The sequence below is a fragment of the Thermobia domestica genome, chromosome 1 (genome assembly GCF_964235325.1).
Source record: "Thermobia domestica chromosome 1, izTheDome1.hap1.1, whole genome shotgun sequence".
NCBI classification, from domain to species: Eukaryota; Metazoa; Arthropoda; class Insecta; order Zygentoma; family Lepismatidae; genus Thermobia; species Thermobia domestica.
Window position 1 is genome coordinate 207324494 of NC_137454.1, and position 1102008 is coordinate 208426501.

The 1102008-nt window shown below is 36.2% G+C and overlaps 4 protein-coding genes across 6 annotated transcripts; 2 read left to right on the forward strand and 2 right to left on the reverse strand.

The window, feature by feature from the left end:
• The first annotated feature begins 16958 nt into the window (after positions 1–16958).
• LOC145693306 (uncharacterized) lies at positions 16959–34867 on the forward strand. Of its 2 annotated transcripts, XM_081769174.1 has the most exons (7): positions 16967–17294; positions 20768–21002; positions 22549–22773; positions 26903–27133; positions 29672–29913; positions 31339–31498; positions 33372–34867. In XM_081769174.1, the coding sequence occupies exons 1-7, from the start codon at positions 17205–17207 to the stop codon at positions 33599–33601; spliced, it is 1413 nt and encodes a 470-aa protein (XP_081625300.1). In that variant the 5' UTR covers positions 16967–17204; the 3' UTR covers positions 33602–34867. The 2 variants fall into 2 exon arrangements, with proteins under 2 accessions (XP_081625311.1, XP_081625300.1); XM_081769185.1 differs by lacking the exon at positions 31339–31498 and having other exon boundaries at positions 16959–17294; positions 33372–33578.
• A 17395-nt stretch (positions 34868–52262) lies between these two features.
• Cow (Proteoglycan Cow) lies at positions 52263–797837 on the reverse strand. The gene is made up of 12 exons (XM_081769198.1): positions 797129–797837; positions 464601–464658; positions 377080–377182; positions 289327–289458; positions 175377–175525; positions 111908–112095; positions 83203–83314; positions 68706–68819; positions 65157–65316; positions 62831–62928; positions 58466–58603; positions 52263–54956 (listed from the first exon to the last, which is right to left on the reverse strand). The coding sequence occupies exons 1-12, from the start codon at positions 797225–797227 to the stop codon at positions 54850–54852; spliced, it is 1458 nt and encodes a 485-aa protein (XP_081625324.1). The 5' UTR covers positions 797228–797837; the 3' UTR covers positions 52263–54849.
• A 56383-nt stretch (positions 797838–854220) lies between these two features.
• Positions 854221–896473, reverse strand: Fdh (alcohol dehydrogenase class-3 Fdh). 2 transcript variants are annotated; one of them, XM_081769219.1, is made up of 9 exons: positions 896453–896473; positions 887972–888215; positions 879469–879566; positions 874960–875082; positions 868506–868722; positions 864841–864971; positions 864112–864247; positions 861884–862022; positions 854221–854475 (listed from the first exon to the last, which is right to left on the reverse strand). In XM_081769219.1, the coding sequence occupies exons 1-9, from the start codon at positions 896456–896458 to the stop codon at positions 854451–854453; spliced, it is 1119 nt and encodes a 372-aa protein (XP_081625345.1). In that variant the 5' UTR covers positions 896459–896473; the 3' UTR covers positions 854221–854450. The 2 variants fall into 2 exon arrangements, with proteins under 2 accessions (XP_081625345.1, XP_081625337.1); XM_081769211.1 differs by having other exon boundaries at positions 896323–896458.
• A 44239-nt stretch (positions 896474–940712) lies between these two features.
• On the forward strand, positions 940713–1067459 carry LOC145693334 (uncharacterized). The gene is made up of 10 exons (XM_081769232.1): positions 940713–941041; positions 945084–945254; positions 956952–957050; positions 959502–959661; positions 982979–984333; positions 998828–998963; positions 1027970–1028110; positions 1031749–1031870; positions 1044598–1044700; positions 1067087–1067459. Exons 2-10 carry the CDS (start codon positions 945100–945102, stop codon positions 1067162–1067164), a joined length of 2349 nt encoding a protein of 782 aa, XP_081625358.1. The 5' UTR covers positions 940713–941041; positions 945084–945099; the 3' UTR covers positions 1067165–1067459.
• The last annotated feature ends 34549 nt before the right edge of the window (positions 1067460–1102008 follow it).

The window sequence follows — 1102008 nt, forward strand, 5'->3', positions numbered from 1 at the left end:
CTCGACCCCTAACCCATGAAAGCCTGATCTGACCCGTTTGAAAGCACTACGCGGCAGCAAACAGTTCGGTTAATTTCGTGTTCGCCTGTTAAAGTTGTGTAATTTCAAGTAAAAATAACCATAAAAGATAAGCTACAATTGACTGAAATCATCCAAAGACGTGGTGTATACATTATAATTTATAAACAACTTTGACAGAAAAACAAAAACAAAAAAAAAAAAAAAAAAAAATACCTGGCAACTGTCCTGCAGTACCCGAATGAGTCACATCACGCTCATTTGTTTCTTGGGGCTTCACAGATTCAAATAGCCTATGTTGTTTTGGGTCAGATGCAGCTTTTTGTAAATCACATCTTTGTTTGTGTTCTCGCTTTTTAGCACCACTTTTGTAGTTTTTTCTTTACAGTAACCTTACAATCACTCCTACCATCCATACTGACACAACTACATCTGTCTTCCACGACAAACGACACGTAACTGGTGTTCCAATAATTGAATTGCTGCTATCGGATTTGCTCTTCGATGTAATATACAAATAAAACACGAGCCGATGGCAGCAACTTCATAGTAATTGTTTGAGGTTTGTATAAAACAATCGTTGATAGTGGCGACTAATTTCTTTTCGCTTTACCGCACTGAAAAAAAAAAAAAAAAAACCATCGAAGCCTGATTTCTTTCTTCGAAGCTTGGTCTGAGGACAATGCAGTTCAAAAGCGTTCCGGCTCCACCTCCACTTTCCACAATAACAATATCTACGAAACTATAGTTTCTTTAAAACATCGCCACTCGCCGGCTTGTAAAAGGACCGGAGTAGGCAATGGTATCCAAATCCAATAACAGCCTGAAATCTACTGTGTTTCTTATATTTAAAAAAGTACTAGTTAACGTGCTCGTTTTTAACAGCTGCTGTACCCCAAACCCCGCAATGTTTCAGGGCCTGATTGTCTTATAGACGGAACCTTTTCAAGTCGATAAACGTGAAGAAGAATAAGGTCTGTTCATGAAAGTTTAACTTTATGTCTTTTTTATGCAAAACACAAGTTTGCGAGAGTTACCCTGCCATATTTTTGATGCTAGTAGGTTTAACCTATCTTTTTAAAATCGGTGGAGGGGGCCCAATTGTTTGGGGGGCCCACCCTGCATTTGCAGGGTAGCAGGGTGGGCCAGTCCGCCCCTGCCAACGACTTCGTTCAAAAAGTAGCAGGTGGTCATAATATTTTGGCTGGTATGTGTATGCTCCTCATTCTGAAAGAATAATCTTCAACTCAATTATGATTTCATTAGTTTAGATGACGAACTACGTAAGTAAGAACGAAAACCATCTCCAAAATATTCATGAATACTAAATATTTTAAGAAATTATAATATAGTAAAATCTGTTTACTTGGTCACCTCTCTAAGCTGGCCATTTACTGAAGTTTGCCTGTCCTAAGAACTTTGCATTTAACAAATACTTTGAGGAATAAATGAGTTAAAATTTATGAGCTACGAACCTGCACTTAACAAACACTTTGAGGAATAAAAGGGTTAAAATTTTTTATAAGCCATGGCTGAAGGTCTACGCAGATATAAAATATCCGCACTCGCAGATAATGAGAAAATGAATAGATTAAACTTGTTTGCTCTACGATCCTTATGATATCAAACGCAGTTTCTAACATAACAAGTGCAAACATCTCGTCTAGCTATATTGAATGCTATGAATGCTATGATAGCTTGAATTAGCTAAGACATTAATGTAAAGCATACTTATTTTTTCAGCGTTTCCTCAAAAGCAGACTTATGGTAAAAAATTTGTCAAGTTCTGTATCAGAAAATTAATTTTAGAGCAAACCGCTTTAAGAAAATTCCATTATTTATCAGACATGTTTATAACACAAAAGTGAAATGAAAATAAAATGCTCTTCGGAAACTAAAACAAGTCACCGAAACAAATTCACATAAAATCGTACCCACTTAATAGGAGGGCTGATTCTTTTTTTTTTCTTTTTTTTCCTTTTTCGTTTTTCGTGAACTTGGGACTAGTGATGAACAAATGCAAGACCAAGACCAAGACCGGGGTGGTCTTGGTCTTGCACATCCAGTCTTGGTCTTGGTCTTGCTTGCAAGAGTCTTGCAAGTCTTGCTTTAAGAAATCGTATGCTTTTCATAGGTAAATTTTACTCTGGATATAAGGGATAATGAATTCTACAATGCGCCAATAGTAACGGATATAGAGTGTATGTTTCTAAATGTAATATAGTTTACCTTCTTGTAATATGATGATAGTGTACAACGTAGATGATGACCTTTATTTTTTTAAATGGGTGCCAACGCTTCACTACTTATAAAATAAATCACAACGTTTCGTAATCTTTTTATATATTTTTAACAGATCCAACACTCCACTGGTTCCCAAACTGGTGAGAATACCCGTGAAACGCATGAAAGAAAATCAAGACGGCGCAGATTATTGAAATACCGTGAATTGTAAAATTATTTTTACACTCTAAAGGCGGCGTATTTTTCTTTTCAACAATGTTCAAGGTTTAGCTAATTCTTGTATTGAACAAACTTCCAATTAAATATTGGGATTTTGTTTTACTGATTCCAATGTGTACTCTATGGGGAAGAAACTTGCACATTACGCAAAAGGGATTTAAAAAATTGCACGTTTCGAAACGTTGGCATGGAGATAAAAAAGGAGAGAATTAGCTGTGTTGAACGGAAAAGAAATATTAGCAGTAGGGGAAAAGAAGACTTTTAGATATTGTTAAGAGGAGGAAGAGGAACTGGTTGGGATATTGGGTGAGGAGGAACTATATTATGACGGACGTGCTAGAGAATATGGTGGAAGGAAAGAGAGGGACGGAGTGAAGGAGTCTGTAGTTAAGGAAGATATTAAAACAGAAAATTGCTACGTCAAGATGAAAAGACTAGGTGAGGACTACCGTACATCGAAGCTTCTCAGTTGCAGCAAGTAACCTGCCAATAATGCAGAATAGCTATGATGATGATGATGGTGATAGTATATTCAGCAATATTGACCAAAAAGAGGAAAAAATAAAATATTAATTATTATAATAAAACCTCTTAATATTTTAGAATAATTTGAGTGAAAACTGAAAACGACTTAACTGTCCGTCTTCAAACTCTGTTATTTGAAATAACTGTACAAAATCACTCTCACTTGTGAATGTGGATTACTAGCATCAATTACCCGCTTCGCTGGGTTAAATTTAAGAATATACTGTATATACTGTGTGTGTGTGTGTGTGTGTGTGTGTTTCGTTAGTTAGTCAGCTTTACTATTACTAAAGCGCTCGCTGATATCGGTTATTTTGAGTGATTTCTCTCCTCTCCCCCCCCCCCAAGTTGCGGGAATGAATTTGGATTTAAACGGCATCAGAAGTGTCACTGTTCATCTCGATAACCTCGAAAACAATGGATTCGACATTGATAGTGGTCATTTTCAATAATTTGTATATATCTCCTTCCTCCCCCTCCCCTAAGTTGCGGTGCTGAATTTGCATTTAAATGGGATCGGAAGTATCACCGTTCACCTTAGCAACCCCGAAAACTGTGGATTCGACACTAACATTTGCTCATTTCTGATCATGTTTATGTATCTCTTCCTCTCCCAAGTTACGAGGCTGAATTTGGTCGTAAACGGTATCGGAAGTGTCAGTATTCAACTCAACGATCTCGAAAACTATTGATTCGACACTAATATTCGTCATTTTCGATCATTTTTATATACATATCCTCTCCCCTCCATCCAAGCTGAGGGGCTGAATTTGGATTTAAACAGCATCGGGAGTGTCACTGTTTATCTCAGCCATCCCCAAAACTGTAGATTCCACTCTAATATTGGTCATTTTCGATCGGTCGGGTTTTTCAAGAGATTAGGAGTCACAAACATAGTCATTTCTAATTTTATAATATAGATTTATTGTTGTAGTATGTTGTATTGCTCAATCCTCGATGTGCCGTATACCTAAGGAGGCGAAAAGTTATATTGATAAACAATTATTCAACGTATAAACATGCGCCCATGAAATCAAACCTGCGGTCACATGCACATGCAAGTTTCTGTCAATGTCATGAAAATGTTATTTCGATATTAATTTTATGAGCACACATTACAAATTTCCAACAGATGCTTGAGTTTCGGAGCCAAGACCATACCCATGTAGTCAGAATCCGTGTGTACAGAATTACGGATGTTCAATAATACATTTCTCTTTAGTTGTGGAAAAAGAGCACCACTAATATGCTTCGAAATGAAATGAAGTATCTAGTTTAACGTCGTACTTTTATGCACCAAGACTAAGGGAGACAGTGATGATGAGAAATGACTGAAATGGTGGAATGAAGATAGTTGGAGGAAACGGAAAAAACACCGAGAAAACCCACGCACACGGTGTTTGTCCACCAAAAAATCTCACATGGCGCAAGATGACACCTGTTTGGCTTGAAAACGAGCAATATCTACAGAAAACGCGAATAACCAATTCAGAAAAAGACATACTGTAGCTATATGCTACAGGGGCAGATCGATTCACACGGATTGCATAAACTACTGGGAACACATTCACTCCAGCGGCATTTTTTCTGAAGCCAAGAAATTCAAGTAAAAGATGTAATGACTTTTCCCCTTTTTTTTACATTCTATAAAAAATTCAAGTAGTACCGGTACTTGTGCAAGACTCTTTAGATTTTGAGAAGAAACTTGCGCAGAACGCCATAATACATTTTTGCCAAATTTGTACGTTTAATTCCTGGATTCTAGAGTTGTAGTTCGAGAAGCGAAACTTAGCTGTGAATTGCGGTAAGGATCGAAAACTAATTTCTCCAGTAAGTATCCAAGCAGAATTCTAAGATTACTTCTTTTATTATCTGGCACCAGTAAGCACTCGACACTACCTGGCAACACAGCATTATTCAAGCAGCGTTTAGCATAGCACCGAGAACACCTAGTGATCCACCTTAAGATAAAGAAATTAAAATGAAACATGGATAAGCTTTGGTTAGATATACACTGGTGCGCAAAACTTAACGACTAGATAGATAAAGTATCAAAATATTGCTTGTCGGTGGAAATGAATGGAAGCCCAGCTGCACGTACACACGAAGCAAAACGTTGCCAGCGTGACTGTAGCGCTGAATGTGTCTGCTTCCAACACGAAGAAGTTGAGTGAAAGGAAAGAAATGGTTCCTGTCAGCGAGTGCATTGGGTGGTGGTGATGTTATTCACAGTAGGCCCGAAGACAACATTTGGATGACTTGATATGGGCAAGAATCACAGGAAACTAGAAAAATGAAGTGTGACGAGCATGGGCACCTACAAAGGGGGAGAGAGGGGGCAATTGCCCCCCCTGGATTTTCGAAAAAGTTTAACTTTTATAGGATTTTCTGGTGACAAAAGTTTAATTGCTTTCGGAAACCGAAGATGCTTTTTTTTTAAAAAAAAAAAAAAAAAAATCTCTCTTAATGGTGTAGTGTTCAGAATGGATAAAAGACTTTTTCTAAGAGGTAAAAAGCTGAGAATGGCGTTGTCCGAATTCTGGAATCAACAAGTTGAAAGTAACAGAAAGAAAACTAGTTCCTATATTATCTTCCATATTTTTGTGCACAACATATGATATATCTCTCCGAGGGAATAAATCAAACTCAGGCGTGCTCCCTGATCTGTTAGACTTTCGTGTAGAGGCTGGAGACACTCCGCCTTATGTAGAGTCATTTTGACGTATGATTAGCGTCATACTAAAGGCCTGACTACTGCAGGAAACATGTTAGTCGAACTCTTTTGTATGGTACTAGTTAGTAGTCAGAACGACTCTGCATAAGGCCCACTGTGTTCAAAGAACACATTGAAGGACGATCGGCAATGCGAAATATACTTCACAATTAATTCAAAATGAATTGATTTCAGTTTGTGAAAAGGAATTTTAAAATGTTTTAGTTAAGGAAGCAAATAAAGAAAATCATCCTTTGTAATTGCTGATGAAAGTGTGGACATTTCTGGTGTGAAGCAGTTGTAAGTAGGAATTAGATATTTAGACTCAACTCTAAATCAACCCAAAATAGAAGAATTACTTGGTTTTGTGGCTGTACAGGAACTTAATGCGAAGGCAATTGTAACTGAAGTTTTATCCTTTGTGTCAAAATGTGACTTGATATGTCGAAATTATGTGGACAGGGTTATGATGGACGCGCCATAATGGTAGGAGCGGAAGGTGGAGTGAACAGAATGATACAAAAACAATATCCTAAGGCGTTATTTCTTCACTGTGCTAGCCATAAATTAAATTTGGTTATTAATGACACTAATGAAGTTAAACACATTCGAAATTCAGTTGCAAATATGCAAAATATAATCTTTTTTTTTTTTTTCGTGAAAGGTCTGTCAGAAAAAAAATTGTTCCTAATGTGCCTCTCTTCTGTGAAACATGGTGGTCTGCAAAGAATAAAAGCATCAAAATATTTTTGGAAAAATCTCAGAAATAGTGAATTGCATAAACAGCTGTCCCCTGGTGGAAACAGAAGCGAGCAATAAAGTGCTCATTACATATTTACATTCTTCAGCGTCATCTGGTACAATCAGCGGCAAAAAACCTGCAACATGAGGAAGTAAGTTTTTTGTGAAACTACGCCTAACAGCACAGGGAATGAACATAACGTCTAAATGGAACGAATCACACCAGGATAAATCTCGGCCTTCTCCCGTGCACACTTATTTTGGAGCAAAAGACTTCGTCATTTCACAATAAACTTATATGCTCATGTTGCAGGTTTTTTGCCGCGGATTGTACATTTATAATATCAATGCACATAATGGCCAATACAGTGCTATTTTAGAACCAACTACAAATGCTCTACAGGGAGAGGCAATAAATCTTTCCAAGGTACAAGAACACATTGAAGTTATTTTGGACGTGTTTGAAAATCATCGCTGTCACCAACTTTAACATCTGGTACATGGGGTCCTCGGTTCGATCCCAGCTCGCACCAAGTGAACTTATTTTTGGGATAAACACCGTGTGCGTAGGTTTTATCGGGGTTCTCCCGCTTTCTTCATTTCACTATTTCATTCCTTTCTCATCATTACCGTCTCCTTTATCCTAGCCGGCATAATCGTGGGACGTAAAATTTAAAGATTTCATTTCATTTAGCTACTTTCGCCAACTATACACAGCTACCGAAGCCTCGGCTATCGCTGTTGGGAGCTTAACAGAAATATATCTTTCGCTACCAACGACTACTTGCACAGTAGAACTTTCATTTAGTACTTTAATGAGAGTAAAAACTTGGTTACTCTCAAGTGGACTGTGTATATTGTGTCCACCGAAAACATGTGTTCATAGAACAAGCAATTACAAGATTCGCTAAGGAGGGTCCTCGTCGGCTAGAATTTCTGTTCAACGAACACCAGTGAATGAAATGTAGGCTAAGTAGATTGTTTGTGTTGTGTCTTCCTGTCAATGGTATCCTAATATCTAATCTATTGATTTTTTTTATATATGTTTACTATATAGTTAATGAAGATATACTATGTGCTAAAATAATTGGTGAGTTCCACATGAAGGATTATGTGCATACGTCTTTTGATGTGATTGTATGAGAGTGGTATATATATATATATATATATATATATATATATATATATATATATATATATATATATATATATATAAATGTATGTGTGTGTGTGTCTCCTGCGGGCGCCCGTAGCGACGAGTATTTCCCAGAAATTTGATATTGCCAGCAGCATTATTGTGTATGAGTAGCATTCCGAACCATAGGCAACGCTATGGAAAGGAAAGATCAGGGTCTAAAATTGAGTGGAATACTCCACACTTTGTGGAACTGTAGGAAAGGAGCGTGGAACTATAATTCTTAAAGTGTGGAGTGGTATTAGTGTGAGTACCTTACTTTTCTCGGATTATGCATTTAAACGCGTTTAGTGTGTCAAACTAAGTCTTACTGATTCAATACATTCATTATGCAATGGGGGGGGGGGGGTTACTCAATTCCATGTAACTGCCAATATATGACATTAAGCCAGAGTTAATAAGTATAGGTGTCTCCTAGATGGCAGGGAAAACCATTGCCAATTTTGAGGTGAAGGAACTTTTTAACTATATTTAGTTTTCAAACGTTTTCGGTTGCATTCATATAGTTTAAAAATATGCAACTAACTGCACGTTTATCTGTTGTTTCAATAGAACATTACATTTTTCCGATATAATAAAATGTGTTGTTTTGTAGATAAAAGTTACACGATCCTTTGAACCCGTTATAGAAATATGTACTATCAGAGATAACATACATCAATAACCGCCAAAAATTTAGCCGGAGCACAGCGTTACGAAAATCAGTAGAAAGAGTAATGTTTCCCAGAGTGACTTCGATAGTTACTGATAGTGAAAACATGAATACAGAAGAACACAAAGGAATGTGGAAATAGTTAACTGATGAAAGAGTTGCTTCAGGTGAAACGTTGCCTCTGTTGAAAATTTGGTGTTCTGCCCATCGCATTAATTTAGCATGGAGAGATGTCACTAAAAATGTCCAAGAAGTTTCATCTCTCATACAAGCAACATCTGGACTGTGTGCTTTCTATCACTCTTCAGGGCAGCGAACGAAAGGTTTAACGATGGTCAGCTTCAGAAAATAACTTAGAAGTTTTGCTCTACCCAGAATATTTTGACGTCAGGTGGACAAAATTTTCATTCAGTATGTTCACTACTCTCCTAAAAAATTGGTATCCAAGTTGCCTTTACTTGTAAACGGAAAGCCATGTATGCAATGGTCATCTGCGTAAATGGATAGAAATAGATCACCTTCATCTTCTGTGTCTTGTGACAGACGCTCTATATGTTTTCAAGAATTGCCAGCAGAAGTTTGAGAGTGATGAAATGTTTCTTTTGGACATAATAACAAATAAAAATAGAACTATAGCATAATTGGAGAGTATGAAAGAGAAACATCTGTTAGGCGGGTGGAAAGAAACGTTTTTAAACGAACGTGTGCAAGAGAACGTCAACGGAAAAATACAGTACTCATTACATGGTATTCAACTTCATCGTAACACACGTCGCAATAAATCCCATAACAAATATGTCAGTGAGAAAAGATATTTTACTGTAGTACGCTACGAAGTCCTGGATTCCATAATTAACTTTGTTAGTCAGCGTTTGCTGTATGAAGACAGTATTGTTACTTTGGAGCCTTTGCGTGTTTTGCAAGAGTATGTAACTGATGATGTCCTAAGAGAATGCCACAAACTTATTTGTCTTGATACAGATCTTTTGAAGTTCGCAATGCAATATACAGAGGCATCATCGTGCAGTATGTTGAAAGGTCTGGATGCTAAAAGCCTTTTCATGAAAATCTGTGGAAATCAGTCATTTCATGCTCTGTCAACAAGTTTAGCCCGCGTTGTTGCTTCGAAACCACGTTCTTCCGATGTTGAAAGACTTATAAGTGACTACAACATATTGAAAACAGATAACAGATTGTCTTTAGCTCCCATTACTGTGAAAAATTACCTTCACGTTAATATAAATATGGGTCCGTTGCAAGATTTTAGCCCAACCCCTGCTGTTATGAAATGGCTGGCCAGAAAGGAAAGGCGTTTTGAAGTTGGTAGGAAGGCAAAGGAACAGTCCTGGTATAACCGTGTATTTGCCTCGGCAGAAAACAGACTCAGACAGCGTGATGATCACGGAAAAATGACAGTGAAATTCTTATGTAAGAAAAAGTGACTTTTTTCTTCCAGTGTGACTATTTTTCTTACCGGTTTGTTTCCTGTATTTTATGGTTTAATACAATACAATTAAATATGTATCCTAATGTGCCTTTAATTTTGTTTGCTCTCGATGCCAAAATTTTCCTAAATAATAATAATAATAATAATAATAATAATAATAATAATAATAATAATAATAATAATAATAATAATAATAATAATAATAATAATAATAATAATTTTTGGTCGCAGGTAAACATGATGTACTGGACAGAACACTGATTATATGTTTAAACAAATGCTGACTAAACTAGTTTTTCTATACTATATAACATTTTTACCACTGTAGAGCTGTGATTTCGTTGAATTTTAGGCCCTGGGAAAGATGGTGATCGACCACGATCAACTGCAGCAGTGGACCGCTACGTCGCACAGTGGTACATTTTCCCAATTTTTTGGCCAAAACCTCTAATTGCATATAATTTCAATTTTTGGCTACTCCGTGATTAAGTATGTAAATAGAAAACTTAAAATCATTTTAGTGACCTAGTTGAGTAGTCGAATAAGTCTTATGATCTTAATTTTCCCGGGCAAAATGAAATTATGTGGTAGTGGATTAAATTTATAACATTCACTATTCATGTTCTATGCATTTTTATTTATGCAATTAGTAAGTTTGTGACCGTAATTTCAGAGAAATCTATCAATAATAATGAGAGGTCTCAATATGAAATGAAACTATAAGCACAAAAATACCAAATAAACACAATTACATTTTACATACATTTAACATACATAATTATATACCAATAAAATTACTATTTGAAATATTATATGCCTGCTGCAAAATAAATCAAACCAAAAGAAAATCAGAGAATGTTTTAAAATTAAAATAATAAGAATACTGTGGAATTCCCAAAGAAATCATCGAGCTGTATTCCCATCGTTACTATTTCCGTAACCTTGCTTTGGACGATCTACAATAAGCCTTAATTTGTCCTTTAAGCTTTAAGGACAAATAAGCCTTAATTTGTCCTTAATTCTTGCTTTTCTTTCATGGAAAATAATTGTCAGCTACATTTCTTACTTGCCACTTCTGAATGCTCAATTTGAAAGACAAGTGAAGAAGACATTCAAATAAACGTATCCATGCGTGTAATGTAGATAACCCTAAACGCAGAGAAGATTCATTTACATCTTTACGAAACATTTTTCTACGTTATTGAACTCCTTGGATGTGACTCCACATAGATGAGACTTTTGTGTGGATTTTGTTTCCGATGCGGCATTGCAGACCTTTCCATCTACCATTGTCGGAAGAAGTTTATGTGTAACAGTAATCTGGTCACCACCAAAAGTTATAACTGAAAGTTGTAGGTCATCTATTTGTTTTTCTATGTATTCCACTTCTACAACAATCTAGAGACCTGCACGGACCGGGCTCGGGCGGGCCGACTCTGTTATTTCTTTGGGCCGGGCCGGGCTTGGGTGGGCCGACACTGATTTCTCTTCAGGTCGGGTCGGGCTGGAGCCGATTAATTGCAATGATTATTGACTTTCGTTAAACGATAATTAGAATAAAGACAAACGTTGAAGAAGTGTGCCTGTGAAAAATGTTACAAAATGAAACTTTTAAAATTTATCGGGCCCGAGCCGGGCTTGGGCCAAGAATTTTTAAAAAAACTTATCGGGACGGGCCGGGCTCGGGCCGAAAATCTTCAAAAATTTTCGTGCCCGGGCTGGGCCGGGCCTAGGCACATTTGGGCTGGATTGGGCTCGGGCCGAAAAATCCGGCCCGTGCAGGTCTCTACAACAATCATATCAGAGTGTTCACGGGTATATTGAAGTCTTATAGGTCTGCAGAATCGGGAGATGGTGGGCGGGGATTTTGCCAAATTATTTTGCTGCTTTTAGTTCTCATCTGAACGGGATAAAAAAAAAATGTGACAAACATGCATGCATCAGATGTGTCTCGATCTTCGAAATGTTGATGAATTCTTTGTGACAGGAACTCCCATCACGTCCTCATTTGAAAGTGAGTTCAATACTTTCCTCTTCTTCCGGATTCAGGGTATGGACATCATTATCTTGAACTTTGATTACTCTCTTAGCTGTGTGGTTTAAAATCCCTTGCAACGTTGTTTCTGCAGCTTTTGTCTCCTCAGGGTAGCACTTGCTTTTAATTTCCAGAACAGTTCTGTACTCGGGGAAAATATTACTATTGGCATCATTTGAGGCTGATTTCAGGACAGTATATTAAGTATATGTTAGCTTGACTCTAACAATAAGTGACAATGCATTTTCCTCTGTTAGCGCAACTATGGAATACGACGATGTTGTCAGTGTTGGGAAGTAACGTAACGCAAGTAACGCGTTACTTGTAACGCGTTACTTTTTAAGTAACGTTTCCTAGTAACGCGTTACATTTTTTCCAAAGTAACTGTAACGGTAACGCGTTACAAATTTTTAAGTAACGTGCCTAGTTTGCGTTACTTTTTTTGCGTTACATTTCGGATGAGTAACTACAATATATGTATATCTTTTTTTTTCGGAAACAAATGTTTCTTTCCTGTAAGTGAATTTCTCAGAATGGAGCAATGGAGCATGAACTACGTATGTCAGTGACCGACAGTCACAGACACACAGAGAAACAGATAAAGTTGTAGTGCCACTTGCTGTTTTTTGAAGATGAGGACAGTCTTTGGGAAATCACGTGTACTGATTGCAAGCACCTGGAAGATTTTGTCGTAGATTTTGACATATCAAAATCAATGCATTCAGTGAGTAAACTAGGAGTACAATGATACCGATAGTCTATTTTACTTTAATTGGTGTTGTTTTTATAAAGATGGAGAACGAAAATATTTTACTGTTCGAACATTTGAAAGAATACTTTTTTCTTAAGAGCTGAGAATGATGGTGGACAGAATTTAAAAGTAAAGTGTCTGAAGTGCCCCGGCGGAAAATATTTATCAACAACTAGGGTGCCATAATTAACGATTTACAGTAAGGGGTTAATATGAATAAACTGTTTTGATGAGCAGACCTACTTTATTACTAGACAATAATTTGCTGATGATATGTAATATTGGAGTTCTTTCAAATCAGTTTGCTTATCCTAGAGTCTCATTGATTATCGAGTAGTATAATGTTTCTCTATATTCTTTATTTTTAATTTTACATAACAACATTGTTATTATTATATAATTAGTTTAGCAGAATAATTATAAGCAACCATTTTTTCTAACGCATAGGGATGAGCACGAGTCAAGGTAAAATTCGACTCGACTCGAATTCAAGTCGAGTTTCGAGTTAAGTCAAAGGTAATATCCTCGAGTCGAATTCCGAGCCGATTCAGTTTTTATGCGTCGAGTTTCGAGTCCAGTCGAGTTTGATAAATGGCTCGTTCGTTTTAAGTAGTCTTGAAATCATGGCCTGATTACACTCGAAAACGAAAGCCATGAGAAATGTAAGCTAAACAGTAATATGGAATACTTTTAGTGTTGCTCACGAGATGGGACACCACTTGCATCTCGTCTCGTCTCGATAACGAGACCACAAGATATTTTTTTAATAACAAACTCAGATCGGCTCGGCCAACTGAGAACATGGCTCGAGCTGGCTCGGCTTGGTAAGGATGAGCTATTTGCTCGGTTCGGCTCAATGAGCCGAGGGCTCTAGCCGAGTCGGTTGGGTGAGCTGTTGGCTCGGCTTACTTCTCGGTTCTGGTCGATAGTGAATGAGCTGTGAGCCGAGCTGCTCGAGTCGTTGACAATTCTAAACCCGGGTCGAGCAGTTTTGAAGATATTTGGCCAGTGCCCTATAACTTTTAACAGTATTCGGCTCGAGCCCGAATACTCAACCTTGACCAGCAACCCAAATTCAGAAGCTCGTGAACAATGTCCTTGACTCCTAGACTTCACGACTACCGAGGTTGGCAATCAACTACCTTTTTAGTATTCAAATACAAATCGCCTACCTTGCTTTTTATATACAGTGTTATTATTATTATTATTATTATTATTATTATTATTATTATTATTATTATTAATAATAATAATAATAATAATAATAATAATAATAATAATAATAATAATAGCGGCAGTAATAGTAGTACGGAAAATTGAAGTCATTTTTTTTTCACATTTTTAAACTTTCGGACTTAAAAGTAACGCATTAGTAACGCGTTACTTTCGAAGTAAAGTAACAGTTACTTTTTGGGGGCAAGTAACGCGTTACTAACGCGTTACATTTTAAGAAAAAGTAAAGTAACTTGTAACGCGTTACATTTTTACAAGTAACTTACCCAACACTGGATGTTGTACATGTCTTTGTATCCTTGGAAACTCTGGTCAGAGTTGTAAAAATAATGTCCTTTACTACTTTGGCAGCTTCGGTTTCTCCTGCAGCTCGTAGGCTCATTTGCGTTGCATAAGCAAGTACTCTTTTAATCGTTGTTGCTAGCAATCTTTTCTGTTATCCTCCTTTTTGAACCGTCGCTACCTTCTTCAAACCCAGCCATTGGACGCGAACATTGACAGGAAAGCTAATGCTCTTTTGAAGTGTTTTAGTTCTGACCCAATTAGCCTAACTCTATATTCCCTTAAAAATTTACATTTCCTTTAAAATTTTACTGCTGTCTTTTCTTGCATAATATCTAATAATTCTTTGTTAGAGTTATATGTCTGCTTCATGATCCTGAAAGTAAATAAAAGAAAAAATATTTTTCGTACAATTTATTCCAATTAGCGAACATTGGTGTAAACCTAATTGAGCAGTTTCTGATAATATATACAATTTCGTGTAAAATGGCAGCTAAAACCAGCAGTTTTCAATGCAGCCATAAATAACAATATCCATTCAATAAAACTTGAGCCACAGTGCTACTCGATCGTGCAAGATCGGTAACTTTAAAGCTATGTGAAACTTAATAACAAGATGCATCATTGAATAATACACATGTATGGGTAAATTATTTTCTTTATTTAAATGTTAAAAGTAATTCTCAATAAATATCATACTGAAATATTCTACAAACCTCCGGGAATTGAATCTATGTTGTGGTTTTCTTTTCTAACACTAGTCTTTAAAATATTATAACTTTAGGAAAATAGAATTTCAGAATTACCGTTCACAAAATTATCTCAAGCTGACTGAAGTGGATGTTTAGATTATTGTTCTGGCTCCGTATATTCCTAAAAAAAGATATAAGATAAACAAGAGTTGAAAGCCACATCCTTACTCTTCAATTGATAATAACATTGAAAATTAAATTAACGATTTTGATTTTAGTGTTTTGGCCAGGAATTCGGGAAAATATACCACTTTGCGTCGTGCAACAGGGAAGAAGCGACTGACGTCAAACAATGGGTGTAATTGTAAACACATTTAACAGGACAACAAGGCGCCCAATTCCAGGCTTTAAAGTGACACGTCGATTGTATGAGAATTGTATCTTTTCCCAACGACGATAGAGGGTTATCTTTCCCGTCTTTTGTTGCCATCCGCAATCGACGGCATCGTTTGTGGTAGTGCAAAGATCAGGACTGGACCAAAGAGGAGTGGAGTCTAGTTCTCTTCTCAGAAGAGAGAAGATTCAATCTGAGTTGCAATTCTGGACCTACATTCACCTGATGAGAAGTGGGAACACTCACTGATCCCAGGAACATTGTCGAATGTGATCGTTTTGGTGGTCCAATTGCTCTTGCGCGGAGTATAATTTTAAATAAGCATACCGACCTCCAAACTTTCGAACGCGGTACACTCATCAGTTAACGTTATTGTGACACTGGTGCATTTCTTTTCTTCTCCACATGCGTCTTTTCATAGGTGCAGTCGTCCCGCCTACATATTAACGAAAGATAATGCCCGAACACAGCAATCGAAACTTATAAAGGGACCAAGAAAGTTCTGTTGCTTTTCCACCCACCACCTTCGAACATCGATATGTCACCTAACACGTATCTGGAAGATCAAAAATAGTCTCCATCAGCATCGACGACCTTCAGCCAACGTTCTGGAAGGCCATGGATTCTATAGCGGTAGAACTTGGTGAGCCGTGAAGCGAAGAAGGTATCAAGTGCATTTTGCACCTCCCTACTAGGGATATGAACTGGCGTCCTCTAAGCTGACTATCCAAGGAATGGAACAGGTGATAATCGGACGGTGGAATGTCCGGGGAGTATGGCGGATGCAATACCCAGACAGCACAATGCATGTACAGTATCCGTATAGTACATGTACAATTGCACGGATGCAACATGTGCATCATCTGTATAAATGCACGCCTGTACATGTGATGCACATATACATGCCGGGTCCTATTCAACATCTTCACGTGCACAGAACATGTGCAATGCACACGTACACGTCCTGCACAAGTGATTTACACCTACCGCGCAGGTGATTTACAAGTAGCACGTATTCGTTTTACATGTAGTTCACAGGTGATTTACATGTAGGACAGCGGTGATTTACACGTAGCACACAAGTGATTTACATGTAGGACAGCGGTGATTTACACGCAGTAACCAGGTGATTTACATGTAGGACAGAGATGATTTACACGTAACACACAGGCGATTTACACGCAGTACCCAGGTGATTTACATGTAGGACAGAGATGATTTACACGCAACACACAGGTGATTTACACGCAGTACCCAGGTGATTTACACGTAGCACATAGGTGATTTACACGCAATACCCAGATGACTTACATGTAGTCCACAGGTGATTTCCTCGTAGTACAGAGGTGATGTAAAAGCAAATTCGAGATGCAACGAAAAAAAAAGAGTTTATATATTTGGTGTCTTACGCAGTAACACCATCTCTAAGTGCTAAGACATCACCTTCAAAGTATATAACAAGTAACTAATAATTGTCAGTGAGAATTTTAGTTTTGGAGTTTATTATTTGCAACGAGCAAAGCTTTAGCGTATCTTTGACATGTTTGCCAAGTAACAAATAACGCAACATATTCTGCTGTAATAGGTCACGAAAATAATTTTGTAAACCTACGAACTGTCTGACTGTACCCCAGTAGCACGCCGACGTGGGACCCATATTTGTGCGACATCGGCCAATGTCGGCGTCGTGGATCTAAACTGGCCCACAATAACCCACCAAGTTCCCATATGGGTCCCACATGGGAACTTGGTGGGCTTGCCGAGGTTGATTTACTGATATGGGTCCCACGTGGGAATTTCGTGGGCTTGCCGATGTTGATTTACCGATATAGGTCCCACGTGGGATATAAATAGGCTTGCCCACCAAAAAGAAAAAAGCATGGAAACATTTCCTTTTTACAATGAATAAATTTGAAACACATGAAATTAACATTTTGATGGTTCTGTGGCAATTATTTGAAAAAGTAATTTTTCGATTCGGCCTCGATCTATGTCGAATCGATGTCGATCGGAGTACGCAGATTGTTTGTCAACTGTTCACAGTTTTAAAACCATAACACCGTATGGCGCCACAAGCGGTGCGAAGCGAGGGAAAAGCAGGAATGACTGTTGTTTGTTGTGGTTTTACCATCAATTCGTATTTATTATTGAAGGTGAGTATTAAAATTATTTTTCTTCCATTAATAGAATGCATATTTTATCTTTGATTTGCATGAACGATGTCGACTATAGATTAAGAGATCCACATAAACTGTTCCAAATAAATTTTGGTTAGTTTATAGTCCGCGCTCGATGCAACAAATCTGGTACTGGTTTTGTTGTTACAGGTGCAAACATGTGTAGATATCACTATACTTAGTCGTGAATAATTTTGATTTATAGTCTTCAGGCATAGGAGGCTCAGGCCGAGACGGCCAAATATTGGAACAAGTTTATTTACTACTTAAAAATGCGTTAAAAAGTACTTTAAATTGAGAGATTATGACAAATGCAGGTACTATCGAGTTATTCACTACCGAATTGGCACATTTTCGCATAGTTTCAGGTTAGGTTAAGATCAGCAAGATTTTACTTTGTATAAAACAGTGGTAGATGCACACGCATCACAACTGATTTCTGTTAAGTACAAGGGACACAGTGTTGATAAATATAACTTGTAACTCAATTTTAAGTAAGTTAATTTACTATTTTGCTCCTTGTACTTAATAAACTTTAGGTGAGCGCATACTTTCGCTGTTCTGCGCAACGTAAGATCTTGAACCCAGCTGTTGGTCTAGGGGAAGAGCATCCGCCTGTCACGCAGCACTTGGGTAGTTCGAACGTGAGTTGGAATCCTGCGCAGGCCTGCCTGAGGCTTTCCTCCCTCCCACAATGCGAAGTACGTTCTCTTGAAAGGCCAGGGCCACTTCCTGTCCAAATCCTAGTTTTACCTGAAGGATCGATCCCTTTTTGTCCTTCCCATGAGTAAATAAATAATCAAAATAAGGTCTTGCCGATTAGGTCATATTAGGTTAGTTTATGTCTGCCACTACGTTGGTTTGCCTGTAACCGCCATTTGAAAACTAGAATTGGCCATGAAAATACAGATTCACACGTAGGTTACTTAGCCTATGATTGTCACTCAGAAACTAGATTTGCCTAAAAACTAGCTAGGTTGGTTAGATCTCTTCTGAAATAACTTACAGGATGATGTGCCAACCATGAAACAAGTTAAGGAAACAGTACAGTGAAGTTCTGGGTAGTGACGTGTAAAACTTGGAAAAGTCATTGAATTTGATCTTGGCAAATAAGTGAGAAAACTGTTTGAATAGTGGACCATGGTAATTGAGTGTGAGTGGATTCAAGTTAACGTTTTGAACGAGTTGTTGAGCTTCCAAGGACGGGACCTACAGTTTTACGTGGGATACAAATTACCTTTATCCCCACAGGAATCTAACCCGGAATCATGGATTATAAGGTAGCAAGTGTTACCACTTATCTACGGGGAACAACCCCTGGGATCAAGCCCAGAACCTCCTGAATGCTACCCACGCTCTACCATTGAGCTACGGTGCTTCACTGGTTACCGCAAACCTTTTATACATCATGTACAGGTAGCAAACATATTCCAGATATTGTATGAGAGAAACAGTAGGCCGTATAAATACATTGTTAAGGTCAAAACACAGTTAATATAGTGTATAAGGGTTAGATACTAGAGATGCTATATTTTTTATGCGAATAAAAAGCGGGGCAAGTCTGGTCATAACAATTTTAGACGTTCGATGTCGTTGAATTAAAATTTACTTCATTGCCTAAGAAGGGAAGATAAGGAGTAGAGTGGATATATCACATGGATAAAAACGGAGCCTAATGACAAAAATGGTCCAAAATAAGGAAAATAGGAAATGTACTCACGAATAGACAATCAGATTATCTTAAATAATAAGCATCCTCGACGTTATGATTGGAAAATGCACATAGATGAAACAGTAGAGAAGAAAAACAAACGTGACTTTTTTTTTTTTTTTTTTTTTTTTTTTTTTTTTACTGTTTCATCTATGTGCATTTTCCGTCCACAACGCTGCGGATGTTTAAGCAAAAGCTACGAAGATAATATGATTGTGTCTATTCCAGGGTTGGCTGGTTTAAACCAAGGTTTAAACTAGCTGTTTTTTTTCTTTTTCAAAAAAACCAACTGGTTTAAACCAAAAAACGAAAAATGTTCGTAAAAGTGTAAGTGTTTGTAAAATCTTGATAAACACACATTTGTGGGTTATTACGTTTCACTCCCGTATATTATTCGTATTATATTCAGACCTAAATTCCCCATTCATTACTCAAAAAGATTATACTACAAAAGCAACTTTTTTAAAGTAAGTTTATGTATGTTTGTTTTGTGATTTTTTTTGTAGTTGTTGTTATTGTTATGTAATTGCAATCAAAGAAAAATTCTAAATATTGTTTCGTTTCAATGTTTACTATTGATAAAATACATCGAAATGCCGTACTTTGTGTGTGTGTGTGGGAGGGGGGTCATACAGACCTCACGAGAGGCATTTAGTGAAATGAGAAGTATCTTTGATATCTATTTATGTATAAATGAGTCTGAGCCAAAGTGGACTCAAATAATTCGTATCTTTAATCACTTTTCTTACTGATATGCAAATTAAGTCGTTGTATTTCTTTAATTTCGACCAATAAAAGTCGTTGTTAACTAACTTGAACTAAATTACTGTACTCCGTACTACTTTGAAATTGTCCATATGTAATTCTGTATAATGGTTTCACTTGTGCAACTGTTTATCTTTTTGTTCTTCTGAAATGACTCTTGACAGTTATATTAAGAAGCATGTAAAGATCAGTACAACGTATTTTTATCAGGATTCCTTCGTGAGTGCGTCGGCAGACGTATTGCATTTGTGGCCAATTAGTCCTGGTTCCGAGTTCAAATGGAGGACAATTTCTCTCGGATGTAACTCGAGAAGCGGTTTTTATTCCGCTTTAAGCTTATGTGACCCCTTCCAGTATAACCCGGTTGTTGCATAATAACATCAAGGCGAAACAAACTTATTTCTGTCCATATATGATATGAATATATGGAGCAAATTATTTAAACCAAAAAACCTGGTTTAAATATAAAAAAAACTGGTTTAAACAAAAAAACAGTTTTTTTCAATAAAAACCATGGTTTTTGCCAACCCTGATCTATTCGTGAGTTCACTTCCAGGAATACCGCAAATTAGCTTTTTAAAAACCGTATAGCGGAGGACCATATGTTTAGCGGTTGTGGGTGAAGAATATAGAGCAGTGAGTTACAGTGGATTCATGATTGGTATCTCTGTTGATAAGGACAGTTTTGTTCAAGTCACTACAGGGAAAATAGGCAAAGTTACTAATATTATTGAGACAAATAGTTCGAATGATCACCCATCCATTTGGTTGATATATTTGGATGTTCCGATAGAAGGTGACTATTATTCCTTCCCATGCAGTTCGCAGTTGGTATTTGTTTATGTGTGGCAAACTGTCGAATAAGATATCCCGTGCTTCCCTTACCTCTGTGACATCAAAATGTATTGTGTGTTTGGAAGAGAAATACGCTGCAGTGTTTTCTCATTCAGGTTTTTTTTTTTTTTTTTTTAAGAGCATATCTGTGGACAGAATCAACATGAGCTCAGGAAGAAAAAAGTTTTGCGTAGCAGCTTTCACTGACGAGGACGGAGCATTAGAAGTTATACCTAGTAAATGGCTTAAAAACGAAAATGAATGCCTTTGGCCTAAGACATCATCCGTTACGCGTATTCAAAATTTTATCAGGGACTGTAAGGAGCCATCTGCTGATTGGACAGTTGTGAACATAAAAATCTATGGACAATCCAGTGAGTACTATTTGTATTTTCTTTTTATCTGTCTCGTTGTGTTTTTGAGTATTTATACCTCAATTTTGAGTCAAAATGTAATATTATTTCACTATTTTCTGCATTGAATAGCAAGATCTATCATACGGAGCAGCCGTGATTCAGTTGGTAGCGCGTTATCTTAGTATTTGGTAGGTCGCAGATTTCAGCCCGGTGGCTGGCCATCCTGACTAGACACCATGTCCGCATTCTGGAAAATCAGGAAAACAAGAAATAAACATAAATGCCAGGGAAATTGCAAGAGGTTGTTTCGGATTACGTTTGTTCCTGTTTTATTCGTTTATAACGGTTACTAACGGTGAACTCACCTGTTCGACGCTCCAGCGTTACAGGTCGAAATTTGTGAGGATATTTTCGTCAAAACAAGGAAAAGTTTAAAGGTTTAATTCCATTGTAATTTGTATACTTGTGACTACAGTTCGAGAAGCTTAGTTGGTAAATAAAACTCATAAAGTAAGCTTGTTCAAATTCATAGCTTCCTGTCACCAGTTGTTTCGTGACAAATATGCTTAAAAAATGTCTTCTATTTTAATACATTGCTGGAATACAGTCTTATTGAAGAAAAAAGAAAAAATGGTGTCCTCTACATTACAAGTTGGTATGAGTTGATATATATTTGTATGACCTAAAATGAACTTTTTATGTTAGGACCTTATATACTAAATTAGCTTTTAGAATCCATGACGTTTCTTATAGGATTCCCAAAGTGCTTTTGAAATAACGTTAAATAAAGTAAATAGTATATGGAAGAAAATAAAGAAGTCAGGGAAAAGTAGCAACTCCAGTCAGAGAAATAAGAAGGATTTTTTCTTTGTGTGTGTGTGTGTGTGTGTTTGTGTTTGTGTTTGTGTTAACTATGCTAGAGTTTTTTCCGGGATCTTATACTCAGTCAAATCAGGCAAATGCTGAATATAGTACCTTAAAGACAAGGCCTGGATAACTCTCTCCAAATCCAGCCTTGCACTATCTTATCGTGAGCAGGAAATGTCAAAGGTACGTTAAATAAAGTTAAAAAATAAATAAATAAAATAAAAATGCTAGTATTCTTAGGCCTTCTATTCTTAGTTCTGTTACAGGCATGGGCGGCGATTAGGGGGGGCAAAGGGGGGCAGTTGCCCCCCCACTTTTCTGAAATGGCCTATTAATGTATATAGTTTCAACCAGGGAAATTTGTATATTAACATTGATATACAAATATTCAGATCATGTCTTGCCCCCCCCCCACTTTTAACGTCCAAACGCCGCCACTGGTTACAGGCTTTCTTACTCTCGAATTTCAGTCGTGAATAACTTTACATAAACAAGAGTATTTAGTTCGTAAACAGATTTGTTTTATTTGGGATATTCTAATATTTAATGTTTTACAGTTAGCAAAGAAATCACAACTGAGGGTAGATCCATAACCATGTTGCTTTCTTATCGTGTATGGTTTTCATGCCAAGAATAATTTCGCAGCTACTTTCCCTTATCAGTAACTGTAGAATATATGTATTTTTTAACATTTCAGATTCATTTCAAAAAGCTGCAGCAAAGGCTGACAAAGCTTTACTGACTTCAAACGTTAGTAGTGATTCTTCTGACGAAGAAATTTATTCAAGAAGATGTCGCAGAAAGCCACAAAGATATTTGTCTGAAGAGGACAGTGATGACTCATATCCAGGAACTAAGAAAAGACCATATGAAACTTTTAACGAATGTAGTGTTCCAAGTCCCCCAGCACCTATTCGGAAAGGTAATTATATTTTATATTCATGCTCATAGGCGCCGACTTGAAGAAAATATTGGGGGGGCCAAAACAATGAATAAATATATAATCATATTCAGTCGTTTTCTATCAACTGCTGGATAAAGGCCCCCTTCCCTCCAGATCTCGGTCTGCTGCATCTGCTCCGCTGCTAAATTCATGACCTAAGTCAAACTTGTGTAAACGCATTAAAACAAATTCAAATTCAAATTCTGGGAACTTCACTGCACCACATTGATCACTTCTCATATCAGTGTTACCATAGTGTTGATTGAAGCTTCAGTGCTCTATTAACTCTTTTAGGATTTTTGGTAAGTTTTGTTACCATGGCGTACTATGGTCTTTAACCTCTTATTTAGGTTGTATAACAGGTACTTAAGTCATTTTTTTATTAGTCAAGTCAAGGATGGACCAAAGAACACCCCAGATGCGTTTTGGAACCAGATGGTCAACTTGGCTGCGCCAAGTGGGTGAGGAAGGGCGTGACTTTTTACTTTTTCTTAAGGCAAATTTCAAAAAAAATTCACGCCTGTAGTTTTCACTATATCAGATTGGAATTGTATGTACCTTTGGATGTTTCTCAAATTTTTCTGAGATCTCTACGTGAAGCCGAGTCCGGGCACGAGGGCCGTAAATGTTCCGAGGGGCTGATTTTTTTTAATGAGTTTTCCCGATTTTTCCGGTTCAGGAATACGATACGTACATGTGTGTGGCACCGTTGGACAGGGCTTGTTATACTAAAGAAAATAACGTTTAAGCCATGACTCTAGCCTAAATAGTAATGACACAGTATATTTTTATAATAAGTACATACGTATGTGTGTGTATAAAGAGAGAGAGCCTAAATTCACACTTTCAACAATTTTTCTGCCCTTTGTATTTAAGATACAAGTTTGGAATTTTGCACACGTATTATGTACATAGCAATGTATTTTTAGAAAAAAATCAGATACCTACGTCAACCCAGGCCTAGGCCAGAGGGGCAAAATCTTTTGGTTGGATTTGCAAAAATACTTCCGAGTTTTTCCCTAATTATCTGGTTTAGGTGTATGATACGGACATGTGAGTGATACCGTTGGAAAGGGCTTATTATACTGAAGAAAATGGCGTTTGAACCATGACTCTAGGCTAAATAGGAATGATGTAGTACATTTTTTAAAAATATTTTATACCTAGGTATATATAGAGGAAGTTCGGGTATTATGGAATACCATTTTTGTTTCGCTTGTAACTCAGTTAATAATTGCACATTGAAACAAAAAGGAAAACAAGTATACGCCTTACATATTTGGCTTTATTTATGTATATCTTGATAAAGAAGTTTCGTTACAGGGGTAGGTAAAATTTATAATTTGTAAAGAAACCACTTTGGAGGGTAATATGAAATAGACGGGTAATATGAAATAGACGGGTAATATGGAATACAAATGATATATAGAAAAGAAAAAAAGTTTTCTGTTGAACATACAATGAATATAGTGACAATATATGAAAATTCTGAATGCCAAGCCGTAACTGATTGTGATTACTTGCAAAAGTCATAAATATAATACTCTGCTTCAGGATCGGCACAGTCATTGTGTGCTCACATTAAACATGATGAACGCTGGACCCAAGCTCATCCCTTGTATCATCAGACAATTTGCTGTAATAAAAAAATACACTTAGCATTGTTGTCAACATAAATGTATGTTTAATTGACCAATACCGATAGATATTTTTGTAATCAGAATACCATACGGAATACGGAATACCATGCTTTTCTTGCGGGTATTCCATATTGCCCTCCACGCCAGCTTGGAAACGAAAGAGCTGTTAAACGCATTCGAAGGCGTATAGGATAATGGCGCTTATCAAACTACCACTCTGTATATCCAACGTCATAGTAAATAAAGAATTGTTGTTCTATTACATTTCAATAGGAAAATACAGGTTGTAAACCATTTACCTGTAAAAGTATTCCTGAATAAGAAATCAGATTTTCACGTCTACCAACACAACGAATGTCACAATCACATGGAGACTGACTGTAGAGCATCATGGGGACGTGAGGTAGTAGTTTCTTTCCTCTGCGCTTGGAAGCAACACTTCACAGGCGAGCTAATGAGGTATTCCATATTATCCGACTATTCCATAATACCCGAACTTCCCCTACTTATATACATATATGAAAAGATGGGCTACCTTCAGACTTTCAAAAATTTCTCCCGACCTCAGTTTTCAAGATACAAGAACGAAATTTTGCGCACGTATTATGTATATAACAAGATTTTTTTAAAGATTCAGATCCCTATGTGAACCCAGGCCCGGGCCAGAGGGGCACATTTCGATTTTTTTTCGAAAAATCTAATGTTTTTCTTTCAATTTTCTTATTTCTGGTGTATAATACGGACAAGAGAGTGGTACCGTTGGAAAGTATAATCTATCTTGAGAAAAACGAGCTATGAACCACGATCCTACGATAAATAGTAAGGAAGCAGTAGCTGTTTGAGTGAAAGTCTAAAATTTACCTCAAAAAGTGGAAATCCTAAAAAGGTTAAACGCCGATTTGAAAATGGTGCTTTCTATCGAATAAGAAGGCTGTTCCTAATATTGAATTAAAGGCACGACGTAATTTACGACAGAAATTCTTGCTCCTCTTTGGTAATTCTTCCTCAACTGGATTATATTGGGGGGGCGAGGACCCCACCTTTAAATATTGGGGGGGCCAAAATTGCCCTGCCCCCCCAAAGTCGGCGCCTATGTTCATGCTAAATATATTTTATATTCATAATTTCGTTCAAGAACACTGCTTGTCTCCTCATATATATATCTCTCTTGATAGTAATTTCAACGCAAATTAAAAGTTTAGCTCGTAGCTGATTTGTTTCATAGGACTATATATTGAATCGCGTTTTAAATATATATTTTTTTAAATGTGTGAAAGTTAAAATTATCAAGATTTCGTGGGCGATTCTTTATTGCCAGAGAGTTGACCTTCTTTCGCAGTGTTTGTTTCAGAAAAAAATGTTCCGGGGGTTACTCTTAGTATTCGGAGGGACTGAAACCATATATTTCCCTCTGCTGGTTCTATTCCAGTACGTTTTAACCATTTCGTCCGGGGGGGGGGGGGGCAAAAAAAAAAAGACAGGCCTGAAAGAAACACTGTTCTTTCGTATTACTATGCCAGTGCAGACGTTACTTAAATGTGAAACTATATACTATTTTGGAGAAAGTTTATTGCTACTTCGTCTGAAAAACATTCAAAAGTAAGGCTGGCTGAAATAGTAGACAGATAGAAGTAACCTACAATGTTTTATGAACCTCTTGAAAACAATTTATTCGTTAGATGTGCAGAGTAGTTGTTGTAATGTGTACAACAAGCTTGGAGTGAGAAGCCCTAACAACTAAAAATAAGATGTCTAGTTTGTTTATTTTTATAAACAAGTTTTTCAATTTGGCGTCCAAAATTGGCTACTTGCTATATTCAAGCAAGTCTTACGTAACAAATCATTCAGACTCAGATCTAGTCTCAAGTAATTTATTTCTATGAAAAGGCTTGTTAGTTGTTTTTGTTCTTTTTTTTTTTTTTAACGAGGTTGTTAATACTTTCGCCTTTTATCAGATAAATGCTATCTTCTCATGATGGTTAACTACAGAAAAACCGGGCTCGTAATGCAAACTGTGTCGTTAAATTGGTTCTATTATGAGTATACATCAATAAATAAATAAATAAATGAAAAATAACGTACACATTAAATATTCATTTAATTATGATATGGAGTCTATTTAGGACAAGATCAAACAAGCAGATAAACAGCGTTAGTATCTTTTAACGTTGTGAGTTAATGTAATCAGTGTACGATTTCTGCGATTTCCGGAGAGGGGGATAAATTCGTCAATAGCTCAAAAAAGTGGGTTTTATTTCCACCACCACCTCAAAAAAGTGGAGGTTGAGAGGTATTTCGAGAAACAGAGAGGAGGAAGTTCCAGCCATCCCCCTACAGATAGAATACTGGATGTAATCATTGTAACATTTTAAACATGCTTTTAAAACCATAAGTTGTCACCTGCTTATTGTATACCTAACAGTCTAGTAAAAACTGGATGTTTGTATAATTTCATTACTTGCTTTCAGAGTCGCTTGGAGTATCTATAGGAGGAACTGCGGAGGTAAACGTATCATCTATGGTGCACAATTCAAACGGAGGTTGCTCGTCTGCATCACATCGTAAAAGTCCAAACGGACCTTCACCATCCCACTCCCAAATCCAAACTCCATGCAGAATGTCAGCGTCGTCAGTTGCCACTACTTCATGTGCAGATACAGACAGTACCTTCACATCAGCTCGTTTAGGAATTGGCAGTAGTAAGTATCCAAAGATTAAACTGTATTGCTAAGCTTACTTACGTGTGTCGTCATTATTAAATAACCAAACAAAATGAAGACTATATTGCTTCTTTAGAGACATTTTGAACCCTGCTAGCTCGAGAGTGTGGTAGCACGTAGTCAATGCATCGATATTCTCCGACCACTTAGTGTGGCCGCCTTGACCTAGTAGTCTCCGAGATTATCACCAATTTTTGTTAATGAAAAACGAAATTATGGTAAAACTTATGCTTGGAAATTGAAATTGTTATGTTCCAAGCCGTGCGAAGGAAGGGGGGGGGGAGTCCGGACCCTTCTCTTCCTCAAAAATAGATTTTTGTGTAACTAATATAAATTTCGTACTAATTACATTTTAAAACATATATATCATAATAAGATTTACTTTTTACAGTGAAACCTTTAGTGTTTAAGATCTCCTCCGAAAGTATTTCTAGATCCGGCGTTCCTTTCGTAATGGAAGTACTTCTTGGCTTTAAAATTCAGAACATATAATCTGTAATTCTAGTTTTATCACATTTTGTTTTGCAGCGCATCCTGTTGGAATGGTTGCTTTGGAACTATTCTGTTCCATATTAGAGGAGGCTTGTGGGCAAGCGTATGTTAGGAGCGATTAAACTCCCAACCTTTTGAATGCTAAACCGACGGGCTGACGATATAAAGTTTGTACTATGAAACAGAAAAATTTATATTTTTGTACAAAACAGCGTCTTGTTAGTCATTTGTTTTTTCTTACTGCCTGTGCGCAGGTAGCAGACAAAATTGTCAAGTCGACACCGATACGCCCCAGTGTTGCCAGAGTTACTGATTTTGCAGGAGATCTCCTGCTTTTTCTACGTTCTACTGATCTACTGCGAAAGAAAATTAAAAGTGAACAATCTCCTGCTTTTTCCTTATTTCGAGAAGTTAAAGAAATATATTATTATTAATATAGAATTTTCATTTTTTTCCTTATATGAAAGGAGGAAATTTTTCTGTATGCATCCACAAAGCTCTGTACAGCATATAGTTATTGGGCTTTGCTCATCTTCTATATGCATGATGGTAGGCGTTCTTTAATTCTTACTGTAAGATTTACGAGTACGTGCTGTTTAGATTGGTACTTGGGTTGGAAGTGTTTGAACGTCGTTACTCCAATTCCAAAAAATATCTATAGCGTCCCCCCATTTCCTAAAAAAATTATAATAGGCAAAGATAGGCACAAGGGATGGTGCGTCACCCTACCTTTTCAGAACCACTTTTACCCCTGGTTGGAAAAGTAGCTTAGATCACCTCTCCACGATCGTCAGCGAAACACCGTCTTATGTTACGTTTACGTGTGACTGTATCATATAGCTATACTATAGTTAGGTGTATGATAAGACATTTTCCCACCCCACTTTGTTCTTACACTACGTCTTACTTCACACACGTTTGTATCAAACATTATTAATATATCTAAAGGGGGCATGAGGGTCTTTCTATCTCCAAAAGATTACCTTATCATTGGAAAACATTTTGAAGTAATTACAATTCATATTTATGTTTTGCATGTATTGTTTTATTTTGAAATGGAAGTAATAATGAATTCTGGACTGCTTGTTTTGACCACTGTCCCCTTAATAATGACAAAATTTTTCTCTCCCTGGATTTGAACTCAAATGCCGCCGCTTTATTTGTCTACTGCTTTCTCCTGTTTTTTATCTTCGAGTCTTCTGCTTTATCAACTGATCGGTCTGGCAACACTGATACGCCCTCTCGTGGCGCTCCTGGTTTCTTCGCTTGCTTACCAACACACACTCAAGTTTTTATTGTTGCTCTGGCTGAGATTCGAAGGAACCCAAATTAGGCAAATTCCGTTCAGGTGTCTTAATTGTCACACCACAGAGACGCGATCAACGTTCTTTGAATGTTAAGCATTCCTCGCACTCCATTTGAAACCGTTACTCTGCTAGTATCGATATTTAGACATTGTTCCATATACGGAGGCTCTGCAGAGAAACATTGGAGCATATCATTCTTATACTACATTAAGTTGAAAGTTGAAATATCAAATGTAACTGCATTCTCTCGCAACAGGAGTTTTTGCAGTAACCTTTTTCAGCAGAACTTCCGTATACGGTAGAATGCCTAGATATTGACACGAGCAGGCTATTTTATTCCATTAAGACACTTGAAATGCTCTACAGACATATAAAATTGACCCAAATGTGGTGTAATGATTAGGAAAGCCCTCAAATAGCAATTAGTAGTTTTCTTGCAATAGACTTAAAAAAAATAAAATAAAAATAAAACTGTTTATGCATTGATTATGAAGCTTTTATCAATATGTGATTTAAAATTCATCCCGTATGTTGCTGTGGGTATCGACTTCAGGGTCAATATGAGCTATGTGCCGGTCAGAACCTAGATGACTTTTGTTAATGGTAGTTGCGGCACACACTATCTTAATGTAGAATAAAAAATATTTCAAACAATGTGTACCATTGCCTCCTTGGTCTTGTATTAATTTACTTTTTTTTCTTTCTTTTGATATTTCAGCCGTTGAAAAAATATTCCAGTTACTGCAGAGAATCCAGCTAGATATGAAACATCTCAAATGTAAAGTTGATAAAATGGAAGCCAAAATACATGAGCTGCACCAAGTTCCCTGTAGTGGTAAAGAAGCTTTGCAATCTATAGAAAATGCAAACCTGCTAGCTGACAAGCTCCCTTTACGCAGTTTGTCTATGGTTCACAATTTAGAAGAAGATTTAAAAGACAGAGAGATGGCTTCAAAATTGGTGAGTGGTATTCTTAAGTTCGTATTGACACGAAGTATTTGTAAATATCCTTCAGGTATTGTTTGAAAAAGAAAACTTTTATTCTTTAAAAATAGATCTCGTGGCCAGATGCTTTTTCGGATGTACAGGTTGTTAAAATTATGCGTACCAAACAATGTAGGGGTGGGTACCTGACATGGAAACAAGAAAATGCTTTGTGACATGTGCATACCGATCAATAGGTTGGGAGATGCAGGCCGTCGAAAGCGTGGGAATTTCAGAAGCCTAAAATTCAAACACTGTCCAATCAACGTAGAGAGTGCAGCTTCATATCTCATAAAGGAAGTCGTTGGTGTTCTATTGCAAAAATGAATGTTTCAAAATTCAGCAATGCATACAAAATTAATTTTACAAGGTGATGGTAAGCCGACAATGACTTACACTTCGGCTTTTCGGTGCCTTTGAAGAGTCCTTTCGCACGCAATGCACATTCTTTTAACATGCATTTTTATATAGAACAGGTATGACTTCTTTTATGAGATATGTCATGAGCCTATAACATTGCTGCGTACATGTACGGTACATCAGCCAAACTGGATTGGAGATGACGTATTTTTTTTATTTTTATGTATTTTATTTATTTTTTAATCCAAAGCTGATTGTGACGTATTCTTAATAATACACTTTCAAATCAAATAAAATCGAATCAACTATTTCTCTAGCGGTAGCAGTTTGGACTGTGAATTCTTAGGACTTATAATTTAGGTGTCCATATTGGATCTTAAATACTACTACTACTACCAATAATAATGCAATCCAATACTAGTTCGAAAATCTTGCTTTCACTGTATAGCACCTTCGTGTTTCAACAACAAAATCATAAGGTAGGATGGTATACGGTTTCCTCGTGTCGTAGACATGTCTACAGTTATGCCTTGTTTGGCAATACCGGTACCATCTTCTACAACCTTTCCAACCATCCGCGGGTTCTCATAAAAATTAAGTGTTGAAGGGCAACTTCCACAGGTGCATGGATTCTCCAAGCCTTCGCTTTGCAAATAATTGAGAAGTCCCTTCACTTTTCGGGAATTCGGGAAGTCCTGGATACTTTCTTTGAAGTTCTCTAGCACCCATCTCCACCTTGGTAAGTGGAATCAGTGACTATGATGATGTCACGGTTTTGCAGGAAGCGAACTTGTAAGACAAACGGGCAATACGATCTCAGCAATTCTCGACTTCATCTGCAATCATTTAAAGTAGTCTTAGTGTATTTTAGTGACCTGTGCAGAAAATATAGAAGATTGTTCAGAATGGAGAACTGCATGAACGAATGTTACATAATTTTTAATGCTTGATGACAAAATAAAATTTTATTTCATATTGCTGTTGTATTTCATATGGTAATGTACTTTTTTTTTTTTTTTTTTTTTTTTTTTTTTTTTTAAGTGTCATTATCTTTCCAATGGGCGTGGAGAGGACTACAAAAAACTGACATTGTCCATTCTGAAGACAGTATTTTCGAGGGACGTCGCAATGAAATTTAGCATTGACGGATTACGTGGGAAGGAAAAATTTTGTGGATTACAACTGTTCCATGTAGTTATAGGTACGTCATGTACAAATTGTATTTCATTGGGCAAAAGTCATCCAGGTCTAGTTTTAAAAGTAGTATCCCAGGATTTCTTTGTGTAAGAGTAAAATCGCTGGAAAAGTCTCATTATGAATGTGTATTTAATGAAAAGTCCTAGTCTACGTGGGCCCAGGCGTTTTTATTTATTTATTTATTTATTTATTTTTTTATTGAGAAAGTACGGTATAAGTGCCTGAATACACCATTCGATTTTTATCGCTCGATAATAGACATACGACATGGTTATACAATGATTTAAATCAGCCTGTTCCTGTGCATTTGATTACGATTAGGGATCGAACGAGACTGACAGAAGAATTACTAAGTTTGATTTAGTTCAGTGAAACTTTTGTATAGCGGACACAAATAGGGAATATAACTGTCCTATTATTGGGAAATGTCCGCTATTAAAAAAAAATTACAGTATAAACTTAACGTACTACTCGTATAAGCAACATAACGTAGGCAAAATGTCTTTCTGTTTAATAATGAGCTAATACAGTTTTTTTTTTTTTTTTTTCTATAGTATTATCTTCGGACAGAATACTCTTTCTCTCTTCGAAATTAACAACTTGCAGCAAGGCAAATAGACAAAGATTAAATAAACTTTTGCTGAAAATGGATACTAAACTAAATGCATGTTGAAAACAAATAAATGGAGACATTTGCGTTCGATTATCACATCCAACAATGCGCGGTACATTAACGATCCTGCCTATTATTGCTTGAAATTCAAGAAAATAACAAAGCTTTATTTCAGGCTGTCCGTTAGTTGGAAGTTCTACATAGACGCTGGGGAATAGTTTTCAGTATCCGCGTCCGTTATTGAGAATGTCAGCTATTCAGAAGTAATTTTCACATTGCACCCAATGTATTTCTGCCAGGAAATTGAAAACTGTCCGTTATTTTGAGATGTCCGTTAGAAATTTTACTGTAAATATAATTTCTATGCGTCGTATAAAAGTCTAATGAAGTCGAAACAACACATTTATCCTTCGATTTTTGTCGTGCGACGAATATGGAATGGTTTAAACAGGTAGTAAAGTGACCTCACTTCAAGATATGTGCACTAGATTCACGCCACGATGTAGTTCGGGGCCCCTAATAATTTTAGGTCCTAGCATTCTGCCGTTCACGGATGAGACTGAGGAAAAGCCCTATTCGCGATGGTGTCGCTGATTCGCCTGTGCAGGATCTGAGTTCCTAAAGAATTTTGTTATATATATATATATATATATATATATATATATATATATATATATATACTAGAGTCTAATTTCATCTTTCGGATGTATGGCGTTTTTTAGTATATATTTTTAGGGATTTTGGAGGGGGATTACTACCAGTGAAATCCTTTGTTTAGGTGCCATTCTCGCATTATCCTAGTAAAAGTAAAGCTTGCGGTAATATCTCCCATACCCCGTCCTCGTAACTCTGGTATCATTGTTTTCCTTGTTTATGCCTCTGAAAGAAGTTGTAATTTTCTGTCAATCGCACCGTGCAAGTGAATTTTCAATTTTTGACTTGAAACGAGTGGATATTCTGAGCCATCCACATATCGTTTTCCACTCCCTACTTCCTCTGTTTGACACCGAACGACAATGTCCTGTTAGATTAGCCTTTCGAGCACGTAATAATGCGCTCATGCGTACAATGGATGTTTTTTGTGCAATGTATAAGAGGTTTCTTTCTATTTTAGGAGAAAGTTATATTTTCGTTCGAATTTTATTTATGTGACTTCAAAATTAATCTGTTATTTCTCAATGATGACATTTGCTATTTAAATGTGTAGTCCCTTCTGGTGATACAGTATTATTGCATTGAGTTTTTACCATTTTTTCTTCTTCAGGAGCAGTACAACTCCGATTTCCTGATATACAAACTAGCGACATTGTCCGACGGATTGGGAAAGTCTTAAGTGGTTCACGAGATTGGGATGGCTATAGATGTAATCGGAGAAGAGAACAGGCTCAAGACTTAGGGGAAGATGCACAGTCGTTCCGCGGGGAACCCGCAAGAGTCCAAGGACCACTTGAATTCACCTTGCAGAGTCGCCCCGGAGAGAAAGCCGTGGGGTGATCGGTCCCGCGGCTAGTTGTGGTCAACCCTCAGCAGCGTGTCCGATATAAACAAACTTATATGAACGAAATGTCTTATTGTAAATAAAATAGTAGACAATAATATGTTAAAGTACAAGAGAATTATAAACTTCATGAAAGTAACCGTTATTAATAGTTTTTTTTTTTTTTTTAATTTATCACAGTAACTTTCAGTTCGCTAATTTGCAGAAATATTTCCTAGTGATACATTTTTATAAGTTTTATGTTGTATTTTACTGCAAAGAACCTATCCAAATTAAAACTTTATAGTGGCATGCATATTTTACTGAATATAATGAGCTTTCCGAACTTCCGTGCTGTCTGTGTAAGTGTAAGGGATGAGTCCACACTACAGACCAGTGTGCGAATTAACGGATATTTTACAGTGGGATTAAAAAAAAAACTTTTGAGAAGTTAAAATTTATGGGAAACTAATAATTTACAGAAGAAAAGAACTTCCTAAATTTTCTCTAAATTATTTCAGGTTAAGTAGAAAGATAAATATTATCTGCATAGTTTCTTTAATTATATATTAGTTTCCCTAGTCGGGATGTGTAGCGGAAAAATTCAATGTTTGAAATAAATTTATTTACAGTGGCTTTTGTTGACGTAGAGTGTATATGATTTTTACGTGTTTAATTTTATTATACATATGATATATTGACATAAGGGTCAGGAAAATAGCCACTTATCAGTGAACCCTTTTTTGAATAAACTAAATAGTTTCCACACGTCGCGGAACAAGAGCTGGTTCCTTCTTCAGTGGAAGGAAACAATGATGTATATGAAGAGTACGCGTTAAGAACAGTGAAGGTCACATTTTGAATATGCTCAAAAAATATTTTCTCCACACCAAAAGATGCAAAATAGTTGGTGAAAACAGGGCGTAGTCCACTCGCGAATGTACACGTGAGCGAATTACGACGTGTTTTCACCATCTTAATTATACATTTTGGTGCTGAGAAAGAATTTTCTGAGCATTTTAAAACGTGCCCTTCATAGTCCTTCCTGCGAACTCTTCATATGGAATGAAACAAAATGGTGAAGACAGTGTCAACGTTTGGTAACTATTAAGTTGATGCAAGAGAAGATTCACTCATTTTTTATGTTGTTTCTATATTAATGATAATAAGTTACGTGTTTAAAAGTATTTATTTCCATTCGTTATGTTGGAAACAGCAAAACAATTGTACAATATATACCTCTATGCAATGAGTGAAGTTCACGATAAAAAAAAAAAAAGTTAGGGAATATGTTTTGTGTAATTTTTATTTTAATTATTTTTAAAAAAAATAAAAATGTGAATACTTCAATCTGAAAATGTTTTTATTATATACTGTTTTGTTTAGTCTAAATACTGCATCTCTGAAACACGCTAAATGTCCGACCGCCCTCTTGGATCCGCCATAGATAGAAGTGCGGCAAAACTACTTGCACCAGTGACATTTTGAAAAAATGTCAGATGTATCCGATGTCATTTTCTATTATTTTCATTAGAAAAACATAACTTGAATCCAAAATGGTGGACAAGCATGTAGCGTGCGCCAGAGATGCAGTACATGGCCCTATTCAAATCTGATATGGTGACATATCCATCTGGTGTTAAATCTGTAAAAATTATATGGTCACATCTGGTTTACCGATGTGGGTGGGATCTCCCACCCAGATCTTCCCCATACCCACATTGTCATTTTAGCTTCCATGGTTAACCGATGTAGCTCTATATGGGTCCAACCCAGATCTACAACATGCAATACAAAAGAACATATCCGCACTCAGGTTTGAATAAAACTTTTCATATTTAATCATTTAGTGTGAAAAGAAATAGGCTGAGCTCGTACGTTTCGCAATTGTGTATAGAAGCTGGACGATCAGAAATGTCGCCTATTCTATGTTCCTTGTGAAAAGTACTGGGCGATTCAAATACATTTGAATAGCTCCGTTCTTTTTACAATGAACATATAGAGCTACATCGGTTAACCATGGGAGCTAGAACGACGATGTGGGTATGGAGGAGATCTGGGTGGTTCAACATAGATTCCACATCGGTCAACCAGGGAGCTAGAACGACGATGTGGGTATAGGGAAGGTCTAGATGGGCCGACATGGATCCCACATAGATCCACATCGATCAACTATGGGAGCTAGAACGAAGATATGGGTTCAGTGAAGATCTGGGTGGTTCAACATAGATCCCACATAGGTCAACTAGGGAGCTCGAACGACGATGTGGGTATGGGGCAGATCTAGATGGGCCGACATTGATCCCACATAGGCCGGTATTGTTCAACCAGGGACCAAGATCGATTATGTTGATATAAGGCAGATCTAGATGGGGCTACATGGATTAATGTGGGGCCAACATTGATCTGGAAGAATCCACATGGGACCCACATAGATCAACATCGACGCCGATGTCGATCGACATAGATTTGCCGATATTGGCCAATGTCGAAAAAATGTTTGCCATTCTGCATCGATCGTCATCGACAGCGACATCGATCCCACCAAAAATTCCCATGTTGATCGACATCGGCCCATCAACTGTGCTACTGGGGTAGTTACATCAGTGCAATGCTGCCACCTGTTGATCTTGTATCCTAGCTCAGTGGACGTTATGGGGTTTTTACAATCATTCAGCTGTTATTCGTCGAAAAGTCTCTATAACACCGCTGGAGGAAAAACGACACCTACCAAAAATTGAGGTTACTTTCTGTTGATGAGAATGAGAGTAAAAGAATGAAAGTAAAAGTATACACTTGCACGGTATTATGGACGTCTCATATACACGTGCAGTAGCCGTGCAAATACCCATGTGCTCACAACGGCTTAAGCACCGGTAATTTAAATGTGCTTCATCCACGCAAATGCACATGTGCACATGCACGGCTCAAGCATGGGTTATGTACATGCGCTGCATCCACGCAAAAGCACATGTGTACATAACGGCTACAGCACGGGTTATATAAATGTGTGCTTCATCCACGTAAATGCACATGTGCACATAACGGCTTAAGCACGGGTTACGTACGTGCGCTGCATCCATGCAAATGCACATGCGTACATTACGGCTTAAGCACGGGTTATATAAATATGTGCTTCATCCATGTAAATGCACATGTGCACATAACGGCTTAAGCACGGGTTACGTACGTGCGCTGCATCCATGCAAATGCACATGTGTACATAAAGGCTTAAGCACGGGTTATATAAATGTGTGTTTCGTCCATGCAAATGCACATGTGCACATAACGGCTTAAGTACGGGTTCTGTACGTGCGCTGCATCCACGCAAATGCGCATGTGTACATAATGGCTTAAGCACGGGCTACGTGCGTGCGCTGCATCCACACAAATGCACATGTGTATATAACGGCTACAGCACGGGTTATATAAATGTGTACTTCATCCATGCAAATGCACATGTGCACATAGCGGTTTTAAGCACTGGTTCTTTACTTGTGCTTCATCCACGAAAATGCACATGTGTGTGTAACGGCTTAGGCACGGGTTATGTAAATGTGTACTTTATCCATGCAAATGCACATGTGCACATGCACGACTTAGTCACTGGTTATGTACGTGTGCATAACCCACGTAAATGCACATGTGCACATACACGGGTTATGTATGTGCGCTTCATCCACGCAAATTCACGTGTACGGCTTATGCACGGGTTATGTATGTGTTCATCATCCGCACAAATGCACATGTGCAAATGTACGGCTTATGCATGGATAGTGCACATGTGTCGTACACGTACGTGTTGTCTGGGTAGTGTTTCTCATTCAAGGCGTAGAATGGTGTCCCACGTCATCCTAGCCACGTTAGGCTTAGCGTTGTACTGTAACAGGGGGATTCCATTGCGATTCAGAAGTGCTGGCTCTACAGTTTTGAGTTCTTCTTGAACACGGCTCACCTGCTTGCAGTAACAGTTGCATTGATGCTCTGATCATCTGGTAGCAGTTTCCTATGCACGATGCAGCGAGCAGTCCACCAAACACACAGGAGGACCTTCTTCTGTTGCAGTGCTGGTTTCGGCCGTTTTGGGACCAGTTCACGGGATGCTAACCAATGATGACGGCCCTGTGGAGCTTCGTAGAGAACCCACTTCTCACCACATTTCAACACCCTGTCCAGAAATGGCTCCTTCCCCAGACGAGACAGCAAAGAAACACAGGTGTCTGCTCGCGTTGCCTTCTGACCCGGAGTCAAATCATATGGGACCCATCGACCCAACTTGTAGTGCTTCCCAAGTTGATGAGGCTGCCGAACGGCTTCTGCACTCACATTGAATTGTAGTCCCAGTTCCTCACATATCTGGCCACTGTTCGTCTCAATTGCTGGTTGAAAATCTTCATTTTGTACATGTATTGCTCTTCTGGCATGTGGTGCATCTTCGAGTGTTTCGTCACCGCCGTGGATTTGTTAAACCATCGCTGCATTGTCCGCGTAGTCACGACACTCTCACCAAAGGCCTGGCAAGGATCTTCTGCCCCGCTGCAGCGGCGTTTGACTCCAGTTTGAACTCATATAGCATACAAATCCTTATGATGCTCTGTGAAGGTCCCATGTTCACTCTGTCCTTACACAAGTTCACGGTGTAACTGAACTGCCACAACCAGACAGTATATACCCACTCCAACAACTGACTTTCGTCTTATCTCCATACGCATTAAACTCTCAGTGTGAGGGCCAATTGAGGCCCACAAGAAGCGACAGAACTTTCTTGGTTACCTTTATACTAAGCTCTTAAATTTTGCACACCAGTGTATTAACTACAATTATATAGGATTGTAAAATGGGAAGCTGAAATTTTTCAACCTCTTATCTTCCTGCCATCTTCTGAACTTTATAGCCGTATTATTATTATTATTATTATTATTATTATTATTATTATTATTATTATTATTATTATTTAAGCACTGCTTGTAGTCATACGACGTAGCTTGGGAATGTTAAATCTCGACCAAGTTCTGATCGGTGAACATGTATTGGATCTTTATATTCACTATACACTAAGAATACATTTAATAATAAATGGTTTAACATAGAATTGAAATAACTGTTTAACAATACTTCTGATCATGTTTACAATATCGTAGGTGACAGTGATACTATTGAACCAAAGTATAGTTAGGAGAACTGTTTAAATTTAACATCGGGCAATGAAGAGAGACGGACTTTTATTTTCCACTTAATTCCTCAAAATTACGATATCAGACGGACCATTTCACTGGGCATTTGAATTCGCTATTTATATATATAGTTTTACTTCTGGCGGTAAGCAACGGTATGGCGTACGACACCTATTTAATGAGAACGGAATATTTTCTCTTCTGTCTTTGAAAGGGGTTGACGAGAAACTTTGAAAATACCAAAAAGTAAATATATAGTTTTATTGACTTCAGAGTTTTGATTGTTCTCCTCTTCCTTTTTTCTTTCTAGAGAAAGAATTATGAAACTTTGTTCCTTCTTGAAATCAGTTAATTGTATTCAAGGACTAGATATATTTGGTCCCTTTTGTCTCTCGCTCGGTGGTACGTCTTTGCGCCTCCCTTTTTCATTCCTTTTTCGCATGGATTATAAATCAGAAAGGCTGTGAACCGACCTGATTTTTTTTTTTCTGAAAACACTGACCTCCCACAAGGAAATAATCCCATCAAATTTGTCTGTCGTTGAAGTTCGACTAAACTGGAAGTCAGTGGGAGTTGGGAATTCACCTCTGTACTTTCTCCGTCGAGGAGCCTTTGCTCAGTTCCTGTTTTAATATATCCAATTAATTACTTTTATTCATTTTAGAAAGGGGCTTAAGCGAAAACATCCCCTAGAATTTTTTTTCGCATAATTGATCCATTAATTTAGTAGAGGTTTGTAGAACATTTTGGTAGCATGATCAGTATTCTGAAGAACATGTGACCAATGTACTATGCGTGTGTCTTATTATTGAAATTCAGAATCTGTGCAACTCGTGACGCTTTTTGAAAACAAACAATTGCAGCTTACTTTCGCCCGTTTACAAAAAAAGGTATTTAAAAAAGCAAGAAACAGATTAGTAAGAAATATAGATTATCTTTACGTTTATTATATTATAAAAATAAGATGTAAGAATCAGACATTTTAAAAGCATCTTTTATATATGTATGTACGAGATTTTAGTTACAAGACTGCAGTGATATGCTACTAGGCATTATTATTTTTATTATTGTTATTATTGTTTTATTTTTTGCTTTAAAATTATGAAAATTTTCCGACTCAAAACGTTCTTCAATTTTTCCATATAAGACAGAAAATATTTCGATTCGAAAAATTGTTTAACTTGTTCCTACATAGTTCTGAAAATTGTCTGAGCCCTGAAAATGTTCAGATTCTTTAAATTATCTTTCACTTTTTAACATTTCTGTACATGAATTCAACCAATTTTATGATTGCTGAGGAATTGTTACTTGATTACTGATATTTTTTTAGAACGGAAAATTTTCCGGAAAAATATAGCGGAAAATTTTCTACCTCACATCACTACTTGTATTAATCAGTGGCGGCCGGTGGATTGTGGTTTCGGGTGTTGCAGTACGAGCGATAAGAGGCAGAAGATATAAAGTTGACTCATTGACTAATCAGCATAACTTTAGATGCAAATGCTATGTGACATGTTAAATTAAATAAAATTCTGTTTTTAAAAAATAAAAAATGCAGAACATTTTATCCGATTAATCACCTTAATTAATAAGTTCATTCTCCTCTCTTTGATTGGAGCAAATCTGTCTAATAGATGCTGGTTGAACTCTGGTATTCTTATTGTCAGGTCTTTTTCGATGGAAAGCATAACTAATGGTGATAACCTTTCTTGGGACATTCAATTCCTTGAAAGTGTCAATTCTTTCTCATGTGGAAAAAAACTTTTCGTCTTTTGCTGACGCCATAAGTACTGTTAATATTAAATTCAAAGCCTTGTAGATTTACTAAATATTTTTTCTAGATTATTGCGAACAATTCATTCTAGCAAACTCAGTCCTTGACAGTGATCCGAATTCCTCTTCAGCGTTGACTGAAGAGAGTTCGTAGCAGAGATTAGTGTTATAAAAAAAATGTACATTGAACACACTTTATTCACAGTTTATACAGGAAAATTTAAAATAAATTGAGGAAATTTATCTGGTGCAAACAACACTACTGCATAAGATATCCTGTAAATTTAAACTGGATTTTTTTTTTCGAACACTCTCCTGAATTGCCCTTTGCTTGTTTTTGTCTAAGCATTAATTGCAAGTTTTTCCTCAGTTGAAAGCTGGTCAATGTTTTTTGTAAGTTATTTACAGAAGTCATGGTATACAATTCATTCAGAATTTGTAGGTTATTTACAGAATAAAAGCACACACAATAAAATTAAACCTAATAATTAAAAACCAAAACAGCTGATACAAAATAGGTACTGGTATATGAATTCCGAATGTCACATATTCATACATCAACACACACACACAAGTGCGTAAAAGAAAACACTACATTCCAAATCATCCATCTTGCTTGTTACTCAATGCACGATGAACACAATATACTGCCACATGAGGCGAAACAATGCCTACCAATGTGATATGTTCTGGAAAGGAAACCTCGAAACCCGCCAGATGAAGGATCAGCATGTAACAGAAACCAAAAAAATCAAAGAACTTCAAAATAAATAGCACTGCCAGTTCTACACCCAGAAATATTAACTGGGAGGGGTCCAAAGTATTTGAGGGAGGTCCAATACGTCTACATAATATGGAACCTGTCTTATACTGCACCCGAAAAGACGATAAGTAATTCTTATTTACTGTCACCTATATTTTTGGAAAAAAATGATAGAACGATTATTTTTATAAGAAAAGAAGAGTACATGATGAGGCGTAAAATAAAATATTTAGCCTACATCAATCGTTTCTGTCTTAGAAAAGTATAGTTTATTAAGAAAGTCTATAAATGTTAGGCAAGTTTCGAAATTTTTAGGAGGTCCGGACCCGGTGGACCCCCTCGTGGTTACGCCCCTGAGCATTGCTAATTAGTCCCAAATTCAATGTGGCGTTCCCCATCATACAGTTTTATGTGGAAATAACCAAGAGTATAAAATATACTTATTTTATAAAATAAATATGTTTATACTAAAATACTATCCACAGAGGGGGGGGGGCGATTCTACATACTGACTTATTAATATTTGATTCACAAATTACTGTAGAAGAAGCCTTCATTATCAATATAAGCTAAGAATTAACTTGTAAATGTGGTTCTACTTTCATTTGTTTTCTCCTCTACTAGATATTTTCTTTCTTATTTTGTAATTTTGCAATCACTTTTTTTAATTGTCATTATATTGATTTGCTTCAGTATGGTCCCGTAATTTAAAAATATGAATGCATAAAAACAAATTCCATTTGTTAATTGCTAGTGAAAGAAAATTTAGAAATCTTATTTAGCGTGAAAAACCTTCTCGTTCACTGGAAATCGTGCTGTGTTGCAGAAGCACTGCAACGACCAGTCCCTTTAACTTCTCAGATAGGGGAAAGGAGACTTAACATTTGCTCCAATTCCCGCGCTGAAGGAATCTGGTCGTTGCATGCTCGCTGCAACACAATGTAAATTAGAGACTCTGTGACGGATTATTTTTCGCTTTTTAAAATGGATTAACGGAACGGACAGTTACAGAAGTAAAAAATATGTTATTTAAAGTGTATATATGCAAGTATTAAAAAGTTTTTTTTCTGTTCTTTACTACTATTGATAATAATATTTTTTTCTTGAAATACTTTGGTCGTTGCGCAACGCTGCAACACTAACATTAGCCGCCACTGGTATTAATAGTATGTGGCATCTCAGCTTTCCTCCCACATTATCATTTACTTTCATTAATCATCCGTCTTCTTTGGCCCAAAGGGCATAATCTGGTGTGAAACTACAAATTTCATATTCATGTAGCCTGTTGTCTCTAGAAAAATAAATTTCAACGAATCTTATTTTTTAATTGCACCCTTTGGACAAGCTCTTACTTTCAATGGCAGAAATCGAGTTACTTCTTTCAGTCAATTTTTAGCTTGACATTACACTGATGAAACCGGATTTTCCCACTAGATATTCACGTGTCTGGCCGTAAAGTTCAAAAAGTGATGATAGGTATGTAGTAGGCATAGGCCTAATGGTCCCAACATTGCGACCGTGAGTCATTCCGAATATTGTATACTACGCATTCAAAATTAACACAATACTTAGACTAATGATTCAATTAATCAGTTAATTTTTTAAATTTTTAATTTAATCAATTAAATTTTGCAAGAGTTAATTTTTAATTGATAATCGCTAAAACAATTCGTACCGACTAAAAAAATTAATAGTTACTTCATCTCGAAAACCATGTAAATTGGATATTCTACAACAGCATTTTTTAATAAATTGATAATTTAAAAAAAATAATAATTTGCCGTGGAACTAACACATAGACCTACATAAAATATTTTTAAACACATAATTTTATTGATATTTCTCCTCAATTTTTTTAGAGAATTTTATTGACTATGAGATTTGACTGAAAACACAATCGATTAATTTACCCTCATCTTAATTTTATCCGTTAAACTTTACATCAATAATCTTTCACAATTCACGACAATTCTCATTGCATAATAATAAAAATTGGCATTTTAAAAGTTAATCACTTATTTTCCTAACTTCGATTTTTAACTTTATTCCCTTAATTTTTTATTAACTCCAGAAGTACCATAGGGGTTAGTTTTATCTGCTCATTCAAATGTTCATTATTTGCAGGAAGTTCTAAGAGCTCTTAATTTTTTCCATTGTTCGTTTTGTATGTAATGTTCATTTTTTTAGTTTGATATTATAAAAATATCATTTATTTTATTTTTATAAAATAATAATTCATTTGGTGCGGACAGATTAGACTCCTCTTTATACTAGGTGTATCGGTAACTCATCATTGTTTTCGCCCATTTCTTTTAGTCCAAAGTCTACATTTAAAAAATAATATTACTTTTGTCTCTTTTTTTTTTTTAGATACTGAAGCTTACAGGTGCGTGATAAGTTTTATTCTAAAAGTGGATGTAAAAAATACAATTAAGACAAAACCGAAGTTCGTATTGTAACTTAACACTGGTTTGTGTTTTGATGATGGAAACAATGTCATATATGTAACCAATTACGATAAATGTAAAGTAAAGCTACTTCAAAGATTTCTACGTATTATTAGTTTAGTTTAAATTATTCAACTGAATTCAATCAATATAGTGTAAAAATTACTTGAAAAAAGCGGTGGTAAATTTGACCCTCTTTTTCTTAGTACGTAGCAGATACACGCTTGGTACTTTTAGGAACATTTTTTTCAACTATGACAGTACTTACCTTAATAGCACATGTAACCATTCCAGGGACGAACACAAGGAATGGGTCCTGTCCCCCTGAAATTCCAATTTTCTATAAATTTAGTTTAATTTTAGGGGTAATTTTATAAATTTTAAAATAATTTATCCTCATATTAAATTTAGACGCCCCAATTGCTTTGGACTCCTTCCGAAATGAATTCCTGCGTACGTCCCTAATGCTCCGAGTAACTACACAAGCAGCTTTACTGCAGGTAGTAGTCGTAGAGTTTCTAAGTGTCTTCTATACTCGCTGTAGATCAAGGCTTTGGCTGGGCGATAATCGTTGTTGGAGCTTGAATGGTGGCCAGGAACCATTCTACCATGCGACGGACGCGGTCGATAGGGTTTAGGTCCATGGAACTAGCGTGCTAGTGTAGAATAGTATATCGAGTAAAGAGCGCTAGTTGTACACACTGGTGTCAATAGAGTAGCCACACGATTAAGTAATACACTTGTTCTTGATATACCTGCTTCTGCTACGTTCGATTTCTTCTTTCGGACATTCTACTAATCCATACAAGATAGAAGAATTTTGGTTGCCCCCCTCCCCCCTGGATCCGCCGCTGCACACCCAACACACCTGTCACTTGCGTTACGCTCGCACCAAATAACAGAGTGCCAACAATCTAGCGTCTTTGGAAATCAGAGAAGTCACCCATTTTACACTATCACAATCTGCTCAGTTTATTCCATTCTTCAGTTCTGTTGATTCCCATTTAGTTTGTTCTAACACACTACCATCAACAACAGTTGGGCGCTGCATCACCGTCTGATAGTTTCCAACCCAGACATCATACAGTTTCTAAGTCCAGATTTTCATTACAGTCTCTTTCTAAAAAAATGTTTTATATCATCCCTACAAATACCTCTTTCCCCATATATATATATATATATATATATATATATATATATATATATATATATATATACAGGGTGTTTCAAAACAATATCAACAACATTTGGGAGGTGATTCCTGACACGAAGATAAGACAAAAAGTATAGATCATTCTGGGTGCACAAATGCTTCCTGTCGGAGTTATAGGCTGCCGAAAACATGAGAAAAAAAAGAGCTTTAAAGGTCCATAGCTCCAAAACTATGGAACCTACCGTAGTCGGCTCAAGACTTCACTTAGGAACTAGTATGTGCCCTATCCAAATATCCAAGTTTCAAAATCCTGCGGTACTTCCGCAATAATTTTTATGGAGATAGTTGGACAGTACTTCAAGTCATATGCCCATAGCCAAACTCCCTCTATAAAAATTGCTTAGTGAGTAGCTTAAGATTCTGAAACATGTATTTTAGATAGTCCACATATTAGTTCCTAAGTGAAGTCTTGATCCGACTACGGTAGACCCCATAGTTTTGGAGTTATAGATCATTAAAGTTCATTTTTTCATGTTTTCTTCGGCCTATAACTCCGAAAGGAAGCGTTTCCGCACCCAAGTTGGTCTATACTTTTTGTCTTATTTTCGTGTCAGGAATCACCTCCCAATCGTTGTCGGTATTATTTTGAACACCCTGTATATATATATATATCGCTCGTATTTCAAATAATGTAATGTATTCCATTCACGATTTTAATTTGCGTATGATATTCCGTAGCATTCTGTGCGTTGTAGAACTTTGTAAATGCACATGGCTGTCGTCTCGTGTCGTTCCATTAATTTGTCAATTGCGACAAAATTCTACAGATTAAAGTGCATGTAGTAATTTAATTAAAAGTAGGTTAGGATAGATTATTCATTATGGATTTATGAAAAGGAGAAAATTCGTTCTTTACAGCAAGAAAAATTATTCCTTACAAAACCATATTTTTAACAAGTGGAGAATGGAGTGTTGCAAAATTATTAGCTTTTTATTACCGATGTTAATTCTTGAAACGTGCTGCTTTTCTAAAGTGTTATGTTAACAAATATTACCTTGGTCTTTATTTAATTTTAGTTTTCTTACTATTGAAAAAAATATATCATTTCGATTTTTAAAACTTTAAGCTGCCAAACACATCGTTAGAAAGCACTGACAGAAGACACAGGCTTTCCTTTGTAATGAAAATCGCTGAAAAATCATTTTATTTGTATTAACACTCTCAAAAGGTATTCACGTTTCTTCCTCCAAATTATGTATATTATCTACATATATAAAATTGAAAATTACTATGTTTGTGACTCTAAATCTCCTGAACAGCCCGACCGATCTAAATCAAATTTGTAACATGGATGAGCTTCGAGGCTGGACTGGTTTTCGGCTATTTACTTTGATAATAGACCTGAGGGGTGGAGGAAGGGGAAAAAAATAAATAAAACCTAACTCCTGAACCACTTGACCGATCTTGATCAAATTTTCAACATAGACGAGGTTCAGGCCTAGAATAGTTTTTATGATTTAAATTTGACGGAGCAACATAGCGAACGAGGAGGAGGGGGAGATATACAAAAATCATCAATTTATATAAGATTGAAAGTGACTATTTTTGTAACTTAATAACTCCTGAACTATCCGACCGATCTCAATCAAATTTTCAACATATATGAAGATCGGGCCTTAGATGTTTTTTATCGTTTCACTTTGAAGAGCCAACCTAGGGAAGGGGATGGGGGAAGATATCTGTAAAAAAATAAAATAAAAACGACTGCCTTTGTGACTTCATCACTCTTGAACCACTTGAAATCTCAATCAAATTGTCAACATACAAGAGTTTAGGGGCAGGGATTACTTTAGGCTGTTTACTTTGATGATGCAACGTAGGGGAGGGGGAAAGGGAGAGAAATTTAAAAATGATCAAAATTGACCGATATTATTGTTGAACTCATAGTTTTCGGGGTCGATGAGAGAAGCACTAACACTTCTGATGCTGTTTCAATCCAAGTTCAGCCCTGATCGTTGGGGAGGGGAGGGTACAACGTAGGGGATGCGGATAAACATTTAAAAATGATCGAAAATGACTAATATTAGTGTCGAATCTATTGTTTTAGGAGTAGCTGAGATTAACAGTGACAATTCTGATGACGTGTGCCGCAGCACGGAGGGGGATCTATATATAATAATGATCGAAAATGACCATTAGTGTCTAATCCATAGTTTTCGGGATCATTCAGATGAACAGTGACATTTCCGATCCGGTTTAAATCCAAAATCAGCCCCGTCACTTGGGTGAGGGGGAGAGAGATATATAAAATGATTGAAAATGGCCACTATCAGTGCCGAACTTATAGTTTTCTGGGTCGCTTAGATGAACAGTGATACTTTCAATCCCGTTTAAATTCAAATTCAACCCCGCAACTTGGGGGAGGGGGAGGAAGAGATATTTTAAAATGATCGAAAATGACCGATATTAGAGATGACCATTTTTTGGGGTCGCTGAGATGAACGATTACACTTCCGATGCCCGCTACATGGGGGAGAGGATAGATATATATATATATATATATATATATTAAACGACAAATTTTTGCTGATTACAGCTGTGAGTATTGCCAAGAATTAGATAAGGGAAACAAGAGGGTGTGTGTGGAAATTAAATGCTTACACTCATGAATAAAAACATCTAACTGGTCCACAGAATACACATCTTAAATTTTTGCTCTTCAATGGTTGGTGACGGTGAAAGTGATAATGATATAATTCCAACTTTTGTCCAAAGAACCCATTACCAAATTTAATTTTGATCCTCTCGTTCGAATGAAATAAGTCTCGTATGTCTGTATTTATTATTAAAACAATACTTTAAAATGGGCATATATGCCTTTATTTCATTCTGTTTGGAATAAATTACAGTAAAATTTTCAGGCATTATAATTTTAATACAGCATTAATGTGCCTATGTGCCTTCAAAGAACATTGAGATAAACTTAATAGGTTATAAAAGTTTCTCAACTAATCTGCTTGAGTCCGTAGATGTCTACGAAGTCTCATGTACATGCCAAGATACTTATACAGGGCGGACCATTTATCTTGAAGCATTTTTATAGCTTTTACGCTATCACATAAAATTCGACCAAATTTTGTAGCATCAAATATCGACAGAGGCACACTTTTTGAACATATTTCACAGTACCATCACATTGCCAGTTCAACATAAAGATGATTTTTTAAATGGCACTACATCAAGCTATTTTAAATCTACCTGTATATTCAATGAAAATTCACAATACCATATTTATTATTAAGTGATACAAACTAAGGACGCTACAGTATCAGAAACATTCGAAAACATCACAATTTTGAAGGGTTCTATAACATTTGTAACGCATGGGAGACGGAAGTGTCAATGCACATCGAAAGTGCTTTAGTGTCAAATACTATGATAGTGATATAACATATTTCTAAGAAGTAGGAACAACAAAGTTACGAGGGATTGAACATTTTATTTTCTTCAAAAGATTTTATTTCGTAAAAGATAAGTATCACATCCAACCACATAGATGGTTTACAACAAATATATAAAGACCGTAATGCTGTTTACAGCAATTTGATCTTTCAACCCGTTTCGGAGATATGAAAAACGTTCATAGAGAGAGATTGCTATACTGCTTAAAATGACGTAGTTGCGAGAAATAGCTTTTTAAAAATGTTGGTTTCATCTGCTTCTACAACATTAGAACGATAGTTACGCTAGTTGTAATTACAAGTTTTTTTCCAATTACACAATTTTGAGCTGTGCTATAAACTTTACCAACGTTCATCAAATCACCGAAACAGACTGGGATATCAAATTGCTATAAACGGTACTATGATATCTTTGTGTTCATTGTAAACCGTTTATGTGATGGGATGTGGTACTTATCTAGGCATATTTTCAAAATAAAACCTTTTGAAGAAAGTAAAAGTTTCAATCCCTTGTAACGTTGTCCTTAGTTGTTATATTATGGTCATAGTATTCGACACTAAGGTACTTTCGATGTGTATTGACACGGCTGTATTTGCATAATTACTGTTTAGAAACGACCAAAATGTGTACATTTACGGATGCTTGTGATACTGTAGTGTCCTTAGTTTGAATTACTGAATAATAAATGTGTTGGTGTAAATTTTCGTTAAACACACAGATTTGAAATACGTAATAACCTAACGTAGTGCCATTTTTTAAAAAAAGGACAACTTTATGTTGGGTTGGTAACAGTGTTCATCTGGTGGTATTTCGAAGTATCTCAAACAATGTTGCCCTGTCGATATTTGCACGTTAAAAAATTTCATCAATTTTTAACTATTAGTTCGGAAGTTACATGGTGTAATTAGAAATTTTAAGATAGTTGGAAACACTGCTCAGGAGTAGATATAATCTCCCGTTAGCATGGAAGCGGTGGCTTGATGTGTACTTGAAACATGTTGAAACATGCACCGAGATTCTCTATTCAGTATGGCGTAGCAACCAGTTGAGTGCGAGCATGTGTGTGTGTCTTGGCGGATTTTTAAGTGCGCAAAATGGATGAAAAAATTGGCGTTTGTGTGAAATTTTGTTTTAAAACTGGGAAATCTGCTTCGGAGACTTAAGAACTCTTAAAAACAGCTTTTGCAGACAAATGTCTGAGCCAGTCAAACGTGTTTATCTGGTTTCACAGTTTCAGAGATGGTCAGTAGAGGATGACCCCCGGTCTGGCCGGCCTTCAACATCAAAAACTAACGAAAATATTGCGAAAGTTGGCAATTTAGTGCGTTCGAACCGTAGACTTACAATTAGGGAGATGGCTGAAGGCCCGAATTTAAGTTTCTATGCAGTTCAGTCAATTTTAACTGCTGATTTGAACATGCGTCGAGTGTCCGCGAAATTCTTTCCAAAAGTGTTGTCACACGAGCAGAAACAACACGGACTTGAAGTGTCCCAAGTGTCCCTGAGCCAAAATGGACTCAGATTTCTTGAATAGGGTAATAACAGGTGATGAATCATAGGTTTATGGGCATGACCCAGAAACAAAGGCCCAATCTTCTTAGTGGAAGAGCCCAGATCCACCAAGACCAAAGAAAGCGCGACAAAGTCGGTCGAATGTGAAGACAATGTTGGTGTTTTTTTTTTTTTTTTTTTTTTTTTTTGATTCTAAGGGTATCGTGCATCATGAATTTGCCCCTACGGTGCAGACAGTCAACCAGGAATACTACAAAAGTGTCCTTCAGCGTGTGCGCGGAAAAGGTCTGCCCTCTGGAAAGAAAAGAATTGGATTCTCCACTACGACAATGCACCAGCGCATTGTGCGTTCTCGATCCAGGAATTTTTGCCCAAATTCAACATTCCTGTGCTTCCGCAATCCCCGTATCCCCAGATATGGCCCCCGCCGACTTCTGTCTCTTTCCTAAATTAAAATTGTTATTGAAAGGGAAGAGATTTGACTCAATTGAGGACATTCAAGCAAATACCGAGAGACTGCTTCACACCATCACGGAAAATAATTTTCAGGAATGCTTCCAGACGTGGAAACACCGTTGGAATCGGTGTGTTCATTCAGCAATACTTTGAAGGAGATCCATCACAATAGCCTGTAAGTACTGCCATTTTTAAATTACAAGCCCAGTCTTAAAACTTTCCAAGCACACCTCATATAAGGACGTTTCAAGATAAATGGTCCACCTTGTATAGACACGCACATTAGACGGAAAGATCATATTCAAGATTCCACAAGCAATGATGCCTCAATATTCAAGCCTTTCAAAACACCTGAAAGACTCAATACATAACATCGATAAAGTGACCTAACTAATTAACTCTATGGCTTATGAAATCAGAAGTTTCAAGTCAATACACATTCACAAACGCTCTCTATTGATTTTTGTCCTTAGGCAACTGGATCTATTTTTATCCATTTTCTACGTTATACTCCTATTTCTGCGACATCAATCTTAACATTGTCCTTCCGCCTGTTTCCCATAGGTCTTTCTAATGTTTTTTTCCGATCGGATTTTCAGTCAAAAAATAATCTTCATTATTCGTCGAAAGACAAGCATACGAGACTTGTATCATTTGCTCGAGGGGTTCAAAACTAAATTTGGATATGGATACCTTGAACGAAAGTTGGAGTAACGTTTTTAATACCTTCACTGTCATCACTAAAGAACAAAAATTTAAGATGACTATTCTGCGGAATTATATCTTTTTATTTAGAAGTGTAAACATTTAATGTACATTTACCCTACTCCTTCCTTTATCTAAATCTTGACAATGCTGACAGCATTGACCGAAAATTCGACGATTAATATACATTACATTGCCATTAATGACCGGACAACTCAGAAAAACAAGTAGACTCGTTCAGATGGCACAAATACATCACGTATGATCGTAGAAGGAAAGTGACCGCTTGGAAAAACGTCATACAAGTCCTTGAGGACAGTGAGAGTTAAGTGTAGATGAAATGGGGCATAGATCATTCGAGCCCATCGATTTAGTCATTCAATATGTGAGATTTCTGACAATTTCCAGGTCTCATGCGCTATAGTATGTACCTAGAGGTGAAACAAGAACGAGAAGAAGTGATAAAACCACAAGCCCGACTAGGGAAGCCATATAGGCTGTCTCATAGAGACCAGTTTTGACTCAAACACTTAGTCAAAGTATACCGGCCAAGTTCGTTGGACACTGGAGCCATAGAGCTGTAGTTGGGATCTGGGAATGATTCCAGTGCATGTATTATTCCTCACGAGGTTTTAGAACTGGGGTAAAGGTCGATCTGTTACCTATAAGGCAAGGATCATACAAGTGAATGAGCGCCACCGATTACAGTAGTACAAAATATGGCGCGACTTTCCGCCCCTATAAAAACCTCATTGTTTGCCATTTTGCAGGACAAATGGAGGACAATGCCGCCGAAGTCTATCGCAACTTTATGGAAAGTCTTCCTAAAAGGGTCGAGCTTGTTACCACGGTAAATGACAGACATACTAACTTCATATGAGTGCAAGATGAACAAGTTCTTAAACAATTTATAATAGCTTGAAGCACCAAAAGTGAGTACCTTTAGAGTTTATTGAAATCTTTCTTTACTTATCCACCTCTGAAGAAATTAGTTAGAAATTTGAATAGATGGAACAGCAGTATGTTTATTGCGAAAAAGATAAGAACAAAAGATATTAATGTGACTTTTGTATGAATTATATAACATTCATTCCCCGTGTGTTGAAAATATGCTGCCTTTACTTGTGCCACAACTTATAACTTATGAAATTACCGTACAGTTTGTTATTTTCAAACGCATTCCACGCCTTAGTGACCACGTATAAAGATTAAAAAATAAATGAATAGACAAGTTAATACAGTGATATTTATTAATTGTTAAACATGTACACAACATCAGCCTTGGACAACAGTGGCTGAATTGAGATTCTCTTTTATTGCCAGGGATTTTTTTTTGTCAGTAGCCATGGAAAAGTAGTTTCACAGAATTACCATATAATTTTATATATATATGTATATATGTTTATAATTATTTTTTCTGTCTTATAATCACGTGCACAATATGAAACATTATCAAACATTCTGTCACTACACAGAAATTTGATTCATACTGCCACTATATGTAGTCCTTGTTTTTCTCATTCTTTTAAGTTAACATGCTAAAAACAACCCAAGCATAATTTTTCAGCTAGTTCCTTGCATTGTAATAATAAACAGAATTTCTGCTTATCTACAGAGGAATCTATTTTCTTTTTTTAAAATTAATTTCATTTTCTTAAAAGGATGTAGATTTTATGTAATTTAGTTATTTAATTAGAATGTATGCTCTTTTGTATCTATTCAATTATCATGTTTTAAACGGCAAGATGAAGATACTAGCTTCATCCATACTTACAGTTAATTAGTATTTACACAATTGGAAGCGTAGTACCTTCGACATTTAAACGAACAAAATTGTTACGTGTAATGCATCTAATCAATCACTATTTTTCTCTTTAACTTTCTCATAATTTTCTTTTGCGATGGAATAATAACAGCGTATTTCTTGAAGGTAGAATTTGTTGCTTTTTCTGAGGGAAAACATGTTCCCGAACATCATTTTTTCTTTCTTAGAAACTTTTATTATTTATTTATTTATTTACTTGTAATAATAATAAAATTATTATTATTATCATCTTAATTACAGGACACTACTTGACATTAAACCACAAAAAACATTACACTGGTTTCATGTCGCATTCTTCTCAATTACCGCTAAGAGATACGTACTAAACCACACCAAGAAATAATGTATAAAAAATGGGTATACAACACAGTTACTTGTTTTTGTTTTCTTCATCATTATACAGTACACTCAAAGTGCATTTTTTTTATTCGGGCAGATTTTATTTTTTTATTATTATTATTATATTTATTTTGTTCCTAAAGCCATTCACTTGACAACAACAATGGAAATATGCTTCAGAAAGAAGAAAGTATATATATATATTTGAATATATATATATACATACTTTGGTTAGTAGTACAACTACCGTTACGGATTTTTTTCCACTCATTTTTCACTTCAATTTTAGTATTATCTGCATGGAAATAGTGAACTTGTGGTTGTGATTGTGTACTTAAAAACAAAATTTTCCTAAAAATTAACAGTAATAAAAATAATTATAATAGCATCTCATGTAGTTTCTCGAGAATTGTATTAAATGTTGTTCAGCTGCTCACAACTAACTTTCTAACCCATCAAATGTAATGGGTTAAGGCAGTAAATAGCTTATGTGGGCAACTTTAGAAAATAAAAATAGTGATTAAAAATAATTTTAATAGAACATCTACAACTTATATGCTAGCTGACCGGTATGAAGTTCTCGTAAAGAAACCATTTTGTACCAGATATATATCTACCATACCAAAATTACGTAAACATTTATCTTATACCATATACAGGAACGATTTTTCAATAAATACTAAAAAAGGTACGTATACATAAAGATTTACATAATTTATAAGTATATTCTAAATGTTACATCACAACTTTTAAGAAAAAAAATGGAAGAACATATAAAAACTCTCGAAATAATTCAAACATAATATAAGACAGAGAGAAATAATATGGCACTAATTTACAAAGGAGACAAGATATACTTAATTATATTTTTAGTTTCCCCACTTAAAAGTACTTCCATAGTTTTCCTGCAACAAAAAAGCTACGAAAACAATATTGCGCTTTGCTGAACCAGCGATATGATAATGTGTCCTAGAAAGTTTTAGGAAACTTGATTTTTTTTCATTCCACTGGTACCGTTTTACACATAATACAAATGAGTTATTTTCAATAAGTTTAATAATAATAATAATAATAATAATAAACGTAATTTGATAGGAAAACACTATAAACGCGATCGATCAATACATGTTAATAATAATAATTATAAAAAAAAGAACAACAGCGCTTTCAAAAAATATACAGATATCAAAACAAATAATAATTAACTGGAATGTTAGTGATGGAATGTAGAGTTTGATGACTTTTTTTTTTTAATATTAACATTATTTTTAACTTATGTATCAGTGTAATTAGGCTTGTGACTGTTAATTCATTTTCTTGACGAAAAATGATGGAAAACTTTTTTTCCATTTAGATTTATTAACAAATAGGACAAGGTTATTATTTACGTTGTTTGTACACTCTATGAAAACTTTAGTACAAAGTGTGGTGCCAAAGCATTGTAAATTCTAGTCACAAATTGTCTTACAAAATACAAATAACTAGTTTAATTGTTATTCAAGTGAGTGTCCACATAGACTTCTGACAGAAGTGCAATAAGCATTTTTTGTAATCCTTTTTTATTTATTTACTTATTTATTCTTTTTGTCACTGATGTCTTAGTAGAATAGAAGCAAACTGTAGTGGTAGGTATTTTTTGTTTTTGTTTTGTTTGTTTAAAAGTCAAGTGGTTGATCAGCACTGCCCTCTGTTTCTTCATCTGTATCACCACCATCTTCATCATCATCCACACTGCTGTCCGTTGTTTTCCCAATTATTCCTTCTGCAAGAAAAGGTAAATAATCTCATTTATTAATTTGTACATTTTTAGTTTTATTTATTTGTTTGCGAAATCATGTTTCTCAAAATGAAAATTTTGCCTGCTTTCAAATACTTCAGGATTGATTATCTTGAGTCACAGGTTAGTTGTCTCTAGTATAAACAGTAATGTAAAGACAGTAACTCGATCTTTCCACACATGACAACATTTTGCTCTTTTGCATTGTTACGAAAGTGTTCGGCATGAGATAATTTGAGATTCTCACTTATTTATTATCTTAAACTCTGCAAGTGTATTTGCAGTGACAAGTATTTTCATGTTTCATTCCCAAAGCTTGTTATTTGCTTCATAGAATAAAAGATCAGGAGTGAAATCTTGATAATATATAAAGGCTTTCAGCCCCGAGAACACATTCTACACGAAGTTCAAATCACAATAAACTTCTATGATAATGTGATAGAGCATAACTCTTTTAATTTGTGGTAAGGCAAAGTTGCTGTATTTATATCCCTATTTATACTAGGCACATATTTATGAGAATCTGAATTTGTGTAATTGTTTCACATAAATAACTTACATCAGTGTGCGAATTGAAAATTTTTCCCAGGGGGGGATGAATTTCACCCATATGCGCACCCAGTCCTCCCCCCCATATATATATATATATATATATATATATATATATATATATATATATATATATATATATATATATATATATATACTAACAAGTACAAAACAGTTGAGATGTGAGATCTTTCATAAATTTTCACTCAAGTAATATTTAGGTTAGCTACGCAAAGTAGACCTACTTATCTTTATGTCCACTTAAAAATACTCCAGAGGGGGGAAAAGTTATCCCTGCCAGGAATAAAATTTTTCTTCTCCAGGGTGGGAAAGATTTTTGTCAGGGGGGGAAATCCCTGGCATCCCCCCCGCCAATTCGCACCCTGACTTACATGAAACAACTTATTTGTATTTTCTTGATGCACTATCAATACTATAGAACGTTAAATAAAACCATAGACAGATTTTAAGGACACTTCTTTTCATATAAATTATTAAAGCTTTAACATCCTTACACTATACAGTTTACTGCGAACTAGACAAATGTTCGATTTCATTACGATATAAATATCGAAAGTTATTACTTCGAAAACTAATAATGATAAATCATATTGTTTATCATGCCTTTAAATTTGAAATTTATTATTTTCTATTAGCTTTGTCATAGAAATTTTATGATGAACTTACATCTAATGCTGAGAAGCCTGGAAAATAGTTGCAAATATAGCCTAGCCTTTCTAGCAGTGCAACTGTTGTTGCTCTAGAAGAATCTTATTTCAAAACGAATTCTGTAAACGCTAACTAACCAAATCGAGAACATATATTTTTAACCTAAAATTACAGCGCAAATATTTCACATAATATCATGTTCGGAAGTTCTTTCATAATTTCAAAATAATTGAAGTACATGTTCTTTTCCAGTGAGAGATAAACTGTAATGGCTTAGAGACAAAATTAATTTTTTCAATAGTTGTGCTCTCTCTCATTGTCACGAAAAGTGTTTGGCATAACGTAATTTGACGTTCTCATTTGTTATTTTAAGCTTTGCAAGTATATTTGCAGTGACAACATGCTAAGAATAGTGGAAACACTTAATGAAAAGAAGTTATTATTTGGTTTTCCATAATCTTGCCCAAGGTTTTTCGCCAATGGTCATTCTGTGGTGCCTAATGATAATTAGCCGATAACCATTCTGAGATTTGATTGTACGTATTGGTTAAAGTTTCACTGAAATCTGATCAAATCAGTGGCGTACACACAATATCACGAGGGAAAGTAGGTCAAACTCAAGAAGTTCATATCTTTTCAAGATTTCTGTATATATATTTCTTAATATGGTAAATACATATTTTATATAGCATCTTGTTAAACGGGGAGGAATTAAAATCCGTAATCCCTTTCCGCGACGCCACTGGATACGTCATTTTTGAAGACTTATAAATAATATATAACTATAGATATAAAGAATTCGAACATTCCTAAAACTCTTCTTACGATCGGATCTCTCTTATTTATTTTTCGTTTCATAGGTACATTCAATTCTTCATAAACAGTTCTTTGCTGCAAAATGTTCATCAAATATTAATATTACACTGAGACTGTTTACTTATTAACATTGTCACTTTAAAATAAATAAATAAATAAATACCTGCAAATAAATACATAAACAAAAACTTTTAAAAATGCATTTTCTATCAATTTGTCAAATACTTTTCTGATTCTTTCAGCTATTTGTATAATTTTGAGTTCCGAACAATTACGAGCTACGATATAATTGGTGTTTTATTTTTCAGCTATTATTTTCTTCAAGATTGGGAAAACTACTCTAGAATGTTTCTTCTAGTTGTACAAGTGTTAAATGAAAAAAAAAAAAAAAAAAAGAAGGAAAATGGTAATGTAATGAAGCAGTATAAACCTTACATTTCCAACCATTTTATCCTGTTTTTGCTTCAAGCAAGAGGTTCCAACAAAAATAGAGCATTTCACTCATTTTTCCTTTCATCTTTACTTTTTAAATACACGTGGAAAATCAATTTATGTAACCATGTACTAATAATGTTCTTCCTTAATATTCCTTGGCGTAATTTTATGAGAACTATACTTTCATACGTTCTATCAGAAGTAATAAAATGAAGTCTAGTAAATAAGAAATATTGAAATAATAAATCATGTTACTATTATGATTAAATTAACTGAGTTACCTAACTTTGCTACAGTGAAGTTAATGTTATAATTTCATTATACTGCAAAGGTTCTAAGTAACCCATATTAGGCGAGGCTTCCACGTTGATCTATTGACTAGCGCACGTGTCTTAAGTGCATGGGTTTCCGGGTTCGATTCCCGGTATGAGTGCACTGAAATTTCATCACATAACTGTGATTTGGATTTCACCTTAAACTATAGGTTCACGTCGTATATAGTCTCGATGTTGGAAAGGAACGCTAAATTTCAATAAACAACCACTCTGTTAGGCGAAACGTGCTATAACGGGAATAAAATATAACATCATGGAATTTCGTTAAGAATAATTTCACTGTATTATGAAGTGATACTGACTGGATTCAATAAACTAATTTCTCCCATTCATCGTGGCTCCAACATATTAAAACTCAGAGTTTGCAGTATTCAGTTTGATCCTTACTTTTAGCTGTCATGCGTGTAAGTATTGAAGAGTCATAATAAACGACTTCAGTCGTTTTTAATCGAGTAATCTAGCCAATCAATGAATGGCATCTCCATGTCAACCAATATACTTTGGAACAACTTGTTTAGAAAGAACATAAATTAGATGATATTTTGTTATTATGTATGATGAAAAAAAGTCGAAATTTTTTAATATCTCACTAATAACTTTCGGATATTCAATACATAAGTCATATGAATGTTCAGAAAAGATTTTTGACGTACAGAAAAAAGTGTATAAATATAGAAAAAGAAAACTAACCGCAATCAGGCTTTCCTCTTGTACGTGTATTGGAAAATTCCACTCCGTGTTTGTCTACACACCAGCACATTCCAACAGAAGAGTGGCATTGAGTGGGCCTATAGTACCCTTCTTCATCACAATCCGGAACGTAGGCTCCTAGGAAATACACAAACACTTAATAAAGGTTTAAAACATTCAAATGTAATAACAATTTGCGGTATCATGTATCTTATTTCATTAATCAGTAATATAAAGCAATAATAAAATTATTACAAAGAACTGTTTCTATAACTTGTAAACCATTTTATTGAAAATTAAAATTCAACTATTACTAAAGAGTTAATATCTTACATTTCTATAGATTTTGCACGCGAGAATTAAATTTCGCCTTGTTTCGAGAAGAAAGAAGTGCTGTTAAAATTCGAATGATCTCACATTCAAAGAAAGTAGTTTTCGAACAAGTGTTGGAACGAGCAACCGTATTAAAGTAACAATAATACAAACTATTGTAGATAATTTAATACATTTTCGAGATACACATGGGATGTGACTGTAGTTTTATTCAATTTACATATCCGATACACATTAATATTTGGCGAATTATTATCTGCCTATGTCGAAGTTAAGGTTGTATATTTTTATTTCTGATTCTTTCCTAAAACATTTATTATATATACACACACGGGTATTTGAAAAAATAGGCGGCATAAATTCGTAAGAGGTAGGGAAACAAAAGTCTATATGAGCATAGTGTCAGTGATGAGAGGACACTAACATGACGGTCGAATCACATTCCCACAAGAGATATGCAAAGCTTACCTTCTTGCCACAATATACGGTGATATCTACTTATTGGACTTGTCCCTCGTGTATTGTGCTGTATGTTCACATCCCGGTAAGTTGATTGCCATACCAGATTCCCTTCTAATGGAATTCAAAGCCGTGAATAATGGATGTGTATATGAATAAATGAATTTATGACCAAGCATAGTACCTATAGTAAAGACATGGTTGGATTATAGTCTTTGTTCCTATCTTCCGCAGGACGGTACATGTATCATAAACGATTACCTGATAACAAATGAGAGACGACCATAATGCCGACATTTGCACAAAAAATTGTACTGTCGAGTGAACATAGACAGTGTACTTAATTCGCGATCTAGCATATATCCACAACATACACGGTTTGGTGGAAGACAATGCTATGGAGGCTTCGTCCTTTGTATCAAGGTTCCCAGAACGTCGTTGAGCAGATATAAAAACATTCACAAGTATTCACTTGTGTGAATATAGACTATTGCACCCCGTGATGCTAAACTAAGAGATTACTCTCTAGACGCAGAAAGATGAGAATATTGTGAATGTAATGCCTGTAACCAGCATGGGTCGGTTAATTCACAAAGTATATGCTCCCATTTTTCGGGCGCCATGTACATATAGACAAAAGAAACTGCTAAACCTATACTTTAATTTTAAAAATGTTGAAAAAATGCAATAAAATCATAAATTTGTCATCGTTAAACAAACTTTTTTTTTTTTTTTTTTTGCCTTTCTGTCTAAATTTTCATACAGAATCAACCCTATATAGCTGATATTAAAGCAATTACGAAAAATTGTTTTAGCTGAAGCCCCGCCTTCAAATCTTCAAATAAACGAGAGAACACAGAAATTGTTGATTTTTTTGAAGCTCGGTACAAGAGCTAATATTTGCGTTTCATTAACAGGAATAAAAAAAAATTAAAAAAGTAGCAACGTCACTCTTTATAACGATGATGGTTCAAAGTGAAAATGGAAATGTGGAAACCCCTTTGAAGTTCATCTCTAAGAACATTTTATAGAGCGATCATATGGTCAAGAATAACAATGGTGGGAGCAGAAATTAAAATGTAGAGTGATAACATAGGGAAATCAATGAATGTAACCCATTCTATAGCATTCTAGATGTAGAACTACGGGAACTTCCAAACTAAGCGTATTCAATACTAACACTTCACATAGTCAGTCCGGTTACAACAGAGGAATTAGATCGAAAATAGAATCTGTTCCTTGGACGTCGAATTCATATCAAAAATATATTACTCGTTCTTTTACTGTTTTTGCTATATGGATATTAAGACTTGAAACCGGAAGTGCTAATTAATGTTTATCACTTCCGACTACAATAGAGGAATAAATTCATAGGTGAAACATATTTTTGTGCACTGAATCCGTATCAAGAAACTGCTCATCGCTATCTAATTCCGTTTTATCCATCATGTGATCAGTAGCGAAGCGTAATCTCACAAATAGGGTGGACACGATAAACTAACAACACAAATAACATTTAATGTATTATAAAATGTTTAAAATTGTAGTCAGAATTATATTTTCCTTATTGAGTTAAAAAAAACTGACAAATCTATTTATTTTTAAAGAACTTTCTTAGGACACTGAATCAATTGTAAAAAACCGTTCCTCGACATACGTATTCTACAGTTTTTGCTCTGATACTTATCGACAGAGAGACTGACGGACATAGTCGTTCTGTAAGACATTCGAAACTTATGCACAGTATAGTTTGGAGGTTTAAAAAATAAAATCTGACCAAAGCAAACACATATATTAATAATCTGTGTTACTGTTTCAGCCTGTATCATACCATTCCCTTTTTATTGAATACATTTCGAAAGAACATGCACAGAATAAAATGCTATGAAGCACCTAAAATGCTACCGCTCAAGATTAAGAAAATAAACGTTATTTAATGTGTTAATTGTTGTAGTGCATTAAGAACGTTTTCTTCTTTTAATTTCAAGCGAAAAACAAAACTTTAATTCTTTTATCAGTGAGACTTCCCTCACGAGTCGCCTTTGTTTTTGGTGAATGTATGCTGATGCTCTATCTTTTGATGCTTTTTCATTTTTGATGCATGCATTCTGATGCTCTATCTTTTGATGCTTTATCAAACTACTAAGTCATTAAATTTGCTTTTCTACCACATACGGCACGCGCATGAGGATTTTTTTTTTAAACTAACGAAATTAAGGGGCGTTGTTTCGCTGGGGAGGTGTCCGAAATTAGTGAATCTCAATTCGTGCCAACAACTTTCCCAGGCTCGAACTCAGATATCTGGATATGTTTAAAATGTTTTACTTTTAGTATCTGTTCGTCAGGCAAAGAATGGACACTTCTGCTTGTACTCACATGCTTCATTACACAAAAAGAACTGAAATTTTACAAGGTTTACTGAAATAAATAAGAAAATCACTTTTACGATTGGAAAGTAACTAGGTTGCCAAGTCTTCTAAATTTGACACAATTTTTAAACTTTCTCCTGGTCCCCGACTTCATTTACTCCGGTAGCTCATATCTCCCTAAAATGACAGCAAACTGTTATTTAAATCTGTCGTGTATTTTCAGAGCGATTTAGAAAATAATAATAATTCTTGCACATTAAGCTATATTTTAATGTTGAGATAACTATTTTTGCACTGTAGATTCTAATCTGAGTGTTATTGCTAACGCATCAAAATCAATCGATACAATCATAATTTTCACTTCTAGTTTAGTTTTGCGCTGCATGTTTTTGGCTATTTCTATACTGTGCGAAGATGTTATACGTTATAGAATTGATTTGTCTTAATCCAAGTAATACCTGGTGGATTGTCTTGAAACTCAGCTGAAATAGAAAGCAAGTACTTCCGAAGAAGTGGTAAGAACGGAATTTTGACTAAACTTGCAGAGGATTTGAAGATTACGTAAGAAAAGTCCCGAAGTTAGGGCTGCTGCCAATGTCAAAGATGTAAATGAATACAGCTTTAAATAAGAACTTCTGTATTCTCCAATCATTTTATATCTGTCTTAACGTTTAAACCTAAGATTTTTCATTCACAATAGTTTTGACGAAATATGTAATAAAAGTAAAGTTTCTTCACTCTACTTCGAGTTAAAATGCCCACAGTTCATGCAATTCAATGATTGCTTTTTTCCTTTCTTTCTTCTTACTTTAGAATTTAACACTATATAGAACATAAAACTCTCAATTGTGATTGGCTGGCTGAGGAAATGGACTGACGCTGATTGGTCGTCGCGACTGACCAGTCAAATTCCACCCCTTTCCTGCCAGTACCTACACAATAAAGGCATTTTTTTGGTCTCTCATACTTTATCCTGAAGACGAGAACACTGTTGTCGGTTCTCGAAACGTTTGCTGACGTAGAATTCACATAGCTGGTTGTCCGAGAACAATTATATTACATAACACATTGTTAGAGACGAACAAATTAGAAAGAGTTGAAAAAGAAAACTACACTAGTTATTAAATACAGTAACACTATTCTCAGTCGAACCATCATATAGACTAAATAATAGCAGGAGTGGATAATCTGTTATTTATCTTACCCAGTAGATCTGGAGAAATTCTTCTTTTAATTGCAGCACATGGGCGATCAGTCTTGTCGAAGCAGCGACACCACTCTCTAGGAGTCACAAATATATCCCTGGAGGAAGATCACCAAACAGAATATTTGTATCACATGCGAAAAACAGATAAAAATAATTTATTCTTGAATTAATCTCATTTGAACATTTCTTAAAGAGGATATACATTTTATTTAAATACAATATATTCCACACGTTTACTCTATGTATATTCCATAAATTTCTGAAATGGCGGGTACAGTGGATTCATTCTTTCTTTTTTGAGAGACCTCATCAAATCATAAGTAAGAAAGAAAAACATTTGAAAGATACAAAGAAAGAAAAAAACAATAGAAAAATAATTTTAAAAAGTCTCTGTATCCCTTATTAATTTCTTTTACAATATCTATCAATCATCTATCTATCTATCTCTGCTAGAATGGACTCAGTTTTTCTCCTGGATCTCTTATTTTTCAAAGCAATTTTTTCTCTATTTGCCATAAAATACTATTAAGAATTCCCTCCTTAATTTAAAGGTAATTCTGCAAATCGACTAAGTGAATTACTCTGTGTTCACATCTTTGGATGAAATGTATGAACATAAATTACATCTGCTTATGCATAGTACTTATGCTTACGAACGAAATGAAATATTCTTAGAAAAGCGCTAGAAAAATTCGAATAATGGTGAAAGAATTAATGTATTGTATTTTACATGGTCAACCGATGATTTTTTTCCACAAGGGCATATTTTTTATAAAGAGGGAAAAGTGTCAATGGTAACCGCAAAACTGCTTCAATACTTTACACATTTCTTTCAAAGAACTTCACTTTATATTCTGCTTTCAAAATTCTTGCCAATTCATCTTCTCGCCTCTCTTTTCTGGCTCTCGCAAGGTCTCCGGGAGGGCGTGGATAGGAGACAATGTTCGACCCTGTCAAATTATGATGAAAAATGGTCCAAATATATGGGACACCTCCCCTTTTAAACACTTTAATCAGGGTGTCTATCGGTCACGAAATCAGAAAACGGTCATGAAAGTCACGAAAAAGTCACGAAATTTAGCTTTTGGGTCACGATTTTATTAAACTGTACAAATGTAAGTACAGATTGGAAAATTTTGTTCTATAAAACGTCAAAATTCACCACCAAAAATGTCTATAGTCGGCTTTAGACGCTACCAAATCGCAAGCAAAGTATGTTTCTATCGCATGGATGAAAATTCGGCCTAATTCGTACCTAAATTCGCTCTTGAAAATATTAGGAAAGTTTATGATTTGGTAAAGAAAAGGCCACGAAAAAGTCACGAAATTTCATTTTGGAATTTTAGTAGACACCCTGTTAATGTTCCTTCTTAATATTTTCTGTGAACGCATATTATACCCTTTATAGTTTACATTGAATTAAAACGAATCATAAATACTTAGTAAACTTATGCATAGTCATAAAACGAAATCCTTGATTTATTATTATTATTATTATTATTATTATTATTATTATTATTATTATTATTATTATTATTATTATTATTATTTTACATATAACTTAGAAACCAAAGATATGCAAACCACATTTTACAAGCTTGTCTAGCTGGTCAAAGTCCACCTTACCAAGTTTTATTCAGATCGGATGACTTCGGTTGAATTAGTACGATAGGCTTATATAGTGTCCTTGTTACTGATTTTTCACGGAAAAAATAAGACAAAAATATATATATATATCCATTAACCTATCATCTTGTAGCCGAATGGTTAATGTGTATGTTGTCTGTACACGTGGCCAGGGATTCGATCTTGTGGGGTATTTGTCTCGGACGTATTCGGATTCCACGTTAAACAAGTAGGTCCCGTCTCAAAGTTCCCATGTTGAACAGCGAAGTTTAATTTTAATCAATCAATTAAAATTTGTTATGAAGGATATGTACAGGATATCCTGTGGGGAGTAAAAGGATCTTATTTAATTACAGCATAATTTTACACTGTTCAACTGAAAAATTTTCAATACAAAAAATGAACGTAAAAGAAAGCACGTAAATTTATTTCGCATATGTTACTCCATATCAATCAAACTCCACATAATCTCTTTCGTAGCTTTACTAATATTATACAGACTCCCTAATTTTATTCAGATTTTGTGAATCATATCTATTGTCTCATCGCAATGGGTACTGGGTTGCAATATTTCTAACCACATGAATAAAAATGGCTTAAATGAGACTGCAAATAAAGTTTTGTATTAGTGTGACAAACTTTTACATAGCATAGTCATCTCACTAACTAATTCAGCGTTGTATGTTTCTATTGTTACCTGTCAGCGTCGCATGCATCAAGGAAAGGTTTGATACATTTTTCGCTTTGGTCGTGTTCCAAATCGTAGAGCTCCTGCAAGGAAAGGCGTTCGTCTCCATCGAGATCCAAATGTTGGAACATCCACCGGACTTCTCCTTTGCAAGTTGCTGGGAAGTGAACTAAAATAATAATAAAATCTACATTAGAAATAAAGTTTAAATATTCTACAGAAGAAAAATATTTATAATCTTAACATATTTTTAACAAATTAAATATGAGGATATCGCGTATTTAATAAACGAAATTTGTACATCATAAAACATTTACTAAGCTGAGCGAGCGAAGATCGTATGTGTTTACATTTCACTGGTTGTTTGTAAATAGCGAATCAACAAACTAATAAAATCCCAATTCAGTTTTGGTAGAAGTTAACTTCATGTTTGAAACTCTACAACCATTAAAATAAATGTATAATTACAGGGAAAATTTAACACCCAACTTGAAAATGTTAGGAGACAGGGCCCAATATAGAAGGAGTTCAAATTTGTGTTGAAAAGGGTATAATCAGATAAAAGGGTGAAAAGTGTTCTTATTGTGATTTTTATACCAAATGTACATCATATGCTGAGATAACTTTGACCACAAAATCAACTTCAAATTCCTTCAAATTTCGAAGTTATTGTTGAAAATTCGAAAATCCTGATATATAGGGCAGTTTGCGGCAAGTGACCTGACAGTAATAGCAGAATACCTATGATGATGACGATGATGGTAGTTTTCTGCAATGGTTTCGTTTTATCCATTCATTAATTAACAGATCCAAATTATTAAATTGTTTTGTAGAAAAGTATTATTTTGTGGATCCTTAACTAATAGGCAAGTGGGGGCGGGCAATATTATGGGGTTAAGAAGAAAAAATATTAATATGTTTCGTATTGGACCACTGTACTCTTTGGGAATATGCAAAAGAGATGAGAGAAGACTGGAGGCTTTCGAAATGTGAGTGTGAAGAAGAATGAAGAGCATTAATTGTGTCACACAGAAAACGAATTAAATGTTAAAAATAGTAGGGACAAAATAACAATATTACATGTAAATGAATGAAGAAGAGGAACTGGTTGGGAAATTAGTTGAGAGGAAACTGTATCATGAGGGTCATGATAGAACTTACAGTGGCAGGAAAAAGAAAGAAGAGACGAAAAAAGCTACAGTTCATAAACGGTATTAAAACAGAAAATTGCTACATGAAGATGAAGAGATTTAGCAGAGAGCCGTAGTGCTAGATGCACTTCAGTTTACAACAAGTAACCTGCCAATAATCTCAAATATCTCTGATGAAAACGAATGAATGTAAGTGTTTATATTGTAACTTTCGCGATCTGGAAGAATGACAATGTTAATCAAATCTGAAAATGTACTATTGGAAGATTATATATTGTGCGGAAAGACTGTAAGCTAATAATACCCTTTCCAAGATATACAGGAAGCCGAGAAAATTTATATTTTAATTCCTGATTACTGTGCACTTCGGATGATATTGGATGATACACTTGCTTGTTTGTCGATTTCCGGACTGCTCTTGATCAACGAAAACATGACTCTACCGTCTCCGTAACGATGAAATACAACCAGGAAATAGAAGGAAAGTCAATTATATCTATATATATTGTTGACGGGAATCCATGTACATAGCATAAAATGTTTACATATCAATGCAATGCTTTTCGTATTTGACAACTACGAAATTACTGGCACATGGAAACGGGATTGGATGTAGCTACCTTGTAATTGTTAATTGTTCAACTGGACTAGGTTCTGGGTAATTACATGGTAATCAATCAGCGAACTGTATTCTGCTTAGTGTAAAGCCGTTGCTAAGGGTGATAATAAAAGCAAAAATATTCCATGGACTGGGAAGCAATTGTGTCACACATGAAAACAGGTAGCGTTCCCTCAGGCTTCTATCCGCACATAACAGTATATCAAGCTTTACAACCACGTAATAATTCAAAATTCTTTGCTTTCCTGCATTCAGAATATTATTGTTATTATTATTCAAACAATATTTGCCTCAAAACAAGCTTTTGTGTACATAATTGGACATAACACATTTATCATTTTTTTAAAAAAGACAAAGCTTGATTATTACGTTGATATACTAGTATAGTAGCTAACTTCTACTACGTAGTTCTTCGTAAGTGGCTAACATCCATGCTTTCTGTTTACGAGTTTCTGGGTTCAATCTTCGGTAGTGGTTATTTGATTCAGATACAAACCAGAGTAGTGTTCGGATCCCATTTTAAGCAATAGCATTTGTCTCCTATAGCCTAGCCTCAGTATGTCTATAAACATACAAAAATACTGACTCTTTTGGGATGAAGTTCTTTCTTCATACAAATTCCCGCATTCCTTTTTAAAGAATTTTTTTCCTCCTTTCTTTAATATGATTTTCTTATTCAGATAATACTTTTGTTTCCCTGGATTCTACAATTAAAAAACTGCGTGTGTTTACAACATTCAGTACTTTTTGAGCCCTCACTCTGGGACTGGATTGTTTAGGTTAATTTCCAAACTAGAATTGCACTGATTGTCAGCAAATGCAAATTATGCAACCCACCTTACAGATGCTTAACTATCTTATCAAATGCTTGGAAATTAAAACTGAATATGTTCTTCTTTGTTGTGGTCGTGAAAAACAAGTATTAATTTCTTTCAGAAAATGCACTGGCAGAAGTTAATTCAGCAAGTAATCAAAATCAGAAACTACGTATAAAGAATAAGTCGATATCCGGATCCGGAGCCGAGTCCGGAATTGATCTCACGAATTGACTTTGCTGGAAGTTTCCACCAATCAACAGGATTTAAGTGTGTGTTTTCTGTAACCCACCGACGCTAAATGTTAGAATGGGCAAGGGGGAAGGTGCCTCCGGTGACTTTACTTGCTCCTAGATATACTGAAATGTAGGTCAAATAATATAAACTATTTTCTGTATACACAAAAAAGGTTCCCCCCCAATAAAAAGAAACTCTCCGTCCCTCTGCTTTCCTCTCCCAAGAAAATAATGCTGGCTTCGACATTGCCTCAATTTAAAACTTTCAACACCTCCTCTTCTGTCAAAGACACAGGAGCTCTCAATACAATGAGTTACACAATTTTCTAACGAACGTTATTGCCGCGGACTTGTTTATCAGGGGCGTCATTTAGGGGGACAGGAGGGGGCAATCCCCCCAAGAGTTTGAGGAATACATATACTTTAATAGATTGCCTAATTAATATACTAGTACAAAACGTGAAAGTCTTATGTCGGTGGTGCTCTTGCCCCCCCCCCCCCTTCCAAGCGAAGTCTGAAATGACGCCCCTTTTGTTTATTCGTCCAGAAGTGGACGTTTGGCAATCTCACAATTTGGCAACGGCAGAATCATCTGCTAAACTGAAATGTATCCGAAGAGGACAAGACACATAAAATGGCTTTCTATCTTTCTTCGGACTTACCAATTTGCTTTAATTTCGTTCTAGCATACTTTAATTATTTTTCTTTATTTTAATGCCCACTTCAGGCTTGTTTACCTTTTCCTTTGTGTGACCTCCTCCTGTTTTTGTCCTTTTTCGCCTCAGCCATTACTACAGAAAACCAATCCAAAAGACGGTTGCCCATTGACTGAAGAGCAGAAGGAGGACAATCTGCAAAATTAAAAAGAGCAAATAACAATCATAATCAATACCGTACATATTACAATATTCAGGCAAATATATATTCTATAATAATAACTATTATTAGTATTGTATATATATATATATATATATATATATATATATATATATATATATATATATACACAATGCCAACTAAACAGTTTGAATTAGATCTTCACTGAGCCGGGATGTATCTCGGCTTATTCTTTTATTCTTGTCCAAAGTGCGGTTTAAAAGTTCATCTATACTTTTATCTCACTTTAAGAAAGTAGTAAAACTGAAATAACTTTCAACGTGACGTCGTGTAGTGTGACACTGCCACTAATAGTTGTTACATTGGTAGAAATAGTATGCTTCAAGAACAGGACGAAAAAACCGAAAACAATGGAGGAAGAAGGAGTGGGAAAACAGGGAAAACATATTTCCAGCACTGCGTTAGTTGTTTCTCTTCTTGCTGACAATCAACAAAATCTAACCATAAAATCAACCAAAAAAGTTCTTGATGTTTTTGACGTCTCATTAATCATGTGCTTACAGACAAGAAATGAAATCACGCACGTGGCTACCAAGCGATCGGGAGTTAGTCTGATCTTGAGAAACACAGGCACGTTGCGCACATACAGCAATAGCAGCTTTACCTCGTCCACTGTCGAAGAGAAATTGAGGTAACGAAGCAGCTTTTTCGCGTGTGTTTATGACTTTAAAGTGAACCTGTCAGTTTCCGCATAAAGTCGCCGCATATGCCAGGCATTTGCGGAACGAACTCACCGCCAGGTGTTCCAGAAATTCCGTTCGGGAGATGTTAGCCTTTAGGATGAACCTTGCCGTGGACGACCACGTGTGTTGGATGATGAGGCCCTGAAAGCAGCCATTGAGAAGAACAATGATCTGACGTATCATGAACTTGCAGAAAAGTTAAATGTTTCCGCTGAAACAATCAGACTACACCTGCATGGGATAGGGAAGTCATACAAGTTAAGCAAATGGATACTTTACACATTGTCGGCAGCCAACAAAGAACAACGACTGACAAACTATTTGTCCCTGCTACTCGGAACCTGAACACACCCATCTTTGATCGCTTGCTCACTAGTGACGAAAAGTGGGTCATCTATGACACTCCCTGTCGCCACGTGGCCCTATTCCTCACATCTCACGAGCACCTCTGCACTCACGAAAGGTTATATTCTCTGTATGGTGGAATTTTCGGCGAGTGGTGCATTACGAACTCCTCCTACCTGATCAGACCATCACTGCTAACCTCTGCTCTCACAAGCCCCAAAAGCTGCACCGTGCATTGAGGCAGAAAGAGCCTACATTAGTGAATCGCAAGTGTTTGCTGTTTCTGTGCAATGCCAAGCCATATATAGCAAAGAGGACCCGGGAGACCCCTTCAGCAACCTGGCTGGGAGATACTGTCATGCACCATATTCACCGGACCTTGCGCCAACATATTACCAACTATTTTATTCCTTCGACAACCACATCCGTGGGAAATCCTTTATAAATGAGGGAGATCTGAGGACTCACGGACTTCTTTGCATCCATGACCGCCGAGTTTTATCACCAGGGTATTGTACAGCTGCAAGAACGTTGGCAATAGGTGTTAGATGCAGATGGGGATTACTTCGAATCCTAAAGGTACGTACAGTCCACTGTATTGCTCTTTGTTGATCACTGCTCTAGAACGGCAAGAACCTTGTATTTCTATCCTTGAGAAAACTATAGTTTACCTAGGAACATAACCAATTTTTCTTATCAGCAGTAAAACTGTCGAAAGAGCATTATCGGCCACGCATGGTCTGTCGATGAATTGGATGTTACCACTATTACAATGAGTTAGCCGCTTTCTACTGTCACCAGGAGGAACAAGTAAGACTGGGCTACTCTTTCTTTTGATAGTCTTCACTGTTACAAACAAAGTAGGTTTAAAATACAGCTCATTCAATGAAGTAGTTTCCTCTCATATCAATATATTATTATTATTTCTTGACATCCTTTGTGCAACTTGGAATTAGTCTCACATAAAGCACTAGACCACACCTGATTGAATATTGCGTGGAAATTCTGATAAATGGATAAAATAAGCAACCTCAACTTCATATTTTCAAGGTTTAAAGCATGTCCACGCTTTCGCTTTCTGATGAGGATTGATTAATATCGATGACAACATGTTCGTTATCCCTATCAAAAACTGCATTCGATGTCCTCGGCATATTGTATGTAGTTTCCTTACTTTTCAGGAAGTTTTTTTTTGTTTGTTTTTTTTGTGGTACATTCTAAAAACATCGTATCACCTGGGATTACGAATGGAACATACTGCACTAAGGGGAAGGGGATTGAACCATCCTCCAATCTACTGCCATATAGTACAACAAACACCAGTTAATGCACTGAAAACTTCCGAGGAAGGATTCCGTGGGAAGATCTCAGATTTCGACACAAAGATCTGGGTCGGGAGTAGAAAAGCTTTACTCGATGATATTTATATGGTTCCTGACATGTTTTACATTAAGGTATTGTACGATTTACAGTTAAATATCTTACAATAAAATATTTCTTTCGCATACGGCCAAATGATGTGGACTAGTTGTAAAGCCTAGCTACCCAAATATGCGTCCCTCTGAATTACACTATTACTAGTGTAAAATCTATGGATGCTAGAAGTAAGAGCTGTATGATACTACTGTAATAACCGTAATGCGGTTGCCCATAATAAAGTAAACTGTAGTTCATTCTCTGTTCCAATGGCAACTATGGAAGATGGTTACAAAGAAGGGTTCATGGTAGGGGCTGGGTAACCTTTAGATCTTGATGGAGGAAAAGTTGGTTTTGCATTTTTGCAATCTATTCCCTTAATTTTCGGGGTTAGGAATAAAATTCAAAAATTACTCTTGGAGAATCTTACGAAAACCTTAAGTTTAAAATCTGATGCGGATTCGTTGAACGGTAGAACTCTAGGCGAGTGAACACATTTACATAAGGACGAACGGACGAACAGACAGATATCAAATATAACATTTTCCGCTTCAAGGGGGTATAGTCCGGGAACGCATAAACAAGAGTCTAGGAGGGGGGAGTGAATTTAATACATGCCAACTGGTACCGCGGTTGTGCAAGCCTGTCTATTAACTATCACTTGACACCATAGTTTCCACTGGAGAGCTGCGTTGGAGCACAATTTGATCAAGTCTCTTCCATTCTTCTTAACAAACCTTCCAAAGCTGTCGAGTATATGCGCTGTGGATGGCCCAACGTTCCACAATAGTTTGTGTTACGAACGCTATTGCGGTGGTGAGCTCCCTCGTGGCTAAGCGGTTAGCGTACGCGCCTTTGGCGTGGGAGACCCGGGTTCGATTCCCGGCGGGAGCTCATGTGGTTCGGATTCCACGTTAATCAGTAGGTCCACGTCTCATATAGCCTCGCTGCTGAACGGGACGTTAAACTCAAAATCAACTCAGCTATTGCGGTGGTCCCACATGTTATCAAACATTTCTTGGTATTAATTGGTTGATTTTTCATTACAAAAGCACGTTCAATCACCATTATGACAAAATATTGCTCTATTACGTATGCTCAGTCTCTCGTTGTAAATGGCAAATACAACAAATATTGTACATTGGAGATGATTAATTTTATGTAAGGAAAGAGAAATTAATTAAATCAAGACTAATATTTGGCGACGGATGTTCCGTGCATTGTGCTCCTGGGCTCAAGTTCTATCACTTTCGCACTGGAAAAGAAGACAATCTTGGGAGGTAAGTTAACATATTAGGTTTTATGTCTTTCTTTTTCATATTTTCGGCGCATATTAAATAAAAAAAAGTTAACGCCTATGTGCTCTGTTGGTACTCACGTAATAATTTTCAAAATAAACAGCAATGACAACTATGTGTAATTAAAGAAACATATTTTAAACTTATAGAAATCTCTCTATGTAAAGGAAAAAGTTCTGAGTGAGTAACTGACTCACTCCCTACTAGGCCCGCAACCATCCAGAGGTTGGGGGGGGCATGAATAGCATAGGGGGGCCAAGTTATTAAAAATTTTCTTACAAATGTATGTCTAAAGTGTGTTTTTTGTATTAATAATAGCATTTTGTATTGAGGTCTGAAGGGGCCATGAAAAGTTTAGGGGGGCCAACCTCCCCTAGCCCCTCTAGTTGCGGGCCTGCTCTCTAGCTGATCAGCGCCCAGGCTAAACCGCTTAAGCTAGAAACTTGAAACCTGGACAGGGCATAGGATTTTGCGACGTAAGATAGCACTACGGAACGATTTTTGGACATTCGACAAGAAGGGGAGGAAATGGGACGGTAACCATTATATTAAAATGGCCATATCTCCGAATTATTGAATGCTAGAGACATGAAATTTGGCATATGAACTTATCATTTAATTTCGAACAAATGCATTAGTCGTGTTATAATAAACGTTCTTTAGCTTCTCAATATTTGCTTTTTATGCAACAAAAAGAACACAATGTATTTCTAGTATTTCTATATTTGCCAAAATTCAAAATATGGCAACCCAGCGTCGGATGTTGTGCATTCGTCCTATATTTTATATATCATGAGCGTACACTTTCATTTCTTTCTAGTGGACTGTACCCTCTTGGGGTCATCAGGAAACACGTAAATCCACTGTAATCTTGAATACGATTTTTTCACGATTACCATACTTTCTCTGCTACTATAGTCATTCGAGAGCAATGATGATTTTGATTACAAGAAATATATGCATTTTCCAATATTACCTTTTTTATTCACATTAAAATAATAAAGGTGCATGGAACAGAAAAAAAGGGTATAAAACAGTATAAAAAATGTGCATGGAACAGGAAAAAAGGGTTTGAAACAGTATAAAAAAATGTTTATTATTTTAATCACGTGTTATTATTATTATTATTATTATTATTATTATTATTATTATTATTATTATTATTATTATTATTATTATTATTATTCAACTTATGGAGTTTTGTTCATTTTGCCTATTAAATTTTCGTTCAGTGTGCGCCCCTAGGTCCGGCCTAGTGGTAAATCCGGCCCTAAGAACGTGTTCTCAATTGCTTCAAGGTTTTGAGCCAACACCAATAGCTCTGTGACCCAGTCAAGAATATGGAAGCCAGGACAATTGTTAGAAGTGTTTAAATTAATGAAAGGTCGTGATCACGGAATTATTAGGTAAAGTGTTTTAAAGAATTTAGTCACTATTTGTTTCAATGTAATCTAGGTAAGTTGTTTAAAGTTACAAATATTTGGAGGTTTGAATATAGTTTTGTAGATATCGATCGGTGGATCATGTGCTGAATAGATTATATAGGAGATTTAGAGCAAAAAGATAGCTCTTGTACGAGTAAATAAATTATTATGTGGATGCTCGAAGTTTCAGGGTAGAATTTACACTTAAAAAAGAATTATATAAAATGTGTTTTCTGTTATGTAATTCCTGTCAACTCAACAAGATATCTGAACAGAATGTAGAACAGCTCTTCGCATATTACTTTAAAAAGCTATTTGATTATAAAAACGCCTCCCTCAATTTAAATAATAAAGAAATTACGAATACAAATATTAAAATGAAATTTCTGAGGACAAATACGATATTTTATTCAAGTTTTTAAAAATTTAGTTATTTAAAATATAGAAATTTTTTGGATTATGTGAATAGTGAACAAAGAGTTTGGCTGAGAATAAACTGACAATGAGAAAATTACCCAAGAGCTACACTTCGCTACAAAAATTTATAATTTAACTTAAATCAGTATCCACTTCACTGTAAGCTGTACTAATTACGTTTTCATGTTCTTCTGTTCTCTCGCTCCCCCCTCCCCCGCGCCATCAGGAGTAAATACATCTACAAAGTAACACAAGAACAGAATATGTAATAAGCACGTACTCCATGATTCATGATTTGAAATCTCACAACCAACAGACGTTACTAATAATTAATAATGGTTCTCTAAAACTTCTTCCAAACAACACCGTGAGTAATAAAATATGCTTTCTGTTCCTAGTTCTCAAGTGTTAAAAATTGTCTGTAATGGCGAATTAACTCATGTTTACTACGTTTGCAAAGTTTCGGAGGGGGAAAAGGAAGCAAGTAACCTTTCTTAGTAGGTCATAGCAATCTTTAACACAAGTTATAAGAGCCATGAAAACGTTCAAGTTTACGGGCAAGGCAAAGTCCTAAATCCGTTCGGGATTCATCACGTACAAAGATCAATACGACTTAAAAACTCTTAAAAAAAAGAAGAAACCAAACATTTACAGCGAAGTTACGGGTGCTTGAGGCGAATTTTTAGAAGTAAAGGAAAAGGTTGGGGAAAGGGATGTGTTTAATGCAAAATGCCAACGATTGCACCACAAACAAACGAACGAAGCTTTTAAAACCCAGTTTTGTTACTCCTACTATTCTGAAACTGTTTCTGGTAGCGGAATAGAGAGGCAATCAAGGGTTTGTTCACATGAAGATTTACTAGACAAAACATTTCTTTTTACACTGCTAACGAAAAAAGATGTTCGTAAACATTCAACAAAAAATTAAACACTTAAATGTTTTTTTTTTTTTTATTCTAATAAGCTTGACATGCCAAATAATACTTCAAGATAGGTATTCCCATCCTCCTATGTAGTAGCGTCATTTAATGTTTTACTTGAAAGGACGCAAGATTCTCGACCAATATAAGTAAAGTTTCACGTTTTCATTAATAGGCCCAGTAGACTGTATCTGAAAAGGGCAACTGACCGATCTCCCTGCCTCCCTAATTGACGCCTCTGCCCCTACTGTACATGATGTAGCTTCAAAGTTCTCATACTAACGTTCTCTCAATGATTAGTAACTCTAATATCATACAAACTAATTTGTTTAATGTTTCAACTATTTTCTTCTCAACGCCCCTCAAACTTCAACGATGCACTTTGCATAATAATAACCAGTGTGGGCACTCCTGCTAAATACCATCTATGCCTATGGCTGGTCTAATGTCTAACGTGGAGGTATGGTCCAGGATTTAACTCCCAGTAGGGGGAGTCAAAAAGAGAAGGGAAGAACCATTTTTGGTTTATGGTAACGAATTTGGCATTCGTGCCAACCGCTGCCGCGGTTGTGCAAGTTCTGTCTGTTGGCTATCACCTTGCACTTAGTTTCCACTGAAGGGGGCTGCGTTGAAGCTTAACTTACTCTTAGTCAAGTCTACGTGTATTACATTCATTTTGACAAACCTTCCAAAGACTGTCGAGTGCATGTGGCTGTTGATGGCCCACCGCTTATTTCAACTACGGGGAACCACAAAACTCATAGGGAATATATCAGATTTCACACGAATGTTTATAAGAGAGACTCCCGTTTCAGGTGTTTTCGCCCCAGTATGTTATCGTTGACTTCAATGTATGACGTCGCTTTGTTCTGGTGAATGACAACTAAAAATGCTTTGCTGCACATAGGGATATCATGGCAATATAGTGACTCCAAAATGTTCGTCTGGTAATAAGCTGCATTGATTTTAGCCTTTTTGTCAACTCTGCGTAGCTCAACTTTGTCATCATAACAGTAACCATCAGCAATGATAAGGACACGTGGAAACCTTTCCGTACATTCACGTACTGAGTCAGAGCGACCTCATGGCAATGAAAAATGTAAAAAACTATGTGCCGAATATGCAACACAGACCGCTGATGGTTAGGAACGTGTGATGAGGTCGAATGAGTCATCGTCCATCTTATTTCAAACCATCGGCTGTTTGTGTATCGGATGCCCAAAGAAGCTTATGAGCCGCTATGTCTCCACCCAACCATGAAACATTGCGATGGTTCTGTGGGCTGCAATATCCTGGGGTCTTCAGTGGGTCCTGTGCTGACGCTTACCGGTCGCGTTACTGGCAGTGGTTATGACTCCATTTTAGGGGATCATGTGCAGCTTATTGTCCAGATATTGTTTCCGAGCAATCACCCCATATTTTAGGGTGATAATCCGCCCACTCACATATCCGAAAATGTTCTTGCGTGGTTTGAGGAACATAGGGATGAAGCTGAACATCTCCCCTGGACCGCTCAATCTCTACAACTGAACACAATTTAACACTATGGTCCACTTCGGAGACACAAATCCGGCGCAAATTCCGCCTCCATCCTCTCTCATGGAAATGAGTGATGCAGTGCACGCAGAGCGGTATAATAATACACTTGCTACCATTCACAAACTTTATGATTCCATTCCACGTCACATCAGAGCTGTTCTGAAGGCGAAAGGTGGTTCTACGCAGGAGTGTAAGTGGATTTGAAAAGGTAGGGGGCGTCACACCGTTCCCCGTGCCTATCTTTGCCCAGAAAGTAGGGGGTATTTTCTGGAAGTGAGGGGAGGACGTCCTCCGTGTTACCCCTCACTTTTACTCCTGGTCCTACGCCATATTAGTGTTAACTTCATTTTAACTAGATCACACCAAACAATAGAGGAAAAATGGCAGTTCCCATACCGCAGGGAACAGATGAACAACAACGAAGAAAGTATCCATACAAGCTAATAGGTTTATATAATATGCTTAATTCTGCAACAAAGGTATCACGAACAGAGGTGACCCCTTTGACCTAACCTCACTCAACCTCACGCTCACAAACTCATTTCGACCTCACGCTCACATAACCAGTCTGAGCTCACGCTCACTCAACCTCACGCTTACATCACCAGTCTGACCTCACGCTCACTAAACCTCACATCATTCTAACCTCACGCTCACCTCACTAGTCTGACCTCACACTCAACCTCACGCTCATTTCGTGAGGTTGAGGTCGAGTGAGCGTGAGTTCCGAACTCGTGAGCGCCGATTTCGTGAGTTTGGGTACAGCTCTTCCCGCTAGCCTATTGGCAAACACACGCACCTTTGGTGCACAGGGTCGTGGGTGGGACTTGTGATATTTCGATGTATCGATCGATAGTTTGAAATGTCGGGATTTTTCGATAGTTTTCAGTATTTGGATAGTTTTCGATGTTTTCTTGTTTTCAATATCAAGGTATACCGATACCACTTTCTCAACACAACGAAAACTATTCATATAACACGACCTAGACTTTCAATGCTTCGACGTTCTCTGTTTGACAGGATTACTACCTAATACAACCAAATATGACAAACACACGTCGATTTATCAGGATCACTCAAGTGGGATTTACAATATTGTAATATTAATTCGTACGCCCGTACGACTTTTGCTTCACACGCAAACTACTAAATGCAAATGAATTATTGAATTCCGTCACCTTGGATCGATAGCTAAAATAATTAATTCGAAAAGTTCGTTAATGAAGATGATTTACCCATGGGTAGAGGTAGAAATTAGCCATTTTTGGTTTAACATTGATTACTATAGAGCAAAGACAGTAACACATAGCGAGACATGGTTTCTTGCAATGGATCCAGCGTCCCAAAAAGACCTTTCATCTCCATCTTTAACAATGTACTAAAATCGGAAGTGATATAAATTTACTACCAGTTATTGATCTACATAGATCAAAAACTAATTTTTTTTTTTTTTTTTTTTTTAAGAATCGATTTAGTTTTCTAAGAAAAGTTCTCACATTTACTCTTAACCTTCTATTCAAACTGAAAATGGCAGAAATCAACCACGTCCGGTCCTAACGTTGATCACTATAAAATAAAAACACTAATAGAGTGAAACTTTTTTTTTTTTTTTTTTTTTTGCAATTAATTACACATCCCAAGAAAACTTTTAGTTACCATCCTTGTCTTTCCACCGAAATCGGAAATGATAGAAGTACATTACAACTTGCGGGTTCAATACATATTGCAAAAAAGGTAAGAACTAGCGAGAAGTAGATTTTGGAATCTGGTTAGGCATCTAAGAATAGTTATCTCTCGTAACCCACCATTCTAAATGAAATCTGTGAGTTTAACGTCCCACGGTTAGGCCAAAGGAGACGGTCATGATGAAATAATGGATGAAATAGTGGGAGGAAACGGGAAAACCCTGAGAAAACCCACACACACGGTGTTTGTCTACCACCAAGTCCACTTGGCGGGGACTGGGATCGAATCCTACGCGGACCATACGCACCAAAGGTGAACGCTCTATCACTGAGCCACCGCGGCCCCCCAAAAAATTCAAAGTTCAATAATAATAATAATAATAATAATAATAATAATAATAATAATAATAATAATAATAATAATAATAATAATAATAATAATAATAATAATAATAATAATAGTAAAGTAAAAATGAAGCTCCAAGAAATAATTGATTTTGCAAATCTATGGCTTGAATCATTGATCGAAGTTAAGAGAAATTTTAACCTTACACTTGCAGTTGACATTTGCATACAGGCCGGTCTGCATGATGCGCTTCGCTCTCTTCCCTAAGTTATCTTTCGCATGTGACCCTCGACATCTGCCACCTTATCAATCTCTATCTAGATAAATTTCAACAGTCCAAACAGTTATTTTGGTAATTTTAGTGACACTCTCGGTAGTTTCAATATTAAAACTATTACATACAGTCGAAAATTCAAAATGAATTTCTTGTATTATTGAACTAGCTCGTATTGTAAAACTCAAATTAATCATTCTCTGTAAATTTACTTAAAAAATGAATTTGTAACAATTCAAATCCTTCTTTACAGAATACAAAGTGAAAATGCATTAAAATTTGGACAAAAACGAAGATATTTATAAAATAAGTTTTTTCTATATGATTATTTTGTATTGTTAAAATTTTGTACATCGGGGGGGGGGGGGGTGCGCCAAGTGCTTTTGGGCTTAGGGGCGGCAAAACATTAAATCCGGCCCTGGGTCGAACACTAAAAATAAATCAATCATCGGTGTTTGTCCGACTAATATTACATAAATGGTATAAGTTATATCCGTTTTGCATAAAATATAGATGAAATATAGCTTTAGGAACACATGAGAGCTGGATGCATCCTCCTAAGTTGGTCCGCTCTCTGAACAACGATTACGGATTATGCGAAAATGAGTTCAGTGGTCGAGGACTGGCACATTTACCTTAGTAATATACAACATTTATTTATGGCTGTTCTTCATAGTTATATTTATACAAAAACAATTATTTAATAACTATATGAATATTATTTCCAAGTAAATAGTCGGTATATATGAAATTCTATATACTTATCAAGATGTAATAATGTCTCTCAAATACTCGCCCAGAAAATGTGTAAATTTTATTTTGTATTTGGAGCAGGCAGGGGTGCCCACAGGCTGGTTTTTAGGGGTTTGGTTGCACCCGTTAATTTTTTTTTGGGGGGGAGGGTATATTTTCTTTCAAAATGACAGAATCGCGCTTTTAATTATACTATAATTTTCCTTTTAAGAACGGCAACTGTGAAGGCGAGGAATGTATTCTCTGTGGCTTGAAAGGATAAAATTATGACGGAAGGTGGAAGAAAATACTGTATAGACTGATCCTGTTTAGAAAGAATGGACAAGGACTACTAAGTAATGTGGCCTGCAATGTATTCGACATGCAAACCAGTGAAGCTCATTGGGAAGGGGGAATCTCGCTAAGAATTTAAGCACTCTGTTTTGGGGGCGAATAGTATATTCGGGGGGAAATTGCGCCCAAGTAGTTGGAGAGAGGGGCTCCCCTCGGCCGAGGGAGGGGAAGGGCTGCAATTCTTATGTGGTTAACTGCTAGCCCAAGATTCAAGATTCCCCTCCCCTGTAGAAAATTCGTAAATAAAACATTGACTTAGCCTACAAAATCCCTATTAAACAATGGCAAGCGAAATCACAAGAAAAAACTATAGTTAAAGGAACAAAGGAAAATATTCAAACCAGTTTTGGCGGTAATGTATCTTTAAAAATGTAGATAAATAGAAAACAATTTAATTTAATCGGTTATTTTATGATACTAAATGATGAATATTCTTGACCGGGTTTCGAGGCCCAATACTCCACTGTGTGGCACCAGTGTGCCTGACAAAAAATCAAGACATTCCATGATTATTTTCTACTTGCTTCTAACAAGATTATATATCGAAGTGGAAGATGGTTTATACACCAATCGAAAGCACTAATGACACCTACTACGAAACTTTAATAAAAATTTTCCGAATGCATATACTGTGCGAGTTATATTAATATACAGGGTGTCTAGAAAATCCGTTGCAAGCCCCTAGAAATCGCAAACGGTACGACAGATGTCGAAACAGGAAAACACGTGAGCCGTCATTTCGAAAATAGTATGATTGAAAGTAAAAATATTTGTCCCAGGGTCCTCCACAGTGTCCCAGACGGGGTCCTACTCAAAATTTTCAAGGGCTCCTCCGTGGCTAAGCGGTTAGCGTACGCGCCTTTGGTGTGGGAGACCCGGGTTCGATTCCCGGCGGGAGCTCATGTGGTTCGGATTCCACGTTAATCAGTAGGTCCACGTCTCATATAGCCTCGCTGCTGAAAAGGGACGTTAAACTCAAAATCAACTCAACTCAACTCAAAATTTTCAAATTTCAAGGGGTCAAATAGAATATTGATTGAAAGCTGTTGTTAAATGAAACAACTACATGTGTATGGAAGTAGTTATTCACTGTGCATGTAAAATGAACTACGATTTTGCACTTTTGCCAAACACAAATGTCTAGAAAATCAGTTTCAGACTTTATTCAAACCATTTCCGATGCTATTTGATACAATATTCGGTGAAAATGGGAAAACTTACAATTAAACATGCATATGACTCGCACCGTACATGCATTCCAACCAATAATAATATTACAGTTTCTTACTGAGCATAGTTTGTGATTTCGATTAGTGTATAAGCCATCTTCTATTTCAATATAATAATCTCCGTTCCTTTTCGTTTTTTGTTCTTGTCGTTTTTTCTTTTTATTTCTTTCTTTCTTTACACATTAATGGGCCCTGAAGAGTAGAATCTCATAGTAGGCGCATTTCCTTTCTTTACGTTGCGTACACGAATTAAAGTGAAAACAAACGAACACTCGACTACAGAAAAAAGAACTAAAACACAAGATGTTTGCACAGAGTTATCGTAGAACGTCCAGACTTCTTCGATCTACTTTCATTTAACAACAGTTTTCAAATAATATACTACTTGGACCCCCCCCCTTGAAATTTGAAAGTTTTCGGTTGGGGGTCCCCGTTTGGGACCTGGGATAAATATTTTTACTTTCTATCATTCTACTTTCGAAATGATGACTCACGTGTTTTCCTGTTTTGACATCTGTCGCACCATTTCAGGTAAACGCCATAGACTTTACAATGACGTTTTTGCTGACATTTTGACTGGCTACCATTTTACACATGGCAATTTTAAAGAGAAGAGACTTTTTTCGTCTTCGTTCATTTCCCAACAGCTTTCCAACGATATGCTACTTGATCTCGTCACCATTTGCAAATTTTGAATTGCACCCCGCCTGGGACCCTGCCGGTGGCCCTGGGACAACGATTTTTGCTTTGATACATTGTACTTTTACAATGATCAAACACGTGTTTTCCTGTTTTGGCATCTGTCGTAGCGTTTGCGATTTCTAGGGGTGTTAACGGATTTTCTAAACACCCTGTATATTAATATAACTCGCACAGTATATGCATTCGGAAAATTTTTATTAAAGTTTCGTAATAGGTGTCACTAGTGCTTTCGATTGGTGTATAAACCACCTTCCACTTCGATAGGCTATATAATCTCCCTCTCTTCCCTTGTAAGAAATACCTGATGACAAAGAAAGTAAAACTTCTACCCCAAGTTGGCCAATGAAACAAAAGGTAGCGGACCAGATACTCCCTGCTTACCTACGGTCGTTTCACAGCAAGTGTTATCTTCAGATAGAGAAAAAGCTTTTGTGTAGAGAGCAAAAAATCTACAGTCTTTTCGAATTACAATATACTCCTCCCTGCTATTGGAAGAACCAGGTGTCTACTTTGATCCAACCTCACTCAACCTCACGCTCACAAACTCATTTCGACCTCACACTCACATCACCAGTCTGACCTCACGCTCATTTTGAGATTGAGGTCGAGTGAGCGTGAGTTCCGAACTCGTGAGTGCCGACCTCATGAGTCTGGACACCTTTGATCACGAAGCCTTAGGATGGAAAGGACACTTCAAATTACAATTAGCGGAACATATGCTTTCAATATCGGAACGCCTCACGTATATAGTTTTCGTAGGAAAAAGTTGTTTCCGACTAGTCCGCGAAATAACGAAGCTCACATGATTCCAACGAATATAAAATATGGAAGGGAAATAACAAAACAAATAGCCAAATAGTTCTTTAAGCGTAATAAATACATTTCCTGCACTAACAGTTTGCCTTATTCACTTTAACACAGACTGTGTGAATTAGAACTACCAGCATTCGGATGTCACTCACACATTACGCACCTTTGTTCCAATTAGGGTAACCCCTGTTGATCTTTGTGTCCAGAACATCATTGTAACCTCGCTGCCTCTCTTTGTCCTCTGAATATGGGGGATTCGTGGCTGTATATGGATCCTACAAAGACACAAACATAATATTAGATTATCATTTCCGCAAATAGTCAACTCTCTATATATTGTTTATGTACACAGATAATTATTCTGTATTGATACAATTTCATGTGAAAACTGTTACTTACCATGTTGATTCCTACCTCGATTCTACAATATTAGTAGACTTTATCGAAAAAATGTTCAAAGATGTAAATCCTCATGCGTAGTTTTCGACCATTTTTTTTTAAAAAACAAGTTTTTTGTAAACCTAAAGCTGTACGATAATCATATCACCTATTAAGGAGAAATTAACATAAGCCCTTCACTGTGACACTTACAAGACAATAAATAATATGCTATACAGCGAATTGGCGCGGGAGACCCGGGTTCGATTCCCGGCGGGAGCTCATGTGGTTCGGATTCCACGTTAATCAGTAGGTCCACGTCTCATATAGCCCCGCTGCTGAACGGGACGTAAAACTCAAAATCAATCAATCAATCAATCAATACAGCGAATGAAATATAAAATTATGATTTAGCTCAAAACTCTTAAACTGTAATTTTTCTTTAACTTTAGTATTGTTCAAATCTAGGATATGTACCAGAGAATAGATCACGTCGAATGGACAAAATAAGATGCCTAAAAGGGAAATATCTTGCGTGGTTTTCCAGAAAATGTATACTGTTCGTTACAAGTATGATGCAGTTGGCTCTGCTGGAATATATCATTTATTTATTTACATCTAAGCACACCTTTGTACATATTGCTGCTTGATTCTCTTGAGCCACGATTCTCATAACAGTGACGTACATATGACGTATAATAGTATTTTTTTTCTAGATACCTATTTTCGAGGTCAGTCATTGCAACACACAATGATTCCCATTAGTGAATACTATACCATGTAGTAGTTCCAGATACAGTTGTCAAATCATTTTACACTGGGAACATAGCCTATACCAAGGAAACAATGGAAAGAACTTTTTAGAAGGAAGTCCGCTAGGACCTATGCATTAAAGATACACCTATGCATTCGTTTGCTTTGATTACCCAATAAACCTGAAAGACTTTCGTTAGGATAACTGGCCACGGAATTCAATACCAAGACCTCCAGATTGTAAAGAGAGAATGCTAACCGTTAATCCATTCCTGTAGGGTACATATATGGAAATTCTCGAATTTTGAAAGAGGATGCCCAGGTTCATCAAGAATATATTTGATTCCCCATAAATATTATGGACCTTGCAAAAATCCACACCCGCAGTTACTAAATTTTCTTTTCATAACTTTTAATTATAAAATTTGATGATTATGGTGTCAGTACCGTAACAAATTTATGGGCCCCTGGGCAAACTAGTTTGTGCTGGGAGCCTTACGACAACCATTCACATAAATAAAATGTAAGTGAGTCTATATACATATGAAGTGGCAGTATGACAGAAGTGATGCAATACTAACTTAGGATACTAAATCAGAGACAAATCACAATGTCCATTTGTAACAACAGCATTGCAGCATAGACTACTACGTAGTAATATTTATTTAAGACAAATCACTCGACATATACAGATTAGCATGAGCTCGTATCCTCATGGTTCCCCCGTATAAATGCTCATAGGGGCCCATGCGTTAAAATGGTCCTGGGTGGAGCTAGATGTAAATAAAACTGCATGATCATTTCGCACAGCATTAAAGGATTAGCATATTGTCCCAAACACACACAAGAAACATCACATCTAATAAAATGAAAATAGTTTAAGAGGAAATTGAGTCAAGCATGGCCTACATCAATGATGATATGGATCACAGTCATGGGTTATCCGGGAGAGGAACACGTCACTTAGAATTACGTTACCAGGTTCGAGACTGCATATGACGAAGTTTCGTGGTCTCCGGGTCTGACGGCTCGCGAAGTTCATGACTAATTCAATCATAGGATATTATCATTTATTATCCATTATACTTTTAGCAATAGTTTGTAAATTATGGAAATATACTATGGAATTCGAAATCTCCTACACAGCTATTAAATGGAACATTTAGTATAGTTTTCTCTGTTTCAAACGATTTAATTTTGTCCTTAATTTACAGGAAACTGTACTTATATCGCCACTGAAGCATTTTCTATAGTTTTTTTAGTATACTATAGAAAATGTATACGACTATACATTTTCTATAGTATAATATTGTAATTTCAAAATAAAGAATACATTTGAGAATTCTTTTTTTAAAAAGTCAAATATATTATTTTTAGCTTACATTTATATATATGAAAGAACTTTTCTCTTTTTAATGAAAGCATTTTTCAATAATGAAATCTGAATAGTTGAGAGGAGTTACCGAATTGAACTAACTTAATTATAGCTACACACACACACACAAAAAAAAAAAAACTATATACCGGTATATATATAGGATTTGAAACGAAATTATCTTTTTTCTAAATGAGATATTTGCACAATCCTATCTGTATAAATGAGAAGCGATTAAAACAGAAAGGAGGGGAAATTGGTTTGAATTTTATGCTCGAGCGAGACCTTCCTATCAGAAACAGCTGACGCACACACCACCCTCCTTTCACTTTTTAAAGTAAGCGAATTCTGTGTGCAAGGGAGGTTTTGCTTGTGTGTATGTGAAATGTACCATTCCAGCACACAGTGCGCGAGAGACCCAATGTCCATTTGCCTCCGTCGTGTGCACTGCTGGAACTCCCAAGACTGCTTTCCTAATGCATAATTCATAAGTTTAACTTCATTAGTTTGATGAAAGCCCTTTTCGTGATAGCCCTTCCCTTATGTCCGAGTGACGAGGGGCTTATCTGGTTCATTGTTACCGTCCTCCTAATGACACTCTTTGTTTAGTCATAGAGAGAAATGGACACAACTATTCACTAAGTAATTTTCCAATGCAATTCGAGAACGACTTTTTCTTTCTTTCGATTTTGTAATCAATACAGTGCGGCAACGAACAACCAGAAGAACATATCTTTTGTTTGAAGTTTTCCACACTAGAAAATGCTGTTTGTCTGCGTCTCGTATAGACCCGATGTTGAAAAGGAACGCAAAACTTCCAGAGGAAGACAACAAACAATACGACATGATTGACGTACTCGTCTTCGGCACAGGAGACCGACTTCGATTTCCTGCGGGGGGAGGGGGGCACATGTGGTTCGGTCCCACGTTAAACTGTAGGCCCACGTTTCATGTCGGCTCGATGCTGAAAGAGACGTTAAAATCCAATCCAACCAAACAGCCTAAGACATATTACTAATCTGTCACGGGGAAGGGGTAAAATTTAAATTGTACTGACAAATTGTACCACATGGGTACTGCTCATATTAAAACGGAATGTAAATTAAAACCTATCTAGAAACCATATTTAATACGTTCACAGAAAGCATACAGTTCGAGACATACTCTCCTTAAATTTTATGATCTGCTTAAATACCTAAGCTTCCCTACACTCACAGAAATGTAGGAATTAGGGACTTAGTATCACTTAAAACGTGTATGTTAGTAACTACGCGTATATGTGGAATATTATATATATATATATATATATATATATATATATATATATATATATATATATATATATATATATATAAATTCTTTGAGGAAGAATTGTATTGGAAATAAAACGGCGATATGAAAAGGCGCTTGAATCCCTCCTGATGACATTATGTGTATATCATTGACCACGATTATTTTCATATTGTGCACCAGGTTTGGGTACAAAACCTCGCGGCCAGAACCTCGCGGACCAAAACCTCGCCTCCCAAAACCTCGCGGCCCAAAATCTCGCCAGGCCGAAACCTCGCCTGGCCAAAACCTCGCCTCCCAAAACCTCGCGGGACAAAATCTTGCCGGGCCAAAACCCCGCCTGGCCAAAACCTGGCGGGCCAAAACCTCGCGCTCCAAAATATCGCCATAACCAAAATCTCGCCTGACCAAAATGTAAATGTTCCAACAGATAAGGATGACGGTATAAAAGACGCTGTTTCAGAAGAAGTATCACGGGTATTTGACCAAGTCCCGCGATACCATATGAAAATTATATTTCTGTATTAGAGGATTTCAATGTGAAGGTAGGGCGACAGGATGTTTTAAAACTGGTTATAGGGAAAGAAAGTCTGCATAAGGAAAGTAATGACAACTAACGAGGTTAGTTTTGTGAACTTTGGAACATCCAAAAACTTAAAATTTTAACAAAAATCTAATAATATCTATGAAAATATGAAATAATATATGAGTTTTTACGACGTCCCTTGATTATGTCCTATAGGTTAAAGGAGACGTAGATGACCAGGATGAAGGAAATGATCGAATAAAGAAAGTGGGAGAAAACGGGAATAACCCGAGAAAGCCCACGCACATGATGTTTTGTATCATCTTCTTCTTGTTCTTCTTACTATTATTATTATTATTATTATTATTATTATTATTATTATTATTATTATTATTATTATTATTATTATTTCTAATGTGGAATTGCATATTAAGAAACACATTGGGTAAATTTTAAAGAAAAGTTTCATTCGCGGCGAGGTTTTGGCCCGGCGAGATTTTGTCCCGCGAGGTTTTGGGCGGCGAGGTTTTGGCCACGCGAGGTTTTGGCTCGGCGAGATTTTGTCCCGCGAGGTTTTGGCCGGCGAGATTTTGTCCGTATCCCTGTGCACCATTAGAATTCAGAGGAACATCTATAAATTTATAACTGAAAATACTGTATGTTTAATTGTCTACGTAAAGAAGGGAATAAGGAATGAATGACACCTGGATATCTTAATAATCATAGTAACCGATCACCATCAAAATCATAAACAGACTTCTATTTTACAAGAAACATGAGAATCAAGCTGTAACATTTTGCTTGCGGTTTGGACTTAGTGCAGCAAATGAAGCTCAAATTTTAATACAGAATGGAGATACGAGACGAGACAGAGCTTTTCCAATACTAACGTACATTTTCTGATGTGAGAGGAGACAAGTTTTAGAGACAAGATAGCCTCAACTCTTATTTCACAAGCGATCCTAATGGACGGTATTGAAACAGATAATTGGTACGTTAAAAGATGGATAGATTAGCTGAGGACCTTAGTGCAAGGAAATTTCTCAAATATATAGCAAGTGACAAGCCTGACAGAATATTTATTATGATGTTGATAGATCCTGTTTATTTTGAATTTCTTAAAATATAAATAACTTATGTAACAAATAATTGGAAAGGGGCTGTGGTGGCTCAGTCATAGAGTGATCGTCTCTGGTTTGATCACAGCTCGCTCCAGGTGGGCTTTACGGTGGACAAGTATAGTGTGCACGGGTTTCTCAGAGTTCTCCCGTTTCATCCCACCTTCTTCGTTACATCATTTCGCTTATTATTACACAAACACACACATCCACACACATACACAAGTGCTGTGGTGCGGACCTCAGAGTATGGATTCGATGTATTTTGTTACACAGCATCCTAATTTTGAGGCCCCAGGACGACTGACCATGTCATTTTTTTATGGGCGAAAAATGTGTCCTCTCTATCCAAAATCGCTCAAGTTTTTTGCTCATAAAAAAAAAACTGACATGGCCAATCGTCCTGGGATTTCATAATTTGGATTCTGTGTAACAAAATACATCTAATTGATACTTTGAGGTCCGCTGCACAGAACTTTTATATTTTTCTTTATGGCAGTGTTATCATCCCTATATCATTATTTCTCTTAGCCTCATATTATATATATATATATATATATATATATATATATATATATATATATATATATATATATATATATATAGAGAGAGAGAGAGAGAGAGAGAGAGAGAGAGAGAGAGAATATAACTAATATTGAAATAAAAGTGTGTAAATGCAGAGCAATCGTTGAAAATCTACAATATATTTCATAGCCAAATTATAAGCAGGCCTGCTTCTCTTTTTGTAATACGAATTTTGTGAAGGGTAAAAGAAAGTAAGAAAGATAGACAACGTGAATTAAAGATTTCAATAATATGAGTACAATTCAAATGTAATCATATAAAAACAGATTCAGCTTGGAATACAAATGCTATTGCGATAGTACGCAAAATGCAAGAATAGTATGCAGGGCTGAAGATAATCAAATTGTTATAGATTTTGAGCTTTCTAGATTAAAGTCTTGTAGCCTCCAACTGGTGATCGTTATTAAGGTTGTGTGAGTGTTAATAAGTTTTCTCTTTTGGAAAGAATGTAATCAACGGAATTAAGAGCTGCTCCCATTAATTAAGGAATCTTCTGAATCAATGAGTAAAGCAGATGAAAATTGTCTCTTCAGTTCTATCTGTCTTCGTCTTGCTCTCACAAAAGACAAAAAATCCCTTATTTGTGTGAGAGAGAAAGAGATTTTCGCAACTAAATTACGTAAGATCACAGCACAAGATTCATATATTCAATAAAATTCTAAAAAATTCTTTTAACTCCTACATTTCTTCTTATAGAGTGTGTTTCTTTCTTTCTTTCTTTCTTTTTTTTTTTTAAGAAAAGGTTTTAATGAAAATCAAATTTCAGATTTACTATTCTGCTAATTTAACCCCTTTAATGGAGTGCGTCTCGGCTGATTTGAAGAATCGCACTAGATGACATAATTATGCCAAGCATAGATCCAAAAATGCCAACAGAGATTATTAAGCGCGTCTGTAAGCGTTATCCGACTCAGTGTTGTTTTCTATCTAGTCTAAAGACGCGTCCCCATTAAAAAAAAAAAAAAGTTAAGAATGGGTCTAGTTTTTCGACCAATAGTACCGAAGCACGTCTAAGTTATTTTAGGTGAAGGAAAACGGTTTGAGAAGTCATATCTAGAGGCAGGAGTTTTTCGCAATTTGAAATTAAATACGAGGGCTGTCTAAAAAGTATCCGACCTTTGGCCAGAAAAATAGTTTCGAATACCTGACAGATTTGGGACCCTAATCCCCTTCAAAGTAGGCCTCTTGTGCTTCCACACACTTAGCCCACCGATCCTTCCACTGCTGGAAACACCGCTGGAAGTCTTCTTTTGGAATGTTGTTCAGCTCCGTCGTCGTGTTCCGCATTATGTCTTCTCTACTCTCAAAACGGGATCCCTTCAGAGGCTTCTTCAATTTTGGAAACAACCAGAAGTCACAAGGAGCCAGGTCTGGAGAGTAGGGAGGTTGGCGAACGGTTGTAATTCCATGTTTGGCTAAGAACGTGTGGATCAATTGGGATGAATGTGCTAGGGCGTTGTCATGATGGACGTGCCAGTTCTTCGCTGTCCACATGTCTGGTCTTTTGCGCCGGACTGCGTCACGGAGTCGCCTGAGAACATCTTGATAGTACTCCTTTGTCACTGTTTGTCCTTCCGGTGCGTACTCGTGATGCACAATTCCACGGGAATCGAAGAAAACAGTCAGCAACACCTTTGATTTTGCTTCGCACCTACCGCGCTTTCTTCGGCCTTGGAGAATCAAGATGCTTCCATTGAGACGATTGTTGTTTTGTTTCTGGGTCGTACCCGTACACCCATGACTCATCTCCAGTTATCACGGAATTCAGATACCCAGGATCAGTGTTGGTGGTGTCTAGAAGGTCCTGTTCAACGTCAAAACGGGTGTCTTTTTGTTCCTGAGACAACAACTTGGGTACAAATTTAGCAGCCACTCGTTTCATGTTCAAATCGTCACGCAAAATTGCATGTGCAGAATCTTTACTCACTCCAACATCTTCTGCAATCTCCCGCACTGTCAAACTGCGATCTCACATCACCAAATTTCGCACCCGCTCAACAACAGCTGCATTCCGAGCAGTTTGGGGCCTGCCGCTACGCTGCTCACTCTCGACTGATGTGCGGCCATCTTTGAATCGGTTGAAACATTGTTTAATTTGTGTTACACCCATCGCATCTTCTCCAAACACCTGCTGAATCTTACGAATTGTTTGGCTTTGAGAATCACCCAGCCTTTGACAGAATTTGATGCAGTATCTTTGCTCAATTCGTTCAGTCATCTTGCGAGAAACACTAAATCCGACGAACACTACCAACAGCACCTCACTTCGCGACCACCAGCTCACGACTGGCACGCGCGAACGCGGTGAAAAAATTCAAGCATGCGCATTAAGGTTCCTCCTTCCACCGTGCACGGTGGCGCCGCCTGAGAATCACTACTTTGCGTGGAAAAAATTAAGGTCGGATACTTTTTAGACAGGCCTCGTATTTCGCATTTAAAATTTTAAAAAATCGTATTTTGTCGCATTTTGAGATACAAAATTTCTCATTTTGTCGCTAAGTAAATTATGTTACAAGCTCTAGTATACAAACTGTAATACAAATTAAACAAATTCTAATATAGGCCCAATGTAAGTATTAAACAATAATACTACTTAGAACAATGGAGTTTTTCTTTATGCAGTTACTAACAACAAATTACTTCTATCTTCTTTTACAAGTCTTTTACCAGGTATGTACTTCATCAGGGTGGTCAACTTTTTCTATGGGTATATTGCACTTCAGCAACATCTCGGTAGTCTCATTTATGAACTCAATCTTTTCTACTTTTGCCTTCTACGCATTTGCAAAATCTTCCAATGTAATTTGTCTCTTCACATTCAACTTTGTCTGTTACATTTATGTCCTGCCAACTTTATCCGCCTTATGCAGAGTTGTTTTGACGTGTGATTAGCGTCATACTAAAGGCCTGACTACTGCAGGAAACATATGTTAATCGAACTCTTTATATGGCACTAATCACGCGTCAGAACGACTCTGCATAAAGTCCTTGTATATGTTTCGTACAGTACCTAGGTATATTTCTTTTCCCATTCAATTACACGAATTACAAAATTTACACATTAACGTTTGGATATCACTTACGTACAAGCGTTCACTTAGAAATTCACTTGCGTATCTTGTACCGTTCCCATTTTATTCATCATTTTTAAAATTATAAACTCTTTTAGCGTACGTACTCTACAAAAACACCGAAGTGAGGATTTATGCTGGTTTAACACGAGCTGATTGTTCCACATTCCAACTCCAGCTTTGAACTTCAAATGGAAGTTAGTAGTGATCAGCCAGTTGCAAAAGGAAAACGTGCCTTGGAAAATTGTACTTTTTATTTTTGTATTTTAACAACTGAAATTGAAGCTTTAAAAAATTCCAAATTTGTTGCATTTTACGGCATATTTCGCTCAAAATGTCAGTTATCGCATTTTGTCACGACTTCAAAATACCTATTTTCTTATCCAATCTGATGTAGTTCGTTGAAAAACCAACTCTCGGATTTGTCGGAAAACTTTCGCGATTTCGCAACTTGCGAAAAACTCCCGCCCCTAGTCATATCATCGTCATTATCATCTTCTACATGGGTAGATAAATATATACTATTATTAATATTGTGTTATTATTATTATTTATTATTCGAGTCGCAATGGTGTAGTTGGTACGTGGCTCGATACCCGCGTTCTACCGTAGTTTTGAATTCACCAAACCTTTAAATTGAGAACCTGGGACAACCTGGGGAAATAGGGACAGCAGAGTTGTGGGGACTACATCACCTTCATGAGTACCGAAGTCAAAGTGTGTAAAGCCTTTATCTCCACCAGGCCCTGGATCTTCATGGCATGTTAAAAAAAAAAAGACTACTTTACTTTATTATTATTATTTTATGGAAGAAATATATCATTATCTTTCCTGATTTTATTAGTACTGTGTCTTCTTTCACCATTGCCCGCTCTGGAAATGAGAAGTATAGGGTTTCTTAAATTTTGTTGCAAATTTAAGCATGGCTGAGTACTACAGCTGGATTTTACCTCCATACAAAAGGATTTAGTTTAAACATGCAAAATATTTAAGGCATTACGTTAGCTTTATTTCTTTAGCTCAACTAATAGAATTTTATTTGATTCAAACCAAGACATTTGTTATATCATCAATAATATTTAGCGAAGTTTTTGATTAGGATGGTTATTAACTGATTTCGTATGGATAACCAATAAGTCTAACACTTTGTGGCCGAAAGGCTACCGCGTGGTTCAGGCATCTATTCTTGGTAAAGGTATTTGCTTTGGATACAAGTAGTGGATCGGATCTCATTTTTCAATGGTAAGTCTTATCTCATATTCGTGGGTTCAATATTAAAAAAAGGGGCTTAAATCAAGTTAATCATTTATTGTTTAGAAAGCATTTCAAAGTGAAATCTCGGAGAGAATAAGTCAATATACTATTATTTGTTAATGTAGTGAGGCCAGGTTGCATAAAAATAACCCTACATTTTTTTTACAAAACAAAAATATAACCATATAGCTCAAATGTTTAAATTGAAATTCCTCATATGGGCAAGGCTTATCACTCGTATACAAGTTACTGGGTACATGAGAATACAGTTTTGGCTACAAGGGCAATATCACATACCTATGGATAGATTAAAATGATGGAAGGCAGGATGTAATGGGGCATATTCGTATATGAAGATCAATACTTCAGCAAATTTCTACCATTTCCGGTTTTAGTATCGAGATGTGGATGAAGATCATACCCTTTCTTCAGACGCTCAATCGAATCCGGAAAACAGCTTGTTGTTATCTGCTACCGTTTTTTTTGTTTTACGGCGATCAACATTGAAACCGGAAATTGTTCATTTCTACCGCTTCCAATTTGAACAGAGGGTTAACGGATGAATCGAACCTGTTCTTGGAATGCTTAAAAAAAAAAAAAAAAAAAAAAAAAAAAAAAAAAACGCTTATTGATACCTTTTACCTCTTTTGCTCTGGTACCTGTCAACAGACGGACACAGCCGTTCTAGTATAAGACTTCCGATACTTATGCATTGCATATTTTGAAAGTCTAGAAAACGCTAGTTTACAATATATGAATACATTTTGATTCTCTCACTTTAACATCAAATATCTGTACTCATGGCTATTTAAGATCTGTTTACTGAATTTCGTAGAAACAAAAATGAAAGTAGAAATTCATATTTAAATATTTGTCTCTTATAAGATGGCAAACACGACAGACTAGTTGCGCCGTTCAGATGCTAAACCGATTAACTCCATCAAACGAAATTTTTCAGTAGTGACAATTTTAGTAGCTTAGATGCAATGTATTTAAATAAGAGTGATCAGAACGTTTACGCGTTCTAGTGGTAAATTGTTCAACTACGGAGTTAATCGATTTTGCCTCTGAAAAGAATGTATCTTTTCCAAGTCAAAAATGTGTAGAAAAAAATGGAGTTGATCGGTTTGGCTTCTGAAAGCTCAGTTTATCTAATCGTTTTATGTTCAAGATAAAAGACGACTTTAGCTTATCATCTTTAATTGTTGTTGTAACATCTCATTCCAATACTTACTAAACAAAATAAGAACCAAAAAGATTGGATTTGAACCTAACTTTCTGACAAACGAATCCAACACAGCTACTGTATTCACTGCGTTGATCAAATTAATTGTATTGTATAGAATTCATTTTTGAGTCCATAGCTCTAGTCTTCCAGCTAAAGGAAACGATAAGGCATGATGAAATTAATAGTGAAAGGGCATGAATGGTAAAGATCAATGCTCAAAGCGGGATCCGAATCCACGGTAGGCATGTCTTGTCATGACTTAAGACTATGAATATTAATCATTTTTAAGGTGGTCAGATGAAAAGAAAAAATAAGTATATTAGGAGAAGATACATTTTCAATTACTGCAAATCATTATTATATTATTTGAAAAGGAGACAATTTTATTTTGATTACGACTTACAATAATGCTTTTGGCGGAGGAGGGGTAAAGATAATTAGAATCTAAAATTAAAGAACTTGAGGGCATTTTATCAAATATCGTATCGAACTTATTCCATTTTCTAATTAATTTATGTTAAGTTTAATAGAAGCAATTAGACTTAAAATTCTACCAAAAATCTGGTTCAATTTTTCTATGTCAGGAGTAAGTAACTTTGTCGAGAATTCAGAATATGCACACGAGAATTAATAAGCACGCCTAACAATTATGTGTGGTGCTAAGAAGAAAGCCTTTCTTTGTGAATAAGTGTTTGTGTGAATCTGAATTTCCAGATAGCTGTGTCTCGGCACATATGCACCAGCAGCCAGTTAAGCCTTGAAGGGTAAGGGAAAAAAGAAGGAATGTCACAAAACTATATTTTCGAGAAAACGACGTCTTAATATTGAAAACCGCGTATAAAATGAATAGGGTTAGTCAAATCCTTTACCCCTTTCCTTGGATATTTCTACATCTAAGCATGCATGTCATATATAGTCGAATAGTACCAAGAGTCAGCAACAGATAGGGCAAAGCATCCGTAAAAGCACACACATGGACATTCCTTGTTTTTTCCCCTTACTCTTCCTCGAATTAAATAGTTTCTCCATGTGAGATAGAACAAGAATTGTTCATGGATACTGATCTGTAGGAGCTAGTATGAAATAAATATAGAACTTAAAAGACTCTACCGTATTAAAAATATATTCGCACAATTTACAGCAGCATAGAAAAAAATATAACAGATGGTACTGAGTCCTCTTCGTACAGGCTTAATGACGGTTTAAACATTTAACATCAGACTGTAATTCTCGACCACAAGGTAATAATCGAAATGAAGAACGGGGGGAGGAATGAAAGTAGAAATTAATATTATAGGAATCCATTTTAAAGAACTCTGTGGATTAGCAACGATGTGTGTTTCAACACAGATAACGAAAGTGGTTTTGAATGGAAGCCAAAGAACTGAGGCTACAAACGACAGGTTCAAAGAATTATTTGTAACAACTTTTCCCAGACTTTTTAATGTTGGTTCTCGTCGAACTCACAATGTTTCAGTGGAGAATGAGATAAGGAGAAACACCACTACTATTACATCCCATTTCTCTTCGAGATACGTTAAGTGACCGCAGAGACAGATGAGACAAGGAATAAAATTATCGCTGATAAAAGCTTCTCTTTTTAAGTTGTAAATCACAATCTTGATTTCTTGCCTGTAATCCGCGAAATTCGTGAAACTGCTTCGTTTTGCAGACATCCATCTTAGTCTCTAAAATGCTTTATTTGGCAGAAAAGATCCCTTGATTTTAACAACAGATAATAGTGGCGTTAGACAAGTTATAACAATAAACTCAGTAAGTATTTTTTTTTTTTTTTTACTTATTATGCCCAGGCAGTTTAATTTTATGAAATATTTACTATTACAATTTGCTACTAGTATCATGAAAGTAGTATTTAATTACGCTTTTCTAATATTGTCCATGAAACTCTTAGACTGATGATTTTTTCCTCCAAACCTCGTTCACCTTTAAGGCCAAAGAAGGTGGATTACTAGGTGCTCTCGATGCTATGCTAAACGCTGCTTGAATAGTGTGGCGTTGCCAGATAGTGTCGAGTATTTACTTATGCCAGATAATAAAGGAAGTTATTATGGAATTCTGCTTGGATACTTACTGGAGAAATTAATTTTCGACCCTTACCGGAATTCACAGATAAGTTTCGCTTCTCGAACACAGGAATTTTCTAATTGTGATGATCACAGTAAACGTATAAATTTGGCATCAACGCATTATGGCGTTTTGCGCAAGCTTCGTCTCAGTTTATTTCCTTAAATGTAAATTAATAATGAAATAAAATGTGAAACATAACACGAGAAACGGTCAAAAAATATATCTATTTCGTAATAAGATTGTTACTTCAAAATACTTTACTTATACAAATAAACATTTCATAAAAATGAGCACTTCTAGTAAGATCTAACAGCAAGTGCCATTTTGTGTGCTCATTGTAAAACGAATAAAATATTTTCTTTATTTGTTACCGTTTTTGATATCAGAAGACACAACCAAATGAATCAGTGTCCTGTGTTGTAAGTGAAACATAACTATCTTATAGTACAATATTTATAATATGTAACGTTTCATTGAGCAGTAGTTAAGGAAATGAGCTAAAATATGTACTGACTTCCGGGTGGTGATCCACCTTCCGTCTCAACGTTACTTAATCTCGAACTCGTATCACGTCTTTATCATTTTTAGTTTACCCCTTAGACATTCAACCTTATGAGGTAGAAATGTTTTGAGTGTTTCCAGGACACACTGATCCCAATATTACCGTTGACCAAGGTAACTTTGTCCAGTGTGAAAAAAAAAACTTACGTTCAATGACAATTAGAGGAACTAAACTCTTTATTTAGAACTCAACGGGATCACATGTGTGCGTCAATAAAAACAACTACTGTAGTAATATGTTATCATCGATTGTAGCTGATTTTACCTTCCTATTACAGAAAAAGGTGATTTTGAGAAATCTCAAACTTTCCTCTGTTAGGCCTCCAGTTAAAGTTCCGACATAAGTTCAAAAAGTTGCTATTAAGGTATATGATTAAGATTAGCACAATACACTGTAGTTACACCTGTAAGATAGAATTAATGACAGTGGGTGAAGTCCCCAGTACATAATTTAAGAAAGATTCTCCTTGTATGTTCTGCTCTTTAACTGTAAGAAATTTACAGTCACTGTCTATCCAATTTGTCGACTTTTTTGATCTTTCAAGACTAAAATTTGTTGTAAAAGTTTAGTTCATCATCGTGACATATATATTACTGGTACATATTTTAATAATTCAATGTTATACATTGCGCACCCAGATCTTGATTTGTTAAAGTATTTGTTTTAAAAATGAATTATATATGTATAAAATGGAAAACTTCTGTGTATACTCTCCCACACATGACTACTATGTTTTCAACTATATTCACGAAACATAAGAACTTTCAGCTCCGACTGACTTTGGAAACAATATATTTACTAATTATTTTCTAAAGATCTCTCTATTCAAGCTTGTTTTCCACGAAACTAATTCTACACCTTAAGCCAGGGCACAAAATTTCCGGTCGCCAGGTCACCATAGGCGACTAGATATTTCGAGCTGGCGACTAGTGTTCACTAGGAATGGCTTCTGCCTAAACTCACAGGGCTGCGCAATTTCTGTTTCGCACGAAAATAATTGTCACTGAGTGAGAGAAAACACGGAATGTGAAGTCTTTCACAACGGACACGGAAAGTGAAGTCTTCATAACGTTGTAATTCGCCCCTCCTTTCTCATCCTCAAAAACTTCATTTCGAGATTCCCAAATTTGCTTCCAATTGTCACATTTTGTGCAGTTTTATCTGTGAATATTGCTTGATGTGAGAAAGGCTTCAGAGTAGTCCCAACACAGTTAAGACTGCCTACAGAATTGACTAAAGACTGACACATTGGGTGATTTGCTGACAATTTCTATCAATGACCCTTCACTTAAGGACTGATCCGAAAACTGCAATCGACAACTGGTTCTTCAGTGCAGAGAGAAAGAGAGCGTTACCCAAACTTGATGTCTTAAGGTAAGATATTTTTTAACATGTATATGAATCGTCCAATTCAAAATTGATTATCCTGAATCTAATTGTCCGGTTTTGAAATTTTATGCCCTGATATAATCTCTCTTTGTCAAACCAAAGGCCATAGGAGAGGGGGGAGATCTCTCATAATTTGTACGTGAGAGATACTGGCGACCATCATTTTTGGATTGGCGAGTGTGTCTGACTTTGAAATTTTGCGCTCTGCCTTAAGCAACCCAAATGCTTATCACCACAGAAGCAAAAGCTCGCCATTGGGTTCTACCTATACCTAGTCAATCCAGTCAACATTATTACTATTTACTTTCCTAAGATTCGACACTGTATTATTCTTCGACTTTTTTGGTCTATGTACAGGATTCCTGAGTAGAATTCAACAGCACGCATGAACTTTCCAGCTTAGACATTTCAATTTTATGGTGTTATGAAGTTCTATATTGTGTAACTCATCTATTATTATTATTAAGCAAAATATGGTTTTAAAAACGAAATTTAAGAAAATCTAAACCTCTCTTTTTCTATGCTAGTTAATCATTAGCTCTCGCATCCACAGAACAGGCATAATTATAAGTTTTTACAACTTAAATTTCTTCTATAATAACAACCCTGCAACAACAATTAATATGAGAGTGGTTAGAATAAGTTATATACATTTACTAAAATTTCAATTTATATTTTTTCTCAGATTTTTATTTTAGAACAAGATTCTCCTTGTATGTTCTGCCCTTTAAGCAACATAGAAATTTAATTATTTGACACACACACACACACACACACACACACTAAGAGATATATTTATTCTAGAATGTCATAACAAGCTCATCGTCTGAAAATGTTAGCAACAGAAGTTTCCTGAAGAAAATTAACTATGATTTTTGTTCTTTTTTAAGAAGAAAAAGGAGAAGAACGTAGTTTAACTCTGTAAAATGAGTGTTGTAAAGTTTGTGTCAGAGTTGGATTCACCGCAACCCACCAGAGAAAGAGACAAAACAGAGTCAGTAAAGAATTCAGTAGCTAACTTATTGCGAAATTCTTCAGCCTTTTCACTGTAGCTATGTGCTCAAGATTAAGACAATCTTCTGGTTTTGTAATAAAGTCTCTGAGACACAAACTTTGTTACATGTCTCTTGTTAGTATGTCCACAACAACAACTATATTACGTCTCACATCTTGCGTGGTGAGGCAATCTAGCTTTTTTGATGGCGACAGAATAGGGTGGGGAAAGGTTAATATGAGGTTGATGGTGTGCATCCACCAACTACACCAGATTCAAACCCTGATCGTGCTCGGAACTGACGTTGATAGTAAGTTCCGTCGTTCATAACCTTGGTGTTGCATATGGACGCGAAAGACGAACACTCAGTTCAACTTAACGGCACATTTCTTGAGTTAGATAGCCAATACACATTAAGGGCCTGCCTCACTAAAAATAATACAAAATTTACCCATTTTTCCTTTGCTTGTTTATTCATAAGTGAAAGGAGATAATCAAATGCAACTTACCACAATCATAGACTTTGATAGACATAAAACAGTTTACAGGTACGGTAATACCTAATGCTTTAACCTCCTGACACCCCGTGTAGAGCTGGCTGTACAAAAAAATGACGACATTTGCTCGTTCGTTCCTGTAGATATCGAGCTCTGTTGAGTTGAAACCTTTTGTAGGGGAATTTCTACACTTCTAATTGCGCTTCCGTCAGACAAACAATAGCAGAAGCGCCTTATGTTGTGCAATTGGACAACAGTTAAGATTCCTCGTGCTTTATGTTGCGATTTCCTCTCGACATCAGGAGGTTAAAGAAAAACTGGCCTCAAAGGTATCCGTTTCACCATTGTAGATGATGATCAAAACCAAAGTGATGGCTGAACTTCGGAAAATACCAAAAGAGGACTTTCGTATGTGTTTACAGCAATGGCAGTAGCAGTGGAGTAAGTGTATGTGTTCCGAAGAAGCCTACTTCGAAGGCGATTAAGGTGGATCACTAGGTGTTCTCGGTGCTATGCTAAACGCTGCTTGAATAGTGCGACATTGCCAGATAGTGTCGAATGTTTACTTATGCCAGATAATAAAGGGAGCAATCATGGAATTCTGCGTAGATACTTACTGGAAAACTTTAGTTTTCGACCCTTACCGCGATAGCGCTTCTCAAACTGCAATGCTAGAGTGCAGGAATTTTCTTATTGTGACTATTACAGTAAACGTACCAATTTGGCAACAACGCATTATGGCGTTCTGCGCAAGTTTCATTTCCAAATCTATTTACTTAAATGTAAATTAACATTTAAATAAAATATAAAACATAACACGAAAAACGGTTACACAATATATCTATTTCGTGATAAGATTGTTACCTTAAAATACTTTACACATACAAATAAACATTTCATAAAATTGAGCACTTCAAGTAAGGTCTACCAGCAAGTGCCATCTTGTGTGCTCATTGTAAAGCGAATGAAATATTTTCTTTTATTTGTTACATTTTTCGATATCAGGAGACACAACCAAATGAATCAGTATCTTGTGCTGTAGCTGAAACAATACTCTATCTTATAGTACAATATTTATAATATGTAACGTTTCATTGCGCAGTAATTAAGGAAATGAGCTAAAATATGTACTGACTTCCGGGTGGTGATCCACCTTAAGTAAATGTGTACTTATATTGTGGGAATAGAGAGCTACAACAAAATCCCCGGAACTTTTTGATTGGCCTGATATATTGCCTGACATTTGCAATTGAAAGATCGAGTGGCAGTGGATTAAGAATTATCAAGCTTAAACAGTCTCTGGAACGCTATCCTACACGTACAACGAATGAAGAGAAACTCTCTCTCCTATGGTCCCGATTCCACTTCGAAAACACAAATCCTACTAATTTAATTTAGTATTGCGTTCTAGTCATATTTTAGATTAACCAAGATAATAAACGGTGAATATACGGAACAATACGTCAATATTACGTTGAAACTAAAATTATAACATCTAGCAAAAATCGACAAACTACTCGGTCAAAGTATTCAATTCAAATGAAAGATAATCACTGAACGGTTATAATGTCATCTGGATGGCTTTATTCGTGATCGAACAAACTGTACATACAGTAGCCAATTCCATAACAGACAATAAAAACTTTTCGTAACACTCCTCGCTCTCTAAAGCAAATTAAGATGCTTTTATGCGTATATATTAGATTTTTTATAATTATACAAGTAGAGGCGGTAGTGTTTCTTATTCGGGAAGCGCAGTGTTTAAATCCCCAGTCTTGGCAATCTAACTCATGCACTTCCAATAGTTTCATGTTAGTCATGAAAATAAACATTAGACTATTGTATATTTCACTTTTACGGTGCAAGAAGGTAATACTAATTCAAGTAATAGAATTAAAATAATTTGGCGTTAAGTGGGCGATTTATGCTACTATCTCATCTACCACCAATTCAAGCTGTCAATATGTGAGTGATCTAGCAGTTAATGCAATACTACCTTCTGAAGTGTACTTTTCGTGCTGAAGGTATTATGGTGTCAATAATATTAGTTGGTAGACCAAATGTATAATGAAACAAACTTATACTTAAAAGATCCATTTATAGGTTTCCTAGAACACTTTTTACGAGTAGCGAGCACAAAAAGTATTTCCTACTACAGAAAGAAATTGTACGAGTGTTTGATACACCAAATAGTTCCTGATAGATCTACTTTAATAAACAAACAAAAACTCGGAACATATGTGGTCTCAAACCTCTTTCGGGATAATATTCTTATAATGCTCCAAAAAACTATTTACCTTTGCCACTTTTTTACTACAAGGGACAAGACGCTGAAGTATTTACAAACTTGAGTTACAGGAAAATCTATCTCTTAACTATTTTATTGGTTATTATCTTCGTTAGTCACGATCTTCGTAGAAGTTAATTAAGCAAAATTTCGTATTTGATCCTCTGAAAGTGCAATTTCCAGTTAATATTGACTTTCTTTTGAGGAATAGATTTAAAATATACAGAAAACTACATGTAGTAATATTTTGCTATTTATGACATTTTACATCCAACTATTTGAATGGCAATATATTTTCAATATTATGCAAATGACATTGGAATGTGTAGTTGAACATGTATACGTGAGTTATCAAAATATTCTTTCTAATAAACACTGTTGCTACAAAGTAAAATACTCAAAGGGCCTTCTGTAGTAATCATCAAATAATCCCCTGGAAGGAAATCGCCTATAACAGACTATAAAATAAAGAATAAATCGTCAATGAAATTTCAAATAGTCTCCATTCGTAAAATTGAAAATCACTTAAACGAGAAACGGTTTTAAGAGAATATCACAAAAATTACGCATCACAGCAAATGTTTAGCTATTTGCTACCTATTCAAACACTGTGTTACACGCAGCTTTAAATGAATTCTATATATTGTATAAAATTCAACAAATATATATACTCTGAACTTTGTTAATTTGTATCACATTCATGGATTACTAACTTGAGATCTCAGTGTCTTACGGCCTTCAAATAACAAGAAAATTACCCTTTTAATGACAAATTTATGTTCCTAAAGTTACTTTGAGTTGAGATTTGGATATGTCACTCATTTAGACATATCTTGACCATAACTGAAGTAGAACATCAACATTACGCTGGAAAGTATGTTTTGAGCATGTTTCATTAATAGAACATTGGCACGTCACAGTATACTTTGCACTGAGTTTTTGGAAATTGTCCTCAGAATCACTATGACTATTTTATTTATTTATAACTGCGTAATAATTTTACAAACGTATTGACAATCTAGAAATATGTGCTGAGTACTATATTTGCTTGAATACTAACACATTATAAGTTTATTTTCACAATATTGTTTGTGCAGACTTCATTACATCTACTTAATAAATAAATTTTACTTTAGTCGTATTACATAAGTTGAAGCATTACCACAGTGTGTTTTTCTTTCTGTAAACTGAAAATCCAGTATATGTAATAGTGAAAAACAACCATGCGCAAAACAACCATTTTCTTGTACGTGTCACTACCTTTTAGAGTGTTCTCTCATGATACAAAGCAAAGCAGTCGTTCTGTGATCTCTTTTCATACTTTACAAAGTTTAGTCGAACTCCACTTGCTAAAAATACATCTTTCTTGGTTTCCTGACATTAGGAAATTATTATCAGACATTCTTAGTGCTTTTCGGAAATTACTTTTGATCCTAGAATTGACAAATCTCTGAGCTTCTGATGAATCTGTGTTGTCTCATCGTAGTTGAAGCAATCACTTGTAACAACTACGATGTTTTGGGCATTTGAAAACAGGTTTCATTATCATCTTTTTATTTCTCAGCCTAGAAGCATATGCAAGAAGGAGTCGATCTAAAAGACAACACTACCTATGCATTCCTAGTACTTGTCTGGATCACTATGTTATGTAAGCAAAGTGAATACATCATTCATAATATATTTTGTTCGTACATGTGGACAATTATGGATGATTAGATTCCTCCCTGAAGGTTTAGTAACAGCGCACTACGAGCTTTTTGGCTTATGTCACTCGCCAATTCGGGTGACGTGTACTATAATCATCTCTTCTACTGTAAGAAACTTCGACGTCCCGGTAAACTCCTGTGTGCAAATCGTGATAACACCGATCAACATGAATGTCAGTAAAACTGTTGTTTTGTTTATTTTGAATTTAGATAGTTGCAAGCAATATATGCCTGGATAAAATATGAAATCGACAAATCACGTGAATACAGCATAAGCCATCAAAATCATAATTTTGTAAAATAAATTGTGAAACTAAATATGAGTTGAATTTCCTCTCGAAAATCAGAAAACGCAAATTCATTTAAAGAAATTTCAATGTGTCATCAAGTATGGACATTATAAATAAAATAATCTTGATAGCAACCTTGTATCAAGATTGCAGCGTTAAACAAACAAACCTATTGCAGCATTCAATAAACAAAGAAAAAAAGAGAGAGAAAATCCGGAAACCTTGTGACAAACATTACATCAGCATATATCTTCTTACAGGCCAATGTTTCCAAAATGGAACATTCTAAAGAAAGGAGATACAGCTGATCACGATGTAAATTTAAACCGATAAAAACGTTCTCGTTTTAATACCACTACTTTGAACTCACAAATATGTAAACCACATTTTTTTAAAAAAAATTAGGTTGTCCATTTTTAAGAAATAAAAGATGTTGGAAAACACACAAAAAGTCTACCTGAAATTACATAGATCATCCATAAATGACATGAAGTATAGATTTTCAAAGACAATTGACTTAACTAGTATATTTTGAATGTGCAGGCACATATTTCTTCCATTTTGAGAAAAATACCAAAGTTACATATTGAAAATAAAAAAAATGTTCGAGAAATGGAACATTGGCGATGAATAAGTCTTAATCTGAGCTTTCAAAATGCACTGCAGAGTATTACCTTATTGGTACGAAGAATAATTTCCACAAAAAATAATATATACATTCGGAAGCTAAGTAAAATATGATAAAAACCACCACTTACATATTTGTACAAAGATTGATCCTTATTTATCCCGAAGTACCACCATAATTGATGTTCAAATGTTATACTGGCTTTTAGCTAAACATCACATGCATTTGTTACTCAAATATGTTAATGAATTTATGTAACATGCCAATGATGACTAATCCGATTTACATTGTTGGCGAGCATCAGGAATTAATAGTCACAATGTATAAATAATATTGTAGCTATTGTTACAAATTAAGATTAAAATATTTATTACATTTAAATTTATCTTAATTTCGAAGAGAGAGCTAGAATTTATAAAGTTTCCACGATGTTAGCCTTTAATATAAACTATCAAAGCATAGGTTAACCAACTTTACTCTTCACGCAATTACAATGCAAAATGAAGTACTGCCATCGTATTAATAGGTGTGTCTTTTTATAACAAATAATCGTTACTCTATCATAACAGAAATATCACGAGCACTGGCTTATTTATAACTGATCAAAGGGAAGGGAACACGCAACGTTTACAACCTATGGCTTATGCAACACACACGAAAGCAGTGCACAGTGGGTGGCATAACTGATAGGGGTTCTTGTTCGCCAATAAATCAAATTCTTCAGTTCTGCAAGAGAATGCTACCAGATTTTAAAATGTATGTAAGCGAATACTATCTTATTTAAAAATAAATAAATGAGTAGAACTTTAACCTTCTATTCTTGCAAGCTTCTGCTTCTAATATCCGCAATTAATTTGCGTATTCTTTCACAGATTAAATACTATGAATATGAAGTGAAAAACGAAATATTTCATGACGATAAATATTAAGTCTTAAGTATTCTGGGGGAAAATAGTTAAACTCAGATGGGGTCTGACAAACCCCAATTGTTTCTATTGCGAATACTTGCTTTGTTTTTTTCTGATTCCACGGCTAAGTCAAGGCTGTTTTGCATCTTCTCGTATTACAAAGTTACCAGTATTTCACGGCTAAGTCAGTGTTCTGTTTCTTTCTCGTATTACAAATTTATCAACTCATCGAACTATTTTATGCAAATCTGCTGAGAAGTTATTAGTATCACGTTGAAAAATATTACCCAGATACGATTTTTCACGAATATAATGAATGTATTTTTATTGATTTATTTTGTTATTTATTTAGTTTATTTTTTGCTATTTTCTCTCCAAATATGAAATGTAAAATTGCACTGAAAATGACTATTACTCCCTTCTTCTAAAATTAAATTAAATTAAATTAAATTAAATTCTTCTTTCTTCACATCGTCACTATCATACATTTCCTCAAGATAAGATTCTTCATTAGTGACCGAGTGACCACTCTTGTCCAATTGATCTTCACTTACATCGCTTTCAATTTCTTGGTTTGTTTCCTCCTGAAATTGTCTTCAAGAATCTAAGCATTCTTCTTTATATTTAGTCCTTGTCTTGCGTTTCCAAATAAATCTTAATTTCATATACACATTAAAACAGATATCTATACGGAATCTACTATTTTATGAAAATATATAATTTCCATTTGAAAATGAGCCAGCCGCAGAAGGTAACACCTTCTTAAGAGAAAAGGCATTTGTTGTGTCGTTTTGAGAGTTCTATGTATAAAACAAAATTTCTGAAAACAAAAGCTATATATATATATATATATATATATATTTAACTGAGTTTACAATTCACGACGTTCACTAGAAAATACTAACGTTTATAGTCTGGTGGGGTACTTCAGACCTTAACCCTAAACGTGATATTGTGAAAAGCAACAGTACTTGTTTTTGTTCCTATTTATACTTATTGACTATCTTTTAATTTAAAGATGAACATACGACAGCTGGGGTCTGTAAGACCCCACCATAGTAGTTAAGGGTTAATAATAAAGTCAGTTTTTAAAATATATCTTTTAAGTTTAATAGGATAAGTCAGTTTTCCCAATTTGTGGTCTGCGAGCCACTAGGGGGCTGTGGAGCAAATTTAGGGATTCCATGGCATTATTTACATTTCAAAAGTTATAAAATTTATAACTAATGTCATGGATCCCTTGTATGTATGTACTGTATGTTGTATACTTATAAATAAAATTTTGTAATTTGTTTGTTATTAATATTGCTACCAATCTTTCTACTAGTACTACGCAGACACTAAAATATAAAGGTGTGGGGTTCATACCTTTCCTTAAAAATAGAAAAGGAGTCCACAATTATCAAGTAATTGGGAACTACTGCGCCAAGTTTAAGTATACAGTCTAGTTTTTAGGTATGCATAACTTACAATCATAATACGATAAATCTTCTATGCATTGCGCTTAGTACATGTAAAGATGTAAGAAATTCTTATCAACAAAGTAGATCAGTACTTATGTAAGTAGCTACTGTATATTTGCGTTGAATGAAGATTTTGTACGGAAAATACACGCAAAAGTTACCTTTACCATCAGAAAAAGAAAACGTAGTGAAATAATTCATTTCTATTTTCTTTGTACTCTCAAGAAGTCGATGTTAAAGATTTCCAGATGAAATGTGAAATTAACCTTACGTATCAAATTGTGTACAATTTTATTTGATTTGGATTAAAAAAAATCCCCCGGTGTACTTGTAAATATATTTATTTATTCCCATATAATAGTAATTACACTATTTTTCTGCGTTGTTAACTCCATCAAAAAGCAGCATCTCTTAGCAACAGAACCATATTCAACCGAACCACGCCAATTGAAATTCCTCCTACTGAAACTAAGAATAGTTTCACAGCAGCTATTTAACTTTTCAATTTTCCAAGTACTTTACCAACAACACTCGCAACTAAGAATTGCCACAAAATCATCAATCATTCAATCTTACTGAACATTGATGCCTAAGGTTACTTTCAATGGTGAAATTCAAGACCCGAAGAAACAGCTAATCGGCTGCACTCGACATTATAATTCAAGGAAGTGTTGTCAAGCGATTTATCAACATATGAAACAAAATTTTCAGGAACCATATGCCACTGAAAAATCTTCCATCTATTCTGACTATGCTACTCGTATTTGTGTTTACTTTTTACCGTTGGTCGGTACACTTGAATCTACTTGATTTTCGTATCATATATCGTGTATCGTTACGTGTTGGTAATGTTGATTTATTGACTTGGCACAGGTAATATATATATATATATATATATATATATATATATATATATATATATATATATATATATATATATATATATATATGAAAAATGCTTCAAGTTGGATATTCCTTTATGTTAGACACTTTTTTTCTGCATTATTTGTAGAATATCGTGAAAGAAATAAAATTTCTTATTTTAACGTTCGACGATTATGTTCTTTGGCTAAAGGAGACGGGTGATTAAGGCAAGTGAAAGATGATAATCGATGGAATGAGAATATGGGAGTACCCGAGAAAGTCCACGAGCACGATGTCCGCCACAAATTTTCTTGGCCGGGGATCGAACGAGGGACCCCACGCACCAAGAGGTAAGCGCTGTACAACTGAGTCACCATGCCCTCCGTTTCTGTGGAATAGAATAAAAGACAATAGAACATATATTGTCAACAATAGGGTTAAATTGCACCATCTTCTTTTGCTAGCTTATAGATTTACGTATATGTTTCCTTTTAAATTAACTGAAATTCCAACAGTGTGATTTTATTTAGGTCTTTTTCAGGTGTCCTTTACTTCGTGAAAATTAAACTTCGTTATACATACGTTGTAATATTTAATAATAAAATTTACCTCATATAAATCAATGAACTAAAAAAATAAAGAATTTATACGTAATCAATACCGTTAAAATCCAAAACTTTCCTTCTTAGACATATCGGAGTTGAAATAGTTTCTGAAGGAATTGTAGGTATATTACAGGGATCTTTTTATTGTGCACTAATTAGACGACAGTAGAAACAATGCACGATAAAGTATGGAATGAACTAGTGTTCATATATAAAACGTTTCAAACGTTCACAGAACACATCAGAATATTAACTTCCCTTTATGACTACGCAAGAGATGATTTACACAGTGGGACAAACATTGCATATAAATTTACACTTCATATTGATTTATATTTTAATCAAATGTTCATTTGGCAAAGTAATCGCATATTTTATAATAACCTCACATATAAAACCTACACATAAAAAGAAGAAATTCTCTTTCTGCAGACTGTAAGTATTACGCAAAATTAAAGCCACACAGACACAAGCGTGTATAGGACATCATGATTCATTGCCCGAAGTTGCTTTGACAACTTAATTAAATTAAATAAAACAGTCTATTGGCAACGGTAGACGAGCCATTATCTCTCTTTCCCCATCCAGCCTTTCGTGCTGTGTGAGGCTGAAACATTCCGTACCATTAGTCACTGCGGGAGAAACACCTGTAATTTAGTTAATTCCTAAAACGGAGTAAAACCATATCCTCGTACACAACATACATAAATATATATATATAGTAAACACACACACACACACATACACTAAAACAACACAGACAAAAACAGGCGAGAACTAAAACAAACACGGAACAAAACCTTTTTGTGCGAGCATGAAAGACAATCCGAAAACCCGCAACGATATATAGGAAATGGTGCTTCTTTACTTCATTTAACTACTAATAGCACATAAGAGATTCAGATGTAAATGGGATTTTAAACCTCTATTTATAATTTACAATACGAATTATTAGTTGACACACAAAGTAGCACGTTCGCCAGACAAATTTATGAACGCATTATTAGTACACGTTCTTTGCAAAAGGAAAGAACGGACAGAGGGATGCCTGGTGAATATCTAAATTATTTTGATATACAATGTTCTTACCAATATCATTTGTAATAAAAAAAAAAAAAACTGTTGATATTGTTACACATTGATTACAATCTTAGTACAACTAGTACAGGTGTACAGAATATATTTGCGTATTTGTCTCTATCTTGCATTAAGACTTTTGCGGTTGAGTTACACCGTTCCTTTGGTAGTGTTCGTAGAATCTTAGACAACAAACGTTTCGTGTGCTATAGACGCTTAAACATATTACGAAGAAATGTTCGGATAAGCTGTTTAACAGTAGAGTAAGTGTTGACGACTCATAACTCTCAGAAATAATTTTCGCATATCAGATTTAACTGGACCCACGAAATATGCCAAATGTTTTATCTTCGAACCATCTGATGTAAAAGTTCGGATAATATTTCAGACCTTGAAAGGTTTGAGCAGCTGCTGAAGATAGGAATGTTGTAAGCTATGGTCTACTTTTCTGGTTGTACTGGATTACGTATTTTATGAAGAACTGAGGCATTGGTGCAACTAAAATGTTAAATTTTCTTATAGGAAACCACTCTGTAATACAAGCAATGGGAATCATAACTCCGTACGTGTTCAGAAAATAGTCAAGAGGAAGTATGTTAGTATGTGAAAATGCACCATGATTAACACACAATTACGAGTGATTTTTCTTTAGGAGTTCAAACCAGGACATTATGTACACCTATCTGCGAAGAACATCAATAGCGCATTTGAACCAGAAGTGGTAACTGAACGCTCCATACGCCGTTGGTAACACTCATGCGTGTCAGCTCATGTGACACCAGTGGTGAATGAATGCTCCAAACGTCATTAGAGCGACTCATGCGTATCAACTCATGTGACACCAGTAAGTCCAACTTTTCATCTTACCAAATTGCATGGAGTCGCCGAACGATATTGGTTGGTGCGTGCCTTGCTTGTCTGCAATTGAATCAACACTCTTCCGAGGGCCTGCATCTACAGTGTTTCTCAGAACACGCTGTTGGTTGGTCCCTGCAGGACTCATTTTTCAATGTTGCGTTACCGGTACGAAATTTCACAAAACAAACGGCCTATGGTGTATTCATTCGCCACTTTCCCAGGTAGGTGTGCAAACTGTTCCAGTTTGATATTAATGTATTTTTGTTCAGCAGCGATGCTGTAAAAAATGTGACCCTTCAGCTTAAATTAGGATCAGAGTCACATGTGCCCTTACTACAGATCAAATACGAGACTAGAGGAACACAAAATATAACCTGCTACTCACAGAATTTAGGTTTTTAAGGTAATCTAAAACGAAAGCTACTGTTGAAAGTCTAAGAAAATTCAAAATTAGTTTTGAGCAAAATTTGGAAACTAATTCTATGAACGTAGTATAATTTTTGTAAAATGTTGGTACAAACTTCATAATATACGAATATTAATAACTTATCAAATCGGTTGGATAATGTAAACAGTCTGTAGAAGGATTTAATTTCGTCAAGTCGCTTTATAAATATTTGAGAACATTTTCGAAGAAACAGGCAATAGGGGCATTTGTTCAATATTGGCCTACTGTTCACAAATGCAGGTCACCTCAGCATTCCTTGTGCCATTAGTCATGCATTGTTGCTCTCACTGCATTGGAAGACTCCCATAGATGAAAGGAAGTCAGGTAACGTGAAATGATAGGTAGAGTTGCTTAAGAGACAAGACGAGAGAGAGAGCGCTCTTCCAACAGAAACAGATAGAATTTCTAAAACGAGACATCACTTTTTACATGTTTAAAGTGCTAAGAACGGCATCAGGCAAGTACAGCACTGTAATATGTAAGATAACCAATACATTTATGACCAAAACTAATGTAAGTTACCAGTATAAAATTCAATGTTAGAAAGGCAATATAAGAGCAATGGTAAAACATCATAGTATTAAAAAAAACAGCCATAATAATGTGAATAATTTTTATAATCTTACCTTGTTGTATTTCGTGTATTTGATGTATTTGTAATGTTTATTTTCGTACTTAAAATCCTCCGGCGTGAACGTGTACTTATCATTACTTGACTTCTTTTTGTCCTTTTCAAGTGTTGCTTTGAACTTATTCACAAAATTAGACATTCGTTCGGCATGTTTCTCTTTCTTCAGTTTATGCACATTGCTTTCTGCAAAGAAAGTAAGAGAAGAACGACATAGTAAGATGCAGCAAATATAAGGAAAGAATATTTAAACATTAGTAAGATGAAAAATTACACACAAAACTCAAGTCAGCTTAGCACACTGACAGATTATTGTAGTTTAAAACGCACAAGTTTTGATATTCTTATTTCAAAGGAAGAGTCAGGACTACATCATGATCCATTAATCACATTGACGAACGAGTTTAAATTAGTTTTTGTAATTCGACGAGGACATGTCTTGAGGGAAATTAATTTACTACGACATAAATTATATTTAAATGACAACTTCCTCAACATACCAGCCAGTTACTGGATAATGGTTACTATGGAGCATAATCAAAATTGATGTTCTAATGTTAAAACTGATTGTTAACTACACCAAGTACAATTAAATGATTATTTGTTAATCTTATTAGCTCCCGATACTTGCCTTTCATTTGAATATCATACTATTTGTATTTTAATACCACTCATTCTAACTTTGGAAATTCTTCTATACAATAAAAGGCAAATTCTGACCAAAGCATATATTATGTAATAAATAATAGCATTACAGTTTCGGCAAAGTATATTTGCTTTCATTACAGACAAGAGTAGATATGCGTCTGATGAAGGCAAAGATACTTTGTCGAAACTGTATTAATATTATTTATTAGATAATATATACCTTGGTCAGAATTTGCCTTTTATAGCATTTTAAATGTAACTCTCTTGCAGTAACTGCAATTTTTTTCAATACATTCCTTTACTTTCTTTCCATTCGGATCAGGAATATATACAGGTGTTTATGACCAAAGTTTTCGGTTAGTCAAGTGACATTTACTATCTTTCGTTAAAACAAAGTACTGAATAAAGTTACACTTAATATTTAAAATTCGACGTTACAATTAAAACAAAGATTTTATGTAGAGCTTCTTTTTTTTATTTCAATGGATATACTAAAATAAGTAATTCTAACAAAACAAAAACAAAAATAACATAATAAAGAATCGCCTATTTATGCAACATAGTAAGTTACAGAAAGCAAGGTAATAAAATTGCACAGCAAAAAATGAGGTGTTGAAATAACACAAAATGACTACCACTTTAACGTGTTACTTGTGTGTTAATTCAGCACCAAGACATCGCTTTCCAAGCATATCAGAAATAACTCGTTATTACCTGAGAGAATTTGCATTGGTATTTATCGTTTAATATGAGCAAAGCTTTGCAAAATATCTTTGGCACTTATGCCAAGTAACGAATAATGTTTTATGTTTTCTGTAATCGGTCACAATAATATTGTTGTAAACCTGTGAATCGTCTGACAACAGTTACATAGGCAAAAGTTCTGCCATCTTATGTTCATATATGCTAAGACACAACAATAACAAACAAAGAAAACAAATGGAAGCACAGCTATCTGTGTAACTGTTGTCAGATGAATCACAGGTTTACAACAATATTATTGTGACCGATTACAGAAAACATAAAACATTATTCGTTACTTGGCATAAGTGCCAAAGATATTTTGCAAAGCTTTGCTCATATTAAACGATAAATACCAATGCAAATTCTCTCAGGTAGTAACTAGTTATTAATGATATGCTCGGAAGGCAAAGTCTTGGTGCTGAATTAACACACAAGTAACACGCTAAAGTGGTAGTCATTTTGTGTTGTTTCAACATCACATTTTTTACAGTGTAAATACGTAAATATTCAAGGGTTACCCACAAGTGAGACAAGATGTAATTTTTGTGACAAGATACGTGGCGAGATAGAGCTCTTCCAATAAAATCGAATAGTTTCGAGTCGAGTCATCAGTTTTCTGATAACATTTCGAGAGTGGGGAGTGGGGGCTCAGTGGTAGAGCGTTCACCTCTGGTGCATGGTCCTTGGTTCGATCTCAGCTCGCGCCAAGTCCACTTTGTGGTTGACAAGCACCGTGTGCGTGGGTTTTCTCGGGGTTCTCTCGTTTTCTCCCACTTTCTTCATTCCATTATTTCCTTCATTTCTCATCATCACCGTCTCTTTTAGCCTAGCCGGCATAACCGTGGGATTTAAAACTTAAAGATTTTATGTAATTTCTTTACCTTTTCGAGAGGAGTCAGCCTGAACTCTCGTCTCGTAGGCATAGGGATGCGCACGAGACAGAATTTTCCTGACAAAATTCAAGTCGAGAGACAGCTTTTCCAATAGAGAAAAATACATTTTTCAAGTCAAGACATCACTTTTATAGCACATTTTCGAGACGAGACAGCCTCAAATCTTGTCTCGTGCGCATCCCTACGTAGGCAAATCCTGTGAGTACAGAAATCCAAAGCAAAATAGATTGTACGTCTATTTATAAACTTCTGTTGCATTGCCGAATTCATTTCATATCGGTCCAATGTGAATGCTATCCAATTCCATAGAAAATTCAAGTTACGTAACATCGTAAGATTGGTCTCGATAGAACATTTAAATATATTAAGAAGATTGTTAGGATTAGAACTAGGAATTACACTTCTGAGCTTTCAGCATCTGCCCATGTCAGCCCGTCATGTATGAAGGATGACGTCCCTCAGCGATCACACTATCCGAGGTACAGTAAGGAAGAAAGGATTGAGGAAGGAAGAAAGCGGCCTGGGATCCATATCTTAGGAACCATTCCGACATTTACTTGGTGTGAATGAGAAAAACTTAGGGAAACCTCACTCAGGATGGCTGGCCTAAAAAGGTTTTTACACTTTCGACCGAGTGTCCCCATCGGGAATCAAATCCGGGACCGCTCACACCAAAGACAAGAGTATTAGCAACTACGCTACGCGGGGCAATGAAGATTAACTGTTAAAGTACGATGCTAATGCTCTAGTTGAAGAGCCACTGTAATTGACATACATGCTCTTATTGATGGAATGTATTGTAGTCACTTTCCAAATTGGAACCTTGTTATCCGTACATTTATTGCCAGCAGCTTATTTTGCAGTTTGCAGCAGGATTACTACGTAAGTTCATTTTATTTGACACTGTGAAACTGAGATAGAATTCCAGTGGATTCAAAAACAAGGAGCACAGGAGTTTTCTTCTTCCCAATCTTTTCTTTCTGTACACGATTTGAAGGAGTTTGGTTTGGTTTTCAAACTTCTTAACAAGCTAAATTCTACTAAACCTAGGCTTAAATATTGTATAGCATTTCTTTAAAATTACATGATGTATACTTTAAGATTAATGAATATTTGAATAAATGAAGTATAATTTAATATGAACGAATATTTGAATAAATGAAGTATACCTTAAGATGAATGAATATTTAAAAAATGAAGTATACTTTAAGATGAATGAATATTTGAATAAATGAAGTATACTTTAATTTGAATGAATATTTGAGTAAATGAAGTACACTCTAAGATGAATGAATATGTGAAGTATACTTTACGATTAATAAATATTGGAATAAGTGAAGTATACTTTAATATGAATGAATATTTGAATAAATGAAGTATACCTTAAGATGAATGAGGTTTGAATAAATGAAGAAGTATTCTTTAAGATGGATTAATATTTGAATAAATGAAGTATACTCTAAGATGAATGAATATGTGAAGTATACTTTACGATGAATAAATATTTGAATAAATGAAGTATACTTAAATATGAACAAATATTTGAATAAATGAAGTATACTTTAAGATGAATGAATATTTGAGTAAATGAAGTATACCTTAAGATGAATGATGTTTGAATAAATGAAGTATTCTTTAAGATGGATTAATATTTGAATAAATGAAGTATACTCTAAGATGAATGAATATGTGAAGTATACTTTACGATGAATAAATATTTGAATAAATGAAGTATACTTAAATATGAACAAATATTTGAATAAATGAAGTATACTTTAAGATGAATGAATATTTAAATAAATGAAGTATACTTTAAATAGGGATCACCTTAACCAACGAACTCGATTTCAAACTTTTGACCTTCTACATCCTGACCAATACAGATGATGATCAATTACGTAATTCTTGAGATTTTGTCTCTCCTGGACGAACACAGACAAAGTAAATATATAAAGCATTATTTGATAAACTAGAACAGCAGTATTTGATAACTAATACAGAAGTGTTCGTAGAATCTGATGGAAAAAGAGTAATACCGAAAACAGTTTTAAAAAATGAGAATGAAAACTGATTAGAACTTAATTTGGGAAAAACTTTTCATAATAGAGATGTGATAGAACGTAGTAATAGAAGACTGCAATTGATGCAGCTTACCACAACAGTATTTCATGTTTCTAACCCTAACGAATTTCGAGATATGACCATCCAATTATAACAATTGTAATCCCATCCTTTCTTTTTCCCGCTTTTCCCCCTTCTTTTCTAGGGAAATATACATAAAAAAGTGTGTAATTGTTTTAAATGAAAAGTTCATATACCAAATTTCATTCTCTAATCTTCACAGATTTCGAGATATGGCCATTTTAAGATAACAATTTCCACTCCTCTTTCCCTTCCCCGCTGAATTTCCAAAAATATTTCCTTAAAGGAATCTCGCATTACAAATCCTATTCCTTGTCCGAATTTCTAGCTTAAGCAGTTTGGCCTGGGCGTTGATCAACCAGTCAGTAAGCCAGTACTTCTTTTATACATACAGACATATCCAATATTAAGGGATTCATACCTATCTATCTATCTATCTAATATATATATATATATATATATATATATATATATATATATATATATATATAAAGAATCCCTTAAGATTAGATATATGAAATTTGATGTTTAGAACTTCTAAAATAACTAAATACATGTTTCAGTGTTTTTAGATGTTTGACCTAGAATGGAAGAAAAAAGGGATGGGGGTGCTTCGTTAAGAGGCCCATACGAGACGCTTGAATTTTTTGCGAGACCTCCAGTTCAGATGAATTGTATATGAAAGTACAGAAGGAAGAACGCAAAATATTGTCCACAATAACAAGCCGGGGCATTTGCTAGTTTATTTATACATCTTGACGTATTCAACAGCAGTTACACACACACACAAGTAATTTTGAGTACTTGCACCGGTACCTATCCGTGGTCACCGACCTGAGGGGTTTCTTCGTTCGATCAATAACTAACAGGAACCCCCATCTCCATCTCCATCTCGATTCCCCAAGGAAAGAAAAAGGAAGAAAGAAAATCGCCTTCGCACTATCTGCTTCCGCTCTCGCCTTAGCTCTTGTTAAACTAAAAATCTTCAACAAGTTCTGTTAACGAGTTCATCTCTTGCTGATTAGGTAGCTAGCAAGACAGTTAATGATTTCGAGAACTTTTTTCACACAATAAAAATTATATAGAAAATGAACAAGCAAAAGGAACCGTGTTGACTATAGTTGAATAAGGTTGTATAATGGCATTCTTAATAAAAAGAAATGAAAGATTAAAAAAACGCAATAAAATTTCTTATTTCCGTTATAAAACGAAAACAACAAAAAGGTCGAAACAGTAAATTAGCAAAAAGTTAAAATTAAAGAAATCCTAAGTAAGATAAATTGAATCCGGATTTTATTTTGCTGAGCGACATTGTAAATATGTGGATGAATCAAAAATTATGTACACTTTCGCCGTAACACATCATCGAAGTTGTCACACTGTCTCTGCGCATGTGTCCTTAGAATTACGTACTTCGACTGCGGTCACGTGTAAGAAATTTGATCCCAATCGTGTAAGTCATTAAAGTGTAAATATGTCCGCTCCATTAGCAGTGTGCACCAAAACGAGCAGTGATTTCTCTAGTCGGAGGGTGTGAAAGAGGCTGAAATTCATCGTAGACTTTTATCATAGTATGGGGATAGTACTTTATCACATACTAAAAAGTGTTTAATCACCGACTGAAAAGTTTTAGAGTGGTCAGACGAGTATGACGTACAAAGAGGGTGCAAGACGCCCGTCAACCTGCACCACAGAAGAGACAATTTAGCAAGCTCGAAATATCGTTCTAGAGAGTAGACGAGTTACCACAGATGAGACAGCGTTTTCTTTGAACATCAGTCATGGTTCTGCCCACATTCAGGTACGATAGAAAAGCCTGACTCTTGTCAAGTGGAAATTGTAAGTAAACTGATTGTTTCACATATGATCTCATATTTCCCAATTGAAAAGTGTTTTGTTAATAACAATTGGTTGTGACACATATCACCCTTGCTTCTTGAAACATTATATCTTTCAGGTGACTTCCTCAATATTCTCTGGAGTTCGAACGGTGCGCAGTTTTCCTGAAAGTCTCTTCTTCACGGCACAAGCTTCTCTTCGAAAGTTCGTAACTCATAACAGTATTGTGCTGCGGTTTGGAACAGTGTGATTCCGCTGAATATTGTATTAGCGACGAAATGCATGCTGAGTAACAATCATTGCCTCAATTGTTTAAGAAAAAAATCTCCACGATAAATGTTCGATGATCCACTGACCAACGCTTCATGCCAACTGAAATGAGCTGGCTACAATGTCACAGTGAACGTCAACACTTATCCCTATGCTAAAGTGATCTGAAACAAGAAAGAAAAGAAAAATCAAAGCTTTCAGTTGCGCCAGTCGTAAAGACGGCTCAGACATGGGGAAAATTCTGAGAAAATGTACAAATGCAGTTTTCAAGAAGGTAGAAACTATATGTTTCAAACACTTTTGAGTCGTAGTTCAATTGAGAACTAAAAGAAAAATGTCAAATAATCATTCTGGTCATAATTTCAATTTGAAAACTTTCAGGTTTCTGCCGGACTCTGTATTTAGATGCAGAAAATAGTGCGAAAGTACCTTCATGATCAATCGCAAGTATTTTCCTTGAACGGAATACGCAAGATTGTGATTCGCTGAAAACCGTATTGACGAGAGAGGTAACTATCTAAAAGAAAAAAAAAACATTATGTGAATACCACTCATTCTAGCTTTGGAACGTCTTGTATAAAATAAGACAAATTCTGACCAAAGCATATACTATTAATATCGTTACAGTTTCGGTACAGTATCTTTGCCTTCATCAGACACATTATAAAATACAATCTGTAAGACCACAAATTTATATCTCAGAAATTGAGAGGAGGTTCTATCTAGGAACCAATAAGATCCGTTCTTTCATTTTAACTTTTTTTTTAATGTTAACAGACGCACCCACTACTTGTAATTTTGCTTTATAATTCTTTTGAAGTTCTAGTCAGCCACGAAGCCCAAATTTTCATGTTCTCCCACTATTTTGAAATCTGAATAAAAAGCCGGAGAATCCAGAGACAACAAAAACTCCTTTCCAAGCCTCGGAAATAAAATAGCTTGGAAAATTTCATATAGCATATAGGAAAGCAATATGTACCCAAATAACATACATTTATTGTCATATGATGTGTACTCCATATGTACTGACTCCGATATTTTTTCTCCAATTTGGCTAGAAATCTGAAAGGTGATCACACAAAAATAATTACCGGCAAAATTTACCAGTTTGGACCACGTAATTAAACTTATTCCTTCCAGATTTCCACACTAACCTCAAAATATCAGCAATACTTTGCCTCCAAGACACCCTTTTCAGAGGTGTCATTTGAGGAGAGCAGGGGAAAAATTGACCCCCCTGTATCTGAGAAACTAATACTTTTAAAACTAAATTGTATACTAATATACTAACAAAAAACTTAAAATTCTTATGTCGGTGGACAATCTTGCACACTCCTGGCAAAATCTAAAATGACGCTACTGACCCTTCTGTTCTGTCAGATCAGCAAATGACGTTGAGGGAAAAGAAAGAAAAAAGTGGCCGCTGAAGGGTGTGAAAGTAACGGCTGCCAAAAGATATTTTGCCTGCGAAGTGACAAATCTCGAGAGTCCAATTTGCTTTCTTCACTTTCATCGCTTTCCTGCTTTTGCTCTTTTATCTAGAAGCGCATTCCTAACTGCTCCGGATGACCAAGAAAGTGGCTCTAGGCATACAGCGGTAAATCAACAAGGCTGCTGACAACCTCTCCCGGTGGCCACTGGAGATAGAGCAGGAAAAAGTAGAAGAATATTGCAACTTGAAGAATAACTCCACGAGAACAGAATGAATGCTTTGGCTGTAAAAATACGTTTCTTACCAAGGAGACACAAGTAATGTATTGCAGTCATTTTCCTTATTTGTTTAAGGCACGAGATGCTCAACAAACAAAGAATATTTATATCGCAGGAACAACAACAAGAGGAACAAAGCATATGAAGGGTACCTGGAGAAAAAAATGACCTCACAATGGCATAGTCTCTATTCACTGAGCAGTAAAACGAAGAAGAACATGACGCTATGCTACTGTGCTTTTTTTCTCTCCTAAACTCAACAAGAATGCTGGGATGCAAAAACAGGTAGGTGTAACAGCTTCTTACTTTTACTACTCAAGAAAGTACGAAACAAGTAAACGATAGATTAATCGAGAATCTCTTTAACCTTCCACATGTACTGCTGGAATATCAAGACTGGTTTACTTGCAGTGCACGATGAATGAATCCATTACTTTTGTATTGTTATTATGAAAATGATCAGACACAACATTCAGCAGCAACTGAAACAAGACATACACACGCAGCCTGTTAAGTTGATAATTGTAAATTATAAAATACCAAAGTACGGTACTTCCTCTACTACGTATCACTCAGAACACAATAAAATCTACAAGAGAGAGCTATTTCGTATATTATTTTACAATTAAGTTTCATCAGCATCCAAGTGAGCAATATAGACAGACGATTGCGTTCAAACGCGCTGCTTGACCAGTCTACAGGAACACGGGTTTTCATACCGCAAAATGAGTGCATGCATATGGTATGCTGCCACGAGCACTGCGTATATATAAGTAATAGAAGATAACTGCACGCAACGACGATCGAACAATGGACCGTGCACTACATCACGGATGAAAGATATTTTGTCCCTACGGCTATAATGGACCATGTACAGCATCGTCCAGTATTAAGTCGAAGTTGGAACACGGTAATGTGAGTATACTTGTCTGTGTTGGCTTCACTGAGGCAAAATCACAAACGCCTCAGGCTATAATGAACACTGAAGATCACTCCTGGTGAGCTGAGTAGCAGATGAACGTGTTTTCGGACTAGTCAAGCTTTACTCTACTCTACAGTAATTGCTGCATACGCGTTAAACGATATAGTGGTGAATGAAGCTTCGCCAGTGACCACTACATCAGGAAAGTTCTAGAGGTTGATGTTGCACCCCTCCATGAGAGATCTCTCGACACCATGTTTGAACACAGCAATGCCCAACCATATACTCTGAAATGAGCAAGCCTTTTTCGAGAAAAGACGGATTTCGATGCTTCCTTGGCAGAAGCCTAATTAAGTATGCATGGGATTCCCTGCGAAAATGTTTAAAGATCCCTCCTCTTCCCATGTTGATGAAGACAGTAAAATTTATACAGCAATAGGAAAAATTGGATCTTGGATATTCCATGTAATCAGTCACTAATTTTTCATATTATACGACAATTGCATACTATTATGAAACTTGCGAACTATATGCAAAAGTGTGGAAGTATTAAAGAACGGCTTTGTCCGTCCGTCTGTCAGCAGGTATCAGAGCAGAAACGGTAGATGATAGTGTTGTAAATAGAAAAAAAACGGTTCGTATTTTTTCAGAAATGTTCGTTTTTTTAGAAAAAAAACATTGGCTCTCGTTTTTTTTCTAAATTTCGTTTTTTTTCAAACAGTCATTTGTAATGCATCTTACGTCTATTTAAGTATGAAATATTTTTATAGGTGTAATCACCGTAAAATGCAACATAAATTAAACGCTAGATACTGATACGCTACAAATATTTTACAATTTACATGAATACCATACCTATTAACAATTCGGGTTTCAGCAGTTGTCATCAATATCAACTAAGAAATAAAAGTAGAAATGAAATTTTGTTTTTTCCTGAATGCAGGCCTTTAATAAGTACGAAAATAATGTCACGAGCAGTATAAAATTCCAATAACTTGTCTAAAGGTAAAAACTAATACTAATTTGCCTAATAGTATTTTTCTAAATGTCATATATAAATAATTTGTCGACTAGATATATATGATATGCAGAGCCGGCTCTACCATATATGCCGTGGCGTATTTACGATTTTGTTTCGGGAGGGGCTTTGCTAACTTTCGGGGGGATTTGCCTAAAAATGTGAAAATTCTGCAAGATATTTCATATACTTTACTATAGTAAGTAAGATTTCGGGGGAGGGCTTAAGCCCGGAAGCTCCTCTAAATACGCCACTGTATATATGCAACACGTGCATTTGCGTGGAACGGCAAGATTGGATGGTCCGGCAAAATCTGTCATAAGTATATTATTTAAATTAAATATTTCTTGTTTAAAATAGACTTCATGATGATGGTAGTTACATTTACTAAGCTGACCTATTAGAATACTACATTCATAAATTATGTTTAGGTTGCATTAGTTTAAGGCAACATGGGCAATCCTAAAGCAAATGGTGGAATAAATCCGAGCACAAATTGCTTGATTGTTGTCAAATACAAGAATTCAATTCTCGAATAGTAGTGAATATCTGTTCCATTTATTAAGTTATCACAGTTTTGATATGAAAGTAGTCTTGTTTTTGTCAGAAGCAAGTTCCTTATCATTGTAGAAACCATTTTTTTTAAAAAATGTTAGATGTAGGAGAAAAATCAAGAAATAAAGATAAAAGAGCTACTTGCACTGGAATTGCAAACTGATACATTGAGATTGAAGCTCGATAGTGAATTCTATAAAAAGGATTACCATCTTTCCTCTGCAGGTGTGTTTGCTTTATCTTTCACTATCATAATAGATTAACATTTAAAGAAAAAAACAGACACAACGGAATTGCATTTTAGTAAGTATTTAAGCCTTTCTGAGTGCGACTGCACTTACCCTCACCTTTGTTGTTCATGCTGGAGTAGCATACTTAAAATCATGACTTCTAAGATTTGTTCTTTCTGGAGAAAGAGGGAGTCGGCAAATTATGCCATTGCACGAGGCGACAAATTGACTAGGACCTGAATATAGGATGACTCAATTTGAAGTAATGCAGGGTGTTTCAAAATTAATATTAGGGTTTTGAAACTTTGTAGTATCTATTACAATTAACTTACAATTATAAGTATTATATCAAATGAAAGAGCAACTCAAACAGTTTTGTACGCACGCATGTACATGCATTGTTTCTTCTGTCTCCCGTTAGAAAGAGCAAGTAGCAAATATGGAAACTAGAGAGCAGAAAGCTTTTTGTGTTTTAATAAAGACTGAACCTGTACAGTGCAACCGTCTGTGTGAAGAATATTAAGGAGACGCTTGCAATTACGTCTTTATTGTTTGCAGTTGCTACAGGTCTAAAGCCTACAGCCTACGGTTTACGTGCCAATTTCGCAAGTGAAATATTCCTGCATAACAATGAAGATTTTTTGGATCGTGTCGTCTTCAGTGATAAATCGACTTATCACCTAAGAGCTAATGTGAACACTCATAATGTTTGCATCTGACAGTCAGCAATTTCTCAGGAGATGGTACAATTGAAACGAAACTACCCTAAATTGAATGTGTTTTGTGCCATGTGGCGGAAAGTTTATGGGCCTTTCTCGCCTATCGACCAGATGTGTGCCGTGAGACGAATGAATCTCACATTGAACACTTGTAGCAAAGACTGTTTGAGGTGCTCTTTTACTTGATGCATTGCTTATAATTGTACGTAAAATGTAATAAGTACTACGAAGACTTAAAACCCCAAAATTTATTTTGAAACACCCTACATTTCTCACTAACAGTGTTGGAACTAAGATGTAAAAAGGAGAGAAAATTTTCCTTATAAAGTTATTGTTTACAACGATATTATTATTAGTCGAGACTATAACTACAACAACAACACGAGTTAGTAGTCAAAAAAATGTAATCAAATGTATACTCGGTGGCTCAGGTGGCCAAAGTGGCACACACAGGTGTGTCACTTGTTTAATCCGCTCCAGTGTGGACACTAATTAAAATATCGGGATATTATTCTTGCAAAATGTGGTTGGACTATAGTTTAACATATTAATTTCTTTTTCTTCTGGTGTCGAATTTCCTTCTCAAATTTCACCCGTCAAAAATTCGAGAATTTTCTAATTTCGAATTTCCTTTACTTTTTTCCCTGTAGCTTCCTTCGTTGTAGAAAGACATCCTTAAGACTTGCCAGGTAGATACCTCGGATGGATACCTAACTGTTGACATCAATTGGACGGGCCTGCGCGCAGTGTTGCCAATTAGGGAAATTAAAATTCTCCTATATTTGGGCAAAAAATTAGGAATTTTTGTTTATAAATCCGTACCTATACGTCCGAGTGCAAGTCAACTTACGCCAATCGAACATTTGTTCTCACTTAACAAACGAAAGTATAGATCGTTACAATGGGGTAATTAGGGGGCGCACGTAAAATTCGTATTTAGGTTCTAGCCCTTGATTTTTCTAATTTTCCCTTACTTTTCCGTTTACCGTAATATATATTTGGTAATTAGAAGCTTTGTTCCTTAAATATCGCCATAATACTTGTAGGATATATTAGTGGAGTACCAATGTTTAATTTAAGATAGTTTGCGTCTGTTTGGTAGCAGTGTTGCCAGCTACAGAATATTTTAATTTCAGATTTTAGGGGGAAATTTTGGAAAAATTATATGTTTTGTTTCTATTATTTCCCTCTTGTTGGCTATATCGGAACAAACGTACCAGTATCTGGAAGTCTCGTCTTTGCTCTACACAACCCACTATAGAAAGTTTCAATAGGATAATTAGGGGAAGTACAGTTGAGGTTTACAGTGGACCTTGTTCTCTAATTGGAAAGATAACTGTGATTTTTTATAGGTAGAATGATATATTTATTATTGACATGTTTACTTTATTAGATATTGTCACAATATTTGTAGGATATATTAGAGGGATACCAAAGCTTATTTTAAGATAGTTTGTGTGTGTCTGATAGTAGTGTTGCTAGCTACAAAAAATTTTAATTCCAGATTTTAGGGGCAAATTTTGGAAAAAATTCTAGTTTTTATTTCTATTATTTCCTTCTTGTTGGCTACATTCGAACAAATGTACCAGTGTCTAACAGCCTCATCCTTAGCCTACACAGCGCACCATAAAAAGTTTTACTAGAATAATTAGGAGAAGTACAGTTGAGCTTTATAATAAACCATGTTCTGGAAATGGTAAGAAAATGGTGAATTTCTGAGGTAAAATGAGATTTTTTTAAAATTTCATGCTTACTTTGTTATATATCGCCATGATACTAGTAGGATATGTTTTTGGAGCACTCCGATTAATTTTCGGATAGTTTTCGTCTGTCTGATGGCAGCGTTTCCAGCCAAAACAATTAATTTCCGCTATTAGGTGAAAAATTCGGAAAATTTTCCTTTTCCCCTCTATTATTACCCTCTTACTGGCTACATTGAAACAAACGTACCACTACCTGAAAGCTTCCTCTATGCTCTACAGAACGCACCATAAAAAGTTTCAATAGGATAATTAGAGAAGCTGTACCCCGGCATATTTGATTTTTGCTTCTGAGGCGTAAAAAGTGTCAAAATTTCATGTGTATGACAGAATTTTTTCTTTCCCTCTTTGAATGGAAGCCAGCGACTTCAGGATTTCACTGTACCTTGTCAACACACCAAAGATGTTTTTTGGTGACTTCAACCCATATAGCGGCAGTGGTGCTAGAAAAAAAAATTTGAATTTCGGTTAGGGAATTTTTTGTAAATTTTCACCCCTACATTTCCCTCAATAATTTCCCACCCGTTGGCAACACTGCAAGACCACTTACACCAAAAACTAGCCACATCCATTTTCTTAAAAACAAAGCCTTAACCATATCAATCGAATGAATAGTTTTTGAGCAATAAGTCACTAACTGGAAATGTAGGAAAACGCCAAAAATGACCTGGGGTCGAAAGGAATAATCACACAATTTTGCTCGTATAGGTACAAAGAAACAAACGATTTGTAAGTTACGAGGGCTTCGACTCAAGTTCTATTGATTATTTCAATAATCTGCAACATAAATCAATAAATAATAGTTGCCAGAAAAAAAAACAGACTTTTGAAAAAAAACATGAAAAAGAACGATGTTTTTTATTGAAAAAAAACTTCACAGAAAAAAAACCGTTTTTTTACAACACTAGTAGATGATATCGATACGCATGTTTTTGCAATCGATTTAGCATCTCAAAACTAGGTTATATTTTCTTCCTTAACTTTCTATTCAAACCAGAAGTGGTTCAAATTAAACGTTGAAACCGGAAATGCCTATCACCATAAAACAAAACAGTAATAGATAGCGACAAGTTGTCTCCTGCAAACAATTCAGCGTTCCAAGGCAACGTACAGTGATTATATCCCGAACACTGTCCAAAAAGGGAAGTGGTTCAAATTTAATATTACATCATGTTTCAATACCGATTTCAACAGAGCAAAAACGGTATAGAGATGCAGTTTCCTGCAATCGATTCAGCGTCCCAAGAATAGCTTACCCTTTTCAATTAACCCTATATTCAAACCAGTAGGGTTCATATTAGTCACTTCCGGTTTTAACGTTTATCGGCATACAATAGAAACGGTAAGAGATAGAAGCGGTTTTTGCAAACAAATGAATGTCTCAAGGCAACAAACCATGACTATCCCAAACACGCTACCATAACCGGAAGTGGTTAAAACTTGCTAGTACTTACAGTTTCAATACTGATTTTCATAGAGCAAAAACGGTAAGATGTCGAGATGCATTATTTTCAATTGATTCAGCTTTACAAGAATAGGTTCCGCCTTCTCCATTAACCCTCTATTCAAATCGGAAATGGCTCAAATTAACCATTTCCAGTTTCCACATTTACGCCATAGAAGAAAAAAATGATAGTAGATAGTGCCAAGTGGTTTTCTGCAATCGATTCAGGGTTTCAAGAGAACACATCCTCACAGCCTGCAACACACTACCAAACCCGGAAGTGGTTGTAATTTACTACTACTTCCGGTTTCAACACCGATTCCGTAGGGCAAAAACGATCAGACATATCGAGATGCAATTTTTTGCAATCGGTTCAGTCTTCCAAGAGTAGCTTCTATCTCCTTCCTTAAGCATCTATTCAAAAGTGGGTCAAATAACGATTTCCGGTTTCAACTTTTATCACGATAGAACAAAAACAGTAAGTCATCGTGAGTGATGGCTTTCTGATATGGATTCATCGCCCGAGGAACAGGCTCTATCTTTGATCTTATTAATCTACTGGAACCAGTAGTTATAAATGTACTGGTTAGTAGTATTTTTCTTGCCAGTCAGACTGAATTTAGGTAGCCAGCAAAACATACAGGTAATGAATGTATATTGAAACTGAAACAGCCAGTAGAAAGCCATGATTTGTATTTGGTAAGGTGTCGGGGTGCCTTTAGGGTCAGTACAGCAGCAACACGATTTGGGAAGGGTTGATTGAGGTAATGCACCGTTGATAGTGGGATTTTCAGTCATTCCTCTTGAAGCGCCGAGACAAGTTCAGCACATGCACGTGGTGAAGGGAAACCCACCTCACTTGTCATGCTCACCGAACCAATCTGTAACAAGTTGAGCAGCGTGAATGGGGACGTTATCATCCTGGAATACTGCACCACCGCCCGGGAAGTGTGTTTGAACTATAGGGTGTTTATGGTCCTCCAGAATGGTCCTATAGTGCACGGTCCTACATGCTGTTGACGGACTGTTTTCGTGCACACAGGTTCTGTGAGGTGTGTTTTCACTTCTGCAGTGATTGCCGATGTGGTGGTTTTCCGTTTTCGTGCAACAATCCGAGTCAATGTCCTGACGTCTCTTTCAGACAACTTCAGTTTTCCCCTCCAGTTGCTTCTCCTGGATGTGGTTCGTACTTGCTGTTCATATGCACACGGCACCCTGGATACTGCAGCTCGTGAATCACAAGACGATGCAGTTTTGGACACAGATGCACCTGGGAGACGCGTCCCTACGATATGCCCTCTTTTGAAGTCGGATGTGTTCGCATTATACAATGTACCGCTCTACACTCGCGATTTGACGTTCGCTGACGAACCTCTTCGACTGGAATGACTAGCAAGGACCCGCATGCGTGATTCAATGACCATAAGTACGATATAAATTACCAGATGGCTCTGGTGATCCCCCGCGAACATCCTATGCTATTAGCGCATGTGTTTTAGTTTCAATGTCCACTACCTGTATATATTAAGACATACAGTATTTCCAGGTAGTTGATAAAATGATTAGGCAACGAAAACGATATTTAGAATATGGTGGCTACATAACTTACAGTTGCTGGTACCAACTGCAATACCAGTTTGAACACCAATCAAGAGAACTAGTCTGGACTGAACATAGAGCTTAGAAGTACTGGATGGTGTAAACACATTTTCTTATTGTTTCAATTCTGTAGAGAAAAACAAAAGTGATATTTGACAAAGTCAGAAATGTTATTAAAAAAAACTTAAAAAAAAAAAAAAAAAACATTTACGTTTTCCCCTCCAAAAAGCCTAGCTCTCCCGATAAACCTGACATTTTTGCACCCCTATTCTCAGCTGAAAATTATTGAATATTGTGAAATTCTTTCCGTTTACTATTCCAGTCTCTATATAGAATGTTCGCAGTAAAATATCTCTCTAAGCGGTAATCTCAAGTTATTAGAAGAGTACGGAATTATATTGAAGAAAAAGTGTGTTACAATATAAAACGAGAAAAAGTAGATTTTAACATTCTAACGTCATAAAATTAATCTTCGAAATTTAAATGGGCCCACTTTTCCCGTGGGCTTCCCGTGTGGTGGTCCTTGGGGGCCCGTTAGTTACGCCACTGTTCCCTGACCTGCACGATCACCTAACATAGCGCTTATCAAACACGTGCGATATGGTTGGCTGGCACTTGATAGTCACGGTCCTCCACCAGCATCGAAATGAAAATGAAATGAAATCTTTGAGTTTTACGTCCCACGGTTATGCCGGTTAGGCTAAAGGAGACGGTGATGATGAGTAATGAATGAAATGGTGGAATGAAGAAAGTGGGAGGAAACGGGAGAACCCCGAGAAAACCCACGCACACGGTGTTTGTCCATCACAAAGTTCACTTGGCGGGGGCTGGGATCGAACCCGGGACCCCCAGCACCAGAGGTGAACGCCCTACCACTGAGCCACCGCGGCCCCCCCACCAGCATCGACTCAGTACGAAATGTGATTCCTCAGGAGCACATTTAAAGACTGTTTGATTCGATGTCACGACGTACAAAGGCTTTAATTGCACCTCGTGGATGCTTCATGGCCTACTTAGTTATCAAGCCTAGAAGTATTATACAGTTCTGAAATTGTAATCACTTCCGACTATGCATGTAACAATTTTTTTTTTTTTTTTAAATATAAAATTCGTTTCATTCACACGTGGAATAGGGTTGCAATTTCCACCTCCCCCACACACATTGTAAAATTGCTTGGATACACATTTATTTCCCCAGTGTACAGATACACCACTGGCGATTAGAAATAATTTATTGAATTTGAGGATAATATGTTGAGCTTTCACAATGGTGATGCTCTGGAAAGCATACGAAAGGTAAGATACCTTGTATATAATTTATTTCGGTCCTACAGCTAATACAAATATTGTTTTAAAATAATGAAGATTAATCTGTTGTCAAATTCAGATTAAACCCGGCTCACTGCTTAGCAGATGTGCATCTGAATAACGATTATGTCTTATGAGAAGAAGCAAGATTGAAGAACAGTTGAAATGATATCCGTTTTGCATCTGTAACGATTGCAAAATCGTTACATTTTGGTTCATATCTTTATTTTGGAAAATTACTTTTTTGTTTTCTTTTTTTTAAAAAAAGTAAGAAAGTTTATTGTTTTTGTTTTTGAAGAATTACTTTGTTATTCGTTGTTGGATTGAAATGAGATTACTTTCTTTGTAAAGAGCGTGAAAAAAGCTTGAAAACGATATATATATGTCTATATGTTAAGTTGTTAATACTTGTAATACGGCAGAGAATCAATTCTGATTTTTTTTTTTTAACATCACAACCACTTCAGTTAGCGCAGTGGTCTGGAGTGACGTATGTAAAGAGTTGGGCGCTGCGCAGTAGCGAGAGTCTTGCTCTTATATATGGCATTCTGATCCGCTGCGCCTCATAACTGTATTGTAGTTTATTGCGCCAACACGGGTTGGACTCGAGTATTAGACATCATTAATTCGCGCCGAAAATTGTTCTTTTTAAAAAACGTGGTCGAGAGTTCGTTATAGCTGTGCCTCGTTTAAACTTGTGAAGTGTGTCTTAATTACAACTGTGATTCTAAAACTCAGTGTTAAAATTACTAAGAGTTCAGAAATATAAAATTAAATTGTGTCTAAATAAGTTCCGTAAAGCTAAATAAGTTAAAAGTGAAAAAGTTACTTGTGTTTTCTAGTGTGTGAAGTTGTGTTAAAGGAAGACGTATCTTGCAAGTGAATGAAATTAATAAGGTCTAAATTTCCTCTAAATAATACTTCCGTGTTAAACCCTTTTAAAGGCTTAAAACTACGTTAAATTCAAATGCTGTTATGTGAGAGACGGAACACGTGTGTTACGTCATCGAGTTTAGTGCGTTTCTTGCTTTCGTTGTGCCACTTAAGGTCGAGTAAGAAATTTAACTGGGTAACTTTAAATGGGGGAAGAAAAATAAAAAGTAAAATCAAGTATTAAAATTCCACTTTTAAATTGCATACTCGCGTGTTAACTAATATAAGAAGGATTTCCATAACTTCTTTTCATTCATTACTAAACTTTGTCGGTAATTAATAGTAGTTTAATTTCCTAATTACTTTTGTTTTCGTTCTTTTAAATTTAAAATCTAAAACAGTTTCTAATAACGTGCTTAAAGTTTGAAGAACTAAAGTAAAATATAAATTGGTATTTCCTGCTGTGGAAATAGGTTAAATAATTTACAGTGCTGTTAATGAAAACGTCACTAGTTACCTAATTCATTAATTAACTGCTGTTAAATGCATATATTGCTATTTTAGTTCTCTTGGAATTCTCGACTAGGTGTCAATAGTAAATTTGAAGTAAAATGAATAATTTTAATTAAATCTAGAACATGCTTTCCGACCGTATAAATTTTTTGCTTAATTTTTAAAAGCTTGAAATATTCGCGTGCACTGTACTGTATGGAATGGTATTGTAAGGTAAAGTCTCTCAACCCAAGAGGATCTGGAGTGAGAAATGGTAACTACCTCTGCTATACTGTCACTGTTATTTCCTGCTGTATTACGGTAAGTGTTAAGTAGTAATGCTAGTTAAAAGTATTGTAGTTAGTTAAATAGTTTCATAGTTGTACAAGCACTGCGAACATTTCTTAATTAAGAAATACTGAGAGAATTAAAGAGATAAATAGTTCAAAGGTTAATTTTTAATAATTATACGAGGCTACTTCGAAAGTCACGATACCTTTTTGTTACAGTTAGATTAAATTGATTGACGTGGTTGTTACCTTGCTGTTTATGAATTATAGAATTCAATTTAGCGTTTAATATTTAATGAATTGAGAGTTTTGATTGTGTTATCTTCATTCAAAATCTAATTACTGTAAATGATCTCTGCCTTGCAAAAATTAACTGTAGTTGTTAGAGTAAAGGTTTTTCAATTAAAATTTTGAACACCTCCTTTGAAATTAAGAACCTATTAAGAATTTGTTTGTTATAACTGCTCTGAAGGAATCTGAATTGCATTAAATATTTTAAAATTAACACTTCTGGAATTTCATTAAATAAAATCTGTAATTCTAATCACCCACCTTCACTCAGTTTAGGTATTAAGATTGTGTGCTGGTGTGAATGGTTCATAGTTATAAATTACTTGCCTTAATAATATCTTTTTTACAGGTTTTGTCCAATCAGGTGTGGTTAAGTCACTCGGGGTCACATTTAGTTTCCTTTTTAACTATTAAGGCTAATAGATACAGGAAACATTCTGACCGCGATACCGAGAATTGTGACAAAAAAGATAAACTACAATACAGTTATCTATTTTTGGTTTCGGTGATTCATAAATTAGTCTGTAGATTAAGCCTATTGTAAGATCACCGACCAGAGTAAATAGAATTACAGTAATTGTTAATAATTTCATGATTGAAGTTAAATTCCGGATTTACTAGAGTTGATTAAAGGTTAATTTGTGTAGGATATTTCATTGTGGGTGTCATTATCGGAATTTTGATTGGGGGATAGGATTTTTAGGTCCTAAATTAATATTAATCTCCGCGTTTGCCTTTTTGAAGTTATTGTTGGTTAAACACAGTTCAGTTGATGATTGCATTTATATTTTTGCTAAAAATTTGGTTTGCTTATATAGTTTGAAAATTTCAGAGAAATTACTTGGAATTTATTAAAAATTATCAGAGTTAGATCCTTTGAGAAACAGTTTGAAGTTTCATAGCTCCATTATTAATAAACACGAGAGACTTGCAACTACACAAGCTGTCAGCTGTGGATGCTTTCTATTTACAATTGTTGTTCAATAAAGTGAAATTTAATAAAAATTTTGTCAACCTTTATTTGTATTGGCTTGCGTGCTAGAGATTGAATGAATGAGTTTCATTGTAGAAGTAGTTGTAGTGTAGCTAAATTGGAGTATTTATATATTGTCATAATTGAATTTATTTTTGTGTTACTACTTCCTTATTTAATTTGTATTGTGTGTTTAATTTACATTTTGTTTATTTATTTTGGTTTAAACATGGAATTTGACAATCGATCTGTTGTTTCAAATGCTACTTCAGTTAATATTGAAGATCCTATGATAGAAGTAGTTGAAGTTTCTGACATGTCGACTCAGTTTTTACAGGAGAATATTGTAGCGCCACCTAGATTTGAAAATGATATTGTTTACCAACTAAGCGATGAATTGAATAAACTGAAGATAGAAAATGGGGGTAATAGTAAAGGTGCAAACAGATGTTTTGCAGGATTAGGTGTTTCCAGTAAATTACAACAAAATTCTGAATCGTTTAATCGAGTTGTTGGTTCTCATCGCTATGCGAATAGAAATTTTACAGTACAACCTAACTTTATTGATAAATATCTTAGTCATAGAAGCGAACAGGCGGTAAGGTTTGAGCCTGGTAGGTCGTTAGAAGTTAGTCATCAAGAACCATCTGTTGAAGGTCATGATTTAGGTAATCCTAATATACCAGTGGCGTTTAGTGGTTTAGGAGTAAATGATCATTGTCACATGCCAGATCAGAATCAACATTTAAATAAGAAGGAAATAAAATTTGATAATTTAAATCAAGAAAGTCAGGGAAATGATAGAAAATTTATTGTTCCGCCTCCTCCCTTGTATTATAAGGGTGCTATCCCTAAGGCAAGAGACGTTAGGTCTCAGATGAAATCTAGTGTGCACAATATTTGTAAAAAAGACTCTGAAATAGAAACCGAAGTAAAACAAAGGGTACTTAACCAACAAAACTCAGGGAACTTTGAACAACCGCCTCAGTATGTAGACAGAGTGGGAACTCAAGTGTTTGATGGTATTCCTAATACGTATGGACATAGTCACGAATCAGTAAGGTCTCAATATTGTGAACCTCCTAGAGCCTTTATGCCTTTAAACGCATACAGTGTTCCTGAGAGACTTCCGGTAGCAACAAACTGTGGGGATAATTGGAAATCTTTTGATCCTTTAATAGATAAGTATGTTTTCAATAAGATTAGTGTTCTTATTGACACTAAACTTAGTTCTTTGAAAAAGATTGATGGTAATGACAGTTTTCAAGTATTTGAATTGATGCTTATTTTAAACGATCTTGTTTTAAATTACAACTTCCCTTTAAGAATGATTTTGTATGCAGTTTCTGTTAAAACTTCAGGGTTGTTGTATACAGAAATAATGAATAGTCTTACATTAAATAAAACTTGGCCCGAATTAAGGATGACTTTGTTGAATAAATTTATTTCTTTAAATGTTAGGGGATATTTAATAGGAGTTAAAGTATATAGGCCAATGAAACCTAGTGAACATGTGATGCAATTTATAGATGACGTGTATAATTCAGCCAAGGTCTTAAATGTAGGGTCAAGCGAGTTTGAAATCTTGGAAATTATCATTCATGGTTTGAATCCTGTGTATAGGTATAAATGTTTTTCAGATAGGATTCCACGAAACCTTACTGAAATGAAAAATATAATTGAGCAACTTGATTTGTACAAAAGATCAAAAAGGGAATACTTAGAAATTAATTCATCTAAAAACAGAAACTTAAAAACTTGTTTTGTTGCAAATGAAGATCAGGAGGTAAGGGTGGCCAGTAGTGGTCCATCAGCTGAGAATGCTTATAAAGGCAATAGATTTAAGCTTAATTGTCCTAATGGAGGGAATAGGTTTAAGGATACCATGAATTATAGATCTAATAATAATTCTAAAAAAGTTTCTGAAAATAATTTTTCAAATAATGTCAATAAGAAAAACTTTGAATCTGAACAGGGTATAACATGTGTAAGTGGTAATAATGTGAGGTTGTACTCAGGTAAGTCAAACCAACTCAGTCCCAACACAGGAAGTCCTGGGAAATCCATAAATGACAAAAAGTGTGTAAATGCTTCTCCTACGTACAGAGTGCCTTCTAGTGGAGATAATTGTTCTGCAACCTTTGTGATTGGGTCCATTAGTGATAAGAGACTTCCTCTTTGTATTGACAGCGGAAGTTCTGTAAATTTAGCATCGTCGACTCTAATTAATCAAATTAGTCATCTGATTAAGAGGCAACGATCGATTCCGTCGATGAAAATGAACTCAATGATGTGTTCTAATGTGACAGAACCTAGAGAAGTCACTGTGGACTTAAACTTAGGTGGATTCAGATTTGAAGTGGACTTCGTGGTGATAGCTTCATTACCCTGTGATGCGATCTTGGGTACTCCGTTTTTGCGTTCAACTGGTGCCATGCTTGACGTACTTGGAAATAAACTTTATTTTCGAAACCAAAGAAGATACATTCCTCTGAGATCAATGGAGACTTTAAAGAATTTCTTTGAAGTAGATGCCATCAATGGTTCGAGCGGCTTGAAGGATGAGGGTCTGAAGCCTGTTTGTATTTATCTACATGGCTTCCGTCGTCGAAACAACTTCATCCCTTCCGTTCCTTCAGTGGTGCCTGGTGCTAGGGAGATTGGAATCCAGTGTGAACCAGTTCCTAATTTGGACTATCCGGAACCTGAAGATACAATAGTTAACACTTTTCCAACATCAGTTTCTGGTCTTGTGGATCAACTTGGACGTGTCAATGGACTTCGTGATCAAACTAGAAAGAAGCAAATATCTAAAATCGTCTTAGCAACTGGTGAAGTGTACGCCGATAAGGATGGAGTGTTAGAACTGGTAGATTCAGGTGAAACCAAAAATGCTAACGAGTGGAGTGAATCCTTTGAAGAAGAATTTAGTGAAAGATTTAAGAAGTTAAAACAACAACTTGGACTGGAATCTTCGAGTGACATAATAGTTTGTGAGAAACCACCACTTGAAGAAACTGAAATTAACTTGGATAACAAAGAACTTCATGAACCTGAGGATGAATCTCCTATTGGTAGTTCTTCGGAAGATGATAGTGATTATTGGATTGATCCAGATATAGAGTCATTTGTGCGATCTCTCAAACAGGATTTTCCTGATGTTGTGAGTGAGAAGGTGGGCTGCCTCAAAGATTTTAAATGTAAATTGTACCTTCGGGAACAAAAATATTTTCGAGAAAAACCTTTTCCCATACCCAGGGAAAAGAGACAGATTTTTGAGAATGTTATTAAAGAATTAGTTGAACAAGATGTGTTAGTTGAAACAGATCATTCAAATTTTGGTAGCACATGTTTCATTGTGAAAAACCGAGATGGTTCATATCGATTAGTTGCCAACTTTGTAAAATTGAATAGTATGTTGTCAGATTATGTTTTTCCGACACCTCACATGGAAGAATGTTTAAGTAACCTATCTGGGTGCCCCTATATATCATTGTGTGACCTAAAGAAGGCTTATTTTCAGCTGGAGCTTGATGAAGCGAGTCGAGATTTAACTACGATAGTCACTCCGATTGGTACCTTCCAATATAAGAAGCTCCCAGCTGGAATTAAGGTTGGAAGTAGTGTTTTATCTAAATGTATGAAAGATGTACTTGGTGACCTTGAACCATATGGTGTTCATGTATACTTTGATGACATTTTAATCGCAAATAGGGATAAGGAGTCACATAAAAAGGCGATTAGAATGGTGTTAAATAGGTTTAGAGAATATGGTTTGACTATATCTCCTGATAAGAGTTTTTTCTTTAAAAAACGGATTAAATATTTAGGTTTTATAGTCGATGGGGATAATATCACCATGGATCCTAAACGAGTTGAGTCTATTCTTAGTCTTCCACCTCCTAAGACCAGAAAGGCTGTGCAGCGATTCTGTGGAGTAGTTAATTTTTATTCAAGGTTTATACCAGGATTTCAAGAAATTATAGGTCCTATATCTGAGTTAAGATCTATTAAAAAGAAGTTTGAGTGGGGGGAAGCCCAAAATAACGCCTTTTTAGAAATAAAAAGAATTTTCTCAGAAGAGCTTATTCTAAAAACTCCTGATCTTTCAAAGAGGTTTGTAGTACACGTCGATGGGTCCTCGCGAGGCTTAGGAGGCGTGATTTCACAGAAAAATGATAAAGGTGACTTAATTCCTGTGGGTTTCTTTTCGAAGAAACTAAGTGAGGCAGACCGGCATAGATCAATCTACGAGATTGAATTTTTAAGCCTAGTTAAAACTATAGTAAGATTCAAACATTTTTTGTTTAATGAGTTTGATTTGTATACTGATAACAAGGCCTTAAGCTGGATAATTAATAACTCTAAAAGACTATTAAAGTACGGCTCACTTATAGAACAACTTTCTCAGTTCTCATTTAAAATCCACCATTTGAAAACGAATGAGAATAAAGTAGCAGATTTCCTTTCTAGGCAGTATGACATGTTTAATTTTGACCATAGTGTTAAAGTCAAAGAAAGTAATGATAAAACATATTTAGTATTGACAAATCTTTGGAAATTACCTTTTCTAAGTGAACCATTGATTGAATTACAACGTAAAGATCCTGAAATAAATGAGTTAATCGTTAAGGTAGAAGGTGGTGAGAATAGTAATGAGTATCAAATCAAACATGGGTTTTTGTTAAAAAAGACTAGGGCAAAGAACAATGAGTGGAAAATCGTTGTTCCAAAAGATCTTAGAAGAAGTCTGGTCGAATACTACCATTTAGAATATCTTACAGGTGGTCATTCTGGAATATATAAAACCTTACGTAAAATTATGAAGAGATTTACATTTGATGGTTTAGTAGAGTACGTAAAGGAATTTGTTAGGTCTTGTCCAGAATGTCAAAAGGCTAAGCCTTTAAACACTAAGAAATATGGTAGACTAGGGTCTCATGTAACTCGCAGGATAAACTCAAACTGGATGATTGATACTGTAGGGCCTCTACCTTCTTCTGAAGGGTACACTTATCTTCTAATAGCAGTAGATAATTGTTCTAGATATTGTATGCTTGAAAAACTAAGGAGATTATCTTCTAAAATAATTTGTGACAAATTGTATGATTTGTTCTCCCGTTACGGCTTTGTAGAATCAATATCTAGTGATAACGCCTCAGTATTTACATCTGAGTATTTTCAGGGATTTGTGTATAGTTTGGGTATTAAGCATATAAAACTGAGTCCTTACCATCCGGAGGCAAATATTGCTGAAAGGTTCATAAAAACTCTGAAATACTCTTTGAAATCTTACTTTGCTGAAAGACAAAACAAATGGAGTAAGGTTATTCTTGAGCTCCAGTTTAATCTTAATTTGTGTGAGCACGAAGGACTAAAAGCTGTACCTTCAGAATTATTTTTTGGTAGAGAGTTAAATAGTCCATTAGAGATCAAATGGAAGGTTATGGATGCTGATCTTAAAGGGTTGAATAGTCAAGATCTTTGGAAACATGCAATGGATAACATGGTAAAATCTTGGGAAAAACGTCGTAAACTATTTGAAGGTAAACGAAAGGATGTAAATTTGGTAGTAGATGATCTTGTGTTAGTTAAAAACCATGAAAAATCATCTCTGAAGGATAAAGTAACTAAGAGTTTAACGTATCATTGGATTGGTCCATTCAAAATTGTTAAATTCTTAACTTATAACTCCGTGTTATTAGAAGATGTAAACAATTCTAATAATACTAAGAGAGCTCATGTAAGTGATATTAAAAAATACTTTGTGAGAAGGAATGGAGCAAACACCAACTGAACAAATGCAAATGAGAATCCTACACATGTAGAGTTAAATTAGAAGAACTATCATTAGTTATGTAAGGTTAGGTTAAGATAATTTAGATTTAAGTTAGGTTTAGAAGTAGGTTAAGGTAGGAACTAAGATGTCATGTAGAATTAAGATAAGATCATAGTCCTTTCACTTTCATTTTTTCATGTTCATTAAAAATTTCACTTGTAAAACATGCATTAGGGTAGATTTATATCATTTATAGTGTAGTTAATAGTTGAAATGTATAACATCTGCATAATATTATCTACATGTGAAAGGGAAAATTTCGAAGATCTTGTTCTCATTTTGAAATTAAATCCTTTGTTACTTTTCAAAGCTAACATCTTGTAATTGCCTGAATTTAACGTTTCTATTTATATTTGTAGATTGCCTTTTGTTTTCCTTGCATTGATGTATTTTTATGGAGACATGTCAAGATGGTCAACGTATCCTGTAGAATGGTTTATGGTCTCAAATGGAACCTAAGCTGTAAATTTGGAAGTTTGGAAATCTCTTATCTGGCTGGATGTTCTTAAACCCAGACTTAGAATGTTGCATCAAACTGGAATGGAAATTCTACAGAAATGACAAAAATTCCGAATGGACATTTTGAGAAATTATCGTTAAAGGAATGATAAATTGAAGTTTAAAATGAAAATTGTATATTGAATATTGTATATAAAATTTGTTTTTCCTTAAAATTTTATATTTAACAAGGAGGTGGTGTTTGTAACGATTGCAAAATCGTTACATTTTGGTTCATATCTTTATTTTGGAAAATTACTTTTTTGTTTTCTTTTTTTTAAAAAAAGTAAGAAAGTTTATTGTTTTTGTTTTTGAAGAATTACTTTGTTATTCGTTGTTGGATTGAAATGAGATTACTTTCTTTGTAAAGAGCGTGAAAAAAGCTTGAAAACGATATATATATGTCTATATGTTAAGTTGTTAATACTTGTAATACGGCAGAGAATCAATTCTGATTTTTTTTTTTTAACATCACAACCACTTCAGTTAGCGCAGTGGTCTGGAGTGACGTATGTAAAGAGTTGGGCGCTGCGCAGTAGCGAGAGTCTTGCTCTTATATATGGCATTCTGATCCGCTGCGCCTCATAACTGTATTGTAGTTTATTGCGCCAACACGGGTTGGACTCGAGTATTAGACATCATTAATTCGCGCCGAAAATTGTTCTTTTTAAAAAACGTGGTCGAGAGTTCGTTATAGCTGTGCCTCGTTTAAACTTGTGAAGTGTGTCTTAATTACAACTGTGATTCTAAAACTCAGTGTTAAAATTACTAAGAGTTCAGAAATATAAAATTAAATTGTGTCTAAATAAGTTCCGTAAAGCTAAATAAGTTAAAAGTGAAAAAGTTACTTGTGTTTTCTAGTGTGTGAAGTTGTGTTAAAGGAAGACGTATCTTGCAAGTGAATGAAATTAATAAGGTCTAAATTTCCTCTAAATAATACTTCCGTGTTAAACCCTTTTAAAGGCTTAAAACTACGTTAAATTCAAATGCTGTTATGTGAGAGACGGAACACGTGTGTTACGTCATCGAGTTTAGTGCGTTTCTTGCTTTCGTTGTGCCACTTAAGGTCGAGTAAGAAATTTAACTGGGTAACTTTAAATGGGGGAAGAAAAATAAAAAGTAAAATCAAGTATTAAAATTCCACTTTTAAATTGCATACTCGCGTGTTAACTAATATAAGAAGGATTTCCATAACTTCTTTTCATTCATTACTAAACTTTGTCGGTAATTAATAGTAGTTTAATTTCCTAATTACTTTTGTTTTCGTTCTTTTAAATTTAAAATCTAAAACAGTTTCTAATAACGTGCTTAAAGTTTGAAGAACTAAAGTAAAATATAAATTGGTATTTCCTGCTGTGGAAATAGGTTAAATAATTTACAGTGCTGTTAATGAAAACGTCACTAGTTACCTAATTCATTAATTAACTGCTGTTAAATGCATATATTGCTATTTTAGTTCTCTTGGAATTCTCGACTAGGTGTCAATAGTAAATTTGAAGTAAAATGAATAATTTTAATTAAATCTAGAACATGCTTTCCGACCGTATAAATTTTTTGCTTAATTTTTAAAAGCTTGAAATATTCGCGTGCACTGTACTGTATGGAATGGTATTGTAAGGTAAAGTCTCTCAACCCAAGAGGATCTGGAGTGAGAAATGGTAACTACCTCTGCTATACTGTCACTGTTATTTCCTGCTGTATTACGGTAAGTGTTAAGTAGTAATGCTAGTTAAAAGTATTGTAGTTAGTTAAATAGTTTCATAGTTGTACAAGCACTGCGAACATTTCTTAATTAAGAAATACTGAGAGAATTAAAGAGATAAATAGTTCAAAGGTTAATTTTTAATAATTATACGAGGCTACTTCGAAAGTCACGATACCTTTTTGTTACAGTTAGATTAAATTGATTGACGTGGTTGTTACCTTGCTGTTTATGAATTATAGAATTCAATTTAGCGTTTAATATTTAATGAATTGAGAGTTTTGATTGTGTTATCTTCATTCAAAATCTAATTACTGTAAATGATCTCTGCCTTGCAAAAATTAACTGTAGTTGTTAGAGTAAAGGTTTTTCAATTAAAATTTTGAACACCTCCTTTGAAATTAAGAACCTATTAAGAATTTGTTTGTTATAACTGCTCTGAAGGAATCTGAATTGCATTAAATATTTTAAAATTAACACTTCTGGAATTTCATTAAATAAAATCTGTAATTCTAATCACCCACCTTCACTCAGTTTAGGTATTAAGATTGTGTGCTGGTGTGAATGGTTCATAGTTATAAATTACTTGCCTTAATAATATCTTTTTTACAGGTTTTGTCCAATCAGGTGTGGTTAAGTCACTCGGGGTCACATTTAGTTTCCTTTTTAACTATTAAGGCTAATAGATACAGGAAACATTCTGACCGCGATACCGAGAATTGTGACACATCCTGAGAAACTAAACAAAAAGCATTTTAAAAGGAATTTTGATTAAGGAGCGGAGCTCAGCAGAGGCAGACAGTAATAAGGGGGGAAAAAAGTTATTACAATGTTGCAGGCTTGAAACCATCTTATTTCTTCCCCTTTTCCCTCGCCATCTGCCGTCGCTGGTGGTACACGCGTTGAGAGTGATGTAAACAACCTGCTGAAGTATTCATTAATTTTCAATTACGGGTTCTGTGGAAGACGCTGCTGTATATTGCAAGAATCCTGCTGCTCCTTAGAATACAGATACACATTTCTCTTTACATGAGTTATATTATCTTTCAGAGCATTGAACGTAAACTAAAGATAGAATATCGAAGTACGCTTATTACATTATATTGCCAGGTACAAATACTATACTAAGGAAAGTAGAAATCGTTCATTTTCATTACTACTGGCAACAATTTTTGCTTCAATATTATTATTGCCTGGAGGCCTAAAAGGTGTATTCATGTGAATTTTTATTTGATTTGCATTCACACAATCTCAAATAAGTATTCATACTCCCATAGTTTTTGACGTAAGTGTAGTATAGAAAGGAAAAAATAAACAATTTTACATTCATATGAAACTACACTTTAATTACTATATTTTTCGATAAAACGTTTTATCACAATAACAAAAACGTACTTTACACATTTTAAAAAAAATGTCTTTAACTCAAATAATTATTCATGAAGATATGAGAAGAACAAACTACTCTACAATGAAATAGCTAATCAATAAACTCCTATTTTAATATTTCGTATTCAGACCTTTAGCACAAATTATTGCCTCAAGACGCCTGGGCACAAACCGAACCAACATTTTAATTGTTTCTTCGGAAATTCTAAACCAATCTTCCAAAAGAAGTTTTGTGTAGCTTCCTTGCTTGAAGGGCGACGTTTCAGTATTTTCTTGTCCTGATAGCCATACACATCTTCTATAGGATTCACATCTGAGCTTTGTAGTGGAATTAGAAGCCGTCGTTGAGTATTATGCAATAACCACTCCCTAGTTCCTATGGCCGTGTGCTTGAAGTAATTGTATTGTTGGAAATGAAAGACCCCCTTCTAGATCCAGCTTCTACACACTACTTCATAGGCTATACCTCAACACACTAATATATATTTATTGGCATTCAAAGCACCTTCAATAAAAGCTCAGTTTTCCATCTCAGATGGTATTATGCACCCCAAAACTATCACACATCCCTCTCCGTGTTTTACTGTAGAGATGATATGCTGGGGCTACAGTTCATTGTTATGCTTTTGCCATACCCACCTTTTCTTGTCTGATCTGAATACATTAAACTTGTATTCATCGGAAAATATAGAAGTATCTCTAAATTCGTTAGGCTTTTCATGGTACTCGACTCGTTGTCAAACCATAGGCACTTGTCTCGATTTACTTCTGAAAGGTATTTTTCCCTGCCTGTCCAAGTTTGAAATCTTTGAGTTTTACGTCCCACGTTTATGCCGGTTAGGCTAAAGGAGACGGTGATGATGAGTAATGAATGAAATGGTGGAATGAAGAAAGTGGGAGGAAACGGGAGAATCCCGAGAAAACCCACGCACACGGTGTTTGTCCACCACAAAGTTCACTTGGCGGGGGCTGGGATCGAACTTGGGACCCCAAGCACCAGAGGTGAACGCTCCGCCGCTGAGCCACTGCGGCCCCAAAATTGAAATTTCAGTTTTATAGAAATGCAAATTTAAAAAGAATATTAACATTAGACAACATATTACTGTCATATGTCTATATCGAAAGCTTTACAACTTTTTTAAATATTATTTGGAAAGAATACCGTGAAAATTTTCGTTTGGATTCCAGGTGAGAGTGCTATTCTAAACAGCATATTAAACTGTAGGTTGACATCTTCTATAGCTTCAGTGCTTTTTTTTTTTTTTTTTTTTTTTTAAAGGTAGACATAAAACTCTTCGACAGAAACATCAATTATAGTTTTTTCGCTGATAGAAAAATTGCCGGTTCACGATTTATGAGTCACCTCATCGAAGTTAAACAAAATTACAAATTCTCCATACTTTCTTTCCCTCTCACATACCAAGTGAAATTTTGTTGTGTATGGCAACAGTGTTAAAATGTCTGCTGCGCATCTGAAATTCTTTCTTCCTTTCAGGTTGCTATAGTAACGAACTGGAAACTCAAACCTTCACTTGATAACTGGCTAGGTGGTGCATCCGGCCGGTAACTTACATATTGCTCCCACCTGCATTGCTTACAAGCAGAAAATAGGAAGTTGCACGTTGTATAATCAATACTAGTCTAAATAAAATATTAATTATTTAAAAAAAAACTACTTGCAAGTTAAAATAGGATCTGAAATTTAAAAGCAATTTCACCAACTTCGCAAATATCTGTAGTGTTGCTTTGATGAATTATTAAGCTTTAACTATATCAATGTGGGTCAATTATATATATGTATAATAAAAATTAAATACAAAAATGTTTGACAACTAATTCCTGCTAGACCACTGAACCGATTTTGATGAATATTGGCACATAAATAGACCATGGTCTAACTTAGGTTTTCAATATCACATTAGCTTTCCTGGAGGGTGGGGGTTAAAAATTTATGATACAAGTACAGTTCCTCACGAGACCGTTAAATTAGAAAGATGAAACCTGATATTTAGACACCTGATTTGAAGGGGACAGATAATCCAGTATTTCTGAAAATATCCGTTTTAAGAGGAGGAAGGCATTTTCTACAAAAAAAAAAAAAAAAAAAAAAAAAAATGTAACGATGTTTGGCGGCCAAGTAAGAAGGGTTTGACGAGTGGGAGTAGGAAAAGTGTGACTTGTAAAAACAACCGAAAACGTCTGATATTAGTAAGCAATCCATATTTTTCAATGGTGCTGAGATGAATACTGACACTCTCGATGCCTTTAAGTCCAAATTAACCCTCTATCGGTATGGAAATTGAGAAAAACTGGAGTGCGAAGTCGTGACATATAAAAATAGTCGAAAACAAGCGGCATTAGTGTCTAATCCAAAGCTTTTGGGGTCGCTGAAATCAATAGCGACACACCCGATGCCGTTTAAATCCAAATGCATTTTCTATCGGTGTGGGGATAAATAAGGGTTGACCAGTGGGACTGACATATAAAAATAATTGAAAGTTGTTAGTGTTTAATTCAAAATTTTCGGGGACGTTGAGATGAATCATGACACTCCAGATGCCATTTAGTCCAAATTCATTTCCCATCGGCATGGGGTGAAGGTGGATAACATGTAAACATAATGGAAAATGACCGATATTAGTGTCCAATTTACAGTTTTTAGGGTCGCTGAGATTTGTAACGACACTCTCGATGCAGTTTGAATCCAAGTTCAGCCTACATCGACAAGGAGTGAGAGGTAGCGATGGGTAAGAGTGACATTACGGATTTTTATCGTAATACTTTCATTGAAATGCGTATCCTATAGGGGAGAAGAGTTTCAAGTACTTTCCATAAACATTCTTCCCATGGGAAGAACGGGTATATCAGCTAGTATATTGTAAAAACAAAATCGATATTGTCTGTCTCATCATCACGGGAAAACTACTAAGCTGTTTGAAATTAATTTCGGAACACCACTTGGCTTGAGCCTGTTTTTCACTATGTTACTTTTATTAAAATATGTATCGTAAGGAAGAGAGCAGTTCAAACATACTTTTCAAATGTTTTTCATAAAACTATTTATCCCGTGCAAAGAACCGGTATTTCAGCTAGTTCTATTATACACTGCTCAGGAAAACTTAAGCAACCCGAGAGAACGTGCGATAAGTGACTGTGGGGCCCATTAAACATTGGTAGGAGGCATGCACATACACAGAAACGCACAGGTAAGGTGAGGGCCCGCTATAGCGCGTGCGTAGCACCGTCTTAATCACGGTGAACAGATTTTGCCACGAGGCGTACACGACGCCCAGTTGTGACCGAGGTTGCAAGCAGTGAGTTGGTGGTTCCTGTGTGGGATAGCAAGCATAGACACCTTGCAATGGCTGGCAGATGACATTTGAGTGGTGTTGACCGCAAGCGAATTATTGGACGATTAGAACTAGGCCGATCCCAAGTGGACGGGGCGCAGGAATTGAATGTGAACAAGAGTGTTCTGTCAAGGCTGTGGAGTCGCTTCCAAAATTGACATAGAGGCAGTAGACGTCACGGAGGAGGTCGTCCGAGGAAGATGTCGGCCGCCGATGACCAGTTTCTCACATTTTTTGCCAGACGTGACGGTTAGGCGTCATGCTCTTAACTGACAAATTATTTGATTCAGGCAACGGAACAACGTGTTAGTCATGAAACTGTTTGTTGGCGGCTGAATACAGCAGAATTGTATGCCAGAAGGGGTGTGCTGTGAGTACCATTGAAACAGGAGCACAAACGTGTGCGTTACACATGGTATCAGGAACATGTTGCATGGGAAGGGGGGGACACCAGTGAGTGCGCGTTATGTTCTCCGATGAGTCTCCATACAGCCTGTCGTCTGATTTTGGTCGAACATTAGTGCGGAGAAATCCAGAAACACGCTATCATCCAAACTTTATTGCTTAACGGCCGTCCTTTGACGGTTTTCATCACGGTGTGGGGTGGGATCACACTGGATGGGAAAACGGACCTCCATATTGTGGAACATGGCACTTTGACGGCACAACGGTATCGGGATAAAGTTCTCCATACACATGTGAGCAATTTCCGAGGAACATTTGGTCCGAACTTCCTGTTTATGAATGCCTTGCCTGCCCACACCGTGCACATCTGGTGTCCGAGTATTTGGAGAGTGAAGATATTACGCGCATTGTATGATCTGCATACTCGGTGGACTCGGATCCCCCAAGCATGTGTGGGCGGCGAATAGCGCAGCGCAATTCACCACTACGCAGCCTTCCTGAACTGCGAACAACCCTCCACTAGGAGTGGTGCCATCTGCCGCAAGACTTGATCAACATTCTGATTTGCAGCATGAGGCCAGATGTCATCCCTATGTATCTGTTCGTGGTGGTCACAAGCCATATTGACTACCTACGCCCTCGCACAGTCCAGTTTTACATATCGAGGTATCGTGGTTCTGAACTTCCTGGCCACACTATACATCCTAACTGTATTGTTGTCCTTCATTTGTGTTGAATTGTGCACCTGTATCGTGTTTCTGTTGATTATACTTGATGCAATGATCTTACTTTATTTTATTCTACTTCCTCTGAGTTGTTTATGTTTTGTGGAGCTATTACGCGGTCGTTTCCATCCATCAAAAAAGTGGTTCATATAAACCTTTATAATTTTATTAACTTACAAACAAAATCACAACAAATATTTACAATCAGTTCTAAATTAAACAGTAAGTATGGAAAATTAATTTCGTGAGAGCAAATTTTAGGAGTGTCTTTCACCTTGATGTAAAGGCAACTGAACCATCACACCATATTCTGTGATGCTTGCTGAAATGTATCAACATATCTAGGTATGCCTTAAGATAAAGTCAGTAAACATTAGGTTAGGCAAACCAGGAGGCCATACTTCCTTGAAATAATGCGATCGCTACAGAAGCCCACTATCAGTTGATGCCAAGGATTACATTAAGTTGATTAGACGGAATGCAAGTTGTCATCTCATCCAATGATGGTAAGCTTGACAACACAAAATATTAAAAAGGAAAATCTGCCTGAATGCTGAATTTATACCACACGCAAACAGTACAACGATGTGTTAAACTTGTGACAGAGTCCGCCGGAAAAGTGTGCGAACAGGATAACCGAGATGGCTATATTAAAGTTACATTGCCATCTTTGAAGCCTAAATTTGACCAGAAATCCGATTTCAAAATGATGCCTTTGATCGATAATGGTGAAACAAGATAATTTAACATGCTCTCAATGTTGGGTAGGTCGTGGATGGAGCTCGAATTTCTGTCGCTTCCACATGTTGAGATCTGAATCACTTTAGCACAAATAATTTTGCAAAATGGATGAAAAGCTGCAAGCTCATGATTTCATATTGCATTTGAATATCAAATCACTTGCTAAACGAATGAGTGGGAAAATGGCCTTGTATATATATTTTTATTATAACAGTGTGTCTGTTTGTGATATTGTAAAACAAAATAAGTTTTTCACAGAAATGCACTAATTTTAAACCATATATGCGAACTCTAAATGTACTGCTGTAATTCTAAAAATATTTTTACCATTAATATGTAGCTAAAGTAAAGTAATTTTATGTTATTACTAGTTGAAAAACTACGTTTTAAACTTTGAGTGTTAAAGCAATAACTGGTGTTTTCAGTTTTTTTTTTCAAACTTGGACTTTCTGTGCGAACTGAAGATAAAATAGAAGATTTTTAAAAATATTTTTCTCTTTTATTAGCATGCGATACATTAAAAAAAACTTATTAGCATGCGAATACTGAATTTCTCCACGCTATTAGAATTTGATATTTGAGAATTTACTTTTATCGACTCACCCTACGGCCCACATCTAACAGCGTATAGTGAACTGTATGCTCAGATACACCCGTTCTTTGTCCACTTTAAAGTCTGCTGTTAATGGTGAAAACACTTGTCTCTTATCCTGTCAAAACCAACTTCGACAGTCAACGACATCCGAACTTATAATGAGATTTGGTAGCCCCATGTTTCGTGGTTTGCTGCTGATTTCCCCGTCGTTTTCTCACCTTTGGAAGACAAACACGGCAGATTGCGAACACCAGACAAGTTGTGTCGTTTCCGAAGGCTCGTTCCCACCCCGCTTGGCCACTACAATCTGGCCCCTAACAAACTTTTGCATATCGCCGGTCTTCCACATTCTACGCATCAGCATTACATTGACTAATCAGGTGAGATTCCTGCCATGATCAGTTCTATTGTGCCCTGTGAGTTTTACTTTAGCCCGTAACGTTTACTTCGTCTGGCTGATCAGTATATATACCTGTGTGTGTGCATGTGTGTTTGTGTGTGTGTGCGTAGAGTGAGTGAGAGAGAGAAAGAGACTATAGTTATTTGCAATGAACACGAATTAAACACAAACACACATGTAACGTGTAATTAATGAGAAATGCAATTAAACAATTAGTGCAATCGTAGTTACACACTACATTAACTATGTAAACATATGGTTATAATTGAAATAATGAAGACTATTTTCCTGGAAATAACATGGTACAGTAAACTCTTCGTGAACTTTTTCGTGGAAACATTTTGATAATTATACGTTGCCCTGGTGAACTATTATTAATTATCATTATAAAATAGCTCTCTTGCAGAGAAATATTGTACATCATCATGTCCACGAGACACATTAAGAGTGTAAAATTGTACATTACACAGTTTTCGCCGAGATATTAATGATGTCGGCCTAGATTTCCATTACTCTGTTTTTAACTGAAGGTACCTAATGAAATACTAAAAATTGGTGAAAGATGCACTTAAAAAAAAAAAAAGTGAACCTGCTCTACAGACACAATATAACATTAAATGTGATAAGAACTCTTCCCAAAAGTACCTTAACACATTAACTGCCACACTAGCACTTAAAAAATCCTGGGGATCAGGTTGTTTTACTACGAAAACAGATTAAGAACTCCGAGGACAAAACGACATACCTACTTCAAGAAAAAAAAATATTATGTTCGTAAGTTATTCAATTGGAGAGTTTGCCCAGGAGGCCTTCCATCAGATCACATGAAAGTTATAAAATACTAACTTGAACCGCGTGCCCACAGTAAAGATACGTGCATCATTGTGTATTATTTTTTTCGTTTCCTTTGCATTAATTCCTATGTCTTTGAACTTAACGTGAATGGAATTTCTGCAGATTTATCTCGTGGTTGTTTCTCTAAGAGATGCTCTCAGATAGTAATACTTTTTTCTCCAAGTGGAGGAATATCCTGACATGTTATGTTTTCGGGCATGTATTTGCTGTCATGTTGGTTGTCCAACTATCAGACATACAGTGAAACTATGCTGATACTGGAAAAAGCTATCATTTCTTATACATCCAACCTCCACTTTCTAATGTTCGTGGCTGTACAATATGCATGACACATTTTTCAAAACAGTACTTTTTCAGGAATATACTTGTTTTGTTACACACTTCCACTGCATGTTTTACACACTGGAATACATTGATGAATTTGGTCCATTCCGATTGCGTAAGATACACCATGTTGCGGGGTTCATGCAATGTACTCTTTTTACGTAACAGCACCATCTTTTTCTCGAGGACTGTACGTAACACCACTTCATGATTTGAGCCTAATGATTTGACTATGGTCACATATAGCTCATCATGAAAATAATCATTCATTTGGTCGATTCATGTACCTAATATTTCCCATTCTTTAAAGTCCAGTTGTTCACGAAATTGTTCTACTTTGCCCAACTGAATAACAGGTTCAAATGTTGTAGCACATATACCAACCATTACATGTTTTGTTTTAAATATATTTATCGGATAATAGCTTGCGAAGAGGAATTCTTTATCGTTAGAAATACACATCTTTCCTCTTAAAACGCACTTGCTCGAATGATTTCAGGGGTTATACCTTAGAGGCTGACACGAAATTTGCTGACGTTTGCATTGATGATTTCATCACAAGTCATAGAGCCTGGATTTCGTGAAGGGGGGGAGGGGGTCCGTGACATGAAATACTGTGGTCATCACACCGGGGGCTCGATCATTCTAACTATTTTACTGGAACATACATATGTGTTCGTTTAGCCAGGATTTCGTAACGGAGGGGTGACATGAAATTCTGAAGGCCCAGGAGCTCGATCAATCTAAACTAGATTATTATCAACATATATTGGTTTGTTAGGACAATAAAATGAGGATATATTGGTAAGGTTTTTAATAACAAACTGAAGAAATCTCGAGTAAATAATAATAATAATAATAATGAAAACGTATTGAAAAAGATTTTACAATATTTACGTCCTTCCTCTGCTCATTCAAATATAACAATTTTTCTTTCATTATGACCTCAAGTATTATAAAAACTACATATTCACTATTATAAAAAGTACATACTCAATAATATCTTGGAAAATATTTTACAATATCTGCGTTCCTTTCTCTGTTGGATCAAATGTTAACAGAACTTTCTTTTCACATACATTTTTGTTTTTATTATTCCGTCAAGTACTGTCTGTTCCAAAGGACAGGTTTAAGGAGCAGTACAAATTGTTTTTGAAATAAAGTTTGACACTGCATGGATGGATGACGAAAAATTATGATAAAAAATGTCCACGCTGTTACACAACGGCACTATGCTTTCGGAAGCTTGAAGTCTCCCTGACTAGTAGCAGAAATTCTGAGAATTCCGTAACTTTTCTAAAAAATTCAAATTCCCTGACTGTTCCAAGATATCTCGCTCACCCCGCCACCATGTATTGCAAGTAATACAAATCTCCTGATAAGAAAGAATAACCAAAAGCCTACTGTAGTTTTTTTTTAACGCTGATCCTTCTTTTTCTCATTTCATTTTGTTTCATTCCTCCTTAATTTTTTTCTGGTCTTGAAGGGGGGTCCGGACCCCCTGGACCCTCCCCTTGGCTACGTGCCGGCATAGAGCTGTTGCTGACGTCATTAAAAAGGGATGTGCTAACCAAACCAAATTCACAGATCGTATAGTGTGATTGAGATTTCATCATACAATTATTGCTGATATCGAATTTGCTGACGTTTGAATTCATGATTTCATCACAATTGCTGACAAAACCAAATTCACAGATGAGGCTGTGTACTAAATTCAAATTGATGACTTCGACCCAATAATCCTTTGGAACATAAAGGTACAGATCCGGTGTTTAAGAAACGTAATAACTCTTCTGTTTTGAAGCTTCCGTGGTTAAATATCTTGCTGGTAAAATTGTAGACAAACTGTAGACAAGTAGCCATGATGACGTTATCATGAATATTATCTCGAACGGTACTTACTGTATATATGATGCAAAACTGATGACGTTGCATCACCATGTTCTGATGTGTACTATTGCATCATGATAAACAGTGTTGCCAGATGTTTTTGTTCTAAACAATTCCGGTTCTTTATCAATGAGTGCACAAACTTTAAAAAAAAAAAAAATTCAAACCACAATTTTAAAACAAAAAAATTTTCCAAACAAACATGTAGTAAGCGGGACACCCTATCTAACTTTTGATTATCCTCAATGAGGGGCCCTAAGGCCTGGGTTTAATGACCTAGGGTTATTTAGGAACACCCCCTCTAGATTTTGGCAGGGGTACCTTGGCCCACCCCTAAATTTTGGTAGGGGTACATAAAACCACCCCCTTAAATTTTGGAAATTGCCAAATCTAAAAATTGGGTATGGTAGCCTAGGACCATAGTATGTAGCTCTATCAGTATTGGGGGTCCATCTCGTTCCCTTTCATGTGTAAAAAGTTGCCAAAATTCAAATTTTGGAGGTTATTGATCCCCTTTGATGAGGTTTTATTACCCTATATAGTTATATGGGCATATAGAGGGGTCCATTATCTTTCATAAGACACGGGTACATTGATGCACCCCTTTAAAAATTTGGGAGGGCTACCTTGGCCCACCCCTTCAATTTTGGAAATTGTACAATTTAAACATATTTGGTATCATAGTATAGGACCTCAGTATATATCACTATAATTTTGGATGGTCCATCTCGGTCCTTTTCATGGGTATAACTTTGCCAAATTTTAGTACAACCACGTGTTCGGTTATTGACTCAATTTATCCTCTTTAATGAGATCATACAGGGATATAAGGTGTGGACGGGTATCCCCTTTCAATTTGGTAGGACCCTTAGGGTGTCAAATGCTAGTACGGTCATGTGATCGATGATTTGGTTTTGATGCGCGAGTCTTTGGTACGACAACGGGTTCCTGGTCAATACCCTGTCATAGTGTACGAATACAAGATCATTGCATGCATCCTTCCTTTTCGATAAATTCGACTCTTAATGTGTTTAAAACTGGTATTTTATAAGCAATGTTACATTCCTCGATGCAGGTTTAATTTAGGGGAGGATAATTATAACAACTATTAAATAAAGCATTTTCTGGATAAACTTCGAGAGAACGTAGGGTATTTAGAATTTTCCCTGGACAACACCGTATATTTCAACTGCTAGTTCTTCTCAAAGCAACTTTAATTATAGGTGGAAGTTACTTAAATGTGGCCTTTCGCTACGCAATATAAACTTGTAAGCAACTAGCCATATTGAGTTGAAAGGTAAAAAAATTGAAGTGACTGAACTCACTTATCCCTAAAACTAATGATTCCCAACGTGCATGGTTGTGAAAAGCCAGCAATGCGGAGGAGCGGAGGTACAAAGGTAACGGAAAGATTGTAAGGTACATGCTGAAGTACATTAAGAAAAATATTTTTACAATACAACATTATTTGAAGTTGAGCTCAGGAAAACACACACCAGTGGTGCGTATGGTATAATAAAAATAAAGAGTGTGTTTGCAAGCGTTTAGAAACTGAAGACAGGTTCACCATGAGAACTGACGTTGTAAATCTTTAAATATCGATGTTTTATACATTTAGAATCCAGTTTTAAAACTAACAACTTGAGAACTTATATCGTAGACATTACTCAATCAAATGGTGGACAATCCAAAAGGAGTAAAGCATATTATAATATTTGGCGGTAATGAACCATAATTGACAGAAGAATAAATAATGATCACTGTAAAAACTAAAGTAATAGTTAAATTTACATTAAATATTTTTTTAAATTCAAACCATTTAAAGTAATCGAGTCGAAGCTTTCACAACGTCATATCAGATAACATTCAAAGCAATAAACAGTGTTGCTATATCTGAAGCAGTGTTGTCATCTCAAAACAGTTGAACTTCTGTAAATACCATAATATGACACGGTTTATTTGAAAGGCGCAAATAAACTGCAATACTATTGTGAATTGCGGAAATGCCTGAGCTTGAATTAATATAAGGTCTCACACCACAATATACGATTTACGAATGACTGAATGATTCGATGAATAATAAACTTAATGAATGTATTTTAAACACATGACATTAAAGAATACAATATGGAAAGAGGCTCGCCATAATGACAGAAAGAAAAAAGAACTTAAAAACATGTCAAAAATAACAAAAGAAATTCTAATAATGTTAGGAATATTGCAATGGGGATCTGATATATTTCGAGATATTTTAGAGAGTATTACGTGAAATTTATCATATTGCACATCCTTTCATCACAAAACTACTTAATTTAGAAAATTTGGGCGAACGAAATGACAAAAGAATGGTTTATTGCTCCATAATCCCACTATTCCGTCAGTTCAATGATATAGACGCCGACTATATGGGTGCTCCGAGGCTCGGTAACACTCATTCTAAATTAATTTTTGCGCTGGAATTTATATTGAAGTTACACATTCATGCCACGAAAGAAAAAAAAAAAAGACCTAACGTAGCTTTACCTTGAACATAATTTATTTAGTTACGTGATGCAATCTTTATTAAAAAAAAAAAAAAAAAAAAAAAACGTTAAAGCAGTGGCCAATATTGGTAAACATATTTGAAACTAAAACAAAATCTGGGTTAGTTTGAGTTTTGTCCAATACAAAGTTCAGGTAATCGTAATATATCTGACGCCCTTGCAGTTTAAAAATAATCTCACATTTCAATTTATGTCAATTCCCTGTATTCCCTTGATAGTTTTTCAAGCCTCTCAAGAGTTCTCCAGCTTTGGGATCACTGCTATATTAGATCTGTAAAAGTAGTTAGAACACGAGACGATGTGATTTGTGAGTACTGAAGCGTGAGCAACCATTGAAAAAACGGAAGTTGGAGCCTATGGATATAATAATTTACGAACGATTAAATTACGCAGAGACAATATTTGAACATCATATTGACCAGTTTGTTTATACTATTTTTCAAGTTGCTAGGCTACTATTAACCGCATATATTTAGCTCTAAAGAAAATAACCTTTCTTAAGGATATGCTTTTTTTCTTCTTTCTTGAAGGCATTCAGAATAGTGAATGGATCGATCGAAACGCAGTCCATCTATCTTGAAATCTATATGTTAGATCAATGACACATAAAAGTGGTAGAAGACTGATTACTTTGGAAGAAGGCCTCCTCCCATATTCTATTACTAATTGACATGGCGATTTATAAACACCATCAAATACAACGCATTTACAGCACATTTTCAAATTTTGAAAGTAAAATACCTACTCAAAATATTACATTACACACATATATATATTACATTATTGTTCTATACTTACAAAATACTAGTCTGTAATTTAAAATAATTTATTTGTTTCATTTGTTTAAAAAACTTCCACAAACCACTTTAGATTGAAATAATACTAAACAACAAATTTGAGAACATGTTCTGTCCTTTACTTGGAAACAGGTGATTTTAACTAAATTAGAGGTGCTAAATCGACATATAATGTACGTTTTCTCCTAACACGTAATATTTTTATTATACAGTCACATGACATTTTGTTACACAGACATCAGATAGACATTTTACATATACAAACAAAAGACAATACAAATTTCTACGAAAATATTCTTTAGTAGAAAACACATTACTTTAAGTAAGTTATAGGTCCTAAATCAATATGATGTTCGTTTTCTCCTAATAGGTACCATATTTGCAATCATATGAAATTTTATTACACAGACAGAGGACAAGCATTTTCCGTACACAAACAAAAGTCCATACAGATTTCTATGGGAATGATAATTGTGATCTTTTATTCTTGTCTATCTGAATCTCTGATGTTAGACCAGCAATATTTAGCAAGCATACTGATGTTCCATCGTCCACTGAATGGTTTTTGAAATACTGCAATGCTGCTGCTCCTAAATGACTTCTTCTAATGTCGAGACTTAGGTAAATCGCTTTCCGGCCAACATGACACATTCATTGTATTTCATAGAAACCATTAGAGAAAATCGTTAACCCCGAAATGAGTCTTCCCAAATTTTCTCCTAATCTTGGAATATAAACGAAAAGATAGACAGCCTATAACTTGAGCTTACAATGAAGGCTCCACTAATATCAATACATTTTTATATTATATAAATTACATAAATGGACGCACACCATTTATTAAATGCGTACATATATTGGTATAGATTTAACAAATTCGAAAGGGATACCGCTTTCGACGATCTACGTATCTGTGACGTATGGATAAAGGCTACGCCAAAGAATTTACATAACGACTATTTTATTGCACACTTCCTTTTTCATTTAACCCCTCTGGCCTTTTATCCTTTGGCGGTCTATGTGGCTATATTTATTATTAAAGAAAAGAAAGATTAAATAGAAATAGAGAAAACACTTGCATTCTTTTGGTCATATTTTTCTATATATGAATATTTCCATTTTTGCCTTCCCTATTTCAAATTGTGTATGTTTTTCATAAGAACATTTTAATGGCAATAAAAGGCGTGTTTTTAATTTTGAATTGTATATATTTTTTTTAATTTCTGTTTCGTCTTTGTCTTCGAGCAAAAACGCTTTTTAACCTCTTTTGAATTTTTAAAAATTATTTTTAATTTTGGTTTTTGTGCATTATTCCGGTGCTTCCAAGTTTTCCCCCTTTCTTTTGTAGTGTTCCGTACTACTTCGATATTTTTTCCTTTTTGTTTTTCCGTCCACCACTTCCTCCCCCTCCCCGCTCCTGCTGACCTGCTGTGCGATGAAGCCCAAGCAACGTTGGGTTTCGGGATCGATGCCCTGCATTGACCACACAAAGCAGTCTCTCTCTCTCTCTCTCTGTGTGTGTGTGGATCCCCCTCTCTTTAGCTCTTGTGTCGAATGGGGTCTCTCAACTGAAAGCGTCGAGCGAAGCGGATTAACAACATTACCGGCGGCACGGGACGGCGCGACGCTCTTCGCCAAATAACCCACTCACTCGCATTCCCATCTTTCACCCTAGGCGAAAGATAACATCAAACTTGCTCTGTCTCTCTCTCTCTCTTCCTCTCGAGGTGTTTTTCAGCTGGACACGCCAGACTATTTACTGTATCTCAATTCACTTAGCTTGTCCTACGCTATACGCTACATATAACCTATCACACGTTATTAACCTGTTTTTCTAGGCACTTTCGTTGCAGGATATATTGCAATCTTTTTTTTAATTTTCTTCTTCTCCACTCGTTTCTCTTACGTAAATGGTTGCAATTATGTACGTATTGCATCTTTAGGACAACACGAGACTAGAAGCACATTACCTAATACAGAAATGTCCAATTTGACTTCCGGAGCTGATATTGTGATTTAGGCGTTTCAATGCTGCTCCTACGTGATTAGAATTCGCCAATATAAGTCAGCTTAAGGATTCGACGTATCTGTTGTGACTATATCCTACAGGCAGCGCCGTAACTTAAAACGTTTCTACTAGACCCACTAGAAGGCCCACTAAGAAGACTAAAAGGCCCACTAGAAAATATGAAGTTGGCCTCCCTAGAATTTAAAATCTTAAATATTATTTTATTTCTAGTGAATCCAATTGGTGTTTTACTCAAGTAGGGCCCAGATTACATTTATGCTTCATCTTAGGAAAATATATTTTGTTTAGGTAACGGGGCGGCAGGATTACTTTAAAATTAATTTCAGTTGTTTCGGAAATAGTACGTTGGGCACATTCCAAGCTTCACAAGTTAAGTTGAGGGGATAATGTTTGACATAGGCTCTAATAGTAGACATTTTACTGAAATGAGCTGAAGGCACACATTTCCTTAATTTAAGAGATTTGTGTACGTGTGCTGTTTTAGGGATGTGGTTAACCTATTCTATGCTTCATTCATACGTATATTCATGTTCGTATCGTATCATATGAAGTAAAACAAGACAGTTTTATCTTGATGTAAGTTTCCTCGAACGTCAGGGAGCTCAAACGGGGGCAGCTGAATTTGCTCCCCGCAAGTTATGGCCCTGTCTAGAGCGACTTTTATCTTGTGAGTTAAATTACAGTCAGTGGCGGCAGTGAGGGAAGTCACACCGCTAAACATTAGTAATATTGGAAGTTATGCTATGAGTATCTATGAAGAACATAGCTTAGGGACACATGTGAGAGATATCGTAGTTATAGCAATAACAAACTGTTTCTTAGAAATCTAGACATTGATAATTCTTACACCAATATTCATGAACATTCTGCTTCGAGTGAAACGAAAAGAATTGAGTTTCAGATAATTTTAATGCGTGTAAATTATGTTTATTAGTATCTGTGGAAAAGTCCCACGTACCGTATCATGACGAGGTTGAAAAAATATGAAGCAAGTACATACAGTATTTTTATGTTGTAAAATTATAGATGGACCTATAATACACGTTCGGTAAACGACACACTTCAGTATTTGTAAATGTAACTTTAATGTTCAGGTCGGATCCAAGGTTGGATACAGTGTCCTCTCCTCTTCCAAATCCAACGTCTTATTGCCACGACTTAGAGATTCCAAGTAATTTTGTTCTTCGACTAATGCTAATGTACTTCGACTTACTGTACTCATGATGAAATAGTATTAATAGGTACGTGCACTACAGCAATATACTTGTATACTACTACTACTACTACTACTACTCTAATAATAATAATAATAATAATAATAATAATAATAATAATAATAATAATAATAATAATGACAGTTTCCATTAGAAGGTACGTAGGGAAGAGAAGATGGGACCCTCCAAGTGAGGCTCTTGCCCGGGACTGGGGGGGCCCGATCCAACCATATTACAGTTCATCACTATATTATAGGTATATAGTTCATTTGAAAGCCTATCTTGAAAATGTAATGGGGTAGTAAAAACTTAGGGGGTGGACCCCGTGGATACAGGGGATACAGGCCTGACCATATACCGGATATTCTGAATACTTATTTTTCCCCAACAAGTATGCCATTACGCTACAAATAAATATTTATACAGCATACGCAACACTCTTCAACATTCCAGGTAATACCAGTCACTAAGTATTATAATAAATAGAAAAATTACGCAAAACATGATTACGTTTATTAGTAATAATACCAAATAATTAATTGAACATTGATAGAAATGTTGCAGTCTGTTGTTTTTGGTAACACTCTGAAAACAAAACTATTGAATACAAAAACGTACTAGCTGCATCTATTTGGATATATGCTCAGTTCTATTCCCAGGAGCTATTAAAACTGGAAATCCTATTAGGACTATAGATCACAAATTTCACATCAATCATGTCAATTCCCGCTTATAATCATCGGTGAAAAATGGTTGACGAGTTTAATTAACGGAATTGGCACCCGATAGACATCCACAAAGGGACATAACGAATATATTTGAAAGAAACACACAATTTAGTGTACCCAGAGATAACAAAATGGATAATTTCAAAAGCAGGAATGCATAAGAGATACCGATAATCAGTATTATCAATATTATTGTAGAATATTCTTTTCTTTAATGGAAATTAGCAAAAAGGGTTCGGAACTACTGTTCTTGAGCTACGTCTAGCCATTAAACATAAAAAGAGACTTATGGGTTTAGTCAGTCGTAAAGAGATAGAAAGAGAGAAAAAAGTGTCTCTTTGACAAATGAATTTAGCAAGTGGAACAGAATGACCATATTTGACAAACAATACGTAAAAGATCTACTACAGAGAGAGAGAGAGAGAGAGAGAGAGAAATGACATTAAGGATGATTGTTGCAGCGTCAAAAACTGGCAGAAAGAAAGGAGCTTACATCTGGAGCAAAGGATCCTTCTTGAAACCTGGAGGAAACTAATCTCCCTCTTCAACTATTCTCGCCGTTCTTCTAGTAAAGAATTCCTCTCGAAAGCATCCATTTCGAGTAATTGGCATCACGGTATTAGAGGAACACGGCAATTTTCTTTCATAAAAAAAAGTCAACTCCTCTTTTTATGCCCCCGACTAGATAATGAGCACTGATGAATCACAAAACGACAATAAATTACCACTTATAAAACGACTTTCCAAGACACGAATCGCCGCGCCGCTACAAAGCGAAAAACAAAAAGAGTTAAAAATGTTATTTTTATCCCTAACATGTATATGTATGTACAGTTTCAATACATATTATTAAACATTGTATGCAGATGAGTCACAGCGAATCTATTTCATTCAAGCACGTAAGTTTTGCTGTAAAAATGAAATACTTGTATAGATCAAATCAACATATACAGAATATAAACTACTGTACATCAAATAGAAGGGTTATTATGAAAAGTCTTATGCATAAATCGAAATTGCGTTTGTTTTTATAAACTTAAGCAAAAATACAATAAACTCTGCTATACAGTAAAGAGGATCATGCACCAGAAGTTTCAATTTTGTCCGGTAGATGTCACCTACCGGAGGATGTTTGCTGCCATTCAACGACAAGGTATGTAGCTTTCTGCTACTTCGTAACTAGAAAATTTGATATGAATAGCTACCATTAAAGTCACCATTACCCTTAAAGATGTTAACGGACTAAGCTATCTACTGCGAAACAAAAGAGTTTAAAAAATCGCTTCCGTTCAAGAGTTATCGCGTGACGTAACGGACAAACGGACGTACTAACTACAAGATTTAATAAAAACGTGATGGTTAATCATCATAATTATTATCATAGGAATTCTGCCCTTAGTAGCAGGTACCTTTCCACAACTGAGAAGCTCCAATGCATGTTCCTCCTATATCCTCTAACATGTTCTTCATGATGCAGATCTTCCCAACCAATACCCCAACCAGAGTTTCTTCCTCTTTTCAATTACATCTAAAGCTGTTATTTTCTGCCACCTTCATTCCTAGCATCCTATCATTTGTTTTTCGCTAGACTCAGCTGACTCTCATCATTCTTCTTCACATCCACATTCCGAAAACTTCCAGTCATCTTTCCATCAATGCCTACGTTTCTCCTCCATACAGTACAATACTCTGCACAAATCATTTTATGGATCTTATTTCAACTCTTTATTGAAGGATCCACAAAATAGACTTTTCTTCCTCCTAAATGCTTTTTCCACCATTCCTATCCTTGCTTTTATTTCGTATTCGCACTTTGTATCTAAGAACTTGAGTAATTGTCTACACTATTACGGATTAGGTAAACCACAAGCTTCCAGAGAATTCAACAATCAATGCCAAAAAAACATTCCAGAATGAATTGCATTTGAGATATCGCCAACTAATTCCCAGCAAAGATAGTAGAACGCCATCATTTCGGTCGAGTGTGGTAGGAAACAACATTGTGCTGAATGTCAGGTTAATCGTACAAAGTGCAAGTGATAAAGTTGTGGCCACGTACTAACCACGAAATTGTGATATTCGTAGCTCAAACTAAATAGTGTTTCTGACATGCGTGATAGAAATGAATCAAAATATAAGCCACATTCAAAACATGAAACTGAATGTCAAGTACTCGTAATTATTGTATATGATCAGTTGTTTAGGAAGCAACTACCAATGGAACGGTGACAACAATTTCTTGATGGGAAATTACAATACTAGCCATAGAAATGATAAAATGAATGATGCGAAGTAAGTTTGAATAAAACTGAAGAAAAATATAAGTGATTTCTAAAACCTTAGATATTACTCTTGCCAATATTCATGATTATAATCGCAATTCTGTAAGCAGAAGCTTTACTACAGTAAAACAGAAATGTATTCAAAGGAACTTAAATTTACATTTTGAATTATATGTATTATTTCATCTTTCCATGATAGGTCTCGCGAACGCTGAACGACAGCTGTTACAAAATGGCGTCGAGACGTTCAGACAAGTGAAGCTGCGGAGTACAATCAAATTTCTACGGTCAAAACAGAAAGAAACTATCTTAAATCTATGTGTAACAGGTGCGCAAAGCTCAAAGGAGGGTGTGAATGTATGTTCGACGAAACCAGATTCTGATGGCCGCGCACCTCCCACACAAATGTCAAAGTCAGTGCTGTGAATGAAACAACAATTGAGGATTTTATATAGCAGTACATACAGCATCATCCATGAAACGTTGATTATCACACAGTGGATCCATCACTCTATATTGAGAACCAAATAGCATATGCTATCTTGAGCATTTGCTTCGGTAGGAGGGCAGAGGTAATTCCTCGACTGCGTGTGATGAATCGTGAGAATTTCATTCGCCCCAGAACGAAAGCACCAAAGTATGATGTGGAAACATACAAAAAATTTGCCCTGATTAAATAATAATATAAAAGGCCACACTCTCAATGCTGCTACGTATTGTGTCATACTGGATTGCCTATGAGTCGCTCTGCGCAGAAAACAGACTTGGAGGAGGTCATGATTTTGCATAACAATGAACTTTCCCATGTTGAACTCCAGTCTTTAAACTGGAAATTCTTATGCATGCAGCATATAGTCTAAAGACTGTTCGCTTTATATCCAACCATTTTATGACGGGTACTACCTTAAGAGATACCTCGCCACCATCACTGATTATGTTCTATAGGACCCCCAGCATTGTGGACTATCACACGGCATCGCAGTTTCTATTGCAGAAAGCTCTGGCGCAGGACAGGCATGGGAATTCTGTCCCACTCCTCCCTACAAGCTTTCCATAGACAATTCAGAGTGCGCGGATGACGATGCAGAAAATTGTTTCAATAGTCCAAATATGCACAAATCCACTGGACTGGCATTCACAGGAATTTCTTCAAACGAAATGACACGAATCCCTACTTCCTCTGCCATTTCCTGATAAAAATGTGGTGATATTCTGGCGGTAAGACTCGAAGTCTTATCCATATGTTTCATCACCTGGTTCGCGTCCATTCCATACAATTATGGGATGTCTCCTTAATAGATAGGTATCAGAATAGATTCTTGGAAGTATATTGCATTCACCTTCAGGTTTTTGTCCACTTTGCGTATCATCAACTTACTGTCATATCCGAATCCCTAACAGCCATAAAGCCATAAGGGAATTTTTCCCTTGACGAACCAAAGTTGCTGCGCCTCTTGTTGTCAATGTCACGGATGAGATAGCCCGAACGTGACCTCCAGCAGTGAGATGGATATGATTCATTCATTGTAACAACTTTCTTACATTTGGAACCCGCCAGTTACTTCTTATATAGTTTCCTACAGTTCGTCTTACGTTCAGCAATGACGCAGTAGCAAGTGGTGTGCACGAGTCTTCCTACTTCAACCTGAGGCGTTTGAGAATTGTTTTGTTCACAGTTGACGGTGCGACGTGGAATCTGTGGCCCACAGCACGTTGAGTCGAGAATTTTCTTAGTACGCCAATCGACGGATCCCCGTTAGCACTACAGGTGTCACTTTGCTTGCAGCTCTTCTCCTGATGGTTTTCGTGGGGGTGGGTGAATGTTTCGCAAGGGCATCCTATTGTGTGTAACGGGCCAGAATAGCTTTCGCAGTCGTCACACCGAGTGTTAACCCATTCTCCCGACAGTGTTTCACAATAGGTATATGGAAACAGCCTATGAGGTGCCACCATCGCTTTGACCTGGGGGGAAAATCAATAAATTTATAATATTTGTGTGGCATCTGCATCCCCTACAACTCAATTATCGAAACAAATGGACCTGCCTTGCTCAAGACATAACAATCAGTTTGAGGTGAATTATCTCTTGAGTGATGTGCTTTTGTTGCTTTCGTAGCGTTGACGCGAGATAATTTTTTCTTGTTTGAGTTCATTGTCTACAAGCCTGTGGCTTTCTCCATATAAGTTTATGAGTGCAGAATTGTTTTGCTTGTATCAACATGGAATTGGAGAATAAGACTCGATTACAGTCAGAGGACACACACACACACAAAATATTCACTATGTTATTGGGTCTTCAGAGGAGTTTAGTTGTGTTCAACTGCCTACAATAGAAAGTGTACTGAAACAATTCCTGTTAGAAAAGGGAAACAAAGAATAATTCCGGTTCTAGAAAAGATCGGCCAGCCTATGACATTACTTACATAGTCAGTTCTAAAAATTTTAAGTTTGGAAGAAGTCATCTATATGTGAAAAGCTAATTTAAGTCAGCAACGAATTGTTGCCTTAATTCTTCAATATCACGAAAAAGTTCGCCAGCTCCTAAAATCAGTGAAAAAATCCAACCCTACATGTGATGCTAAAATAGTACAATTTCACAAATTTGCCAGAGAAACTTTATTTGATATTGCTTGGTGTTAATGTGCTGATCCACTGATTCACTGTAAATGTGAAAAAGAAAGACGAATGCCAAAGTTAGAAGTGTCATTTCTACTTGACCAAAGAACTAAAAGGGAAATGATTATAGGAGGAATAGACAAAAGTGAATCAAAACGGCTTATGAAGTGGTATAAAAGAAACAAAAAACGTGGAAATGAACATTTAAAACAAGTCGAACAAACTTTAAACGAGGACCAAGGAAATCTACATCAGGTGAGGTGGGTGACAACTGCTAGTGGAATTTTGCGCTTGCTTTTACATCGGAACGGAAAATCAGTCAAAAGAGCTGAAGATTATGGTTTCCTACGTAATGAATATTTATGTTTCTGTATGGTTCTATATTAAAAATGAACCATCGTGCACACGAGGAGCTAAACATTTATGGAAACTTATGTTATTTTCTAGATCTATGGATTCAAATACTAAATCAATTAAATCCAGTGATAATACGAAATGCATGGTTTAGTTATCCCGAGAATTTACTTCGGGCAATGATATTGAACACAGATGTAAACATAAGAAAGCTCGGCTGGAGAAGAATTTTGAAAACAAGAACATTATCCTTATCTATCAGTGTGAGAGTATTCAAAGTTTCTGAGGTCAAATTAGACACGAAAACCTACATTGATATGATAAACTGGTCTGAGTGTGTCTTGACGGAGCCACTACTAACGCAACACCTAAGCAAAGATGAGCAGCAACATAGCATAAAAATTCCCACAGTTGCAAGTGAATAAGTAACAAGTTTTCCTTGCCACTCAATTAGTAGAGCGCATGATAAAATTAGTGACAGAAGAGGCTAGTTCTGTGTGGAGTGCAGACGCTCTCCATGGACTTATTTGGGCAAATTCAAAATCTCGGGAGCGGATACCACAATTCACAAAGAAATCAGAATGCAAATTAAAGATGAGTAACTGAACGTAAATATTAGACATCATTTGAGAACCAGTAATCTGCAACTACAAAATTAAAAATAAGTCCAGGAGTTGGAGGGAGGGCGGAACTCGAACTGCAGCCACCTCATCGTGGTGAGTTCTGGGTTGTTTTTAATTTAATAAATTTATTTGGAAATGAGGTAAGTGCTGCAAGAACTACAATGTTGTACCCCAGCGAGTTTTCTGCAACTTTTAAAAGATATTATACGTTTTTCAAATGTATGAAAACGTGAATACATTTCATTTTATTGACTTTTGACTCCATTGTGTCTGATACTTGACAGAAAAATCACTAAGATGTTTAAATATTTTTTGCGAAATTTTTACAAATATACATTAATACACAAGATCATTGATCCCCCTCCCCCCAGTTCAGAGGGATGATGGCAACTCAAAAAATTGAAATAGAGTCTTGAAATCTTTTTACTTCATATTGGGACTATCTGGAGAACAATTATTACTAAGAAAGTGAAACATAGTGTAAAGTTATAATATTTCATTTAGTGTCTTTAAAAAATACGATTTCATCATTTTTTTAAATTCAAGCCGATGGCGCCACCTCAAAATATTGAGGTAGCGATTTGAATTTTTTTCTGTGTTTTATTAACCATATTTGGCCAAAAATGGCAACTAAGGGTAACAAGATTTCGAAAAAAACTGTTTTTAGATACACCCTAGCGAACAACCTGTAGACCTGGCGCCATCAGACTTTTACATTATGGATCATCAGAGGAGTATCTTGCCCGTCAATGCCTTCTCAGCGACAAAGAGATCATAGTCATGTATTGATGGTTTAACGCCCAACCAAACATTCTACCAAATAGGTATCAAAAACTAGGTATGAAGTTGGAATAAAAATGTCTCAATTTCAATGGCTACTGTGTAGACAAGTAGAGTAATGTTCATGTTTCAATATTATATATAAGTTTTAGAGAATAGAATGTTTTGCTGTGAAAACTTTACTCAACTGCTTTTCCATATTTCTTCGTAAATATTTGCAATTTCTTATAATATATACTACGTGAACATGTTGTGCAATAGAATTAGCATTTCAAAAGTAGTTTTAACAACGTATAGTTATCAACAAAGACTGACATATTCTTATACTTGCTTTCATACGTAACTTTCGAATTATTCGATCAATTAGAATATACTTTTCAGTTTTGGTAAGAGAATTACGTTCTACTTCTGAACGAATTAACCAATAAGAACACACTTTTCAGTTTTGTTCTCGTAATTATGTCCTCTTTATGTCAAAGAAAATTTAATTAAAACTGGTTAATTCGCTCCGTTATTTATATTGACAAAGGAACACACGAGATGTATAATACAAATTTTGCTGGTGACTACACACTAACTACACAATATCATTAGGAAGATGGAAAAGAAATTCTTTAGTAAACTGTCCTTATTTTTACGAAATATACTGCGATATGCTGTATTATATTGGGCAATCTATTCTCTTACAGAAACGTTCCTACCCAGAATCAACGCTATTGAGGAAATTCCCTTTTAATTCATTTTGCCTGGCAACCTGATCAGACTATTGTGCACGTAAGGTTTTCTTTTCAATAAACTCCCCACAACATACATCTGTAGTTCAAGGTATATTTTATGGCTTCTTACATTAAAGTAGGTTGTGCTACAAATTTCTTTTTATCATAGAGAAACCATATTCCCTTTGTTTGCCATTAATTAAGTTAGGCTATATATTTCCCCTTAATTCTACCTTTACTAAATAGCCCACTATTGACAATATATACACATACACCTACATTACTACCTACATTGGTATTCATTCCTTTCTATGATATCATGCATCTATTGAAATACAACAGAAAAGGCTGAGAATGGGATTAGGGAAGGCTGAATATCAAATTATTTACAATACGAAATTCACAGCTGAATAAAGATATCTCTACTTTTTCTCTATACAAAATGAAATCTTCAAGTTTGACGTTCCACGGTTATGCCAGTCAGGTTTCTTTTATCTTTTCGTGTACAGTAATAGAAGTCCCTATTATTAAAAAAAAAAAAAAAAAAACTATGATGTAATGTACCAATCATACATCTATTTCGAAAATGAAATGAAATCTTTGTACCAATTACACATCCATTTCGAAAATGAAATGAAATCTTTGTACCAATCATACATCCATTTCGACAATGAAATGAAATGAAATCTAAGTTTTACATCCCACGATTATGCCGGCTAGGCTAAAGGAGACGGTGATGATGAGAAATGAATAAAATGGTGGAATAAAGAAAGTGGGAGAAAACGGGAGAACTCCGAGAAAACCCACGCACACGGTGTTTGTTCACCACAAAGCTCAACTGGCGCGAGCTGGGGTCAAACGAGGTATCCCATGCACCAGAGGTGAACGCTCAACCACTGAGCCACCGCGTTCCCTTTTTATCTATAGAGAATATGATGGGATTTTTATCCATCTTACTCCGCAGTGCTCCTCGGTTTCGCCACGCAACCTTGTATTAGAACGTTTTCGAAGTCACTTTAGGTCTCTTGATACTCAATAAAGGACTGCTTTTGTCCATCGATCATCCTTTTTGTAACGTATCCGACCTAACGTTACTACTACTTTCAGTGTATTTTTCACGATGATACATATAACAGTTTTCGCCTTCTTGATTCATATAGACCTAGTTCTTTTTCTGTCTTGGTAGATTACTAGACAATGCATCTCCCTATGGATTAATGTAAGCCTGTAGAAGATGCACTTATAATATGAATTCTACCATATGTGGCATGCAAGGTATGTGCAAAAGTACCACTACCAAATTCAAGACGTAATTGTTCGTTTATTTGTTTAGTTATGTTTTGTGTCTCTTTTCAGCATCGAGGCTATGCGAGACGTGGATCTACAGTTTAAGGTGCAAGCCGAAGCACAGTAATGTGTTTAATGACCTCCCAGCAAGAATGAACTTGGAACGGTTTGCATCAAAGGTGAGCACACTAACTACTAGACCGGGCAAGGCACTTAAGAGGTTATATATTTGACTAAATGAAGAACACGGTTGTAGTAGTAAGAATAGAAAATGCATGTTTTCAGTTGAAAACTGAAGAAATTATGAGAAAATGAAAATGATCTGTAAAGAGTCCTAGCTTTCAACCCACTGAACGTACGTAGTTAAAAAAAAAAAAAAAATGTACAAAATCCCCCTGATAAAGTTTTCCAATCTATACTGAAACGAATGTGTTTAATTTCAAAAAAGTTACGAATAGTTTGGAGTCTATGCGTCGAATAGGAATTGATATATGCTATAAGATAGGGATTGATATCGGAAGGATTTCTAGCAACTGCTAAATTCACTCATAAAACGCATTGTGTACGTACCACATGATTAGTCAACATTGATATTTGGATATAGTTACATTGGTTTGTTTATAACGTTTCTTCAAGATTACATAGTTTTGAAGTACTTGAAAAAAATATCTTTCGTTATTTTGATAGTTCATAGCTCTGACGCTAAATGGTGCTGAAAACAATGGTTCGATTTCCGATGAACCTCATGTGGTTTAAATCCCATGTGAACCTATGATGTGGAAAGGGAGGCCGAACTCGTAAACAATCATAATCGAACCCTATGCAGTTATAGAGTAAATCCAGGTCTCTTCGAGACCAACTATGATACTACAGAATGCGAAGTGAACTTGTATGATGATCTGTAGACCAGGTAAACACATTGGGATCAAATCATGGTGTGTTTCGAATACTTTACAAACAGTAGGGCCTACTGTACGTCTTACAACCTTGGTGTTGATTAAAAATGGAAACAAAGAAAAAAGAGCCAATTCAAAGGAACCTATCAAGTTGAAAGGAATTTTCCAACTCATGCTTACACGATCTTATCCTTTCATTTAGTATAAGAACCCAATTACGTATAGTTTTCTGCACCCTGTATAATTATGAAAATTTAAATTGAGGAAGTTTCGGAACAACGTATGTTTCAAAATTCACACACACACAAATAACATCAGATACTGTTTTATGCAACTTCCGAACTGTACCACTGAGTAAACAAAGACTACCTTACTACAACCGAACTATTAATACTTGGAAAAGATAAACTAGAATTTATTTACTTATAAACAAAGCAAACAAACGTACTGAATGTTGGGAAAAAAATGTCGAGAGCATTTCATGAGAATAAGATGCGCAATAACTTACTATTCCACAAAACTGCTCAAACTTAAATGTCAACGTTAATCAACAAACTTCAAACATAAACAAACTCCTTTTGTATAGCGAAGCAAATACTGACTCCTAAATTCAATGCCTAACATTTGAAATACGTTATTTGAGTTTAAAAGAGACGCAAGTATGCATAAAATGTCAATTAATTTAATTAAACAGGAAAACACTGTTATATCAGTTTAAACAGTTGTGTGAGGTACAGAGAACATTTTACCGTATTTTTCAAGTAATACAACATAAATTTCATAACCTCAACTAATGTTCGAATAGCATAGTATATAACAGGAAATTTAGGCAGGAAATACCTTATATTCAAAAAAAAAAAAAAAAAAAAAAAAAAAAAAAAAAAAAAAAAAACTTCGACCAGAGTCATTGGCAAAATCACTGAATGTAAACTTAACGTTAACATTGTATTATGTTAAATACTCAAAACAGCCACAATGTTTTCAAATTTCTATGCAGTACATATTATACATTCGTTCATAGATATGCTTTTTCTTATATACATTTAGTTGCTCTATATACGTACAAATAAATTTCTGTCAAGGATTTTGCTTCCTGACACCACAGATCACATAGCCTGACACTACTTTATAGTTCTTTCTTTTCTCTTGGTGGTCTCGAACCACCAGAAATTATTTCTTCTGCTTCCTTTTCTAGATGTACAATATACGAAATAAAAGTTTAGTCATATATATTCACTGAAACAGTGTTCAATTATTTTAAATAAAGGGTCTAAACACCAAATTCCATATTTCTTATCTTAAGGGATAATAAATATAACCCTCACTCCTATTAATTCCCACTCCCTTTTCTTCCCTTCTCGGTCAAATATCAAAAAAACGCTGAAACGTGTGTCTAAAACGTTTTAAATGATAAGTCTATATAAAGTACAGAGCAAAAACGATTAAAATCGTCATTAGTTGTAGTGGCGCTTTTGGTCATTTATTTTTGTCCCGTACTTTATGGAACTTCATGTTTCTAACTTTCTGAGATTCGGAACCATGGGGCCTTATGCAGAGTCGTTTTGACGTATGATTAGCGTCATACTAAAAACCTGACTACTGCAAGAAACATGTTAGTCGAACTCTTTAGTATGGCACTAATCACGTGTCAGAACGACTCTGCATAAGGCCCATAGACACTTTAATATAATACTTGCCACTCCTATTTCTCCTGTTCCTTGTCGAATTCCCAGCAATTTCTTAATGGCGTCTTACGTCACAAATCCTATGCACTGTCGAAATTTTACGTTTCTAGCTTAAGCGGTTTGGCTTAGGCGTCAGGCCGGTAGCCAGCCCAAAAATGTAGGAGGGGCCCGATCCAACCCTAATATAGTTTATCACCATATTATAGTTCATTTGTAAGTCTACCGTGAAAATTTTAGGGGGAGGGCGCCCCCTAGACCCCCTTGGATACGGGCCTGTTGGGCGTTGATCAGTAAGTAAATAATTCAGGACTTCTTCTATAATACAGGAATACATAGAGAGATAATGTCATATAATAAATAAAATAAGTGTTCCTCATAATATTTCTTTTTGTGTTCTCAATGAAGTAAAAGTAAGAATATAGACCTACTCAAATGATTGTAAATGACATAATAACAACTCAGTTCTTGCATACGTATAATCCATAATCATAAACGTTAATCTATTCCTTAATCGCAACACTAACTCCTAGTTTTTCAGAGTACCATAAGGGGAGGGTAGTGGCTACCTTAACCCCGCTATACGGCTTAATAATCTCATACAGTTAGAATCTGCTTTCGACAAAGCGCCCAGGAAATACATACCTAAAAACTAGAATTGTAAATATTCTACTTAGACAATTCAAAGTGCAAGCTTATTTAGGTTTGGGGTTTACTTTTTTTTTAATCTTACTAAAAATCATTCCATACCGGGACCAAGCACCTGGATAAAACCTATATATCGCCTGAAACCTCTTGCCATGAGAAGTGCGAAACCGTTTGCAAATCACGGGCAAACCCACAACCTGACAATATAAGGGGCCAGTTTGTTGGTGTTTCTGACCCTATGTATGATATATTCGACAGAATTAAAAATGAATGTTATGACGCACCAAGCGTAAGCGTCTGAACCTATTATGTCCCTTTTCAGCTCATTGCTAGAACGTGCCTCGGGCAAGGGTTTGATAATATCACTTTGCACCCAGACGTACCCATTTGGTCAGTGTTGCCAACGAATTGTAAACACAATGTGGCAGATGGTTACTCTAGCACTGGATGTATATCCATGTAACATGGCACAAACATCATTCGTCACTAGATAAAATATACTGTGGACGTAGTTCTCTCTCAAAGACCCCAGTTTGTTAATGTTGCCAACTAATTGTAAAAAATAGAAGTGTAAAACGGGTTCGTACGACGAGATGTTTATACACCAAATAACTTGGCAGAAACATCTCACGACATTAAAGCAAAAAGGCGTTCAGTGTAACCGTCCTCTAACCTTTCTAGGTTGTCAGTGTTGCCAACTAAGTGTAAACATCACAATGTTGCAAATAACGTGCTGGCAATTGAACGAATATATAACAAATGTGGCATAAGCAACATTGGACAATAGAAAATCTAGCATAGGTCACAGTGTAATTATGTCCATCAATGCTGTAGACTTCATGCGAAAATCATGAATGTTCGCATTGGTTAGCAAAACTGCTAAACTTGGATTCTTGTGAGACGGGGACACTCATGCTATGTTTTCCATTGTCCAATGTTGCTTATGACATATTTGTTATATATTAATTCAGTGGAACGCAGGCAATTTGCAACATTCTGATGTTCACATTTGGTTGGCAACACTGACAAGCTAGAAAGGTTGGGAGGCGGTCTTTTTGCTATAGTGTCGTGTGATGTTTCTGCCAAATTATTTGATGTATAAACATCTCGTCGTACGAAGCTGTTTACATCGTTTCATTTTCACAATTGGTTGGCAACACTCACAAACTGGTGTACTTGAGAGAGGAATAAGTCCACAGTATATTTTCTCTAATGACGAATGAAGTTAATGCCATGTTACATGGATATACATCCAGTGGTAGAGAAACCATCTGCCACAATGTATTTACAATTCGTTGGCAACACTGACCAAATGAGTACGTCTGAATGCAAAGTGATATTATCAAACCCTTGCCCGAATCATGTTCTAGCAATGAGCCAAAAAAGGAGCATGATGAGCACAGGCGCGTATGCGTGATGCATCGTAACATTCATTTTTACTTCTTTCGAATATGCCGTACATAGGGTCACAAACAAACTGGCCCCTTATAATGTCAGGTTGCGGGTTTGCCCGTGATTTGAAAACGGTTTCGTACTTCTCTGGCAAGAGGTTTCAGACGATATAGCGGTTTGGTAGCGTCTAAAGCCAACCAGAGACATTTTTGGTGGTGAATTTTGACGTTACATAGAACAAAATTTTCCAATCTGTACTTACATTTGTACAGTTAAAAAAAAAAAAATCGTGACCCAAAAGCTAAATTTCGTGACTTTCATGACCGTTTTCTGATTTCGTGACTTTTTCGTGACATTCGTGACTTTCGTGACCGATAGACACAATACCGCTAATTTTACAGTAATTATGTAATATCTTCTGAGTTTTACGTTCCACAGTTATGCCGGTTAGGCTAAAGGAGACGGTGATGATGAGTAATGAATGAAGAAAGTGGGATGAAACGGGAGAACTCCGAGAAAACCCACGCACACGGTGTTCGTCCACCACAAAGTTCACTTGGCGGGGGCTGATATCGAACACGGGACCCTAAGCAATAGAAAAGTGGAACAAGAGCTCCCTAGACAATATAATTTTACACGTGATGACGCTGTCACGACTCACTTATCTGCTTTCGATTTCCAGCCATTTAGAAAATTGGCATTTATTTTCGCGTTTCTAAATGGTTGCAAACGGAAAGCTACTGTAAAATTAGTGGTCTTTTAATTTCGCAGTGATTAGGCTTCTTAATTTTTATTTGTTAGGTTAGGAGACTATATTTCTTAGAGGGAAAATCTCTGTCGAAAAGAAAAATGTTCCCGAATACTTACGTACCAAGAAAACCAAACATTTTTTTCTGCAATACGCTTCTGTGATACACTTCATTTAGATCACCTTCAGAAGGAATGGTGCACGTAACGTAAATGGCCCAACGCAAATTCTTACAATTCCATTGACACTTTCAGGAAATATGCTCCCAAGAAAACAGTTCGCCATTGTGGCTATCTTTACAATGTGGTATTTGGTAACATTCAAACGATACAATTCGTCTTCTTAATGGCTACTGAAGGAAATGGCTTCTCTTGAATCACACAGACGCCCTGCAGAGAGGTATTCACTAAAATAGCCACGTTAGTTTCTTTTTATTTTTTTTTATGTGTGTGTACAAAGAACTGCTACTGGGAATGGAATATTATTGACTTCTATTTTGTTAAAATACATGTTTGTGTTCTGCTACTTTGCTTTAAGCACATGTGTTTAGTTTTATAATGTTCTGTTATCTTATCCATATAATTGTTTCTACATTTTCCGACACAATTTATACTACTATACAACACCGTATGTGTGTTACTAATTTTCTTTTACAAAATTAAAAACAAACAAATTTGAAACAAAGATTTAATGCAAATTGCACTTCCTCCATACATTTCAGGGGAAAAAAGAGAATAATATCAGAATGTCGTTTCCAACTTTGTAAAGTGACAGCAATTACCGCGTACATCACGGCCAAATGGCGTCCCGTCAATATTTTTCATCCCACCCGCGAAAAAGGTATAATTGCTCTTTTTTATTCTATACATAACAGGAAAATTCTAGCTAGCACTCTCACTATACCTGAATCGAGCCTTGAATATTAACTGTTAAAATATTTTCTTTAACCTTTTCATACCAAATTCATTCCAAAATAAAGCTGTTAATACTGGACCAAATTCTTTTAAAATGGGTTTCCTTTCACAGTGTGAAGCTACGGTAGATTTCCAAATAATGAGAATTCAATACCCGAACTGTAAGTACGTAGTACATCCATAGCTACTGGTCACAAAAGAGGAATAAGATCAAACATAGAACGTGTCCCTTGGACGCTAAAGCCATATCAAAAAGCAATTACTCGCTACGCCTTACTATTTTTGTTGTATGGCGATAAACGTTCAAACCGGTAATCGTTAAATTGAACTAACTGCGGGTTAAAGAGATAGTTAAGGAAGGAGATAGGGATACATAAGGAAGAAACCTACTCTTAGGAAGTTGAATCTCTAATCACTTCTGGTTCAAATAGAGGGTTAATAAAGAAGATGGTTCCTATTCTTGGGACAATGAATCGATTACAGAAAACATCATCTCAATATCTCTCACCATTTTTGCTCTACGGAAGTCAGTGCCAAAACCGGAAGTAATATTAAATTTAAACCACTGTAGGTTTGGGCAAGTATTTGGGATAGTCATTATACGTTGCTTTGAGACGCTGAATCGTTCGCAAAAAACACATATCGCTATCTGTAGCCGTTTATGTTCTTTGGCGACACAATAACTATCTAGGTAGGAGGGGGGAATAACTTCAGCTGCTACGTTTTTACACAGGACTCTCTTAGCATTTAGGACCATTTTTAACATTATCTTAACTAGGGTCTTTTTCGAGTTATGTCATTTCTCTATTAAAAAATGAAATAGAATCTTCCAGTTTAACGTCCCACGATTATACCCTTTAGGCTAACAGAGACGGATGATTAAAGCAAGCGAATGGCAATGGAAGAACTAGTTGAATGAAAATGTTGGAGGAAACGGGAGTTCTCCGAGAAAATCCACGGTCACGATGTTGTCCACCTGAAACTTACTTGGCCGGGGATTTACCTATTAAAGGAGTGATACGTGATATACAGTGTGCCTGTACAAGTATACCTTGAGAATCTATGGAATATAAGCCACTATAAATAAAATCTAGGTATAACTTATTTTGACACGTCATTCAGGAAACTCACAGGATTGTCTAGGGGGACACGGTGGCTCATTGGTAGAGTGCCTACTTCTGGTGCGTGGAGTCTGTAGCTCGATCCTCGACCAAGTAACTTTGTGGTGGAAACCTCGTGTCCGTGGGTTTTCTCGGGGTACTTCCGTTTCTTCCCACATTTCATTCCACCAATTCTTCCCATCATTCACTTGAGACAATCCTCGTCTTCCTTAGCTTAAGAGGGCATACTCGTGGGACGTTTAACTGAAAAAATTCATTTTACAGGAATGTCTTAAACGATGCCATCAATTTCCTTTAAAAATCAAATTCCTTTCGAAATGCAATCTAAGAGTAGTATTTACCAAACTCCTCAGAAATCAAACATTTCCGAACCCATATTGACAGAATTTAGTTTCCTGTTTCCTGTCAGCAGTCCATTTCTAAGTTTTTCTTTGTACCTTTGAAACATACTGTATACACGTACTTTCGGTCACATTAAGATAATGGTGGATGTTATTGCAGACATAGCGACACAATAAAGTTGTAATTGGAATAATAAAATCGAAAGCTCAGCTACAAACTTCAACAAAATCTAATCTAATATAATCTTATAGCCTTGGTTAACAACATACAGAGTGGAAGCTGTGCTGGACCTGAAGCAATTACCTCGCTGCTACGTACTTACCTTTACAAGGACAGAATCCTTTGCAGGCAACTTTGATATTGCTATGATGGATACAGTTGTGATAGTCCAAGCGACAGAGAGAGCTGTAAGTTCTGTTGTCAGAACCACACAGGAAAGTTGGTTTCACAACCGGACATGGGTTGCATCGCCTGCAAGTACATAAATCGACAAATTTAATTACAAATAAATTGTACACGCAAATACTAATTAAGTACAGTACATTATTTAATACATACACGGTGTGTTCAAAGAGTATCGAACTTTTGGTTGGCAAACATATATTTATTGATGAAATCCGAAACACTAATCCTCTTCGAAGCAGTCTCCTTGGTAATGCACACACTTTTCCTAGAGCTCCCGCTATTCTTGGAAACACTTCTGGACGCAATTTTTGGAATAGTGAGCAACCATGCCGTCGTATTCCGCATGTTGTCTTCCCCTGACTCAAATCGGGTCCCTTTTACTGGCATTTTCAGCTTCAGAAATAACCAAAAGTTATACGGAGCCATGTCTGGTGAGTAGGGAGCCTCACGACATACAGGAATGTTGTATTTGGCAATGAAAGCTTTAATGAAATTTCGCAGAGACTCTCCTCATGTCAAAATTTCTTGTTCAGAATTGAATATACTCATCTGATTTAATGGTTTCCGCTTGGGTATCGCCAAGCTTTTGGCAAAATTGCTGTATGGCTGCTCAAGTTTTTCAGCCATTTTACCAAAAAAAAAAAAAAAAAAAAAAAGGAAAAAAGAAAGAAAGAAAGAAAACTGAAATCCGACGACCGCTCACTACATGTCTTCATTCGTTGGCCAACTGCCAGCGTCTGATGCTTTCTGCGGGCGGCAGAAAAATGCACGAATGTCCCCTCTACATCTACACCGAAGAAAGTCTTTCACGGGGAGAAAATAAAATTTGATACTTTTTGAATACACCTCGTACATGTTGTTTCACAACTTACAGATCACAAAAATTATTTGTTATGATCTATTAATGATTTTGTCTTGCCAAAGCTTTTTGTTGCACTCCTAACAAGGGTGTGCCTTCTAACTTTAAATTCATCTAACTTTATTTGCCTTTTTTCACGTCTTACTATTACAAAGAAGATACACGTTCATAGTTTTAACAACGAAGATTTATAGTTCATCGCTGAAGCAAATACTATTATCTGGGAACTGTTCTAGCTTCTACCAATGAGGTTAAATGTATGTGCAAAATTGAAAGAGACTTATCAGAGATCGCAGTGGATCAATGGTAGAGTACTCACTTCTGGTGCTACGGGTTTGAGTTCTATACCAGGCCATGTGAATTTCTAGTGGACAATATCGTGTCCATTGCTTTTTTTGGTATTCTCGTTTTCTCTCACATTTTATTTCATCAATTCTTTCATTAATCATTCGTCTCCTTTAGCCTAAAGGACATAACTGTGGGACGTTAAAGTAGGAATTTCATTCTACTTAAGGATATTGTTAGTAACCAAAGAGACATGAAAAGATAAGTATTTTTATTTCCAATATCAAGTTCCTACTTCTTTCCATAAATAATATATGCATGTCATTCAGAAAATAAGAACTACATTTCTCGTTTTAAACACGATAAAAAAAACTATGCAGAGTTGGTAATAAAAGATAGTACAGTTCCTGCTGTTTGAACAATTGAAAAAACAAATACTGTTAGTACTGGGGCAATTGTAATCAAAACAACGGAGAACACAAGCAGACGTTTTTGACTCCACAGCCATAATCCACACAAAATCAACAGCAGTGCTTATCTCCCCGGTCCATAAATATCCGCTTAAATGCTTCTGCCGTGTCCTCCCAAAAACAATATTTGATTTTAAGCTTACTTAATGCTTTTTTTTTTTAAATAGCCGCAATCTTAATAGTACAGTCATGTTCAAAACTAATGTGATCCTCATTTCAGAAAGTACTGTAATTTTCAATTTAGAACAACTTTTATGGGTTTTACCCCAAGTTAAGCCTTTTTCTATCCTACATCCACTTCTCATGTAATCTCGGCGCTGAAAGTGGACATTAGATTTCTAATAACATAATAAAAGTAAAAAAATATTTAAAAGTCTTCTTTATTGTACTTCTGAAATCAATAAAGAACTTGCATGATAATATATATGAGTGATTCGGAGAAACACAATAGTATGTTTTTCGATTAAAGTGGAAAAGAAGGTTTAACATTCTCATGCAATTCAATGGTATGACACATACCAAAGCAGCTTCTCTTGTTTTCTGCAGGACATTTCAAAATAAAACTACCTACATACTCTTCTGTGGTTCGATTACAACTCAGTTTAACTAATAACTCAATTTCACTGGAAGTGGTGCTTATCGTTATGTTACCCCGAGCCGCTCATATATATTACAGAATTTAACTGTCGCCAACTAACTAACTTAACTCTATGGCCTATGAAACCCGGAGGTTCAATGTCGTGTTCATGTCTACTCACCTGAGCCTTCTAGATTTGATGACCCTAACAATGTTTGGTAAACCGTATAAATTATGTAGTTCCTCGTTATGAAGTTTCCGTCATTCCTCATTCCCGTCCCTCTTGGGTCCGAATATTCGCTTCAGGATTTTATTCCCAAATGCTTTCAGTCTGCGTTCTTTTCTCAAAGTAAGCGACCATGTTTCGCAACCATACAGCACTACAGACATTATTTCGTTTTGAATATTTCAAGCTGCAAATTCCTCGACAGAATTCGCGACGACAAAATATTTTGAAGTGAATAATAACAAGAATTCTCTGCTTTCAGTCGACATTTAATTTCTTAGTGGATAAGGAACATTCACGAAATAAGATACATTTTACTAGATTTCAAGGAAAAATGAATCAGTAAAATCAAACCATTAGAAGCCCAGTTCATTTCCAAGAAAACAGAAAAAATAATTTTCTATATAAACCAACGGGTTATGCAGAACAAAGATGACCCAAATACTGAACGCTGTTAAATAATAATAATAATAATTTTTGTCTGTTATGTTTCTCTAGTTGCCAACGATTGACTATTAATACACATTCTGATATTGTAGTTTAAAATTATTTCTTCCTGGATTTTCTCTTAATGTAAAGGAAAACGTAGATAAAAAGAAAATTTCACCTAGACATAGAAATATCAAGTGTAAAAGTTTTCAGACTTAAAGGTTACTTCGTTCCAGGCTACAAGTCCGCATATTGTTGAATTAGGAAATGAGAAAGAGGAAAGAAGAAAGGCGAAACGCCAATTATCTGAGTGACGTTTTCCTGTCAGAGGAGAAGCGAAATATGCTCTTCTCGTTATCATTAGAAAAACAAAACACAGCAGAACGACCAGGAAAAGAGAGAGAGAAGAGCTAAAAAAAGAACAAAAAAAGTCAGAAGGGAAAGAAATAATTAATGAAGGCAGCTTAACGTTTGTAAATAATTGATCAGTTACGTAATTTCATTTTTGTCAGTAACATCATATACATGTATTATATGTAGGCCAATCGACAATTTTGGTTCGTTTTTTTTTTTTTCATTAGGAAAAAATCTTTAGTCACTAGTTGCTTGGTTGCTAAGTCACAGGTTTGGCAAAGTTGCAATTAATTACTATAAAATTGTACGCAAAGAATTTTTTGAAATATATACATAAAAATGCATTTTATCATTTATTATAAAGCAAAAACATAAGTAACGCTAATATGCTACCTTCAAAACATTTACCAGTTACAGGCCTAATTAGAAATGCAAGACTGTTCAGTCAGGGGTGTCATTTCAGACTTTGATTTGGGGTGGGTGGGGCAAGAGTACCATTGACATAAGACTTTCACGTTTTGTACTAGTATATTAGTAGACAATCTATTAAAGTATATGTATTCCTCAAGCTCTTGGGGGGAAGGACAATTGCCCCTTCTGCCCTCCCTACACGACGCCTCTTGGTTGAGTGTCTCAGTCAATTAAGAGAAAAGAAAAAGTGTTTTGGTCAATATTTTTGACATTAAAGAATAGGTGTGGCAAAATCAATTGCATCACTATGTTAATATGATTATTAAATAATTTGTATCAAGTATTTCTTTGTTTTCTTAAATATAGAAGCACCGATTAGAGTCCATTTAACTTCCCCGAAATACTTCCATTACTTGTGTTCGAATCCTTACCAATTACTGAACTTCTTTGATGCTATAAGGCTAACACATGTATCTTCCGCATAAAAAACTGGGTTTGATTCCCTGTGATTCGGACCGGATTCCAACTTAACTTGTACAGATCGATGCCTTACAAAGCCACAATTCTGAAAAGGGAAGTTAAACTGCAAATCAGCCAGCCTATAACCAACTACTATTTTGAGACCCACCTAGATAATTTTCTCCTAGGAGGCACAGTCCTCAGTGGTAGAGCACTCACTTATGGTGTGAGGAGTTTCTGGTTCGATTCCAGGCTATGTGAGTTTGTAGTGAGACAACATTGTGTCCATGAGTTTCCTAGGGGCTCTACAGTTTCCTCCCACATTGATATTCCACCAATTGTTTCGTAATTACTCACTTTCATTCATCATCCGTCTTCTTTAGCCTAAAGAGCTCCTTTGTGGCTAAGCGGTTAGCGTACGCGCCTTTCATGTGAGAGACCCGAGTTCGATTCCCGGCGGGAGCTTGTGGTTCGGATTCCACGTTAATCAGTAGGTCCACGTCTCATATAGCCTCGCTGCTGAACGGGACGTTAAACTCAAAATCAACTCATCAACTCGTTTAACCTAAAGAGCATAACCACTGGACGTTAAACTACAAGTTCCATTTCATTTTCAATTTTCAACTAGGGGGCGCGGTGGCTCAGTGGTAGAGCGTTCACCTCTGGTGCTTGGGGTCCCGGGTTCGATCCCAGCCCCCGCCAAGTGAACTTTGTGGTGGACAAACCCCGAGCTCGTGGGTTTTCTCGGGGTTCTCCCGTTTCCTCCCACTTTATTCATTCCACCATTTCACTCATCTTTCATCATCACCGTCTCCTTTAGCCTAACCGGCATAACCGTGGGACGTAAAACTTAAAGATTTCATTTCATTTTCAATTTTCAACTATTATCTTGTCAACCAGTTTTATACTCGTATAATTACGAGGGTCACTACGAAAGTTTTGAGATGTGAATTGTTATTAATATTACTATTATTATATACATAATTTCTCGAGGATTAACTTCTGAAATTAGAAGAAAAATTATGACAAGAAGTACATCACTATTTCAGGTAGATGTGTAGGTAGTTAGTGTGCGCGATTTTAGAATACAATATACACCGCTAGCGCCGTAAGTTCTCGGCATTTAATTCAGTTTAGCAGCAATTACAATTATTCGAATATGCGTTAAAATATTAGTTTATTCAATTAATTATTTGAACATTACCATCCTTATAAGTACTCCAATATTTTTGTTTCTCTTTCGTTTAATTTTCTCTAATCAATTTCTTCTCAAACTATGTTCTAATCCATTTCTCTTCCGCTTTTTACTTCCAATATTATTCATTCCTCCCTTATACTTCCAACGTTTCCTCATTACTTTTCCTTCCCTCCCAACAAATTTTACCCATTCTTTCGCATGCATTGTTCGAATAATTGTCCAATGTTAGAATTACTTCCAGGTAAAGTTTCAAATTAAGATTTTTAAAAAATATATATATTAGGATAACGAATTCAAAGAATATAGTACGAAAATTAGAATACACTAGTGGACAATCTGATAAATGAATTTGTGACGCCAAATTCTCCAGATCCGGGAACAAAGATATAGAAGTTATGCAAGGACAGAAAAGAACTTTACTATAACACTTATAGTAAAAGTTTTCTTTGCAAACAAATATATGAATAAGGATTTTCAGCTTAACTGAGTAAAAGTACTAATTCTTAGTTTGGTATTATCCACTATATAATGCTCAACGATTATTCACAAAGGCTAAGCAAAACGGTAATAATGGAGGAATGAAAAAAAAAGTGGGAGAAATGGGAAAACTCCTAGAAAACCAGCGCATACGATAATTGTCCACTACAAACCTCATATGGCGGGAGCTGGGATCGAAACAGGGGCCTCTTGCACCAAAAGTAATCGCTCCACCTTCAAGTCACCGCCTCTAATGGTGTATGTAACTCGATGTGGTCCGTGTTTTCTAGCAACATATATGCTACATTGTGATTCAAATTTCATTTTATCATTATCTGCTTTATCTATAGGACAAGTCTATGGAAGTCAAATTTAATATTTGATTCAAACTTCAATATGTAGTATCATTACCTGACACAAGTGAACCTATCTGTACAATAAACAAAGAACCGATATTTGAGAGGACGTTCAACACTCCAATTGCCACATAAAGTTTTAAAAAACGTTCTACGCTCCAAAGGATTCGAGAATCGTGAGAGGAATATTTACAACACATCTATTCAGCATGTTTCTTCAGAAAGGGTTGTGGTTGGAATTGAATCAACGCTCATACAGAAAGCATTCGAGTATATAGAGGTAGAAAAAATCTTTCATTACTCTGGCAACACTGTTTCTTCTCAGTGTGTTGAAAAGATCTTCCTCTGACTCTGTTCTACAAGATGGGCGGAGGAAACTGTTTTATCCCCCCAAAAAAAGAAAGGAAAAAGAAAAATTCAACGCAGGAAGGCAAAGGGGGTTTTCCTTCTCGAGTCACGTCTTGTTCTACCATCCTGCAGGTATAATTCCATTAATCAGGCCGCAAGTTGGTAATGAGATTACATTTCTCTTGGGGGCAACAGCATAGACATGGCCCCTCCCCGTATTCAAAGTTGGTATTCGTGTTAACTACACTCTTTTGTTAATCGTGGTAAGACAGCCCAACCAACACGCAGCCAGAACCTCCTGCTACTTTTACAACTACAGAGGCAACAAATGTCAAATCCGCAAAATTCTTCCTCCTCACCTACAGAATTACCTGCGAAATTAAATTAGAACAAGATTTCTTGCGTTTTGGTCAATTAATTTACATATTATAATGCATAGGAGTTAACCAACGGTTATTGGTATGACAAATTAGTCTTCTTTTTTGTGACATTTTGTTAATTCTCAATTCTTGAGATGAATATCATCTTGATAACGTTTGCTAATAATAGTAACGATAATGCCATGAAGTTCTAATCTTTGACAGGTGGTGGTTAATCCATCCACAAAGATTACATCTGACTAACAACAAGTCAGTTGAAGAGTTATCAAATTGTTTTCTTGTTCAGTTTGGAAATCACGCTGTGTCACTAGGGATACCCTCCCCTTTACCTCGAGGTCTCTGACCCGCCAAATAAATAATCTCGGCATGTCTTCCCTCCCCTCCCCCTGAAAAATAACATACATGCCTTCGAACTTTTAAGCTTGATTATCTTTCGTCACTATAAAAACACAAACATATCTTGCAAATGTAATAAAATATACAATAATCTTGAAAGTCTGATTTCATTAAAAAAAAAAAAAAAAAAGTAATCAATACAGAGAAAATTTCAACATAATGTTGATTTTACGATCTGGTGAATATGCCCACTAGTATCTATCACGAATCTACGAATTTACAAAATTTGGAATTTTGACTTTATGTCGCGGTTGACACTGAAACAACTTGTACTTTGTTCTAACAAAGTGTGAAGCTTCCACTAAGTATTGTTTAGGAGGTAAAGAGGGACAACATTTTAACGAATATTGTGGTAATCTTAGGAACCAACGAATATGGAACTGTAAATAGTCCACATGATTTCGTGGCTGTTTGCTTCGTCGTGTAACAAGTCATAAATCTACCACTATTATACGGAATGAAATGTATTATAAAATAATTTCACAATTTATGAATTAGCTAGTAAAATCAGTCATTTCTACGTTTGACACGAAGGATTATCGAAAAGAAGTCCGAATGAAGTTCTACGAACTTTTGGAAGTTTCTGCTGATGAAAGATGAACAATGTGTGTAAAAGAAGTATCGTTCTTCGCCGATGGATGTGCATTTCTAAGTTCCTTAAAAATTGAAGCAAAATCTTTGAAACGAACGATAACGTGAAGGTGATTCTCTCACAGTACAATTGAAAATGCACTTCGATGGAGTGAACATATGTTTATTCCTGCTCAACTCATCCCGTTAATCAGGATGGAAAGGAAGAAACAACCATATGATGTGAATGAGTCGCATAGTAAAGACGTCTTGGTCTTAGATTAGAAATAGTATTCAGTACCTGCGCATCCTAAGAATTCGGGCAACCGATGAGGTAAACCGGTAAACTTGACAGAAGTCACCCAAATTCATGCAATGCAATTCAAAGGTAGTCGGAAGATCTTTATAAAAATATCGCAGAACCTAGACAAATACTGAAGTTTACTATTGCCTCACTGTACTCTGCCTTAAAAACAGTAATAAAAATGATTGTAAGCGTTCGAAATGTGGTAGTTTAAGGAAGAATGCAGAACGTTGATTGGATGGAATTACAAACTAACGAAGAAATTTTTGAAATAATAGGAGAGAAAACAACAATATTGAAGATAATTGTTGGAAAGAAACTGTTTAGGATACTATCTAAGAAGAAACTGTATTTTGAAGAACGTTTTGGAAGGTATTGGAGAAGTCTACAACACTCGAAGGAAAAAAGGAAAGTGGATAAGTACCATATCAAGATAAAAAGATTAGCTCAGGACCATAGTAGAAAACTTCTGTATTGTCAGCAACTGTCTGTTAGTGATGGTAAAATACTTATGATAATGATTCACGGAATATGAAATACCTACAAAAGTATTCGTTTAAATTCTGGGCCTGGGATATAGGAAGTTTAAGGCTTTAGCCAGGAAGGCGGGCAAATAAGGAAATAGCTCGTTGATGCTCAGTTTTCCTCTTCCTTGTCTTAAAGGACAAGTACGGGAAATAATTCACTTTACTTGTATAATAAGTAAAGTTATCTCTATAATTAAGAGAGTTTGAAAATTACCGTAAATATATACATTTACATATAGTGTGTGGAATGTTATTTCCATCCACACTATGGTGTGACTCTTTCACACAAAAGTTACTCCATAAAGAATTATGATGTTAACTCATTTTTTTACATAATTCCCTAATATTTTGATAGGATATAGTTGTTAGTAATAAAATACTTACACTATAAGAAAACAACTGTGTCCATATATAATATATCAGTTATATCAACAAAGGACCATATGCCAACTCCTTTATGAGCAAAGATACACAAATATAGAAAGAAAGGAGAGTTCTTGGAAATGAGTTCAATGGCACAAGCCATTTGGACTCTACACTGCTAAGGTGCCCTATGTTAAATGGAGAAGCAAAGTTGCCAGTTCAGCTCAACGTTAAGTCCACACAAAAGGACATCGAAATTGTGCACATTGTTACGTGAGGGAACCCCAAATACCTCATATACGTTTCCCAACATTGTTGTATCGTTGGTATGGTAAGGGCTCAAGGGAACAGCATGCTCAACTGGCAACGCTATTTTTTAATTTAACGTTGGGCATTGGAGTGTGGAGCCCAAACGGCTGGCGGGATTGGAAAATTTGCACTATTTTAAGTTAAAATCCATCTATTTACAACAATATTTCTCTCCATTTTTTCGAATCTTTACTCTAAACAGAGTTGGCCTGTGATCCTGGACTTTCGATACACCCTGTATATAATCGTTCTTTACTGTTTCTGCTTAATTTCTCAATCTGGTTTCTTTGTTTATTCAAGAGCTCAATTATGAAAAACTCAAGAAATCCTGCCAACTTAAACACGATCCACTTGACGATGAATCTTTTTTTTTTCATATATTAATATTTAGATTTATTTATTTTCTTTTGTAGAAGTCATTTTATTCACAGAATAGAATAAATACTTAAGGTAAATAATATTACAAAAATAATTCACGATATGTTAAGTATGAGTTTCAGTTTTATGCCTGTTTAAAGGAAACTCCGATAAACGAGTGCATGATAATTGAAGATGATGATGATGATGATAATAATAAAGAGTGATAACTAGTGATGGTTTTCGGTTCTGAGCGAATCCGGTTCCGAAACCGGGTTTTCGGTTCCAATCTGGAATCGGTTTCCACCGGCTTTTTCGGATCAAGGCCTGGAACCGGTTCTGAAACCGGATCTCCAAGAACCGGTTTCTCGCGGAACCGGAACTTTGTGGCCGTCCCTACTACTGACGTTTGTCAGTTTTCAGTTGACCCTCCTTTCCCTTTGAAATTTCTGAGTCCACCACCTCTCTTTTCGGGAGAAGGAGATCCTGCAAAAATTTGAGTTGAGTTGATTTTAGTTTAGCGTCCCGTTCAGCAGCGAGGCTATATGAGACGTGGACCTACTGATTAACGTGGAATCCGAACCACATGAGCTCCCGCCGGGAATCGAACCCGGGTCTCCCACGCCAAAGGCGCGTACGCTAACCGCTTAGCCACGAAGGAGCTCCCTGCAAAAATTTAAACATTGTCAATATATTTCCCACGGCTATATGCTATGTTCAATTATTCGTAAGGCTGCATAAAAGGATTTTCCAATCGGCTATTTCAAGTGTCATGTAATGTAAACATTTTCGTGCAACGCCCTGTATTACAAATTTGTCATTTTCTCAAGGTGCAACCGCTAAACCCGTGCTGCTAACAGGCTGTGAACAGTGTGCTAGACGAAGTGGAAGCGACAGGCAGGCGGTGGCCGCTTGTCTCATTTGGGTAAACAAACTGGGTAACTGGCAAACTCATTGGCTACCTGGCACTCATTTGGCTAAACACTCAATGGTATCCCCCCAAAAAAATTTGGGGGGGCCCAAGCGGATCTGGACGGGGAGGGCACAAGCGCGTGGTCCTCTTTGCAGTGTTTTGAAGATCAACTTTGTCTCCTTTACGGGTCTTTGGGGGCTTTCGGATCAAGGCCTGAAACCGTTTCCGAAGATCCGGTTCCGGAACGGGTTTTCGGATCCAGTTCTGGAATCGGTTCTGAAAATCGGATCTCCAGGAACCGGAACCGGAACTTTGTGGCCATCCCTAGTGAGAATGTGGAATTAAAAGAAGTACTGTAAGAGAAAATTGATGAATACGTAATTATCAACTTAAAGTAACAAAAATTCGAAAACATGAAATTGAATTTCAGAATTGAGTACACTCTATCAAAGAACGACCGTGAAGAAATAATTGTATACACGTCGCTAAGAGTAACATTTTTCTCTTGACGAAAATTAAATACTGCTTTTATTAATTTTTGTTTAATAGCTTGTTCAGTGTAAAATACCAAATAATGAAATAAAAGGAAGTAATATTTGAAACAAAACTTTTAAAAATATAACGTTCGCATTACTCTTAGGTGTTAAAAAGCTTACCCCATAGACACAATCAGGAAAGTCTTCACATCTTTAAATAATTATTAATAAAAATAAAAAAATAACTTTAAATACTGATTTTATTCCTAGCCTGTTATAAAACATCCATATAGCAATGCATACTTACAAAAAAACATTCTAAATCATGTGAAATGATAAAATGTTTACATAATAGGAAGAGACATTTTTTCTGCCTTATAAACGAAATTCCTTTGCTGGTTTCTTTCTTGTCTTCCACCTAATACTGTTTTCTGTCTCTTGTCGGCTTCCCATGCCTTTGAACTGATTTATTTTCATCTTTACTAACTGGAGATAAATCCCTCCTAAGAATAAATCAAATAACAATTAATGAAACCCACCCACGAAGACTAACCGCAAGCGAAATTAGCTTCTCATAATGCACGTCTTGCTACAAGAGAAAGATAGAAGTTGGGAACTGAATGTAATTTGTGGTTATCGTCTCTTGTTATTGAAACTTGAATAAATGGTACTCATTACTTTTCATACTATACGTATTATTTCGCATTTTTTTTTCGTAAATTTTATTTATTAATGAATATAATAGAGTAAGTGAACTTGGCTAAATTTGTAATGCTGAATGAATTATTGATAAGAGAATGTAAATTATCATCTTCTTAGAAATTTATCTATTATAGGTCTAATTCGAGGGGCATGTCGACTTAGTATTAGAATGTTCACCTCTGGTGTGAAGGTTTCTGGTTCGACCTCACAAAAGTTTTCGCTAGACATCGTGTCCGTGGGTTTTCTTGGGGTTCTCCACTTATATTCCACATTCTCATTCCGTCATTTATTTCATAATCGCTCATTTCCAGCAATCATCCATATCCTTTTTACAGCATGTAAGGCGTAATTGTGGTAGGCTACGAGATAAACCAGAAATTTCGTTTCATTTTATTGGCCTACAAATATTTTCGTGATCTGAATGCGAACACTACATTTACAACTTAGTGTTACCAAGTAGTTGAATGGTTAGAAAACTGTATCAAGTTCAAACAGGAAAAGAAGCGACTAACTTTGGTTTGACTACGAATCACACGCAATTGAAATGAACTATTTAGGAGAAACAAAAATTCAAAGCCAGTACTAGAAAACGAATTTTTTTGTTTTACATCCCATGGTTATGCCCTGTAGGCTAAAGGTAACGCATGGTTAAGACTGTAAATGATTACGCAAAAATAGGTAGAGTGATTGTGTACCAGGAAACGGCAGAACCTCTACGAACACGAAGTTATCTACCAAATTCGCATAGCTTAGAATCGAACCAGACGCCTCTCACACCAGAAGTGAACGGTCCATAACTGAACCACCGTGCTTCCCCTACCTTCCTGTGCTCCTCTTCAAAGCCAACATAGCCAACACTTCTCAACACAGCCAACATAGCCAACATAGCCAACACTCTTCAAAGCCAACACTTCTCAGTTTCCAGACGGTGATGAACAGATTGCCGAAAACGAAGACAAGTATCCATTGTACAGTATTATATACTGTGCTTCTTGTGAATCTAAAGATAGTGAAAATGAAACCGCTGGTTCACCATTTTGCGAATATACTCTAAAGAAAATGATGATATGAGCAAATGAATGACGAAGAACACTTACTGAAAATAGGACAGTGTAAAGAAACGGAAGAACTTCGAGAAATCATAAGGAAATGAATTATCTACTATCAGCTATCATGACTTACGAAACAGTTACAGACTCTTCGCACGTTTAAAGAAAACGAATGAATAGATGGATAAATTGATTACTTGTATTTGAATTTCAGAATATATTATACGTGTTAATTTATAAAGCCAAATTTAAATTTATAATTTGTAATTTCGGTTAAAGTCGGTAGCATAGTATGCTTATGATGCGAACTAGAAATTCCATTTAATTATGCGCTTTATTTTAGCGCATTTGCACAATGCAATGCCTGTCATAAGATCTTGAACCAAATGATCATGATATTTTCATTCAGATGTGACAGAAGGTAAAATCAAAGAAACTGAATATTAATAAACAAGAATAATGTATGTGTATTGAAATTGATTATTATTCTGAATATAAACCTAATAACTCAATAAAATACAAAAAGAAGAAATAATACGAATACTACATAAAATATATGAATACTAGTTTATGTCCAAGTTGTCATGCTTAAACCATACGATACTTAGTCTTCTTTTTCCTGACTTTATAATTAACGACCTGCATCCTGCTACTCAGAGACTTCTCTAGCGCTTGTTTGAAGCTCTGGATGTATATTGATAAGAATGATGCTTTGGTTAAAAGTTTTGGTATTTTTATACGAGCGATTGTCTGTTTTCCAACTCAACTATTTTTGCGTTTTGGGAAGTTCTCCACATTATATTTCTAAGTCTGGAAAATCCAAATAACATTTCCTGACAAATATTGTTACGTTGATGGCGAAATATAAGGTGTAAAATTTATAACAAGGTGTTTACTACCAGGTTATCATGACGAAAATGTTTGTCTATTTTGACTGCTGAGATACTATTTTGACACTTCAGGCTGTTTTGATTATTCACAATCGTTTTTCTATCACTGCTGTAAATGTTCACTATTTCCACTCTTCTTTTCTAACGTAAAGCACTTGTTTTAAGCATATTATTGTATGCGTGTATTTCTATCTATCTATCATTCTATTTTAATTTTAAAAAAAATCTGCACTTTTTAAGTGATAATTCACTTATTATATATCAAAAACGAAAACTCGACCACGGAGCTGTCGTGTTCTTAAAAGCACTACCGGTATTTATGTGTGTATGTCGGTATTCAAAACTTCATTCTCTGAGCGAGCAAATTTTGCTCAATACAGCGTCAACAATCTCATAGTTCAATTATGAAAGACAGCAAATGTGTTCAATCGGGATATTTTTCTCTCACTATCACATATCAACTACATGATCGACTGAGAGTTCGCTTAATTATGCTTAAGACGTCTCCGGCTATAATATTTGATAAAATGTTTGGTGCAGGTGGTTCTGGGTTCGACTCCCGGTGACAGAGCAAAAAACATTTAATTTCACAATCATTCACTGCCATTAATGATCTGTCTCCTTTAGCCTAAAAACATTATCATGGAATGTTAACCTAAAAACAAATATTATTTCACTTTGTTTTAAAATTTGATAATGTTAAATGTACGGCTCAGTTCCCCGCTTACCATTTCTTGAGGAAACGATCTATTTAAAACCTTCCCACTTCAAAGCTCTATAGTATTATCGCCACGTAAAGATTGCTCAATGTGGCTCTAAGTATCTTGGGCTAGTTTGTTCACGAGAGAATTTATTTATAATCCGCTACTGCGAAGTGCATGGGACAGTTTTTCTACCATAATTCTTATTGCATACGATGAATAATAACCATCTAGATCATTATCACTACAGTCTTCCAAAGTTTGGTTACTCCACCTCGAACTATCTCAGAGAAACGCGGATAGCAATAAACACTACATGCAACACTGTAAGTGGATGTAGATTGGTGATCAGCATTCTCACTTTGCAGTTAGGAAGTTCCCGTATGAAATTCTCGACTAGATATCCAGAGTGAGGTTTTCCAGAGGTTTTGCTCCGTTTACAATGCGAATACTGGGACAGTACCTTTAAATATTGGTTTTGGACTAACTACTTTCTGGATATTTGTTACGTAAATAAGAGCTTCGGTAGCTCAGCTCAATAATAATAATAATAATAATAATAATAATAATAATAATAATAATAATAATAATAATAATAATAATAATAATAATAATAATAATGTAATAGGAAAAGCAATAGCATCAAGCTAATTATAAAAATGAAAAACAATTTCTATTTGATTGAGTGGAATAAAAGAAATAAACAATAGGATAAAAATATCGACAAATAATTGCAGTTAATGGAATAAAAGAAGAAACAGATTATTTGTGTATATACGTATATAGTTTACATGTGAGTGAATAATTCTCGATAATGCAATTGACAGAGGATTAATGGAACAATACGCATCAATTGAGCGGAGACTAATTCAACTAAATCGTCTCGTATTCCGTGTGAATGATTCGAAGCCCAGCTTTAAAACCAGAGATTGAGAAATTGACTGCAAAAAGACTAGATAAAAAAAGAGAGATTAATATCCAGGGGATAAAGTACTGACGGCAAAATGGACAAACAATTGATCTCATAATGCCACTGAAAAAGACACTTTAATCGGTATGTGTTTGTGACAACACAAAGATTAAAGCTTTCACATATTTATTGACAATAATTTATTTCCATGTCCTTATTATGTTTTTCTGCATTGCTAACTCAACTTCCAGTAGTGTTTCTTTCAGGTATACTTCCGGGAGGGTTTTCCCCTTGGGATTGACATATCCACCCCCTTCCCCCAAACCTACGACAAATTCGCTAAATGTTACTTTCCTGTGGGGTATGTCCTTTAGGAAGTAATGTCCCATTGTAGCCCTTTCAAAATTTGATTTTACCCCGCCCCGGAGAAAATTTTCAAAAACAAAGCCTGATCTCTAGTGGGAATACATGTGGTTCGGATCTCACGCCTCATGCAGTCTTTACCTCCGGGTTAGAAAGACATTAAACTCCAAATAACCAACTACAAAAGACCTATATAACTATAACAGTAAAAGTGCCCGGCGAAATTACATATAATATAAAACAGAACTACAATATCAGTGCATTTAAGAAGTTACTTGATGTCGAACGATGTACTATACCCCATTTTCGCAAAATTGCAAATCTTGCAGTATGTTGTGGATTGCGATCATTTGCTAGTATAATGGAAGTCATGACATAATTCATGACCAAAAATCATTATCATCAGAATCCAATGTCTCAATAATAAAATTCATTTACCACGAAATACAAGCAAACGAAATAGAATGATATCTTCCGTAAATTACAGGCCGTATTTCATTTAAGCGATGACTTGGTTGCTGGTAAAGTGGGAAACTAAAAGTTCAAAATAATATAACAAGAAATTAATAGTGTATTGCAGAGGACTACAGACAGCAAGAAGTGATTTAATCTAGACACATTACTATAATCATACATCAACGCAATGTTCTGTCATCTCTTAACTATAATAAACTAACAAAGTTTCAATGACTATTCGTAGCCAAGATGATATGTCCAGCCTATATCAACGTGTTACAGATTACTTTTACAGGTGAATAAAATGAAAACGTCTGCAATTGCTCATGACAGCTAATGCAGCACTTACTTTCAACCTGCCAACGTGAATTGAATGGATTAGTAAGAAATAAGCTGCCAAGCTTTGAGTTTTGCAATTATCTTAATTCTACGCGAAAAACTTAGAGAAAATCTACTTCACGTTATGAACAACTGAACGCAAAATATGCAGAAATAGACACTACCCAAATTCTGATTAGGTTAGTCCAAAACGTAACTTATAATTAGTGTGCGTTTCAGGAATTGAAGACAATTTAAATTGACTTTTGCGGATTTCAATTTACTGTACTTAAATTATGTTTTTTTGTATTAAAAGTTAGATAGAACAATTGATTTAACAAGGGGAAAAGCTGACACAGGCTATTAAAAATGTACAAACATTTGAACATACGTATTCTTAAATCAGTATATTTATTCACCTTAAAATAGCTAGCAATATCCTACATTTTGTATTTAAAAAAATATTGTACGTTTTTTTTAATTGATGCAGTGTGGCTTTATGCTTCATAAGCATTACAGGCTAACGTTAATTCGTTAAGTACTTCTCAAAATCTTAAGAAAAATCATATGTTTATAGAATCATAGCTTGTTTATCAGTAATTAATCTGCCTTAAGAAATTTCTACACGTGTTATTTACCTGCTGCCTTACGCAGATACAAAGACTAAATTTGTGATTGAATTGTATCAACCAAGTGATGTCATTTACTTGCGAAATAATTTGTTTTTGGAACTCCCCTGTGTTATATGGTTAGCGTTCAAACTCTTCGGCAGGGAGCGGTCGATTCCTGTTCGCTCACGTGGTTTGGATTCCACGTTAAGCTGTAGATTCACGTCTCATATATCCACATTGCTAAACGGGAAGCTGAACTCCAAATGAAAAATGAAAATGAAATGAAATCTTTGAGTTTTACGTCCCACGGTTATGCCGGTTAGGCTAAAGGAGACGGTGATGATGAGTAATGAATGAAATGGTGGAATGAAGAAAGTGGGAGGAAACGGGAGAACCCCCGGGAAACCCACGCACGCGGTGTTTGTCCACCACAAAGTTCACTTGGCGAGAACTGGGATCGAATCCAGGATCCCCAAGCATCAGAGGTGAACGCTCTACCACTGAGCCACCGCGGCCCCTGAACTCCAAATGAAGAAATGCCTTTCAATTTTCTTTTGATTACTGAAAGTATCCTTTAATATGTTTCGCTACGTCTCATAGTATTTGTATTTCATTGTTTTAAGATGTTTATTATTCCGAGGGAAACAAAGGCTAAGTTCTACAGCCGTTTCCTCTGGTGCGAGTGGTCAATTTGCAGCAAACAACACAATTTGCAGCAACATTTAACTGCATTCTTCTCTTTCTTCGCACATACTAATCGGACAAATTCTCCAGTTAATCATCTGTTTCCTTTAGCCCAACCGAGGAAGGCTAAATTAAATAGCGGCTATTAGATATACCTATCTTTTTAAAATTTTACATTTAACAAATTGTCTCATCCAAAAGTGCAGAGATTTTCAATGTGGAAAGAGCGTCGAGTGTGTGAAAAACTAGCAAAAAAGATTTATGTTGAAGATGATTAGAAAACAAACTTTAAATTCTCGTTTGAAACCGAATCTTATTCCCATACATCGAGGCACGTGTGGTGCTAGATCAACAAGAGAGGATTAAGTTTGCACGGGAGGTGTCCAGTAAAATAGATTGGAAATATATGTAATAGTGGGTTATGATCGATATTTAGGCATTAGTCTATGCAGAAAAAACACGCATTCTAATCTTCAACATTTCAGTTATAAAGAAATACATTTTGTAATCTTGTATGATACCATTTTCCCCCCATTATTCATCCGTTTCCTTCAGCATGCACAACATAGTTTACTGTGCACTTCAAACTCATCTGTTGGACAGAACACAATTTTCTCACCGGATGGCTTTGCAAACAAGCCTATTAGTGAAACATATTTTGTGCACAGACCGAGAAATTACGTCCCAAAACCAGAATTTTAACTCCCAAAAGAAATTTTGTCATCTCAGTAAACACGCCATAAACAAGATAGAAATTTGCTACACAAAGAAATGCACAATTTCCTTATTTATTCTTAGGAAGTTTTATTGTATGCTCTTTTACAACTTTTCAATAAAATAATAACGAATCACTATAAATTATTCAACGATGACATTATTAGATGTTCTAACTATGCTAAGCATAAGTATAGACAATCTTATGGAACGGTTATGTCCGTCCATCCATCTGTTAAGAGATGCCAAAGAAAAAACGGTAAAAGACAGGAAGAAGCGGTTTCCTCATAAGAATTCAGTGTTCAAAGAATACGTTCCATCTTCTTTCTTAACTTTGTACTCACATCGCAAGCAGTGGCGCAACCAGCCATGAGCCCGAAACTTACTTAGCCTATTTTATATACCATCACTGCAAACAAATTTTGGTGAAATTCCGGTTACCAAAAAATTCATTATTGCTTGGTAGTCATGGCCCCTCCCGAAATAAAATCCTGGTTGCGCCACTGTAACGCAAGGGATAGAAATCAACCAGTATCAACGCTAATCAACATGAAAGAAAAACGATAATAGAGAGCTAGGAGCGTTTTTTTTTTTTTTTTGAATGGGTTCACCGTCTTAAGATTAGGTATCACATTTACCATTATCCTTCTACTAAAACCGGAAGTGGTAGAAATCAACTAGCATTTCCGGTTTCAATATTGATCTCCACAGTCAAAACAGTAAGAAGTTATTGGTTAAGAAAATCCAGCTGTGGGAAAGACTTTTTGCTTTCGACTACTTTAAATTCATGATATCAGTCGATATGAAGCATTCATGTCTTTGGGGTGATGTGTGGTCAGCACATCGGATCTTCTCGCTGCTAAAGCTGAAATTCCCGACCCGAATCTGCTACTTCTTTCTTTCAAGTAGCTTCCTACTTGTCCTCATGGCGCTGGGTGGACGCTGGAATGCCATCACCTACTAAGTTCGAACCGTCACCCTTCTTTTCTCTAACATTGCTTGATTTTCCTGATCTCACGACAAGCGATATTCCAATGCGGCTATAGCATTGGCATACAAAGGAAGTAACCCTCTAATAAATCAAGCTGGCGTCACTACTGGTTTCAATATATGTATGTCTTAACTGAATGCATCACATGTACTTGTAAATTTGCACACGGTTGAACACGGATGGATATGTAAAACTTGCATTTACTTAACACTTCTGCACACTATTATTGTGAAGAAAAAAGTAAAGGAACGAAAGGAAAAAAAATAATTGTACTGAAACCTTTAGTGGAAAGCACAAAGAAAATGACTCAGTGGCGTGAGACAACAACTGAAAAAGTTTGAGGAAGTGGAGAGGTAAAGTCTCCCGTGACACTGAGAGCTGATAAGTTTTGTTGTTTCTGGAAACTTGGAGAATGCTGCAAACACCCAGAGGCTTTCAAGCACACAAACTAAGAAACTTTACGTCTATACGAGAGATAGCTCTGTTAAAGTTCACAAAATGTATTCTATGCAAATGGCTGCATGGGAATTAGAATCCCGGAAGCTTCTGTGTATAAAAGGGCCGCTCTTCGCAAAACTAACTTCGTTTCAGAAAAAAAAAAAAAAAAAAAAACTTAAAATTTATCCTTACGCTTCGATCGTCACAACTATTCGCAACAAGGGTAGATAAATAGTAAGGATGCTAGTCGTTCCATAGTCAAATGAAGGCGATTCCATTGAATTGGTCTTGCCTTTCTAAACAAAATTTAACTTGAATCGAAACAGTAACTTCTCCAAACACTTTACATTTAGATCTTTATAATTACAATATGTTTATCGGAGGAAATAAAAAGAAAAATCTTAAATCTATATATGTTCAATATCAATTTCTTTACAGCAGCATACCCAAAAGTTTTCAGAACCAACCAAGTATTTCTGAAAGATTTTCTGCAGCATATTGCTATTATGAATATAGTGTTTATCAAAGAATATAGAATAAAAGGAAGTACTTGATCTATGTCCAGCCAGCTAAAAATAACTATACTTTTGAAGTAGCATTTCTTAAATGTTATATCCTAATGAAGAATTTCTGAAGGTGTAACCTCGCGGTGCAGTGGATAAATACTATTGTATTGGACGAACGTCTAATATTTGCGATGATTTTATTTGCAGATCACAGTTTTTTAAGCACATTGCCTTCCGATTAGTTCATTTTCTTTATTTTCTTTTAGCATTAAAAAAAAAAAAAAAAAACAACCATAAATTGTAACTATATGTTACATCCTGTATTAGATGTAGAAAATAAATTCAAGACATTTGACTCTCTTTCCTTTTATCCCCCGTTAATCCTCAACTAAAGGCTTCTGTGCCTTTCCCGTACAATCGAATTACCCTGATTCTGATTATATATTCAGATTCTTCAAATTTTCCTTTCAGCAGTATTCTCTGTATGGCAAATTAAAAAGGTCATCATTGTTACTTTTTCTGCTAGTCGGTTAATTCTACAATTTTTAAAATGATGCTTAGATTTTTGCGGCAAACCCCTTTAAAAACACTGTTTTAGCGGATTCGACTTTTGAGAAAAGAATGATGCAGACAATAATAGCAGCATTCAAATCATAATTTAAATTAAATACATTTCTGATTTATTTTGCTTTATCTTTATATACAAATAAGTTAATGTTAAGGTTGAGACATACTATTAACTTGGGATCTGAACGATACCGGAGCTTGAATATGGAGTTTGTTATACGGATTATAAACTAGGTTACTGCACACACAAATCTCTTCCCATCATTTTATCTCTCTCCTAACACCACGTTTCATGACAGAAAAAACGGAACAATACACAATTAGCCATTAAATTAAAGGTTCTTCTTATTTTTAATAAGAAACTTAAAAGTAAACTTAAGAATAAGAACCTTATATTGTTAATAAGAAACTTAAAAATAAATAAGTTATTACAAAATAAATACAAAGTAGTCAACAAGGAACAAAGACAGCATAATAAGTCATCAATTACCGTTGAGTTCATTTTTCTAGTCGCTGTCTTAACCTAGATTTTTGGGTAATTTAAATTCCGGTCACATTGTAATTTCTATGGATGGCAACACTAAAAAATCCTCCGATTCGTATTTTGGGGTGTAGAATAATATGATCTATTATTGTGGTAAGTTGCATTTCATTATCTCATTTTACTTACGAAAAAAAGGACAAAAGAAAAATGTTTAGCTTTTTAAAAATATTTAGTAGTCTGCCCCCTTAAGGTTGCTACTGCTTACTCTTTTGTACTCCACTTTTAAGTACACCAGCAGTGTATAAATAATCGTTGTTACGCCCGTCTTTTTGCAGCAACTTCGAGGACAATAATTACCAGCGTCAATAATTTCTGTACAGATTCTGTGAACTTGATCATTATCCTTGTTTCCCGATGTAGTAAGAATTAAGGTTGGTGTAAAGAGACAGGTTTTGCCAATAGATGTCACTACAGTCTTTGTATCTCTCTCATGTATTTTTTTACGTTTCACGAAAATTTACAATTTCTCTTACAAATTTCAACCTAGAGACTTCACATTTTTGGAGAAGGAAGTTCATAAAATATTGAAGGCAGCAAACCGTGCCGATTTCTTATTTAGAATTTTCTTCATTGTTGAAAGAGTTATATTGTTAAATGTTTGGATATCCCTTTCAACAATTAAGATATTTCAACAACGAAGAAAATTCTAAATAAAAAATCGGCACGGTTTGTCGTCTTCGATAGGTTATCAAATTCCTTTTCTAAGAATTTGAAATCTCTAGGTTGAAATTTGTAAGAGAAATCGTGAATTTTCGTGAAAGGTAAAAAATACATGAGAGAGATGCAGAGACTGTAGTGACATCTATCGGTAAAACTTGTCCCTTTAAACTAATCTTAAGTAGAATTTTATCATTTTTCGTACTCTGAGTATGTTTTGCATGGATTTTTCTAGAAATAAAGTGAATCAATAACTTCAATTAAGTCTCCGAACACGAACAATATTTCCTTAATATAACTCTTCAATTTTATCTTCATTTATTTATGTTTCCAAAGGAGTCCGAGGCCGGCCAAGAAAGAAGTAGAGAGATAGTATTAAGAACGATATGGTGCAGTGTGGTGTCACAGCAGATATGACAAGACGGAAGGACGCGGAGGACAGCGATCCGAAAAGCCGATCCCAGCTAATTGGGGAAAAGGCTTAGAAGAAGAAGTTATAAAACTTAATGTTATATGAAACTAGGTATTCAATACAAAAGCATTTATATTTTTGCTAATTTGTTTTGTCTATGCCGTGAATATCGGGATATTACCACACAAGTCAGTCGCTTGGGGCTTCATCTTTACGTCCTTTCCTTCTCCTATCCCAAGGATGTTATAAAATAGAGGATCTGCCCATACAACAAAATCGTGAAGCCATACGTCACAGCTTCGCCACACCTACTCTGCCCACTCTGAGCCACTAAGATCACAATGTTCCGAGCAAACAATTATGGCGGAAACGAGAGTAGCCAATCAGACGTGCCAGCTCGGACGATGCTCGGTTGTTTTTAGGCTTCGTATATTTCATATGATGAAGCTACGTATGGGCAGATCCTCTATTTTATAACTTCCTTGTCCTATCCCGAGCCTTATATACCAAAATGAAATGAAATACTCAGTTTTACGTCCCGCATCCTTTTCGCTAAAAAGACATATGATTAATGAAAATGAATGATTATGAAAAAAAAAAAATGATGGAATGAGTATATGTGCGAAGAAACGGAACAACTCCAACAAAACCCACAGACACGGTTCACTGTAATTTCGCATGGCCGGAGATCGAACCAATAGAACCTACATATCAGAAACAAACGTTTTAGCACCAAGTCCTTTGGTCCTTTTATATCTCAAAAGTAGAGATGCAAAAAAGCCGGCTTTTTTGAATCGATGGTTTTTTCACATAAAAAGCCGGCTTTTTAGTGAAAAAAAAAAAACGAGAATTTTGGAAATTTTGGCTTTTTTCATTTTCATGATTTTTCTATCTAAATAGCTTTCTTATAGTATATTCTATAGTAGATAAGAATTCCATGACCTGAATGCCATATTTCGCTCTGAAATTCACCATCAAAATGAATGGAGCACATGTTTTACGAATTAAAGCTAACATGAAGAATGTAGTATTTGAGGGCAATTTTAGAGGCTATTTAACTTTATCTTAACTTTTGAGTTATCGACATTTTTTTTCTCTAGATCATTTTAGCTTGTCATCCGTGTTTCATTTCCAAAAGCTTAGTACTCTAGCTTTTAGCGCAAAAGTTGAACTTATGTTTTTCTATATATCCGTCAAAGCGTACGTTTTTCAATATATCCGTCAAACCGTACTTCCACATTTCTGTTATACTGTAGCTGTGGAACGATTTAGCAATAATTTTCCGGAAAGAACCTTGAATACTAATTTATAGGCTATAAATATTCAGTAGTGGATTTAGAAAAATACTTTGGTAGGGTTTTCTCATATTGTTTCGTTTTCTAAAATGTTCTAATTTTATTTGTGAGGAGCTTGAAGTTTATGAGTACAGGCATAATTAATATTTCGTTTCGTTTATATATTTAGCGATAATCTTCCGAATACAACCTTGAAGATCATTTTATGCTGATAATCAGTGGCGGATTTAGAAAAGTATTTTGAGAGGGGATTTTCTTACTAATGTTTAGTTTTTCTAAACATTCGTAATTTTTATTTGACGGGAGCTTAAAGTTTATGAGTAAAGGCATAACTAATAGATATTTCGTTTGTTTTAGACATTCAGTAATTTGGGGGAACAGGCTTCAGTCCGAAAGACCGCCCCCTAACCTTCGCAAAACCGTCACTGCTGGTAATTAGTAATAATAACAATTTAAAAACAATAAGCAAGGAAATCGGCCAACTCACAGTACACGCACTATTTCTATTTCACAGATGGAATGAAGAAAAGCTTTGTCAGAATGGTCGAATTGTGGGTTGAATCCCGGACTTCCCGATAGAAGCGCAAAAGCTCCACTCAGTCACGTTTGTTGTGCAGTTGTTATCTTAACTTAAATGTATTCCGTAGTCCTTTTTTTGTGGTGGTGGTGGTGGGGGGGGGGGGAAAGGAGAGTTCCGTAATGAATTGAAGGGTGTGAGCCAAGAACATGGTAACCAACAAATTTTCAATTGCTGAGTTTTGCAGCGCCAGATAGACAGCAACGCATACCGCTTCGTTTAATCCTTCATGTATAGTCTTATGTGAAAAATCAGCTTTCCAACTTTCAAAATGGATTGTGCAGCAGAAAATCTCTAATTTCTTAAAATAGTAAAATTGTGGGTTACCATGTTCTTGCCTCACACCTTTTATATGTTGAATCCCTCGTGTTAAAGAATCAGATAACTTGACTGAGTAAACCTTGATGGTAATTACATAAAACTGTAGAATTTCAAGAATATACAGAACCAAAAGCTCTAGATATGCAGCCTTTAAGTGTATCATATAAATCTAAGTATTCTCTCATGTTTTATTTTAATTTTATTTTGTTCCAAAAAGAGAGTATGGAATATTTTGAAGTAAAAATACTACATAGAATTTTGCTAGTTATTTGTGTATTTTTTAAAAGAAGTATTTACTTTTAGGTTTGGCTGGTTTACATGAGCTGTTTTTTTCTTTTTTGAAAAATAAATAACTGGTTTAAACTAAAAGAAATAAAAAGAACGATAAATGCGAATCGTGTGAACTTCATACTGACGTTTCCACACATCAAACCACCTGCATTAGTTTTATTTCCTTTTCACCTTTTAATCAAGGTGTCCCGTGTTCGATTCTCAGTCGAACCACTACCCTTCTTTCATGCGTAAACAAAGTAGCGGTTCGGATGTCACTTTAAGCGAAAGTCTTCTCCTTGATAACCTAGGCATTATATAAGTATGTTAAGCCTGAACATACGAAACGAAACCAAATTGTATATTTCTGCTTGCCTGAATGGCTATTGTTTTATAAAGAAGATAAGGTTGCTTAAATATATTGATAGAAATTGGCAAAATTTATCGATTGCCTACGTAGCTTCCAACATTAGCTTGGACTTTCAATGATATCTACATACTAAATTTGTAATTTAATACCTCAGTTTTAGCGCACTGATTATGATACGTTGACCTTTAAATTTTACATGCAAAGCAATAACAAGATTTTTCCGTTATTGTTTTATATTTAGAGTAATGACGGGATTTTCCCGATGGCTAGGGCGGGAGTTGCCCAATTTAAGAAATTTACTGGCCGGACTTCTTTAAGCTTATGTGACCTCTTCCAGCATAACCCTGTTGTTGCATAATAACACCAAGGCGAAACAAACTTATTTCTGTCAATATGTAATATAAATACATAAAGCAAAATACCTAAATCCAATAAACCTGGTTTAAACCTTAAAAAAAAAAAATAAAAAATAAAAAATAAAAAAAAACTAGTTTAAACTCCCCCCAAACAACGGGTTTTTTGGCATTTTCAAAAACAACCATGGTTCTTGCCAACCCTGCTTACTTTTGTATATAGGAGGTTAAAAAATCTTATTATATACATTGATTAATCCTTTGTAATTCATAATGTAAATATGTTGAGAAGTAAAATTGTTTGGAATATCTTTTCGTAATTCATGGTTTATTTCCGAGGTTTTATATTATTATCGACATCAACCACTAATTAAATGACTTTTGTGTTATAGAGAAGCGAAACAAAATCTGCTTTATGAATTTAAAGCAGAATTTTGAAAAAAGCCCAAAATTTCCCAAGCAAAAAAGCGAAGCAGAAAAAACCGAGTTTTTTTTTTTCAAAAAAAGCCGGTTTTTTTCCGAGCCCTTGCATCTCTACTCAAAAGGGCATATAGACTATGCATATATTAAAAAACAAAGGATTACACACTTTGCCCCCTTCTGCGAAATATTCTGCGGATGCCCATTATCCTGAGCATCTATTATTGATAAAATATTAGTAGGCGAAACGAGTATAAACAGAGGAAACTTCCGATATTAAAGCTTAACATGTTCTCATGACTGTTCAACGTAATCCAAATATTTACCAAAGACTCCGGAAGAGTTATCTGTTTCAGATTCAGATACAAACAATTCGTTTCGTGGAATACCGCATTATACCTCTCCACTCTGCCCCTCAGCTGCTTTCACTTACATCCGTAGAGATACATTTCCGATGAAATGTACACCTTGATAACCATCAAAGAACAGGGGAAGCACTCCGATCAACAACCAAATTACCCTCTGGCACGCGATTCTATGGAACGTAATGCATTATGCACGCATGAAGGTGCCCTTTACATAATTGCTGCAGAAAGAATCCAACCACATCACTAACCACATTTACCAACTGAAATGTGTGTGTGTTTTCTGACAAGTACACGTATATACTAAATTGAGCAGTAGCCTAGATGCATGTCAAATAACGAATGTAATCTTTATCAATATCCAAAGGCAATTCTAAATTGTTTTTACGAAATAATAACTGAATCTCTCAGCTGTCTTCAGATCAAGCAAGTGGCTAGCAAGTGCCTTCATACACTTCCTTCTGGACTTGATTTTCCTTGGGAACTAACGGAAGTCCCGTCTGATAATGTCTTGGTATCGGCAGAGAAAGTGCTAGGAGGGAAAATAATACTGAAAGGTTGTTTCCTTTAAAAATGAACGAAACAAAACGAGTTGTTATTCAGACATGAACAAACAAGAACAAAACAATTTAACAGTATACATCGGTACAGAGCCATAGTTAGGGGGTATCCAGAGGGAAGCTCAGCCCCTCCGACAATCTTAATACAGACCCTGTCCATAAGACCCGTAGGAATTTTGAGGTGGACTAAGTTTCTCTTCAGATCCAAGTAAGACACGTCTCAGTGATGGAAAAAATCTTGGGTGATCATCTGGCAACCCGGGCATAAGTCGCCAAATTGGAAATTCAATATGGCGGTCATGCGAAAATGCCATATTTACCTAAAACACGAATATCTCATCATTAAATGAAGCTAGAAACTTCATTCTTGTACCGAATTCAAGATAATGCATACTGTAATCAAGAAACATTCGTAACGTTGAAACATAGTGCCGCCATTTTTAAATATGGCGGCAGGTTTTTCGAAATTTCGATTTTTTCGTACATTATTATCATTTATTCGAAGATAACTACGAAATTATAAGATATATCATAAACATACCTCAAGTAAACGGGATAGAGCGTAATGAGAGCTTTCCAACGGTACCAATATCTTTTCTCTACCTTTAAATTTGACGGAGTTATTGAAATTTTAGTAGCTCAAGGTGTTTGGCTTCAGATTAAATTTAGTAAGGTGAAGCCAATCTCCTCATGATTTTCATCCAAAGTAATAATTAAAAATAGGCATCGCCTTATTTTTATGTAGACTGTGCCAGAAAAGTACGATTAAGATCTACTGTAACCTCCATATACATTGCGAGACACCATTTTTGTAGTTCAGATTCAAATATGTAAGAGAACTCCCTCGTGGCTAAGCGATTAGCGTACGCGCCTTTGGCGTAGAAGACCCGGGTTCTATTCCCGGTGGGAGCTCATGTGGTTCGGATTCCACGTTAATCAGTAGGTCCACGTCTCATATAGCGCTGCTGAAAAGGGATGCTAAACTAAAATCACCTCACATCACCTCAAAAAGGTAAGAACATTCTTCGTTATTTTTTGACACGTCCTTTTAAAATTTATGGTTTCGTTGGAAGTAACACTGGTTTGGTAGTAATGAATGGGGTTTACGTTAGTATATATCATTTAAAGAGGTGTGTGTGTGTGTGTGTGTGTGTGTGTAGGGTGCGAAATGTTCGGAGAAATGAGGAGAAAAAGTTACTTTTCAAATGGAAATAAAGGGAATTTAAGTAAATTTCACTTTTTCGTGACCTCAAGTGGGGGAAAAATCCATTTCAACCCTCCTGTGGTTTCGAATCTGTGTGTGTGTGTGGGGGGGGGGGGTAATATTATGAACTCACAAAATGATGCTGTGTAAAAGATAGTAACATTTTGTCCTGAGGGTTGCAAACATTGGTAAGTAATGTTTACACGAGGATGATAGTGCAAAGAGTGTTCATCTGCTAAATGTGTGTAAATAGTTGGTAAATACTTTAAATCTATAAATTTCAAGTGGAACAGGTAGTTTATTTAAGTCAGTGGAATGGCTTTTTTGATATATTTTCTGCGTGTTGTAAAAGAAATAAGTTTTTCAAATGAAAGTAATCAAGTTTCGTTTTGATTACATTGACGATTGTTGTTGTTCTTACTCCAAAGCCTTTGTCTCAATGTTTGCAACAAGCAGTGTTGCAAAATCTTGATTTATATTACTAACTAAGGAACTTCTTTAATAATTTTATCACTATTCAATACGGACATTATTGTAATTAAATCCGCATCTTAATTAAAATATTCCTTGGATTTTCACCTACCAAAGTAATTTTTAAACGCGTGATTTTGGTGTAATGTTCAAGTGTTTAACCCACCTACACGTTAAATGTAGGCATTCACATTTTGTTTCTTTTTTTTCAGTACTCAGCTGACCCATTTATTGAAATGAATGATGATGAACATCCTGTTGGCCTACAATTAAGCCGTGGAAGCGGAAGCCGAACAGAAGTGGATGGTTCCAAATGCATCATATGCCAAAAGCATAAGAATAAAGAGAAAACCACAACTACATTAGAAAGAAGACAAAAAGTCTTGGATGCAGCTGAAATATGACAAGATGTGACCTTCCAGCGAATCAGTGTCCTTGGACGAGATTTTGAGTTCAAATATCATTGTTCAAATGAGTGTTACAAAAACTATACTCATAAAAATCGTTTGCTGAAGAAGAAGCGAGAGAACGAAGCCAATCTGCAAGTAGAACCAAAGGAAGAGGTCATGGAAGATTCGTCAACATCAAGATCTAAAAGATTAAGGGGAGGGGACTTAATGTTATACCGTGTGATTATGAGTTAAAAATGCATCATGAATTAACGGGAAGGCTCAGAAATAAAATGGAAGAAAGCATCCAAAACATGTTCCAGTACATTGAGAGCAGAAAAAATCCATATATTGTGAATGGCGAAGGGAAGCTTCACAACCTTCTAACCTATGAGTGTGTCCCGGAATCGAGTGCTAAGAAACTTTTACAATTTTTGATGACTGCCGAAGAAGCTTTCGCCACATTCCGACAGGAAAGGTTAATATCTCGCTCGAAATCACTGATGGCACCCATTCACAGACAAAATCTTCCCACATTTCGAAGTATAACACAACCTAGCATGCAGATGAAAAAGAAACTGTGAGAAGCGTTATTAAGGATCAATTACTGGTTCAAAGAAAAGTAGAAATTACCAAGGAGAGAGGACTGTCGATGGCAGAAATTCTTAGTTATGATATTTCACCTTCACCCTTACTAGATGAGAACGGCGCCACTATGAAACCCTCAAAGTCTCAGCTTATGAATATTTTGATAAAAAGATTAGATACCACGGCCATAAATTTCCGGAAAAATGATCCTCTCGAAATTTGTGTTGTAGTTGATGTAATGAACCAGTTTCGAAGACTGAAAGTTTAAGGAAATGTCACATTTAAAGACTTGTTCACATCACTTGACACCATTGTAAATAATGCCTGCAAATTCAGCCGTGTCGACTATGTGTTTGATAGCTATCTTCCAACATCAATCAAAAGTGCTGAGAGGGAAAGATCTTATGTACAGCCACAACCATTGACATCAATAAGCACTACCACACTTCCTGTACAGATGGACAGATTTTGGGCATAATCTGAAAACAAAGTTTTGACTCAGGCTGCTCTGGCTGAATTTTTGAAGACAGTTACAATAAATCGAGATTGGGAAACTATTTTTAGTGGCGTCTTGCTTGACGGTGGTCCTACTCCAGCTGTATCAATCAAAGATAAGAGATTCACGGAAATATCAAGAACTCTCAAAGTAGCTGTAGAGAAGGCTGACATACGCACTGCCGTGTCGTGACAAAACGCTGTAACTTTGGCGAAGAAGTTTTGCGAAAATGAGCCTTAAAGTTTTCATCCGAAAATGTGATCTGTATCGTGTAGAACCAGTGTAACTAGGCAATAATGGTCAACCAATCAATTTTCACCAAATTTAATCACACAACATGCATTTACGTAACATTACATGTAACCACGTGTTTCCAAAGTCAAGATACACTATTTCTACACGATACAGATCACATTTTCGGATGAAAACTTTAAGGCTCGTTTTCGCAAAACTTCTTCGCCAAAGTTACAGCGTTTTGTCACGACACGGCAGCGCATTATCCCTCACGTTTTCTATGCGGTTAAGCATGGGATGCAACGCGTTGTAGTGCTCTCAAATGACACAGATGTGTTTGTTTTACTGATTCATTTTTACAAGATCCTACATGAAAATGGACTTTCAGAATTATGGATGCGAAAATCGAGATCCGATATTATACCAATTCACACACTTGTCAACGAAATAGGTGCAGCAACAGATGCCCTTCTTGCAACACACTTTCTTACAGGGTCTGATGTTACTAGTAAGATAGGTAACAAAATATCCGCTCTTAAGGCAGAACCGGAAAAGTATCTGTGCAAATTTGGACGAAGTCTTCCTCCGAGTCTGAGTGCTTGGAACTTGCTGAAGCATATTTGGTCAGGGTTGTAAAATCAGGCTCAAGATCTAAGACATTTGACACTCTCCGATTTGAAATTATGAATCAAAGTAGTCTTCATAGCTTACAGGAATTACCTTGCACCAGTTCGTCATTACAGGGTCACCTGAAAAGATCCTTTTACATGGCATATTCGTATTCTACAGTGTTAGGCGCAGAAGAACCATTAGATCCAACGGATTTTGGATGGACATACAATGCAGATGATTCATCGCTCACACCGGACACTAGCATTAATGAGCAACCAGAAGATGTTATTCGAACATGTACTTGCAAGAGCTGTTCTACAAGACGATGCAAATGCCTAAAAAAAATGTTAGTTGTACGACTTCTGTAAGTGCAAAATGATTTGTAATAATCGGTAACGTTACGAACTGTAACTCAATCCATGTAGACAAAATATGCAACGAACTTATTAATAACATTTAATTAGTTGCCCTCAACAAGACCGATCAAAATATTTCATCACAGGATTGTAAGAAAACCAAAACCAAGTAATTTCATAAAGCTTTGTTATATTATAAATATGGTGCTTTTATTATTATTTGTATTAGTGTACTAACTTTATATCAGTTTTAATTATATTGCTTTTTTCTACTGAAATTGTTGAATTATTATTTTAGCAACCACGATTTATTATTATTATTATTATTATTATTAACCATTTGCACTTTTACCTAGAAATCTCACTGTAAGATCTTAGAGTAATTTATCAGCATTAAAACTTGTGCAGAAAAATCATGGATAGTTTTGCTTTAGCGCTTAACCTTTCTTAACTTAATCTGAAGCCAAACACCTTGAGCTACTAAAATTTCAATACCTCCGTCAAATTTAAAGATAGAGAAAAGATATTGGCATCGTTGGAAAGCTCTTGTTATGCTCTATCCCGTTTATGGTATGTTTATGGTATCTCTTATAGTTTCGTAGTTATCTTCGAGTAAATGATAATAGTGTACGAAAAAAATCGAAATTTCGAAAAACCTGCCACCATATTTAAAAATGGCAACACTATGTTTTGACGTTACGAATGTTTCTTGATTACAGTGTTCATTATCTTGAATTCGGTACAAGAATGAAGTTTCTAGCTTCATTTAATGATGAGATATTCGTGTTTTAGGTAAATATGGCATTTTCGCATGACCGCCATATTGAATTTCCAATTTGCCAACTTATGCCCGGGTTTCCAGATGATCACCCAAGATTTTTTCCATCACTGAGACGTGTCTTACTTGGATCTGAAGAGAAACTTAGTCCACCTCAAAATTCCTACGGGTCTTATGGACAGGGACTGGACTAATCTCCAGCTCTCCTGAAACATTCAATTGTTTGTGTAAATAAACGTATGTTAAGAACAATAGGCAGTTAAAAAATTCTTATAGTTCATTTCTTCACGCGCAAAAGTTTCAATTTGGTTGTGGAACTGAATGGAGAATCAAATTTGAAACTTTAATATTGTTGGCACTTGACCGCTCTCTGGTATCATGGAAACTTCTGTCCTTTTTGGTTGTTGACAACGATTTTTCGCATTACCGAAGGACGCAGGGATTTAGTACTTTCCTGTCTTCAGAAATTTAGGCTAAGGCTTTATCGGAAACAGTATTTTATTTATTGGGCTGATCTAGATATTCCGACAATTTTATTAGTATTATTACTTTTCTGAAATTTCCAAATGTTTTTGTTTTCTGCATGTAGACAACATGGTTTGTAGACATCAGAATTAGGTAGGCTTGTTCATCTTTTAAATCAATTTTCAAAACGTGTTAAAATCACATTAAACTATGCAACTTCTTCATTGTCCTTTAAATGGTCTTCTTGTAACGTAGTAACTCTTTAAGGAAAGTACTATTTTTCATCATAACAGTCTTGATATATTAAGAAACTATGAATGTAAAGTCAACTAAAGTTATCCTCCCAGGAAATTGTCTCGGCCGACCTGTTTTAGTGTTTTGGCTATAGGGGAAAATCGTCTGGTATCGGACAGCGGGTGGTATCGGACAAAAGCAGTTTTCGTTATTTCCTGCTTAAGGCGGCACCTCTCAAGCATACAGGCTAGTTGATCGAAATGAACTAGCCAAGTCCACGCCATAGTGGATTTGTCCGATGAACGGTGTATCGTCGGTGTATCGGTGTATCGGTGTATTGTCCTTTAAATGGTCTTCTTGTAACGTAGTAACTCTTTAAGGAAAGTACTATTTTTCATCATAACAGTCTTGATATATTAAGAAACTATGAATGTAAAGTCAACTAAAGTTATCCTCCCAGGAAATTGTCTCGGCCGACCTGTTTTAGTGTTTTGGCTATAGGGGAAAATCGTCTGGTATCGGACAGCGGGTGGTATCGGACAAAAGCAGTTTTCGTTATTTCCTGCTTAAGGCGGCACCTCTCAAGCATACAGGCTAGTTGATCGAAATGAACTAGCCAAGTCCACGCCATAGTGGATTTGTCCGATGAACGGTGTATCTCGTGCTTCAAGGTTTTTGTATTTTTGCGAGTGATTAGGTGCATGGAGATAGATTTGTGTGCCTGCAACTTCTCACAAAGTAAATGTATTGATGTATTATTGCTATCACAGCATTTATTAGGGTGTATATACTATAATTTAGGCGTATAGTTGCCTTCGTGTTGTTACAAGCTGGTAGATAGCCATTCATAAGTTACAAGTCTTTCGGCTGGTATCGGACAAAAGGGAATCGGGTGGTATCGGACACAACACTGGTAAGTAAACGTGACGTTTTTAATGGTTTCTCGCCTTTTCAGGAAACCATGGGGAAAGTACGTGGCAATTGGGATGAAGAAAATATGAAGTTGGCCATGGACAGTTATTTCCAAAGAAGCGCGTGCGGCCAGTGCTAGATATGGTGTTCCTTAGAGTACATTAGGAGATCGTGTCGAAAACCTGTCGGAAGGGAAAGAGGTAATAGCTAAGCCTCGCTGCTCGGATAACAAAGGCAAATTTATTAGAACGTGACCAAAAAGAAATACTATACAATCATGTAAAGGCTTTGTATAGTTAACTAACCAATTGCCACTAAGAATACCAGAATTTTTAAAACTAGTTTGGAAACTTGCTGAAATACTAAACATTATAATCGCGGGGAGTCTTTTGATGATTGGATACAGTGCAATATATGTAAAGACTTGGTACATGAACAATATCAAAATTTTGAAGGCATACTGTTTTATCATTGTGATTTATGTCAGAATAAAAAATAACTAAGAATTTTAAGATATTTTTTTCCTCTTATTTTAGGCTGTATTTCAAAGCGTAATAAAACTCTATTTTGTGTGTAAAAACTCCTGTAAGTAAACAGCTAAAATTTGCAATTTGTTCTGTTATTAAATTACTTCAAAAGACCAATTCTCTATAGTTTTATGTTTGTCCGATACCACCCTCCACTTTCTAAGAACGCTAATTTGTGTTCCTTTCATTTTTTACAAAAAAATATATATTATTAGTTTTTACCTGTCAAATCGCCTTTAACATGTTATGTGTAAGATACCAAGGTATCATTTTGTGCATCAAGTAATTTGATATAGCTATTTTTCAGCCTGACAAACTAAAAAAAGCTAAGGTGTCCGATACCAGACGACCTTCCCCTAGGTATGAGTCGATACAACCTTCGATAATACATCAAGGTTGCAATAATAATAATAATAATAATAATAATAATAATAATAATAATAATAATAATAATAATAATAATAATAATTAATATACGTTACTATTTTAAACAAATATTTCATTTCATTTTCATTTCTAAATTACTAAAATAAACGTGTCAAGTTATTTTCACGTATTTCTTCAGGTTTTTAATATCAATTAGGCTATGGCGGATAACAGACTTAAACAAGCTACTGAAAAAGTAAAATTTCCCAAGCAGTTAGCGTTTGCAGGAAGTGGCTGAAGAACCAATTCATATGAAACTTCGATAATAATCGTACACACACAATTTATCCTATCCATAGAAATGCAGCTTTTAGGATAATATTGAAGAACTAACTGTGAGACAGAATAGACTAAAATAGCGATGTCGTCATTTCCTTTACATTGCCATGGTGATCGTCATGTTTGTTTCTATACAAACGCGTGAAACGAATGGTGTATATTAAATTCTAGTACAAACAAGGACAGCAGTTGTAAATTTATTTACAATTATAAAATGTTTTAACGGCTATAAAGTTGGTGGGAAAGGACACAGATTTAGAATATGGATATGCGTTTAGAAAACTACGAATAAAATAAAGAAAATTCAAAAAGAAAGAGTAATATGTAAGGAACTTATTTGTTAAAGCTCCACATTTCTAAGTCATAAGGTAGAAATCAAATAATTAATGTAAACGTCATTATTATGTAATCCACCTTAAGAAGCAATTATACACAATATAAACTCCCTAACATGTCGTTTGATAAACTGTCGGCACAAGGAAAACTGTAAAAGATTTTGAAAGAAAACAATGTTTTAGAATAATGTTAATTCTACTGGGACATTTATTTTTCTTGTGACCAACCTTGATTATGGAAGTGCACAATATTAAAATCTACAATATTACAAAAGAAACGGGAGAAAAGCAAGCCTTTGGAAATTTTCAATCCGGACCATCAGTGGATATAGGTAAGATCTTTTCTTATATTCCCTATCATTTTTTTAAAGCATTTAGAAACAGTACAATAAAAAACATCCAATTATGAATGGTTCGGCATATATTCTAAACAACTGTTAAACATTAATCCTGTTCATGTATGCAATGTTATGATACCTGTACTTATATTAATGAATCAAAAATTAAGAACAAGATGAGTACATTTGTTTTCTCTTTTTCTTTTTCTATGTCTCTTTGTTTTTAGTTTCATTGATTAGAAATATTTAAAAAGAAACATAAATATTTCATTCACTATAATGTTTGCAATTCCGAAATATTTCATCACTGTTTCCGCTTTGCATTTAGGTCTTTAGCTATTTAAGTTACTTGTTGTTTAGAAAATAAAATGGCGATCACCATGGCAAGGTAAAGGATGTGACGTCAAACTATTTCAGTCTATTCAATCAGTATATCTAAAAGAGGAAGAGTAACCATTTTTGCTGAAAGTTACTACTTACACAATATTAGCCACCGAACAGAATTTTAGTAGCCATGCATATACACTACTTGGTGTTTGCGTAAAAAGATTAAAAGCATCCGTTAAATATGATATGATTTTGTCTATGTCTATGATATGATTTTTTTTTTTTTAATCTTGTTACTCACAAAACCATAGACTTTCTACAGAAGTTTAAAAAGACTGACTACGATATCCAGAAAAGAGTCAATTCAAAGATCATAAAACAGTACATTAAAAAAAAAAGTATTTTCTGAACATTTCTATCGCAGTCAAGAGGTAGTGAGCTATAAATACTGTCATAAATTCACATGTATATGCACATAAAGTGCTTTTTTAGAAGAAAAAAAATAGAATCCTCGACTACACGTGCTTTTACATGTCTGAAGTTTGTTTTTCATATCTTTTATTTACTTAATCTGAACTTTCAACACATGACGTGGAACACTGAGCGATATGAATAGATTTTCAATACCTTCAGCAGAGTTTTATCAAAACGTTAATACTCTTACAAGAAAAGTGTCAAGTCGCCCCTGTGTGAGAGAGACATATTAAAAATTACTTTGGAAAAAGGATATTATGGATTCTTAAAGTATGATAATACGTAATTTGTATTGCTAGTGTAAAAAAAATCAAATACTTACATTACTCTTTGAAATTAACAGGTAACAATTTACCGCACATTATACTGGTTGATTGGAATACATTTCTATAGTAATAACGTGGTAACAAACATACAAGTTTATTTACGTAACAATTATATTCATAATAGTTGAAATGTTTACTTTTATAACCTATCGTATATAACCTGTGTTATCATATATTTAAAAGTAAATATATTGGTTCACCTGCACTCGCCTAGCGTTTACGAGGGCTAGTGAAAAAAAATGAGTCCATTTTTTTTTTTTTTTTTTTAACAGTAATCTCCGTTGAGTTGAATGTACTTTATTCAATGCGTCTGACAGTCTTGGAATACGCGCCAGAAACTGTCCTTTGGCATTTTCAAAACAGCTTCAGCCTTCTTCACGACAGCTTCCAAAGAACCAAAACGCTCCCACCTTGACTTCTTTTTCAGACAAAGGAAGAGAAAAAGGTCACAGGGAACTAATTCTGGGGAGTATGGAGCACGCTGTTGAGTACCTCCTTCCACTGACCAAATGTTGGGTAACAACGTTCCACAAGTAAGGGCGTGCGTTGTCGTGGTGAAGGCGCAAACCAGAAGAAAGTAGTTCCAGTCGTTATCATTGGATGTATGTAGCGAGAAGTCCAAAACAGACTTGTAATACTTGTCAGTAACCGTTCTATGTGGAGGGACTTCATATTGGTACACCATTCCACGACAGTTGAAGAAAGAAACGACTTCATTTTCGTGCTGACAGAAGAACCGTCGGAGAATCAGATGATTTCCATACTAAGCTGGCTTCTGGGTCATAATGATGAAGCCAAGTCTCATCACCTGGAATGATGGAATTCAAGTATGCATCCCCATCCTCCATCACCAGACGCTGAAGTTCCTTACACATCTTCACCTACATCATCTTCTCGTTCAGAGCCAGTAATATGGGGAATTATTTCGTATAAACGTGTCTCACATACAAGTGACAATGCAAAATTGAGAACACATTACTACGGCAAATCTATTTTATTCGTCTGTCTTCACGAACAATGACGGTAGCTGTGTTAATCACGGTGGCGTTTATCCCTGTTGCTGGAGTACCTGGACTACTTTGCTTTTTTGTTAAAACATGCCCCTCCTTAAATTCTTTGAACAATTGAAGTGAGTGGATTTGCAGAACATCATCACCATATGCCTGCTGCAACAATCTGCATACATCCATGCTAATTTCTGCAAACGAACGCAAAACTTCAAAGCAGTTCATTGCTCTTCACGAATCGACTCCATTTCGTATGTGAGTGAGTGGCGAACTGGTATAGTTTGCTCGTACCTTGTGCAGAAACGCACGCGCGAGAGAACTTTTATTTTTCTTTAATAATTAGGGCTGATCCGTTTAAATCATGTAATATAGTTTAAATAAGTTTTTTTTTCACTGTGTGCTACAATTATAATAATAAAACGCTCTCAGTCTTCGTTGCCTGGCCGTCGTAACTTGTATACAAGTAATTTTGCTTCATGCAAATAACACTGCTGAGAGTATTCCTAGCCCGATGAAGTCACGTATATACAAGAATTGAATTGCGAAATGTGGTAATTGAAGACACCGTACTTTAATTACGTCTCGGAGATTGCCAAATGCCGGAAACTTCATCATGCTAATGCACAAATATCATTACTGGCTAGAATTGGTGTTGCCATTGCCGTAGCCACCGTACAATCCCGACATGAGCCCAGTAGACTGTTTTCTATCCCGCAAATTCAAAATATGCTTGAAAAGTTGTAGTTTTGACGATGTTTTGGCCACCCAAGCAGCAAAGATGGTATCCTGAGGAGATTTTCGGAATCTGACTTCCAGAAGCCGTACGCTGCGGGGAAATCGCGCTGACAACGGTGTATCAATAGCTAAGGAGAGTACTTTGAAGAATTTTAACCAAGTTGTATATTTCCTGAACCCAGTCTCATTATTTTCCGGACAACCCTGTACGACAGCTTTTATGAAATATATAATTTTTAGGTAAAGCAGTATCGATTTGAAATAAAGTAGTAGTAGTAATAATAATAATAATAATAATAATAATAATAATAATAATAATAATAATAATAATAATAATAATAAGGTAATAATAATATTCATAGTTAAGGTAAATAATTACAAATTAAATATTTCAAAGTTGTACAAGAAATAGACAAACGAAATATATGCTCAGCTGCTTTCACCTCTCCACTGTTACCAAAAATGTGCTTCGCACAACACTAGCATTCAATTATGAATTCCGAGAACTACACGTCATGTCCAAGCCCATTCGTTCTATCTCTGACGACGCCAGCACTAGCAGTACCATCTTTCCATGTGGCTGGTCGGTGTGCAAGTCAGTCAGAGATATCCATTTTTTTTAAAATTCAAACCTCAACCCATCTACTTTTTTTCTTACATTTTTCCCTTGCCTGCGGACGTGAATTAAAAAAAAAAAAAACTTTTTATACGCAGTGTGCGCGCTAGATCAATCACTTTAATGGGTTCTTTAGTCAAAACGGTGCCAAGTTCTCCCATCTTGCAGGCTAAGAGTAACCTTTAAAAAAAGTACGCTATAGAAAGGGAAAAGTGGGCGATAGAAATGCAAAATACATGAAGTGTTAGAATTGCTGATGCTCTGACGGAACATTTTCCACGTCCTATTATACACCATTTAAAATTATTTCATTTCCGGATTTTTTTTATAAAGTTAAAAAAAAAAATCTTATATTTGCTGTGCATGAATTTTCACTATACCCCAACACCATGTTATACGCACTAAAAGCATGCTAAAGTTTGAAATATTCAAACGTTGAAGAGCAAAAGGTTTTCCTGTAGACGACTATTTACAACTCGACTTTTGGTATTACTTCCTTGCACGTAATGTATTTATAAGTCAAGCCCTTTATTTATATACTTATTTAATTATTTTACTAGTATTTTAGACAAAGTTATTCTTCTGTGTATAAGCAATATAATTTTAACTTCTTTTACCAATTAGTTCAACAAATACACTTAACGCATTAGTGCCCAGAATTCCTCACTGGTATTTTGAAAAGATTTTTTTTTTACCTATTTGGTCCTAATAGTACCGTATTCTCGCGTGTATAAGCCGCACCCTTAAAATTTAACTTTACTTCCGTTTTTAAAAAATCTTTTGTTCGTTTACCGGTAATTGTTGATTCAAATCAACAATAGCGGTATTTGAGTTAACGTGTTTGTTCCTGTATTGAATTGTTGTTTCGTCTGATTGTGGTTTTGTGGATTTGTTTTCTATACGTGTTTCTTGTGATGTACGGTAAATACCGTACAACAAACGCAAAAAATTAATACCTTAATTATCTTTAAGCCATTTTAAATCATTCGCGTGTATAAGCCGCACCCTACATTTTCGTTTGCTTTTTCGTGAAAAAAAGTGCGGCTTATACACGCGAGAATACGGTATTCTGAAATAGATATTAGAACATTTTTGAAAAAATTTATTTTCTGTTGTTTTTTTAGCTCGGCAATTTAAATTGCCAACAGGCACATACATATTCAATAAAGAGAAATTTTTGAAAAGTAACAGTTTTGAGTAAGAAAATACATTACAGAAACATAACTATTAAAATCAAATCAATTCCTCCTTTACAGACCTTCAATCCTTTCTTCTGGAGTCTTTCAAATCAATCCAGTTGAATCTTTCTCCACAAAACACATTGTACCCCAAAAACAGTGCTAACCTTGTGTTAATATATCATACAAAGAAAATGCAACGATGCTATGACGAAACAGACCCCAAAGTTACTTCACGGTTAAAACCAGCTATGCCAATCCATAAATTTCTGCGCTATGATGAAAAATTTCTGCACCATGACAACTTAACTTGCCAAAGGGACGCAATGGGTTAGGAGGAGCAGGGGGAATACAGCTAGTGTGAGTTAAGAGCTTTACTTTAACATGGAGCATAAACAATTTTCCTCAGATCTATACAAATTTTTGAAAAAGAAACGGGCTGAATAGTTCAATGGAAACGAAAATATGTTCATGCAGCTTCATTGACGTATTAAAGCTGTAATTTATTATATTAATAAGTCAAAACTCCTTATGGAATATATATCTTCAGACTATTCTCTTCAAAAGTTTCCATCAGATTAAAAAAAAAAAAAAAAAAAAAGGCGCTGCTGATGTAATTTGCCTATTTTTACGGGCAAAATTTTTGATGTGTGCCTTCTTGTCCGCTATCTTTGTTGTTGACGGTTACTTATTTTCTCGGTAGCTTATTCATGATTTCTCCTTATTTTTCTTGAAACTTCTTCTATTTGCGAACACTACTTACATCAATTATGGACTCATAACAAGCGCGCATCCAGAATTTTTTTTGTTGCAAGAGCTTGTTTTTTTCTTTTTTTCGGGGGGGGAGGAAGGGAGGAGGGTCCAATACGTCTATGTAGCATTGAGCTTGTGTTATCCTGCACGCGAAAAGACAAGTAATTGTTAATTACTGCCACTTATATTCTCAGAAAAAAACAATAGAACTAGATTATTCTATAAGAGAAGAAAGAATACAAAGATGTAGTTATGTTAAGAAAGTGTACACAAATGTTAAACGAGTTACGAGGTTTTGAGAAGGTTTTGGTGGCTGCGTCCCTGACTCATAGCTCTCTACTAAGCTGACTGTTTCAGGTTAAAAGCCGAGCATTCAACCTTACCTTTGAATCACCCTCGTATTTTAGTGCCGTGAAAGTAGTTGTATAATATTTATTTGCATGAATAATTCTATTTTTGAACCTACTTTTTTTTTTTTTTTTTTTTTTTAAGTGCGACTTATTCACTGTTCAACGACATATATTTTTCGGATTATTCTAAATTAAGTTTCTACAACGTCTTTCGAAAGAACAGCTGCTGGATGGGAGTAGTTACTGTAAATATCCTGTATAACATATTCGTGAGCTTTCGTCGTTCATACATATAGAACTATAGAAAAATCGAAATTTGGAGAAATATGCAGAATATCCATCATAAACACAATTCATTCATTGTCTATATTGATTGACTAGGATATCACTTTTCAGAAAAAAAAAAGAAAGAAAGAAAAAGCAAAGAAAGAAAGAAAAGAAAAAAGACAGAAAGAAAAGAAAAAAATACATTATACCATGATTCTGAGCCAAATCTTTTTAAGGAATTTAGTAATAATAAGAGAGTGGAGCTGAACAATGATTTTATTTTCTGGTTTCGTTTTAAACTATCTGCTTTAAGGGCGTTGGCACTCTACTAAGAATTACTAAAAAACGCAATTTATCGAAATGATCTGAGTATATAACATTATAGCAATATATTTAAAAGTAGTAATGATTAATTTTATGTTGATATAATCAATTTGCTCTTATATAATTAATTAATAATTAATGAAAATTTGTTCCAATTTAGTGCAATAATTAATAAAAATTTCGTTCCAAAACTTGAATATGTTATTCCCTGATTATTATTGATTAGAATGAAATGGTATTACATTTTTATTGAAGCTTGATTTGTTTTTAATTATCTTAAGAACTAGATATTGGAATGAAAAAATGCAACTAAACTGCACACCACAGCGCAAATCCGTTTTTTGATTACTTATATTTGTCGAAAGAGGCCAGCGATCTTCAACATTTATATATCGTTCTAAACACTGAAATGTCTTCTTCCTCTCGATATTATACTTCATCATGTACTACCAACGTACTTTATGTATTTCGAGAATAAATGCGCAAAGTGTTAACATTTTAAAAGGAACATCTGTACGCTAGCGCCACTCGCATTTTCGACGGGATGTTCTACAACTACAAGGTCCTACTATCACCTATTTTGCAGTGTAGCTAACGAGTTGAAGGTGTTACCAATCAGGCTTGAGCTGATATACTGCAAATACATAATGGCTCGTAAACGACCTTTATCAAAAACCAGAAAACGAAATAAGCGCTCAAAATCTGCTCGAGCCGCAGCTAAACGTCGCAAAACTGAAATTGTTGTTTCTGTTGATGATTTTTTCCATGTTATCAAGAACAATGAACCGCTGAAGATTCAAGGCAGCATGATGAAAGGTAAGATTATATATATATATATATATATATATATATATATATATATATATATATATATATATATATATATATATATATATATATATATATAAGCTTCGTGTTACTGGAGTATGATAGTAGATAACTCTTTATATTTGTTTTACTTATTATTTAATGTATATTTACATTATTTTTGTCTCTGGTTTTTAATTATGTTTTGTTTTCGTTGTTTAGCATCTGTTCTCAGTACCTACCAGTTTCTATATACAATCTGTAATATATTGACTCACTATTTAGACTGGGACGGAATATTGTACTACATTTAATACTCTCTCACTGTGAACCAAATAAGGGTACCAGTGTACTGTAAGTTATTTCAATAAATTAGAGTGCTAAGAACAGTGGCTCCCAAGGATAGCCGTGAACCGTAAGCCATACCAGGGGGGGGTCTATCTTTGAAATCTTGGTTTACGTAAGTATAATATGTGTCAATTAGGATCGGACAGTAAGCAAGATATAAATAATGTTGACGATTAAATAATATAATAATAATCACATGTGAGAATCATTTTTGTTCTGAAATATTCCATGGTACGTATAAAATTTATGCATGTCATTTTGTTCGATCTTTAGCACAATATAATAATAATTTATTGTTAATGGACTAGAGATTATGTGGAATTATGATGATGATACATATCATGAAAAAGAGCGATGTATACGAATATGATGCTGATTAAAGAGAAGAAGTACGATTATAATAACATGCCACTTGGTCCTCAAACATATTTGTCAAATAAAATATTTACTTTTGCAAAACTGAGATAGGCAGCTTCAGAACTGCGTAAACTGACGAGCAACTAGTTATATAATGCAGTATAACTATATGGATATTGTTCATGGGTGGACAACTTCACACTATCCATCCTCTCCCTAATTTATTTCTAGTATAAAAGAACTCTTTCGAAATAATAATTTTAGCAACTAACCTAAACTAACGATTTGAGGTGAAAAATCTGAAAATCGGACGGGTAAGTGTGAAGTTGTCCCGCCCCTTATTTCATTAGTTTGAATAATAATAATAATAATAATAATAATAATAATAATAATAATAATAATAATAATCAGTTATGAGTACATCCTATCTCGTAAATCGTACAGTGGGGCAAGCAGATGAACGAAGAATTTCTCTGCTTTGCACATCACGTGACACTAGCTTCGGGTTATGTCCCTTTCACATTATCCGGCGATTTGCCGGATCCGGTTCCGGTGAATTGCCGGACGAGGTAGTTAGACATTGCAAGCAATGAAGCTCTTCACATATGTGCGGCGGTCACCGGACATTCATCCGGCGAGCAAAAACAGCCGGATCTCCCTGCTAGAATCCGGCGCGGCAAATCGCCGTGTATAGCCAAGCGGAACATTACAAGCAATGACGCTCTTCACATATACGCGGCAAACTACCGGATGGGTGTTGGGGGAGGAAGCAAATGTTGCCAGGAAAGAGCAGAAAGTGGCTGCTATAATATGGGAGCGTGTGGTTTTGTATGTGTGTGTGGAGTGTGTTTGTGTATGTGGTTATGTTCTAGTCCAGTACATCTGGAGTAATTAACCAAACCTGTATATACAATATATGGGGAAAGATGACATGTAAAATTAATTGAAAACGACCAATACTACCGAAGTGTCGAAATCAATATAAATTATTATTTTTCTATGTAATAAAAGATTGGGAGATGTCCGGGTAGCACTGGACAAATGAACTTCTATAAATTTGTGGTGACCCAAAATTGAAATATACACTATCAAATATTTCAGCAATACAGTCTTTTGCTATATATTTATGTACTATTTTGCTACGCAAAGGAAGAGAGAATTCATGATGTGATATTTGATAAATATACCATACTTTATATATTTTATAATTATCTGGCTGTAATTTCTTGAATAGTCGTCTGAATTCAGGGACTAGAGCAGTGCTTTAAAGAGACTTGTGTCAATAGTCGGAACGCTTAAAGCAAAAGTATAAACCCGAAATAGTATATTATTATTATTATTAATAATAATAATAATAATAATAATAATAATAATAATAATAATAATAATAATAATAATAATAATCTAATATAAATAAAATAAAGAGTTTATGTGTCTGTCTGTCTGTCTTTGTGCGGCCTGGGGACCATACGAGTAGACCGAAAGTTACCAAAATTTGGTCACGGGTACCTTGGTCCAGGCTCCAGATCAAGCCGATGCGTTCTTTTCAAAACTCGAACCAGGAGGTCTCAGGGGGCCTTTTACCAGGACATGTAAAAATAGTTGAAAATGACCGATATTAGTGTCAAATCCATAGTTTTCGCGGTCGCTGAGATCAATGGTAACACTACCATTAGCGATGACTTCAGCCACCATTTGTATGCGGGCCGGGGGTCATCAGAGGGGAAGGGGGGGCAGGAATTTCGAGACATGTAAAAATAATCGAAAATGGCCGATATTAATGCCAAATCCATAGCTTTCGGGGTCACTGAGCTCAATGGTGAAACTCAAGATAGCGTTTACTTTTACATTTAGTCCCCATCAGCTAAGGAACTTAGGCCAGGAGATCACCGAGACATGTAAAAATAATCTACAATGACCGATATTAGTAGGGATGCGCACGAGTCGAGTCGAGACAGAATTTTCCTGAGAAAATTCGAGTCGAGACCCAGCTCTTCCAATACAAAAATATACGTTTTTCGAGTCGAGACATCATTTTACAGCACATTTTCGAGACGAGACAGCCTCAAATCTTGTCTCGTGCGCATCCCTAGATATTAGTGTGAAATTCACAGTTTTCGCGGTCTCTGAGATAAATGGTGATACTTTCATTAGCGATGATTTTCAAATTCAGACACCATTGTAAGTTGGCCGGGAGTCACCGGGGTGGAGAATTGCGAGATATGTAAAAATAATCGAAAATGACCGATATTAGTGTCAAATCAATAGTTTTCGCTGTCGCTGAGATGAATGGTGATACTCCCAAGGCGTTGACTTCCAAGTACAGCCCCCGTCGACTGGGAGCCAGAGGCGTTGTTTTTTCAAAATTGGTACCAGAGGATCACAGAAGCGTTTACTTTCTGTGTAAAAGTAGTAGAAACTGACAGATGTTAGTGTCACATTCATAGTTTTCGCGGTATCGGCTGAAGGCAAGAGGCGATTTTTTCACAATTCGAACCAGAGAGGGGTCTCAGGGGGCGTTTACCGGGACATGTAAAAGTAGTAGACAATGGCCAATATTTGTGTCGAATTCATATTTATCGAGGTCGCTCAGATGTATATTGATACCCCCGATAGTGTTTACGTTCAAATTCAGCCCCCATCGGCCTTCCCAATGAAAACACGTACGTTGTTGGATATATATTCACACAAAATGTATCTAATTTTAGAAATGTTTCTTAATTCTTCTCTCATTGTTCAGTTTGTTTACATTGATATTTTATCTGACCCGTGCGAAGAACGGACATAACAGCTAGTAATAATAATAATAATGCCTACAGACCAGTCTTAGGGTCAGTGGCTGAATGTTGGCTTGAGATTCTCGGATAGAGCTCAACGGTTGACTATCCCGAGGGGTCTTTAGCCTGGTTTTCTCAGTCACAACAGTTGAATACCGGAACGGTATTTTAAATATCCAGAACCGGGCCGGTATTTTGCCCAAGTTTATCAATTGTGGAAACAATATAGAAAAATATCTTCCAAAATACCGCTTCTCTAATAAAAAGTGCACATCTTTTCTGTATGTGACATGTTCTCTCATTTCGGTAACAAACAGGCCCGTATTCACGGGGGGCTAGGGGGCCGGGCCCCCTAAACTTTGGCTGGCCCCCTAAAAGTTTCACGATAGGCTTGCAAACGAACTATAATATGGTGATGAATTATAATATGATTGGGTCGGGCCCCCTAACTTCTACCGGGCCCCCTCTAAATTTTGGGGCTGGCTACGGGCCTGGTAACAAAGCGAATAAAATGCATATTATTTTGCATTTGTCCACTGCAGCCAAGTTAACAAAACTAATGAATGACAATAGTTGATGCGATAGACATACGAAAGTAATTAAAGAATTTTCCTTCGTCTTCCCTTAATTGTGGAAACAGTATAGAAAAATCAGGGTGAACCCATATGTGCTTCTGACGGTTTTTTTTTCCTGCCTGTGTCTTAACAAGGAGAGTAGAAAACACATTTTGCGTCTGTCCATTACAACCACCACAACACGACAAGAGTCACAGAGGTTTGTTTCTTCAGTTGCACAGCAACCCTGCTCGCATATTTTTCATCCACGGCAAAACGCCGGATAATATGAAAGGGGCCGAAACCGGATCCGGCAAACAGCCGGAAACGGATCCGGCAAATCGCCGGATAATGTGAAAGAGGCCTTAGAATTCCAAGAATTGAGAAGCAAGCAAGCAAACGAGGGGATCTGATAAGACCTTTTTTTTTTTTCATTCATTTGTGCTGCACAGAGGGTTTTCACATTGGAATTGGCATGTCATTTCTACTCCCCCTCCTGCCGGATTGGTTTTCCTCAGTCTTGTTCCGCCAAAATGTTTCTAAGTATTGACTCAGCCGCAGGCATTTCAGGTGCCATAGTAGGGTATCTGTTTCGCTTTCTTTCAAGGCATGGTAAAAATGCCAGTCGGGAATCATATTCGCAAGCTCCCGCATCGTAGGCTATGACTTGAATGATTTTTTTTCTAGAATTTATTTACATGTACTATAGCAAGCAATTTATGCAGCTATTTAATTCACTTGGGTACTGGCTACTATTTAATTCTACAGCGGAAAAAAGTTGTGTAGAAACCAAGGATTTCTCGTAGCTAGGGGAAGCACGGGGTCCAAATCTTGACTTGCCTTCCAAATATTTAAACTAGTATATAAATACTAGTTTGCTATTTATACTACTAGTTTAGTATATATGCCCCCCACCCAAATCAGAGTTCTGGCTACGTTCCTGGTAGAAACTAAAAAAAAAATGTAATTGCTGAGCATTTTAAACGTCCGAAAACGTGATTTGCAAAAAAAAAAAAAAAAAAAAACTTTTACGCGCAATTATCAGCTTTGATGATAATTGCATCACAAAAGTGGTATGATAGAAGAAAAAAATCATTTCTCAGTGAGATCCGACTTTTCCAACTTCTAAAATGTGGAATTTGCTATTTATTTTTCTATAGGAGTATTTTTTTCATTTGCTCAGAATTTTCTGGGATGGGTTGGGTATGAACCCATAGACCCCCGTCCATCTGCACGTCTCTATATATATCACGTAGCTATCATTGTATCACAATGATGCTTCTGAAACTTCTGGATTAAAAACTATGCTATGCATAAGAAATTGAAGTCCTTTAGAACGGCTGTGTCCGTCCGTCTGTCTATCTGTCAACAGGTATCACAGCAAAAACGGTAAGAGCTATTTTCATACAATTTAAGCGGTAAAATCTATCGACAAGTGATTTTCGGGAATCGATTCAGCTTCCCAGGAACAGATTCCATCTCCTTCAACAACCTCCTACTTAAACCGAAAGTGGTCGATTTTTACTACTTTCTATTTCAACAGTAATAGTCATAACCCAGAAACGATAATAGCTAGCGTCAAACGGTTCTCAGAAATCGATTCAAGGTGTGAAGGAAACAAAACACTTCGACTTCTGTATTTCCACTAAAACCGGAAGTGGTAAAAATTCACTACAACTTCCGGTTTCAATATTGATTTTTATTGACATAAAACTGTAAGAGTTATCGACAAGCAGTTTTGAGAAATCGATTCAGCATCCTAAGAATATGTCCTATCTCCTTCACCAATCTTCTATTTAAACCGGAAGTGGTAGAAATCAACTAATTCCGGTCTCTACTATTTCCAGTTTTACTATGTAATTTGTATAGTTTGGAAGTCTACCGTAGTTTCACACTGTGGAACGATACTCACTTGTTTCTTCTTTTCAGAGACAATCATGAATCGCAGAATTGATGTCATGCTCCACTAGTTGAAATCAAACGAAATTCTTTTAAAATTCTTATAATTTATGTGTGGATGGATACACATTGAGTAAGTAGAGAAAATTACGAGAATTTCTGGGAGCCTATTAGTTTTGTGGATTCATGTAATTATAAAATGTGTTTCAACTCTACGATTCCAGGTTGTCTCGAAACTTCGTTTTTACATATTTCGCAAACATATACCTCGACAAAGATAATTTTGAAGGATATGTTTAACCCTGGAATACACAGACAAAAAAAGTTTACGTGAATACGCAGGTGGGGTGCCAGCGCACCCCATATAATTAAACGCTACTAAAATTATAATACACGAACTTAAGTATATTTATTTTACTTTATCAGTTACAAGAATACACAATAGGAGTTTGTATGTATTTTTGAACAGACACAGCTTTTCCTTACTGTACGAAATGCTACTTCTTTTCTGTGCTCAGCACAAACAGCCTCTTTGCATCTGAAACAAAAAAAAAATAGTTTTTCTGTCCTTATTCCTAGGGCACATTCGATATCGTGCTTGCTCTGGAAGACTAGATGTTGAATCAATTACAGGTGACAGTTCTTTTTGAATTCCAAGGATATTTCTGATACCAATAGACAAATTAGTCGAAAGATTCTTCTTGAGGCGCTCCAGCATGTAGGGTCTAGCTAACTGCAACCTTTTTTTTTTTTAGAAATTCCGAACGGATGGTTGAGAATTCCATTTATGACCGTAGAGGCTCTCCTTATAGCTGGATCATTTTCGATGTTACCCTCAGTGTCACTTCCACTAATTTCATCTTCGACTTCCGATTATACTTCAATATTGTCATCGGATCTCTGAAATTACCTTCAGAATCATAATCTTCTTCTAATGTGTTCAGTACAAAGTCTACAAACTTGCTTGAACCTGCACACACTTTCGCCATCATGCAATTAAACAAATATGCACACAAAGTATCTAAAACGAATTTCGTCAAAATTGAATTTCACATACTTAAATACACAGGTGGGGTGCTGGAGAACCCCACTCCTTGAATATGTTCTCTTCTAAAACGAGACAATTTGCTTCACACCCACCACCGTGAATGTCATGCTCCAAAATGAGAATACACGGAAGCACCAACCAATGTGCCTGAGAACAGAGCTACAGTGGCGATGAGTATAACGTCTGGGGTGCTCCATCACCCCCCTGTGTATTCCAGGGTTAATAAACATTCCTTTTAATATTTGTAGGAAAAGTAGCTATTTGTGCTTACAATATCGCTTACAAATTTCAGTTCACCCTGTCCTGTTTCAAGAATGCTTTACATTATTGTTCATATTAGGTCAGTTCAGATGAAAGTACTTTATTGAAGTATCCTCCCGCGGACAGCATGGGAATTCGATTTATGAAGAACATCGCCGCAACCGTCTAACGTCATCCACGTTCGGTAAAGTTGTGAAACGTAAAGATCACACTTCGTGCCATATGTTGGTGAAAGACATTTTATACAAGAGAAATCTATCGACACCATCAATAGAATACGGAAGAAATCATGAAGATGTTGCTCTACGAAAGTTTGCGAATATTTTAAACGTTGCTGCGAATATTTTAAACGTTATAACATATGTGGCAACAGTAGCGTAACTTGAAGCCTCAGAGTCCCGACAGCCCTTGGTTATGTGCCCCCTGGGCCGCAATTTACGCCTATGTGTGGCATGTACTTTTGGGAAATAAACTATTCAATAAAATGATTCTGACAAGCATTCAGTGACATAAATAGAAAATATTTTGTCCAGCAGGATAAGTGGCGTAACAAGATGAAAGACCAAGAGGGGTGGCCCCTCCCTCAATTCTGATAGAGTTTGAGGGGCGTCAAAGGTACATAAGATTCATTTTACAGCCCTCAATAAAACAAAAAGGAGGCAATATTACAAACAAAGAAAATAAGTATATTAGTAATTTCTTTTGTCGGCGATGACTGACTACGGTCCGCCTTCGGTAGAATCTTTTTGTACATAAAGTAGTTACTATATAAATTTTCTTTGTACCGTATATGTGAAATGAACCCTCCAAACATAATGTATAAATAAACATGAATAAAAGAATAAATAATGCTAGTAATATTGCAGTCACGGGAGATGTAAACATATGCCTTACTCCCTTTATCTATCAGTTAGGGAAGCGTAATAAAATAGGTTTCCCCCGACATTTTAAACTTCGTTACTCGGCTGAGTAGTGTTTTCTTGTTTTCTCAAAATCAGCTAAACGAAACGTTTTCCTTCTTTAAAAAGTAGTATTACTGTTTTATTACAAACAGTAATAGTTTTTTTAAATTATATTGAGGAATAAGAGCTCAAGATTTAAAATTATCGCACTTTTCCGTACGGTAATCGGGTTTGGATGTACATCTGTGGACAGCCAAATTACTGTACAATTTCCATCTCTAAATCGAACAAAATATGTTTTTAAATACTTTAGTATTTTATTTCGTAACATTAGAAAAGACTTGATGGGTTGAAAATATATAAATATTGGGAACAGAAGGAAGAAGTTAAATGGTTACTTACAAAAATAAAAATAGCGTAAGTGTATTAGCGCGATATTGCGCTCATTTGTACGCGTTTTCGTGCACAGAGAAATAATAATAATAATAATAATAATAATAATAATAATAATAATAATAATAATAATAATAATAATAATAATAATAATAATAATAAAACGTATCAGATACTCCATAGAAACACGTTATGTACCAAGCAATACAGAACAAGTAATCATTTCATTTCTTCCTTTTCTCTGCAGGTATTTATTAAATATATTTAATTTACTGGTATTTCGTATTCTGAAAATGTACAAGAATGAAGATAAAACAAGAAATTCTCATTTATCACAAACTTTCAATACTTTTTTTCCTTTTTCTGAGACTTCAAGGGGGTCCGAATAATGATGAGAATCTTGAAAATATTTTCATTATTTCGGTCACTGGTTCTTAACAATGGCTTAACGCTCCCACAGGCGTTTTCCTTTCTAAACGAGGCTTGGAACAAAAAGGGGCGATTGGAGGGTGTTTGAGATTTCATGACATGTTATAGACTGTTTTCTTATTATTAGACGAAAACTATGACTTATTTTACCAATACACACAAACATACACGTATAAATATACAAATGAATTGTGTATATATAAAACAATTATGTTCTTTATGTTCATTATTTGTCAACTGATTTGACTGTATTTAACACTTTTTCATTATTGAGATGGCAACATCGAATTAAACAACAAACATTTTCACACACGTTTTTGCGAGCGGAGGCAAGACCGACTGCGATGCTAACTCCATCTCTGGACGGAGAAATAAAACTCGTGAAAGTCCTTGACTGTTAACAATGATTATAATACTAATAACAAAACATACGAATTTGCGCTTTCGACTATGGGCACAAAAAATAATTATATAGTGATTACTATTATTATTATTGACAAATCACTTATAACAGATATTGTACCCGATATAGCTCTTGAGCTCATATGACGTACATCCAAACAGAAAAAAAATGGAGTACGCTTTGATAAAGTGTCGATAAGTGTCACCTCTTGTTCTTGATATCGATGAAACATCACTATTGACAAGAGACTTGGAATGGCCTTTGTTAGAAACTCCTGTACTTCTAAAAATCAGGATAGTTGAAGCTTGTTATTCCAACCTATGTTGTTCAATACCTAGATGCGTTCAATTCTTCCTCTCAACGGGGCTAACAGCCACCGCAACGTGTCACCGTGCCGAGCATAAGAGACTTTGAGAACAGTTATGGAAGGAAGCAGACAGGATTAAACATGGATGACAGTGGCAGGGTTAAGAGGAAGCCCTATTAAAACTTTGAATGTGTCTCAGCCACGAAAAGCCTTCATCGATCTTACGTCACCTGCCTCGGCTACTCTGCTTCTACTTCGTTAACTTAGTTTTACTTCTTTCACTTTCACCATTCTTCTGAGGGAAAAACGAAAACCCTTACGTCTTTTTTTTTTTTTTTTTTTTTTTTTACACATGGGGTCTATCTAGATATATTTTATTTTATTTTGTATACGTACAATGCGTTTAAAAAGTCGGAGTAGATTAAGGCAAAATGATATATAGACACATCCCACTAAAATGTTGAAAATGGTTCTTATCTTGAAGACATGGGTCAATTCTCTTACACATGTTTGCGAACACTCGAAATACAGATTGGTGATCGATAAATTGTATGTACCTCATATGTGATAGAGTCCGTCAGTACATTAATAGTTTTTGCTCAATCCTGATATTGTTCAACGAATACTGTTGAACTACTTTCCAAAAATAGTGTTTCACATGTTCTCTACACTTGCCTCCCGCACGAAACACGTGTTCAACGTTTAACCAAAAATTATTTATTGCTCCACTGTTAACATTCTAATAAACACCTATATTACTTGACATTCAACAAAACTCTAACCGACCTTTGAACATAACAACTTGTTATAATTTAACACGAACCGTCTTTATTGTGCAGTGTATGTCTCTATTGAGGTGAAAGATAAAATCTAGCTTCGTTCCCAACTGTATTTGTTTAACATGCATAATATAACACATACAAGGAAAAAAAAGGGAATGTTTCTTTATCCTTTTCTCAGAATAGTACGTACCTACATCTACTGCGGAGCGACCTTCTAAATGCTCTGTATATTTAGTTGTAAGAAATCAATGGCGTACATTTATTTATTTACATACCAGCGGTAAGCATCCATCGTTGTCGGGTCTTAATTCAGAATATGGATAAAACGACAAGAAAAAGTCCTTAAAGAATTTGCCCACGACCATTCCATTCCTCGAGTATTATCCTCTACAGTTATGTACGACTACACAACCAAGACGTAAAGGTGGTTGCATAAAGCCAAGCCGTCTTAGAAACCACGAGAAATGTGTCTACATTTTCGCACTCATAGAAAAAAGAGAATATGAAATTAAAATATTTTACAAATACAAAAGAATTAAAAATAAATAAAATACTAATACTGAATTGTAAATATTACTGATGTTTCATTTTAACTGTTGTTGTTCCCGAGACAAAACGGACAGAGCTCTTCCAATAGAAACAAATACTTTTCGAGATGAGACAAAAGTATTTGTTTCACTACGACCATCTGTGACGGAAGAGTCCCAAATCTAGTCTTATGGGGAATACTAGTTATCACGAAGTTTTATCTATTTTTCCAATTAACTAAACTCTTGGACATAGACAATTATTTATTTTCATTTTTCACTTAATTTTACTTTTTAAAAGTCCATGACAAATTTTATATATCGTAGGAGTTCAACCAAACTGGCATGGTTCTCGATCAAACTTGGCATTGTGGCAGACCTTGAGTTACAAGTAAAGGTAAAGATCAAATGAAGGATTATTATTATTTTTATGACTGTGTAAGTTTACTAGTTCCTAACTCAGTGCTAAAATCCAAATCATAACGTCAAGTTTAGTGTCCCTTGTCACCACCAAGGCATTACGATACCTACAGTTTAAGGTAATATTAAATGTCAATGCTCTCCCAGAGATAATCGAACCCGAATTCCGCGCTGCAAAGGCGCACATTCTTATATATTCCATAGTATATTCAACCGGTAAATAACTATACTATTTCATTTGCAATACCTTTCTTACTAAAAGACTCCAATTTCTCAATTCACATGATGTGCGATTAACATATATTTTATTTATAGTTTTATAGAGAAATATCCGCTGCCGTTTATTCTGCCGTTAGTTGGATACAGTTATAACACTGCATTGTTTAACAGTTGAATACACACGCATATGAAAATATTTTTTGATAAGCATGGTATGTGTAATGAAAGAAAAAATGTAACAGAAACAATATTATTGTAACTGATGAACGTTATTATAAAGATGAGTTCTATTATAACTGATGGATGATATTAGAAATACTGATTATGTTGTATTGGATGGGCGGTATTATAGACGGTATAATTGGTGGTCAGTATTACAAAGACAAATTATTTTACAATTGACAAACGTATTAGAAAGATTTATTCTGCTATGACTGACAGACTGCGTTAGAATAAGTCTAAACCTCATGTCAAAACTAAGATAGAAGCGAAAGTAAGTGAATGGAAATCTCGAAGAGTGACATGTTAGTTGTAGTAGAACACGTACGATTATGATGATTATCTTAATTCTAAAAGGGGCTAAACTCTCACTTTTGATGCCAGAGGTCCCTGAATGGATTAAAGGCCACGCGAGTTTTGTGGTGGATAACATTATCTCCGTAGGTATCCTCCTACATACTCATTCCGCTAATTATTTCATAATGATTTGCTTTCATTAACTCATCCGTCTTCCAAAAGAGCAATCGTGGGGCGTACAACTTAATATATATTTTTTAATTTCTAAAAAAGAAAACCCACACAAACAACTAATGGCGTTGATAATAGTGTTGATGTTAATAATGACAACACTAATTCATAATGCTTAAAATTATTATTACAAATGGTAAAATTATTATTACAATACTGGTTTGTATAACTGGTTTATTCTGATACAAAGATAACACCATAAATGGAAGAAAATTTGAATTGAATTTCCCTCTCTGTGTCCAATACATACATGTATTCCTCATCGGTATTTAAATATGGAATAGTGTGTTAGTAAAATAAAGAAATAACTACTTCGGAATTTATCTGCAAGTAATATTATATAGAAATATAATATTTACTATATATGTGCATGTATTAATAAATATATATATGTATTTACTATGCATGCAATTTTAAATCTATACATACAAATGTATAATATCACTTGTGCAAACAAAATTTCCACTAAACATACACACTGAACAAATGAACTAAATTGGAACTTATGTAATATTAAAAAGAAAATTATATGAACACCATGGACATCGTTTGCAATTTAAATATGAATAATAAATATCGTAAAACGAAATGAAAACCACTTTCACAATTAGAACCCTTTTGTCTTATTAATTTATTTCTGTTTTTTTTTTTATTATTTTTTGTTCTTTTTTTGTGTAACAGTGTAAACTGAAATGTTAGCTTTATTGGTATAATTCTCGTAATATTTATTTAGTACGCATGTTGTTATACAATGAACAAACTGAACCTTTATTTCAATTCCGTATTTATCCTACTAAAAGAAAAAAGTTCAATGCTTAACAGTAGTTACAAATTATCTTTTGCACTTTAATATTTACTAAATCAATGGATCGTGAAGTTGGTAATTTAATTGACAAGTATTGATATACAACTAGTGATGTGCATGCTAGAAACGATCAAAGATTTTTCTTTTACCAGTAGTTAACAGTTTTATCGATTTCAAATGAATGAAAGTCATTCTTATATTATATATATATATATATATATATATATATATATATATATATATATATATATATATATATATATATTATTGCATATATAGTATACTCAGTGGTGCTATTCAGCCGGTTCGTACCGCTTCGGGCAAATCGGTTGTTAAAATATTTCGAGTTCGCAGAACCGTTTGTTATACCAAGATAAACCTACATACAGACATATACACACACACATTACCAAGCCAAGCGTGAAAGAAAGAAGCCAAACAAAGTGTGTTTAAACCTGGCAGAACCAATTTTCAGAATTTGAAAATTAAACCATGCAGATCATTTCTTCACGATTGTTCTCAAAATTTTTGTTTGTTCAGGTTTTATAAACAATTTATATCAAAAACAAAATGGGCAGTGGCAACTTCACGAAGCAGAACCCATTTTCGGTAACCGAAAATAAACCATGCAGATAAGATTTCTATGTCTTTTGTATTTCTGTTAGCACAGCAAGTGTGTGGATTGCAAATTTCAACTGGAAGGGAGAGTTTGTAGAATACAAATTTTTCACAGCCAAAAACAATTGACCTATTTGAAGAACATTAGTTTTCTCCGTACATACGACAGGATTAATGGAGGGCGAGGGGAACGGTAAATTTTATTTTAAGTGTCTTTATTCTTAGAAATTCTTACAGCTACAGAGTTACGTACGATCTCTCAGAAGAAGGTATAGACGTTTATTCCTTAATCTCAAATGCTCAAATATCAAGAGTGAGAACTGGGATCATATGAGTGAAGCAATGAGGGTTATTTATATTTGAAACTCATATATACCATTCTAAACCATTTGTCACCAATTTCGTCACACCATTTGTATGCTGTGTAGGTCGTTACATGTCAAGAGAATTATTCTTTATCTATCTATCCACCTATCCGTCTACTCTCTCTCTCTCTCTCTCTCTCTCACACACACACACATATTATATATATATATATATATATATATATATATATATATATAGAGAGAGAGAGAGAGAGAGAGAACCGGTTGTTAAAAAATTAGAATAGTACCACTGAGTATATTATTAGTAGGAGCTGAACAATTTGTCCTCTTGCCCTTGATTAGTGCTGATCAGAACCAATGGACGATATTGGAAATCTTAAAACAAATTATATGCAACGTTTCAGTCAGGGGCGTCATTTAGGGGGGCAGGAGGGGGCAATTGCCCCCCCCAAGAGTTTGAGGACTACATATACTTTAATCGATTGTCTACTAATATACTAGTACAAAGCGCGAAAGTCTTATGTTGGTGGTGCTCTTGACCCCCCCAAGCGAAGTCCGAAATGACGCCCCTGGTTTCAGTCTTAAAAATAAATAAATAAAGGAAGGAAGGTTAGGACTAACATGCTTGTATAATAACGTGTAAATTCATCGATCTTTTTCTTTGAGTAGTCTCAACCTCAAACAATGGGAGCGAATAGCTAATCTCAAACAGAACGCACACTACGTTTCAATAAGAGACGGAAAATTTAAGAAATTTTTGCGGACCACTCCTCCTCCTTTTTTTAAAGTAGGAAAATGAATTCACACCTTTATTATTGATGAACTTCAAGTACGAAATATGCAGAAATTTTCAGATCACGAAGAAACGAAAATGAAATAATAAACGTCCTTTTTTTAAAAAATCCTACATTGAGGAAGAAAAGATCTCCATTCCTCAAACTATTTTGTCCCGATGGTTAATAACTATGACTTTTATGGTGGATATGAAGAAAAACTGACATCTTCTTCGTTATTTATTGTAGATTCCTTAAATGTCTCTATAGTGGTGACTTCTCTATGTAGGAAATTGTTTCCTTTCTCCTTCAGTTCTGCGTTTTTTTTTTTTTTTGGTGTGTGTGTGTGTGTGTTATGTAATGTATTATTGACTTTGTGCTTTGTGACGTACTAGTGAAGAACAGGAGCCATAAGTATTGGATTAACATAAGCTTGTGTGTGGTTTATTGCTGAGATTTGTTAGGTTAATGTAATTGATCGTGAGAGATGAAAATGTCACCAATGGTAGACGTGCAAGATTCGGTGAGATCAGTTTTGATTGCGTGCTGTAATTTGTCAAGATCGCCAGGTCCAGAAAAGACGGTAAGAATAAACGTAACTCTCGTGCTGAGTATATTGCTTTGTCGACAAGTGTATTAATTTCTGTCTGTCAGTCTTTTGGTTTAGGATCATCTTCATGTTCTGTGGTAATTTCTGTGTCGGACTGCAGCTCTTAGGGCATCGTGATTTGCTTCTTATTGTTTCGGGCTGTAAATCCACGTCTTTCTGTCTGGTCTGCATGATGACATCACTCTGGTCCTATGCAAGGTCGCAACCGTTTAAGGATTTCGTTGTAGAGTTCTTTAGTAATCAATTTAAGTGGACGTTGGAGCAATCTACAGAATGGACGCTGTGGCCACAAGTTGTTATCTCTTCTTTTTTTGATGATAAATTTGCATGCACCTGTATAAACTTCCTTACAAGGAGGGGTAACAAACTGCTTTCGTATTGTGTACAGCGATTATATTACACATACAGTTTCAGCATGGACTTGGTTTTAGTGCACTTTTGAATTTTTCTACTTAGCGTCATTCCTTCCGTAGCGTCATTTCCTACTCAGTAGGGTGTCAGTGGACAAAGGACAATCCATTGGATTAGATCGGTAAAAGAAAATGGATTGGAATCGTCTGACTCCATAAATATATATGTCGTGTCTCATTCCTAGGACGGTTAGTTGCGTAGGAATACTCAGAACAACACACATGAATGTTGTAATCTTTTGTGGTGGACCAAAGTCATAAACAGATTTTTTAAAGAAAAATATTCTCATCTTGAGCAATTTTCTCCAATCGACTGCTGTGACGTCTTCTCACTGAAAGGAGTCGGAGCTCGCAGGTAACCTGTCGCTCATAAAAGGCAGTGATGATGCGCAAGCAAAGAACATGGATAGCGTAGTCGATGGTTTTGAAGGCATACTATTCGTAGACCTGATTGCAAGAACACTGCCAACATTTGTTCTCCTAAGTCATGCCCTCGTTTCTTCAATGTGTTCCTTTTTCTTTCTTCAGATTATGAAACTACACTACTACATACATCGGTCAGTTGAAATGGCTGTTGATGAGAATTGAAATGTATGTGTTGTGATCTCTGATCATGTTGATAAACGGTACGACTTACTTCAGGCCTTCTTTTGTCACAAATAGCCAAAAGACTGCTGGTTAAACATAGATAGGTGTATCTTTAACAGTGATAGAATATTCCTTATTTTGTCTCTGCTTTAGAGGAGAAGTGAGAGATTAACAGACATTGTCTGCAATACCTGACTTCTCACGATGATGGATTTGCTGAGATTGCTTCTGGTTGCGTTGCTTCTATTATTTTCCCACATTTTCTATCTTTCTAGAAGCACGTCCTTATTTCTCTTTCTTTTTCTAATATTTTATATTCCTTTGAGGAGCCCGGCAATAAACTTTCTCGTTTTTTGTTCCGGTAACTTAGTTGCGAAGCAGCCACTATAAAGATAAGAGAATAGTATGAAAGTGTATCTCTGGGTAACTGGATTGGATTGAAGCAAGGTAATATTCAATCGTGAGTTTTGTTTTCATTGGGACAAATCTTCGGGTTTATTAGGCCATAGAACGCTTTTGACTCAACCATATTGGTAGAGAAAAGCAGTATCTGTCTGACGATAAATATTACATGCAAACAAAAAAGCTTTCAAAATTTTACATTGTATTAAGTAGTGCAGTTCTGAGCCCGAAACAACTAAAATCCTCCTATGATATGAGCTGTCTTACTACCTTGAAGCACGCTCCGCATTTTCGAAACTCAAACAGAAAAGCTTTGAATTACAAAAAGTTTAGAAATAGTAATAACGTCCTGAAGAAGAGAATTAAAACTTAATACAAAATCGAATATAAAAACCATAGTGGTCGCTGAGTATACCATAATAGTGGAATCTGAATTTGGTTGAATGAACTAGAAAGCAGTTAAAATTGATCGATGAATACAGAGAAAAACAGTTCTTTAAGTCAAGACGTGAATTCCATTGAATATGGTCCCCACCACAAAAAATCCACAGAATGATAGTTTCACATACATACCCTTGAAGTGCAACAACTCAAAAAGCGGCTACTTTTGAACTTTAAATCATTCGAAAAAATGAAATACTCCATAATGAAAATCAACAGTGTACAGAATCATCCATGCTCGTTATGTGCTGAACATCATTTGGTTATGGCTACAACGATGATCTCAACGTCGCCATAAAATACACTAAAAAGTATGATACTATCTGTCTTCTCCATCTCCAGCAATTAATGAATGTATTTTCAAATAACTTGTTATCTGTTCGTTACCTAATTCAAGCAAACCTCTGAAAGAATATGCCTTATTGAGGACCCAGCGTTATTTCCTACTACGACCTTTTGACAGCATAAGTACGCAGGTCACCTGACTCACGAGTTTTGTGTTACCCAGATCTGACTTTCGCTTCCTAGATTGAGACACATGTAATTCAACTAAATCATTGCTTATTGAATAAAGTTTAGTGATTGTTACCCTGCAATTTTCCGATTCCAGATTAGACGTCTGCTCTTGCATTATACAAATCACCTAGAAGTAGTTTCGGAAAATTTATTGGGACTCACGCTAAAATAAACCCATTCTGTTCAATCACAAATCGGGATTAGAAACACACATTTATCAAGGAGGATTCTAGTATACTTAAATCGAACTTATATGACATTACCTACTTCCTTTCTTACTGTGAGAAAAACTCATGGTGAAATTCGTTCGGCTATTAATACATTGTTGTGGAGTTTGCACTGACGGACTTACCTCAATTTTTCCCTTCATATTCAATTGATAATGTCATTATCAATTGATAATGCATTGATAACAATTATACATACTTGTACGGATGAGAGAGGAGTTGATCTGAATAAATGGACACAATGACTCAGCAAAGAATGTTCTCACAGTTTTTTAAAAACTTTTTTTTTTCAGAGTAGGATTAACGGAGATAATGCAGTAAGATACGGAGATAACGGAGATAATCCTATGATGATATTGCATCTTTAAACTACTCACACTAAAAGTAACAGAGACTCTTGAAAATGAAGTTTTATAGTAGACCAACACGGCACAGTTCTCCATATCTCATAGGTTTACGTATGTCTGGGTTTGTGTGATATACCGGATTTCTAGGGGTTATATACCCAATAACTTCTACGTCTGCTATCACTTGTACATCATATATTTGATTTATCAATTCGTTGTCAAGGGGCCAAGTATATTCAAGTAAGAAGAAGTCTTTGCAAATAAAAAAAAAATCTACAAAATTTCTTCTGCTATGTGAAATTATAATATTTTTTCCAATTCCATGTCACTCAGATTCACGTAATTCCTACAGGGTAAGAAGTTTTCATTATCCAGTTTCCTCTATATTTCATATTGTAATGTGAAATAGAAGACTAACTTCCAAACAAATACACACAGTAAACAAATACTTAAATAGAGTAACATACAGTTTCCATTAGAAACGAACTTTTGACTCCGTAATACCAGAAACAATTAATTGAATATCTGCATAGCTAAAGCTCAGTTAGAACTCTAAATATGTACACACATACAAACACACACACACACACACAAACAGAGAGAGAGAGAGAAAGACGAAATACATAAAACTTGGTTACCATGTACTACATAATATGTAATCCTCTTAACGGTGCTAATGAATGTTTAAACGCATTATTCGTAAGCTGTCCAGTCGTCCAGTGCAACTTGTGAAGTTAGCGCAAGTTCGGAAAAGAAGCTGCAGACAGAGACAGCAAACTGTTTTGTAGAGAAAAGGCTCTGTTACAGATGAAGCGACATAGAGAAAAGGCAGTATTGCGCAAAATAAAGGCTGAGCTGATTCACAATTTGCATCTCCGTTAAACAGAAATGAACTTGGTTAATACTATCCAATTTTATGCCCTTTGAAGTATGTTTCATTCTCTGTATATATATATATATATATATATATATATATATATATATATATATATATATATATATATATATATATATATATATATATATATATATATATATATATACATATACCTTTCGCTTCTCAAGATTAGATGCAAATACTGCAGTATTAAGGCTGTACACTGCAAACACAACCTGGAAACTGATTTGATTTTAGGATATAAGCTCTTTTAGTTTTTTTTTTTCCTTTATACTATACTAAAAGTTCTTTGATGAAACAAGTTCTAAGCACGGATGAGTGCAATTTTATCAGTGTTTAACAACAACAACAGAAAGTTTAAACATGAGCTAAATGGCAATCGATAGACTTTGCTGAATAAAATGTTATTTATGAATTAAAATTTCCATGCATAGCTTTAGAAAAAAAAAAGTAAATCTAAAAACTGATGTTGTATGATAAGTACGCCATTTATTAATAGAAAACTAATCTATTAATAAGGCTCAAGTATACACTAATAAAGCTTTTCTTATTATGATATTTGCAAGACGACAGCATGCGTCCTACACAGCATGGTTAATCAGATATAGCTCGAAAAATTATAATAAATTATTTGTGTAACTGTGACAGAGTCCAGAGGTAAGATATCATGGGCGCCCGAAGGGGAGAGCAGAGTGGGGCCCGTCCCCCTTTGGCTCACGAAAAAGTATACGTAATATGGCAACCATGGAGATGGACCCCCCCTCTAGAGAATTTTCTTCGGGCGCCCCTGTAACACATACACCAATCGATAGATCACATAGAGTTCATCAAGATGAGATCCTAAGGGAAAATTCTAATGCGGAGTTTTCGAGAAAAAATAAATTTTTATAGCGTTGAAAAGTATGTCATTCGCTGCCAGTCTGATACAGTTGGTAGATTTTATTCTGCTGGAAAAGATTGATGAAAATATGCATTGAAAAGTATGGTAGCAAAGTGTAACTATTGTTCTTTGATTTCTTATAACAGTGACACGCATAATGCTAATTGTGACGCATCCCCTTCTAATAATGAGGCAAACGCTCCGAACAGTGTTGCACATACTACTTGTAAATTTTCTGTGATTCACAAAAATGCTGAAGGTTTCAACCTTGATATTTTTTTCTTTTAAAAAAATTAAAGAGTTCATTGAAGAAAAGGAAAATACAATAACCTACATTAGTACAGGGAGTCCATAAAGTCCTGCAGGAAAGTAAAACTCTATAACTTGGAAACTACGTAATGTATTAACAAATACTTTTTGGTGTACTTACAGAAAGGTTCAAAGTTTTGTTTCAGTTAGTAAAGGTTCATCGCCAAACCTCCAATTATGCACCATTCACGTCCAAACACACTTGCAGTTTTTTGGAGAATCTAAGAATTGCATGTTGCCGGTGCTCGTCTGGAATGTATAAAATCACATAAGTTATTTTGTTCTTGATATCGTGCAGATTAGCTGGCTTCTGCGAATACACCTTAGTCTTCACGTGTCTCCACAGCCAGTAATCACAAGGCGACAAATCTGGTGATCTTGCAGGCCAAGGTGTGGGTCCTCTTCGGCCAATCCATCTCTCCTTAAATTCTTCGTTAAGAAACTGTCGAACTTGACGGGGATAATACGGCGGTGCTCCATCCTGTTGCGTGTGGACCTCATTAAGGATGCCTAACCTAGTAAGTTCTGGCAAAAGGAATGTCTGAAGTATGTTCAGATAATTGTTACCATTTACCGTCTCTTCCTCGAAGAAAAAACGGTCGATAATGTGGTGCATTGAAACAGCACACCATACATTGACTTTGGGACTATCCTGCTTGAGCTCCTCGAATTCACGTGGATTTTCCACCTCCAAAATTCGGCAGTAGTGCCTGTTCACTTTTCCCGACACATGAAATGTGGCTTCATCTGAAAACAGAAATCAAGACAGAAGGTCACCATCTTCTTGTAAGCGCGTAAGCATTGACTCACAGAATTCCATTCTCATGTCACAGTCTTCCTTTATCAGCTCGTGGACAAATTTCAACTTATAGGGCCAGACCTTCAGACTTATAGGGCGTACGATCTTGTGTAACGTTGACTTCGGTATTCCTGTTCCAATGGCCTACGTTTAAGCGGCTTCATTGGACTCCTGGCTACGCTGTCCTGCAACGTGTGAATCACATCGCCACTCGCCCCTGGCCTTCCACTGCGTGGTAAATCTAACACACTTCCCGTTTCTTTGAACTTCTCGTACCACCTCTTGATACTTGTTTCTGCTGGTGGTGTTTTCCCATACGTTGTTTGGAACTTTCTCCGCACTGAAATGCAAGATTTTAATTCCGTAAACCACAAAACGCATTGTGCCTTTCCTTTAATAGACGCCATCTTAAGTGATTACCAGCGCAAACGTCATCGAGCATTGTGGCCAGAACAAAACTTTAAACTTCCCTTCTTCCAACCCCCAAAATTTATACACTTTAACGTAACGGTTTCCAAGTTATAGAGTTTTACTTTCCTGCAGGACTTTATGGACTCCCTGTATAGTTGTCTTCAAGTTGTATATATTTACAATCAATAGCAATCCACAACATACTTCTAAGACACAAGCACGTTACAATAACAAACAAATGAACAAAGGAAACGAACGAACTAGGGACTTCTCACACCGACCACAGATGAGTGCTCTTATCACTGAATCACAGAGGATTTGCCACGATAACTTTTCAATTGTTACGTTTTCTTATTTAATCCATATTTACCACAAATTCTCCTCTAAACAAGTGACATCCAGCCATCAAATTATTTCACTCACTACAAACCCCATCGTTTCAATTAGGAAAAATAATGATTCGTAGAGTTTTTCCATAATGGTTTTCGTCAACGTAACGCAAAATATGGACGATTTATTTGCGATCATCGCCATAGCAGTTATAACGACCTTTCATTTTTTGCATTTCGTTGCTGTGCGCAGAATTTTGCGAGATTTGTACAAAATGACCCCCATGAAGTTCTTTCTCATTAGAATTAATAATATCACGCGGATTCCTTGTCAGAAGTTTAAAAAAAAAAGAAAAGAAAAAAGAAAAGCGGACTTCCTTCTCGTCTGAAAAATGTTTCGCGGACTTAATTCTTATTAAGAAAAGTTATATTTCGTGGACCTCCTTATTAGGAATAGCAATGTACAGCAGACTCTCTTCTCGTTACGGAATTGTTTCGCACATCTCTTACAATGTATGGCTACAAGAACAAATGTGTAATAAATCAACAGACAATTTTGTAATGCTTGTAAAGATAAAAGAATGAATTTGAATAGCAATATAATACTCAGAAAAAATTATCGCTAATATTACCAAATTATTGAATAAAGAAAAAACGAACATTGGTGTGAATTCAAGTTAATACCGGTACGTTTAGAAGAAGAGGTTACCTGAAAATTATTATGTTGAATGTTCAGAAAACAGATAATGTTGGCCAAATATTTCTTATACATTATACAGAAGATATGCACAATTGAGGAATTTAATTTATGTGCAATTAGCAGAATAAATAGTGTTGACCGACGAATGTTATTCCGGTTGTCTCGGAGTTGAGGTTTCCCTCCTCATGATGTACTGCCAAAACACCAGAATAGACCATTTTGCTGTGAACTCATTTTAAGTCAATGGTTGCTGTCTTAGTGTTTTTACTTTAGTAACACGGATTTTCTACAATATATCCCAAAAGCTTCTCTGCAGTTGCAACTGTTATACAGGTCGGAAATGTGGTTAGTACCTATTATTAGCGATAGGAAACCAAGATTGTAACAGTCTAGCATAACTTTCTTTGTTTCAAAGCAGCACAACACGCTATACGAGAAATAACGAGAACTCTCATTTCTGTATGCCTATTATAATTCTAACAACAGCTGAGTGTTTTTGCTCGAGCACTTGTGCAATTTTGATGATAAGTACACAGAGCATAAGAAAAACACATTTACAGCAACATTTCCCGGATGTTCAGTGGCACACCTAAATGTCATACGTAAACTCCTTATCAAGTTGCGAGAAACGGGGAGTATGTTAGACGCAGAAAAGCTCTGAATGGCCATCAACATCAGAAGAAGCTGTGCGTAGAATTCATAAGATGATTGTGAGTTTCTCAAGATCTGTCAGACGTTTGTCACAACACACCGTTACATCAAAATCTACATTGTATAGGGTTCTCCGGAGGTAACAACATGTTCCATATAATACATCCATTGTTCATGACTTGAAAGCAACCATGAATCAAATATACAATGTTCCCAGGAGTTCAATTGTTTTTCAGAGGGTGAGAGTGTTTCGGGTCTGCCATTCATTACTGATGAGGTATGTCCATTTCTCTGTCCATATGGAAAGTTAGAACACAAAGTTGTGGAGTACACAAAATCTACATGCATTTCATAACAGCCACATCTTCATGATTAGAAGTTCGAGTGTAGAGCGGCATGACTCGTCAACGAATTCTAAGGTCGATTACTTTAGCAACACATTTTGTTCGTTCATTGGGCATCTCAATGAGGCTGAAATTACAGATGCTTTACTTCACTAGAACGGCCCGCAGTCCAGGCATTCATGGGTTACTCGAGAACGTTTTGGGGAGTCGCATTATCTCTCTTGGCATCTGGTCTGCATAGTCTCCTGATCTTACTCCAACAGATTTTCATCTATGAGATTGTTTCAACGCACGAATTTATGAACATAATCCAAAGACACTTAATGAGTTATACATGCAATCTTCATCGCAATACACTACATCATCACGGAAACCCTCAACAATACCTTCAGGAGCATGCAGTACCGTGCCTAGACCTGTTAGCATTTCGATGGTCATTTCTAACCTCTTCTATAATACCCACATTTCTCACGAATCACGATATGTTGACATTTATTAAATTCCTATTCCTTACATTCTCTTGGATCTCACAGTGAGACATGTGTCTGCATAAGATATATTGTATTATTTACGTGTTTAAAGAAGTCGAAAATGTGCTGTAAACTTCTCAGACGGCGAAGATACTAGCGTAAGAACACAGATTTAAATCATCACTTCTCTCCTCGAACGATGGAAGTACGGTTATACCTCGAATTGAAAAAGACAAGAATTCTAGTGGATTTCTCAGGCAGACACTTTACATAATTAGTTTATCAGTATTATTATTGTGTTCATGCAATAAATCGTATGCTATTTCCTGTACCCAAACACTTTCCACGGTAGACTTCAAATAAAACTTAAAAAATATGTTAATTTTAAAATTATTTCTTCTTTTAAATAGGTATCTTGAATAAAAATCTTAAATGTCACCATTTTACTATCTCCATTTCCATTTTGCTCATCCGCATGGTTTCTATTCTTTGCCCTTTTAAGTAAGAGATTACAATAATAATAACAATAATAGTATATCAGTAGAGTTTGTTTTCTGCTCGCCAGAAGCATATCCTATTTTTTTCATAACCCAGCGCATACATATAAATCTATGTTAATATCCGTTCTACATAACAGGAGAAGGGGAATAAAGCGGAAGGCAAAGTTAATCACGCGGGGGAATTTAAATCAATGCTCTTTGGCTAAATAATATTACGTTTACATTTAATAAGAAAGGAAGTAGATGCGGATATAGTGAGAATATTAAATTGAGGTAATAGCTACAGCAGAACGAGGAAAGATAAGAAAATTAATGAAAGCTTCATTACGAAACGGAAAATCAGATTAAACACAGGAATAATAATAATAACAAATATATTATAACGACGCTCGCTTTATCTCGAAGTAAGGGGATTTTTGCATTTAAAGATGATCCATAATTTCATAAAATGCAGAACTATATAAGAATACTTTAAGATTCAGTTTAAATGAACAGCTGTAATTATTTAAATTTATTGGTAAGAAACTCGAAGATTCGGCGCCAGAGAAAGAAACGCTTATCAAATGGGTTCTATCCTTTTCCAAACTATCCAATCAGAAGTATTATCTATCTTGTAAGAGACAGCGTTACAATAAATTCCCTCCTCCTTTTTGGGCTAGAAAGCAACGATAGTAGCAGTACAGTACTAATCTATACTCGTGAAAGTCCCTGGTTCAATCCAAACTATGAAAGCTTGGGGTGAAAACATTGTGTGTATTATTATTTATTAATAGTTCTCCCATCATGCTCATGTCAGAGATTCTTCAATCATAATCTATATAAATAAAAAATATTAAAATGCTAGGTTATATGTTTGTGGTCAAGAAAAGTTTATATGTTTGTCCCCAATCTTTCGCACAATGAGATCTCGAAAACCGTAAGTGCTAGAAACGTGCCGTTTTCGCTGATTGATTCCAAATTTTGTATAGATTGTCAAGTTCTAATTGAATATTAAAAAACAACACGGCTGTTATTTCTTCATTACACTTTTACTGGTACACTGGAATTGTTAACTTTTTTTTGAAAGTAAAGCATTGCATCCTATGAGTTATGCATACCAACACCACATATTTGTGTACAGAGGTTGTATATCTCTCAGGGGTTACTTTCATGGCCAATGATAATGAAAAACGAAGGATAACCATTTCATCAGTCTAAGATGAATCTTTATTGTTTGGAGTATTTTGCCCAATGAACACCATATATAACTGACATTATAATTAACTGTGTATGTAATGTATTTGCTTATTACATACTGCATGCAAGAAGAAAGAAAACACTGATCGTACATTAATTAGAAACTCCAAACGGAAGTAGGCTCTAAGTAGGCTCAATCTTGCAAACGGTGCGGGATATTGAAAAAAATAATCGAAAAAATCTCCCCTTTATGATACCTTTTGTCGATTTTTATCAAGACGTCTTTCACTTGTGTCTGTAAAGGGACATATACAGATGTTGTGAGGAATAACAAGGAGATTCATGCTCATATGTGAATGATGCGCTGTGTAGAGATCGCAGGTTCAGATAGTATAGATAAAAATGAAAGTGGCTATGTTTGTGACTTAATAACTCTTGAACCACCTAACGATCTCGATCAAATTTTCAATATAGATGATGTTCGGGCCCGGGATGTTTTTTATCATTTCACTTTGAGGGCACAACTTAGGGAAGGGGGAGGGGTATATCTCCATTTGCGGGCCTGAATTTGGATTTAAATATATATAAAATGAGGGATAGTTAAAAATGATCGAAAATGACCGATATCAGAGCGCGCTTCAGTAATAGTAAGAAGTGACTAACTGAACACTAACTTTTCTTATTTTAACCCAGCGATGCGGGTAGACGCTAGTTTACTTATATTTTCATCATTTTTCACGTTCAGTTTCAATTTTGAATTTAGACGCTTTCAGCTGGGAGACGTCAATGTGTAATTATTGGCTGGGGTAGAGGATAAACTAAGAAAAGTAATCATTGCTTTTTTAAGACTTAACTATTCTTGATACATGATACGAATTACGGTTTCTCAGCTTTTTGCTTAAGTCGTCTGCGCCAACGAACTACTCGAGTTCCGTAAGAAGAAAACATGAAATTAAATTTTATAGTTTTAGTTAGATGTTTGATAAAAGTGAATTATGAAATAATTGGTGGAATGAGAAGAAGAGTGGGAACGGAAGAACCTGAGTGAAATGATTTTGTCGAGAATCAAACCAGGGACCTCTTGCACCAGAGGTAAACGCTTTACCACTGAGCCACAATACCTTCTCTTTCGTAAGAAAAAATGAAATGAAATGCGATTTTTCAGTTTTATGTCCTATAGTTATGCCGGCTAGGCTAAAGGAGACGATGATAATTAGAAATGAATGCAATAGTTGAATGAAGAAAGTGGCAAGAAACGGAAGAACCTGAGAAAAACCCGAATATGGTGTTTGTCCACCACACAGTCCACTTAGCCCGAACTAGATCGGGCCAGGGACCTCACGCACCAGAGATGAACGATCTACCACTGAGCCACCGTGCCTTTCGTGAGTAGAGTTAACAAAAATATAACATATGGGAATTTTATTGAAAAATATCAATGAATATATTTTTGATATATGAACGCTGTAGTTTGTTAGTAAGCGATAGATTATACTTATTATACACGAATATATCTTATGTGTGAAAACATGAGTTACTCTCCGTTTAGCCAACTTCTTAAAAATAATAAAAATTTCGAAAAATACTTAAGTCTAGAATATTATTAGCGTTTAACGAAAAAAAAAAAGGCTCAAAATATGAGACATACTAATTGATAGATCTCACTGACCTGAAACGGGCAAATATACATTCTCGCTACTTGTTTTCTGCTGAGGGCTGAAAGAGTTATGGTTTTGTACACATGCCCTCATATTAAAAAGAAGAGAAAGAGTTGAGAAAAAAGTAAGAAGAATTGCATTATACCGATTGCGCCAGCTCGCATATTTGCGGATCCCAAACGTTTCAGCATATCCTCTGATCTGATTGGTCGATACAGATGCGATATCACAAGACATGATATACATATAGCACAAAGTAAACGAAATTTATTGTCGGCTCTGGTAGCCGAGTGGTCTAGCTTAACATGCTAGTAACGAAAATGTTTTTGGCGAGGGTTCGAATCCTGCCTAGGGATAGTTTTTTTTACTACTTTTAAAAATGTTTATAACACTTCTTTCGTTAAAATAAGATTAAAAATAATATTCAAAAAGTGATTTAACGATCATTGTTTTAAAATTTTCATTAAAATAAGTTTGCCCTTGTACTATATAGATCCACAGCAAATGTAGTAGTAGTACGTTTGCCCTTGTACTATATAGATCCACAGCTAATGTAGTAGTAGTAGTAGTAGTAGTAGTAGTAGTAGTAGTAGTAGTAGTAGTAGTAGTAGTAGGAACGGGTTAGACGCCCCGCAGGGGTTGTTTGGATTATGTTCTCGACATCAAATTGGCAAGAATGCTGAAACGTTTGGGATCGGCAAAAATGCCGCCAGCTCTTACATCTTCTTTTATCTTATTATACTATTCCCTTAATTACTTCATAACTATTCGTAGTTAACATACTTCTGTTGTTGACTACATATTTACTTCGCAACACATAATACACAATCACTCCATATCTATCTTTTTCCTAACATATAATCAAAATATTCTACTTATTCCTATCTAAACATTTTTTTTTTTAAAGATAAGGGCATGTGCACAAAACCATAACTCTTACCGCCCTCAATATTTTCGAGAATTTTTTCGTAAACCTAAAAATGTATGCTTTATTATAACCACGGCACCTATTAAGATGAAACTGATAGTGAACGATATACTAATCAAGTTTTTCATTATGACAGCAGCAAGACCACAATATGAACAATATGGTTAATGAGATATAAGTCAAAATTACGATTAACCTTTAAACTTTAATAAGACACATCAGCCGACAGAACACATTGACCTGTAACAAAACGACACGCTTGAAAGTAAATGGTCAAGAGTAGTGTTCGGGAAACTCGAGAAAGACAATACGAGGCACAGTCAAAAAGTTCCCAGAATGTTGTATTTTTGGCATTTGTGATGCAATCACAATTAATCTTGAACAATACAGTCCTTACGTTGCCTAATTATGAATATGTCAAGTGTAAACGGATCATAAAACTCAGTTTACGAGTAGTGCACCTAAACGGATAAGTATGTAGTGATCAGTTGGTGCATTGTTGCAGTTCGACCAACGCGCAACATAATTTTTATATATATATATATATATATATATATATATATATATATATATATATATATATATATATATATAAATTGGGGAATTCTGCTTCAGATACCTAAACTTTAATAGTCTTAATGTCAGTTGACGATGACAATGCTTTAAAGAAAACAAAATCGGTACCCGTTTCGTCATCGTGGAAGACATCAAAATCAACGCGTCGCCTGAACTTCTGAAGATGTCGAAAGAAGACTTGGTGTTTCCGGCAATGGCAAGAGCGATAGAGGAAGTGTGTCCGTTTCGAAGGTGCCTACTTTGAAGGCGATTAAATAAATGTTTACTTATATTGTGGTAATAAAGACGTACAACAAAATTCCGGAAACATTTTTGAGTGTCCCTCGTATCTTTATGGCGTTAAGAAATATATATATAACGTCTGTTCGTTCCCAATCTAATGCCGTTGATATATAATTCTCCTTGAATAGATTGTTTATGTGTTGTATATAAAAAGTAACAGAGTGTACCTATAGTGCGTCCAGTAAGAGAACGTCTCGGACAGCTCGCAGTGACATTGCCACTACTCGCGTGTCAAGGTTTTTTTCGGTGCAACTGTAGTGGCAATTTAATTAATGGTGTAAGACAGAGTGATCGTGGTTGGTAACACTGGTATCAAAGTTGGGGCTGCGATGTCCCACCGCATGTGCTAAGAAACGTCAGAGACCATCTCTTGTTGGCCGTGTTTTAGTATTGTTTGATTTCGCCTAATAGTGACCCACATATTACTTGTAACATTAGGAGAACAATATGGCAATAATTGCTGGAAAGTACGTTTAAAAATGTAGTTAGTATAGAGTACAGACAAAACTGACATTTTACAGAAATGCACACTAAAAGCCCAGCTTATCTTTCCCAGTAACAACAAACGCGAAGTAGAAAGAAGCTAGAAGAACAACTGCTACAGAAAAGAGCAGAGAGGAAAATCGATTAGTCATCAGGAGAGTAAGAACCGGCGAAGTCTCTCGTTCGCTTCAAGCTGATTTTTTTCCTCTTACAAACAGGGATCATCCAAGAAGAAAAAGAGAGAACAGAATGAAATCTCATTCAGCCCTGACATTGTTCACACTGATTTTCCCTTGTTTTTGTAGTGCATAGGATAAAAAAGAGGAAGTGAATCTCAAAAGTTCTGTGTATGTGTGAGGGGGAAGGGAGCGAAAAGGATCCACCTCTCTTGTGACATGTGACAATGAAGACATTGAAAAAAAAAAAAGCTAAAAGTGTTTCTTTTCTTTTCTTGTACCGTAATTCTGGCCTGAATCCAAGATCTAATAAAAACAAAGCAGAAAAAAACAGGTAACTACAAAACATGCTCAGCTTGTTATCATGGATTAGATGTTTCGTCCAAGAAGGCTAATTAACTCTCGGCATATTTTATGAATATTTTCTACCAAAAGAAGCAAAACCAAAACCGCCACATCGCATTCACAAATATATTAACTAGCTCCGCAAAAAGAACTTGGTAGGACGAAACATGCGTCAAGTACAGCAGAGGGGTATTTTCAATTCTGAATAATGAACTTTCACTGTAATAGGTATATATATATAACACTATGTGACAGCCATTTAACCTGTGATAAATAAACCGGTGGGAGTTTCTCGTGATTGTTGTGTTATTTGTCTTTTATCGTGGTGGAAGTATAGTTGCTGCAGTTCATCCGCTTTACGTAGTTGTATTGGACAGCGTGTTGTGAATAGAATATTTTGTTTCTGTGGTTTGGATAAAAATATAGTTAAGTTGGAAGAGGGCTGTTCCGATAATCGAGTAATCGATAACAATTCGATAAGATTTCAAAACCGTTTCATCGATAAAGAATTTTAATTTTATCGAATTATCGAACTTTCGAGACTCCCGAAATGTTCGAGACTCCCGAAATGTTCGAGACTCTCGAAATGTTCGAGACTCTCGAAATGTTCGAGACTCCCGAAATGATCGAGACTCCTGAAATGTTCGGGACTCCCAAAATGTTCGAGACTTTCGAAGTGTTCGAGGCACTCGAAATGTAAGAAACATTAGACAACTTCGAGACACTCGAACTCTTCGAGAGTCTCGAATTGTTTGAAAGCAGCAAATACAGAAATATATCAATATGATTGCATTTGTCGAGTCGCTTGAATAGTTTGAAAAGTTCGGGATTATCGGAGTGTTCGGAAGAAACAATGAATTCGAGGTTATCATAGTTGTATATAATATGTATTACATATATGCAGAGTGTTTATTTTAAAACTTCTCTCCTTAGCAATGAAGTGAAGGAAAAGTTTTTTCCCCACAGATCTGTATAAGGTTTAAGCAGTCTGTCAGAAGAGAGAAAGAGGAAGAGAAAACATGCATCACCTGAATGGAATTGGAATCCAAGACACCATTAGTCTACTAATAGTCACTTTGCCGATTGCGCCAATAACGGGGCAGGCAGAAAAATAATTTTAATATGATTTCGAGGGTTTAATTTACAGTTCTGTATAGAGATAGCTACTGATATAGGTAGAGGTAAGGAAATTCGATAAGGCTGAAGACTTGTCAAACTTTCGTTTCGAAAATTTACTCTCCGGCGCTCGAATGCCTACGAGTATTTGAGATTGTCGTGAAACAAACCTTGAGAATTTTGGGTGCAAAACTCCCTATTACAGGCCGTCCTGTCTGTCTGTTTGCATGTGGCATCCGACGATAACTTTCGAACGGATTGTCCGATTTTGATGGAACTCATTTTAAAATGCTCTCGTTTGCTTTCACCAGATACCTATTGTTTTGGTTGCCATACCACAAGGGGATTTTTCCCGAATTCAAGTATTTGTTCCTACTTTGAGCTTAGGCGTGTGAAAGCTACGATAACTTTCGAATGAATTGTTTGATTTTAAAGAGGATTGGTCTAAATGCATATGTCAGGTATCTGTTGCTCTTGGTCACTTTACGATATTTGATTTTGTGCATAAGATGCCGTGCGGCTCTGGGCATTACCAATCTCAGATTCAATGCGTACCTGGGAGGGGGATGCGGCCGAAGCGTGGTGCCGACAACACCACATTCATCTACGACTGAGGGCACACTCCCTACATGCCCTCATGGCATGGTGCTATACACAAGGGAGAACTTTACATATGACAGAACGAAGACTAAAGGAAAATGAAATGAAGTGAAATCTTCCAGTTTAATGACCTACTATTATGTCTGTTAGGCTAAGGAAGAAGTATGATTAAGGCAAGTGAATGATGATGGAATAATTGGTGGAATGGGAATGTGGAAGGAAACGGGAGTACGCCGATAAAACCCACGGACACGATGTTGTCCACCACAAACTTACTTGGTCGGGGATCGAACCAAGGAGGGACAAAAGGGATGAAGGGGAAAGGGGAGAGAAACACACATCCTCTGACTTACATTTCAATGGCTCTGATTCAATTTCCACATGAAATTAAAATAACTTCCGATCACTTCTTAAGGAAAAATAGAAAACATTATTTCCTCAAGAGTTCTCTCAGCTGCTTCGTATATTGTTGCAAACAGACTTTCAAAGAAAGATCGTCGTGCAGTTACTTGCTTTGCAGTTGTTGAAAGAAATATTAGACCCTATCTCTCCTGTCGTGTCCTGCATACAATAGACTACTTTTCACTGTTTCTTTCTTTTTCGAAACAAGAAGCCAATGTCTTTGAAATCGATTGCGATTACATTGCACTTCGGTAGTAATCAGATTTTTCTATGGGAAACAAGGTTATACTGCTAATTCAAGCTGAAACGGTGCTGGAAAGTGTGTTTAAGTTACTGTAGTGAAAATGTCAGCGAAAAGATCATGTGGGATATTTGGATCATTCTGAAACTTGGATATTTGGATAGGGCACATACTAGTTCCTAGATGAAATCTTGACCGGACTACGGTAGATCATATAGTATTGGAGCTATGGACCTATAAAGTTCATTTATTCATGTTTTCGGCATCCTATAACTCCAAAAGGAAGCATTTGTGCACCCAGGTTGGTCTATACTTTTCGTTTTATCTTGGTCTCAGGATAAAGTTGCCATATTTTGAAATTAGAAAAGCGGGGGATTCTAAACCGTAAGTACTGATGTGAACTTGTGTATTACAAATACTGACGATCCTTCTATTTTTTTTTTTTTTTTTTTAGCGATTTCTTTGTTAAGTGACACTTCCAATGTACTTTTCTAACAAAACTAAAGTAAAGAAAATTTAGTTTTTGCCTTTAATGTTTTATTAAGTTCAACAAATGTGAGTCTCGAATTGTAAAGTAAGTATTATACGTGTATAAGTATTACAGTAAAATATCTCTAATAAGGATATCTGTAAGACAAGTTTAAAAAAAAAAAAAAACAAGCGATATATGGCAGATGTTGTTCATACGGTTTTCTCTCTAAGGAATACAAAATAATTTCTAAACTTTTATCGTAAGAAAGCTAAAACATATTTAGGAGTCTTGGTCCATCTCATAAAATTTCTCATCATTTTCAAAGATTCCTACTTGAAATCATACTAACATACGAAAATACCACAGTTTCACAATATATGAAATACAGTATAAACATTTTAAAAGAAAAAAGATACTAATAATGAATCTAATCTAAACAATATGCTAAGGATCCGTAGGTTCAATTTGCAATCATTTCTGAGTATATAAAGACTAGTTGAACATATAGATTACGTAACAACATAGACGTGTTCAGTTGAACTGGACAGAATGTTATCAAAGAAATACGCACCCATGAGATCATACATTAGTATTCATAGGTTGAACCAAAATGTGTATGATTATGCCAATTTTTTTTTACATTTTTCATGCCCTTTAACTTCCTTTAAGAAATCTCGATGGCATAAAATATTATCATAAAATTCTACGCAGGGGCGGATCCAGGACCGACTTCTAAGGGGGGGGGCGGTGGGTCGTCATACGGCTACTTTTAAGGACTCCAAACTTTGGGATGGGTTTTATTTATATGTATAAAATAACAAAGTTTCCTCTTCTGGGGAAGGGGGCAATCGCCCCGATCGCCCTCTGGATCCGCCCCTGATTCTACACATGATACGTCTTTCATATTGTACAAAACCAGTAGTAATAATTTGACAGTTTTTGCGTTCATCTTGTTTCTGTCATCTGTCCATTCGCGATTGAGATTGACACAGAAATGTAGCGGTTTACGTTGAATATAACAACACTTTATCAACAAAGTCGTCTTAGATTTTTCTCCAATCCAAAAAGCGGGTGGTTTTTCGTGATTAAGAGATGATTAAGCGGGGGACGAATATAAGACCTGAAAATCTGGTGGTATCCGCTAAAATTAGGTAATGTGGCAACCCAAACGTTGGCGGTGTTGTTTTGAAACACTCTATATAAAATAATGCACCACGTTATTCTAAATTGATGCCAAACTCTTACGTTTTTAAAACCTACATTATTTGTCCAGGAAGCAATTTGTCTTCACCAAACGGCGCTTCTGGATCCGCTAGTGTGTGGATTCATCATAATGTACAAACCAACTGTATAGAACATATGCTACACTGTATATTCACTGTCGAGGAAATAGATTTATTCCGTTTTTCACCTTCATTAAACTTAGTGATGATTTCAAGGTTTCCCCCGCGTAGTTTTATCATACGTCCTAGATTCAAGCCCGATCCGGAAAATTGTCTGGGATTAACTAATGCCCGAAATTTTAGGGAAAATGGAAGACTGGGAAATTTCGCTGTGTTTGGTCAAGTGCTTGACTTGCAATTCTGTCTTGTGCTGATATTTATGAAAAAATCAATAACGATAAGGTGTTCTTCGCAAGAATACTTTACTCAGGAAAATAATTAAGACAATAATATAAAAAATATATTTTAAGTATAGAAAATGAGCATAAGCATTTTAGGAAGTTAAGATTAGACTTTTCTTAACTTCTCAATAAACACACACACCATTCTTAAAAATATTCAGAAATTATGGTAATCCTACCCCGGGAGATTTTGAATACATGGAGGGTGAAAGTAGCAAAAATACTGGTAAACCACGGTGAACATGATCAGAGATATGTTTGTGGGGAAATATTCCTCCTGAACAACCCCCTGATATCACCACTGATTTGACTAACATTTATTTTACTGAAAGGCTAAAGGGGAGTTTGCGCCCAAAGCATCATTATATCTGATTGCGGCAATGTGTGAACTAGTGGTCATTAAGAGAAAGCAAACACGACAGAAGATAACACATTTGGCTTAAAAATAAAATTTTGCTATAACATTTTAGCAACACCGTACGTGATTAATATGGTTGAGGTGTTGGGCGTATACTATATCGTATGAAGAGCAAATTACCCTATTTGTACGTTTAAGACCGTATCTCTGCCAACACTAATACACTAGCTGTTAGCAAATAACAAGAGATAAAATTCAGGAAAAAAATGAACGCTTTGTGTGTGTGGGGGGGGGGAAGGGGACGAAAAAGCAATCTCTTTCTGCACGCTTTCCTTTCTCCTGACAAATACAACTTTGCAATAACTTACCAGATGAAAAAAGTTGTTTGACTAGTTTGGCTGCAAGAAGGAATCACTGGAGAGGTGAAGGAACCGAACTGTCCATCACTACTTTTGATAATATCCGAAACTTCGATAATACTCGAAATTCCGATAATACCCGAAACTTCGATAATACTCGAAATTCCGATAATACCCGAAACTTCGATAATACTCGAATTTCGATAATACCCGAAACTTCGATAATACTCGAAATTTCGATAATACCCGAAACTTCGATAATTTCAAATACTCGAAAGGTTTCGAGTAACCGATGACAACTCGATAAATTTTCAGTCCCGAAGTTCGATAGGTCCTCAGCCTTATCGAACACCCCTAGTTGGAACTCAATGGCTACAGCACGGAACCGTAAACTCGGTTGTGTTGCAAATCAAAACTGCTTCTGTTAGGTGTGTGATACGTTTACACCAAAATCACAGAGGAAACAAATTTCGCAACTGATACGGACAGCATACAAAGCATACTTTGATTGCCCCTAGGCGATCAAGATAAATCATGGGCATCTCATGTGTGTTGTGTATCATGTGTGGTAACACTAAGTGAGTGGATGAAAGGAAAGAAGCGAGCAGAGCAATGAAGTTCGGAGTGCCCATGATTTGGCGCAAACCGAAGGACCGCAAAACGGATTGGTCTGACCAGAGCTTCAGGTTATTCCAGTATAAATAAACATTCTATTGTGTATGCCGACGTGATGTCAGCAATGAAACCGGTACCGCACGGGCCGGATTTGCCACTCCCTCGGCACCATCAATCACAGTGACTGAAAGTGTGGATTGTAGCAACAAAAGTGAAAGTGATTCTTTATCAGAATGGGAATTTGAAAATGGCCAGTTGCCTCATCTATAATGGCTTAGTGCGAGACCTGAATTTGACACACACACACACACACACACACACACACACACACACACACACACACACACACACACACACACACACACACACACACACACACACACACACACACACACAAAAATGAGGCCCAGATACTTAGGTCTAGGCTACAACAGTGGCATCTTTTAGCACCAGGCACGTCTATTTCACTGTACAGGGATCGATAGAAGAAATTCGCACAGTACTTTATCGGATGGATAATTCAATGTGTGTGTGCCGATGTAAATGGATTGTTCCATACACTTGGAATTGAACAAAACCCAATGCAATGGCGTCTGTTTATTGATGCCTCTAAGTTGAGTTCAAAGGCAGTGCTTCTGCATAACGGCAATCAGTGGCCGTCCATACCCACTACCCACGCAGTAGGCATGAAAGAGTAGTATCAATCTATGGTTGAAGTGCTGTCTGCCATAAAATACAACTCTTTTAAGTGGAAAGTGTGTTGTGATCTTAAAGTTGTAGCCATTGTCCAGGATTTGCAAGGAGGATACACAAACTATAGTTGTTTTTTGTGTTTGTGAAACAGACGAGACACTGCAAACCACTATGTACAAAAGGTTTGGCCTAAGCGTGAGAAAAATATACATCTTCCACTGACTGATGCTAACCAAATCTTACTTCCCCCACTACACATTAAACTTTGTTTGATGAGTACATTTGTGAAGGCTCTGGACAAGGAGAGCGTAATTTTCAAGTACTTAAGGAAAAAAAATCACAACTTAAGTGAAGCAAAGGTTGCAGCAGGTATTTTTACCGGCCCTCAGATAAGGAAATTACTTCATGACCCAGGTCTGGAAAATAAAATGAACCATTTTGAAGTCGCTGCATGGAATGCATTTGTTGCGTTATGTGACGGTTTCCTAGAGAAATACAGGAGTCCTCACTATGTACAGTTGGTCGATGATTTGATAGCAACCTATCAAGTTCTAGGCTGTCGGATGTCGTTGAAGCTACATTTCCTTGATTCTCACTTGGACTTTTTCCCTCCAAACTTGTGTGACGTGAGTGATGAACACGGAGAGAGATTCCACCAAGAAATTTCCCAAATGGAACGCCGGTACCAAGGCAGATGGGATGCTTCAATGATGGGTGACTACTGTTGGTTTTTGTGCAGGGAGTCCGACACTAAATCACACAAAAGATCATCAGGGGTTTATTTCCAGCAGTAACAAGTAAGTGCCTCGTAAAACTAATTTCTCTAGTGTGTCTTCGCAGTTTCGGTGCAGAAAAAAATTATTTACTACTTTACTATCCCAATACATGATGCGCTGTACATAGTGAGCCTATATGGGATATGGAAACTGGCCATATTCTGTAACTCAGAAATGTGACGTGATAGAAAATTTCTAAATACACCATTGAATTCAGCGACCCCAAATTAGTAAAGAACATATACTTTCATTCCAGTTACAAAAAAAAAAAAAAAAAAGTTTCAATTTGTTGCCTAGTGAATAGAATGAAGTAGCATAAAACAATAGTTGTAATTCACTAAACAGATTTTCTTTTTTAATAGGTAAAGGGAGGGCATTCTTTATTACAATTAATATGTGGGTCATTGTTAGACATGTGTGTCACTACTAAGAGTGTGTCATCGTTAGAAGATAAACAACAATAAGTCCTGCTATTTCACAATGAATTTTTGCATGTACAGTACGTAAATAAACAGTTTCAACAGAATAAAAACTAACAATTATTACGCGTATCAGCAACGAGCGATAAACACTATAATTTGTTTTCTTCAATATTCTCGAAAACTACGCATGAGAATTTTCCCTTAAACCTCTCATTTTGTTCAGCTCGATGTGATCTATCGATTGATATATGACGTTTCATATTTTGACTTTTTTTTTTGTTACCCCAAACACAATAATATTGTTGAATATGCATACGTCCTAGCTGCACTGGAATACCGCTTCTCGTCAGATCAACGAGATCAAGCACTTCTGAACCTGGTCAGAAGAAAAATAGGTGACAAGTCGTTCTCACCGAATGGTGTTGGCATGCGGCGTCCGCCCAGCATCGTGAGGAGAATTTGGGAGCTATTTGGAAGCACGAATAATCAACTCTGGTCTAGAAAGTCAGCATTAACAGCGAGGGGAGCCGATGTCCTGACCACAGATCACTCCAGTCATAGTAGACCCTACCCCCTAATGGTTGCCACACACGTACAGTTATTCCTTTCCGGATTTTCGGAACGTTTGTGGGCGAGAACAACGCACTTTTTGCTCTTTTAGTTGGATTGTTCAGGCAAATTTGATCGAAGCGTAATTCGATTCTGAATATCTGTACAGGCCCGGCCGGTGCGTTGTGAGAATTTCCTCTTCAGCAGCTAGAACACTCGTTTCGAAAATTCGGAGAGGAATAACTGTACAGTTATTCCTTTTTGGATTTTTGGGACGTCTGAGGCGACCTGCAAAGAAGATAAACTGCGCAATTTTTGCCTACATACGTTCAGGAATGCCGGAGAGAATTAACTGCACAGTTATTCCTCTCCGGATTTTCTGAACGTGTTTTTTTTTTTTTTTTTTTTTTGATCGAAGTCAAAAATCCTCAAAGAAGAACTTTATAGTTATTTCTCTCCGGATTTCCAGAACGTGTGTGGCAACCTCAAGGTGTATTACGTCAGGAATTTACGCGTATATAGGTCTATATATAGTACTATACTATCTATAGCACACTGAAATATAAGGAAACCCTGAAACTATCCCATGTAGGCTTATCTGCATGATTCACTGATAAACGTAGAAAACTATGCTCAGCTTGTGCACAATACTAATTTATTTTTTCGGTTTGCACCTACTTTGGTGCTAACTGCTTAAATATAATGTATATGTATCCCCCGGTACTTTGAACAGTGATCATCACCTCTTCAGCATTTGGATCACTTCTTGGGAAGGAAGACCTTTCCTGGTGATCAGGCATTGCAACATGCGGTTTAAAACTACTTTGCTTTTCAGACTTTTGCCACGGAACTCAATCGTTGGCTGAATGATGCCAAAATTGTATGGTTGGAGACGTTGACTATTTTGATTAACCAAGTATTGTGCAAAGGTTGGACAAAAAAATCTAAAACGTTTGCAAAAGTGTGAAAATTACACCTAGTATGGTGTAGGGCCTCCTTTTGCGTCCAAAACAGCTTGGATCCGACGTGGAATGGACGTATACAGCTCCTGAATCGTGGTGTGTGGAATTTTGTACCATTATTCCTCCAAAACATGCTCCAGTTCCTTAAGGGATGCTGGTGGAGGGTAATGAGACCGAACACGCCTTTCTAACTCAGACCACAATGGCTCACTGATGTTCAGATCTGGTGATTGTGGGACCCAAGAAAGGTGTGATAGCTCCTGGTCATGCTTCTCAAACCACGATTTCACCGTTTTTGCAGCGTGACAGGATGCCCAATCATCTTGGTAGATGCCATCACCATCTGGGAACAATATTTGGGCCAAGGATGGAACCTGATCCCTCACAATGGCTCATATGCCTTAGCATTCGTCATTCCATGCAGGGCTATGATGAGACCTACAGAAAACCACGATATCACTGCCCATACTGTAACAGAACCACCCCCATACTTTACAGTTGGGAGCAGACAGTCTGTATCATAGGCCTGCGACGGTGTTCTCCATACGTAAACACAACCAGTTATTGGAAACAAGGTGAAGGTCGATTCATCGGACCACATTACGTGTTTCCACTGCTCATGAGTCCACGCCTTGTGGTCCTTGTACCACTGGATACGCCTCTTCGCATTTAATGCTGTGACCAGGGGTTTGGCGATAGCAGCCCTGCCATGAATTTTCATTTTATGAAGTTCCCGCCGCACTGTTTTCGATGAAACCGGGTTCTGTACACTGGAATTGAGTTCAGACGTAATTTTCATTGCAGTGGTCTTCTTTTTAGCTGCTACAATCCGTTTTAATGCCCTCCGGTCCCTATCTGACAGGATTGTCTTTCGACCACTGTTGTGGTTTGCAGACGTCGTTTGCCCATGAATTGTGTATGCTCTCGTCTCACTGGACACAGTGCCTTTCGATACCCCTACAATATTCGCCACTGTTGCAATTGAAGCTCCAACCAGACGGGCACTAAGTATCATGCCTCTTTGGAAGTCTGTCAGGTCGCCCATTGTACCGCACCACTTTCACACCACGACACTCACAGGTGAGATGGTTACTGCTGACGGAAGAGGAAGGTCCACATGACACATTGAAAACAAAAAACGATTGGTAACCGCAACACGTGTTGTACAGTGAGGGCTAAACTTACGTGAACTGTATGAAGTGTGTTTAGATCTTTTTGTCTATCCCCTGTAGTTTTTCTATTTTCCTTTTCCTTTGGAAGCGACAAGCTTGGGGCTTTAAAAATTGGCTAATTTCCTCTACACCAAGGGAACACCTACATAGAGTTTGGGTAACTAAACAACACAAACTGAAGACATCAGAAGTAAAAGTCTTGAATCCAGGAAAATTTGTAGCGTGTGTCTATCTGCAAATGGTAGATTGGGACGGTGCTGGAATATTCTGAGGAATATCAGGACTACAACACAAAGTTCTTTCCCCCTTGAAGGGTTCGCTTCCACTTTTCACTGACCTGGAACCTACGATATTATATACATGCCAGCCGATCACGTTCTTATTGGCGGAACAGATCACATTTCTACCACAGCTAGTGGAAGATCACATAGTGTCATATAAAACTGTTGATAAAATTAACGAGTTATACAAGAATTTCAGTAAACATTGATACATTGTACAATGCTGGTGGTTAGTAGATAAGGCAACTTTTTTTTTTTTTTTTTTTTTTTTTTTTGCTATAGAGTAATTTGTTCAAAGACGGCACCTCTAAGGACTTTGTTCCTGAATAACAAGAAAATATAAATTTTGAAAAAAAAAAGCAATTTATTGATTAACACTACTGTTCTTTAGGCTATCAGAAAATATAGGTTTTATCCACTAACCAGATATCCTGTCTGTACAATAAATCAAAATAGCAGGTAGTGAAAAGATGCGTGTCAAAGTCGGCCTACCGATAAAAAAGTTGGTTGTGCAACGATCGATCCCCTTAAATTATACTCCGATATATGTAAGAAAACTTAATGTAATAAGTGAAAAATAAAACTTCAGCATGTGTATTCCATATTCCATATACCCACTATAAATCATCAATAATCACCACAAACAGCACATATTCTAACCTGGACTCTATCTCGTCCAAAACAGTCATCATGGAAGTAACCCTTTCAGTCGTTACACTTGAACCAATCCTTCTCATCAATAGTATTATAAATAATAACCAGCACACTTATAACAATGGTTTGTACTATGTTTCCTTTAGATTCCTTTCCCTCGATTTTCACAAATCTTTTGCTCCTGAGTACTTTCCTTTCTTGACTGTTCATTTCAGCAACACACAATACAGCAATAATACAGTTTCCACAATACAAAAGTACGACTTACACTAATTGGAACAATGTTGTTTCTGTCACAAATTGCATGCTCTCGACTAAACCATCTAATGACAGTTAATTACCTGTTTATGTTATGTGCATTCATGAAAATGGAACACTGAGGCGAGCCTTGTAATTTGTACTGCATATCATTGCAAGACACATATTTATTAATCTAAATTCACGACATATTCAACCAGCATAACAATATTTGTGAAGGCCCTCTTACCCCACATGGCTTAAGTACAGAAGGGGCCATCTTACCCCAATGCCTATCATGCAGGAAAAACAACAAATGATACGCTTGTACATTGTTGCATTCAAACCAGGAAGCAGTGCTGTATGTTCGACACTTCATCTAATACTCTTATACACATGAATTTTATGTAACTGCAGATTCGCTTGTTTATCTCGAGTTTTTTATTAAGCAGAGAGTCAATCAGCCATTTTTAGTGGTATTTTTATCACTTACCTTTGTATTTAAGTGTATGCAGCAGGACGCTTCCTTTTACCAACATGACACACATGTCACTCAACTTTAGAAAGCTTCACTCAGTGATGCCACACTGAAACATTATGAAATCCCATATCGTGAGACAAAAAGTCCCATTTTACGTATGAATTTCCCACGTTATACTAATTAAAAGTATTCTATAATATTAAAAATTAAATTTCTCTGTGTTAGTCACTTTTTACAATATATAAATGAACTTCTCGAAAAATCCCATATATATTGCTTTTTATCCCTTTCCAAGAAAATACGGTAAAAAACTCCCACGATATGGGATTTTCCCCACAGGTTGGCATCACTGGCTTCACTGCGTGTTGGAAGAGGAACCGTTAGCTCCAAATTTCGCCACGCGCGGCGCTGCGAGACAAAATATTGTGGGTAGGCCGTCTTTGACAAGTGACCGTCTTTGAACAAATGACTCTAATTGTAGGCTACTACGTGGAATAGTTGTAATAAAATTTATACAGTATTAAGTGGCCTATATCATTATTTCAGAAGCTCATTATGAGACAAAAGACACATTCAGATTTTTTGGCGGCCGTAGGTTTAAATACCCAAAACCAAATTTGGTTCACACGACATATAGGTGTTTCTTCACCTTGTGCTAAAATTTCACATATGTAAACTTTCACCACATGCTCATTCCGGGGCTTGAACTTGCGGCTATAAATGCTTCTATACCTCTACACCTATACAATATTCATTAGTTTTGATAGCAGATTCGAACTCTACAGGCAAAATAACATGTGGATGCATATTATATATATATATATATATATATATATATATATATATATATATATATATATATAGCTTCATAGATTATGGAAATAACAATAAAATGCAAAATCAGCTGTTTTTGAGTCGTGACCTTAAAGCTAATTGCGTAATTAATTACTAATTAACTATAAGGGCTGGAAAAGTTTTATTTTGGGAAATGAACTATTCGCAAACATGTCTTTCAATGTACAAAATTAAAAAAAAAAAAAAAATCTGAAACCATGAATTTTAAAAATGCTTACTTTGGCTAATTTGAGACAGAATGGCCCAATTGGAAACCCCGTCCTTCTCTACCCACCTTTTCTCTTCCTGTTTGAGAGAAAAATCAAAAAACGCCGTAACACATATTTAATCATTTAAATTAAAAGTCTAAATACAAATTTTTATGTCTCTAACCTTAAGGAATAACGAGATATGATCATCCTATTACTATTACAACTGAAGCTTCAATCCTCTTTCTTCTAATTTTTTTTGTTCCTTCTAGTAGAAATATATATTAAAAAAAAAAACAACCTTAAATATGTCTTTAATTATTTTAAATGAACGACCTAAAAATAGCTTAAGTATCTAACTTTAAGGATTTCGAGATGTGGCCATTTTATTCTTTTTCTTCCTGTCTTTTTTCTTCACTTGTGAGCGAAATATTAAACAAATGCTGCAACACGGCTTTAATTACTTAAAATGAAATGCCTAAATACTAAATTTCACGTCTTTAACTTTAAAGAATTCGAGATATGGTCATCTTGTTATAACAACTGTAACCCCGCCCTTTCTCTTCCCGCATCTCTTTATTCCTTTCTAAGGGAAATATTAAAAAGAAAAAAAAAGATGAAGTACATGTCTAATTTGGGAAATCCATATACCAAATTCATGTTACTAACTCTATGGCCTATGGAACCCGGATGTTCAATGCCGCGTTCACAAAAGCTCTTCACTGACCTCTTTCCTTAGTCAACTGGATCCAATTTCTACTTTGCACTCCTATTTCTGCGAGATCCACCTTAATATTGTCCTTTCATTTGTGTATAAGTCTTCCTAACGGTCGTTTTCCGATTGGTCTTCCAGTCAAGACTTTGAAAGCGTTTCTACTTTCTTCCATCCTAGCTACATGACCTGCCCACCTAAACCTCCTAGATTTGATTACCCTGACAATGTTTGGTAAACCGTATAAATTATGTACTTCCTCTTATGAAGTTTCCGCCATTCCCATTCCCGTTCCTCTTGGGTCCGAATATTCGTCTCAGGATCTTGTTCTCAAATACTTTCAGTCAATGTTCTTCCCTCAAAGTAAGAGACCATGTTTCGCAACCATACAGAACAACAGGCATGATTATCGTTTTGTATATTTTAAGCTTCAAATTCCTCGATAGAATTCGCGACAACAAGAGATTTTGAACTGAATAATAACACGAATTCCCTGCTTTTAGTCAACATTTAGTTTCTTCGTGAATATGATTTTCGTCTATTAACATTGATCCTAGATATTTGAAAGTATCCACTTTATCAAAAGTATTATTTAATATTTTAAAGCATCGATACTTTGCCGTATTACGGTCCCGACATACTTCCATGTATTTAGTTTTCTCTACATTTACTTCTAAACTCGTGTCCCAGCAAGCGTTTAATAAGACTGCATTTCTTTCTATTGTTCTCCTATCATCTCTTATTAAATTTACATAATCAGCATACGCAACATACCTGGTGAACGCCGTTCAACTCTAGGACGTGGTTGCTATCTTTGATTTTCTTTAAAGCGTATTCCAGGTTTATGTCTCTACCTTTTAGAAACTTGGAGATATTGCTACAATAATTGACATTTCTAGTAAAAATTACAATGAAACACCGTAAAATATGAAGTATACCATTTCTGATAATTTCTAATGTAGTGTAACAGGAAAAATATAGTCGATATTTAATGAACGATTCTTACTAACAATAACTATGAAGTACCAATCAGTCTTATTCATTGCGTTACATCTGCCTGTAATTTAACAACGTCTAGCCAGTACAACTGTTAATGATTCTTTGCAAGTACTAGAAAGATTTCTTTGCATCTTGAAGTATTTCATTTGACATGACCTCTGGCATTGCTTACGCTTTCTACACTAAAAGCCATTGAGGTTTCTAAAATATATACTACAGAATGTATCAAATAAAAGTTGGAAGGGCACCTATACATTATGCATTAGGGTTTTGTGTCATTAACAAACTTCCCTTCGTTGTCAAATATTCTCTGTGTTCCAGCGCATGAAGCATATCATAAAATAATTAGCTGAAACTCTAGCTACTTCTTGCGAACTCTAGGCTTGGTTCGCAGAAAATTTCTGTTAGCCAACATGCATAGTTAAACCGTCACATACGTTCAATTAACTCAACTGAGAATTCGATTTTTTATTTTTCCCCTTTCCTTCCCCCAGAATCTAACTTTGGCTGTAGTATACTTGTTGGCCAAAGAGATGTGGAGGGAGAATTCAAGTGCTTGAACAAGCAGGTGTGTTAGCAACAAGTTCCATTTTCCCTTTCTAGTTTTTTTTCTCTTCCTCTTTAGTTCCACATGCACGTTCAGTAATTAAGATACACAGAAACTGGATTAAACCCATTTGCATTTGAACCCACCAAAATACTCCACTTACGTTAGGCTTTTATCACCATCACGAAATCAAAAACTGACTTGCGGGGAAAAAAGAAGAAAAAAAAAAAGAGAGAGAGAGAGAGAGAGAATGTCCAAATGTCTGCTAAGTATTTTCGAAATGTATTTTCCATCCTTCGCGTTTGAACAACTTCCCCACGCCCCACCCCTATTTCTTTTTAGCATATGCACTTATTGATCGCGTAAATATGTACATCCAAAACATTAGAAAATAGAAACCAAGTCCGCTGTAAGCATAATTTAGCATTACTGTCTGACTCATCATACAAGGTTTGACTGTAAAGTTCCAAGACTGATGCTGGTAACATGTGACTGCCAATAACGGAAAATTGTTATATTTAACACTAGCTGAAATACCCATTCTTCGCATGGGTCACACAAAATATCTATGTAAACAAACTGAAGAACGAAAAAAATCGGTCATTTTCTGCTACTTTTATATATCCCGGTAAACGCCTCCTGAGAACCCTTAGTTCGATTTGTTTTTAAAATAAACGCCTCTGCCCCCAGCCGATGGGGGCTGTATTTGCAACACCTGCGAGAGTGTCACCACTGATCTCAGCGACCACGAAAATTATGGATTTGACACTAATATCGGTCATTTTGGATTATTCTTACATGTCTCGGTATTCCCTCCGGTGATCCCCGGCCCGCAGCCAAATGGGGTGAATATGGAAGTTAATGAGATCGATACGAACTCCTGGAATAACCTTAGAACGAATACCGCTATTCGTCTGATCCGTTTCATCATTGATCTCACAAGTAAGGGACCATATGGTTGTCGCGCAAATCAGATGCAGACATACGCCATCTGATTGAGCATGAAAAGATATGGAGAACACAGAAATTTAAGGTGCTAAGGGCCATAGGGAGCGGAGCGAGGAAAGAGGAAACATTGAATGTCGGCAAAATTGGAGAAAGTCAGGAATGACGGGAAAAGTTAGTTTAGTGCAAACAGGGAAAGAAAATCAACCAAAAGAAAGAAATTAAACATAACAAGGGCATCAAGGATGAAGAAAGATCATAATCAGGGTTGCCATCCTGACCGCAGTGTTGCCAGCGCTGCATAACATTGATATGGAAGATATAGCACAGTATAGCAATTCATGCACAAGGAAAAATATTAGTGACACAAAAGACAATTGAAAAGACTCTGTACACGTGCGCAAAAAGGTTTAACGATAGTCGTGAATGAACATGAGGGAGGACAAATATAGACAGGAAAGTGAAGGGGTACACATGGTAACACAAAAACGAAAGTGTTTGAGACCATCGTTCAGTTACCGCAACGACACATTCTTATATGATTATGCCGGTGATTGGGATGGACGGTACATTGCTTCCACACATGTGTGTTCTTGTTTCGGAACCCAGTGGTAACTTTCCAGCGCGCATGGTCGCTGAATTCCCCAATGTAAAAGCATATGCAAGCAGATCAGCGAATATGACCAAACGGGATTTGCAAATCTTCCTGGAAGAAGTTTTGTGGCCCGATCTTTAGGGAAAGGATCGTGTTTTGCTTTTCGTTGACTACTGGACTCCAAACAAGGATAACACTCTTTACAACATGATATTTCCTGACGGTGTTCAGTTCTACAAAAAGCTGATTCCTCCGAAATGTACACGCCTTATACAACCTGCTGATGTGTTCTTCTTTCGTCCATTCAAAAACATGGTGAAGTTCATCACAGATACGTTAGTGTTCTCCAGTATTAATGTGTGGCAACGTGAGAACTTTCTCCGCCTTCAGTCATTTGTTCATTACCAGTTTTCCTCTGGGCGATTCCAAAAGATACGCTTTGCGTTTTTCAAATGTGGCTACTCCAATGAACATCCTCGACAGTTTGAAACACCTTGCGCATATTGCTTTGAAAAAGGACTCACAGAGGAATGCTGCAGAGACGCGTGTGACCAGATTACTTTCATCCGCAGTGCTCACTGCGAGAAATGTTTGTGTGTTGACCATTCATTCGTGATCTTCACGTCAACTGCAGTTAAACTACAAATGGTGCGTACTGTTCTCTATTTTCCTCCATTTGTATTCACGCGGGTGTAATATTTACTCACGACTACGTTAAACCTTTTTACGCACGTGTACAGAGTCTTTTCAATTGTCTTTTGTATTACTAATATTTTTCCTTGTGCATGAATTACTATACTGTGCTATATCTTCCATATCAGTGTTATGCAGCACTGGCAACACTGCAGTAGGGATGGCAACCCTGATTATGATCTTTCTTCATTCTTGATGCCCTTGTTACGTTTAGTTTCTTTCTTTTGGTGGACTTTCTTTCCCTGTTTGCACGAAATTAACTTTTCCCGTCATTCCTGACTTTCTCCAATTTTGCCGACATTCAATGTTTCGTCTTTCCTCGCTCCGTTCCCTATGGCTCTTAGCACCTTAAATTTCTGTGTTCTCCATATCTTTTCATGCTCAATCAGATGGCGTATGTCTGCATCTGATTTGCGCGACAACCATATGGTCCCTTACTTGTCAGCGACCGCGAAAACTATAAACTTGACACTTTATCGATCATTTTCTACTACCTTTACATGTCCCGGTAAACGCCCCACTCAGACCCCCTGCTTCGAATTTAGAAAAAAAAGTTTCGTTTTGGTCTGGGGCCTAGACCAAGGTACCCGTGACCAAAATTTGGAAACTCTCGGTCTACTCGTCTGGTCCCCAGGCCGCACACAGACAGACAGACATACACAAACTAATTTATTTATATTAGATTATCATGTAATATAATACTTCTAATACAAGTAATAAAAATGCCATGATAGTACTTCTTTATAGGGCATGTGAAGATTTGGTAAAGAAAGCATCTGTACCTTTCAAAACATCGGTCATCGGGGATACTATGGTCTTCATTGTCATAGATTTTTACATGGAACTAAAGACGAACGTGAAGTTCTGTTGTAAGTTAAATAAATTCAGCAACAGAGGTTTACGAATGACTCGAATTCTTTACCGCGACATGCATCTCCTTTCGTCAATTAGCACACGGTCAATTTGATTTCTCATGTAACGATGTAGAAAAGTCCAAGCATACTTACGGATATCTTCGCATTGAAAATATATCGATAAGACGATTATACGGCTACCCAATTATCATTAGCTATTCTCACATCCAAAAGAACTCACTTACGGAATTCGTTCTATGAATAAATAATATATCTTTTCTAGATAACATACATAATAATATACTTTTTTCTGGTGTTTCATCCTGATTCAATGCAAACCAGAGAACGTATATCTAATAACGCTCTTAAGAGATTATGAGAATATAGCGACTTTTTCTTTCTTTTTTCTACATAAAATGGCTTTAGGAAATTTTCGTGAAACGAAACGCGTTTGAAGTGCTCTCAGATTTCCTACTATGTTAAACAGGTCATAAGAACTTAAAATACGTAAGCGACACTTTCATCATTCATTAACCCTATCCTATCTTCTTTTATTTTTGTTAAAGAGAAAAAAAAGAAGAATATTTTATGAGATCATCAAGAAGAAAGTTAAAAATTCATCAAAGTTGGATGAGTTTCCCCAAGAGAGAGAAAGGTATATGGGGAGGGGGAGGTATATAATAGTAGTTTTTTTTTTCTTTCTTTCTTTTATATGTGGTAATAGTAGCAAAGTATCAGCTAATGGCATATGCCACGTAACAGGAGCAGCAATACCAGCGGGAACACTCGTGTTCTGTGCGATTTCGTAAAGGATTCAACCCTCTCCTCCCCGCCATCCTCGTGTATAAAAGACCTGCTAATTGACACCGAGGCAAAAGGAGTGGGAAATGCAGTCTACGGAAGGGGAACACAGAACAGTAGAGAAGTCAGTTGGTTTGCACTCACCAATGAGATCTCACTCCATGTGTGAGTACGAGAGAAAGAAAGAGAGAGAGAGAGAGAGAGAAATAAAGAAAGAAAGTAGAGAAAGAGAGAGAGAAAGAGGGCGTCTCGGTGCGAACTCCTGTTTCCAGGGAAATGAACCGCTTTTTCCGCGATAAGCCGCGCCCTGCCAACCTTGCAGAATTTCCAAGAAATCAATTTCTCTCGCACTGAGCTCAGCCAAGAATGAAGCCATATAAATTTTGAAATGATGTTCTTTTTTAAGTCACGGTTTATATGTTTCTTCCCCTTCCATTGCCCTTTTCTGTATCTCAGCCCTCTGGTAATGAATCCTATAACCTACGTGCTTTGTTTCGAGATTTTTATTTTATTTTATTTTTTTAAAAAGAAAGTTTCAGATCCAGCATATAAAATCAATTTCGTTTCCTCAATACTAGTTCTCCAAATGTTATTGCATAACTATAATGGGAAAAAATCAGAAATTTCTGGAAGAGGTCTCGCTGGGTTACAGGTTTTCAAAATTATCTAAACAATAAGAGAACAAAGCACATCAAATTCAGATTTCACATCAATGTAGTATTTAAAATATACTATGATTCTTTTTTTCTTACAGCACATTTGAGATCTTTAATGTTCCGTACTTTCATAGTTCGGTGTACGACAATAGGCCTGTTGCTTACCCTGACAGTCCACTGGACTACTATCTAGTGTGTGTTCCTACATTTATCTTCTTATGTTGGGTGGATCGCGTTCGGATTTGTATTTTTACTGCTTTAGGTATATTCAGCACTTCCATATATATCAGTGTTCAAATTTAATATTATATATATATATATATATATATATATATATATATATATATATATATATATCTGCATCAAATTTTAGGTACCTTTTCCAATGCTCTCTAAAGTCAAAATATATATTAAAACTTAAACAATTGACTTTCATTACTCCGGCAGATATTACACTACATTGTGAAGCATTCTCGAAATCGCCGGATAACAGAAAGGTTGTTTAAAGACCGCAATGTGTTAGACGCAGCAGACGGAAAACTATGGAACCGGATTCTTGTGCTCGACACTCAGGCGCTGGTAAAGACCTCACCAGTTGGCGTGGGTCAATGAAAACTTGACCCACGACCCACCATGACGCACCACATACCGTGACCCACTCTGACCCACCCCATGACCCACCACCCACCATGAACCACTCACCCACTGTGACCTACTCTGACTCACCAAAATCCATCGTTATCAACTCTGACACATGATCCACAGCCTCTTCTCTACTGACAAAAGAGTTTATACTTGTAACAAAACAAGACTGTGAAACTCGACCATGTCAGTTGGCAATGTCGACTCATGGAGAACAGAAACTTCATCTATCACACCTTCGATAGGAAATCTTATGCATAAATTATCAATTAAAGCCTGATAAACTGATGATTTCTTATTTGTTTATGAATTTAATTTTTGTAGTTACACATGAAGGTTTCATGTCATTACCAAGTTCCCTCCCCCCTTAGAAAATAAAAGGGAACGAGGTTCGAGGGAAGTGTTCAGAGGTGCCTGGGAATTCCCCCTTCTTCCTTCCCCTTCAATTACCCCACTGCTGTTTGTTATGGGCCAAATTACGATGAATTTCAATTAAATTATCATAGTATAATTATTTCCTTGTTGAATTATCGATACTTTTAAGTGGGAAAGGGATGAAATTTGTAAGTCCCAAATCAAGGTAAGTAGACCAACGTAAAGGAAAAAGAAAGTGTAAAATTTTCCATATAATTATGCATACAATCCAAACTTAAAATGTCCGTGTAATTAAGCTTACAGTACAAATTTTATGTCTATTTTTCTCACAACTTTACGAGTTGATTGTCCTGTGCTGTAAGCGCTCCATATAATAAATATAAGCTTCAGCAATTATTATACTAGAAAACAAGGGATATATGAAGCACTGTATTTTTTGTTTCTGGATTTTTTCTAAACTACTATCGATCGTTTTTGACCATCTTTACAAACGAACTCACTACCAATTTTCCATGTATAGAAAGTGCCCTCCACCCCCAAAACAGAGAATTTAAAAAAATGCTAGGACACATTCTGTTTATTTTCAATAAAGAGTTAATACACTGACTTTCAGCTCCGTAAGTCTAACGGCTTGCGAGATACTCAATTATTTTTCGCAAAAATTCGGATCCTCAGTACCTCCTTAGGATATGTATTATAATGAAAGCAATATAGCATCTCAGTTTGGATTAAGGCCTAACTATATACCAAAAGTGATTTTATTTGACCTTACAATTTGGCCATGATGATCAGGCATACATAGTTACATTCAATTTTTTACATAATAATTTATATATTACAGTGATTCAAAATTGTATTTTTCCAGTAGTTAGCTCCTCTAAAAACTCACAGGCCTCGAAAGCCAAGTAGTAGTATAAGTCCTATTGCTATTATTACAATTACAAATATCAATATCCAAAAGTGCCTGAAGTTCTTTTTTCACTTAGATGTAGCCTACTCACCTCAGGTAAGTAGACAGAAAGAAACTGAAGAGTAAGGGAAATGAAGGTCTTGAAAGTAAAACGCAGACAAATTTACCAGCCTTCAGAAGATACTGTCTACAATGCAGTGAGCAGAGTGAGTCGGCAGGTCAGACTGAGTCGGTGGGTCGCAGTGGGTCATGGTGGGTGGTAGGTTGAAGTGGGTCATGCGAGTGATGGGTCGCAGTGGGTCACGGTTGGTGGTGGGTCACCGTGGGTTACATGCTGTTGACCCACGACCCACTGACCCACCCAGAAAATTTGACCCACTCCATCTGCAGAAAACGCCGGAGTAGCTCACGATCGGATGTGTTCGTAATTTGAGGGAAATTTACCCAATCTGGGGAAATTTCGTAAGAAATTTAGCAAAAATGGGAAAAGGGATTTTTCCGGTAAAACATGAAAAATCCAGGGAAATTCTCGCGCAGACTGGTTGAATAGGCTAATATAAATGTTTAAATTTTTATTTGTTCTTAAAAAATAAAGCAATGCAATAGCAATAGTGTGTGTGTGTTCAAAGTAGCATAATTAGACCTAATTTTACCCATTGTTAGCTACCTGTATTTACGTGTATTTTTTTTAAATTTAAAAACTGACACTTCCTTTAATATAGGTAAATTAATCTTATCACATAACATCTGTCATAGGAATTAAAGTTCAAGAAACTAAGGAAAATTTGATAAGTAAAGGGAAAATTTTGTGTCAGTCGAGGGAAATTTTCTTACGGAAATCTAAGAACATTGGATCGGATTATATACAGTTTACTATACAAGCAAACTCTGAACAGTTTGTATCACAATAAGTATTTTTTTTTTTTTTAATTTACAGCCTATAGATATCAACTCCATAATAATGTTACAATAATTGAATTTTAAAATACTGAATACAAAAACATTCTTCTTACAGAAGTTAATAGCCTTTTATAAGAATAGGCTAACGCTAAGATTATATAAAGAGAAAATCGGCAAGCGAGAGTGAGAGGAGGTTATTAGTCCAAACATATACAGCATACTTTATTTTGGAAAATATACGCTGTATTCTTCAAAACAGTGAGATATACTCACAAAAAATGTTAATGTTACATCCCCGTTGATCATGTTAGTGTTACATCCCCATACAACAGCAACTGTATATCCATGGGTTTTTGAGACAACCCAATCAAAAAATGGTATATTTTATCGGAAGTAGTACGAAAAATCAACTGTACTTGCTGGCAATACTCGCATTCGAAGTACATGAAATGAATGAAAAACATCAGTGTAATTCTGAGGTTTGATGTTTTATAAAATTTACAATGCATTTAAATGGTTTACGTCACGATGCACCAAATTTTACTATACTTGATAACCGATAAAACCGCATTCCTCAGAAACACGTACCCGGTTGTGATTATTTCAAAAAACATTTTAATAGAATTCATTTAGGAAAATAAAACATAAATTTACTGAGAAAAATCGTGGTGAAGATTAGTGTGTTCGTTTTACTTTCATCTTCCCCCAGTCCTTTTTACACTACTACTATTCATAGATAAATATTGAATTTTGAACTGGTCTCTCTCGAAAAATTTTTCAAGTAGTTTCTGCTTATTATCTACTTTTCTTTTTCTTTCATTATCAGATTCGTTCAGTACTACAGGGAAAATTATATATACATATATATAAAAAGAAATCGCTACCCTAAGAATGGATTTCGATAATGGAACTGGTTGAAATCATCTGGTAGCTTCGTCTTCAAAGACCAGGTAACAACTCGGTGATTCCAGCTACGTATATCTGCGCTTCTGTTCTATTTTAAAGACAGAAGAAATAAACAGAAGCTAGAGAAGCACCCAAACCATGCTTACGGAAGGAGAACGGCTGCTGTTGAATCAGCAACAAAACAAGTTTACGGCTGTTGTTCTCCAATGCAGTGGTACCTTCTTGTTGTCTATAGAGAGAGAAATAAAAATATCTTCTTAGTTTTATCTCCAATTCTGCTTTCTTCTCTCTACAAGTTAGAAGATCCTCTCCTGTTTCCTCGAAGGTTTACAAGCCGCATTGCTGACATGGCGTATGCACATTTATATTTACATCTTCTTGCCTTTTCAGTAACTTAGAAAAAGGACAGAAACAGCACGAACTACTGCTTTGAATTGATACCTCGGAAAACATCCTCCAACTGAAACGACAACCTTATTTCCTTTTCAGAGAAATCTCCTGTCAGCCGAATGTATATGGTTCTCTCGAAACCACATCACACATCATCACTTTAATTTGAAAGCTAAGACTTACCTGCCTTGATGTCTCAGCTTATCACAAGTCAGCGGGTCTTTAGATATATTTATATGGCAAAAAAGCGGGAAAAATGCTGAAGCCACTCTCCAAGATACTATAAATTCAATGTGTCTATAATTTACATATTTTTAAAAATTCGGAATCACCCTATATATATATATATATATATATATATATATATATATATATATATATATATATATATATATATAGAGAGAGAGAGAGAGAGAGAGAGAGAGAGAGAGAGAGGGCTACCAGCAAAATTACAATACTTCAGTAGTACTCTTTTTTTCTGCGCTTCAATCTTTTAATACTTGTTTCCAACTTTAGTAAGGAGTTCATAAATGACAAGAGTTATTGTTTGATAGCAATGGGCCAGAAATATTCCTTTTGTTCAACCATCTTACCAGACTTTCAAACTATGTTATGCGTAACTGCCGAAAATCTTATAAAACTGCTTTGTCTGTCAGCCTGTCGACAGAAAATGGAGCAAAAACGGAAAGAGATAAAGAGATGTGAATTTTTGGAACTGATTCACTTTCCCAAGAAAATGTTTCGCCTTCTTCACTAACCCTTTATCCAAACGGGAAGTCGTTCAAATTAACGATTTCAGTTTTCAATATTTATCGCCATAGGACAAAAAATGGTCATATAAGATTATATCGACAAGCAGTCTTCTGCAATCAGTTCAGAGTCATACGAGTACATACCATCACAATCTGCAACATTTTACCGAACCGGAAGTGAGTGGAATTTACTACTACTACTATCGATTTCAAAACTAATTTTCGTAGACAAAAACGGAAAGAGATATTCAGATGCAGTTTTTTGTGATCTATCCAGCTTCCCATGTGTAACATGATAGGTTTGCTGAGTATGTTCTATCTCCTCCTTTAATCAACTATTCAATTCGAAAGTGGTTCAAATTAACGATTTCCGGTTTCAATCTTTATCGTCATAGAAGAAAAAGAAAACAATATGACATATCGAGTGGTGGCTTTTTGATATGGATTCAGCATCCGAGGAACAGGTTCTATCTTTGATCTTATTGATCTATTGCAACTAGTTGTTATAGATGTACTAGTTCAAGTTTGAGTATTAAATTTTAATCATTTGGAAGTCTACTGTAGTTTCACACTGTCAGCTTCAGAAACTAGCTCATTATTATTATTATATTATTATTATTATTATTATTATTATTATTATTATTATTATTATTATTATTATTATTATTCGTTGAAAATGAAGAAAAAAGTCATCTGAATACTGTTTATTCTACCTTTGGAGTGTATAATTTTAATAAAAAAAAAAAATACTATCTGAGTCAAGCAGTTATTATTACTAATCTGTGTTACAGTTTCGGCAGTATCATATATCAGATAACCTTTGATGCAAACAAGATATATTGCAGAAACTAACAGAGATTAGTAATAACAAGTGTTTGCTTTGGTAACTATTTATAATTCCCTAGTCTTTCTAGGTAGATTTTTGCTCTCATCAGACCATTACCATGATAGTACACTAATTAGAGACTTTGACCAACGTATTTCCACAAGACACTTCATCTTCCATTCGTGTCTTTCAAACACAATGTAGTTTTCTCAGCTATATGCGAACCTGTGTTAATAACTCTGTCACGTGACTTTACGACAAAATGTTGAATTTTAAATTATGTATTAATCTCTTCTCACACACTTGCACATCATTACTTGACCGGATTGCTTACTATGAGCTAAATTGTAAGCAAAGGTTCACTAGAAGGTAGAAATCTCACTTAATGTAGGCTAATAGTTGATATAACGATTTTGTTTAACATAAATTCTATTGTTACATCTACAGACATGATTATGTTGCACAAAAACGCTTGACCTTTATGTCTTTCATATTTGTGTCAAATAGCAGTTTCAAATGAATCTGACAGCAGACTGTGTTAAATTTAATATGAAATATTTGTATATGCAAATTTTTTTGATGTTTTACAAGCCTATAAATTTGTTCACTTTTTCATATACAGCAACATGCGGCGAACCCATATTGTGATGCAGTGACAGAAAAGAAAAAGGAAAAACAGAAAAAAGACAAGAGAGGGGTTGTAAAAACACAAAATCCAGAAATAAAAACTGAAAGAAAAAAATCTTTTATTACTTCTCTATGCATTGCGAGTGACCAACAGTAATGTTGCATGTTCACATTGAGTGTTTACGTGACTTTGATATTGTCCACACAACCGTTTGAAAAGTGTACAGATATGAAATATAATATCCACGTGTACTGAACTAGGAATGACTTTCTAAGAAATACAGACCACTTTTAGAGGAAATATTTAGCTGCACCCTCGAGCAATGTTTTGTTCCTGTTCTGTTTTGTTGTGATGAGAATAGGAAAACATACCTCTACCGGCACATATTATCCTATGTATAAAATGTACACCAAAGTGCACTCGAACATACATGTAATTAAAATTTGCTTTCAATACACGCCAAACGAAGTAGAAAAACATTAATTTTTAAGGTGTATGTTTATCAAAACTCACTATATATATATATATATATATATATATATATATATATATATATATATATATATATATATATATATATATATATAATATTTAGACATGACAAAATGTTTAAAATGACACAAAAAAAATGACTTGAATTCTTTGTGCACTGAGTGCCTCATATATTACGAATGTGGTTGTAAACTGCAATTGATGTTAAAGACGCAATGTAAAGGCCGCAAATATAAATGTTCTAATAGTAGTTGTTATTTTCCAGATTTATTACGTAACTGCAAATATACTAAGTCGCGTATTACGCAAGTCGGGGATACTTATACTTAGTATTTGGCACTGGTTTCGCATAGTTTAAAGCAGTGTTATTCAACCTTTTTTCTAGCGTAGCCCTAGACACAGTTCGCCATCCAATTGTATACCCCTGAAGTTGTTTAAAAGAAATTAAATGAAATGAACTTATTAAACGTAATACACATGTTCTGTTGATTTAAATGGGCGACAAATAGAGGCCAATTAAAGGGCAATCAGTGTTCCAATCAAAAGGCCATTTACAGGGGATAAACAGCACATCCAAAAACATTAACATGGAAAATTTCAAAATTTTCTTCAACTATTATCATTTAATAAATATTGGAAATATGCTTATTTTAGGATTACGTACCTCAAGAAACATCTTCGCGTATCCCCGGCTGAATAGCACTGGTTTAAAGGATAGAGTAGAGGGGGGCAAGAGTACGTGGGGGGTAAGGATACGATTCCCTAAAATAAAGTGAATATATTCGCGTATGGCAATAATGCGTCACGTGGAGTTTGATGTTAATGGCGTCTAAAACCTAAACAAGTTTGAGTGAGCTGCGGCAAACTACAAGTTATCTAGGTAATTATTTATGTTTTTCTAATAGTTTGATATAATATTGGGACATAAGTAATTAATGGATAACTTACACAATTTTTTAACGATTTCAAAGTAATATAAAGCGTTAGTTTCTAACATATCCATTGTTTGACAGGATGGAGTAAATTGCCTTTCTTCCAACAGTTAGCTGTACAACATCACGGGAAAGTCAATTGTGTAGTGAGGGGGCAAGGGTACGCAGATATCTACGGGGCAAGGGTACGCGTGCGTACTCTTGCCCCTTCTGTCCTATGAAAAAGAATCCAATTTGATTTAGATCTAACAATCAAAAAAGAATGTAAATTCCGTTGTAATAGAGTGACGGCAAACTTTACGAATACTGGTTCCCATATGTAGCCTCTAACGTTAAGAATTCTGAAGAATCCTGATATTTTCTAATGTATGAGGGATATATTGTTATTCTAAATACCACTCCTTACATAAAATATCTAAGGTGGTGTTTGAGTTTTCGAAACAGATAAACGTGTGAGATAGTTAAATCTGCAGTTATTGAATAACATTACGCTTGCTTATTTTATTCAGATTTCAGAAATGCTACGCTTTGTCCTTTTTTATCTTAAATGTCAGTAGCTTTCAGTAATAAATTTCAATGGGCCTTATGCAGTCATTCTGACGCGTGATTAGTGCCATACTAAAAAGTTCGACTACCATATGTTCTCTGTAGTAGTCAGTCCTTTAGTAATCATACGTTAAAATGACTCTGCATAAGACGGTATCAGCCCAATGATTGGTATGGGATCCTATAAAGATATATGAAGCTAACCTAACCTAACATTTGACAATATGTAGCTTCATCAAAGATAATCGAGAAGTTTTCAAGTTACCCTCGTAGGTGACAAGCATTCTGTAACTGATGGAATAAGCCAAATTTGGAAATATATTTTTATAAAGGGTCTAAATAATATCTGATCTTTTTTGTATCCTATGCATTCCCATTACTGATTTAAGGAGAATTAAGGATTTTTCTTTTCTTTTTTTTAAATGAGAATCTGCAACGTCTTTAGGTACAATAAAGCCAGTAGGCCTATTTACCAAAGAAATGGAGAACGAATTAGTGGAATATATCACATTACTGGATCAATTCTTCTATGACTTAACTTTAAAAGATCTAAGAAGAATGGCATACAATTTTGCTGAACGTAACTAGTTGCCCCATATCCTTTAGCCATGCGAATCGAATGGCAAGAAGAGATTAGAAAGTCTTTCCATCGTAGACATATGACTTGTTTTGCGACAGCCTTCAAAGACTAGTCTGGGGAGAGCTCGTGGTTTTAGCAAGCCACAAGTTGAACGCTTTTTTAATTGTCTAAAAGATCTTGTAAGGGAAAACGGCTTTTCTCTACGGGATATCTACAATATGTACGAAACTGGCATAAATGTGGTTCCTCATAAAAATCAGTAGTGAATAAAACTGTGATTTTGGAGTTAACATAACAGCTGTTTCCTGGTGAGTGCATTTGGTTCCTTTATTCCCCAGATATTTCCCAGAAAACGAATGAAACAAGAATTATTCGATGGCTCGCCGCCGGGTTCTGTGGGAATGATATCTGATTCTGGTTCATCAACTCAACTTTTCGTAGAATGGTTATATTATTTACACCAATGTGTGCGATCAAATTCGGTTACGAAAAGGGTATTGTTACTTGTTGACAATCAGACCTCCCACATTTCAATCGAGGCGATTGATTTCTGCAGGCAAAATGGGATAGTGATGTTGAGTTTACCATCCCATACCAGCCATAATTTGAAACCATTAGATCGCTCCTGTTTTCACCCGCTGAAATCCTGGTATTCAACAGTGTGTGATAAATGGATGAGGAATCATCCATCCCACCTAATTCCAAGTTGCGAGTTTGCTTACTGAGGCTTACTACAAAAGCTGCAACCTTTGGTATCCAGCCTTCAAGAATCTGGAGTTGTCCTACTGAATCCAGATGTGTTCACTGAAGAAGATTTTCTTCCCTCTATTGTGGATGTGGTAGACTTAAATGCAGAAGCCAGCTCTGAAGATGGAACCATTCCTGAAGCAACAAATCAAGCATCAGATCTGAATAGAGCCCAAAATCGTTCATCGGATGATTCACTGGAAGTAAAAAGGGGCCCATGCGGCGCATCCAGATCAAGCACTCCTTTGCCAGTCGCTCGTCCTCCTCCATCTGTTACCAAACCTTCAAATAGTAACGCTAGATCCTCACTAGAAACAAACAAGAGCTCATGCGGACTGTCCACTTCGAACACTCTTCAGCCGGTTGCTCGTCCTCTTCCATCTGTTACCAAACCTTCAAACACTAACGCTAGATCCTCAATAGAAACAAGCAAGAATTCATGCGCACTGTCCACTTCGAACACTCTTCAGCCGGTTGCTCGTTCTCATTCATCTGATACCAAACCTTCAACTAGTAACGCTGGATAATCACTAGAAGCAAGCAGGAGCTCATGCAGATTATCCACATCAAACACTCCTCTGCCGGCTGCTCGTTCATCTGTTACCAAACCTCCAACCAATAAAACTGGATCTTCACTGGAGGTAAGCAGGGGCCTATGTAGACCGTCCACATCATGCACTCCTTTGGTGGTTGTCAGTCCTCCTCCGACTGTCCCAAGCCCACAACCAAAAATCTTGATCTTCTCGAGGTCAATCAGAGATTCTGACATCCTCTCCTTTCAAGCAGAACTTCTGAAACGGCGCTCTCTAAAGAGCAAAGGCAAACATCAACTTGCACCAAGAAAGCTACAACCGAAGGTAACTCCTCAGGTCAGTGAGGAAGTAGTATACGAGTGTTCATTATGCAATATCATCTACAGTGATCCACCAATAGAAGACTGGATCAAGTGCGCAAGATGCCATGAATGATGGCATGAACAATGCACATCATATGAAGGAGTAGGCACCTTCATCTGTGATAATTGTTAATACTTTTTTGGGTGCGTACTCTTGCCCCTTTGATTTCGTACTCTTGCCCCACATATAGGGGCAAGAGTACGAATTTGAATGATTTCATTTTACGAATTATAGTTCCTCCAAGGACAGAGGTATATAAAAGTTGAGTTCACATTTCGTAAAGGAGAGTTCAAGTTTTGTGTTCCATGTAAAAGTTTTCCGTTGTAACTATTTTTTACCAAAATATATAAGTTTAATTAAAATTTGCGTACTCTTGCCCCCCTTTCCTCTATAAGTTCATGGGACGTTAAGTCAATTAAAGATTTCAACTTATTTCTTCCTAAGCATAGTTTTCAGATATTTCTCACACACATATAAATTAGTTCATGCGTGGTAATGTTTTAGATGGATGTTCACTAGAACTTCAGTTCCTCAGATTAATTCCTCACATTAGACTCAATAATGTAAGAGAAACTGATAGAAATAAGAATCATGCTCAAAGCCAAGGCGAAAAAGGTTATAGGATTCTCATATCCGGAAACGGTAATTTCAGATCTAACTGTTAGTTATCAGATCTAACTGTTAGTTAATATTGCATGCACAATGCAAAAAAAATTGGGTTACTAGAAGACCATTGAATTTCTGCGTATTGTCTGATCTGTTTATGCAAAGTAAGTGAACTTCGATATCTCGAGGTGATTTCCGTAAGCTCAAAACATTTCGAATTATAGAAAATTCGAGATGTAGAAATTAAAAAAAAATACGCCTAATTCTATCACAAGAACAAATCAGACAATTGTAAACTTAGGCTAGTAATATTAATGTTAGTGATACCACTACTACATAGGTAAGTGCTTGGCACCCGATGCATGAAATATTCTTTGAGATACATAACTTTACAAAAAAAAAAGTATTACGGCATATAAGAGTTACAGAAAAAATATTAATATTAAAAAAAATATTTCTATCTGGAATGCGAAATTATACCCGTAAATGTTCATGAAGCGAACTACTGAACTTCCATTGTAAAAACAGGAGTTTAAAAGCTACAATGACAGGAGAAGATATAATAGTGTTCCCAAACGTTATATTCCCAGATGTTATATTTAGAAGAATCTTAAAAGTGCAGTAACAAAAAGACTATTGGAAAAAGAGAGTTAAAGAAAAGAAAATTTAGCTAATTTCTAACGACGCTTTCGCGTGTTATAGAAACAACTACTGGAAACAAAACAGAGAGAACAGAATGGTCAAGAAAGACAGAAGCGGTTTCCAAACAATTTCAACGCAAATTAATTCTAATACTAGCCAAACATGAAAATAAAACCTATATTATACAAAAGTTGCTAACGACTTCAAAAACATCACGTTACAAAGCAGAGGCTATTTTCAATAGCACAGAATTTCGTCATAATCACCGGCATCTTCCAATTTATTTTGGAAAAAAGAAAAGCCCATGAAAATATAAAATGATGTATGAGTGTGGTTCTATATATATATATATTGGAATCAATGCAGTAAAATATATCTGCATGCGCTATTCGACGTATGTATGACGCAGTTGGAGAAGAAAAGAAAGAAACGTGAAAAATGATACGCAATCAGAAATTGCACACACACAAAGAGCCCTCTAGCAAAAGATAGATAAAAACCAGGCATGAATATGAGAATCCAATCGCTGTCGAAAATTACCTTCAAGATATTTATCAAAAACCAGTAGTAATCAGAAAGAGAGATTTCTGAATAAATATTTTACATTGTGAAAAAAAAAAAAAAAACAAGGAACTTCAATCAGTATCAATATCAGGGCGGTACTTACAGTATTACCTTAAAAAAGAGAGAATGTCCTTAAAATAATGGTGAACGGACAAATTTGGAACGAACTATGAGTATAAACCTTAATTTATTTTTTGTTGTATGTATGTATATTACAGAATAACTCTGGAACGCTTCGAGGAATTTCAACTAAAAAAGTTGGCAGATGTATGACTCAAATGTAGGGGAAAATGTGGGGTGAGATGCTCCTAGCAGCCCTAGAGATGAGTGGAACGAAGTTACATCTTCACAAGTCCCCAAAATATTAGGCAACACTTCATAACTTAAAACAATATTGGTTGCCTACATACTAGGGGTAACAATTTGAATGAAATGCGCATCCCACTGAGGAAGGAGTTCAAGTACTTCCCATAAATTCATTCTCCGGAAGGGGTTGAATACTCTCATAAACCACTTCTTCCCGTGCGAAGAACTTTCATTTCAAGCAGGTGGGAACGCCTTTGGCGTTGCCCATCGTTTTTTCTACTCAGTCCTGTATTTTAAAATGTTTTGCATAAACATTCTTCTAGCACAAAGAATGGGCATTTCAGCTAGTTTACTGATAAAATGAAGAGAAGCTCTGCGATGATTGTGAGCTTTGGTTGTTTGTAGGCATCAATGACAATATTCGTGTCTGTTATTTGTTGTCTGATTCTACAAAACTTCTTTGCTATCAACGACACAAAAAACAGACCTATTTACCTTTTTCAGTTAAATTTTCCCGAGTTTGGAAACATGCTGGTCTTTCTGTAGTTATAACAATAGCTTACTTGATTTATATGGGGTATTGAATTCGAGCAAGAGGGTGTACATGACCTTAAGTAAGCTCTGTGATCTGTTCCCTCCCTCAATACTCCCATCTTTCCCCAGAGTAGTGATACGAGAACGGACTCAGCTGCTAGGTCATTTGCCAGGTTTTAAAAAGAACCTTCAAAGGGGACTGAAGGAAGTCCTTTATCAGTTCTCCTCAATAGAAAGTAGAAATAAAACAGGCCATAAAATTCGGTTTGTAAATCAACCTGATTATTTCCTTCAATTTCAGCATTTTGGTCTTAAAATTCTCTTATTTTCCTATTTACTAAATTTAGTTCCCAAGCTTCACTAGATAAGGGAAATTTTCCTCTATATAGAGACACTGATTCGTAAATTTTCTTGAGACATCAAGGGGGATGTACGTCTTTGGGGTCAAAATGTTCGATTTTTGGATTTATATGTTTCCTTATATATGATACCTGTAGAATACTTTCAGAAAGTTTGAAGTGTGTATGTCTCCAGTAACCTTCTCAAAACGTTATTTATATGCAGATATGTGTTAATTTTTTTCCGTTTCTTTTTGATATACGTCATATTTCAATCCAATTTCCTTGGACATTGAAAGTTTTTTTGATCTACATTACCCAACTGTGTCGTTATTTTTCATTGTTTACTATAGCCACAGTTTGCCTGCGAAATTTTTCATCACTATTAGTATATTTTTTGACATTAGGAGTAATTAATATTACATAATACATAAAATCGCACATTGAGTTCATGTGTGAGTTCAGTAACAAGGAAGAAAATTAATTCCTTACAAGTATACTATGACAAGGCAATAAGAGTGAACGTAAGTGACCTACAAAGCGTGAAAAAGGCAGTGTGGGCTATATTTTTCCATAAGTCTTCAACTGACGAAAATCCAACACACAAGGGGCATACAATCTTGGTATGGATATAAGAGAGGACAAGAAACTGGAAAAGTGTATAGCCTCAGATACTCCCTATATCTAGTAGTAATATATTTAATCAATACTCACACAAGCTGCAAAGATTAATACGATAAAGTCTACTTTTAGACCACTTGCAGACCCAAAACATCCAAAAAATGTCTACATGCTAAAACACAGAATCCAAATGAAAGTTTTAATTCTTTGATCTGGTAATGCTGTCCCAAAACAGCTTTCGCAAGTTCAAAAGTTCTACAAATAAACAGTATATGATGCTACTTTATGTTTCAATAATGGTTATTCATTGCGAATTAATGTACTGGAACAACTAAGAATAACGTCGTTAAAATTCACATTGGAAAATTTGAAGGATATGGATAAGAAGAAACTAGCCGAAGCTGAGATGTCAATGAATGAGCTTTTAAAGGAAGAAAGAATTAAGGAAGGGAGACTTAAAAGAGCAGACGAGGATACACAAGATGACGAAGTCTTAGGATATGGAGCGTTTTAAGAACATATAAATGTTCCTGAGTGCAGACTGCGTTGTGTATTTTCGTTTCGAATTTTCCCAAAACTACATTTTCCAACATTAATGTACCTATTTCTGAAAAAAACTATTCTATGTAATGCAATGAAACTTTGCACATATGTTGCTTATATTTAGTTGTATTTTGTGAACCAGAATTATTATGTTACCTCCTGTAATTGTTTATTATACATTCGGATATATCGCAAAAAAAAAGTATAGAGAAAAACGACAAAATTTAATAAATTTGCCACAAGCAAACTATTTAAAATAGATTAATGATTTTGGTTCACAGCAATCACATTAACTATAAAATAAGTGGTCCAAATTTCCAGAAAATTCAGTATATGGTTTCCGAGAAAAAGGTACATATATATATTTTTTTGTTTTCGTAATTTAACTAGCCTGTTATCCACACAGTAGCGAGGCGTATGACCAGAAAACCTGTACAAATGTAGCATAGTCCACGATGTATGTATAGACCAAATCTTGGATGTGTACCGTGAAACCAAAGCAGAATATGGCCACTAGAGTCCGACAATACCGAAAGCCGTACATCTTCTCTTAATGCGTTAATCTATAGGTGCTTTACATTTCTGATCTTAAAGAACAATTGTTGCTTCGAACAACCACGAAGATAATACACTCTGCTACAGGAAGTAAAAGTGATGATCTCACGAAACTTACACCTGTGAATGAATGGGCTTGCGTCTATAATAAGAATTAAGAATATAAGTATGTAACTATTTTCTCCTAGATATTTATGCAACCTGTAATTCTTAAATGTTTTAAAGTTTGCATATTAGCGTTATGTACATTTATTCGTGAATTGGATATGGACGGTTACTGTTAAAGTAATCTTTACCCACAAGATGTTAACAGACTGGCTTCATTAACGAACTAGGCCAATATTAGGTCTATCGCTGCAAAGGGAAAAGAGAATTTCTGGAGTCTCACTACTGTGATTCTAGTAATCCAGGTGATTCTAGTAATCTAGGTACCTGGCAACCGTGGTGGTCTGGAAATGAAATCCAGTTTCCTTATTTGCACCATCTAAGAAAATGACTGTGTTAGGAAAGCTCATATTATCCTAAAATGTCAATAGGAGACTTGATCTTATAGTTTTAGCACCTAATGAATTAATTTTCTTATTTGCCGACAAAAGATAAGACTATTTTAAACCATATCTATCAAGATATACACTTAGTTCCAAAGCCAGGCAAGTGGGAGGTTCAGCGTTTCAAAAACGAAATGAATACCTTATTCAACTCCATATTTCATAATTAACTTGGATAAACATGTGTATCCTGAATAAATAATAATTACAGTTGTTATAATAATTAATAAATACGATACCATTATAAATTGTACTACTCTCATAACTACGATCCAGTAGATATGAATAGAAGAATTTTATATTCTTCAATGGTTGCCTATGCTTTTACCTAGTATATAAACATTATTACAAGTATAGTTGAATTCAACTGTTTCGACAATTATGTATAGTAGTTGTGTTGAATTTGAAAATATAGTCCTAAATAGACCGATACTTATTTAGTATTCTAGACCTTCCTGCACACTTCAATGGCGAACAGCCATTACTGATGTAGAATAGTAAACATATCCAACACAATATCATTTAAATGCATTGATAAACAAAGTACTTTACACACAGAGACATATTGTAAGTCGTAAAAACTGACACTTGACTCTTTCTTCAATCTAAAAATTGGCAACTTCAAATGCTGCGTTCCGAGTGAAGTTCATATCTAACTGTTCTTTGAGCTCGATCTGTGTAAATAATATAGTAATTTATTTATTTATTAACAACAGCCAGATATAATTGGCAAACAGTTAAAGTTACAACGACAAACATACAGCGGCGGATTCAGCCCGGGGCTGAGGGAGGGGCTAGGCCCCCAGTTTTTTGAATGATGAAAATAATTTGTTCTTATTTATATAGAACTCATGATGTATCAATCATAGTCTGGGTTCTGGCTGCTCCCCCCAGTTTTTCCTTTCTAGATCCGCCAATGCAAACAGAAGTATTTGAACACGACATTTCCAGATTATGAAGCGAGAGTTAATCGTTCAACTATGGCCGTGGATTACATCAAACTCCTAAAGAAAACCGAAAAAACAACGAAATAGTTGAATGAGTAGGATATAAAAATGTATTTAAAAATGAAACAGAAACCTGTCAAATAAGGGCTTTCTTTTTGTAAATGATTGTACTAAATTAGTAATGTAGAAAAAAGTGTGAAAAATAAAACACATTTAAGTGCATCATATAATGCATTTTGAGTATATAGTGTAGTAATAAAAACTGCTATTTTTAACTTTTTAGTACCGTGGAAAATTAATTTGAAACGATGGAACTATACCCGGAAATATTGTATATCAAGTTATAAAATAAAATAATGAATTTAATAGTGTTTTCTGCAACACAAAATGTGTGTTAAAGATATTAACCAAATAACCAACAGCACAACTTAATGAATACATTGAAATTTTTACGTTTCACACAGACATGTTTCAGGATATAAAGGGTTATTCAAAAAATCGCGCTGTTTTTGTTACATCAAATTATGAATTTTATTTTTTCAAAACACACTAACAAAATTTATAAACATGTTTATCATACATTCCGATTTCAGGTATGGTGAATGACGTCGGACATATGACCTCCCCTACTGTGCTGGCATGCAATAACACAGTCAGGAAATCATAGCGAATTTCACGAACAAACAGCCACACTGTTACGAACCATCGCAATATTTTGCTCAGAACGACTACTACGACTATGCACACGGCTTTTGATGTTCACTGTTGAACCCGTTTTAATGAACTTTTTCGTAAGTCTACGAACTGTTGATTCATTCGGTGCCTCATTTCGCCCTAGAACCGCGCGAAGTCGCTTGACAGTTGCTACATAACTTTCTCCGTTCTGATAAATAGTTTTCACAATTAGCACACGTTGCGCTATAGCAAACTGCTCCATGGCTAGACACATATTGAAGAAATGAGAGAAATTCAGACTAAGGCAACAATCGAAATGTTTGTGGGTAGAGCAACAATACAAAACAATGTCGGCAACTAAGAAACAAAAATTTGCCAGATGATCCAAAGCCTTTTGAATAACCCTATATTTAATTGTTGTGTAGATTATTCCGTCAAAGTAGTGTAAAAGAAATGTTGAGTAAACGGTAGTTTGATTGATACTATGCACGAGTATCAATTAGTTGTTTTAAAACGAAAAAACAATATTTAAAAAGTTAGGACTTGCATAATGACCGGTTGCCTACCAGGCCCGTAGCCAGCCCAAAAATGTAGAGGGGGCCCGGTAGAAGTTAGTGGGGGGGAGGAAGCCAACCATATTATAGTTCATTAAATAGTAACATCAGCAATTCATCATATTTGCTCTTGAATGTTTAAGTAATTTGCTTCTACATAATTCTATTATCCCCCTCTACACACACACACACACACACACACACACACACTAAGTTAAAATTCTGTAATCTACATGAAAAAGACGTAAATTTTATTAAATAGGTGTTACTAACTACACGAATTAGAATTAATATAATATAATATTATATATATATATATATATATATATATATATATATATATATATATATATATATATATATATATTAATAGTCCCACATGTAATACTAACATTAAGATCAAAAACGAGAGATGATCTACTGTGAAATAAGGAAATTAAACTTTACCTAGACTTTTGTTTAGGGTTAACTTGCGAGGTTGCCCATCCATTTTTATCAAATTTTTGAAAATTTACCTAGAAGAAATTGATAATTTGATTGCTTGTGCGCTTGATAACATGTAAGTAAGGCGTAATTTATCTGTAATATCTTTTGATAAGCAGTTATAAAGACGAGACTAATTCGCAAGTAGAGGGAACTACTTGTCTCTAGGTTCAGGACGGTTGGATTATGGATAATTTTCAGCAAGTGTACAGGATCTTTGCGCTCGATGTGAATTGACAATACTAATACAGTATTTGTAAAACATGATGTTGATAATGAGGTTAATCTTTTGAATATGTGTAAAATTCATGGGTTAATGAATGAAAGAACAAGGACCACCAACAATCGTTCACGATTTTCTGCTTGAGATAGGAGAGCTGTACAAACCTAAGTACTAAGGTAAGTGGGAAGTAGACATAACCTAACCTAAGTAACCTAGTAGTGCGTCATCCCATCTTACTTCGGCTTCTCGCTTCGCTCGTTCTTCCCTCTCAACTCCGCACTCCCCACTAACTACCCATAACCGTGTTCCGCGCGGCCTGCCAGTCTCACCTGTAGGTTAATAACGGATTTTCCATATGTAATTGCGGTTGGCCCCCATACTCCCATCCTCGAGGTAACGTAATAGAACATAAAATGAGTCAAGTTTAAGTAGAAATTGATGATTGCAGATTTTATTACGGTTTTTGTTGAAAATTAGGTGGACGGGTAACTTTGAAGTAATCCCTTGTTTACAATTACAGTTGTATTTAAAAAAAAATATTTATAGTAAGTTCTTGTTTAAAATCTTAAATTAAACTCGTTTTATATAAATGAATCACCTGCACACTATACCAAGAAGACACATACCAAAACAGCTAAAAAAAAGTACTATAATGTTATTTAAAGCTACACTGAGAAAAAATGTATGTGGCGTACATAATATCGTGTGTTACATTTGTAAACGTACAGCAAACGTATAACTGAAAATGCATGTTTTATAATACTTTCTGTATAAGTATTCCATCTGTACGTACTTTCCGTATGAAACAATATAGGCGGTCAGGAACTCACATACAAATGGACGTATATAACATATAGCTGACGAAGGTAACATACATATATGTAAGTAATATAAGGAAGACTGTTAGACATCACACATCCTGCAACGGCATGATGTAACACCTAAAGGTAGTGCCTATGTAGCATACGGATAACGTATGCTCCGTTCTGATTTTTGTAGTGAGCAAGAGGATTCCGTATATTTATACAATATACCACTATTCGGAGAACGGATTTGTCTCAATGTACAGTAAGTAAAACGCTAAACCCATCTAGTATCGAGTAAAAGCATAACTGCTTCTTTCATGTTGAATTACAACATTATTACGCGTACGCGACTAAGAAATAGTTCCAATCTACAACGTTTCTATATGAAAACTAGCTACTTCTACGGGATCCCCCACCCCAAGTACAATACAAAACATTCTGCTACTTAATTTCTCCTCTAAATCTTGCAAATTTTTACTAGTCCTGGCTCCACAATCCAGAATTTAATCCTTAAACGTTAAATATGTTCACTTGCTCAGTTACACATCTAATTAAGGTAATTTAGCTTAACTTTATTCTTCTACGAGAACAAACATGAAAGTCTTTGCAACCATTACTTTTTCGGTGAATGTTCCATCGCAGTTCTTGTTTTACATATCACATCACAATAATTTACTAGAATCAGTCGCCTTTAACGGAACTCGGAGATCTTAATTCACTTCACAACTAATTGTTCCACAATTAATCTAAGGTTTGCCGTTGACGAGGATTTTGCAATGCATGTATGCACTACAACTATATAATAGAATAACAATAACCTACCGCCGTTACTGCAATCGACAAAAGATAAGCGCTTTGTTCCTGCTCCTTTTTTTATGATTTGGCTAGCAGTAAGCACTTCACACGTCTACCTGCCAGATCGCTATTACAACTGTGGCGTGAAGTATTATGAACATATTCCTTCTTTTCGGAAAACTTGTTTCAATATGTGTTGTGTCATTTCATATCGAGATTCGAGTTGAAATGTTTCATTCAACATTCGAGTTCATGATTCGAGTTTCATTCAAATAGTTAAAATGGAAAAATTCTTGGAATAATCTCTTTTATGCTGCATTTTATTCTTAGTGTTTATACATAGAATTAATCAAGATTTTTTGCAAGCCTTCCGTGAAAATTTTAAGGGGGGAGTAAAAATTTAGGGGGCCGCCTCCCTTGCCCCCCGTGGATACGGGCCTGTTGCCTACTAACGCATCCAAGTAAAATAAAAGAATTTTTATTAAAACTGAGTACTTACGACACTGTATCATCCTCGTCGTCAGTTTCATCATCTTCTGTATCGTAGAACATATCATCATCCTCGTCTTCATCGTCGTCAATCTTCGTTTCTTCCTCCGCCTTTAATTTTGATTTCGGAATGACTATATCTCTGTAAAGAAAAAAAGGAACAATCATAAGAATTTAACCAATAAAAAAGTTACTAATCAACAATTCAACTATTAATTCATATTACATCTTCACAGGATAATAAATATCTTCGACGAGCAATTGATGTAGGGATTAAATGAAAATAGTTGATCTCATTACATGCAGTATATTTAATAATTTTACGAATATCATAGTGTGCTATTTCCGTAAGTATTCGGAGTGAACATTTTCCAGTCTGTAACAAAATTATTTCTGATACAGATTAATGAAACGAAATATTAAGTTTTAATGTTACTATTATTTATATGCTTGAAGTAGGTGACGATAGTTTTTTTCTTAAACTCCCACAGAAACGGAAATAGGACAGTCCTAATGCAACGTATTAGGCATGTTATGCGAATATTTCGCAAAAATAAAAGGATCGACTATGCGATAACATAGTTCGACGAGGACTTTTCATATGTGAACTCGAACTCCACTTGTGAATAGTATCATTAGCTACTGTAGTGCTATTTTCTAGTGCATATGCTACGGTATATGTGTAGTATTGTTGAATAAGATACAATATCACTTCTATTACATCTACACACATCTATTATCATTATCTAAGTTATATGATAATCTTTTAAATCCTTATTACCGTAATCAATGGAAATATAATGAATAAATATATAGATGGTTATCAAAATAACGGGAACATTTAAGAAAATGGAAGTAACCACAGTTAGCTCTGGTTTATCGTGAGAAAAGTTTTCAGCGTTTACGTTTTAAAACCGTATTTTGAAGGGGAAAATGGGATATTAATTTACTATTAAATATTACATGTTGAGATTTAAAACGTTATGTGAGCTCCCTCGTGGCTAAGCGATCAGTGTACGCATCCTTTGGCATGGGAGACCCGGGTTCGATTCCCGGCCGGAGCTCCTGTGGCTTTGATCCCACGTTGAGCTGTATGTCCACCTCTCATATACCCTTGCTGCTGAAAAGGGACGCTAAACTGAAAATTAATCAACTCTTCGGTATAAAGAAACTTTCTTATTTCAGAGAATAGAAATGTCAGATTTACAGCAATTCAATCTGAAGGATACATAGTAGGAGTGTAAGAGGAACGAGTGTGAATTTTGCACGCGGTAATATATTGGAACATTGTTACTTCAGGTATAATTACAACAACTTTACTTCAAATCTGGTATGTGTACCACCGACTTTGTTAGACATTTTTTACCTGAATATAATTATGATTTCTTGTTTTCCGCGAAACCGTACAACAAATTGAGTAACGTTAATATAAAGAAAAGTTCAAGGTTATCTGCACGGAGACAAAAATCGAGAGCATTTATAGAAGGAAAATTCGTAGATTTCGGCTACGGGCGGCTTCCTTAGCGCAACTCCTGCCATGACAGGCGAACTGCAATCTGTATTGTGGTGCAGATTTTTCATACTACGTTGGAGCCAGATCAGACTACATAGTGCATACGTACTACGTATCTTTGAACGTATGTTTCGTACAGATTTTCTAGATGCTGTTGCGGACTCAAATTTTCTGCCCGTACGCTTATTTACAGCCAGAAGGAAAATTTAGATCACAGACAAGGATGGAACTGTAGTTTCCATACATAATCCAGTTCATGTACGGATATTCAGATATCCAAACTGTATACCCATGATTTTTTGTATTCTGCATGTGCCGACGGAGCACATACATTATTTTCGTCTATTTGCGACTGTACAGATTGGTCCTGGCTAATCACAAATCTGTACGTACTGTACCTTGATACAAAAAAATCTTATGTATAATATAGAATTCAGCTAAATTTTTTCTCTCAAGATTTTCTACTCTTTTTTATCTCAGTGTGTTTGATGTATATTTTTTCGCCATGAGCACCAAAGAAGATAATCAGTTAATCACTCAAAACCAACGAAATATCTACAAGTTAATTACATTAATCAATCAAAATCTTATTTTACTTCTTTTACTTTTCTTCCTTCTTTTTCTGTTCCCACAAATTATCTTGCTACTTTTCATTGCTCAATACCGAAAGAGATCCTAAACAAGATGACTATCACATATACCTAATGATCTCGCAATTGTTACGTTTATGCAGAACTTACAATTTTACATTTATATCTGAACTTATAAATGCTGAAGATTGTATAGTGTACGAAAAAAATAACATATTGTGTGCAATTTTATATCAAATGTGCTATTTCCTGCATCGCCGATTTTGCGAAACAGAGCTGCATCGCATTCGTACAATAAATATATCTTTTCATAATACGCGGCACACGCACATTCAGGACCAGGAGAAGCAAAGAAAACTAGGAAAGGACGTGAACCTGATTATAGTGGAATCCGAACCACTTTTTTCGCTCAACTATACCCCCCACCAGGAATCGAACCCGGGACCACGCTAGAGTGGGTTAGGCGTCACTGGTCTAATGTATTATAACAATAATTTACATTACAATTAGCAAGCGACAGGGAGATTACATATTTTATTCTTATCCTTATCTTTACTAACATATATACAAAACGCGTGTGTATGTGTGCATGTCATACCTTCGTACCTTCTCTCTAACGTAAAAATATGAAAGAAGTACTACATTCTCCCTTCTCATCTATTGGAGGGTTATTAGAAAAGCAGTTGTTGGGAATATTATTTTTCAAAGTGACTGCACGAATAATGAATAATTTCGATGTCTTAATCTAGAAGACTTTAAAAGTCAAGCTAAAAGCACAGGATATACTCGTAACGTTGCAACAAATGAGGGCACGATTAGGTTTTCTTCCAACAAGACCACACATAATAATAAATAAATAAATTACCGTAATTAAACTGAATCATAACTTAAAATTTTGATCTAATTTTTAAATTCAAATAAAGATAGTTTTACATGAACACTTACTTCTTTCTCGCAACTTTTTTGCATTTTACATTAAGTTCTACTTTTCAAATTATCATAACAAGTACGCAATTTACTGTTTCTTTTCTAGTACAAGAATTTATAAAGAACTTGGATGTGTGCCTTAGTTATAATGCGGGATCCTTCTTCTTCGGTAGTTCCTTAATGACATTGTATTCTGGCAACAGTCCATCCCATGTAACTAGCAGCACGAATAAAATGATGGAATCAAGGCAAACGAAGCAGAAAAAAAAATATATGATTCTTTGTTGTTGGGGATTTCCCGGCATTTTTAATTTGCTGCAACATGAAATTAAGCTCAACCATGATTAGTGAAAAGTTGGTAACGTTATGCAGCTGCTGTTCTTAATATTTCAGTCCAGATGTACTGTTTAGTATGTTTAAAAAACGACAACGTAAAAAAATGTCCTCACAGTTATTTATACTCTTGAATTTTGTTTTTTTCCTATTTGCGAAATATTTCACTTTCACTTGGCTGCAACTAAACGCGGCCCAGCGAAAGTTAAAGAGGAAAGGTGGTTCAGTAGTAGAAAGCTCACTTCTCGTGCTAGAGGCCCCTGGTTCGATCCAAGACCATGTGAATTTGTGGTAGACAACATAATGTCCGTTTATTTTTGGCATTCTCTCATTTTCTCCCACATTCTCATTCTACCAATTATTTCATAATCATCCACTTTCATCAATCAGCCGTCTATTTTAGCCTAAAGGATATATAATTGTGGGACGTTAAACTAGAAATTTCACTTAATTTCTGGAAAGTTGATATACAAATTTCACGTAGACCAGCCCTAGCAATGAGATCCCATGCTCGGGAATGACTAAATTATAATCACTTGCTCTATTAATATCTCCAAAACTGATTGGGTGAGGGAATAACAAACCGCCTGATAAAGAACATACCTGGGATTACTAAAGTACAGTATTATTTATTTAAGTAAGTAGTATTGAAATAGGTACAGTATTTTGTTCTTATTAAAATAAGACTTCGGACCAGACCATGCTTTCGCTTCCTTATTTTACATAATTGAAACATTCTTGTTTTATGAAATATCACATTTGTCCTATGAATAATTGAAAACATTCAAATCAAAGTACGAGGCGCATCCAGAAAATAACTTTTCCACGCGTCCCATAGCTAGGAAACAGTATGTCGCGCGATGTGACTGCGTGCAAGTGACAGATAAGGTCCTCTCCAGCGCCAGCAGAACTTCCCTAGTCCTCTCAGTAGCGTCGTGGCAGTGGTTGAAGATGCAAGTTCCTATTCCAGCTCCCGTCGCGTGCGAAGTGCGAGCAGTGACGAAGTTTTTGAATACATAGGGCATAGCGCCGAGTGGAATCCATCATCAGCTCTGCCAGGTCTATGGGCCTAACGTCATGAGAAGCAGATTTGACTTCCCACGGTCTGTGATGACGGTTGGCCTCCCACTGTGCTTCTAATCGTGCACATTTTGGCGTCCTGTTGCATATTGTCTACACCAGAAACGGATCATCTTCTTGCTGGAGCAGGAGCTGGAATAGGAACGTCCATCTTCAACAACTGCTACGACGCTACTGAAAGCACTAGGGAAGCTCCACTGGTGCATACGCCATGCTAGGACCTTGCTCTCTCACGTGCATGCAGTCGCTTCGTGCAACACACGGTTTCCTAGCTACGGACCGGGTGAGAAAGTTACTTTCTGGATGAGCTTCGTATCTCTAAAAGCAAAAAGAATCACAAACTACGTACTAGTTTAAGCTGGCTCTTTAAACAGAACCAGGAATAAATTATTGCAATGACGCTTCCACTGTCCTAAAACCACGTCGGGCTTAAAAAAACTGAAAAGCCAGATTTGAAATTGGTGGAAGAAGTAGATGTTGTACATACTCAAATCGTAGCTGGGTCTGGTTTTCTTGACAAGAATCCGATATGCTTTTCATTGAAGTAGCTTCCCAGTTGTTTTCACGATATTACGTGAAAACAGCACTATCAATACAAAGTGTCTTGTCCAGTGACTACTCAATTGCGTGAGTACAAATTAGTGCCCCTATTACGTATCGATTAGAGTCAACGCAACAGAAAATTGACGTTTTATGATAATCGGTATAGCAGACATTATTACCTGTTGCATTGTAATATACAATATTTTGCCGAGACTGATACTTAATGAGGCTCCTGATTTGGTATTTTTTTTTAATGTGGTGAAGTGCCTTCCATTAGTTAACAGCTTTCTAACCACCATTTATAACAATCGCTTCAGAATGGCTTGACATGCAAAAAACTTTATTTCCTTCGAAGACTTGAAACTTGAAAAATCACCTGGATCAGTTTTTTCGACAGAATTCTCAGAACTCTTATGAGCATACAATTATGCAGCTACCGGAGAGACAGGGAAAGGTTATCGAACAGAACAACATATACTTTATTGATTAGATTTAAGAAATCAACTCATGCTACAGTTTTGTTATAAAAACAGGAAAAACTTTCGCATCAACCCAATACCTATCTACCTATAGATGCGATATATATATATATATCAGATATGGAAGTGCGAACTTTTGCTGGTGACTCTACAGAAGTACATAGCCCTAGTTTATTGGGTATTACTGTTCTTACTTTAATCCCAGTTATAAAATAAAAACAAGTTTCAACACAGTAGACTTCCAAACTCCAAGGACTGTTCCTTTAATTTTCATTTATTTTTTTTTAAGTATTAACTGTATGTGTAGCTCTAAATCCTTCCCGTTGGTATAGTGGCAACGTTACAGTGTTATTGTCCACCTGAGCCTAGGTAATCTTGAGTGAGACTCTATTGCATGCAATATATTGTAATCCGTGCAGGATTAAGAAGTGGATGATCGAAAGCAAAAGCGAATCTGTCTTAACTATTTTAAGCTTGGAAAAGCAGTTATAGAGACGTACGAAATGCTGTAAGCAGTATTCGATGACGCTTAAGTGAGCTGCGCAACGACCTTTCAGTGATTTTCAAGGGGGAAGAATGTCTGTAAAGATGGTCCTCGCCCTAGCTGTCCGTCTGTGAGTCGGAATAAGAAGAAAACTCCCCAGCTCAGTATACTTGTGAGACACGATTCTCTACTGACCGCCTGTGAAATTTCAGGGAGTTAACACATTTCCATCAGCTCATGTTGTCAAACCTTAGAAACCTAGGGATGCGGCGTGTATCGGCGAAATTCGTGACGCCCGTCCTCAACCCTTCCAGACCAAGTCCAGACGGACACTCGTGTCACTACCAGCAGGGAACTGGAGGAAATAGCCGTCAACGATCCGATATCCCAGTATAATCACAAAGGATGAGTTAAGTTGATTTTGAGTTTAACGTCCTTTTCAGCAGCGAGGCTATATGAGATGGGACCTACTGATTAACGTGGAATCCGAACCATATGAGCTCTTGCCGGGAATAGAACCTGGGTCTCCCACGCCAAAGGCGCGTACGTTAACCGCTTAGCCGCGAAGGAGCTCCACAAAGGATGAATCATGGGTTTTCATGTAGGACAGAAATCATGTCCTTCCAATGAAAGTCACTTGGATTCGCGAGGCCAGAGAAGTCCGATTTCGGATGCATGTGCTACTGATTGTATTTTTGACATGTTCAGGATAATATAGCACGAGTTTCTTGAGAAAATCAACCACACAAAGTCGTGGTTTGCTGGGGAATGCATATGAGCACTGACGAGAACACGCACATCAGAGTGACACAAACGCTTTTGTGAGGACGTCCATGCACAGGACGTGATGACATACCTTTGGATTCAATGCTAAATCATCTTGGAGCGACAACCATTTAAGTTTGGAATATCAACAGAATCCTTTATATCATAAGGAGACAATTATACACATCATCCATAAATAAACACGGAAAAGAAAACGGTGCGCATGTTTTAATACAACACACTGTTAATGTTAAACAGGAGAGGTAATGTGTGTCAAGTTACAAAAGCGCATGGCATTAAAATAGCAGCTTCATCACAGATTTCCTCATAACTACTATCAGCGGGGATGAACAGTGTTTGAAGTACGCACTTCTTATCAAACAATAGTCGTCAATGAGGGTCAAGTCTATGAAAGCAAAGATCAACCAAGGTTCGTATACAGAAATCACGAATAAAGTCTTGTTTGATTACTTATTTTAATTACAAGGGTTATATTCACTCTAAATTTATTCCTAAAAGGTACACTCTCAATGTCATCTTTTATCTACAGGTCATGAAACGACGTATTCGAATAATCGCGTATTCAAGGCTTCAGCGAATAATCTTTTAAATACCATGAATTATCAGCTCCAACAACTGGAATGTTCTTTATGACAATATACCTTCATAGAACTGAAGCATTCTCAGGCGGTTTTTAGCTAAAAGAATAGTTTACTGTCACTGATTACATTCGCTATATGTAGCTCCATCAGACTATTTATGTTCTCAAAGTCGAAACTTCACCTCAAGGGCAATGTTTGATGACGTGGAGGCCACCAAAATGGCCGTGACAAGGGGATTGAAGGGCATCCAAGTTGACGACTTCTGCAAAAGCTTCAAGTTGCTGTATCAATGAACATGTTGTGTATCGAGAGAGCAGGTGACTACGTAGAAAACTTGCAGCAGGTAATATTTTTCACTTTATGAAATCAGTCAGGAACTTTATTGTCGTACTGTGTATATTTATAGCGTGAAAGAAATAATTACTAGTAAAGTATTATCAACTATCAACATTTGTACTCAGAAATATTTTATTTGCCTTTATAATTACACACATAATTTTCTTAAATCTGTTCTAGGAAGTGTTTATTTTGACATGATGACATCACAATCTTAACACTTGATCATCAGAGTCCTGTATTTACATGATAAATTACAGTTAAAAAGGGCACATCAACAGTATCTTTAAGAAAGGACAAATATTATATTATATATATATATATATATATATATATATATATATATATACTTTATGTACCTAATGCTTACCATCTTTAAACATTCAGAGCATTCATCACGAGATAAGGAAAGGGAAAATATATTCCTCTCGCATTTAGCTTATTGCTCATTATCAATTTAACAAATTCAAAAGCTCCCATTTGCAATTTTAATCTCTATACATTATGTTAACAACAGGCACTTCTAACAGCAAACTAGTTTTTTCGTCTTCCTTTCTAAAAATACTGCCATTGCTAGTGAAAACAACACAAGGACAGGAAAAAGAAAAAAATAAAACACATTTCATTACGAGATAGAAGGATATTTAAGAACTTAACTGTATAAATAGCAACATACACAGACATACAGAAGGAAAGTTAAGAATCAGTGTTGACTATTCTTCAAATTTTCGGGAGGTTATTCATTTTTCAAAGCTCTATTCAGTAATTTTCCTGAATAAACTCACCCACATGAATTGTCGAATGGAGGTTTTAAAATGTATGTGTGCGTATTACATAATACACTTTTCTGTAAAAATTATGCAAAACAGAGGATTTAATAATTTAGCACTCCAGGCAGAAGTGCTCACAAGTGGAAATTGAATGAAAAGTGTGTCATTGATTTTCTTTTCTTGGGTGAGAAGGTGAGGAATAGTGTTAACCATGAGACAAACTTTGGGACCATCTCATTTTGAAAAGATGTGAAATTTTTGTCTTGTCTTGAGAAATATATATGTTCCTATTGGAAGAAACTCGTCCAATATCTCGTCGCGAAACTTCCGTTTTGTGAGCAACACTAACAGGGAGTTGACAACAAGCAGTTGAAGCATTTACCTTAAGTGAAAATATGCATCTAAAGCAGACATGTGCATGTTGGAACAATGCTCTGATTTTCCACTTGGGCAAATCTGCTTCGACACTGTGCTTCGTCCCTTATTTTCGTGCTTCAGTGATTATATTATTGTTTGTGGTTTCATATTTTGGTTTTAACTAGTTAGAATCGTGCTTTGAATGTCCTCTTTTACATCCGAGATTCATATAGGAATTCATATAGGGCTATATTCAAACGTTGGCAACACTGTACATCATGACTTCACAGGTATGGTTCTACTCCCAATTACATTTTCTAGATGTTATAATTTGTGTTCCGTGCCATTTAACAAAACTTCATTTTGTTCTCAGTTGGCAACACTGCATTACATATGATGTTATTGAGCACGTATGTGGGTACAATGTTTGTTTACTATACTGTTGTATAAATATCATTTTGATAATCATTTTGAAGTTCTTTCTGTGTCAGTGTATTTTTTGCATTGCTATCTTCACATGTTCTAGATCCTTCTTTCCTCTGTATCTCCTGTGTTTTTGGGTGTCGGCCCGTAAAACTTTGCATTTCTCACTTTTCTTCATTCCTCTATCGATTGCACATTGTTTGATTGGGCAATGCTATTATCAATATTAGATGTTCCCTTGTGAGTGCTTATTTCCACGAATGGTTTGTAGTTTTGTGAAAGAGAAATATTTTAACGAAAAAATTTTATAGTCGAAAGATTAATAGCATCAATGTTTTCGCACTGAAATTAAAACGATTGTGTGTTTTTCCTAGAAATGATAACTTAAGTAACATGTTTGAAGAACTAAAGTCACATTTTAAGGAGAAGCAAAAATTATTTATACCTCAGTTAGATATCTTTACAATTTGAGAAAGATGAAACTATGCTTACACCATTACAAGTTTTTTTATTAAGTCGACGGATTAAGTAATTGAAATGAAGCACTCCTTTGCTTTTACTCCATCAGAAACAGTACTTGATATCACCTGCACCGAGACACACGTGTATTACAAATTTGCTACACAGAGATAGGTTTCTATTTCTGTATTAGAAACTTAGCTACACACAGACAGGTTTTTATTTCAAGTATATTTGACACGAAACACCTGCTCAGCTAGCAATAACAAAGAAGTTCTACGAGTGATGTAAGTTTACTAAAGTGTTAGCCTTATAACATAATCAAATGAAAGTTCATTTGTTAAGTTTTGTAGATTATGCTCTTCAAACCGAAAGAATGTGAACTAACAATATTTGACTACTTTTCAACATTAAAAGAAAAATTGTCTATCCGGTGCTTAAAAGTTTTATTTTTCTGTTCAAGGTATTATGTTTGTTCTTCTTTGCAAGTCTTGAAGTATGCACACCAAGAAATGTAAATGACAAGGTACATACTATAACAAAATACTTTGGCTTGTGTAATATTTACCTGTACCTTGGGCAGAAAGTACTCATACATATGCACTATACTTAGTAGAACGTTAATTTCATATTAACGTAAGAAGAATGTTTTTAATATATGTATGAGATTATTATGGGATAGTTGTTGATATGGACATGTTTTATGGTTACCTAGTCAGTGAATTTGTGTACTTAACAGTTTTAAGAAAAGGATATTTAAGTTATATCAAATAATAAACCAGTTTAACACTGTTTATAGACATTGTCATTTTTATTAAAAAGGTGAGATTAATGGTATAAAAAATATCGAAGCTAATATTTTTATGCCAAAGAATTACTACCACTTCGGATTTTTATCTCAGCAAACGAACCAGGTTTACGACTATCTTATTGATAAGTCGTTATAAAAATTTGGTTTACCTCACCCGGGACTTTGTAAATTCAGTTCCCGAAGAAGAAGAGTAAGGTTGAATTTACTTTTATATTACAGTTAATGAATACGAACTTAACCATATTGCGAAGTGGTAAAGTAATCATAAGAAAAATGGACAACGAAACAATGCAGCAGGAATCAAATACTAGTGACCAAGGTGAAACTAGTGTAACGCCCGGTTTGTCATCAGAGGATCGACTCTTGTTAGCTGTACAGCGACAATTAATGCAGATGTCTACCGAGATAAAGAAGCAAAATGAAGAATTAAAGCAGACCATGGAACAGAAATTCAACGAATCTAACAAGACCATGGAACAGAAGATAGAACTGAAGTTTGACGAAATGGAACAGAAGTTCGACCAAGCTAACAAGCAATATGAAGAATTAAGTAGACGGATAGAACAGAAATCAGATGAAACAAAACAGACAATTGTCCAGGTGGTGAACGACATATCCTCACAGTTCGAGGAAAAGTTAAAAAGGTTATCCGATGATTGTCAAGAAAAGCACAATCACCAAAATCAAGAAATCTGTGCTGTAAAAAAAGATTTAGAAGTAATAGAATCTTCCATTAAACAGCAAAAGATCCAGGTCAGCAACAACTCTAATAACATACGTGTAAATACACAGTTGTTAGCTACTATTCAAGAAGAGATTAGAACGTTACAGGCGAAAGACAACATTTACCGTAATAACTTGGGTAGTGATCGCTTTGAATTTCCCCACTCACCAGAGATGAACTCGCCTTCGCCGGGGTCTGATGAGGATATTATACTAGAAGAAAGTTGTCCGAAGAGTACTGATGAGCGAAACATAGATGGTGTGACGACACAGCATGCCTCGGATAGGAACTGTCACTCAACAAGAACAAGGAATGAGAAAAAGAAGGTCAAATTAAGTGTTAAAATGAGTGAAATTCGAGCTATGAGCAAATTCAGTGGTAAGTGTAATGAGAATGCTACTTCTTTCTTAGAGAAATTCCAAGACGAATGCAATATAATGTCTATCGATCGATCACAATATATGAAATTAATACCCCATGTATTACTCCCACCTTGTTCCTTATGGTTTAAGGCAATACGTGATCACATTAGTACATATGAGGAATTCAAAGCGGCCTTAATCGCAAATTATGAAAATGACTTTTTGCTGGCAAATAGAGATGCCACCCTTAGAAATCAACACTTCAATCCTCGATTGCACAAATCTGTTGTAGAATTTGTTGTAAATGTCTACAACGAATTAAAGGTTGTTAATCCTTTGCAATCGGAATCGAGAATAATAGCATCGATTCGAAATTTGCTTCCATTTAAATTGCAACAGATCTTATTTTCCACACAGTGTATGAGTTTCAGCCATTTATTGATGCTTGTCCAATGCTACGAAACTCAATACCATGCCATGAATCCACAATCAGGAATAGGTAAAAATAAGAATAATTCAGATCATTTGGTGCCTGTTCGGAATTTAAATATTCGGAGTGTGAATAATACAGAACCTAACCTAAGCCGAGTATACTCTAGCAATCAAAATGCGCAAAATAGACAAGGTTATGTAGAGAATCCGCCTAACCTAACTAATCATGGTAATTATGATGTCAGATCACCCAACAGCAGTAAATATAAAAATAGTCGAAGTACTGAGCGAAATTCCAGAAACACAGCGAACTACGTGTATAGACGTAATTGGAGATCAAGAGATGGGACTTCATACCAAAATCAAAATCTCTATGAAAGACGTGTACGACATGATGTAGAACCTAATCATGATAGCGCAGTACAGTGTACGTTATTAGAACCGTATGCAAGTTCGAATGTAACCTGATTACCGTTACTGAAATTAGGTTAAATTCATGTTAGTTATAGATTCTTGTAAATTTCATTTTAAAGTTTATGTGTTAATATCAATAATGAAAACGATTCTTAAAAATACTTGAAATGCTTAAATAGAGTTTTAAGTAGACTGGAAAATTGATTTTCAAATGATTTTTATTCAATTTAATTCTCTTTAATTCTCATTAATCAAAATTAATTTTCAAATGATTTTTATTCTTTCTTGTTAATATGAGGAATTATAATTCGATTTATAATTAATTAAAAGCAAAGATTATTTATATTAGATTGATTTGTGTTGAAAACTTAATTGTCAAAGATTATGTTAAAAAGAAGATCTATTCTATAAAATCAATTATCCAACGATTACCTTGAAGGAAATTCTTCTTTATTATAACATCTTAGTGCTACTATGTATATCTTTAAATGCAACATCTAACTTGTTTATCATATAATGCGCTCTGATTGTTTATAACCCACGTTTGTCCTTTACATTTTTTGAAATCGCACTCTCCGACGACTAATTAAATAAGCGACGATATTTTAATAAGAAGATATATTAATAATATAGTAGATAATAATGAAATAAATATAACTAATGTAATTAAAGATAAATATTGATGAAATGAAAGAATTGTTATGAATGTATTTATATATATATGTATATGTGAAATGTAATGAATAGATATACAAGGTGCGATTAAAATATGTTGGACATAAGCAATGTAAAGAACACTAATGTAAACGGACCAGTGGTTCTTGAAGATAAAAGCTAAGCCTACTCATGACTTTTATATTCAGTCCCTTTGTCGAGCGACATTTTTATATAACAAAATACTTTGGCTTGTGTAATATTTACCTGTACCTTGGGCAGAAAGTACTCATACATATGCACTATACTTAGTAGAACGTTAATTTCATATTAACGTAAGAAGAATGTTTTTAATATATGTATGAGATTATTATGGGATAGTTGTTGATATGGACATGTTTTATGGTTACCTAGTCAGTGAATTTGTGTACTTAACAGTTTTAAGAAAAGGATATTTAAGTTATATCAAATAATAAACCAGTTTAACACTGTTTATAGACATTGTCATTTTTATTAAAAAGGTGAGATTAATGGTATAAAAAATATCGAAGCTAATATTTTTATGCCAAAGAATTACTACCACTTCGGATTTTTATCTCAGCAAACGAACCAGGTTTACGACTATCTTATTGATAAGTCGTTATAATACATATATTCCTCACACTAAAGTTGAAGTTAGGTAACCCAAGCGATATTAATGTTAAGTTGGATCGCATAACTTAACCTTGCAGGTAATTAAGACAACACATCATAAACGAATCAAGCCAATAAGTAGACTCTAATGTACTTTAAAAACGGCTTTGGCGTATATGTAGTTAGCCTTTCCGCGTTGCATGAGATACGGGGATGTTAAACACCCAATCCAACCAACCAATTCTAACACAAAATTCGACTAACTAGACCAGTGGTTCTTAACTATAGGGGCGCACCCCTCGTCTGGGGGCGTGAAGACCGAACCGAGAAGAGGGCGCAAGTTACTGACAGAAATAAACTATGAAATTATGAATAAAGAACCACTTATAACGACCATTTACAATGTCACTTAAGTGAACTTCACCTACGCTACAAGTTATTTCGTACCGTATGCAAAATTCTTGCTGGAAATAAATATAAATTGGTTACATTATTATTATTATTATTATTATTATTATTATTATTATTATTATTATTATTATTATTATTATTATTATTATTACAGAAGATTTGAGAGTCCAAGGCTTAATCTAAATTCGCAGGAAAGGTCAAACAAAGAACAGAGTATGAAGGCTTTACGAAAACGGGCGCCAGGTAAATAAGGATGCGAACCTCTGAATTAAACAATCTCCTATTAAACAACTTGATTTGGAAGATTTGTCAAGTGTATACGGAAATAATATAGTTCTTTAAACACGCGTGTTATTTAATAATAACATTCCAATTCTGAAAAGTAAATTGTAGTAGAATTTACGTTGTAAAATTTGGAATTATCTTTTGAAATATTTGATATACTAACTCACATTGGCAATTATTTCGAATTTTCTTTACGTAATATTCTTCAGCATCTAGAAAGCTGGTTTTTAAAGTGGAAAGTCAGGGAAAAAAAATATCGATACATGTATGGACGTATGGACATATATAATCTCCAAAAGCGCACATCATTTTATATATATAGACAAAATCTCTGTAAGCCTGAGTGACAATAATTCTTGACGTGAGAAGAGTTGATGGATGAGATCCATTTACAGGCTGTTGACGCTTATACGAGACAAAAATGACAAATGATGTTGCGTATAGTTTCGTAACACTTACATACATTATAAATCTAAAAGAAAGACGGAAAAAACAAGAACGAAACAAAAAAAGCAACAACATATCAATATAACGTAACGTATTGTGACGTAAAACCATTTCCCCTAGCTGCCTCATAGTATCAGAGAATCTATTTGTTCCTGAAATAATGATAGGATTGCCTAACCTAAAAATGCAGGGTGACTTTTACTCGTTCCACCGAGAAGGATCATAGCTCGGTTGGCATCCATCCAACACAGCAAGACAAGAGACAGCGGAAGATCAATACACGTAAATCAATGTTATATGGCTTAGTCTAGGGGAAATTTCACATCCCCCAAATACCACCAGGGCGAATGATTGGAAGAACTCTTTCCATTCTAACCAACATACAATACATATACGAGTAGCGTGGGAGACTTCTTTTTTTGATAAAAACTGAACATACACATGAACCTCAATGCCTCATTCAGAGGTTTATGGATGCAAGATGTTGGTCATCAAACTGCAGATATGATGCTCAAATCGCTATCCATAACATGCAATTATGGTTTACTTTTGGTCATTGGTACTAAAACTGTCTATTGTTTGTTAGACCTACCTTTACTAAGTGTAATACTGAAATCTGATATTATGTTGCTTTTAACTCTCTCTGTATTTACAAAATGAGTTTTTCACAATGTCCCAAAGGTAAATAAAAGAAGGGATGGATGGTTATGTACTATACGTACGGCAATACCAAAAATCCACATTTATTGTTATTATTTTACAAGTATGTCCAGATAACGTACAGCAAATTTATTCCTTTTTGAACAGTTCAATTTGCAATGGGCTGAAAATTTATATATGTTATAGACCGTGTTATAGACTCTTTACACGGATGGGCAAATCAACGTCTTATTTATTTAATATACATACAATCAGGCGTATTAGCTTTAAACTTTGGCCTCATGATTAAAAAAAAAAAAAAAAAAGTCTTTGGAGCGAAGGATTTCTGGTCCAAACCCAGAGTATATGAGTTTGTGAAGGGCAACATTAGTTTTCTCGATGTTCTCCCATTTCATTCCACTACCTGCATTTCAATAAGACTTTTTTATTATCATTCATTTGCAGTTGTTATTCGTATTCTTCAGTTTACAGGAAACAGTAAATATTTAACATACAACCATCGAAACAGTAAATATTTTATTTCAATTTCACCTTTAATCCAAACTTACGATTGTCTATCTAAGGATTGTAGCAATTATCATGCATTTTTTTTTCAGCAAAAGCAATTAGCAAAATAACCGGCCCGAGTGTTTCTATTTAAATCATTATTCTCGTATCTATTTAAACCATTATTGTATTGCAAATCTATCGTGAAATCTTTTAGCCGACTTCAAAACAATTGGACTTCACGAAGTTAAAAGCAAACATCAAAAGAAAAATGTTTGTTAAAAATAACAAAAAATGTTCTATTACGTCACATGTTTGGTTGAAACAACACAACTTTGTTTGATACAAACAGATAACATCAGTTCAATATGTCAACAATAATTCGATTGGTGAGTGGTAAAAGGAGAGCATTCCACATTTTACTTTTGGAAAAGAAAAAAATATGGAAGTTCTGTTGCTTATATAGAAATAATCGTAAGGGGCAATTATAGCACATGTTAAGAAGACCTTTCATTTCACAAAATACCAAAAATGAAGGGTAAGGGAAAAAAAAAAAGAAATGTCACAAAACTGGATTTTCGAGAAAACGGCATTTTTATATTTTAAACCGCATAATAAAGAATAGGTAGTCAAATCTTTTGCCCCGTTTTACATGGACATTTCAACATTTAGGCATGCATGGCATATACTGTCAAATAGTACTAAGAGTCACCAACAGATAGGACAAAGCACCCAATAAAGCGCCCACATGGACATTCCTTGTTTTTTCCCCTTACTCTTCAAATGTAATAAGATTAGATATTTAGTTATACAGAAATTGCTTTCGTGGAATGTTTTCCTTTACTTTTGGAATATTTTTTTCTTTTTCTATTCACAGACTCAATTATAACCAAATACTTGTTGATTGATATTGAACACATTACCTCATCACCACACTCCCAGCAAAATAAGAGACGAATTAAAATTTCGAAGAAAAAAACGTGTTAGATACCTTATCGTGAGTATTCCTTGAAGCGTTCTCTAAAACTACTATTTCATTAGGGGGAGTTGTAAATACATGTTTAATAAAGTTAGTTAGGACTAAAAGTTATGTCAAAATTGGCAAATGCTTTATTAATATGATTCACTGCCTAATACTAAAACAAAGTGTAAGGTTGATATATCGAGCTTTACAGGACAAATATACAAAACTGTTAGCTCTTCAGTCAACCGAGAACTTAATAGCGTGTTACTATCAAAAGAGAATGTGGTTTCATCAACAGAGAGCTTAACAGCGTGTTACCGTCTAAAGAGAATGTGATTTTATCAACAGAAAACTTAACAGCGTGTTACCGTCTAAAGAGAATATAGTTTTTATCAACACAGAGCTTAATAGCGTGTTACCGTCTAAAGAGAATGTGGTTCTATCAACAGAAAACTTAACAGCGTGTTACCGTCTAAAGAGAATATAGTTATCAACACAGGGCTTAACAGCGTGTTACCACCTAAAGAGAATATAGTGTTATGAACAGACAGCTTAACAGCGTGTTACTGTCTAGAGAGAATGTGGTTCTATCCACAGAGAACTTAACAGCGTGTTACCATCTAAAGAGAATGTGATTTTATGAACGGAGAGCTTGACAGCGTGTTACCATCTAAAGAGAATATGGTTTTATGAACAGAGAGCTTGACAGTGTGTTACCGTCTAAAGAGAATGTGGTTTTATCTGAGTTGCGAAAGATGTACGAAATCCTCAACAGCAGCGACATTTTAGGTTTTGCTTTATGGGGGTCAGTAAGATACTCTGATATAAATAGAATTTAACGATTTTCATTATTATTTTATTATATTTGTTATTGTATAACATTATAATATTTGTTATACATACAGCAAACTCAGGAGGAGGCAATTGTTTCCCTGAAGCCTCAAATGACGCCCCTGCTCCTCAAATTCCGGGCCATTTAATGTTTAACAACGTGTGCGTTTTGTTGGAAAGATGAAAAATATGTGGGTACAGCTAACCATCCTAACCATAATTTGTTCCTAAACAACAAAATTCTACAAAGTAATTTGATTTTCGTGAACAACTGTTTGGTTGACACTAATTTAAACAATTTGGAAGCCGGAAATTTGTTAATTAACTATTTCCTTTAAGAAACTCACTGGTTCAACGTCGCAGATATACAAGATTCTACCAATGGATCCTATTCTGTACTCACTGAATCTAAGTCACTGAGGTTATTATGCATCTACTACAGATTCTTTTGTTATTCCCATCATCTTAGTTAATAGTATCAATAGCCTAGCTCAGCTTTTGCGTCCATAAAATAGTGCAGGTATAAATTTATTTCTTTTATAAACGTATTTTTTTTAATTAACGTGCCAATGAGATTTTTCATAAAGCAGTAACAGTCGTTTCACATTACTTTACTTTTAAATTTCTAGCGGAGGTCACTGAGGTACAAATCGTATTGTTGTCACTGTTAGAAATATGAATGTTACTATTAGAATAGAACAAACAATAACAGACACAATCTGCTAGTTAATAAAGTATTTATTTCCATATATACTAAATAAATAAATCACACGTGGGAATTTAATCTTAACTATGTAATTATATTTAGCTCGTTGTGACCTATCGATTTCATAGAGGTTTCATCTTTGAACAATATTGTAGTTTAATAATAAAAAATAAAGTTTAAGACTTCATCATAAATTTTGGGCTATATCTCATTAACCAAACCGTATACTGTCATCTTACTGGGGTCAGAATGAAAATCTCGATGAGAGCACACAAGTAGATCAGTTTCATCTCAATAAGCTGGCGTGATTATCGTACAGCATAAGTTTTTAGATTTACATAAAATGTTTCTTTCTTTATTTTCTGAAAACTACACATAGGGATTTACATTCATTCATGAACCTTTGTTCTGTTCGGTGAGATCGATTGGTATATATCTCATCTACGAGAGGGGACCCAAAAGAAAACTTAATTGAAAGGGCGCGACCGTTTCTAGACATAGTAGAGAGTTCTCCCGGTAGGTGGGTCTAATAAAGACCTTCCCAAATCAGTTGTCTAAGTGGCATCTGCGAGAAGGTCAATATTTGATTGTAGTGTTGTTTTTCTCAACTATTCTATTTGCTGCCTAAAGGAATAAAGAATGCATTTGAAGTTTTACTCCCTGCTTGAAAAATCGGCAACTGAAGTTTACCAAATCCTTTATATTAACAGGGTTTCAAGAAGGATGCTATGAGCCTCATACAAGTTTTCCAGTGTTTTAGGCGCTTTAAACGTAGTGAGATGACTGTTGAAGATCGTGCTCATTCTGAGCGCCCTTCATCATCTCGAAACGATGAAAACATCGAAAAAATTCGCCAAAAAAGAACAAAGATCGTCGTTTCACGATCGACAAACTTTCACAAGAGAAAAGAATAAATTGGAGCTCCTGCTAGCAGATTTTGATTGTGGATTTGCAAATAAGACACGTTGCTAAGTTTGTTACTTGTCTGCTGAAACACGGGCTTGTCTGTGAACCGCTATTCGGGCTCTCAGCGAGTGGGCTATTGTTCTCCACCTATCGTATTCACCAGACCTAGCCCCATTCGAGCTTTTTCTATTCCCAAGAATGAAAAATAAAATCTAAAAGGGAAGTGTTTTGGTGATGTGGGGGCTGTAAAAAGAACTTCCAAGGTAGCACTGGACGGTATCAAAGTAAAAGAGTTCCAGAGGTGCTTCAAACTGTGAAAAACAAGAGTGGAGAAGTGCATCACATTTAATGGAGACATTTTAGAACAAAAGTCCTATTGCTTTTAGGTCCCCCTCGTATGCACATTTTTTTCATTAAATGGTAATAACACTGCAGAATTTTTAAAAACTATTCTTAAGTATTAAAATTTATTTATATTACGAAGTTTATTTGTATATTCATTGAGACATCTTTAACTTATTAGCATGTACTTTACAATATGGACATTGATGCCCAAAAACTCCATGAATTTGATGTCAGTTTGCAAGAGATAGTAAGAGAATGTTCTCGTAAAAAAATAATACAATGAAATGCAATATTATATGTTTAAATAGAAACTAACTATATTTGCCAATCGCTGCCAAATAATCGCCTCTATTCGCATCTTCCACATCAGTCAGTAGTTGTAGGTGTCACAAAAGACTGAGCCGATGGACATTGATTAAACAATGCGATAAACTTTTTGCTATCACTTGTTCCGAACAGTCCATTTTCTGTATCCGTGGTGTGGGTTATGTGTGTGTTTTTTGTTCTTTATTACGAGAATGGACAAAATGCTTCGGATGATATTTATCCCTCCCACTCAACTGGCGCTAGAACAGCAATCGATAAGCATAGACAATAAACAGAATGGGAGTTCATATTCCATCGACTCTTGTTTAGAAACCAATATCGCTAGTTCACATACGTCACATACTCCGAGCACAATTCACAAATTGAAAATTTCATTCCATTATCAGTTAATTGCCCCCTCTTTTTTAATACAAATCACTTCAGGTAGAAATGAGGAACAGAAATTATGAAAAAAAAAGTTAATTGTTTGCATCCCTCGCATGAACTACAAAATAGGAAAGCCAATAATGTATTCGTATGAATATTTTGATGCTTTTAGTTCTCCAAATTTTAAACCCTTTTTAAATCTACGAGATAAATGGTGTATTAGATTATAAACACAAACATTTGAGAAATTCAATTAAACTCGAAAAAAAAATGATAAAAGATGAATAACTAATAATTGCTACTAAAATATTTGGAATAATAATAATAAATGTAGTTGAAATATGAGCCAATGTAGTTGAGCCAAAATTGTTCACATATAGTTACCATGCTTGCCTTTCGTGCACATAGTTCTTGGTTCAATTTACCGTGACAGCACAATCTCTATTAATGATAATGATTTTGAATTTAACATTCCGTTCAGCAGCGGGGCTATATGAGACGTGGACCTACTGATTAACGTGGAATCCGAACCACATGAACTTCGTCGGGAATCGAACCCAGGTCTCCCACGCCAAGGGCGCGTACGCTAACCGCTTAGCCACGAAAGAGCTCGCACAATCTCTATTATCCCACAGAATGCCTGTAAGATTTTGTTCGATTTACACGAATTTACTGGAAAATATTAGTATCACTGGTAAACAACAAATAAACTTAACGCAAGAATTATGATTGATATTAGTTTCAAGAAAACATTGATCGTTATTTTATTATAAACTGTGCACCTCATATTATGCTAGCCTGCAACTTTACATTGATTCAACGTCAGCACATTTACAAGCGATTCGTTGTATTTTGGCAAGAAAATCTTTCAGTGCATGGCGATCGGGTAAAATACAGGGTGTCCGAGAAGTCCTTCCCTGATTACAGAAATTGATAACTCAGGCTAGAAATAAGATAGAAATATGAAACTGGTGTTGAATTGTTTACAAACTATAAAAGTTTTTGTCTGTGTTAGGTTTGTTCTGTTTTACCGTGCCTATCTCGATAGGACATTTCCTGGGCGATGAATTGGTCGTGATGGACCAACAGCTTGGCCTCCACGCTCTCCTGACATAACCCCATTAGACTTCTTTTTATGGGGTTATGTCAAGGATGAGGTCTACCGAACACGTGTACCAGATCTTGAAACCGTGCAGCAACGAATAACCACAGTCGTTGCATCGATCCCTCCAGTGATGTTGGCTAATGTGTGGATGGAAATTGAATATCGCCTAGATGTGCTACGTGCTACCAAGGGTGCTCATGTGGAAGTGTACTGATGTGACCAAAACTTTTATAGTTTGTAAACAATTCAACACCAGTTTCATATTTCTATCTTATTTCTAGCCTGAGTTATCAATTTCTGTAATCAGGGAAAGAATTCTCGGACACCCTGTATAAAACAAACGCATATGATTGGTTTCCATCACTAGAATGATATTGATGTGAGTAACAATACAAACAGACATGTTTTATAAGATATCCACCAAATAATAAATTACGATTCAAAGGAACAGAAATGCTAATACCAACAAATGCTAAGTTTCCAACTCGATTCAACTAGTAAGAAGGGGCAACAAACTCCAACAAATCCACTGGCAGAAATCTGCAAAATTATAGAAGAGATTATTAGTATGATTAGAAGTATTGTTGCCAGGAGTGTGGTTCGTCTGTATTGTTTATTAAACTTGATTAGATCACATCAACATGTTAAAATCTAGTAATTAAAACAAATTAATCATCCACTTTCGTTTTTGTACTTCTACCCAGGGTGCGGATTGCCGGAAGGGATGAGGGGAATCACATTTTGTCCCCCAAAGGAATTAACTGAAGCATCCCTACGAGGTTGTTTGACTTTCTCCTTCCCTCTCCCCCCCAGAAAAAAACATGTTTTGTGATAAGAAGTTTGGGTATTATCTCAAATACCATTGTTTTTGTCCTTTCATGTAATTTTAATCTGCTAACTATATTTTGAAACTGTAAAAGAAGTGAAATTCTTTTGGATTTTAATTTTATACTCACATCTACCGTAATATGCACATTCTTTTCCCCCTCCTTTCAACTCTTTTCCCCTTCCGTTGCTCAATTCAACTATTTTATTATGTCTATAGTTGTCCCTTTGCAATCTATCCTCATGAAATGAAATATTTCCGTTTAACGTCCAACGATTAGGTTAAGGGAGACGATGATTAAGGCAAGTGAATGATAATGAAAGAATTGATGGAATGAGCATGTGGGAGGAAACGGGAGTATCCTGAGAAAACCAACGGACACGATGTTGTCCACCACACCTGCTTGGTTGAGGATCGAACCAGGACCCGCGTACCAGAGGTAAGCACTCTACCACTGAACCACCGTGCCGTGCCCTTGATCTATCTTCATACCATCCAGTTCGTCATTAGAAGTGAATTTGGATACCGACATTATAAAAATACAACGAAATCCTGTAATAATTTGCAAACGCCTTATATTGTAAACTAGCCTTTGGCTAGCTGGGTGTTCCGCCCCCAGACTAGGGCTGTTCCGATAATCGAGTAATCGATAACAATTCGATAAAATTTCAAAACCGTTTCATCGATAAAGAATTTTAATTTTATCGAACTTTCGAGACTCCCGAAATGTTCGAGACCCTCGAAAAGTTTGAGACTCTCGAAATGTTCGAGACTCCCGAAATGTTTGAGACTCTCGAAATGTTTGAGACTCTCGAAATGATCGAGACTCTCGAAATGATCGAGACTCTCGAAATGTTCGGGACTCTCGAAATGTTCGGGACTCTCGAAATGTTCGGGACTCTCGAAATGTTCGGGACTTACAACGAGATACTTTGTATAAATTGATAATTACTTGTATTTTTGGGCAGAAAGTGCTTCTACATAAGCACTATACCAGATATAATGTTAATTTAATAATAACAAAAGAAGAATGTTTTTAATATATGTAAGAAACATACATTATAGTATAATTAGTTGCTATGTTGTTGTTGATAGATACCTAACAAACATGTACGATTGCAATTCAGTCTATGTGCATATTCGTTCAAAGAAAATCAACGAATAAAATTGTTTAATACGTATCATCGTTTTGTGATTTCAATATAAAAGGTGAGAATACTAGTAAATGTAATCACGGAAGATATTTTAATGTGTAAACAATTACTACCACTCGAAATCTACTTATATTATTATTAGCCGAACCAGGTTGATGACTACCTTTGGTGAGTCGTTGTAAAAATTTTGGTTTACCTCACCCGGGATTCTTGTAAATTCATATCCCGAAGTAAAGTAAGGGTGAATTTACTTCTGTAATAAGGTTAATGACTACAAACTTGACAAGACTTAGAAGTGGTAGAATAATCACAAGAAAAATGAACGGTGAGGCAATGGAGAAAGGAACCAGTGATAGTGATAACGGTGAACGAAGTGTAGCACCAGGAATGACATTAGAAGACCGAATTTTATTAGTCTTACAGCGGCAAGAACAAAGCCGAAAAGACGATATGGAAGCCATGAAGCAGGAATTAAAGCAGACGATGGAGCAGAAGTCCGAGGAATCCAACAAACAATATGAGGAATTAAGTAGACGAATGGAGCAGAAGTCAGAAGAGACGAAACAATTTATTATTCAGGCAATGAATGACATCACCTCGCAGTTTGATGAAAAGTTAAAAAGAATATCTGAGGATTGCCAGGATAATCAAAACCATCTAATCCAAGAAGTCAGTGGTGTAAAAAGGGATTTGGAAGTAATAGAATCTTCTGTACAGCAACAAAAGATTCAGGTCACGGATAACTCCAACCAGATACGTGTGAATACACAGTTGATAGCTACCTTACAAGAGAAAATCAGGACACTACAGATCAAGGACAACACATACCACAACAACATGGATAATGATCGTGTAGAATTCCCTTGTTCACAAGAGATGACTTCGCCTTCACCCGTAACTGATGAGGACATTATTTTGGAAGAAATTCATCCGAGGAGTACAGACGGGCGGAAAAAAGATGGTGCAACTACACATCACGCCATAGGTAGGAATTGTCACTCAACAAGAACACGGAATGATAAAAGGAAGGTAAAGTTAAGCGTAAAGATGAGTGAAATACGTGCTATGAGTAAGTTCAGTGGTAAATGTAATGAGAATGCTACTTCTTTCCTAGAAAAATTTCAGGACGAGTGCAATATAATGTGTATAGGTAGATCACAATATATGAAACTAATCCCTCATTTATTACTCCCACCATGTTCTTTATGGTTTAAAGCAGTACGAGATCACGTTAGTACGTATGAGGAATTCAAAGCAGCGCTAATCGCAAATTACGAAAATGACTTTTTGCTTGCAAATAGAGATGCCACGATTAGAAACCAACATTTCAATCCTCGTTTGCACAAATCTATTGTCGAGTTTGTTGTAAATACATACAACGAATTAAAAGTCGTAAATCCATTGCAATCGGAATCTAGAATCATAGCATCAATTCGAAATTTGTTACCGTTTAAGTTACAACAGATCCTGTTTTCTACCCAGTGTATGAGTTTTAACCATTTATTAATGCTTGTTCAATGTTATGAAACTCAATACCATGCTCTGAATCAACAAGCAGGAATAGGCAAAAGTAAAAATAATTCAGATCATTTTGTACCTGTTCGGAATCTAAATATCCGTAGTGTGAACGATACGGAACACAACCTAAACCGAGTAAATTCAAGCAATCAGAACGAGCAAAATAGGCAGAGCTATGTAGGGAATCCGCCTAACCTAATTAGTCGTGGCAATCCTTATGTAAGACCATATACCCAAAATAGGTTCAGAAATAGACGAAATACATGGCGAAATTCCAGGAATACAATAAACTACGTGGATAGACGTAATCGGGGGTTAAGAGATGGCACTTCGCATCAAAATCCAGATATTGATGCAAATCCTGTACAGAACAGTAATACGGGACATAATCATGATTGTGCTGTACAATGTACTTTATTGGAACCATACACGAGTATGAATTTAAACTAATTGCAGCTGATGTGGTAGGGGTTAAACCCATATCAGCTATAGATTCTCATGAACATTTATCTTCAAATTTATGCGATAACGTCAAACTCATGTCAGCTATTGATTCTTATGAACATTTATCTTCCAACTTACATGTTCATGTTAATGATGAAAACGACCTTTTACATGACGTATCTGTAAATAATTATTCGGAAATAGCAGTTAATAGATGTCAGTACCAATTTATGCCTGTAGTAAATCGTTATTGGTCCAAAGATGATACTGTCAATGATGGTTTTGATGTTGAAGAAAATTTTGTATTTTTAAAATCATACAGTACAGCTAAAATACCTGTCAAAATCAATGGGTTAAACACAGAAGCTTTACTTGACACAGGAGCAAACGCCTCTTTATTATCATATTCGCTATGGAAAGCAATTACTAGCAATTATTCGAATCCTAAGTTACAAAAGGCTGAGAATCTTATTATAGTTGATTTTACCGGTAAACATAAAAAGAGAGTAGCTGGAATTACTCGTGTGACAATAGCTATTCAAGGTTTTGAAATATCAATCCCTATTCTAGTAATAAAGGAACTGAATGAAAAATTAATTATGGGTTTAGATTTATTATCTCAATTGCGTGTCATGCTCGATTTTAGAAACCAAACGTTGACTATACCTGGCATACCTCAGGAAATCGTTCAGAAACTGCTTCCAAAATTAGATATTGCTTGTCAATATAATAATGTTCCTTATGTATTGAATAATGTTTCTGTTAGTTCAGAAAGTGGTAAATTAAATGATCAACGAACGAAAGACACACAAAATTTGATGGATTCAAAAGACGATGTATTGTTTTCTGAGCGTGTTAAGTCACTCGAAAGTAGTCTTGATTTTACAGATAATACAGTAAAAGCTGACTTTAAGGATATCCTATACAAACATAAAAATGTCTTTTCAGAACGTCCTGTGCGTTGCAAGGATTTTGTTTATTCTTTTAAGGTTAAAACAGACAAACCCATTGTAACCAAGCCTTATATAATTCCATATAGATACAGGGAAAATGTACGTCAGCAAATTACAGATATGTTAAGAGATGGGATCATTAGGCCTTCACGAAGCATTCACCTTAATCCATTACATGTAGTTCCAAAGAAAAATGGTTCTCTACGTGTGGTTTTAGATTTGAGACGCACAAATTGTCATATTGATCTGGAACAAGTGAGGTATCCTCCAGTGGAAGAAATACTAGCCTCTTTACAAGGGAATGCAGTCTTCGGAAATTTAGATCTAGTAATGGCATATAATCAGGTCGAACTGCATGAAGATTCGAAACCGTACACAGCATTTAGTTTTGAAGGTCACTTATACGAATACAACCGTGTAGTCTTTGGGCTTATCAATGGTAGTGCGGCGTTAGCATCCTGCTTAAATAAAGTCTTGGGTCAAGACTTACGCAGCAACGTGATAACCTACGCCGATGACATCTTGATCATGGGAAAAAATCCGCATGAATATTTGAAGTATTTAGATATAGTTTTAGACAGATTGGAAAGTTCGGGCCTTACTATCAACCTACAGAAATCAAAATTTCTGCAGAATTCTATAGAATTTCTTGGATACCAAATTGATGCCTCTGGTTTACAATTCAGTCAATCTAAAGTACAAGCCATAGAAGATCTGCCTGCCCCATTAAATGTGAAACAGACACGGCAAGTATTAGGGCTCTTCAATTGGTTTCGCAAAGCCATCCCGCGATTTGCTGAGATAGCCCAGCCTTTATTTATGATTATAAAGAAAGGAGTACCATGGCAATGGGGTCCGATTCAAGAACACAGTTTTAATAAGTTGAAGGAGTGCGTGAAACGAAACATCCGTTTGAATCACCCTCGATATGACGTTCCTTTCTATGTTCAGTGTGACGGTTCTCAACTTGGAATCTCTGCAGTACTCTGGCAACCTAATCCAACCATTCAGGAACCGGCCGTTATTCATTGCGCTAGCCGTACTTTAAAGAAAGCTGAGAAAGGATACACCACGACAGAAATCGAACTTTTGGCTGTACGTTTTGCGATACAGAAATTTGCTCCATATCTCAGCGGATGTCATTTCATAGTACTTACCGACCATAATTCATTGCGATACCTTAACAGCATACAGGGATATAATAACAGACTACTTCGTTGGTCGTTAGAGCTTCAAGCTTATGATTTTGAAGTACAACACATTAAAGGGGTAGATAATGGACCCGTAGATACCTTATCACGTCTGTTTCCTGGAGAAGAACAACATATCTTGTCCATCAACGAATTTAAGGTCTTACAGGATGAAATAGCTACCATTTCAATAGAAGATCTACGAGAACATCAAATGAATTATCATGAATATAAACAAATCATGGAACATTTGTCTTCATGCAGTGAGGGATGTAATTGTCCCAAACATTGGAATTCCAGATTTAAATTATCCAACGGAATTCTACTTATTAAAGATTTTAAATTCAAATCTAGAAACAAAATTTGCATTCCACCTACGCTGACAACACGCATATTAAAGGCCTATCATGACGATTTCGGTCATTTTGGTTATGTAAAGGTATGTGCCTTGATTAATAAATCCTTTTATTGGAGAGGAATGAGAGCTCAAGTCAAAAATCATATCAAGGACTGTATTGAGTGCATGCGAATTAAACATAACTACCAGGCTGTACAAAAACCTATGCTCTCAATAACGCCAGAGAGACCACATTCGTTTCTGTCTATCGATCTATATGGACCTTTACCAAGAGCAGCTACTGGAGAAACTTATCTACTTACAACCATGGATATCTTTTCACGTTATGTAGTAGCTTATCCTCTGCGTAGAGCAACTTCCGCTGCTATCATAAATAAAATCTTGAACGTATATATTCCACATTGTGGCCCTATAGAACACATATTATGTGATAATGGTTCACAGTTCAAAAGTGATGTGTTTATCAAAGCTATGAACAAGGCTAACATTAAAATTCATTTTGTAACTCCGTACCATCCTAGTAGCTCTGTTGTAGAAAATGTGCATCGCAATTTTGGTATGTTGTTTCGACACTTTTGTAAAGATAAACATGCCGAATGGATCAAGCATGTCAGTCAAATCACGTACCTTTTGAATCATTCTATATCAGACACTTTAGGCGTGTCTCCTGCTAATGTACATAACGGTTCTGATTTGATTTTCCCTGTGGAACGACATTTTGATGTCAAGTTAGAAGATTCAACAATCGTAGATTCTTCCAATTTAGTGAATATGGTAAAAATCCGAAGACATAACAAATTTTTGAAATGTAATTCTCAAGTAGAGTCTTTGCAAGAAGGAAAATATCGGATCAAGGTCAATGACTTAGTTTTTGTTAAACAACATCCACAAAGTAATATGTTGTTAAAGAAGATTTACAAATTTTGTGACATTTTCTCAGGTCCTTATTTATGTTTTAAGGAAATAAACCCTAAAGTTTTTGAATTGTTGAACGCTAAAACGGGTACGTCAATTGGACTTCGTAATATAGATGAGTTGAAGGTTTGGAAACCTACCCAGTATACAAAAGAAAAATGGATGCGTCTAGTGAAAAAGTTAGTCGCGCCTGACATTCTTGCTCAAATACATAAGAATGAAGGAGACTAAAAAAAAATAAAAAAAATAAAAGGGTATCTTCTGTTTGTGTAGAAATAGATTTATTTTCTTCCTTTTGTTCGCTCGAACGTAGGTTGCGTTTAATTCTTGATTTTTATTCAATTTAATTTTCTTTGATTTTCATTAACCAACGATAATTTTCCAATGATTTTAATTCTTTCTTATTAATGTGAAGGATTATAATTTAATTAATGATTGATTAAACACAAAAATTGTTTACATTATATTAATTTGTGTTGAAACTTTATTGTCAAAAATAAGTATTAATGGAATAAAAGATTTAGTATAAATGTATTCATGTAAAGGAAACTAAATAATGTTATATATACATACGAGGGTCGATCAAAATGTATAGGACATAATTAATGGAATATTGTTCTTATGAACGGACCAGTGGTTCTTAAATATAAAAACCAAGCTCCCTTGTAACTTTTATATTCAGTCCCATCGTCGGGCGACATTTTTATACAACGAGATACTTTGTATAAATTGATAATTACTTGTATTTTTGGGCAGAAAGTGCTTCTACATAAGCACTATACCAGATATAATGTTAATTTAATAATAACAAAAGAAGAATGTTTTTAATATATGTAAGAAACATACATTATAGTATAATTAGTTGCTATGTTGTTGTTGATAGATACCTAACAAACATGTACGATTGCAATTCAGTCTATGTGCATATTCGTTCAAAGAAAATCAACGAATAAAATTGTTTAATACGTATCATCGTTTTGTGATTTCAATATAAAAGGTGAGAATACTAGTAAATGTAATCACGGAAGATATTTTAATGTGTAAACAATTACTACCACTCGAAATCTACTTATATTATTATTAGCCGAACCAGGTTGATGACTACCTTTGGTGAGTCGTTGTAGACTCTCGAAATGTTCGGGACTCTCAAAGGTATTTGAGGCACTCGAAATGTAAGAAACATTAGACAACTTCGAGACACTCGAACTGTTCGAGAGTCTCTAATTGTTTGAAAGCAGCAAATACAGAAATATATCAATATGATCGCATTTGTCGAGTCGCTTGAATATTTTGAAAAGTTCGGGATTATCGGAGTGTTCGGAAGAAACAATGTATTCGAGGTTATCATAGTTGTATATAATATGTATTTCATATATGCAGGGTGTTCATTTTAAAACTTCTCGTCTTAGCAATGAAGTGAAGGTAAAGTTTCCCCCTCACAGATCCGTACAAGGTTTAAGCAGTCTGTCAGAAGAGAGAAAGAGGAAGAGAAAACATGCATCACCCAAATGGAATTGGAATCCAAGACACCATTAGTCTACTAATAGTCACCTTGCCGATTGCACCAATAACGGGGCAGGCAGATGATTTCGAGGGTTTAATTTAAAGTTCTGTATTGAGACAGCTACTGCTATAGGTAGAGGTAAGAAAATTCGATAAGGCTGAAGACTTATCAAACTTCCGTTTAGAAAATTTACCATCCGACGCTCGAATGCCTTCGAGTATTTGAGATTGTCGTGAAACAAACCTTGAGAATTTTGGGTGCGAAGCTCTCTATTACAGGCCGTCCTGTCTGTCTGTTTGTATGTGGCATCCGACGATAACTTTCGAACGGATTGTCCGATTGTGATGGAAGTCATTTTAAAATGCTCTCGTTTGCTGTCACCAGACACCTATTGTTTTGGTTGCCATACGACAAGGGGAATTTTCCCGAATTCAAGTATTTGTTCTTACTTTGAGCGTAGGCGTGTAAAAGCTACGATAACTTTCGAATGAATTGTCCGATTTTAAAGGGGATTGGTCTAAATGCATGTGTCAAATATCTGTTGCTCTTGGTTACTTTACGATATTTGACTTTGTATATAAGATGCCGTGCGGCTCTGGGACATTACTAACCTCAGATTCAATGCGTACCTGGGGGGATGCGACCGAAGCGTGGTGCCAACAACACCACATTCATCTACGACTGAGATCAAGAAAGTTTGGAGAATTAGGCCTAACTCCACACTCCCTACATGCCCTCATGGCATGGTACTATGCACAAGGGAGAACTTTACATATGACAGAACAGAGACTAAAGGAAAATGAAATTAAATGAAATCTTCCAGTTTAATGTCTCACGTATATGCCCGTTAGGCTAAGGGAGAAGGATGATTAAGGCAAGTGAATGATGATGGAATAATTGGTGGAATAAGAATGTGGGAGTAAACAGGAGTACGCCGAGAAAACCCACGGATGCAATGTTGTTCACCTAAAAATTACTTGGTCGGGGATCGAACCAGGGAGGGACAAAAGCGATGAAGGGAAAAGGGGAGAAAACATACATGCTCTGACTTACATTTCAATGGCTCTGATTCAATTTCCAAATCAAATTAAAATAACTTCTGATCAGTTCTTCAGGGAAAAAAGAAAAACATTATTTCCTCAAGAGTTCTCTCAGCTGCTTCGTATATTGTTGCAAACAGACTTTCAAAGAAAGATCGTCGTGCAGTTACTTGCTTTGCAGTTGTTGAAAGAAATATTAGACCCTATCTCTCCTGTTGTGTCTTGCATACAATAGACTACTTATCATTGTTTCTTTCTTTTCCGAAACAAGAAGCCAATGTCTTTGAAACCGATTGTGATTACATTGGACTTCGGTTGTAATCTGATTTTTCTATGGGAAACCAGGTTATATTGCTAATTCAAGCTGAAACGGTACTGGAAAGTGTATTCAAGTTATTGTAGTGAAAATGTCAGCGAAAAGATCATATGGGATATTTGGATCATTCTAAAACTTGGATATTTGGATAGGGCACATACTAGTTCCTAAATAAAATTTTGACCCGACTACGGTAGATCCTATAGTATTGGAGCTATGGACATATACAGTTCATTTATTCATGTTTTTGGCAGCCTATAACTCCAAAAGGAAGCATTTGTGCACCCAGGTTGGTCTATACTTTTTGTTTTATCTTGGTCTCAGGATAGGGTTGCCATATTTTGAAATTAGAAAAGCGGGGGATTCTAAACCGTAAGTACTGATGTGAACTAGTGTATTACAATTACTGACAATCCTTCTGGCCATTTTTTTAGTGATTTCTTTGTTAAGTGACACTTCCAATGTAATTTTTTTTACAAAACTAAAGTAAAGCAAATTTAGTTTTTGCTTTTAATATTTTATTAAGTTCAACAAATGTGAGTCTCGAATTGTAAAGTAAGTATTAAGTAAGTATTACAGTAAGATATCTCTAATAAGGATATCTGTAAGACAAGTTGTTTTCAAAAAAAAAAAAAAAGCGATATATGGCAGATGTTCATACGGTTTTTTCTCTAAGAAATACAAAACAATTTCTAAACTTTTATCGTAAGAAAGCTAAAACATATTTAGGAGTCTTGGTCCATCTCTTATAAAATTTCTAATCATTTTCAAAGATTTCTACTTGAAATCATACTAACATACGACATTACCACAGTTTCACAATATATGAAATACAGTATAAACATTTTAAAAGAAAAAAAAAATACTAATAATTAATCTAATCTAAACAAAATGCTAAGGATACCGTAGTTCAATTTGCAATCCTTCCTGAATATATAAAGACTAGTTGAACATATAGATTACGTAACAGCATAGACTTGTTGAGTTGAACTGGACAGAATGTTATCAAAGAAATACGCACCCATGAGATCATACATTGGTATTCATGGTTTGATCCAAAATGTGCATGATTATGCGAAATTTTTTACATTTTTCATTCCCTTTAACTTTCTTTTAAAAATTTTGATTGCATAAAATCTTATCATAAAGTTCTACGCATGATACGTCTTTCATATTGTACATAACCAGTAGTAATAATTTGACAGTTTCTACGTTCATCTTGTTTCTGTCGTCTGTCTACTCGCGATTGAGATTGACACAGAAATGTAGCGGTTTACGTTGAATATAAGAACACTTTATCAACAAAGTCGTCTTAGATTTTTCTCCAATCCAAAAAAGCGGGCGGTTTTTCGTGATTAAGAGATGATTAAGCGGGGGACAAATATAAGACCTGAAATTCTGGTGGTATCCGCTAAAATCAGGTAATATGGCAACCCTATGTCAGGAATCGCCTCCCAAACGTTGGCGGTGTTGTTTTGAAACACTCTGTGTAAAATAGTGCACCACGTTATTCTGAATTGATGCAAAACTTTTACGTTTTTAAAGCCGCCTACATTATCTCCACCAAACGATGCTTCTGGATCTGCTAGTGTGTGGATTCATCATAATGTACAAACCGACTGTACACCGTGAGCATAAAGTCCTGCCCTGATTATAAAAATTTATTACGGAATAACCGTTGGTCAGAATAATGTAAATTCTGGTCCGTTACATAGGTTAGTATTACAAGTTTTTTAAAGACCAATAGATGGCACTAGTGCTACCCAAGAGTGACGCAGTACGTTACTTGGCGCGCGCGGGTTAGTTGGCGAAATGGCATCGAAGCAGGAGAAAGCGCAATGCGTGCTGTGGTATCACGAAAGCAAATCGCCCATCAGTAACATAAGTAACGTAAGTGGTCTTTAAAAAAACTTGTAATACTAACCTATGTAACTGACCAGTATTTACATTATTATGTCAAATGGTTCTTCTGTAATAAATTTTTGTATTCAGGGCAAGACTTTATGCTCACCCTGTATATTCTCTGTCGAGGATATAGATTTATTTCCGTTTTTCAACTTCATTAAACTTAGTGATGATTTCAAGGTTTCCCCGGTATAGGCTTACCATATGTCCTGGATTCAAGCCCGGTCCGGAAAATTGTCTGGGATTAACTAATGCCCGAAATTTTAGGGAAAATGAAAAACTGGGAAATTTCGCTGTGTTTGGTCAAATCAGTGGTGCAATTCTGTCTTGTGCTGCTATTTATGAAAATATCAATAGCGATAAGGTGTTCTTCGCAAGAATACTTTACTCAGGGAAATAATTAAGACAATAATATAAAAATATATTTTAAGTATAGAAAATGAGCATAAGCAGTTTTGGAACTTAAGATTAGACTTTTCTTAATTTCTCAATAAACACACACCATTCTTTATCCAGAAATTATGGTAATCCTACCCCGGAAGATTTTGAACACGGAGGGTGAAAGTAGCAAAATTACTGATAAGCCACGGTGAACATGATCCGAGATATGTTTGTGGAGGAATATTCCTCCTGTGCAACCCCCTGAAATCACCACTGATTTGACTAACATTTATTTTACTGAAAAGCTAAAGGGGGAGTTTGCGCCCAAAGCATCATCATATCTTATTGCGGCAATGTGTGAACTAGTGGTCATTAATGAAAAGGAAACATGACAGAAGGTAACACATTTGGCTTTAAAATAATATTTTGCTACAATATTTTAGCAACACCGTACGTGATTAATATTGTTGAGGTTTTGGGTGTATACTATATCGTATGAAGAGCAAATTACCCTATTTGTACGTTTAAGACCGTATGTCTCACAACTCTAATACAATAACTGTCAGCAAATAACAAAGAAGAGATAAAATTCAGGAAGAAGTTGAACTTCCTGTGTGTGTGTCAGACGAAAAGGCAATCATTTTTTGTACGCTTTCATTTCTCCTCACAAATACAGCTTTGCAATTACTTAACAGATGAAAAAAGTTGTTTAACTAGTTTGGCTGCAAGAAGAAATCATTGGAGAGGTGAAGGAACCGAATTGTCCATCACTACTATTGATAATACCCGAAACTTCGATAATACTCGAAATGTCGATAATACCCGAAACTTCGATAATACTCGAAATGTCGATAATACCCGAAACTTCAATAATACTCGAAATGTCGGTAATACCCGAAACTTCGATAATACTCGAAATGTCGATAATACCCGAAACTTCAATAATACTCGAAATGTCGATAATACCCGAAACTTCGATAATACTCGAAATTTCGATAATACCCGAATTTCGATAATACTCGAAATCTCGATAATACTCGAAATGTCGATAATACTCGAAATGTCGATAATACCCGAAACTTCGATAATTTCAAATACTCGAACGGTTTCGAGTAACCGGTGACAACTCGATAAATTTTCACTCCCGAAGTTCGATAGGTCCTCAGCCTTATCGAACACCCCTACCCCAGACCCCCGAGTCTGCTCGGCCTACGGTCTCGCATTTCTTATCTATCGGCCTTTGAATCAATAATGAATTTCCTCTTCGTATTTCCTGAATCTGCCTAAGCTCCCATACACGGTCTTTGCTCGGCCTACGGCCTCGCACCTCTTAAACCCACAATTCTATCGTTTCTCTCCCTATGTCAACTATCTAAAAGATAAGATTTTGAATCCTAAGAAAACGCCCATTTAAATAGCATGGGAATTTCTTCATCCCCCTTTAGACCCCTAAAAATTAAAAATATTCACTTTTGGCAATTTTTCTGTCGATTAGTCCTGGAAGGCTACAATTATGTCAAATTTCATCATTCTAATCCTACCGGAAGTGCCTAAACATTTTGGGGTGTAAAAGGTGTCCCATATAAATAACATGGGAAAGATTTCAGTTCCCTATAAAACCACTTTAAATTTGGATTTTTTTATCTTTATTGATTTACTTAGGTAGTGCTAATGAAAACGCACAAGCATACCGAATTTCAAGTTGTTATTCCAATTCTAAATACCTAAAATATGAGATTATAAGTCCAAAAAAGGGCCCATTTAAATAACATGGGGAAGTTCTTCATCCCCCCTTTAGACCCCCTAAAAATTAAAAATATTCACTTTTGGCAATTTTCCTGTCGGTTAGTTTCGGAAAGCTACAAGCATTCCAAATTTAATCAATGTAGCCCTACAGGAAGTGCTTAATAATTTATGTCAGCTCATGTAGTTTTATATATAGTTAAGATAAGATATACAATGTACGATACTTTCAATCATATATTCAAACACGTTCGGGAAAGATAGATGTGGATATCTTAGACAGCATAGTTACTTTACTTATTTTCCTAAGGTTACTGATTTAATACATTTCTTGTTTATTTCTGTGTCAGACTATTCGTGTTGGGGACGTCATTGTTTCATTTTAAATTATTGCACCACCAGACTTCTGTGTTAAGTTGGTCCTTATTTTATCCCCCAAGTATCGATAGCCTAATTCACACTGCTTCTATCAGACACTTTGTTACTCTCGTTAGCTTAACTGGATGTGCACAAGTGTCAATTTATTACTATACTATAGCATAACAGTGTGAGATTAATCTTTTTATTTATTTATTATTTATTTTTCATTTATATCTATATAAACGCAGACAAATAAATGGAATTTCATAAACAATTACTGTTTCTTTACGAATAGTTTATTGATATATTTCCTACAACTTGTGATTCTAATTTCACACATTATTAAGGTCTGTAGTTTGTAAGGTAGCATCCTGAAAATATAATAATAATAATAATAATTAATAATAACAAATAATAATATAAATGTGTAAGTTATTGATGCTTTCATATTCTGAAAGGGGACTTTTCGATTGCTTGCAGCATGGACGTAAAAAGCCCTCCCCCTAAGAAAATGGTAGTTTTCCTTTCTCTAGAACAACTTGTTGGCTACACCACTGAGTATAATTATAATCTAAATATATGGATAATAAGGCATTTACAGCGGTAAATTCAAATCTGAAATCATAATTTCACTGTCAGGAAGAGTTTTCCGGTAACTCCAGTAATTATAATTTGAACATATGGATAACATGAGTCATCATTATTTGCAGCAAATATAATGAACTTGTGGAAAGAGTTGGCAACATTATTTTTTTTTTTTGCATTTGTGGCTCCTTTGTAGATGTTGGCATTAGTATTCAGATGGTGTGGGATTCTAATATTAAGGCTACAGTAAGAAAGAACTTAAAACTATTGGAATCTTTGGAGATACAAAGTTAGTGTAAATGTATATATGTATATATCCACTATATGACTGGAATTCAAGAAAAAAACCTCTGACGTTTAGAGAGAGACAGAAAGCAATATTTAATAGTGTTCACCAGTGTCGTAACTTGTAAGGTAGAGGTGGGCAACTAATCTTCCTTCCCCCTTTAAGCTCCCACCATCCGAGTGGAGGCCTAGTTCAAGATAACCTTTCTGAGCCCATATTATACGATAGGACATGGATGTAATAAATGAAGCATGAAATAGGTTCATCGCATCCCAAAAAACAACATTAAACAATTCTCATAAAGGAAACGAAAATGTAGTTACGGGGTATTTCAGTAAAATGTCTAGTATTAGGGCCTTCAGAAATAATTTGAGTTCTGCCAAATATCGTCCGTTAATTTTCCTTTGGACTCAATTAGATTCATCTTTTATCTTAGGAAAATATATTTTGTTCAGATGATAAGGCAACAATAGCATTTTATTTTCAGTTCTTTTGAAAATTGTATTGTAAACCCATACCATGTTCTAGTATTGGTTAAGTTAATATAGTAGGGCAATAAAAATTTTAAAATGAAGCACACACAGTCATAGAAGAAAATATACTTAGATACTAGCTGAACCTGCGCTATTTACACAGCGCACGTTTCTGATATGAGCGTGAATCTCCTTCCCACTTCTCACTATATCTGTGCAATTCCCTTTACGGACACAAGTAAAGGACAGGAAGACTCTCAAAGGGAATGAATTGCTATAGACAAACATATAAATGTAATATTTTAATATATAGAATGGGGTGAGTTTGTGCAAAACCTGGATTAGTAATAGAAGATACCAAATGCAAATATTTTCTCTTATAATTCCATATCCAAGTACACCTCATTGTGGGTCCACAACCCTTCGAAGTTGCCAGCTTGCAATAGGTTTTGTCATTCAGATTAAAGCAAAGCTCCTGAAATGTCCATCAACTCGCTATACGTAGCTCCTCTACGGGTTGCCTTTCACGAGGGTATCAACTTTGACGTCCTAGTGGCAATATTAAACGAATAGTGCTTTATACAGAGTCGTTTCGACGTATGATTAGCGTCATACTAAAGGCCTGACTACTGCAAGAAACATGTTAATCGAACTATTTAGTATGGCATTAATCACGAGTCAGAACGACTCTGCATAAGGCGGATAGGGTCGAAACGACGCCTAAAATGTGGAATAGAAAAATAAAGACAAGTTTTTTGAACATTTGAATGAAAAGTGGCAAATTTACCCAAAATTTGGAATTGATCAGCGGAAACGGCACGTTTCTAGCACTTGTCGTCTTAGAGATCTCATTGTCGAAAAGAATTGGCCACAAACATATAAACTTTTCTTGATCACAAACATATAAACGTAGCATTTTAATATATAGATACTTGTAGTTGTAGAAGAACGTAAAAACTGGTAATCACTTTGAATATCCTTGTAAGAAGATAAAAACAATCTAAAAGAGGAAGATAAAAATAATCTAGGACATAACAATCGCTGTATCTATTTAATTTTGAAGAGGCACAATCGTGTGATAAAAGAAAAAAACTGTAAATAATAGAAACTTTCCATGCTCTTGTCTGAGTTTCCAATTCTAACGTATTACGTTTGTGTCCTATTAACATCCTTTCAAAATTTATGAAATATCACTACTGCTATTATTTAACATTCATGTCACTTAAGCATAAATATAACATCTGTTTCTTGATTATCTCTGTATTTCCCAAAATTCAACAAAAACAAAATATAAACTGGCACGCGAGAAGCAGAGATAATAAATGGCTCAGCTTCATGTTTCAATCATCGATTTCTGCTATAAACATGTATACTCAGCAGTGACAACACTATGCGATTGTTGATCTTACATTGAAATGAAATGAAATTTTGAGTTTTACGTCCCACGGTTATGCCGGTTAGGCTAAAGGAGACGGTGATAATGAGTAATGAATGAAATGGTGGAATGAAGAAAGTGGGAGGAAACGGGAGAACCCCGAGAAAACCCACGCACACGGTGTTTGTCCACCACAAAGTTCACTTGGCGGGAGCAGGGTTTGAACCCAAGACCCCTAGCACCAGAGGTGAACGCTCTACCACTGAGCCACCGCGGCCCCGTTGATCTTACATTATTAGTAATGAAAGTGATACAGTAGTGAGAAAAGCGGTGAGAGTGGAATAAGTGATATTATGTATGTTTATAATGCAAATATTATCTAGAGGTATTATCCAGTTATCCAAATATTCTCCAAATAGTAGCAGTATATAGTTTAATCATTCACTATATTCTAATTCAGTGTGTACCCACCTCCATACTCTACTGTTAGAACAGTATTATTGTATTCATTACGCAAACTGAGCTTTCTCTATACCAGTTTTGTTCTGTGATGCCAGTTTGCTGTTTCTTTTCTCAGTAAAATACACAAAAAGAACAAAGAGCACACATAAGGCCTGATGTTGATAAAAGACAGTGGTATCAGACAAACAAGAGCATTTGCTGGGATAGTCGATGGTTTTGAATCCATAACTACGCCTAGATCCAAAACTATTAGTATACTTCTAACAGTCATTTTACTCCATTCCCCCTACCTTGCCATTTCCCCTATTTTGCTCCATCTGTTATCGTATCTTTCTCTGATTGAAAAAGTCTACTTCTACGTCATGCATTGACCTATTGAAACTGACTGCTGTATGATGTTTATGCAAATTTTAATACTTCTGTATGTTTAATATACAGATTGTTTCAAAATGAATTCGGGCTTTAACGATTTATACTATTTATTACACTTAAGGTACAATTATAAATAATACATCAAATGAAAAAGCAACTCAAAACAGTTTTTGTTACAAGTGTTCATGTGAGCACCATTCGTCACACGGCACACATCGAGTCGATAGGCGAGAAAGGCCCATAAACTGTCAGCCAGGATATGGCACAAAACACATTTGATTTAGGGGAGTCTCGTTGTAACTGTCCCATCTCGTGGATATGTGCTGACCCCCAGACGCGAACATTATAAGTGTTCACATCGCCACGTAGGTGAAATGTCGATTCATCACTGAAGACGACACGATCCAGAAAAATCTTCATAATCATGCAGCAACACTTCATTTGGAAAGCTGGCAAGTAAACCGTAATTCGTGGACTTGTAGCAACTGCAAACGATAAGGGTGTAGTTGTAAGCGTCTCCTTAAAATTTATCCACACAAACGGCTGCACTGTAATTACAGATTCAGTCTTTGCAAAATGTAAAACACAAAAAGCTTTTTGCTCCCTAGTCGCCACCTTTGCTACTAGCGCTTTCTATCGGCAGACAGAGGAAACAGTGCATGTGCATACGTGCGTACAAAACTGTTTAAGTTGCTCTTTCATTTGATATTTTATTTATAATCGTAATAAATACTGCAAAGCCTTGAAACCCCGATATTCATTTTGAAACACCTGTATGATCAAAAATAAATGGATGGTTACCATATTCAGAATAAATTAGTTAATGCTACGCTCTGTCCTATATTATATAAAAGAATAATTTTACCGGTCAACAGACTCACAAAAGTGACAATTATAGAAGTAAAGTAATTCACAGGGGACAGATCACATTCAAGATTTTTTTTCTCAACTTTGTTCAAAAGTGATTGCCTAAACTTCAAGAGAAAGTAGGAGTATGGAAACCGTTTTTCTAAAAAAATAATTTTCCGAAACAGATTAATGATAAGAAAAACGTGAATTTTGAATATGATAACAATCTATTTACTTTAGATCATATATTAAACGTACGGAAGTATTAATTTTTGCATAATCATCATACTAGAAAAGTGCATTCGAACAAAGTTTCCTTTATTTTATCCTAGTGTTATAGGTCTGGCCGTTCATAACCTTAATGTCTCAATCAATCAAGTTTTATGTAAAAGGTAATGCTTCTTCTCATTCAATATCCTGAACTCAAAAAACAATGAAGAGAATATGGTCTTAAGATGAAAACTCAATATTCATACACTGCTTTTATATTCATAAAGCCTCGAGAAACGTCTTCAAAGTAAAACGAAACACTGCAAAGATTACAACAAGATTTGTACACGGCTTACAAAATTGATAATCCATCTTCTTTACATTTTCTTTAAAATGAAAAAAAAAATATAAGAATACACTTGTCTACCCTTCTTCCTCTTTTGGATTTTTCTTCTCTGTTTGAATCCTTCCTGTTCTTCGCTGATGGAGAGAAAGAAAGAAAGAAAAGAAAGAAAGACGGGTGATGTGTTTCTCGCCCGACCGATCTAACAGACGGGAGCGAAAAAGGAATTTGTTCCTCGTTCGTCATCGTCACGTCATGAGGCGAAGGGGCTTGTCACTCATCTCTGAATACCCCATGAATAGATACAGACCCTACCCACACACGCTAACGAACAGACACACATACAGAGTATTTTGCCTGCAAGAGGAAGTACTTGGTATATAGAAACTACTGTATATACCAAGAGAAATCTCTATAAAAGTTTTAAGATTTTCCTCGCGAGAGATAACGAGATGATTTAGACAGATGTAAGGCATTTTAGTAGACTCTCTCTCTTCTTTCCTTTTAAATAACTTTCGCATTGGTTTTAGAAGTAATAATCTCTAAGAAGTTTCGACACTAACTAAAGTTCATATTGCATATTCCGACATTTTTAGTTCATTAAAGTGAACTTTTAGTTTAATGTTCCTCCGCCTATACCTTGTAAGCTAACAAAGACTAACAAATGAATGGCTAAGAAACTGGTGAAATCAGAAAGTAGGAGGAAACGGGAGGAACTCACGAAATCCCGTGCACTTGAGTCCATCATGAACTCACAAAACTCAAAGTCTGGGATCGAACTTACCAACCTCATACACAAGCGGTGGACATTTTACATCAGAGAAGGGCAGATTCTAGATCAGATCTCAGCCTTGATCGTCCTTTCTGTCAGAGACCATACGAGTTTTGAGGTTCAACGTTGTTGGGCAGCTAGAAATATTTTTTAATTTAAGGTTAAGTGAAGCAGAGAGATCACACACAGGCAGTCTAAGATTAAATTCAATAACGGTGATACGTATTCGCAAACCGAGTTCTAATTTCTTACTTGATCTGAGTTGATCGATTTGATTTCAACGTCTCTTTTCAGTAGCAAAATCATATCGAATTGATTCCGGGACCACACAAGTTAGCCACTCAACTACGAATGGGCAATTACCTTCTGTAATACTTCGAAATCTTAAACCTATGATCATGTGAGTAATCACTGGTAAGAGTTTCTTTGCAAGTATGATATTAGTTAGAGCGTCTAAGAAACTGAAGTTGAATGCGTCTGGGAAGACAAGAGGTGCAAAATTAAGTGAGACTAAGCCGAAATTCGATTTATTGTTACCCGAATGAGTAAAGCTTTAAAAAGAGTAATATTTTCCACAATGTACACATGAATTTGAGAGGTTACGTTTGTAAATTCCTTTATTTCCACGCAAAACTCAAATTATTAGAATTTAATGAGCAAGGTATCGGTAATTTGTGAAGTGACACTGATTCCATCATTTGACGTAAAATTGAAAAAATGAAATGAAATTTTGAGTTTTACGTCCCACGGTTATGCCGGTTAGGCTAAAGGAGACGGTGATAATGAGTAATGAATGAAATGGTGAAATGAAGAAAGTGGGAGGAAACGGGAGAACCTCGAGAAAACCCACGCACACGGTGTTTGTCCACCACAAAGTTCACTTGGCGGGAGCAGGGTTTGAAACCAAGACCCCTAGCACCAGAGGTGAACGCTCTACCACTGAGCCACCGCGCCCCCTGACGTAAAATTGAATACGACTGACGTTGAAACGCAAATATAAAATTTCCATGAAACATTTTGTGTGAAATATCAAGAGAAACTGTTATTCATTCTTGCTTAAGCTTATAATTTTTAAGTCTTATTTGACGACTTAAATGTATGGATGACGAATAGGTATAAAGAGCTTTGAATACTACTAGTGCTGTCGAAATCGGTTTTTGAAAAAACCGAAAACCGGTTTTTGAAAAAAGTGAAATTTCATAAAACCGAAATGTCGGTTTTGAAAACCGATTTTGCGGTTTCGGTTTTGAAAACCGCATTTGCGGTTTCGGTTTTGAAAACCGCATTTGCGGTTTCGGTTTTGAAAACCGCATTTGCGGTTTCGGTTTTGAAAACCGCTTTTGCGGTTTCGGTTTTGAAAACCGCTTTTGCGGTTTCGGTTTCGAAAACCGCTTTTGCGGTTTCGGTTTTGAAAACCGCTTTTGCGGTTTCGGTTTTGAAAACCGCTTTTGCGGTTTCGGTTTTGAAAACCGCAAATGTCACAAAAATTCTACAGCACTAATATCAAGTAACGACGAGAAAACAGCAAAGAATCTTTCCCCACACCGGCTCTCAGTTGCCAGATGGAGGGAAATTTCCCTCGGCGGCTTAGGGGAAAATGATCAAAATTTGCAGAAGGAAAAGAAGGTATTTTTTCTTAAAATGTCCTAAAGTGTAGGGAAATTCTATACTTTTACAATTGGCAGAATAAAAAAAAATAAGCTGCAATTTCTCAAAGAGGCACGGCTATCGTTATTGGGAAGTAAAAAGATACAGAATAAAATATGATCGGTGTTTCCGTCTAGTATAAACTATTGCAGGTGTCTGGGACTTGCGATAAGAAGCCAGTCGACACATGCAAAACCACAACATTCACATTTATCGGAGTGGCAACAAATCAACAATAAAATTGTGTATTGCGATAGAGATTTTCTTTCTTTCTTTTCTCTTTCTTTATATTAAGAAAGGGAGGTGGTACCTTTTTGTTAACAAAAGAAAGAGTGGCAGTACTATTTTTAAAAATATGGGGAGAGAGTAATAATAATATAAAAGATGTCAGTCTAAGTGGATGATATTTCAAATTGAATTTCATGAGTTGCATGTGTAGTGATCTTAAATAGGGATATACCTTATTATATCTCTGAGTGTTGAGTGTTGGCTTATTACCCTATTTTAGCGGGTACCACCCGATTTTCAGGTTATATATTCGTCCCCCGCTTAAACATATCTTAATCACGAAAAACCACCCGCTTTTTGGGATTGGAGAAAAATCTAAGAAAACTTAGTTGATAAAGTGTTGGTATGATATATTCCCCGTAAACCGCTACACCTTTGACAATCTCAATCGCGATTGAGTTAAATTTGGACTCGCGCTCAGGCTCAAGCTCTGGGCTATCTGAGCAGTGCGCGTGTGCAGAATCATTTGCTAATAAGAGATCTGCTCTAATGCACAATGGTTTTCTTTGTATATTTCATGTGTTTTCTATGTAATGTATTGGAGGTTCTATACGAATGAATATTCGTTTGTAGATGTTGTAACAAACATACTTGAATTATTCATACCTTCACAAGCTACAAGAATGCCGATCGACAACTTCAAGTGTAACTTTAAAGACTCTTATAGAAGCAAATTTACGTTTCTTAGCCAGGGCAGAACTCAGTTTGAAGCAAAATGTGCAATCTGGAAAACTGTTTCGTTTGAAAAGTAGGATGCAGGGAAGCAAATTGGACCTCCCCTGATTTTTATATATTTTGTAAACTAGATCACGAGGAACACGAATCTGAAGGCGTTTTGACATTCCGACCTCCGGAACTCGAGATATTAAAACTTAAAGTTTAATATAGACGCTATATGAAAAAAACACAATATTCTCTATACGAAACATATTATGTCCTGAGAGATATATAAAGGTAACCAAGAAAGTTCTGTCGCTTTTTGTGGAATTCTGTGTAAAATTGACCCTCATACCGTGAGTTTAATGCGAATGGAGATAAGGCGAAGATCAGTTGTTGGTGTGGGTATATCCGACATTCTACCTGGTTGTGGAAGTTCAGTTACAACGTAAACGTATGTAAGGACGGAGTGAATATGGAACCTCCACAGAGCGTCATAGGGGCGTGTATGCTGTACGAGTTCCAACTTGGATCAAACGCCACTGTAGCGGGGCGGAAGATACCTCAGGCCTTTGGTGAGGGTGTCGTGATTACGCAGACAGTGCAAGAGTGGTTTAGCAAGTTTAAGAACGGTGACGAAACACTCACGAAAGACGCACCACGCGTGCCGGAAGACCAACACATGTACAAAATGAGGATCTTCAGGTAGCAATTGAGCCGAACAGACATGTGAGGAACTGGTGCTAACATTCAGTGTTAGTCGAGAAACCATTCGCCAGCACCTCCATCAATTTGGGAAGCACTACAAGTTGGGTCTATGTGTCCCAGATGATTTGTTTCCGGGCCAGAAAGTCCTCCTGTGTGTTTGGTGGACTGCTCACGACATCGTGCATCGGGAACTGCTACCGGGCGGTCAGAGAAGAACATCAATGCAACTGTCTACTGTCAGCAGTTGAGCCGTGTTCAAGAAAAACTCAATACCCTGGAGCCAACACTTCTCAATCGCTAAGAAGTTCCCCCATTACGGGACAACGCTATGCCCCACATAGCTAGAATGAGCCGGAACACCATCCTACACCTTGAATGGGAAACACTATTGCATCCGCCATACTGTCCGGACATTATACCGTCCGGTTATCACCTGTTCCTTTCCTTGGACACTCACTTTAGAGGACTCCAGTTCAACTCCGTAGTAGAGGTGCTAAATGCACTTGATACCTTCTTCGCTTCATGGCAAACCAAGTTCTACCGCGAAGGAATCCATGCCCACCCCGAACGTTGGCAGAAGGTCATTGATACTGATGGGTACTATTTTTGATCTTCCAGGTACGTCTTTGGTGACATATCTATGCTCTAAATGATAGGTCAAAAAGCGACAGAACTTCCTTCGTTAGTTTTATACATATTACATAAAACTACTGTATAAGTTCTAGTATCTCGAGATCGGGAAATCGGAATGTCAAAATTCGTTCAGATAATTGCTAATTTTGGTCCAGTTTACAAAATATATAAAAATCAAATAGTGTCCTTTTTGCTTCCTGGTTACTTTATGTTCGAATATCTCGAGTTCCGAAATTCGGAATGTCAAAATTCCTTCAGATTCGTGTTTCTCGTGGTTTAGTTTACAAAATATATAAAAATCAGTTGGGGTCTAGTTTGCTTCCGTTTTCACTGATGTTCGAATATCTCGAGTTCCGAAATTCGGAATGTCAAAATTCCTTCAGATACGTGTTCCTTGTGGTCTACTTTACAAAATATATAAAAATCAGGTGGGGTCCAGTTTGCTTCCATGGTCAATTTATGTTCGAATATCTCGAGTTCCAACATTCGAAATGTCAAAATTCCTTCAGATCCGTGTTCCTGGTGGTCTAATTTACAACATATATGAAAATCAGATGGGGTCCAGTTTGCTTCCCTGCAGCCGAAAAGTACATTGAATAGTCGTCAAAGAAATAACTAAAAAAAAAAAAAAAAAAAAGCTAAGGATCGAACGTCAGTATTTGTCACCCTAATTTAGCTGTGACTTGTACAGCCATCGAATTATCCCTTTCGCACTGTGCTGCACATATTACCATAATAGTCTTGGAGCAAATAAAAAAAGTTAAAACACACATATAAATCAATACATTTGTCTCGATCGATAGATGCTTTCACAATTGTTAAAAGGTGTAATTAAAAACAGCAAACATTGTTTCTACTTTGAAAAGGACAATCCCTTATAAAACCGCAAATACGGTTTCGGGCGGCTTTCGCTTTCGAAAAGAGCTTTTTCGGTTTCAGTTTTGAAAACCGCATCTGCGGTTTCGGTTTTGAAAACCGCATCTGCGGTTTCGGTTTTGAAAACCGCTTTTGCGGTTTCGGTTTTGAAAACCGCATCTGCGGTTTCGGTTTTGAAAACCGCATTTGCGGTTTCGGTTTTGAAAACCGCATTTGCGGTTTCGGTTTTGAAAACCGCATTTGCGGTTTCGGTTTTGAAAACCGCATCTGCGGTTTCGGTTTTGAAAACCGCATTTGCGGTTTTCGGTTTTCAGAAAATCGGTTTTCTCAAAAACCGAAAACCGCAAATGTCACAAAAATTCAACAGCACTAAATACTACAAAATGATGGAAATCCTATCCCAATAGGACTGGATCTTCGTTAGAAACTAGGAGAAAAACTGAAAAATAAACGTCGTAGGCGGTATTCCTCCTTGTATGAAGAGGCAAATGGAAATACACAGGTTTCCTAATTACAAAACCGCATTATCGATGGAAGGCCGTGTATTATCCTATGATCAAAGTCACACATTCATAAGCCAAGCTAGGAAATGTGAGGAAAAGAATAAAAATTGAACATTTCTGAAGGTCAGAGCTTCCTAGGGTATCATCACACTACCTGGATTTGAATGTACCCTTTGTTATGATTAGTAGAAATATACAAGAATATTAAAGAAACATTTCAAGCTATTTAAAACCTCCTAAAACTATGTGAAATGCAGTATTCTTGGCCATCTATTGAGAAAGCCTAATTATATTATATTATATTATATTATATTATATTATATTATATTATATATATATATATATATATATATATATATATATATATATATATATATATATAACTTGAAATGTAAATACATCTTCCATTTATCTTCATTTCCGCCACAAATATGGTAACATCTGCTTCTCGTACATATTGACAAATAAATCTCGTGCCTCCAAGATTCAATATCTACCTCAATATGAAATTAAACATGACTGGTACTTCAAGCAATTTCAACTTTTTATTACTAACCAAGAAATACCACATCCATTTATATTAAAAGTCAAACAAATGTAGCAAATATTAGTTTTCCTCATCTGATAGATAACGAAATATTGCCATAGACCGTGAACGTAACATCAAGTTGATATCCCGACACACTTCCTGGAATATCATACGATGATAACTGGATATATGAGCTTTCTAGTTTCCGAGAAGCAAGATATTCTAGAAAGAAACTTTTAGATAACAGAGTGCGTCGCGGCATCATCCTCCATGTTTTACGAAAGAGGATTTAATGAAATGCTAAAACAGCACAATACAAACGCGCAGTAAAATTTTACGATTAGATCGATTTTACACTTGCTTGATTTTGACATGATTTCAAGAATTTCCACAAAATAATTTCGAAACAATAAAATAAAAATAAATCCATTCGTTAATGGAAAGGAACATTGAGTAAATCTCTCAACAACGAACGCAAAACTCACTAGAATAGAGAATAGATATGAATAGAGAATAAATAAGTTCGTATTAGAATTGGTCGCTTTTGGTACACCCTATTAACTTCAATGAAACAATGTCTCCTCCTAGTTTCTTATGAATTATAATGCAGGAGACCAGAATCGATTCACAGTGGGAGCAAGAAACTGGGAAATGTTTGACACAAACACATAGTTTTGACAGTATTTTGAACTATAATTCCAATGTGATATTTATTATCACAAGAGATATTCTTTGCAAGTGTGGACTAAATTCAATAATAATTTTAAAGAACTTATTTAAGAAAAGGCAGAAATATTTTTCCATTTAGACAGCAGAATAATTTTCTGTATATTAACCATGGATCTACATCTTAACATCAGATACAAGCCATAAGCTCTCACGGAAAATCACGCCCACGTCTTAACACCGAAGATGGTTAACGTTAATCGTCTAGCCACGAAGGGATTTGTAAAATTTTGGCATAGTCTAATTGCTAATTCCCGAAAAGTTTACATATGTAATATTTATTTTAATACATACCTTTTAATACATATTTTGTACCAACATTGTGTTGCTGTTAGTATCGCTTGTCACAGCTTGAAATCTGTATTCCACACATGACATCAAAACTCACTAGAATACAAATGTCTACGTGACAACTAATCCTCGAAATCCTAATCTCTTTGCGTGATAGTAGTACTTTGTAGCACCTGACTTCAATTAAAAGACTATGTGATATTGGTTTTCTCCTTGCGTCGAAAATGCGATTAAAAGAGCACAGTGAAATGAAACACAACATAGTACATATAATTAAGATTGTACGCACGGATATACGTCAAATGACATTATCGATGCAAATATAAGCTTTTATGTAATTCACTAATGTTTAGAATGTATGTTCATTTAGTTAAGTAAATATTCGTAGTAGATTTAGAGCCAAGTCAAAGGTGTCTAGTTTTAAGTTTAGCGTTTAGAGTATAGCTTCAATTCTTTACCCTTAACGCCCGACACGCAGGCAACCCACCACACACCTCCGTACAACATGGTTGCATAACGATGTTATCGTACTGTTCACCACATATTACAGCATCCAGCGCTTGTAACCAAAGATTTCAACGAATGGAGAACAACGTGTAAAGTTCTGAACTCTCTAAATTCATTACAAGTTTGCTTACTTTTCCAGTTCAGTGGTATACTATTTAGAGACTGGTTAAGTTAAGGTGATGTGTCTCAAACACACACGGAATCTACATTCAACGTAATGATCACAGAAACAAAGGAATTTATACCTCATTTAGGAAACAACCTATCCAAGAAAAATTGGAAATATAATTTCTCAAAAGGAGATTGAACGAAAACATAAACATAGTTTACCCAACAAAAACATAGTTTTGAAATTTAAATTTGTGCATAAAATAATAAAATAACAACAAAAAAAAAAGGCATTGCGGTATTCAGTGCCGACTCAAGTCACGTTGCTTAAAAAAAAAATACCGTTACAAATTAAGGGAAGACAAACTTTATATAGCTGCTGTATACAAGAATTAGTGAATTAGGTAAACGTTCTTTCCTCAAGCCTGCGCACACAAAATTTATTTATTAACTTTTACAGATGTGATTTTCTTTAATAGCCGCCACTGGCTGATATTAAAACTATACTTTCCTATATGCAGCAAAACGTGTGCTCAAATAAAATACTAAATTTCTTCTTACTTCCTGTGTGCGCAACTATTTATGTATTTCTAAAAGAGGAAAAAGATGGAGTAATAAAAAGAGCCGAACAACAAGTGAAGAGCCTAAGTTCTATCAAATAGAACACATTAAGGTAGTACGTAGTTATGGTGCCGCAGTATCAGTCAGAGGAGAACCGCATTGTGTTCGCTTAATGTCAGGTAACGAACGTTGCTCTTGCCACTCCCTTATCGGCGCCGCACGTCCAGACAAATAGTGCATTACTGCCCTATTCTACCCCCAAAGTATCAGCCAACCCGTTCGCTCGAACCCAACTGACATACACTTTCTGAAAACTTTTGGTGGTAGAGTAGCAGTAGTGGAGTCACTCGCTGAATTTTCAGCATCTTGGCAAATAGCCACATTGCAGAGATTTTGCTTTTATAACCAATCCTCTCCGCTCCGCCCCTTTTTCGAATTGTGTTCCAGCTACAATATCTTCCTGCTGCTCTGTAGATATTCTACTCTTTATATACTTTGTATGAGTACACAAAAACCATAATAAAAGAACACTGAATAACTCAAAACACCACTGCTATCTGTGCTTTTTTCCCCTCTAATATGTTTCTCTTTTATGTCTTCCTTTCAATGTGCATTCTTTTCACAACGAAAACTAGTTATAAACGATAACAAAGGCTTCTGATGAAGAGAAATACATTGTGTGCGTGTATATTTTCTCTATCAACTGAGCATATTCAACGTCGACAATTACGCTTAATTCAAAAACCTCTTCCCTGTCCTCATTCCGCCCAACTCGAAGCCTTTTTTATATTGTTAATGTTACTATTGCTAGACAATTTTCATCATCATGTTATTGACACGCGAAAGCCTGGACTCTTTTGGTTTCTAAAAAGTTTTCAAACACTAATGGAGTATTCCCAAAAAGAGTGATTTTTTTGTTACTAAAATAACTCATCATTCAGAAAGGAAGAAAAAAAAAACAGAAATCATTACTGTGTTTCTTCCGCATGGGTAAATGAAAATATGTAAGGATGTCTGTTTCATTATTGTCACGAAATCCTCATTTCTGTGTATAGACACTGCAAATCGGATCATTTGGTTCCGTAGTCTCGTAAACTGTAACTGCTATCTTGACCGAGCCAGTACAAGAGGATTCTTCTCGAAGCTACAAGACTAACACTTGCTAGGTTTGTAATTTAACTTTTCTTGCTTTTAGTAGCACAGTCTGTGTATCACATACCTTTTTCTGCCCTTCCGCCCGTCCCCCTCTTACAATATCGGCCATGACATCAATTTTTTAATGGTGTCACTTTTAAGTGAAGGCGTAGCGCATTGTAATTTTTTCACGGTTTTCCTACTGAATTTTAGTTTCAGTGTCCATTCATTGATTGACTGATTGGACTTCAAAAATCTTCACTACTCTTACTCTTTTCAAATTTTATATCACAAACGGGAAAGTGAGCAAAGTAGTATCTACAAAAAGATATGAATAAAATACTAACTTTTTCCAAACCATTTTGTGTACTCAAGAAATTTGAAACTCTTTTATTCTTTCAAATAAACATTTGTTCTTATGTGCGAACAATAAATTCAATATAATACTGTATATACAAGTTAAAAACTCGTGGTAATTCACGTTAATTTATGTATTTACACGTAAATCATTTGAAACGTAAGATATCTTACTTCGATGAAAGTTAATTACAGCTAATTTTACAGTTGTTCTTACAGTATAAGTGGAATAAATGACCAAATAATCGAAAAGTGAAAAGTACGGTCCTTAGACAATGCTGTAATTTCAACTCATCTACATGATGTGTTTTGCGCATATTTACAAGCCTATCTAAAAATACCGAGCCTATAAATGGCTGCATAGCGAAAACATGTAGATGAATTATGACAACCACATTTCATACAAAAGAAGAGTGTCTAAGGAAACAGTGTCTTACTTTTCACTTTTCGATTACTTGCATTTATACTGCAGATACTGTAAGAACAACTGTAAGATCACCTGTAGTTAACTTTCATCGCAGTGAAGCCCCTTACGGTTCATCGTGAATTACGAGAATTTTACTTGCACAAAGTATTGTATGAAATTTATTGTTCATATATAAGAACAAACGATTGAGATAAGAACTGTCGTTTAATTCACATGGTCTATTTAGGCCCTTACCATACAAACAATATAACATTGATAGGAAGCGGATTCAAAGTGTTCAGATACCCTTGTACAGCAATGAGCACTTTCTTCGTGTCACTTTGGTGTGCTCTTACGTTCTGTTCGAAAAACTTGCTGAACTAGCAAGTTGTTTTTTTCGTTTAACACAAGGTATCTTGCTCGTGTGGAACTCAAACGGAGGCTACGATAGAAAAAAAATCAATTTTAGTTTGAAAACACTTAAACTTTTAGCTCAACATCCCTTGATTATAGGCCGAGGCCAAGGGAAACGGTGATTATGATAATGAATGAGCAAGGCTATATGAGACGTGGACCTACTGCTTAACATGATATCCGAACATGAGCTCTCGACGGGAATCGAACCCAGACAATAATAAACGAAATGGTGGAATGAGGAAAGTGTTAAGTAACGGGAAAACTCCGAGAAAACCTACATATATGGTGTTTATCCAGCACAAAGCCCATTTAGCACGAAGTTGGATTAAACTATGGACCCCGTGGATCAAAGTGAGCGCTCTACCATTGAGCCACCGCGGTTCATTTACTCATAATGGAATTGGCCTATGGCTAAACTTACATTGATATCCGGCTATGACTTTTGATGTTTATTATACCACACTAGTAAATTAAATTATTTTTTATGTTTATTGATAGGTACCTCCGCATGAGCATGTGAATTATTCAGTGAATTTTTTTATTACTGCTGCAGTTAATTTTCGTATCTTAATTTTAAAGCTTTTTAAGTTTCAACAGTATGTTGTTCATAAATTTTTAATGAAAAACATCGATTTTTTAAAAGAATATTTGTCCACTTAGTTTAAATAAAATAGTTTTAAATTATTATTGAGTACTCAATTTACAAAAAAATGGTATTTTTTCTTGGCAAATATTCCTACAGTATGATTTCAAACGCAAGACAATAAATTAAATGTATAAAACTACAATCTTATAACTTATAAAATATAATTACCATCTTTCTACATAACGGTATCTTTAATCGTGTGGTGGAAAAACAATATACAATATAATCAGATATTAACACACACACACACACATAATTCTTCCAAAAATCCACCGGTCTTTATACACTTATGAAGTTTAAATACAAGAAGATGTAAAGCAACGAAGGATAAAGGTGACCGGGACTTACCTCTTACATGGTCCAAAAGAAAAAAAGAAAGGAGTTGAGAGAGGGTGTAGCCATTCTATATGCTTATATTTCACAAGACATGTCAAAGGAGCGTGTCTGGTTACTTTAATATGAATGATACGAATGAACCTTATAAAACATCCAATTTGCCGCAAACGAATACGAAACTTGTAATTTGAGAAGGCTATATTTCACAACAGGTTAAATATGACGGTGCATGGTACGATTCTTGAAGCTGTTCCAGAATAGCGCTCCGATTTCCCTGGAGAACTCTATATAACCTTCCGGCAATACTAATAATATATCGTGCAAAATGATAAAAACCGGCGCCCTTGCTATCCTTCTTTGCTTCTGAAATGCAAAAGCTTTATTTTTTCTACGTGGCTATGCTCACGACTCAAAAGAAATATTTCCACTGTATCTCGGCCTTTATACTCGTAATACGATCGTCCATTTTTCTATTGAATGCCGTATAGGAATACGGAGGCTCAGAGGTAAAGCGCTTACCTTTCGTGCGTGGGATCCCTGTTTTGATTCTCGGCCAAGTAATTTATGGCGGACAACACCGTGTCCGTAGGTTTTCTTGGGGTACTCCCGTTTCCTCCCACAATATCATTCCACCATTTTTTAATCAATCATTAAACTGAACGATTTCACTTCATTTCATATTGAATGTCGTCTAAAGTTTAGGCCATCGAATCTGAGATGTGCTCTTTCAGGGAGAGGAGGAAAAAAGTACATTGCTCTTCTAATACATTATGTTGAAAACGTCGATAAAAGACTAGCAGCCAGAAATTTTGTTTTATAACCAAAATTGAACTTTGATTATGTTTAATTACACACTGATTACAATAATGGCAAAGAATGAGGAAAGCCTCTTGCAAACGTATTATGTTTGAAACTTCTTGAGCCGGGAAAGAGAAACATTTCTTAATCTGCTTTGAAGTGTTTTTTTTTCTACTAATTATTTTAATATATTTACAAGAAGAGTATGCCACATACAAAGAAACAAAGAATATATTGCTTATAGACGTGGGTGTCTACAAAATTCCTTTCAAAAGAAATTACTCACACTTGTGTTGCAAGAAATACCATCACTCGCAAATCACTCTTTGCAAATTGAGGAACTCGTACCTTGGTTCTTAATTTGTCTCTCTGGATCCTGACGTTCAATATATCCACTTTAATAATACCATCTATGTAAAAGTTCCCTTTTTCCTCTCCATCTTTTTCTTTCACCATATTTCTGCCATGTCCCAAAGCACACAATTTCTTCTCAAACTGCATCTAACCAATTCTTTTCCTCTTTTTTATTATTTCCGATATTATTCTTTTCCTCCTCTTATTTCCAGTATTTTCTCACTGGTTTCTCGTTTCATCCAGCATTGGCGATCAGCAAGATCTCCAATATCTTTTCTATTTTCATGGCTAACAACATGGACAATACCATTGTGTACTCCACACTCAAAAACTGTAACGTGTGTAGTTGACTGGCTTAAGTAGTATGCTGATAAGTGCAAAGGAAAATCACGGGTTCGAATCCAAGGAGTGATCGTGTAACATTATATTATGTTGGACTACCATTGTTATCTTCTGTCATGTTGATAAACTAAAAAACAGAGGGCACATGTTTTATGCAAGTTTAGATCAAATATTTCATGATATTCTGAGCACAATATTTAGAAGGGAAAGCAGAAATTTGACAAGATACGTGTTATCTAATCTAATATGCTGTTACGAAATATTATTCCAGTTATGAGATATGAGGCATCTGACAAATGTAACAAAGTGCTCCCAGTAGGGGACTAGTAATGGATGGTAGGTGATAGAAAAAGCATTCTAATCCAAATAAGACAGCAGATTTACTGTCATTAGTGGTAGTTAAAGTGTTAATGTAATTGATCACTATTATACACTTTTGTTTACGCTTCATTACTATTCCAAAATAATTCATAAGAGACATGCCAATGCAAGAAATACTCTATACGCTCAATCGTCTTGAGTCCCTTCAAGGAAAAGTGGTTACAATGCATGCTTTTTTACTTGGAATATAGACCCAAGGCATGATTCAGATCCTACATTAAATGGTATTAAGTTCCGTCTCATATAGACTGGGTTTAGAAAAAGAAACGTTAAGTTTCAATCGAACAACCAGTTATATCATTTCTTTCTTCTTTTTTAATTTTTTTAATTATGTTTATATATTACAAATTTCTCTGTCAATGGTCTACAAAATGACAGAACAGTATGTTGATAATTTTGTCTAATGCACGGTATTTTTTTTTTTAAAGTTCTATAGGCTGCATATTTTTAGTCCGATAAAATTATTTTGGAAATATCAATACTGGAAACAGAATCTCTCTCTGTTATTTCGAGCACATAATAAGCAAGCTACTGCAACAGGGGGCTTTCTCAAATTCTACTTAAAAAGTTCATGATTCCATTTTCAGAAGACTAGCCATCTTTTGTGGATCGCAAATTATATTATTCAAGGGATTTATATTTGCCCCCTTGAATAATAGGGGAAGAGGAAGTATTTGAAGCCAGGAATATGATGATTGTAATGCGAGTTGTTACTTTAATTGTATACCTTGTCTGTGATTGACGCAGACAAAAATAGTGCAACCATCAATATTTGGACGTCACTGTTTTGTTTTGTTTTTTTTAGCAACACACAGATTACACTAGCACTAAACACCAAAGCGTATCGGTTTGTTTGCATACTTTTAATATAATTCATAACTTTGAGCACATACTTTTCAGATGCTTCCCTCATCAAAAGGACCATAACGAAATAGCCTCATGCAGTTTTGCCAATAACGTTAATTTGGAATATTTCTGAAACTCTTACACATGTAGTTAAGCATGATTTTAAACAGCTTTGTCTTCATTTCACCGTTCGTTTCTAAAATAATTACACCCAATTACTGAACATGTTGTTACGTAGGCTAGCTATTTAGCAATTGTAGTCATTGTAGTTACACCTTGAATGGGAGTATGTTGTTTGCCATGTGTCGTTTGTTACAACTCGATGTTGGTGTTGTTTGCCACGATTTTGACACAGTATTTGCATTGTGGTTTTGTCAGAACGATTTATCGTGAAGATTCACACACACCTGATGTAAAAGATAAGGTTGCCAGGCTCTATTTTTGATCCCTTTTGAATAAATAGAAGTTCTCTCGTTTGGGCCGAGAAATGTCTCATTAGCCTAGCTGCTGAAAAAGGACACTGAACTCCGAACAAACGAACACAAAACATCATTAATATCATAAGAGCTTCATAAATTAATATAACTGCATTTTCTCTTTTAACGCAGTTCTTAATATTACCTCCTGTTATATAATATTTTATTTTTCCGATATGCTATGCGACTATATAACTAGGTTTTGTACACTTAAGAAGAATTAAATTTTTCAATTTTATTCCCCAAGATTATGCTGCGCAGGCTAAAGGAGACGATGATGATGAGAATCAATGAAAAATGGTGGCATGAAAAAATGGGAGAATCACGAAGAAACTCATGCATATAGTGTTCGCCTACTACAAAGCTCCCTTGGCGCGAATTGGAATCGAACGAAACACCCCACGCACCAGTGATGAACGCTCTACCATTAAGTCACCGTGCCTGCTATACACTTAAGAAACTATATATAATAGTTCGGACATTTGGAAGAATAGAAAAAGTTACAAAATGCCAATTATAACCCAAGTACACATGTTCACTTATGAAGCTCAAAGATGATCTCATATAGCCCTTCTACTAATTCTAATTCATTTCTAATATCCACAGCAGCGTTTCTGTAGAGGTAACACACAAGAAATAGAATTTATGCGCCCACAAGCACGAAATAAAGTAATTATATATGGTTCATACTTCTAGGTGGCTGCTATTAGAACCTTGTCCTCTGCATTCTGTAAAAACTGCACGTCGTCTATTAAGAAAAATATAAATTCGAAGTAAAATCCTGCTATTATTAACTACTGAAATTTATGTACAAAGCTCAAGCTTTTGAGACATTTTCTCAGATCACCATGCACTCTCAAATTATGAAGTATTGGCTGTATGCTCTCGTCTTGTCTTATATACATTACTTTTCTTCTGAGTAATGTTCTGCATTTCCATTCTTCTGAAAACATAAAATTAAATACAGCATCTTCCTTCAGTAAATATAGTACTGGAAGCTGAGTACTTTTAAGCAACAGTAGAAGCAACACTAAATCACCTACTCTTATAGCTGATGAAATTATTAATCAACTGAAGGAAATTCATTTTAGACGCAAGTTCATGCTTATTGATGGCAGTGCTGGATGATTTGGTTCATCTTGACCCAAAGAACTAACGCTGATGTACGGTACTAGTAAAATGTGCCCACACTTGGGTAAATGTCTACTTGTGTTTTTTATACTAATCTGAGAATTTGAATTGAATGAAAGTATTTCTAAACATATCTCTCCATACAGTCACAATAATAATAATAATAATAATAATAATAATAATAATAATAATAATAATAATAATAATAATAATAATAATAATAATAATAATCTCAAGCCTGGGCTCTTTGAAGCACTGCTTATGTCAATGGTGAAAGTGTCCACGCTTGAATACATTTCTAATTGCGTTTTCTATACTTATTTGAGGATTCTTGAATCCAATGGAACTACAGTGAAACCTCTACTAACGGACACCTCTATAAAGCGGACACCTCCCATAGCGGACATATTTTGTAATCCCCAAACACTTTAATAGGAAAAAACATATGTGCAAACCTCTCTAAAGCGGACACTCTCTAGTACGGACACGGACAGTCTTTCTTATCTGTTATAAGTATTATTTACCTCCTTTTACGGACACTTTATCTAAAAACAAGTTGAAAAGTACAGCAAAAATACACAGAACATGAGGGTGTGACAACATTTTTCCTCCTCAACTGTCTGTTCAGCAACCTGAAGAAGGGTCTCTGTTCCACACACCTTTATGTTCTTTGCTTGCATTCTACTTCCACCTAACCTGTTTCAGAAACAAAAGTTATTGACAGTTGCCCACTGTTTGGAATGACACATCATTCTACTGTCCCGCTGGGTGGAATCTCTAACCAAACAGAAGACAAGTTTGGTATTTTTGACCACGGGTACGCATATTGTCTTTTTAAAAAGTCATTACTGGACTGCAATTTACTTACGAATTAAAGCAACACACCGAAAACGTAGTAAGTAGCAATAACTGTAAAGTGCAGAGAACTATAACATCTTATTCCTATGTTGTGCTTCGAACATAGGGAATTGGATGACGCAAGATAATGCAGGTACAGTAACATTTTGGTAATATTCATAAATACGTGATTTGTGCAAAAATATTTTTTTTTCTAATTGAATATTATGTTGTTTATTAATTTAAGTAAGAAAATATTGAAACCTCTCTTAGGCGGACACCTCTCTATAGCGGACAATTTTTGATTCCCCACGGCTGTCCGCTTTAGAGAGGTTTCACTGTATATTTAAACATATTTGTCCATGTCATCACGAGAAAAATGACCTTAGATTTGAGCTCTTTAATCTCAAATGCTTCCTGATTTAACGATAATTTATTAAACTCTCTTTCACCTGAAACAAGCACCAGGACGGTAATGAAAATCAGAGTGAAATGCGAAGTTTAGGAAACACAAACTTCAATTTATAAATTTTACTAAAGAAGAAATGAAACGTCTTTATTTCCTGTGACTTGGTCAGATCCAAGAAAGTAGCTGCATATATACTGACTTATATATTTGTTTCTCTTTGACAAGAAGAAAGATGATTCAGAAAGATGAAGAAAGATAATTACTATATTGTAATTGATTTCCTGATTGCTTGCTGTCGTCCTAAGTGTTTATCCCGAGAATGGCTTCAAAACTTGCACAAATATTTCTCATTTCTGCACACCAATAATCCTAGGTACGATTTTGCGTACGATTACATTATATATCTATATCTATCTATCTATCTATCTATCTATCTATCTATATATATATATATATATATATATATATATATATATATATATATGTGTGTGTGTGTGTGTGTGTGTGTGTGTGTATACAGTGGTGGATTTAGGATATGGTCAAAAGAGGGGGCTAAACCATAGCTTGCCGCTTTATCCAGTATAAAGCAGGATTGAAGCCCATTTATCCAGTGTATAACTGAGCGTCAAAGGGGGTCTATAGCTTCCTTTGGATCCGCGCCTATATATATGTACAGTATATACAGGACAGGATTTAGGGGGTGCAAAGGTGCACGTGCACCCTCCTTCGTTGTAAATATACACTATCAAAAATGAGAAGCTAGCAGTGAAAATAGCAACACATTCTGAAACTTTCTGCCATCATGTTTCCGTTTGGGGCTTAAAAGAAAGCAGAGCTTTTAAAAGTCAAGAACTTTGCAGAGCAATAGTTTAAGTCAATTTTCTAAAGGTTGAAGAGAAAGGATTCACCAAGCAAAACAATATATCATTTTTCAAGTATGGAAGAAAACAGAAGTCCGAAGGAGAGAAGAACAATTTTTCCTGCATTCCACTTGCGATCCTCTTTAAAGTACTTTCTCCGTTCTGTTATCAGGGGTAAAGAATATTGTTACATGTCACTTTGAAGAGTTTCAGTATGATTGGTTATTTTGGTACTTATTGGTGCACCACCCAGAGACAATGCTGGATCCGGCCCTGTGTGCACCCCATCAGGCAATCCTGGATCCGGCCCTATATTATATATATATATAAAGTTGTTCCTCTTCAGTTTCTTCTGGATGCTCTATTCCTATACCACAATCATATTCATCGAAGAAAATCTTTCTTTTCTTTCCATTTTTTTTTAAATGTCTCAATACAATGTTAAATTTATTTTTAAGCATGCTTACGTATTCAGACCAGGGCGTCATTTGCGGCAAGTTGCTCCTGAGTTTGAGAAATATATATATATATATATATATATATATATATATATATATATATATATATATATATATATATATATATATATATATATATATATATATATATATATATATATATATATATTTAAATAAACTGTATACCAGTGCGTCATTTAGGAGGGCAAGGAGGGGCAATTGCCCCTACTTATACCAAGGGGTCTTGTCCCCCCCCCAAAGCAAAGTCTGAAATGATGCTCTTGCTGTATACTAATATACTACCAAAAAAAGTGAAACTTTTATGTCAGTGAATTATCTCGCCTTCCCTTTTCCTGTTGCAAAATTCTGAAATGATGCTACTAATTCAGACCCTGTACCTCTTACATCTTTATTTATGGTAACCTTAAGAGCTTTAATGTTGTTCATTTAAATATCAAATGAATTATCTTTTGACCGCTGGTCTAAATTTTCCCTTCAAACATTCAAGACATGTTTTCACACTTGAAGAAATGTAATCTGCCCGTTTACTTCTACTATCCCATCTCGGCACAAACTGATGGCTTTGTGTATTTTGTAAAATTTGCGTTACTTCCGGTAGTTTTTCTGCTGTATGTTTTATTGTTTCAGTTAGTGCACACTCCATTTTGTTTCAGAAAGGCTATGAAGAAAAAGATTACATACCAGTGTATTTTATTAATCTCTGTAGGCTTGAAAACAGCTAAGTGGCAATACAAAAGTCACGAAAACCTTATATTATCAATGGACTAAACTGCATTCTTGTCAGCAAATATGTTTAAAAGATTGTTAAATTCATATATTTCAATCTAATTTTGTTTATTTTTTTTCTTTAGGAAAGTTATGAAAAAATTAAAAGAAAAGATAATTTTCATCACATTCTCTCCCGAAGGTTCCGGTCCCCGACATTTGTCGGGATTGCCATCTCTCTTATAGATGGCCCTGATGATATGTCTAGACTCAACGCTGGTTACACATTCAAACACACACAATTTGTACGTAACATAAATTATGAAACGTACTTGGTAGGTTTCTAAACACAATAATTATCTCGAGCGCTTGAACTCAACTTGAATAAATTTAACTGTGGCGTTAACAGCTGATAGCGCAGTAATCCAATAACGTGCCTGGGGCCATTTTTATGTATTATAATATACAAATACATATAATGGATTTGATTATTATATAGTCATATAGTTAACTGTTGAGTCGATTTTGTGATAATCTTCACAATTACGATATACGACAAATCAGCAAGAACATACCGTGGCCAAACAACAGGTAATCCCTTGAATCCCAGTATACGTGCCTGGAAGGCATTTGGAATCATTACATTTATTTCTAGTATTTTGACTTAAGAAAACACATTATGAAATATACGCTCATATTCATGAATCACCCTACATATACTTTTTTTTTTAAAAAAATATATATAAAACGGGTTGCTAACTTTTCTACTGCCATATTTGTCTACCTGTTTCGTATTTTCATGTGTTCATTCTGCTCAGTTTAAAATTTAATTCACAATTCCAGCGTACAAGGGAAAGAAGATTTACGAGCTATGCCTGTCTGTTCAACTGTCATAGAATACTGGATGGCCACACACAGATCAAAAAAATGGATCTGAGTAAAGTAATAGAAAGAAAGAAACTACAGTAAATAAATAAAGAGAAGGTGAAAAAGTATTACTGGTTTGGTAATAATAGAGTCGTTATACTGCATCACGTAAACCCTCTTCATGGAAAGATATAGCAGTTAATACGTCATCCAAAAGGAGATTACGTAACAGCACTGAACGATGCTTCAGAGCCGTTTCCAACGACACCAACATGACAAATGTTATCTCGCTTAAAGCAGACCTTCCATACAAAGAGATAGGTCACAAATAAAGGAAGATCCAACCATATTTATTGTTACTATTCGGAAAAATGAAAGGTCCATGAAGGACATTGAAATATGAAGTCAACTGGTTACACGCACATATATACATATACACACACTCAAACAAATTTAATTAAGACATTTGGTTGGATAATACATTTTTTTGTTGTTCATACGAACACGCTTGATTACATATACCAATAATATTTTGGCCATTCATTTGGCAGAATAACTGAACATGTGGTAATCGATAACATGACTTTATATTATGTTCACCATAACAATTTCTTAGTTTTGTAAGTACTAATGAAGATTATTTTAAACTTAAATTACGAAGTCACTTTCTCCACGTGGTTCACGCAACAAAGACCTTCGTAATGACTGTGTTGTTAGCATACGCGCCTTTGAAACGGAAAATCCGGAATCGATTTCTGGTGGGAACTCCTATGATCGGATTCAGCATTAATTTATGGCTCAAGTCTCATACAGCATGGATGCTGAAATGGAACGTTGAGCTCACTATAGTAAAAAAAAAAAAAAAAAAAAAAAAAAAAGAAAATTTCTAATATGTACATTGTACATAATCTAGATAGTCTCAGGTAGTTCTGTACCAATAATGTGGGGGATCGATGAGGTTAATTCACGTAATTTTTACTTGTGTGGTTTCTGGTTTTTCGTATTGAATTGTTTCAAAAATCACTCGTACTTAATAAGGTGATACAGCAAAGAACTAGACAGGATAAATGTATAAGATATAAAGATTTATAATTCATTTCAGTTTATTGTCAGGAGATAATGAGCAGTTTCACATCGAATCTTGGAAATGGCCAGCTACCAGGAAATATAGGGGATTAGCTACTCAAATTTCAATGAAAAGAACACGACGATTAATCTCTTGTGTTAAAACATAGTGTCAACTGACCTGTAAAAGGCAACCTCACATTATGAGTGCCACTTCCCAATCAAACAGAGAACAACCATTTGAGAAACTGAAGTCTTCCCTGCGCCATAGGATCTCCTCCCTTCTCAAGTCTTTTTCGAGAAAAAGCCATTACAGGGTCACGACCAATTTCTTTATTCTGAATTCCGAACTGAGTGTTCAAATTTTAGGCTTTGGAATAAAGTAAGTGCTAGGCCTGCAGTTGCGTATGTTTGAACGCCCATTAGCTAAGCACAGCTCAATGGTAGGAATGGCTTATTATTATGTTCTGATACAGAAAGTTTCCTTCTTTTGTCTTTATGCGTTTTGGGGGGGAACACTGGATATCCGGTGCTTTTTTCACTAATTTTGTTTAAATCTCTGAAGTACAGAACATTTCTGTACAATTTAGAACGGCCGACAAATACCATTTAGTTACGCATATTTTCATAGTTACTTTTTTTTTTTCAAAATGTAGAATGATACGTTTACATACAAATAGGGTTTTCATCCACACAACAAACTGGATTATTCACTTGTAGAAATTCTACAATGATATTATCGTTTAACGCTCATGCTTAGCTCTCGATAAAGTAAAGTAAAAAAAAAAAGTGAACTTAAAAAACTGATGCTGTACGGTAACCACGCTACATATTAAAATGAAACTAATACTAATAAACCTTATGAATATACTAATATACCATTATGGCACTAGCAAGACAATAGTTTGCATCAAGGTGAAAGAGATATAGCCCAAAATTGTCATTAGCTCTTGAACTTTTTAATCTTTGTATTACTATAATATTGTTCAAAGATAAGACATGTATCAATTAGGTATGGCCAAAATTTCCCGGAATCCGGAAATTTTATTTTCCGGGATAGGATATTTTAATTTCCAGACTTCGGAAATATTCCGGATATTTTTTCGAAATCCGGATTTTTTCCGAATTCCGGATTTTTTCGAATTTGTTTTCCGGAGTCCAGAAAGTATAAATTCCGGTTGACCATTCCTAGTATCAATCGATAGATTAACTTCAGCTTTCAAAAATTAATTTTCGAGCGTAGTTTTCGAGACAACAGAAAATTTCATTTTTTATGGCGCTAAAAAGTAGATCTTATATCGTTCGTTGTCAACTGATGAAGTTGATAGTTGTTTATTCTATTGAAAAATTTATTTATTTATGTAGCATACCGTATACAAAAAATACAGTACGTAGTAGGATGTACGTATTGTTGTTTGAAATTTTCCTAATAGTATCACACATACTCCTGACAGTGACGCATTAGTTGTAAAACTATTTCGAACAAACGTCCGGCAACATTTATCCCAAATTATACTTCATTTTAGGTTAAACGTAAGAGATACCACGTCTCACAGCTATATTGACTCTTTGAAAGACGAATGCCCGTGTTCTTGGCGTGGATCTCTATAGCTGTTACATTGACAGAACAAGCCGGGGAAAATTACATGAATGAAAAAGAGCCTGCATTGTGATTCTGGCCTTCGTATCTATCCATCCAGAAAGCGCTCACAGGAAAGCCTCCGCTCCAAATGTCACAGCGAGCAAGCGAGCGAGCGCCCTGTTACGAGTGATTTATGGGAGGTAACAAGAGCGGGTCGCACCCACACGCTCACACACACGACAGGCAACCTCCAAAGGCTGGCACAGAGGAGGTCCTCTTACCGTGCTGCTAAAAATTTGCTCTTCCGCTTCGCCATGAACAGAATCACCAATCACATACACCAGCTGAGCTCTGGAAAGTAATGAGGTAAAAAGAGAAAGAGAAGTATAAATGAGAACCTGCGACAAAGGATCTTCCTCTACTCCTATAATTAGTAGATCGCAATCTCGGGAATTTTCAGATATCGATTACCCTCAATAATTCTTCAAATAATAATCTTTTTATATCATGGCTTTTTTTTTTCAGTAAAGAGAGAGAAACTTGCTACTCTTCCAGTGGGTTCGTACCCAGAAACCTCCTAGACACTGAAGTGGGCGTTGAAAGAAACGTTACTGCGACTTCGAGAATGTTACATGTTACGTGGTTGCTCTGGAGATCACAAGGCTACCGAATTCGACATGATTGGCTGTTACAGCTAAGTAATTCCCCCACTTGTTAAGGCACGCTATTTATTAATTTCTAGGCTTTTTTCATAAGCAGATTTGAAATAAAATATTCAGAAACAAATGCTTTTGTATGACATTCCTTAAGATATTAGAGAAAATAGGGTTTGTAGGAAGAATTCTTATCATATAACTTTTACTGATTAATACTTAAACAATATTTAGTGTAGAACAGTGGTTCCTAACTTGGCGTGAAAAAGCGAACAAGTGGGAGGCGCACGATATGACAGAAATAAAATGTAAAATTATAGTTAAAACACACCTAGTAATAAGAATTTACATGTTGGCTTTAGAAAACTTCAAAGCGCTACATGTTTGACATTTTGTATTTCCTATTCCTATTCTAGATTTCGACTTCATTAAAAAACAAATTAATTTTTCTTTCAAAATTATCAAAAATGAGCGCAAAATGCTATTTCAATGTACAAAATGGAGTTCAAAAACTTATCACGCAAGGACAGAAGAAAAATTCACCGTGATTGTTGACATTGCATTTCCTTCACAAGTTTCTTGATATTCGGTGATTAGTTCGACAAAGATAAATATAGTCGTGTTTCTACCTTAGCGTTTGAGATTAGGATTTTTTAAATATTTCAAAAAGTTTACAAAATATGAAAGGAAAAATACAAATATGCCATCAGTGAAAGAAGTATAAAGTTTTATCTTTTCCTATACTTAGGAGAAATATTTTCGCATCTGACTTACGCTCGTACAGCTTATTCGACAACCAACGAACTTCGGTATGGAAAAGTAAAGTTCATGTTTAGCACTGAGGTCGTCTTACAAAGCCTCAAAGAAACGAGTATTTACAACACTTAACAAAGCTAACAACTTTAATAATAATGATAATGCCTGCCTCTGTCTGGTTTTCTGGTAAATGTTTTGCAACTAAGGCTTGCCTCTGAATCAAGCAGTGCGAACCAATAATTGTAAGATTTCTATCCTTTGCCAGAGAGCGAACCTATCACTGTTGCGGCTCCATCAGTACATATTCCTACAACTCTGTTCCAAGACAAATTATATATATATATATAAAAAAAAAAAACTAATAGCAGAAAGACACCAGAACCTTTGGATGGTGTCTCCAACGTTTTTGAAAACAATGTTTCTTCCATTAAACTCTTCATTTACGAACCGATCTTGAGATATATCCGTGAAATCATCCAGTGCAGGGCAATGTTTTTTTTTTTTTTTCCTTTTCAACTACCTGATCTAAATCCAAAGCCATTTCATTAATCCTACGTTTCACAATATTGTCTGAAGACGATATTTTGTCACTTTCTCTAGCTTTTTTCACCAAGTACAATTTTGGTTGTTTTAAGTACGCCAGTCTCTCACTAATAATATGTAGTGATAGCAGTTTCACCAGTAGTATGAGATTATTTCTCTGGTCATTAGAAGAGAGAGTTTATATGATGCTTCTACCACCTTCTCGTTTTGCTCGTGAAAGGTTCCAGAGGAATTCAACTTCATACGTTTCAGAGAATTTGTTTTCACAATAAAAAAATAAAAAAAAATCTGTAGATTTGTCTTTGAAGGTTAGATGTACTGTTGACAAATGTTGTTCCAATCGGAAGGAGAGGAAAGCATCATTACTAAGGGCAGCATTACACATAACACACCGTGGTAGTTGAATATCATCTTCCCCAATGAAGTAAAACCATACCTGACATAATCTTCACTATGTAATCTTCTCTTTGAAGTGGAAGCTGCAAATTTTATTCACACACACTATACACTGACGTAAATGAGAAATTACAAAGTCAATACAACATTCACATATACTGCTCAGATCAGAACACCAGCCTGGAAAATTAATGAATGAACAATAGCTTGTGACTGGTTGCAATACTGTACATATAGACAGTTTGCGTTTGTTTATTATTCAGGACAACAATACTGACACTGTTGAAACAAGAAAAAAAGAAACATTATCAATTGATCACTAATCAGTTTCAAAGTAAGTATTGTAGGCTCTCCGTATATTAATTGTTACCAACAGTGCCTCTAAATATGGTTCTGGTCTCTTTAGAATTTACCCGCAACTCTTTGTTTCTTAAGAGTTAGATTAGTTATTTGATTGTCAAAACGGTTGTCGGTGTGTATGAAAGTACTACAAAAATTAAAAGTGACATTTTAACAATTCATAACTAATTTACAAGGAGAAAAGAATGTATATCAAATTACTATTTTTCTTATGTTTTTTTTAACTTAGAAATATTATATAAATGTGACAAAGAGGAGTTAAATCAAATATCGTAAAACTACAAAATAACTGTTGAGTAGGTTTCAATGTGATTTCATAAAGATCAAAGTTCGTAATAATAATAATAATAATAATAATAATAATAATAATGCACTATACGGTAATTGCATGTAGAAATCCTGCAAACACATATATTAACTCGCGAGAATAGGATATTATTATTATTATTATTATTATTATTATTATTATTATTATTATTATTATTATCATTATTATTATGAGTTGAGTTGAGTTGATTTTGAGTTTAACGTCCCGATCAGCAGCGAGGCTATATGAGACGTGGACCTACTGATTAACGTGGAATCCGAACCACATGAGCTCCAGCCGGGAATCAAACCCGGGTCTCCCACGCCAAAGGCGCGTACGCTAACCGCTTAGCCACGAAGGAGATCACTATTATTATTATTATTATTATTATTATTATTATTATTATTATTATTATTATTATTATTATTATTATTATTGAAGATGTGTGAATTCAAAGCTACGACAGTATATCTGAGGTCGCAAAGTCAGAAATATCACGTATGTCCTAAACTAAAAAAGGACGAGGGATGGGGATGTGAAATATGTAAGTTTTTCGAACTAGGCGCCAAGTAAACCAAGTTGGAAACCCCTGCATTCGACGAATGAAGTGCATTTATTATAATAATACACAACTTTAGCAGTGAGTTAAACACCAGACGCAAAATATCATATTTAATTCTTACAAGTTTATATTTAACAACGTAAATATCATGATGTACAGAGAATATTGAAAAAAAATCCGTATGATAAATAGCACCAGAGAAATAGACAACGCACACACACACACACACACACACACACACACACACACACACACACACACACACACACACACACACACATGTATTGCCATTACACGTTCTACTTAATTTATATTTAATATTCACATATAATATACCGACGTTCTGTCAATACTCATCACATCTGATGTTCTACTTTAAACATAATAATTACTTATCCTAAAATGATTGTGTATATATATATATATATATATATATATATATATATATATATATATATATATATATATATATATATATATATACAGGGTGGGCCATTTTAATTAATCCACGGAAATATCTGAAAAATGATAAAACATAGAAGAAATATTTCAAGTGCACGTTATATATTGCTAAGGGGGAAACCCAATTCCGCCAAAAGTACCCCTCTCCGCCCCCCTAAATGGGGGTAACTGGGGGTAACTTTGAAATGTCAAATGGGAACATGGGTCGAGTAATACCTCGTTCGAAAGGTTTTGGAAAACTAAGTAACGCTGTACCAAAAGATGTTCCATATTGTGCACCGGTTTCAAAATGGCCGCCATAATATGGTTCGGAAACTCCAGTACCCGTAGTGTGAAAACCATGGAAGGTAAATGAATGGAACAAAATTGAAATACGTAAATATCATAGGGCATATCGAACGGTGTGGTCCCTGTGATCCCAGTGGCCTCCCTAAAGGGGTCTTGGGGGCTAACTTCAAAATTTCAAATAGTAACATGAGTCGAGTGGTACCTCGTTCGATAAATCTTGCAAAATCTAACATATTGCAGGAGAAAACGATTGATGTGAAATGGCAGTGTTCTCAAAAGCCCGCCGAAACATAGTATCCGTGTCAGAGAAAAGGTTTAGTACCCGTAGTATGAAAGCGATTGGAGATAAATCAACAAAAGAAAAACTGGAGTAGCTAACTGACGTAAGGCACATCGAGAGGTGTTGTCGGGATGACTCCAAGGACCAACTGAAAGGTATGCGGAGCCAACTTGAAAATTTCAAATAGCAGCTGCAAGCGAGTAACATCACGTTACATAGACACATTAATATCAAACAGCTTCTGTAAGAAAATTTTCGACATGAGACACCGTTTTCAAAATGATCGCAAAGATATGGTGACTGTGTCTAAGAAAACGTCTAGTGCCCATAGTATGAATACGGTTAGACATAAATGAAAATAACGGAAATTAAATAGGAAAACCACGGAGGCGTTCCAAGGCTCGAGAATAATACAACAGAGATAAAAATATTAGAGTAAAATTGCCATAATGTATAGAGAGAAATCCAAGTCCTGCAAAATAATCTCTCCCTGCGCTCTGTATGTGAGTGGGGTGGAAAGTAACTGTGAAAGTTCAAACGAGAACTCGACTTTAATTCGTAAATTAAGGCTAACCTTACAAATAGGTATGGTGTGGTTGAAACATTTGTTTGTAAGGATGACGCTGTAGTGACTAAAAACAGAGAAACTTTTATGCAATGCGTGCTGGTTATTCAGAAAGCATTTCGGGGATATACGTACACACCGTTTCGTCCCTCAAGCTCACAATATGACATGAATGCTAATAGTTAATCAAAATGTAACTGTGGCCATCCGCGTTAACTTAGTGCACCAATTCTCTATGCATGAAGTCTGCCTTCCAAACAGCATTGGGTAGGTCAAGCGTACGCCCGAACCGTTGTCCGGTCGGACATTGAAATTTTGAAGTTAGCCCACAAGACCCCTTCAGGGAGGCCACTGAGATTACATGGATTACATCATTCGATATGCCCTATGATATTTACGTATTTCAATTTTGTTCCATTCATTTACCTTCCATGGTTTTCATACTACGGGTACTGCAGTTTCCGAACCATATCATGGCGGCCATTTTGAAACTGGTGCACAATATGAAACATCTTTTGGTACAGCGTTATTTATTTTTCCAAGACCTTTCGAACGAGGTATTACTCGACCCATGTTCCCATTTGACATTTCAAAGTTACCCCCCGTTACCCCCATTTACGGGGGGCGGGGAGGGGTACTTTTGGCGGAATTGGTTTTCCCCCTTAGCAGTATATAACGTGTACTTCAAAAATTTATTCTATGTTTTATCATTTTTCAGATATTTCCGTGGATTAATTAAAATGGCCCACCCTGTATATATATAACACTGATTTATTTTAATGTATTTATTTTATATAATTATTCATGCATTGAGAAATATATCATTAAATACCAAAAAGTCTGACTGAACACACGACGTTATAATTAGCAGCCCCGTGCTTGACCACTAAACTAACATGAACACTCCTGCCGAGCTCCTTCTGAGGAAATATAACCATGATAGATATGTTTCCACGACAATGTCATTAAAATCCGTTGCGTTTTTTTTTTTTTTTTCTCCTGTGTCTTTCCTTTCATTGCAAATGTTCTACGTTTACGTATGAAAATCTAGGTGACAAAACTAGCATGTGCTCACATATACACATAGTTTCGAAATACTATATAATTGTGTATTTCAATGAATGTTACTTTTTCCTACCCTTAATAGCAACATGTCTTATTACACTTAAAAGAAGAAACACATATCTGATTGTATTTTTTGTATTTCCTCTTCCTATTCAAGATTTCTACTTTATTAAAAGCTAAATAATTATACAAATTAATTTTTCTTTTAAAATTATCAAAAATGAGTACAAAATGCTATTTCAATGTATAAGATGGAACTCAAAAACTTATCACGCAAGGACAGAAGAAAAATTCACCGTGATTGTTGACATTGTTTTTCCTTCACAAGTTTCTTGATATTCGGTGATTAGTTCGACAAAGATAAATATGGTTGTGTTTCTATCTTAGAGTTTGAGATTAGGATATTTTTGAATATTTCAAAAAGGTCAGCAAAATATGCAAGAAAAAATTATAAATTATGAGAGAAAATACAATATATATATTTTCGATTGTGAAGGTTGACCTGGGAACTCGAACCTGACATCTCTAGTCTGGTTTACTCTTTCCAACACTCAACACTTTTTCCGAAATGTGTTCAACACTCTTTCTGAAGATACTCAACGTTCAACTTCGGAAATTTTTAGCTAACAACAGCCATAATCAATGCGCTCATTCTTTTAGAAATAAGGTGTACATCTAAAGATTCAGGAAAACCAGTTTTGCTTTCCCCCTTGCTTTTTCCAAATTAAATTCGCTCTGATGTAAAAGGAAGAAGCCTCCAATTATGTAATTTTTGCCATTATCTTTTTCCCAGAAGGGACGAAGGAGGAGAACAAATAAATATGATGGTTCTTTCTGAGGTAAAAAATTCCGGAGGTACAATAGTCCCCCGTTCGGATCTCCGGGAAGAATCATCAGAGGAGAAAATAATAATAACTTTAATTTCAGCATAGGAACCTGGAACGTACGGACTCTATGACGTGAAGGAAAACTTGAAAATTAGAAGTGGAAATGGACAAATGTAAAATGGACATAGTGGGCTTGAGTGAAGTGAGATGGCCAGGGAAAGATGAGATAATATCGGTAAATTACAGAATATACTATTCGGGTGGCGATAAGGGCGAGAATGGTGTCGCGATAGCAATGAAGAACGAAGTAGCAAGAAATGTAACCAAAGTGAAATACTGCAGTGACCGCTTGATGTTTGTAAAACTACATGCAAAACCAGTGGATATTTTGATAATACAAGTGTATATGCCAACAACCGGCCATGATGATAATGAAGTAGAAGTAATGTATGATCAGATTAATGACATATTGCATCAGGAAGGAAGAGGTAAGGTCAACGCCGTAGTAATGGGAAACTTCAACAGCATAATAAGAGAAGGAGCTGAGAATAAGGTAGTGGGACCGTTTGAACTAGGTAGAAGAAACGAAGGAGGTCAAATGCTTATCGATTTCTGTAGGCAACATGATCTGGTGGTCATCAACACGTGGTTTAAGAAAAGAAAAACCAAGCTGTACACGTGGAAAAGCCCAGGAGATACGAAACATTGTTGTGAAGCAACGTTTCAGGAATAGTGTACGAGACGTGAAGACACTGCCAGGAGCGGACATTGATTCGGATCACAATCTCCTGGTGGCGGAAGTGCAAACCTGGTTAAAGTCGATCAAGAAAAATGGGAAGAGAAATCGAAAATGAAACTTGGAGCGACTAAGAAATATCGACGATGATGTGACAGAAGAAATTGAAGAAAAATTCTGTGTAATGGGCGATGTGGTTGACAATATAGAGAATAGTTGGGGAAAAGTTAAACAGATTCTACTTGACACACTCCACAATAACATTGGCAGGATGGAAAGAGCACCGAGAAAACCATGGATAACTGAAGCAATGCTTAAGAAGACGGAAGAACGCAGAAGGGCGAAAAACACGGACATTAAGGAATACAGAAGGCTGAATAATTAATTGAGAAGAGAAACAGACAAAGTCAAAGAAAAGTACATGGAACAGATATGTGAAGAAATAATGGAACTTCAACGGCGCGGCAGATATGATCTGATGTACCAGAAAGCACAAGAATTAGAAGGGAAAGCTAACAAAAGTATACGAACGTTCGGCATCGAAGATCAAGAAGGTAATGTAACCATTGACCATCAAAGAATCCTTAGAATTTGGGAGAAATACATAAAAGATCTGTATGATCAGAAGAACCACCCCAAAGACATTGCGATCGAAGAAGAGGAAGAGGTGGATGATGATGAAAAAGGACCCAGTATATTGAAAAGTGAAGTAGTACAAGCAATCAAAGACATGCGAAGGAGAGAGGCCACTGGAGAAGACGACATACCAGTAGATTTGCTCAAAGGATTAGGAGACATCGCAATGAACGTACTGACTTCACTTATTAACACGATCTACCTGAGTGGAGAATGACCAAAGGATTTTCTTGATGTTACAATGATTGCATTGCCGAAGAAAAACCAAGCAAAGAAGTGGTGATCACAGAACCATTAGCTTGATTTCCCATACTGGACAAATCATTGCACGCATACTGAATAGGCGGCTGGAAAGTAAGATAAATGAGAGGTTAGAAGAAGATCAATTTGGATTCCGGAAAGGAAAAGGCACCAAGATGCTATTGGATTGATGAGAATTATATCAGAAAGAATTCTTGATGTAAAGGAAGAGTTGTGTTTGTGCTTCATCGACTGGCAAAAAGCTTTCGAGCAAGTCAATTGGACGAAATTTCTGAAAATACTTAAAGAAATCGGAGTCACCTGGAGAGATCGACGACTCATTCAAAACCTGTACACAGGACAACGAGTGAAGCTGCGCTTGAATAAAGGAGAAACCAATAGTGTGGAGATTGGAAGAAGAGTCAGACAAGGATGAAGTTTGTCGCCCCAATTATTCAACATTTACAGTGAAAGTTTAATGAAGGAAGCATTAATGGGAATTGGAGATTTCAAGATTAGAGAGCAGATCATTAACAAGATCAGGTATACAGATGATACGGTTATCATAGCTAAAACCGAAGGAGGACTACAGGAGATGATTGACAAAATAGTTGACACTGGAAAACTATATGGAATGGAAATTAACATTGAAAAGTCGAAAGTAATGAGAATATCCCGTGGAAACACGCCCTTACGGATCAGAGTAGAACAAAGAGAACTTGATGAGGTTGATAATTTCAAATATTTGGGAAGTATTTTGACAAGAGACGCTTACTGCACCAAAGAGATCAGGTCAAGAATTACCATAGCTAAAAAAGCATTCAACAAGAAAAGATCATTCTTAACTAGCAGGCTCAATACCGGACTTAAGAAGAAGTTGGTCAAGTGCTATATATGGAGCATTGGACTGTATGGTTCAGAGACTTGGACATTAAGGAAGTTAGAGAGAAATATTTGAAGAGCTTCGAAATGTGGTGTTGGAGGAAGATGGAGAAGATAAAATAGACACAGAGAGCAACAAACGAAGATGTTTTAAAACGGATAGAAAAAATAGGACACACCTAACCACCATCCTTCGTAGAAAGGTCAATTGGATTGGACACATCTTGCGAAGAAATTGTCTTCTTCACACCGCCATAGAAGGAAAGATGGAAGGGAAGCGAGGAATAGGATGAAGAAGAACACAGCTGATCGATGATTTGAAAGATAGGAGAAAATATTGGGAGTTAAAAGAGGAAGCTGAAGATCGACAAAAGTGGAAGAAACATTTTCAGGCCAAAATTTAAATTGAAAAAAAAATCCTCATTAGTCCCAGGACCTGCCGAAAGGCAGAATACTTAATAATAATAATAATAATAATAATAATAATAATAATAATAATAATAATAATAATAATAATAATGTTCAATGGTTCCGAAATGAGTTTCGGATATTGCCTGGAAATAACTCTCAAACATTCTTACTTCATAATATGGTAGAAAGATAAACAATTAAGTCTGTCTAGGTTGTATGAGCAAAACACGATAAAGTTTGACTATCTTACACATATAATTATCAAAACAATTGACACTTCTTACATAACATGTAAGATGTGTGAGGTGATAAAAAAGAGGATAAGCATGCAGGCCCTGGCCTTTGTTAATGGTGTGTTAAGTGATCATATGTAAAGTGTCAGGGAGGATAGAACGGCTGAGTGTGTTAAAGCGGGCAGGCGATGATGGGAAAATGGGATACCTCTCTGAGTTTCGAACGGGGTAAATTGTGAGTGAGCGCTTATATTCATGCGAGATTAGTGGTGAATGTGTATTTAAGGTTGCCAGTGTGTTAGATGTCACGAGGAGCAGTATCCAAAGTGATGACAGTCTACAGAACTCATAGGAAAACAACACTGGCGAAGAGTGATGGTAGAAGGAAGAGAAGCCTCAGTGACTCACCGAGCATTAAAAACTGTTGCATAGGATCGTAAGAAAGCATTGAAGAATCTTTCTATTTTCTAAAATGGTACAAGTGTGTTCTGCATTTACTGTAGGCATTTTTAAAAATCTGATTCGATATTTGCAACACACCTAAAAGAAATATACTAACAGTTAATAGTGATACAGTAAATGCCTTTTTTGGATATGAATGTGTTACTTAATGTGATTTTTATGTTTCACTTTAAGCTCTTTATCATAAAATGAGAGAGAAAATGTAACGTTAAAAAAATCAATGGCATTACTATGCATTTCTACCAAAGAATAATACATAAGTAGTAGTTTTGGACATATATTTTTCTCTCTAACCAACCAATCAATCGTAAAAATTATCATATCAAACTGGCATCTACTTCATACGATTACCGCCAATCAAATTGACATCTGGCTATAGATTATAGGGAGATGGCAACTATAATCTTATATGAAAGTAACACTGCCTTCGGGATTCAGTAGCAACACCTCATTAGCTGGAGAAGTTCAGAGAAAGTGAATTGCAAAAATATGCAGTGCTGCTGGTTGCGTAATTATCAATTTATGGTACACTGAAATAATTACCCTACAAACCATAATATAATGATTGGTTGCAGCACATTCACACACACACACACACACACACATATATATATATATATATATATATATATATATATATATATATATATATATATATATATATATATATATATATATATATATATATATATATATATATATATATATATATATATATATATATATAATGAAATGATATAATTACTATATTAGAAGTAAATTATAATCAATTAAGATATGCAAATAGCATGACAACTGAAAAATATATGTTCCCAAAAAATATATCATTCTCTACTAAAAATTTCATATCGGATATAGTTTTCTGAACGATATTAATGAATCACCTTAAGACAGGTTTTTCGATGAGGACGCTTGTAAAAATGACTTCAATGCAACAGTATGTATGCAATGTCAATGTTCGTTGACAACACTGTAAATATGGTTCATTCGTAGATTAAATTTTGATAAACTACTTATGTGCAGCCACGTTCAAAACTAGGAATATTCCTATATTATATATTTAATTCTCTGTATCATTTAAAACATTAATTTATATATTTCAGTGAATATTCCTCTGTGCGTCTTTTCGTAGTAACACATGCAAATTTTAACAGCGATAGAAAAACAGCAAAACAGCAAAAAAAAATAAGGAACCAGATATGAACAATTTTACGCACAATTTTGTGGAAAAAAATGTTCAATTATTGTTTTTGAATATTAATAGTGTGGAAGTTGTATTCCATTCAGCGCCCATAAAACTTGATTTACAAAGAAAAAAAATATTTTAAAATAAGTCGAGATCCACTAATAGATATAAAAGGTTATTAAGAGAAACTATAGAAATAAAATTACGTGATAATACATTGAATAGAGAGAAATGTTTGAAATTAAGTTAAATCTGGAATTTTTACATTACATTTTTTGTAAAAAAAAAAAAAATGAAAACAATAATAATGTTTGAGAAAATGATTAAATTATACATTTGCATCAAACTGTAATTTACAGCAATATATATGATTGTGAGATATAAAATTATAACAATGTAAGAATTAAAAATATGTCAATAATTTTAACACATTTTGATATAATTTTACATATACTATATTACATTTTTCACTAGGGTTTCATATAATCTCAAATATATTGTACATAATTTATTGTTTCTTTATTGTTTCAAACTATTTCGTAACTTGAAATTTTAAAATATCATTCAATCTTTTCGACAAAGTAAACATGCATACAAATTACCTACATTTATACTTTTAAAGTACAAGGGACTTGTTTGTTCGTTCGTTATTTAGACCCAACCTCCTTCTTAGTGAAAGGTTGGGTCTAGTTTTCGAAAAAGAAAGTGTATTTTTAAAAACCTGAGTCCTATATTTCATTGCAGTTAGTTTCTATTTTTAAATTAAAATGAAATAATAAACATAATGATTTACCACGGGGAAACCAGTGAGCGAGTTTTCTTCTTTGTGAGGAGATCAGTAATCACAAAAAAAAAAAAAAAAAAAAAAAAAAAAAAAAAAAAAAAAAACGGTATTTTATATTTACAAATGAGTGTGCCGCGAGAATTAAAATTACATCCGTAGTGCGCCGCGAGTTGAAAAAGGTTGGGGAACGCTGCATTAGAGGAAGAGAAGCCTTTTCTTGATATGTCACTCGGCCTTCTTACAGAGTGGAGCGACAGGTCTGTAACAGTCTAGACGTCGGAAGCTCAGTGTTCTCAAGGAATAACAACTGCTTGTCAATCAGTTAACATCTATATACTTAGTTTTCAAATTACATTTCCTGTTCGTTGGGTTTTAAAGAATACAAATCAAGCCCTTAGACCTATTCTTGTACAGTAGCATAGCATTAACACTGAGTTTGATACAAATCCAGAGTGACGGAGCGTTCTCGTGCCTATGTAGTTACCGCACGCGCCTTCGGCGTGGTAGACAAGGTTCAATTCCTAGTAGTTCATATGGTTTGGATCCCACGTTAAGCCGTAGGTTTACGTCCCATGTAGCCTCAGTGCTGAAAGAGACTCTGAACTTCAAATAAACCAACTAATCAAGCCTAGAATGATAATATGTGGATAACACAGGCGATTTATACAAAATGTCTCTCTAGTACTAAAGAGATGTTATCCTGCACCTGAACGACAGTACTTCGAATAGAAGCAAAATGAAATATGAACATTTCAAAGAAGCAGAAATATTAAAGAAAAAAGGAATGCAGTTGCACTATAAAGGAATTGTAAGTTTTGGTAACTTTGAGGATTTTGCATCCCCCATGCGTACGCCCCTAGGAACCACACAATCGGAGAAAATTTAACTTCTTAAAACTATTTTGAAATCTTATTGTTAGCTGCTGTATATTTATTGTAGAGTGCATCTGACCTTTTCCATGAAAAAAGAAATCTAATACTTGAGATCAGAAAATCGTAAGTAGTAAGTCTGTTCCAAGTTACCAAGGAAAATAGTTCGACGGTTCAATGCTAGCTTCAGAATAATACTATCTATCGCAGACTAATTCGAACTCTGGCAAGATAATACCTTTAACGTAGGAGACGTGGGTTCGATTTCCGACGCGAGCTTGGTTGGTTTGGATCCCATGTTAAGCTGTAGGTTCACATCTTATATAACCTCGCTGCTGCAAGGAACACTAAACTTAAATCTAACTAACTAATCTGGCAAGAGATTGGCTATTATTTAATTTGAAATATATATTAAAATTATATATCAGAATAAAGTTAAATATAGGCTTATATTGTTTTCAAAATAGTACATCATAATAAATTCAAAATATAGACTTCATATATATATAATATAGGATAATATATAATATAATATAATATAATATAATATAATATAATAAAAAAATTTAAAATAAAATATTATAAAGAAGCAATAATGGTTATAACAATGATAACAAGTAATTTTTTCGACATTAAAAATGTACAGAAAAGTAACACAGTACGAAACTTATAATTTATTAACACGGTTAATATAAGTCTACGTTACAATTTTTTTAAATATTACACAAAAGTTAGAATTGTTCAATAATATTCTCTACAATGTAACAACTTTTCAATAAAATTTATTGAAGGTTACAATTGTTTATTAATATTTTCTAATATATGAAGATTACAATACAATATTTCAAAAATAAGGAAAACAGGTTGGTGCACGAAGCAAAATTAATGTGCAACTTGAGTACAATATTCGTTCATAATCTTCTTCAATTGTGGATGTATAGTTGATAAACACACCCTCATATCGTGTTCCGGAGTTAACAGTTGTGACCTGTTTTTACACTTGATTGTGTTCATTGCAGAAAATCCTGCTTCACTTAAGTAGGATGTAGAAAAGGGAATGACAACTCTCACAGCCTTTCTAGAAATAGCTGTAGAAATGTGTAAGAGGTTGCGGCAAAATTCTGTTTTCGAAATACTACCTGCTACACAGTATACACAATAATATATTACAATTACAGTATTTTTTCCATTGTAGATAATCATAGTAATGTAAAATGCAAATATATATTTTTCTTATTTCTTGCAATTTGGTTGCTATAGAATTAATAATTTTGTTTCGATTTCCTCGCGGCACACCAGCGGCCCATTTGCGGCACACCGGTTGGGAAACGCTGCTCTAATGCTTCGAACTATTAAAATGGCATTTTATCCAGTACAAACTTAAGAATTTCTGCGCGGATGGGAAGAGTTCCAACCCTAATAGTTTTCCTCGGTACTGTCCTGCTGCGTAAATAATTATTTTGTTACCTTATAATTGCCTCCTCTCACCGTGTGCACTTCCGGAAACTGTTAGTCAAAATGCATAACCTCCAGTGACATGACTCCTATTTTCAACAGCATTTGCTCAGCCCACTGGATAAAAGTTTTTGTGATTATACAGTTACTTTGTGTGTATATTGGTTTAAACAAGGAACCCACTGAACTATTTACTATTCACGTCAGCTCTGAAACTACTATGAATTTTTTATCCAAAAGAATCGGTGAGTACAGATTATCGTGCTACGTTACCGAGTACAGAACAAGGTTTCTCCTCGAAAGTATCCCGCCTGCAGGAGACGTGGATTACTTTAACAACGACACAGATTCGGTTCCAGCTTTATATATGTACATACTAGAGCAATCATTTCCAACTGGTCGATGTATAATGTGGGATTGGGTTTTTACTATCAGAACCAACACACAGAGAACAGGATGAACAAAAATGGGAAGAGAACAAGGTATAGGCGGAATAAAACAAAAGAAGTATTGGCAGTGTACATGTAGTCATGACTATAGGAATAGTAACTGCAAACAATCCCCTACGATTTGGTTGTCTATACTATTGTCTTCTATCAATGCTACGTTTGGAGTCTTCTTGTCCTCTCTGTGTAGTTTACTGAGAATACGAGCAGCAAACTGTAACGTCATAGAGCATCTGTTTGACATGACTGAACTGGATATGTAACGTTTTTAGACCTCCCTCAACAAAAAAAGAAGAAAAAGAAAAATCGAAATGTTGGCCGTTCCCATGTTATATTATTAGTTTCTTTTACTCGTAGATTGAACCATTACAGAGTGAGGTCAGAAATGGATTCTATTTACAGAAACTTCGACCCACAAACAGCTAAAAAAGAACAATACAGTGGCCGCCAATAACAACCAATAGCGGCGTAACATTTTTTTTCTGAGTTTCTAAAGTGTAAAAAGCAAATCAATCAAATAAACACACTGATTTAGGCTTTGTGTGATTGAACTATTGGAAAGAAGATAAAATTTAAAGAAAGAAAAAAAACAGCAAACGCGGAAAAGGAACAACATCAGTAGGAGCAGCGGCGCGCATCTACACCGAAGGCAAGCAAGCAAACGACCCTTCATTTAAGAATGATAGATCGACCGGGTTCATCAGAGCGAAGTGCGCTTAATCAAATAGAAACTCTCTCGCTCTTCTTATTGGCAAAACTCAGTTTCAACAGACTGATGCGCTTACCCAATACACATTCACGAACAAAGGTTGGTTGTTTTTTCTCCTTCTGCTAAAAACAATAGAAAATCTACTTAATCAACACAAACACACCGAAAGAAAGATAGAGAAAACGAATTCAGAATTATTGTATCTTCTTGCCTGTTGCTTTCAGTCAATGAACAGTTGAATATACATTATTTTAATCCACAATCCATTTATACATTATTTTAATTAAGGTTTAAAAAAACGCTCTGTAACACCATAAATAGTAAATGAAACATTAGCTGGCCGGAGTTCAATGACTCTTAACGTCATTAGAAGTGGACTAACAAAACACCCGCTTCATTGGATTCTAGAAGAGTCAAAAAGGACGATGACAACTAAATACATAGTTCTAAAATTTATATTTTTCATTTTACATGATTTTCCAGCCTCTCCGCTCTGTCTAAGCATGTGAAACTAAAAAGAACAAGAAGCCGTAGGAAGCATGATCGCAAGTAAAGTTTGAAGGCATTGAGTGAAATTTTGGGTATGGGATAAGTCATGATTGTTCACCTAAGAGGCAGGATTCGTACACCAGTTCAAACCATAGTCGCTGTTTAAAGTTGCTATTTAAAAGATGCAAAAGCAATTCCCAGGAGGTTGACACTACTCCAGCGAGACTACTTAATGCTGATGAAACTACATTAAGTAAGAAAAAAAAAAACGTGTTTTGTTTAATGTGAGGAAAAGCTGAAATTCCTAAGGAATGTTAAGGAGCACATAGTAGTGATATCACTTGTAAAAAAGCAGGGATAAAACGACGCAGTAACTTGACCTAAAGTTCCATGTTATTCCATGTTATCTACAAGCCATAGTCCAACATTCTTGTAACATGGATAATTATGCCTATTATAAAATATGTATGCAATAGTTAAGTCTCTAATGTGTAGGGATAAACACAGCTGTGTTTCAAAACAAAGAGAAGGTAATGCAATGCAAAATTCCTCGCTGTATAGGGGTGGCCAATTTCGGAATTTTTACTTTCCGGATCGGAAAAATTCCCGAATTCGGAAAAATTCGGAATTTAAAATATTCCGATTTCGGAAAAGTTCCGGAAAATTTTGGGCATGCAAAGTATATATGTACTCAACTCGTTACCGTGTTCAATGCTATTGATTAAATCAAGACATCTAGGATGGACGGAATTTGCAGCGCAAAGTGCAGAATGATGTTTAACATTCCAGTACTAAATTTATTCATACCAGAGGAAATACTTTCGTCAATATTGCACGATCTCTCGACTCTCTGCCTACTCTAGCAAATGATTTTTTGTTAAAAGTTTTCTATTAGCATAAATTTGACAGGTCCAACGTTATCAATGGCATTAGTATTAAAAGAATATTTCTGAGTGATGTTTCGTTCTATTTTTAATTGCTTTTACAATATACACCACATGTTTCTGAGACAAAGACTGTTTTTTTTTTTTTTTTTGCCGTAATTGTTTGTGCCGTTTTGCTTTTGCGACATATGCTGTGCAGATTTTCTTTACTGGACAGAATCAATAGCCTTTATTAAGCTACAACTTTACCCTCTTCCTTGTTTACCGCTTTAGCCTTGAACGTACGCAGATTTAGTGGACCCTTCCAATGGAGGTCTAAGGGAGATCAGTATCTGGTTTGATTTTTAGTGTAGTTTTATAATAGTTTTGTAAATATACCTAGTATGTGTTGTAAGTGTATTTCTTTTCTTTTTGGTAAAAATGGGGTCTTTTTTCTTTTTTATTCAGTCTTATTTGCACTTTACAAATTATGACACAATGGTTTTGTTTTTATACCAATAAAAACGAGTTAGGACAATACCACGGAAGATAAAGGTGGCCAATATATCGATACTGGTTTCTGAACATTCAGTGATTATGTTAGTAACAGAGAAGCAGAAATAACATAATTATTCCGATAAGGAAACTGAACCTAATCAATATTTGCTAGGTGTGAAGAAATGAACAAAATGGAGCAAAGAAGTTACAAATTTAAGTACCCATACCCGTTCTAGAATATGCTGATCCCAGCTTGCGCCAAGTGAACTTTATGGTGGACAAACACTGTGTGCATACGTTTTCTCGGGGTTCTCCCGTTTCCTATCACTTTCTTCATTCCACCATTTCATTCCTTTCTCATCGTCACTGTCTTCTTTAGCCTAGCCGGTATAACCGTGGGACGTAAAGCTTAAAGATTTCATTTCATTTCACAGAATATGTTGAATGTTCGTACAGAAGTCATAGTGATATATTCAGGGCACCGATTCATACATCATACCTATTCAAGTAATAATATGAAATGAACATTTTGATTTTACTTTTCACGATTATGTCCTTTAGACTAAAGGAGCCGTATGATTAATGAAGGCGAATGGTTAAGAAAGGATTAGTAGAATGAGAATGTGGGAGGAACCGAGAGAAGCCCGAGAAAAACTGACAGACACAATTTCTATCACGAACTCGGAGGATCTGGGATTGAACCTGGGATCTCTAGCACCAGATGTGATAGTTCTACTATTACGCCGCTGTGCCCCCAAAAGTGCTAATACTTAATATAAATGGCTGATATGTTGAATTACACACAACTGAATATATAATTAAAGAAATTGTGGAAACAAGATTAAACAGGAGTGGGATTTCTTGGTCTATAATGTCAGCCTCTGTAAGGTGGGTACCTCTAGGGAATAAAGATGAAAAAAATGAAATGCAATGAAATGAAATCTTTTAAGTTTTAGGTCCCACAATTATGCCGGCTAGGCTAAAGGAGACGATAATGATGAGAAATGAATAAAATGATGGAATGAAGAAAGTTGGAGAAAACAGGGAGAGCCCCCAAAAAACCACGCATATTGTGTTTGTCCACCACAAAACTCACTTGGCGGGAGCTGGAATCGAACCAAAAATCCCCTGCACCAGACGTGAATGCTCTACCACTGAACAACCGCTGGCGTAAAGATGGTAGAATGGTGATATTCTATTACTTGCAGTGTGAAAAAAATGTGGAGACATACCTACACGTCGCTCTTCGGCCACCTCGACCTATCCCGAATGCAAGGAACTCTTTACTCTTACAGAAGTTGTATAGTCTTTTCAATTAAGTTAAATGTGTTTCATGGGCAATTGTAAGAGAAATGTATATAAAAGTTTCTCGAGAGAATAAGTTATCATTGGACTAGACTTAACCCTTTGTCCTAAATGATTAATCATCTTACATCGATATTTGTAGTTCTCTTTGTTTGGAAAAAGAAAAAAAAAACAGCATAACAGTTGCTATCATCTTTTAACATTGTGTTGTGTGAACTTCCTCTTAATATTTTTTTCCAAGGTAATCCCATTTTTCAAGGCTAGGTGACGTAATGTTTCGGTGGATATACATTCACAGGAGACAGAACAAAATTGAGCCGTTACCTGGAACTTGATGTATTATTCACATCCTAATCGTGTAAACGGCGCCTGCATGTTAACAGCGCTACAGTTTCGAAATACGACATCTCCGCCGGGAATCAAACGAGAGGCCTCTTTTGCACGCAACGTGAAGAACAAATTTATCGTGGAGAAAAAGAAAATATTAGTAAAGACGTTCAATTTTACAAAAATATATTTTGTTTCTTTTTACAATTTGTTTTAGTCATAGGATACTATCACTTTAAAGAGTTTGAAAAGAGGAGATTCTGCATGACGTAGGCTTTATGCCTTAGAGCAATATGCACGTAATTCCAGTTTAGGGATGGCCAAAATTTTCCGGAATCGGAAATTTCACTTTCCGGATTTTGGAAAAAAATCCGGAATTCAGATAAATTCTGGAATTCGAAAAAAATCCGAAATTCGAAAAAATCCAGAATTCGAAAAAATCCGGAATTCGAAAAAATCCGGAATTTAGAAAAAAGTTCAGAAGTTGTAATTTTCAACTAAATCCCTCTGTGACAGTTATTTTCTCATCCTCTCAGTAACAACACGGGGAGAGGAGATGATGTTGACATAAGACAAGGAAACTATAGCATCGATAGTGAAGTTATTGGTTTTGCAGTCATACTAGTCGTGGATACATGAGTACGTGTAGACAGCTAACACTTACTTATTCTATTTTCTTATCTTATCCCCTTCTATCCTTTGCTCAATGTGTTTCTCTCTGCTTTTCTCAGATTGTAAAAGCGCGCTCCTACGTCACACATCAGCCAGTTGGAACTCACTGGTCTATATCAAGTGTTCTAAAAATAGCGCCCATGAACAACAGAGCGTTATTCTTCAGGTCAAAATAAAGCGAAAATCATATATATAATGGCATACACTCCAGGACCACCTTCAGTCGAATCAAAATTTCAATACGTGGCAACGTCGCAGATTAACCATTAGCGTTGCTCTACGAATTCATCAAACAGATACATCGATTGTTATGCTAATAAGTGGTGCTAGTGTCGACGTATATCGAACTTAACTTGCATCTGGAAAGAATCGATGTAACTGTTGGACAGATTGGTAGATCTTCTCTGTGGTTCTTGATCTGCGACGTTGCCACATTGTGCAATTCGCATCTCCAGACGAAGACCCGAAAGGTATACAATTATATATATATTTTTCGCTTTATTTTGATTTGTAGAATAGTACTAACAGAACACGTACTAACAGTGCTTTCAGAACACCCCATATATATAAAGGAAACGGCGGAATATAATTCAAAATTCAGAAGTATCACCCCACAGATCAGGTAGTTAAAATTGTGTAGTGTGAACAGAGAAATTTGATAAACTATCGTTTACCCAACACGGATTCTAATCTATTCTTACCTTACCTTCAACCAAAGCTACTCATAAAACTATCATTTTACTATCAGGCAACGTTTGCTCTTGTTCTTGGTTGGTTGGTCGACTTGCAATCTCTCGCCTCTTTTGCACTGAGTCTACACGAAACGTGCAACTACTGTTTAACATGGTATCCGAACAACTTCAGCCTAAAACGGATTCGCTAACTATATAGCCACGTGGGAACTCTTTACTGTTATCACGCATTCACATTCCAAATGCATTCTACATTCTTAAAAAGAATTCTGGACGAAAATTCTGTTGCTGAATTTAGCACTCAATTAAGAGACAAGACCAAGCTATATTCTTGCATTTGTAAATTACTCAAACCTTAATATAATAAATTACTCAAAATAACTATTACCCCTTATGCCTTATAGCAAGTGATGGGCAAATACGGCTCGCCGGCCAGACGTGGCAACCTGAAAGTTATATCCGACCCGCGATTTGATTCCTAATCTGACTAATAAAGGTACTTAGCCGCATTCATTGTTAATTTTAATGAACTTGGTTGGCTCACCTAAAGCATTTTCTCCTCCCAAAAATAGTTTACCCATTACTGGACAATTCCTAAATAGAAAATACTACCGTGCTATGGTCATTGACTGATAACTTCCAAGTTGTATCCAACAAAATGTGTTTTGACGCTCGGAAAACTGACACTTGTTTCGTGTATGATCTTAATTTAAAAGATCGTAGTAAAATACGGAAATATTCCTTTATTTTAGCCCTTAAATTTACTTGTTACATTTTCGAGATCAGAAAATAGAACTGGATTATATATAACATGTTTAAGATTCTTAAGAAAGTGCAATAACAATTCTAGTGCCGATATACAACTCTTTTCAACAAATAGCTATCTACTGTTCAAACTTGTAGAAACACGAAAACAAAAAAGTTTCTGAACACAGTTTTTGCAAACAATTTAATGTTGTAGTATATTATACGTGAAGTCGCTACCAAAAGAAACCATGCCCTACAATTTATTTTGTCAATACAGGTAAAGTGAATGCTTAAATTAGCCGCCTTGTGTTGCATAGAAAATGTCCATATTAAACGGATGACCCACTTTATGGGGAAATAATAACAAATTGAATATTTTTATGAGGTTCCGTAGATATGCAGCCAAATTAAGCAGGTGATCACAAAAGACTTGCTTACCAGAAAAGAATGATACTTATTTGAAGCCCTCATATTTCACAGAAGAAATGATTATGTTCTTACTAGTGTCAGCAAAATTTTGTACACATAATTTGTTTGAAACCATATTTTGCTAAATTGACCCTTCCTCTAACTGACTGTATTAATAGATGATTTTCATTTGCTTACTGAGTGTTTATTAGAGAAAACGCTCTTTCAGTCGCTACATTACTGCTTGGGATTGCCAAGTAAAATTGATAAATTTTAAGAAGTTCAGTGAATGTTTAAAATTTATTATTTTTGAAAAATTCACACCACTGCTCATCAAGATTTAAATTTTGATCTACCCCAGTAATGCACACCAAACTAAGGCCACTGTATGATTCAGGTCCTTAGTGTATCTTACTCATGTGACGCAAACTGTCTAAGAATTTCTATCAGTTCTTCTAATCCATTTTAAAGGCAAAACGCAATATATATAAATAAATCTGAGTAAATACGAAACAATTCAAAAATAATTTAAATGCCTACCGGACATGATGAAAAATGATAAAACAGCAAACATGTCCGCAAAAAGCCAGATGGATGGCATCCCTAATTTCACAGAAACAGTTTTCACTATTCTATGGTCTCAAAATGGTTCATCAAGTCAGTATCTGTATTGTTGCTCTGGAAACTGACAGAAAGTGTGGCGTAAACTAATGCCGGATTTAGGTTTGATAGGGCCCTAAGCTATTGAAAGGGACCCTTTCAAGCTTTAGCGGTCCCTTATGCGTCAAGCTTTTTTTTTTTCAGCGACAAAAATGTCGCCGTTTTTTAGATTTGAATATATGCTATATGCTAATTTATGGATCCTACTGGATATCTAAATGGAAACAAGGGCCCATTACAAGTAGGACTGAGAAACGGGGGCTCCATTATCATCAGGACTGGATAACAGGGGCCTCATTACAAGTGGGGCTGATAAATAGAGCCCTATTACTTGCTTCATAAAAGCTTAGTACATAACAATACAAAACACAATTGTTGTATGTACATTTTATCTTATTTGCTTTTTCTTGTTAATTGGAAATTGCATTACAATCAGTTTTTTTTTAATTTTTTTTTTTTTTTAATTTTTTGGACTCCCAAGCGAGTGGGGCCCTAAGCTATATACTAGCTTGTTTAGCTTAGATGTAAATCCGGCACTGTGTATGACAAACAATCCATTAGTTGAAGTTAAAAAGAGCTTGAAGAACAATGTAAAAAAAAAAAAAAAAAAAAAAGTATAACAAATGGAAACGCTATGGCAGTGAACATGCATTCTGGACTCACCCGTTCTTGTGGAGTTCTTTCTTGCTGACGCAAACAGCCGTGAAGGCATCCTCCAGAAGACATAGCTCCTTCTTCTTGCAGTTCAACGGATGGCAGAGGTCACCTGCAACAGAGACCAAACGAAGAGTTAGAAAAAGCAAAGAAAAAAGAAAACTAAAAAAAGGGAAGAAAGATAATAAAAGAAGTTAGCCTTCAGAAAGCGAGAACCAATTTGTGTATCAAGCATTTCGTGAAAATCGAGAGGTCCATTCACGTTGTTCAGGATCTTGTTAGATTTTGTTTTCTTTTAACGAAAAAGAAAAGGAAGAAGAAAAAAGAAACACTTCTTATGTCAGACTATTGACAGCTTACAAAATCAGCTGCATCTATCTCATCATCAGCTCTCATCAGCTTAAAATAGACTGAAGAACGTGCGGAAAATATTTGCTGGATATCATTTATTTTCTTTTTATTAAAATGGCCATTTCTTTATTATTTTTCTTTACGAAAATGTCAAATGAAACTATACGCAGGGCATGCCAACAAGACAAATTTATAAATGAAAATCTCACTATATGCATGTTATTCTATGTAACCGAAGTTTTGATGTGAATACCAAATAAACAATATAATGTATCAAGGTGTTGTGTGTTTGCCAAATACATTATCAACTAACGTCTGTTTTGAATGTTAATTTAACTTTCCATTTATTTCTAAGGATAAAACGGAACCAATAAGAGATAAGTTATATAAAAACATAAACACAATTTATATGGATAGTTTAAGTACTGCATGCTTGTGCAATCAAATTAGTCTAGAATGGCTATTTGGTTAAACAGAATAAGAAATATTACCCGCACTGTCTGCTATTTGTAACTTCTCGTCTTGCTATCTCTGAGTATTGTAGGAATAGTTTCCGATGAAAATAATATAATACTGCTTCCCAATGAATTCACAGAGTTTATTTTACCCGATAAATTATCGAGCAAAGTAAATTATTCGTCTTTTACATCTACGTAGTGTCAAACTACCTATTTGACTTGGTTAATTTAAGAGCACATCACAATGGGCGTAGTACACATTTATTGAGAAACAATTCATTCCGTTTACTTCCATTTTTGAACTGCGTTTTATGTATTACATGCATTTTAGAACAGTTCCCTTCTTATGATACAAGAAGTGAGCACTCGGACAAAGGAAGGAAGATTGCACTTTATCTTCTATTTTATTGCCTTGCAAAGTTGTTGTAGGTATGTCTTCTAGTGACTTCCTATTATCTTCTCTTCAAGTTTCGAAATTTCTACTTGTTGTGTTGTATGGATGTTGAACTATTGCTATATGTCTAACCACTGTACCGGTGGAGAGTGTGTAGATGCATCTTTAGCGGGTAGACCGGGAAGGCCCGGGTCTACCCAAAAATTTTGAAAAATGTAAAACGTACGTACCTTTCAAGTACAATTTTGTTTCGTGCTTCCTGCTCTATAAAGTTATTCCTTTGTTTTAATCGTCTTAACGTTTAGTAGGTAACTTGAGATTATGCATATTTTTTAAACCTATGTTTATGTATTGAACTAGCCTGAATCAAAATTTACTTTTTTCTAAGCTTTGTCCAAGTTTGAGTTAATTTTTATGATCTTAATTTATAATTAGATTATTACTTTTGTATCACTCATACCGGATTTATATACTATAATTAATCAATGGTTTATATGTACATATCCAAAAGTATCAACCAATATTTTCTAGAGTAAGGGAGAGGGTCTACGAAAATTAAAATTCTGAAGCCACCCTTGAATGTATGACTCATGCTGTTATTAGCCGTGGAGTTTTCTTGTAATGTGGATATGTTGTATATGACGTAGATACATCCATTAGTTGTATTGAGTATATAAAGTTAGATTTGCATATCTTCTCAATACCTGTAGCAATAGTTATGGAAAGTTTAAAACTGCCTTCGTAAGATGTTATGAGAGTCAAAACTTAGGTACCAGCTGCCGTTTTACTTGTTTCGTAATTCCTTCTTGGGATTGTTCGCTTGCTGGTACCTTTGTTCGTTTGCTTGCTTGTTGATATTGAGCAGCTCAGCATAGCTCTTGGTTCTTTCTTTGACAAATCCTCATGTCCTCTGGCTTCTCTACTAACGGCCGTTTGTAGACCATTGTAGATCCGCCACAAGTTTGTTTACTTCCTCCTATATCTTTCGTTGTTTGTAGCTTTGCACTTCGTAGAAGTTTGTTTCGATGCGGGAGCAAAGTGTAGTTACTCCCGCCAGTACGCAGGCCGTTGATCTTATATAATATTTTACATATATATAGTTGAATTGTTGAGTGAAGGGAAGACTCAAAAGTAAAATGCATTTCCAAAATTTGTAGCAGGTAAATTTACTTGTGCATTCCTGTGGAAACTTGGCAATATATGCATGCAAAACAACACAAGGATTGGTTATTATGAGCTTAGATGCTCTGCTGTACTTAAATTTATATAGACTGGTTTGAGCTTAAAATCACAAGCACTTAAAAATTCAGTTAATGAACTTATGTTTCACTCTTCTTTGTTTAATTTAGAAGCATATATACATTCAAGTCATACCATATTAAGCATATATTGGCATATTAAGTTCAAGACTCGAAAGTACCCGAAAGTTGAAAAAATATTTTACTTTCAAGTCGCTATACCAGTAGCCTTATAATCACGGGGAAGAAGTTAAATTTGATGCCCGTCGATATGTACATAGGCAGTGGACATTCCATTCAAAAGATCGAAATCATATTTACACTAACTTGGGGAAATGTGTACAACCATTCATACTCCCTCAAATCAAATGGTTCCAATTATTTTCTTCTTATTTCAAACTTCAATTAATTTGCTTTGTCTCGGAACAATAAAAAAAAAAAAAATAGCTTACAGTAGATCATTGTTAAGCATCTACGATTTTAATCGCATGTCACAAATCAACATTAATACTAGTCCTACGAAAATCTATGAAGTTTATCTCAGAGATATCGAGGTAGATTATGGACAATATTTCATTCGCAGTTCACTTCTTTCATACTGCCTCTTCAATTAAGGGTAGAGAACTGATGAACAATAATCTAAATTTTCGAATTCCTTAAAAGAAATCAATTATTGTTAAATATCAATGGGTCAGTAGGTAATATCTCAGTAAAGATACGATCCCCATTATGAAGAGGCCGATGTGCAGCTGCGTAAAAGTAGGTCTGCACTTTTTTGAGACCTTGGCATATAGAGATGTAGCCAGATTTTACGCTCTGGCTACCTTTACTCTTTACTCCATCAGATTTCCTTAGAAACCCATTTGACAAAGGCTAGATGAATCTCTGAGCCGGGTGGAACAGAAGAATGAATCCCACTCTACAGCGTATAGATGCCGGTAGTCCAGTTAGTAGATATAATCGACAGTTACGTTACCACGAAACAGATCGTTAGCATGGAAACTTATGACATCCATAAATTGTCTCGGGGAGCATTAAGAAAGGTGTTTTTCTGACAATCATAACACGTGTACACACAAGCGAGTTTCGTTAAATTGTTTTGATTTCAACAACCAAGCAAGAAAGTGTGGTGAATCTACCCGTATTTACTTCATTATTAAACCCCTAGTAAGCCTCACTCTAATGAGCTTAAAAGTAAATATTAGTTGCGGAATTAACAGAAAGTGTTTATAACAAGATAATGAATATACTGTATAAATATCGACCTATATTTTAATTATTTAGGATTCCCGTAGTACTCAGGTTTAATATAGCTTTTATAACTAATAATATAACTTAATAATTTTGGATTAAGATTAAATAAAAAAGTGAGTGTTAATTGCACTTGCTCTGTTTTGAAAGTTTATACGTATTTCAATAATTTACTTGCAATATGATTGAAGCCTTCAAATGCAAAATAATAACAATTAAGACACGTAAAGTAGCATCGTTTAGACAAAAATACACTAGTCTACATTGTATGTAAACAAACTTTTTCTTCCACTAACATTATCTATGCTACAGGAGATCTGAAATGGAAAGTTTCTACTAGTTCCTTAAGACGAAATTACGAACGTCATAATCAGGTGCTTGTAAACAATAACAAAAGAATTAATGGGTAAAAAGTAATACTGTGTTCGTATGCAAACTAATACAACTACCATTTGGAAACCTATCAGGCGATTTTACGAAGCAAATGCTGCTGTCACTTTGGCGCAACGGGACGCATAGGTCATCAATTACATTTAAAGTCATTTTTGGGAAGAAGCCTGCTGGATCATCCCTTATGGAATGTGTGTCCACGGTTCATACAAAAACAGAGAGAGATAGATGGATGAAAAATATGACTATGAAGTTAAATAAAGCACGAAACACGTACGTCCCTATATGGTTTCTCAGCAAGTAAGCAGAATCGATTGCTCTGCTCGATACTTCGAAAATAGTTCTTGGAGCATGATATATTGGGACAATGGCAGATCAAAATATGTATCAGTAGATCAAAATGATATTATTCTTTTGTAAGAAAAAGTACTGCTGAACATACAAATGTATATAATTGCACAGGGCCAGAATCAGACAGTCTGTTATTGAAGACGACTAGTTGAAATCGTAATTTAGTACCTCTAGACGACCTTTTCCATATTTTAAAACCCAGATTTATACTTATTCTGCTTCATGTAATATAGCTTCTGTAAGACTATTTGACCTATACGTAGAGCTCCCTCGTCGCTAAGCGGTTAGCGTACGCGCCTTTGGCGTGGGAGACCCGGGTTCGATTCCCGGAGGGAGCTCATGTGGTACGGATTCCACGTTAATCAGTAGGTCCACGTCTCATATAGCCTCGCTGCTGAACGGGACGCTAAACTACAATCAACTCAACTCAACTTGACCTATACGTAGAGTATTTAGAGAAGTATGAATTTACGTTCCGAATGAATCTTCTCAACCTGTGTGTCATCTCTTTCCATAAGTTTCAGTCTTCCAAGTTCTCTTCCGAACCACATAGGGAAGAAATCAGTTACCCTATCCCTATTCTGTTTTCATTAATTCGCATAGCTACTACCTACGTTAAGTAAGTGGATTACAATCTGTTTTCAAGGACCACGTTCAAACAACGCAAATGATTCGTATATACTTCCGTGCATCACGTCCTTCACGTTATATTATAGAACAGGGTTGCTGATAGTAATGGAACTAAAAATAGTTTTAGGTTTCGGTTCCGGAACCTAACTAAACGTTTTTATTCGGTGTATTTCGGAAAGTGAACCGAATTATATTTTGATATCATTGATAATATCGGTAGTTAAAGATCGTAACAAGCCGCAAACGATGTTAAACAACTTTGAAATGATAACATGAGAGAACTACCTTACACAGCAATTTCATTATTTGTCATTTCTCTTCAATTTCGCTTTTCATTCAACAGCAGCTTCAGTTTCAGAATGAGAAACAATTTTGTCAAATAATCAACTTCGGTTCCGGGTGCGAAATCGATTTTCTTGGGGGAAATTCGTCCGGTACCGAGCCCGAAACATTCCTTTATCAAAATCTCTTTAAGTTCCGCGCCCAGAACAATCTTCCCCATTGTACTGTAACCCAGTAGAAACCACTCACCCCTATCGGTTCCGTTATCGCTAACAATCCTGTTATAAAATACCTAGGTATATGATTTAAATGAAGTACACCTCCATAACAGTCTATTCAACATTTCTCCTCCTCTAGTTATTATTATTATTATTATTATTATTATTATTATTATTATTATTATTATCACAAGCTGGAAATATTATTTTATAAATGTTTGGTTTTACAAAATTCCTTTATAACTTTGTATTAACCCTGTCTGTTCATGTATCCGTCTGTGAGGGAGATTAAAAAAAAAAATCAAGAACTACTCGATAGATCACCATTAATTTTCGCCTGGATGCAGAGGGTCAGAAATTAGGAACCAAGTTCGCTGACTGAGGTGATATTGAAGCTGAGGTGGCAGAAATGAATAATTCCAGGTTTCTAAGTTGATCATTACACAGCGAAGATAGTGATAGCGAGAAGCAGTTTCCTGCAATTGATTGAGCGTCCCAAGAATTCATTTAAATTTCCATTCTTAACTCTCTATTAAAACCGGAAGTGACAGAAATTCACTACAACTTCTGGTTTCAATATTGATCTAGATGGAGCAAAAATGATAAGCGAGGTTTTTTTTTTTCTTAGGATCGATTTAGCGTTCTAAAAATGAGTACCATATTCTCTCTTAATCCTCTATTCTAACAGGAAGTGGAAGAAATCAACCGCTTCCGGTTTTAACGTTGATCAAAGCAATAAATTGATAGCCAGAAGCGGTTTTCTGCAATCAATTAAGTGCCCCAAGAATAGATATATTCCATTTCAATCTAACCTCTCTACTAAACCGCCGGAGTAGTAGAAATACAGAATTGAGAAAATATCACGCAATAAAAATTAAAAGCCTTCACATGGTGTACAGGTGACACTGTTACATAACGTTTGTAATTTGATTCCTAATATATTCTACTTACTTTCTAACATCTTCTGTCATTACAGTCACGCTCAAAAACGCATTCTTCCTTCATCTCGTCTTCTAACTACGCTTCTCCAAATGTTTTTAATTAACCTTACTTTGTTGCCGGGCGATAAAAACACTTCAGTTAGTTTTTAGTAGATAAAATGTTAAAAGGAAATTCTGCTCATGAATTAGTGGAAAAAGCGAAACAAGTGGGCATCATTTAATTTTCTGAAAGTATGGTAGACTTTCCATTATGAAAATCGGAAGTAGAAGATCTACCCCTTTCAATAGAGGATACGGGTGGAAATGGAATCTATTCTTGAGACACTAAACCCATCTAAAAAGACATTTCTCGCTCTCTTTTACCTGTCGACCGATAGACGGAAGGACAGATAGAATCGCCAAGATGGACAGACAGACAAGACATACAGACCTCGTCTCTGATCTAGTCGACAGCGCGCATACCATTGGTGTACAGGGTTCTAGGATCGATTCCCAGTCCGAGATATTTTAAATATAAACGCATTATTTATCATATAATCTGAGCATATAACGTTAAATTTCAATCCAACCAACCGTTTCCATATTTACACCTAGAATAATGTGAAAGTATAAAAATCCATCAATTCATACAATTTCTCTTAGAAAGTTGTCGAACCTTTTGTCAGCAGCACTATAGAAACTCGAGGCCGTGAAGAAGAAAAGTATTAGTACCACTTTCCGCCAGACAAATCCAATATTGAAATATGAAAGAATCTTTCATACTTTCAACGCTTTCGCGTATTTTCTTATACATAAATCTCCCTAGTCATGTTCCTGTTACATATCAGGGTATTTCCTCAAAAGTAAGTCGAAACGATTTCTTTCACTCGCAACAAATCGAGAAATTGTCCTATCAGGACAAGACAAAGTAAAAAAAAAGAAAAAAAAAGGATAAAAACTGATTCTGTCCTTTCAACGTTTCTTAAAGAAAGAAAGAAAAACTTATCTTAGTTTGCCTTCCTCTCTTTTTTTGGTCTTTCTGGTTCCCATTTTGCCTCTTTCTTGTCTTTGATCTTCCTTCAAATTGTCCTAAGTGAAGACTTATCTATCATACTACATTTTTCTTTTTTTCTTTTTCTTTTTTTTTTAAGGAAGTCAAGCCAAGTGAATTTCTTCCAACCCAAAGAACTAGCAAATGGAATTTCGTCATGAGCAACCCTTTCAGAAACACATTTTCTTTTAGTTCTTTAAAAACAAAAAGCCTTGTCAAACAGAATGACAAGACTAGCTAAACATATTTTATTATCGATAAGTTTTCAATTTGATTGTTAGGTTCAAGTTCAAAAGGTTCAGGCTGTCATGTGTTGAACGAATAACAATATCAACACTAATACATTACGAAGAAAAGGATATTATAAGGTTGGCAAGAAAAATACGTAGTTATAACAATGATAACGATAAGCTTCGAAAATGAAACATAGAATTTCTTATAAGCAATATCATTACTACAGTAGAACCTTATGGTACATTAGCGTACGCGCCTTGGATGTAGAGACCCGGATTAGATTCCCGGTGATACTTCATGTGGTCCGGATTCCACGTTAAGCTACAAGTTCATGTCTCCTCATATCCTCGGTGCTAAAAAGGGACTCCAAACCAACAACCATTTTTGAGACTGCAATCTTTTTCTGCAGATACAGTAGCAAATGCAGTTCCACCATAATAAAGTAGTAAAAAAAAAATAAAAAAAAAACTAAGTTAGATACAATTTGTAAAGTTGTTACATGGTCACTTGAAAAAGAAACAAGAAATGCCAAAAAGAATTCGTACAAACTGTTAACATGGTCACTTGAAGAAAGAAAAAAAAACGAACTAGAAACAATTCGTAAAAACTGTTAATGGCCACTTGGGACTTAAGAACTAGCAACAATTCATAAAAGCTTTACATGGTCACTTGAAAAGAAAGAAAAAAAGTAGAAACAATTCGTAAAATCTATAACATAGTCACTTAAAAAACCTAGGGACAATTGGTAAAAGCTGTTACATACTAATTTGAAAAAAAAAAAAAAAAGCATTGGAAACAGTTCATTTTAATTCAACTATCTTCATAACTTGAGAAACACCAGGCTCTTTCTACGCTCCAGAAACAAGCTCGCCACTCAATCAAACACTTTCCAAATCCATCTAAAACTTTTTCTAAGGATTTAACTTTATACCTTCTTTGCCTATTGCACTGGCAAATGATACTTTCTCAAATATTTTCTACCTCTGACGAATTTAATTCGCAAATCGTGAGTTCTGCCTTTTTTTGAGTGTTTCGCTTTGATATAAGCAATATACGCATTGAGATGCTCATATTATGAACTCTGTAATGGATAACTTGCTACATATATCTGTCTGTTCATATATTTTCAGATTCTACGTTTTCCGCAAAACTTATCGAAAACCCTGTTCAAGTTAGCGTCAACTTTCAAACTAGAAGAGACAAAATTATGTTGATACAGAGATAAAATTATGTTGATACAGACTTCAAATTTCAATTAATTCGATTAATTGCGACAATAACACTTTATACCAGGGGTAAAAGTGAGGGGGAACGCGGGGAGACGTCGTCCTCCCACTTCCAGAAAATATATGTGGCGTCCCCCCAGTTTCTATGAAATTACAATGGGCAAAAATAGACATGGGAAACGGCTTGCCACCAAGCGTCTCCCTACCTTTTCGGATCCACTTTGCCATTAACATACTTTTCTTGTCATTCTCGTTAACTTTGCTCTTATTTGCTGCAATTACGCGTAAGTACAGCAAAACACAGAAAACTGACCACTTTAGAAACATCTGACCATTACCTTAATTTGGCTGCATCTTCTCAAATCGGTCTGATTAGTCACTTTTCGTGGAACAAAAGTGGCCATTTAGAATGTTTCTAAAGTATGTTACACTTTCTGTCCACGAAAGGCTATGATTGACCGGGGTGATTTTAGAGGTGATTAGGACATTGGCTCGATAGCCAATCAAATATATCAAATCTTAAATACGTAAATTTATTTTTTTCTTGCATAACCCAAATGGTGTTTTTTTTTACCTTCGGGTACAGAACTAAGTAACATCATTAATAACCTAACTGGTTTGTATCATAGTAATCTAAAGGTAAAAATTGATGGAAATTAAGGATGATGAAACATGGTGGGTGAATCCAGACAATACATTTATTTATTAGCAATTGTTGATAACCGTCGTGGAAGTTTGAAATAATATTTACGCCTATATGTGAATCTCCTTTCGGGTTTGAAAATTGCAGCTACCCTTGAAAGAGATAGGCAGCAATTTATTTATGTCTTTTTAACAGTTTGGTTGATATTTATCTTCTACCAGAAAACTCATAGCTCGTCAAAATTTCCGATAACATATTTGAAAATTGAGGACCTGAAAAAAAAAAATATAGCAAAACTACCAGGATAGCCGTTACTTTCAGGATTAGAAAGATGTAGTATGTAACTGTTGGTTACTCCCAATACAGCAGTCAGAAAGCAATAACCATATAATCATTTGATGGCAGGCAAATTAAATTTGAATAAGCAGTGAAGTGTTTGATGGGCTTTGAATAATTTGACAGTTTTGGGATATCACTTCTCGTTAATAGCGTGAATATATATGTAAAATCAATATGTACAGTAGAAGCAACTAAACAATTATCTAAAAATTAGACTTATAAATTAAGGTAAATTTAATTCACTCATAAGATGTTATTCTAGAGCAGTAACTAAAAATTTCATCCAACTGTGGAAGCTTTACAATATATATTGTTGACTGCTTGTTCGATCGCCAATGACAGTTCGGGAAAGATGTGTCATTTTCTTTGTGTCGAAGGATAAATGTCATCACGCACCGATACAGAGTAATAAAATACTTACTCAAAGGTGGATGAACCTAGTTGTACGTAGCCAGAGCTTCACTAGTACAGCAGAAAAAGCGAGGGTGAGTAGTTCAATTGTTTATAGGTAATCTTTTTTATTTATTTATTTCTTTTCGTCTCGTTTTGTAGCTACTGTACGCAATATGGCGAATTATGTAGATACGGGTGTTCTGTTTTGTTTGGCAACGTCAAACACAAACGTTACGCACATGCGACTAATTATTCCTAGATTTTTTAGAGTATTGTTTCTCAACCTTCGATGTTTTTCACAAATTTTAACCCTATTTAGATAAAAACATTTCCTCATTCAGTAATAAAACTTTTAATCTAATTGTAATTGTTACATTGTTTGCACTGTAAATAAAAGTTAAGGTGTATCTACCGTCAGTATATCCACATACTTCCAAGGTTATGTGCACTCTAGATTGGCAACTGCTGTTCTCGAGTATAAAGACTGGAATATATATATATATAAAATCAGGAAAATATATAATATAATTATCAGAAGTAAACATGCTAGAAAATTCGATAGTCAGTTGTCATCCAGTCATTCAGCAAAAACAAGTTTTCACGTGTGGATATAATAGTAACATTCGAAGTTCATTCTTTACTCCCTCAATATGGAGCTGAAGGTGATTAAGTCGTAATTTCAATTAATTGTGCGAATATTTTTTTTCTTATTATTCGTCCATACAAGAAAATTACTGTTATTTGAACTACGATAAATTATTCAAATAAAGGACATTCAAAAATATAAATGTGCAATATGGGATTATCACAAATTAGAAGTACTAATTTATTAGAATTTTAACAAACTAAGAAAGAATGATTAACAGAGATAGGCTCAGCTATACACTTACAAATATATATATATATATATATATATATATATATATATATATATATATATATATATATATATATATATATATATATATATATATATATATATTGGTCTAGGAATTAATTCGTGCGGTTGGTACGCACACATTGAAGCTGTAGTACAAACACAAAATACATAAATACCTTAAGAAAAATATTGTCCATCGCTAGCCACCACTTTCGCCCATCTGTCAGGCAATGTACGGATTCCGTGGCGAAAGAAGTCCTCATCCTTGGAAGCGATCCAGTCAGAGACCCATGTTTCGATATCTTCTGAAGAAGTAAACCGCTGTCCAATCAAATCGTTGTTCATGCAATCGAACAAGTAGTAGTCCGAAGGAGCAACGTCTGGTAAATACGGCGGGTGGGGTAAAACTTCCCATCCGACATTTTCTAAATAGGTTTTGACCGGTTTTGCGACATGTGGGCGAGCGTTATCATGTTGAACAATAAGTTTATCATGTCTGTTCTCCCATTCTGGTCGTGTTCTGGCCAGAGCTTGCTTCAAACGCATTAATTGTCGTCGATAACGCTCTCCATTCATAGTTTCACCCGGTTGCAGCAGCTCATAGTACACCACACCTTTCATATCCCACCATATGCACAGCATAACCTATGCACAGTGAATATCTCGTTTAGGTTGTGATGGACCTGGTTCACCTGGTTTCACCCAGGCCTTTTTTTCGTTTAGGGTTCTCGTAATGGATCCACTTCTCATCACCCGTAATAATTCGATGCAGAAACCCCTTTCTGCTCTGTCGTTGAAGCAGCAATTCGCAAATGGTTTTTCGTCTTTCAACGTCTCTGTCTTTCAATTCATGTGGAACCCAATGTGACATCTTTTGAATCATTCCCATGGCTTTCAAGCGTTTGGAGACTGTTGTTTGATCAACGCCTAATGCTGCTGCAAGTTGTTCCTGCGTTTGACACGAATCCTGCTCGAGCAATGCTGTCAATTCTTCGTCTTGAAATTTTTTTGGCTGTCCAGCTCGCTCTTGGTCTGCCAAGCCGAAATCACCACTTCTAAACCGTGCAAACCACTTCTGACACGTTCGCTCAGCTAGAGCATGGTCACCATACACTTCCACCAAAATACGATGACTTTCAGTCGCACTTTTCTGCATGGTAAAGTAATGCAGCAGGACACCCCGCAAAAACACTTTATCAGGCACAAATTGCGCCATGTTCACTTAACTACAAACTGGTGTTGTTGACGCTTTAATCCACTGCCCTATACTACGAACGATACGCGATGACAGGGGTTTGCAACACATGTGTGGATACACGGAACTGTGGGACGCTCCGTTCGTTGCGCCATCTCTTGTCCACCCGCACGAATTAATTCCTAGACCAAATATATATATATATATATATATATATATATATATATATATATATATATATATATATATATATATATATATTTTAAGTGATCACTGACCAGTGTGAATTTTAAATTATTGTAAATTATTGACGAACTATTTCCCAGGGACGTCACTGATTGTGGTGTCAAATTTCTTAACTAAAAGCATTGTCTACTCTGTGTATAATCGTACTCCGTAGTCACTATTGAATATACCAGAAGTGGGCAGAAGATTGAATGAAGCTACGAGTAGCCTTGATAATAAGGTTAAAGCGCCAAAAGGTTTCAAACCAAGATTAAGGGGTCAAAAAGTGCAATAAGATGAAGGCAAATGAGATGGGTAAATATTTCGAACAAGAAGTATCACATGGTGGGCTTTTCCCTGATATCTTCTGAAATATTTTAGGTCTTAAGTCTAAATGAAAAGAAAGGCGGACAACCTCAAAAAGTTCAGGTCGAAACTCAATTTTTTAAAGTTTTCTGCGGATTTTTTTAAAATTCAAAATTCAACTTTTCTTGTCTTCAAACCTAGTCGAACCTCAACTTCTCTGATCTTTAAGGCTGGTAGGAGCTGAACGTCCTTCATCTTCAAGGCTAGTCGGACCTCTATTTCCCTCATTTTTAAGGCTAGTAGAACCTCAACTTCTCTCACCTTCAAGATTAGTAGAGCTCGATTAAGAATGAGTATTCTGAAGCGCTGTGAGAAAATGTTCATCTTTGCTGTATACAATTACCACTCTAATAGCGTATTATTTTAAGACATATGATAGTGAAAGAGCAATTCATGGGCAATAATGTAAAAATAATTCCAGTTATTTTATCACGAATGGTAAAATTTGTAAATGAATAAGTGTTATTGAAATACCTCTGAAAACAGACAGCATTTCCACAAAACTTAAAATTCTTTGTGGCTTGTTAAGCATCGATTTTTCTTTATCCGTAAATAAATAAATAAATAAATAAATAAATAAAATAAAAATAAAAAGAGAGTTTTCTATGAGATACTAATTTGTTTTTCACATTAGTTAAAAGAAAAGAAAACGGCTTTATTATTTAGTTATGCACCTAAAATTAAATATAATCCCATTTGACTCTAAAGATAAAAAAGAAAATGAAATAGCAACTTTTTCTTTCTGTTGTGTTTTCATGGAAACAAGTTCTGCAGAATTCGCCATTTTTACTGGAAGCTCATTACAAGAGAACGACGATGAAGGAATACAAATAAGGCAAGTGGCTGACCTTGATGTCGTCATGACATAAGAACAGTATTATCATACTGTTGTTTTCATTCTTCTATTTTTTTTTTTTAATTCCTCCACTCCCTTCTTGTTAGCTGTTACCTACGTGGCTCATCCAATGAAGATCCGCTGAACTCATGTGTAATGTTTAGCTTGGATGCTCATTCAATGGACCAAGAAAAAGAAGTGCCTAAGCAGAGCCAGTAATAAAAGTTGAGCTGTTTTTGAAAAGCATTATTAGTAGATGGTGGTTCTAAGGAGAGTGTACTTAAAACAATTTATTCGATTGTCTTACTATTCGAGAAGAATCTCTTCAACTTTGCAGAACTTAGCTACTCTAGTCATACAGTACATACACGAATATATTACTACAAATTGTTGAATACTGTTTTTCTTCTAAAAGAGGAACGTTAACATGAGAACTGCTCAGCCAAATAATTTTAACTAAAACCAAAGTATCACACCAACCAACATGAACATTTGTAATTTATATATATAACCCCCTTTTGGCTATATGGTTACCCCTTTGGCTCGGCAGACCAAGTTCGATTCCTGGTGGAAGATCATGTGCTTCGGTTTCCACGTTAAGCTATGGATCTACGTTTTATATAGCCTCGGTACTGAAACAGAACGCTGGGATCCAAGCCAACTAACCATTTCGTTAACTATAGTTACACATTTACTAACAGTCATCAAATATAAACATCACCAACAACTTTTGATGAAGACGATTATAAATTTCCGAAATTGTAATACATTGCATTGATTATTATTTTTTTTTTTATTTGTTCTTAGATGAATATAATCTGATTTTGCGATTGGAACATTTAGCCCATCTGTAGTCAGGGGCGGATCCAGGGGGGCGATCGCCTCCCCCAGAAGAGGAAACTTTCTTATTTTATATATAAATAAAACCCATTCCGAACTTTGGAGCTCTTAAAAGTAGCTCTAAGTAGCAGTATTACAACCCACTTCACCCTCCCACCCCCCAGAAGTCTGTCCTGGATCTTTCCCAGTCTGTAGTATTATATATAATTTTCATCCTGGTACCTGCTGGAAATGAGTCGCTCAAATTAGTGCTATTTGAAAAAAAAAAACCAAAAAAAAAAAAACAAAAAAAACTAAGTTTTCTCAAAATAAACGAATAGATTGGTCGAGTACTTCGGATAACGTATATCCGAATATTGGATCAAATTCCATGTTAAAATGTAGTTACTACGTATTTTATAAGTTAATTAATTTATTTTGCAGAATTACTACTGTTGTGCTTACGTGGTATGATTCAATGAAGAGACTGTTGCAAAGGGAGAAATGAGTGGTTTTTGGCATTACTGTACAGGATTGTCAGGATATAAAAACAATAAAAGTCAGTAGACATATTCCATTTTTCGGTTTATTTTGCTGTCGTATACGATTGTTGAAGTGATTATTGTAATTTGAAAAGGAAAACAGAATCGTCAAGTCGAAAAAAAAAGTTACATAAAGTGATTAAGACCGACACTGAAAAATATTCATAATAAAGTATTAAAATACTGCAGGGAAGAAAATCCCTACATTGTAGAGTATTGAAGTTAATGTCTTTTTTAAATATATATACAATCTTCAATGTTTAACCTTCTTTTTTCATATAGGGCAATTAAGTTTACAGCAATCTGGATGATTTAATGTTTGACTCTATATTAAATAACTTTACATATTCAACGCAAAACGACTTAAAAAGCATATACGCAAGTGCTCTCACATAATTTGAATAGATTCAATTTATGCTGTTTGCTTTCTTAAAAAAAAAAAAAAAAGAAAAAAAAAAAAAAAAAAAAAAACATGTGCATATATTTCATGTAAAAGAAGTACCTCTGACAAAACTGCTATATATATCTGACGTCATCTGTAAACAAGCAAATTATCTCGCAACCTTGCTGTCTGCACATATATATCAGATACGTAATACAAGTCTTAAGTCGTATACCACTGGAACTAAAAAGAGATGTTAAATTCCAAAGAATATATTTTAATGTATTTCAGAAAACACATTCGTGTACATTATGCTGAATTGAAGATGATTAACGAAATTATACTGTGTCATGTGTTATAAACTGTCATATAGCCTTTATACAGGAAACAATATAAAGCGTTTTACAATTTTTCAGTACTAGTTCGTTTGAGTTAAATTTTGAGTTCGTGCAATATAGCATTTCTTTCTCTAGTGTGATGCCGTGCAAAGTCAGCCGAATATGCCATCAGTTAACTCTCCCTGTTTCTTTCGTGGGCGAAAATTCTCTCTGCTCTGGGAGGAGCGGATCTATCCGATTGGATAATGGACATGTTACAAACAGTGACAGATATTCCCTTTGAAAAATCCCCCAAGGTTTCTAGACAACGGAAAGATAAAGACAGGGAAAGCGAAGAGAGAGAGAAAAAAAAGGCAGCAGCATTCTCCGCAGACATTTTTCGACGTTAAAAGAGATAAACAGAGAAAATAAAGGGATCCAAGTAACAAACATCACATTCACTTCGCTCCTATTCAGAGAAAAATCCAAAGAACATACATTCTTCAGAATTACAACATCTATTCCAGAAATATAAGTACACAAAGATGAAATAATACATTTTGAGGGTTATTACATTTATCTTCCACTAACACAATGCACTGAAACTATTCCGTAACTCAAATACTCCTGATAACGGTAACATCTGCGAGTCAAATATTCAGATATCCTATACTTTGCTACTGTTTCTGAAGTCTTTGATGCTTTTTATTCATCTGTTTAGTTCAAACGTTTATTTACTTGTTTTCCATTTTATGTTCATAAGTGTTCGTTGGATTTCTGGATACTCTTGAGCACAATACTCAACAAATATTTTTCCAGTTTTTATTTAACTCACAATGGCTGAACCGAGAGAACAAATTTTGCAACCTAAATTTAACTCATTTTCCGACGTCATACAATGATGAAATTTTGCAAAGCGAGGAAGTCGAGTGAAAAAACAATACTAAATATGTTTCTATATATTTGCCTATTTAAGTTATTAATAGAGCAACCCACATTATGTTTTATTTCTTGTTTAATTATGCTTTATTTTTGCAAATTATGCTTTATGGTTAATTTTAATAATTGTTTTACATTAATCGTGTATAATGTATAATATTTACTATACATTGAATATTCTAAATATCTTCATCTATTTATTAATATTTTATACAACCAGTTTCTTTCATATTTAATTAACTTTCTACTTAATGCAGCATAAAGAGATATGCTTTACTCGAGTAAGTTTTTTTTAATCACTTGTGTGCGCCTTAGAGGTGCATGTATACAGAAAGGGAAAGTAAAAGATGCCACCAAAAAGTACAGAAAGTGTTCAAGTTTAAGAGGTACACATAACAATATAGTGTGGAGTTCTTGTGTACTCTTCATTGTTGGCGGAAAGTTCTTCTTTTCCTTTTTCTTTTCTCCACATCAAAGGATTACACCTAAATAAAAATAGGCTTTTCATTGTTGCATTGTTATGTTCTCAATGATTTTGCATTATAAATGTTAGTTTTAAAACATACAGGTATTAATACGGTATGTTAAACTTACAGTTAAACAGAATTTTCCAAGAATTGTTCTAATAGAATTTTCCAAGAATTGTTCTAATAGAATTTTCCAAGAATTGTACTACAGTTATTTTAAATTATGCTTTATGCTTTTATGCTCTTAAAATTAGTTTCTTCTGGACAACCACAACCATGTTCAAGGTACCAACCATATGTGTAAATTGTTATGCTTTTTATGCTTTTGGGTTGCCCTAGTTATTAATATTGCTCACTACTAAATATATATCCTATTTTGTTATGCAACCAAAAACGTTCTCGAGGTGGTATGTACAGTATAACATCTAGGGGGTTTAAATTACGTTTCGGATTGTATATATATATATATATATATATATATATATATATATAACGCTTTTATAAAACGCAGAAAAGGGGGAAAGGATCTAAGATTATTTTATTTTATTTTTTATCAAGTCTGTCCAAATGAAACTTTGAAAAGCCGTTGGACTGAATATTTCTTTTCGTTTAATACAGCAAGTATGCTTTCTTATGTTCTACGTGGTTCAGTGTTCGAAATATCGTTTGAATATTATACCAACTGAGGAGTTACTTGAATTAAGAGGCAATGGATTTATGTCGCTGGAATTTGAAGTTTTATCCTTGCATTACCTATCTAACGTCTGCTTTCTCTTCAGACCTAGCCCTTCACGTTCTGTAGCGAACACCATGATGTTTATAACAATATAATGGACATGTCCACCGAGAAAACCATCAGTTTAAAATTATAAATATTAGTAGAGAACTAATCATAAGATTTTGACTGAACATCCGGCGAAGATTGCGACCTGACCTTCTCCAATTGTTGCTTCTCAAAACACATTAGAATGTGTATTAATCAATTCACATCACACTAAACTGTAATCTCATTGCAACTTTACACAATAGAACAAACACATCGTAAACTAAAAAGACTTGTAATGCAATAGCTATTCGAATATTAGGAAACAATAGTGTGATAAATATTGTTAAGTATCATGTAAAAACAACGGAGAGAATCTAGATCCAATCTGAATATGAATTAGACAGCAGGAGTGTGAATTAGCCAGATGCCAGAAAATATTATTATTATTATTATCATTAATAATAATAATAATAATAATAATAATAATAATAATAATAATAATAATAATAATAATAATAATAATAATAATAATAATAATAATATATTTATCCCCCAAAATCCCAAGAGGGGCTTCTTGAACCCACAAGGTAGTTTTAAAAAAAAGAGAGAGAATCCAACAAACGTTATCAGCCAGTTGTTCTTTTCTAGTCACTTCTTAGTTACGGTTACTTAAACAATTTGCCATAGTGACATAAAAAATAGTTCGTACGAAGTAGCTTAGAATATAGGGTAATGAATTCGAGGAAACCTGGAACCATTTCATTTGAAGATCACAATAAATTTAATTTAAGTACCGGACTATTATCTGGGCAGAATATGAAAAGTAATTTATCTTTCATATCTTCGAATTAAATAAAGTATGCACATGATGAATAAAGACTGGAGGCTTTCGAAATGAGGGTGTGGAGAAGAATAGAGAGAACTCGGTCGAGCGAAAAATGAATGAGAGGATGTTAGAAATGGTGGGGAAGAAAATAGTTATTTTAGAAATAATTGACAAAAGGAAGAGACACTTGGAACTGGCTGAGAAGGAGTTGTATCATGAGAGATTTGACAGAAAAAAGAGGTAGGGGGCAAGGAGGCTTTAGTTGATAGACAGTATCAAAACACAAAAATTATACGTGAAGACGAAGAGATTGGCTGAAGACCGTCGACCATAGAAGCTTCTCAGTTGCAGCAAGTTGCCTGCCAACAAGGGCAGAGCAGAATATATATATATATATTATAATGACCACACTGCCCAACCAGGAAATACTTTTGTACTGTTGGCGCAGATACGTCTGTTTTTATCTTTCTGGTCGGCTTGATATCAATAAAGATATTGTAGCTTCCTGTAGAGAAACGAGTCTAGTGTGTTTTATATACGAGAGTACAAGTACGCTTATGGCCTAACGAAATTTAAAATAACTACTTTACCCTTAATTATATGAAAATATTACCGAAAGGCTTCGAGGTGTCCCCTTCCTCCCTTGGGATGATCTGTTACCTAGAATAACTTTGGATTCCTAGTGTTAATAGACAAAGTCAGTGCCTTAGACGCGGGAGGCCGAGGTCGATTCCAGAAAGGTCATGTTCGGATCCAACGTTAAGCTGTAGGTCCACGTCTCATATAGCATCGGTGCTGGAAAAGAGTTAAACCTCAAATCAGCCTACCAACCATGACGGAGGCAATGATAATTCCGCATACCAGCAAGCCACTACTTCCTACTTAGCACCACTGAAATCAATTTAACGTCTATTCTGTCAACTGTTCTAAACATTAAAATTAACGATTCAACGAACGAGCATAAGCGAGTCACTAGTGATATTGCTTCTCAATTCTTGTCTATCATTAAAGTCTATCATCTTGTCTAGTGTCTTCCTATTTCACCAGGTGAATACAGGCATGAGGCCTTGGATGATAGACTTTTTCCAAGTTTTCCTTTTTATTGTTAATTTTTTTGGTGACAAATGACCTTCTGGTTTATCTGAAATTATGAGAATCTAATATATAGGTAAAAATGAAACTGATCTTGTGAATAATCGAATCACGGGGAATCGGCTGAATCGTTTGAAATTAATTTTACAATATGCATTAGTTACGAGGGTGACCAGGAAGGTTTTGAGATACAAACGGGACACTACAGGAATAAAACCTTGCTTGGATAAGAAGCCCCCCTCCTTTGTATGTGAACATGAACAATATCGCGATGATCATATAACGACATATGACCGACGTCATATTACGTGGTGAACGGTGTTGCCAAGTGGCTGTAGTTGCCATCAGTGATGCCAATTGAAGGGAAATTTCCCTTGGCGCAGGGAAATTTTGAGTAAATTTTAGAGAAAAGGGAAAAAGGGAAATTGCTTGTAATATCTCAATATTGCAGGGAAATTTGAACCTCTCTTCAATCATTTATAGATTGAATGTATTTACGTATCAAATTAATCTCATTAAAATTCAGTATAAATTCAACATCGTATTGGTTCCAAACACAATCCGTTGCAAATATTTCACATAAATTCTCACAAGTTATCTTGCTTTGCATTCGTTAATATTTATCATTACACATCGATCAACATATTCAGTTAAATTCGAAACATTACAACAATGCTTATTTAAAATCTATTATCAAAATTAATCTTCCGATTGTTGAATTAAATGCAATGCAATAAGTTTAAATATTTCTCAATTAAATTATCACTCCAACTATTATAACAGTTTGGTTTTCCCAATCAGAAGATGTTTTTCCCAACCAAAAAATTGATTCTGAAGAGGATTAATCAATGTAAGAGAAGAAAATCTGCGTGTCGTGAATGTAGATATGTATATATGGGCGAATACTGGGTCATTACTGTATGTGTGTTTTTATAAGTTTACAGATTTCCTGGTGACTGTGTGCACAGAATTATAAATTCTTAAGAATTCCGATCTCTAAACTTTGTATTGTGCTTACGAACATTCCTCGTGTACAGCCGAAGACAGTAGCAGCTAGAGTTTTCTTTTTAACTGTTCGTATTCGTTTCAGTAAATATGGGAGTTCTGTTCTTAAGTAAGTACATACCAAATATATACTTAATAATTTCTTTGTACCTTAGGTTACATTAATATTAAAATCTATCATGATATCTATAATAAAAATTAGTTACGTAATATTTATTTCATATTGTTTATGATTTATTTAGGTTGTCCGTCCTGACCGAGGTATTTATAGGGTTTTTCCTCAATCACACCAGGCAAATGCAGAGATTGCACCTTTAACATAGGTCCTGGCCTACACTTTTCCATATCCTTTCCCCTCCTCTATAGTGACGCCTTAGATACCTAAACAACAAATCAAGTTCAAATTCTGCATAAGCTCAAAGGAAGGCTGTCGGGTATCTGCTTGTATGTGATTATAAGATTGCGATGAGGGAGTGGAAGCGAAAACGATTAAAAATACGTTTACTAAATACAGTACCTGAACGTTTTGGATGAAGGGAAATTTTGTCCGGAAAAGGGAAATTCTGAAGCTTGTGAAGGGAAAACGGCTCTGAAGGAATTGGCATCACTGGTTGCCATCATTTGCACTGCAGTTATCGTGTTGGAGAGATGGGATTTGCGAACCATGATTCTGTACGACATGAAATGTGATTTAAATGAATCGGAGTCGCTTGAAAGGTTGGCATGAATATTAAGGGAAAGTGCACCATTGCGTGCAACTATGTTTCGTTGGTTTTCAGAATTTAAACAAGGCCAGACCTCATTATAAGACGAGGGGCGCAGTATAAGGCCATCAACAGCAGTGACAGAGGAAAACATTGATGTATGGAGTAGATAATTAGGGACGATCCGCGAGTGGTACACAATAACATCGAGTGTGCCCTAGGTAGCTATGCCGAGTGTTTCAACCATCCTGCATAAACACATGCGTGTGAGAAAGATTTCATCTTGGTGGGTGCCAAACAACTTGACTGAAAATCAGATGCAGACAGGTGTGGAATGGTATTAAGACATACTTCAGAACGTTCAAAAATTTCGAAGTGGAGACTGTAGGGGGGTTCCAGACGTTCTGATGGATGATGAAACCTGGATTTACCAGTTTAATCCGAGTCAAAGCGCTAGTCATCTGTTTGGGTATCGGTTTTCCACCCCTGAAGATGCTGCGAATGCCTACAAAGAACAGTTATGTGTAATGCTTGAAACCCAGTGGTGCTTCCAGGATTAGTTAAGGAGGATGAGATGTGTAAAATGTCGGGGAGAATACTTCGAACAGTTATAAATAGAAATAAAGATATGTGTACTCAGAGCTGCATGTCTCAAAACTTTTCAAGTGACCCTCGTATCAACTAGCTCGAACTAGGTTTTTATCTTGTCAATTTGATTAAAATGCAAATCCTAAGGGGGAGAGCGGGGCCATATTTATGAGAAAAATTGAGTATAGGGGAGACCGGGGCACATTGTCACAATTTTCACATTTTATTTTTTGTGACTCTCACGTAAGGACGAAAATTGCAATATTTAGCATTGTACTTGATTATCTTGTGCATAACATATATTCCTCTGTCAAATGTACGTAACTCGTCCTGAACTGGACTTACGAACTATATTTTATGATCAATGCAGTTGTGACAATGTACCCCGTATGCGGGGTAAGTTGTCACAATATATGGGGCAATTTGTCACATGTTATCGTAATGGCAATTTCCAGAAATAGATATTATTAATGCAAAAAGAACCGTAAATGATACCAGCATTAAATATTCAGGGTCTGAAAGAGAATTAAACATAATTAAATGAAAGGGGAAAGATTATGCTAGTTAGACAGGAAAAAAAGTAGGAGGACCTGTAGCCTATATTTTCTCAACATAAATGATTTATGGTTACAGCAAGCTTTGTACGAAAACCAAGACTCCCATGAAAAAAAAAAACACTAGCTCATAGCTAAGAAATCAAAATTACAAACTGAAAGGTCATAACAAAATGAACGAAATTATCAGATGATAGCCTACACCTCCAATAGGCCTACACAGAATTTACCAATGGCATTTAATTTGCTTCTGATTGTAGTTTATAAATTGCAAATGAATTCCTATGATAGGACTACTGTATAGCTACAAGAGGAATACATATTATTACAATGTTTAGTTGCGTTTTATCAGTACGTACCGCAAACTAGTTTGAAAATGTTATCCTTTTGCTTCTACAAAGCACCATACCTAGAGGTCATCGTCAGAGTCACAGTTAATACACACGTAAAACAAGTTCTGCGTCTCGCACATTTCGTGGGCCCATCCCTTATATCGAAAATCCGAAAATGACTTACAAGTTCGTGGCGCCCTTCATCGGTACTGCTGGAATTCAATATGGTATTGGCCTACCCTTAGCCTTGATGACAGCTTCCACTCTCGCAGGCATACTTTAATCAGTTGCTGGAAGGTTTCTTCGGGAATGGCAGCCCATTCTTCACGGAGTGCTGAACTGAAGAGAGGTATCGATGTAGGTCGGTTAGGCTTGGCACGAAGTCGGAGTTCCAAAATATCCCAAAGGTGTTCTATAGGATCCAAGTCAGGACTCTGTGCAGGCCAGTCCATTACAGGGAAGTTATGGTTGTGTAACCACTTCGCCACAGGCCGTGCAGTATGAACAGGTGCTCGATCGTGTTGAAAGATGCAATCGCCATACCCGAATTGCTTTTCAACAGTGGGAAGCAAGAAGCTGATTAAAACATCAATGCAGGCCTGCGGTGTGAGAGCGCCACGCAAAACAACAAGGGGTGCAAGCCCCCTCCAAGAAAAACACAACCACACCATAACACCACCACCTCCGAAGTTTACTGTTGGCACTAAACACGCTGACAGATGACGTTCACCGGGCATTCGCCATACCCACACTGCCATCGGATCGCCACATTGTGTACCGTGATTCGTCACTCCACACAACGTTTTTCCACTGTTCAATCGTCCAATGTTTACGCTCCTTACACAAAGCAAGGCGTCCTTTGGCATTTACCTGCATGATGTGTGGCTTATGAGCAACCGCTCGAGCATGAAATCCAAGTTTTCTCACCTCACGCCTACCTGTCATAGTACTTGGAGTGGATCCTGATGCAGTTTGGAATTCCTGTGTGATGGTCTGGATAGATGTCTGCCTATTACACTTGACGACCCTCTCCAACTGTCGGCGGTCTTTGTCAGTCAACAGACGAGGTCGGCCTGTACGCTTTTGTGCTGTACGTGTCCCTTCACGTTTCCACTTCACTATCACATCAGACACAGCGGACCTAGGGATGCTTAGGAGTGTGGAAACCTCGCGTACAGACTTCAGACACAAGTGACACCCAATCACCTGACCACGTTCGAAGTCCGTGAGTTCCGCGGAGCGCCCCATTCTGCTTTCTCACAATGTCTAATGACTACTCAGGTCGCTGATAATGAGTACCTGGCAGTAGGTGGCAGCACAATGCACCTAATATGAAAAACGTATGTTTAGGGGGGTGTCCGGATACTTTTGATCACATCGTGTATTTTTCAGCAAGCGGAAATCGACTTTATCTGTTGTTAGTGATCACATCACGAGAAAACGGTTGACCCGTTTGAAATGAATTTTGGAACATAGTTAATGCCTGCCTTAAGTTGGATCTTTACCATGCCACTTTGATAAAAGGGCTTATCCCAAGTGGGCAGGGGGTTCAAAATTTACACCAAAAATATATCTTACGAGTTTTTATCATTACACGTTCACTAAACTACGTATCCTAACAACTAAGGAGGTTCAAATACTTTCCATAATCTTATTCCCTTCGAACAAAGAACGAGGATTTCAGCTAGCAAACATTTCAGCTAACAAGCTCGTATAAAAGATATCACGATATAATGCTTCATCTTCTGGGAAACTTTAAGTTTTTTCCTTGCCTTTCCTTTTCTTTGCAGGCACTCCAAAGATATTTAGAAGAACAATAAAAAAGAAGTGACAAGCATAATTAATTGCACATCTCAAAACAGGAGCACTATAGTAGATGCATGCATGCTACTCAAAATTTCTTCGCAAACAAAAACACTTCTCAAAAGAAGGCTCTGCTATGGAAACGCTACAATGTATTCAGCATTGTCAAAACAATATATGAAAGCTCGTCTAGTGTTTTAAGCAGTCTATTATACGTACAGTATATACGTATTTGTTGGTATCCACTAGATTCCTACTCTCTCTGAATGGGTTAAAGGTCGGAAAGAGCAGATGCAGAGAATTGGTACCTTACAGGGACGGCTGCTTTTGTCCCGAGGATTATGCAAATGGGTTCCGTCCTGTGGAACCGTTTTCATTATACACCCACACATATATATACGAATACACTGAACATATATATAACGGAACAGGATGGGAGAACCAATCCTCTTGTACTCTATGAGTCCAAAGCACCATCCTTCCACCACAGATTGAATATAGGAAATTACGTCACAGGACAACTTTTGCAGCCTACTATTCACATATATATCCATGATATGTTCCTTACTTCCTTTTCCGTTATGGTTAACAACGTTATTGGCTACCAGAAGCATAAAGCACTCCTTTTAGTGTTTCCTTCTCAGGATATATATAAGGCACTTTAGAGTCTGATTTATAGAGATAATATTCTAATTCATTCCTCGTTTAATGAACGAACAAACTAAGGCCAATATCGTATTTCATTCCTGCTGTAATATGATCTCCAGATTCAAGACCAAAAATAAAATAAACTATACTGCAACTACTTAGAATAAGCAGAAGCAAAACCATTTAGTATAATCAAAACCACTTACGAATTTAGCCCACATGTGGAAACCTGTAATCCTTATATCGCGAAGGGTTATTATCTTCCTCGTCTATTCATTATGAGGTATGACGTTTTTTTTTTCCCAAACTCAAATTATAAGAAAAAAAATGTGATTGGGAAAGAAAGTAAATTATTAAAAGTCATGTAAACTGTGACGGATAAAGCTGACAGAAGCAAATCAGCAACTGAAAAGATCAATTTAATAGTGTAATGAATTAATTTCCAAAGCCTTCAAAGTTTCATTTACCTGATGTTTTTCACAATTTTATTGTAAAAAACAGTTTAATTTCCTCAAAGACAAATGTCCTCATTTAGCTTAATCTCTTCATATGGTACTGGACAACGAGGAGTGTCATTAAAACAATCTATCCAAAGTATCAAAAGGGTATAAAGCATTTTCATGAATCCTCGAATAAATACTGTTACTGTAATTGCTAAATTTGTACACGATTAAAATATAAAATATAAAGATAAGTATTCTTGCAAAATACAATGTCCCCTTCGTTTATTAGTAAAATGTTCAATGAATCATTTTTTTTTTCAGACATGTTTTGATTTCCAATCGACCAATTCTCCTATTCAAAGTAGTCATTTTTTTTATATTTAATAAATCTTAAGTGAATTTTCATCTTTTGGGTAATTCACTCAGCAGTTTGTTATAAAATATTACTATATAATAAGCAGAAAATAGAAAATACCTGGGGATTCAATTAAATTGCAATCTGACCTTGCGGTAGAGAAAGAAGTTTATTCTCTAATCTCTGTGGATTCACTGGCAGTTTCTCCCAAGAAATGATCTTCACACGGAAAGGAAAAATAAGATAATCGGCTGAACTGAAACAAAGAAGAGTATCTTCTCTGTGTGCGCAAAATTCACTCAGCAAATATCAGTTTCTTGGTTCGTACGTACAAACGTACATCAGCGCAAAACTATTTTAATCACGAACATATTCAGACATGCAGCGAGAGTTTTAAAATTAGAGTTGGATTTAACATTCTATTAGATAAGGATACCATCATCGTTAGAATTTCACAGTCTGGGGAAGGAGAAATCAGTAACGGAAAGAAGAAATCAATCAGGAGGAGTAGCTTAGTTGCAAAACGCTCAGCTCTGGTGCAGACGGTCCATACTTCAAATCCAGGCTATGAGAACTTAATGACATAGTCTTCGTGGGTTTTCTTGGGTTCTCTCTTCCCATCCCACATCCTTCTTCTATCAATGCTTTCATCATCTATCATCAATTTATATTTTATATTTATTATCTGTCTACTTTAGCCTATGAGACAAAAGCAAAAGACGTTCAATTAAAACTAACTCTATGGCCTATGGAACCCGGAGGTTCAATGCCGCGTTCACAAAAGCTCTCCACTGACTTCTATCCTTAGTCAACTGGATTCGTTTCTACTTTGTATTCCTATTTCTGCGAGATCCATCTTAATATTGTCCTTCCATTTGCACCTAGGTCTTCCTAATGGTCGTTTTCCGGTTAGGCTTCCAGTTAAAACATTGAAAGCGTCCCTAACTTCTTTCATTCAAAAAGATGTTCAATTGCCCAAGAAAAAGAAAAAACAAGTATGGATTATGATTATTCTACACAGTAATATTAAATACGAAACATTTGAAAGACATAATGGCAGCTATATATTCCGACATTTGCTTCCAACTTTTCTAACACTGACCAAAGCAGTGCTACCTTAGCTTCTTTAAAATATCTCTGAGTTTTTAGGCTGAAATATTATTTCAAGCAACTGAAGCCAGAGTTTCACCATAAATTTTCACGGCCTTTACACGGCCTGTATGTAACTTTTTCAGTAAACATCCTGAAAACTATTTGAAAATTCAACCTGAAGGGAACAAACTTCACTATCACCTACAAATAAATAAATAAAACGCTGGCCGAATATGTCTTGAATTCAATATATGACATTTATTCACATAATATAAATATGTAATTCGCTTGTAGTGACGGTGGAAAACATTGGAATTCTTTGATATTTCACTGTACTGCTCTAAAAAGTTTTATTACATTGTATCTTAGTATCTTTTGATAGCCTTTGTACGCTTTCTGCGCTTTCCTTCCTGACATTAGCCGAATGTCATGGCACAGAGATATTAAGATGGCACAGATAGCGTACCATTTAATTATGGTCTTCATCCAGTAAATGATAGTTTATCACAAAAAATGTATAAAAATAATGCCATAAATATTAAAATGGGGAACAAGATATCTCTTATTTGCTTCCACAAAATCGTAAAAATTTACGATGCACGTCATATACCAAAGTAGTAATTACGAACGAATATTCAGATTTATATTCAAAATTACATAGAGAGTTACTTAATTAGAACTAATACGTCGCTTACTCAAGTAGAAATTATTAATAAAGCAGTTCTTAGGATTCTGAATAAAAATAGTTGAAGCGCGATCGAAATAAAAAAAAAAAAAATGAAATATTTCAATTTGATGCTTCACGATTATGTCCTTTAGGCTAAGGTAGGTGGATGATTAAGGCAAGTTAATGATGGAAGAATTAGTGGAATAAAAATGTGGGAAGAAACAGGAGTACCCCCAAAAACTCTACGGATCTGAAGTTGCCCGCCACAAACTTACTTAGTCGGGATCGAACCAAAGACACTAGGCGCTCCCACTGAACGCGCTCTATCACTGAACCACTATGCCCCCTGCAACACGATCGAGAAAACTACGTTAACACAAGAGGTCTACAACCTCTACATATGTGACCGTAAATATCCTACATATGGAAGGAATTATCCAATCCATTATACAATAATAAAGGGTTTGTAAGGTGAATCACTCCGCAAAAACTAACTTGTGAATAGGGAAAATATCTCGTATAATTATTGGCTATTGGCGTAAACAATATTTGAAAATTCAACCTGAAGGAGACAAACTTCACTATCTCTGAAAAATAAATAAATATTGCTTGTAAAATAGCTCTGAGATTTAATATGTGATTTTTATTCACAGAATATAAATATTTCATTCGTCTGTAGTACAAACCAGCATCATCATTTCAGGTTTTGCTTGGGGAGGGAGGGAGGAACAGATCCGATATGACGAATTACACGTCTTTCAGTAGTATCTTATTGATAAAAATGTGTACATTTCTCAAATTCTGCACTTCTCTCCTGAAGCCCCAAATGACGCCCCTGGGTACGAATTCAATATATATGACAAAAGAAGGAAAGAGGGAGAGATTTACGTGTACATGTAAACTGATCATCACAGTAAAAACATACTTCATGGATCGCGATTCTTTTTTATAATACGGAAGATCACCCATCAATAGATGGTCTTTGCTAGATCTTATTGCCTGCATCTTTTGAACGCTGAATATAGAGAAATGAATTTATAAGCGAGATTTTGCTTCAGAGAATACGTCATTAACTTGCTAGCATCCAATACGCAGACTGGTAACAAGCAAGGTATACGCTAGAACTAATCTCTCTGCGAACTATCGAAATAATACTGGAATTACCTGAAAACGTAAAGTTACTACAATGGTATATGAGATAGATGTGAATTAAGGAAAAGAAAGTAGCTTTCCTTCCTCGCTTTTAGTTTAAATTCTTACATTGAAAATTTGTCTTTTATTGGCATCATCTAAGAGAAATTAATTACCTGCCGTAACGAATTCAAGTCCCCTTACGAGGACGAGATATAAGTTTCAGGTCACTGGGCAATGTTCCATTTACCAATAAAGAGCTTTCATCAAAAAGATGTCCTCAAAGACGAAGATATTTTTCGTCAGAAAATGAAAGACGTTGGAAGGAATATTTCCTTTGTTGGATCTTTCGAGATGTTCAGAAGCGCTAGTTCTCGTATCTCATATAAGGATTCTTCCAGAGCTTTCCCTCTAAGTGCCCAGAAGGCTGGACAGCAAGAAGTATACGTGTGTATGAGGCAACACACGTCATCTTATACCTCCTACAATTCAATATATCTCAACCGATGTGAACGGAATGTACGCAATACTCGTGAAAAACGTAAAGGTGTGTTGCCTTGAAAAAACATCGTCAATCGAAATTAATTTCTTTCCTCTGTAGAACGTGATATTTATATACAGAGCTGTGGAAAAGAAAGATGGATCATTCATTTCTCTCTAAAAAGCTGTATTTTTTATATCCATGCATAGGATAATTGGATATTTTAACTTGAAATAAAAGATTTAAATAGACAAAAAATAAAGATATGTGTTCCTAACTGTACTTATAGACTGTATTTTTCACTTTTTCGCAATTTTAATTAATCGATAGAAAAAATTCGTGGTACTACTAATGAACGCATTTGAGAGTATGGTTAGACTAGAGACCTGCACGGGCCGAATTTTTCGGCCCGAGCCCAATCCAGCCCGAACGTACCTAGGCCCGGCCCAGCCCGGGCCCGAAAAGTTTTGGGGATTTTCGGCCCGAGCCCGGCCCGGCCCGATAAGATTTTTAAATTTCTTGGCCCAAGCCCGGCCCGGGCCCAATAAATTTTAAAAGTTTTTGGCCCGACCCCGGCCCGATAATTTTTTTAAAAAATTAGCTCAAGCCCCACTCTTTCTCAAAATTTAGTACTAAATTTGACCTAACCTTAGAAACATTTTCTAAACTCTGGTTTACAACCTAACGCTTGCCTCCCGTATGGTACCATTGCCTCCTAGAACTTTGGCTGTCATCGAGAGAACAAAAACTCCATTCCCTGTAACAAAAATCTAACTTAATTGATTTTTGGACAGGCAAACCATTCCCACCCCTTCTTGTTATATTTTGAGTTCAGTGAAGGTCAAGGTCAGAGCTCAATTTAGCGCATAATGCCTGCAATCCTCTATAGTGAAAGTGGAGCTGCTAAGCAACACAAACTGTAAATAGCTATTGCATTCTTTGTAACATTTTTCACGGACACACTTCTTCAACGTTTGGCTTTATTCCAATTATCGTTTAACGAAAGTCAATGATTATTAAAGAATTGCAATTGATCGGCCCCAACCCAGCCCGACCTGAAGAAAAATCAGTGTCGGCCAGCCCAAGCCCGGCCCGGCCCAAAGAAATAACAGTGTCGGCCCGCCCAAGCCCGGCCCGGCCCAAAGAAATAACAGAGTCGGCCCGCCCAAGCCCGGCCCGCGGGCCGGGCCGGGCTTCGGGCCTCGGGCCAGGCCCGGCCCGTGCAGGTCTCTAGGTTAGACTGAATCCTGGCAATAATTAAAATTTCTTGTGGCTATATGGTACTTGCGGAAACCGCGTGGAACATCTCTTCGATCCTCTTCTTTGTGCTATTGTCTTATCAGGGGCACAGCCGCTTAAGCACTGGCTACCAAAAAGTCTGAAAATCAGTAGATTGCCTTAATACGAGGGTCATTGCAAAAGTCATGGCAACTATTTTTTTTCTCGCAAATGGTAACGAATAAAATAATTCTGAAATATGCAAATGGAAGATTAGTTCATGTGTAAACATTACATGTAGGGAGATGAATGAACCCACACACCACCATAAAAACACAGCATGAGAAAAATGACTTTTTTTTTTGGTCGTTACAAATGTGTTTTACTGTTAATTGCAACAGTACACAATAGTAAAGGGTAGGAATAGTAACCTGTGACATCTTAGAGCATCCACCATATTTGCCAGACCTAACACCTTGCGATTATTACCTCATACCAAAGCTGAAAGAGCCGTTGCGTGGAACACGCTTTCGAACACATGAAGACTGCCACAGCAGTCACGCGTGATATCCGAAGATTCGCTCAAGGTGAGACCATAGGTAGCTCTATTCGGCGTCTTCTACAGCCGTGTGATGGATTCTTCGGGAGACTACTTCGAGGGACTCTTAAGATGTCACAGGTACGTGTTTATGCCCTATATTATTGAGTGCTATTGCAATTGACAACAAAACACGTTTGAAACGACAAAATGTTGTTCGCCTTTTTTCACGTGCTATATCTTTATGGTGGTGTGTGTGTTCATCCATCTCCCTACATGTAATGTTTACATATGAACTAACCTTCCATTTGCATATTTCAGAATTTTTTTATTCGTTGCCATTTCGAGAAAAAAAATAGTTGTTGCCATGACTTTTGCAATGATCCTCGTACATTCTTCATAGAGATACGAGCTTGAAAGAGTATGTCATGACATGGTCATAATTCATAATTTATATATATATATATATATATATATATATATATATATATATATATATATATATATATATATATATATATATATATACACGAAAACACATTTGCAAGAAATTTGCTTCATCACTGATTCCAAGAAGAAAGCTTGCACATATGATTACTGGTTGATATAATATTAATTCAATGCTAGTTGAAATCAAGTCTTACATTTTACAAAGTTTATAGTTGCTCGTATCAGAGGTACAGCAACAGATAAAAGATAGAAGTCCACAACATTCCCTTTCACGCTCCACAGTGATGTCGTTTTACTGGTTTCAAGTGTAGCTAATTTTATTTTATTTTTCAAAATAAATTTGCATTATACTAAATCTAATATTACTAAAACTATATTATTATTATTATTATTATTTTATTATTATTATTAAATATTACAATTTTACATAACAAAATTTAGTTCTTAGAGTTGCTCACAGGCTCACAGGCTTGGTGCGTGTGGTAACTGGCTCAATAGTGGCTCTCGCCAAAGTGGGCTTTGTAAGAGAAAAACATCTGTGTGGATTCTCCAGTTTTCTCTGTTTTTTTTTTTTTTATTATTCAACTATTAGTTACTCATTATTATCATCAGCATCTCCCTTACCTTTGAAGCATAATTATGGAACGTTAATAATAATAATAATAATAATAATAATAATAATAATAATAATAATAATAATAATAATAATAATAATAATAATAATAATTTTAATTTTTACCAACACAGGAAGGTCCCACAAGTTGTCGCTAAAATCTGATTGCCGCATAGCACATCTGATCGAGGATCATATGAAATGAACATGAGCAAAATATAAGGTGATATGGACCAGAAGAATAGCAGCTACTGGGTTTCAAAATTTGAATATCCCCCCCCCAAAAAAAAATATATCATGGAATTATGTAAGTTTAAAGTAAATATCTTTAAAACCGTTAAAGCAATCAAAACAAAAGTTCCACAATTTAATGAGAACAAAATGCCCTATAGAAAACCATAAACAGTGTTGCCATAGGTGAAGCAATGTTGCCAACCCAGCATAAAAATATTTTGTTTGAAATAGCACCATATACAAGTGTGCACAGAATTAAAATGCACTATTATCACTAAACATAACAGTGAAGTGTAGTGGTACAGGTACAGTGTTACACACTATTGGAGCTATATGTACTGAAAATGTACAATAGAGATGTCTTATATGTGGCAACAAAGGTTGAGTTGATTTGCAGTTTAACGTCCCTTTTCAGCAGCGAGGCTATATGAGACGTGGACCTACTGATTAACGTGGAATCCGAACCACATGAGCTCCCACCGGGAATCGAACCCGGGTCTCCCGCGCCAAAGGCATGTGGCAACAAACGATAAGAAGGAATGCACTAGAAACAAGTGAGGATTTTGCATTCTACTTCTGTGGCCCCAATGAATAAGCAGACAACTCGCGAAAACAAAATGATACACGCGAGGAAAGAAACACGTGTTTTCTAATTCTGTAAATTGGTTCTCGATTATCTTATTAATATTTGGAAGAGTACTTTCTTGTTTTCTGTCTTTCGTGTTAAGTGAGATATTCTTTTACTTCCTCTGCTACATATCATATGATTATGTTTGAACACTGTAATATTACCACATTCACATTGGAAATATAATTATTTTATTACTACCTCATTTCGTTTCTAGTCGGCCAGAATAGCCGTGTAGTCTAGAAGGCTAGACAACCAACATCCTAGACATCGCGGGTTCCAATCCCGCCTGGGACATGTTTTTGTTGTACTTTTCACCTTACATTTCATTGTAATCTTTCTCTTTCATAGTGATTCGGATCCCACTTTACATTCCTATAAGATTCGAAGCTGACACAGGACGTAAAAATGTCATCACTCAACTTCGTTTTTCAAATTTATCAATTTTTTGTGACACAGCTGACATTTTGCTATGTTATACTATCTGTGTTACGCATTTTAACTAAATTCATAGTATGAGACCCAGATTCCTTTATTACCATCTGTTATCACATATCAGACGTCTCCATTGTACATCTTCAGCACTCTTAGTTCCAATTGTGTGCAACACTGTACCACTACATTTCACTGTTATGTTTAGTGATAATAGTGCATTTTAAATTTGTGAACACTTGTATATGATACTATTTCAAACAAAATATTTTTATGTTGGGTTGGCAACACTTCTTCAACTATGGCAAAACTGTTTAGGGTTTTCTATAGGGCATTTTGTTCTCATTCCATTGTGCAACTTTTGTTTTGATTGCTTTAACGGTTTTGAAGATATTTACTTTAAACGTACATATTATAATTCCATGGTATACATTTTTGGATATTCAAATTTTGAAACCCAGTAGCTTCTATCCTTCTGGTCCATAGCACCTTAAATTTTACTCATGTTCATTTCTCATGATGCTCTATCAGATGTGCTATGTGGCAATCAGATTTTAGCAACAACTTGTGGGACCCTCCCGTGTAAGTAAGGGACGTTTAAACTAATTTATAGGAGAAATCAGTAAAATCAAATCAACCATTAAATTTCTAGTTCATTTCAACTGCTATATGAATCAATGGGTTTTAAAATAAAGATGGCGTAACGTAAGTATTCAACACCATTTGGGGGGGGGGGGGGAGAAACCTATTGATGATGACTGAGATTAGGCACTTTTTTGATTATTTTCGTTTGAACATTCCTCCTTTCCCATACTTTGTTTGAAATGGAGCTTAATCCCTCTAACCATGATTTACCTGAGACCATGAAATGAACTAACTACCTGTTACGCATGACACCCATGTGAAATATGACAATTGTCATGTTGGTGAGAGGCATCCAAGTTGATGGACAATAAATTCAGTGGTACGCGCAATTACACCTTTCATTGGCGAATAACTATGAAATATACGTTCAGTACTTGGTTGGTGTAAGCGAATTTCTAGACTATATTATTATTTGTTACCAATAAATACGTGTGAAAATGGTATTTTTCTTTAAATTCTATTTTTCTCTAAAACTAGCGTTTAACGGAAAAAATATACAAAGATGATATACAGGGTGTTTCAAAACAACACCGACAACGTTTGAAAGTGATTCCTGATGCCAAGATAAGACGAAAAGTATAAACCAGTCTGGGTGCACAAATGCTTCCTTTCGGAATTATAGGCTGCCGAAAACATGAAAAATTGAACTTAAATGATCAACAGCTCCAAAACTATGGAACCTATCGTGGTCGGGTCAAGACTTCACTTAGGAACTAATATGTGCCCTATTCAAATATCCAAGTTTCAGAATTCTGCGGTACTTCCGAAACTATTTTTATGGAGGTAGTTGGAGAGTACTTCAGATTATATGCCCGTAGAACAACTCCCGTAGCAAAGATAATGTTAACGACTCAACACTTGTATTATTGTCGTGTATTTATTCATATATTTCTTGATCCTATCAGTTTGCATGAAATCAATTCTTGTGCGTATGAACCTGACTGAAATTCTTATTTTACAATCCCCTTTATCGAAAGTCACTTTTGGTTATAAATTCGTCCAACAATATGAGCAAGAGCCTAGGGTCACATCCTTAAAGAAACTGAAATCAAATCTTAATTTTACGGTTTTTACAGACTTTTAATTAGCACACTTAATTTTAGATACCAAACCCTGTTTCCCTCAAGATGAAGATATTACAGAACAATGAGAGTTCAATCAGTTTGACCTCATTTCCGAGAACTCAAAAGAACATATGAGAATAATGTTTGAGGCAGAGACCGAAATGAGGTCAAGTGGGCACAAAATATTCTTTGTAACAAATTTATTGTTTCCCGAACATTTTCGTAGGTTTTCACAATTATATCATTCATTATGCAGGTAATTTATTTACCGAGGGTCGAGATATACATTCTGAAATTTGAAATTTAGAGAATAATACTGAGAAAAATGATTGGGTTGAAACGTGACCACGCAGTGTGGTTAAAAATTTTGAAACCAAATTGGGTTGTTTGGGAATGATGGGTGGTCACTTGCAACCCAAGTGCATTAGCCGCTGGGTCAATAAAATGACTATATGTCACTGTAGAATATTTTAAACCAACACTTGGGACATACCTGGTTAGGGGAAAGTGTCATGATGCGTGAGTCTAAAGGAAGTTGATTTACTTGAACAATTTAGTACCACAAAAATTACAACATATGTTTGTTATTTACTGTCTATTTAGTCGAAATTATACAGAGTTATATCTTGACAGAGCACGATTACTATAGCAACGTTACCTCCGGTCTAAGTGGAAGGCTAAAGGCGAAGAAAATAGCGTCGAAACGAAAGAAAGCAAAATAAAAAAAAAAACATTGCATCGAAGCCACAATGTATGAATAGCAGTGCTGTAATCTTATTTTCTTATCTGTTATTATGTCCTAACACATAAGAACAACAAATGCCGCAACTGTTACTCGTGTAACTGTTGTCAGACTATTCACAAGTTTAAAAAACGATTGTTGTGACAAATTACAGAAAACATAGAACGTTATTTGTTGCTTGGTATAAATGCCAAACATAGGCTACTGCGAAAAGCTTTGAAATAACTACTCACAGGCTGTAAGCTATACAAATATTCACAGCCAGTAAGTAGTTACTACTAATATGCTCGGAAGGCGATATCCTTGGTGTTCATACTTACCTTTGAGCTGAACCTCTCTTATAACTTTAATCTGGTAGCGAGGATCAGGTGTAGCATAACATCTGTGAGCATCCCAGACATACGTTATTTAGAGTATTGACGGAAGTTGACGCTTTCGGAGGGTAGCTTATATTTAGGAATATCATAATCACTCATCATTTCATACTCGGGCTTAGCCCACCAGGCGGTTTTTCATGATTGCGAACTCTGGCATAGACATAGGGAAATCCCTCACAGGTCGACACAAGTTACCAAGTCTCATTTCTGGTCCATCTAGTAGTTGTTCCACTAAGGTGAAAAACGAAAGCATCAGTTTGAAGAACTAACTGTCGTACCAGGAGCGCATCTCAAAGTTCCATAAATTCTATAGCTTCGCACTCTTCAACAAACCAAGGTAGCTATGCTACTCGTTTACAGTTTTCACCACCTGCTAAAAAGCCACATAAAACTTTGGGTATAGAGATAGGTACCAACAACATGGAAACCGAACCATCCGCAGCTTCTGATCTTCAACAACTTATTCCTATTAACAAAATTTGGCAGTAAATTCTCGAACGAGAAACACATCACTATACAACTTCGCAAATATCTCCCTAGAGCTTCGTTGAAGAAAATTATCAAAACCAGAAATGGACACCTAATTTACTCCCACTATCAAGAACAAAGTGCCTGTTGATACGGTTGGCACTCAATTTAGTAGTCTTAATGCATTTAAAAACAAAAACAAATGCCTCCTCCAAGACGTATACCACTGCTTTCTATTCGGGGTGTCGATCCTTCCTACACCGATGAGGAGATTCAACAAGAACTAACCTACGAAGGTCACACTCTTCAGAAAGTTCTGAGAATCTGTAACACTACAGACCTCACATTCACGGTTCGAGTTTGGACATCTTCACAAAGCACCATAGATAGTCTTCTGACTAATGGAACATATATATATAAAACAAGAAACATCTTGTCGAATCCTCACGATCCTCTGCACCGTTGCCTATTCGCTGTGAAAAATGTCAAGCTTATAATCAACACACTACCGCCAAATGTACTAACACCAACATCTGCGATTACTGCACTGACAATCATTTAACACGTACCTGTCCAAATCTCGAACGGCCGCGTATTTGTTCATCCTGTCACGAGGCACATCCAACGTATAGTTATAAATGCAAAGGAAAACCTGCTCCTGAAGTAACTCGTCCTGAATATGTAGTACCATTTCATCGCCCCCACATCTTACAGCAAATCACTCACGCAGCGAAAGAGATTTTTCATGTTAATTTCTATGCAACTTATTCAGGACAAAATGTATATTTCCATACCTCTCGCACGGAAACCACCGTTTAGCTTTGTCTGTTTCATCATGGATTTAACGTTTATATTTCTTAACATTCGTTCACTTCACAAAAACAAACCTTTATTTGATGCGTTACTACTAGAGGAAAGGGCCACAGTCTTTATTCTTAATGAAACTTTCCTTACTCCATCCATCTCTTGCCACCTTGCTGGCTACACACTAATCAGGCAAGATAGCTTCCTTCCGTCCAAACGAGCCAATGGGGGGACAGCTGTGCGATTTCCTCCTCGTATTCCATCACGCAGACATCATTGTAATTTACCTGGTTTTCCTGAGTACCTACTACTTACTTTATACTTCCGTAATGTAGCCATAAATATTGCCACCATTTACATCAGACCCGGCCATCCACAACCTATCTCCTTTGTTCAGTATATTTCTGATAATTATAAACGATTTATAATCATGGCCGACTTCAACATGCAAGTAGATCAGAGCAAGACAGAACCACATGCCAAAATTTCATTACTACTCATGCGCTTGGTATCATTCACCTAACCATACAAGACCAATCTCACAAACTATTCCGGACATCGTCATTACTTCAGCTAATCTAGTCTCCAAAGTACATATTGATGTTCTTTATCCAATCGGCAGTGACCATGTTCCAATTAAACTTCAGCTCCGTACAACTACTTTCCAGCGCACTACTCTTCACTTTGACAAAGCAAACTGGGATCAGTATCGAGCTCATCTAATGACAGCTATAGAGCCATTAGAGACACCACTACAGAACTCTATGCTCGCATCGACACTATCACAACTACAATCCAGGAGGCAAGTTCTCTCTTCATACCAGTTTCTACCTCCATACCATACCGACCTGCATTACCTCTGCAATACCTCACATTCGTCACTCGTTCTCGACAATTTTATCGAGATTATCAAAGGACTGGAAATCCTGAATCACTTCGTCATTATCAACAACTTCAGCGGATGGTCAAAAACCACATATGTGCTTGCAAACTACACTGTTGGGTTAAAACATGTAATTCACTCTCTGATATCAATCACCCTACAAAGTATTGGAAACGTTTTAACACTCTTTGTGGAAAATACACGAAAACACCTTACCCACTATTACAAGGCGAATCTCGAATTCAATCAGATACAGACAAAGCCAACGCTTTCGCTGATTTTCTTAAAACAATATTCACACCTAACAGGTCTCCACCTACTTATCGCCATCCAGCACAGTCAATACTTCATCTCCTCCTTTACAGCCTCATGTACTCATGGGCAGAGTTAGGAATTGTCTCTGGGGGGCACACCTTTTGTCTGTTGGAGGCACGGTAAACACAAATGAGAATTGAAGGATCTTATAAGTGGCATTTTTATTTTTTGTCAAAAAGTTGGGAGCAATGCCCCCCATAACTCCGTCCATGCATGCACTCCATACTCTTCCACATAATCAACCTCTGACAGAACCAATTACTGTTCAGGACATCATCAATGTTGTTCGAAATAAACGTAATAGTGCACCAGGATTCAATAATAACACTCTGGCGCTTGGGGTCCCGGGTTCGAACCCAGCCCTCGCCAAGTGAACTTTGTGGTGGACAAACACCGTGTGCGTGGGTTTTCTCGGGGTTCTCCCGTTTCCTCCCACTTTCTTCATTCCACCATTTCATTCATTACTCATTATCACCGTCTCCTTTAGCCTAACCGGCATAACCGTGGGACGTAAAACTCAAAGATTTCATTTCATTTTTTTCAATAATAACATTTATCGACATATCAAAGAAAGTCCGCTTCCATTGCTTACTCTGCTTGCCAGCATCTTTACCTTCATTCTTCGAACAGGCTATTTTCCTATCCAGTGGAAGACTTCAAAGACGTTAATGTTTCCAAAACCTCACAAACCACCTGAAAGCGTATAATCGTATCGTCCGATACAATTAACGTCCACCTTCAGTAAAATCTCAGAACGCATACTTGTCCGACGTCTACATACATACATCGAAAGACGCCACCTTCTTCCCATCCATCAAGCACGATTTCGACCAGGCTATTCTATCAACGATCAACTGCTTCGCTTATCCACTATGGTCACACACCATTATAATTCCGTCAAACCATCATATCTTGTACTGTTTGATCTTGAGAAAGCGTTTGACAAAGTTTGGCACTTAGCACTTATCTATAAATTAATACAGTTCATTTTTCCACTCACATATATCCGTCTGATTTACAACTTCTTAGTAGGTCGTCTTTCCTATGTTTCTATTAACAACTGCTTATCACACCCTATTTTTCTGCTGTCCAGAGTTCCTCAAGGATCAACTTTATCACCACTCCTTTACATTCTCTACGTTGCTGATATGCCTCCACTACCAGATAATGTCAATCTTTTTCAATACGCAGATGACACTGCATTCCTTGCTTTGGGGTCGACTATCCAATCAATAAACACATCTTTGCAAACAGCTATTAACGATTTCCTTCGCTGGTGTGATAAATGGCACCTAACAATCAATGCCACAAAAACCCAGGCCATTGTATTCATTCAATCTAAGAAAATCTCACGAGTCCGTCGAAATCCCAGCCTCCTCATACTTCATGTCAATCATGCACCTATACAGACACGCAATAGTGACCTACGTGGGCATTACCTTCGATAGACACCTAACACGGAAACCTCATCTTCAAACAATCACCACCAAGGCCTACAATAGACTAAATCTCCTAAAGAGGTTAGCCGGAACAACATGGGGATTGAAACCTACTACAGTATTGAATACGTACAAATCTTTCCTACGATCAACTTTAACATACGGTCACATTTCTTAGATAGCTGCTACACGCTCCTTCTACATAAAGCTCTTAATCTTAGAAAGACATGCACTGCGTATTACATTTCGCATTAAGTTACCTAGCCCAACAGCAGAGTTGTACAACTGCATTGAGTTTCCATCTCTAAAGTTTCATCTCGAAAAGTTACTTTCACCTACATACGCAATCGTTATGAAGCACACCATTCTCTACTTCTGACTACTATGCATCATATGGCACTTCATCCATCACCATTTCGATATTCCCAACCACCACTATCACTCCTATATACTCTGTACTGCTACACACTACCTAATGATGCCCTAGATTTGGAGTTACTTGCAGACTATCAAATTCCAGACCACCTTCCGCTCATTTTTCCATCCTATGTTGCACAATAAATCCATCCATAACTAACATGGGCTCCCATTGTCTTCATCAATGCCTAGAGTAGCCCCTAAGCGAGAAGATAACTACATTCGTCTACTAACTTTCTTCTGTGTTGTGATGTGATCATGCACCTCGCCTCATCCATCACCCTCATCTCCAAAGCATATAAACTTATATACTGACAACTAAGTTGCATATTATTTACTCATTCTATGTCCAGATTTAACATTCATGTACATCATGTAACAGCTTTGTCATACTTACCCTGCCTAATGTTAAGGCCCGCAAAGTTCCTTAAGTCTTTGGTAATTGAAACAAGATTTAATAAAGAACTTTGAGACCCTCGAAAGTCACCCACATCTACTTTTCCATACTTCAGTTCCCTAAGAGAGGGCGTAACCTTCTAACAGGGTTCTATCCGGAATGGCTAGTCACGCACACACACAAAAAAAACCTTGGTGTTACACACATACTGAATCAAGGAGCCTAACCTCTCTTGTGTCTGTTAATGTGCTAGCTAGGACCAAGTGTTGCATACGCATTTGTGAGTACAGCACACATACAACACTTAAAGGGTTGACGGAAGTTCTCACTTTCGGAGGGCAACTTGCTTTTTGAATCTCATTTATCATCTTTTCGTTCATTTTCACATTCATTTGGACTTCGGCCCTAGGATACTTCATTGTGATGGCGGACTCTGGCAATACTAACGGACAATCGGTTATTGGTCGACATACAGGATTATCAGCTTTTCTTTCTACAAATACAAGCACTTCGCGTGCTCAAACTGAATTCACTGGAACTACCAGTCGCACTCGACACTTTTCCTGGGGAAGTCAACCAGTAGCGAGCACATCTAAAGAGAGACATCCATCCACTGAGTCAGTCCAATCTGCACTACTACGCTAAAGTGGTAGTCATTTTATGTTGGGTCACCTTTGTAACCAACTGACGCTTTAACATTAACCACATGTGTTAAATCTCGTAACGGTCAATGTGACCTTTACTTTTTTAACTCATTATTTCGTCATGTTTTAACTCCACCGTGGTCAATTTTACTTCATTATTGAGTTATTTGCACTCCCTCCCTTCTCCAAGCGATCCAACAATGTGGACATTTCTTACCCCAGGCTTGTTCACTTTTAACTATATGTTTAGTCAAATGCATAACCAGGTTAATGGAATTTACACTCTGTTGGGTCATATTGTACACTAAGCTGGGTTAAACGTATTAACCGGTTATGCGATTTCACACCAATTGCGTCGTTGGGTTGGACTCCTACATTTAACTATACGTGGGGTTGAATTTATTTCAACACAATTTAATTAAACGCTTTGTTCCTATTTGGGACGGAGCACTTTTAGAAAAATGGTTAGATTAAAATATGTACCAATAGGGTCAATTTCTACCCAATTATTTTTCTTAGTGAAGTTTCCAAATTTTAGGTTCTAGTTCCCTTTCGTTACAATTTGCGGCACACTCTAAATAATTTACATTAGAGCAATGGAATTCAATTGGGTTACATGTATTACCACGGGTGCATAATGGCTTCATAGAGGATACGTAAAATTTAAAATAATATAATTCTTTGACACAGTTGTATTCTGTACACAGTTCTTTCAAATTTATAGCACAATTCTCCCGTTTATAATAATATTGGGTTATTTAATTAATAACTAATTAATTCTATAATATATTTTTAATATAATTATATATAATTTGAATTAGGAATAATTTAAATTTGAGATTACATGCTTGAATGGAAGGCATCATTAGGGGTACACGAACAAAATATGTTGAATACCACTGTATTAGAACTTATTTGCACTTCGCCGTTTTAAAAGTTAAACAATGAAACTTCTGTACATAGGTCTATTTATTATTATTATCGGTATATATATATATATATATATATATATATATATATATATATATATATATATATATATATATATATATATATATAATACTTGTTGTTGCTTCAGAAAAGAAATTCCTTAGACGACAGTACAACAACCGCACTTCATGAATTTTCAATTCAGCATTGCATCAATATGCTTTCTCTCACTTTCGCTATCATCAGTAGACAACAACAATAGTGTGCTCTGCTGAAATGTGATAGAAATTTTAGTTGAAAGTCTCGAGTTAACTGGGGTCTCCCTCAAACCACAACGAATAGTAATAGAAGTAAATGTTCGTTTTCGAGATTTTTTCTGACTCTCAAGCAACCAGCAGTGAAAGATTTAGCTGTAGTCGTCGAGGAGAAGTGTCAAAGATTCTTCTTCATCGTCATCACCTCGTCTTGGAAAACATCATCGATCGATGTGAGAGTGAGGAACGGTAACTACACACACCAACCCAAAATCTCTTCTGCTTCGCCAACCATTTACCCCAAAAACATCTGTAATGGAAGCACTTTGCTGGAAGAGAAGATTTTCATTTTCACTCCCGACGTCATCATTGTTGTCTGTCGTTTTTCTTAGTAACTGTATGAGTAGTGTGCACTTCCTTCATCTGATGGGATGAAATGAAAATGGATTTATAACACAAGTTTTCCCTTCTATTCTATTACGCCGTTCATTTGTCAGCAGCAATGCTGTCACCAAGAATTCGGGACGCAAACAATCAAACATAGTCATCGTTTCTAGGACTTCAAGAAATCACCATAAGAGTTATTTTGGAGACTGTCTGTTTTCTTTACTATATGAGAATAAGCATTTAAAATCTGGCAAAGCAAACTGGTTAACGTATTTGTGTTTTTAATAAGGTTTCAGATTCAGCCAGTTGAGAATGCTCCAAGAGCATTGCCAGAACGAACTTAAAAAGAATGGAGAAATGAAGCGGGAAGGATAACTGTCATTGTTCCTAGATATAAAAGTAAATCTTTTTATCCACACCTCCTTCTGTTTCTCGCAAAATATAATCTCTCTATGACTTACGGTTCCCGGGAAAAGGCTCCTCAAATCTCCCGAAATTCGAACTTTTTTGGCCAATATGTGGAGAACGGTGGCCAGTTTGCCAATAGCCAGACCAGCTGTCCAGTGGCCACCGGTTACTATTTGGTACCAAAATGTTTACCATCCTCTTACATATTGGTCAACACCAATATGATCTCTCTTATGACTTACGGTTCCCGAGATATGGATCCTTGAATCTCCCGAAATCGGAACTATTTTTTTTGGCCAATATGTCGGGAACGGTAAGTTATCGAGAGATGATGTTGGTGTTGATTAACATGTAAGAACATGGTAAACATTTTGGTACCAATATTCACTGGTGGCCACTGGATACTATTTGGTACCAAACGTTCACCATCCTCTTAGGTATTGATCAACATCAACATAATCTCTCTATGACTTATGGTTCCAGACATATGGATCCTTAAATCTCCGAAATCGGTCAATTTTTGGCCAATATCTTGGGAACGGTAAGAGTAACGTGAAAAATCCCATCACTTTCTAGATAGTTTTTGATGCTCTATCGAATGGAAGACACAATATTGAAAAAACATCGCAAATAACAGACAGACAGACACACACACAGACACAGAGAACTTAGTAATGACCTTTTTAAGTTCGTTGAAAACCTTAGCCAGAATCATTCTTAATTTCTAAAACACTCAGATTAAACTTCAATACATAGATCCTGACCAACTTCTTTCCTTAAAAACTCTTCTTACTACATTGTCAACACAGGTTGACATTAAAAAATTCGCCAACTTTTGATCTTCCCGAATTTTAGATGATATGTGTTGTATACATATTTAATAAACCTGTACTGTCCTTTAAAGCAAGAAAATTCAGCAAATGAATAACAAAATGAGAAAGAATGAACAGAAATGCCTGCTACTAGGTCTGAGCAAGATCTAACAATTGAATGTCGAATACAGTGCCATCAAAACATAATCAGTGGCAGCACAAAACAGTGGGATCCCAACGCAGTGAATTTGAAAATGTGCTCTGAATCCATGCCCAAAATCTGAAAGATCGAGATTGTCTATAGCTGGCTTTTTGAATGTCAACCTCTTTTTATGCTTACAGTATTCATGGGTATCTTACGAGTGTGTCTGGAATTGAATTATATTTTTATTTACTATTTTTATTATTTTAATACGAAATCCTCATACGAATAAAGAAACAGTTTTTCACTAAAATCATCAAGGAAAGGAATATTCATAAAATTTTAAAAGATGTCTACAATTATCTTATGATAACAGTAATATCTATTAGATTTGTTGGTAAACAGGCACGTAGCCAAGGGGGGGGGGTCCGGGGCGTCCGGATCCTCCCTTCGAGACCAGAAATGAAAAAAATTAAGGAAGGATGAAACAAAATGAAATGGGAAAAAGAAGAATCGCGAACATGTTGGCTGCCAGTGAATGTCACGCGTGGAGCTGTGATACCCACTTTTGGGTATCACCTTATCTACTGCTTCAGGCCGCGATATACGCACGAGGTTTTCACTTACTATTTGTTTCTCGGATTAAAAATAATCTTTGGCCTCAGAATGTTACACTGTATTTGTGGCCCGGGGCCAGAGAGCACCACGTGCTGACAACAATGGCGTGAAATTGTCCCTAGAATTGTTGTAATAAAAGAATTGCTTTCTTATTGTTTATAGTAAATTCATTTTGTTTATTTTCAAAACAACTATTTATGCATTTGTATGGTAAGTTAGTTGATGTTGGTTGAATTTTAAGAAAGTAAAAAAGAAGAAGAAGAAAGTAAGGCATTATATTCTATGTTTGGTGTAAAAACACAAAACTGCTTCATTTCCACAAAAGTTTCATACTTGGCCCCTGGAGGTGCTTCACACAATTTGGCCTTGGCAGCCAACATGTTAAAAATAAAAAATAAAAATTCAGGAAGCTTTTGGTAACTTTCTTATGAGGAGATTTGTATTACTTGCAATACATGGTGGCGAGGTGAGCGAGATATCCTGGAAGAGTCAGGGAATTTGAAATTTCTAGAAAAGTTACGGAATTCTCAGAATTTCTACTACTAGTCAGGGAGATTTCAAGCTTCCGAAAGTATAGTACTGTTGTGTAACAGCGTGGATATTTTTAATAATAATTTTTCATCACATCCTTGCAGTATCAAACATGTTATTTCAAAAACAATTTTCTACTGCTCCTTTAACCTGTCATTTGGAACAGACAGTAGTTGACGGAATAATAAAAACAAAAATTTATATGGAAAGAAAGTTCTGTTAACATTTGATTTAACAGAGAAAGGAACGCAGATATTGTAAAATATTTTACAAGACATTATTGAGTATGTACTTTTTATAATAGTGAATATGTATTTTTTATAATAGTTGAGGTCATAATGAAAGGAAAATTGTTATATTTGAATGAACAGAGGAAGGACGTAAACATTGTAAAATCTTTTTCAACACTTTATTATTATTATTATTATTATTATTATTATTATTATTATTATTATTATTATTATTATTATTATTATTATTATTATTATTATTATTTTACTCGAGATTTCTTCATAGTTTATTAAAATACTTACCAACATGTCCTCATTTTATTGTTCTAACAAACCAATATATGCTGAGAATAAAGTACGAGGCGTGTTTTTTAAGTAAGGTCCGTTTGAACATAAGTACACAACGAAAGGTTATTAAAAAAAATAAATGTATTTTCAGAAAGTACATACTTTACTCTATTTTTCGACATAGTTGCCAAGTTTGTTCAAATACTTATCATACCTCTCAACCAATTTCAAAATACCCTCTTCATAAAAACTTGCCGTCTGCTCCGATAACCAAGAGTTCACTGCCGTTTTCACATCGTCGTCATCATTGTAACGATTGCCACTGAGGTGTTGTTTGAGGTGGAGGAACAGATGGTAATCGCTCGGCACAAGATCAGGACTGTAGGGTGGGTGGTCTAAAACTTCCCAGCCAAAACTGTCCAACAAATCGTGGGTCTGACCTGCAGTGTGAGGTCTTGCATTGTCATGGAGAAGGACAATGCCCTTTGTCAGCATGCCGCGTCGTTTGTTTTGAATCGCTCTGCGTAGCTTTCTCAGCGTTTGACAGTATGATTCTGCATTGATAGTGGTTCCTCGTTCCGTGAAGTCGACCAACAAAACACCATGCCTATCCCAAAACACCGACGCCATGATTTTGCGCTGGGACAGAGTCTGTTTGGCCTTCACCTTCACAGGCGAGTGTGTGTGTTTCTATTCCATGCTCTGTTGCTTCGATTCGAACGTGATATGCGAAACCCATGTTTCGTCTCCAGTTACGATCTGACTCAAGAAGCCGTCACCCTCTTCGTGATAACGAGTCAAGAACTTCATCGCACACTCAAATCTTAGGTTTCTGTGATCCTCTGTTAGGAGTTTCGGGACCCAACGGGAGCACAGTTTCCTAAACTTTAGGTGTTCAGAAACAATTTTGTAAAGCACTGATCTTGACACGTCAGGAAATTCGTTTGAGAGACCTGTTATTGTGAAGCTCCTGTTCTCACGAACCCTCGCTTCAACTAAAGCCACCAAATCGTCTGTAATCGAAGAAGGGCGACCGGAGCGGTCCTAATCATGGACGTTGTCACGGCCATTTCTGAATTCTCGTACCCACTTACGCACCGTTGCGGCATGCACGCGAACTACTAGTGTCCACAACAAAACGGACCTTACTTAAAAAACACGCCTCGTAGTTTAGATTGATCGAGCTCCTGGGCATTCAGATTTTAATGTCACCCCCCGTTACGAAATCCTGGCTAAACGAACCAATATATGTTCCAGTAAAATAGTTTAGAATGATCGAGCCCGTGGTGTGATGACCATGTACTTCATGTCACGGACCCTTCCCCCTTCACGAAATCCTGGCTACGTGCCTGTTGGTAATATAGATTTATGTTGGTAGAATGTAGTATGCTTTTGTTCGGTTGAAATAAGGCTTATAAAATACTGTAATGTCCGAACTGTAAACGTCAAGACTGTCTATTTGATATACTGCGTGGTTAACATAAGTATTTGGACACCAACATATAAGGTAGTCTACTAAATAAATAATATGTGAATTTGTACCAAAATTACGTATTATTGATCTTTCATTTCATAAAACTACAATGGAGCAGCAGTTTAGGGAAGTACATAGCTGTAATGGTTTAATAATTATGTGCCAAATTTACAGTATATTTTATATTTATACAACATTTTAATTATCTTTTGCAAGCTGAGGGTAATATGAAAAGGAATTGAATCATATTTTTGAGTATTAGAAATATATATATATATATTTTTAACAGCTTCATAATTTTGGATTTTAAGTTTTAAAAAGAAATATTATGACTTTTTACGCAAACCATAGTGAATATTTTAGGCAATTTTACAGGACAGAGATAATTTTTTAAACTATAATTAGTGAAGTTGGGTTCGAGACAAACATTTTCGAAGACGTTGCACAGTTCAATATTTATAACGTAAAACTTAATTTAATATGGAGCTGTAAGATTACAACCAATCACGTACACGATAACTTTCACGGAGCCAAAGGACAAAAAGAAGCAAACATACTTTCAACATGACAACAAAAAGGAAGGACATATACGACTTCTACAAAGACACTAACCTATACTGTAATAAGCAGACTATTGCCATCAACAATCACACTTTCTTATGGCAAGAGAACCAGATTTCGGAGTTTACAGACTCGGGACAGCACAAGAAAAAGAAAAGGGGTAAAAAGCGTTAGCAAAAATGAGAGAAAGGGAAGAATGTTGTCAGGTATTATTTATGTTATTTAGATGACTTTATGATAATTGTCAACATAGGCTTGTAATGCCAGATATCGAGACCAGTAGAAAAATAACAAATATGCTTATTTGTCGTTATGTTAAATGTTTGACTAAAATATGAGTTTCAGTTATTTAGTTCGGCGTCTTTCAATGTAAGGAAGAAGGTACTGAATCTATTAAATAGGGCGTGAATTACGTTAATAAATAAACTGCAATATGCGGAGCACTTAATAATTGGTTATTAAGATTGTAGCACCAAGTATTTAGATATAGTTTCGTAACCAATGCGGCTTCACCTTGCTTTAACAGTTCAGGGTTGTGCATTTCAAGACTTAACTTTTGTTCTCCTTATACATGAAACTCTTTCATTTGATAAATTTATTCTGAAATGAAAGAGAATTAGCAGTGGTGTTGGAAAAAGAGTTGGAAACGGTCAAATGAAAGAGTATCGGAAAACGTATTGTAAACGATCGAATGAAAAAGTACACTGATCAAATAACACAAGACGTAGGGAAGAAAAAGTACATGGAAATGAGAAGTCTGGCTCAGGATAAGGAAGAATGTTAAGCTTCAAGACTATCAAAAGATTGCTGACCTGAGAAGATAATACATGAGACAGCATATCCTGTTTTGTTATAGTTGTCATAAAACGAAAAAAAAAACCTAACCTAAACACAGAAAAGATTTAACTGAGTAATCTAAGGTTCCTCAGATTAGGAGCAATCAACTTGGCTTCGAACTGATTTAACTGATTTCGAGCTGATCAAGGATTTTTTTCACCCTTAGATCATGCTCTATACATGATTTTAGCAATATTAAGCACGAAAGTTCATTATCCCATGAAGTTCAGAAGCCTGTAACTCCTAAAGATACCCATTGCCGAACAAATCTAAATACGTGGTTAAATCACATTGTGTAACGCACGCCAATGCGTAAATTTTGGCTCAATGCAAATTTTACGAGATGAATATGTATTGCTTTTTCATACTCGAACCTGAAAGAAAATAGTTTTCTTATCATATACTTTGGATGACTGTTTAGTAGATAAATCATAAATAAAACAGAAAATAAATCAATAAATTAATGTCGGTATGTGATTATTAAATTCTAATGTCATAAGGTCACTGTCTAATCTTTCACTTAGCACTTGTGGTGTTTCTCAAAGAATATATAATGGCCACCAGGCCTAATTCTGGAAACAACACCTCTGAGGATATGTAATAAATTTATTCTTTGAGAGTACACTAATTACGGCATAAATTTCCATTTATATTTCCCCTGTGGGCTTCCATTTCTATCACAGCAGTAATTACAGCAGAAGGCTTTTCTCTCTTCCTTTTTTTCAGGGGAAACATTTATAACCCTATAATTATGAAGCAATTAATTAGAACTGGCTAGTACTATCATATATGGTTTACTAAGCGTCATTATATGTTTACTGAAGCGAATAACATTCTCTGAAATAGGAGCGGTGACTTTAGCATAAGCTGTTTAAAAAGTGAAACAAAATTGAACTCAAATACTGCTATATGAGTGTATATACATACACACGGCTTTTTCTTGATACACATACATTTAAAAAGACCATACAGTAACTTCTTACGACCGCACACACGCCTAAAAGGCAAGGACATAGGAAGAAAGAGAGCAAACAGTTGTACAGTATATATAATATCATGAACAAACTAGCTTCCCGGCTTCTTCTGTGGTGGCTGCTTTAGCTGTGCAGAGGCGCTAGAAAAGCCTGTTTGTCTTCCATGAACAAAAGGCGTGGTGATGATTTGCGTTCCGAAATGCAAATACACAGTGGAAATGAGGAGGAAAAAGAAGAGGAAAGACCTTTTACATGAGGTGACGAAGGACAGAAAACGCGTATGGAACCATTACTACCTCCATCCATTAGCTGTGTACTTTTGTAACCGAGTCAAATATTACCGTGTGTCCACGCCTATGGATTACCATTGTTTATAAATGACTCAATAGCATTTACAGGAACTAGGTTGCACAAAACTTCTGTTAATTTGCATTTTAGGATTTGAATACACTGTTGAAAGGTTACGAGAAATTACTTATGACCTACTAAATATATCGTAAAATTTGCGTTAGGATCTTAATTCTGTTATAAAGTTAAATTGTTACACTAGTGCAGGATTTCTCAATAATCTGGGGGTCACGAAGACAAGTGGAAGAGATAAATATAATTAGAATCTAATACCGGAAAATATTTTTAACTATTATTTTAAATTTTGTTCTGATAGGCATATTTTTATTTTTATACATACTGTTAAGAAAAACATATAATATGTCTACTACACATTTTCACCTGGTGCAGAGTTGTTTTAAAAATTTAAATGAAAGAGGCATGATATGAAACTAATGAAAACTGCATATTGAAATCCAAGAGAAGTACAAATGCAACAAAATCTGCATATTGAAATACAATTAAAATTGAAAGCTAATGTGATACCTGAGTATTGGTGTGATTTTACTAATGTAGCAAGGTCCGGTTTAATCTTCGTGACTCCCATTATCAACTCATTTAATATACTCAATAACTTTTTTAACAACTGTCCAAGTTTTTTTTTAAAAAAACAAAATTAGAAATCACTTTATTTTTTATCATATCATTCAAACGGTCTCCATTTTGAAACACTATGACTGATCGGATTCGATATTTGTAATATGAATGACTTGGTTTTAACGCATTCGCTTTTAAGGAAGTTCCTGTATCCACTATATACAAGAAATGATTCTATTATTATAGAAATACATGAATATCGTGATATCTTCACAATAGATATATTAAAAATCGCACACAAGCTTATTATAAACCAGAAATTATAACGGGGTCGCTGGCAAGAGGATATGATAAAAGGAGTTGTGATAGGAATTAGGTTGAGAACCAGTGCACTAGTGGAATAGTAGAAGCAGTTTTATCTTTAAATAAATAAAATAAACGATCGTGTAAAACACGTCAAAAATAAAATCTTTCAGTTTACGTTCCACAGTTATGCCCTGTAGGTTAAAGAAGACGGATAATTAATGAAAGTGAATGATTACGAAAGGGACTGATAGAATGAGAATGTGGAAGGAAAAGGGAGAACCTAGACAAAACGCAAGGACACGATGCTGTCCACCACAAACTCACATGGCTTGAGATTGAACTAGGAACTCCTCGTCAGAGATGTGCGTTCCATCACAAGGATCCGAATACAAAGAATTGAGAAACAGACAAGAAACCTTTAGTTGGAAAGCAACGACCTTGTACTTTGTCGCAAAAAAAGACATCCGATGCTCTACTTTAAAAAAAAAAAATAATAAATATAAAAATTACATAATATTCTTGAAGAAAACCGTTGCTTCATTGAAACATTACGTGAGATTTTTTTTTTTTTTTTAAATAGTAAAGATAACGTTATCGGCATCTAAATACAACTGTTTGCGTAACACTTGTTTCGAGCGCTTGCAGTAGAAGTGATTTTACGCACTGAAACAATTTTATTACGTCGCGAAACGCATCTGCTATTCCCCGGAATTACAACTCTTCAATACTTCGTTTATTGCCTAAGCGAGGCACACAAAATGAAATTCTTCTCAAACAATTTTATGATGAACATTTTCGGTTGACATTGGATACAAACTCATCTCTGTATGTACAAGATAAGATAGAAAGGGGAAGGGAACGAGGGAATTGAGAAAGCAATTTTGTGTTTGCTTGCTAAGTACTACGACTTTATAGATCTAACATGACTGGCGGTCTATCGTGTTTTATTACTTTTTTTTTTTTTTTGTTCAACATAACGTATTGTGTGTTGTCACATCTATATACAGACTAGGCAGAACAGTAATACAGTCCATTCACTTAACATAGCCCTGAAGTATAAACATTAAGAAATAAACTGCGTGCCATCATCAGAATTTTGTTTACTGAGTCTAGACCAAATAAGAAATGTTCATACGCAATCCAAGACTGAAAAGGAACTTGCCAGGCTGCAACAGTAAGGCTAAGCGAAACCGAAAATGTTTTGAGTTCCGGTCCCGGGGCCTAAATAAACGTTTTATTTCTGTGTGCTTCAGGATGAGAACCGAAATGCATTTCGACATACCAATTATGTTGATAAAACAATAAACCACAATTCGGTATGCAGAAGAGAACCGTACATTTTGACATCATTTGCAATCATCCTTAGCTAAAGATCATTAACGATGTTGGAGTACTTGCGAAACGATAACTAGCGCTTTTGTTACAGACTCTATTTCCATTTTCTCCGTAATCTCGCTTCCACTTCAATATTGATTTCGGTACACAGAACCAGAACGTATTTTCTCAGAAAATCAATTTCAGTTTTGGACTCGTGATAATTGGGAGGGAACAGGGAGAATCGGTTCGAGTTCCGCGACCGAAACCCTGCAGAACCAACCAGTGGCGTAGGGAAGGGGGGCAGGGGCCGGGCCCCTCCCAAAGAGGTCCGACAATGTACTTTGGTACTTTGATGTTTGTAATTTTTTATATATTTTTTTATGTTTATATATTTATTTGTTTGTAATTTTTCTATGTGTACCTATAACAGCACTTGGGCCCCCCCAAACACACATCCTGGCTACGCTACTGGAACCAACTTACATCCATCCGTCCTTTACTGTTAAGAGCCTGGCAGAAAGCCTGGAGAGCATTTCTAGATGCAGTCTGCCAGGCCAACTTGTACTAGAATTATCAGCAATAACAACAATAGAAAAGAAAATCGGCCAAGACCTATATTTAAAAATGTAGCATCTCGGCATTCGCTTGGTTAAACTGAGGAAAGAACTTCAGTCAGAATGGTCGGCAGCTGGATTCGAAACCAGGACCTCTCGAATACAACGGAGGAACGCTAATCTTTGGTACGTTTAATAACACCAAGCAAAGAACCAAAAGATATGGCGCCTCTTCACACTCTATAATCCCTCCTCCCTACTAAAGTTTGCTTCTTGTTACAGACCTAGAAATTAGTAACAAATAATTATACGTAACCGTAAGTAATATATTTAAATATTAAAATTACATTATCCTTTACAATAATCAATATAATTTCTGACCTAACATCGAATAAGTTAATAGTAGAAGTGTATGGACATGAAAACTGGAAGCTAAATTGCAGAGGTCAATAAGGAACAAACGAGGGAAGACCAGGATAAAATAAAATTTTGATGACATTTTTGGCATAAAAAACACGAACAAATATGCAGAGAAACTTACACAATACGGGGTTGAATTTTTGTACTGAAATGTTTTGAGTTTCTATTCATAAAATGGCGACGTTTTCATTACAAGAACAGGGTGTAATCATTTGTTTTCTCCATTTGTGTGCTGTGACACCGCTTGAAATTCATCGCAAGCTGAGTGAGATATGTGGTGACTGTCATGGAAGTATCTAATGTGCATCCATGGGTCCAACAGTTCAAAGAGAGCAGAACGTCTGTGACAACAAACTAGGACAATGTCGGCCTTGCACAAGGCGGTCTGATGACATGATCGAACAAGTGGAGGAAGTTGTTTTGCAGGATCGGTGAATGAGTATTTAACATATTGCCTCAAAGTTGGCATTTTTGTGGAATCTGTGCATACAATCCTGTATAAAGACTTGAAAATGTGAAAAGTGTCCTCCAGGTGGGTGCAACGAATACTGACGGACCACAACCTGTGCGCGTGGCATGTTGTCAGGCAATGTTGACGCGTAATGACGGCATGAATGGTGCGATTAAAAACACTCTCCGTGGTCGCACATTCACTATCCGTGCATCTATTGAATCAGCGATTTTCCAGTTGTAAAAACAGACTCCTAGAGAAACGTTCGCTGCGGCCACGAAATCATTGCGTCGACGTTGTGAGAAATGAGTATGGCTACAGGGATATTACCTCGAGAAGTGACAGAAGTTTCATAGTTTTCGTGTGATTAGTTAATGAGAAAAAAGTAGGTGGTGTTATAATTTGAATGCACCTCGTACATCACAATAACTTATGTAAAACAGAATCCGTACACTAATGGGGGTTTGAAATGATCGTTAATACTAATAATAAAACAACAACAGAATTACAACAACAATTATCTAAGCAATAAAATTAAATGACATGACGGGATTCGAACTCAGACCTCTCGATTTGTAGTATCGTACAATACCATTATGCTACAAGTCCTTCCAGCAAAGGCAACAAACTAAAGTAATAGTTACAGATGTAATAGTCTGCTCAGCCTATTTTATTTACAATATCTAGAAACCTAATTAACATTCCTGGACGTCTTGATACAATTTAAAATATTTACAAAATAACGTCTACTATCTTTTCTTCTTCCTAGGTTGCAGGATCGACATTAAAACTTCAACCTGAACTTGAGGAACGTTTCGAGACCTTTTCCTCATTGAGAAAGATCTATGTGATCTGTTTCTGAGCTGAAGAACAAAATGGCGAATAACTCAACTAATGATCGTCTCTTTATACAGGCCTTAGTATCTGAACTAGTCTTACAAGAAGGGTTTTCCAAGCAGCTAACAGTTTTTGTGCACCTCAAGTAAGTGGTCGCCGTATGCAAATAGTCATCACATCGATTTGCTATCTGAAAATTTTTAACGTGCTTCAATTTCAATTTCACTTCATACTCTGTGTATTATGAAAGATCTTCTTCTATGGAGAAGGAAAGAGAAGTGGAAGTGGAGCGGGAAATTGAAGTGGAGACAAAGATTTACCAACTGATTTCCTTCAGTCATTCCCGATTTGATATTAATTTTAAGCATTTGCTAACTCATGAGTGATAAATGATTTTTCTCTCTTTTTACATGCAGAATGTAGTGAAATAATGCATTATGCACACAACGAATTATAATGTAAATGATAAATAGGGCATATTGAACAATAGCCTCCAAATAATGAGAAGATTAATCTCAAAATGGAGAAATTCCTTCGTGCATCAAATCCATAGCAGAAGCCTGTTTCAGTGTTTTATACGCTTACCAACTTCCATCTGGTGATTGAAATGTTAGGTGTAAATTGGGTTGCATCTGTCCAGGCATTTGTGATAGCAGCAAAAATACTGAACCCGACCTAATGGAGTTATAGCACTCAGGGGGAGATACTTTTGCTCTGACTATACACTCCCCACAAATATTCCTTTTTACTAACATTGGTGTTCGAAGAAAATTAACCCATATTTAGGTTTTTGCTTGTAATTTCATTATTTCGCCCTAATATTTTACAGAAATATTAAAAACATTTTGTTACTAATCTCTCCTGCTGACGAAATCTTCAAAAATTATCGAATACCTTAAAGGAAATGTGCGTACTTTGAACAAAACGTTCGTTACATTGAAGGCAACTTCCTTTAGCGTGTGGCTGCACATAGGCTGAGAAGTCTCTATGTAATATGAATTCCTTCACTGTAGGAACATTTCGTGTAAACGCGTGAATATATTTTATGTTTGCTACAATACGTTAAAATATTACATATTTTCCTACTCGCTTGGTATGCAATTAAAATGGATGAAGAAATATTATACCCTCCCTCAGAGAACGTACGGATAAATATTAATAAAAGTGTAACAGCATGCACATTCTTATTTTAAAACTTAAAATTCCCAGTTCAAATAAAACGACTAGAAAAGTATAATAAACTACTAAGATATCTCAGCAACAAAGAGCTTTTATTTTCTTTGCATTCCAGGAGCTGTATCATTTTAATTACATGCGATATCATTGTTCTTTCAGTTTTGAGTAATCCTTCTTTTCTTTCTTTTAATTAAATCACTTCCAACTTTTCCCCCGTTTTTATTTTCGTACCACTTTCCCCTTCTTTACTACATACAAAATTTCACATTGGACTTTTTACATTAAACTTTAAGATTATATATGTATCTATTTTTAAAATAACGAAAAAACAAAGGGCAATACAAGAATTCGAGCATTGTGGATTCTGCAACGATATTTAGGAATTTACGATGCCCTCTGCAATATTTAGAAACTTGTTTTAACACCGTGAAATTTGGGTGTAAATTGTAACAGCACACAATGGACAAGACATAAAATTACTGAATTTGGGTGAGTGGTTCTCAAACTTCTTTTGTTATATTCTTTGATCATGACAAAGCTTTTAATTATTGTGACGAATTGGTGGGGCTTGTTATGTGCGGATGTTTAACATCTCTTTTAAGCTCCAAGACCACATGAGACGTGAACTTACAGACTTATAGTTTAAGATGGAATTCAAACCACCGTAATGCGTTCAAATTTCAGGGCTCCTCCACCGCAAGTTGAATCTGGTTCCCCGTGCACCAAAGGCGCTCGCAATAACGACTAAACTATCGGAGAAGGCTGCATTGGTGAGGTGTTTCCAATATGCCTTCACCATTTATCAAAGATGAAGGTACTTCGGATGTAACAAAACTATCAATTAGGATATCTTAACTCCGTACCGAAACGTTCTTAGATGGAATCCCGTTAGCTAGTTAGTTATGTTTTCCTCGTTTCTCTCAGTCTCACAAAGCAGATCAGGGACGGTGCCTTAATATAAGGCAATGCAGTTCCCTTTGTAATGTTGACTATTAACACCTGTTACACCTCCACTACAAATGAAACTTGAAAACGATAATAAAACATATAAATAATTAGAATCGAATGTTTATTGTTTTATTGGGAACTTCTATGTTATCATAAAATTACAAGTCTGCTCTTCAGAACTGCAGTACAAAAATTTTGTTTTCAACTACTGTACAAATCATTTCTAAGTTCAGAGTTGAATTCAAAGCGCGTTCCGCAATCTATAAAAGAAGATATCATTTGTTGTAACAGCACGATAATTTATACTCGTATATGATAGACCACTTTATCTTGATATGCTCATTTATCTTGTAACTTTTAAAATAATGGATAAAAAACCGCTGAAATTTTGTCCCATGCAAATACTGGCTGGGGGGCATTGTATGGCACTATACGATACCACAAGGTTAGCAGTGTTAACAACCAAAGATAAAGTTGTATTTAAAAAAAAAATCGCCCTACATCAGATTATTATATACGTACTTAAATTTACATGTTATAACGAAAACTTACAATACCACATTTGCCATGAAGTATTGCAAGTTGAATGTTACAGTATCACAAACATTCTGATTTTGGGGGTCTCTACAGCAGTGATAACGTAAATGAGGCAGGCCAGGCAATGCACATCTAAAGTACTTTAGTATCTATGATCATGATATGACAAATTTCGAAAGAATACGAAACAAGTTATAAGGATTAAAATTTTGAATTTCTTTCAGAAGCATTTCTTTCAAAACACTGTTTTGATAAGTACCTCATCCAATTGCATAAATGTTTTCCAATAGATATGAAGATCACAATGCCGTTTGCTCCAATTTGATATCTCAAACCGTTCTGGAAATATGGTAAGAACTGTTATAGTTGTGACTGTTCAAAATTCTGTGATTCTGAGAGCTTATTGTAATTACATCTACCAAAAAAATATTGTTGTAATGGTATAGAACTTAAGTAAATCAAAATTTGTTATAGAAAGTTCCCATAAGTACGACATTTTAAGCAATATATCAAATTTTACCATATTTTTCATATCTTCCGAATGGTTTAAGATATCAAATTGCTGTAAACAGCATAATGATCTTTAGGTATATTGAAAATCATGTACGTAGTTCGATGTGATACTTATATAAACATTTTAGCGAAATAAAGTCTTTTGAAAACAGTCAATTTTTCAATTCCTCGTAACTTTGTTTCTAATTGTTCAAAACATGACAAATGATGACCGTAACATTCGACATTATACTACTTTGGGTGTGCACTATCAAGTGCGTCTCATTTGTGTTATTACTGTTTTAGAACCTTCTAAAATTTGGTTGTTTTTCGGTGTTTGTAATACTGTAGCGTCCTTAGCTTACGACACTGCATGACAAATGTGGTACTGTATGTTTTCCTTTTACATGTAAATTTGAAATATGTAGGCCTAATAATCTGAGGGAGTTGTGTTGACAACATTGTTAACCTTGTGGTATCACAGTGTATATCAAACAATTTCCCCCTTGCCGATATTTGTATGGTACAAAATTTCAAATTATTTTTGTCCATTAGTTTAAAAGTTACTATATATATATATATATATATATATATATATATATATATATATATATATATATATATATATATATATATATATATATATATATATATATATATATATATATAGGTATAAACAATCTGTTTCAGCAGAACTTATTACTGTCATTATTGTTGGTAATGTGTGATATACTATTTTGCGACATAAAAGTGTTTTCTTTGATTTCCTGAGAAACTACGCATCAGAATTTACCTTAAGCATGTCAATATTTTAGGTTCAGTGTGTTATTAACTGATAGGGTATATATATGTCTTATCTTTGAACAATATTTTAGTTGAATAAAAAATTAAGTTTCAAAGTTAACTATAATTTTGTACTATATCTCATTTACCATAATACGTACGTCGTCTTTCAAATGTAACAAAGAGGTTCATCATGACGATATATTTAGTGTCAGTTTCACCTTAATGGGTAGCGCACTTTCTCCTTCAGCACAATTTTTAGTTTTACAACAATTTATTTTTCTAAGTTTTCTCGAAAACTTCGCATGAGCTTTGGGGTTGACACACATTGTTTTGTTCTATTCAATAAGATCTATCGATTGGTATACATACATCTGATGAATTAATATATTTCTAACCAGAGTATATACTTCTTTATTAAAAATTAAAATATTTCGTAACCGTTTCCTGTTTCCATAACGTAACGTTACCTTCCTCAGACGTTAATATGTATCTTCATATTAAATACGAAATTGTATACATAATTGCTACGAAATATTTTAATTTTTAATAAAGAAGTACATACTCTGGTCAGAAAAATATTAATTATTTAAATAATAATTCCAGAGTTAATACGGGGAAGTTATACGTCTGATCTTTGGTAATTTTTTCTTTTCGTTCAATGCTAATAATGTTGAAGAATTTTCCTTCGTCTTTCAGTTTCAGTTACTAAAAGTGCCCATAAAAAGAGTCCTAGTTTCACATATTCAATAAACTCAGTGTAATATATTAATGGAGTTACTGTATAAATATAGACTTTTAGTTACCTTTAAAATTTTGATTCAATAGCTCATTCCAACCTATTTCTATTAGTTCGTCACTGTCATTATATTCGCTTTCATTGTTCGTTATAGACAAAGAGAAATCGTGGGACGAGAGAGGTACAAGATCTTAAAACAAACGCAAACATATTGGATTTAAAGGAACCAAGTGGCTATTCTTTCTTTATTTCCTTCGAAAACGACATGTTCTTTATGTGCATAATTTGGGCTGTCCTACTGTTGAATATCTATATAGTTGGGTACCTACAATCAACCAAATGCCTAGTCTCATGTAGGAGTTTTAGTCAAGCAAAAATGTACTGCGTCACACTTTGAACTGTTTCTTTATTAAAGCTGAATCAACAGTATCACTTTCAGCAGAGGAAAAAGAGAACTTTAGGTAATGGTTTTATATGTGAAAGTACACACCACTAAAAATTCGCCACAACAAACTGTGGAGCGGTTTTTGAATAACACGTCGCCCCTTTTGACTACTTTTATCTCCTCTTTTTTCACTGCTTTAAACACAAACATTTCAGCCAACAGGAAAAGGGCGTTTGGGCCCTTCCAAACAAACTCAACAGTAACAGAGTATAAAGTACCATTTTAGGGAAAACAGCATTGACGCGCGACTAAATTGTCCGTTCAAGTTGCTATGGAAACATTCACTTCCTATTCTCGTTGGACATAACTGCCACAGACAGTGGCAGACGCCGGGCTCTTCCTCTGAAATTGCGGTTGGCATTTCCATTCCCCACAGAAAGAAAATAGACAAAGAAAAACAAAAAAGGAATAAAAATGCAAAAGTATGAAATACCTACTACACCATTATGGACTCTTTTTTTCTCTATCACTTCCAGCGACAATAGGGATGCTTAGAGATGCTTTTACTCATAGTGGATACAACCACAGCAGTAATTTTCGTTATATGTTTTCTTACTATTTTTGTCTTTTTCATCTCCTCCTCTCCTATGCTTTATATATATGAAGTCGTGTTCTTCATGACCGCTGCAATGACTATTTGACGAGCAAATAGTAAAGAGTCGAACGTGTCATAGCTGTGCCATATAGGATACTTCATTTTGCAGGAGCAATGTGAAGAGTTGAACAGTCTACTTCACGTTTTGGAATTCTGGCTTGTGCTTGATCATGCTAGTGTCGGAGGACCACATTCAGCATTAATCTCACCAGGAATATTCAACCAACACAGCGACACGAAACATCAATGTCATATAGTCAGGGTGTTACGGATGTGCGGAGGTTCCAGAGGTTTCATTCTAGGGAGAAAACAGACTTGCGAGCAGTGTAGAGGAGACAAATCTTGTACAAACTGTTAAAGAACTGACCAGCAAACTCCATGTTACCCATTCGAATGTTCATCGTCATCTGCAGGACGTTGTGTGCGTGTCGAAGCTCGGTAAATGAGTACCCCATACGTTAACGTCTCAACATAAACAGCAAGTGAATATCTGCAATTAACTGCTCATCAGTCACAGACGTAAGCCATTTCTGAACAGAATGGAAACAGGAAATGAAAAGTGAGTCCTCTACCATAATATTACAGACAAACTCAATGAGTATCTAAAAGGGGGCCGCAAGAATTGTGCCAAAACAGAACCTCTACCCTTATAAAGTAATGCTGAATGTTTGGTAGAATATTCGTAGGATAATCCATTTTGAGCTCTTTCCACCTAAGCAGACAATGAATGCAGATGTCTACCATCATTGGAAAAACATCCTGCTCTGCTTAATGCAAGAGTGTGCTCATTGACAGTCACAACGCGCGCCCATACATGACCAGAAGAACCTGTGATAACATCGAGAAATGTGGCTGGTAGAAAGAAAATCCTCCACCCGGTACCTTCAACAGTTCTTGAACCAACAGATTATACCAGCGTTTCCCAACCGTTTTCAACTTGCGGCACACTACGAGTGTAATTTGAATTCTCGCGGCATACTCATTATTATTATTATTATTATCATTATTATCATTATTATTTGTAAATATAAAATACCATGGTATTTTTTTTCTGTGATTACTGATCCTTCTCACAGAGATGAAAGCTCGATCACTGGTTTCCCCCCCTCCATGCTAATTCATTATGCTTATTTTTTTATTCTAATTTTAAAATAAAAAACAATTGCAATGAAATATAGGACTCAGATTTTTTAAAAATAATCTTTCTTTTTCGAAAACTGTATCCACCCTTTCATTAAGAACGAAGATCACTAAATAACGAACTAACAAACAAATGTCTTGCCTTTTTAACTTTGCTGTCTTAACCAAAATCAGTGTATATTATTGCAATCACACAGCTTGTGATGCGTCGAAGTCAAAACACAGCTATTGAACAAAGTGTTGTTCTGTCATTCACGTGCGAATGAGTGTTCTACGAACGTTCACTTGACGCGTACCGTACAAGTGCTTCTATCTCTCGGTGTTAGTATGACTCTCAATTGAAGCGTAACATAGCAGCTAACCGTGGAAATGTGTACTAGCCGAAATACTGTCTGCTACACAGTAATAGATGTAGAATAATATATTACAATTACAGTTTTTTTTTTCATGGTAGAAATTCATAGTAATGTGAAATACAAAAATATACATTTTTTCCTATGTCTTGTAATTTCGTTGTTATAGAATTAATAATTTTGTTTGATTTCCTTGCGGCACACCAGTGTGCCGCGGCACACCGGTTGGGAAACGCTGGATTATACTCTCTTTGTCGAGGCCTACAAAACTACCTTTTCGGGAAAATAATGCAAGATGAGGATGACGTGGGACGAACAGTGACCCAGTTCTTAGCCTCCAAAACCCGTGACTTCTTTCAGCGGATGATCTAACCGCTGTTTGACAGGTGGAAGAGTATTGTGAAGTTTGACGGAGGCTATTTTAATGCCCAACGGTAGTATTCCAAGTTAAATTATCGTTCTTTCCTCAAGGTGCAAATATACATTACTTGTGGTATGATCCGATATCAGCGGTATTTTTTATTACTGTTTTGGTTTCTGCGTCCCAAATTGCTAAACCGATTTTTGTATCAATTCGTAAATTTTATATCTCATTTTCAGCAGTGTAGGTTTTTTAAAATTATTTTACTGTTTTTGAGGATATGAAATAGTATGCAGAGTTTTTTTTTGTGTGTGTGTGTGTATCACAAACAATAATGATAATGAAAAACAACGTAAAGAAAAAGTAATGTCAGTTGTCCTTTTCCTAGAAAGTGCCTACTTTGTCCTATAGATTGTCAAAATTGATACCAGGTGTGTTAGTTGAAGTTTGCCGGTTTTACCGTTAGATGTTTCTAGCAATATGTATACATTTCTATGATGCGGCATGTACGTCATTTGCTTCTGTAAACATTAACCTTCAAAAGTACACAAGTCACATTCGGCCAACAGAATAGCGTCAGAGTTGTTTACCTCAGTGAATGTGGCGAGTTTCGTTCCAAGTAAATCGCATTTGCGGCATGCATTGCTGTTCTTATTTCATCAAAAGAAAAAAGCAGCTGAAGCTCATCGGTTGCTGGTAGAAACCTACGGTGAACATGCTCCAGTGATTAGAACATGCGAGACATGGTTTCGTCAATTTAAAAGTGGAGATTTCGATTTGACAGACAAGGAACATCCCGGTGCAGCGAGAAAGTTCAAAGACGAGGAATTGCAGGCGTTATTAGATGAAGACCCAACCCAACCGCAAGCAACATTAGCACAAACACTAAATGTGACTCGAGGAGCAATCTTCCAACGTTTAAAAGCCATGGGTAAGATCCAGAAGTATGGAAAATGGGTGCCACACCAACTGACGGATAGACAAATGGAAAAGCGAAAAACCGTGTGTGAAATCCTGCTTCAACGGTTCGAAAGGAAATCATTTTTACATCGAATTGTCACGGGGGACGAGAAATGGATTTATTTTGAGAACCCGAAGCGAAAAAAAAAAATAATAATAATGGCTTGCACCTGGTGAAGCCGGCCCATCGACGACAAGGCCAAATCGCTTTGGCCGTAAGACAATGCTCTGTGTTTGGTGGGACCAGTGTGGTGTGGTGTACTACGAGTTATTAAGACCTGGTGAAACAGTGAATACGGATCGCTACAGACAACAAATTATTAATTTGAATCATGCGTTGATCGAAAAACGGCCGGAATGGGCCCAAAGACATGGCAAGGTTATCATGCTACATGACAACGTGCCGTCTCATACCGCTAAACTGGTGCAGGACACATTAAAACACTTAATTGGGAAATATTACCGCACCCGCCGTACTCTCCAGACCTCGCCCCGTCGGACTATCACCTTTTCGCCTCGATGGGACACTCACTTGCAGAGCAGCGTTTCGCTAATTTTGAAGACGTCGAAAAATGGCTCGTCGAATGGTTTGGCTCGAAAGAGAAAAAGTTTTTTTGGGATGGTATCCATGATTTGCCTAAAAGATGGGCAAAGTGTGTAGAATACGAGGGTCATTATTTTGAATAAAGAAATTGTGAGATTCCCTGAATATTGAGTGTTTTCTTTCTCGAAAAAACCGGCAAATTTCAACTAACACACCTGGTAGTTTCGAATGCGTCTATATAAAGTTTTCTATTAAGTACTGAATCCGTAACATCGTCACGAAACGGAGAATTGAAATTATGCAGTGTAGGAAGTGAACCTTCGCATTTTTACGATAAAGACACAATAAGTTAATTCTACACAAATGTCCATTTTCTAAATGATATTACAGCCAAATGCTACTCGGATTCAGTTCGTTTTTTTTTTTTTTTTTAACAAAAGTTCTAAGCCGAACACAACTTTTCTTTCTCCATTTTCAACGAAAAGAAGAGGGATTAGTAAGAAACAAAATAATTCTAGATCAACGTTATGTAACAATAGATGTGTCATTTATAAACTCCTTATCAGAGCTTGAAACAATTATGAAAATACAGACTGATCTTTTCGAAACGTAAAGCCGGTTGTACATCATCAAATATTGTATCAAATGTTTCAGCAAAGTGGAATTTGAACGTGTACGATACGCAACTTTTGAGTTGGTTACATTTGATACCACTGTTCTAAAATAAAACATATTCTATTCCTATCCAATAATGCATAAAAAAAAAAAAAAAACACGAAAACCACTGTGCAATTCACTCTATGCCTACCAACAAATGTAACAATTGAATGAAGAAATGCAAACAAATAAGCAACAGAATTAATTTCTGTATTAGATTGTTTGTAGTACGTGTACAAGTTTTAGCCAACTTATTTGACCAAATGATTATCAAAGATAAGTTTGATACAAATTTTGTTGGAGAACTATAACCATGTATAGTGGCTTAAGGTGGGGTCTTGCATCTAGAAATATCATAAGGTGTCTTATTTCCACATGCAATATAAAGTCAAAGTACATAAGGTATCTTTGATGTCAATTCTGTGACCAGTTTTCCGTAATATGATGTGTTGTCCATAGTAGATTGGTTTGTAATATTGAGAACCTAAAGTACACACAAAGGGAAAAGGTTGGGCTTTCGAGTGAGGGGGATATTTGTCACTGAATGTTTTTAGTATATGTGACATGGAAAATACCTCCATTCTATTGTTAGAGTTTTTTTTTTTTTTCAAAAGTAGCTAATTTCGGTAATAAATTATAATCATAAATGTATCGCATTTTGCGATGCAATATTTTGTTCATATTGCATTTCTACTACCGATTTCCACTTGTGTGCCAGGTTGAATGTTTCTTCCTATATTTCGATCCGATGGACAGATGTAAAATACTGTTTGACCCAATAACTAATATAACAAATATCAGATAGGCTTTCATTTCAGTAGTAAAATATTTTCTTCCTTGTATCGTTATTGGAAAATTGCGTAGGCACATAATTTAATTACTGCAGTATATGTGTATTTTTGTCATTCTCTTGATAAATTCAGTACATACTGCTATAAAACGGAATATTAAAACAAAACAGACAAAGAACTCTTATCTTTGCGTATATAATATTACTTTCATTATTGGGTTAATCGAAGTTATGTAATATTAGAGTCTAATAAGAGATATCATATGAATGAGTGACTCGTACGGTATCATTTAGGTTGGTGTGCGCAGTTTCGGGTGGATCACAGCAAGAAACCGATCTTGATTAGCTTACATGTTGTAACTGTAAAAGGAGATAATAAAACACAAATCAATTTCATAATACTACGTGATGTCAACACACAATAACATTCTTGTCTCTTATAACTGTAACTGCAACGTCGTAGTATTCGACAGTTTGAAGTTTCTTACAGGACATAAACACTATTTGCCTCCACGAATTTAACGTTTGAAAATAATATATTGAACAATTTATTGCCAACAATTTTCTGAAATCGCGATAAAATTATGCTATCCTGATGTACTAATATCTTACTTAAACTAAAGTATAATGGAATTTACAAGGTGCCTCAGTGGTAGAATGTTCATTTTTGGTACAAGGTGTTTCTGATTCAATCCTAGTCCACGTGAATTTGTGTTCAATATGGTGTCCATGGGTTTTCTCGACATTCTCCCGTTCCCTTCCACATTCTCATTCCTCCTATTCTTTCATAATCATTCACTTTCATTACTCATCCGTCTCCTTTAGCTTAAAGGGCATAACCGTATGACGGGAAGCTAAAGATTTTATTTTATAACAGTATCATTAACTTCTTTCTTTATGTGAATTAGGATTAATCCATGAAAAGGTGAAAATATTAGTATAACGTGAAACATAAATACATGCATGTATTATTCTAATCTTATGTAATGGAAATGAGCCAAAACTTCAATGAATAATTCTGACTGATTTCGAAAGCAAATCTGAAATTCCTGATTAAGTAAAAAATTGTATAACAAAGATTTGAAGTACGAATACCAAGAATATGCCTCATGAGTCATGACACAACTTTATCCCATATATTTTAACATTTTGATGCAAGTTAACGCTCCGATTGAGTCCCAAGGTTTCGCTATGGTCACAACCCTATGGTTAGCTAAGCTACAGTATATACGGATTAACTATTAACTTTCCGGTCCAAAATTCTTCAATTAAACAACAAAACAGTTCTTCCAGACGCATAGACTCGAACCTATACATAAAGTCCTCTGTAACGTACACACACACACACACACACACACATTATATATATATATATATATATATATATATATATATATATATATATATATATATATATATATATATATATATATATATATATATATATATACGTAGAACACGCGAAAAGAGAACAAATACCGTTAAAATGACAAAGTTTTAATGAGTATGCTTCCTGAAGCGCGTACTACTTCTCTCTTGTGTTTGCAAATTCTTGTCAACTCCTACTACAGCACAGAAACTAACAAGAATGTTCATTTCGTGAGTTCAATTCTCTAGCGTTGCCGCTCCGCTTTTGAAGGTACGATGGTATTAGTGAAACAAACATCCCCCGAAAAAAAAAAATGGCAGCCAGCTAAGTCTAGTGTCCTTCCTATTAGAATGTTCGAGTACGATAAATCGCTCCAGTTAATCATGAGAATTCTCGCTCTAATTTTGGTGGTCGTGTCAACCGCGGGCGGAAGTATGGTCCAATAGGAAAAAAAATGAGAGGAAAGTTTCATATAATGAGACTGAGAGAGAACAAAGCCATTTGAACTTTGAACGGTGTCTCTCTCTCTGTATGGAATAAAAATTAGGAAAAAAATACTGATGTGGGAGGCAGGGAGGAGGGGAAAGAATGAAAGCGTGAAATTTTCACTCCCAATATCCGCTTCTGCACATTCACTCACACAAGTTCTGAATTAAACTTCAATTTCCACAGCCTTGTTCGACTTTTTTTTTTCTTCTTTCACAGCCTTCAGACTGCTATAGTTCATTGTTCTGTCAAACAGAGCAGTTTTATTGCTTTCCAACAACATGGAGATTGCTTCATAGTTCATTGGAAAAAGGGAGACGCAACTAATACATTAATTATGGCCAGTTAAAGCGGGAACACAGCTTAGAATGGGGAGGACCGGCGAAGTATTGCTGCAAAGCCTTCTAGCACCATAGTTGCTTAAGTTATCGGAACTTATCTGTTTCTATGCTTTCCTAGGAATTACCGTATCTAGAGTCTATTCACCCTTCAGAAACTCTTTCTAACCAGCAATAACCTGTGTTTAGATAAGTATTACGCAAAGGAAATTGAAGCTACTGTTTCCTATTGTGTTGCCGAAATTACCAATACAAGTCAATTGTATCATACAAATAAAATTATTTCGAAATACAGAATAATTGCGTCGTCTGTTTGGAACTTACTACAAATGATTCATTCTTCGTAGTGAGTGCGTCACTGTTAAGACTAGGAGACAGACAACAATAGACACAAACTGCTATTTAACAGATTATTGTTACAGTCTAATAATAAATAAACAGTCTGTTCCAGCAGAATAACAATTCATCAATAATAATAACTGCCAACAGCGACATGCAATTAAGAGCCATAAAAATTCGATTTTCTCGAAAACTGCGCATGAGAATGTATCCTCAAGCAGTTCACTTTGTTCAGCTTGATATTATCTATCTATTCACCTATGTCATCTATGAAAAACATTATAGTCAAAAATTAAACTTATAGTTAATCACACTTTTGAGAATTATCTCTAACCCAGGGATGCAAATAACCACTCGCTCATAGAGGTCTGCACGAGCCGGAATTTTTAGCCTGGGCCCGGCTCGGCCCGTGAATTTACAATGTGAGGCCCGACCCGAGTCCGAAATATGTTTTAGCATTTAGGTCCGTACCCGGCCCGAACTCGTGTGATAATCAAATGAGCCCAAAATAAGTCTGAATTGCAGAAACGTAATAATTAACGCAAAATTGTACTTTTATTTACAGCAATTAGAAGTTTAGTTTTGTAGGTGTACTTTAAAAGTTCTTCAGAAAGAACGGTGCAATATATGTATCGTTGTACGGTACATTTACAGAGTTACGCCCGAAAAGGCCCGAAAAATATAGTTGTATATTTAAAAATTTACGGCCCGACACCAGCCCCGGCCCCAAGTGATAGATGCTTTGTAGGCACGAGCCCATGTAGACTTTTACGCGCCCAGTTGCCCGGGGCGAGTGGTTCATCGGTGCGGGCGAGTATTTAATATCATACCGAAGGTAAGTAAATGATTTCTATTGTGGGATGTGGGCTAGTGGCTTTTTTTTTCTTGGGCTAGTAAAATGTTGTTGCTTATTTGCATCCCTGCTCTAACCATACTGTATACTGTGATCTTGTTAAAGCCACAAGCTCGATTAGTCATTAGTTTAATATCAGTTTCTTGTTAACAGGTGGCGTGGTTATCATATAAAGCATCATCATGTGGTTCGGATCCAACGTTAAACTATAGGTCCACGAACCATATAGCCTCACACTGCTGAAAGGGACGCTAAACTAAAAATGAAATGAAATGGGTCAAGAGCATCAATTTAGTCATATATAAAAAAATCAATTGATAAAGACTATATATGAGAATTTACACTCATCTACATCATTTTGTTCAGCTAAATGAGATTTGTCGACTGGTACTGGATAATTGTTTTCCGTGAAACTCTAATAATTTTGTAGAATTATTATTAAAAGAAAAGTTTGAAGTAGTATCCAGATAACAATTGTGAAGAATTAAGCCATATCTTACACTAACTACGTATCTGGGAACAAAATGTTAGGAAACTGAAGAAATTTATTCATTTTTCAACGTTTCAGCTTCAGAATATAATAATAATAATAATAATAATAATAATAATAATAATAATAATAATAATAATAATAATAATAATAATAATAATAATAATAATAATAATAATAATTAATCTATGGCCTATGGAACCCGGAGGTTTAACGCCGCGTTCACAAAAGCTCTCCACTGACTTCTATCCTTAGCCAATTCGATCCAGTTTCTACTTTGTATTCCTATCTCTGCGAGATCCATCTTAATATTGTCCTCCCATCTGCGCGTAGGTCTTCCTAATGGTCGTTTTCCGATTGGTCTTCCAGCCAAGACTTTGAAAGCGTTTCTACTTTCTTCCATTCTAGCTACATGACCTGCCCACCTAAGCCTCCTAGACTTGACGACCCTAACGATGTTGGGTAAACCGTATAAATTATGTAGTTCCTCGTTATGAAATATCCGCCATTCCCCACTTTCGTTCCTTTTGGGTCCGAATATTCGTCTCAGGATCTTGTTCTCAAATACTTTCAGTCTATGTTATTTCCTCAGAGTAAGCGACCATGTTTCGCAACCATACAGAACAACAGGCATGATGATCGTTTTATATATTTTAAGCTTCAAATTTCTCGACAGAATTCGCGACAACAAAAGATTTTGAACCGAATAGTAACACGAATTCCCTGCTTTTAGTCGACATTTAATTTCTTCGTGAATATGATTTTCGTCTGTTAATATTGATCCTAAATATTTGAAAATATCTACTTTATCAAAAGTATTATTTAATAATAATAATAATAATAATAATAAAGAGGAAGAGAAAAAATATTCATCATGATTGATAATGAAATCCGGACAGGTGACTACTCTTGAAGGTACTAACGATCTCCCTTCCCCACAACCGTTCTCATTTCTTTCTCAACATAGTATAGAAAAGAGGATATTATGGAAAGATAGTTTTTTTTTTCTTTTTGCACAATTTTCTAATAAGAAGAACAAGAATCTATTCATATTTCGGATGGTCTTCGTTGTTACTTAGATCCCCATCTACGTCTACGACGGCATAATTGATTTAAAGGCGTATTCTTTGACAATGAGAAACGTAACACGAAATAGTATTTTCTAAATATTAAATAATTACGCAGAAAAAATATTATTCTTTAATTTCCACAATGCTTCGAAAAATGGTGAAAACAGGGATGTGGAATAATGAGCAATTTTACTTTTAGTCAAAGTCCAGTCAAAGTTTATGCCTGGTGACGCTACTGCTTTAATTATAGGAAACTTGAGTACTTCAGTACATTTACAGTTAAAGCTCAATTTAGAGTACATTGCAGGTATGAATTTTCAACGTGTTATCAGTCACTAATCACTGCGCAATATCAGAAATAAAACTAACACGAAACTACTTCACGACCGCTATAGGACCAACATCTATGATGCGATTATCAGACGATTCAATATATCTTTGATCACTGACTACATCTCTGCTTTCAGCATGCCCCGAAAATAAGAAATCCAAGAGATCGAAATCAAGTGATGAAGATCAGCCCAATGTAGAGCTATAGCGACTTGGTGTTCACACTTTTGGTCGTGTAACAATTATCTATATGTTAAAGGTACTCAAAAATACTGTATCATATAGAGCATATGCATTTTTATGTATATACTAGATTTTTTAAGTGTTATCATGCCTATCAGGAAGAAAGCATGAGAAAATTTAAAATATCGTAACAAATTTTCTATTAATATTTCGAAATGTCAAGCACTAGTAACAAATTTGAAAACATAACATTTCAGTAAAATCTTAGAGGAAAATTAAACGTGGGTACCTACATCGTGGTTTCAGCATCTATATTTCACCCAAGCAAGGGCAGAATGTATTAATTGCTTTTGTTGTACGAAAAATACATCATTTCGTACATTTTATGGTTGTCCACATTACAATTATTTATTATTTAAACTTCATTTACGTAATATTAACGCTATTTCTGAAAAATTAATAATGGCAATATAATTTTCTTGCTTCTCAATCGATATACATGATTTACAGAACGATTTTACATTTGAAAAAAAAAACTATGATTGCCCTACTCATCATTTGAAGAAAAACCATTAACTTAATAATTTCTGTTGTAAGGAATTTAGTTTTCAAATATTTTCTCACCTGATCAACTAAAATTATTTTTATCACAGCTGACAAATTTTATGGATCTGTCAATCTGAGCTAAATATAAACCAATGTTAAATGTCTCCAACGCAAACTGATTCTTAGTTTGTAACACAATAAAACAGAATTAATGCCAACATTCCTATCTGTACTTGTATCATTGTAAATTTTAGCCGTTCCAGATCAAGTTGTGTGCATAATCACTCTGCAGTCAAACCTATCATTCGACATTCATGTTAACAGAGTAGTTAGTGAGGCCTTTAGGAACCTTAGCTTTGTGATGAGATTAGGAAGTGATTTTTCTAACAATAATATCCTCAAAACATTATACACCGCCTATGTAAGGTCTAAGGTGGAATATGCAGCGATAATATGGGGTTCTAATAGTAAGAAATATATAAACAAAATTGAAAACATTCGAAATAAATTAGAGCGATTTTTGACATATAAAGGATCGGGGATATACCCAAAATTTGAGAACTACGACTATCTTCGAAACATATATTCATTACAATCACTTGAAAGCAGGAGAACTCATTTCATTTGATCTTTCTTACCCAAAATAATTCATAGTGCAATAGATTCAGAATATTTGTTATTAAATATCAATATTCACGTCCCACATAGAACAACGAGACCCCATAATGGCATATTCCATCTCTCAGCGTAAAGGACTAATGCATTGGATGTATCACCTGTTGGAAAAAATGTATTTAATGTATAATAAGATGTCACAGAGCACCAGATATAGATATTTTTAGTTATAAATAAAATTTTCATTCTAAATAAATTAGCTGTATATCATGACGCTAATTGCATTTTGTGTATTTTGACGTATAAAACTGCATTTTGCTGTCTTATTATTGTTATTATACGGTATATGTATTTTCAAGTGTATTACCGTACAATGGTGGAAAACTGTAATTGAGCATTTGCCTGTTGTTTTCCTGGAATGAATAAATAAATAAATAATCAAGCAAACCGGAATAGAGAAACAACGATTTATTTTTTTCAATAGATTATAAATATCAAATATACGTCACAGAAAAAATTACACTAAAATGTAAATGTATTAAAATATTATTAATACAACATCATGTATATGAAATACCTTTGTGTGTTTGTCGATTACCTCGTTTATCGAAGACCTTTATCATAATCGAGGGAAAAAGAAATCGATATTTTCTTTTATCATTCCAATTAAACTAGTCACAAATGAATTATCCAATCATGATTCATTATTCAAATCACAGATTCTATCCAAAATTTACTCCATTTCTCGTTGAGGCAAAAGACCCAGAATAATGGCTGGCCTCACTTATTTTATCCTCATTGTCTATCTATTCTTTATATGATTGTGCTCAAAAAGCACGAACTTCAACAAATGAAGTTTTAAAAATCTGATTTTTTTTTTTTTTTTTTAATGGTTGCTCGTCACTGTTACTATTACCATGCATTTCTTATGATTCCTCTGTAGTCAATCAACAGAATCATTAATTCACTAAAGTCCTTTGACCGCCATCAGTTTTAACTTTTACCCTAACGAAATTAATCACTGCCGCCTTCCATAGTAATTTTTGACACTGCGCTATTATACACTTGATAACATCAAGAAAAGCTCGGATTTCTTTCGATATAACTCTAAGCTGAAAAGCCATTAATCTAAAATTTGACTTAAAAGCTATTAGAGAACGGCAAAACGACGTAATATTCTCTCTGTTTTAAGTCGTTACGTATGTGACGTAAAGTGCAGTTGCGTAGGTGTGCAAAACACAGATAGCGAGGAAGATTTGTGAGCTGGTGTGCACGCACTGTGTGCAATAAAACCACCAGTTTATTGATTTCCAAATGAGGCTAGAATTAACTTTTATAACCCGAGGCTTTGGTTTAATTAAACATTAATTTCTTCCACTCTTTGTTTCCCATTCAGAGATTCCCATAACATACCAATAACAACAATAATAACAAACGCTTCATTTTGAGTCTCTCCATATCAGCTGAGACTCTCGGATTCCATTCTATGATATATTCAATATACTGTGTTTCTTATATAAACAAACATATAGAATTGGAAATATATTTACGTATATTGAAGGTTTTCGAATATGGTTTGCTGGAATGCACTGGATCTTTTTTTTAAAATCTTCGCAATCTCTACGAAATGTTTTTATTGATCTTGAGTTCAAACGGAAAGTCCTATATTTCTGGCACAGGTGACGCTCTAAGAATATTCCTATCTATCCGTTCTCTTTCAATTCAATTTCTAGAAAAACCCCCGCCTTTGTTTGTTGAAACTGGATATTTTCTCAAGTCTTTTCAATGCAGGTTATGAGTTTTTTTTTTTTTTTAAGTCCAGTTTCATCCAGTAATCGAATGGAACAGAAGAGAAACGACAAGACGAAGAAAAACTCACGGAGTACTGCAACTGTCAATATGAATTGGCGTCAGGAAATATTTTCGCACAAGAATAAAAGCACCATCGTTTGAATTAAGTTACCATAATTGTATGAATAGAGTTCCTACTCTCAATTCTCGAAAAGAGGGCGGCAATAACTTTCAAAAAGAAAAAGAAAGAAAAGAAAAGAAAAAAAGAAAGAAAGACGTTAAAAACTTAATAGTGGAAACTAGTTAACCCTTTGCGGTCTTTTTCAGTTTTCCTCTAAGTTTGTTTGAACAGGTCTAAATTAATTTGCTGAATTATAGCATTTGGTATTCAGTTTCTTACTGGTTCTGAACTTGTTCCAAATTACATGTTCTTACCATGCTGTAGTAAAAACCATTCGAACGTAAGTGGAATGAACAGACTAAATGTCGAGTCCCTCCAAGCGAGCACCCAGATTTTTTTTGGGGGTGGTGGTGAAGAATCCAAGCTTGGGGGGGTCCAAAACTACAACCCACCACATCTATGTAATATTGAACGGGTATTATTCTGCATCCGGAAAGACGATAAATAATTGTAAAATACTTCCAGTTATATTTTCGGAAAAATGATAGAACTAGATTGTTTTTATAAGAGAAAAAAAAAAACTACAGATGATCAAACTTTTATGCTACAGCAATGAATTCGCTGTTAAACAAGAACAGTTTTATTGACAAAGTGTACAAACGTATATTGAGTTAGGAAGTTTTGGGGGGGATCCGGACCCGGTGGACCGCCCATGGATGCGTCCCTGAGTTTCACTAAATCTTATTGGTCTCTGCTGGTTGGATTCAGTTTAGTATCCGTTTTACCCACAACTTAACATGGCATCTGAACCATATGAATTTCAAATGGGAATCGAACAAGGGTCCCCAGTGCGGAGAGCCTACTAATAACATGTTCTCCGAACTACGACCGAGGTCTATATCTAGTGCAGCTGGCGGATGCACATATCTTCGGCCAAGGTCAACTCTCATACAGTACAAATACAGTCCGTTTCCTACCTTACAATATTCGTCTCCAAGAGAGCGATTACAGGACCACACGACCAATGTCAATGTGTCAATGGAATCATATAGATATACCATTGCTACGCAGCTAGTTGGAAATTAGGTAGTACTGGCAGTTCTTGGAATTGGAGATTTCTTAACAGGATATTATCCTTCTATGTAAAGTACCCTGTAATTGAAAAATACTGTTTTATTTTCTTGTTGAAGGTTGATTAAATACATAAGTATAATATGTTATTTGTATTATGCGCAATTCTTCTTCTTTTTTTTCCTAAGAAAAAGATACTAACCCAATCCTGAGTATACACTCCTTCATTATCACATTATGCAGTTGAGAAGTTAGAAAATGAACCGTTTTGTTTTGAATCAAAGAGAAAAATAAATGTTGAGGCAGAGCTACAAATTTATCGTATCCTTTCTATCTAGGTTACGAAGATTTCCCAGAAAACATAGGCAAGCATTGCGAAAACTCTCAAATAAATAAATAAAGAAAAGAAAAAAAATTAAGATTGAGATGAAAATAGAGGAAAGAAAACTTGTAGAATTGCTCAAAGTATTTGTATGTAAACGTAGTAAAGTATTGCTCGCGCAGCAACTGAAAACGATTTTTCGTCAAGCGGAAAGAGCCGAACCGAATTCAGCCCAACCCAATAGAACATTCTGTCTCGTCTCTGCGGCACCACGTTCGCCTCTCCTCTGGCCTATTTTCTTTCTGATTATCAATCAATATGCGCGCGGAAGGGCCGAATGTCAGCGCCAACATAGGATCTGTAGAGAAAAAGGAACAGAATTTTTAAAAAGAAAGTTAAGAAAGAAGAAAAAAAAAAAACAGAACAAGCGTCAGTTGTAAATGACCCAGTAAGCTTTCCCTTTCGGAATACCGAGTATAGCTAACGATTATTAAATAACTTTAGATTTTTTTTTTTTTTAAAGAGTGAATTATTGTAATATGACCAATATAAATGGTTACAGTGCGAGCCACTATATTCCATGCAGACTATAAATCTTAAAATAAATAAATAAATACACTGCATTCAATTAATTTCTGAATACGTATTAGCACATTCTTTTTTAGCATACAGTTCTAGATCAATATAGATTAACAATATGTAGGATCATTAATTATCACTATAAATGTACTCAGTGTTGCATGGTTTACTCCATCTAAAACACTAGAAAATATACCCATAATATTCATCGTGAATTAATTTACGAACGAACGGTAAGCAAAAAGATTTGTGTGATATAAACAGTGGCGAATCCAAGGGGGGAGGCTATAGGGGCTATACCTCCCTTCCGCTCAGGTATACACTGGATAAAATAGGCTTCAATGATGTATTACACTGGACAAAGCGGTAAACTATGGTTTCGACACTCCCTTTATCATATAATTTATAGGCACTTTGCCGGGAAATATGTAGCCTTACAAATGAAATGAAATCTTTCAGTTTTACGTCCCACGGTTATGCCGTGTAAGCTAAAGGAGACAATAATTATGAGAAATGAGTGCATTAATGGAACGAATAAATTGGTAGGAAACGGGAGAACCAAGTAAACTCACGCACACAGAGTTTGTCCACTAAACAGTTCACTTGGTGCGGGCTAGGATCGAATAAGGTACCCCACGCACTGGAGGTGAACGCTCTACCACTGAGCCACCGCGGTCCCTGATTTAGGCTTACAGTCCGCACAGTTTTGTAGCTTCTGGGAGGTTTGATAGCTCCTGGTCATGCTCCTCAAACCACGATTTCACCGTTTTTGCAGCGTGACAGGGTGCCAAATCATCTTGATATATGCTATCACCATCAGGGAACAACAATATTTGGGCCATGGGTAGAACCTGGTTTCCCAAAATGGCCTCATACGCCTTAGCATTCATCATTCCATGCAGAGCTATGATGGGACCTGCAGAAACCACGATATCACTGCCCATACTGTAATAGAACCACCCCCATGCTTTACAGTTGGGAGCAGACAGTCTGTATCATAGGCCTGCGACGGTGTTCTCCATACGTAAACCCGACCGGTTGTTGGAAACAAAGTGAAGGTCGATTCATCGGACTACGTGTTTCCAGTGCTCATGAGTCCACGCCTTATGGTCCTTGCACCACTGGATACGCCTCTTCGCATTTACTGATGTGATCAGGGGTTTGGCGATAGCGGCCCTGCCATGAATTTTCATATTATGAAGTTCCCGCCGCACTGTTTTCGATGAAATCGGGTTCTATAGGCCGGAATTGAGCTCAGACGTAATTTTCATTGCAGTGGTCTTCTTTTTAGCTGCTACAATCCGTTTTAATGTCCTACGGTCCCTATTTGACAGGATTGTCTTTCGACCACCGTTGTGCTTTGCAGACGTCGTTTGCCCATGAATTGTGTATGCGCTCGTGACATTGGACACAGTGCCTTTCGATACTCCCACAATGTTCGCCACTGATGCTCCAACCAGGCGGGCACCAACGATCATGCCTCTTTGGAAGTCTGTCAGGTCTCCCATTTTACCGCACCACTTTCACACCACGATACTCACAATGAATGGTTACTGCTGACGGAAGAGGAAGGTCCACATAACACATTGAAAACAACAAACGATCGGCAACCGCAACACGTGTTGCACAGTGGAGGGCCAAACTTACGTATCCTGTATGACGTGTTTTTAGATTTTTTGTCTATCTCCAGTATATGCGCTATTTCCATATTCCGTTTCCCGCCACTAAATAATAACAACTGACCCTCTTTGTCGAATAGCCCTTTCCACCTCCACACACAGTGGCACTTACAACATCAAAAGCAGCATACAACAACCATTTTCTTCAACTATTCCCCTCATCTGACTTTCACTCACTTTCTCATATACCAAAATAAATTCTCGAATCCACCCAGTAAATTTCCAAAAATTAGTCCGTCGAACGTCGATACAGCACTTACCCCTTTAATTCTTTGTTTCTGAACCTGATTTTACACTTTTTTTTTGTTTGTTTGTTTAAAAAAAAAGAAAACAAAAGAAAATCTGGCCATTTATTTCCCTTTGAAAAGCCCTGCACTCTCTTACCTATACTCGGAATTAAAATCAAATAAATTGTGTTTCCTTTGGACAATTGTCATTTTTATTAACAGCCAAAGTAGAATTTCCTACGTACGGCAAAGTATCGCCTCCAAAGCAAAATGGGTGGCCGAGATTTTTTTTAAACAAGACTGTAAATATATTGCGATGATTACTGCAATAAAACTAGTCGATTCTTCTTTCAGAGCATAAACTATTTTCTAGGAAGACTCGACTGTGATTTTACTGAAATAGGTCTCTTTGTAAGTAGCACGCATAAACGCGAGTTCTGTCACGCAAAAAGGAAAAAAAAATAGAAACTGTAACCTACTTTGTATTTTACTAAAAACTTATTTCATGATTGATCAGAAGTATTAAGAAGAACAGAAAAAATAATAAAATGGTTGAAATTTTCTTTACAAATGTAATTTATTTTCCTGACAGCTCGGAATTCTGTCACCAGGAACCGGAATTTCTTTCTTTGTTTAATATCTCCACCGCAAGCTTAGACCATTATTTGTGCAGTATTGATCTTTTATGACTACTAGCAAAACGGAAGACAATAACAGTTTTTTTTAAATGCCAATCGAAATCGCTTTCGTACTATTTTTTTTTAATCGCAAATTGATGGGCTTTCCTATAGTATCATTTCCTTTTGCATTCTTATTTATATATTATTCCCTATCATGTTAATAAATCTTTTCAGCAACAAGGCTATTCCAGAATGGACCTATAAGGTAGTGTAACAGGTGTTCCTAATCATATGAATTTATACTGGAAAAACAATGCTACTCTCTTCTACCAATTGTAGAAACGCTGGTACCAGAGATAACTACTTGTTACACCTTAAGAACAATGCTTTTTAGGAAATTCTATTCCTGACGTGGAACTTTCTGTCTCTCTTCTCGAATGAAAATAATTTGGCAAAAAAAAAAAAAAAAAAAAAAAGCAAATATATCAGTCTTGTGCCAGGCTAATCCTAATAATAAACAGTCACGCTAACAAATGTCACTACCTGTCTTATTGTTTGCTTGTATAACGAAATTCTTGAATAATTCCATGCGTGAACTTAGAAATACGTAAAATGTTTTTAATCAGAGTTTTTAATTTAAGCACTATTTTAGCCTATAGTGTACAGTCTGACGAAGGCTCGCTTGCATTTTTTTTTTTAATTACCATGTTTGAACACGCATTTCTAACAAAGCACTACTTAATTACTATACAAAACCTGTCTTCTCTCCTGAACTGAAAATTTTGATCAACGTAACTATGAAAACCGGAGGTTCAATGCCACATTCACAAAAGTTCTCCGTTGACTTCTACTTTAGCCAACTAGATCCAGTTTCTACTTGGTATCCCTATTTCTGTGAAAGTCACCTTAATATTATCCCTCTACCTGCGCCAAGGTCTTCCTAATGGACTTTTTTCATTGGGTTTCCACACTTAAAAAAAAAAAAAAACGTTTTCCGGACAGTGATATATTGTACAAATATACGGTATCCTTAATTATGTTTACCACAGAAATCTGTACGGAACATATGTTATTCATATCCTACATATGTACTTCCCTTTTTCCTGCTTAGATGTTAAATCATGCTGTTGCAGGATGTATGGCAATTGACAGTCTTCCGTATATTACATACATAGAATATACGTATGTTACATACGTTAGCTATATGTTAGATACGTCCATCTGTATGTGAGATTCTGATTGCTTATATACAGTTGTTTTGTTCGTACGGAAGGTACGTTTATTTAAAACACTTATATGGAAAGTATTTATAAAATATACGTTTTCAGTTATATGTTTCATGTACGTTAAGTCCAAAAACTACAGGATTTACAAATGTAACCTACGTTTTTACGTATATCACATACGAGTTTCTTTTTCTCCTCACGGTCAGTGTGGGCGACCTTGTCTCCTGCAAGACCTTTTCTTGTCTGCCACCAGTATACCATCAGCAATCTTATTACACTGCCCAACTGCCCGCTTGTCATGATGACTTTTTAATAATGCGGGCGAAATATTGTTACTGGACCTTTCATGAAGCAAAAGTTACGGAAATCTACATCTTCCTCTTTCTTTATGTATGTTAACTTACTCCTGTCTATCCTTTCCTATAGATTAATAACTGCACTTTTGTTTCTACACAGCTCATATAAATGATACTTCTGTCTCTGTACTCGACTTTAGTCAGTGTAGTCGCTGTTAAAGTTCACGCTGTTGCAAGCTTTCTACTACATATTTATAAAAAAAAAATGTTATTACGTCTTCGTTAATTGGGATAAGTCGTTCAATAACCAACTGTAGATTTGGTCTTGTTTCTTGCATTCGTACTGCATAACAACTGTTTAATGAGTAAACTTTTCAAGAGGCTTTGTAAAATTTTGGGGATATGGTGGCTCAATGATAGAACGCTTACCTCTTGTGCGTGGGATTCCTTGGTTTGATCCCCAGTCAAGTTTGTAGTAGACACCACATTCTCATTCCACCCACTATTCCATTCTCATCCACTTGCCTCGTCTACCTTAGACTAAAGGACACAATCGTTTGACGTTAAACTGAATCATTTAATTTTATTTTCTGAAATCTTTTTGCACATCTCTTTATATATATTCCGTAGAAATACAGTTCTACCTACAGTGATATAGTTTTCTACGAAAAATAAATTTTTGATTCGTCGTCTTTTTTATTAATTCTATATCTTTGCGAATGATCTTGTCGTAAATTATAATGAATACAATCTCTATGCCCCTATTTAAATAGAAGCTTGTTACCAATTGCATGGTAGTAGGAAGGCTTTAGTGAGCAGTTCGCCCTTCCTTTGTATTTTGTGTTGTGTCGATGTCCCTCCATTTTCATTACCTTGAAACCAAAATCAAATAGGCTACTAACTGACAATCATGGTTCATCAGCATGGATAAGATAGTATGTGTTCCCATCTTTCATCATGCAAAACTTCGTTCCACCATGTCTGTTTATGAGACAAAAAGGTAATTGAACCTCATGTAGAAAATGAACATTTCCTGTAGCACCAATTCCCTCCACAAAAAAAAAAAAAAAAAAAAAAAAAAAAAAAAAATCTGGAAAGCCTGTATTCTCCCATTATGGTACAAATTACAACTTTGTTACCTAGATACTGCCATAACAAAAATACAGCTTCTAGAGCGAAATATGGACACTAAAACTCACTTGCAAAGGCTCTAATTATAAACGGATTTAGAACTAAGGAAATAAGGGTAATGTTAACACCTAAAAAGTATGCAAGTATTACGCTTCGAAAACTTCAACTAGACTGATGAAGCCCATATGTTCAGTTGGTGAAATTGTTACATTATTATTATTATTATTATTATTATTATTATTATTATTATTATTATTATTATTATTATTATTATTATTATTATTATTATTATTTAATTTTCGTTGCTTTCTTCAGTGATTTGTATTTCTAGTTTAAACTAAAAACGTACCCCCGCAAATAAATAAATAAATAAATAAATTTCGTAAGTACGAAATATTTCAGTTCATATACTTATATGCGTATTCATCAATGTTTCTTCAAATTTACAACACTGCTGCTATAAACAAATATCCTTTATCTATAGATATCTTTAAACGCGTTTCCTTTTATTTTTCAGGTTACCTACAACCACGAAATACGTTCAATCTATGAGTAGATAGTATCGTGTATAAAAATGTAGGAGTGATGAACATATCTTGTGTAAATATGTGGTAAAAGAATATTTTGAGTAAACGTAAACATCTCTCTCTGTTTCTAGTTTGTATTTCAACTTCGCCGCTTCTGTCCGAAAGACACCAACACATCCATTCAAAAGTCTTGTGTTAGTTGGATTTCCTCTTACGAGAATATGTTATAACGTTGGAGATTAAATAATAAAAAAAAAAAAAAAGTCTCTTGCAGGTTCGTTATAAAACGGAATAACAAAGACCTAGTTAAGGATACACATCCTGCAGCAAAAGAACACACGATGATCTCCACATTTCGTAAGTTTTGATAAAGAAAGAAAGAAAAGGAAAAGAAAAGAAACTTCTCTTGAAGCAAAATGATTTTTGTCGCCCGCCAGGAGCGTTCAAGAAATAACAGAACTTTTTCTTCTCTCACCCTTTCTCCTAGCTTTCTTATTACTTTTATTATTTTTTTTTTTTTTGACATAAAAGAAATAGAAAAGTTTCTAGAACTATGAAAGATCATGTTTTGTTATTTGCAACTTAACTGCCCTCGAGAAACACTTTAGAAAAATCTTCAAACTTTAATGTCTTTCTGTCCCTTCCTTTCGCGTTCGTTCACTTAAGTTTTACAAGATTATATATATATATATATATATATATATATATATATATATATATATATATATATATATATATATCTTGATGTTTTCAGCTGCCTTTCGAAGGAAGTGAAGTGGGATAGAGTTTCAATACGTAATCATTTAGTACGTACTTCGTAGGAAATTAAGAACAGTGACAGAGTAAGTCTTTATTTCAGTTAATAAATATGTAAAAAGTGAGGTGCTAATGCCTAAAACAGTAGACCTTTTAGCTACTGGGGAATTTCAAGGAGGCCAGTTCCCTCCTAAAAAGAAGAATTTCACCCAGGCATCGCAATTTTTGATCTATAAGCATGGAGATGCTAAGTATGGTGATGGGTGCCTTAGGAAAATTACAGAGACTGGTTTAATGTTTATGGTAACAAATTCGATCGCTAGATAGCACTATGTGTAAACACGAGAAGAAAGAAGTAATTGCTGATGGTTTGAAAATAGCTGTGTGTTCACTTCCAGAGAGGATGGTTGTGTGTGAATGGTCATATGGCTCCGAAGACTATGGTCTTTTGAGAGGGCCACATTTGTGGCCTTTCTGATATTGGTTATTGTACAGCCAAGTAAGTGAACAATGTATGACAATAGGTTTTTAAGTGTCAAAGAAAGGGGTTAACATTGTGTTGAATTTCGGTAAAACAAGCACCTATATTGTTGCTGGTCTCTCGGATATCGTAGATATCCGAGTCCCGCGCGTACCGTCAATGTGACGCAAAAAGCGTATTCCTTGGTGCGACGAAAATACTCATAGTCTCACATCACGATTGCAAAGGTAGTATAACGTTCCGTCGTGATCATAAATCGCATAATTTGCAAGATTTAAGCACTGGTAAAGAAGGGAACAGGTTCGATTTCGTGTGCTGCGTCCCTCAAATGGAGACGAAAATTGTACGAATGCTTGCAGGAGATAGGCAGAAGTTTGTAGTCACTCTGGCGGAGCCATAGGTGTATCTATCGGTATGTACTAAAAGGAAGGCCATACTTCTAACTAGATACGTGAACGTACGGAAAGTTTTACACGCAGATTTATCGTTTTTGGTGGCTATTGCTGCAGTAACAAACTTACGCAACGCACAGTGAACAAAAAGGCTAAAATCAATGCAGCTTATTATCACACAAATATTTTGAAGTCACTATGCCGCGATGATATTCCATCCCTATTGGGCAGCGACACATTTTCTAGCTGTCATTTACCTGGATTAGACATCCTTGCGTGAAACGGGAATTCATACAATTCCTTTTACAGGCATTCACTGATATTCTCTGATGCATCTCCCATGGAGTTTTCTGTGTTTCCGTTGATGAAATGAGCGTTGGAGTGTCGACAGTCGCGCACCTCGACGGTCATTGGAAAGTTTGTCAAGAGGAATGGAGCAAATTTGATCAAATTCTGCTTTAAGGGATCTCCTTCAGTGGAAACTGAGATGCAGGGTGATAGCTAATAGACACATCGCGGTTTTTTTAAAAAAAAGCTGCTTTACATAAATCTAAAACGACTATTTGTGGTAATATCGGTGACAACAGACACACACTAATATGTATGTCATCCATTTGCTTGTAAGTTACCAACAGGAACCGATGGTAGCCAATTATACAGGTTTCAGTGACTATACTCTTTGTCTATGACTGTGCACGCAATTAATTATGATTAGATTTGGTCATTCGAGAAAGTTTCATAAATTAAAGAACCTAACAAATAATTGAGTATTTTCTCTTTGTTCAATTTTATAAAAAGTAAGTTTAAAAAATGTAAAAGGTCCTAGCAAATAACATCAGCCGTAATAGTTATTTTTTGCACAACACTGTTTTTTTGTCTTATATTGAAAAAAATCCATTACCATCAGGATACGAAATTATCCACATTAATTATACAGTAGGAAAGAGAGTAAAACGATATTGTAGGCCAAAAGTCAGAAATTGATCCATTATGCAGTTTCTCTCCCACTTATTTTTTCATCTATCGGCCAATAGAGGGGGAAAAAAGAAAGAAAAACTAGGTCACTTGATTAATTTGCATGACTGACACTGAGGTTATGCGTGTTACAGTGTTTTCTGATTGAAAGGGCAATGACGCTGAAAACTAAATTCACATTTCCTATACTAGCGAGGAAACGTCCATTAAATAAAACGTTTTGCAATCTATATAATTTTTATTTTATTTATTTCCAATTAACAGTGGTTACGTTATGTCATACATTTATTTCTAAAAAAATATTAATTTACTTTTTTAAAAAAATTAAGTTAAATGTAAACAGAAATTATTATTCTTTAAAAAAAAAAGTCATGTTAAAGGTAGGTAGATTATTTATTCGGTATGACTTGCGTTTGTGTGTGTAATGCGTAGCAATTCTACTTATTTTCACAAGTTTGTAATCATGTTAAGAGTACGTAAATTAAAATTGAAAGCCCTTTAGGTCTTCGCATCAGGGAGTTTGTTTAATAAGACATGAATTAATAACTATTATCAGAAGGAACAGGTTGATTGCCATCGTCTAAAAGCAAATTAGTTCGGTAGTTCCTTGCAAATTGCATGTTTGTCCACTCTTTACATATTAATATTATATATAAAGTTAACTTTTTTTACAAAATACTCTCACTTGTGTAACAGCAATAAGTAATGAGAGTTATTCAACTAGCCTTGTAAAACATTTGACATTTACTTCCAACTTTTTTGCAAAAAAACGAAATTTCGATTTTACTTACAGTACATATATGGGAAGAAAAATAAATAAATAATGAAATGAAATGAAATCTTTAATTTTAACGTCCCACGCTTATGCCGGTTAGGCTAAAGGAGACGGTGATGATGAGAGATGAATGAAATGGTGGTATGATGAAAGTGGGAAGAAACGGGAGAACCCTGGGAAAACCCACAGCACGGTGTTTGTCCACCACAAAGTCCACACAGCGCGAGCTGGGATCGAACCAGGGACCCCAAGCACCGGATGTGAACGCTCTAGAATAAATAAGTACACAATAATAATAATAATAATAATAATAATAATAATAATAATAATAATAATAATAATAATAATAATAATAATAATAATAATAATAATACAGATGAAAATATAACGGGTACACGGAAAACATGATGCTACTTATGAAGTGTGAAGGATTTATTTTAATGTGAAAGGCGTTCAATTAAAGACGGTGCGTTTCTATTTAAATAATGTTCATCAGTAAGGGAAGGTGGGGCACGTTGCAACAGGGGAAACGTTGCAACAGCGCTTTTTCTGGTTTAGGGTTGGCTCCACTGTGTTGCACTGTGGTGTGTTTGAACATGAAACGGAAGATGTCTCTCGTGATCGGTTCAACAACGGAGGTCGAAAGGTGCTGTAGACGTAGCAGGTGAAAATTTGTTTTTAGTATGACGTTAACCCTATTCCCGCACCCTAAAAAAAGAAGCGTTTTTATAGATTTTGTAGCATTTTAATAGATAGATGATCGGCCCTATTAATTATAACAGAATTGATAAAAGCAAACATAACAACAATCACTTCAGTAATTTTCAAACTATTTGAATAAAAGGAGACACGATGACATTTTCAACCTCTCTGCACTCAAATCATAATTCAATTCCGTGTTTGTAACGCTAAGTTTCCTTGATTCTGCATGCGTCTCACAAGGAGAAGGCAGACTTTGGTAAGTGAACTTCGGGGCCCATTTTTTACGAGGTGGTAGTGAACATTTAAAGAGTTAATATTACAAACTGGGAGAGCGCAATGGCCAAAAATAACGCTCGCCACATATATCGTACGGTGCGCAAATTTATCAAGTGACGGCATGGCAGAGGGAGGAAAATATGCGACTCATATGCAAAGGGTCCTTGGTTCGATTCCCGTTCGAGTTAGACTTTGTTTTGTTTTTTGCTTCAACCAATAAAGTAGCTATTTGTAACTATAAATAAAATATTAATTAACCATATGTTTATAATGAATAAAACAATAGAAATTTTCAAATCACTTGTAAAATCTTAAAAAATTTCTTCTTGTGATTTACAAAAAATTTCGTTTACTCTCGAATACATACAATATATATGATTACGAAATTATGGAGTCATGTGCTAGACATATCTCTTCATATTTGAGAAGCAGTTAATATAAGACAAGTTTAGAATCATATTCTTCATTCTGAATAGGCACGAGTATATTTAAACCAGCAGCGTTGTAGCTACTAATTATGAATATGGTAGACATTCTGAGAATGATCGAAATATTTGAAAATGATACAGGAATTACACGCTGAGAAAGCCTATCGAAGGTAAAGCAGCAAGTGGAGAGTATAGCTATTGAATACTAGAATACTGTACTTCCACAAGAATACTCATACTATTAATTCGACAGAAAATTCTAATAAATTTGTGAAAAATTAACTGTCTCTCCATCTCGCTTTCCATTTTTTTTTTTTTTTTTTACTAGTTCTAGAAACTGTCATGTGAGTATATTATCTACTTCAAATGATATCAATATCATCAAATGTGTTGCTAATATGTATATATATGACACACCTTTCAGTACTAACTCATTTTTAAAATCAGTTTTACGTTGCATTACGTCGGTTAATATTTCATGTTTATCTATCCCGTTAAAATGGCAGTATAAATAATACTGATGTCAGAGAGAAATGAAAAAGCATTGTCATTCTTGTGTTGATTAAAAAAAAAAAAGTTGACTACCATTTTATTTGTAATATAAAAATGTATTTTTACTGATTGACTTACTGTTCGGATCATGAATCCATCGCTTCTTTTCGCCTGCCTTCCCCGTTCGAGTCTCCTCCTGAAAAGAAAGGAAAAAAAAGATGATTAGTTTTCACCATAAATTAGTTTATAAAACTCACAATGGCGTTACTTGACCAAACATTTTTGGGAGAGGTCATTTCTAGAGATGGTGCACAATAAACAGTAATAATGATCTGCAAACAAACAAACAAACAAAACTTGGTTTAACTAATGTTTAACTTACGTAAGTAAATAATAAAGACCCTACCTACGAGGGACATGAAGGCCAGGACTCGAATTTATCATATTCATTTGGTAATTTAAGTAATTTTTCATCCCCTTTAATAAGAGTTCATTTTTAAGGTTTACCAAAAACTCCTTTATATATATACTATGTATATCAATGCTTCTGCTCGAGGAACCCAACATCTCAAGAGATACGTGATCTATCACCATCAATTTTGGCCAGAATATAGAAGATTGAAAGCTAAGAATAAAGTTCGTTGATCACAAGACATGGACAATCAAAAATTGGTTCCCCGTGTATTATTGTGGGAATAATTATGATTATCCTTGTTTGATAGATTAACCACACTGTTGTTGAGATTAGCGGGTTAGTATAGGTTAAGAGGATAGAATTTTTGAACACCAGAATTTTCTTTTCTATTTTTTGATTAAAAAAAAGAATAACCACGTGACAATTTCTGGTTAACACAAAGGTCTAAACTCATGTATTGTGCTACAGAAATATGAATTGTCCATAAAAACCAATTGTCTATAAACACAGATTTTAGATTGGAAGAGAAACGATAGATATGTACCACATCAGCTACAATTCTGAACACTGTAAGGTACAATTTCGATCACATCATTCTAAAAAAAACAAACCTGTTTCCTACCCTGTGCACCTACACATACTATCTGATACCACACCTTGAACGACTGGCATCATATTCAGTCGCCTTTCATCAGGAACTTTTTGTTATAATAGCCCAAGTGACAGAAGCCATATGCATCCTCATTTGCTGGAGCTAATATCTTTCTTTGAGAGAATTTTGCTGAGACTTGGAAGTTTCTTTGGTCTTGGCATAAGCCGGTTAACGACAGAGGATTTCTTAAGTCTGTACCTCAACAATATAATCTTTGCTTGTAAGATGAAGCGAGGTGAGATATTTTTATGTGTAGAAGGATTCTTCTCAAGCGCTTTGAGAATATTATAGACCATAGAATTTTCTAGAGATTCGAACGGATTAAACATAGCTGGGAGAATGATAGACGATCTTGTACTAGTAGCGTGATTTTTTTTTGCATAATTATTATAATAAAATAGAAATACATAATAATATAATCATATAGTAATAATATTGGTACTAAGATAACTTACTAATTATAGAAGCAGTTGTTAAATACTTTAAATGATATCGCTGTTTATACGCATAAGTTTTATACATAAACATCTAAAAAAAATAAAGATAATTTACCAACACAATATTGCATAATCGTAAATAATAGACTTTACATTTTATTTAAATTCATCTCTATATATCGTATAAAACAAGAAGTCCTGAGTTTGTTGTTTAGCGTCCAATAGTTATATCTATTAAGCTAAAGAGGACGAATGATTAAGGAAGTGAATGACGGTGAAAATTATATTTAATGCCACGGGAATTGAATCCTGCACAACATGCACCAAAAGCAGACGTGCTAACCACTAGACCAGCTGGAAGGGCTTAACACATTTAAAATTGTAGAAAATCTTCTAATGGATTGCCGTACTTCCTCTAAATTCAATGCTTAATACCTATTTTAATTTCACCAGTCAAACGTGTCACTGTGCTAATAGGTTTTACGTAATCTCCTAATACAATTTATTTTGTAAAACTGCGTGGGAAATCCGTTCGTTTTATCTGCTTGTTAATTCAACCAAAAGATAACATACCAGCAAATTATAATGTGTTGGATAAGCACAAAGATTTTGGTAAAACTGACAAAATATTAGCCAGATTGAATATCTGTTTCAGAACGAGAACACTGTTCACGCGATTAGCTTGGGAAAAGAACACAAAAAAGTGAGTGTAATAATAATGACTAGCTTTGTTACATAAAAACAAGACAATACAGTTCTTAATACTATGTACCAGTTCTCCAATCCCCAGTTGTCCATATATTATTTTTGATCATAGGATAAAGGAAATTGATTCCTCTATTCATCCTATATTGACTTTGTGGCGCAGGCCACTATGTAACCAAAACCAACACAAAATAACCAGGCTACTATGTAACTCCAGAAAAAATGTGTACTGAATATTCAGATTTCATTTTCCTTCCTACGTTCAAGAAAAACTATTATTCACTCTGCATGAGGGACTTTTTTGTGTGTGTTTTGTGTGACTACATTTGGATAATCCTTATCATTCAAACAACTAGAGCATTTCTATTTCAAGTGTGCCCGTGCTGACGCTGATGTCGATGTGTGTTTTCCCGTACCTCCCTCGAAAGAGGAAGGGTAAGTTGCTGGAGCCGAGCTCCTTCATAGATGTGGACTGGGTTGCCACATTGACGGATTTCGTTATGCATTGTCTTGTTATCCATTAGCCTATGATCTTCACTCGCCAAGACCAAACGACTGAATAACAAATTAGCAACACAGCCGAGGTCATTCATTTCTTTCCCCTAAGCAAAGGGAAGATTTCATCCGTATGAGGTTGGCGGAAGTGGGGCCGAAGTATGTTCCGCATATTTTCCGAGGGCACACTTGAAACAGAAAGGCTCTAGTAGCATGAGGACAATTTATGATTTGAAGACAGCAAGCGATATTAGCGCCACACCATTTGAGTCAGGAGGCTACTTCTTACTTCTGATGGTCGCACAGTAGCTAAGTCAAATAAATAAGCTAGAAATTTTCTCAAGCATAACACTACGATAAGATATTTGGAATAGAGAAGAAAACCATACTACTCACTTTGCTATGTTCATCCTCACTTTTCTATTTATTTATTTTAGTGAATAACTTACACACAATGAAGAATATTGTAAGTATAGAAAGTGGGCCAGGTACGAAATGCTACTGAATAAACCTGAATGCTACTGAATGCCACTGAATACGTTTTTTATACACCAGAAATTTAGATACGCAGTTTGTGACGTCATGATTGTTGGGTACCCAAAATTATACACTATGCAAAAGGTCTTTGGACACACTTATTTAGTTCAGGTAACAGCATTTTGTAGATACTATCTGGCTTACTTTCTACATTTTTTATATTCTTCACTGACTTCATTAGAATTCAAAAACGGGGTAAGATTAGCGACGGGTCTTACGAGTTGTGATATTATAAACAAAGTACTAAGCTTACATGCAATTTGATTTAATATTCGTCAAAGAACGGTCCTTGGCTAACAATGCACTTATCCCTACGTTGAATCCATGACTGGAAGCCTTCTGGAAGGTTTCTTTTGGAAGGGCGTTCAGATGCTCTGTTGCGGCCCTCTCAGTACCAGGAATGGTGTCAAAACGTTTTCCTTTAAGCATGGTTTTAATTTTTGGGAAGGGCCAGAAGTCGTATGGTGCTTATATCTGGACAGGACCTTCTCGTTCGCATGTAGAGAGACAGGGATAGTTTTCGGCCAAAAACTCGCGGATCAGTAGCAAGGTGTGGCACAGTGCGTTTTCGTGGTGAAGAAGAAAGCCATTTGCCCATTTATTCGGCGGTTAAAATGTTTTCCATACACCCATACGACATGCTTCTTTGCAAAGCTCTCGAATTGTCATTCGCCTGCTTGAACAAGTCATTGTGCCATTTTTTTTTTTTTTTTTTTTACGCGTTTTCACCTGTTTTTGACGTCGAAGGACGTCTCGATTGTTGCTCGTTTCCAACCGACTCTTTGTAACTTTTGAATGCCTCATACTACTTGTAAACTGTCTTCAATGCCACAATTCATCACCATACACTAAACCCTGTTCGGCCTAAGCTCTAAACTCCGATAAACAAAGCCACGTGAAACTAAATCTCGCTGATTTGCTGTTGGCCTACCGACGCTTGTACTCCTCCGCAAAATAGTTCATATGATTTGATTATTACTTTCACTATGAAGCTCCATATAAAACTGCTACATTATTATAGATAACAAAAATATAATACGGATTATCTAATAATATTGCAATCGAGTGTGGCTAATGAAACAATAGAAATAAACACTAAACATGCGCAGTAATTATGGCGCCAATTCAATTGTTAAGGCGTGTTCTGCTTTTAAGTCTGAAAGATGGCCGACATGAATCCCGTTTCAACGAGTGTTGTGGTGAAACACCAAGGTAAACCTTTACTCAGTAAGCAACAATTGTATACCAGCGAAATTCAAATATTTTTTTAAAAAAATCTTTCTAGTTTTTTCCTTCTTTTCTTTTCTGCTGCTGCTGTAAGTATCTGGACAACACGAGACAGTATTGTCAAAATGTACTTGTATAATTTGCTCCTCCCCGTGGGGAGTGGGAGTGATACATCATTAGCCAATCGTACTTATGACAAGCGGAAGGATACAAATAGGCTATTTTGTTTATCGGACTTTAGAGCTTACGCTGAACAGGGAATAACTGACATTTCGTGAGCTTCTTTGGTACTTTTCTGCAGTGGCGCGCGACAAACACTCTTACCACGTCCTCACTCTTCTGCCTCTGGAAGCCAACTAACATGTTACAACTCGTTCAAATTCGACATTGACTGTACCAAAGATTTAGGCTACCAGGCTTACTAGTTAAAATAGATACAACATCGATAGATGGCACTGTACAACTACATTCACCGTACTTTCTTGAACACACTTTGTATAGCAGAAACCGGGTCAAGTTCAATACGGGCTAATATCCGAAGCTAAACGAAACAACATCTTCTGCTCACCTATCATTTAATAAATTATATTATAGTATTATATATTAAATGGAAAGGCACAGAAAAGGAAATAAAATCTTGTGCAGTGATCCAGATCACAAAAGTTCGATAGAGAAACGAACAGGGCATTCTGCCACACCCTTCATGTGTAAGGTAAGAATAGGCATGCCATTATATATCAATATATTTCCTTCCATTTAATGAAGTTCATTTTTTCGCACAGCTAAAAGACACAAAAGAATAAATATGGAAAAATCAACGGCATAATATGTTGACAGGTATCAACCAAATGAGAGAAGACGAAAAAACTTAGGTTTAGCGGACAAAAGAAAAACACTTAAAAGCACATGTTTCCATTGTTCATGATGAATTATATTTTCCTTCTTACACGTGCTCGAGTCACGCACCCTCTAAATTTACAGTCACATGCAGAGGTCTCATTTCGCAGTCGCCCTTTTCTCTCGGCTATTCCCCTTGTTTGAGTGAGGAGGCCAGTCACGAAATGTTAAAACATCCTCAGCTACTGCTCTCATGTTCATGCATTACGGAAGGTAGGGATACGTAGAACAAACGTACAACCAATGTTTTCTTTCTACCTATATGCATGTTATTTACAGTGAACGTTATATACTCTGGCTACCTGAAGGCTCATTACTATATACTAGAAAAATATCACTCTTTATCACTTTCGTCTTCAGCGTTCTAAAACAGGCATTTAACTCTTATAATGATATAGTAAGTTACGATCAGTCCGCAAGTTTCTTCGAGAATCGCCTGATAAGCTGTCGTTCAAAAAGCGACTTTTAAACCGTAAGTGGATACTTAAGATACGTAACAAAAAAGTACCTCACTCTTGACTTCCAGAATTTTAGCTTTAAACATTTTTCTTGCATAAGTGAAGACTAAATATACATACTATCATCAGAATTCTGCCATTACTGCCAAGTCGAATGCTGCAAACTGATAAACTTCTATGCATCATCGTCCTCAGTTAACCTCTTCGACTTCTCGCAGGAATTTTCTGTTTTAATATTTCCTATCAACTGTAGCCTCCTTTGCTTTTCTTCTTTTTTCCTGCCTCTGCCACCGTACCTTCTAGTACGTCCCTCATGATACAGTTCTTTCTCATCCAATGTCCCAACCAGATTTTCTCCATCTCTTTAATTATGCCTTAATTTGTCCTTTTCTTCCCTATCATTTCTAACACTTATTATTTTTTTTTTTGGGGGGGGGGGTCTTCGACCTAACTAATAACCTCCTATCTTTTCCACAGCCACATTTCGAAAGTTTCCAGTCTTTTTCACAACTTTTTCGTAATATCCATCCAAACCACAGAAGTGTTAATAATTCAAAGTCCCTTCAAATTAAACTAATCCGATCGTTAACCTTTTCTTGTAACATATAGATTTGTTTCATTTAAACCAGATGAATCGCTCAGTTTGAAATACACTACCCTAGCATGAAGAAAGTGCTGGTAGTTTCTAAATGTACTTGAAACGAACTTATTGCTTCTATGGAATTTATTTTATGGACAGTACAAAGCATGTCAAATAAACACAGATTCTTACTTTTACAGATGAAAACCACATTGATTCTTATTATTACCCAGGACAATCACGCTACACTATTTCATTTGCTCGACACGGAATTCATGTGCTATATATATTCCAATTATCATGCAGAATGGGCTATGGAATTGGGATTATTCGAATTTTGTTTAGACGACTAATTGAGTTTACCAGCATCTAAGTTGTAACGAACCCGCTCGGATATAAAAGAAAAATCAGATATAAAATTTCATCATTCAACGCTGCCCACCAACTTTTGGGAAAACAAGGTTTTAGTCTTTATTCAATATATACATATATTATTTACCTTTAATCGGGTGGGGATATGAGCTTAAATTTTATCTATAACCCACGATCAAAGAGACATAAATGTGAGTGAGAGAGAATCACAATCACCTTCCTTTTCCTAGACGGTAAATTTTGAAATACAAGTTAATGACTGATTGAGTTAAAGTATAAGGAACCAATTTTCAGTCACAATCTTTTAAAACTTAACAGTTTCTACAACGCTACATTTTAAATAAAGGAAAGCAAACTATAACTCTGTTCATTTAAAATGAGCGAAATCCATAGAACTCATTTTCTTATGTGTTAAGGGTTCGATTCCACAAAATGCTCAATTTTTGTACTGAGTTTGGCACTATACAATGTTCAAGGCTGTTGCTGAATCTACCGCAAATAAAAATGCTTTAGACAGATATTGTGGAAATTGGATATACATATATGCAGCTACATACGTTGTTGATTGCTAACTACTCTGGCAGATATGTACACTCATGTCCAAAATTATTATCGCATGTCTATAAATGTTGTTGTAGGAATAAAATTTGATAACGAATTCGCCCGGTATTTCTGATAATGTTAGTATGTGTATAATCGGCAAACACATGTATGTGGCAAATTTCATGTCAAAAGAGCTATAAATAAGAACAATAAAACGAAAATAAAACTTTCTCCTTCATTTAGCAACATTTTGTTTTACTCATTTTAATTTTCGTATTTATAATTCTTTTCCTATGAAATTTACCACAAATATACATTTCCCGATTATATACATAATATCAGTATTAAAAGTATCCTGCAAAAGCATTATCAAATTATATTCTTACAAGAAGACAGTTATAGATATGCGACAATCATTTTGGACATGAGTGCACAGTACGTAAAAGACCGAAAACTATCCTTCTACATCAGCCACCATTATACATAACTTTTTGTAAACGTGTCTTATTTCAACTACCTGTGTATTTGCAATAATTATAGATGAAATACATAAGTAATGTCGGATGATTAATTTCAAACAAAAATCTTTTTCATTTCACAAATTCTCAACTGACAGAATTCTTTCACAAATCACAGCCTAAAGGGTCCCCATCAGCTAATCATATCTTCATTAGAAGCACGGAAGATGAAACTTTTGTGTTGCTAACTAAGTACTCGCGGCAGATTACAATTACGAAATAAAGCAGTAAGTGTTATCCACAACCAAATACTCTCCTAGCCGTCTGACATGTTTGAATGACTTACGTCAGCTTTTGGAACTTTCTTTAAATGGGGACAACTATCATTAGTCAGCAGAATAGTCTATGTACCAAGCTATTCTTGTCCCTTTTCAAAGCAAATTTATTATTTTTTAATGTTTTGTGAGTATCTTTAAAACAGTATTAATTAAAATTCGGTTTATTTTATATTGGTATTATTACAAGAAATCATAGATTAGTTATTTTTTAACTAACTGAAGGCTAACAAGATAATAAATCTGTATAAGTTACTATAATTTATATAATCTTAACCTTAATAAATTGCATAATTATACCTGTTGGAGATTCTCAATTACAGTGTATAATACGCAATTCAATATTATTATTTTTTTTTTCTATCATTTGTAGACTAATGATCAATGAAATAAGGTATATGGAAGGACCTTGAGGAGAACACTTTTAGAAACGCTGGTCTTACGTTAGACTGGCAATCGTAAGATTCATTCATTGTGGCTTTCAATCTCCCCTAAGGCATATATGTTACGTATTAATCTTCCATCATCGTACACTTCTCATCGTCTCTTTTCAGCCTAAAAGGGAAGAACCGTATGGTTAACGTAAAACTATATATCCCATAGCGTTTTATTTCTAACTTTAAAGGTGACGGTGCGCTGGACCTCAGGTTCATAATGGTTAAAAACTTGCATACCTTTCAGGGTATTATTATTATTACTAATACGAATAATAATAATAATACTAATACGAATAATAATAATAATAATAATAATAATAATAATAATAATAATAATAATAATGTCCAGTAGCATATCACTACAGTCTTGTAACTAAAAAGTCTTAAATACAAATATATAAAGATGCTTTAAAAATGTCTGAGTTTTACATCTTAATTTTATAATAAAATAAACGTAATTATAATCAATATTTCTTACTGATTTGTTTCTTGCCTTTTTTTCTATTTTTGTAAACGGGAGAAAGTAAGTTGCTGCTGTTTGTTTTCAAAAGGTATTACGAGTTCCACAAATACTGAATTTCAATAACAACACACACATATAGTACATTGTTCACATAATGTTATTCAGAGTACTAATCATGCTACCAAAATGTTCTACAAACTTCTACTAAATTAATGGATAAACTTTGCGGAAAAAATCTAGGGGATGTTTTCACTTAATCCTCTTAGTAATAATGAACAAAACAACTGGATACATTAAAATAGGACCTGAGCAAAGGCTCCTCTGTTCAGAAAGTACAAAGGTGGAGTCCCAATAGAATTTTGTACTGGCTTTCAGTTTAGTCGAACTTCAGCGACAAATTTTGTTGAGATTATTTAGTTGTGAGAGGTCACTCTTCTCAAAAATAAAATCTGGTTAGTTCAGAGCCTTTATGGTTTATAATTACTACCGTGCAAAAAAGGGAGGCGCGAGTATGTGTCTGCGAGCGAGAGATAGTAGGGCCCAAATATTTCTAGTCCTTGAACACAACTGACTTCAAGAAGGGACAAAGATTCGCAACTCTTTCTCAAGAAAGAAAAAAAGGATAAAACCATAAAAACTTATTTTCAATGAAACTATACACTTACTATTTGGATTTTTGCAGTTTCTCGCTATCCCTTTTTTTAAGACAGAAAAGGAAATATTCCGTTCTCATTAAAAAGATGCCGGTACGTCATACCATCGCGTACTGCCAGAAATTATATATTATATATTATATATATATATATATATATATATATATATATATATATATATAGAGAGAGAGAGAGAGAGAGAGGGAGAGAGAGAGAGAGAGAGAGAATTTCTGAATTGTTTTGTGCAATAGACTTCAACGGCTGCATAACAATAAGAAGATGAGTTTTATACTTGTTTTACTTGAAGTGTTAAAATTGGCCCTTCCCTCCTTAGAAACGGGGCGCAATTTTGTTATCTTTGCAACAGATTAAAAATAATTGTAATAATTGTAACTATTTGCTTACGGGCACGCAAAAAAATTATACATTAAAAAAATGTATACAAATTACAAAATGCCCTGCTGAGCGTTTTAAATTTTTTGCAGTATTTCTTATGATTTCTTCAGTTGAAAACTTACCGAAGTGATTCCAAGTTGCGTAACTGCAGTAGGGACAACTCTTGCAAAGTAGTATTGTAAGCTTCGAATATCTTAAACATTAACTCCTCATTTCATTTTTTTTCGGGGGGGGGGGATGAAATATGACTTTTCGTCGTGTGAAAGAAATCAGTTGCGTGGTAATTCTGCTGAGTTACGCCATCTAGTGAGGTTATGAAACTGATTTCTAACGTAAAATATTTTAGCTTTCTTTGTTATGATATACAGGCTAACATTGGGAACATTTATTAATTTCATTCTGTTTTATGTGCAAATATCCTTTAGGAAAAAAAAAGAATACAAAAAAAAAAAAAAAAAAAAGAACAACATTCTCAAGGAATAAATATCTGAAATTACAAGTTACGTTTGAAGTTTCTGCTTAGTTCTAAATATCTAATGGTATTTAAAATAATGGTACACATTTTTAATACAATAAATGAAATAATAATAAATAGCCTTACAATAACTCAAGTAATACTCGTGAACACAAACAGTGAGGCAAAGATTCATACAACATGATCAGGGGATTTTACAACAGGTGTTAGCCGTGGCATAGGGCTATTAGGCAGTTTCCTAGCTGCCTGCTGTGACTGAGAGTCTTAAGTTTTCTTCTTTAGTCGTTCCAGGCTATCATAGTGCTTATGGTCATTTTCACATGGACCTGAACTTGTGAAATGATCATAACAAAGTAGAACAGAACATACATAACCTAAAAACTTCTTCATTGCAACATCTTACGTCACATCTTGGAAGCTCGTATATCGGGTTATCATCACTACCATCACAGCTTGTCACTATATCTATATCACTTTCTTCTGTTCCTCCTGCATACTTTGTTGTATCTGAATTGCGATTCCTGGTGCCTACATTTTGTTTCCTTGTATCTTCTTTCCCCTCTACTGATTCTCGTACTTCTGATGTGTCTTCTTTTGTTGTGTTCTCATCTTTATGTTGTACAAAATAATGTTCTGATTTGCACTCTCTTCCACGTTTTACTTCACAGTCTTCTGTACCATTTCTATCTTCTAATGTATTTGCTAATGGCGCTGTCTTTGTAACCATTGATATTCTTTAATTTGGCCAAAAGATCATCTTCATCGACAGTCTCTTTTTCTTCATCTGAATTAATGGAATATTGTCCTCATCATCACTGCTACCACTAAAATCCTCTGTAGCCACCGCAGTTCCATAGTAAAACTTATCACCATAAAACATTCTAACCTTGTGTTCTTTTTTGATTTTATCTTTCCTGCCCACACACTACAGTTCATTTCTTTGTTTCATCATCACTCCACTGCACTAGAACATCCATCTTCTAATGTTCAAAAACACCGAATTGATGTCTTAAATATTGTGTAGAGCAACAGCAAAATCTCAGCAAACATTCACAGCGTGATCCCTTGCTATTCTAATTAACTGGCATTTGCTTCAGCTAAAAATTTAATGCAGACTGCTAGGTATGCTATTGTCGTTCATACTGCAAAGGGCTTACGCATTGTTAACAATCACGTTTAGCAATACAACTAAAAGTCGGAACTTTTTCTTTCACCGGTCCTTTTGAAGACAAACATAAAAAATACTAATTCGATTTATAATAATGTCAACGCCTTCCCTTTCTTAAAGAAAAAGAAAAGAAAAGAAAGAAAAGCAGCACATTTAAGATTATTTGGAGCCCAAGAACAAATACTTAACTGATACGGAAAACAAGTCTCCTAAGCAAACTATATTATGTTCCAAAGCGCTGTAATTGATACACAACTACGCAGGAGTACGTCAAATGAGGCGTATCTCATAAAACAAGAACAGAATGCGTTCCAACAACAAGACGAATAGTCGTAAGATACGCCTCTTTGTCTCGAGATAGTTTTCCTCGATTTCGGGAACGCCCTTTTCGTAAAACTATATAACTAAGCAACCAAAGCTCGTGGAAATTCGCCAGTTATATTTTATAGAGCCGACGAGACGATGAAGAAGATATTCATAACTGATTTTCGACAATTTTTGAGGTATGCCTCTTGTCTCGAGAGGGACGAATTATTGTTCGTCAATAATAATTAAATTCTTCGCATGTGTATCTATAGGCCTACTGTTGATTCCGAAGAGGGAGGTGATTTTTGCAGATAACCTATTTCATGGTGGATTCACGGAGACAGTGACAGCTACCTTTTCTCTTCTAAGCTGAGTTGGTAGTTACACACACAGCCGCCTCCCAATTTATCCTAGTTTAATAGAATTCCCTAGAAATTGTACACGTTGATGTTGTTGCAAGGCTTAAACTGGCATGTACCTCTATCATTCAAGTATTTAAACACGGTAACTACCTACCCAAGATTATATTCTAGCCAAGGGGATACGATTCCCACCATAAATGTAACATCAATGGGAGCAAGAACGCCAAAGGAGATATCGTGCTATGCTTCCAGTTACTCAACAGTTATAAAACTATTTGTAATACTGATATTTGGGTGATATGTTGTAAACGTCAAAAAATGAATGTAATAACTACTACCACCTGTTAACTTTATCAAACAACATAAATTGAAACATATCGGTATATAAAACCCACGATCGCTCTGTATAAAACCGAAAAGGGTAGCAAACGCAGGCATTGTAAGTGTCACATCACTTGTTTCTTTAAGATTTCTTTTAAAATCCCACTGTGGAGAAGGACTGATAAAATTTCATTCCTTTCTGACAGAGGGGGTTATAGGTGCAAAGGCAGTTGGTTGATGGCCGTGGAAGGTAATAAAATACCATGAGCGGATTACATTCCTCTGGCCAGGATGAAAGCATCACGTTTACCACTAAAGAAGTGAAATCAAGGAATGAGCTCTTCTTATGTGCAGTTTCTGGATGTTATTTCAAGCTATCGCGGAGAAAAAGAGCTTAAAACCACGCATATAGCCTATCTACCTCCCCTAACTTTTACAGGAAAGTTGGATCTGAATTAACGATTAGAACGTTACGTCGGCTTCTTTTCGTATCAAAAATCATGGTCTTTCATTATATCTAGAAATACTAATAGAAAAATACTGTATTTAATTTGCTAAAGGTAAATGCTGTTAAGAAAGTATACTCTACTAATAGTGAACACGTTTTACTTGTGTAGAAGTCCGGAGCGATTTTCCCCATTGTAAATTAGAGTAATGAAACCTCAAAATTATTCAATTATTCAATAATTCTTTCTTTGCTTTGTTATGCTTAAAAATGTTTCGGGAAACAACAAATCGTTCTTACTGAATACGACTACTTACTTAGTTGCGAGTTTACTGTCCCTTTCAGCAACGAGACTGTATGAGACGTGGACCTACGATTTAATGTGGAAACCCAACCTATAAAATCCCATCAGGAATAGAACGCGATCTCCTGCTCCAAAGTCAAGTATGCTCACAATATAGTCACTAGGGAGCTGTGTTATATACTTAATTGGACAAATTATGATACATAATACAGTTGTTGAATTATTGTATAGAGGAAGCTCGGGTATTATGGAATAGTCGGATAATATGGAATACCTCATTATCTCGCCGGTGATGTGTTGCTTCCAAGCGGAGAGGAAAGAAACTATTACCTCACGTCCCCATGATGCTCTACAGTCAGTCTCCCTGTGACTGTGACATTCGTTATGTTGGTAGACGTGAAAATCTGATTTCTTATTCATGAAAACTTTTACAGGCAAGTGTTTACAACCTGTATTTTCCTATTGAAGTGTAAGAAGAACGATTCCTTGTTTATTATGACGTTGGATATACAGAGTGGTAGTTTGATAAGCGCCATTATCCTATACACCTTTGAATGCGTTTAACAGCTCTTTCGTTTCCAAGGTGGCGTGGAGGGCAATATGGAATACCCGCAAGAAAAGCATGATATTCCGTATGGTATTCCGATTACAAAAATATCTATCGCTATTGGGCAATGAAAATACATTTACAATGATAACAATGCTAAGTGTATTTTTTGTTACAGTAAATTTTCTGATGGTACAAGGGTGAGCTTGGATCCAGCGTTCATCATGTTTAATGTGCGCTCACAATGACTGTGACGTCCTGAAGCAGACTATTATATTCGTGACTTTTGCAAGTAATCACATTCAGTTATGGCTTGGCATTCAGAATTTTCATATATTGTCACTGTATTCATTGTATGTTCAACAGAAAACTCAGTTCTTTTCTATATAGCATTTGTATTCCATATTACCCGACTATTTCATATTACCCTCCAAAGTGGTTTCTTTACAAATTACAAATTTTGTCCACCCCTGTAACGAAACTTCTTTATCAAGATACGTATAAATAAAGCCAAATATGTAAGGCGTATATTTGTTTCCCTTTTCGTTTCAATGTGCAATTATTAACTGAGTTACAAGCGAAACAAAAATGGTATTCCATAATACCTGAACTTCCTCTAAGTACGGTAAACTCAATGGTTATGTATTCCTCTACTTATGCTAAGCATTGCAGTGAATAAATAATACAGAATTATAATATCAATTTTATATTTAAAAATCAGAAAGAGAACTTCAAATAAGTGGATAAAGTTAATTCAGTCAATATAAATCTTATAATGTGAATAACCTTGTTTTCCTTGCCTTTGTATAGTTACAATACCACCTAGTAGTTTGGAACCATAAATATACGACCCACGTTTTTGACACACTGAAAGTAACAAAATTACTTTTCTCACCTATAGAATTATTGGATACAGAGAAAATAAATCGTAATTGTGAACGTTTGTAAGCTGAACATGGAAGCTGCATGCAGATAGGAATACTATTAATCACTAGGTTAGAGAATTCAAACTTCACGTGACAAAAGACTGACACGGGAAGGTTCCACAAGTTGTCGCTAAAATCTGATTGCCACATAGCACATCTGATAGAGCATCATGAGAAATGAAAATGAGCAAAATTTAAGGTGCTATGGACCAGGATAGGAGCTACAGGGCTTCAAAATTTGAATATCCAAAAAAACAAATTATATCATGGAATTATGTACGTTTAAAGTAAATATCTTGAAAACCGTTAAAGCAATCAAAACAAAAGTTGCACAATATAATGAGAACAAAATGCCCTATCGAAAACCTCAAACAGTGTTGCGATAGGTGAAGCAGTGTTGCCAACTCAGCATAAAATATTTTGTTTGAAACAGCACCATATACAAGTGTGCACAGATTTAAAATGCACTATTATCAATGAAACATAACAGTGAAGTGTAGTGGTACAGTGTTGCTCACTGTTGGAGCTACGTGTGCTGAAAAAGTACAACGGAGGTCTGATATGTGTCAACATATGGTAATAAAGGAATCTGGATCTCATACTATGAATTTAGTTCAAATGCATAACATAGCAAAATGTCAGCAGTCACAAAATATTGATGCATTTGGAAAACGAAATTGAGTGATGCCATTTTTACGTTCTGTGTCAGCACCGAAGCTATAGGACCTATAGTGTAAAGTGGGATCAGAACCACTATGTAAGATAAAGAAAACAGTGAAATGTAAGGTGAAAAGTACAACAAAAACATGTCCAAGGAGGGATTGGAACCGTGATCCCTAATATGTCGGTTGTCTAGCCTTCTAGAGCACACGGCTATCCGGGCCGACAAAAAACGAATTGAGGTACTAATAAAATAATTATATTTCTAATGTGAATATAGTAATATTACAGTGTACAAACATAATTATATGGTATGTAGGAGAGGAAGTAAAATAATATATCCCTTAACACAAAAGACAAACCAAGAAAGTACTCTTCCAATATTGATAAGATAATCTGGAGAACCAATTTACAGAATTAGAAAAAACGTGTTTCTTTCCTCGCGTGTATCATTTTGTTTTCGCGAGTTGTCTGCTTATTCACCGGGGCTACAGAAGTATAATGCAAAACCCTCACTTTTTTCTAATGCATTCCTTTATTCTTATCTGTCGCCACATATCAGACTTCTCCATTGAACATTTTCAGTACACGTAGCTCCAACAGTGTGCAACACTGTACCACTACACTTCACTGTTATGTTTAGTGATAATAGTGCATTTTAAATCTGTGCGTACTTGTATATGGTGCTATTTCAACCAAAATATTTTAATGTTGAGTAGGCAACACTGCTTCACCTATGGCAACACTGTTTAAGGTTTTCGATAGGGCATTTTGTTCTAATTATGTTGTCCAACTTTTGTTTTGATTGCTTTAACGGTTTTCAAGATATTTACTTTAAACGTACATAGTTCCGTAATATAATTTTTTAGATATTCAAATTTTGAAGTCCCGTAGTTCCTTCTGGTCCATCCTCCCAAACATTTGTCGGTGTTGTTTTGAAACACCCTGTATATATTATCTCAAACACAAATATGTGGATTAGTGTCACAAAGATCCACTAAGACTTTAACATCACTGTCCTTCAACAAGAACATATTTCTTATTCGACAAAGCTAGGTCACTTATTTTTTCTTTTAAGAAAATTACATTTAGAAACTTCTTTCTCCAACGGTTACATCAGAGAACCAAACGAAAATTATATTCTGGTGAAAAAAGATTTTAAAAGAAAGTTACTTTTAGCTTAGAGACTCCAAGAGTATAAGTAAGGGTTTCCATAAATTAAATTCTGATGGAATAGTAAGTTTCGAGAAAATTGCTACCCTCAAAAAACTTTTTATTTAAAAAAGAAATTTAAAAAAAAAAAGGAAAGAAAAGAAATTTCACAGCGGAAATTAATCTTTATTTCTATTTCCGCTTTTCTAGGAGTTCATTCTGCCAAAGCACCCATATACACGCACCGACACTCCGATTTTTCTCCGAGGTTAATAGGAAAAAGCCATCACCAAGTTACATTAGAAAATATACACGCACACATACAAATCAATGTCAAAAACAAAGATTGAGTAACGCTGAAGATAAATATGTCAATGAGACGAATACGAAATGAAGATTTAAAGCATAGTAAATACAGTAAAATTACTTTAAGCTAGTCATTTTTTGTACAAAAGCTTTTAACTAGTTAAGAGTCTTCATTCCGGCGAAATTAAAATACCGCTAATTTTATAGTAATTATATGATATCTTCAAATAGATAAAAGATAATTGAAATATGGAACAAGAGCGCCCTAGACAATATTATTTTGCATGAGGTACCGTTATCACAAGTCACATAGCGGCTTTCCGTTTCCAGCTGTTTAGAAACGCGAAAATAAATGCCGATTTGAAAATGGCTCGAAATCGAAAGCAGATAAGTGAGTCGTGATAACGGTTTCTCATGTAAAATAATATTGTCTAGGGCGCTCTTGTTCCACATTTCGATTACCTTTGATCTATTTGAAGATATCACATAATTACTGTAAAATTAGCGGTATTTTAATTTCGCCGGGATGAAGACTCTTAACGAAAGCACAAGCTTTATTAACACTGATCTATAAATATGACACCAAATTCGATATGTCCCTTATTTAATAAATTTCACTGAATATTATGCTGCAAAATTAATCAATCAATACAATTTTTGTGGTACTGTAACATCGTAAAACCTGTTCAAATTGTATATCTTTTCTAACTTGGCCGTACTTATCTTGAGCTAGCAGAACCCGTTCTTCACACGACAAGAATACGTTTCATTTTGGACATAAAGTGCTGAATTTCGATTTAAACAGTATCGAAAGTGTCACTGTTCGTCTCAGTGACGACGAAAAGTATGGATTCGGCACTAATGTCGATCATTTTTGATCATTTTTATGTATCTCCTCCTTACCCTATCCCCAAAAGAAGCTAAATTTGAATTTAAATGGCATCGGAAATGTTACTGTTCATCTGAACAACCCCGAAAACTATGAATTCGACATTAATATCGGTCATTTTTCATCATTTTTAAATAGCTCCCCCTCACTTAAGTTGCACCGTCAAAAGAAAATGACCAAAACCATCCCAGTCTCGAACTCCATCTATGTTGAAAATTTGATTTTTATTGATCAGGTGGTTCAAGGGGTATGAAGACACTTTCTATAAGTCCGTGAAACCATAGTTATTGCTAATTCTGTACATTTTTGTGCATTCAATTGATTCAACTTGCAAGTTATACTGTAGCTAAACCATTATACTTTTATTTTGTTACATTACGCATTAAAGAATACAGACAAAATAGTTTCATTTCAATGTTGGATTTATACAATTTATTACAATAACATCAATGGATACATACATATAATGTTCCATGTAATGTGTATAGTCAACTGGTACAAATCTTTTTTCCTCATACATTTTTTTCACTTCAGTCGATTTTCGAAGCTTATTTTCGACGCAGAATTCAAGGATAAGAAGTAATGGTCCAATAATTACATGTTTGATTATGCCTTTAGTGCATCGTGGAAAATTGCTACGAGAAATATCTTAAGCACCAGAAAAGAAAATTTGAAAGCAAGAAGAGGAAGTTGATAAAAAGATCCTACATAATTTTATAGCAAAATTTCTCACATTAATTTTTCTTATAACTTAACTACATATGAAAAACGGTTGAAATTGAATGACGGTGAAAGATGAGAAAGGGAACTCATCACCCTCACAGTACCGCACACGTATTTCAGACTGACCATTTTTGATTTTGAAAAATGCTCCTGCGTACACTATAAGTCATCACTCGGCACCTTGTCATTAACAAATCATATATAATAACTTTCCTTAAGTAATAAGCAAAGACTTTTTGTGACTTTTATTGAAACGTTTGGATTGTGAGCGGAGCGAGCACGAATTTTTTAAATAAATCTATTTCGTTGCAATCCGACAACAATATTGATTTAATAGGGCGCCAACACTTTTTAGGGACGATGCCGTTTGGTGCCCTCTTATTATCAGCGCCCGGGGTGACGCCCCGCTCGTCCCCCCTTTAGCTACGACTCTTCCCTTTACTTCAAATGAAATATTACTTCCCGTTTTTAATTCCATACTAACCTAATTCTCATTTATAATCATTTGTGGTATCCGAGGTGTTATAAGAAATGAAAAATACAAGAAATATAAGAATAATATATTAAGAAATGAAGAGAAATTCTACTAAATACTTGGTTCGTTGCTTTAAAAAAAAAAAAAAAAACTCCAAGAAGAAAGGTTACATGCAATTGAAATTTTGTTTAATTAAGCATAGTGGTGAAGAAAGAAAATACCAGGGGAAAACTTGCACGTGAATTGGCCAGATAAGAGACTTGTTTTCACGTCCGTGTAAATTTCAACCCTTCCGGTCTCCGAAAAATCTGTGGGCACACACAGGATGCGAGAGAGAAAGCACAAACAGTTCGTTAATTTACACCAAAATGTGTTTGTGTGTGTGTGTGTAGAGAGGTAAAAAAAAAAAAATAGACTTGTGGAGATGGAGATGAAAGAGAGAAAAAAGTGTGTGTCAGAGAAGATTTTAACGCATAAATTTTCTCGTACCAAAAGCAGGATGAGGGGTGAGAAAAAAGTCGAAAAGCTTGTTTGAAATGCAAACCGCTTCACCACTTCCATTAGGGACTTCCAGAACGAAGTTACTCTCTACTCTACTCTTCGTCAGACGAAGACATATGGAAGTATCAGAGACAAGAAAGAAAGAAACGAGAAAATGGAACGAAGACAAAGAAAAAAGATTATAGAAGGTAGAGGACACTGAAAATAGGAAGAGAAGACAAGGACAGAGGCAAGCATGAGGAAATTTGTGAATGCTGTACCAAGTTTCGTGCTAGGACTTTCTTCCTCCCCATTGCTTCCTCTTTGAAACTTCCCGATGACTTTTCGACAAGAGTAGAATTAGAATTTAGAGTATCTTTCGTCCAAAGAAACTTTGAATCACGAAAACTCACTATCTCTCAACATGGTTATTCGCTTAACTATCAGTACTATTATTATGGAATTATTTACCAAAAAAAAAAAAAAAAGTAACACCAAGTCTTCGTCAGGCAGGCACGTCTTTGGTGTACGGGATTCCGGGTTCAATTCAAGATGGGAGAGCCTTGAAATTTGTACGCATTACGCTGGTTGGGATTTCATCTTAAGTTGTGGCTCCACGTCTCATACAACCTCGGTGCTGAAAAGGCAGCTAAAGTCCAACCAATTAACCAAATCCAAGAACATGAAGACATACTGCTGCTGGGAGAAAAGTGACTAACTCCTAGGGGTGTTTCTATCCGAAGAATCAAACTCTCAGCGGGGTATGATCCTATGAACATGCACATCAAAAGCAAACGGTTTCCTCCAAGACTACAAAAGAGTCAAGTGCCAAAATTTGGTATGAAATTTAACTTTCATTCAACCTGTATTAAACTGGACAAAAAATCAAATATAGCCCTATGTGTTTGCAATTAAGTACCTAGGTATGTTACTAAATTAATGTATCCGTCCTAATTCACAATAAGTCGCCTGTATTTAGACGACACTTTTTTCGGTATGCTCTTCTTTCCTCTCATTCTTCTGTACCACTAATACTCCCTCATTACATTTCTCATTTATCTACGGCAGTTTCGAAGTATAGCCTATAGCTGCTAGAAGTGCCCAAGCATAAACTAAAGTAGAGCTAGAACTTGCTCGACGTGAAAGCTCGTGGACAATTTCCCCACCCGGACTTTACTTCGGGATTCATTTAAACATATCTTAATTAATCTAATTAGCTTTTTCAGTATTTCAAATTCTGTAAGAATGTTGTACAATGTTTCTCTCCTAACCAAGTTGTAAGCTTTTCTAAAATCAATAAATAGTTGATGTACCGAGCTACTGTATTACCACTTTTCTTTTTTAGAGTATTTGGCGAATGGTAAATATTTGGTCTATAGTTGATCGATTTCGTCTAAATCCACACTGATAATATCCAATAATTTCATCTGCATATGGGGTCAATCTTGCTAATAGAATGTTTGAAAGGATTTTGTACGCTGTTGACAGAAGAGAGATGCCTCGTTAGTTATTACAGTCTTGTTTGCCTTTCTTGTGAACTGGAACAGTGATTGATTCTTTCCACTCTTGTGGCAATTCTTCCTTGTTCCAGATAAGGAGAATGAGTTTGTGTATCTTGTTCCACAATTTTTCGCCTCCAGCTAAAACTAACTCAGCCGGAATTTCGTTTACACCCGGAGATTTGTGTTTCTTTAATTTCTTTATAGCGATTTCTACTTCTATTCGGTTAGGTTCTGGAATATATGGTTCTGCGGTGTGTATTTCCCTTTCTCCACTCACATTAGTTTTTGGCTACGTGTTAAGCAAATTGTCAAAGAAACCTTTTCATCTATTTAATTTGTTATCTGTATCAGTCAGAACTGTTCCGTCAGCTTTCTTTAATATATAAGCACAAGGTTAACAGCCTTTCTTCAATTCGTTGATTCCCTTATACATATCCCGGATGTTTTTATTTTTACTATTATCTTCAAGTTCCTTAATTTTAGCTTTCAAAAATCGCGTTTCTTTGTCATAAAAGTTTTGGAAGTTTCCTGCCTGATGTTTACGAAATTCTGCGTAGTTATTTCATTCGGATTTTGTAGCCAACGTAATTTTGCCTGTTTTCTCTTCTCTGCTAGTTTAATGCATGCCTGGTCGAACCATGGTGTGTTCCTACGTATTTCCGCGTGTCCCCATTTTTCTTTTGCTGAAATTTTAATGCTATCTCTAATTTCGATCCAACTATCCCCAGCACTAGTGCATTCCGAATCTTTTGAAACAGAGAATCTATACGAAACTTCAATTTGGTATTCCTCTCTTACCTGGCTCTCTTCAAATTTCTTTAAATTAAATCTCTCCGTTTTCTGACATTCAATATTTCCTTTATTCAACGATAATCTCTCTTATTATCGCTGCTACCAGGTAGTGATCAGTGTCACAATCAGCTCCTGTAAACGACCAAACATCAGTTATGTTAGATTGTCTTCTATCTACCAAGACGTGATCAATTTGATTATGTATTTTTCCGTCTGGTGAGGTCCAAGTGTATTTATGAACATCGCGATGTGGGAATATTGTACTCTTCACGATAAGGTTTTTGGATGTTGCAAAGTTTACGAGACTAACACCGTTGTCGTTACTTTGCTTAGTTTCGTTCCCTATAATCGGTTTGAAGATATCCTCTCGTCTTACCTTCGCATTGAAATCCCCTAATAGAATTTTCATATGATATCGCGGAAATTGGACAAATATAAATATAATTATGACATCTATATTATGAAATTGCGAAGATATACTGGAAGATCCAAAGACAACATGGAGACTATTTCTGGGAACCGTGAATGCCCCATAAGCTTACTCTGAGGCCCGCATACAGCGAGGAATGAAAAATGCAATGTAGCAGACATGCCTATCACAGATAACAGAATATTTTACATGAATAGTGAATTTAGAAATTTATGTGGATTTACGATATTATTTGCATACAACGTACTGTAGGCCAACATTTATCTATCATCTGGTATGTGTTATTCGGCTATCACGTATGAATCATGAAATCAAATCCATCAAAAGCTGATATTCGATTTCCCTAGCCATACACCGTGTAATAGTTAGCCATGATCCGAATATAATTCGTTGTCCAGTAAGTAAGATCATGAAATTATACATCTGTCGAAAACTAGAATTCGATTTCCTTCACCGTTGGAAGACTATCTTTACAGTTTACTCTTACTAAACTATATTACTCTTACTAGTCTATATTTAATGGTACGAAGCATCAAAGGTAGAAGTACGATCCAACCATGGCACGATCACCGTTAACGTCCAACGTCCTTCCGGCAGGACGAAATAGCCTTCCGGAAGGACGTAGGCTTTACGTTCTATCATTAATGATGGTTTACTACTTCTCAATTCGAATAGCTCCCAATAGTTTGTGAAGTTGGGGGTGAACAACGAAGAGTTTGCACCCACCTGAAATTGAACACATGTTTACACATACCCAAAACACAAATTAGCCATTCAGTCACAAGGAGCACTTTTTATTTAAGCCTATAGAAAGCAGAATTACAACTAAATTATACGCTAAAACGCATAATAACATGCCAGACAAGGATTATTTTTTATTACTATTATAAAAGTTATTTAGAAGAAATCGAAACGAACAGAAGACCAGTAGCCATTTCCTAGTTTAGTCTAGAAATTTATTTAAACTAGTAGTTCCTTCCTTAAACTCTTCGGCTCGCCTGCAAATTGGCTGCACACTAGCGACATCTCTTGGCGTCAATAGAAGGCAGCGCAACAGGCGACAACTATCAGCCAGACTGTGAACTATTAGAAATCAGCGTGGCAGAGAGTGAGTCGTTTTATAATGAGGATAAAGAATATTAAAATATTTTCACATATACATTTAAATAAGCCGTAATTCTTAAAAGTTTGCACAGCGTTACTAGCGTTATTCACAGACTGAGTTCCTTTCTTTTATAAATAGGATTATTGCTAGGACATGCCCAACTTCTGTGTTCCCCAACAGAAATAGTTCTCTGGCTTACGGGGAAACTCTCAAGTCTCTTTAAGTGTTCCAGAATGACGTTCTTAAAAAATGATAAAACGAAAGATTCGAAGTGAAGATTGTGCACGGAACGAAAGCAGTCACAAGAGAAAGTCATCTGGAACTTTGAATGACGACATCATTTACTTTCTTTTTCTTACTTGTCATTTTTGATGAACTACAGAAAGGTAACTGAGCAAGATTCTCTTTGGTTATTTCTTGTCGCTAAATATATTGAGTATATTTTATATTCAAGTTTTCAAAAAGTTTTTATTTTGTTAGATTAGTCAGCCACAAAACAATACTATACATACGAATAAAAGGGCAACGACGTTACAGGAGTTAAAAATTTGATTTTATGAAAAGTTTTGTTTTAAAAAAATGTTTAGAAAAGTATTACATCTAAGAACTTGCATAGTTACGAACAACTTGCTGTCTACAGCAATTTCCGTTCTGGAGATATGATTTAAAAAATGGTAAAGTTTGCAACACTACTTAAAACTCTGAACTGCGAGAACTTGTAATTATAATCACCAAAAGCTATTCTGCAATGTTACAAAAGCAGAAATATCTTCCACAATGAAATGAAATTAAATCGAAATTAAAAGAAGTTTTACGTCCCACGCTTATGCCGCTAGGATAAAGGAGACGGCGATGATCAGAAATGAAGGAAGTGGTGGAATGAGGAAAGTGAGTGGAAACGGAAGAGCCTCGAGAAAACAAATGCACACGGTGTTTGTCCACCACAAAGTTCACTTGGCGAAAGCTGGGATCGAACTAAGGACCCCATGCACCAGAGGTGAACTCATATCTTCCTCAAATTCGCCACCTGAAGCAATGTTGCGAACTTTTACAATATTTGCCATATCTCCAGAACGGATTGAGATATCAAATTGCTGTAAACGGCAAAATGATTTGATTGTCTATTGGAAACCATATAACTACTTATATATACTATTTATCTAAGTATTTTTTAAATAGTCTTTCAACGAAAGTCAAAATGAAGAAACTAAGAAACTTATGAAACTAAACTCTGCTAGTGCATCTTATCATATGTTTATCTAATCTCATCACCAATTGCTGACACGCACCTGCAGAAGAGTAATCCTTAATCTGTTTATCCAAAGGTCAGACTTTCTGTTTACAAGTCTGCCCAATGCGTATTTCCTATGCGAGCCAATGACTCACCCATCGTAGATATTTCAGCCTTATTACCCGTATCATAGGCGATAGTTAGAGACGAAACTTTTTCGCAACAATTTTGATATTTTCTAGCATTATCACAATTTTCGCATTTGTCACATTTATTTTTTAAAATGTAGCATAAGTTTTGTAATATATATATGGAACTTGTGAACAGTATATTTTTGGTAGTACGGTGTATATCTAATACACAAATAAGGATATACCTTGATTAGGTGCATATTCTAACTAATGTATTCACTGAAACAGAAATTAATGCAAAAATTTAAACACTTCCTTTAACCTCATCCTTAGGTAAAGGATAACACGCAGCAAGACATTACCAATTCTTCTTTTAAGTTTGTTCTCCAATCAGTAACAATCATATTATACTTGGAAAATAATCTCTCGGCATCAACACTCAAGACTGGCTACCATATTGAACGTAACGAGCTGACAGCTAAAGACCTGTGGTTAACTTTTAAACTGTGGTTAACTTTTATAAACAATGATACAATGTCAACTTCTTTATCCTCACTGTTGAGAACTTCAATAACCTCACCTTTAAATTCACAGTAAGCAATCTACAGATCATGAACATTTTCAACACAAAACACAGTCAAGCATTTAAACAACAGTTCAGTTTTGCTGATATCTACATCTTTATGAAGTGAAACAGTTTCTGGATCAAATAACTCGCAGAACTTTTTCGTAAATGCAATGTTTTTTTTTTTTTTTTTTTAAGTTAGATAATACTTGAAATACGCATTTTAGTTATTACAGGATGTCCACTAAAATTCCAAAATTAAATTTCGTGACTTTTTCGTGACCTTTTCTTTACCAAACCGTAAAATTTCGTGACATTCTCAAGAGCAAACTTGGATGCGAATTAGGTCCAATTTTCATGTATGCGATAGAAGCGTGCTTCGTTTGCAGTTTGGTAGCGTTAAAAGCCGACCACAGACATTTTCGGTGGTGAATTTTGACGTTTTACACAATTTTTTTTCCGTCTGTACTTATATTTGTACAGATAAAAAAAATGTGACCCAAAAGCTAAATTTCGTGACTTTTTCTTGACTTTCATGACCGTTTTCTGATTTCATGACTTTTTCATGACCGATAGACATCCTGTATTATTAGCAATAATTAACAAGAATTCCACTTTTTCGTTCTCATTTGCATTTCTCACAAGTAATGCCGAATTTCGCAAAAAAAAAAAAAAAAAAAAAAAAAAAAAATCGCGATAATATAAACGTGATTTTTGGCTCTGAAACGAAAAGTTCGAGGTTTCCTGAAACATATACGATTTTTTTTTTTTAACATTTTGCACATATAGCAAAAAACGAAACATATACGATTTTTTTTTTTTTAACATTTTGCACATATAGCATAACGAAAAAGGTTTCGTCTCTAGCGATAGTGTGTACAATAGTGCTGTTATAATTCGAGTAAAATTAGTTGTTTGAATACTTATTCAAATAATAAATAATAATTGTTAGAACACTGAAAACGAATACTCAGATATTTGAAAAGCAGCAGGAAAAAAAAAAAAGAATAGTTTTAAAAGCACTAGTGTTTACTACAGATGGCGACTGTAGGGGAGACCGGGCTAGTTGACGAACTGCATATAACTCCTCCATTAATTAACATAATGCACTGTTCCTGCTATCATAAAAGAGGGACGTGTGGATGCTGCTTCCACCTTAATACGGAATTAGTAACTTACGGATAAGGGCTCCTATTAGATAAAGAGTGTTTTTGCTAGTCTGAGGTTTTTTTTTTTTTTTTTTCAGTTCTCCGTTAAAACATCGCAGAATCGTCACTTCTTGGAGTACAGAGGTAAGTGATATAGCATTAGTTAGATTTGAACGTTGTTTTTATGAATATTCAAACAATAAAACGTAAATGCCAAACAACTGCTGAGTAATTACGACTTTGTTGCACAACATGTGCTTGGGGTTAGTTGGCGTATGGCATTTGGAGCTGGTTGGCAAGTGCGCCAACCAACCCCGTGTGGAAATTTATGTTCTTTTACTTTTATTGTTATGTTGTTTGTTTTAGTGTTATGCTGCTTACAGTTCTATCAATCTTTTACTTCCATGTTATAGAATAACATGCACGTATTGGATTACTGTCAAAATTTCAAAACCGGGATAAGATTGGATTTGGACTCTACTTCCTTTCAAACACAAATGAAAACCATATCCAGCTTGACGTCTCTGTGTATGTCTGTCTGTCCATAGATATTTCGCTAATGATAACTCGCGTAAAATTTAATCAATTTAATTGGAATTTGGTGCATATGTTTGTGTTAGTGCCGACACAAGACTTATTGTTTTTGGTTGAATTCGGACCACTAGGCTACTTCTGGAAATAAAGAGCGCGTAAGTGTTATTAACATGGAAAGTTCGTCCATTTCCGAAAACTGGCGCCAGGAAAGAAGCTCGTGCTAGTTCCAGAAAGAGAACATCAGTTATCTTAACCGACACACCTATAAAGAATGCCCTCGTTGAGAGAGCACCAAAGTCAAGACAAGAGCAGCAAAGTCAAAGCAAACCGAAGCTACTGTTCCTTCTACTGAAGCAAAGAAGAATCTTTTTGGGAAGAATAAGAAGCAGAAGACTGGAAGATATACATCCAGAAAGAAAGAGAAAAAAGATGAATCTGATGAAGAGGAAGATTTCTGCATTGTGTGCTTGGATGTATACACCAAACAGCAGGGACGAATAGGGCCACCTGGCTACCGGCGGCACGCGGTGAACCCCTCAACGAATTGTCCCCAAAATACAACATATAAAAGAAAATTTCGGACTAAATGGACCAAGCTTTAAATCGTGAAAATCGCTGCGGCGTCGTGGAAAGAAGACAAAACTATTAGAAGCAGAAGATGTCTGCAAAAAGATCACATACCTATTTAGTGCCTTTAAATCTGCAAGACTGCCAACTACTGACTCCCAACAGACTGAACACAGTATTGAAGTTAGCGATCCTACTTCATCTGCTACGAATGCTACTGTCAGAGTGGATAATGAACAGGAAAACTCTTAATTTTATGAATGCTGAAATTAGTGTTCGCACCACATCAGCTACGAATGTCACTGTCGGAGTGGAAAATAAACAAGGTTCATGACTTTCAATAAAACACAGTGATTTATGTTTTGGATGCTATCAACACACTTATCATATGTTTCGAAAGAAGTCTCTCAAGCTGGAATGTTTCTGTTCTACTAGACACTACTTAACAGGCCAGTGCTCTGTTGTTTTACGGTATGTTGTTAAAACTGTTAAAGAAAGAATTTTTGGCGTTGTAAAATGCGCATCTATCACAGGCCAGTATTTTTGCGTGTTACTACTGGAAAGTCTGCAGAAGTTGAATCTTGATATTAAGGAGTGTATTGGAAATTCAATCGGTGGCATAAGTAACATGCAACGACAATATTCGGATTTTTCAAAACACCTATAATGAGTTACTCATATCGTGTTACGTTCATATACTCAATCTTGTCAGATGCAATCTGACAAAAAAGTTGCATTGATTCTGTCATTGTTTGTTCTACTGGATGACTGTGCGGTATTTATGCGTATTATCTGCGAATGGACATTTGGAAGATCAAATGTCAACAAAGACGTCTTATAGTTATTGCAATAAACAAGATGGTGGAAAACACTCTGCTTTGCAGAAAAGTTTGGTCACTTTTCGAACCTAAAAAGTGCTTTGTACATAGAGCTGACCATAACAATAAAGAAAATTGCTGCTGCTGAAAATATCAAACCAGAAGCTAGGTGTAAAGCGAAAGGATATATAAAAGATCTGCTCAAGTTCAAAAGAATGCTGACAGCACAAGTGCTACTGAGAGAATATTTCAAGTGATGCTACAGCTCTCTGTCAAACCACCTCCAACCAAAGGGTACTGGTGTATTGTACTCGTATTGAATGGTGCAGATTACTCTGTCCTAATTGAAAGAGCAGAGAGCTGATTCTGAATCTGTTAAGAATACAGCGTTAAGATTTGCAGAATGGGCAATAACTAAGTTGAAGAATTAGAACGTGATTTCTTTGTTTTTGCCGACATGTCGACAACTCGACTTCGGAGATGGAAAAGGATGTTTTCCTATGAATGTGAAGATGAAACTACTTCTCATCCAATGACTAGGTACTGTATCGAAGCACTCAACACAATATTGGATACGGTAATTTCTAGTGTTTCTTCAAAATTCAAGAGGCAAGATACTTTATGGATTGTTTGGATCCTAGAAACTTCAACCAAGAGAACTTCCAGACACGGTTTTCAGTAAACTTACTCTCCTTCTGAAACAACTCAGTAAAGAAGTTTCCAAGGATCCTATAAAAGTCTTCTTGAATTTTTCAAGGAAATGGGAATTATTGAAAGTCAGTCTTGATGGCGAGTACAACTGAACAGAAACGACTGATTGTGCTGATGGTACAAGTGATTCAAAATTAGAAGAAAATACATTTCTTCAGAAGGAAGGGGAGTGCAAAACGTATTGCAAAAATTATCCAATGTGCTTTTCTAATTTTGCAGAGTTGTAATTTGTACAGTAATGCGTATCCAGCTTTGCTACTAGCATACAAATTTGTATTGACTTTTGCCCGTAACTCAGGTAACATGTGAAAGAAGTTTTTTTTAAAATTGAAATACAATAAAAATAGGTCAAGGAGTACCATGTCTCAGGAACATTTGGAAGCATTTATGTTGATGTCTTTTGAAAAAGATTTGTTAAGGAATGTTTCGAATGAAAAGATAGTAGATACAGTAGCATCAAAAAATAGTACACTGAAACATCTGGTGATTTTGTAATATAGTATATGTACTCCTTGAATTTCATGTAATATCTTGAACAATTCAGAATAATATGCTGATATTAAAAAAATATAAGGTTTTAATTTTAATTGTTAATACTATTGATTTACTGTAGAAAGAAAACTGTGCAACTTGATTTGTGACATTGAGATGCTAGTGGCCCTTGTGGGAAAAACTGCCCGCGGCCCCCTAATGATACCTATCCGCCCCTGGCCAACAGCCGTCCCGTCCAGACGAGAATTGGATCCAATGTGAGTCGTGCAGAGCATGGGCGCATGTAGAGTGCACGGATGATTCGCCATTTTACACATGCCATAACTGTGACTTTGAATTTTCTGAATAGGCCTAGTTGTTCAATTCTCAATGTCAACTATAATTTGTATGTGCTCTTTTGTTACAAAAATATACGCCTAGTTATTGCTTTTTCTTTCTTTCTGAAAAGTAGGAAATAAACCGCGTTTCTCGATTACTCAGTTAAAAACTACTTAGTTTCTCTTAGCTACTTTGTGAACAGCAGGAAATAAACTGCGTTTCTTGATGGTTCAATTATTTTAATTACTTTTTGAAATAATATGAAGAATTAGCCTACGTCATATCCTATTAAAACTGATGTGGTTTCATAATTTTGAAACTTTCGATGTCATGACGAAGCTAGAATAAAAGAAAAAAGTTTTCATGTTTCATAATTATCATTCTAATAAATACTGTGAATAAAATACATTTCAAAATTCAAACAAATAGCTTACTTCATTGCAATATAGGATAGAATTTAGAGAAATCACATTTATTATAAATACATCCAATTTTGTTTGTGTTTTGTTGCTTACGGTTTTCGAGAAATATATATAGTTATATATAGGCTATATTTTAAAAGTATGCCAACTAGCCCCACAATATCAGCCAATCAGCCCTTTACTAGGGACTGGTTGGCATACTCCATTTTAAAAGAAAGAAAAACTTATTTCTCGAAAACCATACACAACAAAACACAAACAAAAATTGGATATATAAGAGGAAACCTTGGTCTGTCCATACACGTCCATTACATTGCAATACAGTGCACTATCTGCTCATAAAAAAAGTAAAGAATGAAAAAAGTTCGCCAATCAGCCCCGGTCTCCCCTAAATGAAAACGTGACTTAGGACTATTGATCGACCAAGCGACACAATGAACATACTTTTTTAAAATAATAATAATAATAATAATAATGATAATAATAATAATAATAATAATAATAATAATAATAATAATAATAATAATAATAATAATAATAATAATAATAATAGTTTTTACTTATAACATACTCTTGTGCTACAGCGAAGTATTAACATTTTATGTAGAAAGAATCCAGTTTCCATCTTCCTTTCGTGCACGGCTATTCGATGCGTTCGCAACGCCTTTTTCTGGCTCATGCGTACGCTTGGAATACGCTGACCATGTATTTAAATGTGGATGGCTAATCACAATGCACTGCAAACGCGAAAGCAATAAAAACGCGAAGAAAACGTCAGCTCGAGCGTATTTAGTACGATCAGTAAAAAAGATGTCTATCAGGACAAAGCAATCTTTTGCTTTTATCTTACACAATTTACAAACTTAACGACCAAGTATAAACTTATTTCTTTGTTAAACTTGGATTTTATTGTTTCGGTAACAAACGATATCAAAAATGAGTTGTGGGTCTCAGTAAGTGACGATGCTTCGTGGCTTCAAAATACAACCTACCTAGTCCAATAACTAACTTTATTCTGTTTCTCTACGACTTAACCTCGAACTATCAATGCAATACTCTTGGCCTTCGAAAGCACGTCTACCAATCAACTCCTTTACACTAGATCTCTCATTCAATACATGAAAAGGCAAAAGCACGTACACAAGCAATACACAATATAATCGAGTAGACTGTACTGGAAACACCTTTCATTAGTTGAAGTTCAACATTGAATAATAATAGGAAAAAAAAATTGCACAAGCTTTTAAAAACGAAAGAAAATACTAACCTAATGGAGTTGACCAATTTGTTATTTTCGAAGTTTTTCTGTTAATGTTTAAAAAGAAAAAAAAGAAAAAACGTCGGGACTCGAAAAACAGGTCCATAAGCTGTATTCTCTTCTTCGCTATTTCTTTCTTCCTTTCTCTCTCTCCCTCTCTCTCCTCCCGTCTGATATTATATATGTTCCATGCACAGAGGAAGTTTTGCCGAGAAGTGCAGTAAATTTTTTCCTACTAGCTCTGTCAAGCAGTATGGCATAAAGTAACAGGAGGAAACATACGACCATATATATACACATACACACAAACTTTTTTCCTCCCTCAAACACGAGAAAAAAAAGGGGTAACCTACAATGCGCTTAGAATATATAGGTTTTTTGTAGCTGAAGTATTACACGGTATTAAATTCTAACATTTCGCCTCGAAAAACTATGTACTGATTTTTTTTTTTTTTTTTTTAAACCAAAAGAGTGGGAAACTGCCATACAATTTTAGTTTCAATTCCGGCTATATTTCTACCGATTCTGTACAGATGGTTTTATATAAATTGCCTGCCATAAATTAAACAACTTAAGCTACAAATGGTACTTTTTTTAAAAAAAAAAAACTATACATTACAAGTGTCAATATTGCAATAAATATTCATGCTTGTATCCTCAGAACATCACTTAAGAATAAAATGATGAACTGTTTATCTTATAGAACGTCTTCAAACTGGAATACAATCGTGAGCACAGCCTGCAATTTAGTTTTGAAATTCAGATTTTATTCAACAAAAACTAACGTGATGCTTGTCGATTTTAACTCATGTTCGGATGTTGACTTTAATTCATGCACGGACGTTTGTTTAAAGGTCTCGCTTCTTGACACTTTACGAAGTAGAGGGCCTTAGCCCATATCGAAGAAATATTGACATGTATATTAATACATATGTACATAATATAGCCGCACTCACTAAGTTTGATTTATATCACCGTATTTTGCAAAAGAATCAAGTGGAAGAAATAATAACGCATAAATTATGACCTTTTTTAAAAACAAAACTTTAATTAAATATCCAAATAACAATAAATTACTATTTATTTTAATTTTTTTAAAAGTAAATATTTGGTATATTGCTGAAAAGAACGTTTGTTATTCTAGAACAACAGTTGTATTTATTATTACGTGGTTGACTTGGGGTCTATTCTACAGATTAATCTGGTAAAGAAAATTTAATTGGTTTATTTTGTTTAATTGCTTTCCTACAACCTGTAATTTTAACTTCACACACTGTCAAGACACATGATTCAATAAGGTAAGATACTGGAAAGATAATATTTGTTTCATAAGTATATGTGTAGACTGAGTTATTGATTATTTCGTATTCCTAACAAATACTTTAGGTTTGCTTGTTGTGCATAAAAACCATGCCTGCTTCTGCATAACAAGTAGCTGGTTATTATTATTATTTAGATATCTTCTAAACTACAGAAAGAAACTATCTCAGAGAAATTTAATTGTTTTTGTTTTAATGTTTACAACGATATTTGTGCTTTTTCTTGCTATACTTCTTATCTTCCTGTTTGTTATTATATGTACACATAATACAGGCACTATATTTGTACCTTTTTACCCTTAAAAGTAGAAACACGAGAAATCAGAAGACATTGAAAGCAGACAAATAAATTTGTAACCAAAAATCTTTTTTTATTGATAAAACAAGGCTTCTTTTTTTTTTTTTTTTTTTTACATAATCTTACAATAGAGACATACAATACACATAAAGTGAGCGAGAGAGTTATAATACACATTACTGTCCAAAGGCAATGTGAAAGTAAGCTACTGATACAGGTACGATTTGAGCCATTACGGGTTTGAAGCAAGAACATACCCTCGATGCACAGAATATACTACCGTTTGCCACTGTCAAAAAAAAAAAAAAAAAAAAAAAAAAAAAAAAAAAAAAAAAAAAAAAAAGCTCGAGAGGTGAAGCAAGAGATTGTATTCATCAATACATCCAGGTGCATATTTACTCAATTTTATCCGATTAACGTGTCACTGCAGTTTCTCTTTCGAACACAAAATATAGGAACTTATTTTTATCCTATTCACAATTATTTAAGTTGTGAATACTATCATATAGACTAATATCATGCTTAATTAGAAACTCTAATTGAACAGATTTAACAAATTTACTTACTTTTTTAAGTCTGTCCACCAATCAACATCTAGTTATACAATGAAATGAAGAGGACCGCGGTGGCTCAGTGGTAGAGTGTTCACCTCTGGTGCATGGGGTCCTGGGTTCAAACCCTACTCCCGCCAAGTGAACTTTGTGGTGGACAAACACCGTATGCATGGGTTTCCTCGGAGTTCTCCCGTTTCCTCCGACTTTCTTCATACCACCATTTCATTCATTGTACATCATCACCGTTTCCTTTTGCCTAGCCGGCATAATCGTGGGACGTAACTTTCATTCATTTCATTTCACAATGAAATGAAATTTCTAGTTTCATTTTCCACGTTTACGCGTCGAGGCTAAGAGAGATGGTGATGATGATAATGAATAAAATGGTAAAATGAAGAAGATGGGGGAAAACAGAACCCCGAGGAAACTCGCACATGGTATTTGTTCTCCATAGAGTCGAGATGGTATGTGTTAAGTCTAAATATGGTGACAGCCCTTGTTCTATTTTAAAATAACTAAATTGAAACAGTATAGTTTTTTAAGTTGCTATTAAATTGTCACAATAGTTTTAAATCGGAGACTTAGCTATATACTAGCGACATTTATTAGCGTCAAGCGATAGCGAAGGTAGTGTAATCTATTAGTGTAAGTGTTTACTATCAAGAATCAGACTTACGCAGCCCACTTGGTGAGCTGATGGGTCTTATTCGACAATATACAGAATTATTGTTAAAATTTCCCAGCAAAAACGAAGTCAACTCAGGGAAAAGCTTAACACTGCCCTTATGATATATTAATATTACATGCAAAATAACTATTTTTGACTAAGCAGCCCATACAATTATTAAGTGAATGTACCACTAACACTTTTATTTTTCATTCATACTTTGTAAACATAGTGAATATTCAGATAGTCAAGCTTAATCAAATATGCCAATACACAGCAATTCTGAATTCAAATCGAGGAAAAATTCAGAACAATATAAGCCAGAAACACACACCAATACCAATTTATTGTTCAACTGAAAGCCATTTCCATACTTCACAACAAATATGTCAATAACACTTTAATAAACTAACTAAATTAACTAATTAACTATGAAAATTAAGTATGATTCCTAAATTTTCAAAAGTGACAAACCATCATGCAATTACAAAACTTCACATATGCAATCAGAAATATTGAAGCTTTATGAATAATTTTGTCACGTGTATTTGACAGAACAAAGAATGACGGGCACACGTCAATGCTTCAAACAAAAGAATTTACGCTAGATCTTTTTCCTGTTTTGAATATTATCAGCCAACTACGATACTGTACGTAGTAAGTTATCATTTACACAGTCATGTTTGCATGTTAAAATTTGTGCATGGCTTTAGTTGACTTCACGCAAGTGGATTTTCCCATGCATCATCTGAATTTTAAAAGGAATTCTGCACATGATGTGTTCGAAATATTCTGATATGTTAATTTACCTGAATTTCTGCAAATGGAAGTCAGAACTCATATCTACCTATAGAGATTCTTCGTCCTTTAGTGCACTTGCTTGTGTGGATGTTATTGTCCCTCCTCTGCACCGAAACTATACGGTGGAGTGGAGCTACACCTTAATGTGGGGATCAGAAACATGTTTTCTCCCGAACTTACAATAGAAAAGGCAAATATTAATCACTTAGCTACAATCAGGTATATTATGTATGTCTTTGTAAGCCATGAAATACTCTTTAAGTTACATCAAAAAGATAAAACCTCGAAGATTTATTGGTATTTTCTCGAAAACGGCTCTATCGATTTTGTTTATATTTCATAAATATTTCGTTTAATACTCTAAAACACAGCATAATTTATTTTCTTCGCAAACTTTCATGAAAGGTTATGTTTTCTTTTTTTTCGTAGTGTATACTGATGTGTTTTATTCCGATGATTTTCTTGGTATAGATACTATCAATAAACATTGTAACTTAAAGCCTTAAATGCGGCACGATTCATTTCGTTCTGAAGAACCTAAAACGGGTGGTATCTGTTTTCTTCTGACGAGGTTTTACAAAAGTGTATATTTGAATTTTACTCACCTTTTTATAAGTAAATATATCAATACCTATCGTGCTGTATCTAAGAAATAGGAACGAGAAAGTATAGTGCGCTGGCCACTACTTTTTTACTTTATTCTCATTTGTAACAACGCTAATATCCCTCGCGTTTACCATATTCAAACCACACGCCCTGCTCATGTAATCGCTAACAATATTTACTCGTACTACTCCAATAAAATCTAAAATTTAAATTTAGAAGTTCATTAAATTACCAGATCGAAAGTCATGATACAATGTAAGGTTTATCGGAATTTAAGGCTATGGACAATCATCATTATGTTTCATGAACTCTTAACAGTTGCTCCTCCTCGAAGCTCTATCCCAAGGACCAAATGACAGAATAATACTTTCGAGAACATTGTATCTCCTCTCAATCATTTTCCACTATTTAAAAAAATGACAATCTAGATAGAAGATATACACCCTAAAGAAAAGGAAGGAAAGTGTTGAATTTTATAATAAGTGTGGATCATACGAGAGCACTGAAGAGTAGGGTTACCGAATCAAAGTTATGTAATGTTTTAATGTTGTTATGTAATATATATACAGGACTAATATATACACAGGAAAACTTCCCCTTATAATTGTGTTGACGATGTTACGACAGTATTAGTTACAGGAATAGAATGATAGTTTTCCTCTCACTTAAATAGAAAAGATGCACTATTTTCTTGCGACGAGTATTTGTAAAAAATTCTTCAGAAGTCATTTGTTTAAAATGATATTTTTATTACAATTATCCGCTTTACTGACTGTATTCCGATTTATTTTTATTTCCAATTTATTATGAAAAATTCTTTTTTAATCGCTGCAGTATTGCTTAGAATTTCAAAATAAAACTGAAAAAAATTTACGGAATCCAATGAATGTTTTAATGCTATTGTTACTTCTGAAATAAAACAATTTACCGGAGCATGCCAAAGGCAAATTTTGATCTTTGCCAGAAATATATTCGTATAATGCATACCAGACGAGAGTTCTATGATAAGTAATAAATGTGTATATATGCTGAATTATTCACATGATGCAAACTACTAAATTTCTATCATTTCTTGTAATTCTTTAAAGACACTGATTAAATAGCGAACGATTCCAAAATGACTTAAATCCCTACAGGACATAGCAAAGACAGGTGGCAGTCCTACTGAAGAGAAACATCAGAGGTTCAAATCACTATGCAGTTCTCGACTACCCACACTGAGAAAAAAAATGTAGGTGGCGTACTTAAAAAGATAGGTTACATGCGTAATTCCTGTAGTATTTCTATAGTAAGCAAGAGGATACCGTATATTTGTACACCACTGTCCAGAGAACGGATTTTTCTCTGTGCATAACATGCAAGATTAATTGAGTTTTAAATTCTCCTAACGAGAACTTAACTCTCACATTATTATTATTATTAAAATCGAGTACAAAATCGTCACTATGCGCTACATTATTCACACCTCCAGTGTGAACATGATAAACCCTAATGTGTAATATTCTAGTTGCTAATGAAATGTACAAAGATGGAATTCTTCATTTTTGGTTACGTTTTCCGTAATCATTGAAACTCAACCTGAAGCCTTTGGCAGCAAGTTTTCATCTTGGTTCTCCACTGGAAATTCGTGAACGTTAACTATCTTTACGGCCTCCTGTGATTCATGAGGAATGAACGTGCGTCAGCAGTCTTCCTCCAGATGAGCTTATCTGCATAGGTAATCGTATTTTCTGTCAGAGTCCCTTTTTTATGACCCTCCACAGACCTATATTTCATAACGAATCGTCACAGAATTCATATTCTACTAACTACTTCCAGAGGTGTCAAACGGTCACATTCGGGAGTAAATGTCCCGTCTGTAAAGTAAATATTTTATAAAGGTCATGTACACGAGAACTTGTAATGTTACAGATCGGGGGGGGGGGGGGATGATATTAAACATAAAATTTTTGTGCGCTTGGAATAACTGTATTGCCTCTATCCATACATCAGATCTAAATGAGAGAGTAGATTCGTCAGCAAAATGCATATCCAATCCTATACGAATTCGAGTACGATTTTAAGTATCATACAGACTGCCACCAATGTTCGGAAAGTTTCTTTTAAAAAACAAAATTCGTTCAGTTCCCGTTTCTATTAAAACAAAACAAAAAAATCCGTTCTAGTTTACTAAAGGAATAAATTCGTTCTGCTTCCGTGTTTTCAACGTTCATCTTTTTTAAGGGTAAGGTACTTAACAATAAATACGTATTTTACTTGTACATACATTCAATCCTTTAAAAAAAAAAAAAAAAAACTTTGTTTATACAAAGTATTGCCTCAACATCCTTACAACCTTATTAGACATAAGCTTTAAGTTTTACGTCCCATAATTATGCCTTGTAGGTCAATGGAGACGAATGTTTAATGAAAGTGAATGATTATGAAAGAATTAGTCGAATGAGGAAGTGTAAGGAAATTGAAAATGCCTTATAAAACCCATAGACACCATCGTGTCCACCACAAACTCACATGGTCTGGGATCGAACCAGAGATTCCTCGCTCCAGAGGTGAGCGCTCTACCACTAAGCCACTAATGTTCGAAAAGACACTAAGCCACTGTACTTCTGTTACGAACTGCTCTATATCATACACATATGGTTTATGAACAGACACAATTATGGAGAAAGTCCCAAAATCCATAACCGAACGATTAGATCCAAACGTTGTATATGTAAGGCACTTGGCTCGCAGGCAGGTTGTCGTAGGTTTTAAAAGTGAAGTCTTTGGGAAACATGAGTATTTGCATAGGCCTAACAGAGAATGAGAAAATAATATGAAGGTTGATCCCAGGCGAAATCGTAAGCAGAATAAAATTAAGAAGAAAGTGATTGCCTGAAAAGGAAAATAAAACTAGAGAAATTTCACTGCCATTTTACCCAGAGTAACTTAGAATTATTGTGGGAGGATGATATACTAATTACCAATATTCTCATGACCAATACCCCAGTACCAGACCTTAGGTCTTAAAGAGATATATAAAAATAGAACAGACTAGTTTAGTTTGACGTAGGGTAGAATGCAATGGTACAGTTTTATATCTGAGTCGATGACGCTTCGGTTTTCGTAAGTTCCAAAATTAGTAACTTACAAAGATGATGTACCTTCACAATTGAGTTTACATTTCAATTAATCTCACACATCACTGACCACGCATCAACAACTGAACGTGCAGTATTCGATTTTCTATAAAGTGCGTGCCTTGACGGAACGTGCAGTCACACATAATAATAATAATAATAATAATAATAATAATAATAATAATAATAATAATAATAATAATAATAATAATAATAATAATAATAATAATAATAATAATAATAATAATGTGTTCATAAAAACCGAATTGATAACACGAGGAAATGAGTGCGTTAGATATGAATAGTACCAGGTTCGATACAGGTAGAAAGTTAATATTTGGTACTAGCCCAGCATCACGAAAGGCACAACGAGGAAACCACTTGAATTAAGAGACATCGATCTCCGGTCTAAATGTCTAAAAATGGTGGCGTTGGGAACTATAAAAAACATGCATCCTTCACTTGAATATGCATCAGTCATAGCATATCTTATAATTACTGATAGAGTACTGTCAGATTATTACTGAACTGTTACATACTTGCCAGATTATTAATTTGAATTCAAAATAATATAAATATGGAATTCGCTGAGAAATGTAAAATTTCAAAGAGCTGTCTTGAGAGAAAAACAGCAAGTTTTAATGCTAGACTGTGTATCTAAACCGATTTTTTTAAACTATTCTTTTGAGAATGTTTTCTAAACGCATTTACCAAATCCTATCTTCTACTTTATTTTTCTTCTTTATTTTTGTCTACTTTTTTTAATCTCCGTAATTTATTTTCCATTTCCTATTTTGCGATTCATGATAGTCTTTTCGTCCTTTCTTCTCGTCCGTTGCTTGTTTATTCAACTTTCTTGCCCCTACTATTTCATTTCGCTAAGAAGAAGTAGGACCTATTTTGAAATGGAAAGCAGGTCTTGCCTTGCGTTGTCTTGCTTACGTAATAAATTTTCTTTTCTATTTCTTTTTTTTCTTTTTCTTTTTCTTTGTACCTTTAAGAATCACAAAAATAAGCAACGAGAAGAAAAAAGAAATAGGGCCACTATGGGGATCACGCTAAAGCGACAGCATCAGAAATCAACTAGATAAGGAAGAAGGGGAGGGGGAAATGTGATAAACGAACATTTGAAAGTACATAACAAGTGTAGTAAAAAAAAATATACTGTCGTTACTTTAAAATTATCATTTCTACCTAGAATATGTCGCGAAATTCCTTGAAACCACCGCAACACATGAATTCTCATGGGTCTTGAATTTACAGTTTTGAAAATTCTGATGAATCCCTCAACATTATGAGTTTTTAAATACAGTTGTTTTATCTCAAACAGCAACACAAGTAGAATTCTTATTTCAGGAGTGGAGTAAAGTATCTATTTTTTCCCTTATTTTACGAATACGGTAACAAATTTATGAATAATTTACGAATAAGGTAACTAAGTTCTATAGTAATTTACTGTGATTTAACGAGTTCTGCACCCTTAAGATCATTCATCCCTCAGCTACTGAATTCTAATAACGCACTCTCAAAATTTTGGTTTTGAGATACACATTTATAAATTAAACCATAAGAAGTTAAACGTCGAAATGCAACAAAGAAATCACCAATCTGCTAATCTGCTCTAAATACAGAAATCATAAACAAATACACTAATCAACATCACATTATGTAAACAAGGTATTGGCTTTACATTACTAAATGAATGAACTATTACATCAATTGAGATTTTTTTAAAGAAGAGATTCTAAGGCTCTTTGCAAACATACAGGGAATTTGAACAAATTCCAATGACGAAACTAATTACATTCAGAGTCGTAATGAGTTCATACTCACTTCATGGCTTAAACCAGTAGATACATTGCTGTAGTAAACAGGTATCAATGATTATATTCAATATTAGTTGCATTTATAGGAAAGTGGATTATCTATTTGGAGGAACAATTTGAAGTACCTTGTTAGGGATTTGTTCTTGATACATGCACAACAGCTTTCTATGTAACTTTATATAGCCATACAATGTGTAGATGAAATGAACGTTCCAGAGTTCGATACAAGTGTACAAACTCACGTCAAGAGCTGATGAATCTCATATTCAATTAGAGCATAGGCCTCTATTGTATCAATTACAAACGCGTAATGAGGACAGGAATGTATTGTGTGAAACAACAGGAGCTCAAAACAAACACACATTGCAATCAAACTAAAAACTACTTGTTTGTTTGCTTGTTGAACTTTAGCATCCCTTTCGAGCACCGAGGCTATAGGAGAAGTGGACTTACAGCTTAAAGTGGAATCTGAATCATCATAAGTCTCAAGTGTCCTATCGGGAACGAATCACGGGACCACATGCAACAAAGTAGCACCCTTAGGATTAACCACTAAATCAGAGAAGAGGACGAACTTCTTACAATACGATTATATCTTAAATACAACTACCTGTAGTGACAAGTAACGTAACGGGTCACTGACTTCGTGACCCATGACCCGGAAGACCCAGAGGCAGTCAGACTCATGACCCAGAGTGATCCAGTGTATTCTGGACGGACCCCTGATCCAGAGATAATGAAACATCAACATAGTCAAAAATACGGGGACTGTGTGAGGCTGCTAATGTAATTTTAACAAACACGATTCTCTCGTCTTTCTTTTTATTCTTACTAAATCAATGAACTTCTTTCTCGCTTGTTGTTTTGTTTGTGTGTGTCAAAGTATTGCAATGGAAGATAACTACAAGGTTTAACAGAGTATAAACGCTTGAGTATTACTGTTTAATCGAATGAACCCATAAAAGTTGTCTAGAATATAAAAAATGCCGCTGAGCCCAATTAACGTTTTCTTAATTTTTTTTTGTATATTCTATATTCAAAGACTTTGTGTTATTTTCAGTATCCAAAGACAAATAACTATATTTGAAATATTCGAGACATAACAGATGTTACATCGGAAATCAAATAAATTAATGTTGGAGTTCGAGTAGTGAACATCATTAATAAACTATAAAATTGTGCAATAATGCTGCTAAGCTGGTATTTCGGCTGGTTCTGAATCGCCGAATCTCTTCGGATCAATGGGTCTGAAAACCAAGACTCAGAGTCAGACACATATACTCAGACAAAAGTCATGACCCAAGTGACTTGGTGGCCAACGATTTGTGACAGTGACGCACAATTATTGCTTCGGAAAACAAACATATCCTGAAGTTAGAAAGTTTTGCATTATGAATTTTTGATTGTCCTGTCCCCCCCCCAAAAAAAAAACTGCTTTCCAGGTTCAAAATAATAATAATAATAATCAAATCATATATACGTAATTTCGCAATGTAATCCATTTTAATGTAAAAAGATATAATACAAAGGTAAAAATACTAAGACCTTTATTATTATTTTCATGTTATACATACAAAATACAAACGACGAAAAAAGATTTTTTTTTCATCACCTCCAAAAATCAATACATCTTCAGTGACGTTACATTATTACTTAGTCATGCTGCCAGAAGAATGGCAGTGCTGTTGAAGGTGGAATCTCTCAGCTATGCAGATTGGGCATCCTTTTGAGCTATGAACGAAAGACCAACAAAAACCCTTTCTAGCAGCAGAAGCCCCGGTCGGTCGGTACATCTGCATGCGTAATGGCTTTGTCAATAGGTAAGAAAATGCAGGCAACGGATGTCTCCCCATTCAACTTCATGTGATTCCAAGTTCTTGTGCCAGACAACTTACAATGCATCTCTTCTTTTCGATGACAACGCCGCGACTGGCGAAAAGCTCATTAGTTTGAACATCGTGTTACGAGAAGTTGTCGGAGAAGTTATGCAGAGACAACCAATAGAAGTTCCAAGAAATGGCTTTGTAGTGGTTTCACTGCTAAAGTTCATACATCAGTAACTAATGAATTCTCAGCCTCTCCTGGAAGAACTTTTATTCTATCATTAATGCATCTATAGGCTACGCTTCCGAAAAACTTCAAAAACTTTAAACAAAATGCGTCTCTTGGATTTTAATCTTCACTTGATATATATATATATATATATATATATATATATATATATATATATATATATATATATATATATATATATATATATATATATATATTACAGTATATAGGTTTAATATTCCCTCTCGTTTGTCTGTGCCCTTTAAGAGCTAATTCTATCAGTCAAGTTTAACTCTGGAACTCAATTATGGTCCAGTAATATTCTACGTATATGAAGTCCTCTCAAATATACAATATCCATCTGAAAATATACGCACATTGTATGAACGATCACCTAGTATTGAAAAAAATTATCTTTCACTTAATTTTTCTCTTCCCTTCAATATATAAATAAATACATAAATAAATAAATCACATGGATACTATGTACTGTACGAGTTCAACCGAACTCATCCGATCTGGATCAAACTTGGCAAGGTGGTAGAGTTCAAAGAATTAAATAAGCATATGTAATATTATTGTATGTTGGCTTTCGTTCCTGAGTTATTATGAACCATGGGCTGGGATTTGGAAAAATGAAATCTTTCAGTTTTACGCCCCATGGTTATGCCGGCTAAGCTAAAAGAGACAGTGATAATGAGAAATGAATGAAATGGTGGAATGAATAAAGTGAGAGGAAACGGAAGAACCCCTGAGAAAACCCACGCACACGGTGTTTATCTACCACAAAGTTCACTTGGCGCAAGATGGGATTGAACGAGGGGCCCCATACACCAGAAGTGAACGTTCTACCACTTTTTCCTCAAGTTAACTGATTCACCGAATATATCTCAGTAACTTGTCTGTATATATTTTTTTTTATTTGGTTATATTCCCGCGTAAAACGATTTTCATTTTATTTACATTGGCTAGGGATGCATTCGAGTCGAGTCGAGTCGAGATTTAAGCCTGTCTCGACTCGTCTCGAGAAAATGTTGTCTCGACTCGTGTCTCGACTCGACAGTCTCTGTCTCGACTCGACTCGAATTCGAGTCGAGACGTCTCGAAATTCGAGTCGAGACAAAATGTACGAGTTAAAATATACGCACACATCAGCCAGACCATCATGACTACCTACCTAATTGTCAGTATGTCGACTTTTGGCATGGATAAAAACGGCGACACGTCTTGGCATACACACAATGATCCTTGATAGGTCGCTGGAGAGAGCTGGCACCACATGTGCTCACTCAGGTCACCTAATTCCCGTAAATTCCGGGAAGGGGGGCGATGTGCTCTGACGTCACGTTCAATCACATCCCACAAGGGACATCACTCAAATGTCCGGCTCCAATTTCAATGAAACTTTTTTTGCTGATAGAAGGCATGTATGCATCATTACTTGTGATGACAAATTTTTGCCATGGTGCATGTTTTCTATTTTTTAAATAACTTTTAAGAGTTGTGATGTGGTTATTAGAGATTACTACAGAAGTCCCTTACTACCCTTTGTAAACGGAGCGTTAATGAAGAAAAGTGAAGAAAAACTATGTGGATACATATAAGTCCTGGGGGGAAGTCGTATGGTAGATATGACCTTGATGGCAGCCATCTTGAAATCCACCATTTTGAATTAAGGTCAAGTTTTCAAAATGGGAATAGGGTAATATGATACATAATTTCGGGCTAGAATTTAATTAGAAAAATAATGGTGAGGTTAGTTTAAGATACACCCATTTGGGAGAAAGTTACAGGCATATTAATTGTTTTTACTTACTGTGTGCGTAAGTCCCTTCTTACTTTCGTCTCAAGACCTGTAAATCGATCGCAACGGCAGAGCCCGGTTTCGCACTAGTGTTTAGAAATTTTTAAACTCACTTGAGGCAATATTTGTGGATTATTGTATTGTATTTTGCCTTTAATTAAATTTGAACCCACTTCATGATCTTGTGTAAAGTATCACTAAAAGAGAATTTCTGTTTTTATGGAGAACGTAAGCATGGCAATTATAAAAGGTGAGTAAGGTGCGTATGTATTTATAAGAAAGTCTTTTGTGGTTCCGCCAACCTATTCTTTAGTTGTTTTTTTTTTTCAAAATACTCATATCTCATAAATAAAAGAGCTATTATAAAATCTCTTACCACTATTCTTTAATACTTATAAAATTTTATTTATTGTAAAAGCACTGGCGAGATATTTCTTATCGCCCACTAAAATTATGGTGGAGCTCCTTCGTGGCTAACGGTTAGCATACTTGCCTTTGGCGTGGGAAACCTGGGCTTGATTCCCGGTGGGAGTTCATGTGGTTCGGATTCCACGTTAATCAGTAGGTCCACGTCTCACATAGCCTCGCTGCTGAACGGGACGTTAAACTCAGAATCAATTCAACTCATAATTATGGTTTTGACTTTATTATGATGTCATTAGTTTAAACGCCCAACTGCCCAGTAATTATAAACATTGACTACATTATAAAATTGTAATTTGTGACGACTAAAATATCAGAAATTAAAGATTATTCTTTGGGTTTTGGAACATTTTGAAAAACATGAAAAACTGGTACTGCACCGATACAACACACCTTTTGGATTTGTCATAACATGTCTTACATAGCTTTGGTTCGATTCTCAACACGGACTGCAACTACCCGTTAAATTGTGCATCCGAAAGGCGCTCTTTGTTAAACCTCGCTTATCACCGCTCATCTTAATAATATATATAACTTCACCGCGAAGCAAATGTTGCATTTCTCTCTTTCATCCTAACACAAAACAAAACTAACCACAGCTGTGACACGAAGAAGCTACTTCGAAAAGAAACAAGCTGTGCTTCATAGAGATGTGTACCAAATGATAGAAGTATAAAGTATTGTTTTCTTTCCTGTTTATTGATATCAGTTGGTGTTCTTAATGAGTTTACTCATTAGTTTAGAAAGAGTATATATGGAATTTGGACATATGTTGTACGTATTCTCCTGAGAAATTGATGAGACCAGAAAAGTTATAAGGACAGATGGAATAGGTTTAAGCGCCTCTACGTGACTTTATCAAATATTTATTCTCCATACCACGCGGAAAACTTGGTATAGGCCTACTTTTATCTTTGCCTCCCTCTGTTAGCAGTTTCGTATCATATATATCGGATGGTTTTGATATTTCTTCTGATCACTAAAACAACAATGGTACCTGTGTGCGTGCAGAAATGCAAAAGCACAAGGTAACTTCCTATTTGTTTTGGAAACAACAAACCCATTTCACGTGTGCGAGAGAAATTGAGCACAGCGAGATCGGGTGTTTACTCACGGTCAGTTCGCAGCAGGAGTCCATGGTAAAAGATTTGGCTATCTCGAAAACACTCGCAAAACCTTACAAATACAAATGACTGCGCTTCAAAGAAAGTTTAAACACAGATGTTTCAATTTTCTTTTAGCATCTTTCTTCAGCAAAAGAGTCGGTTCATTGTATTCGAAAAAGGGAAGGGAGAAAGGGTGAATTCATATTTTATGTGGGGGGTAACGTTGTAAGTAGTATAAAGAATACATACCGCTTCCGACTCTGTACTGAAGCACTTCCTTTAGCGGTATATCACTAGATCTATCCTGACCCTCATCCCACCTCAAGTTGTAAAGTAGAAAGGGACAGAAGTATTCAACATGACTGCGCACTTGAGTTTCAGTTCACAATACGAAAACCAGTGAGCAAGTAAACAGTCTTTTGTAGGATCGTGTTTTACTTCTTGAATTTATTTTTGAACATTTCTGTGAATTCAACAACAGAACGCAGTAGAAATACGGACTAGTTTTTACTCCAACCATTACTTTCGCTCCAACACAGGGATGCCACATTTATGATTTCGTACTAGATTTAGTGATTTTACTATTGAACTAGTGATCTAGTACGTACTTTGGGTAAATAAGCACATTCTAGTGATTTTTTTTTGCATTTTTTCTGATGCAGACAAATGAGAAGGAAATGGTTCTTAAAATAAAAGGAAGAAGTATATTGCAGTTCAAAACAAATGTAGAAACCTTAAATTATTTTTTCTTTTCCCTCTGACTGAATGAAACCTCTGCTGTGTAACGACCTTAGGTAAACAACGGCTATCTTTGGTCCGCTACCTCCTTTTGTTAGCCGACATGAGATGGGTTACTTTTTTTCTGGAAGAAAGTGAAGAAATAATTATCCAGTACATTTACGTTTTGTCAGGCACACAGGGGCAGTCTGTACTTGTTTCCTAACGAATTTTAGCAACATAACATAAATGAAACATATGTACCAGAAAATAGAGGCAGTACAAACGGAAATTTTCATCTGTGACACATTTGATGAGAAATATAGTTAGATGTCACATGGAAGCACTCTAAACATGTCCTATCCTGTAATTCTATTCGTATGTTTATGTAGATGAGACTGAGAAATCAAGAAACAATAATAACTGGTTTTCTTCCAGGGGAAAAATCTAAATGTGAAGGGTGTTACACTGGGACTTTAATTGCGTCCTTTGTACAAGATTAACAAGTAATAGAAATTTTTTAATTTATTTTAGTTCTTGGGGAGAGGAAGATGGAAGCGAACCCTCGTAAAGACCTCTGCAAGAAAACATGAATACTATCCGCCACTGTTTGTTACATTACACAAAATAGTTTTATATATATATATTGAGTTTTAGTCAGGGTTTTCATTCTGCAGGAGAGGGGGGATAGTAATACCTGACGAACATTTTCTATTCTCAGAGTGTTGCAATGATAGCATTTCCTCCATTATAACTTGGCCAAGCTAGTTGCATTATATGTAAGGATTAAGTTAGCCTAAAAAGCTTAAATTTCTATGGCTGTTTTCCTCTGTACCCATGTTTCTCATTTTCGGTCTACGGGACTCTGTGTCCGGAAATTTTCGATGGCTTCCAAGTCGGAAAATAAGTGTATCAAAGGCATATATATTATATCTATGGTTATATGAGGCATGGATCTACAGTTTAAAGTGGGATACCGGTAACAACTTCATGAGCTTCCACCGTAAATCGAACCAGAGTCTCCCGCGATCAAGGCGTGTGTGTTAACCATACAGCCACGAGGAAATTCACATAAGCACACATATATATATATATTGTTGAGTTGATTTTGACTTTACCGTCTCTTTCAGCAGCGAGGATATATGAAATGTAGACCTACTGATTAACGTGGAATTCGAACTACATGAGCTCGCGCCGGGAATTGAACCCGAGTCTTCCACGGCAAAGACGCGTACACTAGCCGCGGAGTTCACACACACACACAGAATTAGAGTCCTCACACATCAAGGGTGAGAGCTGTGCCACTGAGTCACAGCGGCCACGGGGCTAGGTCGAGTCCACTTTACGTTCATAGTTTCTTAGTACATAAATGTTACGATTATGAAATAGATTTTCCTTAATGAGCTGCATAAAAACAAAAGCTTTCGAAATGCATTAAACAATTAGCTCGATTTGAGTGTGAACTTAAAATTATATCAGAGTGTAAATACGGATACGCACCAAAGCTCGAAAACTTAATACACTATTTCTCCTATATAGTCAGCATGTATCAAGCAATCGCTCAGCTTTCATTTGAGAGGATGGAAATCGAAGGCCCCTGAACAACTATGTTACTAATGTGCGGAATGTATTTATCTTACAGTGAACTGCTTTGATGCCAAGTGGCCTAACTCCAAAATTGAAATATTCCAGGAGTGAAAGTTGAAGTTCAATATCTCATGAACAATCCATATTTCTTTTATGTTGGGAACCAAAACCATAACTACTGTATATAGTTCATTGTTTTATAACTTAGTGTTTACAAAAATCCTTTAAAAAATACCTATTCATAGAAGTGAAAGGTACTTATCTGTACTAGTTCTTGGCATCCAAGCAGTCCATTTATTGTAATACTAGCTTAATATACCCATTCTTCGCATGGGGGCTGTATTTGGAAGTCAACACCTGTGGAAGTATCACCATTCATTTCAGTGACCGCAAAAACTATGGATTTGACACTAGTATCAATCAATATGGGCTATTTATACATGTATCGGTATTCCTCACCCGCTGACACCCGGCCCGCATACAGTAGTAGCTGAATTTGCAAGTCATCGCTGATGGATGTGTCACCATTGATCTCAGCGACCGTGAAAACTATGGATTTGACACTAAAGTCGATCAATTTGGATTACTTTTACTACATGTCTCGCTAAACGCCCCCCTGAGACCCCCTGCTTCCAATTTTGACAAAAACGCTTCGCCTTAGACTGGGACCTGGACCAAGGTATCCATGACCAAAATTTGGTAACTCTCGGTCAACTTGTCTGGTCCCCAGGTCGGTCCCTGTAAAAGTCCCCCCCCCGAGACCCCCTGGTTCGAAATTTAAAAAAAAAAAACTCTTCGTCTTGATCTGGGGCCTGGATTAAGGTACCCGTGACCAAATTTTGGGAACTCTCGGTCCACTCGTTTGGTCCCAAGGTCGCACACAGACAGACAGACAAACACACAAACAAACTCTTTATTTTATTTATATTAGATAAGATATACTATGTAAAATAGTCTCGTATCATAATATGTGATGTACAACAAATGTTACATTATATATTATCCGTAGCTCGTGATATGCTGCAACATATTAAAGCCTCAGAATAGTTGGGCAAGCGAATAATCCAGAAGTTACGTAACCCTATTGCGTTCATGGGAACGAAAACACAATAATTATAACTATGTTAAATTACTATAGACTACCAACTGCTCATTCAGAGAATTTATGAAGTTCACTTTATCGCAATAGTTTTATACAAACTAGATTTAGACTACGGATAATAGTTTTATACAAACTAGATAATCAATTATTATTATTATTATCATTATATTTGCAGTACAACTAAATACAACGACATTAACTATTAGTTCTAATTAACTGAATTGAGCTGAAAATTAAATCTTGATCTTTAAAGATTAACTATTAATTTTATGCGTTCTGTACCTTTCTGAAGGAATAAAAGCTGGAATTGGTTTCAAGGCTGTTTCTGAGTGAATACTTTCTTCAAAATAATATTAAAAATTATAGAAAGATTTTCGAGACATTCGAGTCGAGTCGAGATTTTTAAGAGCCGTCTCGACTCGACTCGTGTCTCGACTCGAAAATTCGAGTCGAGAAATACGTTTGTCTCGACTCGTCTAGAATTTTACAAAGTGTGTCTCGACTCGAATCTCGACTCGAATTCGAGTCGAGTCGAGTCGAGATTCGAGACATGTCTCGACTCGAGCGCACCCCTAGTTGTAAACAGAGTTCTGTAAAAATTTGCTTTAAAAAATCACTGAGTCTCCTTTTTTCGTAATAGGAAAACTTAGTAGTAGTATTATATGATATGTATGTGGATATAATACACTAGCTCTTTACTGATAATGACTGCACACACTTTCTTACAAGGCTGTCTATAATCTTTATTATAAATTAATAGAAATGTTACAGTTTCGGAAGTATATCACTTCCTTCTTCAGACTAATTCTCCAACTGAAATCATAAATTAATAATTCATGATTTCAGTTGGAGTAGTAGTCTGAAGAAAGAAGTGATATACTTCCGAAACTGTAACATTTCTAGTTAATTTATAATAAAGATTATAGACAGCCTTGTAAGAAAGTGTGTTTAGTTTGTGTTTAAGATGAACACAAGGCCTTTTTATCATAATGACTACAGATTACAAACCATAAAGCTTCAGAAACCCGTATGTTCATGGCCGCTAAAGGCAAAAGTCCGCCAATGAGTTATTTTTGCGTTATGTTAATCCAGTTAAGACTATTATTAATCATTCGTTTAAAACCAATTTTTACATTACCTTTTGCATTATTGAAGCCTATCAGTGATGATGGATGGTAAAGTGACTCTGATCTATTACTGGAATGATGTCATTCATAGTGAAGCACTGGATATTTCTAACCTATTCATGCACACATGCACAATACTGTCAATCTCGTTTATGGTTACCCTAGTCTGCTGTTGTGACGGAGAAACTTGGATCCTTCTACAACCGTTTACACCTCATATATACTTGCATAAGACTCGTGTAATAATTACCGTGCACTGCTTTAATCCGTGTATGCATCTGAGTGCTTCTCACACTTCGCGCAGTTAAGAAACGCACAACAAAGTTGTTGCTCTGTGCTCCCTTTCCATTTCACAAGCAGAGGGTGAGTACAAAATCGTGTTCAGTTGATGCTCGTATAATTTCATACTTATACTCGCTTGTTTTTCACAGAACAAACTTATAAGCATAATGAAATTACGTATGGCGACCATGTTCGTCAGTTTATAAATGACTCCTCCCCATGAAAGACATGCTACCCATACAGCATCACGGTGAAGTTCGGATTATTTTTCAGCCAATCAAAAGATTCGGATTCAATCAAAAAGATATACTTAGTATGGAATTGTTATAATATGAATTATGCACAATGTTCTTTTTTAAATAAAAAAAAAACAGCTTAGCGCAATTGTTGATTTTCTCTAAGGAAACCAATTAGTTCATTAAATTCTATTTTATTAACCTTCTTGATATAGATCGATGAAGAATTATTACAAATGGTACTGTGCAAACTACACAGTAAGTACGGAAGAGGGAGACATTCTTGCATTTGTAGTATACGTCTTACTAAATTCTGCAAAGCGAATCATTACTACAAAAACAGTAACAATTAGAAAAGAAAGTCGTTCTGTGAAGATTCTATTTGGTTGTGTGTAAGTTAAGAACCGAAGAAAAGTTGGAAGAATGAATTAGAACTCCAAAGCGGAGGATTTAAAAGTAAACAGAAATAACACATAGTATACGCGTAAGAGGGAATATGGAAGAAAACAAAAACTATCTTCTGATCTAGTTTTAGACGAACAGTACGGAGTAATTTCAGTAGTAGACTTAAGGTGCTTAGCATTGAAAGTATATAAATAAAGGGGAAATATAGAAAAATAATTCAGTAATCGAATATGAGCAGGATAGGAAAATTGGACAAATAACAGGACTTCTATGTTACAAGAAAATTCCATTACGGAGAAGGAAGATATAAGGATGTACTCAAACCTACAGTAATGTATGGCATGGAAGCAATATCCCTGAATATAACAAACTTCAGCAGAATTATAGGATGCGTAGGGTAACGCCTGAAAGTAAGCAGCAACTAAGATGGTTTGGCTATGTTATGAGAAGGAAGAACACGATATAAAATAAAAACGTACTGATGGAAATCATGAAAATATGAAGAGGAATACATAAGAAGATTGGAGAGAAAGAGGTTATGGATAGTGAATCAAGAAATTTAGAATGTGCAATGATAGAGAGAGAGAGAGAACTTGGGAAAGCTCAATGAAAACAAGGATCCACGTTCTTCTTCTTTGTCATCGCCTTTTCTCGCGTTTCCATCTTTGATTCTTTTCATCTATTCTCTTCTATATTCGGCGTCTTCTATTTCCCATCCCATCCCATATCTTACCTTTGCATTTCATCCTGGGTCTTCCCCTCTCTCTTCTTCCTGTTACTTCCTGTTTCCCATTTTCTTTCTTACATAATCGTAGTTTCATCGTTTCGTATAGACTACATGTGTAAGCCATTTCAGCCTCTATTTTATTCAAAAATGTTTACTCAAGTGTCCTAACTTAAAAGTGCCTCTTATACATGGTGTTTCAAACAACACCGACAACGTTTGGGAAGTGATTCCTGACACCAAGATAAGACAAAAAGTATAGATCAACCTGGGTGCACAAATGCTTCCTTTCGGAGTTATAGGCTGCCGAAAAAAAATGAAAGTTAAACGTCCATAGCTCCAAAACTATAGAACCTACTGTAGTCGAGTCAAGACTTCACTTGTTACAGAATCCTAAGGTACTCACGAAACAATTTTTTATAGAGGGAATTTGGCTACGGGCATATAATTTGAAGTACTCACCAACTACCTCTATAAAAATTGTCGCGGAAATGCGTTAGAATTCTGAAACATGGATATTCAAAACAAACACTCCGAAAGGAAGTATTTGTGCACCCAGGTTGGTCTATACTTTTTGTCTTATCTTGGTGTCAAGAACCACCTCCCAAATGTTGTTGTTATTGTTGTTGTTTTGAAACACCCTGTATAGTCGTACCTTACTCTATTCTTCCTTGTCATACCACACATCCATCTTAAAATTCTCATTTCTGCCATTTCCGTCTTCTTTACCTGGACCCTTGTGATTTCCCTGGTTTAACTAATGTACACCCTTGCCAGTCTTATTGACGTTTTATATATACGGTATTTATATCTGCAGCTTAATTTCTTGTCACACAACACCCCACTCATCCTTCTCCAATTTAGCCAGTCAGATTGTATTCTCCTACATTAAAAATGAGAAAACCTCATTGGATTGATTGATTACTTTGATGTCCCTTCTCACCACCTACTGCTGAAAGTAGATCCGAGGTGGAATCAGAGATCACGTGATCAGAAAACACGAATAGCAGCCTCTTGACATCAAAAAAACGCAGCAAGCAGAAAGAAGATTTTAAAAAATGGAACAGCTATTTTCTTTAAAATCATGAGTAAGTGATAATGTACGAAAATCCAGAAAAAAGTGGAACGAAGTTCCGAAACTATACAAACGCACCGAAAACACAAGCGTAAGTAGGACTACAGAATCCGATCATAAAGAACACATAATGGATATACTATATAACAATGTCCTTAGGATAAAAAATGTTAAAATCACACACAACACGCTTAAATTCAGAGATACTCTCGTCTCGCTCTCTCGCTCTCTCTCTCTCTCTCTCTCTCTCTCGTCTATTCCCTTTCTCTCTATCTGATGCATTTTGTGACGCAGAGAACATCTCAACAATTTGAAAACGGACCAACTAAATCGCAAAATACACTTCTGCATCACAAGTTTCTGCCGTAGGAGACGAGGAGACGTACATTAAAATACAGAAACATTCAAAAACCGGCATTTAAGACATACAAGAAAAGAACTTCACGTAGGGCTTTTCCCCATAAAACACACACACAAGGACATTTATGTTATAGAACTCGGAAAGATCTTCAAGAGTTGATGGTGTAAATATCAAAAAGAATAAAAAGTTCTTTCTTTTTCTGGGACACATTTCCCCTCTTTCAAAATGATTTCTTCATTCAAAAGACCCAGTGCAGAACAGAGACCTCCGGGCGGCACCCATGATCTCTCTGGCATATTTGCCCCCATCTGTATGCAAATCCTCAAGCACCGCCTACATCGTCGTCGTCTTCTCTTCGCATTGCTTACCAGAGGGCAACTAACTCCATCTAGCTATGAAATTTCACTGCAGCAATGTCAGGCGTACATAAGAACGAAGATGCCTCAAGAGAAAGCAGGCGGAAAACGAAGTTCATAAACGAGAACGAGAAAGACTTCCTTAGAATGGGCCTTTTCAACGAGCTTAGTGGGTCGGTGGAGGGTGATGATGGGGTTATGAGGGAACATTTACCCAAATAATTGCTCAAAATTTTAGACCATTTTAATGTGTTGTCGGAATTAATGTGGTTCACATTTTAGTGTAGTGTTGCATGATACAGGAACGACGCCGTCCTTAATAATTCTTAACTTCACTTGAATACTGTTCCTTTTGTTTTTTCTGCTACCAAATATATTCTACTAAATACGAAGTTATTCTAGAAGATGAAAATTAGTCACTTCTCTTGCACAATCACAATATTATATTATACCTATATACTATAAGTTAGTATATAAGTATACTAACTATAAGTTAGTTAAAATTCGAATGATGGATTTTTCAAATATTTGTTATTCGAATAACAGCAAAAAAAAAAATATTCCAAGAATTGTTCAAATAAAGAATATTCGAATAATTTTAACAGCATTACTGTAAGTATAAAGCGAACCGAATCATGTCCATAGATAAAGTTGCCCACGAAACTAGATTTGAGACACTCTCGTCTCTATACCTTGTTACGACAATTGCCTTGTCTCGTACGCAACACTATCCACGAGACAGAAAATTCGGGACGAGGTGCGAGACGATAGAAACAGATGCGCGTCTTCCGAGACGAGACAGCGCCTTCACGACACCATTTCGAGGTGACACGGCCTCAAGTCTTGGCTCATAGTCAACTGTAATTTCGTTAGTTTCTTTTAGCCTGCAGGGCATAACCATGGGGTGCTAAAAGCTAACATGAAGTGAACTACAGCAGAAAAGGATCAATTTAAAAATTAAGCATAAGTTGAACTATTTTTAATGATATGTACAAGTAAGTTTTTGTTTTACATTGTGAATCTACGGCGGATTTCCAAATCGCTGGGGGTCCAATGTGATAGATTTACCAGTTTCAGTCTCAATGGGCGGATAGAAACACTCCTGGGAAACAAGTTCTATCTGTTACCGCTTTTACTCTATGAAGACCGAACATTAACACGAGAAGGAGCAGATTTCTACATCTTCCGCTTTCAATAAAGAGATTGAAGCCGAGGTTATTGGAACAGTAATTTCATACCAAAGAAACCGTTTCACGCTATCTATTACCGTTTTCGTTCCATGGAGATCAATATTGAAACCGAAAGCGGCAAGGGACTTCAATCATTTTTCCTTTTTCGTAGAGTGATAACAGCGGAGAAAATGTATATTCTTGCGATAAAGAACCAATATTATATATATATATATATATATATATATATATATATATATATATATATATATATATATATATATACGTACGTTTCTTGCTATCTTTTACAGACTTTTTGCTCCATTCCGATTAATGTTGAAACCGGAAATGGTAGATTTCTACCATTTCCGGTTGGAATAGAAAGATGAGGGTGCATATGGAACCTACTCATCGGACGCTGAATCCATATCAGAAAGAAATTTCTTAGTATCTCTTACTATTTTTACTCACACATCTACCGATGATCTATTATGCACGTACAAAAAGTTTGTCGTCTCCTATTACCGTTTTCACTCAATGAGAATAAAAGTTTGGAACAGGACGTGTAGTACTCTATCGCTACCACTTCCGGTTAAAATTGAGTAATAAAGTCGGATGTAGAGCCTACTGAATCCATATCACAAAACCGCTTCCGGCTATCTCTTATTTTTGTTCTGATATCTGTCGACAGACGGACGGACAGATACAACCGTTCTGTAACATTTCTGATACAGTGAAACCTCTACTAGCGGACACCTCTCATAACGGACATATTTTGTAATCCCCAAACACTGTAATAGGAAAAATCCATGTTGAAAAACCTCTCTAAAGCGGACACTCTCTAGTACGGACACGGACAGTCTTTCCTGTCTCTTATAGGTATTATTTACCTCCATATTACGGACACTTTCTCTAGAAACAAGTTGAAAAGTACAGAAAAAATACATTTTCAGAAATGCATACATGTATCACCAAGGAAGCATTGTAATAACATTTTTCCTCGTCAACTGGCTGTTCAGAAACTCAGATGAAGCGTCTTTGTTTAACAACACCCTAATATCCTTTGCTTGCATTCCACTTCCACCCAACCTGTTTTAGAATCAAAAGTGATTGACAGTTGCCTGCCATTTGGGATGACACGTCATTCTACTGTTCCTGGAGGTAGCAACAGAAATGAATGTTTCAGATTTCAAGGTCTCGAACGAGTGGTTAGAGAAGTTTCGGATTAGACACAAAATTTCTTTGAAAGCGATTTGTGGAGAATTCGCAGATGTCGACATGCCCACAGTCATAGAACGGTTTGATAAATTACCTTCAATAGTTTGTAATTACATATCATCTTATTTACTAATTTACGTAAGAAAATATCGAAACCTCTCTAAGACGGACACCTCTCTATAGCGGACAATTTTTGATTCCCCACGGCTGTCCGCTTTAGAGAGGTTTCAGTGTACTTATGCACAGAATAGTTTGGAAGTCTAAATGACTTAGAAGGAATTGCTATCTTACGAATTTATTTTGTTGAGTGGACTTCTTGATCTTATCTTGTTAAAAAAAAAGTAACATAGAAACTACAATTGTTAGTATATCCAGGCAACTGATTAACTTGACAAATTGTGTCCCACGATGTCTAGACTCTCGTTTTTCCCCGACACATTTCTTTTTCGCCATATATTAGACTCTTTTCTTCTCACCTAGATTTAATGACATTCGAATCGATTGAATATTATTTGACAAGGCATTAGCATGCTTGTGAGGCATCGATCATAGAATATCTATCGCTAACAAGTCTTCGCACTGTCGACCCAGTTATTCTACAACAACCGAGGTCGAATACCATCGATTACCTGAATAATTCATGCATTGCATTACACATTGTTTAACAGGACAATACGATCATTAAACACTCTGGTATTGGTAACAGATATCAGTATTGTACACTTAAATCAGTTTAGCACCTATAGTAATGTATAGCTCCATGGGAAACCGAGTGCTTACTATCAACTTCGATATGAACATTGTGCACTTAGTTACCGTTAAAGAACTTACATATATATCCACAATAATAACACGTATATAGATACGCTTTGACAAAGTCAATAACAGATATTTCGAATCGGTATTATAGAATACATTTACTCTTACATATTTTTACCTTCCGATAAGACCATTCTAGAAGAGTAGGTTAATACCCATCCAAATTGGCTGTACAGCCAACGAGAAAATTATGTTTTAAATAAGGTGGTTTCAAAATGAGGAGGAATTAACTCATTTTTATTCTGTTACTTCTATTTTATAATGATTACATTATATAAATATGAGAATGTTGTAGTAGCCATAGGGTAGGCCTGTGAGACAAAAGAAATTTTGCTATAAATAAGATAGTTCCTAAAATGTTTTACGATTAAGACAAAGAACAGTCGGGATCCTTCTCTAGCCCTGTCAGTACGGCCTCACATAATAATAATGAAATGCATTGCTTATACATATATTGGGTACATTGATAGAAATGGGGTGTTCATCGTCTCGTGTAGGCGAATCACCTTTTGCACCTGATTTTTCTACAATAGCAAAATGCTTGAAAAAACTACAAGTGACATTTCAAAAGCTTGTTCTATAACAAGCATCATTATATTTGTTTTTGAAGAGTTAGACAATTTCGAATAGAGAGACTTATGAACTATAAAAACGACCAGCGGGCCACAGTTCCGTGCTTAAAGAGGCGTGTTAAAAATCAGTTTTTTTTAACTGACTTTAAAAAAGTTCTGTTTGACTTCTATGTGTGTATGTTTGTAGGGCTATACGTGATTATCTCGAGAATTTTGGTCATATATCGATACAGTTTTCACTAATCGATTAAACTATTCTCAAGGAAGGTTTACATGTATAAAATATGTCAAAAATATTTTTTTAAAAAATAAAATCAAGTAATTCCGGTAACGTTTGACCCATTTGATCAAACTTATCCTGGATAACGCTACAACCAAAAATTCGAAACCGTAAGGTGGGTTGCATTTTACCAAGGGGTAACAATCCTTTTTTAACAAGCTTTCTTTAAATAATAGTATAATACTAACGATGGATGTTTAGGTAATTGGCGATGTCATAACTGTTTACATGGTGGTCTTGTTTAACTTTTGCCAGAATATAATCCATTTTTTTCTGTGATTGGTCGCCCACTGCGAGGAACATCTTGAGCATCGAAATTTTCAGAATAAAAGCGACGATTCACTGATTTTTGTATTTATGTTTCATGTTTTGAAGTGTCTAAATATTCACGACCCACTAACAACAAACCTTTTCGTTAATGCGATATGTGCGAAACGTTAAAAAAAAAAAAAAAAAAAAAGCGTGTATGTTTCAGGAAACCTCAAACTTTTCGTTTCAGAGCCACAAATCACGTTTATATTATCGCGAATTTTTTTGCGAAATTCGGCATTACTTGCAATAAATGCGAATAAAAACGAAAAAGTGGAATTCTTACTAATAATAACTAAAAAACGCATTTTCAATGTTATTTAACTTAAAAAAACGTTGCAGTTACGAAAGAGATCTAGGAATTACTTGATGCAGAAACTGTTCCACTTCATAAAAATGTATATATCAACAAAACTGAACTGTTGTTCATATTCTTGACTGTGTTTTGTGGTGAGAATGTTCATGATCTGTTGGTTGCTGCTGTTACTTTAAAAGTAAGGTTATTGAAGTTCTCAACAGTGAGGATAAGGAAGTTCACATATCATTGTTAAACAGTTTAAAAGTTAACCACAGGTCTTTTGCTGTCAGCTCGTTACGTTAAATATGTTGCCAGTCTCGAGTGTTGATGCCGAGAGATTCTTTTCCAAGTATAATATGATTGTTACTGACAGGACAACAAACTTTAAAAGAAGAATTAGAAATTTCTTGCTGCATGTTATCCTTTAATTAAGGATGAAGTTAGAGGAAGCGTTTAAACTTTTGCATTAATTTCTATATTTCAGTGAGTACATTAGCTAGAATGTGCACCTAATCAAGGTATATCCTAATTTTTCTATTAGATATACACCTTACTACTACAAGTTCCATATTAAAGAAAAAGCTTGTGCTACATTTTAAAAAATAAATGCGAAAATTGTGATAATTAATGCTACAAAATATTAAAATTAATGCGAAAAAGTTTCGTCTCTTATCTATAGGGTGTCACAATGAGCCATTGGTAGAGCGCTTACATTTGGTTTCAAGAGTCGGAAGTTTGATCCCAGGCCGTGTAAGTTCATGATGGATGACATCGAGAGTGAGTAAGAGAGAGAGAGAAGAGGGATGCATTCACATATCCAAAGTTAAAATTGAAGAAAAATGACCAGATAGCGCCCATATTCTGAGGAAAACTGTATTTGTGAAGCATAAAAATCAAATTTTCTCAGTGCGAGCATTACATCCGCACTTATCGAATTAAGGTAGAAAGCTTTCTTCGAAGCACCAGTTGATTCGGAAGGGAAAGATCTTAACGTTTGGAGAATTAAGAAGTCACAGCTTTCGAACCAAGAATCTCTTGGTTATTATGAAGCCACAATGTTACCACTCACCCACAATGAATGGTACTTGATGACCCATGTTCTTCTCCCATCCCAAAAATGCCAATATTTTCGAACTATAAAATTGGAAATATACTATTATTTCTATTAGCAATAGTTGTTTTCCAACAGGCGTTGCAATGTGTCGATAAAACTTCAGCGTCTGAAGTAGGAATCTACAAAGTCTTACAAGTAAACGTTCTCACCCACCAATAGAGGTTCTAGACATGGTATATTCCTATTCATAAAGTACTAACCAAGATTAGTAAAAATACAAAATCTGAGCGGCAGAGATAGTTAGGTAGGAGTTAGAAGGGTTAACAAAGATTAGTAAAAATACAAAATCTGAGCGGCAGAGATAGTTAGGTAGGAGTTAGAAGGGTTAACAAAGGTTAGTAAAAATACAAAATCTGAGCGGCAGAGATAGGTAGGAGTTAGAAGGGTTAACAAAGATTAGTAAAAATACAAAATCTAAGCGGCAGAGTTCGTTGGGTAGGAGTTAGAAGAGTCTAAAGCTAACATTGTAATTTCTAGCTTGTCTATTGGCTAGTGCGTATCTTTGGTGCACATGGTTTTGAGTTCAATTGCTTGTGGGAGAGTACAAGAAATTAATTTCACAATCATGCACTTTTATTAAACATTCGTTTCCTTTAGCGTATAAGGAATAACATTGCTAAGTAAAAGTAACTTTCATTTTTTCAAACTTCTAATTATGTGTTCGACTGAGAAATTTTGATTCTTATGCTTCACAAAATCACAATTTTCCTTAGAATATAGATGTTGTCCAATCATTTGTATCTCCAGTTCTAACTTTGCATATGTGAATGTATCCCACTCTATCTCCATATTTGAATCTCACTCCCTCCTCTTTCTCTCTCTCTCTTTTAATGTATTCTGTCACGAACTCATATGGCTTGAGATCAACTCTCCTGCTCTTGGAACTAGACGTAAGCGCTCTTCCAATGGACCATCTGGTTTGATATTAGTAGGCTGCAGATATTTAGGAACTTCAAAGAGCAAACAAGACACAAAAATCAGCAAAACAGGAACTCAAAATAGGTGTATAAAATAGAAACAACATGCATCAAAAGTACTCATGAACTATACGAACATCTGCATGCAGTTAGTGGGAAAAAAAGAAATCTAATAATTGAAGAGCACTCATTTCTTTCAGTAGTATGTAAGTGAATAAGTCCAAGCAAATTTCTCGTTGAATGGAAGAAGTATATTACGTCACAGCAGCAATGAGTTGACGTAGGCTGCTTTTAGACAATTTGAACCTTTATCGAAATAAAATTGTAAAATGTGGTGTTGTTTTGCGGAAAGTTCACGGTGCAACACCTTACGTGTGATTCTATAAAGATTATCGACTTGTAATTTGGTATTTGGACTTCTCATTTGAAATAATAGAACATGTGTTTCAGTGTTTCTTGGTATTTGACCTAGAACAAAAGAAAATGGGGTGGGAGGGAAAAAAAAGAAGTGGGATTACAATAAGGTCAATCTTGAAAACCCTTAGCGTTAGAGACATAGAATTTAGTATTTGGAGTTTTTGCCGAAACTAACTGCATACACTGTAAAAAAATAATTGTGATAATTCAACTCAATTTTAACACAGGGCAGTGGTTACAGCGTGACTACCACTATGCAGTGTTAGTTCAACACAGACCCCGCGGTGTTAACGTTTCACACAGGGTGTGTTACGTTTTTAACACACAACCGGTTCAGCGGTGTTAAATTCGGATCTGTGTTAGTGTTTTCGATGTTGATTCGACACCATGTTAGGGTCGGTAGTGTGGAGAAAAGTTTTGAGTGTTACTTCTGGTGGTGTTGCGCCAACATGAAGAAAGTAACACAGTGTGTTAATTATTTTGTGTTAATATTACACCATGTCAAGTATTAATATAACAGTCCCTGTGTTACTTCAACATCATTTTCTTATTATTTCAACACACAATCTGTGTCATAATTCAAGGTCAAAGCCGTGCAAGTAACACCGTTTTGGTGTTAATTCAACACCCCCTGTGTTAAAATTCAAGGTCAGACTACCAGATTAACACCATTTTTAGTGTTAGTCCGATTCCAGTTGTGTGTTACTACGACACCTATTTCGGTGTTGAAATAACTCCGTGTGTGGTGTTGATGTAACTATTTTTCTGTGTTAGAAAACCATGTGATGTGCATGCTTACCGAAGATACTAATTTTAAAATAAGAATAGCAAACTACAGAACACTTCATATAGAAAATCTTCATAAAAATTTTTGTCGTCCTCCCCAACATTTATTGTGAAGTATTTCTTGATGGTTCGAAACACAACCTTCACCAACATCTTGTTCAAGAATGATGGAAACTCTTACCTATATCCTTATAATATGTTTACCTCTTAATCGTGATTCTACTTGTTTTCCGCCATGTTTGAAGCACAGTCCCTGGTGTTGACTGGTGAGCTCTAGTGCAGTGTAGAAGTTACAAAGTAACAAGATGTTGTTTCTCGCTGTTGACATATTTCTTCAGAAACATTATGTAAAACAATTGAAAACACATCGCGCGGTTTGCATGTTGAAATTCTGCGTATCTGGATTTGTTTAAGTATTTCTTTCTACTGTGTTTGTAGCTTCAATTCATAAGCCTTTATAATTAGATGCCCAACATATTTGGCAATCGCGCAGAAAACAACACCGAAGATTCTACACTTGTGTTAATTTAACACACAGGCTGTGTGTCATTTCAACTACCGGCATTTGACACACAACTCCAAATGGAGAGTGAGTTGTTCTAACCACCTGTTTGTGTTATATTTTAACACAATCGTGTTAACGCATAGGCATGTCGTTGAAATAACACAACAATTTTTTACAGTGTACGTATTTCAGTGCTGTTATATATATATTTGTTCTAGAAGCGAAGAAAAGAAATAAAAAGGAAAACGGATAGTGGTTGCTATAATTATAAGATATCCATATTTCAGAACCCTTTAAGATTATAAACATAATATTTGGTGTTTCAACAGTTCATCTAAAATAATTAAGCACGTGTTTCAGGGTTTTTACATGTTCGAATTTTGTGTGGATTTGAATTCAGATGAATTCTATATGAAAGGTACAGATGGAAGAACTCAAAATATACCCACAGTAACACGAGAGGGCATTTGCTAGTGAATATACTGTATATTTATGCATTTTTAAGTTAAATATCTTGTTTGAGTTTAAAGATCAATATCATCATTTTCGTATGCAACCGTTACTTTTGAGTAAAGCAGGATTATCTAGTGCATAGAGGTTAATATTCACAAATTTGAACAAAATTTTAGATTTTCACGATCTTCCATAATACATTTCAAAAAAGTATACTTTTCTTTTTTTAAAAAAAAAAAAAAGTAAAGAAAAGAACAAACAAGATGAAACAAATCATACTAAAATGTAAAAAAAATAATTTTATCTTCAAGAAAATTTATTTTTTAAAAATCTATTTTTGTGTATGACTAAAACGAAAAGCATAGCGAGCACTCTCATATACAGTCATTTTATCTACGTGAGAATTACAGAATTTATAAATTGAGAGCGCTCTACATGATTTTCTTTTTAGTCAAGTATAATTAGATTTATTTTTAAATAATTAATTTACTTGAAGAAAGAATTATTTTTTTATTTTTAGTACGATTTATTTTGTTAGTTTTTTAAAGTAATATGGTTTTTATTATTATTATTATTATTTTTACTTCAGTGGTAGTAGGGAAAATTAGGTGCTATTGCTGCAAAAACGTTTCTTTCTGAAATACTATTGGTTAGGGTACTATACTCTCTCTTTCTGGTTTATTATTATTATTATTATTATTATTATTATTATTATTATTATTATTATTATTATTATTATTATTATTATTATCTGGATTCATAGCAAGGAGGTTTTACATTAGTTTTGTGTCTGTTACACTTTAGATTAAAATCGTGCTTAAATAAGAGCTCTAACTGTTTACTTTGTCCACCAATTAACTTGCGGTTACATAAATATTAATGCTCAAATCTAAGCATGGTCAAGGCCCTTGTCCTAATTTGAAATAATTAAGTTGAACTAATACAGTTTTAAAGTTGTGTTTAAATTCTTCATAGTTTTAAACTGATAAATTGCCAGCATGGTAGCAACATCTATTGGCGTCAAGCAGCGATACATATTAGAGTAGTTCTTTTTTACTATTAGGAATTAGTGTGACGCACATGAATGAAGATATGGGAAGCTTCTTTTTCTTTAACTATGATTTAGATATCGATCAAAATTACTAATATCTGCATTTCAAACATACAGTTCTTATATCAAAGCAGAACATTAGCAAAATACTGTTCTAATTTGTTTCAGTATGTTACTCTACAAGTAGCAACACTGAAAAAGACAAATATATTAGCGTCGCCTCTGATCCTACTGAAGCCTTGCTGCTTACTTCTTTCTCCCCGGTTTCGAATACATAATAATGATGTGATATGAGTCTCTAATAAAACAATGTGTCAAGGTTAATAAATGGAAGAAATCTTGTGTTATTGAGGAAGGCAATTTGTTCTATGCAATGATCTTCCTTCCACTATGCTGATAGCTGACATCTACATCGATCTCCTTCTTTAGTTAATGGGAAAAAAAATGACGAAACAATGAAATTGAGGAGGGTGGATTTCGTTGCTGATAACGCGAAAGAAGAACGAAATACCGTACGAGAGAAAAACATTTCTATCACTCGACGAAATTCTTAATCGTAGAATCCTTTTTTTTTTTTAACTTAATTTTGCAAGTTGATACATTTCTACTGTTATTAATCAAGACAAACTTATTTTCCGCCAGAATTTCAGCGTCTTACAGAGACTACTTTAAAATTACAGCAGAGTGAGCAAACTAAAATAGAATTCCCGTTATTCGTTCCGAAAATTTCCCCAGAAAGACAGACTTCCACAGAGTTTTAAACTCTTTAAGGAAGATGCATAGAAGAATTACTCTGAAAAAAACTCTAATTAACATGATACTAAGATATTAATACATACGGTAGAAACTAATATACCGTAAATACGCGCGTAATTTTCGCCCTCGCATAATTTTCGCATCCCAATTTTGAAGGGCATTTTCTGTATATTTTATTTTCCTCGCGTAATTTGCGCACGCGGAAACTTTTTGTGAAACGGCATTTTTCCAGGAATCAATTACGGTAGCCAGTGGCGTATTTACGATTTTGTTTCGGGAGGGGCTATGCTAACTTTCGGGGAGGGCTTTGCCTGGAAATGTGAAAATTCTCCAAGATATTTCATTTACTTTACTATACTAAATAAGATTTCGGGGGGGGCTTAAGCCCGGAAGCCACCCCCCTAAATACGCCACTGACGGTAGCTAATGAACAATTGGCAACGCAGCAAAGCCATTGTTGTAAGGTAAAAAACCACACGACTTCTTAATCAATTTTTTAATTTTATTTTTCTACAAATTTAGAATTAGTTGTTTGTTGTCAATTCTTGCTACAAAGAAAATGTGTACCGGTATTTTCGTGTTATTTTGACTGGGAAAAAATTAGATGATGTTCACTGATGTGGCTAATTTTTTTCCCCACATAATTTACGCACCCTTGTTTCAAAACAACTTTTTTCGTTTACAAAAGTGCGAAAATTACGCGAGTAAATATGGTAATTATTTTTCAGTATTGTTTTTGTCAGTAGCTTCTCTTACTAGTTTAGACAAGAGTTAGTTACTGGAGTCTCAAGGGCAAGGTCTCAAACACTGCCTTAGTGTTACATAACTATAAGACAAAAACTACAAATTCATCAAGTCATTGTACGAACACAATGAAGAGCATTTATCAACTTTTAAAAATACGCCCTATAATAAATATGATTTAAATGTTGTTATATCACACCCTTTGCAGACCTCTGATAAAGGATTCATTCACTCACTGACGAAATTCGCGAAGTTCGTCCAAAATCAGTTGTTATTCAAGAAAACATTGATGCTGTGCAAAACTTAATACTGCAAGATCGTTATGTGACATACTGTGAGCTTGAGGCAACCGTAGGCATTAGTTCCACCAGCATATATAAAATATTACATGATCATTTAGCTGTGAGAAACGTTTGTTCTCGTCGGATCCCACATAATTTGACAATACCTCAAAAAGAAGCTGGCGTCGATTGGTGTACACAAATGCACAATAATTACACTGGCGGTGCTTCAAAAGACGTATATAACATTGCAACAGGTGACGAATCATGAATATAGATAAGCATATGAGCCGGAACGTAAACAGCAGTCGACTGTATGGGTATTTCAAGATGAACCAAATCCAACAAAAGTTGTTTACACTCGAAGCACATCGAAACAAATGGTCGCTTGTGTTTTCGGAAAAACCGGTCATGTGGCAACTGCGCCTTTAGAGGAACGCACAACGGTCAACTCTGAACGGTACACAACAATTTATTTGCCGGAGGTCTTCGGTCAAATACAGAAAACAAACAAGCGCCGTCGAATTATTCTTCATCAAGACAATGCAAGCTTTCACACATCTCGTCTAACAACCGACTATTTGAACACTCAAAAAATTGAATTGATGAGTCATCCAGCGTACAGTCCTGATCTGGCACCCAATAGCTTCTTCTTGTTCCTGAATGTCAAGAATAAATTGCGTGGACAACGATTTTCGTCGGCGGAAGAAGCCTATGATGCGTTCAAAAACCATATTATGGAGATGTCTTAAGAAGATTGGAAAAAATACTTTCGCAAATGGTTCGAACGAATGCAGAAGTGTATTGATCACAAAGGAGAACACAGAATGTATTTTGAAAAACAATAAATCAATTTTCAATGACAAATTACTCTTTTTTCATTGTTAGGTTCAAAATATAAATAGTGACCCTCGTAATCAGTGCCGCGACGTAGTTTCACCGTGTGACGAGCGGGAAACACAGAAAACATTCAAAAAGATGATTTCATAGCATGGCCACTGGAACACAAAGGATTAACTACAACTATAAACATACTTGTGATATTATAAATAAATATATTTTTTGGATATAAAAAAAACATGATAAATGACGTTTCTCAGATATCAACGACACGCATATACTATCTCTATCTGTTGATAACATCATAATTATTGCACTAGTCTGACATCATTGGCAGGTCACATGCTGCAAACCAAAAAGCTTCCGCGCACTAACGCTCTTAGAATCTACTTATCTTCTTGTAACGAATTATGCGTTAGAATACCACCTATCAACCAGTCCTTCCCCCTTCCTTGTTCTCCTTCCACCACACCTATGATGTCCCCTATTGAATACAGTAAATTAAAATTCGAACGCAAAGTTCAAGCGTCTTTTTCTATTCAGTTACTTACAAAACTATATACCTATTCTTCCACATTTTTTTGGCAATAACTTTGGAAGGAATTAATACAATTCTTTGCAAATGACAAATAATAATAATAATAATAATAATAATAATAATAATAATAATAATAATAATAATAATAACATAGTCTACAATAATATTAAGAGTTTAATTGAAAATGTTTAGCCCTTAAAATTATATAGGTCTCTAACTCTTATGGAGCTGAACAGAATGATATATATTAACCCGAAATTGTTCGATAACTATGTTATCTATTAAGACGAAACTAATACTGAAATATACCTTCATTAAACTTTTCGTTAGACACTAGCAAGGAGTGCAATATGGTTAATGTAGTGATATATAGCCCAAAATTATTATTCCGACACTTTTTTTTTTTATTTTTACTACAATACTGCCCACATATAAGGCACATACCGATCGGTAGATGACACCGAGTGGACAAAATGACATGCCGCAGGGTAAATTAGTTCTCACATGTACACTCATGTCCAAAATGATTGTCGCATATATATATATATAACTGTCTTCTTCTAAAAATATAATTTGATAATGATCTTGTAGGGTACTTCTAATACTAATACTATGTGTATAATCGGAAAACGTATATTTGTAGTAAATTTCATAGTATATATATATATATATATATATATATATATATATATATATATATATATATATATAAGAAAATTAGAATGAGTAAAACAAAATGTTGCAAAATGGACAAGAAAGTTTTATTTTCGTTTTATTGTTGTTATTTACTGCTCTTTTGATATGAAATTTGCCACGTACATCTCTGTACCGATTATACACATACTAACATTGTAAGAAATATCGGGCGAATTCGTTATCAAATTATATTCCTAACACAACATATTTATAGATATGCGACAATAGTTTTGGACATGAGTGTACTTTCCGTAATAAATCAAGAAAAACGAATTTTTTTTTTGCCACTAAAAAGTATGTTACTCGTGGCTAATCTTAATCGTCGTTCGTAGCTAATAAATGTTCTAATTCTGCTGAAACAGGCTATTTATTCATTTACGCACTGTAGCTTAGAACATTTATTAGAACACTGTAAAAAAAAGAACAGGCATAGATTGTTAATTACCATATAATATTCATTGCTGTTTGTCTCCTCCCAACAGCGACAAACACACAGGCCTAACAGTGATGAAACACATAGAACAGTGATGGAACACATACACCTAACAGTGATGAAACTCATACGCCTAAGTGATTAAACACACACGCCTAAGAGTGATGAAACTTACATGCCAAACAGTGATGAAAATTACATGCCAAGCAATGATGAAACTTATACGCCTAAATGATCAAACTCATACGCCAAACAGTGATGAAACACACACGCCTAACAGTGATGAAACACACACACAAAACAGTAATGAAACACATACGTCTAACAGTGATTAAACACACACGCTTAACAGTGATGCACGTAGTCGTAACCGTGACACACCTACTCCTAACTATCAGGCACCTATTACTTGTAAATAAATAAATAATTAATTAAATAAATAAAGTTTATTTTTGTAAGTTTTAAGGAGTTTGGTTTACTAATAAAATAAGTCCACTGTATATTTACTCCATCTGTCCGTGTCTCCTTCAGGGAGACAAAATCAAAAGAACTTGATGGATAACCCTCAAATATGAACAGAATGTACAGGGCGAAAAGTTAGGAATCGAGTTCGCTTATGGATTCGATTGATCCCAAGATATAAACAGTGACCGGTTCCCCAAGCATTCCCATGGGAGTAATCATAGATATCATCCTTGCTTGATAGACTAACCGCAGTGTTGTTGAGATTAACGGGTTATCATAATGTTCAGGATGGAAAATACTAATACATTCGTGGAGTACAACGTTAAAATGAAATTAAACGACTTTCTAGTCGCAAAGTCTAAAGATTTACATGTTTGCTTTTTTTTAAAAAATATTCATTCATATTTAAGTATATTCCATTTAATTTGAGCATGTTAAGCAGAATAGTTTACTAAAAAGCAAACCAAATTCCTTCACGTGGTGTGTACTCTGACATTACTGCTTGTTCTGAGAATATTCGATTGTATGTTCAAATACATGGTGTCATAAGAAAACAAACGGAACCAATATGATGACGATATTAATGAAAGAAATTTATAGGAATGATCAGCTCTATCCTTACTCTCGACAACCATGTTAGGTAGAAAAAGCATGATTACTAGGTGTCCCGAAAAATGCGGAAAGTGAAAATACCTCCTTCTTCGTATTATTCTGCTAGTCATTGATTAACTTGAAAGATCTTCCTTCTGCGAAATTCCATGTTGCTCCCACTCTCACTTCTTCGGTCGACCTGGAGGATGAGGAGGCCGGTCGGTCGGTCACCTTACCTAACGAACTAATACCCCGTCCCCTCTCCCCCTTTCAACAGTCATTCCACTCGAAGCTGCATCAACGATCAATAGGAGTGAGATGCGGTGTACCACAGGGTCAAACAATAAGGCCAAAAAGGAGAAAAAGTGTTCTCGTCATTGCCTTGTGATCATAACGCCATCTTCTCGAGAGGTTTTTCGCCAATACTGTCAACCGCAAAACGCAAATTAATTTCGTAAAGATTACGATGTCATATAGATATAATACGAGTTAAAACACTTAAATTATTATTATTATTATTATTATTATTATTATTATTATTATTATTATTATTATTATTGTATTATTATTATTATTATTGTATTATTATTATTATTATTATTATTATTATTATTATTATTGTATTATTATTATTTAAACTTGCGTGTGTTGTTTTCCAGAAAGAAAGAAAAAAAAACTTTCGTCAGAATATCATCTGTACATTTCATACAGTGACTAAGCAATGAAAACTTGCAAGAATCACATTATGGCATGACTGTTTTTCAGGCTATAAACACTTCTTTGTTCTCCTTGTGACATGCATCTAAAGACAGGAATAAACCGTGGGATCATATAGTAATCACATATCTTAACACTGTATGAGCATAGTTGCTCACAAGGTGGGACAACTATTCTATTGAACTTTTGAAGGGGTCCAGATGTTCGAAATACATAACAAAGCTCATTTGATTTGCTCACTCATACACTATTATCTAATATATGTATATTAAATACTATAGTACTAACGCATATTACTGTAATTAATAAAGTTACGCCAAGTGCATAAATAATTGCTTCACATTAAGCATTAAATGCACACCTGCGTGAAGTTGTGTATTTATGTGTTTGTGCGACTGCGTTTGTGTGTCGGGCTTTAGCTGCTCCCTTGGAAAAAATCCTGCGAGCGTCCCTCGTATATGGATTACATAAGATTTATAATTTGTTCCTGTATAACACATACGAACCACACTGATCTGAAAGTAGAGCGCTCACCTCTCATTCAAATAAATCCCTTATTTCATTCAAGACTACGTGAGCTTGTATTCAACAGAAGTATTTGCTTGTGGTTCTTCGGTTTCCTCTCACCCACTTCATCACACCAAGTTATCACCATTCACTTTCATTTATTACACATTTGTGAAACATGGCCGCAGGGTACTGAATTTATTTTATTTCATTTCAAAACCGAACGTTAATAATAATGCTACAATTTACTTGAATTTGATGAATCTTTAACTATATTTCAAAACCCAAATAACATTATCTAATTTATGCTATTCGCCACAGCGATTATGGTAGCCTCTGACTAAATTTGAAGTTGACTAAATTTTAAACATAGTAAGTTGAGAAACTGATTACTTCACAAAACCTGTGAGAAAATTAAAAGAATTTCGAGTACAGTAATTTTTTATTTTATAGGACTAGTTTCACTCGTATACATTGCAGAATCTTTACTGACTAAGAATATACCTAAGTCGAAATATTCACCTGGTTTCTTGAACGCATAGAAGGAAGAGGCAGTTTGCTACAGGTGTTATTCAATGATAAGGAGCTTCACTGTCAATGAATAACAACTTATTATTATCCTAAGTCAGACATCCATAGCACCATAGCTGATAGATACTTTGGCGTATATTATAACGTAGTTACCTAATCATACCACTTAATTTTTGAAATTACGAGTGAGAGCTTCGTTTAATAAATAAATATAATAAAATGTGTTGGCCACCGCAATAAATTTTCTCGTTCCAATTCCTCAAACTAAATCATGTTAATGAGATATTTTATTGTGAAATGTGAACAAAATTATACAGTGTTTTCTGAAAACTTTGCCCAAAGAAAACTCGCCTTGAGAAGTAAACTAGTGAATTTTAATAAGAAATAACCTATGTCATATATTAGAGATATTAGTTAAATAATTATTTATAAAATATCAACAAAACCTAGTAAGTCGTATTTACGAGAATTTAAAAAAAAAAATCATCCCAAAACTAGATATCTTGTGGATATATTCATGAAACTGATTACGCAACAATATAGGATTATTAATGAAATATTGATTTTTTGATATATCAACAAAATCGCCTGTCTTTTTTGAGAAAATCGTCTGAAAAGGAACTCACATTCAAGAGTATATCTTCTCTCGTGGATATTTGCTTAAGAAATAATTTATCCAACATTATTGAGTTATGAATAAAATGTTCATCTACTACATTTGTCTGTGTCTCTTTTGTGAACATCGAAAAGAAACACTCCCAAGAGTAAACCTCCCCTTGTGAATTTTTTCATTTAAAAAAATACTTATCCTGTACTAGCAGCGTTCACCCCGCTTCGCTGGGGTCACCCCGGAACGCAATAAACTTTGTTACTTAGATAATTTTTACTTTTTCGCTTTCAAGTGATATGATAAAAACCATAGAAGATTGGAGTAAATGTTAACATTATCTCGCCTGTCATTTATGTTAACCCGCCGAGTGACACGGTCATGTGGGTTGCATATAAATACGGTTAGATTTAGCTATGATGAGCTAACAAAGGATTTGTACGTTATGGACACTTGAATGGTCAATTATCTCAAGACACTGGTAATTGAAAATTAAAGTGATATGATAAAAACCATCTAGGGTCCAAATCTTAATAACCCCCCAAAAATGAAAGAAATTGGTTCAGCCGTATTAGCGTGATGAGCTAACAAAGGATTTGTACGTTCTCTTTTATATATAAGATTGCAGTGTGATTAATGGAACATTTATTTGTGACATGTCAACAAAGTCACATGAGTCAATTCTGAGGAAATCGTTCAATCGCCTGAGTCGTTTTTGAGAAGATTGTTCGAAAAAAAAAAACTTTTAAGCTCCCCTCAAAGATTTTTAAGGACAAATGAGTTACAATATATTGTCAGAATTATTAATGGAAAAAATGAAATCTCAGTTCTACGTCCCACAGTTATGCCGGTTAGGCTAAAGGCGATTATGAGAAATGAGTGAAATGGTAGAATGAACAAAGTGGGAGGAAACGAGAGAACCCCGACAAAACCCACGAGCACCGTGTTTGTCCACCACAAAGTCAACACGACGCGAGCTGGGATCGAACCAGGGACCCCAAGCAACGGAGGTGAACGCTCTACTACTGAGCCACAGCACTCCCTATTATTAATGAAATATGGACAGCATCGCTTCAGTGGATTCTGAGAAAAGAAAAAAAAAAAAAACCTCATCCCTCTTCGACTTTTACAGAACAAATGAGTTATCCATATATCCATATTGTCACGATATTGACTAAATATTAACTAAATAGCACGTTGTTTCTGAGAAAATCTAGTCCTAAACGATGCGGCGACAGTGTGCAGTTTCAGTCGGAATTTCCTGCTTGTTCAATATTGGTAATCGGGTCGCGTCCAGAAGACGGGTGTTTTCCAAGCAGCAGTGCATTGTGGTAATGGAAGAATATGTGCGGACAGTTTCAATTAAAAACATACAAGAAGGACTCACTGACACGTATTCAAGAACAAACTTACCTGCAAAATGTTATATTCAGAATCTGGAGCAAAAATTACGTCAAACCGAGTGTGTGGCGTATGCGAGTAGGTGGAAAGCAAATATTCGAATACCGAAGGTCGTTCATGGCATATCAATAGCAAATAACATAAAACCCGTAAAAGTCTACCCGGAAACTCTTCCAGCTGATTGTCGTGTTACGAACATGTCTGCGTATGATGCTGAATTTTTTAAAACTGAAACCTTATCGAGTAGCATCTGTCTATGAGCTGAAAGATCCGGACACGCTGTAAAGAGGTTGCGTGTTGTAATTGGTTACTGATAATGATTGCGGACGGACCTTTTGACCCACTGATGTACTAATGTTCGACAAAGCAAAGTACCACTAATCTGATTATGTGAACGCGCAGAATACGCAGCACTGATCTGCTGAGAATTCACATATCCTGCACCAAACACCCCTCTATGACAAAAAAAAAAAAAAAAAAAAAAAAAAAATGGTGTTTGGTGCGCAGTTTCAGGGACTAGTGTTGTAGGTCCAACGTTCTTCGAATCAACAGTGAATATTGAAGTTTGTTGTAGCTTCCTCCAACAGTTTTACGATTACCTGACACCACAAGAAACACTATACTCTTACTGCCAAGAAGATGAAGGTGCATGCCACACCTCGAAAGAATCCCTGGTGTTGGTGCATAAACTTTGTACAGGTGAGCGCACACTAAGCATGGGGTTCTGACCCAGTCGTTCCCTGGATTTGTTGTCCTGTGATTTTTATCTCTGGGGATGTTTAAAGCCAAATAACCTCCACACCCTGTCTGAAGTGGTGGAGCGAAACATTACCCACACCATCCGATACATTACCCATTAAACACTACAGGCAGTGTCAGCCAATATAGTGCGATATGTTCAGAAATGTTCCAACGTTTAGCACGACTCATTTTTTTAACATCTCCTGTAAAATACAGGTGCTTACATTTTCCTATTCTTTCGAAAGGTATCAGGTATAACCACGCCGGACCTATGTGAACTACCCTGTACAACGCTGCCTGAATTAGTATTAGTACATTTTGGTGGAGTCTTGTAACTCGGCTCCAAGCGATTACCATATTTTCACGAAATTAGAGTTTTTGAGAGGAAGGTTCTTTGTTCACAACGAAAAGCTTTGGTAAACTGACATGAAAACTTGTCACCCGGTATAAGAAGTGTCTCAATGTTGCAGGTGCTTACATCGAATAACAGACCATCTAAACTATTGTACAAGGGACAGTCAAGTAAAATTCAGTGGAACCCGTTAAAATAACGTTATTCTTCCCCGCTATGACCCTACAGGCCCACTTCAAAATTCTTCGAATGAGATATGACTATCAATACTGATCACTACTTTAACATCTTTGTGTCACTGCGACGGAAATCAAAACCAAGAAGTATAGTCGCTACTGTGTCCCTTTACAATTACGAGAAAATTTTCTAAAGTCGATTAGTTTTATTTTACTCCTGACACGTATCCTCTTGAGGTTGCTTGGTGAGATTGTGTATCATCACTTTCCACCAAATATTAAATACTATATTTTCATACTATATGGTGTCTACTTTACAACTTATAGATATTACTCTGCACACTATTGTGTGTTACATAATGCTATCATACACGATTAAAGATTTATTCACAAAATTTGTCTAAACAAAGAAAGGCTGGCGCAATTTCATTCAAATGTTTTTATTTCTCTGTTTATTTGGTGTGAATAACTTGTTTTTATGTTGCATGTTTACAACTTGAGGCAAATTATGATTTTACTCTACCAGAATTACGGTTGGAACTCTTTGTGAAACGAGCCATGCTAATTCTCCAGAAGGCTGAACGTGTTCTCTATGCTTCATAGAATGTATCAAATAACACATCTTCAAAAGTTATGAAAAATTCTCCATCAATAAACAATTTTGAAGTCTCTATTCACCAGAAAAAAGAAAAAATGTCAAAATAATATTATACTGTTTATTTATAGAATGAGAATTGAGAGCACAAAAAAAAAAAAAAACTTCACGAAAACGCGAAATAAAAATATATTGGTTGCATGCACATGTCAACCACGAAACTTCAATGTTCCTTGAAGATAAATCAATTTTAATTCTTACAATGATTCGAAAGGAAGATGTATTAGCTCTATTTTAGTCTTATATATAAAATATAGTCTTCAAGCAGTCACAGTAATGTAATGTAACCATTGACAGCTGCGGATATCATTTTCATGTTATATTTTTTAACTTGTATCACACCGACTAAATGTTTAGGCACCGTGGTACTCGATTCAGTATGTAATGGCAATATAATTAAACATTTTACTATTGTAAGTTGAATTGTTTCCTCCTCTTCTTCTTCATATCCGTCTTTTGCATTGTTATATGGGTCGGCGCTTCCGTCTTTTCTTCCATCATGGGCACCCCCTATTCTCCAAAACTATTGAGTGATCATTAGATGCGGTATTAACAGAAATTCCACTTTTTTTTTTTAAACTAAATTTCGGTTAAAATGTTGTTTTCTGACAACAAAATGACGTTCATCTGCGAGCTATAAACTATTTTGCGACGAAATTTCTGTTGTTATGTATAACCGTTGTCACGTTGGTGGGCTGTGGTGTCCGTCCCCTTTTTAAAAAAATCAGCATACTAGAAAGAACTGCAAGAATACGAATACATTGGATGTAGAAATTTAATTTGGTATATCACTGAAAAATACATCATTACCCAAGATGAAATTTGTCCCATCTTCCCTGTAATACGATATGAATATCTGTTTATTTCCTATCTTCTAGAGTCTTTATTTTTCATTTGTTACAATGAAATTGATGCATTGTTTGTAAAATACTAATATTTGAAAAAAAGAAAAGTGACGTAAAGTAATGTTCCCTAAATGAATATGTAATAACAGAAATAAAATAACACTTTTATAAAGAAATAGTATACATCTTATAGTGCATTAAAGATAAATTAGCAGTTGCCATTTCTCAATACGGATGAAGAAGCGCAGCATAGAATGATGACGTTTTGTAAGGTATTTAGTACAACTAGATCTACTACTTCTCTGAAAACTTTCATGCTTTCTCGAATTTCTTCCTTTATTGAACATTTCTTTGTTTTATAATGCTTTCATTGGTTAATTTTCTGTTTATTTGTTCGAGTCAAATTTTGGATCTTAAATTTTACGCAGAGAGATGAAATTTTGTGCAGATTCATAAACCGTGACAGTACAATATTTACACAAATTTCACTTTAGTACATTGTTTTATTGTAAAATTAGTTTGCTCTCTACGAAGAGGCATGGGAAAATTTTAATTATCACCCCAAAGTTATGGAATATCGGTAACTTTAATGTTACCTGGCCTGTGTACACATTAAACTTTACATGTATGATCTGTTAAACTTATTCATATATATCATTTATTTTACAGATGGCGCTAGGTGTTAGTAAGGTTCAGGATGAAGAAGATAGAAGCTCGTAGCGTGATTGATGTTTCTGCATTTGAAGGATTATAGCGCCCTGCAAATTCATGATGAAATGAAGCTTGTGTATGGTGGTGACTGCCCACCCTATCACGCTGTCATGAGGTGGAAGAGGAATTTCCAAACAGGTCACATGTCCCTTACAAGTAAACCAAGACCTAGACGTCCATCAATCACGGACGCTGCCGCCACAATGAGGAAAATCGAAGAGCCGATTCTGGAAGACCGATCAATAACCTATAACACCATGCAGCAACGTTGACTCAGTCATGATAATGTGTAGAAAATAACTACTGAAGAATTGCACATGTCTAAGGTGTCAACATGTTGGGTTCCGCGTTTCCTGACTCCTCTTCAAAGACAAACGCAGCGTGATATGTCGAGTCACTTGTTGAATCTTTTGGAGCAAAACGAGAATTCTTTTGTTCGCCTGATAACTATAGACGAATATTGGATTTTGATCCTGAGACAAAGAGAGATGACCAAGAAGTGGAAGCACTCCGTTTTCCAAATGTAAAGGTGAAAAAGTATGCCGCTTACGCCATGCTTCTAGGTTTTATGGGACTCTCGTTGGGTCATCCTTACAGACCACTTTCAAAAGAGTGGTATCATCATTGGCACATACTACTGCTCACTCCTGTGGAAGTTACAAGATACTATTAAGCAAAAACATCGCGCTATGCTCACTAAAGAGATATGCAGCGCATATGAACAGATTTAGTTTTGGAATACTGTTGCACCCGCCATATTCTCCTGATCTGGCAATAAGACTTCTTCCTGTTCCCATACATGAAGAATCCACTTCGTGTTCGCAATTTTGACGACACACGTAACGTCATAATGGACGTGGGTGGAACAATTGTTTTTCATGCACTTTTGAGAGCTCTTTAACAGATCAAAAAATGGTGGGAGGAATGTGTAACCCACACGAAGACTATGTACAGAAGTCTCAAGAAAGGACATAAAATTCAACATTCAGTCTCTATTATTTCATGGTAATAATTAAAACTTTCCAATACCCCTCGTATAATCTATCCTGTTATGCAACCAAAAATGATCTTGAGTTGCATGTATAGCATAACAACCAGATTTCTGATTTACTTTTGTTTTGCAGTGTGAAACTCCCGTAAAAGATTTAACGAACTGATTGAATGTGAAAAAAGTGTATCACAAAACTATACATATTAATATAAACGGCTCGAATCACGTGAAAACAGCTGAGCCGATTTAAATTATTTTTTGCATATAATTGTCACCTATCTCGAATTGGATTTATCATGTTACTTATATTAAATCACATATCGTAAAGGAGAAACGGAGATAATAATTTATGCCAAAAATTTAGTATCTAACGTAATCTTCAAGCTAAGAACATGAATTTCGATACAATGAGGAATATGAACTCCTCGTTAAAAACAGACGGACAGATGTTCCAGTGTTTTTGAAAATTTGTGGTTTACGGGGAGCAACGGGGTATTTAATATCTCTATATTATATATAAATGTATGTATGTATATTCCAGTATAACTCGGGAATACCTAGAGCTATATCCCAAAATTGGTATATACACATATGACTTACAATTTGGAAACAAATACTGTGGGAGTGACATGTAAAAATAATGAGAAATGACCGATATCGGTAAAGAAACCATAATTTTGGAGAGTCGTTGAGACGAATAGTGACACTCCTGGTGCCGTATTGTGGAAGTAAAATACTCCTATCATCCCTACGAGGATAGGAGGAGTGAATGCAAAAATTGTCGAAAACGACCAATATTAGTGTCGAATCCATAGTTTCTACGCTTGCTGAGATGAACAGTGACTCCTGATACAATGTAAGTCCAAATTCATCCACCATAATCATGGAGTGAGGAATTGAGATAGAAAGTAATCGATATGTAAAAATAATTTAAAAAAGACAAGTGTTAGTCCAATCCATAGTTTTCGGGGTCGCTGAGATGAACAGCGACACTCCCTATGCTGTGTAAACCCAAGTTCAACCTCGATTGATATGGGAGTGAGGGATGGAGGTGTGAAGGGGTGACATTACGGATTTTTATCTTTACGCTTTTACTTGAGAAGCGTATTCTAAGGGGAGAAGAGGGCTCAAAAAATTCCAAAAACTTATTCTCCCCAATCCAGTCTTTAGAAAGTTTTTGAACAGTCTTGCCCCTTTAGGATAAGTATTTCAATGACACAGTAATGATAAACTCTGCGAAGAACAGGCATTTCCGCTAGCATATTGTAAATGGGGAACTGAAGACAGGGCAGTACAACGAAGTATTGCGCGACCTTATGTTTAAGTAATATCTTAAATATACACAAAAACTTCAGTCCTCAACCTGTGGAACAACCCCCAATGCTTTAAGTATCAGCTCCATTTCTTCATTTTACTGTCACTGAAAAAAAAAAAATCTCATTTTAGCATTTTATAAAAGCACGTTTTAAACATTCCTTGTGCTCAGATTCATTAGACTAGTACGCTAACCATAATACAGTTTATGATTAAGTATACCAGTTGATTAACGTGACTGAGCCATTTTGTACCTGAGTGGAATAACCTGAGTGGATGCAGATAACGTACAGCTATGTGTAGAGTAGAGGGTAGTCCGTTTAAATTTAAAAAAAAAAGACAATAACTTCAATTATAAAACAGCACCCGCGTTTTGTAGTATTAGGTATGCTCCTGCACCGTACACATTTGAATAATTTGTCCGAAATGTGTGTGCTTGTATATGTACACACAATCGTTTACTGTAAACAAAATAACCTAATTGCTTTGTATGTGTTCAACTTTCTAAGTAGCTTATTCTGTAGAAATTAGTTCAACTTGAGCGCAACTTAAATAATGAAGGTCTTAATATCGAAACTTCTGGGTTGAGTTTTCAGTAATTGTGATTAATGTTCTAGTTATGCATAATTACAGATATTTGTAGAGACTATAACTACAAATATAGGCATTAATTACTATTATTAGAAATAATTTACTATTAATCAAGCTTACCAAGAAATTAGTGGTAGTTTGTTTGGATCAACAAATTGTGTTTATCTCTAAGATCGAAACCTTTTGTGTTCTAGATTCTTATATCTAACTACTTTGCTGTGTAGTCTCTGTATAGATTTTTTTTTTAGTACCTAACTTTTCTTTAGATATTTTTATTCATAAACTTCAGGTATTTTTATTACATAGTATGCAAACACGCAACGAAGACTTCAAAGAAGTTAACGTCTTATTTTGATGCACTTATTTTCTATAAATGGAAGCAGGTTTCCCAGCGTTTATACATTAATGATTTTCATTCAGTGATACTTCTCTTCCTTTTTTCTTTCTTTTTTTTATTATAGTTAGACATAGGGCATGGCGGACTAGAGGTACAGCACTCCTTGTGGTGTGAAGGATCCGTGGTTAAAATCCAGGTGAAAACACAGTGTCTACGTTTCTTCTCGGGGTTCTCACTTTTCTACTGCTTTCATCCCTGCTCCAATTGTTTCACCTTCATTCTCCTCTCTTAGCCTACTGCACACGACAAATTAAATATTTAAGTTAATTTTACACGAGGAATGATCGAAAAAAAACAACTTACAAAGCCTATTACGGCTTATGTGTAAGACATAGCTGAAAGATCAACACACCTGATGATAGAGGGCATTCAAATAGTTCTCGATATAATCACAGTTTTTGTTCAACCGCTTATCACAACGGCATATAAAGTTTTCTATACATTTGCATAGAAATCAGAGCCCTGCACGGGCCGGGCGCGCCCGGTTCGGCCCGGAATGTGCCGGCCCTGCCCGTTTCACACTGGACCGGGCCGGCCTGGACACTCAAAGACGGATCGGAAACGAATGTTAGCCTATGCTAATCGTGATGTGTTTGGGAAACTGACTCTTTATTCAAGGCTGCAAAGTACTGTAATACTACTACTATTACTACTTCTACTACTAATACTACTACTTCTACTATTACTACTACTACATCTACTATTACTACTACGACCACTGCTAATACTACTACAACTGCTACGATTTCGCGTCAGAGTTGACATGTCTGGTGGTACCGAATCTACCTTCTAAGTACAGAAAAAAAGGAGAAATACTAGTTATTATGGCCGGTCTGCGTAGAATGTGAACCGATGCTTGATCTACGAGGGACAACGGTGGCTCATTAGGAAAAGCACTCACATCTGGTGCTAGAGGTCGTCGGATCAATCCCTGCTCGTGCTTTGAGCTTTATCGTGGACAAACACCGTGTGCGTGGGAGTTTCCGGGATGATCCCGCTTCCTCCCACTGTTTTCATTCCACCAATTCATCCCATCATCATCCATACGCCCTGAGCCGTAGTTACCTAAAGAACGTATAATAAAGTCAAGCACTTGACCTACTAAGTAGAATTTGGTACGCTACCATTAGACCACAGAGGCCAAAACCGTGAACTGGCGTGCTCGTAAGATCAGCGCAATTTGTAGTAATGTTCAATTAGCAAGGGAAATACCAAATGGTGTTACATGTTCCTGTATTATTTATAGTATGATACTACTGCCCTGACTCTTTTATATCTCTCTCTTTTCTCTTTTATATCTCTACTCTCTTTCGTACTATATCACCCAAGTACTACTAGGGAAGTATGATACTACAAATATAACAAAATATAATGATTAATTAAATCACCAAGACGCAAGGGTCGATTAGGTGTTCCTGGAACAGTGGCTAAGTGGTTGAGCGTTCACCTCTGGTGCATGGAGTCCCTGGTTCGATCCCAGCTTTCGCCAAGTGAACTTTATGGTGGACAAACACCGTGTGCGAGAGTGGTTCTTGACGTTCTCCCGTTTCCTCCCATTTTATTCATTCACCATTTCTCTTTTAGCCTAGCCGGCATAACTGTCGGGCGTAAAATTCAAAGATTTCATTTTCATTGCTTTATTTTCGTATTACTAGAAGTAGTGGTATTCGCTGTCGTATTAGTATAGTAATGAGTAGTAGCAGTAGTGATAGTAGTAATAATAGTAGCAGTGGCAGCAATAGTAGAATTAGCACTAGCATTCGTAATCGTAATAGTAATAGTAGTATTAGCAGTAGTAGTTCTAGTATTAGTATCACATATAGTGTAGCAGTTTTACATATCTTCTCTGTTACTCGTAATGCACTAATGAGTGTAGTATAAGACTTTTACGTCCATGAGCTGTATTATTGTACCTAGGTATAATAAACATGGCTGGACAGAGCAAGCACAGATAACACATAGACAGACAGAATAGGGATATAGGAAACAAACCTTGGGTATTCTTTCACACGATTTTCCCATTCCAGAAGGACAAATAGACATTGCAATATTATGACAACACATTTCTCATTTTCCATTGCATATTGAAGGATTGACTTATCAGACTTGGTTGTTCTCAGGCCGGTTACGCCCGGTCCGTTTGTGCCCGGCTAGTTTAGGGTCCGGCCCGTTCTCCGCCCGGCTCGAGATTCAGGCCGGGCCGGGCACAGAACACAGATCCATCCGGGCCGGGCCGGCCGTCTTCGGGCCTGGGTTTGCAGGGCTCTGATAGAAATCCACGTTAAGTTCCAGTAGCGACTATGGAGCAGCGGTTTTGACATAATCACATGCCAGATAATGGTGGCCAGCCACTTTTGCTTTACGACAGGGAAGTCGTTCCAAGCGTAACGTCGGTGGTTGAAATACTGTGTCTACTGCTGTGTCCAGGATTGTCATTAACAATATTGGCCCGTCCTTGAAGGCTCGACACCACTTCCCTACATATTGCTTTGAAATCTAGCCCTCCCCATACACCTCTACAATCTGCCTACGAATGGCAGCAGGTGTAATATTTTTGGCCCAGAAATACACCACTGACCTCACTTCTGACCTTGACTGCTTTTAAAAGCGAGTCATCATTTTTAATGTCCGCTTCTCGAATACATTATCAGAATCCGAAGTCTTCAAACCTGCATCAAGACAGACATGTTATTAGTCTACGAAATTTTCGTTACGTTAGAGTAAATAGCATAAAAAAGTTCTATGCTTTGTAATATTTTTTTCGATCATCCTCGTAGTTACTCGTACTTACTCGTACTTCTAAATTAAATGTTTGCAAGTGGTTTACGTATATAATTCTTTCATACATAGGATTCTCAGACTTTCCGATTTAAAAAATCGGTGTATCATATGATATTTTATTGTATAGTTATGTGCTTGCTTTTTGCTGAAATATCAAAATTAAATAATAGGTCAACATTCGCCAGTAACAGGGTATATTATTCCATATTAGTTGAATATCGATGACTAGTAAAAATGATATTTTCTAAATATAGCACGAATGATATTAGCTTATGTTTTGGAGAAAAACTGGGACATTTGAAAATTATCGGGAAAGGGGGCGGACGACAGATTATATAAATCCAAGACGTCCATGGGATCCGAAGAACTATTCGTATTTGCATCCAAGATAAGACAAATACAGAGGATCGAAAAGTGGATCTGCGCCAGGAAGCAAGCACCTTACGCATAACTATTATTATCATTATTATTAGTATTAGTAGTGTAGTAGTAGTATAGTAGTAGTAGTAGTAAAAGCTGTTTCTGTCTTAATAGTGATACGTAGGGCTGCACTGACGCGCACATATTGTCTCCTGCTGTTATGCTTACGTGACACAGTTTTTGTAATAAATAGAGAATTGCATCACATCATTTTCTGATGTTCTACTATAAAACAGCAACATCTCAGAGAATCAGTTTTAACGAACAGACATAATGTGGGAAATTACTTGCTTTTACTACATTCTGTATGTACGGCAGATGATGCAGTTCTTCGCTGAAGTAACGTCGTTTTTTTTCTTTTTCTTTTCTTTTTCTTTTTTTTAACAGAGATCTAGAGCCAGATTCACAGAAGAAAGTTGTTTATAAAATGTTTCATCCTATTACTCTCGAGAGGAATATCCGAAATCCACAGAGGAACATGTGAGGGATATTTTGCAATAGCTCTTTCCACAGATGCATACTACCTAAAAGCAATTCCTTTCCATTACGTCATTCCCACTTGCACAGCTGTATTACGATACATTACTTTTGATAGCAGAGAGTTGATTCACGACATCTCCAGTCATCCCCCTCCCTCATAGCTGTCAATATAATATTCCCCATACACATGTAGCAACCATAGTAGGGGTTCACAATTTAATTACATCATAAATACAGTAGAAACAAATTATATCGCGCCTGAAAACGTTGCGGAATCGGTAATATTACGGCTACAAACAAGTCTCCAGAAGTTTGAGTTTTCAACTTCTTTCATGTGTGTAATCTAGTTCGAGCTTCCAATATCTTTGGCTCAGAACTGTCGTACGCACGTGGCGTATTAATATTGAAAACTGGTAGCTCTGCAGCTCTATTGTGATTGTGCCAGCCTGGGTATCACTCGAGATAGCAATGGTTTCAAACGTCATGAGAAAAAATATACAATAGAAGAAAATTAACCAGGGTAGAGCTGTTGACCCGGTGTCTAATCCCTAACTGAAAGGATGATTGTATCTGCTTTGGTCAGTGAATCCATCGAACCTGGGCGGAAGGACTGATAGATCCGACTAACTGCGATGGATTCGCTGACCGAGAAGACCGAATAGACCATTTTGTCTAAACGTGCATGCTTATCAGACACAGACACATATGCCTGGCTACCTGGAAATCGGCAAAGGACCCCATGACTAAAAAGCGAAAAAATATTAACATAATGTTGAAGACAAAAATAAAGGTATTAAAAATAATGAAAAAAAATGGCTTGTAGTGAAGCTGAGAAAGTAAATTACGTTAGTTACAGGATGTTTTCAAAGTGATGGCAACATAGAAATGGAAACTTAGTACAAAGAAACAAAGGCAAAAAAAAGGTGGTGAACTCCCTGAAGATGAAAGCAAATTCTAAAACTGAAAACAATATACGATATTTCAACATTTTAAAATCGGCAACAAACAACATTTGTGTGATATATTGTTCCGATTCGGAACAAATATTTCACAAATGTTGTACCTTGAACAAAGATATCTTGATTAAGTGTTCTTTGTTAGAACCTACAAGACATAATGAGATTCTAACCACCAAAGAAATCCCTGAGAACACGTTCTGGGAAGTGTGCACCCTAATAGAAAGCAACAGATCAACATCGATACAGTTACGCAGTTTGCCACATTATTCTACAATTGTAGAAACTGAAAACTTCTTAAAAGGAACAAGATGAAAATAGTGAAGATAATACCGTCGAACAATGTAAGGAACTTATATATGAATACCAGAGCCAAGAGAAGGAGTACTCAAAATGTTTGTGTGGATTCAAAACTGTATATGAGTTCTCTTCTGAATCAAGGCTCTTTCCAAATTTGTATTCAACATTAAAATATATAATGACTGCCAGTACACAAGTAACTTACGAGAGGATTTTTTTCCAGATTAAACATTGTGAAGAATCACTTATGATTGTGCTTAACAAACGAGATGTTGTGTCCTCTAATGCTAATTAAAGTTGAAAGAAATTGGTTTTTAAATGTTGACAAAGATCTGGTCTTAGACGAAACAGCAAAATCAAATAGAGTTATTAAAATAAGCACAATTTAATTCACGGGCTATTAATGTGCTAATATTGTGTTGATTCTGGAACATTTTTATGATATACAATTTTGTACCGGTTTGCGCTTCTTTCGTTCAAAATGTAACAATGTAAAACATCACACTTGCAGTTAACAAAATATAGTCTACACTTTACAAACGGTAATTCATAAATAGGTTGAAAATTCTCACTGTGAGTCTGCTTGTAGTGGTAATATGAACTATTCAAAAAGTTAACAACTATACTGAACAATACATTTTATTATGTTTTCCTAAAGATGATATAATATTTAAATTTAAGATAACGTTACAAGCAGATGAAACGGAGGGGAAGAGGGAGTCAAGCTGAATCAGCGCCACGGTCTACAACATAGTGAGTCCGAGCCTGATGCTTTATAGTCATATCTCTCACTTTCAAGATATGCATATGGCTTCAGAATCGATAATTCAACATATTTTACATATATCTAGAGAAAGCTGTTCAAAAAAAATGTGCGTCACACGATTTTTACGAATGATAGCGTGGCAGAGAAAGACGTATAACTTTGAGGCCTGAGCTCAGGGCCGTGCTGGGATACTAATGAGGGCGGTGGACAAGTCTACTAAAAGGGCGCCCATACAAACAGGAATATCTATCTATCTATCTATCTATCTATATATATATATATATATATATATATATATATATATATATATATATATATATATATATATATATATATATATATAGAGAGAGAGAGAGAGAGAGAGAGAGAGAGAGAGAGACTTTGAAAGAAAGAATGGGTGCCATTTTAACTTCGAATCGAAATCCTCTCCTCTTTAGTACAGAAAAACTTTTTAGTTCCTGTAATAACATTTCTGTCAAATAAAAAGAAGCTAAACGTACCAACAACTTAATATAGCACGCCTATGGACGCAGGAGGCTCATTGACGCGTTTACAAAAGTTCTCCATTGATTTCTGTGCTTAGAAAACTGAACCCAGTTTCTACTTTATATTTCAATCTCTGCGAGAACCATTATAGTATTGTCCTCCCATGTGCGCCTCGGTCTTCCTAACGGTCATTTTCCTATTTGGATTTCCAATTACAACTTCGCAAGCGTTTCTAATTTCTTCCATTCTCGCTACATAAACCGACCATTTGAGCCTCCTAGACTTGATGACACTAACAATGTTTGGTAAACGGTATAAAATTATGCAGTTCCTCCTTATGAAGTTTCCGCCTTTTCCCATTCCCGTTCCTTTTGGAGTTCAAATATTGGTTTAAGAATCTTGTTTTAAAATACTTTCAGTCTGCGATTTTCCCTCAGAGTCAGTGGCCATGTTTCGCAACCATACAGCACAACAGGCATGATTATCGTTTTATATTTTGAGCTACAAATTCCTCAACAGAATTAGAGACAACAAAAGATTTTTAACTGAATAATAGCACGAAATCCCTTCTTTCAGTTGACATCAAATTTTTTAGTGTTATGGTTTTGGTCTGTTAATAATGATCCTAGATATTTGAAAGTATCCACTTTGTTAAAGAAAATATTTGGAATTTTAACGCATCCATAAAATGCAGTATTACGATCCCGACAAACTTCCATTTATTTAGTTTTCTCTGCATTTACTTTTAAGCCTATATCCCTGCAAGCATTAATTAAGTTTTCTGCATTCCTTTCTATTATTCTATCATTACCTATTAAATTTACATCATCAGCATACGCCATAAACTGGCAAATACAATTCAGCTCTAGGATCTGATTGCTGTCTTTGATTTTCCTTATCGTGTTCTCCAGAACAAAGTAAATAATAATGACGACAACGCATCTCCTTGTTTCAGGTCATTCTCAACGTGAAAGCGCGTGAACAAGAATTTCTCTACTCGAACCTCACTTTGGGATTCAATTAAACATATCTTTATTAATCTACCTTTTTCGGTATTGCAAGTTCTGTAAGCATGTTGTACAATATTTCCCTCCTACCAGAGTCTAAGTCAATAATTGATATGCCAGGATGTATTCTCTCATTTCTTTTCAAGTATTAGTGAAATGGTAAATATCTGGTCGGTAGTTGTTCGATTTTACCTAAATCCGTTCTGATAATCTTAAATAATTTCATCTGCGTATGGAGTCAATCTTGCTAACACAATGTTTAAGAGGATTTATTGCATGTTGACAGAAGAGAAATGCCTCGATAATTATTAAATCTGTTTTGTTGCTTATCTTCTGAACTGGAACAATGATTGATTCTCTTCACTCTTGTGGCAATTCCTCCTTGTTCCAGATAATGAGAATGAGTTTGTGTATCTTGCTCTACAATTTTTCCCCTCCAGCTAAAATTAAGTCAGCCAGAATTTCGTCTATACCCGGAGATGTGTGTTTCATAAATAGCGATTTCTATTTTTGTCTGGTTAGGTTCTGGAATATACTGTTATGCTGCATGCATTTCACTTTCTCCACGCGCATTAGTTTTTGACTGTGTTAAGCAAATCGTCAAAGAAATCTTTCCATCTATTTAAGATGCTATCTGTATCAGTGAGAACTGTTCCTTCAGGTTTCTTTAATATATAAGCACGAAGTTGATAGCCTTTCTAAAGTTCGTTGATGCATTTATACAAGTCCCGAATGTTTTTGTTTTCACTATTATCTTCAAGTTAATTAATTTTAACTTTTAAAAGTCGCGTTTCTTTGTTCTAAAAGTTTTAGAAGTTTCCTGCCAGATGACAATGAAATTTTATGTAGTTATTTCGTTCGGATTTTGTAGCCAACGCAGTTTCTTCTCTGCTACTTTAGTACATTCCTGGTTGAACCATGGTTTGTTTCTACGTATTTCTGCGTGCTCCAATATTTCTTCTGCTGAAATTTTAATATTATCTCTAATTTCAACGAAGTATCTTGAACACTAGTGCACTCCGAACCTTCTAAAACCGAGAATCTATTCGACACTTCAATCTGGCTCCCCTCTTACCTGACTCTCCTCTATTAAAAAAAAACGCTCCGTTTTCCGATATTGAATATTTCCTTTATTCAACGATAATCTCTCTCTTATTATCACAATCAACTCCTCTGAACGACCGAACATCAATTGTGCTAGACTGTTCTTTTCTGTCTACTAAAACATGATCAGTTTGAATATGTGTTTTTCCATCTGATGAAGTCAAAGTATATTTATGAATGTCGCGATGTTGGAATTTTGTAATCTTCATGACAAGGTTTCTGGATATTGCACAGTTCACGAGTCTAACGCCGTTGTCATAACCTTCCTTCTGCAAACATTTATTCCCTATAATCGGTTTGAAAATACCATCTGGTCCTACCTTCGCATTGAAACCGCCTAACAGAATTTTCATAAAGAACATAAAATTTCCCGACTTGACTCCTCTATTTCTAAACTCATTTTTTACAAATTTTAACGCGCCTGCCCTATAGAGACTTCTTATATTTCATGTTCCAAATCTCATGTCAATTTTACTTTGCGGAGTTCGTGCCAAGTTATCAGTTCTGATCCAAGGATTCTGCGAACTTATCTGAACAATCTCTCTGTTTTTATACAGGATGAGGTTGTTAGCCTCACACCAAATTCTCAAGCTGTATTATCACCCCTTGTCTGTCCGCGATTGCTTACTCAGTATATTCGCAGCTAACCTCTATATCCCAGAGGCCTTCTCCTCGATCCACAACCTGAGGACGCGCAGTGCCATGGTGACAGGAAGACAACATTTTACGGAAATTAATACAGCTGTATTTCAGAAATACAACAGGGGCTGATTATCCGAACACTGCTTTAAAACACACAGGAACAATGAATATGCTCGGATATATGGATGTATATTAAGACTGTGAAAGCTTCGATGCCGTAAAAATCGTAAATTGGAGACTAATGTCAGTGTAGTATTACATAAATGCATCGTACGTTTGACTATCCAAACTATTCTTGACGTATCACATTCTTTCGTTTTATAGCTATATAACTTTATAATATTTTTGTAAGTGATTATACTGTTTACCTGTTCTCTGCCAATAGCAACTGTATGAATTTATAATACAAAACTGAAGAATGAAATAAAGAAGAATACAGAAGAATGAAATAAAAAAGTGATATTTCGCAGGGCATCTTATGTAAAGGGCGCCTTGTATTCTTCAGAGGTTCTGTACTACCAGTCAGTATTTGAATTTATTAAACAAAGCTTTTATATAGGATAACTAAAACCACTTATCCATAATGTGATGTTTCGTAGGGCGCCTTATGTAAAGGGCGCACTGTGCCTTTCACGGGTTCTTCGACAACAGTAACTGTGTGTATTTATTGTATAGAACTGTGCTATACCAGAAGAGTAAATAAAATCGTTCATCTTTGATGTGGTCTCGGAAGGGCGCCTAATCTAAAGGGCGCACTGCACCTATCACGGGTTCTTTACCAATAAAATTGTAAGAATTTATTACTAAAAACTTGTATCTTTATTTATACTGTGATATTTCGGAGGGCGCACCGGAACACGTCCCGGTGTCCCGGTGGGCCAGCACGGGCCTGCCTGAGCTTGCATGAGAGTCAATGCACCCGCCAACAGGCTCCACGTTAATAGTAGGTCCCGCTTTCCATATCCTCGCTGTTCCACAAAACACAAAAATTGTAACTCAAATTCAATTATTTTTACGAACATGAGTGGACAGGAAAGATAGAGATCACATATTTACTTTTTATTTTCTTTATTTTACATTTAAAATTCGTTTCAAACTTGCAAAAAGAGGAGTATCATGATTTCAAAATGAAGTCAAAAATATTGAACGAATTTTTCAGTGGAAATATTTCTATGTAATTAGTACCTTAACTCACGTTCCTTTATGCATTATGCAAAACTAAAAAAACAAGCATTCAAACCCTCATTTATCTTCTACACGACAACTAAAACATGGGACATTTTTTTCTAACCTCACTTTTTTTTTCTCCAATGAACAACACGACACATTCAATCATTCATCCATTCAACGCTGCCTGATAAATGAACAAAGATGGTCCAGACAGTCATCAACAAAAATGTACATCGACCATTACATCCATGGACCATGGGCTGTAGTGCACTCACACTTATGCATAAAAAGAGAAGAGCTCAGAAACGTATCTGTATCAGTAACTACATGGCAAAAATGAAAATTTGCAATTGAAGCTCACGTGAACCCTTTTTCCTAACTATTTACATTAGCCATTTTGTTCTTGTGAACAGTCATCGTTAGGTAATCTGAACCAGTAATGCGTTAAAGATTACCGTTTCAAATGTGGATGTTGGCGAATAAACACACAGTTTTTACTGCTCTCGCTTCTTCCTTTCATTTTTTTTCTTTTTAATAGTTACTATTAACTGTAGTGAAAAACGAAAACTTTTTACAGATAAATATATTTTAGCACTTTAAAAAAATACTGCCATACTCAATGGAACAAAGGTAGTTTAAGCCATTAAACGCAATGATAACATAATTTTATTTAGCAGCTAATGCTAACATAATACTGTTCCATTGCATACGTTAAAACACAAAACAATATAGACACAATCTTCATAAATAACCAGGAAGACATCTTTCTCTAGTGCTAAATAATTAGTATACAGACCCAGGATCGATTCTTACTGGCAATTCGCTGGTTTAGACCCTATGATAAACTTGTGGCCCAAGTACCATGTTAGCCTCGATGTTGAAAGGGAGATATTATTTTTTTTAAAAAAAAAAAAGGAAAGAAAAAAGGAAAACCACGAGAAAAATCTCTCACACTATGCTCAGAAATAATGAGTTACAATCGTGGGAATGTAAAGTCAACAAATAATATTGACGCCAAGATGTCCATATGTAATAAGGTATATCGATCTCCATCTTCATTAACTAGACGTTATTCTAAAAGAATTCGAGTGATATTTATTATTCCTCGGAAGAAAACATATTAGTTAAGCGAGCTCTTTATATTTCAATTCCCCCCCCCCCCTTCTTTCCTTCATTACAATACTCACCTTAAGTTTCAAACAATTTTCAAATTTTACATGGTGTTAAAAGGTAAATGAAAGGAAATTTTTTTAGTGAAATTTCAAGGACCGACTCGCATTATAAAGCAATGATGGCCGAAAAACCGTCTTATATACCTGACATTGGAAGTGAGTATTGCAAGGTTGTCGACACACTTATCGATTCGTACAACAATCTGTTCCCAAATGATGCACCTGCTAATGATCCCAAATATGAGCAATTTCGTGCACGTTGGTAATAAGCTCATTTAGCTCAAATTACTCATTTCAAAAATACATTAACCAATGCTTCGCTTTATTTTTTCATGTGCAACCTGAACTCTTAGATTTACAAGGTAACAAGTTCTTGCCGTACTAGAGTAGTGATAAACACAGAGCAATAGAGTGGAAGGTATGTATCCTCGTCGCCAAAAGTGCCTTTACATCGCCGTGACGGGTATGTGACCGCGCAGTACTCCAAGGAAGGGATGGTTGCATAAGAAATTGTGAATAATTTTTAAGAGTTTTTATTTTGACTAGGGAAATAACGTATGTATAAGGAGTAAAGGAACAGATTTAAAGCATCAGTACACTGTCATCTCTGAAAAGATTCGTATTTTCAGTTTTTCAGTTTATTATCTTCTATGTTCAGTTAATAACTGCTAACAATTGCTACTAGCGCATGTCAATCTTCAAAAATTTACTACGACATGTTCGCAGGACACTTTTCTAAGTCCTAAATGTATGCGTCAATAATTTCTTTCGTCTCGCTGTCCTTATTTCAGAATGGAAACTGATTACGCTGAACGTGAATATATTTCGCTGTCGTAAAGCAAGGTCCGTAATAAATGTAAATAAGGTTCTTCTTAATAAAAAAACACAGATGTATTTATTGTTTGTATAGCACAATATAATACAGTAACTAAGCAACATGATAATCCTTAACACCAGCAATATTTTTCCAACAGGAGGGGGGATCAAAAGGCCGATATAGAGTTTTTCGATTTATTGCGCTATATATACTAAGTTAAAATTCATAACATTTGTAATTGATAGCATATATCGTCTTACTTTTCAAAATCGCCACTGTAGCCTATTAGTCAGAAAATTCGTCTCCAGACATGATGTAGAGAGAAGAGAAAGAAAGAGATATGATCAGTAGCGTAACTAATTTTCCTGCGCCAGGGATCGATTAATAATCGATTTACTCATACCCGCCGCCTGCCCCACGCATTTCAGCTGCTGCGTTATATATATGGTTCTAAGTCAGAAGGGCAAGACGAAAGGGCGTGGACAGAAAGGCCGGAGTCAAAACAGGAACGATCAAAAGGACCCGCGACATAAAAGCTCAAGACAAAACGGACCCGCATCAAACGTGTCTTGTTAAAAGGACCCTATGTCAAATGGACCGGTGTCAAAACGGGCCCCGCTACAAAAGAGCCCCAGTCAAAAGAAACCTGCTCAAAAGGTCTCGGAAACAAAAGAGCCCGAGTTAAAACGGCCCAGCGTCAAATGGGACCGGGTCAAAATGGCTCCGAGTTAAAAGAGCCCGGGTTAAAAGGGACCTGGTAACTGCCTCCGCGACAAAACGCCCCGAGTAAAACCGGCCCCGGGTCTTAAGCTCTCTGCGCCAAAGGAGCCCGAATCAATACAGCCACGCATCAAAGGAGCCGGGTCAAAAGGGCACGGGTCGAAACAACGCGTAACAAAAGGGCCCGAGTCAAAAAGGACCCTAGTCTAAAGGGACTGGGTCAAAAGGTCTCCGCGACAAAAGACGGGAGTCGAATCTACCCCGCATCAGAAGTGTCCGGTTCAAAAGTGCCCTGCGTCAAAAGAACTCGGGTCAAAAGGACCCCGACTCAAAAGGTCCTGGGTCAAAAGAATTTCGTGACAAAAAGACTCGAGTAAAAAGGTTCCTGCGTCAAACGTGCCAGAGTAAAAACGCCCTCGCATTAAAAGAACGTAGGTTAAGATGTCTGCGAGTCAACAGGGCTCGGGTAAAAGAGCCCCGAGTAAAAACAGCCTGGACCAAAAGATATACGTGACAAAACGTCCCTGCGTCAAACGGGCCCGAGTCAAAACGGCCCTGCGTCAAAGGGTCTCGCAACAAAAGTGCCCCAGTTCAAAAAAGGCCGGGTCAAAAGGACCCGCTCAAAAGGGACCGATCTAAACAGCCCCGCTACAAAAGAGCCCGAGTGAAAAAGATCCCGCGTCAAACAGGCCTGGGTCAAAACTCTCCGCGAAAAAAGGGCCAGAGTCAAAACGACCCCGCGTCAAAAGGTTCTTAGTCCAAAGGGCTCGAGAAAAAAGGGCCCTGTGTCAAAAGAGTATGGGTCAAAACGACCCCACCTCAAAAGGGCCCAGGTCAAAACAGTCCGGCGCGAAAAAGGCCCGAGACAAAATTATCCCGCGTCAAGAGAGCCAGGAATAAAACGACCCATCGTCAAAAAGGTCTGCGTCAAACGGGTCCAAGAAAAGGCAGCCCCACGTCAAGAGAGCCCAGGTCATAATGTCTCAGTGTCAAAAGGGCCAGGGTAAATGACCACCTCGACAAAAGGCCCCAAATTAAAATGGCCCCGGGTCATGAGATCTCAGTGACAAAAGGGAACTCAGCCAAAAGGGCCCGAGTCAATACGGGTCCTGGTCAAAAGGGCCTGGGACAAATAGGCCCTCGGTCAGAAAAGGCCGGGTCATAGGAGCGGCCTCTAAAGGGCACAAGTGAAAAGGACCCCGCAACAAAAGGGCCCGAGTCAAAAGGACCGGTTTCTAAAGGGCAAGGGTCAAAACAGCGAAGCAACGAAAAGGCCTGAGTCAAAATGGCCCAGTGTCAAAATTGTACGGGTCAAAAGGGATAAAGTTAAAAGGCCCTGTGTCAAAAGAGCCTGGGTCGAAAGGAACCCTCCTCAAAAGGACCCGAATCAAAAGGGCCCAGTGTGAAAAAGGTCTGGGTATAAGGGTATCCGCGACAAAAGGGAACGACTCAAAACGACCCCGCGTCAAAAGGGCTCGAGTTAAAAGGGGCCTGCGTAAAAAGAGCGGCGGTCAAAAGTATCCCGCCTCAAAAGGGTCCGGGTCAAATCGAAACAGCGTGAAAAAGTTCAAGCCAAAATCGTCCTGCGACAAAGAGACCGGAGTAAAAAAGAACCTTGTTAAGAAAGCTCGAGTCAAAAGGGCTCTATGCCAAACGGACTGTGCCAAAAGGGGCCCCGCTACAAAAATGCCCGAGTCGAAAAGGCCCGGGTCTAAAGCTCTTTGCAGCAAACGTTCCAGGATCAAAACGGCCCCGCGTCAAAAGAGCTCGTGTCAAAAGTGTCCTGCGACAAAAAGACCCGAGTCAAAATGGACCTGCGTCAAACAGGCCCAAGTAAAAAGGGCTCCGCGTGAAAAGAGCCTAGGTCAATAGGGCTCGGATAAAAGAACCCCCGACAAAAGGCCCGGGTTCAAAATATCTCTGCAACAGAAGGGCCCGAGTCAAAAGCATCTGTGTGAAAGGGTCTCCGCGACAGAAGGACCCGAGTCAAAATGGCCCCACGTCTAAAGGGACCAGGTTAAATGGGCTTGAGTTAAAAGGGCCCTGCGTCAAAAGAGCACGGCTCAAAAGGATCCCGCGAGAAAAAAACCGAGTCAAAATGTTACTACGTCAAACGGACCCGAGAAGAAACGGCCCCGCGTTAAAAGAGCGCAAGTCAAAAAGTCTGCAGGTCAAAAGGGCCTAGCGACAAAAGGCCCCGAGTAGAAACGGCCCCGCGTGAAAAGGAGCCGAGTCAAAAGACCCCGCGACAAATGGTCCCTACTTCGAAAGAGGCCGGGTCAAAAGGATGCAACTCAAAAGGGCACAGTTCAAACCAGCCCCGCTAGAAAACAGCCCGCGTCAAAAGGTCTCCGCGACAAAAGTACCCGAGTCAAAACGATCCAGCGTGAAAAGGGCCCGGGTCAAAACAGCCCAGTGTGAAATGTTCAGGTCAAAAGTCTCCGCGAAAAAGAGTCCAAGTCAAAATGACCACGCGTCAAAATGGCCCGGGTCGAAAAGGCTTGAGTTAAAAGTTTCCGGGATAAAACGATCAAGCATGAAAAAGACCTGGGTCAAAATGGTCCCGCGACAAAAAGAACCGAGTCAAAAGGGCCCTACGTCAAACGAGCCCGAGTATAAACAGCCCCGCGTCAAGAGAGCCCAGAAAAAATAAAGAAACATTCGCAATAATGTTACCTCGCCGGTTTTGAATGCTTATGGCACCGGCTGAGAGTTACGCGGCTGAGCGAATGTAAAAAAAGAGCACAGGTCAAAAGGTCTCCTGGTCAAAAGGCCCCGCGAGAAAAGTCTCCGAGCCAAAAGATCTCCGCAACAAAAGGGCCAGAGTCACAACGGCCCCGCTACAAATGGATACGAGTCAAAACAGCCCACGCCAAAAGGGCTTGGTGAAAGGGCCCCGCGACAAACGGGCCCTACATTAAAAGAGCCCGGGTCAAAAGGACCCGCCTCTAAAGGACACGGGTGAAAATAGCCCCGCTACTAAAAGGCCAGAGTCAAAACGGCCCCCACGTCAAAATTGCCCGGGTCAAAAGGAATCGAGTTAAAAGAGTCCTGCGTCAAAGCAGACTGGGTCGAAAGGACCCTACCTCAAAAGGGCCCGAGTCTTACGGCTCAGCATGGAAAAGGTCTGGGCGTAAGTGCTCCGCGACAAAAATGAACGAGTCAAAATGCCCCCGCGTCAAAGTTACCCGGTAAATACGGTTTCACGTGCAAAAAGCCTGAGATCAAAGTAAGAGTGAAAATCAGGTATGCACGAGGGGATAATATCCCCTTCGTAAGTTGAAGTGATTGTGCAAAAGAAGGAGAAACATCTGTAGTTATTATTAACAAATAGTAAATTTGAATGGTGATATTAATTTTGTTAATTGTTCTGCAACAATCTCTATCGCTTCTCCATCAAAGTTCGCTTGCTCTTCCGACTTTCTGAATCAAACCTTATCTATTATTGACTTTCCCCTTAGGTCTAAAATTCCATTTCCACCCCTGGATCAAAGTATAGAATGAAAAATATTCTGCAGAAAAGATTAGTTTAATGTTGCTCTGAGAAGACATATGTGGATCTCTATACAGGGCATTGGGACAGAACAAGAATATAGAGTTTTTCGATTTATTGCCCTATATATATTAAAAGTCATAGTTTATCATTGATAGCGTATATCCTCCTACTTTTTAAAATTGCCGCAGTAGCCTATTAGTCATTCTATTGGTGATCGATTTGCTCATACCCTCCTGCCCCACGCATTTCAGCTGCTGCATTATATATATATATATATATATATATATATATATATATATATATATATATATATATATATATATATATATATATATATACAAGGTTTGTCCGGAAAATAATAGGACTGAGTCGATTTAAAAAAAAATATTGAGCCAATCGTTACAATTCTTTGAAAACTTTCAAAATAGGCTCCTTCTGTGTCGATGCAGCGCTGCCAGCGCGATTTCCAAGTGTTGAAGGCGTCACGGAAGTCATTCTCCGAAATAGCCTTGAGAGCCGCGGTGCAAGCTGCTTGGATCCCCTCTGTCGTCTCAAAATGCTTGCCTTTCATCGGGCGTTTCAGGTGAGGAATCAAAAACAAGTCCGGGGGCCACATCTGGGCTGTAGGGCGGCTGCGGAAGCGTTGGGTTGCCGGCCTTGGTCAGGTAGCTGTTCACAAGAAAGGCGGTGTGAGCCGGAGCGTTGTCGTGGTGCAGCTTCCAGTCAGCTCCGATGTCTGGTCGAACCCGATTGACCCTTTGTTTGAGCCTCTTGAGCACTTCCACGTAAAATTTGGCGTTGACGGTTTGTCCAGGAGGAACAAATTCATATGGGACGAAGCCTTTGATGTCAAAAAAGACAATGAACATCGTTTTCACTTTGGATTTGCTCATTCTTCTCTTTTTGGGCGAGGAGACGCCGGCGTGTGCCACTCGGAAGATTGCCTCTTTGTCTCGGGATCATACTCAAAGATCCATGATTCGTCACCTGTGATTAGTTTTTTCAAAAATTGGGGGTCACTTTCACATATGTTCAAATTTTCTTGGCACAATTCCACTCGTCGCAATTTCTGGTCGTCAGTGAGCACTTTTGGGACAAACTTCGCGAACACCTTGCGCATGTTCAAATGCTCCGTCACAATTTCATGAACCACAGTTTTTGGTAAATTTAACATCTGGTCAATTAAACGAATACTTAGTCGACGGTCTGAGTTCAAAACTTCGCGCACACGAGTCACATTGTCGGTGTTTGTCGAAGTCGAAGGTTTTCCAGCACGGTCTTCATCGGCGACCTCTTCCCGGCCCTCCGAAAAGACCTTGTGCCACCGAAACACACCACTTCTTGCTAAAGCATCATCTGGGTAAGCCTGCTTGATCATATCAAACGTCTCTGTCGCAGATTTACCGAGTTTAACACAGAATTTAATAATCGCGTACCTCTGCTCTAACGAACGATGCATTTTCGGCTTGCACCACTTACAGAAACACGTAGCGCGAAAAAGCCTGTCCTGACTCTCCGTGTGCTCGGAGACAATTGACCAGCCGATCGTTCGTTAGCTACGAACGCCCTCTACTGGATTCAGTCAGTGCGCGCACGCTCCGAAGTACAGTCATGGCGGAATAAAATCAGTCCTATTACTTTCCAGACAAACCCTGTATATATATATATATATATATATATATATATATATATACTAACAGTATACAAAGTTATTTTTATTAAGAAATCTAAGTTTTTACTTATCTTTTTCCTAAGTTATTACTACATACTTAACTCGTAACTACTATCGTGGGGGATCAAATTTGACCTCCGCAAACACATTTCTAGCTGTGGACAATATATATATATATATATATATATATATATATATATATATATATATATATATATATATATTGTTTCACTGAGGCTTCAGTCGTCTATTCTCAGTTGACCTTGCTAGGGGGCCGCGGTGGCTCAGTGATAGAGTATTCACCTCTGGTGCATGGGGTCCTGGGTTTGATCCCAGCCCGCGCAAAGTGAACCTTGTGCTGGATAAACACTGTGTGCGTGGGTTTTCTCGGGGTTCTCCAATTTCGTCCCACTTTCTTCATTCCACCATTTCATTCATTTCTCATTATCCTCCTTTAGCCTAGCCGGCATAATCGTGGGTCGTAAAACTTAACGGTTGCATTTTTTCAGTTGATCTTGATATTTCGTAGCGACTTGTTGTTCGTGTCCATGCACTTTGTTGTTTCGATAGTTTCGGACCTTTGGGGTCGAAATTTTCCCCAGGATAGTACTTGCGCTATACGTTTCCTGCATTACATTTTTTCTGTGGTTTTCTTGGGGAGTGTTACGGAGATGTGTGCAGAACTCGGAACTGGCAGATTTTGCAGAAGGTGGTTTCTTGTAATTTTCTATAGAATACTGGACGTTGCATGCTTAAATAGCCTTGTTTTTTTACCATCTTTCCAACGAACCAAGAAGACTTCAGAGACGAGACTTCATGAGGAGTATTACGATGACTCTCGCTCAAGATCACCTAAAAGTAAGGGGCGAATGCGGGACACTTTCTCGTAGGCTTCGGCAGTCATTGTTATGACTAACTGATAGGAACATCAATGAAGACTGTCCGCAAACAGATTCTCCAGCTAAAAGAAGGAGATGTGCTATTTGTCCTCGAATTGATGACATAAAACGTTCTTGGATTTGTTCTATGTGCAACCGAAATCTGCATAAGGGTCAATAAAGAAAAACCACTATATGTACTGACTGTCAGTAGAAGAACTAAAGTGTCTATATTTGTTCTGTGTCTAATGAATATGTGATTAAGTCACATTTAGGGGTCGTCCACATATTACGTAATGCGGCAAGGAGGGAAGGGGGTTCGGCCTTGCGTTATGAAGAGTGATAAGGGGAGGAGGGGCTTTAGGTCTTCGCTACGTAACAGTTTTTCTGCTGTATTTTTTATTTTTATTCTCAGGTTTATATGCAATCTTGTAAACAAATAATTTTATTTTTTTCTTTTTTTATGAATTAGCTAGAATACCCGTTTTTCATACGGAGAGAATACGTTTCATTTTGGATATATAGGGCACCAAAACTGTCACCATTAACTTACGGACTCCAAAAACTGTGGATTCGACACAAATATCGGTCATATTCGATCACTTTTATATATCTCCCCTTCCCCAAGTTGCATGGCCAAATTTTAATTTAAACGGCATCGAAAGTGTTACTGTTCATCTCAGCGACCCCTAACACCATGCTCTCGACTCTAATATCAGTCATTTTCGAACATTTTGTATATGTCATCCTCCACTTTACCCAAGTTGCGGGGTGAATTTGGATTTAAACTGCATCGAAAGAGTCACTGTTTATCTCAGCGACGCCGAAATTTATGCATTTGACACTTAACATCGTTCATTTTCAATCATTTTTTATATATTCCCCCTCCCCCAAGTTGCACCTTCAAAGTAAAATGATAAAAAACATCCCTGGTCAGAACTTCATCTATGTTGAAAATTTGAACGAGATCGGTCGGGTGGTTAAGAGTTATTAAGTTACAAACATAGTCACTTTCATTTATATATATATATATATATATATATATATATATATATATACACGAGTGTTGGAACTTAAATAGTGGCAACACTGCTGTGGAGACACTATGCAATGAAATGTACTAGTGGCGCTGATAGCGCACGTTGTTGACATATCTACCTAACCTCAGAGCAAATAGACTCGCCCGTCCCACGTCACTGGCAGGCGCACAAGCGAGGGAAGCACAAATCACTTGTGAGCAAGCGGTCTAACGTAAAGGTGTCAAATTCGCTAGTGGAAAGTAGACAGTGATCCACACCTGACGATTAGTGAGCTCGTCCACGAAACCGGATTAGCGCGTAAGACTGTGCTTCGCATTCTGAAGGAACGCCTGGGCATGCGCAAAACTGCATCACAATGGGTTCCGCATGAGTTGATGGAAATGCAAAAATGGATGCGTTACGACGCTGTTCAAACGCGCTTGGAGCGGTATGAGCGCGAAGGCGAGGCTTTCTGACGCCGTATCATAACACTGGATGAGACATAGGTCAGATCTTACGAGCCAACACTGAAACGCCAATCCAACGAATGGCGTCATTATGGGTCACCGCGAAAGTCGAAAGTGCGTCAGAGCCCCAGTGTGGTGAAAGTTATGGTGTGTTATCCTTACTTTCCTCCAGGGCAGACCGTCAATGCCCTAATCCGGTTTCGTGGGCGAGCTCACGAATCGTCAGGCGTCGATCACTGTTCACTAACGCGGCAACAGCTTGCACTTCTTCTTCAGAGACGCTAGGAAGACCTGCCCGATGCATGTCCGCCACAGTTTGCCGACCTTCGTTAAAGGTTTTTACCCACCGTGCCACTGTTCTGTACGGCAATGCCTCTTCCCCACACGCCCCTTGAAGCCTTTGATGACACTGTCGTGCTGTACGACCTCTGGCACATTCAATCTTGATCCAACTCCGTTATTCCTGTTTCGAAAACATAGTGACACCTTTACGTTAGACCGCTCGCTCACAAGTGACTGTGCTTCCCTCGCTTCCTGCCGGTGACGTGGGACGGGCGAGTCTACTTGCTCAGAGGTTAGGTAGCTATGTTAACAACGTGCGCTATCAGCGCCACTAGTACATTTCATTGCATAGTGTCTCCACAGCAGTGTTGCCACTATTTAAGTTCCAACCCTCGTATCGGCAACACTGCTTCCAAAAGTAGCTTTCGAGGATGCAAAAGTGTGTACAGTGTAATGGTGGATACTTTGAGAAAATGTAAGTGTTAAATTGATTTTAAGTAAGTTATTTCACATCTGAAAACTTTCGTAGTGACCCTCGTACTGACAAGGAAGATGAAGGTGGAACAGGATCTGAAGAACTAACATCGATCTCTTTTTCAGGGATCCAGGATGGTTCGTGCATTTGAAATTCGCCAGTTTCGACGATGCAAAGTTGCCTTCCTCGTCGACCACAGATTCAAAGTGGCTGCGCATGTGAAGAAGCAGGGACATCTCGTTTGTGAAGAAGCTCTCGAACATCTTTTTTTGGACTTAGGACTTCAGTTTACCTCTTTTCATATTCTTCTTGTCCTAAATCAGTGCGAGAATGCGAATAAACTCAATTTCTTCAGAAATATTCAAATTCAAAAATCAAAAATTTAGTACGAGATAATATCCGACGAATTAGGTTTTTTAATATCTTATTTTGATCTACAAATCCTGGATCGTTCCATCGCGGAAAATATAATTTCACGAAAAAGAATTTCTTCTGTTTCCTATGCAAAACCCCTTAGAAGAATAGAGTGAGTAATGATTCAAATCAAAGGTTTCAGATAACATTCTCAGAAATAGCAATACTAGTGGGAACATGAGGGCATTTTCAGGCGGTGGTTACGATCACTAACAACTAACTCCGGAAAAGCGTGTTCCCTAAATCCAATGCTGCGATAGCCACAAAACGGAGTTTTATTGTATTGTAATACATGCAGGATTCGCCACCATTTACGCTGGTGTCTAGTGCGTCTTCGAATCTCTTCTGTATGATTTAATTTATATAGGCTATAGTTCGCAATTTTCCAAAACAAGAGGAATATTTATTTATCTACATCGATATATATATATAGACGCACTAGACACCAGCGTAAATGGTGGCGAATCCTGCATGTATTACAATACAATAAAACTCCGTTTTGTGGCTATCGCAGCATTGGATTTAGGGAACACGCTTTTCCGGAGTTAGTTGTTAGTGATCGTAATCACCGCCTGAAAATGCCCTCATGTTCCCACTAGTATTGCTATTTCTGAGAATGTTATCTGAAACCTTTGATTTGAATCATTACTCACTCTATTCTTCTAAGGGGTTTTGCATAGGAAACAGAAGAAATTCTTTTTCGTGAAATTATATTTTCCGCGATGGAACGATCCAGGATTTGTAGATCAAAATAAGATATTAAAAAACCTAATTCGTCGGATATTATCTCGTACTAAATTTTTGATTTTTGAATTTGAATATTTCTGAAGAAATTGAGTTTATTCGCATTCTCGCACTGATTTAGGACAAGAAGAATATGAAAAGAGGTAAACTGAAGTCCTAAGTCCAAAAAAGATGTTCGAGAGCTTCTTCACAAACGAGATGTCCCTGCTTCTTCACATGCGCAGCCACTTTGAATCTGTGGTCGACGAGGAAGGCAACTTTGCATCGTCGAAACTGGCGAATTTCAAATGCACGAACCATCCTGGATCCCTGAAAAAGAGATCGATGTTAGTTCTTCAGATCCTGTTCCACCTTCATCTTCCTTGTCAGTACGAGGGTCACTACGAAAGTTTTCAGATGTGAAATAACTTACTTAAAATCAATTTAACACTTACATTTTCTCAAAGTATCCACCATTACACTGTACACACTTTTGCATCCTCGAAAGCTACTTTTGGAAGCAGTGTTGCCAGCCTTTTTCTTCAAGTGTTGAAAGTTCGTTCTCGTAAGCCACTACAGCTTCTTCAGGGCTGCAAAATCTCTTCCCACGCAAGCGATCTTTGATCCTGGGGAAAAGAAAAAATCACACGGGGCCAGGTCAGGGCTATACGGCGAATGAGACATAAGTTTGACCTCCCTAGCTTCTAAAATCTGAATTGTGATATTGACCGTGTGTGCGGACGCGTTGTCATGATGAAGCAGGATCCCACGCAATCCAGTTCTTGGACGCCGTTCCCGAAGCTTCTGGAACACTTTTGTTAGGCAAACAGTAGTCTACCATTGAGCAGTAACAGTCCTTTGTTCTTCAAGTGGAACAGTTGCAACATGGCCAGATTTGGAGAAGAAGTTGCGACCATATTCTTCCCCACACTTCGCGGTCGTTTCACTTTTGTGGGTGGATTTTCGTCTGGAAAGATCCAAACTGTAGACTGGCGTTTATTTTCAGAGTCAAATTGATAGATCCAAGTCTCATCACCAGTAACAATGTCAGAGACGCGTCGAGAATTGCCTCCATCAAATCTTGCAAGCATTTCTTTACACCATTACACACGCATGCGCTTCTGCTGTTCAGTCAAAGTGTGCGGCACCCAACGAGATGAAACCTTCATGAACCGAAGATGAACATGAAGAATTTTTGTTACTGCTGGCGATCCAATGTTCACTGTAGATTCAATGTCGTTGAAAGTTGTTCAAGGATTTTCTCGAATCATTTGTTCCACAGCGGCAATGTTTTCATCTGACACAGCTTTTGCAGGACGTTCAAGCTCTCTCTCCATCTTTAAGCGATGTCCGGCCTCTTATGAATTCACCAAACCACAGAAAATTGTAGCACGGGAATTAGCAAGGACCCCAAATGCCCCCTGCAAACGGTCAAGGCTTTGTGTCTCGTTCAAACCACTTTTGAAATCGTAAAAGATCATTGCCCGAAAAGGTTCCCTTTCGAGCTCCATTCTAGACAGCCGAATACTGCTCACATCAACAAACAAGTGAAGGCGATACGCCGTTGAAACCTGCTTCGCTTCTTTGCTCTGGATACCACTACCGAACGCAATTGTTGGAATTCAAATACTGTGCCACAACAATGCGTATCTCAAAACTTTCGTAGTGACCCTCGTTGTCATCGTCTGACCGAAAAGGATAGGTGTGATCTCCTTGGGAAACGACAGTATGCAGTTTTGAAGAATTAGGACTGTTAATTAAGCAATCTTATGGGGTTAAAATATTATTACCATCCTACCATTTTCTAATACGTACCGGTACTTTGATTTATTAGTGAAAAATACTACAAATATATTCAGAAAAAGAGCATTTTGTAATAAAATTTCTGCTATTAAAAATAGTTTTTATTATAATAACTCCCAAAATAAGGAAAATTGGTGAGAAAACAAAAATCCAAAAGTATTACGTAACGAACGGGGGAGGGGTTCAGCCTTGCATCACGAAGTGTGACAAGGGGGAGGGAGATGATAAAAATTGGTCAAAAATAGCGTTACGTAATATGTGGACGGCCCCTTAAGACTAATCATTGTGTGTATTGGTAGGTAGCCGTAGCCAGCCCAAAAATATGAGGGGGCGGTAGAAGTTAGGGGGCCGATCCAACCATATTATAGTTCATCATTATAGTATAGCAGTTCATTTGCAAGCCTACCGTGAATATTTTAGGGGGCATACGCAGGGTGGGTCCTGGGGGTCCGCCCCCCGAAATCCCGACTTTAAAAAAATATAATCTACTTTTAGGGGCAATTTTAGAAATTTTCATATAATTTAGCCTCAAATTGTATTTGAACCCCTCCAAAACGCTTTACGCCCCTCCCGAAATAAATTTCTGGGTACGTCCCTGTTAGGGGGAACAATAAAACTTTAGGGGGAACCGGTACCCTAGTTCCCCTGTGGATACGGGCCTGCAGGCAAGCAACTAATCAAACACAAAAGCATCAATTGTCAGCTTTTTGAATGACAAGTTACATTTTCTCAGCACTAATAATTGAATGCTTTTTTACATAAAAATAAGTTTATTTTCATACTTTATTTTCGGATAACAAAAACTTTATTTCATTTAAGTATGTTCTTTCGCTTCGTAATAATCTATTACCAAAAGACCATTAGTCAAAAATACTTTGAAAATATCTTTTGTCCCCAAAACTAGTTAAGTCCATTACAGTATAGCACTAGTAAACGGTCCACAATCAACTGCCAATGGTAACACGTATTAACATATTTTAATTTCAAAACAAATAATGGTGTTAAATCTGACCTCACGATAGTACTTATGCAGTATAAAAATAAGGATATTAGTAAAGAGTTAATATGAATTATGTTAATAGGAAATCAAATTAAAAATAGTTTACTCTACATAATCTAATTTAAGAAAAATAATGATAATAATAAAATAAAATAATGCAATAATAAAAAGATGGTTCTCTCGTGTTGAACAACATGGCTTTCCTCAATGCAGCCACTCCAGTTCACATTTTTGGTTAGCCAACCACATATCAAGAAATGTCTCAAATTTATTTTTCAGACCTATTTCCACCCCACCCCCCCTCAAAACTTCCTGGATCTGTCCGTGATATCGGTTGTTGCCAATTAACTGATAATAGTCATAGCGTACCTTTTGAAATGTTTTCAAACGCTCTTTGCATAAGGAACAGTTTTCCGTATTCTTTATTTTTTCTTTTCTTTTCTTTTTTTCGCCCTTTTACTGTGCTGGAAAGGGACTCCATGAGCAGTGTTTGGCACACGACCCACTCGGGAGAGTAATGCTCCCAGAAGTACGTTTTTTTCGCGCGCTAATCTAGCCAGCTGTTCTAAACGCTATCCTAGCCAGTTGTTTTAAGTTGGTCACAAAATTTATATCATGGAGTACAAGGGGAACAAAACGAGCCCTGCGGGGTTTCTAACCCGTTCCTACTACTACTTATCTGCACAAAAGTAAGTAAATCACTTTTTTGAATATTATTTTCATATTATTTTAATTTAAAAAGTGTTATAAAAATATTTTAAAAATGTAAAAAAATCCTCGAGCCGGGTTTGAACTCACGCCAAAAGGGACTTTCATTAGTAGCATATAGCGCTAGCCCACTCGGCCACGAAGACTGACAACAAGAAGTATTTGATTTCTGCTATTTAAATGCAACGTGGCAAGAAATTGATAACACCAACCAATCAGAACTGTGTTTCTCGTTCGTACTTCCGAGAGCATTACTCTCCTGATCTAGTCCTTTTGGCACAAGCTATGTGCGAGCAGCTCTGAAGTTGAATGTTTTCAAGGCCACCAACACATTTTGATAAGTACACTGTCGCGTGATTCACCCTTAGGGAGTGAGTATGCCACAGCAGTTGCATTGTGTGTTTCCGTATGATACTGAGATATTTCTTTGGCAGGAAAATAGTTTTGTATGGAACCAAAGACGACTGAATATAAAAACATTTAAAAGGTATACTCGGCCTGCAAGACTTACATGGCGGGCTTTACTTTGATGAATAAGGGCAACCACTACCACAGTGCATGCTGTGGCACGAAAGTTGTAGTCTACGTGTCTGCCATGAGTTGGTCAGCTGTGTTTGCACACATCAGGCTTGACTTTCGTTTGTTGAGTACAGCACCTGAAATCCATTCATAATTCGATATGAAGGTTTCAACAAGTGACAGTTCTTGTGGATTGTTAATATGTTTTAGCTACTAAATGAGTGTCTTCATTATTCGATTTAAAAAGAACAAATAAAGCTTTTTACTTTGGGTTTTCTGTTTTCCAAGCCTAGAAGCATTGTAGAACACGTTAAGTATGGTTTCACGCCTTTCTGCGTCGAGACATAGGAGGTGATGACGTCAAAACTTTAAAAAATATTTTTTTTACTAGGCCGATATTTATTTCTTTTTTATTTTTTGGCGGATTTACTTTTGCAACTAGAAGATTGAAATTTTGCACAAACATGCAGTCCACCGAACAAAATTTATCAGATTTTTTCAGGTGATCTCTGCGTTAACACTGGGGGTCCATAGGGGCAAAAAGGTAAAAAAAAAAATATTTTTAACCAAAAAATATCTTTTTTTCACGATTTTCACGCCTTAGATACACGATGGAGACATGTGAATGGTATCGTTTGAAAGCCAGTTCTGAAGAGAATTATGTACGACCCACGATTTTAGGATAAATAGGGATATCTCAAGGAAACTTCTACACAAGATCCTGTTTTATACGGGAATCTGGGGTATTATGGAAATATATATATACCGGGTGCACCATTTATAATGTCCCACCTTTATAACAGAGGAACTAAGAGAGTGAGAGAAGCGAAACTTTGCACAAAGCAACTACAGGAAGGGGGACATCTATCCATGTAATGGGTAACATCACTAGGTGAACAGTGTTGCCAGACCAATATAAAGTTATGATTTTTTAAATGGAATGACCTAAATTTAATACCATAATTCGAATCAGCAATGAAAACAAAGACGAAAGAGATGACACTCGTAGATCAGTGTTGCATACTTCTTGAGAAATATTGTAAAATATATGTCAAATTTAAACGCCTTTAACACACACAAGCAATGAAGTAGTAACCATTTGTGCACATTAAATGAAATACTGGGAAGAACTCTTTAAAATGACTTCAAGTTTTGAAGGATCAGTTAAACAGTGTTGCCACAACAGAAGAGAGAAAAATTGAGTTTTGAAATACTGCAATAACTTGGAAAAGGTCCCTAGTACAGTATGGGTTTAAATGCATAGAGGAAATCAGTATGTCATAAGGAGCATTGTCACGTTTATTTGAGATCGATAAGTCAAGTACTTACCAAGATATTCGGTACTCTGTAAAAGCTGAGAATTTTGTACTGTACAAGATGGTAACGCTGTTTCAAAATTCCCTTTTTTCCTTCAGCGTTGGAGAAATCGTGCAGAAATGATTAAAATGAAATAAAACATTAATTAATGGACATACAATGAAATGAAACCCATTTGAGTCCTTGAAGGGACTAATTAAACGTAATGTGGATATAAATTGTTCTTGAGTTAGTAATACCAATTCAAATTTTAACAGGATGGTAGAAATACGTTTACGAGACCTACCTAATAGTTATTTCGTGCAGTGAATATACTTATTCTCGTGCAACTTTAGGGGAGTAATATCGAAACAATTCAATATTATCTGTAAATATTACCGACTTGTTATTATTTCTTTTTTAAACACGAATGAATGAAATAAGTAAGAGTGTTCCAATTGAAGTAATACAAAGAATGATTTGCGAGCACAATTTCTTTGGCTGTATTGTAGCTGTTGGGTGTAGCCAAGTGGTGTAATCAAGATAATTACTCACTTCCTTCGTTTGCACGTCTAAGAGGATCATTCGGAAGCATTGTTCAAGGAATTGTTCATACAAGAAATGCAAGAAGTCATTATAACTGCTATGCCGATGATCACTAACAAAATGTTAAATATTGCTTTGCGTTGACGTAATTCATATCGGAATAGTTCCCCAAGTCTTTGGCATTACCCATCAGGTCACGAAACAAATTTCTTTGTGTGGTATACTTTGTACAAATGAACTCTCACTTAGGAACTTAAAATTTTAAAGTCATTGGCCCTAACTGAGTATTTTTTTTATTTATTATTATTTTGCTACCATATTATAAATCGCTACAAATGTTAGCTGTATGAGTTGTAGCCTATATGCACCAATGAAATAGGCATTTTTTTCTGGAAATACCTAATTATATGTACCATAAAATTCGTGTATTTTTTAAATTTCTACTTTGCCGCCAACTTTTCAAACTGCACGTTATCTTTTGTATTTGTCAGCTCATTTATTGAATGTATAGTTACAAATCATCGAATAAGTTTGAAACGCGCTACTGCCTTTCATGTGAAGCTCGACATAATGTTTTAAGTACATTTTTAGTAAGATTTTTCGTGCAGCTTTACTTTTGCCGTACAACTCAAAATAATTGTTCAAAAATTACAATTCTTTACAAATTCCCTCTTATTGTTTACTAAATGATTTGCGCTGGCCGACATGGAAACATGTCAAATGGAATAGTTAAATTTCAAGGGGACCATCATAATCAATTGTTGAAAAATTAAAATTCTTCTAGGATTTGCGTGTAAATACGGCGTCCGGATGTATGCATAAAAACTGCAATGCAAAAAACAAGAAACAACCTGTGCTAGTAGGCCACTAAGAAGCACGAATGCTATCTAACCGAGTCACGGCAGGGCGAAACTGAAGGGTATCTCTAGAGAGGGGGTGAGTCCGAAGGGAGCAGTGCGTCAGCGAAGGTTGCTACATGGTAAAATAAGGATAGTGAAATGAGTGGATTTTGGTAATGATATGAGTTTCAATAATACTTGTCACGGTTTCATACTTGTAGCGTTCCACTTGTAAACATAAAATACAACTTATGTATACTGTGCATAAATACAGCACCGGTGGAAAATAGTTCCTAATACAACCATCATTTATATGCACTCACGTATTTTATCCCTACAAAAGCACTCGTAAGAATTTTACACTATACTCCGCGCCACCCGAATTGGCGTGTAACATCAACCAATAAACTCACAGTGCACTGTTACTAAACCTTCAAGGAGGAATCAAATCATTCATAATTAATTTTGTTCGTATTTGTGGACAATTATGAATGAATGGGTTCCTCCCTGAAGGTATAGCAACAGCGCACTGCGATCTTGTTGGCTGATGCCACACGCCAATTCGAGGGACGCGAACTATAGTAATCTACACTTGTAAACATAAAATACAGGTGTATTACTTTGTACACTCTGTAAAGAAAAAATAGCGACACCTCAATTCTCAAAGCAACTTATACAGAAAACCATATGTGCAGCTCGTTAGAAGAGGAATAGAAGGAAATGGTGAGTGGTATAGTACATTTGCATTATCTGTGACACCTATGGTGTAGAACGGCGCTTACCAATTGTTTATGTATCAGTAATATTCTCACCAGATGGCACTGAGAGCGTCTCGTAAGTTATTGGAGTGAGAGTTCTGCATTCCATTTGTGACGTGTAGGGCTAGGTAAATAGCAATTTGTAATTGTTCTTTTTTTCTCATTGCTTAGACACAGTGTCAAGTGGCAATATTGTTGTTGTGTAGCGTTGCTTTTGTATGAAATTTTTATTACATGTGGATTGTAAACAAGTAAGATGAGTAAGAAATGTGACTTTTCGCCATGTGAACAAGACATAATTCTTGCTTTCCACAGCTAAGTTAAATCTCTAACGGAGATGAGTGGAATACTCAAAATCCACCATTCGACGGCAGGAAGAGTAATTCACACCCAAAAACAGTATAATAAATCATCCCTTCGTCAACAGTATGATAGAAAAAAGAAGGCATAACCCAGAGCAGATCGCAAAAAAAAAAAAAAAAAAAAAAAAAAATCAATAGCACTGCATAATTCAGGAATGATTTCCCCAAAAATCGTTTCTATAATTTGAGATGGTCTTAAAACTGAAGTTGATCGTACAACTGTATTATGTTGACTGTATAAAGAGGATATTACGAAGAAGAAACCGCGTAGAAAGTCGAAACTGACAAAAACACAGAGGACTTCAACACGTAGGTTTGTGAGGTGATATGCACTTGGACTCATGACAACTGGAAGCACGTAGTCTTCTCCGTGAAAAGAAAATAGAATACTGGAAAACGATGGTGGTGTGAAGTTGTGGATACGAATGAGCAAGTTACTTGATAAGAATTTTGTGTAAGAGATGAAAATATTCAGTTACTGAGTGATGGTATGGGTTTGCTTCACCGCTAAACACGTCAGAACAATGGATATATCTAAAGGATCATTTGATGCACTAAAATATCTTCAAATTCTGATACGTAAAGTTTATACAATAGCTAAAGATTACTTTTCTGAAGAAAATATGGACTACTTCGTTTTCCAGAACGATAATGCTTCATGTCACCGAGTGAAAATCGTTAATATGTGGTTCAAGAATATGACTATTCAAAGACACGTGTGGTCTCCAAACTCACCTGACATAAATCCAATTGTAAATTTGTGGATCAATATGAGCAGAAAACTCAACAGACAATAGAATGAAACTCACGGAATAGATAATCCGGGTATTACTCCATGAAATCAAGGTTGCATTTTGCAATAGTCTTGTTACCAAAAGGCCTAGATGATTCCCTACACTTCTTAAAGTCTATGGTGCACATAGAAAATACTATTTTGATGTACTGTACCTCCCGATGTTCGTATATATTGTATCTTACCCTTCAGAAAGTCCATATTTTGTTTTGTGTTATTATTGTTGACCTTTTATACTTTTATGTATAACTCTTTCTACAGACAAGTTTGCTCAAAACACACTCAGCTACTAATATATGCATATAAATTCATAATATTCATATCAAAAACCTGAAACTGTGGAGCAAGTATTAAGAATGAACTGCCCATTAAGAATATGCATTGTAATATTATCAGCAATTCATGAAAAAACTCATATTGGTTAATGTATGTTGTAAAAACCATATTTGAGCAAGTGTCGCTATTTTTTCTTTACAGAGTGTATTTAACTCATCGCTTGCAGAAAATTGTTCTTTATGTCTTTTCATGCAAAGTACGGACTTTTACCTGTAAATCTTTCAAAACTTGTTGCGCCAAAAGTAAAAAAGCACCATATTTACTATAAATTCAAAGGTAAATAAATTTACCAAAATGCAAATACTAGCAAGTAGTAAGACTGACGTAATGTACTATACACTGGCTCACGCACAACAATGCGTGATATGTTTGTAATATAGTGCTGATGGGATTCACTAAAATTTTACTTAGGTGTTTTTTTCTTTCTTTTTGTCCTTGAACATAAAATATGAGTTAGGATACGTAGGTTGGCTTTGGTTAGCTTAGTTTAGTAAACTTCTTCTATGATGCTGCAGCAAACGTAAAAAATTGTGAATTTTTGCATTAATATCACAAAAATCATTGGTTCAACAATTGCTAGGTCGTAATTACTGAATGTCTTTAAAAGTTTTATACGGCATCATTCTGCAGTGAATTGTGTTAACGAAATTTAAAATATGGCTTATTTTCGATTATCGGTTTGCAATAATAATAATTATTGCATCGTTTCTGCGTTCGTTTGCGATTCGCAAATTTTACGAACATTATTACGAAATTAGACTCATATACTGTTATTTAGCGTGGCACATAAACTGTTATATTTGTTATGATACCAATAGCTTCTAATGTTTGCAATTAGTATTTAGATGTACTGCTACGTACAACATTATGTCCTAGCAACTGTTCGGAAAAATTTTTGCAATATATTGTACGACAGTCACTTCGAAAGTTCTGCAGACTGAAAGGTGTTATGCAAGCTAATAATTTATTGTACAAAATATCTTTACAGGCGTTCAATACAATCTTCATACTTGTTTATGACAGCTTCCCAACATTTGGCAAATTCTGTATTCTGGATAGGGCACCTTCATTGTTGAGGTGTCTGATCACTCGGGTCAACTCACTGAAAGCTTCATCAATCGAATCAAAACGTTTTCCACAGAGTGGTTCTTTTAATTTGGGAAACAATTCAAAGTCTGGTGGGCTCAAATCAGGAGTATATTGGGAAGGAAAGTATATCCCATCCATACTTGTTAAGTGTCACTCTTACTTGTAGAGCAGCATGCGGCCTTGCATTATCGTTCAGAATACACCAGCTGCAAGAATGTCGGGATTTCTTTCAATAATTTTCGGGCGCAAAACATTTTGTAGAAGCAGCTTGTAATATACGCCTGATATAGACGTCCCCTATGTCACTCTATTGTAGCCATCTCTCCATTCGTATCATTCGCAAAGATCATCGTGAGTAAAACGTTTGATTGTTGCTAGCAGAATTTCTTCGGGCATGAAGAGTATGAACTGTTTTAATGTGACGACTGAAACTTCAGTTCTGGTTCAAACTCTCGTATCCAGGCTTCATAAATTGCAACAGTCGTTTGAAAAACTGGTCTCCTTCTGTTTGATAACGTTGAAGCAATTTTTCTGGGATTCTTTTGCAACATGCTTTCTGCTCTTTACTCAGATCATGTGGAACCCATCTCGTCTTCATTTTCAGCTTTTCAGTAATAATTCTGTAAAGTGAAATGACAGATATTTTGGTCTCATATGCAATTTTCTTACATATTTTCGTCGACCCTCTCTCAAAATGTCATTCACAATAATCTCAGGAGTGTAGTCTGTTGCAGTTGATGGACTTTCACATCTTGAGGTGTCCGCAATGATTACACGACCTTCACGGAAACGAGCTGAGCACCGAAATACAGTGCTATGATCCACTACACTATTTCAACAAACCTCCCGCAAAACATTGTAAATTTCAGTTGAATTCTTTCCACATAGAGTTTCGATGTTGATATAGGAACGCTTATCATCATGTGTAACCCAACCTCAGTCAGGTTCACCACTGAATTTCTCACAACACAGCTAAGGAAACCAGAAAACACAGAAACAATCATCAAGCCCAAACTCTGACCACAACAAACCTAAAAGTGACTCAAACGGTCGTGCATAGACTGTGTGCAAGACTTTTGAAATGACCCTCGTACTTATACCTGGACCCTCTCATTTTGTAACGGTTTGCGTCAACACAAAGCGAAAAATAAGCATTTCGGTTTTACTTTCACGTGGTGACGTGTTTGTTTTCTACGAACACAGTTCCACGTTTGCTTATCCTGAACTCCAAAATATGTTACATCATAATGACCACGTAGCACAGGATGGTGCTTGTCTCTCTCCCTTGTCTTCCTTTACGCGCATATACACTGTCGCTGAAATGTCTCCTCCATACGAACAAAAGCCCGTGTGAGTTTGCAACTTCGTTCAGTTCAAGTAGATGAAATGATAGTTTCTAGTGACCACCATGCATGGATTTGTACGTATTTTTCCGAGAATAATCGCTTTTCAGACATATCATTTTGCATTATATCAAAAATCTGTATTCAATTATTGTTAAGCATTGTACAAAAAGCAAAAGATTTTGATTGAATCATAATAGGAAAATTGTGTGGTTATGCTTTCTTAAGCTGGATCGGTAGTCACCTGTAGGGCAAAACTTTCTCACTAGATGGCAGAGCTCATTGCGATACATGCGATGTTGCCACATGAGTTACGGATAGAAAGGTGTTTAGCCCTTAACTAGTCGCGTGAAAACAGTTACTTAATTAGTCGCGTGCGGAATTTTGTTCCGCATAATAAATACATAGTAAAACTCGTGTAATATTTGTTTTTTTATAATTTTTATTTAATTTTAGGTTAAAATATTTGTTTTAATAGGCGTCTTAATTTATTTTATGCTATTAAAGACCTAAACTAATATTAAAATACGTTAGACAGAAATACCTAAACAATGAAGAAACTATTCTGTTTTTTCTCAAATAATAAGAATAATAACACGCATAGCTAAACCTGATAAGACATGTTTCTAATTCTGTCCATATTACGTTCATGATGATCCATTTTGAAAGAAAAGACTGACTCTCTTCTCTATGTATTTATTTTCAGAGCGCACAATACACACATGAACCGCTTATAAGTTCAGTTGCTTACAAATGAATTGCACCTAAAAATATATTTTTTGTAAAATAAATTTTAAAAAATAGTGATGGTCGCGCTTGCTTGTGATATGTTTTGTAGTCTCCGAATCGCTTAATTGTTGTCGGCTAAAAACAATAAACTGAAAGAAAGTGTAAAATTTGTAGGAGAAAAAAGGGTAACTTATTTAGTCGCGCGCGGAAATTTGCTCCGCAAAATGCATCACTCCAAAATAAATAACAAAATATTCACTAGTGGTTTGGGTAACAACTCAAATATGTACTGTTGTTTAATCATGAAACTTTAAAAGACAGCTAGACAAAACTTCAAAAGCAAACGATCGAAAATAAGCAAAACAAAAAGAAAAATGTAAAAGTGCGGAACAAAATTCCGCATGCGACTAATTAAGGGTTAGACACGGCCGCATTTTATACATGATTTACAACAAAGAGTTATGAGAGCTTTTATTTCCATTTTACTCAATACTGCCTGCTTTAAAATATGAATTAATTATATTCTTTGATCAAAAGTGATTTTTAACTTATGAAACGTTATGTGGATCTCTCAAACTAGATGTCTTTACAGTGCAGATTAAGAATGCCTATACTAATACAAAATCATTACATAAATTTCATCTTTTGGACAAAACAGACTCTCAGTACGCTCAAAAATGGTGTTTTATACGCCTAGTTGTAATCCTTGGTGTAAAACTTATCTCTACTTTAGATATTTAATATATCATGGCTAAAATCCCTTTGTTTTTTGGTCAAAGAGCAACTCAATTTGCATTTAGGGGGAAATCATATCATTTCTATGGTAATATTTTTTTTTTAGAAAACGGCAGTTAAACGTTATACATTTATTTATAATTAGATGCCTCTACGGTGCAGATTAAGGATACGTAGACAAATACAAAATCATTACCTACGTAGATAGGACAAAACATATTCTTAGTAGGTTCAAAAATGTTATTTTATAGGCTAAGTTGCAATCCTTGGAGCAGCTTTACTTTAGGGGCTTAAATATCATGGCTAACATTCCAGCGTTTTTTGGGCAAAATTCGACTCAAACTGCATTTAGGGGTAACGAAAACTATTTGCATGGTAAAATTTTCTTTGTAAATTACAAAGATATACGTTTATCTATAACTAGATGTCTCAAAGGTGCAAATTAAGAATAAGTATCCAAATACAAAACCATTAAACAAATCCGATCATTTCAACAAAACAGACTCAGTTCCTTCAAGCGTGGTATTTTGTCAGCTGTATTCCCGTGCAGGTATTTTGTAAGTTGTGTTCCCCAGTGCATATGTTTTGTAAATTGAATGTCTTAGTGTAACTTTACTTTAGATGGCATAATCATCAGGACCGTATCCAGAGGGGTCTAGGCGGGCCGGGACCCCCTAAAATTTTCACCGTAGGCTTGCAAATGAACTATAATATTGTTGGATCGAGCCCCCTCTAACTTCAGCCGAGCCCCCCCTACAATTTTGGAGTGGCTACCGGGATGATATTCATTATGGCTAAAATTCCAGCGTTTTCTGGACCAAACATGGCTACGTTAAATGAAAACTATCACCAACTTTAACTAGGTTTCTTACATACAGATTTGTTCCAAAATCCAGGTGGAATAAGGAAACTGAGATAGAGTTTTATGCAGAGTCGTTTTGACGTATGATTAGCGTCATACTAAAGGCCTGACTACTCCAGGAAACATATATTAGTCGAACTCTTTAGTAATCACGCGTCAGAATGACTGCATAAATTCTCGCAGCGAGTAAAACTACGCGATTAGCATGGGTGTTAGGGTGCCGAAGGCGCTATTTGAAATTTTCTAGTTTAATATTCCACGATTATAGTCTGAATCTAAAAGAAGTAGTGATGATGATTATCGAAATGGTGGACTGAAGGAAGTGGGGAAAAATCCGAGGAAATTCACGTACACTGTGGGTCCTACAGAAAGTCTTCCTGGCGAAAAGTGGGATCGAACCAGCGATCTCGTGCGCCAGAGGTGTTCTACCTACCAAGCTATTTACAGGTAATTTTATTAAAATCTACTAGTATATTTAACCTACTTCATTTCTCCATGTGTTTTGCAAGTATTTGCTTTTGAACCTTGATTGATATACTTCATATATAACACGATCTTCAACAATAATAAGCTCAAGTATAAATTCTGTGATTCTTGTTTATAGTGGCATATATTCAAAACAATTTCACGCTATATTTTAGTATTGGTTCATACTTGATACTATGCACACCTGTAGATAATAACAGTTCCGAATAAGAACACTTTTATCCAGAAACACTCGCAGGATTTTCCCAAGGCCGGGGAAGGGGCAAAATCCCGACATACATTGATGCGCACAACGCATGATACTAAACAGTTATTATTCAGGCATATTGTATATCTTTGTGGACTACATTAAATAGGTCTATGTTAAATATTCTAGTAGGTGTAACCAAATATAATGTTCCTTCATGTGTGTTTCTGGGTAAAAGCGTTTTGAAACAACCAAACACCTTTCGAAAATGCAGGGTAAAGCGATTGTCCCCTTGCCTCCACTGCGTACGCTCATAGTCTGATCGTTGACAGAGCATACGGGTCTATTGTTTTACTCAATGGTGTCATTCACCTATTTCGTCCGAACCGGTTATTAAAATTTCTCATGTTCTTGGAACCGGTTGTTAAAATCGTATCTCCACTTCCATATCCGGTACTTACGGAAACAACAATTTTCTAGTATTACGAGGTGTCAAAAAACCTTTAAAACTTAAAAAAGGAAAATATTGAGAGAGCATGGAACAAATTAATTTTATTTTTCTACATAATCCACTCTACGCTCAATATAAGTTTCCCATTACTTCCAAAGTGTCCCAATGCCTCTAAAGATCTCTTTTTATTGGATATGCAATCAATCATACACCATTCGTTGCACCTCTTCATCAGATTGGAACTTCTTTATCTTTAGTGCCTTTCACCACTGAGGCGAGATTCGGTACGAAAGGAGGATGAAATGAAGATTTTCAATGATCGCAGCCATTGCACAGGCAGTAGTATGAGGCCGAATATTGTTATGTTATAGAGGAAATTTGTTTTCAGAAGTCCGTATCGTATAGTAAGTTTAGGACCTTTTTGGCGATCGGAATACAAGATATTATTGACTATGCGTTCCCTATGCTGTAACGCTCCAAAATGTCATCCTTTTGGTCCCAGAAGAAAGTAATAACTTCCCTGTAGATGGGTGTGTCCGATAATGGATACTGCCATTGCATGCTCGCTTCCTTACTTCCGGAATGTAGTAGTGCACCCATGTTTCATACCCAGTAACGAATCTCTTCTGAAAGTCACTACCTTCTCGTTTACGGCGTAGCAAAATCTCGTGACACATCAACACATCGCTGCTTCAGTTCGTCTATCAACTGGCGTGATACCATCCTGGAACACACATTCCGAAATCTGAGTACAGCGTGGATAATATTACAGATTGAACAGTGACTTATGCCAATGATTATAGCTACTTCATCCAGTCATTCTGCATTGCCCCTTATCACACTTTCAATACGGTAAGCGATAACAAGAAATTATTTGTTAATATAGATTCTGCGTCCAAGCATGGGTTCCATCTCCGCTCCTTATTCTTATGTTGAAACCGCAAGCGGTAAACGTATCACTTACAAATCGGAATTCACGGTCAATATTCGTCAGAATATTGGATCAATAAGAGCTAGACATAGATCACTCACTTCTGGTGGGTCAGGTTTTTGGCTGGATCCCAGCTCGCGCCAAGTTAACTTTGTGGTGAAGAAACCATGAGTTGAGTTTCTTCCGGGTCCCTCCCTTTCTTTCATTCAACCATTTCATTCGTTGTCGTCATCACCTTCTATCTTTCCTTCGAAGCACAATGATAGGACGTTACAGAAAAAAACATTCATGTCTCTCGGTTATGCCATATAGGTTAAACGAGATGGTGATGATAAGAATGAATTAAATGGTAGAATGAGAAAGTAGGAGCACAAAAAGAGAAACTCTGTCCACCAAAAAGCTCACCTGGCTAAGCTGGGATCGAACCAGTGACCCCGCATACAAGATGTCAATGCTCTACCACGGGGACACTGTAGCTCCGGAGTAGAAAAAGGATTTCTACATGAGTGGTTGCGTTTCTCGAGTGAAGCTATAGGGTCTGAATACTTTCTTTTCATTATAGAAAAAATCAAGCTTTACGGTTTTATGAATTTTTAAGTACTAACTAGAGAAGGTCGCGAGATATTTCTCTGACTTCGTTTCGATATTATGCTCAGTCGACACCTTTTTACATATGAAACAGTTAGGCAACCGGAGAAATCCTCGATCGCAAGCGTATTCGAATTATGAGTGTTAAAAGTTCAAAATTGAACAGATTTTGCAGAAAGTTTGAAGAACCATTTCTTGAGATAGACGCTTCAGTTTTGTTATCAAGGAGTTCTCCTGGATACCCAACACAGTAGTAAGTTCAAAACGTATGCATTTTGCAAGATAAGGGCAATTATTTGGAATGGTGTGAAGGGTAATGGCGTCTTACACCATGCAAATTGCCTCCCATTTGACATACTGGGCCAACCAATGGTAAAAGTGGATCTGAAAGGATGGGAGGACGGTAGGTAGCGGCATGACGCCACGCCGTTCCCCTGCCTATCTATACCCATTATAGTTTGTTTCAGAACTGGGGGACGCCTTAACTTTTTTTCGAGGTGGGGTACGGCGTCCGCGGATTTTCCTTCACTTTTACCCCTGGGGCCAATAGGCTAATAAAATGTATTTGATACTCCTATTCGACTATATTGTTATTCAAATATCACTATTATGTGTGGCCACCTTCAAATTGAACAATCACATTTGTCTTGGGAACGGTTTGCCAGGCGTGCAAAATTCAATTAAGATATTCATAATTAAACTTGTGATGATCTATATTGTGGTTCTTCCCAAGCCCGTATTCCTCGGGATCTAGGGGGCCGGGCTCCCCCTAAATTTTTACTGCTCCCCTAAAATTTTCACGATAAGCTTGCAAATGAACAATAATATGGTGATGAACCTGGATCTATGGTTGGATCTGCCCCCCTAACTTCTACCGCTCCCCCGCATTTTTGGACTGACTACTGGCCTGGTTCTTCCTCTTCTGTAGCTAGGTCCAAACAGCTCGAGCAGCGCCAGACAGACTTGCACTGTCGCGGTACTCCGAATCCTGTCGGCCTATGCTTATGCATCGCAGAATACTGTGTTCTAATACATCATCGCTAGCCATGTGCTTAGTTTTCAGCAATTAGAATGTCAGTATTATTGGGAAATATTGGTCAAACTCCAGGAATTATTTTAAGATATTCAATGGGAAAATAGACCAAAGAATTTAAAGAAGAAAAAAAATGGTTAACGTGAATGTGAGCTCAAAGTTGTGAACTAGGTGACTTTTATTCTCGAGAAAACCGCTGTTTCAATACATCACCTCTAGCCGATTGTTTGTTTTTTTGGTCACATTTCTCGCGAAATACGTAGAATATTGTCTGAAGTTTGGCCACTATTTTCAAACAATCGCCATTGAAATCCGTTGAAAATTTTAAAAAATGGCTAGCGATGAAATATTGAAACACCGTCTTCCACAATGGATACCATCATGTCCATGGGTTTTCTCGGGGTACTCCTGTTTCCTCCTTTCTTTTCATTCCATCAATTCTTCCATCATCATTCACTTACCTTAATCAACGTCTTCCTTAGCCTAGAGGGTATAATCATCGGATGTTAAACTGAAATATTTTATTTTTTCCACAATGCACAGAGGCCGGCTGGGGTGAGTGTCGCGTTGAAGTTAGTCCCGCGGCAAAGCGTTTCGGAGACACGTGTCATTGTTTAATGTTTAGATGGCCACACACAAAGTGACATTTGAATGACAATACAGTTGGTTTCAAATAAAATTTATTAACCCATTTATCCGGTGTGCCAAATAGGGTGCAATTTGCAAGTTGTAAGACGCCATTATCCTTCATCCCTTCCCCAATAAGTTCCCTTATCTTGCAAAATGCGTACGTTTTGACCTCACCATTCCGTCGAGTATCCAAGAAAACACCTCAGTACCAAAAGTGAAGCGTGTATCTCAAAAAATAGTTTCTTCAAACTTTTTTCAAAATCTGTTCAATTTTGACATGTTAACGTCCATAATTCGAACAAGCTTGCGATCGAGGATTTCTCCGGTTGCCCAATTGTTTCATATGTAAAAAGGAGTCGACTGAGCATAGTATTAAAATGAAGTCAGAGTAACACCCCACGACTTCCCTAGTAAGTGGAATTAATTACTATTTTCCACTAACGGGTATGTATGAAAGCTCAAAAACATATATAATTTTCAACAAGATATAATATTTTCCCTAAGCAAAATGAGTTTCAGAAAAAAAGAAAGAAAGAAAGAAAGAAAAGAAAAGAAAAGAAGAAAATGAAAGAACACATATTACATATTTAACGTTCAAAATGATCGTCAAAATAAACTATCTTCGTATTACACGTGTGTATAATATTTACGTGGAAACAAACAGTTAAAAATTGAAAAGCGCTTAGCTGTTTCTTCGAATTATTGTCCTGGGGGGCGCGGTGGCTCAGTGGTAGAGCGTTCACCTCTGGTGCTTGGGGTCCCGGGTTCGATCCCAGCCCCCGCCAAGTGAACTTTGTGGTGGACAAACACCGTGCTCGTGGGTTTTCTTGGGGGTTCTCCCGTTTCCTCCCACTTTCTTCATTCCACCATTTCACTCATCTCTCATCATCACCGTCTCCTTTAGCCTAACCGGCATAACCGTGGGACGTAAAACTCACAGATTTCATTTCGAATTATTCTCCCTTTCTCTTCGCTTCCCTTGGCTCTTCAATCTTTTACTTTGAGTTGGATTCTTCTTTTTTGTGTATGATTCCTTCCGTTTCCCCATTTTCCACTTTTATTATTTGTAATAGTTTTGTCACAGTTCACAGGTTCCGCCTCTGGACTTCAAACGCTAACAAGGAATTGCCCTACTACTGTGACTGCAACAGTACACATGTAAGTTTGGCAACGAAGCATTATGGCGTCCTGCGTAAGCATGAGATTCAGCCGCTAAAACAATTTCCGTAAATACAAAATAATATTTGGATAAAATGTAAAACATAACACGAAAAACGGTAATATAATATTCATGTTCCGTAATGAGACAACTACTTGTAAAATAATTTATGCTTGTAAGTAATAATTTCGTAAAACTGAGCACAGGAGTAGCAAAATCTAACAGCATGCGCCATCTTACGTACTCATCTTAAAACTGATCAAGTTTTCCTCTTATATTTTACTTTTTTAGCTAACAGAATACATGAGCACAGAAAATAGTATCTCAAGTTGTAGCTGACGCATAACTCTATTTTATAGTGTAATACTTATATGTGCCATTTCTTTACGCGTTGGTTAAGGCAATAAACTAATGCTTATACTGACTTCCGGGTAGTGATCCACCTTAAAGTTAAACTGCGAGGGCACGGTTGCTCAGTGGTAGAGCGCTTACCTCTGGTGCGTGGGCAGGCCCGTAGCCAGCCCAAGAATTTAGGGGGGCCCGGTAAAAGTTAGGGGGGGCCCGACCCAATCATATTATACTTCATCAACATATTATAGTTCATTTGCAAGCCTACCGTGAAACTTTCTTAGAGGCCAGCCAAAGTTTAGGGGGGGCCCGGCCCCCCTAGCCCCCCGTGGATACGGGCCTGTGCGTGGGGTCACTGATACGATTTCCGATCCAGTAAGTTTGTGGTGGATGGCATCGTGTCCATCGGGTTGTCAGGTACTCTCGCTTTCTCTCACATTCTCATCCCATTAATTATTCTATCATCAGTCACTTGCCTTAACCATTGTCCCCCTTAGCCTAAATGGCATAATCGTGGGACGTTATACAGAAAGTTACGCTGCGCTAAGTAATACAATGTCGTATATAATTTGCTGAAGAACTATGGAATATTCTTTACACAGTATGTTTACACTATTTTGTTTACAAGCATACTCAACTTTGCTAACGCGCCTGTCCCTATAGACACCTTGAGTTTCCACTAGTTCGAGTTCGCCCTGCACTGACTTAATTAAATACTTCCTTGCTTTTTGTGGCCATTCAGTACAGATTTGATCATGTTCTTTTTTTACACTGTACTCGTTTACTCGTCGGCCTAATACGGATCCAACCGTTCATGGATCCATTAGGCTCTCCGTTTCTTAACTGATCAGATGCATTTCTTGTTTTTAATGGCCACCTAACACAGATTTTTTCGGTGTTTGTTCAACTATAGCTTTTATGGCATATTTCTACGTGGTGTACTTTTACTCGTAACGTTTGGGTCCTCATAAGGGAATCGGCACCTATGAATCCATAAATGCAACTTACTTCTTAAAAAAAATTTATACATTATTTGTAGTTAATTTCGTGGTGAATGAAATACAAAATAAGTTGAGTATGGTCCCCTAAAATTGGTCAGTACGTATAAATATTGGATGATCTGAAAAATTTTGCTACCATTTAACAGAACTTAGCCTATGTATTTTCAATTCAAATTTTACAACTATTAATATCTACGTTTTATTGTCTTTTCCACTTATATTCAGGAGAAAGAAATTAAATTAAAGAAATATATGTTTATGATGATCAACTAACAATTATTTGTAACACACATTACAAAATTCATGAGACAGAAAAAAATATTCTGTTTCCTTATTTTAAAACGTTTGCTTTAATTCAGCATGTCACAGAATATAACTTGTGTCACAGATTAGTACCTTAATATATCTCAAAGGCAGAGGGAATAAAGGGAATTTTGAAACAGCGTTACTATCTTGTACAGTACAAAATTCTCAGCTTTTACAGAGTACCGAATATCTTAGTAAGTACTTGACTTATCGATCTCAAATAAACGTGACAATGCTCCTTATGACATACTGATTTCCTCTATGCATTTAAACCCATACTGTACTAGGGACCTTTTCCAAGTTATTGCACTATTTCCAAATTCAATTTTTCTCTCTTCTGTTGTGGCAACACTGTTTAACTGATCCTTCTAAACTTGAAGACATTTTAAAGAGTTCTTCCCAGTATTTCATTTAATGTGCACAAATAGTTACTACATCATTCCTTGTTTGTGTTAAAGGCGTTTAAACTTGACATATATTTTACAATATTTCTCAAGAAGTATGCAACACTGATCTACGAGTGTCATCTCTTTCGTCTTTGTTTTCATTGCTGATTCGAATTATGATATTAAATTTAGGTCATTCCATTTAAAAAATCATAAATTTATATTGGTCTGGCAACACTGTTCACCTAGTGATGTTACCCATTACATGGATATGTGTCCTCCTTCCTGTAGTTGTTTTGTGCAAAGTTTCGCTTCTCTCACTCTCTTAGTTCCTCCGTTATAAAGGTGGGACATTATAAATGGTGCACCCGGTATATATATATATATATATATATACAGGGTGGTCGTGCATGAATGTCGGAAAATTCAGGAGATGAATCTACAGGTAAAAACAAGAAAAAAATGTCATATCAACATTGGGTGAATGCGGCTTCGTTTGGACGCTAGAGGCGTCTGAAATGTCACCTTCCGAGGCGGCAATTTGCAATATCTCAAGAACGGAGGGAAATACGAATGTCGGGTCAAAACATATCAAAGGAAACCCCATCCGAAGAATCCAATTATGCATAAGTAATGGCGAAACAGTGGCGGCGCTAGAGGGGGGCACAAAGAAAGTGAATGAAACATGGAGAAAAGTGAACAATTTACACTGAAAAATTGTAGGAGGGAATGCTACTTGGAACATGCAACAACAAATGTTAATGAACAAAGGCAACAACGGCTAGTCTGTAGGGACTTTATGAGGGACTTTATGATTGTAGGAATACAGTATCTTTGTAATGGTGAGAAATATGAATGTCGGGTCAAAAGATATCAAAGGAAATCCCATCCGAAGAATCCAATTATGTATAAGTGATAACGAAACAGTGGCGGCGCCAGGGGGAGCACAAAGAAAGTGAATGAAACGCTGAGAAAAGTTGAAATTGGTGAAAACACAACTATTTGAAAGCAATCAGGAAACAAGGAATACAACTCTAGGTGTACTGTATGATACATGTCCGATGACAGAGGGCGCATAGCTACAGTAGGTGGAACAAGGGGGCGTGCAGAGCGTCGCGTAGTAGAGTTAGTTATAGGAGTAGTGAAAGCGTGGGTAACGAGAGCGTTCGCATCGAAGGTGCTGAGGACAGCGCACAGTTCATTCGTACTGAATGGGGCAATGACAGTAACAGCACAAGCGTTTTAGTGCTACACTCTACAGGCAGTGCAGTGATCCATGTCTATGTGAATGTGGTTTACTTTGTGTCGTGTGAAACAGTGTTGATGTTCACAAGCGCGGGACGAACAAGTGCTATGTGTAATGCACCACAATGAATAGGGTAGTATACACTAACGCCGAAATGGCAGATATGCATTTGATGTACGGTTTAGCGGAAGGTAATGCAGAAGAAGCACGTAGGTTATATGCGGAACGCTACCCAGATCGACAAATTCCAGCACCGGGGATGTTTATTCGTATTCATCAGCGATTGCGGGACACTGGGTCATTCCTTCCCAACACAGACATTCCGAGACGACGACGCGTTCGAACACCCCCACTGGAAGAGAGGGTACTCCGACATGTGACCCGGAAACCGAGTATTAGTACCCGACGAATAGCAAGGCAGGAACACGTTTCGCATCAAGTCGTGCTAAGCATCTTGCATAGTAATAATCTCAGACCATACCACGTACAACGAACGCATGCGTTATACGATTATGACTATGAAACCCGACGACGTTTCTGTCGTTGGTTATACCGCCGCTGCTGTGTATCACCAGCCTTTCTAACACAGGTATTGTTCTCGGATGAGGCATTATTCACACGGGATGGCATCACAAATTTCCACAATGACCATCGATGGGCACGCAACAACCCACATGCAATTATAGAGACGAAGCATCAACAGCGTTTCCAATTGCATGTGTGGGCTGGTATTATTGGCGACAACGTTGTGGGACCACACTTCTTACCACAGCGATTGAACGCAATATCTTATCTCCAGTTTCTGACTCAGAACCTACCTATTCTGCTTGAAGATGTGCCACTGAGGACACGACAGTGTATGTGGTTTATGCATGATGGCGCCCCTGCCCACTCATGTCACACCATTCGTGCATATCTGAACAAAACATTTCCACGCAGGTGGATAGGTCGTGGTGGAAGACAAGCATGGCCTCCACGTTCACCCGACCTGAATCCCCTAGATTTTCTCCTGTGGGGTTACGTGAAGAGTCTCGTGTATACACGGCCCCTGCATGATGTTGAAGATCTTCGCCAGCGTGTATGTGCTGCATTTGCCACATTACGGCAAACGCCAGCGATATTGGCACCAGTCAGAGAATCCTTACGCCATCGTGTAACTGTCTGTCTCGAAGAACAAGGAGGACATATTGAACAGCTGCTATAGAATGGCATTATGTTGACCATGGTAAGTACAATGCCTCTTGTTTTTACAGTACACTGGGTCTCATCTTCCATACGTTTTTTACGATCTGCACGTTTCATCACTAAGAGTGTTTAACAGTTTCTTTGCAGCTCCCATGCGCCGCCACTGTTCCGCAGTACGTGTGCATAATTGGATTCTTCGGATGGGATTTCCTTTGATATCTTTTCACCCGACATTTCTATTTCTCTCTGTTAAATTATACTGTATTTCAACATTTCACTACTCATAGTGTCCCTACAGCGTACCCATTCTTCCCTTTGTTCATTAACATTTGTTGCTGCATGTTCCATATAACATCCACTCCTACAGTTTGTCAGTGTAAATTGTTCACCTTTCTCCGCATTTCATTCACTTTCTTTATGCTTCCCCTGGCGCCGCCACTGTTTCGCAGCTCCCATGCGCCGCCACTATTCCGCCATCACTTATACATAATTGGATTCTTCGGATGGGATTTCCTTTGATATCTTTTGACCCGACATTCCTATTTCTCACCATTACAAAGATACTGTAATCCTACAATCCGCTTCCCATAAAGTCCCTACAGACTAGCCGTTGTTGCCTTTGTTCATTAACATTTGTTGTTGCATGTTCCAAGTAGCATCCCCTCCTACAATTTTTCAGTGTAAATTGTTCACTTTTCTCCATGTTTCATTCACTTTCTTTGTGCCCCCCTCTAGCGCCGCCACTGTTTCGCCATTACTTATGCATAATTGGATTCTTCGGATGGGGTTTCCTTTGATATGTTTTGACCCGACATTCGTATTTCTCTCCGTTCTTGAGATATTGCAAATTGCCGCCTCGGAAGGTGACATTTCAGACGCCTCTAGCGTCCAAACGAAGCCGCATTCACCCAATGTTGATATGACATTTTTTTCTTGTTTTTACCTGTAGATTCATTTCCTGAATTTTCCGACATTCATGCACGACCACCCTGTATATATATATATATATATATATATATATATATATATATATATATATATATATATATATATGGCAGGCTTAGTTTTGCACTTAGAAGATAGAAATTTGGACAAATATTCACTCCACCGAATAGTATTTATCAGATTTCTTTCAGATCTCTGCGTTAAAACAGAGGGGTCCAGAGGGGCAAAATTTTAAAAGGATATTTTGATGAAAAATTTCTTTCTTCGCGATTTTCCCGCGTTAGATACATGATAGAGACATGTGAATAATACCGTTTGAAAGGTAGTTCTATTCTCAAGAGAATGATGGCAAACCATGATCCTAGAATAAACACGGATGTCTCAGGAAATTTTTTACCTGCCAGCAGGGTCTTTTGCGGTAGTCTGGGGCGCTGTGGGGATCACTGATAAATGAAATACTTTTCCCGCCCTTACTATTCAAGATAGAAACTTGAAATTGTACACACATATAGTATTTTTCAGTTGATTTCAAGATGTCTACGTTTACACGGGGCTCCAAAGGGACTAAAAAATTTAAAAATCAGAAAAAATTCTGATTTCTCTCAAAATTTCTCACTTCAGGGACAAAATAGGGAAGTGTAAATGGTACACTCCGATTCAAAAACATTGCGACAGCTAACGCCGTGCAAACTTTAACAAATGGTGTACTGTTTCTTTCTGAGAACGACAACACGAAAAATTCATACTGCAGATCAATGATGTCTTTGGAATGTCCTGGTAATTCCCTTGCCCTTTCCCAACCAACATTCGTAAATCGTCTCTATCATGATACATGTGTTTGCTTTCATATTCTTACGTAATGCTTGTCCAGTATGATAAGTCGATTCTTCACAATCACATTGTAAAAATATTAACTTTGACGTGAATAAGATTTGAACCTATGTTAGATAGCTGTATTATGCATAAAGCCACTGCGTTACCCGAACACTTTCATGCCACCTGAAATTAGAAGCCAAATATTACTTACTTTAGGTGTGATCTTTGGAACGAATCAAAGTGCACAACGAAATTGATTTATTCGACGGCCTAGAGAGAAATTAGTGCCCACTAATAAATGAAGGAAATGCATACAATCCAGGAAAAATTACAGAAATAAAACATATTTTCAGTAATTTCGTCGTGCAAGTTCAAAAGTACAGGAATAATAATAATAATAATAATAATAATAATAATAATAATAATAATAATAAATGTGTACATTCACACTATAGTAGTCTATTATTATTATTATTATTATTATTATTATTATTATTATTATTATTATTATTATTATTATTATTATTATTATTAGCATCAATTACCCGCTTCATTGGGTTAAATTGAGAAAAAATATTAATATGGTCCGTTACTCAGTCACTGTTTCGTGTTACTAAAGCCCTCTTTGATATCGGTCATTTTCGTTGTGTTTTTTATATCCTCTCCCATCCCTATGTTGTGGGGCACGGCATCTGCAGTGTCATTGTTGATCTCAGCGAGCCGGAAAACTGTGAATCCGACACTGATATTGGTTATTTCGATCATTTTATATGTCTCTCCCTCCTCCCACTAGAGGGACTGAATTTGGGTTTAAACTGCAACAGATGTGTCACTATTAATCTCAGCGAATCCAAAAATTACAGATACACCACTTATACCAGTAATTTTTCGTTCTTTGTTAAATGTCGCTCCTCCTCTTCATCTCTTTAGTTCCAACGTCCAAGTGATATGACAGAAACCATCTCAGGTTCGAACTTCATCTAGGTTGAAAATTTAATCGTGATGGATCATTTGTTTCGCGAGTTATCAACTTTTATTTACACTTTTTAACTTCTCCCTCTCCTCAACCCTAAGCTATATCGTCAAAGTAATTAGATAAATGCTATCTTAGGCCCGAACCTGATCTGTGTTGAAAATTTAATTGAGATCGGTCGGGTGGTTCAAGAGTGATGAAGTCACAAAGACAGCCACTTTCATTTTCAGTTTTTTTTACATGTTCCTCCCTCTCACCGGCCCCTACGTTGCACCGTCAAACTGAAATGACAAAAGTAGTCCCAGATCCGAACCTTATCTATGTTGAAAGCTTTATAGAGATCAGTTGGGTGGTTCAAGAGATTAGGAGCCACACATATAGTTACTTTCAATTTTATAATATAGGTTATTATTATTATTATTATTATTATTATTATTATTATTATTATTATTATTATTATTATTACTATTACTATTTGCTTACTTTTGAACTTGCACGGAGAACTTACTGCAAAATATGTTTTAATTTCACATTCTTTCCTCGATTGCTCGATTGTAAGTTTTTTTTTTTATCAGTGGGCACTTATTTCTCTCTAGGCCGTCGAACAAATCAATTTTGTTGTGCACTTTGTTGCAAATAACGTTACAGGAAGAAGCCGATTCGTTCCAAAGATCAGGGCTAAAGAAAGTAATATTCGGCTTGAAATTTTAGATGGTATGATAGTGTAGGGATAACGCAATGGCCTTATGAATAATATTGCTATCTACGAGAGCCATCCAGAAAGTGATACCAGTTTACGCCGCTTGAAGCGCTGACGACTCGGAAAGCCGCTGGGCAAGGTCATAACGCGTCAGTGGCTTGTCTGCCTGCTCTGTGCGAGGTTGCGTGATGCTAGCAGTGTCTGTGTTATGTTTGTGCTTATTTATAATGATTAAACGAATTGAGAACCCCGCCAGTTTTGAAGTGAGGGCCGTGATTAAATTTCTTAATGAACGAAACGTTCGACCTTGTGAAATTCATCCCCAATTAAAGGAGGTGTATAGAGACAATGCGATGGACGAGTCGTCTGTTCGGCGCTGGTGTCGCAACTTCAACCTGGGGAGGGGGAGTACAAACGACGAGGAGCGTTCAGGGAGACCATCTGTCATTACAGACGAACTGCTGAGGTCAGTAGACGAATGAGTGAGGAACGATCGGTGCGTCACAATTGATGAACTCTGTGAACATTTTCCTAATGTGTCTCGACTTTCTGGCGGGAAAAAGATTTTACAGTGATGACGAACTTAAAGGAGGCGTGACTACGTATCTCAATACTCTGGTGGCGGAGGACTATGACGCTGGAATACAAAAAATCGTCACACGGTATGACAAATGCCTAAATTTGCTTGGTGATTATGTGGAGAAGTAGTGTAAAGTATGTTCTTTCCAATAAAAATCTGTATATTTGTTAATATGTACTGCTGTGTCTTTATTGCACAAACGGGTACCAATTTCCGGATGACCCTCGTAGCATACTGATTGTGAAGAATCGAGTTATCATACTGGACAAGCAATACATAACAATTTGAAAGCAAACACCTGTATCATGATAGAGACGATTTACGAATGTTGGATGGGAAAGAGGACAGGAATTACCAGGACATTCCAAAGTCATCATTGATCTGCAGTATGCAATTTTCGTGTTATCGTTCTCAGAAAGAAACATTACACCATTTGTTAAACAAAGTTTGGCTAAAGCAATCGGTGATGTAGTGGTAACGTGTCAGACTTCCAAATGAAAAATCTTGGTTCGATACTGCATCAGGTAGTATGATTTTTTCGCATAAAATAATGGCTGCAAACAGAGACTCATCTCCTGATGGAGAACTTACAAGGCATCACTAGCGATAGTTCGAGTAAATAGTGTGTGCGTTCTATATCATACACTGCAATAGTAAGTATGCTTCATATTTATATTCGTCCCGTCCCTCTCTCTTTCTTTCTTGACGTTTCCCTATCTGTCTTTGCATCTTTCACTTCTCTAGCTCTCTCCCTCTCACACATACATGCAGTTCATATTCCAAAGTTAAAACGGAGCAGAAGCCTGGTCCGGGGAATCTAATTAACTGTTAACTTCGGCGTCGTCTTTTTCGTGCTCTGGGGATAACATCAACGGCCTTAGTCATATCTCACAGAAATACTGTTTAGACGCAAGGAAATAAGTAAAATCTCTTTTTTATCCTCTGGGTTACCGAATCTCAGTCGAATTACTGGTTCACTACGGATTTAAATTCCTCGATCCAGTGGTGGTCTATAACGTAACCAACATCATACGACTGACACGATGATGCGTATGAGCTCTTAGCGTGTTCTTTCTCTCTGTGCAAATTACGTTATATTCGGAAGAGATGAAATCAATGCTGGATGTTCGGAACAGATAACTCTTCGGAAAAGACTAGAAAATGGTACCTCTCTGGTTATTTGAAAACAAAATTTTATTTTACTAGTTCGACACAATATTTGTTCCCATCCTATAATTAAATGTGTTTTATTAACGATGAAATTTGAAAGATGCTACATCTATGAGAAACATGAACTTTTCCTTTCCAACATTTGTAGCTTTCCATTACGATACAGTTTGGACTTTTAATATAGGTTATATCTGATAGATATTTAGCAATAAAATAGCAGTCTTCAATTTTCCCTTTTTTCTTTCTTTCTCTTTTCTTTTCGTTTCGTTTTTTTCGTTCAGTTCGCATTAGTAGTCTGAAATGGAAGATATGACCAACGCTCTCTACTGGGTATATTAGAATGTATTTTGGATCATTACGTCCAACGAACACTACCGAATTTGCAGTCGAATCACGCGGAAACAAAGCATGTGTGTTAAACCTTTGACATTATCCTAGATGTGTCTCGGAGATCTACAGTTCTACTTGAAATTGAGTATGCTATCTATTATGAAAGTAACATAATAAATATTTAAAGGATCGTCTATATATCCGAATAGTTCTGAAAAACTATATAAAAACAAACATTATTTCTATATTACTGTTGGATTTCTGGAAACGGAACTTTATAATGTTAGCTTCTTTTCTTACTACGTTTGAATTCCACAGTTTTATCTGTTCTCCCGTTATTTTTTCTTCTTCTCCTCTCCTTTCCTCTTCTCTCTCTCTCTCTCTCTCTCTGCTCATTTCTGAATCTCTGTGTAATAGACATTCATTGGTTTCAATTTTTCATTGTGGGTGTTTCAGTTTCTCCCTACATCAAACTATGAATCTTGTTTCGTCTCTTTTTTGTTATTTCTTTTTATCTATACTAATACATATATAGTTTGAAATAAGAATTGCGCTCATGTTAGCTAATTTTAGTATGGAAGAGAAGAAAGGAGGTGAGAGAGGGGTCTATTTACCTGACACGACTATGTGATAAGAAGATGTATATTTGGTGGCCTAACTGCACGGCGTTAGCTGTCGCAATGTTTTATGCGGAGTTTACCATTTAAAAGGCTGCTGTATTGTGATAAAACGAGACCTGAAGTATGATCATACGATAAATAGGGATGATGCTGATGTCACTTTACTGAATGTCTGTAATTTACTTTTAAACATCGGACACCCTGTAAAACAGAGCATACTCTGTCCCAAACAGATGATGTGTCACAAACGAGTTCACATTCTCATTTGTAGGAATATTAAGGTATAAGTTAGTCTAAAAACATAACCTTTTATATTTAATAATATTGTGTGATATGCAATATGGCGGAATTCAAGATCGGTTCGAAGGTGACCCCACTCCAAGTCAATGCAATAATGCCAAGTGTAACATTTTTTGCCTCCATCCACGCACGTCGTTATTATTGTTCTGTCCCAATACTTTTCACTAACCCTGTATACAGCTCCACATGTGCCTTCTGACTGCAAAATTAAACTAATCGCTTTCACAGAATATTTTTCATACTATACTTTGATATAGGGCTAGAAATCGAATTTTAGAACTAAGGGGAAAATGAATAATATATAAAGTAACGAGAATACAGACTCCGAAAGACGGGAGTGCAACCTTACTTTAATGGAGAAATACTTAAGTAATAGCATTTGTTGCAGAACAATCAACAACCAAACAAAACTTATATCACCATTCAAATTTCCTATTTGCTACTAATAACTACAGATATTTTTCCTTCTTTTGCACAAAACCATCAACTTACCAAAGGGACAATATACACTTGTGCATGCTCGATTTCCTCTCGTGCTTTGATCTCAGGCTTTTTAGCCGTGGAACCGGGCCCTTTTGACGCGGGGCCTTTTTCAGTCGGGACTATTTTACGCGTGGCACTTTCGACTCGAACGGTATTGGTGCGCGGCCGTTTTGACTCCGGACCTTTTGACCAGGGCACTTTTGAAACAGCGCCCTTTTGACGCGGGCTCATTTGTCGCCGACTCCTTACCCGGGCTCTTTCTACTCGGGGCCGTTTTGACTTGGACCCTTTTGACTCGGCCCCTTTGGTCGCCGAGCCCTTTAGACGCGGGACCGTTTTTGACTAGGGCAGTTTTGTCATGGGACCCCTTCACCCGGGGCTCTTTTGACTCGGGCATTTCGGTCCTCGCCCTTCTGGCATAGAATATATATTCACCAGCTGAAATGCGTTGGGCAGGGGAAAGTTATGAGTAAATAGATGTTCAACGATCCAGGGCACAGTAAAAATACTTACGTAAGTGGTCATATATCTTTCTTTCTCCTGATTTCCACTCTTGATCTCAGGTTCTTTAGCCGTGGAATTGTATTTACCGGGCCTTTTATCCCGGGGTCTTTTTGACGCGGGGCTTCTTTGACACGGCCTCTTTTAACGCGGGGCCTCTTTTGACTCGGGAACTTTTGACACGGGACAGTCTTCACCCGTGCCCTTTGATGCGGTGTCCTTTTTCACCGGGCATTTTTAGATAGTACCCTTTTGTCGCGAAGACCTTTTGACTTGGGCACTTTTGACAGTGGGGCCCTTTTGACTTGGGCCCTTTTGTCGCCGGTCCCTTTTGACCGGGGTCCAGTTTACTTGGGCATTTTTGTCTTCGCCTTTTTGTCCCTGTCCTTCTGACAGAACTATATATATATGCATCAACTCTGTGTGGGGCAGGGCAGGGGCAGGTATGATTAAATAAATGATCAATGACCAGGGCGCAGTAAAATTTGTTACACCACTGATCATATCTCTTTCTTTCTCCTGTTTTCCAGTCCTGATCTCAGGCTTTCTCGCCGTGAAATTATATTGCCGGGCCCTTTTGACGCGGAGCCTTTTGAGTCGGTCCTTTTTGACGCAGGGGTCTTTTGACTCGTCCCGTTTTAACGGAGGCCTTTTTGACTCGGGCTTCCTTTCGCGGTGCCCTTTCGCCTGTAAACCTTTTGACCAGGGACCGTTTTAACCCGTGTCCTTTTTAAGGTGAGTTCCCTTTGACTCGGACATTTTTGATAGGAGCTTTTTGTCGCGACGTCCTTTTGATTCCGGCCCTTTTGACAGCGGGGCTGTTTTGATTCGGATCCTTTTGTCGCAGGGCCCTTTCGACCCTTTTTATTCGGGCATTTCTATTTTTGTCTTTTGTCCGTGCTCTTCTGACATAGAAATATATATATATATATATATATATATCAGCTGAAATGCGGGCGGCAGAGGGAAGGTATGAGTTGGATGAACGATCAGGGCACAATAAAATTAGTTACGTCACTGGTCATATGTATCTTTCTCCTGGTTTTCACTCCTGATCTCAGGTTTTTTAGCCGTGGAATTGTATTTGCCGACTCCTTTGACGCGGGGCTCTTTTGACTTGGCTCCTTTTGACGCGGGGCCTTTTTGACTCGGGGCCTTTTGCCGCGGGGTCATTTTGACTCGGGTCATTTTGACGCGGGACCGTCTTGATCTGTCCCCTTTTGAAATGGGGTCCTTTTTGACCCGGCTTTTTTGACATAAGGTCTTTTTGACTCGGCCTCTTTACTCGCAAGGATCTTTTGACCCGTGTCTTTTTGAGGCGGTGTCCACTTTGCCCGTTTTTCTTACATAGGGCCCTTTTGTCTCGAACTCTCTTCTCGCGATGATCTTTAACCCGGGCCCCTTTGACGAGGGGAACATTTTTACGCTGTGCATTTTCGACTCGGGCATTTTTGTCGCGGAGCCACTTTTGAACTTGCTCTTTTGACGCGGGGCCTTTTAAAACCGAGCCCCGTTTTGACTCGGGCCTTTCTATCCTAGCCCTTTTTCGGGCCCTTCTGACATGGAACCATATATATATAACGCAGCAGTTGAAATGCGTGGGACAGGGGGGGTATGAGTAATGGATTATCCAGGGTGCAGTAAAATTACTTACGCCACTTTTCATATCTCTTTCCTTCTTTTTTGTGGTGGACAAACACCGTGTGCGTGGGTTTTCTCGGGGTTCTCCCGTTTCCTCCCACTTTCTTCATTCCACCATTTCATTCATTACTCATCATCACCGTCTCCTTTAGCCTAACCGGCATAACCGTGGGACGTAAAACTCAAAGATTTCATTTCATTTTTTTTCTTTCCTTCTTTTCCCTCTACATTATATCTGGAGATGTATGTTCTGACTAATAGGTTAAACTGGCGATTTTAAAAAGTAAGAGGATATACGCTATCAATGATAAACTATGACTTTTAATATATATAGGACAATAAATCAAAAAACTCTATATCGGTCTTTTGCCCCCCCCCCCGTTCGAAAACAATCCTGCGGGCGTTAGTGATTATCGTGTTGGTTAATTACTGTATTATATTATATACATGGAATAGATACTTCTGTGTTTTATTTAATAATAAGAACCTTATTTACATTTATTACAACCCTTGCTTGACGACAGCGAAACATACGTTCAGCATAAGGACAGTGAGACGAATGAAATAATTCACGCATACATTTAGGACTTAGAAAAGTGTCCTGCGAACATGTCGTGTTAAATTCCTGAAGAGTGAAAAGCGCTAGTAGCAGTTGTCAGCAGTTATTAACTTAACATATAAGAGAATAAAATGAAAAACTGAGAATACGAATCTTTTCAGAGATGATAGTGTACTGATGCTTCAAATCTTTTCCTTTGCTCCCTATATCTACGTTATTTCCCTAGTCAAAATAAAAACTGTTCAAAATTAATCACAATTTCTTATGCAACCATCCCTTCCTTGGAGTACTGCGCGGTCACATACCCGTCACGGCGATGTAAAGGCACTTTTGGCGACGAGGATACCTTTAGGTTTCGAAGTAATCTCCATCAACATCTAACACATTATGTCAACGTTCCTACACCTGCATAATACCCTGTGATAAAACTCGGCGGTCGTTGATGCAAAGAAGTCCATGAGTGCGTTCCCCAGTTCCTCCTCATTTGCGAAGGATCTCCCATAAAGTTGTTTGTCGAAGGAATGAAACAGATAGTAATCTGTTAGCGCAACGTCTGGTCAATATTGTGCATGACACTGTCTCCCAGCCAAGTTGCTGAGGGGTCTTACGGGTCCTCTTTGCCACATGTGGCTTAGCATTGTCCTGCAGGAACAGCACACCCGTGTGTTTTACTAATACCGGCTCCTTCTGCCGCAACGCACTCTTTGCAACTTCTGAGGGTAGAGGTCGAAAGTGAACGTCTGACTAGGTGGAAGGAGCTCTAATGCACCACTTGCCGACAATTCCACCATACAGAGTATAATCTTTTGTGGGTGCAGAGGTAGCATTGAGGTGTGAGAAACAGGGTCATGTGGTGACAACCAATGTCTGGTGCACTTGGAAGTGTCATAGAGGGCCCATTTTTCGTCACCAGTGAGCAAGCGATCAAAGATGGGTGTGTTTAGTACGAAATGTACAAATTGAAATATTTAGGTGCCGAATGAGCAAGAATAAACAGACTGCCACTCGTTGTTCGTTGTTGGCTGCCGACAATGTGTGGGGTACCTACTTGGTTAACTTGTATGACTTCCGATCCCATGTAGGTGCAATCTGTGTTAGCGCAAACATTGAACGTTTCTGCAAGTTAGGCCAGTGTCCTCCTCGATGGCTGCTTTCAGAGCCTCGTCATCCAACACACGTGGTTGTCCACTGCGAGGTTCATCCGAAAGGCTCACATCTTCCGAACGGAATTTCTGGTAGCAATGCCTGGCGATGTGTTCGTTCACGGCATTCTCCCCAAATGCCTGGCATATGCAGCGACTTGATGCGGCAGCTGACAGGCTCACTTTAAAGTCATACAACAAAACAAGCGAACAAGCTGCTTCGGTTCCTCCATTCCTCTTTGTTACTGGACGAGCTATGATTGCTATGTGTGCGCAACGTGCCTCTATTACTGAATTCGATGGTCTGACTAACTCTTGATCGCTTGACAAGCACATGCGCCATTTCTTTTTCTCTCTGTGAGCGCATGATTAATGGGACGTGAAAAACTGCAAGAACTTTTTTGGTTACTTTGCATTTTCTTAAGAAGGGAACAAGCATGATTATGTAATTTCTCAACATACTTGTAGAAATATGGTAATGACTGGTGATGATACCCGTGATAACTATTCCAGATCCACAAAAGACATTTCCATATATTTTGTTCATAGTCATTGAAATTAATTGTAATAAACACAGCAAAAGATTTAAACGTAACATCCATCACAGCAAGTGTCAAATTCCAAAGATGGGTTCACAGTATATTGAGATATTCTTTTGTATTATATTTATTATTTTTTCCCTGATTACTGACAGAACTGTACAGCGGTGGACACTTCTAAATGGTACACCTTAGCCGTAAATCTCCATATCGCTGTACCATTTAGAAGTGTCCACCGCTGTACATTTGGCGTATACGCAAAAGATGACTACAACAAAGCATTTCATAACTTACCAATAGCTGAATTCTGCTAGATCTGCATCAATAGGATCCCGTAAGCTATCTACACTATATTGAGAATGCATCTTACCTGAAACAAAAGAAATGAAATCCATGTTAAAATACTGAAAACTTGGAGGATCAATGTACTAGTATATGCGACATACTAACTAAATGAACACTTCTATTTAAAGTGTACGATCACGATTAATACTCAGAACTCGTTAAATTTTTTCTCAAGATTTCAAAAGTTCGTTGCAAGTAAATAATGAATGTGTCATAGTGAGAATTAAAAAAAAAGTGTTGAACGAGAGAACATTTTTTCTTTCTTATATCCAAAAAATGTTTAATATATGCAACATATGACAGGGCACGCACTGACACAGTTGACTATTTCACACCTAACACGTTCAATAATGGCGTATCAATAATGTTTCCTGCTGCGACGATCCGCTCCCGCAGGCCTTTTGCCCAGCCATGCTTCACCTTTGATGTAACCTCACAAAAAAGAAGCCACAAGGCTTAAAGTCAGAGAACATTGTGGCCCATATAGCCTTACGTATTAATAATCCTTAGACACAACACCCTTGACAACTGCCTTTGGTGTGGGAAACTCGGGTTCGATTCCTGAGGGGAGCTCTTTATGTGGTTCGGATCCTTCGTTAGCTACAAACCCACGTTTCATATTGCCTCAATGCTGAACGGAACGCTAAATTACAAATCGACCAACCAATTCACACTTGACAACTATGTTCAGGCAGTGACAGATTTCGTTTGAGCTGAGCTGGACAGACATCTTGTAGAAAAATTAAATCTGCTTTGTTTTCTGTTTGATTCAATCCGGGAGCTCACGCCTCCCGTACGTAAAAATAAACATATAAAAATAAATGATAGAAAAATGTTATTTAAGTTCAAATATAATTCGAATTTCATGAAAGTTGAATTAAAAGCACTATTAATTCTGATGACACTTTAGAAAAATTGTAAGTTGTGTGCAAAGAAAATCCCGATGTCCAAGTCGCTGTCAAAGATGTAAATAAATAAAACTTTAAATAAGAATCTCTTTACTTAGCAATCACTTTATATCTATTTTGTGTAACAAAATGTCTTAAATCGAGTTTTTAAAAATATTCATTCATAATAGCCGCAAGGCGTAACATTCTTTCTTATTTTTACAAAGAAAAGTTGACAACCCTAGTCCAAGCGGCTGACACGCGTGCTTTTTCTGCTCAATTCGATTTCCGGTGGGATATTTTTCAGTTTAACGTTATACGATTATGTACCGAGGCTAAGGGAGATGGTGATGATGAGGTGGATGCTAATGATGTAATGACGAAGTGGAAAGATGCAGAAGACCTCCGAGAAAACCCAGTATTTGTCTACCACAAAAGCCACTTGGCCGGAGCTGGGATCGGAATAGGGACCCCATGCGCCAGAGGTGAAGCTCTACCTCTGAGCCACTACGATCCCTCCGGTGAGATAATTTACACGGGCAAAAATCCGTTGGATCTTATTTTGAAGAATAGTGGCTCTCATCTAGCATTCGTACAAAACAGTTAAACTACACTCACTCACTCAATCAATATAGTTTAAAAAAAGTTAAACTGCAATCAATCAATCAGTATGGTCTGTAAAATACTCGTAGAAACAAATGGTTGAATAATCGTAGGACCGATTGCGAAGTAGGAGGAAACGAAAATAAACCGAGAAACCTATAGGCACAATATTACGCTTCATATAGCATTAACTTGCGATACTGATCATAGGCACTAAAGCCATGCAGTTGTCATCAAATCAACTAAAATATTACTTGCAGAACAGAAGCAAGCAGATTTTCATTTTTATAAGAACTAGCTGAATCTGTGCTCTCTACACAGCGCATCATTCACATATGAGCATGAACCTCCTTGTCATTCCTCGCAACATCTGTACATGCCCCTTTACGGACACAAGTGAAAGACGGTCTTGATAAAAATCGGCAAGGGGTACCATAAAGGGGAAATTTTTTCAATATCTCGCACCTTTTGCAAGATTTGAGCCTACTTTATGTTGGAATTTCTAATTCATGAATGATCAGTGTTTCAATTCTTCTTGTATGCAGTATGTAATAACTAAATGCATCGCATACACAATTAATTATAATGTCAGTGATATATATGGTGTTCATTGGGCTAAACACTCCAAACAATGAAGATTCATCTTAGACTGGAGATATAGTTATCCTTTGTTTTTTTTATTATCATTTGGCCATGAAATAAACGCCTGATAGATATACAAACCATGTATACAAATATGTTGTGTTGGAATGAATAACTCATAGGATATATTTTTTTAAAATTCTATACTGCCAGTGTACCCTTAAAACATGTAATAAAGAAATAACGACCACGTTTTTAAAAATTCAATTAGAACTGGACAATCTACACAAAAATTTGGAATCGACCAGCGAAAATGGCACGTTTCTAGCATTTGTAGTTTTCGATATCTCATTGTCGAAAGGACTGGAGACAAACATATAGGCTAAAACTTTTCTTTGGAGACAAACATATAAACTTTTCTTTGGAGACAAACATATCAACATGTATACAGACCCGTACTGATCGGCTCATGACATTTTATACCATTTACTTATTATTACCCATACAGGTATTGACTTAGTTTCCTTATTTGTTTCTAACATACGTTAAACTAGGAACAGGTCGAAGGAAATAAATTCATTATTTAAATAAAGTAAAATGATGTACTTGAACAACATAGGGTTGTATACCTACGTTTGGGCCACCCTGTATAGATAAATAACTATCGTACTTGACCTGGAAGATCGTTTTGCTAGTTATCTTTATTAAGAGTACGATGAATAAAACAATCTGTGTAATATTCTAGGCCTCATACTTTGATGTAATCAGAATGGCTTGTAACTTGTTTTCAAAACAATGCTCTAAATTTAAGTCTTTTTACTATTTAAGGTATTTTTTAATTGTCGTTTATTGTTTGGAACTCTGTGGTCTCTCGATATATTTCACCACATTCGTGACCCAAAAAACGGAGCGTTCGAATTATCAATCAATGAATTGTATATTTCCTCCTTAAAACTTATTATTTCCCCCCTTTCAATTCAATCATTTAAATATTTGTATTTTCACTTCAGGTTAAATTCAGGAGGAAGTATTAAATTAATGTACTATGACCGAATATACAGTGACGCAGATCATGATAGCGTTCGACTAGTCCATCTACGAATAGAATTCTAAGAAACGGAAGCAGGTCATAGTTGGATAAACGGCTGACTGGAAATAGAACACATGGGAGGTTTCCATATGAGCAGAGAGTGAGAAAAGCGTACAAGATCAATACCCTGGTGATATTCTGGTCTCTCAATGTCTCCCCTTCCAATTCCACATACACTTCGCTAGAGTCAATAATCCTTCCTGCTATTCCCATTCCCCCCTTCCAATACCAACGATTCATTCCCCTCCCAATCTGACTCGATGGCTATTGTTACCACTCTCGTCTGTCATTCTGTACAAGCGAACGATTCCTTTCGCTTCTGTCCCACAAGTCCCATCTCCATGCTATAGATCCAGTCTTTCATATAGCCTACCCTCTCATTCAGACTTTCTGAAACCAATGTTCCTGGTTGACCAATATGGACCCCAACTGATTTTTTTTTTTTTTCGGAAAACTGCAATTGTTCCCACTTGTGCCTTGTCACAAGATGAGAACGCATTTCTTCCATAAGACAATCAATTTCAAATCGTGACATACTATGTTCAACTGAACATGAATAAGAAGTTACATTTTTTTAAACTAATAACATTATCAGAAAATATATTCCGCAAACTCCATTTCGTGATGTCAACAGAAAATTACGACGCACGATGTAATACGATACGTATATAAATTTCTTAAAGTTTAACCGTTAATATTAGTAGTAGTAGTAATAACCGTTAATAATTGCAGTAATAAGGAAAATATAAACACTTCGTGATCAATTTGATTTTAATGATTTTTTTCTTTACTGTCTTATTATCCATACAGGCAACTAACAAACCCTAATCATCATACAAGTCACGATGTAATTGTTAGTTTCTTGAATCTATTGTAAAATAATATTACGTGTACGCAAGTTATTCTAGTAATATTTTGATCGACAATTTCTTTCGAACCCAACTGCTATGGTGTAGCGGCTTCCAGCCGTTTGACTTTCCAACCGATTCTTTTTAAAACATTTTTATAGGAGACAACTGTTGGGAGAGGAAATCTGAACAGCACATTAATTTTGCTATTAATATATAATACAATCATTATAAATAGTAAAAATTCACAATAAATAAAATAATGTATGCACATATAAGCACAGCTCTACTTTTGTGTCCGTGGCAACAAATTCTGAGACATTATATTTTACATAGGTATTATCTACCTCTTCGTTCATGCCATCTTGCACCTTGTGATTTTGCCTTATGGGGCATAATTAATGATGCTGTAAAACATAAAAATTGAATTATTTTCGACAAGATAATCTCATCAATGCTTTTGATGAGCTTAAAGCAAAAACAGATTTGTTTATTCAAGACACACGAATTTGTATATGATCATTGCTTAGAGTGTATTACAGATGATAGACAAATATATCGAGCATTACAGTAGGTCTATATTAAGGTTTCTTATCTTTCTTCAGCAATAAATACAATTTCCTTCATAGAAGTACCAATTTTGTTCTGACTTTTGGGACACCCCGTATATTGTTGGTATTCTGAATGAAATTGCTGTATTCGAATCTCGCGTGCAAAACATCGCTAGGTGAGCAGAACTGAAACTGCTAGATGACACCATCTAACGATGATATGATTGATGTCATTTTGTATCCAGCTAATACTTTTACGAAATTGTGTCAAAAAGTGCTAACGAAGTTTAAGGAGTAGGAAGTAGTAACGTTTTAAATGCCAAGTGCCTGTTGAATGTTTTCTTTCTACAAGGTCTAAACAAATAACAGGTGTTGATTGTTAAGCTGAGAGGATGCTTACTTTCATTCACCCAGCGTTGCTTTCAACAGCCTCTTGAAAGTGCTAAACAACGCCTTCCACAGTCGCCAACGCCGACGGAAAAAATAGCAGATACGAAGAAAGCTCAACGTTGCAAATGGGACGAAGAAGCTACAAAATGCTTCATTTGTTACAAGCGTCTCATTATAGGTATATTGTTGATTAGGAATGCGCACTTGCTATAATCTCAAATTCTTCTGTCCCCTCAACCTTATTAGTGGCCATGAAGTGATCATGAGGTTTTTCCGCTCTTATTAATCGTAAATTGAATCACTGAATGGGAACTTCAGCAATGGGGTCACTTTGTTTCAGCTTTATGTACCAGATTGTGCTCTGCAGCTAAAGGAGACGGATGATTAATAAAAATGAATGATTATTTAAAATATGGTGGAAAGAAAATATGGGGAAGACGGGAAAATCCTGAAAAAAAAAAAAACTGATGAACACATGGCCTGAAGTCGAACAAGAAACCCCTCTCAGCAGCTCTAGCGCCAAGCTCCCGTGGCTCCAAACTTAGAAGTTCAGAAAGATTAAAGCAAAGAGGAAAGGAAACAATGTAAGAGTTTCGGAAAATATGTTTCTGAATTCTTTCTACTCTCATATTTAGTTGTCAAAATGTTATCTTGTCTCGTTTCCTGCTGCTGTTGTTAGGCATCTTCTTCCAGCACCAAGGTTATATGTGAGACGTGGACTTGTAGTTTAAGATGGGATCCGAACTATCGTAATGTGTTTACATTTCGCCAGGGGAATCGAACCCTGTACCACTAGCACCAGAAGCACATGTGCGAGCCAGTAGACCAGTGGGAGGGCAAATATAACGTATTCTATTAGTAACTTCAAAGACAAAATTCTTGAACACATTCTTAACGCAAAGAAAATTCAAGGTACAGTAAAATCGGCTCACTAGTTCCGTAGCACTAGTTACGTACACAAACATAAACTTTTGCTGGTGATTGTACCGCATTGTATTTTCCTATATACATGTAGTTGAATACGTATAGTAATTGACAACAGTCTTCAATGACCATTCATGATATCGTTAAATACTCGTACAAAGAAAGAAATCTCAACGAGTATGTGAGAGATTTGCATATGTCGTACAGCCTCTTTTGTCTTTACAATAATACAACTCTTTTAGAAATAGACGTGTTTAAAACGTTAACAGCAGAACAGTCTAACGTCGTGTTGGAATGATAGAATAGAGTAGACCAGGATGGTAGGGCCTCGGGGAAGGTCGTCCTAATAACAGAATTCACCGCACGATTCTTTTGTAGCAGTGATGTTCGTCAAAAACAGCGGCTGCCATTAGCTGAAAGAAAAGACAAAGATGCTCCTTTTGAAAACTCTTTCCTTCGCATCAGGTGGTCTCCATTGTTTCCATGTTGGTAATCTAATACGAAACAACAAAAAGGATTCGAGACAACCCTCTCACAAAACAAAGCAAAATACAGTAAAAGAAGAATGGTCTAAATAGTGATTTGGTACAACTAAATAATTAATGGATTAACAGACCACATGTATTCTCAAGACGATTTTTACTGGATTAAAAAGATGTTTTACAAAGGTATAGCGCAAAGCTTCTTTTCAATGTGTAGTTACATTTGTGTATCCCCCGTTCTAATTAGTGTACAGATGTAGCCAACCGTAAAATTTAGAAGCTCAAACAAAATGACAAAAGAAGGCAATAATAAGGAGTTTCCTCTTTCGTAAATTTAACACAAACAACAAAAAGGTAACTCTCATCCAGTTCAAAGTCAATCTTTGTCCTGGACTATGAACATTTCAAAGCCAACACTTTTTATCACTATGCTACATGATGTATGTATTGTATGAATTCTAAAATACACTAAATGTCTTCAGGCTCCACGTGAGCTCACCCCTACTTTTTTGAATTTTAGTGAATATTTGCAAGAGAACGAAGAATATCGAAAATATTTAGAAAGGGACCCAAATAATATTTGGAAAATACTATTAGGCTACATGAATTCTTCACAAGACCTCTCGTGCAGTGCATAAATATTTGAGTGCCCAACTATTGTGTCATAAACTTTGCATTTAAAACTTTTTGGTCTACAAGAAAAAGCTGTTAATGGTTTAATAGAATTCTGTAGATACTACTACCTGGCTCACTTTCCTTGTCTTTTATATTTTTCATTGACTTTTAAGTTATTTACTTTTCTAAAAACAAGTGGGGTAAGCGTATCTTTCTTATACACAGTCTTCTTTACAATGGCTATACTGGCTTGATGTGTCCCTCTTGAAAAAAAAAAATCACCAGAATATTTCATCCATTATTTGTCAATAATTTAATCAATTACACGATCTTATACAGAAGAATTCGAAAAGCTCGTGTCTGAACCCCCTCCAGTTTACTTTCTTTTTCTCTCTGTTTTTTATAAGTGTATTTGTAAGACAAGGTGACAAAACACAGCAAAATGAAGAAAAGTACACTACAAGCAATGACAAGGTACCTCCGGTGAAAGGACTTACCTCACAGCACATTCATAATGATATAGTACATACATTATGTGATAATGACCCTGCATACTCCACCATTAGGAAATGTCACTGTGAAATCTTCTGTGGAAGGCAGTCGTGTGATGATGATGCAGACCGTTCTACATCCCAATTGACATCCATTACCGTAGAAATCATCCAGTACATGAAAGAACTGATTCAAAGTGTCCGATGGTATACCATTACAAGTACAAAGACAGCATACATTGTTGGCATATCACGTGACTGAATTGATTCCACTTATTTGAACATTTGAGTTTCAGAATGGTGAGACGGCGTCGGGTGTTATCAGATAAATAGAAACAGTGCTGGGCAAGGGCTACAGTTGTCAATTTGGATCTTCTCGAACAGGATCTTACAAGAGATTGGTCCAGAATTGTTACAGAAGGCAAAATTCAAGTTCGCCATTATTGAACCCTATACGAAACCGCGGTGTGAAAACATCTATCCTCACTATAATAATAATAATAATAATAATAATAATAATAATAATAATAATAATAATAATAATAATAATAATAATAATAATAATAACGAACTGTCTTCATCAGCCAGCTGATTGGTTCAATCTTCTAGGATTTGAAAATGTATTGGTTGTTAATTATCTACCACACCTCTACAGTGTCAGGCATGTATGGTATTATGCCAAACTTACACCAAAAGAATTATACGTAAAGACATTAAATGAAAGAGGCGCAAATCTGTGTCACACAATGTTTCACTTTTCAGGTCAACGTCCCATGCGTACATATCTTACATAGCGTAAGCTATCATCCAACAATTTGAATTCTAAATACCCAGTATTTTTATATTTTATTTATTCTCATATTTGTATTTTTGTCTCATAAAAAAAAAACAGATCCCATTCGTCGCCTTTTTAACAGAAAGTTTCATCAGAATATGCTTATGCCTGAAAATACTGAACTCTTTTTATTTTAAGACACTTTACTGCATATACGAACTAAAAAAACTTCTTGGAAAACGATAACTCTATTCTGCTTGTTAATGTAAATCTATTTTCGGAAAATATGTAATCACAACCTCATGGCTGTGAATACATTCGTAACGTTCAAGTGGACTAAACACTAAGTAATAATAATTACTTAGCATTTACACCACTTGACTATTATTACTTAATATTTTTAAGGGAAGTAATAATAATACTAATAATTAGCATTAAAAAAACCATAGATATATTATGTTACTTCTCTATTTATTAAAAGTCAAATCCTGCAACATAAATTTCACGCGCTTCTATTATAACTAGAGCCCTGATTTTTTTTACAGATATCAAATGACAATAGAGTATTTTCACATCATTTTCGCTGTAGCTGATCATATTATTGAAAAAGTAATTATTTAGAAATAATCGAGCGCCTGTTGCTTGTACAACCCAACCTCCCTCTCACGTTAGGTTGGTTGCAGAGGACTAGGCGTTTTGTTAACCATGCCAATAAATTCAACTATTTTCCTTTTCGTAATAAAGACTACTGACTTCGTAATGTAGTTAAAAATATTAAAAAATATCAAATATTAAAAATAAAAACTAGTAACAGTAAGTTTTAAAAACAATTATTTTATGAAATGCATTAAATGATTTTTGTGAGATAATTCAGTATTGTCTTATTTATTAACACTCGATTAGTAAAAATGCACTCAACATCCATTCTTAAAGTTTTGTGGAACTATATACTCGGGCATTAGCAATAAGGGATGGTACCGAGACCGAGACCAAGACGGACTTTTATATGCCGAGACGAGACCGAGACCGACACGGACTTGTATATACAGAGACAGACCTCTATGGACCGATACGAGACTTAGGCCAGTCTCGGTCTCGTCTCGAATATTGATAACTATTGATAGCTAGACATTGATATAAATTGCCTTTACTCAAAATTTGTTTCGTTGCCGTGTTAGATAATATGGGAATGGTTGACTGATGTACAGTGGTGCATTTAGGGGGTGGATATCGGGATCAAGCCCCTCCCGAAATAAATTTATTATTTTTTCGAATTGCACGTACAACACAGATGTTTCTTACCCGTTCCTCAAGCCTCTCCCGAAACAAAATCTACTGCTGATGTATAGGCTTCTATCTATCTATCTATCTATCTATATATATATATATATATATATATATATATATATATATATATATATATATATATATATATATATATATATATATATATATATATATATATATATATGGTGTACCATAAATGCATGGCGAAAAGTGACGAGGTGATTTCAGACATTCAAATAAGTAAAAATGTTACTATAAACATGGATCCGATGCCGCTTCTGTTCCGAGATACAGGGTGTTCAAACATCGAATCCCTCCAATGGCTCACTATCGGAAAGTGAATGGAAATGTTTAATATTACAGGAATAATACAATTAAGTGGAATTATGCCTGTGTAAATACATTTACACTACCATACAGAATAAAACTAATCAATATTTGAAGTTATTGGGTTGTCAGTGTTGCCAACCTGGTTCAAAGTGTTATGATTTCAAAAAGCACTAGACGACCATACGTTAGCATATGATTGGTGACCTAAAAACGTTCCTAAACATGGGGCAGATTCTGCTTCGTTTTCGAAAGACAAGGCGTGCAAGTGTGAAGTCAATAAACGGCTCACAATAGTAAATAACGGTTCATAGACCACAAATATTGAATGCTTCCAAACATAAGTAACTGAGAAAGGAATTCGATGGAGGCCACAGCGTTCGTTTATACACACAAACTTGGAAGACAGTGTTCGTAAACATAGTGACAAAATGTTCGAAGTGAATCATTGGAGGGACTCCCGCATGTGGTAATATCTTATAAGGTCAAGAAACCTATAACTGCGATTTCTCCAAAACTGACACTTGTGGGTTGAATGGTTGTTGCATAACACCGCCCAATTGTTCTCCTTTAGCCTTAAGCATTTTGTACATTTTAGATTAAAACCGTGCTTAATTAAAAGTTCTAATTACACCCTAATTCCATTTCACTTGTTTTAGCTTGGCCACCGACCATCTCCAACTCGATCCATACCATATAGCTATATACAATTATTCAACGACTTACAGTTAATTAAACAAATTTGGTGACTTTTGGTTTGATGATGTGTAATGAATGAAATGGTGGAATGAAGGAAGTGGGAGAAATGGGAAAACCCCGAGAAAACCCACGCTCACGGTGTTTGTCCACCACAAAGCAAATATATAGAAATTGATTATTTGGCAACTAGTGACTGGTACTAATGAAATAATTTTTAACATAGGCTGGAAAATTTGTTGGACATATTGCAAGAAGAAATTATGATCAATGGACGGAAACAATTCTAGATTAGATACCACGTGACAAAAGCAGCCTAGAAAACGTCCGCATACAAGAAGGTGTGACGAAATCAAGAAGCACTGGGTAGTAAACTGTAAAAGAATTGTCCAAGATAGATAGTTGTGGAAAAGACTCGGGAAGACCGTCATCCTGCAGTGGATTGATAATGGTTGATTATGATGATGGTAATGATTTTATTTCGTAATTTTACAGGACAAGTGAGAAACTGGTTCCTTAAGTAAGATCTATAGGACTGATTAATATACTATAATGAATACTTTACTAAGCTATAATAAGTAGTCACAAAGTAGTAGGAGGCTTTTAGACGAACATTATTACACCACCTCGGTAGGGTAAGTAGGGTAAAAATGAATCCAAAATTTATGTACGACCTTATGAACTTGTATAAGAAACAGAATGTACTTAAAGTGAGACGTGACGTGAACTATGCGAAACAGCAGACTAAATCTAACTTGTTTGATGATCCAACTCAAGACCACACATAGCAAAGATGAGTGCCGCAGTTCCCATCTCAAGCTTCAGGAAGTTCGTGTTATGAAGTGTCAATTAAACGCGGAGATATGAAACGGTAATAAAGCATTTGATCAATTTGAAACAAAATATATTGTAGAAATAATTTACCCTATTTGTAAAGATAATGAACTTTATATTCTGTTTTTAAAATGATAGTCAAAGCAGAATGTTTTGGATAATAAATGAGAAAATTGTAAAATTTCAATTTCTCTACGATTAAATACATTCGTGCTGCGTTATCCGTTAGGAGATATTGAGCAATTTTGATTCAGAGGAAGGAAATAAACTACTGTATAGTACTGGAGTTAATTAAATAGGTCCTTATTCACAGTTGTTCTGATGCGTGATTAATGCCATACTAAAGAGTTCGACTAACATGTTTCCTGCAGTAGTCAAGCCTTTGGTATGACGCTAATCATACGCCAAAAAGACTGCATAAGGCCTATAGAGTTTAATATTAATTGTATAGGCAGTACTGAGGCTATATGAGACAAAGTCTATTGCTGAAAGTGAAATATGGGTTAAACATTAGGGTTTTATCCCAGGTATGATATACCCACAACCCACTGAGGGCTGAACCTGGAACACACGCATGGAAAGCATAAGCGCTAGCAAATTACCTATGAAGAGGTACACCATACGATAATTCTAAGTCAAGAATGAAGGGGGAAACAAATGGAAACGACAGACTGCAAGATGATAATATTTCACAATTTTAATTTCACATTATTTATTTCGAGACTTTCGAGACGAGACCGACAACTGGCCCTCGAGACCGAGACCGAGATCGAGACAAGCATCTGTTGACCGAGACGAGACCTAGACTGTACAAAGTCTCGTCTCGTCTCGATACCATCCCTATTAGCAATGTTTTAACTCCGCACCGATTCCACGTAATATCAAGAAATATATCGACTTCAAGATTTCATAAAGTTTACTAATACATCTCGCACAAAGTATAACCACAAAAAAGGCTTTCCCGCTGGTTTAGTGGTTAATGAGGTAGTTCCTCTGAAGAGCATAGGTAGATTCTTAACTGTCCTCGAAGTTTCTCTGTTAGTTTCCTTGTTGGTCGTTCTGAATTAATTGTGAAATAGATTCAGTGGAAGACTAAGAAGACACATCGCAGTTAGTGCGAACTTATATTTTTAAAAGTGACTGGCACGAACATCATTGGTGCATGTGGTCCTAGGTTTGATTCCCCGTGGGAGAGCATTAACGTGCTATGGTGATCCGTATTCTACTTTAAATTGCAGGGTCAGTGCACTATTTTCAAAATTATTCAAATTCTAAAAATGAAAGTGCTAGTAGGAGTTTTAACTACCACTTCACATAGGACGAAGAGGTTAGCTGTCATGTGTTGGAAGAGGAGGCGAGCTATTGTCCTATTAATCACTTTCCGTATTTCATATTATATTATATTATATTATATTATATTATATTGTATTTTCTAGTTCTAGTTACTTTTTTAAAAAGTTTTTATGTCCCATTTTCCAGTCTTTTAGGCTAAAGCAGTCTGCAATAAACGAATGCTGATAATGAAGTAAACTGCAAAAGAGCAATAAATAATATTCATGCCTTGAGAACGATTCGAATCCGCGAGAGTTGCTGATCTACTGCTTAGAGACCGTTCGACCATCCCCTATTTAAATTTACACATGCCACATAACAGGCTTTGATAACCGCTTGTCTTTCCTACATGTAATTCTAAACGATGTCGAAGTGTGTGCTCTTGTTAGTAGCGCTTCTGTGTGTTGTGTTCTTTGTAAACGTGTGAGCTGGCCTTTTGTGTGTTATGTTCTTCTTTGTGAAGTATGAGGTGATTCTCTTGTGTTGTGTTCTTTTTCCCCAAGGCGTAAAGTGTCTCTTTTGTGCGTTGTGTTGTTCTTTGTAGAGATGAAGAGTAGGTTTTGAGATCGTCGTACTCGCGTATCACATGAAAATAATAGTAATCCTCTCAAAAATCAGTGTGATATTATTCGGTGGTAGAGGTAACGTTTTGTATTCTGTTTTTATGTTGGTTGCATAGCGTTTTGGTATTAGTTAAAAGCATTGATTTTTATATAAGTTTTTGGGAAGCCTATGCAGACTCCTCTCAGGATCAACGCTTATAGTAATAGGTGTTAGTCCTTGCAGTATTGTCTCAAGATTGTTGATGTATTTTTCTTTCTCAGTAATACGGTACATTACTTACGTAATGCTGATTATTTAGAAGCACTGATTTTTTTAAAGTAAAAATCTCCAATAACATACACCATCACGTGTTCATGTGAACGAACAGATTTCCAGGGGCAAACACTTGAGAGAAGATTTCCAGCAAAACAAGAATACGACTACGGCAAACGGAAAAGAGGCAACACGCCATTGCTGTCAACAACAAAGGGAATGTTAAACAAAGCAGCTACGAATTCCATTGTTGACGCTTCCTACGAGCAACCGAAAAGGCAAAACAAAGTCGTCTCCTAAAGGACCTCAAAGGAAACAGGAGACAGCAAGAACATGCAAGCAAACTCTGCCAGTTGCAAGGGTTAAGGAGGAGCTGAAAGTCGAGTGGAGGGAGGGAGAAACAAAAAAAGTGTTAACACACACACACACACACACACACACACACACATGAAAAATACATTTTTCATTCTCTTTTCCTGACAACGAAGTCAAATCAAAGCTCCTGAGTAAACGATCGGGTTTCTTCCTTGATTCACTAACACGTGGAAAAGTTGGCACTGCACTAGTATGGAGAATTTTTAGTTCAGCACTTTACACATCTGTTTAGAAAATGAAATATTGTTATTGTGCAGAAGCAAATTATATATATATATATATATATATATATATATATATATATATATATATATATATCCGTCTCCTTTAGCCTAACCGGTATAACCGTGGGACATAAAACTCAAAGATTGCATTTTTTTCATGTCTGTGTGTGTGTATGTGATTGTAGTGGAGCTAGTGCAAGAGCGGAGCGATGCTCCTGTACAGAATCAGGAAAAAAATAAAAACATTTTTAACTTATACCAGAAACGTTCAAAGGTATGTATTAAATGTTTGTTCATTCATCAAAACAACATTAATAAACATTCATGACTTGATGTCATTTTCCGTTCATTCATAAATTGTGCTTTTGGTTCTATTATCTCACACAAAAGCTCCGGTACAGAATAATTTAAGATTTGGCGCTAAAACTCTGTATATACGAGGAGAATCAGAAACCAAGGTTACAAGGCCGTTATTTCTGTAGTTTCGTCTGTTATAGAAGAATGAGAGGTGTGCGGTAATTTTAATACATGGAGTTGGCAACTGTGTCGAGTTTCGGTCACCTACTACCTACGGTGCTAGTTGTAGGTAAACACAAACGGCGACAAGTTTTGAAAACTGGTCTCGCGACGAAGTCCGCTGTTACGTATTCGATTTCTGTGGGCGAAACATGTAACCGTGGCTGAAATTTACCGCCAGCTGTTAGAGATTTACGGAGAGACTGTAATGTCTCGTCAGCATGTCGCAGAATGGTGTCGAAAGTTTGCGGTTGGTAGAGAAGACGTCCCTGATGAGGAGCGCAGTGGCCGTTCCACCACATCAACGGCTTTGAACACAGTTTGCTTGGAGGAGATGATTCAGGACAACAGGAGGATCACGTTACGGTACGTGATGGCAGAATTGGGAATGTCGTTCGGAAACTTTCCTCACATTCTGCACGATATTCTGCAGTACCGGAAAGTTTTTTTCCCCACACGTTCCACGCAATCTGTCCAACCAACACAAGGAGAAGGACGTGGAGACAAGTCTGACACTTTTGGAACGGTTCTTCATAGAAGAATACTCTTTTCTTCACCGCATTGTCACGGGTGACGAAACAAGGATCCACCACTACACCCTCAGCAGTAAGCGGTCTTCAAAGGAGTAGGAACACCCTCTTCTCCACAGACAAAGAAGTTTAAGGTGACGAGACCTGCCGGGAAAGTGATGGTCACAATGTTTTGGACAGAGGGTGCACAGTAACCGCTGACCGATACTGTGAGATCTTGACACGATTGCGCGAAGTAATTAGGAGGAAATGGATAGGACTTCTCACCGAGAGTGTCATTTTCCTTCAGGACAACACGTACCCGCATACACCCCAGAAGATCACCGCTGTTGAAGCAGTTTCGGTGGGACAGCATCGAACACCCTCCCTACAGCCTGGACCTCACTCCAAGCGACTTTCACCTGTTTCTGCACTTGAAGGAGCACCTAGGAGGCCGTCGCTTCGCTTCAGATGAAGAGGTGAAACGTTTTGTGACAATGTGGTTGAACACGCGAGGACAGGATTATTACCAGGAGAGAATTTTCAAACTCATCCCACGACGCAACAAATAATTCAACCAATATGGAGACTATATATAAAAAAAATAACCTTATGTATATATTATTTGTTGGTTGTATTGGTTGGCTATTTCACCGCAAGCTTTGTAACCTTATTCTGATATTATATATATACCCTTTTGATTAGATTAGGATTAGAAATTATATTTCTGGATTTTCGGCACGTATGGTTTTTAACCCGTCATGTATGAGAGACGGCGCCCCTTGCTTCTGCAGTAACGATCTTATTCTTTGCACAAATGCCTGTCGGAGGTCATCCAGGGTCCGGGCTAGTGGATTTCGAGATGTAATCTGACGTCCAAGAGCGTCCATACAGGTTTAAACGGATTAAGATCCGTACAGTGTGGTGAGCACTCTCAACACGAGATATCCTCATTTTTCAAGTGTGCCACATGCGTGTGGGGTGTCATGTGTGAATGGGAGTTATCGTTCATTAGATGAGACATTCCACGTACTCGTGTGAAAATAAATTTAATTTGATAATTGATTTTGTCTTAACTAATTTTATTCATATACGTGAAAGTGGCCAATCTATATATAACCATTGTTGGAAGTGTCACAACCGTTCATATTGTTCAGTTCTATTTGTTACTTTGCCGCTTGCTAAAGCGAATAACGAAGATATGTCTTAAATGCATTAATTGTAATTTAAGGAAAGCTGTGATCCGGGCCTGAAGATTTGATCTTACACCTCATCTATACTATTTCTTCTCTCAGAAAAACAATGTAATTCTATATTTTTTTCCTGAGAATATAGGTAGCAATACCTAACAATAACGTATCGTTTTTCCGGGTGCAGAATAACACCGGTTCAATACAACATAGACGTAGGGTCTTCTATAAAGGTAACCAAGCAAGTTCTGTCGGTTTTTTTTTTTTTTTTTTTGTGGAGGTCAGTGTTTAATTGGCCCTCACATCGTAAATTGAATGCGAATGGATATAAGGCGAAGCTCAGTTGGTGTGGGTATATCCAACATACTACCTTGTTGTAGAAGTTCAGTTGCACCGTGAACGTGCGTAAGGACACAGTGAACATGGAACCGCCACAGAGTCATAAAGGCGTGTATGCTATACGAGTTCAAACGGGGTCAAACGCTGCTGCAGCGGGGCGGAAGATATGCCAAGCCTTTGGTGAGGGTGTCGTGATTACGCGGACAGTGCAGCAGTAGTTTAACAAGTTCAAAGATGGTGACGAAACACTCGAAGACGCACCACATGTGGGAAGACCAACATATGTACAAAATGAAGATCTGCAGGCAGCAATTAAGGCGAACAGTGGACAGACATGTGAGGAACTGGGACTACAATTCAGTGTGAATGGAGAAATCATTCGGCAGCACCTCCATCAACTTGGGAAGCACTATAAGCTGGATCGATGGGTCCCACATGATTCGACTCCGGACCAGCAGACATGTCTTTCTCTGCTGTCTCGTCTGAGGAAGGAGCCATTTATGGACAGGGTGTTGAGATGTGATGAAAGTGGGACCTCTATGAAGCTCCACGGCGCTGTCATCATTGGTTAGCATCCTACGAACCAGTTCCAAAACAGCAAAAACCAGCACTGCACCAGAAGAAGGTCCTCCTGTGTGTTTGGTGGACTGTTAGCGGCATCGTGCATCGGAAACTGCCATCAGCAGAGCCATATTCAAGAAAAACTCAAAACTCTGGAGCCAGCACTTCTAAATCACAAAGGGGTCCTCCAGTTACAGGACAACGCTAAGCCAAACGTGGCTAGGATGATGCGGAATACCATTCTATGAATTGGATAGGAAACACTATTACATGCACCACACTCCCCGAACATTGCACCGTCCGATTATTACCTTGGACCATCACCTTAGATGATACTAGTTCAAATCCCTACTAGAGGTACAAAATTCACTTGATACCTTCTTCACTTCACGGCCCACCAAGTTCTACCGCGATGGAATCCATGGTATTCCAGAACGTTTGCAGAAGGTTGTCGATACTGATGGGGACTACTTTTGATCTTCCAGGTACGTCTTAAGTAACATATCGATGTTCGAAGGTGATGGATGAAAAAGCGACAGAACTTTCTTGGTTACCTTTATAGTATTGGACTCCCCCCAACAAATATTTCTGGGTGCGCGCCCGTGTGTACGTGAAGGCTAGCCTTTACGTACTAACACATAGCAACTTTCAATCTGGGAAGACGAGCTAGCTCCATTACTCAATTCCGAACAAGAAAGTGTGTTGTGTAATTTTAATTAGTAGAGTCATCCCCCCCCTTTTTTTTTAACCTATTTTTGCATTTCTGAACTATTACTGCTTCCTTTGTAACCAAAAGTATGCTGATAATTCATGTTATAAACTGAAAGCTATAGGTTTGATAATTATACTGGTCGGATATTGAAAGTCACTTCAACCTCAGAAGTGAGTTGTGAGCTGTCAGAATTCCAATGTCAACCATGGAGTTTACAAATAAACAGAGAAGCCATTGGCAATTTTTGCAATGTTACTAAACTCAAACAATAACATTTTAGGCATAGTGTTTTGAATAGTATACATTCCACTATCTTGTTTCCTGACATTAATTTCATTCTGTGTTAAAATAGTGAGAATATTTCTCATAGAGAGAGACCAATATGGATTTTCAGGGGCACTTTTTCACACGACGGTGATGGTCATCACTAAATGTCAACTATATAATTTAGGGATGCCAGTCAAGGCAAAGAATAAAGAAGCAATGAGAGCAAAGTTATTTAAGCCGCAAACTTGTCAGGGATTTAGCAATTTTGTTGAAACTATGAATTTCATAATGAAAGCATTGAGTCAATTAGATAATAAGTAATCACGAATTGCTGAATTGTAATGTTAAAGTACATTTTCTTCGTTAATTAACTTGCTATTACCCACATTCACCTCGGTTATACCAGAAGTTTAATATGTAGCTATGCATATATCACCCCAGTACAACAAAAGGACACTGTAGGTAATAATTGGACGATTCGTTGGATCGGAAAACCGAATATAATTGTTTGGAAAACTACCTCAATTTTAACATCAGGAAAAGAAAATAGGTTCAAATTGTTGGGAAAATGTTGGGAAATTGTGCTTTGACCTAATTATATGAATACGTAATTTATTTGGACAGGTTAACAAAGATTTTTATTAAAATTATTTATTACTGTTTGACCAAAGTAGGGTATTTTGCTTACTTTCGTTGGGAAATTGTTGAAAAATTGTCGATCGTGGAACTTATGTTAGACTGTTATATCCCTATATCCTCCCCATTGTCCAACACTTGTCAACATTGACTCAAATCAATTTTAGTACTGGAGTACGTTATATAAAGTTGTTTCAAGCACACATTTCATTTTTATGTAATAATGTGGCAGTATTATATTTTTCAGTTCTAATGAAAACATCACTTTTACAAGGAGAAGGGACATTTTACTGTCATCTATTTCAGTGGTTCCCAGTCTTTTTTGACTGATGACACACTTTACTGAACACCCAAAACATTGCAATACACTTGTTTGATTTTTTCATTAATGATAATAAGGACTAAATTAAAATATTTTAAGTTTCTATAAAGTAATGATTGTAGTACTGAACATTTTTGCTGCTATTTGAAACGATTATTGGTACACTCTTGTCTCCAAATTGATTTTAATTAATTATCAAATACTCCAATATTTGTAAATTCAAATATTTCGCGACACACTCTAAGAGACTGAACGACACACTAGTTGGGAAGCACTGATCTACTCTATCTCACAATACACACTCATTTGTCTTCAGATGACTAAGAAGGAGACCAGAACACTGCCAGTGTAACTCTTCCGTGTGTGTTTGTAGTACGTATATAGATTCTCGCATATCCAACGACGCATAACAGAACATGTGAGTGGAATTATGCACACAAGAATCAAGGGCGTCGATTTCTCTGTAAATTTGGGGGGCCCATTCAGTTGCAGAAGGTATAAATATGAGAATTTTAAGACAAATTGCATTCAAATTATGCAAAATATTCTATATTCATAAATACAATAGGAGGCCCACATGAGCTTTGGGGGGCCCATCCAGTTGCAGAAGGTATAAATATGAGAATTTTAAGACAAATTGCATTCAAATTATGCAAAATATTGTATATTCATAAACACAATAGGGGGGGCCCACATGAGCTTTTGGGAGCCCGGCCCCCAGGATCGGCGCCCTTGACAAGAATGTCATTAATATGTTGCTGATGATGCCACTGATGGATTGGTTCTTTTTATTTATGCCATTATGCAACATCAAGGTTATGAAGGTTAGCTTATGCTATTTATGTAGGTTTCGAACCACGCCGGTACTTGTCTCTGGTGTAGCTGGCGGGTAAAGAGACCGTCATGCAAGAGCAGTTTCAGCAAAGCAACAAGTTTCCTATCACAGTATCTCTGTTGATGATATCACTGTAAAAGGTGTTTCTTTTCACAAAATCAAACGGCCTAATTGTTGCTAGTAGAGTAGTACTAAATTAGATTTTGAAATCAAATGACTGTTGTATGAGCTGAATCCCTAATTTCAAGAAGCTAATATATTTAAGTGGCCTATACCAACGTTAAAAATAACAATAGAAAATAAAGACTCCATCAAGGCAAATGTTTTTAATAAGTAGAAATGATATACCGGTACAAGTAATGTGACACATTATAACCTTGTCACTTAATCCTCTCTTGAACCAACACAGACAATCCGGACATCAATTAAAAGGTTCAGGACATCGCTTCTCCAGATTCGCTTCGGATTGGAATCCCTGACTAATTATGCTGATCTATGGTATTCAATATTACTGGCGTTTCAAAAAGCAGATTTTGAGGTCCCGGGTTCGATCCCAGCCCCCGCCAAGTGAACTTTGTGGTGAACAAACACCGTGTGCGTGGGTTTTCTCGGGGTTCTCCCGTTTCCTCCCACTTTCTTCATTCCACCATTTCATTCATTACTCATCATCACCGTCTCCTTTAGCCTAACCGGCATAACCGTGGGACGTAAAACAAAGATTTCATTTCATTTCAAAAAACAGGTTTAGTGGACATAAGCATTTTCATGGAACCAACTTGCGAAGTGTGCAGCCACATAACATAACTGCATGTACAGGGGCAATCATAAAATAAGGTCAACAAGGTGACTAATCTATTACATTGGATTCAACACCAATCAATATTCAGCTCGACATGTGGAATCCATTTTTAGCACCACTCGACTCTAATAAATATATCCTTCGACCATCCACTACATGTCAGAAATAAATATATATTCTTCTACACTACTTCAGAATTCTATCCACCAAATAATGATAGCTTCAACGTCGAAACTTAATTTCATTATAGTATTTTATTAAATTTCTTGAATAGTTAGAACGCCTGTACATAGATATACCAGAAATATAGAGATGATTATATTATAAGGTGAGGTAAAAAAAAAAAAAAAAAAAGGAGGGGACCGGAAACGGATTTACTCAAACATATTTGTAATGCTATTCATTTCACAATAATTTCAAACACTTTACAGCATTAACTATTAATAGATATGAACAGAATCCTTGTTTATCAAACTATTTCAATTTTAATGACATTTTCTTAACTACATTTTGTTGTTGTTATATAATTAGATTTATATATATCTTACTTCATTTTTTCAACAACAGCATATCTATATCTTTCTTTCCTTCTTTTCTAATATGTTTAATCCTAGTTGTCATATGTAAATATATTCATTCAATTGAAATGCCATTCAAAGAGGCAATGCAATAAGTGTTTTAAATTCATTCCCATTCACACACAAAATGGATGAAATTTTTTATTTAAAATAAATCCTAAAATATTTTGAAATAAAAAAATTACCGTATTGTAAGTTTGGTTGAGAATTGTCAAGAATTATACATGAGAAGCTCAGAATAGTACACGTGTACAAGATGTTCAACATGTACCGTTAGAAAATTAAATACATATTATTTATAATACAACGATTAGGAAAAAAATTAAATTTGACTGTTAGAATTAAAACAAAATTTGTTTTCTAATAATCATTTATGTACAATATTTTTGAGATTATATGAAACCCTACTGAAAAATGTAATATAGCATATGTAAAATTATATAAATAATAATAATAATAATAATAATAATAATAATAATAATAATAATAATAATAATAATAATAATAGAAAAAATACAATAGTAAGGAAATAACATAATTAGATTATACTATATTACAATACTCAAATACATAAAGATATTCATAATTGAAAGGAAAGAGATTCAATAATAAGTATAATTTTAAATGTTAAAATAATCCAAATCTATTTGTTTATGTCCTTCCTTGATATAAAATATCTTTGAAAAAGAAAATAAGTAATTCTACAAATTCTTTTCTCCTACCCGAGTTAGCTATTTTTAAGAGATGAAAATGTCATTATTTATTAAATTGCCAAAACTTCTGTAACGGAAAATTTGGTTCGTTACAAGATAAAGATATATTTTCGAATTCTACAAAGTATCTCAATTTACTTCTAGTCACGACATTTAGGTATTCGTAACATAAAATTTTTAAATGTTAACGCACGGATAATAGCTGGTAAGTTTGAGGTAGGGGAGAGGCCGAAGTTCTTATGTTATTATGTATACGTTACGTAATAATAATACTTGTAGTGAGCATTCACTCCTAAGCCCGAATCTATTTGAAAAAGAAAATCTAGGAGTAGGAAAGAATTAAATTAAGGAGAAATATTACCGTCTACATTTTCTCTTCTTAAAGCCAAAATAGTAATTCTGTAAAAAGAATAAAATTTTAGAAAAATAAATTACCAAAGGGGAAAATTTTCCACTTGTCGTAAGTCAATCTACTGCTTCAAACCAGTGGCATTTTATGTGGTTCATTTTGATAGAAAAATGCATTTTAACGGTATCTTAGGTATGATATAACTCTCGCTTGGGAACATTAAAAACAGCCTTTTTACGAGCATCACCTCATTTACCAACATTATATTCGCTCTTCTCTTCTTGCAAGAGACTTTCAGCTAAGTAACATAATGAAAAGCGTCAAATTTTTCTTCTTTTCATTAAACGCAGTAGACAATTTGCATCTACAACTGAAAACTTTTATTTTCTTAAAATAAAATAGTTTACATATGTTTGTATGTACAGTATTTTATTTCTCCTCATTCGTCAATAATCAATATCAAAAAGTAGTAGAATATTTACGAAAAAATATCCTACCAATCTTTAACGTTTTGATCATCTAACACTAACAAAATAACAGACCATAATGTCCTAATATTTTAATTTATAATTATTTACAGCTGTATACTTCAAATAACAATGAAAATATTGTGATTTAACATTTTAAAGGCGTTACTTAGGACAGGGGCGTCATTTGTGGCTGCTTGGATATTGTCCCACCCCTGAGTTTGATATAGGAGTGGACAATAAAAATATACAGTAGTGACATTTATCCGACATTCTGTATTATCCGAGGGGCCGCGGAGGCTCAGTGGTGGAGCGTTCACCTCTGGTACATGGGGTTCCAGGTTCAATCCCAGCTTGCACAAAGTGAACTTTATGGTGGACAAACACCGTATGCGTGGGTTTCCTCGTTGTTCTTCCGCTTTCTCCTACTTTCTTCATTCCACCATTTCACTCACTGCTCTTCATCGCAGTCTCTTTTAGCCTAGCCGGCATAACCGTGGGTAGGGATGCACGCGAGACGCGAGAAGTCTCGTCTCGTCTCGCATTTGAGAGACGAGAGTGAAAATTTTATGCGAGACGCGAGACGAGACTAAACCATGCGAGACGAGACTCGGTTAAGTCTCGCACGAGAAGTCTCGCGAGACTTCTCGCAGTCTCGCACAACACTTATGAATTACATTTAATTGTATATTTAGTGATTTTACATTTATTGAGTTTTCTAAGTTGAGCGTTAATGCCTCCAGGAACAAAAAAGTCATTGGGGCAATAGACATTTTATGAGATTTATTATTATTCAAGGTTGATTTTCAGACTTAAAGCCTTCTTTAGTTTCTAAACATCATTAACAAAGAAAAACTTTGTAAACTGGAAATTTATTACAGCATCGATTTAGGACTTTATTTTGCGACACAAACACATACACGCGGGCGCGCACGAATACATGAACTTCTGGTTTTGGTCTGAAAAGCAAACAAGGCTCCCTATTGCTGCGAAATGTGATATTTCTGTTGTTTCTGTCTTTTTCACATTACTACTAGCGATTAATGTTGGGAGATGGCGGGGAAAGCCCCTCTCGTCAAAGTTTATCCCGGCCCGGCTCGCAAAAATAACATGATATTTTTAGTTAGATGCCTCCGGATAGAATGCCTCTTAGCAAGAGATAAAATGCGGTCTACAACTGAGGTGTTGAAGTAGGAAGTTACACGAAACCGTGTTCTTGTAAGGTCAGCATTTTACTTAGCTCAGGATCAAAAGACATGTGGCCTGTGTCTGTGTGACTTGACACCAGTGCTGTCGGATTAACCAAAACTTTTCAGGTTTTGATATTCTGGCAACACTGCAGTTAGTTCAACTGTATGATCTGGCAATTGATCCAGAAAGCTTTTTTCGTTTCAAGTATAGTTTGCTGGATATTTTGATTCTCGCAATTGTTAACATATTGCGTTATCCACAAGTCCGTAGACACATCCTTGGTGGTTGGTGTAAAGGGAGATAGGCGACAACAGATGGCACCACTGCTCTCCTCAGTAGCGTAGCCAGGATGTATGTTTGGGGGGGGCAAGTGCTGTTATAGGTACATATAGAGAAATTACAAACATCAAAGTACCAAAGTACATTGTCGGACACCTTTGGGGGGACCCGGCCCCTCTGCCCCCCTTCCCTACGCCACTGGACACAAGTAACGTATTTTTATATTTTCTCTGCTGCTTCCACGAATTTAATGCTAGAGAGTTTAAACTTTCTGAAAAGAAAGTTCAAACCTATTCTAAGGAAACAATCCGCGTTAATTTTGGATATTATGACGTTAGAGCATTCCTCAGACTAGAAGCAGGCAAAGACAAGGTTGAAATCCGGTTAAATAAAGACGAAGAAATTTACATATAGATATAATAAAAGGATCCGGGTTTGGTTCAATGAGTTCAGAAAAACAAATATGGAAACGTTATATTCTTTATATCCTAATTACATTGACGACTTTTTTTTTCGGGGCAAAAATATGCCCGCATGGCATACTGGAAAATATTGCTGGAGACCTCTAAGCTGGAAAACAATGTTGGATCCGGCAAAATTTTATGCTGGTTTTGCTGTAAATTATACTATTAGTTCGACGAAAATTAGTGGTCCAGCAATCAAATTCCAGCACAACTTTTCTTCTAATTTGGAGCGGAAGGGACACAAGTTCGGATACCATGTTGAACTCTAGGTTCCGTCTCCTTAGGATGTTATGAACATTCATCCTATGGAAACCAATGGCAAACCACCATGGATACACCTTGCCAAGGGCCTTTAAGTTAAATACCTGCCTTCAGACAGAATATCACATCATTATTTATTAACAGCCACAGAATAACACATTGCAAAATTTTGACCCAGAATATATGCGAGACTGCGATACCATGCGAGAAAGTCTCGCGCAAGACGCGAGATGAGACTCAAAATTTTATGCGAGACGTGAGACGAGATTTCTCATTTGCGAGACGAGACGTGAGACGAGACAAATATTTGAGGCTGCGAGACGAGACGAGATTTTTCCATCTCTCGTCTCGTCTCGCGTGCATCCCTAACCGTGGGACGTAAAACTCAAAAAATTCATTTTATTTTATTTTTCCGTATTATTCGTTATACCATCGCAAGAAAAAAATCAATCAGCAACAAGAACTACAAGTCTTGAGTGTACTTTATTTCTTGATACTCCTGACTCTACCGTCTGGAGCAGCTATCTACATTATGATTCATGTTTTTGTCATTCAGTGAAGTGCATTTTATTATTGTTTGCAGGGGCAAAAGTGGATTTGAAAAGGTAAAGGAACGCATTACGTCACGCCGTCCCTCGTGCCTATCTTTGCCCATTGTAATTTTTTAGAAAGTGGGGGACGCCACAGATATTTTTTTGGAGGTTGTGGGACGACGTCCCCATGCGTTCCCCTCACTATTATCCCCTGATTGTATGTGGATCGCTTTATCATTTGATGCTGTTCATGCGTGTGTCGGTGTGTGGTGTGTTTAATTTGAAATACATTGTGGTGGTGTTTAAAAATTGAAATTTACGCAAGCACAGAATGGCGATGAAAAGAAAGTTGTATCGATGGAACAAGAGACTCGACAAGAGAGAGAGATAACGCACAAGGAGGCTGACGACTTTGGCGTTGGACGGGTAACAATAGGAGATTGAAAAAGGAAACGAATATAAACAAAAATGAGTGCATAAAGTCATTGAGAGTGTATTAAACGAAAGACAAACTATGAAGAAGAAAAAAATGACAATGAAAAACGTAAGTGAAGCTTTGTATGGCTGGTTTGCACAGTTTAGTGGGGGGGGGGAGGAAGGAAGTGTGCCTATTTTGCAGCAAGAGGGGAATTGAATTTTCATAATGAATTTAATGAAGGGAACTCAGATTTCTCGGGACCGATGGAAGAAACGATTCGATATTCGTCAGCTATGTGTTGGTGGTGAAAAACTAGCACTGGATTTTGAAGAAATGAAAGAATTTATGAAAACATTTCAGGAATCAAGCTAAACTGAAAGCCTAACGGGTGATCAGATATTTAACTGTGATGAACTTAACTGTGGTGAATCAGGGTTTAATTACCAAATGTTACCTATTAAGTCGTGCAGCCAGAATTATAACGATAGCACCTGGTTACAAACGTAGTAAGGAAATGGTGACAAGTTTAGCATCACCAAATCTGAAACCTCATGACTGGAAAGTCCCAAAATCCTAGACCTTTGGAAACAGTTTCAAGAAACGCTCTTCCTGCAAAATCCTATAATCAGAAAAGAACATGGATGAGCAGTGAAATTTAAGGACTCATTCTTTAAGGAACCTATTCCTTTAACATAGAAATTTTTGAAAGAATAACTGTTTTGTTACTGGATAATACTCCATCGTACCCTGGTGCAGAGGAGCATCAATAGAGTGACATTAAGGTAATATTTCTGGCCCGCAATTTAACCGCCATATGCCAACCTACGGATTAGGGTGTTTTGGAAACGACAAAAAGGAACTATCACAAGAAACTACTGTCCACAATGAAGGAGAAATAGAAGAAGGACAAGACATGATTGAAAAATTGAAATGCATCAACGTAAAGCATGTTGCTTATTGGGTTGCACGAGCCTGAGCTGACGTAAGGGCTACAACGATTGCAAAATCGAGTCGATTTTGAGTTTAACGTCCCTGTCACCAGCGAGGCTATATGAAAAGGGACCTACTGATTAACGTGAAATCCGAACCACATGAGCTCCCGCCGGGAATCGAACCCGGGTCTCCCCGCCGAAGGCGCGTATGCTAATCGCTTAGCCACAAAGGAGCTCAATTGCAAAATTATGGAAGAAGATGCTAGGCGATGATAAAAATATGAAAACGGAAAGCACAGATGAAACAAAAAAAAAATCCACCTTTAGTGCAACATCCTTGGATATGAGGGCGGATCTTTGCAAGAAATTGAAAATTGGATGAAGGATGATGATCAGCAGCATGAAATAACTGCTGAACTAATGCTCACTCTTGTCCACTGCCATGACAACGAAATTTAAGATCACCAAGATCAAGCACCAACTGTTAACCCTCGCAGAGTATCACATAACGACGGAGTTAAGACTCTAGAAGATGCGATTAAATACATGGAGCAACAAGAAGATACAGGAATCGACAAAATGTTTATACAAAACTGGCGAGACTTGGCAGCGAAGAAAAGCCATTCGTCAGCTAAACAGACTATACAGAAAAAAAAAAATTCTTTCAATCATGACAAGACTGAATTTTTGAAGTACTGTACGTACTTTATTGAACTTCAGATAATTCTGTGATTTCATTTTTCAGATAACTTTTCCTGTTTTGTTGTAAAATGTAATTATTAGGTTCGTAATGTGTAATATTATAACAATTTAACATTTAATAAACTTTTTCTTAACACTTTCCTATTATTCGACGTTCTGCTGGCCCGTTAATGTCAAGGTCGCCTTCAAAACAGCTCTGAAGCGACATGGAATGTATTGATAGAGGTTGTGAATGGTAGCAAGTGGAATATTAAACCATTCCACATGTTGTGCATCACTTAGTTCCATGAGAGTATGCAGGCCGAAACCTACACCCGAAGTGTGTCTCCAAAACGAAACAAAGATGTTAATTAGGTTCAGATCTGGCGATTGGGTGGGACAGGGAAGCTATTCAACTACATCCCGATATTCCCGAAATCACGCCGCAATAGCTCCAGCTGCGCGCATTACCATTCTCGTATATGGTTTTATTGTTCGAAAACATCATTTGGATCATAAGATGCACGTGATGCCCTAAAATGACCACATAATCCCGGACAGTGACGTGATCGGTAAGCATCGGGACAGGGCCCAGTGAAAAACCAGGATATTGCGGCCCACAGCATCACAGAGCCGTCACAACCGCGACCCACATCGCGGTTGGGCGGAGACACTACAGATCGTTCGCTTCTTTCGGTTTCCGCCACACAAACACGGTACGTGGTTTGAAATAAGCTGAATGATGGCTCATTCGAACCTATGACATGTTTCCAGTCAACAGCAGTCCATGCTGAATGTTTGTGACATTACTGATGTCATGCTAAAGGGTTATGGTCCCTTATCAGCGGTGTCATGTAATAGGATCCTGTATGTTCACGTCATGTAACTTCCAGCGGACTATAATTGTCGGTAAAGGCTATGGAAAGTGTTGCTTCAGTTCCTCAGTCACTTGCACCGCAGTCGCACGAAGCTTCTTAGAAACAATACACTTTAATGCTTGGTGACATCTGTCACTGAGTATTTTCTTTCGATCATTGTTCCTCTTCGCCGATGTGAATTTTGTGTATCATCATCATATTACCACTGTCCCTCGCAACAATACAAACACACTTCCTACTTTTGCCATACTCGAACCACATAACCGAGCGTCAACAATTTGCCCTCTTTCTAAACCAGAGATGTCGCTCATTTTACGCTAGTAAGTTCATTTCCATTGCCGTCCTACTGCTCCTCACGTAGTACTGAATTTGTTGTAACACACCATCTCCGGTTGGGCCAGCGTTGCGGTCACTGCCTGACCGTTGCCAATCCCTATTTCTTACATTTTTCCAATTTCAAGCGTTTCTATTAAATTGAGAAATATCTGTATTTTGAGTGCCAAAAAACGTAATTTTCTGGACTTTCTCGAAAATTATGCACGAGAGCTTATCGGCATATGTTCCATTTCGTTCAACTCGATGTGATGTATCGACTGACACACATGTCTTACTTTTGGACATTATTATATTTGAACAGAAATTAAAGTCTAAGAGTTAGTTATAATTGTGGGCTTTATCACGGTAACCTTACTACGTACTTTTCTTTGCTATAGACTCATAATGAAGATGTTGATGAGGTATACTTCATGATTGATTTCACCTAAATAGGTAGCATACTTCTTGTACAGAGTCAATTTTTAGAATTACGAAAAAATTCGATTTTCTCAAAAATTATAATGAGCTTTTACACTGATCACTTTATTCAACTTAATTAAATCTATCGATTGGCATATGTATCGTCTTCGGACATCCCCCCCCCCCCACTAAACGCTAATAATCTTCCATTCTAGGTTTTAAAAAACAAACACGTATTTTAATTACTTTAAAATGAAAAAGCCTAAATACCTAATTTCTGACCCTAAACCTAAAGGTTGATTTTTAGTTTAGCGCCTCTTTCAGCAGCGAGGCTATATGAGACATGGACCTACAGCTTACTGTGGAATCCGAATCACAGGAGCTCCCGCTGGGAATCAAACGCGGGTCTCCCACGTCAAACGCGCGTACGCTAACCGCTTAGCCACGAAGGAGCTCTAATTTACGGAGATGTGGTTATATTAAATAACTGCAACCACCGTCCCTTTTCTTAGCTTTTAAGTTATAGACCCCTATTATATAACCGCTGAAACACATATTCAATTATCCTAAATAAAATCTTAACCGAATTACATGATTCTAAAATTAAGGGATTCCCAGATATAGACATATAGCAGTTGGAATCCCACACTTCTCTTTTCCCCTTCCATGTCGAATTTCCAAAACTACTTCTGTAGTAATACTCTATACGTCACAAATTCTATTAACTGTCCAAATTTCAAGTTTCTAGCTTGAGCAGTTTAGCCTACATTCGCAAAAATAATCTATCTAATGTGCTTTTTTTTTTTTTTTTTTTTACATAAATGACACCCTATTTACATTTTTTACATAAATGTACATATTTACCGTGTTTATACATATGTATCCTTAACTCAGGAATTAAACGAGCACTTATCTTTAAAAAAAATGACACCCTATATCGCATTTAATAAACATCTGATTGGAATATGAGCAAAAAACACGTGATTTTTTTTAGAACATTGTTAGAAAAGAACTAACCGATTTAAAAAGATTTAAAAAAATACTTATATCTATATTATAGAGTTATCGATGAAATATTGGATGGAATATAAGCACAATCATTAAAGCGGTTTTCGAAAAAAAAAAATCGTTATTTTTAATGTTTACCCTCCAGGGACTAGGAAGAAAGTTCGAAAAAAAAAAATGGAGATTCTTATTTAAAACTGTAAGTTTACAATTTTGTTGGAGTACGTTGAACGATATGACCTCAACGCTGGTATACATACATCGGTACAAAAACGGCCATACATTACAAAAAAAAAAAAAAAAAAAAAAAAAAAAATTTCGACATGTAAGAACTACGAAATGTTACTCCGTTGATATATATATTAACGATTACCATTCTTTCTTTTCTCCTATCATCGTACAGAAACAAAAAGGAAGTAAATATTACAGTAATATTCCGGCTAGTTGAAGCAACCTTGAAAGCAAATCATTAATCTGAATTGTGAACGAAGCATCATATCTGCATGTGCGATTCAGATTGCAACTGAGTCTGCACTGCAATTTTTGATTCTCAAGAAGATGCAAATGCTTTTGTCCACACAACTAAAATAAAAGTTGTTGATATCGCGACGAGCCCCAACAAATTTCTGTTTATTTTACAGCTTAAATAAATAAAAAAAAACAGTCATTCACCTTGTGCCATGAATCACCTCTAAATCCAAGACTTTCACATCACCAAGCATAAATAATTGTCTAAACTCGAAACTGACTAAATCTATTATCTTCATTTTTATAGCCTACTTTCAAAGAGATCGTGATGATTAGACTGAAAGGAAACATTATAAGAGAAGAATTTAGCAATGATAAACTTGAATGAAAAGGAAGAAGAAAAATGAGAGAAAAGCAAGAATGAAGTCAGGTGGAGAGGGAGACGGGGATCAGAGATGACTAAAGCCAGGTTCAGCAGAGGTTATTGTTTCTGAAGGTCTCATTGAATATGCACCGCTGTGTCTTGTAGTGGTGTTCACGGAGAACCTTCATGTATGAGTGAGGTCAGCCGCCAAGTATCCCAATCCTTCAGCGAAACGATATGACTCCAAAAAGTGATGAAGTAGCTTCTAACTAGAAGATACTTTAAGATACTAGAAGATATATATAAAGATGAAAGGCAGCTCCGACAATACTTTAAAAAGATAGTATCTTATTTGTTTTTCTCTCATACTTTGTTAGATTTCCGGAGAGCTCATATTCACATATATTATTATTTTCGGTATAGATAATACCATTCAATTTTTAACATTGATAGGGAGAGGAACGTTCCTTAACGTAAATCAAAGACTTTTTGTAATAAACGTTTGCTTAAGTTTAGTTCCGTAACACTTTATGTCTTCAAATGCCGGAAAAATCGGTGCAGAAAGACTGGTGTACAGGTGTGTATTTAGCTCCCCCTCTTTTTATTTACCATTTGTTATTCCGAAGATTTCCTACATTAATTTATCCAAAAAAAAAAAAAAATCCGATGAAACAATTTATTACATCTCGTTTCGAACCTTTCTATCTCTCGTCGAAAGTAAATTTGCACACCTGAGGGAAGGAAAACAGCAAAAGTATGTGGATTTACAATATGACACAAGAACATCACGAAATTATCATCACTACCATCAGTAGTTCAACTTCACTTCGTACTAGTGCACAGAATACACAACTAGGCCTACTAGAATCAAAATACTCTGGACCACAAATATAGTTTGGGAACTATACAAACAAAGAAAGTTGGGGAAAATAGTCATTTCATTTCACTTATTACACCATATACAATGGCGCAGACATAACTCCATGTCCCCTATCGAGTAATAGAAGTTTAAAGTTAATATACAGATGAGGTGACAATTCTAACACAGAAAAGGCTGTTGTACTGAGGGTCCACATTGCCTATATGTAATGTTTGGGAATGGAGTAATTTCGAAAACAAACACTACTACCACGATCGCCATGTTTGAGTCTGTCACCCTGAATATCAGTGTCTTTTTTTAAATACGAATGTCAACACATGACGTACGTGCTGTAGATAGTTGTGAGCGGGAGTTCAATGCCGTTGACTATTCTATTCTATCATTAACCGTTCACTAATTATGGCCTGTTTTATCCTTGAAGGTGTCACTGAATTATCAATATTGCTGGCGATCGAGGTATGTGTGGATGTAAAGAAATCACAGCTCGCGTATGGTGGCTGCGGAGTTTAATGTACTTCAGCCAAACAAGGAGCCAATTTCTTGCCCAAACTCATCAGTATATTGCGGGAGACATGATCTGTGCCCGATAAATCTCGTAGTGGTGTCTGAGAATGTCTACAAATGAGACAACCACTGTCTCTATCCTCGCATCGGTCAGCAAAAACTCCCAATTTAGTACATGGTATTTATCTCAGGAATGTGGAATTAGTCGAACGGAGGTCGATCCAGGTTTTATGTTTCCGAAGTGTTTCATATTCCAAACATCATCTATGGGAAATGTGGACCCTCAACCCAACACCCTTTCTTATGTCAGGACCGTCATCTGACTTCTGGTCCCCTTGTACACTGACGAGGGATTAGTCCCAAGTCTCCTGTCCTTAGTTTTCAAAAAGTTTCTAATTTGACACGTACATTAATAGTGCTCCATGTTATTAATATCACGTATCCATTAACCATTACATGTTAGCAGGTACGTAATCAGGATTTCGTAATAGGAAGGGTCCCTGATGAAATACTGTAGTTATCAGGAGTTCGATCATTCTAAACTATTTTACTGGCAACACATATTGGTTCGTTTAGTCAGGATTTCGTAAATTGGGGGAGGATAGAATGTCATGAAATACTGTGGTTACCCACAAGAGGCTTGATCAATCTTATTTTATTGGCAACATACCTATATTGGTTTGTTAGGACAAATAAAATGAGAATATGTTAGTAAGTATAGATAGATATGTTAGTAAGTATAGATTTTAGAAACAAATTATGAAGAAATCTCCAGGAAAAGAATATAAAAGGTATTGTAAAAGGTATCTTCCGAAGTCATTCGAACTCGGATCTTCTTGTCTTCTTTCTTCTTTTTCTTATCTTCGTTTAATGCCATCAAGAATAGGAACGAGATCTTTTTCAGAAGTAAAGACATCCTATACAATGGATTAGTGTTACCGCTAATTCAAAATTTCTTTAACAAGTGTAACTGGAACCTATGTTGCCAGGCTCATATTATTGTGATTGAGGGCATTTCTTAAGTTCTACCTGAGAGTCTATCTGATAGAACCGGTTGATCGCTTGTCAGTTGTAGTCCATAGGATTAGCATGGAACTAGATGGAATTCGGAATGGTCCGTCACAATAACATCCATTTTAAACTTGACCCTTCTCCCGTGTTTCCTCCACACAACAAAGCTCCTCATAAGAAAGAGTAACCAAATGTTTGATGTAGCTTTATATTTTTAACGCTGATTCTTTTTTTTTGTTCCTTTTTGTTTCATCCATCTTTAGTATTTTTCATTTCTGTTCCGAAGGGCGGTCAAGACCCCCCGGAGCCACCCGTTGGCTACGTGCTTGCATGTTAGTAACATTTACATTATGTTTTAATTATTTGTAATGTTTATAAGCACATTTTAATTTTAAGATAATAATAAATTGTTAAACGTTGAAATTGCTGAAGAGCTCAAGCTGTTAATAGTAATGCTAATAAATTGAAAAACTTTTTCAGGACTCCTTATTGTTATTCAAGATCCATCTTTATTCTTTATAAGAAGGTGTCCTGTTTGAGAAGTTGGGATTAAATTTGACATATTACTAGCCTTGATTTAGAACAAAAATTTATATTAATATTAAAAATATCAAAAACTAAATACAAAAAAAGAAACTTACACCATATGTATTAAATCATTATACCGACTGCATTTTAACTTCCTTTTCGCCAGGAAGTAGTGGGACACGTTTAAATATGATAGTATTTTTTGCAACTAGAAAGAATTGTTCCAAAAGTACTATTTAAACAAACAAACATGTTAGTAAATTTTCTTTCACATTCTTATTTAGAAGTATAAGATATTGGTTAAGAGGAAACTATTCTGAAAGAATAAATGAGAGTAAAAAGATATTTCCATTCTCACGACAAGAACTACTCCTCGTATAGGTATCAACAGAGAAATCAATTTTTCCATATTTCCGATTGCGGAACTAAGCCGTTTCACACAATAAAAAGATTTTCTGCGACACTGTTTCGTAGAAGGCATTGTCTAACGCTAATGGTCAGAAACAAATAGATGCTATGAAATCGGAATAGATTCCTGATCCTTGGGTTGATTACCGCGTAGTACGCGGATTAACCTTGTAACAGAAATTACGACCTTATTCACTTCTCTTTTCAATGCATAACGAAAAGAAAGGTGAATAAGAATGAAATGTTTTCCTATCTCTTAATATTGTTTCAAAGTGGTTCAGAAGTTCAAAATAAATCAACATTGAGATGGATAACGAAGAGTAGTAACCAGCTATGTAACTTGTTGAGGTGATGCAACTCTGTTCATAAGCAAACTTTGCTCCAGTGATGCACTTAGCCGGTTCGCTAGAACCGGTTGTTACAATATTTCAGGTCTGCACAATAGGGTGGAGTGAAAAATTTAAGTTTGCACATCGGTATTCTAATAGGGTGGGATTATTGCTCCTTAGTAAGTATTTTAAAAATCAATATTTATTTTCGTTGAAATCTATTATCTTTGGGTGCCACCAGCATGGTTAACTCTTTCCTTCCGCAAACTTTTCCAACTTTTAGGTTGGTGAGCAAGGAGACTAGAGGAATGGTTGATATTCTGCCAAATAATTGTCTTAGAAACTTGAACTGAAAAGAATTGAAATGGAGAGTATATGTTTTTATTCTGCCAAAGCATTTTACAATGCGTAGAGTGAAAATATTTCAAATTTTCGTGCTGCAAATATTCTACAAGGACTGCTACAAATACTTGCAGAAAGGGTGGAATAATACGACGTTTAGAAGAGTCTGTTCAGAGACTTTTGCAATGGTTGGTTTGTCTTCTGCATGTAAATGAGCTCCCTTTAAGACATTTGCAAGAATCAATTGATGGTAAGACAACAGGTCCTCATGCATTTTCTGGACAGATTGGAAGATCATTATTAAATTGTGAAAACCAACCAGTTGTGGAATAAGATGTAATTGAGAGCCATTTTTCAGCTTTCGAGAATTATAATGATCTCAGTGCGGATCAGAAATATTTGTATGAGATTTGCAGGGCTATTTCAAATGGACATTTTCCTGATTCTTTGGCAAAACGCTATCCAGGAAACATTTCGCACGTCAGGTGGGTTCCTACAGCAAACAGAATTATTCGATTGTATGTAGCTACACCAAACCCTTCAGAAGAATTAAAAGTGCTCTCTCAGTATGTTGTAAAAGTGTATGCGCCAGTTTGGTTCAGTATAAAACAGAAACGTTTTGGCACAGACGGATCAAGACATTTCTTCAAAATAATTCAGTTATCGCGTTTCCTTCCTGTACTCAAAGAAATGGATACTTTGCACATCCTGAAAACATTCTCCTCTCTAGGATGACAGATAAGAAGAAACATATCAGAGAACTGGGGTTTCGACGAGTCCTTAAGACAAAAACCTCGCAAATGTCTGGAATCAAAAATTACGACATTCCATTACTCAATTTTGAAGCTGAAGACTACACAGAACTCATAAACTGGACAGATTTGATTATAACTTGCCCCCCCCCACACACACACACTTATTATGGATCTCACTGCTGCGAATATCCATAGAGTCATTCAAGGTGATACCACAAATATTGAAATTCCGAATATTCCATGCCTTAGCCAAGCTGTAGAACGATGTGTAAAATTGGTGACAGAAGCATCGTCTTGTGTTTGTGGTGTAAGTGCACGAGATGGATACATAAGGGCAAGACTCGAGTCCCGAAGACCTATGCCTGTCTTTAACACAAAGTCAGAGTTTTCTACAGTGTAATGTATGTTGACATGTATCTCCACATATTATTTTGATATGAAGTTTCCCTAGCTCATTTTCAAGAATAGAAAGTAATGTATTTTGTCATGTTTTCACATATTATTTGTATATTAAGATTTCGTAGGTTATTTTCAAACTGAGATCAGAAATGTTCATGTCATTACATAACTTTTCTTATATTTACAACTAATCTAAAAATTGTGTGAGGATGTCTATTGTAACATACACTTTACACAAAAACTTAAGTCTTATGTTCGTACTGAGTGGTGTATTTTTGTCATATTTTTTTCACGTATTATATTATGAAGCTTTCTTAGCTTATATTCAAACAGACAAGAATGAAAAATCGCCTCACTAACTTCTCTAATATTATTAATATACAGTATTTATCAATGATGCCTGTAGTCGAGTATATACGTAGGGTAATACAGGCTACACATAAATTTAGTCCAATTTTACGTACAAGTTAGTGTTTTTTTTTTATGTTTGTTCACATATGTTTATAAAGATTTTCCAACTGATTTTCAAACTAAGATAAGAAACAAAAAAGTTGATATTATGAAACTTGAAAATATTTGTAATAATTATAAAGATGTTGTATTCGAATATAGCATATATGTAAGATACTTAGTTTCATTTTTCCATTCAAGTATAATGTAAAAAATATAAGTACGTTACAACTAACTTTTCGAGCCCTCTATATCTATAACACTAAAAGGAACTGACTCAGAGGAGTGAGGTTTCTGTGATACAATATTGTTATACAACAACTTTTCCGAACAGGAAAAAAAAAAAGCCTCATTTCACAATACTGTTAAAAATACATATTTCAGCCAAAATTTCAAGTCCGTATAGCACCCAAAGGAAATGACTCAGGAGACTAATATTTCTGTGGCACAGTACTCTAATGGTAAGGGAACTTTTTCTCTCTATTAGAAAAAATAATACAGAAAAAATAATTTTGTCCCTTTTACCAATACGGATAAAAATATTGGATTTCAGCCAAATTTCAAGTCCCGTGTGGCACCCAAAGGAATTAATTAACGAGACTAATATTTTTGTGATACAGTACTCTAATGGTAAGGCAACTTTTCCGCCCTATTAGAAATATTAATTCCAAAAAAATTTTTTTGACCACTATTTCACTCCACCCTACTGCACAACCGTTTGTTATACCCAGACATAACAGTAAATTTTACCCAGTTATGCACAGGAACAGTAAATTTTAATTTAACTATCTTTATTTTTAGAAATTCTTACAGCTACAGAATTAAATATATGATCTCTCAGAACAAGGTATAAGTGTTTATTTCTTAATCTCAAACGCTCAGGAATCAAGAATGGGAACTCGAATCACATGAGTGCAGTCGTGACGGTCTTTACATGTGAAACGCACACATATCATTATCAACAATTGTTTATCCATTGCTTGGATTAAGGTCTTTCCAATACTATTAGATAACCATCTATCTTGCATAATTTGTTTCCAAGACATTCGCAATGCTAACTAATTTCGCCACACTACATTGTACTCGTATTAAGATGATGTGTAGGTCTCTACTTGTCACTTGTGGTATCCATTAAAAAAAAAAAAAAGGCTTTGCTCTATTTCAACAATTTTATAGGAATAAGTTCGGTACCTACTGACTTAAGAAGTTGTCATTGGTTTGTGATGTTACTTCAACATCCGAAATTTCGCATCCATATTTGAGGTCAAACCCACAATCACATAAGCAAAAGACAGGTACAGTAACCAACACTTACAGGGAAATAATGATCTGTAATTAGAAACAATGTTCAGTTTTCTCAAATACTTTCTAACTTACTTTTTACACGTGCATGTGTTCCTCCTACTTTACTATACACTTTGGGTCGATTCAGTTCGAATTACTGAACATACAACCAATTTAGCTATGATAATAAGAGAAAGTAACTTTCGTAAATGTCATATTATACATTCTACTTTCCAATGGTTCAGAGCAAAGCAGAGCATTAGAAAAAATAGCTCAGTTGAATAATATCTAATGGTGCTCCAAACAACCTTAAATTTTGACTGCATTTATAGTATGCAATATGAAGTAAAGATGTATAACAGATCCTTGTAAGTTGAAAACGGCTGCATGGAGTGAGACCATTTCTTGGATATGGACGATGGATATGGATATCTACTATTATATAGTGCCATTATGGGGTCCATCTTAAAATCCATCACCTTGGATTCAGATCTGGAAAGGAAGGGGATTATGTGACACATTGTTTTATGGTAGATTTTTAGCAAAAATGCGCATTTGACCTTATTTACATCTTATCGTTAATCATTTATTAGCACTTGCTTTCATAATACTTGTTTATTAACTTTTTTAAAAAAGAAACAAGTAGTGAGCAACAGCATGTTGTATAAGGTATTTACTGAATCTGTCACTGATTTTCTTAATAATACGTTTCCAATTACGAGTTCGTATGTTAATTATATCAATAATTTTCATTAAAAGAAAGCCAAGCTTCCTTCGTGACTGTGGGACAATAGTTTCGTTTCTGAGCTATCAAGGAAACACGAATTACCAAACTTCTAGTTGGTTAATGAGTGGTTGAAGTAAAAAATAAATACATGTAAAAAATGCATCCTTTTAAGATGATGTTACGCATGTAACAGGAATTACTTTTAAGATTCTCTAATATTCAAGGTGTATTTCTGAAAGCACGAATTTTAGGTTAAGTTCTAATTATAAATATCTCTCGCAGAACTAATTCCTTCCTTGCAAGAACTGTTTTAGTAACTCAACTGTTCGCGTTAATTATCAAAAATGCTGTGCATTCATAGATATAAATGAACAGTTAAGTAATCCTACGACAAGATTTTCTTGCACATTTTAATTTTTAGGCTGATTAATACACTAAATAAGGCCAAGGGCTGGATTAACTTATCTGGAGGCCCGGAGATAGAAAAAAATACTGGGCTCCTGCTGACTTCACCTAATACATTTCTGTGAAAGTACAGTAGGAAAGTTAGGGAATATGTTTCATACTTTTGGTAATATTTTATGATGATGATTGTGTCTTCACGATTCTCTGTAGATAGCCAGCTGAGATTTTGATCCGAGTGGAGGCCCCTGTCCAAGCCATCCCTTAATCTGGCCCTGCTTAAGGCTTAAAATATTCTAAGTACTACCCACGTTTACTCTAGCAAATAATTTGCTTGAACTAAACATCACAATAAAATGTAACAATTCTATTTATTTATTTATTATTTAAAACTGAGAAATGTCATCACTGCAACCATTGATCAGTAAGAAAAGTAGTTTTTTTTATCATCTAAACGCTCTCTGTTGGATACAGATTGAAGTATAGGAAAACCTTGAGTGAATCCTTGAAAGTTGGGAGAAACTCTAGAATGCCGCCTGCATAGCTGTTCCTCTCATATTGATCAAAACCAGTCACACCAGAAACAGGTGTTTTAGTACTCATGAAACACACTTTCTGACTTAGCCTACTGCATACTAAACATCAATCCGATTTCCCTCTTAACGCAGGACACAGCATAGTACACAGACCGGGATGTCACTTTTTTTCCTCTCGATACAGACACGCGTTTCTTTCGTTCTATATTTATTGAATGTTAGTTGTTATAATTACTTTGGTATTACTGAAGCGAACTTCTATCATTCTATACAACACTCAATTGTGCCTGTTTCGTAAGAACGACTGTAAAATTTATCTGGTTTTATCAGTTTGGCATGTGTTTTCTTTAAGGCTTTCAAATATCTCTATTATTATGCAGATCCTATTTTTACACCTCCAAACAGCATTATTTCAATAATATAATTAGTCTTTGGCGTAAAACCATCTTGGTACATCTTAAAAGTTCTTATTTAAAAGCGAAGGAAAGAGTGGTTTACATCAATGGTTGCATGACAATTGAAGGGTTTGGTGCAAGAAGGAGGCAGCTCCACTTTGTGCCCCTATTGAGTAGCACCCTATCACATACAAAAGAAAAAGGCGCATGCATTGGTGTGTCTTCTGGTCAGTTGTATTTGATACTCCATAACCTAACACAAGCCTGAATATTGTTTGGTTGCGGTGAAAACTGGATTTTTAAAACGTTTGTTTTTAATTTATTACATACTGGAAAAAGTGGAGCTGCCTCCTTGTAAAAGGGAAAAGTCGTCGTTGCCATAGAAACCACCGTTTCTTAATTTTGAACATACTAGATTCGATTGAAACGAGAAAACTTTTTATCGGACTTCTAAAGAGAATGAAATAAAATAACTAAATACATGACCGTGTTTATTACATCTAGGATTCCCAGTCACGACCCCCTTTTCAGTTTTATTAAAAAATAGAAGAAGAAGATGAAGAAAGGAAAAGGAAAATAGAAAAGGAAAGAGGTAAAGTAAGAAGGTAATAAAGAGGAAGCTGTTACTGAATATTTTGAAAAATATGGTAAAGAAAAGTGAATAATTATCGAATTCCAATAGCTATTGGGTTAATATTTGGTATTAAGGTGATCAAGGGTAGACACATGTTAACCCATACATCCCCGATCTAGATCCATTTAACCCTAACTACCAAATTATCCCGATCTAGATCTGAGATAGACGAGAAAGTTTAAGTTTACAGTTTATTCAATATTTCCACTAATATCCAATATTTGAAAAATAAACGACGAAGTTGATGGCGTGTTAGAATCGACCACAAAGAAAAAAAAAATCAGAGTATTACATATTCGTAGAAGATTTTGACTCTCACAGTTCTCCCATGCTGATCATTCGTTCAGGCTACTTCAGTCCTTTTTACTTCCTTCATAGAGCCAACTTAAGTTAGTATTAACATTCAATGAGTTTAATTGATAACTACCATTAATTATAATAAATCACACATATATGTCAAAATAATGGATGCACTTAATACTAAACCTACATTTCACTCACACACACATTCATACAGGACAATGTATACTTCGGGTTGTATTTAGTTAAATTAAACTAACCTAACTACATTACTATATACATTTATTACATTTCAATAAAAGAAAAATTAGTTGGACATAACAGGGAAAAAATTTAATACATGGAAAGAATGTTTCATTAACATGCATAGAAATTCGCTAATTTTATCAAGACCAAATAACACATTTATCTTCCTATATATATATTAAAAGTTGCATTACATAAAAGAGAATTTGACAAAAGGAAAAGGAAAAAAATGAAAGACAAAAAATAAAAAAAAATTCAAAGATCAATACATTTAGGATTCAGTGTAATGAATCTATATGTATATCGTTGCGGAAAAAGAAAGAAAAAAATAAATAAAAATATATATATATATATATATATATAATTGGTTAATCATTCTAAAAAAAAAACACACTTTAGTAACATTTTATTAGGTCTCTGTCCCAAGAGGAGACATTTCGACGATTTTATGAGTCTTTGTTCTCACATCGATAATAGCTCCTTTTTCCAACTCTCTTTTCGCACTGTGGTTTGTGTCCATGAGAGTGTTTAATTGTTTTTGTTTTAGCTATAGACAAATAGTCGCTTCATATCACATATATATTTATATTTCTCATTTCGTCACTCGACGCACTCAATATAAAATTTCAAAGTTTATCAAGGTTAAAAAAAATTTTGAATCCAGTCACAGATATTGAGAACATATTTCCATATTCCGGTATTCACATTAAGTTATCAACTAAATTTCTCTTCATTAAATTTAAGACCAGTAATTTTCTTTATAGTATAGATCTTGTAGTCAAAAGATTCTAGTCACTGAATAGTTAAATTTCTGATCGTAGGGGAAGGATTTGTTTCAGAGTCTACTGATAGAAGATTCGTTGGTGGGGCACACTGTTTCGTAGGTTATTAATTTCACTTTGATCTTGCGAATAAATTTGGATGAGGATTAGGGTTATTTTACTTATCTTACGACCTGCTACTCGTTTTACTTACATGCGGTATTTAACATTATATTCAACTTTAATAGTTACAGACATCAGTAACCACTCAACAAAATGTAATTTATTACAATATACGCGGTAACGCTATATGTCACAAATAGTTGGTAACGGTCGGGTGTCAAAAACCTATGGCAACCTAAATAAAACCAGGGTAAATACCGAGCCCATTACATACATACTCGTATATATATATATATATTCATATTATTCAATACAATAAATTTCACTTTAATATCCATCGTAGTATTTTGTCGACGTTTAAATTCTACATAACCGTTCATATTCGACAAGTATTCATATTTTATAAATGTTTATATTTTATTGGCTCAAAGACAAAACAAAAACCCTGACTATCAAAATTCACTTTTTTCTCTCATAAGGTTGCAACATTGTACTTTCTATGTATAAACCCGATAATCAATAATCATTTTCAATTTACTAAAGATCCGCATATATATATATAAAAAAATAGTTGGTGTTATTTAGTGACATAAGAGGTGGAAATGTAACAAATTGAGCAGGCACGTAACTTTTAAAACTATGTAAGCACATATATAGATGTATATAAAGGAAAAAAAATCAATGTTATTGGAAACTAGTGGGCCCAGACTACTAATACATACACACTATATGACCAATCAATAGAAATAAAAACCAGAAATCAGTAATCAATTGATATAAGTTGTATGATCAATGAATAACAAATGTTTCTAGGAATCCGAAAGCATAGTGTACCTTCCCATCAATTTCTCCAGTGGTGGATTGAATATCGCGAAAATGGTCCCGAGATGTGCGGCAATACCTCCACGAATTGCATCCCTCGATGTCTCAGTTAGTACATACGATCGAAATAAGTGATATGGAATATTGTACATTTTCATAAGTTTCAGAAACCGGGGGGGGGGGCAAGGTTGAAAAAGTAAAAAAAAAAATCTCGAAGTAATGAAGACAGAGAGAGATAGAGAAGAAGGAAGACGAAGAATAGTGGCGCCAAAGACTTAAGTGGGAAATAACTAACGCTACAAAGACGAAAGTCGAATTTCTATCTCAACAAATCCATAGCCAAAATGTTCTTAACATGTCAAAAGGGTGGTCTACTCAAATACGTAGACTCAAGGAACGCCCTGCTGCCAAGGATGCAAGTTCTGTGTCCATCAGATCCCAATCCCACAAGAGTTTGGTTGTAAGATTGAAATCCGATCCCCGTATCCGGCCCAAACCAGCAGGTTCCCGGAAATCGTCCGGAAGGTTAGAGAAGGCGCTAATTTAGAATTTCAAGAAAAAAAAATCATCCGACCTCTTGGAAACTAGAAGATTCCAGAATAGTAAGGAAATTAGAGTAATAGCTAAGGTATCCCTAATTAGTGATTTGCCAGAATTAAAAAAAAATTAAATAAATAAACTGAATTTTGGATCGGTGACTTCTATTACCGAAACATCACCGATGGCTACCCAGCGCAGACATGCCACCGTCTGGGACGTCGTTAATTTCCCTCATCTAATTAAACTAAGAAAAGACATGAAAATACTTAAGGGGACTAGGGGTCGACGTCCGGGTACGCTAATGACATGAATATTAATTTAGTAGCAGTTAATTTAATCGGATAGTCCGAACTGAGTTATATGAACACTGCACAATAACTAAATAAGGTAAGCGACAAAAAAAAAATCTCTGAGAGGCAATGAATGTTAAAGGTATAAATGACCGAAACCTGTACTTTTCGATGATCACAGGATATAGCAGTTGGTTTTCTTAATTATCATTTCTGTCAACCTTTAGAAGTAATTCCCACATGATACTACTCTATCTATTGAAAGTTTTAAGATCTGGGGCTGTTATTATGAGGTACATAAATGCAAAGTAACACACAATTCCCAAATATAATTTACATTCAAGTAGCAAACTCGGTTGGATGAATGCACTGGTGTGGAAGTCAAAACGCGAGAGATTTTTTTTTTCATAAACATATTCATATTTTCACTATATAAAATTCACTAGGCCTATCCATTTAAATATAGGGGTCGTCATCTCGTTCATATTATATATCATATTATTAACATATCATTACGTTCATTCATTATCTACTAATTTTCGCACGAAGTAATATTTTATAAACACCCTATTTCGTACATTTTACACGCAGGCCATACACATATCTACATTACGCAGTAATAAATATATATATATATATATATATATATATATATATATATATATAACTATCACAATCTATCACGCTCAAACCACCACACGATCACATTCATCGAACCACGTACTCTTTATTTCGAAGCACCCAAATTGTATTTACCTTGCAGGTTTAAAAAAAAAAATCATACATGTATTTACGGAAAGTTAAATTGTCAATGATTAATCTATTTCTGATTTGTTGATAAAACTGAAGCAACAATGGAATTTTCGACAGCCACGGGAAAAAAGAATTTAATACTACATTTTTAAACAAACAGTAACAGCATATGGGCTTTACTTCTATTAAGAAAATAGGTATTCTTTATTTCGGCGGATATTTCAATTTCTACTGACCCTAGCAAGCTGAAATTTTCAGTACAGTAAGATCTCATGCTATTTTATACGAAGGTATACTCATCTGACCCGAAATCCATGTCCAATGAAAGTAATTTTTGAATAAATGACTAAAATCCAACAACCTAGATCACTAAGTTATGCGATGTCGTATTGTCAACAAACAATTGAGTACCGAAACCGGACGCTGTGGCGCTGTAGTGGAGGCATAATTTACCGTGTACTGAAATGTATACTTGTACTCATTAATCAGAAATTTAATATTTACTCTGGTTTATTTCTGTTAGGAAAATGGTACTAAATTAACACATATTTATACACTGTCCAAATCGAAAATTCACACACTCACACAAAACTACTAACTACATACACCACTGCTAATACTATACATAAAACAACTAACTAAACCAAACATGCACCATTTAGTTACATGCATGTTGACAAAATAAATACTCCCTTCTGATATATACCGTCGGCTCTATTTAATTTAGAGGGGCAAAATGAGAAAGGTAAACACTAGGTCCAATTGACCTGACCAATTGTTTACATAATGACTACCAAAAGTTGATGCCCGGGGGGCACCTTAAGGAGGTTTATGTAGGGACCCTTCCCCTGAAAGGGGAAAAGGCCCTAAAACGAACAATAACTAACCCATTCCCCCGCTAGAACCGGTTCAATTTAGAAAAGGGGATAGGAGCCCTTTTGAACTAACTTAAGCTGCCATTATGATTATTTACAGTACTATTAAACCTACTACATACATGCAATTACGAAATAAATAATAATAATTCACATTTACTTAATACACGACCAACATGCACTAATCAGGTCGTAATTTCCCTAATCCCTAATTGAATTTGGAATAACAAGAAAAAAAAGTAAAGTCACTCTTTCACTTTTGCTGTTATCGCTGGGCAGCAAACATGGCTTCCTGCAAACCGAAATCCTGAATCAGATATTTTCCCCTGGTTTTGCAGTTCTTTCAACAAAAATATGGGTTTCCTGGCTCCCGATTAATCACACGACGTTTACGATGACATTTAGTCTAAATTTTACCTGTTTTACACTCGAAATCCACGTCTTTACCAGCCAGTATAGCGTAGTTGATTTCCACGGCTGTGCTCGTCGAGTCGTTCTTGATTATTCGCATAACATTGCGCCGAAAAAGCCAGAGGTAGGAGAATTCCTCCAATCAGAAAGAAAACTTTAGCCGCGGAAATTACAAAGCGAATGGAAATTTGGTAAATCCAGATATAACCGGATCTGAAAGTGACTATGGACTACTGAGAGGGGGTGAGGGAAAAGGTTAGGTACCTGACTAAATTCTACATTGGTCTGAAATTAAGAAAATTTATATCCAATGACAGAACTATGTTTCGGTATGACGTCAGAATGGTAAACCTGGAAACTTTTCAACTTATATATCAGAAAATGGGATTTACACTTAATCAAAATATAAATAAATATATTATACAGTGGGAAATATGGTTATTAATGAAACCTTTCGATTCATTATATTTATTTAATTCGAAGTAAAGGGAGTAAATAAATTGTGTAGCTAAACCGAAATTGAATAAAAAAAAATTACTAGGTACAGGGTGCGTAAAAAAAAATTGTCATTACTTTCAACTGTAATGGTACATTACAGTTTTCCCCGGCCCATTAACAAAATTTTGTTAGAATAACAAAATTTTGCTAATTGGGAATACTAACTACTGATGCTTGTTAAATTAACACACTCATTCATCTCATTCAAACGTTACCAGTCACACTAGGACAGTATATTATATCTACTTGGGGTATTGCGCGAGTAATTCATTACGTTTATCTTCTGTACAATTGAAAATCTTTAAATTTCGAAAATTGTGAGTTCCGATACTTTCGCCTTTAAGATTATGCAAAACAGCGCAGTTTTTTAACAATTTTTTCGCGACAAACGGGCCAGTGAAAATTTTCATCCATTTGGCGGATTCCTGTTTTATTATTGACGATAAGTTGTGTAATTTCAGCATTACTAGTTGACCTTCTTCCAGAGTAACAGAATGTGTTGATCGTTTACTAGAGTTTCGCGAATTTATATCTATCTCAGTAAATTTAAACCTATTTTCAACGGAATCTAATTGTTTTGGCCATGGGAACACCTTCCGGTAGTTGTCAACAGCAGAGTAACTCAGAAAGCGTTCCGCCGGCGTGCAACCAATACTTGAGCAATAAGAATTATTAAGAAGGTCCTGTATTTTTACAAGATATCTATTCCAGGTGGTTTGATCTTCATTACACCATAACCGAACTAACCTATTGAGCTCTTTATGGCTGCGTTCTGTTATGCTGTTACCCTGAGGAGAATAGCTAGCTGTTTTCTTGTGTTTAATTTTATACTTAGCACAGAAATCCTGCCACAGTTTGGACTGGAACTGTGGTCCCCTGTCACTTAAGAATTCTTGAGGGTATGGTAAAAGGTGAAAGTATCTTCTCTCTAGTACCGTTATTATTTCTTTGGTATGAGCTTTTCTGAGCGGAAGAAAAGTAACAAAACGAGAGTAAATATCTATTAATGATAAAATATAATAGTATCCCTGGCTAGGTGGTAATTTCCCGATAAGGTCCACCCCCAGAGTCTCATGGGGTACATTTGCTCTTATGTGATATTCTTGCTGAGCTATGGTTCGGTTTGTGAACTTTGTTTCCGCACATTGGATACAGTTTCGGATGAAATTTTTTATGGTAGATTTTTGATTTTTCCAATAAAAGATTGCGCGACAAAAGCGATAACATTTTTGAACTCCAAAATGACCTGTGGAGTGAACAATACTGATAATTTGGTGAATACAAGCCTGAGGTATTACTAGAAGCCATTTTTGAACTCGCAACGGTTTTATGTACATTAACCCACAATGCATTGCGATTCTACTCTGATTACCACTATTTTCATATCGCCTTAAGAACGTTTGACATAATTCATCAGTTTCCTGATTTTTCTTGATATGATTTAAATCGATGTCAGCATAATGTGTTTTCGTTAGGAAATGCACATAATGGGTTTCGGGTTCAAGCAATACCTCGGGCGGATACCTACTAAGTGTATCGGCGATAAGGTTCTCGCGGCCTGGACAGTGCTGAAACGTTAAGTCAAATTTTTGTAATTTAAGTAGGATCCTGGTGGTTCTTGGTTCAAGGTTCTTCTGAGTGAAAGCATGAGTAACTGCTGCATTGTCGGTATGAACATACGTGCTACGACCCATTATATATTGTTCAAAGTGCTCACATAGGAACAGAACGGACAGTAGTTCTAACTGAGAGATCGACAGAGACAACTCGTAAGGCTTTACCCGTCGACTAGCATATCCGATGACATTAGGATCTTCTTGACCTGCTGGATATTGTGCAAGATAGCCAGCCAGATTTTCCATACACGCATCACTGTGTATGTGAAATGGCAGGGAGAAATCTGGCTGACTTAGAGCAGGCGGATTGCTAATAAGCTCTTTTAACTTATGGAAAGTTTCCAATGTTTCATCGTTCCATGTGAATTTTTGATCCTTTTTTAATAGTTGATATAATTTAGCGGTAAGTTCCGAAAAATTTGGTACGAACTTTCTCCTCCACCCTATGAGGCCTAGGAACTTTTGTAATGCCTTCTTTGATTTCGGAACCGGAAAACAACGAATGGGTTCGTTTAATTTAGGGTCGACCCTTATCGTTTTGCCACTAATGATATGACCTAAAAATTTTATCTCCCGTGCGAAGAACGTACATTTTTGAAAATTTAAGGAAAAATTTGCCCTCTTGAAAATTTCAAAGGTTCTTTCTAAATGAGATAAGTGTTCTTCTTCCGTGACCGATTTTACCATAACATCATCAAGGTATAAAACTACAAAAGAACGAGTTGAGTCGTTGAAAAAATTAGTCATAATGGATTGGAAAACAGCAGGACTGCTCTTCAATCCCTGTGGCAAAACGGTAAGGCAATATTGCCTTCCTTTATACACAAAGCTAGTACACTGATATGATTCTTTGTGTAAACTGATCCCATAATAGGCACTAGATGCATCAAAAGATGAGAACCAAGTGGCTTGTGAAACACGATGTAATAGATCGTCTATTGGTTCAACCTGTGCTTGTGGAGAAATAATTTTTGAGTTGGTAGCCCTGAGGTCCAAAACGGGACGTACGCCCCCAGAGGCCTTTCTGACAACATGAATAGGATTTCTGTATGGGGACATCTGTTCTATAGCAATTCCTAACCGTAACCACTTATTTAATTCGGCCTCAAACTCGGGTTGCATTGCTTGTGGGACAGAATAGCAAGGTCCCACAACTGGTTCGTTATCTTTTAGTTGAATTTTGTATGGAGGCGCATTAACACGACGTGGGTACTCGGAGAAGAGAGATCTGTACTGTAATAATAGTTTACGGAGACCTGATCTAATTGGTGGTGGTAAATCATCCCGAGTAGTAATGTAAGTGTCGATGTCTTGTGGAGAGACATTGCATTCGGCATTCAGGAATGGATCCAGCTGATCGTCCCTGTTAACCTCTCCTCCATTGAGAGGTGTCACTGCACAGGCAGCTTGACAGATAAACCTGGGGTCAAGCATGGGCTGATCCATCACTGGCCGCCCTGACTCACCGATTGCAATCTCTCTTTCCGGTATTCCCACTAACATTACATTTGGCTTATTAGTTGAAACAGTAACTGCATTCCCGAGACTATCTTTCATACGAATTTCTTTCTTTTCACGGTCGATGATACAATGAAACTTATCTAAGAATGGGCAACCCAAGATTAAATCCGTTCGCAAGTATTTAATAACAAAAATAGCTATTTCAAAAATATGGTTTTGAATATTAAGATTGAAATTTTGAACCCCTTGAACTGAAAAACTTTCCTTCCCCGCAAATGCACCCAGTGTAAGACCCGTGTACGGCCTTAATTTTGCAGAAGGGAAGCGCTGTTTCAATCTTCTCCACACCTCCCAGTCCATTAGGCAGAGCTCCGAACCACTATCGATGGTAGCAACAAGTTCAACGCCACCGATACTTCCTTTTAGGCTGGGAGATGCCGAGAAATAACGTTCTTCCCCCACCGCAAATGGCTCTTCATCGATTACGAATTTTATTATAAATTCTAAGGAATTCGGCGAGGGGTATTCTTGTATCTGAAACTCGGATTTACTATTATTAGAATATTGCATTTTGTGGTTAATGGGGTGTATGTACCCGCAGTTATCCTCCCCCATTTCATCAGGTAACTGCGGCGTTAGTTTGTCGACTTTACCGCAGTTTCGCGACTATCACTCCCATTTAATATTGTTCTAGGCTCACCGTTACCACGCACTTGCGAATGGATTAAATTCTGGGGTCGATTTACATTATTGTTACTATTATTGTTATTATTATTGCCCTGACTATTACCGTTCTCCCTTCTTCCGTACGTCCTGTTAAAATTCCTCCTGGTGTTATCGCCCCTATCCGGGTTCGATGCCATGTTGGTACGGTCATAGGGACGATAACTCCGGCGATTGTTGAACATGGGCCGATTCCTAAATAGTCGCCGGCCATTATTGTTGTTTTCTGAGCCATACCCACTAGGATAACGAGATCCAGCTTGGGTATAACTCAGGAAATCTGTCTGGCAACTTGCCGTTACCTTCGTCTTCGTCGGTTTTAGAATCTTTGCCTGTCGGGCGAAGTATCGTTTTGGTGGACCACCAACTTCCTTACCGCACAAGGCAGCTAAACGTGAGGTGACTTCTCGCACCGTTTGGCACAAGTGGGACGCTATGGCCCGGGACTCATCAGGTGGAAGAGCGTTAACTATAATATCTACCAGTTCGGCCTGAGAGGGATGTTCAGCTATCTGATAATATAGTTCGATAATTTTCCAAGCATAGTCCAAGAGGGACCCATACTTGGAGCGATCATACCGGAGTGATTGTAAGTTTCTCTTTTGGAGCCGTTCGATGTGCTCATTACAATATTCTTCTTTAAAAAGAATCAAAAAATCACTAAACGTCCGGATTTGGTATTTAACCGAAGCAAACCATGCGCCCGAAGCGGCGATCAAACATTTTTCAACTATCTGCAGGCGTTCCCCATCAGTAAGTTTATACATGTCTAAATATTGCTGCAGTCTCCGCAGGAAAACTCGAGGTAACCCGTTAGTAATGTTCCCATCGAAAGTGGGGAAACGTTCAATATCCCGGAGGGAAACTTTAGAGCTCATACTATACGGGGCAGGAAAAGAATCTAGTGGAATCAACGCATTATCCTGAGCAGTTGGGGTTGTCACCGGATTTGCCACCGACGGAGTGGTCACTGAACTGAACGCTCCCATATGACCAAGAGAGGTTTTATAATTAGTATTGACCATGTAAGGTTCGAATTTAGGACCCACCACTGCAGTAACTGACGGTCCGGCACATCTCCTTTCCCCTCCTGGCAGCACGCTGTAAGATTGTACCATCCCAAAGGTAGAGTGAGCATTTACGCTAGTGACTGTTGTAGTCACAATACTCGACTGCATCGGTACATCGAAATTACTCAACCATGATTTCGAGGTTGGCTGATGCGGGGGACAATACATGGTTGTGTCCCGTGCATCAGGCAACACTTGACTCTTTCCCGGGAGAACGTTACTCGTTTCGGGGAAATTTTTCCCTATAGAATCGCTATCAGGAAAAGGATAGGAGATGTCAGACTTGACGATTTCCAGTTTAGTAATCTTTCCCTTAATACTGTCTACCTCAGTTTGAATTCGACTAATTCTTTGATCAACCGACTCTAGTTTAGTTTCTATTGATAGGTCGGATACTACAACATTCAATCTACTTATTTCAGCCTGCTGCTGTTCAACTTTTTGTTCGATGTCACCAAATCTTTTGTTTGTACTCTCAAACCTTATATCTATTTCGTTGAATTTCTCATTTGTTTCGTCTCTGAGCTGCTCGGTGGACTGTTGGGCCCGGTATCTAACCTGCTCCAGTTCAGTAGATGTTTGCTCTTTCAATTTGCTCATCGAAGAAGCAAAGTCCAAACAGATCTGGTCAATTTTGTTGTTTAATACCTCGAATCGAGCGTCGGTCTCTCGTTTCGAGGTATCAAACTTCTCATTTATCTCACGCCTTAAGTTTTCACTATTCTGATCTATTTTCTGATTTATCTCACGCCTTAAGTTTTCACTATTCTGATCTATTTTCTGATTTATCTCACGCCTTAAGTTTTCACTATTCTGATTTATCTCACGCCTCATTTCTGTATTATTTTGTTCCATGTTAGAAAATTTTTCATGCATTATTTCCATCATCTGGCGAATTAATGCAGACGTGTCAGACCCTCCAGATGACATTCCTTCCTTCGGGTTTGCCGTCTGATCCCGAGAATCACTGTGATTTTCATTTTTTTCCTCATCGTCGAGGTCAGATATCTCCGCTGGAGATATTTGGCCTCGGTCCTTTTCACAATCCTCACAATATTTTTCTATTTCGCCGGTTTGCACCTTTTCTGCATTTTCAGCAGTGTCATCTAAATTGGAACAAGCAAAGTGGATCCATTTTAGTCCACAACCGGTGCATCTAATTAATCTTCGCGGGGCGCGAGATCTTTTCTCTCTTTCATCTAATGTGCATTGAGTGCACGTGACTTCACACTCGCCCTGTGACACCACAACCTTTTTTGTTGCCATAGCTTTGAGACACTTTACACTTTACAAAAGACAAGATATATATAGCAAAAATACACATATACTATAAAATACTTATTTGCTATCCAGACAAGTATTATTCATGACTTAAAGGACTCCCATTCTCTTTCCTTCCTTGAAACCCTTCTAGCGTTTAATTCTAATTTTAGAAAAATTTGGACACTCCTTCTCTTTCTCCCCCTTAGAAAAGGAAACAAAAATGACAAAGTAGCCAACGACTCTACTTATTTCATTTGACTATAAAATTTCTCTTATTAATTTCAATGTTATAATCAATTCAACATGCCTTCAACCTCACTCTTTGACATTCTTAACAAAAATTTCAAATCTATCGGTCGCCATTTAAACTGAGATCCGTTGCCATGGAAACAAACGTTGCCATAACAACCATTCTTATCGCGGTTCACCAACTCAAACTGATTGGCATGATAACTGGTATTATTCAATAAGCATTTTCAGATCCGTTACCACAGTAAACATGGTTACCATAGCAACAGTCTTGTCACGTGTCGCCAATTTAAAACTGTAAAAGGGAAAAGTCGTCGTTGCCATAGAAACCACCGTTTCTTAATTTTGAACATACTAGATTCGATTGAAACGAGAAAACTTTTTATCGGACTTCTAAAGAGAATGAAATAAAATAACTAAATACATGACCGTGTTTATTACATCTAGGATTCCCAGTCACGACCCCCTTTTCAGTTTTATTAAAAAATAGAAGAAGAAGATGAAGAAAGGAAAAGGAAAATAGAAAAGGAAAGAGGTAAAGTAAGAAGGTAATAAAGAGGAAGCTGTTACTGAATATTTTGAAAAATATGGTAAAGAAAAGTGAATAATTATCGAATTCCAATAGCTATTGGGTTAATATTTGGTATTAAGGTGATCAAGGGTAGACACATGTTAACCCATACATCCCCGATCTAGATCCATTTAACCCTAACTACCAAATTATCCCGATCTAGATCTGAGATAGACGAGAAAGTTTAAGTTTACAGTTTATTCAATATTTCCACTAATATCCAATATTTGAAAAATAAACGACGAAGTTGATGGCGTGTTAGAATCGACCACAAAGAAAAAAAAATCAGAGTATTACATATTCGTAGAAGATTTTGACTCTCACAGTTCTCCCATGCTGATCATTCGTTCAGGCTACTTCAGTCCTTTTTACTTCCTTCATAGAGCCAACTTAAGTTAGTATTAACATTCAATGAGTTTAATTGATAACTACCATTAATTATAATAAATCACACATATATGTCAAAATAATGGATGCACTTAATACTAAACCTACATTTCACTCACACACACATTCATACAGGACAATGTATACTTCGGGTTGTATTTAGTTAAATTAAACTAACCTAACTACATTACTATATACATTTATTACATTTCAATAAAAGAAAAATTAGTTGGACATAACAGGGAAAAAATTTAATACATGGAAAGAATGTTTCATTAACATGCATAGAAATTCGCTAATTTTATCAAGACCAAATAACACATTTATCTTCCTATATATATATTAAAAGTTGCATTACATAAAAGAGAATTTGACAAAAGGAAAAGGAAAAAAATGAAAGACAAAAAATAAAAAAAAATTCAAAGATCAATACATTTAGGATTCAGTGTAATGAATCTATATGTATATCGTTGCGGAAAAAGAAAGAAAAAAATAAATAAAAAAAAATATATATATATATATAATTGGTTAATCATTCTAAAAAAAAACACTTTAGTAACATTTTATTAGGTCTCTGTCCCAAGAGGAGACATTTCGACGATTTTATGAGTCTTTGTTCTCACATCGATAATAGCTCCTTTTTCCAACTCTCTTTTCGCACTGTGGTTTGTGTCCATGAGAGTGTTTAATTGTTTTTGTTTTAGCTATAGACAAATAGTCGCTTCATATCACATATATATTTATATTTCTCATTTCGTCACTCGACGCACTCAATATAAAATTTCAAAGTTTATCAAGGTTAAAAAAAATTTTGAATCCAGTCACAGATATTGAGAACATATTTCCATATTCCGGTATTCACATTAAGTTATCAACTAAATTTCTCTTCATTAAATTTAAGACCAGTAATTTTCTTTATAGTATAGATCTTGTAGTCAAAAGATTCTAGTCACTGAATAGTTAAATTTCTGATCGTAGGGGAAGGATTTGTTTCAGAGTCTACTGATAGAAGATTCGTTGGTGGGGCACACTGTTTCGTAGGTTATTAATTTCACTTTGATCTTGCGAATAAATTTGGATGAGGATTAGGGTTATTTTACTTATCTTACGACCTGCTACTCGTTTTACTTACATGCGGTATTTAACATTATATTCAACTTTAATAGTTACAGACATCAGTAACCACTCAACAAAATGTAATTTATTACAATATACGCGGTAACGCTATATGTCACAAATAGTTGGTAACGGTCGGGTGTCAAAAACCTATGGCAACCTAAATAAAACCAGGGTAAATACCGAGCCCATTACATACATACTCGTATATATATATATATTCATATTATTCAATACAATAAATTTCACTTTAATATCCATCGTAGTATTTTGTCGACGTTTAAATTCTACATAACCGTTCATATTCGACAAGTATTCATATTTTATAAATGTTTATATTTTATTGGCTCAAAGACAAAACAAAAACCCTGACTATCAAAATTCACTTTTTTCTCTCATAAGGTTGCAACATTGTACTTTCTATGTATAAACCCGATAATCAATAATCATTTTCAATTTACTAAAGATCCGCATATATATATATAAAAAAATAGTTGGTGTTATTTAGTGACATAAGAGGTGGAAATGTAACAAATTGAGCAGGCACGTAACTTTTAAAACTATGTAAGCACATATATAGATGTATATAAAGGAAAAAAAAAATCAATGTTATTGGAAACTAGTGGGCCCAGACTACTAATACATACACACTATATGACCAATCAATAGAAATAAAAACCAGAAATCAGTAATCAATTGATATAAGTTGTATGATCAATGAATAACAAATGTTTCTAGGAATCCGAAAGCATAGTGTACCTTCCCATCAATTTCTCCAGTGGTGGATTGAATATCGCGAAAATGGTCCCGAGATGTGCGGCAATACCTCCACGAATTGCATCCCTCGATGTCTCAGTTAGTACATACGATCGAAATAAGTGATATGGAATATTGTACATTTTCATAAGTTTCAGAAACCGGGGGGGGGGCAAGGTTGAAAAAGTAAAAAAAAAAATCTCGAAGTAATGAAGACAGAGAGAGATAGAGAAGAAGGAAGACGAAGAATAGTGGCGCCAAAGACTTAAGTGGGAAATAACTAACGCTACAAAGACGAAAGTCGAATTTCTATCTCAACAAATCCATAGCCAAAATGTTCTTAACATGTCAAAAGGGTGGTCTACTCAAATACGTAGACTCAAGGAACGCCCTGCTGCCAAGGATGCAAGTTCTGTGTCCATCAGATCCCAATCCCACAAGAGTTTGGTTGTAAGATTGAAATCCGATCCCCGTATCCGGCCCAAACCAGCAGGTTCCCGGAAATCGTCCGGAAGGTTAGAGAAGGCGCTAATTTAGAATTTCAAGAAAAAAAAATCATCCGACCTCTTGGAAACTAGAAGATTCCAGAATAGTAAGGAAATTAGAGTAATAGCTAAGGTATCCCTAATTAGTGATTTGCCAGAATTAAAAAAAAATTAAATAAATAAACTGAATTTTGGATCGGTGACTTCTATTACCGAAACATCACCGATGGCTACCCAGCGCAGACATGCCACCGTCTGGGACGTCGTTAATTTCCCTCATCTAATTAAACTAAGAAAAGACATGAAAATACTTAAGGGGACTAGGGGTCGACGTCCGGGTACGCTAATGACATGAATATTAATTTAGTAGCAGTTAATTTAATCGGATAGTCCGAACTGAGTTATATGAACACTGCACAATAACTAAATAAGGTAAGCGACAAAAAAAAAAATCTCTGAGAGGCAATGAATGTTAAAGGTATAAATGACCGAAACCTGTACTTTTCGATGATCACAGGATATAGCAGTTGGTTTTCTTAATTATCATTTCTGTCAACCTTTAGAAGTAATTCCCACATGATACTACTCTATCTATTGAAAGTTTTAAGATCTGGGGCTGTTATTATGAGGTACATAAATGCAAAGTAACACACAATTCCCAAATATAATTTACATTCAAGTAGCAAACTCGGTTGGATGAATGCACTGGTGTGGAAGTCAAAACGCGAGAGATTTTTTTTTTTTTTCATAAACATATTCATATTTTCACTATATAAAATTCACTAGGCCTATCCATTTAAATATAGGGGTCGTCATCTCGTTCATATTATATATCATATTATTAACATATCATTACGTTCATTCATTATCTACTAATTTTCGCACGAAGTAATATTTTATAAACACCCTATTTCGTACATTTTACACGCAGGCCATACACATATCTACATTACGCAGTAATAAATAAATAAATAAATATATATATATATATATATATATATATATATATATATATATATATATAACTATCACAATCTATCACGCTCAAACCACCACACGATCACATTCATCGAACCACGTACTCTTTATTTCGAAGCACCCAAATTGTATTTACCTTGCAGGTTTAAAAAAAAAAATCATACATGTATTTACGGAAAGTTAAATTGTCAATGATTAATCTATTTCTGATTTGTTGATAAAACTGAAGCAACAATGGAATTTTCGACAGCCACGGGAAAAAAGAATTTAATACTACATTTTTAAACAAACAGTAACAGCATATGGGCTTTACTTCTATTAAGAAAATAGGTATTCTTTATTTCGGCGGATATTTCAATTTCTACTGACCCTAGCAAGCTGAAATTTTCAGTACAGTAAGATCTCATGCTATTTTATACGAAGGTATACTCATCTGACCCGAAATCCATGTCCAATGAAAGTAATTTTTGAATAAATGACTAAAATCCAACAACCTAGATCACTAAGTTATGCGATGTCGTATTGTCAACAAACAATTGAGTACCGAAACCGGACGCTGTGGCGCTGTAGTGGAGGCATAATTTACCGTGTACTGAAATGTATACTTGTACTCATTAATCAGAAATTTAATATTTACTCTGGTTTATTTCTGTTAGGAAAATGGTACTAAATTAACACATATTTATACACTGTCCAAATCGAAAATTCACACACTCACACAAAACTACTAACTACATACACCACTGCTAATACTATACATAAAACAACTAACTAAACCAAACATGCACCATTTAGTTACATGCATGTTGACAAAATAAATACTCCCTTCTGATATATACCGTCGGCTCTATTTAATTTAGAGGGGCAAAATGAGAAAGGTAAACACTAGGTCCAATTGACCTGACCAATTGTTTACATAATGACTACCAAAAGTTGATGCCCGGGGGGCACCTTAAGGAGGTTTATGTAGGGACCCTTCCCCTGAAAGGGGAAAAGGCCCTAAAACGAACAATAACTAACCCATTCCCCCGCTAGAACCGGTTCAATTTAGAAAAGGGGATAGGAGCCCTTTTGAACTAACTTAAGCTGCCATTATGATTATTTACAGTACTATTAAACCTACTACATACATGCAATTACGAAATAAATAATAATAATTCACATTTACTTAATACACGACCAACATGCACTAATCAGGTCGTAATTTCCCTAATCCCTAATTGAATTTGGAATAACAAGAAAAAAAAGTAAAGTCACTCTTTCACTTTTGCTGTTATCGCTGGGCAGCAAACATGGCTTCCTGCAAACCGAAATCCTGAATCAGATATTTTCCCCTGGTTTTGCAGTTCTTTCAACAAAAATATGGGTTTCCTGGCTCCCGATTAATCACACGACGTTTACGATGACATTTAGTCTAAATTTTACCTGTTTTACACTCGAAATCCACGTCTTTACCAGCCAGTATAGCGTAGTTGATTTCCACGGCTGTGCTCGTCGAGTCGTTCTTGATTATTCGCATAACATTGCGCCGAAAAAGCCAGAGGTAGGAGAATTCCTCCAATCAGAAAGAAAACTTTAGCCGCGGAAATTACAAAGCGAATGGAAATTTGGTAAATCCAGATATAACCGGATCTGAAAGTGACTATGGACTACTGAGAGGGGGTGAGGGAAAAGGTTAGGTACCTGACTAAATTCTACATTGGTCTGAAATTAAGAAAATTTATATCCAATGACAGAACTATGTTTCGGTATGACGTCAGAATGGTAAACCTGGAAACTTTTCAACTTATATATCAGAAAATGGGATTTACACTTAATCAAAATATAAATAAATATATTATACAGTGGGAAATATGGTTATTAATGAAACCTTTCGATTCATTATATTTATTTAATTCGAAGTAAAGGGAGTAAATAAATTGTGTAGCTAAACCGAAATTGAATAAAAAAAAAATTACTAGGTACAGGGTGCGTAAAAAAAATTGTCATTACTTTCAACTGTAATGGTACATTACATCCTTCTTGCACCAAACCCTTCAATTACAACCAGACTAACTTACATTGAGCATATGGAAGGAAGCTCTTATTTCTTAACATGGAAAAGTGAATTTATATCTACATCACTCTTATTATCTTGTATTGCTGACAAATGGTTGCAGTCATCTGATGACCGTAAGCCTATTTCCACAATACGTCCTCCATTTAGCAACGATTGCTTGCAGCTTCGGTGAGAATGACGGTTGGTAAAAACTTAAAAGTAGGAGATAACGAGTGACAAAACACAAACAAGCTTCGCATACAAAGAATACGAGACCGGTGGTGATACATAAATTTTTAACTTCGATTGTTAACTAGGTATGTTTTAAAGTAAACAGTAAATCGATGTTAAATCAATAATAGATTTTTTATAAATACACTGCTATACATTAAAAATGCAACACCAAGGATGTGGTATCTTACTGACCCCATATTTGCAGCATGCAACAGAATGGAAGGAGAATGAAATGATTACCAGTGTTTCGCGACGTATTATGTGTCAACCACGCCTTCTGAAAATAGCAACCCGAAAACAAGTTAAACAGCTACGTGCCGAGTGCTGGCATTACTACGGTATGTAAAAAAAGGTCAAACAATGCCTGTCATTGAATGAAACTGCAAGACAATAGGTTTTCGCCCCTGATTGTAGAAGAATTAAGTCATATCACTACTGTGTATTATTCTCCGGTGACATTGGTTACCATGTTGAGCGGAATGTACCTAACAAATATGGAATCATTGGCTTTAGGAAACCAATACAAAACGATGTGCAAGACCTCAACAGTCGCTTTGTACTACGGTCTGACAGACAGAACTTTCCCTTTCAGTACCGAGACTATATAAGACATGAGCTTAAGGTTAATGTGAAATCCTAAGCAGATTTTGTCCTGCAAATGAACGGAGATTTTCTGGATAGAATACGATAGTTCTAACCATTTAAAATAATAAGGACACCCTTTTATGTTGAAGAAGGAAACTATTTTAAGCCATGAGGATGTCACTTGTATGTTGAAGAAGAAAGGTAAACATTTATTTATCTATTTATTTATTTATAAATGTTTCAGATACAGGTCTAAGTCCATTTTATAGTGAAACAATGTAACAAAGTAAATAAGAAATAACAAAAAAAAAAGAAAGAAAAAAGTAAAATACATACAAAATAATAAAAATAAAATATACAAAGTATTTACAACATTTACATACACTTCAGTTTACTTCTAAAGTGATTTCCAGAGTCGAAAATATCAACATCTGACGATAGACTATTATACAATGATGCCAGCCTGAAATATACGGAACGCTGAATAACTGAAAGTCTGGGTGTACATATGACAGTAACGTTTGACTGCGAGTAAGATAAGAAGGTACACGAAAACTGAGAACATAAACCATTACATCGGAGTTAATTTTCCCATTGATAATTTTAGGGAGAAACAGCAGGTCTGCCACAATGGGTCGAGTTTTTGGAATCTGAATATTAAATTTGTTTAGGAGCTGTGCTTCACTAAGACTGCGCACTGAAGGAACTATTTCACAATGCCAAGAAAAAAGTTAACAGAATCAAAACGGGGTAAGTTTGAATGACAGGCCATATTCCATATCGATGAGCAATATTCAATTTTAGGAGATACAAAAGCTTTGAAGAAAATACTGACTGATTTCAGATCGCGAATTTCAGTAAATCTGCAAGGAATACCCAGTACTCTTCACAGTAACAGTGATGTGATCAATGAATGTAAGATGTACAATTATGTCCAAAATTATTGTCGCATATCTATAACTGTCTTCTTGTAAGAATATAATTTTATAATGATTTTGCAAGGTACTTTTAATACTGATACTACGTGTATAATCGAGAAATGTATGTTTGTGGTAAATTTCATAGGAAAGGAATTACAAATACGAAAATTAGAATGAGTAAAATAAAATGTTGCTAAATGGACAAGAAAGTTTTATTTTCATTTTATTGTTCTTATTTACTGCTCTTTTGACATGAAATTTGCCACATACATGTCTTTGCCTATTAGACAATACTAACATTATAAGAAATACCGGGCGAATTCGTTATCAAATTATATTCCTACAACAACATATTTATAGACATGCGACAATAATTTTGGAGATGAGTGTACATTAGTGAATTATTAATTTGCTGAAGTTTGAGTTCTGATATCTCTAGATATCAGACGATTCACATAAAAAGTGAATCTCGAAGATTGGAAGGAGGTAATCTTTTGCTTTGCAGCAAGCATATTGCACGGTAGTTTCTTTTCTTGCATCGCATATTGCAATAAAACTGACCGGCAACAAGTTAAACATTGCTAAAAAGAGGTGGTAACAGTAAGACAATATAATCAGAAATCACAATTAGCCAAAATGGAAGTTAATATGTGATGAAAGCAAGAAAACAAAAACGAGATGTCATACACGCAATGTGTTCGCACGAATATTTTTTTTCTGCGTGAAACACGACATCTCCTAAACAAAAGATTAAAAAGATATAGAATATTCAAGAAAGACAAGAATTTTACCAATAAGTTGTCTTAAAGAATCAGCAATCGCATAATATACAAAAAGAGTGGATTCAATGAATCTTCAGAGAAAAGATTTGCAAAACAGTTAAACAGTCCTCCAAGAGTCAATACTACATAACTTGATATTAGTAGATAACTCCACCCAGGCAGCAACACATTTAAATATGTAATATTCTTACACCTAAATTGTATATTAGCGTATGCGTCTCTGACGCGGGAGCCCTTGATTCGATTTCTAGAAGTTAATTTGCTTTGGGATCCACTTTAAATTGTAAGTCCATGTCTCACACAGCATCGGTGTAGAAACGCATGATAAAATTCAATCCAATCAACCAAGCTGCGTAGTTTATGCAGCAACATCTACAACTGGATCAATAGTACAAGGTAACCAAAAAACGCTCTTGCCATTCTAGACCAGTGATAAATAAAGAGCAATACAGTGGACGGTACGCATCTTTAAGTTACGAAGTAGTTTCAATCAGAATCCAACACCTTTTACAAATATTCCTGCAGCTCCACAATACCCTGGCGATAAAACTCGGAGGTCGTGGATGCAAAGAAGTCTATGAGCCCATTCCGCAGTTCTTTCTCCCTTATTTGCGAAGGATCTCTCACGAAGGTGGTTGTCAAAGGAATGGAGCAAAATTTCAAGAAAGGGATTTTTGAAGGGAAATTTCTCTATTTTATCCAAAATTTCCCTTTTCGTACATCATGCACACATACACATGATACCATTTGAAAGCTTGTTTTATTCTGAAAAGAATGAGGTATCACCCGTGATACTTGGATAAGTAGCACTGAAACAGTAGCTACCTGACTGAAAGTTAACATGAAAGTTTCCTCAAAAATGCAAGAATCTAAAAAGGATTAAGTGGTTAAAAAAATAAAAAGTACGTTTTATTCTGGAGATCTGACATGTTAGAAATCATCTTTAAAAAAATTCACTAATCGTACTATTATATTTATTTATTTCCCCAGATGAGCAAGAAGAATTCGGGAGTTTTTCAGTCTCCTTTTTAATGTGACCATTCTTCATTTTTGTGTAATTATCCAGACGTAGTGTCGAGAAAAATCCTTAGTAATTTACTTTTTTAAGTGAAGCCTTTGTAATGTCTTTGATTCAAATTATAATATTGCAAAAAAAAAAAAAAAAAAGTATGATTGGTGCATCTGTAATTACCACAAGAGAAGATTTTATTTCCTTTTCAATTCAACTCTTTTTCGTTTGTATGTTCGTAATTATCAAGCTGTAGCTAGTTTGAGAAATCCTTTCGTAAGTGAAGCATTTTCGATTTGTAATTAACTGACACATGGAGAAAAATATTTCATTGTTTTTACTAATGCGTGAGTATGTACTAAAAAAAAAAAAAAAAAAAAAAAAAAAGGAAAGGAAAGGGAACGTAGTCGTATTGCTTTTTGTTCCACAATACAAACAATTTTGGTGGGCATTCTACGTTCGGAGTCTTTGTTCCATTTGCAGTTCTTCAGGAGAGAAACAAATTTCTTTAGATTTTCTCGGTAAACAATATCCAAGTAAGTTTTTTCTTTTCTTTCTACGATAATGTCGCTTAGTTTAGTTAGCTCTTCTAAACACACTAATCACTTCAACTGCACTTCTTTCAAATTCTAACGACACTCTCTTAAAAGTTACAGATCTCCTAAATCTGAAGTCAGGCATATTTAGTCTCATTTCTTTTTTACGATAAATTAATTTCAAATATCTTGTACACAACAAAATAACTAAATGAAATCTTTTAGTTTAACGTTTCACGATTATGCCCTTTAGGCTAAGGGAGATGATAATTAAGGCAAGTGAATGGTAATGGAAGAATCGGTGGAATGAGAGTACCTCGAGAAAACCCACAATGTTGTCCACCATAAGCTTACTTGGTCGGGAATTGAACCAGGGTCCACAAGCACCAAGGATAAGCACTCTACCACTGAGCCACCGTGCCCCTTCTTGTACATAACAGAATAATAGATACTACAATATACCTAGGAATCCTTGCTTCTAGAAGACTTCTCACTTCCGGTAAAAATACTCCAAAAGTTACTAAGATAGGTTCTTCTGTAGAAGCTAAGCATCATGTCTGTACCGGAAGTACTCATCTTTGGAGTTATTTTACCAAGTACTACTTAATCTTCAGTTAGTTTCCTTGAGTACAGTATAAGAATCATACAACACATTTGAGTCTAAGAATCATTAAAGATGTCATACATATTTGTTATTATTGACCTTTAAAAAAGAACAGAGGTAATCGTGCACAAATAATCTCCTTCGTGTCACACATATCACACAGAAATCTACGAAAACCAAACAGTTTTTAATAAAATGATGTATACTTTACAAACCAGCTACCATGGTCGTTAATTTTGGCTGTCTGGCCTGGGTGCCGGTTCGGGGTGGCCAAGCCCAACCCAAGTTTGCTTAGATCTCCAAGGACTGAATGTTTCCCCCACCCTCCAAGTTATACAGTAGTCGGCGCCGCTACAGTCTTGTACTTAATTCACATAATTCCAGAATGTTGAGCTAACACCAAAGATTCTGTATCTACACCGAAAATAGAATCAGGGACGTTGCATACTAAGATCTTGGCAACATAGAATTTCACATTAGTGGCATTCAAATAGTGAGATAAAATATTATAAACAATACAGTATTTGGTGTCAAACTATAGGCCTACATTTGATTATCAGATCCTAAAGCATGGAAGATAATTCTAATATATGAACACATTATATTTCAATCCATCTTTTAGCAAACCAGATATTAAAAAAGCTATCATCAGCATCCAAAAATAATTAATTATCAACGATAGAGTGCGGGGCGAGGCGGGGCATGAAAAAAAAAGTGTATAATGAGTGAATAGATCTGAAACGTTACTAGAACAAAGGAGCATATTCAAACTGTTGCGGTTTTCATGCAATGTAAAAGGCGGTAAACCATAGAGGAACATAGGCGCTCAACTTCCATGGACGCATGACGCTGCGCTGGTCGCTCGGGAATAAATATGAAATGAGAGCGAGGAAAATAGGCAAAGCCGCAACAAAGCAGACAGCACTAGATATAGCGCAGAAAGAGCACCTGAGCGTGTGGTCGACTAACACCCTGCATACAAGAGATGCATTTAACAAGTTAAATCATATCCCTATTACGTGAATACGTATTACTGTCGCTTGCCCTCTACATAGTACGTATATTAGTGTAAAGGAGGTGGTTTATTTGACCATGTGTACTTTAGAGGTTGTTTCAGCAACATACAAAGGAATGTGTGTGTGTATATATACAAACCTCTAATGTTCTTCACTTCATGCAGTAATGGAGATGCAAATCAACACAAACGGTGGGGCGAAATATTTGCTGCAAGCGGTTACGAACCACCTAAACACAAGTGTATTCCATATATCTTAATTGAATGAGATAAAAGTTTCTCTTAAAAATAACGATGAAGTTCATTTTTAGGCTTCAACTCCGCTTTAAATACTCAATAAAAGTCTTAGTATTAAAATAAAAGACACAGAGTTTTGCTCATTCTAGCATTAGAATTTCGCATGATTTACGTAAAACTAAACTCTGATCCTAGCAAACATTTATTATTATTAGTCTATGAACAATTTCGATAATATACAGATGTTTCAAAACAACATCGACAACGCCTGGGAGGTGATTTTTATATTAGGAGTTTGGCTACGGGCATATAATTTCAAGTACTCACCACTACCTCTATAAAAATTTTTTGTGGAAGTATCTTAGGATTCTCCAACATTTATATTCGGATAGGGCACATACTAGTTCCTAAGTGAAGTCTTAATCCGACTACTGTAGGTCCCATAGTTTTGGAGCTATGGACTTTTAATGTTCATTTTTTCATGTTTTCGGCAGCCTATAACTGCGAAAGGAAACATTTGTACACCCAGGTTGGTCTGTAGGGTTGTCAGGAATCACTTCCCAAACGTTGTCGGTGTTGTTTTAAAACACCCTGTATATATCATTGCTGTCGTCAGACACGTTATTGCAAAGTGCCTGGTGAACGCAGTAATACATATTTCCGAAATTGTAACACATATTAGTAATAATTAGAGCAACCCTCATTATGCTTTATTTTTTCCAAATTATGCTTTATTAATAATTTCAACCATTGTTTTACATTAATCGTGTATAATGTATAATATTTACTTTAGATTAAATATTCTAAATATATTGATCTATTATAATATTTTATGCAACAAGTTTCTTTCATATTTAATGAACTTTCTACTTAATGCACTGCAAAGAGATGAGCTTTACTCTAGTCAATTTTTTATCACTTGTATGCGCCTTACAAGGGAACCTTCCGAAAATGATAGTTGCAGAGAAAGATGTGGCCTATGCCAAATAAAAGAGCTGTAACAGAGATGTTCATTTCCAAAAAATTAGCTGCCCATAGCAATAGGTTCAAGAAATATAAGGGGTGGAAGTTCGGGAAACAGGAAGGTTGGACAAAGGGGGAAAAATGCAAATTCCGCAAAAAAAAAAAAAAAAAAAAAAAGGTACGGCAAAATACAATGCTGACAAGTGATGTATAGAAAAAAAAACTTGTCACAATAGGTAACAAAACAAATGAAGGCCACCAGTGAGGTTAACAGTGTTGCCAACTGCAATGAAAAGTACGTTTTGCAAAGAGCACTATATAAAGTGAGTGCAATATTCAGTGCCAACCTGTAATGTAGAACATAAGATATGACGTGTATAATCAGTGGTACAATCTAACTAAAGAAAATAGAAAAAAACAGAAGTACGAAAAATACGGAAAAGACAGAGTTGGCCATAATGCGCCACATCTGATCACGAGCTGTGCATATTAGAATGAACAAAACAAGAAGCACCAACTATGCAGGAAACCGACGTACCTAGAGTCGAAAAGAAAAACGAGTTCCAATGTTGGCAACACTGGCCATGAACATCCAGACAAGTCTAATATAGTTAGGCCAGTCGCTTCACAAAAAGAAAATTCCGGCAACAGGCATCACTCGGACGGAATGCATCAATGCTAGAGTGATTGAGGCAATGTCAAGTCAGGGAACATGAAATGGTTTGGTTGAGCCAACAACCGATAATAGAAGTAGTGAACATTATGTCATGGTTAGGCATGGTTAGGTCGCATGTGGGAATATACAGGGTTCCGAGCAAAATTTGTGACCTGAAAGATTTGCGAAACGAACAAAAATGTGACGGATCCAGTTGTGCAGGAATGTACGAATGTCAGGGGCTGATAAAAGTCTGTGAGAAGCAAATGCCCCCAATATCCCCATCACAGGGCCCCAGGAGCCAACTTCGAACTTTCAAATGGCAACAGAGACCGAGTGGTACCTCTTTCGATAGATCATGGAATGTGCGACAACACCTATAGGCTATATGAAGCATGGTTTTCAAAATGGCCGCCACAAATACATGTTGGTCTTAACATGGCATTGAACGTGTGATCTCAAATTGATGCGAAGCGGAAAGAGATGTTGCAAATCCGATTGCACAGGAACGTACTCATGTCGAGATCCAAGAAAACTTTGTAAGAAGCAAGTCCCCCAAGGCCCCCATCTTAAGGCTCGAGGGGTCAACCGCAACATTTCAAATGGGAACAGGGGGCGGATGATATTTCTCTGGATAGATGCAACACCGCCTATAAGAAACATTTGCTATATGAAGCACGGGTTTCAAAATGGCCGCCAAAAATGCACGTTATTCTTGTCACCGAGCAGATGTTTTTGGCGGCCATTTTGAAGTCACATATAGTAAATATTTCTGATATGCGTTGTTACATATTCCAAGATTTATCGAAAGATATATAACTCGACCGATGGTGCTATTTGAAATTTTGAAGTTGGCCCCTGGGACCCTATTATGGGGGACCTGGGGGCATTTGCGTCTCACAGAAGTTTGTAACTGGATGTGTCACATTTTTTTTCGCTTTGAAACTATTTCAGTCTCAGAGTTAGGTGGGACACTCTGGATATATCATATAGGCGGTGATACTACTGCAGACAGCAGCATACAGCAGATCAAGCCTTTGATTATGTTTGCTTTCTACTGGTGTGGATATGTGATAGAAAGACCACCAAAGGTTCCGACACCTCTAGAGTACTGTTTCGATACATTCACAGGCGATCATTGTACCATGTGTGATGGATTGGCAGTATTCCGCTGTGGTCACTGCAAATGTATCTTCTGTTTGGACCATTGTCTCATCGAACAATTGCACGTATAATGTTGACGTGCATGTACAAATGATGCGAAGGCTAATGCCTCTTGCCGGAATTTTCTCTTTGTGAAGCGAGTGGCCTAACTATATTAGAATTGTCTGGATTTTCATGGCCAGTGTTGCCAACTTTGGAACTCGTTTTTCTTTTCGACTCTAGGTACGTCGGTTTCCAGCATAGTTGTTGCTTTCTTGTTTTGTTCATTCTAATATGCACAACTCGTGATCAAATGTGGCGCATTATGGCCAACTTCGTCTTTTCCGTATTTTTCGTACTTCTGTTTTTTTCTATTTTCTTTAGTTTGATTGTACCACTGATTATACACGTCATATCTTATGTTCTACATTACAGGTTGACACTGATAATTGCACTCACTTCATATAGTGCTCTTTGCAAAACATGTACTTTTCATTGCAGTTGGCAACACTGTTAATCCCACTGGTGGCCTTCATTTGTTCCCTATTGTGGCAAGTCTCTTTACATTCATTTCTTGTCAGCATTGTATTTTGCCGTGCCCTCCTTTTTTGCAGAATTTGCACTTTTCTCCCCTTGTCGAACCTTGCTGTTTCCCGAACTTCCACCCCTTATATTTCTTGAACCTATTGCTATGGGCAGCTAATTTTTTGGGAATGAACATCTCTGTTACAGCTCTTTCAATTGGCATAGGTCACATCTTTCCCTGCAACTATCATTTTCGGAAGGTTGAAACCCCCAACTACGTCACTCCTCCTACATTCTGGTTATAATTTGTTTTGTTGGTCGCCAAGGCAATTGTAATAAGCCTAACGGATTTAAATGATTTATGAAGGTATTAAAGTTTTAAAAGGCAATGGACTTCCGAAATTATATTTTATTTTCTTTTAGTTATATGACCGTGTCCAGAACGGAGGATGAGGACGAGTGGTTTTCAATTTAAAAAGAATGACACGAAATTACCTTTTCTAAGGTAATTTCATGCTATTGTTTGCTTGTAGTATCAGAAATTCGAAGTTAACAGTAAATTGGAACTAGGCCGATTCATATTCAATTACGCCGAATAATTGAATATGAACCGAAACCCTCCTTGGTAAGCTGCGAATTGATATGATTGTACTAATCATATTTCAGAGTGAATTTCTAATTAAATGGTACCGTTAACTTAAATTACCGTATTCATTATTTTCTTCTATCATGATGATGCACCACCTCATGTTTTATTCATTAGGCTTTTGATGGTAACTCTGTTAAATGTTGATATTTATGGATTTCCAAGTTTAAAGTAATTCTGTTGACTTGTCATAGATTACTAGTATCACACCAAAACTATTTTATTACATATTCCTAAATTATACTAAACACTAAAGTCAAAAGTCAGGTACTACTCACTACTAATACATGTTGAATCAAATAATTCAATTCCACTAAACATTTTAATACATGAAATATTCATTTTAACATACAGAGAAAGATTGGAAGAAAAGAAAAAAAATTGTATAACAGAATATAATAAAATTCGAAAGCAAGAGTTTAGAATTTTATCATTCGCAAAACAGGTTTAACTAATAAGTTTTAAGAAATCGGTATTACATTTGAGATTATTAAAGTATCCAACACATCGGTAACCAAATTATTAAAACATAAGTGAAATTAATATACATAGATATATTACACATTTTAGATATATTACACGTTTCATAGCGTTTGCGTATGTGAAATTTAATAAGCATGTCTAGAAAAAAAATCTGTTTTTTTTTTAGCTCCACTATCAGTGTGGCATTACGATTGATACTATACGAAGAATGGTTGATAATAAAACGTCCAATAGTGAACCACTTCCTTTAAGATACTTGAAAGGGTTTCAAGTTGGCAAAGTAACGAAAAATAATAAAAACAAAATTCTTGAAGAGGTTAGAAGTAATTAGAACGTTGAGTCTCTTCGCTCACATCCACTTAAAACTTAAATCGTTGGATAAAAAAAAAAATCTATATCGGGTCCTATGTCGATTAGATTGTAGTTCAAAATTTCACTAAGAGTACACAGCACACTTTCATAATTGTATATATATATATATATATATATATATATATATATATATATATATATATATATATATATATATATATATATATATATATATATATATATATATATATATATATGTATTTCCCTGCTTCTGATCAGCGCTTCAACTGATCTGCTTGAAGGAACCTTATCGGTTTACTTATACGTATCATACCTGAAGAAAATTTGATTTCCACACAGAAATCATAAGTCTCATCCGGGAATAGCATATTTAGTCATTATAAGGGATTTTAAATGGTGGATTGTAGTATCAATTATAACTTCATGAACTAATATGTTTCTGCTTCCACTTAACATAACGACCACAAAAAAAATTCTTAGATCAGGATATATACATATATATAGAGAGAGATATTTGGGACAGCTTCTTAACTTTGATTTCACTAAGTTGGAAAGATATAATTTGGTATTCCTGAGTGCTTGGTTTAGACTGTTACTATATTACTTGCCACCACTGAAATCACTTTTTGAAATCATTATTTCGCTGAGAAGTTGATGCATAATTATGTCTCTCCACTCAATTTACAAAATTTTAACAGTATTGAATGATACGTATACACAAATATCGTACTATGAATTATATTAAAATCAGCAAATATATATTAAAAAAAAAGTCAAACAAAATATGGCTAGCACCCCAGATGGCAATTCGAACAATGTACTGGTAGGTCGGGACTCGACAAAAATCATGTAGAATCGGTAAATACAGGGCTAACTTTACATTTCTTTACTTATTTCGAATATTTTGTAATGATTAATTATATATTTTTCATCGTAACATTACAATTCCCTGTAATCATATAATATATGCGTCACAATTCAATTTTATTTTCAACCCCATTTCAACTGCGTACAACATATTTATATAGAATGCTCTGTGGCGCTAGGAAGCTTTACTTCATTATATATGTCACAAACTGACTTTGGGTGAACAAAATTATTAAAACAAGGCTACTTCAAAATTAGGTATATGAATAAAAGAAAAAAAAACATAGTATTTGTAAGATCAATAATTTTCTCTAAATGCATTCAAATGTATCGACAACTGTAACAAGTTTGAGGGGAGAGAACAAAATCAAGTTTTATATTGTGATTCTTCCTACACAGAATGGGTATTTGCACTCAGCTCGACGAGGAAATACGATGTCAGTTAAGTTATATCGCAAGAAACCGGAAAGAAAGAAAAAAAAACAAGTGTATTGAAATGTTAATCTGCCACTGAATAACCCAGCTCGCCATAATCCAGACACACGACCGAAGAAGGTAGCAGATAGGCCCAAAACGTAATCATTGAGTATAATATATATTCTGTGTACAATACAAACCAATGTAGAAACAGTTTAAAAAAAAATGTTAACGACCACTACGAATTGACGCTCAAACTTTATATAGATATATTAACATGTTTAGGGAAAATAGGGGAATATTAAAATTAAGAGATAGGTTAGAACAAGAAAAAGTCAAAAGTCAAAAGAGATTCAGGCAAAGTTAGTTAGTTGAGAGTAAACGAAACTGCGAGTCGTTCTCTTTTTTCTCAAAAAAAAAAAAAAAAAAAAAAAACTTAGCAACTATTTTAAATGCCAAATATATTTTCCCCTACTCCAAAAATATCGCTAGCATTAATTTAGAAAATTTCCCAACTCGTAGTCCTCGTTAATTATCAACACATTCATAAGTTTCAGGGTATGAAGAAGAAGTAAGAAATGGACATTGTTAGTTTCCCACGCTAAAAAAAAACATTTAAACATTCGCTGAATATCCAAACTATTTCATAAACTCCGAACGAATACCGCCCCCAAATATCGGGCGGATTGAAATGTCCCGACATGACCGCTGGAATTGCTGTGTCCTAGCATGGAAAACCAAGAGAAAACACCCTAGGCGTTACCCTTAGGTTCCCCGCGCTCTAGTCGCTGTAATCTGCCAGAAACGTCCATGTCGGTTACGGCCGACTACATCGGAAGGTTGGGTTTGCCTGTTTAATTTTGAAATATTCTAAAAAAAAAATCGTGGTAGTTTTAAATGTCCGTAGAAGACAGGAAAATAGTAAAGCACTGACTCCAATCTAAGAAAATAATAAGAAATAATAATAATAATAATTCAAAATTCCGACATTTTGGGAAGAAAACTGCCAAAATCCCAAAATGAGCTCACAAAGACATGCTCGCTACAGACATGCGCCGCGTTTCTAGAACGTAAGAAGAAAAAGGGAGCGGCGTGTTATCTTATGGTAGTGGTAAGTCAATAATAAAGTTTGAACATCACCTCTATCGATTTTCTCCTTACATTTAACAGATTCCGAAAGTACGAAAACGAAATCGCAGAAAACAACAAAATTTGCATCCTCCCAAATCAACACACACACACACACACATACAACACGTTGTCTACTGCACGCCAGAAACACACCACGCAAGTCAGCCGCTTGGAATAATGTTCGGACTTCGGGATAAAATATTTCTTTGCCGTTCGTCAGAGAATAAAGACCATAACTTTCATAAAACAGTTTTAGTTGACCATCCGCATTAGTGAAATGATATCATGCACTTGTGCATGATGAAAGTGGTAGGGTAAAAAAAAATCCATATACATGAAGTGTATATACCGATGAAACGTACTTTGACACTATATCTGAACAATTGGCAGTTGTTTCATTAAGAAAGTTCACTATTATGCTGTTGGTTCCTACCTAAAGTATAAATTTCCTTCACTGCAACTTCTTACCTAATTCAACCAAATAACCTTCCTTTCCCAACGCGTACCGAATTGTTCAATTTTGTCAGCAACAAATACAGTTAGTGCAAGACGCCGAAATATCACACGCACTCATCAATACACATGTACTTCCATTAACCGTGGCCTATACTCAAAATACCATGGGATCTTTATCAATATTCTTATAAATTATCATTGGTGTTGGGCCCGAGAGTCTCTCACTTGTCAATAAAACATTTATATTTATATTTATTTATTTATATTATTATTACATTACGTTACGGCCACAACACGGTCAAACACATTTTGACTTTTTTTTTACACCTATAGACCGCCACGAAACTATCCTCTTATTTTTTTTTTAATGTGAATAAATGTTAGCCAGGTAAGTGACATGGCTAGCATTTACAACACGAAAACACATTCTCACTTTTCTGCAGTCTTGAAATAACTGGATTTGCTTGCAATAATTGGGTAATACTCTTTCTTACCCTTTCTTAAATTAATAACGAATTTAAATTTCTACATGAAATTACCAACAGCATATCAAGATTAAAACTTCATATTTAAAATAACCCAAGACCACTTTTTTTTTTTTTTTGAAGCGTATAACTGCATACTAGCAGCTACTTATCAAACTCGTCGAAGGAGTTTGGTGAAAATTGTTCTATTAAAACAAAACACTAACATTAAGCGAAGAGTAACAGATGGCACCCTAGTCGACACAGTAGACAACGATAATGCATCCCTTGCACCTGACAATAAAATTTGCACTTTCATACGTATATTTTCACTAAATAGATGTCATGGACTGAATCAAATTTACGAAAATTATCGAAAAACACTCGCGGCATAATTATTTTAGTCTTGAAATTATTTAAAAGAAATGAGGTTAAACTAGGGATGGTATCGAGACGAGACGAGACGAGACTTTGTACAGTCTCGGTCTCGTCTCGGTTTAAAAATAGCTGTCTCGGTCTCGGTCTCGTCTCGAGTCAAAAATCGCCGTCTCGGTCTCGGTCTCGTCTCGGTTAACAAATGCTTGTCTCGATCTCGGTCTCGGTCTCGAGGGCCAAATCTCGGTCTCGTCTCGGTCTCGTCTCGAAAGTCTCGTAAGAAATAGGTGAAATTAAAATTGTTAAAGTATTATTATTGTAAAGTCTGTCGTTTCTGCTTCTTATTTTTGGCCTTATTCTTGACTTAGAATTATAGTATGGTGTACTTCTTCAGAGCTAATTTGCTAGCGCTGATGCCTTCCATGCGTGTGTTCCAGTTTCAATCATCAGTGGGTATATCATATCTGGGGTAAAATTCTAATAGTAACCCATATTTCACTTTCAGAAAAGACTTTCTCATATGGCCTCAGTACTCTATTAAATTAACTTCTATTAAATTAACTCTATTAAATTAATTCAATTAAACTCTATTAAATTAACTTCAGTACTATACAGTAGTTTATTTCCCTCCTTAGAATAAGAATTGTTCAATACATTCTAACGGATAACGCAACACATAGCAGCATAAATGTATTTAATCGTACCGAAATTGAAATTTTACAATTTCTTATTTATTATCCAATACATTCTGTTTTAACTGTCATTTTAAAAACATAATACAGTGAAACCTCTCTAAAGCGGACAGCCGTGGGGAATCAAAAAATGTCCGCTATAGAGAGGTGTCCGCCTTACAGAGGCTTCAATATTTCATTACGTAAATTAGTAATCAAGGTGATATGTAATTAGATTTTTTTTTGCATGAATCGTGTATTTACGAATATTACCAAATGTTACGGTATCTGCATTATCCTCCGAAATCCAGTACTCTATGTTCGAGTCACAACATTGAAATAAGATGCTATAGTTTACACTTATCACTACTTACTACGTTTTCAGTATGTCGCTTTAATTTGTGAGTTAATTGCAGTCCAGAAGTGTCTTTTTTGAGACAATATGCGTACCCGCGGGCAAAAAAAAAAAAACTTGTCTTCTGCTTTGTTAGAGATTCCAGAGGGACAGTAGCATAACATGTCATCCCAAACAGCGGGCAACTGTCAATCACTTTTGTGTCTAAAACAGCTTGGGTGAGAGAGGGATGCAAGCAAAGGACATGAGAGTGTTGATAAACAGAGACGCATCATCTGGGTTGCTGAGCAGACAGTTGAGGAAGATAAATGTTACATTGCTTCCTTGGAGACACATATGAATTAGTATACTAAAAATGAATTTTTACTATATTTTTTTAAACTTGTTTCTAGAGAAAGTGTCCGTAATACGGAGGTATATAATACCTATAAGAGACAGAAAAGACTGTCCGTGTCCGTACTAGAGAGTGTCCGCTTTAAAGAGGTTTGCCAATATGCTTTTTCCTATTGCAGTGTTTGGGGATTACAAAATATGTCCGCTACGGAAGGTGTCCGCTTTATAGAGGTGTCCGCTAGTAGAGGTTTCACTGTATAACGTTCATTATCTGAACAAATAGGGTAAATTATTACTACAATATATTTTGTTTAAAATTGATCAAATGCTTTATTACCGTTTCACAGCTACGTGTTTAATTGACACTTTATAACACGAAATTCCTGAACTTTGTGGTTGGAGATACGGCACTCATCTTTGCTATGTGTGGCCTCGGGTTGCATCACGAAACTAGTTAGATTTAAAGTCAGATGTTTCGCATAGTTCGCGTCTAAATTTAAGTACATTCTGTTTCTTATACTAGTTCCTAAAGTTGTTATGCATTACATACGCATACGTATATCCACTGCCGTAACATAGATTAATCTTATTCCTCAGCTCTTAGCGATGCATGTGATCTTTATTCGAGAAAACCAATCGTGCATTCATTACGTTGAAATTTTATATTGATTGAAAATTACTTGCGAAACATGAACATACATATTATATAAGTATATAGCTAATTCGAGCTAGCTGTATCTTATTTTCTCTCTCTCGCCAAAACAAGTAATTCTTAACTTTCTAGTTTTCTTTTATATTCATTTTCGTAGTTTTGCAGCAACATGAAGTATTAAATAGTCAAAAATATATTTTTTTTTCACTGTATGACTTTCGTTAAATTTTGGATCAAATTTTATCCTTATATATATATATATATATATATATATATATATATATATATATATATATATATATATATATATATATATATATATATATATATATATATATATATATCTGAACATTAGTGGTAGACTATGTTAAGTCACTTTTTGGTCAAATTGAGTTAGAATACTTTTTTTAAAATAGACTATGTTCTTTCTAGTGGTGTAATAATGTAAGTCTAAAGCCATCTTATTACTGTGTAACTACTTAGTATAGTTTGAAAAACAGTATTATAAATCTTAGTTAAGGAACTGGTTTTTCGCTTCTCCTGTAAAATTACGAAATTACGACTTGGTTTAGTTTACCTCTGAGATCTCGATATAAAATCATCATCATAATCAAGCATTATCAATCCACTTCTGGATGAAGTTTTCCCAAGTTTTCTCTACAACTATCTATCTTGGGTAATTCTTTTCCAGGTTACTCCCAAGTGGTTCCTGATTTTGTCACAATTTCTTGTATGCGGACATTTCCTAGGCTGTTTTTGTCACATGGTATCCAATCTAAAACTGTTTTCGTCTATCGATCATAATTTCGTCTTGCAATATGTCCATAACATTTTCCGGTCTATTTTAAACATTATTTCATTAGTACCAGTCAATAGTTGCCAAATAATTTATTTCTATATATTTGGGCTACAAATAGTTCATATCCTCTACTTTTGGAGCACAGACACGCTACATTTTGATCTTCGGATCTGGCAACACTGACTCAATTATTTAAATCAACACAATGTAAGAACCCCCATTTGCTGCAATGGCTAGTACGCTTGATTTTGGTTCGCATGGTCCCGAGTTCGATTCTCGGTGGTGGTAATGTTCAACGACCGAAGTTTTTCGGATTCCACTATGATCAGTAACTCCACGTCTCCTTTAGCCGCCCTAGCATAATCGTGACACGTTAAACTAAAACAAAGCAAACCAAAAATCAACACAATGTGTATTACTAACAGTAAGTCTTTGAATAATTGCATATAGCTATATGGTATGGATCGAGTTTGAGGTGGTCGGTGGTCAAAATATAACAAATGAAATGCAGTTAAGGTGTAAATAAAATTTTAATAAAGCAGTGTTTTAATCTAAAAAAATACACCAGGCCTAAGGCTTAGGGAGAAGAACTAGTGCTACTGAAAAGTTGTCAGTTACGTTTAATTTCAGTTACAATTTGCTTTTACATGTATTCTGGAACGAAAACTTTGACATTAACATTGTAAGTAGCCCAAAGACTATGAAAAACATCGTGTTTTGAAAACATTCTTGCACCATAAAACAAATTACAAGTAATTTTAAAATACTTTGCACTTTAGCTACGTTATTTACACTATATTTATAATAATATTTAGCAATTTATTTAAGTTCGCAACACTGCTTAAAATAATGTAACTGCGACTTCTTGTAATTAAAATTACTGAACACTAATGTTATAATGTTCCTGCCATTTGAGTTATTAGAGATCTCCAAAATGTTGATGTTAGTGATATGTATTGTCCTTTGTTACACTGAATAATATGTGCTTTTGTGGTTTAATTTAATATCTAAATTAGAAATATGTAGAGCTCTTTCGTGGCTAAGCAGTTAGCCTATGGCGTGAGAGACCCGGGTTAGATTCCCGGCGGGAGCTCATGTGGTTTAGATTCAACGTTAATCAGTAGGTTCAGTCTCATATAACCTCGTTGCTGAAAAAGGCGTTAAACTCAATTAAAAAATGAAATGAAATTTTTGAGTTTTACGTCCCACGGATATGCCGGTTAGGCTAAAGGAGACTGTGATGATGAGACATGAATGAAATGGTGGAATGAAGAAAGTGGGAGAAAACGGGAGAACCCCGAGATAACCCACGCACTGAACTAAATTAACTGAACAGAAATATGTAATATCAAACGTAGTGCAATTTGAGAAATTACAACTTTATGTTGCGTTGGCAACATTGCTTGTTTATCTAGTGGTATTGCAGAATATCTAGAAGAATTTCCCCTTCCATATTTCACACAGCATGTTAAAAAAATTCAGCATTTTTAATATATATGACTATTATATATAACTAGATGAAATACCCATTTTTCGCATGGGACCAGTATTTGGAAGTCAAGGCCTGTGGGAGTGTCACTATCTCAGCAACCGCGAAAACTATGTATTTGACACTAATATCGATCATTTTGTATTATTTTTACATGTCTCGGTACCCCGTCCCCAGCAGGTGAGCCCCGGCCCGCATGCACTGGTAGCTGAATTTGAAAGTCATCACTAATGGAAGTGACACCATTGATCTCAGTGACCGCAAAAATTATACATTTGACACTAATATCGGTCATTTTGGATTACTTTTACATGTCTCGGTATCCCTCCTGTGAACTCCGGCCCGCAGCTGAATGGGGTGAATTTGGTGGTTAATGCGATCGGAGTTTCACCATTGATCTCAGAAAACGCGAAAACTATTTGACACTAATATCGGTCATTTTGTATTATTTCTACGTCTCGGTACTCCCCTCGCCCGAAGTGAACCACGGCCCGCATGCACTGGTAGCTGACTTTGAAAGTCATCGCTAATGGGGGTATCATCATTGATCTCAGCGACTGCAAAAACTATGTATTCGACACTAATATCGGTCATTTTCTACTACTTTTACATTTCCCGGTAAACGCCCCTCCTGATTCAAAATAAAAAAAAAACGCTTCTTCTTGGTCTGAGGCCTGGGACATGATACTTGTCACCCAAATTTCATAACTCTTGTACTCTCGTCTGGTCCCCAGGCCGCACACAGGCAATCAGAAAGACAGTCACGTAGACACACAGAGACAAACAAACTCTTCCTTTTACTTATATTAAATATGATATACAGGCGAGGATCCAAGGGGAGTGTTAAAGGGGTTATACCTCCCCTTGATGCTCAGCTACACACTGTATAAATTGGGCTTCAATCCTACTTCTTTCTTTACACTGGATAAAATGTCAAACTATGGTTTAGCCCCTCCCTCGATCATATCCTGGATCCGCTGGTATATATATATATATATATATATATATATATATATATATATATATATATGAGTATGAGTGTGTGTGTGTGTGTGTTGAGAGAGGGAGAGAGAGACAGAGATGACTACACACATCAGCAATGGATTTTGTTTCGGGAGAGGCTTGAGAACGAGTAAGAAATATTTGTGTTGTACGTGCAATGCGAAAAAATGATCACAATTCTATTTCGGGAGGGGCTTCAGTCCGATAGCCGTCCCCTAAATACGCCACTGAACATTAGTCAACCATTCCCATATTACCTAATACAGCAACGAAAGAAATTTTGAGTAAAGGTCAATCTTAATAGTTGTCTATATCTATATTCGAGACGAGACCGAGACTTTCGAGACTGACCTAAGTCTCGTCTCGGTCTCGTCTCGATTTATAGAGCTCCGTCTCGGTCTCGGTCTCGTCTCGGTAGATAAAAGTCCGTCTCGGTCTCGGTCTCGTCTCGGTATATAAAAGGCCGTCTCGGTCTCGGTCTCGTCTCGATAATTCGAGACGAGACCGAGACGAGACCGAGACTAGTCTCGGTCTCGGTACCATCCCTAGGTTAAACAAAACAAATAAATAATAAGTAAATACTCTAATCAATACTACATATCATGGACCTGACCTTGACCTTTACTACTACTAAATCACACAATACATTAACTAAAATCAACAATTATATTTTCCGGTGTGATACTTAACTACGGTGGAACTCTTGCCTATTGTGGATTGTTAAATTTTGTTTCGATATAACTCGGTTTGCAAAGCAATGGTCAATTTCTACACCGAGTGGAGGGGAATATTGATAACAATGGTTATAAAATCACATATTACAAGTTTAAGACATCTGCAGAGATCAGTCAAGGATCTCTGGCAGATGCCTCGCCGAAAGAACTACATTTTTGTACCCTGGTGGGCCACCCTTACTTAACTTGACATTATGTTATTGTTTACGACACAGAATTTCCAGGGGGCTGCCATGATAAAAGAAAAACAATACTACGTTTTATATAAGAAACGACAAAATGTTACTTTTATTGGGTGAACATACCTACAATAACTTTTCACTATTTCTTTTCACTGCTGAAAATTCTGGATTTATAATTTAAGAATGGATGGTTCCAGTCACTGCAAACATGGCTGCCCACATGACTATTGTTGTCGTTACTTTCGATTGTTAGTTTGTTACTAAATCTTCAAAGTTTTGATGTCGGAATTTCACTTAATTATTATTGTTTCCTACCTCTGTTAATCTTCTGTAATAGTCGTTGAGATGGAGCAGTAAGAATATATATTTTTATTCAATTTATTTCCTCACATTAGTTGGCCCTCCTGTGCTCACAAAGGTTCTTCAAGAAAAGACGCTAACATGACAGATTTAGCGGTCTTTGTACACTATCATCCAATTGTTTAAAGGCAAAATGCCAATCGGACCTATAACAATCAAGTTAGAGATGGAAGCGAACTACAGGAAACCGTTCTAGCGCATCTCATTGGATGAGATGGTCCCTATCTTTACAAATTATTTTCCTTCCTTCCCGTGATTTATATTATTTGTTTATAGTCATTTATTTTACTTAAATAGAAATTTTAATGTCTAAACTAAAGAGATGAGAGTATAATAACGTAGTCATTAAAGAAGCAGTGGCGGAGAAAGAATTTAAAAAGGGGAATAAATATATTTTAATTTTAATTAGAATTTAACAGGGATATAGAATTATACATGTATAATTGTAATAATATTTTAGATTATTACAATTTCTCCACCTCGACGCGAGAAAAATTTGATTTTGATAAAAAGGAAATTTTTCTAAATTGACTACGATTATTTGAGCTCTAATAGGGAAATAATCATGAACGTGAATTAAGATAATGTGAAGCATACTAAATTACTACTTAGTACTGGTAGGTCAGTGGTCTTATAGCGTTAATTAGAGTAATCTTTCAACAATTCTTCATATTTCTCCTGTGTGCAATTGAATAATTTTAAATTGTGGAAATTATGAGTGCCGATACTTACTCCTTTGAGTGTATGTAGAACAGCGCAATTCTTCAGTATTTTGTGGACTAAGTATGGGCCGGTATATACTAACATCCATTTAGCAGCTTCATGTTTTATGACAGATGACAATGGGTGAGTTTTTAGCATAACTAATTGTTTTTCTTTTAACGTGAATCCAGTGCAACTTTCATTGTTACTCTTATTTGTATCACTAGATACCAGAATTAACTTTCGACTATTTTCGATGGTTTCTAGGTCTTTCGGCCAGGGAAACGCCCTGCGGAACGCATCCACAGCAGAAAAACTGAGAAAGCGTTCGGCTGGAGCACATTGTATTGCACTACAATATGAATGATTTAAAAGATTTTGGATTTTCACCAAATGCCTGCTCCAATTTGTTTGATCATCATGACACCACAAACGGATCAAACGGTTGAGCTCTTTATGACTGCGTTCCGTAACGCCGTTCGAGTTAGGCGAGTAACTCGAAGTACGTCTATGAATAATATTATGTTTATCACAGTAATTTTTCCACAGCTTAGACATAAACTGTGCTCCTCTGTCCGAGATGAATTCTTGTGGATGAGGCACTAAGTGAAAATATCTACGTTCTAATACAGTAGTTATCTCTTTTGCGTGAGCATTTCGGAGTGGAAGAAAACTAACAAATCGAGAATAAATGTCTATTATTGACAAAATGTACCGAAATCCCTGGCTAGTTGGAAGTTTACCAACAACGTCAATGCCCAACTTTTCATGTGCAAAGCTAGCTTCAATATGACAGGTTTGTTTTACTATTGTACGAGTTGCAAATTTTGTTCTTGCACATTGTACACAATTATTAATATATTGTTTGATACTGGTTTTCTGTTTTCGCCAATAGAACAGGGATCTGCTGAATTGAAAACACTTTTGAATTCCGAAGTGACCCACATCATGTATTATTTTTACAATGATGTCTACATGTTGTTGAGGTATTACCAAAAGCCATTTATAGGATTTAACCGGTTTTATATATAATAGATCATCGTGTACAGTAATTCGGTCTAGATTCATATTATTTTCGTATTGTTGTCTTAGCTTCTTACAATATTCATCCCGTTTCTGATTGTTTCTAATCTCAATTATATTTATGTTTGAACATTCCGTTTTTGACAGATAATTTACATAATGCGTTTCAGGTTCGGATGTTACTTCTGGAGGGTTACGGCTCAAAGTATCAGCTACAAAATTCTTGTCCCCTGGGCAGTGTTCGAAAACCAGATCAAATTTTTGAAGTTTGAGCAAAATTCGGGTGGTTCGTGGTTCCAACCCTTTCAAAGTAAATGCATGGGTTACAGCTGCATTATCTGTGTGCACGTATGTGGTTCTCCCCATAATGTACTGCTCAAAATGCTCACACAAGAAGAGTACAGCTAGAAGTTCAAGTTGGAAAATCGACAGAGATAATTCGTGTGGTTTCACTCTCCGGCTCGCGTATCCTATGACTCGAGGATCGCTCTCTCCAGGTAAGTATTGCGCTAATAGTCCGGCCAAATTTTCGAGACAAGCATCACTTTGTATATGAAATGGGAGAGAAAAATCTGGTTGGCTTAGAGCCGGTGGATTGCTAAGTATCTCTCGAGTTTTGTAAAATGCTTCCAAAGTTTCAGCATCGAAAAGAAACTTTTGATCCTTCTTTAATAAATTAAATAATTTCTCAGTAAGACCAGAAAAGTTTTGGAAGAACTTTTTCCTCCAGTTCACAAGCCCTAAGTATTGACGTAGCATGCGTCTTGTTTTTGGAACGGGAAAGCAACGGATTGGTTCATTGTGACGAGGGTCGGCTTTCACTGTGCTCCCACTTACTATATGGCCTAAAAAACGGACTTCGGTAACGAAGAATTTACATTTATTGAAATTCAAGGAAAAGTTTGCATTTTTGAAGGTGTTGAAAGTTTTTTCAAGATGATACAAGTGTTCTTCTTGAGAGGATGACTTTATCAAAACGTCATCGAGATATAAAACAGTATAGGGCCTAGTTTCGTCATTGAAAAACTGGTTCATGACATGTTGAAATATAGCTGGTGACGCTTTCAGACCTTGAGGGAGAGTCGTCAAAACAAATTGCCTTCCCTTATATATAAAACTCGTGCACGGGTACGAATCCTTGTGCAAACTGATTCCATAATACGCACTGGATGCGTCGAAGGTAGAAAACCATTTAGCCTGCGAAATCCGGCTCAAAAGCTCGTTTATCGGCTCCACTTGAACCCTAGGAGTAATAATTTTGGCATTAGTTGCTCTTAAATCCAGCACCGGACGAATACCTCCTGAAGCTTTTCTTACCACATGGATTGGATTGCGATAAGGTGACATTTGTTCCCTGGCAATGCCCAAACGCAACCATTTATTCAGCTCTGCTTCGAATTCGGCCTGAAGTGCTTGCGGCACCGGATAATATGGACCTACAACTGGTTCGCTATCAATTAACTGTAGTTTGTACGGTGGAGCGTTAACTCTGCGAGGATATTCAGAAAATAACCCACGGAACTGTAATAGTAGTTTGCGAAGACCTTCGCGAATGTGATCCGGTAAATCCCCACGTGTTCTTATGTACTGTTCTATGTCTGTTTCCGACACATTGCAGTCCGAATCCAGGGCTGGTTCTATGACACCAGTCTGTTGAACTACCTCCCTAGTCGAAGGAGTTACGGCATGAGCAGCTTGACAATAAATAATGGAATCAAGGGAAGACTGGTCCTCCACAGGACTCCCTGATATACTGACTGCAATCTCGTCCTGTGGAATTTTAACTAACATTATATTAGGTTGATCAGTAGAAACTACCACTACTTTCCCACAACTATCCTTTAAACGTAACTCTTTCTTTTCTCTATCTACTATTCCCGAATATCTATCTAGGAATGAACAGCCTAGAATTAAATCTGTTCTCAGATATTTAATGACAAATATTGCAGTTTCGAAAATATGATTTTGGATATTTAAGTTAAAGACCTGGACTCCCTGAACAGCGAACTTTTCCTTGCCAGCGAAAGCACCTAAAGTCAACCCAGTGTACGGACGTAGTTTCGCTGACGGAAAACGCTGTTTCAACTGTTTCCAAACTCCCCAATCCATTAAACAGAGATCAGCTCCTGTGTCTATTGTAGCAGTTAATTGTAAGCCTCCAATGGTTCCTTTTACTACAGGGGACGTGGAAAAATAGCGGTCTTCTTCAGAGTCATTTGATTCTTCTTCTACTACAAATTTAATGTTAAATTTTAGAAATAAATCTATGTCTGGTTCTGAGTCTAAATTATTGTTAGACATTTGGATTTTGACTATTTCGGAATTTTGAATGGGGTCTACTGAATCTCCGCAACTACCTTCCCCCATTTTACAAGATGGTTGCGGCTTTAGTTTGACGTCTTGACCCTTGTCTCTTGGTCATTATCCCGGGTCACTATTCGCAACTCATTCTCTGAACGACTATGGGTATTATTACTATTACTAGTGTTGTTCCTATGATCTATGGTATTAGTGTATCCACCTCTACTACGTCTACTATTACCGCGTCTGTTAACAGCTCCACGATACTCACTGTTATTAACATTTTGATTAAAATTTGGCCTGTTATACGGCTGATGAGAAATTGGTCTATATCTGTTAAACCATCTCGGTCCACCATTCTGGTGTCCCGACTCAAACGCGCGAGGGTATCTATAACCTGTTTGAGTGTAACTCAGGAAGTCAGTCTGGCAGCTCGTGTTAACGTGTGTTCGTACAGGATTGTTCGCTTTCACGTGCCTAGCGAAGTACTTTCTTGGGGGAGGTCGAGCATCGAGTCCATATCGCGACGCTCCGGACAACGCACCGATTCGTGCGACGAGTTCATTCACATCCTGGCATAAGTGAGCTGCAATGGCTCTGGATTCTTCGGGCGGAAGACACCCAATTACAATGTCAATAATTTCGGCATTGCTTGGTTCATTAGTGATACTATAATAGCGTTCTATAATATTCCAGGAGAAATCGAGCAACGACGCATACTTTGTTTTATCGTATCGTGTAGATTGCAACGCTTTCTGTGCGCGTTCAATCTGGTCATTGCAATAAGTCTCTTTAAACAGCACCAGAAAATCAGAGTACGTTTGCATTCTGTGCCGATTCGCCTGCATCCATGCAGCCGCATACGACGATAGACAACGCTCCGCAGTTTGTAATTTCTCGTAATCAGTGAACGGATACATATCCATACACTGTTGCAACCGTTTTAGAAAAGTTTTTGGAATACCAGATGAAGTGTTGCCATCGAACTTAGGAAATCGATCAATGTCTCCCATTTTTACTTTAGTACTCATGTACGTTTGCATGGGTGCATGCACATTCGGTACTGACGTGTAATTATTGAATATAGGCGTTGGAATAGGATACTGAGCCGAACGAGTAGTACTAATACCGCTCGTCCAGGGATACCCGGCAGAAACGACACAACCAACCCCAGAAGGGTACGCCCCGCGATCCGATCCGACACCACCCACGGCCGAACCTCCGGACCATGAGGGAGCCAGACCACTCAGCGGCAAATTCAACTTAAATGGAGACGAATGAGGAATATTTAAACTGGGTACTGTGCTGGTTACAGTACTAAACTGTGGAAGTGTATTTACAACTGTATTCGTTATGGAAGAGCTTACCACTGGCATTGGTAATTTGATAGTTCCTTCGGAAGTAGACTCTTCCAAAATAGTGCTCAAAGGAATACGCGGACAAGCCGGTTCAGGAACTTGCTTAACGAAAGTGTCCGTTCCTACAGTAGGCTCTGGGTCTAGTGGCCTACTGATATTACTGATCGACTGTTCATCGCACTTATTCTGCAGCACGGTCAACTGACTCCGTATTTTCTCGTTGATCTCACTTACAGAGTCCATTTTTACCTTCAATTCTGTAAGAGCCTCTTTGTTCAAATTTACCTGCGAATCTAATTTTTGAATCTTACCTGGGACCGAGTGTGAAACTACTTCTACATCTCGTACACGTTTTTCCAATTGGGAAGTTTCATTTTTAACTTCCAGGATTACACTATCTAGTCTTTTTACCTCGCTCCTAAGTTCACCCTGTATTTCCAATTTCATGTTTCTCATGTCCTCAGTCAATCGGTTCACCGAATTACCCAATTCTTTTCTCAAATCCATCATTTCTACCTTATTTTCATCGAACCCTTTCTTCATTTCCTTATTCATCTTATTCATTTCGGATTTTAGCATTTCATTTATCGCTGCCAACATCGTTTGCATGTCGACAGGTGACTGGCTTGAATTTCCGACGGCGTCACCGTCTTCTGAATTCCCATTTCCGTCTTTACCGTTTACCAGCTCTATCTCATTTCGAGTAGATTCGGCAGTTACTTTACCCAATTCAAAGTCTGCGTCTACTTGTTCAGACGTTTTCATTAATTCTGAGCTATGATCAGGGAGCTTTTCCCTACATTTGGGACATGTCCAGTTGGAATCTTTTGCCAATTGTTCCTCCCTTTCCTCCGTATCGGAGTACTGTAAACATTGGAAGTGGTACCAATTGGGACATTTGGTACATTCAACTTTCCTTTGGGGTTCTTCATGTTTGGTTGCACTGGCAACACAAAGTATTCAAGGAGTCTCCACCCCCCACTATATTATTCGAATTTGCCATGTTATCGTTAAACATTTACACACGGAAAATAACTTACAAATAAACACAAAATATACACTCCAAATATAAATTAATTCTTTGCATAGGCCCTTCGGGTTAAATATAGTTCTTCGGCGTTATTTACTTACTTTTACTTCCTCCACTTTTAAATTATTGTTGCTTATTAACCACCCTTAAAACAAAACAATGAGGTGTTGCTAGCGGTTCTATCAACTTGAAGGTTTGCTTTCAAATCATGAACAATTCTGATGTAAGCAGATAATACGTGCTCAATGATATTTTCATCACTATAGCTACGAATCTTTAGACACGGAAGCCAAAAGTTGAAATACATTGTCTAGTCACTGACTTATCCGAAAACTGCCGTAGTGTTTTTAGTAACTTGGTTACTATGGTGACACTTATCCTGTCACTTGGGCGCCAAAAATTGAAACCCCCAACTACGTCACTCCTCCTACATTCTGGTTATAATTTGTTTTGTTGGTCGCCAAGGCAATTGTAATAAGCCTAACGGATTTAAATGATTTATGAAGGTATTAAAGTTTTAAAAGGCAATGGACTTCCGAAATTATATTTTATTTTCTTTTAGTTATATGACCGTGTCCAGAACGGAGGATGAGGACGAGTGGTTTTCAATTTAAAAAGAATGACACGAAATTACCTTTTCTAAGGTAATTTCATGCTATTGTTTGCTTGTAGTATCAGAAATTCGAAGTTAACAGTAAATTGGAACTAGGCCGATTCATATTCAATTACGCCGAATAATTGAATATGAACCGAAACCCTCCTTGGTAAGCTGCGAATTGATATGATTGTACTAATCATATTTCAGAGTGAATTTCTAATTAAATGGTACCGTTAACTTAAATTACCGTATTCATTATTTTCTTCTATCATGATGATGCACCACCTCATGTTTTATTCATTAGGCTTTTGATGGTAACTCTGTTAAATGTTGATATTTATGGATTTCCAAGTTTAAAGTAATTCTGTTGACTTGTCATAGATTACTAGTATCACACCAAAACTATTTTATTACATATTCCTAAATTATACTAAACACTAAAGTCAAAAGTCAGGTACTACTCACTACTAATACATGTTGAATCAAATAATTCAATTCCACTAAACATTTTAATACATGAAATATTCATTTTAACATACAGAGAAAGACTGGAAGAAAAGAAAAAAAAATTGTATAACAGAATATAATAAAATTCGAAAGCAAGATTTTAGAATTTTATCATTCGCAAAACAGGTTTAACTAATAAGTTTTAAGAAATCGGTATTACATTTGAGATTATTAAAGTATCCAACACATCGGTAACCAAATTATTAAAACATAAGTGAAATTAATATACATAGATATATTACACATTTTAGATATATTACACGTTTCATAGCGTTTGCGTATGTGAAATTTAATAAGCATGTCTAGAAAAAAAATCTGTTTTTTTTTTAGCTCCACTATCAGTGTGGCATTACGATTGATACTATACGAAGAATGGTTGATAATAAAACGTCCAATAGTGAACCACTTCCTTTAAGATACTTGAAAGGGTTTCAAGTTGGCAAAGTAACGAAAAATAATAAAAACAAAATTCTTGAAGAGGTTAGAAGTAATTAGAACGTTGAGTCTCTTCGCTCACATCCACTTAAAACTTAAATCGTTGGATAAAAAAAAATCTATATCGGGTCCTATGTCGATTAGATTGTAGTTCAAAATTTCACTAAGAGTACACAGCACACTTTCATAATTGTATATATATATATATATATATATATATATATATATATATATATATGTATTTCCCTGCTTCTGATCAGCGCTTCAACTGATCTGCTTGAAGGAACCTTATCGGTTTACTTATACGTATCATACCTGAAGAAAATTTGATTTCCACACAGAAATCATAAGTCTCATCCGGGAATAGCATATTTAGTCATTATAAGGGATTTTAAATGGTGGATTGTAGTATCAATTATAACTTCATGAACTAATATGTTTCTGCTTCCACTTAACATAACGACCACAAAAAAATTCTTAGATCAGGATATATATATATAGAGAGAGAGAGATATTTGGGACAGCTTCTTAACTTTGATTTCACTAAGTTGGAAAGATATAATTTGGTATTCCTGAGTGCTTGGTTTAGACTGTTACTATATTACTTGCCACCACTGAAATCACTTTTTGAAATCATTATTTCGCTGAGAAGTTGATGCATAATTATGTCTCTCCACCCAATTTACAAAATTTTAACAGTATTGAATGATACGTATACACAAATATCGTACTATGAATTATATTAAAATCAGCAAATATATATTAAAAAAAAAAGTCAAACAAAATATGGCTAGCACCCCAGATGGCAATTCGAACAATGTACTGGTAGGTCGGGACTCGACAAAAATCATGTAGAATCGGTAAATACAGGGCTAACTTTACATTTCTTTACTTATTTCGAATATTTTGTAATGATTAATTATATATTTTTCATCGTAACATTACAATTCCCTGTAATCATATAATATATGCGTCACAATTCAATTTTATTTTCAACCCCATTTCAACTGCGTACAACATATTTATATAGAATGCTCTGTGGCGCTAGGAAGCTTTACTTCATTATATATGTCACAAACTGACTTTGGGTGAACAAAATTATTAAAACAAGGCTACTTCAAAATTAGGTATATGAATAAAAGAACAAAAACATAGTATTTGTAAGATCAATAATTTTCTCTAAATGCATTCAAATGTATCGACAACTGTAACAAGTTTGAGGGGAGAGAACAAAATCAAGTTTTATATTGTGATTCTTCCTACACAGAATGGGTATTTGCACTCAGCTCGACGAGGAAATACGATGTCAGTTAAGTTATATCGCAAGAAACCGGAAAGAAAGAAAAAAAACAAGTGTATTGAAATGTTAATCTGCCACTGAATAACCCAGCTCGCCATAATCCAGACACACGACCGAAGAAGGTAGCAGATAGGCCCAAAACGTAATCATTGAGTATAATATATATTCTGTGTACAATACAAACCAATGTAGAAACAGTTTTAAAAAAAAATGTTAACGACCACTACGAATTGACGCTCAAACTTTATATAGATATATTAACATGTTTAGGGAAAATAGGGGAATATTAAAATTAAGAGATAGGTTAGAACAAGAAAAAGTCAAAAGTCAAAAGAGATTCAGGCAAAGTTAGTTAGTTGAGAGTAAACGAAACTGCGAGTCGTTCTCTTTTTTCTCAAAAAAAAAAAACTTAGCAACTATTTTAAATGCCAAATATATTTTCCCCTACTCCAAAAATATCGCTAGCATTAATTTAGAAAATTTCCCAACTCGTAGTCCTCGTTAATTATCAACACATTCATAAGTTTCAGGGTATGAAGAAGAAGTAAGAAATGGACATTGTTAGTTTCCCACGCTAAAAAAAAAAAAACATTTAAACATTCGCTGAATATCCAAACTATTTCATAAACTCCGAACGAATACCGCCCCCAAATATCGGGCGGATTGAAATGTCCCGACCTGACCGCTGGAATTGCTGTGTCCTAGCATGGAAAACCAAGAGAAAACACCCTAGGCGTTACCCTTAGGTTCCCCGCGCTCTAGTCGCTGTAATCTGCCAGAAACGTCCATGTCGGTTACGGCCGACTACATCGGAAGGTTGGGTTTGCCTGTTTAATTTTGAAATATTCTAAAAAAAAAAAAATCGTGGTAGTTTTAAATGTCCGTAGAAGACAGGAAAATAGTAAAGCACTGACTCCAATCTAAGAAAATAATAAGAAATAATAATAATAATAATTCAAAATTCCGACATTTTGGGAAGAAAACTGCCAAAATCCCAAAATGAGCTCACAAAGACATGCTCGCTACAGACATGCGCCGCGTTTCTAGAACGTAAGAAGAAAAAGGGAGCGGCGTGTTATCTTATGGTAGTGGTAAGTCAATAATAAAGTTTGAACATCACCTCTATCGATTTTCTCCTTACATTTAACAGATTCCGAAAGTACGAAAACGAAATCGCAGAAAACAACAAAATTTGCATCCTCCCAAATCAACACACACACACACACATACAACACGTTGTCTACTGCACGCCAGAAACACACCACGCAAGTCAGCCGCTTGGAATAATGTTCGGACTTCGGGATAAAATATTTCTTTGCCGTTCGTCAGAGAATAAAGACCATAACTTTCATAAAACAGTTTTAGTTGACCATCCGCATTAGTGAAATGATATCATGCACTTGTGCATGATGAAAGTGGTAGGGTAAAAAAAAATCCATATACATGAAGTGTATATACCGATGAAACGTACTTTGACACTATATCTGAACGACTGGCAGTTGTTTCATTAAGAAAGTTCACTATTATGCTGTTGGTTCCTACCTAAAGTATAAATTTCCTTCACTGCAACTTCTTACCTAATTCAACCAAATAACCTTCCTTTCCCAACGCGTACCGAATTGTTCAATTTTGTCAGCAACAAATACAGTTAGTGCAAGACGCCGAAATATCACACGCACTCATCAATACACATGTACTTCCATTAACCGTGGCCTATACTCAAAATACCATGGGATCTTTATCAATATTCTTATAAATTATCATTGGTGTTGGGCCCGAGAGTCTCTCACTTGTCAATAAAACATTTATATTTATATTTATTTATTTATATTATTATTACATTACGTTACGGCCACAACACGGTCAAACACGTTTTGACTTTTTTTTTACACCTATAGACCGCCACGAAACTATCCTCTTATTTTTTTTTTTTTTTTTTTTAATGTGAATAAATGTTAGCCAGGTAAGTGACATGGCTAGCATTTACAACACGAAAACACATTCTCACTTTTCTGCAGTCTTGAAATAACTGGATTTGCTTGCAATAATTGGGTAATACTCTTTCTTACCCTTTCTTAAATTAATAACGAATTTAAATTTCTACATGAAATTACCAACAGCATATCAAGATTAAAACTTCATATTTAAAATAACCCAAGACCACTTTTTTTTTTTGAAGCGTATAACTGCATACTAGCAGCTACTTATCAAACTCGTCGAAGGAGTTTGGTGAAAATTGTTCTATTAAAACAAAACACTAACATTAAGCGAAGAGTAACAGATGGCACCCTAGTCGACACAGTAGACAACGATAATGCATCCCTTGCACCTGACAATAAAATTTGCACTTTCATACGTATATTTTCACTAAATAGATGTCATGGACTGAATCAAATTTACGAAAATTATCGAAAAACACTCGCGGCATAATTATTTTAGTCTTGAAATTATTTAAAAGAAATGAGGTTAAACAAAACAAATAAATAATAAGTAAATACTCTAATCAATACTACATATCATGGACCTGACCTTGACCTTTACTACTACTAAATCACACAATACATTAACTAAAATCAACAATTATATTTTCCGGTGTGATACTTAACTACGGTGGAACTCTTGCCTATTGTGGATTGTTAAATTTTGTTTCGATATAACTCGGTTTGCAAAGCAATGGTCAATTTCTACACCGAGTGGAGGGGAATATTGATAACAATGGTTATAAAATCACATATTACAAGTTTAAGACATCTGCAGAGATCAGTCAAGGATCTCTGGCAGATGCCTCGCCGAAAGAACTACATTTTTGTACCCTGGTGGGCCACCCTTACTTAACTTGACATTATGTTATTGTTTACGACACAGAATTTCCAGGGGGCTGCCATGATAAAAGAAAAACAATACTACGTTTTATATAAGAAACGACAAAATGTTACTTTTATTGGGTGAACATACCTACAATAACTTTTCACTATTTCTTTTCACTGCTGAAAATTCTGGATTTATAATTTAAGAATGGATGGTTCCAGTCACTGCAAACATGGCTGCCCACATGACTATTGTTGTCGTTACTTTCGATTGTTAGTTTGTTACTAAATCTTCAAAGTTTTGATGTCGGAATTTCACTTAATTATTATTGTTTCCTACCTCTGTTAATCTTCTGTAATAGTCGTTGAGATGGAGCAGTAAGAATATATATTTTTATTCAATTTATTTCCTCACATTAGTTGGCCCTCCTGTGCTCACAAAGGTTCTTCAAGAAAAGACGCTAACATGACAGATTTAGCGGTCTTTGTACACTATCATCCAATTGTTTAAAGGCAAAATGCCAATCGGACCTATAACAATCAAGTTAGAGATGGAAGCGAACTACAGGAAACCGTTCTAGCGCATCTCATTGGATGAGATGGTCCCTATCTTTACAAATTATTTTCCTTCCTTCCCGTGATTTATATTATTTGTTTATAGTCATTTATTTTACTTAAATAGAAATTTTAATGTCTAAACTAAAGAGATGAGAGTATAATAACGTAGTCATTAAAGAAGCAGTGGCGGAGAAAGAATTTTAAAAGGGGAATAAATATATTTTAATTTTAATTAGAATTTAACAGGGATATAGAATTATACATGTATAATTGTAATAATATTTTAGATTATTACAAGGTTCCCTTGTTAGAGGTGCATATTGGAGTGAGATCTCCACTTCAAAGGATTACAGAATTTACAGAAATAAAATATACAGAAATAAAAAATAAGCTTTTCATTGTTGCATTATTATGTTCTCCAAGATTTTGCATTGCAAATATTGGTTTTAAAAAAATATTAATACAGTATGTTTAACTAATAGAATTTTCCAAGAATTGTGCTATATATTTTAAATTATGCTTCATGTTTTATTTTCTAAAATTATGCTTTATTATGCTTTTAAAATTAGTTTCTTCTGGACCCTTGGACAACCACAACCATGTTCGAGGTACCAACCATATGTGTAAAAAATTGCTGTTATGAGTTTTATGCTTTTCGGTTGCCCTAGTAATAAAACATGTTTGCTACGAGGGAAGGGGAGGGCGGAAAATTCATGAAATCACCAAAAAGAAATAAAAATGAAACATATCATTGTAGTCATTAGAAAGGTCATATATTGTGAACCTCTCACCCCGTATGTGATAATTTTATCAGTGTTATTTCCTTTATTACAGGTTCTGTAAGAAGATATGTTGGAGGATCTACGGAAATTCGAGAAGAATGAGCTTCGCAGTGTCATCAAGTTTCTTTGTGCTGCAAGACAAATCCCCTATGGAAATTCATAAAAGTTTACAGGATACTTTGGGGGAACGGCGTTTTAAGACTGGTCACTGTCAGACTGAAGATGAACCTCGCTCAGGCAGGCCTTCAAGTGACCACGGAAAATATCGACAAAGTGCATGACTTGATCATGGAGGATAGCCGCATATCGATCAAAAACATTACTGAGTGTGGGGGGATATCGCGTGGGTGTCATAATAGCAGAATATTTGGACATGCGGAAGGTCAGTGCCAAATGGATCCGAAAATGTTTGAATGTTGACCAGAAGAGAACACGGGAGCAGATGTCGCAGGGAATTCTGCAAAAGTTTCAAAACCCTGGTGAGTTCTTATGCAGTCTGGTGACAGAAGATGAAACATGGCTGCACTACTATGATCCAGAGACTAAACAGCAATCAATGGAGTGGCGCCGCTGTGGATCTCCTCGACCGAAGCCAAAGATCAATTGGGAAGGTGCTTGCATCGGTGTTTTGGGATAAGGACGGTGTCATCCTTATCAAATATCTTAAAAAGGATGAAAGCGTCAATGCTGGGGTTTATTCCAACTATTTGATTGGGCTGAAGGAGACTCTGAAGCAAAAACGTCAGGGAAAAATGAGCAGTGGTGTTCAGTTTCTCCAGGACAATGCACGCCCACAACGCTAATCAAACCATGCAATTGGTGGTGGATCTGGACTTCACCTGTGTACGTCGCCCACCTACTCACCTGATCTGGCCCCCTCCGACTATCACCTCTTCCCACATCTCAAAAAACATCTTAAAAACAAACATTTTCCATCCGCTGAGGCACTCATTGAGGAGGTGGAGGGCTGGTTTGCACAGCAGGACAAGACCTATTTGCAAGGGTTAGAAATGTTGCAACATCGTTGTGAAAAAGTGTATTGAGCTTCGGGGGGAATACGTTGAATAGCGTATTAAAATGGTTCTTCCAGGTAAATTTCTTCTTGGTGATTTCATGAACTTTCCAGCCTCCCCTCGTACGATTACATTTTATTTCTTAACATTGGAAAATGATGCTTATTTCTAAACTGATTTATATAAAATAAATCCTCAACAAAAAATTTATTGAAATAGTTTTCATTGTTCCAAAGCAGATTACGTGATACACTGCAGTGATTCAGCAGCCGCTACTCTGACTATGCCAAGAGTTAGTGTCCATATATCGTGCCAACTTGGTTCTAGAAAAACTAATGCCTTTTTCAGGACATACTTCGTCTGACTACTTCTTTTAACCAGTGTGCGCCCGTAAGTTTTTTGTCTCTGAATTTGTTCAATTTTATATATACTAATCCTTTTAAGTTGTTATTTGATACAATTTCAGTTGCAGGTGTTTTTTTAAAAGTTTCCATCTAGTAAAGCAAGCTGGATCATTAACGGCCTCTTGGGCAAATCCTGTACCATTCCAAAGAATGCATTACTAAAATCTTTGCAATGTAAATTTAGTTTTTTTTTCTGCTAATATAATAGAAAACGCCACTTGTAAAACAATTTCTTCATGCAAATGCAGTTTGAAGAAATTGTAATATATGTAATATTTTTTTTTTCAAATTTGTGATTAACTCCTATATTGTTAGATGAAACAATGTTCATATGCAGTCACTAATTTATTGTATTGCACTGTATACACGTATATTTTTGTTGTCCTTCCAACTGTTTGAATCTTTTCAAATTACGAATTTCACACATTTCCCTGGAAGAAAATGAAACGTTTATCATGTAAAGTGACTCTGTATTTCTTGTGTGATTTGGTTTTTGCACACGGAGCATCTTTTTTTCTTTTCTTCTTTGTCCTGTAATTACTATATGCCCAATATTTGATGATCGCACGCCCGTGTTCGGAAACCCACTTGTTGCAGGAACTAATATTTCAGTGCCATATACCAACAAAGAGTGCGTTTAATTTCCCTTTCAAAAGCAAAACCATTTATGAGCTCTTGCCACAATCCATGAACTGTTTATAGCCACCTTAAACGTCCAGAATAGTACAGAATTTTGAAAAAATTAGCTTGTTGAAAGATTTTATTATGCTGGTCACGTGAATGATAAAATGTAATGTTTACAATACAGATTTTTAATATTCATTATCTAGATCTGAATTCTCAACAAATATTATGTTAGAAAACGTACTTAAAACATAATTAAACTTAAGGCGAAAGTAAACCACACAGATCGAGTTAGAAATATTTATATTCTTCTTTACAAATATGATTTTTCCATTTAATTTAAGTGGTGTTAAAAAAGGGTATACGGACAAAATCTCGCGGCCGAAACATCGCCGCCCAAAATCTCGCCGGCCAAAACCTCGCGGGACAAAATCTCGCCGGGCCAAAACCTCGCCTGGCCAAAACCTCGCCGCCCAAAACCTCGCGGGACAAAATCTCGCCGGGCCAAAACCTCGCCTGGCCAAAACCTCGCCGCCCAAAACCTCGCGGGCCAAAATCTCGCCGGGCCAAAACCTCGCGTGGCCAAAACCTCGCCGCCCAAAACCTCGCGTGGCCAAAACCTCGCCGCCCAAAACCTCGCGGGCCAAAATCTCGCCGTGCCAAAACCTCGCCGCGAATGAAACTTTTATTTAAAATTTACCCAATGTGTTTCCTAATATGCAATTCCACATTACAAATAATAATAATAATAATAATAATAATAATAATAATAATAATAATAATAATAATAATAATAATAACATACAAAACATCGTGTGCGTGGGGTTTCTCGGGTTATTGCCGTTTCCTCCCACTTTCTTTATTCGACCATTTCCTTCATCCTGGTCATCTACGTCTCCTTTAACCTATAGGACATAATCAAGGGACGTCGTAAAAACTCATATATTGTTTCATATTTTCATAAATATTATTAGATTTTTGTTAAAATTTTAAGTTTTTGGATGTTCCAAAGTTCACGAAACTAACCTCGTTAGTTGTCATTACTTTCCTTATGCAGACTTTCTTTCCCTATAACCAGTTTAAAAACATCCTGTCGCCCTACCTTCACATTGAAATCCTCTAATACAGAAATAGAATTTTCATATGGTATCGCGGGACTTGGTCAAATACCCGTGATACTTCTTCTGAAACAGCGTATTTTATACCGTCATCCTTATCATCTGTTGGAACATTTACATTTTGGTCAGGCGAGATTTTGGGTATGGCGATATTTTGGGGCGCGAGGTTTTGGCCCGCGAGGTTTTGGGTGGCGAGGTTTTGGCCAGGCGAGGTTTTGGCCCCGCGAGATTTTGGCCCGCGACGTTTTGGACGGCGAGGTTTTGGCCAGGCGGGGTTTTGGCCCGGCGAGATTTTGTCCCGCGAGGTTTTGGGCGGCGAGGTTTTGGCCAGGCGAGGTTTCGGCCTGGCGAGATTTTGGGCCGCGAGGTTTTGGGAGGCGAGGTTTTGGCCAGGCGAGGTTTTGGTCCGCGAGGTTGTCGCCGCGAGGTTCTGGCCGCGAGGTTTTGTACCCAAACCTAAAAAAGAAATTGATATGTATAAACAACTCGTCTCGAAATGATATGGGATTTGCCAAAAGGGTAGTTAACGATCCATTAAAAAGTGCATGCAATAACACGGAGTATATAATATCAATGACACACAAAGTGTTTTCTACGTGACAGACTACACACTAATGCAACACTCAAACCACAGAACATAAATATTGTATTACTGAAAAATACATAAATTATTCTACGACTGTGTAGCGTAAATTATATTACAGGAAGAACACAGTGTCGTTTATGCGAGGACTATGAACTTTTGGTTGCCGGATCAAATTATTCAACTTGACCTTAGAACATCTGTAAAACATCACAATTATAACAAATACTAGAAATGACTCTTCCTTGAGCATAAATAGGTTATCTCTTCAACACGGCAGGGATATCCCTTCTGGTACTGTATCCAACAGGTCTCTAAATTTTACTGTAACACAAGTCTAAAAAAAATGTCTTCCTAAAATCAGTGTCTATCGGAACAGTGATACCACAGTAATATAAAACAATAGTAGGGAGGAGGAAGAGGAGTTTATACCCTATTTTATACCATAATATACTTGTTTCAATCATGCCAAGGTTACGGAAGAAAGGAAAAAATCGAACTTCAGAGTGAGGTGGTATTAAAATTTTATATCAGAAGGAGAGACAGAGAGAGAGAGAGACAGTGAAATTTGCCATCAAATACTTCAAGAACTCAATCCGTAAAAGTAGACACTGAATAAAATAAAATTCCCTATCCAATTGTTGGATGTCAATTTTTCCTGGATAAGATACAAAAGGCAGACCCGCATCCAAGGGGGGTATACAGGGCCGTCCCCCTAAAATTTTCACGGTAGGCTTGCAAATGAACTATAATATGATGATGAAATATAATATGGTTGGTTTGGGCCCCTCCTAACTTCAACCAGGTCCTCCTACATTTCTGGGTTGGCTACCAGCCTGATAAAAGATATACCAAATACAACTATAACCTAGGACGAATTCGAACGAGAATAGCCTTCTCCACTGGTCTCGTGGCTAGTACGCGTGCCTTAGATGGAAAGGGACCCAGTGGGAGAGTCTTGAAATTTGAAAGCGTTACGTTAGTTCGGATTCCGTCTTAAACTGTACGTCCACATCTCATATAGTCTCCATGCTGAAAAGATATGTTAAACTCCAACCAGCCAGCGGCGTCGCCTTGTGCAGTTCGCAAGAGCACGTAAACCACCAAGTATCGTGCGCTGTTTGTTGCTCCTTAAGATATTTAATAATATTTAGAATATTATTATATTGTCGTTTCGTTTCTATTCTTCGCTTGCTTTACCCCTTGCGTATATACATTCCATCACCACACCACGTTCACAACAGAGCTATCAAAAGCCGCCAAATCCATTTTTTTTTAACCGAAATTGGGTTATATATCGCTTGTTATATGTTTGATCCAAAGGAATTCCACGGAAATAGAATTCTGTTTAAAAGCTTAATATTTCATACTAAAAACTAGTTCAAATATGGGACTTTGTATGCGTGTATATGGAGCTTCACTGCACGTTTTGCGAGATTGCTCGAAACTAAGCGAAGTGGATATGGCGGTTTTGATATTAGGCGCCTCAATTGTAGTCCCCTTCGTCCCATCCCTCTCCTTCCTGCCTCCATACCCGTCTCTCTTGATACAGTTCCTTGTTAGCCAATATTCCAAACAGTTTCTATTCCTCTTCTCAATAATATCTAAAAGTGTTCTTTTCTCTTTCACCATTTCTAACACCCTCTCATTCGTTTCCCGCTAATTTTCTTCATTCTTCAGCGTATATACGTGTAAATATAAAATTATAAAATGTTAACAGTCAAAATCATAACACAATAATTCTACAACAATTCTCAAATTATTAGAACTCGTAGTCAGTGCATAATGAATGTAGTCAGTGACTGATAATGAATGACTGATAATAAATGTAGTCAGTGCATTTGAAATGTACGTAGAAATAAAATAAATAAAAAACGGAATACAAAAAAAATCGACTTAGAGTTTGTTTATTTATTTATCACTTTTTTCCGTACAGCGATCGATTATTATAAAAGTACGCATTTTTCTGATTAAAGGAATGCTCGTACTCAGCTTGGTTTGTAACCCACGTCAGATTATGAATAACTAATGTACCCCAAATCTCATGTACAGGTCGAGAGGAGTCGTCTCTAAAATTAAATTCCCATGAATTACGCAGGTGGACTGCCATCGAACGAGGAGCATTTATCCAGCCAAGTGGAATGAGAGAAGATGGATGAATGAGCCTGTATTTGTGTTTAATGTTGTGCAACCAAATGTTGGATCCGACAGTCGGAGTGCTCGAATCAACTTCACTATGTGTGTGTGTGTGTGATGACTGTATGTATGCATATATGTGTGCGACGTTGTTGCAGTGATGCGGTAATGTCTGGTACAAACTTAGTCGTAACTACGAATTTATCGTAACTACGTTTAATTAGTGTTTCGAAATACAATACTGAAGGAGAAACTTTAACTATGAATGTCATATGAAAAATTCTAGTTTTATACGAATATGCCCTCATTTTATTTTATTTTCAAATTGTTTTGCACCTATGAAAATTCCCTCCTCCCTCAGCTTAAGAGAAGTAACAGATAACCCATAGCCGTGTGCACCAACGAAGCTGAAACGAACGTTCACTCAAACGTGTTCAACATTAAACTTCCAAGTTTAAACGTGGTTCCCGGACTTTTGTTGCACCAAGTCGAAGTTCAGTACACCTCGTTTAAGTAAACTTCGGTCAATTTGTAAAATCGACTCTGATTGATTGTCGTCTTTTGTCTCTAATCTTCGTTTAACAAACTAACAAATGAAGAAAGCATACCGCGTGCCGGGGTTTTTGACTTTCGAGATTGTGTCTGAATACAAAATCAATGAATGGACTAATAAATTCTACCAGAAATAAAATAAGCGAGTGATACTTGCTGTTGCAGTATTGGTAGTAGATTTTAGATTAGATTGTAGCATCTTCCAATCATCCAACAGAACACTTAACATACAGAGGTTGATTCATTTATATTAAACTGTATTTGAATATCCTACTTACACGGGAAATGCTATGCTTTCACCACCGCTTATGTTCAATCTACAGGCCACCTCTACTCACTACTGGCCGGCATCGAAGTTTCTATTGCAGAAGACTGCGTTGCAGCTGGATATGAGTATTGCATCCCACTCCTCTTTACAGACTTTCCATTGCCCAGAGACGGTTCGGACTTTGACGATGAGACAAGCATCACTTGAGAAGTCCGAAGGCACAATGGTCAATTAAGTTGTCCTCTGGACTCTTGACAGGGATGTCAGAGAAGGAAATTCTAGTTTCCTGTAACACGGTGATAAAATCCCAGTGATGTTTTGCCGTGTGGCTGGATGACAAGCTGGTTCAATCTTGTCCGTACAATTCCGGGATTTCAGGCTGGTACATTTCAATAAGGACATGAGTCTGGTAGAAAGCAACATTAATTTTGACATTTTGCTCCATCTTTCGGAGACGCAATTCGCCCTTGTACGAGTAACCGGCCACAATCATGAACCCTCTTGTAAAACTCTCTACGTACTGGCGGAAGAATGTGCCAGATAACCAGTCTGGTTATCTACAGTCGTTCATGGGAAATAACGCCCGATAGTTTAATGATATCTATACACTTGCTCTGATTACTATACTAGTATATTATTCTGTTACCTACGCAAATTACTGTGTACCAAGAACCGGGGGCGCGGTGGCTCTGTGGTAGAGCGTTCACCTCTGGTGCTTGGGGTCCCGGGTTCGATCCCAGCCCCCGCCAAGTGAACTTTGTGGTGGACAAACACCGTGCTCGTGGGTTTTCTCGGGGTTCTCCCGTTTCCTCCCACTTTCTTCATTCCACCATTTTCACTCATCTCTCATAGTCTCCTTTAGCCTCACCGGCATAATCGTGGGACGTAAAACTTAAAGATTTCATTTTTATTTTGTACCAAGAACCATTTCATTTGTTCTGGAAAGGTTCTGGAAGAAAAAGAAGGGAATAGCCTGTGAAACTAGGAGATAATTCTATTGATGGAAAACATAAGCGTGATAATCGTTCTACCTTTCAGTGTTAATTACGCTGAATGAGCCAATTACAAATGGGAAAGATAGGATAACAAAGTGGTGCTCTAAATCCATGAGAAAGGTAATCTAAATCTTTTTCTTAATTTAACTCCGAAGCGAACAAAAGAAAATGCATTTATTATGTAGAAATGAATTATTTCACTCTTCAATACCCTCTCCAAAAATAATTAACACTTAAATAATTCACTTGTTCACTTTTATCTTGCCATACGTATTTGCATAGTAATATTAAGGTTATCTAATATTCTACAACTCATAACGACTTAGAATATGCACTTCGAACTGCTGGAACATAATTGCCAAAGGCAAATTTAGAGGATGAAACCAAATAAAAGCAATATAAGTTGCAATGAATACAAAATGCACACAGGTCAATGCTGAAGTTGAGAGACGGCGGGTTAATGTACATGTTGCCCCAAGTAAGATGAATTTATTAGCTACACTGCAAACCTATTTTCCTCTTTCTACGAAAAAGAAAAAAAATATGTTAAAACTATTATAATTAAAAAGATAAAAAGCGGCTATCTAAGTTATTAAAGATAGAAAATATAAGAAATAAAATTTAAAAGACATGCTACTTAAAGAAGATAAACATATCTTTTCCTTTTTTTATTTACACACAAATAAAAGGAAAAGCATAGAGCGCTCTCATATACCTATATAATTGATTGTTTATAGACTGCTCTCCATGCTTTTCTTTTTAATCATCCAAAACAGGGGTTTTTAAAAAGTAATTTTCTTGAAAGCAGAATGATGTTTTTTTAATAGTTTTTGTATGATTTTTTTTAAAGAAACCACGTTTTTTAAAAATATATTTTACTGTATTTTATTCTCTACTTTTTTGCCATAATTAAATACATTTTGTATCGTTGTAGAATTTTCGGATTGAATAATGTTTGACGTAGGAGCATGCTTTCGTGGACGGAACGGGGTGAAGAAAGCAAGCATTCGGCAATGTACGCACAAACATGGGTAGCATTCCTGCAAAACCATCGACTACGCTATCGATGCTTTTGTTTGCCTGTCACCACTGTTGTTTCCCAAGGCCAGGTTTCCTGCTCACTCCTTCCTCCTCTCATGCAGTTTGCTGAGATGATGAGCATCAAACTGCGACGTCATAGAGCATCAATTCGAAATGACCGCCTAAGGGATCATGCGCTCGGAAAGTGAACATACCAGCATAAGAATTGAACTTTACACGTTACGTGGTAAATACAAGAGTAGAATTTAATTCTTGAAGAAAACTTGCCACACACACACACACACACACACACACACACACACAAAATCAACCACTCTATTTCGTTTGTTTATGAAAACAAGATTTCCCCATATAATAGATCATAATAGATCATGATCACGCAAGTTGGACTTACCAGTTTGTAATGTTAGTAAGTAAGTATGTGCGTTACTCCAAACAATAACTCTTGAACGAAAGCTAATTTTTCAATTATAATTTTTCCAAGAAACAGCTTTAAAGTGATTATCTTGGCGAGCCGTATTCGTTAATGGAGTCAATTTGTTCCCATCTTTACAAGTAACGGTGGTTGTTCATACGGCATTTCCTACTATTGAAACAAGGGTAATAGCGCACCTCTCCGTTACATGGCAACAAGTATGCTGCAGCGGTAGACATCTACCGGATAAAACTGAACCTTCTAGTACGTGATTACTTTTACTACTGCTTTTCCAGTAAAATGTCTCTAAATTTTTATAACACCTATTCTCTAGTCAGGCACGTAGCCAAGGCGATGGGTCCGGACCCCCTTCGAGACCAGAAATGAAAAAAATTAAGGAATGATGAAACAAAATGAAATGAGAAAAAGATGGATCAGCGTTAAAAATTTAAAAAAAAAACTACAGAAAGCTTTTGATTACTCTTTTTTTTTATGAGATTTGCATTACTTGCAACACATGGTGGCGAGGTGAGCAAAATATCCTGGAAGAGCCAGGGAATTTGAAATTTCTAAAAAAGTTACTTAATTCTCAGAATTTCTGCTACTAGTCAGGGAGATTTTAAGCTTCCGAAAGCATAGTGCCGTTTTGTAAAAGCGTGGACATTTTTTTTATCACAATGTTTCAACGCATCCTTGCAGAATCAAACATGATATTTCAAAAACAATTTTCTACTGCAATTTTAACCTGTCACTTGGAACAGACAGTAGTTGACGGACTAATAAAAACAAAAATTTATGTGGAAAGAAAGTTCTGTTGACATTTCATTCAACAGAGAAAGAAACGCAGATACTGTAAAATATTTTACATGACTTTATTAAGCATGTACTTTTTATAATAGTGAATATGTACTTTTTATAGTAGTTGTCATAATGAAAGGAAAATTGTTTTATTTGAATGAACAGAGAAAGAACGTAAATGCATTGTAAAATCTTTTTCAATAGTTTTATTTTTAATATTTTACTCGAGATTTCTTCATAGTTTGTTATTAAAATACTTACCAATACTATATTAAATAATATCCTCATTTTATTGTCCTAACAAACCAATATATGCTGATAGTAAAGTAATTTAGACTGATCGAGCTCCTGGGCCTTCAGAATTTCTTGTCCCCCCCCCCTTCCGTTACGGAATCCTGGCTAAACGAACTAACATATGTTCCAGTAAAATAGTTTTGAATGGTCGAGCCCCTGGTGTGATTACCACAGTACTTCATGACACGGACCCCTCCTTTCACGAAATCCTGGCTACGTGCCTGCTCTAGTACACTTGTCAATATCATATGAATGTCTTTTCTGTCAAGCAGCAGGGGTCAATTTTAACATTAGAACCGTGTAAGTCCTTCTCGGCAAAAACATTGATTTTAACTAATGCAATTTGAACTGCAATTATAATTATATTGATAGGCAATATTATACACTAATTCGCAACTTGGCAAAGAAGGCACGATGGCTCACTGGTAGAGCGTTCACCTCTGGTGCGTAGGATCTCTGGTTCGATCCCTGTTTGCGCCAACTGGGCATTGTGTTGGACGAACACCATGTTCGTGAGTTTTCTCGGGGTTCTCCCGTTTCCTCCCACTTTTTACATTCCACCATTGCATTTATTTCTCATTATCGCTGTCTCCTTTAGCCAAGCTGGCATAACCATGGAAGGTAAAACTGAAATATTTCATTCCATTTTCATTTTCTAAACTTGGTAAGAAATTTAGTATTTGGAAGCAATAAAACTTACACTCAAGAACCGTCATACATAAAAGATTATGTCATCCATATTAAGTGTTTAAAACTAAAAAGAAAAAAGAAAAGAAAGAAAGAGACGATAACAACCATTATTAACATACCATTATGTCAAACTAACATAAACATTCATCAAACAGACTGAATTCATTTTTACGACACATTTTCTTTAACGAAAACAGAACAAGCCTAATGCAATCAACTTCAGCTTTTTGACTTTCCTTTAACACGCACACACAGATATATACGTTAAAACTAACTACACACACACACGGGTGTGCATATCGTTATAGAACTTCCTATACAAGACAGTTACACGAGTCAAAAATTAAATGGTCAAACTCTTAAAAAAAAAGAAAAAGAAAAAAATTGTAGTTATTAAAAGGAAACTTGTTATTCTGTGTTTTTCGCGTGTTATATTTGCACATACAATATACTGTACTTACAGAAGGAAGATCCACAAAAGGAAAGTTCTACGGTCACGCACTCAGTTTCTTACGATAATAATTATGAGCGTTCAATAACCCGCGTGGAAACCACTGGACACACACACACACCTGAACAATGTTACTGATATGGAGGGATCCTATACTGTGCTATGCATCATAAAGAACCGTGATGGCAATAGATTGTAACTGGTATTGCCCATAGGGGAGCATCGTTACTTCGCACAGCAGAACGAATCTTAACAAGACTACTGTTTTATGCTTCCTAATCATAAAAGGCTGCCAGTATTAAGTGTCCACTATTATGGAACTGGGCGCTTTCTGATGTTATGGCTATACAATAAAGATGCTATGATCTTAAACGCTGTCTTATTAATTTGCTCTGCTTTCTCTGTTTGAAATGAAGAGAGAAAAATCTTGATTTTCTTCGTTAAATTGTAATGGTAATCAAACACTGGATTTTAACATAATTGAAACATTTTATTTAATAATGCATCAAAGCATTTTCTACGAATGACATTTTGCAATATTAGAGACCAGTCATACGTTTTTAAAAATAAATTTTCAGTGTGTTAACTGGCAAATAAAATAGTACATATTTATATCTAACAGTATTATTTACTGTATCACACGATAGTAGACCACTTACGCATCCTTTTATTTGTAAGTTCATCAGGAACCTACGAGAAGGTTGCAAAATTAGTTCTATATCAACTTGCGTTTAGTGTTATGGAAAAATCAGCACATTAATAACTGTTAAAAGTAAGTCCTCAAGAAATAAATATGATAAGTCAGCGATTCTAAACTGGAGGATGTAGCCAACACGTTCCTCTAGTGCTATCACTGTTATCATTTTATGCTAAAATTTAGGTATTGTCACATACTAACTAACCCGTCAGTAAATATATCTATAAGCCTATCTATATCTATCTATCTAAAATTTAAATAATTCAAAATTTTAAAATTTAAATAAAAACAAAAAGCATGACTTGCTATTTTGTTAATCATTCTTTTAGCATTTATCTTAGTACCTTGTCGGCATCATCTCTCGCAGTCTGATGGCAAATTGATTGCGTGAATATAGCTTTCGTATAACTAATTTCAGTGCGTTATTGAGCTGCAACTTGATATTTTTATTGTTATTTTCAAAATTATTCGACATTCAACTAAAATAACAACAGGCATAAATGAGGAATGGAAAAATAATTGCTAACAGAATAACAGAAAAATATAATAATTCGAATAAAATTGTAACAATTGCATTAAATAAATTTACGAAACAATTAAGAAAAAATAATTAAGTCAACAGGAAATGTTGTTGGTACGTTGCCGCCTGGAAGGGAACTGGAGGAGATATTTCTTCTCTAGTAGAGTAAAGCGGGGCAAAAGGCCGCACTTAATATTCAGCATGCTATTGCTGCTATACCAAAAACAATATTGAGATGATCCATAATTGTTATTTTTTCTCGAAAGCCATGCGAAATGAATCTTTTTATAAAGCATATATAAATGATAAATTAATATATTGTTATGTTTTATGTGAAACAGGAAATATATTTCGATAGTCGAACCAAAGGAAGGGGTACAAAACCACCTATCAACGGCATCATATCTAGTGTTACTGTCTGCTTTTCTACGCCATCTAATGATATTACACCTTATTTGTATAGTATGTCGTCCAGTTGTATAAATGTTCAATGTTGTCCTTTGTGTTAGAGAAGAAATACCTCATCTAGTTCTTTTCCATGTGGTAAGGTGCCAAGAACCGACGACACGTTGCCACGTTGGATAGCAATACATATGCGTTGAATTAGGAAAGATGTTGAACGAATATCTCCAGTAACGATAGAAATGCGTCTGCCTACTTCTCTAATAAAATCAAGGCTTGCAGATCCCCAAGCACCACTAGTCTCGATGGCAATTGGAGCAAAAATAAATGTATCAAGGAGGTTGTTATATTTCCTTTGCCTTTCTACTTCTCTACGACTAGCAACAGCTCCAGCATTCATAACAGCTAAAGGGAGACTTGAATGGGCAAATGTATCTGAACACGTAAAGTCCCATACTAGTGATTTGCCTTTCAACCAAGAAAATAATAACAAATTTATTGTTATTATTTAGCAATTTGTTAGATTAATAATGTCATCAATAGATATCCAACATTATTTCAACGATTGGGAACAAAGAAAATAATTGAATAGCATTTCTCGTGAAACGATGCAAACGAAACATACTTAAACATTTTATGTGAAGATTAATGGTGAAATGATTTGGATTGAAACCGCCAAGAAGAATGTTACAGCATATTTTAGTTGTACAGCAAAATTATGAAATGTCTTGTTTACTTGCTCTTAAATTCTTAATTCTTAGATATAAGTTTTGCCATTTTCAGTCAGATTTTGTGTGTTACATAATTACTTTCTGAAGAGACTTGCTGGCTGTTAGTGTTGCTTTTCTTGAATAGTCCGCTAATTCTCTCCCTTAGGCAGCTCCTCAGTTGTCCTTACAGCGGTGGACGAACTCCGTACTGCCAACATCCGGGTTTCCTACGCGGCCATACATGGAACAAGAGAGAACTTTTTATGTTGGTTGGTCACATTCAAGCGAAAACGTGCTATTTTAGAAAATCCAGGACGCTAAATGCAAAAATGACATCTGTTTTATATTTATTATTATTATTATTATAAAACCGAATAAACTTTGTTGCAGCAATGATTCAGAAGTGTAGAATCGCTCCTTCAATGTCCACTAATACGGCATGATGTAAATGTAACATGGCATTTACAAAGTACACTGGTACATTTAGTCCAGTATCCCCAAATTAGCAAAACAGTGCACATTCACTTCAGGTTTTCTTATCATATACGAGTCCCTGAGCAGATTTTATACTGTCTGGGAATGGCATTTATGAGTATGTATAGCTCAAAATAACATACTGAGCACATTTTGGTATGTAAGTCAAAGATAGAAAAAAAATAACCATGTCGACGAATTTGAGAAAAATTCCGGTGAATATGGTATGGCGTATACTCTTTTCCAATTACGCTGAATCGAAAGCGGGAGAGCAAAAATGGCAGACAAGATCAATAGCTTTGTGTTAGAAATGAAGACCTATAAATCGCTATTAGGTACAAACCATACAGTTATTAATGTTTTTGTGGTTCATGCCTTGTCGAATTCGTGAATACGCAAAAGTGGTTCCACCTTTGTAGCAAATTGCAGTTCCGCGGGTGCGAGATGTGAGGCTATCTAACTTGAATAACAACTCACAGAAGGTCGCAATGTATTCAGTTTTAAAAATTAAAACAATATAAAAAGAATAAAATCAAACTTTGTATTGTTTATTTCAAACTTTGTATTGTTTAACATTCCTCTTCAGCACCGAGGCCCAGTACGTAAAGACATGAATTTATACAGGATGTAACATAAATGCATGGCCAAAAGTGAGGAGTTGATTGCGGACATCCAAATAATTAAAAATGTTCCTATAAACATGGGTCCGATGCCGCTTCGTTTCCGAGATACAGGGTGTTCAAGTGTCGAGTCTCTCCAATGGCTCACTATGGGAAAGTGAATGGAAATGTTAAATATTACAGGAATAATACAATCAAGTGGAATTATGCCTGTGCAAATACATTCACACTAACATAGAGAATGAAACTAATCAACATTTGAGGTTATTGGGTTGTCAGTGTTGCCAACCTGGTACAAAGTGTTATGTTTTCAAAGAGCACTAGACCTTCACACGTTAGAATATGATGACTGCTATCAAAACGTTCCTAAACATGGAGCAGATTCCGCTTCGTTTATGAAAGGCAAAGCTGTTTGAAAGCATAACACTTTATATTTGGTTGGCAATACTGATAACCCAATAACCTCAAATGTTGATTAGTTTCATCCTCTATGTTAGTGTGAATGTATTTGCATAGGCATAATTCCACTTGATTCTATTATTCCTGTAATATTGAACATTTCCATTCACTTTCCTATTATGAGCCATTGGAACCATTGTGAACACCCTGTATCTCGGAAGCGAAGCGACATCGGACCTATGTTTATAGGAACATTTTTACTTATTTGGATGTCTGCAATCACCTTTTCACATTTGGCCATGCATTTATGTTACACCCTGTATAGTAACTTGGGATCAGAATCTCATTTACTTCCACTAGGGATCAATCCTTGGTTTCCTACATCGAAGTCGAGAACTCAAAACGTGTAAAACATGTTGACTTGCCATGGGACACAGTATTGCGAAAAATAGCGGAATCACCCTATTAGATATACAGGGAATGGCAGGAGGAAAAATATCTAGAGGACGGCTGGGAATGAAATACACAGACCAAATAACGCAATAAATAAGGAAGTAGTAGTACATGGAAACGAAAAGTTTGGCTTACGGTAAGGACTATGTTGCTAACCTGAGAAGTACAGGGTGGCCAGAAAGTCCCTTTACACCCGAATTAAATATGTAACAATCGAAGATGTTAAGATATTTAAGATTTGAACTTCTCATCTTGATCTCTGATATGGTAACAGTGCTCCTCACGTGAATTTCCACATGATTGCCGTGTAACTGCCTGTGCAGGGAAGAGAATAAAGAGGAGATTGCTCTCAATACCAAGAAATCGAGAACAATTCCTCGCACGTCATGCTTGGGCGAGAATGACTGAACAACAGATCTTTGATTTGTACTTCTTTGAGGGTTACGTGATCCAGGTTACTTATCTGGAGACGTTTAATGACTGGCTTCTTCCATAGCTGTAGAATCAGAGCATCAACGACACGGTTCTCTACCAATACGATGGAGTTCCCGCCCACTTTGCACTTGCTGTTCGTGAACACCGGAATGAACTGTTACTTGACCCGTGGATAAGACATGGGTCCCCAAATTCACCAGCCCCTTATCCTTGGCCGCCTCGAAGTCTGGACCTAACCTAATCAGACAATGCCCTGTGGGGTGTCATCACACGTCAGAAAGAAACGGTAGTGGACAATGATGTATTGCGGGCAAGTGTGCTTGAAGCATTCCAGCTTGTGCTAAAGCAGATGAGTAGGTCATGGAGGTGCATAAACTTGTGCAGGGATAATAGAAATGCACATATGGACGTTTTGAATACATGACTGGAAGTAGTATTAATGCAGGGATAAAATAAGTGTAAGTGTAAAGGGACTATCTAGCCACTCTGTAGGTGGGTTCACTACATTGCAAATACTTTTTTGAAGTAGTAGTAAGTATCTATCATAAATAGTAGTAAGTATCTTTCACACAATGTGCAGTCTTGTTCAAACAATCATGGCCATTCACTTCTCATAGTTACAGTTGGAATTAAGGGTCTTCATTACACTGAAATTAAACTACCGCTAATTTTAGAGTTTTTCTGTAATATTTTCAAAACAAATAAAAAATATTAGAAAAGCAAAAACGTAGTGAACTAGACAATACGATTTTGCATGTGATACCGTTATTACAACTCATCTATCTGCTTTCGATTTGCAACTGTAGATCGATTTAGCATTTTTTGCGGGTTCTGTAAATAGCGGCATACCAAAAGCAGATAGGTGAATTGTGGCAAAGGTATCACATGCGAAATCATATAGTCTAGTTCACTACGTTTCTGCTTTTAGAATATTTTTGTTTTGAAGATATTACAGAAAAAACTAAAAGTAGCTGTAGTTTAATTTCACTGTAGTGAAGGCCCTTAAATCAAATAAATGTAGTACATTTTGTTTCGCCAGTTGAGATCGTTATTTACGTATGATTATCAGAATATCGTCTTCTAAAGCAAGGTGGTAGCGAAAATTTTTTGAACAAGACTGTACATCGTCATCGCCATAAATTGCTACTCACAAAGACAATCTTCAGAACAAATGAATTAAAATATGTTTGATTAAAAATTCTTTTCGAGCTTTTGATAGTTGACCTTGCATTCTAGGTAAACACATGAGTCCAAGGAAAACTACAATATGGAATGGGGAGACAGTAAAACTGAGACAACACTTGTCGTCTGTCCTAGAACCGTGAAGAATCAATACGAAGCGTGTGAAAACAGAAAAGCAGACAAGGGATGTAGATAAAGGGTTCGTTCCCTTCAGCATCCAAAGTTTCTCTAAAAACCGAAGTGTTGGAACTCTAACGTTTGTAGTAATGAAGACGCAGCAGGAGAGATCGAGGAACAAAGAGAGAGAGAGAGAGAGACTTCCTAGCCGTTCCTAATGGAAATCTTTATATCAAAAAGCGACGTCCGTTACCTTCTTTCGCTCAACAGTCATCCTCGTAAATGCACAAAGGACAATTGCTCTCTTTCTCGTCTGAACTTGGTCATCCACCAAACTAAGAAACTATAAAACGAAGGAGCGATTTTTTTTCCTTCTGTCCAACCACCAGCCACGGAATTACACTTTACTTCTGTGTAACTCTCGGTCCTCAAAATGTAACGGTGGAATTCAAGCTTGGTTGATCCGAATGAAAGAAGCCATTTTCTGATCTCTGAACAGCAGCCAGAAAAGCAGACTGGAATCAAGAGATTCAGAGGGAAATATTCTCATCCTTCGTTAGCCATGGCGATTTAGAAAGGAGACGAAATGAAGATACGGAAATGAGGCTCGTGACAAAACCCCATCCTTCCTAGTTTCACCAGTAACTTGATCAAAGAAATGGATTTCTCTAACATTTAAATGTGACTCAAGAGATTTTTTTAAAGGGGGAAGGGGATACAAAACGTAATGCATAAAAATTATCTTCTTTATATGAATGATTTTGTTGGAGCAGGCGAACATAAGACATCGTTTGGTTGATTGCAGCTTTACGTACTTTGAAATGTCAAAAACTGCGTGACATATCTGCCTAAGTTATTGTTTTCTCATATGATCTTCTGATTATGTACTTTACTCCATCACAATAACGTATCTATTCTACATCGTCAATGATTTTGTCTTGAGTGTTCAAAACAAACAAACGAAAACTTAATAAAATGCACTAATTTAATAAATAAACTTTATTTTGAATCAAGATTGTGCTAAACAAACATCAAACTAGAAAGAAGAAATAAAATCTTTGTTTTACGTCCCACGTTTGTGCCGGCTAGGCTAAAGGAAATGAATGGTTGTGATGAGAAATGAAAAAAATGGTGGAATGAAGAATGTGGGAGGAAATGGGAGAACCCCGAGAAAACGCACACACAGGGTATTTGTCCACCACAAACTACTCGGTGCGAGCTGGGATCGAGCCAAGGACCCCATGTACCAGAGGTGAACGCTATACCACTAAGACACCGCGGACTCAAACCAGGAAGAAACGTTGAATGTATCAAACAATATTTCCTGGGATTCCAAAAAGAAAATTTGTTAAAAATCGCAATTGCCTTTAAAAAATTTGAATGACTGTGTTAATGTCAAAATGCTTCTTACTGAAAAAAAAAAAAAAAAGTCTTTGGAGTTGCCAGTGAATTACTCTATATCCGCAAGGGGGCGCGCTGGCTCAGTGGTAGAGCGTTCACCTCCGGTGCTTGGGGTCCCTGGTTCGATCCCAGCTCGCGCCGTGTGGACTTTGTGGTGGACAAACACCGTGCTCGTGGGTTTTCTCGGGGTTGTCCCGTTTCCTCCCACTTTTTTCATTCCACCATTTTCACTTATCTCTCATCATCACCGTCTCCTTTAGCCTAACCGGCATAATCGTGGGACGTAAAACTTAAAGATTTCATTTCATTTTCTATATCCGCAAGTGCATATGAGTTCGAATTATCAAAATTTAGGCCAAATTAACATGCAATAAATAAGGATAAAAAAAACAATATGATATTTATAAATTAATTATTTTGCAAAGGTGAAGCGGTGACCAACCTTAGCATAGTTCCTGATATTTATTTAAAGTAACTTTTGATGAGAAAACATTCATTCCCAAGAATACATTCCCAAAACTGCTCAGAACTAATTTTTCAGTCTCTATTAGCTACTTACGCGCTTCAATGGTCCTTATATCTGTCAATATGATCTGGATTACTCACCTGAAAAACAAAACGTGTCAAATTATTGAATTAGTCCAAAATTTTCAATTTTGAAATCTATCATCATTAATACCTCTTACTTTTTAAAGTGAATACGTATACTAAAATTAAACGAGGTCTCAATTTATAGCTGTTAACCCGGTGGGGAATAACGATCAGCAAAGCTGCTCCCCTCACTGTATGATGAAATGAATCGAACTGAACGTATAGTTTATGCAGAGTATACTCATGTATTATTCTTAATGCAGTCCTCTTCTCACACCAAAATGAAGTTGTTTTAGATATCTACGTAAGTTGAACATAAAGACAATACAAACATAGAAAGGACTAGTAAAGTGATGCTTCTATTTTACATGGACATGAGAGCATATCAATTTCAAGATGGACTATCAACTTCTTTTCTGTGTATGTTATACGTAGGCATGGCTATGTGTATCACTTGGCCGGGTCTACAGACGCAAGATTCTTAGGAGTGAATGTTGAGCGAAGAAATACTAAAAAAGACGAAAAGTTGCAAAATATTAATACATGTATTATTATAACATGATTAAAGTATGAGTAAACACACTCCAAGTAATAATTCATTTTAGCGAGTCTATAGCTTCAATCATTAGTAGTTAAGTTTTAATGTTGCACTTCAGTAGATAGTTGTGTAGAAGCGGGTGCGTAACGCTCTTGTGCATTCCTGTCCTGAGTAGCCAAAAAGGTATTACAGAAAAAGTAGTTTTATTTATTTATTCTTTAGTAATCTCTATTGAAGTATTATTCGTAGAAGTCACAGTTCAGTAGCCAAGTCAACTATGTAATCAACATCATTTTGTATTTAGTACACTATACACATAAATTGCAATTATCAATACAATTCGTTTTAGTGATTTTTATAATATATACACTATGATGGACGAAAGTTCAAAATGATTATTTTTTATTATTGCACTATTATTTTCTATTAAAATAAAACTCATCATTCTCTGTAACTGTTTTTTTTTTTTTTTTTTAACGCAAACTAGTAACAATTCAAATATTTCTTTAAGGCAGATTCAAAATGAAAATTCATTCAAGAAACAAAAATGTTGAAACAAAAGTATGCATTAAATACGTTTAAATTTTTAAATTTTATATTGTGTTAAAATTTTGTGAAGCGGCAAATCATTAAACCGGTCCTGCATGGAAGTGTAGAAAACAAGACGCAAAACCCAATCCACTTCATTTAAAAAGTTAAAATATACATAACCTTTTCAACTACGATTAAATATTGAGATTAGATTTTACTGATTCCAGTATGTACTCTATGGGGAAGAAACATGGACATTACGCAATAGTGATGAAAAAATGGATGCTTTCGAAACGTGGGCATGGAGAGAAAAGGAGAGAATTAACCGAGATAAACGGAAAACGAATGAAAAAGTGTTAGAAATACAGAGGTTGTTTAGCCTACGTTTGGCCGATTTCGTTCCGTTCCCCTCCCGCCAGAATGGACTCACCCGACCTGGCTCGTGACGCCCTGCTGTGTTGTGCACTGGTTTCCTGGGAACGGATTTGTTTTTCCGCGCGGACGACAATAACGAACAAAACAGGACCATTGTTGTGAGTGTTGTGTTAAATTTGTTTCCAAGTGTGTGGGTTTCCGATCTGTGACCAAAATGCCGGTTTTGGGAAGGCTATGTTGCGGGTCTTTATGACGCCCACTTTAGTGTTTCTGTCATTAGAAAACAGTGCAAGAAGAATGGTTGCAACATCAGTTTAAGTGGAATAAAAAATGTTATTAAAAAGTACAAGGGCAACAAAGCTCCACCATTTGGATCACCAACGAAGTTGCCTAGGAAGCGGGAATGCACCAAGACCACCTCCACCATGCAGAGGAAACTTCGTAAAATAGCAATGCAAGAAAATCCGCCAACACAAAGGTGTATGGCTAATCGTCTTGACGTGCCTTTGGGGACTGTGAGCCGGACGTTACACCATCAACTCAAGCTGGAAAAAGTCATGAAAGGTCGCGGCCATCTTCTCACGGATGCTCACCAAAACGAACGAAAGTGTAACGCCCGGAAGCTGTAGGAACGGCATCTGGCAAAACAAAGGTGGATGTACGTCATAACGCTCGATGAAGCATGGATTTACCTTTCCGACGGCGGCAAACCGAGAGCCATCATGTACCGAGAGAAAGGCGCCAAGAACTACAGAAGGTGGGTCCGTGTCTGTAAAGAATCCCTCCCAAAAGAGTTCATGGTCGTTACTGGCTACTGTTACCAAAGTAAACTGAAAATTCGTAGGGTGGCGAAGAACTGCAAAATAAATTCGCAGTATTTTCAGGAGCAGATCATGCGGCCGATCTACGAGCATAGATTCCAACAATGTACGGAAATGACGCCAATCTGGTGCACATTCACATGGACAAGGCATCACACACCTCACGATCGTCCCTCGCATTCTACAGAGATATTTAGGAGGCAAGTGGTATACAGGTGATAGCTTTCAATGAGATGCAAGTCCTATGGACTATTGTGGATTTGGATTGCTGAAGCGGGCTTTGGGAAACCGGCGTGTGACAACTGTGGAAGTACTTTGGAAAGCTGTGCAAAGGGAATGGGACAAGATTCACCTCCCAGTTCTTTAGAGAAGCCTATCACAGTGGAAATTACGCTGTCGGGCTATTGTTAGGAACCAAGGAAAACACATCGAGCACTTACGGACCTGGCGCCATGGATTCTTCTAAATTTTTAGGTAAGTCGAAATTGGCCAAATGTAGACTGAACAACCTCTGTAATAGCAGTAGAGGAGAAAAGAAGGATTTTATTTATTAGTGAGAAGAGGAAGATAACATTGGAACATTGGCTAAGAAGGAATTGAATCATGAGGGACGTGCAAGAGGTATGGTGGACGGAAAGAGAGGGAGGGGGCGAAGGCGACTATAGTTGAAGAAAAGTATTAAAACAGAAAATTGCTATGTCAAGACGAAGAGAACATCGAAGCTTCTCAGTAGCAGCACGTGACCTGCTACTAAATGAAAGCAGATAGAACAAGTATGGACGCTCTACGATAATACTGTGCAAACATCTTGCATTTTAGTTGTTCATTCTGTAACCGGGTTTTAGTTTATTTTCACTTTAATTCTTGTACTCAACGGAAAGAAAGGAAATGCCCCTACTGTGAGATTCTGCTCTTTGAGCCCAGTAATGTCTAAATAAATAAAAAATAATAATAAAATAAAAGCAAATTAAGAGATAAAAAAAAAGAAACCACAACATTTGACATCTTTGAGTATAGACCTGACTAGTTAACATATAATGTATTTTACTTCCACGAACATAAATAAGTAGAGGTTGGAGCCATCAGTAGTAAAGACTCTTACTTCTACTTATTTATGTTTATGACTGCACAACAGTGGTACTTATGCTCGTTATCTGGTTTACCAATAGTAGTAGAAAATGGATCGATCTGGGCCATAAGAGGCCAACTCAGGAGCCCCTGGGAAATTGAGCACCTTACACCGTGAACCCACGGTCTTTTACGACCTCCATTTTAGGGGTGAATTTGTTCCCTTTTATGACCACTTTTTAGGGGGTGTACTCGTTCTCTTTTATGAGCATATTTTAAGGGGTGAACTCGTTCCCTTTTATGAGCTCTTTTCCAACCCCTATTTTAATTACGAACACATAGAAGAGCAGATAACACATAAGATTACGTAACATAACAAGGGTGTACTCGTTCTCTTTTATGAGCATATTTTTCAACCCCTATTTTAACATAGCAGATAACACATAAGATTACGAACACATAGAAGAGCAGATAACACATAAGAGTACGTAACATAATAAGGGTATACTCGTTCTCTTTTATGACCACTTTTTCCAACCCCTATTTTAACATAGCAGAAATTACACTGAGACTATGAACACACAGCAGAACAGATAATACATAGCACAACTAGTAAAAGACTATGGCTTATTTTCCAACCCGTATTTTAACATAGCAGAAATTACACTGAGATTACGAACACACAGCAGACCAGAGAATACATAAGATTCATTCCCTTTTATGAACATATTTTTCAACCCATATTTTAACATAGCATAAGACTACGAACATAGCAGAGCTAATAACCCCTATTATAACATAGCACAGATTACATAGCAGATCTAATACAAGAGTATGGCTTATTTTCCAACCCTTATTTTACCATAACAGAGACTACGAAACATAACGAACATACAGCAGAGCGGTACGAAACTACACCCCTAATTGAATATAGCAGAAATTACACTGAGATTACGAACACACAGCAGACCAGAGAATACATAAGATTCATTCCCTTTTATGAGCATATTTTCAGGGGTATACTCGTTCTTTTTTATGATTACTTTTCCAACCCCTATTTTATCATAGCAGAAATTGCATAAGATTTTTTTCAACCCCTATTTTAAGACAATGAATACCTATGTAACATAACAAACGGGGTGTACATAAGACTACGAACACACATAGTAGGGCTGTATTCATTCTACCCCTATTTAAACATAGCAGAACTAGTAAAAGAGTATGGCTTATTTTCCAACCCTTATTTTAACATAGCAGAAACTACGAACACATAGCAGAGCAGATAATACATTTCCGATTCGATACGATCTTTGAACCGATTTGGATGAAACTCGGCATATGGGGGTTTTCGACCATGCTGATTACGAATATCATACTTATTTTACCTGGGTCCTATAGTTTATGTGGCATACGCCCTTTGTATGACAATTTTAACCGATTTGGATGAAACTCGGTATATGGGGGTTTTCGGACATGCTGATTACGAATATCATATTTATTTCCACCTGGGTCTTATAGTTTATGTGGGATACGCCCTTTGTATGACACTTAAAACCCAATCACTCGTAAACGAAGCAACATATTAAGGTTCTGTTTCCTCATTTAGCAATTGGTCATCAACTACTACAAGTTCCAAAATTAGTAGTCATCGAGGTCAAAGTACTTAAAACCTTATAACTCGAAAATGGATCCACATATTGAAGTGGTGTTTCCACATTTAGTAATTGGTCATCAACTACTACAAGTTCCAAAAATAATGACCATCGAGGTCAAAGGTCAAAGTACTTAAAACCTTATAACTCGAAAATGGATCCACATATTGAGGTGCTGTTTCCACATTTAGCAAGAGGTCATCAACTAGTACACGTTCCAAAATAATGACCATCGAGGTCAAAGGTCAAAATACTTAAAACCTAATAACTCGAAAACGGAAGCCAAATATTGAGGTGTTGTTTCCAAATCTAGTAATTGGTCATCAACTACTACAAGTTTCAAAAATAATGGTCATCGAGGTCAAAGGTCAATCTCATAAATGAAATCACATATTGAGATAACGTCTCCTCATTTAGTAAATTTGTGTGATCTATTCAATTTTGTACAAAGCAGAAAAAAGTGAAGAAGGAATAAATTTGAGTGGCTTATTTACTTTTGTATTAACAAGAAAGAAAGCAAAGATATGCCATATTAACTAGCTGAGAATTATATGTCATCTTGTATTATTTAAGCAAAACGAAAGGCTAAATTTGAGAAAGCGAACATTGAGATTGACCTTTCCTCTTAAGTCTGCTCAAAATAAGCATAAGAAGAGAGTAGTATTTTTTGCCACAGTGGTTTAATCCGTATGTATTCCAAAATGAAAGTCGCAATAATGCCACATTGTTTTATTTTTTCATCTATGTACTAATTGATCTACTCGCAGCAGGATTAGTTAAAATGAGCCTCCTTCAAATTTGTTCCTTCGTTACAAAAGGCACATAAAATGATCTCTCTTTGCTTTGACTTCGTTTATTTGTAGAGCGCAAAAAGTAGAACATATAAATTTAAGCCGGAAAATCTGAATACAAAAGATAAAATGGTCTTTCTAAAAAAAGCCAACAAATTTTCTGCTTAGTACAAAACTGAATGGGTTACACTGATTTATACCTTTGTTGGTAGAGATTGACCTTTGAACTCGATGACCATTATTTTTGAAACTTGTAGTAGTTTAAAACTGGATAAAAAGGGGAGAGGGGCCGTTGCCACAGCAACCACTGTTGCCATAACAACGAATCCTGTCACCGCTCGTCAATCTAAAACTGATTGAGGAAAAAGGAAGCGGCAACAAATGTGATGCACAGAATAAGTCGTGAGTGGGAACCCTTCACCCCTGGTGGGGATGTTCATGAAGCTATCAGCTTATGCCTAATTACATTGGAATATAATTTCCATTTCTTGATTTCGAACATACTAGGTTCGATCGAAACGAGAAAACTTTTTATCGGACTTCTAAAGAAAATAAAATAAAATAAATGAATACATGACCGTGTTTATTACATATAGAATTCCCAGTCACGACCCCCCTTCCAGTTTTATTAAAAATAGAAGAAGAAGATGAAGAAAAGAAAAAGAAGATAGAAGAGGAAAGAGGTAAAGTAAGAAGGTGATAAAGAGGAAACTGTTACTGGATATTTTGAGAAATATGGTAAATGAAAGTGAATAATTATCGAATTGGGATCATTTCCAATAGCTATTGGGTGAATGTCTGGTATTAAGGTGATCTACGGTAGACACATGTTAACCCATACATCCCCGATCTAGATCCATTTGACCCCAACTACCAAATTATCCCAATCTAGCTCGGAGATAGGTGAGAAAGTTTAATTTTACCGTTTTTTCAATATTTCCAGAAGTTCTAGACTAATATTCAATATTTGAAAAATGAACGACGAAGTTGATGGCATGTTAGAAACGACCACAGGGGAAAAAAAAAATCAGAGTATCACATATGTGTCGAAGATTTTGACTTTCACAGTTCTATCATGATGATCATTCGTTCAGGCTACTTCAGTCCTTTTTTCTTCCTTCATAGAGCCAACTTAAGTTAGTATTAACATTCAATGAGTTCAATTGATAACTACCAATAATTATAATAAGTCACATATGTATGACAAGACAATTGGTGCACTTAATACTAAACCTACATTTCACTCACACACACATTCATACAGGACAATGTATACTTCGGGTTGTATTTGGTTGAATTAAACTAACCTAACTACAATGCTATAGACATTTATTACATTTCAATAGAAGAAGGTGTAGTTTGACATAACAGAGAAAAATTTAATACATGAAAAGAATGTTTCATAAACATGCACAGAAATTCGCTACTTTCAACAAGATCAAATAACACATTTCTCTTTTTATATATATATATTAAAAGTTGGATTACATGAAAGAGAATTAAACCAAAGACGAGACAAGGAAAAAAATTCAAGGGTCAATATATATTTAAAACTCAGTGCAATGAATACATATCATTGCAGGAAAAGAAAAAAAATAATTGGTTAATCATTAAAAAAAAAAAAAAACTTTAGTAATATTTTATTGAGTCTTTGTCTCAATAGGAGACGTATCGACTGTTTTATGAGTCTTTGTTCTCACGTCGATAATAGCTCCCCCTTTTTTTTTCTCAACTCTCTTTACGCACTGTGGTTTGTGTCCGTGAGAGTATTCAATTGTTTTTGTCTTAACTATAGACAACTAATTGCTTCATATCACATACATGTATATCTATATTTCTCATTTCGTCACTCGACGCACTTTATCTAAAATTTCAAAGTTTGTCAATATTAAGGAAAACTTATCAAATCCAGTCACAGATATTGGGAACATATTTCCATATTCCGGTATTCGCATTAACTTAGTAAACAGATTTCAGTTCGTTGAATTTAAGATCACTAAATTTTTCCCTAGTATAGATCTTGTAGTCAAAAATTCTAGATACTGAATAGTTTGGTGTCCGATCGTAGGGGAAGGATTTGTTCCATGTTTTACTGATGGAAAAAGTCGTTGGAGGGGCGCACTTTCGTAGGTTGCTAATTTCACTCGCAAAGTAAATTTGGGTAAGGATTAGGGTTATTCTTATTTATCTTACGACCCGCTACTTGTTTTATTCATATGCAGTATTTAACATTATATTCCACTTTAATAGTTACAGAAATTAATAACAACTCAACAAAAAGTAATTTATGACAATTTACGCGGTAATACTATATATCACAAATAGTTGGTTAATACCGGGTGTCAAAAATCTATGGCAACCTAATAAGACCAGGGTAAATATCGAGCCCATTACATACATACTCGCATATATATATACATATATGTATTCATATTAATCAATACAATAAATTTCACTTTAATATCTATCTTAATATTTCGTCGACGTTTAACTTCTACATAACCGTTCATATTCGACAAGTATTCATATTTTATAAATATTTATATTTATTTGGCTCAAACACAAAACAAAAACCCTGACTATCAAAATTCACCTTTTTCCTTCATAAGGTTGCAACATTGTATTTTATATGTATAAACCCGATAATCAATAATCATTTTCAATTTACTAAAGATCCGCATATATGAAAAAAAAAAGTTGGTGTTATTTAATAAGTTGACATAAGAAGTGGAAAATGCAACAAATAGAGCAGGCACGTATCTTTTAAAACTATGTAAGTACATATATAGATGTATATACAACAAAAAAAAAAATCAATGTTATTCGAAACTAGTGGGCCCAAACTATTAATACATACACACTATATGACCAATCAATAGAAATAAAAACCAGAAATCAGTTGTCAATGGATATAATTTGTATGATCCATGAATAACGAATGTTTCTAGGAATCCGAAAGCATAGTGTACCTTCCCATCAATTTCTCCAGTGGTGGATTGAATATCGCGAAAATGGTCCCGAGATGTGCTGCAATACCTCCACGAATTGCATCCCTCGATGTCTCAGTTAGTACATACGATCGAAATAAGTTATATGGAATATTGTACATTTTCATGAGTTTCAGAAATCAGGGGGGGGGGAAGGTTGAAAAAGTAAAAAAAAAAATCTCGAAGTAATGAAGACAGAGAGAGATAGAGAAGAAGGAAGACGAAGAATAGTGGCGCCAAAGACTTAAGTGGGAAATAACTAACGCTACAAAGACAAAAGTCGAATTTCTATCTCAACAAATCCATAGCCAAAATATTCTTAACATGCCAAAAGGGTGGTCTACTCAAATATGTAGACTCAAGGAACGCCCTGCTGCCAAGGATGCAAGTTCTGTGTCCATCAGATCCCAATCCCACAAGTATTTGGTTGTAAGATTGAAATCCGATCCCCGTATCCGGCCCAAACCAGCAGGTTCCCGGAAATCGTCCGGAAGGTTAGAGAAGGCGCTAATTTAGAATTTCAAGAAAAAAAAAAATCATCCGACCTCTTGGAAACTAGAAGATTCCAGAATAGGGATGAAATTAGAGTAATAGCTAAGGTATCCCTAATTAGTGATTTGCCAGAATTAAAAAAAATTAAATAAATAAACTGAATTTTGGATCGGTGATTTCAATTACCGAAACATCACCGATGGCTACCCAGCGCAGACATGCCACCGTCTGGGACGTCGTTAATTTCCCTCATCTAATTAAACTAAGAAAAGACATGAAAATACTTAAGGGGACTAGGGGTCGACGTCCGGGTACGCTAATGACATGAATATTAATTTAGTAGCAGTTAATTTAATCGGATAGTCCGAACTGAGTTATATGAACACTGCACAATAAATAAATAAGGTAAGCAACAAAAAAAAAATCTCGGAGAGGCTATGAATGTTAAAGGTACAACTGACCGAAACCTGTACTTTTCGATGATCACAGGATATAGCAGTTGGTTTTCTTAATTATCATTTCTGTCATCCTTTAGAAGTAATTCCCACATGATATCACTCTATCTATCGAAAGGCTTAAGATCTGGGGCTGGTATTATGAGGTACATAAATGCAAAGTAACACACAATTCCCAACTATAATTTACTATCCAAGTAGCAAACTCGGTTGGATGAATGCACCGGTGTAGAAGTCTAAACGCGAGAGATATTTTTTTTTTCTTCGTAAACACATTCGTATTTTCACTATATAAAATTCACTAGGCCTATTCATTTAACTATAGGGGTCATCATCTCGTTCACATTATATATTATATTATTAACATTTCATTACATTCATTCATTATATACTAATTTTCGCACGAAATAATATTTTATAAACACCCTATTTCGTACATTTTCACGCAGGCCATACACATATTTACATTACGCAGTAATAAATATATATATATATAACTATCACAATCTATCACGCTCAAACCACCACACGATCACATTCATCGAACCACGTACTCTTTATTTCGAAGCACCCAAATTGTATTTACTTTGCAGGTTTAAAAAAAAAAATCATACATGTATTTACGGAAAGTTAAATTGTCAACGATTAATCTATTTCTGATTTGTTGATAAAACTGAAGCAACAATGGAATTTTCTACAGCCACGGGAGAGAAAAAGAATTTAATACTACATTTTTAAACAAACAGTAACAGCATATGGGTTTTACTTCTATTAAGAAAATAGGTGTTCTTTATTTCAGCTGATTATTCATTTACTATTGGACCTAGCAAACTGAAATTTTCAGTACAGTAAGATCTCATGCTATCTTATATGAAGGTATACTCATCCGAACCGAAAACCATGTCCAATGAAAGTAATTTTTGAATAAATGACTAAAATCCAACAACCTAGATCACTAAGTTATGCGATGTCGTATTGTCAACAAACAATTGAGTACCGAAACCGGACGCTGTGGCGCTGTAGTGGAGGCATAATTTACCGTGTACTGAAATGTATACTTGTACTCATTAATCAGAAATTTAATATTTACTCTGGTTTATTTCTGTTAGGAAAATGGTACTAAATTAACACATATTTATACACTGTCCAAATCGAAAATTCACACACTCACACAAAACTACTAACTACATACACCACTGCTAATACTATACATAAAACAACTAACTAAACCAAACATGCACCATTTAGTTACATGCATGTTGACAAAATAAATACTCCCTTCTGATATATACCGTCGGCTCTATTTAATTTAGAGGGGGGCAAAATGAGAAAGGTAAACACTAGGTCCAATTGACCTGACCAATTGTTTACATAATGATTGCCAAAAATTGATGCCCGGGGGGCACCTTAACGAGGTTTATGGAGGGACCCTTCCCCTGAAAGGGGAAAAGGCCCTAAAACGAACAATAACTAACCCATTCCCCCGCTAGAACTGGTTCAATTTGGAAAAGGGGATAGGAGCCCTTTTAAGCTAACTTAAGCTGCCATTATTATTATTCACTTTACAACCATCAAACCTACGTACATGCGATTACTGAATAAATAATAGAAAGTCACATTTACTTAATACACGAACAACATGCACCAAACAGGTCGTAATTTCCCTAATCCCTAACTGAGTTTTGAAAAGATAAGAAAATCACTCTCATAAACTGTCTATCCTATCTGGGCAGCAAACATGGCTTCCTGCAAACCGAAATCCTGTATTTCACTTAACTATCCACTGTTTCTTTAATGAAAATACATATTTTTGTGCTCCCAAACAGTCTTCAATGTTTCAACTATGAAATTAAATTAGATTTTTACCTGAATTCTATTAAAATCCTAGTCCTTTTACCGCAGATATGTAGGAGAAATTACAAGCTGCGCCTCGCCTAAGTGTCCTCGACTATTCTGATAACATTGCGCCGAAAAAGCCAGAGGTAGGAGAATTCCTCCAATCAGAACGAAAATTTTAGCCGCGGAAATTACAAAGCGAATGGAAATTTGGTAAATCCAGATATAACCGGATCTGAAAGTGACTATGGACTACTGAGAGGGGGTGAGGGAAAAGGTTAGGTACCTGACTAAATTCTACATTGGTCTGAAATTAAGAAAATTTATATCCAATGACAGAACTATGTTTCGGTATGACGTCAGAATGGTAAACCTTGAAACTTTTCGACTTATATATCAGAAAATGGGATTTACACTTAATCAAAATGTAAATAAATATATTATACAGTGGGAAATATGGTTATTAATGAAACCTTTCGATTCATTATATTTAATTCGAAGTAAAGGGAGTAAATAAATTGTGTAGCTAAACCGAAATTGAATAAAAAAAAAATTACTAGGTACAGGGTGCGTAAAAAAACTTTGCCATTACTTTCAACTGTAATGGTACATTACAGTTTTCCCCGGCCCATTAACAAAATTTTGTTAGAATAACAAAATTTTGCTAATTGGGAATACTAACTACTGATGCTTGTTAAATTAACACACTCATTCATCTCATTCAAACATTACCAGTCACACTAGGACAGTATATTATATCTACTTGGGGTATTGCGCAAGTAATTCACTACGTTTATCTTCTGTACAATTAAAAATCTTTAAATTTCGAAAATTGTGAGTTCCGATACTTCTTTTTTTTTTCAGTAGTGTTCATATAGCAATAGAACGGACAGAAGTTATAACTGAGAAATCGACAGATACAATTCGTAAGGCTTCAGCCGTCGACTAGTATATCTGATGACATTAGGCCGCAGTTTCCCGTCTATCACTGCCATTTAATATTGTTCTAGGCTCACCGTTACCACGCACTTGCAAAGGGACTGAATTCTGGGGTCGATTTACATTATTGTTACTATTATTGTTCTGACTATTACCGTTCTCCCTTCTTCCGTACGTCCTGTTAAAATTCCTCCTGGTGTTATCGCCCCTATCCGGGTTCGATGCCATGTTGGTACGGTCATAGGGACGATAACTCCGGCGATTGTTGAACATGGGCCGATTCCTAAATAGTCGCCGGCCATTATTGTTGTTTTCTGAGCCATACCCACTAGGATAACGAGATCCAGCTTGGGTATAACTCAGGAAATCTGTCTGGCAACTTGCCGTTACCTTCGTCTTCGTCGGTTTTAGAATCTTTGCCTGTCGGGCGAAGTATCGTTTTGGTGGACCACCAACTTCCTTGCCGCACAAGGCAGCTAAACGTGAGGTGACTTCTCGCACCGTTTGGCACAAGTGGGACGCTATGGCCCGGGACTCATCGGGTGGAAGAGCGTTAACTATAATATCTACAAGTTCAGCCTGAGAGGGATGTTCAGCTATCTGATAATATAGTTCGATAATTTTCCAAGCATAGTCCAAGAGGGACCCATACTTGGAGCGATCATACCGGAGTGATTGTAAGTTTCTCTTTTGGAGCCGTTCGATGTGCTCATTACAATATTCTTCTTTAAAAAGAATCAAAAAATCACTAAACGTCCGGATTTGGTATTTAACCGAAGCAAACCATGCGCCCGAAGCGGCGATCAAACATTTTTCAACTATCTGCAGGCGTTCCCCATCAGTAAGTTTATACATGTCTAAATATTGCTGCAGTCTCCGCAGGAAAACTCGAGGTAACCCGTTAGTAATGTTCCCATCGAAAGTGGGAAAACGTTCAATATCCCGGAGGGAAACTTTAGAGCTCATACTATACGGGGCAGGAAAATAATCCAGTGGAATCAACGCGTTATCCTGAGCAGTTGGGGTTGTCACCGGATTTGCCACCGACGGAGTGGTCACTGAACTGAACGCTCCCATATGACCAAGAGAGGTTTTGTAATTTGTGTTGACCATGTAAGGTTCGAATTTAGGACCCACCACGGTAGTAACCGACGGTCCGGCACATCTCCTTTCCCCTCCTGGCAGCACGCTGTACGATTGTACCATTCCAAAGGTAGAGTGAGCATTTACGCTAGTGACTGTTGTAGTCACAACACTCGACTGCATCGGTACATCAAAATTACTCAACCATGATTTCGAGGTTGGCTGATGCGGGGGGCAATACATTGCTGTGTCCCGTGCATCAGGCAACACTTGACTCTTACCCGGGAGGACGTTACTTCTTTCTGGGAGAATTTTCCCTGGAGAATCGCCATCAGGAAAAGGATAGGAAATATCAGACTTGGCGATTTGCAATTTAGTAATATTCCCCTTAATACTGTCTACTTCGGTTTGAATTCGACTAATTCTTTGGTCAACCGACTCTAGTTTAGATTCTATTGATAGGTCGGATACTACAACATTCAATCTACTTATTTCAGCCTGCTGCTGTTCAACTTTTTGTTCGATGTCACCAAATCTTTTGTTTGTACTCTCAAACCTTATATCTATTTCGTTGAATTTCTCATTTGTTTCGTCTCTGAGCTGCTCGGTGGACTGTTGGGCCCGGTATCTAACCTGCTCCAGTTCAGTAGATGTTTGCTCTTTCAATTTGCTCATCGAAGAAGCAAAGTCCAAACAGATCTGGTCAATTTTATTGTTTAATACCTCGAATCGAGCGTCGGTCTCTCGTTTCGAGGTATCAAACTTCTCATTTATTTCACGCCTCATTTCTGCATTCTCACGCCTCATTTCTGCACCGTTCTGTTCTATTTTAACTTCCATGTTAGAAAATTTTTCATGCATCATTTCCATCATCTGGCGAATTAATACAGACGCGTCAGACCCTCCAGATGACATTCCTTCCTTCGGGTTTGCCGTCTGATCCCGAGAATCACTTTGATTTCCACTCTTTTCCTCATCGTCGAGGTCAGATATCTCCGCTGGAGATATTTGGCCTCGGTCCTTTTCACAGTCCTCACAATATTTTTCTATTTCGCCGGTTTGAACTTTTTCTGCATTTTCAGCAGTATCGTCCAAATTGGAACAAGCAAAGTGGATCCATTTTAGTCCACAACCGGTACATCTTATAAGTCTCCGCGGGGCGCGAGATCTTTTCTCTTTTTCGTTTAATATGCATTGAGTGCACGTGACATCACACTCGTCCTGTGACACAACAACCTTTTTTGTTGCCATAGTTTTGAGACACTTTACACTTTACAAAAGACAAGATATATATATCAGAAATACACATATACTATAAAATACTTATTCGCTATCCAGACAAGTATTATTCATAAATTAAAGGACTCCCATTCTCTTTCCTTCCTTGAGACCCTTCTAGCGTTTAGTTCTATTTTAGAAAAATTTTGACACTCCTTCTCTTTTTCCCCCTTAGAAAAGGAAACAAAAATGACAAAGTAGCCAACGACTCTACTTGTTTCACTATAAAATTTCTCGTATTAATTTCAATGTTGTAATCAATTCAACATGCCTTCAACCTCACTCTTTAACATTCTTAAAAAATTTCAAATCTATCGGTCGCCATTTAAACGGAGATCCGTTGCCATGGGAACAAGCGTTGCCATGACAACCATTCTTGTCGCGGTTCACCAATTCAAACTGATTGGCATGATAACTGGTATTATTCAATAAGCATTTTCAGATCCGTTACCACAGTAAACATGCGTTACCATGGCAACAGTCTTGTCACGTGTCGCCATTCTAAAACTGGATAAAAAGGGGAGAGGGGCCGTTGCCACAGCAACCACTGTTGCCATAACAACGAATCCTGTCACCGCTCGTCAATCTAAAACTGATTGAGGAAAAAGGAAGCGGCAACAAATGTGATGCACAGAATAAGTCGTGAGTGGGAACCCTTCACCCCTGGTGGGGATGTTCATGAAGCTATCAGCTTATGCCTAATTACATTGGAATATAATTTCCATTTCTTGATTTCGAACATACTAGGTTCGATCGAAACGAGAAAACTTTTTATCGGACTTCTAAAGAAAATAAAATAAAATAAATGAATACATGACCGTGTTTATTACATATAGAATTCCCAGTCACGACCCCCCTTCCAGTTTTATTAAAAATAGAAGAAGAAGATGAAGAAAAGAAAAAGAAGATAGAAGAGGAAAGAGGTAAAGTAAGAAGGTGATAAAGAGGAAACTGTTACTGGATATTTTGAGAAATATGGTAAATGAAAGTGAATAATTATCGAATTGGGATCATTTCCAATAGCTATTGGGTGAATGTCTGGTATTAAGGTGATCTACGGTAGACACATGTTAACCCATACATCCCCGATCTAGATCCATTTGACCCCAACTACCAAATTATCCCAATCTAGCTCGGAGATAGGTGAGAAAGTTTAATTTTACCGTTTTTTCAATATTTCCAGAAGTTCTAGACTAATATTCAATATTTGAAAAATGAACGACGAAGTTGATGGCATGTTAGAAACGACCACAGGGGAAAAAAAAAATCAGAGTATCACATATGTGTCGAAGATTTTGACTTTCACAGTTCTATCATGATGATCATTCGTTCAGGCTACTTCAGTCCTTTTTTCTTCCTTCATAGAGCCAACTTAAGTTAGTATTAACATTCAATGAGTTCAATTGATAACTACCAATAATTATAATAAGTCACATATGTATGACAAGACAATTGGTGCACTTAATACTAAACCTACATTTCACTCACACACACATTCATACAGGACAATGTATACTTCGGGTTGTATTTGGTTGAATTAAACTAACCTAACTACAATGCTATAGACATTTATTACATTTCAATAGAAGAAGGTGTAGTTTGACATAACAGAGAAAAATTTAATACATGAAAAGAATGTTTCATAAACATGCACAGAAATTCGCTACTTTCAACAAGATCAAATAACACATTTCTCTTTTTATATATATATATTAAAAGTTGGATTACATGAAAGAGAATTAAACCAAAGACGAGACAAGGAAAAAAATTCAAGGGTCAATATATATTTAAAACTCAGTGCAATGAATACATATCATTGCAGGAAAAGAAAAAAAATAATTGGTTAATCATTAAAAAAAAAAAAAAACTTTAGTAATATTTTATTGAGTCTTTGTCTCAATAGGAGACGTATCGACTGTTTTATGAGTCTTTGTTCTCACGTCGATAATAGCTCCCCCTTTTTTTTTTCTCAACTCTCTTTACGCACTGTGGTTTGTGTCCGTGAGAGTATTCAATTGTTTTTGTCTTAACTATAGACAACTAATTGCTTCATATCACATACATGTATATCTATATTTCTCATTTCGTCACTCGACGCACTTTATCTAAAATTTCAAAGTTTGTCAATATTAAGGAAAACTTATCAAATCCAGTCACAGATATTGGGAACATATTTCCATATTCCGGTATTCGCATTAACTTAGTAAACAGATTTCAGTTCGTTGAATTTAAGATCACTAAATTTTTCCCTAGTATAGATCTTGTAGTCAAAAATTCTAGATACTGAATAGTTTGGTGTCCGATCGTAGGGGAAGGATTTGTTCCATGTTTTACTGATGGAAAAAGTCGTTGGAGGGGCGCACTTTCGTAGGTTGCTAATTTCACTCGCAAAGTAAATTTGGGTAAGGATTAGGGTTATTCTTATTTATCTTACGACCCGCTACTTGTTTTATTCATATGCAGTATTTAACATTATATTCCACTTTAATAGTTACAGAAATTAATAACAACTCAACAAAAAGTAATTTATGACAATTTACGCGGTAATACTATATATCACAAATAGTTGGTTAATACCGGGTGTCAAAAATCTATGGCAACCTAATAAGACCAGGGTAAATATCGAGCCCATTACATACATACTCGCATATATATATACATATATGTATTCATATTAATCAATACAATAAATTTCACTTTAATATCTATCTTAATATTTCGTCGACGTTTAACTTCTACATAACCGTTCATATTCGACAAGTATTCATATTTTATAAATATTTATATTTATTTGGCTCAAACACAAAACAAAAACCCTGACTATCAAAATTCACCTTTTTCCTTCATAAGGTTGCAACATTGTATTTTATATGTATAAACCCGATAATCAATAATCATTTTCAATTTACTAAAGATCCGCATATATGAAAAAAAAAAGTTGGTGTTATTTAATAAGTTGACATAAGAAGTGGAAAATGCAACAAATAGAGCAGGCACGTATCTTTTAAAACTATGTAAGTACATATATAGATGTATATACAACAAAAAAAAAAATCAATGTTATTCGAAACTAGTGGGCCCAAACTATTAATACATACACACTATATGACCAATCAATAGAAATAAAAACCAGAAATCAGTTGTCAATGGATATAATTTGTATGATCCATGAATAACGAATGTTTCTAGGAATCCGAAAGCATAGTGTACCTTCCCATCAATTTCTCCAGTGGTGGATTGAATATCGCGAAAATGGTCCCGAGATGTGCTGCAATACCTCCACGAATTGCATCCCTCGATGTCTCAGTTAGTACATACGATCGAAATAAGTTATATGGAATATTGTACATTTTCATGAGTTTCAGAAATCAGGGGGGGGGGGAAGGTTGAAAAAGTAAAAAAAAAAAATCTCGAAGTAATGAAGACAGAGAGAGATAGAGAAGAAGGAAGACGAAGAATAGTGGCGCCAAAGACTTAAGTGGGAAATAACTAACGCTACAAAGACAAAAGTCGAATTTCTATCTCAACAAATCCATAGCCAAAATATTCTTAACATGCCAAAAGGGTGGTCTACTCAAATATGTAGACTCAAGGAACGCCCTGCTGCCAAGGATGCAAGTTCTGTGTCCATCAGATCCCAATCCCACAAGTATTTGGTTGTAAGATTGAAATCCGATCCCCGTATCCGGCCCAAACCAGCAGGTTCCCGGAAATCGTCCGGAAGGTTAGAGAAGGCGCTAATTTAGAATTTCAAGAAAAAAAAAATCATCCGACCTCTTGGAAACTAGAAGATTCCAGAATAGGGATGAAATTAGAGTAATAGCTAAGGTATCCCTAATTAGTGATTTGCCAGAATTAAAAAAAATTAAATAAATAAACTGAATTTTGGATCGGTGATTTCAATTACCGAAACATCACCGATGGCTACCCAGCGCAGACATGCCACCGTCTGGGACGTCGTTAATTTCCCTCATCTAATTAAACTAAGAAAAGACATGAAAATACTTAAGGGGACTAGGGGTCGACGTCCGGGTACGCTAATGACATGAATATTAATTTAGTAGCAGTTAATTTAATCGGATAGTCCGAACTGAGTTATATGAACACTGCACAATAAATAAATAAGGTAAGCAACAAAAAAAAATCTCGGAGAGGCTATGAATGTTAAAGGTACAACTGACCGAAACCTGTACTTTTCGATGATCACAGGATATAGCAGTTGGTTTTCTTAATTATCATTTCTGTCATCCTTTAGAAGTAATTCCCACATGATATCACTCTATCTATCGAAAGGCTTAAGATCTGGGGCTGGTATTATGAGGTACATAAATGCAAAGTAACACACAATTCCCAACTATAATTTACTATCCAAGTAGCAAACTCGGTTGGATGAATGCACCGGTGTAGAAGTCTAAACGCGAGAGATATTTTTTTTTTCTTCGTAAACACATTCGTATTTTCACTATATAAAATTCACTAGGCCTATTCATTTAACTATAGGGGTCATCATCTCGTTCACATTATATATTATATTATTAACATTTCATTACATTCATTCATTATATACTAATTTTCGCACGAAATAATATTTTATAAACACCCTATTTCGTACATTTTCACGCAGGCCATACACATATTTACATTACGCAGTAATAAATATATATATATATAACTATCACAATCTATCACGCTCAAACCACCACACGATCACATTCATCGAACCACGTACTCTTTATTTCGAAGCACCCAAATTGTATTTACTTTGCAGGTTTAAAAAAAAAATCATACATGTATTTACGGAAAGTTAAATTGTCAACGATTAATCTATTTCTGATTTGTTGATAAAACTGAAGCAACAATGGAATTTTCTACAGCCACGGGAGAGAAAAAGAATTTAATACTACATTTTTAAACAAACAGTAACAGCATATGGGTTTTACTTCTATTAAGAAAATAGGTGTTCTTTATTTCAGCTGATTATTCATTTACTATTGGACCTAGCAAACTGAAATTTTCAGTACAGTAAGATCTCATGCTATCTTATATGAAGGTATACTCATCCGAACCGAAAACCATGTCCAATGAAAGTAATTTTTGAATAAATGACTAAAATCCAACAACCTAGATCACTAAGTTATGCGATGTCGTATTGTCAACAAACAATTGAGTACCGAAACCGGACGCTGTGGCGCTGTAGTGGAGGCATAATTTACCGTGTACTGAAATGTATACTTGTACTCATTAATCAGAAATTTAATATTTACTCTGGTTTATTTCTGTTAGGAAAATGGTACTAAATTAACACATATTTATACACTGTCCAAATCGAAAATTCACACACTCACACAAAACTACTAACTACATACACCACTGCTAATACTATACATAAAACAACTAACTAAACCAAACATGCACCATTTAGTTACATGCATGTTGACAAAATAAATACTCCCTTCTGATATATACCGTCGGCTCTATTTAATTTAGAGGGGGGCAAAATGAGAAAGGTAAACACTAGGTCCAATTGACCTGACCAATTGTTTACATAATGATTGCCAAAAATTGATGCCCGGGGGGCACCTTAACGAGGTTTATGGAGGGACCCTTCCCCTGAAAGGGGAAAAGGCCCTAAAACGAACAATAACTAACCCATTCCCCCGCTAGAACTGGTTCAATTTGGAAAAGGGGATAGGAGCCCTTTTAAGCTAACTTAAGCTGCCATTATTATTATTCACTTTACAACCATCAAACCTACGTACATGCGATTACTGAATAAATAATAGAAAGTCACATTTACTTAATACACGAACAACATGCACCAAACAGGTCGTAATTTCCCTAATCCCTAACTGAGTTTTGAAAAGATAAGAAAATCACTCTCATAAACTGTCTATCCTATCTGGGCAGCAAACATGGCTTCCTGCAAACCGAAATCCTGTATTTCACTTAACTATCCACTGTTTCTTTAATGAAAATACATATTTTTGTGCTCCCAAACAGTCTTCAATGTTTCAACTATGAAATTAAATTAGATTTTTACCTGAATTCTATTAAAATCCTAGTCCTTTTACCGCAGATATGTAGGAGAAATTACAAGCTGCGCCTCGCCTAAGTGTCCTCGACTATTCTGATAACATTGCGCCGAAAAAGCCAGAGGTAGGAGAATTCCTCCAATCAGAACGAAAATTTTAGCCGCGGAAATTACAAAGCGAATGGAAATTTGGTAAATCCAGATATAACCGGATCTGAAAGTGACTATGGACTACTGAGAGGGGGTGAGGGAAAAGGTTAGGTACCTGACTAAATTCTACATTGGTCTGAAATTAAGAAAATTTATATCCAATGACAGAACTATGTTTCGGTATGACGTCAGAATGGTAAACCTTGAAACTTTTCGACTTATATATCAGAAAATGGGATTTACACTTAATCAAAATGTAAATAAATATATTATACAGTGGGAAATATGGTTATTAATGAAACCTTTCGATTCATTATATTTAATTCGAAGTAAAGGGAGTAAATAAATTGTGTAGCTAAACCGAAATTGAATAAAAAAAAAATTACTAGGTACAGGGTGCGTAAAAAAACTTTGCCATTACTTTCAACTGTAATGGTACATTACAAGTTGATGACCAATTACTAGATTTGGAAACAACACCTCAATATTTGGTTTTCGTTTTTGAGTTATTAGGTTTTAAGTATTTTGACCTTTGACCTCGATGGTCATTATTTTCGTAGTCTCTGTTGTGGTAAAATAAGGGTTGGAAAATAAACCATACTCTTGTATTAGATCTGCTATGTAATCTGTGCTATGTTATAATAGGGGTTATTAGCTCTGCTATGTTCGTAGTCTTATGCTATGTTAAAATATGGGTTGAAAAATATGTTCATAAAAGGGAATGAATCTTATGTATTCTCTGGTCTGCTGTGTGTTCGTAATCTCAGTGTAATTTCTGCTATGTTAAAATACGGGTTGGAAAATAAGCCATAGTCTTTTACTAGTTGTGCTATGTATTATCTGTTCTGCTGTGTGTTCATAGTCTCAGTGTAATTTCTGCTATGTTAAAATAGGGGTTGGAAAAAGTGGTCATAAAAGAGAACGAGTACACCCTTATTATGTTACGTACTCTTATGTGTTATCTGCTCTTCTATGTGTTCGTAATCTTATGTGTTATCTGCTATGTTAAAATAGGGGTTGAAAAATATGCTCATAAAAGAGAACGAGTACACCCTTGTTATGTTACGTAATCTTATGTGTTATCTGCTTTTCTATGTGTTCGTAATTAAAATAGGGGTTGGAAAAGTGCTCATAAAAGGGAACCAGTTCACCCCTTAAAATATGCTCATAAAAGAGAACGAGTACACCCCCTAAAAAGTGGTCATAAAAGGGAACAAATTCACCCCTAAAATGGAGGTCGTAAAAGACCGTGGGTTCACGGTGTAAGGTGCTCAATTTCCCAGGGGCTCCTGAGTTGGCCTCTTATGGCCCAGATCGATCCATTTTCTACTACTATTGATAAACCAGATAACGAGCATAAGTACCACTGTTGTGCAGTCATAAACATAAATAAGTAGAGGTAAGAGTCTTTACTACTGATGGCTCCAACCTCTACTTATTTATGTTCGTGGAAGTACATTATATGTTAACTAGTCAGTTCTATACTCAAAGATGTCAAATGTTGTGGTTTCTTTTCTTTATCTCTTAATTTGCTTTTATTTTATTATTATTTTTTTTATTTATTTAGACATTACTGGGCTCAAAGAGCAGAATCTCACAGTAGGGGCATTTCCTTTCTTTCCGTTGAGTACAAGAATTAAAGTGAAAATAAACTAAAACCCGGTTACAGAAAGAACAACTAAAATGCAAGATGTTTGCACAGTATTATCGTAGAGCGTCCATACTTGTTCTATCTGCTTTCATTTAATAACAGCTTTAAACGATGTGCTACTTGACCTCCATTGCCATTTGAACAATTTGAGCATGACCCCGCCTGGGACATTGTGGAGGACCCTGAGACAAATATTTTTACTTCCAATCATTGTACTTTTGAAATGATGACACACATGTTTTCCTGTTTTGACATCTGCCTCACCTTTTGAGGATTTTTTGGAGGGTGGCCATCGACTTTACAATGACGTTTTTGCTTACAGTTTGACCGGCCGCCATTTTGCACAAGGTAATTTTAGAGTATTGAAACTTGTTCCGTCTTCTTTCATTTCACAAGAAGTTTCGAACAATATGCTACTTGACCCCCTTACCTTTTGTAATTTTTGAGTTGGACCCCGCCCAGTACACTGCGGGTGGCCTTGTAACAAGATTTTTTTGCTTTGATACGTTGTACTTTTAAAATGATCAAACACGTGTTTTTCAGTTTTGGCATCTGTCTTATCGTTTGCGATTTCAAGGGGTGGAAACGGATTTTCTGGACACACTATATATTTATATAACTCGCATAGTATATGCATTCGGAAAATTTTTATTACAGTTGTGTAATAGGCGTCATTATTGCTTTCGATTGGTATATAAACCATCTTCCACTTCGATATATAATCTCCCTCTCTTCCCTTGTAAGTTACACGTATTACCCAGAACATACAAGACAAGAAATGTCACGGTAGCTACACCGTGAAGCCTTCACTCTGGTGTATGTGGTAGTCGGTTCGATCTCGGTTAGTGCCATGTGAGCTTTGTGGTGGACAAACATTGAATGTGTGTGGGGACCGCGGTGGCTCAGTGGTAGAGCGTTCACCTCTGGTGCTTGGGGTCTCGGATTCGATCCCAGACCCGCCAAGTGAACTTTGTGGTGGACAAACACCGTGTGCGTGGGTTTTCTTGGGGTTCTCCCGTTTCCTCCCAGTTTCTTCATTCCACCATTTCATTCATTGCTCATCATCACTGTCTCCTTTAGCCTAACCGGCATAACTGTGGGACGTAAAACTCAAAGATTTCATTTCATTTCATTTTTCGAATGTGTATGTTTTCTCGAAGTTGTCTAGTATCCTACCACTTCTTCATTCCACTAATTTTCCCATCATCATCCATTCGGCCAAAGTTGCCTAAAGGTCTTAAATATAAATTTAAATAAGCTCACAAGGCAAGGGCAAATAGTTTACAAGATAATATATCTCTGCTGTTAGTTGTCTGAGGCTTCTCGACTTTTTTTTTTTTTTTTTTTTTTTTTTTTACATTCTAAAACATTGAAATTTGTTTCACCAGTTTCAATACACGAATATACATTAAATTGCGCATAGGTACGTCGAAGATGAAGACACTAATGTCAAATAATGTTTACATGACAAGCAAAGTTCGATGTAAAGGTGTCATCATCCCCGACACTATCGTATACTATCAGCCCACTTGCTTTATAGTATATTATATTATATATATATATATATATATATATATAGAGAGAGAGAGAGAGAGATGGAAAGATATATAGATAAATAGAGAGATAGATATGTGTGTACACTTTGATTTCATATATTCAAGCCTTTAGGTTTCACAGTGTTAACCCAAAACAATCCAAAAACTACTTTCCATTTTAGCATATTTAGATTTGTTGCAATTATTTTTTTTTAAAAAAAAGCCCGGAACCAAATAATTTTATTGAGTAATGGAAAGTATTTCATTGAAATTTTATGTTACTGCACACTAAGCTCTACTTAAAGTGCCATAGTAATGGGAGCTGAACGACACATCAGACAAAAGAATGCTTGGGGCCAGTCTTCACCTCCATGGTTCAAATCTGTTCCCATAACCGCGGGGTGTGTGCTACTATGTGGTGGTTGCCCCGCTTGTGTAACAAATTCATGACAGTACACCCAGATTAGCTAGTGGCTAAAAAAAAAAGTTGATTTTTGGGTGGCCATTTTGGATTAAAGTTTCTTATATTGTCGGGATCTATTCGCAATCATACAACGTACATCTTCATACCAAGCCGAGTGGTCTGCGGCGATAGGCCATCGGCTTGAACGCCCCGAGTTGTGTCCCGGAAGGGTTATGTATATGGATTTTAACAACATTTGTTTTTTCGTATTGTGTCAGGGGGGGGGAAATCGTACGGGATAAAAGGATTTCAGTCTGAAAAAAATGGAGAGAATATCCTCCCCAGGATACTTTCATGGGGAATTAGTAAAAATATAGGATATACATTTTATAGCAGTTTTAAAAATATGGTTTGCGTATACTATTTCTTTTCTGTTAATTATGTTCTTCAATGTTCGAATTTTGATCATTCTCATGATATTTTCTGCTTTCAACCGAGTTCCATGAATATTATACCAAATGTTCTTTAAACTTATTAAGTTCGAGAGGTTTTATATGCCTGTAAGAAACAATTTCTGGTGATAATTCAGATTCTAATGAATATTATTCACTAGGAAAGAGAAGTATTCCCCTCCTCTCAACATGGAAGCAGAGGGCAATTTCGCACTCTGGTCAGATCAAACATTTATGCATAACAAAACGAAGGCCCCCTGTAAAACTTCATTACCTAAAGTGTTATTATTAGTATCATAAATTTGCTGAAAGCAAACAATTTAAAGGGTTCGTCGATAATATCTTTGCTTTCTTTGTCCTCCGCCCGCCTTCCAAACGAAGAGGTGAATTTTACAACATGACTGCTGTATAATAAGCGAGCGATTGGTACAATCCGCGGCAAAAAACCTGCAACATGAGAATGTAAGTTTATTGTGATACTACGCTTAACAGCACAGGGAATCAACATAACGTCCAAGTGGCACGAATCACGCCAGGATAAATCTCGGCGTCCTCCCGTGAACACTTATTTTGGAGCAAAATACTTTGTCATTTCACAATAAACTTACATGATTATGTTGCAGGTTTTTTGCCGCTGATTGTACAATGGTAGAAGTGTGTTTTTATGTGTATGTGTGTGTGTGTGTGTGTGTGTGTGAGAGAGAGAGAGAGAGAGAGAGAGAGGGAGAGAAGACAAAATTTTAGTTGCAAGATGACATACTTCAATTGCCGTTTTCGGTTCATATAGCAAAAAGAATACCGCCACCAGATAATAAAGACAAGTGTAGTCTGTTCTGTTCTCTTCCGCCATCTCAGCCAGAACTTTCAACTACAGCCTGTAATGAGTGTAGACCTTACCCAGTTTTCAAATTGAATAGATGGTGGTGGTAGTTCGGTTTCTTGACCTTGTAAAAATCTTCCCTGTCTTTGATTTTGTTTGTCATCATTCCAGCCAGAAATAAAAAAAAAATGAGAATTCCTCAGTTTACAGCAAGGGGAATTGGGGACAAGACATTAAAGATGATATTCCTGGAAGCTCATGTATCACGATTGTTTCATTCAATAGACAGAGGACACTTTTCTATGAAGGCTTTTCAACATGTTTTTTCACAAAGAGGATTTTCCTTTTGCAATCTATATGACTACTGGCAATTTCAATCTTGGCCATTCCCGCCAGCGTTTTCATTTTCGAGACACGAGACGTCTCGTCTCGTGTCTCGTCTAACAGGGTTCTGTCCCGTCTCGTGGCAACACTACTCGCAGGTATGGTCTTGGTCTTGCACCCCTTGGTCTTGTTCTTGGTCTTGCATCGGGATACCTGGTCTTGGTCTTGACCTTGATCTTGCGTGTAAAAACTGCAAGACCAAGACTCTTGCGCTCATCACTACAAAGATATCTTCCCCAGAAATTTCCCCGTAGATATTATGCACCTCGTGCATTATTCCCGTCGTATCCTGATCCTTTTCGATTTTATTATCTATTATGATATTCGGTGATATATGAAGCTCTACATAATGTACTCTTCTCCTTTCATCCAGCTGTTCATCTCTTCATGTAGCACTAATTCCCTGAAAACTTATTCCACAAATATAATAACTAGAGACCGGATGTTAGGCAAAATGCCTATTATTTAATATTAAAGATATGATCAAAAATAACGTTTTAAAGTTTATATAGAGGGTTATAGTTTCGATTTAAGCCAATTTTATTTTGCCTGTTTTGCCTATTTCGACATTTACTGCCTAAATAATTGCTTTAGTGCCTAATGTTGCCTATTCTATGCATTTTCTTCAAAGTAAGCCTTCATTGGGAAAATATATAATTCATATAACATAAATAATACATACATATATACGTATATTATGTGTTTGTAAACACGAGCACGTGGAACGTTACAATATATACACAGGGTGAACTTCAAAGATGTGTACATACTTCCGAGGTGATTAATGATATCAAAAGAAGACAAAAAGTTCTCTTGTAGTTTGTCCAATTCCGTGTCGTGTGCGAGTGATAGTGATGCCAACTTGAAATCGAAAATCAAATCTTGACAATTGGAATGGAACAGATAGATGTGTACATACATTGGGAGGTGATTCGTGACATGAAAAGAAGACAAAAAGTCCTCTTCAACGTCACGAATCACCTCCCAAAGTATGTGCACATGTCTCGCTCCAATTGTCAGGATTCGATTTTCGATTCCAAGTTGGCCCCCCTGTCACTCGTATACGACGCGGAATTCCACAACATGCAAAAAGACTTTTTGTATTCTTTTGATGTCACGAATCACCTCCCGAAGTATGTGAACATCTTCCAGGTTCACCCAGTATGTATGGAATGCGTAACAAGCTTAGTTTTTATATATACAATAAAAGAAGATATTGACAAAGAAATATGTTTCTATATTCTTTGAGCATTATTTATAACTTGAATCTATTTTTTAATAGTATTGAGTATTTATCTTCATTATTTCGAGCTAGATTTTAGTGCCTATTTTACTGCCTATTTTTTAAATTTTTAGTGCCTATTTTCTAGGATTTTAGTGCCTAAACATCAGGTCTCTAATAATAACCTTTACGGAACTGCACCCAATCTCTACCTCAATACAGCACAACGGACAAAAGTATACCTTTATAGGGTTTTACTTTATTCCTTCAATTACAGTTGCGACAATATAAGGTTTTATATGGAGTACGTTAAAAGAATTTTCTGTCATTAATCCATTACACACCTCTGCCGAATCTTAAACAATGAACGGAAACATTTGAACGAAATGTTGAAAAACGTTTATGAGGATAATTCCTTTTCTTGTTGCCATGTTAAGAAAATCATTGCTGGGAGGGTATCTATAGATGAAGAGCAGCAACCAAGTCCAAGCAGGTCTATTATAACAACTGAAATCAATGACAAAGTTCAGGATATCACTTTGAATGGTCGAAATGCAAGTCTCAGGTTAATATCAGACCTCGTGGAGGTAAATAAGGAGGCTGTTCGCTAAATAATAACAAAGGACTTTCATAAATTGAAGCTATAAGCATGTTTCGTGCTCATTTTCCTAGCGGAGGAACAAAAACAGGAAAGAGCTTTTGGCCCTAAAAGGTGTTTGTGTGTTATAACACCCTGCATAGAGCTGGCCTCCCGCGATTACCTGCTTTTTTCCAATCTAAAAGCATCAATGAAGGGTTGCTTTTCGAAGATGTTTCCACCATCCAGAAAGCAGTGACGAGACACTTAAACACCATTACAGTCCACAAGTTGCAGAAGTCATTCCATGACTAACTAGATTGTGCAAAGCTGCGTGTGTATGAACTTTTTACTTTAAATAAACAGAAGTAAGTTGATTTCAGATATATATATATATATATATATATATATATATATATATATATATATATATATATATATATATATATATATATTTAACAATCACCAGATACAGCTCAGAGACCATTTTACACTGGATATCCAACAACAACAATAACAATGGATAGGATTTGGTAAGGTATCGGCCAGGGCCTGTTTAGTAGGTACCATCCCGGCATTTGTCTGGTAGGACTGAGGGAAACCCTGGAAAACCTCAGTCAGGATGGTCGGCAGTGGGATTCGAACCCACGACCTCCCGAATGCGAAGCCAACGCTCTACCACTTGAGCTACTCCGCTCGCTATATATATATATATATATATATATATATATATATATATATATATATATATATATATATTCAGATCCAGTTTCGTTTCCTAGTTGCGAATTATGTACACATCTACCGGACCCTAAAAAATGTGTCGATCATTCTGACTGAAGTTTCTCTGGTTTCCTTTTTCATACTTCAGGCTAATAATGTAAATGTGTTTTCTGATTAAGGTCATGAACATCTTTCTTTCCAATTTAGTCCTCCCACTCACACTAAAAGGAAGAAGAAGAAGAATATTACGTGAAAGAAGACGAGACAAGGACAAGAAAGAACGTCAAAACAACACTGGGATAATTTTATGCTTGCTTCTGAACAAGCGTGATTTCGAAGAATAGCCTATTTCTTGTGTTAACCTACTTGTACTAACGAAAAGTTGAAGGTGGGCTAGAATTCTAATCACTTTGGAAGAATCTACAAAATCCCTTTATAATAACAAGAAATGTAATCGGATTAAATTAATATCAGTGTCGCTCATATCTAGGGATATGTCTACCGTAGACATTCAAGAGGAAACTAATTTGTGTGGAATTTCTTCTCTCCTGGTCTGTCTGAGACGATAAGAGGAAGGTAGTGTAAGTTCTTATCAGTGAGGAACCAAGGTGAAAGATCACATACGTTGGCACGTAAAGAAGCTATTCATAAGACAGCTGAAAGCAGTTCGATGAAGAGAGGGAAAGAGAGAGAGAGAGAGAGTTTTATCTATCTATGAATGCACGCAGAGATTAGCTAGCTAACCCTTTTCCGCAAAGACCCTCTCTTTCTCTGAATGTCTGTGTGTGTTATCCTCTCAAATGAATGCACAGTCACATCCTTCCATCAATCAAAAAATGCACGAGGGAGAGACATGTTACATATTAGAAGTGCAGCGGAAAATCTATATACTGAACCTTCGAAAACTCTGCTCAAGATATGTTCATGTGGATGTTCCAAAGTTGTTATATGTGTTAAGATTAACATCTGTGTTTCTTACATACATTGTAACCAGTGTTCTTCTTTTAAAATTTATGCTCTCGTACGTAGAACTGATTAAATCAAAATCTATAGTGTATTACTCTATTGTCTGTTCTAAAACTCAAAAACCGGAAATTGAGCCTTTGTAATTGGAAATAACGCAAACAAAATTTCCTATGACGTATTGGACTGTATTGAGAACAAACATAAGTATAATTGAAAATCTATGATTAAAAAAATTACCAGAATCGTTAAAATGTGGGTAAGAAGAAGAGTGTAGACAAGCTGGCAGAATAAAAATGACGAAGTACATGTAAAAGTGCGAGAGGAAAGAACATACTTACTGTAAATAACTGAAAAAGAGGGAAATATGCTGGGTAGGATATTATTTGAAGGGAAATTGCATTTTGAAAAACTGATAGTCTGAAGGAAAGAGAATAAAGAAGATGGCAATCGGTGTACGATTTTGGAAAGAATAAAAGTCTCTTATCACGATCAGACATTTCATGTGACGTCATATTTTGATTCTCCCCTTCTCAGCAAACAAGACTGAAATACAAAAAAGCAGACGATTGGTTGGATTGGAATATAGCATCCCTTTCAGCACAGAGACTACATGAAATTAAATGACATTATTATTATTATTATTATTATTATTATTATTATTATTATTATTATTATTATTATTATTATTATTATTATTAGTTTAACGTCCCACGAAAGGTAGACTAGAGGAGAACGACTAAACGAGGAGGACATTATGAAAGTGAATGTTTGTAAAATTAAATATTTCTGCTCTCCCACTGGAAACCGAACAGGAGACCATGTGCACAAAAAACACATACGATAGCCACTAGACCAGTAGAGAGGATACCGAGGTTACATGAGACGTGGAACTACAGGTTAACATGAGATTCGAACCACATGAGCTCCCGCCAAGAATCAAACCCGTCTTCCGCGTAGAACACGAAGAAGCAAACAAGATAACCTGGCGTTGGTAAAGCCAGTGACAACAGATAAAAGAGAACATCGATTGATCTTGTAGGTACAGTAGGCCTACACGTACTCAGGCAACGCTTATGTATTACATTCTCCTATCTTATTTCCTCCCTTCCTTTAGTCTGTCTATTCTTCTGATATTTCTCGGATCATTATAGCATGCTTCTACTTTGTATATACATCGGTAAGCTTTATCGGATTGCTCTAGCTATCCCCTTCTGTCGTTATTTTGAGCGTAAACGCGTGTTCTGACGTCGTAAACCAGCCAGTTGGAAATGGCTGATCAAGTTGAACAAACTACCAGGAAATCGTAATGCAACTTCCGGTAACTCATCAACCAGCAATGACAAAATACTTACGCTTACGATGTCCCCTAGCAGCACCGACAGTAGATCCATTACTGGAAAACGGTAGGCTTGCGTTTAATTTTGGTTGCAATTGGATCCTTTACCGATGATTTGCCAATGCAGAAGTAAAAATGCGATTGGGAATGTGAAGTCGAAACTGTTGGGTAAATGACGGCAAATTGTTGGATGGTTAATATACACTTTAAACCACATTGGGCCAACGCATTCAACTTCATTTTTGAATTATCAATTTCCAACCGTGCCGATCAGTAGCCTAAGTGTGCTGTTAGGTTCTATAGTTCATATTGCTTCAAAAGCCTTACTCCACAGATTAAGCACAGATCCATTATATATCATTCTTTAATCCAGGATCCTGAATACGCATACCTGCTTAACCAACTGAATCGTATCAAAATTGATCATCACTAGACTTAAGGGGAATCAAGCTCAAGCTCCACTGAACAATCAGTAATTAACATAGTTTTCTGTATTTGATACTTAATCTCTCGAGCCTGGTATCTTGCTGATACATCTTCTGATAAACGGGTATCTTCTTGTAATTACTTTGTGAAGAACTCGTTATTCTGTGGATATTTTGAGCGAGAAAGTTTGTGTCTCGGAGACAATCAGACCGATAACCCAGACAGACTCATGGCCCAGATGCAATGGAACATTGTTATATACACGGGGAGTATGTACGATACTGCGTAATTCTAACTAACACGATTCTTTCCTCCCACTTCCTGTGTGTGACTACATGTCAAGGCATTGCACTGAAAAATAACTACAAGATTTATTCGAGAACAAACACGTTAGAATCACAGAAAATATAAGCTACATGTTTTTTTTTTTTTTTTTTTTTTTGTGATAGTCAAAAGCTTGATCGAGTCAACCTATAAAATTTGTTTAGAATATGAAAGATTATGCTGAGCTCAATGGTTCGTTAAATAGTTTTGTATCATTTAAAAACTACTGTATTACTTTTCAGTTCGGGAAGACGAATATATAAATATATGACATATCCTAGCTTGAGTAGTGAACATCATTAATGTACTAGTATAAAATTAGGCAGTAACGCTACAGAGCTGATCTTCTTGCTGCTTCCGGATCGCCAAGTCTGTTCGAGTCCAGACATGTCTGAGTTCTGGGTCACCAGCTCAGAGAAGCTACCTGTGTAAAAGCCGTGATCAAAGTGACTCGTTCCATAACTGGTGGGGCGAAAATACTGGTAACTTACAATGATCACGAGGATCGCAGTGGCTGAGTGAAAGAGCTCATCTTTCGAGCGTGGAGTTCTTAGTTTGAGCCCAGGTAGCAGCACACTGGTTGACAAACAAGTGTGGGTGGGTTTTCTTGGAACTTCCAGTTTTCTCTCACTTTTTTATTTCACCGTTTCATCATCATCATCATCACAATCTTCCTTAGCGTCGGTACATAATCGTGGGAAGCTAAACTAGAAGCTTCATTTCATTTTCCACACTGCTCACGGTCGGAGATATGGCTCCTGAGGGAATTTAGTTCTTCCTGGGCCATCCTCTGAAATCATCATTGTGTGCTAATGTCAAACCCTTTCCACACATTACCCAAGTATGTGAAACTATTATTTTGTTATCCACTCACTAACATTGTTTATTCAAGACGAATATAAGAATGATTCTTCATGCAAGGACTCACCACGATTTGAGAAGCGCGGAACGTTAAGTTGGAGTGGTGCTGTAATTTGGCACTTGAAGACTGCGTAGTAACTTCCGCCAATTACGATTTGAAATGACTTCATGGAAATAAGAGCTCAAGCAGCTAGTTATTAGGAGAGTCTTTTGTGCATATACCCTAAACTACCAGTACCGATAGAAGTATACACAATTTTTGGCATTCAGTCGCTATCACGAAATCGTGAAATCCGGAAGGAAGATGTAATGCAGAAAGCCAGAAATAACAAACAGAGGAAAATCTTAGTTTCCTTCTGTAAAACTTCCAAACGAAAGCAACTCTGGGTACGTGCATTATGTAAAGTACACTGTTTTACTTATTGTCACACGCACACATATTAAAAGTTTCTTTTAAATTGATTGATTTGTAGTCCTTTGTCAATAGTGAGGTATATAAAACCGCTGAGAGAGGAGATCTAAGTGAGATCTGAACTAGCGCTGTTAAGATTATTCGAATAATGATTCGGTATCCGAATATATATATATATATATATATATATATATATATATATATATATATATATATATATATATATATATATATATATATATATATATATACGCGTATTCAGTTTAACGTCCCATGATTACGCACCGAGGCTAAGAAAAGCTGTGATGAAGGCGATAAGGTAGAATGAAGAAACTGGACAACTGCGAGAAAATCCACACGAACTGTGGTTGTACACAAGAAAGCCTACTTGGCGGAAGCAGGAATGGAACCAGGAACCCCACACGCTAGAAATGAGTGTCTACTGCTAAGCTACAGCGGTCCCTATCCGAATAATTGCTCAAATAACAAATTGTATTGGAATATTCGAATTTTAATAGCACTAACTTGAATCACTTTGGTATGGTCGATGATTCCACAGGGAATTAAATCCTGGATCTCGTACAGCAAAAGCACACACGCTAGCCATTAGCAGTGGCGGATCCAGGGGAGGCGATCGGGGCGATTCTTCCCCTTCCCCCAGAAGAGGAAACTTTTTTTATTTTATATATAAATAAAACCCATCCCGAAGTAGCTCTAAATAGCTTAAAAGTAGCTCTAAATAGCAGTATTACAACCCACCGCCCCCAGAAGTCCGTCCTTGATCCGCCCTTCTCCATTAGAACCAGGAAAGGGGCTGAAGTTTATGAAAGGAGATCATATATAGTAGGGATGTACCGATATGTCGGTATCGGCAAATGGACACTGATATTTACCGATACATTTTCCAAACTATTTTCAATTTGTTTAATATTAACAGTGACACTTATATTTCATCGGTTTCTTTTAGACTAAAGTTGATCTAAATTATTATCAATTGTATAATAGATTACTTTATGCATGTGTAAGCCTTTGATTTGCACTACTCGTACTCAACTGATATTTTTAGCCCCTCGATGCCAAAAGAGTGATGAAGAAAAGCCAAAGGTCCTCAGTCAAGATCATGGGCGCCCGGAGAAAATTTTCTAGGAGGGAGGCATTCCATAGTTGCTGTATTACATCTGATATTTAATATACGTGGTTTGATATATTACGTATGCATTTTCGTGAGCCAGGGGGGTTTCACTTTGCCCTCTCCCTTCGGGCGCCCATGGACAGGATAGCAGACCCGTAATTTGAATCCCAAAGGAGATAGAGGTTTCGATTCAGAAGCAAATCCTATGGAAGATACCCACAAGACGCTCACTTTATTATTATTTTCTCATACTTTCTGGTTAAAAACAATTAGTTCTAAAGTTAATAGTTTTATCGTTTTCGACTTCGTTTAAATAACCCTCTTATTTATTTTTTATGGTATACACAGTAACACCTGGTTCAGCACGCATAATTCTGTAAACAATAAAAATTTGTAATGGTAGTATCCATTACATTATACGTATCCAATAGAGACTAGCAAATACAATGTAACTATCAAAGTACATTATAATTCTAAATATCAATCACTGACTCTTAGAATTAAGTTTACACTATTAAGTATTAGCTGCTTTTTAGTTCATTTTATGTGAGCTCGATTAAATTTAGAGGAAATCTTTTTTTTTTTTTTTTTTCGCGTGAAACTTAATATGAAATTCTGCTTTTTGTCTTTGTATGTCAAATTTTGGTCTTATATCTATTTAATATACACTACTACAATGTTGATCATTTCATTATTCTGAAAATTCCTGATACTGTAATATATAAGAAATGTATCCAAAAGTATCGGTATCAGCAGTATCTGCCTCTTCAGTATCGTTATCGGGTACCGGTGAAAAAGTGGTATCGGTACATCCCTTGGATATCCAAATTGATACCCATTCTTGCTATCGACATTACAAGTATACATTAATTCACTAAAAGAAAGTCGCACACCAAAGAATCGTAATTTCATTCAGACAGCTATTTTGTCAACAATACTAGAAATTAACGCTTCTCATATTAATGGTGCTTGTTTTCCCATATAGTAGGCATTTTAACAATCACAGTAGGAATTTATCTTAAAGCCTTTAATATTTATTCATATGCGTGCTACTTTCTCTGCCGTGTGTAAATGGTCGCCTGAGGGCAGGCACGCAAGAGAGGGCCTTGTGTGTGCGTGGGCCTGGTCACCAACAGAGAACCAGTTCTACACCTGCATCTTTCCTTCACGTATACACATTGCTATGCGATCAGAGCGGTACGGAACAAGAAAAAAAAAAAAAATGAGAAAAGAAAATAAAAAGATAAAAACTTTAATTTACTTTACAATCATCAAACTTGCTGGCTTCCCATTCGATTTTGCACACTTGCCGTTCCTTCCTTATGTACAGTCTAGTTCAAAAATCGTGGCTACCCACCTTGTTTAAAACCCCATCTTCTGGCAATTGTATATAGCAAATTCAAATACTTTGGCTCTATATAAAGATCTAAATTAGCCAGAAACTACAATTCTTTGATTTAATTCCGACTGTGTGCTTTTCAAAGATAGCTGGGTGGTGGGTAGACTTTTTTTTTGACACTATTGTACGTACAGTTACCAGCATTAGTGAGTAAACAGACCCTTAATATTTTGTCAATAACTTTAGAACAAGTCAAACGACTTGAAATCAATTTTCTCCGACGTACAGAGAACATACTTTCCTACAGTGCTGAAAACCATATCGTGGTCCCGCGTGACGTAGTCGCTAACACTCTCGACTTACGTACGAGTGGTCCCGGGTTCGATTCCCGCTGGGTCGAAAAAGTGTAACACTCGGACACTCGATCGAAAAAGTGTAACAGCTTTTTCCGGCCAGGCATCTTGAGTGAGATTTTTCGTGGGTTTCCCTGATTCACACCAGGCAAATGCCCGGAATGGTACATAATATAATGGTCCCAGGCCGCTTCCTTCCTTCCCTTTCTTCGAATAGTGTGCTCGTCGAGGGACCTCATATACGTGACAGATGCCGAGAGCCCCGAAATCTAATCCTAATCCTGAAAACCGTATTCCAATCAATTGATTGTTGATAAAAGAACATCCAAGGAGAGGATACTAATTTTGTCGGTGACGGTACAAGCTACACTGTAACTATCTAGAAAAATAAAAGCACGTAGTCCTGCTCATGAACATGAAATGAAGTATAATACTATTTCTCTCGCGCTTCTCTTAAATTGGAAGAAAAAATTACTGAAGTCAATACCCCATTTATTTGCTATTTATATATTCATAGAGTGCTTCCCATCCGTTTTTACGACTGACGACTTACTTTACTGAACACCCAAGATAACATGACACTTTTAGATTAGGTTAGGCTAGAATTTCATCTTCTTGCTTCCACTGCAGATGTTAACAGTCCGTATGTTGAAGAATAAAATGTGTCGTACAAAGCCTCAAATTATAGGATTTCTAAGGGGCATAAAATTTATTTTTAGGTTTTTCAAAAGTTAGTGACATTCCATGGGGCTGCCTGGCAAACCAGTATGTTACAACACACCGGTTGAGAAAGTCTGTATGGATGTAGCTAGTTTCTATGTCAAAGGTTACATGTTAGTACTATCACCTTGCTCTTACAGCTGCTGCTTTATCATCTTATCATGATGGAGTCGTGGAACGATCAGCTGGTCCGCGGGCCAGTGCGCCCTCCTCAATGAATGGTTTACGCCCCCTACCAGCAACTACTTTTGGATTGAATACAGTGAAGTGCTACTTGATCGTTTTTCTGAACATTGAATCCACAGGGATTGTATCTCTGTAACTACCATATTCAACTATTTAATTTGGATTCCACGCCCACATTTGTATATTTTTACATATTTGATTCTATAACGATGTTTTGCACATTTTAAGTTAGTAGCACTGTTATCCCGGATGCGTAGACCTAAATTAGAAATATTAGTTAAAACATTTCTTTTCAAACGTAGAAGTTATAAAATGTCCTCCTGGCAATTTTGATTATTCGGTACAGTATCTGTGATTCGACAAATTTCCAACCCTGGTAGTTTATTATGAGATAGCTAACACTTCGCTGCGTTCTTTGCGTTTTGTTTTGGAAGAAAATTCCCGTGAAAATATTGGGGAAACTATAATTAGGTTTACTTAAGTCCCAATAGTTATAAAGACCAAGACTCTTGATTATGTCCAAGTTGGAGGTTCATTTCCGCTGTACAGGATGGTTTAAATAAAGCAAGGAATAAATTTGACAAAGTTAGTCTGGCAGCAAATGCTTTTGTAAGGGTAGTGTGAGAAAAAAAATAGCGATAGAGTAGAAAAGTGCCCTTCACTTGAAGATCTTTGGATTGAAACAGAGCTCCCGTAAAGAAGAGTAACTAAGGTAAAGAAAATGAGTCGTGAATTGGCATATCATGAAATCATAGGGAATACGCAAGAGGAAAGCTTCAGATTGTGTGTTTCCAATGTTGTGCTTGACAAAATCAATCAAAGTATAACCAATCGGTATTCGAAACACAAAAATCTTTATCTAGACTTGGCGTGTTTTGATCCAAGGCGGTTTTCTGATCTAAAAGATGAACTACCCTCAAATACAATGAACAAAATCTGTGAATTAATTCCCAGCATAAATAAAGGGAAACTCATCGAAGAATTAAAATCATTTGCAGAAGTTTGGTTCAAGATATCGCAAGGAGGTGTTCAGAGTCAGTATGATCGTGGCGAATTAACTATTGAGTATGAAGAAGAAATAGAGTGGGACGATATTGAACCAGCGGTGCAGGAAATCAAAGAAATTTTGCAAGTCTTGCCTTACGTGTGCGTTCAAAATTATACATGAATTTTGCATGTATTCGTTATGTTATACAGAGCTCTTTAAAGTTTTAAAATTCATCCTTACGACCCCTCTTACACACATAAGTTGTCAACGAGCGTTTTCCAAACTCAAGATTATTAAATCTAGACTAACGGCGAATCTCGGTCAAGAAAACCTAGAATCGTTTCTGTTAACGCAGTGTGAAAGGGATATACTAAGTAAAGTGAATAATGATGTCGTAATTAACAAAATCTGTCATAATAGTGCAGAATTGAAAAGACTCCTGATGAAACTAAGAATAGGAATGCGCACGAGACAAGATTTATGGCTGTCTCGACTCGAAAATGTGCTGCAAAAGTGATGTCTCGACTCGAAAAATATATATTTTTCTATTGGAAGAGCCATGTCTCGACTCGAATTTTGTCAGGAAAATCCTGTCTCGACTCGTCTCGTGCGCATCCCTAAGTAAGAATGCCCTTGTTTCCTGCCATGTAAACAGATCAAAGTGATAACAGTTGAATGCTATGTAGGCCTATATGTGTAATATGGTACTGCATCCATAGTAATTAAGCTGTCTAAAATCAAAGTGAACTATCGTAACTCAATTTTCGAGCTGTTAACAACTACGGGTAAAAACTTAAAAAAAAAAGCATGTGAGATGCCATACTAATTTATCACAAATCATGAAAAATTTTATAGTTTACTTGTGGTTACTGATAGCTTCAAAATGCATTTAGTTCACTGATCTCAGACAGCTCAATTGAAGGCCCCAGAATACAAGGGATCTAAGTTGTACATTACTTTTCCAATAAGGTTTATCTAATTTCAGAAAAGGACTCTCCACAGCACAATATGCAAACTAGAAGGTGAACGACATCGCAGTCCACTCGAGGGTCTACCGATAAGAGATTGAGTCGTGGTTCATCTCCCAGTTTATAAATTTCACTGTGGAAAGTTCATTTTCTGGGCATAAATAAAATTTATTTCAAAAGTCAGCTAGACCCTTTGACCTCCTAGTTCCTCACTTTATGCTTACTGTAGATGTGTTATTCAGTGTAACGGAATAAAACTATGTGGTTTTCAAACTTAAATTTTGAGCATTTAAATGGTCTGCGAGGATATTTTTTATTAGGACTTTATACTACTGTTGATCAGCCAGTTAATCTACACAGAATACGCATATGTAATAAATGTCTCTATGTTAGAAGCAGCGCGCCCTCCTAATAATTTAAAGTCTGCGCTCCCGACAGCTTCTCAGAACGACTCTGGGAACGATGGACAGCGAGCAATTTGATGTGAAACGTATTGCAAAAATAACGATAATTACATGACCTCCCAACATACAATTTGAACATGTTTTTAACATTTCACGTAATGATCCAGTGTCCTCTGCCCATGCGCTAAAAATATGGAAAAAGAACGACGAGGAAGTGAGTTCAGCATCAGCACTGAGAAAAAGAAGTGGCAAAGTAAAGCGTGAACGTACACCGGCGGACAGTATTGCCACAATGGAAAGTGTTCTACAAAGAAATTTTACCTGCACAGACAAAGAATAAATAGACAAGAAAATACGAGAAAATTTTGAAATAATGGAGTGAAAGGAGTGAAAGTAGTAGTAGGTTCTTGACGAACGTTGTGCAGGGCAGGCAGCAGTAAAATAATTTTCATACACATACACACACATATTATATATATATATATATTCATCCTCACGGCATTGTCAAAGCTCTATATTTGTATTTTACATTTATTATTGCAACCGGGTGTTACTGACTTCCGTATACGGTAGCCCGATCATCACCCTTGTTCTTCGCGCGCACAGTCATTCGAAGAACTGAAAACGTACTCTGTACACAAACAGTTTATGGTTGTGAACTCGGAAAGCCTGGTACTTCTGCTTGTCAAGGTCAAAAAGTGGGAGAAAAAAGGATGTGTGGAATGTAAAGAGGGTGCAACAGTGACTGATGCTTGTAAGGGAACATATTCATTTGTAGTTCGTGCACATTCCGCCTGTAGCGCTACTGTGGCACGACGTATATTGTAACTGTATAACTCTTGTACACCGCTAGTAGGTCTATTCGCGTTAGTGACGACCGAGACTATGTTGTCAGCTCTGACTGCGATAAGGCACTGCGGTGCTGCTTTTCCTTCTCTGTTTTCCCCCTTTTCCATTTGTGAGACGCCAAACATGTTGTTTTTGCTTGTTGCACGCGCTGAACGGGTTTCGGCGAGCGAAGTATTTAAGAAGTTGACTACATATTCTTGTTTGCGATAGTTTTAAATTGGTTAACTGTTGAAAAATATACGAAAATAAAGCTGTACTTGTTAAGGTATATTAGTCGAGGACGTAGCTACTGACAGTGTTGATTACAGATTTTCTCGAGGAAGAATTTAATTACAGTAGAGGTGAAAAGGAGACGTCCATTTAGAAAGCTCCCCCCCTTATCAGACTCAATCGGAAATGGTCTCAATCGTTTGTACACAAATGTGCAGGCGAAATTTTCGTTTGTACACAATTAAGGGCGCCGTCAGAACGAAAACAAAGTGGGGGCTGTCTAAATGGTAGCCCCCCAACAACATGTCCTATTCAAGCACAAATTGTCGCAATCATTTGTACATCGTTTCTACAGAAATGTGAATGCGAAATTTTCGTTTGTACACAATTAGGGGCGCCGTCAGAACGAAAACAAAGTGGGGGCTGTCTAAATGGTAGCCCCCCACCAATAAGTCCTATTCAAGCACAAATTGTCGCAATCATTTGTACATCGTTTCTACAGAAATGTGAAGGCGAAATTTTCGTTTGTACACAATTAGGGGCGCCGTCAGAACGAAACCAAAGTGGGGGCTGTCCAAATGGTAGCCCCCCCCCCACCATGTCCACTTCAATCACAAATTGTCGCAATCGTTTTGTACATCGTTTGTACAGAAATGTGCAGGCGAAATTTTTGTTTTACACAATTAGGGGCGCCGCCAGAACGAAAACAAAGTGGGGCTGTCTAAGTGATACCCCCCACCATGTCCAATTCAATGACAAATTGTCGCAATCGTTCCTACATCGTTTCTACAGAAATGTGAAGGCTAAATTTTCGTTTGTACACAATTAGAGGCGCCGCCAGAACGAAAACAAAGTCGGGGATGCCTAAGTGGTAGCCCCTCCCACCATGTCCAGTTGAATCACAAATTGTCGCAATCGTGTGTACTTCGTTTGTACAGAAATGTGCAGGCGAAATTTTCGTTTGTACACAATTAGGGGCGCCGCCAGAACAGAAAAAAATGGGGGCTGTCTAAGTGGTAGCCCCCTACCATGTCCAATTGAATCACAAATTGTCGCAATTGTTTGTACTTCGTTTGTACAGAAATGTGCAGGCGAAATGTATGTTCGCACGCAATTAGGGGCGCCGCCAGAACGAAAAAATTGGGGGCTGTCTAAGTGGTAGCCCCCGACCATGTCCTATTCAATCACAAATTGTCGCAATAGTTTGTACTTCGTTTGTACAGAAATGTGCACGCGAAATGTTTGTTTGAACAAACTTAGGGGCGCCGCCAGAACGAAAACAAAGTGGGGAGCTGTCTGAGTGGTAGCTCCCCCCACGATGTCCAATTGAATCACAAAGTATCGCAATCGTTTGTACATTGTTTGTACAGAAATGTGCAGGCCAAATTTTCGTTTGTACACTATTAGGGGCGCCGCCAGGGCGAAAACAAAGTGGGGGGCTTTCTAAGTGATAGCCCAATCACCATGTTCAATTCAATCACAAATTGTCGCAATCGTTTGTACATCGTTTGTACAGAAATATGCAGGCAAAATTTTCGTTTGTACACAATTGGGGGCGAGCTCAGAACGAAAACAAAGGGGGGTCTGTCTAAGTGGTAGCCCCCCACCATGTCCAATTCAATCACAAATTGTCACAATCGTTTCTATATCGTTTGTACAGAAATGTGCAGGCTAAATTATTGTTTGTACATAATTAAGGGCGCCGCCAGAACGAAAACAAAGTGGGAGCTGTTTAAGTGATACCCCCCACCATGTCCAATTCAATCACAAATTGTCGCAATCGTTTCTACATCGTTTGTACAGAAATGTGCATGCAAAATTTTCGTTTATACATAATTAGGGGCGCCGCCAGGGCGAAAACAAAGTGGGGGGGCTTTCTAAGTGATAGCCCAATCACCATGTGCAATTGAATCACAAATTGTCGCAATAGTTTGAATATAGTTATAAAGAAATGTGCAGGGGAAATTTTCGTTTGTACACAATTAGGGGCGCCGCCAGAACGAAAACAAAGTGGGGGGCTGTCTAAATGTTAGCCCTCCCACCATGTTCAATTCAACCACAAACTGTCGCACTTGTTTGTACGCCTTTGTACATAAATGTGCAGCTGAAATTTTCGTTTGCACATAAATGTGGCCCCGCCAAAACGATAACAAACTATGGGCTCTCTAATTGATAGGCCTCCCACCATGTCGAATTCAACCACAAACTGTCGCACTTGTTTGTTACGGTTTTGTACAGAAATTTGCAGGCGAAATTTTCGTTTGTACACAATTGCGGGCGCGCCAAAACGATAACAAAGTATAGGCTACCTAATTGGTAGCACCCCCTACGTCCGATTCAAAAGAAAATCATTTCAATTGTTTGCACATCGTTTGAGCAGTAATGCGCAGGCGAAATTTTTTTCTAAGCTATCAGATGCGTGGACAGAACGAAAAAAAGGGGAGTTGTCTAAGTGCTAGCCCCACCATGTTCGATTGAACCACGAATTGTCGCGATCGTTTATACATCGTTTGTGCAGAAATGTGCAGGTAAAATTTTCGTTTGTATTAAAGAATATACGGATGTGAGTATTTTTAATATCTGCGATCAACATTAACCGGTTTGAATAACGGTTGATGAGTTTGAAAATGGTTCCTATTGCACTAGTTGAAAAAAAATTCTTTTTCTCTGGCACACGGAAGAAAATGCCTGATTCTAATATAACTTTTCACGTAGAATTCGAATCTGCAATCAGTTTTTCTCCATCACCCTCAGTTTTCCCGTGACAGAGGTGTTTTCGGAAAATTTCCCCTCAAATTTCTGTTCTTTTTCTTTTTTTCTTTTTTTAAAACCATTTTCATACTTGTAGCTTGGGTACCTTAGGTATATAAACGCACAAATTATATTGTATGTTAGCCTGATTTATACTTAGTAAGCCCTCTAAGTTTCATAAGAATAGCATTATTCTATCTAGAGAAATAAACATATTTATATAAAAAATATGCTATGTGTACTGTTCATTTTACAGTATTCATTAGTGCAGATAAAATCACATATAACTTCCACGAAAATTACAATATAAGCACGGTTTATATCTTATTGGATTTGAAATAAAACATATTTTCAATGATGTATACACCATTTTATATCTACTTAATAAATAATACAAAAGAAGTGAGTGGTATCTTCTTAATAAGTGGACACTTACTTACCTCAACTAATATGTTTTAGTTGTTGACTTTCTTCTGTGTTTGGTTTCTGGAACATCTCTTTTAAGTGTCCAACAGTAATCAGCCAGCATTTTTGAACTACACTGTCACTGGTACCTCTTCTCCATGGAGGAAATGTCCTGATGAAAATGTTCCCCATACTCATCACTAACAGCACCAAGCTTTTCAGGAAAGAAATGCAGGTGGGAGTCTAGAAAGTGAACTTTAAGGGACATGTTGCAACCCATTTCATTGAATGATTGCCGGAAATCACTCACAATTTCACGGTAATTTGGGGCTTTCTTGTTTCCTAAAAAAATCTCTGTTAAACATTTAAATGGACACAAGCTGCTTTCTCAACCAGAGTTAAGAGATCCTCAAATTTTTGGTCACGAATCAAACATCTTATTTGGGGGTCTACAAAAATCCTTAGCGTCACTAACCCGAGGAATTTTTTCCTTGAGGTAACAAGATCCTGCATTACTTTTGTCCATTGTCCTAACAAAGTTTTTGAAGAGCCCCAACTTTATGTGAAGAGGAGGAAGAATTATCTAATCAGAGCTCACCAGTGAGGAATAAACAGCATTCTTCTGTCCAGGAGTTAATACATGCGTTGGCCATTCCTTCTTGATGTAATGTTCCGCTTTGTTCCTGCTGTCCCATTCGCAGAGGAAACAACAATATTTCGTATAACCAAGCTGCAAACCCATTAACAAAGAAATGACTTGTAAATCACAGCAAACGATCCACTTGTATTTCTCATACTGAATTTTTTCTAACACTATTTCGATGTTTTCATAGGTTTCCTTCATATTAGTTGCATAAGCCAAAGGCACTGAAGGAAATTTGTTGCTATTGTGCAAAAGGACAGCCTTAAAACTAGTTTTCAAAGAGTCAATAAGCAATCTCCACTCTGTACTTATATGTGCATGTCCAAGTCTATCCATCACAGCACAGACATTATTACAATACACTAAATCATTTTCTTGAGAATAGTAGTTTTGAAACTCTGTATGAAGGTTTCGAAAAATACACACTTTAGTGTCACGATGGAGCAGATTCCAGCCTTAAGTTTAGAATCAAGAAGTTCTGTCTGTGTATTGGAGAGTTTTAAATCCCGTATGAGGTCATTTAGTTCACCCGGAGTTATCAGATGGGAATCCAATGTAGATGTGCTTCCTACATAAGTAGGATCATCATCTTCATTTGGAACTTCAATAGTTGCCTCAAGTACGTAATCCTCATTTACCGTAAGATGAGGAGGAGGTACCGGTACAGGTAATTCTGCACTGTGTGGAACTGGCCTAATTGCTGATGCAAATTAGGGTACTGTACTGTGTGGTTAGATTTACTGCTTATTTCTTTTATCTGTGTCATACAAAAGTAGCAGTCTGCAGAATGATCTTTTGGTTCCCTCCAGATCATCGGTACTGCGAAGTTCATGTTTCGTCCACCATTTGCCCACCCAGTCAGACGTTTCACGCAAGTACAACAAATGTAGTGAGGAACCCAGTTCTTATCCTGGTCTCCTACACAGCAACCAAAATATAACCGATAACACTTCCTCACAAGTGGAGTAAAACATCGACGTTGTGATTTAAATATCAGCTCCCCACATACATAACAGAAATTGTCCGGTTTATTTACACACTTCCTCGACATCTTGTATCCTGTAAGGTATCACACACATACATACATACACACACACACACACACACACACACACACACACACACACACACACACACACACACACACACACACACACAGGAATCTACACTCCATCAAATTCCCACAAAATCCCTCTAGACATTCCCTCATACAAAAATGGTGACATGGTGTACACATCATTGAAAACGTTTTATTGGAAGTCCAATGAGGTATAAACCGTGGTATATTGTAATTTTCGTGGAAATTATATGTGTTGAAGACCGACCCGACCCCACCCGTGACCCAAATTGACTGACCCGACCCGACAACCCGACCCGAGCTGACCCGATTGGCCCGACCCAAAGTGACCCGAGTGAACCAACCCGAGGTGACTTAACCCGACAACCGACCCGAGTGACTTGACCTTACAATCTAACCAGTTTGAGAGAGCTAGAACTTTACAAAACTGCCACCAGAAAAAAAAATGCTGACCAATTCTTATGCATAAACCATTGTTTCGGCTTTTTTTACTTGTAGTATAATTATCCTCCTCCTCCTCCTCAGTGTTCTCCCATTAATAAACAGGCCAGTTTCCGTGAATTAGGTAAGAAGCTTCCATTTTTGCGATTTCCCGCTAATATCTGCCTCGCAACCCAACATAAAGTACCACCCTCCTTATTACAAACTATCAATTCCAACCTTCTTACACACTCTCGCTCTCCTGATATCACCCCCTTTACTACATCCCTCAGAATGCAATCCCTTAGCAAGATCAAAACTTGTGATCCGTCCATTTTTCGCTTCCTTATATCGTCTAATATTGCTCTCGTCTCTTGCATTTTTTCAGCATTTCCTAATTCGTTTTCCTCTCTACCCTGCTAACCTTCTTTATTTTACTCCACATCCAAATTTCCAAGGTTAAAATTTAGGCAATCAAGTTCAAAAGTCAAAATAAAAGTTGACTGAGTTCTGAAGACAAGTTCTGAAGGCTAAAAGAATAAAAGTTCTGAAGACAACATTATTTTCTAGTAAGGAATGTATATAGAACTTCTTTTAATATTTTTTGCTGTGTAACAAACAACAATTTCATCAGGTTAACATTCCGATTTTTCTATTTAAAAACAGCGTTGCTGTCTGATAGAATCATAAGGAACTAATTGCACTGAAATATCATTCTGTAGGGAATTACCTTTTATTTTTTCTTGATTAATTTATCTAGAAGATATTTGCAACGTTATATAAAATTAGCAAGTATTTTATTGCGGAGAAAGTTAAATCACTACCCCAGCAATAATAATAATAATAATAATAATAATAATAATAATAATAATAATAATAATAATAATAATAATAATAATAATAATAATAATCTGAAGGTGACCAAGAAAGTTCTGTCTCTTTGTGGAGGTCTGTGTTCAATTGGCCCTCACACCGTGAGTTGAATGCGAATGGATATAAGGTGAAGGTCAGTTGTTGGACGAGACGAGACGAGACAGAATTTTCATGAAAGAGTACGAGATGAGACAGAGCTCTTTCAATAGAAACATATGCACTTTTCCAGACGAGACTACCTTCACGACACATTTTCGAAACGAGAATGCCCCAAACCAGGTCTCGTGAGCAACACTAGTAAGTATATCCAACATACTACTTGGTTGTGGCTGTTCAGATACACCGTGAACGTGCGTAAGGACTGAGTGAACATGGGGCCTTCACAGAGCGTCATAAGGGCTTGTTTGCTGTACGAGTTCAAATTGCTGCTCCGCGGAGCGGAAGATATGACAGGCCTTTGGTGAGGGTGTCGTGACTACGCGGAGAGTGCAGTGCTATGACGGTTTAAGGACAGTGACGAAACTCTCGAAGACGCACCACGTGCCGGAAGACAAACAGATGTTCAAAATAAAGATCTTCGGGCAGCAATTGAGGCGAAGACAGACATGTGAGGAACTGGTACTACCTTTCAGTGTAAGTGGAGAAACCATTCGGCACCACCACCATCAACTTGGGAAGCACTGCAAGTTGGGTTGAAAGCAACGCGAGCAGACACCTGTGTTTCTTTGGTGTCTCGTCTGAGGAAGGGGCAATTTCTGAACAGGGTGTTGAAATGTGATGGGAAGTGGGTCCTGTACGAAGCTCCACGGCGCCGTCATTGTTGGTTAGCATCCCATGAACCGGTTCAAAAACAGCCCAAGCCAGCACTACGCCAGAATAAGGTTCTCCTGTGCATTTTGTGGACTGCTCGAGGCATAGTCCATCGGGAACTGCTACCAGCTGGTCAGATCATCAATGCAACTGTGTACTGTCACTGTGTACTGTCTGGATCCAGCAGTTCTGAATCGCAAAGGGGTCCTCTTGTTACAAGGCAACGCTAAGCCCCACGTGGCTAAAATGACCCAGTACATCATTCTACACCTTGGATGGAAAACACTATTGGATCCGCCATACTCCACGGACATTGTGCCGTCCGATTATCACCTGTTCCATTCCTTGGACAATCACCTTAGAGAACGCCAATTCAAACAGCTAGTAGAGGTTCAATATGCACTTGATACCTTCTTCACTTCACGTCCCACCAAGTTCGACTGCGATGGAATCCATGGCCTTCCAGAACGTTTTCAGAAGGTCGTCGAGGCTGATGGAGACGATTTTTGATATTCCAGGTACGTCTTAGGTTAGATACCAATGTTCGAAGGTGTTGGTGAAAAGGCGGCGGAACTTTCTTGGGCACTCTTAAAGTTATAATAATAATAATAATAATAATAATAATAATAATAATAATAATAATAATAATAATAATAATAATAATAATAATAATAATAATAACAATAATAATGTGTCCTGCCCAAAGGCAGATGTTTGACCCGAAGGTCCATGGGTATTGATTCCAGCTCGTACCAAGTAAGTTTTCTGGTGGATAAACCCCATGTGCATGGGTTTTCTCGGTGTTCTCCCATTTCCTCCCACTTTCTTCATTCAACCACTTCAATTATTTCTCATCATCACTGTCTCTCTTAGCGTTGGTGCATAACGTGGGACGTTAACTAGATATTTCCTTTCAATTTCACTTAATGTGACATTTAACTTGACATAGAAACGCAGAAAGGAAAAAAGTCAGTAGTAATATTAATTACAATTACAATACCAATTAGTTAATATAGGGTAAAATTAAAATTTTATTACTATTTCACCTTCAATTAGTCACATTTATCATTCATTCACCAACTTCGAATTGAATTCCACAACAAAGCTCTTTATAGTATTCCGTATAGAAAATAAGTGAAGAATGTGACGACCCGACCCGAGTGACCCGACACGAGCTAACCCGACTGACCCGACCCGACAACCCGACCCGTTTGAGAGCACTATCAGAGGGGTACTATTTACAGTACAATTTATTTTGTATGGTTTAGCATACTTTAAGGCTACCATACTTTTTGAAAACAGAAAAACCGGGACATCTTACAAATTAGTAGTAAATATTGCATTTTGTATTAATTTTATCTTTCGAATTTTACTACAGTATCGCACTAGTTATACAACTTAAAATAATGTATTAATATAGTCCATACTCAGTGGCGTATTTAGGGGGAGGGCTTCCGGGCTCAAGCCCCCCACCGAAATCTTACTTACTATAGTAAAGTATATGAAATATCTTGCAGAATTTTCATATTTTCAGGCAAAGCACCCCCGGAAGTTAGCAAAGCCCCTCCCGAAACAAAATCGTAAATACGCCACTGTCCATACTTAATCAACAGTGCTAAAAATTATTATAGAAGCTAGAAGCTGTTATACAATATAAACGCAATCAGTGAACATACAATATTTAGGCAAAAATTATATTTTCAATATTATTACGCATACCACCTTTACATGCTCTACATGTCTATAAAGAAAAATATCCAGATTTATGAAGTTGTTTCAAAATTTCAATAGGCTGATTTATTTTTGTTAACCTAAAATGCGAACTAAAAGAAAGCAATTTGCATAATTGTTTTTCTGAAGCAGAAAAAAATGTGTTTTCGGGGCTGGTCTGCAACGTCACAAGAATTTGTTGCCACCTCGGGGTATACATTCTTACTTTTAGTGATAAGAGTGCTACTTAGGAGGATTTGAACATTGCATGTTATATCCGGGGAAGCAGCGATTGCAATAATAATAAAGATTAGAATGAAATTGTTCCTATAGTATTGTCGGAATTGAAAGCAAAAGGAATAAGTCGATTTTATTATCTTTTCAGAAATTTTGATATGTAATTAATAATAATAATAAAGAAAAAAACAGGACAAGAAGGAAAATTTCTGCACACCGGGACAAATTTTAAGAAACCGGGGCGTATGGTAGCCTTACATACTTATTTGCATGCGGAGTGTCAGTACGGAGCCACTACGTAGCAGAGTTGAAACAAAACCTCGTAGATAGGTTGCCAACTCAGGAAAACAAAATTACCGGCACACCCTCAAAATTCTCTGTACAAATGAGAAACTGAAGACTGTATTGATCGTTATTGTATTTACCAGCAATTGCCACTTGTTTAAAATTATCGAAACAGATGAATAATACTGGATATTAATCTTTATGTAACAATAGTTGATTCATAAAATGAAATTTATTCTATAAACTTCACTTCAAACAAAGGAAATTGCTTTAAAAAGTCATTTTCTACTCTCAATAAATGAATAAAATTCTTTTACAATAAAATGTAAGTGTTATCAAATTTGTTATGTTAAATAAATGAAAACTGCCATACGTTAAAAAAATATCGATAATGTATAATACAACGGAAATTTGTTTTTGTAAAGGCACTGTTGAAAAATTTCGATGTTCAATGTTATATTCTGGATTGCAGATTCCAAAATACCGGTCAGAAGGGGTCTAATAAGAAGTTTGTACCGGTCACCGGCCTTAATCAAAATTACAGCAAATACCGGCCAGTTAGCAACTCTACTCGTAAATCAGAATGCCGAATGCACCAAAATACTTCACCATGCATTGTATAGTTTCTGCAAAATGAGTTTAATGAAGATGATCAAATAAAACAAAATACTGTGTTATAATTTTCCCTTTAACAGTCTACTTTGTGCATTTGTTATATCTTCCACTTATCAATTTCCTGTACGAGATGAGAATAACGGTTTTTGCGCAAGATAGAAAGAAAAAAATACATTTTTCTCATAAGGATTCAGTTCACGTAAGAAATAATGAATAAGTTTAATAATAAGAGCCGAGGAGTGAAAAACTAACTCAGCAATAATGATTGTAAGTATAAATATAAATATAAAAAAACAAAAAAAACATTTAATTCCATCATCGTTAGGATAAGATCAATATAGTGAATCACACGATAGTGTGAACAAACCAAACCACACAATAGTGTGAACAAAGTCCTGTTAGAAAAATACTCCATAAATGTGACACATTTTTTTAATGCTTCTACCATTTATACAAACCCTCACATTGTTTTCGTTCTGGCGGCGCCCCTAATAGAGTACAAACGAAAATTTCGCCTGCACATTTCTGTGCAAATGATGTACAAGAGATTGATATAATTTGTGATTGAATTGGATATGGTGGGGGCTACCATTTAGACAGCCCCACTTTGTTTTCGTTCTGGCGGCGCCATTAATTGTGTACAAACGAAAATTACGCATGCATATTTCTGTACAAACGATGTACAAACGATTACGAAAATTTGTGATTCAATTGGACATGTTGGTGGGAAGCTACCACTTAGAGAGCCCCCAGTTTGTTTTCATTCTGGCGGCGCCCCTAATTGTGTACAAACGAAAATTTTGCCTGAACATTTCTGTAAAAACGACGTACAAACGATTGCGACAATTTGTGATTGAATTGGACATGGTCGGGGGCTACCACTTAGACAGCCCCACTTAGTTTTCGTTCTGACGGCGCCCCTAATTGTGTACAACAAACATTTCGGCTGCTCGTTTCTGTACAAACGAAGTACAAACGATTCCGACAATTTGTGATTCAATTGGATATGGTGGGGAGGTATTACTTAGAAAGCACCCTACTTTGTTTTCGTTCTGGCGGCGTCCCTAATTGTGTACAAACAAACATTTCTCCTGCCCGTTTCTGTACAAACGAAGTACAAACGATTCCGATAATTTGTGATTGAATTGGATATGGTGTGGGGCTACCACTTAGACAGCCCCCTTTTTTCTGTTCTGGCGGCGCCCCTAATTGTGTATAAACGAAACTTTTGCCTGCACATTTCTGTACACACGAAGTAGAAACGATTGCGATAATTTGTGATAGAATAGAACATGTTGGTGGGGGGCTACCAGTTAGACAGTCCCCCACTTTGTTTTCGTTCTAGCGGCGCCCCTAATTGTGTACGAACATACATTTTGCCTGTACATTTCTGTATAAACGAAGTACAAACGATTGTGACAATTTGTGATTCAATTGGACATGATGGGGGGGGGGCTACCACTTAGACAGCCCCACTTTGTTTTCGTTCTGGCGGCGCCCCTAAGTTTGATCAAACACACATTTCGCCTGCACATTTCTGTACAAACGATGCACAAACGAATGCGACAACTTGTGATTGAATTGGACATGGTGGGGGGCTACCACTTAGACAGCCCCCATTTTTTTCTGTTCTGGCGGCGCCCTTAATTATGTACAAACGAAAATTTCGCGTGCACATTTCTGTACAAACGAAGTACAAACGATTGCGACAATTTGTGATTGAAGAGGACATGGTCGGGGGCTACCACTTAGACAGCCCCCAAATTTTTTCGTTCTGGCGGCGCCCCTAATTGCGTGCGAACATACATTTCGCCTGCACATTTCTGTACAAATGAAGTACAAACAATTGCAACAATTTTTGATTCAATGGGACATGGTGGGGGGGGGCTACCACTTAGACAGCCCCCATTTTTTTCTGTTCTGGCGGCGCCCCTAATTGTGTACAAACAAAAATTTCGCCTGCACTTTTCTGTACAAACGAAGTACAAACGATTGCTATAATTTGTGATTGAATAGGACATGTTGGTGGGGGGCTACCAGCTAGACAGCCCCCAATTTGTTTTCGTTCTGGCGTCGCCCCTAATAGTGTACAAACGAAAATTTGGCCTGCACATTTCTGTACAAACAATGTACAAACGATTGCGATACTTTGTGATTCAATTGGACATCGTGGGGGGAGCTACCACTCAGACAGCTCCCCACTATGTTTTCGTTCTGGCGGCGCCCCTAAGTTTGTTCAAACAAACATTTCGCCTGCACATTTCTGTACAAACGATGCAGAAACGAATGCGACAACTTGTGATTGAATTGGACATGGTGGGGGGCTACCACTTAGACAGCCCCCATTTTTTTCTCTTCTGGCGGCGCCCTTAATTATGTACAAACGAAAATTTCGGGTGCACATTTCTGTACAAACGAAGTACAAACGATTGCGACAATTTGTGATTGAATAGGACATGGTCGGGGGCTACCACTTAGACAGCCCCCAATTTTTTTCGTTCTGGCGGCGCCCCTAATTGCGTGCGAACATACATTTCGCCTGCACATTTCTGTACAAACGAAGTACAAACAATTGCGGCAATTTGTGATTCAATTGGACATGGTGGGGGGCTACCACTTAGACAGCCCCCATTTTTTCTGTTCTGGCGGCGCCCCTAATTGTGTACAAACGAAAATTTCGCCTGCACATTTCTGTACAAACGAAGTACAAACGGTTGCGATAATTAGTGATTGAATAGAACATGTTGGTGGGGGGTACCAGTTAAACAGCCCCAATTTGTTTTCGTTCTGGCGGCGCCCCTAATAGTGTACAAACGAAAATTTGGCCTGTACATTTCTGTACAAACAATGTACAAACGATTGCGGCAATTTGTGATTTAATTGGACATGGTAGGGGCTACCATTTAGGGGAACTCCCTCGAGAGGAATCACTCTACTTATTTATTGCAAAAAGCAGAATTTAAAAATTCGCATTCGTCCAAAGTTATCGTGTGAAGTAACAGCCGTTTGTATGTACGTACTAATATTGATAAGTTCCACTACGCGATCCCAATTAATAGTTCATATACCCGCGCCACACACACACACACTAGCATTTGTACACACGAAAGTATACCTGGTAGTATCCACACGCTTACGCCGGAAACTAGAAACAAACAAACACACACACACACACACACACACAGGGACAGAGAGAGAGAAAGAGAATATCTTGTTGTACCTTTATACCGAATGCACCATTACTCACAAAATCAGTTAAAAAAGAAAAAAGAAAAAAGTTGTAAATGAAACTTTCAAAGATTGGTACCACTGTTGCGTGTCACACATGAGATTGTTCCATAATGATTGATTCGTAATATGATGTATATGGGTTTCTTAATGGTAGTATAACAAAATGCCTTCAAATTGACCACTAAATAAAAAGTGAAATTTATTTCTCAAATTTTGTAAAATCGAAGTCGGTGGGCATTATGGGAACAGTCTACAATAACAATATATGCAAATAAATATTAATATACTTCACGTTTTCCAGTGGGTGCAAGAAAGCTTCGAATAGTATTTGTTGCCAGAAGCATTAGCTGATGTAAATATATATATATATATATATATATATATATATACAGGGGCGGATCCAGGATATGATCAAGAGAGGGGCTGAACCATATTTTGCCGTTTTATCCAGTGTAAAGCAGGATTGAAGCCCATTTTATCCAGTGTATATCTAAGCGTCAAGGGGGGGGCTATAGCCCCTATAGCCCCTCCCTTGGATCCGCCACTGTATATATATATATATATATATATATATATATATATATATATATATATATATAAAACTTCAGTTGTTGTTTGTTAAAGTTCAGCGTCCCTTTTCAGCATGAGGCTATATGAGACGTGGGTCTACAGTTTAATGTGGAATCCAAACCATTACTGCAGTCCCCGTAAGGCATTGATTCTCAACCTAGTTCCTATCACGACTATTATTTTATCACATTCTCTAGCAGCGAATCCTTGTAACTTCTGGTTTGTAATAAGCTTGTGTGGGATTTTTAATATATATACCTATTGCGGAGGTCTCACGATATCCATCTATTTGTATAATAGTAAAATCCATCTTTTGTATATAGCGGATATAGTAACTTTCCTAAAAGCGAATGGATTAAAAAGGGTCTTTCCTAGTAAGATAGTGAAATCGGCCCTTGATCCAAACCGGGTCGTTAAGGTTACCCTTGACCTAAAACTATCTCAAAAAAATTTTTGACCAGCTACCCCCTCCTCTTACCGATTTATCGTGTACATGCTCAAAAGTTATTTCTTTTTTAAAATTTTTTTGTGGGGGTGGTCGAAATCTTTTGAAAGTTTCACAGATTGTAGATACTACCTAGTTGTAAGTGTGCAATTTTAATTTTAAAAAATTGACGCGCATTTTCTTTCTTTCTTTCTTTCTTTTTTGTATGTTGAAAATTTCAAAAAATGTAGAAAAATTGTGGGGGGGGGAGACACGTCGCTGATTTTTTGGTTTAAAAAATTTGTTATACCCTTAGGTACAACATATATTTTTTCGGGGCCTGAAACTGATGGCAACATCGATTAGGTCCATTTTGGAACAGAAACATCAAATATATCTCCATAACAGTGCTTCCACTTTAACAGATTCTTGCACAAAAAGTTGCACACACCTTGCGTCGGCTAATCATATCTACCAGTGCTTGTTTCACTGGCCGCCCACAGTGGCGCTCTCTGTTACCTGCATGGGGGAAACGGCGACTCGCTACCGATGAATAATGTTCTCCCACAACTAAAGTTTCGAATACGCACTAGAGGCAGTGGACTTCTATGTTTTACCTGGAATCGAAGTAACTCCACATACTGTACCTTGTTATTGTAGAGGGACGGGCAATTATTTGGATAACTATCGGGTAACAAAAGCGTTTTGTTTCAGATATTCTGTGTACCATATTTACCAATTTACTTTCTTTGCTTTGATTTTTCTTTGGTGATGTAAGCTGTATTTCGTTGCTCTTTCGTTTTTTCATTTACAGCTATCTACACCTTATTCCAATAAGTTTGAGAGCATTGATTATGGCTGTTTTGAGGCAAAACTTTCCTAAGTTCAACTTCGGTTATCTTCGGAAACAGCAGGTTCGAGCCCCCAAGTCAACTCTTACAATCGGTAGAAATTGTGCAGACGTATTTTTCTTTTAAGTATAATAAGACATGTTGAAATGTTATTAAGTGTAGAAAAGAAGTAAAATTGATTGAAAAACTTAACGATAGGTATCAAATTGGGCTGCATTCAAAAGCTCCTAAGAAATAATGAATGGTAACGTGTATCCCATGCTCATACACCAAAGGGGTCATGAACGATGACACGTCAAACTACAAATTCAATTTCTTTCGTCGTAACGAAGTAAAGTCTAACTCTAGGTCATTTTTTCAGAAAGAGTTCGGAGTTGAAAATTTCTATCATGTAGTGCGTGTGCCACGGAGGTTCACTGTTTGAGGTGCTCATAATAAGTGAGTGATCCCGAGAAGCAAGGGTCAACGAAAAATTTTCAAATGGAAAGGTATATCGCACTGGATGGCATTCGAAACTTCATAAAAGGAACAGAAATAATAAAGCCAGCACGTGCTTATATGTATACATATTTTCGAAATATTGTATCATTGCGTATTTCAAGTTTTGCCTCAAAACAGTCAATCAATGCGCTTAACTTTTCTGGAATAAGGTTTACATACTCGTAAATGAAGAAACAAAACAGCATCTAAATACAGCTTACACGACCAAAGAAAAATCAAAACAAAGAAAGTAAATTGGTAAATATCGTACACAGAATATCTGAAACAAAACGCGTCTTTTGTTACCCGATAGTTATCTAAATAATTGCCCGTCCCTCTACAATAACAAGGTACAGTATGTGGAGTTACTTCGATTCCAGGTAAAACATAGAAATAGAAAGCGTATCTTGATTTCCGCTGCCTCTAGTGCGTATTCGAAACGTCAGTTGTGGGAAAACATTATTCATCGGTAGCGAGTCGCAGTTTCTACATTCAGGTAAGAGAGCGCTACTATGGGCGGCCAGTGAAGCAAGCACTGGTAGATACAATTAGGCGACGCAAGGTGTGTGTAACTTTTTGTGCAAGATTCGGTTGAAGTGGAAGCACTGTTATGGAGATATATTTAGTGTTTCTGTTCCGAAATGAACACAATCGCAGCAGCCGAAGAACGACAGAAGGGGAAGGGACACAAGAGAAAGAAAAATTATGAACTCTGGCAAAGGATTCTTTGAAGGGGCCGTCATCTTGAGGGCCCTAAAAAAACTGAGCGAAAAACGTTTGTTTTCAGTTTTATTTCTTTTTGACAATGTTGCCATCAGTTTCAGGCCCCGAAAAAAAATATGTTGTACCTAGGGTTATAACAATTTTTTTAACCAAAAAATCAGAGACGTGTCTCCCCCCCCAAAAAAATTTCTACAATTTTTTTGAAATTTTCAACACGCAAAAAAAAAAGAAAAAAGAAAAAAGAAAAATGCGCATCAATGGTTTTGTTAAATATTCCACATTTACACATTGGTAGTATCTACAATCTGTGAAACTTCCAAAATATTTCGACCACCCCCACCAAAATTAAAAGATATTCAAATTTGGGCATGTATGGTAAGATAATTCGGTAAGGGAAGGGGGGTAGGGGACAAAAATTTTTTTGAGATAGTTTTAGGTCAAGGGTAACCTTTTGAGTCAATAACGACCCAATTTGGATCAAGGGCCGATTTCACTATCTTACTAGGAAAGACCCTTTGAAAACTTCATAAGTCCCTTACTTTTGGGTCATATGATAAAAAAAACTCTTGAAAATGTTTAGTAGACTTATTTTTTATAGTTCTTAACAGTTTGTATAAAAATATACTTATCAGAACAAAATTCAAAATAATATTTAAAAATATATTCCGGTATTATATTCTAATTATATTTATTTCTTCCGCTTATCTTCGTGACCCCTACGAAACTCTCTCGCGACCCCCGTACGAGTCGCAACCCCCAAGTTGAGAAACGATGCCCAAAGGTGTGTCGCGAAAGTTTAGAATTTAAAAAATGATGAAGAATTTAATAATAATTAGTTAAAATCGAGACAGACTGTACCAGTCAACACCTCCAGAGGTAGCAATAATGCTCAGTGCTATATAGAATGGTAAGAATTAATAGGTTTCACTATTATAACAGATATTATTATTATTATTATTATTATTATTATTATTATTATTATTATTATTATTATTATTATTATTATTATTATTATTATTATTATTTATAATAAAAATATCAAGTGTATCGCGATGTCCTGGACGTTCAGTAAAGTGTAACGTCAGTCAAAAAAGGGTTAAGGGTCTTCACTACAGCGAAATTAAACTACCGTTAATTTTTGTTTTTCTGTAATATCTTCAAAACAAATAAAAATATTCGAAAAGCAGAAACGTAGTGATCTAGATAATACGATTTTGCATATGATACCATTATCACAACTCATCTATCTGCCTTCGATTTGCAACTGTAGGTAGATTTAGCATTTTGGCGGGTTCTGTAAATAGCGACATACCGAAAGCAGATAGGTGAATTTCGGTAAACGTATCGGATGAAAAATCGCCTTATCTAGTTCACTACGTTTTTGTTTTTCCAATATTTTTATATGTTTTGAAGATATTACAGGAAAACTCTAAAATTAACGGTAGTTTAATTTCACTGTAGTGAAGGCAATTAAGAACTACTGCACTAGAGCAGCCAAAGGCTAGGGAAGGTTTAGGATCAAGCGAAGCGTCACAGTTTTAGATACACGCAATAAGGACTTAATATTCTTCTACATTAATTAAAATATACATATATGTACTTTTCAGGTCATTTTATAAGAAAACATGCCCCAATATCATACTAATAGAAATTTCTACTTCGTTACACATTTTCCAAAACATCGTTCTGCCTATGAGACAAGCATAAACTACAGGAAAACGGTTGCCTTTGAGCATACCTGTATAAGTAAATATGAGTGGAACGAACTTTGACTGCTAACTTCTCCTAGACTGATGCACCGATTTTGATAATTCTTGGTATATGAGTCTATGGTATATGAATCTGGCCTAACTTAGGTTCTACCACATTTCCGGCATGGTGGTGAGAAGGAATGAGGGAAGAGGAGAGAGGGACGAGGCTGATATGTAAGAATAATAATAATAAAAAAAACATATATATTAGTATTCACTTCACAGATTTTAGGGTTGCTGGGTGGTTGCTAAACTTAGACCTAAACGGCTTCGGAGGTGTCACTATTTGTCTCCGTGACCCCAAAAACTAAATATTGAACGCTAATATCGGACGTTTTCGATTATTTTTACATGCCAACCTCTCATATCTTTTCGCTACCATGCCGGAAATGTCATATAAACTTAAGTTAGGCCACGGTCCACTCATGGTCCAAAATTCATCAAAATCCGTGCAGTGTTCCACGATAATGATTTTTATTTATGTTGTTATGCTCGAAGAGATCGGTTTCTCGTGCGCCACCCCATATTTTTCTGCGCACTCTTTCGTCATGACCCTTGACATAGACTGTTAATATAACTCCAGTCGATCCTGCTTAGCTGTCATATTTTATAGAAGCGATGCGTCAGGAGTCTGCTTATGGCTCACTTACATTTTACTTTTACAAAATGACAATCCAAAATATTGCTTGTGGAAAGTCTCTGACGTTCCAATTAATTTAAACACAATTACAGCAGACTCAATAATTCGACTGGTTAGTTGGCCGGAGTTTAACGTCCTTTCTCAGCACCGAGGCTATACGATATATATGGATCTATAGTTTATGATGAAATTTGACACACGTAATGCGTTTTAACTTAAAAGGTCTCCCACAGGGAATCGAATCCAGGATCTCATGTACGAAAGGCACGCAAGTCAACTACACCAGCGAGGACAGCATTCAATAATGCAAGTCAATAATCCCATGTTTCACCCAAAGAGACTCGAGTGCTAACCAACGGGAATTTCTTTCATAGCGTGCTTTTGAAATCAGCTAAGTTTTGAATATACGTTATGATTATTTCTACGACATTTCATCTCTTTTTTGTTTTCTACTACTGTAACTTTTAGTCCCAATATTTGATTGAAAGAATGAATACTACTAATAAAAAAGCATTGTTCCTATACAAAGAGGAACTTCGTAGATTAACTTGAGGCAAAACCATACAGATTACTGCAGAATACTGTGTGAATGATGTAATCAGACGAAATTAGTGTCGACATAGAAACAGAATAGAATAGTTCTGATCTAAGTAAGTTCCTTAAATTCAGCACAAAATTAAACAAGAACAATGTAATAGCATAACGCTACGTTATGAAGTCGTAGCAATAAGTTTATTTTAAAATATGAATCGTAGAATCGTTCGTTCATACGCCACTTCACTTGTACAGCGGGGGACACTTCTAAATGGTACAGCCATATGGAGATTTACGGCTAAGGTGTACCATTTAGAAGTGTCCTCCGCTGTACAAAATCTAAAATTTAAAAGAAAAGGTTTTCTTTTATTTTCCGTATAGATGGAATACTTACACGGAAGGTATACTCAAGGTACCCTCGGCTCCATCCAACTCGAATTATCCAGACTCTACTGTACTAAGAAATTACTAACTTCTTGAAAACGCTATCCATATTATTTTATAGGAGTTTGTAAATTCTAAAAGATTACGTAAAACGACGCATTTTATCGCTTGCAATGAAGTTTGAAAACTCGTAATATCACAAGTCGTGCATTGCGACATCAAATGTTCACCTCATATTTTAATAAACACATTCCCAAGAAGACTCATAGAGAATATGCTCCGTTTGTGTCTCCCCAACACAAAAAAAAAATTACTAACACAAGGTTATAAAATGTACGCGGCAAGAAAGTTTATGTTTACAAGCTAATACACGTGGACAGAAGCTGACGGATGGAATGGGCTTCAAGCTTTGAAACGTGACAAGTTCCTTATTTAAATGCAAACGAGGCTTATTAAAACGCCTGCCATTACTTTGTTATGAGTCGTCCGCGGCAGTGCGGAAGAGTATACAAGATTCCTTCTTCGCTGGTTTATGAGTGGAAACTACTACTTACAACTCACGGAAACAAAACACAACTGTTAATGGTGAAGATGATGTAATGTTCTTTCCATTCATTACACTTATTTATACACTGATGGAAAATGTACACTTCCAAATGAGAACACTGCAAAGCACTGAACAAAACAAATGTAAGAGAGCTTTCTTAATGTAAAATAACTTGTGGTTTCGCTTTTATTATTCTCGGTACAGACGATCGAAATTCGATCCCCGGAAGGAAAACGTGTAGCACGGTTCCGACATTACGCTATTAAGCCAACTGTCTTGTATGAATGCACTGAGTGCTGAAAAGGATTATTATTATTTTAATGAACAGGAATATTGTAAATATCTGGATATCACTTCCAGACTAATGAGTTAAGAACAGTATACTGCACTGCGGCTATTTAGGACACTTTACGTAACCCGTACCATTTTATATAAGACTACTTTATGGACACCAAAGATGATATAAAAACAATCACTGAGCTCCTGTAGAATACTTGGAAAAATATCGAAATTTTACATCTCTTTTCAGTACAGAAGTTGTATGAGAACTGCCACTACTGATTAAACTAGTATCCGAAATACTACTCAGTTTTGTATCTGAGACAGACACCGCACTTGAAATCGAACCCAAGACCAAACGCGAGTTATTCAGCTGCGAAGGAACATAGAAATATCAAGTATTCACTTGATGATCTCCAGGCACCCAATGGAAGCTTTGTGAAGTCGACGAAGCATATAGGTTTATAAAATACTTGCTAAAGTCTTTACGCTTCTAACTGACATTTTACACGCTATAGATTTGCATCATTGGGGAAATACTTATGTTTATCTTATGACTCTAGATAACATTTCATTACAGGAATTAATGGTATAGCTTCAGTTTATGTAACGTTCTTTCGCTGAGAGAGTGACAGTTCGCTTCTCTTCATGTGAAAACTATTTGACTGGAAAAATACTGTGATAATCAAGAAGTGGGCTAGCAGCACCAGAAGAAAGCGATGCTAACAGATATTCAAAGTATAAATACAACACACTGGTTTACAAGCACAGACGAATCGTCATAATTAAAGTGGCAAAAAGATCTAGTCTAATACAGACGACAAGAGTCTGATGTAGTCTAGTTACTGGAATCTCATTGGCAAAATTGACGGAAAGTCTTTTGGGGTGTACGTTTGCAAGATGCAACAATTCATGACTGTATTTACAGCTTCCGCATTTACTGTAAGCCGATGACTGCGAGGACTATACTGCACTAGCGATACACTAAACAATCTATTTGTGTTTACATGTTAATATAATGGAATTTATGAGACTCTACACCTTAGAAAAAAGTTCAAGAATCATCCTTTTCCTGTCTGAAATCTGAAGCTATGTGTACAACCCATATGCTCAAAAACTCTGGAAATGTTAACAGAGAACTGTATCGTGTATGTAGTTTTGTCTAAGATTATTCATAGGAGTGTTCTGAAGTGTGAAATCTGATTCATATAAACATCTAACGTTGACCGAAATCAGGGAAAATAAATGACTGAATGTACTTCAAAAACCTGGGGTCTTACCAAGTGTATATTGAGAAACCATTCCAGCATTCGCCTCCAAATAAGAAAGATTAAGAGCTAGAGCAGAGTACTCAATCACTCGTCCTTCCCAACGGCAATTAACAGTAAGCATGTGAAGCCAGTACCAAACCAACTAATGCATGTAAGGAATATATCATTATTTGTCTGTCTCATTAGAGAACATACACGAAAGTTCGAGCAGACTCGCCCGTAGCTATTTACACAAGCATTCCCTAAGTAACCACATCTACAATTTTTTATATATATCCGAGACAGAAAGATACAAGAATGCAAAATAATCAGGTTTTTGCATACACTTTCCCATTCTGTCACGCAATAGAGATTTTAAAAAAAGTATTAATATATACATTTGCTTCATGTTAAATGACATTTCAGAAGTTGCACACTGTGCTTGAAAAACATGGTTAAATGCAATACTGAGTAACATTTCTATTCACGTTGGGCGGAAAATTTGTAATGATTATGTACTAGACTACTGAAAAATACTGTAAGTGGCGTACTTAAAAGGGTAGGTTACATGCGTAATACCTATAGTCTTTGGACTTAACGTACAGCAGACGTATAACTGAAATCTCATGTGACTTAACGTACAGCTAACATGTAACTGAAGTCTCATGTTTTATAATACTTTCCGTATAAGTGTTCCATCTATACGTACTTTCCGTATGAAACAATGTAGGCGGTCAGGATCTCACATGCAAATGGACGTATATAACATATAGCTGAGGAATGTAACCAGGCCCGGACTGGCTACGTCGAAGGCCCCTGACGCCGAAAGCTGCTTGGGCCCCCAAACTGTTTGCAAAGTCATTTTACATTTAACTTGTAAATCAGTTAGAAAAATTTAAATGAACTAGTAACTTTCCATAATGATTTGTTTCCGTATTACCACTAAAACCAGATCTCCAACCGAAGTTTAAAATGTTATATTTAAAATAAAGTTTTCTTTATATTTAAAATACACCAAAGAAATCATACATACGTAAAATATAAATGTGATATTATTCTATTCATCCTTTTAATGGATTATAATTACATAGCATAGGCTATATTTCCATACCTGCACAGAGAAAAATGCGTTCTCCGGACAGCGGTATATTGTACAAATATACGGAATCCTCTTGCTTAATACATTAATCAGTACGGAGCATACGTTAACCATATGCTACATAGGCACTGTCCTTAGATGTTACATCATGCCGTTGCAGGATGTCTGACATCTAACAGTTTTCCGTATATCACATGCATATACTTATGTTATCTTCGTCAGCTATATGTTATATACGTCCATTTGTATGTGAGATCCTGACTGCCTACATTGTTTCATACGGAAAGTACGTATGGATGGAACACATACAGAAAGTATTATAAAACATGCGTTTTCAGTTATACGTCTGCTGTACGTTAAGTCCAAAAACTACAGGAATTACGCATGTAACCTATCTTTCTAAGTACGCCACCTACAATTTTTTTTTTCAGTGTGCAAGTTTCAAAAAGGTAAGATACCAGTGGCGTATTTTGTGGACCACCAGGCTTACCGGCGGTAGCCCTGGAATATTACAAAATAAAGTTATTTTAATATAAACTAAATTATATTGATAATTTTATACTTTAATATCTTCTTTCAATGATACAAGATTCTGAGAACTGTTTGAATTGAGAAAGATCCACTAAATTTTTCCATACAGACTGTCTCGCTAATTTAAAGGTCTTCGATATGAAATGCAGCAGTAATGCACTCTCTAGCTACTACAGCAAGGAGTATCAGCGCATTCTCCTTCGCTCCATCTCCATCCACAGCGTACGAACAGTTGCCAGATAACAGAAGTTGCCTCTAGAGAAATCGGTTTCTTGAACGTGAACGAAAAGTAAAGGGAAATTATACAAGTAATGACAATGCATTGGGGGGGGGGGGTCTGGGAATTGTCTCGGATATCTTGAGACTCTTTCCGTAGCAGTTTGCGTCAACGCAACGAAAATTTTGTTTTAAACTATTTTCCGATAGTGGGCATTGCTGTTTTAAATACTTGTTTCATTATTTGCGTTTCGTTGCCAAGACTTTTCCAGACTGAGGCTCCTTCGTTGGCTAATCGCCTATTTCACCTTTCGTTATTACTCGGAAAGCTTCCATTTACTCTGCTAGCAAAATGTAGGGATACTTCATGGAACAAATGAAGGTAGAAATGTACGATCGTTGTTCCCTAATAGTGATAAGATAATATGTCTTGCTAATGAAGAGAAAATCATATTTATCTACTTGAAAGTGTGTTGTAAAGCTTTTTCTTATTTTGAAGACTGTATGATAACATGGAAACTAAACTTCAATAATAATAATAATAATAATAATAATAATAATAATAATAATAATAATAATAATAATAATAATAATAATAATAATAATAATAATAATAATAATAATAATACATGTGCTATAATGGTTAGTGGTAACCCAAGCCTCCACCCAGTATACGCTACTGTAAGATTCATATTTTCTAGAAACACAAAACTGATCAAGAATTAATACAATATTAGAACATTAATAGTTTTCACGTTGACAGTACTTACTTTAATAACTTCAATTTCAGTTCTTTTTTACACAATGTAATTCTGAAAATTTTAAGTATCTAAGATCAAGCAAATGGTTTCAAGAACTTAAAATTAATGTGCCTTTTTAATATCGCTTTATTTCTATGTTCAGATTCGGTGTTATTCGTATTTTCCTCACTTTTCAGAAATGGAACCCCACGTGCTAGGGAAGGGGTGGGGTGGCTGGCGATTGCGAGCTAGCCAGCCTGGTCGGTCCGGGCCTGAATGTAACATAAGTAGACTATATGTATGCGATATACGGAAAACTGTTAGATGTCAGACATCCTGCAACGGCATCATGTAACATCTAAGGGCAGTGCGTGTGTAGCATATGGATAACGTACGCTCCATAGTGATTTCTGTAGTAAGCAAGAGGATTCCGTATATTTGTACAATATACCGCTGTCCGGAGAACGGATTTTTCTCAGTGTACAGATATAAGAGTCAATATAAGTTTGAAGTCTGTAAAAACATTATGGACGATAATCACGTGGAGAAGCGAGAGAAAATGATGACAGATAAGTATCAGAGTTCTAAACTAATCATTAATACACTCTTAATCTTTGACACACTTTGAAATATGTAAAATCTATAATATTAAGTGTATTTGTAATACATGTAGATTATATGCAATATTTTTATCTTCAAACTGGTAAATAATTTGACACAGGCCATTTATACTTTAACACAGGCGAAGCTGGATTAAGCCCGTGCTTTTATGATTGAATCTTGTGATATAACAAATGAATATGAATGTATGGACTTAAGATTTGTACAGAATAAATAATAACTTTTGGGTTACGATTAAACCCCAATTAGATGTCTAATAAATTGCGATTAAACCCTTACGTGGAAAACTGACTGTGTCTTATTTAGGGTTGCGAGTCAATCATAATTGAAATAAATACAAGATAAGGTATTGTGAATATCCTAGCCACTTGCTGTAAAAACAATCCCTAGGTTCTAAGCATACTAAATAAAGTACGCAGTGCACTGGCGTTCGCAACAAGATTCGCGGTTTTAACCCTCCCCTTAAGCAAGATATGTAAAAGTAAACATTTACATATTAGGGCTATGATATGTATATAAATACCTGTTATATGAACATGAGAGCTTGACTCTCCCTCCCCTTGACGAATTTCTGCACACACCACTGACTTACAAGCATATATATGCAGTTTACAGCGAATTGTTGGTATCTGCTATAGTTCAATCAAAAGTCCTCCTCACATTACGTTGCAAATAACGCAAGGGAAGGCCGATAGACATTGATTTACATAAATGTAGTATTAATATCAACATAATAAGTGGCAGTGTTACTTGCACACAACGTAAAGGAGTTTGTGTGGCATGATATTTTCTCAGTTAATATTGAAATCGGAAGAAGTAGTCCACTACTTCAGGTTTTAATAGAGAGTTTAGAGTGGAGATGGCATATATTCTTGGGACGCTTAGCTGATTGCAGAAAACAGCTTCTTGCCGCTTTTACTCTATAACACTAAATGTTGAAACCAGAAGTGGATAACTTCTGACACTCCTAGTTTTAATAGAGAGAACAGAATGGATACCAAAACAGTCTTCAGACGTATAATTGATTACAGAAAATCCATTCTCGCTATCTATTAACGTTTTTATTTCATGAGATCATTAAAACTAGTTGTTGAGTTTTTACCATTTCCGGTTTTAATAGAGGTATCAGAATGGATACTGAATATATTCTTTAAACGCTTAATTAATTGCAGAAAACCGCTTCTCGCTATCTGTAAGCATTTTTACTCTATAACGATGAGCGTTAAAACCGGAAGCGGTTGATTTATACTACTTCCGGTTTTAAGTAGAGAGATAAGGATGGCGATAAAATATATTCTTGGGACGCTTAATCGACTGCAGAAACCCGCTTCTCTCTATCTATCACCATTTTCCTCTATAGTGATTAAGGTTGAAACCGGAAATGGCTTATTTCAATCACTTCCCGTTTTGGTATCGCCTCACCATCGAACTCGATTCCCAGCTTTTGACTAGATACAATCTGTTTAAATTTCGTGGTAATTTCTCACAGACGATTGGACCGACAATATATTAGTAAACTAAACTCCACAAAAACAATAACCGAACAATAAGCTTCGTCTGTGAAACCTATTCTCAACCAATAAATGTGATTCGTGTGACATGTCCACCTCATTTATCCAAACTTAATTGTATGCAATATACTTGCAAAGAAACGTATCAATATTGTGGAGTTCTATGTTCATAATCTTTTTCAATTCATCAGTTTATTCGTCTTAATGGGACAAGGTTCTAATAGAACGCCAAGGAGTTAAGTGTTCTAAATCAGTGATTCCCAACCGATGTGTCGTGCAGTCCCATAGGGTGTACAGCAATATTCTGGAATTTAAAAATCATGCGGCATTTCATAATTAGTTAAAATTAATTTTGAAACAATCTATCATTAACGCCTGCAGCAACGACAACAATGCTTAATATTACAGAGTCACTACTTTATATAAATGTATACTTTTACAGTATTATAAATTATATTATTAGTAATAATAAATCAAACAAGTGTGTTGCGGTGTCGTGAGCATTCAGTAAAGTGTCCGTCAATCAAAAACGTTGGGAACTACCAGTAATAATAAGCAATCTTACTAACTCACCCCCATCAACACAATTGGAACAAGGTCCTATTACTACACAATATGCTAGATTTAATACATAAGTAAAGAATATTAGGAACAAAAAAGTACTCGAAGGGAACTGTAAAAACAATTCAACTTACTGCAATATGGTATTCCTATGTCTGTGGTTCCAAAAGTGAAAAAAGATCATGGCCAAAAATTCAGATACGAAAAGGCAGTAACTTCTGGAATCTCACAGCTATAAGAAATATTTTAAATTTTGAACTTAATATTAAATAATAGCTTCGAAAATAAGTTATAGGAGATGTACTCCTCTCCCTACGCTCTTCAACACATCAGATGAAACCATCACCGACCACCAGAACCTTCAGGATTTCCTTTTACTGATTTAAGTTCTATGTTCCATTTCAGCAGCAAGATTACATGAGACAAGAACTACCGTATCCAAGGTAAATACTCCCACAGGGATCGAGATCGGGGCCACACGTATTGAAAGCACGCCACACAAGGAGCACTACTGCATTGAGTGACATGCACTTTCAACCAACATAATAATAATAATAATAATAATAATAATAATAATAATAATAATAATAATAATAATAATAATAATAATAATAATAATAATAATAAGGTAGATCCCTTTTGGGAGAGGCCCAGCAGCGTCATTACAGATTTTCCTGGGGGGACAAACCCTAGATGTCAGTAGATTTTCAGTTTTTTAAATTGTTATATTATTATCTTATCGATTAAAATGTATACAAATATATTTAGACGGTCAATTGCCCCCTGGAGCTAGCGACATAAATGCGCTAGTTGTCGCCCGGGTCAAGAACTCGACTTAGCGCCCTTCTGACCAACCACCAAAACGCTCCCCCAAATATCTGCCCAATTTTTAGGGATGCGCACGAGACAATATTTGAGGCTGTCTCGTCTCGAAAATGTGCTGTAAAAATGATGTCTCGACTCGAAAAACGTATATTTTTGTATTGGAAGCTCTGTGTCTCGACTCGAATTTTCTCGGGAAAATTCTGTCTCGACTCGACTCGTGCGCATCCCTACTAATTATGCACCCTCCCAATCCGGCGCCCGGGACACAAGGCCCATTTGCCACCCTAGTTACGTCACTGCCTGGAGCCCTAAATGACGCCACTGGCCAGACCATGTGCGAAATTCTGGGAACGGTTGAACATAATTTCCTCTACTTAATAATTTAGAACAAAATCCCCCTCTCACTAATAAGTTACTGGGCATGTATGTGAATAATGTAGCACTACTGTCAAAAATCTGAAAACTAATTACAATAATCCATGACAATTAACATATATTTTGCGTGTAATTAATAGGTGAACTCGTGGTTAGTGGTACTTCTAATCTTAGATAGTTAATTATAGATATTCAAATATGTGAACTCTATATGTAGAAACATTCCAGTGCGACGAGTTTTTTTATTTTTCTTTCTTTCCTACACCGCTGCACATCTCTTCACTTTGCACCTTGCCAATGGCTATGTGTGGAGGTAAAGGTCTAGCGCCTTTTACACCTTGTGTTATTTAGGTCTTGTGCCGCGTCCCCATGCAGGTGATGTAGTCAACACCATGCTCCGGTTTCTTCAGGTTTCTCAGGTTGCCCCAGCTACCCATTTTCAAGTGATTGGGTGAACCTCATTACCTCAGAACTGCATTAGAACAAGGGAAGAACGAGGAAATTTCGCCACCCTCACCGGGGATAGAACTCGGCCTAGTTGGAAGGTAGACACCTTCGTAAAAGGAAAGAAAGATACTTGCACTACTAACCTTAACCATAAAAAAAAATACATAAAACGTACAAAATACATTTAAAAGTCTCAAATCAAAAACAAACACACTTTCCTCTTTGTAACCTACCAATCGCTCTTCGAGGAGCATATTTTAGACGCTTCTAATGAAAATTGATCGCAGTCTAAATGAGATTGAAGTCGAACACGAGGGATTCGAAGCACCCGTATATATTTCCATCCCTGAGAGACGCATTACATGTGTAACTGTATGGAAGAGACACTAGTATTGATCAAGGGAGAAAGTAGTGGTTAACGTCTTTTCTGATTTCCCTTATACGGCAGTTAAAACTTCTACGTATAATCTATAGATCTCAATTCGTTCCTTACAAGATAAAGAGGGCGAACTGCTTTCGTAGAATTTTCAGTGACCTATTTCACGTTGGGTCATGCAATGCTAAAGAACTGTCACGAAATGCATCTGTTTTTTTAGTATATATATAGAAAAAAGTCAACAAAAAATTCCCCAAGCCTCACAAAAACCACAATATCACCCACGCATTATAGTTATGTCAATAATAACATAATTCTTCAATACAGTTCTTTGTTCAACATGACACCCTCTATCATTTCGCACAATGCGCATTGCGCAATGAAAGCTGCACAATATACCTATCACATGGACGTAACTACAAGATATCAAAGCTTTGTTAACACCCGCTTTTCTAGTAACATCCGAAAAGGATTGAGCCTCTTGTTGTAAAATTGTTAATTCTCTGAAGGTGAGTATGGATGCCGAATAGTAAAAGTGAAATAATAATAATAATAATAATAATAATAATAATAATAATAATAATAATAATAATAATAATAATAATAATAATAATAGATTTAATTATTGTATATTTAGCATTAACCATTGAATAGTTGTTCTATCCCTGGTTTTTAGCCAACTGATTTGTATAGGGAATTATTTTTACATGTTATTCTTAAACTTAAATGATTCAACCGTGCCCCCAAATCTTGCAACCTTAATTTAATCTATTTCCCGACGTCATGCAATGACGAAATTTTGCAGTGTCGTAAGTTGGGTGAAAATACAAGATTTTATTGTTACTGTTATACATATTTATTTAGTTATTTGAGTTATTGATATTACTCTGAATTATATATCTTACTCCGTTAGGCAACCAAAAATACTTTGCAGGTGGCATGTACAGTATAACATCCAGGGTATCTAAGTGAATTAAATTTCAGATTGTGAAAGTACGATGACTTCAATAACTAACTGAATGTGGAAACATACCAAAAAGTAAAAAATAATAAGTGTTAAAAATAATATAATTAATACCCTTATAAATGCACTAATTAATACCCTTATAGATTTAATTATTGTATATCTAGCATTAACCATTGAATAGTTGTTCTATCCCTGGTTTTTAGCCAACTGATTTGTATAGGGAATTATTTTTACATGTTATTCTTAAACTTAAATGATTCAACCGTGCCCCCAAATCTTGCAACCTTAATTTAACCTATTTCCCGACGTCATGCAATGACGAAATTTTGCAGTGTCGTAAGTTGGGTGAAAATACAAGATTTTATTGTTACTGTTATACATATTTATTTAGTTATTTGAGTTATTGATATTACTCTGAATTATATATCTTACTCCGTTAGGCAACCAAAAATACTTTGCAGGTGGCATGTACAGTATAACATCCAGGGTATCTAAGTGAATTAAATTTCAGATTGTGAAAGTACGATGACTTCAATAACTAACTGAATGTGGAAACATACCAAAAAGTAAAAAATAATAAGTGTTAAAAATAATATAATTAATACCCTTATAAATGCACTAAAAGGATTATATTGTGGGTAAAACGAAGAAATGGGACTAATACTACAAAAGCATTGCGAGCGATTAATTATAATGGATTATAGCGAACCACTTAGTGTTCAATTCCTTTTTTTGTTCTTAGTCCCATTTCTTCATTTCCCTCCTCCTCTAAAGAAAATTCCTTTTTGTGTAATTTTTAAAATATGTTCTTCAGATAGATTACACTATGGTATCGGAAGACACTAAGTCTCGGTAAACATGTAGAAAAGAAAACAAACAAAATTGTGTAACGATTAAAAGAAATGTATTTACTTATGAGTAAAAAATAGAAAATATTTTTTAAAAAATCATGCTTTTCTTTTTAAAAAAAATAATGAACAAAATAAAACAAATCTACAAGAAAGTAAAAAACAAAACCAATCGTACTAAAAATTAGTCTACTTTTTAGATGAAAAGATCCAATATATTTGAGGCAAAAATTTTCTTGTAGCCCTTATATCTGGAGAACTATACATATAGTGTAGCCAAACCGAAACTAGCACTTATTCCGTAAAAAATACGAAAACTCGATTTAGGGACCGTTCAAAAATTTTGTGGCCCCTGATCCAAAAACTATTGGCCAAGATCGCAATCTTTTGATCCATTTTTTTTTTTTTTTTTTTTGATTATTCCAAAAATTCTTCTTAAATAAAATCTTTTTACCATGACTAGAATGAAAGTATGGAAGCACTCTCATATACACTTGGTTCCTAATATGAAAGCGCTCCCCATTCTTTTCTTCTGAGTCATGCATAAACAGGATTTTTTGTGTTTTTCTGTTTTCTCTGAGATTAACTGAAATTTTAATTGTTTGATTTTTACCGATTTCTTCAAATCTACTTAAATGTTCCCCACTTCGCGAGAATTAAATTTGTTACAAGTAATTTCAATATTTAATAGTTGAATTTAACATTAAATTCATATACAATGCAAAATCATTTTTAAAAAATGAAAAGTACATTTAACTAAAGTTAAAAAGAAAATCACTAAAATTTCATCATTAAAATTTTCCATTCATTTGAAAGAAAATATACAAATATTTATTCATATAAACCAATGGACTACAAGGAGATGATATAGGTATTTAAATACGATCAACACATAGAAACTGAATGAACTAGATTAACAATTTATCCTCCTCAAAGTGCTATCAACCACACAACACCTACGCTCATTCAGCTAATAAAACTGTCCAATCTCCAGCCAATCACATTTTATGTATTATTTGTCGTAAAAGTAGTGTTAATTAGCGTAAAAAAAATAGGTTTAGAAAATAAACTATCATATATTCTTGTATACTACAAAAAGAAGACAAAGAACAGCATTCAGGCACTTAAGTACATTATCTCTCCCACTATTTAATGTGACTAAGCCTGAATCGACTTCAGTATTACACATCCACAAATCTACAGTCTTCATATTAATACGTAATTCATGTAAAAAAGTATAAGCAAATTCTTAAAACAACGGAAGACGACATCCCAAAACGAATACTCAGAATTTCCATCTAATTGATTAGTATGTACTGATGGCACAAAATGCTTGTGTAAATTGATGTAACATCAAAATAAATATAAACCTTGCAACTCTGAATATATTCAGGGGGATCCCAGAAGTCGGTATACCCGTAATAATATGAACTGATTGATAATTGAATATGAGACGTGTAGCAACACTGCAGTGTGACATTATATTCGTCAATATGAGCACCATCAATCGCTGTTGAAAATAAACTCGCCCAGTGATTGAAGCATGAAAGAGAAATGGAAGGAAACAATTGTGTGTTGCAAGGAAGTGCACCTCTCCTGTGACTCAACAAAAAGGGTTGTGAAAAAAATAATTTTTGTTCATATAAAGTGTATGCGCTGCAAGAGCTGCAACCATATGACCAAGAGAAAAGGCCACAGTTCTGTGTTTTATTTAGACATTTCACGCGACAGACTCTCTCGGGTGAGACATGGTTCTATCTGCACCTAACGGGGAACGCCCAAAACACTGACATTCCACACATTCTACACAAGATTCCAATTCATTCTGGCAAAATAGAGGTCATATTCAGAAGCCGAATTGTACGTCCCGGCTTTTCGACAACATATCAACTACTGAAATTTATCAGCATATTGTGGATATGACCTCACTGGGAACTGAGATAAGTTAGTTCTGCTTTCAGTATAAAAGGGTTACCTATCATACTGCAGCTGCAGCTATAGGTTTTTGGTTACATTTTTAAGGAAAAATTATCTCAAGTTGACTGTGGTCTCCAAGATCTCCTGATCTTACATTGGCGGACTTCTCTCTCTCTCTCAGGACTTTTAAAGGAAAAAGGAACAGATCTACCGTGATAAACCAAGAAATATGAAGAATCTAAAAAGAAACATTGTGTCCTCTATTGCTGAAATCACTCCTGTCATGCTGCGGAAGAGGTTTTCCATCCTCTGTAAACGTATTTATATCTATGATGGACAACACGGAGAGCATTTCTATAATTTACTATGAGTTTCTATGCCATATTAGTATTCTGGTAATAAATGTATCCCAGAACGTATATCAACTTTTGGATCATCCCATATACTAGTGACCTTACAAGGTGTAAGAAATTAATTTAAAGATAAAAACCATTATTCAGAGTGTATCAATGTGTGCTTCACATCTTGTCTAAAACCGGACTTCACGACGAACGACCAAAACTGTATAGAACGCCTACTCCAGGGAAACCCACATACCATTATCAAATTCTACACACACACACACACACACACATATATATATATATATATATATATATATATATATATATATATATATATATATATATATATATATATATATATATATATATATATATATATATATATATATATATATATATATATATATATATATATATATATATACAAAGGCGATGGTGGCTAGGCTATAAATAAACCAAAGGGCCAGAGGACAAACTTTGCAAAAAGTATCAAAAGAAAAGTCACCCGGGAAGATTCCCCTTCCCTTTCATATGAAAAACTCGCCGGAGCACATCATAAAACTTACCAGTAAAGGCATCTTGGCTAAAGGTCAGACAGCACTTAATACCAATGCAAAACGCACTAATAAACTACAATAACGCGAAATCAAACTACATATTATTTCTACAAGCCACAGAAACTTACGACTTGAAGAAGTTATTAGGCATGTGAATAGAAAAGTTAATGAACAAAAAATTAAAAGTTCACAAAAAGCAGGATAGTTACGGGTTTAGGTTAGGATTGTCCACGAGACGAGAAGAAACAGAATTTTCGTGGTGAGATGCGAGACAAGACAGTTCTTCCAATAGAAACTGATATGCTTTTTGAGAAGACATCATTTCACGACATCTTTGGAGATGAGACAACCTTAACTTTCGTCTCGTATATATTTTATATACCAATTATACCATTAATATGCATAAATACTTTTATTTGACTCCATAACCACTGAAGAGAACACTGTCCCCTTCAACTGATTACATGCTTGTACATGAGTAGAATAAGGAATTTTATGAGTATTTTTATAGTTCCGAGTTAAAACCAGCGAGTTAAAACAATCTAATATTCTTTGAATCTGCAATGATTTTTTTCGTCATTTTTCAAATCCATAAAAAAATTCATGAAGTTTTTACGTCGAAGAGTTGTGACACTTTCCCTCTGCTCTCTCATATACATAATACACTTAATTGATACACCATCTACAGTACACCAGTTGCCTTTCCATACTCACTGGTTTCCCCACAGTGGTCGATTTGGAATAATGTCCGGTACGTCGATCTATAGACCTAACTTGAGTATACTTTCTGAGAAGTTCTTAAGTAATAAGTGATCAGGTTTTTGTTCCTCTGTTATCAAAATTAACGTGCTTTTCTTTAAAAAAAAAAAAAAAAAAAAATCCACGCGCAAAGTGTAATATTTATTGCACGAGTCATCGCGCGTTTCTCCAGAAGTATTTAGAATAGGTGTATAACATTACTAACATGTCAGAAGAGTATGTATTGATAAAAAGGAAAATGGTGATTAAATATAATACATTTTAATACGCGAAAATGGACTCATCAATATAATTCAAACGAGCAAGGAAGACAAAATACATACGACGGGGGGCTGGAAAGGCCTTAGCTTCCTCCAATTTGCGTGCAGTAAAGGTAATTTTGATAACAGAATTTTAAAGCGTATTCTTTTTAGGAACATACTGCAATTTTTATGGAAAGCTCACATTTTTTCCTTTCTTTCCAGATCTAACAAAAGTTATTTCAATGACTGATGTAGAATTTTCCAATGTAGAACTGAGAGTGCTTCATCAAATGTCACTTCGTACAAAAGAAAGCCCCAAATGAAATTCATCGGTCTCTGGGTCATACATTAGGAGTGCAAGACCCTTTCCTACGTGGCTATAAAGTAATTGTGTTCGAATTTCAGGCGTGGAGATTTTGGCACCGATGATATGCCCAGAAGAAGGATACCGGTACCGTGTGAAGTGACAACCAAAGACAAAATCCGCCTGTTTCATATGACCTGATTTAAGCCGATCAGCGTATTATCGAGAGAACGTATTGGAGTCATTATACACCAACGTTTTGCCATACACAAGCTTTCAGCCAAATGGATGTCCAAAGGTTTGAATGCAGATCATAAACGGCATCGTGTGGAGAGTTCAAGAGTAATATTGCGTCGTTTTAAGCGGCCGGCAAATGCTATATTTGGACAGATTTGTAAGTGTGAATGAAAACTGGCTTTATCACTATTACTCGAAAACAAAACAATAATCAATGTAGTGGCGCCTAGTGATGAGCCTAGTGATTTGCAGTTTTTACAAGAGTCTTGCATGCAAGACCAAGACCAAGACCAGGGATCCTCATGCAAGACCAAGACTGTTGCGCAAGAGTCTTGCACAAGTATCGGCACCACATGATTGTTTTTTATATAATGTAAAAAAGAAGTAGATGGATTTCCTTCAGTAAAAATGTTGCTGGAGTGAATGTGTTCCCAGCAGTTTATGCAATCCGTGTGAGTCGATCTGCCCCTGTAGCTTATAGCAACAGTATGTCATTTTCTGAATTGGTAGTTCACGTTTTCTGTAGATATTACTCGTTTCCAAGCCACACACGTGTCATCTCGCACCATGTAAGCTTTTTTTTGGTGGACAAACACCGTGTGCGTGGGTTTTCTCGGTATTTTTTCGTTTCCTCCTACTTTCTTCATCCCACCATTTCAATCATTTTTCATCATCACTGTCTTCCTTAGCCTTGATGCACAATCGTGGGTCGTTAAACTAGATACTTCATTTCATTTCAAAGCATATTAGTGGTGTTTTTCTTCCAAAACTAAAGAGAAATGTAGTATTGATCATCGGTAATACCGTATACCATAGATGTCGATTACATGCGTATGGCCTTGGCTCCGAGACTGAAGCATCAGTTGGAAATTTTCAATGTGTGCTCTTAAAACTAATATCGACATAACATTTTCATGACATTGACAAAAACTTAGTGCATGTGACCGCAAGTTTGATTTCATGGGCGGACGCTTATACATTGAATTAAATTGCTTATTAATATAACTTTTAGCCTCCTTAAGTATACGGCAAATCGAGGATTGAATGATATACCATTATACTACAACAATACATTTATATTATAAAATTGAAAGTGACTATTTTTGTGACTCCTAATCTCTTGAACCAGCCAACCGATCTCGATCAAATTTTCAACATAGATGAGGTTTGAGCCTGGGAGTGTTTTCATCATTTCACTTTGACGGTAAAACTTAGGGGAGTGGAAAGGGGGAGTTATAAAATAATAAATAAAATTTAATAACTCTTACACCAAACGACCAATCTCGATCAAATTGTTGACATAGATGACCTTCAAGCCTGGAATGTTATCTGTCAGTTCACTTTGACGGAGCAATGTAGGGGAGGAGGAGGAGGGGAGATGTACAAAAATCAATATAAATGAATATAAAAAGGACTAAGTTTGCGACTTAATAACTCTTGAACCGATCTCAATCAAATTTTTAACATGTATGAGGTTCGGTCCTGGAAAGTTTTTTTTTAGAGTTTGTTCCACTTTGATGGTAGAACCTATTAGAAGAGTAAGGTATATATATATATATATATATATATATATATGTGTGTGTGTGTGTGTGTGTGTGTGTGTGTGTGTGTGTGTGTGTGTGTGTAAAAAATTAAAAATATAAGTGCTGTCTTTGTGACTTCATCACTCTTGAACCAGTCAATCGATCTCAATCAAATTTTCAACATAGATGAGGATCGGAACTGAGGTGGTTTCTGTCATATCACTTTGACGTTGCAGTTTGGGGCAGGGGGAATGAAAGATATTTAAAAATGATCGAAAATGACCGATACTGAAATGGAGTCTATAGTTTTAGGGGTCGCTGAGATAAACAGTGACACTTCCGATGCTATTTAAATCCAAGTTCAGCCCCGTAGCATAGCGAAGGGAAGAGAAGATATATAAAAACGATCGAAAATGACAAATATTATTGTCGAATCCATAGTTTTCCAGTTGGCTGAGTTGAATACTGACACTTCCGATACCGTTTACAACCAAATTCAGCCTCGTAACTTTGGGGGAGGGAGATACATAATAATGACCAAATATCAGTGTCGAATCCATAGTTTTCGGCGTCGCTATGGTGAACAGTGATACTTCCGATCCCGTTTAAATGCAAATTCAGCACCTCAACTTGTGGGAGGAACAAAGTATATAAAATTATCAAAAATTATCATTATCAATGTCGAACTCATGGTTTTCGCGGTCATTGAGACGAACAATGACACTTCCGATGCCGTACCTCGCAACATGGGGGTGAAGGAGATATATAAGTTTATTGAAAATGACCGATATTAGTGCTGAATCCTTAGGTTTGGGGGTCTCTGAGACGAACAGTGACACTTCTGATGCCGTTTAAATTAAAATTCAGCCCCGCAACTTGGGGAGGAGGAGGGGGAGAGAAATATAAAAATAATCGATATCAGAGCACTTTATTAATAGTAAAAACTGACTGACTAAGGAAATTTATTATTATTATTATTATTATTATTATTATTATTATTATTATTATTATTATTATTATTATTATTAAGTTTAACCCAACGAAGTGGGTAATTGATGCTAGTAATCCATATTCACAAGTGAGACTTGAAATAATTTGGAGTTTGAGCCGTTATTTTGTATTTCCAATACAGGTCGAAAGTATTTATATAGATAGAGTTTACACAAAAGACAGACAATTGAATCGTTTTCAGTTTTCACTCAAATTATTCTAAAATATTAAGAGGTTTGATTATAATAATTATTATTTTAATTTTCTCTCTCTCCTTTTTAGTCAATATTGCTAAATATATTATAGTCTTCATCATAGCTATTCTGCCATTATTGGCAGGTTACTTGCTGCAACTGAGGAGCTTCGACGTTCGGTGGTCCGCAGCTAGTCTCTTCGTCTTGACGTAGCAATTTTCTGTTTTAATACCTTCCACCTTCCTTTAACTAGTCTCCTTCGCTCCCTCCCTCTCTTTCCATTCACAATACCCTCCAGCACGTCCCTCATGATACAGTTCCTCCTCAGCCAATATCCTAACCAGTTCCTCTTCCTCCTCTTAACAATATGTAAAATTCTTTTTTTCCCCTACTGCTAATTTTTTTAATACCTTCTCATTCGTTGTCCGTTCAACACAGCCATTTCTCTCCTTTTTTCTCCATGCCCATGTAGCGAAAGCCTGGAATTTTTAATCACTTTTGCGTAATGTCCATGTTTCTACCCTATGGAGTACATATTGGAATCAGTAAAACAAAATCTCAATTTTTCATTGGAAGTTTGTTTAATATAAGGGTTAGCGAATCATGGCTGTAAAGAAAAATCTGACGCCTTTAGAGTGTAAAAATAATTTTGCAATTCATGGTATTTCAATAATCTGTGCTGCCTTGATTTTCTTTCATGCGTATCAGGGGTAGCCTCCCCAGTTTGGGAACCAGTGGACTGTTTGATCTGTTAAAAAATATAAACAGATTACGAAACGTTGTGATTTAGGCATATCTTACAAGTAGTGAAACGTGGGCACCCATTAAAGAAGGAAGTCATCACCTAGGTTGTACACTATCATAATACTTACACAAAGTTAAACTATATTACATTTAGAAACATGCATTGTATTTTCGTAACTATTGGCGCATTGCAGAGTTTATTATCCCTTATATCCATAGTAAAATTCACCCATGAAAAGCTTGAGATTTCTTAAATGCAAGACATGCAAGACTTTTGCATGCAAGACCAAGACCAAGGGTTCCAGTGCAAGACCAAGACCAAGACTGGATGTGCAAGACCAAGACCAAGACCACCCCGGTCTTGTCTTGGTCTTGCATTTGCTCATCACTAGTAGCGCCATTCAGATTCACCATGGCCCAAAATGTTTAAGACACAGAAGTATGCTCGAAAGGTGCTTGCAACAGTGTTTTGGACGAGGATGGTGTGCTGCTAATTGACTATCTGTACAGAGATCATTCAATTACTGCAGATTACTATTTCTGCCTTCTGTACAAAGTGAATAAAATTCTGAAAGAGAAAAGATGCAGAAAGCTTTGAAAACATGCTCTGTTTTTGCAATACAATGTCTCTCCCACAAAGTTCACAAAACTCTTGATGTTCTAATGAAACCACAGTTTCAATGTATTGATATGTACTCTACTCACCCACTTGATCATGCACCCTTCGCCACCTTTAGCCCCAGTAAACCTAGACTGCTCCCAAATTTGAAAAAAAAAAGAAAAAAAAACTGAAGGGGAAGTCCTCTTCAGATGACGAAGAGGTGATAATGGCCACAGAACATTTCTTTAGACTGATCTTCTGATTATTATTATTATTATTATTATTATTATTATTATTATTATTATTATTATTATTATTATTATTATTGCAACTGTTAATGAAGTTATAGAAACGTCGGTATGATTATACTGACCTTCGTGGGAATTATGTGGAATGACCTGTAGGTTTCAATACCATCAGGCTTTCCTTCCTCGGCGGCCTAAGAACTTAACCAGCACCCATTTGTACAGAGGAAGAAATGTCAAAAAAGAAAAAAAAAAAGGTGCGCACTTGGACATTACTTTAATTAGTTGTTGCGCCTGAGCCTTCAACATCATTGTACACTATAGGTTAAAATTGTGTTTAATTAAAAGAAGTTCAGATTTAACTTCTTTTTTATTTATGATCACCAACCAACTTGCAGCTACATAAATGAGCAGCTCGGGTGAACATAATGATAAGCACTACTTTCAGTGAAATTGAGTTATTAAGTGGAATGGGTTGTGGTCAAACCACAGAAGAGTTATCTAGGTAGTTTAGTTTCCGAAATGTATCTGCAGATGTGTCATTATATTGAATTGCATGGGAATGGGCAATCTTCTTTACCAGTTCACTCGAAAGTTAGAATATGTGACATTCCCGAGCCGCTCAAATATTAATGCTCAAACTTAAGTATCGTTATGGCCCTTGCCCTAGTTTGAAAAAATTAAATGCAGATTTTAAGTTGCAATTAACACATTACAGTTAGTTTTAAATATACAAACTGTCTCACGCTAGCGACATCTATTGGCGTCAGACTGTGCAGCCAGCGACATGTATTGGCGTGACTACTTACTATTGGGAATTAGCATGACGTGCTAACATGTTCATCTTTTATAAATAGGATATAGTAGAACTTTCTAATTTTTGACAGCTGGTATGACTCTTGGCATTTTAATGTACTACCGGCACAGGCTTAACTAGAGGGGGCAGCCTCCCAAGAATCGCTGGACAACAGGTAAGGTTGTTTAAACTTTCAAAAGTAAGGAACCTCTTCCCTCCTCTCTAGCAAAATATCCTAATTATATCAATACATACCGGGCTAATTGGACTAGTGGTTTATCTTTATCCCGACGATATGAACATTGGGTAATTGCATTTAAGATGCGAAACGATCTGAGCGAGTTTACTAACAAGAACCATTAAGAATGTTAAGTTCACAGTAGAGAATTTACTTACCCTACCCGACTGAATCCAAAACCTTCCTAAAACTCCCCCAAGCCAAAGGATATTTGGATGTTATTCAATACAGCTGAATATATGTTGTATTAAAAATAAGACTCTGAGTTGGACTTAGCCTGTAATATTTTATGCAAATGAATAGTCCTTAGAACCATGGTCGCTCGCAGCACAGGAAGTTACTCCCTGGATTTTCAAAGGGAGTTCAGTTCTTCGAAATACATGTCAAAACATATTAATTTGCTCTCACATACTATAGTAATATAGTTCGTAGTTAACAAAGGTATGTGCGTAAATATCCGTTGTCTTGTATCATTATGTATTTTGTGCGCGAGTGCATCAAAGTGTGTGTATTCCCGATTCTGCTTGCGCTTGGTGCCGGTCTCTTGTCCCCCTTTTGAAGCAGTCTTTCGCCCCGTTGCAATCAGTCTTTTCCCTCTTAGAAAAGTTCCTATGGATGTCCCTGCTTGGAACATACTCGCTAACCAGGGATGTATGAAGTGGATTGGTCCTGGGAGTTTGGACCCCCTAAATCCTTACTTTTCTGTAAATTTAGTCTACTTTACGGGTGATTTTACAAATTTTAATATAATTTATCCTAATATTGAATTTGGATCCCCTTAAATGATTTCGACCCCTCCCGAAATTCGTATGTGCCTGAACCCGACGAATGAAAAACTGAAAAAAAAAGTTAGTTGGAATGTTTTACAATTTAGGCCATCAAATAGGTGACTCGTAATATCTTTGCAAAATCTGGTTGAGATTACCCAAAAAGCCAGGAACAAGAAAAAAGGCGTCCATGCGGACTATAAACAGTTCTGCTCGTTCAGCTCAACAAATAAAACCCGCAATAGTTAAGTTCGTGAATGTATCCCTTAAATGCAGAGGCAAAATAACGGCCAGAGTGATTTTGATTATTCTCTGGGCTGCGAATAACAAAAGATTGAACACCGGTACTACTGACAAACCAATAGCGAAAATTATTCCAAAAGACAAAACAAACAACTACATGAAATCAATTTTAAAGACAGAAATCTTCGTGTCATTATATTTAAAATGATACTACGAAAAGAAATCCCGAAATCTCCTAAGTTAAAATTAGTATTGACTACTAATTACCAAATGGCGTTATTGGAAATAGCAATTACAAACTAATCCACATTTTAAAATTTATTAATTGGCAATATATATAGTCTTGAAACATATAAAAATTAATATTTAAGGAACAAACCTCAAATTAATTGGTCACCGACAGAAATACAAAACGTAAATATTCTTTACCGGAAAAAAAATCTAGAAGGAATACTTCCAAAGCTCATTCAATTAACCATTTATATGTCTTCCCTCCAGAACGTCTTCGTTCTTCCTTTACCTTTCTAAAGAATGTCTATGGTGCGATACGAGTATATCTAACGCCACCTGCTTCTCAACTAGTACACCTGAAAAGCTCTGCCGTTCAAAATCTGTTGTTTTTAACTGCGTATATTCTTATCTCATCCGCGGAACAAAATATTTTTCTGCTTGCATTCTTCCATCCACCATCTATCTATCATCAAGATAGCATTGTTGTGGGAGCAACATTGTCCGGAAAACAAAGTCATCATTTTTTTTTCTTTTTGCAATAAAAGGAAAACATGCACTTTTCTTACCTCTTCAGCGAATTCAAAATCCCCTTCGAATTTTCGCTTCCTCTTGGATTCACTTGCGGCCACTAGGCACACAAGAACAACGATACACAAAATTCTCATTTGTCACAATACAACGAGATCAGTTTCTGTTTTAGTTATTACAAAAAAATAACACGAACGAATTATTCAAGAAAAGAACGATTTAGTAAACCGCGATGAATGAGAGGCACAATATAAAAAACAACAGACGCTGTGAATTAAAAACGAAAGTTATTGTTGCTTGTTTATGTTACTTTTCCCGACAGGTCACTATTGTAAATACGTATGTTGTATGTATAGAGAGACAAACACACCCGCTCCTTCTTCTACACCAACAAGCGAACGATCAGGCACAGGCACCAAAACAAACCTTCCGAGAAACGTCTGCTGGCGTTGTCTCCCCTGCAATACATGGATAGGTAAGTCTCACCAGAGCAAACTGTTCGATTTTCACGGCGAAGGGGGAAGCGGAATTAGCGCCAGCGATGCGTCTTTGTTTCTTTGTTGCTGCGGCAGCCAGGAGCAGAAGACAAGCCTTATTTGACGTTTCGTTCGAGGCTTTTATGCCTCGGTGTGCTCTTCTAAATGTAATAATGAACTCGTAATGTTAATCGTCTGTGTTACAGAACAGAAAATGATCTCAACAGAAAGGTATTACTTATAGTCTCAGTAACAGGTTTTTCTTTTATTTGCAGTGATTTTTTTCTGCTTTTGATATAAACATTCCACCACAAACTGCGCGGAAAAAAGTGTAATGGCTACTTTGTGTTAGATTGGATTGGATGGAAAGGGCGGAAACACGCAGGTCGCGGAATTGGTTGCCGGAGCATTTTCTATCCAAGGTTTCAAATGCTTGCCATGAGAGGGCAGAAGTTACCGCAAAATCTTCCATCATTGCGCAGTGCACCATACATATACATCATTACACGTTCATTTATTTTTTATTTATTTATTTTTTTGCCACATTAGTTTAATATTTTTTTTGCATTTTATATGTGTTTGTTACTGTTCCTAAGAACAAGCTGCTAATAATGGTAACATTGTTACGTATAATGTTCACAAGAAAGACGTTTTTAAAATTTCTAATGCGGAAGGTCTGGGTTCATTACCTTATTTCTATTAGAAACGTGAGAGGAGAGGGAATATACATGCAATCAGAGCTTACAGTTAGAACGGACAAAAAATACTAAGCATGTGAACGTTGCCTTACGATTTGCAGTATCTCTATGATAACAAAGAAGTATAAATAAATAAAAAGTCCCTTACCGATTTGTTTGTTTATACTTACTGTATGTGATTTGGGGGGGGGGAGAAACAAGTTTTAAATTGTAAACTTTCAGTTATCCACAGTTTCACGGTATCCACAATGTGCATCTGAACTTGTACTCTTTTGAGCAACCCAGTAGTAGTCAAAATATGCATAATTGACATATATCTATTCTCCCATACAACAGAGAAATCAGTATTACATAGGAAATTATAGATAAGTGAAATTTTGCAATTTGGGAATAGGAATACCCTTTTTTTTTTTTTTTTTTTTTTCAAAACCCCAAGTTTTGATTCAGGATAACTTCATTATTATGATCTCTCTCGTGGACCTCATAAGATTGTAATGTTGGTATGTACGTTATTCCAAAGAGTAACTCTTAAATGAAAAAATGAAATCTTTGTTTTACGTCCCACGATTATGCCGCCTAGGCTAAAGGAAATAATGATGATGAGAAATGAATGAAATGGTGGAATGAAGAAAGTGAGATGAAACGGGAAAACCCACGCACACGGTCTTTATCCATCACAAAGTTCACTAGACGCGAGCTAGGATCGAAACAGGGACTCCAGGCACCAGAGGTGAACGCTCTACCACTGAGCCACCGCGGCTCCACTTGAATGAAATCGAATGTTTGATTTCTGTGTTCTGCAAAATATAGCTAGAGCGTTTATCTCGACTGAGCTCGTTAATCGAGCCAACCTGTTAAGACTTTCACGGGTATATACAATAAAAAGTTGTGAAACGGCCGAAAGAAGCATTTTAAGTCCTATAGTTCTATCATTTTAAGTGAAAGAATTTCCAATGAGTACAATTAAGATTAACCGAAATATTATAGAAGAAAGAAGAAAAATTCAAGAACTTGAAATGATCTAAAAACAGAACAATACAATATTTTTGCACTATCATTAGATAGTATCTTTACATATACGTAAAACACCATGTGCGTAGGTTTTCTCAGGATTCTCCCGTTTCATTCCACCATTTCATTCATTTTTCATAACCACCGTCTCCTTTAGCCTAACCGGCATAACTGTGGGACGTAAAACTCAAAGATTTCATTTCATTTTTACATATACGTAAGAAGGATATCCTTTGAGAATAAACTAAAATGAATTAAAATACAAAGTGTTAAAAAAAAACATGTTTGCTCTAAAAGAACAATAAAACAAATCGTTAGAAAGTAAAAAATAATTCTACTTTCAAAACAAAAAAAAAGTACTTTACGACAATCTGTTGATCCACGATTAAAAAGAAAAGTATGGGAGCGCTTCCATACACTTACGTTATAAATTGATTGTCTATGATATGAGAGCGCTCCCCATATTTTTCTTTTTAGTTATGCATGAACAGATTTAAAAAAAAAAAAACAGAATTATCTTTAACTTTTAGTGCTATTTGTTTTTTCTTGTTTTTTTTTTTAAAAAAAGAAGTATTTTTAAGAAAAAAATATATACATATTTAATTTTCTACTTCCTAGTTATAATTAAATACATTCCTTATCGTTATAGAACTTTGTTTCCTTCCATACATGCCTGCCGAAACTCGGTTAGGGATGGGCATGAGTCGAGCTAAAACTAGACTCGACTCGAGTTTCGAGTCAAGTTAAAAGTAATTTTCTCGAGTCGAGTTCCGAGCCGAGTCACTGTTTTGAGGTCGAGTTTCGAGTCAAGTCGAGTTTGGTAAATGGCTCGCTCGCTCAGCTCGTTTTAACTCGTTTTGAAATCATGGCCTGCTTAGACTAGAAAGCGAAAGCCGTGAGAAATGTAAACAGTAATGTGGAATACTTTTAGTGTTGCTCACGTCAGGCGTGTATCTCTTCTCGTACATTTAGCACATCTTGTGGGGTTCATTTAGTGTATCTCGCCTAATCTCCAAAACAAGACGTCAATAGATTTTATAACGAGACAAACCCAAATGTCGTGAGCACCAATATAAGTATGTAGTTCTTACCATCAAGGCTGAGACCTGCACGATAGAATTTTTGAGCCCACGGAGTAATGTCAACCGGCTTGACTCGGTTCAACGTAGCGAACAGCTCGAGCCAGCTCGTTTGGGATGAGTCATCGGCTCAGCTCAATTGAGCCCAAGTCTTGAGCAGACTCGGTTAGAACAAGCCATCGACTCGGCTGAATAGAGCCGATGACACGAGCCGACTTCATTGAAATGAGCCACTGGCTCGGCTCATGTAAGCCATCAGCTCGAGCCAGTTCCTTTAAAAGGAGTCTATCCGCTCGGTTCGGTTAGGTGGGGTGAGCAATCAGCTCAGTTCGGTTCGCCTCGGGTGAACTATCGGTTCGAGCCAGCTCAGTTGGATGAGCTGTTGGCTCGTTTCACTTACCGGTTCGGCTCGATAGTGAATGAGCTGCGAGCCGAGCCGTTGATAACCCTAAACCCGGCAGAGCAGTTTTTAACATGCTTGGCCGGTGCCCTATAACTTTTAACAATTTTTGGCTGGAGGCCGAATACTTGCTCCTCGGCCGAATACTTGCTTGTCGAACCCAGAATCTCCTGACCGATGTCCTTGCTTCCTGAAGACTTCTCGACGACCGAGATCGACAGTCAACTAGCTTCTAGTCTTCTGATACAAACCTGCTACCTATCACGGTCATACACGGTGTTGTTATAATAATAATAATAATAATAATAATAATAATAATAATAATAATAATAATAATAATAATAATAATAATAATAATAATAATAATAATAATAAGTTGCAATAGTAACATTAATGATAATTATATTGACTGTGCAGGATATTTGAAGAGGCCTGTGCAGGATACTTAGAACTACACACAGGGTTTAGCTCGAATTGGCTTGTTTTGGCTTTACTCGTCTCGAAACTCGACCCGAATTCGAGTTGAATTGGAGGAAATTTTTTGACCCGAGTTGTCGAGTCGAACTCAAAGATATCTGTTTCGAGTCGAGTCGAGTTTCAAAGAAAACTCGCTCGTGCCCATCCCTAGACTCGGCGTTATTCGACGCTACAGTCTAACTCAGAAAGAGATTTTAAAATGTTATATTTTTTTCTTTTTTTGTGTGGAATATAATTAAGAAATGAGACTGTGACATTAGACGCTCCAAGAGGTTCGCTATAATCCATTATAATTAATCGCACCCAATGCTTTTATAGTTTTATATTCATTTCTTTATTTTACCCCAAAAGAATGTCCTTTTCTATGATTTTATAAAAGTATTATTTGTATTATTTTTTTACACTTAACTATTTTTACTTGTGTTATGTTTTCACATTTTCTTCTTATACTCGTACTTCTCCAATCTGAAACTTAATTTACGAAGATCCCCTGGATGTTATACTGTACATGGCAACTCTAGAGCATTTTGGTTGCATAACAAAATAGGATATATAGTTCTTGGAGCGCAATATTAATTAATGAAAAATTTGAAAAATATATATTAATCAATTTCAGGGAAAGTGTTTAAAAGTAAAAAATGATAAAAGTGCTAAAAACCAGAAAATAAAGCTCTTAAAAGTATAAAATAATTCATTTGTATTATCTTTAAAGAAAATTTGAAGCCTGTGGCAGCCCAAATAAAAAAATAATCTATATATATAAAAGAGAACGCACAAATCCTTTGTCACCTCATCACGCTAATACGGCTGAACCAATTTCTTTCATTTTTGGGGGGTTATTAGGATTTGGACCCTAGATGGTTTTTATCATATCACTTTAATTTTTAATTACCAGTGTCTTGAGATAATTGACCATTCAAGTGTCCATAACGTACAAATCCTTTGTTAGTTCATCATAGGTAAAAATAAACGTATTTATATGCAACCCGCATGACCGTGTCACTCGGCGGGTTAACATAAATGACAGGCGATATAATGTTAACATTTACTGCAATCTACTATGGTTTTTATCATATCACTTGAAAGCGAAAACTTCCGGGGTGACCGCAGCGAAGCGGGGCGGGTTAACATAAATGACAGGCGATATAATGTTAAGATTTACTGCAATCTTCTATGGTTTTTATCATATCACTTGAAAGCGAAAAAGTAAAAATTATCTAAGTAACAAAGTTTATTGCGTTCCGGGGTGACCGCAGCGAAGCGGGGTGAACGCTGCTAGTGTCACATAAAATTATTATTGAAACTAATTTTATATTAGTTATTAATTTGTTTGACTTGGCACAGACTTCAAAATTTTTATAGATAATAATAATAAATTATTTTCTGTTTTAAGAGATCTATTATCATTATTTTCTGCTTTTAAAGCTTTTATTATTTTCTGCTTTCTATCTCTTTCGTTGAAGTCGGTTAATATTGTAATTTTAAAATTATTTTCTGATTTTAGTGCGCTTTTGCAGTCGGCTATTTTTCTTTTATGTATATTTAATTTTCTCATTTTTTCATTACCCAAGAGTTTAGTTAGATATCTAAACTAGAGGTAGGGCATTAACTTACTATAAAGTGGATCAGCCTACGAAATATGCCCGAAGAAACATATATATATGAGACCGGGGTATTCACGAACACTTAGGCTTTGATTATAAATAACTTTTGTTTTTAGAGATAAAATTAAGATTTCTTGTAAATAGAAAGCTTGGAGCTTTTCCTGTTTACTAAAGTGCAGAGAAAAGCCAAAAGTAACATTTTTCAACAAATCAGTGAGATGTTTTAAAATTGTACCTATGTTCGGGATTGCCTCAGTGGTCGGGGCAATCCCGAACATACTGTTAACTTAAAACTTTCCTTTACGAAAGAATCGAAATGCATTAAAATACATTAAAATTATACCGTAATTTAGTATTTTAATCTTTAAGATGAATTACAGTTACAAACATAGACAAGTTATGACCACACCTGATTATCTTTGAAACCATCACAAATGAAAGCTAATAGGTAATAGGCTAAACAAAATGTACTTTTATGAAACAAATTTAGAAATAACGGTGCATTAAGTAAAATATTCATTAAAATGATTACATTATTTGGAATTGTAGAAATCACGCATTAATATATGCATATACGAGATACACTCATTAATGTTTTACTTCCAAGGACAGTATTCTTTATCATTCAAATGTGGTTAATAGGCTGAACAAAATTGTCTAACTGTTGTGAATCACACACAGAAAAAATCTACGTTGTTACGGATATATATGTAAATATAAACACGATGTTAACACCATCATCTATTCAAAAGTTTCATGGTTTGACTCCAAAGATTATAATCAGATCCTTATACAATTCATTGAAACGTGCGATAAAGGATATTCTTTGAAACTAAAAAGCAATAATCAAAATCGGTACATCAATGGTAGAGTTATGCGTGAACCTGTACACAACGAAGTCGATTAATTAAGATATTAACACTATCAGCCGTTGAAGAGTTTCATAGTTTGGCTCTGAAGATTATTGTTAAATCCTTATGAGGTTTACTTGAAACCACCAAGATAGAACATTCTTTCAAACAAAATAAGAATCAACAAAATCGGTGTATTTATGTCGAAGTTACGAGTGATCATATAGAAAATTAATAAAATTGATAATGAACACTATCTGCCATTGAGGAATTTCATGATCTAGCCTTGACGACTATTGCTGGTTCTAGTAAAGTTTACATGAAACCACAAAGAAAGAATACTCTTTCAAAAAAGAAAGAAAGTAAAAAAAAAAAAAAAAGAATCTTTCAAATTGGTGCACTTATGTCGAAGTTATGCGTAAACATACGCATATTAAAGTTAGTTAACATCTCGTACGGTTTTCACATTATATCCATTGAGGTGTATCATGATCCAGCTCTAAGAATTATAATTAGATCCTGATTAAATGTTTATGAGACCACCGGGAAATTATACTCATTCACAAAAACCAAGAATAATCAAAATCGGTGCACATATGTTGAAGTTATGAATGAACATATACACACAGCATACATATTGTCACCTTACTATGCAAAATTTAATCATTTTATATCATTGGGAAGTGGGTTAAGTATATAGGTCAAACATGACGTTTTCTGCCAGCACTTCTTGTAGGTCATCATTGGCAACCAAACATTTTAGTTGCCAATATTCAGCAACTACTTGCCGGATCTAAACGAAATTTAGTGGACAAGTATCTCATTGTCTAAGCAATAATGATCGTTATATTTGCTGGCCGTGTTCGGGCAGGAACAAGCTCGTCTTGGCAACAGATTCCGTGTACCATAGCTTTACGCGCAGGAAGTTCATCTGAGTTCGGTTCACTGATTGTGATCCACTTGTTACATGTTTTCTATTCGCACCTAAATATGATAAAATTTGACGCATATGCTAAAGAGAAAGAACTCGAAAAGATTAAAATTAATGAAACTAATTTTTATTTTATTTTAGAGTTAAATATAGAGCTTCTGGCGAGTAAGTTTCTTTAACATGACTGTACAGTTCGTGATAAATTATAGAAAATAAGTCATAATATCAGTATAACATATAAAACATACTGCATGCAAGCAGGATTCATTTTCAATATTAGTGCACTAAGTAAGGACTTGAGACGGATGGGTCCTGGCGGTGTCCTCCCACTTGCGTACATTCCCATTTGCGTACATGTCACAATCCTTCTCAGTTGCATACAAGTGCCAGATACAATAAAATGTCATGATTTAAAAACGATATAAGAATTCCCATTTGCGTACAGGTTCAATAGCTGGTACTATTTCTGTGAATTTTGGTTAGTTTTTGAGCAGAGGGGGATATGGAATTTAAAGGTTTCGTTTCGAGTAGCAGCCACAGCGAATAAGAGTCCCTGCATGGTTTCATTTTGCAGGTCAGCACGACCTTCTTTATTGACGGCACATTTAAGAGCTACAACAAATTTTCCTCCCAAATTTTTGTAATTCATGCAGATATTGGAAGTTTAATAGAGGAAACTAATATGATTCCAGTAGTTTTTAGCCTTCTCCCGAACAAGAGAAAGCATATATATGAAAGGTTGAAGTCCTGAATTGGAATCGTGAAGTTGTAATGGTAGAATTCAAGGAAGCAGTAATAAATTCTTTTAGGACAATTTTCCCTTCAGCTTCCATAAGTGGGTGAAATTTTCACTTTAACCAGTGTCTTTGGTGTAAGACACAGGATTTGATCTTGGTTACAGACTACAAAAACAATGACTTCAGGTTCGAATGTTTGCGTCATTAGCTTTTCTTCTGTTAGAAATAGTCGACAGTGGTTGACTGTCTATTCGAGAAGACATCCCCTAAACTTGACCAGTTCTATGGCTATTTCATTGACCAATGACTAGAAAATTCTACAGTCCCAATAAGCATGTGGAACTGTCATGTAAAACGCCATAGAACAAATAATCCCGCAGAGGATTGGGATAATAGATTATTAAATACTCTACTAAACAAGCAAAATCCTCATGTCATCGAATTAGTCCATTTTCTGAAATTAGAACCCAGGACAAGTGACTATGCTTACGACAGAGAGAACCTCAACTTGCAAGGTAAAAGAAGAAAGTATATATGCAGCTCGACAAAAAAAAAAAAAAAAAAAAAAAATTCTTGGGTAGTTTTGATGTTTCAAAATATGTTAGATGATATTTGGGTGCACTTTCATATATTCATAAGTTGTCATATAGGTGGTGGTAACAACGGTAAACGGCCTACTGCATGTGGCGGTCTGGCCAGGTCGGCAGGTCGGCAAACGCCGAGGATCTCGGAGCTGTGGAGACCCCAAGAACAAAACTATAAAATTTGGTTTGTATTAAAAACGTTCACATACATTTAGATACTACTCTATCGCATTCAAGCATAGGATGTGTGAAAATTACTTCAAAGCTGTAGGCCTCGTTCGCACTAACTCATGTTTGCAATAAGCATTAATATAAACTTACCTTGTAGTACACATATTTGATTGAAATTCTCAAAGAAAGCAAACCTGGTAGGCTGCTGAAATTTAGACCTAAAATATGAAACTTGTATAACTTAGTGGTACTCAATAAAGAATAGCGACAGTGCAAGCATTGGAACGCACCGGGACCCCCGCTCAACCCGTTTATTATTCCATACTTAATATTTATATTGTTGTTCGTTTCTTATGTATGAGAAAGAATTATTGTGAAATTTTAGATTACTAGCAATTTTGGTATGATTTTTCTTTCTGTTTTGGGGACCTCCTTTGAATTGTCAAAACACAAGTGACATTGGAAATTAAAAATATTTTCGCTGATTAGTATTGTGTTTAGCTAAATGGTTAGCGCACCTGCCTACGACGCTCATGCTCATGGTCGATTCCCGATGGGGACACCCAAAAATTTCAGTGTTGACCAGCATCGTAAGGAAAATTGGAGCTACCTGAATTAAGAGGTAACGGACTCCGGTCTAGAAAGCCGACATTAAGGACTTCGGGTGTCGTTGCACTAATTTCGCATCCTCGTGGCGATGACAGCTTTCGAAAGCCAAAGCGGACATGATATTTCAACATTATTAGCTTCTAATCAGATAAAAGAGAGAGAGAGAGAGAGAGAGAAAGAAAGAGAAGCAGAAATTCAGACCAGAAGATTGGTTATATAGCGTTTAATCGACATAGTGTTATTTATAGGACGATAAGGAATTGTTTACAGAGGGGGGGGGGTCAGAAGGGGGCACATTCATTAGATTCTGTCAAAGACCACGGGAATTTCCTTGAATTGGTCATGTTAGTTGCAAATTATGATGTGGTTCTGCAAAATCGTGTTACAAAGTGTATTAAAGACACCAAAACGCACAAACTGAAAATAAAGAAAGAAAAAAAAGAGAAAAATAGAAGGGAAGTCGACAAAAGGACAAACTGGACGAAGCTCTCTCTTGACTTTTTTTTGTCAAAAAGATTCATCAAAATTTAATCAAGATAATAAATTTGGACGAAATATTATTTTCAAAGACCTTCAAGACAGTGTTGTTTATAACTTGATGATGGATAGTACACAAGGTATAGCTTTTATGGACCAGTTGGCAATCTGTGTCCGCGGTAAGGTAGTCCAAGGAAAGGTATATGAAAGACCTAAATTTAACAGTTGTTGATGATTCAAGTGGACTTGCTTTGTATGAATGTTTAAAGTCAGAGCTGGTTGAATGTAGCATTAAAATTTCGAATATTATTGCGTGTTATTTTGATGGGGCGAGTAAAATGAGCGGCTGTTACAATGGTCTTCAAGCGCATTTCAAAAGGAAGAATCCGTATTTAATTTACACTGTATGGGACACGTACTAAATTTGGCTGTAGCTGATACTACAGTAAATTTGCTCCAAGCAGAAAATTTATTTTATTTATTAAATAGTATAGGAATCGGCTGTTTTCTTAAATTCTTGTTACAAGAGAATGACTGTCTGGGAGAAAGAGGCTAAAAAGAAACAATGCCAGCACCAAACTATGCAGACTCCAAAAAATTGGTGCCACAACATGGTGGAGTAAGCATACGGCACTTTAATCAATTATTGACATACAGTTTCTGATAAGTGATACCAATTCAGGAAAGTTGACCCTTTTGTTGAATGTTTTAAATAAAATATTGAATGGAAAGCAATAGTCCAATGTTCTCATGCCTTTTGTTATGCTCGATATTTTCTGATCACAACCCCCGTTAAAATACTTAAAGAAATGGATTACTGTATAGCTTGGAAATTGGTGCAAACTTTGTTAAAACAAATCACTGTTAAAATTAGTCACTGTTAAAATTAGTTCAGAACTCTGAATTTCTCACTTGACAAATTAAAATAGTGTGCAATTGCCATGAATAGTATTTTAGAGGATGTGGATGTAGTAGAAGTTTCACTGGACTTCGATGAAAAGAGAATTTCGAAGAAAAATGCCCAGCGAGAAAGCAAAAGATGAAGTTTTAGAAGTTACTCCAGTTCAGAAATTTAAACAAATCTATTTCTGTATTATCGATTGTGCTACTTCAAGTATTGAAAGAAGATTTAATCCAAACAGATATTTTGAAAGATTGTTCATGGCTCCATAAAAAAAAAAAAAAAAAATCCCTGAAATAGCAGACATTGACGAATTTCCAACAGAAGTCTTACGCATCATTTGTCACCCAACCTTAGTTGATCTTAGACTCAGTGGGATCAAAGTGACGAAATTGATGTGAATAACTTAAATAAAGACGAATGACTGTTCAGTCAGAAGAAGGCGAAGAGAACTATGTCAACTGCTGAGTGAAGAAGAAATGTTCTAGATGCATAGCATGTACCTTTAACATTGTTTTCGTGCTGTCACAATCTGGAATTTTTCCCAATCTACATACAGCTTATAAGTTTATAATACATAACTCTGCTTTGTGCGCAGCTAACCTGCAGAAGGACCTTTTCAAAACTTAAAATTGTTAAGAATGGATTAGAATAGAATTTCTGCGCTAAACCAAGATTTAATGTCTGTTACTTTTTATAAATATAGAACGAGACTTGTTCGTAAGTTTAGATAAAAATTTGATTATAGATGAAGCAGCAATAACGAGTGAGAAAGTTAGGAAAGATCTATAGACCTGATCTAGGTAGAAGGAGACTTCTTTTCTCTGTTAGTAAATGTTGTAGTATTCATAATATGCCAATATTCTTCATCATCAACAGAATACAGTATTAGATATACAAACATAATTTTACAGATTGATAGTTTGAAATTTCCTTTTTATAAGCAGGGGTAAAAGTGAGGGGAACGCGAGGGGACCCCGTCCTCCCGCCTCGAAAAAATATGTTCGGCGTCTCCCCAGTTCCTAAAAAATTACAATGGACCAAGATAGGCAGGGGAAACGGGCTGACATCATGCAGCTACCTACTGTCCATCTATATTTTCAGATCCACTTTTTCCCCTGTTTATGAGTGAATCTAAGTACAATACACACAATTTGCATATATTTCTTTGATTTTATAGGATTTTTATGTAGATTTTTATACGCCTATGCGAAATCACTATTTTGAAGTTTGAAGTAACCTACGTATTGTAAGTTTCATGTAATAAAGTATGAAAAGTATAAAGTATTCCTGGTAGTATTTAAGTCTGTTGGTTACTTACCTTATATCATTGATCAAGGTATGGTAGAATTTATGGAATTAGAACATGTAAGCATACTGTAGAGGTTTGCTATTAAAATAAAGCTCCTATAAAACAATGCGGTAGGTAACTTTACTTAAATGGGCCAATAATAATAGAATTTAGTAAACACGCAAGTGGACATTTTTTTACAGGGGTACCTCTAGGATCCTGCAGCCGAGGACCCCCAGAGATACCAGACCGCTCCTGATCCAGATATTAGTTTGACGAAGACTCTTTATAAAAGTCGACTTCTATATCCCTTTGATGTGATTTGTGAATTCATATCACACATATTTCGGGGATACATTGGTCGAATTTGAATTCAACGTGAGGAGTGAGTCGAAAAAAAAATCTTACAACAATATGGAAAGCATGTATGCATCTTTTCGTATTTCCTTGAGCATTAAATTCCATATCCTTCTCTGCTCAAACTTTATTAAAAATACACAGAAACAGTGTCAGTTATTAAACATGTACGGAAGTGGGAAAACTCTTGTCAATAACAAAATATATCATGTCATCGCCCATGGTACTTTTACGCATCTGGGAAGTAATCGTCCTGGCTACAACACTAGTAGATTCTAAAAAGAAAGAAAAAGAAATATTTCAGCTTTACTCCCATGTTTATGCCATGTAAGCTAAAGGAGATGGTGATGATGAGCATGAATGAAATGGTGGAATGATAAAAGTGTGAGGAAACGGAAGGATCTCGATTAAACTCACACACATGGTGTTTGTCCACAACGGTGTTTGTCCACGGTGTGTGTCCCACTTGGCACGAGTTGCGATCGAATCAAGAACCTCATGCATAAGAAGTGAACGCGGTACAACTTCATCACCTCCTAATTTCCCAAAATACAAAGAACATGTGTGTATGTGAAGAAAAGTTCGTGTATTTTGATTAGTCTCCATGAGACAGAAGAATGACGGTCGTGGCGGTAGTGTTCGTCCCTTAGTGGCGGTTTCTAACTTGAAGAAGAAAGTGAAGAAGGAGTACTATTTTCCTCGATTGCCTTATAAGCAGTACAATGATTCGATAAGTTGTTCGCGTAGTTTGGAGACCATTAAAGAGAATGATTCACAAGTGATTTGCGCGCATTTGAAACCTTTTACTTCAGTACAGGTAACGAAATGAGCCATGGGAAGATCGCTATTCTCAATATCAGATAATACTCTCGCTGCAATTTAGAATATTGTCGACTAAGAACGAAACATCAGCTTCCAAGTATTGAAACAGAGGATCAAATAAATCTGGACAGAATTCTCACGGAAGACCTGCACTACAGAAAAAAAAAGCAAAAAAAAAAAAAAATTGCAGTGGGAGCTACTTGTTGGCAGCCAGAAGAGGATCTTCTCACAATTTCTTAAGATTTCCTTAGGTGAATTGGTAGGTGTGGGACGTTCAAGAGAATATCCCTATATTTGAAACATATTTTCGAAACAAACAAGTTGGCGTAATTACGACGTCCTACGTAAAAATTGCTTAAGCTAGAAACTTGAAACTTGGACAGTTCATCGGATTTGTGATGGAAGCAGGGGTGTTATGAGGCGTATATGGGAGTGTACAGCATATACCCACCTAATATTTCTGTAGGCCAGAGTATACTCACCTTAAATTTACGAAAGAATGAACGTATAGGTGGTTTACATAATCTATATATATATATATATCCAGACAACGAGCATAAGTACCACTACTGTACAGTCATAAACATAAATAAGTAGAGGTAAGACTATTTATTATGGCTCCATCCTCTACTTATTTATGTTCGTGGTTGCGCATTGCATGTTAAATATTCAGTTCTATACTCAAAGATGTCAAATATTATGTCTTTTCTTTTCTTTATTTCTTAATTTGCTTTTATTTTGTTATTTTTTTTTTATTTATTTAGACATTACTGGGCCCAAAGAGCAGAGTCTCACAGTAGGGGCATTCCCTTTCTTTCCGTTGAGTACAAGAATTAAAGTGAAAATAAACTAAAACCCGGCTACAGAAAGAAGAACTTAAACGCAAGATGTTTGCACAGTGTTATCTTAAAGCGTCCAGATTTGTTCCATATGCTTTCATTTACCAACAGCTTTCCAACGATATGCTACTTGACCTCCCTTGTCATTTTAAAATTTTGAGTAGGACCCTGTCTGGGACCCTGTGGAGGACCCTGGGACAAATATTTTTACTTTCAATCATTGTACTTTTGAAACGATGACACATGTTTTCCTGTTTTTACATCTGTCTCACCGTTTCAGTTTCTTTAGGGTGGCCATATCCTTTACAATGACGTTGTTGCTGACATTTTGACCGACCGCTATTCTGCACAGGGTAATTTTAGAGAGTCGAGACTTGTACTGTACTCTTTCATTTCCCAACAGCTTTCCAACGATGTGTTACTTGACGCTCTTATCATTTGTAATTTTTAAGTTGGACCCCGCCTGGGACCCTGTGGGGGGCAATGGCACAACATTTTTTGTTTTGATATGTTGTACTTTTAAAATAATCAAACACGTGTTTTCCTGTTTTGGCATCTGTCTCATTGTTTGCGATTTCTAAGGGTGGAAACGGGTTTTCTGGACACCCTGTATATTCATATAACTCGCACACTATATGCATTCGAATTTTTTTATTACGGTTTCGTAATAGGCGTCATTAGTATTTTAATTGGTATATAAACCATCTTCCACTTCGATATATAATCTCTCTCTCTTCCCTTGTAAGATGCCCATACAAGACGTTTGATTTTTGTGCGTGACTTCGACTTAAGACGAATTCTACATAAAACGTGCAGAAAGAAGAACACAATATATTGTCTACAGTAACACGTAGGGGCATTTACTTGTTCTGTACAAATATGGCGAACAACAAAATTTTAGTAGGAATTCACCATTCTTGATAGATAAATCATAGAAGTATTAACATATTTATCTTAAAAAGATCTTTCAAATGACGAATTACTCAATTGCCTTTTCTACTTAAAATTTTAAGTTGCGAATGGAGATAAGGCGAAGATCAGTTGTTGGTGTATCCAACATACTATCTGGTTGTGACAGTTCACTTACACCATGAACTTGCGTGAGGACAGAGTGAACATGGGACCTCCACAGAGCGTCATAAGGGCATGTATGTTGTACGATTACAAACTGGGATCAAACGCCGCTGCAACAGAGTGGAAGATATGCCAGGCCTTTGGTGAGGGTGCCATGACTATGCGGACAGTGCAGCGGTGGTTTAACAAGTTTAAAGACGATGACGAAATACTCGAAGATACACCATGTGCCGGAAGACCAACACATGTACAAAATGAAGATCTTCAGGCAGCAATTGAGGCGAACAGTGGCCAGACATGTGAGGAACTGAGACTACAGTTCAGTGTGAGTGGAGAAATCATTCGGCAGCACCTCCATCAACTTGGGAAGCACTACAAGTTGGGTCGATGTGTCCCACATAATTTGACTCCGGGCCAGAAGGTAACGTGAACAGACAGCTGTCTCGTCTGAGGAAAGAGCCATTTCTGGACAGGGTCTTGACATGTGATGAGAAACGGGTTCTGTACGAAGCTCCACAGCGGCGTCATCATTGGTTAGCATCCCTTGAACCGATTCCAAAACAGCCGAAAGCATCAACGCACCGAAAGAAGGTCCTCTTGTGTGTTTGGTGGACTACTCGCGACATCGTGCATCGAGAACTGCTACCAACTGGTCACAGCATCAATGCAACTGTCTACTGTCAGCAGTTGAGCCGTGTTCAAGAAAAACTCAAAACTCTGGAGCCAGCACTTCTGAATCGCAAAGGAGTCCTCCTGTTACAGGACAATGCTAAGCCTCACGTGGCTAGGATGACCTGGGACATCATTCTACGCCTTGGAAGGGAAATACTATTGCATCCACAATACTCCCCGGACATTGCAATGTCCGATTATCACCTGTTCCATTTCTTGGACAATCATCTTAGAGGACGCCAGTTCAAATCCCTAGTAGATGTGCAAAACGCACTTGATACCTTCTTCGCTTCACGGTCCACCAAATTATACCGCGAAGGAATCCATGGCCTTCCAGAACGTTGACAGAAGGTCGTCGATGCTGATGGGGACTATTTTAGATCTACCAGGTACGTCTTAGACGACATATCGATGTTCGAAGGTGGTAGGTGAAAAAGCGGCAGAACTTTCTTGCTTACCTTTATAATTACTAATGTAAAGATAATTTGAATATCTACTTACGTACAATAGCACACAAGTTTCCTGCATACACTGAACAAGTTATTTCATCATTAAATATGTGATCTATAAATTGATCGGGCTATTATCGTAACAAGATTAAAGCCTGAGGTAATTCAAAAGGCAAAAGGCTTCCAGTATTAACGTTCGTTCACTCTTTAAATTTATTTTAAAAAATTCAAGAACTTACAGCCAATTTTTAATGGCTTCTACTAAATATACGAATTATTAATAACAATAAGAATAAACAGCACAAAAGATCATATCAAACGTCCGAAGGTAAAGCCAACGTATCAAGTAACTTTAGAGTAACATAGCCATCAAACATTGTAAAATGCGATCAAGTTTTAGGTCATTTTGTCCCGTGTGAATTTGGAGCTCAAAACCAGTTGTAATTTCTATCTGGTACTCTAGAATGTATTAAGCCTTTTGCATGCGAGATGACGTCAATATCCCAACTCTCAGTGTATATGAGTCGCAGCGGATCAAGTCTAACGTCATTCGACAACTGATAGTTGAAGCTAGTAGCTACGCAAAAAAAGAATTTTTATGATCAGATGTAAGATATTGCCCATCAAAGAAAGTTAACTTTCCGCAAAACTGCGGTGCATTTTACAATTTTATTTTCATACAGCCACAAATGATACACAATCTCGTGAAGATTTTTTTTTTATCGGCAAGATACGTTATTAAATGTAATGGCCAAAAAATGGTTCAGTCACTCTCGTTCTGAAAATTTTGATGCCTAGGATGCTCTTTGCAGTGGGAAAACAATAGCTGCAAAAGTAGTTGATATTCTGGTAAAACTGGGGTGTCATTTGTGGAGGGCAGGTATCAATCACTTCACCCTGCGTTTGCGAAAAACACGCTGTTGAAATAAATTGTATACTAATATACTGACAGAAAACGAGGATATGGCTGTTTTCTTGTAGGTTGTACAACGTCTCACCAAAGGTAGCCGTTAACCCTGGTTCGGCTAATAATATAAGTAAATCTTTAGTGGCAGTAATCGTTTACACCTCAAAATATCTTCCGTAACTATATTCACTAGTATTATCACCTTCTCTATTGAAATTACAAGTCCATGATAGTTGTTAGATGATTTATTCGTTGATACTCTTTTAACGTATTTTCACACAAGCTGTCATGCAATCATACATGTTAATTATGTATCTATAAACAATTACATAGCAACCAACTATACAATAATAATGTATATATTTCTTATATCTTAAAAACATTCTTCTTTTGTTATTTTTAAGTAACATTATATCAGGTATAGTGCTTGTGTAGAAGCACTTTCTGCCCAAGATACGGGTAATTATCGACCGATACAAAGTATCTCGTTGTATAAAAATGTCGCCCGATGATGGGACTGAATATAAAAGTTACAAGGTAGCTTGACTTTTATATTTAAGAACCACTGGTTCGTTTATAATAATGATATTATATTAATTGTGTACTTTACATTTTGATCGCCCCTCGTGTATAACTTTATTAAGTTTCCTTCATATGAATACATTTATAATAAGTCTTTTATTCCTTTAATATTTATCTTTTATTATAAAAACGTCGTCGCTTACTAATATAATCAACGAAGGGTACGAAGTCAAAAACGTAAGAAATAATTTCATTTTAAAACACATTACAATGATCAACAGTTTCAATTATTATTAAAAACGGTGATGATAACAATGTTTAATCTTTCTAGGGCGCATTATATAACAACTACGTAAGATGATATTTTTAATGTATACATCGTATCAATGAGGCGTCAGAATACAGAAGAATCTTATTCGAGTAACATATAAGGTGGCGCATGTAGACAGTCGTCGGATAATTAGCTTAATAGAATGAACCTTATACTTAACATAATCCTTGATAATTAAGTTTCAACACAAATCAATATAATATAAATAACCTTTGCTTTTAATCAATTATAAATCGAACTATAATTCTTCACATTAACAAGAAAGAATTAAAATCATTTGAAAATTATCATTTGTTGAAACAAACGTGATAAAGTATCTAAAAGTCATAAGGGTTGTTTTCATTATTGACATTAACACATAAATTTGAAGATAAATGTTAATAAGAATCTATAACTGATATGGGCTTAACCCTTACTACATCAACTGCAGTCAGTTTAAATTCGTACTTGCATATGATTCTAATAAAGTACATTGTACTGCACAATCGTGATTATGTTCCGCATTATTTTGTACATGAATTGCGCCATTGTTTTGATTTTGATACGAAGTGCCATCTCTTGAATTACGATTACGTCTATCCATATAGTTTACTGTATTTCTGGAATTTCGCCATGTATTTCGACCGTTTTTGAGTCTACTTCGATTAAGTGATCTGACATAATTATTGTCACGATTAGTTAGGTTAGGTGGATTCCCAACATATCTTTGTCTACTTTGATCGTTCTGATTGTTTAAATTTACTCGACTTAGGTTATGTTCCGAATTGTTCATATTACGGATATTTAGATTACGAACAGGTACAAGGTGATCTGAATTGTTTTTAATTTTACCTATTCCCGCTTGATGATTCAATGCCTGGTATTGAGTTTCATAACATTGGACAAGCATTAATAAGTGATTAAAACTCATGCACTGCGTAGAAAACAGGATCTGTTGTAATTTAAACGGTAGTAAATTTCGAATAGATGCAATCACTCTAGATTCCGATTGCAGTGGATTTACGACTTTTAATTCGTTATACGTATTTACAACAAAATCAACAACAGATTTGTGCAAACGAGGATTAAAAGGTTGGTTTCTAATTGTGGCATCTCTGTTTGCAAGTAAAAAGTCGTTTTCGTAATTTGCAATCAGCGCGGCTTTGAATTCCTCATATGTATTGACGTGTTCTCGTACTGCTTTAAACCATAAAGAACAAGGTGGGAGTAATAAATGAGGGATTAGTTTCATATATTGCGATTTATCTATACACATTATACTGCACTCGTCCTGAAATTTTTCTAGGAAAGAAGTAGCATTTTCATTACATTTACCACTAAACTTACTCATAGCACGTATTTCGCTCATCTTTACACTTAACTTTACATTCCTTTCACCATTTCATGTTCGCGTTGAGTGACAATTTCTACCTACTGCGTTATGCGTGGTTCCACCATCTCTTTTCCGCCCATCTGTATTCCTTGGATGAATTCTTTCCAAAATAATGTCCTCATCGGATGGATTACTTGAAGAAGAGATAGCGTAAGGTCTACGTTGATCTGCTGTGGGTGAATGCGAGGGCATCTCTTGTGAACAAGGGAACTCCAAACGATCATTAACCATGTTGTTGTGGTATGCGTTGTCCTTAATCTGTAACGTCCTAATTTCCTCTTGTAAGGTAGATATCAATTGAGTATTTGCACGTATTTGGTTAGAATTATCACTGACCTGAATCTTTTGCTGACGAACAGAAGATTCTATTACTTCCAAATCCTTTTTTACACAATTGACTACTTGGATTACATGGTTGTAATTATCCTGGCAATCTTCAGATAATCTTTTTAGCTTTTCATCAAACTGTAATGTGATGTCTCTCACCGCCTGGATAACAGATTGTTTCGTCTCTTCTGATTTTTGATCTATTTGCTCTAATCTTCTACTCAATTCTTCTGACTTTTGATCTATGTGCTCTAATCTTCTACTCAATTCTTCTGACTTTTGATCTATGTGCTCTAATCCTTTACTCAATTCTTCATATTGTCTACTTGATTCTTCGGATTTCTGCTGTACCGTCTGTTTTAATTTGTTGGACATCTGAGCCAAACTTTGCTTCATGGCTTCTAAATCGTCTTTTCGGCTTTGTTCCTGTCGCTGTAATGCCATTAAAATTTTGTCTTCTAATGTCAACATTTCGGGTGTAATGGGAGCTATATTTTGCTCGTTGTTAACACTGTCAACAGTTTCATTTTCTACTATCTCACCGATCATAATTTTTCTTGTGATTACTCTGCCACTTCTGAGAATAGTTGAGTTCGTATTCATGAACCTTCTTACAGATGTAAATTCACCCTTACTTTAGACTTCGGGATATGAATTTACAAGAATCCCGGGTGAGGTAAACCAAAAATTTTACAACGACTCACCAAAGGTAGCCGTTAACCCTGGTTTGGCTAATAATATAAGTAAATCTTTAGTGGCAGTAATCGTTTACACCTCAAAATATCTTCCGTAACTATATTCACTAGTATTATCACCTTCTCTATTGAAATTACAAGTCCATGATAGGTGTTAGATGATTTATTCGTTGATACTCTTTTAACGTATTTTCACACAAGCTGTCATGCAATCATACATGTTAATTATGTATCTATAAACAATTCGCCAACTATACAATACAATTCGCAACCAACTATACAATAATAATGTATATTTTTTTTATATCTTAAAAACATTCTTCTTTTGTTATTTTTAAGTAACATTATATCAGGTATAGTGCTTGTGTAGAAGCACTTTCTGCCCAAGATACAGGTAATTATCGACCGATACAAAGTATCTCGTTGTAGTTGTTTCGGTGCAGGCCATTTCAGCATAAGGCATTTCGGATGTACGGGCGTTTTAGCATATCTAAGGATGTTTAGGTGTGAGGCAGGTTCGGTGTAAGAATTACAATTTTTACATCGAAACATCAGTTCTATCTAATGAAGTTATTCATTAGGAGGAAATAAATTCAAGAAAAATAAAAGAAAAAATTAATAAATAAAATAAAAACTAAATGCTGCCATATATATATATATATATATATATATATATATATATATATATATATATATATATAACTAATTCTCTTTTTTGCTCATTTCATGAATATGAATTAATGTTCTCTTTATGCTGCTACTAACAGAAGACAAAAAAAATATTAATACGAATAACATGTATTAGAGGAAGTGTCAAATAAGAAGCAAGAATTTGTAATTAATAATGTAATTATACTCTCAAAGGCAGTTGCTACAACTCCCTTTGAGTACTAACATAAAACTATGAATTCGACACTAATATCGATCATTTTCGATCATATATATATATATATATACTTTGTGCAAGCTAGTTAGTTACATCAGCTAGTTACTTTAAACGACGCATAGACGGCTGAAAATACGGTTTAACCCTCAAAAAATTCCTACAAAAGGTTTCTCAACGGTTTTTTGTGATATCGAGTGCACTGAATAACATACTAAAAGTTTGCCCAAGTTTGATCACCGGAAAGACCCGATTTTCAAGATGGCGTCCAAGATAGCCGTCAAAATAGGTTAAACTCTCAAAAAATTCCGACAAAAAGTTTCTCAGCGGTTGATTGTGGTATCGCGTGCACTGAATAACATACTAAAAGTTTACCCAAGTTTGACCACCGAAAAGACCCAGTTTTCAAGATGGCGTCCAAGATGGCCGTCAAAATACGGATTAACCCTAAAAAGATTCCTACAAAAGTTTTCTCAGCGGTTTTCTGTAGTATCGAGTACGCAGAATAACATACTAAAAGTTTACCTAAGTTTGACCACCGGAAAGACCCAATTTTCAAGATGGCGTCCAAGATGGCCGTCAAAGTAGGTTAAACCTCAAAAAAATCCCACAAAAAGTTTCTCAGCGGTTTATTGTGGTATCGAGTACACTGAATAACATACTAAAAGTCTAACCAAGTTTTGTCACCGGAAAGACTCGATTTTCAAGATGGCCGTGGAAATACGGCTCAACTCTCCAAAGATTTCTACAAAGAAGTTTCTCAACGTTTATTTCTACAAAATTTTCTCAGTTTACCCAAACCTGACCACCTTAAAGACCTCAGTTTCAAGATAATGTAAAAGATAATCGCCAAACCCGTCTACAGTTCTCATCCTATGAAGGTAAAGCTAGTGTTTACACTATGTTTTCAGGGTCTTACAATACATTTATGATACCTATGTTACCAAAACTGTTTTCTTTAACGTTAGTTTACCTGAACATGTTGTTTTCTTAACATTAAAGTATTTACAAATAGTCATTGTCACATTCCTTTTCCAAAACAGTCTCATTGAAAGAATTTCTAGTTTTCTTTGACACGAAAATCGGTGATTTTTTGACGTTTTTCTTGTACTATAGTTTGCGTTGAATAACATACTAAACGTTTACCTAAGTCTGACAACCGGTAAGGCTCAATTTTTAATGTGGCGTCCATGATGGTCATCAAACACTTAATTCATAGAGTTTTCATTCTATAAAAGTAAAATTAGTATCCACACTATAATTTTAATAGATAGATAACAATTTTACATCTGATTTTACCAGTAATTTTGCTTATACTTAATTTACGAAAAATATCAAAATTCTTCTTGAACATTGAAATAATTACAAATATTCATTCTCCCATTCTTCTTCCGAAATAGAATCATTAAAAGTATTTTCACAGTTTTCAGTTTGACACGGTCCACACGCAGACGTACATGGTGGTCCATATCTTATGCAAGTGCATCGTTTCGTTAGGCATCCAGTCGTGCAATTGCAGTGGATCATATGAACAAGATTTTCTGGAGCAATAGGTATATCACTCATAAATGGTACATACTGATTGTGCAACAGCTTTCAACCCCAGTCAACTGCATTCATATCACTGTCCTTCCCAATCCAAACCATGATTTGATAGTATACTCGAAAGCTGTGATATTTGGTCGAAGACTCGGTAGGAGGAAGGCGCTCTGGAGTGACGAATGACGTTGCAGAAACAAGTTTTTTACGGAAGTGTTGGTGGCAAATAAGTAAGAGAGTCAGTATTTCTGCCCCCAAATAAAACTACCATTACCTTGCTTCCTAGTCTCTCTATAATAGGTTTTGTTTGTCGTGGCTGCAGAAACACATTTGCACAGTTCTGAATCGTTTGCACACTGCTAATAAGTTTTTGGAATGCTGACTTCTTGCCTACATCAAATATGAGCGAAGTTGAATCACATCCTGTGTAAGCATGAATGAACAGTAGTTGCGAACACACATTACTACCCAGAACTCGCTTAATCTCTGTGATATCATATACTTTATGTAATGCAGACCTGTCCGAACGAAAATATAGTCCTTTATTATTTAGCTGTGCATAGTATAGGAGAAGGATAAGTAAATCTGTATTTTCTCCTACGTTGTTGAATGTTGTTCTGAAGATTTGACAGCTGCCTTGACAATGTCCATGTCTGCATCCCCTGACGCATTAATAACACTGCATCCTCTTATCCGCAGTTCTTCTGTGACCATGTGGATAAATGTCTGTTTCTGGTAGGATATATAGAGAAAATCATCTTTATTTCTTGCGAATTCTGTTGTTGCATTGAAGCTGATGGTCGAGTGGGTGATTTGACCTCATCGATGATGAGCATTATCCTTGATAGAAGGACCGGCTTCGTAACCATAAAAAATAACAGTTGCTTTTCCGTAATGTTTTATGGTAAATTCAGCGTATGAGCGTGCAATGGTACAATACGTGTCGTTCTTTTTCCAAGGCAAGCGATGAAGAAGGGAACCACCGTCTAACACATAATGTTCAGTTCTGGGATTCGAATCCATTATGGCTTTTTGGGATTTCTTGATAACATGCTCCTCAATTGTATGAGCCAGTTGAGCCTTGTCACTTTTACGAAATATTTCTTTGGCTTCAAACAGAGCTGCTGGGAATGGACTAAGCTCTTATCTCAAAACATGCTCCAGAGAAAGGTCTACAGTTTTTGACATAACCAAAGTCGTGATAGAGAAGAGCGGGATCAATGGTTCGCTCTTTGTCAATTTTAATGCTCGACTAGTCGGCAAGAGTTTTTGCATGGTCTTTTCGTTTAAATGATATATCAAAGATTGGCTTCCCGACCATATCTTGTACAATATTTTCCCCAACAATCTCTGAATTATGCACATTGACATCGTCTTTGGCAACTACACCCGTAACAATGTTTCTCAAAGAAGGGTCTGGTGAGAATGGTGTACAGGTTACAAGTTTTCCCTTGATCTACTCCAAATCACAGTGGTCTCGTCTTAACTCTTGACATTGTTGTTTCTCGATGCTGATGGCTGGTTGTGTAGGTAAGGCCATTGAATGCCTACATAGCATCGTGGCATTGAGATGTTATAGGTGTCGACATGGTCCACAAAGCACGCATTTCTTCAGTCGTCCCACTTCCGTGGGTTAATCCGCCACTACTCTTTAAAGACCTCATCAACGCCTGCTCGATAACTAGGTCTGAACTAAGTCCTGCCCAAAACTGGTTACTGCGGCGAATCACATGGAATCCCTTGGAAAAAGCAGCATATACATCAGGATGTGTGTTGCTCAATTGATCATTTCTTGCACATAGAGATATGCAGATTTTAAGTAGTTATAATGTCCAGCAGCGGCAAATATTGGTAGTCAGTCTGACACTGCTTGCAAGTGCATCATCCAAGACCCTGTGCGGTCTGCTTTGATGAGTGATCGAGCAACTTGCAGCATTCTTTGATAGTTTGTCCAAAGCAGACTTGTTTCTGATCTGCGGCCAAGTTCTCCCCTTCTTGTATCAATCAGTTGTTTTGCTTCGATCAACGCATATGACTTTATCGCATTTTCAATCGTGATTTGTTTCAATATCAATGATGAATATAATTTTTCTACTTCATTAACTAGTGACTCAAATTGTTTGTTATTTTCCTCCAGATCTGAGACAATTATATGATTCAGACATCTGTCTATTAAGAGATGTCCACGGAAAGCTCTCTGAACTGAAACTTTCTGTAGAAGCATTTGAAGGTTAACTCGTATTTCATCGGTAATCTTGGACGCCATCTTGAAACTTGGGTCTTTCCGGTGGTCAAACTTGAGTAAATTTCTCGTATGTTATTCAGCGCTCTCGATACTAGAAAAAACCGTTGAGAAACCTTTTGTAGGAATTTTTTGAGGGTTAGGTGTTTTTTTTTTTTATATCTGCAGCCGCGTAGCAGTAAAGTACACAGAAATCCTGGAAATCTTCGTGTGTCAGTAGATGGCTATTTCCTTAGACCAGCAGTTCCTGCAACATACTTAGGAGTGGTCTTTGATTCGAAACTCTCGTGGAAACCTCATTTCCAAAAACTGGCGTTGCGAGCTGGCTTTTTACTTCAACTTAAAGAAAAGCGTCTCGCAAGTGAAGCTTGGGTTGACCGCACTGCAGCTTGCGCTAAGCAAAAGTAACCTTTTGTGTATAAGCAAAAGCGAAACAAAATCAAATAAAAGCGACAGGCAAGCTTGCGGCAAGCAAGCATGCTGTCTATGGGTGTCCCGGGAGCAAATCCGTATGATCCCAGCAGGTCCCGTTGTCTATTGCGGATAAGTCTCGGACATTCCGTGGACGTCCGTGTGCTATGTGGGCTATACACGAGTATATAGGATTTACTGTATGAGATAGATTCAGGCCCGTATCCACGGGGGGCAAGAGGGGGCCGGCCCCCCCTAAATTTTGGCTGGTCCCCATAAAATTTCACGTTAGGCTTGCAAATGAACTATAATATGGTGATGAAGTATAATATGATTGGGTCGTGCCCCCCTAACTTCTACCGCCCCCCCCCTAAATTTTTGGGCTGGCTACGGGCCTGGATAGATTCAAAGGGCATGGGAAACAATTATTAGTTCATGTAATAGGATTTTGCAGATACTACCTCGCTTACTTTGTAGATACAGTATTTTGATGTTTTTAATTCTTTTTAAGTTATTTACTAACTTAAATTAAAAAAAAAGTGAGGTGAGGTTAGCGAAGAGCTTATGTTTATTGATCTTAAAGTTGTAGGCAAATAACGAAGGTGTGTTACTGTACTCATTGTCTTATTAAGAGGCCCCGTCACGGCGAAATAAAATACCGCAAATTTTACAGTAATTATGTGATAGCTTCAAATAGATAAAAGATAATCGAAAAGTGGAACAAAAGCTCTCTAGACAATATTATTTTACATTAGATACCGTTATCACGATTGACTTATCTGCTTCGATTTCCAGCCATTTAGAAAATCGGCATTTATTTTCGCGTTTCTAAATGACTGCAAACGGAAAGCTACTAGGTGATTCGTGATAACGGAAGCCCATGCAAAATAATATTGCCTAGCGCGTTCTTGTTCGACGTTTCGGTTATTTTTTAAACCTATTTGAGGATATCACATAATTACTGTAAAATTAGGGGTATTTTAATTTCGTAGTTATTAGGCCTCTTAAGTTAAAAGTAATCATAGAAGGCATATTTGTATATTAATTACTGTAACAAAATACGTACAAAACGTCAAAACTTTTTGCAAGAGCGAAAAGAAAGTACTGCATAGTGTACTGTGAAAATCTGAAAAAAAAAAATAAATAAATAAATAAATAAAGTAGGCACCAGCTAGCCACTCACGTGCAAGATTAGGCAACTTTACCTTTTATCAAAATCTGTCACATCATCGTTCTATCTAACCTTGCCGTCGTACGTACACTATATTTGCAATTTACTATCTCCCTCATTTTTTGCATGTATACATTAAATAAAACATTCTCAGGGGATTTACTGTTTCAGTTTTGATTTATTGATCTATTACGTAGTCCAATTAATTAGCCTTGTTGATGTTCTTACTCTCTCACGTACGTGTCATCAATTTTCGGAGATCCAAACGAATTGTCGGGGTTACAGGAATCAGAGTTTCATTATGTATATGTCCAGCACAATGAGCTCTGCTGCGGACACTGAAATATATCTCTGCAGCTGCCACAGGACTTCTCTTTACACTACACGAATAATCTCTGTAGAAATTAAAATTAAATTTGCTACCATATTATATTCATATTTTAAAAGATACACCATTCTACAAATTTAAGGAGGTTTTATGTAATGGAAACATAAGCAGCTATTTTTGAATAATTTTAGGGTAGTGAGCACGAAAATTGCGATGGAAAAGTAAGATTAGTTCTCGTTTTGAAGTTATAAAGGGAGTAAGGGGGGGGGAAACGAGAAAAGTGGGAAATTTATGTATTTTTGCAATTTCCAGGATAAGGCCCAATGCCATTTTCAGTGTGAAAGTCTACACATTTTTAACAACCACATATACGTACTAGCATCTTTGAACAACTTTTATGCATAAGTTTTGTGCTGGTTATACCGGCTAGGCTAAAGGAAACTGGTGGTGATAAATGAATGAACTGGTAGAATGAAGAAAGGGGGAGGAAACGGGAGAAACCCGAGAAAACCCACGGACACGGTGCTTGTTCACCACAAAGCTCACTTGGTGCGAGCTGGGATCGAACCAAGGACTCCAAGCACCAGAGATGAACACTCTACTACTGATCCACGGCAGCCCCTCTTAATGTTTTATGCTCTAAGTTAATACCAGTTTATTTGAAGGGAAATGTGAAAATTTTACTAAAATTGTCAGGTTTCATCATAGGTTTGGAGATACTACCCTTCTTTCCCTATTTTCGTAAAATTTTCCATTTACCTTGGAATAAAATGGGATAAAAGTTGTGCGTAAGAACAATACGGAGGTTCTAGTATGTAGTTATGAAAAACGTATAGCATTTGTAAACATAGTGGGAGTTCCATCATGAGAATATCAAAAATGCATTTTCAAAACAAGAACCAATTTCACGTTTTCATTGTCATTTTCGTGTTCAGCACCCTCGAATTTATCTAAAAACGGTTTCTTACAAGGATTATCCGGAAAGTAATGAGACTGCGTCCAGGAAATAAAATATATTGATCCGATTTGTACAATTTGTTAATATTCTTCGAAGAATCTTCTTGGCCATTGACACACTGCTGTCAGCACAAATTCCACGCAGCATTCGCCTCCTAGAAGTCAGATTCCAACAACCCTAGCAGAACACTTGTTATTGCTACTCGGATGATCAAAACATCGTCAAAACAGGATCTTTTAAGCTTCTTTTAAGGTTGAGGAATACTAAAAAGTTCACTGCATTCATGTCAGTACTGTTTGGTGGCTGCTCCAACGTAGCTATGCCAATTCTAGCCAATAATGACGTCACTTTGAACACAGAGTGAATTGGCACGTTATCGTGGTGGAGTTTCCAGTATTTCTCAATCTCCAGTCGGACCCAATTACTCTGTCTCCAGGAGTTCGAGAACTTCCACGTAGTAAGCCGCGTCAACAGTCTTCCCCTTGAGTCAGAAATTTTTCGTGTATCATTCCTTTCTTGTCAAAAGATACAATGGGCATTGTCTTAATGCTGGGCTTGGGCATCCTTTCCCTTTTGAGGTGTGGAGATTCCGAACTTTGGCACTTGCTTTCAGGGTCGTATTGGAACATCCATGTTTCGGCGTCTACTAACGCTCAGTGAAAATTCCATTCACTCTCTACTTGCTCCAATATTTGACGGGAAATGTCAAGTTATTTTTCCTTTCGTCCATCATCCAACACTTTTGGAACCAAATTCGCACAAATCTTGCGTATGCTCAAAGTTTCATTGGCAATTTCGTGCATCATTATTTTGAATAGATTCAGTTTTTCGGCTATCATTCTCACACTGAAACAACTGTCTTGGTACAAAGGATCCTTCACTTTGATGAAATTTTCCAAACAACTCGTCAAGGGAGTCTAGAGCATTCGTCGTCCTCCACGTTTTCCCACCCATTCTTGATATTTCCATGGCAAAGGAAAGCCTGAGCTCTTGACAGGGCTTTCATGGGTCTGAAGGGTTTTTCCAAAATTTATTGGTGTGGCATTGCTCAAGCGAACACTACATTATGAGTTTCAATTTTTTTGTCGCTTTTAAACACAGTTTCCATGATAAGCGATCTTACTCTACCAGTGCTCGGAAATGTCTGATCCAGGTAGCGTTCGTTAGCTAAGACCCCTCCTACCAATTCCGGTCATGGAGGATACGTTGTTGATAACTGGAGAGCGTGCAGTGGCTAGTTTCATTACTTTCCAGACAAACTCTGTATGTCTCCTTTACAAGACATATTTCCAACAGTGTACTTAGAAATTAATGTATTTTTGTAATTTTCATAACGAAACTCCTAATATGTTCACAAATTGTATTAATTTTTATAGTCCCGTACATTAAAACCTTAATTTTGTTTACATGTACAAAAGTTATGCCACTTTATTCGAAGGGAAGTAGGAAATTTAATGAAAATATGGAAAGGAAACTGATTCTAAGATTATGACGAAATCTGACAATTTTCGTAAATTTATCCATTTTTCTTCGAGTAAAGTAGCATAAGACAGTACATATGTCATAATATATGTGGCAATGCAAAATGTTTAGAATTCCTGCATATATTGGATCATCCGGCATGAAAATAGCAAATATGTATGTATGTATGTATGTATGTACACGAGCAAAAGTGAATTCACACTTCCATTATTCATATCCTGCAACGTTAGACAAACAACAATACTCTTGAGATTCGCTGGTTGAGAACTACATAAGGCGTTCTATAACTGCAATAGTATGTTCGAAACATATCAAGGTAGTAAACAGAAAAAAAAGAAAAAGAAAAATATCCATGCCTCCGCGACGAAAAAATCAGGTAGAATAAGCCGTTTAGTATCTACAAAGCGATTGATATCATGAGAAAGTCACGAAGAGATCTCATTTAACCTTAAACATACCAAGGAAAAATCAATGTTGGTCAAACATTCATTTTATTTCACAGGTTACAGTATTTTGTAAAATTTCTGAATCTCATACATTTTTCGTTTCAACATTACCTTCACTTTTGTTAGTTATCAGTTTTAATATCTCTAGAAAAACTTTATGAAAAAACATCAGGTCGAGGTGTTTTAACTTCCATCTTTGTTTTACGAGAATGTTTTTATCACCAAAACCTAATGTCAACACACTAAGAACGAATCTTTTATCGCGTATTGATCGTGGTTCAGTGGTCAAGGCACTCGGACAGTAATCTGAAGGTCCTCGAATCGGATCCATAGAGGGCAAGTAATTTTTTTTACGTTAGAATTTTTGGTGGCGATTGATCGGCGATGAATCGCGTTTAATTATCTTCAGATCTTTGAATTGTCGGCTGTTTCAATACTTGAACTATCAAATCTTCTTGAATAATAATAATAATAATAATAATAATAATAATAATAATAATAATAATAATAATAATAATAATAATAATAATAATAATATTATTATTATTATTATTATTATTATTATTATTATTATTATTATTATTATTATTATTTCGTTCAAGATTACAAGCTAGGAGCTTATTACCACTCAGATCATACTATTACAAGAATTGGCAAGAATATTGTGGTTTTGCTTAGTGTTGCCCACGAGATGAGAAAGTTCTCATCTCGTTACTAAAACAAAAAAATGGAGATAAGAATGAACATTTTACGTTCGAGATGGGACAAGGCTAATTCAAATTATCATCTTGCTTTCGAGATGAGACGAAAAGTATCGTAAACATTTCTCACAGTGGCGTATTTAGGATCTCGTTTCGGGAGGCTTGGGAACCAGTAAGAAGCATTTGTGTAGTACTTATAATGCGAAAAAATAATAATGAAATTACTTCGGGCAGGGGTTGAGACCCATAGCCAACATCCTAAATACGCCACTGATTTCTCGGAATAGTGTATGTTCATTCTTTAAGTAACAATTGCTCTGTAGATTGAATATCATACGATATGTTGTTACTTTGTATTTCTGAGCTCATCTGTCTAGGTATTTTAGTAGCAAAGATTTTTATAATTGCTTCTGAATATTCAAAAAGATAGTTTGTTATATGCCATACTGTTCATTTATATTCAGTTGATTTTACTACAGTTATATTTCTTAAAACGTACAGTAAAATACTTTCTAGACCTACATGAAACTTTAGTGAAACGGATTCGTTTAAAATTTCGGTAGTAGAGTTTTATATCTCTGCATAAATAGTTACCCACAAAATTTTAGAAAAAGTTTCTTAAAATCAATGTTTAAAACAGCAGCAAACACAGGTATGCTATTTTTTCATGACGAATTGTTCCGGGGGTCAAGAGTAACCCCTGCCTCTGTATCATGAAGTGAAACATCTTGAGATGAGTGCGTATACTTGTATGAATTTAGATGGCAACTGTCGTCGATCATTAGAAAGTGAATATGGGAGAACTATGAAATGAGAATAGAGACGAGTGTCATTTTGTTATAAAATTACAATGCGAATGCATTTTATCTCATCCCAAAACGTTTGTTGTCCAATATACACGGTTAAATGAGCACTCTGATTAACTAACTAACTCTATGGCCTATGGAACCCGGAGGTTCAATGCCGCGTTCACAAAAGCTCTCCACTGACTTCTATCCTTAGCTAACTGCATCCAGTTTCTACTTTATATTCCAATCTCTGCGAGATCCATCTTAATATTATCCTCCCATATGCACCTAGTTCTTCCTAATGGTCGTTTTCCGATTGGTTTTCCAGTCAAGACTTTGAAAGCGTTTCTACTTTCTTCCATTCTAGCTACATGACCCGCCCATCTGAGCCTCCTAGACTTGACGACCCTATCAATGTTGGGTAAACCGTATAAATTATGTAGTTCCTCGTTATGAAGTTTCCGCCATTCCCCATTCCCGTTCCTCTTGGGTCCGAATATTAGTCTCAGGATCTTGTTCTCAAATACTTTCAGTCTATGTTCTTCCCTTAGAGTAAGCGACCATGTTTCGCAACCATACAGAACAACAGGCATGATTATCGTTTTGTATATTTTAAGCTTCAGATTCCTCGATAGAATAAGCGACGCCAAGAGATATTGAACCAAGTAGTAACACGAATTCCCTGCTTTTAGTCGACATTTAATTTCTTCGTGAATATGATTTTCCTCTATTAATACTGATCCTAGATATTTGAAACTATCCACTTTATCAAAAGTATTATTTAATATTTTAACGTATCCATAATTTGCCGTATAACGGTCCCGACGCACTTCCATGTATTTAGTTTTCTCTGCATTCTAAACCCATGTCCCTGCAAGCGTTTAATAAGATCTCTGCATTTCTTTCTATTGTTCTCCTATCATCCCTTATTAAATTTACATCATCATATGCCATAACCCGGTGAATACCGTTCAACTCTAGGCCCTGGTTGCTATCTTTGATTTTCCTTATAGCGTATTCCAGAACAAAGTTAAATAATAGTGGCAACAACGCATCTTCTTGTTTCAGGCCATTCTCGACGTGAAAGGTCGAGGACAAAAATTTTCCTATCCGGACTTTACTTTAGAATACATTTAAACATATCTTAATTAATCTAATTAGCTTTCTTGGTATTCCAAGTTCTGTAAGAACATTGTATAATGTTTCTCTCGTAACCGAGTCGTACGCCTTTCTAAAATCAATAAATAGTTGATGTACCAGGGTATTGTATTCCCACTTTTTTCGAGTATTTGGCGAATGGTAAATATTTGGTCGATAGTTGATCGATTTCGTCTAAATCCGCACTGATAATCTCCAATAATTTCAATTGCGTATGGGGTCAATCTTGCTAATAGAATATTTGAAAGGATTTTATAAGATGTTGACAAAAGAGAAATGCCTCGATAATTATTACAGTCAGTTTTGTCGCCTTTCTTGTGAATTGGAACAATGATTGATTCTTTCCACTCTTGAGGCAATTCTTCCTTGTTCCAGATAAGTAGAATGAGTTTGTGTATCTTGTTCCACAATTTTTCGCCTCCAGCTAAAATTAACTCAACCGTAATTTCATCTACACCCGGAGATTTGTGTTTCTTTACTTTCTTTATAGCGGTTTCTACTATTCGGTTGGGTTCTGGAATATACGGTTCTGCGGTGTGTATCTCGTTTTCTCCACGCACATTAGTTTTTGGTTGCGTGTTAAGCAAATCGTCAAAGAAATCTTTCCATCTATTTAAGATACTATCCGTATCAGTGAAAACTGTACCGTCAGATTTCTTTAATATTTTACCACAAGGTTGATAGCCATTCTCAAATTCGCTGATCCCCTTATACATGTCCCGGGTGTTTTTATTTTTACTATTATCTACGAGTTACTTAATTTTAGCTTTCAAAAAATCGCGTTTCTTTGTTCTAAAAGTTTTGGAGGTTTCCCGCTCGATATCTGCGAAATTTTGTGTAGTTATTTCATTTGGATTTTGTAGCCAGCGTAATTTTGTCTGTTTTCTCTTCTCTGTTAGTTTCATGCATTCCTGGTCGAACCATGGTTTGTTCCTACGTATTTCTGCGTGTCCCAATTTTTCTTTTGCTGAAATTTTAATGCTATCTCTAATTTCAATCCAGGTATCCTCAACACTAATGCACTCCGAATCTTCTAAAGCCGAGAATCTATTCGAAACTTCAATCTGGTATTCCTCTCTTACCTGGCTCTCTTCTAATTTCTTTAAATTAAATCTCTCCGTTTTCGGACATTGAATATTACCTTTATTCAACGATAATCTCTCTCGTATTATCGCTGCTATCAGGTAGTGATCAGTGCCACAATCAGCCCCTCTAAACGACCGGACATGAATTATGCTAGATTGCCTTCTTTTATCTACTAAAACGTGATCAATTTGATAATGTGTTTTTCCGTCTGGTGATGTCCAAGTATATTTATGAACGTATGTTGGAAATTTGTAAACTTCACGAAAAGGTTTCTGGATATTGCACAGTTCACGAGTCTAACACCGTTGTCACAACCTTCCTTATGCAAACATTTATTCCCTATAATCGTTTTGAAAATACCCTCTGGTCCTACCTTCGCATTGAAACCGCCTAACAGAATTTTCATATGGTGTTGCAGGAGTTGATCAAATACCCGTTCTATTCTTTCATAAAAACTGTATTTTTTTAATCGCCATCCTTATTTTCTGTTGGGCATGTGCATTAAAAACAATAATATTATACAACCGACCCTTAAGAGAAGTAAAAGAAAATCTATCATTAACAAATTCAACCTATGTAATTGCTGATATTACGTATTTGTTTGTGAACGGAAAGCCCTGTTTCTAGTGGGTAATTTTTAATTTGTTCCCCGTAAAAGAATGTAAAATTTCCCGACTTGACTCCTCCATTTCCTTCTCATCTAACTTCCTGATATCCCAATAGGTCCAACCTCTATTTCTAAACTCATTTTTTACTAATTTTAACGCGCCTGCCCTACGGAGACTTCTTATATTTCATGTTCCAAATCTCATGCCGATTTTATTTTACGGAGTTCGTGCCAAGTTATCAGTTCTGATCCGAGGATTCTGCGAACTTATCTGAACATTTTTCTTTTTTTTTTTTTTACAGGATGAGGTTGTTAGCCTCATACCAAATACTTAAGCTGGATTATCACCCCTTGTCTGTCCGCGACTACTTACTCAGTATATTCGCAGCTAACCTCTATATCCCAGAGGCCTTCTCCTCGATCCACAACCTGAGGACGCGCCGTGCCGTGGTGACAGGAAGACCACATTTTACGGAAATTAATACAGTTATATTTCAGAAATACAACAGGTACTGATATCCGAACACTGCTTTAAAACACACAGGAACAATGAATATGCTCGGATATATAGATGCATATTAAGACTTTGAAAGCTTCGATGCCGTAAAAATCGTAAATTAGAGACTAGTGTCAGTGTAGTATTACATAAATGCATCGTACGTTTGACCGTCCGAACTATTCTTGATGTATCACATTGTTTCGTTTTATAGCTATACAACTTTATAATATTTTTATAAGTGATTATACTGTTTACTTGTTCTCTGCCAATAGCAACTGTATGAATTTATAATACAAACCTGAAATACAGAAGCATGAAATAAAAAAAAGAGACATATTTCGCAGGGCATCTTATGTAAAAGGCGCCTTGTATTCTTCACAGGTTCTGTACTACCAGTCAGTATTTGAATTTATTAAACAAAGCTGGTATACAGGATAACTAAAACCACTTATCTATAAAGTGATGTTTCGTAGGGCGCCTTATGTAAAGGGCGCACCGCACCTTTCACGGGTTTTTTACCAATAAAACTGTAAGAATTTATTACTAAAAACTTGTACCTTTATTCATACTGTGATATTTCAGAGGACAAAGTACCGTAAGACAAAGTTAATTTGTACAAGATTTAAGCAATTTTAAAGAAAATGGCATGTGACTTACAAACGTAATGATTTAGAACACTGTATTTGAAACATATAATAGCTAGTTATAGAAGGAAAACATTAGTGCAAGTTCATTAGTAAACATTCGGTATGACCAAGTTATTGAAATATAAAGTTTGGTGCAAAGTAATTCCATAGCTGCACATAACTCCATAGTAATTCCAGTAACTCCATAGTAATTCCATAACTGGGGTTATTTTGCACAACATACAAAAAGTATGTGCAACATACGAACATAAAGTTTCTGTGTAGTGTTTTCCCTTCAGTATTTATGCATTTTACTTTCTACACAAAACTGCATGGAGTCTACAAATATTGATATTAGCAGGGATGAATTCAGGGGGTAGCCCGGGGGGAATCTCCCCCCGAAGAAAATTCATTCCCCCCCGGAGAAACTCTCAAAATTTCAGTCACAAAATGTAGAAATTACTTCACCCAATTATTTGTTTTCCTTTCCGTGGACATGCAGCCGAAATCCGATCTCTCAATATACATATAAATGACGCAGACCCATTCTATATGAATATTAAAAATGTAACATCTAAGATAGAATACCAAAATAGTCAATAAAACCTGTAGATATTTCTTAACACTATGACCGAGTTTGGCAGAACATGAAATTGTCAACTGTTGAAGAAAGGTTTGTATTTTAGTAGGTACTATACTCTCACCCTATATTATATATTAGTAGGTAGCACTAGCACAGATTGAGATAGGAAAGGAAAAATAGGGAAGACCTTTCGAGCATTCCATATGATCTCTGATGTCAGCAGACTTCAGTTCTTGAAAATGTACAGTTCTTGTATTATTTGAATTAGAGCGCCTAAATCCCATTTCTCGCATGGGAAGTAACAGACGTAAATGTGCTTTACGATTGTTAAAGTAAACACACCTTTCTTTAACTAAAAATAAGTGAGTTAAAGGGTGAGATTCAGAGGGCGTCATTTAGAGGGATCAGGGAGGATCAGTTATCTCTCCTGGGTTAGAGATTTATACAGAATTTATCAATATAATAGTAGTATATAAGTGAATGATTGCTATTGAAGGTGACGAAGGAGGGGCAAGCGGGGCGACGGCCCCGGGCACCGAAGAAAGGGGCGCATGGTAGGGAGGGAAAAAGAAAAGAAAAGAAGGAAAGAAAAAAAGAGAGGAATGAAACACATGTGCACATGTGGGCATGTGCACATATATAAAATGAAAGGAAAAAAGTAATAAAAAGTGCTCAAAATCAAGGAAAAGCAGGGTTTGCTTTTTAAAATTTTCTCACCTTTCACAGCTGGTCTGTCGACCTCACTCATATGTTCGGGGATGCCGTCGTATACTCTCGCCCCAAGCGCTGATTTTCCAAGACACGGCACTATTCCTACTGAAGATTTCGTAAACTAAACTATTGATGTGTGTGCAGTGAAGAAACCAAGGCAAATATACTTGATTTAGAATCAGAAGTGTGAGAAAGTATGATTACTTTTTGTTAAGATATTCCTATGTATGTTTGTTTTAGGACAAAAAAAAATTGAGTTAATTTCAATCTTTTTAAAAACTTCTACATTAGTTTTTTTTTTTTTTTTTTTTTTGCTAGTCGTGGACGACTAGCTCCCGCCCAATGGGTACCGCCCTTTATATCGGGAAGTGGAGTAAAGGAATGATTGGGATTAGAAAATTGTGGATGGGTACTGGTAGATATATTTAACTTTATTTCAACATTTTATTTTACATCATCATAAATATATTGGAGCATTTTAGGATCAACAGACTAGTATATCATATAGTATGAGAAGGGTTGGACATTATGGCCGTTAACCATAATCATAGTTGAAGGTCGATGGGAATGAATGGTAATGAGGCGCACAAGACGTCACAGCAACGGGTTTTGTTAGCAAGACAGATGTGTGTTATCTTCTGATCCGGGGGCAACTCCGGATCTGATGGAGACAGGGGAAGCCCAGTTAAACAAGAGGACTACTGTGCATAAGATGGAATAATGCAAGGTGATGCCGTGTCAGTGATGTAGTCTGTGATGAAAAGATGGTCAGGACTGTCAGGTGGTAAGGAGAAGTGGTACAAGGTAAATAGGAGCGAAAGAGGGGTATGACGGAGAAGGACATCGGTCGGGTGTAAAGCAAAGTGATGCATCGTGTCTAGTAGGAGGGGATGATGAGTTTGAAAGCGAGTTGAAATGTAGCGGAGGCGTAGGGTTTCAAGGTGATAGAGTATGTGGGGAAATGGGGTGCGATCATAGAGTTCATGAGTTGGGCTGGGAAGGCGGATACGGAAAGCTAATCGGAGGGCGTGCCGTTCAAGAATTTGAAGTCTGGTATAAAATGAGGGAGCTGCGGCTATCCAGGCTGTAAAACCGAAGGTGAGAACTGGGCGGAGAAAAACTTTGTAGGTGGTTAATAGGGTATGGGTGTTCAATCTCCAGGTAGTACCAGTGATACGGCGTAAAAGGTTGAGGCGATTATAGGCTTTGGCGCAGATGGACCTGAGATGAGCAGTCCATTTAAGATGTCTGTCAAAAACTATACCGAGATAAGTGACGGTGTTTTGAGGCTGAAGAGGAACGGTGTCGACATGAACATGGAAGTTAGCACGGTTGCGATACACGCGAGAGCGTTTGTTTGGAGGAAGAAAGATAATGGTTTGTGTTTTAGCAGCATTTATGGTCAGTCGCCAGCGATTGCACCATGAGAGAAATGTGTCAATAGCAATTTACAGAGTTCGATTTATCTCTTGGATAGTGTTGGCTATGGCGGGAAATGCTGTGTCATCTGCAAATTGATATAAACTGATATTTCTAGACAAAATAGGAAAGTCGGCCACATATAACAGATATAATAACGGAGATAGTGAGGAACCTTGAGGAACACCAGAATGCAGAAATATAGGGTGCGAGAGGTGATTGTTGATAGAAATATAACTAAGGCGGCAAGAAAGAAAGTGGAAGATGAAACGGATGTAACACAGAGGAAGGCGGTAAGAGAAGAGTTTGTACACAAGACCAAGATGCCACACCTTATCAAAAGCTTTTTCCAAATCGAATAAGACAAGGCAGGAAGGTTTGGATGTGTTGAACTGCATTGTGATATGGGTGGTAAGGCGCATAAGCTGATCATTGAAACTATAAGAAGGTCGAAAGCCTGCTTGTTGAAGAGGAAGAAGATTATGAGCGGAAAGATGACGATGTAGACGTGTGACAAGGATGCGTTCCAGAATTTTGCTGAATAGAAGAGTGAGCTGAATAGGCCGGTAAGAAGAGACATCATGTGGAGGTTTGTTTGGTTTGGGAAACATTAGAGTGATCGATGATTTCCAGTGAGTCGGAATGTAGGCCGTACGCAAGATAAATGTGTAAATAACTGAAAGTAAATGGAGAAGAATATAGGGAGCCTCTTTGATATGACGGTAAGAAATACGATCAGCGCCTGGAGCCGACTGACGTTTTCTGGCGACTGTACTGCGGATATCTTCGACCGTAATAGGGGCAGTAAGATAATTATTTGCAGGTAAATGGTGGTTGGAATTGGGTTGGAGATCGGGTGAAGAAAGATTGAGATTTTCTGCTGGATGGCGGCGTATTGATGGGTTAGGTGTAAGAGGAGTGAAAATGCCTTGAAGATAATCAGCAAAGGGGTTTGCTTTAGCAGTATCGTCAGCGAGAGCTTCGTCTCCAGCTAAGAGAGGGTACGGTGTACGAGATGATCGGCCAGTGAGTTGGTGGAATCGCTTCCAGTACCAGGTAGGATGGGTGATGGTGGAAAGATCATTGCAGCTAGTGATCCAACGACGACGTTTATATGCAACGAGGTAGTTGTGAACAGTGCGTTGATACTGACGATGGAGACGGAGGGACTCAAGGTTACCAGTGTGAGTGAAGTCGCGATAATGTTCCCGGGAACGTTTGATAAGTGTAAGATACTGAGGAGGAAGAGCTGGTTTATAAGCATGTGCGGTACGATGTGGAATATTTTGGGCAGAGGCAGTATGTATGGAAGTTGTAATAGTATCTAATGCGATATAAAGGTCATCTTCTGTTTCGGGATCCGGGACATTTTCTAATTGATTTTGAAGTAAGGTGCGGTAACCGTTCCAGTTTGCTTTATCGAACAGAAGATAAGAGCGAGGGGGTGGAGGTGTAGTGCGAGAAGCAGAACGTGGGGTTGTAATGGTCAGAAGGATTGGCACATGGTCACTGCCAAGAGGATCCAGGACATCTAGGTTGCACCGAATCTTAAGGTTGAGAGAAGTGATAACAACATCTGGTGTTGTATTACTGCAAGGTCTTGTAGGCTTAGGTATCGGAAGAAAGTGCCCTGTAGTATGCGTTAGAAGGTAATTGCGGAAATCCTGTTGCTGGCGAGGAGTGCGACTGTGAAAATTCAGATCCGCTAGAATGATGTAAGTACGATAGTTATCTGAAATGTACTGAATAAACGGATATGGAAGAGGATGTCCAGGACGGATGTAGATGGTCGCAACAGTGATGTTGAACTGTTTGAAATATAAAGTAGTAACTAGATGTTCGGGGAGTGGAGTTATGGGAAGAGTAGTGCGGAGAAAAGGAAGAGATGGTGAAAATCCTATGGCGACCCCACCACTTGCCCTCCTCGCTGGTATCAAGTTATCGTGCCGAAGCATAGTAAAATTTGGCAGCTGTACGTGGGTGTGGGCCTTAAGATGTGTCTCGTTCAAAACGAAACACGCAACATGTTTTTCAAAGAGGAGCTGTTCAAATAAGATTTTATGTTGAGATAAAGAACGAATGTTCAAAAAGAGAAAAGTAATGTCCATAATTATGTGAAGAAACCAGATGTTGTCGGAGAGAGTCTTAAACTTCTGTTTGCAGCGGATCTGAATGAAAGTAAACAGTTTGGCCAGAGTAAGTAGCTGTAAAGTTGATGTTAAGTATGGCTTTGGCAGTTTGTTGGATTTGGCAAAGAATATAGTTGCGAAGTAGCGGATGAATGTTCTGTAGAGTAACAGTAAGAAAAGACAAGAATTGGGTGATTGTAATTGGTTGACAGATATCTTGAGGAACAGAGGCTGATTGAGTGATATGCGGTTTTAATGGTACCGTTAATTCTGGTTTAAATGGATCCGCAGTAGGTTTAGCCTTGCATTTGTAACTGTAAGTAGGATGTCCAGTTTCATTACAGGTGGAACATTTAGGAGTTTCTTTCAGGTTAGAACAACTGCGGGTGCTATGAGGGCCAGTGCAGAATCCACATTTGAGTTGGTTTGGACATGCGCCGGTCGGATGATCGTTATATACTTGGCACTTTTCACACCGCATAGGAAGTGGAGCAGGAGAACGAGAAGGCTCGACACGATGACGTTTGCGGTAAATGTAGGCGCCATTTGAGAGAAGAGAGTCTATGGTGTCGTGAGAATTGGTTAAAACACGGACCATGTAGGTGTTTCCTTGTGCGTTTTTGATACGGATACATTTAATGATAGAATGTCCATCAAGCTGGAGTTCCTGACTGATTTCTTCGTCTGTAAATGACGGATCAACACCTCGGGTGACAACTGACAAAGCAGGTTGTTTGCGTGGTGGCGGTGGTTGCTTGGCTGATGGAGTGTTGAGTTTAGAGATAGAAGCGTTTTTACCAAAGATTTCAAAGGAATAAGTATTGCGGAGGGTGGATGCAAATTTGACGTCTGGTGTTTTAATTATTATGCCTTTCTGTGTATAGATGATTTGTGCGATGCTCGTGCGAGGTATGTATTTGACAATGCGATGATGCAACTTCTTGAGATCAAGATACTGAGGATCACAGTTGGTAAGAAGAAATGTAGAAATGGCTGGTTTAACAGAAGTGAAAGAAGTTTCAGCGTCCATGTGATGAGGTGAATCAGATGCAGTAGATGATTCGCTGAGAGTATGATGGCGTTTTGGTTTAGGTGACTGAAGATGATTCGGATGAACTTCATTACGTGTTGTGCGTTTAGAGCTCTCCCTTCGCTTGTCAGCAGATGCAGACGGAGCGGAGGGGCCCAAGGAAAGATTAGAAGCGTTAGGTCCAGTAGCCATGATGATGAGCACACATAACAACTAATGATGTATGGTAGGCAGGTAGAAGCCACCCATTCGGATAGTGGCTTAGGTGAGGAAATGCCCCAGTCTAAACGTGTCGCAACGAGCTACCCTTGGCTGAGATAAGTCTGATAGCTGTTGCTCAGCGAATATCTGACGAGCAAGTCCCAGGATTGTGGACAGGATTACAAAAAGCAGCCGTGCTGACGTTTGGTACGTCACAGCTGTTGTAGTCGATATCGATATTGCTATCGCTATCGACCTGAAAGATGTACATTAGTAACAAACAGTACTGAATATAAGAAAAAATAACTAAAATAGCTACTGTAAATAGCAGTTAAAGTTTAGTCTAAAATATTTTTGCCAGTCTTTATTTAATGTTTTAGATAAAATTAAACGATTGTTTTTTTTAAATTATAATCTCACATTGAATATTTATCAGCACTTAGTCTCAATATTAGCTAAGATGTACATGTGAATGGACTTGTCAAATATGCTGCTTTCTTGCAAAAATACAGAAAAACTACCCCCCCCCCGAGGAGTCCACATTCCCCCCGGGTGAAAATGTCTGAATTCAACACTGGATATTAGTAGACTGATGATACCGGTATCAGTACTTAGTTTGAATTATCGATATGTGTAAAGAAAATTATGTACTTTCTGGTACCGGCACAGGAACCGCATTCTATTAGTTTAGATGTCTCACAAAAATGCCAACTCAGGAACAGAAAAAAATCACCGTGAACTGATTTGCCTTGGTTATTCCTTATGTCCAAGAATATCCTCCCAACCGTAATCAGTGGAACATTTACGGAGTTTGGGACTTTCAGGCTGAAGCCCACCCAAATTGTACTATTTCTTTTTTAAAAAAATCGAATGTTAGTCATTCCTATGCGTATAAGCTGCAAGCCCCCATCCCCCCCAAAAAGTCTAGTGATTTCTTTAGGAAAAAACGAAGTCTGTGAGTTTTACGTTTTACATTTCAATTTCAACTATTGCATCAAAGTTCCATTATACACAGAGCCGTAGCTAGGGGGGGCAGCGGGGCGGTCGCCCCGGGCGCTGACAGCAAGGGGGCGCCGAACGAGCAAGAAGAAAGGAAAAATTTTAGACGATAGTAAACAATGGGGCGCCTCGTGAAAGTGTTGGCGCCCTAATAAATCAATATTGTTGTTGGTTTAGAAAGATATGGATTTGGTAAAAAAAAAAAAAAAAAATTCTTGCTCGCTTCGCTCGCAACCCAAATAAAGTATTTCCATAAGAGTCACAAGCTTTTACTTATTACTTAAAGGAAGTTATTATATAATATTTGTTAATGATGATGTGATATACAAGGTGCGATCTAGTGTTACATTTCACAAAATATTTTTTTTAATGTAAAAGAATCGAAATTAAAATGCTATTTGTGTGGTCACATACAGAATATAATTTCAAAACTTTACAATTTTTGTTGGAAATTAATGATGTTACTCATTTCGAACATTTTAAAAGCACAGAGCTTCTGATGTATTGAAATTTCATTTCTTATCGATAGTGTGAAACGTAAATAGTTGTAAATTTCCATAACTGTTCTCAAAGTTGACCTGTATACCAACCAAAGGTAATTTTGCCAAGTTTAACGAAAAGTACGAAATAAGCGTCTTGAAAACTGCTCTTATTTGTAAAAGAATGTATAATGATCGGTTTTGGCTGTTGCAAGTCTGTCCAAGAAAAGTGCAATGTGCGCTTTCTCATTGTTTCTGTTTAGCATGCCTCAAGGCAAGAGAAAACTGTTCATGGCAGTTTTGTCCAGTTATAAAGCTATTCGAATTTCTTTAATCTTTTTCAATAGTGTGTGTGTTTTCGCTTGTTGCTATATCTATCCAGAACCTTAGGATAAACATGAAATTCGAAGAGAGCGCTATGATTAATACAAACAGAATTGTTTGTTTCCCGCTCCTGCACAAAGAGTCCGTGCTATTTTATTTTTAAATTTAGCTACAACAGAGCAGACACACAGTTTGCAAGGAAGGAGTATTGTTAAGTCACCTTTTGTGTAGGTGTGTTTACGAAACCGAGCTTTCTATCGTTGTATTTTTAGTCTGTCTTTGTTTTCAAAGTTATTTTTTGAATTTTTAATTAATACTTAGACTGTTATAGTATATACTTAATCATGCCTCCTAAAAAACTTTCTGGTGCTCAAAACAGAAAAAGAAAGAAGATGCAGGCCAACGAAGACATGAGAAGTGCAAAGCTTTTGAAGACGTTTATGAAGAAGATATCCACTGATGACAGTGGCGTAGCAGCTGCCCCCGCAACCCCCGCAGTGCGGGGGGGCCCCGAAGTCTTGCGATGAATAAAGATTTAAAGAAGTAGAACTTCAACCTTACTTCTGTCGGCTTTACAACTAGGGCCCCTTCTCTATACTTTGCGGGGGGGCCCACAAAAGTGTGCTACGCCACTGACTGATGACAACGAAGATTCTTCCCATTCACGTTCAGATTCGCCAGAAACTCAAAGAACACAACAGGAAGAAGTAAGTAATATATTTCTATAAAGTTTCATATTCTATATTTTTAGATCTATGAGTTACATCACTTGCCATGACTTTTGATGATAAAACAAGATTTGAATGTTACATTCTTTTAAAAGAATATCAGATCAGCTGCATCAGTTAGGTGCGGGTAGAATAAACTTCAGATTATTTAAGACCCACTTCATGCAACGAGACTAACAGGAATCTAAGGCTTTCAATTAGCTCCAACAGAGTTTCTGATTATCAACCAAACGATTGTAACCATTTAGCTACCCTAGCTGCAACCTACATTGTAGACATAAATTCAGACACGTATTTTCGTGGCTGGTTTATTTATTGCTTGTTCGATATAAATATTGAAATATATGACCTGTAGCCTAGTCAATATTTTGAGAAGCAACAACATTAATAATACAATTTTTTGCAACATTGTGTCACAAATGTTGATCAAAGTGGTAATAGATATATTCGTATCATAATCTATATATGCTTTGAATTATCAGTAAGCTATATTATATAAAGACCAAGCCACTCATCAATCGCTACCTCAGTCCAGTCGAGGTCAGGAGGTAGAAACGTAAAAGCATGTTGCATCATGTGTTAGAAACAAAATAACAACCAATATTACTTTTCAATTGTAATAATGAATATTTATAATAAAGGCACTTCTTGTTTACTAAATTGTCAGGGTCAAAGAAATATTATTACTACATTACTATTGAATAGGTTCATGATCGTAACAAGATACACTTCCTGCAGTGTAAAGTTTCAAAATTATTTAATAGGTTTTGCATATAAATATCATAATTTCAACGAATAATCCAAATTTTCCCCGAAGATAGGCACACACAAAATATTTTTAGGTAAACATGAAAATGTGATATGTATGTAGCGAGAATGTTTTTACATTTTACGAAATCGCTAATTAAAATTATCATTAACATTAATTATTTGATTTAATTATTTCGACGGTGAGAGTACGAGCTACGATAGCAGGGTTCGTAGATTCGAATCCTTGGTAAGGCACTGATGTTTGTGTGTCTCTTCATGCCTTTCATATTCATCCACTCATTCACATTGTCACAAATCATCCAGTCGGTGTGCAAAGACATTAAATAACTCAATTCATCAACATAATTAATTATTTCGATTGAAAACAGCATATGAGTATTTTGTAAAAACTGAAAACTTGTTCCAACGATATGCATCAAATCTTCATGTTTATTAAACAATTATCATTAGTGTCTGTATCTTCTGAGAAATTTGGATAATTCTCTGAAATTATGATAATTAATTAACATGCAAATATTTTTTAAACCGTACACTTCAGGATCATGACATATTCTACCTTATGTTTTAAGCTAGTATAGTATGTATAGTATAGTAATAGCTTTTTTACCACTTTCATATAACAATATTTTCAGAGTGGAGCAGAGCGAAGGTCTCTTAGCAGTCAAAAAGTTTTTGTTTGTTCCACTAGAACTCACCCATTTCTCAACCGATTTCGAAGAAATTAATTTTAAATTAAAGAACTAGATGAGATCTAAGTCGTGACAAAGCACAAAATATAGATGGGGCTTTAGGAGAGCAGAGCCTCCACTTGAAACAGTTACCTATATATTATAACCATTTCATGACAGTTTACATATATAGCATTTTATGGCATTTCTATCCATGCTGTAAAATCGTCCAATCCCCGGACGGAGGATAGTCGGAAAACGTATTTTCGCAAAATGACCTTTTTTTTTTTTTTTTTTTTTTTTTTTACCAAGATGGCATCTGACAAGGCAGCACGAAGCGTCGAAAGTGACACTTTTTTTCATCGTTTCAATGGAGTGAGTGGTCGTAATAATATAGTTTTGATCGCGTTGAATTTGTTTCATCCAGGAGTGGCTAGCTACTGGAAATAAAATCGCCCCGCTCTGATAAATGTTGAAGAACCAAGTGTTCGGTGACCACCGTAGTTATAATTTGTTCCCTGTGTAGATTTATTAAATAGTGTCATTACATTCCTCCCCCTAGAAATTTGCCATCACACACCATTGCTCTGTACAGAAAGTAATATAAATTTTACTAATTACTTCAGCATCATAAGTTTAAAATGATATTTTAAAGCTATTTCAACTTGTTAAATAATGTTATTTTGCTTTCAGAGCGCATCTGCTGGGAACACAGAATGCGATGCTTTTCAACCCGGATGTTCTCTTCTCGTTCACGAATCAAGTGTTGGAGAAAGAAGAAGCAGTGCTTCCTATAAGCCATCAGACACTGCACAAGAAAGTGGTCCAACAGATCCTTCATTGCTTGGGAAAATACAAGAAATACAAGAGGAAACAGTGTTTCCACAAGTTGTCGCTTCATGTGATATAGGGTTGGTGCCTTTTCAGCAAAGACAGCAAGACTCAGTTAGGTGTTACATAACAGAGAATAGTGTAGAGTTCCAGAACAAGGATGCGGACTACACCAGAGAAACAGAACACGATGATGGGCAAGTGTGTATTGTCTTCCTTGTTTCTTATTCGCAAGACCTGATTCGCCAGTTTTGCCGTGCTGAAGGATTTTCCCACTGGCGTAAACTTAATCCGAGAATTCCGGATCACGAAATTTCACGGATCCATAAAAATGCTTTCGACGAATGGAGGCAGCTATTCTCTCGTTTGAAAAATAGGACTGCTATTGACAACGAACTACAACAGCGAATTGTGAGTGAAACTGGCAAATGGAGACATATACTCAGGGATTTATTTGTAGCCAGGGAAGCCTGGGAATTCCCCCCCTTCTAAGTTTTGACTTCCCTGTCTCTAGATTTAATTCAGTCTTCCCAGCCTGGGAAGATATTTTCCCCCTTTCTTAGGCTATACAATTTGTTTTTAAAGTAGAATAATTCATTTTTTCAGTATGCTTATTGTCGCGAGCTGTGTTGTTCTTGTTTATAGAATTACTTCCCGAAGAAAAAATCTTTCAACTGGCATCACTACTTATCATTCTTAATCTGAGCAGCACAGTAATAAAAAAAACAACGTTTTTAATAATCAGTAAGCAGTCATAGCAGTTGTGAATTGGTATCTTCTTCGTTGACAAGCACGTTCAAAAGAACAAAAGGAAATGGATATTAGACTATATTTTAACAAAAGAAAAGCTCCTAACGATGAGGCAAGTAATTCCAGCGCACAAAGTAAGAGGCTTTGAAGATAGTGCAACGTCCGAAATCACATTACAGACATCTCAGCAGAAAGATGAAAATGATTCGGGACCCAGAATTAATAATGTTAAGGTTATTTCTAGCCCCAGTGCCTTGTTCCCTTCTATATGCGATCAAAAAACAATTTGCGAGCTGGAAAATTAAACTACCGTGGCTAGGTGATAAACAAAATACTAATGACATTCGCGTTGTGTGTACTATATGTGCTTCCGTTCTAAACTCGGTATTGATACTGTGCGTGAGTTTTCTCGGGGTTCTTCTGTTTCCTTCCACTTTCTTCATTCCACCATTTCATTCGTTTCTCATCATCACCGTCTTCTTTAGCCTATCCGGCATAAACGTGGGACGTAAAACTTGAAGATTTTATTTCATTTCGGTATTCGTACAGAAAGAAGAATAAATGTACAAAGTGTATGGTGCAACGATGTTATTGCAAAAGCATCAAAGAAACGTTTTTATAAAATCTTTGACCACGAAAAGTCTATTGCACATAAGAAATGTTCATATGTCAATATGTGAACAAAGGGATAGGGAAGAAATATAGGTTTCAATGGCAAATGCAGAAGACAGGTGGAAAATTGTGAATGAAATTCGTGTTAAAAAGACAGCTACGATATTTAGGTCTGCCTACGTTATTGTTCAAAATCGTTTCTCATTTACTGTGCTCCCCCATCTTATTAAATTACAAGAAATAAATTTAGTGGACCTCGGATAAGTACTTTACTCGTATGTTACATGCGCAAATATTATTGACTTTTAGCTACAGAAATGAAGGCACACTGGCCGAGTACCTTGCGCGTTTCGTTGAACCCTTCGAGGTAATGGTGGATGAACCCTCCACTGTGTCTCATAAACCTGTTCTCATTGTGTATATCCGTACTGTAGTTAATCACGTATGTATCAATATAATTTTAGAATTATTTGAGTTACAGGCAATAACAGGCAGCGAGGTTTGTGATTCCGTGATTATATGAACGTATGAATCTCCAAAACGATATTACGGGAAAGACTTATGGCAGTTTGTCTGAGAGCGCCAGTAACATGCAAGGCGAAATAAATGATGTTGTCTCTTTACTGCAGCGAGAATTAGACACCAATTTACTTGTGTTTTACTACATGAGTCAGAAGATGGAACTGGTTGTTCACAACGTTGTTAATACGGTTTCAGATATGGTTCATTTTCAAAACTTTGTAGAGCGATTACACGGTTTTTACTCAATGTGCTCGTAGAACACGAGAAATCGAAATTAATATCAGAAGAACTAGGTATTCTCTTCGGTAATATTACTACAGTTTTTGATATACGGTGGTTAGGCTCTTCTTACCGTTCAGTAGAAGCATTGTGGAAGTCCTACCCTGCGCTAGTGGAACACTTTCGAGAAGCTTCTACAAATTTGCAGAGAAGTTTTCAGCAGCGTGCAATATTTTCGGGCCTGCATAATTTCACTAAGTGGAATTTTGTTTATGAAATGTCCATGATCCGAGATGTGCTGGAACCTCTAGATGTCCTTAGCCTGTTTCTACAAGAAAGGTCAGCATCCCTTGTACTGTACAGGCAATAAGCAAAATTGGAACAATTGTACGTATTATTTCTGGAAGCGTTGCAAGAAAAGGATTGCATGTTCATGGAAGAATTATAACATCAGTTTGAAGAAACTGGTCAGTTTTGTGGTGTCCCACTTGCAAAACCCTTAGACAGTTCTCTTGAGAAGTACCAGCAAATAAGATTGCAATTCTGTCAGGGTCTAGCAGATAACATACGGTCTTGCTTTCGTAACGAAACGTTCAGTAGGGTCGAGGTTTTGCTACAATCCAAGTGGCCAGAAGAATTGTCTGCAAGAATTTTATACGGCGACAAAGAAGTAATGAAAATTTTAAAAAAAATAAAATAAAATTTTCCTCTGATAATACAGCGAAAATTCTGCAGCATTCCGAGAGAACCTCCTAATATTGGACCAAATCTACAAACTCTTAACATGAAATCATTGTTCTTCTAGTTCCTTCTGCATATTGTGGGAGAGGCTTTTCCAGCTTAAACTTACAGCACACTGACGCTAGAAACCGTTTATCTGTAAAAACCCTCGAATCTACCAAACATTACGAGACTTCTTTCAATGCAGAAAAGTATGTCATTAGCTGGATAAAAGGTGGACATCATGCTGCTACCGACAAATCAACTGGGAAAATGACGGTATCCGATTTAAACCAATCTCCTATTGCTTCACTATTCTAAAGTGAAGTAAGGTGTGAAAGTAGGGGTATACTATTAATTCTACTGGTACTAAAACTTATTTATGGTATGAAGAATGACATTTAGTACCCTCTTTCTCCTTCTATTTAATAAAATTAGATTCAAGTGTATGTGCACCTATCACTGTTCTGCAAAAAGTAAACTCTTTAACATTTTTGTTCGGGCGATGAACTTCGTCTTCAAATACCTAATAAGAATGGACTAAAGAATTACTTGTCATAACAAAACAGTTTTACGTAGGAGTGTGACACTTGTTATGACACGTTATGCAGGTTGCAATGTAACTATAGGGCTTTTGCTGGATGCTGAATACTTGTCCTCAGCAGTAGGACGAAAAATAGCAAGGCAAGTAACGAATGTGATCTCATCTACCTAACCAAATTTTATCTAACGTCCCTACCAATATTTATCATAAAATTGTTTTTTTTTTAATAAAAAAAAATATGAACTTGTGGACTGCCTATGAAACTAGTACCATAATTTCAAAGTAGATAGGTTTAAAAATAGCGTTGTCCCAACCTGACTTTATAGTTGTGTTCTGTAATACGGAATACAATCATAAATATTCCCCCCTTCTACAAAATCCACAAATAAATCACTGCATATACTGCGAGCAATATTAGACTGCATTTTGTTTCTGGCATCAAGAAATCTTGCATTACGAGGCAGCGATGATGTTTTGTGGAAGAAAGCTGATGGAAACACAGGACAACATGGAAATCTATTGGATCTGTTCATGTTGTTAGCGAAGTATGATGATGTATTAAAATCTCACGTTTCAAAAATTATGCACTCCCCATCAGCTCTTGCTGTGACATATTTATCTCCACAAATTCAAAATGAACTTGTCTACTTAGCTGGAAATTGTGTACGTCAGGCAATAATTGAGGACATTAAAAAAGCAAAATATTTTGCCATTTTGTATGACTCGACTCCAGATGTAAGTCATAAAGAGCAGATGTCCCAGATTTAACGTTATATTACAATATCTTCTGATGGAGAGTGCAAAATTGAAGGAAGTTTCGTAGGCTTCATTACTACGAACAACAAAACTGGAGCTACCTTAACTGAAGACATTTTACGTGCTGTTCAGAATGATGGCCTTCCCATGTCAAATTGCCGTGGTCAGTGCTTTGACAATGCCAGTACTATGTCGGGAAAGTACTCGGGTGTTCAAGCTCGCATATCTCAGCAGTTTCCTGCCGCTCGTTATGTTCCTTGTGCATCGCACTCATTAAATTTAGTTGGTGTTCACGCTGCATCAGTGGAAATAGAAATTGTCAATGGATTTGGGGTAATTCAAAACGTTTACAATTTTTTTAGTAAGTCAACGCATCGCTGGAATATTTTAAAAAATCATGTTCATATTACTGTGAAGGGACATTCAGCAACCCGGTAGTCTTCGAAGCAAAATGCAGTACATGCTCTAAGCACCCAATTTCCGGATGTCTGTGCTGCTTTGGAAGAACTTTCGGACTTTTCAAAAGAAACCCCCGAAACTGTAAATGATGCCAAGTGCCTCCTATACAGTCTTAAGAAGTTTGATTTTCTTGCGTTTTTATTCTGCTGGAATGATATCCTTGATGCTATCAACAACATTAACCTACGACTGCAAGAAAAGACAGTTACTGTAGATATAACTGTCAGTCACTTACAGGTACTGAGAAGCTTCTTTGCTGCCAACCGGGAAAGAATTGTGACCAAGGCTATTGAGAAAAGCAAGGAGATCTGTAATGATATGAGATCACAATTGAAGAGCCTCGTCCGAGAAAGAGAGACAAGTTTTTTGACGAAGTTACAGAGGATGAATCTGTACTCATCAATATAGAAGACAAAATGAGAAAGATCTTGTTTTGTGCGTTGGATTCAATTACATCACAAATAGCTGATCGATTCTAGCGCATGAACGGAGTTTTGGAGGATTTTTCAGTAATTATTCCAAGTAATATGGCAGTTATGTCAGAAGAAACATTGAGGAAAGGTGTCTCTGATCTGGCCTTATTGTACCCTATGGATATTAATGGAGGTGAGTTGCTTCAAGAACTATTGTTCTTTAAATACCATGCGCAAGCATTTTTGAAAAACTTTCACTTGGAGAGTTTGTCAGAATTGTCCCCTCTTGCTGCTCTTATGTTCATTCATAAAATATCATGTCTTGAGTTACACCCTAATTTTGTCACTGCATTGAAAATACTTTTAACATTGCCTTGCTCTATTGCATCTTGTGAAAGGAGTTTTAGCAAGCTAAAGCTTATAAAGAATTACTTGCGCTCTTCCTTGTGTCAAGAAAATCTTACTAACCTCGCTATTTTATCTGTTGAAAAGCTTCGTGTTCAGGTAGTTCGTGTTAGAAAAGCTTGTGTTCGACGACGTTATAAATGATTTTGCTGCTGGGAAGGCAAGAAAAGTTAACCTGTAGCTTTGTTCTCACACGAGAAACCTTTTCGTTCTAAAATAGTTGTTCACCGTGTGCATTTTTTAAAACCATTTCAGTTTAAATTTTTATTGTTTGTTGATTTCATCAGATTTGTGTAATAATGTTCCAGTGTATTTGAAGTAGTGTTATGTGAATAACAACACTGTATTACATTAATGATTTTACTTATATTTTTCTACTGCCTAAGAAATATATACTGTTCATACGGTAAAGTATTTTGTATTTATAAGTTTTATTTTTAAGGATTTTTTATAATATTGATTTTTCTATTTGCGGCGAAAGACATTATTTTAGCGCAGCATAACAACAAATGTTGCTCCTTAAAAAAAAAAAAAAACTTTGTGAGATGAGTGTAGGGGGCGCCAAATTCTAATCTCGCCCTGGACGCAGAAATCTATAGCTACGGCTCTGATTATACACAGTAGTATTCTACGAAACTGACTTAACTTTAACTTAAAATCTTGTACGTGATATCTTTCAAATTTTGGCGTCCTTCACAGTGACTACTTTCCATACCTCTACAACCATGAACCCTCCCGGTAATTAGAACTCATGTTAACCGTCAACATTATAGCCAAAATACAGTTGGTGTTCTATGTTACGATGGCAGTTGAAATTTCATCTTTACTGTTTATGGTTTTGCCGACAGAAGTACCCTGAAACTCTTTTCACATTTTGTGCAAAGTAACCCCTGATGTGCAAAGTAATCCCGTCTTACGGTAACAAAATAGCGTATAAGATTCAGTCTACATAGCAATTGTTACTTAAAAATGAACATACACTATTCGGAGAATCGAGATAAGACGAGAAATCAGTGGCGTATTTAGGGGGTGGCTATGGGGTTCAAGCCCCCCAAAATAATTACAATATTATTCTTTCGCATTATAAGTACAATACAAATGCTTCTTGCTGGTTCTCAAGCCCCCTCCGAAACACGATTCTAAATACGCCACTGTGAGAAATGTTTACAATACTTTTCGTCTCATCTCGAAAGCGAGACAATAATTTGAGTTAGCCTTGTCCCGTCTCGAATATAAAATGTTCATTCTTGTCTCGATATTTTTATTTTGTTTTAGTAACGAGACGAGAATATTACAGAGCTAAAGCTGGGCTATTATTCAGAATTTACCGATCACGCCTAACCTAAACAGAGCGTTCCGGTTCAAAATTTGTCTCGAATGACACGATAGACCGGGTCTGGAAAATCTAATTGACTGGGAATTTCGGCGTCACATTTTTCGTGCTCCGGAAATAATACCTTCAATCCTGGTCATCTCTATACGGTTTAAACGCAAGGAAATAAGTAAAATGTCTTCTTTGTTCTCCGAGTTACCAAGTCCCAATCGAATCACCGGATCAGTACGGGTTTGAATCCTCCATCAACTGGTGGTCCATAAACTAGAGCACATCACCCGACTGACGTGATGACCCGTTTCAGCTCTGGTGTGTTCATTCTATCTGTGCGAATTAGAGCGTTATATTCGCAATACGTTAAATCGAGAATGGATGTTCAGAACGGATAAATCTTCAGATAACTAGAAAACGGTCTCTTTTTTAGGCTGTTTCAAAAGAAGCTTTCATCTATATTAGTGTAACACAAAACTAGTTTCCATCCTATAATTCAATGTTTTTTTATTCACGGTTGAAATGTGAAACACACAAGGTCTCCTACGTCTATAAAGAACATTAAATTTTGCTTTTCAACATTTTTTAATTTTCCATTATGATACAGTTTGGACTTCTTAGTTCTTTTTGATGTAAATTTTGCAGAAAAATAGCACTCATTCAATTTCTTTTGTTCAGTTTGCATTAGTAGTCTGGAATAGAAGGCATGACTTACGCTACCTACTGGGTTCATTATAATGTATTTCGGATCAGTATGTTGAGTGAACACAACTGAATTTGCAACCGAACCATGCGCAAACAAAGTATGTATAATACACTTTTGACATCATAGGTGTGTCTCAGAACTCACTTCCACTGGAAATTGAGTATTTAATTTGACCAGCAAGTTTGGTCTTCATTTTGAAAGTGACTTAATGAATTTTTCAAGCATTCTCTATACATTCGAATGGCCCTGAAAAAATATAAAATCCAAACGTTACTTTTATATTGCTATTTTATTTCTGGAAACGGAACTGTATAATGTTAGGTTCTTTTCTTCTACGTTTAAATTCCACATTTTTATCTGTGTTCCCTGTTCTTCTCTCTCCTTTTTTGTATCTCGAACAGACATGCATTTTCAATTTTTCATTATGCGAGTGTTTAAGTTTCTCCCTACATCAACTTATGAATCTTGTTTCTTCTCATTTTTATTTTCATTTTATCGATACTAATACATGTATATTTTCAGATTAAAACGATGCTCATGTTGTTTGCTGATTTTAGTATGGGAAAGACGAAGGGAAGAGAGATGGGGATCTCTTTATCAGACACAATTATGGGATAAAGTGTTATGTGGATGGCCTAACTGCGCAGGACAGGTGTTTGCTGTCGCAATTTTTTTTATACAAACTGTACAAATACAAATTTTCATATTAACGAAATTGTTTTATCAGGCCCCTGAAGTGACCATGTGTACCCTGACGAACATCGAGATCAGAGCTGTATCAAAGTGACATTGCATGATCACTTGAGTTTCAATGTCTAGACTAGCTCGTCAGATATTACTTATTCCCTAGTGCAAAGGGAAGATGGTGAAGGAAGTATGTTGAACTTGCATCGCTTAATTCAGAGAAAAGCTGATATCAGCGATGCTTCGCCTTACTTCAGCCGTCCCTATAATTCACCTTCAGTCGGGAGAAAAACAAAAGATACTGACAACAGCAAAAACTACAAATGATAACAGGAAAAAGTGTACAAGTGGTATGAAAATTATGTCAATGAATGTGGTAGAGTATTAGCTAAAGAAAGTCAGACTTGTCTCTACTTACTGCAATACAAGTGAAAAAGTTCCTTTGCACTACGTGCTTCATTGAATGTCTGACTAGAAAATCAGAACTATCACGGGATATTTCAGTTAGTAACTTCCAAAATCCTACAATAGTTTCAATGTTCAATATTTCCATCCTATACTGTAACATTTTATATGTTGTAATACATTCACGTTAATGGAAAGAATATCAAGATGCACAACTATTGTAAATCTATAAAAAAATAAAGCAGATAAATATTACATTACGAAGATACAAAATGTACAGAACTTTCGAGAGGTACTATTAGTAATATTCCTGGCACAGCAAGAAAGTGTCTTAACAAGTGCCATGAATATTACTGGTGATATCAATTAAAGAAGTGAAAAAGAGAGAAATTTAGATAAAATCCTGAAAAATTTTATACAATATTGTCATTTCTAACCTAATTTACCCCACAAATATAATTATACCTTGTTTTTAACAAAAAAAAAAAAAAAAAAAAAAAAAAAAAAAAAAAAAAATTGTCACACAAGGAATGCATATTCATTAATATTGTGGCCGCGAAAATGCTACAGTAAGATATAAAGTGATTTTGGACGTCAGCACATCTGGTGTGAACCCGGTAAAACTAAGGAAACATTGTAGAAATAATAAAGCGTTTTGAATCATAGTCTCAGTCGGTATAATGATTAACAAACGTAGAGAGCTGCAGCTATTGATAGGAGGATTTGTAATAATTGTAATGTCATCCTCTTCGTATTCGACTGTTCTATGGAACCGTGGGTACAACTTTTATTTTTATGGATGACAAATGCTCGTCCACATCGGAAAGTGGCTACGGCCAACCTCTTGGAAAAGGTATTAAGCGCATGGAGATTCCCGCGCACTTCCCCAGATCTCATGTTTGGAATGTTCTAGGACAGTGATGGGCAAATATCGTCGGTGAAAGGGCGAAGTGGCGTATCTTGATTTTTATAATTTTACAGGAGAGCGATTTAAAATATTTCGTTCAACGTTGTATCTTGCTTTACATTTCAAAATACGCCATTTTTAGAACGTTCATACCTCTGTTAATATAAGGAATTCCGGTATGAAATTTATAGTTGATAGAGAAGGTTAAATGAGGATAGATGGTGGTCATAACTCAAAATCACGTTTTCAAGTTACGCCACTTCGCCCTTTCACCGACGATATTTCTAGAAAGGAGACAAAGAAAAAGACGGACCAATATAATTTATTAAAAACAACAATGGTATATTTTACAAAATTCTTGTAATGCTAAATGCTATTAATGATTGAAGTATCTCACTGGGAGGTACTAATCCTCAGAAGTGAAGTTAAATTCTCATCTGTCAGCCTATTTCTAACACAACACTTTCGAAGTACCATTGTTTTTCATTCGTCAGATTAAAAATCATGTCGCGGGCCAAATAGAACCTTTCAGTGGTCGCATTCGGCCCGTGGGCTGTAGTTCGCCCATCACTGATCTAGGAAGGCAATTACTTCAACTCTTCCTGAACTCTGAAGGGTCCTCAAAGAGCGGTTAGCACTGCCCAAAGAATTATGTGATCATCTTGTTTCCAGTATGCCACACAGATGTTAGTTGTGCATAGGCTATCTGATATCTGTTAAGAGTTGTCTATTCTGTTCGGTACGATGTTGTTCATAATGTACTGTATTTTTGTACCTAAATAAAACTAAGTAAACCTCATTACAAGATTAAGATCAATGTATTCAGTGCTTAACTTTGGACACCAGTTAGATACATAAAATAAATATTTGACGAGCAAAAATTCATAACACTCACTTTATTTAATTTCCTTAATCGTTGATTGATTTTTGGGTACCGAGCCTTCAATTTTCAAATGTGCTTTTGGATTTTGTAAAACACTATTACGTCCAACGCTGCGGCACACTTTAAAAACTCTGCTATCCAACATTCTAATCAAATTGATGTCATGCCAACGTTTTTAATTATTAAAAAACAGCCCACTAATACTGACCCATTAAATATAGAATAAACATCTTGCATTCTTATAAAATGGATACGACTCGGAAAAGGGTTAATAGCATTTTCAAGGTAAATGATGCTACGCTACCTTGTTATTTTATCCATAACCCTTCGTAATGTACACAAATAAAATACACACAAGATTTGGCAAAAATATATATTCATTGTTACATTATTACACAAATTCAAAATGTACACAGACATTATAAACTTTGTATTGCTTTATAGAGTATACGATAGATAATTCAAAACCCCACTTTATAAGAAAAGTAATAATATTGTACCATGCACTGGTATATATGAACACATATTGGCACATTTCCTGTGACGTTAATATTCCATACAGCGTAAATGGTTGAGTCCAACGGACCATTCAGAAATTCACCACAGCTCGAATGCTAAAAAATAATAAAAGAAAGAAAAAATAGAATTCAGTAGGAAAAACATAGAAATGTGAAAACAAACTACTACTGCGTCGGATGAAGCACAACAGATACTTTTATTTAAAAAAAAAAATCATCATCTCAGATAGGTAAAATCATTTCTCAAGAAAGAAGTTATGTGAACCACATTATATTGATAAATGAAAGAAATAACCGACTTCACTGAATTCATCTTAGATGTGAATGATACACCGTGAAAAATGTATGACTGAACCAACGATCGGAATCGAGTCTCTGACTCATCGTGCCTATACATCTACCATTACACCACTCAATCCACTTTGTGTATCAGTTTAGTATGACTTTGTTCAAGCGTGTGCCAGCTCAAAATTATTCTGAGCATCGGTGCTTTCTTTTTGGCACTTGTCTTTTGATATTTGCATAGTTTCTGATGGTTATTAATGTAAATTGGCAGTGTTGTAGTAACTCAATGTGTACTTTTGTTAAAGATTTTTTACTTAGATAACACTTCAGTACACATCTGAAAACAGAAACTGGAATTAGCAGATGAAAAATGCAATATGTTACTATTGCATCATATCTGCTGATAATCCAAAATATGTTTTTTTTAACTATATCCACCAATTGGCGCAAATAGTGCACAGCAGAATCTAGTGAAACCGCCAATTTTCTATGATGAAATACACCACCTTCCAATAAGGACTTGAAACTAAGCTACTTACGAAGATCTAACGTCACGTGAATCATTTGACAGACGTCTTGAATTAAAAACGACTGAATATAACTTCATTCTTAGATTTGGAATATCTTCAAAACATTCACATTAAAGAATAGCATATATTGAGATAAACAGCCATATATTTAACAACTTGTAGTTTTCATTAAAAATTACAGAAACTTAATTGGCACGTCATGCTGCTACAATGCTGTATTTCCGTATGACAACCTTCTTTTAAGCATTGTGTGGTTGACAGGCATAATAATATGCCAAGCCAGTTTATTATTACGCAGTCGACTATTCGGAGCGTCGGTTTTGGTGTTCCTGTGATTGCAAGCAGGACAAGTGGTGTGTTGAAAAGATATTTCAACATTAAAATAATAATTATTAAAAATATATAACAATGTAAATGTATGCATACTATATTTTTTCTTTATTCAGTGCTCAAATGTAAATTTATATATACTCGCATATATAAATTTACAATGACACATACAGGGTGTCCCAGGAGGAAGGTGCAATATTTTGGGAAATGGTAGTATGGTGATTCTAAGCAAAAAAATTCATATGAACATTGGTCGTAATCTCAACGGTTTGAGAGCCACAGGTTGTGAACCATTTTTGACTTTATGTTGCGTATTGCTCACTCTGTTGTTATTCTATAGATGTGAAATGTAGGGGATCTGAAAGACGATGGAATGGCTTTTCCAACGGTACGCAACATGTGGAAGTGGCATCTTTGGAAGGGAAGCTACTGAGGAAAATTTGGGAAAGTTACGGTTATTTAAAGAAATTGGATGGCAACACTGATTCTAATATCCCTCAATAATTTCTCTACCAAAGACAAAACTGCCGCATGTTACATACCGTTGGAAAAGCCATTCCGTCACCTTTCAAATCCGCTATGTCCCACATCTGTAGAATAACTACCGGGTGAGCAATATGCAATATAAAGTTAAAAATTGATCACAACCTGTAGATCTCAAACTGCTGAGATTAGGATTCATAAGCAAAAAAGCAAAAAGGAGTTATGTATATGAACTTTTATGCTTATAATCACCCATACTACTATTTTCCGAAATATTGACCCTTTCTCCTGGGACACCCTATTTATTATTATTATTATTATTATTATTATTATTATATACAGGGAAGCCAAAAAAAAATCTAAAAACACTTCATACAGGACACGTAAGTTTGGCCCTCCACTGTACAACGCGTTTTGCGGTTACTGATCATTTTTTTTTTTTTTTTTTTTTTTGTTTGTTTTCAATATGTCATGTGGACCTTCCTCTTCCGTCAGCAGTAACCCGTTTACCTGTGAGTGTCGTGGTGTGAAAGTGGTGCGGTAAAATGGGCGACCTGACAGACTTCTAAAGAGGCATGATCGTTGGTGTCCGTCTGGTTGGTGCTTCAGTGGCAACAGTGGCGAACATTGTGGGAGTATCGAAAGGCACTGTGTCCAATGTTACGAGGGCATACACACTTCATGGGGTAGCTTGTAAATTATGGAGCAGAAGAAAAAAATTTTCATTTCCACGATTAACTAATCGGATAAGGCCTCTGTAAGGGGGAACTAGGGAAATCGTAGTTTTCATAAATTAACACTGAATTGGCAACATTGCTGATGTTTCAGTGCATGAAAAGGTGTGTTAAGGATCTGTCTGTGAAAAGACTACACTATGAAAAGAATCACAAAAGAGAAGTGCCCGAAAGACCTCGCTGAACCGACGGAAACTTTATCTACCCTAAGAAAAAAAGCGTAGGATTTCTACAGTAAACGGAATTAAATTGTCTACAATTGAAAGCCATTCTCTAACGTAAGTAGTTTTCATTAATATATATATATATATATATAACATTATGGGTCTCACGCAGAGTCGTTCTGACGCGTGTTTAGTATCATACTAAAGAGTTGAGTTGATTTTGAATTTAACGTCTGTTTCAGCAGCGAGGACGTAGTACGCACGTAGTATGAGACGTGGACCTACTAATTAACGTAAAATTCGAACACATGAGCTCCCGCCGGGAATCGAACCGGGGTCTCCCATGCCAAAGGCGTACGCTAACCGCTTAGCCATGAAAAAGCTCGGTGTCATACTAAAGAGTTCGACTAACATATGTTTCCATGCAGTAGTCAAGCATTTAGTATGACGCTAATCATACGTCAAAACGACTCTGCACTTTTATGTGTTTAGAAGTAACGGTTGTTTTCTTTACGATTTTGTAAACTATCTTAACGCAATACTAATTTGTTTGTTTCTTTTGACTAATACTTTCATCAGGCATAATGTTAAATAATATTTTTGTTGTAATACATAGGTGATTCTTTTCCCACAAAATGTGTCCCTTTTTATATTGTATTGTTACAGAAGATAAATGTGGCAACCGCGCTTGATAGCACGTGAGAGTTGTCAGAGCTCTTCTTAGCGCGGCCTTACTCTAATAACTGTTACATAAATGTTCAACACTGGGTTGCAAAGGTCTCTGAAGATAATACATTTCATATTGTAATGTAAGGTTTTTTTTTTCCCCTTATGAACGTAAATTTTAGTTATTCTTGGATCTGAGCTTATTCTTATGGTTTCTCACGTATCATAATTATTCTTATTCTATTGCAAAGATATAATCCTATGGTAAGGAACATTCGTATGCTCCATGCATTTTGATTAAGCTTTGTAATAAAAGAAATAACTATACAGGATTGCAAAAGAATATCAGTTTTAACTTTCCTATGCAAGAGATTACACTCATTAATTTTACCCTGTACTTAGGCAGGGTTATTGCTTCCCAGGTTCATATTATTTGGTGTAAAACTACCTAGACAGCACTCAATTTAACACAAATTATGAAATAGCAGAACCCTGATTTATCACGTTATCACCAGCTTGCTGCTCGAATAGTTTTCTTGGTTCAGAAAGGATAACTGGTGCTACAACCTTTCTATTCTTCGGACTTCATATCATGAGACTATTTTCTATTTCCGAGACTTAAGGCAGAACTAAATTTATAGCGATGAGGAGGCATTACTAGCTTTCAGTGCAAAAATCGAGGATGTCACTACACAGTGACAAGGCTAGCTACTTTCCCTACATTACACGTCTAGGAGGCATGCATTGCCATCAGGCGGAGGAGAGGACGCTCGCTCCCCCCTTCCTCTACTGTAGTCACTACTTCAGAAGAACTGAAAGGCTGCCTCAAAAGCTGGTTTTCAAAAAATGAACAAGTGCATTGTTCTAAAGGAAGACTACTTTGAAGCTTATAAAGTTTGTCTGGCTCGGACAATTCTATCATCCTAAAAGCGTTTGGCGTGATTGTTGCATACAATTGTTTTGGAGAATACGTATTTTATTATATTTCATCCTAAGCATCTACCAGTATAGAATGGACAATATCAAGAATTTCTTCTTTCTTAGTCTTTTTCTCGTTTGCGTGGGGACGACGTTCGGGATGAGCCTTCTCCACGAAGTCCTGTTCCGGAATTCTTCCCCGTTACATCTTTCTCTCTGATGTCATTTCTAACCACGTCCATCCATTTTCTTCTTGGTCTTCTATTTCGCTATTGCTACCATTCTTTTGACCACATAGTTGTTTGTTCTTCTCATTAGAGAACCATACTACTGCAGTCTTCTATAACATTGGTTATCTCTTACTCCCTTCCCTCAATCTGTTTCTTCTTGTTATCTCACACATCCAACGTAACATTTTATTTCGGTAACGTTCCATCTGTTTTCATGTCCTTTCTTTATTAGTCATGTTTCTGCTCCGTAAATCATTGCTAGTCACTGTATAAATCATTGCTAATCAGTACCACTGTTCACTTTATTTTTTTACCGTGATTGTGATCACAGACCACCACACACTTTCTTCAAATTTCGTCATCCCTTTTGCATACTGTGTATTATTTCCCCGTCCAAATTACTATTCTTGGTAAAAGATGACCCTAAATATTTTATTTTATTTTATTTTCACTTCATTCAATCTTTCTTCTTGAAGCCTTACTTTCTCATTTCCTTGGCCGTTGAATTCGAGATAGTCATTTTTAGGTCTGTATCTTCTAAAGACTTCCTTTCAATTTCTTCCCTGTTTGTACTGCATAGTACAATAACATCGGCAATCATCATACGCCACGGAGCTTCATCCATCACATTTTAATTTACATAATCAATGATAATGTTGAAGAGGTACGGGATTAAGTCTAAGCCTGGTATAGGAACCTTAAGAAGGATCTGGAATGTTAATTCAACACTATTTCTAAGTTGGGTCGTAGTTCCTGTATGCATATCTTGGAGTATACTTACATTTCTCTGCTATTCCTTTCTTCTACTTTCTGCTGTGATACTCTGTCCAAGATATTTTCCAAATCAATCAAGACCATATGCTATGATTTTCCTTTTTTCATAATGCTTTTCCAGTTTGTCTCCGTATAAAAATTACGTCCGTTGTAGCCTTTCCTGGCATAAATCTAAATTATTGTTCTACTGATATTTCCTACTGTAATCGCTCATCTATAATTTTCTCTCAAATCTTCATCGTGTGACATCAGTCTGATTTCTCTGTAGTTTCCACCGTCCTTTCTCCTTAAAAATTGGTACAATAAAATTATGCTTCCACTGACTTAGTAATTTTTTTCCTTTCATAAATTTTCTGCATCTGGCCCCAAACTTCCATACCTCTATTCGTACAGCATCTGGACCTATAGCTTTTCCTGACTTCATTTTCTTTAACACTTTCTCTACTTCTTTCCGGCTTATTCTTGGTATTGCTCCAAGATTTTGAGTTCCATCACTGAAACGGCCCATCTCGCTTTGACCCTATCTTCATCGCTAGGCACCAATGCTGAGCAATCTTTCATTTGCCTAATATGTATAATATCTTTTGCTGCCTTGTCTCTAGTTTTCGCTAACTTGTTTAGATTCTTCACTCCACCTGACGTTTCAAGTTCGTCAAAAAATTTCATCCCAGAATTGTGCTTTCCCTCTAGCCAATGCTCTCCTGCCTTGAAGCTAGATCTATCTTTTTCTGTCCCAAAAACATACAACTTTCATTCTTTACTTTCTCTTGGCGTTAATAACTTCTTGCAGTTCCATGTTTCGTCATTACGTCTCTTTTCCTGCAATGGGATACTTTTCTGAAGTTCTACTCGAAGACGTCTCTATGGCCATTAATATGTCCCTTTTGTTTACGCTCCACCATTTTTGTACATTCTCTTCTTACAGGTTTACTCCTTCCATATCATTTTCTTGGAACGTTCCACTTAATTTCTTCTCTTTCAGTCTCCACCCTGTAATTTTCAGCTTTCCATTTCGCGGCCTCCTGTTATATTTACTCGTAAACTTCCAGTCTGCGTTCACCATTCTGTGGAGTCACGGTTTCGAAATTTATTACAATGCACATTGCAGTTTTTAATTTTCTTCAGATATTGTCTTCGGCACAAAATGTAATCGATTTGGCTTCCTTTTTCACTACTCTTGTAAGTCAAACGGTGCTCCTTCCTCTTCTGACGATATGTATTGCAAACTGCCAAATCTAATGCCGTCAAAAAGTCTATCCCTCTTTCTCCTTCCTTTTTCCCACCCCCCAGCCACCGTGTTTTCTCTCAAACCCTTCCCTGTTTCTACCGGCACACCCATTCAAATCATATCCACAACTACTATGCTGCGAAGCTCGTAGTCCAAATTCTCTCAGAATTGTTTCCTTTCCTCCTCCTCTTCGCAGTCTACTTGTGGAGAATATGCACTCACTATGATCATTTCGTCCCTGCATATCTTAATACCCATCATTTTGTCGCTTCCAATCACACTTACAACGCTATCTCTAGGATCATTAGAAAGAATAATTCTCACGTCGTTTCTTCCTTGTCGATAAGCTCCACTATGCAGCAACTTGCAGCCACCTCCTTGTCTTATTACCTTTTCATCTTGTTTCTTGCACGCACATAATTCCCAACTTTCTTCTTTCCATCAGAGCTGCAATCTCTCTTCTTCGATCATTCGTAGTCTCGACATTAAGTGTTCCCACTCTTATACTCACATGGACTAGCTTCGTTAACCAAGCCCGTCCTCGACTCGGTAGCCTTTGCCCACTTCTCATTGAAGTTCTTCTGTGCGTCGCTTAGGGAATATGTCCTAGCATTTTCCAAGGCTTATTTAGAAGACTCATCATGATGGTTTTGGCGTAGATTTTACGACCGCATGCCCTTCCTGATGTCAACTCCTCATTTTACCGGGTTTGGCATCGTCAGTAAATAGGGCTGGATTGCCCTCCCCTCCAACCTGTGGTAAAATCAAATATCAATATATTTGCTCGAAGCTGAACATTTCACAATTTTCCACATTTTAAACACTATTTTAAAGAATTTCGTATATATGAAATTCTTTAGTTTGATCAGCATATTTTAGTTACTATTAGTTTTGTATTCAGAACACAATAATCAAAAAGTGTTATCTTAGGAATTTTCGAGGTTTATTTCAGTAGAGATTTACATATGTTTAAGACTGAAATTACTCATATTTTCACGATTTATTACAGAATTATGGTACATATACATGTATCCCTTCCCATTACATATTATTGAAATCTTAGCAAAACAAAACAAAACAAAACAAAAGAAACAAACACAAACAGAAAAAGGCAGCAGTAATCACTCTATATACGTCTATTATGATATTAAATATTGCTTACCTTTTTCCAGCATGCATCAGGTCAAATGCTTCGTTTATTTGCTTCAGTGTTACAGTGTGGCTCACAAACTCGTCGACCATCATCTTCTTGCTCATGTAGTCATCAACAAGCCGAGGAACGCTGTCACGACTCTTCCAACCTTCAAAGACACAATTTTGCATTAACTCAATTACATATGGACGTTGAGAATCATATTTTGCATAAGAAGTACATTATTTCTAGTTTTATGATTACAAAACGATGTTACAGTACAATATAATCAAAATACACATGTGAGAAAAAAAAAGAAAGAAAAAAAAAAAAAAGAAATTCAGATCATTTGCATTATATACTGATAATACAATCAAAACTTAGTGTAATTTGCTATCTTCATTAACAAGGTGCAGAAAACATTCCGGAATCATACCATGTTAACACAAAATCATAATCTGGCAACAGTAATTTTCTCCATCAGCATGGGGAACTGAAATTCACGGAGATCTTATTCATCATTTTTTCTAGTTTTTCTTCAGTTACAAGATAAAGCACACAAACGTGAAAAGTAGCCACGTACTTTATGTGCTACTCACATCTTGTGCGTATCTACTTAGTCCTTCACAGGTATTTGAGCATTTATAGTCACAATGAGGCTACTACGTGGCTAATTTCAATAATCAAGCGCTAGTCTTACACAATCACTTGAAACTTGGAGATTTTCCCTCTGTCTTTCAGATTGTGTGAAAAGATACATATGCTTCAAGCATTAGGACAGGAGACTAGGCTCGATTCCAGGAGGGAGCTCATGTGGCTCGCATCTAACGTAAGGTGGTGACAATACATCCTGATTAATCAGAATTGTCCCGTTTTGAGAACAATTTTGTTTCTACTCCCCCCCCCCCCCAGAATACCACATTTTATCCCAACTTTATAAAGTACAACGTATATGATCTTTATAATTTACTTTCGCACAATAATGAATTGTTGAGTTGATTTTGAGTTTAACACTCCTTTCAGCAGCTAGGCTATGTGAGACAGGACCTACTGATTAACGCGAAATCTGAACCACATAAGCTCCCGCCGGGAATCGAACCCGCGTCTCCTACGCCAAAGACACGTACACTAAACGCTTAGCCACGAAGGAGCTCCAATAATGAATTGTGTTCAGTAGATGAAAATATAGCACAACTTCTTCTCACTGGCAGCACATAATGCCAATGTGGATTTTTTTGTGTTGTGTCTTTACAGTGGGTACGCTAATGAGATGAACTGGTTCACAACTAGAAGCATTAATGATGTTTGCTCATCTGTTTCAATTTTACGAACTACAGTTGGAATGACTTTCATAATTACTTTGTTAAGAATGACTTTTTGATGCAATACGGATTTAATGATCCAAGAACCATTGGAGTAATCAACATAAGTAAATCACTTAATGATATCAGGACAGTATTTTGCCACAGACTTTCTGTCACTTCAACGCAACATAATTAAGTTTTATTGTAATATGTTTATGTGTTACACTGATTCATTATGTTCCCTATTATACAATAAATATTTACATTTTGTAGTACTGTTTTACTGTGAAATTATTAATTTATTCCAAAAGAACCTTTTACTGCAACCCTTCTTCAAGATATCCCGCTTTGAGCTGTTGAAATTATGGTCACCCTAACTCCACGTTAAACTGTATGTTCAAGTCTCATACAACCAATCAAATGCAAGCATTGTACCTTGCAACTCTGAACTCACAACATAAACATACTAATTGCCTTCTACCTCTGAACCGTACTTCTAAACACTATTTACTGTCCAGCCTCTCAGAAAAAAATTATTTTAAAGAGAATTTAAGCAACTGTTTTCTCATTATTACAAGGGAAAATGGGAAATATATAAATGATACCAATAAAAAAATTGAAAAAAAAAAAAGGAGAATAACAAGACTGAAAAATGAGAAAGATAAACTAAGCAAAATTTAAACTGATATAGAAAAAAAATACATCTACACTTTCATATTTCGGGGGAGGGGAATTATACAATTTCGGGGGCTGAATAAAACGCTGCCTTACTTATCTACTTAATATAAGATGATAATAGTACATCCATTTTCGGGTTCCTCTCTCTCTCTCTCTCTCTCTCTCTCTCACACACACACACACAATATATATATAAACTTTATTTTTAAATTATGTAGGAAAGAAAGAAATTTTATTGAATGTAATACTAACCGACAACATAACTCTACTATTTACCTCCAAAAGCAGTTCCTTTCCATGTTCGTCCTGTAACTAACTGAAAGGGTCTTGTGGAAATCTCCTGGCCTGCAGCAGCGACACCTATGATCACAGACGTTCCCCAGCCTTTGTGGCATGCTTCCAGAGCAGCTCTCTGAAACAATATGATCCAGTTGATTAAGATTTCGATTCATGCAAACTACATTACAAGTAAACACTGTAGTCTTAAGTAAAATTGTATGGTAGGAAAGGGGCTATTCTTTTATAATAATTTGTGCACTTGCTAACTGAAAAGTATTCAAGCCCCTGTGTGATTGGGAACCCACGTGAACAGTAAGTCGTATCTGTATAAGCTCAGTGTTACTTAAAAAAACTCAATCAGCAAAAGTAAACCTGGTAAATTTAGTAACAACTAACAACGTCCTTTGAGGCTACATGGTTAGAGTTCTCGACTTCCGACTGAAGATCAGAGTTCGATTCCTCATAAGACGGCATGTAATTTGGATGTTTTGTTAAGCTGCAGATTTAATGCAATACACATCATCTGTGCTGAAACAAGGAACGCTAACTCAAGAACATTTAATACTGACACATTATAAAAAACGCTGACGCAAAAAACGAGAATCTACATATTCAATGCGTATGTTAATGCACTGAAAACATATGTCTTTGTTTTCGTTAAAATTAAATAAGTTACTAACAACTGATAATATCATACATGCTTCTCTTGTCTCTCGTTGTACTTACCATCGTAGTAACATTTCCAATGCATTCAAAGGTATAATCGAGCCCACCATCAGTCATGTCTACTAAAACTTGTTGTATAGGCTTATCGTGTTCCTTAGGGTTCACGAACTCCGTTACGCCGAATTTCTTGGCTATAAATAAGTAAACATTATTTTGCGGTATTCCCTCAAAATATTACAGGTTAGATTTTTAAATAATAATATATTACATATAAATATACTGGATACTCAACAGAAGGTATGATTTTCTCTTATGTCATATTTGTCCTTTTTCATTATTCGTAACTGTTGCATAGAAGAGAAAATTGCTTAACACACAAAACATTAATAGTATTTTTCTTTTTCAAAAGTGCAAAAGAAAAACATGTAAATATAAACAAGTTTAAGCTATTTACTCAAATTTGTTATTTGTCTGGTTATAAATTTTATCTTGAAAACGAACCTAACAATTTTTATGAAATGGGACGAATCTAACATTTTCAGGTACAAAGAGAAATGAGAAATTTGATTTCGCTAAGGGCTCAACACGAGAGAACTCAGGAGCAGTTTCACTAAAACTTATTTCGAGGCTGAGCTAACAACTTAGGAAATGGAATTATATCTGCAACTTCCTGATGTAAGAAAAAAATTAGCCACATGTTCACTTTAAGAATATTCAATTGGATTAGGTAACGAATTCTACTAAATGAAGTAGATCTATCATTTTGAAGAATAAGAAAGTGATTTAACTAAGTGTCAGCGTTGAGAAAATTAATTTCAGACTGCGGCTTATTTTATTTTTTTCATAAAATGGCTGAACCTACAGTTTTTCAGATGTGAGAAAGTGATTTAGATAGCTTTTAATTCTAGGAGAGCTTGTTAAAATTAGTGTGGAACCTTCCGAGTATTATGAAATGGAATAAATGAATCTGATCTTTCCAAGTACAAGACTTTTGTATGATAAATTTATCATTCAGCCATCTTGGTGAGCAAATCATATATTCTATATAAGTAGTGTACTGAAGTTGTAAGGTGTGAGCACATTGGAAAATGAAGTTAGTCTTAAAATACACGGTCATTCTTTGTGAATTGTGATACAGAAAGCAGCACCATGCAGCGCCCGTAGTTCATGTACCCGCTGCTAGTGGGACAAGCGTTTAAGATACGAGACATGGATACCGCTTTTCAATCCTAAAACGAATGGCAGTCGTCATAATGGAAGCGCACAGATTCCTCGAGAAATTCTGGGTTACCGCCAGTATTCACAAAGTGATGGAGACCATTTCTGGGACAGCTAAAGATGTAATCCTCATTCATTGAGTCCTAAAGGGCACTACAGCGACGGCTGCATCTTATGAATATGTTTTTAAGACTAAGCTTATTCCAGCATTGCATGTAAAACGAACCGAGAAAGTTGCTCATGTGCTTTTCCGTCAAGTCACTGCTCTTGTTTATCTGGCACTCCTAACTCAGGATTTAAAAAAAAAAAAAAAAAGGTATGAGTTGTGTCTCATGCTTCCTCCTTGCTTTCAGCGATTTTTAGCTGTTTCCGGTCGTGCCGCTCTAGCATCAGAAATTTTCCAATGGTCAAAACATCCCCCACCTAAAGAAACTTTTTTGGCAGACGGAATCATGGCGTCTACAACAAAAAATGTGTACGTCTAAAGGGACATTACTTGAGAAAAGAAAGATGCTTCAATTTCTTGATGTAAGAAGTGAGTGAAATAAACAATAAAAGACTTTAGAACTCATTACGCATCTCGAATTTATTTCAAATTTGGACTTAACAATCACTTACCCCAAGGGTTAAAGAACTGTAGTGCAAACTCTTAGATCTCTACGACGAGAACAAAATATATCATACGTGGGTTGTAAATGAAGTACTGACAACATTGTCGAGAGGAAAATATACGCATGATCGTGTGTGAGAAGGGTCTGAAGAAATATTAGTTCGAACCACTGCCGAAGTAAACCGACCCCCCCCCTCCCTCCAAAAGAGTTGGGAAAGCTAAAGTTATGGTAGTGCGTGTGGTTGAAGTGGTCAGGGTTCTGTGAGGTGCCCTAAAGCATATTTACGAAACTTCAAGAGTGTTCTTGAGTACAAATACAACTGATCCGTGGATAAAACTGCAAGTCATTGTTATGAAGAGTTGCAAGAAGGGTGTGGCAATGATGCACTACTTACTGGAAGGCTGCACGATGGGTCAAAGAGTTTCGTTCAGGTCGGGAGTAGTTAAAAGACTGGAGTTGTAGTGGTCGCACGTATGTTATAGAGAAGCAGGAAGAGAGAGTGAGAGGTCTTGAAGCTGATCATCAATGAATTCTCAGAGTGGTATTCGTAAATGACGGGTTAATCATCATCCTGAGTAAGACGTTAATCTACAGCTTAACGTGGAATCCGAATCATGTCAGTTTCAACAGAAATAGAGTCCGGGTCTCTCAACCGGATATAGACAAGGGAGTTCTGCACTGTTCTTGTATATAATGAAATTAGCAAATGTTTCCAAGACCAGCGATCAATATTTTGTGGCTAGTTCACTTCTCTGCTCTCCCTTTGCCTCATTCATACAGATTTCGTTCAAGTGTGAATTCTTTGAATCTTAGAACTCCCACATTAAGAAGTCTATATCCAAAGTTTCCAATGAAACATTTAAAATCGCTTCTTTCGGGGCGGAATTTCTAAAATTCGAATACCGTACGCAAATAGCTGCATTTAAGGTAGTTTTCATCTAGTGCATTTAGATGATTTCCAACAGCTAAAAAGGAGCAATTGGGTAGAAAAAATAGTGTTTTCTTTGAAAAGAATTAAATTAAATTAGATATCAAGTAAAAATCTTTGTGAAACATGGTCTTCAGTTAATATCTGCAGTACATGGCAACACAATTATTTGCCGAAATCATACCAGAACGTAATCATCCACTCAGGATTTCCAGGGCACATAAAGATTATCACAAGATACACAGGACACTACTTGTCCGCCTCTCCTAAAATTGAGGCAAGTTGATTTTGTCAAATTTCTACAAAGCATAGTAACTAAATTGGATATATTTACCTTAATACAGTAATTGACACATTTTAAATCTAGCTCTTAATGAGATAAGTGAAACATGTATTTGCGCCTGTACGAGTTTTTCTGTACGGTTTCAACCATTTATTTTATAGCCTTGTTCAACAGATTAATAATAAAAACACGTTAGATCAAAACCCATATTACGCAATGTATTCTTGCACGTCTCACATAAAGACTGAATTATTTTATAACACATATTTGTACTTTTAAAACTTTTGCACCAAATATGGGACAATGTCACATTAGAAACTTGGCTCCACAGATCGCGAACCACCTTCGTAAATGCTATTTTGACCACTTTGTTGTAGAGAAGATTGGGGGCAAGTGGTCTCACTGTATCTTCTATTCCTGGTTAAGAAACGTGAAGGAATACCTTGCATAATGTAGGTTTTGATATAACATGGTTTTTAACTAGCAATAGGTGTCACCTGCATTTTTTAAAACTAATCAAATATTTATTATTGATTATATTATCCCAAATTTTTGTAATGAACAAATTCAATTAAACTCACTGTAAACGAACCTCGAACAACATGACTTTGCATAGCGTGGTTCTATTAACCACCTTATGCAGGATATCCCTTCTAATTATCATCAGATTTTGCTACCAACTTACCAACTTCGAACTTATCTGGGTTAATATCTACGCCAATGATTCTTGATGCACCTGCAGCGCGACATCCCATAGCCACAGCCAGTCCGACAGCACCAAGTCCCCAAATAGCTACATTTGAACCTGGCTCCACTTTCGCTGTGTTTAATGCTGCCCCATATCCAGTTGATATTCCACAGCCTAAGAGGCATACTTTGTCCAGTGGTGCATTCGGATTGATCTATGAAATAACATATTTATATAAGAACATCTGAAACTTTAGTAATAATAAAATAAAGTGTTAATGTGGTATGCACCAAAACATGCAGCACTTTAAACTCACGAACCTCGCAGATGCATCTGAATTGGTCGACGGGCAATAGCACCAACCGCACGCATTCTCAGTGCTGAGAAGGAAGTTGTGCTATGCTGTGTTCTGCAGTTATTTTCGGAAATGGGTCTCTCGATGGACGAAAATATATTTATAGTAGAGTATTATTTCCGCTCATAGGCAGTGGTCATGAAGGGGTAGTTAGTCTGAAAAAGGTGACAACATTTCCAAGAGAGATGTAATAAGACGGCACAAAGTTACGTCGTCTATTGTTTCAAAGAAGTAGTGTAATATACCACGAATTGTTTTAACAAATACAAATCACGCAGTGTTTTCAAGCAGGTCATGGATCCGCCCCGACGAACTGCCTTAAAACAACGTTCGTTTGCAGACTATTCAAGAAGACTTAAATTTCCGTACCGGATACAGGATGGACAATATTGACAGGAACATGAAGCGAGAATCCAGGTTTGTTGGTTCTCCGACGAACGATACATTCACTTGAACGCTACCAATAGGCAGACAATTTATTTCCTTGGTTTTGAGCGAGCAGAAGTAATCCAGAAATCGCTACGTATACTTTACACGTGTGACAACATGGTGTGCCGTCTCAGCGCAAGGTATATTAAGCTCATGACTTTCCGTATCTATCCTATTCCACCTTATATTTCCTGATGCGTATTTGTAGGGAATGTTGAAGGTGGCGTGTATAACTGTGACGATCCATCAAGAAAAGCATGTGTTAAGCGAGTAAACAGTCTTCTCTTGAAGAAGTCTGCAGTAATCTTTGTTACAGGATATGTTTGAGAATTATGAAAATCTACGTGAACGACAAACAAATCAACACGATAAAGACTGTGTATGGTAAGTTTCTTTCATAAGATAAACTCACTCATGACAACACTGTAATGTTGTTCGTTTTTTCATTTCAATAATATTCATTTTGGTGCATGCATCGTATATTAGTGTCATCTTGTTTTGGTTGATTGGATTGAAGTTTAGCTTCCCTTTCAGCGCTTAACGCGAGAAGCGATCCACAAGAGCTCCCATCGAGAACTGAATTCGGGTTTCGCTCGCCAAAAGAGTGTATGCTAACCAATGCCACGATTTACCTCTCATTGTAAAACTGCTATATATATATATATATATTAGTTGTTTGGAAACATAAAGCAAGTACTCGGACGGTGGCTGTAACTCGGCAGGAAAAAAATTAAATAAGAATATCAAATACTATTGAAAACCTGTTCTTTTATGGCTATAAGCTGGAAAAAATTGAAAAAATAAATCTAACACAGATTAACTGAATGATCAGGGTACCTGGAAATAGCTATAAGGAATAGCAATAATTTATTTAACTACTCGTATTTCAGAATCACGAGACACTACCCGATAAATTTTCTACAATAAATTTAATTACGCTCAAAATAATTTTATATTCACATCCTTACCTAATTCCTCCAGACAATTTTTTCTAAATCTTTCAGTTGGAGAACAGGTTATCTTATTTGTTTTCATCTTTCATCAGCTTATAGCTCCAACAGGACTCGTTTTCGTTTAATCTACTCGACGTAATACTTCCTTCAAGCTTTTTTTTCAAAATGCTTGTTACCAACATTTGGAATCTGTGTAAGTTCTTTTACAAATATCTGCTCTACTCCTGTTTTTCGCCAAGTGTGCAACTAGTGTATCAATATCCAAAGAAAACTGAATGAAAGAAGGTTACTATTTTTATTTTGTATAAAGTAAATATAAAATTAAAATTTACTTTCTTTAATATTGTAAATATTTGAAATGGTCAGCAAGATCTGAATGAGGCAGGCAAATAAATTAACTCCTCTCATGGCCACGTCTTCATTGCATTACTAGACACACTGCGTATAACCCGTATTGATTGAATGTGTATATTTTTTCAGTAGTTTGCGATGTTCAGATCGTGACTGTTTCATATACGTCCGACTTATGATTATGATGGTTAGCGTTAAGTGCTTTATAAGCTATTGAATTCATAAATATACATTAGATTATTTATAAAAGTACATACAAATATCACCGAGAAATTGTACAATATTATTAAAAATAACATAATTTAATAATTTAACAATAAGGCAGATAAAGACGAAAATAATAATTTGGGTTCATTTACTGTAAAAATATGTTCATTTTCTTTTGATTCCAATAAAGTACATATTAATTAGAACCAGATTGACGCCGTAAATCTAACATCTCAAGCATCTTACCGTATGTATGTAGACGTACGGCATGTAGACATTCTTCATTTTATTTATTTTTTTCATATTTCAATGTCGAAGACAGCAGGAAAAATGAAAACCAGTAAGATTCGTTGGAAAATGAAGTATACAGCAGTTTTTCAGAAACTACCAAGCTATTTTAAGGTCAGTTCGATGTGAACCACACTATCGAAAGACGCGTACGAACTGGGACTATGAATTTTACATCATTTGCCAACCATTCGTCAGACGACTACCCCACCAGAGAAAAGATGATTTCACAAAAGCGCTTTTATAACAGCCTAAGTTCAATCTACAGTCAGACAATTCGCTGTTGCTAAAATGAGGTACAAATCTTCAATCAAGCTATCCGGTCAGTTTCGTTGGAGAGAAATTAAGAAGCTATCATCGCCGTCTTCCGGACTTACATTGCACTGAAGAAACATTTTCAGAGATTCAAGAAATACCTGTATCACGGTAACGTGATAATATATTATGGTAAAGTGGTGTTAAACTGATAGTTAAAAGTACCACTAATATTACCAATTGTTACCTCGGTAGTATAGTAATGAATATTTATAGTTTTAGGAAAAACCAAGTAACATAAATACGTTATTATTGGTACAGCAACATACTTGGAGGAGGACACCAGAAAACCAAAACAATTATATAACAAAAACATATGTTTGTGAAAAATGTGAAAGCAGTGTTTTCCCGCATACGTCACAAAAACTATTATTTTATAGTCTAGAATGCACTGGTTCTGAAGGACATGAAAAAGAAAAATAACAAAAGAGGCACATATAAAAACTTATGGTTCCTAAACCAGGGTATTCAGTTCACTTCAAATATCCAATCCTTCAATCGCGTTCAGTCAGTCGTAGTCTCGTCTCGTCTCGACTCGTATTGTTAAGTCGGACAGTATCGGGCAGATGGTAAAATTGTATTGATCACCGTAGAAACGCGAGCATATTGTCGTTCCTAAATAACATCAATGGGTCAGAAAATGTATATTACATGTTTTTTAATACTCGTACATATGATTATGGCAGGGCAGTATGTATCAATCAAATCCTCATAGCCGAAGGTTATGATAAACTCGGATCAATTATTCTTATATATATTTCAATTGTATAATTAACTTAATTCGTCACCATTATTTCAAAAATTGCAATTATTTCAGTAATTACAAAGGTTGCAATTATAACGATTATTATGTTTTAATACAAGCATACTGCTTATGAGTTTACTATATAATTTATCAAGACATTGCATCTCAATGTGTCAATTATTAGTCATGCATATTTCATAATATATTTAAGTTCTTTAACTCACAAGCATTTTACTCACTGTGGATGACCCATATACTTATTAACAAATGTATTTGGATTAAAATAGCCCTGTAAGGTGCTCATCCTCCTACCACTAATATTACCAATTGCTATCTCGGTAGTATAGTAATGAATATTTATAGTTTTAACTATATTTAATTTTGATTATTTGTATTTTAATTGGAGTTGCATTTTTAACTTTATTGCAGGAAAATTGGGGTTAAAGAGTTATTTATGAGTAAATATAATAATTACACAGTAATTGATTTGGCTGTTTTATTTTATTATGAAACTATAATATAAGGTGAATGTTTGTCCTTCTCCAAGTATGTTGCTGTACCAATAACTTATCTGTTACTTGGTTCTTCCAAGGTGACATTATCATGCACTAAATAATATTGGAGTCTGATTTTCGAAATTATAAAAATTTCGATTAAGTCCTTTACGTTTTCGTAATACCTGCGTTGATAGCTAGCTCCCTGAAGGACATCAATTCATCACAGTGACTTCACTGTACAAAAATACATGTATATGGCACAAAACTTCGGCTGCATCACACCAGACAGGCTTAAGGATGCGTGGTGTGGTTGGAGCTAGATTATAGTCTCTATGTTTGCCGCGTAAAAAGTGGATCGCGCAACGATTGTTCGTGATTCTAATCAAAATCTCCAAAACATTTTTAAGTATCGAAAAATTTGGACAGGACAGTCCATTCGGTAATAAAATTATATCCTTTAGAAATCAGGGACTGTCTTTGTGCTCACCCTTTATACATATATATAAAAGTGTATAAAAAAAAATAAGGTGACTGTTTCTAAAACCCATTGTTTTTGTGTGAAGCTAATTAACTTTTTTGTATGTTGCACATACCAAAGTGAAAGAAGTATATGGGCAATTACAGCCTTCTACGTCAACCAGTCTGGTACCTAGAGCAATTTAAAGATGGCACACACTTGAACATTACTCCAAGGACATGTGTGGTGTTATTCGTTTTTTATGGGCCAAGGGACTGAAGCAATCTGATATTCGTCGAGAATTGGTGAAGGTTTATGGAGAAAGCATTATGTCGCAAAAATAACTATGTGTATGGTGCAACGTATTCACAAGTGGTAGGAAGACTGTGATATGATGGCAAACGTGGCAAATCAGCGAAGTCCATCACCGACAAGAACGTCAATGTGATAATGCGTGAAGACAGAAGAGTGAGGCTGCATGACACTGCAAATCTCATATGGTTCAGTGAGGAGTATCATCCATGGTTAATTTGGCTTCAGGAAAGTATGCTTGCGCTAGGTGCCAAAACATGTGAGTGAGGACCGAAAACGCTTTCGAAGAAAAACGAGGCATTTCCCTGACCGATCTCACACGATATGCCTACGAAGGAAATTCATTCCTTTAACACATCATAGTGGGCGATCAAACCCCAATATCCCTATGGACACCTGAATCAAAACGCCACAGCATGACACAAAAACATCCATCGTTACCGTCGCAAAAGGGATGGTTCTGTCCCACAATATTACATATTACCGAAAGAAAATCTTCCCACATTATGGAGGTATCCGTTAAAGGTTTCACTATTTATACATATACAGTTGATATAACGTTCATCTACTAACACACGGTTACTCAACTATCAGTCTTTCTGTTACTTCTTCGCATAATCAAACCAAAAAAGGAAAAAAGACTACAACGTAGTGCAAAAATTCTTACAAAACTACCATCTGCTATGCGTTTTAGTATAAAATATCAATCGCACCATATATAGAAACAAATAAAATATAAAAGGAAGCACAGGTATGATTAAGAATTTATAACTTCATAAATATAGAATAATACTGACCTTGATGTGTTCTTAAGATGTCAATATAATTCTCATCGATATTTTAGGCAAAATTATTGTCTTTCATCGGAATGATTCCTAGCTTAATTTAAGTCATTTATAAATGAATTGGTAATAGAAAGACTATATATAGTTTTTTTTTTTTTTTTTTTTTTTTTTTTTTTTTTTTTTTTTTTTTTTTTTTTTACAGTGAGTTTTCATTATTATTTTGATTACTGGAATACATAAATTTTAATATTTGGATTTTTGCCATTGAAATACCATACACACTAGTATGTGGTCAGCCAAATGTCTATCACAATTTAAGCTAAAAACAACCGCGATAATTTTGCCTGGAACATCAACAAGAATTTAAAGGAAAATACTGATATCATAGGAAGAAATTCAGGTCAAAATTACCTTATATTTTATGTGTGTTCTTTACGTTCAATTAGTAGCTTCATAAATATTAAATTTTCATTTAAAAAAATGGTGGGTAAATAGACAGAAAGAGTAAATATCCATTTTATTTACCTACCCACTGGGTATTTACTCGACCTACATTACTAGGGATGTGTGGAGGAAGAGACCGATTACATGGCATAGGATCCAATGACGGACTTTTGTTTCTGGATCTTAAGATTTCATACGCTACGGAACGGGTGAGTTATAGGTGTTTCATAAACACAATATTAGTAAGGTCAACGATGAAAAATAATTAAATTGGTATAAAAGTGCAATTATTTAAAAGAAAGTTAATATTTACCTTGCACACAGAAATTTCAGCAACCACGGTATATTCACTGAACGTTGAGCATCCCATAAAATGGTACAAAGTTTTACCTTTGCAGGTAAATCTGGAAGTCCCATCTGGCATTACACCTTGTCCCTAAAAACAACAAGAATATTGTCCATGAACAAGAGAAATATAAAACAAATATGAAATATAATTACACGAAAACCTTACGGTATACATTGAAATGTAGAGTTATAATCTATTGGTTAAAGCAACCATACGATACTTCGGTTATGAAAAGGAAAAAAAGGTAAGAATGATGCCGTTACAGTCATATCGAAATGTACATTTGAGAGGATTTTAGAAGTCCGTAATTCTCTCCTAAAAATACGAAGAGACTTGTTAAATGCTTAGTTTGAAATTTTAGTGATATTATGCCACAGGATTCACAAACTTCGAAGTTAAGATTTTAATGTTACAAATCAAAACTTCTCTCATTATTAGCGGATGCAGACAGAGATGTTGCGGTAGCGTACATAACTAGAAATGTTGCAGATATGTATATGATGAGCAAGTGAAATTTGATTTATTTTACAATAGACAAACTCCACATGCGCATAGCTCGTACTTCAATTCTCGATTTCGCGCTTCTAAAAAAAATCTTTAACACATGCTTTTAGCAATATGCTTGTTACAATCGTATCACTATGCTGTGCTATTTAAGCAATATAGTACCTAAATTTGATGCAGTAAGTTTTGTAACTTACTACTTAATTTTAAATCGCGAGATAAAACGCTTTGTGAGAAGTATAATTACGAAAATATACATGAGAAACTATACAGTTTGGAGTTAACATCATTTTCAGCACCAAGGTTAATACGAGACTTTGACCTACATCTAATGTGGGATACGAAACACCACCTCCTACCCGGAATTGAATTCCGATTTCCGCCATCATATTGTATATTCACGAAAGAGCCCCAGAAGTATAGTAAACCACACCTGAAATTACGTAACGAAACTAAGAACAATGCCACTTCTATCGCGATGCATAATCACTCTACAGATAAGTAAAGCGCATTTATTTACTTAAGGCCTTAGGGTAGCTAGCGTAAACAGACCGCGAATTGAGTCCCATCTCGTATTCCTGTAGCCAAGTGGTGAGCGCACTCATTTAGTATACACGTGGTCTTGCTTGAAGTCTCTGAGGGTATTATTCGGACACAAATCCTAGAAGTGAATCGTGTACCACGAACACTAAATTTCAATCAAACAAGTCACTATTCTTTACATAAAAATAAATCAAGAAATAAATAAATAAATAAAACGTTTTTCTACTTCTTGAATCTATCCAGCATAACATTTAAGCATGAAACTCATTGAAAAACAATAAACTTATTGCAAGTTCATGATTATATTTCTCTGGCAACAATTCAGAAGTGTGGCTTTATTATATTTCTCTCTTGTTGATGAGGAGGTAATCATGACTTAGGGAATAAATGTCTTCTCCCACGACAGCAGTCAGACATGCATATTCTAGGTTGTTCTCTTAATTTTAATTTCGTTTTAAATTTAGTTTAAAACAGTAAATGAAGAGCTAATTATATTTCAAGTGACCAGTGTATTGATGTCTAGTCAACACATTTAAATGTATTATATTATGCCATGAAAAAAAAAGAAGAAGAAAAAAAAAAAGCTAATATCCTTAATATACCATCGTAATGAAGCCCAATTTTCAAGCATACCTGTAAACTTAAGCAAGATTTGTTTCTAAAGAGCTAGAAGGGATATCGATAAATACGCTGAATACAAAATATACAGGCAAACTGACCCATTAGAAGTATTTTGATTTTAAGATAGGGCGTGAAATTTCCGGCCAGGTCTCATTACGGACCAAACCACCGCGACGACGGAACTAAACAGTCGATCACAGACTTGTCAGATCGCATTTCCAGAAGGAATATCTATATTTTTATTACAAACTATTACTCTTTCGCTCGTTTAGTTGCATTTGAGGAACAGTTTTTCTGTTGACGTACTTCGCGGAACTTAGATATTTTCAGTGATCTTTTTTAAAAGGAAGGAAGTTCTATTAATATATATATATAAAAAGCTGGACGTCCAGTCCAAAGACAGTACAAGAAAAAATGAACATTAGCTTATCTGATCTTTCTGCACTACATCTAACACTTGAGATGCGAAGCAAACGAAAATAATCCGCCGGTTACAATGACAACCCATGACGTCAGTTCCAAGACCGATTGCAGTGCCATCCACACACGACGACACACATCCGGTCCACCGAGAGCGCTGATGGGTTCTTTCGCTGTGCAGATGATCCAAACTGATTTCAATAGCCCATATAGGAAGTTGCTAGTCTGTATGTATTCTAGTCTGTGGACCAAACTCTCTGATCTGGCTGCTGGGTTCAAATCTGAAATTTTGTGCCTTGTCTTAAAATGCAAATCTTCATGAAACTTTCAAATTCACTCTATCTATAGATAAGCTTATCCCTTCCCAGAAATGAGCTCCACTGAAATTCCGTTACACTTATCGACGTCTACTAATATTAAGATGAATATTTAAGTATGTTGTATGCAGTACTGGGACTTATTTCAAATGAATGTATTTCAGATACCTATTTAAAATACAAAATACCACTTTGTATTTCGTATTTTAATACCTTGTCAAAAACTATTTTGTGTTTTATATTTGAAATAGGTTTTGTAGTGTATTTTATTATTTTGCATAATATGCAAAATACAAAATAGGCTTGATCTTGGCAATAAAATATTACGCAGTTCACGAACCTGCACACAATATATTATAAACATTACGTAGCGGCACCATTGTAGATTGCCTGCTGTTTAGTAACCGGTTTTCGGGCATGTTTGGATACAGTCGGCTCGCGGCGGCGATGCATTCAATTGTATTGATTTTAATACAATCGAGTGCATCACTGCCGCGAGTCGGTTGCATTCGAGCATGCTCCAAAGAGCGACAACAATATATTCATGTGGAGTTAATGCATCAATGTCTGTAAACTGTGTTTTGCTATGACTGCATCCGTAAGGGTTATTATCTTTGTTGTGACCTGAGACTATTCTCTAGCTTGAACGGCGCGTTGAAAGCACATTAAAAATATATGTACAAGCTTACGTTTCAATGTCGCATCAAAAAGGTAGTAAAAATATTTCGGAATCAGAAAGGGTTGCTTATTTTGGACGGAAAGTTCTTTATAATAATTAAGAGAATTACAATAATTAGTACAGATACTTCCAAGGAAGTAGGTGGAGGAAACTACAACAGATATCAACACACTGTCTTCGCAAAGTATAAGGCTCTCTGGAACTTGCTGTCGAAATCTCCGAAATCATGCGAAGTTTTCAAAGATATTGTTCGTATGCCTTCCACAATACCTTGTACAAGGTGGAATTCTTATTTTGGTAGTTTAATGAAGCTTCAGAACGTAATAAACAAGTTAAATGTGCATGCCTTGCAGTGGGAATTCCCACTTTTAAAGATAACAAGCTGGAATGTCTCGATGAATACTTAAATTATATGGAGCCCATCGCACAAGGACTTGATCGACTCCAATCGTCTGACTCTTTTATGGCGAGCTTATCCCAGAACTTACTCGCATGATGAAAGTTCTGAAAAAACTGGAACTACGTTCATTAAAGTACTGTAATCCAGTAGTGAAGGCATTGCTAAAGGGCAGGAACAAAAGATAATCAGTAAATGATGCTATCCTTGCTTCTGTCACTCATCCGTTTTTTAAACTTAGATGGATTCTCAAGGAAAACAGATCATCTGTGAAAGATGCATTTATGGAAAAGATTCGCCATGAGCACTCAACTGACAAGACTGTAAAAATCAAATGAAAAAGCAGATGATCTTAATGATGAACAATATTATTTGCTCCAATCGGACACCAGTGATAACGAGAAGAATATATGTGCGTCCACAAATGCTTCTTAGTTACAGTGTCCCTAATACCTTGAGGATTCAAATACTTCATTGTGTGTACTAGAGAAGTACCTGCATGTTCTAAAATTATTTAAAAGTTCAATACATGTGTGCCAAGTTCAGCTGCTGTTGAACAACTTTTATCATTTGGGGGCCTCATTATGAGATCCCACTGAATGAGTATGAGTGACAAATGTTCGAGAAACAATTACTGCTGAAAACGAATAGGCAATTCTTAAATGAACGAATCGTGATTGATGTAGCCCTAATGGAAGTGTTAGATGTTGGTTATCGCAAAAAAAAATGGATGTGTTTGATGTCTGAACTATTATATAAACCACAGTCAATACAAATATTTTGCAGGCTATGTATAAAATTAATGATACGTATTTTGTATTTTACATAAATTTTGCGATACTGTTTTGTATTTCAAATAGGTTTGCTGATCTATTTTGCCCAGCACTGGTTGTATACAAGTCTAATTTCAAGGAATATAAAAATCAACAATTATATGATACAATTAATATTATCTGGAGCTAACAAGATTAATAATCATAACATATATATACCTGTGTTGTGCGTATTTTACCACACAGGTTGGTTTTCGGAGACTTACAAAACTTGCATTCACCGCATTGTGGAATATACAATGGTATGACATGATCACCTGAAAAAAATCAGAACAGAACTTAATAACCATTACATTATCTTCCAAATTTGCACAACCTTCACAAATATAGTCATAATGGATGAACTAATAATTCTTTTAAGCATCGTACGACAAATAAAGCAATTACACTGAAATCTCTTACATAATGAGAAAATGCAAACTGAAAGAACTGCTTCTGGATCATACAATTCCTACAATTCGTTCAGATTATTAAATGTATATTATTATGTTTTATTATCTACTCCCCCCTCCAAAATATCTCTCAATAACAAATATTTATCCACCCTCCCAGCCGACTGAATACTCCCTCTTCCCCTCATGAGTTCTCGACGCTCTCAGCTAACTGAAACTACAAGCAACGGAAGGAAATTAAGAAATTAAAAATTGCTTTCCTTTATAACTTTTCAGTGTGCATTACAAATATACTTTCGTCTCAGTATTTATCCATTTTTTCAAAATCCACAATTGGACCGATGGACCTAGCAATTATGTTAAAGAAGCATTTTGATCAATGATAAAGTCACAGTAAGTGTTTTCAAAGGAATGCCCATATCTATTGCTGTCTGTGTAAATCGCACCATCACACAGGAATGATGGAAGTCCGAACTTCCAGAATTTGTATGGCACGTATGAATAGCAATTATTACAATTTCAATGGTACAGTACATGCGATGTGACGCCCAGCAAAGACCTCGGTTCGGTACGCAAATTAATGCCTTCAGAAGACAGTTCATGCGCTTAGGTGAACAGTTGACAAGCAAACAGGAAACTTATGTGCAAGCATCACTACGCCTTGTCTACGTCAAAGGGCCCAATACTGGCGGCTGCATTTAAACAGTGCCGCATGGCTGGCCCACAAGAATGCAGGTTCTTTATACTACTAAACTAATACATGTACAAGGCATGCCACCATGACAGTGATGAGTGTATGAAAGCAACCAATCATACGAATGGTAACAAGTGTGGACTTCTGTATCGACAGTATCTGCTGAACACTAGACTGGTGGTAGCATGGCTTTTCATCACTTTCTCTTGACTCAGAATAACAAACGCCTCACGGTACATTCAGCGCATGGGCACCATCATTGGCGTGCTCAGTGGAGACGACAGTGCTTTTGAACAAGTATTCTTCCTGTCCCACTGGATGGCTCTGTCCTTGTTCGACTATCGTGATGAGCGCAATCTGCCAGCCTATTGTTGAGCGTCATAGCGGCAGAACGATAGGTGTGATTGTGTAAAAAAACCACTGGCTACGACACGCGACATCTGTTGCTACGCGTTGAGGGAAACTTCTAGAGGCTGAGGTCAGCATTACTTCAGACAACTCCAGATGGCATATTTCAGGACAAAACTCAGTTATAACTACAGGACATGGATGATTAACACCATACTGGTTTATTGAGGTTAGATGTGTAGTCGAGTCTTGTTATTCCTATAAAGATATTTAATGAATCTGCAGAAAAAAATCTCCAACACACATGTTTTTCTTGGAGTTGCAATTTTCACAAACAGCAGGGTATAATTTTTGATGTAACGGTTGTAGAAAAAGTTAGAATCACATACGGCCAAAGTTATTAAAAGCCACAATGGTTTTAGGACTGATTGGTTGATTTGGAGCTTAGTGTCCATTTTAGCACCGAGGTTACATACGACGTAAACCTACAGCTTAACGTGAAATTGGAACCACAGGGGCTCCCACTAGGAATCCCGCGCTGTCTAGAACTCAAATACTCAACTTTAAGTAAGAAAGTGTAAAAATGAAGATTAAGATTACAAAGAAATGCGAATAAATATTTAGAAACATAATTAAAGTAGTTTATTAATTGTTATTGTGTTAGTAATCGTGTAATTATCGTAGTTGGAATATTGATCTACTGTACGTAGTCAAGACATACATGTATCATTTTTAATTTGTCTAATAAATTAGTACAATCACTAGCACGATCTACGCAAAATGATAATGATCAGCATGTTAGAGATACTGAAGTAATGCTTATTGAATTGGAGACACGAGATGCATGGATTGAAGCACTGGAGAATCAGATCATTCAGGTCATTTTGTATAAACCAATTTTTATACAAAAATATACAGACTTCAATTCGCAAGCAAAATACCGTATTTGCGCGAATATAGGCCGCATTTTCCCTCTAAATTTTGGCTTGAAAGTCATGGTGCGGCCTATAATCGAGATTTTCTCCCTTAGATCATAAATCGTAAGTTTAAAAATGACGTGTACACATACCTTGTGGGTTGAAATGAGTACCATTACAGGTTACTGCAGTTACTTAGGTAAAACATCAAAACTTGAGACGAAAACAGCAGAAAAACATCTTGTTCGCAAAAATTGCCACCTTCATTGGGTACCGGTAACATCTTACAATGGTACAAAACACTTGGACACTTGATACTTTTATTAATCTTTGTTATGCAGTATATATAATACAGATGGTGATCAGAAAAATGGAAACACCTGTAGTTGGCAACGCGTCAGATGTATGGGTTGGCAGTGGTGTCGTGGCGCCCGCAGCGCCGGACCGCTGGTGGTGGTGTGTTAGGTCGGTCTCAATACTACGTCAGGCGCAGTAGAACAACAGTGTCCAGTGGCTGCAGCAGACGGAGGTAGTGTAAAATGGGAGACCTCTCAGATTTTCAAAGAGGGCAAATTGTTGGTGTGCGGTTATGTGGAGTGTGTGTGACGGCAGTGGCTACTGTGTTAGGTGTGTCGCGTGGGACAGTGTCGAAGGTGATGACGGTCTACACAACACACGGGAAAACCACATCGGAAAAGCGGAACAGTGGGCGAAAGAAAATCATGAGTGACAGGTCACGCCGGGTATTAAAGCGCATTGTCACGCAGAACCGTCGTGCCACTGCGGAGCAAGTGACGGAGGAACTCAATGAGCACCTCCCCCACCCTGTTTCGACAATCACAGTCCGCCGCGAATTACATGACATGAACTTACGGGGTCATGTTGCATGGGCCAAACCTGCTCATCAGGGACCATAACGCTTTCGCACGCCGCAAATGGTGCCACGACTATGCAACTTGGACCGTTGAGGACTGGAAACGTGTGATAGGGTCGGATGAGTTATCCTTCACCCTATTCCCAACCACGGGCCGTGTTTATGTGTGGAGAACGCCCAAAGAAGCTTATGAGCTGCAGTGTCTCCGCCCAACTGTGAAACATGGCAGCGGCTCGGAGATGCTGTGGGCCGCCATATCGGTTTTCATTGGGTCCTGTGGTCACACTTAGCGGACGAATCACTGCCAACGATTATGTCGCAATTTTAGGAGACCACTTGCATCCTATGGTCCGGGTGTTGTTCCCGGACAATGACGCCATCTTCCAGGATAATAATGCACCCATTCACACAGCTGGCGTTGTTGCAGCGTGGTTTGAGGAACATCGGGATGAAGTTCAACACCTCCCCTGGCCCGCCCAATCCCCAGATCTCAACATAATTGAACATCTGTGGTCCGTCTTGGAAACACGACTCCGGCGACGATTTCCACCTTCATCCTCTCTCACAGAACTGGCCGATGCCCTGCACGAGGAATGGTGTAAAATTACACTTGCTACCATTCACGACCTCTATGCCTCCATCCCACGTCGCATCAAGGCTGTTCTGAAGGCGAAAGGTGGCCCGACACCATATAATCTGGTAAGTTGCAATTTCGTTCAGGTGTTTCCATTTTTCTGATCACCATCTGTATATACTGTATATTTATATAGAGTAGCTGTTCTTGAAAAAAGAAAAACAACTTTGTGTCGCAAAAGTGTCGACTTATTTGTACCCACTCAAATCATGCACAATTACTTCCCACATCTCAGCATCACCAGCGTCTGATTCTTCACTCTGTCTACACGATCCAGAACGCTGCTCAGAGTCATTATCATAAAGAAGGTCATCTTCATGAGTTACCCTTGATTATGCGGGTGTTAAAGAAGGGGAGGAGAGATGAATCGCAAAGTCTGTCTAATTGAACTTTCTTGTAAATTTAGTACTGTGGCCTATATTCGAGATTTATTTTTTCTATAATTTCGTGTCAAAAGTTTAGCTGCGGTCTATATTCACGCAAACATGTCTATTTCTTTAATTTTATGTGAGTACTGTGGCAATAATACTTTGCTGTTTTCATCGGGACTTTTCTTATCGATTTCACATGTCAGTTACATATACTTTTAATTGTGGACTTGGGGGAAATGGTGGTCTAACCAACAATAATTTAAACATGAGAAACACAGGATTAAAGTTTTCCATTCTCTTCTGAAAATTATTTCACAGAGCTTATATTTGGCAGCTGGTATAATGAAACTCTCAATTTGTATGCTCCGCTGTAGATTTATACTAGAAATTGAGAATTAGTTTGCGATTTGCTTTCTATTTATGTTGTGGATCTAGAGATGTGGATGTTGGCTAGACCATTATTGCACCCAGGACCATAATTGAAGCACACATCATTCTAGAAGCCAGAGCTCTCAGCATTAGGAGCTGCTATGTTAACAACACATCATCTGTTACTAACAATTTGGCTGACTATATCATTTTCTAGGCTGTAAAGTCAGGATTTATTTATTTATTTATTTATTTTTTAAATTAAACACGGAAAAATCTTAATCACTTTCTGCTGACAGAGTATTTTTACACAGCCATGTGTTTTTAAACTGGAATTGGATCCCCTGCGTCCCGAATACGACAGTCATGTCATAACATACTATTTTCAGATATCTCTGGTCCCTTTGTCAACGTATCATCTACCGCTAAACTGTCCAATAAAACACGGTGATATGCCCTTGTCATTCGTAAGAACCCATGCTCCAATAATAATAATAATAATAATAATAATAATAAAACTTTGTAAAGACGAAAAATATTACTTTAATCCACTCTTTATGAAAATTGATTAAAATATAAACACACTCAAATGGAAGTAGTTGTAGCCAGTAATTGTTACACATCTTGAACTATTTTCTTCTGAAGCTGCGATAATTATGAAGTGTTAAAAAAGCAGAACGTTGAAACAGTTTTTCCGTTATAAATTAACCCAACAGTTTTCACCATCACTGTTAGTAACAATATGTTCTACTTTTTGGACATTGCATAATTATCTCAACATCAGAAGAGAATAACTCATTTTCAGATATGAAACACATTTCTGGCTTATAACTAATTTCTATATGATCAAGCGTTTACTCCCTTAATAATAATAATAAAAAAAGTGAACTTCTTTTTAACAAAGATCTTCTACTGAAATACGAGTTTTTACGAATGGACTAAACCTATTACTATAATTTAGTGAGGAGTGTAGTGGCAGAAGATACAATTGATGAAGGAATTAGAGAAGTCCTGAAGCCATATGTTGTGATTCTCATGCACAGGATGCAAAACTTTTATATATATGCATTAAATATATAGCTTCTGTAAGTAAATCCAGTAACGTTATTTACCATTTTTTCTTTCAACAATTCTACCTTCACCCGAAATGAATCGACCAGTTATATTATTGATGGATAACTTAAGTTCCACCTTGTTTTACTTAGACCTCGTGCATTAATTTCACTTCTTGTTTCTTTTCTCCTTTTCTTAACACTTTATACAGTGGTTCTCAACCGACGTGTTGCGACACACTGTGTCACGCACTCTCCTGGGGTGTGTCCCGAAATTTTAGAATTTCAAAATCATAAAGAATTTAATAATAATTAGTTAAAATCGTCATGATACCGATGGCTAAGAAATCGAACCCAAAAAGATGTGAGGATTATAGAACTATTAGTCTCATATCTCATGCAGCTAAAATTCTGCTCCAAAAACTGAACAGAAGGTTATATGGGAGAACAAATAAAGAAGTTGAGGAGGAGCAGTTCGGGTTCGGAAGAGGCAAGGGCACAAGAGATGCAATTGGATTATTACGGGCAATCGGTGAAAGATTTATAGAAAAAGGGAAAGAGGTGTATGTTATATTTATGGATCTAGAAAAGGCTTTTGACCGCGTGAATTGGGAATTGTTGTTGGGAGTTCTAACGAAGATAGGGTTGGAAAGGAAAGATAGAAGACTCATACGAAACTTACACATGAACCAACAAGTAGGTGTTAGGATAGCGAAAGAACTGACGGGAGAGGAGTTCGACAAGGATGCTGCCTCTCTCCAACACTATTTAACGTCTATCTAGAAGAGACATGAAAAAGAGTTTACATGATGATGATGGTATTTCGGTAGGAGGTAGAACGATTAGATGCATAAGATTTGCAGATGATATGGCGCTTGTTGCAGAATCTGAAAAGAAAATCAATAAAATGTTAGAAAAAATGAGAAAGGGCTTTGAAGAATATGGGATGAAAATAAATGTTAGAAAGACAAAAGCCATGGTGATTAGAACGAAGGGGTCTGTGTCAAATATAAAAGTAGGAGGGAAGAAAATAGAACAAGTGAATAGTTTTCGATATCTGGGTAGTATTCTTAGTAATGGGAGGATAATATTAAGATGAATCTCGCAGAGATAGGAATACAAAGTAGAAACTGGATCCAATTAGCTAAGGATAGAAGTCAGTGGAGAGCTTTCGTGAACGCGGCACTGAACCTCCGGGTTCCACAGGATATAGAGTTAGTTAGTTATTCTTAGTAATGACACGAAGTGCGAACGTGAAATAAAAGCAAGAATAGGAATGGCGAAAGAAGTCTTTAGGAGGAAGAAAAGTCTGTTTTGTGGGACCTTGAATAAAGAGTTGAGAAAAAGACACAAAATGCTTCGTGTGGAGTGTCGTACTGTATGGGGCGGAAACGGACATTATGTAAAGGTGATGAAAATCGACTGGAAGCCTTCGAAATGTGGGTGTGGAGAAGAATGGAAAGAATTAGTTGGGTCGAGCGCAAAACGAATGAGAGAGTGTTAGAAATGGTGGGTGAGAAAAGAACACTTTTAGATATTATTAGGAAGAGGAAGAGGAAGAGAAACTGGTTGGGACATTGCCTAAGAGGAGATTGTATCATGAGGGACGTCCTAGAGGGTATGGTGTCGGGAAAGAGAGGGAGGGGGCGTAGGAGACTACAATTAATGGATGATATAAAAACAGAAAGATCATACGCGAAGACGAAGAAGTTAGCGGACGACCGTGGAGCATGGAAGCTTCTCAGCTGCGGCAAGTGACCTGCCAAGAAAGGCAGAATACCTATGATGATGAGTTAAAATCGAGACAGACTGTACCAGTTAATACCTCTAGCGGTAGCATAATGCTCAGTGCTATATCGAGTCATTATAAAAATTAATAGGTTTCACCATTATAATAGATATTATTATTATTATTATTATTATTATTATTATTATTATTATTATTAATAATAATAATAATAATAATAATAATAATAATAACAACAAACAAGTGTGTCGTGAAGGCAAAAAAGATTGAAAACCCCTGCTTTATACTACCACACAGTAGCCGAATAGCTCAATACACACCCACACACATACACAAAGGCAACTATTTCCAATTTTCTATTCACATTCTTGTTCGCCACAAGACATACTTCATATAAAGGATGAAAACATATAACTGGACAACTTCCTGAGAGAACAGCATGGAATAAAGTTTCTCACGATATTTCTTTCCCAGGAGACAGACTCACAAAGAACGTGTAAAGATATTACATTTCTAATTTTACATCCCTTCAGGGTAAAGGGCATGGATGATTAATGACAGCGAACGATAATGAAATGATTGATGGAATGAGAATGTGTGAGAAAAGCCACGAACTCACGTGGCAAGGAACCGTTCTACCACTGAGCTATCGTGCCTCAATGTTCAAAGTTAAAAATAAAGACTAACTTAATTTTATTTAAATGAGTTGGATTTTGAATTGTCTAGATCGAAAACACATTTCAATTGTCTACAAGCTATGAACACATTTTGTGTCATATGAAGTAGTGAAGTGGAACCTAGTATTTTCTGATTTACGCACTCAAATCGCCAGGCTCACTCATATTATTTGCACTAAAAGCTATGTTTAACATTTTTGTCTATTACTACTGTTACGCAATCAAAATGAATCCTACATTATACTAGCACTTAACCAAGCCTTTTTTCCTCCTAATAAATGAATACTTAGCATGAAAAATTATTCATCTACTTCGAACTCACGAAGTCCAGATTTGAACCTACTGATAAGTAATCCTGAAATATTTGTCCAGAAGTTCCCATCAATCTCACCATCTTTCATTATTAATCCTTCCAATGTAAAATAACCTCATGGCTGTAACTCACTCGAACTTCCTTAAATGAGGAAATAAACAAAGATTCGTAAAAATTGAATTATTGTAAGTTAACTAGTCTCATTGAATTTAAAAATTGCACTCTGCTACTCTACAACCTTTCAACGCAAAGTAAGTGAACTATTAGTTTATACCTGGTTGAACAGATGTCACTCCTTCTCCCACACTCTCAACAATTCCACCTCCTTCATGACCTAAAACAACAGGGAACAGGCCTTCGGGATCAAAGCCATCCAATGTGTACGCATCTGTATGACAAACGCCAGTTGCTAATATCTTAATACGAACTTCTCCAGCTTTGGGTGGTGCAACTTCTATAGTTTCTATACTCAGAGGCTTCTTCGGTTCCCATGCCACAGCAGCAGTACATTTGATAACCTGTTTAAGAAGTACAAAACTATTATATTTGCAGTATATCGTTACTAACTTATTTTCCATGAAAAACAGCAAAACCCAAAAACCCTTTTAGTGCGGAAGACTAATGCGTAAATTTTTAAAAATTAACTGAACCTATGATTTAAAGAATGAAAGGTTCATCGGAACAGAAACAAAATATTTCCATCTTGCGTGAAGCCCAAACATCATCAATGGGTTCAATTTTTGCTTCTACTAGAAACACACAGAATTATCCTCTATGGCTTTCTCCACCCTTTTGAGATTATGATTATTTAATTTCTGCCTATCAACTTAGAATACTAGGCTGCAGTTCTTCAGTTACTGAACAAAATTTTGTTAGTTGCTCGAACAAATCATCAGGAACGTGTTACATTTGTTGGATAATAAAGCTTAGCTCAGTCACAAGTATGACACTACCCTTACCAGAATGTATCTGGGTACAATATTTGCATCATCATTTTGCCAGTTTCCATGGTAATCATAGATAATAATGTTTAAACCTGAAGCATTGGCTTGAGGAAACTATACTGTTTGTCGCTTCATATCCAACTGTTGTTTAACGTCTGACAACCAGAGGACAAATTTTACATATTTTCTACTACAGGCAAAATGACTTCTAGTATTAAATTTGGTTCTCTAATAAAATGTATATTTAAGTTATGTCCTTTACGCTAAACGAAACGGATGATTAATGAAACTGATAGTTGATGGATGAGAATGTAGGAGGAATGAAAGAACTTCGAAAAAACCTACGGACAGGGTGTTGTACACCAAAAACACACACACAGCTTGGGATCGAGTCAGTGAACCCTTCCATCAGAGGTGCTCTCCCTATCACTAAGTAACTACTGTTCCTAGATTTTTGATGATGTAGTTTTCTTACGAAGTTTACGAACTTTACTTAAAATCAAAAAATGCTATATTAAAACAGCTAACAAGCCTCAAGAATTACTAAGTTGAGGTAAGTTTCACGTATGCCGTACGATGAAAAGTAGACACTATGAGCTACAGAAATAGGATCAATTGGAGTAGCCAGTTTAAATTGACTAGTTGTTCCCCCAACAACTTTCGGCTCATCTACAAATTTCCTGCATGCAACAACAACTACAACCAGACTGACAAACTAAGGCGTCCTAATTTTAAAATGTGGAAAAGATTGGTTTACTGACTTCTTGGATACTTGTGTTGGACATAATGCAGGTTAGCTACATGCGACGTTCAGGACTTGGTCCGAAAATCCATTAGGAAATGATGCGTCCCCTCTCTACAGCTCTGATCTTTCATCTTGTGACTTTACATCTTCGATCTTCTAAAGACGGCGTTGAAGAGTCAGAAGTTTCATTCAGAAGATGAATCCCACCATCTCTGAACGGTTCGAACGCCAATCTTCCAATTGTACGTGAACGGCATTGATAGATTGGTCACGAAATTGTACAAATGTCTGAACGCGTATTGTGACTTTTTCTGAAGCACACGGTGTGACAGTTCTCATAGATGCCTTTACATTGTATGTATAAGGGGGCAAATATCATTAATACTTTTGTAGATATTGTCTGCAAATGAGTTTCAGTTGATCACACCACATACTGTATAACTGGTTTTATAGGCAGTAATTCTATAACGCTACATCGCTTTGGACTTAGATTTCCAATTTAAGTATCAGTCAAAGGAACATACTTTTTCAAAAAAATAAAACACGCGATTGAAGATAAATTACAGGTATGTAATGACTAATATTTTTTAAATGTTGCAAGGGAAAAAATGGATTATAGGTGAGTGTAGTGATTTAATAAAGGCTGAAGCGCATATTTCTTTTTGATAACATGGAATGTGTGAATCATTAAAAACAAAGCAGGTTAAGGAGAATGTTTGAAGTGATTTGGCATGACATTTGTACTGGTCTTCAGGTCAAGTTAAATGTATTACAACCGAGGTAGCCGCGAGCATTTTTGAACTAGATTATTAATAAAAACTGAATTACACTTCAGTGTTTTATAACACAGTGAGGGGTGCGGTGGTTCAGTGGTAAAGCGTTCACCTCTCGTCTATGGGGGTCCCTGATTCGATCCCAGCCAGCCCCAAGTAAACTTTGTAGTAGACAAACACCGTGTGATTTTTTTGGTTTTTTCCCCGTTTCCTCCCACTTGTTACTTCCACCATTACAGTCTACCTTAGCCATAATCGCGGGACAGTTTAAAAAATAAAGTGATTTCATTAAAGTTTGAAGCACAGATATAGTTCCTGTCGACATGTTACTAAAAATAACGCAAATTTCGAAGTATTTTACAAGGGGGTGACATCAATACCGGTCTTCAGATTAGATTAGAGAAATGTGTCAATTTGGTTACCGTAAACATCTGCCTAACAAGCATCTACTTAGAATAAAACAACAATTTATATTTATTCATACCGTTATTGTTGGAGCTTCATTTCAGGGAAAATTATAAAAAGGAGTATTCTTTTGGACAAAGAACTTTTACAGGAGTGATCCAAGAAACACTAACATTTTCTCTACAATACAACAAACTGATCTACATTGTTTATTAGCAACGTGATTTCTCAAGGAACACGCATTGAGTAGATTAAATCGGTCACTGAAACGATGCGTCAAATTGTCGTTCACCATTTGGGTATGTGGGTACAATTTTAATTTCTATTACTTATGCGTTTTAGTAGTTTGGTTATATAGGATTGACTTTTTTGTACTGCCCCACTTGGTTGATTAATTTTAAGTAACTTTCATCGCTCAAGCGGTCGGAAATAATGATGGTTGCAGTTTTTCTCTGTTGTGTTTCCTTGGTTGCGTAAGCAAAGGAAGCAGACAACATGCTTCCGATCATCTGCGCGGGTTTGCGCCGTCTGTTGAACATAAAGAAAGTGTGTGACAGGCAAAAACCTGGAGCTACGGAAGAGGTGACTAACTCGTCAGATGAGGAGCTTTACTTTCTTCAGTGTCCAGGGCCATATTTACGCATGAGTCAACAGGGACCATGGACAGGACTTGCAAATTTTGAATGGTAGCAAGATACTGGATCAGTTTTTAAAAATTCTTTTCATACTTCAGTTCTGCAAATTTATTGTGCACGTGGGATATAGGCGCGGGATTTTTACATATATTTTACACATTTTTCCACTACCATTTTGTTTGTTCACTCTAATGCACTTGTTTTAAATGATATTGAAGGGGCAACGAAACTGTAAAATATGGGCCTGATAGGCCGCATTAGATTTCATAAAGAAATAAACTGATATCCATGCAATAAATGAAAAGAGGCAAAGACACGGTGAATGTCATCGATTGTTTGAGGAACTGCAGGCAGATGAGAAAATCATTTTTTGGTACACGAAGAATGAGTTTCAACTACATTCTTGGTAAAGCAGAAGGTCACTTAACATGCCCCCCCCCCCCTGCATTATAGTGGATAGTGCGCCTGAGGCAGAAGGGAAACTTTCAACAAGAGTAATAAATACAATAATAATAATAATAATAATGCAGTAAATTGTTACCCATCTTCCTCATTCAATTCCACACTTATACCTTCCCAGCACCTTTCAATTACATCTCTGGTATGATAATATTTGCTTTTCTTGGCCCACCGCAGGATTAACATGGGCCTACAGTATGCTAAAGGTAGCTGCAATTTAGACTTCGATTTCATTTTATATCACAGCGCATAGACAACCAGCAAAAAATTTTTAAAATTCCGGCAAAGTTATTGCTGCCGGTACGCCTGAACCTGCTTTGTGTGCTGTTTTATTTACAAACATGCACTTATTCTTCAAACTGGAAGGCGCCAGTCGACGCAGACAAAGCATGAACTAAGTTCTTCCTGCGTGTATCTACTGACGCGATGTTCCACTAGTTCCAGAAATTTGGCCTTATCAAAATGTTAAATGCAACAGAAAACTAGTTTACTTCATGGATTCGTACATCTTACACTGAGAATATTTTGATGTCCAGTCAATTAATAACTCGCAACTATCTGTTGCAGTTGGTAATAGTTCTGGCGATTGAGTTCGTGGTTTAGTTGACGCCAAGATTTTATGACGTTTATGTGGTGATTGCCAATTGATGTGCTTTAACTTACAAGGAGGGGTGTTACTGCATCTAGATTTGACATTTTAACTTGTGACAAACGTAGATCAGGAACTTGCAAGAGTTTTTCTCCGTTGTCACGTCGGTTAAGTTTATGGAGAATAATAATCCCTTTTCCTACACATACATGTGAATTCACCGTAGTTCAAAATTTTCATTCAGTTTTACGCACTGGTTAATCACGGCCACAAATTCAGTGTCAATATTGGAAGACTGAGACTTAAGCCCGTCTCACACAAATTTGAACTAAGACCTCAACCCAGGCTACACCTTAACAGTGCTTAACTCAAACTTCCATGCAATTTATTTTATCCTTAGGTGATGTAGGGGTGTTAGGGACGATCCTTAAAACTAGGTAGGTTTTACCAGCAGAGCCTCTCGTGGTCGCTGCAATAAACAGACGAAAAACGTGTTACGCACAGGGCAATCAACTGTCGTAATCGTAAATGTTGCTGACACAAAATCCGCCCTCCCCTTTCTCCCCTCCCCCCCCCAAAAAAAAAAAAAACGAGAGAGAAAGAGGAGCTGGTGGACCAGGGAGTGGATTCTTCGCCGCAATAATGCACAAAAAAGCACCGTATTTTCACTACTTACAAAAGATCCTTGTTCCAAAAAAATACAGAATGGATTATTCAGAATTTCATACGCTATTGAAATTAGTAACTTCGAAAATTCAGCAGCAAGATACGAACATGGGGGAGCCTGTGTCAGCTGAAAAATGGTCTGTAGATCCTTGGATCCACCAGATTGTAGAACTGAAAATCAAATGACTTGTCCAAATATGTAAATGAGGGCAGTTATCAGGCGCGGATAGCTAAAATAAAGAAGAAAGAGCAGTTTTCTAGTATAGGTACTGAGTGCATCCGCTCAGCTCACTACCCACAAAAAAGCCCATAAAATAAACTTACCGCGCCGGGAGCCCCTCTCATGAACTACACCCGGGATTTTTGTATTGTGTCAGCATTGTAGAACTGTTCCCTAAAATTTCACGAAAGCCACATACCACTGATGATAATTAACTCTCATTGTTTCTGTTACTGGCGCTGGTTTACTTTTGGCGCATCACATCTGAATTTTATGTTTACAAATGTAAGATTACTAGTCTAAAATTATTAAAAGTGCTTTACGACGGATAAAATAAGTGAGTTGGTATGAAAGATGCTTGTATAAAAACGATTTTCAAACGGTGGTGAATTTCTGCACAGTTTACAGAAGTTGTATTTTGTTTACAAGTGTAACGCTACTAGTATGAAACCATGACAAATGCTATTGAAACTCGTATCACTAACAAAACTATCGTTTTCACTACCATCGTTTATGCGGATACCCACCTTCGCTGACGCGCCTGTTCCCTCCAGATGCACATCCTCGCAGGTTGTTTTGTGTTTTTTGGGCTGTAGTTTTTACGCATGCATCCGGACGCTGTATTTAATACACAAAATCTTTCATTGCAATAGTGCACCCTTTTTCTAGTACGGTACTTTGGAATTTTTTTCAACAAGTTTCCAATAATGACGTTCTTGTCTTAGGGATACCTCCTAGATGAGAGGTTCTATAACTGATTTAGCGCAGTATAATTTTAAAGAAGGTACGAAGGTGGCAGACACAACTGGAATAATTTAAGATGATTTAATTTCTGTACGATCCACGGATATTATTCTTTTTATTTACCCTATAGCGTCCTTTAGCAAATAGTTCCTTATCTTTTTCTTTCTTTACGCTTACATTTTTGGTCATTTTCTACCAGAAATTAAAATCATCACATCACTGTTTCATTATTTCACATTTTGATTGCTTTGTGCACAATACCATTAAGGAAATTTACATTCATCTTTCAATAAGCATAAAATACATACGTTTATTCCTGTATGTGCCACATTATTGTTATTCACCCGACTCTGCAGTTCACTCGCGCCTTTGCTGTCTTGTGTAAGCATACTTGGTAAAAGTGGAAAATCGTAATGAATAACATAATTGTTGTTCACAAGTAATATTTGTGCCTTTGTAAAGTCAACATGTAGCCAAGGGACTTAACGTTCATCAGGAAACCATCTGCACCATTTTAACATGTGACTCCAACCACATGAGCTCTCATCGGTTCCCCGTACCAAAGGTGCGTATGAAACCCATTTGTCTGCATATAACTACAATGGAGTTGTAAGACCTAAATTGCAAGAGAAAAAGAGAACACAACCCAGTGTTAAGCTTCACTTCTCAACCCTTCACGTCTATTGTGATGCAAGATTTGTAACTACAACAATCGCACCTTCAGAAACTTACGTTAAAAAGTAACTACTTGTGCTGTACCTATCAATAATCTGTACAACATACAAAGGATTTTGCTTATATTTATCTAATACAAGCAGAACTCCTGGTCTTATTAAAGCCAATTTCATTCCACATCCATAAATATGAAGCAACAAAATATAAAATGACGATCCACCAAATGGGATAAATTCCGCAATCTGAGCTAGATGATTTTAGGGTGCAGATTTATCGTATGGATCCATACATAAATTCAACTGCATATATACCTCTTTTTCAGTAAATCGACTTTTGGTATTTTAAACAATCATTTTTGGGGTGTGGGCTTGCATTCCTATGTCCAGATTCACTTTAGGGGTTTTACTATACATACAGGATAAGAACTATTGTGAAAAAGACACCAACTAACTCGTGCTAGGTGGCCGATAAAAAGCACGAATGCTAACAGAGTCAGTTCACGAGCTCAGCAGGAAGGCCCGAGCGGGTGCATCCGTAGGGAGCAGGTACATTAGTGACTGTGAATAGCTAAAGATTTCAAAGAATATAGTGCACAGAACTGGATATGGCATAAAATTACTCACATGTTGATTTATGTACCTGCATGATACTAAATACGTTGTAGGTAATATCCTGAAATGTTTTCATTGCTTGTTTATTTATGCTTCAAACTAAGATATTACTAACGTAAATTTCACAATAATGTGGATCCCTTAACTCTCGACATTTCTATGTTTGGGTGTCATGAGTTAGCATATTTACTTTCCGATACTTCACCTTGCTTCACTTTCTATACTGTGATTACTAGCTACTCTGAGCGAATCCGAGTATAACCGGTTCGATATTAATTAATGTATCTTTACAGAGATAGGCATCGCACAGATAAGAACATACTTTATTTACATATTAGTTTATTAAAAGGATATAGTATACGAGAGTGCCTCATCATTTAGCGAGGACTCACGAAGTGCAGTCTTTTCAGGATTATTCATTGAGGATATAGGAACTTGAAAATGAGGTAAAAATGCGACTTTCATTTAATTACTGAGTAATATAAAATAAAATGTACGTCGGTTTGCGTTGCGTTTCGTTGTGTTTTATGGTATGCGAAGAATAATAATGTGCCCTTGTACGTAGTGTATGAGTATATGTGGGGGATTTGAAACACATATCGCATGTCACGTGCACGTGGATGCTTCTTACTACTTCTAAATGTAATAAAATCATTTTTATACGTAGTGCAACAGTAGGAAGTATCCACGCGCACAGATCATGAGGCACTGTTGTATACTATTACCTATTAAAATATTACAAACTTGTCCTGTACATTTTACAAATCTGTGGATTCATACAGTAAATCCACACAGATTTTAAGTCAATTTAGGCTGGTGTTATTATGCCTATCTGCAGAATAAAACTAGCAAACACGTCAGTCAGTAGATATGATATCGGTGAACCAAATTGTATTCCGTCCTCACCATTTAATGGCCCAAGCAAAATAATAATAATAATAATAATAATAATAATAATAATAATAATAATAAAATTTTGGCAGTTCTAGACAGTAGAAAGGACATTTATTCCGTTAAACGTAGCCAATTTTCGACATGGCAATAACAATTTATGAGTAAGTTAGGTTTATCGAACTCAAAACAGTATAGGATGAGAGATTGTAAATCCTTCCACGTCGTGACATGAGAATAATAGTAACTTAGTAGACAAATCAACTACCTGACCAGCAGTTTCTCCCATTTTTCTAGCAAAAGGACACTCTCAAGGGTAATCTAATCTAAAGCACACCGGCCCAGCACGATTAAAAACACGTGCAGAAGTGTTCACTTAGCATTGTTGCCAGGCTCACCTTCATAAATTTCTCAATTAAACTAACGCTTCAAATATAAAATGAGGTCTTCTTAAAATGTTCTTAAAATGTATAAGGGAATAATTTAGTTTCCGGAGATGGGGTATAATCAGCAACGAAACATATACAAACTATATATCAATCGATTCAACTTGACAAAACAAAGCGATCGATACCAATTTTAACTACTTCCGGTTTACTGAGTCTAATTTAGTTTCCGGGGTTGGGGTATAATCAGCAACGAAACATATACAATCTATATATCAATCGATTCAGCTTGACAAAACAAATCGATCGATACCAAATATGGCGGCATGGGAAACGTATTTGGAACATACTAGGTAAGTTTCCCAGGTACATATGAGTCATGTGCTTAGGGGCGGACATAGACTGTGACTATCACTTTGCATCAATGTGGTTTCTCTCTCACAGGTACATAAGGCGCATACTAGGCATATTTCCATGTACCTGAGGGAACATAATAGGCATATGCCTGCTATATAATTGTGCTGTTAGGGTAGGATCAATATTAACAGACTAAAACGATATCTACGAAGTAATAAGATCTCGACTGAAAGCAGGGAATTTGTGTTATTATTCAGATAAGAATCTTTTATCTTCAAGAATTCTGTCGTAGATTTTGAAGCTTAACATCTACAAAACGACAATCATCCCTGTTGTACTGTATGGTTTTGAAACTGGTCGCTTACTCTGAGAGAACACAGGCTGAGAGTATTGGAGAATAAAATCTCTAGGTGAATATTCGGTCCCAAGAACGACAGGAATGGGAAATGGCGGAAATTTCATAACGAGGAACTGCATAACTTATATTGTTTACCAAACATTGTTAAGGTTATGAAATCTAGGTAGCTCAAGTGGGCATGTCATGTAGCCAGAATGGAAGAAAGTAGGAGTGGTTTGAGTTTTAACTGGAAATCCAATTGGAGAAAGACCAATAGGAAGATCCTAGGTGAAGATAGGAGGACAATATTAAGACGGATCTCGCAAAATTGGAGTATAAAGTAGAAACTGGATCCTATTACCTATGGAGAGAAGTGAATGGAGAGTTTTTGTGAATGCAGCATTCAACCTCAGCCTCTATAGTCCATAGAGTTAGTTAGTTAGCAGGCCTTTTTGCTTAAGAACAAAACAGAAACATGAAAAAGCATTACATGAACAGAGAACATTAAGAATTTCTGTGTTTTTATTTCGGTTATGTAGTTACATCTACATGAATTTAGCCCTTGCTTTCCAATTTCGATTCGATACCAAAGTCTTTTGTTATTGATTGTTTTAAAGAAAAACTCGCTTGTTTCGAAAAAAATAAAGACCTATTTACAAAATAAAGTTGAGGGGGGAAGGATAACTTTACACTGGCCCTGTACTTTCAAATATCAATTCGAAATCGAAGCCAATCATTTCTGTTTCGTTTGATATTGATTGTTTTGAAGAGAAAAATGTTTCAAGAAAACAAAAACAAAACAAAAACGTAAGAGTTACAAAATACAGTTGGGGGAGCAACTTCACACTGGCCCCTCTTACTTTCAAATTTTGATTTGAAAGCGAAGTCAAGAGTTTCTTTTTCGTTTGTTATTGATTGTTTTGAAGTAAAAATCGTTTGTTTCGAAAAACGTAATGAGATATCCAATAATCGAGGGAGTTTCGAGGCAACTTCACACTGGCCTCTCCAATACTTTCAAATTTTGCTTTAAAAGTAAAGCCAATCATTTGTTTTCTGTTTCGTATTAAGTGATTTGAAGTAATATATATATATATATATATATATATATATATATATATATATATATATATATATATATATATATATATATATATCTTGTTTCGAAAATAGTAAGAAGATATTTACAAAATAAAGTTGAGATGTGGCCAAATTTAGCCAGGTCCCTATACTTACAAATTTCGATTGAAAACCAAAATCAATTGTTTGACGTTCGATTGTTGTTTATTTTGAAGAAAATACAGTTTTCGAAAAACATAAAAAGTGTTTACAAAAGAAATGGGTGCTGAAACTTCACACTGTAAAAAATCGTTGTGTTATTTCAACGAAATGCCTATGTGTTAACACGATTGTGTTAAAATATAACACAAACAAGTGGTTAGAACAACTCACTTTCCATTTGGAGTTGTGTGTCAAATGCCGGTAATTGAAATGACACAAAGCCTGTGTGTTAAATTAAAACAAGTGTAGAATCTTCGGTGTTGTTTTCTGCGTGATTGCCAAATATGTTGGGCATCTAATTATAAAGGCTTATGAATTGAAGCTACAGACAAACACAGTAGAAAGAAATACTTAAACAAATCCAGGTATACGCAAAATTTCAAAATGCAAATCGCGCGATGTGTTTTCAATTGCTTTACGTAATGTTTCTGAAAAAACCCTAACAGCACAAGATGTGCTAGACATGTGCCATTTAGGTGTTCTAAATTCATCTCCCACATTTGATGTATTAATTGTTTCTTTTTCTAAGCGATTGTGTACTAAAAGCAACAAACGCATCAACTTTATTAGATGGCAACTGGCGCCGATCATTTGAAAGTGAATATGGAAGAACTATAAAATAAAGTAAATAGACAGTCATAATTTTGTTATAGAATTAGGTCTGCATGGCAAGCAGAGTTTATCTTATCCCGAACGGTTATCGTCGAATATACGCGGCTTAAGGGTGCAATCTGATTAGCCCAATTCAAAAGACCTCAACAAGTTATCCCTCTACAAGCGACGTTTTCTTCATCGCCTTCGTGGCCAAGTCGGAAGAGCACGCGGGTAATAATTGAAGGGTAGGTGGTTCGTGACCCCCCTCCGCCACTGGAGTAAATTTTTTTTTACTTGTTTAAAGTGTTTTTTTTAAGACTCAGCATAAGGTAAACACATTACGCATATAGGCGATTTAACATATTTTGGGGGAATAATTTTGTGGTTCATTAACGCTTACAGCACGGCTAACACCGGTTGTGTGTTAAAGACGTAGCACACCCCCTGTGTTAAACGCCAACACTGCGGCGTATGTGTTGAACTAACACCGTATAGTTGTAGTCACGCTGGAACCACTACCCTGTGTTAAAATTGAGTTGAATTAACACAACCATTTTTTACTGTGCACACTGGTAACACCGTCATATTTCGAATCAAAGCAAAAGCTAATTATTTGTTATTGGTTATTTTGAAGAGATTTTTTTTGTTTGTTTGGAAAAATAGAAAGAGAGACTTATCTCTTCTTGATTGTTTTGAAGATAAAAATCCCTTTTTCAAAACACACACACACACACACACACACAAAATACGTTTGAAGATATATTTGATGGTCAACTTCACACTGGTCTTAACACTACTTTTTCTGCTTTTAGATTTCGATTCAAAACTCAACCAAATTGTTTATTTTTCCTTTCTTATTGAGTGGCTTCAAGAGAAAATATTTTCTTTCGAAAAAATTTTAAAGGTTATTTAAAAATAAGGTTGAGTAAGCCAATTCACACCGATCTTTTAAATTTTTAATTTCAATAAAAGCAATAGATAGAATAATTCTCAAATGTTCACGTTGCCAAGATCGTGCTCATATTATTGTTTAGCTGTTGTCCCCAAAACATTTATTTCTTTGAAGGCACACAACTTTCTTAGTTAAGTTTACGAGATTTATTTATTTAAAAGCATTTCTGACAAAAAGTAAAAGTGAGATAAAGCACAAAAAAGAAAAGGGCGAAAGAAATATGGCTAACCGGAAGAAGTTAAAATCTGTATCGATCGATTTGCTTGGTTAAACTGAGTCCATTGATATACAGACTGTTCGTTGCTGATTATACCCCACCCCCGGAAACTAAATTAGACTCAGTAAACCGTAGGTGGTTGTCCGGAAGTAGCTAAAATTGGTATCGCTCGATTTGCTTTGTCAAGCTGAATCGATTGATATATAGATTGTATATGTTTCGTTGCTGATTATACCCCAACCCCGGAAACTAAATAAGACTCAGTAAACCGGAAGTAGTTAAAATTGGTATCGATCGCTTTGTTTTGTCAAGCTGAATCGATTTATATATATATTGTATATGTTTCGTTGCTGATTATACCCCACCCCCGGAAACTAAATTAGGATCAGTAAACTGGAAGTGGTTAACCGGAAGTAGTTAAATTTGGTATCGATCGATTTGTTTAGTCAAGCTGAATCGATTGATATATAGATTGTATATGTTTCGTTGCTGATTATACCCCACCCCCGGAAACTAAATTAGGCTCAGTAAACCGGAAGTAGTTAAATTTGGTATCGATCGATTGGTTTTGTCAAGCTGAATCGATTGATATATAGATTGTATATGTTTCGTTGCTGATAATACCCCACCCCGGAAACTAAATTATTCCCATGTATAATAGTAAATCAGTATTTAGTAATAAACAACAGGGTACGGATACAGGTAAAATTTTATTATACGGATCCATAGTATAAGTTCTGGTAGTAGTAGTAGTAGTAGTAGGAGGAGGAGCGGGTTAGAAGCCCCGCAGTGGTTGATTGGGTTCTGTTCTCGACATGAAATGGGCAAATTAAAACTTGCCCATTTTTTTCTGCACATTTTACAATCTATGGACCCGTATAGTAAAACTGCACCCAGATTTACTGAGTGTAGAACAAAATCCAAGGAACATTATCATGTGTGTAGTGCCTGTGAACACCCTAATTAAATTGTACGATTGTTTCTTTCTTCAATTGTCATGGATTCTAAAGTTTTATCTGTTATTCTTCAATTTATTCTGGTGGGAGGCAACGGTCAAAAAAAAAAAAAAAAAACTCAGCATTCTAACATTACCATATTCATATTTTGATCTTGATAGGTAAATTTGAATTAAATTTTTATAAAAGAAATCATCCAAAAAAGGCTTCTATATGCTATCTCATGAGAATGAAAATCCAATATAATTTAGATAAAAACAAATTTACTTCATTACCATCAAAGTATTTACTTCCGTTACACTTGCTGAAATAATTAATAACATATACATTTTCATATTTCGATTTTTTTGATATTGCATTATTAAATTCACATACATTATTATGTTATTTAAAACAGCACACAAGTCATACACTCACAAGTCAAAAAAGTACATTATTTAAAAAAAGTCATACAACACGACAAAAAGACTTTTATGTGGTTATTCTTATTACATATATAATATAAATAAAATGAAAATACATAGTTTTACAACTCAATGTACGTCAATCACATACCAAATAGGCTTCAATCTAAATGTATACAACGTGATGCACTTTTCAGAAAATCACTTACACTTACAAGTAACACTTCACATCGTTGCTGCCGGTCTGACGCTAAACTATACATTTTCGGAAAGCACTAGTCCTAAATAGGATAACTACACAGTGCGACGGTCAGACGTTGCCGCGTTCAGGACTTATGGAGCGTCAAACATTAACATGGGGTTTATGAGAGTAACCATAGCAGTCGTATTATTTCATGCTAATTCGTCTTGCATTTGAACTCTGTGCTAACATGTGTGTTGTAGCAGTCGTATTATTTCATGCTAATTCGTCTTGCATTTGTACTCTGTGCTAACATTTGTGTTGTTTTTGTGTTTTTTAGGTATGCGTTGTAAGATGGATCCGAAAGTGGTCGTTTGGGCTCTGATGGCCGAGATCGGGACAAATGAGCGCAATCCAAATTTGGAAGAGCAAAGGATGGTGGCACACATCAAGTCTCTTTTGACCAGCGGGATGGAAGTCGTTGAAGAGATTCGTACGCTCGGCTTCGGTGACAGTGATGGTGACCAGGGGGACGGAGACATGGATTTTGGAGACGAGGAAGACCAAGAGCAGGAGGATGCAGAGATGCCTTCGTCATCGCAGCAGTCTCATACGTCTTCCGCATCTGGCTCATCAGCGTCAGAATACCTGCCCTCTCCTGTGAAGAAGCCGAAGTTCCAGGATCAGCCTCCAGAAGACTCCAAAATGACACCAGAGCAGTGGCGCGAGTACAAGGCAAAAGCCTATGCCTACTGGACGGTAAATCCAAAAACAGGTAGGCCTTGGAACACAAAGACCGGTCGTGCTACCCACTCGACTCTGCAGAATCAGTTCAGGTATATTCGGAACATTGGCGTGCTACGTCACTTTGGGGCAACACAAGGCAAAGATGACAAGAAGACGCTGATGGCAGAGATCAATGAGGCAGTTCGGGGCATGTTCGCGGAGAAACAGCACACTGCTATCATTCACGATCGAACGTTGCGAATTTGGGCTAGGCAAACAGCTAATGAACTGGACCCTAACAAGAGTCTCAAGTTCAAGGCATCACCGTCGTGGGTGTACAGATTCAAGAAGCGCAACAACATCGTGGACCGTGCAATCACCCACAGGGTCGGCAGGACCTGGCAACTGAAAGAGTTGGACTTGCAGCAGCAGGCTGATGCTTTCGTATTAGCGACTCGCGAGCTCATTGCAAGCGAAAGCATCCCACCAACGCAGGTTGCCAATGCAGATCAGAGTAGCTTCAAGAAGTTGTTGCAGAGTACTCGCACTCTCCGTACCAAAGGAACAACAGTCGTGCGAGCGGTTGTGGGATCCATGAGCGCAACAACCCACAGCTACATGATCATGCCCGTGATCACCATGGCCGGAGAGATTCTGCGGCCGATGTATGTACTGGTGTCGGAACCAAGTGGAAAGTTTCCGGGAAACAAGCCTGCAGATCCACCGAACATCAAATCATTTGCTGGCAAAACGTCCAACATGAACAGGGACGACCTTAAGGACTTCTACGAGCAAGTGTTCTGGCCAAGCATGCCTGATGATCGGAAGAAGATCGTTTTGCTATTGGACTCGTGGACTCTGAACAAGGACGACAATCTATCGAACGCACTGAAGCCTGCCGACGTTGCGTTGCACAAGAGACTGATTCCTGGTGGTTGCACTGGAAAGATTCAGCCTTTAGATGTGCATTTCTTCCGTCAGTACAAGTCCTTTGTACGCTTTGTGACCGACACACTGGCCATGGACAGTGTCATGGATATCTGGCATCGCGATCGATTCCTGGCACTACAGTCGTTTTCACTCTACCAGTTCAGCGCACCCCGATTCAAGAACCTGATCCGGTACGCTTTCCACAAGGCTGGCTATCTGGACGAGGAGCCGGGAATGTGGATCTCTCCGCACGAGTACTGCTTTGACTCCCTCGACGAAGGTGACGTGTGCTTCACGTGCGGCGAACTACCGTTCGTCAAGTGTGCACACTGTGAGCGCACTCTTTGCATCTCTCATGCTCTGTTCGACGATTTGCACATTGATTGTACCCTTTAACTTACGCAAACAAGTGCTCAATCAGACAACGTCGATTCAAACGTCACAAACCTTGTGTTCTTCTTCGTTTCCTGTAACTCTCATAAACCCCATGTTAATGTTTGACGCTCCATAAGTCCTGAACGCGGCAACGTCTGACCGTCGCACTGTGTAGTTATCCTATTTAGGACTAGTGCTTTCCGAAAATGTATAGTTTAGCGTCAGACCGGCAGCAACGATGTGAAGTGTTACTTGTTAGTTTATTGTCTATTAGTCTAGTGCACAAATTCTGAATTCTTCTTTGAAAAAGAACTGTTGACTTTTTAAATCTTTTCTTTGATGGTTCGTCAAATTTTGCCTGCTCTATCACTGTGGCTGCCAGAACTTGATCCTTCCTGACAGTAGCGTAGCCAGGAGGTGTGTTTGGGGGGGGCCAAGTGCTGTTATAGGTACATATAGAAAAATTACAAACAAAAAAATATATAAACATAAAAATATATAAAAAATCACATACATCAAAGTACTAAAGTACATTGTCGGACCTCTTTGGGGGGGCCCGGCCCCTCCGGGCCCCCCCTTCCCTACGCCACTGCTTCCTGATACCTTGGATTGCACTCCACATGGATGGATGCTTATGTCCAATCAATCGTTGAAAACCGTTGTTCCATGCTTCAAAGAAGTTATTTGTCCTTGACACACCCTATTCTGTCTGCTCATGGACATTCCATACAGCTGGCGGGTATGGTGCTGGTACTTTCCTAATCCTCAGTCGGCTATTATCATTCGGCTGCTGAGTTCGACGAAAAGTTCTCCTCACATAAATTTTATCAAAATAATCTACGGTACCGATTCTGCTAACTCTGATGGTGCACTGTCCATTATATATTTCAGGCCACCCGAAACTCGAAACTCGAAATTCCATTGGCTGGTTGGTTTTAATGTAAACTCAGCGAACTCGAGATATTGCTGTATACTGGGAACAATGTGAAAGACTTCTGCAACCTTCTTGTTAGACAAACTAAATAACAATGTATATGTTATTGATTATTTTGACAAGTGTAACTGACGTTTCGCGAAGACAATTAAAACATAACTTTTCATATGGATGTAGGATGTGATAAGTAATTAAAGATCATTTGCATTCTTACTGGGAAAATCTTAAATGTTTAATTGTATTTTCATTCTCATGAGATAGCATATAGAAACTTTTTTGTAGTGTAGTGTTGAAGAATTACAGATAAAACTTTAGAATGCATGACAATTGAAGAAAGAAACAAACGTACAATTTAATTAGGGTGTTCACAGGCACTACTCACATGATACTGTTCCTTGGATTTTATCCGCCTTGCCAGAATTTAGCTTGGATTTTGTCCGCGCTTCGATTTACAACACACCTTCATAAAAATGGTACCGGTACGGTAATTTTGTGTGTCTACTTTTAGCACGGGTCTAGGAAAATTCGGTGTAAGAAAACTCGGTGTAGGAACATTCGGTGTACGGAAAACTCAGTGTGGGGAAGTTTAGGTGTAAGGTAAATTCGGTGTAATACATATTGAATATTACCACTTACGATAATTTACGATACTTCGTATTGTGAAAACGAAAACCATAAAATGTAACGATAAAATATTGCATATTTCAAGAAGTAATACCAATTTATTTTTTTGCCTTGAGTCCAATACCTCTTGCATGTCTTTTGCGGGGTATTACTATAAACTACTTTCCATCTCACAATGAAGCTGAAACTTTTTGTCAGAAATAAAACAATTACAACTGTAAGTTCAGAGAATAGTTATAGGAACAACTAAAAACACCTTTGCTATAGTACATCATAGAACATCGTACAAGGTGATTCTTTTAAAACTCACGGATTTCATTTGGGTCTAGAATTTCTAACTGAAGTACGATTTTCATGCGGTTTGTGGCAAATGATCAAGGAACTTTGGGAGATTTATGGAATTTTGTTTACTGGTTTAAATTCATATTTAGGGTAATATCGGCCACGCCTTTAGAAAAGCAACAAATATTCGCCACTGTATCGAATTGGAATTAAGTGAGGTGCGGTGTGGAGATTTTCTTTGTTAGATGGCACCCTCGCGACGGTCAATAACAAACAGGATACTGGGCCGTTGTATATTGAGAATTATGCTGTGCTACTGTATCAATATGATCAGGACACAGTTATAATAATGTACTACCATGAGCAAAATAAATGACGCGTCTCTTTATTCTGAAGTTTTTAAAAATATCTCTGTTTTCTTTACATGTTCGAAATTTCGGAAGGTTTTCCCAGCAGGACAGGTTAATAACAAACCCGTTTTTAATATTTGTGTTAGATATTAGCTTAAAATAAATAAATTAGAAGCAAAAAACATTAAATCGACAGAAATCTCGAGAATTACCAACTCTGCTAAAGTGGGAAATTTTCAAGAACGCGAGGGAATTCTGTACTTCAACACGAAGCAGTGACATCTATGTCAGTGAGAGAGACGTGGATTAAATCTACAAACGAAACTTTTAACGAAACATTTCTAATGTGTCTTATTACATGCATTATCAGTGAACTCCAAATATATGAATCTATGCTAAGTATTAACGTATAGATAGAGCAAATAGTGGAAATTACCTATGGAAAAAGACGAATTCTTAGCACAATCGTAATGAAAAATCGTCTTTACCGTAGAACAGGTTCAGTTCACGTAAGAAAACAAGTAGCTCAGTTAGTTAAAACAACTAGTCTATATGTCGAACATATTGGGTTCGAACCCCATGGAAGTGCCATTGTAATTTTTATTACTGTGGTTATTGTATTTATTTTTTATGTGGGAAGAAATCAAATTGTAACATATGTGTAAAACTCATGACGATACCAAAACAAAAATGCCGTTCTCGCACTTGCATTAGTGTCTCTAATTTTTGTTTCCAAACAGTTTCGTAATAATTTCCCGTGTGCTCACTACTCACTACATGCTCACTGGTGCATAATGAATGTTTTCCAGTAAATGTTAATTCTAATTTGGAGAATTTTATAAAGTTTCTCGCTTGATAATCTTCTATCTACTTTTTTGGACACTTTGATAACAGATTTCCCTATTAAATGTTTAATTTCCCCTATATATATTTAATTACAGAAAAGTTTTACATGTATTTGTCTTAAATTGAAATTGTTTTGAATTTACCACATGAGGTAAGTAGCCCGAAGGAGGAGAACTGAATTAACTGATATTCTACGTAAAAGCAACCTATTGTAGAATGATTATGCTTCTTAACTTTAGCACATAATCTTTACGTTGGTCAGACAGAGAAAAACACTGTTTTTTCCTCTCCTATGACCACTCATCTTAAAGCTCTACATGTAATGATTCGTGTCACATAATTTCGGCTCTTCAAAGACATTTATTATTATTATTATTATTATTATTATTATTATTATTATTATTATTATTATTCCTGAATATGCCACCCTTATATAATGTAACTTTAGATATCTTGGTTTAAAGTGCTTTCTTTAGTAATAATTTGAGCAACCATGTAACAAAATTTAAAATGTATGAGGGGGCACGAAGTTTTATTTCCCCCCTCTCTTTTTAGCACCGTCCCAACAGAAAGTATATAATTTTTGACAAGCAGAGCAGACAAAATGAATAAGAAATATATTTAAAGTAACCTTTCCTCCTTCGTGAATGGAATATCAGGTAACATTTTTTATTCTACTGAAGACGACCCTAGGCCGTTATGGTTAGGTAACAAAAGAAATACCTAATATATTTATTGCGCCCCTTGACTGTAATATTACCTCTACTTTATTTGTTCGAGGCCACCCTACATAACCAAGGGTGACAAAAAGAATAGGGAAAGTGTCTAAAAATTACAAAACACTTTATATTTTGTCAGAAACAAGGCAGTGTATACACAGCATTGCTTTCGTTAACAAGTGTTTCACCGTTGAGTCGCTTATAAAATTAGGCAGAATAAAGTTTTCTAGAGGGATTTGTCCAGGATGGTTTTGTGTCGGGCTAATAACGATGAGTATAATTATTTACATCACCGTTAAAGAAATAGCAAATTTTCTGAAAGGAACTTACTTAGGAAACATCAGATCCTCCTTCTACTTAATTGCAACTGGCGTTCTGAATGAAAGTTCTATGGGACTATTAGAAAAATATATATTCCCGTTTCCACGCTGATGGTAGAATTTCTTAAGCAGTTATTGAATTACGTTCGAAGCATACGCGTAAATAGCGCCCCCGCAACCCTGTGGCGTGGGGACCGCACAAGCTGCAAGGCCAAAAATATAAAGAAAGTACGCAGGGGCGGACCAGACCAAATTTTCACCCGGGCAAAGTGACTTTTTGGCGCCCTCCCCCTAGTACTAGCCTATATTTTACATTTTATCATAGTGTTTTTAATATTTTAAACCCATTTTTCAAAAAGACATTCATTACCTAGGAAAACTTCACAAAGAATATGGCCCGCTATAAACAATACGAACTCCCCGCCCCCCACTTGGTCTTGTGGCTAGCACGCCTGCCTTCTGTGGTACCGGATCCAATTCCCGGTGGATTACTGTTGAACGATAAAAGTGGTTCAGATTCCACTATAATTAGTATACACATCTCCTTTGGCCATTAAAGCATAACCGTGGAACGCTAAACTCAAGCAAACAAACAAACAATACTTACACCCCCGCCACTCTTTATTCTGCATGCCATCTCTCCATTTTTCGATACAGCCCCCTTATTACTATGAAACTCTCTTCTTCCATGGTTATGTAATTGCCACTACTTTACAAGAATATAAACCAAAAACGTCAGTAGAAAACACATTCCAAAATTTACTTTTTGAGGCTCGTTTTCCGCCCCTCTTTCTCTGGCGCCCCGGGCAGTCGCCCGGCCCTTGGCACGCACATAAAGTACGGACGCATAACTAAGAACTGCGGACGAGAGGTTAACCTTCATATTATGCCACTGGTTTGACGTGTTTGAAATGTTCAGTGACTGATCGGTTAGTGAAATAATTTCGACGGTTACTGATGTTTAAAGTTTAGCTGAGACAAAGTTACCTAACCAAATACATTTGATATCGCGATGTCACAATTTGATTTTTCCTCACATAAAAAAAGATAAAAACAATCAATATAATAAAAACCCTTACTCATACTGGGCTCTAACTAACAACCTAATTCGTACAGACTAGTTGCTCTGATCAACTGAGTTTCGATTTCTTACGCGAAAGAAGTCTGTTATATTACGAGGCATGCTTTTCATTAGCAAAACTGTTCGAAGTAATACGAACATGGCTCAAGAACAGAGACGGAACTGAATTACCACTCGATTGACCTTGAGGCCAAATCACCAAAGGGTAGCTATAAACGTAAGTTCAGCATGCATTTCTGTGGAGTTCTGTTCAGTATTCCTATCTGCCAATCACGCTTGTTTGTAAGAGTAATATTTTACAAACCTAACCTTTCGATAGAGCACAATAGCAAAAGAATAAAAGGGAAGGAATTCTTGCCCTTGTGAACGCTGGATACCACCAAGTGCAATAAAACTATCGTGTCTCCTTGAAGTGATATTTTATCGAAAATAACTTTTCCCTTTATATATCCGAAGTTTTTGAGGGTTTCAAAATGAGGAAACGTTACTGACAAACAAGGACGCATTTAGGGGTGGGTACAGGGGGTCCGGACCCCCTCTGAAATCCCAACTTTTCTGTAAATTTAGCCTAATTTTTTGGGATTATCTTTTAAAATTTTATTACAATTTATCCTAATATTGAAGTCGGGCCCCTTCCAAAATAAATTACTGTATACGTGCCTGCTGACAATTTTCAATATATTCGTTAAATAATAAAGTAAAATAATTAAATTAGGAGCAAAACGCTTCAACACGGGCTAACTTTTGTCCACTGCCAATATTGTTAGAAGGGATATAGTAGTAGGGACCCCGTTATGTCCAGCCGAGTCAGCAAAAATTTTTGTGACGTCATAGGTCAAAGGTCAATGACCTTAGCCCAGGGTCAATGACCTAGGGGTACCTAGGACCACCCCCTTTAAATTTTGGCAGGGGTACCTTGGCCCACCCCCTAAATTTTGGCAGGGGTACATAGGACCACCCCGCTTAAATTTTGGAAATTGCCAAATCTAAAAATTTGGTATGGTAGCCTAGGATTACAGTATGTACCTCTATCAGTATTGGGTGTCTATGTCGTTCCCTTTCATGGGTAAAAAATTGCCAAAAATTCAAATTTTGGGGGTTTTTGACCTAATTTATCCCCTTGGATGAGGTGTTATTACCCTATATAGTTATATGGGCGTATACAGGGGTCCATTACCTTTCATAACATATGGGAATATTAATGCACCCCTTTAAAAATTTGGGAGGGGTACCTTGGCCCACCCCTTCATTTTTAGAAATTGCCCAATTTAAACATTGGGTATTATAGCACAGGACCCTAATATGTATTATGATAAATTTGGGTGGTCCACCTCGTTCCCTTTTAGGGGTACAAAATTGCCAAAACTATAAACGTAAGCAATACGTTGTACCACGTGTTTGGTTTTCGACCTAATTTATCTCCTTGGATGAGGTCCTATTACCTTATATGATTATATGGTCATGTATAGGGGTCTATTCCTTTCATAAGACATAGGTACATTAATGCACCCCTTGAAAATTTTGGCAGGGGTACATAGGACCACCCCCCCACCCCCTTTAAATTTTGGAAATTGCCAAATCTAAAAATTTGGTATGGTAGCCTAGGACCTTAGTATGTACCTCTATCAGTATTGGGTGTCTATGTCGTTCCCTTTCATGGGTAAAAAATTGCCAAAAATTCAAATTTCGGGGTTTTTTGACCTAATTTATCCCCTTGGATGAGGTGTTATTACCTTATATAGTTATATGGGCGTATACAGGGGTCCATTACCTTTCATAAGATATGGCTATATTTGTGCACTCCTTTAAAAATTTGGGAGGGGTACCTTGGACCACCCCTTAAATTTTGGAAATTGACCAATTTAAACATTGGGTATTATAGCACAGGACCCTAATATGTATCGTGATAAATTTGGGCGGTCCACCTCATTCCCTTCTAGGGGTACAAAATTGCCAAAATATAAACGTAAGCAATACGTTATACCACGTGTTTGGTTTTTGGTCGATTTTATCCCCTTTGATGATGTGTTATTATCCTATATAGTTATATGGTCATGTATAGGGGTCCATTACCTTTCATAAGATATGGGTATATTTGTGCACTCCTTTAAAAATTTGGGAGGGGTACTTTGGCCCACCCCTTAAATTTTGGAAATTGCCCAATTTAAACATTTGGTATTATAGTACCGGATCCTAACATGTAGCCTATTATGATAAATTTGGATGGTCCACCTCGTTTCCTTCTAGGGGTACAAAATTGTCAAAATATAAACGTAAGCAATACGTTGTACCACGTGTTTGGTCTTTTGGCCCAATTTATCCTCTTGGATGAGGTTCTATTACCTTATATGGTTATATGATTATGTATAGGGGTCTATTCCCTATCATAAGACATAGGTACATTTGTGCACCCGGGGAGGGGTACCTTGGCCCACCCCTTAAATTTTAGAAATTGCTCATTTTATATATTTGGTATTATAGTACTGGACCCTAACATGTATTATGATAAATTTGGGTGGTCCACCTCGTTCCCTTTTAGGGGTACAAATTGCCAAAATATAAACGTAAGCAATACGTTGTACCACGTGTTTGGTTTTACCTAAGTTATCCCCTTGGATGAGGTTCTATTACCTTATATGGTTATATGGTTATGTATAGGGGTCTATTCCCTATCATAAGACATAGGTACATTTGTGCACTCCTTTAAAAATTTGGGAGGGGTACTTTGGCCCACCCCTTTAATTTTGGAAATTGCCCCTTTTTACATGTTTGGTATTATAGTATAGAACCCTAATATATATTACTATAAATTTGGGTGGTTTACCACGTTTCCTTTGATGGGTACGAAATTGCCAAATTTTAGTACAACCACGTGTTTGGTTTTGGCTCAATTTATCCCCTTGGATGAGGTCCTATTACCTTATATGGTTATATGATCATGTATAGGGGTCCATTCCATATCCCCTTAAATTTTGGAAATTTTCCAATTTAAGCATTCGGTATCATAGTACATGACCTCAACATGTATCATGATAAATTTGGGTGGTCCATCTTGTTCCCTTTCATGGGTAAAAATTACTAAAATATAAACATAAGCAATATGTTGTACCATGCGTTTGGTTTTTGGCCCAATTTCTTCCCTTTGATGGGGTTCTATTACCTTATATGGTTATATGGTCATGTATATGGGTTCATTTCCTATCATAAGACATGGGTACATTGACGCACCCCTTGAAAAATTTGGGAGGGGTATCTTGGCTCATCCACTCGGTTTTAGAAATTGTTTTAATATAAGCATTTGGTATCATAGTACAGGACTTCAATATGTACCACTATAAATTTGGATGGTCCACATCGTTCCCTTTCATGGGTAAAGAACTACCAAAAATCGAATTTCGGAGGTTATTGACACCTATTTAGCACGTTATATGGTTTATTACCTTTATATGTTTATGTTCCCTTTTAAATTTGGGAATTATCAAATAACAAAATTCGGTAAACGTTTTCTAGGACCCATTGGTGTTCCTCTTATGGCCAAATATTCAAAATTTAAATGTTATTGACCGGCTTTATTATTGAATAAGTACAGGATTTATTACTTTTTCATAAGACACAGGTGTATTTGTGTACCAATCTTTAATTTTGGGAGGGGTACATTTCTTATTGTCATATCAATAATTGGTAATTGTTCTTTGGGTAAATCATTATGATCACGTGATCAGTTATTGACCTATGATGGGATTAGGAGTCCAGGACATTGGTACATTGAAACTTTGTAGGATAATTTGAGAATGCGTCATTGGTATTGATTATTACAGCCAAATATAAACGTAAGCAATACGATGTACCACGTGATTGACCTTGATGAGGTAGTGTACAGGGATACATAGCTAACCTTATTGAATCTTATGACTCATAGTCTTAAGGGAATACATGCTACAACACTGGCAAAGTTATTGTTGATGCAATTTGATTGGTTGATCACTATCTTTCGTGCAATCTGATTGGCTGATCACTATCTTTCGTGCAATCTGATTGGTTGCTGATTTTCAAATCTTTGCTGCATTCAGTTTTTAAGTTTTGTTTAACATTTAAAAATCTTGGTTTCGTTCAACATTTTGGACTCACTGATAAATATGATCAAAACCGTTTATTTGTTAATCGAATAGTTAAAAACCGGATAAAGTTTGACGGTTAACCGTGAAACGTAAAATTTTTTTAGTTTGAAATTTTTTGTTTTAATTTTTTTGTTTCAGAATTTTGTTTGAAATTTGTTTCAAAATTTTTTGTTTGAAAATTTTTTTGTTTGAAATTTTTTGTTGCAAAATTTTGTTTGAAAATTTTTTTTGTTTAAAATTTTTTGTTCGAAATTTTTGTTTTGAAATTTTTCGTTTCAGAATTTTGTTTGAAAATTTTTTTTCTAAATTTTTTGTTTAAAATTTTTTTGTTTGAAATTTTTTTCGTTTCAATTTTTGTTTAAAATTTTTGTTTGAAATTTTTCGTTTCCAAATTTTGTTTGAAATTTTTTGTTTCAAAATTTTGTTTGAAATTTTTTTGTTTCAAAATTTTGTTTGAATTTCTTTCGTTTGAAATTTTTTTGTTTGAATGTTTTTCGTTTCAAAATTTTGTTTCAAAGATTTTTGTTTGAAATTTTTTGTTTCAAAGTTTGGTTTGACATTTTTAAAGTTTGTGCACTCATTAGTAAAGAACCGGAACTGTTTAGAACTAAAACCTCTGGCAACATTGTGGTGTACGTCAGAACATGATAATGAAACGTCATCAGTTTTGCATCATCGTTCGTGTTAGTATTCATGATAACATCATCATGGCTACTTGTCTGCAGTTTCTAAACACGCGTGATGTGATGAAATCATTTACCAAGATTACTGATTTACAACAGAATGTACCTTATAGAATCTTAGCTAGCCAAATGATCCCTACAGAGTTTGGATTAAGAATCGTAGTGAAGCTTGAAAATGATAAGAATATAATTTTACCAGCAAGATATTTACCCATGGAAGCATCAAAACAAGAAGAACTGCTGCGTTTCTTAAATACTGGATCTATATCTTTATGTTACAAAGGATTCTTGGGTCGAAGTCATCAACTTGAATTTAGTACACAGCCAGATTCGTCAGCAAATCATGAATTCAAACGTCAGCACATCAGACATAGTTGTATGAATGTGGTTGGTCAGCATGACGTCAGCAACTGTGATGAAACCATGAATTCAAACGTCAGCACATGACGTCAGCCGTAGTTCTATAAATCAACCAATACCGTGAAATCATTTGAGCAAGTGCTTTTCAGGAGGAAAGATGTGTACTTCTAACGATAAAGAGTTCATCTTCGCAAGCTATTATCCAATAAACAAAACATGTGATGATTGGTATCAGTGCTAGAACATTTGAACCTGTGATTCGATTGGGCAAAGCAGAACAATTTGGTGTACAACTGACCTGTGAAGAATGGCACGAATCGCCCAAATGAATGATGAGCTAAATGTGACCATAGTCAAATCATTAGGCTCAAATCATGAAGTGGTGCTCGAAGAGAAGATGGTGCTGTTACGTAAAAAGAGTACATTTCATGCCCCTCGCAACATGGTGTATCTAACACAAACGGAATGGAACAAATTCATCAGCGTATTTCAGTGTGTGAAACATGCAGTGGAAGTGTGCAACAAAACAAGTATATTCCTGAAAAAGTACTATTTTGAAAAATGTGTTATGCATATTGTACAACATGTATCTAGATATTGTGATGGTTGTCAACATCGTTCGTGGGTGCATAATTGTATTGATAAACAGTTTATTTGTGATCAAATGGACATTGAGTTTCCATCAATTGATATTGCATTAGACCTTAAAAGACTTCAACTGGAATTAAAATTATATGCTAAAGACAAACTAGTGCAAGAAGTTCAAAATACATTGTATCGACAATATCCAGAACCACTATCTGGTATGGATGTATGTGGAGTGTAATAAAATGATCCATTTCAATGAATTGTGTTTTTTTCATTTCAAGTACAACCCCATATTCTGACGTGTACTATTGCATCATGTTCTAACGTGTACTATTGCACCACAATGTTGCCAGAGGTTTTAGTTCTAAACAGTTCCGGTTCTTTACTAATGAGTGCACAAACTTTAAAAATGTCAAACCAAACTTTGAAACAAAAAATTTCAAACAAAAATCTTTGAAACAAAATTTTGAAACGAAAAACATTCAAACAAAAAAATTTCAAACGAAAGAAATTCAAACAAAATTTTGAAACAAAAAAAATTTCAAACAAAATTTTGAAACAAAAAATTTCAAACAAAATTTGGAAACGAAAAATTTCAAACAAAAATTTTAAACAAAAATTTGAAACGAAAAAAATTTCAAACAAAAAAATTTTAAACAAAAAATTTACAAAAAAAAATTTCAAACAAAATTCTGAAACGAAAAATTTCAAAACAAAAATTTCGAACAAAAAATTTTAAACAAAAAAAAATTTCAAACAAAATTTTGCAACAAAAAATTTCAAACAAAAAAATTTTCAAACAAAAAATTTTGAAACAAATTTCAAACAAAATTCTGAAACAAAAAAAATTAAAACAAAAAATTTCAAACTAAAAAAATTTTACGTTTCACGGTTAACCGTCATACTTTATCCGGTTTTTAACTATTCGATTAACAAATAAACGGTTTTGATCATATTTATCAGTGAGTCCAAAATGTTGAACGAAACCAAGATTTTTAAATGTTAAACAAAACTTAAAAACTGAATGCAGCAAAGATTTGAAAATCAGCAACCAATCAGATTGCACGAAAGATAGTGTTCAGCCAATCAGATTGCACGAAAGATAGTGATCAACCAATCAAATTGCATCAACAATAACTTTGCCAGTGTTGTAGCATGTATTCCCTTAAGACTATGAGTCATAAGATTCAATAAGGTTAGCTATGTATCCCTGTACACTACCTCATCAAGGTCAATCACGTGGTACATCGTATTGCTTACGTTTATATTTGGCTGTAATAATCAATACCAATGACGCATTCTCAAATTATCCTACAAAGTTTCAATGTACCAATGTCCTGGACTCCTAATCCCATCATAGGTCAATAACTGATCACGTGATCATAATGATTTACCCAAAGAACAATTACCAATTATTGATATGACAATAAGAAATGTACCCCTCCCAAAATTAAAGATTGGTACACAAATACACCTGTGTCTTATGAAAAAGTAATAAATCCTGTACTTATTCAATAATAAAGCCGGTCAATAACATTTAAATTTTGAATATTTGGCCATAAGAGGAACACCAATGGGTCCTAGAAAACGTTTACCGAATTTTGTTATTTGATAATTCCCAAATTTAAAAGGGAACATAAACATATAAAGGTAATAAACCATATAACGTGCTAAATAGGTGTCAATAACCTCCGAAATTCGATTTTTGGTAGTTCTTTACCCATGAAAGGGAACGATGTGGACCATCCAAATTTATAGTGGTACATATTGAAGTCCTGTACTATGATACCAAATGCTTATATTAAAACAATTTCTAAAACCGAGTGGATGAGCCAAGATACCCCTCCCAAATTTTTCAAGGGGTGCGTCAATGTACCCATGTCTTATGATAGGAAATGAACCCATATACATGACCATATAACCATATAAGGTAATAGAACCCCATCAAAGGGAAGAAATTGGGCCAAAAACCAAACGCATGGTACAACATATTGCTTATGTTTATATTTTAGTAATTTTTACCCATGAAAGGGAACAAGATGGACCACCCAAATTTATCATGATACATGTTGAGGTCATGTACTATGATACCGAATGCTTAAATTGGAAAATTTCCAAAATTTAAGGGGATATGGAATGGACCCCTATACATGATCATATAACCATATAAGGTAATAGGACCTCATCCAAGGGGATAAATTGAGCCAAAACCAAACACGTGGTTGTACTAAAATTTGGCAATTTCGTACCCATCAAAGGAAACGTGGTAAACCACCCAAATTTATAGTAATATATATTAGGGTTCTATACTATAATACCAAACATGTAAAAAGGGGCAATTTCCAAAATTAAAGGGGTGGGCCAAAGTACCCCTCCCAAATTTTTAAAGGAGTGCACAAATGTACCTATGTCTTATGATAGGGAATAGACCCCTATACATAACCATATAACCATATAAGGTAATAGAACCTCATCCAAGGGGATAACTTAGGTAAAACCAAACACGTGGTACAACGTATTGCTTACGTTTATATTTTGGCAATTTGTACCCCTAAAAGGGAACGAGGTGGACCACCCAAATTTATCATAATACATGTTAGGGTCCAGTACTATAATACCAAATATATAAAATGAGCAATTTCTAAAATTTAAGGGGTGGGCCAAGGTACCCCTCCCCGGGTGCACAAATGTACCTATGTCTTATGATAGGGAATAGACCCCTATACATAACCATATAACCATATAAGGTAATAGAACCTCATCCAAGAGGATAAATTGGGCCAAAAGACCAAACACGTGGTACAACGTATTGCTTACGTTTATATTTTGACAATTTTGTACCCCTAGAAGGAAACGAGGTGGACCATCCAAATTTATCATAATAGGCTACATGTTAGGATCCGGTACTATAATACCAAATGTTTAAATTGGGCAATTTCCAAAATTTAAGGGGTGGGCCAAAGTACCCCTCCCAAATTTTTAAAGGAGTGCACAAATATACCCATATCTTATGAAAGGTAATGGACCCCTATACATGACCATATAACTATATAGGATAATAACACATCATCAAAGGGGATAAAATCGACCAAAAACCAAACACGTGGTATAACGTATTGCTTACGTTTATATTTTGGCAATTTTGTACCCCTAGAAGGGAATGAGGTGGACCGCCCAAATTTATCACGATACATATTAGGGTCCTGTGCTATAATACCCAATGTTTAAATTGGTCAATTTCCAAAATTTAAGGGGTGGTCCAAGGTACCCCTCCCAAATTTTTAAAGGAGTGCACAAATATAGCCATATCTTATGAAAGGTAATGGACCCCTGTATACGCCCATATAACTATATAAGGTAATAACACCTCATCCAAGGGGATAAATTAGGTCAAAAAACCCCGAAATTTGAATTTTTGGCAATTTTTTACCCATGAAAGGGAACGACATAGACACCCAATACTGATAGAGGTACATACTAAGGTCCTAGGCTACCATACCAAATTTTTAGATTTGGCAATTTCCAAAATTTAAAGGGGGTGGGGGGTGGTCCTATGTACCCCTGCCAAAATTTTCAAGGGGTGCATTAATGTACCTATGTCTTATGAAAGGAATGGACCCCTATACATGACCATATAATCATATAAGGTAATAGGACCTCATCCAAGGAGATAAATTAGGTCGAAAACCAAACACGTGGTACAACGTATTGCTTACGTTTATAGTTTTGGCAATTTTGTACCCCTAAAAGGGAACGAGGTGGACCACCCAAATTTATCATAATACATATTAGGGTCCTGTGCTATAATACCCAATGTTTAAATTGGGCAATTTCTAAAAATGAAGGGGTGGGCCAAGGTACCCCTCCCAAATTTTTAAAGGGGTGCATTAATATTCCCATATGTTATGAAAGGTAATGGACCCCTGTATACGCCCATATAACTATATAGGGTAATAACACCTCATCCAAGGGGATAAATTAGGTCAAAAACCCCCAAAATTTGAATTTTTGGCAATTTTTTACCCATGAAAGGGAACGACATAGACACCCAATACTGATAGAGGTACATACTGTAATCCTAGGCTACCATACCAAATTTTTAGATTTGGCAATTTCCAAAATTTAAGCGGGGTGGTCCTATGTACCCCTGCCAAAATTTAGGTTGTGGGCCAAGGTACCCCTGCCAAAATTTAAAGGGGGTGGTCCTAGGTACCCCTAGGTCATTGACCCTGGGCTAAGGTCATTGACCTTTGACCTATGACGTCACAAAAATTTTTGCTGACTCGGCTGGACATAACGGGGTCCCTACTACTGATATTAATAGCAAAAACTGCTAGTCAATGCCGAACCTTGAAACTTCACCCCGAACAGCAAGCCTATTATTGAGAACTACATATAAAACATTTTATCAAAACTTATCTAGCTTCTATCTGGCATGAAATTATTATATACACTAAAATGCACTATCCTAAAATGTGTATCTAAACATTGCTCTACGTATCTACGAAGCAATGAAAATTATTTATCGAAATACTTGGGCAGGAAACTCTAACAGCCAGCCATTTTATTTAAATTGTAATAAACCCTGTAACCGTGCGTTAACGTGAAGACAAAGCTTGGTCCATTGGTAAAGTGTTGGAAGAATGAAAATTCAATGTTCGTAGGTTCGAATCTATCCACTCACCAGAACATTTTATTCTTATGTGTAACGATGAAATAAGAAAGAAAAAATGTATAACCGTTAAGACAAAACTTCAACCAAGTCTGAAGAGAACAATACTAAAATAGTAACACAATGACGTCAACCAAGAATTATTTCATGTAGCGTTTGGACGAAATTCCAACTGTCAACAATTGCAGAAGTAAAAAAAGGCTGATAGGCGTAATGTAGTCTAGACTTCTGAATGCATTTACTTCCTCAAAACTTCCGTCTCGTCATTGGTATGCCGTTAGTCATGGTAAAACCTTTCAATTGGAAGTGAACTGACAAACTAAAACAGTTTTAAATCAATAAATGTCTATGTGTAAAAGTAGGTGTCTCTTATCTGTAGTTCTGGGTTTCTTTTACTTTGAAGTGACAAATGAGAGAAGAAAGTATGGTGATCGAAAAAAAATCAAATTTGAGATTTCAACGAATTTACACGTATTGTAGCCCCTAATACCGAAAAAGTTATTTTTTGATACATGTCCATCTGTTTGTCCGTCCGTTCGCTACACTTTTCTGTTCACTCGCCTAGAGGCCAAGCGTTCAACTTACCTGCACCAAATTTTAGTTTAAGATTTTCATAGTATTTCCTATAGTTTATTTTATTTCCCTCCTACTCCCAAAACAAGGGTAGTTTCCTGTACGATGAAAATAGAAAAAATATATTTTCTCATAACTGGCTCTAACGATCTTGTTTTCTTTCTTTTTTTATAAATCGATATTTAATTAGCAACTCTATTTTGTGGTATAAGGCATTTATCTGAGAAAAATCTACAAGGGGTAGTTTATACTTAGGGGTGAGTTTTTTCTCAGTGATTTTCTCAAAATGAACTCAAGTGTTTTCGTTCATATTTCATAAATAAATATTTCATTAATAACTTAACAATATGGCATAAATAACTCGTTTGTCCTAAATAAAAATGCGAGAGGTAGTTTATTCTTGGTGGAGTGTGTTGTCTGGGCGATTTTCTCAAAAATGACTCAAAAGAGTTTATTCGTATTTCAAAAATACATATTTCGTTAATAACCGAACAATATGGCAAAACTCGTTTATCCTGAAAAAAATATACGAGGGATAGTTTACTCTTGGGGGTGTTTTTCCTCCACGGTTTTCTCTAAAATGAATCAAGCAATTTTGTTCGTACTCAGAAATAAATATTTCATTAAAAAACTAATAATATGGAATAACTCGCTTGCCCTGAAAGAATCCTCAAGAGATAGTTTATTCGGGGAGTTATTTTTCCCTCACCATTTTCTCAAAACTTACGTGGACAATTTTATTGATAATTCATAAATAAATATTTCATTAATAACCCTATATTTTAGTATAAGTCATTTCTATGAAAAACAATTACCACGGATAGATTATTTTGGGGGTCAAGGTTTTTCCCAACAATTTTCTCGAACGACAGGCGATTTTGTTCAAATTTCGCAAATAAATATTTCATTAATAAGCAAAAGTATATCTTAACTCATTGTTCGAAACAATTCACAAGAGGTAGGTTACTTCTGACGTGTTCTTTTTGAACGACTTTCTCGAAAATGACTCATTTGATTTTTTCATATTTCATAAACAATTATTGCATTAATTGTTCTATTATATGTCTAATGAAAATGTGCTCAAAGTGTAAGTTAGTTTTGTAGTGTGGATTTTCTTCAATCGAAGTTTTTTATTCGATAATCTGACATTCGATGTATTTGAATAATACCATATTTTTTTTCGTATTATCCAAATACACACTTCAGTAACAACTGCGGCCTAACACAGTTAAGAAATTGAATTGAAAAAGTTTAGTGCGGTGGCCCTGTAATTGAATATTTTTTGGTATACACCCTAGCTTTTTGTGGTAAACTCAGGCTTTTCTTTTTCGAGCGACAAAAGAGAGAAGAAAATATGGTGATTGTGAAAATAATATATCAAATTCAGATTTCAACGGATTTACATACTTCATGGCGTCTACATACCGAAAATGTGATTTTTCGATACCCGTCCTTCCGGTCCGTCCGTTCGGTACACTTTTCTGTGCACTCGCCTAGAGGCCATACCGTTCAACGTATCTACACCAAATTTTAAACTTAGGGTTTACATAGTATTCCTACTGGAGATTTTCCCATTTTTCCTACCGCCTAAAATAAGTGTGGTTTACTAACAGCCGAAAATCGAAAAAAGCTATTTTCTCCAAAATTTTTAACAATTTTGTTTATTTTTCATTAATCAATATTTAATTAACAACCCTATATTGCAGTATCAGATATTTCTCTTAGAAAAATTTACGAGGGGTAGTTTATTCTTGGAGGTGACTTTTTCTCGACGATGTTCTCAGAAAGGGCACTGCCAAATTTTGTACACACTTCATAAACAAATATTTAACCTTGCAGCATGGTATAAGTCAATTGACCTGTAGTAGCTTATTCTTGGAGTTGAATTTATTTCCAGTGAGTTTCTCAAACACGACCAGTTGGCAACCCTGTATCTCGACAACGAAGCTGAACTCGAAAACTGCAAGAGGGCTATTTGTTTCCTTTTGATGTCACGAATCATCTCCCGAAGTTTGAGGACATCTTTCAGGTTCACACTTAATGAAGCTTTTTTTTCGAAAAGTTAACTATTAACTTTAGACATTGTTTATTTTTTTAAAAAAATCACAAATGCCGTTATTAATTTTAAGGCAGAGAGCTACTTTTGAGAGAATAGATCTTTAAAAATAATTTTAAAACTTAGACTTTTGTTTTCGAGACATTCCATACAAGACGAGAGATTTTAAAAGCTATCTCGTGTCCAAAACATTTGTTACGTCTTCTTTTGGATGTCACAAAGCGCATCTCGTCTCTTTCTCGAGACACGTCTTATCTCGTGCGCATTCGTTAACACTTAGGAAGGATTATCTTTCTACTCAAAGCATTGTTTTTATAATGGTTGCATATTTATGATAATTGCCGTCAACATAAATTACAGTTCTTTCAGTTGAATTAATTGTTTATTATTATTATTGAAATTAAAATTAAATGGAATATCTAGTTTAACGTTGCACGATTATGCCTACGCTAAGGGAGAATGATGATGAATGAAATGATGAAATGAAGAAAGTGGGAGGAAAATGGAAAATTCCAAGAAAACACATACCCATGCACACGGTATTTGTCTACCTCAAATTTCACTTGGCGCGAAGTGGAGTCGAGCCACGGACCCCATGAATGCTCTATAATAATAATAATAATAATAATAATAATAATAATAATAATAATAATAATAATAATAATAATAATTGAAGTGAGCTTAACGAGTTTCAACCGTCCGACTCAACCAATGTTTGGGTGCCTGTTCGTTCGTCTACTCCATGACAACTTTTCATAAAAGACATTTCCTTTTAATGAAACTAGTAAGTGCCTTTTAGCTTTGAGAAGTAACTATGCTTGGAATTTGATATCTGCAAAATATAAGAGGTAAAATTAACCAAATGGTGCAAGTTTACACTAATGTATACAAAACAATTTTGCAATATCAATTACGTGAATCTTGTCCCATAAGGAAGCCGAAACCCCTACACCGAAGAGCCCTCCGAGATTTGATAATTGTCCACAAGGACTGAAATTGTCATTTGAAGCCAAGACTTTAAAATGAAGCCAATAATTTCTTTAAAATAGACAAAAAATTCGAAAGTTATAAGCATTTTCATATTTTTGCCTTTTCCCATAATGGAGCCGTAGCACACTATACAGATGAGCCCCCCGACTCCAGGATTTGATCATTCTCCATCGGACTGAAATTGCCATTTGGAACCAACACTTTAATACGAAGCCCAACATTTCTTTAAAATAGAGGAAAAATTCGAACGTTATAAACATTTTAATATTTTTGCCTTTTCTCATAAGAGGCCCGTATTAGCCAACACTGAAGAGCCCCACGAGGTTTGATCCTTGACCACTGGGACTAAAATTCTAATTTGAAACCAAAACTTTAATATGAAGCCAAAAATTAAACTTTTACATCAATTTAAACTGACTGGGTTCCAGTTCACCCCACTATTATGTTTAGTTTAGTTAAGTGGTAATTTGTGACAGCTTCACATCATCAAAAGAATCTTTCACTCCCCCCCCCAGAAGTTTGTGCTGGATCCGCCACTGGATTCAATAGACATTTTTCCTATTCTTTTTATCACCTTGTTGGGGCTCCCTCGTAATATTACAATCGTAATATATATAAGAAGCGGTAATATTACAATCAAGGGGCGCTATATATTAGGTATTTCTTTAGTTACCTACCCCTAACCGCACAGGGCCATCTTTGGTAGAATAAAAAAATGCTACGTGATATTCCAATCATGAAAGGGGAGAGGATGCTGTAAATATATTTCTTATTCATTTTGTCTACCCTGCTTATTAGAAATTACTTTCTGTTGGAAGGGTACTGAAATGAGAGGGGCAAAATAAAACGACGTACCCCCTCCTACATGGTTGTTCAAATAATTACTAAAGAAAGCACTTTAGACTAAGATATCTAAGATTTAAACTAAGAAACTAAGATATCCTTACATTATGTAAGGATGGCATATTCAGGATTATTATTATTATTATTATTATTATTATTATTATTATTATTATTATTATTATTATTATATGAATGTTTTTGGAGCACCGAAATTTTGTGAGACGAACAATTCAATGTAGAGGTTTAAGATGGGTGGTCATAGGGAGGAAAAACCAGATTTTTTTTTCTGTCTGACTCTCTAACGTGAAGATTATGTGCTCATGGCAAGAAGTATCATCATTCTACAATAGGTAGCTTTTACGTAGAATATCAATTACTTGAGTTTTCCTCCTTCGAGCTACTTATCTCATGTGGTAAATTCAAAACAATTTCAATTTAATACAAATACATTGTAAAACTTTTCCGTAATTAAACATCTAGGGAAAATTAAACATTTAATAGGGAAATCTGTTATCAAAATATCCAAACAAGTAGATAGAAGACTATCTAGTGAGAAATGTTGTGAAACTTTATAAAATTCTCCAAATTAGGATTAACATTTACTGGGAAACAACGCGTCAGCGAGCATTACGTATAGTGAGCAGTGAGCACAGGGGAAATAATTACTAAACTTTTTGCAAACAAAATTAGGGATGCTAATGTAAGTGCGACAACGACATTTTTTTCTTTTTTTGGTATCGTCATGAATTTTACACATATGTTACAATTTGATTCTTTCCCACATAAAAAAATAAATAAAATAACCATAATAATAAAAATGACAATGTTCCTTCCACCTGGATTCGAAACCGCTACCTTCGGTATACAGACTAGTTGCTTTAACTAACTGAGCTATTTGATTCCTTACGGGAACTGACCCTGTTCTACGGTAAAGACGATTTTTCATTACGGTCGCGCTACCAATTCGTCCTTTTCCATAGACAATTTCCACTTTTTGCTCTATCTTTACTTTAATACTTGGCATATATTCATATATTTGGAGTTTGCAGATAATGCACGAAATAAGACATATTAGAAATATTTCGTTAAAAGTTTCGTTTGTAGATTTTATCCACATTTCTCTCAGTGACATAGATGTCGCTGCTTCGTGTTGAACTGCAGAATTCCCTCGCGTTCTTGAAAATTTCCCACTTTAGCAGAGTTGGTAATTCTCGAGATTTCTGTCGATTTAATGTTTTTTGCTTCTAATTTATTTATTTTAAGCTAATATCTAACACAAATATTAAAAACGGGTTTGTTATTAACCTGTCCTGCTGGGGAAACCTTCCGAAATTTCGAACATATAAAGAAAACAGAGATATTTTCAAAAAATTTCAAAATAAAGAGACGCGTCATTTATTTTGCTCATGGTAGTACTCTTTGGAACAACGTGATTTTATCGTTAAAATGTTTTTGGAGAACGGGATCTGTTGTTGCTACGCAAAGTGCATTTACATGCAACTCTGCCTCACGTTCTGTGCCAGACAGGAATATAATATGGTTGTTAGTGAATAAATTAAAGGAAATAGGATCGCTTCTGAGTAAGACAGGGAAGCATCGGACCCCGCTGGCAGATGTCAGTTACCGACTCTTTAAGTCACCCAAGAAATCTGTGTCGTTTGTAGCGAGAAACCAGCTATTCAACATGCGATTTATGTGTCTTACCACTAACACTTAATTTGTATTTTCACTAACACTTAATTTGTATTCTTCAATTTCGCTTTAAATATCCAATATCTCATTCGAACTGTAACGTACAATGACGAATATTTGCTGTTTATCTTGCGGCCTGCTCGATATTACCCCGGATGAATTTAAACCAGTAAACATAGTCCCATAAATCTCCCATCCTTCCTTGATGATCTGCAACAAACCGCATGAAAATCGGACTTGTCGGGTCAAAAGATGGCAAAGGAAACCCCATCCAAAGAATTCAGTTATGCATAAGTGATGGCAAAACAGTGGCGGCGCCAGGGAGCACAAACGAAGTGAATGCAACGCGGAGAAAAATGAACAATTTACGCTGACAAACTGTAGAAGGGAGTGTTACGTGAAACATGCAGCAACAAATGTTAATGAACAAAGGCAACAATGGCACGCTGTAGGGACACTATGGGAGGCGGAATGTAGAAATACAGTATTTGTATAACGGAGAGAAATAAGAATGTCGGGTAAGGTTTCAAAGGAATACCCATCCGAAGAATCCAATTATGCATAAGTGATTGCAAAGCGGTGGCGGCCCAAGGAGCAAGAAGAAAGTGAATGAAACGCTGTGAAAAGTTCTAGCACAGATGTTGTCGGATGAGGCATTCATACGGGATGGCATCACAAATGTCTGCAATGATCATCGATAGGCATCCAACAATCCGCATGCAATTGTAGAAACGAAGCATCTTCAGCGTTTTTAATTCCATGTGGTGGTTGGTACTATTGATGATAACGTTGTGAAACAACACTTTTTACCACAGCGATTGAACGCAAGCAATATCGTATCTCCAGCTTTTGATCTAGGGCCTACCTATTCTACTTAAAGAGATGCCACTGAGGACACGACAGTGTATGTGGTTTATGCATGACGACGTCCCTTCCCATTCATGTCCCACTATTCGTGCCCCTTCCCATTCATATCTGAACGAAAAATTTCCACGCAGGTAGATAGATCGTGGAAGCAAAGGAGTATGGCCCCCACGTTCCCCCGATCTGAATACCCTAGACTTTTTCCTGTGGGGTTACGTGAAGAGTTTCGTGTATACACGGCCCGTGCATGATATTGAGATCTTCGCTAGCGTGTATGAGCTGCATTTGCCACACTACGGCAATCGCCAGCGTTATTGCCAAAAGTCAGAGAGTCCTTACGCCATCGTGTAACTGTCTGTCTCGAAGAACAAGGACATATATAACACCTTCTTTAAGACAGCATTATGTTGACCATGGTAAATACAATACCTCTTGTTTTTACAGTCCACTGGGCCTCATCTTCCCTACGTGTTTTTTTTTAAGATTTGCACGTCTCATCACTAAGAGTGTTTAACAGTTTCTTTGTAGTTCCCATGCGCCGCCACTGTTCGCAGTACGTGCGCATAATTGGATTCTTCGGATGGGGTTTCCTTTGATATCTTTTGACCCGACGTTCGTATTTATCTCCGTTACAAAGATACTTTATTCCTACATTTCGCCTCCCATAGTGTCCCTACAGCGTAGACATTGTTGCCTTTGTTCATTAACATTTCTTGCTGATATTCCATGTAATATCCCTTCCTACAATTTTTCAGTGTAAATTGTTCACTTTTATCCATGTTTCATTAACTTTCTTTGTGCACCGTCTAGCGCCGTCACTGTTTCGCCATCAGTTATGCATAATTGGATTCTTCGGATGGGATTTCCTTTGATATCTTTTGACCCGACATTCGTATTTCTCTCCGTCCTTGCGATATTAGAAATTGCCGCCTTGGAAGGTGACATTTCAGACGCCTCTAGCGTCCAAACGAAGCCGCATTCACCCAATGTTCATACGACATTTTTTGCTTGTTTTTACCTGTAGATTCATCTCCCGAACCTTCCGTCATTTATGCACGACCACCCTGTATACGGTTGGATTACTTGCCACTTTGAGGTTAAGGAAACAACCGTCGTATTGTTTTTAAACCTCCACGAGGTTGACACTCTGATTTGGTCTTAAATGTTGACAACCTTTCTATTCTTTAGGCTTAACGATTTATTTTGATACTCTCCTCTCCGGAGGCAGAGATACTAGAAACCCGTTGACGACTTAGGCATCTCTACCGGCTAACGATTATTTTCTGTGCTTCTTCTTCTGAGGTAAAGGCACATTACTAAAGTACAAACTTAGCTCATTGCTTTAAGAACATACCTTTTACCAGGTACGCAACTATCCTCCTTTGTGGTAAGCTGGCGCCATCTCCCACTTTAGCTATTAACATGGCTTCTCAGAAGACCCCAGTCAAAACAGAAAAAGGCACAATCATCCAAGATTCCGAGTATGAGGGGCAAAATAATAAGAGCAACGTATAAACCAGATTTTCTTCTGCCTTTAGGCAAAAAGAAGCAATCAACCGCTCCTGCGAAGCTAAAAGTGAAAACAACTACATTTAAACAGTTAAGTGATTCGCAGCCATCAACGTCACATAACACTGAAGATATGGATTTTACAGTAGTGGGAACACTCAAGCGACGTAGGTCTTCTTTGGAAAACCTCAACAAGGCAGAAAAAAATAATTAATAGCACCCAAGAATATCCACCTCTTCTCACCAGTAATAAGTTCGATGTCTTGTCACCCGAAAAAACAGATAATGTTCATACCAGCAACAATACTGCACCGACTAACAAGCCCTCCAGTTTAAAGCCGCCTCCGATCCTCATGTATGTAATTACAAACACATATACATTTATAAAGACCTTGTCACGACATTAAAGGAGCCTCCCTTAGCACAGTCCAATAAGGAGCTCATTCGACTTCAAGCGGATAACAAAGATGACTATAACACTATTAAAACACATTGTGAACAAACGAAGACTGTATATGCCACAGGAGTAGCAAAAAATGAAAGGCCCATAAAGGTAGTTGTCCGCAAACTGCCTATTGAAACTGAATTAGATGACCTGAATGAAGAAGTTATAAGATTGGGCTGTAAACCGACAAGCGTCCATCAAATGTCTCGCAAAAGCAAGACGGATAACAAGAAAATAATGATGCCTCTGTTCTTGGTTGCTTTGGAGAGAACTGCAGCTGTTTAAGAGGTATACACAATCAATAACTTGCTACACTACAAGGTCCAAATCGAACCCTATAAGCCTCCCTCAGTGCTGCAATATTATAGGTGCCAACGCTTGGGTCATTCGCAAGACACCTGCCAAGCCCACCCGCGGCAACTCAAATGTGGGTAACTGCATTTCACACTGTCTTGCAGTAAACCAGACACATCCACATCCGCCATTTGTGCAAATTGTCAGGGAGATCACCCGGCAAATTACCGTGGTTGTCTGGTATTGAAATTGCACTCTGAGGCTCTAAAATTGCCGGCACAGCACCCGAATAACACACCCAGATAAAACCAAGAAAAGTTTCCACAAACTATCAGAAGAGAGAATTTCCATTCCCACTACTGTCAATATCCAACCTGTGGCTCTGATAGTAAAGACGCTCAAGCTCCCACTTCTTCCCACACCCAATCAACTTCGGCCCAACAACATGAGAATCCTAACGAAGACCTAAAGTCAGCTCTTTCATTCCTCAAGGGCTTATATTTCCGAAAAATAATAACACATATTAAACGTGGTATTACCCGTTTCCGGCAAGAGCAGACTCAGCTTCCAAGGCTGCAGCAGTAATAGAAACAAGAGCGACAATGATTGACGATGCCTGTTTCTAAATTCAGCGTCCCACATCATACACTCGTCCTTGCTATGTGTAATGCAGGTGGTCTCGAGTAGCAGAAACAAATGCTTATTAGATTTCTCACACATCATAGAGTAGTTGTCATTTTTATACAAGAAATACACTTTACTGCTCGAATCGCTACTTGGCGACTAGAGGATAGAGTGGGCAGACAGAAAAGAGGATTACTACTTATAATCAAAAAGGCATTCACGGTCAGGTTGATTACAATACCACCCCTACTTACTTTGGAGGCACTTGCTGCTAAACTAATAACTCCAGATGTACCATTAATAATGGTCACCGCCTACAGGTCCCCGGTCCGCAGACTTCGATGTCATTGCTAACTTAGGGCCAAAAGTGATCTTAGCTGGAGATTTTAATGCTAAACATGGAGAATGGAAATCCATTACTCCAAACTCTGCTGGAGATGTATTACATCAATATCTACTTATGTCCAACTTCATCATCAGTGCTCCACCAGACCCAACTCATCATCCGAAATTCGGCGAACAACCCGATGTGCTTGACGTCGCTCTTTGCAAAGATGTATAATTTACTGTCCATCCTTATGTCATTTCGGATTTAGATTCTGATGACGATCCAGTAATTTTCCACGTCTCACACCATAGCATCGCGTATTCTTCTCCTATTTTCAAGCAAGTAGAAACTGACTGGGACGTATTTAAACAAGAACTAAAGACTATGATCGATCTACGAGATAGGCCTGCCACCATTGAGGACATCGATCAAGCGATCTCTCACATCACGTTCGCACTTCATACAGCAGAGGCAGGGAGCTCCACTACCATAATCTCTCCAACGCAAACCAGTCAATGTGACAGTTTTCATTTGCAACTTTATATTCATCTGAAACGTTGGGCTAGACGTCAATGGCAGCACACACTACACCCCGCATATAAGACTGCATGGAACAAACTTTGTGCGAAGCTCAAGATGCTCACTACGCGACAGAATCAACAATACTGGGAAGATACTTTTTGAAATGTCACACTAAATGACCATAAAATTTGGACGTACTCTAAATTATTCCAACGTGCTACAAATACTTCCAAAGTTAGAGTCATACAAGAACCTCAAGGACTGACTCAAGATCCTCAGTCGCAAGCGGACATTTTCGCTGACTCTCTGGAAGAACAATTCCAGCCCAATAGGGCACGCCTCGATCCCTATCTCAAACAGCACATCCGAACCACGTTATATAGCATGAGTACACAAAACCCTACACATGGCATCACCTTAGTAACTACCCCGGGAAATAGAACGACATATAAAATGTCTGCCGGCAAAGACAACATCTGGGCCTGATGGGGTTCGATCTGAGATTCTCAAACATCCAACTAGAAATCTACTGGTCTTTTAACCTATTTATTTAATGCCATCTTTCAATTATGCTACTTTCCCAAGATCTGGAAGGAAGCTCGTGTCATCACCATCACCAAACTCTGCAAGAATCCACTGCTTCTGGAGAATTACAGGCCGATAAGTCTTCTATCGCACTTGAGTAAAATCTTCGAGCGTGTGTTTCTCTGGAGGGTGAAACATCACGTAGTTAATAAATACCTTCTACCTTTCCATCAGTTTGGGTTTCGCGCCCAACATAGCACTACAACGCGACTCGTACGAGTAGTGGATCACTTAACAGCGGCTTTCACCAGGAAACAACACAACCCTTGGAGTATACATGGATGTGTTAAAAGTATTTGATAAAGTCTGGTTAGCAGGACTATTATATAAACTATACACCGAAGGTTTTCCAGATCGTCTTCTACATCTACTTCGTTCATACCTCACTGAGAGAAAATTTCATTTGTCTGTTGACGGTGTCAAATCCACGTCTAGATCTATCAAAGCAGGTGTTCCTCAGGGCGCTGTTCTTTCACCGCTTTTATATAATCTGTATACGGGAGATCTTCCAACCTTACTACATTGCTTTTTTCCAACGTATGCTGACGATACTGCCTTTTTCACGACCAGCAGATCACTTGCACAGTGTTACATCTACATACAACGTCAACTAAACGGTTTTTAGGAATGGGCAAGACGTTGGAGAATTAAAATCAATGCAGACAAAAGCTGTGCTGTCATTCACAGTCGAAGACGCATTCGTGCCCCTCGAATTTAACGTATGAGGACGCACACATTCCTCACGCCACACATGCTAAATATCTGGGTGTGACTTAAGATCGTGGGTTAACGTTCGCCTCCCACATCAAAGACATAAAGCAACGACCACTACTCAAAATATCAGCATTGTACCCCATCTTTCGCTTCAGTTCTATTTCTCATGAGGTCCGCGTGTACATATTGAAGATGATAGTCCTATCCACACTTTCTTATACATGCCCTGCCTGACAACATGCTTCTAACAGTCATCTTCAAACACTTGAAAGTGCGGAAACGAGAGCCGGTCGTATCATCACTGGTCACGATAGATATACACGCAACAGCCAAATTCTGGAAGATTTAGAGCTGCCTCCTGTTAGGGAAGTTCTACGGCATCTCCACCATAAGTTCTGGCATACTTTACCACGACACATTAATCCAGCTATAGCTACCATTGGAACCGAATGCGCTCTACGGAACGTTCATCGCATGTCACGCATTTAATATCTTTCCTTAGATCGTAATGACTTCATCGTCAGCTACTCTGCGACAGTTGCAGATGAAGTCTCCCAGACATAACAAAACAATAGTAATACCCAACAAGCCACCTGCACATCTGTATATATATTTTTATGCTATCTTACTCATGGAGACAGGGGCTTCCGTCCGATACTTTTCATAAAACTTCAACATTACCGTGACTGTGACGGTGACCGTTTGGTGTTGAAGTAACATACAAGTACCACGCTCAAGTGATAGTTTTGTATTTTAACCATGTATTGGTATAGAGGTCTCAGCGCTTAAGTACCAATACGTTGTGCCAAAACTAAGAGCAGAGAAGGCGGAGTGAAGAGAAATTTAAGGTGGCAAACCGCAGCGGTTCGCGGTCGTTCCGACTACATCTTGCACATGGAAAATACGTGGGGAGATTTCAGCAGCTGGGTGTCGGCTAAAGGTGGGGGAGCAGCGGGATTATGGTGGATACCCCGCCAGCGGGACGACGGTATAATTAGTGTAATCGAGCAGGTGATCCGGCAGCGGCGTCCGCCACCGGCTCGCCATTCGCACTTCGATGGGCCTACGGCGGCCCTCTGGCGCAATGCTTATGGGGAAAGCACTTGTAATAGGGTTTCAGGTTAGTAATCCTGCACTTGTAAACATAAACTTGAGCTTCCCTACACTTCAGAAATACTCCGCCAGCGGAAATTAATTTCTAATATAGTCCTCTTTCATATGGATTCATTTAACTGTAAAATTATCATTTTTGTCGTAACCTATTGTAAATTTGCACCAAAAATAGCATACATTTGTAAAGGTACATACAAGAAAATGGATGTACAACCTGTTGTACTAATTGGGTAGTAAGTGTTCTTACAGTTCAGCACTAACACAAGATTTTGAAATAGTTTACAAATCTGCCTTGGTAGAATACAATCAAATTGGGTGAAAGGGGAAGATGGCGACATGATGAAGCCGTCAAGTATTGGTAGCGGGAAAATGTGTGCTTTATTAACGGGAACAATTAGCAATTAGTCATCTAAATGAATAAAAATGAAAATCAATGAAGTGTTAGTGTATGTGAACTATATGTGTAGTGTGTAAGGAGCAAATAAAAACAAAAAATTAAAATTAGGTGACAGGACACCTTGGTAATCAAAACAAAAAACTATCAATTTTTGTTATATAGTTCACGTGTGTTAGAGCAGATCAAATTGTGATATAGCTCTATTTTCGGGTATACTTTGCATAAATAGCTCCCTTCTTATAAGGTAAGATTAGTTTTTTTTTTTTTTATTTTTCAACATAGTGCAGGGATGTAGTAAGTCAGTGAACAAGGAAGTGCAACCGCACAATCTCAGGATCTCAAAGGATGACATGGTAGTCTCCAGTAATCAAAATATAAATGAATCTGATAGTGATTTAATGGAATTTATAGAAGAACATAAAGATGATAGTCAAAGTAAGAATACTTCCGATACTCAAGGGAAAAATAAAAATTTCATAAATAACAAGGGAGAAGACAACGCGTTAGCCGGACATTCGACTACGGCACATATTAACATGAACCGCCAGTAGTTCATAAATATAATGACACTCACAAACCCCCTTATTTTGTATTTTTTAAAGTCAAAGAAACAGGGCCCACTCACCCGATGGCGATTAGACGCAGTTTATATCTGGCAGATATCCCTGGCATCATCAAATTCCAAAAAAATAGGTCGCTATCTTGTGAAAATTTAATTCATGACAGCACATGAAGCAAACGATTTTCTTGATCATGAAGTATTAATTACAAATAAATGGCAAGCGTACATCCCAAATCATGCCATCTCTAGCGTAGGTGTAGTAAATGGTGTCCAAGTAGACATTCCCTTACAAGACAACCAGAGACATAGAATCGGAAAAAGAAATTATATCCGTAAGACGAATCCACCGTATCATGCCTGATGGTACAGCGGGGGACACTTCTAAATGGTACACCTTAGCCGTAAATCTTCATATGGCTGTGCCATTTAGAAGTGTCCCCCGTTGTACAAACAAACCTACCCAGACGACAGTAATAACTTTCGGATCGCAAACCTTTCCAATAGACATTGCCTTATACTATCAAAAATTACAGGTAGTCATACACACCGGCAATCAGACAATGTACGAAATGCTGGAGGTATGGACACCTGGCCTCTCAGTGTAAGGATCAACACATTAAATTTCGAAAATGTAGTGAATCACATAATAGGGAGCACTGTTCAAACTCACCAAAATGCCTACATTGTCACCAACACATGAGGCAAATGCACAAAACTGCGCGGAACGGCTGAGACAAAAACAAATAATGAACATTATGGCAACACAAAACATATTGTACAATGAAGCCTCACAACAACTCCCAAAATCAACTACTCGACCAATACAATATAGTTCAGCTGTGACATCTAATTTGAGTACTTCTACTGTTGGTATATCCCTAACACTTTATAACTCACAATTGAAACCTTCACCCTCATTACAGGATAACACGGAAATAACTTTAACCTCCCCAACATTAGAAACAAATGCCTTAGATGGTCCTCCAAGAAAAAAAAAAAGACAAGAAGCCTACCCTAAACAAAACTCAAAACGACCTCAAATACAGTCGTTCAAATCATACAGTATCTTATTTAAAAGCAATAAGGAATTGGTTAGAGGTCCTTCACTTTCTAACAACATTAACAGTAACAGGGCAAACAAGTCAACAAAATCATTATCAAATACACAACAAGACAAAATAATCCAACATCTCATTCGTCCAACACTCGATTATTTGATAACCACAATTTGTACCTTGCTGTTTACGATCAAACAACAAAAACTAATTCTTTATATAAATCTCAAAGTTCTTCTACTATAAAAAAATAGCAGCTATACAACAAATAATTTAACTTTCAATTGGCATAGGTTCCCCAAATGACACCGTTAATTCAATCATGCAACAAATTGCCCAATTTTTTGATTAAACGATATGGATATAAAACATCCTAATGTATTCACGGTTCTTCAATGAAATATGCAAAATTTTCGGGGAAAATGGTATGCATTAATTTTTTTTTTATATTTTCCAACCTAACATTATCCTTCTTGAGGAAGCTTGGTCCAAACCAGAACATCCGATAATCATACCTGAATATAATCTTATTGAACAGGTAAGAGCTGATGGATATAGAGGGATAGCTGTGGGAGTACACAAAAGTCTCTCATACAAAAATATTCCCATTTCTCTCCCTCATACTCATTATGCAACACAAATTTTAGCTATCGAACTCTCAAAATATAAGATCGTAAATATATACAGTCCAGAAAAAATATTAAACACACAAACTAGGCAATTTTTATTTACTTCTAATAATAAGTTTGACTTAATTGGAGCACATGCTAATTCAAAATCTAAATTGTGGGGTAATATTTGAACAAATACAGAGGGATGAGAACTCAATTTGGCACTAAAAACTTCAAATTACTTAATTTTAAATGATGGAACTCCGACTAGACTCACCAAGGACAATCCATCAGCACCGGATGTAACTATTATTTAAAAAGATAAATATATACACTCTGATTGGATAGTGTATTATGACACTTTCGGAAGTGATCACTATCCCATAATTACCACAATCATTAATAACAAAAAGTTTTCATTACCAGTCACCAATGATAAAAGGAACTTTTGTACAATTTACACGTCCCCTTTCCACCCAAATAAATTGGGAACAATATAAAAAAGAAATAGACACTGTTATCCTAGAGGGAAACAATACTCAGATAGAAGCTTTGATGTCGCAAATTTTCTTTCTTTCTTTACCCCAGAAGTAGGGTTTAGGTTTTATTTAGGCAGCTTCAAACTATTCCCTATTACACTTTATTGGTTTGCTTGGTATAAGTTATATTATTCTGTCTTAATAGTCCAAAATTTAAGTTAAAATTCCTTGTCAGTGCGGTTCCGTATAATCCTTGAAACCAAATTATTAGGTCTTCTCTGAAATTGTTGATCTCTGTTGATATACATACAATTAAATTTTTAAAGTTTTATCATTCTTGGATATAAAAATTATTATATTTTTTCCATTTGATTATACGGACTGGCCTTAAAAATAAATTTTAATTATAATCTTCTAATTATGAGTTTTCGCTAAATTGCTTTATCAGATTAGTCCGTTTTTATTTATTTATTTATTTTATAGGATATAGTATACGTAAAGCCGCGTCAGTTCCCGAAAGAGCTGGACGCTCCTACTTTTAGGGATTACTCATTGAGTATCTACGAACTTACCAAGGGGGTAACAAAGCGACTTTGATTTACTTATCGACTTATACGTAAATAAAAAAGAACGTACCTGTACTTTATATCTGCATGTGTAGTGCCCTTGTACTTTATCTATGACTATGTGTGTGTGGGGGGGCAGGGGGGAATTTAACGCATATCGCATGTCTTGTGCACATGGATACTTCTTACTATTGCACTACGTAGAAAATTTATGGTATTTCATGTAGAAGTGGTAATAGAACACAGAAGAAACGCAGATCACGGCGTTCTCATATATACTATTACCATTTTATATTTGAATTTCATTTAGTTGTAGAAATTCTATAATGGTGTAAATGATTTTCCAATTATTTGATGCCAGAAGATTTTGTAAACAGCATGGTCCATATCCAAGATTCCTAAAAATTGTATCTATTATAAATTTCCTTCCTTTCTTCTTATTATCACAAGCAAAAATTATATGGTCAATAGATCCAATATCTTTTTTGCACCAACATACATTAGTTTCAATTTTATTTATTTTCTATGCTTCGAATGTTTCACAACTAAAGAACCAAAAACCACAAATAAAGTCAAAGAAAAAGAACATTTATAAATACCCGCACCCAGCCTGGTGGAATCTAACCTGCCAAAAATGGGTAAATATACGTACAACTGTTTTGCGTGTATTTAGAAGATCTAATTTGAAAACAGATTTTTTGTATTATAGAAAGATAAATGCAGAGACAAAAAATCTTAAATACAGAAAAACGCCAATATTGGAAAGAATTTTGTAATGGGTTAAGTTTTCGTACCTCATCATCTCAAGTTTGGCGCTTCTTCAGAAATAGGAAATCGATTAATTCCCTATCATCGCAAGGTACCTTGAAGAATGTAGAGGAGTGGGGACCTTTATTTCATACAAAATTAACTCCTCCCTATACTAACAATTCCCGGAGTGTCCTAATTCAATATATGGCTGGAAAGGAACCAAATAAAATCGAGGATCCTTTTACATTAGATTAATTAAATTATGTATTAGGAAATTTGAAGAAAAAATCTACACCCGACTTAGACAGAATACGTTTACACTCACTTAATATACTTATCTAATAAGGAAAAAAGTCGTTTATGTGAAATATTTAACAACATTTGGAATACATCTAATATACCTAATACTTGGAAAAATTACGCCATTGTACCTATAAAAAAAAACTCAAAAACCTATATAGGTTCTGCAGATAGCTACCCCCCATTGCATTAGCGTCATGCGTTCAAAAAGTATTTGAACAACTACTATTAAACAGATTAACTTAGTTTATTGAACACAACAGCCTATTTCCCAAAAACATATGTGGCTTCAGAAAAAAACTTATCAACCTTAGATGCACTAGGAAATTTAATAATAGATATTTGGTCTGCATTTCAAACCCGTCAATATCTGTTACTATTATCAATTGATTTTTCGGGCGCATATGATATCATACTTGAAAACCTTGTTTTTACATGAATAAATTTAACACCCCTCAAAAATTTATCCCTAATTCATAATCTCCTTATTAATAGAAAGATTTACATAAAAATTGGAAATTATATTAGTACACCTAGAGAAACTTTCCGGGGGATTTCCCAAGGCAGCAAATTAAGCCCTACGCTATTTAATATATACATTCTAGATTTAATTAACACTCAAAGATATTAAGTCAAGATATTCTATTCAATATCTTTGCAGATGATCTGATTCTCTTTGTCAAAACAAATGATGTACAATCCGCGGCAAAAAACCTGCAACATGAGAATGTAAGTTTATTGTGATACTACGCCTAACAGCACAGGGAATCAACATAACGTCTAAGTGGCACGAATCACGCCAGGATAAACCTCGGCGTCCTCCCGTGAACACTTATTTTGGAGCAAAATACTTCGTCATTTCACAATAAACTTACATGATTATGTTGCAGGTTTTTTGCCGCTGATTGTACAATCAGGTCTTCAACACCTTCAAAGGGGACTTAAGCTTTTAACTGGTTGGAGTGATCAAAATGGTCTGTCAATAAATTGGCAAAAATCCAGTCTCATAAATTTTACATGTAAAAAACATAATCCTCCCATTCAACTTCAATTTAAATATACTAGTATCAAACAAACACATTATATGAAATACTCAGGCTTACATCTACATGAAAAGCTGGAATGGAAATTTACATATAGAACATCTCAACACTGATGTTTCAAAATTCTTTAAACTTTTCATTGGACTAACTTAAAAAAATGGGGTGTCTACCCTTCAATTTTGTACACAATATATAAACAATGTTTAGAAGCGAAATTAATGTGTGGTTCGATTTTCTTCTCTCCCATACCACAAGATAATATCAACTCGTTAACTGACATTCAGTACAAAGGTCTAAAACTAATTTTCTCACAACCTAGTTTCTGTCCAAAAAAATGCATTACTAGAAGAAGCCAAAACAATCCCTTTAGATTTACAAATAAGGCAACAAGCTTATAAGTTTATTCTTTCGCGACTTGCATTAACAGGATTACCGCTCATAGTGAAGTCACAACAGGTGGTATATGATAATGAATTAAAAATCTTACCCTACTATAAAAGACTCCCGTGGGTTTTTGAGGCTTATTTGGATTTACGACAAATACACGACAAAATATCAAAAGTACCTTTATCACCTTGTTTCTGTGTCTCATACACCACTGTCTCATCAAAAGTTGTTCCCATCATTCCATCGTATCCTACAAAATTATCATCTGATCTCTCTTACAAGATAGTACCGGCAATTTGGCAAGCATATATTGATAGACTCCCAGCAAATTCTAAGATAATCTGTACAGATGGTTCAAAAACTCAGAACATAGTGGGTGCAGCTATTTATATACCTCAGGAATAAATAAAAAAAAAAACTATAAACTTCCGCCACATACTTCTATTCACGAGTCAGAATCATTTGCTACCAGGCAAGCATTACTTTACATAAAAACAAACCGATTTAATGAAGCCTGTATTTGCTCTGATGCCCTTAGTGTTTTACAAAGTTTATCATCCATACATTGGAATAAAAAATCAACTTGGCTTCAATTACAGATTAAAAGTATAATTCTATCCCTCCACTCTAATGAAATAGAAATCATTTTTTTAAATACACGAGAGCCCACAATAACATTATTTTTAATGAACTAACTGACACAGCATCCAAACTAGCAGCTAGAGAAGGATTACCTGCTAACATAAAACTCCCATGTGACAATTTTATGCCTATTATTAAAGCTAAATTTAAAATATACTTAAAAAATGTAGATCAATTGACAAAAAATCAGGATAGGCCCCGGTATATATTATTGAGACATCTTAGAACCAGGCCGGTAGCCAGCCCAAAAATGTAGGGGGGCCCGGAGGAAGTTAGGGGGGCCGATCCAACCATATGATAGTTCATCACCATATTATAGTTCATTTTTCAAGCTTACCGTGAAAAGTTTAGGGGGGCCAGCAAATATTTAGGGAGCCTGGCCCCCCTAGACCCCCTGGTTACGGGCCTGTTTAGAACCACAAAGTAGTAAACCGTAGGATCAAATTCAACACTGGAAACGCTCGGAAATTATAAACCTCTTTAAGCTTCGTCTACGTACGGAACAAAACCCAGCTCAATTATTTAAAATCAATAAAAAAAAAAGACACCCCCGGCTGTAGGTGTGGAAGGAAAAGGCGATATAGACCATATTATCTTTAACTGCTCTTCCACTAGTAAATAGAGAAATATTCTATTTGATATAATCAAAAAATATCACGGCATTGGCCCTCATAAGGTCCAAAATCTTTTGTCATTAAACAATGTAAAAATCAATAAAGCTCTAATATCTTTCTTACAAATTAACAATGTAAATATTAAAAAGAAAAAGGTCAAAAGACTGAAAACTACAATAACGACATGTAAACTATACTTTTCTGTAAATTCCAAACCCGTGAGAAAAAAGAAAAAAATTAACAATCATAATAATTTGGTAACAATCATAATAATAAATCATGTCAATTTAACTATTTTCACCGGATACTCATCAAGTTTATCAAGATTAACAAATTTTGTACAAATTAGTGAAAGCACTTTGGGGGGGGGGGAACAAGATGGCGACGGACATCTTTACATCTGAAATATCATGCTCCTTCAATTGTGCAATTGAGAATTCGTACATAATTTTAAATTTTGACAAAATTTAGTTTGTTTACAATTTTTATATATTATTACATCTTTTTTATGTCCTGAGCCTCTAACCCCCAAGTAATTTTACAAATTGTGTGAAAACAAATCTATTTAGAACAGGCGAATTCGTCCATGTTGGAACGCGCCATTTTATACAAATTACGTTTTCAAAACAATTAAAACAAATTTAGTCAAGCAGTCCACTGGGCTATATGGCCGGGACTTTCTTTATAAATCCCCGAAAAGGGAGATAACTAGAACTAGAACTAGAAAACACTTTTCCATTATTGTTGGCGAGACATAATTTTTTGTATGTTCTACGCTTCTGCCTTCCTTTTTCAATAACAAACTAGTGTGGAAACAGAACTATCTGAAACAGGCCAATTCGTCCATTTTGGAACGGGCCATCTTTTTACAATTATATTAACAACAAGAAGATTTAAGACAATTTTAGTGAAACAGTCAACTTGGCCTTAGTGCTGTGACTTTAATTTTAAAATCTCCCGCAAGGGAGATGCATAGATAGAGACGGATTTCAACATCTGCGCCAGTATAAAACATCTCCTTGGAGGTGAACAAGATCAAGATCAAATCTGCCTAATATATGAAAAATTATCAGTGAATATTTTAATTTTCCGTTACAAAAATTATTGAACATTCAAAGTTCCTTTGAAATTCAGTTATATTTTTGGATGAATTGAAACAGTAAGTAAAATTCAAATGAGTTACGTGCGTTTGCGTCTGGAGATTCAATGTTATTTGTATTATGTAATTTTATCTTTAAATCAGTGGTTTCCAACCTGAGAAACATCAAGAGAAATCAAGTGAGGTGCAACGTAGTAAGAAAGAGGCGTTGAATTAAATACCAGACAAATACAAAATAACTGATTCGATTCCGTACTACTATCGCCAAGTGGACTTTCTTAGGATTCTCTCGTTTCCTTCGACTTTTTTCATTTCACTGTTGTAGCGCATTTCACCGTCATCGTATCCATTAGCCTCTGTGAATACCGTAAGACGTTTAAAAAAAAAAAACTATTTAGTAAGAAATTTGATTCCTTTGAGAACAAGGGTGGCTATTATTATTATTATTATTATTATTATTATTATTATTATTATTATTATTATTATTATTATTAATAATAATAATAATAATAATAATAATAATAATAATAATAATAATAATAATAATAATAATAATAATAATAAGGCCTATGTTTAGCAGAAGGGGTCCAGCTATTTTTTCTAAAAAACATGTTATGATTTTGGTAATTTCTGTTCCCATTAGGTTAGTTTAAGTTAGGCCAGTTTAGGTTAGCTTAGGTTAGTTTAGGGTAGCTTAAGTTAGTTTATATTATGTTAGTATAGGGGTCCAGCATAATTTTCCAAAAAAATGATAGAATTTCGCTTATTTCTACTAATATTAGGTTAGGTTAGTTCAGGTTAGCTTAGGTTAGTTTATGTTAGGTTAGATTTGATTACGTTATGTTACGTCTAAGTACTTGCATTATCCATTTCCCCTGCAAATTTTGTGTTTTTTACGTGCTACTGGACCCCTTCTGCTAAACATACTCCAATAATAATAATAATAATAATAATAATAATAATAATAATAATAATAATAATAATAATATAAATGATATGTTTAAGGATTGGTAGCTCCGTTTTTAAGTTTGGCAAGAACACTGCTAAGAATTCATATACAGCCACTGTCATATTTCAAATGGTCACTGATTACGCGATCTCCTTCCTAGGCTCTTCTGGGTGATTTTCGTGGTTCATTAACCTCAAATAGCCATTTGAAGAATATATTAATCCCTTGCAGATTCATTACTACTGACAATTTTACTAAAAATTAGAAGTTTTATTTTGGCCCTTAGGTTCAAATACCCAAAACCAAATTTGGTTCACACAAAATATAGGTATTTCTTCACCTCGTGCTAAAATTTCACACATGTACAACTTTCACCACATGCTCATTCCAGGGCCTGAACTTGGGACATAAATGCAGTTATAATTCTACACCTATAGAATACTCATTAGTTTTGATTGCAGATTTGAAATCTACAGGCAAAATTACATGCGGATGGAAATTTTTAGCTTTATAGCTCTTAAGGTTATTGAAATAAACAATAAAATGCAAAAACAGCGGTGTTTGAGTCGTGACCTTGAAGCTACTTGCGTAATTAATTACTAATTAACTATAAGGGCTGGAAAAGTTTTATTTTGGGAAATAACTATTCTTGAACATGACTTTCAATATACAAAAAATATCAAAATCTGAGATCATGAATTTTTTACCATTGGTTGATATGAAATAGAATGACTCTATTCTACTCTACCTGACTCTATCCTACTTATCCTTTACTCTGGTGAGGCAAAAGTCCAGCACCACCCTTATATTTTTGAAACGGCTTGAGGAAAGATGGAAAAACTTTGGATGTGGGTAATTGGTGTTGGGGCGCACCAAATGTTTCAATTTGGCATCATGGCAGTCATCTTGAAATCAGCACTTTGAATTCAGGTAAAATATTTCAAATGGGAAGAGGGCTTGAAACATGATTTTAGGGTAAAATTTACGAAAAGTACAAATCTGAAATTAGTTTTCACCTTATTTTATTCAGAAATGAGACTCAAGAAATACCCACAAGGGAGCTGAAAAATAACCTAAAGTCCAGACAGTGGTGTCATTGTTTACCATGCTGATGACTTTTTTTTTTTTTTTTTGTGCCGACGTGTGGAGCAAAGGGTATATTTTGAAACCTAGTACAAGCAAAAACAAAGACTGTAAACTTTTTTACAATTGTAGAATATTTTAATGAAAAAATAAAGTTGACATGAAAGAGTACAGATTTAAAATATGAGGCCACTGTTTAGAAATTTTACAAGCAATCTAGGAATTCACAAAGGAAGAGTAATTTATAAGAAATTTATTTTTAAAAGTAGAAACCACATAAGCAATTTAAGCGCAATTACCATGTAATTTACCATAAGAAGAAGCAATTATACACAATATAAGCTTTCTAATGTCCAAATTGACGAGCTGTTGGCGCACGGAAACTAGTAAAAATATACGTTTTTTAAAAAAGGAAACAGAGTTACTTTTAGACCATGCTAATTATATTTACATGTTTCTATTTCTGATGTCCACTCTTTAAAATATGGATGTACAATATTAATGCCTACAAAAAGAAAAGCTTGTCTATGCTGGGAATTTGCAATTTGGACCAATTTTAGAAAGGTAGTCATGCTTCGGATCTTTGTTTATATTCCTTATTAACTGTTTTCTTAAAAGCATTTAGAGACAGTACAAAAGAAAACATCCTATTATGGAAATGCCTAGATAAGTATCACATCTAGTTACTTGTATGATTTGTAATGGATGTGTAAATTATTTTACCATTTACAGCATTTCGATACCTCAGACCGTTCCGGAGATATTATAAACATTGCCGAAGTTTGCAACGCTGCTTAAATCATGTAATAGCGAGAACTTGTTGCAATTAAAGTTACTAAAAGCTATTGCTTTAATGATATAAAAGAGAAGGAAAGTAACAATCATTTTAAATATTTTCCAAAAATACGCCACTTTCAGCAGTGTTGCAAACTTTGTCGATGTTAATCACATTTCCGAAACAGAGATATCGAAGTGGTGCAAATGACAAAATAAATTACCACAAAAGTAACTAGATATGATACTTTTCTCGGCATTCTTTTTCGAAATAAAGGCTTTAAGAAACATTCAAGCCCTTTTAACTTCGTTGCTATTCATTCGAAATATCACACTATGACTATGATATCCAACGCTAAGGTACTTTAGATGTGCGTTATCCTGTCCATCTCCGTTGTGCTGTATGTGCGTTAGAGGCTTCTAAACTTGGGATCTTTGTGATACTATAACATTCTTAGTTTGCAACACTGAATAATAAAAGTGGTATTTTAAGCTTTCGTTTAACATGTTGATTTGAAATATGAAATAATCTGACGTAGTTCTATTTGAAAGATATAATTTTATATTGGGTTGGCAACATTGCTTGTGTTGCTGTTTAATACATGTGAAGATGTCCCCGTCCTTATAGTTGCTTCGTGCAAAGTTTCACTTTTCTCTCTCTTTTAGTTTCTTCGTTATAGCGGATGATCAAAATAACTTGTCCACCCTGTGTATACAGGGTGTCTCAAAAGTCTCCTGACAGGGTAACTCTGTTATTATCGGAGTTGCAACAAAATGCAAGAGGGGAAACCGTATCCAAATATGATGTTTTCAATCTAAAGTGAACGGATTTTTTTAAATCGGACGATCCGTTTGGGTTGTACACTCTTTATGCGCCCAATGTTAAATGAAAATGTCACGTTGCCATTTACTTGGACCCACAACATAATGTGAATGGGGGCATGTTTGAAATGTGGGCTGGCCATCGACACGTTATTGTAAAAAAAAAAAAATAAACAAATAATAATAACTTCATTCACTTACGTTGTTGGTTCAGGTAAATGGCAACGTTGCATTTTCATTTAACATTGGGCGCATAAGGAGTGTACAGCCCAAACGGCTCGTCCAATTTTTTTAAAAAGAAAAAAAACCTTCATTTTAGATTGGAAACTTTATATTTAGAGACGATTTCTTCTATTACATTTTGTTGAAACTCTGATAATAACAGTTATGTTATGTCAGGGGACACTCTGTATATATAAATGCGTATTTAATATACAATATGCTGTATAGACCTTATATGTTCTTTATTTACAGTCAATTCTAATTCAAGATGGGTATGGATTTGAGTGAAGCTTACAAAGATTTTGGAGCCATTGTAGATTTTTCAGCGGCTGATTTGAGTATTATAAATCCAAAGGAGAGAGTGACCATGATGTTCGAATATGGAATTGCTGTTGATATAAATCCCAATATTCCATTCATCCGGTAAGAATAGTGTACTCTGTTTGTTTTGAAGCTGAAAACTTTCTACATTAATAATGGAAACAAGGTATTTTCCTTGAAATGTAACATCTGAGTAACATTCTAATCTCATAGTGTGCTGACTTCCATGATATATGAAACATATCAGACAGTACTTCCTCCTTGATAAGATGTTAAAATTTCATGTGCAACCTTTGATCAAACATATAGATCTACACACGTGAAAGAAATGAGTGCAAAGAAACTAAAGTATATGAAATATCTTGCAGAATTTTTAGATTTTCAGGCAAAGCCCTCCCCTCGAAAGTTAGCAAAGCCTCCTTGAAACAAAATCACCACTGCCAATGACTGATATAGACCGTCTACCGAACAGACATATTTATTTGGGAATATGTTGTAATCCCCCACTGGTATGTTAGCCCAAGCAATACGGGGCTACCTCTCTTTAACGTGTCGAGGTACCACGAACACGTTAAGGTACTTGGTACTCGCAGACCCTTGAGGTTGAGATACTCCCAGACCCAATGGTACTTGTAGGCCCCATTTAGGAGACGGGCCGTGGTCTCTGCTCTCCCCTGTTAGGGCCGCCCCGTAGAGCTACCTCTCTTTTACCATGTTGAGGTACCATATACACTACCAGACCCAATGGCTCGTGTTAGTCGCCCATTTGGATATCGGCTTCCCTCATCCCCTGGCAGGGTTAGAAATGGTTATTGCTATCTCGTCAAATGTACTTAATTGTGTCTGTAATAAAGTGTATGTGATTCATGTTAGATTTTCATTTCAACAAGGAAGTTTTAAAGTATTATTTTTGAAGACACTTATAACAAAAGTTATTCTCAATTTTTATTGGTTTTCGTATTTGCCTACTTTATTTTTAACATCTTATTTGCATATCACCATCTTTGACCCAATTATACCTTAGACGTTGAGAGAGAGAGAGAAAGAAAGAAAGAGAATAGGAGCGAAAGAGGATGGCTCCCTAGCCATCAAGAATGTGCAAATTTAATGAAAATTTCATTATAATTTGCATGTTATATCGGAAGTTATATGAACAACTCCATATTCGCATACTGTTGCATCGAACATTATTATCTTTTTAAAGTAATAAAGTTATTATACTGAGGTATTTCCTGTTAGTGAATGATCTTTGATGTTTAGGAAGTCTCCTTGCAGCTGTACAATCACCGACTACTTGTGCTTGTAGCCAGCAGAAATATCTTAAACTTCTTGAAATTTCAAACGCCGTTTTTCAAAAGCATTGAATTCCGAGATGTAACCCTCTTCTAGTAGGGATGCGATTTATAAACTAATGCAAGATATTACCATTGTAAGATCCAAATATAGCTCATATGTTTGGAAACCAGCAGAAACAAATAATTCCGAAAGTAGTGAAGGAAATACGTTAGTTTCACCCATCCATTAATATCTACTACCGGATCAAATTAGCTGTTGAATAACATGGCCCACATAGCACACGACGTCCCAAGGTCGTCCAAATTTGATCCCAATTATTCCATATGGCTCCCAGGATTATTGGGACAATGAGTAGACATCTCATGGACGTCCTGCATGGATTTCCATGAGGATGTCCTCAGGATGTCCCGGATGAGACAGGAGGCTCCCAGGGAACTTCTACGCTGGACGTACCTAGAACCACATTATCCTACGATTTACCAGTAGACACCCCTTTGAGGTCCTGTTTTCTGTTACATTAGCGGACATCTGGATATCTCGCGGAGGTCCTATGGATATCCCAGGAGCAAATTCGGATGACCCCGGAATGTCATGTTGTCCATTGCTGATCAGTCTCGTACATCCAGTGGACGTCAGTGTGCTATGTGTGTGTGGGGGGGGGGGTTGGAGGGTGCTTGTGACCAGCATCGAAGCTTTGTGAGACGTTATCTTCAATTGAGGTGTTATCCGAACCACAGTTAAACCTTCCATCGAAATCGAACACAGGTACCAAAGATGGCACTAAACCACAAAGGAAGCGGTCAAGACAAGTTAAGCGAAATAATCAAAATATAAGTAAATTTTGTGTATCAAATTTGGACTATAGTGACTGCAATGAGTCGTGAAGCTGGACCTTGATCTACCGATTTCACCACTCAATAGAAGGCGAGGGTGTGTGCCGGTCATAAAACCACATCCATAAAATTTTGCCAGACTCGACCCTCACGCTTTGTAGAGAGTGTCTACTGAAAGTACAGGGTTAATGGATTGAAGACAAGTTTTGTTTTGTTTATTTTTGTTGTTTTATATTTTCGCTGTTGGTCTTTAAGAAAGTTGCGGCTAATAATCCAGCAGCTAGGAAAGTCCTGTTGGGAGTTTGAGAGCCAGAAGGTTTGTTTGTTTTACTGAGTTCTACTATCTTTAGTGTTTTAAAAAAAATTGGTCACATGTTCTGAATCATGGTCATTATTGAGCAATGGCCGCCATCTTGAATATTCCTTTCGTATTCACTACATTTTTCTTAAAGACATCTAGCTCAAGCTGTAATTGTCGCAAAATTATCAGTTATACCTCGTTCGATTTGCAATAGCATAGGCTTTCAGGTGATCTTATTCACTTGTCAGTAATACACACAAGAGGGAAGTAAAGCAGGGAAATTTTGAAAATTTCCCTCAAAATTTTCCCTTTTACCGATTTTTTGCTATTGTTATATGGCAACGCTGGGTTCTAGGCGAGAAAGAAAAAATACATACAGTTCCTGTAATGTGATAAATATATGCTGAAAGTTTTGTCTTGATTGGTTCACTAGCAGAGGAATAATAAAATATTTTGTATTTTATGATTTTGGTCGCTCTAACAATCTTTGGATTTAATGAAAGTACTTTCGTCACATAGAAAGACCTCCAGCTCAGACTGTAATTGCCGCAGAGATACAAATAATATTTCGTTTTATAATTTGTTTGATTAGAGTAATAAATGGTGTGGATTAATCTAACATATGTGCCATTATAACTTATGACAAGGAAGTATAAGGGAAATAAATATAAAATTCACACGAAATATTTTTCTTTAATGATGTGGAAACACTAAAAGATAGAAGTGGAACTACTAGAAATTCACTAAACATTAATACCCAATATTTAATTCACAAGTGAAGACATAGATTTTTTAAAAATCGTAACATTTCATGTTTCGTAATTAAGAAATGTGTTCCAAATTTGATATCAAGTGATATTTTCAAACAGCAATTTATTATTCTTCTTACATAACAGTAAACAAATGTCTGATAAACTGACACTTTCATCCCACATTTACACACATATTCTTCACTTTACATTTACAGAATGGACAACACGGTATTTGTTTCACTCTGCAAGGACAAACATTAACTTTTGTACATGTCTTGCACATACAAGGAGAGACAAATTCAGGAGGTCTGAAATATCCAGTCGTTATTATTGGCTTAAGATATCCTGCTTCTTCTATGTAACCATACTCTAGTGGATTCAGTGGTTGGGCTTCATCCAGCACAGTCATCCATATGTAGCACTGAAGATATGCACGCTGTATATGAAAGACTGTCGTTGATGATGGTGGACATAGTTGAGAAAAGTTGATAGCATTTGCTTTGTGGTATTGTTCAAATCGTACCATATCACAGTTTGTTTTTGATGAACCAAGTACTTTTGCGATAAAAAGCTCGGCATTTTGTATCATTCCTTCATCCAAGGGAGCAACTCCAAAATTGTTCAACATGGTTCCTGATGTCATTGCTGTTTTAAGTGCCATAAGTTTTGTCCCAACCTTACTTGTGGTATCGCAACCAGTTAAACTGTAAACAGCAAGAAGAACGTATAAAAGTGTGTCGTCTATGTTCTCCGTCATTTTGTGAAGTGGTATGTACCTCATAGATGGTCGTGTGTCTTTGACAACGCACAGTTCTTTCAGGCCACATTTTTTATAACTATTTTTGAAATGATATAGTGCGGAAATCATAACATCTGTCTGAGGCAATACTGAGACAATCATAACTCTTTCAATGGAATCAGTTTCGGCCATGTGTTGGATGTGTTTCATGATTCTATTATCAGCTTCCTCATATTCACAGTAAAGATCTGGTACCAAACTAACAGATCTTTCGGTTAATTTCAGGCATAGCTTTGGGTTATGTTTGTGACCTCCTCCCAAATACAAAGATTTTATAGAATTTCCTTGATCGACAATCCACTGAATGAAGAGTTCTTGCAAACGTGCTTTGTTCTGGTTTGAAGCCCAAAAAGTATTTATGTTGACAGGAAGGGGTGCATTTGGGTTACTAGGAATCACATCAATAGAATCAACATTTTTTGTCGCCTCAGTTGTTCCCAGTTTTTTTATACTTTTATCTTGATACAAGTCAAACGCTATGTCAGTACGCAAACAACCTTCAGAGAGTTTTAAAAATATTTTCCACAAATAGTCAAAGTAGTCTCCAAACGGCTTGCACATAAGTCATTTGATATAGATTTTTCGCGCGTACACTATAAAGTCAATCACCATTGCTAGTCTCGTTTCCTGCGTTGGTAGATGACTAACACATCATTCTTATTTAAAAAGGGTTTTTCAAGTTCTTTGCTGAGTTGTGCTTTATCTGCTTTCTTTAAGAATCCATCATCTGTTAGATAATACGATGTAGATGTAAACTCGTATTTTAGTACTGTCTCAATATCGAAATTTCTTGAACATGCTATTTCTATGAACCGAATAGCATTATTTGTTCCTTGGAGTGCCGTCTCGGTTGCAGATATGTGTTTCTTTGTCTTTGGAAATTGTTTATGTATGGGATCTAGAATACCTTTGGATTTGTCAATAAGCCTTTCTTGAACGACGTTTTTGTAGCTAGTATTTCCGTTTCCTTGTATAGAGAGTAAGTACTCAGCTATTACTTGATCAATTTTTGATCCACTTATAATGTTAGAAATTCCACAACTATCAAATTTCGAAAAATGATTTCCTCTCTCAAGCACAACAGTTATCATCTCTGAAATATTTTGCTGCTTTTGAATTATTAAAGACTTCGAAAACTCATGATGAAGAGCATATTCATCGTCTTCATTAAGGCCACAAAACCGTCTCAAAAAAGTATGTCGTATTTTCTTTCTCATGCTTGACAAGATCGTGTTTTGTCACGGCTTCTTTTCGTCTGGTTACTCCGATTATGCCTCCAGATCCCTTGGCTGGCTTATTGTAGTTTGCTCTAGTGCTTGATCCAATGCAACGCTGCTAAATCTGTTGTTACTATGTTGAACTGTGAAAAGACCGTTCTTAAACTCATTATAGATCAGAGGATGTTCTTGCTCTAGTTCTAAGCAATCGTGGTAATATAGAGTACACCACCGTGCATAATTTGTTCTGTCAAATGAGAAGAAAAGTGGCAAACACTCTCTTAGGCTGCACACATGCAAGTCCCAGTTATTTTCTCTGTCCGCTCGAATTAAGTCTCGGAGAAGAGGAGCAAGTGTGGAGACAAACTGATTCCAATAAGCAAACATTTCACTTTCTTGTGCTCCACTTTCTCTAAATTTCTCAAAGTCCATTCTGATGGCACTCAGGTTTTCGATAGCACATTTAGTTTCTTTAGATAAACTTTGTTCTTCATACACTGATAACTGTATGCGTTTTACTATTGAGAACAATTCAGAGCATTTAGTTATGTTAATCTGTTCCATGAACGCCTTCCACTCCAGTGTTTCCATTACTTCACAAAGCATTTCTATTGCTCTAACTCCCCTGCTATAGTGGTTTCCTTTTAAAGCGCTTTCAGCAGTGTGTGGACCCATGGTTTCAGTCTGACCAAGAATTTTCGAAGCTCCACTGCTCTTGAGGTATAGACGAATACATGCAAGCACGACTTTCTGAAGATGAAATCCTCCAAGGCCAAGAAATATGTTGGAAAACTTTTCGGGTTGAAGAAGCTGAATTTCTTTAGCTATATGGTATACGCCTTCGTCACTCTTTTCGACATTTAACTGGTGCAAGATATCTTGGAAATTACACACTGTTGCATAAATAGAGTCATACTGAGTTGCAGGATAGGGTTGTATTGGAGTATATCCCGTAATGGTCCTGTGAGATAGATGTTCAGACAGTGCACTCATTAAAGCGTTTCTAGAGGGAATCTCAACTTCCTGAGGGAAATGTAATTGAGGTACGTTGGATTTCTTAAGAAATCTTGAAAGAAACCATATGAGATCTAAATTTCTGCCTGTCTATTTTATTTCATTTGCTGTAATTAGGTCATTGCTAGGAACGAAAGTGTTGAGGATACTGCACCTTGTTTTTGGCTTTATGTAGTACAATAGTTTTTGGGCATCTATATCTTTAGTGAGAGTTCGTGAAGTGACGTCAATGCCAAACGTTTTCAGGTATCTCTCTGGATTATCAGGTTCTTCTAACGAGACGTTAAGTTTATCACTCAGATGATGGTCTTGAAACAAGACAAGTACTGTGTCGTGTGTTCCATGCATTCCCGAAAATGTAGCTTCTTCTCTGTCGAAATTGTCCATAGCACCTCGAACATGAATGTTGGGTTTTATTGATGGAGGTATGCGAACACGGTGTCCTTTAGCCCTAATAATAGTCCTATTTGCTAGCATTTGATCTTGACGTAGTACATCATCATAACTGCAGCATAGCCCTTGACGGTTCAACATAATGATGAGAGTTTTGGATCTACTTAAATGGTGTATTGCTTGAGCATTAGCGGCATGTAACGGTGTTTTTTTAAGCCATTGTGTATTAAGAAATAGGATATATGAAATAAGGTATCACGTCTACGTTGAGTACTTGATGATTGCCGGTCAACTATATCACCAAACTTTTCATTTAACATAAAGACATAGCTTTTAGCTTCTTCGCGAAGTATTTCTGCACATTTCTTTATCGCATCAGTAGATCGTACTTTATCAACAACGGAACCATAATCAATGCTATCAACTTTTCTCAACTATGTCCACCATCATCAACGATAGTCTTTCATATACAGCGTGCATATCTTCAGTGCTACATATGGATGACTGTGCTGGATGAAGCCCAACCACTGAATCCACTAGAGTATGGTTACATAGAAGAAGCAGGATATCTTAAGCCAATAATAACGACTGGATATTTCAGACCTCCTGAATTTGTCTCTCCTTGTATGTGCAAGACATGTACAAAAGTTAATGTTTGTCCTTGCAGAGTGAAACAAATACCGTGTTGTCCATTCTGTAAATGTAAAGTGAAGAATATGTGTGTAAATGTGGGATGAAAGTGTCAGTTTATCAGACATTTGTTTACTGTTATGTAAGAAGAATAATAAATTGCTGTTTGAAAATATCACTTGATATCAAATTTGGAACACATTTCTTAATTACGAAACATGAAATGTTACGATTTTTAAAAAATCTATGTTTTCACTTGTGAATTAAATATTGGGTATTAATGTTTAGTGAATTTCTAGTAGTTCCACTTCTATCTTTTAGTGTTTCCACATCATTAAAGAAAAATATTTCGTGTGAATTTTATATTTATTTCCCTTATACTTCCTTGTCATAAGTTATAATGGCACATATGTTAGATTAATCCACACCATTTATTACTCTAATCAAACAAATTATAAAACGAAATATTATTTGTATCTCTGCGGCAATTACAGTCTGAGCTGGAGGTCTTTCTATGTGACGAAAGTACTTTCATTAAATCCAAAGATTGTTAGAGCGACCAAAATCATAAAATACAAAATATTTTATTATTCCTCTGCTAGTGAACCAATCAAGACAAAACTTTCAGCATATATTTATCACATTACAGGAACTGTATGTATTTTTTCTTTCTCGCCTAGAACCCAGCGTTGCCATATAACAATAGCAAAAAATCGGTAAAAGGGAAATTTTGAGGGAAATTTTCAAAATTTCCCTGCTTTACTTCCCTCTTGTGTGTATTACTGACAAGTGAATAAGGTCACCTAAAAGCCTATACTATTGCAAATCGAACGAGGTATAACTGATAACTTTGCGACAATTACAGCTTGAGCTAGATGTCTTTAAGAAAAATGTAGTGAATACGAAAGGAATATTCAAGATGGCGGCCATTGCTCAATAATGACCATGATTCAGAACATGTGACCAATTTTTTTTAAAACACTAAAGATAGTAGAACTCGGTAAAACAAACAAACCTTCTGGCTCTCAAACTCCCAACAGGACTCTCCTAGCTGCTAGACTATAATGTTAGTGTTGTAGCGTTGCGCAATAACCAAAGTATTTCAAGAAAAAAAAAATGTTATTAGCAGTAATAGTAGAGAGCGGGAAAAATATTTTAAATAACTCCTCTTTATATTTCTAATACTCCTATTACTTTCTAATACTCCTATATATATTTTAAATAACATATTTTTTACTTCTATAACTAAAATCCATTAATCCGTTTTAACAAGCGGAAAACAAACCGTAGTCGCTTAATTTATATTGTGTTGCAGCGAGCATAGAACGACCAGATTTGTACAGCACTGGAATTGGAGCGAATGTTAAGTCTTCTTTCGCCTATCTCAGAAGTTAAATGGTCTGGTCGTTGCAGTGCAGCGTTTCCAGTGAATGAGAAGGTTTTCCGCTCTAAATAAGATTTTTGAATTTTATTTCACTACCAATTAACAAATGGAAATTATTTTTATGCATTTCTATTTTTAAATTACGGGGCTATACTGAAGCAAACAAATATAATGACAATTAAAAATAAAAGTTATTGCAGAATTACAAAATAAGAAAAAAAATATTTAGTAGAGCAGAAAACAAATGGAAGTAAACACGCACTTACAAGTTAATTCTTAACTTATATTAATAATGAAGGCTTCTTGTATAGTAATTTGTGAACCGAATAAGTCAATATATAGAATCTCCCCTCAATGAATAGTATTTTAGTATATACATGTTTCTTTTATAAAATAAATATATTTTATACTCTTGATAACTTTCCACATAAAACTGTATAATGGGAAACACCACATTCAATTTGGGACTAGTTAGCAACACTCAAGGGCGCAGCCACGAGGGGGCTCCACCGGATCCGGATCTCCCAAAAATTTCGAAACTCGACTAACATTTGTAGACTTTCTTAACGAACTATACTTGTTTAACAGAAGAAATGATTGATGGAGGCTAAATATTTTATTTTACGTCTCATCATGTACTCTTTCTTTTCTTATAACAATAATCGTACTATTTTTTTCTAAAAACATAAGTGGCAGTAATTAAGAATCACTTCTCATCTTTTTGGGTGCAGAATAAGACAGGTTTGGTATTATATAGACGCATTGGACCACCTCATATACTTTGAACCTCTCACAATAAACATTTCTGGGTGTAGAACTGGCATGTTGTTTGTTTTGACGTTCTTTGACTTTTGGCTTCTGTTACATACTGATCCTACATCTGGCGGGTTTCAAAGTTTGCTTTCGAGAACGTATGGTATTGATAAGCATTGTTTCGCCTCATGTGGAAGTATATTGTGTTCATCGTGCATTGTTTATAACCAAGACGGGGATTTGGAATGTAGTTTCTCTTTCTTGCATGTGTGTGTGTTTGTGTTTGTGTATGTGTGACATTCGCGATTCATATTCCTCTTTTGTATAAGCTGTTTTGGCATTTGTATCAGCTGTTTTTTAATAGATTTGCTTGCATAGGAAAAAACTTGCAATTAAGGCTTAGATAAAACAAAGAAAGGGCAATTCAGGAGAGTGTTTGAAATAAATCCGGTTTAAATTCACAGGACATCTTATGACAGCAATGTTGTTTGCACTATATATATGTCCACAATTTGTTTTAAATTTTCCTTTATAAACTGTGAAAAAAGTGTATTCAATTTATATTTTTTGAAAAAAAAAACATATCAATCTCTTATCATCTTTTTGGGTGCAGAATAAGACAGGTTCGGTATTACATAGACGCATTGGACCACCTCATATACTTTGAACCTCTCACAATAAACATTTCTGGGTGTAGAACTGGCATGTTGTTTGTTTTGACGTTCTTTGACTTTTGGCTTCTGTTACATACTGATCCTACATCTGGAGGGTTTCAAAGTTTGCTTTCGAGAACGTATGGTATTGATAAGCATTGTTTCGCCTCATGTGGAAGTATATTGTGTTCATCGTGCATTGTTTATAACCAAGACGGGGATTTGGAATGTAGTTTCTCTTTCTTACATGTGTGTGTGTTTGTGTATGTGTGACATTCGCGATTCATATTCCTCTTTTGTATAAGCTGTTTTGGCGTTTGTATCAGCTGTTTTTTAATAGATTTGCTTGCATAGGGAAAACTCGCAATTAAGGCTTAGATAAAACAAAGAAAGGGCAATTCAGGAGAGTGTTTGAAATAAATCCGGTTTAAATTCACAGGACATCTTATGACAGCAATGTTGTTTGCACTATATATATGTCCACAATTTGTTTTAAATTTTCCTTTATAAGCTGTGAAAAAAGTGTATTCAATTTATATTTTTTGAAAAAACAATATTAATCTCTCCTACGAACTTTCTTCAGTTTAAGCTGCAAAGGAATTTGAATCACTGTCAGGGATTGTTTTTGCTAGAATGAGTTGTTCGCAATAATCTAGAAAAATTATTTAGTGAATCTACAAAAATGCTGAAATTAATATTAACTGTAACTATTACGTCAGCAAAAGGGGAAAAGTCGTTTTTCCACATCGAAAAGAATTGACACTTTCAAGAAAATTAATGTTCCAAGAAAGGTTATCACCATTGATTATGCTTTTCATCGAAAAATACTTCATAATGGGAATACTGAGTTCAACCAACATGTATTAGACAACTTTACTCCCCGTCTCCGATCGTTCGTACTGCAACACCCGAAACCACAATCCACCGGCCGCCACTGCTTTAAGTATTGTTCTCTTGTCACTTATTCACCATGTCTTCAAAGTTTGACTACTGATGTTTGATGTTTTCTGAAGTATGCGTTTGGTGAGGTGATTTTGAGTTTTACGTCCCGTTCAGCAGCGAGGCTATATGAGACGTGGACCTACTGATTAACGTGGAATCCGAACCACATGAGCTCCCGCCGGGAATCGAACCCGGGTCTCCCACGCCAAAGGCGCGTACGCTAACCGCTTAGCCACGAAGGAGCTCAAAGTATGCGTTTGGAAAGAAGCTACCAACAAATTGTACCGAAATCTTCCGATGCGTCACATGAAAACGAAACCAGTTCTATGATTGGTGTAGAGCCCAGGTATCACAAGTTGTTGTGGTCGCGAGAGTATCAGGCAAGGAATTATTACTCAAGGAAATAGTAATCTTACTGCGACTATAACATACATGTTAGCTTTTATTAAAATTATTGAATCACATAGGTCGTAGATGGTAGTCAGACGAATCTGCTTGTGAATCAGCATCATCGTATAAACATAAACGAGTGTGTGTTAGTTTGTGATTTGACACTTTGTTTTGTTTAACACAGTGATTCCCAGTATTTACGAAGTAGGCGCCAAATAAACAAGATTGAGAACCACTGGTTTAACACGTGCATTTAAATCCAACTTACTATGTTGCTACCATTGATTTAGTCGGAGCGGAAAGCACCGAAACGTCGATCCGGAATATATTTGTTTTAGGTAGTCTGTAGTTCTGTAACAAGTTGGTTCGTGAGTCGTGTGCATTATAGCCGTTTATGATCACTACCACTTATAATATTACTAATCGAGTTGATGAATTTCAGGTATTATCTGGCTGCTCTGGAGATGATAAAGTTAGCTAATTGTTATTTGAAAGAGCAGAACTATGAAAATGCTTTCGTACTCTACGTAAGAGCAGAAACGTAAGTAAACATTAACATATTTGTAGAGTTGTAATAGAAGGTATACTGAGTATACGACGTATGCTCATCTAATATTTTATATGATGGTGATATGTATATAGTATTGTGATATGCAACAAATGTTACATTATACATTTTCCATAACTTATGATATGCTACAAGACATTAAAGCCTCAATATAGTTGGGGAAGAGAATAGTCCGGAGATCTATTGCGTTTGTAGGAATGAAAATACAATAACTGTGTTAAATTACTACAGATTGGCATTTGCTCTCTCAGAGAATTTATGAAGTTCACTTTATCCCAATAGTTATATAAAACTAGATAACTGGATAGATGAAGTATTATTATTATTATTATTATTATTATTATTATTATTATTATTATTATTATTATTATTATTATTATTATTATTATTATTATTATTATTATTATTATTATTATGTTACAAGTTCTATTAAATATCACGGCATACAATTATTAGTTTTACTTACTGTAACGAGATGAAAATTAGAACTTGTTGGCGAAAGGTTAACTATTAAGTTCAACAGTTCCGTACCTGTTTTAAAATAACAAATATTGGTATTGGTTACAAAACAGATAGCTGTTTCTGGATGACTACTTTTTTTTTTTGAAAATAATTTTAATAGTTATGCAACGATTTTTGATACATTCGAGACGAATCGATATTTTTTACGAGCAGCTTCATGTCAACTCAAAAATTCTAGTCGAAACAGACATTTGTCTCGACTCATCTCGAATTTCACAAAGGGTGCTTCGATTAGAATTTCGTCTCGTTTTCGAGTCAAGTAGAGACGAGATTCGAAACATATCTCGGCTCGTTAGCATCCCTATACATAATGTCGGTACTTTGTGAACTCACATATAAGCAACATATGGCAAGTGATTCCTCAGGCCATACTGATTTATGAAGATTAAAATTTCTAATCATTTCTGTATAGTCATGTATCGAATCTGTAATATAAGTTCCATTCCACTCACACGTGTCTTTCTGAATGTTAACTTTTTCATAAAGCAGCTTAAATTTGTTAGCTTATTATGAAGTAAAATAATACGTGTCTATCGTTTTCATATTACAGCAATATTATACATATAGCATTCAAGCTTATGAAAAAAATATTTTTTGTAGATTGTGTCTTTTATTTCAGGGAATGTTTAAGCACCGAATATAATTGAGTGGCTCGGGGGAACATAGTGGTAAGCGCCATTTCCGGTGAAATTGAATTATTAGGTAGAATTCGTTGAGATCGAACACTATGTATACATTGTTCGGCGTAAGCTCTAAACTGCGATAAACAAAGCCACGTGAAACTAAATCTCGCTGATTTGCTGTTGTCCTACCGACGCTTGTACTCCTCCGCAAAATAGTTCATGTGATTGCATTATTACTTTTACTATGAAGCTTCATATAAAACTGCTATATTATTATAAATGACAAAAATATAATACGGATTATCTAATAATACTGCAATCGAGTGTGGCTAGTGAAACAATAGAAATAAACACTAAGGATGCGCAGTAATTATGGCGCCAACTCAACTATGAACGGGTGTTCTGCTTATAAAGCCCTGAAAGATGACTGGCATGAATCCTGGTTCCGCGAGTGTTGTGGTGAAACACCAACAAGGCAAATCTTTATTCACTAAGCAACAATTGTTTACGAGCGAAATTCAAATACTTTTTTTAAAAAAAATCTTTCGAGTTTCTTTTTTTTTCTGCTGCTGCTGTAGTATCTGGACAACACAAAACAGTATTGTCAAAATGCACGTGTATAATTTGCTCCTCCCCGTGGGAAGTGATACTTCACTAGCCAATAGTATTTGTGACAAGCGGAGGGATATAAATATTTTGTTTATCGGAGTTTAGAGCTTACGCTGAACAATGTTTAGGTAGTTTAATCTCGGAAATGTACCTGCAGATGGCAGGGGAAGATTGTTTGATATGTATCATTGCATTGAATTGTATGAGATTATTATTATTTTTTTTTTTTTCAGTTTACTTAAGAGTTAGAAAATGTGACGTACTCTAAGCCACTCAATTTAAAATAACACACACCTCAATAAGATGCCATTGGAAGTGTTGTCTCCTTTATGTTTCTCTTGCAAGAGTCTGACTCCTTTCGTGGGCATCATTATATGTTTACTTCATACTACGAAAGATGCAACATGTTATCATTTTGAACCTTTTAAACTTCGTTAATGGGTAGTACATTTAACGTGTGATGTGTTAATTCCACTTACTCTTAAAGAATATTTTCTGGATTTTAATACATACGTTAATTAAGGTCAAGCACTAAATATTAAACATCAATAATTAAAAAGGAAATATAATATTGTAATATTTGATTGTTCATAATTATTATCAAAAATATACAGTCGACTTATTTTAATAGAAAATTATATATATATTGCAATAGGTTATATAATTGCAGGATTCTATGCGATAGACTTCTTACGCATCCAGAATACGAACGAGTGAGTGATGAAGGTTTAGAATTGATTCATATCCACGCAGCAGATACATTACCCAAAATGGACGCTCTGGCAAGGTTACTGCTAGACATGTATAAGAAGCAATACGAGGCGTACTTGGTGAGTTTACAAGTATTTATTTTCCATGTACTATAATTATTTCTCAGCTTACCTTTCTTTGTTTCAGACTTGCTCTAGCTTTAGTTTTGCTATATGTGAGCTGAAAAGACAGCGAGCTAATTCCGCTGGTCAATGTTACCCTGTCTCTCAATGACCTGCGACTAGATCAGTTTCAGACATTTTTCCTGGAAGTGTTCATCCTTAGTCGTAGAACTTTGAGGAAGAGGGACAACAATAGCCAATAGAGAAGACTTGTAATATCGTATCACATCTTTTCTGCTACGTAAAAATAAATAAATAGTAATAAATAAAATTAAAAATAGAAATAAAGAAATTTAATAGTATGTGAATGAAGGGTGTGTCATTCTTTTCCAAACCCACATTTATAACGTTATTTATTCATGAAAATTCATTTAACATATCAATGCATCTTAACTATAGAATTACAGCAACTATGTGTCCCTTGGTATTACTGTCACTGAGAGAACTGCGTTATTACGAATCGAAGTTCTCAAACGGGTACAATCTACGCACAGTACAGAACGAAGGTATACATTTAAGGAAAATTGGATAGATCTATTGATTTGTTCGCAGTTACAATTCTAATTTCACCTTCAGATTTCTGTCCCTTTACTTTTTCCTTTCGTAATTTTAGTAAGAGTCAAATTCATTGTTTTTCTAGTCCAAATTTTTCTGTGTGTCATGGTGGTAAATGTTTCCTTATTTTGTATTTAAAATAATGATAATAATAAACGAAAACTTAAATGACTACATCAGTGACTCTATTTTCAAACTAACAAGAGACGTATGCGAACCGTGACAGCTAGATATTTATGAAAATTGGTACCCTGACTAATTGTGGATCGCTAATCATCGTGGTGAGGCGATAGTCACTCGGTGCGGAAACGCCTTGTTTACCTTCTACATACATATATAATACATATACCAAGCAGTGACCGGGTGAGGCTGTGCCGAATTAACCCCTAAAATGCCGGAAAAAGCAGGAAAATAACCTGATACCTACTGGAGGGGAACACGTGACCAAGGACACGGCAGTAGTGTCGCAAAGCAGTGTTGCCATCTCAACACAAACTTATAGTTTTTCAAATATAACATATTATTTTATGGCATTAAAACAATTTGCATAACACTTAAAACAAATTAAGCAAAAGCTGGGTTATAAGTGTTCCTAAATAGGGGAGATATGAGGCTCTAAATTTGAGAAATTATGGGGTCCGTACAGAGAAAGGAACAAATGTACAACAACAACAAGGCTGCTGAAGAAACAAATGTACAGTAGGGAGTAAACTATAGCATGTACAGCATCCAGTGACTAATGGGTTTGATATGTCATATCGAGTGTGCGGTTAGGGCGAGAAATGTAAATATTTTTCCATACTATCTATGACTTTTCCATTGTATCTATTGGTGTATGATGTTAAATTATTTTGCGCCTGTATATTACTGGTAACCTGAAAGCAGTGTGTTTTACCTTCATCGTTGTCTGACATACTGACGTTTCCTATACTTTCGACTGACTCCTATACCAGTGGCGTAACTAAAGGTTTGAGGGCCTCTCCGCAGACAGCGTGGAGTGGGGCAGCTTCTGTATGCCCCACTTCAAGTTTTGGGGGCCCTGTGATGGGTTGGGCCTCCGCAATGCGGGGTCTGCGGGCCCTTATTTAAGCCCCTATCCTATACTATCACATGTTATTAATCTTTGCAAATCGATTGTGACGTACTTTCTTGTCACATATTTGTTACCTTTCGTGCCACAGCTTTTCTGTACTCTTCCAGGTGCTACGTTTCTGTGGTTTGGAAGGCTTGCATGATTTTATGCAGTGTTGCAACCCCAAGAGAGTTCGCTTTATAGCTCTCGGAAACGGTTCGAGAAACCGATTCCATATAAACGCCATTAGAATTGCTGCGCTACAGGAAGACTTGCTGTTTACATTTTCACATTATGTCATATGGGACTTCTTTTTTCTACAGCTACTCTAACATGTGTCTTTTTTGGTGAATTCTGTAACAAGCCCGTTAGTCACTGGATGCTGTGCATACTTTAGTTTACTCAATGTTGTACATTTGTTCCATCTGCAGCCTTGTTCTTGTTGTACATTTGTTCTTTCCTCTGTACGGTCCCCATAATTTCTCAACTTTAGAGCCTCATATCTCCCTTATTTGTCAACACTGATAACCTATCTTTTTCTTATTTTCTTTCACGTTTTATGTCAGTTGTTTAAACGCCATAAAATTGTATACGTTATGTTTGAAAAACTATAAGTTTATGTTGGGATGGTAACATGGCTTGTGTAACACTACTGCCGTGTTCTTGGTCATATGTGCCCCTCCCGTAGGTATCGGGTTACCTGCACACATTTTTCATTTTCTGCTTTTCCCGGCGTTTTTAGAGTATAACAGCTCAGCCTCATCTGGTCACTGCTTGGTATATGTATTATACGTAGAAGGTAAACAGGGCATTTCCGCACCGAGTGACTATCACCACGATAATTAGCAATCCACAATTAGCCAGGGTACCAATTTTCATAATATCTCGCTGTCTCGGTTCGCATACATCCCTAGTAAGTTTGTTTTCCTTTTAATCAGTCTTTTTCATCTGTGATGTTAATAAATATTCCAACAAAGTTTATTTTTTGTACTAATACCTTCTTATTTCATGTCGACCTCCCTCTTGGCTATATGGTTAAAATACACTTCTTTGGAGCAGAGAGCCTGGTTTTATTCCCAATGGGAGATTATGTGGTTCGGATCTCACGTTAAGTTGTTGGTCCACATCTAGTAGGCCTACAGCTTCGGTGCTGGAAGGAATGCGAAACTCAAATCCATTCAACCAACCTTTTTAAAAACTACCATACCAACATTCAATATCTTGTATCATATTTGAGAAATTGCATCCACATCAGTACCGTGCAGTTCGAGACGCTCCATTTACACTTCCTTATCTACTCTATGTCGATTAAGCCGTCCTTTCCATCCAGTTAAATCTTTTCGAGGTTTTCCAATGACATGGTTTTGCAAAGAAATAATTGCAAAATTATATGGGTATAATTAACATACAATATTTTTCTCTTTCTCTCTCTTTTCTTCTGTTTATCCCGAAAACAGAACAATTTTAATAACAGGATCTTTTAAATAATTTGTGTAGCTAATAATCAACATAACTTTTATCTTTGAAAATGTACTCTTTTCTCCGTACAGAAATATGTATTTCAGTTGAATTGATTTGATTTTTACTTAAGCGTTCCGTTCAGCAGCGAGGCTATATGAGACGTGGACCTACAGCTTAACATGGGATCCGAACTACATGAGCTCCAACCGGGAATCGAACCCAGATCTTCCACGCAGAAATATGATTTATGTGCACTACATATTTTACATGGTTTTAAGCTTCACTGATCTATGACCGTAAAATGGAACTTAAATAAAGGTATAAAGCTTGGCATCCTTAAAGGCCCGGCGTCAGTTAATCCAGGGTTGATCTGGGGAAATATGCAACCTGGGAAGATTTTGTTATATTCCTTACTACATTTGATAGATCTAATTGTATGGACATCATATCGAGAGAAATATTTGCTTCGTCTTCTAGATGTCTAATAGGAGGGGAGAAAGTAGGAGTATGAAAGAAGGTTGTCATATGAAATATACTATAAGTTTCTACTCAGTGGTGCAATTTCATGTTAGCAGTTAGTAACGCTTCAAAATTATTTATCATGACCCACGTTAGAGCGCGTTGAACGCAGTTGAGTAAGCGTCGTCTTCGTAAGCAGTAGTCGCAGGTTTTCGACTATCGAACAAGTGTTGTAAAGTTAGAGTTATACATGTTTTTGAGTTTTACTAGAAAAAAATACAGTTAAGTGCTATAGAAAATATTCAGATAAGGATTCCACACTAAGGTATAATGTAAGAGAACTGAAGGGTGTAGGCGAAGTTTTTTTTTTTTATGCTGCTTTTAAAATGGTTCATAGTGGTAATATGGAACACTCTGAAGTTTGTAAATCTAACTTCCGGAAAGGGTTATATAAATGTCGAGGGAATTTCTCCTACACTGGTACTAAAGGAAAAAAGGAAGTCGAATGGAAGACACAAACGTTTGCTAGCGACTATGTTATTTAGTTCTCTATATAAGAATATCCTGTTGAATTGAAGTTAAAAGGAAAGCAAAATCCTGTGAAGCAGCGACGGCATGTTAAGCTATGCTTGAAACTCGAAGACAATACGTTAAACAGGAGGCATTGTAAAAGACTGCAAATACAAAAAGTCCAAGTTCCAGTTCGATGTGAAACGACACTTGAGTTTCAAATGGTGTGATGAAACAACAAGGAAGCCTACAGCTACCGTCATGAAAAAATAAATAAATTTGGAAGGAAAGAAAGACGATTCAAAAACTGGCAATGTTTTCACTTTTTCTGATCCTTGAAATCTATTTTAAACTCTTGGAAAAGATGTTTCTGACAACACAAACTATGAACTTTATTTGCGGTGAGAAGTGGTCGGATACAAGAACCTGTGGAAAATGGAGTCAGTGCTTAATATGTCAGTATTGGCCTCATCTTGATTGTTCCTCTTGACAAAACTGCTGAACGTTATGATTTGCTTTAAAAGCCTTAAACAATTGAAGATAATTGTCATATTTCAGTTCTGAATGAGTAGATCTGTGATTTTCACCATGTTAACATTTAGGGTATAATCAGCCTATTAATTTCTTCACACTTAATCTTATAATGCAACTGTACGAGCAGGTAGGAATATGCCAGTATTATGTATTGGCAAAAATGAAAGAACTCGGCTTTTATTTTAAAATTTAATATTGTTTCATATTACCAACTTACTTTCCAAGCCCTCAGTTTTATAACTTTTTTCAATCTAAAATTAGTACTGTTTTGAATTGAGTTGAATTTAATGTCCTTTTCAGCAGCGAGGGTATATGAGACGGGACGTACTGATTAACATGGAATCCGAATCACCTGAGCTACCGCCCGGAATCGAAGACGGGTCTCCCACACCAAAGGCGCGTACGCTAACCGCTTAGCCACGAAGGAGCTGTAGTTTTGAATATGAATTCGGTATTACAAAGATATAACTGAAGATTTACGCACGCTATACATGAAAATATGTACGAGGGTCATTCGGAAAGTAAAGAACGTTTTGCGCTAGCGCGTGCGCTTGTTCCCCCATCCCCGCTGCCGCTGGGTTATTGACCTGGGCATGCTTTAACCTCAGTCTGTCACCAGCTGCGATCCGCTACGGTCCGTTATTGCTTCGCTGTGCGACTGTAAAATGTGCGATACAATTACTGATCCCGCCAAGTGTGAGTTTCGTAGTGTGATAAGATTTTTGAATGCACGAAAAGTGCGTCCGATAGAAATTTATAGACAAATCACTGAGGTGTATGGAAATGTACGAAGCATCAGTTCGTAAGTGGTGCATTGTGTTTAATGACGGACGGACGAATGTGCACGATGAGGAACGCTCGGGCCGGCCTTCTGTTGTGACTGACGAACTCAAAGGAAGAATTGAGCGGAAAATTCAAGAGGATAGGCGATTCAGTATTGATGGGCTGCACGGGTGGAAGCCACTACGGCAGTGATGATGAACTTAAGGAAGCTGTTAGTGATTGGTTCAACAGTTTGGCTGCAACTGTGTATGCCGAAGGCATAGAAAAACTTGTACCACGGTATGACAAGTGTTTAAATTTACACGGCGACTATGTCGAAAAGTAACTTAAGTATCACATAGTATGAAACACAAATTTCGCATTTGTTTATAAGTTATTAAAGTGTTTATACAAAAACGTTCTTTACTTTCCGAATGACCCTCGTAGTAACCAACTTTTCGATTAAAAGTGAGAAACCAAAAAGTGATCCGTATTCCTACTTTCTTCCGTAGTATATTTTTAGTTCATAGGCTAGCTAATTTTGCCTATTGTTATAGTACAGTGCCCATAGTACCTCCTGCTTCTGCAAGAGTTTATTGTCCGTTCTTCATGTGGAGAAATAAAATATTATTCTTTAAGAATACGAGACTAAAGACTTTCTATTTTAGACATAACTATCAATCTTTGCTTGAGGTTTCCAGACGCAGGTCCTGGATTTCGATTTTATCATTAATTTATTCAATTGTAACGTGATGCAGTGCTATGTTTAACATGTCTTCAGTCATACTGGTAGAGAGAAAACCCTTACTTTCTTTTTTCTTCAGCAATTAAGTTTCTTTCAGGGAACTTAGGAATAATACTGACTAATTAGTTCATACAATGAAATTTAGATTGCGAATGTTTATTGCTTCCCTCTACTAGCGTGATGATATACGGTAAATAGGTATATAAATATTCAAAAATGTGACATAAATAAGCATCATTATTGGAACTTTTCCCTACACACCTAAGAAACCTATCTTAGTTGAACCACAGTCAATTTAGTAGCCAGGCTTTAGATCACGTATACTAGCAGTGAGTAATCTTGAACGAATGATGTCACATCGGAACCTTAGTAGAGTTAGTTGTAATTACAATTTGAAAATGATAAGTGTACTTCACAGTCTATAATAAGGTACAGTATAAACGTTGTTAACTTTTCTTTATAGAGATCACTTGATAAAATATTTATATATAAAGAATAAAATAAGTTTTATTCCTCACTAAGAACCGCAGCTTTATACGTATCACAAATGTGTTTGATTTATTCATCGAAATTTAATTGGATGAGACTTAAATCCATAATCATAGGTTTGGGTTATATGTAAGAGAACTAAGGCCTTGTTTTCAAGTGCAATCATTAGTGTTCTGGAAATAATTGTCCATTTTGGAAGTAATGATATGATATTACTTCAATATTTGTATGAGGAAAGGAGTATCTATGGAATATTAGGTTCGTGTGAATGAAATGTTCGAATCAAGTGAGTCATTTCCAAAGAAAAAAAAAGAAAAAAAGAGAAATAACTATAATACCTGATTAATCACAACAGTCTCCATCTTCAACCACAAAGTTTGCCATCGCTCTGCCAACGATTAGATTTCGTGGTGAAAGAAGTCTGGAGTCTGAGATACATAGAGATCCTCAACCACACGTTAAATCGTACAGTCGTTAGGGAAGGTCTTCTTTCCCAAGAAGTGCTCGTGATGGTGGAAGAGATGGCAGTCGGTGGGAGAGACGTCAGAAGAATACATACGGTAGATGAGGAAGGGCTTTCCACTGCAATTCATGGAAAGTCTGCCTCATTCCTTGAGCGATATTTGTCCATTCAGTATCGCACAATGTGAGGACATTATCTTTTGAACATTTCTGGATGCTTGCGGGCAAAGTTGCGGTGTATTTAATGGAATTTAGCACTATGGGGATTTCGAATCGACGAAGAAGAAAGACATAATTGATAAGCCCCGCCATGGATCCCATACCAGCAAAACATCTCCTAGGGTTTTGGAAACCGCCCTGGACTTTAATCAAGACCCAACTATTGTTCTGACTATTTTGATTTTTGTATCAAATCCATTTTTAATCATAAGTGGCAATTTGATCCAGGAAATTTTCCTGGTTATTCTTTACACTCAGAGAACTGCATACATCCAGACTGTGATCCTTGCTGATCGGTGTCAACTTATGTGGCACCCATGAGTTCAACAGCCTTTTTCCTTTATCGATTACACGAGGGTCCGCTTCCTCGGTGTTTATGAGAAGCTCAATATTGTCGTGATGTTGGTCGGTGCCTACGAGGTTCATTCTGGAATACTGAGTAACCGTAATAAATTGACAAACTAACAGCAAATGGTACACTTATTGCCATTTCTGTCCCAAATGCACTGTTAATCTTTTCCACAGGTTGCTGTGTAGAATGTCCCAGTTTGAATTCGTGAAGAAAAATCACTCGCAAATGTGTATTTTCCATGCTGTACTTTCATTCTGACGTTGTAGAATCAATAATGCACTGCGTTCTTACTGTCTGGGTAGCTCACCCTGTTTACTGGACGTATAAAGAGTTTGTGATCTCCTTAGTCGATCACTTTGTTGTGTTGCTTAGATGATTTTTCCACCAGATGTCAAAAATGGACATTTCATTTGCACCAATCGAATACAAGGAACTTTTAACCAGAACATTACAGCAAAGAAGACACTCTGGGAGTTAATATATGGCAAGTTAACTTTAAAATGACAATTAACTAAAAGTCTATGGACTAAAAGAAAAAAAAAAGGACAACATATAATCGTGAATTCGCTAAATTATTAATTCTGCTATAACATGGCATATTTTTACAATACCTCTTCCTTTGGATATTTTTGAAATTGTCATTCGAATCGACTAGAGGAGAGCAAGCCAACAAGAAGCCTTCAATTTTGGTTGAAATAATTGCAACAGAAATCGAATAATGAAAATTGTCCTAGTCGATTCGATTTAGTAGCAGCTACAGGAAGTTGATTATCTACGCGACTGACTAGGGATGATTCCATATCGAGACAAAGTACCTGGATAAAACCTATATATCGTCTGAAAGCTCTTGCCATGAGGAGTACGAAACCGTTTTCAAATCACGGGCAAACCCACAACTTGACCATACAAGGGACCAGTTTGTTGGTATTTGTGACCCTATGTATGACATGTTCGACAGAAGTAAAAATGAATGTTACGATCCTTAACATGTAAGCATCTGAACCCATTATGTTCCTTTTTGGCTCGTTGCTAGAAAGTGGCTCCGGCAAGGGTTTGGTAATATCACTTTGCACCCAGACGCACCCATTTGGTCAGTGTTGCCAACGAATTGTAAATATAATGTGGCAAATGGTTCCTCTACCACTGGACGTATATTCATGTAACGTGGCATAAACATCATTCGTCACTAGAGAAAATATACTGTGGACGTATTCCTCCTCAAGGACCCCAGTTTGTTAGTGTTGCCAACCAATTGTAAAAATGAGAAGGTGTAAAACAGGTTCGTATGATGAGCAATTTATACACCAAGCTTGGTAGAAAAATCACACGATCGCACGAAACATCACATCATATAGCAAAAAGACGTTGATTGTGACCATTTCCCAACCATTCTAGGTTGTCAGTCTTGCCAACCAAATGTGAACATCACGATGTTGCAAGTGGCGTGCTTACAATTGAACCAATATATAACAAATGTGACATAAGCAACATTGGACAATGGAAAACCTAACATGGGTCACAGTCTAATTATGTTTGTCAATGCTGTAGACTTCATGCAATAATTTTGAATGCTTGCATTAGTTGGCAACACTGCTAAACTGGGATGCTTGTTAGACGGGGACACTCACACTATGTTTTCCATTATCCAATGCTGCTTCTGTCACATTTGTTTTATATTCGTTCCGTGGCACGCACGCCATTTGCAACATTGTGATGTTTACACTTGGTTGACAACACTGACAACCTAGAATAGTTGGGAGATGGTCACACTCAATGTCTTTGTGCTATAGTATCGTGTGATATTTCTGGCAAGCTTGGTGTGTAAACGTCTTATCGTACGGAACCTGTATTACACTTTCTCATTTTTACAATTGGTTGGCAACACTGACAAACTGGGGTCCTTGAGAGAGAAATACGTCCACAGTATATTTTCTCTAGTGACGAATGATGTTTATGCCATGTTACATGGATATACGTCCAGTGGTAGAGAAACCATTTGCCACATTATATTTACAATTCGTTGGTAACACTGATCAAATGGGTACGTCTGGGTGCAGAGCGATATTACCAAACTCTTGCCGGAGTCACGTTCTAGCAATGAGTTAAAAAGGATCATGATGGACTCAGGCACTTACTCGTGATGCATCGTAACATTCATTTTTACTTATGTCGAATATGCCATACATAGGATCACAAACACCAACAAACTGACTCCTTATAGGGTCAAGTTGTGGGTTTGCCCGTGATTTGAAAACGGTTTCGTACTTCTCATGTCAAGAGCTTTCAGACGATATATTGGTTTTATCCAGGTACTTGGTCCCAGTACGGAATCATCCCTAGTGAGTCGAATCGCTATTTTTCCGATCAAACTTAAAAAAAAAAAAAAAAAAAAATGGAGCAGTTTCCGAGTAGGAAACACGAGAATTGTTTTAAAAAATATTAGGCAAATGTGCTACTTCACACAAATAATATGGGGTCTATGGAATATTTAATTGTGTTTGCATATAGGATCTATGCAAAGTTGCGCGTTGAGATCTGCAAAGTACACTAAAATGAAATAGAACCAATAAAATGCGACCACGAATGTCAGCGTACATGCATTTTTGCACTCAGTACACTTCTGTCTAACACACAAAAACAACAATTGAAAACATGTCCACCTAAACGAGCAAAGAAAGCTCAAAGATTATAATATTACAACTCGGGGGAGTGCAGCAAGTAAGAAAAAGAGTCCAACATTGGCTAACTAGAACATCTAGCGGGAAATTCAGAAGTTCATTAGTGAAAGGGCAACTTAGCTGACACGCAATGCTGCTTTTCTATGTCGGAACTAGAAACTACATGGTGCAATTGCAATATAATATTAAAATAAATTTTGCATATATGCAAAGCTGCGCGCTAAGGGTTAATTAAGTTCTACAAAATGAAGGATTTCAACTGGAAACCCCCTTTAGCGTGAAATTGCATGATACTGGAACTATTAGTTTGTCATTAATTCCTGCCTTTTCATTTGCATTCTCGATATTCTGTATTGTCAAATAATATGCTAGTTAGAAAGAGATACGGTAAATTTCTTACACACTCTGCACTGGTCTAACATAAGATCAACGGTACGCGTTCTAAAAACATCTTGAAGATTGAAGAATTTCATTTCCCAACAAAAATCAGTTAGAAAGGTGTATTTGGAGACACCAGAGGAAAAGGTATATTTATGATGTATTTCTTGTAATTAAGGTTGTGTATTTTAATGCTGAGCAGAGTCAATGGGATGTATGAGCTTGTTTGGTTGGAATTACACAATTTATTGAATCTCGGTACATATTTCGAAATGGCAATACTCATCTTCTGGAGAATTATTCTTAATCTGTATTTGGACCCGATCCGCACCATGGCTGAATATCCGGTTTCACACGGATAGGAATTTTCAAAAGGAAGGAGGACTCGCAATGCCTTCTTACTTAATTCCGGATAGTCATTCATCATGGAAGTCCAAAATTTAGGAAATGCTGCAGAAAGAAACTTTGTACTCAATATGTTGTCTGAAGAAAGATCATTAAGCTATTCCTCTTCTGGCGTCATGAAATTTGGTGGATGCTCTGCGTTGACTCCTGATCCAGTTATGGAGTGTGTGCTGTGAGAAGTGCTTCTTGAAATGGACATGAAGTTGTGTCAAGTGCTCCAGAAACATAGATTTCATTTCTTCATTTAGCTGTTTTCCTGTTTCTTCTAACCATTTGTTTAATGTAGAAAAGGAGACACCAATATTCTCGTCCTCAATTATACTTTTCCAGTGCAGCAACTTCCTTTCGGGGCCTGAAACCTTATCTGATAACTTCATAATGTGTGTTTCATTGCCTTGTAGCATCTTGACATGAAGTGAAAACCATCTGTGCATGTACCCGTACCTTTCCTCCAGCCCAATTGTTTATCTTCCATGAATTTGTCCTCAATTTTGAACAACTCATAGTCCCAACCACGATATTCCCACAAAATTAAAAATCTTCAAATAATTTATTATTTTCGGCTATGCGTGTCATATAAACTGATCATGTTTGCATCACTCTGGCTATCAGCTGCCTTATCCATTTGAAATACAAATTTCTTCCCCCTTAAGTTGCTGTAATAATTGTTCATTTATACCCTCGACCAAAGCATTTATTCTACAACTATTAGCGTTACGAGACAAAGTACACCTTTAACCCTTTCCGGATCCTGGCTTTTTGGGCTATTTTTTAGACTTTCAGTCAAGCAGCTACTGTATCGTCACTATTTATCCTAGGATCATGGTTCATACCTCATTCTCTTCAGAATAGAGCTGGCTTTCAAATGTACAACTTGCATGCTCATACCATATACGAGAAGCGGGAAAAATGTCAAAGTGAAAGTTTCGGAGGGAAATTTTTTCTCTAACTTTGCCCCCCCCTGGACCGCCCCTGTGTGAACGTAGCCATCTAAAAAAAATCTGAGAAATAGTACTTGGTATACTGAATGTGTGTGCCAAATTTCAAGTTTCTATCTTGAATAGTAAGGGAGGGAGAAATTTTATCAAAATTTCCCACCATGCCCCAAATTAGCACAAAACACTATGATCTCAGGGAAAAAAATCCTGAGACATCCCTAATTACCCTAGGGTCATGTGTCGCCCACATTCCCTTCTGAATAGAACTGCCTTTCAGGCGGTACCATTCACATGTCTCCATCATGTACCTAAGGCGGGAAATTCCAGAAAAAGGGATTTTTTGGTCTAAAAATCCCTTTTTTCATCTTTTAGCCCCTCTGGACCCCCCTGTTCTAACGCAGAAATCTTAAAAAAATCTGTTAAATACTACTCGGTGGACTGAATGTTTGTGCACAATTTCAATCTTCTAGGTGCAAAAATAAGCCCGCCAGAAAAAAATCAGAAATTTCCCCATGCTACCCTATACAGAAGTATATTTTGAAAAAATCACTGAGACGTCCCTAATTACCCTAGAATAATAATTCGACCGTCATTCTCTTCAGAATCGAACTGCCTTTCAGACGGTATGACTCACGTGTCTCCATCATGTATCTAAGGCGGGAAAGTCCAGAAAAAAGGGATTTTTTGGTCTAAAAATCCCTTTTTTCAGTTTTTCCCCCTCTGGGCCCCTCTGTTTTAACGCAGAGATCTGAAAAAAATCTGATAAATACTACTAGGTAGGCTGAATGTTTGTGCACAATGTCAATCTTCTAGGTGCAAAAGTAAGCCCACCAAAAAAAATATACCCACCATGTCCCATTTTTCCCTATATAGAAGTATATTTTTCAAAAAATCCCTGAGACGTTCCTAATTACCCTAGGACAATGATTCGACCGTCATTCTCTCCAGAATGGAACTGCCTTTCAGACGGTATAACTCACGTGTCCCCATCATGTATGTGAGGCGGGAAAATGACGAGAAAGGGATTTTGGGGGTAAAAATATCCCTTTTTTCAAACCTTTGCCCCTCTGGTTCCCCCTTCCCCCTGTTTTAGCACTGACATCGCAACAAAAAATCTGGTAAATACTACTCGGTGGACTGAATGTTTGTGCAAAATTTCAATCTTCTACGTGGAAAAATAAGCCCGCCAAAAAATATTGAACATAGGCTTAGTAAATGAGAAAATAAATTTTTGACTTATGACGTCATCACCTCCTATGTCTGGACACAGGAAGGTCTGAAACCATACGTAATGTCTTCTACAAGGCCTCTGGTCTTGAAAAAAAAAACCGGACGAAAAAGCTTAAATAGAAGAGAAATAACGCAATGTACCATGAAAAATGCGTATGGTACAAATTGTACCATAGGATCCCCAAGGGGTTTTAAGGTTGGTTTAGAGACAAGTTTTGGCGATAGATGTCATTGCATTCCTCGTCTCTCTCATGTATTTTTTAGGTTTCACAAAAATTCACGATTTCTCTTACAACTTTCAAACTACAGACTTCAAATTTTTAGAGATGGAACTTCATAACATATCGAAGGCAACAATCCATGACGATTTTTTATTTAGAATTTTGTTCATTATTGAAATGGTTTGATTGTTGAAATTGGATATCCAAATCTTGAACAATATACTGTATCAACACTGAAGAAAATTCTAAATAAAAGATCGGCACTGATTGTTGCCTTTGATAGGTTACGAAGTTCCTTCTCTAAAAATTTGAAGTTTGTAGTTTGAAAAATAAACACACTGCTGAACAAGACTGCACTTATTTAATATAAAAACACATTTACACGTGACGTTTCGATCTTCTAGCCAAGATCCTCATCAGACTATACTCTAGTTGAGTGTAGTCTGATGAGGATCTTGGCTAGAAGATCGAAACGTCACGTGTAAATGTGTTTTTATATTAAATAAGTGCAGTCTTGTTCAGCAGTGTGTTTGTTTTTCTGACGATTCGCAAGACGTATGACTATGATTGTGTGTCAGTTATAGTTTGAAATTTGTAAGAGAAATCGTGAATTTTCGTGAAAGGCAAAAAATACATGAGAGAGATACAAAGACTGTGGTGACATCTATCGGCAAAACTTGTGCCTTTAGATCAACCTTAAAATGTTTAGCAGTAGACTCACCAACTACAATCGAGATCATATCAATTGCTGTCGGCCAAATAATTTCCTCACCTATATAGTGGAATTCCTTGCACTGTGGCACAAAACTACTACTTTGAACTCTGCAAGAATTTTCCGGGCACAGCTATTTATAGAGAAACTATATTTTTGTTTTACCTTACCTTGTAAGTTAGTATGTACAGTTTCTAATATTGCTTCAATTTATTGGGTAGCATACTGTCAGCAGTTAACACTTTCAAATAAATTGGAGGCAACTGTGACGCAGTAATAGAGCGCTTATCTCTGATGCGTGTGGTCCCTGGTTCGATTCCCTGCCAAGAAGGGCTGTGGGGGGGGGGGCAAAAAATTCGGGAGAAAAAGGAAAAAAGATAGGAAAAATTGCTTGAAATATATGTATGGGGGCGCTGTCGTACTCTCGCCCCGGGTGTTGATTTTCCACGGCACGGCCCTGTTGCCAAGTAAGTTTTATGGTGGACAACATCATGTCCAGAAAATTTCTCGAGGTTCTCCCGTTTCCTCCCACAACCTCATTTTCCAAGTCTTCCATCATCTTTCATTTGCCTTAGTTATCCGTCTCCCTTAGCCTAACAGGCATAATAGTGGGATTTTAAACGGAAAGATTTCATTTCATTTTTAAACAAATTTCACACCATGACCTTTCTTCATTACGAAAAGTAGAGCAGATGAAACCGAAGTCCAAATACGATTCATCATATTTCTGTGTTGGTTTTGCTGAACCACTGGATTCTGTGTTATCCAAGTCACGTTTCTTACCTGCCTTAGTTATAAACTTATCAATTGTGAGTCAACCACGAATGAAGCGCAATAAATTCTGCTGCTGTTTTTACAGACAGGCGTAATGTAATTCACATAATATATCTGTTTTGTTCTCATGCGTATTACGTAATAGTGCTGCCTGCAGTCAAACATCTGATCTGATTGTTGACGCTGTAGTATACTAACTTGATATCACCCTTGCATATAAAAACCTGGCCGCAGAATGAATATGTAGCTTCACCAGGATTCACTGAAAAGCAGGATATTGAGGTCTACGCCACCACCATGTTTGACTGTTGGGCAGAGACACTGTCAATGAATAACTTCTTTGGGTGTCTGGCATACATAAATATGACCCGTAATTTGAAAGGTTAACGATGCCTCATCTGACTATAACACACGTTTTTAGACATCAGTGGTCAATGTTGCATGTTTGAGGCACCATAGACGATCCACGGTTTGTGTAAACACTATGTTTGCGCAAACATTCGGCCATACTCCGTTCAACTGTTTGCACAAACTTCAGTTCAATTTTGAGTTTGATAGCGTAAACATGTCCACTGAAGCAGCTCGTTTAGCGATAGTAATTGCTTGTGCTTTGGAAGCGGAAAGACCTGCGAAACCAAAACGGGAGAAGAGGGTGTGGATGAAAGAGTGGTGCAAGAAACGGTCTAAGTTTAGTCATCAAAATTTACCTAGGTAATATCCGAACTTGAGATAAGTTCGACTGTGGACTATAAAAAATATTTACGAATGGATTCAACTACATGTGGTAAAATACTGGAAAATTGATTTTATTCCTCACTGACTCTCTATCCGCCTTCTTATCTATTTTCTTCATTTTATCCACCAATTTCTCATATGCCGCATTTTTCAGATTCCTGTTTTTATAAGCTTCACTCTTTACCTTCAACACTTCAGGTAAATTTCGATAAAGTTCAATAAATTCTCTCCAGAATTCTTGATTCCTATTCATTGACGCCATAGCGCAAGAAATAAGCGTCTTTACACTAGGCCTCTAAATAAAGCTCGTGTTTGCACAAACATGCCTATACACGGTCCACGTGTTTGTGCAAACATCATGTTCGTGTAAACAATTTTTGAACGAGTTCGATGTGGGAAAAGTTTGCACAAACGTTTGCACAAACAGTTCATACAGCAACATACACGATCAAACTGTTTGCACAAACAGCCTTGTTTGCACAAACCGTGGACCGTGTATGGATCCTATAACTCAAACATCTGAAGTGTTTCCAACTTGAGGTGTATACACTAAATTGATAAGTATGTATGTTTCTGCAATACGGTGATGGAATATCATGGTGGTATTGCATTGCTTTTTTTTCATTTAAATAATTTTAATTTGCTAGCTGCAGTAGCTTAGCTAGAAGATTCTTCAAGGGGCAACGAAGGGCCCAAGAAAATGTTAAGGGGGCCATCTCCAATGAATGAAAAACTTTATACACACACATACATCCCCCTCACACACACACACATATCTATCTATCTATCTATCTATCTATCTATCTATCTATCTATCTATCTATCTATATATATATATATATATATATATATATATATATATATAGGCGCCGACTTTGGGGAGGCAGGACACTTCCCCCCCCAGTATTGAAAGATGGGGTCCTCGCCCTCCCCAATATAAGCCAGTCAAGGAACAAAGAGGAGCAATAGTTTCTGTCGTAAACTTCGTGGTGCCTTTATTTCAATATTTAAAACAGCCTTCTTATTCAATATAAAACGCCGTTTTCAAAATGGTGTTTTTAATAGAGGACTGAAGCTTCAGCCAACACTCTGGCAGCACATCAATGTCGTGCGCAAAGTTGCAGTGAAGTCATGGGCGTCTCTGGCATGTTAAAATTGGGGGTGGGACGGGGGCGACTAGAATGCTAGTAGACTCCAGCTAAAGTTACGTAAAAATTATGAGTAAACTGGAATCTACTTTACCAATGGCATCCGCTCTTTCTACCTTTAGCAACACGATTCATCATAATTTTCTTCCATCACTGGTAGACTACTTGCCGAAAAGAAATTAAGTTTATATACTATAATATGGTTCTTAGGTAAGTTCTTCACCTTGATATTCCTACCGATGAATTCCTCTGCTCAGTGTTCTTAAACGCATTTACAGCAGTGTACCTTTATAGTAATCATATATTTCGATTTTTTAGTTAACAAAAACTTAACTCTGGGGGCCGCGGTGACTCAGTGGTAGAGCGTTCACCTCTGGTGCTTGGGGTCCCGGGTTCGATCCCAGCCCCCGCCAAGTGAACTTTGTGGTGGACAAACACCGTGTGCGTGGGTTTTCTCGGGGTTCTCCCGTTTCCTCCCACTTTCTTCATTCCACCATTTCACTCATCACTCATCATCACCGTCTCCTTTAGCCTAACCGGCATAACCGTGGGACGTTAAACTTAAAGATTTCATTTCATTTCAAAAACAACTCTCTGAAAGAAGTCTTACGATGATACTTGATTTTATGGCGAATTTCGAATTTTTGATTTTCATTCTTCTTCTGTATTCTTAATAAACTCAAAAGGTATATTATCTACCTTTTTGTTCTTCATTTCGCTGTATATTCTTGAATTTGTCCAACGAACAATCCTCGATTACTTCGTTTTCCGTTTTAATGTCTAAAATGTACAGTTTATTATTGCTGTCATCCGGCTCCTCAATGTATTCTTTCCATCTTCCACAAACTCAATTCACTCATTAAACACTCATTTCTATCCTTAGTTTCTATATTGTCATAATAGTTGTCCCTTGCTGCCCTTCTACAGTATTCGCATGAAATTTACTCTCATATATAATATTCAAATTTCTCTATCTTTTAAAATTCTTTTTGTCATCTTCGCTTCTATTGTATATTTCCCAGTCTTTGTAATTTCCCTTATTAACTCGCAGATAAACTTTCTATACATCCTTTCCTTCCCTTCTCTAGTCTCCCTTCGTCATGGAAACCAATTGTTGCTGGTTAAGTAATAAAAAAATTGTGCCTGCAGCCGAGGCTACTTTGATTAACCAAGAATCGTAACTTTATATATATATATATATATATATATATATATATATATATATATATATATATATATATATATATATATATAATCCTTCTTTGAAAGTCACACGTTAGGCGGACATTCTAATTACATTAACCTAATTTTAAGAACAGTTCTGCCTATGTTTTTACTTCTTCCACACAGATCGAAATAGTTTCAGCAGTGATCCATTTATCTCGTACTCAAAAAATTTGGGGGGGGGACGCGTCCCCACGCCAGAGACGCCCGTGACTGAAGTTCTCAAATTTTGAACTTAAATTTGTTTTAATGCCTTTAAGAGAATTTGACTTAGGTCGTGAATTTCGCAGCGAAGCGGATGCAATGGAGCAATGGACCGAGATATGGGGGTGGGAATTGGGTCTTCATCAAGCAGTTGATCGAAAACAGCTAAATATGATGATATATTTATTCATTGTTTGGGACACCCCAATATTTTCTTCAAGTCGGCGCCTATATATATATATATATATATATATATATATATATATATATATATATATATATATATATATACAGATGGTGATCAGAAAAATGGAAACACTTGTAGTTGGCAGCACGTCAGATGTATGGGTTGGCAGTGGTGTCGTGGCGCCCCCAGCGCCGGACCGCTGGTGGTGGTGTGTTAGGTCGGTCTCCATACTACGTCAGGCGCAGTGGGGCAGCAGTGTCCAATAGCTGCAGCAGACGGAGGTAGTGTAAAATGGGAGACCTCTCAGATTTTCTAAGAGGGCAAATTGTTGGTGCGCGGTTATGTGGAGTGAGTGTGACGGGAGTGGCTACTGTGTTAAGTGTGTCGCGTGGGACAGTGTCGAAGGTGATGACAGCCTACACAACACACGGGAAAACCACATCAGGGAAGCGGAACAGTGGGCGGAAGAAAATCATGAGTGACAGGTCACGCCGGGTATTAAAGCGCATTGTCACGCAGAACCGTCGTGCCACCAGGAGCAAGTGACGGAGGAACTCAATCAGCACCTCCCCACCCTATTTCGACAATCACAGTCCGCCGCGAATTACATGACATGAACTTACGGGGTCGTGTTGCACGGGCCAAACCGCTCATCAGGGACCATAACGCTTTTGCATGCCGCAAATGGTGCCGCGACCATGCAACTTGGACCGTTGAGGACTGGAAACGGGTGATATGGTCGGATGAGTCATCCTTCACCCTATTCCCAACCACGGGCCGTGTTTATGAGTGGAGAACGCTCAAAAAAGCTTATGATCTGCAGTGTCTCCGCTCAACTGTGAAACATGGCAGCGGCTCGGTGATGCTGTGGGCCGCCATATCATGGTTTTCATTGGGTCCTGTGGTCACACTTAGCGGACGAATCACTGTCAACGATTATGTCGCAATTTTAGGAGACCACTTGCATCCTATGGTCCGGATGTTGTTCCCGGACAATGACGCCATCTTCCAGGATGATAATGCACCCATTCACACAGCTGGCGTTGTTGCAGCGTGGTTTGAGGAACATCGGGATGAAGTTCAACACCTCCCCTGGCCCGCCCAATCCCCAGATCTCAACATAATTGAACATTTGTGGTTCTTCTTGGAAACACGACTCCGGTGACGATTTCCACCTCCATCCTCTCTTACAGAACTGGCCGAACTGCACAAGGAATGGTGTAAAATTCCACTTGCTACCATTCACGACCTCTATGTCTCAATCCCACGTCGCATCAAGGCTGTTCTGAAGGCGAAAGGTAAGTTGCAATTTCGTTCAGGTGTTTCCATTTTTCTGATCACCATCTGTATATATATATATATAGATAGATATAGATAGATAGATAGATAGATAGATAGATAGATAGATAGATAGATAGATAGATAGATAGATAGATAGATAGATAGATAGATAGATGTGTGTGTGTTTTCAAGGTGAATGTTTTCATCTGTTGTTCATGATTTTACTGTTTTCAAAACAGTGAAAATGCAAAAATATATTACCTCAAACAATTAGGATACATTAATACAATTGATTTCCATTCCAATATAAGTAGGGGGCCGCGGTGGCTCAGTGGTAGAGCGTTCACCTCTGGTGCACGGGGTCGCGGGTTCAAACCCTGCTCCCGCCAAGTGAACTTTGTGGTGGACAAACACCGTGTGCGTGGGTTTTCTCGGTGTTCTCCCGTTTCCTCCCACTTTCTTCATTCCACCATTTCATTCATTACTCATTATCACCGTCTCCTTTAGCCTAACCGGCATAACCGTGGGACGTAAAGCTCAAAATTTCATTTCATTTCATTTTTCCAATATAAGTAAATAATTACTTAATCACGGCATTTAAGGTATGTGTGGCTGGTTGATTTAAGCGGAAGCAGAGAAATACACACACACACACACTCAAAATCAAAAGGGAACAAAGTGCCTCGTTGAAATTTGCAGCTTATATCAGGATGCTAGTTATTTTTAGGAATTTGCTTATTCCATACGTAGGCAGAGATAGCAAAACTTCATACTTACAAATCAAGCGGATATGCATACTGCTATGTTACGTAACGGACAATAACAGACTAATGAAAACATTCCATTAAAAGTAAACTGAACTTATTCTATTTATTGTAATGGAGAAAGAATGCTTAAATAGCTATCTTAATGCATCTGAAATTGAAATCTGCAGAAATTATTTTATCCTAAATAATTGTCCTCACTCTCACAACAAATAAAAACTTGTATAAACTACATAGGCTACTTTCATTACATTTCTAAAACTTTAATATACAAGTACAATTACGCGAATAGGGAAACTATTTTGTGTTGTGAAAACAGCAGAACGGACGGTATTATTTCAGAAAAGATGGAAGATTATAAATTTGAGTAACAGAGCTTCGTCTATATTATCCTGTTACAATAAACTAATTTCACTTGTGTGCTTGGCAGCTGTAACACATAGAAGCATTGATCAATACTAGTTTGTAACAGTTTACGTTACAACAAAGTATGTAGTTTACTTAGGTAGTTAATAAAACTGCACATGAATACAAAAACAAAGATATGATCAACCATGTGCATTTAATCTCAGCGGTACAACAATGACTCCAGATTCGGAATACTTTTTTTTTTTTTTTTTTTTTTTAACATCCGCTCAGTCGCATTACTCTTAGTCGGTTCGGAAGACTGTGTGATCGATCCTTCGTGAACAAATATTTCGACTTTGGAGTTTACCAGGATTCTTCCTAAGTTCACTAGGGAAATGTTTATGGGCCAATTGATTCATTCCCCTCATTTCTCATTTCAGCATTGCATGTTTCAAAGCCTTAAAATAAATTCAAATGTATTTGAATATCTTAACGCTACTATCCTGTAGTCGATGCTAAATTAATATTGTTAGTTTTGAGATTAGATTTGAAGGAGTGTCATTAATTAGTATATCTTGTTGAAAATTCATGTCATCACTGATTTACTGTTCTGCATAACTCCTACAATGTAATTTTCTCAGAAATCCTTAAGCATATTTTGACGAAGAACAAAAATGGGATATTCACTGACTGAACTCACTGAATGGAATCTCTCTGGACCAGTCCCAAAAACTCCTGATATCTCTCTGATTGCTAAACATCAGATAAAATAAAGGGATAACATAACCTGGGAGTAAGGAGATGATTACGGGAGTAACTACCACTTTTACACAAAATAACATTACTGCCGCGACCAAATTGTATCATCTCAGTATCTTACCTGATGGTTAGTAATCAGGAGATTGTAACACCGGCTCTGTGATAAACTTCAGAATTTCTCTATGTAGTTACCATTTTAGGGATTAAACTACAGTTGAAACCGTTTAAAAGAAAATACTTCTGAACGATTAATTTCAAAGAATCACTAATTTTTACTACATTTCCCCAGGCTTTAGTAAGTAGTGTAGGTCCACGAATTGCTGACTCCGTTTTCCTGGAGGTCGCTAGTACCGCTTGTTAACATCGTAGTAAAAGGTTTCTACAGAGTTGCCAAAGGCCAAGAGGGTTCAGAAACTAGACGTACTAGAGACAAGACCAGCAGGTAATCGAGAGGGAGAACCAGTATCGGTAGCAAATAGTAGGTGTTGGTAGTATTGAGTATCTTTTTTCTCAAACAATCGGGATACGAACAACAGAGAGAATGATTATTTCAGAAATAATACAAGCTTCTGCTCTCTTCTTTTATTGTATATTAAAGAAGACGGCTCGATATTAAGATGCTTAGAAAATAATAATAATAATAATAATAATAATACCAATTTATTTAATTTATGTTATTTATTTGTTCTATGTCGCCATAATCAATGGGAATTAATTACTTAGTGTACGAATTATAATAAGTAATGTACGAAAACTTCTTTCGTCCAACGCAAGTGTAATATTTTACTACAGTGTATGCTGTTTGTAAGTAAGCATCTCATATTTTAGTATAACTTTCAACAATGAAGCGAATGACGACTGATTTTGCTTTTCTTTCTGGTTCTTTGTCGAAAACAAAGGAGATAACTAAATAAGGGAAAGAGGTTAAAAGTCATGTTTAGGTGGTGAGGTCAATGCATGCACCTCACACATTTTAGTGAATTAGATCTTGCTATACTACAAACAAAAACGAACCTGGAGCTGTTTTACTTGGAACGCAGACTATTGCAACATACGGTATTCTGCAGATGGTAATTCAGTCGTCGAGAGATGTTTTTGTAATAGTTTCATTTGCGGCTACGATCCACTCACCGTTTGTCGACCTATAGTAATACCACTGTGTGTGGAGGGGCACTAGGGGGACCAAGAATTTGAGCAAGGGGGCCTGGCCCTCCTTGGTCCTCCCTTAGCTTAGCCACTGACTAACTGTATTCCGAAATGAAATATAAAAACTATTCACTTCGGCTTGTTCATTTATTAAATTTCATGTTTATTGTTATTTTCAGATAAGTGGTGGGAGATAGGGTGCTATTGTCTCATTTCGAATTATGCATCTTGACACCACTGTGTCCTGTTAAGCCTAATTTTATTCCCGGCCCCAAAATATTAATAACCTAATTCACACTGCTAAAGTATGTAGAGGAATGAGCATAAAATATGTAGAGGAATGCATGGATACTAGAAACATTCTAACTGAATCTGAATTATAGGCAAATTTTATGTTGATGTCTATGCTGTCAGAGTGTCAAGAACATGTTTTGTTTAAATTCGTAATATTTTAATAATTTAACCATTTATCATGCTGTAAGCTTTTATAACATTTACGTTATCATACTTTTTTTGGTTCCAGAAACATTGTGATGAAACGCACAGAAAAGACGATGATAGTATGCGCCCAACCCTAGCAGAGGAAGAGCTGCAAGTGATTGTGCCTGATGAATCAGAAACTGAATTGGCAGAAGGTGAAGAAGAGGATAAAGGTGAGGAAGGAGAAAAAGAAGAAGAAGAAGGAGGAGGTGAAGAGGAAGTCTCTCCGGATGTTTCTTGTATACAATTGAGTAGAGCAAGTGAGTTGGACGACACTCGCACCCCATTTCCTTCTTTTGCTGGAAGACTGAAGAGGAAGAAGAAACCAAGAAAGTATTGCGTAGCATGTCGTTCTGAATGCACAGGAAGGTGTGCCACACAGATTGGAGTACGTGTGACTACACTGCAGAAAACTATAGCAACCATACAAGAAAAACTTGCTCAAATCGCAGGTAGCGAAAAGATATTTTCTTACGAAGGTCCAGATGATAGCCAGTGCTCAGCAGTAGAGGAGCTTTTAAGATTCTCCTTCGATTATGAGGCAGAAGAAGAAGAAGAAGAAGAGAAAGAGGGTGAAGAGGAGGAAGAAGATGAAGGTGAAAGAGGTGAAGGAGAAGAAGAAGAAGAAGAAGAAGGAGAGCCAGAACAGACAGAGGAAGTAGAAGAAAGTACAAGAGAGTCACCAACTGCCAGTGGCCAACGTTCACCATCACGAAGATCCACTGGAAGCAAAGCATCAGTTCAGAGTGACCAAGTATCCTCTCCTAAGACAAGTGGGAAAACCTCACAAGAAGCATCCGAAGCAGGCAGTCAGAGACCTTCTAAAGCTTCTTCAGAAACTTCAACTGAGAGAAGAATTACTGCTGGAGCACAAGAAGAACCTTCAATTATAAGTGAAAAAGAAATCTCAGAACAACGAAGTTCTAGGGGCAGTCAGGATACTGCAGCTTCACAAAAGATACCAAGGGGTAGCGCAGATAGTTCGTTACTGAAAGAAAGCCTGAGAGGCAGTGCAGATAGTTCATTGCTTGAAAATGCTTTCAAGACAAGTCAGGAAGTATCGCCATCGTCACCAAAGAAGACACCAAGCGAAACAAGTAAATTGAGTGCTACAAGTAAAGGAAGCAAAGCACCTAGCGTCATTAGTGAGGCAAAAACGTCGAAGCCAGCTAGTGAAACTACCGTCAAAAGTGTCAAAAGTGAAGGTCCGCCGGTTAAAAAGGGTCTTGGAATAAAATCAATTGGGCTTAAACAAGTTACAAGACCAGTGTACAAAGCTCCTGTACACAAGCAAAAGAGTTTCGTACAAGAAGTTTCAGCTGCAGAAGAAATTAAATCAGAAAGTAAGTCATCAATAGCCTCAACTGTGAGCGAAGTTATACCTTCGAAACTTACAAAGTAAGTATCACAATTCCTAACGTATAATATTCTAAAGTTAAATTCTAAAACATACTCTAATTTCACTCCAATTTCAGATCATAATCACAATACAATGCGTTGATGTACGCTCTTCTCTATTTATATGCTAAACGACTGCCTAATGTGGTTAGTAGAAAGATATTTTCCATACCTTTTGTTTCTATATGAAGAAGAAGGCGTGTCCTTTGATTCCCTAGACATACAACCTATCCTATACTTAAGTACGGGAAGTATCATATTATACAGCATGTTTCAAAATTATTTGGATGATAAGAAATCATTGTATGTTCTATAGCATTAAAACTCTATCGACAATTAAAATTGTGTTGAAATACTTCACGACCACATTCTCGAATTTTGTCTGGCACGGCAGTAATAGTTCAAAAATTTTCCGCCAGGTGGAAGAAGAACAAGTTGCTAAATGCCTGTAGCGCAGGGTGACGATAGTTCATTGGAAAGCGATATGAAATTGGAATTTGTAGAAATGATATTTTAAGTTGATTTGTTCTCGTTTTAAGATAGCCTGTATTGCGATTATAGATTGTTGAATATTTTGGAGATTGAGAGCAAAGTTGAGATCGCTCTATTATAAAATTAGTGGAATGTTTGGATGACAGTTAAAGTGTCGTTTTGATAAATTCAAACTGCTCGTAATGGAAGAAGTATATTAATGATATGTACGAGCAGTTGATGGTGTCCATCGCCATAATGTGGTTGCGTTGTCGAGATATCCGAACATGTTTCCTTGTAGTTAACAATAATCCAGTAGGTGTATACAAATAAAATTCTTTCGTTTTTGATAGTGGAGGTTTAATATGACAACTGGAAGTTGAGTTTTTAAAGATTGAATCATAGAGGCAGTCCCTATATTGAGAACGTGCCTGTGCGTAGAATTTGCCGATTTCGAACATTTTGTGTGTGTGTGTTTTTTTTTTTTTTTTTTTTTTTTCTAAAAGCGACAGGCCCAGTTCATAGACACCAGAGGTAGTGCAGATTGCAAAATTTGATGTTTGAATTTTTAGGTATGCCGTGTTAGTAAGAAATCCATTGGTATAATATAAAAAAAGGTAATTTCCATGTTGTATCACTGGTGTTTGGATAGTTAGGTCCAAGTTAGCTCTTGTACGATCAAAGGTTACCAAATATATTCGCGAACGTTACTAGAAAAAAACACCTAAATCTTTTTCAATAAGAGAACTTCATAGGTTCTTGTTATTCTGTATAATTCTACGAGCCAAAGGAGATGAGGATATTAGACTTAATTTTGTAACAGACTTTGAATTATGAGGTCGAAATGTGGTCCTAAGATTTGGAAATTTAGTAAAGCTACGAAAGAGAATCAATAAGTTTTCGGCCTAGAATAAAAAGAAAAGAGATAATATCTTCATTGTTCTTTTATTTCTCAACGTAGACTCCCTAGACCTTAATACACTTGGCCAGTCGATGTTCCAATATTTGCATACCCTTCAAAATGAAACTTACGTCGAGATTGTTAAAATACTCCTCTACCACTGTCAATTTCTTTCCCCGCAGTTGCTCCTTCAATTTCGGAAATAGGTAAAAAATCATTTAGGGCCATATCTGGTGAATAAGGTGGGTGCTCGATCAATTCGAAGCCAGCATCATGAATGGCTGCCATTGCAACTGTTGATTTGTGGATCGCAGCATTTTCCTGATGGAAGAGCACTTTGCCTGACAACTTTCCTCTTCGTTTCTGCTTGATGATTTTACGCTGGTCTGTTCACGTGGCAAATAGTTAGGGTTACCACCCGTCCGGGTTTTACCCGGACAGTCCGGGAATTAAACAATTCGTCCGGAGCAACATCTACTCCGGGCGCCAAATGTCCGGGAATATAAAAATTTAAAAAGCTACATTTCAGATTTGAATCATAATACGTAAGCTGTAGTGGTTGAAACAACCATTACCGAATATTTTATAATTCTTGTCCATTAATTTCCTGCTTCAGAATGTTAAATACTGCTAGCCTTTTTTTAAAATTAATGAACTGTTTTGTACTTTATTCAGAGGTTTATTATGTGATTTGCACCACTAACTCAAATACCAAACACCAAATAGGTTAATTTTCTTTCGATTTTGTGCAACAACAAAACTTACTTTTCATTATTGAGTGTACTGACAAACAATGAAGCGGCAATTTTTTTCATTATTTTTCTAAACACGGAATCCCTTTCAAACGAAATGATGTCACTATTAAACTATTAAAATAAATCTGTAATTGTAAGAAAATATAATTACTCATGTAATGTTTCAAGTAACTTGCATAGTACCGTAGTAAGGGTGATCGACTGAAATGGATAGTTTGTTCAGGTGTTCCGGAGCTTGTACAAAGTACGATTTAAGGTGTTAACAGACAAAGGTTGGAAGACTAATTTTTAATTGTTGTTTGTTTTAAATGTGAGTTCTGATAAGTAAAATTGCTTCAGTGATAGTACTGTTGACAGTGAACAGCAGTAGGCAAAAGCTAAGCAAAGTTTTGAGAGTGATAGTGACGGTAGTGAGAGTGACAGTCCTTGCACTTCGTTTGGAAAAATAAAAAGGATGTGTTCATATAATAAAGAATAGGAAAAACCATATACTTAGCTGTGTATTGGAGACAATCGTGAAAACGCAAAGTGAATGGGATGGTTTGAAAGCCATGAAAGCGCATGAATTTTCCGAGAAACATAAAATAAAGGCACGGAGTGTGACGGGAAGTAAAGTGTTAACTAATTTCTTTGTACAGAAGAACTCAACTGAACAAAATAAAGTTACTACAGCTGAAGTTGCCGAAGTATTTCATCGTACTAGGCACCATTACTCTTATCTCTCAGTGGACTGTAACTTTAATCTTGCTCGGAAATCCTTCCCAGGTTCAAAAATAGCTAATGGGCCGCGGTGGCTCAGTGGTAGAGCGTTCACCTCTGGTGCTTGGGGTTCCGGGTTCGATCCCAGCCCCCGCCAAGTGAACTTTGTGGTGGACAAACACCGTGTGCGTGGGTTTTCTCGGGGTTCTCCCGTTTCCTCCCACTTTCTTCATTCCACCATTTCATTCATTACTCATCATCACCGTCTCCTTTAGCCTAACCGGTACGTAAAATTAAAAAAGATTTCAAAAATAGCTAGTAAATTGTCCTGCGGTTGAAGAAAATGCGAGAGTATACTTTGCAATGTTCTAGCGCCTCATTCGGTGGTGATCATTTATGAAAAATTAGGCAACTCCTCTTTTTCCATTTCAAGTGATACATCTAACAGAAAGAATCTAAAGGTTTTCACTCTTTGAATACAATTTTGTTCTAAGGATAGAATTTGTATCCAAGACAGCAATGAAATTTCCGATACAATTGCAGATCACAAAAGAATTGTTTTAAAAAACAACAATTTGAATATCAGAAATGTAACTGCATACACGGCAGGCAATGCAACTGTTAATTATGGGAAATACCGATCGGTTTACCAAAACTTAAAGAAAGACTGCTGCAAACTGCAACGACCATGTTATGTTGCTAAACAATGTAGCTAAACAAGTCGGCAAAACTCTTGGTGCCATGGATGTTGAAACACTTCTTAGGCCTATTAAAATATATAATCAATTCTCAATTTCAGCAAAAAAGTGTCGCTAAGTTAAAGGAATTATATGAGTTTGTTGAGTTAGAATGGCAGAATATTTTGCGTCATGTACCAACCAGGTGGCTTTCCCTTTATCCTGGTCTGACTCGTCTGTTGGAAAAATAGCCTGCCATTAAATCTTATTATTTTTTAGTTTGGGCAAAGAAGAATGTGATCCACTAATTTGGAAATTTGTTTCCAGTGGCTTCGAAAGTGATAATTCAGTAACTCCAGAAGAAGCATACCTGTATTTCCTTTCTACCACAATGTTGTGGGCATTTTCCATAGCAGGATCCTATTGCTTGAAGAAAACAACTGTTCTTCCCCTGAGTTGTTTGAAATCATGTAAGGTTTGTTAAATGAACATAGGCAAAGATTGTACGATGAATTTTATGGTTTTAAGGTTAACCTTTATTTCAGGGGAAAAGAATAGAAAAGAATAACTTGAAGAGTATATTTAATAGATTCATCAACGGGCTATCGACTACTTGGAGCAGTGATATGATTTCAATTTGTGAATCCTGTCTATTGCTTTAGCAGATTTAAGTTAACAACTATGCTACTAGAGTGGTCACATCTTGAGGAAGCAGTGACTAAATTAAATTTAACCGAACAGATATTAAATGTGGATGCGCTGTACTCTGAATTTGTTTCAATTTTAAAAGGTCTCGCTGATATCATCTGCAGGGGAAAAGATTGTCCATGTGAAACGAAGTGGAATTTCTTGTTTCACAAATGTAGAAATGAAAATTTACCAAATGTGTACAAGTTGATTCAATTTGTATTATACATTCCCGTAAATAATCCTTTTATGAACGTGTCTTATGGGAAACATTTGGTCCGATAGTCGCAATCGCCTAGGTGTTAGTGTTGTGAAAGCAGAGATACAGTGTAAAGTTAATTTTTCTCAGAACTGCTCAAAATTTTATGACTATTTAATGACAAAAATTGCTTCTTGAAACTGCGAAAAGTAACAGAAAGTATTCATTCAATTGTGAGCAAAATTTAGATAGCAGTTAACTTTATAAGTACTAATATGAGCTTTGAGATCATATTTGAAGTTACTTAGTAAGCATTTTAGTATTGTTTCATACAATGTGTGTGTCTAACGTAACTGAATTTTCATTCTATGTTTAATTTGTAAACTGGAGACACAAAGTAAAAGACAATACGTAAAAAAAAGATACTTTTAAAGAGAGCAATCCGAGGTCGCATGCTAAAAGAGAATAAATAAAAAATATCTTTAAAGAAAGGAATAGTTGCTCTCTTGAAAAGAAGCATTTTTGACATTTTCCCTTTTGCAATGCAACTTCGGGATTACTCTCTTTAAAAATACAATTTTTCACTTATTATCTTTTACCTCGTCACGCTAATAAATAAAATTATGTTTTCAATATTGAGAGTATACCCTTACATGTGGGTGTGTAAAAGAGATTCATCATGACTTGTTTTGCATGTCTATCTTTTAGCTTGACTTCAATTCTCCATATGTCCGGGATTTCTCCAGATGAAAGGTGGTAACCCTACAAATAGTCAATGAATAAAATTCCTTTAGCATCACAGAAGACTGATGCCATTATCTTCCCGGAATTTACGGGTGCATGGGGAACCATGGTGTTTCCACTCCATAGATTGCCGTTTTGTCTCCGGATCGAAATAGTGGACCCAAGTCTCATCCATGGTTACAAATTGCTTGTAAAACTTTTCTGGATTACGCTTTAACCTGGCCAAAACTTTTTCGGAACAAACCACTCGCTGCCTCTTCTGATCTATGGACAACATTCTTGACACCCATCGAGAAGATATTTTTTTTTCATGTGTAGAACATCGACCAATATTGACTGCATTGTACCATGTGACATGTTAGTCTCCTCTACGATTTTACGTATAGTCACTCTTTGATCAGCCATAACCATATAATGGATCTTGTTTACGTTTCCTTCATTCGTCACTGTGCATGGGTGACCGGCACGTGGTGCGTCCATACATGACTCTCTGCCAAGTTTGAATTCGTGACACCATCTCTATAGTTGAATATGATGGGAAAGAATCAAGGAACGTACTCACCAATTCTTCATGGATTTGCTTTGTTTTAAGTTGTTTATTTTAGTAGGAACTTTATCACTGTACGGTGCTTCCAAAGCTCCATTTTCAGCAAATGGCACAAAACGGTTCACTTACATACCTGTAATTAGAAAGGACAATGAGTTAGATACATGAGATTTTAGTGTAAGCCTACTAAAGTCTACAACACAACATATTAAAATTCCGAAGCTGGATCTTATTTCTAAGGGCATCAGGACGAAGATTTATTGATCCACCCTCGTATAAAAAAACGCTTTTTGCCGTTGTACACGTAAGTTAAGAGAATTTAATGTGTCTGCGTTCTTAGTTTTTCTACGGCTACAGTAAAATTTGCCAGTTAGTGGGCTAAGTGTAAGTTACTCTCTTTAATCTTCTGTGTCAGAGTATAAATATTCGTCCTGAGTTTGTATTTGGTGAATTGTTGATTTTAATTTCTGGACTTCGTATAAGAAAACGCCGCTCAGATAAAAATTAGCTAGTCCCAATAGGAGGATAAAAACATTCTTTTTGGGCGTGCATTCATCCAGTTTGAAAATCCCAAGGCATTATATTTTTAACTTTTTGTATAAATTGGGCCTCTTTTTCGTGGAATATCTGTATCAATTGTTCCTAACCATACATGATTCGTTTCTTAATTTCACAGCAGTAAAATCCAGGTGTGAGCGATGAAGTCAGCGTTTTCATAATTTACAATTGGTTTGAATTTTGTGATAGATAGTCCCAGTTGTTTAAAGACTAGTTCATTTGCGAGTAACCCATTTAAGAGAATAAGTACAGAAATCAACGTTAATGTGTTCATAATGAAGGTGATTCACTAGATGGTATTCTTCCTACAAAAAACAAGAAAAAATCCTTTATGACGCTTATCGTAATTCTTGTTTTGTTGTACAAAAGATTTTTTAAGACTCGTCTTTACGATGTCCCTAATTTTTGCAAGGAATTCTCTATTTCTGTTTGATGCAATGTTCCAAGTTGGCAGTCAGTCAGAGTTCTAAGTTCGTTGCCGAAAAGTTAAAAAAAGGCTCCCATTTGTACATTTATACTAGTGTTTAGTTCCTATTTGTACATATCTGTTTATTTCAAACCTATGTGTGGTAACCATCGTTGCCATTCTGATTGATTCTACTAGGCCGATGTTACTATGGTTAAAGGCTGGTGAATATTTATATTTACATTTAAAGTTATATTTCTCAGCTAATTTCTGAAGACGTTGTGCCTCATGATCCAGTCCAATGTTTTGAAAAGCTCCAAAGCGTGAAATAATTTCTTCTCCCAAGAAGTTTTCTGTTTTTTCTGCCGTAATTGAATTCACAATTTTCGTGACAACTGCCACTAAAATCTTGCCATCTTCGACTAGGAAAGGTCTAACAGGGTCAAATTGCCAGAAGTGTGAAATAGCTTCCGCTGAGTGATGTAATAACTCAACTCAGGTTTCTCCTGGAGTTTTTTAAAGTTTCCGGCGATCAGAACAAACTTTGATTTTATAATGCCAAGTTTTCATACATGGCATATGGTACTTTCTCAGCACAGTGCGGTGTTTTTGTGAATCCAAAATGCGGCGCCGTGGGTTGCTTATATATTAGTTCCAACCACTGGTTGGCAATTGAAAAACTACAAAGCGTTCATTGGGTCATACAAAGTAGGTGGAGTACTGTATATCCATTTTGGAATGTTTTTGTGTCCTGTATAATAAGTTGTCTTTTAGGCAGAAGAAGCGAGTAGAATATGTTGATGTTTTCATGGGTTCTTTCCCTTCTAGGACAGAGACGATGTCGGCGTAATTGTCGTCCCTTCGTTGTTTCTGATTTAGGTTCCTGAGTGGAAGTTTGTGGTCGATTTGAAAAATAGTCTTCTATATTGGATCGGAATTCGTAGAATTCTCACTTGCTTCATTAATGCCGACTTCTTTTTCTTCCTCCTTCTGGATGTATTCCCGTTGTTCCAAACGCTTAATAATATCGGCTGGGTGTTGCGATTCTTTTAAGTAACAAACTTCGAATTGATAGTCTGCAAGGCACAATTTATAGTGAGTGTATTTTCCCACTGTCTATGGTTGAGAATTGAAGGATGACAAACATTTCGCATCTATAAATAATTTGAACTTCCGGTTGAAGAGAAAATAACGAAATTTTCGAAGTTGATAGATAAGAAAAAATAATTATTTCTGCCAGATAGAAGCTCGTCTTTCAGTTTTAGTTAATTTCCTACTATAATAGAAAACGACCTTTTGCGTTTCAGTTCGTGGGTCATAGATGTCGAAAGCTACCCCATATGGATATTACTTGCGTCAGAATACGCTCTTATTTCTAGTCAATCATCGAATGGTGAAGAGTGGAGACCGCTAAAATACCTGCTTTTAGTTGCTCAAATAGTCTGTCGTGTAGGGGATCTCACTCGGATTTGGATGTTTTTGTGAAAAGCAGCTGGAATGACTCTATTTTGGTGGTAAAGTCTTTATGTGCGATCTGAGATAAGAGCATAAGTCAATGAAATTTTCTTATTAAAGTTCCTAATTTTGTTTGCAATTTCAGCCCAATACTGTGTTCACCAGAAACACGAAATCCTAGAACTTCCAGTTCATGGTAAAGTAGGTGCATCTTCTTTGGAGATACTCGAAAATCATTTTTCTGGAGCCGCTGGAATAATAGTCGCAAGTACAAGAATTGTTATCAATTAAATGATCCTACCACGAGGACATCTTCAAAACTTGTGTCCCGTTAGGTAGGTTGTCCTAAATTAGACTAGTAGCGATAGAAAGAGTTTAGGAGCTGGTGGGATGTCTCATGGTACAGCGTAAAAAATATACGATTTCCTGTTATGGTTCACTTCGAATGTGATGCACTTCCTGGTTTTGGGGGATTGATATGATTGCTATGATATTTAAGATATTTTGTACAAGCGCTATATTTTGTAAGTTCAACAAAATTCGAAATTTAGTTGAATTTGGCTTCTTGACGATGAGAAGAGGAAATGAAAATGTGCTATCGACCATGGGTTCGATTATCTTCGCCTGCATTAATTGTTGGATTTGTCTACTGCTTGCGCTCTCAGTGCTAAGGGAATTGGTGGGGATTTGCGTGAAAGTTAGCGACCTTGTCTATTCGAATCTTAAGTATGTAATCTCTGAAAATAGCCGACGTCTTCGTGTCTCTGTGTTTATAGTGTAAATTATGAATGGCTGTTCTCTCTGGTGAACTTAGTTACGAGTTAAAGTCAAAAAGACCGATGTTAAAGAGTTTCTCTGTGCAACGGCGCCGACTTTGCAAAATTTATGTGGGTGCATATCAATGGCGGGTGGTGTTCAGTGTTTCTTTCAGAAAAGATGTCCCGGGGGGACATTTAGTATTATGGGGAGCACTGATGGTACTATTCTATTTATTATTATATTATAGACGTATTATTTTGGTCTCCACCGGGAGGAGACTCTCAGAGCTCCGGGGGAGGGAGGGACAGCAAAAACATATCTGGAAGAAACACTGGATATATGTTTTCAGGAGAGTATAGATTTTTTAAAATTTCCTTTTAGTTAAAATCTTTTATGAACACCGTCATAAAGGGCTGTGCTCGATTTTATTCATAATATAGTTCCATTTTTTATTGTGGGGACTGCTTTTGAGTAAGCCAGAGACAGACGAGGTGAGGGTGAGTGTGTTGCTTGGTTGCCTTTGCAACTCGTTTGAAACACGTTTGGAACAATTGTTTTAGAAGTTAGAAATTTTAACTTTCATCTCAATGTTTTAATTCTTTTTGACAATGGCAAGTGAGAAATACTTATTTTATTTTGTTTGTATCAAACTAAAAATCTTGTGGGTGCGGCGCACCCACAAGATTATTTGTGTAGGTGCTGGAGCACCCACGTAGTCGGTGCGCATGTCTCTGTGTATTTGTCTGTCTTCGATTTATTTGTGTCTTGTATGTATTTCATGTTCGATAGTATGAAGAATAACATCTTTGGGTAGGGGCTGAAAAATTGCCGCTGGTGTTCTCCAATACAACAGGATAAGAAATTGGGTTTGAAATGAAAGGAGTGAGGTCATCAGCTGGTACTCTTAATGGCATTGCGTCGAAAGCGAATCGGTCGACAAGCAAGCGTAAGAAAAATACGTGGGTCAATCCACCTGAAGTGGTCCGAAAATTATAAAAATTTGAAAGTGACGAAATGTGTGTATGTGGAGGTCAATAACATCATTCACGTCGTATGTACAAGTGTTCGTTTACAAAAACTACAGTTACTTAGGACGTACGAATCAGACGAACACCAAACAAAAACGAATCTTTAGGCGAGGGACGGAGGTACACGGTAAATATGAACTTTTGTGTCTAAATAAATATGCAGGGTTGCAAACCAATACATGAAATCACCAGAAAAACTAGAAAAAATTACACTTTTAAACAGCTGTATTTTGGAATGGCATAAAGTAGGGGGTTCATAAGTTTATGCTGAATACTATTGCATATAAAGAGTCTGTAGAAATATCCACAGCTATGATACCACTGGCACCGTAGATTTATGGGGATCCGAAGGTTGAAGATTGTGATTTTGATGCCACTTTTAGGGCGTAATATCTCAGGAGGGCAAAGTGCTAAAAATTGCTGTTTGTGCCACAAAGTAATTCTGTATGTGAATAAACTATTGCAAAAAAATCATGACTGATATTACATGGAGAAAAAGTGAGGACATGGTAAAAACGCGAAAAAAAACACCTGCGTGACGATGGTCGTAGCCCGGGAAAATTTAAATGTTTGGATATGTTTCATGCTAGATCTCAAAAACTACGCATGGTGCAGCAATTAGGTCCGCTTTTGTTTGTGTTCAGTTGTGTAAAAGCTTGCGAGTGGCGTTTGTTCCATCTTTCTAGCTCCATGATCATTGGCACGTATATATGGTAAGAGGGTTAGCTCCCCCTTGCACCCACGACACCCATCGTCGAACTGGACAGCGGTATTAAGGCACTTAATGTATCAGGAAAGTGATATTGAAATCCAATCCAAGTTACGGAAGTTAATATGTTCACAAAGTTGCGTTATATCTATCCTAACTAAATATAAAACTACATGAACTGACATAAAATAGAAGGGTACTTCCGGTTGACGTGGAATGGCGAAATTTAGATGCTTGTAGCTTTCAGGTACTAACCCACAGGAAAATTGCCAAAAGTTAATATTTTTAATTTTTAGGGAGTCTAAAGGGAGGATGAAGAAATTATCTATGTTATTTAAATGGGCCCTTTTTTGGACTTATAATCTTATATTTTAGGTACTTGGAATTGGAATAAAAACTTTAAATTCCGTGTGCTTGTATGTTCCAGTTAGCGTTACTTAAGTAAATGACCAAAAACAAAGATTCCCAACCGTAGAGAGGTTTTATGGGGAACTGAAAGGTCTTTCCAATGTCATTTATATGGAACATAGTCTATACCCGAAAATGTTTAGGCACTTCCGGCAGGATCAGAATGAAAAAAATTGGCACGATTGTAGCCTTCTGGGACTAACCCACAGGAAAATTGCCAAATGTGAATATTTTTAGTTTTTAAGGGGCCTAAAGGAGGTGAAGGAATTCCCATGTTATTTAAATGGGTGTTTTCTTGGGATACAAAATCTTATCTCTTAGATAGTTCAAATACGAAAAGAAACTGAAATGTGGTAGAATTGTAGGTTTTAGAGGTTCGAAGCCGTAGGTCAAGCAAACACGGGGGTCTGGGGGAGGAGTTTCCAGGTAGCCAAAGGCTAGTCTATCCTATATAACGCAACCTTGTGAACATATTAACTTTCGTAACTTGGATTGGATTTAAATGACATTTTGCTAATACATTAAATGCCTTAATACCACTGTCCAGTTCGACGATGTGCGTCTTGGATACAAGGAGGAGCTAACCCCCTTACCATATAGACGTGGCAATGAGCATGAAGCTAGAAAGATGGAACAAACGCCACTCGCAAGCTTTTGCAAACTTAACACAAACAAAAGCGGGCCTAATTGCTGCACTATGCAGAGTTTTTGAGATCTAGCATGAAACATATCCAAACATTTAAATTTTCCCGGGCTACGACCATCTTCACGCAGGATGCTTTCTTCGCGTTTTCTGCCATGTCCTCACTTTTTTCTCCATGTAATATCATTCATGATTTTTTTGCAATAGTTTATTCACATACAGAATTACTTTGTGGCACAAACAGCAAATTTTAGCACTTTGCCCTCCTGAGATATTACGCCCTAAAAATGGCATCAAAATCATAATCTTCAACTTTCGGACCCCCATAAATCTACGGTTCCAGTAGTATCATAGCTGTGGATATTTCTACAGACTCTTTACATGCAATAGTATTCAGGACAAAACTTACGAACTCCCCACTTTATGCCATTCCAAAATACAGCTGTTTAAAAGTGTAATTTTCTCTAGTTTTTCTGGTGATTTCATGTATTGGTTTGCAACCCTGCATATTTATTTAGACACAAAAGTTCATATTTACCGTGTACCTCCGTCCCGCGCCTAAACATTCGTTTTTGTTTGGTGTTCGTCTGATTCGTACATCCTGAGCACCTGTAGTTTTCGTAAACGCTTGCAAATGCAAAAATTGGCACTCCACCGACAACAAAGATGACCGCCATTCAGGAACACTCGTACATATGACAACGTGAATGATGTTATTGACATTCTGATACACAAGGTTAATCACACTCAAATTTTAAAAATTTTTGGAGATAGTTCAGCAACCACTTCTGGACAACTTCGTATGGATTGACCCACGTAGTAAAACGCTGAATCAATTTTCCTTTTCTTCCTCGTAGTAGCAGGAAGGAAGCTCCCATTCGCGTTGTCGGAGCGCAGAAGTGATATGGTATGATAACACTTTTGTATCTGTTGATAAATTCGCTTTTCGAATTGTATTATAGAGAGAAATCTTATTATTTCCCAAACCTATTCTTGCTTGCACCCGGTAAAGAAGGTCTCCCGCAAAAAACGGGGAAATATACGCAGAATAAATAATCCTAAAATAATGCGAGAAGGGAATGTCTCCAATTCTAAACAATAAAAGTAGTATGGTTCAATTTAAGAATTTTGTTGGAAATTCCTCTTACGTATATTCTAATTGGGATCAGCTTGCAATTGGGAGGTAAATCTTGCAGAGTCCAGAGGGAAACGGATGATCCAATAGCAATGATAGCAGGTAGCATATTGAAATTTACTTGTATATACATGAATTAATAATTTATTATTGGAAGACATCAAATCAATGTGTTCTCTTCGAATCATGGGATCCCAGTAGACTGATTGGAATATCCGTTAGTGGGTATTCTTTGTCGACTGTTTTTCCATAATGGGACGTGATGGAGTTTGAGGCCTGTCAAGGTTAAACCCTGGGGGCGGCCTTATCCGTTTTTTCTCCATTTTGTTTATTTTCCCCGCAAAATGATCCACCGCGTCCTTCCTTGAAAGAGATGGCACAGACTGATATATTATCCCTTTTGGATAATTCTTCGATTTGCCACCATTCTCTCTATCTCTATTGATAGTTATTTCTCTATGAGTTTAAACTTCTATCCAGAGCAGCACGTAGATCTTGTGGTTGACGGTTACTAGTCTACTCCCAGTGTAGCACTGATACGGAAAGAGGTGGGAAGGTGTCTTCTGCCCAGTGCAACGCGGAAACAGATAGGAACCTCTTGCCCGTAGCAGCACAGAGGTGGCTTGAAACCTGTCCAGCCCGGAAAAGGATAGGAACCTCTTGCCAGTAGCAACGTAGAAGTGTGTTAGTCGTAGTTAGAGCAGTGCGGAGATTGGTAAGGTTTAGGGTCTCTCCCGCCCAGAGCAGCTTGGAGAGATCAGCTGGAACTGATGTCTTCTGCCTCTTGACTTGCTCTTTTGTAGCCGATTTTGGAGGTGGAGCCTATGGAGGGTTTGTAGGGATCTCTTCGTGAATATTCATATCGTCCTCGTATTTTTTCGGAGATGGCATCTTGCGGTTGCTTGTGATCCGTATGGAGAAGCAGAAGAACGTAGTGTTGTTTGTAAATATAAGGAGATATTATAATATACCCCGTAGCCACAACAAAGTCTGATACGGTGGAAATTTCCCTTAGCTTAAAGGGCAGAATCATGGGACGTTCATTTTATTTTTATTTTGCAATGGAAATTGCATGTCATGGAATGTCCACACCAGCAGCTATCACATCGATCATGATCCATGACGACGAGTGGAATTTCTTAGGTAAGCAATACCTTCAATTTTTTTCCGATAATAAGGAATCAGCCTCTGTATTAGGTATACCTGACAAAGCCTACACTCAACAGAAGAATTATACTATAACGCTCTTAAGAAATTGTTTTGGATTTTATATTCTTTCATGGATTTTACAAATTTATACCCCCATAAAATGGGATAGCACCCAGAATTTTACCTATTTCACCACATTTGGTTCATATGCAATTTTCCTGAAGTTAGTTTCCGCTATTCGTTTGTTTTTCCTCAATTACTCCCAGGTGAGTTAATAAGACAGTCGGTTTGAAACACTGCCATATTATGCTGTATTACCTGTTTACCTGACATTTCGTCTGATTCTGTTTATTTCTCCGAAATTTTTATTTCTCGTGGCCGCCACCTGCGGCAGTTAACCCTAGTTTTGTTTTAAAATAACAGGAAGGAACATGCATGATTCTTTATCAGATAATTTGTGGTTCAGTTAGTTCACGTTTTATTTTCGCCAACTTACATGTGGATATTCTGTGCCATTACACAGCATAATTAAGAAAATTAATATCATCTATTTTTTATTTGCAGGCCTGACAAGAGAAGACATCAGACGCATGCAAATCAAATAATTATTCCAGGAACATTAACTCAGAGATTCTTAATCAATGCCCAAGATAATACAACAGCCAACAAAGAAACTGTTGGTATTTTAAGTGGAACACAGGTAGGTGTCAGCGACCGCCCGGAGCAAGAACCCGCCCTACCATTCCCCCCTGACCACCCAAACCAAAACTTTCACGGACTACACCTGATATTGGCATCACACAGTAATTGTCCTATTTCATCTTTCGATTCCCGGTGGGGCCACTCGATCGAAAAAGTGTACAATGCTTTTTCAGGCCAGCCGCCCTGAATGAGGCTTTCCTGGATTTTCCTCATTCACACCAGGCAAATGCCGGGGTGGTACCTAACTTATAGTCCCAGGCCGCTTCCTTCCTTCCGCAATTCTTTCTTCCTTTCCTTTCCCCAGATTGTGTGTTCGCCGAGGGACGTCATCCCTCAAAAACGTGAAAGACTAAATGGCCTTAGACAGAGTTGGCGTGAGTCAATGAAAACTTGACCCACGACCCACTGACCCACCACCCACCGTGACCCACGACCCACTGACCCACCACCCACCATGGCCCACTGTGACCCACCATCAGGGCCGCCCACAGGGGGGATGTATGGCGCAAGCTGCGCCATTGAGAAAAATTTTGGGGGGGATTTTACTCTACTTTCGAACTAGCAATTTTACTGTCGGAATAGCATTAAAACACGATTTTGAGAAGCTAATTTTCAAAAATTTTCCGGGGTGAACCCCCGTACCCCCTGCTTCGATACTCGATGAAGAAGTACCGCGCAAGCAGCCGTAGGAAAGGAAAGGTTGGTTCGTTTTAAGAGAGAAGGGCCGCCCACAGGAGCAATGAATGTCGCAAGTTGTGCCATCGAGGAAAAAATTGGGGGGAATAAAAAAAATTGGGGAAGAATTTTACTCTAATGTCGAATAAGTAATTTTGCTGTCGTCAGAATAACATTGGAACACGATGCGATTTTTTTTAAATCTCGAGAATGAATCCCCTTACCCCCTGCTTAGAAACTCTATGAATGAAGTACCGCGCAAGTTGCTATATGAAAGGATGGCGCCAAGTTCTAGTGAACAACAGTTACAAACACTCAAGGAATCACTTTCAAATTTAGATTTGAAACTTGCCTATGTTGTCTGTTGAAAATTATAAAGTCGTTTGACATAATTGTGAGCTAGTGGTAACCATACAGACAACAGCCAAGTTTCAAATCTAAATTTGAAGTGAGCCAATGAGTGTTTGTAACTGTTGTCCACCAGAACTTGGCACCTATTTTTGTGATTTCAATTCTTTTTAAGGCCACTCGTACTTGGCTCTTTTACAGGAATGTTTTTTGTTGGATATCACTTCTTTTTGTAGGCTAATTTCGAGGATAACATTTTCTTTTGGTATCAAACTCAATAACTTGTAACTTGCGTCTTACTTTTCATGTACAAGGGAATTATATCAATATTTTGTAAAGAAAAAAATAATACTACTAATTGTTAAAAAAGAATACCTGTGCCATACACAGTGTGTAGAAGTTTTTATACCCTTCAATATCCTTATAGAACATATTTAGTATTGTACACTACCAAGACTACTAATAAAAGTAATGCCATTTTTATAATTACTACTGCCCCTACTACTACTACAAGCATTCTATAATACTACTACAGGAAATAAAAACAACAATAAAAATAACAATTACTAGTACTATAAAAACTACTGCTACACTGGGCAATTGTTTTTAGAGGACTTGAGCTTTGAGGAGGGAAGAGATTATTAGTTTTGGGGGGAGTGCGCCATCTGCTTTGGGGGGGATGGGCACCCCTGCCCACCATGACCCACCACTCACGGTGACCCACTCTGACCCACCACCCACCGTGACCCAACACCCACGGCGACCCACTCTGACCCACCACCCACCATGAACCACTCTCATCCACTTTGACCTACTGTGACTCACCAAAATCCATCGTCATCAACTCTGAACACGATCCACGGCCTCTTCTGAACTGACTAAAGAGTTTTCACTTGTAATAAAACAAGACTGTGAAATTGTCACTAATCGGAGTTTGAATTTCTAGTCAATCGCTCAAGCACCACTCTGTTACAATAACGGTGGACCTGACCTTTACGATATAAAATGGTAAAGTGTTTGTCAGTGAGGAAATTGAAACAGTTCGATGTGGGGGGAAATTAGTGTGTGCCTAAAATATACTTGTACTAAGAGAGTATTCTTGCAAGTGTTAATTTCTGAACGCATTCCACAAGAAACTTCTATTCTCAGGAAAATACCCCTGTACAATATGGAAAAGGTTATGGTTTCTCAGTTCACAGTATTTTTCTAAAAAAAAACTTGAAAAATCAGTTGTTCATAGGGTATAAAGGTGCTCGGGTACCCTCTGTGAGAGCATCTCCATAAAGTATGCTCATAATTGTAATTTGTCTAATCACTAAAACACCACGTTAAATTTAAATTACAAATTTGCGTAATTGCAATTAATATGAATATTTATTCCAAAGTAGTTTATCTAAAGCAAAGAAGAGACTTACTAAAAAGTAGGTACAATGTTGAATAACACAAATAAGCCATTAGTAATACAAGTATACATTTTCCGAAACTCGTAATTTTCCACCTTAAAACAAATCTGAAATCGGATTTATTTCCTGTTGGTAACTTTTTGGCGGTAAATCATCCGCAGTGGAATGATGTCCATCCTTCAGCCAAGAAATAACTAGCTCGTCTACTTTGACTTTGTCTAACAGTGGGCCATTAACATTGATGAACAACAAGTTAGACAATGTTTGAGCTCTTAATCTATTTCTAATATCAGTCATCTGTAAATTCATAAAGGGAAATCCCCGTTCGTACTCTGTCGTGGAAATTGATAATATTTCTGCCCGATTTCTGCAACTTCTCATCGACAATCTACTTGTTAGACTTAAGTCTGATAACGATTTTTCTTGGTCAGTTTTGAAATACTCAGCAAGAAGTATCATCTCTCTATCACCATACAACATCTTTTCCATATCGACCATGTCAGTTGGCAATGTCGACCCATGTAGAACAGAAATTTCATCTACCACGCCTTCCGTAGGGAATCTTGTGAATAAATTATCAATTAAAGCCTGATAAACTGATGATTTCTTATTTGTTTATAAATTTAATTTTTGTAATTACACATGAAGGTTTGATACATACCATTACCAAGTTCCCTCCCCCGTCTAGAAAGCGAAAGCGAACGAGGTTTCTGGAAAGTATTCAGAGGTGAATGGGAATTTCCCTCCTTCTTCAACTTCAATTACCACACTGCTGTTTGCCATGAGCCAAATTACGATGAATTTCAATTAAATTATCATAGTATAATTATTTCCTTGTTGAATTATCAATACTTTTCAGTGGAAAAAAGGATGAAATTTCAAAGTTCCAAATCAAAGGAAGTAGACCAACGTAAAGGAAAAAAAGTGTAAAATTTTCCATACAATTATGCGTGCAATCCAAACTTCAAATTTCCGTGTAATTAAGCTTACAGTACAAATTTTATGCTTATTTTTCTCACAACTTTATGGGTTGATTGCTCCGTGCTGTGAGCGCTCCATATAATAAACATAAGCTTCAGCAATTATTATAACAGAAAGCAATGGATATATGAAGCCAAGCACTGTATTTTTTGTTTCTGATTTTTTTCTTAAATAACATCGATCGTTTTCGATCATTTTTACAAACCAACTGACTACCAATTTTCCGTATATAGAAAGTGCCCCCCCCCCCACAAAAGGAGAATTTAAAAAATGCTAGGACACATTCTGTTTATTTTCAATAAAGAGTTATACACTGAATTTCAGCTCCGTAAGTTTAACGGCTTGCGAGATACTCATTTTTTTCCCGCAAAATTCGGATCCTCACTACCTCCTTAGGATATTATGCATTATAATAAAAGCTATATAACATCCCAATTTGGATTAAGGCCTAATTATACACCAAAAGTAATTTCATTTGACTTTGCAATTTGACCGTGATGATCAGGCATACATAGTTACATTCAATTTTTTATAAGTAATTTATATATTACAGTGATTCAAAAATGTATTTTTTCCAGTAGTCAGCTCTAAAAACCCACAGGTCTCGAAAGCTAAGTTGTGTAAGTCCTATTGCTATTATTACTATTAAAAACATCAATATCCAAAAGTGTCTAAAGTTCATTTTCACTTGGTTAGATATACTCACCTCAGGTAAGCAGACAGAAACAAGTGGAAAAGAAAGGGAAATGAAGGTCTTGAAAGTAAAATGGTGACAAATTTACCAGTCTTCAGAAGATACTCTCTACAATGCAGTGAGCAGAGAGGGTCGATAGATCATACTGAGTCGGTGGGTCGCAGTGGGTGGTGGGTCGAAGTGGGTCATGGTGGGTGGTGGGTCGCAGTGAGTCGCAGTGGGTCACGGTGGGTGGTGGGTCACAGTGGGTCATGGTGGGTGGTGGGTCACGGTGGGTGGTGGGTCACAGTGGGTCACATGCTCTTGACCCACGACCCACTGACCCACTCAGAAAACTTGACCCACTGACCCACTCCATCTCTGGCCTTAGATGCCGAAAGCCCAGAAATCTAAATCCCAAATCCTATTTCATTTTTTCTTCAACTGGTAAAGTTTGATTCCAAAACTGAAGTACATAATTCAATTTTTAGTATAAGATAAAATACCAAACTAATTAGTATTTGATTGCCAAATAATCTGAGAGTAGCATGATTGACATATTCTTATAGTCTTTTATCATAACAACTGCAAATCAAAATGTTGTTTGAATTATATCGGGATATCCATAGTAGAATTACTCAACAGTCTGTTGCTTTAGAATAGAATATTTACTTATGACAAACAGTCAAGCTGTTGTCTCGAGTATTCGGACATTTTGCAACTCTCTTAAATCGATGTAAGTTAAATGAAAACACTCAAAATTGGAACTAAAATTTGACTTTGTGGACTCTTGTGGCAGCGAAGGTTTCTGCAATGCCCTCAAAAGATAGCTTTGAAGCTAACGTATGCTCCATGGATATGATCTTAAGGTTGGTGAGTTATTGTTGTCCTGTTAAGTTTCTGAGGTATTTTTTTATGATCTTTAGTTTGATAAAACTCGTTTCTTTGCCTTATAGAGATAATAAATATTTGCTCAGTTTTGCGCCCCCCAATCCGGCGCCCGGGACACAAGCCTCGTTTGCCCCGTTAGTTACGTCACTGGTAGGTGTACGCGATCTTTCAATTGATATACATCTAATAAATAACGCAAATCTCTATTTTATTTTAACGGTGTTGAATATCTACTTACCCACTTACACCATCTTTGTTGTTAGCCGGAAATCATCTTCCTGTTATCTTTGAAATTAACTAAAATATTAATGATGTGATTTTACTAAATTCCTCTTCAAGTCTAGTTTAACTATTCTTTGCTTTGGCAAACTGAAATTGCATTACATATAAATATACTATCACTTAAACTAAATTTGATTGTGTTTGATTTTAACTAAACTTATAAACTAAATAACTATAACTAAATTTAATTTTTACGATGTAGAGACTTCTAAATAGGCTTGAAGAAGAAATTGATAAAATCAAACCATCAATCAATGGTGCTACCAAGTTTAGAAACCCAGTGGACACGATCTTTTAGCGTCGTGAGTTTGACTAACGTGTGATGTTAATCCGTACTTTGTAAACGACTTTGCATAGGGTCCACAATCAAACTAGGGACCCTTAGCAGAGATGGTGTGGGTCAATGAAAACTTGATCCATTACCCACCTTGACCCACTCTGACCCATCACCCACCAAAACCCATCGTCATTAAATCTGACTTATGATTTATGCCCTCCTCTCCACTGGCTAAAGAAAATGAAATGAAAGTTTTACGTCCCGCGGTTATGCCGGTTAGACTAAAGGAGACGATGATGATAAATGAAATTAATGAGGAATGAATGAAATGGTAGAATGAAAGTGGGAGGAAACTGGGGAACCACGAGAAAACCCACGCACACGGTGTTTGTCCACCACAAAGTTCATTTGGCGGGGCCTGGGATTGAACCCGGGACCCCAAGCACCAGAGGTGAACGCTCTACCACTGAGCCACCGCGGCCCTCCACTGGCTAAAGAGTATACACTTGTAATAAAGTAAGGCTGTAAAATTATCACTAATCGGAGTTTGAATTTCTGCAGTCAATCGCTCAAGCACAGCTCTGTTACTATAGCGATGGATCTGAGTTTTACGATATAAGTGTTTGTGTTTGTGTGTTTGTCATGGGCCATATTATGATGAATTTCAATCTAATTAACATATCATATATAATTATTTCCTTGTTGAATTACAGATGCTTTTCAGTGGAAAATAAGATGAAATTTGAAAGTCTCAAATCAATGTAAAGTAGGGCAACATAAAGAAAGAAAAAAAAATATGTAAAATTCGACTATCTCGGAAGCCAAGTAGTAAGTCCTATTGCTATTATTACAATTACAAATATGAATATCCGAAAGAGCCTGAAGTTTGTTTTTTACTTAGATATAGGCTACTCATCTCAGGGAAGGAAATAGAAATAAATGATAAAGGAAGATAAATGGATGCCCTGAAAGCAAAACGAAGACAAATTTACCAATGTTCAGAAAATGCGGTCTACAATGCACTGAGGAGTGGGTCGGTGGGTCACTGTGTGTAGTGGGTCAGATCCTATTGGCTCACGACCCACTGACCCACTCACAAACCTTGACCCATTTGACCCACCACCCATTGACCCACTCCATCTCTGACCCTTAGTGATACGTCTGATCTCTTCAAAGCAGAGGTGGTAAGAATGATAATAGATGATTGATTTTATTCTCTTTGCTTGGCAAGTTTTAGCCCACATATGTTCAAATGACAGTTTGATAAACATTAGGGTCTAATGGAACAATATTGCTTCTTCCGAACACCGCCTCTCGTCGGAACAACAGTCTTCTACAAGCACTAAATATTGTTCTCCAATATATTAAATAATCATCATACTTGGTCTCACTAAGACCAACCGTAAATTGGCCAAGGGACAGGACAGCCGAGCCAAGGTTCATTACTGTGAGCGATAAAACAAAGTCTCGTATCGAATATTTACTCGAGCTATGTTAGACAGAGGTATTTCCGTTGTGAATGACTAGGACACAGTTGATGAACTCAGGCATGACTCTCCGCATTCTCACCTGCTACCCTCTGCTTCGGCTTGACTTCTAAATAGACGTTCTTGTTAACTTTGTTAGCTTCCGTTTGGCCAAGAACAATAGCAATATTATTCACAATTTCATTATATTGATGAAGAAAGATATATTTATTTCTCATAGGAAGTAAGTAAATAGCTCAATAAACAGAAGACGCACGGATTACGAACGTAATTTATTCTGTAACGCTGTTCATAAACCGAAATTATTTTTCTATTGAAACGAATGTAAATACAGTTGATCCATTTTAGCTACGAAACATGACATTGTGTGTATATTTTACATTTTTAAGTATTTTTCTGCGATGGAGAATATAGAATGAAAATAACATCGAGAGAAGTAACTCTAAACTAAGCAAAACTAAAAACTAGAACTAAAATAAACTTTAAAAAAACGCACAAGACTACAAAAGAGATCGAAAACAAGTTTTTGACCACAACACTTCGTGTTTATGGCACTGCATAACAGATCGTGTTTACAGCAAACGCGCAAAAGCACTACTTGGCGTATGAAATTGTGTGTATAGGCGTGTATGCATTCAAACACCGAAATATTGTTCGTATGCCGAGCGAAAAATTGTTCATAAAACTTGTTTGTGAACCGATTTATTTTCATACTGATGAGTTTGTAACCCGTGGGTGTGCTGTAGTAGTGTTTTTAATTCTGAAGTAAAACTAGACTACTTTTCGATTTTTTTTTTTTATCTTGTCAGACAATGCGCAGTGGGCGTTTAGAAAATCGAATATTTGCACAGTAGCCAATAGAAATTAATACCCGCTTCATACAAAAGGGTACGAATTTACTTGTCATTCGTTTTTTTTTTTTTTTTTTTTTTACTTATTGGATGAATTTAAATACAATTTTGTAGAAAAGGATCGAGCTTTTTTATTACTGAGAGTTACAGAAAATTGTCCTTAGGTTAAGGAATTCTTTCCTATGTAAATGGAAAAAGAAAATTTAAGAGAAATCACTTATTGTGGCTATTTGTAGTAAGTTACTAAGAACTAATCATCATAAATATATTGTCTTTCTTTCAAGAAATCGTATCTGTTATACCCTACTGTTGGTCACAATGTCCACTTTTATTTGTTAATTCTGCTATCTTCTCATTTCCAAACAAAAAACAACCATTATTCTCGTGTGAAAAATACTAAGATTTTGAGGAAATATTTGCAAATGCTAATTCAGAAATCATATCTTCAGGAAGAAAATAATTCCATAGTTTGGTATCGTTTCATCTTGTTTAACTGTTTTTCCGGAAAGGTGCTATCCTACTTCTAGGCAGGTCACTAAGTCAACAGAGTAAAGATGAAATGTCTAATTAATTTCGTTTATAATTCACAAAGGTATATGCCAAACTTATAATTCTGCCGAATAGTGATACTATTGACATTGATACCGTGCGACCTGTTTTCCAGAAGTGATGTGGTAGGTTACGAATGTGGGTTGTTCGTGTACACAAGTACTGCGTAATTGTACTTATTCAAATATTCATGGAAATATGTTAATTATTTATTCCTCCGACTAAGGCAATTTGAATTCTTGCGGTATGAAAAAGCTAGATTCTTGATAAATCAAATAATAGCAAGCTTGGATTATTTCACCAAATTACCTATTGTAAAAAAACAAATTTAGGAACTGCTTTAATTAAAATTTAAAAAGTTCCATTGGGCCTTAATAATAAAATAGAAGCAAATACAGGATGATTTTTTTAAACTCATGAATTTCATTTGGATTTAGAATTTCTAACTGAAGTCCAATTTTTATGCGGTTTATGGCAAATGATCAAGAAAGGATGGGAGATATATGGAACTATGTTTACTCATTTAAATTCATCTGGGGCAATATCGACCACGCCTCAAGAAAAACAGCAAATATTCGCCAGTGTACCTTACAATTGTACAGTGTACCTTCAATACTTCCCTGTCTCACTCAAAGCGATCTTGTTTCTTCCAACTTATTCACTAGCGGTCATACTATGTTCCTGTCTAGGGCAGAACGTGAGGCAATTTGTTTCTAAATGCCCTTTGCGTAGCAACAACAGATTCCGTTCTTCAAAAGCTTTTAACGATGAACTCATGTTGCTCGGAAGAGTACACTATTTTCACTGTGCCCTCATCATACTCACACAGTAGCACAGAGCAGTATAACAGAACTCCTAATACAACGGCCATGTTTCCTGTTTCACGTTGACCTTGGCAAAGTTGCAATTTAACGAATAAACCTCAAATCTCCACACTGCACCGCACCTCATTTCAATTGTAAGGTATTTGCTGTTTTTCTTGAGGCGTGGCCGATATTACTCCGGATGAATTTAAACAGTCAACATAGTTCCATAAATCTCCCATCCTTCCTTGATCATTTGCCACAGCCCACATGAAAATTGGGCTTCATTTAGAAATTTTAGACCCAAATGAAATCCTTGTTTTTTTTTAATTATCCTCTACTGCTTCAAACCAATGAGCATGAAGTAAAGGTGTCTACACTGATAATTTACGTCTCTTAGTAGGATTGATGGTGTTGTTGATCGTTGGAAGGTCAACCTCAAACTGAGAGCAGTCGTCCCATTTTCGTTTATGATATCCACTTCCCAGCATAGTTTTCAACTTTTTTTTTTTTTTTTTTTTTTTGCTTGTAAATCTGATTTTGCCTCTTGCATACGTTGATGAAACGATTCTTCCAGCGGTTGATTCGAGATCACAACATCATTAATCATATTGGCACCTGATTTTAATAATTCTTTTCCCACGGTTTTAGCTCTTTGATTCACAAGTGGTAACACTAAACGAAATATGCCACCAAAGAAACTTCCAATTCCATGTCCTGCTTGATAAGGACTTCCCACATAGACGTTGGCGATACCGGATAACGCTTGTTTTTGGTAGTATTGCAAATACGGATCAGTCATGACGACGACGACGAAAATGTAGTTTTGTTCACACCGTTCCAAAGGTGAATGCCATAAGATGACCTGAGCTATCCCTTATATCGATTTGTATTTGATCAAAATTCATATTTTCCACCGGAACATAATGTGCAGGATTAAAGATTTATACTGCATGACTTCCAAAGGTATGATTCATAGGATCTATGTTGACAATTCGTAGCAAGGGTACCATTGTATCTCCAACAATGATAGATTCAATAATGTCACAGTAGACGTACATTTGTGATGGTAAAGCTAATCGTACATCCGGTGTATATTGTCCCTTTTGCATATCTTTTAAATCACCTTTCGGTTCAAATCCAAGCATTAAACACTTGGTGAGAATTGTACAGAAGTATGAATTTCCTTATTGGGATGTCTTATGAGGCATATGTTATTAGTGGCATCGTGAAATATAAATAAATTGGTTTCTTAATGATGCGTATTAATTGCATGAATAAGATCCCGTATATTGTTATAATAGAGTACAGGGATCGTTACAACCTTCCACGGTTCCTGATCACTGCTACTTGATGGTTTGTTTCACTGTTAATGTTCACTAAAGAAATGTGGATAATGAATCTCTACAATTGCCACATCCCATTTCTGGCGAAACTCTACACGTCGTTGTAATTTCGTAATGTATGAAGTCAATGTATTTTCTGGAAAATAATCCATGGAACTATTACTGGGAAGTGTAACGTAAAAATCTGGATCAGGTTCCATTCTTTTTCAATGAAGTTGCAGGGATCCACGAATTGAATGAGGTAGGATATCCTTTCCACTGGACGAGATATTCCTTTCTGTGATCTTTTGTTCTTGTTCGTAATATTTTATCGATGAGGAACGTGGAAGGGAGCAGTACTGGTTGTAATTCTCCTCTGTAGAAAACACCATCGATGAGTTGATTATTTAAATCCTCTAGTCGATAGACTGGTGGGTTTCTCGGTACAATGGCTTTTATTCTAAATATTTCCCAAGTCCAGTTCTCGAAGTAATCCTTGTCAAAGATACGTTTTGTTTTACTAATACGAACAGTATCACCAACCGATAAATTTGTTTCTTGTTTTCAACGTTGTAGCTTTCTGTCGTATAAGTTATGCCACACTTCCAGTAAATTGTCTTGAGAAACGTTTGCAGGTGCCATTTTAATACTGGAATGTCGACTTTCATTGTATGCTTTTACAAGTAAAGACAATACTTTGATATAATTGTACGTTTGATATTTGGTAAAATATTTCCACATACGATGTTTCAACGTCTGATTAAATCTTTCTACGATGCTGGCTTTAATATCTGGATCCTTTGTTGTAGCATGTTGTACGTTGCGTTTCCTGAGAAACTTTTGTACTGTCTTGTTAGTAAATTCAGTTCCTTGACCACAACATAGCACAATTGGTTTCCTGTCCTGGAAAATCATTTCAAATGCATTCACTATATCCTCGGCACTTTTTGATTTTAGTCGTACAGCCCATTCGTACCGACTAAACACATCAATCACTGTAAGAATATAGAGGTAGTTGTCATTATAGTTTTGAAGTGATTGTAAATCATTTAAATCACATTCCCATTAATCATCAATATTGTTAACAAGATAAAAATCTACAAAAACGACGACGTACAGGAAGATGTAACGTGTAATTAGGTTGTTTGTTTAACCAAGGTTTCATTTTTGCTAGAGGTATAGATTTTCCTGTGGCTTGCTATAATTTCTTTGCAGTAGAAAATGATGCAGGATGTGCTGGATTATAATAAATGGATTTCAACTTTTTGTTCATGGTTTGTATGTAGACCATTGTGGAATGATACGTTTTCATTTTGGTCGGACTTCTAAAACTTCATCATCATCATCTCCAGAAGAAAATAATTCTGGTGCAGGTTTTGATGGTGCTGATTCTTCAGATGGTGTTGTACTACTATGCTTGGCAATATAGTTCAATCTTCGTGGATTACCAATCAATTCTTGAGGTGTGTTTGACGATGCAAGTTAGTTGCAAAACAATTCCCAGCCTTGAAGATTGGTATGTTTCCTCGGTCGAGTCACATCACACATTAAATCTAGAATATTGGATCCATGTAGTTTATTATCGTTGATGCACACTGTTCCTTTATGATCCCACGTAATTGCATCATCTTGCTTTAAACGATGAAATAGTATTTCGGCTTTCTTACGATATATCTCTGGTATTGCGGCTAAGATTTCTTGCTTTGTGCTATCAACAACATTCGGAACGTCGCCATGAGGTTTCATTGATGTAATTGTAAATGGTGTTGATTCTTGTTCACGTATAACATAAAGATATTTCTGTAATATTCTATTGTACTGGTTCCATTTTTCTTCATCACTTGGATACGATGTATTCAATATAGATTACATTTCACGATCGAGATTAGATTCACGTTTTTTACTCACACTGGATAATGATGCATGCATTCGTTGAAGCATTTCTGGTGGCACTAAAACCATTTTCTTGCTATGTTCCATGATGTTTATTGTTTAAACAAAATGCTGGATAACACACTTCCTACAATAGGTGCAAGTAATGCAGGTAAGACTCCTCCTTGTTGTAAGGCTAAATGTTTCTTCGTTTTATCCAATGATTTTGTATTGTCCACGAGGTAGCGGAGCGTGTTCTTGTAATGCTTTAATCTTGCCTTCTGTGCACTTGTCAGTAGAACATTGGCTCATAACATTGTAAAAACATTCACAAATACTGTGAATTAATGAAGCGCCTGCATTGGTAATAGTAGCTCTACGCAATCTCGCTTTAGCTTTGTGCAGAGCACGTAGCAAATTAGCGTGTTTCACTGTAGGAGACATCGTGACAGACTAAGTCATCCTTTTCACATGCACAATAATTTAAACATGTTTTGTTGCTACGTAAACGTAATGATGCAAATCGTAGGGAAAAATATTTATACGGAATCACATTTCATCCTGTGTATCTTGTTTAAGATCCATCAGTAAATAGCCATGTGGATTTCTTGTTGCGTCTGCATAACTTTCTTGTAGAAACAGTGGATATTCAAACATGATTTGATAACTCATATGTTTGATTTGTGACTTGTCACGTGAATTTTTAAACAACACCAAGTACGAACAATTTAAACTCATATTTCTATTTGTTTAGTTTGCTGAAACACATTTTGTGTTATAAAAATCACACTAATATTTCGATGATGTGATTCTTTCGTGAATAAAATCAACAACATCGCTATTCACTTCTCGCATATGATCATCAATAATAATCAAATGTGGTCCATCTTGAGGATGAAAATTTTTCATGCGTGGAAGCTCTTCGTGAAATTCTACTGGAACCGGCATTGTTGCATATACGTTTTGCCATTCTGCAAAATACCAGCATATGTTATGAAATTTCATATTGATCATGCTTGAGAGATGAGACACTAATCGCTTCACAAAATGCGTTTTGCCACACCCACTAGGTCCTGCGAGAATATATGTAAATGGATGTTTCCACTGTGTATACATGATGAACACTAACATCTTGTATCAAATATGATGCGTATTTAAAGTGATTTCAAATTTTGTTTGAAAATTTTGTTTTAGTTTGTAAATTCTTCTCCTCACTGTTAAATGATGGCGAGAAACGAAAAAAATGTTTATTTGTTAATCGCATAGTTGAAAACTGTTTATTTGTTAATCGAATAGTTGAAAACCGTTTATTTGTTAATCGAATGGTTAAAAACCGGATAAAGTTTAACGGTTAACCGTGAAAGTTGATCACTATTTGATCTTAAAGGGTATTTGCTTGAAAAAATTTTATATGAAATTTTGGTTTGAAAATTTTGTTTCTAAATTTTTGTTTGAAATTTTGTTTTAAAATTTCTTGCAATTTTTCAAAAATTTTTTCCTTGAAGATGTTTTGAAATTTTGTATGAAAATAGTTTGAAAATTTTTCTGTGAAAATTGAAATTTTTTTGAAAACTAAAAATTTTGAATTTTTTGAAAATTTTGTTTAAAAATTTTTAGTTTCAAAATCTTGTTTGAAATTTTTGTTTTAAAATTTTGTTTCGAAATCTTTTTTGAAAATTTTTGAAATTTTAAATTTTTTTTCAAAATATTTTTTGAAATTTTTTAGTTTGAAAATCTTGTTTGAAATTTTTGTTTTAAAATTTGTTTCGAAATTTTTTGTTTAAAGATTTTTAGTTTCAAAATTTTGTTTGTAAAATTTTTGTTTGAAAATTTGTTTGAAAACTGAAAATTTTTTGTTTGAAAATGTTTAGTTTTAAATCCTTTTGTTTGAAATTTTTAGTTTGAAAATTTTGATTTTTTTAGTTTGTAAGTTGAAAACATTTTTAAATGCCATAAATCTTGTTCATAATTTCCACCAGACATGACGTAGAGAACATTGACCAGAGACCCGTCGTCGTATCAAAGACTCGACATCAAAACCAAATCATCGATCACGTGATCATACTAATAGTTGACACATAATTTTTTGTTTTGGACAATTCCCAAGGAAACACCCACAACTTATGACCCTATATGGCCTCATCAAACAGGATAAATTGAGTCAATAACCAAGCACGTGGTTGTACTAACAGTTGGCAATTTTGTACCCATGAAAGGGAACGAGATGGACCGCCCAAATTAATAGTGATATATATTAGGGTCCTATTCTATGATACCATATGTTTAAATTTGGCAATTTCCAAAATTGAAGGGGTGGGCCATGGTACCCCTCCGAAATTTTAAACGAGTGCACCAATATAACCATGTCTTATGAAAGGGAATGGACCCCTATACATGACCATATAGCCATATAAGGTAATAGGACCTTATCAAAGGGGATAAATTGGGCCAAAAAACCTAACATGTGGTACAACGTATTGCTTACGTTTATATTTTTGCAATTTTGTACCCCTAAAAGGGAACGAGATGGACCACCCAAATTTATAGTGGTATATATTGAGATCCTGTACTATTATACCAACTGTTTAAATTGGAAAATTTCCAAAATTTAAGGGGTGGGCCAAGTACCCTCCCAAAATTTTAAAGGTGTGCATCAAAGTACCCATGTCATATGATAGGAAATGGGGCGCTATACATGCCCATATAACTATATAAGGTAATAAGACCTCATAAAAGGAGATAAATTAGGTCAAAAAACCTGATATTTGACTTTTTGGCATTTTTTTCCCTATAAAAGAGAACGAGATGGACCACCAATACTAACAGAGGTACATACCATGATCCTAGACCTCATAAAAGGAGATAAATTAGGTCAAAAAACCTGATATTTGACTTTTTGGCAATTTTTTCCCTATAAAAGAGAACGAGATGGACCACCAATACTAACAGAGGTACATACCATGGTCCTAGGCTACCATATTAAATTTTTAGATTCGGCAACTTCCAAAATTTAAGGGGGTGTTCCTACGTACCCCTGCCAAAATTTAGGGATGGGCCAAGGTACCCCTGCCAAAAGCTAGTGGGGGTGGTCCTAAGTACCCCTAGGTCATTGAACCTGGGTCAAGGGCATTGATTTTTGACGTATGACGTCACAAAGCTCGGGGTCGAAGTCCAAAGTTAAATCTGGTGTCGCAATTACTACTGTAAGGATTTAATATTCCGCGAACGGTGAATTAGGTCTTATATCAAAACGAGATTGGTTTTATATATGTTTCTTGATTTATAGCACGTTTTTCTTGTCTGCCAAATTGAATTTAGGCAACCACTAAAACACATAGATCAATATGTATAATTTACGGATACATGGGAAAGTGATTAGACAACCCAAAGGACTTGAGATATGGTGCGTTGCATAAGCGAATCTTGTTGGCAACAATTGCAATGCCAATTTGAAAACGAATCAACACAACCAGCTCCAAATTGCCGTACTGGACATAGAACTCAGAAGTATTGGATGTTGCAAATCCACTTTCTTAATTGTAGAATTCAGTAGAAGGAAGCAAAAGTGGTACTCGAACAAAAGGAAGTCATAAAAAGTCAAAAAATTAAAAATGTTCGGCGTTTGTGAAAAAGATAATCCGGCTCTATAAAAAACAGCTTGCATCTAAAAATAAAAAAGGATGCCTTTTTGCATCTCTACACTGCACAAAAGCTTGTGCAGTTGAAGTTGGTGTCCCTCGCACTGGTGTTAATCATGGAAATGAAATCGGAATGTGACAACGAACATATGGGGTGCCAAAATGATGTGATTATACGGGAAGTGTTTAGGAAAGTCACAGCAGTAAAAGAAAAAAAGAGGCTTCAAATGAAAGCGTTGCACAGTGGGCCAGATACAGAATCTGACTGGAAAAGTTAGTACTCCGCCTATACATGCAATATACTGTATGATTACTATACCAGTAAATTATTACTCGGTGCCATAACAGACCACAATATATCCAAAACAACTGAGAAACGATGCGTAAGAGAGAAATAATGTGCTAAAAGATAAAAGATAAAAAAAACGACAAAAATATATTAGCTAAATGGAAGAATAATGTATTTTACCTGCATGATTGAAGACGGAAAGCATCTAATCTTCCTTCAGAGGCCTAGAACTCATCACTGTAGTCTTCGTTGTCGCCGTATGCATCAATACTATGATCAACATCATCATCGACGTCATTGTCACATCATCACAGTTATTACTATCGCGATCTTGGCCATGTTCTACTTCACCTTCCTGAGATGCTGCGCATTTAATAGCAGGTTCTGTAAGTAACTTACTGACATCAGAGGGAAATGAGTTTTTGCTTTTCTTTCGGAAAGAAGATTGACTTGAAATGATAGGATCAGACCTGAGGAGGAGCATGTGCAATACATGTTCTCGCGAATGTTCTCTTTTCGAGATGTTTTTCTTGCATGAGCTGCCCTATCTGCTCTAATATGCTTATGTGTTGCTTTTTGAGCTTCCTCGGAGAGCATTCCGATAGGCAAGATGGCTGCCTCAATAATTCTTCCTCCATGAATTAGAATTTTGTGAACAGAAACCGGCGTGAAGAACCATGCATAGAGACTAGGATACAGTTTAGTAGTTTCTAATGTAAATGCATCAAATCTTTCAACATTAATTGGAAAACCACATGATATAGTTCGCAATATAATACCAAATCGCCGAATCAGTTCTTTATTAATTCCTGTAATCTCAGTGGATTGCGATGGATCTTAGAAGAAGCGCCGCGCTGTGTTTCCATCATTAGAATTTCCTACTTTTCCAGGTTTAGACTAATCTACAATTAATCCCATTTTCGTTCGGAACTCTTGAATAACTTGCTCCTTCTGTGCAGAGAATTTGACTTTGTCTTCTGGATCCCTAACCTGCCATTTGTGAATATCCAACTGATAAGCTACGTGAATTAGGTATTCGAAAAATTGGATCCAAGCATGTAAGGGGGAGATTCCAAATCCATATCTGCTACTATCTATTGCTTTTGTTCGTAATTCAATATTGTTCATATTCTTAGGAGTAGATCCATATATATAGCACGTTTGAGTGGAAGTTTCTGTAACAGAGTTGCACGTCTTCACGTCCATCGTTGTAAACACAAGTTCAGGGATAACATTTACTTCCTTCTCCTGAATCAGTACATTAGTAGGATTTAAATTACATATTTGCGTTCTCATGAAACGTATCTCCTTTCTCGACATTTCAGTTGTCTCTTTCTGGTACAACAATTTAATGGGTCGACAAAATCTAGGCGATAATTATCTGGGATTTTGCCACAAAATTGCTTTGGCAACCTTCCCATCTGATATTGAATACAACTTTAACGGAACGAAGAAAATGGGGAAAATATGTGAGTCACTATATACACTGTTTGATTCATCTTCCGTTTGAACTTCCTGATTCCTGTTTATATACACTATGACAACTGTTTCGCAACCCCACTTACACACTAATTTGATTATGTCTCCATCTTTGACACACTGTTTAATAGCATCTTCCTGTAAAGTCACGATGCGCTCAATTATCTGATCAATTATTGCTTGTAAATGAACTTCGGCTGACATGTCAGTTATTATAATATTCTCTTCTCTGGGTTAACACCTTAATTTTGCTTCCCACATCACATTATAAGAAAGATACATGCCTTTGCGGCTAATCTCAAATTGGTATACTGTCTTTTAGCTAAATTGTTTTCTACAGTAAGTGCCACGACTTTATCCGGAGAGTAAGTGTTTGGATAGAATTTTGGCGAATGATAAGCGTTCTTGTATTTCGTTGCTCTCTTTAAGTGTCGTTTGAGAGATTTCTTCTAAAACAACTGTGGCATCTCTTTCTCCAGCAGCTCTCAATGACCTTTGGATAGTCAACACCAGCTCATCCTCAGAATGATTTGTAACGAGTGGTTTTACAAGGTTTTTCTTCGACTTCATTCTCGAATCTTCGAAGGGTTTACTGGGTCTATCTGATTTCCTTGTCGAAGGCTTATGCTCTTGGCTTCCAGAGATCGTTTTGGAAGCAGTAACCACTTTAGCAGAGAACTTAATATGTCCTTCCAACCAATCATTATATTTGGATTAGAAAAGAAAGAAACTATCAGTCATTCTATTACACAGCTTCCAACGCTTCTCGAAATCACCTTTGAAGGCACTTAAAGCCACTTTCATACTGCGAAGAACATCCGCAGAAAGGCTTTTCATTCCATACTTGTTCGTAACATAATTATAGAGTGCTTCATTTGATGGTTTAGAACGCACCACCTCGTAAAGGTCCTTGCGCGTCACGATGAGCATGTCCAGCTCTCCACAACTATTTTTTAAAATAAGATAAATATAAAAATCGGGCAAGAATGGGCAGTAGATCACAACTGTATTTTGAAACACATATATCAAACTACACCATGACAAAAAAAATCTCGCTACAGACATTGACGTACTACCATGAGCAAAATAAATGACGCGTCTCTTTATTTTGAAGTTTTTTGAAAATATCTCCGTTTTCTTTATATGTTCGAAATTTCGGAAGGTTTCCTCAGCAGGACAGGTTAATAACAAACCCGTTTTTAATATTTGTGTTAGATATTAGCTTAAAATAAAGAAATTAGAAGCAAAAAACATTAAATCGACAGAAATCTCGAGAATTACCAACTCTGCTAAAGTGGGAAATTTTCAAGAACGCGAGGGAATTCTGCAGTTCAACACGAAGCAGCGACATCTATGTCATTGAGAGAAGCGTGGATTAGATCTACAAACGAAAATTTTAACGAAATATTTCTAGTATGTCTTATTATATGCATTATCAGCGAACTCCAAATATATGAATCTATGCTAAGTATTAACGTATAGATAGTGCAAATAGTGGAAATTACCTATGGAAAAAGACGAATTGTTAGCCCAATCGTAATGAAAAATCGTCTTTACTGTAGAACAGGTTCAGCTTACGTAAGAGAGCAAATAGCTCAGTTAGGTAAAGCAACGAGTTTGTATACCGAAGATAGACGGTTCGAATCCCGTGGAAGTACTGTTGTCATTTTTATCACTAAGGTTATTTTATTTATTTTTTATTTGGGAAAGAATCAAATTGTAACATATGTGTAAAACTCATGACGATACCAAAAAAAAAAAAAAAGAGAGAGAGAGAAAATATCGTCGCATTTGCATTAGTGTCTCTAATTTTTGTTTGCAAACAGATTCGTAATTATTTCCCCTGTGCTCACTGATGCATAACGAATGTTTTCCAGTAAATGTTAATTCTAATTTGGAGAATTTTATAGTTTCACAATGTTTCTCACTACATAGTCTTCTATCTACGTGTTTGGATATTTTGATAACAGATTTCCCTATTAAATGTTTAATTTTCTCTATAAATATTTGTCTTAAATTGAAATTGTTTTGAATTTACTACATAAGCAAAGTTGCCCGAAGGAGGGGAGCTCAAGTAATAGATATTCTACGTAAAAGCAACCTATTGTAGAATGATGATGCTTCTTACCTTCAGCACATAAATCTTAACGTTAGAGAGTCAGAGAGAGAAAAATCCTGGTTTTTCCTCCTCTATGACCACCCATCTTAAACCTCTACATATCATTGTTCGTCTCACATAATTTCGGCTCTCCAAAGACATTTATATTTATTATTATTATTATTATTATTATTATTATTATTATTATTATTATTATTATTATTTAACACTCTTTATTCTTTATTATTATTATTTAACACTCTTCCACCCATCTCTCAATTTTTCGATACAGCCCCCTTAGTACTATGAAACTCTCTTCTTCCATAGTGAAATGGAAAAATATCATATAATTGCCACTACTTTACAAGAATATAAACCAAAAACGTCAGTAGAAAACACATTATAAAATTTACTTTTTGAGGCTCGTTTTGGTGCCCCTCTTTCTCTGGCGCCCCGGGCAGTCGCCCGGCCCTTAGTCCGCCCTTGAAAGTACGGACGCATAACTAAGGACTGCGGAGGAGAGGTTAACCTTCATGTTATGCCACTGGTTTGACGTGTTTGAAATGTTCAGTAAGTGATCAGTTGGTGAAATAATTTCGACGGTTACTGATGTTTAAAGTTTAGCTAAGACAAAGCTACCTAATCAAATACATTTGATATCGCGATGTCACAATTTGATTTTTCCTCACATAAAAAAGATAAAAACAATAGTAATAAAAACCCTTACTCGTATTGGGCTCCTAACTAACTAACAACCTAATTCTTACAGACTAGTTGCTCTGACCAACTGAGTTTCGATTTCTTACGAGAAAGAAGTCTGTTATATTAAGAGGCATGCTTTTCATTATCAAAACTGTTCGAAGTAATACGAACATGGCTTAAGAACAGAGACGGAACTGAATTACCACTCGATTGACCTTGAGGGCAAATCACCAAAGCGTAGAGTTCAGCATGCATTTCTCTGGAGTTGTGTTCAGTACTCCTATCTGCCAGTCATGCTTGTTCGTAGGAGTAATATGTTACAAACCTAACCTTTCGATAGAGCACAATGACAGAGAATCAAAATTAATGAATTCTTGCCCTTGTGAACTTGGGATACCACCATGTGCAATAAAACTGTCGCGTCTTCTGAAGTGATATTTTATCGAAAATAACTCGTTTTCCTTTATATATCCGAAGTTTTTGAGGGTTTCAAAATGAGGAAACGTTACTGACAAACAAGGACGCATTTAGGGGTGGGTCCAGGTGGTCCGGACTCCACTCTGAAATCCCAACTTCTCTGTAAATTTAGCCTAAATTTAAGGATTATCTTTTAAATTTTATTATAATTTATCCTAATATTGAAGTCGGACTTCTCCCGAAATAAATTACTGCATACGTGCCTGCTGACAATTTTCAATATATTCCTTAACTAAGTAAAATAACTAAATTAGGAGCAAAAAGCTTCAACACGGGCTAACTTTTGTCCACTGCCAATATTGTTAGAAGGGATATTAATAGCAAAAACTGCTAGGCAATGCTGAACCTTGGAACTTCACTCCGAACAGCAAGCTTATTATTGAGAACTACATATTAAACATTTTATCGAAACTTATCTAGCTTTTACCTGGCATGAAATTATTATATACACCAACATTCACTCTCCTGAAATGTGTATCTAAACATTGCTCTACGTATCTCCGAAGCAATGAAAATTATTTATCGAAATATGTGAGCAGGGAATTCTAACAGCCAGCCATTTTATTTAAATCATAGTAAACCCTGTAACCGGGCGTTAACGTGAAGACAAAGCTTGGTCCATTGGTAAAGTGTTGGAAGAATATAAACTCAATGTTCGTAGGTTCGAATCTATCCACTCACCATAACATTTTGTTCTTATGTGTAACGATGAAATAAGAAAGAAAAAATGTATAACCGTTAAGACAAAACTTCAACCAAGTCTGAAGAGAACAATACTAAAATAGTAATACATTGACGTCAACCAAAAATTATTTCATGTAGCGTTTGGACGAAATTACAGCTGTTAACAATTGCAGAAATAAAAACAGGCTGGAATGCAGTCTAGACTTCTGAATGCATTTACTTCCTGAAAACTTCCGTCTCGTCATTGGTATGCCGTTAATCATTGTAAAACCTTTCAATTGGAAGTGAAATGACACAAACTAAAACAGTTTTAAATCAATAAATGTCTATGTGTAAAAGTAGGTGTCTTTTATCTGTAGTTCTGAGTTCCTTTTACTTTGAAGTGACAAATGAGAGAAGAAAGTATGGTGTTCGAAAAAAAAATCAAATTTGACATTTCAACGAATTTACACGTATTATAGCCCCTAACACCGAAAAAGTTATTTTTCGATACATGTCCATCAGTTCGTCCGTCCGTTCGCTACACTTTTCTATGCACTTGCCTAGAAGCCATACCGTTCAACTTATCTGCACCAAATTTTAGTTTAAGATTTTTATAGTATTTCCTATAGTTTTTTTTATTTCTCCTACTCCCAAAACAAGGGTAGTTTCCTGTACGATGAAAATAAAAAAAAAGATATTTTCTCATAACTGGCTCTAACGATCTTGTTTTCTTTCTTTTTTTATAAATCAATATTTAATTAGCAACCCTATTTTGTGGTATAAGGCATTTATCTGAGAAAAATCTACAAGGGGTAGTTTATACTAAGGGGGTGAGTTTTTTCTCAGTGATTTTCTCAAAATGGACTCAAATGTTTTCGTTCATATTTCATAAATAAAGATTTCATTAATAACTTATCAATATGGCATAACTCGTTTGTCCTAAAAAAATGCGAGGGGTAGTTTATTCTTGGTGGAGTGTTGTCTGGGCGATTTTCTCAAAAACGACTCAAAAGAGTTTATTCATATTTCAAAAATAAATATTCCGTTAACCGAACAATATGGCAAAACTCGTTTGTCCTGAAAAAATATGCGAGGGGTAGTTTACTCTTGTGGGTGTTTTTCCTCCACCGTTTTCTCAAAAATGAGTCAAGCAATTTTGTTCGTACTCAGAAATAAATATTTCATTAAAAACCTAGTAATATGGAATAACTCGCTTACCCTGAAAGAATCCTCAAGAGATAGTTTATTCGGGGAGTTATTTTTCCCTCACGATTTTCTCAAAAATTACTCGGACAATTTTATTGATAATTCATAAATAAGTATTTCATTAATAACCCTATATTTTAGTATAAGTCATTTCTATGAAAAACAATTACAACGGATAGTTTATTTTTGGGGTCTAAGTTTTTTCCCCGACAATTTTCTCGAACGACAGGCGGTTTTGTTCAAATTTCGCAAATAAATATTTCATTAATAACCAAAAGTATACCTTAACTCATTGTTCGAAACAATTCACAAGAGGTAGGTTACTCCTGACGTGTTCTTTTTGAATGACTTTCCCAAAGTGACTCATTTGATTTTTTTCATATTTCATAAACAATGATTGCATTAATTGGTCTATTATATGTCTAATGAAAATGTGCTCAAAGTGTGAGTTAGTTTTGTAGTATGGATTTTCTTCAATCGAAGTTTTTTATTCGATAATCTGACATTCGATGTATTTGAGTAATACGATAATTTTATTCGTATTATCCAAATACACTCTTCAGTAACAACTGCGGCCTAACACAGTTAAGAAATTGAATTGAAAAAGTTTAGTGCGGTGACCCTGTAATTGAATATTTTTTGAGAAACTCCCTAGCTTTTTGTGGTAAACTCAGGCTTTTCTTCTTCGAGCGACAAAAGAGAGAAGAAAATATAGTGATTGTGAAAATAATATCAAATTCAGATTTCAACAGATTTACGTGTTTCATGGCGTCTACATATCGAAAATGTGACTTTTCGACACCCGTCCTTCCGGTCCGTCCGTTCGGCACACTTTTATATGCACTCGCCTAGAGGCCATACCGTTCAACTTATCTACACCAAATTTTAAACTTAGGGTTTACTTAGTATTCTTACAGGAGCTTTTCCATTTTTCCTACCACGTAAAATAAATGTGGTTTACAAACAGCCGAAAATCGAAAAACGCTATTTCTCAAAAATGGTTTTAACAATTTTGTTTATTTTTCGTTAATCAATATTTAATTAACAACCCTATATTGCAGTATCAGATATTTCTCTTAGAAAAATTTACGAGGGGTAGTTTATTCTTGGAGGTGACTTTTTCTCGACGATTTTCTCAGAAAAGACCCTGGCGAATTTTGTACACACTTCATAAATAAATATTTGACCTTACAACATGGTATAAGTCAATTAACCTGAAAAATATGTGAGTAGTAGTTTATTCTTGGACTTGAATTTATTCCCAGTGAGTTTCTCAAACACGACCAGTTGGCAACCCTGTATCTCGACAACGAAGCTGAATTCGAAAACTGCAATAGGACCATTTGTCTCCTTTTGATGTCACAAATCACCTCCCGAAGTTTGTGGACATCTTTCAGGTTCACCCTTAATGAAGCTTCTTTTCGAAAAGTTAACTACTAACTTTAGGCATTGTTTATCTTTTTTTAAATCACAAATGTCGTTATTAATTTTAAGGCAGAGAACTACTTCTGAGAGAATAGATCTTGAAAAATAATTTTAAAACTTAGACTTTTGTTTTCGAGACATTCCAGACAAGACAAGACATTTTACAAGCTATCTCGTGTCCAAAACATTTGCCTCGTATTATCTTGGATGTCACAAAGCGCGTCTTGTCTCTTTCTCGAGACATGTCTTATCTCGTGCGCATTCGTTAACACTTGGGAAGGATTATCTTTCAACTCAAAGCATTGTTTTTATAATGGTTGCATATTTATGATAATTGCTGTCCACATAAATTACAGTCCTTTCAGTTGAATTAATTATTATTATTATTATTATTGAAATTGCAATATCTAGTTTAACGTTGGACGATTATGCACTTACGCTAAGGGAGAATGATGATGAATGAAATGGTGAAATGAAGAAAGTGGGAGGAAAATGGAAAATCTCAAGAAAACAAATACCCATGCACACGGTATTTGTCCACCTCAAATTTCACTTGGCACGAAGTGGAATCGAGCCACGAACCCCCTGCACCAAAGGTCCCTGTAATGCTTTATTAATAATAATAATAATAATAATAATAATAATAATAATAATAATAATAATAATTGAAGCGAGCTAAACGAGTTTCAACCGTACGACTCAACCAACGTTTGGGTGCCTGTTCGTTCGTCTGCTCCTCTCATAAAAGACATTTCATTTTAATGAAACTAGTAAGTGCCTTCTTTTAGCTCTGCGAAGTAACTATTGCTTGGAATATGAATCTGCAAAACATAAGAGGTAAAATTAACCAAATGGTGCAAGTTTCCACTTATATATACAAAACAATTTTGCAATATCAACTACGTGAATCTTGTCCCATAAAGAAGCCGAAACCCCTACACCGAAGAGCCCTCCGAGATTTGATCATTGTCCACACGGACTGAAATTGTCATTTGAAGCCAAGACTTTAATATGAAGCCAATAATTTCTTTAAAATAGACGGAAAATTCGGAAGTTATAAGCATTTTAATATTTTTGCCTTTTCCCATAAGCGAGCCGTAGCCCCCTATACTGAAGACCCCCCCGGAGATTTGATCATTGTCCACTCGGACTGAATTTGTCATTTGGAACCAACACTTTAATACGAAGCAAAATATTTCTTTAAAATAGACGAAAAATTCGAAAGTTATAAACATGTTAATAATTTTGCCTTTTCTCATAAGGGGGCCGTATTAGCCTACACTGAAGAGCCCCACGAGATTTGATCATTGACCACTTGGACTGAAATTCTCATTTGAAACCAAAACTTTAATATGAAGCCAAAAATTAAACTTTTACATCAATTTAAATTGACTGGGTTCCGGTTACCCCCACTATTGTTTAGTTTAGTTAAGTGGTAATTTGTGACAGCTTCACATCATCAAAAGAATGTTTCACTTCCCCTCCCCTCCCCCAGGAGTTCGTGCTGGATCCACCACTGGAATCAATAGACACTCTTCCTATTCTTTTTGTCACCCTTGATTGTGTAGGGGCTCCCTCGTACAAATAAAGAAGCGGTAATATTACAATCAAGGAGCGCTATATATTAGGTATTTTTTTAGTTACCTACCCCTAACCGCACAGGGCCATCTTTCGTAGAATAAAAAATATTACGTGATATTCCAATCATGAAAGGGGAGAGGATGCTGTAAATATATTTCTTATTCATTTTGTCTGTCCTGCTTATCAAAAATTACTTTCTGTTGGAAGGCTACTGAAATGAGAGGGGCAAAATAAAAAGTCGTACCCCCTCCTACATGGTTGCTCAAATAAGTACTAAAGAAAGCATTTTAAACTAAGATATTTAAGATTTAAACTAGGAAACTAAGATATCCTACATTATGTAAGGATGGCATATTCAGGATTATTATTATTATTATTATTATTATTATTATTATTATTATTATTATTATTATTATTTGAATGTTTTTGGAGCACCGAAATTTTGTGAGACGAACAATGATATGTAGAGGTTTAAGATGGGTGGTCATAGAGGAGGAAAAACCAGGATTTTTCTCTGTCTGACTCTCTAACGTAAAGATTATGTGCTGAAGGTAAGAAGCATCATCATTCTACAATAGGTTGCTTTTACGTAGAATATCAATTACTTGAGTTCTCCTCCTTCGGTCTACTTACCTTATGTAGTAAATTCAAAACAATTTCAATTCAATACAAATACATTGTAAAACTTTTCCGTAATTAAACATCTAGGGAAAATTAAACATTTAATAGGGAAATCTGTTATCAAAATATCCAAACACGTAGATAGAAGACTATCTAGTGAGAAATATTGTGAAACTTTATAAAATTCTCCAAATTAGAATTAACATTTACTGGGAAACATTCGTTATGCGCCAGCGAGCATATGGTGAGCAGTGAGCACAGGGGAAATAATTACGAAACTTTGCAAACAAAATTAAGGACGCTACTGCAAGTGCGACAACAGCATTTTTTCTTTTTTTGGTATCGTCATGAGTTGTACACATACGTTACAATTTGATTTTTCCCAAATAAAAAAATGAAAAAAATAACCGTAGTGTAGTGATAAAAATGATAACGGTACTTCCAGGGGATCGAACCCGCTACCTTCAGCATACAGACTCGTTGCTTTAACTAACTGAGCTATTTGTTTTTTTACGTGAACTGAGCCTGTTCCGGTAAAGACGATATTTCATTACGATCGTCCTACCAATTCGTCCTTTTCCATAGATAATTTCCACTATTTGCTCTATCTTTATGTTAATACTTAGCATATATTCATATATTTGGAGGGATATAGTATACGAGAGTGCCTCATCATTTAGCGAGGACTCACGAAGTGCAGTCTTTTAAGGATTATTCATTGAGGATATAGGAACTTGAAAATGAGGTAAAAATGCGTCTTTCATTTAATTACTGAGTAATATAAAATAAAATGTACGTCGGTTTGCGTTGCGTTTCGTTGTGTTTTATGGTATGCGAAGAATAATAATGTGCCCTTGTACGTAGTGTATAAGTGGGGGATTTGAAACACATATCGCATGTCACGTGCACGTGGATGCTTCTTACTACTTCTAAATGTAATAAAATCATTTTTATACGTAGTGCAACAGTAGGAAGTATCCACGCGCACAGATCATGAGGCACTGTTGTATACTATTACCATTTGGAGTTTGCAGATAATGCATATAATAAGACATACTAGAAATATTCGTTAAAAGTTTAGTTTGTAGATTTAATCCACATTTCTCTCAATGTCATAGATGTCGCTGCTTCGTGTTGAACTGCAGAATTCCCTCGTGTTCTTGAAATTTTCCCACTTTAGCAGAGTTGGTAATTCTCGAGATTTCTGTCGATTTAATGTTTTTTGCTTCTAATTTCTTTATTTTAAGCTAATATCTAACACAAATATTAAAAACGGGTTTGTTATTAACCTGTCCTGCTGGGGAAACCTTCCGAAATTTCGAACATATAAAGAAAACGGAGATATTTTCAAAAAACTTCAAAATAAAGAGACGCGTCATTTATTTTGCTCATGGTAGTACATTGTTAAATGTCAATTTGAATTTGCAATAGCAATTCTTTATTATATAATTACTTGCACTCTCTAGAAATACTTCTACAGAAAAGCAAGATAAACCAATTAAACAAAAATTAAGTCTAACAGCAAGTACATATATACATTTACTTATAGCTTATTTCGCGAGCGTTCCTTGCCTTTTCACATGTATAATTAAATCACAAGCTTCACGTTCATACTACCCCAATTCAGCACGCTACAAAGAAGATAATGAATTATCAACTTTGACGTGCTGCGACCACCACTACAGGCTGTTATCTGTGTTTATTGATATGCAACAAGAAACTTTGGTTATCACTTAAAACAACTGTGCTATTCGAATGTAGATTAGACATAATTTCCAAAAGTACCTTTTCCCAGTCAGATTCTGTTTCTGGCCCGCTGTGTGTTAGTGAATACTTCTCAAGAAATCTTCCGGGACGTACTAACAACCAAACAATGGTGAAGAAATTAATATGAAAGATAGATTTAAAAAGAAATCCGATAGAAACAAAACAGGAAATAGAGGAATAGAAAGTAAAGTTGTGACCATAGGAAAGGATGTTGTTCTAGTTAGTACAAGGAGACGTCAACCCATTTATCAGCATTCTTATATTATTTTTTCTTAGAGGTCACTCGTTTGTATATACAGAGTACAATGCGACATAAACTCACTATTGATGCCATTGGTCCCGTATGTGATGTTACTACCATCAAACCTTCACATTTCGGAAGTATTTAGTTATCATTTACCTTACTTTATTTATATTAGGTTGGAGTACATGCTTGCAAGTACAAGCATCTACTTCAAATCCGGTTTAACAAAAGCTCAATTTTTGTTGATACATTTTGCAGTCTTTACTTCGACTATCTGAGGGATTTGCTTATTTTTATTCATTTGGCCCAGTGAAATAGGTAACCTTTTTTTTTTTCAGTTTACTACTTGACTTTTACATAATTTATAAATATGGCATTATAATTTGTCTTTAAGGATGATGATGGTACGATACATATAACACATCTTCTTATCCCAGAACAAGTTGGATTTTCAGACACGGTCTCCACACGACATGAAGAAGATGTCGCCTACTTTCAAGAAGATTTTGGGTTAAAAACCTTTGGCTGGATCCATGTGAGTTGTATCTTTTTTATTTTTTACTTTTTTTTTAGTTTGACTAATAGGCTACTACACCCTGAGGTCGAACCTACCTTGTTTTTTTTGTTTTTTTTATTAGGTACTTGCTTAATTGTAATCAGTATCTTCTTTGTTTTCTTATGAATGTCTCTCAATTTCTTTAAAAATTGGAAATCATATGGTGCAGCAATAGCATTGGTGCATGTGAACAAAGCTTCGACGTACAGGTTAGTAAGGAATACACGAATATCTCGTAGAGATTTCTCTTCAACACTTGAAAAAAGAAACTGTTTTCATAACATGAATGTCTTCAAACTGTAGATTTATTTATTTATTTATCGACACAACAGGCATTACCACCCAATTAGTACAATAGATGGCTTTTGACATTCATCTCGCATGATGTAAGGTGCCTGGATAGTGGAGATTATTTCCATTTCGTAATGTATCTCCCAGAAATAATATGATGAGTTCCAAGAATTCTTTGTAATCATCCCTACACTGTTCCACTGAAAATAAAGTGGAGAACCTCGCCAGAAATACTCTGGACACACGATTGCACAAAACTGTCCTTCGCTCCAGGCTCATATTTTGTCAAGTCAAATGTTGCCATTGTTCTTTGAACTTCTTGAATAAATGCACGTCTTTTTTCATGTTTTCGGCAGCCTATAACTACGAAAGGAAGCATTTGTCCACCGAGGTTGGTCTATACTTTTTGTCTTATCTTGGTGTCAGGAATCACTTCCCACACATTGTCGGTGTTGTTTTGAAACATCCTGTATATAAGATAAATATAATTTAAGAATTTCGTAGAGGCATTTAGGAGGTACGTCAAGTAGTCGAGTGGCTATTATGGTGGACTGTGAATTATTTATTATGCATAATTCGGAATTCTGATTGAGCACATCTTTCATTTCAATTTCATTTAAAATTCCTAAATGTGTTTTAGTCTTACCTACTTAAATTTTTTAATCCATGGAAAATAATTTAACTTCTGTCTGTGCTTCCTGCAGAATATGGTGTTTCAGAGCAAAATATCTTAGAGACAAGAGGGCATGTTTCTGGTTCTGAGTTCGGTGTCTGGTAAAAGCACAAGCCTTGAATCAGACACCTTACCCAGAGTAGTGAAGTTAAATAGTATTTCCCGTCTCGTATAACCTCGATGTTGAAAAAGAATGTTAACTTCCAACTAATCTATTAAGCAGAGAAATATATATCTTAAAAGGCTGACTGACGCGTAACCCACCTATGAGTGACCATAGTTTTGTTTGAGACCGCGTGGCTCACCAATGAGCCACTTGACTTTCAGGTTTGTTGCCACGTGCCACCGGTGGATCATTTTTTCTGCAGTTCTATACGGTAATATAATTTCCCCTGGCCTGTAAATCAGTCTACTCAGATTGGTTTCCCAGTTAACTATGAATTTCTTTATTTATCTTAAAATAAACAAACGCTTTAAAATACTTGCGGCCCGCTCATGTAATCTACGCTTATATGTGTCGGTAGTCCACATGTTTGATATTTCCTATTGATTCAAGTTAGGTGCTACCTCCCCAGTATGAAGAACAACATAATTACAGCTTACAGATGGAAATACAAACTATATCAAGTTTAGATTAACGTGAAATCAGTTCTGAGTACTGATCACTCTTGCAACTAGACGGTTACCATACATATCGTTGCCGGGTTCTATTCCCTGTAGAAGGTTATATACCTCGACTATCACATTAAGTTTTAGGTTCGCGTCTCATACAGCCTCTGTGCTGAAAGGTATATTTCAAACTCAGAAATAACCAACCAACCAAATTCTGAGTACTGTCATTTGTTACTGAGTTCAGCGATGCAACTAGGCTAGTTGTCACCCGGGACAAGAACTCGCCTTAACGCCCCATGACCAACCAAACCAAAACGCCACTCCAAATATTTGCTCAATTTTGCACCCACCCAATGCGGTGCCCGGGGCACAAGCCCCGATTGTCCCTTAGTTACGTCACTGATTGAGTTACTTTATATTTGAGAGTATTAATCACTTCAAACTAATGAAGCTTCCTTAAAGACTACATAATAACATTTTCTCGTGTGAAAAGTTCTTGTTAACCAATAGGAGTTCAAAAAAGTGATGTCGAACTTTGATCTTACAAGGTAAAAGCCAATAATATGAATTAGCAGAAACAAATTATCTCCAACGCTCGGACAGACTTTGAAGTTCATGATGATAGAACACGCCCCGAAGTGAAGCAAAGACAATGCGTGGATCATCTCGTTCTAAGGGTCGGAAGTATCGTCTAGCAGATTGTTGTATAACGAATGGAATAAATAGAAATCCGATGATCCAATGTGTGAGTATATGGGAAATCATTATCCTTTTCCAACCATGTCGGATAATGATGCTACAAGTGACTTCAGGAAAATGCACCTTGGCGTTGTTCTGAACCCGAATAACATCTTCGCGATTTCACAGGCACTTTTCTCATGATTTTCAATTTTATACCACTTGCAGATCCTTCGAATACATAGTTGCATCGGTCATTTTGCCAGGTGGCAGCAGTACATGATGCACGATACGTGAAGACCCTACTAAGCATAGAGTATAAGCTAGTGTTCATCTAATGATGATTGTGGTTGGTAGGGATTGAGCTAATGCGGTGCCAACCAATAACGCCGGCACTAAAGTATCGTAAAGAACCTGACGTCAATATTCTGTCCAGAAATGGACCCTTCTACCAACGACAGAACAAAGCACATAGTCGTCTAGCGTTCTAAGTTGCACCCAACTTATGGAAGACCCATTGACCCACTTTTTCCGTTTCCCAAACTGGTAAAGTTACATACTGGAGAAGGATTTTTTCGATGCAATTGAATCTTTCTCCCAGTGCCTCACATGTTTGGCTGCTATCAGCCTCAATAAATGCCTTGAGTGCTTTGATGTCAATGGCACGTGGACATTCCGTAATCCTGGAGGGATTTATCGATGTTCTTAAATTTGCAAAACCATCATTGTTCTGTCCGCTCGTTTACCATATCCTTACTGAATGCCTGGCATATTTTTCTTTCCGTTTCACTAGTGCTTATTTGAAGCTTAAAATACATACAGCATTATTTTGCTGATTTGATTTGATTTGATTTCAGTGTCCCTTCCAACATCAGGGCTATATGAGGCATAGGCCTACAGATTAACGTGGGATCGAATTCCGGTCTCCCACTTCAAACATTATTTGGTTCCCACATTTAACTTGCTCTTACTGTCTTACTGACATTTCTATTTAATTGTAGGGACCACAACCAGCAGGTTGCAGAAGGCAAAACCGATTAATACTTCATTTTCACCTCGTTTTTCATAATAGAACGAAAGTTATAGGGAGCGCGGGTAATGCCAGCTCCTAGAATTTTTGTTAGCTAATACTATTAATATTAATATTATTGAATCTTAATTTTGTAGAGTAGGAGAGACATTGCTAAGGCGGGCGACTACCTTTATTCGCCTATCTTGAACGCCATTGCTGGTCAAGTCCAACGAAAATTCCTGAGTTCACCATAGATTTAATTGCATTTTAATCTTCTATAATGTATGTTTCTGAGTGAGTTTTTTTTTTCTTAATGACAATGACACCTCACAATTCGGTTTTATATTGTAGGTTCACCCAACTCAAAAGGCTTTTATGTCCAGTCTCGATCTCCACACGCAACATAAATTACAGAGATTCAACCCCGTAGGATTGTCAATGATTGGTATTGTGTGTGCACCAAAATATAACGAGTAAGTAAACTAGCCTGACATGCTTACTAGTAGACAAAGATTCAATACTAATTCAATCTCATTGAATGCGTAGTATAGATTAAAAATAAATAGGGAATTCATACACATCAAAAGTTTTTTGGGGTAGAAAGGGATTAAGAGATTAGCATTCCCTTTCAACTTTCTGTTTCTCAAAACATTCCACGATTCAAAGATTACTGTCTTAATCTGTATACATAATTACGTAATCTTTCCAAGATATGGAAGTAAATCCGGAATTTATGTTAGAATTCATAAATGTCCGCCTGCCTTCAGATTCTCATAACAATATTTATTTGTTTTCAAAACCCGTTTATTTATCTTTTCTCTTTTCACATAAATGTTTAAACTTCAATTATATGTAGAATTTTCAAGATAAAACAGAACTGATATGTGCGTTGGTGACCAGTAATATTAATGGGTTATTGACTATTGAAACAAATCATTTCATATCATCATGGTGATGCTTTTATATTTTAAAAATTTTACTGGTTTGTTAATCACCAAATTATTATTATTATTATCATTATTAATTTTATTATTATTATTATTATTATTATTATTATTATTATTATTATTATTATTATTATTATTATTATTATTATTATTATTATTATTATTATTAAGTATCTTTAAGTCACAGTGGTGTAAACAATAGTTAAATAACTTTAGTGTTATTTAATATAATAATTGGAACTGAGCACAGTTTAATTAAACATGTTGAAAGATTGAGTACAATGCAAGGCTATCTTCAAAAGGATTTTTTTTTTGTCTACTTTCTGATTTAAAACAGCTTCATTTCCGACATATTATGTAGATATTATTTTTTATTCTAACTTTAATTGTTCAGTATATTGTATAGCATTTTATGCAAGTTTACTTATCCAATTGTTAGATTTATTAACTTTCACGTTTTAAAATTTTTATACAACTTTACGTCTTTTAATTCGCCTATTTAAATGCTTTGTTTTTATTATTTTTATTCCTCAAAAAAATATTTTTTATTATTTATAATTTTTATTTTATTGCAATTTCGGCAATTTATTTTGGACTGAATTCCTGGTTTTCATGATAAGTAAAATAATTAGGGCTATGATGTACTGTTTACTGTTCACTAGTTCATTTATATTTCGTATGACATCATGAAAAGTGATAAAATACTAGAATTTTTGGTAGGTATAGGCTCGACCATTTTCAAATGTATAACGTGTACTTACCCCCATACATATTATAGGCTATATATATATATATATATATATATATATATATATATATATATATATATATATATATATATATATATATATATATATATATATACTTCGTTTGTAAATTTAAGGTGAGTATACGCTCAACCATAAAAGTATTAGATGGGTAGATTCCGTGATTCCGTATACCCCTATACTATCGTATACATCCCATTACATCCCTAGTTCGGTGGAAAATTGAGACCGTGAAATTAATAATCTTGAAAGTGGAAAAAGTAAAACCATATACAATATATAAAAAAACTTTAGAAAATAATAATGTATAGAGAAGTATTATTATATAATAATATATAAATAATTATAGAAAATAATACAGTTTCTCAGACAATTCCTGGTCTGAAAAAATTAGCCGCCCCGGGCCATTGCTCGTATTGACCCATGAGCAAACCTTGTCTTGTCATGATTAACTATTAATAAAGAACAAGGTTATTTTGTGGAATGCTATTTTATTAATACTCGTAATGGCAAATTAAACTAAGAATTTCTAATATCTTAGTTATTTTGAACATCATTGAGTGTACTAATGAACTATCTTAAAAAGGTGTTCTAGGAAGTTGAAAATAATCGTCTAAATGTGACTTCTTATTCTTGTGTTGATATTTGATTTCAGTTGGGGAATCTTGGTGTACAAAAATTTTATCTGTATATTCAGATTGCTCTTCTGACATTTAATCGTATATATATATATATATACAGGGCCGGATCCAGGATTTTCTGAGGGGGACGCACCAAATAATTGCCAGTACATTTGAATTAAATTTGAGTTTTTTTTAAATGCCTTTAGGCGTCTGTTGTGTGAATGAGGAATTGCCCTGGAAGTGCTAAGTGTCTGCTCTCGATGAATCCTTTTTCTTCAACCTTCTTAAAATTGACTGAAACTATTGTTTTTGCAAAACTCACTGCTAGCTTCTCACTTTAGGTAGTCTATATTTACGACTAAGGAGAAGGGGTGCACGTGCACCTTTGCATCCCCCTAAATCCGGCCCTATATATATTTCTAAGCACGAAATCTTGCATTATTCGTTTTTTAAATAAGGTCTTATTTTCTAGCATGTCTATTGTTATTCGTAATTTTAGTAGTCCATTTTTGAGTCAGTTACTTTTTCTTTCGTTTTTATACTACAGTTATGCTTTTCAATTTAGGAAATTTAAATATCAAATACGGTATATAGAGTTGAATAACATCATGATCAGCGAGAAACAATCATCGAATTCCTTTTAATTATCTAGCACCTAATGATTAATATATTCCTATATAACACTTGTCTGCACGTGGCACAAACGACCAATTGGCATGGGAGATTCGGGTTCGATTCCCAGCGGGAGCTCATGTGGTTCAGATTCCACGTTAAGCTATAATCCACGTCTCATATAGCCTCGTTGCTGAAAGGGACGCCAAACTCAAATCGAATCCAACAAACGAAACATCAAATAATCTATGGCATGACATCGGAGAGAAATGCTATGCTCTAAAATTCTTCTGATTCATAACAACGCCCACACACACAGCTGCTCGTACTGTGGAAACAATTGAAAGATTTCGATGGAAACTATTCAATCACCCCTCTTACAGTCCTGATATTGCCCACAACAGTTTCTTTCTCTTTCTTCACGTGAAAAAGTATCTTGCATCGAAGCATTTCAACAACAGTGAAGTGCTTAAAACATCAGTTCTGGACTGGCTGCACTCTCAAAAGGCAAATTTTTATATAGAGAGTATACGGAAGTTTCTGCCTCGCTACCAGTAATGAAGGTTCATGGTGAGTATGTCGCATGTATGAGAATCTGTATCATTTTCCATTTTTTTTTTAATCGGCCTTCTTTTTTTTACATGCGCCTCGTATTTAAATCGAAGTAGATCATGAAGTCGAATTAAAAGGTTTTATTCCAGAGTTAATTTATTTAGTTTTTAGTTTGTCATTTACCTTACTTGAATCTTTCAGTTCTATTTGGTTTTGTCATTACTTTTTCTTTCGTTTTTATTTTATGATTACTCAGTGTGTCAGATGAAGCAGATGAAACAGAGGGGCTCTACTTCCAGCACTATATGAAATCCTGAGATCTGTACTTTGTGTGTATTATTTTTACACACCCCTGAACATATTTAGAGACAAGATTCCCGTCAATACTCCACGTATTATTTCCTTACGTTTAATTTCAGAAGTTGAAAGGAAATTGTAAACATATCTAGAGGTAGGGCCAGATCCAGGATTGTCTGAGGGGGGCACCAATAACCATCAAAATAACCAATCACATCGAAACTCTTCAAAGTGACATGTGACAATATTCTTTACCCCTGACAACGCTGATGCATAGAACGGAGGAAGATATTTTAAAGAGGGTCGCAAGTGGTATGCAGGAACTCTCCTCCTGGCTTCTGTTTTCTTCCCTACTTGACAATATGCTTGGTGAATCCTTTTCCTTCAACCTTCAGCAAATCGAATTAAACTATTGCTTTTACAAATCTCTGCTTTCTTTTAAGCCCCAAACGGAAACATGATGGCAGAGTATTTCGGAAAGTGTTGCTATTTTCACTGCTGGCTTCTGATTTTAGATACTGTATGTTTATAACGAAGGGGGGTGCACGTGCACCGATACACCCCCTAAATCCGGCCCTGTCTAGAGGCAAGAGGGCGGGTATAGCAGAACATTAAATTTTGCAGTGGCGGCTGGTACTATATGTTGCATGGTTGTGCAACCGGATATTTTTTTAATACTAAAGATATTTTAGGTATTAAAGTAGTGTATCAGTAAAAAAAATAAACCTTTGCTCTTGAGCGCAAGACAGTATTGATGTATTTTTTAAAAAAATGAATTTAAAAAACTTAAAGAAAGAGAGAGATTTACATTTCCAGTTGCAGCGAGCGTTACCACTGTAAGCAATAACGTTGAGCATATAGCGGCGAGCGCCTATCCCTTAACATGGGGTGCCTGCTTGCAGTTGCAGCTCGTTCCGCAACTGGTGTATCGTCAGCTTCTGTAATAGTTACGAATTCCTCCGCTTGGCAGCGCTTGACTCAATTGGTAGGGTAACATACAGACGCTTGGAAGAAAGAAGTTATTCACAAAACAAGCTCGCAAAGAACAAATACGCGTCTGGTGGTAGTATTGTTTCTTTCTTTCTTAATATCGGGGGAGTCTTGCCCTCCCAAAGTTGGATGGTTGTAGCTCTAAATATTCGTTATGATTAAAACAGAGGAATTATCAAGATATAAAATAATTCTGTATTTTAATCTTGTGCTCGTATCGGTACAGTTTTTAAGAATGTTTACTGAATCAAAAACTGTGCCTATCAGTTCTTTTTCAAGCAAAATGTTTTCCTTTTCCCTGGGAGGGGGGTATGGTCATATTTTCAGCCATACAATCAAGAGATTCCAACATTGTACACCAGGAAGTATGTCTAATGAAAAACTGAAGTATAAATGTAGTGAACGGGACTTAATACTGTATTTATGATATTTCTTCCCACTCCACCCAGTTAAGTAATTTGTAATTAATTTCTCATCAGTACTTTTTATGGCCATATGCTGGAGAAGATGATGAGAATGAATGAAATGTTGGAATGAAGAAAGTGAGAGGAAACACACGTACATGGTGTTCGTCCAACACAAAGCCCACTTGACACGACCTGGGATCGAACCAGGGGCCGCAAGTAATTTAGAATATTGGAAATAATTTGTGACACTGAAAGAATAATAATCTTACTATGCACAGAAGTATACATATTATTTTTGTGTTTAAGAGGTTGCTTGAATTTGTTTTCACAAAATTTCTCCAATTTAAAACATCGTTACAGTTAAGAACTGAAAAAAAGAAGACAATAGTCAAGCATACATGTAATATGATGTACAGAATGAATGGTAAACCAAATCAAATCAAATGTACATTCATAATAGCAGAAATATCTAGTCCTTGCAATCGCAATACGTTCTTTTTTTCTGCTTTGAGACATAAACCTACCATTCCCAAAAGAGAAATTCCTATATTCAAGATATTTTCAGCATCAAGTTCAGTTATTTCGAATTCGCGGTCAATTCCCATCGATTGAAAACTAACAAATCATTCCAAATATTAATATTTAGTAAATCATGTCTCGAAGGAGAAAAAGTCCTACCACTGGTCTAATTCCTAGCTCTGTGTCTTTCATGCACGATCCCGTGTTCGATTTCCGGCGAAAAGCATAAAAAAATAATCTCAAATCATTCACTTTCAATAATCATATGTCTTCTTTAGCCTAATTTGTTGGAATGTTAACTATTTTTTATTACTATTTTCGAAGGAAAACATTTTAGATATCATGCTTCTTTATAGTAGAACAGCAGACAAAAATACATGGTTACTGAAAATGGACTTTTTGTACCTTATATTCATACAAAGAAATGCTAACAAAATGCGTATTGTCGGAGGAGAGACGTGTTTCTGTACCCTAAAGAGAATAAAGCGGAAAATATTTGCTGTAGCGATGCTTTTAATTCAGAAAAAAACTTGGCGAGCAGCATTTCAGATTTCAATGAAGTCACAGAAAAATTTGAAGCTCGAAAAGAACGAAGAAAGACCCTTTTATTTTAAAATAATGCATAGTTTATTTAATAAAATAATTTTTGTTTAACTGCTTGCTTGAATATATACAATTTCCTTGCTTTTTTCTTCTTTTGGGGTTAACGCCATCATTCATGGCTTACAACCAGTGTTGGGCAAAATTCAATTGAATTAACAATTAACAATTAATCTGTAAATTTAATTGTTAATTGCAATTAACAATTGAAGTAAGTAATGGTTAATTGTTAATTGCAGTTGGCCATTAATAATGGAGAATCAATTGCAATTTATCAATTGATTGAAAGTAATTGCAGTGGAAAGTAATTGCAATTGAATTCAGTCATTCAATTGTAATTGAAATTAATTGGCAAATAATTCAATTGCAATTGATTTCCACAGCTATTACTTTCAATTGCTTGATCAATTGCAATTGATTTTCACTGATTAATTTTCAACACTGTAGTTCAGAGAGAGCGTGAGACAATGAAAACTTTTAGTCACGACCAATTGACTCACCACCCATAGTGACCCACGACCCACACTCTGACCCATCACCCACCATGAACCACTCTCAGCCACTGTGACCCACAGATCCACCAAAACCCATTGTCATCAACTCTGACCCATGATTCACGCCCTCTACTCTACTGACAAAAGAGTTTAAACTTGTAATAAAACAAGCCTATGAAATTATCACTCATCGGAGTTTGAATTTCTACGATCAATCGCTCAAGCACCGCTCTATTACAATAACGGCAGATCTGACCTTTCTAATATAAATAAAATAGTTTGTTTGTGTCTGTCTGTCTACCTTTGTGCGGCCTGTGGACCAGACGAGTGGACCGAAACTTTTCAAAATTTGGTCACGGGTAGCTTGGTCTAGGCCCCAGATCAAGACTAAGTTTTTTTTTATTTCGAACTAAGGGGGTCTCAGGGGGCGTTTTCCGGGACCAGCCTAGGGACCAGACAAGTTGACCAAGAGTAACCAAATTTTGGTCACGGGTAGCTTGGTCCAGATCCCACACAAAGGAAAAGCGTTTTTGACAAAATTCGAACCAGAGGGTCTAAGGAAGGCGTTTACCGGGACATGTAAAAGTAGTAGAAAATGACCGATATTAGTGTCGATTTCATAGTTTTCGCGGTCGCTGAGATCAATGGTGAAACTCCGATCGCATTAACTACCACATTCACCCTATTCGGCTGCGGGCCGGAGGTCAACGGGGAGGGATACCGAAACGTAAAAGTAATCCAAAATGACTGATATTAGTGTCAAACCCACAGTTTTCGCGGTCGCTGAGATTAATGGTGAAACTCAAGACCGCGTTTACTTTCACATTTAGCTCCCATTAGCCAAGGAACGGAGGCATTATAAAGGGGATCATGGGACATGTAAAAATAATCCACAATGACCGATATTAGTGTCAAACCCGTAGTTTTCGCGGTCGCTGAGATCAATGGTGATACTTTCGTTAGCGATGACTTTTAAATTTAGCCACCATTGTATGCGGGCCGGGAGTCACCGGGGGTGAGGGATTGCGAGACATGTAAAAATAATGGAAAATGACCAATATTAGTGTCAAATCCATAGTTTTCGCTGTCGCTGAGATGAATGGTGATACTTCCACATGCGTTGACTTCTCAGTGTAGCCCCCATCGGCTGCGGGTCAAAGGCGTTGTTTTTTGAAAATTGGAACCAGAGGATCATAGGGGCTTTTACCGGGATATGTAAAAAGTAGTAGAAAATGGCAGATGTTAGTGTCACGTTCATAGTTTTCGCGGTATCGGCTGAGGGCCAGAGGAGATTTTTTTCACAATTCGAACCAAGTGGGTCTGAGGGGTGTTCACCGGGACATGTAAAAGTAGTAGAAAATGACCAATATTTGTGTCGAATCCATATTTATCGGGGTTGCTCAGATGTATAGTGACACCCCCGATAGTGTTTACGTTCAAATTCAGTCCCCATCGGTCTTCCCAATGAAAACACATACGTTGTTGGATATATATTCACACAAAATATATCCAATTTTAGATATGTTTCTTAATTGTTCTCCCGTTGTTCAGTTTGTTTACATTGATATTTTATCTGATCCGTGCGAAGAACGGGCATAACAGCTAGTACGAAATGGTAAAGTGTTTGTCATGGACCAAATTACAATGAATTCAATTATATATTATAATTGTCATTGATAATTATTTCCTTGTTGAATTATAGATACTTTTCAGTTGAAAAAAGAATAAAATTTGAAAGTCCCAAATCAACGTAAAGTAGACCAACGTAAACGAAAAATGTATAAAATTTTCCATATAATTAAGCGTACCGTACAAACTTAAAATTTCCATGTAATTAAGCTAAATTTCCATTTTTGTGTCGTTTTGCGAGCTTATTTCCACGTTTTGTGCGTCACCGGAAATGGGTCAATGTTATCATACAAATATGGAGGAACACGATTTTGAGGTCGTTTCCTTCACATCGTCTTTTCGTGTTTTCTACCGTTTTCTAAGCCTATTTCCACGTTTTGTGAATCAATGGTAGTGGGTCAAAATGGGCATTCAATGTGGGAAGAAAAATGACCCATTCTACCACCAGTATCGAATTTCGAGGTCGCTTTTTTTCGCATTGTTTAGTGTGTGTTTTGTACCGTTTCTGCGCATATTTTCACGTTTTGTGCGCCACCGAAAGTGGGTCAAAGAGGACCTACAAATATGGCAGAAAAAGACATATTCATCCCACATTCAAGAACCACTTTGACCCCTTCCACTGATGCACAAAGCGACACAAATCATGCATAAAAAATGTGAAGGAAATGACATCGACATTCGATGGTGACTTAACAGCATTAAGTTATTCCGCTATACTTGTAGGTCATTTTGACCCATTTTTGTTGTCGCACTAAAGTGGAAATAGGAGCACAAAATGGTACAAAACAGGCACTATACGATGCGAAAGAAACGACCTCCAAATTCGATAGTAGCGGAACAATGGCTCTTTTTCCTCACACCTTGATGGACCATTTTGACGCATTTCTGGTGATGCTCAAAACGTGGAAGTAGGCGAACAGAACGGTACAAAACACACACTAAACGATGTGAAGGAATCGTCCTCCAAATTCGTTGGTGACGGAACAGCATTAACTTGTTTCGTTATATTCATAGGTCCATTTTGACCCCAACGTGGAAATAGGGGCACGAAACGGCACGACAAGTCACTAGTCGATGCGAAGGGAAGGACCTCGAAATTCAGAGTGGCGGAGCAGTGGGTCATTTTCGTCCTACCTTCGAGGCCCATTTTGACCCTCTTTCAGTGACACACAAAACGTCGAAATAGGCGCACAAAAGGGTACGCGATGTGAAATTAACGACCTCGAAATTCGATAGTGGCAGAACCCTTGGTCATTTTAGTCCCATATTGGTAGCCCATTTTGACCTACTTCCGGTGACGCACAAAACGTGTAAATAGGAGCACGAAACGGCACGACAAGTCACTAGTCGATGCGAAGGGAAGGACCTCGAAATTCGGAGTGGCGGAGCACTGGGTCATTTTCGTCCTACCTTCCAGGCCCATTTTGACCCTCTTTCAGTGACACACAAAACGTCGAAATAGGCGCACAAAAGGGTACGCGATGTGAAATTAACGACCTCGAAATTCGATAGTGGCGGAATTCTTGGTCATTTTTGTCCCATATTGGAAGCCCATTTTGAACCACTTCCGGTGACGCAGAAAACGTGGAAATAGGGGCACGAAACGGCACGACAAGTCACTAGTCGATACGAAAGGAAGGACCTCGAAATTCGGAGTGGCGGAGCACTGGGTCATTTTCGTCCTACCTTCGAGGCCCATTTTGACCCTCTTTCAGTGACACACAAAACGTCGAAATAGGCGCACAAAAGGGTACGCGATGTGAAATTAACGACCTCGAAATTCGATAGTGGCGGAACCCTTGGTCATTTTAGTCCCATATTGGTAGCCCATTTTGACCTACTTCCGGTGACGCACAAAACGTGTAAATAGGAGCACGAAACGGCACGACAAGTCACTAGTCGATGCGAAGGGAAGGACCTCGAAATTCGGAGTGGCGGAGCACTGGGTCATTTTCGTCCTACCTTCCAGGCCCATTTTGACTCTTTTTCAGTGACACACAAAACGTCGAAATAGGCGCACAAAAGGGTACGCGATGTGAAATTAACGACCTCGAAATTCGATAGTGGCGGAACTCTTGGTCATTTTCGTCCCATCTTGGAAGCCCATTTTGACCCACTTCCGGTGACGCAGAAATCGTGGAAATAGGGGCACGAAACGGCACGACAAGTCACTAGTCGATACGAAAGGAAGGACCTCGAAATTCGGAGTGGCGAAGCAGTGGGTCATTTTCGTCCTACCTTCGAGGCCCATTTTGACCCTCTTTCAGTGACGCACACATCGTCGAAATAGGCGCACAAAAGGGTACGCGATGTGAAATTAACGACCTCGAAATTCGATAGTGGCGGAACTCTTGGTCATTTTCGTCCTATCTTGGAAGCCCATTTTGACCCACTTCCGGTGACTCACAAAACGTGAAAATACGCGCTCAAAACGGCAAGAAAGTGGCACTAAACAATGCGAAAGAAGCGACCTCGAAATTCGTTGGTGACGGAACAGTGATTCATTTTCGTCCCACCTTGGGGACTCATTTTAACTCACTTCCCATGACGCACAAAACGTGGAAGTAGACACACAAAAAGGCACAAAACGATGTGAAGGCAACGACCTCGAAATTCATTGTTGACGGAACAGCAATAACTTGTTCCCTCGTATTGGTAGGCCCATTTTGACCCACTTCCGGTGACGCACAAAATGTGGGAATAGGCTCACAAAGCGACATGAAACACGCACAAAAGATGCAAAACAAAGTACCTCGAAATTCGTTGGTGGCGGCAAGTTAATGACGCCGTGAGCACCAATATAAGTATATACTGTAGTTCTTACCATCAAGGCTGAGAACTGCACGGTCTAATTTTTTTTTAGCCAAAGTAGAAGCCCAATCGGGATAGTGATGTCAATCGGCTCGGCTCGGTTCAACTGAGCGAAGAGCTTGAGCTGGCCTGGTTGGGATGACCCATCGACTGGTCATCGCTCGGTAGGGACGAGTCATGGACTCGGCTCGATTGGAGTCAATGGCTCGAACCAGCTCTGTTGAAACGAGTCCATAGGCTGGGTTCGAGTCAGCTCAACTGAGCCGATGGCTCGAACCGGCTCGGTTGGGGTAAGCAATCAGCTCGGTTCGGTTCTGCTCGTGTGAGCCTACCGGCTCGAGCTGGCTCGGTTGGATGAGTTGTTGGCTCGGCTCACTTCTCTGTTCGGCTCGATAAGTTAATGAGCTGTGAGAGAGCCGCTTGAGTCATTAACAACCCTAAACCCGGGTCGTGCAGTTTTGAACATGTTTGGCTGGAGTCCTATAACTTTTAACAATTTTTGGCTCGAGCCCGAATACTTGCTCCTCCTCAACTCAAACCTAGAACCTCGTGACCGATGTCCTTGCCTCCTGAAGATTTCTTGACGACCGAGATCGACAGTCAACTAATTTTTAGTATTCAAATACAAACCGCCTATATTCCATGTTTATACACGGTGTTATAATAATAATTAGTTATTGTAGTAGTAGTAGTATCATGGATAATTATATTGTCTATGTAGGATACTTGGAGAGAGTAGTATTTGGAACTACACAAAGGATTTAGCTCGAATTGGCTCGTTTTGGCTCGACTCGACTGGAAACTCGATTCGTATTGAGTCGAGTTGGGGGAAATTTTTCGAGCCGAGTTCTCGAGTTGAGTTCAAAGATGTCTTTTTCGAGTCGAGTCGAGTTTTAAAGAAAACTCGCTCGAACTCGCTCGTGCCCATCCCTGTTGTATGCATGACGGACATATAGAGTTCTTTCGATGGGGATAGAATCATAAACATATTTTTAAAAATGCTTAGTTTCACAGCTTTCTTCCCAGGGGGGCGAAGGGATGGAAGTTATCCAGCATTTCTTATAAGTACCTTTTTTGAAATATGTAAAACAGCAACAAGTGGAGAACACAATATACACATATCTTATCTTCAGTTTTAATTGCTGATTTCAATTGCAATTAACAATTACAATTAACAATTACAAGTTTCAACTGTCAATTGCAATTAACAATTAAATGTTTCAATTGCACTCTTTGCGATTGACAATTAACAATTAAAAGTTTCAATTGCTTGGGGACCAATTAACAATTAACAATTGACGAAAAATTAATTGCAAATTTTGATTGAATTCAATTGCAATTGAAATTAATTGTCAATTACAAATTGAAATAAATTGCAATTGATTTTCAGAGCAATTACTTTCAATTGATTGATCAATTGCAATTGATTTCAATTGATTTTGCCCAACACTGCTTACAACACATACTATATATTCGATTTATATCTTGTTCAATAACACGAGTATAGAAGTTTTGTACCTGGGTCTATAAGTAGCTTATGAACGTACATTGATAGTGGTTGTTTCAAATAAAGAAAATAGGTTTTATATTTTTCAATCAATATTAGAGAATACACTTTAATCAATAAATATACAAATATAGCTTAAAAAGACTTTCCTCTTCATATTTCCTGAATTTTTTTGGGGGGGGATAAAACTCAAGAACGTTGGGGGAGGGAAACACTTGCGCGTAATCTTCAACAGACAGAAACGAAGTAAATATATATATATATATATATATATATATATATATATATATATATATATATATACAATTTTGGATTTATTATAGTTATCTGTTACGTAGTTAATGTTGCTATTTTGTATATTTGTAACTATTATTTAAGAAAATAGTTAAGATGTTAAGATGGGAATGACAGATGTTAAGTAGGGAATATATGTTTTAAATTTTAGCACTTTGTTTGCTGTGTTGACGGACTATGGGTGCGCAGTACTTAGTGCCTGTAAGGAAGAAGCAACCGTTCACCTTCATGAAACAGAAAGGCCTCTTTACGCGGTAAGTTCGTAACATAAAATCCAATTTTTATATAACTAAACTTAACTGCACACTATTTTATCCCAAAACTAAACAATTAGTTAATATTCTAGTTTGTCAACGATCTTGTCTGACAGGTGACAATAAGAAATTCACACGAGTGACAAGGAAAGAAGGGAAAATCAAAAAGTTAAATGATTCGGAGAGACTGACAATTCCTGTTAGTCGCTTACGGAACCAAATTTCGTGATCAAATATCAAACTCGTTAACCCTCGCGTAATAGGTGAATATTCACTCAAAGAGCTGCTAATTTAATAGGGTATCTCAATAGATTACATTTTAGCATCAATCACCGTTACAATATTTTGAAGGTTTCAAGCAGGAACTAGTGGTAGAGGGAACAGTATGCTTTTCTATTTTATCTTTGGGTGGATCACTGATTAAAAAGATTAATATCTGGTATTTTTATGATTCGTTTTACCTTGGTTATTATAATCTGTTCCACGCAACCTGATAGGAAAAAGAAGTTTTTTCCCCCACCACGCTCAAGTACAGGTGGATGTTGCTGTTTCGTCTTCCACCATCAGCCCCCGCATACGGAAGTATAGAGTGTACCCATGGTGGAAAGACTACAAGGTGGTTGCATGTGCATGTCACCTGAAGCGCTGTCGTGGCTGTGACGTCATCTGGGTCGTAAGGGACAACGGGAAAAATCGCGTTTGTAAGTGACAAGTGGAAATTCTTGTTACTTTATTCTGTTAAGCGATATCGAGAATGCCTAACTGTGCAGCGTACGGCTGTAGTAATTACTACAGAAAAAGTAAAGGAACTAATATAAAATACTTTAGATTTCCTCAAGAACAGGGGGAATGTCTCCAGAATGGATTTTAGTTTCCAGGTGACAGGACAAAATAAACTTAAAATATAGTTTTACATGAAAATAATAAATAAATGCAATGTTAAATGAAATTCCATAAACACGATTTCATTATGTAGCTTCTGTTTAGTATTAATAGTATATAATAGTAATGTATACAGTGGCTTGTGTTGATTCTGCGTACAAAAATCCAATAGTACGATTTAAAAAGACGAACTTCGAGGTAAGACCCGGATTCGAAATCATAAGGGAGGGGGAGCGGCAGAGGTGATCATTTCTATCATCATGTCCATAAGATATTGAGACAAAATTTCCCCACAGAGGCAAGCATGTACCTCGAGAAGGGAGGCACGATGTTCTAGGGGGCATTACCTCCCTCGAGTTACTCATATGGAGAGCATTGAACGCGTTAATGTAGTTCAGATCCTATTTCATTGTGGAGGTCTAGCCTCGGTGCTGAAACGGGATGTTACATTTCAAATTAACTAACGAATGGAAGGTTCGTAATAACGATTAACGGTTACAAAGATATATAACAATGTATTAGATCAAGAAAATAAAGTATCCACCTATCATGTCAGGGCAACATTTTTACACTCAGATTTTCAAATTTGTTCATTTTAATCATAACTTTTGATAATTATATATACATATTTAGGGGTTCTCTCCAGAATTACGAAGTTAAGAATGACTTGTAGTCATGATTACAAAGTTAAGAATGGTGTAGTCTTTCCACCATGCTTTTGCTATTGTAAATATCTTCCTTTGATTTCACTTAGCTTAATCATTGATTACATTACGTTTATATAATTACTGTTTGTACTAAAATTTTCACTTCGTTGAAGATCACTACAAATACAAGAGAAGTTTGCGTGTGAGATACCAGCGATCAAGCGCTTGTTGAAAATTCATCTACCTCTCGTTGGCCACGTCTGCCACCAAGATGACGTCATGCACCAGAGCGACAAGAATGTAGCACTGCATTGCATCCACCTTGTAATCTTTCCACCATAAGTGTACCTAAATAAGTCTAAATAATAAATTACAACTTTCATAATAACACTACGTATTTTAAAACAATTACATTTGCCTGTATTATAATGAGATAAGTAATACATGTTATTATAATGGAAATTTTATTGAACAGTTGTATTTTTTATTTTCCTTCTTTTTCGCAGTTGGGCTTGTGGCATAATGTTGGAATGGCAAGTGATAGCAGGGTTGGTAATAAAATGGGTATTTATTTATTGATAAAATAATTTCATAATAATATGAAATTGAAAACCAAGTACAATATGTATGGGTAAATTATCAGAGCGTTAAGATGATGATAATAGAACCTGAATGCTAAAAAAAAAAGAAAGAAAGAAAGAAAAAAGAACACTTCTCGCTTCCTCTCTGATTAACAGATGTTCTTACATTAAAAAGAACTATATATATACACACACTGATAATATTGTTCCAATAATAATTTTGTTTGCTGAGCCCCTCTTGCAGAAGACGGGGAAATGACTTTTTATTGTCTTAGAAATATTATCTATTTCCATTAATAGGAATAATCATCTGCAGTAATTAACTTGCAAGAGAGACGTTTATAGCGTGCAGAATATAAAATAAGTTCTACGTCCCACGGCTATTTAGGATTTAGATTTCTGGGCTTTAAGCATCTATGGCCATTTAGCCCGTCATGTGTGCTCGGCGAGCACACTATCCGGGGAAAGGGAAGGAAGGAAGCAGCCTGGGATCTATAAGTTAGGTACCACCCCGGCATTTGCCTGGTGTGAATGAGGAAAACCCAGAAAAACCTCATTCAGGGTGGCTGGCCTGAAAAAGCGTTATACACTTTTTCGACCGAGTGGCACCTCCGGCAATCGAACCCGGGACCGCTCACACGCTATCCCACGGTTAGGCCGGCTAGGCTAAAGGAGGCGATGATGAGAAATGAATGAAATGGTGGAATGAAGAAAGTGAAAGGAAATGGGAGAACCCCAAGAAAACCCACGCACACGGTGTTTGTCAACCACAAAGTTTACTTGGCACGAGCTGGGATCGAACCAGGGACCCCATGCACCATAGATGAAAGCTCTACCACTGAGTCACCGCGGCCCCAGGCGTGCAGGATAGTGTAATGTTGTGACAAGAGTTGATTATTGTGTAAGAAAAAAAGAGCAACGATAAATACGAGTTCGTTCAATTATACAAAAAGTAACAAACGCTTTGGCTTAAATTCAAAGGCTCATCGTAGCAGAAACAAACTTTTCCATTAGATTTTAACCTGCAAAAAGTAAATCTTTGTACCATCTTTGTTATCAACCATCCTTCGAAGATCCTGCTTTACATTGTCCGGAAGCATTCTGTTTCTCCCAGCTAATAGTTTCCTTCGCCTCGGCTTTTTGAATAGGACTTGGTGACTTGGTGCGTATTTCCCATACAAGCAACGTGTCATGCTGATCTTATACGTATTAACTTTACTATCTCTTTAATACACGGTGACCTGTAGTTGTTATGAAATTAAAGCTTGTATAGCGTTTTAATTTACCTGAATGTATACCTCTTTTCCTCCAAATATTTTTATCAATATTTTATTTTCGAAACCCCGCAGTTCCAGTTCTTGTACTCGTGTTAGGGGTCAACTTCCACATTCATACAAAATTGGCAGATTGAGCTCTTATTGATTTTAATGTTTTCGATATTTGTTAAGACAATAAAATGTTTTACAGTAGGATTAACTTTAGTACGTAAATAATATGCAATACTTTTCTACAAACAAAAATTAAAAACAGTAATTGTTAGTTGCTCGGGGTTGATGGCTAAAAGGAACAGCAGTGCTTTCTCAACATTAGGTGCGAATGAATTGACGTACGAATTTAGAGTTTACACAATTCTGTTTATTAGAAAAGTTTCCCTTCCTGTGAAGGTCAACGACTAGCTTTCCCCTTCTGCAGTGGCAAGTAGTGGGAGGTAGGGGAATTTCCTATCAGGTTGCCTGGAACAGACTTTAGTAGAAATGTCTTACGAGGAAACCTTTCCAAGCGTAAGTCTGACTTCGAGTCGAGACTATGGCCGTTGGATACCTTGTCCCAAAAGAACATAACACGAAAAGGGATACATCCTCGATCGCAACCGTTACGGAGATATAAGCGTGAAAAGTTAGAAATTGAGCCCCATACTATACATTACAAAGTCAGATTCCGGGTCAGATTTTTCGGAAACGGTCAGATAAGGAAACTCAGAGAATACATATCAAATTAGTATGGGGAGCACAGCACCTTCTGAATGAAAAAATTATGTCCCCGGGGCACTCGCAGGGTCCCAGGCGGGGTCCAACTCAAAATTTACAAATGGAACCGGGGGTCAAGTAGCATATTGTATGAAAGCTATTGTTAAATAAAAGAAGATAGAACAAATCTCAACTCTCTACGATAACCCTGTGCAAACGGGCAACTGGTCAAAATGTCAATACATCCTACATCAGAAAATATATGGCCACACTTCTAAATCCGTTAAGTTGCGATAATAACAAAACAGAAAAACACGTTTAAAAGTGCAAGGTATTGAAGTAAAGCAAATTGCTGCAGAGTCTCTCTCTCAAAAGTACCCTCGGATATATTTCATTTCTGCACCATTATTCCAGTTTTCTCCAAGCCCACTCCTCTCTAAGTTGCCTCACAGTTTCAGGGTTACTCCTTTTCGTCTTTACCATCATGTTTCCCGTTCAGCAATAGAAATTTCACAGTGCAACCTGAGAATTTGGGGTTCCGATGCGCGAAGCATATACCGTAGCCTTTTGACCTTCTCACCCTCCACGACGATTGCGATTGACAATGTATTCTTTCTCTTCTAGGACACGAAATCCAATGGTCATGGTTATTCTTTAGTCCATTGGTCATTCGAAGTCACATACTTGGATAAAGTCCGTTGTATGACTCTGTGAGAGACTCTGCAGCAATTTGCTTTACTTCAATACCTTGCACTTTTAAACGTGTTTTTCTGTTTTGCTGTTGTTGCAATTTAACGGATTTAGAAGTGTGGTGTAACCTCCCTCCCCCAATCTAACCCAAGTGGTACCCCCATTCCTGAGTAAGGTTGATCTAAACCAGGATCTCAGAAATAGGAATACAACAAGGAATCACAAACGGGAAGAGAGATTACAGGCTGAAGCTTGTGTAGATCATTTAGTTAGGATGAGAGTATTGGAATTTTACTTTTGCAAAAGAAACTAGGACTTCCATTAACAAAAATCTAACAATAAATTTATTTTCTTAACTAAATACAATATTTCTTTTAAAAAATATTAATTGGTGATATTTTCCGAGTGGTGAGATTTCTTTTTTTAAAAAAATAAATTGGAGAAAGAATGAATGGGCCTTGAATTACGTCTATGCACATTAAATACTGAAAGAAATATTCCGGTAGCACGTCTTAACATAAATCGCGAACAACTTACAAACTCTTCAACAGCCAAAGGGCAAAAAAAGAAAAAAAGCAATACTTCGTTCAGCGAGTGTCACACACACACGCAAACACTCCTCCATTCAATCCAGTCTACCAAACCAATCACAAAAACAACACAACATTGGACAGACGTAAAAAAGAAAGAAAGAATACAAACTGAATCAAAATTTAAAAGAAAATAAAGTAACACTTACCAATCTCACACGTTCAGGCATTCACTCTGCTCGACAACTCCCTCATTCTCTCGGTTTTAATCAAATTCAGGAAAAAAGAAAATGCAACACGATTCGCCACGATACGTTAATAATACCGAACATAAAGAAAGAAATTAAATACTCGCAAAATAATCTCTTCCGAAAAAATATCTTACTAATTCCCGAAACAAATGTACTTTTTATATGCGTGAAGTCCATTCATTCTCTCTTCAATTTGGTGATGTACACAGCTTCTATAATTCAACAGGAATGGCGGAGTCGGCCCTCGTGCTCAGCTACCAGCACACTAGCAGGGTTAGAAACTCCTCTGTGGAAAAATATCATACACATAAATTTTAATTATCATACCTCCTAAATTCATGAATTATCACAATTTTTCTCTCTTTTGTAACCGTACGTTACAATTGACCGCCTGTATGAGAAAAAATTGAAACAACAATTTTTTTGGACTAATTTTCTCAATTTACTCTTATTAATCAATTTCCAATTTTAATTCTTTAACTGAACAAATACTTTTCTCAACTATATATATATGTCTAAAATTTAAATTATTCATTAATTAATTTACTCTAATTCAAGTATTGAATTTACTATTTAATCAACTACTTTCAAATTTTAAACTAAAAACAGTTCTCAATATTTTATCTCTCAAATTCAAGAAAAATGCAAAATTTTAACATTTCAATCTATTCAATCTTTAATTTTTACACATGAATGTATCAAATTTTTAAAATTTAGACAATTTAGACAATCTTTAATTAATTGTCACCATGGTTCATTATAATTTTCTAATTAGGGTTCTGCTTGGCCAAGCTTCTGTCAATACCGAGTTACCTAGGACATTTCTGATAAGATTTGATTCCAGCTGGAAATATAAAACAAGTCATTAATAACAAGTAAAATATACATATTTTTATTTTAATCTAGTCTAGTCTAGTTTAGTCATTTCTAGTTTATTCTAGTCTTTTAGTCATTCCCCACATTATTCACTGATCCATCTTGATTCCTTCTGGCACAATATTTCTTTATTTCCGATACATGAGCTCTCTTATACTCCTTTTCATTATTTGTATTAACTGCTAAAATAGTATTCTTCGTAAGAAACCTCTCGATAGTATAGGGACCTATCCATTTATTCGCTAGGCTTTTAGTTGTCTTGTCGCTAAGGGAACTCTTTACATGCGATTTAATCAATATTAAATCTCCTACATTAACATACAGGCTGTTTTTGTTTTTCAAATATTTTCTTACGAGTTTGCCATGATCTTTTCATATTTTCTATTGCTACTTTCCAAATCTGTGCTTTATCTTTCTTGTTTACATCCTGATCGGACACGGACCAATGATTTTCTAACGGGGTGTTAAACGGTCGACCATAATACAACTCATAAGGTTCTGCCTTCAAACCTGAATGTTCACCAATATTTAAGCTATATTGTAACTCGTAAATATTCTTCGCCCAATCAGCTTGTTGTTCTGAATAATAAGCCCTAAGCGTCGCCTTTGAAGTTTTAATGAATCTTTCAGATATATTCGCCTCAGCGTGATAAGGCGAAAGTCTGATATGTTTAATACCAACACTATACATAAAACTCTTAAAGGTTTCTGATGTAAATATACTTGCGTTATCCGTTGACAAACTCTCTATCAACAACTATTCTAGCATTTAAATTTGATAATTTTTCTAACATAACGAAACGAGATGCGTTATCTACACAAATCAAAAGATATTTAAAGCCTTTAGAACGTGGCAAAGGACCAGCAAGATCGCACATCCAATTCTGATCTATACGACTAATGACTTTGGACCCTAATTCACCCATTTTCCTTTTATTACACTCTATCTTTTGACAGATTTCACAAGTTTTTACAAACTCATTTACCTCCTCTATTACTTTCGACCAAGTATACTTTTTAAGTATTTTAGCTAGTGTTCTCCGAATTCCTGAATGTCCACCTGTTAGCTGTTCATTATACTATTCCATAATACATCTTTTCAAACTGTCAGGAACTACAATTTTATAAGGGTTTGAAACTGCTTTAGTTTTCCTTACTAGCAACTTATTGCTAATTAAGTAATTATCCACTACTTGACCTGATTCTATTTTCTTAATGATTTGATTCAATTCTGGATCGGATCTTTGTGATTCTGAAAGTGGTTTATGAGCGAATGGATGTTTCCAAATATTCACCATAGCTAAATTACTTTCTCTAATTTTACATCCTAAATCTGATTCTGTTAGATCAAGGTCTACGGGATCATAAAGACGTGATAATAAATCAGCTACCTTATTTTCTCCTGATTTAATATGGTGAATAGTAAATTCGAAACTATACAGTTGTTCAACTAATGGTCGATACTTTAATAGTCTTTTAGGGTTTCCTAATATCCAACTTAAAGATTTATTGTCCGTATAGACTACAAAAGGATTAACTAAATTATGTTTAAAACGAGTAATGGTTTTCACCAAACTAATAAACTCTATCTCGTATATTTACCGATGCCGATCTGGTTCACTTAATTTTTTGAATAATATGCCACAGGTCTTACATTATTATTTGCATCTAATTGTCCTATCCATCCACCTATACTTTTTCCACACCCATCTACGTTGACGGAAAAAGGCTTACTTAAATCAGGTGTCTTTAAAATAGCATGTGTAGATAATAACTCCTTTATCTCTTCAAAGGCTCTTTGTTGTTCCTTTTCCCATTTGAAGGGCTTCTTAGGAGATCTTAAATCAGTAAGAGGAGCCAATATATCTTGTACATTTGGTAAAAATTTAGCCAAAAAATTTATTACCCCTAAGAATTTCATTAAACCTTTTCTATTTTTACGAGGAGGCATATTTTTAATTGCCAGGATTCGAGTTGGATCAATTTGAATTGAATCGCCGTCGACTAAGGATCCTAGATACATAATTTTCTTTTTACAAAAATAAGATTTTTCTTGCGAGATTGTTAACCCATTTTTTCTTAAACGATCTAATCCCTTTTGAACTACCCTTCTATGTTGTTCAAAATCTGAATGAGCACACAATATGTCATCAAAAATACTTTTACTCCTTCATTTTCTACATCTCCTAAAATTTTCATCATAGCTCGAGCTAATAAATTACTACCAGTCTTTATTCCCATTTGTAAACGGATAAATCTATAGCATCCCTTAGGAGTAACAATTGTTGTAATCGACCTACTCTTCACTAATGCGAATTTAGTGGTATGCTTTGGACAAGTCCAGTCTGGAAAAGAAACGGCAACCAGCTAGCCAAACATTCTTCCATATTAGGAGTCGGAAAAACATCTCCTAAGATCATAGAATTCGCTTGAGTATAATTACCAAGTCTATGGCTACCATCTCGATTCTTAACTAAGAAACAACTGCTGCCATATTCCGAACAATCGGTTTCCTCAATAATACCTTCCTCTATTTGTTTATAAGGTCATCAAAAATTTTTTGTTTTTGTTTAGGAATCGGAAAGGAATTATGTCGAAATGGTTTTTGATCTTTCAAATATATTTTACATTCATAATCTTTCAAACATCCTATTTTTGATGTAATAACATCAGAATAATTAGCTCTTAAGTCGTCAACAAATTGCTGAACTTCAGGGTCCAGGTGATCCCAATCACTATCCTTAGGACTTGTGGACGAAGTCCTCTCGCTTGGTTTTTCACTCTGTGTGTTAGAGTTTTCCACTTGCGTAATTATAGGTTTCTCTCCTGAGGAGTCGTCCTGAGAAGGTCCATTCATCTTGCGCAATAATTCATTAAATCGATGTGAAAATTGTTAATCTATATCCGAAATGTCAGACTTATTATCCGAAAATTGTTGTTTATCCGAACAATCCACGTGTTGCACCTCACTAGTTGCTAAATTGGAAGTAAAATTCCTTTCAGAACTCACTATGTTAATCTTTAAATTGTTTTGGTCACCCTTGTCAACTGATGTAATAGGCTTATCGATATTAATCCATTGGCTATCCGAGTCACCAGATGCACTAGGTGTATCTAATCCTGGAACATGGTCATCCAGACCTCCAGATGTTAAAGGACAACTTAGTTTTTCCAAATGGCCATCTCTATTCACAGACTTGATTCCATTTAAACACTGATCCGAAGAATTAATTGTCTCTTGTAACCTTAACTGTTCACATTGTCTTCTCATATGATCTCCCAATGTCCCTGATGTTAAATTCTGAGATCCTTAGGCCAACCACGTCTCCTGATTTAAACCCATCTATGTGATTAAATGCTTTATCCTGAAAATTATCTCGTAAGGATTCCTCATTTAATTTATGAAACTGGCCATTCAGACGCACTGATCTCAACCTCACATCAGATTCTGTGAATTGGTCACCATGATCTCCCGATGTGAACCCTTCGACTTGATATTGGGTGCCATTATCCCGATCACTAAAGACACATACCGAGTTGAAAATAAGTCAGTCATATCGCCTGATCTAAATTTCTCATTATTAATATGAGACTGGCCACCACTATCACCTGATGTAAACCTCTGATTTGGAATTCGTAATTGATTTTCTATCACTTTAGTGTTAACATCCTCATTCCGTTTATGTCTATATATATCACTTCCTTCTAAGCTCAACATACTAGATTCTACTTGTGAATGGAAATCCATATCACCAGATCTTAATCCCGTTCTATTAATCGACGAGTAATCCTCCGCCGGATTCACTAGTTCTAATTTAAACTCATTATTAGGGAACGGAACTTTATTTAAATAAATGTTTTTTTCTGCAGTGAGACAAAGGCCCATTCTTTTGCCAAAACGCTGATCATATCCTTTTATGCCACCTCAGCAAATTTTATTTTACATAAAAACATATTTTCCAATATTCCGTATGTAAATACATATTTTAAGAGTTTTCGTTTTAAAAACATAAAATCACTCATTGAGGACTGCTGCATTGAAATCTTCGAAAGAAAAAATGCTTATTTTCCCACACCTCTTTTATATCGTGTGTCAGGTGTGTTTTGTCTTTGAGCACGTTCACTGGTAGACTTCTCGTGCCTTACTTTAATCTACACGTAAGGTCCTGTTGAGGGAATTCTACCCAGCCACAAGCCAGTTACAACACTGCAGGACTTTGAATCCACTACGTGTCTTTTCGTTTATTCTATTCTATATTATTTTATATTCTAAGTGGTGCTTAAGCACAGTGTATATATTTTCTTACTGTAAAATGCCTAAAATAAAAGCAAGTGTTTCATCTCGTTTGCAGAAGTTCTGTGTTGAATATAAAGATGTATTTTCTACTGATGACAAAGTGCTATTTTGCCAACCGTGTGGTAAATCTATCGCGGCTGACCAACGTTCACAAATTAAGCAGAATTTGGAGAGCAAAAAGCATATTGTTGCTGCTTCACGTTTGAGCAAGAGACAGGCATTTATCTTTCAACCAATTGTGTCTAATTCTGGTAAACCGTCAAAATTGTCTGTTTTTTTCAATGGATATGTGTAGAGCTTTTGTATCCGCAGATATTCCATTGTTCAAATTAAAGAACCCTGAATTACGAAAGTTTCTCGTGAAATATACGAACTTCGAACCGCCTGACGAATCAACATTGCGAAAAACTTATCTGCACAGGTGTTACGAGCAAATTTTACAACATATTCGCTCGGAATGTGCGCACCAAATATTTGGGTATGTATGGACGAAACTACAGACTCCAGTGGTAAAAAAAGTGGGAAACGTGATTGTAGTATTGCTAAGTAATGGTGACGAAACTGTGTTGACCAAAAATTATTTGCTAGTGTGTAAAGAGCTACCTGCTGCTACACATGTAACGATAGCAAGGCTTTTTAACGAAGTAATGCGACGTGGCCAGAAGGCATAAAATTTGACATTGTTCTTCTTGTTACAGATGCTGCAGCTTACATGAAAAAAGCTGCAATAGGTTTTGCCGTGAGCTACCCCAAAAGGGTGTATGCTACCTGTGTGGCTCATGCGTTGCATAGAACATGTGTAAAGATAAGAGTCCCTAGGTCGATAGACTAGTTTCAAATGGAAAGAAAATTTTTACCAAGTCACCTAAACAAATAGAAATTTTTAATCAAAAATATTCTTGGATTCCTCTTCCAACCGCTCCTGTAGTTACGCTATGGGGCACTTGATCAAATGCCGTTGAGTATTATGCCCAAAACTTTGAACAATTCGTATTTGTCGTAAATGGTCTCGACAAAGACGAAGCATCGTCCATAGAAATTCTGTAAGAACTGTTAAAAGATCCATCCGTAAAACTCGAGTTGGCATTCATTTCAACAAACCTGTCCTTTCTTTCTCGTTGTATAAAAAAAGCTTAGATCTTCATTGAACGTACTGTCAGCTTCAGTGGGTGAAATCCACATAATAGAAACGAAACTGATAGAACTTTCTGTTGCTAACGGACAAGTGTTAATGTCTAAATTTACAGACATTTTTACAGAAACCTAGGTTTTCAAACATTGTGTAAAATTGCACGTGTTTTGGAAGGCGAAATAGTGAAGAAAGATGTGGCCAATTTCAGAGTTAGTGAAATTTCATGTTTCAAATATGCGAGAATTGTTTCTTGTGACGTGGAGCGATCTTTCTCGCAATATAAGGTGCTTTTTAGGGATAATCATCACAAGTTTACAATGGAGAACTTGGAGAAAATTATGGTAGTCTAAAGAATAGCTCGCTAGAAGGTAAACATTTCAAAACTGAATTTAAGATGTTCACAATGCACGTAAAATTTAAGTTTCTGTTACCAAATATTTTTATTTTTGTCAGATATTTTTCTAATTTTATCACGTATTTTTAAAATTTATAGCACAAATAAATAAATATTTCTGAGTTTTTTAGCACATGAAGTTCCGTTCCCTACTCATTATTATAGTTTCGTAACTGGCTATCTCGATTACCAGACAAAATTTCTCCTACTGATGGTGTATACTGGCCAACCACATCACCCGATGTCAATCTCGTCTTCGATTGCAATGGAGATCGCATTCGGTCATATGTCCTATCACTCTTCGCCGATACTTGCGAACTATAAACCATATTTCTAGTTGTTTTACTGGAATGGCCTGACAACTCTCCTGACCTATCACTACTGCTAGGTATAGCCAATAATTTTTCCTCTATTTCCTCCAATGACCGATTACACTGAACACTGGTTTCTAATAGATTTTTAAAAACTAAATTTCGGTAGAACGGTGTTCCCTTATTTTGAGAAGGACGCAAACACATATAAATAAATATATGCGGACAGCTGATCTCCTTTAGTTAAGTCACTTCGTCCATTATAGGAAAAATTAACTGAAGTCGAAGCTCCCTCTGTTAATCATTGTATAGATGTTCGTCGCAATCCATTGCGTAACCAAAGTATGTCATTAACCAAGTCTACTTTAGCTTGTAAAGCTTTCAAATATGGAATGCCTATCAAAATACTACACGGGAACGACTCCACCACACGAAAACACACTGCTTGTTTAACACCTGCCACCTCAGTGTTCAACGTAACCTCTTTGTTCGAAGCTAATTTACCCGCAGCAGTAGCCACTTCAAAAAGTTGAACTTCGTTCCATTGGTTTGGATTTATTTTAAGTTTTTCTAACAATTCGACGGATGCAAAATTAAAAGAGCTGCCTGTGTCTATACATATTTTCACATTCACCCCATTCACACGACCACTCACCAAGGGTGCCGTTTTATTTTGAGCAACAGATGGTACTACTTTTATAGCATTGGAATCACCAAACCCGAAATTCCGCCTATTTGTTCCCGACTTTACATTAATTTCTTTCCAATTTTTATTCCTAAACTTATTTTCATATTTATTTCTTTGTTTACCTGTATTTACACAACCATCACTTGGAGTCCTTCCCTTGTGAGTTACATCAAACTTATTATTAGCGCGACTCTCTTTCAAATTATGGGAGCTATAATTACTTACATATTTTTTATCTTTTTCTTTACTTGCTAACCTACTATATTCAACTTTAGAACACTTATACTGTTGATATTCAAAAACTTTCCTACGCAATTCATCCAAACTACTAGGAATTGTGTTACCTAAGCATTTAAATTTAATCGCAGGATTTAAACCATTCACAATTATGGACATTAATTCTATCTCAGATCTCGTAAAATTTAATAATTTCGAGGCATTTACTACAGAATCAATATAGTGTTCTACTAATTCGTGGACTCCCATTTTTTTATAAATTCGGTCCGCAATTAATGAACTCCTCACTACAGGAGTAACAAATTTCGTCATTAAACTATCTTTCAAATTCTCCCAGGGAATATTCGATAACATAGCAGTTTGCATTTCTTTTAAAAATTCTCCACTGCACTTTACTGATGAAGCCATTAAAACCATACCTAAAGGGTAATACGAATCACTTATGATCTCCTGGATTCGCAGCAAGAAATCAAAAACAATAAAACTATTATGCCCATTCACATTACTAAATTTACGGAATCGGCCATCCAAAATTCCAGAAATTTTTTTAAAATTGTAGTTAATTACCTGCTTTTCATCCAATCTAGAACAAGGTACAGAATTTCCTACACAACCTAAAGATGATATTTCTATATTATCGTCTCTACTTTGAACCTGGTGAACTGGTTCATTTTCGTATCTATTAGGAAAATCCCTATTTCCTATATTCCCTTCATGTAAATGTCCCTGATCTGACATTGACCTATTAATAGTACGTTGACCCATCCTATTATAAGGACCAACTTCCGATGGAAATCTAGGAAATCTATTTTGTTCTGGGACTTTTGGAACAGCTCCTATTCTCATCTGAGGATTAACTATACTACTCTCATCAAAGTGTACAGATAGTCTTCTAGGAGTTGGATTGCTAAAAATAGGCATACGATATCAAAAATTATTCGAAAATCCAAAATTTTGATTACTCTGCCACGAATTCTGCTGCCACAATGGATGATTTCCAGTATAACAAGGGTTAAAATCACTAATTCCGCATACCGTAGGCGTTTCAAGCATATCGCTAGATCCCAATGTTGCCATTTGCGAGTTAAATCCCAACATTCTATTACTCTCACTATGAAGACTTCTTTCAGTACTTCGAAAAGGTACCGAAGAACATGCAGGTATACTACTCAAATATGAATATCCCGTTTGATCGATAGTAAAAACTTCATGGTCGGGCATATTTATATACACTGATTCGTCTCGCGTTTCCATTTCAATACACAAAACAAAATAGGTAAACAATATATATATATATATATATATATATATATATATATATATATATATATATATATATATATATATATATATATATATATATATATATATATATATATATATATATATATATATATAAAATTTTCTACTCACACTACTTACTCTACTAGATACACAGAAATACATTAAATAATAATTACACACTACACTCTTAGGATTCTCGATCGATCGGCATTCAATAACGCGTACTTACAGACTAATCTCGAAAAAAAGAAGAGAAAATTTTAAATCCCTTTTCGTGGGGGGGATATTTAATAACCACCACAAATTACAAACGTACGCTTCACTATCTCGAAAATGCGGAATGACTTTACAACTATAATATACAAAGGCATTTACCTTAATATCGTGCCTAGTATACTTTAACCTTATTACTTTATTATGGAATTCCTTTCACACAGAGAAGTGACCGACATTCAATATTTTAATGACCTAGAAATCACCACTAATCAATACAGACTTCTGATATACTAATAATTTAATTTAATTTTTCTTTTATACAAATGAACCACCCTATATAATCTACAACTTCTAGTATCACCTTACTTTCCGATACTCCCATCGATTTGGATATAAAAATCCAAATTTGGATTCCTGTTGAACTTACCTTGTAACCTCCCTCCCCCAATACCCCCATTCCTGAGTAAGGTTGATCTAAACCCGGATCTCAGAAATAGGAATACAACAAGGAATCACAAACGGGAAGAGAGATTACAGGCTGAAGCTTGTGTAGATCATTTAGTTAGGATAAGAGTATTGGAATTTTACTTTTGCAAAAGAAACTAGGACTTCCATTAACAAAAATCTAACAACAATTTTATTTTCTTAACTAAATACAATATTTCTTTTTTAAAAATATTAAATGGTGATATTTTCCGAGTGGTGAGATTTCTTTTTTAAAAAAAATAAATTGGAGAAAGAATGAATGGGCCTTGAATTACGTCTATGCACATTAAATACTGAAAGAAATATTCCGGTAGCACGTCTTAACATAAATCGCGAACAACTTACAAACTCTTCAACAGCCAAAGGGCAAAAAAAAAAAAAAAAAAGAAAAAAAGCAATACTTCGTTCCGCGAGTGTCACACACACACGCAAACACTCCTCCATTCAATCCAGTCCAGCGTTGCCAATTTAGTGGTTTTCCCACCAAATCTGGTGGTTTCGAGCACCTGTTTAGTGGGCAAATTTTCCATCTGGTGGCTAGTGGTAAAACCTAGTGGTTCGTGAAAATTTTGTGGTGGTAAATCTGGTTGATTTTCTGTATTTTTGGTCCTCATCATGTTAAAAAAAAAAAAAGAAAATTTGATAGAAAGTCAGCAAGGGTGGTGTGTTTGATAATACGTCTGTACCAAAACAAAACGAGTTCAACAATTTTATACTCGTATACTTGGCAACTCTGATCCAGTCTATCAAACCAATCACAAAAACAACACAACATTGGACAGACGTAAAAAAGAAAGAAAGAATATAAACTGAATCAAAATTTAAAAGAAAATAAAGTAACACTTACCAATCTCACACGTTCAGGCATTCACTCTGCTCGACAACTCCCTCATTCTCTCGGTTTTAATCAAATTCAGGAAAAAAGAAAATGCAACACGATTCGCCACGATACGTTAATAATACCGAACATAAAGAAAGAAATTAAATACTCGCAAAATAATCTCTTCCGAAAAAATATCTTACTAATTCCCGAAACAAATGTACTTTTTATATGCGTGAAGTCCATTCATTCTCCCTTCAATTTGGTGATGTACACAGCTTCTATAATTCAACAGGAATGGCGGAGTCGGCCCTCGTGCTCAGCCACCTGCACACTAGCAGGGTTAGAAACTCCTCTGTGCAAAAAAAGTATCATACACATAAATTTTAATTATCATACCTCCTAAATTCATGAATTATCACAATTTTTCTCTCTTTTGTAACCGTACGTTACAGTGGCCATATATTTTCTGATGTAGGTTGTATTGACATTTTGACAGTTGCCCGTTTGCACAGGGGTATCGTAGAGAGTTGAAATTTGTTCTATCTTCTTTTATTTAACAATAGCTTTCATACAATATGCTACTTGGCCCCCGGTTCCATTTGTAAATTGTGAGTTGGACTCCGCCTGGGACCCTGCGAGTGTTCCGGGGACATAATTTTTTCATTCAGAAGGTGCTGTGCTCCCCACACTAATTTGATATGTATTCTCTGAGTTTCCTTACCTGACCGTTTCCGAAAAATCTGACCCGGAATCTGACTTTGTAATGTATAGTATGGAGCTCAATTTCTAACTTTTTACGCTTATATCTCCGCAACGGTTGCGATCGAGGATGTATCCCTTTTCGTGTTATGTTCTTTTGGGACAAGGTATCCAACGGCCATAGTCTCGACTCGAAGTCAGAGTTACACTTGGATAGGTTCCCTCGTTAGTGGAACGGGCAATATAAAGCAGGATGGTTTTATCAGATAATATTTGTGCAAATAGTTGACTTCTCCTCCAATCAGACACTTTAGTTTGTTTGCCTTAAGTTAAGGTAAACAAGTACTGCAACCCTGTTGACTCCTTATTGACTTCTCCAATCAGGCGTAGATACTTTTAGTTGATGCATTTATTTTTACACCTTTGAGTAACGTAAATAAACTATGTCGTTTTTCAAGAATTTAGATTTAAATATTTATTTATAAAATATACATAAAATCATAAGTAGTGCTCTCAACGGGTCGGGTCGGATCGCGTTGAAGACCGACCCGACCCGACCCGACCCTTTTGAGAGCACTACGTCACGACACTGGGTAAACGCCAAAATGCACTCCCATTGGGAATTAAACCCGGACCACGTTTACAGGTCTTACACGTTAATCACTAGCTACACCGAATTGACTGATCCGACCCGATTGACCTGACCCTACAACCCGACCCGAGTTGACCCAACCCGACCCGATCCGTAACCCAACCCGTTTGAGAGCACTATGATGACGACACTGAATGAACGCCAAAATGCACTCCCATTGGGAATTAAACCCGGACCACGTGTACCGAAGTCTTACACGTTAACCATTAGCTAGATCAAGCGGGGGATTTGTATATGCATCTTAATGAATATTTGGCACTTTTGAGGTTTGTTCATTTCTTTTTATAACTGATACCAATGTCCGACGAGGGATTTTTTTTTCTTGCTTTAGTTCTATGTGACGAAATTTTTATTCAAGGTCAATGTTTTCACCTGCTCGGATGGCTGGGGGTCTTCTCGGAAGGCAGTAGCAACAGTCTCTTGGCGGAGATAAAAGGAAATCATTTAGGAAACGGGAGAACACCTGTGATTTTTTCCAACCCTTCAACGTTCATTCCAAAATAGGTTCTTATGATTCCGGAACCCGCGCCACTTTGATTTTTCTTTCTCGGTAATTAAAACGTATTTTACAGTATATATAGTTGCAAGTAAGAAGATACATAATATGAATTTTGTAATTTAAAATTTAAAAATACAGTATGATAATTAATTATAAAGTACTAATTTTATTTCATCACTTTCAGCCCAACAAATGAAATTCAAACAATTCGCACCCTGGGTCTTGATCATCAATACTGCGTCTTATTCTTTGTCTTGCACAGTCAAGCCTTTGTCCTGCATTTCGTAGTCTTGGTGGTCTTTCATGCTATACAAGAGCCAAGAATGCTCACCTCATCGGTACAAATGAAGACCAAGTGTGATTTTGATTATGGTCTTTCATACTATACGGAAAGCAAGAAAATATGCTCATCGCTACTTGGTGATCACCAAAACAAGGCCAAGAGCAAGATTACTATGCAATTCGTCTTGCATATCCAATCTTTTTCTTGTTCTTGTATCGATGTTCTTGGGCTTAGTGAAACGAAATGAAATATTCAGTTTAAGGTCCCTCGATTCTGCACCGAGGCTAAGGAAGATGGTGACCATGAGAAATGAATGAAATGGTGGAATGAAGAAAGTGGGAGGAAACAGGAGAACCCCGAGAAAACCCACTATACGGCGTTTCTCCACCACATAGCCCACTTAGCACAAGCTGGGATCGAACCATGGACACCACGCACCAGAGATGAATTCTCTACCACTGAGCCCCCGCGCCCCCGCTTGGGTTTGGTCATCCATATCCAATCTTTCTTTTGGCCTTGCTTAAACAACTTCTAGTTTTGTTCTAAATCCAGACTCCTTATTGGCGTAGATATTAATATTACAGTCGATTGGTAAAATCAACCTTCCACATTTAAAAATTAAACTACACACAAGTACAAAAATAAGGATTTACCATAAAAATACTAGCTGCAAGTGTTCAAAATAGATTTATGGTTTCTATAAAATAAATTGAAAATTGCTATTTTTAATTAGGCAGCTAGTGAAAAACAGCAGCTTTCGACTCCAGCCGAGTTTAAGCTCAACCTAAACTCAGTTGACCAAAGTGAGCTGACCCGAGGGACCCGACCAGACTGACCCGACACGACCCGACAACCCGACCCGAGTAGCTTGACCCGACAACCCGACCCGAGTCGGGTCACGGCCGTTTGAGAGCACTAATTGTCAGAACACTTTTGAAAAATCTACAATTTTCAACTTTACCCGTCCAGTAACCTATATATATATATATATATATATTTGGAAGTAGACAATTCTAGGAGACATCCTCCAAAACAGAATAAAAACTTAAGTTTTAAATTAAATGTCGATTGGTAGCGATGGTCACTTCGCTAAATCAAACGAACGGACATCGAAAAACAAATTTCTTGTCATGTAAGGACCGTGAAATGTTAAAATCCGTCGAAATCTAGAATTCAAATTATTTCACGATCACAATTTTTTAAAATTTGGTATAGTAGACAGTAAAAGTACGTTCTACACAAAGTTTGAACTTAAAACTAATACGCTCGTTTATCCTCCAAGTTGAGTTTTTAATAAATCCTACGGTCTACTACAGTTTGAACTTAAAACTAATACGCTCATTTATACTCAAAGTTGAGTTTTTAATAAATCCTACTGTCTACTACAACGAATCTTTCTTTACACCGAACATTCCCCACACCGAGTTTTCCGTACACCGAATTTTCTGTACACCGAGTTTTCTTACACCGAATTTTCCTACACCGAATTTTCCTGCTCCCAACTATTTCACTACGAGACTACGATTTTCTTATACTAACAGGGTTAGTGGGCCTCTGGGACTTACTCCGTTGTCCATGGCACCTAATTTTTTGTGCATGAACATATCTTTGTTATGTTTATCGAATGGACTAAGTGTGATTAGGAAGCCCGTTGGCAGGTTAATGTCCGTTCCTTGTAAGATTGTTTTTTCATATAGAAGTCAATCTCGTTCAGTCTTTATTCTTCCATCTTCTTCGTTCAAAAAGTTTGCTTCGTTCTCTCATCTGGGTTTTATGTTTAAACAAAACGTCGAATAGACAAGCCATACTTATAAAGACATGCTTATTGTACTTTTCAATGACACAGGAAGAACAAGGAACCTGGTTTAGTTTGATGTTCAGAGCGCACGCGCGTGTGTGTGTCACTTTCTTGGACAATACATTTGTTTGGTCCAATGTTTGTGTGTGTATGTAGCTGTATTTTAAAAAAAATGTCGCTTAGTACGCCTAGTACAAGTGATAGGGGTCATTCGAGTGGACATAGTAGTCAGGTGAGAAGAATGATGGTCAGTGTATATTCTCGCTTTAATGTTTCACGTTATGCTTATGCACAAAATGGAACGAAATCCGACAACATCGCACTTGCGTGCTATTGGCTTTCGCCAGACATCAAGAGGTTTGTGCCGGACTTTAGGAAAAAATCATTCGCAGGGTTACATCGTCGACTTAGACATCTTGGAAGGTAAGCATCACTATTGGCAGAAACACACTGGGGCTGGCTATTGAAAGCCTTCATATTGCGTGATATTTCCATGTTGAATTGACAGTCCTTATGCAAAAAAAAAAAAAAAAGAAAGAAAGAAAGAAAAAAAAGAAAAGAAAAAAATCAGAGTGCCCTATAATTTGCACTTAGACTCTTCCCTAAGCTCACCCTAACTTAGTGAATAAAAACAAAGAAAGTGTAGATAGTAATCCAGGTAGTATCTAGAAAACGCTAGTAAATGAGCTAACGACTGTTTCCAAACCTCCTCTAATGGACCAGAAATTTGAGTATGCAGCTTATGACGTCATATCGTTGAGCACCATACTTACACATTATACGAGAAGTTCTGAAAACAATCTTTAATTCATATAATGGCATTTAGCAGATACTAGCTCTCGTACTTTTTACATTTTTAAATAGTCTTCATTGTTTTTAGCATATTCGCTAAATTTAAAATAGTAGGGATAAGCTTAGCGAATATTCTTAACTAAAAACTTTACGATTTATCAAAATATATATAATTTTGTAATAATTTATTTATAAAAGGAAAAAGCTTTAATTGCAAGAACCTTCAACCTTATCTATTTTAAAAATACTAAAGACACATTTTATTAACAGGCACAAGATGCAGACTTCTGTTTTTCTGGCTATTGTTTATGTTTTCATTTGTAATTTCTTTAATTCTTTAATAGAATAACTTTATATTTAGGTGGTCCACTGCAATATTATAGTAACGAAGTACAGTGAAACTTGTCTATGTAAGTCACCATCGGTTCCATTGAAAAGTGGCCAACTTACAGAAAATAAATGTGATTGGTGGAATTTTAGAATAGGATTTCTAGTATTACTTCATTGTAAAATTTTCGGCACATTTGCATTTTCTAATTTTGTAGTTCTTGTATAATATCGTTTACCTCGTGTTAATGAGCTACAGGTGTGTCCCCCGGAGCAAAAGATGTTTTGAGAAAATCTTAAGAGAATTCATATCTCAAAACCTCCGCTATCTTTCGACAAACCGTCAGGTGGCAATAGTTGACAATTGAAATGGTTAGCTTTAACCTTGAAATTTTCCGGAATTATTAAAGCTTTTCACTGATGAAAGGAACCGATATAGCTAATGGGCTTTACCAAAACAGATTTCCTAAATTCCTGTACGTGCTTTTTCTTATTCACATCTTTCTTCACCACCCCTTTATCAGGGTAGTTTTCTGGCCATTGACCTCCAAGTAAAAATCGTGGGAATCCATGCTTCTTTGTCTCCAGTTACAAATACAGAAATCTGCCTCTCATATGGGAATAAGAAACAGCTAAGAAAAATAACAAAACGGTATTTTGTGTGGCCAGGTAAATTTATCATTATCGTCATAGGGTAAACATTGCTTCAATCTGCCAACTTTCAAGATAGACAATTGGCCAACTTAACGAGTAATAAGTAACGAATGTCTTATGGGGAAAAATGCAACTTCAAGACGAATCAAGCCAAGATGAGCGGGTGGTCAATTTAGAGAGGTGGCCAAGTTGATAGGTTTTACTGTACTTATATCTTAATATTTTCAGCGTTGAATAATGATATTAATAAAGTCTATAATGTAACGTTGGTTCTCGGTGTATTATTAGAAAGTGTTCTGGACCATGGACAGTATTGTCATTCAATATGTTTCTTCCAATGTCATTAATCTTACAATGTTGTTTATAAAATATGTTCTTATTATCTTACAGAAAGCCAAAAACTATACGTTGGATGCAGGAGCTTCATTGTATGTCGTTGATTTTAGATACGTAGAAAGTCCACAATGATGGAATGGACGAGAAATCGAAATGCCATAGAATATCATGAAAAAGCTAGCCTCAAAGGAGTAACGACAAAACTAATTATATATTTTGTGTATAGTAGTGATAATTTTTGAATATGTTACTTCAATAAATTAGCAGTTTTGTTGTCCTTCAAAGCATAAAAGAATTAAAAAAAAAATAAAGTAACATAGGTTATGAATACGATAATCTGTACACGATGTATAAAATACAAAACATTGTACTTAACCAATCAAAAAATAATAATAACGATTAAATTAGTCAATTAAAAATTATGTTAATTTTACATTTAATCGATTAGTATTTTCAGATGTTTATTTTAATCGATAATCATCGATTATAATCATTAAATAAATTAGTAATGATTAACCAGTTAATCGTCCTTTTTCCCTTCAAATGTCTGCTACAGCTTACAGCTGATACGTAGAGACGAAACTTTTTCGCTAATGCGATATGTGCGAAGCGTTGAAAAAATGCGTATATATTTCAGGAAATCTCCAACTTCTCGTTTCAGAGCCAGAAATCACGTTTATATTATCGCGAAGTTTTGAGAAATTTGGCATTACTTGCGATAAATGCGAATTAAAACGAAAAGTGGAATTCCTGTTAATTATTGCTAATAATAACTAAAAGCCGCACTTCCAATATTATTCAATTTTAAAAATGTTGCATTTACGAAAAGCTCTGCGGGTTATTTGATCCAGAAACTGTTTCACTTCATAAAGATGTAGGCATCAATAAAACTGAGCTGTTGTTAAACTCCTTGACTGTGTTTTGTAGTGAAAATGTTCATGATTTGTTGGTTGCTATCCGTGGATTTAAAAGTAAGGTTATTGAAGTTCGCAATAGTAAGGATAAGGAAGTTGGCATTGTATCATTGTTAAACAGTTTAAAAGTTAACCACTGGTCTTTTGCTGTCAGCTTGTTACGTTCAATATGGGTACCAGTCTCGAGTGTTGTTACCGAGAGATTCTTTTCCAGGTAGAATATGATTGTTACTGGTACGAGAACAAACTTAAAAGAAGAATTGGTAATGTAGGAAGTGTTTAAATTTTTTTATTAATATATATATTTCAGTGAATACATTAGCTAGACACTGATCAGCAGTACACCTAATCAAATTATATCCTCATTTTTGTATTAGATATATACCCTACTACCAAAAATATACTGTTTACAAGTTCCATATTTAAAAAAAAAAGTGCTAAATTTAGAAAAATAAATGCGATATAAATGCGAAAATTGTGATAATTAATGGTACAAATATCAAAATTGTTGCAAAAATTTTCATCTCTACTGATAGTATGCAAAAGTTCTTGTCTTCAAATCAGGATAAATGCCCAATTTCCTCAAAGAGCTGAAATCTAGAAAGAATCGTCTATAGTTGAAGCTTCGCAGACACTTCCAGAGCATTAAACATTTTTGATGATCATATATTCTTGTTCCCTTTTAGAACTAAGCACAAAATGTGCCTTAGTAAGGGATTATTCAATATGTTCCCTGTCGAACTTTGTTTATTTCTTTGAGGCGCAGCAATCACTTGTTCTTAATCTCATTCAGCTACAACGTCTGGTTTTAGACTAATGTCTTGTTTGAGTAACATAAAATAAGAATTGCCGCCATACTCATAGAAAAACTACAATTTTGAATATCATTCGGTAAAACTTAATCTAGCATCTTGGTGATAGATTTAGCAGAATTTACATGCATTTAGCATTTGGACCAAATTTGGGATTATTGCATTCTTTACAACAGTGTAGAGAAAGTGCATCCAGTGGCGTATTTAAGATCTTGTTTCGGGAGGGGCTTGAGAACCAGTAAGAAGCATTTGTGTTGTACGTGCAATGACAAAAAATAATAATGAAATTATTTCGGGGGCTTGAGCCCGATAGCTACCCCCCTAAAAACGCCACTGAGTGCATCATTGTTAACAACATACGTATCTTCGTTATATTGTATTCTTCCTTTAACAGATTCATTACTTTGCTTTGATTTTGATTTGTTTTACTACTGACAAGGAAAGCTACCCAACTCCTCGACGAGTATCCCATTGAAACTTGCACAAGTCGAAGAACATATTGAAAGATGGAAATATGCTTACTCTTACGATTCGCAACGTTGTCAAAGCGGAAGTAGAATGATCGTTATCCCATAGCCCCTGAAAGTTATGTACTCTGGTCATACATGACAGAATGTGGTACACTGGAACCTGTTTTCTCACGAAAACAAAAATTGCAAACTCAAGATGATAACAGTCGATGGTGATTCCGATCTCTAGTACGTCATTGATGCGAACCGATGTCAAATGGAACACGATACGATACACCGAACGTAAGTACCATATGAGTTTTCACGATGGAGAAAAGGGACACGCTAAAACCACAACGCAAAAATGGCTTTCTATGATGATGATGATGATGATGATTATTATTATTATTATTATTATTATTATTATTATTATTATTATTATTATTATTATTATTATTTAGTAGTAGTAGTAGTAGTAGAAGTAGTATGATTAGCATTATTAATATGAGCAGTATGAGTAAAAATAATAATAATGAGAAAAAGATAACAACAAATGTATTGTTGGACCCGTTCAGTAACGAATGACTCCGGCCCGTCTTGAGTGTCCTCTAGTACTGCTATAAAGGTATTCACAAACAACCATAACTCAGCCGGAATTCGAAGTCGGAACCCTCAAATCGCTGGCTTGATACCTCAACCAACACGAACATAAGACGACGAAGACGACAAAGAAATAATAATAATAATAATAATAATAATAATAATAATAATAATAATAATAATAATAATAATAATCCTTAACCTAATTTGGATCACGACCCTCATATTATCACATCCTCTTTACAGCAACTCCCTTATAATTTCTGGCTTGTAGTAAGCTTGTGTCGGATTTTTAATATACCTATTGCGGAGGTCTCACTATATACATCTATTTCTAATAGTAGAATCCATTTCTTGTATATATTGGATACAGTAACTTCCTTAAAAGCGAATGGATTTAAACCAAATTTGATCCATTCATTCATATTACAAACATCGAATCCGATCCGTCATGCTGTTTCAAAATGGAGGCCGTTTGAAAATTTTAAAAACTTCAAAACTCCCTCAATTTTGGGTCATATGAAAAAAAAATAATAAAGTGCATTTGCATTCTTCTGGTATTTCAATGCGCAGTTCTCATTAGTTTCATATCGTACCTCTTTCATGTAAATTGATTTTTAACCAACTCTGCACCTATTGAAAATGTTTAGTAGACCTTTTTTTGTTCTTGACAATATGTACACAAATAAAAATTGTCTATCATAACAAAATTCAAAATAATAATTATTTAGAAATATTTTCCAATATTAGATTCTAATTATATTGATCTCTTTCGCTTATCTTCGCGACTCCCAGGCTGAGAAACTGTGCCCTATACTATTTCTTCTTCTTGCAGACCTCGTGTTTGTGTGGATTGAGGTGTCAAGCCAGCGATTTAAGGGTCCTGACTTCGAATCCCAGCTGGGGTATGGTTGTCTGTGGATTCTAAAACATTCATAGCAGTGCTAGAGGACACTCACGACGGGCCGAGGTCCTTCGTTACTGAACGGGTCCAACAATACATTTGTTGTTATCTTCTTCTCTTTATTATTATTTTTACTCATACTGCTCATATTAATAATGCTAATCATACTACTTCTACTTCTACTACTAAATAATAATAATAATAGTCATACTAATAACAATAATAATAATCATAGAAAGCCATTTTTGCGTTGTGGTTTTAGCGTGTCCCTTTTCTCCATCGTGAAAACATATTCATTTGGAACTTACGTTCGGTGTATCGTATCGTGTTCCATTTGACATCGGTTCGCATCAATGACGTACTAGAGATCGGAATCACCATCGACTGTTATCATCTTGAGTTTGCAATTTTTGTTTTCGTGAGAAAACAGGTTCCAGTGTACCACATTCTGTCATGTATGACCAGAGTACATAACTTTCAGGGGCTATGGGATAACGATCATTCTACTTCCGGTTCGACGACATTGCGAGTCGTAAGAGTAAGCATATTTCCATCTTTCAATATGTTCTTCGACTTGTGCAAGTTTCAATGCGATACTCGTCGAGGAGTTGAATAGCTTTCCTTGTGAGTAAGATAATATTAGGTGATGACCTGTAGTTTATCGTTGGATCAAAATGCGTTCCCGCTTGGAATCGGGCCCAGAACCACTCAAACAGAAATCATGCTTTTCAAGCACACGTAGAGTCACATGTGTTTTTTTCGAAATATTAATCGTTTATATGGCGAACTGTGCAACCTTTTAAAATACCTACCTACATACAAATTGCGGATATTACACAAGAAGAAAATAGTTTAAATTTGTTCCAATGCTAGAGAAAACTATTGCTCATTATGCCCTCGATCATATTATATATATTGTAAACCTGTTACACCTATCGATATGTTGTAGCTTATACCTATTTTTCATTATATTGTCAACTTTAAAATATCGTAGTCCTGCTTTATGTGTTCTTTAAAATCGCACTACACACATTGTACACATCTAAACCTTTAGCAATTTTCTTATAACCTCCCCTTCTCCTCTTAGGCTGGTTTCAAATGGAAGCATTTATCGTAGTATTTCTCGTAGCAAATGTGCTGCCAAAAATCTCGTATAATATACTATGGCATCGAAAGTATATGGTGCTTTTACAGGGTAGCATTTTGATAAGCATCTTATCGTGACGCGGCAAAGAAATGACTAGAGAAGAGCGCAATTATGGCTCCGAAATTAAAGCGTGAGGTAGCTAAATAAAAGCTATAGTGGTTGTAATAACAATTCTCGTCGGTTATATTAAAAAACGAAAACCACAAAGAAGTATGTGGGCAAAGAGCATCCCTGCTCCAACTCACTTTTCTTTACTACAATTCAATTTCCCACACAAAACAAAGAGCATGGATATTTGACACAAAATCTTTCGCTTCCTTTTAACACACCACGGCACTGCAATCGGACCAGAAATACTGGGGAAAATGCTACGAAATAAAGCAGGTTCTATCAATAAGAAATTCCATAGGATATGCCATGGTATGGGAAATGCTATAGCATTTGCTACTTTACACGTTGGAATATGGATGATACGATTTTTGCTACGATAAATGCTTCCGTCTAAAACTAGCCTTTAGTCAACCATGGGTATGATCGCAATCTTTACTTGAGTAGTATCATTTGCATAATCCTCTCACAGAGAAAATGTGTTTTTAAACACGCTGAAAAATCTAACTAGAATCCATCATCTGCTGATTCAATAACGACAATGCTATATATATTTCATTCATTGTTTATCAAATTTGGTTCATCTCTTTGTTCATCGTGCTTAGCACGTTTGTATATATAGGCTTATTTATGTGTTTTTTCTCTCAATTTCTTCCTCTCTATTCTAAAGTAGTTTTGTGTGCTAAAAAGGAAGAGGAAAGCAAGTACGAGAATAAACTTAAGGAAGTGCTGTTGCTAATAGTAGATTTACTGATTATGAGTAGGCTAGATACTTAAAAGTTAGGGAAATAAAATCGTTGAGTTTTACACCACATGGATATGCTGGCTAGGCTAAAGAAGATGGTGGTGATGATGAGAAGTGAATGAAATTGTGGAATGAAGAAAGTGGGAGGAAACGAGAGAACCCCAAGAAAACCCACGCACACAGTATTTGTCCACCTCAAAGCCCACTTGGAGCAAGCTGGGATCGAACCAAGGACCTACGTACCAGAGAAGAACACTCTACCACTGAGCCACCGCGGCCTCATTCAAATCTTCGTGAAATTATAAATTCAGTCAGTGTACTAACATTCCTCAATTTATGTAATGTCTATGGTATCGTCGCTAAAAGACAGATTAATCTTTCGAATGGCTTTGATTTGGATATTACCAAGTTTTAGGAAAATTTGATTAAATACTGCTGTTCAAGTTTTTCCACGAAAATCCGATTAGCACTTGTTATGACCACACTCACTCACAAGCTTGACTACCTGCTATTGACAATCTTTATGGAAAGGAGAAAGATTCCTTGGGTGCATGAAATAACTTAACGTCTATGCATCTAAGCTAAGGGAGACAGTAATGACGATAATTAATGAAATGACGCATTGAAGAAAGTAAGAGAAAACGGGGGAACTCGGTGAAAATCCACGCACATGGTTTGTCCACCACAAAGCTTACTTTCCGCAAGCTTGGAGCGAATCAGGGCTACACACAAAAAGCCTTCCGATAGATGATATCTCATCGGTTTTATTAATAATGAACGTAGATACATTTTTTAAAAATCAAATTCATCAAATATAATGTCTAATTGATATTTTTATATAGGCTTAACTCTCTTGGTATTATTCCTATGTTTGTTCGTAGAGAAATTAGTTTTCAAGAGAATCTTTTGTTATTTACCAAAAGGAGCATACACACATTTTCACTATTATCTAAGGGCTATGCTTACGCTCCTAGAGATTCTATTGTGAAAGTAATGTTGCTCAATTGAACATAGTGATTTACAACACCCTTCATCACAAAAATCAAGGCTTAATGTTATTTTTGTATATTACTTTACAGCAAAAATAGTTAATCATTGAGTACAGAGCATATAAACCGAAGTTATACAAGCAAACAAAGTTTAATAAGCAAATGTATATATCTATTGACGTAATTATTAACAGATCGTTAGAATATTCATAAAGTACGTGACCAGAATATAAGTTGAATAGACACTTGCTGTCTGTTTTTTTGCTTTTCTTACATCTTTTATATTTCCCAAGGACCGAATATGTTAATGTACTCTTATGATAGACTTCGGCAGGTGAAGCATTTTTCCTAGCAAGTTCCCGCTATGAAAAGGTAAACGGGCTATTGCCCAGGACATTTGGTTCAGGAAGTCCACAAGAAAACGTATGAAAGAGAAAAAACATTAATAATAATAATAATAATAATAATAATAATAATAATAATAATAATAATAATAATAATAATAATAATAATAATAATAATAATAATAATAGGTTTAGTAGTAGTAGTGTTTCTTTTGGGGGAAATATCGGTCTTCATTGTGAATATATGCTATTACTGGAACTTCCACACTTTTGACTTGTTCTCCTATAGGCTCGTAGCTAGAGGATAGCCAGGGGTGCTCAATCTCTCCTACCACCAACTTCACAACTCTCTCACACTTTCAATTGGTTGTTGGTTTATACATAAACGTAATGTGAACTGAAGTCATTCCCCCAAAAATGATTTCGTCCCTTCCTACTGTTTCACGTGTTCTGGGTACGGGCGTGACTACGATATTTCATTTGTGGTTAATGCATGTGTCTGTACATTGTAGAATATATACAGGGTGGACTATTTATCTAGATACACCCTTCTGATTTCTGAGCTAATGAACAGAGATTTTGCTGAAATTTTGTACCATACGAATTCGCTGAGAAATATTATTTAGCATACCCTAGAATACCACAATATCAACAGTATTTCCAATCAAACATAAAAGCTGCATTTTTTTCAAATGGCACTACGACAGGTTATAACATTTCAAATCTACATATAAAACGGAAACTCATAATACCACACTTGTCGTGCAGTATTGCAAACTAAGTATGCTCCACTGGGCTCTTTTGACCGGAGTCGTTTTCACCCTGGCTCTTTTGACATAGAGCTTTGTCGAAACAGGGTCATTTTGACTCGAGCACTTCTCGGTGCTCGTCCTTTGGTCTGTTCTTTCTGACATGGAAGCCACTGAATATTACAACTATTATTGAAGAAATATCTCACAAGTCACAAGTGTATGCGAATCAACACGATACAAATGCGTTTCATTGGAATACGTTTTGAGAGGTTTTGAAGATAAGATTCCTCTTAGAGTTGTTAATGATAACGGTATCAATAGGCGTAAATCGGTTCTCCTGCGTTTCAGAAAGAAAAAAAAAACAGTTAATGGTGCAGTTTTTAAACCGGTATTTTTTAGGTTCTGGACTGCAGCCGAAATTGATTTTTCTGAGAATATCGGTTCTGGTTCTGGTAACAGAACCTTTCTTTTTTTCTTTTTCTTTTTTTCAGAAATATGTGTTTCGGTCTAGAACCGAAATGAATTTTTCTGAGAATAACAATTCTCGTTGTGAAACATGGTTTTCAGTTCTAGAACAGAAATTGATAGGTGGGTAGATAAAAGGGTCCTCGGCTTTACGATTGAAGTATGATCACAATGTATTCCTGAGGTCCCAAATAGTCTTTCCAGTAAAATTTCAGACGCGAAAATCTCAAAAAGTTACCCAAAATTACATTAGAACTTACCATATATGGGCAGGGTAAACAAAAGAGCCCGCGGCTTTTCGGTTCAAATTTGATCGCAATTTGTTCTTGATATCCCAAATACAAAATTTCAGAACGCGGAAACTTGAAAAAGTTGCTCAAAATTACAATGAAATGTATCATATATGGGCAGGGTAAATAAAAGGGCCCTTGACTTTTTGGTTCAAATTTGATCATAATGAATTCCTGAGTTTCCAAATAGTGTTTTCAGACAATTTCAGACTGCGGAAACCTCAAATACTTGCCCAAAATTACGATAGAATTTACCATATAAGGCAGGGTAGATAAAAGGGCCCGCGGATTTCGGTTCAAATTTCATCACAATATATTCCTGAAGTCCCAAATAGTGTTTCCAGAAGATTTCAGACCGGAAAAAACTCAAAAAGTTACCCAAAATTACTATAGGATTTACCATATATGGGCAAAGTAGATAAAAAGGCCCGCGGTTTTTCGGTTCAAATTTAATTACAATGTATTTCTGAGATCTCAAATAGTGATTCCAAAAAATTTCAGACCGCGGAGACCTCGAAAAGTTTCAAAAATTACGATATAATTTAATATTTATGGGCAAGGTAGATAAAATAAAAAGTGCTTTTATGTCCGGTGATCGTAGAGGCCAGTTTATGGGACTATCACGCCCGATCCATCTTCCCGGAAATGTTGAATCCAAATAGGCACGGATGTCTAACACCCAATGAAGTGGTGCACCATCATGTTGAAAAATTAAGTCCGGAATGTCCTGAATCTGTAGCACAACAAATACCTGCAACATATCAAGATAAATATTGGCTGTGATCGTCATTTTACTGAAGAAAAACGGTCCTATAATTTTATTGTGCATAAGACCGCACCACACTTTCAGCTTAGGGTTCAAACAGCGTGAGGATCCTCGGATCACAGATCCTAGCATTATGTTGGTCGACAACACCATTCAAATGCAATGTGTGGGGCCGCGGTGGCTCAGTGGTAGAGCGTTCACCTCTGGTGCTTGGGGTCCTGCGTTCGATCCCAGCCTTCGCCAAGTGAACTTTGTGGTGGCCAAACACCGTGTGCGTGGGTTTTCTCGGGGTTCTCCTGTTTCCTCCCACTTTCTTCATTCCACCATTTCATTCATTACTCATCATCACCGTCTCCTTTAGCCTAACCGGCATAATCGTGGGACGTAAAACTCAAAGATTTCATTTCATTTTTTCTTTCCTTAAACTTAGTGTTCCACATATCGATGCTTTCATTATCTGGTGGCCGTCTATGGTATGCCGTCTGGAATTGTCTCTGGACTGTTTTTGGTGACTGTGTCTCGTAATACCAGAGGTCACATTGGTCTTTCCCCTGGTTTGAGTGCATGTTTTTGCTAATAGTGTCCGATTCCGCTCTTGTTACGGCACTGGGCCATGTAACAAACAACAGTAAATATGTACACAAAAACTTGAATATGCAATTCAAAATGAAAAGTATTTGTCTATGTGTCATATTTTGTCTTATCAATGTTTGTAATCAGGGAAAGAATTCTGAGACACCCGATATATGAATTGATTTACTTGGTCTACACATGCCAACTTACATTTAGACTACAGTCTGAGTCTTATTTCTCGTATATGCGCATACTGCCCCAATATTAGGGTAGAATTTTTACATTGGACAACTTCTTGAGGTTTTCGCAGCCTGAAACTTTCTCGAAACACTACAGGGAACCTGATTTACACGTTCTGATCAAATATGAACTAAAAATTCATGGGCCCTTTTATCTGCTCTGCCCATAGATGGCAAATTCTATCGTAATTTTGGGCATTTTTTTCTTTTAGATTTCCACGGTCTGGAATTTTCTGGAAACATTATTTGAGACCTCAGGAACACATTGTGATCAAATTTGAAACGAAAATCCGCAGGTCTTTTTTATCTATCCTGCCCATATATGGTAAATTCTATCATAATTTTGGGCAACTTTTTGAAGTTTCCGCGATATGAAATTTTCTGCAAATACTATTTTGGACTACAGGAACACATTGTGATCATATTTGAACCGAAAACTCGATAGCCCTTTTATCTATCCATCTACCCAGAAATTAATTCTTCTAAGAATATGAGTTCCAGAATCGAAGTTAAATTTTCTTAGAATATCGGTTCTGATTCTGGAATCGGAACCTATTTTTCGAGCTTTTCTCAGAAAATCGGTTATGCTTCCAGAACCGGAATCCAATAGAATCCATTTACACCCCTCAGTTCCGTTACGATTAACAACCTTAGTCCAGAGTGATAATTACTGATAACAGCGGTTAATTTCCGGTATTCACGCCATCTCCGAATTTCACAGTAACAAAGCTGCTCGGGGGGACATAATGGTAATCGCCGCTTCCAGTGAAAATAAGTTATTAGGTGGAATGTGTTGAAATGTGTTGTGATATATATATATATATAGAGAGAGAGAGAGAGAGAGACGGATCAAATTTAGAACCTCTTTTTCAATCGGTTAAAATCACTCTTGAAAGTGTTTGACTATTTTTAATGAGAATGAAACTATTTATTCACGGTAGTTGTGATTTGATCTACTGCTGTAATTCCTAGGAAAATCTCCGCTTTCTAAATGAGTTCGTGTATATGTGGAAATATAGAAGAACTGGGAAGTTTTATTATTATTATTATTAACATTTTACCACAAAAGAGTGATGTAGAAATACCTTAAAAGAATGCGTGTGTTATCTTCTCGCAAGCTGCCATTATACTTAAATCCGGTGTTGACGAGAATGCAGTTGAGTGGGGGCAAGGTCAGAAGGATTTCTTCAGAGGAAGATTAGTAAGGTCAGGGTAAAGAAAAAAAACTTTTAAGACTGCAGTAAAGAAAACACGAGGATGCACAGATGAAACAAGGAAATATAAAGTAGGTGTAAATGCAACGACAGAAGTACGTAACATGCTGAAGTCAAATGGGTTTGTTGTTTGGATTTTGGAGGTTAGCGTCACATTCAGCACAGAGCAGTAATGGTATCAGAAGGAAACAAGGGGATAAGTGCCCCTTAATGGCTGAGCTTGCCCTCATGGGCAGAGTTATGGAGGGGCATGGGGGGCAGCCCCCAACTTTTTGACAAAAAATTAAAATACCACTTATAAGATACTTCAATTCTCATTTGTGTTTACCGTGCCCCCCAACAGACAAAAGGCCTGCCCACCGCAGACAATTGCTAACTCCGCCTATGCTTCCCCTGGAGACATTTTGTATTATACTATAGGTAAAATAATTTGAATTTATCTTTTTCAGTACACAAGCTATCTGCCCGTTCGTTTCTGCCCTCCAAGAAATTAAAGCTAAGGTCGTAACTGCCACCGAGATAGAGGGATTCGAACCACGAGCTCGCACCAGGAATAGAACCCAGGTCTGCTGCACCAAAAGCGGACATCCTAATCATACATTATAGCTACGAGGGAGTTCAAAGGTTGAGTGGGATGTGATTGGGAGAAACTAGTAACTTTTAGGCATATAATAATTGACAACAATTTTTCTTAAGCTATTATTAAATATTAAGCTCGTTTGATATTCACCTAAATCGAATTGTAAATTAGGCTTAAATGAAATCCCAGATTTGTAATGAGACTTAGAACTGAATTCAAGAACACTAATATTCTTAAAATTCTCATATGTACAGTACATCCGAAACAGGAATACGCGTCTAGAATGTGCAATCCTAGTGCACTTATATATACAAACCTATTAGAAGCAATTCAATCAAGATTTGTACGCTATTTAACAGGGGCGCCGGAACCGGGGGCGCAAGAGGGCAGTTGCCCCTCCTGAAATTTTCAGAGGGGGCAAGATACTCGTTTTGCCCCCTCACTTTCAGACTGTAAAAACATCACACAACACTGATTATAAGAACTAAGTTTTGCTTTTCATGGTAATGTAAAAAGAAATTCTTTATTTCAGGTTCATCTTTCTCTTTGAAACAAGGAATCGGGCGCTTTTTCTGCCCCCATGTTAGACAGAAAGAGTTAGAAAAAAGAATTGAAAATTCTCTTTATTTCCATTGGTGTACATTCTCAAAACACTGTAAATTCTTTAAAAATTGTTGTTTAAGTAATCGTAAGTCTGCAATATGAAACGAAAAGTCGAGCGAGATTTTAAAGTTTGAAAAATATAACAGTTTAAATGAGTAACAGGACATTTAGGGCCTAAATACATTTTCCATAAAGTTAAATTAATGGTCTTACAAACAATATGCAGAATGCAGTAAGTTTTATAGTGAAGAGGAAAAATGTATAAGGTAGGATTAATAATTCAGAGCACGTGAAAAATGAGAACTTCATTCTCGTTCCGTTCGTTTAACCCTTTCACTACCATTTTTTTTCGGAGTGAGAAACATTAATATATATAGCTACTTTAAGTTGTTTTCAAATATATAAATATATAGGCTATATATATATATATATAAAAACATTTTCCGCCGTTTCGTTTTTCGTCGTGGGAAGAGTGGGACATATGTATTCCACTGATATTTTTACGTGGGACCTATATGTCCCAGTGGTAGAGACATGAATGATCATCTTCTATTTTCAATTATGATACGTATATTGTCAAAATAAATAAATAAATAAAAAATAAACAATTGGGTCATATATATGATTACAAATATTTTACATTTCGGCATCCTTTTCCAAATGACAGAATATGCAACAACTGCTTTATTACTAGCACATTGTCCCTCACTTTCATTGTTCACGTTCGTTTCCATTACTGTCTATTTGATAATGTATATAACAATTCTGTGAACCATTAGCAGGCTTCTCTTTACTGCTGAAACATGATTCACAGCAATAACATGCGGTAAATTACCACGGGTCCTCTGGGAATGTATCGTGGGACACATATGTCCCAGTGGTAGTGAAAGGGTTAAGATATGAGTGCAGAAACAGAACACCTGTTTCAGCTCTCCTTTCAGACCAAGTTCGTAAACAAGAATAAGGAAGACAGTCACTGCTTATAATAACTAGTAGTCTTAGATATTTAGCTCGCAGTGGTCAAGCAATCAGTGGACATTTGCATAGTACGGGTCCATAATGTCGCTCCTGGATGAAAGAAAAATGGATGTGTCTGTTCTCAATCAATGGATTAATCGACGGGATAACTGGCTTAGTGCTGATTGAAAGAATGAAATTTTAAAGATTATGTGACATGCAATATAGAGAGACTTGGTAGCAGAAGTTAAAGTCTCCATTTTATGCAATCATAGTCGACTCCACGACTGATATTTGAAAGAAAGAACAGTTGTCTCTGTGTGCGCTGTATTGACTCTGATTCATCAAACCCAACAAAATATTTATGGGAATGATCACCCCACATGGCACAAACAGAATTCACAATTAAAGATATTCTAACGAAACTTAACCTGAATGCAGAAAATATACGCGAATAGTGTCATGATGGTGCAGCTATTATGTCAGGACGAGTGAATGGTGTGCAGAAGATAATTTCAACTCAACATCCGAAAGCTGTATACATTCATTGCAATAATCATGCATTAGATTTTCCATTGCAGGAAGTAGCACGAAAATGGGAATCTTTGTGTGACGTACGGCCATAGTGAAAGACGTTTGAAACATCAACCTGGATTCTACAAAACGATAGACAACATATGCCGACATTGTTCTTGAACCCTGTAAAACTATCAACGAAAGTCATCCTAAACATTTGCTGCCTCTTTGTCCTACTCGCTGGTGTATCAGATTTCAATCTACTACAAACGAATTCAAATCACGTTGGAAAAGAATCATCAGCAATACAAGTGGTCCAAATGATCAAAAAGTAATTCTAAAAGGATATTTGAAAAGAATGAACAAATTCGGAATGATATTTTTTCTGATAGTCAATATATGTGCTTTTGTACCTTGCGGACAACTGGCGAAAGTGCTTTAAAATTCTGAAGCTTCTGCTTCTGGAGCTAAAAGAGCAGCAGCAATTCTATCTAGAAGATACTCTGAGAAACCTACGAACGGACAGTGCATTTGAAAACATCTATAAGGAAGCAAAGTAAAATGCAGACAGACTACACTTAAAATTGCCCACTTCATCAAGATCAAACAGAACACCAATTAGGTTGGAGCAGACTGATAATCCTTCTATAGCACCTACCCTACAACCTGTATCAGATCTTCCAAAAATGTACATCGAAATCATTGACTATTTGTTGAATGAAGTGTAGCGTCGTTTCAATCAGCCAGGCCTCAAACAACTCATAAAACTCGAGAAGATACTTTGTGAAGGAGCTATATGTGCTGGCGGGCCTCTCTCAAGAGATTATTTGAAGCAGGAATTGGGAGTTAATGCGTCGGATTTTAACCTGGATAGATTATGAGCTCAGCTCAGGCTGCTTCCACCTATTTTGATGACGACTGAGTCGCTGACGACCACCAAAATATTTAAAACTATTAGTGCTGAAACCCCAACTGTTCGCAGTCTTCTCGACCAAGTTGTTCATCTAGGGACTTTCGTTCTCATTATGCCAGCTTCTTGAGCATTTGCGAAAGATCATTCAGCTATTTGCGTCGTCTAAAGACATATTTAAGGACGTCCATGACGCAGGAAAGATTGGCTCATTGCTGTTGTTGCATATGTGTAGCGACCAGACTTAGATTTAAACACCATTGCAAAGAGAATTCAATCAAAGACATGCGAAAGAAAAGATACTTTTGGTCAATTTTGAAAAGAAATAAGTGTAGAATTACGTAAGTGAAAATGTTATGCGTTATATAATCAATTATTTAAATTACAAAATAGCACTTAAAATTCAATATAAATTTGAATTGTGTCGTACTTTATTAGTGTGAAGTGAAGTGAATATAATGAGATTAGGAAGAGAGGTGAATGTAATAACAAACTGGATATACTGAAGTAAGTGTAGTAAAAAAAATGCAAATAACTCTGGATAATTAGTGTAATTGAATTTTCTATATACATTTTATGAAGTCTTTACTGAAAATTCCATTTTTCCATTTCTGGCACAAAGTCAAGTAGGTAGAAAAAATATATATTTTCTTATTTTTTACTTGATTATGTGGCCTGTTTTATTAAGAAATTAAATGTCGACTAAAAGCAGGGAATTCGTGTTATTATTCGGTTTAAAATCTCTTGTCGTCGCGAATTCTGTCGAGGAATTTGAAACTTAAAATATACAAAACTATAAACACGCCTGTTGTTCTGTATGGTTGCGAAACATGGCCGCTTACTCTGAGGGAAGAACATAGACTGAAAGTATTTGAGAACAAGATCCTGAGACGAATATTCGGACCTAAGAGGAACGGGAATGGGGAATGGAGGAAACTTCATAACGAGGAACTACATAATTTATACGGTTTACCCAACATTGTTAGGGTCGTCAAGTCTAGGAGGCTTAGGTGAGCAGGTCATATAGCTAGAATGGAAGAAAGTAGAAACGCTTTCAAAGTCTTGATTAGAAGACCAATCGGAAACGACCATTAGGAAGACCTAGGAGCAGATGGGAGGACAATATTAAGGTGGATCTAGCAGAGATTGGAGTACAAAGTAGAAACTGGCTGCAGTTAGCTAAGGATAGAAGTCAGTGGAGAGCTTTTGTGAACGCGGCATTGAACCTCCGGGTTAAATAGGCCATAGAGTTAGTTATTATTATTATTATTATTATTATTATTATTATTATTATTATTATTATTATTATTATTATTAATTTATTATTATTAACCAATCAAATCAAATTATTGTTACATTACAAACATATATTCGTATTATCTTACCTATGTTACATTCCCGTGTCTATTTTCAAGAGACCAGTTTGCCCCCTAGCTGAAAAATACTTCAGACGCCACTGCTATTTAATATATAAGGACACGGGGATCTATTCTCGGTATGAAAAATATCTTAAACTCTTACCAAGCTATTCAACGCATTCTCTTGAAACAAGAAGAGCTAATTTCCTTTTTTTTTTTTTTTTTTTTTGCATAAACTTATACATAATGATATAGATTTGTCAATATTATTCTCAGAAATGTTCCTTCATGTTCCAAACAGGAAAATGCACTCACGACTACAAACATTACATGAACCATCAGAGCGTACTAATGCATTAAGCCAGAGTTGGAGTGGGTCAATGAAAACTTGACTCACGACCCCGTGACCCGCTCTGACCCACGACCCACCGTGATCCACTCTGACTCAGCACCCGCCGTAACCCACTCTGACCCACCACCCACCATAAACCACTCTCATCCACTGTGACTTACTCTGACTCACCAAAATCCATCGTCATCAACTCTGAATACGATCCACGGCCTCTTCTGTACTGACTAAAGAGTTTACACTTGTAATAAAACAAGACTGTGAAATTGTCACTATAATCGGAGTTTGAATTTCTAGTCAATCGCTCAAGCACACAACTCTGTTACAATAACGGTGGATCTGACCTTTACGATATAATATGGTAAAGTGTTTGTCAGTGAGGAAATTGAAACAGTCCGAGGTGGGGGGAAATTAGTGTGCGCCTAAAATATACTTGTACTAAGAGAGTATTCTTGCAAGTGTTAATTTCTAAACGCATTCCAAAAGAAACTTCTATTCGCAGGAAAATACCCCTGTACAATATGAAAAAGGTTATGCTTTCTCAATTCAAAGTATTTTTCTCACAAAAGACTTGAAAAATCAGTTTTTCCTAGTGTATAAAGGTGTTCGGGTACCCTATGTGAGAGCATCTCCATAAAGTACACTCATAATTGTAATTTGTGTAATCACTAAAACACCACGTTAAATTTAAGTTACAAATATGCATAATTGCAATTATTATGAATATTTATTCAAAGTAGTTTACCTAAAGCAAAGAAGAGACTTACTAAAAATTAGGTACAGTGAAACCTCTACTAACGGACACCTCTATAAAGCGGACACCTCCCATAACGGACATATTTTGTAATCCCCAAACACCGTAATAGGAAATAGGGATGGCCATTTCCGGAAAAAGAGTTTTCCGGTTTCCGGAAATCACATTTTCCGTTTTTCCGGAAAATTTTCCGTCTTCCGTTTTTCCGGAAAATTTTCCGTTTTCCGATTTTCCGGAAAATTTTCCGTTTTCCGATTTTCCGGAAAATTTTCCGTTTCCGTTTTTCCGGAAAATTTTCCGTTTTCCGATTTTCCGGAAAATTTTCCGTTTCCGTTTTTCCGGAAAATTTTCCGTCTTCCGTTTTCCGGAAAATTTTCCGTTTCCGTTTTTCCGGAAAATTTTCCGTCTTCCGATTTTCCGGAAAATTTTCCGTTTCCGTTTTTCCGGAAAATTTTCCGTCTTCCGATTTTCCGGAAAATGTGGTCATCCCTAGTCTGTAGGAAGTTTAACCTTTTTAAGAGTTCTGTTATATTTGTATACCATGGCGTACTATCGTCTTTGACCGCTTATTTAGGTTCTATAACAGGTATTTAAGCCGGGATTTTTTTATTTTTCAAGTCAAGGATGGACCAAAGAACACCGTAGATGTGTTTTGGAACCGGATGGTCAACTTGGCGGCGCCAAGTGGTACGAAGGGACGTGACTTTTTTCTTAAGGCAAATTTCAAAACTTTTTCACGCCTTTAGTTTTCAAGATATCAGATTGAAACTTGCATAAGGATTGTGTGTAGACCTACCTTTGGATATTTATCAATTTTTTTAGATCCCTACGTGAAACTGGGGACGGGCCCGAGGGGTGCAAGTGTTACGAAGGGGTGATTTTTTCAGAAAAATTCCGTTTTTTTTTCTTTTTTTGATTTTCCGGTTAAGGTTTATGATATCGACACGTGGTACCGTTGGTAAATATGCTCTCTCGTGAGAAAAACGAGGTATGAACCATGATCCTACGATAAATAGTAAGGAAGCAGTAGCTGTTTGAGTGAAAGTCTAAAATTTTGGACATCCTTAAAGGACTTCTTGCAATCTGACGTCTTTGTTATATTTCTATCTGATAATTCATGGTTAAGAGCTCTTCTTTGTTCTACCAATCTCTCAAGCATTTCATGTATGCTGTTCCACCGAGTTTTAACTTGCTGTATAAGGAAATGTACTTCCAATCCTAATAACTTTACTGTTTTTCCAATTCTGACGTTGCCAACGTACTATATTTAAAGTGGGAAACAATCCGACTAACCACAGTTAACATTTTCTCGATTTTCTCTATTGCAAGTCCCTTATTTATATAGAGTTGTAGGGTCTGAGCAAAACAACATATGCTTGCATACGAAAGTTCTCGTACCGCACTTGTGATATTACTAGCATTGTCATACACAATTGCATGTATTTTATCTAAAATGTTCCACTACTCTGCAACATGTGCTAAGTGCTGAGTTAGGTTTACCCTTGTGTGCCTCACTTCTATTTCAATTATTTGAAGGACTGAACTTATTGAACTTAGATGGAAGCATATAGTGGGCTGTGATTGTAATATAACCTGTGAAGCCCAGCTATCTGTTGTCAAATCAATCGATTCCGCAGCCACACTTCTCCTTAGAAAACAAGGCCTCAATACGGCGAGTCATAGTTTGCCTGGATGGTGAGTGGTAACTTGGTTCTACTTCATTCATAAATTCAAGAAATCGAATTGCTTCAACGAAAGGCAAAGGAAGAAGATCCTTTGGTACCATATTACTTATTTTACTATGAAGCACCTCTGCTCTTGCGGAAGAACAAGGTTTAGGGTCTCTGATATAAGACAGAATTCTTTTCTGTTTCTTACGTACTACTATGTTCCCTTATTTGTAAAACATTTTTTCTGGGATCTTTCTGTTACTTTAGATGCATTTGAGCGTGCGCCAGGTGAAGCGATAACCTGAGATATAGAGGTAGCAGCACTTAGATTATCATCTACGTTTATGAAATAATAATAATAATAATAATAATAATAATAATAATAATAATAATAATAATAATAATAATAATAATACACTTTGATTGCATTAGGAGTTCACAATTTAGTAACAAAACATGAATGTAGAATAATAAGTAGAGCAACCCACAGTATGCTTTATTTTTTTCCAAATTATGCTTTATTATGCTTTATTATTAATTTCAATCATTGTTTTACATTAATTGTGTATAACGTATAATATTTACTATATATTAAATATTCTAAATATCTTGATCTATTTATTAATATTTTATGCAACCAGTTTCTTTCATATTTAATGAACTTTCTACCTAATGGATTGTAAAGAGAGGCTTTACTCGAGTCAGTTTTTTTTTTTTTTTTTAATCACTTGTGTGCGCCTTAGAGGTGCATATATATAGAAAGGAAAAGTAAAAGATGCCATCAAAAAGTACAGAAAGTGCTCAACTTCAAGAGGTACACATAACAGTATAGTGTGGAGTTCTTGTATACTATTCATTGTTGGTGGAAGTTTTCTTCTTTTTGTCCTTTATTCTTTTCTCCACGTCAAAAGATTAGACCAAAAAGTTTACAGAAATAAAAATAAGCTTTTCATTGTTGCATTGTTATGTTCTCAATGAGTTTGCATTGTAAATATTGTTTCTTAAAAATATTAATACAGTATGTTAAACTTGAAGTTAAAGAGATTTTTTAAAGAATTGTGCTATATCTTTTAAATTATGCTTTATGCTTTATTTTCTAAAATTATGCTTTTAAAATTAGTTTCTTCTGGACCCTTAGACAGCCACAACCATGTTCAAGGTACCAACCATATGTGTAAATAGCTATTATGCTTTTTATGCTTTGTATGCTTTTGGGTTGCTCTAATAATAAGTAAAACTTTCAAATGCATACAGAAACATACGTAGATAATAAGTCAGCATTGAGAACTGAATTGATGTATCGATGACTAGGTGTAATCGTCCTTCAGTTTAAGAGAAATCAGCGGGAAAAGTTACGAAGAGAATTATGTGGAATAGATCATTATATGAATAGCTGGCGCTAGTTTCAAGTAGTGTTACATACTATGGTATTTATAGTCAATAGTACCGGTATTTGGAATTCGTGATGCTAATAGTTGCAAGATGGTAACACTAGGGTACAGTGTAAAATTGAATTACATCAGTAGAATTGAATTTATCTTACGGGTTTAAAAAGTCTATGGCACAGGTCGGATGTAACTGAGTAATAAACTTACAGAAAAAAAAAACATCGGGACGATAGGGCGCTCGAATCGAACATCGGCCTTCTGAATGTTAATCCGATGTTCTAACGCCTGAGCTCAGTTGGAATACGTAGTGTACTCCCGCCAATACTACTGCGTGTGGATTCTATAGAATCAATCTAGGGCGCCGATTTCTCTGTAACTTTGGGGATCCATTTAGATGCAGAAGGTATATATGAGGGTTTTAAGACAAACTGAATTCAAATTGTGCAAAATATTGTATATTTATAAATAGAATGCGGGGTCCACATGAACTTTAAGGGGGCTGCCCCCGGCCCCCCAGGATCTGTGACCTTGACAGATCACCGTGGTCACAATAAGCAATGAAGAAATGGTTGGAATATAAACATACTAGTTGTATTAATAACACACTGCCAGCTCTACTGCCAGAGTTCTGCCCTCAGGTACACGCATAATCGGGGATTCCCCGAAACACACGCATGATGGGAATGATCTGCAAGCCCTCACGCAAACAAAAAAAAAGTACATGATTAAGCAAGTGTACCAATAGATGTAGGAGGAAGGAATGTTTCGTCGCTGATTTACTCGACCTTTTTTCTCCTATCCACTGTTGAGTTGCGTTTCTATAGCACTAGATGGTGAAGAGCATTGCCTCATTTACAGGTTGTTTTCGCGTAGCATTTTTCGTTATATTTCTTAATGTAAGACGACCAATGTCACTATTCCAAGTGAACATTTTCATTTTCCGGAAAATTTTCCGTCTTCCGTTTTCCGGAAAATTTCCGTTCCCGTTTTTCCGGAAAATTTTCCGTCTTCCGTTTTCCGGAAAATTTTCCGTTTTCCGATTTTCCGGAAAATTTTCCGTTTTCCGTTTTCAATTTTCCGGTTTCCGGAAAAAATATTTTCCGTTTTCCGTTTTTCCGGAAAATGTGGCCATCCCTAATAGGAATAAACATATTGGCAAACCTCTCTAAAGCGGACACTCTCTAGTACGGACACGGACAGTCTTTCTTGTCTTTTATAGGTATTATTTACCTCCTATTACGGACACTTTCTCTAAAAACAAATTGAAAAGTACAGTAAAAATACAATTTTAGTAATTCATACTATGTCACCAAGGAAGAACATGTGGGTGTAACAACATTTTGCCTCCTAAACTGTCTGTCCAGCAACTCTGAGGAAGGGTCTCTGTTTCACAACACCCTTGTATCCTTTGCTTGCATTCCACTCCCACCCAACCTGTTTCAGAAACAAAAGTGATTGACAATTGCCCACTGTTGTGATAACACATCCTTCTACTGTCCCGCTGGAATCTCTAACCAAACAGAAGACAAGTTTGGTATTTTTGACCACGGGTACGCATATTGTCTTTTAAAAAAAAGTCATTGCTGAACTGAAATTAACTCACAAATTAAAGCAATACACCGAAAACGTAGTAAGTAACGATAAGTGTAAAGTGCAGAGAACTATAACATCTTATTAAGGTTGTGCCTCGAATTGGATGGCGCAAGATAATGCAGGTACAATAACATTTTGGTAATATTCATAAATACGTGATTCATGCAAAAATATTTTTTTCTAATCGCATATTACCTTGTTTATTAGTTTACGTAAGAAAATATTAAATCTCTCTAAGGCGGACACCTCTCTATAGCGGACAATTTTTGATTCCCCACGGCTGCCCGCTATAGAGAGGTTTCACTGTACAAAGTTGAATAACACAAATAAGCCATTAGTAATACAAGTATACATTTTCCATCTTAAAACACATCTGAAATCGGGTTTATTTCCTGTTGGTAACTTTTTCGTGGTAAATCATCCGCAGAGGAATTATGTCCATCCTTCAGCCAAGAAATAACTAGCTCGTCTACTTTGAGCTAGGGCTGTTCCGATAATCGAGTAATCGATAACAATTCGATAAAATTTCAAAACCGTTTCATCGATAAAGAATATTAATTTTATCGAATTATCGAACTTTCGAGACTCCCGAAATGTTTGAGACTCTCGAAATGATCGAAACTCTCGAAATGATCGAGACTCCCGAAATGTTCGAGACTCTCGAAATGTTCGAGACTCCCGAAATGTTCGGGACTCTCGAGGTGTTTGAGGCACTCGAAATGTAAGAAACATTAGACAACTTCGAGACACTCGAACTGTTCGAGAGTCTCGAATTGTTTGAAAGCAGCAAATACAGAAATATATCAATATGATCGCATTTGTCGAGTCGCTTGAATATTTTGAAAAGTTCGGTATTATCGGAGTGTTCGGAAGAAACAATGCATTCGAGGTTATCATAGTTGTATATAATAATGTATTACATATATGCAGGGTGTTCATATTAAAATTTCTCTCCTTAACAATGAAGTGAAGTAAAAGTTTTTTTCCCACAGATCTGTACAAGGTTTAAGCAGTGTGTCAGAAGAGAGAAAGGGGAAGAGAAAACATGCATCACCCGAATGGAATTGGAATCCAAGACACCATTAGTCTACTAATAGTCACTTTGCCGATTGCGCCAATAAGGGGACAGGCAGAAAATAATTTTACGTATGATTTCGACAAATACAACTTTGCAATAACTTATCAGATGAAAAAAGTTGTTTGACTAGTTTGGCTGCAAGAAGGAATCATTGGAGAGGTGAAGGAATCGAACTGTCCATCACTACTTTTGATAATACCCGAAACTTCGATAATACTCGAAATGTCGATAATACCCAAAACTTCTTTAATACTCGAAATATCGATAATACCCCAAACTTCGATAATATTCGAAATTTCGATAATACCCGAAACTTCGATAATACTCGAAACGTCGATAATACCCGAAACTTCGATAATACTCGAAATGTCGATAATACCCGAAACTTCGATAATACTCGAAATTTCGATAATACCCGAAACTTCGATAATTTCAGATACTCGAACGGTTTCGAGTAACCGATGACAACTCGATAAATTTTTACTCCCGAAGTTCGATAGGTCCTCAGCCTTATTGAACACCCCTACTTTGAGCTTGTCTAGCGGTGGGCCATTAACATTGATGAACAACAAGTTAGACAATGTTTGAGCACTTAGTCTATTTCTAATATCAGTCATCTGTAAATTCATAAGGAAAAATCTCCGTTCGCACTCTGCCGTGGAAATTGATAATACTTCTACCCGATTTCTGCAACTCCTCATCGACAATCTGCTTGTTAGACTTGTCACTACCTCCTTAGGATATTATGTATTATAATGAAAGCAATATAACATCCCAGTTTAGATTAAGACCTAACTATATACCAAAAGTAATTTCATTTGACTGCGATTTGACCGTGATGATCAGGCACACATAGTTACATTCAATTTTTTATATAATAATTTATATATTACAGTGATTCAAAAATGTATTTTTTCCAGTAGTTAGCTCCTCTAAAAACTAACAGGTCTCGAAAGCCAAGTAGTAGTATAAGTCCTATTGCTATTATTACAATTAAAAATAACAATATCCAAAAGTGCCTGAAGTTTTTTTTTTTTTTTTCAGTTGGTTAGATATACTCACCTCAGGTAAGTAGACAGAAACAAATGGAAAAGAAAGGGAAATGAAGGTCTTGAAACTGAAACGAAGATAAATTTACCAGTCTTCAGAAGATACTGTCTACAATGCAGTGAGCAGAGTGGGTCGTAGATCATACTGAGTCGGTCGGTCGCAGTGGATCATGGTGGGCGGTGGATCGCAGTGGGTCACGGTGGGTGGTGGGTGGCAGTGGGTCATAGTGGGTGGTGGGTCACAGTGGGTCACGGTTGGTGGTGGGTCGCAGTGGGTCATGGTGGGTGGTGGGTCACAGTGGGTCACATGCTGTTGACTCACTCAGAAAACTTGACCCACTGACCCACTCCATCTCTACATTAAGCGTATCACCTATTAGGAGAATCTGCACAATATATAATAGTGTTCAAATAAAATGCCCTACAATAGATATATTTGATGTATAAGGACAAATGTTATGTATTGTACTCACTGACGACGCCAGCTTTAATTTCTTAGGGGGCAGATACATTTTTGAGGGGCTGCTATTTTTCATACCAAAAACCATAGTTGTATTGTTTGACTTATGTAATAGTGCAGCGTGTATTTTATTATTGTTTTCATATTATAAATGAAAGTTATTTCAAGTAAAATTTTTAACTAACAAATAAGGTAACGTCTGCACATGAAATATTTTTCAATGCAATTTTTGATAGCCTAAACATAAATTGACTCACTTTTGCTTATGCTACAAATAACACATTCGTCTACATCATGCGTAGTAATATATGCTACGTATATATATAATACTATATAAATATTATAAGGGCCTGCTGAAAAACTCGTAGCCCTACCCAGAAGTTTAGGTAGAATGGTGAAATTGTAGTTTCGAAAAACATCTCTGTATGTATAAATACAAATTATCATATTAATAATGAAATTGTGTATTACCTGTGAAGTTATTACGTGTACACAATCAGCGAATTTCACGAACATCGAGATCACAACTATCATAAAATTTTTGTTCTATCAAGGACAGTCACCGACGTAAATTCATGAGAAAATCAGTGAAACACTACGGGACTTTCCTTCGTTATGTACAGCGGTGAAGAAGTGAGTGGTCCATTTTAAACGTGGTAATTTCTCAATAGATGATGCTTCATATCCAGGATGACCAAAACCAGTGACTCCCGGAAATCGTGGATCAATTCGTGTCATTACTCTTGAAAATTGTAGAATTTCAACAAAACATGTTGAGTTGATTTTAGTTTAGCGTCCCTTTCAGCAGCGAGGCTATATGAGACGTGGACCTACTGATTAACGTGGAATCCGAACCACATGAGCTCCCGCCAGGAATCGAACCCTCAACAAAACATGTATCAGATATTTTGGGCATTTCTCTGGAACACGTCGGTAATATTATTCATAATGGTTTAGACATGAGCAAGTTCTCGGCATAATGGGTTCTCAAAAATCTGTCAGGAAATCAAAAGAGTGAAAGAGTGACGGTATCAAGGGAAATCTCCCATTTTGACCGTAATGCCGATCAATTTCTTCCATGAATAGTTACTATGGGCGAACTACGGTTATACTACTAACTGAAACGAAAAAACAGTCGATGGAGTGGTAGAACTCATTTTCCCCTCGCCCCAAGAAGTTCAAGAGACAGAAATAGCATAAGAAAGTGTTTGCAACACTATCGTAAATGCATGGATAATACAATCTGACAGATTGATTATGATACTGACGTATAAAATACCATATGTAAAGTGTTATAAGATTGTAGGATCTGGGGGTAGCCAGGGGGCAGGAGTAGCCACCAGGGGGCGCTCGACCCCTTGTCCTCCTCTCTGGCGTTATCACCGACTGTAGTCATGTATGACTGTACTGCTGAACACTGTCAATGGATACACACCTGTTGTATTCAATACACAATAAATAAATTTTAAAAAAAATTCTCCGTTTGTCACATATTTTGATAAACTGATTAATACAATAATTTACATTCTTCCGTGTTGAAGCATTATTAAACGTACTTATTAACTCGTATACGTGGTGGTTCACTTCATAAATTGGAAAAAGTAAATAAATATTATATGCTTGAAAGTGAAAGCAGGCACACTGTTTACTTTATCAATTACTACATGGAAGAAGTGATAGAAGTTACTTCGCATACGAAACATAGCTATGTTTGTAAGAAACAAATCCTTCAACATCATTCCACGCAACTTGCACATGGCTGCCAATCAGTGCTATTAGTAGCAACAGTGATTGATATGCTAAATATGTCTGAAGTCACGGCCAAGTAATAATGAATGCAAAATTACCGCAAGGTAGCAAATGGGTGGCCGTGAGGCGTCCTTTACTCATTCAATAACATTTGACTCAAATAAACAACCGAGTATTGAGCTTAAGGACATGCAAATAGTCAAGAACGAAAGAAGGTATTTTGAGAAGTACTTTATTTATATTGCTATATTCATTTTTGAAATTATTTATCAAGTTACTCCGTATTACAGAGCAGCTTCGAGTTTTACATAGTTGCCAATACATCGTAATTGAGATCTGTGTTCGTTTAAGAAATGACTCACGAACAAAGTGCACGGTGCGCATGAAATGTGTTCACTTTCGACTAACCTCACTCAACCTCACGCACACACCAGAATTTGAAATTCACAGATCAAGTGAACATGAGCGCCGTCCTCATGAGTTCGATGCTTGGCTCACAGAAATCGTTGCAAATAGTTAACTACAAAGGTGAACTCGGTTATCTTTTATGAGAGTTTGTAATGCGCCGCTATTTTCAATATGTACCATAGCGAATTACAAGATATGTAGAAATTGGTGATAAGCTTACTGGTCTTTATCACAGGATATAAATTTAAAATTATATTTAACATTTCGATTCCAAAAAATATAATCTAATCTAATGTAAATAAAACAAAGAGTTTGCTTGTGTGTTTGTCTGTCTGTCTGTCTGTGTGCGAAATGGGGACCAGATGGGTGGACCGAGAGTTACCAAATTTTGGTCAGAAGTACCTTAGCCCAGGCCCCAGATCAAGACGAAGCTTTTCTTTTTTTTTAATTTCGAACCAGGGGGTCTCAGGGGGCGTTTACCGGAACCGGCTTGGGAACCAGACAAATTGACCGAGAGTTACCAAATTTTAGTCACGAATACCTTGGTCCAGGCTCCAGACCAGAGTTAAACGTTTTTGTCAAAATTCGAACCACGGGGGTCTCAGGGGGACGTTTACGTGGACATGTAAAAGTAGTAGAAAATGACCAATATTAGTGTCGAATTCATAGTTTTCCAGGTCGCTGAAATCAATGGTGAAACTTCGATCGCATTAACTTCCAAATTAACGCTATTCGGCTCCGGGCCGGGGGTTACCGGGAGGAGGAATACATGTAAAAAAAAAAAGCCAAAATGACCTATATTAGTATCAAATCCATAGTTTGCGCGGTCGCTGAGATCAATGGTGATACTCCCACAGAAGTTGACTTCCAAATACACCCCCGTGCGAAACATGCGTATATTCAACTACACTGAGAAAAAAATGAAGGTGGCGTACTTAAAAAGTTAGGTTAAATGCGTAATTCCTGTAGTTTTTGGACTTAACGTACAGCAGACGTATAACTGAAAACGCATGTTTTATAATACTTTCTGTATAAATGTTCCATCTATACGTACTTTCCGTATGAAACAATATAGGCGGTCAGGATCTCACATACAAATGGACGTATATAGCATATAGCTGACGAAGGTAACATAAGTATATGCATGTGATAGATATACGGAAAACTGTTAGATGTTAGACATCCTGCAACGGCATGATGTAATATCTAAGGGCAGTGCCTATGTATCATACGGATAACGTATGCTCCGTACTGATTTCTATAGTATGCAAGAGGATACCGTATATTTGTATATACAATATACCGCTGTCCTGAGAACGGATTTTTCTCTGTGTAGTAATAAATAAATGGCAATTTTTAAGTGATATGTAACTAAATAAACTCGGAAAATACAAGAATTATCTGAAAGAAGATTAAATAATTCCTTCGTATAGGTAAATCAACGGTTAGGGTCATTGCTCTTCCTATTATATATATTAATGGTTCTGAAAAAAGCATATCTCCGGCAGATGTTACCCTTTTCGCTGACGATATCACTGCTAGTGAGTGGAAAAAATGAAAAATTATTGGAACAGAATGCTAGGCAAACACTAAATGAAGTATCTCTTTGGATGAAGAATAATAATCTTTTTGTTAATGTTGAAAAATCCATTGCCCTAACCGTTGATATAAATTTTCATAGCAAGTGCAGTAAATCTATATACCCTAACCTGTATCTGAACCAAAATAAAATTAACTATACAACACACTGTTTGTTTTTAGGTCTTACTATAGATCATAACCTGACATGGGAATTTCATATAGAGTCAGATATGAATAAATTAAATAAAATATGTTATGCACTAAGGATTATTAGAAAGAAGGTAAATTTGAAATTTGCTAAAACCTTGTACCATTCGTGTTTTAACTCTATCTTGCAATACGGTATCATGTTCTGGGGAAATTCAAGTCAGAGATTTCATGTTTTCAAAATTCGGAAGAAAGCCATAAGAATACTTTGTGACAAGAAGCCGAAATTTTCTTGTAGGCATTTGTTTAAGGAGGTCAACATACTTCCACTAGATAGTTTATATTTGTATCGTCTCTTTTTGTATTTGAAAGAACACTCATCGGCATTCGCGTAACAAATAAGGATGTACCTGTACATAATCATAATACGCGAAATAAGAATGATTTTCATTTATGTAATCACCGCACAGCAATGTATCTAAAAAATGTAAGTTATGGTGGTGTTTAGTTCAGTGGCGGCATAAGGCAAACTGGGGACCGGGGCCAGTGAAGTAGATCGGGGCCCCTTTTCGAACAATCGTGATTTATACACTTCTATTTTTGACATTCATTTATATAATCATTCTTTGTGTTTCCTCCTCCCCCTTTCCCGTTGATGTGTGTGTGTTTAGATCATTTTAACCCCTTTCTGCATGATTTTTTCTTTTAGCGAAAAAAAAATAATCAGTATTGGAAATCCTCACATGGGAACTTGAAAAATGAATTAAAACTTGAATTTTAGATTTTTCACTTAATTCCGACGAGAAATAAGTAAATGCCATATATGACACAACTCACAAAGAACATGCCAGATGACACCAAAATATCTTATTCATACACGTCAATATCTCACACAGCAGACAAAACAGTCATTAGATGCCTTTGATAAATCACAAAAAAGCTAAAGTTAAAAAAGGGTATGTGCCATATATGGCACGGCATGCGGTAAGGGGTTAGTCTGGGATATATTAAATAAATAGGGGTGACATTCAGCATCCCAGTCTGTTTTTTAATTTTTAGAACCGCCTTCAGGCTGCTATCTAAAAATAAAACTGGACGAGGACTATCATTGCATATTTATTTTCTTTTTCATTCATTTTCAAACAAAGGACACGATAGAAAAAGGATTAGGGATACAAGTGTAACGGAAACTACATCCCACGACAGAAACAGCATAATCTGAAGAACAAATAAAACGTAACAACACAGAATCCAGAATTTATCCTACACCTATACCATCCTAGTATCAACGGATACTGTAATTAGATGGAAATTGGAAGTAATCCTTCTAATAATACATTTAGAAACAAATTTGCGTACACTACTTAACAATGAGCTGATATTGAAAAAATTGCAAATAATAATATAACCGATGCGATTTCTGAATGTAAGCTCTATGTTTTCTAGAATTTTCTTGTTTGGTTCTCCCCTTTGGTGTTCCTCCTGTGCAATTTCTCATATGGTTAAGTTTATTCATAGTTTTTCCCTGTCTGAATTTACGCTACATGGGTTTTGTTTGATTAGATGTTTCTTCTACAATTAGTCCCATTCACTTTAACATTCAGTTTCTCTCCAGTGATCATACACAATACTTAAATACTTTTTTTTAACCGACTATCAGTAAATAATGGCTAGAATAGATTTCTCCCCTGCGTGTCTTCTTCATTTATATTTTACTAGGTTTCTCTCCAGTGATAATGTACGATCTATTTAGTCCCACTGCTTTTGCCGAAGTAACAATGAATAGTTAAGCACTAGAATATTTCTCTTCTGCTCGTCTTTTTACTATTGTTTCCAGATTTCACACTTGTTTTATAATTATATTATTTTGTATTTAATAATTCAGTCATGTTTATACAGGGTTTGTCCGGGAAGTAATAGGACTGATTTTATTCCGCCATGACTGCTTCGGAGCGTGCGCGCACCGACTGGATCCGGTAGAGGGCGTTCCTAGCTAACGAACGAGCGGCTGGTCAGTTGTCTCCGAGCACACGGAGAGTCAGGGCAGGCTTTTTCGCGCGACGTGTTTCTGTGCGTGGTGCAAGCCGAAGATGCAGCGTTCGTTAGAGCAGAGGTACGCCCGGTACGCGATTAAATTCTGTGTTAAACTCGGTAAATCTGCGACAGAGACGTTTGATATGATCAAGCAGGCTTACCCAGATGATGCTTTAGCAAGAAGTGGTGTGTTTCGGTGGCACAAGGCCTTTTCGGAGGGCCGGGAAGAGGTCGCTAATGAACACCGTGCTGGAAGACCTTCGACTTCGACAAACATCGACAATGTGACTCGTGTGCGTGAAGTTTTGAACTCAGACCGTCGACTAAGTATTCGTTTAATTGCCCAGATGTTAAATTTACCAAAAACTGTGGTTCATGAAATTGTGACGGAGCATTTGAACATGTGCAAGGTGTGCGCGAAGATTGTCCCAAAAGTGCTCACTGACGACCAGAAATTGCGGCGAGTGGAATTGTGCCAAGAAAATTTGAACATGTGTGAACGTGATCCCCAATTTTTGAATAACGTAATCAGGTGACGAATCATGGATCTTTGAGTATGATCAAGAGACAAAGAGGCAATCTTTCGAGTGGCACACGCCGGCGTCTCCTCGCCCAAAAAAGGGAAGAATGAGCAAATCCAAAGTGAAAACGATGTTCATTGTCTTTTTTGACATCAAAGGCATCGTGCACCATGAATTTGTTCCTCCTGGACAAACCGTCAACGCCAAGTTTTACGTGGAAATGCTCAAGAAACTCAAACGAAGGGTCAATCGGATACGACCAGACATCGGAGCCGACTGGAAGCTGCACCACGACAACACCCCGGCTCACACCGCCTTTCTTGTGAACAGCTACCTGACTAAGGCCGGCATCCCAACGCTTCCGCAGCCGCCCTACAGCCCAGATGTGCCCCCCGGACTTCTTTTTGTTTCCTCGCCTGAAACGCCCGATGAAAGGCAAGCATTTTGAGACGACAGAGGGGATCCAAGCAGCTTGCACCGCGGCTCTCAAGGCTATTCCGGAGATGACTTCCGTGACGCCTTCAATGCTTGGAAATCGCGCTGGCAGCGCTGCATCGACGCAGAAGGAGCCTATTTTGAAAGTTTTTAAAGAATTGTAAAGATTGGCTCAATTTTTTTTTAAATCGACTCAGTCCTATTACTTTCCGGACAAACCCTGTATTTCCATTACCACTTACTAAGATACTTAGTATTTGAATATATTACAACAAAAAATCCTGAATATATTGAATAATTGGGGAGATTAAATATGTGAGCACAGAATTCTACTACGGGTTATACCATCCTACTTTTCATTACCACCTATCACCAGTTAACTGACAAATCTTGACGACTTTCTGTTACTCTTTTAGTATTTGTGTGTTTTTATTGCCTTTATTTCGAACATGAAACTACTTTCGACAGTAGTTCCACTACCATATTAGCCTGTGTTCCACCAACATTCAAAATGATGCTTTCCTTGCTTTGGTAGCAGCGAAAGTCTCAACTATATTATCAATCCAAAGTGGATGCTATTTCATTTTCGATAGAAAGAATGGCCAGATTCGTGAATCTTTCTTGACTCATTTTGGAACGCAAGTACGATTTTATCAATTTCATTTTGCTGAAAGACCTTTCACATGATGCAACAGATACGGGCAGTGCTACCAAAATCTGAAGAGCCGTTGCCAACTTTAATAAAATTGAACCCCACTGAAGAGACATATTTCAGAATGCTTTGTGGGGAAAGGTCAAGTTGTTCCTTAGCTTTCTGAGCACACCTTGGTGAACATATCCTTACGATCCTGAAATAATTCTAAGCCATCCAGGTCATTCGGGTAGAACAAAGCCAGATCAGAGCAACATGCTTTTAGCCTTTCCTCGCTCTCATCATCTAGGTGCTGCACAAAGTTGGCCATAGAACACAGGCATTCAAATCTGTGATTCAGGTCATGCATCTGAGTAAACTGATCATACATTTGTTGTCTCATCTCATCTAGAATTTCATTGATAGCGCGCTTCACTTCATTCTGTGCAGTCAGGGATTCATTCTTTGCTTCTCCAGGCATGCATCTCCTTCTCCTACTGTGTGTACCCACACTTATGTTCCATGCCCTGCAACTTCCTTCAGCTGCGGTATTGATTTCCTTGTCCAGCTCAAGTCTGCAGGTATCAATGGTGTCAACCACGCTCTGTAACTGAATAAGAGTTTGATTGAAACTCATATCCTGAGATTGAAAGCATTATTGGATCTGATCAATATATGAGAGATCTGCAGACCAGAAATATAGTAAAGCGATGAAGTTAAATGACTGGATGCATGCAAGAAGACCAGCATCTCCTCTAGTATCAAGCGTTTCAGTCGAAGTGTCACGCAAATCTTCCAACAGATCAATTACTTGCTTCTACTTTTGAACTTCATCTAGTCTCACTTTCCCGTTTCAGAACAATCTTTACGTGATTTTGTAGCACATTCCATCGGTGAGTAGATCTAGAGAAGAATACCAACAAACGTTACATAGCTCCAAACAAACTGACCTCCAGAACGTTAATGTGCGCAGCATGTAAGCCATAAGGTTCAAGGAACGAAAATGGCCAAAGGACTTATATTCCGTATCAAAGTTTAAACTCCACAATATTGACAGGCCATTGCAGCCTGATTATCACAAGACTGGACTCTGCAATCTTAATATCAAGCCTATCACTTTGAAGTTTCTTCAGTATTTCAGCAGAAATACTCTCAGGTATTTCCTTCACCAGAGATGAAATCAATAAATGCTTCTCGAACTTGAACAGAATCACGTTGTATGTCAACAAATCAAATGATTTTTGACAACTGTTCCACATGAGAACAATCAGGAGTTGAATTAAATATAATGCTGAAGTATTTTGAATATTTGAACATCTGTTTTCTTATTGAACATTTTCTTCACTCTAAATTTATGAACTGAAATGTAAATTGACGCCAAAAAACAAGATCAGAAATGGGGAAACCAGCTAAGCAAAAGGGTTTCTCTCGCTGAAAATTAGACTTGTAAAGGAGAAAGAAAACAGACAGAAGGAAAAAAGTGAATCAGCTACTATAGCGTCTGCACCAAAGAGCTTTTAGTTTACCCAGTGGCGTGTCGTGACACTTTGACGATTGTTACCGGTTGTTGATATTACAAGTACGTATCTCCAGTTTTTCAATATCAGAAAATCTAGTATTTTTTTCAGCGTATCAACCATTTTAAACTATAGGCATTGGCAACGATTTTTTAAAGGGGGGTTAAATCCCACTTCAATTACCTTGATCTTTCTGAAAGGTGTGGCTGTTCAGGTTCTCCCATTTTTTTAATTTTATTTATTTATTTATTTTTTTACTAAATATAATCGAAACTGTCTCTCAATGATCTTAGATATTCTTCAAAGTAATCTATTTTCTTTCTGCAGTAACTTACACCATGAATTTTCTTTTATAAGATATTGAATAAGATTTCTTATCTTGATCCTATAGAATAAAACAGTTCAAATAAAAAATCGAAGTCAAAACTTTGAAGGGTTTGATAGTATTTTGCTGCACGAACTCTAGTTTGAGAATCCCATTCGTCAATGTTTTCGTCATAGATTTAAAGAGTCCTAACAGTTCATCTTTAAAGCTATACATCACATCATTTATACTACTTCTATAATTCCACCTTGTGTTTGAGGCTGTTGGGATACTTTTGCTGTCTACATAGTCCAAAGCATCTGTTCTTTTTGAAGACTTTGAGAAAAAAGAAGTAAATCACAATATATATTTTTTTAAAAAAACTTACACCCTTTTGTATAGTCATTGAAAAAATTAATTTAAGCGTATGGGCATAACAATGAAAAAAATTAGTCTTCTTTATATCTCTGTTTAACAAGAGGCTGCAGCTTCCTACCTCACCAACCATAACTGTAGCTCCATCGTACATTTGAGCAAGTTTTTGTATTAAAAATTAATCAGACGGTCAAACACAACTTGAGACAGTCAAACTACGGTATGGTGAAAACGATTGCACAGTTCTTTTTCAACACATCAAACTGCATCAAAGTGTAAATTCAACTACTAGGCTAGAGGCTAGAGCTGGAAATTTGTTGAATCGAAAGTATTCTATACTAAATTAAAAACAAAATATTTTCAACTTGATTAGCATAAATCCTAAATAATAATAAGTATTCGAATTAGAAGGAGCACCGGGAAACATCTTTACTTCTCCCTAATTATCATTACTATTCCCCACTTGCTCTTGAAACAGTTCACATATAGCACAATGTGTTTCATCGATGGGCATTCCTGTACATTTAATGACACACTTCAGAGATTGACTCTTTACTCTTTCAGGCGCGAAACAACTGCCATCTAATTTTTTTCTACCATTTAAACAGAAATAAAATCTCAGTAATAATAATAATAATAATAATAATAATAATAATAATAATAATAATAATAATATTAATAATAATAATAATAATAAT

What these genes read in the sequence shown, in the direction of transcription:
- LOC145693306 (XM_081769174.1), top strand. Translation starts at nt 17,205, where the DNA reads ATGGCGCCACAAGCGGTGCGAAGCGAGGGAAAAGCAGGAATGACTGTT. An exon ending in AAAAATCTATGGACAATCCA is followed by an intron (nt 21,003 to 22,548) that starts GTGAGTACTATT and finishes TTAACATTTCAG; the next exon opens with ATTCATTTCAAAAAGCTGCA. An exon ending in TCGTTTAGGAATTGGCAGTA is followed by an intron (nt 27,134 to 29,671) that starts GTAAGTATCCAA and finishes TTGATATTTCAG; the next exon opens with CCGTTGAAAAAATATTCCAG.
- Cow (XM_081769198.1), bottom strand. Translation starts at nt 797,227, where the DNA reads ATGAGAATTTTGTGTATCGTTGTTCTTGTGTGCCTAGTGGCCGCAAGT. An exon ending in GACGAGGATGATACAGTGTC is followed by an intron (nt 175,526 to 289,326) that starts GTAAGTACTCAG and finishes ATGTACTTGCAG; the next exon opens with GCGATGCAACCCATGTCCGG. An exon ending in GAGGTCACACAAAGGAAAAG is followed by an intron (nt 65,317 to 68,705) that starts GTAAACAAGCCT and finishes TTATTATTTTAG; the next exon opens with TTCACTTCCCAGCAACTTGC.
- Fdh (XM_081769211.1), bottom strand. Translation starts at nt 896,343, where the DNA reads ATGGGAGAAACTGCTGGTCAG. An exon ending in GAAAGGAACTGCTTTTGGAG is followed by an intron (nt 862,023 to 864,111) that starts GTAAATAGTAGA and finishes GTGTCTTTGAAG; the next exon opens with GTTGGAAGAGTCGTGACAGC. An exon ending in CTGATGCATGCTGGAAAAAG is followed by an intron (nt 854,476 to 861,883) that starts GTAAGCAATATT and finishes ATTATTTTTTAG; the next exon opens with CATTCGAGCTGTGGTGAATT.
- LOC145693334 (XM_081769232.1), top strand. Translation starts at nt 945,100, where the DNA reads ATGGGTATGGATTTGAGTGAAGCTTACAAAGATTTTGGAGCCATTGTA. An exon ending in CTCTACGTAAGAGCAGAAAC is followed by an intron (nt 957,051 to 959,501) that starts GTAAGTAAACAT and finishes ATATAATTGCAG; the next exon opens with GATTCTATGCGATAGACTTC. An exon ending in CAGAAAGGCCTCTTTACGCG is followed by an intron (nt 1,044,701 to 1,067,086) that starts GTAAGTTCGTAA and finishes ATTATCTTACAG; the next exon opens with AAAGCCAAAAACTATACGTT.